At 45.6% G+C, this 1,114,075-nt stretch overlaps 2 protein-coding genes, 3 long non-coding RNA genes and 1 pseudogene across 11 annotated transcripts; 3 read left to right on the plus strand and 3 right to left on the minus strand.

Moving 5' to 3' along the window:
* Positions 1 to 3,038: 3,038 nt before the first annotated feature.
* On the plus strand, positions 3,039 to 4,118 carry LOC138421790 (POU domain, class 5, transcription factor 1 pseudogene; annotated as a pseudogene).
* Positions 4,119 to 10,147: 6,029 nt separating this feature from the next.
* PANK3 (pantothenate kinase 3) lies at positions 10,148 to 37,904 on the minus strand. Of its 2 annotated transcripts, XM_069555999.1 has the most exons (7): positions 37,399 to 37,866; positions 30,927 to 31,279; positions 26,530 to 26,783; positions 24,367 to 24,543; positions 23,292 to 23,415; positions 18,455 to 18,580; positions 10,148 to 17,103 (listed from the first exon to the last, which is right to left on the minus strand). In XM_069555999.1, exons 1-7 carry the CDS (start codon positions 37,424 to 37,426, stop codon positions 17,053 to 17,055), a joined length of 1,113 nt encoding a protein of 370 aa, XP_069412100.1. In that variant the 5' UTR covers positions 37,427 to 37,866; the 3' UTR covers positions 10,148 to 17,052. The 2 variants fall into 2 exon arrangements, 1 of the variants encoding a protein (XP_069412100.1); XR_011249581.1 differs by lacking the exon at positions 23,292 to 23,415 and having other exon boundaries at positions 13,943 to 17,103; positions 37,399 to 37,904.
* On the plus strand, positions 37,627 to 159,654 carry LOC138421672 (uncharacterized). 6 transcript variants are annotated; one of them, XR_011249584.1, is made up of 6 exons: positions 37,627 to 38,133; positions 64,425 to 64,632; positions 103,176 to 103,452; positions 104,021 to 104,142; positions 127,862 to 127,933; positions 158,377 to 159,654. It is a non-coding gene; the product is annotated as an uncharacterized lncRNA (long non-coding RNA). The 6 variants fall into 6 exon arrangements; XR_011249587.1 differs by having other exon boundaries at positions 103,287 to 103,452; positions 158,377 to 159,496; XR_011249585.1 differs by lacking the exons at positions 127,862 to 127,933; positions 158,377 to 159,654 and adding an exon at positions 104,763 to 105,938.
* On the minus strand, positions 153,293 to 877,623 carry SLIT3 (slit guidance ligand 3). Its single transcript, XM_069555989.1, has 36 exons — positions 876,945 to 877,623; positions 822,972 to 823,043; positions 814,615 to 814,686; positions 747,300 to 747,371; positions 397,321 to 397,392; positions 353,237 to 353,308; positions 328,125 to 328,196; positions 319,868 to 320,031; positions 310,109 to 310,250; positions 296,612 to 296,683; positions 290,590 to 290,661; positions 286,898 to 286,969; positions 271,653 to 271,796; positions 270,108 to 270,271; positions 258,575 to 258,725; positions 257,302 to 257,376; positions 248,148 to 248,291; positions 247,221 to 247,364; positions 243,963 to 244,126; positions 242,653 to 242,785; positions 221,976 to 222,044; positions 220,036 to 220,107; positions 219,164 to 219,235; positions 208,420 to 208,491; positions 205,929 to 206,092; positions 203,819 to 203,943; positions 196,311 to 196,408; positions 192,305 to 192,444; positions 190,225 to 190,318; positions 182,819 to 182,956; positions 181,103 to 181,343; positions 178,999 to 179,129; positions 163,154 to 163,308; positions 162,260 to 162,545; positions 160,807 to 161,015; positions 153,293 to 157,932 (listed from the first exon to the last, which is right to left on the minus strand). The coding sequence occupies exons 1-36, from the start codon at positions 877,139 to 877,141 to the stop codon at positions 157,697 to 157,699; spliced, it is 4,572 nt and encodes a 1,523-aa protein (XP_069412090.1). The 5' UTR covers positions 877,142 to 877,623; the 3' UTR covers positions 153,293 to 157,696.
* On the plus strand, positions 876,600 to 907,485 carry LOC138421673 (uncharacterized). Its single transcript, XR_011249590.1, has 3 exons — positions 876,600 to 876,902; positions 878,049 to 878,213; positions 906,063 to 907,485. It is a non-coding gene; the product is annotated as an uncharacterized lncRNA (long non-coding RNA).
* Positions 907,486 to 919,852: 12,367 nt separating this feature from the next.
* Positions 919,853 to 925,085, minus strand: LOC138421674 (uncharacterized). The gene is made up of 3 exons (XR_011249591.1): positions 925,016 to 925,085; positions 920,967 to 921,121; positions 919,853 to 920,456 (listed from the first exon to the last, which is right to left on the minus strand). It is a non-coding gene; the product is annotated as an uncharacterized lncRNA (long non-coding RNA).
* Positions 925,086 to 1,114,075: the final 188,990 nt, after the last annotated feature.

The raw sequence follows: 1,114,075 nt of genomic DNA on the forward strand, positions 1-1,114,075 counted from the left end.
AGTAATGCCTCTGCTTTTTAATACGCTGTATAGGTTTGTCATAGCTTTTCTTCCAAGGAGCAAGTGTCTCTTAATTTCATAGCTGCAGTCATCATCTGCAGTGATTTTGGAGCCTAAGAAAATAAACTCTGCCACTGTTTCCATTTTTTTCCTCTATTTGCCATAGGGTGATGGAACCAGATGCCATGACCTTAGTTTTTTGAATGTTGAGTTTTAAGCCAGCTTTTTCACTCTCCTCGTTCACTTCCATCAAGAGGCTCTTTAGTTCCTTTTTGCCTTCTGTCATAAGGGTGGTGTCATCTGCATATCTGAGGTTGTTGATATTCTCCCAGAAAATCTTGATTCCAGCTTGTGCTTCATCCAGCCTGGCATTTCTCATGATATACTCTGCATATAAGTTAAAGAAGGAGGGTGACAATATACAGCCTTGATGTACTCCTTTCCCAATTTTAAAACAGCCCATTGTTCCATGTCTGGATCTAACTGTTGCCTCTCGATTTGCATACAGGTTTCTCAGGAGGCAGCTAACGTAGTCTGGCATTTCCATCTCTTTAAGAATTTTCCACAGTTTGTTGTGATCCATATAGTCAAAAGCTTCAGCATAGTCAATGAAATAGATATTTTTCTGGAATTCTCTTGCTTTTTCTATGATCCAACTGATGTTGGCAATGTGATCTGTGGCTCCTTTGCCTTTTCAAAATCCAGTTTGTACATTTGGAAGTTCTCCATTCCCATGCTGTTGAAGGATTTTGAGCATTCTCTTGCTAGCATGTAAAATGGGTGCAATTGTGTGGTAGTCTGAACATTCTTTGGCATTGCCCTTCTTTGGGATTAGAGTAAAAACTGACCTTAGAAGAAATGGAGTAGCTCCCATTTGTCAACAAGAGTCTGAAATCCAGTACTTGGGTGCAATGTCAAAAATGACTGAATGGCCTTGGTTTGTTTCCAATGCAAACCATTGAGTGTCACAGTAATCCCAGTCTATGCCCCAACCAATAATGCCAAAGAAGCTGCAGTTGAATGGTTCTTTGAAGATCTACAAGACCTTTAAGAACTAACACCAAAAAAAGATGTCCTTTTCCTCATAAGGGATTGGAATACAAAAGTAGGAAGTCAACAGAAAGCTGGTGAGTAATAGGCAAGTTTGGCTTTAAAAGTACAAAATGAAGCAGGGCACATGCTAACAGAGTTTCGCCAAGAGAACGCACTGGTCATAGCAAACATCCTCTTCCAACAACACAAGAGATAAGTCTACCCATGGAAACTTTCTCTAAATCCACTCTAGTATTCAGTTATAATGTTCCACACAAAATCTTGAAAGTGAAAGTGAAGTCCTTCAGTCGTGTCTGACTCTTTGCAACCCCATGGACTGTAGCCTATCAGGCTTCTCCGTCCATGGGATTTTCCAGGCAAGAGTGCTGGAGTGCATTGCCATTTCCTTCTCCAGGGGATCTTCCTGAAACTGAAACAGAAGTCTCCTACTAATCGATAGTCAGAAAGGCATGCACATTAAACTTTGCCAAAAGTAAATGATGGAAAAGTGAGTTGTGCATGGCGACTTCCTTCCAAAGAATGAAAAGGGTCAGAGGAGAGTCACTTTCCAGCGAAGAAAAAACCTGAGAAATGCTACTTCGGTCAGGTGATCAAGGCTGATATCAACAGCCATAAAGCATGCTGATTCTATGTATGCTTGATACGATGTGATGAAAATGGCACTTTACCTGTGTGATCTTCCTTTCATAAACCCCTAACCCAGTCTGATCATGAGAAAAAGAGCAGACGAGGTTCAGTAGTGGGGCATCCTGTCGTGCAGCTGATGAGCGCTCATTGAAACTGTCAAGGCCATCAAAACACACGGGGACGCGAGAGACTGTCCCAGCAAGGTGAGCCTAAGGGGACGGCAGCTAAACGCAATGTGAGGTCCTGGCGCAGAGAAAGGGCCCTAGGCTAAACCCAGCGAATCTGAATGCATTATGGACTTCGGTTAACAGGTAGATAGACAGACGATAGAGGCAGTGGTTTGTTCACTTATCTCGTATTACTTTGTAACATGCTTTATCAGGAAATATAGAGTTAACAGTCTCTGTATTTGGGACTGAATAACAGTAATTAAAAAGTTCTTGTGGTCATAAAAACCATGGCTATTGATCCTAAATATCACTATTTTAACCAACAGAGCAAGCTCAGGACTAGAAAATTATTTACATCTAAGGTGCTTTCTTCTCAGAAAAGGACTTTAGCTATTTTTATGGAAATAGTTATTTTAAAAAAAAAAAACATGCTGCTTAGGAAAATATTATAGAATCCAGTGACCAAGTGCAAATCCAAAAATTATAGATCACGTTTTATTTTTTCATGACATTGAGTTCCTCATTTTAAAATGTCTATTATAGTAAGGCCAATTAAGAAACAGTAAACATTGAGAGGAGGGCCTTCCCTGTGGGACTTCCGGGTGGCTCAAGGGTAAAGAGTCCACCTGCAGTGCAGGAGACTCGGGTTTGATCCCTGGGTTGGGAAGATCCCCTGGAGAAGAGAAATGGCAACTCACTCCAGTATTCTTGCCTGGAAAATCCCAATCCATGCGGTTGCAAAAGAGTTGGACACGACTGGATGACTAAACAACAAGCAACCAACTTCCCTGGTGGTGCAGTGGGTAAGAATCCGCCTGCCAGTGCAGGGGACTAGACTTTGATCTCTGCTCTGGGAGGATCATTCTTTGGCATTGCCTTTCTTCGCAACTGGAATGAAAACTGACTTTTCCCAGTCCTATGTCCACTGCTGAGTTTTCTAAATTTGTTGACATATTGAGTGCAGCAGTTAAACAGCATCATCTTTTAGGATTTGAAATAGCTCAGCTGGAATTCCATCACCTCCACTAGCTTTCTTCACAGTAATGCTTCCTAAGGCCCACTTGACTTCACACTCCAGGATGTCTGGCTCTAGGTGAGTGATTATCGGGGTCATTAAGACTTTTCCTGTGAGTCTCTAGGAGATCCCTCGTATTTCTAGGCCCCCGGCTCGGGGTGCCGTCCTTCCCCATGGCGGGACACCCCGCTTCTGACTTCGCCTTCTCGCCGCCGCCAGGGGATGGAGGCGATGGGCTGGGAGGGCCAGAGCCGGGCTGGGTTGATCCTCGGACCTGGATGAGCTTCCAAGGGCCTCCTGGGGGGTCAGAGATAGTACAGGGGTTGGTGCCCGGCGCCGAGGTGTAGGGGCTTCCCCAGTGCCCCCCGCCCTATGACTTGTGCGGAGAGATGGCCTACTGTGCCCCGCAGGTTGGAGTGGGGCCGGTGCCCTCAGGCGGCCTGGAGACCCCTCAGCCCAAGGGCGAGGCGGGAGCCGGGGTGGAGAGCAACTCCGAGGGGCCCTCCCCGGACCCTTGTGCCGCCCCCGCAGGCGCCGCGAAGCTGGACAAGGAGAAGCTGGAGCCGAACCCTGAGGAGTCCCAGGACATCAAAGCTCTTCAGAAAGACCTTGAACAATTTGCCAAGGTCCTAAAGCAGAACAGGATCACCCTAGGATATACTCAGGCCGATGTGGGGCTCACTCTGGGGTTTCTCTTTGGAAAGGTGTTCAGCCAAACGACTATCTGCCGTTTTGAGGCTTTGCAGCTCAGTTTCAAGAACATGTGTAAGCTGCGGCCCCTGCTGCAGAAGGTGGAGGAAGCTGACAACAATGAGAATCTGCAGGAGATATGCAAGGCAGAGACCCTTGTGCAGGCCGGAAAGAGAAAGCGGACGAGTATCGAGAACCGAGTGAGAGGCAACCTGGAGAGCATGCTCCTGCAGTGCCCGAAGCCCACCCTGCAGCAAATTAGCCACATCGCCCAGCAGCTCGGGCTGGAGAAGGACGTGGTCAGAGTGTGGTTCTGCAACCGTCGCCAGAAGGGCAAACGATCAAGCAGTGACTACTCCCAACGCGTGGATTTTGAGGCTGCGGGGGCTCCTTTCGCAGGGGGACCCGTATCCTTTCCTCTGAAGCCAGGGCCCCATTTTGGTACCCCAGGCTACCGGGACCCTCATTTCACTACACTGTACTCTTCGGTCCCATTTCCTGAGGGTGAGGCCTTTCCCTCGGTGTCTGTCCCCGCTCTGGGTTCTCCTATGCGTTCAAACTGAGGTGCCTGCTCACCCCAGGAATGGGGGGCAGAGGAAGGGGAGAGCTAGAGAGAGAACCCTGGGGTTTGTACTAGGGCTTTGGGATTAAGTTTTTCATTCACTAAGAAAGGAATTGGGAACACAATGGGTGTGGGGGCAGGGAGTTTGGGGAAACTGGTTGGAGGGAAGGTGAAGTTCAATGATGCTCTTGACTTTAATCCTCACATCACTCATCACTTTGTTCTTAAATAAAGAAGCCTGGGACCTTAAAAAAAAAGACTTTTCTTGTACAGTTCTTCTGTGCAGTCTTGCCACTTCTTAATATCTTGTTTCTGTTAGGTCCATACCACTTCTGTTCTTCATTGTGCCCATCTTTACATGAAATGTTCCCCTGGTACCTCTGATTTTCTTGAACAGATCTCCAGTCTCTCTCATTCTATTATTTTCCTCTAAGTCTTTGCACTGTTCACTTAAGAAGCCTTTCTTATCTCTCCTTGCTATTCATTGGAACTGTGTATTCAGATGATATATCTTTTCTTTTCTCCCTGCCTTTCGCTTCTCTTTTCTCAGCTATTTGTAAGTCCTCCTCAACCATTTGCCTTTTTGCATTTCTTTTCCTTGGGGATGGTTCTGATCACCACCTCCTATACAATGTTATGAATCTCCATCCATAGTTCTTCTGGCACTCAATCAGATCTAATCCCTTGAATCTATTTGTCACTTTCATTGTATAATCATAAAGAATTTGATTTAGGTCATACCTTAATTGTCCAATGGTTTTCCCTACTTTCTTCAACTAAAGTCTGAATTTTCAATAAGGAGTTCATGATCTGAGCCACAGGCAGCTCCCAGTCTTGTTTTTGCTGGTTATATATAGGTTCTCTATCCTTGGCTGCAAAGAATATAATCAATCTTCTTTCAGTATTGACCATCTGGTGAAATTTATTGACTAATGCTATGGCCTATACATGATCAACTTTTGCACATGTTCCATGTGTGCTTGAGAATAATGTGCACTTTCATTGCTGGGTGCAGAATTCAGCTTCACCCTGGTGGTCAAGCCTATATTTCACTGATTTTCTGTTTTCTTCAACTAGCAGTACTTGAGAGAGGTGTTGAAATCTCCCACCATGATGACAGTCTCATGTCTGAAAGTTTCATCACTTTTACATTTATCTTCTATTTATTTAGCCATTTAATTACTTGCATATATATTTTAAACTGTGATTGTCTTCTTGGTTCACTTTATGATTACATAATGAACTCACCCCCTCTGACGACTTTTATAACTACATAAGCTGAACCAAGAACTTCCAGATGTTCAAGCTGGATTTAGAAAAGGCAGAGGAACCAGAGATCAAACTGCAACATCTACTGGATCATGTAAAAAGCAAGAGAAATCCAGAAAAACATCTACTTCTGCTTCATTGACTACGCTAAAGCCTTTGACTGTATGGATCACAACAGACTGTGGAAAATCCAGATTACCTTACCTGCCTCCTAAGAAATCTGTATGCAGGTCAAGAAGCAACAGTTAGAACTGGACATGGAACATGGACTGGCTCCAAACTGGGAAAGGAATACATCAAGGCTGTATATTGTCACCTTGCCTATTTTACTTACATGCAGAGTACATCGTGTGAAATGCCAGGCTGAATGAAGCACAAGCTGGAATCAAGATTGCCAGGAGAAATAGCAATAACCTCAGATATACAGATGACACCACCTTATGGCAGAAAGCAACGAGAAACTAAAGAGCCTCTTGATGATAGTGAAAGAGGACAAAGAACAATCTGGATTAAAACTCAACATTCAAAAAACGAAGATCATGGCATCTGGTCGCGTCACTTCCCATCTATTTGCCATCTATTTACTTTTTTGGGCTCCAAAATCACTGCAAACGGTGACTGCACGCATGAAATTAAAAGACGCTTGCTTCTTGGAAGAAAAACTATGACAAAACTAGACAGCATATTAAAAAGCAGAGACATTACTTTGCCAACAAAGGACAGACTAGTCAAAGCTATGGTTTTTCCAGCAATCATGTATGGATGTGAGAGTTGGACCATAAAGACGGCTGAGCGCTCAAAAATTGATGCTTTTGAACTGTGGTGTTGGAGAAGACTCTTGAGAATGCAAGATCAAACCAGTCAATTGTAAAGGAAATCAGTCCTGAATATTCATTGGAAGGTCTGATGACCTTCCAATGAGCTTCCACTGTAGCTGAAGCTCCAATACTTTGGCTGCCTGATGTGAAGAACTGACTCATTGGAAAAGACCCTGATGCTGGGAAAGATTGCAGGCAGGAGGAGAAGGGGATGACAGAGGATGAGATGGTTGGATGGCATCACCGACTCGATGGACATGAGTTTCCACAAGCTCCAGGAATTGAAGGACTGGGTAGCCTGGAGTGCTGCAGTCTATGCGGTCACAAGTCAGATATGACTGACCACCCGAATTGAAATGACTGCAGCTTTCTTTCTCAGACAGTAAAGCATCTGCCTGCTATGCGGGAGATCCGGGTTCTATTCCTGGGTCGGGAAGATCCTCTGGAGAAGGAAACGGCAATTCACTCCAGCAGTCTTGCCTGGAAAATTCCATGGACGGAGGAGCCCGATAGGCTACAGTCCATGGGGTCGCAGAGTCGGACACGACTAAGCAACTTCACTTCCACATTTTTTTTTTACCCTTTTGATTTCAGACTGTCCAGATCCTTTCACTAACATCTTTTACAAAATTTAGTTGTTGTTTTTGCAGCACCCCATAACTTACAGGATTGTAGTTCCCTGACCAATGGTCAAACCACACACCCTGCAGTGAAGGGCACAGCCCTAACCACTGGGCTCTGCCAATGAATTCGCGCCATTGTTTTGGTTTCAAACCCAATCAATTTCCTTTAATTGGCAAACTTAGTCTGCTTATATTTGTTCATGGAGATATTTGTATTTTATCTGTGATTTTTCTAGTGTTCTTAAATAGTTTTTCTATTTTGGTTTCTCTTTCTTGTTTGGATATTATAACCTAATTATTTAAAATTTTTATTTGTATAAAATTCTGCTCCTTGCCCAACAGAAAGAGGATTTAAAAAAAAAAAAAAGGCACTGTAATGGGATGAGACAGTTAAGTTTTGGTTCTGCCAGTTACCTATATGTGACATAGGACAATTTGACTTCTCCGGGCTTTGCTACTGCTGCTAAGTCGCTTCAGTCATATCCGACTCTGTGCAACCCTATAGACGGCAGCCCACTAGGCTTCTCCGTCCCTGGGATTCTCCAGGTAAGAACACTAGAGTGGGTTGCCATTTCCTTCTCCAGTGCATGAAAGTGCAAAGTCAAAGTGAAGTCACTCAGTCATGTCCGACTCTTAGGGACCCCATGGACTGCAGCCTACCAGGCTCCTCTGCCCATGGGATTTTCCAGGCAAGAGTACTGGAGTGAGGTGCCATTGCCTTCTCTCTGCACTTTATTCGTCCCTATAAAATCGTGAGCTTAAACAAGTCTGAAAGTCCTCCTACCTCTTGGATTCTCTATGCCCAAACTCAGCTCTTGGTGTATGAAAGATTCTAGGACATCTCTAATCTGAATTTTGGTTTTAGACTGCTTAAAAAAAAAAAAATTTCCAGCTGTATTAAGTTGTATCTAAGATGTAAGACAGCCTTCACAGCACTGGGAAGATTTCAGATTAAAGTAGCATTATGGAAGAAACCCATGAAAACACAGTAATGAGTTTTCTTAAGTGTCCAGAATTGGCTGAACTATAAATTTCATTAAGAGTCAGGAGAGGGAATAGGATATGTTGACCTAAGTGTGAGTGGTTATTAGTGTTTTTTTCCAAAACCCATTAGGATGACCCAGAGAGATGTTATGGGGAGGGAGGTGGGGAGGGGGGTTCACGTTTGGGAACGCATATACACCCGTGGTGGAGTCATGTCAATGTATGACAAAACCAATACAGTATTGTAAAGTAAAATAAAGTAAAAATAAAAATTATTTTAAAAAAAAACACCATTAGGAACATTTGTCATTCATGGCAAAGGCTCAAAATATCTACCTTAACAGGAGTTTGGAAGTTGATTCCAATCCTCATGGATGACTTTGAGTGGTTCAAAACTTCAAGGGGGGTGGGGTGGGGGAGGAAGTAACTGCCAATGTATATAAACACGATGTGTGGAAGCAGGAGAAACAAGTGGACCCTGAAGATGGGACTAAATCACTAAAATGTTAATGCAGAGTTGCTTCTTATGGATGAGGAAAAAGTGGTTTCCTTAGATGGAATCCATTCCTAGTGAAGATTATTCAAACCACAACAAAGCATTTAGTTGATAAAGCAGTGGCGGGGCTTGAGAAGACTGATTCCAACTTTAAAAGAAGTTTCAAAGTGGGCTTCCCTGATACTTCAGTTGGTAAAGAATCCACCTGCACAGTAGGAGATTCTGGTTTGATTCCTGTGTCAGGAAGATCCGCTGGAGAAGAGATAGGCTACCCACTCCAGTCCTCTTGGGCTTCCCTTGTGGCTCATCTGGTAAAAAATCCGCCTGCAATGTGGGAGACCTGGACCTGGATTCGATCACTGGGTCGGGAAGATCCCCTGGAGAAGGGAAAGGCTACCTTCCTTCAGAATACTCCAGTATTCTGGCCTGGAGAATTCCATGCACATGGAATTGCAAAGAGTCGGATTCGACTGAGCAACTTTCACTTTTCAGAGTGCTACCAAACTTCACTGTTGTCTTATTTTAAGAAATTGCCACAGCCAGCCCAACCTTCAGCAACCACCACACTGATCAGTCAGCAGCCATCAACATCGCAGCAAGGCCCTCCACCAGCAGATTGACTCAGTAAAGACGCAGATGATGATGGCTAGCATTTTTCAGCAATATTATAAAATTAAGGTATTCACATTTTTTTTACATAATGCTATCGCACACTGCACTGGGGAAACACAATTCATGTAATTGCTGTGTTGCAGTTGCCTGGAAAGAACCTAAAATATCTCTGAGGTCTGCCTGTAGTAGCTCTAGAAAGCCTTTAGAGGTGGGAGGAATGGAGGACTGGGAAATGAAAACAAGGTACATACTGTACAAGCCCACCTACATGACAGCTGTAGACAAAATAGGCTGAATCTAGCAGCAAAGCAGATCAGTGGTTGGCAGGCGATGGGTGGGAAAGGGACTGCCTAGAACAGAGGCCAAGAGAACTTTTTGGAATGATGAAAATATCTTGGAGGGGTGGTTACATGAGTATATAGCTTATCATATTCACCTAAGTGCACAAAGTGAAGTATTACTGTACTTCAGGAACTTCCCTGGTGGTCCAGGGAAGACTCTGTGTTCTAAATGGGGGAGGCCCAGCTGTAATCCCTGGTCAGGGAACCAGATCCCACATGTTGTAACTAAAGATCCCACATGCTGGTACAGCCAAATAAATAAACATTTATATACACACACACATATTGTACTTGAAACCATACTTCAATAAATTTGATTACAAAAAAGAGGTCAAAAACTAAACAAAAATCAGTAGAAGTAGTTACAAATTCACTGAAATAAATTTTTTGAGGTATTAAACAGTTGTCCTGAAAACCTGAAGAGGTGTCTAGGAAATCTGAAAACACAGGGGATCAGGACTCTTTATTAAAATTGTTAAAATACAGGAGTCAGGTTTTCTAAGTTTATTTTAGAAAACAAAACTTTAAAACTCCCGTAACCAGAAGCATAGCAATATTTTAAAAGTTTATAAAGCTTTTACATTATCAAGACTTTTAGGTGCAGAAAAATTAACCATATTCAATACACAATACAAGCCTTTAAAGAATATGTCAACAGAAGAGAGATGTCTTCCTTTCAAAACGTATACAGCTATACATATAAAAGCCAACATAAGGCCTTTCTTTCCCTCCTGGAATAAATTTATTTTGAATGAAACACTTAAAACTATGTATGTAGCCTTCAACTACAGATGACCTTTGTAGTTGATTTCAGTTAAAACCTTGTATTTAATTGAAGTAGAAATGTGGGAGTAAAATACCTAAAATAAAGAAACAAAAAGATAACATGGTAAATAACTTAGAGAATTTATTTGCAAAGTAGGAAATAAAAAGCATGATTTTAACGTTTATTTAGAATACGAACAAAACTAGAAAAAGTTAAACTACTGAAAAGAAGGTAGAGTACTTGAAGTTAGCTTAATGGCCAATTAATACAACAAGCAAAACCCAAGTTTCCTTCATGCAGATAAAACTTAAGGAAAAGAAAAAGGGAATGTTTATAGAACAGATCACAACAAATATTTTTAAAATTTACATAAACTGTACATAAATGAAAAAATAAATTAGATGATTTACAAGAAATGTTTTATAGGTTACAATAGGCTATAACTTAGTTTATTATGAATAAAATTTGTAGCACATCATACATTTTTACATCACAGGTTCAGTGTTAGAATAATTTCAACGTAACAGGTTAGACTTCGGGAGAACAATGCAGTAGACAGAATAAGGCAACTGAAATGGAAATGGCTTGTATAAGTAAAATTAAACATATTCTAGGTATGATTTCACTCTGTAAGTGGACAGAATTAAGATAAGTGCCATTCAACTTCAGTTAAAGTCAAATCACTATATCATCTCACTTTAGTTCAAATAAAAAGTCAGAGCACACAATCTATTTTTTAAAAATGACAAAACATCTTAACCTGACTTACATCCATATTCCATTAATTATATTTGGGACAAGGAGACCAGAATATGATGTTAGGTCTATATAGTTATCTTTTGTTTCTAAATGTAAACTAAAAAGGGCACCTCAGAAAAAAGTAGCACATTTCAAAATGGCTTAAAACCTGTGCTGACTACCTACTTTGCTAGGTATGAGATCCATGATTCAGATACGGTGTATAGCTAAAATAATCTCAGACGATCTGCATTATTGATGTACATTCCACAAATTATGCAGAACTGAAATGTTTTCTCTGAAAGGGACCGAAAACTGTAAGCACTGCAATGTGTGAAAGATGTTAAGGAATAGAAAAAAAGAAAAACAGCAGTATCTTGAAACTTAGTTGCATATTTATACAATTCAAAATCTTGAATTTTAACTTTATTCATGCCTTTGAAAAATATATTCCTCATTAGTTTTTTAAACACAAAATTACTGGCAGCTACAGCAAAAAAAAAAAAAAAAGAAAAAGACTGGAAATGTAAAAAGAGAGATAATCTCTTGACTACAGAACGAGCCAGAATGTTAAGACTTAGGGGTTTTTCTTAAGGAAAAAAAAAATTGACTTCCTCTCAAACACACCATTCAGTACCGACTGTAGTACCTGAAGTCCCAAAATCAACTCACTGCTACATTTATTAAGCTGGAAATGTCAGATACATATCCAGTCTGATTATTCTCAGGTAATCATATTTGATGTAGATAACTATAATCCACGATATTTCAACTCACAGATAATTAACATTGTATTTTATAAATCCCACTATGAATTGTGTTTGACAAAAGCAATAAATAATTCTAGGAGGGGTTTATCCCACATCTGCATCCACTCACAAAGATCAAAATTCTGGTGGCTCAGATGGTGAAGAATCTGCCTACAATGCAGGAGACTTGGGTTTGATCCCTGGGTTGGGAAGGTCCTCTGGAAAAGGGAATAACAGCCCATTCCAGTATGAATCCCATGGACAGAGAGGAGCCTAGTGGGCTATAGTCCAGGGGGTCGACACTAAAGAAAAGGATTACTGAAGAAAATCCCAAACGTATCTAACATTCAAACATCCATAAATTTAGTGGTATGTTTCTTTTTGTACAATGTAAAAGTTCTAATAATGCCCATATAATTTTGAAGTTATAGCACAATAAAATCCCAGATAGCTTTACAGATTAAAGCACACACATACACATTTATATATATATATAACCCTTGATAGTACTTTAAGGTGTATCTATTACTTGGCCATTACAGGCAATAACAGAACTAATACCATTCTATTGGTGAGAATCCAAAAGTTAGTATCTCTTAACAGATACAAATAAAATGAACTTTATAAAACATAGCTGAACAATCTCAAATGCTGTCATCTCAAATGCTTCCATGAATGGAGCAACTATCTATCTTTCTCAGGATCCTGATGATCATCCAGTCATTCCCCAGTGTTAACATATCAAACCCTCATTTCACAAATAAAACAACATTCAAAGAAGCTACATCAGTGCCTGGGTGCTATTTCTAACACAATGCCAAGTTATGATCCCACACCCACTGAAGACACAAGACAGATAACGCATTTAAACTTTTTCGAAGTGGAAATCACTGAAAATTTTTATGTGTCTGACGTGTACCCCAATATTCATCACAGCATAATAGCCAGGGCATGGGAGCAACCTAGATGTCCATCAGCAGACGAATGGATAAGAAAGCTGTGGTACATATACACAATGGAGTATTACTCAGCCGTTAAAAATAACACATTTGAATCAGTTCTAATGAGGTGGATGAAACTGGAGCCGATTATACAGAGTGAAGTAAGCCAGAAAAACACGAATACAGTGTATTAACACATATATATGCAATTTAGAAGGATGGTAATGATGACCCTATATGCGAGACAGCAAAAGAGACAGAGATGTAAAGAACAGACTTTTGGACTCTGTGGGAGAAGGCGAGGGTGGGATGATTGGAGAGAACAGCATTTAAACATGTATATTACCATACGTCAAATAGATCGCCAGTCCAGGTTCGATGCATGAGACAGGTTGCTCAGGGATGGTGCACTGGGATGACCCCGAGGGATGGGATGGGGAGGGAGGTGGGAGGGGGGTTCAGGATGGGAACACATGTACAGCCATGGTGGATTCATGTCAGTGTATGGCAAAACTACCATAATATTGTAAAGTAATTAGCCTCCAATTAAAATAAATTTTTAAAAAATTACATGTCTGAAAAGATGGGGTGGTTTACTTTTCATGGAACATTATTTTCAATAAGTTATTAAAATATCTTTTAAAAAATTACTCATTTTTTGAAGCCTTTGCTAATCCTTTACTAGGCTCAGTAGAAATATAAAGCAACTGTCTCAAATACTGAAAACAGGCAGTAATATAGATAAAGCACATTACTTTCTGAGATTATTATCTCATGACAGAAACAAAGTTGGCTCAATTCCTTCCATATTAGAATAAAACACCTTAATCAACCTTATTGGGAAAATAGGACATTAGAGACATTTCATGACAAATCATGTTAAAATTAAGGTCAAAAGTATTATTACAAAAATGCAGTACATTTCTAATATTTTGCTTATACATACCATAAAACAAATAAGTTAAATACAAAATAACACATACTCATTTTTCTAGTGATTATCCTTTATAGGTTTTTACATGGCTTTTAGAAGAGAAAAAATTTCTAAACCACTCTCAAATGCAACAGACTAAAAAGCATAAAGTGCTCAACAGAAAAAAAATAAACAAGATATAAAAAACTTTGCATATAATCAGCAGAGTGGTTATAAAGGACATTTGGAAACTATTGCCTACACTAAGCTTTCCACCCAAGGATGTAATCTTAGAAATCAAGGCAAGATGTGGTGGACTGCTCTTAGAAGGCAAGAGTACCGCTGAACACAGAAGAAACCTCTTCCCTTTAAGCTACATAATTTTTCTTACAGAAATGGTCTTTTAGGAACTGGTAGTTAAAGTACAACAAACACATTTGCACACAAAGGTAAAAAACTCAGCAATCTTTACAAAGTCTAGCATTTGGCAAACAATCTGAACCTCCAGAAGGACTGTCAAGACACCACATATATCATTGGCGATGGCACTAACTTCATCTAAACTAACAGTCCACCTATTTAAACTACAGCAGCTGAGTAGAGGACACCCATGTGCAGAAACAAGGAGGTCTACAAGTACGCTGTCTTGGGAGAAGTTAGGGTGTAGAAGCGAAGGCCATTAATTCTCCAAGTCTAGTTAAAAAGTAATCTTCTGTGGGAAGGGATGGTGGTAGTAGTGGTGGAAGGTTCAAGACCTTGTGCTCTCTACCCAGCCCCAAAACAAACTGACAGTGCTCCCTGCATTTGAAAATATTACTGCCGGGGCTTAAAAATGAAAATCAAATACAAAACTTATGAACATGATTCTCTTTGTGTGTATGGAATTAAGAGAGTCTGTTTTTAGTTCTTTAGAATTGGCTTCTCAAAGTTCAGTTAGACAAGATGTGGGGGGGCGGCAGGGGAAGGGGGGAGTTTAAGACATTGGAATCATCACATTTACTTCAGTGAAGGAAATACACATTTTGACAGACTGATGAGGATGGTCAGCATGTGTCTTGGGTAATTTTATTAGTATCATTAGAAGAATGATACATACTATATAAGATGGCAGGATACAATGTAAGATAATTTTTGGAATGGTCAGAAATACAGCCTGAGTAAAATAAAGTAGGCCAAACAAGGTACTTCTTTTCCCTCTTTTTGTTTTTTAAAAATTAGGTTCCCATATTCATAGTTTTAAGAGCTAGTTCCAGAAACTACACTAGTACAGTAAGCACTACTCAAATGTGGTTACTGAAAACCTGAAATAGGTTAAACTGCGTTGAGCTGTAAGTGTGAAGTATATGCTGACTTTGAAGACTAAGTAGCAACAAGCCTTTAAAAAACTCAAGATAACTTTTTAAATGTATTACATGTTGAAATGGTAACATACACTGCATTAAATAAAAACATGTAATTTAAAAGAATTTCATCTGTTTCTTTTTATTTTTTAAATGTGTCTACTAGACATTGATTTCTCATATTGATTTCTATTAGCACTGTTCAAGTACTTAGGAGCTCTGAGGCATTAAGTTGACTGGGATTAGAACCAAACCTATCTACCACTGTATGCTTACAAGCATTTTCTTGGGATTGTAATAAAAAACTGGAACCTTGGCAGCCTGCATCACAACTCATGTTCTCAGTAGAATTACTTATTCGTTATTCCAGTCATTCTAGACTGTACAAGAGAAAAGCCAAGTCGTTCACTTTATATGCATTTTAGCAGGCAGAGCTTCAGGGTCAAGACAAAAAGCATGAATCATAGTCCCAAATTAACCAAAGTATTGATCAAATTAACTTTTATATACTTTTACCATTCCATTTCCTTTTTAAAGACAGCCCCAAACCTGTAACTGCTAACATACAGTTTGTCAAATGTGTAAAACTTAAAGCTATCATTTAGAAGCAAAATCTTTTGTACAAATGCCCAAATCACAAAATTCTAAAATAAACAGATAGCTTTTGGCTGAAGTATCTGGTCACAAAATGGAAACATTTAAGTAGAAAATGTTTAATCATTGTAGATTTTCAAAATGACCACTGACTGAAATGAATTCAAAGTTCTAAATATCCTAAATTCTAAAAAGTGACCTTCACATGCTTTCCCCTCTGAACGTTAGTATTATTCATATGTTCATGTCTACAGAGAAAGAAAAACTGAATTTTAAGTATTTGAGCACAAAACTTGAGAAATATCTTTATCAAGCAGCTCTTGAGAGTCAACTGAAAATTGTTCTTTATGGAGCAAAACTGTACTGTAAAAACACACTATAACACTTCTTCCTTTCTGTAAACAAGTTTTAAGCTCTTCAAAGTACATCCAGATTTTCAGATTATATCCAGATGTAATTTAAGGAAGTGAATTATTTTTTCCCAATTTCCCCAAGTCTTTCAACTACCTAAAATCATCACTAACAGTCTCAAAAAACTTCGTTGAACTATTATTGGATCTCCAAAATGTTACTGCAAAAGTAAACATCTGAAAAAATTTATAACATTATTTTAAAATGGCTTCAAAATACACAATTCCAAGGCAAACGGATATACAAATTTTGGAACTATAATGTTTTTATTACCAGAATATACAATGATCCTTTCATAATTCTGCAATACTGCCTCAGATTCCCACAGTTTCAAAACCACTGTCCTTTAGATTTCCATAACATCCATTTAGAATAAATGATTTTGTTGCTGCTCATAAAAGACAGTCTGTAGCTTTGATGCTTCAGACATAATTAAACAGAAATGGCTAACTCTGGGCCTAAGATAGATGTGGTGTAGAAAGAGCACAGAACCCTATCAATACACATAAACCACACCCCATTTGAAGCATCCTGGGACCTCAACGAACAGGTTTTCAAGTAAGTAATTAAGCCGCCAATTAAAAAAACATTTTTAAATGTACTGATAAACATGGAAATGTACTGATGATCAAAATACAAAAAATGCGGTATCCCCAATTATGTGGTGATTTCCTAGGGTTCACTCTGAAATTCTGGGTGATGTTTAACAACAGTATTTCAACTAAATTATGGCATTTGAAAGAGGTTACACGTCTGGGGGTAGATTACATGAACATGCTTTTTTGGAGAAGATATGTTTGGAAAACAATAATGAATAATTAATATTTCCTTAACATTTCTAAAATCACATAAAAACGATCATCTTTAATTGCCATTTCAATAAGTTTCCACACAGGGTATGTTACTATCCATGTATTAGTAACCAAAACACACACAGAACAGACTTGTAACAAATATTCAGAATCAATTATTTTCATGAGTGAAACATCTCTGAGACTTTAAGATTCATGTTTGAACATACAGTACTGCAATGCTGGCTACATAAAATAAATAGAAAGTCTTTTTGAGAGGAAGCTCAATCATCAGAGGCTGTATTGCATTTAAGGATTTAACACTGTCTATATACAGAAAAAAAAGTAATCCAATTAGAAATATTTCATGTTACTGGAGCTCTCTTTTTAACATGGCAACATTTAGCAGCTTACCATTCTGACATTTAAAAATCAACAGGAAGAGGGCTACTCTTTTATCCTTTGGTTCCCAGTGAAAAATAACTCAGTAATAATGCCTCTGGTTTTCAGTTCCTCTTGAATGACATTAGCAGAGATAAACCTGATACTTTAGCTGAAATTTGGCAGACCAAGAAGTGCACCGACCGCTCCAAAATATCCCTGTATAATTTAAAAACAATTATTCATGTAGTGCCGCTTTAAATTAGCATGTACTATTAACCATTATTAAAAACACATGTTTGGTATAATCTATTAAAGAACATCAATTCAGAAAGGATGGCTTCCTTGGGGTGTGAAGAAAGGTAGTGGCTACAATGCAAGGAACAAGGGGTTTTAAGCAAAGGTGTATGTTCTGTTATCCTGAAGATTTCAAGGGCATTTATGATCGTAATCAAACATCTTAACAGCTGACAGGCAGCTGGATGGATGCTTATGGGATAAAAGAACAGACAACTTATTTTTCTTAAAGTTTATTTATTGGCTGCTGCTCCACAGAGCTTGTGGAATCCCAGTTCCTTGATCAGGATCAAACCCATGCCTGTAGCAATGGAAGCTCAGAAGCCTAACCACTGAACCACCAGGGAATTCCCTAACTTTCTAACAAAGGTTTATACACTTAAAAAAAAAAAAAGAAAGCTACCAATCTGTTATCAGCTATTGAAAAAAAAATTGTTCTTAAAGCCTGTATTCTCAAGATATAGACCTTTGAAATACATAAACAGTGACTTCTAGATACTAAAGCTTCCTGGACTATTACTGCAATTCTGTGCTCTCCTAGCTTTTCCTAAGAAACTTCCTTGGGCTCTGCCTGCCACTCCAACAGCACAGGGCATGCCAGGTGGACCCGCACAAGAGTGCCCGTTCTGACCTGTATAGCAAGAGTATGGCAATGACACATGGAAGCTCATGAGAGCAGAACAGATGCTCAGAATCTGTATTATGAAGATGATTAATAAAGTATCTAACTGATCAGAAACAAACTAATTCAAGGTAAGTTTACATAATTCAAAACATTTTGTGAACTGATATTTGATCAAGTCAGAAATTAACTGGATGTAGTGAAAGAAAAAAAAAAAAAAAACCTTGAAGAATGAACTCCAAAAATGTTAACAGTGGTTGAGGTTACCTCCAGAGGTAGGGGTGAGGTTGTGGTGGGAGGAATAAGGAGATTTTCATTACTAAATTATATATATATTTTACTGTTCATATTTAACATTTGTTCTCTCAGGGAGAAAAAACAAAACAATTTAACAAATCCACTAAGTACAAAAGCAGCCCCAGAATTTAATGAGCTCACAGATCTGACACTGTTCTCTCTTGGTCATAACTGTGAGATTTTCATCCTAAAGGGATGCCTGCAGGTTTCAGTGACCCCCACCCCAGCAGCTGAAGTGTGGGAACCATACACTATTCAGGTAAATCACATTTTTATACTTAAGGAACAATATATGAAACCTATATACAAAAGCATGCTATTAAAATTTACAAAACTTGATTTTTCATAGCATACCTCATGCTCCAGAAATAGCGCTTTCAGCTGACCTTTTGACCAATAGTCCAGTGCATATGCCAGAAGTTTCATTGAGAGAGTATTGACACGCAAAAAGTTTCCAACAAAGACAACTCTGTTTATTTTCTACAAGAAAAGAAGAAGGAAAATAACTTGAAAAAAGGATTATCAGGTAGATTTTACAATACAATAGAGAGGAGAGCTATATTTACAAATATAAACAATTACTACCTTTTATTAGTGCCTACTACATTCCTGGTATATGCCTTCATAATTCTGAACACTTAAAAAATTATTTCAGAAGAAGTCATTACACTTGTCAAAATTCACAGAATGTACACTAAGAGTGAGCTCAAAAGTGAACTGTGGACTCTCAGTGAGTGTCATTGCAGGTTCACCAGCTGCAACAAACGTACCAAACTGGTGCTGGACACTGATAGCAGGGGAGGCTGCGCATCTGCGGGGTCAAGGCTGAATGCGAACTCTGTACTTTCCACTCGGTCTTGCTGTGAACCTAAACCTGCTCTAAAAACTAAAGCCTAATCAAAACAGAAATGCTTTAGAAAGTCTCTAGCTGAATGATATAGAGACAGACTTGTTTTTGAAAATGGCTATAAATAATACATTTAGCAAAGAAAGTAATCTGGAGAAACATTACTGATGAGATAAAAGGAGACAAACCAAAGAAAGTATTTCAGAGGTGTTTAATTTTTTTAAAAAGCTGTAAACTTGTCAGCATGTTGCAGTTTATGCTCAGCAATGATATGAGAACTTTATCTATAGCACTGGAGATAACACTGACTGGAATACTGGCACAGCCATCCAATCCCCAGGGTTCCAGCATTCTCTGTACCCAGCCTAACCTATCATGTCACTGTCTATTAATTTGGTTCCTTAGGTACCTCTAAGATTAGAAAATCACCGATGGAGAAAGCAATGTTTGAATTTCCAGAATATCTGCATCTACTCTCACAGTAATATGTTTAGAGTACACATTTTTGCATACTGAATTTGTGAATAGTGTAAACTATGCCCTTAATTGGCTTCCCCAACGGCTCAATACAGTCTCTATACAGTCAGCAAAATCAAGACCGGGAGCCGACTGTGGCTCAGATCATGAACTCCTTACTGCCCAATTCAGACTTAAATTGAAGAAAGTAGGGAAAACCACTAGACCATTCAGGTATGACCTAAATCAAATCCCTTACGATTATACTGTGGAAGTGAAAAACAGATGTAAGGACTAGATCTGACAGACAGAGTACCTGATGAACTATGGATGGAGGTTCATGACATTGTACAGGAGACAGGGATCAAGACCCTCCCCAAGAAAAAGAAATGCAAAAAAGCAAAACGGCTGTCTGAGGAGGCCTTACAAATAGCTGTGAAAAGAAGCAAAGGGAAAAGCAAAAGACAAGAGGAAAGAGATACCCATTTGAATGTAGAGTTCCAAAGAATAGCAAGGAGATAAGAAAGCCTTCCTCAGGGATCAGTGCAAAGAACTGATCAGAGGAAAACAACAGAATAGGCAAGACTAGAGATCTCTTCAAAACAATTAGAGATACCAACAGAATATTTCATGCAAAGATGGGCTCAATAAAGGACAGAAATGGTACAGACGTAACAGAAGCAGAAGATATTAAGAAGAGGTGGCAAGAATACACAGAACTATACAAAAAAGATCTTTGTGACCCAGATAATCACAATGGTGTGATCACTCACTTAGAGCCAGACATCTGGAATGCGAAGTCAAGTGGGCCTTAGGAAGCATCTCTACTAACAAACTTAGTGGAGGGGATAGAATTCCAGTTGCGCTATTTCAATTCTAAAAGATGATGCTGTGAAAGTGCTTCACTCAATATGCCAGCAAATCTGGAAAACTCAGCACTGGCCACAGGTCTGGAAAAGGTCAGTCTTCATTCCAATCCCAAAGAAAGGCAATGTCAAAGAATGCTCAAACTACCACACAATTGCACTCATCTCACATGCTAGTAATAGCAATGCTCAAAATTCTCCAAGCCAGGCTTTAGCAATACGTAAACCGTGAACTTCGAGATGTTCAAGCTGGATTTAGAAAAGGCAGAGGAACCAGAGATCAAATTGCCAACATCTGCTGGATCATTGAAAAAGCAAGAGAGTTCCAGAAAAATATCTATTTCTGCTTTATTGACTATGCCAAAGCCTTTGAGTATGTGGATGACAATAAACTGTGGAAAATTCTTAAAGAGATGGGAATACCAGACTACCTGACCTGCTTCTTGAGACCTGTATGCAGGTCAGGAAGCAACAGTTAGAACTGGACATGGAACAACAGACTGGTTCCAAATAGGAAAAGGAGTACGTCAAGGCTGTATATTGTCACCCTGCTTATTTAACTTGTTTGCCGAGTACATCGTGAAAAATGCTGGGCTGAAGAAGCACAAGGTGGAATCAAGATGGCTGGGAGAAATATTAATCACCTCAGATATGCAGATGATACCACCCTTATGGCAGAAAGTGAAGAACTAAAGAGCCTCTTGATGAAAGTGAAAGAGAGTGAAAAAGTTGGCTTAAAGCTCAACATTCAGAAAATGAAGATCATGGCATCTGGTCCCATCACTTCATGGAAAATAGATGGGGAAGCAGTGTCAGACTTATTTTGCGGGGCTCCAAAATCACTGCAGATGGTGACTGCAGCCATGAAATTAAAAGACACTTATTCCTTGGAAGGAGAGTTATGACCAACCTAGACAGCATATTAAAAAGCAGAGACATTACTTTGCCAACAAAGGTCTGTCTCGTCAAGGCTATGGTTTTTCCAGTGGTCATGTATGAACGTTGAGAGTTGTGCTATACAGAAAGCTGAGCGCCAAAGAATTGATGTTTTTAAACTGTGATTTTGGAGAAGACTCTTAAGAGTCCCTTGAACTGCAAGGAGATCCAACTAGTCCATCCTAAAGGAGCTCAGTCCTCAGTGTTCATTGGAAGGACTGATGTTGAAGCTGAAACTCCAATACTTTGGCCACCTGATACAAAGAACTGACTCACTGGAAAAGACCCTGATGCTGGGAAAGATTGAGGACAGGAGGAGATGGGAACAACAGAGGATGAGATGATTGGATGGCATCACCAACTCAATGGAGATGAGTTTGAGTAAACTCCAGGAGTCGGTGATGGACAGGAGGTATGGTATGCCACTGTCCACAGGGTCACAAAGAGTCAGACACAACTGAGCAACTGAACTGAACTCAGTGATAAAGTGGTAAATGGCTCAGTGGTAAAAGAATCTGCCTGTAATGCAAGAGATGAGGGTTTAAGCCCTGGGTCAGAAATGGCAACCCACTCCAATATTCTTGCCTGAAAATCCCATGGACAGAGGAGCCTGGTGGGCTATAGGCGATGGGGTCACAAGAGCTGGATGTAACAGAGCAACTAAACACACTATTTCATGAACCTGTGAGTTGGTGTCTTGTGGTGTATGGCCTTAATTACTGTTAATTCGTCAGTGAAAATGGACCTGTAAGAGCTAATAAAAAAGATCCCGGATTACTGTCAGCCCCCCAAAGTGAAATGTTTCCCAACTCTAGGTTAAAACACCTGCTAGTAGCTCCCTCAACTAACTTACTACACTGTTATAAAGAAACTGAAAAGACAGAATTCTGATTTTAAATTTAGAATAATTCAGAGGATTAATTCAAGCCTTTGCACAGTTGTTCTCTCTCCTGGAGCCTCCCTATCCCCAAAGATCTACACCCATGATTCTCTCACCTTCTTCAAATCTTTGCCTAAGAGTCACATTTTCAACAAAGGCTTCCTTTAACTACCTAATTACTTAGTAATTTGTCCCCTGCCAGTCTTCGGTCTACTCATAGTTCTCTTTAACCTGTTTAATTTTCTTTCTTTTTCTTTGCTGCACCTGGCATGTAGGATCTCAGTTCCCTGGCCAGGGATTGAAACCACACTGCCTGCAAAACCCGCCAGGAAAGTCCCTAATTTTCCCTTTTTAAAAAATAGCATTTCCTACCTAATACTAAGCAGTTTACTTATTTACTGTATCACTAGAACAGCTGTAAGCTTCACAAAGTCAGGGATTTTTGTTTTCTTCCCTAATTTACCTCAAGTGCCCAGAACAATACCTGGCAAATGATACTCTGCAAATATTTATTCAATGAATAAACAAAAGAGTGAACAAATGAAGAATTCCTTCATAAAGTACAATTTCCAACTCATTTACAACATATTTGATATTTACAAAAACTAAATGGGCACATACACCTACTACATGAAGGCAGAATTGTATAATCTTCTTTAAATAAAAATAACCCAATTATGAGGTAACTCCAGCAGTACATGCTTTTTGTAAGAATCCACCACTCAAACGTCATGTGAAGAGCAAGCCTCAGTGCCTTCATAGCCCTGTACAATGCTGCTTGATCCATATGCAACAAGGCAGCACTGTAAAGAAGCCGAGGGCAGCAAGAAAACCTCCAAGTGCGCCACTAATCAAATGCAACGTTAACAGGAAGAAAAAAGAAAACCCACACTTTCAATATTTAGTTGCCTCAAAATGTTTTACTGTTTAGGGGGAATCTCTGTTCTACAATTTCAAGATATTTAGGCCTTATATTTCTGAAAAGGTTGCTGGATAAATGTAAATATCTCTTTGTTCTAATTTCTGATTTGAATGATCTACTACTTTGTTTAAAGTATCACAGTGGGGTAGGTAACATACATATATATTAGTGTACCTTGGGATTTAATGGATTAAGAGATCTAAATCCTAGAGGCCTCCTTAAGAATCCTGCTACATGTACAGAAAACTCCAACTCACATTTTTCATGTAATTAAAAACATTTACCTCATTAACAGCACACATTCGTGCTATAGAACCAATGTTATTGGTGATAGTAACTAAAGTAGCTCTTGCTAGATCTTCTTTACTAACAGATTCTCGCTTCTCCTTATAAATCATATTCCCAAAACTGTAGAGAAATGAAAAACAAAATCAAATCTGCTGATTAACAAGCAATATCTCATACATTTTGGAACTATAGCCTACAGGTAAGTCTACACATGTGCAAAATAAGGTATACGTGTACAGTTACTTAATGACCCAATGAACTGCACACAGCAAACATTGGGAACAACCCAAACATACATCAAACTGATCGTCACACAATCAAATACCATGAAGCTATTCATAAAAAAGAGAGAGAAGGAAGGAGGGGACGCAGAAAAGGGAGAACAAAGAGGAAGATGGAGGCAGAAAAAGAAGGAGAAAGAGAGAGGAAAGGGAGCAGGCAAACAGACTAGGAAATACTACCGTTACAGATGATACAACCATCCCTCTTATCCATGAAGGACTGGCTCCAGGACCCTCCTTGGACACCAACATCAATAGATGCTCAGGTCCCTTGTACAAAATGATGTAGTATTTCCATATAACCTGTATATATACTTTACATCATCTCCATATTACTTAACACAATATAAGCACTATATCAATAGCTGCCTGGGCGCAGTAAATCCAAATTTTGCTTTTGCAACTTTCGGGACATATTTTCAATCTGAGGGTGGCTGGTTGTGTAGATACAGAACCATGGTAAGGGGACCGAACTGTATATGGTATGCTATAAAATGCTATATAATGGTATGTTAATGTTATCTTCAAAGTTACCTTTTATAAGAGGAGGATAAGGATATATATTTGTATTTGCATAGAGAAACACTGGAAGTATACTCAAGAATGAATAAAAGTTTCCTACAGTACACTGAGGGAAGACTTCGTAATGTAAATTTAATTTTGAAATCACACAGATGTTCAAAACTTATAACTGAACTGGGTAAAAGGAAGGCCCCTTACAACTTCGTGATACACTGCTTTCTAAAAACTAAGTAAGCAAGCTTAATCACAGTGTAAATGTTAAACTTACCTAGATGCCACAGCCCAACCAGGCAGACCGAATCTCTCATAATCTCCCCCGTAAATGTCACGGACGAGCTTGTCAGCTTGTGTGCTGTCGCCTTTCGATGCCATCTCAAGAGCCTCTTCAAAACTTTCACAGCCAGTCAACAAGCTACATAAACCCAGAAAGGTACCCCCTCCAAGGCTAAAGAAAACAAACAGAATGTGGTAAGTTGCATTTACACACTGTGTTCCTTCTCCAATGTAAAAGGATGGAGCACTGACTTATTCAATTAAACACATGAATAGAAAACATTCACTAAACCTGAGAAAAATGCAAAGCAAAACCAAACTTATCAGATCAGAGTAAACCAAAGGAAAAAAATTCTGTTGCGGAAACGACACGACACGGACACCTTCTGTGTCTCATGTCTTCACCTGGTACCGCACACTGTAGCTGCTGAAACGCACGTCTCTGTGTGCATGAAAAAGGAGCGTTTCAAAAAAGGTTAGCACCACACAAATTAAGAGGAAAACTGTAACTCTAAGTCAATACACAAACATTTATATGACTCTGAAATGAATACAATGAGATCATTTAAAGACAGAAATTAACTTGGTTCTAATACTCTTTGAATATGCTCATAAAATGAAATCACGTTTCTCTAATCCTTAAAATGAAAACCTTTGCTCCTTTAATCTCAGCTCAATTTCTAACAGGTTCTACTCCTGAATCACTGTTGGAATCTAGTTAACAGACTGAATTTCTATCTTTTTGAATTGACTTAAGTAGGTAATACTTCCCTGTAATTCTCTGGCATAGAGTTACACTGGAGATAGATTTTCAGTCACCATAGAAATAGAATACTAATTAAAGTACCATTCAAATAGGCGTACTATAGTGCTGAAAGTTTTCCTGGGGACTTCCCTGGCAGTCCAGTGGGTATGACTCTGGGCTGCCAAAGCAGGGGCCGTGGGTTTGTTTCCTGGTCTAGGAGCTAAGATTTCACGTTATACCGAGGCAAAAAATAAAGTGTTCTCCACTCCCACACCCTCACTGCCATAAAACCACCTAATTTAAGAATCCTAAAATCTATCTTCCTCAAGTTTCCTTAAAAGCTGATAAAGTACATACTAGAATCATAAGGTAAATTCAAAAATCTCATTTCACATCTGTATTTCAGGTATTATAGAAAAGAAAGTGAAAGTTGCTCAGTCAAGTTTGACTCTGTGACCCTGTGGACTGTAGCCTGCCAGGATCCTCTGTCCATGGAATTCTCCAGGAAAGAATACTGAAGTGGGTAGCCGTTCCCTTCTCCAGGGGATTTTCCCAACCCAGGGACTGAACTGGTTCTTCTAAATTGCACTGCAGGCAGATTCTTTACTATCTGAGCCACGAGGTAAGAGCTCATGTTAAATTGATCCTATTGAATTGATTACAAGGCTGCTAAATACTTCAACTTAGAAAAAGAGAAACAACTATTCTTTTTGGCTACACTGGGTCTTTGCTGCTGCATGGGCAACACCACAGCGGGGACAGTGGGGTCTACTCTCCAGCTGTGGTGCACAGGCTCCTCACTGTGGTGGCTGCTCTTGATGCAGAGCATGGGCTCTGGTGCGCAGGCTTCAGTTACTGCGGCTCCCAAGCTCTAGAGCACAGGGTCAATAACGTGGTGCATGGGCTTAGGTGCTCAGCAGTATGTGCGATTTCCCCAGATCAGGGATCAAGCCCATGGTTCCTGCATTAGCAGCTGGATTCTTTACCACTGAGCCACCAGGGAAACCCCAAATACTCTGTACTTTAACTATGAATCAAATAAGCATGTGGCAAGACTTAGGCTTAAATATATCTATATAAAAATGAGAAAAATGTTTTGGAAAATAAAAGTATTATTGGAATCATTCCAGATAAAAATTCACACTTCATTATGGAAATTTTAATGACAACTGACACTAACCAAATGCAAACATTTCATGATTTTAGTTTAAGTCTACACACATGCCTTATAAAACAGCACTCTCTGCAACACTGTAGCATTTACTTACGTATCTGCATTTCTAGCTACTGCACAATACACTTTTTCTGATGAAGCTACCATACGTATACATAGATAGATATAGATAGATAGATTTCACAGTTTCTAAGAATGAAACAATATGAATGCTGCTCTAAGAACAAAAATGCTACCACCTTGTTCCGGTTACTCGTTTATAGTTGTCTTTGGAATGGACTGCTAAAATACTGACTCCCGAACCAATGTTCACTACCAGGAGCGGATAGGGATCATCCAGGTTAAAAGGCATCTTTTGGCACCTCTCAGGTTCTGAGGCATTAGCAAAATAATAGCACTCTGCTTGTCCATTGAAACTGACAGAATCTATATACAGCAAGCCCTTCACAAGGCAGTCAAGTTCATCCAGTTTGTGCAGGTGGAGGTTTCCAATCTGTAAACAAACCCCAAAAGAAGTTTTATAAAGTGAACAAAGGATAGCACTCAAAATACTTAACTATATAATTTCCATGTACTTCACAAAACTTCAAAACCAGCTACAACCCCAGCGATTTTACTTATTTTCTTTTGTAAGAGATTTTGAAGCCCCAAAATCTCTCAGGGGCTTCATTTAGTCCACTCGTTCTCAGGCGTGGTATACTTCTAGAGGCATTCTGGAAATCTGTCGGGACATTTTAGCTTTCACCAAGATGGGGAGGAGGGAAGAATCAAACTAACATTTAGTGGGCAGGGACTCGGGTGGGGTACCAGATATCTGGAGTGGGCGGGCAGTTGTGCAAAACAAAGAATTAACCCTTTTTCTGCATTATCTTTGAACATTCTGACATATTTTTGTTTAGATAGTAGTAGGAAAATGTTTTTGATAACCTGAGCCTATATAAACAAGTGTTTTATCTATCTATGTGTGTAAATACATGGTATTTTTTTATACAGTTTTAAATACATCCTAAATTTGCAAGGAATGCAACCGTTATATAAACTAAGTGTTGCACTTTTGTTTGGAACTTTATCTTGTGTTGTTTAGCATCTTGGAGAGTTATATCACAATAGCAACACCACTTACATATTTGATTCTCCAATAAAACATGCTGTATCCATCTAGCATGTGTGGCTTTAGAAATTAAGGTCTATGTACAGGTGTAAGTGGGTGCTCAGTTGCTCAGTCCTGTCCGACTCTTTGTAATGGCAAGGACTACAGCCCACCAGGTTCTCTATCCAGGGGATCTTCCAGGTGAGAATACTGGAGTGGGTTGCCATTACCTTCTCCAAGGGATCTTCCCAAACCAGGGATCAAACCTGTGTCTTCTGCGTCTCCTGCACTGGCAGGATTCTCTACCACTGAGCCACCTGGAAAGCCCGAATCTATGTCCCCACAAGCATCTAAATCTAACTGCTTCATTATGCCCTCCCGTGTGACCCTACCAGAGAATCTACCTACTTCTACTTACCAACATACAAAATTGATCAGTTATAGCTTAATTTCCTATCTTTATATTATAGTTTTGGTACTAATGGGAAATTATTAAATTCACTTTTGATTAGTAAAGAGATTATATTTGTTATAGAAGATCTCAGCTTTGATAATGCTTTCCCATTCTCTAAGGACTTATCAGGTATCACTCCTGAGGATACTTACCAGGTATCCTCCTTGAGTTTCCATGGCATCTCTTTTCATAGCAATAGTATTAATTATGATGCACTGTACTTCTGTTTGTAATTCACTTAACCATGTGGTCCAGAAAACTGACCTCTTTGACAGCCTAGTCTGTGTCCTATTCCTAGCTGAGTTCTCAGTGTCTAGCACAATAACCTAACAAATACTAGATGCTCAAATATTAGCTTAGTAAATGACTGAACACCAACAAAAACAAATATTATAAAACCTCATCACTAGAAAATACTAATATTTCTTTTAAGAAAAATTAGAACTCTGTAATTTGGATACCAGTATTTCCAATGGCTTGACAAGAGGTGGCTTCAAGGACACTCCTTTTGGCAAGAATACTGGCAACCATTAAGTATCACACATCCAAACAAACTGGTTTCAAATTCATGAAATTTATGGTCAGATTACTCAATAAACTGAATACAAATCAATACTACTCATAAAAATTTTTAGTAAAAATGTATAGACTTTTAAGCTACCCCAAACTACAAGGTATTCACTTCTGTGAGCCCCATAAGTGATCACTTATGCTCTATTAATAGATTTTTCTCACATGAATTTGAGAAATTCACAGGCATATTTAAATGGTCTTCTTTCACTTTTCACTTTCATACACTGGAGAAGGAAATGGCAACCCACTCCAGTGTTCTTGCCTGGAGAATCCCAGGGACGGTGGAACCTGGTGGGCTGCCGTCTATGGGGTCGCATAGAGTCGGACATGACTGAAGCGACTTAGCAGCAGCAGCGTGCATTATTTTCAAAAAAAACAAATTTCAGTAAATCTAAGTATCAACTTTTTAATCTTTGTTCAAATGGGAAGGACTGGAAGTTTGGCAAACCACTAGCACAGAAATCAATGCTTGCATAATCCTCTTGCCACATCCAAATGACACCCCTCCCCCAACTTCAAGACTGGAATGTGGTGGGGTTGATGATATAAAACACAAGAGAAAAAGGGGTAACAGTAACTTCATTCAGGTGCCTATTAATAAAAACATACAGACTTCAGTTGGAGTCTGGGAAGATGGGTGTCTTTAGGAGAGATGACTAGATTAATACTCAAAAAACCATGCAAACACAGAATAATAATATGAAAATATTTCAAGCCCCATTTATATCTGGCTTTGCACACTACCAAATTCACTGGAGTCTATGTCTACTGTAACTTTGTAGCAGTTCTTAAGCTTACCAGATTTTACCAAATATTATGTATAACAGGCCCAAATCTGGCCTGTATGAAGGTTTTTAAATGCTCCAATCAAAAGTAAGTCATGTAGATGAATGGATGAATAAGTTGTACATATTTACAATGGAATATTACTCAGTCACAAAAAGGAACGAATTTGATCAGTGGGGGAAGCACAAGCTGGAATCAAGATTGCCAGGAGAAATATCAATAACCTCAGATATGCAGATGACACCACCCTTTTGGCAGAAAGTGAAGAGGAACTAAAGAGCCTCTTGATGAAAGTGAAAGAGGAGAGTGAAAAAGTTGGCTTAAAGCTCAACACTCAGAAAACGAAGATCATGGCATCTGGTCCCACCACTTCATGGGAAACAGTGGCTAACTTTATTTTTCTGGGCTCCAAAATCACTGCAGATGGTGACTATAGCCATGAAATTAAAAGAGGCTTACTCCTTGGAAGGAAAGTTATGACCAACCTAAACAGCATATTGAAAAGCTGACACATTACTTTGTCAACAAAGGTCCACCTAGTGAAGGCTATGGTTTTTCCAGTGGTCATGTACGGATGTGAGTTGGACTATAAAGAAAGCTGAGTGCTGAAGAATTGATGCTTTTGAACTGTGGTGTTGGAAAAGACTCTTGAAAGTCCCTTGGACTGAAAGGAGATCCAACCAGTCCATTCTAAAGGAGATGAGTCCTGGGTGTTCATTGTAAGGACTGATGTTGAAGCTGAAACTCTAATACTTTGGCCACTTGATGTGAAGAGCTGACTCATTTGAAAAGACCCTGATGCTGGGAAAGATTGAGGGCAGGAGGAGAAGGGGATGCCAGAGGATGAGATGGTTGGATGGCATCACCGACTCAATGGACATGGAAGTTGGTGATGGACAGGGAGGCCTGGCGTGCTGCAGTTCATGGGGTCGCAAAGAGTTGGACCGAGCAACTGAACTGAACTGAACTGAACTGAGTGAAGCAGATGAACCTAGAGCCTGTTTTACAGAGTGAACTAAGTCAAAAAGAGAAAGACAAATATCATGTACTAATGGATATATATGGAATCGAGAAAAACGGTACTGATGTACGTATCTGCGGGGTAGCTACACAGACACAGATGTAGAGAACAGACTTGTGTGCACAGCTGGGGAAGGAGAGGGTGGGAGAACTGAGCGCGCGCCAGTGAAACGCGTGCACTGTATGTGTGCTGTCGCCTCTGACTCTCTGCAGCTCTATGGACCACAGGCTGCCAGGTGCCTGTCCCTGGGATTCTCCAGGCAAGAATACCAGAGTGGGTTGCCATTTCCTACTCCAGGGTGTCTTCCCAACCCAGGGATCGAACCCGTGTCTCTTGTGTCACCTCCACTGGAAGGGGGATTCTTTACCATGCCAATGTGAAATAGACAGACAGCGGGAATTTGCTGTACGACACACAGAGCTCAACCTGGTGCTCTGTGACAACCTGGAGGGCTGGGAGGGAGGCTCAAGAGGGAGTGGACACATGTATACCTATGGGTAATCCATGCTAATGTATGGCAAAAACCAACACAACACTGTAAAGCAAATATCCTAACAAACATTTTTTAAAAAAGGGCAAGTCAAGAATATATATTTCCTCTGTATCAGCACAGAGAACCAGTCCAAGGAACATACCAGACAGAAACCAAGCCTCATATTTTAAAAACTGAAGAGAGCAGGTATCAATTTTTGCCTCTGAGTGAAATACCTACTGTGCGAAAATCTTTTTCAAACTTGTAAGCACCGCCTCCTGTAGCACATAGCACCGTGTGTAATGTTGAGAAGTTTTTATCTCTTCCCATTTGGATAAAAGTAGGCAGGTCCTGGGTTGGAAATCTGATAAAGTGCAAGTTCCCTCTCCGGCCAAAAAGTGTTAAATCTTTCAGTTCAAGGTGTACATCCCGAATACCAGTGGATCCATACGCTACATTAGAAGTCAAATATTTCCGGATACTTTTTAAGCTCTCAACTTCTTCTTGTTCCTCCTCTGCTGTGATATCAATAGGTTCAAAATATGATAGCTTTACCAGAGTTCCCCCGATGTCCATGCCAAACCACGGGAAAGCTGTGGATAAAAAATAAAAATATTTATCTTGATTTTGGAAATACAAATTAGGAACTAGTTAATCAGCCACAAACTATTTACTGTGAACCATCCACTCAGTCAACTTATGAGGTAAGACACATCTTCCATATACAACTCACCCTTTTCCCTTCAAAGTATTACTCTGTGCATTTTCTAAAAACCCTGAAACCTAGGATTCCTGGATCCCAAGGACCATTTAATTCTTGCTCTGTGACAACCTAGAGGGGTGGGAGGGAGGGTCAAGAGGGAGTGGACATATGTATACCTATGGATAATCCATGCTGATATATGGCAAAAAACATACATCACACACCTGTCACAGGTAGGCATCTCTTTTCATTTATTATATACTTACATGTGCTCCAGGAGATTAAGACAAAAAATAGGACCAATTCTGTCTTACTACAGTAATATGTCATCACCTTTTGAAAATGTTTCTAAAAAGATTTTAATGTAATAAAATTGGTCTAGAATCATGTCAAGTAACCTAAGAGAAAAGAACCTCCTTATAAGAACCTTTTTTCTTTGCTCATTAAACTTAAAACAGGCTTCTTTAAGGGCCTCTGGTTAATGAAAATTAGCTGTTGATAACGTTGAAGGTAAACCTACCTGGAGACAGGCACACGTGGGTAGGTAGCATCATCTGGACTTGGGACTTGGTACTCTTACTAACTGGGCTGTATGACACTGGAAAAACCATTAACCTGTCAAAACCTAGTTTCCGTAAGGTCTCTTTGTCTTCTCTGGGATCTTAATCAGTATGACAATGAATGAAAACTAATTTCATAGTTAAGATACATAGATTACAAAATGCCTAACAGCAGGTATTTAACAGTTCATTATGTATAGGTTCTCAAGGATAAGTAGTTCCCTCTAAAATTCTACTTTGTTTCTTAAGCATTCATATTTGCTTGATATGAGTGTACCATTAGAAACCGGGAACATCAATTCAATGAGAAAGGGTTCTGTACATTTCTCTATACAGGCACTATGCTTTTGTCACCTATAGATTTGTATAAACAACTCAGATGCTGAAGAAACTGAATTTTCTCACTTTTGTCAGGTGGCTAGCAATGGAGGCCATCTTAAATAAGTAAAAAAAATAGAGTCAGCTCTTAAAGGAGGGGTAACTGGAGACGCTATAATGCAGATCATGACGTTTTAGTAACCATAACATACAAACTAGAACATGATAGCTCCCTGCTTTCCTGCACAGAGATCCCTTCAGTTCAGCAGAGTTCTAGAATTTATTTCCTTTTGCCAGAGAAGCAATCACCATTCAAAAAGTATGGAGGAGGCAATCAGAATACAGAAAATTTATGATCTACTCCTTTCATTCTAGTAAGTGATCTAATTGCCAGTGCCATTAAAGCAAATATTTAAGCTGGTTACTCTGTCACTAACCAAAGTGAGAGGGAGAATGGCCGCGGAATTAAACTTTATTTACTTGCAAAAAAACTACAAAGTTAAGTACAACCACAGGCCTACTGATAGTTCCAAGAGGTAAGAAAAATATCACTTTCTAAAGAAACCAGGCAAATCTCTCTATCAATAGCTTTGCTGCTTCTAGCCTAGGGACAGGTTAAAAGTAGGTTACAGTGCAAAAGCACCCTACTTCCTACATACAGCCTAAGCATTTCTCATTCTTTCGGGAATAAAACTCTCTACTGTCAAGATGGAAAAAAAGAAAGAACCAAAATACACAATCGATAAATGTAAATAACTCCTCTGATGATGGCAAATAAACATTACCTTCTCCAGTCTCTGAGCATTTCCTAGAATCTCTCAACATCTGTTTATGTGACCCTCCAAAAAATAGGAGTTTCTACTCTATTTCTGACCTAAGCCCAAGAGAACTGCTCTATCAGTCCCCTGTAAATAACAAAAATATCCAGAACCACCTTAAGCAGAGTGCTACCTACCAGGCAGATTATGTATGCCAAAGAAGAAAACTGAATGTCTTTTCAGATAATTAAACAGAAGATATTCTAGCCACAAGGGCAGACTGCTTATTTTCAACACGCTGTGCAGGGGTTTCCTAGCAGCCTACTGGTTAGGATTCCCAGCTTTCATTGCCATGGTCAGGGTTCAATTTCTGGTTGGGGAACCAAGCAAAGCAAAAAGCTGCTTGGTGTGGCCAAAACTAACTAAATAAAGTCTGGTCTTTCGTTAAGTGTCGGTAAGGGTAGGGGAGAAGCATTAAAGAGCTATTTAATTGCGACTGGCCACATGCAGATTTTAGCCCAAAGGGATACTATGCCAAACTAGATTTAATTGTTCTTTAGCAGAAAGAGAAGGCAAAAGCTTAAAGTGTTCAAAACATTAGTGGATTATTTTAAGGAACAAAATTCTAAACTGGATACGTGCACTAGTAAATTCCCGATATGGCTCAAGTTCTTGAATAAAAGGCATTTCAATCTTCCCAAGAATCATTCCAAATAGAAGTGCTGTTTTAAAACAGACTAAGAAAATAAACCATTTTCACAGCTTCAGTATTATAATTCCTCAGACAAGCTTCAGAAAATATCCCCCGTTTTGATAAATTAGTTACATCTCAAGGGATATCAGAAACTGTCACCTTCAACTGCACCTTACCATCTATTTGAAGTAATTCTTCCTAAGCAGCGACTCAGTTTATAAATAGGCCAAATTACACAGAAGCAAACAGTACACACACGCTACATACTTCCCTCTGGTCTTGACAGAACCTTCAGGTACCTGACTGCTTGGATCAGCAAAGCATGCATACAAACCTACACCGCACCATATTATAATATGCATATAAACGGTGGGGGGGGCGGCGCGCAGGGAGGACGGACTGCACTGGGTCTTCACTGCGGGCTGTGGGCTTAGTTGTCCTGCAGCAGGTGGGCTCTTAAGTTCCCCAACCAGGACAGAACCTGGGCCCACCGCAGTGAAAGCCCAGAATCTTAACCACTGGACAGCCAGGGAATTCCTTTATATATAAAACTTTTCTTATCACCTTGTTAATCATGCTGCATGCCACACAGGTAACCAGAACAAAGGCTGACCCCTAACTTAGAAAGTCATGTGAGCTGAGACACGGAGGACCGCCACTGCTGAGATGTTTATTTCCTATGATTTAAGTAGGGTGAAGGGCACAAGTAAAGGTAAAGCACATATTGCCACCGTTTTGGTTTTAGCAAAAGATTTTCATTAATGTTTCACTTCATCCTTCCCCTGGAGTTAAATTAATACACAATTTCAAATGCTCATCCTTTAGTTATACAATCTAGAGGATGAATTCCTTTTCTTCTTTTCTGCTTAAATACATGCATGTGGTTTATAAGCTGGTATATTATTAGTGATGCATCAAAAAAACCCAATGTTTTCTAACACTTATCTAACTGTTAAGAAAGCGTGCTACACCAAAGTCACTTGCTTAACTAGTATGAGACACACACTATGTGTTATTAGTGTCCCTCTAAGGAGGAAACAACGCGGCGCATGGACACAGTGCCTTACATGCCAGGTGCTCACCAAAGTTATAATCAAAGGAAGAAGCCCTACACAAGAACTCAAAAACAAAACAAAATAAATATTTCTTTAGCTAACCTGAGTGGTTTGAAACATCAGAAATACTGTCCAGGGATTTTCCTGGCAGTCCAGTGCCTAAGACTCGGAGCTCCCAATGCAGGGGGCAAGGGTTCCATCTCTGGTCTGGGAACTAAGACCCCACATGCTGCGCAGCTTGGGCCAAAAAACAAAGAAAAGAAATAATACTTTCCAGATATATATATATATATATGTATGTATGTATTTATCCACAACAGTTCATAGTTGAAATACTTTCTTTGCCACCGCACAAAAACAAGATGTTCTTTATTTTCATTGTAAAGAACTGAGTAGACAGTAAAGTCATCTTCCGCACATTAGAAACTGGAAATGTTATTTCAGGCTTCTAAATCATATTAACTGACTTTTTCAGCATAATTAGTGGTCTCACAATGTACCACAATGTAGTAATAAGTAAATTACTTCTAAAAAACTAGGTGATCTTATGGTTGCCAGGGAAGAGGGAGAGGGATTTCTAGGGAGTTTGGGATGGACACATACACACTGCTATATTTAAAATGGATAACCAGCAAGGACCTACTGTATAGGGCATGGAATTCTGCTCAATGTTATGCGGCAGCGTAGGTGGGAGGTGGATTTGGGGCAGAACGGCTGAGCTGCTCTGCTGTGCACCAGAAACTACCACAACTTTGCCAGTGGGTTATACCCCACTACAAAAAGTTAAAAAATAAAAATTTAAAAAAAAAACACATAAAAATAGGTATTAGTCCTCAACTTGTTTATTTTATAAACCCTAAATTATCATCTTTGCTTAATATGAAACACCTTTGACAGAGATGGTACCCACACCTGATTACAAGTTTGCCCAATCTAAGTAATCAAACCATTGCTGTGGCAAAAATAAAATACCATAGGGTCAGAATATATGCTTGTCATGGTTAAACCCACTTTCCTAAATGGAAATTCTAAAACAAGCTGAGAAAACCTATGTGTTGAAGGAAGATGTCCAACTGTTCTACTTTACAGTATCTGTTTAAGATTCATTTGATTTAGCAAATGTTAAATTAGAAGTGTTTCTATATTACTGTCATTAAAGCCTTCACATCACTATTTGATACACTGATGAAGGAGAACTCTTTATCTACCATTCTTTTAAAAAAATCATTGTTTAAAAACTGTTTTAGGGGACTTCCCTGGTGGCTCAGTGGCTAAGAGTCTGCACTCACACAATGCAGCAGGCCAGGTTCAACCCCTGGTTGGGAAACTTGAGACCCAGCTGCAATTAAAGACCCAGAGCAGCCAAATAAACATAAAAAAAAAAACAAAAAAAAACGTGTTTTAGTTGGCAGAAACTACCAGATCAGAAAGGTTTGTGCTTCCTTAAGCATGCACACTATGCCCTACAGGTGCAAAAAAAAAAAAAAAACCAACAACGCAGGACTATGAGTCAGGAGCCCGAGGGCATCCAACCTCATTTATCATAGAGTAGGTCGGTGTAGCCTCGGAAAAGTTACTTCGGTGCCCTGTAAGTTCAACTTCCTCAGCATTAAATTAAAACTAAATTATCTCACATTTAAATGACAATAAGCAGATTTCAGAGTGCTTTGGAATGTTGACTCTCCACGGAGGTTTTCAAAAACCGGAGGGGCGGTAAAAGGCAAGATCGTGCTCCGTTTTTACAAGAGATTTCCTAGAACTGTTAGGAGAATCACACGACACTAAAATGGCAAAATTCCAATACAATTCTAAGACAGAAGCATGCATCCCGTATTCCTAGTGGCCCTGAAGAATGGATTTCAAGTATGACAATCGCTGAGTGATTAAATAAGGCATTTATAGTTTTAAATAGTCTAAAAATAAAACGAAGCAAATAAAAGCGACCTACTCTTTAAAAATGGGGAAAAAAATTTTTAAGTACATGCTCCATATTCTTAAAAAAATCTCTATGAGTAGACACCAAACATTCTTAGAGGTCTGCTCTGAGTGGCGGGAATACTGGTAGTTTTGCTCTTTTAACAACCATGAACTATTTGTCATTCTAAATAAAAGCACACTACGGTAATCACCCATCGGTAGGTTACACGCACGTGTGTTTAAAAGCTCTAATTATAACAACAGTGACAACTCCCGGGAACCGTGGATTTCAAAGGACACAAGCAAAAAAACTCAGAGATTAAAAAAAAAAAAAAGTTATAAATGTCCCCGCGCAATCTGACAGCCGTGACCACCAGTTTGCAGCTTTACTTCAGAGGAAGCTGGGAGCGCCGACTGGTAGCTCTAATCTTGCCTGCCAAACCCCGAAACAAAAATTCCCGCTTACACCTCCCAGATCTCAGGAGGAAGGGCGAGAAAAGGCCAGGGGGGCGGCAAGCTCTCGCCAGCTGAGCTTAGGGGGATGGGAAGAGAGCCTGGAACCGGGTGCTGAAAACATCCCTCCGCCCCCATCCCGCGCGCGGTGCCGGCGGGAGCAACCCGTTTCGAAGCAGGCCGCCGGGCCAAGGGCTTTCCAGACGCGGCCTGACGTGCTCTCCCAACCCGACGAACCCAAACCCCCATCTTACAGGGTTTCTTGGCATCCTTGATCTTCATGGCGTCTGCCTGAGGGGCGAGGGGTAGCCTCTGGTCCGGCGCGCGGAGGGCAGTAGCTGCGACTCCAGAGATGGCTCTGGGCCGCGCGGGGAGGCCGGGCCGGTTCCTCCCCTCGGGCCGGGCTGGGCGGGCCAAGGGCGGGGCGGCGGCGCCTAAAGCTAGGCCCGGCCCAAGGGGCGGCCCCCACCCCCGCGAGGGGCGGCCGGGACCGAGCAAGCAGGGGCAGGCCGCCGGCCTCGCCGATGCGGGGCCCCGCCGCCGCTCCAAACAAAAGGCCCCAGTCCTCTGAGCCGCCGCCGCCGCCGCACCGAGAACCAGCCCGCCCAGGCCCAGCTCCCACGTGATGCGAGCCCCCACCTCTCTCTGCTCTTCGCCCGGCTGCTGGGGATTGTAGTTTCCCGTGTGGCGAGGGCCCACTCTCAGGCTACAGTCCTGCAGATGTACTACAAAACCCAGGATGCATCGCGGGCCCTCTTCCGAGGCCCCTGCGCTTCCGGAGGTGGCCTCAGAGTGGTCCCAGAGAGAAGGGGGCGGGGCTTTAATCACGCCAGCGACGAGGCAACCAATGGAGCCTGATGTGGGCGGGCTTCGGAAGGCCGACTCGGCAGCCTCGCCCCGCAGTGGGTAGAGGAGGAGGAGGAACTCTCTGCTGGTGCTGTCATGGCAGTCCTGCGAGTTGCAGGTTTCCCCTGGAGGCAGAAAATGCGGTCAGTGTGCCCGAGAAAACGCTATAAGTACAGGGCTCTAGAGGCGCTCTTTAAAAATGCCGGTGAATATATTTGTAAATTAAAGTCATTCACGAAGAAATCCGCTGGCTTAATAGACACTTCCAATGCTGGAGTTGGGATGACAATGATAGTCATAGTAATGGCAATAACATTAATAAGTCCCATTTACACCAGTAACCATTCTACCAACAGTCATGCGCACTCTGCTAAGCACTTTTGGGGAAATATTTTAATTCAGTATCTTTGTGAAGTGTGTGCAGTTATTTATCACTCATTTTGAAGAAGAGACGGGATCTGAGAAGTTGTCACTTGCAGACAAGGCGGCCTTTGCTGTGGTTCCATGTCCCCTCAGCTCTCTTCTTCCAAAGGGAAGACTAACTCCCAGAGAAAAAAGTGCCCTCGTTTGCACTCCTTCCCCTGTGCCTTCCAGGTTCTGAGTCCTCTGGAATGGGGAGGGACAGCTTGGGGGGGAAGGTCTTCTCCTGGCCTCCCCTCCCCCAATTAGCTGATCAGGAATTTAGTGACTGTGGCAGTAACTGGTTTGAGAGTTGCCAATGGAGGACTGAGCCTTACTGCACCTTCTTTGTGGAGATTATGACAAGGATTGTGAATAAGAACTGGAGGGACACAAACCATCATTTAGGGAGCACATACGAAGAGCTAGCACTTTACAAGTTTCTTTTCTTAAATTTTAACTTAAGTTTAATCTTTATCACCCTTTGAAATATAATGATTAAAAATTCAAACTTGTTCACTGCTTGGTTCTACAAACTGATTATAAATTTGGGCAAATTACTTCATCTCTTCGATCCTCATTGGGAATGCTGCTGCTAAGCTGCTAAGTCACTTCAGTTGTGTCCGACCCTGTGCGACCCCATAGACGGTAGCCCACCAGGCTCCCCCGTCCCTGGGGTTCTCCAGGCAAGAACAGTGGAGTGGGTTGCCATTTCCTTCTCCAGTGCATGAAAGTGAAAAGTGAAATTGAAGTCGCTCAGCCGTGTCCGACTCTTAGCGACCCCATGGACGGCAGCCCACCAGGCTCCTCCGTCCATGGGATTTTCCAGGCAAGAGTACTGGAGTGGGGTGCCACATTCAAACTTGTTCACTTCTTGGTTCTACAAATTGATTATAAATTTGGGCAAATTACTTCATCTCTTCGATTCTCATTGGGAATAATGAGGACTGAGATGGAAGAACGCATTAAAATGCTTTCCTCATTATCTGTCCAATAGGAAGTGATCAGCAAAGGATGACTGTGTTTTTATTGCCATCATTATGCTTATTGTAAAGATAAAGGAGAAAGGTTAAATATCTAGACTCTTTGTCCAAGGTGATTACTTAGAATTGGATTCCAGGTCTCATTGGTGCTTTGCAGTTCCTTATCTTTTGTTATTCTGATCCCTGTTTCCACGTTTATTATTTAGAAATTTATTTTTATGTGTATTTTTAGTAGATACATTTCTGAGCTCTCAGATATGTAACCTGGTAACTTAGAACCTTGAGTAGTAGACTTTAACCTCCCCCACCGCCCAGCACACACACACAGCCCTGAGGTTACCCCATTCTATACAGAACTCTCTTATGCTTGAGTAGTCCTGTTTTCCCACTTGTTTTTTTTTTTTTTTTGACATGGTTCCAAGGAGTGTTCACTATCTAATATGATTCACTGTCTGCTTAAGCCTAGTGTGCATACTCTGTTGTCTACCAACAGACGTCTTTCCTTGGTTTGTGCCTTATTTGGTGGCATCAGCTTGGAAGTCAAAGGGGAAGTGACACCTTTGCCTTGTGATAGGCTGCCGATGGACCAGAAGGAAAGCGAACTGGAAATAAGAGTCATAGGAATTCGGATACAGGCTTTTGCTAGTTTCTGTGGCCATACATGGATGGCTTAGTTTAATTTAGCTTTAACATTAGACTTATATTTGTGATGTCACGTGTGAGAAAAACACTGACTTTCAAATACGAGTAGAATTCTAGTCTTAGATCAGCCTTGGAATTTCTGTATGACCCTGGGAAAGTCCTTTCTCCTCTCTGGGTTCAAGTTACTCATCAGTAAAATGAAACAATTGTTTGAGATTTCTTCCATCTCTGAATTAAAGTTCATTAACATATGTCCCTTTTTTTAGGAGTAATAGGAGATGAGTTCCACTACGTTTTTCTTTTAGGTTTTCTCCAGTGTTACTGAAACTGACGGGTCATGTCGCTTCAGTTTCTGGCCAGAGTCTTCTGCAGCCGCTTCGGCTGTTGGGTTCACTGCATTTTCTCTTTTCCCTAGCGTGTCCTCAGCACCCATCCTGGCAGAGTAAGTGCAGGAGCTGCGAGGAAAATCTAAAGGGTCCAAGAGAAGTTCTTTTTTTTTTTTTTTTTTTAATATTTGTTTATTTAATTTGGCTGTGCTGGGTCTTTGTTGCTGTGCGCGGGCTCTCTGTAGTTGTGGCGAGCAGGAGCTACTCTCTACCTGTGTTTCACAGGCTTCTCCTTGTGGTGGCTTCTCTTGTTGCAGAGCACAGGCGGTAGCGCTCATAGGTTTCAGTAGTTGTGGCTCCTGGGCTCCAGAGCCTGGGCTCAGTAACTGTGGGACAACGGCCCAGTTGCCCTGCAGCACGTGGGATATTCCCAGACCAGGGATTGAACCAGTATCTGCTACATTACAAGGCGGATTCTTAACCACTGGACCACCAGGGAAGCCCCCAAGAGAAGTTCTTGACCTGAGCACTTCCTGTCTCAATATGTATTGTCTCCCGAAAACAGTCCATCCCATGATGCAGTGTAATAGAGGAGGCCTGACACACCCTCATCCTGCTTTAATGAGTGTGTCTCCATGGAGACAGGTGGTAGGTGGTACCTAGTGGTGATTATGGGGTCTCCTGGTATGAAGAAAACACACACACACAAATACACACACATTCTAGCTTCAAAGCCCAGTCCAAGCTTGTAACAGTGGATTCTGTCTCTAATTAGATGGTTAAGAACAAGCTCCAGTCAGTCCTTGAATCTACAGAATCAAACCAGCGTCTCACCATGCGGAGCGTCATTTGTGTGAGCGTCATTGGCATCACCATAATCACCATCATGATAGTGGAAACAGTTCTGTCCAACAAATATTAGTTGAGTTTTGACTATGTTCTGCATACTGCAGTACATGCTGGCTGAGGGGGTGGTAAGAGAGAGAGAAACAATAAGTTAAATCAGTAAACAGGAATATGCTGTGATAAGTGATGTGAAGGAAATAACCAGCATGATGTGCTGGAGGGTGCCTGGGGTTGCAGGAGAATACTTTGGATGGTCAGAGAAGGCTTCTCTGAGGAGATGGCATATGAGCTGAGATTCCTGTAAATTGCTCGGGAGGACAGAGTTGTGGATGCTACTGAAGGTAGTTTTGGTTGGAGAGACAGAAGCAGAATGTGGGGAGTAGAGAGCAAGAAGTAAAGTGATCAGAAGTGGAGTTGGAGGCGTGGGTCTGCTGGGCCTTGAGGACCACTGGAGGGTTTAAAGCAGGGGAGTGACATGACCTATGATTATAGAAGGCTACCCTGGCTGCTTTGTGAAAAATGGGTGGATTGGAGACGTGCCATGACTTGTAAAGACTGATCGCCTCAAGTTTCTCCACTACATCCCCCTGGCCCTACATGGAATCAGTTACCAAGTCTGTAGTGGAGTGGGAAGCTCCCAGAGCACTCTGGGAACTGTGGGGGAGGATGAGCTTGAATCAGTGTGGCGGCAGCAACGGGGGAGAGAAGTGCTCCAATCAGAACTTCATTTAACCATTGCTTATGGAGCTCCTACAGTATGCCAGGCACAGTTCTAGTGGTGAGGGATACAGTGAAGATCAGGACAAAGCCCCCACTGTCCTGGAGCTTATGTTCCACTGGGGGACATAGACAGTAAACAAGCAGGCTGCTATATAGTAGTATGTTCGAGAATATAACTTTGGAAGTAAATTTAAATAGTATGGATCTTCCCTGATAATTCAGCTTGTAAGGAATCCACCTGCAATGCAGGAGACTCTGGTTCGATCCCTGGGTCAGGAAAATCTGCTGAAGAAGGGATAAGCCAACCCACTCCAGTACTCTTGGGCTTCTCTGGTGGCTCAGATGGTAAAGAATCTGCCTGGAATGTGGGAGACCTGGATTCGACCCCTGGTTTGGGAAGATACCTTGGAGAAGGAAATGGCTACCCACTCCAGGATTCTGGCCTGGAGAAATCCGTGGACTGTGTCGAGCTGGACATGACTGAGTGACTTTCACTTTAGATAGTGTAGACGCTACGAAGATGCTAATGCAGTGTGAGGGATCGAGAATGATGGGCTGTTTGAGACAGAGTGGTAGTTGAGGATAAATTAGGTGAAGTGGATGGGGAGAAGGAAAAGGGAGGCTTGAAGGGTAAGTTTTAGGGTTTGGGCTTGAGCTCTAGAGTGTATGGTAGTGTCACTTGCAAAGAAAGGGGTCATGAGGAGTAATTGGATGAAAAATTAGGAGTTCTGCCTTGGCCTTATTGATCCTCCAGGATCATCCTCTTCTCAGATGGGAGATGTAAGGCAGGCTTTGTCATAGGTGTCAACTTGTTTCAGTAGTTGATGGTTGCATTTTAGAGGCTTCCCCAGCCAGGGTGTCACATACTTCTGCCCTGCCCAGGGACAGGTCCTCCTGGGTGTTTCCTCGTGGGAACAGGGAAGTGCCTTTCTCTGGAGCTCTGCTCTGCCTGCTGATCCCCACCCCCTGGCTCATTAACCTCAACAAGTTCAGATAGGAGCTCTTCATCCTCCTACGACCTCCTTTCTTGCCTGCTCCCTTTCCTAAAGGCCCTGCCTCAGTCGGTGGTACCAGCTTCCACCCACTCGCCCAACACAGAGAGTTGGGAGTCATCCTGGACTCCTCTCTCCCCTGCACAGTCCGCGTCAGCCAGTCAAGCCAGTCACCCCATCCTTCTGCTGTTGTCCTTGTATCTATTCCTTGCTGTCTAACCTCACTGCTCTCACCTGAGCACCAGCCTCTTCATCTCACATTTATACCCTTAAAGGTCCTTCCTGCCTCTTGGCTGGCTTTATCCCATCTACCCTCCTTAGAGATGCCAGAATGAGTTTTCTCCAAAGCACACCAGACAGTTTTATTTTCGGGACTTAGAACCCTGCCTGTCCCATGGTGCATTCCTCTGGATGAAATCCCATTCTAGGACATAAGACACATCGTGATGCTGGGAACCTCTTTAGCTGTATCTCTTTCATCTGGGCAACCCTCTGCCAGAATGAGTTTTCTCCAAAGCACACCAGACAGTTTTATTTTCGGGGCTTAGAACCCTGCCTGTCCCATGGTGCATTCCTCTGGATAAAATCCCATTCTAGGACATAAGACACATCGTGATACTGGGAACCTCTTTAGCTGTATCTCTTTCATCAGGGCAACCCTCACTGTATACTCTGATAAGACAAAACTGCTTCTAGCAAACCGAGTACATGCTGCTGCCCCACGCTCTGCATGTATAGCCTCTCTTCTTGAGTTCCTATTGACTACCTATTTATACTTTAAAACCCAACCCAGAAATCCCCTCCTTTGGAAAGACTTCCTCTTTGCTACTTCCAGTCCCTGTACAGGCTTCAGTCTTCACTGCTCATTGCATAATAATATAGTGATCCATTTACTCTCCTGTCTATTTAATACCTGATGAACTCTTCAAGGGCTTGGGTTGTAGCTTATTCTGCTTAGTATCCACAAGCCTAGCATGGAGTCTGATCCAGAAAGTTGGCTCACAAATAATTAGACTAGATGAGTTTGGGTTTAAGTCCTTCAGATGCAACCTAGGAACTCTCATTCTTCTAGAAACTTCCAGCAACCAAGAATTATTGGCAACAAAGGCAATTTAGTAGGAGTGAATCATTGTACTTTATGAGGGAGAAGAGCATATGGCCTGGGAGCCATCATGTATTTCCTAACACCATGTTTAATCAGGGCCAACTCTAATTACAGATGGGTGTCTTCCAGGCCTGGGACACCTACGCAGGGGTATTCATCAAAGCTTTTTCAAAATTAGAGCAGAGTGCAATGGTTAAAATCTAGATATCACAATCCAACAGGGCTAGGTCCTGATCTCTAATTGGTTGTGAAACTTTGGAGTGGCAATTTTTCCTCTCTATGTCTTGGTTTCCTCATCTGTAAAATGAGAATAAAAATGACTCTCAAATCTCTGGGTTAGGACTCCGCTGCCCTTTTACTGTCAAAGGTGCAGGTTCAATCCCTGGTCAGGGAACTAAGATCCCGCAAGCTGGAAGGAACGCCCAAAAATAAATGGTTCTTCAGCCTTTGTGAAAATGAAGTGACTTCCTACATCTAGAGTGCTTGACACATGGAGCTTTGTTGGTGACTATTAGAAGGACAGAGCATTCATGCTGATAGTTAAGTCTTTAAATATCTCCTCTGGCTTCCCAGGTGGTCTAGTGGTAAAGAATCTGCCCACTAAAGCAAAAGACATAACAGACTTGGGTTTGATCCCTGGGTCAGGAAGATCCCCTGGAGGAGGGCATGGCAACCCACTCTGGTATTCTTGCCTGGAGAATCCCATGGATAGGGGAGCCTGGTAAGCTATAGTCTGTAGGGTGGCCAAGAGTTGGAAACGACTGAAGTGGCTTAGCAGTCACATTGCTCTTACTGGTGAGCACAAGCAGACTAGACTAGGGTGCCTGTTTGGCTATCTTAGAAAACTTTAGGACTTTTGTTCATAGCATTCATCATAGCATTGCATCATATTTCATCTGACTTCCTCACTCAGCTCAGAAAGATCCCGGAGGGCAAGGACTGTATCTTTTAATCCTTAACTCAAGATGGTTCCTCACACAGAGGAAGCTCTCACTGAATATTTGAATGAGCAAATCTTTCTTACTGGCAAGCTACCTTGGCATGGAGTGTGTGTGTATGTGTGTGTGTGTGTGTGTTTTAGAAGAGAAAGCATGGGTAGGAAGTCCATGGTGATCTAGAGGAGGGGCAGGCTCTGGTTAGGGAGCTCTGAACCAGTATAATGAGAGATTAAGAGCACTTGAGGACACACCCCAGCATCACAAAATTTTTAAAGCGGTCACTGCCTTAGGCTGTGAAGCCAGTGTGTATAATAAGAATAGTTTGCACAGTTCTGCTTCAGAAATCAGAGCTCTGACTGAGAACTTAGCCAGCTAGCCAGCAAGAATAGCTTTCTGAAGACTGGAGCCTTGTGAAAATTCCCAAACTGGGGAATTATTAAAAAAAAAAAAAAAGGGTTTATTTGCTATCTTTGAAAAGCAGGATTTAAAAAAGAAAGAAAGAAAAAAACTTCTCAATATTCTTTTCATCTGCAATACAAATGATCAGGCACTTCCTATGCACAAGCCCACAGATGAGAGGAAGCAGGAGCAAGGAATAAACCAGGTGCTTAATAGGAAGTTATTGGCTAAGACATGAGGAGTAAGGAGTTCAGACTAATGGTGGTCGCCAGACTAATGCTAATCTAAGTGTGGGGCACAAGTGGGTGCCAGTCCCACCTGTCTGTGATGAACTCCCAATGTGATAGGAGGTTACTGCGGAATGGACATCAGCTACACTGCTAGGCACACTGTTTCTGGTTCAGTGGATATTTTTCTCATAGCAAGACATGCTCGACATGCTTCCCTGATGACTCCATGGCAAAGAATCTGCCTGCAATGCAGGAGACGCAGATGTGGGTTCCATCCCTAGGTCGAGAAGATCCTCTGGAGGAGGAAATGGCAAACCACTCCGGTATTCTTCCCTGAAGAATCCCATGGACAGAGGAGCCTGGCAGGCTACAGTGCATGGAGTTGCAAAGAGTCAGACATGACTGAGCGACTGAACAGTCACGCACATGCTTGATGAAGGTAGCATTGTATTGTTCCCCATTTGCGCACAATCTGTCACTGCCTCAGGCTTATACCAGTAACAAGTTGTTTGTTGACCTGCTGCTTTGAGCAGCACTGGTCTAGATCCTGGATTTCAAAATCAGACCTGGCTCACTGCTGCTTAAGTGAATCTCCTAAGCTGTCTGAATTCCAAGTCTGGAAAATGTAGATAAATTCAGGCCCAACAAAATTTTTGAGCACATACTCTATGTTAAGCACTATTCCCTGAGTTGAGGATAATGCAGTGACCCTGGCTGATAGGATTCCTGCATTCATGGGGCCTGCAGATAAAGAAGTGAGATAATTACAGCTTATAGTAAGTGCTGTTGTTACTGAGTCCAATTTCACTCTGCTCGCTGCACCACGAGCCAGTGAATCTGAGAGGTGAGCTATTGAGACAAAGAATATGACTTTATTCAGAAAGCCTGCTGACCAAGAAGATGGCAGACTAATGTCTCAGAGTAACCATCTTGTTGGGGTCTGGATGCTAGTTTCTGTTACAGAGTCTGAGAGAGAAAAGCAATGCGGAACCAAAGTGAAAAGGCAGAATAGAGAGGGAGAGACAGTGAAGAAGTAAAGTAAAAAGGGTCTTTAGTCTTGCAAAACATCTCTAAGAAGGGTTAGCTATTTGAAAAAGTTTAAGAAAGTTTAGTCGCTCAGTCTTTGCAACCCCATGGAATGTAGTCTACCAGGCTTCTCTGTCCATGGGATTTTCCAGGTAAGAATACTGGAGTGGGTTGCCATTTCCTTCTTCAGAGGATCTTCATGACCCAGGGATCAAACCCAGGTCTCCCACGTTGTAGGCAGACTTACCGTCTGAGCCACCAGGGAAGTCTAGCTATTGGAAGGGGTGTGTTAATCTCTTCTTTTTGTTGTAGCTGCACACAGGTGGGTAGGGTCAGATTATCTCTCTATGATGTGAACAAAGCACTTCAGTTTACAGTCAGGCAAAGAGGCAGGGTCCTTTGAGGCAAGCCATTATGTAGGATTATAGTAACAAAAGCGATAAAAAGCAAGTTTAAGAAACAGTTTCCAGCAAGGAGTCAGAATTGTCTTCTCTGGAGTAGAGTCAGAAATGGCTCCTGTGAAACACAGTTAAGAAAGTCAGCTGACTCTTCGATGTGTATGTAACAGATTGCATGGTTCGGGAGGTTTAAGAAGGAATCAGCTATGCGAAGAACTCAAGAAAAAGTTCTCTAAGCAGAGATGAGAGCCTCTCCAAGGCTCTGAGGCATGTTAGGGAAAGAAGATGGTCAGTATGTCTGGAATTGAATGAGGGAGGGGAGAAAGAATGGGGAAAGGTGAGGTCAGAGAGGATCCAGTTCATTTGGGACCTGGTAGGATGCAGGGATGGAGAAGGCAATGGCAATCCACTCCAGTACTCTTGCCTGGAAAATCCCATGGGCGGAGGAGCCTCGTGGGCTGCAATCCATGGGGTCACTAAGAGTCGGACACGACTGAGCGACTTCACTTACGCTTTTCACTTTCATGCATTGGAGAAGGAAATGGCAACCCACTCCAGTGTTCTTGCCTGGAGAATCGCAGGGACAGGGAAGCCTGGTGGGCTGCCGTCTCTGGGGTCGCAGAGAGTCGGACCTGACTGAAGTGACTTAGCAGCTTAGCAGGATGCAGGGAAGAATTTGGATTCCATTCTAGAAGCAAGGGTTTCCCCAGTGGCTCAGCAGTAAAGAATCCACCTGCAGTACAGGAGACACAGAAGATGTGAGTTTGATCTCTGGGTTGGAAAGGTCACCTGAAGAGGGGCATGACAACTCACTCCAGTATTCTTGCCTTGGAAATCCTATGGACAGAGGAGCCTGGCAAAGAGTCAAAAAGAGTCTGACTCCACTTAGCAACTGAACACACAAACACATACTCAAAGCAATGTGATACCATTGGAGGGTTTGAAGACCAGACTGTAAAGTTTTTTTCCGACCGTGTTAAAGAGTTTGGACTTTGTTAAAAAAACGGGCACCCACCAGAGATTTAAAAGCTTGGGAGTGTCAGGATTAGAATCATATTTTATAAACTCTACTTGGGCAGAGGTAAAGGTAACAGCTTAGGAGGGACTTGAGACAAAGGAAACAGCAAGGGAACACATTCTGGAAGTGAAATGAGTGAAGAAATGTTAAGATTGACTAAATTAACATCTAACTGGATCGTAAGCTTCCTTATGTTATGAGCCCCACTGCCTCTTGCTTTGGATGTTCTGTGACATAAACTTGAGGACTTTGTGAAAATTCAATATTTAATTGAAGTTCTACTAGCTTGTTTCAGGAAAGAGCCAATTATGACTCCCTGTTGGAACTGTTTCTTTGACTTGCTTTTCTAATTTAATCATACATAGTGGTACACCTCAGAGGATCCAGGCCCTTTGCCTGACTGTTAAGCTAAAGTGCCTTTGTTCAGAACTCTGTCCACTGTAGACAGCAGGAAAGGAGAAATTAACACACCCCCTGCCTGAAGCTCCCCTGGTGGCTCAGATGGTAAAGAATCTGCCTGCAATGTGGGAGACCTGGGTTTGATCCCTGGGTCAGGAAGATCTCCTGGAGAAGGAAATGGCAACCCACTCTAGTATTCTTTTCTGGAAAATTGCATGGACAGAGGAGCCTGGCATGCTGCAGTCCATGGGGTCTCAGAGAGTCTAGTACAACTGAGTGACTAACACTATACACTGCCTGAGGCCTGCCATTCTGAGATATTTGCAAGATTAATGGCTTTTCACTTTATTTCCTTACCTCCCTGCATCTCTGATCAATAAAAGAACCTGGCATCCAGACCCCATAAGATGGTTACTTTGAGACATTAGTCTACCATCTTCTTGGTTAGCTGGATTCATCTCCTCAGCACCTCGTTTCTGATTTATTGGCCTGTCGTGAAGCAAGCAGAGTGAGCTTGGACTCAGTAACAGCTGAACTGAGTAGCTAATGTAAAATCACACTAGATCCTCCATCTGCTCTTCAGAAACTGACCCCATTTGTACAGTGTTGATCTTGTCTGTGGTATGGAAGTCTGTCTCCTTTACCTTGCTCGCTTCTCACCTGTTTACTTTCATACCCACCAATGCTCAAGTACAGAAAGTATGTCTATTTCCAGTAGTAACTGTTTAGGAATGAGTTCCATCTGGACTCAAACAAATGCCTAAGCCCTGTTTGGACTGTGTATTTCCAGAGTCTTCCAACCAGTGTTGCACAAGGCAAATTGGCACTTGGCCAGCCCACTTGAAAGAATTCTTAGAGCTCTTATATGAGAGAAAGCCTGTTCATTATGTCAACTAAAAAAGATGCACAGCTTGAGAATTGTTAAGTTTTATTTGGGGCAAAATGAGGGCTGCAGCCCAGGAGGCAGCACCTGAGAAAGTTCTGAGGGACTGCTCTGAAAAGGTAGTGGGGGGAAGTCAATATATAAGGTTTTGGTGAAGGGGAATGTCAATGCAATCAAGCATTTATGTTACAAGAGGTTTTCTCCTAGTCATGAGGATCTGATGTCACCATGAAGAATCCCTTCATCCCTTAGTGCTTTTCTAGATATGAGGAGATGCAGGGATTGGGATCATAAAATCTTTTCCTAAAAATATCCAGCTGTCTAAGACCTGCCCCACCATGTTCCCTGGGTCACAGAGTGTCTCACTCCACCCTGAACTCCCTCAGGGGTGCTGAAGGTCAACAGCTGCAGGAGCACAGGGTTCAGTCTCCACAGAGGCAAATGGCAAACCCCTTGTTGTCCAGTCATTGGCAGTGCTCTTGGCAAGTGCCAGTTTGTAGTTGACAATTACCAGAGGCCTATCTATCCATCGTGTTGGTAACAATGGTGATATTCCCAGTGAATGTAAGATTCTTTGTGGAGAGGAATTCAGAGACAGTGCAGAGAGGTTAAGAAAGTAAAGTGGAAAAAAAAAAAAGAGAGAAAGTAAAGTGAGAGCTTATTTAAGCAAAGAAAACACTCTCAGAGGTAGAGTGGGCAGGCATGTGAGGAGCTGCCATCCTGTTTCTCTTGCAAACTGGTTATGAGGGGCATACAAATGAAGGGGCAAAATATTCCTGGGGAAGGAGGAGTTTGAGGGTCATCATCCTTGATTTTCATCCCAGCTCCATTTTTCTAAGGGGAAGAGGGATTTTTGTCCTTATTTAGCTTAAATCAGAAGTGTCGTGGCCCTGGTGCATGATGGGTATTTCTTACCTGTGAGGCTTGTTGTTGTTTATTCTCCCAGTCGTGTTCGACTCTCTGCATCCCCATGGTCTGCAGCGTGCCAGGCTTCCCCATCCTTCACCATCTCCCAGAGCTTGCACAAACTCATGTCAATCGAGTCAGTGATGTCATCCAACTATCTCATCCTCTGTTGTCCGCTTCTCCTCCCACCTTCAATCTTTCCCAGCATCTGGGTCTTTTCTAATGAGTCAGTTCTTTGCATCAGGTGGCCAAAGTATTGGAGTTTCAGCTTCAGCATCAGTCCTTCCAATGAATACTCAGGGCTAATTTCCTTTAGGATTGATTGGTTTGATCTCCTTTGCAGTCCAAGGGACTCTTAAGAGTCTTCTCCAACACCACAGTTCAAAAGCATCAATTCTTCGGGGCTCAGCTTTCTTTATAGTCCACCTCTCACATCCATACATGACTACTGGAAACATCATACCTTTGACTAGATGGACCTTTGTTGGCAAAATAATGTCTCTTCTTTTTAATATGCTGTCTAGGTTGGTCATAGCTTTTCTTCCAAGGAGTAAGCATCTTTTAATTTCATGGCTGCAGTCACCATCTGCAGTGATTTTGGAGCCCGAGAAAATAAAGTCTGTCACTGTTTTCATTGTTAGCCTGTAAGGATAATCTTATGGTAGTAAGAGCACAGTGAGCAAAAGGTTGCATTTGGATGCAGGACATCCCCACCTTCGCCTACCTTTCTCTCTCTGCTACTCTTACCACCCTTTGTTGTTGTTGTTCAGTCCCCTAGTCCTGTCCATCATCTCTGCAACCCCATGGACTGCAGCACTCCAGGCTTCCCTGTCCTTCACTATCTCCCAGAGTTTGCTCAAACTCATGTCCATTGAGTCAGTGATGCCATCCAACCATCTCATCCTCTGTCATCCCCTTCTCTTGCCTTATCACACAAAATGTGTGGTTTCCTGTCAGTTTAAAAGTTTCTGCTTTCCTTTGTTTGCTTAAGGACCTCCGCCTCCCACTTATGAGATATGTGCTTTCCTGCAGCCTGGCCTCTGCCCCCATTTCTCTGTTCATACCTAGCTACCTGCCTACTGTAAATAGCTGTGTATTGAGCAACTATGTACCAGATACTGGGCTAAGGGATTTACCTTTATTCTCTGATTTTAAACTTCACAACAACCTTAGACAATAGGTGTTCTTGTTTTAAACTATTTTAATGAGAAAGAAACTGGAAATCATAGAGGCTAAGTAACTTATCTAATGTTATACATCTAACAGGATGTCAACTAAGATTTTTTTTGAAGTAATTTTATTTACTGATTTATTTTTGGCTGTGCTGGGTTTTAGTTGCTGTGTGAACTGTTTTCTACTTGCTGTGTTGTGGGTGCTTCTCATTGTGGTGGTTTTGATCGCAGATGGCTCCAGCCTGCAACAGCTGGGAGCAGGGCTCGGGTTCCCAGCCAGAGACTGGGCTGGGTCATGGTGGTGAAAGCACCAGATCCTAGCCACTAGACCAGTGGTCAGTGAGAAGGGCCCTGGCCCTCGCCTTTGCAGAAAAGAATTTCCACAAAGACGAAAAGTAGTGAAATAAGTATTTATTAAGAGAAAAAAGGTACAGTAAGTGTAGATAGGCCACATGGGCAGACTCAGGGAGAGAAAGAGGGAGTCACTGAGTCTCACCCTATGGCATTCTCAGTTACTTTTATGGGGCATTTCTTCTGGTTTTCCTTTGGCCATCATTTTGATTTGCCTAGTTCACAGTCCGTATTTGGTGTATCTCAGGATCCTCCGATGTGTGTGCATGCATCTCTTAGCCAAGATGGATTTTACTGAAAAGGAGTCTAGGTAGAACATAATAGCTCCCCTTTGGCATCCAAGGTGCTTTCAGCGAGGTCTTCCTGACTTCAGGAATGAAAAATATGTGGTCCGGGCAGGGCCCAGCCTCCTCTCGTTAATTGTCCTGCTGTTCTCCCCTTGGAGTTTCATCCACAGGGAATGAATCTCTAATCACTTTACCCAGGGGGGCCTATCTACCTCTTGCCCTAGTCTCTCGTTGTGGAGCATGGGCTCTGCGGCGTGTGGCTGTAAGGCACACAGGCTGCCCTAGTTGAAGCAGCTGGGCTCATCAGTTGCAGCTCCTGGGCTCTGAGCATAGGCTCAGTAATTGAGGCGCATGGGCTTAGTTGCTCCACGGCATGTGGGATCTCGGATCGGGGATCAAGCCTGTGTCTCCTGCATTGGCTGGCAAATTCTTTACCAACAAGCCGCCAGTGAAGCCTGCCAACCAAGATTTGAACCTAATTCTTTCTGATTCCAAAGTGTTGTATCATTTTAGTAAATTTTAATTTAGTTTTTAGTGACTTATTATTTTTAAAGTTATTTATACTCATTGTCACACATTCAAGCAATTTGATATTATATAAACTACTGAAATTATTTGTTCTGGTTATAGATTGTTACTGTTGTTAACTTGCTAAGTTGTTTCTGACTCTTTGTGACTCCATGAACTGCAGCACACCAGACTCCCCCTGTCCTTCACTATCTCCTGGAGTGTGCTCAAACTCATGTCCATTGAGGCAGTGATGCCATCCGACCATCTTATCCTCTGTTGCCCCCTTTTCCTCCTTCCCTCAATCTTTCCCAGCATCAGGGTCTTTTCCAGTGAACCACCTATTTGCATCAGGTGGCCAAAGTATTAGAGCTTCAGCTCAGCATCAGTCCTTCCAATGGATATTTAGGGTTGATTTCCTTTAGGATTGACTTGTTTGATATCCTTGCTGTGTAACAAATCACTCCAAGCTTAGTGGCTTAAAAACACTCATTTAGTTTGTACCTCATGTATTTTGGGGTCCTAACTGGGCTTAGCTACTTGTGTCTCTCTCATTTTCTGTCATCTGGTTATGATTGGATATCAGCTGGGCTGGAATCATCTTAAAGCCTTCTTACTCTCCTGTCTAGCCCTTGATGCTGACTGAGATCTTATGTGGGTTATCTGCTGGAAGATATACTTGACTTCTCCCTTTGGCCTGGGGCTTCCTCAAAATCTGATGTGTGAGATCTAAAAGGAAACAGAAGCAAGTAGAAGCTGTTCATTTCTTAAGATCTGGGCTGAAAACTGACCCAGGGCCACTTCTGCTATTTTCAGTTGATCAAGCCAAAACCGAGGAGAAGGAGGGAATTCCAGGAAGGTCAAAGATTTTGAAAGTCACATTTAAAACTGCCACAATCTGCTTCTGACCATGTGGTCATTCCATCCCAAGATTCTCACAAATATTTCATGCTATTCAGGTTCAGGCTTGAAGTCCAGGATTTTGTCTTTGGCCTTAGTTCCAGGTATGACTGAGATGCATTGACTGTGCTTTCTTAGTTACAGCTATTTAAGAATGAGTCTTCTTAAAGAATGAGTCTTCTCGATCTGAGTATCTGTGGATTAAAAAGATAATCCACCTGTCTTCCATATCCAATATCCAACTGTGGGCTAGGCATCTGAACACTGCTGTAAATGTATTGTGGGTTCCTTCCTTGATCAGGGTCTGCTGCTGCTGCTGCTAAGTCGCTTCAGTCATGTCCGACTCTGTGTGACCCTAGAGACGGCAGCCCACCAGGCTCTGCCGTCCCTGGGATTCTCCAGGCAAGAACACTGGAGTGGGTTGCCACTTCCTTCTCCAATGCATGAAAAGTGAAAAGTGAAAGTGAATTCACTCAGTCGTGTCCGACTCTTAGCAACCCCATGGACTGCAGCGTACCAGGCTCCTCCATCCATGGGATTTTTCAGGCAAGAGTACTGGAGTGGGGTGCCATTGCTATTCAATGTTTCTTTGCAGCTCTGCCTGTTATCTGAAATCTGGGTTTACTTCATATGAGTGTGGAAGCCAAATGACATGCCCAAATCAAAGAGCGGAAGAAGGAAAGATTTATTACTTGCAGTAGCAAGGAGAACACCAGGGATCTTCCCCAAAGCAAAACTGGGGAAGTTTTAAGCTTAGAGTACATGCATATTCATGAAGGGGCTTGAGCAGAGAATTGGGGCAGAGGTTGACAGAGCTCAAGTTTTGGTTGATTGAAGTCACAAGAGTCAGGGAAAGTCAATATTCCTTAGGTTCTGACCAGTCCGGGATCTTAGCATCTGGTTACCATCCTCCACCTGAGCGGCTACCTTAATTCCTACAGAACTCAAAGATATATTGTTACGTATATTGTTATGTATCTCCTTTTTTTCCCCTTCAAACTGATTCTAAAAAATAGAATTTTAAAATGATTTCCCAGAGCTCCTTACATGGGCAAAAAAGCCATGACCACAGAACTCTTCGGCCCCTGTAAGTTCTTTCCTACCATGAATGCCTTTTCAGGCTGCCCTTAGGAATCTTAGACACGTTTTTTCTAAGAGATTTTCTAAATAATAGCAAAATAAAGCGATCTTTTTTTCTTACTGTTTATGAAGAGAGATAGGGAGATACAGCATAATGCTCTTTAGAAGCATTTTATCTGTTTGAAACAGTTAACTAGGTGCCTTCTTAGACATTTCTGAGCTCTTAATGAAAGACACTATGCTCATCCTTTGCTGGAAAGCCATTTTAATTTGAGAATATTTTGCCCTATGGAGAAGCTAGGACTGAGAAGTACTTTTATTTTCAAACTCAGAAAACTCTGGCTCTTTTACATGCCCTCTACATTTTAACTGAAAGCCAAAAATGTTCCTTTTGTAGGTGCTCTCTCTTCTTTGTATTGGGGTCACACAGAGTCAGACATGACTTAGCGACTGAACGATAACAATAGGCAGGTCGGTCAGATCATCATGTAAGAGGGAACAGCGAATTCGGACTCCATGTTGGATCTGTTTCTTTTTACTTTAGCCTTTGCTTTTCTTTGCTTTTATTATTATAATCTCTGTCTATAGCTGTGAGCATACAAAATGGCCTGCCACAGGGAACCTTCGCACCTGTGAATGGCTGTAGAAAAGAAATGAACACATCCCTTCCCTGATGCTGGCCAATTAAGGAGATACTTTGCAAGATCAATGACCTTTTTACCTTATTTTCTCACCACCTCTCCCCCTCAGATTGTATAAAATAAACCAGCATCCAGACCCAATAAGTTTTTTTTTTTTTTCTGGAGACACTCGTCTGCCATTTTCGCAATCTGCTGGGCTTTCCAAACGGTCATGTTCCTTGCCTCACCACCTCGCCTCTCAGTTATTGACCTGTCTTGCGGCGAGCAGAGCAAACTTGGACTTGGTAACAATCGTGTTTATGAAATATGTTTCCTACTTTTCTAAATTACAACAGACAGTAGTGTCTCCAAACTTTCCACCCCTGTAAGGGTCCCCTTTCCTCGGCTCCCACTAGCATTTTCCTCTCTAAAGCCACTTTAGATGATCACTGACATGCTCTTTGTGGCCCCTCCAGCTTCTGCCTGCTGATCAAACCCAAGGATGATTGTGATACTGTGATTTATAATAAGAAATCTGTGTTTGGTCTTTAGATGTTGGGAGCAGAATTGTAATGATGTTTAGGTTTTTGTTATAGCAGCAACTTTCTTCCGATACCAAAATATGTTCCAATTATTGCTGTGTAATAAGTTACCCAAACATAATAGCTTAAAACAGCAATAATTATTTTTTATTGCTCATGGAACTCAGGCTTGATCTCATTTAGCCAGTTCTCAATCCTGTTCTCTCAGTCAATTGCAGTTGTCTGGCTGTAGCCAAAGTCAGCTTGAATACTGGCCCAGGATACGCGCATCTAATCCCTCTGGGAATCACTGGGTTGTTGTCAGATGAAGCCAATTAACTAAGGGCAGTCAAGCTGAGAGGCCTTGGGGAGTTTTAGAGTCAAAGTGGAGCTGAGGCTAGTATATTGGACCAAACTCAAGATAGTTATAAAGAAAGGCATTTGTTGGGAGAGGAAACTGGGATGTAGAGATGGCCAACAGGCTTCTCTGTCCCTTGGATTCTCCAGGCAAGAACACTGGAGTGGGTTGCTTCCTTCTCCAATGCATGCTCACATGCTCAGTCGCTTCAGTCATGTTCGACTCTGTGTGACCCTATGGACAGCAGCCCACCAGGCTCCTCTGACCACGGGATTCTCCAGGCAAGAATACTGCAGTGGGTTGCCATTCCCTTCTCCTGCTTGCCTCACAACAAGCCAGTAATCAAGAGAAGAGGTGTTGAAGCAAGGAATAGCAACTTTCATCTGAAAAGCTGGGGCTTGGAGAAGATGGAGGGCTAGTACCCTAGAGTACCAAGTACCATCCTATCAGGGTCTGGATGCTAGCTTCATTTATTGAGAGGGGGAGGAGGTGAGGAAGTAAAGTAAAAAGGCCATTGCTGTTCAGTTGGTCAGTTGTGTCTGACTCTTTGCTCCCCCATGGACTGAACTATGTCAGGCTTCCCTGTCCTTCACTAAAACTCATGTCCATTGAGTTGGTGATGCCATCCAACTATCTCATCCTCTGTCACTCCTCCTCCTCCTGCCCTCAATCTTTCCCAGCATCAGGGTCTTTTTCAGTAAGTTGGCTCTTTGTATCAGGAGGCCAGAAGTTTTACAAAATATCTCTTGGCTCGGCCAGTATTGAGGAAAGGGTGTGTTAATTTCTTCTTTTCTGCAGCCGTTCACAGGTGGGCAGGGTCATAAAGTCTCCCTGTGAGTTGAACAAAGGCACTTTAACATTCAGGCAGAAAGGCAGGTTCCCTGAGGCAGGCCATTATGCATGCTTCCAGCTATGGATAGCATCTGTTTAGCGATTATAATAACAAAAGCAAGAAAAGACAAAGGTTAAAGTGTAAGAGGTAGATACAACCTGGAGTCAGGTTTTGCTCTTCCCCATTACACTTTCCATAATACCTTTGCAATCTCACCATAAGCTTCCATTTTGACTTGATTTAGCCTCGGGATATTTGTTTCCAACAGGTGACATACTGCCCTAACAGGTAGCCTGGAGGGATATGGTGAGTTTCTTTATTGTCACTCTAGGAACAGTGGGAAGTATCCAGTGTGTGCTTTTGGGCCCTTAACTCCAAGGTTCATTTGAGCTCAGTCATGTACAGCCCTTAGCGACCCCCTGGACTTGGCTCCTCTGTCCATGGGATTTCACTGGTGTCTCAGACGGTAAAGAAATCCTTTCAATTCAGTTCAGTCAATAATTCTTGGTGACCCCTTGAACTGCAGCACGCCAGGCCTCCCTGTCCATTACCAACTCCTGAAGTCCACCCAAACACATGTCCATTGAGTCGGTGATGCCATCCAACCATCTCATCCTCTGTCGTCCCCTTCTCCTCCTGCCCTTAATCTTTCCCAGCATCAGGGTCTTTTCCAATGGGTCAGCTGTTCACATCAGGTGGCCAAAGTACTGGAGTTTCAGCTTTAGCATCATTCCTTCCAAAGAAATCGCTGGGCTGATCTCCTTCAGAATGGACTGGTTGGATCTCCTTGCAGTCCAAGGGACTCAAGAGTCTTCTCCAACACCACAGTTCAAAAGCATCAATTCTTCGGCGCTCAGCCTTATTCACAATCTAACTCACACATTCATACATGATTACTGGAAAAACCACAGCCTTGACTAGACGGACCAATGTTGGCAAAGTAATGTCTCTGCTTTTCAATATGCTTTCTAGGTTGGTCATAACTTTTCTTCCAAGCAGTAAGCGTCTTTTAATTTCATGGCTGCAATCACCATGTGCAGTGATTTTGGAGCCCCCAAAAATAAAGTCTGACACTGTGTCCACTGTTTCCCCATCTATTTCCCAGGAAGTGATGGGACTAGATGCCATGATCTTCATTTTCTGAATGTTGAGCTTTAAGCCAACTTTTTCACTCTCCTCTTTCAGTTTCATCAAGAGGCTTTTTAGTTCCTCTTCACTTTCTGTCATAAGGATGGTGTCATCTGCATATCTGAGGTTATTGATAGTTCTCCCAGCAATCTTGATTCCAGCTTGTGCTTCTTCCAGCCCAGCGTTTCTCATGATGTACTCTGCATAGAAGTTAAATAAGCAGGGTGACAATATACAGCCTTGACGTACTCCTTTGCCTATTTGGAACCAGTCTGTTGTTCCAGGTCCAGTTCTAACTTTTGCTTCCTGACCTGCATACAGATTTCTCAAGAGGCAGGTCAGGTGGTCTGGTATTCCCATCTCTTTCAGAATTTTCCACAGTTTATTGTGATCCACACAGTCAAAGGCTTTGGCATAGTCAATAAAGCAGAAATAGATGTTTTTCTTGCTTTTTCCATGATCCAGCAGATGTTGGCAATTTGATCTCTGGTTCCTCTGCCTTTTCTAAAACCAGCTTGGTAAGAGAAACACAAGTAAGATGGTAGGTGTTGCAAGAGGGCATCAGAGGGCAGACACTCTGAAACCATACTCACAGAAAACTAGTCAATCTAATCACACTAGGACCACAGCCTTGTCTAACTCAATGAAACTAAGCCATGCCCGCGAGGCAACCCAAAACAGGCAGGTCATGGTGGAGAGGTCTGACACAATGTGGTCCACTGGAGAAGGGAATGGCAAACCACTTCAGTATTCTTGCCTTGAGATCCCCATGAACAGTATGAAAAGGCAAAATAATAGGATACTGAAAGAGGAACTCCACAGGTCAGTAGGTGCCCAGTATGCTACTGGAGATCGGTGGAGAAATAACTCTAGAAAGAATGAAGGGATGGAGCCAAAGCAAAAACAATACCCAGTTGTGGATGTGACTGGTGATAGAAGCAAGGTCCGATGCTGTAAACAGAAATATTGCATAGGAACCTGGAATGTCACATCCATGAATCAAGGCAACTTGGAAGTGGTCAAACAAGAGATGGCAAGAGTGAACGTGGACATTCTAGGAATCAGTGAACTAAAATGGACTGGAATGGGTGAATTTAACTCAGAGGATCATTATATCTACTACTGTGGGCAGGAATCCCTCAGAAGAAATGGAGTAGCCATCATGGTCAACAAAAGAGTCTGAAATGCAGCATTTGGATGCAATCTCAAAAATGACAGAATGATCTCTGTTCGTCTTCAAGGCAAACCATTCAATATCATGGTAATCCAAGTCTTTGCCCCAACCAATAACGCTGAAGAAGCTGAATTTGAACGGGTCTATGAAGACCTACAAGACCTTTTAGAACTAACACCCAAAAAAGATGTCCTTTTCATTATAAGGGGCTGGAATGCAAAAGTAGGAAGTCAAGAAACACCTGGAGTAACAGGTAAATTTGGCCTTGGAATACAGAATGAAGCAGGGCAAAGACTAATAGAGTTTTGCCAAGAAAATGCACTGGCCATAGCAAACACCCTCTTCCAACAACACAAGAGAAGACTCTACACATGGACATCACCAGATGGTCAACACCAAAATCAGATTGATTATATTCTTTGCAGCCAAAGATGGAGAAGCTCTATACAGTCAACAAAAAGAAGACCAGGAGCTGACTGTGGCTCAGATCATGAACACCTTATAACCAAATTCAGACTTAAATTGAAGAAAGTAGGGAAAACCACTCAACCATTCAGGTATGACCTAAATCAAATCCCTTATGATTATACAGTGGAAGTGAGAAATAGATTTAAGGGCCTACATCTGATAGATAGAGTGCCTGATGAACTATGGAATGAGGTTCGTGACATTGTACAGGAGACAGGGATCAAGACCATCCCCATGGAAAAGAAATGCATAAAAGCCAAATGGCTGTCTGGGAGCCATTCAATATCAGTCCTTCAAATGAACAGCCAGGACTGATCTCCTTTAGGATGGACTAGTTGGATCTCCTTGCAGTCCAAGGGACTCTCAATAGTCTTCTCCAACACCACAGTTCAAAAGCATCAGTTCTTCAGCACTCAGCTTTATTCACAGTCCAACTGTCATATCCATACATGAGTACTGGAAAAACCGTAGCTTTGACTAGATGGAGCTTTGTTGGCAAAGTAATATCTCCTTTTTATTTTTATTTTTTTTAATATCTCCTTTTTAATATGCTGTCTAGGTTGGTCATAACTTTCCTTCCAAGGAGTAAGCGTCTTCTAATTTCATGGCTGCAATCACCATCTGCAGTGATTTTGGAGCCCCCCGAAATAAAGTCTGACACTGTTTCCACTGTTTCCCCATCATTTCCCATGAAGTGATGGGACTAGATGCCATGATCTTCATTTTCTGAATGTTGAGCTTTAAGCCAACTTTTTCACTCTCCTCTTTCACTTTCATCAAGAGGCTTTTGAGTTCTTCCTCACTTTCTGCCATAAGGGTGGTGTCATCTGCATATCTGAGGTTATTAATATCTCTCCCAGCAATCTTGATCCCAGCTCGTGCTTCTTCCAGCCCAGCATTTCTCATGATGTACTCTGCAAACAAGTTAAATAAGCAGGGTGACAATATACAATCTTGACGTACTCCTTTTCCTATTTGGAACCAGTCTGTTGTTCCATGTCCAGTTCTAACTGTTGCTTCCTGAACTGCATACAGATTTCTCAGTAGGCAGGTCAGTTGATCTGGTATTCCATTCTCTTTCAGAATTTTCCACAGTTTGTTGTAATCCACACAGTCAAAGGCTTTGGCATAGTCAATAAAGTAGAAATAGATGTTTTTCTGGAACTCACTTGCTTTATTGATGATCCAGTGGATGTTGGCAATTTGATCTCTGGTTCCTCTGCCTTTTCTAAATCCAGCTTGAACATATGGAAGTTCATGGTTCATGTATTGCTGAAGCCGGGCTTGGAGAATTTTGAGCGTTTCTTTACTAGCTGTGAGATGAGTTGTGCCGCAGTTGTGTGGTAGTTTGAGCATTTTTTGGCATTTCCTTTCTTTGGGTTTGGAATGAAAACTGACCTTTTCCAGTTCTGTGGCCACTGCTGAGTTTTCCAAATTTGCTGGCATATTGAGTGCAGCACTTTCACAACATCATCTTTCAGGATTTGAAATAGCTCAACTGGAATTCCATCACCTCCACTAGCTTTGTTTGTAGTGATGCTTTATAAGGCCCACTTGACTTCACATTCCAGGATGTCTGGCTCTAGGTGAGTGATCACACCATCGTGATTATCTGGGTCATGAAGATCTTTTTTGGACAGTTCTGTGTATTCTTGCCACCTCTTCCTAATATCTTCTGCTTTTATTAGGTCTATACCATTTCTGTCTTTTATTGAGCCCACCTTTGCATGAAATGTTCCCTTGTTATCTCTAACTTTCTTGAAGAGATCTCTAGCTTTCCTATTCTATTGTTTTCCTCTATTTCTTTGCATTGATCACTGAGGAAGACTTTCTTATCTCTCCTTGCTATTCTTTGGAACCCTGCATTCAAATGTGTATATTTTTCCTTTTCTCCTCTGCCTTTAGAGTCTCTTCTTTTCTCAGCCATTTGCAAGGCCTCCTCAGAGAACCATTGGCCTTTCTGCTTTTCTTTTTTGGGGGGATGGCCTTGATCACTGCCTCCTGTACAATGTCACCAACCTCTGTCCATATTTCTCCAGGCACAACTGTCTATCAGATCTAATCCCTTGAATCTATTTGTCACTTTCATTGTTTAATCCTAAGGGATTTGATTTAGGTCGTACCTGAATGGTCTAGTAGTTTTCCCTACTTTCTTCAATTTACGTCTGAATTTGGCAATAAGGAGGTCATGATCTGAGCCACAGTCAGCTCCTGGTCTTCTTTTTGTTGACTGTATAGAGCTTCTCCATCTTTGGCTGCAAAGAATATAATCAGTCTGATTTTGGTATTGACCATCTAGTGATGTCCATGTGTAGAGTCTGCTCTTGAGCTGTTGGATGAGGGTGTTTGCTATGACCAGTGTGTTCTCTTGGCAAAACTCTATTAGCATTTGCCCTGCTTCATTCCGCATTCCAAGGCCAAATTTGCCTGTTACTCCAGGTGTTTCTTGACTTCCTACTTTTGCATTCCAGTCCCCTGTGATGAAAGGGACATCTTTTTGGGGTGTTAGTTCTAAAAGGTCTTGTAGGTCTTCATAGAATCGTTCAACTTCAGCTTCTTCAGCGTTACTGGTTGGGGCATAGACTTGGATTACCATGATACTGAATGGTTTGCCTTGGAAACGAATAGAGATCATTCTGTCGTTTTTGAGATTGCATCCAAGTACTGAATTTCAGACTCTTTTGTTGACTATGATGGCGACTCCATTTCTTCTAAGGGATTCTTTCCCACAATGGTAGATATAAGGGTCATCTGAGTTAAATTCACCCATTCCAGTCCATTTTAGTTCACTGATTCCTAGAATGTCGACGTTCAAGCTTGCCATCTCTTGTTTGACCACTTCCAATTTGCCTTGATTCATGGACCTGACATTCCAAGTTCCTATGCAATATTGCTGTTTACAGCATCGGACCTTGCTTCTATCACCAGTCACATCCACAGTTGGGTGTTGTTTTTGCTTTGGCTCCATCTTTTCATTCTTTCTGGAGTTATTTCTCCACTGATCTCCAGTAGCATATTGGGTACCTACCAACCTGGGGAGTTCCTCTTTCAGTGTCTTGTTTTTTTGCCTTTTCATAGTGTTCATGGCATTCTCAAAGCAAGAATAGTGAAGTGGTTTCCCATACCCTTCTCCAGTGGACCACGTTTTGTCAGAACTCTCCACTGTAACCCGTCCATCTTGGGTGGCCCTACATGGTATGGCTCATAGTTTCATTGAGTTAGACCTGTTGTCTATGTGGTCAGTTTGGTTAGTTTTCTGTGATTGTGGTTACATTCTGTCTGCCCTCTGATGGATAAGGATAAGAGGCTTATGGAAGCTTCCTGAAAGGAGAGACTGACTGAGGCAGAACTGGGTCTTTTTCTGATGGGTGGGGCCATGATCAGTAAATCTTTAATCCAATTTCCTGTTGATGGGTGGGGCTGTGTTCTCTCCCTGTTATTTGACCTGAGGCTAAACTATGGTGGAGGTAATAAAGATAATGGCGACCTCCTTCAAAAAGTCCCGTGTACACACTGCTGCACTTAGGGCCCCTGAACCTGCAGCCAGCCACCACCAATCCCCGCCTCTGCCAGAGACTCCTGGACACCCACTCCTGGGCAAGTCTGGGTCACTCTCTTGTGGGATCATTGCTCCTTTCTTCTGAGTCCTGGTGCACAAAAGGTTTTGTTCGTACCCTCCAAGAGTCTGTTTCCCCAGTCCTGTGTAAGTTCTGGCAGCTCTGTGGTGGGGTTAATGGTGGCCTCCGTCAAGAGGGCTTCTGCCATACCCGGGTCTGTACCCAGAGCCCTGCCCCTGCAGCAGGGTCCTGCTGACCCGCACCTCCACAGGAGACAAACACAGTCCTGGCCTAGTCTCTGTGGGGTCTCTGGGTCCTGGTGCACACAAGCTTTGTTTGAGCCCTCCAAGCATCTCTGGCGGGTATGGGGTTTGATTCTAAACATGATTTTGCCTCCTGCCATCTTGCTGAGGCTTCTCCTTTGCCCTTGGACATGGGGCATCTTTCTTTGGTGGGATCTAACATTCTCCTCTCTGTCATGGTCTGTGCATGGGTTGGAAAAGAATTTCCAGACATGAGACAGAATGAGAGGGAAATACATTTTATTAGACTGGGAGACGCTGTTAGGACAGCAGGCCAGCTCAAGGGAGAACCAACATTGAACAGGAGTCCTTAGTCCACTTTTATAGCCAGGTACAAGGAGTGGGATAGGGGTCTTGCTGGTCATTTTCTGATTGGATGAGGCTTGTATCCCGGGTAGGGGGAAGAGTAAGGTAAATACCTTTTCTCTATGGGTAGGACAGGAGACAGGTTATACTGGTCAGGAGGACCTGCAATTCATTAATAGTTACAACACTGGGGATGGGAGGGAAGGTTAATAAGGGTCTGGTTTTTCCGTTCTTTTCTCCTTGGGTCACCACATTGTCGATGGTTGTTCAACAGCGAGTTGTAATTTTGGAGTTCTCACAGGAGATGAGCCCAAGCCCTTCTACTCTGCCATCTTATAGTCAATACAATCAAAGTAGAGGCAGCAAGGAAACCACCTGAGGCAAGGTTCATCAAGGTTAGGAGACACACCACCTAGAGTCCTTCATGCACCGTAATCTTGTCAGCAACCCCACCCTTCTAAAACTGCAGAAGACTTACTGCTTTTATCCTTATCACATACTCCTGCCTGACCATAAAAGTTTCCCTACTCACAGTGGGGGTTGGGAGAGGGCACTAGTTGGTGCTTACTGTGTTCCCCCTTTGCTGGCAAAATAATGAAGCCACCCTTTTTTTCTCCACCATTATTCTGTCTGCTTATCGCTGTTTGGCATTGGTGCACAGAGAGTCAAGATTCTGGTAATATCACCAATGAGAAGGAGTGGTGGCTGCACAGCATAGGAGCAGCTGAGAGGAGATACCCCACATCCAAGGTCAAGAGCAGCGGCTGAGAGGAGATACCCCACATCCAATGTCAAGAGCAGCGGCTGAGAGGAGATACCCTACATCCAAGGTCAAGAGCAGCGGCTGAGAGGAATACCCCACATCTAAGGTAAGGAGCAGCGGCCAGGCTTTGCTGGAGCAGCCATGAAGAAATACCCCACGTCCAAGGTAAGAGAAACCCAAGTAATATGGTAAGTGCTGAGAGGGCATCAGAGGGCAGATGGACTGAAACCACAATCAGAGAAAACTAGCCAATCTGATCACATGGACCACAGCCCTGTCTAACTCAATGAAACTAAGCCACGCTGTGTGGGGCTCTCAAGACGGACAGGTCATGGTGGAGAGGTCTGACAGAATGTGCTCCACTGGAGAAGGGAATGGCAAACCACTTCAATATTCTTGCCTTGAGAACACCATAAACACTATAAAAAGCCAAAAAGATAGGACACTGACAGATGAACTTGGAGATCAGCAGAAAAATAACTCTTTTATTTCCAAGTATGGAAAAGAGTACATCAAGGCTGTATATTGTCACCCTGCTTATTTAACTTATATTCAGAGTACATCATGAGAAACGCTGGGCTGGAAGAAGCACAAGCTGGAATCAAGATTTTCAGAAGAAATATCAATAACCTCAGATATGCAGATGACACCACCCTTATGGCAGAAAGTGAAGAAGAACTAAAGAGCCTCTTGATGAAAGTCAAAGAGGAGAGTGAAGAAGTTGGCTTAAAGCTCAACATTCAGAAAGCTAAGATCATGGCATCTGGTCTCATCACTTCATGGGAAATAGATGGGGAAACAATGGAAACAGTGATGGACTTTATTTTGAGTGGCTCCCAAATTACAGCAGATGGTGACTACAGCCATGAAATTAAAAGACGCTTGCTCCTTGGAAGAAAAGCTATGACCCAACTAGACAGCATGTTAAAAAGCAGAGACATTACTTTGCCAACAAAGGTCCATCTAGTCAAAGCTTCGGTTTTTCCAGTAGTCATGTCTGGATGTGAGAGTTGAACTAGAAAGAAAGCTGAGCACCAAAGAACTGATGCTTTTGAACTGTGGTTTTGCAGAAGACTCTTGAGAGTCCCTTGGACTGTGAGGGATCCAACCAGTCTATCCTGAAGGAAATTAGTCCTGAATACTCTTTGGAAGGACTGATACTGAACTGAAACTCCAATACTTTGGCCACCTGATGCGAAGAACTGACTCACTGGAAAAGACCCTGATGCTGGGAAATGAAGGCGGGAGAAGGGGATGACAGAGGATGAGATGGTTGGATGGCATCACCGACGTGATGGACATGAGTCTGAGGAAGCTCCAGGAGTTGGTGATGGACAGAGAGGCCTGACGTGCTACAGTCCATGGGGTCGCAAAGAGTCAGACATGAGTGAGCGACTGCACTAACGTGATACTGCCCTTTCAAACTCAGAGAAGGTCATGGAGGCAGGAGTCCTGCCTACAAGTAATGGGGGACAGAAACACCTCCATGTCCTCGAGTGCCACAGCCGTGCTTGACATCAGTGGCTTTTCTTATTGTGGAGCACAGGCCCTAGGGCTCATGTGCTTCGGTAGTTGTGCGTGGGCTCTGTTGCCCCATGGGATGTGGGATCTTCCCAGACCAGGGTACGAACTCATGTCCCCTGCATCGCAAAGTGGATTTTTAATCAGTGAATTACCAGGGCAGCCCTTGTTGCCTAAAAAGATGCACAACTTGAGAACTGCGAGTTAAGTTTTATTTGGGACAAAATGAGGACTGCAGCTGGGGAAGCATCAGACAGCTGAGAGACTGCTCCAATGAGACAGGCAGGGAAGGTCAATATATAAGATACAATAAAGTGCAAGTTCAATGAAATCAAGTGCCTACATGACAAGAGGATTTCTGCTGGTCACCAGTATCTGGTGTCATCATGAAGGGATTTTCTGGATATGAGGAGATGCAAGGATTGGGATCATAAAATCTGTTCCTGAAAATACCCAACTATCTAAAGATTTGTCCCACTAGATTCCCTGGAGCACAGAATGCCCCACTCCACCCTGCACTCCCTTAGCGGGTGTTGAAGGTCAAAACAGCTGCATCAGCAGGGGTTAAGTCTCCTCAGAGAGATATGGCAAATGCCCTTGTTTAGTCATTAGGAATGCTCTCGGAAAGTGCCGATTTGTAGTTTAGTTCAGTTCAGTTCAGTCACTCAGTTGTGTCTAACTCTTTGTGACTCTTTGTGGACTGTAGCACGTCAGCCCTCCCTGTCCATCACCAACTCCCAGAGCCTACTCAAACTCATGTCCATCACGTCGGTGATGCCATCCAACCGTCTCATCCTCAGTCGTCCCTTCTTCTCCTGCCCTCAATCTTTCCCAGCATCAGGGTCTTTTCCAGTGAGTCAGTTCTTCGCATCAGGTGGCCAAAGTATTGGAGTTTCAGCTTCAACATCAGCCCTTCCAATGACTATTCAGGACTGGGCTCTTTTAGGATGGACTGGTTGGGTCTCCTTGTTGTCCAAGGGACTCTCAAGAGTCTTCTCCAACACCACAGTTCAAAAGCATCAATTGTTTGCTGCTCAGCTTTCTTTATAGTCCAACTCTCACATTCATACATGACTACTGGAAAAACCATAGCTTTGACTAGATGGACCTTTGTTAGCAAAGTAATGTCTCTGCTTTTGAATATGCTGTCTAGGTTGGTCATAACTTTTCTTCCAAGAGCAAGTGTCTTTTAAATTCATGACTGCAGTCACCATCTGCAGTGATTTTGGAGCCCCCCACAATAAAGTCTGACACTGTTTCCACTGTTTCCCCATTTATTTGCCATGAAGTGATGGGACAAGATGCCATGATCTTAGTTTTCTGAATATTGAGTTTTGAGCCAACTTTTCCCTCTCCTCTTTCACTTTCATCAAGAGGCTCTTTAGTTCTCCGCTTTCTGCCATAAGAGTGGTGTCATCTGCATATCTGAGGTTATTGATATTTCTCCCGGCAATCTTCATTCCAGCTTGTGCTTCATCCAGTCCAGCATTTCTCATGATGTACTCTCCATATAATTTAAATAAGCAGAGTGACAATATACAGTCTTGACATACTCCTTTTGCTATTTGGAACCAGTCTGTTGTTTCATGTCCAGTTCAAACTGTTACTTCTTGACCTGCATATGAATTTCTGAGGGGGCAGGTCTGGTGGTCTAGTATTCCCATCTCTTTAAAAATTTGTAGTTGACACCCTGCCAATCACCGCTTTAGAAAAAAGGCAGACATTTATGCATAAAACTATGTTCCCCAACTTTGACCTCTGCATCTGACTTTCCAATCCACTTGACTCCCTCCCCCTGCTGCATTTTTGCCTGCAAAACTAAATGGCATCAGGAGGAAGTAGATACCAATGCCAACTTCATTTATTTATTTATTGTTTCATTTTATTTAAAAAAATTGGCCTTGCTGGGTCTTCATTGTGGCATGTGGGCTTAGTTGATCCATTGGATTTGGGGTTTTAGTTTCCTGACCAGGAATGGAACCCAGGCCCCCTGCATTGGGAGCATGGAGTCTTAGCCACTTGACCACCAGAAAGTCCCTCATTGCCAATTTTATAATACTGGCATTGAAGAAGGTAAATCCTGCATAGCTACTTCCTTCATTCTTTGAGGTCAAGTACAGTCCTGCCAGTTTAATTATCTCCAGTGATTGTAGCATTCACCAGGTCTGCAGATCCATCCTGGCATGAAAAACAGCAGTCTTGGCCAGATCTGATAGTGCAGGGAAATCAGATCCTTTCCCTAGTACCCTTCACGTGGGCCCCAGCTGGAAACGGAGGGTTAAGGCTCTCGTGGCTCAGAGCTGGAACACATTTGGCACTGCCATTGCCTGAGGGAGAGGAAGGGATTCTATTTCCAGCTGTTATACCAGAATTTCACAATAGAAGGGTCAGGCGCATAGCAGTCTGCTTTGTGTAGAAACTAAATTTACATGGCGAGAGTATGATTTATACAGAGAACTATACAAATATCTTAGTTTTCCAAAAAGGCTTTTGTTTATACTTTATGTAAGCTTGAGGAAAAAGTGAGTTATTCTTTGAATATTATGGTGATGATAATCATTTTTTCTGGGGTAGTGGCTTTCTTCTGAGCTCTGCTGTTAGAACCTTTGTGGCAGGACTGGCCTGGCTCCCTGACCTTATTACTTTCTCTCTTGCTCATTTACTTGACTTCTGCTGTTCCTTGGTCTCCAATCTCCTACAGGACCTTTTTTTTTTTTTTTTAATTGAAATATATGAGAGAGTTAATTCTTAGGTAGGTTGATAAGGAGTTTGGGGCCCTTGAGGAGGAGAAAAGGGTCTGGAGCCCTTGAGAAGGAGAAAGGGGCTCTCGAAGAGGAGAAAAGGGCAAACTTTTTTTTTTTTGTACATTGCTTCATCAGTGTAGAAATATAACAGTGTATCTTGCTCGAGGACATGTTTTTTGTTAACAATAACCTTCTGACTAATCTTATTATCTTAAGATTTATGTTGTGGGAGTTGGTCTGGTAAGATCTTTCAATTATTATTCTATTATTAGTTCTAACCTTGTTAATTTAAGATGTATGTTGTGGGAGTGGGTCTGGAAAAAGTATGTAGCTCCCCTGCTAAGACTTATCGAGGGGCGGGGCACTCTCCGTCCCCCTTCTGATGTCTGTGTCAGAAGCTTTCTCTGTCCCTTTTTCATACTTTAATAAAACTCTGCCACACGAAAGCTCTTGAGTGATCAAGCCTGGTCCCTGGTCCCAAAGCTAAATTTCTTCAGAGATGACGAATCCAACACCATTAACCTGTAAGCTATCATACAGAATATAGTTGATTTACTGTATTGTGTTAGTTTCAGGTATAGAGCAAAGTGATTCGTATATATATATTCATATACACATATATGCCTTTTTCCCCATATAGGTTATTACAAAATATTGAGTATAGTTCCTTGTGCTATACGGTAGTTCTTGTTAATTATCTATCTTGTTTATTTATTTTTAAATTTATTTTTAATTGAAGCATAGTTGATTTATAATGTGTTAATTTCTGCTGTATAGCAAAGTGCCTCCATTATATATACATTCTTTTTTATATTCTTTAAGAATTTATTGATTTGGCTGTATCAGGTCTTGCAGCAAGTAGGATTTTTGTTACCCTGGGGCATGTGGTTTCCCTGACCAGGGATCAAGCTGTTGTCCCTTGCATTGCAAGGGGAATTCTTAACTCCTGGATCACCAGGGAAGTCTCTGTTTTAATATTCTTTTCCATATGGTTCATCTCAAGATATTGACTATAATTCCCTGTGCTGTACAGTAGGAGCTTACTGTTTTCTTTCGGGCCTTTGCACTTCATGTTCCCTTTTCCTAGAACATGCTCTATTTTAGCTTGAACAGTCATGGTAGAACACCACAGTCTGGGTAACTTAGAAACTTATGTCTCACAAGTCTGGAGGCTGAGAAGTGCAAGATTAAGCTGCTGACGAGGTAAGTTTCATTCTGAGGCCTCTTCTCCGGGCTTGCAGGTGGCCTCCATCTCACTGTGTGCTGATGCGGCCTTTCCTCCTCTCTTGCATTTCTTCTTACAAGGACTCTAACCCTATTGCATCAGAGCCCCACCCTTATGACCTCATTTCACCTTAATTGCTTCCCTAGTGGCCTTATCTCCAAATACAGCATTGAAGGGGTAAGGGTTCAATCTGTGGATTTTGGGGGGAATACAAACAGTTTGTCCCCAAAACTCCCCCACTGGCTTTGTCCCTCCCTTGATTTAGCCCTTGGCTCTCTACAACACACTTTACCCTCTTTCTCCTGTTACTTTCTGTGCTTGTCTTTGTTTTTCTTCCTGGAACCTAGCACTACCTAAATGGATTTTACATTTAAAAGAATTGTGTCCATTGTCTGTCCTTACTTCATAGATTTCTTCAGGGTTAAGGGAACTGACTTAAATGAAACATTTACTCAACAAATGTTTATTGAGTGCCTATAACCATTCAGGTGCACAATCCTGAACTAGGTTCTAGGGTTGCAATGGTCAAGAAAATCACACACGCTCCCTGCCTTCAAGTTGCTTACAGTCTGGGAGGAGTGCTTATGGAATACTTTTTATGTAACCGATATGGTGGTGAGAGTTCTACTTAGAAGACTTTGTTTGATTATCATAAAAATCTCATGACATGTGTCCTCTTATTGCACTGATTTTATGGAAGGGAAAACTAAGGCCCTAACTGAATAAGCTACATTTTAGGGTCATTCAGCTCATTAGAGCTGGGTCTCGCAGTCTGACACCATAGCCAGTGCTCTTGACCACTATGCCAAACTACATGGAAGGCTCAGTGGCACAGAACACATTCAAGGGGATGAACAAACTCATGTTTGGCTGTAATCTCAGTGTTGAAAGAATTTAATACTGATTATTCCCAGTAACTATCAGAATAACCCACAGACACATTTCACTGTAAATAAATTTAGATATAAAAACTTCATGTATAAGATTAATATTCTGAGACATTATCAATAATAGTATAAAAATCATTGCCATGGGATTCCTTTCTTTTAGAGTGTGTGATACAAAATACTATGATGGCTTTGGAAACAGACCTTAGTTCAAATTCTTATCTGTTACTTACTGACATTGGAACCTTGGGTAGGTTCTGAGACTCAGTTTTCTTATCTGTAAAATGAGGATAATAATATGTACCTCATAGAATTTTAAAATTTTCCTGGGAATAGAGGATATTTAATAAATGGAACAACAGACTGGTTCCAAATAGGAAAAGGAGCACGTCAAGGGTGTATTGTCACCCTGCTTATTTAACTTATATGCAGAGTACATCAAGAGAAATGCTGGACTGGAAGAAACACAAGCTGGAATCAAGAATGCCGGGAGAAATATCAATAACCTCAGATATGCAGATGACACCACCCTTATGGCAGAAAGTGAAGAGGAGCTAAAAAGCCTCTTGATGAAAGTGAAAGAGGAGTGAAAAAGTTGGCTTAAAGCTCAACATTCAGAAAATGAAGATCACGGCATCTGGTCCCATCACTTCATGGGAAATAGATGGGAAACAATGGAAACAGTGTCAGACTTTATTTTTTGGGGCTCCAAAATCACTGTAGATGGTGATCGCAGCCATGAAATTAAAAGATGCTTACTCCTTGGAAGGAAAGTTATGACCAATCTAGATAACATATTAAAAAGCAGAGATATTACTTTGCCAACAAAGGTCCGTCTAGTCAAGGCTATGGTTTTTCCAGTGGTCATGTTTGGATGTGAGAGTTGAACTATAAAGAAAGCTGAGTGCCAAAGAATTGATGCTTTTGAACTGTGGTGTTGGAGAAGACTCCTGAGAGTCCCTTGGACTGCCAGGAGATCCAACCAGTCCCTCCTAAAGGAGACCAGTCCTAGGTGTTCATTGGAAGGACTGATGTTGAAGCTGAAACTCCAATACTTTGGCCACCTCATGCGAAGAGTTGACTCATTGGAAAAGACCCTGATGCTGGAGGGATTCAGGGCAGGAGGAGAAGGGGATGACAGAGGATGAGACGACTGGATGGCATCACCGACTCAATTCACATGAGTTTGGGTGAACTCTGGGAGTTGGTAATGGACAGAGAGGCCTGGCGTGCTGCGGTTCATGGGGTCGCAAAGAGTCGAACACGACTGAGTGACCGAACTGAACTGAACTGAATAAATGGTGTGTGTATGCTCAGTTGTATCCAACTCTTTGTGATTCCATAGACTGTAGCCCACCAGGCTCTTCTGTTCATGGGATTCTCCAGACAAGAATACTGGGGTGGGTTACCATGCCCTTCTCCAGGGCATCTTCCTGACCCAGGGATTGAACCTGAGTTTCCTGCATTGGAGGCAGATTCTTTTACCATCTGAGCCACCTGGGAAACCCCAAATGGTAGCTAGTGTTTATTATAGTATCTTTTTCACAGTGCATTTAAATTCTTCCTTGATTTAACAAATATTTATTTGGTTGTGCTGGATCTCATTTGCAGCACCCAGGATCTTTGATCCTCACTGTGGCGTGACAGATTTTACTGGCAGCATGCAAACTCTTAGTTAGATCTAGTTCCCTGACCAGGGATCAAACCCGGGCCTCCTGCATTGGGAGCATGAAGTGTTAGCCACTGGGCCACTGGGGAAGTCCCTATGATGATTTTTTTAAAAGATTACTAACCTAATCTTTTAGTAAGAAGCACCTGTATTACATAAAGTGAGTGGTACAAAACATTGCTTGGAAATGGCTCCTTCTCCATCAGTTTCCCTAAGTACCTCAAAATAATCAGTCCCAATTCCTTTTCCCCTAAAAAGAGGATCTTTGGTACTGGCAGTTCTTCAAGTCCTGGGAGGTTGAAGGAATCATGTCCCATAGGATACCTTGTGTTTCCTTTCTGTTTGCCTCTTGTTTCAACAGAATAGAGTCTGGGTCAGTGTTAGTAGGTTGGGGAAGGAAGAAGTAAGAAGAAGGAAAAAGGACAATGTTGAACTTGAACCCAAGGCATACTTAGTTCTCACTGGAGCTGCAGAAACCACCCTCCTGCCTTGGGCAGGACAAAGGGAATCTGATCATCGGGCTTGTCTTTGTACCATGGTACCATATGGTAGCGTGCTTTTGGCTGTGAGTATTTGGAAGACATCTCTGGGTTCTGCCTGCCCAATAAGACCTTTTTTCCTTTAAGAAACAAACCTGCTGTCAGTCTCCGGTTCAGGTCCAGCCCGGTGTGTAGTCAGGCCTGGCAATCAGCATTTCCATCCCTCTGGTCAGAATGACAATACGATCAGTGCTGGGCCGCAGTCTCTATGTTGTTGCCTTCATTTGCCTTTTTTTCCCCAGGGATGGTAAGCTCCGGGGATATAAACCTGCTTCTGCCTCAACCCTCTAGAGAGAATTTACTACGGAGTGGAGCTAGTGTGACTGGAGACCCCTGTGCTCATTATGTCATTTGAGCTCCTCCCATGTCAGGGTTGGATTTTTAAGTACTTAAACTAATAAACCTAATTTCTCTATTTTTTTCCTTTAAAATTTTTATTTGTTTGTTTTTGGTTGCACGGGGTTTTTGTTGTTGCGTGCGGGCTTTCTCTTACTGCGGTGAGTGGGGGTTACCCTTCCTGGTGCCTGGGCTTCTTACTGCGGAGGCTTCTCTTGCGTGGAGCACAAGTTTTAGGCACATGGACTTCAGTAGTTGCAGCACTTGGGCTCAGTAGTTGCGGCGTGTGGGCTCTAGAGCTCATTGGCTTTACTAGTTGGAGCGCACAGACTTAGTTGCCTCATATTATGTGGAATCTTCCCAGACCAGGGATTGAACCTGTGTCTCCTGCATCAACAGGCAGATTCTTTACTGGATCATGAGGAAAGTTCCATTCTTAATGTCTTTTGGTTGGATATATTGAGCAGAACCTAGTTGGAGTCCTAATTTGTCCCCAAGATTACCATGTTTGAGGAGTCGCTTGCCTGGGTCCCTGCTGGGGGGACCTGGCAGGGCAAGCCTCCTGGCTGCTCTTCTGACCTTGCTGACCATTATGGTAATGGCACCATCTTGTTTCTTAGAGTTGAGTGCTTCCACTGGTCTTTGCTACTCTAGAATTTTATTCTCCACGTTCTGCATTTCTGTAACAGCCACTATTAGGCTTCTCATGATACTCTTGCCTCCTCTCCAACCCAGTTCTTATCTCTCTGATGAATGGAGAGTCCTCCAGGCCTTCCTAAGGAGCATGGACAGCTGGTGGGTTTTCTGTCTTACACAGTAGGCATGTTCTAGCATGCTCACTCCTCTGAGCCTTTCTGTTCTTCCCTCCAGTTTGCAGTGGCCTGGTCTCTCTGCATTGTTCAGTTTGTATCACTGCTTTTCCCAATCTTTCCAGTGCTGTCCCATCAACATATTGGAACCATCCTCTGGGGCCCTTTATATGCTATTTTAGTCACTCAGTGGTGTCTGACTCTTTGCGACCCCCTAGACTGTAGCCCGCCAGGCTTCCCTGTCTATGTGATTCTCCAGACAAGACTAATGGAGTGGGTTGCCATTCCCTTCTCTAGGGGATCTTCCCAACCCAGGGATCAAACATGGGTCTCTGCATTCCAGGCAGATATTTACTACCAGGGAAGCAGGGGCCCTTGCTAGGGTGTTAAATCCTGTATCACTGGGGGAACTCTTTCACATCAGCAAACTACTTATCCAGTTTATATCTCAGCCCCAACCTTGATCCATCATTCTTGGAATCTTCCATAGACAGTTTGGGCTTATGTATATTGGCCAGGTCTGGTATATAATCCCTTTCTTTTCTCAGCAGGCCTAGCATTTCCTGAGTTGGTCCTTGCTAAGGCTTTACTCTGGTTATAAGGCTGCTGGCTAGGAAAGGAGGGTAAAGCCCTAGGAGGGCAATATTGCTTTGTCAAGCACCTGCCTCATTTTGTCACAGGAAGGGGAACTGATTCCAGGGCCTGAGAATGAGCTCTTGTCTAACACTCTGGAAATGAATTGTCCAAGGAGACACATGCTGACAAAGCAAGAGACTTTATTGGGAGGGGTGCCTGGGCAGAGAGCAGCAGGGTAAGGGAACCCAGGAGGACTGCTCTGCCATGTGGCTTACAGCCTCAGGTTTTATGGCGGTGGGGTTAGTTTCCAGATTGTCTCTGGCCAATCACTCTGACTCAAGATCCTTCCTGGTGGTGCTTGTTTTGCTCAGCCGAGATGGAATCCATCGGGGAGGATTCTGGGAGGTTGGTAGGATACATGGACTGGATTCTCCTTTTGATCTTTCTTGAATTTTTTCCCAAATTCAGTTTTCAAGCAAAATAGGGTGGAGAGTGGCTCTGTCTTCCACCAAGGGAACAGGATGTTGTCTGCAGGCCTGGAGGGTTCAGGAGTATCTGGGTGTATCTCTTCAGGTTCAGTTCAGTTCAGTCACTGCAGCATGCCAGACTTCCCTGTCCATCACCAACTCCCAGAGCTTGCTCAAACTCTGTCCATCATGTCAGTGATGCCATCCAACCATCTCATCCTCTGTCATCCCCATCCCCTCTTGCCTTCAATCTTTCCCAGCACCAGGATCTTTCCCAAATAATCGGTTGTTTGCATCAGGTGGCCAAAGTATTGGAACTTCAGCTTCAGACCTTCCAATGAATATTCAGGACTGATTTCCTTTAGAATTGGCTAGTTTGATCTTCTTGCAGTCCAAGGCACTCTCAAGAGTCTTCTCCAGCACCACAGTTCAAAAGCATCACTTCTTCAGCGCTCAGCCTTCTTTATGGTCCAACTCTCACATCCATACGTGACTACTAGAAAAACCACAGATGTAACTAGATGGACCTTTGTTGGCAAAGTAATGTCTTTGCTTTTCAATTTGCTGTCTAGGTTTGTCATAGCTTTTTTTCACAAGAAGCAAGCATCTTTTAATTTCATGGCTGCAGTCACCATCAGCAGTGATTTTGAAGTGAAGTGAAAGTTGCTCAATCGTGTCTGACTCTTTGCAACCCCATGGACTATACAGTCCATGGAATTCTCCAGGCCAGAATACTGGAGTGGGTAGCTGATCCCTTCTCCAGTGGATCTTCCTGACCCAGGAATTGAACCAGGGTCTCCTGCATTGTAGGTGGATTTTTTAACCAACTGGGCTATGAGGAAAGCCCTGCAGTGATTTTGGAGCCCGAGAGAATAAAGTCTGACACTGTTTACACTGTTTTGTCCTCTATTTGCCTCTGGATGCCATGATCTTCACTTTTTGAATGTTGAGTTTTAAGCCAGCTTTTTCATTCTTCTCTTTCACTTTCATCAGGAGGCTCCTTAGTTCCTCTTTGCTTTCTGCCTTAAGGGTGGTGTTATCTGCATATCTGAGATTATTGATATTTCTCCTGGCAATCTTGATTCCAGCTTGTGCCTCATCCAGCCCAGCATTTCTCATGATGTACCCTGCGTATAAGTTAAATAAGCAGAGTGACAACATGCAGCCTTGACGTACTCCTTTTCCTATTTGGAAACAGTCTGTTGTTCCATGTCCAGTTCTAACTGTTGCTTCTTGGCCTGCATACAGATTTCTCAAGAGGCAGGTCAGGTGGTCTGGTATTTTCATCTCTTTAAGAATTTTCCACAGTTTGTTGTGATCCTCACAGCAAAGGCTTTGGCATAGTTAATAAACAGAAGTAGATGTTTTTCTGGAGCTCTCTTGCTTTTCTGATGATCCAGCAGATGTTGGCGATTTGGTCTCTGGTTCCTCTGCCTTTTCTAAATCCAGCTTGAACATCTGTAAGCTCATGGTTCACATATTGTTGAAGCCTGGCTTGGAGAATTTTGAGCATTACTTTATTAGAGTGTGAGATGAGTGCAAGTGTGTGGTAATTTGAACACTCTTTGGCATTGCCTTTCTTTGGGATTGGGATGAAAACTGACCTTTTCCAGTCTTTTGGCCACTGCTGAGTTTTCCAGATTTGCTGGCATATTGAGTGCAGCACTTTCACAGCATCATCTTTTAGGATTTGAAATAGCTCAACTGAAATTGCATCACCTTCCATAGCTTTGTTCATAGTGATGCTTCCTGCTTGACTTCACATTCCATGATGACTTCACCATCATGGTTATATGGGTCATTAAGATCTTTTTAATATAGTTCTTCTGTGTATTCTTGCTACCTCTTCTTAATGTCTTCTCCTTCTCTTAGGTCTATGCCGTTTATGTCCTTTATTGTGCCCATCTTTGCATGAAATGTTTGCTTGGCATCTCTAATTTTTTTGAAGAGATCTCTAGTCTTTCCCAATCTATTGTTTTCCTCTATTTGTTTGCACTGATCTCTTCAGGTAGCCCCTCCCAAGAAACAGGATCCTCACCTTCTTTTCTGGGGCTCTTGTCTTTTAGTATAAGAGGATGCACCTAGCCAAGAACTGGCCTTCTTTGAAGTTCTTGCACTCTAGAACTCGGTCCCTTGCCTGCGCTGTGTGCCCTCCCTGCCAAGCAGACCCTGGAGCTTCCTACGTGTCACAGAGGTAAAGCATCCTGCTGCCAATGCAGGAGACTCGGGTTCGATCCCTGGGTCGGGAAGATCCCCTGGAGTAGGAAATGGCAACCCACTCCATTATTCTTACATGGAAAATTCCTTAGACAGGGGAGCCTGCCGTGCTATAATCCGCAAGGTCACAAAGAGTCAGACAGGACTGAGCGGCTAAACACACACACAACCTCTGAATTTGTTGATCAGTGAATCTCGCATTCTCTCTCTTTAACAAATCAGCAGTGCTGAGCAAGAGTCTCCTGATTCTGTCTATTTGGTGACTGTCCCCCCCAGACCTCAGATGTTGCAGATACTATTTCAGTGCATGCACCCCCTTCAGCTTTTACTGCATCGTGTTCACTGAAAGTGAAAATCAGCAATCACAGGAAAGCAACACACAGCTTGTTTCCTAGGCCCACTCCTGGCACCAACCGTTCAGGTTGGTTTCACCAGAAGCCAAACCTGAGATGATATTCATTGATTAAGCCATTTTTTGAGGGAATAACAACAACAACAACAAAAACGTGAATGAGAAAGCCAGACCAAGCTGGCAAAAAGCCTAGTCAGAATGTGGTCTCCGTGGGCATCTCCTTTAGCTTTACCTTCCCGGGTACTCTGCAGCACACATGGGATCACAGAGCTGTCCCTGCCTTAGGGCAAGGCAACCTGCCTGTTATGTCCCTGACCAGCCAGTCATTGACCTCCTCTCCTAGCTGGGGGCACAGATGGTGCTATTCTGTCCTGCTTCTCAGAAACCCATCTCAGAGTTGAAAGCAGATCCTAAGCTTAGGGGAGAGAAGCTTGGAGAAAAGATTTAGCCTTTTGCCCAATATTTCTGGAAAACGATTTCAGGCTTGAAGACATTTTAATTCATTGCAATGCAAGTCACTGATACCGTCTCTGCTGAGGGGGCATGGGGGCAATGAGGAAGCCTAGAAAATGTGGCTGTGCAGCCAGGTTTGGCTTCTGGGATTCTGTAGTTGGATAATGATGGTCACCACAGTGTTTGTATTGCAAAGGCCTTCATCTTTGTCTCCCCTTGATTCCTAGAGTGTTCACTACAAATTGACTAACTATGGACTGAGCAAAGGAATCAATATGAAATCTGAATAATTTGGGATATAAGAATCTATTTTCTTTTTTTCAACCAGGTGTTTCCAGAGAAATGTGAGAGGTAGGGATGACAAGCAGATGGCATGAGGTGGTTCTGTGCTGGCTGTTTGGTATCCAGCAGGCCTGGGTTAGAATCCCAACTGCAAACGTGCAGCTCAGATTGGGGCTTGAACACACAGTCTTGCAACTGAGCTCACACATCTGATCTCATGACTTAATGAAGCTCAGGTTCTTGATGTCTCATTGTAGAAAGACTTCAGTGAGAGACAAAGTGATAGGTAAGAAGTGAATTTCTTTAGAGAGAAACACACTCCACAGAGACAATGAAGGCCATCTCAGAAGGTGAGAGGCACTGAAATATGGGTGGTTTGTTTTTATGGGCTGGGTAACTTCAAAGGCTAATGAGGAGGAGGATTATTTTAACTATTTGGAAATGGGGTGGGGATTTCCAGGAATTGGGCCACCACCTACTTTTTGACCTTTGATGGTCAGCCTGAGAACTGTCATGGTGCCAGTGGGTGTGCCACTTACTTTAGGTTAATGTGTTATGAGTGCATAATGAGCCCTTCCTCAGCGATCAGTGCAAAGAAATAGAGGAAAACAACAGAATGGGAAAGACTAGAGATCTCTTCAAGAACATTAGAGATGCCAAGCAAACATTTCATGCAAAGATGGGCTCCATAAAGGACAGAAATGGTATGGACCTAACAGAAGCAGAAGATATTAAGAAGAGGTGGCAAGAATACACAGAAGAACTGTACAAAAAAGAGCTTCACAACCAAGATAATCACAATGCTGTGATCACTCATCTAGAGCCAGACATTCTGGAATGTGAAGTCAAGTGGACCTTAGAAAGCATCATGATGAACAAAGCTAGTGGATGTGGTGGAATTCCAGTTGAGCCATTTCAAATCCTGAAAGAAGATGCTGTGAAAGTGCTGCACTCAATATGCCAGCAAATTTGGAAAACTCAACAGTGGCCACAGGACTAGAAATGGTCAGTTTTCATTCCAATCCCAAAGAAAGGCAATGCCAAAGAATGATCAAACTATCACACAATTGCACTCATCTCACATGCTAGTAAAGTAATGCTTAAAATTCTCCAAGCCAGGCTTCAGCAATACATGAACCGTGAACTTCCAGATGTTCAAGCTGGTTTTAGAAAAGGCAGAGGAACCAGAGACCAAATTGCCAACATCCGCTGGATCATGGAAAAAGCAACAGAGTTCCAGAAAAGCATCTATTTCTGCTTTATTGACTATGCCAAAGCCTTTGAGTGTGTGTATCACAATAAACTGGAAAATTCTGAAAGAGATGGGGATACCTGACCACCTGACACGACTCTTGAGAAACCTGTATGCGGGTCAGGAAGCAACAGTTAGAACTGGACATGGAACAACAGACTGGTTCCAAATAGGAAAAGGAGCATGTCAAGGCTGGATATTGTCACCCTGCTTATTTAACTCTTATGCAGAGTACATCATGAGAAACGCTGGGCTGGAAGAAGCATAAACTGGCATCAAGATTGCCAGGAGAAATATCAATCACCTCAGATATGCAGATGACACCACCCTTATGGCAGAAAGTGAAGAGGAACTCAAAAGCCTCTTGATGAAAGTGAAAGAGGAGAGTGAAAAAATTGGTTTAAAGCTCAACATTCAGAAAACGAAGATCATGGCATCCGGTCCCATCACTTCATGGCAAATAGATGGGGAAACAGTGGAAACAGTGTCAGACTTTATTTTGCGGGCCTCCAAAATCACTGCAGATGGTGACTGCAGCCATGAAATTAAAAGACGCTTACTCCTTGGAAGGAAAGTTATGACCAACCTAGATAGCATATTGAAAAGCAGAGACATTACTTTGCCAACAAAGGTCTGTGTTGGCAAAGGCTATGGTTTTTCCAGTAGTCATGTACGGATGTGAGAGTTGGACTGTGAAGAAAGCTGAGCACTGAAGAATTGATGCTTTTGAACTGTAATGTTGGAGAAGACTCTTGAGAGTCCCTTGGACTGCAAGGAGATTCAACCAGTCCATCCTAAAGGAGATCAGTCCTGGGTGTTCATTGGAAGGACTAATGCTGAAGCTGAAACTCTAATACTTTGGCCACCTCATGAGAAGAGTTGACTCACTGGAAAAGACTCTGGTGCTGGGAGGGATTGGGGTCAGGAGGAGAAGGGGACAACAGAGGATGAGATGGTTAGATGGCATCACTAACCCGATGGACATGAGTTTGAGTGAACTCTGAGCATTGGTGATGGACAAGGAGGCCTAGTGTGCTATGATTCATGGGGTCGCAAGGAGTCGGACACGACTGAGAGTGAACTGAACTGAATGAGGCTCAACGTCCATTGGAAGCCACATCTTCTGCCATCTTGGATCTATTTAGTTCTAACCAGTTTTTATCGTGTCCTATGACTATGTCTTTCTTTTAAAGGTTGTACACTGCCCCTTTTCTTGTTTCACAGACATGACACTTCACAGCAGTGCAAACTTGAGCAGGGGCCTTGGCTTCTCTGAGCCTCAGTTTCCTCTTCTGTTAAATGGGAATGACACCCTTATCCACTTCACAGGGTTGATATGAGAATTAAATGAGATAATGCAGGGAATAGATTTATTTTTTTATTTTTATTTTTTTCAGGGAATAGTTTTAGCACTGGGCATCCAGTGAAAGGAAAGGAAAGTGAAGTCACTCAGTCATGTCCGACTCTTTGCAACCCCATGGACTGTAGCCTACCAGGCTCCTCTGTCCATGGGATTTTCCAGGCAATAGTATTGGAGTGGATTGCCATTTCCTTCTCCAGCGAATCTTCCTGACCCAGGGATGGAACCCAGGTCTCCCGCATTGTAGACAGAGGCTTTACCGTCTGAGCCCCCAGGGAAGTCCATCTAGTGAGTGCTCAGTAAATACTATCATCCAAGCTTTTCTGGGCAATGGGTGTCCTGGAAGCAGCATGATAGAATAGAAAAATCCAGGGCTTTGAAATCTGAGAGAATTCACTTCCATTTCTCACTTTGTCACTTCCTGGCTGTGTGACTGTGGACAACTTTCTTCTCTTTGAGCCAAGTTTACCTCATCTGCCAGGAAGGCGAAAAGTACCTACACTGCAGAATTTTGGTGAAAAAAGCATCTAGCCCCAATTGTGGCTCACAGTTGGTACTCACCTAATCCAGTTCGCTTTCTTCTCATCTTGAAATAGAGCAGGGCCCTGTGGGGCTCCCTGGGTCTGAGTTCTTTCTCTCCCCATTTCTTGTAGGCAAGATTCCAGCCTTCAGGACCTTCCCTGATTTCTAGACAGAAGATTCCAACAGTTGCTATTTAAGGGAGGAGCAGCCAAGAAACCATCTGAGGCAAGAGTAAAGGGATGAGAAGTTCATCAAGACTAGGAGACCTGAGACTACCTGAGATTAAGGGAGTGCAAGCCCTATTCACACCCTAATTTTGCCAGGACCCACCTTTGTATCATTGTTTTAAAACCCCTCATCAAATCATCCTGGGTTGGGACACAAAGCTTTTCAAGCAGAAGCCCAGTGTGTCCCCTTTGCTTGGCAAAGCAATAATACTATCCTTTTCTACTTCACCCCAAACTCTGTCTCAGAGATTTGATTTGGCACCGGTGTACAGAGAGGCCAAGCTTCTGGTAACCATTTTATAGTATAGTATTTAGCTCACACCACTGTTTTCTCACATGTGACTTGAGGCCACAGTTGGTGATTAGATTTTTAAAGTTTCTCAAGGATTAGATGGGTAGGAAGCAGAACCTGTGAAAACATTAATTAAATGCTCCCTTTGGTGACCTCTCTGGTGGTCCAGTGGCTGAGATTCTACTCCCAATACAGGGGCCCAGGTTTGATCCCTGGTCAGAGAATCAGATTCCACATGCCACAATTAAGCATTTGCATGCGGACGGGGGAGCCTGGTGGGCTGCCGTCTCTGGGGTTGCACAGAGTCGGACACGACTGGAGCAATTTAGCAGTAGCAGCATGCTGCAACTAAGGATCCCACGTGCTGCAATGAAGACTGAAAATCCCTCGTGTTGCAACTAAGACATGGCAGAGCCAGATAAATAAGTAAATATATTAAAAAAAATACTCACTTTGAAAAGCAAAATAGCCCTGCATTTCAAAAAATATAGTTAAGGATTAATTGGAACAGAAATATGCAGGATCAAATAAGCCAAGACAGCAAGCTTTGAGATGCCATTTTAACAGCGGAAGATGCATCCAGTCTTTAGGAGTGTCTGCTTCTCTTAACCCTTAATTACCATGATGATGAAAAGGAGGATGGTGATGGTGATTGGTATTCATGGAGCCCTTACAGTTTCCTAGAGTATAGAGCTAAGTGGTAGAGTATTTCTATTAAGTTCACAATAGCTTTTTTTTTTTTTTTTGGCCCTACCTTATGGCCAGCGGGATCTTAGTTCCCCAAATGTAAAAAAAGTAGTGAAAGTCTTAGTCGTTCAGTCATGTCTGACTCTTTGTGACCTCATGGACTATAGCCTGCCAGGCTTCTCTGTCCATGGAATTCTCCAGGCAAGACTACTGGAGTGGGGAGCCGCAGGGGTCAAACCTGGGCCCTGGCAGTGAAAGCTCAGAATCCCAGGCACTGAAAAGGCAGGGAATTCCTCTTGACACATCATATTACTTTTAATCTTTTCTTTTTCTAAGTGTACAGTTAGAAAAATTTTACTGTATGGTTTGTGCGTGAAGCCATCATCATAGCATAGAGAGCATGTCTATCAGCCCCCCACAGTTTCTTCATGCCCCTTAGCAATCCCACCGTCTTACCCTCCCAGCCTTTGTAACCAACGATTGGCTCTCTGTCACTTTAGAGTAGTTTGCATTTAGTGTTTTTATACAGGGGATGCATTCTCCACACACAAAGCTGGGCCTTCCCCAGAGGTTCTGATTCAGGAGGCTGGGGCAGGGCCTGAAGATATGCACCTCTAACAAGTTCCTGGAGAAGGCGATGGCACCCACTCCAGTCCTCTTGCCTGGAAAATCCCATGGACGGAGGAGCCTGGTGGGCTGCAGTCCATGGGGTCGCTAAGAGTCAGACACGACTGAGCAACTTCACTTCACTTTTCACTTTCATGCATTGGAGAAGGAAATGGCAACCCACTCCAGTGTTCTTGCCTGGAGATTCCCAGGGACGGGGGAGCCTGGTGGGCTGCTGTCTATGGGGTCACACAGAGTCGGACACGACTGAAGCGACTTAGCAGCAGCAAAACTTTATTACATGAAAGCTCTGAGCAATCAAGCCTAGTCTCTGGCCCCGGATTAAATTCTTCCCCGGAGGCCAAGAATCCCGGCGTCCTTTTGTTCAGCAACAACCTTTCAGGATTGCACATATAAAAATATATATTTTATTTAATTTTATTAGAATTGATGAAGGATGGAAATTCAGCCAGATCACTCTCCACTTTTGCTGTTCTGGCTTTGTCTCCCATCAGCAGTGCAAGACTGTTTGGTGGTTGTTTTCTTATAGACATGTCAACACTTTGTATTTTTTCACTTTCTAAATTTTGCTAATCTGATGAGATAACTAGTTATAGTTTGCATCTTATTGTTTACTAGTAAATTTAGTCCGCCCCCCTTGTTTGCATATTAACCACTCAAGTTTCCTCTTCTGTAAGTTTCTGAGTATATCATTTGTTCAGTTCTCTTTTGGGTTTCCTGTTCTTCATTTTGAAGCAGTTCTTGAGTGTTTTAGATATTAATTTCTTACCAACTTTAGTTATTGTTGAGTGTCTTTTCAATTTGTCATCTGTATATCTTGTCTATAAAATCTATGATTTTTGCAGAGTCAAATGAAATACTTTTCCCCACGTGATATCTGCTTTTAGAATTTTAACTGGACCTTCCTTACAGATCACACAGGTATTATTTTCTATTAACTTTGTGGTTTTACCTTTCATTTTATGCTTTAATTTTTTCATAATTCACCATTGCATATGGTCTAATGTACAGCTCCAACATTAATTTTCATTTCATAATTTTAATCCAGTAAACTGGTTTTTCCCAACATAATCTCCAAGAAAATCCATCCATTTCCATTTACTATTAACTAACAAATTCCCATGTGTATATGGGTCTGTTTCTAAGCTCTCAATTCCATTTCACTGGTTCCTTAATACCAACATACTGGATTTAGTATTGTCTTTAAATATATGGCTTAATGATTTCTTCTTGAATACCTCTTCTTTGCTCTTCTTTTTCAAAATTTTATAGATATTTATAGATATAAGTTCTATCAGTCACTTACAGAAAATATGTTTGCTTGATATTTTAAAAATCATATCTTATAGTCTGTCTTTTGAGCAGTGAGTTTACAATCATTGAAACTAAAATTACTATTAAATATAGATTTATTTCTATTTTATTTAATGTTTAATAAACTTTATTTTTTTCCTTTCCTGTCTTCCATTAAATTGAATTTTGTTCTGTTGGCTTGAAATACATGCGTTCTGTTTTAACTAAGACAAATATTGGTAGGTATCTTCCCTAATAATTTCTTAAACTTATTATCTCCATCTTCCTCCTGAACAAAGCAAATGTGTTAGCATGCTCTCCTTCCCTAATTTTTTCTCTTGTCCACACTCTTCCCTCCCCAACCCCTCTTATAGTGATATTGTCTAGATGGTTTTGAATTGTCAGGGATTGTTATGGTTAATTTTATGCATCAACTTGGCCAGACCACAGTACTCAGATATTTGGTCAAAAGCCAATATAACGGTTTCTGTGAAGACTTTTTTAAAAAGATGAAATCATCATTTAAATCAGTTGGCTTTGACTAAAGCAGATTGTACCATGTAATGTGGGTGGACAGCATGCAGTGAGTTGAAACCTTTCAGAGAAAAAAGACAGAGGTCCTTTGAGGAAGATGGAATTCGGCCTCCAGATGGACTTCAGATTTCAGACTCAACTCAGCTCCTCCCTGAGTGTGCAATCTGCAGGCCTACCCTGCAGAGTTCCAGCTAGCCAGCCCTCAGAACTGCATGAGATGATTTCTGAACAAAAAAAATAAAAAAACTCTCTCTCTGTATATATGTATATATACACATACATCCTAATGTTCTGTTTCTCTGGAGAACCCTGACTAGTGTAGGGATATACTTAATTTATTCCCCCTCAACTACTCTACAGAATGGTGTTCAGTTCAGTTCAGTTCAGTTGCTCAATCGTGTTCGACTCTTTGCGACCCCATGAATCGCAGCACGCCAGGCCTCCCTGTCCATCACCAACTCCCGGAGTTCACTCAGACTCAGGTCCATTGAGTCAGTGATGCCATCCAGCTATCTCATCCTCTGTCATCCCCTTCTCCTCCTGCCCCCAATCCCTCCCAGCATCAGAGTCTTTTCCAATGAGTCAACTCTTCTCATGAGGTGGTCAAAGTACTGGAGTTTCAGCTTTAGCATGATTCCTTCCAAAGAAATCCCAGGGCTGATCTTCAGAATGGACTGGTTGGATCTCCTTGCAGTCCAAGGGACTCTCAAGAGTCTTCTCCAACACCACAGTTTAAAAGCATCAATTCTTTGGCGCTCAGCCTTCTTCACAGTCCAACTCTCACATCCATACATGACCACAGGAAAAACCATAGCCTTGACTAGACGGACCTTTGTTGGCAAAGTAATGTCTCTGCTTTTCAATATGCTATGTAATCCGACTCTAAATTTAAGACTTAGGATTCAATTTCTTCAGTCTAACCTGCTGGATATTAATCCTATCATTCATTTGCTGCACAATCTTTTGAAAACTTTAATTGATTGTATTATATGCATATAGAAATACAAACGTATATTAAGGATATAACTCAATGGATTTTCATAAAATAGATATACTAGTGTAATGAGCACAATAAAATCAGAACATTATTAACACTCAAGAAACTTCCCAGACTTCCCTGGTGGTCCAGTGGTTAAGAATCCATTTTGCAATGGAGGGGAAGTGTGTTCCATCTCTGATCAGTAAACTAAGATCCCACATGCCACAGGGCAGGCACACATACCACAACTAAGACCCAACCCGCAACTAACACCTAATGCAGCCAAATAAATAAATATATAAAAATAGAGAGAGAAAGAAAAACAAAAAAATCAGCCTGTTAGTGCAGGGGACATGGGTTCGATCCCTGGTCCAGGAAGATTCCACCTGCCTTGGGGCAGTTAGCCTGTGAGCCCCAACTATTGAAGAGAGAACCCTCCCCTGGAAGCAACGAAGACCCAAAATTAAATACATAACTAAAAAAAGAAAATTCCCTTATTCCTGTTTCCAGTCACAATCTATACCCTCACTAACAGAAACCAAAATTCTGACTGCTAAAAGAATGAATATATCTTGTCAGTGTTTGTATTTTATATGCAAACAGTCATAGAGTATGTATTTTTGTTGTTGTCTCTATCTTCTTATGCTCAACCTTTCGGAGGCAACATTCATCTGTGTGGTTGTGTGTTGCTGTAGTTTGCTCATTGCCATGTAGTATCTTGAATAGTATTTCATGATATGACATACTGTATTTTATTTATTGATTTAATGTTGATGAGCATTTGGCTAGATTTTCAGCCTCTTGTTGTGCTGTCTATTTCAAAGTGTCCTAGTGTATGGCTTTTGGTGAGCATAGTAGGCATTCCTGTTTAGCATGTCACTAGAGGTGGAGTTGCTGATTCATCAGGCATATGTATTTCAGCTTTAGCCACTATGACTAAACAGATCTTCAAAGTAGGCATTCCAATTGGCACCCCATCACCAATGTGTGAGCATTCTAGTTGTTCTGCATTATCGCCTGCATGTGATAGCTTTCCATCTTTTTAATTTTAGCCATTCTGGGTTTGTGTCACATTGTGGATTTCATTTGCATTTTCCTAATGACTGGGAGTCAGAGTTGGACTGTGAAGAAGGCTGAGCGCCAAAGAATTGATGCTTTTGAACTGTGGTGTTGGAGAAGACTCTTGAGAGTCCTTTGGACTGCAAGGGGATCCAACCAGTCCATTCTGAAGGAGATCAGTCCTGGGTGTTCTTTGGAAGGAATGATGCTAAAGCTGAAACTCCAGTACTTTGTCCACCTCATGCGAAGAGTTGACTCATTGGAAAAGACTCTGATGCTGGGAGGGATTGAGGGCAGGAGAAGGGGACGACAGAGGATGAGATGGCTGGATGGCATCACGGACTCGATGGACGTGAGTCTGAGTGAACTCCGGGAGTTGGTGATGGACAGGGAGGCCTGGCGTGCTGCAATTCATGGGGTTGCAAAGAGCTGGACACGACTGAGTGACTGAACTGAACTGAACTGAATGACTGGGAAAGCTGAGGGTCCTCCATATCTTTATCAGACATTTGGTTATGCTCTTTTTCTAAGTGATCTTTGATACTCTTTTCTATTGCATTGTTGGTCTCTTTCTAGTTTATTAAGGTAGAAGGTTAGGCTATTGATTGAGGTCTTTCTTCTTTTCTGATATAGGTATTTAAAGGTGTACATTTCTCTCAAAGCAATTTTTTTTTTTTAGCTACATCCCAGGAATTTTGACCTTTTATGTCAGTTTAAGATGTTTTCTAATTCTCTTGTGATTTCTACTTTGACCCATGGGTTATTTGGAGATATGTTGTTTAATTTCAAGATATTTGAGGAATTTTCAGATTTCTTTCTGATTTTTTTAAAAATTTATTTTTAGTCTTAGTTGCAACATGTGGGTTCTTTAGTTATGGCTTGTGGGGTCTAGTTTCCTGACCAGAGATTGAACCTAGGCCCCCTGCTCTGGGAGCACGGCATCTTAGCCGCTGGACCACCAGGGAAGTCCCATATTTCTGATTTCTAATTTAATGCCATTGCAGTTGGAAAACTTAATATCATTTCAGCCCTGTTACCTTTATTAAGACTTGTTTTTTGACCTAACATATGCATCAGATTTTATTTGACTTTCAAAAGCTTTTAGCCTAGCTCATTTATCTTCCTGTACTCCTAACCTTTGGAGTCAGTGCAGCATCGTCAGGAAAATCAGATGTGTTTGAGGCTCCTTATTCTGATTTTGTCGTTCCAGCTCTAAGGAGCAGCAGAAAGCTTTGATGGTTGTCCTTTCCCTGCCTAGTGTTTATCTGCCTGGGCCAAGTCCTGATCCTCAACCCATGGCTGGATTTGGCAAATGTCCCCAGGGGAATATATCAGCTGCCAGTCTGACAGGTCTCTTCTGAAGTAGTCTGTCCTCTCTGAGATATTTTTGGTCCATCCAGTCTTCATTACTGCCGCAGCCCTTTGACGTCTTTAAAATGTGATTTTGTGTATTGGTAATTTGTCTAGTTTTGGTGTTTTTATCTGTTTTGGGCTGGGCTAAGTCTTTGCTGTTGTGAGCTGGCTTTCTCTAGTTGTTGCATGTGGGCATCTCACTGAGGCTTGGCCTTCAATAGTTGCAGCAGTTGGACTCAGTACTTGCAGCTCGTGGGCTTTAGGGTGCTTGTGCTCAGTAGTTGTGGTACATGAGCTTGTAGTTGTAGCACATGGGCTTAGTTGCCCTGAAGCATGTGGAATCCTCCCAGCCAAGGGATGGAACCGTTGTCCCCTGCATTGACAGGCAAATTCTTAACCAGTGGACCACCAGGGAAGTCCTGTCTGGATTTTAATAGTTGCTGTTAGTGACAGTGTTGGCCTGTTTCAACCTCCATCCTACCCAGAAGTAGAAGTTGTTTGTCCTATCTTATTTTTTTTCTTAAAGCTTTGAATTTAAAAAATTTGTTTATTTCTGGTTGCACTAGGTCTTCTTTGCTTTGCATGGGCCTTCTCTAGTTGCGGCAAGGAGGAGTTATTCTTCATTTAGGTGCATAGACTTCTCATTGCAGTAGCTTTCTTTTCGTCAAGCACAAGCTCTAGGTGCATGGGCTTCAGTAGCTGTGGTGCACAGGCTCAGTAGTTGGGGCTAATGGGCTCTAGAGTACAGGCTCAGTAGTTGTGGCTAATGGGCTCTAGAGTACATGCTCAGTAGTTGTGGCTAATGGGCTCTAGAGCACAGGCTCAGTAGTTGTGGCTAATGGGTTCTAGAGCACAGGCTCAGTAGTTGTGGCTAATGGGTTCTAGAGCACAGGCTCAGTAGTTGTGGCTAATGGGTTCTAGAGCACAGGCTCAGTAGTTGTGGCTAATGGGCTCTAGAGCACAGGCTCAGTAGTTGTGGCTAATGGGTTCTAGAGCACAGGCTCAGTAGTTGTGGCTAATGGGCTCTAGAGTACATGCTCAGTAGTTGTGGCTAATGGGCTCTAGAGTACAGGCTCAGTAGTTGTGGCTAATGGGCTCTAGAGCACAGGCTCAGTAGTTGTGGCTAACGGGCTCTAGAGCACAGGCTCAGTAGTTGTCGCTAATGGGCTCTAGAGTACAGGCTCAGTAGTTGTGGTGCATGGGCTTAGTTGCTCCACAGCATGAGGAATCTCCCCAGACCAGGGATCAAAGCCATGTTCCCTGCCTTGCCAGGAAAGTCCTGTCCGTTTTAGATGACAGAATCTTTGCTGGGCTGTTTACTCACGTTTATTTCACATATGGCATGAAGCTTTCCTGTGGATTTATTTCTCTTTTTTCTGGAATATTACTTGCAAAGTAGTTTCAAAGATGATCCTTGAGAGATAAACTGAGACTTTTTATATAGATAAAAATTCTGGGTTTTATGTTCTTTCCCTTTAAGCATTTTAAAATGTTGTTTCTCTTTATGATAGTATTATTCCTTGAGGTCCCAAATTGGAAAGAAGCTAAACGTCCATCAGCAGTAGAGTAGATAAATAAACTTTGACATGCTCATACCATACAGTACTATACAGCAGAGCTAAGAGAAGATGAGGTTGCCTACCTGGAGACATTTGGCAATGTCTGGAAATATTCTTTCTGTTATCACAACTTTTGTTGGGGCAGGAAGAGAAGATTGTTACTGGTATCTAGTGGGTAGAGACTGTGGATGTTGCTAAACATCCTGTAATGCATAGGACAGCCTCCTCATAACAGAGAGTTACCTGGCCCATACAGGTCAATAGTGCTGAGGTTGAGAAACTCTGCTTTCATCAGTGAGAATAAAAGAGTGACTGCTACATGGGTGCAACCACATGGTGACTCCTACAAACAATGTTGAACAAAAGAAGCTAGCGATAAATGAGCATATACAGTGTGCATCTGTTTATATAAAACTCAAAAATATGATGTGATGCTGGCTGTCAGGATAGGGTTGTCTTTAGGTGGCAAGTGATGATTGGTAAGGGCCAAGAAGACTTGCTTGGTGGTGGGTAACATTCTCTTTTTTGATACATGGGTCAGTTACACAGATATGTTCACATTGTAAAAAGCTAACTGTGTGTTATAATTGGCATGCTATATATATATGCTTTTAATAATTATTATTTTACATATATTTTATTAATATATATTATTTGAGTAAATATTTTTCAAAGTTTCATTGTCTCATTTTAAGATATGATCTGTTCTTCCTCCTTGGGAGCATTTACATTTTCTCTTTGCTTTTGATGTTCTGAGCTATCATTTTAATGCCCCCATAAGTGCATTTAGTCGTACCTATCTGTCCCTCTATTAGATCTTTTAATCTAAAGTATTTCGTTTCTTTCTAATCATAGGGAAGAAATTTGGGTATAGTTTCTTCAGATATTTTCTTACTTATTTATTTTCCCCCTACTGGGATTTACTGACATCTACTGCTTTCGTGCATATGCCCTAACTTCTTTTTTTTTTTTTAATTTTAAAATTTTATACTTCTTTGATCTCTTCCCAGTTATTCTGTGGGTAATTATCTGGACTAGAATTTCTAATCTTACTAATTCTTTTTTCAGCTCTATTCATTCTGCTCTTCAACCAGTCTGTTAAAGTTCTTTTTTTTTTTTTTTACCATAATATTGTAAAACTCAGTGTCCCTTATTGTTTTATGGTTTTCACTCCTTTTTAGAAATATTTATTTCTCTGTTTGGTTGTGTCAAGTCTTCGCTGTGGCACTTTTACTTGTGGCATGTGAACTCTTAGTTGCAACATAAGGGGTCTAGTTCCCTGACCAGGGACCTAACCTGAGCCCCCTGCATGGAGAACACGGAGTCTCAGCCAGTGAACTGCCATGAGCCCTTGTTTTTATGGTGTTTCAATACAAGTGTTTGTTTTTGAATGGGTTTATGAACTCTGGTCCTCTTCTGTGCTTTTAAAGATGTTGTTATACATATTTGAATTGTCTATATTGTTTGCTGTTCTTTGTCTGGTATCCATGGGATACCCTTTTGACTTTCTTTTATGGTGTTGCCCCACTAGTTATTTTACTGTGTGAGTTCACACACAGTAACTTCCTGGGGGGCTCTTTGACCTCGCAGGTAATGTATGTCCAGAGGGAGGGCGGAAAGGCCTGGCAATGGCTGTGTTCTGCCAAGTGTTAGAAATGTAAGTATGTGTGTGGAGGTGTACACTTCAGGATGAGTGCTCTGGAATGACAACCTGGAACAAATTGTTATCAAATACAAGTTCATGTGCCTAACGCACAGTGAGGCCAAACAGTATGAAAAGGTTGGACTTTGGAGCAGAGAAAAGTTTATTGCAGGGCCAGTCAAGGAGACAGTGGCTTATACCCAAAAGGCCCTGAACTCCATGAAAGGTTTCAGCAAAGCATTTTTTAAAAATATAAATTTATTTATTTTAATTGTAGGTTAATTATGTTACAATATTGTATTGTTTTGCCATACATCAACATGAATCCACCACAGGTATACACGTGTTCCCCATCCTGAACCCCCCTCCCTCCTCCTTCCCCGTACCATCCCTCTGGGTCGTCTCAGTGCACCAGCCCCAAGCATCCAGTATCCTGCATTGAACCTGGGCTGGTGATTCATTTCATATATGATATTATACATGTTTCAATGCCATTCTCCCAAATCATCCCACCCTCTTCCTCTCCCACAGAGTCCAAAAGACTGTTCTATACATCTGTGTCTCTTTTGCTGTCTTGCATACAGGATTATTGTTACCATCCTTCTAAATTCCATATATATGCATTAGTATACTGTATTGGTGTTTTTTCTTTGTGGCTTACTTCACTCTGTATAATCGGCTCCAGTTTCATCCACCTCATTAGAACTGATTTAAATGTATTCTTTTTAATGGCTGAGTAAAGTGAAAGAGGAGAGTGGAAAAGTTGGCTTTAGGCTCAACATTCAGAAAACGAAGATAATGGCATCTGGTCCCATCACTTCATGGGAAATAGATGGGGAAACAGTGGAAACAGTGTCAGACTTTATTTTTGGGGGCTCCAAAATCACTACAGATGGTGACTGCAGCCATGAAATTAGAAGACGCTTACTCCCTGGAAGAAAAGTTATGACCAACCTAGATAGCATATTCAAAAGCAGAGACATTACTTTGCCAACTAAGGTCTGTCTATTCAAGGCTATGGTTTTTCCAGTAGTCATGTATGGATGTGAAAGTTGGACTGTGAAGAAGGCTGAGCGCTGAAGAATCGATGCTTTTGAACTGTGGTGTTGGAGAAGACTCTTGAGAGTCCCTTGGACTGCAAGGAGATCCAACCAGTCCATTCTGAAGGAGATCAGCCCTGGGATTTCTTTGGAAGGAATGATGCTAAAGCTGAAACTCCAGTACTTTGGCCACCTCATGCGAAGAGTTGACTCATTGGAAAAGACTCTGATGCTGGGAGGGATTGGGGGCAGGAGGAGAAGGGGACTACAGAGGATGTCCTAGAGGAGAACATAGGCAAAACACTCTGTGACATAAATCACAGCAGGATCCCCTATGACCCACCTCCCAGAATATTGGAAATAAAAGCAAAAATAAACAAATGGGACCTAATTAAAATTAAAAGCTTCTGCACAACAAAGGAAACTATAAGCAAGGTGAAAAGACAGCCTTCAGAATGGGAAAAAAATAATAGCAAATGAAGCAACTGACAAACAACTAATCTTAGCAAAGCATTTTTAAAGTCTGGATGAGGGAAGGGGGTTTCAGATGTGATCAACTGGTGTACAATTCACTAATGGGTTAATATTAAGGTAACAGGGCGGTGTCACGGGTTTAATTATCAATCCTTAGGCTCCAGGAGGCCTGGGGGCTATGTGTTCATGGTCATCAATTTTTTTTTTAATTTATTACTTTTTAAAATTTATTTATTTACATTTCTGACTGCACCAGACCTTAGTTGTAGCATCTAAGATCCTTAGTTGTGGCCTGTGAACTTTAGTCACGGTCTGTGGGATCTGGTGCCTTGACTAGGGATTGAACCCAGGCCCCTGCCTTGGGAACGCAGAGTCTTACCCACTAGACTACTAGGGAAGTCCCTTAATTTATTATTTTTTTAATTGAAGTATTGTTGAGTTACAATGTTGTGTTAATTACTGCTGTACAGCAAAGTGACTTGATTTTAGACATGTACACACACAGACACATTCTTTTCATATTCTGTTTCAATTATGGCTTACCACAGGATATTGAATGTAGTTCTCTGGGCTGTACAGTAGGACCTTGTGTATCCATTCTCTATATACCAGTTTGCACCTGCTAATCCCAGATTCCCAGTCCAACTCTCTCCCACTCTTCCTTTCCCTTGGTAACCTTGGTGGGGTTTTCGCATCTGTAAACCAACTCAAGGATTATGCATCAGATACTGTTATCTAGATTCTGAAATGGGAGCTAAAGCAAAGGATGTGGGGGAAGGGTCTGCCCGTTAGGGCCCCCCAGGTTCCTGCTCAGTTATATAACCACGGCTTTCCTTGCCCTGTCCTGGAGGAACCTGGCCGTTCCTCACCCTTGGGCACTGTTCTTTCCAAGAATTATTTTCTTTGGCTGTACTTCCCTTGTCCTCAGGCTGTGGGGCAAGGAGGAGTGCCTGGAGCCAGACCTCTGTGTGCACCTGCTGTTCTCTGTTCCTAGCCCAGCCAGAGCCAAGCCGCTGCTGTTCTGCCCCAAAGCACTGGCTGGCAGGCAGTTCCACTCCAGTCCCCAGGGGAAAGAATCAAGTGGCTCTAAGATGCCCTTCAGAACCTATTATCTGGTTGTCACTCGGCTGTCCTCTTATTTCCTAAGTTACTGTCAGATTCATTCACCAACCTCCCTGTCACCTTCATGCTTTCTCCAGGGTTGAATTGGGGAGAGGGAGCCAGCAGCCTCTGCTAATTCCTTGTCTTGCCGGAAACCAGAAATAGTAATGAGTGGACTTGAAAAGCACCCTCTTAAAAATCATGTGACCTCAGCTTAGTTACTTCAGTTCGCTTATCTGTGAACTCTGACTGATAAGGATACCTGCTCCAGCAGGTAATAGTTTGTGGGTTGGCACAGCACTGATGCTATCTATTAGTAAATATTTATTATTGTTATTATCACATGGTTCAGGTAGTCATCCATGGGAGCTGATACTGGCGGTTGGACTTGAGGATTTGAATGGCATGTCCCTGTGGGAGTGAGTAAAAAAGGGATGAGGGAGGCTTCAGAAGTAGCCCTGGCATATAAGGGTGAATGGGGAAAAACAGAAAAGGAGATGGAGATGGAGGAAAAAGTAGGGTCTCAGAGGCTAGGAGAGAGCAGAGCCTCAAGAAACATGGGAGTGAAACAGGAAGGAAGAGGCAAGGCACAGAATTTAAAAGAATGACATAGAGACAGAGCCCTTGAGGACACAAGATAAACTGGTTAGAACCAACTAGTTTCAAGATCAATTCAGTTTAGTTCAGTTCAGTGGTGGAAGATTAAATTTTCAGTATACATTAAGCCTTATTATATGCTGATTGTAATACATTCAGTCAGTTCAGTTCACTTCATGCCATCAGTCGTGTCTGACTTTTTGCGACCGCATGAATCGCAGCACGCCAGGCCTCCCTGTCCATCACCAACTCTTGGAGTTCACCCAAACTCATGTGCATCAAGTCAGTGATGCCATCCAGCCATCTCATCATCTGTCGTCCTCTTCTCCTCCTGCCCCAATCCCTCCAGCATCAGGGTCTTTTCCAATGAGTCAACTCTTCGCATGAGGTGGACAAAGTACTGGAGTTTGAGCCTCAGCATCAGTCCTTCCAATGAACACCCAGGACTGGTCTCCTTTAGGATGGCCTGGTTCCATCTCTTTGCAGTCCAAGGGACTCTCAAGAGTTTTCCAACACCACAGTTCAAAAGCATTAATTCTTCAGTGCTCAGCTTCACAGTCCAACTCTCACATCCATACATGACCACTGGAAAAACCATAGCCTTGACTAGACGGACCTTAGTCGGCAAAGTAATATCTCCTTTTGAATATGCTATCTAGGTTGGTCATAACTTTCCTTCCAAGGAGCAAGCGTCTTTTAACTTCGTGGCTGCAATCACCATCTGCAGTGATTTTGGAGCCCAGGAAAGTGAAGTCAGTCACTGTTTCCACTGTTTCCCCATCTATTTGCCATGAAATGATGGGACCAGATGCCATGATCTTCATTTTCTGAATGTTGAGCTTTAAGCCAACTTTTTCACTCTCCTCTTTCACTTTCATCAAGAGGCTTTTTAGTTCTTCTTCACTTTCTGCCATAAGGGTGGTGTCATCTGCATATGTGAGGTGATTGATATTTCTCCTGGCAGTCTTGATTCCAGCTTGTGCTTCTTCCAGCCCAACGTTTCTCATGATGTACATTGCATATAAGTTAAATAACAGGGTAACAATATACAGCCTTGATGTACTCCTTTTCCTATTTGGAACCAGTCTGTTGTTCCAGGTCCAGTTCTAACTGTTGCTTCCTGACCTGCATACAAGTTTCTCAAGAGGCAGGTCAGGTGTTCTGGTATTCCCATCTCTTGAAAAATTTTCCACAGTTTATTGTGATCCACACAGTCAAAGGCTTTGGCATAGTCAATAAAGCAGAAATAGATGTTTTTCTGGAACTCTCTTGCTTTTTCAATGATCCATTGGATGTTGGCAATTTGATCTCTGGTTCCTCTGCCTTTTCTAAATCCAGCTTGAACATATGGAAGTTCACAGTTTACATGCTGTTGAAGCCTGGCTTGGAGAATTTTGAGCATTACTTTACTAGCTTGTGAGATGCGTGCAACTGTGTGGTAGTTTGAGCATTCTTTGGCATTGCCTTTCTTTGGGATTGGAATGAAAATTGACTGTTTCTAGTCCTGTGGCCATTGCTGAGTTTTCCAAATTTTCTGGCATATTGAGTGCAGCACTTTCACAGCATCATCTTTCAGGATTTGTAATAGCCCAACTGGAATTCCATCACCTCCACTAGCTTTGTTCCTAGTGATGCCTCCTAAGGCCCACTTGACTTCATATTCCACGATGTCTGGCTCTAGGTGAGTGATCACACCGTTGTGATTATCTTGGTCATGAACATCATTTTTGTACAGTTCTCCTGTGTATTCTTGCCACTTCTTAATATCTTCTGCTTCTGTTAGGTCCCTACCATTTTTGTCCTTTATCGAGCCCATCTTTGCATGAAATGTTCCCTTGGTATCTCTAATTTTCTTGAAGAAATCTCTAGTCTTTCCCATTCTATTGTTTTTCTCTATTTCTTTGCATTGATCACTGATTAAGGCTTTCTTATCACTCCTTGCTATTCTTTGGAACTCTGCATTCATATGGGTATCTTTCCTTTTCTCCTTTGCTTTTCCCTTCCCTTCTTTTCACAGCTATTTGTAAGGCCTCCTCAGACAGCCATTTTGCTTCTTTGCATTTCTTTTTCTTGAGAATGATCTTGATTCCTGTCTTCTGTACAATGTCACAAACCTCCATCCATAGTTCATCAGGCACTCTGTGTATAAGATCTAGTCCCCTTAAATCTATTTCTCACTTCCTCTGTATAATCATAAGGGATTTGATTTAGGTCATACCTGAATGGTCTAGTGATTTTCTCCACTTTCTTCAATTTTAGTCTGAATTTTGCAATAAGGAGTTAATGGTCTGAGCCACAGTCAGCTCCTGTTCTTGCTTTTGCTGACTGTATAGAGCTTCTCCATTTTTAGCTGCAAAGAATATAATCAATCTGATTTCAGTGTCGACCATCTGGTGATGTCCATGTGTAGAGTCTTTTCTTGTGTTGTTGGAAGAGGGTGTTTGCTATGACCAGTGCATTCTCTTGGTGAAACTCTATTAGCCTTTGCCCTGCTTCATTCTGTACTCCAAGGCCCAATTTGCCTGTTACTCCAGGTGTTTCTTGATTTCCTACGTTTGCATTCCAGTCCCCTATAGTGAAAAGGACATCTTTTTTGGGTGTTGGTTATAAAAGGTCTTGTAGGTCTTCATAGAACTGTTCAACTTCAGCTTCTTCAGAGGTATTGATCAGGGCATAGACTTGCATTACTGTGATATTGAATGGTTTGCCTTGGAAACAAACAGAAAGAGTGGTGCTGCAGAAGAATAAAGAAAAATAAGACTCAGAAATAAGGTGGGGATCAGGGGGCTGATGCCATTCAAAGGCAAAAGCCCAGATCCTAATCCTTGCTTGCCTTTTATTGTTAGCATCTACTTCGTTGTTTGTGCTCTAGAGATATCTGTTCTTTACAATCTCAGATCAGGGATAAAGATATACCATGCACAGTCCTCAGTGTCAAACCTTCAGGCCTTTCATGACTTTGTTTAGCCCTTCAGTTAGTGATGCCCTTTTTCAGCAACTCCCTCAAGGCTCTGGTCACGAAACAGCCACTAATGGTTTTCCATCAGTCACATCAGTATTTCAACATCTTGTTTTCAAGATGTCTTTCCACGATGTACTTTTCACTGCTCCCAGCCCTTCTCCTGAAGGTGATGAGAAAGTCATTCTTATTTTTCGAAGAAGCCCTGTTAACTATAGTACAGACCTGTGCATAGCATATTCCCTACAGGTTGCCATGCCCCCTCCAAGGGATCCCAACCCAGGGATCAAACCCAGGTCTCCCACATTGCAGGTGGATTCTTTACTGTCTGAGTCCCAGGGAAGCCCCAAAAGTGGGCAGTGACTGAATTCCTGGAAATCCCTGCTCCTTTCTCAAAACCATTGGAATAATCTTCCCACTCATTAGCCTAGAAATTACCCAGCCCACAAAAACTAACCACCCAATATTTCAGTGCTTCTCGCCTTCTGTGATGCCCCATGCTCTGTCTGTGGAGTATGTTTCTCTCAAGGCCATCCTTGCACCTCATTCTGTCTCTGGAATCTATCTCTCTAAATAAATCCACTTCTTACATATCACTTTGTTCTTGTTGAATTATTTCTGTGATGAGACATAAAGAAACTGAGCTTCATTAAATCCTGTGGCTAGGTATATGATCTCAGTTAAAAGCCTGTGGTTTCTGGTTGGGGTTGAGTCCCGGTTCGTGGGTTCAAGTACCACCTGAGGTGCATAGTTTGTTGGAAAGTGTCATCCTCAAGACCACATGTTCAGGAGAAACGTTTTTAGTCTATTGATTTTGCACTTAGATTCTCCCTGGTGAATTTAAATCAGTTTTAGTGGAGCATAGGGAAGCCACATTGCAGCCAGTTGGAAAATAAACAGGAGGTGATGAAGTTGACACAGATATAGACCTTTTGCCCTGAAATGTTTGGCTGTGAAGAGGAGCGTGATAAGGCAACAGCAGGTGGAAGTGTCAAAGCAGAAGACTTGCTAGTGTGTTTGTTTCTTGATGGCAAATAGCCAGTTCCCTTGCTCATATCTTTCTCCTCTTCCTTCTTCTCTTCTCCTTGATCCTTTCCCTCTTCCCTCTTTCTAATTTTCTTCTATAAGCCTAAATTTCTGTCATGCTAGAAATGAATCTTAGACTGGAAGGTCCAAAAGAGAGAGAGAGGGAGAGATTGCAGTTACTTGGGAGGGATGGAGTAAATGTCCATGGGATTTCTCCTGAGAAGGCAGTAGGATGGGATCCAGAGCCCAGATGGGGAGGAGAGGTATCAATGTAGTTAAGTTTGCAATGGCAGAAGATAGGGAAGGAGAAGGAAAGTAATCAGGATTTCTTCTACTGACTTAACTATGGTTTATTTAGAGCTGAAACCTTACAACTCAGATTGGAACTTGCACCCACATCTGGTCTCAGGACATAAAGAAGCTCAGGTTCTTTGTGTTTCAGCACAGCAAAGTAATAGAGAAGAAGTGGATTTATTTAGAGAGAAGCACACTCCACAGACAGAGCATGGGCTATCTCAGGTGAGAGTGACCTCAAAATATGGCGTGGTTAGTTTTTATGGGCTGGGTAATTTCATAGGTTAGTGAGGGGGAGGATTATTCCAACTGTTTGGGGAGGGAGTAGAGACTGGGCCACTGCCCACATTTTAGGTTGGTCTCAGAACTGTCGCAGAGCCTGGGTATGTCATTTAGCTTGCTCATGTGTTGAAAGTGAAACTGTTAGTCTCTCAGTCTTGTCTGACTCTTTGCAACCCCGTAGTCTATAGCCCACTGGGCTACTAGAGTAGTTGCCATTCCGTTCTCTAGGGGATTTACACAACCCAGGGATTGAACCTGGGTCTCCTGCACTGCAGGCAGATTCTTTAAGGTCTAAGCCACCTGGGAAGTCCTGCTGATGTGTTACAGTCAGTGTATACTGAGGCTCAAGGTCTAGTGGAAGTTGATTGGTCTACCATCTTTTACTTAAGGGACTCTAATCAGTTTCTGTCATGTCCTTGGGGCTATGTCATTCTTTTAAAATTTGTGTCCTGTCCCCTTCCCTCCTATTTCAAAATGAACACATAGAAATGCAACTGGAGGGCGCTGAATGGACCCTAGGCCTGCAAAACTTCTCCGCAGGTGAACCAAATGACTTAACAGAGTGACATGTGACTAGGTGTTTGGGGCCTAGATGATGCTTGTGGGGATAATACCTCTATCACCTAGGTCTCAGACCCTGTTTTCAGTTCAGTTCAGTTCAGTCCAGTCACTCAGTTCTGTCCAACTCTTTGCAACCTCATGGACTGCAGCATGCCAGGCTTCCCTGTCTATCACCAACTCCCAGAGCTTGCTCAAACTCATATCCATCGAGTCAGTGATGCTATCCAACCATCTCATCCTCTGTTGTCCCCTTCTCCTCCTGCCTTCAGTCTTTCCCAGCATCAGGGTCTTTTCCAATGAGTCAGTTCTTCACATCAGGTGGCCAAAGTATTGGAGCTTCAGCTTCAGCATCAGTCTTTCCAATGAATATTCAGGACTGATTTCCCTGAGGATTGAGTGGTTGGATCTCCTTGTAGTCCAAGGGACTCTCAAGAGTCTTCAACACTCCATTTCAAAAGCATCAATTCTTCGGCGCTCAACTTTCTTTATGGTCCAACTCTCACATCCATATATGACTACTGGAAAAACAACGTGAAGGTCACTCAATTGTGTCCAATTCTTTGTGACCCCATTTTTTGCAGGCCAGAATACTGGAGTGTGTAGCTTTTCCCTTCTCCAGGGGATCTTCCCAACCCAGGGATTGAATCTAGGTCTCCCTCATTGCAGGCAGATTCTTTACCAGCTGAACTACAAGGGAAGCCCAAGAATACTGGAGTGGGTAGCTGATCCCTTCTCCAATGGATCTTCCCAACCCAGAAATTGAACCAGGGTCTCCTGCATTGCAAGCAGATTCTTTACCAACTGAGCTATCAGGGAGACCATAGCTTTGACTATATGGACCGTTGTCAGTAAAGTCGTGCCTCTGCTTTTTAATATGCTGTCTAGGTTTGTCATAGCTTTTCTTCCAATTTCATGGCTGCAATCACCATCTGCAGTGACTTTGGAGCCCAAGAAAATAAAGTCTGTCACCGTTTCCATTGTTTCTCCCTCTATTTGCCATGAAGTGAGGGACTTTGACTGTGTGTATCACAATAAACTGGAAAATTCTGAAAGAGATGGGAATAGCAGACCTGACCTGCCTCTTGAGAAATTTATATGCAGGTCAGGAAGCAACAGTTAGAACTGGACATGGAACAACAGACTGGTTCCAAATAGGAAAAGGAGTACGTCAAAGCTGTATATTGTCAGCCTGATTATTTAACTTCTATGCAAAGTACATCATGAGAAACGTTGGGCTGGAAGAAGCACAAACTGGAATCAAGATTGCCAGGAGAAATATCAATCACCTCAGATATGCAGATGACACCATCCTTATGGCAGAAAGTGAAGAAGAACTAAAAAGCCTCTTGATGAAACTGAAAAAGGAGAGTGAAAAAGTTGGCTTAAAGCTCAACATTCAGAAAACGAAGATCATGGCCTCTGGTCCCATCACTCCATGGGAAATAGATGGAGAAACAGTGGAAACAGTGGCAGACTTTATTTTTCTGGGCTCCAAAATCACTGCAGATGGTGAATGCAGCCATGAAATTAAAAGACGCTTACTCCTTGGAAGAAAAAAGTTATGACCAACCTAGATAGCATATTCAAAAGCAGAGACATTACTTTGCCAACAGTGGTCCGTCTAGACAAGGTTATGGTTCTTCCAGTAGTCATGTCTGGATGTGAGAGTTGGACTGTGAAGAAGGTTGAGCGCCGAAGAATCGATGCTTTTGAACTGTGGTGTTGGAGAAGACTCTTGAGAGTCCCTTGGACTGCAAGGAGATCCAACCAGTCCATTCTGAAGGAGATCAGCCCTGGGATTTCTTCGGAAGGAATGATGCTAAAGCTGAAACTCCAGTACTTTGGCCACCTGATGCGAAGTGTTGACTCATTGGAAAAGACTCTGATGCTGGGAGGGATTGGGGGCAGGAGGAGAAGGGGACAGCAGAGGATGAGATGGCTGGATGGCAGCACTGACTCGATGGACGTGAGTCTGAGTGAACTCCGGGAGTTGGTGATGGACAGGGAGGCGTAGCGTGCTGCGATTCATGGGGTCGCAGAGTCGGACATGACTGAGCGACTGAACTGAACTGATGGGACTGAATGCCATGATCTTAGTTTTTTGACTGTTGAGACTCTGTTTTCAGCTTCTTGTATTTGTGTGTGGGGGGAGGGGTGTGTGTGTATGTGCATGCATGTACACATACAAGTAGGGTTAGAATGTACTCATTATATGCAGGTGTGCAAAAGAGAGGAAGGAAGGAAAGAAGAAGCAAGAAAGTGTATAGCATTTTTAAAAATTAATTTGTTTTTATATGTATTCTTTACTTTTACTGAGGTATAGTTATTTATAATATTAATATTAATTTCAGGTGTACAACATAGTGACTCAAAATTGTTATAGGTTATACTCTTTTTAAAGTTGTTGCAAAATGTTGGTTGTATTCACTGTGCTATAAAATATATTTTTTGTAGCTTATTTATTTTCATCATAGTAGTTTGTATCTCTTAATCTCTTACTCCTCTCTTGCCCCTGCCCCACCCCCAGGCACCCTTGATTTTCTAATATTCTGGCTGTCTTGCTCAGAAATGCCCATAGAGCTAACAACGAAAGGTTAAGGGCCTGTATGTTCAGGCCACTGACGCTGGTTGCTCTCTTGTCCCTGCCCATCCTCTGCCTGGCCAGTGTCGGCTTCGCCCGTACCATGCACACCCAACTGGCCTTTCTGTGCGCATGCCCCAGGCCATAGCTGGTGATTGTTCTCATCTGAGGGTGGTGAGCAGAGTTCCCCTCTGCTGGTTTCCCTGGAAATTAAAGAGCCTACCTGAGATCAGTTCCCCAATAACTGGTTCTCTCCCCTTCTTCCTCCTAGAAGTGAAGATGCTGCCACATCCCACCCGCCATCTGTTGCCCATGGACCTTGCTTCAGACATGGAAGCTCCCCCATCCATGAAATCACTGATGTCTCTGTTGTTGACTCCAGGCTATTTCCCTGCTTGGAAGCTGAGCAAGTGTAGGGCTTGCAGGCCTATGGGGTGCAGCCCAACAGAGCCCTCAACAGCTGAGGGAGGTGCTAGACCAACCATGCAGAACATATAAATGGGGATCAGAAAACATGGCCCCTTCACTTCCATGAGAGTATAAAAGAGGCAAGTGGAGGCTTCCCTCGTGGTCCAGTGGTTAAGACCCCTTCTGTGAATGCAGGGAATGTAGGTTCAGTCCCTGGTTGGGGAACTAAGATCCCACATGCCGCAGGATGTGGCCAAAAGATAAGCAAGAAAGCAGAAACAGAAATGAAATGAACCAAAGGGGCAGTAACTGGCGAAGAAGAGTGACTAGGACTTGGGCTTTCTTTGAGAAGTGCTGTATATTTTCTCTCCCTGCCCATCCTCACGTTGAGTGAAGGGAAGGGGCTCCCTGAGAACCACTGTGAGTGTCACGAGTGTCTCCCAGAGTTCAGGGGTCAGTCTGGAGCAGACGCCTCTTCCTTCCTAAAACTAGAGGCAAGAGATTGGCTAGAACCCACCTGAGGAGGCAAGGCTACCATGGGAGCTCGCCACACCAGCTGGCCAGGGAACCCACACTAGCTGGCCACACCAGATTGGCCTTGCTGGGCACAGGGCAGACAGCAGGGACTGGGTTGGCTGGCATGTGCGCGTGTGTGTACGCCGATGCACTCGCTTTCTTGTGTGTGATCTGGAAATTCATCCTGAGCAGGCACCACAGTGAGATCTTTTGGGAGATACGCATCCATCTCAGTTTCTCCTTTGAAGAGCTCCAGTTTGGAATCACCTTCAGACTTCCCACTAGGATCCTCTTCTGCTTCTAGAAGCCTCTAAGTAAGTAAGTGGTAGTTGCTCAGTCATGTCTGACTCTTTGACCCATGAACTGTAGCCTGCCAGGCTCCTCTGTTCATGGAATTGTCCAGGAAGGAATACTGGCGGGTAGCCATCCCCTTCTCCAAGGCATCTTTCCAACCCAGGAATCAAACCCAGATCTCCCACATTGTAGGCAGATTCTTTACTGACTGAGACACCAGGGAGGCCCCAGTGACTTAAAGGAAACATGGTGTCTCAGAGCCAGGACATTTCAGCAGCTTTTCCTCATGTTGCAACACTCATGTAGAACTATGGGGGTGGTTGTTTCATCAGCCTGAGCCTAGTATCCAGGGACCTGGGCCTTCCTGACCTGCACTCTGCTGGAACCTCCAGAATTCTTGCAGTCCACCACCAGTTTCATAGCTTGTTACCCTTGGCCAGAGAGATGGAGCAATTGCCAAAGTTGCCCAGTGCTGGGTCCTGGAGCTGTGAAGTCTGCTACAGTCAGAACCCCTGGCTGAGCTGTAGCCAGAGTTAAAGAGGCAAGAAAAGTCATGTTACCCTAGTTGAAACAGAGAGCATGAAATCCCAGTGCCACCCAGAGAGCAGGCCACTCATTGAATATTTCTCTGCCCTCGCAGATCCCACGGGTGCCCGCTCACAGCACGGCCCCTCTTCTCTCTCTCTTCTTGTTGCTCCGAGTCTCCACTGAGGTGCACAGGCTTCTCTTGCTGTGGAGCCTGGACTCCAGAGTATGAGGATTCTCTAGTTGCAATGCAGCAGGTGGGATCTTAGTTTCCGTGTCCCAGAATCAAACCTGTGTCCCCTGCATTAGAAGGCAGATTCTTAACTACTGGACCACCAAGAAAGTCCCCAGGCCCCCCTTCTCTAGCCAGCATCTCAAGTCAAGGTGGGATGCACTCACATTATTAGGCTTTTTGTTCAGAAAGAGCCTGGGCCTTCTATCAGCAGATTTGGATTCTAAGCCTGGTTTTATCACTTTACCAGCTTCAGGACTTTGGATGACTGTGTCTCTTCCCTACGCTGAGCCTCCTCACTTTTCTTCATGTTTGGAGATGATCATGCCTATTCTAAAGGGTTGTTGTACGAGTGAATTGAGATAACACATGGGAAAGAGTAGGGACACACAAATTGCTTTCTTTCCTTGTCAGCTTTGACCTCGACCCCTGTCTCTAATCATATTGATGAGGCAGCCACTGTTTATTGGGAAGACAGAGGGAGAGAAGGTTTCTGCCCCGGTCCTTGTAACGCTGCTGTGCTGGTGGGAAGGATGGGCATGTTTTCTCTCAGCTAGCCACTCCGGATGGGGAATGCCATCCACCTGTAGCATGCATGCGATGGATCCACGTGGGGCTCAAGCAGCCAGCCATGATGCAGGGTGGGGTCAGCGCAGAGTGCACAGAAATGCACAATCGGAAAGAAACACCTGACTCATGGCCCTCCTCCAGGGCCTGTCCCCAATCGTAGTGGCCTCCCCACCTGATCCTTTACTTCCAGTCTACACCTTGAACCCATCTTCCATGCTGCCCAGAGGGAGCTTTCTGAAACCCTAGTCTGTACATGTCACTCCTCCTCTTCAAACCCTCAGTGGATCCCTATTGTTTAGAACTGTGATTTTCAAATAATGGATTATGACCTTTAGTGGGTCATGAAATCAATGTAGTGAGATATAATCAGCATTAAAAAAAAATAGACTAAATGTCAGCCTCAATTGCATATATTGTTTTCTGAAGTGATTGTTTATTTTAGCATATCTTTACAATTCTAAAGTTTATTAAAGTTTAACTTAATAAAACATTGAAAGCATTTTATTTCTCAAAACAGCACATTTCCTATTTTTTAAAAAGCCAACTGAGTCCATCAAAATTGATGCTGTATAGCGATTGCTCCATAATAATTAACCACATATTGTTAATTGCTATAAAAATGCCCTGGATTTAATTAGGTTGAAACAGCACTTTCTGTATATTACAAAATGAACTAACATTCTTTGGATCGTTATTCTTCAGAAGGAAGTATTCTTTTTTCAGTCTGTTTTTTTCACTTTTTAAGAAAATTGGAGTACAGTTGCTTTCCACTGCTGTGTCAGGTTCTGCTGTACAGCAAAGTGTATCAGCCGTATATACAAATATATCCCCTTTTTGGATTTCCTTCCCATTTAGGGCATCACAGAGCACTGAGCAGAGTTCCCTGTGCTATAACAGCATGTGCTCATTAGTTATCTGTTTTATACATTCCCAGTTCATTCCCACCCTCCTATTTCAGTACTATTTCAGACTGTTATAAATGTGAGCACTTATTTTAATGGGAATTTGAGCCCCACATATTTAACATGCAGCTATGATAGTGTGGAATAATTTTCGACAACTTTGCACTGAGGTGTAACACATATTTGGGTGCATTTCAGGGTCTTAAGTTGCATCTTGATGGATTTTTATGTATGCATACTCTCATCTAGTCACCACTCAGATCAAGAGACAGAGCTTATCTAGCACCTCAGAAAGCTCCCTCACGCCCATTCTCTGCCAAAACTGCTCTCCTTCCTGGAGCCCTCTTTCCTGCAAGGTAATCGCCATTCTCACTGCTGTAATCTTCAATTTATTTCTGTCTGTTCTCCAACTAAATGTAATCAAAGAATATGTACTGTTTTGGGGCTTGGCTTCATTAGCTCAATATTATATCTGAGATACATTCATGAAGTCACATGTAGCTGTACTGTATCCATTATTGTATTCCATTGTATGAATATACTGCAGTTTAGTTATCCAGTTTTCCTACTGATGGACTTTTAGGCTGTTTCCAGTTTCTGGCTATTAGGAACAAAGCTCCTGGAATATTTTTGTGCATGTCTTTTTGGGGGCATATTACCAGAAGTAAAAGTTTTGGATCACAGGGTAGATGTATGATTACTTAAATGGCCAAATGGCTTTCCAAAATAATTACGTTTGAGATTCATATCTTCATGTCTACATCTATGTATATGGCATATATATGTATGTACATACAGTCCAGGTTGCCATGTGAAATGATTTTATTATCGTTGTTCTTAGTAAGAGAAACACATTGAAAAGTACTCATTAGAGGAAAAGGTCATATTCCTTAGCACGCTTACATCTCCTTTTTAAAAATGTTTCCTGCCTTGTCTCCCGCCCACTCTTCCAGCTCTTCACTTGCCTGAAAGATCTTTTCCCTCTTTTTTTGTTTGTAGACTCCTACTTATCCCTGAATATTCACTTCAAATTAATTTTCTTCTAGGAAATCTCCTCTGTTCACCCCTTTCTTCTCTCCCTTTGTGCTCCTTTAGAACCTGTCCATTCTCCTATCATAGTGCTTACTGCCTTGTATTTTATCTCCTACCAAACTATTTCATTATACATAAGATCCTTGAGGGAGAAAATGTGATCTACCCTTAGAATCTATGGTGAACATTTGTTCTTTGCCCCCCTTTCTCCACTACCCCTTCTTTTACTAACAGCCTCTAGTTTTAATCCAGGGAGATACCTTTTCTGCATTCTCTGTTCAGGCAGGTCAGAAGTGGTCCCATTCCCCTGGTATCAAAGATATGCTTGGAATCCTGGTCTTGGTCCCTCTGCACATCCTGTCTTTGCCATAGCACTTGGTTGCCTAGCTGGTTGGAAAGAGCTCTAGGGGATCATGGACCATGCTGTCTATGTCTTCTCCATTCCCTGCACACCCTATAGTCATTAGCCTATTGTTTACTAGGCACTGTGCTGGGAAAACTCAGCAGTGGCCACAGGACTGGAAAAGGTCAATTTTCATTCCAATTCCAAAGAAAGGCAATGCCAAAGAATGCTCAAACTACCACACAATTGCACTCATCTCACATGCTAGTAAAGTAATGCTCAAAATACTCCAAGCCAGGCTTCAGCAATACGTGAACCGTGAACTTCCTGATGTTCAAGCTGGTTTTAGAAAAGGCAGAGGAACCAGAGATCAAATTGCCAACATCCAATGGATCATGGAAAAAGCAAGAGAGTTCCAGAAAAACATCTATTTCTGCTTTATTGACTATGCCAAAGCCTTTGAGTATGTGGATCATAATAAACTGTGGAAAATTCTGAAAGAGATGGGAATACCAGAGCACCTGACCTGCCTCTTGAGAAATCTGTATGCAGGTCAGGAAGCAACAGTTAGACATGGACATGGAACAACAGACTGGTTCCAAATAGGAAAAGGAGTACGTCAAGGCTGTATATTGTCACCCTGCTTATTTAACTTCTATGCAAAGTACATCATGAGAAATGCTGGACTGGAAGAAACACAAGCTGGAATCAAGATTGCCGGGAGAAATCTCAATAACCTCAGATATGCAGATGACACCACCCTTATGGCAGAAAGTAAGAGGAACTCAAAAGCCTCTTGATGAAAGTGAAAGAGGAGAGTGAAAAAGTTGGCTTAAAGCTCAACATTCAGAAAACGAAGATCATAGCATCTGGTCCCATCACTTCATGAGAAATAGATGGGGAAACAGTGGAAACAGTGGCAGACTTTATTTTTCTGGGCTCCAAAATCATTGCAGATGGTGATTGCAGCCATGAAATTAAAAGACGCTTACTCCTTAGAAGAAAAGTTATGACCAACCAAGATAGTATATTGAAAAGCAGAGACATTACTTTGCCAACTAAGGTCCGTCTAGTCAAGGCTATGGTTTTTCCAGTGGTCATGTATGGATGTGAGATTTGGACTGTGAAGAAAGCTGAGCACCAAAGAATTGATGCTTTTGAACTGTGGTGTTGGAGAAGACTCTTGAGAGTCCCTTGGACTGCAAGGAGATCCAACCAGTCCATTCTGAAGGAGATCAGTCCTGGGATTTCCTTGGAAAGAATGATGCTAAGGCTGAAACTCCAGTACTTTGCCCACCTCATGGGAAGAGTTGACTCACTGGAAAAGACTCTGATGCTGGGAGAGATTGGGGGCAGGAGGAGAAGGGGACAGCAGAGGATGAGATGGCTGGATGGCATCACTGACTCGATGGACATGAGTCTGAGTGAACTCCGGGAATTGGTGATGGACAGGGAGGCCTGGCGTGCTGCAATTCATGGGGTCACAAAGAGTCGGACACGATTGAGCGACTGAACTGAACTGTGCCAAGTGCTTTACATTTACAGCTTCATTTAGTTTTCCTAGCAGCCCTATTGTTACCGAGTCCAAGCTCACTCTGCTCACTGCATAACAAACCCGTACGTCTACAGACAAGTGGTTGAGCCAAGGAATAAAGCAAGTTATGATCTGCTTTACTTTTTCAGAAAGCTGGTAGACCAAGAAAATGGCAGACTAATGTCTCAAAATAACCTTCTTATGGGGTCTAGATGCTTTTTTTTTTTTTAATAGAGCAGAGAGAGAAAGGAGGTGAAGAAGTAAATAAAAAGGCCATTTACCTTACAAATAGGAGGGGATGTGTTAATTTCTTCTTTTCTGTAGTCATTCACAGGTAGGCAGGATCAGATTGTCTCGATGCTGAACAAAGCCACTTTAGTTTAATATTCAGGCAGAGGGGCAGGATTCCCTGAGGCAGGCCAGTATATATGATTATAATAACAAAAGCAACAGAAAGCAAAGGCTAAAATCATAGACACAGATCCATCATGGAGTCAGAATTGGGTCTTCTCTGTTGCACTATGAGGTGAAGGTACTATGATCATACCTGTTTTGGAGATGAGAACTTGGGTTCAAAGAAATTGAACAGCACACAGCAAATGTACTTCGAGAGCTGAAACTTAGACTCAAAGCTCAGGGCTGCCTTTGTATCAATGATGAATCATTGAACTTTTCCTCTGTTGAGATTAGGTGCTTAAAGAAATGAATGAGCAGGCTTTTCACAGGTGTTGCATGAGTGGCTCCTTTACTTTTCTTGAAACATTTTAAAGATGTTATTCTGTTGTCTTCTGGCCTCCATGGTTTCTGATGCATAGTGAGCTATGATTATATTTGCTCTTCTGCACAGGATGTATTGGGCTTCCCTGGTGGCTCAGTGGTAAAGAATCCACCTGCCAATGCAGGAGACATGGGTTCGATCCCTAGATCAGGAAGATCCCCCGGAGGAGGAAATGGCAATCTGCTGTAGTATTGTTTCCTAGATAATCCCAGGGACAGAGGTGCCTGGCGGGCTACAGTCCATGGCGTCACAAAGAGTCAGATACGATTTAGGGACTGACTCAACAACAACAACAATAGTATGTGTTGTGTCTTTTATTTTCTCGGTATTTTACAGATTTTCTCCTTATCCTTACTCATCAGTAATTTTATTATAATGTGCCTAGGCATGGTTTTCTTTGTATTTATCATGTTTGGAGTTTTTTGAACTTCTTGAATTCTGGATTTGTCAGGGGAATGTGTAATTTCCTCAGTTCTGTCTTGTCACAACAAAAATTTGAAGCGATGGACATTAAAGCCTTCAGTGTGTCACAGCTCTTGGACTCTTGGACAGTGTTACAGCTCCGTGTTACAGCTCAATTTTATTTAGAAAATAAAGGAAAATACATCCTCGAGGCATGAGGGCATGCCAACCCAAAAGACACGAAGAGGAGAGAGAGAGAGCGAATGCACACGAGTGTGCACAAAAGAGACCCTCCGGCCTTTTGGCTCCTCTTTTTATGTGTTTTTTTCCCTTCCCCTGGGCCTGCCGTATATAAACTGGGCTAGCCAGGAGTACCATTTGTTCTACCTGAGGTCCTCACTCCAGTCCTCGAACCTTCCTTTGTTCCATTTTTGCAGGCTTTTCCCTTCCTAGTCTTTATCCACCGCTATTCTGGACTGTTTTTTCCTATTCTAACTACCTAACAGATTGAAATTTTTTCTTATTGAATTTGCAAAAATTTCAGATATTATTTCTGCAGATATTTGCTTTCTGTCCACTTTTCTCTCCCATCAAGTATGCTGTTATCTTATCTAGTGAATTTTTTATTTCAAATATTGTATTTTTCAGTTTTAGGGTTTATATTTAGCTTAATTTTTAGACTTTTCTTATTTATCTTGAATTTCAGCAAGTCCTCAATGTTACACTAATTTTTTTATATAAAATATTTTAAATGTGTTTATTATTTCAAGATTATTATCTGCTAATCCAATATAGGTTTCATCTTTAGATCTGTTACTGTTGACTACTTGTTCTCCTGATTGTCACATTTTTGGGGTTCTTTGTATGCCAAGTAATTTATTATTGTATGTTTGTTATATGTAATTTACTCTAGTGTGTCTTGATTCTGTTATCTTTCGTTGGAAACTACTTTGTCTTAGTAGATGGTTCAGTTGCTGACAGATCACTGTAATCTGTAGAAGCTTAATTTTAGCTTTTGGGGAGTTGGTTTCTTTTAGTTCTGTCTTATTCCTAAGGGATAGATCTGGAATATGATCTTTACTCCTAGTGTGTAGTCCTGGAAGAGTGTCAGTGGAAAGACCATAGTGTTTACTAAACCTCTCTGACATGGCAGAACTTGAACTTCAAACTCTGCTCAACTCTTTAGTCTCCCTGAAGTTGCTTTCCAGGAAACACAGAGTGGCATCCTGTGTATGAACTGTTTAGCAGTCAGCCTAGGGTTTGAGGAGTGTTGTACATGAATTTCAAGGTGCCTTTCTGTGCTTCCTTCACTTACAGGACTTCTCCCTTCAGCTTCCAGTCACTCCATCCCTTGTGCATAGTGTAAAGAGGGATGTGCCTTTAGTGGAAGATCTCTCACCCAACGTGCTTCCTTTCTCTCAAGAGTCAAAGCCCCTCCATCCTTCCCTGCTTTGGTTGCTGCCCTGTGCCTTAAGGCAGCTGTTTTTCCAGAATATAGAATTGTTGCATGTGGGAGGATTAGTTTGATATGAGCTATTCTGCTATTGAGCATCCCAAGTGGCACTGGTGGTAAAGAACCCACCTGCCAATGCAGGAGATGTAAGAGACACAGGTTTGATCCCTGGGTCAGGAAGATCCCCTGGAGGAGGGCATGACAACCCACTCCAGTGTTCTTGCCTGGAGAATCCCAAGGACAGAGGAGCCTGTTAGGCTACAGTCCATAGCGTTGCAAAGAGTTGGGCATGACAAAACAATTTAGCACAGCAAGCATGCATTCTGCTATTACCAGAACCAGAACGTTTTCCTCACTTTTTTCCCCCTGTCATCTCAACACCATGACTATGAGAGAACTAAGACATCAAGGAAGCAATGACAAAATGCTCCAAGAGAGATTTACAAGGGCTAATAAGAAAGAGACAGTATAATGGAATGGCTAACTCTATAGACTGGGGAGGCAGTCTTGGGTTGGTTTTGAATCTTAACTCTGCCACTTACCAGATGAGTTAGTACATGAGCTTATGCAGCTTATGAGCTTATGCAAGATGCTGAACCAGTTGGGATCCTGTATTCCTGTCTACAAAATGGGTTTGAAAATACATTTTTTTTTTTTTTTTTTTTTACTGCTCTGGATCGTCATTTTGATGCTTGGGCTTTCTCTAGTTGGGGCATGCAGCCTTCTCTTCCTGAGGAGCACAGGCTCTAGCGCTTGAAGTTTCAGTAGTTGTGGTATGTAGGCTTAGTTGCCCCATGGCATGTGGGCTCTTAGTTCCCTGATCAGGGATTGAACCTGTGTCCCCTGCATTGTAAGTCAGATTCTTCTTCTTCTTCTTTTTTTTTTAATATTTTGGCTGCACTGGGTCTTAGTTGTGGCATGTGGGGTCTAGTTCCCTGACCAGGGGTTGAACCTTGGCCATAGCATTGGAAGTATGCAGTCTCAGCCACTGGACCACTGAGGGAAGTCCCTGAAAGTTGAATTCTTAACCATTGGGCCACCAGGAAAGTCCCTGGTAATACATTTTCATACTTTTTTTTTTAAGTGGGGGGGGAGTAAGGGTTAAATGAAGTGCTTAGGACCAGGGATGCTACACAATAAGACTATAAGCAAAGGTAGTTACTACCATTAATTTGAGAATGATGTATTCTTTCACTGTGGGCTTACAGGAGAAGACAGAGCAAGAAAACACTCTTCCAGGGAATAGGTGGGTGCCTTCTGGTGGGACTATTGGGACCAGAAGTCTGTCTACAACAGTGACATTCACAGTTGTTTGGAAATAAGCAAAATCTCAAATTTCAGGGTTTTCTTATTGTTCCAGGAAAGGTTTATCAAGAGCTAGAGGATCTGAACCAGATCCAGCAGGAATTTTAGAATAAAGGGACAAAGGTAATGGAGTTCAGCAAGAAGCTGTCTGGAAGTGGATATCAAGGGCAAAGGCTAGGAGATGACATCTTCCCCCGACCCCTGCTCCAATGCAGATCCCTTCCCTGAGCTCTCCAACTTGACATAAAGTGGTCTTTCTTAACAAACTCAAGCATCTCTGGAAATTTTTTTTTGTAGGTAAAGTTCATATAACAGAAAATTCCCATTTTAGTCATTTTAAAGTGTATAATTAAGTGAATTCTAGTACATTCATGATGTTGTACAACCATCATTGGTATCTAATTCTGGAACATTTTCATCACCCCCAATGGAAACCCCATATCCATTAAGTAGCTGCTCCTAGCCCATGCCAGCTACCCTCTACTTTTTAGATTCACCTAGTGTGTACAGTTTATTTCAACGGAATCATACAATAGATGATTTTGGGTGTTGGGATTCTTTTCACTTAGCATATGCTTTCACGGTTTGTCCATTGCCTGGAATTTTTAGATACTAATTTTTGTGTAAATTTCTGTGTCTTTTGGGCTTTTCCAAGTTAGTTTCACCTCGGGGGTTTCCTGTGGGGAACAGGGAATCTTGAAGAAGGAAGGAATGAGGGGTGGGGTGCAGAGTGTGTGGGGCATGCTACATCCGTCTATCTGTAGCTCTGTTTCTGCACCCTGTTAACAGTGCTCTCCTGTAGGACCGTCTCTGTTTTCCTAGCTGAAAATCCTCTCATCTGGAACCACAGTCAAAAGGCCGACATCTTTCTGAGGTGCCCACTTAAATGCAATGAAGCAATGCTGTTTAGGAAAAAGTTCTTGTGTTTTAACATCAGATGTGGCTTTGAATCCCACTTTAAAGACTACATATAGACTCGGGGAATACCAGAATAGAGGAGACTTGTGTCCATTTTGTCAGCAGAACCGGGGAAAGGGCACATGGCCAGAGATAACCTGAGCCATAACGTGGCATGAGAGGAGCACAGTAGAAACAGCTGCTGTGCGCTGGGCCTGCGTCAGTTCTGTGTGGTGGTAGTGCAAGATGACTTTCTGTGGCCTAAGGGTGGGAAGCAAGTGGAAGGACAGACTTGGCTCCCCTCATTTCTGTTTTTGCTGGCAGGCATGTGGGGTTTTAGCTCCCTACTAGGGATTGCACCTGCATCCCCTGCACTGGAAGTGTGGTGTCTTAACCACTGGATTGCCAGGGTAGTCCTCCCCCTCAATTTTTAAAAATATTTTTTCTCAATATATATGTTTTATTGAGGTATAGTTGACTTACAGTGTTTCAGGTGCACAGCAAGGTGATTCAGTTATACATATACACATATATTAGTTTTGAAATTATTTTCCATTACAGGTTATTACAAGATATTGACTATAGCTCCCTGTGAAAGTGAAAGTCACCTAGTCATGTCCGACTTTGCCACCCCATGGACTATATAGTTCATGGAATTCTCCAGGAAAAAATACTGGAGTGTGTAGCCTTTCCCTTCTCCAGGGGATCTTCCCAACCCAGGGACTGTACCCAGGTCTCCTGCATTGTAGGTGGATTCTTTACCAGCTGAGCCACCAGGGAAGCCCATAGCTCCATGTGCTATACAGTAAACCTTTGATGCTTGTTGCATATCTGTTTTTTGATTAAAAACCTAGCATTCCAAAAACAAAAAAGAGAAAAATAAAAAACAAAAGAAAACAAATCTAACATTCTATTCAAAGCAGGTCAAACAAGTGGAATGAAAATGTCAATTTTTTTAGTTAGGCAAAAATTCAGAAGTTTTCTAAAATTTATATAATATACATATTTATATATATGTATCCAAAAGCTTTTCTATGCTGCCCCCCCTCCGCCCCCCCATTTCTGATGGTCTCAGCATGGCCTAGGGGCCACTAAGGGCTCCCACACATCTGGAAGAACAGAGAAGTGTAATAGAGAACCTGCAGACCTTGAGAAGGCCTGCTGGATAGATGAGGCACAAGTAGTCAAGACAGATGTCCAGAGATCCAGGCAAGCATCAGGACATTCGGCAACTTGCAGGAATACACAAGGAGAGCAAGGGGCAGACATCTCCACACAGAGCTCACATTCACATGGAATTTATGTTACAGTCCTGAAGAAAGGAAGTGGCAGAGGCCAAACTGAGCGAAATGAAGTTTCTGCTCCACAGCAGGATGGAGGCTAAACAGAAATTCAGGACAAATAGACACACAGGGAAGGTCACGTGAGGATGAGATGAGCAGAAATTGAAGTGATGAATCTGAGTTGGGGAATACCAAGGATTGACGGCAAATACCAGAAGCCAGAGGGGAGGAAGCTTCTCTCCCATAGCCTCCAGTAAGAATCAGTTTTGCTGACACATTGATTTTGTACTTCTGGCCTCCTGAACTGTGAGAGAATAGATTTCTCTTATTTTAAGCCAGTTTATGGTACTTTGTTACAGTGACTCCAGGAACCTAATACAGGTTAGATACTATTTCTGGGATTTATTGATATTTTCATAATGCTTATAGTTTTAACAAAATGTACTCACATAGTTTATTTCTCATGGTAAATTATTGCCAAATGTGATACAGTGATTTGCGATAAAATATATATTTGGTCTTCCTCTCTTTTCCTGGCACAGAGCTCCTAAAAACCTTGAAGTTTCCTGTGATAAGTGCCATAAAGATGTAGTTTATTGTGTCAGGGAGGTGATTTCTGGAAAGCACCTAAGGATGGGGGCTGGTTGCCAAACTCGTGATTAGAAGGTGGGAACTTTCAGTCCTACCCGCTGGCATGGGGAGGGGAGAGGGGCTGGAGATTGAGGCTCACTTACCAATAAAACTGGATTCAGAGAGCTTCCTGGTTGTTGAGCTCCAAGAGCTCGGAAGCTCCACCTCCTGTTCCCATAACTTGCCCTACCTGTCTTTTCCTTCTGGCTATTTATGAGTTTTATCTTTTTGTAATAAACTGATACTCTAGCAAGTAAAATGTATCTCTGAGTTCTGTGAGCCACTCTAGCAAGTCATTTGAATCCAAGGAGGAGGGGTCAGCAGAACCTAAAATCTACAGCTTGTCAATCAGAAGTACGCACAACAACCTGGGCTTGCGGTTGGCTTCTTAAGTTGGCGGGGGAGCCGTCCTGACGGACTGAACCTTCATCCTGTGAAATTTGATGCTATCTCTGGGTAGTGTCAGAACTGAGTTAGATTCTAGGTCACCCAGCTGGTGTCTGAGACTTGCTTCATAGTATTTGGAGAAGCACACCCCTCCCCCCTCCCCTGCACTGGAAATTAGGTTAATGCAGGCTGTCTTAACCAGCTAACTTCTCTGGGCTGCAAGTGAATTTTATCAGCCTGTTTCTTTCTTTTTTTAAAAATTTTTTTTATTTTGGTCTGTACTGAGTCTGTTACTGCATAGAGGCTTTATTGTGGTGCATGGGCTTCCTATTGCCGTGACTCTTCTTGTTGTGGAGCATAAGATCTAGAGTACTTGGGCTTCAGCAGTTGTGGCACACAGGCTTAGTTGCAAACCAGAGATCAAGCCCATGACCACTGCGTTGGCAGGCAGATTCTTTTTTTTTTTTTTTTTTAAATTAATAAAAAAAAAAAAAAATGTGTCGAGGGCTGACTTTCAATAGATCGCAGCAAGGGAGCTGCTCTGCTACGTACGAAACCCCGACCCAGAAGCAGGTCGTCTACGAATGGTTTAGCACCAGGTGCCCCACGAACGTGCGGTGCGTGACGGGCGAGGGGGCGGCCGCCTTTCCGGCCGCGCCCCGGGTCCCGGGACAAGGCAGGCAGATTCTTAACTACCAAGGAAGTCCCTTGAAGTTTTTTTTTCTCTTGGTGGCACTGTACAGCTTCTGGAAAATTAGTTCCTTCATGTTGCAGGAAGGGGGCTCTTGTCTGACACTCAGAAATGAATTGTCAAGGAGACACATGTGCTGAAAGAGCAAGAGGCTTTATTGGGAAGAGGCACCTGGGCAGAGAGCAGGAGGGTGAGGGAACTCAGTGGACTCCTCTGCCACATGGCTCATAGTCTCAGGTTTTATAGTGTTGGGATTAGTTTCCAGGTCGTCTCTGGCCAATCATTCTGACTCAGGGTCCTTCCTGGTGGTGCATGCATTGCTCAGTCAAGATGAATGCCAGTGAGGAGGATTCTGGGAGGTGGTAGAACACGTAGCATCTCCTTTGACCTTTCCCAAACTCTTGCAGCTGGTGGTGGCTTTTTAGTTATGTGCTCCTTACTAGGACCTCCTGTTGTAAAATAACTCATGCAAATTGTTGGTGCTTGGCCAGTGCAGGCAGTTTTGGTCATTCTGTTTCCCCTAATTTCACCAGGGACTGAACCTGGGCCCATATCAGTGAAAACCCAAGTCCTAGCATGTGGACCACCAGGCAAGTACCCCATTCCTTTTCTTGTGTGTGTGTGTGCAGATGCTCAGAGAGATGAATATTTACCCATGTGACCTACCAAATCAGGGGCAACCCTAGGACCTTAGTTCATGTGCTTTTCTCTCTAGTGCGGGAGTGAATAGAGGATGTTGGTGATAACATTGCAATGACCCCCATCAGCTAAAAAGTTCTGAATCCACAAGGATATGTATGATGGAAAATGACCCTCATAGGCATGGGTTGAAGGCCATTTGGAGAAGGGCCAGTGTCTTCAGCTATTCCTGTGCTATCCTTCCTATCGTCTGTCTATGAGACTCAGACTTCAGCTTCCATGAGTCACCCCTCCTCCTATCTTTACGACACCTTTCGCAGTCCCTCCTCGTTGTTGTTGTCATTTGGTCCCTAAGTCATGTCTGACTCTTTTGTGACCCCACAGACTGTAGCCCACCAGGATCCTCTCTGCATGGGATTTCCCAAGCAAGAATACTGGAGTGGGTTGTTGTTTCCTTCTCCAGGGGATCTTTTCAACCCAGGGATTGAACCTGTGTCTCTTGCACTGGCAGGCTGATTCTTCACTGCTGAGCCATCAGGGAAGCCCCTTGCTATACAGTAGGTCCATGTTGATCTATTTCATATAATGTGTTTATGTTAATCCCAAACTCTTAATTTATCCCTCTGCCCCTTTCCCTTTTGGTAACTGTAAGATTGTTTTCTACATCAAGAGTCTATTTCTTTTTGTAAATAAGTTCAGTTATATCATTTTTTAAGATTCTACATGTAAGTGATATCGTATGATGTTTGTCTTTATCTGATTTGCTTCACTTAATATGATCTCTAGACTCATCCGTGTTGCTACAAATGGCATTATTTCATTCTTTTTTATGGATGAGTAGTATTCCATTGTGTATATACACCACATCTTTATTCATTCATCTATTGATAGACAGGTTGCTTCCATGTCTTGGCTGTTGTAAATAGTGGTGCAGTGAACACTAGGGGTACATGTATCTTTGTCGAATTAAAGTTTTTATATTTTCTGGATATATATGCAAAAGTGGGATTGCTGGATCATATGGTAACTCTATTTTTAGGCTTTTAAGGAACCTCTATACCATTCTCTCGGCTTCCCCAGTGGCTCAGCTGGTAAAGAATCTGCCTGGAATGTGGGAGCCCTGAGTTCAATCCATGGGTTTGGAAGATTCCTTGGAGAAGGGAACGGCTACTCACTCCAGTATTCTTGTCTGGAGAATCCCATGGGCAGAGCCTGGTGGGCTATATAGTCCATGGGGTCATAAAGAATTGGACATGACTGAGTGACTAACACTTACATGCCATTCTCTATAGAGTTCTGCCTCTTTTTTAAATCAATGTTTTATTTTATATTTTTGCTATTGAATTTTATGAGTTCTTTATATATTTTAGATATTAATCCCATATTAGTAAATTATCTGGAAATATGTTTTCACATTTGGTAGATTGCCTTTTTATTTTGCTGATGGTTTCCTTTACTGTGAAGAAGCTTTTTATTTTTTTATTTTTTAATTAATTAATTAATTTTGGGGGGAGGCTAATTACTTTACAGTATTGTATTGGTTTTGCCATACATTGACATGAATCTGCCACTGGTGTACATGTGTTCCCCATCCTGAACCCCCCTCCCACCACCCTCCCCATCCCATCCCTCTTTGTCATCCCAGTGCACCAGCCCCAAGCACCCTGTCTCATGCGTCAAACCTGGACTGGCAATCCATTTCACATATGATAATATACATGTTTCAATACCATTCTCCCATATCGCCCTCTCCCACAGAGTCCAAAAGACTGTTCTATACATCTGTGTCTCTTTTGCTGTCTTGCAGACAGGGTTATCGTTACCATCTTTCTAAATTCCATATATATGTGTTAGTATACTGTATTGGTGTTTTTCTTTCTGGCTTACTTCACTCTGTATAATAGGCTCCAGTTTCATCCACCTCATTAAAATGATTCAAATGTACTCTTTTTAATGGCTGAGTAATATTCCATTGCATATATATACCACAGCTTTCTTATCCATTTGTCTGCTGATGGACATCTAGGTTGCTTCCATGTCCTGGCTATTATAAACAGTGCTGCGATGAACATTATGTCTCTTTCAATTCTGGTTTCTTTGGTGTGTATGCCCAGCAGTGGGATTGCTGGGTCATATGGCAGTTCTATTTCCAGTTTTTTAGGGAATCTCCATCCTGTTCTCCATAGTGGCTGTACTAGTTTGCATTCCCACCAACAGTGTAAGAGGGTTCCCTTTTCTCCACATCCTCTCCAGCATTTATTGCTTGTAGACTTTTGGATCGCAGTCATTCTGACTGGCATGAAATGGTACCTCATTGTGGTTTTAATTTGCATTTCTCTAATAATGAGTGCTGTTGAGCATCTTTTCATGTGTTTGTTAGCCATCTGTATGTCTTCTTTGGAGAAATGTCTGTTTAGTTCTTTGGCCCATTTTTTGATTGGGTCATTTATTTTTCTGGAATTGAGCTGCAGGAGTTGCTTGTATATTTTTTAGATTAATTCTTTGTCAGTTGCTTCGTTTGCTATTATTTTCTCCCATTCAGAAGGCTGTCTTTTCACCTTGCTTATAGTTTCCTTTGTTGTGCAAAACTTTTAATTAGGTCCCATTTGTTTATTTTTGCTTTTATTTCCAATATTCTAGGAGGTGGGTCATAGAGGATCCTGCTGTGATTTATGTCAGAGAATGTTTTACCTATGTCTTCCTCTAGGAGTTTTATAGTTTCTGGCCTTACATTTAGATCTTTAATCCATTTTGAGTTTATTTTTGTGTATGGTGTTAGAAAGTGTTCTAGTTTCATTCTTTTACAAGTCGTTGACCAGTTTTCCCAGCACCACTTGTTAAAGAGATTGTCTTTTCTCCATTGTATATTCTTGCCTCCTTTGTCAAAGATAAGGTGACCATAGGTGTGCGGATTTATCTCTGGGCTTTCTGTTTTGTTCCATTGATCTATATTTCTGTCTTTGTGCCAGTACCATACCGTCTTGATGACTGTGGCTTTGTAGTAGAGCCTGAAGTCAGGCAGGTTGATTCCTCCAGTTCCACTCTTCTTTCTCAAGACTGCTTTGGCTATTCGAGTTTTTATGTATTTCCATACAAATTGTGAAATTATTTGATCTAGTTCTGTGAAAAATACCGTTGGTAGCCTGATAGAGATTACATTGAATCTATAGATTGCTTTGGGTAGTATACGCATTTTCACTATATTGATTCTTCTGATCCATGAACACGGTATATTTCTCCATCTATTTGTGTCCTCTTTGATTTCTTTGACCAGTGTTTTATAGTTTTCTATATATAGGTCTTTTGTTTCTTTAGGTAGATATATTCCTAAGTACTTTATTCTTTTCATTGCAATGGTGAATAGAATTGTTTCCTTGATTTCTCTTTCTGTTGTCTTATTGTTAGTGTATAGGAATGCAAGGGATTTCTGTGTGTTGATTTTATATCCTGCATCTTTACTATATTCATTAATTAGCTCTAGTAATTTTCTGGTGGGAAAAAATATTTTTTCTGGTGGAGTCTTTAGGGTTTTCTATTTGGAGGATCATGTCATCTGCAAACAGTGAGAGTTTTACTTCTTCTTTTCCAATTTGAAAGAAAGTGAAAGTGAAGTCGCTCAGTCATGTCTGACTCTTTGCGATCCCATGGACTGTAGCCTACCAGGCTCTTCTGTCCATGGGATTTTCCAGGCAGTAATACTAGAGTGGATTGCCATTTTCTTCTCTAGGGGATCTTCCCAACTCAGGGATCGAACCCGGGTCTCCTGCATTGTAGACAGACGCTTTACTGTCTGAGCCACCAGGGAAGTCCTTTTCCAGTTTGGATTCCTTTTATTTTTTTCTGCTCTGATTGCTGTGGCCAAAACTTCCAAAACTATGTTGAATAGCAGTGGTGAGAGTGGGCACCCTTGTCATGTTCCTGACTTTAGGGGAAATGCTTTCAATTTTTCACCATTGAAGATAATGTTTGCTGTGGGTTTGTCATATATAGCTTTTATTATGTTGAGGTATGTTCCTTCTGTTCCTGCTTTCTGGAGGACTTTTATCATAAATGGATGTTGAATTTTGTCACAGGCTTTCTCTGCATCTATTGAGATAATCATATGGTTTTTATGTTTCAATTTGTTAATGTGGTGAATTACATTGATTGATTTGCAGATATTGAAGAATCCTTGCATCCCTAGGATAAAGCCCACTTGGTCATGACATATGATCTTTTTAATATGTTGTTGGATTTTGTTTGCTAGAATTTTATTAAGGATTTTTGCATCTATGTTCATCAGTGATATTAGCCTGTAGTTTTCTTTTTTTGTGGCAACTTTGTCAGGTTTTGGTATTAGGGTGATGGTGGCCTCTTAGAATGAGTTTGGAAGTTTACCTTCCTCTGCAATTTTCTGAAGAATTTGAGTAGGATAGGTGTTAGCTCTTCTTGAAACTTTTGGTAGAATTCAGCTGTGAAGCCGTCTGGACCTGGGCTTTTGTTTGCTGGAAGATTTCTGATTACAATTTCAAATTCTGTGCTTGTGATGGGTCTGTTAAGATTTTCCATTTATTCTTGTTCAGTTTTGGAAAGTTGTACTTTTCTAAGAATTTGTCCATTTCTTCCAAGTTGTCCATTTTATTGGCATGTAGTTGCTGATAATACTCTTATGATCCTTTGTATTTCTATGTTGTCTGTTGTGATCTCTCCATTTTCATTTCTAATTTTGTTGATTTGATTTTTCTCCCTTTGTTTCTTGATGACTCTGGCTAAAGGTTTGTCAATTTTATTTAACTTCTCAAAGAACCAGCTTTTGGCTTTGTTGATTTTTGCTATAGTCTCTTTTGTTTCTTTTGCATTTATTTCTGCCCTAATTTTTAAGATTTCTTTCCTTATACTAATCCTGGGGCTCTTCATGTCTTCCTTTTCTAGTTGCTTTAGGTGTAGAGTTAGGTTATTTATTTGACTTTTTTCTTGTCTCTTGAGGTAAGTCTGTATTGCTATGAACCTTCCCCTTAGCACTGCTTTTACAGTGCCCCATAGGTTTTGGGTTGTTGTGTTTTCATTTTCATTCATTTCTATGCATGTTTTGATTTATTTTTTGATTTCTTCTGTGATTTGTTGGTTATTCAGCAGTGTGTTGTTCAGCCTTCATATGTTGGAATTTTTAATAGCTTTTCTTCTGTAATTGACATCTAATCTTACTGCATTGTGGTCAGAAAAGATGCTTGGAATGGTTTCAATGTTTTTGAATTTACCAAGGCTAGATTTATGGCCCAGGATGTGATCTATCCTGGAGAAGGTTCCATGTGCACTTGAGAAAAAGGTGAAATTCATTGTTTTGGGGCAAAATGTCCTATAGATATCAATTAGGTCTAACTGGTCTATTATATCACTTAAAGTTTGTGTTTCCTTGTTAATTTTCTGTTTAGTTGATCTATCCATAGGTGTGAGTGGGTTATTAAAGTCTCCCACTATTATTGTATTATTATTAATTTCCCCTTTTATACTTGTTAGCACTTTCTTACATATTGCAGTGCTCCTATGTTGGATGTGTATATATTTATAATTGTTATATCTTCTTCTTGGATTGATCCTTTAATCATTATGTAGTGTCCTTCTTTGTCTCTTTTCATAGCCTTTGTTCTAAAATCCATTTTATCTGATATGAGTATTGCTACTCCTGCTTTCTTTTGGTCTCTATTTGCATGGAATATCTTTCTCCAGCCCTTCACTTTCAGTCTGTATGTGTCCCTTGTTTTGAGGTGGGTCTCTTGTAGACAACATATATAAGGATCTTGGTTTTGTATCCATTCAGCCAGTCTTTGTCTTTTGGTTGGGGCATTCAACCCATTTACATTTAAGGTAATTATTGATCCCATTGCCATTTACTTTATTGTTTTGGGTTCGAGTTTATACACCCTTTCTGTGTTTCCTGTCTAGAGAAGATCCTTTAGCATTTGTTGGAGAGCTGGTTAGGTGGTGCTGAATTCTCTCAGCTTTTGCTTGTCTGTAAAGTTTTTGATTTCTCCTTCATATTTGAATGAGATCCTTGCTGGATGCAGTAATCTGGGCTGTAGGTTATTTTCTTTCATCAATTTAAGTATGTCATTCCCTTCTGGCCTGAAGAGTTTCTATTGAAAGATCAGCTGTTATCCTTATGGGAATCCCCTTGTGTGTTATTTGTGGTTTTTCCCTTGCTGCTTTTAATATTTGTTCTTTGTGTTTGATCTTTGTTAATTTGATTAATATGTGTCTTAGGGTGTTTCACCTTGGGTTTGTCTTGTTTGGGACTCTGGGTTTCTTGGACTTGGGTGACTATTTCCTTGCCTATTATCTCCTCAAGTATTTTCTAATGGCCTTTCTTTTTGTCTTCTTTTTCTGGGACTCCTATGATTCGAATGTTGGGGCATTTAACGTTGTCCCAGAGGTCTCTGAGGTTGTCCTCATTTCTTTTAATTCTTTTTTCTTTTTCCTGTTAGGTAGGTAGAATAGGGAAATGGCAGTGGCTAAAAAACAAGGAAGGTCAAAGGAAGGTCCGAGGACAGAGTGAAGACTTCAGGCAGAACAAACAGCGCTCCTGGCTAAGCCCAGTTTGCACAGGGCAGGCCCAGGTGGAGGAAGAAACATATAAGAGGAGGAGCCAAAGCGCTCTCTCTTTCTCTCCCACGTGCATGCGCTCTTTCTCTCTCTCCCTCCCCCACACTCTCCTCCTCTCTCTTCTTTTCAAGTCTTTGGGTTGGCATGCCCCCACGCGTTGAGGATGGATTCTCCTGCTATCTTCTAAATAAAATAGAGCTGTAACACTGATTTGCCCAAGAGCTGTAACACGGTTTGTCTAAGACCCGAGAGCTGTGACGTGCCAAGGGCTTTAATGTCCATCACTCCAAATCTTTGTTGTGATGAGACAAAGAACCGAGGAACATACACTCGCGTGACATCTATTGTCGCTCCAGCCACAGGAGCAAGGACCTCTTACCTTAACCAGAATTTTTCTGGAATCTGAGACTGGGCTGCGTGACCTTTCCGTTGAGTTTGTTTTTCTCTGTCCCGGTTTCCAGCACGATGGGCCTTCCCCTGTGCTGGGTTTCTTCACCTTCTGCTTCTAGCGTGGGAGCTTCGCTGAGTTGGGCTCCTGCTTTGCTTGGCTTGAGGTTGTTTCAGCCTGGTTAAATCTGAGTCACGGCACCATAGATGTCACGCGAGTGTATGTTCCTCAGTTCTTTGTCTCATCACAACAAAGATTTGGAGTGATGGACATTAAAGCCCTCGGCGGCGTCACAGCTCTTGGGTCTTGGACAAGCTGTGTTATAGGTCTTAGGCAAATCAGTGTTACAGCTCTATTTTATTTAGAAGATATCAGGAGAATCCATCCTTGAAGCCTTAGGGCATGCCAACCCAAAGACTTGAAGAGAAGAGAGTGGAGGAGCTCGTGGGGGAGGGGGAGAGAGAGAGGGAAAGAGAGAAAGAGCATATGCACGTGGGAGAGAAAGAGAGAGCGAGAGAGCGCTTTGGCTCCTCCTTTTATATGTTTTCTCCTCCACCTGGGCCTGCCCTATACAAACTGGGCTTAGCCAGGAGTGCTGTTTGTTCTGCCTGAAGTCTTCACTCTGGTCCTCGGACCTTCCTTTGACCTTCCTTGTTTTTTAGCCACCACCATTTTGGACTCCTTTTCCCTATTCTACCTACCTAACATTTCCTCTCTGTTTCATTTATTTCTACCATTTTATCTTCTACCTCACTAAGCCTATTTTCTGCCTCTGTTATTCTACTGTTGGTTCCCTCCAGAGTGTTTTTTATCTCATTTATTGCATTATTCATTATATATCGACTCTTTTTCATTTCTTCTAGGTCCTTGTTAAACATTTCTTGCATCTTCTCGATCTTTGTCTCCAGGCTATTTATCTGTAACTCCATTTTGTTTTCAAGATTTTGGATCATTTTCACTATCATTATTCAGAATTCTTTATCAGGTAGATTCCCTATCTCTTCCTCTTTTGTTTGGTTTGGTGGGCATTTATCCTGTTCCTTTACCTGCTGGGTATTTCTCTGCCTTTTCATCTTGTTTATATTGCTGTGTTTGGGGTGGCCTTTCCGTATTCTGGCAGTTTGTGGTTCCTCTTTATTGTGGAGGTTCCTCGCTGTGGGTGGGGTTGGACGTGTGGCTTATGAAGGTTTCCTGGTTAGGGAAGCTTGTGTCGGTGTTCTGGTTGGTGGAGCTGGATTTCTTCTCTCTGGAGTGCACTGAAATGTCCAGTAATGAGTTTTGAGATGTCAGTGGGTTTGGTGCGACTTTGGGCAGCCTGTATATTGAAACTCAGAGCTAGGTTCCTGTGTTGCTGGAGAATTTGCGTGGTATGTCTTTCTCTTGAACTTGTTGGCCCTTGGGTAGTGCTTGGTTTCAGTGTAGGTATGGAGGCATTTGATGAGCTCCTATCGATTAATGTTCCCTGGAGTCAGGAGTTCTCTAGTGTTCTTAGGATTTGGACTTAAGCCTCCTGCCTCTGGTTTTCAGTTGTATTCTTACAGTAGCCTCAAGTCTTCTCCATCTATACAGCACTGATGATAAAACATCTAGGTTAATGATGTAAAGTTTCTCCACAGTGAGGGACACCTCCTTTCGAAGACAGTGAGCTGCCTTTCTGGGTGCCTGATGTCTTCTGCCAGCATTCAAAAGTTGTTTTGTGGAATTTGCTCAGCGTTCAAATGTTCTTTCAGTGAATTTGTGGGGGAGAAAGTGGTTTCCCTATCCTATTCCTCCGCCATCTTTGGACCTCCTGAAGAAGCTTTTTAATTTGACGTAGTCTCACTTGTTTATTTTTGCTTTTGTTGCCTTTGCTTTTGGTGTCATATCCAAAAAAAAAATCATCACCAAGATTGACGTCAAGGAGCTTACCCTCTGTGTTATCTTCTGGGAGTTTTATGGTTTCAGATCTTCTTTTAAATATAATTTTATTTATTTATTTTTTGACTGTGCTGAGTCTTTGTTGCTGCAGGGGTTTTCGCTAGTTGCAGCAAGCGAGGTCTACTCTTCATTGCAGCATGTGGGCTTCTCATTGCGGTGGCTCCTCTTGTTGCAGAACATGGGCTTTAGGGCCACTTGGACTTCAGTAGTTGCGTTGCCTGGGTTCAGTAGCTGTGGTTCCTAGACTTTGGAGCACAGGCCGAATAGCTGTGGCCAATAGGCTTAATTGCTCCGTGGTATGTGAAATCTTACTGGACCAGGGGTTGAACCTGTATCTCCTGCCTCAGCAGGCAAATTCTTTACAGCTGAACCAGGAAGCCCCTGGTTTCAGGTCTTAATGTTCAAGTCTTTAATTCACTTTGAGTTAATTTGTGTGTGTGATTTAAGATAGTGATCCAGTTTTATTCTGCACGTGGCTGTCTAGTTTTTTTCAACTCACTTATTGAAGAGACTGTCCTTTGCCTATTGTATATCCTTGACACCTTTGTCAATTACTTGATATATCTGATATCTCTGTGTTCTCATTTCTGTTCCATTGATGTATGTATCTGTTTTTATGCCGATAGCATGGTTTTGATTTCTCTAAATTTGTAATGCAGTTTGAAACTAGAAAACATGATGCATCCAGCTTTGTTCTTTTTTAAGATTTCTTTGGGCTTCCCTGGTGGCTCACTGGTAAAGAATTGACCTGCCAATGCAGGAGATTCAGGGTTTGATACCTGGGTTGGGAAGATCCCCTGGAAGAGGAAATGGCAACACATTCCAGTATTCCTGCCTGGAGAATCCCATGGACTGAAGAGCCTGACTGGCTACAGTCCACAGGGTTGCAAATAACTGGACACGACTTAGTGACTGAGCATGCATGTACATGCGAACATGTGCGTGCACACACACACACACAAGATTGCTTTAGCTTTTGGATTTCTTTTTGTCATTCCATACAAATTTTAGGATTGTTTTTTCTTCTATTTCTGTGAAAAATGCCATTCGAATTTTGATAGAGATTGCTTTGAATCAGTACATTGCTTTGGTTATTATGGATATTTTAGCATTATTGACTTTTACAAACCATAAGAACTGAATATCTTTCCAGTCATTTGTGTTTTCAGTTTCTTTTATCAATGTCTTATAGTTTTCAATGTATAGATCTTTCACTTCCTGTGCCTGCCAATTTCATTGCCTGTCAATGCAGGAGATGTAGCTTCGATCCCTGGGTAGGGAAGATCCCCTGGAGAAGGAAATGGCAACGCACTCCAGTATTCTTGCCTGAGAAATTCAATGGACAGAGGAGCCTGGCGGGCCACAGTCCATGGGGTTGCAAAGAGTTGGACATGACTGGGCGACTGAACAACAACAACAAGGTAATGCTATGAGTTAGCTTTTTTTCCCTTACAGGAAAAGTAGGAGGGGGTGCATAACTTATTGTGTGGGGACCTGAACCAACCAAGACTGTGCACTGAATTCTTTGGACAGACAATGTTACTCCTTTTCCTCTCTAGATGGGGAAAAGTATAGGTTCTCTGTTCAAAGGATGTGCTATGCAGCTTCCTATATGCTTTTGTTAGTTTCCCTGTTTGGGTGGGCTGAAGCCTGAGAAAGCAAAAGAGGGCTTAAAATTAGTTTTCCTGCCCAGGTGCTATGGGAGAATCAGCCCCAAGTCTTGAAGGCTGTTTGTGATCTTGACTCATGTTGATCAGTGCCCCCCACCGTCCCACCCCCCACCCCCTACCCCCCGTTCTCTGGACAAACAGGACCTTGCCTTTTCTCTGAAAACTATTAGTTCTGCCTCTTGGACTCTATTCTTTTTTTTTTTTTTTTTGGACTCTATTCTTGAGTGTTGATGGACTGCACAGCTTTCCAGATGTTCTGACCAGGCTTTCTGTGTCAGGTTGGACTGGAAGCTTCATTCAGCTGTGGATACAGCTATTAGTTGGTTCTCCCACATGGGTAGGACTGGAGAGCCATCACCAAGCACCCTCCCAGGGTTTCCAGATCAGGCTTTGTGGACAGAGGGGTCAGAACTACATTGATCAGTGGGTGGGGCTGTGAGTTAACTCTCCTACCTGGGTGGAGCAGAGAATCCTTCACTTTGTCATTGGCTCGGCCAGAGATCAGCTCTGATTGCTGTACTCTAATAGGGCTAAAGGACATGAGTTTGAGCAAACTCTGGGAGATAGTGTAGGACAGAGAAGCCTGGCATGCTGCAGTCCATAGGGTTGCAAAGAATCAAACACGATTTAGCGACTAAACAACAATTCAGCTTATGGGTCCATTGTCAGGCTTTGTGCTTGGGAGGGGCCGGGAGCTGTACCAAGCAGTGGATGGGGCTATGAATTACCTCCTTATGTGGTCCCAGCAGGGCAGCTGGTTCCAAGCCCAGCAAGATGTTGTTTCCTTGATTCAGGCTGACATACACCCTGAGTTCCCTAGCTTAACAATGCTACTGGCTTTGCTCTGTGGACAGTCGCTTCTGCCTTTAGCCTTGCTGGGCTACACAGCTTCCAGGTATTCTGGCAAAGCTTTTTGGTTGGAAATGTTGAGAGTTATACTCAGTAGTGAATGGGGCTATGACTCAGCTCCTCTGCCTGTGGGGGCTGGGACATTGGTGTACAAAGTTTAAGTACAGGCAAGGTTCTTCATTTGAGGTCCCAAATCAGGCAGAACTGTATGCCCTAATTCCCCAGTCCCTCTGTACCACTGTCTTGGTTCTGCAGATAGCAAAGGTGCTGCTTAGGACTGTTTGGGCATTGTAGGTAAGAACTGGGTCTGGCAAGATCTGAGTATTAATTGTTGAAATTCCTCTCCATCACATGCAGATTCCCAGTGGTCAAGCTCTGCAAACTTCCCTGCAGTTTCCATGGTGTGAGATCCAAGTGAGGCTCCCAAGAAGTGGCCTGCAATGCTAGGAAAGCTGAATTTCCACATTCGGTTCCCTTTTCCCACTGGGAATTGTAGGCTTGGGGAGATCTCTCAGTGTGGATCATTTGTACCCTTGGGGTAGGGATTGTGGGGGGCAGGCATTGTGGTCAGTATTGCTTCTGTTACTTTACTTTTTTTTTTTAAGATTTATTTATGTTTGGCTGTACTGGGTGTGTGTTGCTGTATTCAGGCTTTCTCTAGTTCGATGTGTGGGCTTCTCATTGGGTGGCTTCTCTTGTCGTGGTGCATGGGCTTTAGAGCCTGGGCTTAGTAGTTGTGGCCCACAAGGTTAGTTGTTCTGCAGCATGTGGGATCTTCCAGGAGCAGAGACCTAACTCATGTCCCCTGCGTTGGTAGCAGATTCTTAACCACTGGAGCATCAGGGAAGTCCTGCTTCTGTTGCTCTTCTGAAGAAGTCTGTCTTGGTTTCTGTGGTGTAGGGGAATGCTTCAGCCTCACCCCCGAGTTTTAGGATTTTCTCAGTGGTGTCTTGTCTATGAATAGTTGTTAGTTGTTCTTCATGCTATGGGGAACAAAGTCAGAGATACAACTTAGCTCATCATCTTGGTGGTGACATTCTTCTATATGATCCTTTTAATATACTGTTGAGTTTGGTTTGCTAATACTTTGTTGAGGCTTTTTGCATCCATGTTCATCAGATATATTGGCCTTTTATTGTAAAGTTCTTGACAGTTTTTGGCGTCAGGGTAATGCTGGCCTCATAAAATGAGTTTGGAAGTCTCCCACTGTCTTCTGTTTTTTGAGAGAGTTTGAGAAGGATTGGCATTAATTTCTAAACTTTTAGTAGAATTCGCCAGTGAGACCATCTGGTGGAGATTGGAAGGTTATTGATTACTGATTCAATCTCCTTACTATTAGTTGATCTGTTCAGATTTTATATTTCCTCATGATGTAGTCTTCTTGGTTGTATGTGTCTAGGAATTTATCCATTTCTTCTAGGTTGTCCCATTTGTTAGTGTACAGTTGTTCCTCTGTGTGTTGTGTGTGTGTTCAGTCATGTCTGACTCTTTCTGCCCCCATGGGCTGTAGCCTACCAGGCTCCTCTGTCCATGGAGTTTCCCAGGCAAGATTACCAGAATGGGTTGCCATTTCCTACTTCAGTTATTGTTCATAGACATTTCTTATTATCCTTTGCATTTCTGTGATATCAGGTGTAACATATCCTTGCTCATTTCTGATTTTGAGTTTTCTTTTCTTGGTTAATTTAACTAAAGGTTTGTCTGTCTTTACTTTAGTTTTTTTTTTTTTTTTAAACCAGCTCTTCAGTTCAGTCGCTCAGTCTTGTCCAACTCTTTGCAACCCCATGAATTGCAACACGCCAGGCCTCCCTGTCCATCACCAACTTCCGGAGTTCACTCAAACTCACATCCATCGAGTCAGTGATGCCATCCAGCCATCTCATCCTCGGTCGTCCCCTTCTCCTCCTGCCCCCAAACCCTCCCAGCATTAGAGTCTTTTCCAATGAGTCAACTCTTCACATGAGGCGGCCAAAATACTGGAGTTTCAGCTTTAGCATAATTCCCTCCAAAGACCACCCAGGACTGATCTCCTTTAGAAAGGACTAGTTGGATCTCCTTGCAGTCCAAGGGACTCTCAAGAGTCTTCTCCAACACCACAGTTCAAAAGCATCAATTCTTCAGTGCTCAGCTTTCTTCACAGTCCAACTGTCACATCCGTACATGACTACTGGAAGAACCATAGCCTTGACTAGATGCACCTTTGTTGGCAAAGTAATGTCTCTGCTTTTGAATATGCTATCTAGGTTGGCCATAACTTTCCTTCCAAGGAGTAAGTGTCTTTTAATTTCATGGCTGCAATAACCATCGTTTCATCTTTTCTATTGTCTTTTTAGCCTCTATTTAATTTGCTTCCACTCTAATCTTTATTTCCTTCCTTCCAATAATTTCAGGCTTAATTTATTATTTTTCTAGGTACTTGAGATATAAAGTTAGATTATTTGAGATGTTTCTTGTTTTTTAATGTAGGCATTTATTGCTCTGAATGGCTCTCTTAGAACTGCTTTTGCTGCATTCCCAAAGTTCTCATATGTTGCATTTTCAATTTTATTTGTTTCAAGGTATTTTTAAATTTTTTAATTTATTCTTCAAAGTTCTATTTGTTTATTTTTTTGGCTGTACTAGGTCTCCATTGTTGTGCATGGGCTTTCTCTACTTGCAGCAAGCCATGCTGCTCTGTAGTCGCCGTGCACAGGCATCCCATCTCACAGGCTTCTCTTGTTATGGAGCACAGACTCTAGGGCAGGCAGGCTTTGGTAGTTGTGGGACTTGGGCTTAGTTGTACCATGGCATGTGGGATCTTTCTGGGCCAGGAATTGAACCTATGTCTCCTGAATTGGCAGGTGGATTATTAACTACAGTACCACCAGGGAAGTCCTCAAGATATTTTTTGCTTTCTCTTTTGATTTCTTATTTCATTCCTTGGTTGTTTAGTAGCATGTTGGTTAATCTCCACATATTTGTGAATTTTCCAGTTTTCTTCTTGTAGTTTATCTCTAGTTTCATACCATTGTTGTTGGAAATATTGTTTGACAGGATTTTAGTCTTCTTAAATTTATTAAAAGTTGTTTTGTAGCCTAATCCATCATCTATCCTGGAGAATCTTTCATGTACACTTCAGTTCAGTTCAGTTCAGTTCAGTTCAGTCGCTCAGTCATGTCCAACTCTTTGCGAACCCATGAATCGCAGCACGCCAGGCCTCCCTGTCCATCACCAACTCCCGGAGTTCACTCAGACTTACGTCCATCGAGTCCGTGATGCCATTCAGCCATCTTATCCTCTGTCGTCCCCTTCTCCTCCTGCCCTCCTTCCCTCCCAGCATCAGAGTCTTTTCCAATGAGTCAACTCTTCACATGAGGTGGCCAATGTATTGGAGTTTCACCTTTAGCATCATTCCTTCCAAAGAACACCCAGGACTGATCTCCTTCAGAATGGACTGGTTGGATCTGCTTGCAGTCCAAGGGACTCTCAAGAGTCCTCTCCAACACCATAGTTCAAAAGCATGAATTCTTCAGCGCTCAGCTTTCTTCACAGTCCAACTCTCACATCCATACATGACTACTGGAAAAACCATAGCCTTGACTAGATGGACCTTTGTTGGCAAAGTAATGTCTCTGCTTTTGAATATGCTATCTAGGTTGGTCATAACTTGTCCTCCAAGGAGTAAGCGTCTTTTAATTTCATGACTGCAATCACCATCTGCAGTGATTTTGGAGCCCCCCAAAATAAAGTCTGACACTGTTTCCACTGTTTCCCCATCTATTTCCCATGAAATGATGGGACCAGATGCCATGATCTTCATTTTCTGAATGTTGAGCTTTAAGCCAACTTTTTCACTCTCCACTTTCACTTTCATCAAGAGGCTTTTTAGTTCCTCTTCACTTTCTGTCATAAGGGTGGTGTCATCTGCATATCTGAGGTGATTGATATTTCTCCCGGCAATCTTGATTCCAGTTTGTGCTTCTTCTAGCCCAGCATTTCTCATGATGTGCTCTGCATATGAGTTAAATAAGCAGGGTGACAATATATAGCCTTGACATGCTCCTTTTCCTATTTGGAACCAGTCTGTTGTTCCATGTCCAGTTCTAACTGTTGCTTTCTGACCTGCATATAAGTTTCTCAAGAGGCAGGTCAGGTGGTCTGGTAGTCCCATCTCTTGAAGAATTTTCCACAGTTTATTTTGATCTACACAGTCAAAGGGTTTGGCATAGTCAATAAAGCAGAAATAGATGTTTTTCTGGAACTCTATTCCTTTTTCCATGATCCAGAGGATGTTGGCAATTTGATCTCTGGTTCCTCTGCCTTCTGTTAATACTGACTTTATATATTTAGATTCTCCTATGTTGGATGCAAAAATATTTTTTTATAAATTTATTTATTTTAATTGGAGGTTAATTACTTTACAATATTGTATTGGTTTTGGGTGCAAAAATATTTACAGATGTTACTTTCTCATTGGATTTACCCACTTATCATTATATAATGACCTTCTTTGGATCTTAATACTGTCTTTGTCTAAAAGTCTAGTTTGTATGGCATACATGCAGCATCCCTAGGTTTCTTTTGGTTTTCATTTGCTTGGAATATATTGTTTCACTCCTGCATTCTTAGGTTTTGTGAGTCCTTACATCTGAAGTGAGTTTCCTCTATGCAACATATAGGTTTGTATTTATTTTTTTAAAAAAATCCATTCAGCCACTATATTTGATCAGAAAATTGAACCCATTTACATTTAAAGTAATTATTGATCTATATGTTGACATTCCTATTTTGCTAATTGTTTTCTGGTTCTTTTGTAATTCATTTGTTCCATTCTTCTCGCTTTCTTCCTTTGTAAACTGAAGATTTTCTGTAGTGTTATGCCTAATTTTTATGTTTTGTGTGTCTTCCATAGGTTCTTGCTTTGTAATTAACCTGAGGCTTACATAAAACAACTTATAACAAACCTCTTAAAGTTGGTAACAACTTAAGCCCAAGTGGCACAGTGGTAAAGAATCCATCTGCCATTGCAGGAGACACAAGAGATATGGGTTCAATCCCTGGGTCGGGAAGATCCCCTGGTGAAAGAAATGGCAACCTACTTCAATATTCTTTCCTGGAACATTTGATGAACAGAGGAGCCTGGTGGGCTGCAGTCCAAGAGGTCACAGAGTCAGACACGACTGAGCATGCACTTGCATAAGTTCAAATATATTCTGAAGCTGTATATTTTGACTCTCCCCTAACATTTTATTCTTGACGTCACAGTTTGTAACTTTTTATCTTGGCATGTTCACTAACAAGTCCCTGTAGTTATCTTGGCGTAGTCACTGTAGTTATCTGGTGGCTCAGACAGTCAAGAATCTGTCTGCAATGCGAGAGATGCAGGTTTGATCCTTGGGTCCAGAAGATCCCCTGGAGAAGGGAATGGCTACCCAGTGTTCTTGCCTGGAGAATTCCATGGATAGAGAAGCCTAGTGAGCTGTAGTCCATGGGGCTGCAAAGAGTTGGACGTAACTGAGCAACTAATACGTTCACTTTCCACAGCATTTTTGTTATTTTGTTTTTAACTTTCACATTAGCTTTATACGTGACTAACTCAAAACCTTTATATCACTTGGTTATTCTGAATTTTACTATATATTTACCAGTGAGATTTAGACCTTCACATGTTTTCCTGTTACTAATTAGCATCTACAAGTTTCCACTTAAAGAAGTTCCTTTAACATTTCTTGTGAAGCTGATCTAGTGGTGGACTCCTTTAACTTTTGCTTGTCTGGAAGACTTTATATCTCCTTCAGTTCTAAAGTACGGCTTTGCTAGGTGGAATATTCTTTGTTGGGAGTTTACGTCTTTCAGCACTTTTAATATATTGTGCCACTTTCTTCTGGCATGCAAGATTTCTAGTGAAAAATCTGATAGTCTTTGAGGGGTACCCTTGTATGTAACAAGTTGTTTTTCTGTTTCTTCTTTGAAGACTTTCTCCTTTTCTTTAGCTTTTTGAACTTTAATTATACTGTGTCTTGGTGTAGATGTCTTTGTGTTCTTTTCTTGGAATTCTGTGGGCTTTCTGGATCTCAATTTCTCTTTCCATCCCCAGATTGGAGAAGTTTTCAGCCATTATTTCTACAGGTAAGTTTTCTGCTCCTTTCTCTTTCTGGAACCCCTATAAAGTGAATGTTGGTCTACTTGACATTGTCTCATGATTCTTTTTAGCTGTCTTCACTCTTTTTCCCTAGTTTCTCTTTGCTGCTCTGATTTTTTGGTTTCACTGCTTTGTGTTTGAGTTCGCTGATCCCCCCCATGCTGTACAGTATATCCTGGCAGTCTATTTTATATTTAAGTTTGTACCCCTTAATTCCCTACCCTTGAATTGCCTCTCCCCACTTCCCTCTCACCACTGGTAACCACTCCTTTGTTTTCTATATCTGTGAGTCTGGGTTTTTTTTTGTTTTTTGTAATACTAATTAGTTTGCTGTGTTTTTTAGAGTCCACATAAGTAATATCATACAGTACTTGTCTTTCTCTGATGTATTTCACTTAGCATAATACCTTTCAGATTCATCTGTGTTTTTGCAAATGGCAACATTTCCTTATTTTTTATGGCTGAATAGCATTCTATTCTGTGTGTGTGTTGGGGGGTGTGTCTGTGTGTGTATATGTGTGTATAGTTGTGTATATACTACATCTTTATTCATTCATCTGTTAATGGACACTTAGGTTAATTCCATATCTTGGCAATTGTACATAATGCTGTTCTGAACATTGGTGGATGTGTATAACTTTTTGAATTAGTGTTTTGTTTTAGATGTATACCCAGGAGCAGAATTGCTGGCTCATATGGTAGTTTTTTTTTTTTTTAATTTATTTATTTTTTTAATTTTAAAATCTTTAATTCTTACATGCGTTCCCAAACATGACCCCCCCTCCCACCTCCCTCCCCACAACATCTCTCTGGGTCATCCCCATGCACCAGCCCCAAGCATGCTGCATCCTGCGTCAGACATGGACTGGCGATTCAAGTAGTTTTATTTTTAGTTTTCTTCAGAAACCTCCATAGTGCCTGTACCAATTTGCAGTCCCACCAGCAGATGACACTGTTGTTGATAGCCATTCTGACAGGTGTGAGGTAATATCTCATTGTGGGTTTGATTTGCATTTTCCTGATAATTAGTGATGTTGAGCATCTTTTCTTATGCCTATTGGCCATTTGCATTTCTGTGTCTATTTAGTTCTTCTGCCTGTTTTTTTTAATCAGTGGTTTTTTTAAATTGCTGAATTATATGAGTTGTTTACATGTGTCATATACTTATTGTTCATATTTATTTGGAAATATTTTCTCCCATTCAGTAGGTTTTCTTTTCATTTTAATGATGGTTTCCTTTGCTATGCAAAGTTTTTAAGTTTAGCTAGATCCCATTTGTTTTTGCTTTTATTTCCTTTGCTTTAGGAGACAAATCCAAAAATATATTGCTATGATTTATGTCAACTGGTGTTCTGCCTGTGTTTTCCTCCAGGATTTTTATAGTATCCAGTCTTACATTAGGTCTTTAATTCATTTTGAGTTTACTTCTGTATACGACATTAAAGAATGTTTGAATTTTATTCTTTTACAGTTGTCCAGTTTCCCCAGCACTGTTTTACTAAAGAGACTGTCTTTTCTCCATTGCATATTCTTGCCTCCTTTGTCAGAGGTTAACTGACCATAAGTGCATGGGTTTATTTCTGGGTGCCCTATTCTGTTGCATTGTTTTTGTACCCTTAACATTACTGTTTTGTCGACAGTTTGTTATAGTATAGTCTGAAGTCAGGGACTGTGGTTATTCCAGCTCTGTTCTATTTTTTTCTCAAGATTGTGGTGGCTATTTGAGGTCATTTGTGCTTTCATACAAATGTTAAGATTTTTGGTTATAGCTCTGTGAAAATGTCATAGTATTTTGACAGGGATTATGCTGACTCTGTAGATTCCCTTGGGTAGTATGCTCATTTTAACAATATTTTTCCAATCCAAGAATGTGATGTATTTTTCTATCTGTTTATGTTGTCTTCAATTACTTTCATCATTGTCTTTATAGTTTTCTGAGTACAGATGTTTTACCTCCTTCAGCTCAGTTCAGTTCAATCACTCAGTCATGTCCGACTCTTTGCGAACCCATGAAACGCAGCATGCCAGGTCTCCCTGTCCATCACCAACTCCCGGAGTTCACTCAGACTCACGTCCATCGAGTCAGTGATGCCATCCAGCCATCTCATCCTCTGTTGTCCCCTTCTCCTCCTGCCCCCAATCCCTCCCAGCATCAGAGTCTTTTCCAATGAGTCAACTCTTCACATGAGGTGGGCAAAGTACTGGAGTTTCAGCTTCAGCATCATTCCCTCCAAAGAAATCCCCGGGCTGATCTCCTTCAGAATGGACTGGTTGGATCTCCTTGCAGTCCAAGGGACTCTCAAGAGTCTTCTCCAACACCACAGTTCAAAAGCATCAATTCTTCGCCGCTCAGCTTTCTTCACAGTCCAACTCTCACATCCGTACATGACCACTGGAAAAACCATAGCCTTGACTAGACGGACCTTTGTTGGCAAAGTAATGTCTCTGCTTTTCAATATGTTATCTAGGTTGGTCATAACTTTTTTTCCAAGGAGTAAGTGTCTTTTAATTTCAGGTAGGTTTATTCCCAGGTAATTGTTTTCCTTTGCTGATGCAATGGTAAATGGGATCATATCCTTAAATTCTCCTTCTGATAGTTCATTGTTAGTATATAGAAGTGCAATTGATTTATTTATTAATTTTGTATTCTGCAGCTTACTGACTTCATTGATGAGCTCTAGTATTTTTCTGGTGGTGTCTTTAGGATTTTTGATGTATAGTATCATGTCATTTGCATACAGTAGCCATTTTACTTCTTTCCAATTTGGATTCCTTTTTATTTCCATTTGTCTGACTGCTGTGGCTAGGACTTTGAATACTGTGTTAAGTAAAAGTGGTGAGAATGGACATCCTTGGCTTGTTTCTGATCATAAAGAAAATGATTTGAGCTTTTCACCATTAAAAAAAAATATTTAATTTTTCATGATGAAAGTGATGTCTTATCTTGGGATCCCAGACCAGCCCCCAAGAGGAAAGTTTTATACCTTGTCTTGGGATCCCAGATGAGCCCACAAGAGGATAAATGAAAGTTATCAGTGTTTTGCCAGATTTGTGGTCTCTGAAGGAGAAGATTTAACTCCAGGACCAAAGACAGTCTCAGTCATTCAGAGCTTTGGGTAGTAGAAATTTTATTAAAGTGATAATAACTGAGAAAAAGATTGACATAGACATCAGAAGGGAGTAGAAAGATGAGCCATCTTGCTAGTTTAGGGCATTCTATACTTTTCTGCTAGCTACTGAGAGTAGAATGCTTCAAGGCTGTGAAAATTTTGCCCAGACCCTTTCCTGTAACATACATCCTGGGATGACATGAGCGTGAGATTAGCCAGAAGGAATGAGCTAACCCAGAACTCAAGGCTATGGAAGTTTTACCCAGACCTTCTCCCATAACATACATTTTAAGCTCAAAAAGCATGTCCTTGAACAAGAGATTCTGCTGCCATGAGGCCTACCTGTCTAAGGCAAAAGAAAGAATGTTCACCTCCTCCTTAAAGGGGCCTTAGGCTTGGACGCTCTATTAACCTGCTTAAGTTAACTCTCACTGATCTACAAACAATGCTACTTTTATTTTTTTTAAAATTTATTTGGCTGTGGTGGGTCTTAGTTACGGCATGCAGGCTTAGTTGCCCTGTGGCATGTGGGATCTTAGTTTCCTGACCAGGGGCTGAACTCACTTTCCTTGCATTGGAAGGTAGATTCTTAACCACTGAACCACCAAGAAAGTGCTGAGGTTTTCACCATTGAGTCTTATGTTTGTTGTGGTTTTGTCACATATGGCCATCATTATGCTGACTTAGGTTCCCTCTCTACCCACTTCTGGAGTTGGTTTTTTTATTTTTTTTTCAAACCATAAATGGATGTTGAATTTTGTCAAAAGGTATTTCTGCATCGATTGGAATGATCATATTTTTTTTAATCTATTTTTTATTATTTTTGTTAGCCCTGGGTCTTTGTTGCTGTGCATGGACTTTCTCTAGTTGTGATGCACGGATTCTATGGTGCAAGGGCTACAGTAGTTGCAACATGCAGGCTCAGTAGTTGGGGCTCATGAGCTCAATAAGTTTGGGTACATGAGCTTCGTTGCTCTGCAGCGTGTGGAATCTGCCTGAACCAGAGATTTAACTCGTGTCTCCTGCATTGGCAGGCTTATTCCTATCCATTGTACCACCAGGAAAGTCCCAATCATTTTTTAATCTTTCAATTTGATAATGTGGTATTTCACATTGATTTTGTAGATACTGAAAAATCTTTGCATCCCTGAGATGAATCCCACTTGATCACGGTGTATGATCTTTTTACTGTATTGCAATTTCATTTGTTGGTATTTTGTTGAGGATTTTTGCATCTGTGTTTATAAGTGATATTGGTCTGTAATTTCCTTTTTTTGATGATACCTTTGTCTGGTTTTGGTATCAGAATGATGCTGGCCTCATGGAATGAGTTTGGATGTATTTCTTCCTCTGCAGTTTTTGGAAATAGTTTGAAAACTATACGTGTTAATTTGTTTATAAGTATTTGGTAGAATTCTCATGTGAAGCCATCTGGCCCTGGACTTCTGTTTGTTTGAAATTTTAAAATTACTGATTCAGTTTCATTGCTGATAATTGGCCTGATCATGTTTTCTATTTCTTCCTGGTTCAGTTTTGGGAGATTGTACTTTTCTTAGAGCTTCTAGAATTTCTCTATTTCTTCAAGGTTGGCCATTTTATTGGCATGTAATTGTTCATAGTTGTCAAATGATCCTCTGTATTCCTGTGGTGTTGGTTGTAACTTCTCTTTTTTCATTTCTGATTTTATTGATTTGGGCTCTCTCCTGTTTTTTCTTGATGAGCCTGGCTAAAGATTTAACAGCTTTATCTTTTCAAAGAACCCTCTTTTAGTTTCATTGATCTTTTCTATTGCCCTTTAGTCTCTCTTCATTTGTTTCTGTTCTGATATTTATGATTTCTTTCTTTGGCTTTTAGTGTTTTCTTTTTCTAGTTACCTTAAGTGTAAGTTTAGGGTTTTATTTCAGATTTTTCTTGTTTCCTGCAGTAAGCTTCTGTCTCTATAAACTTCCCGTTTAGAACTGCTTTTGTTGCATTACCTAGGTTTTGGACCATCCTGTTTTTTATTTTCACTTGTTTCTAGGTTGTAAACTTTTCCTCTTTGATTTCTTCGGGGATTCCTTGATTATGTAGTAGCATAGTGTCTAACCTCCATATGTTTATGGTTTTCAGTTTTCTTCTTATAGTTGATTTCTACTCCATAGTATGATGGTCAGAAAGGATGCTTGATATGATTTCAGTTTTCTTAGATCTACTGAGGCTTCTTTTGTGGCCTTGCATGTTGTGTATCCTGAAGAATGTTCTATGTGCACTTGAAAAGACCGTACTCTGCTTCCAGATGAAATGCTCTTTTAATGTATCTTTTAAGTTCAGTGTTTTCTTATTGGTTTTCTGTCTGGATTATCTGTCCATTGATGTAAATGTGATGTTGAAGTCCCCTAATATTATTTTATTACTGTCAGTTTCTCCTTTTAGGTCTGTTAGTATTGCCTTCTGTATTTAGATGCTGCTGTGTTAGGTGCATAGATATTTACAATTATATCTTGGACTAAACCCTTGATCATTATGAAGTGTCTTTGTCTCTTGCAGTCATCTTTATTGTAAAGCCTGTTTTGTCTGATATGAGGGTGGCTGCTCTGACTTTGATTTCCATTTGCGTGGGATACCTTTTCCACCCCCTTCACTTTCAGTCCGGTGTGTCTTTAGATCTTAGCTGAGTCTCTTGCAGGAAGCATATATATGGATCTTGTTTTTGTATCCATTAGGCCAGCGTGTCTTTTGATTGAAGCATTTAATCCATTTATATTTAAGGTAATTATTGATATGTATGTTCTTTAATTTTGTGAATTGAGGGTGGTTTTTGTAGGTATTTTTTTCCCCTTCTTTTTGCTGTCTTTTGATCTGATGACTATCTTTAGTGTTTGGATTCCTTTGTATATGTATATCTATTACAGATTTTTGGTTTGTGGTTACCATGAAGTTTTTATATAGCAGTCTGTACATATATATAATTATTTTAAGTTGCTGATCTCTTAATTTCAAATGCATTTTTAAAATTCTGTATTTCTACTCTTCTCTCTTTTGCAATTTTAATATTTGGTTTTGGTATCATATTTTGTGTTTCTGTGTATCCCTTAACTGTTTCTTGTAGATATAGATGATTTTGCTTCTTCTGTCTTTTAAGTTTTCTGCTAACTTTGTATGTGAAGACTGTATATTCCAGACTTTACCATATGTTTGCCTTTACTGGTGAGTTTTTTCATTTCATAATTTTCTTGTTTCTCCTTGTGGCTTCTTCTTTTTCATCTAGGGAAGTTTCTTTAACATTTTTTGTGAGGAATTCCCTGGCACTCTAATGGTTAGGCCTCTTCACTCTCACTGCCAAGGGCTTTGGTTCAATCCCTGGTCAAGGAACTAAGGTCCCACAAACCGAGAGGTATAGCCAAAAAGAGATAAAGCGTTTACTGTAAAACTGGATTGATGGTGCTGAACTCTTTTAGGTTTTTCTTGTCTGTGAAGCTGTTGAGCTCTGTCAAATCTGAATGAGAGTCTTGCTGGGTAGAGTATTCTTGATTGTAGGTTTTTCCTTTCATCACTTTAAATATATTGTGCCATTCCTTTTTGGCCTGCAGAGAAGAAAATCAACTGATGCCCTTATGGGAGTTCTCTTGTGTATTTTTTTCCCCTTACTGCTTTAATATTCTCTTTTGTTTTAATTTTTGTCATTTTAATTACAATGTGTCTTTATGTTCCTCTTTGTTTTAATTCTGTATGGAACTCTGAGCTTCTTGGTCTTAGATGACTGTTTCCTTTCCCAGGTTAGGGAATTTTTCAACCATTATGTCATCAAGTATGTTTTCTGCCTGTTTCTTTTTTCCTTCTGGGGCCCCTCTAATGTATTAGTGTGCTTGGTGTTGTCCCAGAGGTCTCTTGAACTGTCCTCATTTCTTTTCATCCTTTTTCTTTTTTTTCTGTTCATTGTCAATGATTTCAACGACGTTGTCTTCCATCTCACTGATCTGTACCTCTGTATCATTTAATCTACTGTTGATTCCTTCTATTAATCTTCCCTCTCAGTTGTTGCAGTCTTCATCTATGTTTGGTTGTTCTTTATGGTTTCTAAGTCTTGGCTGAAAAACTTCTAGCTTCTTGTTATGTGTACCCATTCTTCTCCTAAGTTCTTTGATCATTTTACAATCATTAGCTGAACTCTTTCTGGGGTAGATTACTTATTTTTGTTACATATTTAAATAAGATTACTTGTAAGGTCCGTCTAGTCAAGGCTATGGTTTTTCCAGTAGTCATGTATGTATGTGAGAGTTGGACTGTGAAGAAGGCTGAGTGCCGAAGAATTGATGCTTTTGAACTGTGGTGTTGGAGAAGACTCTTGAGAGTCCCTTGGACTGCAAGGAGATCCAACCAGTCCATTCTGAAGGAGATCAGCCCTGGGTGTTCTTTGGAAGGACTGATGCTAAAGCTGAAACTCCAGTACTTTGGCCACCTCATGCGAAGGGTTGACTCATTAGAAAAGACTCTGATGCTGGGAGGGATTGGGGGCAGGAGGAGAAGGGGATGACAGAGGATGAGATGGCTGGATGGCATCACTGACTCGATGGACGTGAGTCTGAGTAAACTCCAGGAGTTGGTGATGGACAGGGAGGCCTGGTGCGCTGTGATTCATGGGGTCGCAAAGAGTCAGACATGACTGAGCGACTGAACTGAACTGAACTGAACTGTCTTAGATTACTTCATTTTGTTCCTCTTCTGAGGTTTTACATTGTTCCTTCATCTGGAACCTTTGCCACCTCATTTTGTCTAAGTTGCTATCTGTATTTTTATGTATCTAGTAGGTTAGTTACATTTTCCAACCTTGTAAAAACAGCCTTCTGTAGGAGACATTCTATGCATCCCAGCATTGCACTGCCCCCTTATCACCAAAGCTGTATGCTACAGATGTTCCCCCATAAGGTCTGCATGGGTCCTTCTCTAGTGTCAGGCTTACTATGTGGGTGATGTGACAGGCTTTGCTGGCCCCTAGCCTGTTTGGATGCCAGGCCCTGCCTTCTGCAGAGGCTGCTGGTTAGTGGTACCTGATCACCTGACAGTTGACTGCAGGGCCCAGGGGCTAGTGCTGGCTCCTTGGTGGGTGGAGTCAATGTCCAGAAGGCTCGAGGGCTGTTGCCCACCCAGTCCTAGGGTTAGTGCTAGACTGTTGATAGGCAGAGCTGTGTCCTGGAGTCTGACTTTAGGGCCCAGGGATCCCAGGACCCAGTGTCAGATTGCTGGTGTGGGTGTTCTGATATAGGTGGTTTTGGGGTGTCTAGGATGTTCTGAAGCATATGTTGACCTGCCAGTGGGAAGAGATGAGGCCCAGCTGGTCCCAGGGAAGGGTCTGGCCTGCTACGGTAACCTGGTCTCCAGGCTGCAAGGTTGTGTTTTCCTTGCACCTGGTGTCTCCCCTGGTGGGTGAGGCTGGTCTAGAGGCTAATGCAGGCTGAAGCCTGCCCATTGGTGAGTTGAGTTGGGTCTTGGCCCTCTAGTGAATAGGGCTGTGGGTTCAGAAAGTCTTTAGGCATCCTGTTGCTGATGGGTGGGGAGAAAAATAATTAGTTATTTGGCCTGAGATATCCCAGCACTGGCACCTACACGCTGTTGTGTGGGGCTAGGTCTTGGCACTAAAGAGCTAGAGTGAGGATTCCACAATGTTGCCCACACATACCAGTGTCCATGAGATAGAAGGAGCTCCAAAGTATGGCTGCCACCAGTGTCTGTCCCCAGGGCGAGCCACAGCCACTCGCTGCCTCTCTGGGGGACTCTACAAGACCAGCAGATAGATCTGGCTGTCTCCTATCAAATTATTGCTTTTGCCCTAGGTCTTGTGTGTGTGAGATTTTTGTGCATCCTTTAAGAGTGAAGTCTATTTCCTGCTGTCCTTTTGGGACTCCCAAAGCTTTTCTCTCCATCAAAGTCAATTGCTCTGTTGGCTTGTCTTCCTGGCACAAGACCCCCAGGCTCAGGAGCCTGACATGGGTCTCAGAATTCACTACTGTGGGGGAACCTGTCTAATGTAATTATTCTCCAGTTTTTGGGTCACCCACCAAGGGGTATGGGACTTGATTATATTGTGAGCCCCTCCCTCCTACCTGTCTCGTTGTGGTTCCTTCTTTATGTCTTTAGTTGTAGAAGTTCTTTTTTGGTGGGTTCTGCACATACTTGTGATTTTGGTGTGCTCATGAGAGGAAGCAAGCTCAGTCAGGGTCTTCGTACTCTGTCATCTTAACTGATCTCTGACTACGTTTTCAAAAAGTGGTTTCTCCAATTTTCTTTTTAAACAGACATTCTTTTTTTTTGTTGTAGTTTTTTATAACCATGTTATTTTAATAAGCTCATAATTAGACATTCTTTTAAAATATTTTTCTTTATTTTTAATGGAAGGATAATTAAAAATTATGTTGGTTTCTGCCATACATTAACATGGATCAGTCATAGGTATACATAAGTCCCCTCCCTCGAGTGCCTCCCTCCCATCGCATCGCGCATCCCTCCAGGTGGTCACAGAGCCCTGGGTCATTCAGTCCCATTGGCTATCTATTTTATTTACATTAGTGTGTGTGTTTCCATGCTACTCTCTCCGTTAGTCCCGCCCTCTCCTTCCTACTGCCCTCCCTGTGTCCATAAGTCTGTTCTCTATGTCTGCATCTGCATTGCTGCCCTGCAAATTAACTCATCAATACCATCTTTCTAGATTCCATACATAGGTGTTAGTGCATGATATTTGTCTTTCTGACCTACTTCACTCTGTATAATAGGCTGTAGGTTCATCTTTCTCATTAGCGCTGACTCAAGTGTGTTCCTTTCTATGGCTGAGTAACATTTCATTGTATATATAGACTACAGCTTCCTTATCCATTCAGCTGTCGATGAACATCCAGGTTGCTTCCATGTCCTAGCTATTGTAAATAGTGCTGCAATGGACACTGGAGTACATGCGACTTTTTCAGTTTTTGTTTTCTCAGGATATGTGCCCAGTGGTGGGATTGTTGGGCCATATGGTAATTTTATTCCTAGTTTTTTAAGGACTCTCCATACTGTCTTCTCTAGTGGCTGTATTAGCTTACATTCCCACCAACAGTATAAGAGGGTTCCTTTTTCTCCATACCCTCTCCAGCATTTATTGTTTATATATATTTTTGATGATGGCCGTTCTGACCAGGGTGAGGTGATGATCTCATTGTAGTTTTGATTTGCATTTCTCTAATAATGAGTGATGTTGAGCACTTTTTCTTGTGTTTATTAGCCATCTGTATGTATGTCTTCTTTGGTGAAATGTTTAAGTCCTTTGCCCACTTTTTGATTAGGTTTTTTTTTCTGGCTTTGAGTTGCAAAAGCTGCTTGTATATTTTAGAAATGAATCCTTTGTCAATTGTTTGATTTGCTATTATTGTCTTCCATTCTGAGAGCTGTCTTTTTACCTTGTTTATAGTTTCCTTTGCTATGCAAATGCCTTTCAGTTTAATTAGGTCCAACTTGTTTATTTTTGTTTTTATTTCCATTACTCTTGGAGGTGGATCATAGATCTTTCTGTGATTTATGTCAGAGAGTGTTCTGCCTATGTTTTCCTCTAAGAGTTTATGGTTTCTGATCTTACATTTAGGTCTTTAATCCATTTTTAGTTTATCTTTGTGTATGGTTTTAGGAAGCATTCTAATTCATTCTTTTATATGTAGCTGCCCAGTACTTACTGTACTTTTCAAAGTATTGTACTATAAGATTAAAAATGTTTATTTTTGTGTTTGTTTGTCATGCATTATCTATGTGAAAAGTACTATAAACCTGTTACAGTACAATGCTGTATAGCTGATTGTGTTAGTTGGGTACTTAGACTAACTTTGTTGGACTTATGAACAAATTGAACTTACAAATACAGTCTTGGAATGGAACTGGTTCGTATGTAGGGGACTTACTCTAATCTAGAAACTAAGGAATGTCCCTTGGGCAGCAGCTCCTAGAACCGGGACACCACATGTATGAACAAACTCCTTTCTGGGAGATGCTGGGAGGATGACAGAGGAAGAACACAAAGATAGCACCTGTTCCTCTGAGGCTTCTGTATAGGATTGGCGTTGGTCCTTAGATGTGTGTTCAATCATAAACCTGCCCCTCAGTCTGCAGCTATAAAGATAAACTCATAGGAGATTTTCCCAGAGTCACTGGGCACTTGTGTCTGTTGCCTTGTGCTTTGGTCTCAGGTGTAGCTGGTTAAGAACTCTCTCTTTCTGTTTCAGTCCTGTGGGACTCACAAACACAGAGCCTCCAGAGCCAGCTCATCAAGGGGTGTTCCCTGGGTGGCAGCAGCAAAATCGGGCTGCCAGCTGAGTGCACAAGTTCCTTTCCAGGAGATGCCAGCAACCTGGAGTGAGGCAGAGGGAAAACCCAAATATGGCTTTGTTTTTGGAGATTATTCTAGTAGGTCCCTAGATGTATGTTAAATTCGATGCCTTCCCCTCAAATTGCAGCTTTTTAATTTTATTTTTGTAATTTAAATTATGTTTTAAATTAATTTTTTATTTTTGGTTGTGCTGGGTCTTCATTGCTGTGTGTGGGCTTCCTCTAGTTAGGGTGCGTGGGAACTATTCTTTGTTGTGGTGCATGGACTTCTCACTGTGGTGGCTTCTTTTGTTTCAGGGAACGGGCTCTAGACTCATGGGCTTCAGTGGTTACAGCATGTGGGCTCAGTGGTTGTGGCACTTGGACTTTCATTGCCCATGGCACGTGGAATCTTCCCAGACCAGGGACCAAACACATGTCCGCTGCACTGGCAGGTGGACTATTATTCATTACACTACGAGGGAAATCCCCAACTTGTAAAAATAAACAAACAGGCCTCTTTCACAGAAATATAAGCCCTTTGTACTCTGCCACCTTTGTGCCATGGATTTTCTCATTTTGCCACAGCCTCATTGGTCTTGAGGACACAAACCTCATTGGCTTTTCAAAGCTAGATGTTTTGGGGTCTTGTATGTCAGGTGCAGATCTTAAAAGCTGGAGGGCCAGATGTAGGCTTCAAGCCCTTGGCTTTTGATCGAGAAGCTCAGGGTTGTAAGTTCCCTCCTGATTGTGGATCACCACATGGGGTGTGGGGTTTATAGCGAGATTTCATGTAAGATGACTTTTTTGACATAGGATGGCCATGATATTCTTTAGACTCCACAGAAAACTGGTTAAATGAAATTTGTTTTTCCTTTGAAACTGCAAAACTGGCTCTTTTTGCATAAGCAATTAAAAACATCTAACTTGTTAAAAAGGCCTGCCTAGAGAAAGCTTCCCTGGTGGCTCAGACAGTAAAGAATCTGCCTGCAATGTGGGAGACTTGAGTTCGATCCCTGGGTTGGGAAGATCCCCTGGAGGAGGGCATGGCAACCCACTCCAATATTCTTGCCTGGAGAATCCCCATAGACAGAGGAGCCTGGTGGGCTACCATCCATGGGGTTGCAGAGTCAGATATGACTGAAAAACTTAGCATAGCACAGAGTATTTTTAATTTCAGTATTTGTGTTATTCATCGCTCATCTCTGTTTGCTTTGTCTTTATTTCTTCTATGTCCTTGGTAAGGGTGTTAATTGTGTTTCTTGCATTTTCTCCATTCTATTTTCAAGGCTTCTGAACATCTTTACTATCATTATTCTGAATTCTTTTTCAGGTAGATTGCTTATTTCCTCTTTGTTTATTTGGTCTTGGTTTCTACTTTGTTCTTTCATTTGTGCTATATTTCTCTGTCTTTTCTCTTTTTTTCCCCAAACTTACTCCATTTGAGGTCTCCTTTTCCCAGGCTTTAGGGTTGTATTCCTCCTTCCTTTTGGTTTTTTGCCCTTGGAGGGAAAGGTTGGTTCATTGGTTTGTGTTGACTTCTTGTTAAGGGGTGAGCTGTGCCTGCATTCTAGTAGGACGAGATGAGGGTTTTTTTTTTTTTCCCCGTCTGATGCGCAGGGCTGTGTGAGGTTGTATATTTTGGAGCCCTTGGAACTCCCATCTGTTGATGATTGTTTTTGTGTTTTTGTCTAGTTTGTTGTTTGGGTGAAGTGTCCTGGAGTGGATGCTGTCAACAGCTGGGTGATACTAGGCTTTGTGTACAAGTGTCAAGTTCAGTCAGTTCAGTCGCTCAGTCGTATCAAAGTCCTCAATAATCAATATCCCCTGGGGTTAGGAGTTATTTGGCAGTCTGGGATCTTGGACTTAATGTTCCACCTCAATGGTTCAGGTGTGATCCTTGGTCAGGAGATCGGGGCTCCAGAAATCATCTGTTTTGGCATTAAAGGGGGTTAAAGCAAACACACCAAGGCAAAAAGCAAAACATGACATGAAATAAAAGATGAACCCAGATAGATGGTAAATACAAGATCAGACAGGTAATCATAGAAATAATGGGACATATACACACACTTCCACACACACAGATATAACCAAAGTATTCTAAAGAACAGAGTACAGGAGATTGACTTGGTGAGCAAAGGAAACCAAAAGTGATGTCAACCAATTAAAAGCAGAGCTAACTAAGGCTCAGTATGGAAAACAGAGACTGAGCAGAGTGCCAGCTGGAGAATATAGCAAAGAGAGCACCACAATTTAACTTACATGGTGAAAAAAGAGTGAAGGAAAAAAAGAAAAAAAAGAGAAGGGAGAGAAAAGGAAGAGGTGGAAGAGAAGGTAAAAAAAAGAGAGAGAGAGAAAAGAAAAAATAGAAGAGCAAAAATAAATAGATGTATGTAAAAAAGATTTGTATACATTCAGGAATAGCTACCGGAGAAGGCGATGGCACCCACTCCAGTCCTCTTGCCTAGAAAAGCCCATGGACGGAGGAGCCTGGTGGGCTGCAGTCCATGGGGTCGCGAAGAGTTGGACACGACTAAGAGACTTCTCTTTGACTTTTCGCTTTCATGCATTGGAGAAGGAAATGGTAACCCACTCCAGTGTTCTTGCCTGGAGAATCCCAGGGACAGGGGAGCCTAGTGGGCTGCCGTCTCTGGGGTCGCACAGAGTCGGACACGACTGAAGCAACTTAGCAGCAGCAGCAGCAGCGGCAGCAGGAATAGCTACAGCCAGTAAAGAACTATAAAAGCAGTCAAACCTAACAAAAACAAAATAAAAGAAATTACAAAGGGAAAAAAAATTCTTGAAAAAAGGAAAATGCCACAGTACTGCAAAAGGTTAACGGAAAGGTAGAAATATATAGGGGGTATAAACAGTGTGATTTAAAAGAGAAGAAAAAAAGAAAGTACTCAAGATCGTAGTTCTTGGTTGTGGAGTCTGCCCTGCGGATGGGTTTGGATTAGTGTCCTGTGGTGTTTTCCTGGTTGGGGGGGCTTGTGCCTGTGTTCTGATTGGTGGAGTGGCTCTCATCTCTCTGAAGGGCAGCAGTGTCCAGTAGTAGGTTTGGGCTGTCTGTGGGTTCGGCATGTCTGTGGGCAGTCCTCCTGGCCCTGCAGTGGTGGGCGCGTCTGTTTCTGCAGCCATGTCAAGGTGGCCCTCTCAGGATACCCTCACTGCAGCCTGCCCCCCTGTCCCTGGGACCCTCACTGAAGCCTGCCCCCCTGTCCCTGGGACCCTCACTGCAGCCTGCCCCCCTGTCCCTGGGATCTTTGCTGGTGCTTCTGTCCCCTGGTCCCGCCCTGCACTGCAGGCCGAAGCTTGCTAGGTAGGGGCGTTGTGTTGATCTTTTCTCGGCTCCCCAGCCCTGCCCTCTGTGTCGTGGAGACTTGTGTGGGTCTCCCTCAGCACCCTGAGCTCGTCCTCTGTGCTGTGGGGCTTGTGCGCTCTTCTCTCCGCACCGTGGGGCTCCTGTGTGCTTTTCTGGGTTCTCCAAGCCTGCCATCTGGTTGGGGCCATGGTCTGTGAGCTGCTTATGGGTTGAGAAGTGCAGCTTTCTCTGTTTTCTGCCCTCTAGGTCCCTGCTCTGCCACAGCAGCTAAGATTCTGCATCTCCCCACTTAGTCCCACCTGTGAGGGAGCTTCCCCGTGCACTGGGCCTCTTCCTTCTGCGCAGCTCCCAAACCCCTGGGGGCACAGGCTCCGTCCTGAAGTTCTCGGTCTCTTCCCTTTTTGTGTCTCCCTCCTCTCTCCAACCTCATTCCAGGGAGCTTAGCCTGCCCTCCTGGAGGCCTAGGGTCTTCTGCTGTCGCCTAGAGGTTGCTTTGAAGGAGTTGTTCTATATCTTGATGAGTTTTTGATGTATTTGTGGGGAGGCTGACGAGCACCCTGTCTTACTCCACCATCTTCTTCCACCTTTGAATGCTGCGTTTTAAGCCAGCTTGTTCACCCCTCCTTTTTCATTTTCATCTTGAGGCTCTCTAGTTCCTCTTTGCCTTTTGCCATTAAGGTGGTGTCATCTGCATGTCTGAGTTTGTTGATATTTCTTCCTGCAATCTTAATTCCAGCTTGTACTTCATCCAGCTCAGCGTTTTGCATGGTGTATTCTACATATACGTTAAATAAGCAGGGTGACAATATACAGCCTTGATGTACTCCTTTCCCAATTTTTAACCAGTTTCTTGTCGCATGTCCAGTTTTAACTGTTGCTTCTTGACCTGCATACAGGTTTCACAGGAGGCAGGTCAGGTGATCTGGTATTCCCATCTCTTTAAGAATTTTCATTTTCCATAGTTTGTTGTGATCCACACAAAGGGCTTCCCTCATAGCTCAGTTGGTAAAGAATCTACCTTGTCTGAATCCAGCTTGAACATCTGGAAGTTCTTGGTTCACGTACTGTTGAACCCTAGCTTGGAGAATTTTGAGCATTACTTTGTTAGCATGTGAGATGAGAGCAATTGTGTGGTAGAGTGAACATTCTTTGGCATTGCCCTTCTTTGGGGTTGGAATGAAACTGAACTTTTCCAGTCCTTTGGCCACTGCTGAGTTTTCCAAATTTGTTGGCATATTGAGTGCAGCACTTTGACAGCATTGTCTTTCAGGATTTGAAATAGCTCAGCTGGAATTCCCCATTCCCCATCAATAATGGTGTTCTAAATGCAAATATGACCATCAGCCTGCTGTGTGTTCTGACAGAGACCATCCTCCCCTGAAGAGGCCACACTCCTACATCTTTCTTCCTTTCTCCATGATTCCAGTCAACTGTTCAGTGAAGGATCCAATTAGTCCAAGCCAGGGTTTCTCAGTCTTAGGACTACTGATATGTTGGGCAGGATAATTCTCAGTTGTGGAGGTTGTGCTGTGCATTTTAGGATGTTGAACAGCATTTCTGACCTCCACCTGCTCTGTGCCAGTGGCACCCCCTGTCCTGGTGTCTAGACATCTAAATGTGTCTAGACATCTCCAAATGTCTCGTGGGGAGGGCAGAGTCTTTCCCAGTTGAGAAGATCTGCAATGGACGGACACAAACGGGCACTTGAGAGGAAATAGATCTATCAGTTCCAAGCCTGGAAGGAGGGGTTCTTTGTTTTAAGCATGGAAAATGGAGACCGTGGGCTCCTGGCCAGCAGCTCCTCCTGGCAGGGATACCCAGGATGTGTGAAACAGTGTGTGTGTGTGTGAGGCTGGGTGACACAGTATGTGTGTGCCAGGCTGTGTGACACGGTGTGTGTGTGTGTCAGGCTGTGTGTGTGTCAGGCTATGGGACATGATTTGTGTGTTTTGGGCTGTGTGACAGTGTGTGCCACACAAAACCTACCTCCTCCCCCACTCCCCCAGCCCCACCCCCAGTTTCATTCTTTTGTGCTGACAGGTGGGACGCTCATGTCAAAGGCGTGTTGATGGGGGCTCAGGGCACCTGGCCGGTGCAACTCTCTCTTGCCCAGGAAATAGCGGGCAAAGGAGTGCCTGGGTTATTTGCTGACGCTTGGTGAATCTGCTGCCCACCAGAGTCTTTTTCCCAGTGGAGTTCTTCACAGGGGAGATAAAAGCCATCTTCCAGGGAAGTGAAGGTGACCTGCATCCAGCCAGTGGTGGCCTCCAGACCCTTGGCATTTCTCATTCAGAGAGGCCCTGGGCCCCCAAAGAAGCCTCTTGGCTGGAAGCTGAGGGTGGGGTCCGCCCCCTCCCCTCACTCACTAGTCCTCTCCTTGAGCTCTCTTGCTCACGGCTTCAGCTCTGGCCTCCTAAGAATCTTGGGCTATCCTCCTCCCTCACATGAGACCTGTGTGAGGGCAGACAGATAGGGGGTGCTGCAGGGCCAGTCTTCTTCCATTGCTTCTTTACCCCACCCTGGGTTCACATTCTTCAGAGAGGCCTTCCTCAAATTCACTGTGTAAAGTACCCACCAGCTAATGTGCCAGGTCATCTCTACTTTTTAAATACTATCTGATGTTTTCTTTGGTTGATTGCTTGCTTTATATATTTATTTATTTACTTGTTTGTTTGCACTGAGTCTTAGTTGTGGGATCTTGGCTCTTTAGTTGTGGCATGCAAACTTTTAGTTGTGGCATGTGGGATCTAGTTCCCTGACCAGGGATTGAACCTGGGCTCCATGCATTGGGAGCTCAGCATCTTAGCCACTGGACCACCAGGGAAGTCCCTTTTTGATTGCTGATTGACACTCAGTTAAAAGTTAAGCTCCAGGAGAGGAAGGAATTTGTCTCGGTCATCTTTGTAGTCCTTACTGTCTAGATCAGAACCTGGCACAAAGCAGATCTTCAGTACATGCTTATGGAAGAAATGATGAAAGGAGGGGATTTAATCAAGCATTGGAGTGCCCGGGAGGAAAGCTTCCTTCATCTCATGTTCTCTGTGCTAGAGTGGCTTCCTCTTCTGTGACCCTTGGCCCCCAGTATGTGAGCACACGCCCTGCAGACCCTATGCCACGTGTTCGGTCTTCTCTTCCATATCTCTGGGGAACTCTGGATCCGTTTTTCCCATGTCATGGTGCAAGAAGCCAATTTTTTTCACTTATTCCACACCAAACTTGCCCCAACCATGAATGCAGTAATCTTTGCCCCAGGGAGTGAGAAGGTCAGGAGTAAAATAAAACACACATCACAGAGGAGGGCTAAGCTTCTGGTATTCACAAGAGCATCTGATGGCTCTCTTATCCATTTATTTTAATGATATCAGCATATGACAATCCGTTGAGAAAAAAAACACACACACACATTATTTATCCTGTACTGGTGAAGTGGCACTATTACATTGTTTTTTAAAAAAAATCTTAAAATTTTTCTTTCTAGAACTTATTGAGTTAGAGAAATAAGCTTTGCCAAATGCCGCATTCTGTCTTTCCTGGCCCTGCTAGCTGGCATCTCTTGTCAACTTTCCCCAAGTGTTTCCTATGGCACTAACCAGACTGGGAAGTGTGGTTAAGCATTACCGAACCAGACCACACCCCAGCTTTAGGACCACCTGAGGACACCGGAAGATGGCTGTGAGGGAAAGTGCAGACACTTTCCTGGCCAATTGGAGAGTCTGTTTCAGACTTTGCACTGCCTGGATGCCCCTGGGGAGTAGCAGGAATAACTTTAGTCTGTACCTGCTCCTGGTGTTGATTTCCTGGATGACCTTGGTCCCTGGTCTGGAAGTGCCGTTTCTCTGATTATCAGTGTTCTAGCCACCAGGGGCCCCTATGGGTTCCTCCCACGGTGATATCTGGGATCCTTTGTCTTTGGGGGCAGGTCCATTTATGGTAGGGACTTCTGCTCCTAGCAAAGGCAGTGGCTGGCTGCTCAGCCTAGGGGTTCAGTCTGTTGATAGCTTTGTATCCGGTGAAGGGCAAGTTTGGCTCAGTTCCCATTCTGGCCACCTCTATGTTCCTGAGGATTGTCCTGGGGATTTTTGCCTCTTTCCCTGGCCCTCGGGGGTCTCCCTCCCTTTCCTTGCCTCTTTCCCACATTTCCTCTCTCTGTCATCTTTCTGAAGTTTCAGACTCAGTTTCTTTTCAATGAAATTGAAAAGGCAAAGCCATCTTGTGTAAAGGGCCTTTTGGCATGTCATTAATAGCAACAACAACAGTAATAATAGCAGTAGCATCTTACATTTAAAGTGTTTAGTTTATACTTTACAAAGAACTTTTAAGTACATTCTCTCATTAGGGTCCCTTGGTTGAGTTCAAAAGGGATGCTTCCTTCCACTCCCCAAGCCCTGCTCAGGGGGGAAGCATAGCCTGGGCTGCTGCTTCTGCACGTGTGTACATCCTCACACACAAGCACTGAACCGCTGAATGTGCAGGTTACCTGACTGAACTGTTTCTTCCCCATGGGACTTTCTAGAATTTGTCTGCTCCAGTAAGAGAGTTTTAACCTCCATTTGTTAGAGAAACTTCATTTGGGGAGAATTTTCTTAATGGTACTGAGTTTGGCATTTCATAAAGTCAGGGCTTCCAAAACTGAGGGGGGAAGGCTCAAAATTGGCCCCCACCCCAGCAGCCACCCTGAAAGAAACTTGTCTTTTTGGCTGTCTTGGCTGACTGTGACTGATTAGGGGTTGGTCCCAGGGGATGGCTGGCAGAGAAAGGCTTCAGAATGCTTGGGGCAGATGGAGGGAAAGCTGTGAGCTTGGCAAGTCCTCTGAGAAAGTCAGGGATCCTTGGTGGGGCTCTCAAGATGGCGGGCTGGGTGGGCTTTGTGCTGGGTGGGGAGAGCTGGGTAGGAATGTCCATGGCAGACTAAGGCTCACGACCACCTGCCTGTGTGAGGAGGGCTGGGGGTGTGTGGGGAGTGGGAGGGGTAATGGGGAGACCCTTTCAGGGCAGAGCTTCTGAACCACCACAAGGACTTTGTGACCCATTTGGAAATGAGTGTTGTCTAGCCTCAATAAACCAAAGTCAACAACTAGGGGGAACCCCAAGGCCATTTTGGGTGGCAGAGCCCTGTCTTCTTCTCCCAGACCTTTCTCTACTTTGCCACCAGCTCTTTTCCTAAAACAGGGCTTGTTCTACTTCCCCTGCTCAAAAACCTGCTGGAGCCCTGTGGTCTAGCCTGCTGCACGTGGCTTTCTGTTGTCAAACTCCTGCCTTCATATCTTCCCCGTTTATCCCCGCTTCCCAGTATGCGGCCACATTCCTGCCGCTCCAGACCTCTGACTGCCCCCCAGACATGCCAGGTCTTTTCACATTTCCCTGCTTTTTAATAGAGAATCATGGAAATTTCAACTCCCTTCCCTGTGTCCTGGCAAACTCCTATTCATTCTTGAAGACTCAAGATTTGGATATTCTTTACTCTGGACAGCTCCTTCCATATAATAAAGCAGTTATCTATTTCCATGATTGTTTCTGCCTCAAACTGCAGAATCCTTAGAAGCAGGACCTGTCTTCTTCCCATGAAGAGAAAGTCCTGGAGTCAGGCTGGGCCTAAATCCTAGTTCTGTTAATTTATTAGGCATCTGTTCGTGTGCAAGTGCTTTACCTTTTCCATGCTTCAGTTTATTGAACTGTAAAATGGGTTCGCAGTGTCTGTACTACAGAGTTGTTTCGAGAATTAAATGACTGTGTATTATATATTAGTATATATGAATTAGGGTGGTACCTGATGTAGGAAGCACTAAGCCAGTCTAGCCATTAATATGTAAAACAGCCGTCATGAGGTACAGTAAGCACCTGGAACATGATGTCTATTATATACACATATTTTAAAGAACATGCCCCCGTCTTCTCTCTCTCTCTTCATCATCCCTTCTTTGTTCTTTTTCTCCCTCGGTGCCCCTTCCTTCCCTTTTCTCCTTCCTTCCTACTCCTCCTCCCTGGTTTTTTCTTCCATCTTCCTTTCTTTTTTTTCTCCCATCTTGACTCTCTGAGCCTTTGGCTTGCAAGAACCTCGAGGCTCTTCTGGGGATACTCAGTGCTGGATGGGCCACTGCACCCCGCTCTCTCTTCCTTGATGCTTCTGCAGGGGGAGGCTCCCAGGGAGGGAGCGATGGTTGTGGGCCCAGAGGTTGCTGTGAGTGGCTGGCCCCTGGGCTGTCTGGCCTGGCCTGATGGGGGTGGACGGGGATGGGGCAGGGGCAAGTCTCCCTCAGGAGTCTGGGCTGAGTGGGCTGGCCTTGCTCACACTCCCTGATACCTAAGTCTCTCAGTCTAGAGTCTTTCTGATATTAAGGAAGCAAAACGAGAACAGGAAAAAACAGAAAAAACTGCCTTTCCCTTCCTGGCAGGGCTTCTCTGATAGACTTTAGCTGCCTGAACCTCCTGCATTTATGCTACTCTGGAGACAGAACCCAGAGTTCAGAGTTGGGGCCCCAGGCTTTGGTCTTCCAGTTATCATAGATGAGGCATAAGGTGAGTTACTGGGGTGAAAGAGGCCTCACGTTTCCTCATCTATGAAACAGGAATATGTTCTCAGGGGCAGGGGCTATGTGGACAGAGTAGGGTGCATTATGGCTGTGTGTGGAAAAGTGTTGCAGATGGGCATGGCGTCTTTGTCATAAAGATGAGGATCTGGAGGATGAGGTCTCAGAGGCCTATCTGTCCCATGGCAGGAGCCTTCCAGAACTTTTCAGAGCTGTGGGCAGGCTTGGCCCCTGACCCTCCTTATTCCCAGGAGCCCTGGCTCCCTGTTCTCCTGAGCTCACCTTCCAATACGAGGTGGACCGAGGGAGGAGAGTGGCTCAGAACTTCCAGAGGAAGGGCTGGGGCTAGGGCCCGAGGAGACGGGTGAGCACCGTGCCCCTGGGGGGAGACACAGGGGGACTGCCTTCCTGGAGATAGGCAGGAGAAGGGGCACAATTTTCAGATTTGGCCAAACAGGCTCAGACTAAGCCTGTGGCAGATTCAGAAGTCCCAGAATGGAGTCAAGGGCAGCCAGGAAGGGGCGGGGGCTGTGAGCTCTGACCCTGTAGGACCCAGGGCTCAGTGGCTTTTCCTGGAAGAAGTGGACACCCTGGGCCTCAACCACCAGGGCTGAAAAGCTGGGTGCTTTCAGGGAAGGAAGAAAAGTCAGTAAAGATCAGAAGAAACAAAGGAAAATCTTTTCCTTTACTTTCTTCCTCTTCTCATTCCTTTTCCTGAGCTCTGTAAGCAGGTCTTCCTTTCTGCCAACACCATAGTGTTACCTAAACATATAAGCCTCCTCCTTCTGCCTCAGTCAGGCTCTCACTTGTTCATGTTCATCCTTTTGTTTTAAAACATTTTTATTAGTTCTTTTTTTCCCTTAAAACTTTTAACAGCTGTTTATAAAAACATGACAATTACACAACATGGAACAAAAAATCTGGTAAAAATAACTCACTATATGGTACATATACTCAGACGGTGTGATATATTTATATAATAAAAGATGAAAATAGTCACTTTCCATAATAAAATAAGTTCTATTTTTTGTCTATTTTACAATATACTTAATATTCTTTTCTTCTTTTGCTTCCTCTCCGGTTCCCACTTCTTCACTCCAGGCCTCGCAGGCAGGAGACCAACGGCCGTCTCCATCCGACCCGGCTGGAGCCCAGGAGGCAGAGTGGGTGCAGGGGCCTTAGGAACATGGGCGGCAGCCGCACTCTAAGTGTCTCTCCAGCTCTTCCACGAACGAGGAGCCGTCTGTGCACTGAAAGACGTACTTCCGCCGCTTGCTGCGAGTGGGCTGGCAGCACTGGGGCCCGCAGCCCCCACGACACTCCATGACGGGCACCTTGGAGGCCGTGGCACATGATGCATAACCCTTCTGGCGGCGGATCGCCTCTCGGACCACCTCTCCAAGGCAAGGCATTTCTGCAGAGGGCACAAGAGGCAAGGACAGGGCGTTGGTGGTGCAGCTGGTGGTCCAGGGTAGGCTGCTCCAAAACACTTGTGGTCTGAGGACCATATGTATTTATACATTCTCTCATCCTTCCGTCCATTTCTCCACCCATTATCCCAGAGGTCCCCACCCTTTCTGGCACTAGGGACCAGTTTCATGGAGGACAATTTTTCTGTGGATGGGGTAGGTCGGGAGATGGTCTTAGTTTTGCCCGCTGCTCACCTCCTGCTGTGCCTGGTTCCTAACACGCCACAAACCACCCTGTCCATGGCCCAGGGGTTAGGAACCTCTCCATTAACCCAGCTATCTCGTGCAAGCTCAGTGCCTTTTCTGTGCCAGGCTCTGTGTGTGCATGCATGCACCGTTGCTTCTGTCGTGTCCAACTCTTTGTGACCCCATGGGCTGTAGTCTTCCAGGCTCCTCTGTCCATAGGATTCTCCAGGCAGGAATATGGAGAGGGTTGCCCTACCCTCCTCCAGGGGATCTTTCTGACCCAGGGATCAAGCACTTCCTGCAATGGTAGGCAGATTCTTTACCACTAGCGCCCAATGTAAAACTAAGCCCTGAGGATATAAAAGTGACAAGATCAGGCTTGGTCCCTTCCTTCAGGGAACTGAAAGACCAAAGTAGATGTGGCAAGTTGGTGGACTGAGGGCTAAACCCCATCCCACACCCCACCCCACACATATGTTGATTGCGCCACAGGTGCTTAACAATCAAATTAAATGCCAACATAAAAAAAGCCCTGAATGTCTCATCTAAACATTGGGATATCTGGTTTCTTTGAAAACCAAGGGGTCTGGGAAGCCAAGCCTGCATCCCTGCATGGCAGTGACGGGCTGAAGCTGAGAGCTTTAGACAGGATAGGAGACATCCAGTTTGCCCCAGTCCTCACTATTCATGATAGCCTGTCTCCATTGGGGTAGAGTCTAGACACTAATTATATAGTCATTTAAATACATATATTTGTAATGATAAACTGAGGTGAAGAAACAGGACAGGTTTACACAAAATACATAGTAAAGGAACCTGACTAGCCTAGGGGCCAGATATTGTCTCTCTGGGAAGTGATGCTGGAGTTGAGGTGTGAAAGAGGAATAGGAGTCAGTGAGCCAAAGGGTATGCGTGTGAGCTTTTGCACAAGTTGTAGAAATGAGAGGAGGGAAGCCCCTGGATCTGCTTAATCCTCTGGTTCCTGACCCAGCTTCTCACCTTGACTCTGCTACTGTCCTCAGTCTGCTGGGAAAGCATGTGGAGCAAGGCAGTGAAAAGAAAGTAATGGACCTTGGCCACATGGGACCTTTGGCCTCTCAGCCTTGGACCAGTCCCTTGCCATCCCTGACCCTCAGTTTCCTTGTCTGGAAAATAGTGACACATTTCCTGGTCCTTCCCGCTTCTTCATGGGCTCTTATGAGCATCAGAGGGATTGTGAATGCATTTTAAAGCTTTAGGTAGTTAATGTGATGTAATGTGAATTTTGTTAAGCTTGATGTAGTTTTTCAAAATTATGAGATTGTTAAAAGGATAGAAAAGAGACTCATGATCACAGGTGTGTGTGATGTGGGGAGGGGTAGAACGCAAACTCCGCACACTGGGCCGTCGAGTTGAAGGGAACAGGAGTGCTGTTTGTATTGTCTTGGCAACTTTTCTGGTAGATCTGAAATTATGTCAAAATACATTATTTTGAAAGTTAAGAATGGTATTTTGACAAAGTATAAAATGTGAAAGAGTCTTCTGGTGATGGGGGGTGACCTGCCTGGGATTCTGGTGACAGGGAGGGAAACAAAGGCTCAGGTTCCGTGCCAGAGAAAAACCTCCAAGATGAGACAGAACCATTTCAACTGTAACATAATTTCAACTTTCCTTTTTTGATTAATGCACTAAAGGGGCCACTAAGGGAGGTAAGTAATTTGATGATTTCAAAATGGGATCAGACCAAGGAGCTGTCTTCTGTTGACCCAATAATGGCAGAAGGATTGGAACGAGACTGCAGAGCAACAGCTGAAATGTTAGTGTGCGTAAGAGTCACCACGGGCTCTTGTTAAAATGCAGGTTCTGATTTGAAAGGTCTGGGCAGGACCTGGGCGTCTGCATTGCTAATAAGTTCCCCGGTGAGCCAGTGGTGCTGCTTAGAGGGTCACACTGGCAGCTCAAGGGCTGGCAACTAGAACAGGATAAAGGGAGGGGAGAGGGGAGAAAGGATGACCAGACAGCTCACCTAGTCCTGGCTGTTTGCTAGACAGTTTCAGTTTGTTTCTCTCAAGGTTGCTAAGCTGTTTCTGAATCTTTGACCTACAGGAACCATGTGGGATAGAGCACGTTTAGTGCAGTTCTGAACTGCGATGTTTTGGTGCTAATTTATTATGCAGCAATGGATAGCTCATACAGGAAGGTATAGTGTTGCTCCCATATTCAAAGTGAAGGAATTTGAGGCTCATTAGGAGAAGACAATGGCACCCCACTCCAGTACTCTTGCCTGGAGAATCCCATGGACGGAGGAGCCTGGTAGGTTGCAGACCATGGGGTTGCAAAGAGTCGGAAACGACTGAGCGACTTCACTTTCACTTTTCACTTTCATGCATTGGAGAAGGAAATGGCAAGCCACTCCAGTGTTCTTGCCTGGAGAATCCCAGGGACGGAGGAGCCTGGTGGGCTGCCATCTATGGGGTCGCACAGAGTCGGACACGACTGAAGCGACTTAGCAGCAGCAGGTGACTCAATGAGGGTTGCATAGCCTCTAATGGCACAGCTGGACCTGGAACTCAGGCCATGGGACGCATGTGGAGTCTGACTCTGACCCCCTGCATCCTTTTGAGGGCCCCCTCCCGTGCGCACAGTGGACCCACCTTGTTCACAGTGCTCCCCACTAAAGCCAGGCTGGCACAGGCAGTAGGGCTCCCCTCGATCTGAGATGTGGCACTGTCCCTGGTGACATTTGAAGGTTGAGCAGGCGCTGTTGGAGTCATTCTTTTGGTCGCACAAGGCCCCTCCATAGCCTTCGGTGCACCTGCACACGTAGGAGGTTCCAGACGCCACACACTTCCCCTGGACGCAGCTGGGGGCAGAGGTAAGGATGAGCGGGGAACCAGGCAGGCAGAGCAGCTGCAGGCTTCCTCTGTCCACCCCAGCCACTCCCAGGCTCGGACCAGGGGACTTGGAGCTGTGGGATCCTAGGCCTGCTCCATCACATGGTCCACCCTCTGTCAGCCCAGTGGCCCAGTATCAATCAGCTGGAGGCTCGTGAGTATCGCCCAAAGACCACTGTCAGCTGGGAGTGCAACAAGGCTGGCTTATTGGCTGTTTCATACCCAGACATCAGAGCCCACCAATCTTAGTGGCAAGTCACTGCTCAGAGAAACCTAAGCAGTCTCCAACCAGTTTAACTGTTCTGCCACCTTGATTGTTAGCACGACTATCACTACCACTACCACCAGCTACCGCCTGCTCTGTGTCAGGCATTAGAGCGCGCACTTTATGCCCAACATCAGTCTTATTTTCTACCATCGCCTCTCCTCTGCAGACCTGCGCAGTAGACAGTCCTATCTACATCTCACAGAGGACAAAGTGATGCCACAGCCTGGATTCTTAATCATGCTGCAGCATTCTCCCTACTGGGATGACATTCAGAGCCAGGGTTCATTGTGGACATATTCACTGTACAGTCAAACAGACACACACACTTCAGAGCAACCCAGGAGCCTCTGCCCCCTTCCAGCTGTCCTTTGCTTCCAATTCACAATATCATGTCCCAGCTTGCTCAGCCACGCCAGTTACCAGGCATGGCTCCAGTGTTGTTTTTGGTTGATTCAGATCTCTGAACACTGAGGACGCTGGGCGTCTTATGTTTAGTACAAGGTCCGACAGATTGTAGGCCCGCAGTATTTGAATGCATAAGGAATGCCAGAGCTATGCCATGGTTCATCTGTGTGTGGCTATACACCCCTGGTGCCTGCATGGGGGGCCACTGCTGAGTGGGGAGCCGAGTTGGGGCAGAAATGCACCCACCTGCCATGGCACGTGTGTGCTGGTGCCCCATTCCACTTGGCTCGGAGGCACGTGGGGGCTGCTGCAACTCTAGGCAGGCTCTGATGGTCACTTGACAAGCACTTTTCAGCCAGGCCCTTGCACACTGACGTCCCTTCTGAGCAAGACCTGCTGTCTGTGTAAGTGCCTGACCTTCTGAGCAGCGCCCCCACGGGTCCCGCCTATAGTCTGACTGCAGTCCGTCCAGCTTCTATCTGTGCTCACTTCCTGCTGGGGCAGGGGTGACAGGGGGCGGGGAGGGCGTGCAACACAGACCTGTGGCCAAGGCAGGGGTCGCGGGCCTCCTGGTCGCACAGCGGGCCGGCCCAGCCCGGGTGGCACTCACACACCACGCTGTCCTTCTCCACGGCTCGGCACAGGCCGTGCCTGCACACGCTGCAGGACTTGCAGCCTGGCGAGACACCCAGGGCCTGCGGGGGGAGGGCCTTGAAGTCCTGGAGCTCGTTGTTGATGCGCACCTCGTGGATGCAGCCGTGGAAACCGCCCAGTGGCCGGTCTGTGCCTTGGCGTAAGGCTGAGAGGCCGGTGGAGGTGGGGATGCCTGCGGGAGGGGCGCCAGACCGCAACCTGAAGACCCGCCTCTGCCCACCCTGCTCGCCCACATCCCAGCCCTTGGAGGTGGACTTCTGGGGAGAAGTCTTGGGAATCTCAGTGCTGAACAGCCTACTCTGGTCCTGTTTTTCCTTTTGTACATAACCCTTTGAGAACTATGAGCGCCAGGCTGTGCTTCAGGCCCAGGCTCTGCCACGCTGGTCGCTCCTTCTCTCTTTGGCCTTTGAATGCCCTTAATTTTAAACATGCTCCTCCACACACATCAGCTGAGCCTCAAAGCATCAGAGGAGGGGGCAGAGCCGAGACGAGCCTGCATATTGGAGGGTCTGCACCCTGTCTGCATCTCCTCCCTGCCCATTTCATCTTCACCTTCTCCCAGCGCCTGAACAACTTGTAGTTTCTCAGAAGGAGCCCTGCCCTCTCTCCTTTTCTCTTCTCTTCCCCATGACCTGGCCAACTGTTCACCCTTTAGGAAGCAGCTTGGCCATCACTTCCTACAGGAAGACTCCCTTGATTGGCTTTGGCTGTGAGCCCCACCCGTGGGCCTGGGTGTGGGTGCCAGAGTCCAAGGGACAGGTGGGAGGACATGGGGTTTACCTCCAAGGTAGAGGGGGCTGTTGATGCTCACTGCTGGCTGCTTCTGGAGCTTTCCCAGGCTTTTGGGGGCTCCTTTGTCCACCACCAGGTTCAGGGTCTGGTTTAGCATCACTAGCTCCACGCTGTGAAACTGCCCATCATTCACAGTCTCCACGCTGGGCAGGAGAGAAAGGGGAGAGACAGAAGGTTTGCTGAATGCCTTCCACAGCCTGTACCATGTGTGAACTTGACTGGGATTCCTTGCGTTTTATATGGGAGTAATTCCAAACAACATAAATCACAAAAATAAAAACAGTACATAGAATTCTTATTACCTGTTATACCTATAGCTTCTCCAGTTATTCATTTCATCTGTCTTATCTATTTACATAGATTTAGCTCAGAGATAATGCAGGTTCAGTTCCAGATCACCTTGGTAAAGTGAGTCACTTTTCTAGTTTCCCAGTGCATATAAAAGTTATGTTTATTAAATACTCTATTAAGTGTCAATAGCATTTTGTCTAAAAAGCAATGTACATACCCTAAAAAATACTTTATTGCCAAAACAATGCTGTCACTCAAGCCTTCAGGGAGTCAATTTTTGCAGTAATAACATCAAACATCACTGATCACCATAACAAATACAAAAGTGAAAAAGTTTGAATATTGTTAGGATCACCAAAATATGACACCCAGGCATGAAGTGAGCAACTGCTGGAAAAATGGCACCAATAGACTCTCTCAACACAGGGCTGCCACAAACCTTCAATTTTCAAACAATATAGTATCTGTGAAGCACAATAGAGCAAAGTGCAACAAAATGAGGGGTGCCTTTAAGGGTATTGAGTCAGTTATCAAAAACTCCCCAACAAACAGAAGTCTAGGACCAGATGGCTTCATAAATGAATTCTACCAAACAAATTCGTTTACTTTTTTTCTACCAAGCATTTAAAGAAGACTTAATAAAAATCCTTCTCAAACTCTTCCAAAAGAATAGGAACAAAACTTCCAAGCTCTTTTTACAAGGCCCGCATCACCCTGATACTGAAAAACAGGAATACCATTAAAAAATGAAAATTACAGGCCAATATCCTTGATGAAAACAGATGTAAACATTCTTAATAAAATATTAGCAAACCTAATTCAACAGTACATTAAAAGGATCAGACACCATGATCAAGTGGATCAATCAGTGTGATATATACCACATTAACAAAGGATCAAAATCATATAATCAGCTCAATAAATGCAGAAAAAGAATTTGACAAAATTCAACCATCTATTTATGATAAAACCCTCAACAAAGTGGGTGTAGAGGGAACATTTCTCAACATAACAAAGGCCACATATGGCAAACCCACAACTAACATTATACTCAGTAGTGAAAAGTGGAAAGCTCTTCCTTTAAAATTGGAAACAAAACAAGAATGTCCACTCTCGCCACTTATATTCAACATAGTATTGGAAGTCCCAGCCTGAGCAACTAAGAAAGAAATAAAAAAGGTATGAAAAAAAGTGAAAGTCGCATAGTCTGTCCAACTCTTGGCGATCCCATGGACTGTAGCCCGCCCAGCTCCTCTGTCCATGGGATTCTCCAGGCAAGGCAAGAGTCCTGGGGTGGTTTGCCATTTCCTTCTCCAGGGGATCTTCCTGACCCAGGGATCGAACCCAGGTCTCCTGCATTGCAGGAGATTCTTTACCAACTGAGCCACTAGGGAAGCCCCAAAAGGTACACATATCACAAAGTAAGAAGTAGAACTGTCACTACTTGCAGATGAGATGATATATGCAGAAAAATCTAAAGTTTCCATTGAAAACCTGTCAGAACTAACAAATTCAGTGAAGTTGCTAGACATAGAATTATAAACATCAGTTGCATTACTCCACTTACATCAATGGACAGATCATCCAGACAGAAAATAGGGAAACACAGGCCTTAGATGACACATTTAGACTAGACAGACCTAATTCATACCTACAGAGAGTTCCATCCAAAAGCAGAACAACACACATTCTTCTCAAGAGCACAGGGAACATTCTCCAGGATAGATCACATGCTGGGCCACAAAGCAAGCTTTGGTAAATTTAAGAAAACTGAAATTGTATCAAGCATCTTTTCTGACTACAACACAGAGAGATTACAAATCAACTGTAAGGAGAAACTGCAAAAAACCCCACAAATACGTGAAGGCTAAACAATATGCTACTAAACAACCAATGGATCACTGAAGAAATCAGAGAGGAAATAACAAATGCTTAAAGACAAATGAAGATGAAAGCATGACTATCCAAAACCTCTGAGATGCAGCAAAAGCAATTTTGCTTTTATAGGGATGTTTACAGCAATACAAGCCTACCTCAGGAAACAAGAAAAATCTCAAACAACCTAACTTTATACCTAAAGCAACTAGAGAAAGAAGAATAAACAAATTCCAGGCTTAACAGAAGGAAAAAAATCAGCAGAACAAAAAAAAAAAAAAGGAAAGAAAATAAAATACAAAAGATCAATGACGCTAAAAGCTAGTCTTTGAAAAGATAAACAAAATTGATAAACCTTGTAAAGTCATGCTCAAAATTCTCCAAGCCAGGCTTCAGCAATACCTGAACCGTGAACTCCCTGATGTTCAAGCTGGTTTTAGAAAAGGCAGAGGAACCAGAGATCAAATTGCCAACATCCGCTGGATCATGGAAAAAGCAAGAGAGTTCCAGAAAAACATCTATTTCTGCTTTACTGACTATGCCAAAGCCTTTGACTGTGTGGATCACAATAAACTGTGGAAAATTCTGAAAGAGATGGGAATACCAGACCACCTAACCTGCCTCTTGAGAAATCTGTATGCAGGTCAGGAAGCAACAGTTAGACATGGACATGGAACAACAGACTGGTTCCAAATAGGAAAAGGAGTACATCAAGGCTGTATATTGTCACCCAGCTTATTTAACTTATATGCAGAGTACATCATGAGAAATGCTGGACTGGAAGAAACACAAGCTGGAATCAAGATTGCCAGGAGAGATATCAATAACCTCAGATATGCAGATGACACCACCCTTATGGCAGAAAGTAAGAGGAGCTAAAAAGCCTCTTGATGAAAGTGAAAGAGGAGAGTGAAAAAGTTGGCTTAAAGCTCAACATTCAGAGAAGTAAGATCATGGCATCTGGTCCCATCACTTCCTGGGAAATAGATGGGGAAACAGTGGAAACAATGTCAGACTTTATTTTTTTGGGCTCCAAAATCACTGCAGATGGTGACTGCAGCCATGAAATTAAAAGACTCTTACTCCTTGGAAGAAAAGTTATGACCAACCTAGATAGTATATTCAAAAGCAGAGACATTACTTTGCCGACTAAGGTCCGTCTAGTTAAGGCTATGCTTTTTCCTGCGGTCATGTATGGATGTGAGAGTTGGACTGTGAAGAAGACTGAGTGTCGAAGAATTGATGCTTTTAAACTGTGGTGCTGGAGAAGACTCTTGAGAGTCCCTTGGACTGCAAGGAGATCCAACCAGTCCATTCTGAAGGAGATAAACCCTGGGATTTTTTTGGAAGGAATGATGCTAAAGCTGAAGCTCCAGTACTTTGGCCACCTCATGCGAAGAGTTGACTCATTGGAAAAGACTCTGATACTGGGAGGGTTTGGGGGCAGGAGGTGAAGGGGATGACCAAGGATGAGATGGCTGGATGGCATCACGGACTCTGAGTGAACTCCAGGAGATGGTGATGGACAGGGAGGCCTGGCGTGCTGCGATTCATGGGGTCACAAAGAGTCAGACATGACTGAGCGACTGAACTGAACTGAACTGAGGAAAACTCATCAAGAAAAAAAGGGAGAGGGCCTAAATCAGTAAAATCAGAAATGAAAAAGAAGAACTTAAAACCAACACTGCAGAAATACAAAACACCATAAGAGACCACTAAGGCACCTGTGTGCCAATAAACGGACAGCCTAGAAGAGACGGACAGAAGCTTAGAGAGGACAACCTTCCAAGACTGAACAAGGAAGAGAAAGAAGATGTGAGCATACCAGTTATAAATGCTTGACTTGCATCTGTGATTAAAAGACTCCCAATAGGGACTTGCCTGGTGGTCCAATGGTTAAGAATCTGCTTCCCAATGCAGGTAACATCGGTTTGATCCCTGATCAGGGAGCTAAGATCCCACATTCTGCTGACTAAACCCATGCACCACAACTACTGAAGCCCACGTGTCTAGAACCTGTGCTCAGCAACAAGAGAAGCCACTGCAATGAGAAGCTTGCACATTGCAAAGAAGAGTAGCCCCCACTCTCTACAACCAGAGAAAACCATGCAGTGAAAAGCTTTTCAAAAAAAAACTCCCAACAAACAAAAGTCCAGGACCAGATGGCTTCATAGGAGAATTCCATCAAACATTTAGAGAAGAGCTAACACCTATCCTTCTGAAACTATTCTAAAAACTTGCAGAGGAAGGAGCACTTGCAAGCTCATTTTGTGAAGCCACTATCACCCCAAAAACAAAACCAGACAAAGATATCACAAAAAAGAAAAGAGCAAACCAGATCACTGATGGGCATAGACACAAAAAATTCTTAAGAAAATATTAGCAAACCAAATCCAACAATACCTTAAAAGGATCATATACTATGATCAAGTGGGATTTATTCCAGGGATGCAAGGATTTTTTAATATCTACAAGTCAGTTGATACACTATATTAACAACTTGAGGGCGAAAAACCATATGGTCATCCCAATAGATAGAAAGCTTCTGACAAAATTCAGTATCCATTTATGATAAAAGCTTTCTAGAAAGTGGGCACAGAGGGAACCAACCTCAGTATTATAAAGGCACGTGTCACAAACCCACAGCTGATATCATATTCAACAGTGAAAAGCTGAAAGCATTTCCTCTAAGATCAGAACAAGATAAGGGAAGTCCACCCTCACCACTTTCATTCAACATAGTTCTGGAAGTCCTAGTCACAGCAATCAGAAAAGAAAAACAAATTGAATGTGTCTTTTTGAATGATGATTACAAAACATATATATGAAACAAATATATGTATATAATAGAAACAGATCTGCAGACACAGGAAACAAACTTATGGTTACCAAAGGGGAAAGGGGGTGGGGATAAATTAGGAGTTTGAGATTAATGCATGTACCCCAATATCCACTGCAGCACTGTTTACAGTAGCCAGGACATGCAGCCACCTAGATGCCCACTGACAGATGAAGGGGTAAAGAATCTGTGGTACATATACACAATGAACTATTACTCAGCCATACAAAGGAGCAAGATCAGGTCATCTGTAGTGATGTGGATGGACTCAGAGTCTGTCATACAGAGTGAATAAGTCAGAAGGAAAAATATCATATATTAATGCATATATACAGAATCTAGCCGAATGGTACAGATGAACCCATATGCAGGGCTGGAATAGAGATGCAGATGTAGAAAACAGATAGGTGGATGTGGGGACGAGAGGAGGGTGGGATGAACTGGGAGAGCAGCTGACATGTATACAGTACAACGTGTAAGGCAGGTAGCTAGTGGGAAGTTACGGTACCGCACAAGGAGCTCAGCTCGGGGACCTGTGATGACTCAGTGGGGTGGGTGGGGGTGGGCGGGAGAGAGGCTCAAGAGGGAGGGGATATGTATATGTATAGATGATTCACTTCATCGTACAGCAGAAACTAACACAACATTGTAAAGCAACTGCACTCCAAAAAAAGATCTAAACAGATATTTCTTCATAAAAGATATACAAATGGCCAACAGGCACATGAAAAGACGCCCAACATTACTAATTATTAGAGAAGTGCAGATCAAAACTACAATGAGGTATCACGTCACACTGGTCAGAACGGCCATCATCAAAAAGTCTACAAATAATAAATGCTGGAGAGAGTTTGGGGAAAAGGGAACCCTCATACACTGCCAGTGGGGATGTAAATTGGTATAGCTATTATGGAGAATAGTATGGTAGTTCCATAAAAAACTAGAAGTAGAGTTACCGTATGATATTGCAATCCTACTCCTGGGCATATATCCAGAGAAAACCATACTTCGAAAAGATATCTGCACCCCAGTGTTCACTGCAGCACTCTTCACAATAGTCAAGACATGAAACAACCTAAATGTCCATCAACAGATGAGTAGAGAAAGGGGGTATGGTACGCATATGCTACAATACAATACTACTCAGCCATAAAAAAAGTGAAATAATGCCATTTGCAGCAACATTGATGGACCTAGAGATGATCACACAAAATGAAGTAAATCGGAGAAAGCCAAATATCATATGATATCATTCATATGTAGGAGCAACAAAATAATACAAATGAACTTATTTACAAAACAGAAATAGAGTCACGGACATGGGAAGCAAACTTACTGTTACCAAAGGGGAAAAGTGGAGGGTGGAATAAATCAGGAGTTTGAGATTAACATAAACACATTACTATATATAAAACAGATAAACAACAAGGACCTACTGGATACCATAGGGAGCTATACTCCGTCTTTTGTAATAACCGACACGGGACAAGAATCTGAAAAAGAGTATATATGTAAATACTTTTCTGTACATTGGAAGCTAACATAGCAGTGTAAACTATATTAAACTATACTTCAATAAAATTGGGACTGACATATAAACACTACTAGACATGAACTAGATAACTGATAAGAATCTACTGTACAGCATGGAAAATTCTACACAGTACTCTGTAGTGAGCTATATGGGAACAGAATCCAAAAGAGAGTGGCTATAACTATAACTGACTCAGGCTGTTGTAAAGCAGAAACAAACATAACATTGTAAGCCAACTATATGCCAATAAAAAGTTAATTTAAAAAAGAAAGAGGAATAAGAAAACAATCCCATTTATATTGCATCAAAAAGAATAAAATACCTAGGAAAAAAATAATTAAGGAGGTGAAACATCTGTACACTCAAAACTGTAAGACACTGATGAAAGAAACTGAAGAAGACAAAAATAAATAGAAAGATGTTCAGTGCTCAGGGACTGGAAGAACACTGTTAAAATGTCCACACTACCCAAAGTAATCTACAGATACAATGCAATCTCTACCAAAATTCCAATGGCATTTTCCACAGAAATAGTCACTGAATTGATGTGATACCATAAAGGACTGTGAATAGCCAAAGCAATCTTGAGAAAGAAAAGGCTAGAGCCATCACTCTTCATGATTTGAAACTGTATTACAAAACCACAGTAATCAAAATAGTACGATACTGGCATAAAAACAGACCCATCAATAAATGGAACTGAAAGGGTAACAGGCAGGAAGGCCAGGGGTCTCCAAATGGAGGAAATAGGCCACAAGTGTCAGACGTCTTTTTCTCTCTCTTAAGTGGCAGGAGGAAATAAACTAGGGAATTTTTTTTTTTCCCTTCTCTATACAAATTTAGGGGGCTTCCTTGGTGACTCTTAAAATACTGTGTTGTCATAATGCCACCTGGTTCCACCTGCACTTAACTTTTCCCAAATCTTGATTTAACCAATGCGTTTTTCACATGGAAATGTTTGTCTTAAGCTATGCTAATGTACTACGCTTTTACCCCAGTCTCTGTCTTCAAGTCAGTTCCGCCTAATGGCTCAGAACCGACTTGACAAACCAGTATGTTATACTCAAACACTGTTCCCCTAATCTATGTAAATGAAACTATTTGTATGGTAATCTGCCTTTCTACAAGATTCAAGTCAATAATGTTATGGCCTGGGATGACTCCTCTGGTGCCAAGATTATCCCAAAATACATCTTATGGGTGAGGGGCCTGGTGCCATTCTCTGAGTTTTAAGACATCCCTTTCTTTCATTAACAGACTGCTAGTAACTATACAACATCCAGCTAAAAGCTAGCAGGCGGGTATTCTTTCTGCCCGCTTCTGATGTCTATGTCAGAAGCTTTCTCTATCTCCTTTGTACTTTAATAAAACTTTATTACACAAAAGCTCTGAGTGATCAAGCCTCATCTCTGGCCCCAGGTTGAATTCTTCTCCTCTGGAGGCCAAGAATCCCAGCATCTTTTTGTGGTTCGGCAACAATCTTTCAGAACTAAACGGAAAGTCCAGAAATAAACTCATGCACACGTGGTCAATGAATTTCCAAAAGAGGAACCACCAATATAAAATGGGGAAAGGATAGTCTCTTTGGCAAACGGTGCGAAGAAGAGTGGGCAGTCACATACAAAGGTATGAAACCGCACCACTACCTTACACCATACACAAAGATTAACTCAAAATGGATTAAAGGCTTGAACATAGAACCTGAAACGTAAAACCCCTAGGAGAGCACAAAGGTGGGGATCTCCTTGACATCATCTCGGTGATGATTCTCTGGATTTGACACCAAGAGCACAAGAAACAAAAAATAAACGAGACTACATGTAGCTGAAAAGCTTCTGGGCAGCAAAGGAAATCATCAACACAACGAAAAGGCAACCTACTGAAATGGGAGAAAATATTTGTAAATCATACATTTGATAAGGGGTTAATATCTAAAATATATAAAGAATGCATACATCTCCATAGCAAAAACCCAAACAATCTGATTTCAAAATGGGCAGGAAATTTGAATAAACAGTTTCCCACAAAATTCATACAGATGTCCAACATGTACATGAAAAGGTGTTCAGCATCACTAACTGTTGGGGAAATATAAATAACAACCACAACAATATGTCGCCTCACACTTGTTGGAATGGCTAGTATAAAAAAGACAAATAACAAGTGTTTATGTGGAGTAAAAGGAACTCTTGTGCATCATTAGAATATAAATTGGTGCAGTCACTATGGAAAACAGTATAAAGGTTCTTCAAATAGTTACAACTACCATATGATCCAGCAGGTCCACTTTGAGATATTTATCTGAAAGAAACAAAAATTCTTGTGAAATATCTATGCTCTGAGATCCACTGCAACGTTATTTACAGTAGCCAAGACATGGAGCAACCTAAATGTCTATCAATGGATGAATGGATAAATGTGGTGTATATATGTACAGTGTAATAGTATTCAGCCGTGAGAAAGAAGGTCACACACTTAACTGTGCAGCACATGGAACTCTGCCCAGTGTTATGTGGCAGCCTGGATGGGAGGGGAGTTTGGGGGAAAGTGGCTACATGTATATGTATGGCTGAGCTCCTTCGCTATTCACCTGAAATTATCACAACATTGTTAATTGTCTATATCCCCAACACAAAGGGCTTCCCTTGTGGCTCAGCTGGTGAAGAATCTGCCTGCAATGCGGGAGACCTGGGTTCGATCCCTGGGTTGGGCAGATCCCTGGAGAAGGGAAAGGCTACCCACTCCAGCATTCTGGCGTGGAGAATTCCAGGGACGGTATAGTCTATGGGGTCGCAAAGAGTCGGACACAGCTGAGCGACTTTCACTTTCACTTCCCAATACAAAATAAGAAGTTAAAAAAAAGAAGGTCATACAATACGACCTAACTTTTATGTGGAATCTAAAACAAAGTAAAATGAAAAAAAAAACCGGAGCGCGCAGATCCAGAGAGAAGTCTGGTTGTCACCAGGGGTAGGGGACGGGTGGGTGACCGTGGAAGTGGGTCGGGAGGTACAAACTTCCAGCCACAAGCTAAGGAAGTCCTGGGGGTGCTATGTACAGCATGGTGCCTATGGTTAATAATATTCTATTTTTGGAAGTTGCTAAGAGAGTAAGCCTTAAAATTTCTCATCATAAAGTTAAAAGAATTATAACTAGGTAGGGTGGTGAATCTTAACTAGACATATTGTGGTGATCACTTTACAATACATACAAATATCGAATCACTCTGTTGTACACCTGAAACAATATAATGTTATATGTTCTATATAACATATATGTGACGTTAATATCTCAATTAAAAAAAAAAAGTAAGGATTCACTCCAAATCAAAACCTCCCATAACCTTGCCTGTGCCAGTAGGTACTCATCGGTTAATACGCAACCCTCTTCCTGCACATCCTAACCACGGTCTCCTGGAAAGAATGCCTGAAGCTGGTGGTTTTCAAACAGTGGGTCCCTGAAGGTTTGGGACTGGCAGTGCCACAGGTTCTGATTTTTTGGCACCACCTTGTGAGACTCCAGTACTTTGGCCACCTGATGCGAAGAGTTGACTCACTGGAAAAGACTGATGCTGGGAGAGATTGGGGGCAGGAGAAGAAGGGGACAACAGAGGATGAGATGGCTGGATGGCATCACTGACTCGATGGACGTGAGTCTGAGTGACCTCCGGGAGATGGTGATGGACAGGGAGGCCTGGCGTGCTGCGATTCATGGGGTCGCAAAGAGTTGGACACGACTGAGCGACTGAATTGAACTGTGACTCACAATGGTCCCATTTCTACTTTTCTTTTTTAAATCATGGACTTTGAAGTAAAACACAGATGGGAAAAATGGCTCTGCTGCTGCAAAAGATGAGAAAAAGCTGGAGAAAAACAAAGCCAAACCCCAATCAACGTGCTGTGAGCTCTAGAAGAGACAATCCTACCATGGTTCCAAGGCCCAGTGAGTAGTTTCCTGGTCACATATTTAGGAATTTCAGAGGAGAAAGGGGCTCTGACAGTCTTCCTCATTATCCACCAAGCCCAGTGAAGCAGCACGGAGTAGGAGGTGGGAAGCCCGGGCCGCATCAGAGCCAGGCTGGGGGGTTCCTGTCTGGGACTGGCATGAGAACTTGTGTTGGCAAAGAGTGGCCCGTAGCGCTCTCTCCTTTTAGTAACAGCTGTTGCAGGGGAGAGGGGTGGACGAGGAGAAAGCTTGTGTTGAGTGGTTAACTATGCTAAAGCACTTGCATTGTCTCATTTAATCCTAACAGTTGTACATGGGATGTACAATTTTTCTGCACTTTGGAAGTGAGACCTAGGGCTCAGAGATCGAAGGCGTCGAGACTGAAATCTTAAAGTGTGGGTGGTGGAAGAAGGACTCAAATCCAAGTTCCCAAGGCACAGGACCGCACACCACAGTGGGTGAACCGTCATCCCTCTCCTGTGCTGGAAGCACGCACCCGGATGCTGAGGCATGGCCACTAGGTGGCGACAGAGCCTCACAAAGAGTTCCTGGGACTCCAGCTGGGCAGCAGCCTGAGACCTCCGCCTGCGCTGTAGCAACCCTAGGCTCCCAGACCATCAGACCGTGACCACATGCTGTCTCTTGGCCCACCTTTCTCCCTAGCACGTTGGAGAGGGGGTTCTGATAGGAGGCTGGTTTGGCTTCGAGTCCCAGCTCTGCCACTTACTGGCCTCTGGGCCAAGGTGTTGTCTGAGCATCAGAGTTCTTAGCTCTAAAACAGGGGTGATGGCGCTCGCCTGGGGCCTGAGGTGAGCACTGGATGAGACAAAGACTTGGCAGTGGATGGGTCTGCGGCAATTAAGACTGGAGGGAGCATGCACTGGTCACCAAAGAGGGATCTCAGGCGCTGTTTTGAACTTTGAATTCCGTGGAACCCTGAATTGCTAGCTTCTTTTGAGACTCTGGGGCTTCCCTGGTGGCTGAGAGGTTAAAGCGTCTGCCTGCAATGTGGGAGAGCTGGGTTCGATCCCTGGGTCGGGAAGATCCCCTGGAGAAGGAAATGGCAACCCACTCCAGTATTCTTGCCTGGAGAATCCCATGGATGGAGGAGCCTGGTGCAGTCCACGGGGTCGCAAAGACACGACTGAGCGACTTCACTAACTCACTCTGAGACTCTGCCTGCCCACACAGCTGTCTCTGTTGGCACTGTGCCCTCCTGGCTACCAGGGTCTCCAACACTCCCTGCTGGGACCCGCTTCCCCCGAGTCTGTCACCTGACTAGGTCCCGTGGACCTTGTATGCAGGTGAGTTTGCTCCTCAGACAAATCTTAAAACAGGAATAGCGCAGTCTGCCTCCATTCTGGGGCAGGGAGGACTTGGGTGGGTTTTTCTGGATTGGGTATTTTATATCTGGGCCTGGAACAGAATCTCGCTACTTGCAACCTCAGCTGGGAACCTGCACAGAATACAGCTGCTCCGGGCCTGTTCTTCCCTAATGTGGTCTGCAGCTGGCCCTCCCCGATCAGATCACCTGTGGTTTGTCTGGTAGGCTGCAGCCCATGGGGTTGCAAAGAGTTGGGACACAATTCAAGCAACTTGGGCCCTGGCTCTGAGGCTGAGCAGGTCAGAGTTTACTGCTGTGACTCGGGGGAGGAGATCTTTCTGAGGCTGGTATGGCTTCCCGGTTCCATCAGCTGCTGTTCAGGCTCCTCCCAGCCTGGCTTCCATGCATATGGATGGGGTCTCCTTCCCCAGAGTCTCCTCGTTTCTCAGCCTGTGGCAACACTCATCAGCCATAGCTCATGTCTCAGCTCAGACATCACCTCCTCCTCCAGGGAGCCTTCCCTGGTTCTCTAAGCAGAATCAACTGTCTGTTCCTTCTTCATTGTCCCTACAGCAGGCACTGGAATCCCCTGTGAGACCTCTTTTATCCTGCTCCTGCAACACTTGCTTATTTACACATTTGCCTTCCTCCCTGGACTGTGTTCTTCTGAACACTAGCTCCAACCCCTAGCACAGGTCCAAGGCGAAGTACTGTAAGCAGCTTTTGGCAGGAAAGAACTCCCTGCAGGAGGCTCTTGTGTCGTTTCACTAACCTTACATCAGGCACCCCCACGCTCCACACATCTCTACTCAGATCTCTGGATTACACAATACTTTGCCCCATCTGTTAGTTCTTTCCATAGATCAAAGTAGAACAAATGAGTAGGTAATTAACAGATGACCAGATCTCTTCCCCAGCTTCCCCTTCAGTCATCTCAGAGACCAACCCTGTGAGCAAGGCAGCGTCTAGAGAAGAGTCTCAAGAAGTTGACAGGTCTGCACAGAGTGGGACAGGTGACGACTCTGACTCCCTGTCTCAGTGATCAACTCAGACTTCTTCTCTTTCCTCTTTAAAAGCTTTCATGGCAGTACAGAATCTTCGGAGGTGGTTCTGGGGGACACTGAGTCCACCATCTCCCCAGATTGCCAGCATTCTGATTAAAAGCAGCTTCCGTTTCTATCAACATTTGCCTTTCTCTTGAGTTGAATCAGTCAGGCCTGATTCAGTAACAGTGAGAGATGTTCCTGAGTGAGTAAGAGCATGCACCACTGGGGCAAAACCAGGGCTACCTGGAGAAAAGTATCTGGAAGCAAAACCACTTGTGCTCTGGCCACACCTCATGGGGTATGGGATCTTAGATCCCTGACCAGGAATCAAAGCTATGTCCCTTGCACGGGAAGCGTGGAGTCTTAACCACTGGACTGCCGGGGGAGTTCCAGCAAAACTATTTTTTAATACGAGATTCTTAGAGACTTGGGCCTTTAGGATTGGGGGTTGAAGGGCACAAAATATGTCATCAGAATTGGCATGAGGATCCTGGCGGGGACATCCTGTACTTGGTTCCTCCCAGAGGTAAGGAAAGGGCCCTGGGGTCTCCCAAGGGCCACCTGCCAACTCTCACCTGACTCCCTGACAAGGGAGTAGCCATTCTATGGGTTCCTGATTCATTCCTGCTGCCCTGACTAAGACACCAGCAGAGTATTCCAACATTTGTCTCAACAGCACACCCCTTGACCAAACCAGCAGCTGACCTCAGTGTGGGAAGGGCAGGGGAGTCCCTAAGCTTTGGCCCAGCCCAGCCGCTCCACAGTCTGCCTGTCAGCTTCTGTCCTTGCCCTGCCCACGTACAGGCCCCCAGAAACACACCTGGAGGGATACAGTGCTGCCATCCACAGCCCACGGGAGAATACCGCGCGAGACATGGGAGAGCTCAGCCGAACCTGGGCGTGTCTGACGCTGCAGGCTTGGTCACTGGCCCCAGGAACACAGAGGGTAGCAGGCCCTGGCTCCAGGGAACTCCGAGGCCACTGGGACACTCACTGAATCTGCTGGCCAAACCTGCCTGGTCTTCTCTCCAGCCACCCTCTCTGCTGTGACTCCATGGCCACTGCCTTTTCATGGTCCCTCGGGCTGGTGGCTGCTGTTCTCCCAGCCTTCTGGCCCACCGCTTTCCCTGCTCACACATATTCTTCAGGACCCACTGCAAATGGCTCCTCCTCCAGGCTGGCCTCTGGATGGGGGTTTGCTCTTACATCCTGCGCTTTCCCCTTCGCGGGTAAGCAGGCACTTCTCAGAATCTCCTACAGGTTCCTTAAAGCTGGTGGCTGGGTGGGACCCCAGAGAGCTTCAGGCTTGGGTCGGCAGGTCCAGGGTGGGGTCTGAAAATGTGCGTTTCTAACAAGCTTGCAGCTCTGCAGCTGCTCTGGGACTTTACCTCAAGAACAACTGCTTTGGGACTTCCCTGGTGGTGGTCCAGTGGTTAAGAATCTGCCTTACTAGTGCACAGACACGGGTTCAATCCTGGGTCCAGGAAGATCCCACATGCCGCAGAACAACTCCTCCAGTGCACCATGGCCCCTGAGCCCGCACTGTGGAGCCCACAGGCCCCGATTACTGAAGCCCACAGGCCTAGAGGCTGTGCTCCACAAGAGAAGTCCCCGCTCTCTGCGACAGGGAAAGCCTGTGCGTAGCAACAAGGATGCAGCGTAACCAAAAATAAAAGCAAATAAATAAATCTTAGAAGAAAAAATCCGCCTTGCAACGTGAGGGACACAGGTTCGATCCCTGGTTGGGGGACTATGATCCCACATGTCATGGGGCAACAAAGCCCCAGCTCTGCAGCTGCTGAGCACAGGCGCCGGAACGAAATATCCCACCTGGCACAGCGAAGATCCCACACGCCACAACCGAGACCTACGAAGCCAGGCACACACATGAGTTTTTAAAAAGAACCACTGGTTTGTGCCAATGGTTTTCAACTGGGATTAGTGGGAGGCGTGCTGGGGGCCTCCGTGAGGGTGTGTGTGAAGGAGGAGACTGCCCCCTCCAGCTCTGCAGGGTGGCTGTGCTCCTGTGTGTTTAGCATGATTGAATTCCACGTAAAGTTTTGATTGAAGAAAGGATTTAGTTACTGGGAAAAACGTTGCCCTTCAGTCATCGCGACCAGACGTGCTCTTGCTTCTAGAGGGGAAGGGCTGGCCTCTGGATGGCGGTTTGCTCTCACATCCTGCGCTTTCCCCAAGGAATGGCTCTCCTTCCACGGGGAGGTTTTATGTGATTTTAAGTGTAACACAGACAAACATGTCTTGTTTGAGTAATTCCTTTTATAGTATTATAAAAGTATTTATAACTAAAATAATTTTTAAATGTTCCTAGTTGAGAATTCATTTGACTGAGGCAAAAAATTATAGCATGGCAAACTAATAGAGCTGTAATTTCACAGATGTTATTAACTCAGGATGAAGTGAGCAGATTTAAAGCTGATGTAAGGGAGGGCATTAAGTAATAGCCCAGCTAACATACAGATAATGTAAAAATCAGGGTGATGGTTGGAAAGACTGAAGTTTAGGAAATACTGTCCTTTAGAACAGTCTGAAAGTCACTTAAGGAAAAGTCCTGCTCTCTCCATGCTCTGGAATTTCTTCCCCTTGAGTTCCAAGCTCATCTCCCCCTGTTTTCTTTCTTAAACTAATCAAAGATTGGGATGACATTTTTAAAAGGGCATCTCATTAAGCAGCCTCGTCTCCACTGGAGCAGAGGCTCCTGCCCAGGAGCCAGCTGGCCATTCATCTTATGGTAATGAGGTGTCATCTCCCCGCGGGTCTGCATCCCTCCCTTCCTCCGAGACCGCCTCTCTTGCTCCCACCCGCCACTCTGTGACTGTGTGTGTGTGTGTGTTGGGGGTGGGAAGGGGGGAGAAGCAGAACCAGAGCTGCCAGCAGCTTCTCGCAGCACTGGATGCAGGCGGGAAGGTGCTGGGGTGGGGGCGCTTGTGCAGCGGGAGGGGGGGGGAGCATGGTCCTCACCTGTACACGGTGGTCGGCGGGGAGCTCAGGCTGTCGTAGACGAGCCTCACGTGGCCCTGGTACAGCTCCAGCGCCAGGGGGTCATTGTCCCCCTTGTAGAGAAGGATGCCATTGTCCTTGTCCGTGGCCACCTGGAGGGAGGCACGAGAGTCAGGGCTGCCCTGAGGCCCGCCCCCCCCCCCCCCCCACCTCCCAGAGCCCGCTTCCAGGTGGCATTTCCTGAGCGAACCCTGGGTCTGAATTCATGGCCTTGCTTCCTCTTCCGGCTAGTCTATATATTTCCATAAGAAAGGCCTATGCTTAATACTCAAGCAAATGCTGATCGAGCAATTCCAAATACTTATGGGTATTCAATATGTGTGGCTATGTTTTTATGTTGTGTGTGTGTGTGTAAGTGAACACATATATAAAAATGCCAGGAACCATGAGCTCTGACCTAGCCTCTCGGGGCCTTCATCTCATTGTATATAGTAATAATTATAAACAAAAGACTAACCACTACTATTTAATTCAGTGTTGACTATGAACTCACGAATTTTTTAAAACACCAGAGTCTGGGCTTCACCCCAAATCAATTACATATAAATATCTAGAGGTGAGACCCAGGCAAAGATAAGGTGCCCCGGGAGATTCTAATGTGTTGCCAAGGCTGAGAAGCACTGGTTTCAGAAGCCGCTGCTCAGAGGGCATGTTCGCCAGGCACTGGGCTCAGGGCTGGGCTCTCGGACAGCCTGTCAGCACCCACTGCCGGGCACAGGGGCAGTGGAGAGAGGGGGTGCGGGGCAGCTGGTTGGATAGAACACTGGGGTGTCTGGGGCCCGGGGCCTGGTTAGTTGGGATGTAACACTTGGGTCTCTGGGTGAGTAGGACTAAGGGAGGAAGGCAGAAGGGCAATGAAGTGACCCGGGACAAGGGATGATGGCAACCAGAGCTTCTTTCCTGTTTGTGCCAGTGGTCCAGGCCCATCTCAGAGGCCTGCTTATGGACTGGAGGCTCCACGAGGCGAGGCCACGGGAACATTTGTGCACCTCTGCAGCCCCAGTCTCTAGAATGGTACCTGGCAGGTACAGATGGCCAGTGAATCTTTGCTGAATGAATGTTTTTCTCCATAAGCTTAACCCCAGGCTAGTGTAGCCATAGCCAGAAGGAAGAAGGGGCCTCAGTGGATGCCACGTGGCAGGGCTGCTGACTGGCCTGCACCCTCTAGCTGTGCCTCTGGGTTACCCACTGCTCACCAAGCCTGCTCTATAGGCAGGGTCCTGCTCTGTGTCTCGTGTGTGCACGGTCAGTCAGTCAGTCGTGTCTGACTCTTTGTGACCCTGTGGACGGTAGCCCGCCAGGCTCCTCCGTCCATTGGATTCTCCAGGCAAGAATGCTGGAGTGGGTTATCACGCCCTTTCTCCTCAGGGGATCTTCCCAACCGAGGGATCAAGCCCATGTCTCTTACATTTCCTGCACTGGCAGGTGAATTTTTTACCACGAGTGCCATCTGGGTCTCTCTGTATCGTATCCCTTGCCTTCCCCTCTGCCCCCAACAGCACTGAGAGCTTCCGGAAATGTGGTTTGGAAGAACTACTCAGATCCACAGGTTAAGGAGCCTGACAGAAAAGAATCTGGTTCACACCGAACAGTTTCCTGCTCCCTGAAAGATGCCCTGCTCCCTCCTGCCTCTGGGCCTTTGCACACGCTGATCTCCCAGGCTCGAACGCACCCCCTCTTCACCCTGCACTATCAGCCCTTCCACCCTTCTCCACGCCAGCTTCTACTCATCCTTCAGACCTCAGCTTAGTTATCACTGCCTCTGGGACGCCTTCCCTGATTCTTCCGGGCATGCATTCTCCCACATCACTAAGGGTTACCATTGACCATTTTCTTGTTCTCCTGCCCTGGGCAAGGGGCTTGGCTGTCTTATCCCCCACTGAATCCCCACTGCCTGCTTGGCATGTAGTAGTTGAATGACTGTTCCTTAGAGGAGTCAGGAGCTGTCTGTAGAAGCCTCTGCATGGAGTTGGCCAGGACCCCCCACCCCAGCTGTTTGCAGAACAGTCAGAGCTCAGCAGCATGTCAGGGTCCTTCCAAGGGCTCAGCTGGGGCGGGGGCGCACCTGCAGAGAGATGTTGGCCTGGGGCCGGACCTTGGCTGAGGCCAGTTCCACGTAGGAGTCCTTGCCCACGAAGTTGACGGTGATGAGCTTCTCGCACCTGGGGCCGACGAAGCCCGGGGGGCAGCGGCAGGTGGGCTCCTGCTGCACCACAATGCACTGGGCCCCATTCTGGCACTCGTACTGGTCACAGGGGCTGGTCTGCAGCAGGACCATGGGCGGGGGGTGCTCACAGTGGAGCCCACTGGGAGGGCAGAGAGGACGGCGGGGAGAGAGGACAGCGGAAGGTGAGAGGAGACACCAGGTCATTCAGGCCAAACAGCTGCCTGGGGAGAGGGTGGCATGAAAGGGAAGGGGACTGGTTCCAGCCCTGCCAGTGACGGCGGGAGGCCAGCTCCTCTCTAGGCCACAGATTCCCACTTTTAAAATAATGCAGTTGGGCTAGAGTGCAGGTCCTCCGTGTCTGTGTCATCAGAATCACCTGCGATACACGTGTACAGGTGCAGATTCTCTTCCAGCCACGAATGAGTGATAAGCCGCGTGGCATGAACACACTATGGACACTATTCAGCCTTGGAAAGGAAGGGTGTGCTGACACATGCGGCTGTCCGGATGGACCTTGAGATGGCACTGAGCCAAAGCAGCAGTTACAACAAGACAAACACTGCCTGGTTCCACTCATACGAGGCACTCAGGGTGGTCAAACTCATGGAAACAGAAAGTGGAGAGGTGACTGCAGGGGCTAGAGAAGGGGGATTGAGAGGGGCAGTTTCAGCTGGTGAAATAAAAAATTTCTGGAGACGGGTGGCTGTGATGGTTGCCCAACAATATGAGTGTACTTCCTGTACATTTAAAAATGGTTAAGACGGTAAATTTTGTGTTATGTGCATTTTGCCACAATTAAAAACATTTTTTCTTAAAGTGTGGGTTTCCAGCTCCTTTTCCCCACCCGTGATTCTAATTTCATAGCCCTGAGGTGGGGCCCTGAAACTTATGTTTTCATAAACCTTGCTTGCAAACAGCCTCAGTCAGCCTTTGGAACCAACCACGTTGAGAACTCACGGCTCCTTCCAGGCTCATGTTCCCAGTCCGTGACCAGGGCTCGTCTGCAGAGTTGGCTCTCTGCTTCCAGGAGACCTGACATGTATACAGAACACGCCCCCCCCAGGCTGTTCCCCTTGACTGCGGTCCCTGGCCTCCCCTCCGGGACGCCCTGTGCGCTTCCCTTCTGGTCAGTGTGGGAGCTGGAGCTGACACCCAACACTCCGCCCATATACCCCACAGGCACCTGACCACCTGGCCAGCGCCTCCCGTCTCCCTTTTCTCGCCCGGCTTCAGTGACGGCCCCAAATCCTCCCACCCACCTCCACTTTCCTGCCACTAGGGAATCCATGATGGTTTATTCTCCAGCCTAGAAAGAAGATCCTGCCGGCGCGGCCATGTGGCTACCTCCACCCTGCAAGCTGGGCTCCAAAATGGTATCATCTTTCATTACACAGAATCATGCCCAAACGTGACCCTAAGTCCAGCTGCCATGGGGTTGCCCTGGGTACCTCCTTTTTCCATCTACAACACGGGGTTAACAATGTCTGCTCTGGGATTCGGAGGGCATGAGGAAGGTTTGGGAGATAAAGCCACCATGGAGATGCAGAGCTAGGGTCGCCTGGGCCCCCCAGCCCCCCACCCTCTGCCGCCTGCCCGGCAGCCCCTCAGCCCTACCTGAAGCCCTGGGGGCAGACGCACGTGTAGCCATTGACCGCGTCCACACACTGGGCCCCGTGGCGGCACCGGTGGGCGGCGCAGTCGTCATCGTCCACCTCGCAGAGCTTCCCGCTGTAGCCAGGGAGACATTCGCACCTGCAACACGTCAGAGCGTGGCTGCTTCAGGCCGGCCAGCTTCCAGGCAGCCTCTCCTCAATCTCCATTTGTCCTCGAGGCCCCTCAGCCCCCGCGAGCTCCCCAGAGCCTGGCCCACAGCCTGCGAGTCGGTGTCTGCCTGGTTTACGTGGGGCACCGTAGAAACTAGTTTTATGAAGACAGTGGTAGATCCCAGTCAAAACCTGTCAGGAGCTGGCTGAGGGGCTCATGTTGTGGTCAGACAGGTTTTGGCTCGGATCTTCCACTGTCTACATAGAACTGGTATTCAGCTCAGCCCTCCTTCGCGCACCTCTCACAGAGCACCTTGCTGAGGTCTCTCGGCACCCAGTGAGGGAGGGTCTGTTCCCTCCAGGATCAGGAGGAGACCTGGGCTCTGGCAGGGAGGACTGGACTTCCCTGAGGCCCCCCAGCGTAAGGATGTTTCGTTCACGCGCGCGTGTGTCAGATGCTGCTCTCCACGTGCCTGCTACTCGGTGCCTGTTTCAGCGTCTCCGTCCTTAACTGTGGCTGACAATCAGTGCCTTCACCTCTTACGGTGGCTTAAGAAGCTAAGCGATCCACTCTGCGCGGGGCACTAGATCCACGCTGAATGAAGTGTGATGCGCAGAAGGAGCTGGCAAGCGCGGTGAAGAAATGATGCTATGGCACTTCCTTTGATTCTGCTCTATTGTTTACTGATTGTCTCCCCCAGAGATTCAGGCTGATACAAGATCGGGGATAGAGAAGACGTGGTACGTATATACAATGAAATGTCACTCAGCCATAAAGAGGGATGAAATGGGGTCATCTGGGGAGATGGGAATGGACCTAGAGTCTGTCATAAAGAGTGAAGTAGGAGAAAAACATTATAATGTGTGTATGTAGAATCTAGAAAAAGGGTGAAGATGAACTTATCTGAATCTAGAAAAGGGGCCAGAATGAAGGCGTAGACGTGTGGACACGGCGGGGTAGGGTGCACTGGGAGAGGAGCACTGACAGGCACGCACTGCCGGGTGTGAGGCCGACGCTGGCGGGCAGCTGCCGGCGGCACGGGAGCTCAGCTTGCTACTCTGTGATGACTCAGAGGGGTGGGATTAGGAGGGGTGGGAGGGAGGAAAGTGAAAGCAGAAACTAACACAACATTGTAAAGCAATTATACTCAAAAAAGGAAAGAAAGAAAGGAAAGAAAAAACAACACTAAGCTGGGAAAAAAAAAAGAGAAGGGTGAATCCCTTTGCCTTCGATAGATGCCTCTGGTCTCCAGGGGAGAGTAGCGAGCTGTGGTTCAACCCAGGCCTTGCGGGCCTGCCCCGCTTCTCCCAGAGGAGCGCCGTGTCGGCAGCTCCATGTCCCTGCAGGCCCAGGCTTCAGCCTGGCCAGAGGCGGCTGCTATGGCCAGTCTCCCTGAAGGTGGGCCAGAAACATGCATCTCTGGGCTCCTCTGTCTGAGGTGACAATGTGTCAAAGTCCCAGCAAGAGAGAGTCCACAGGTACCACCTTACTCACAGGGGCTCAAACACACACACAGGCACTTATGAACACAGATCCTTCCTAGCTCCTCTCCCTCCTGCAGGGCCTTGAGCCTGCACACCTCTCTGGGGTCTCTGGCTCAATGTTACTGGGCAGACTATGAAAAATAGACACAGCCTGTGTACGTCAGCGGAGGAAGCTGGCACAGGGGAAGGTGCGCAATAGGTGGCGAGGCAGGAAGTGAGATCTTGGAACACTGACATGATGAAGGTGCCCAACTGGGGAAGCATCAGGACAAGGGATGGTCCTCCCTCCCCACTGTCCGTGCTCCGCCCCCTCTAGGATGGAGAGAAGTGGGCTGGAATCGCAAGTAGATCCTGCTTGGGTTGCTGCGTGCTGTGGGTTCGTGGTAAGGCACGATACTCAGGGGGCCTGGGTGTCCCTGGAGGCTGGCAAGTTCTAGAATTTGAGGATTTACTGGGCCTGTACCCCAAAGCTGTGAAATCGCTAAGATCTGACTATTCACCTTGACTTATATGACGGACAGATTTGAAACACATGACCTCCCGCTGCACCAGCAAGTGCAAACTTTCACCACTTTGCCCCCACCTCATTCCAGTCTTTGAAAGCGACACCCTGGGGACGACTCTGTGGGAGTACATGCTGCATACGCTGCAGGCCAGGCCTCTGGGGGGTTCCACCTGGCCCGGTAGGTACACCTGCCTGTGTCTCCTGACTCCTAAGTACCTGCAGAGCAACTCAAGCTGTATGCGCTTCCCCCGAGGCAACAACAGCTACTCACTACTCACAGGGGCGAGACCAGCCTAGTAAGCACGGAGTTCAAGGCTGCTGACGTCTTCAGGAGGAATGACGGAAGCCACGCTCCCTTGGAGATGAAGCAGAAGAGGTCTGGAGGCAGGTATGTTTACGGCCTTCTTTTCTTTCCAATGCTACAGCCCTCTCTACACATGTGCTTCCTAAACAAAACCCCCAGGAGTCTTGTAAAAGTACAGCTTCTGATTCAGGGAGTCTGGGTGGGGGCCTGGGAATGAGCATTCCCAATAAGCTCCCATGGGATGCTGATGCTGCTGGTTCATGGACCTCATCTCTAATGACGAGGATCCCTACAACATTTCTTTATTGGCTAAAGACCAGCAACTGGTGGGATAGCCCGCATTCCCTGTTTTCACATGTTTTGCCTTTATCTTTTTTCTAAAGCATAAGGTTTATGCCATTTTGATATGCATTTAACTTACTGATTCTGGACAAAGAGGAGTAACCAAGTGACATCCTTGGTTTCAGGACATCAGGAATCTCCGGACTAAGCTGAGGAATCAGTGAGACCTGGGTCAGCTCTCATCCCCTTCCACGCACACGTCGGCCGCTTGCTCCACCTCACCGTGCGTCAGCCCACACAGGGAGTGGTGACAGTTTCTACAGCCTAAGGGTGCCGAGTGTGAAACGCGGGAATACACAGCGCCTGACAGAGAGGGAGTGCTGCCCACTGCCCTCTGCTTCCGGTTCTGTCGTTTCAGTGTGTGCTGGCAGTCACTTTCAGGCCTTCAGCATGTTATCATTTCAGTGTTCACGTCACAGACACTGATATAGTCCGATCTGCTTTGTTGAGTTGAGGCCTCATTAGAACAGCATACAAGGACATCCCCAAGGACAAACACCTTCACACTTGGGCAAAGGCTGCAGGGACTGCACGTCTCTCTTGTTCATGTCCCTGTGGCCCGCCGGGGATGTGAGCCATTGCAGTGATGGTGGGAGGGGGGTGGGGGGGAGCGTTGTGGGATAAAGTGAAAAATGTTGCACTGGGAGGGGCTTTTGATTTAAACGCATCTTAATTAAAAAAAAAATCAACATTATTGAGTTGGCCTGTAGACTTCATCAAGATTCTAAGAGACAATGTGCATAAATATATTATCTCAAGATTTTGAAAGCTAGACTGGTTTCTTTCTATCCTATTTTGTCCTTGAACTCAAGGAGGTCTTGGTTACAGTAGAGTTTCCAGAGACAGGGAGCAGAGAATCAAGATCTGTGGTCCTAACTCCCTAGCACCCCAACCCCAGCCCAGCGCCCTGGACCACTTCTGACCAGTCTCCACGCTCACTGTGCTCATCGAAGCCAGCTTCCTCTGAGCCTGTTGCCCAACCCCAGCCCAGCGCCCTGGACCACTTCTGACCAGTCTCCACGCTCGCTGTGCTCATCGAAGCCAGCCTCCTCTGAGCCTGTTGCCCAACCCCAGCCCAGCGCCCTGGACCACTTCTGACCAGTCTCCACGCTCGCTGAGCTCATCGAAGCCAGCCTTCTCTGAGCCCGTTGTCCACTTGGCCGGGAACACCACTCATCTCCTTCTGTCCATGGATATTCTACCCAGTCTTCCTAGCTCAGCGACCACCACTTCCCCTTCCTAGGCATACCCAAAGCACTCTGCCGGTCAGTCCAGCCGCCGCAGCTTTGGGTTCAAGTCTGTGCTTTAAGCCTCTCCTCCCAGCCCTTTGCTCGCCCCTCAGTTAAAGAGCAGCCCTGGTCTGAAGTCCGATACTGGAGTGGGAGAAGCGGGGCAGGCAGCAGAGGCATCTCTTGCTCTTCCTCACACTTAGGTACCTGGTTACCTGAGAGCCTACCTGGCACGTCTCCCAGGGGATAGAGTCGGCAAGGCGGACCTGAAGGACCTCAGCTTGCTCTGTTCCCTCTGAGGCCAGAGCCCTGCACTCCTCTTAACATTTCTCCTGGCCCCGGGCTCTAGGCTGCATATGTCCAGACAGAAAAGGAAACACCAGCACACCTGCTCATGGCCCTCGGCCACCCTTACTTACCATAGACGCTGCTCCGCCTGCAGGGGCCTGCTCCTCTCAGCCCATCCCAATGCCGCCCACCCTTTGGTGGTCACCTCAAGTCTCACCTCCTAGAGTAGAGGGCTTCCCTCTCTACTCCAGGAGGTTCTTCCCCGCTCCTCAGAACGCCAGCAGCACCCAGGGCCTGAATCTAGGGCCCCAGGAACTCCTTCTTTTCTAAACCTCTGTGTGGTGTCAAATTTCCCTCCCCAGGTCCATGGCAAGAGCCTCGGGTGGAGGAAATAAGAAACCTCCTATACTACCCACCAGCCCTCACCACAGTGAGGATTTGGGGACTGCAGTGGGTTGGCGGGGGGACAGCAACTGGAACCCATCGTTCTTACATTCTAGGATTCTAAGAGTTTACAAGTTCAAGTTTCGGAGAATCCGTGAATCTAAGAGTCCACAGTTCTAAGACCCTGTGATCCCATGATGTCGGGGGCTTTCTAAGATCATGGGTTTGCATGAAGTCCTGAGCTTGCAGTACAGAATCAGAGTCTCAACACCCCCAGGTCTGAGAACTCTCTGCCACGTGGTTGAGAGCTGAACAGACTCTGAGTGATGACAGCTCCTGGGGACATCTAGACCGCAGTCTCAGCTTGTGTCCTGACGTGGCTGGAGATGCCACTGGATGACAGGCTGGTCAGAATTCTCCTTCAAGGCTCGTAAGCACAGGCATCGCGCTCCAGACCCACATCCCTCATCTCTGCAGGTGGCTGTGAGGGTCACGTTGGGTGTCTTTGCTGAGGGCTGGTCTGGGGTTCCCCCACAGCTGATATGGTGTCTGTCAGATCCCCCGACCCTGATTCCTTGGTGTTAGAGGACCCCACTTTCCCCACTCACTGCAGACAGAGCCTACTGGGAAGGAGGGGAGGCAGGTGTGTGGAAAGGAGCTTTCAGGGAGAGGAGAGTGCTCTTGACCAAAGGGTTCTGAGATGTCCCTCCCAGTATCGGAAAATCCCAAGACCTGAAGGTCCCGGGACCTCCTGCAGGAGAGGCGCCGGCACACTCTCGCGGAGGACCTTCTGCAGGAGAGGCGCCGGCACACTCTCACGGAGGACCTCCTGCAGGAGAGGCGCCGGCACACTCTCACGAGGAGAGGCGCCGGCACACTCTCGCGGAGGAGAGTGGAGGGAGGAGGTGGGGACAGTGCCCAGGAGTGAGGCCCCAGGGCGCCTTTGGTCTGCAGGCTCCTCCCGAGGCGGCCTCTTGTGTACCCTTAGAACAGCCTGAGCGTGCCCCTGCTCCCCTGGAGACACCGCCCCAGCGGCCACGTCTCCGGGCCCACAGCCCGCCTCCTCCCCGCCCCGCCCCCACCACGCGCAGGCACAGGAGCCGGCGGACCTGCTGGAGCCAGCGGGCAGGGAGGGCTGCATCTGGGGAGTGGCACCAGATGCCCTGCGGCCTCTGCTTCCTCTGTGGGGTGGCTCCACTGCACTAGCTCTGGAAGAAAAGATGTGGCGACAGCCACGTCGCTTTCATTTCCCAGAATAATGGAAATAAAAGCAAGAATAAACGGGACCGACTGAGCCTCAAAAGCTTTTGTACAGAAAAGGAAACAATAAACAAAACAAAAAGACAACACACAGATTGGGAGAAAATACTTGCAAATGACGCGACTGAGAAGGGACTGGTCTCTAAAATTTACAAACAGCTTACGATACTTAATAGCATCAAAACAAAACAACCCACTCAAAAACTGGGCAAAAGACCTGAAAAGACATTTCTCTAAAGAGGAGACACGTGTCCATAGGCACATGAAAAGATGTTCAACATCACTAGTTATTAGAGGAATGCAAATCAAAACTATAATATATCACCTCACACCAGTCAGACTGGCTAACATCAAGAAATCCACAAACAATAAATGCTGGAGGTGATGTGAAGAGAAGGGAACCCTCTTGCAATGCTAGCTGGAATGCAGACTGGTATAGTCCCTATGGAGAACAGTATGAAGGGTCTGTAAAAAATTAAAAATAGAGCTACCGTATGAACCTGGAATCCCACTCCTGGGCCTACATCCAGAGAGCTGGCCCTAAAAGAAGCATGCAGCCCAGTGCTGACCGCAGCACTGTTTACAACAGCCAAGACATGGAAACAAGCTACAAGGCCACCGGCAGAGGAATGGATAAAGACGACGTGTTACATATGCCTTGGAATGTTACTCAGCCGTTAAAAAGAGAGACGTAAGGCTATTTGCTGCAACACAGATAGACCTAGAGAGTGTCAGACTGAGTGAAGTCAGTCAGAGAAGGATAAATATCATATGCCATCTGTTATATGTGGAATCTAAAAAGAAATGATGCAAGTGAACTTATAAAACAGAGACTCACAGACTTAGAAAACGAACTCGTGGTTGTCACGGGGAAGGGACAGTTAAGGACTTTGGGAATAAATAGGCTGTATTTACAAAGGATAACCAACAAGGGCCTGTTGTAGATCACACGGAACTCTGCTCACGGCTCTGTGTCAGCCTAGATGGGAGGGGGATTCGGGGGAGAACGGATACGCGTGCAGGTATGACTGAGTCCCTTCACTGTTCACCCGGAACTATCACAACATTGTTAACTAGCCGCTTTTGGTGTTAAAATAAATAAATACATAAAACTGAAGTGTTCTAACAGGAAAAAAACAAAGAAAACGTGTACTGAGAGAGAGGGAGGGAGAGAAGAGTGGGAAGACTAGGGAGGGGTCAGAGAAAGGGGCTCGCTCTCTCTCTCAAGAGAGGAGAGGACCGGGAGGGCAGACACAGAGACTCATAAAGAAAGACACTGGCAAAGAGAGAAATAGACCAGGACTAGTCAGAGGTACAGAAAAGCACATGCTAGCAAATAGGTAATAGAAACAGAGAGAGTGAAAAAAAAAATATGGAAAGAACCCCAGAGCTTCTGCCTCAAACCCAGGCTACTGGAGCCAAATCCTTGGGACCTGGCGCCAGGCATGAATGAGCCTCACCTGAATCCTCTGTCCAGAGGGATGCACTTGGCCTCATGCTGACAGAGGTTCATCCCCGGCACACAGTGGTCAATCACCTCGTCACACAGCTCACCTGGTGGGGCGGGTAGAGAGCCCAGGCGTCAGGGAGGACACAGGGGGATGCCCCGGCTAGAAGCTCAGGTTCATCGAGTCCCTGGTCAGGAGGCCACGGTATCAGGAGCCTGCCACTGATTCTCTAGCCATCTCCTTTCTTCTGCACCTCTGCCTCAATTTCCCTGGCAGTGACCACGAGGAGAACCCAGGACCTCTCTTGGGCACTGTTAGAGCTTTACCATTTGGCTGTTTCACCTGATTATCCAGGGGCTGCAACAGCTGAAATCACCCCCGACTTGGTGAAAGTCGCTCAGTTGTGTCTCTTTGCGACCCCATGGACTATACAGCCCATGGAATTCTCCAGGCCAAAATACTGCAGTGGGCAGCTGTTCCCTTCTCCAGGGGATCTTCCCAACTCAGGGGCTGAACCCAGGTCTCCAGCACTGCAGGCAGATTCTTTGCTGCCTGAGCCACCCGGGAAGCCCACCCCTGACTTTGGGCTGTGCTTATTTTGTCTTCCATTCCACACTCATTTATGGAGCACCTCCTGTGTGGCAGCACTCTGCCAGGGGCTAGGGACACCACAGTGATCCAGTCCCAACCTCTCCCATGGGGTGTGTGTGTGTTGAGTTGGGGGGGTGGATCTACAAATAACCAGGCAATTATAACACACAGCTGTCAGCGCGATAATGGGAAAACTTGGTGGAAATGCAGGGGTTTCCTGGAGGGGCAGCCAGGGCTTAGCAGTGCAGCCCACCTGTTACAGATAAGTAAGGCCCGTGGGTTTTCTCAGAGAAGAAAATATGGAAAGAATTTGAAGTTCTGGTCTCTGGCTACATCCCCTTTGAAATTCACAGGGCCAGAAAAATGCCTAACAGGTCATAAATACCCAAAGATATAAGGCCTGGCGATAAGCCCTGGAAAACTCACACCACCAGAAAGCAGAACTTGGGAGGTCAGACAGGCCTGCAGGGGGTCAGGTTCCTGGAAGACACACCACTGATAACTTCCTTGCATTCGACCCAGTCAGGCCACGTGGAGAGTGATGGAGAGAAACAAGCTTCCAGCCAGAGAGGCGTGGGGCAGGTGTGCCTGGGGCAGGGTGAAGGACGGTTCGAGGGTGGCTAGGCGGAAAAGCATGGCAGACACAGCCCCAGAGTTGGCTCTCTGCTGTGGTGGGGGCACGCGGACCCCACCCTGCCTTCACAGAGGGTGCCTGTGTGCCTTCTAAGCCTCTTCTGCTTCTTCTCCACCAGTGACACTGAGCGGTGTGTTCTCTGTGGGACACGTCTGACGTTTTCTGGCACAGACAAAACCTCGATGTCCCATTCTCGGGAACAAAGTGCAGTGAGTCAGAACTGCATCCGGTCAACGGAAGAGGCAGGCAGGAAACTGCCTTCGTAAGTGTTTGCTCGGCAACCCCACCCCGTCCATTCTCCCACCATCAGTTCAGACCTGAATGAAGCATGAGCGCAAGGCAAGTGCCTCCCAGTTGGCCTCAGACACCACCGGGGAGCCCAGGGCTCCCAAAGGAGGGGATGAGCACGGACTAAATGAACAGAGAGCTGAAAGCCGGGGACCTGCTCAAAGTGGGGAGGCCTGAGCAATCGGTGGGGGTGGGTGAGGGAGGGGTGGACAAACGGAGAGAGAGGGTCTTTGGGAAGCCTCTCAGGCCATATTATGGGGGTTTTTTGGATTCAAGCCTTTGTCCAGAGGGGGAAAAGAGGTGGAGGTTTTGGAAGAAGCCTAGAGAGTGGTGGGCTTCCCAGGGGCTGCAGTGGTAGAGAACGTGCTGGCCAATGCAGGAGACGCCGGTTTGATCCCTGGGTGGGGCGGATCCCACTCCAGCGTTCTCGCCTGGGGAGTCCCCGGACAGCAGCTGGCAGGCTACAGTCTGGAGTCTGCAGAGTGAGACCTGGCCGAGCACGCAGCGGTCTCCTCCAATGCACGGCGAGCCCACCCGGGGCCCCGCACAGCAGCCCAGCCCTGGGCATCGGGGACTCACCCGTGTAGTTTGGTGGGCACACACACGCGTAGTTGTTGACCCCGTCCACACAGGTGGCATTGTTCTCGCAGTCGTTGTCCTCGCAGTCGTCTGGGTTGATCTCACACCGCTGCCCCTCGAAGCCCAGGGGGCAGGAGCAGCTTTGGGGATGCGTGGGTGGGGTCAAGGGTCAGGGAGTGGGGGTGGGTTGGAGCGGCAGGGGGAAGGTGTGGGTGGGAAATACAGTCAGTCAGATTTCTCCTCTGGATGGGAGTCTGAGGCCGTTCTTGGGGCACACAAGGCCTGGCGTTCTGAGCAGGAAGACCTTTGAGAGCCTTAGGGGCATTTCTGATAGCCCTCTGCCTCCAGTCTCTCCCGGCCCTGGGTGGCTGCTTGCCTGGGGGCAATTCCTGCTGGCAATGCCTCCTTCAGCTGGAAGTGGTGGAGCTTTAATTCCTCCCAGTCTCCTAAGCGACCCTTCAGCTATGTTCTATGCGTAGTCTCTTTTGTAGACAAAGAGAAACAGCGCAACAAACTCTGTACTTTTTTTGTGACTCAAGGGCAGCTTTTTAATCTGGAGCGGAAGCACGATTTAGTGGCCAAGATCAGGTTTTGCAACCAGGTTTCCTGGGTTAAATTCCATATCTGTTTCATCATCTGTTGACTGGTGGTACTATCTACCTCCAGGGTGGCTGTAGGCATTAAATGAGATTATATAAGGAAAACACTTAGAGTGATACACAGCACAGAAAGCATGTCAGCTAGATTTTGTTCTAGACAAAACCACACACCTCCTTAACCTTCCCTCAGGGATGCCATTTCTCCTTCTCATGTATTCCTGCTACTTCTGAGCCCCCTCCTGCTCCTGGAAGATGAGGGGGTCGGGTGGGAGGCCACCTTTCCTGCCAACACTTTCTGGTTAAAAACACTATAGACCAGCATGACACAATTCCTTAACTTGTCCCTGCAGTGTTAAACCTCTTGGATACAAACCTCATCCCCTCTCCTCTGCCTGGCCTTGGCCACAGCCCCGGGGTCAGGCTGCATTGCCCGATAATAAGTCAGAAAAAAAAATCAGTCAGTATTGATGAAGGCTGGGCAGATGACAAGGGGCGAGGCGAGTTGAGAGGGTGCAGGTGGAAGATGAGAGTCTGAGTAAATGAAATTGAATGAATGATGCAGGAATCTCACTCTTCCCGTGGGCCACCCTCCTTGTCAGGGACCAGGGTACTGTGTTCCAGCTCAGACCAAGAATCCCAGGCCTCTCTCCACTTGAAATTAAACTAATAGAAAGTGGGATTTTTGTGGTCTTATTTTTTTTGTTTTTTCCCTGCACCATGTGGCTTGTGGGCTCTTAGTTCCCTGACCAGGGATCGAACCCAGGTCCAAGGCAGTGAAAGCCCACGTCTTAATCACTGGACCACCAGGGAATTCCCTTAGAATCCAAATTAACATCCTTTTTTCTATGACCTGAAAAGTGGGTCACATTTTCTACAAAAGGCAGGCAGAAGGATTCTTGGGTCTGAGCTCTTCAACTCTTCATGGAGCGAAATAAATGACTTTAACGCCTTTCTTTTTTTTCTTCTTCTTTTTTCTCTTAGGGACCGTGGGCATTCATGAAGAAGGTAATTTCTTCAGAGCCACAGGGGGGTGGGTTTCTGAAGATCTTAAACCATAGCGTTGTCTATTTTCCTGATATGAGTTATTTTCCTCTGACTCTCCCCGGAGAGGACTTAGGACTCTCAGGACTGAGTGAAAGTGGGGTAAGAAGGGGCTGGTCAAGGGAGCAGAGGTTGCTCATGGACTGGACCAAGGGTGGAAGAGAAGTTAAAGTCTCTTTTGTCCTCACTGGAAACCTGGTGGGAGGTGGGGGGAGGAAGGAGGAGGGGATGTCACAGATATCTCAAGAGCAATGTGTTAGCTGTGTGGACAGACAGCAAGTCACATCTCCTGTCCAGCCAGCCCTGCCAGCCTTTGCCTGTTTTGTGAGCAGACAGTCAATGCGTCAAGGCTGGAGAAGCATCTGGATTAAGAGGTAGGTGATGCTTCCAGAATTCTGACTAGTCAGAGGTGTCATGGACTGAATTGTGTCCCCTCAAAAAGATACGTTGACATCTTAACCGCCCCCCCCCCCCCACCGAGCCTCAGAATGTGACCTCATTGGAAAACAGAGTCATTGGAGCTGTCGTGAGCTAACTGAAGATGAGGTGGCACCGGAGTGGCATGGGCCCCTCATCTCACATGACTGGTGTCCTTGTAAGAAGCCGGTCATGTGGACCCAGATCCAGGGAGAAGGCTGTGTGTGCAGCTGAAGGCAGAGACTAGAGGGCTGCAGCTGCAGGTCAAGAAGTGCCAGAAACTGCCAGCAACCATCAGCAGCTAGAAGGAGAGAAAGGGGCCCCCGCCCGGTTTCAGAAGGAGTAGGCCCCTACATCCTGAGCCGTGTGAGAAGCCATTCTTTGGTTCCAGGCCCTCGAGCCTGTGGTCCTCTGTTACGGCAACGCTAGGTCACTGAATTGAGGGACACAGGAGCAAAGCCACCCGACAGGGGCCCTCCCTGTGCCAGCCTACCAGGTGCTGCCCTGGGCAGTGGGATGAGGTGGGAGATTCCACACAAGCTATGCCATCCCAGGATAAGGGCCTCGTTGCTTGAGCCCTGCATCCCATTCTCCAAATCCTGGAGGTCTGGGCTGTTTTCCTTGAAAATTAAGTCCTAAACAATCCAGTTCATTTGGATTTCCTCAGTGATGGAGAGTGCAGACAGACCCTTCCGCATCCCCACAGAGAGGGCAGTGACACCTGCAGGGGTGCCCCTGCCGCTTGCGGACAACGACGTGGGTCCCAGGACTGGGGGTCGGGACGGGGCCAGGCTCCCCAGGCCTGGAGGAGTGCTTCCTGACAGAGGCCACGTGGCCACTGCTGCGTGAGCTCTGGCTGGCTTCTCCTCAGGTCCACTATCAGTGGGAGAGAGATTGGCCCGCTGCAGGCAGGAAAATGAGCTCTGCCTTGAATTTCGCTTTTCCAGAGTTGAGTTTGATGGGGCTAACTTGGCAGATAGATATGTGGGCGGCTGTCTTCCCCAGGGAGAACCCGGAGCCCAGAAGCTGAATTTCTTTCACAGACCATATAGTAACCCGGCCAGAGGGCCTCTGGTCGCTCACTGTTTGTTACCTGAGTGCTCCGACCTCCTCACACAGCACGGCACCCAGTGCCCCTTCCTTTGCCGCCTGGCCCCCTGGCTCTTTGGGGGTGCCCCATGGGCCCGCTCCCCCTGATCTGCTCTTACCAGGGTAGGGCCCAGGAAACTGGGCATCAGCAGGCAGCGAGGGGTGGGTGGGAAGCAGGAAGGGGCCAGAGGTTTGGCAGAGGCCCAGAGGGCCAGCTCCAAAGATAGGGATGAGAACAAAATCTAAGTGGCTTCTACCTCTTTTCTTCCTGAGCTCTTAATGCTAGGGAGGAAACAGGCAGGGTTGGAAGACTCAGGAATGAGTGTCAGGATATGTGACCCAGAGCAAATCAATCTCCGTGCCTCAGTTTCCCCATCTATTAAACGGGGACGGGAACTACCTGTACTGGATATGGTCCTCGGGAAGATTTAAATGAGATTTAGAGTTAAGTGCCTGGCACATATGAGCATGTAATCAACACAGGAAAGAATAGTGGAATTTCCAGGCCAGCAGGTTTTTTGAGCTATTGATTATCCTATCCTGCTCTGACTTCAGCCAGCAACTGTAGGTTCCCTTGGAGACCCCCTGGCTCTGGAGACAAGACTCCCTGAATTCAGATGCCAGTCTGAACACTTTCTGTGTAACTGCAGACGAACAATTTATCCCTCTGATGCCCTAACTTCCTTATCTGTACAAGAGGGATAGCAGTAACTGCCTTATAGGGAAGGCAAAGCCTTAAAGTCCTTCACATCCAGGGCTGGGCGGAGTGCGGGCCCGCAGGAGGCGCAGAGCCGGGTTTCCTCTGCCTGCCGCAGAGTTGCGGGGCAGACTGAGGAGGGAGGCCCAGGGCAAGCTGTTACCTGAACCCGCCCTTGTGGGTCTCGCTCAGGTGGCAGGTGCCTCCGTGCAGACAGGGGTTCTGAATGCAGGTGTTGATGGGCACGGTGCAGTCTCTGCCCTGAGGAGAGAGAGAGAAGCACATGGTAAGGGAGGCTCTCCTCGGCCGCCGTGAAGAGGCGGCCCCGTGGGCTCCCAGCTCCCTCTGGGACGAGGGCCGGGGAAGTAGCCCAGGGCTCTGGGACCAGGGAGCTGGCTATGTGACCCGGGGAAAGCCCAAGGGGCCTTGGGTCGCTCCATGTGCATGGCGTGGGGAGGAGCACCCGGCTCAGGACCACGGCCCCCAGCCTAACTACTGCCCAGACTTCAGCCCCTCCCCACCGTCCTAACCCGCGGGCCGCGAGCAGGGGCTCTGGAGCCAGGAAGAGCTGGTTCCCCTCCCAGCTTCACCTCTTCCTGGTTGGCTGACCTTTACTTTGTATTAGCTTTTTAACTTCTACACGCCTACCTCATAGAGCTGTTGCCAGAGTTGAGCTAGATCTTTCAATAAGGAAGTGCTTAAAATATTCCGTAATACATCTATAAATGTACTATAAAGGCACTCTATAAATGCCAGTAGATGTTACCACTAACCTCACTGAGGCATAACTGTAATCTACAGCTGGGAGGGGAGACTATGGCTGAAGTGTGGTCAACAGTCCTTGGCCCCCTAAAGTGACAAGCTTGTCTCTGATTGGTCCAGACATGAGCATGGGTGTTGCTATCTGCTCTTAAGTTCTGTGGGTGATCCTGACGGTAGGCTACCCCGAGACCCCCTGTGAGAGAAATTTTGGGCAGAGTGGGATTCCTCTGTACCAGGCACCCTGAAGGGGATGTGTGAGCTAAGAAGGTGGCAACAGTGTGCATGTGGGGAAGAGCATGCCAGGGAGGAGGAACTGCAGAGACAGGCCTCCGTCCCAGGGAGCCGCCGCAGTCTTGGTCCTCTGCCACCAGCTTCTCCCGGGGCGCTGGTGGACCAGCACCGCGCCCAGGTTTTGGCAGCCGGTTCCCTGGGCGACCTGCGCAATCCTGGGGGGATGTCTGCTGCGTTTGCTCCTGGGCTATGGGCTCAGTGTGGGCACGGGGCCAGGCGGGGGCCATCACGGGCGCCCTCCCACTGCCACACCACCTGCTCGCCATCTGCCCGAGAAAACCCTCCTTCCCGCTCTGCCACTGCTGCCGTGCATGCAGCGAGAGACACTGGACTCCTGGCTGGACCCTGCTGTGCTCTGCCTTCTCCCGCTGCCTCAGCGCTGCAGCCGCAGGTCCTACCTCCAGCAGCCGGAAGGCAGGGCTGCGTCTGTCTGCTGCTTGTCGAGCCTGGCACATTAAAGGGCCCGTCAGAGGTTTCTCGGAGGGGAGGAGATCTGGGGTGGGATCTGGGCTTATCCTAAACCAGAGCAACATGAGATCCCTTTTGACAAGCTGTGTGTCGATGGAAACAGCACTGCTCATCCTCACTCCCATATTCGGAGTATGGTTTCTGTTCCAGGACCCATACTGAGTTTCACATTCACAATGGTGTATAATATTCATAACACCCCTACCATATGGGTGCAGTTGTTATTACCCTCATTCTCACTGAGAGGGAAGATGGACTTGGAAAGTGAGGCAATATGTCCACCATCGCACAGCAGTATGTGGAACCAGCACAGCTGAACCCAGACATCGAGTCCAAAGGCAATTCTGGGAACTGCTCGCTGGGCGCTTGCTTCGCCTCTCTCAAAGCACAGGCTCTGCAGGCACACAGGTCTGAGCGCACGCGCTGGCCTGGCTGCTGCTGCTAAACTGAGGAAACGGCCAGCTCTGAGACTTGTTTTCATTATCTGTAAAATGGCAATAATAATCCTATTATATGGATTTATTGTGTGATTAGAAATCACACTCATTAAGGCACCTGACCCTGGCAGGTAACGTGGCTCCATAAATAAGAGCTATTCAGATATAAATCATGATGATTATGAGGGTCTGCGATAGATTTTTGGGTTTCCCTGGTGACTCAGATGGTAAAGAATCCACCTGCCATGCAGGAGACCTGAGTTCGATCCTTGGGTTAGGAAGATCCCCTGAAGAAGGGAATGGCTACCCACTCCAGTGCAGAATCCCATGGACAGAGGAGCCTGGTGGGCTGCAGTCCATGGGGTTGCAAAGGGTAGGACACCACCTAGCACCTAAACAGCAACAACAACCAAATAGTTCAGGTATGTGGTGTGTGTGTGTGTGGGTGTGTGGGTGTGTGTGGGTGTGTATGTGTGTGTGTGTGTGGGTGTGTATGGGTATGTGTGTGTGTGTGTGTGTGTGTGTGTGGTAGATAAATGGGCCTGGACTGCAGGACAGGAGAACCCTGAGCAAGTCAAGGCATGGCCTCCCTGACCCCTGCCTGGGCCAGGGTCTTTGCTCCGGGGACCTGCAAGTACCCGGAGCTCCCCGGGGAATTCCTGCCCTGGGGTGGGAGCAGGGGTGGAGGTGGTGTCTCCTCTAGCCCCTGATGCCACAGGGCACTGGAACCCAGGAGGCAGAGCCTGCATTTGGTAATGTGGTGCCTGGGCCCAGAGGTGGGGGTTTCTATCATTTACAGGCTCTTCAGAAACAATCACCATTGTTGGCACCTGGCCAGTTAGCTCAGTTCCACGCTCTTGAGCCTCATTTTGCTCAAACCACTAGACCTGTAATGCTCCTTGGTTGCCTCCCGTGACCCCCTCCCTACGGTGTGCGTGTGTGGTACAGGGAGGACTGGGACTCGGCCAGGCCTTCTAGGTTCCTTTATAGGACCTTGGAAACTACGAACCCCACTGGAATCCTGTTTCTGAGATGGGGCCAGCAGGGTGGCTCTAAGACCTTGCTACTCAAAGTGTGGTCCTTGGACTACCAGCCTTGTGTCCCCTGGAAGCTTGTTAGACATGCACAATCTCAGATTCGATCTCAGGTCTAATGAATCAGAGCCTGCCCCTTAACAAGGTCTTCAGGTAGTCCCTGTACACCTTAAAGTGTGAGAAGCACTGTTCTGAGACACTGCACATACATGCACGAAGGTAAATGGCTGCAAAAACATCAGCCAAAATTTCTACTTTATATTCTCAAATCTTAGAATCATGGTAAGAGTTACGCTCTGTTAAGTGTCTACTGAATGCTGGTACTGAGGCGGGCCAAGACACACGTGACCCCTTTTAATCCTTACAACAGCTCTGCAGTCAGTATGGTTATTCCCATTTACAGATGATGAAAATGGGGCTACAGAGAGTCAGTTGCTAGTGGAGGGCTTAGTATAGTCTGCAGCAAGAGAGCTGGGTTCTGGGTTTAGTGAAAGTGCTCCCCAGGTGTGTGAGCTTGGGTATGTTTTTCAATTTTTCTGAACCCGCAGTTTCCTCATCTATCAAAAGAGACTGTCCTTTTGGAGGAGTATTAAGCGAGATAATGCACTTAAATTGCTTCTCAGGGACCTGGCATTAGAACTGATGTACGGTGAAAGTGAAAGTGAAGTCGTTCAGTCGTGTCCGACTCTTTGCGACCCTGTGGCCTGTGTAGCCCACCAGGCTCCTCCGTCCATGGGATTCTCCGGGCAAGAATACTGGAGTGGGTTGCCATTTCCTTCTCCAGGGGATCTTCCCGACCCAGGGATTGAACCTAGGTCTCCTTCATTGTAGGCAGACGCTTTAACCTCTGAGCCATCTGATGTACAGCAGCTGCTACTGAACATTCACCAGTGGCTGGAAACACGGAGATCTCTGGGAACAGCTAGATAAATGCTTGGACTTCGAGCTGCGTTTTGCAGCTGTCTGGTGACTGTTGTCCTCTTAGCAATTCACCCAGAACTACTATGGCAATCACTCTGCTGGCAGAAAGGACAGGCGTAACCAAAAACAGTGTGAGCAATATGTGATTAAGGGACCCCTCTGGTTCAGTCTGCTACATTTTACTGCTGAGGAGCCTGAAACGAGTGGGGAGGAGAACCAGAGCTGTCCAAGGTCATGTCGGGTAGAGGCAGGCTCCAGAGGGCCCCAGTGGTCTTTTCGCCACCACCCTGTGTATCTCCCTGTCCTGGAGATTTAGGCAGGTTGTAAATGGCCAAGGACCCTCACCTGCAGTCCCTGCTGTCATGGTGCTTGCCCATGGATGGTGAATGCACTGGCCGAGAGCATGGATTCTGGAATCAGTTGACTTTGAGCTTTGAATCCTGGCTTGCTCACCTACTATGCCCTATTTCCTCAACTGTAAAATGAGCGTCACTTTAGGACTGGTCTCCTAAGGCTTTGATGAGGACTATGCAGGATAATGTATGTAGCTTGTTCGGGACACTGCCAGCAGTCAGGAAGCACTCAATAAATACTAGCTGCTAACAGTACTATCATAAACACTACCACCATCATCATGCTATCACCAGAATCACCGCCACCGGCATCCTACACCATGAGCAGTAGCAGCATACCTGCCTGGGTCCTTCGACTTCCTGAACATCAAAGCCTCTGTTCAAATTCTTCCAAAATCGACAAGATGTTCAGGATCTTATAAGCAAAACCCAAACACATAGCAGTATCCTGCAGGAACCCCAGGGGTGCACTCTTTGCTCTGACACCAAGGGCCAGGCGAGCTTCACATTGTCCTCACGTGTGATGGGAAGAAGCCTGGGGCTTTGAATCCGGCTCCAGTACTGTCAGACTCAGGCCAACTTTAAAGTGAGGGAAGTGAGATTCAAGAGCGTGAAGTAGTCATCTTTAACACAGGGATGACGCCACCCTCTTCACAAGGTGATTATAAATAGCAGAGGAAGGGATAAACGCATGCGGTCCGGTGCCTGGTGCATCGTCGATGCTTAAAAAGATGACTGTGCACGTGCGGAACTGGGGATGCATAGACGTACATGTCACAGTCTAGGAAAGCAGCAGATACTCCTTGGGGGTTCAGGGTCACAGACGGAGAATCCCTGGTGAAACCACCTGTTCCCGACAGCCACCACCCTGGCATCAGGGGCCGGCATGTAGGGTGAAGGTGAAAGGCAGCCATCTAGCAGCTATTGAGTACTTACTGAATGCTGGGTACTGTTCTAGGTACACTGCGTGTGTTATTGTACATCTGATTCTCACAGCAAGACTTTGGGACAAGTCCTATCCTAGTGTGCAGATGGGAAGCCTAGGGTTCTCACCACACAACTAGGAAAAGCCGGGATCCACACCTGCTGAGCAGTGTAAATCCATAGCCTGCATTTTCTCCATTGAGCATACGGGACTTTGAGGACCCATGCCTGCTTAACTTCTAGCCTCCCCCACAGTGTGTGTACATACGTGGCGCAGCGGCAAAGAACCTGCCTGCCGATGAAGGAGACATGAGACACAGGGGTTTGATCCCTGGGTTGGGAAGGTCCCCTGGAGGAGGGCATGGTAACCCACCCCAGTCCTCTTGCCTGGAAAAGTCAACGGACAGAGGGGCCTGGCAGGCTACAGTCTATGGGGTCACAAAGAGCTGGACATGACTGAGTGACTGAGCACATGTATGTAAGTGTGTATATGCGTGTGGGGGGGCAGGGCATGAGTCTGGGACCACCCTGAGTTTGAGGAACTGGAGTTGGCTGCACAACTGAGCAACTGAGCACATGTATGTAAGTATGTGTGTGTGTGGGACCACCTTGTGTGTGTGTGTGTGTGTGTGTATGTGTGCGGGACCACCTTATGTGTGTGTGTGGGGGGGACCACCTTATGTGTGTGTGTGTGTGTCTGGGACCACCTTATATGTGTGTGTGTGTCTGGGACCACCTTATGTGTGTGTGTGTGTGTGTGTCTGGGACCAGCTTATGTGTGTGTGTGTGTCTGGGACCACCTTATGTGTGTATGTGTGTGTGTGTGTGTGGGACCACCTTATGCGTGTGTGCATGTGTGTGTGTCTGGGACCACCTTATATGTGTCTGTGTGTGTGTGTGTGTGTGTGTGTCTGGGACCACCTATGTGTGTGTGTGGGACCACCTTATATGTGTGTGTATGTGTGTGTGTGTGGGACCACCTTATGTGTGTGTGTGTGTCTGGGACCGCCTTATACATGTGTGTGTATGTGTGTGTGTGTCTGGGGCTGGCTGCCTGGGCAGGGAGCCAGCTGCAAAGAAATGCTTTGATTGTCTTGTCCCAGGCCCATAGATGGCACTCTGACACTGTCTACTGGCGGCATGGCTACAGCAGAGAAAGTCACCCCTGAGGCCTGTTGCCCAGAGCCAGTCTGCCTGTCAAGCTTGTCACTGTACCCACAGACCCCCCTGGGGACAGAAGACCAGGGCTGCCAGCTCCCTCCCACTCAGCTTGGACCAGGTGTGTGCATCAGATGGGCTGGGCACCGTCTACAGACTCTTGGCTCGCCTAGAGCCTTCCGATGGTGGCCCTGGGATGCTGGAATCTGGGAAGCTGGGAGGGTTGTGGGCAAGAGGACCCAGTCATGGCTTTGCTGGCCCCTGTAAGGCACGCTGAAGGGCTCAGTTATCCAGGAAACTCTCCAGGGGAAAGGGGGCGGGCTCAGGAATCATGTAGCCCTGGGTTACAACTCGACTGCTTACAAGCTTGGGACAAGCCCTTTCAACAAGTCTGAGGCTCAGTTTCCATGTCTGTAAGATGAGAGTTCATAAATCCTTCCTCACAGAGGAAAAGATGAATAAAGTGCCAAGCGGAGTGCGCAGGACCTCTTCCATTTTCTCCAGAGGATAATGTGCTCTAGATACGGCAGGGAGAGGAGGAAGGAGGCAAGGGTTATTCTGGAATTAGCCTGGGTCTCCAGGGAGGACAGGAGAGCTGGAATGTCCATCCTCGGCTTGGCTGAGCTGAGCCTGTCAACCGGGAAGGCTGGCTCGGCAGCCTGCAGGCCTGTTAATCCCCATCCCTGAACCTCCTCAAGCTGGAACCAGAGATTTCAGGACTGGTTGTTCTGAGAGCAGAGAGGGGTCAGGGGTGGGGGAGACTCAGGAATCCTCCTGTAAGGAAGTCAGGATGGGTGTGGGTTCAAGGGATGTCTCTCATTGGAGGCAAATTAGCTCTTGAGACTTAATCTGCCCACGTTCAAGCAAGAAAATACAAGTATTAAATTTCCCCCTGCATCACTATCAAGACTATAGAGGTCCTCTACTGTACAGCACAGGGGTCTCTGCTCACTGTTATGTACCAGCCTGGATGGGATGGGGGTTTGGGGGAGAATGGATACACGTGTACGTATGGGTGAGTCCCTTTGCTGTTCACCTGAAATTATCACATTGTTAACTGGCTATACCCCAATACAAAATAAAAAGTTTAAACTTTGGAGAAAAAAAATCCAAAAAAACTGAAGAAAGAAAAAAAGACTATGTGGGGTCCTCTGTGATTGGCGTGGCTGTGATACCACTGGGAAGGCCCCACCAGTTCCGGGGTTTGCTGACAAATACTGCTTGGGGTGAGCTGTAAAGTGGACTTATCCACTGTCCTTGGAGAGGGGTGGTCAGCAGGGCGTAGCGCCCCCAGCAGCTGGGAGGTGGGGGTGGCCCGCGTACCTGGTAGCCATGGGGGCAGGCGCAGCGGTGCCGCTCCACCGGGTCCTGGCTGCACGAGCCGTTGTTCTTGCACGGGCTGGAGAGGCAGGGATCGCACTTGGCCACGATGTTGATGTCCACTGGTCCTGACGGCAAAGCACAGGGAGTTGGCGGGCGGGCCCCCAGGAGGCTCACCGCCACCCCTCCCTTCTCCTCTGCCCTGGCTCCTTCCCCGGTCAGCCACAGGCCCTCCTCATCTCTGTCCAGACGGCAGCTGGCCCTCTCCAGCCAGAGCATCCAGTCATTGTCCAGAGAGGAAAACAGTCACAGCGGGACATCATTCAGAAGCACTTCTCAGTCAAATCAATTACTATAATTAGCCTGATCCGATTTTGGTGCTAATCTGCAAACAATGCACCATAATTAGAAACCCCTTGTGTATATTCAGGAAGCTCCAGGCCCAGGCTCCACTGGGACCTCCCATTCCTCCTTCCCCAAACACCTCTCCCCACTGAATAGTCTGTGCCAGGATAAAGAGGGCACAGACCCTGGGCCAAAGGCACACATAGGAAGTCCTCCTTTCAGAGCCCTTGAGACGGCAGGAAGAGGTAAGAAATGGCCCCGGCAGACACAGCAACGGTGCTGACGATGGCCAGCTGGGCTCAGCTTTTGCATCCATGCCAGTTTCAAACATGTCCTGTTCTCCTTGGCCATCAGGGCTGGAGGCAGGGAGCCCAGGTCCCTGCACAGAGCTTTTGAGCGGGGCCGTGCTGCCGCTGCTGCCAGCGCTGACAGAGCCCCGGACAGGCACGCCGTGGTTCACGTCAGGACTCTCAGTCGTCCTGGGGTAGCAGCCGTCAGTTCGGAGGCTGGACTGAGACTGGCCCCAGGTGAGTCTGGACATTTGCGAGCAGAGTGGACAGAATGGCCTGAGAGAGGACCGGTGCCAGCCGGCTCAACCTTGGCCTCACTGAAGAACAGGGGCATTGCCTGTTCTAGAGAGGGAGTGTGCTCCAGGGACATGATGAAGTTTTAGAGGTAAAGTATGTCTGTAAGTCGGAATAAATATTGCAACTTTAGGATGTAAGCAAAGGACTTTAACAAACAAATCTGTAGTACAAATGGAAAGGAAGTTTTTGGGAGAAAAATAAAGTTCCCCCAATAACCAAAGGCAAAATATAAAGGTATATAATATTTTACCAGTTGAATTAGCAATGATTACAGAATGAGATAAAATAATGCAAGGGTCTGATGAAAAATGTCCCCCAACGATGCTACTAGGAGCAAAAATTGGTTACCACCCTTTCTGGAAATCAATTTGGCAATAAATGTGAAGACCTTTGCAATGATCATATACTTTGGCTCAGTAATTTTTGTTCTCTGAATCTTATCTAAGAATGTAATTTTAAATAGAGATAGCCATGGTAAGGAAAAAAATGGGAAATACTCTAAAAGTTCAAACTCAGGACCTGGTTAAAGTTCCTGTGGAGTTAAGAGTGGAGTGGTACAGCTTGGTGATCAAGACCATGCTCTGGGATCGGAAGGACCTGGCATTCTCTTCACTGTGTAATCTTGAGAAGTCAACTAACCTCAGTAAGCCTCAGGTTTCTCATTTTGGGGAATTAAATGACTCCATGAAAAGTGAGAATTAAATGAACAATACATTAAAAAATGCCTAACAGAATGCCTGCTATAGAGTAAGAACCTAGTAGTAGTTTGTTATCATGATAACCATGCAGTCAACCAAAATTTCATGAGATCAAAGTATGCTACAGTAAAATGGGAAAATGCTTATGCTCTAAGAATGTTGGGTGAAAAAATTCAGGTTAAAGATTTTCCCAGCTATGCAAAAATAGGTAGGGCAAGAAGTCAACGAGGAATACATAGAAACAGCAGCAAGGGGCTTAGGGGAACAAAGGACAAATGGACGCTGAGATGCAGGTCTACGTTGGTTTCAGCATCTGAGTCTTTGTGTGGCCCATGGAAGAAACGGGACAGTGGTTTTGGAAGTTACACTTGTTGAGATGCCTAGCTCTGCCAGGCTGTTGGAGACCGAGCAGACCCTGCGGGGTGGGGGTTGGGGGAGGCGTGCAGAGATGTGTGTGTGTGTGTGGGGGTGGTCAGCACCTACCTTTGCACTGGAAGCGGTGGGTGGGCGTGGTGAGCAGGAGTCGGTCAGCCATGGGCTCAGGGCTGCTGCAGCGGGCGATGCCGGGCTCCTTGTACCCAGCTTTCACCCACTCTGACAGCCAGCGGAGGCTGCAGTCACAGTGCAGCGGGTTGGTTCCCAGTGCCCTAGGAGGCAGAGCAGGAAATCAGGGTCCCCTGCCCAGACCGGCCCATAGGCTCCAAAGTCCCTTGAAAAAGTAGATGATTTAGACTTTGCCTAGACTGGGGGTATCCAACAGGAGGACCAGCAAAGACATTATTCCTACTGGGGTGAAGTCAATGACTCCAGACTGTATCTCCAATCCCTAAAGATGTTCCAACCCCACCCGAGCTCCTTCCCTCTCTGAGGTATGGTCTCACCTACCCTGGTGAGATCCCATCCTCAACTCGTCCCCAATTCCAGCCCCTCCGGGAGGCTTCTGGGGCCTTCTGCCATTGATTACCTGGCTCTCTTGCCCCACTAAAGGGTGTACTGGAGGATAAACTCAGAGAGAAGGTTTTGATGCCCAGCAACCTAGGAGGCAGCTTCAGGCCACCAAAAGGGGCTCAGAGGGTGCCAGTTCAAATATGCTGCATTGGCTAGTGACTGTTTTGAGCTGAAGGCACTTAAGAAACACGACATGCTGTTTCTGCCTAAAAGCAGGTCACATTTCCTATGAGAAAGGTACCCTCCCTGCACTAGAAAGAAAAGAACATTCTTATCACCAGAGACTGGGAGTTGACACCAGAATGGATCTGTACAAATAAACCTACTAAAATATTTCCTAGTCACTGTCCCATGACTTACTGCCTCTCACCCAAGCCCCTCTGTCCTGTTACATGGGTGCATAGTAACTTAGCTGTGTCTAACTCTTTGCGAAGCCTTGGACTATAGCCCATCAGGCTCCTCTGTCCATGGGAATTTCCAGGCAAGAATACTGGGTGGGTTGGTAGGCCCTCCTCCAGGAGGTCTTCCCGACCCAGGGATCGAATCCCATCTCCTGCATCTCCTGCACTGGCAGGTGGATTCTTCACCACTGAGCCACCAAGGAAGCCCTTTGTCTTATTATAGCCCCACACTGTCTCATTCTTTCTGTAAAAACATATACAGGAATTCCTTTGTGGTCCACTGGTTTGGGGTCTGCGTTCTCAATGCTGTTGGGCCCAGGGTCAATCCCTAGCTGGGGAACTATAAAACTAAAAATCCCACAAACCACGCAGCACGGACAAGAAAAAACAAACAAACAGACAGACAATGTCTATCAACCTTGGTATCTTTGGATTTTAAATTTCCTTTTGAAGACTCCCATGTACACATAAAAACATTAAATGATTTATATGCTTTTCTCCTGTTAATGTCTCTTATGTCAGGCTGGCCATAGAACCAAAGAGGGTATAAGGAAAGTTTTCCTCCCCTATAGCACTCAGCTTTAAAATGTAGGGGAGGGAAACCTACAAAGAAAGACACGTCCAGTGCAGATACCTCCAAAGTGCTGTCTGGGAAGAAAACGTGAAAACTTCCACTGAGTTTTAATGAGAGCCTTTTCCGGGCCTCCCTGAGAGCTCAGTTGGTAAAGAATCTGCCTGTAATGCAGAGATTCCTGGGTTGGGAAGATCTGCTGGAGATGGGACAGGCTACCCACTCCAGGATTCATGGGCTTCCCTTGTGGCTCAGCTGGTAAAGAATCCACCTGTAATGTGGGAGGCCTGGGTTTGAGCCCTGGGTTGGGAAGTTCCCATGGAGAAGGGAAAGGCTACCCACTCCAGTATTTGGGCCTGGAGAATTCCATGGACTATATAGTCAGACACGACTGAGTGACTTTCACTTTTAATTTTCTAGCTTTTGACTATTTTATAATATGCATGTATATCAGTATTGTAGTATATATGCACAATATGAAAATAATTAAATATACAGAGAGTTGATATACAGACTCAAACATGTTCACTGGGAGAGATACGCAGGACCTAATATTTAAGGGCCCCAGTATCCCCTGTGTGAAATGGGAGGGGCTACCTAATTCTGAATTTGGAGAGCATCTGTGTTTTGGCATCAAGGCAAACCTGGATTTGAACCAGGTCTTTGCCACCTACTAGCTGTGCAACCCCTGGACCAAGTCTTCAGCTTTTTTAATTTCAGTTTCACCATGTCTCCCAATGGGATAAAACTGCCTGATTTGCTATAAGAAATACATGAGATAATTCATTTAAAGTGTTGAGCACATAGTAAGAGTTTTATGTTCATTCTTATTAAACATTTATATTGTTTACATAATTGATGCTGCTGCTCACGAAGGCATCAGAAGCTGGGAACACACAAGGTACTCAGTGTGGGTGTGTTTCTGTCAATAAAACATGTTCCATACATACGGAAAGAATCACACTGAGGTGGTAACGGTGACACTATTACTCCTGGTGTTACAGGCTTTCCTGTTTTGAGTAGATGCACGGAGGGGAGAAACAGGGCTACTTACAGATGGGAAAGAGACGTCAGGTCATTGAAGGAGCCTTCGGGAACACTGGAGATGTCGTTGCCGTGGAGGGTGCTGAAGCAGAAGCACAGAGCAGGTCAACCTTCAGAAAGTGCTGTGAACTCACTCCCCTCTCTCGGCGCCCCAGGCCGGCTCGCCGCCTCTGAGCCCACAGGGCGGGAGGGGCCCTCCTGTAAGTCACGAGCACGGCTGCTTCCACACTCAGCTCAGAAGCGGCAGTGCACTGGGTAGAGGGCTTGGCAAAGACCGAGATGCACTAGACGTGGGATGGAATCAGAAATCAGTCCCTTTCAGCTGTGGAACACTGGGTGAGTTATTTTCCTTTCTGGGGCCTCCATTTTTACACCTCAAAAATGGAGAGAGAGAGAGCGATCTAAACAAGACACGGGTTTCAGAGATAATGGGGAGAACTGTGGTTGAGATGGGGTGTTCTGGAGCTGAGCTGCTTGTATTCAAACTCTGACTCTGCCACCTACCAGCGGTATGACTATGGGCAAAGTTACTCGCCCTCTCTGTGCCGTGGTTTCCTACTGTAAAATGGGAATGAAAGAAAGTAAGGAGATTTGCCATAGCAGGTAGCTGTGGGTGCATTAGTCCATGTGGAGCCTGGCATTTTCTAAGTACTAAATGGTTAACCATTATTAATACTCATAAAAGGTCTTGAACAATGTCTGGTACAGATCATGAAACTGGTTCCCTTCATATTTACCTAGAGAGATTTAAGGGGGATTGAGAAATGCTATCAATCCCAGCTCAGGAGACAGAAAGAAGGGCTGTATATTTAACTTATTTAACTCATATGCAGAGTACACCATTAGAAATGCTGGGCTGGGTGAAGCACAAGTTGGAATCAAGACTGCCCAGAGAAATATCAATAACCTCAGATACGCAGATGACACCACCCTTATGGCACAATGCAAAGAAGAACTAACAAGCCTCTTGATGAAAGTGAAAGAGGAGAGTGAAAAAGTTGGCTTAAAACTCAGCATTCGAAAAAACAAAATCATGGCATCTGGTCCCATCATTTCATGGCAAATAGATGGGGAAACAGTGGAAACAGTGACAGACTTTATTTTCAGTTCAGTTCAGTTCAGTTCAGTTCAGTTCAGTCGCTCAGTCATGCCCGACTCTTTGCGACCCCATGAATCACAGCACGCCAGGCCTCCCTGTCCATCCCCAACTCCCGGAGTTCACTCAGATTCATGTCCATTGAGTCCATGATGCCATCCAGCCATCTCATCCTCTGTCGTCCCCTTCTCCTCCTGCCCCCAATCCCTCCCAGCATCAGAGTCTTTTCCAATGAGTCAACTCTTCACATGAGGTGGCCAAAGTACTGGAGTTTCAGCTTTAGCATCAGTCCTTCCAAAGAAATCCCAGGGCCAATCTCCTTCAGAATGGACTGGCTGGATCTCCTTGCAGTCCAAGGGACTCTCAAGAGTCTTCTCCAACACCACAGTTCAAAAGCATCAATTCTTCGCCGCTCAGCCTTCTTCACAGTCCAACTCTCACATCCATACATGACCACTGGAAAAACCATAGCCTTGACTAGACGGACCTTTGTTGACAAAGCAACGTCTCTGCTTTTTAATATGCTATCTAGGTTGGTCATAACTTTTCTTCCAAGGAGTAAGCGTCTTCTAATTTCATGGCTGCAGTCACCATCTGCAGTGATTTTGGAGCCCCAAAAAATAAAGTTTGACACTGTTTCCCCACCTATTTCCCATGAAGTGATGGGACTAGATGCCATGACTTTATTTTGGGGGGCTCCAAAATCACTGCAGATGGTGACTGCAGCCATGAAATTAAAAGACACTTACTCCTTGGAAGAAAAGCTACGATCAACCTAGACGGCATATTAAAAAGTAGAGACATTACTTTTTCAACAAAAGTCCATCTAGTCAAAGCTATGGTTTTTCCATTAGTCATGTAAGGATGTGAGAGTTGGACTTCAAGAAAGCTGAGCACTTAAGAATTGAACTGTGGTATTGGAGAAGACTCTTAAGAGTCCCTTGGACTGCAAGGAGATCAAACCAGTCAATCCCAAAGGAGATCAGTCCTGAATATACATTGGAAAGACTGATGCTGAAGTTGAAACTCCAAATCTTTGGCTACCTGATGGGAAGAACTGACTCACTGGAAAAGACCCGATGCTGGGAAAGGTTGAAGGTGGGAGGACAAGGGGACAACAGAGGATGAGATGGCTGGATGGCATCACCAACATGATGGACATGAGTGTGAGCAAGCTCTGGGAGTTGGTGATGGACAAGGATGCCTGGCATACTGCATCCATGGGGTCACAAAGAGTCAGACACCACTGAGCGAGTGAACTGAACTGAGAACTGCTGTCAACCCCAGCTAAGGAGACAGAGGGAAGGGGGCACTCGGACCCTGGAGAGATTCCCTGGAGCTGGACATTCATCTTTATGGGAAAGGGTTTGGCATCAACCACACACATACGTGGGTCTTACTGTCATGTTTATTATCTGGCAGTGTGTCTGAGGGGCCAGGCAACCTGCTTGGCATTAATCACACCTCTCTCCACTCTGTGGTGCAGTAACTGGGAGCTGTTCTCACTTGCAGGGTGGGGACACACTGAGCTTTCAATAAATGCCTGGAGAACAGGTCTGTGAAAAAGCTGAAGGAACATGGGTTTGCTGCTCAAGTAACAACACGAGTGAATCCCCAATTCGTGGGCTATCTCCCCATGGAGGGATGCGTCATCCACTGCAAAGAAAAAAAATCCCCATGCTGATGACTCAGTTTGGGTCTGGCCTGGGAAATGCAAGGTGGAGGATATTCACAGAAACTCAAAGGTTTCCTTGGTGACTGCTGGGCACCATCCCCTGGGCTGCGAAGGGAGCCCTAGTTGAATGAGGGGTGATTAACATTGACTGTGGAAGTGTAAACAGGATAATAACTTAGGAACTTGCTCTTTCGTTTTCCTGTTAGCTGATGTTAGCCTGCCCTGGGTCTTCAGCTGGAATATAGATGTGAGCTTAATTACACTTAATTACAAGTAAAGCATCTTGAGCTGACCGAGCGCTGCGGGTAATACACACGCACGTTTCTGAACCCCATTCCCAGAAATTCTGATTCAGTGGACTCTGCATTTCTAACACGCTCCCAGGTGATGCTGCTGCCCTGGTCCTCCAGAACACAGCTGGTTGTCCCGCGTTGCTCTCCTCATTACCATAAGCTCCTTCCCCTCCATCCCTCCTCTCCTTGAGTCGTGGTCCTCAATGCTTAGGCAGCCAGGACAACAGGATGAAAGTGCCCAGTCCTCTAAACACTGTTCGTGTAGCTTCTCACCTTCCCGGATAAGAAGGGGCTGAAGCACTTCCTCACACATCCATCAGTATCATTTAGTCTCTAATCCATGTGGTCACTTATGAATCAGAGTGGCTCCGGACTGCTATTAACTTGGATGTCTTCAGGACTGCTTGCTGTTTGCAAGCAAATGCACCCAACCCCATTGTTAATCGTTTCCGAATGTGGCTCGGGCCCCTGGAGAGGCACAAAGCTCTAATTTAAAAACACCAAATGACCCAAAGGCAGCTTTGGTCCTGTGACTCCTGCAAGTCACACTCCCATTTATTATGAGCTGAGCCACTGAGATCTCTATAAACTGCCAAGTAATGGGGCTGTAATTTACTGGGAGGATGCTCCAGAAATCTGCCTACGCTGCAGGTTCTGGCTTCTGGTTTGGCCCCCAAAGAAGGACTCTCGCATGTCCAGTCACCCTCTTAAAGAATGCCAGGGGAGTGGGACCAATGCGCCCTCCTGGGAAGCACTTTTCTCCGTCATTCTCCCTTATACCTCATGGAGGTGGGGAGGGCAGGGAGAGGGTGATGCGGGGTGGGTGCTGGCAAGCAACTCTGAACTGGACATGACTCATCTTCAAGCGCCTGGTACTCCTTTTTTCCACCTGACTCTCAGGTGGTGTTCAAGCAGCCTGGGGAACTCCAGGATGCATGTGAGAACATCAGGAAGGCGGCAGGAGGGCGTAACCATTCCCCGCCAGTTCTTCATCGCCTGAACCTGGATCTGCATAACTAGGTGATGCTCACGGCCTGTATAACAGATGACATGAACTGCCCTTGTCCTAAATGTGGGATGGGGTGGGTGAATTCTCTTCTGAGCAAACTAGGCAACTCCCAGGTGACCTGGGAGCTGTCTAGAGCCAGAAAACATGGGTTCAAATCCTTATTCTGATAATCAATGCTTGTGTAACTTAGACAACTGACGTATTCTTTCTGTGCCTCAGTTTTCTCATCTCTAAAATAGAGGCGTTCTTAATATCTACTTCCCTGGTGGCTCAGTGATAAAGAATCTGCCTGCGACACAGGAAACACAGGACTGATCCCTGGGTTGGGAAGATCCCCTGGAGGAGGAAACAGCAACCCTTTCCAGTATTCTTGCCTGGAGAATCCCATGGACAGAGGAGCCTGGCAGGCTACAGTCTATAGCGTCGCAAAAGAGTTGGACACGACTTAGCAACTAAACAATTTGTAGTAGATATTTTTAGGGATATGGGTTGATCAACATCAAACACCTCTTTTCTGTTAACAGCTCCTCCCTCTTCCGTGGGGACTCACCCCTCCCCACCTCTGAGTCCAAGCGGTTTGGCCTTGTGGGCAGAGCTATGGGCCAGGTCTGCCCAATCGGAGGCATAGTGATTGCTCTGAGGTTGAGCATGTGACCTAAGCAAGTCAATGGAGACATTTCTGGGGTTTTCCTTGGAATTATGAGGACAGAGGCAGTTTCACTCTGTGAGGCAGAAAGAGGCGCATTTCCGACAGTACCCCCGGGGGACTGGCATCTGGCCCTAGAACCTAATACCTACTATTGCATTTTTCAGTTCCCTGCATTGATACAGTCTCTATTTCTGTCTAAGGTAGTTTGAACTGGTTGTCTTTGCCTTCATTCGGGAAGGGATCTCATATACTGCTTCCTAAGCGAGGATTTACGGATGGTTCAGCTGATGCAGGGCCAGCACACAGTGAGCCCTCCCTCGTGTCAGTCAGGATTACTGCAAACACTCTCCTGACTCCTCCCTTCCCTGTTTTCAGACACACTGGGGCCACTCCTCTCAAGGCATTACTCACCCAAAGTGGAAGCCTGAAGCCTTGCAGCCTATTGTTCCCAAGGGGCCCCGTGTGGGGTTCCAGCAGACACGGTGACTTCTGGCAGAGCCGCCCCGTGTGCCTTACCTCTCTGCCCATATCTTTCATGCCACCCCACTCTTTAATTCTTATCCCAGCCCTCTCTGGGTAGGAAATAAAAATCTATTTTTAAAGAGGCCACATACCCTCCCCCACCCCCAGTCTTCAAGAAAAGTCTGAATTGAGAGGCAATAAAAATCGATGATGACCAGGACTTCCCTGGTGATCCAGTGGCTGAGATGCCAAGCTCCCAATGTAGGGGGCCCGGGCTTGATCCCTGGTCAGGGAACTAGATCCCACATGCTGTGACTAGAGATTCCACACACCACAACTAAGACCCGTATGGCCAAATAAATAAACAGATGGTAACCCACAATGGAGCAGGATGGAAGGCGGTAAACAGAGCAATAGGCTGGAAGCCAAGAGACACGGGTTCCAGCCTTGGTCCTGCTCCCACCTTGTAACTAGTCAGCAGTCTCCACCCTGCCCCCACCCCCAGAAGCCACCTTCCAGCTGCTCATGGAGTTTCCTGTATACACTCCTCACACACACATCCTTCCCGACTTCCAGGCTTGTCCAGAGACTGTATATTTCTCCTGCCTACCATGGACGGAGGAGCCTGGTAGGCTGCAGTCCATGGGGTTGCTAAGAGTCGGACACGACTGAGCGACTTCACTTTCACTTTTCACTGTCATGCATTGGAGAAGGAAATGGCAACCCACTCCAGTGTTCTTGCCTGGAGAACCCCAGGGACGGGGAAGCCTGATGGGCTGCCGTCTATGGGGTCGCACAGAGTTGGACACGACTGAAGTGACTTAGCAGCAGCAGCAGCAGAATGTTCTTTACTCCATCCCAATTTACGTATCTCCCTCTGACATTTCAGACTCAGCCTTCAGAACAGAAGTTAACAGCAGTAATTCAGACAGCAAACAGTCTTGGGTTCAAATCCCAGTTTGACTCTCCTGGTGTGTCACTTTGGAAAAGCTACTCAATCTTGCCAAGCCTGTGTTTCCTCATCTGGATAATGGGGATAATAGTGGTATATTCTTCCTAGAGTTGATGGGAAGAGTGAATATGACAATGTAACAGAAGTGTCGAGCCCAGTGTGCAGTGCACAGTCAGCGTTTAATAAATGTCAGCAGTGAGAACTATTTTTAAATCAGAAAGTCTTGCTGACGACCAGCACTGGTGTGAGTGCCTCTCTTGTATTCCTGTGGCTCTCTTACAGGCATCACCCAGTACTGGCAGTTGCTCTGTGTCCCCTTAGACCATGTGCTCTCTGAAAGCATAAACTGCTACCTTCGCTCTTTCCACCCTCTTCCTCCCAGTGTTGAGCATAGCAGTAACTCACAGTGGGCATTCAGGAAAGAATGAATAAATGAAAGAACTTGAGCAAGGCATTCAACCTTTCTGAATCTGTCTCCTTGTCTTTAAATGAATGGTTTGGACAGGATAATTTCTGAGATTCACTCCTGATTTCTAAAACTCATAATTAAACTTTTTTTTGTGTGTGTGGCACCAAAAAGGGCCAAACTAGGGCCATGGTTTGAAGGTCACAAGGAGTCACCTTTTGGCTCTCCAGGACTGTCTGATGTTCAATATCTGGTCCCCAGCCGGGGAGGTCCCTGGTGGTCCAGTGGTTAAGACTGCACACTTCTGCTGCAGGGGGCAAAGGGAACTAAGATCCCTCATGTCACACAGCCAAAAACCAGGAATATGGTTGTCTGGAAGAGAATGAGTTCTTGGTCTCTGAGGGTAATCAAGCAGAGGGCAAATGGGGCCCTTCACAGAGATGTTGCAGGGAGGGTCCATACAGTCAGCTGAGCAGTGAAGAACAGCCCTGGGTGCATACGCAGCAAGCACAGGGACTTACTTCAGGGACTAGGAGCTAAAAATACAGAGGATGATGAATGACAGTGGCCCGCTTGCTCCTTCACAAGCCCACACTGACACAGTGCTCCCGGCGCTGATTCCAGGTGGCCCTCTTGTGACTGGGCAATGACAGCTGGGACCACACGCACTCAACGTGTGTGGCTCGGGGTGGGGCAAAGATCAGGGAACAGGCGGATCCCCCAAGGTCTAGAATGTCTGGGGGAAAGTTCTCTTCCAGCTATTTTTAGATTAGGAGTCAGGTAGGAAAAGCATATTTTCACACAATATTTTATACTCCAAAGCTTCTCGACCAATGTACTATCTGAAATATATTCATATCCACCTGCCAACACACACACAAACTCCATCTCTCTCCTCTCATTTCGCCTCCCTCTCTCTCTCCCCCTCTCTCTCATAAATGTCAGGTCTTTCTTCCTGCTTTCCAGAACATTTTTTGGCCTTTTTCTATAGCTAGACCTTGCTGCTCATCCTCCTTCTTCATCCCAAACTGCCAGTATCCCAGGGTCTCGAATCATTTCTGAAGTTTTAATCAAATTAATGGAATCCTTTAGATATGAGAAAGGAATATACAAATGTCCACATGCAGCTACTGATACTACAATTACTTATTTTAAAAGCCCTATCTGGGACTTCCCTGGTGGTGCAGTAGAGAAGAATCCATCTGCCGATGCAGGGGACACCGATTTGATATGTGGTCTGGGAAGGTTCCACATGGAGCAACTAAGCCTGTGCACCTCAACTTCTGAGCCCGCACTCCAGAGTCTGTGAGCTGCAACTACTGAGCCCGGGTGCTGCAACTACTGGAGTCTGTGCCGCCTAGAGCCCGCGGCCGCGACCGCCGAAGTCCGCGCGCCTAGAGCAAGGAAAAGCCACCACACTGCAACCAAAAGTAGCCCCCGCTCGCCACAACAGAGAACGTGTCCAGCTCTGAAGACCCAGTGCCCAAAAAAACCTTAAAAAAAGCCTACTTTGTTTCCCACCCCTCTAAATTATAAATGTTACTACTTTCATTCATCTTTACCTCTGTCCTCATTTATTACAGAAATGACTTGATGTTACCAAGTTAGCCTTCAATGGTTCTTTTCATTTACCCACGCTCCGTTATAGTCCTTTGTGGTTATCAACGTTTACCAGTTATAGTTGTAACATATACACAAATTAGGTTTACTTTTTCACATAATGCTGTGTAGTAAACAGGCTCCCACTCTGCTCTCTAGTTTTCCTCTTTACCTCTTTTAATAATTGTACTTCATCGACCGGTTGCACCATGCTTTCCTTATGTATTCCCACTATGGCCCTTCTGAGTAATATTTAAAATTTAGGTTAAAAATAACAGTGCAACTAAGGTCTTAATGCAGAGAACCTTTCTCTCCTTTTGGATTATTTTTTCGTAAAAACTTCCTAGGTGTGCAATTACTGCAAGAAAGGATACAAATATCATAGAAGAAATGTAGCCCATAAACATTTTAATTTTTCCTGCTTCGGCCCTTATGCAGAGAATGGTTGCTCCCCACTGAGGCAGACAGTTTGGATGAGAGCCTCTAAGATCCCCTTTGCTGTTCGAGAGCCCATCATTCTAAAATGATGCTGCGAAAAGCCTACCCGTTCTGAAGTCAAGAGACAAACGTAAGTGTGTTGGACGTGTCTGTGGACTCCTGGTGAACTAGTGACAGCTCTGGTCCTGGAATGACACCAACGAGGTGCTGAGGAAGCAGGGAATCCTGGGCAGGGGGTTCTGTGCACCCCACCACCCTGGTCGACAGACAGATGGACAGGCAAACCTCTTTCTCCCTTCCACACATTGAGCTGCCCCAGCCAGAACGGCTCTAATTATGAACACATGGACACAGACCCCACTGAGATGGTGGGTCCCACCCATGGCAGCCCATCTATGCCCAGAACCAGAAGACTTGTGGGGGGTCAAGAAGCTGGGATTGAGCGGTGGTGGGGCAGCAGGTCCAGCCGTAGTCCCGGCCAGTGAGACGAGCCCCATTGTCTTCAGGTCGAAACAGGGAAATGGTTTTGCTGATGTTGGTATTCTCCAGCTCCCCTGAGAAGCTGGATAATAAATAAGTGACAATAACAGATTGCACACTGTCAGCGCGGGAACTTTTTTGCCCCTAGAGAATTGATCTTTAATAACAGCACAGATGACATGTGGTGGGAGTTGTCGCTGACACTGGTGTTTTGTGGGCCTCAATAAATCACATCAGCTTGGAGGCTCATGAACGGACCCACTTGTTGGGTGCTGTCTGCTGACCATCACTGGGTCCTGGGAAGGATCCTGGGGCTCTGAGTCAGAAAGCTTGATTCTGCAGCCTCCTGACCGCTGAATTTTGGTCCAGTGATGGTACCAATCTGGGCCTCAGTTTTCCTATCTTTAAAATGGGTATAATTCTCTCACTCTCACAACATTGTTTGCAGAAGATTCCATGAGGCAATGACCACAAAAAGCCCTGTAAAATATGGCTATGACTATTATAGTCATTATAGTCCAAAAGGGTAAGAAGTTGATAGGTTTGGGAGTATTTGGCATCTCTCTTCTCACAGGACTATCATTCAAAGGATCCTCCCTTGCCAAGAAAACAGGTGCAATATGGCAAAGCACAAAAATCAGGTGACAAAGGGCCCAGGGTGAGGGGTGGCAGTGAGGTGCCACTCCTGCTGTGGCAAGTGTCGATGTGAAAACAGCCATAACAAACGCATATAAAGTGTTTCTCATGTACGGAGCCGTGCTGAGTGCTTTACACACAGTATCCCATTTAATCCTCATAAGACTCTGTGAGGCAACTGCCCTCATTATCTGATTTCATGGATGAGAAGACACACATCTGGGGAGGGGCAGAGCCATGCCTGGAAAGCAAGGGACCCTACGGCCATCTCGCCTTTGCTCAGAGGTCACCTGCCTCAGCTGGCTGTCCCCTACCCATGCGTAGCCCAGCCAGGCTACGGAGCTAAGTTGGTGGGGGGGCGCGTTGGTGTGGAGGCTGCTGACTGCACAGAGACTGCTCAGCCCTACAGGAACGCAGAGGGGAACCTGGGAGGGCCAGGTCTCTCCATTTTCCAAGAGCGTATATAGAAGTCAGGATTGATAGGAAAAAACCTCCTGATATTTCAATGTTAACAACGTATTAAAACTTTCAAGAGCTCTGTGAGTCGACTCCATTCCAAACAGAAAGCTGTGTGTGCGGGGGCCCTGGTCGCTGGCTCCCAGCTTGGGCTCTCTGAGGCAGGAGCTCAGTTTCCTTGCAGAGGTTTGCATTGTTACCATGGCCCTTCTGAAGCCAAGGGGGCTGGCTGTGAAATAATGACCATCAGAAGAGAGGCCAAGTGCTGCCTACTGGGCTCTGCTGGGATGCAGAGTATAATCACATGTAACTACAGATCATAATCCTCGCAAGGCAGGTGCTATGGATCCCGTTTTGCACATAAAGAAGTAGGAACTCAAGAGGGGATAGTGATGTGCGCCAGGTTGCTCAAGAGGAAGTGGGCTGGAACCAGGAATGACTGACTCCTAAGCATGAGTTCTCTCTGCCCCATGGGGCAAATTACGAGTGTTGGGTGGGGAGGGACGTGGGCTTTGAGTAACGGCAAGCAGGGAACAGAGTGCTCAGTCCTGTCTGCCGTTACCAGCGAAGTCTAAGTCAAAGGCGGCTCACTGGGGTACTCACAGCACTCGGAGGGACCGCAGCCCATTAAAGGAGTGGACAGGGATGCACCGCAGCCGGTTGTAGCTCAGGATCCTGTGGAAAAGGACACACAGGCTCTGTTGGCCCCTCCTAGTCTCAGCTATTGCCGCATGCATGAGTCCACACTGTGCACCAGCCAAAGCAAATGGTTTCTTTACCTTCACCAATTTAATAAACTGGCAGAAAGCACCCTGAGGATAAAGGGAAGAGAAGCATCCCCTGCCACTCCAGAAGCTCCCAGTTTCATCTCCCCATTTCCTCCCGGGCTCCTAGCAGGCTGGCCCCTGACCAGCTTTGCTGTCATCTCCCTCTACTGTCAGATGGTGAGTGCTCACAGTGCACAGAGCTAATGGGTAATAAGTGGATCTGAAAGTGAAGTCGCTCAGTCATGTCTTGACTCTTTGCGACCCCGTGGACTGTAGCCCACCAGGCTCCTCTGTTCATGGGATTCTCCAGGCAAGAATACTGGAGTGGGTTGCCATTTCCTTCTCCAGGGGATCTTCCCGACCCAGGGATTGAACCCAGGTCTCCCACACTTGTAGGCAGACGCTTTACTGTCTGAGCCATGAGGGAAGTCCAAATGGGTCTGAGCAAAATATAATTGAGTAGGGAAAATTCACAAATCACAGAAGGTATTCCAGACATGAACTTCAGAAGCAATTAGGTGCCAACCCCTTTCTACCTGCCCAGAGTTATGACCTATTTTGCTTCCCTTCTGATGATGAGGGTCTGCCCTGTGCTGGGTCAGCCACCGTCCTGAGGATCACTAGAGCAGGGCACGTAAGCCTGAGGGACAGCGGAAGGATGCACTTTGTGCCAAGCCCATGTTAAACACAGTAGCTCTCTGTACTCACAGGGTGGAGAGGTGAGACATGTTGCTGAAGGTGTAGTTGGTCAGCATGCCAATGCTGTTGTTGCTCAGGTCACTAGGAAAAGAAAACGGAAGGGTCACATTGTATTGTTAGTTGCATGTGGGGTCTTCCCAACCTCCACACAGGCACATGTGCCTCCCAAGCAGCCATCCATCCATCCATTCAGCACTCACCCATCTATCCATCCACCCACCTGTCCATACGTCCATCCACCCATCTTCCCATCTCATCCCATGTTTATCCACCCATCCATCCATCTACCTGTCCATCTGTCTATCCACTTATCTTCCAATCCATCCATGTATCCAGCCATCCATCCATTCCTCCATCTTCCTATATGTCCATCAGTCCATCTGTCCATCTGCCCATTCATCCACCCATCTGCCCATCTGTCTGTCCACCCATCTCCTCATTCACCGAGCTGTCCATCAGTCCAACCTTCTGTCTGCCTATCCACCCATCTACGCATCCTCCCATCTGTCCATCACCCATCTATCCATCCGCCCATTCGTCTGTCCATCTACCTGTTCACCTCACTGCCCATCTGCCCATCCATCCATCTATCCACCCATCCATCTATTCACCTATCCACTCATTAGTACAAATGTTCATTTTTAATTGAAGATTTATTCAATCAGTCATTCAAGTAACTGCCATTTATTCATTCATCCATTTATACAGCTGTCTACTCATCAAATTTATTCTACCAGCAAAACATAATGCACAAGATAACAGTTTCTTCTTGTTCTAGAGCTTTTTATTCCCCTTGATCAATTCTTGCTTTCACAGTCCCTCCACCTTCCCTCTCTCCCAGCATTCATTTTCTCCCATCTTATCACATTCTTTCTTAGAGGGAATGAGGTTGGTGGGAGTGTGATCCTCTGCCAACTGCAAGCTCCAGCTTCTCACCAGGGATACATATCCAGAGCAGTGGTTTTCAGCATCAGCTGTACATTAGCATCATCTGGGGGGCTTTATGTCCTCCGAGACCTGAGTTTCATGGCCAGATATTCTGATTTAACTAGTCCAGTGTGGGCTTGAGCGTCAGTGTTTAAAACAAAGCCTAAAGTATTGTGATGATTCCTACCATCAGCTGAGGTCCAGGGCCATTGCTCCAGGGCTCCCTGCCCCTTAGCACATGGGGCATCTTTCAACTACCAGTTGCCCAGGGATCCTGCTTGCCCTCTTGGCGAGGCAATGAGGCTGTTGAGAGACAAAGCTCATGGACCAGCCAGCATCCTGAGCCCCACTCACGCCTAGCAACCCTGCTCCTCCTTCAGGGGTTTTCCTGGGTTTTGGCAGACTTGGAGACAGTGGCAGCTCCCACCTGAAGGAGTCTCAATTTGAACTATCTCCCTGGGTGGGAAAGATGCCCTGGAGAAGGAAATGGCAACCCACTCCAGTATTCTTGCCTGGAAAATCCCATGGACAGAGGAGCCTGAAGGGCTACAGTCCATGAAGTCGCAAAAGAGATAGACATGATTTAGCAACTATACAACAAACAACTTAGAACCTTTACTGAGTAACTAAAGAAGCAGGAAGAAGAAAAGGCAAATTTGTGCTTTTGGCCATCCTGAGTGCAGCCACTGCTTGCAAGAAACTGAAGACTAAGGGATCTCAGGAATTTAATTGGGAGCCCGGAAGGTCAGAGGCTCCAAAGGCAAGGAGGGAGGTGACGCAGGTGGCTATGGAGGCTGGGCCCTGGGTGCTTCTGTGTGCAGCCCTCACTGGGTGAGGCCCAGCGCATGTGGTTGGCCTGTTCTTCCTAGCTGTCTCCTGCTGCTCCACCCAGAGGGAGAAGGGCAGGAACACCCCAACGGCTGCAGTGCCATCCTCCCCTTCCTCTGCACCTGTTTCTTAAGCTCCCCTAGGAGAGAAAACTAAACATCCCACTGATGTCCCACTGATGCTGGGCTCCTTACATGAGTGTCAGATGTCGGAGGCTGGATAGCTCCTTGGGCACAGCTGTTAAGTGGTTTCCTTCCAGGTACCTGAAAGAGAGGTGCAGAGTCATGCTGGGCAAAGAGATGCCTCCTGTGATTTCCCAGGCTTGACTGGGTCTCTGTTTTGCTCTCTCATAGTTATTCCCCTCTTGCCCCGCCCTCCCACTTCAAAGCACAAACTACATTTGCCATCTACTATTTATTCGCATGATTGTTCAACTAAGGATGCTTTTCCACTGGGCTGCTAACCTCCATGATGGCAGGGCTCTTGTCTAGATCTCTTCAAGAAAATTAGAGATACCAAGGGAACATTTCATGCAAAGAAGGGCACAATAAAGGACACAAATAGTATGGATCTAACAGAAGCAGAAGATATTAGGAAGAGGTGGCAAGAATACACAGAAGAACTGTACAAAAAAGATCTTCACGACCGAGATAATCATGATGGTGTGATCACCAACCTAGAGCCAGACATTTTGGAATGATGTCAAGTGGGCCTTAGGAAGCATCACTATGAACAAAGCTAGTGGACGTGATGGAATTCCAGTTGAGCTATTTCAAATCCTAAAAGATGATGCTGTGAAAGTGCTGCACTCAATACGCCAGTAAATTTGGAAAACTCAGCAGTGACCACAGGACTGGAAAAGGTCAGTTTTTATTCCAATCCCAAAGAAAGACAATGCCAAAGAATGCTCAAGCTACCACACAATTGCATGGATCTCACATGCTAGCAAAGTAATGCTCAAAATTCTCCAAGCCAGGCTTCAACAGTATGTGAATTGTGAATCTCAACTGCATTTAGAAAAGGCAGACGAACCAGAGATCAAATTGCCAACATCTGCTGGATCATGGAAAAAGCAAGAGAGTTCCAGAAAAATATCTATTTCTGCTTTATTGACTATGCCAAAGCATTTGATTGTGTGGACCACAACAAACTCTGGAAAATTCTGAAAGAGATGGGAATACCAGACCACCTGACCTGCCTCTTGAGAAATCTGTATGCAGGTCAGGAAGCAACAGTGAGAACTGGACATGGAACAACAGACTGGTTCCAAATAGGAAAAGGAGTACATCAAGGCTGTATATTGTCACCCTGCTTATTTAACTTCTATGCAGAGTACATCATGAGAAATGCTGGGCTGGATGAAGCACAAGCTGGAATCAAGATTTCCAGGAGCAATATCAATAACCTCAGATATGCAGATGACACCACCCTTATGGCAGAAAGTGAAGAAGAACTAAAGAGCCTCTTGATGAAAGTGGAAGAGGAGAGTGAAAAGTTGGCTTAAAGCTCAACATTCAGAAAACTGAGATCATGGCATCTGGTCCCATCACTTCATGGCAAATAGATGGGGAAACACTGATAGACTTAATTTTGGGGGGCTCCAAAATCACTGCATATGATGACTGCAGCCATGAAATTAAAAGACGCTTACACCTTGGAAGAAAAGTTATGACCAACCTAGATAGCATATTAAAAAGCAGGCATTACTTTATCAACAAAGGTCTGTCTAGACAAAGCTATGGTTTTTCCAGCAGTCATGTGTGGATGTGAGAGTTGGACTATAAAGAAAGCTGAGTGCCAAAGAATAGATGCTTTTGAACTGCGGTGTTGGAGAAGACTCTTGAGAGTCCCTTGGACTGCAAGGAGATCCAACCAGTCCATCCTAAAGGAGATCAGTCCTGAATATTCATTGGAAGGACTGATATTGAAGCTGAAACTCCAGTACTTTGGCCACCTCATGCGACGAGTTGACTCATTGGAAAAGACCCTGATGCTGGGAGGGATTGGGGGCAGGAGGAGAAGGGGATGACAGGGGATGAGATGGTTGGATGGCATCACGGACTCAGTGGACATGAGTTTGAGTAAACTCTGGGAGTTGGCGATGGTCAGGGAGGCCTGGCATGCTGCAGTTCATGGGGTTGCAAAGAATTGGATACAACTGAGCAACTGAACTGAACTGAAGGCCCCAGACAGTATACAGAGCGGCACACAGTAGGTGTTCAAGAAATTATTTGTTGAATAAAGCACGCACATTGTACCTGGCCCTCACAATATCCTTAACGTGGCAGGGATTCACAGATTCTGACAGAAGTTCAGAGAGGTTAAAACACTTGCCCAAGGTCACAACGTGAGCAATGGCTGAGTTAGGACTTGAACCCAGGTCTCTCTGACTCCAGTCTTTACCACAGTTCCCTATGGCCTCTACTTAGCTACTGGAGGGTGTGGAGAGCTGAGTTAGGATTTACCTTCAGAACCCTAATTCCATGTTGAGCATCTCTGATGTACATCTCAAAACTGAGGAAACAGGCATGTACCTGAAACCCTGGGCATGGTCTGCAGCAGGATGACCATACAGGAAGGGCCAGGGTTCAGAATAAGGGTACATCAACAGGAGACTCCTCCTGGACAGACAGAGGCTGAGCCTAGACCTGCCTGGACTTTGGGGTCCTGTACCGCCCTACTCATCAGACACGTGAATGTGGCTGAAGACTGAGAAGGCAGTCTTGTTTGAGGATGAATCACAAAGGTAATTGCTACCCTTGAGAGGGGACGTGGGCCAGTTCATTCATTCCCACCCTTGCTGTAAACCCTTTTCCCTGAGATTCCTGCTGCTTTAAGGACAAAATAGCAAAACTTTCAGGTGGTTTTTAATGCCTGCTCTGATCTCCTGGGTGAGTTTCCCTTGATATAAAGCTCTCAGAGTTTTTTCTTCTCTCATTAATAGTCAACCTCCAGCTGCTGCTCTTCACTGATGCTCTGCCCGCCTTGGGCTCCATGAAGGCAAACACTGTGTCTATCTTTTTCTAGACCAGGACTTCTCAACCTGCAGTGTACACGTAAATCACCTGGCATCTTCCTAAAAGGCAGATTCTGATCTAGTAAGTCTGCCTTCAGGTTGGAGAGTCTGCGCTTCTGATAGGCTCCTGGGAGATGGCGGAGCTCCTGGTCTACAGACCACATCTTGAGTAATGAGGTGCGGAGAAGGCAGCGGCACCCCACTCCAGTACTCTTGCCTGGAAAATCCCATGGACAGAGGAGCCTGGAAGGCTGCAGTCCATGGGGTCGCTAAGGGTCGGACACAACTGAGCGACTTCACTTTCACTTTTCACTTTCATGCATTGGAGAAGGAAATGGCAACTCACTCCAGTGTTCTTGCCTGGAGAATCCCAGGGACGGGGGAGCCTGGTGGGCTGCCGTTTCTGGGGTTGCACAGAGTCGGACACAACTGAAGCGACTTAGCAGCAGCAGCAGCAGCAGCACACTGCCAGGCTTCCAGTAGACCCATCACAAAATGAATGAATGGGACAAAACAGGTTAAAATAGGATACGGATAAGTTTGTCAATGCTTCCCAGGTGGCTCAGCGGGTAAAGAGTCCACCTGCTATGCTGGAGATGCAGGGGATGCAGGTTTAATCCCTGGGTTGGGAAGATCCCCTGCAGGGAGGGCATGGCAACCCACTCCAGTATTCTTGCCTGGAGAACCCCATAGACAGAAGAGCCTGGTGGGCTATGGTGCATGGGGTTGCAAAGAGTTGGACACGACTGAGCAAGCAGCATGCACATGCCAGTTTGTCAATGACCAAACGGGGCTTAGCTCTAAGGACAAGTTGAAATGGGTGGTACCACAATTTAAGGCCAAGTGACTTTATCCCCGTGACTGGCCCCAAGGGATCTTCATGGCACAGAACGCTAGGGAGGGCCCCACGTGGCCTCTGGTTGCCTCGGCATGTTGAGTTAATGTCCCTTTGATCCTCAGGTTCTGCTGTGTATCCATTCTGTGCTGAGAACTCTGCTAGATGCTGGGGGAGATACAAACATGACCAGACCCCATTTCTGCCTTCTGGGAGCTTGACCATCTGCGTAAAATTCAGCCACATGCACACACACACATACACACACACGTGTGCCCATGCACACACGCACATTTAGATTATGCCCTCAGGCAGAGGAGCTAAGACAAACATATTCACTGATGTTGTCATTTATTCAGCAGAAATATTTACTGGGAAACTGAAATGTACCAGGTACTGTATATACTGGTGAATAAGGCTGAGGTGGTCCTGTTTTCTGGCATTTAAAAATTTAACGTGTGTATGGGGTCATGGAAGAGGTGAAGGGGGAGAAGGAGAGAGAGAAAGACACAAAGACACACACACACACACACACAAAGTAATGAAGATTACAAACGGCAACGTGTGTTCTGAAGGAAAGGAGCAAGATGCTACGATAGAGAATGCCGCCGGCTTACTGCAGAAAGATGCAGCCAAGGAGGCAGTGCCCACAGGAGCGTGGAGCCTGGGGAGGGCCGTGAAGCTGAAGGGAAGAAGGCGGGGGAGGCCAGGCTGGTGGGCGGGGGGGCCGGGCTGGGGCAGATCACAAGGCAGGCAGTTCATCCACCTGGCAGAACGGCTGCTACCAAGCAGGCAAGGGACTTCCCTGGTGGTCTAGTGGTTAAGAATCCTTCTGCCCATGCAGGGGACGTGGGTTCAATCTCTGGTGCTGGAAGATCCCACACACCACAGCGCAACGAAGCCCGTGTGCCACGGCTGCTGAGTGGAAACACTGCCACGACCGGAAGCTCTCGCCTGTGCTCTGAAACAAGAGCAGCCACGGCAGTAAGTCTGTGCGCCGCCGCGAGAGAACAGCCCCGGCTGCCGCAGCTAGAGAAGACCTATACGCGGCAACAAAGGCCTGGAGCAGTCAAAAACTAATTAATTCAAAATTGTGAAAAAAAAAAAAAAGTCAAGAAACAACAAGGGTCAGAAAGGATGTGGAGAAAAGGGGTCACTAGTGTGTGTCCAGTTGCTCAGCTGTATTCAGCTCTTTGCCATTCCATGGACGGTAGCATGCCAGGTTTCTCTGTTCATGGATTTTTCCATGGATTTTCCACTCAAGAATACTGGAGTGAGTTGCCGTTTCCTTCTCAGAAGGATCTTCCCGACCCAGGGATCAAACCTAAATCTCCTGCATTATCAGGCAGGTACTTTACCATTGAGCCAAATTTGAAATAGAACTACCATACATCTAGCAACTCCACTCCTGAGTAGTTATATAAAGAAAAGAGAAACACTGGTCTGAAAAGATATGGGCACCCGATGGGCACAGCTGCCTTCTTTACCACAGCGAAGACACGGAAGCAAACCAGGTGTCCACTGACTGGTGATGGATGAAGAAGATGGGGTGCGCATATACAAGGGGTAACTACTCAGCCTTAAAAGGGTGAGATCCTGCCATTTGAGCAGCATGGATGGGCCCAACAGATATTATATAATTAAAAGAAGTCAGACAGAGAAGGCCAAAAACTATGATTTCACTTAAATGTGGAATCTAAAAACCAAAACAAGCAAAACGGAAACGGACTTAGAGGTGCAGAGAGCTGGCGGCTGCCAGAGGGGAGGGAGGCTAGATGAAGTGAGTGAAGGGGATTAGGGGACACACATTTTTGACTATTAAAAGAAAAAGTCACGGGAAGGAGACACACAGCATAAACAACATAGTGAATAATATTGTATATGAGGGTGGACGGTAACTGGCCTTACTGGGGTGATCATTTCATAATGTATAAAAATACTGAATCACTATGGTATACACCTGAGACTAATACAGAATGCTAATTATCACTCAGTTAAAATCCAAACCTGGAACTTCCCTGATGGCTCAGTGGGTAAGACTCCACGTTCCCTTTGGGGAAGAATGGATACGTGTACCTGTATGACTGAGTGCCTCTGCTGTTCACCTGAAACTATCACAGTATTGTTAATCGGCTATACCCTAATGCAAAATAAAAAGTTTATAGAAAAAGAAACTCCACACTCAGATCAAACAGAGGGCTCAGGGTTGATCCCTGGGCGGGGATCTAGATCCCACATGCCACAGTGAAGATACTGTGTGCTGCAACAAAGACCCAGCACAGCTATGAAGCAAAACATAAAGCCACCCTCCACCCCAAACGGGAGCCTCGAGACAGCTGAAGAGAGACGCATGAGAGTCCAGTCAATGTGAAAGGAAATCGGTCCTGAATAGTCTTTGGAAAGACTGATGCTGAAGCTGAAACTCCAATACTTTGGCCACCTGATGCAAAGAGCTGACTCATCTGAGAAGACCCTGATTCTGGGAAAGATTGAGGGCAGGAGGAGAAGGGGATGACAGAGGATGAGATGGTTGGATGGTATCACTGACTCAATGGACATGGGTTTGGGTGGGCTCCGGGAGTTGGTGATGGACAGGGAAGCCTGGCGTGCTGCAGTCCATGGGGTTGCAAAGAGTAGGACACACCTGAGTGACTGAACTGACTGACTGAAGACAGTTAAAATCCAAAGGGCAAGGAGAGACCATGATTGCAGACAGGCGCAGGGGCCGGTGTTTGGGGAAACTTCCCGAATGCCTCTTCCCCAGCATCACCTGCAGGACACCTATACTCTGTGGACACTGACCCTGCCCCTCATCAGGTGATGGCAGCGGAGAGGCAGGCAAATAAGATGAGGCTTTCAGCTCTCTCTGCTGGGCAGGGAGGCTGTGGGTTGGTGGGGTTCCGGGGCCTGCTCAGGCTGAAGGAGGGGAGACAGGCTGCACTGGGCCGCCGCCCGCTCACCTGCAGGAAGTGCTTTCAGCTCTCTCTGCTGGGCAGGGAGGCTGTGGGTTGGTGGGATTCCGGGGCCTGCTCAGGCTGAAGGAGGGGAGACAGGCTGCACTGGGCCGCCGCCCGCTCACCTGCAGGAAGTGCTTTCAGCTCTCTCTGCTGGGCAGGGAGGCTGTGGGTTGGTGGGGTTCCGGGGCCTGCTCAGGCTGAAGGAGGGGAGACAGGCTGCACTGGGCCGCCGCCCGCTCACCTGCAGGAAGTGCTTTGTGGACAGTGTGGCACAGAGGGAAGCTGGGAGGCAGGAGCTGGGTGAGTGAGCAAGGCTGGTTGAGGCACTGGGCCAGAAGGCGTCTCTGCTGGAGGGAGACTAATGAGCCCCCGGGGAGGGCGAGGCTGGGGGGAGTCTGGCCTCGTGGGCCAGTAATCTCCCACCCTCTTCTTCAGCTCATTCTCTCACTCTCTTCAGTTGCTTTGCTACAGTTACTTGGCAAACTTGAGGCATCTAAAATGAAACCCAGACTAAGATCCCCGAATACTCCAAGCCTCCTTGCTGGGATCTTCACCGTAGGCCCTGGGGCTGGCACATCTGAGGCTGGGCCTATGGCTTGGGTTTGCTGTGTGGCTCTGGGAAAATTACTTAACCTGCATTATCTTGTCACAGGTAACACAGTGACAAGAAGACTAACAAAGCCGAAGCAAACCTCACCGACATTCGCTGAGATGTTTACCACAGTGCTTTGGGACAGAGACTCTGGTCTATTATCTCATTTGTCCTGCGAAGCTGGGGGTGTGAACCTGTGTTTTGCTGGGTACTTTCATCCATTTTGTTGGTGAGAACACTAAGGTTCAGAGAGGTGAGCAGGAAGTACAGAAACCAGGATCTGCTGGACTCGGGCCTGAGAAGTGGCGCTGTGCTACTCGACCTCTCCACTCTGTCCTCTTACTTTCAGTTTTGGCCACCTCAGCCCAACAGGCTATGCTCGGCTTGATAACACTGGTCGGCTCTGTCACCAGCACTGGTGACGTCCGTACGCCGCATGAAGCAGCGGGTTTGCCAGTTTTGTTTCCTGCTATATCCCATAGTTGGAGAAGGAAACGGCAACCCACTCCAGTACTCTTGCCTGGAAAATCCCATGGATGGAGGAGCCATAGTGTAGTGTTCAGCTCATGGTAGAGCCTCAAGTATTTGTTGAATGAATGAATTTAGAGAAAGGCTGTTGTCCATAGTCAAGGAACACCCTGAGTCCAGCCCATTTCGATGGGTAGGGCAGGCCATGCTCCATAAACGCATGCATCTGCCAAACAGCTGAAGAAACGCATGAACAGCCACTGGGATTCGGGGGTGCCGACAGCATCCTCACCTGCCTGAAAGAGGTTCAGGACCCTGCAGGATGGGCAGCATGACACAGCTGATGCTGGGGCCCCTGGAGCCCACCACACCTGGCCCCTGGGTGCCAGCCTGGCTGTGGATAGGGCTGTGTTGATTGTTTCGGCCTCCCTCCTGCTTAAAGTCCTCCGTCTCCTATAGCTTGCTGGAGAAGAGCTGCCCACCTTTGCCCAAATCCTGCACATCCTTCTATGGTCTGTCCTGTGTCAGCCAGGATTCTCCAGAGAAAGTGACCAATAGGGAAACATGACCATATTGTATGCACACATACACATATGTGGAGGGAGAGGGCGATGAGAGAAGTTATTTTAAGGAAGGTCAGGCAGCAGACTTAAAGCAGCATTTTTACGCTATAATCTTGAGGCAGAATTCCCTCCTTTCCAGAAAACCTGTTTTTCTTTCTTAAGGCCTTCACCTGATTTTGTGAGGCCCACCTCCACATTAGAAAAATAACCTCCTTTACTTACAAAGTACACTGATTGTAGATGTTGATTATACTACAAACTGTCTTCATAGCACCGTCTAGCTCATGTTTGCCCAAACAACTAGGCACCACAGCCTGGCCAAATTAACACAGGAAATTCCCCCCTGCCTGCCTCTCTGGTTTACCTTATGGCAAACTCTCCTCTGACCTCTGGTTCGACCTCCGCTGACCTTACCCCTCCTGGAACACCCCCTGCTCTGTTTGGTGGGGCAGTCAGGTCTTTGCACCTGCTGGTCCCTCTTCTGCCCCCGTTTGGTGAAGTCACGCTGCTGCCAAGACCGTGGCTCAAGCACTGCTTCCCCGACACCACCCCCACGCTGACTGGCATTGTCCTTTGGGTGACTGTGAAGACGGGGGCAGAACGCAGTCTCTTTCGCTCACTGCAGCGTCCCGCATGCCGGCAGTAGATGCTCAGGAAACGTCGTCTGTGTGATGAAGACCCCAGAACTCCCAAGGCGTCACTGCAGTTGGCACTGTGGAGCTGAATGGGAGCAGTGAGGGAGCTGTTTTAAGTACAGAATATCCCTGGTGATCTGGCACTGAGGCTCAGAAGATGCAGAATCAAAAGGTTTCCCTTCAGAAATGCAGATGCAGTTGTGTGGGAAAGCATTCTTTGTAGGAAGCCCTTCACGAACACTCTGAACTCCAAACTTGCCTGTAGCCTGCAGCCTGGGCCCCAGAGGGACCCTTTAGAAGACTGCACTCTTGCCCTGCCAGCCTTAGAACTACCAGAGCATTTCCAGCGGGTCAACCTCTGCATTGATCTGCATTTAAATGCTCTGTTTCAGCCTCAGCACTAGCGAGAGCACACATCTGCCTCGCATGAAAATCCACACGGAGCTGTGTCAAATGGATGGTTCCGCATCTCCACTCTGAGCTTTGTGGTACTGATGAGGGCCCCTCAGAGAACTCTCAGACCTACTGAATGGTGGAGGATGAGGAGGGTGGCCACCTTCCAGGAACCCCAACTCCAGACCAGGAGTCCATAGGGGGACCTCTGAGGGAGCCTAGGCAACTCAGGAGTCAGGAAGCTGAGGCTCATATCCTGGCTCCACTAGCTAATAGCTGTGTGACCTGGGGCAATTTACTTACCCTCTCTGAGTTTGTGTTGCGTCATCTGTAAAATGGAGTTGATAATTATTTCACCTTGAAATGATTATGATGATTAGATGAGAGTTTTTGTGGAAAGCCTTGGAGCAGTGCCTGGCTCCAACACCTTTGAATTGTTCAGTACATTTTGAACACATAGAGAAGAAGATAGAAGTGTTAGTTGCTCAGTTGTGTCCAACTCTTTGCAACCCCAGGGACTGTAACCTGCCAGGCTCCTTTGTCCATGGAATTCTCCAGGCTAGAATTCTGAGTGGGTAGCCATGTCCTTCTCCAGGGGATCCTCCTGACCCAGGGACTGAACCCAGGTCTCCCGCATTGCAAGCAGATTCTTTACCATCTGATTACATATGTATATACCTCACCTCTCTGAGCTTGCACTTCATCTGTTTACACATGCAGATACATTCATATATACACACATCTGTCTCCCCATCCGACAATAAATTTGATTACTGAAAGATAGATAATGGTCCCCTGGCTGCCTATTCTCCAGAGTCTGCTTCCAGAGTAATATTTCTAAAATGAGAATCATATCATGTCACTTTCCTGTTTAAAAATTCCTCCTTGGCTCTCACATTTCTCCCGGGATAAAGAGGCAGCCCTCCACACAGCCTAAAAGCACGGACACGGCCTTCCCCAAGTTTCCCGGACACACCGACCCCTGAACCATTCCGTCTGCTGCGTCTCTTGGTCTTCTCGGTTTCTTGCCTTTAAGATCTTTCCCCCTTGGGGGTCTTCCTAGAACACTTTCTTCCTACTCCTTCCTGTGCTTTGCTTTCCTGGGAAATGCTACCCGGATACCTGAAAGCCTGATTCACTGGGGGGCTTCTGCACTGTTTGTCTCCCCGCTGCTAAGTTTCTGACATCAGGGGTCTTATCCGTCATGGAAGCTGCTGTGTTCCCAGCTTCTGCAATGGGATCTGGCGTGAGAAACTCCACGAACACGTGACTGAGCAAAGGGGGCTTGCTCAGGCCTCCCTCAGTCCCCGTCTCAGACGGCCATGCCTGCCTGCCAGCCGAGAAGCGTCTTCTCCTGCAGTCATCTGCTGAGGCCTCCTCCCGGCCAGGGCCTGCGCCAGGACTCCTGAGTGCCGCTGTGCCCACAGCCAGTCTGCTCTCGAAGGTGCGCTCAGCTCCCTCCAGCTGGCTGTGGGCAATTTCTGCCCTTCTCGCTGGGCCAAATAACGGCAAGGACGCAGTCAGAGCTGAGCAGCTGCTTTAGAAAGTGCTCGGAGGAACCTGCCCAGGACAGGGGGTCACAGAAAGCAGCAGCCTCTTCTTGGGCAGCAGCTGGCGTTGCTAGCGCAGGTCCAGCTGTCAGGACAGACCCAGCTGGAATCACTGACAGGTCCCTACCGCTTCGCAGCGGGAGTGCTGTGCCTGCCCTCTCCCTGCCTGAACGCAGGTGGCAGGTCCCCAGGAGACTGTGGCTATCTTCTGCAAATGCCCAATAAGCTGGGCCACTGGGCTGGGCACACAGGGACCTGTGCTTCTGCCAAACAGAGGGAGGAGTGTAGTGGCTCAGGATGGGCCTGTGGATCAGATCAACCTGGACTTGTGTTTATGTTCTGCTGCTTCTTGGCAGCATCATTTTAAGAAATTACTCAGGGACTTCCCTAGTGGTCCAATGGCTAAGATGCTGTGCTCCTAATGCTGGGGGCCTGGGTTCCATCCCTGGTTGGGGAACTAGATCCCACATGCTGCCACTAAGAGTCCACATGTGGCAATAAATTTCCTCATCCTGCAACTAAGATTCAGTACAGCCAAATTAGAAAAACAGAAAAAGCAAGAAATTATTCAGCCTTCCTGTGTCTCAGTTACCTCATCTGCAAAATGGAAATAAGTCCCACATGCTGCCTTGTCAGACTAGGGGGAGGATTAAATGAGATCACATCTGAGACGATCTGGTACAAGTAAAGCTCTCTAAATGATAGCCCTGGTGGATTTTACACAGTCAGGGCATTTTTCCTTGCTCTCCTAATGGTTTCAGTGGGCAAAACCTCCTGGATTCCTCCCTGGTCCAAAGCACATCTGTCCACGCTACTCATCTGTGCTCATCACTTGGCTCCTCCGCCTCCTTTTTTTTTTTTTTTTGGCTGGACCATGCAGCCCAGGGGATCTTAGTTCCATGACCAGGGATTGAAACTGCGCCCCTGCGTTGAAAGGTGGATTCTGAGCAACTGGACCACCATGCCATGGAAGCCCCTTTTCTCCCGGCTTTGCATGCATATCCATTACCTAATTAGGTTGGAGATGAGGAGAGAGTTTCATCCGAGCTACTTGCTGTACCCCAGACCCCCATCCTCTAGCCCCTCGGAGTTGACCAGTGCTGGGCCAGGTGCTTCCATCAGTGCATTCTGTCATCACCTCCTGCTTCACTCACTCCCAAAGAGCTGTGTCTCAGCCCTGTGCCCTCCTGGCCAAGCCCTGGCTCTTCAAGTTTTTCAGTGTGCGTGTGTGTGCGTGTGTGTGCGTGTGTGCGTGTGCGTGCGTGTGCTTCTGCACTGCTGTCCTGCTGCCCATGATCCCTCAGATCCCATCTCCCTATAGAAATCCTTTCTTTCCACAGTTGAGATGCTGGAGGTAGGTCATCCCTCCCTTCCTCTCTCTGTGGGAGGTCAGCGGTAGGACACCAAGAAAAAAATCAGGTCCTTCTACCAAAATTATTAACACCACTTCCTTGACACTGACCAGGAGCGGACACGCACGAGCTCCCTCTACCGGCACTGGATTCTCATCCTCCTCTCCAGCCCTTGGGAAGATGTAGGCTTGCAAAGTTTGTTTACAGAACCAAGAATGCCTGCTGTCAGGAACATTCCCTTAAGTGGGAGCAAGCCGATTTTAGGTATAAGTTTTCTCAGAGCGGTAACTCTGAGTCTAAAAAGTTCATAGATGGAGTAGCAAACTTTCTGAAGCCAGTGAGGCTCCACCTCTGCAGAGAAGATTTGTGCCGGTGGCCTTGCAGCTCAGATGTCCCGCGCTTGATCCTGCTCTGCGTTTTTGTTTTCAGCAGCACCGCGTGGCTTGTGGGATTTTAGTTCTCAAATCAGGGATTGAACCTGGGCTATGGCAGTGAAAGCGCTAAGTCCTAACCACTGGCCTGCCAGGAAATTTCCCTTGCTCTACTTTTAATAAGACTTCTCAGGCTTGCTTTTAAATCAGGAACTCGATGCTGACTTCTAATGGGTGGCTGTCTGTATTCTTTGCCTGATAGTATGTAACAAGCTGAGTGGTTCTCAAAGTGTAGTCCCTAGATGCCTATGCGGATCCTGCTTCAGGGGTCTATGAGGCTAAAACAATTTTTGCGATAAGATTAAAACACTGTTTTCCTTTTATGTTGTGTGAGTAAAAGTGTTGGCACCTCCGGACGAACTAAGGCAGCGGCATCAAACGATATTAGCAGTCACTATTCTACACCTCCACGCGTTTGAAGGTTAAAAGACAAGCCGGTTTCACTTCAGAACGCCCTTTTGGAAGCAGTAAAAAGTTACTAATTGTATTAAACCTTGACTCTTGAGCACACAAGGTTTTAGCGTTCTTTGTGACCAAACGGGAAGTGTGCCTAAGGCCTTTCTGTGCTATAGGAAGGACATTAGCTGTCTTGAGGAAAAGCACCTGGGCAACTCAGTTACAAGCAGAACTGTGTTTTTTTTCTTCTTCTTCTTTCATAAAACACCATTTTAACTTAAAAGAATGACTAGCAAACAGATGATTCAGAGTTGGGTATTTAGTAGACAATGTCTTGACAATGAAGAGAGTGAGCCTGGCACTCCAGGTACAACAACTGGCAAATTTTGTGGAAGACGATAAAATCTGAGCTTCCACACGAACATTAAAGATTTGGAAACCTCGTAACTGCCACCCAGGACTTGAGAGGGTCCCCTTAATTCAAGACCTTCCTGATGAGATCAGTGGTGACCATTAATGGCTACCACATTTCTTTTAGATTGTATAATGCCATGTGTTGACATTGAGAAAAACCTGCAAAACTGAGCAAAGCAGTATTTTCCAAATGACCAGTGCATATAAAAACATGAACCAGGGGAAAAGTCACATTCAAAATGCAAGACAGATCAGCGGATTTTAAAGCAAGAATGTAAAGAGCCCATTGATATGGTTTCGAGTTTCACACAACTAGCCTTTAAGAAATAACCACTATGTACTGGGTACATGTAAACCAATGAAGTTAGAACACACCCTTACACCGTACACAAAAATAAACTCAGAATGGCTTAAAGGCTTACATATAAGACAAGACACTGCCAAACTCCTAAAAGAGATCATAGGCAAAACATTCCCTGATATAAATTGTACCAATGTTTTCTCAGATCTGTCTCCCAAGGCAATAGAAATAAGAACAAAAATAAACAAACAGGATCTAATCAAATTTATAAACTTTTGCACAGCAAAGGAAACCACAAACAAAACGAAAAGACAACCTAAGACTGGGAGAAAATAACGGGAAGAAGATATTTGCAAATGATGTGACTGACAAGGACTTAATTTCCAAAATATACAAACAGTTACTATAATTCAATAGCAAAAACCCAAACAACTCAATTGAAATACGGACAGAAGACCTAAATAGACATTTCTCCAAACAGGACACACAGATGGCCAAGAGACACATGTAAAGATGTCCACCAACTCAGTTCAGTTCAGTTGCTCAGTTGTGTCTGACTCTTTGCGAACCCATGAATCGCAGCACGCCAGGCCTCCCTGTCCATCACCAACTCCCGGAGTTCACTCAAACTCACGTCCATTGAGTCAGTGATGCCATCCAACCATCTCATCCTCTGTCGTCCCCTTCTCCTCCTGCCCCCAATCCCTCCCAGCATCAGAGTGTTTTCCAATGAGTCAACTCTTCGCATGAAGTGGCCAAAGTACTGGAGTTTCAGCTTTAGCATCATTCCTTCCAAAGAAATCCCAGGGCTGATCTTCAGAATGGACTGGTTGGATCTCCTTGCAGTCCAAGGGACCCTCAAGAGTCTTCTCCAACACCACAGTTCAAAAGCATCAATTCTTCAGAGCTCAGCCTTCTTCACAGTCCAACTCTCACATCCATACATGACCACAGGAGGAACCATAGCCTTGACTAGGACCTTAGTCGGCAAAGTAATGTCTCTGCTTTTGAATATGCTATCTAGGTTGGTCATAACTTTTCTTCCAAGGAGTAAGGGTCTTTTAATTTCATGGCTGCAGTCACCATCTGCAGTGATTTTGGCGCCCAAAAAAGTAAAGTCTGACACTGTTTCCACTGTTTCCCCATCTATTTCCCATGAAGTGATGGGACCAGATGCCATGATCTTACTTCTCTGAATGTTGAGCTTTAAGCCAACTTTTTCACTCTCCTCTTTCACTTTCATCAAGAGGCTTTTGAGTTCCTCTTCACTTTCTGCCATAAGGGTGGTGTCATCTGCATATCTGAGGTGATTGATATTTCCCCTGGCAATCTTGATTCCAGCTTGTGTTTCTCCCAGTCCAGCGTTTCTCATGATGTACTCTGCATAGAAGTTAAATAAGTCGGGTGACAATATACAGCCTTGATGTACTCCTTTTCCTATTTGGAACCAGTCTGTTGTTCCATGTCCAGTTCTCACTGTTGCTTCCTGACCTGTAGACAGATTTCTCAAGAGGCAGGTTAGGTGGTCTGGGATTTCCATCTCTCTCAGAATTTTCCACAGTTTATAGTGATCCACACAGTCAAAGGCTTTGGCATAGTCAACAAAGCAGAAATAGATGTTTTTCTGGAACTCTCTTGCTTTTTCCATGATCCAGTGGATGTTGGCAATTTGATCTCTGGTTCCTCTGCCTTTTCTAAAACCAGCTTGAACATCAGGAAGTTCACGGTTCACGTATTGCTGAAGCCTGGCTTGGAGAATTTTGAGCATTACTTTACTAGCATGTGAGATGAGTGCAATTGTGCGGTAGTTTGAGCATTCTTTGGCATTGCCTTTCTTTGGGATTGGAATGAAAACTGACCTTTTCCAGTCCTGTGGCCCCAACACAAATCAAAACTACAATGAGTTACCACCTCACACAAGTCAGAATGGCCATCAGTAAAAAGTCTATAAATGATGAATGCGAGAGAGGGTGTGGAGAAAAGGGAGCCCTCCTACACTGTTGTGGGAATGTAAATTGGTGCAGCCACTACGAAAAACAATATGGAGTTTCCTCAGAAAAGTTACAATCGAATTACCAGCAATCCCACTCCTGGGCCTATACCCAGACAAAACTACAATTCAAAAAGATACATGTACCTATGTTCATAGCAGCGCTATTCACAATAGCCAAGGCATGGAAACAGCCTAAGTGTCCACTGACAGATGAACAGATAGGGATGTGGCGCACATGTGCAATGGGTTACTAGTCAGTCACTCAAAGGAATGGAATCTCGCCACCTGCAGCAGCATGGAGGAGCCTAGAGGGTCCCACACCAAGTGACGTCAGTCACAAGAGAAAGACAAATACCACGTGATACCACTCACACATGGGACCTAAGACAGCACACGGAAGAACACGGCTATGAAGCAGAGACAGACTCACAGACACACAGAACAGATTCGTGGGTGCCAAGGTGGGCGGTGGGGAGGAGAAGGAATATGAGGTTGGGATTAGCAGCTGCAAACTAGTATAAATGGACTGGATGAGCAACAAGGTCCTACTATGTAGCATAGGAAACTATATTCAATATCTTGTGATAAACCATAATGGAAAAGAATATGAAAAATAATATATATATATAACTGAATCACTTTGATGTACAGTAGAAATTAACACAACATTGTAAATCAACTATGCTTCAATGAAATTAAAAAAAAAGAAGAAATGACTACTATGCTATTTCGGTATATTATCAGAGAAGAATGTTCACAATTATTTGAAAAAGCTACCAAAATTCTTTTTCTAACTACACACCTGCGTGAAGTCAGATTTTCTTCTTACAGTTCACTCAGAACGTATCACAACAGAGTGAATGCTGAAGCAGATATAATAATCCAGTTTCTTCTACGACATTTATAAAACATAACGTCATTCTTCACAATGAAATTTCTTTTAGTTTGTTTTCACAAAAGTATGCTTTTTATAGAAAATGTGATGGTATATTGTTGTCATTCTTCAATGAAATTAAAATAAATATTTAAAAACATAATTTAAACTACAACTACTCAGTTGCAGTTTCCAATACGGTACATATCAACAGATAAAACCCACATAGACACAAGTTCTTAGAGTCCTAGAGGCTTCTGGAAAATGGAAAGGGGTCTTGGTGGTGGTGAAGAATCTGTCTGCCAAGGCAGGAGATGCAGATTTGGTCCCTGGGTTGGGAAGATCCCTTGGAGGAGGAAAAGGCAACCCACTCCACTATTCTTGCCTGGGAAATCCCATGGACAGAAGAGCTTGGTGGTCTATAGTTCGCGGGGTGGACAGAGGAGCCTGGTGATCTATCATCTGTGGGGGTCACAAAAAGTCAGACGTGACTTAGGGATGAAATAACAACCATAACAACAAAAAAGGGGTCTTAAGACCCCCAAAGTTTAAGAATTTCTGGAATAATGGACAAGAACATAGGATTTGGGATAAGGCTAAACTGCTTTTTAATCCTAACTAGGCTGCTTACTAGACTTAGAGAGTGGTTTTCACTTCTCTGAAAGTTCCCTGTCACTAAAATGGGACAAGTGACAGTGTCCCCTATTTCTTTTAATTAAAGTGCAGTTGATGTACAATACTGTATTTGCTTCAGGTGCACAACATAGTGATTCAACATTATAGCTTCAGTTCAGTTCAGCCACTCAGTCGTGTCTGACTCTTTGCTAGCCTATGGACTGCAGCACGCCAGGCGTCTCCCTGTCCATCACCAACTCCTGGAGTTTACTCAAACTCATATCCATTGAGTCGGTGATGCCATAGCTTACACTTCATTTAAAGTTATTATAAACTATCGGCTATATTCCCTGTGCTGTACAATGTATGCTTGTAACTTATTTATTTTGCACATAGTAGTTTGTACCTCTTAAGCCCCTTCCCCTGCTTTTCTCTCCCCAGTGGTAACCTCTAGTTTTTCCTCTGCATGTGTGAGTCTGTTTCTGTTTTGTTATATACAGACATTCATTTGTTTTGATTTTTAGATTCTACATACATGTGAGCTCATACACTATGGTTTTTCTCTAACTTATTTCACTAAGCATAACACCCTTCATGTCCATCCACACTGTTGCAAATGGCCTATTTCAATGACAACCTGGGGGGACTGAATGAACAGGTGCAGGTGGAGCAGACAGGCCTCTGCTTAGCCCGACTCACCCAAAAGGAGAGGACAGAGGAGACCTACAGAGAGCAGGGCCATGGGGTGCCTGCAAAGGGCTGCTCAGAGGAAAACTCACTTCCCATTTGGATGGCCCTGCCTTGCTCCCTCGTGCTGGTTGCAGACTCCTACACTGTGACCTTCGGAGAAACACTGTATAACCTGTTTTTTCCTCCTTCTCAGTGAATTAAGCTTAATTTTATTTTGTAAGTTGGCAGCTCTGCCCAATATAACTAAAGATGCCGAGGGAGCTGAAAAGCCAACCTTGGAAACACTGACTCTGGACTCAGCCAATGTCCCCGACAAGAGCCCTCCGAGCCCCGGTGTTCTGGGCCTGCCTGCTTTCCCCTTCTCTGGAGGCTGTTCCCCTGTCTCCCCTCCCTCTCCTCCCCAGACACTCTCTTTCCCCTCCAGGAGATGGCTGGTGACAGAGGTGAGGGCTGCCCTCGTTGGCGAGCTTTGGAACCCACGTCTGGCAGAGAGCAGTGCCATCATTTCCAAAGCAGGAAATCAGGTCTCCTCCCAAAGCTCTGAAGTTTATAATTATGACCAATTATCTTTGTTATTTCAATCTCTGTTTCGTGAGCTTTTGGGGAAAAACATTTGAGAGCCTGTTTTCATGGCATTTTCTTCTCTTTGACATGTGCTACTTGGCACTTAATTAGCTCAGGGAGGAGGCGTAAACCTGGGTCATTTTCTGCAGCCCCCATCGTGCCCGCCCCCCCAAGTAGCCCAGCCAGGAAAGCATGGAGCTCTCCCCATTGCTCATGTGCATCTCCAAGGGTGCTTCCCAGGTGGCACAGTGGTAAAGAACCGGCTGGCCGATGCAGGAGACGCAAGAGACGCAGATTTGATCCCTGGGTTGGGAAGATCCCCTGGAGTAGAAAACGGCAACCCACTGCAGCATTCTGGCATGGGAAATCCCGTGGACAGAGGAGCCTGGCGGGCTACGGTCTAAGAGTCCAACACAACTGAGTGACCGAACACGTGCGCACACACATCTCCACAGGCACATCTCCTGCCCAAACCCAGGACTGACACAGGCTTTTCGTGACTCTCCCAACCTTCCTCCATTGAGCTGGCAGCACGGGGACAGTCTCAGGGAGGCTCAGGACATGCCGGGAGCCCAAACATACACAGGGACCGCTCAGCAGCTCTAGAGTAGGGCAGACTCAGGCTCCACCCCGTGAGGTGCTGGCAGAACCCAGCAGAGAAACACCCCCGCAAGGACATTTGCTAAGCTCAGCCTCAGGACGGGGTGTGCCTGGGGCCCCGGGCAGGGACAGCCAGCCTGACCTGTGGGTGGTACAGTGGCCCCAGTGGGCCCACTGGGCTTCCACCAGCCCCTCTCCCAGCTCTGCCTACCCGCCACGACGGCCTCAGCTCAGGCAGCCCCCCTTCTCTTTCTCGGCCCCTTGCCCTTTAGAGTCCAGCTCCAGCCCTACCCTTACCTCCCACCCCCAGAGCAGCTTTCTCCGTCTTCACACCCAATCTCCCTACTTTGGGATGTCATAGCAATCTGGTTCCTCTTCTTTGCAGCACTTTTCATGGTTGTCCCATCACACGTGTGTCTGAGATGACTGAGCAAATGTCAGCCTTCCCCGTGAAGCCAGGACCCACGCGGGTAGGGGTTGCACCTGTTTCGTGCACCGTCACCTCCTTGGTGTGAGCAGAGTTCCTGACACACGAGGTACCCAACAAATGCACGTGGAGGGAATGACGAAGGGATGGGAAATGGCACGAGGCTGCCCTGTCCATCCCGCAGGGGCTGCCCGCCCAGCCGTGCCTGCGCTGCGACGCGGCCGTGCCCGTGAGGCCTTCCTGCCTGTGAGACTCTCTCAGCTTCCCAGGCGGCAGACATGAGGCTTTTTCCCACAATAGTAACACCCTTCATGAGGGGAACAGCCTCTCTTTCATTTAACTGGGAGCTTCTGACGAAGGAGCAACCCCCAGAGACTTAATGTCAGGAGGTGGGGTGTAGAATAAAAAGGCTCCTGGGTGGAGACTGAGCGGAACTCAGAACTAAGATTTCCTCTGTAAAATGGGTGGTTTTAAGTTAAAATAGGACCATATTCGAAGACGTGCTTGCTAAGCCATAATGCCTGCTGGGCTGTGTTTTGACCATTATGTCCTATTTCTGGGGTGAGATCGTGGGGGTTGTGACCAAAAAGAAGAATGGGCACCGAAGAGCTGATGCTTTCAACCTGTGGTGCCAGAGAAGCTCGTGACAGTCCCCCGGACAACAAGGAGATCAAACCAGTCAATCCTGAAGGAAATCAACCCTGAATATTCACTGGAAGGACTGATGATGAAGCTCCAATACTTTGGCCATCATGAAGATGTGAAGAGCTGACTCATTGGAAAAGACCCCAATGCTGGAAAAGATAGAAGGCAGGAGGAGAAGGGGACGACAGAGGATGAGACGGTTGAAAGCCATCACCGATTCTGTGGACATGAATTTGGGCAAACTCTGAGAGATGGAGGCCTGGTGTGCTGCAGTCCATGGGGTTGAGAAGAGTCGGGCATGACTTAGTGACTGAATAACTACAGAGAGCAGAGCAGGGGGTGTCAGAGAACTCGAGACAATAGCCCTCTCACTTGTATTCTAGAGGGTCATCACCGCCAGGCAGAGGTTTGGGCGGGAGAGCTTCCTGCGCCACGTGCAGGACGCCGCCTGACCCTGGCCAAGGCTCCCGCTTTGTGGGGACGCCTTCAGGGAGGGCATCTCCAGGTCGTCGTGCTGCAGGGGTGGAGTGTGAAGGATGTGGTGGCGGCGGGGTACTCACAGCTCCGTCACGTCCTTGGGGATGCCTTTGGGAAGGGCACGGAGCCCCCGGTTGCTGCAGCGTACCACCGTCTCCACACAGGTGCACTGCTCGGGGCAGCGCGGGCCCAGCTGGCAGCTGCTCTCATCGTTGCCTGCGGAGAGCTGGCAGTGAGCAAGGCAGGAGAGGGCCCTGCCTGCCCAGGTGAGCTCAGCCCACTCCCTGACCCAGCTGCTAACGTGACAGGGGAGCCCTCAGCGTCGAGCCAGAACTGGGGATAAGGAGCTTGCTGGTCTCCTCCATGGTTGAAGGGAAAGGAGAGGCTCCTGGGTCGGGAAATAGGGCTGTCTTCTCCCACGTTTATCATAAAACAAAGATGCTAAAAACTTGATTAACCAGATACTAGAAAGGGAAGAGGTCACTGTTAACCACCTCAGGAGTAAGCCACATGGGGACTTCCCTGGCAGGCCCGTGGTTAAGACTCCGTGCTTCTACCGCAGAAGCACGGGTCAGACCTCTGGTAGGGTGACCAAAGGCGTAAACCAAGCTGACCGAAGGGGTGGTCCTGGTGGGGAGGGCCTGTCCACGCCCCTCCTCCCCCACCTCCTCCTCCTGTTCTCCGCATCTGCCACCACACAACACCTCTGGGTGGTGACTGTGTCCCCAGCCCCTGTTACACCTGAACCTCAGTTAATTTACGAACCAGGTTGTCCATCTCTAGTTACCTAAAGCTGACCCAGTGAAAACCATGCTGGCCTGAATTTATGCAAAGAAACACATGTCTCTAATCCTAACGCTCAAAGCCTTGGATCTTCAGGTGTGGTACTGCCTAGCCCAGGACAGGAATTTCCCAGAAGCTCATCCTGAAGTCTGTTTCTCACGAGCACCTGCTCTGAGCCTCATGACAATGCAGGCAGGCAAACTGCAGGCCAGGGCTCCCATGTACAGTTGTGTAGGCGGCGTACTGCTCAAGGGTGCCCCACCACCCAACGAGCACCAAACTCGCTGTGGATACAGCAAATTAGGATATCTGGTTCAAGAGTGTCTTCAGAGAGGGCCACAAAGTATCTTGCTTTAACAAAAGCAGTATCTTACAACAGATTTCTAACTGATGGAAGTCTTAAGGTCTTTAGAAAGAGGCAACTGTTTTTAGTTTGCATGACGGAGCTGTGCCAGCAAGCAGGCCTGCAGAGTCCTTTGGAGCTCTGGCTGCCCGCCGAGGGCAGAGGAGACTCTGTTTTCAGGGGTCCTGACCTGCAGTTACCCCTGCCCGCGCCTCCCTTCTCTCCTCATTTCCTTGCCTGGCCCGGCCCTGCCCCCAGCCTCCTCACCGTCACAGGTGAAGTCCTGGATGGCCACGTCCTGGATGGGAATCTCTTTGAGGAAGAAGGGCTTCTGGCACCGGGGGTTCCCACTGACTATCCGTCTCTTCCTCAGCCACTTCCCGAGCCAGGCCAGGTGGCAGTTGCAGTTGAAGGGGTTGGAGAGCAGGTTTCTGGGAGGAGAAAAGGGACCCTCTGAGTGCTCAGCATCTCTCCTGGTCCCAGGGGGATTGGTCCTGAGATCCAGGTCTGCAAGCCTAGAACCTGGCTCTCTAGGAAGGTCTGCTTCCAGTGCAGGAGAATGAGGAAAGAGGAAGAAAATCTGGAAAAGGAAGCCAGGCTCTCTTCTACCTCCCAGGGGCGGTCTTTGCAAGGACCTCTGCCGACAGACAGGACCCCGTCCCTGCCACGCCCTCCCTTGTTCAATGGGCTCTACCTGTGTGAGCCGCCTCAATTTCTCACACTCAGAGCCTTCACTCGAAGCTGCTCCTCCAGTCTGAAGTTCTTTACCATGTGCCTGGCTGGCGCCTCAGCTTAAACGACCCCTCCGCAAAGAAGCCCTGGGCTTCCCAGGTGGTGGGAGTGATAAAGAATCCATCTACAATGCAGGAGACGTGGGTTTGATCCCTGGGTTTGGAAGATCCTCTGGAGAAGAGCATGGCAACCCACTCCAGTACTCTTGCCTGGGAAATCCCATGGACAGAGGAGCCTGGTGGGCTACAGTCCATGGGGTCGCAAAGAGTCAGACATGACTGAAGCACTGAGCATCTCAAGGGAAATGGGAAGTTCTGCCCTGTCCCGTTCTCGTTTCAGTCGCCAGCATTTCCTCCACAGCACACGTCGGAGCTGCTAACGCCTCCCTCCTTGGACTGGCTGCGAGGAGGGACCAGGCCTGTCTTCCTGCTCTGAGTCTCAGGAACCAGCAGGGCGTCAGCACAGGCACTTGGCACATACCCGTCAGATGCGATGATGGACGGATACGGGAGTTTCCTAGAGGGCTGGGATGGGGCTGAGTGCTTTATAAACCCATTCTCTTATTCAGACTTGTCGTAGCAACCCTAGGAAGGATGTGGCATGATTCTCACTTCACAAATGAGGGACACAGAGCATAGGAAGGCTGAAGAACAGGGCCAGAGGGCCCACGAGGGCCTGCGGTTTGACATGACAGTTGAGGGCTTGGGAGTCGGTCCTGCCTGGGGTCGACTCTGGCTCCGAGAGTCAGCAGCTGTGAGAAGGCGGTAAGTTCCTCCTCCTGACGGAGTCGGTTCCCGACACGCTCTGTGACTCTGGCCCTCTGGGTTTTGGATTCCCAGGGTGGAGGCATCCGGGAGAGGTAAGAAGTGGGCTGAGATAAACTGGCCCTCCCACCCCACTAGCTCCTTACCCATCGTCCTTCACGTTGATGCCACTCATTCATTCAACTCATCCACGTGTTCAACAATCATATCAAGGCAGGACTTCCCTGGCGGCTCAGAAGGCAAAGCATCTGCCTACAAGGCCAGAGACCCGGGTTCAATCCCTGGGTCGGGAAGATACCCTGGAGAAGGCAATGGCAACCCACTCCTATACTCTTGCCTGGAAAATCCCATAGATGGAGGAGCCTGGTAGGCCCCAGTTCATGGGGTCGCGAAGAGTCGGACACGACTGAGCGACGTCACTTTCACTTTCTTTCACTGAGTGCCAGGCTCAGATGTACGCAGTGAGGATAGAGCAGTGAACAAAACAGTCATATATCCCTGGTCTTCTTCCTTCTGGAACTTATATTGCAGCGGATGGGAGGCAGATAGTTTCTAATCAAGAATCCTGGAGTGGGTAGCCATCACCTTTTCCAAGGGATCTTCCTGACCCAGGGATCGAACCCGTGTCTCCTGCACTGCAGATATTCTTTACCATCAGAGCCACCAGGAAGCCCAACAACAAAAAGCGTAGCATGCTAGGGAATGTTCCGGAAAACAATCGGAAAAGCAGGGCTGGAAGAACTGGGGGTGATGGCAGAGGCGGGGTGGGGCCGAGGCGACTGACACTGGAGCCAACGACAGGAGGAGGGGAGGGAGCCGGGAGAAGGGCTTTGCAGGCAGTGGGCGCCGCAGTGCGAGGTTCTCAGGTGGGAGTGGGCCTGGGGCACGCTCAGAACAAAAGAAGGCTGAGGGGACTGCGGGGCTCGATGGAGTGGGGCCTTTGGCACATCCTGGAACTTTGGCTTTTATTCCCAGCGAGGTCAGTGTCTGGGATCATGAACATGGGCAGCTACGGGAGATGCAGGAATAGCTTTCTCTTCTGTCTACCAAAGGGTCTTTGGAGAAAAGAAGAGAGGGAAAAAAAAGAGCGAGCAACTAAGGGTAACAGAGCCACACGGAAATATGATGGACAGCCATAAAAACTGACATACGCTGAGCACTCTCCCTATCTCAGGCCCCTGCTGTGCATTTTGCAAATATTAGCAGATTCAGTCCTCAAAACAATCCCATGAGGATTATAAGTGATTACAAAAGCACAGAGAGGTGAAGTAACTTCTCCAAGGTCACATAGCTAACATGAGGTAGGGCTAGTAGTTGAAGCCAGAAAATTTGGCTCTAGAGCCCAAAGTTTTCACCATTATTCGAGACAGCCTCCCTTAGCAATGCAGTGAATTTTGTGGGCAGGAACACTTGTCCAGAAAGCTAGATTCTAACTGGTTCTGATACACATTTAAGGAGTCAGTGACACTGCTTTAAAAAATCCCTGTCAGATCATGTCACTGGCCTGCTTAAAACCTTTGCTGGATTCCTAACATGCTCTGGTTAGAAAGCAAACGGCCCACGGCTGTCCTGCAGCCTGGCCCTGGCCTCTCCTCCAGCCTTGCCCGCTCTGTATATGACCACGTTAGGCATTGCTCGTCCTGCATCTCTACCCTGCTTTAACCCAGGGCCTTTGCACAGGCTCTTCCCAGTGACGGAATGCACTTTCCACTTTCTTGAACAAGCTAATTCACACTCACCTTCCAGAACATAGCTCCAGTGTTCCTTGACAAAGCCCATGTTAGCTTTTCATATCACTGCGGGCCTCTGTTCTGTGGCAGCTCGCTATGCTCTGAGCTCCAGGAAGCAGGGCCCACGTCTGGGCCTTCTTAGCATTTGATGGTGCCTGGCACATGGAGGGAGCCTGACACGTGTTTAAGTTGACAGATGGAGAGATGACTTTGGGTCAAAGACAGTCAGGCGCTGAGAGAGGAGCGGGGTGCAGGAGAGGTACCCAGAGTGAGCGTGCAGTGGGTCCAGGGGGACTTACATGGTGGACAGGGAGACAAGGGTGGTGAAGGCTCCGGGGGTGATGGTGGTGATCCGATTGTCGTAGAGAGAGAGCAGCCTCACTGAGCTCAGGCCAGCAAAGGTGTCATTGCTCACACAGCTGATCAGGTTACTTCTTAGCATCCTGCAGGGAGAGGGGTGCAGGGAGCAAGCACAGGTGTCGTCTTTTCCCTCCCATCCTTTCCGTGTGTGTGTGTCTGTGAGCACAGGGTGCTCCTTCTTCCTGTCCCACGGGGCTGTGTGTGAGTGTAGGATGCTCTTTTTGCCACCTCCACGCTCAGACCCCTCACGATGCTGAGGTCTGCCCTGTGATAGCTGGGCCCGGGGCTGCGTGTACACGTGTGCGCACATTCCTGGCCGTGGTGCTTGCTTATGGTAGAAGCAGGTGTCGTGTGTATGCGTACACACATGCATAGTGTGTGGTGGTTACTGTATGTATGGATATTTGGGGAGGAGGGGAGAATCAGCACGTGGCTCTGGACATCAGTTTGTGTGTGTTTGTGTGCTGATACACACATGCCTGTTTGTGTATGTTTATCTGCGTGTTGCGTGTATGTCTCTATGTCATTTTATGTATGTGTGTCATGCCTATGTTTGTGTAAATGTGTGCCTGTTTCGGGTATGACTCTGCATCAGTGTATATGTGAGGACAAGTGTGTGTGTGTGTGTGTGTGTGTGTGTGTGTGTGTGTGTGTGTGTTGGGGGTGCATGCTAAGTTCTTTCCCATTCAGGCTGGGAAATGCCTGACATCTCCCTGGCGAAAGGAAGGAAAGGATTCTGCTGCCCAGGTAGGCTCCAGGCTCCCCCTGTTCCCGCCCACCCTTACTGGCCCCCACTGCCTCCCCAGCGCCCGCTGCCCCCTCCCCAGCCCCTCCCTGCAGCCGTGGCCCAGGCCCCGCAGACTCACAAAGTCTTGAGGCCGCTGAGGCCGCGGAACACACGCCCGTGCACCGCTTCCAGCTGGTTCCCCGTCAGCATCAGCTCCTGCACGCTGGCCGCGCCGTCAAACGCGCCCTCTCTCACCTCCTTGATTCTGTTGTTACTCAAGTTTCTGGAGGGAGGGACAGGACAGGTCAGGACTCAGTGGGGAACGGCCAGCTCTGCAGCCACGTGGTGACTCTGGGGTGCCCCCAGGACTGAGGACTGCCTGGCGGAGGCTCCATCTTGGGCTTCCTGACCTTCGGTCTTCAGCACCGGTGCCCCAGGAAGCAGGGAGCCCAGACCCACGTGGGGTGGGTAGGGAGGTTACCTTCGCGGACTAGACTGTGTAGTGTTTAAGGTCTTTCAGGACAATTCTCTTTTCTGTGCCCTGGGGACTGACGGATTCAAAATGGTTCTCAAACTTATTTTCTCTCTTTAAAAGATCCTCTCACTAAGTAGTGATGCTCAAGAGAAGAGCAGGAGAAAAATGTCAAACGCGCCTACTCTCTACCGGGGTGAGGCATTTGTAGAGCCTTCCGCTCTTCATCATGTGAGATTCCCGATATAAACAGACCCTTTCTAGTTACTGCTTCTTGTCCACTTACTACGTACTAGGCACCATGTGAGGGGTTTGGCCAACAGAATCTCGTCAAATCCTCAAAACAACGGCCATCAGATGGATATTATTTTTATCATTGTCTTATTTTACGGATGAGGTGACTGAGATTCAGAGAGGTTAGGTACCTTGCCCACAGCCACACAGCTAAGAGCACTGGGACTGAAGCCAGGCTTTTAAGCACGTAGAAAAGCCTCCAGCGAACTGCTTTTCCTAACTGGATATTCCTTTGGCGATGTGGATGTCCACCCCTTCTATCAGGGCTCTGAAGGATCAGGGTTTGGGACACCGCGTTTTCCTCAGCGGGCTCCGTCCTATTAAACCACTTCCAATTCTGCTCTGGAGCTCAGACAACAGGCTCTTCCCTGCTAGGGCCAACACCACGTGGCAGGCTGTATGGGAGAGCTGAGTGGCAGGCAGGTTCCATTGAGCTGTAGGTGCCGTGAGGGGCAGGGGGTCTCCACAGACTACTCAAATGCTTAGGCCTGAAAGGCAGCCCTGGCTGGCTGGCTGGAATGGAAAGGGATGGGTTTACAGGAGCTGAATGAGAATGCAGCCTCCTGAGCAAACAGCCTGGGGGACCTTATTCTATGACTGGGAGACTCATAGGTGGACATGGAGTTGCTGACTGGCTGAGTGCCTTGAGCTCATTAGAATCGAGGGCTCATGAGAAGGACAGCGGGCCCACACTGTCTTGCTGGGTGCACTGAGGCCCGGGGCGGGGAGGGCACTGCTCTTGGGCCCAGAGCACCGAAGGATGGGTCCCTGGTACTACTGCTTCTCTCAAGGGCCCTCCTCGCGGAGCCTGGGGCGGACTCACGGCCCCCACCCTAGAGGGATGTGTGAGTGCAAGCTAAGTCGCTCTGTTGTGTCCGACTCTGCGACACTATGGACCGTGGCCCTCCAGGCTGCTCTGCCCACAGGATCCTCCAGACAAGAATACTGGAGTGGGCAGCCATGCCACCTCCAGGGAGTCTTCCCGACCCAGGGGTTGAATCCGCATGTCTTTAGTCCCTGCACTGGCGGGCGGGCTCTTTACCACTGGCACCACCTGGGAAGCCCCACGGGGATGGTTCAGGGCAACTGAAATTCAACTGGGCACCCTGGGGCTCAGTGCATGCTGCTTGCCCCCTTCGCATGTAGGCACGAGGTCTGCCAGGGGTGACAGTGCCCATAGCCGTGTGCAGGTGTCGAGGAAACAATTCCCACCATCTCAGTGTCTGCTTCCTCCGTGCTCCCAGTCAAGGCCTTCCTCACTTCCCCTCTTCCATCCTGCTGAGAAAACAGGTTCCAATGCTCCTCTAACCCCTCCCCCAAGATCTGGGCGAGCTGGGAGATTCTCAGACTAGATTTGTGCTCCCTGCCTGACTCTTCTGAAACTCAGCTGGTTTCCTTGTAAATCCTGGTAGTCTTGGTCCACAAGAACCTGGAGGTGAAAGTCACACACAGGGGAGACTTCAAATTACCCCCAAATTTCACATGGGAGGAGACAGAAAGGCTCTCCCAGCAGCTACAGCTCATCCAAATGCTGGCGCTTCTCTGCCAGCTCGGGAGTTCAGTTTCTCGGGGAACTGAAGCACACAGGGCGGGCAGTGGAGATGAGTTTGGGCAGCTAGCAAGCGGGAGGTTCCCACTTCCCGACACTTGCTTCTTTAAGTGAGCAGAATTAACATCACACTACTGTAAGGTTTGCAAATTGGATTTCCCCAGGCTGGGAGAATGGAAAACATAAGGAGGGCAAAAAAGGAAGATAGAATTTTCCAAAGGACCTGGGTGCTGCCCTCTCTCCATTCAGGCAGCTCGGGCTGAGGGACAGAGACAGAGCAACTCGGGACAAGTGCCGCAGTCAACCAGCGGCTCAGGGCGTTGTAAGAGCTCCATCTTCTCTGGTGGCCCAGACAGTAAAGAGTCTGCCCCCAAGGTGGGAGACCGGGATCCGATCCCTGGGTCAGGGAGGTCCCCTGGAGAAGGAAATGGATACCCACTACAACATTCTTGTCTGGGAAATGCCATGGACAGAGGAGCCTGGCAAGTTACAGTCCATGGGGTCATAAAGAGTTGGACATGACTGAGCAATTCACATACACACACACACACACAAATGTCATCATCTTATTCTCAGAGGAGTATCTTCCTGAAGACGCCCCCGATCCCAGCACACCCCCAAATGCAAAACTCGGGCCACTGCAGAAGCCTGTCCCCATTTCATCTCTGCAGACCACCTGAAAGATGACTGCTTCATCACGGCTTTGACTGCACCGGGGATGGGGGTCTCACACCTGAAAGGACCCAGCCCCAGAAATCCCTGCCCCAGGCCAGGGTGGGTTCAGGACACAGTGAGTGCTTGGCCGTACTGCCTCTGTGAGCTGATGGGTGCACTTTTAATCCTGGAGACACTGAGGCCATTCTAGGCTGGGGGATTCACTCCAGAAAGCCCGCGTCAGGGAAGGAAAGCTCAGGCTTCTTCTAGGACCCTGTCTCTTCAGGTCTGTAGGACAGCTCTTAAACCATGGTAACATGGAGTGTGCTAGTCGCTCAGCCGTGTCTGACTGTTTGGACTGTAGCCCACCAGTCTCCTCTGTCTATGGAATTCTCCAGGCAAGAATACTGGAGTGGGTTGCCATTCCCTTTTCCAGAAAGCATCTGCAATCCTATTGTAAAGTCCAGTCCTCCATGGAAAAGCAGTAGGGAGAGCGCTATGTGGATTTTTCTGGAAGCCGAGTATGCCAGGTCATGATTGAGGAGTACATTGGCACTGTGCTGGGCTGGTGAGGTCCTGTCCACCTCCTTAGGGACGTCTCCCTTCCCCTGAGGTGGAAATTCTACTTCAAGCTGGAGTTACAAGTTCAAATGTCCCAGAGTCCAGGCAAGTGACCTAAAGACAGAAACAAGCCCTGTGGGGACAGCAATGATCAAGAAAGCATGTGCCCCAGCTAAGGGGGCAGCCGCTCCTCAACTCAGCTCAACTGGAGCCATTTGGGAACATGGGCTGTTTTGCCAGATTTTCTGGTTTCCCAAAGGATGCTGCTGCTGCTGCTGCTAAGTCGCTTCAGTCATGTCGGACTCTGTGTGACCCCCTAGACGGCAGCCCACCGGGCTCCCCCGTCCCTGGGATTCTCCAGGCAAGAACACTGGAGTGGGTCGCCATTTCCTTTTCCAATGCATGAAAATGAAAAGTGAAAGTGAAGTCACTCAGTCATGTCAGACTCTTCGCGACCCCATGGACTGCAGCCTTCCAGGCTCCTCCGTCCATGGGATTTCCCAGGCAAGAGTACTGGAGTGGGGTGCCATTGCCTTCTCCAAAGGATGCTAGAAATCCACATTTATTTTTCTGTGGAAACTGTTGATTTTTAAAAGAGGGTGTGCGTGTATGCTGTCACTTCAGTTGTGTCCAACTCTTTGCGACCTTATGGACAGTAGCCTGCCAGGCTCCTCCGTCCATGTGATTCTCCAGGCAAGAGTACTGGAGTAGGTAGCCACGCCGTCCTCCAGGGGATCTTCCCAACCCAGGGATTGAACCCACATCTCTAGCATCTCCTGCACTGTCAGGCATGATGTTTACCACTAGCAGCACCTGGGAAGCCTGGCAATTACTTATTAAAAACACAATCAGCACCACCAAGTCCACCCAGGGGTAACTGATTTTGGCTAGAGGGGTGCTGGGTTTCAGTCTCTGCTTGAGATGTCCCTTCAGTGTAAGAATTGACCTGAAATTCACCTGAGAGAAGCCGTGACCCTGCTTGGAAGAGGGGGTCACTTGAAAAGCTTCTTTGAGTTTCCACAGTCTGGATAACCCTTGTGGGGAACAGCTCACAGCTTTTCTTTGCATCCCTTAGCACAAGTGATCCTTATGAAATCTCATTTTCCCCACAAGATAGGAAAGGACACAGAGGTTCAGAATAGTTTGGAAAGGCACAGCAGAGTCCAAAGTCCTGGCTCTGTGTCAACCCTCCTTTACCCTCGTGCCCTGTCAGGATGCTCCTGTCCAGACCGTGACCTGAGGGCACTGGTCCCACAGACCTTGGGGAAGCCAAGCAGGCCGAGTCACAGACACAGCTGGCTGCAGCCACTCTGATGGGCAGAATCCCAGCTGGCCCATCGCCTCATCGGGGTCTAGGGGTGGTGATGGGTCCCAGCAAATGAGGTCTGTTTACTTAAAAAGAGTTGCCATCAGCACTTGCCTGGTGGTCCAGTGGCTAAGACTCCACACTCTCAATGCAGGGGGCCTGGGTGTGATTCCTCATCAGGGAACGAGATCCTATATGCTGCCACTAGGAGTTCTCAGGCCTCAACTAAAGATCCTACATGCCTCAACTAAAAGGTCCCACGTACCACAACTAAGACCCAAAGAAAAGAAAATAAAATACCCATCACATAAGCTTTGTTCAGGCAAGACTTCCAATGCTTTTGGTTGTGAGTGCAATAAATAAATAAAATAAGGGTCACCATCAAGTTATTTTAAATAAGCGGTTGCTGCTGGCAGTCTTTGGGGCCAGATCTGCCCTACTGGGACACTTGCTTGGCCGGCTGGCACTTACACACGCATGGATTTAGGCACACACGCACACACGGGCATTCGCTGCCTTGGGCCAGTGCCCGCAATCCCAGCTAACCTGCACTGCCACCACTCTTGGCTCCCGGCTTGATTTTTAAACTTGGACAAGTTTCTTTCTGTGTTTCAGCTTCCTCGTTCAGGAAGTGAAGCAATCTCAAAGCTGTTGTGTTTTTCCCATGAGGGGTAAATGCATGAGTATCAGTACAGTTTGGCACAGAGTACAGTGATTAGTAACTGTGATTGGCCATTATTATCATTGTTGCCTTGCGCCCACTGCCTTTTCACAGGGGGTCTTAAGTATTCGAGTTTGCAACTCCTGTTTTAACCATCTGCTCCAGGTCACTCAACCCAGATGTCCTCTTTCTGTCTGCCAGCATCTTCTCACCACAGTCCCATGGACAAAGGACATGTCTTTCCCCTTATCTTTTACACTTCTTTTTTTTAAATTAGTTGTTATTGGAGTATAGTTGCTTTACAATGTTACGTTCATCTCTGCTGTACAGAAATGAACTATGCCAAAGCCTTTGACTGTGGGGATCACAATAAACTGTGGAAAATTCTGAAAGAGATGGGAATCCCAGACCACCTGACCTGCTTCTTGAGAAACCTATATGCGGGTCAGGAAGCAACAGTTAGACCTGGACATGGAACAACAGACTGGTTCCAAATAGGAAAAGGAGGACGTCAAGGCTGTGTGTTGTCACCCTGCTTATGTAACTTATATGCAGAGTACATCATGAGAAATGCTGGGCTGGAAGAAGCACAAGATGGAATCAAGATTGCCGGGAGAAATATCAATAGCCTCAGATATGCAGATGACACCACCCTTATGGCAGAAAGTGAAGAGGAGCTAAAAAGCCTCTTGATGAAAGTGAAAGTGTGTGTGAGCGTGAAGTCACTCAGTCGTGTCCGACTCTTTGCGACCCCATGGACTGTAGCCTACCAGGCTCCTCCCTCCATGGGATTCTCCAGGCAAGAGTACTGGAGTGGGTTGCCATTTCCTTCTCCAGGGGATCTTCCTGACCCAGGGATCGAACCCAGGTCTCCAGCATTCCAGGCAGATGCTTTAACCTCTGAGCCACAAGGCAATGTGAAAGTGGAAGAGGAGAGTGAAAAAGTTGGCTTAAAGCTCAACATTCAGAAAACGAAGATCATGGCATCCAGTCCCATCACTTCATGGGAAATAGATGGGGAAACAGTGTCAGACTTTATTTTGGGGGGCTCCAAAATCACTGCAGATGGTGATTGCAGCCATGAAATTAAAGATGCTTACTCCTTGGAAAGAAAGTTATGACCAACCTAGATAGCATATTCAAAAGCAGAGACATTACTTTGCCAACAAAGGTCCATCTAGTCAAGGCTATGGTTTTTCCAGTGGTCATGTATGGATGTGAGAGTTGGACTGTGAAGAAAGCTGAGCGCTGAAGAATTGATGCTTTTGAACTGTGGTGTTGGAGAAGACTCTTGAGGGTCCCTTGGACTGCAAGGAGATCCAACCAGTCCATTCTGAAGGAGATCAGTCCTGGGTGTTCTTTGGAAGGAATGATGCTGAAGTTGAAACTCCAGTACTTTGGCCACCTCATGCGAAGAGTTGACTCATTGGAAAAGACTCTAATGTTGGGAGGCATTGGGGGCAGGAGGAGAAGGGGATGACCGAGGATGAGATGGCTGGATGGCATCACTGACTCAATGGACGTGAGTTTGAGTGAACTCCGGGAGTTGGTGATGGACAGGGAGTCCTAGCGTGCTGCGATTTATAGGGTCACGAAGAGTCGGCACGACTGAGTGACTGAACTGATAGTTGCTTTACAATGTTATGTTCATTTCTGCTGTACAGCAAAGTGAATCAGCTCAATGTATACATGTATCCTCTCTTTTTTTGCATTTAGGTCACCACGGAATACTGAGAAGAGTTCTTCATGCTATACAGTTGGTTCTCATTAGTTAACTATTTTATACATAGTAGCCTTACACTTCTGATCCTCATCATAACTTACAAGGAAACTGGATTTATTTCTATTATGCAAATAAATACATTAAAGTACAGAAAGGCTAAGGGCATTCCTGGAGTGACATAGCAGGGGAGGGGCAGAGTTGAACTCAGAGAACAAATGCAGGTCTGCCTGCTCTTCCCCTACACCTGCATTTCTGGCTGCTCTCAGGAAGGGAATACTTGGCAGCCCCCACCCTCCTCCCAGCATGGTAAATGCCAGGATGCGCTGTGTGCCACCTCTCTCCACTGATGAGAGATCAGCTCACAGGAAGCCACAATCCCCACCCCTCCCTTTTGCTGCCTGGACACTGAGGCTGTGCCGTGTCTTACTTGTGGCACATGAATGCTTTCTTGCAGCATGTGGGATCTAGTTCCCCGAGCAGGGATTGAACCTGGGTCCCCAGCATTGGGAGCACACAGTCTTAGCCACAAGACAAGTCTTAGCCACAAGTTTGGGGTTGAATTTGAAAGGACATGTCCTGGCAAGTGATGGGTGATGTCTGTGCTACGTTCCTGAGGCTAGAGGTGGTCCTCCCCGGGACCCACGTGAGCCCTCCCTCCTCTGCTCCTTCAGTCCCTGCGCTCACCACTGCGCCCAGTGAGCAGTCCCGAAGCCACGGACACAGTGGCAACTGCAGGCAGGGAGGGAGGGACAAAGCCCGACTAGCTCTGATGGGATTCAGATGCTGCACAGGGCAGGGAAAGTCTCCTTCCTTCTTGCCTCAAGGGGACTGATGTGATGGGTGGAGAGCAACATAAAATAAGGGTTACAATTCTCATTAGTCATCATGCTTCAGGTCTACAAAGTCACTAGGCAAGATGAATTCGTGAATGAGAAACCATCGCTTCTAGGGGAAATTGAGGGTTAGGTCTCTGTGAGCCCCTGGTCACGATATTTTTGTTAGCCGATCAATACATAACCTTGTTTCATGCATGTTTCTGTTTAAAGACATCTTGTTGGATATATATTGTTGATTTGTTTACACTGTACTCACAACCAATAGTACTAGAAGTCTTGCCTGAACAAAGCTTATGTAACAAGAATTTTCTCCGTAAAGCACACCGCCCTTCTGGACTATGCTTTAGGTCCATTTTAAACAGTGAAATCACCTACAAAAGCACAAATATGCAAAAAAAATGTGGCACTAAATACACTGCGGATTGGACACTTGTTTACAGTCTGGGAGCTGAAATAAGAACTCAGAGCGTGGCCTTGTTCTGTTTCAGCTGAGGGCATGCGTGTAGGGTGACTCAAATTTTTTGCTGCTCTATGTTTAGGAATGACCATAAAACATGTGAGTATGGATTTTGAGATTACAAATGAATGTTAGCAAATACAGGGCCTGTGAATAATGAGGCTACGACCATATTTCCTTTGTTCCAGAGGCAGACAAGCTCGGGCTGGGAGATGTGGTGTGCCTGGTGCAGGCGGGGAGCAGGGTCAAGGAGAAGGGAGTTAGACGGTGAAGGGGCCCTTGTCCATGCTGGCACATCTACTGGGGCACCTGGGGAAGGGAAGGCGGGGGGAGTGCGTCCAGCTGTGTACCAGTGGGACTGCAGATGAAGGAGGTGAGGCAGCTGGTGTTTCTGCTCCAATGGGTCACACCCACATGGAGGCCTTTAGGGTCTCTCTAAAAGCAGGCCTTCCAACTGTCGTCTCACAAAAATTACTAGAGCCCATGGGGTTGCCAAGAGTCAGACATGACCGCGATAACACATGCACCCTGGGTCCCCTGAGCTCACTGCTGGTGCTCAGTGGAGTCCCTCCCACCACCCCGTGGGGGTAGACGATGGGTGCAGAGTCGGGGGCAGGGATGGGCAGAGGGGAGAGGGGCTGAGGCTCAGGGGTTGTGCAGAACGCATGCTCTGGCTCTGCGTGGCCCTGTCTCAGTGTCCTGCTTCCTGGGGCCTGACGGGGGAGACTGAGATGGGCCAGAGCAGACAGAGGGTCTACCAAGGTCCTGGGGCTGACTTACATTTTCCGCAGGTTGGGCAACTTCTTGAAGATGCCAGTGGCCTCAAGGACAGATATCTCGTTGTCGTTTAGTCGCCTGTGTGGAAAGCAAGCAGATGAGGGGGTGGGTGAGCTGTGGAAGGGACACCTCCCCCACTGGGCCCCCGTCCTCCCAGGCCTTCAGCTAAGCTGACGCCGGGGCTTCACTCAGCCCGGGTCCATAGCACTGCAGAAACTGCCTGTATGACTCTTCAGCACAGGGCGCCCAGCAGTGAGAGGAGGGGTGTGTGAAGAGGAGGGGTGTTCGAAGGGCGGGAAGGGAGGCCAGGCTTCTCTGCGTGGAGGAGCCCCTGTGATAAGGGCCTATACAACTTGCTGAACACTCAGGACTTGAACAATCAAGGGCCAGAGATTTGCCTTCATTTTGTAGGGGTACCAATCACCACTTAAACTTCCTGGGAGGGCTCCCCAGATTCTTCCAACTCTGCAAGCCACTCAGCGCTTTCCTGACCACGTCCCTCTGCTAAGGGCAGCTCAGGGACTCCACACTCAATGTTCATACAAACCCAGGGAGAGCAGGAGGCAAAGAAAGGCCCTATTGTGATTTGTAAAGTCAAAGAGAATGATAACAACAACCATTTACACGGGGCTTACTCCATGCAGATTCAAGATGAAGCCTGTGCTCGCCGCCTCTTACCTCCTCTTTCTCACCCCTGTGGGAGGGAGGTATCATCACCTCCACTTTACAGCTCAGGATCTGATGCTCAGATCTAAGAAGCAACTTGCCCAATCTCAGGAGAACTGGAAAAGGCAGGAGTCAGGCGCAGGTGTGTCAGCCCCCACCCGCTGCACCCTCATCACCCCACGCTGGAATTTTGAGCTCTCTCACTTCTGGGTAAACGCCTCTTTATTAGCAGAGATAGCCGGAGGCTCAGATACATCTGATGGTTCTCGCTGTTTTCTCACTTTAGGTCGTATCCATCTTTCTGGTTATGTCGTAAGCTTCCCAAGGGCCAGGAAGGGTGGTCTGCCTTATTCATGGGTGGGCCTGGCAGTGCCTGACTCCCAGTGAGTGTTCAGAGAATCTTTGCAGAATGAATGAACTGTCTTTATTTGCAAGTAAACAGTCCCCAGTGGAGGCATGAGGGTCTGCACTCAGCTGGAAAGCAGTAGACAGCAAGGAGCACCCGGGTGACTGAACTGGAGGGATCACCTCTAGAAGCCCACCCGTGCCCTAGCTGGCTCAGGGAGATGGGCATGGGGATGTGCAGGGGTCCTGCCCCTGTGGCACTCACAGGTCGGTGACGTATTCGGGGAGGTGGCTGGGGACGCGGGCCAGCTTCTGGTTGGAGCAGTCCACGATGGTGCCCTCGCAGCGGCACCTGTCCGGGCACACGAGGTCCATGAAGCACTCGCTGCTGAACCTGCTGCGGTAATCCTCCGAGCCTGGGGGGCCAAAGAGGGGCATCAGCATCACCAGCCCGGGCCGGGGCAGGGCTGTGGGCAGTGGGGAAGGGGACATGGATTGGGGAGGGGGGTGTCCAGAGCCAGAGGCAGCACTGCCCTCAGGTTGCGGCCGCCCTGCCGTGCCTCCCGCCCCTCAGCCTCCAGGCTGCTTGCTTCCCTTCGGTCTTTATCATTCAACACTTTCAGGTCTAACAAGCTCTATGAGTTCTTAAGCTTCCGTGGGTCACACAGACCTTTTTCCACATCGGGAATTTGGTGTACAGTTTAGGGGTGTCTTAGTCCATGATGCCCACCATCTATGGACCCTCTAAATACATTTTGAAAACATTTTGAAGGGGTTTTGATGAAAGCTATACCAAGGGTGGGAATGAGGTCAGGGAAGCGGGTAACAGACTCAGCTGTCTTCAGGGACAACGCAGGGACTGAAATGATAAAGGGGTCCAGCACACAGCAATCAAAACCACTGACACACAATTTTATCATTGGGAAGTAATCATGAGAGTTGGCGTACTGGGGAATTGATGCCTGTTGCCCTAATGCTTGGGAATTTGGCTCAGGGTTGCCTGACAATTCTTTAAAAAAAAAACTGGTAATGAATTCATACTTAAAACACTGTGAAATCAAGCACAGCTCTTGCAAGGGTTAAATGTGCCTGCTGCCTTTGAAAGGAAGCTCTGTTTAACTACAGTCAAAAGCCACTTACAGTAAGCTATAAGTAGTTGGAGCTAAGATTAATGTTTGGAACTGAATTTTTCTTGAGGTTGCACAGCGATGGTAACAGGGCCAGCGATGCACTGTCTTGAGAGATGCCCTCAGGAGCTGCTTTAATGATCAGAAATGATCCCCTGGCACCTGGGCAAACCTCTGTAAGACCACAAATCTTGCCTGAGATAAAAGGGAAGGTCTGATTCTCCTATCAGACACGAGCCAGCTGATTGGGGTTGAGTCTCTTTTATTTTCACCTTCAACATATCATCAGCACAATGACAGGCACAAGAGCTTGGCTAACATTTGTCCAGTGCATAAATGGGGTGTCAGCACATAAACTGTCCACAGAGCTTCAGGGGATGTGCATGTCACTTGATTGCCTGGCTGGCTGAGGGGGGCCTTGGCCATCTTAGTATATTAGAAGCAGAATGGGGCACCTGCAGTACAGAGATTTGGGCAGTGGAGGGCATAGGTCTGCCCAGACGTCTCTATTTAAACCTCAATCTCTCTGCCTGTAAAATGGGAATTACATAGTTGCCCCTATCTCACAGGGGTTGTCATGAAGATTCAAGGACGATCAAGATGGTGGAGAGCTTCTGGGAAAGGGTCAAAAGGGTCAAGAGCCCTACAGATGTTTGTGATTCTGTTTTGTTTCTTTTTTCCCCTAGGACGTAGTAGAACATGTGACATGTCAGAGGTCATTACCATCAGCATGTGAAGTGAAGTCGCTCAGTCGTGTCCGACTCTTTGCGACCCCATGGACTGTAGCCCGCCAGGCTCCTCTGTCCATGGGATTCTCCAGGCAAGAATACTGGAGTGGGTTACCATTTCCTTCTCCAGGGGATCTTCCCGACCCAGGGATCGAACCCGGGTCTCCCGCATTGGAGGCAGACGCTTTAACCTCTGAACCACCAGGGAAGCCCAATCAGCATAGCGAGTGATAATAGCGGACACGTATGGAGCATGAATCACGAGCCAGGCACTATTCTGGGCACTTCAAACAGATGACTCCATTAAATCCGTCCCACACTCTGGGACTATTACGACTCCATGTTACAAATGAGGACACCGAGGCCTGCAGGTCATTCAGGACGCGGCAGAGAAACAAACCCAGGCAGACTGCCGCCAGGGGCCGTGTGACCAATACCATGCTTACTGCAGACCTGCTTTTGGACAAAACCTTAACCTCAGTCCTGCGAATGATGATACGGTCAGGTGGAGGTGAACTGAACGGTATCTTCTGCTAGTGGGCTTTGGGGAGACAGGAAGGGAGGAAATGTCTCCACTGACTGCTTTTTCACTCCTCACATTTTCTGCCCACAGTAATGCCTGATTGGGGAGAGACTTGGGGGTCTCTGATTCTGAAGGGACATCATCTACCTAAAACAGAAGGTCAAGGCTTGGACCCGTCTCCTTTTCCTCTCTGCTCCTTCCCCATCCACCTCCTTCACCCCATTTCATCCCAGGCTTGTAGAAGCAAAATCCACACAGGTGTCCCCGGTTATTTGGATGGCTTCCTGGTCCAATGTATTATGTAAATCTCTTGCCCTTGGCTTGCCAGCAGCCATCCCACTGAATAACTCTGACCTGGGCCATTTTCTCCCAGACACATCAGTGTGCTGAATCTTGGGTAAATCGCATCGTGCAGACCCTGCCGAATGACAGCACTCTCTTATTCCCTGATGGGGGTTCCCCACGGTTGTCGAGAAGCTTTTCGTGCATGCATGTATTTCTCCCTGAGAGGGTGTCTACAGTGGGATCCTTGCAAATGGAGGAGCCCTGAGTGACCCAAGCCAGAAAGACAGGAGGGAGGACAGTTTGCTCGCCAACACGATGAGCCTGAAGATGTGCACGCCTGGGCCGTGGCCAGGGACAGCCACTGATTAAATGAGTTTTCGTTTTAATCAAGGTGAGAGCATGTGTGGTTAGCGGGAGTCTCTCCCTCCCTGTACTATGCTTAGACCACGACTGGCCGACCTCTGCAATGGAGCTCCGACCCATTTTAATGAAATGATTTTGCAATTAGATTCGATGGACTAATATGTTCTTCCCAACATTTTTTCCCCTGCTGTTTTTGTTATTGCCCTGGATTGTAATAATGAGGGGGTTGGAGTGTGATGTTTTCTATGAGCGGGAGCCAGAAATGTTAATAACGGTGTACACACGAGACGGAAAGGCTGCAAGCCCCAGCCAGGGCCAGCCTAAACGCTACCTCCATCACTTCATATTTCATTACCCAAATTACCTAGGGTTTCTCAGAGCCATTTGTTATGCCTAATGCTCATAACTACCCAAAAGTATTTTTAACTTTTCTAGAGCTTTAAAAGTCAATTTCAATCTCCATGCATATTCGTCACTGACAGAAATACTTAGTAGGAGAGGAGTAACTTAAATAGGCTGTCATTTCTTCTTTTTGGGAGAGTTCAGAGAGGAGAGATCTCAGAGGATTTGAAGGAGGGCCATAAAACTAGACCCTGGCTGAAACGGGCTCTTGGGGGAACTGATGTCAACTGGTATTTCACCAGCTTCTGCCCCCGGAGCCCTCCTCCCCCTTGGCAGGCAGTTCAGAATGACGACACCTGGAACATGAGTACGGAGAAACTTTAAGAGACCAGGGGAGTGGAATGCACAGCAGTGTGACTTTATTATGAATCCTTGCGCTGCCGCCACTTCCCAGGAGAGAATGCGTGCCACCCTGGCATGGTTGTGGCCTGGGGCAGGTGAGGAGCCAGAGCTCCCACTCTTTGGACGGACTCGGCTCTGAGGCTGGCGCTGGGCCCAGGGTAGCCGCTGTCACGAGCAGTCTGCATTCTGAACCATCCTCTGGGCAATGAGTTTGTTGAAGAGAAGTCATGGATGCACCATTATCACAGGACCAAGAAAAGGCCAACGCACAGAACTATCCTCTTCTAGCTCCCTAAGGTGGGTGGGATGAAAGAAGACGGAAAGGAGCAGAAAGAGGAACCGGGGGGAGCAGGAGGCTTGCTGGGGCTCTTTGGCTTGAAAGGACAAGCAGAGGTCAGAGGTAATGAATGGAATCAAGAGAACAGTGCTAGGCATACAGTTATCCACTCACGGGCAAAGGCTGGGGGACCAGCTATCAGTTGGCTGGAAAACAGCAACTGTTCACCAGGAACTTGGAGACTGGTTGGGCAGACAGCTGTCCTAGTGAGCTCGGCCCCTCAGAGTCAGACATGAGTCAGCCATCTGCCTGGCAGCAGAGGCAAATGGCCACAGCCTGCAGCTGCGTACTTCCTGGTCATAGCCAGCTGAGGAGGGCCAGGAAAACTGGACATGCCCCCTCTGTTCAGAGGCAAAGGGGGTTTCTCTGGGCCCGAGGACTTGTTCTGTTCCAAATGGGTCTTGGTATGGTATTCATGCTGGTGGGGAGGAGCCGTGTAAACAGGGGTGTCTGCTCTCTTTCTTGCTCAAGCCATTTGTGGTTAACAGAAGGAAGCTTGAAAGGGGGTGTTAAAAGATTTTTTCAATATCCTATCAAGTCAAGTCAATGTCTTTTTGATTTCGTAATTCAAGGCAAAGGGCCTTGTCCATAGCTGGGAAGGCTGAGGATTACAGCTGTAAATAGTATTCATGTTGGAATATGATGACCCTGGGCAAGTGAGTTGACCTCTCTGTGCTTCAATATAAAAAAAAAGTGTTAGTCACTCAGTCGTGTCCAACTCATGCGACCCCTGTAGCCCGCCAGGCTCCTCTGTCCATGAGATTCTCCAGGCAAGAATACTGGAGTGGGTAGCCATTCCTTTCTCTAGGGGATACTTATCTGCAAAATGGGATTGATAGGGTTGTTGTGAAGACTGAACAAGCTGTTGATGTAAAATAGCTCAGCACTGGGTCTAGAGTAAATACTCAACGCATGGTAAAGGAATCCAGAGTTAAACAGGATTCTCCATGCCTCGGCAATGCTGGGCCCTGGCTCTGGGGATAACTTGAGAGAGAGAAGACAGTAAGAGCCGCACATTGCCATGGGAGCCCAGAGCTCAGCTCCTGGCTCAAGCCAGAGCCGTCTCTCATGTGGGTCAGGATACAGACTGCAGGGTATGAACCAACACCACCATCTTCTGGTTACGCTGGGTCTATCAGGAAATAAACAGAACGGGAGGCCCCAAGACCCCTCTCTTTATTATCAGAGGCAGAAAGGTCTACATGGTAGTCAACTAGAGCCACTGAGCAGCCCAGCACTTTGGTCTCATGTTAACTGTGCTTGACAGCTCAAGGCAACAGTCTGGACCTTAGGCTGTGAGGGGACCAGGGTCAAAGTCCTCACGAGGAGCGGGGTCAGTTCCAGGAGAAGCCTCAGGCTACACCCAGTGTCTCAGACTCATGGGTGTCCCACCACTCTCATGCTCAAGATTAATTCCTAATGCTCCTGGTAAAGATGGGGGGTGAGGGGGTGGGTCACCACCAGCATGACATTCAGGTTAAACCAGTTGAGAAGATGACCTTGGGCTGGGACTCTTCGATGAAGCCAATGGCATATGCCTTGGGTATACGTGCTCCCTTCAAATGGAAGAAGAAAAGCAGTGGTCTCAGACCTGAAGACCTTCCTCTTGGCTGGCGCTCGGACTAGACTTGGGGAAGGGCGACTCCCTTCCGACAGAGACGTGGAGGCAGATCTGGGCCTGCCCCGCCCCGGTGGGCTTCTGCAGCCCCCCTTTCAGCCTGGATCTGCTAGCTGGAGGGGGGGCACTCTGTGAGTCCTTCGCGACTGCTCCCCGCCCCTGGACCCCCGCCCGCGGAGAGGCTGGCCCGGGAGAGGTGGGTCTGGCGGAGGCGGGTGCGGTGCTCCAGAGCAGAGAAGAGGTGTCCGGCGTGGCGGGCCATGCTGCAGGAGAGCGCGGTGCTTTCCGCGGTGCTTGACAGAACCATGTTCCGTTTCCATCGTTCCACCACATGGTTAGATCAAGCACAAAGGAAAGCCCCGCGGCGACTGGTCAGAGTCAAGGTCAGGAAGCAGCGTCAGAGAGAGGACAGGAGCGCTCAGAGGAAGCAGCGTGGAGCAGCGGAAGCCAGAGCAGGCCCCACCGAGGGTGATTAGTACCGGGGGGCGGGATTCCACAGGAACACGTCCAGAGACCGGGAGCTCGCTGCCCTCTCGCCCCGGCCACAGGCAGACAGGAGGAAGGGAGGAGAACCGACGCGAGGCCACGGGACGCCCCTAACTCTGGAGTTTCCGGGCAGGACACATCCTTCCCAAGGGAACTAAGACCGCAAACATCTGTCACCACGCCACAGGCCTGAACTGAGACTCTGCACCCCACTCGATCATCTTCTCCGTTCTCTGCTGCCGGGCCCGCCCCTCTGTAACCCTGTTCCCCTGGCGCCTTCAGTAAAGACACAGGCTGCGCTCCCAGTGGTCCCGCAGAGCTGCAGGGCTCTTCAGTACAAGGCCCTCTGCTGTCTCCTCAGGATCCTTCAAGGCCCCAGAAGCTGTCTGGCGTAAGACCTTCACTCCAGATCACTCGGATGTGGCACGGAGACATGGTGTGTGTTCCCAGCAGGGGGGGTCAGGGCCGCTCTGGGGCCTTGGGTCTGGGGCTGAGAAACCCGCAGCCCAACCATTATGGCGGGGTGCCTCTCTCAGACGGAGAGAAGGAAAGGAAGTGAGAGGTACCAGACTCGAGGGTCCTTCCTGATTTCCTCCTTGACTGTGAATCAGGAAGTGGGTTGGAGAGACCAACAACCAATCGTTTTGTTTGCCATGGCCCAGATGAGGGTGCTCAGCCTTTATACCCTCGTCTGCACTAGATCGGGGGTGGTGTTCGTGAACTCCCGCCCAAGCCACGGGGAGGAGAGGCAGGCATCCTGAAGAGACCAGAGTCAGGGCTAGGTGACTGGGACCCTCCGTGTCCTGCCCTCTGACAGGAGGGACAGGGTCACCGTTCCTCTACGGTATGATTGTAGGAAAGATGGCGGCAATATCTTGACAGCGTAGAGGTTATCTGCTGTGACTGACTGGTTAGGCCAAATCACTCTACGGCTCTGCACCTGGTCCCGCCTCTTGCTAAGCCCTCTCTGGCTGGCTAGAGTTGGCCACTGACATTTAGACTCAGCTCTGCTTTTGTCCCTCCCTCTCCCCTCCGCCAGTCAGGCAGAGCTCTGCCAACACTCTGGTCTGAGAATTTCATGCTCAAGTTTGATCAGGCCCTCAGTGCCAGAGAAGGGAAAACCCATCCGTTCACGCCCCTATCCCCAAGCCTTAAAATCTCTTTCTGCTTCTCCTCTCGGACACAGCTCGGAAGCCAGACACCCAGCCTAAGGAGGGCCTCTATGCTTTGCAACAGCAGCCCTCAGATTGGTTTGGTTTGATTCTCTTTGGTTTCCCTCAACAGAAGGAAATGGAGGGACCTGGGAGAAAAGTGATCAGGAATCTTCTCGACATTAGAAGGCCTGGGTAATAGATCTTGTCCTGAGAATGTTGTTGTTTGTTATGGTTTAGTTGCTCAGTCGTGTCTGACTCTTTGTGACCTGATGCACTGTAGCCTGCCAGGTTCCTCTGTCCAAGGGATTTCTGAGGCAAGAATACTGGGATGGGTTGTCATTTCCTCCTCCAGGGGATCTTCCTGACCCAGGGATCGAACTCACGTCTCTACACTGGCAGGCAGATTCTCTGCCGCTGCGCTATCCTGAGAGTCCTACTCTATAATCTCAGATAAGACTTCCTGCTGCCGGCCTTGGCTCTCTAGCATGGCCTGAGTGACCCCCAGGGGCTCTAAAGCTCTGTGGTGCCCTGAGAAGTGTCCTGCTCTGTGCCATTTCTGCGCAGACGAGGACAGAGAGGATGGCACTCTGTACTTTTCAGCATGAGTTTCTCGCCCACTGAATCTCCACACACAAAGTGGAGGAGGCAGGTCAGAAGACAGACAGCATTTTCCAACCTCCAAGTGCTCCCCTGAGGATGGGCGTGGGGTCTCAGGCAGCCAGATGGTGCCTTCTGAAGACTTAATCTGATGGTCAGATTACCGCAGCACTCACCTCTAACCCGATCTTGCTGCCTAGGGCATCGGATGTGGCTGATGGAGGCAGACACAGAGCAGCTGGGAAGCCAGACAGCCCAGCCTAAGGAGGGGCTTTATGCATTGCAGTACCAGCCCTTAAATTGGCTCCTAATTACATCAGCTGTTTTTGCAATAGGGGTGCTTTTAGGGGAAAGTAAAATGCAGACTTGTTATCTGTCAAATTCAGTACATATCACCTGCCCCTCCCTTCTTTCTTCTTGAGCTTCCTGGCAACACACAGCTTCAGAGCCACGGCTTCTGCATCCCTCAAGGCTGAGCAGGTCTGGGTCCCAGTGTCTCTCCAAGCCAAGGCCTTCAGAGTTCATCAGGACCTAGCTTTCTCAACCTCTCTTGTCTGTAGTCAGGATTACCACTGCCCTTTCTCTACCTTTATAGGAATCACCTTTCCGCTTAGTATTGATGAATAAAAATATTTTAGACAAGGTAAGTCAAAAAACCCTGTCCCTTTCTCCTATTTCTTTCTTTCTTTTTTTTAATTAAAAATATTTTTTTCAGTAGTTGCGGCTCCTGGGCTTTAGAGCGCAGGTTCAGCAGTTGTGGCTCCCAGGCTCAGCTTCTCCGAGATACATGGGATCTTCCTGGATCAGGGATAGAACCCATGTCTCCCACATCGGCAAGCAGATTCTTACCACTGAGCCACCAGGGAAGCCCTCCCTAATTGTTCCTTTTTAAAATTCCCGATCATTCCTCCCTCACCTAGGAAAAGAAGACAGGGTTCCTCACAGCAGGCCCCAACCTTTTTGGCACTGAGGACTGGTTTCGTGGAAGACAGTTTTCCCACTGACTGGGACAGGGTGGATGATTCCAGGATGATAAAGGGGATCACATGTACCGTGCCCTTTATTTCTAATGTAATGCTGCTGCTGGTCTGACAGGAGGTACAGGTCTGCGACCTGGAAGCTGGGGACCCGTGTGTCCAGTGCGAACGTAGGAAGCTGGTGGCAGAGCCAGAGTTGGAACCAAGCTCTACTGTTTCTAGGTCTGCTGGCTGGTTCCTCTTTCTCCTAATTACTTCTGTCTGTACCTCATCCCCAGTCCCAGCCTACAGTCATTCTGAGCCAATGGCTGACCCATGGGCTGGCTCCACCCTGCTCTATGCCCCAAGGTCTTGGCGTCAATCAGGATGTTGAGATCAGGACCAGACCCCCGTGAGACTGAGGGATTGGGGTGGGTAGACAGCACCCTGCCTCCTTGGCATCTTATCACCCCTCTTCTTGGGCACAACTGCTTGTCTGAGCTAATTAGCTCAGCCCTGGCTAGACATGGGTAGGAACAGAGGGGGCGGGAGGGATGAGGGGCGTAAGTCATGAGGAAGGGGCCTGGGGAAAAGATGGCTGTGCCTCAGGGCACCGAGACAGAGAGCACGCGCCCCCCGACACGCTGTGGGCCCCAAGGAGGGACCTAAGGAAGCAGTGCAGGGCCTGGGGCTGGGGCCACAGGCTGGGGGAGGCAGTCACCGTAGCAGCGGGGCCTCCTTCCCAAAGGCCCTGCCCTGCCACGTGCTCCACGGTGTGGCGGGGCAGGCCGGCCCTGGGTTCGAGCCTGCCCCTACAGTTTGCTTGCTGTGACCATGGCTTTTCCCTTCACCTCTGAGCACTCAGCTCCTGCTGCTGCAGCCAGGGGACCGCTCCTGCTGCTTTTGAGGGAGGAGACGGATGGGCCCCTGGGCTGGACACCTGATGTTTGTCAAGCGGAGTGAAATCTAAGCTTTATTCTCACCTAGACACACCAAGGACAAAGCTAGTGGCAGAAGCTGAGCTCTGCTGAAGAAAAGAGATAAAGTGCCCAGTCCTGAGGTCAAGGAAGACTCCCCTGTCTGCACATGCACAGGAAGGTTCCTTTGGGGTCAAAAATGGAGGGGGCACCACCCCATAATTAGTGTGGATATCCATCCATAGACCTCTGTGGAGGGAGCCGTCTAGGCAAAAATTTGCACACACATCTTGGTCCAAGAACGAGTCCGGTGTAGAGAAAGAAACAAGATAATGAGCCAAAGGTAAACAAAGACCTGGAAAGACTGTCCGATATAAGTGATTTAAATCCTCTCTTTACTTCACTGCTCACTCAGGACATCTGCGCTCCTTTCTGGGTATGTATTTCTGTCTTGCTTCCAACTTAAATAAATAAACTGCTTCTCTGCGTGTTCTCCCATATGTTGTGCTGTCTCTAATAATAAACTCTGTACCTGTGCTGCAGTTTTTACCTCCTTGAAACAGTTTTGCTTTCAAACTGGGATAAGAATCAGGGAACTTGGCTTCTGGACTCTAGCCCCTGGTGGACTGGCAGGTAGGTTCAATCCCTGGACAGGGAAATAAAATCCTGCTTCAAGACCCCTGTCCCTCCGAGAACAATCTCCCGTGACTCCTGGAAGAAGCAAGGCCAACTAGGAGCCCTGAGCACAGTGCTCAGGGGTGAGAGACTGCTCTGTAATCAACACTGTTATTCTGGGGAAGACAAACTGAGATCAGTGTCTCAGACTGCCACAGAGTCCTTGGGGTCCCTCCAAGCCCCCTCGAGGTATTGGCTTCTGCTGAAAAAAATAAGACAGCCCAAGTTTATCATTCTGGAGACACAGACTGAAGAATCTGACTCAGAGGATCAGAACAACAAGAAGAGGCGGAGGCTGGCCCGCTGCTCTCCTCCCGCGACTAGGATCCATGCCGGCTTTCTCCCCAGGAAACACACCTACACAGGACGCTCAGACAGGGGAAGAAGACCGGTTCCTGACGACACACAGATGGCGAGGGTTGGCTTCTCCCCTCCTCACCACGGGAGCACAGAGCTCCCAACATACTATCAACATCTCACCATTGGGAGCACAGAGCAGCTTGGTGATTTTTTTCTTTTTTTTTTTCTGCAGTAGCAAACAACAGAAATGACAGCCATTTCTAACTGCCTGTTCATCCAGCTCGTGGGTCAAGAACAAGTTCTGTCTCCAAGATGAGCTGAGAATTTGCCTGCCACTCACCCCCTGCTTCATATCCGGATACAGCAGGGATGAAGGTTTCTAGAGAGAGCTTGAAAACTAGAGAGCAAGGCTGTGCTTTCTTCCTGAGCAACACTCTCTATGGTTCTCTCCGGGATCAGTAAGCACCCGTCTAGGGTGGAGGGGAGAAGCAGACATGTCTGTGAAACTTACACTCTGGGTTAAGGGATGTTCCAAAGGTGGCTTTCGAGGGCAAGAGGAAGCCCCTAGGACTGCATGCTTCCCGCAGCCTGGCCTGGGGTAGATTTATTTCTCTATGTGCCACTTGGGGAGCATGGTTAGGAAACTAAAAGCTCAGGAAGTCAATCATATCCTCTGACAGCACATGTGTCCATGCTGCCTCATGGCCTCGCTTCCACCTGGCTCTGGAGATCCGTGGCTGCCTGGGTTCTGTCTCTCCAAAATCGCACCCCTCCTCCTCCCAGTGCTTGTATTGTGTGTGTGTGTTTTATTTTAAATCCATAAGCTAATTGGTTTTCTGCAGGGCTAACTGAATTTCCCCAATTTAATTTGCAGAGATGCTCCCCAGGAGCCATTACAGCCGGCGATGTCCTCCAGATTGGATTACCGGCCTCTCCGGGGCTGCTGAACTGAGTCGGAAGGTGGGGCCCAGCCCCATAACCTGATTACCTGAGCAGCGGAACTTCTTGCTCTTGATCTGGCTGATGCGCTTGTTGGCCAGCCGGCGTGGGCTGCTGCAGCGGGCCCCGCTGGTCTCAATGGGGTTGTCCTGCAGGTAGTCAGCCAGCCACCTCAAGTGGCAGTCGCACACGAATGGGTTTTGGGCCAAGTGGCTGCGAGAGGGACAGGAGTTCATTAGGGGGGCCCTCGGGACTCTGTTCTGCCACTGCCCCCCTGATATGGGTGCTGATAATACAGCTCCAGGCTCCCTCCCTCAGTGCCCCAGGAGGCCTCGGGGGGGGGGGGGTGCCAGAGCTGCTAAGGTAAGACCTCTAGACAAGACCTGGATGGGGCCCTGAGGCCAGCTGTTGGCAAAAGCCAGTCAAGGTGCAGCTGGCACCCAGTCTGGGGCATCAGCCTTCCTAACCCTCCCCACCCAGGGGGGGACAGGCATAGTAAGCTGCAGGCTTAGGGTTTATGCAGAGAGTAGACTGAATTTTATTTTCCAAGCTCAGAAACACCCGGTGCATAAAGCAGCTGGTGTGGCATCGGGCACAGGACGGGTGTTCCATTTATAGTAGCAGGTTTTGCTGTTATTATCCTCAGCATCACAGGGGCGTCAGCACCATGGGCTCACTGAGAAAATTCTCCACAGCGCTGCGCAGTGCTCAGCACGCAGTCGGGCTTCAGTGTGCGGCAGCTGTCCTTACTCTCTGTGGCTCCTGTCTCCAGCTCCAGGGGCAGTGAGGGCTAGATGACTCAAAAGGCCTCCAGAAACCCCCAGGATCGTGGTCGGGCCTGGCACTGGGGTGAGGGTCTAAGCTGAGGGGTGGAGCCATCAGAAACACAGGCTGAAATCTGTACTCAGGTGTCATCCGTCTAATGGAACTGTTTATGAACATCTGCTGTTCTTGCCTGGAGAATTCCGTGGGTGGAGGAGTCTGGTGGGCTATGGTCCATAGGGTTGCAAACAGTCAGACATGACTAAAGCAAGCTAGCACGCACGTACACCATGCTTGGAAGTGAGGAACTCCTCTCAAAAGAGGGAGGTGAAATACCCCTGAACTCTGGTACAAGGTGCCTGTCCCAGAGACTTGGCTTTGTGGTGTGGAGAGGGACAGGTGTTAGCGGGAAGGAAGGAGTTTTCAGCAGAGGCGGAGCCTGCTCAGAGAGAATACAGCACCCAGAGTGGTTAAGACAGCAGGTGAGCCAGCCACTTGGCCTGGATTCAAACCCTCTTCTTAGTAGCTGTGCAACCTTGAATAAGTTACCTCACCTCTCTGTGCCTTGGTTTCCTAACACAGAAATGGGGCATCACAGTAGCACCTGCCTCCTGGGGTGGTTGCGAGGCTTAGTGGTCTGGATACAGGGAAGCCATCCCATGGGGGCAGTGAGCATGGCGTGAGCGCTCAGGACAGGCCTGCAGAGCTGTTGCTAATGCTTTACTTGGGCTCTGGGGCTCCTCTGGGACGTGCCTGCTCTGCGTGGCTTGTGAGTGCGCTCTGGGACGCTGGTGGCGGCCTGGGCCTGTGCTGGCACTCCTGACATACTCACAGTGTCTGGATGGCCTGCAGAGGGGCAAAGAGCCCCTTGCTGATGGTCTGCAGCTTGTTGTCATACAGAGAGAGCAGGCTGAGGCTCTGCAGGTCCTGGAACGTGTTCACCCGCAGGCAGTTGATCTTGTTGGCATTGAGGAGGCTGCAGACAGAAGAGAGGCCGCTGACTCCCTCATCCCGGTGAGGCCTGCGGAGCAGGGGTGGGGCTGCCAGCCTCAGAGCATCCTCCTGACAGCCAGCCTCCCCACCCCGCCCCCCCCCCCTCCCCGGCCCCAACCAGAGAAAGGGGACCTGCAGGCCTCCGGCCACGGGATCTCCTATCACACCCAGGCACCGGCAGCCGTGCACCACAGATGCTGTGTGGCACACCAACCCCTTGAGCCTTCCCCTGCACCCACGCCCTTGGAGGAAGACCGGAAATCGCACCCTGCATGCTCCACTTTCTACTGTAGAAGGCAGAGCCTCCAGGTCTTAAAAAAAAAAGAAAGAAAGAAAGAAATCTTTGGCACAATTGCTTGGAAGCTTTAGCTGACTGACTAAGAGGTAATTTTTATTCAGAAAATTCCTCAGAATTCTTTTGGATCACTGATTCCATTGGGAATCTGCTGAAAGCTGTAGGTCATCCTCCCAGAAAAAATTCAGCCATGGGCAGGCATGAGTGCACACACACACACAGGCTCAATCTCTCTCACACACAAACACGGAAGGAGCCCTCGGGATTCTGCAAATATGCCATGTGCTTTGGTCCAGGCCTTCTGAGCATACTCTCTACCCCTTTCATCTGGAGACTCCTTCTCCTCCTCTGTATCTCAGCTCAGACGCCACCCCCTTAGACAGGCCTACCCTGACCACCTCATTTCCAGTGTGACCCCACGATCGCCCATCATAACCCCGTTTACTCCCCTCATAGCCCTTCTCTCAACTTGTGATCAAAAGATATTTGTTGTTTATCATTTGCCTCCTACTCAAGATAGTACACAAATGATATATATTTTATTCTTCCCTTTATTCCTAGTACTTAGCCCAAGCACTTATTAAGAAATAAACTGGCTCCAGCTCTGACTCCAGGGGGCCACACTCATCTAAGGTGACACCGATCCCCCAGAGTCAGCCTTCCTATCCACGAGGGACCCCTCTTCGGCTGTGGCTTTAGCTCTTCAGAACCCTGTCCCCACCAAAAACGAACTAAGCCATAAAAGAAAGCTTTCTGGTAAAAGGCTGGCCCAGCAAGAGTGAAGCCTTGAGGATTGCAGGAGTGGTTTTCAGGACGTGGCTGCCAAGGCAAGCACTTTGGGTCCTAAAAACCCTTTATGATCCTAGACTGATGAGCTGTGCCCTTCAAACTCATGTGAAACTATTTCTCACTCGCTCTTGAATGAAACTGAGGGGCTACTAAACTGACCAGCAAAAATCCTGAATTGTAAAATTTTGTCTTTTTAACATTGGCTCAGAGCTTCCCTCCTGGGGAAGGACCTGAGAGATACATCATGGCTGGTTTGCCTCCAGAGTTCCTGGTGCCGAGGTCCAGAAGATTAGAGTTGGTAATGGAGGGGCTGCCGTGGGAGCTCAGCCAACCATGCCACCTCTCCACGGCTGCGGGGCCCCTGAGCATCCTGTGCGAGGCAGGCAGCTGCGGTGGTGACAAGAGGAAGCACCGCCTGCTTAATTTGGCTAATGATGGGCAGGGGTCCCAAGGGTTCTCACAGGTGGCCTCCTGCCTCGCAGTAGAACAAAAAGCTCACATTACTAGAAGACTTTTTGTGTTTTCCAATGTGCTTTCCTGACATCCTCTTATTCTCACAGTCACCTAGGCAGAGGGGCAGAGCCAGCCTCACATGTTACAGGTGAGGAAACTGAGGCTGAGAGTTGGGAGAGAGAGGGGGGGTTGTGCAAGGTCATGCATTTCCTAGGAGTATGCTGAAAGCAGTTATGGTAACTGAGGTCTCTGGAGGATTTCTTTCTTCTTTATGAGTGCTTTATCTACCCTGTCCATCTGTCTATCCCTTCGTAGCAATTTCCCCCCAAGAATTTCCTACGCTTTGTATATTAAATTTTACTCAAAGTCACTCCATTTGTCGGCGGGAGGCGGGGTTGGGGGTGGGGTGGGGTGGGGTGGTGGAAGATGCTATGGAACAGAGAAACAGGGAGAAGAGAGAGAGAATCCAATCGGGCTAAAGACAAATAAAGTAAGTGGTGAATGATTTGTTCCAAAGCTTGACGTTCAGGGCCTTTGGAGGGAAATACTGAATGAGGTAAAGAGACTAGGTCAGAGGTGCTCCTCTCATGACCTAAGGAGAGATACTCTCTGCAGCATCCTGCAACGTGCCGCATGCAACTCTTTTCATCCAGCCCTCCCAGTGTGCTGAAGGTGGAGACAAAGCCGCCCTGAGGTGTCACCTCATACCAGTCAGAATGGCCATCATTAAAAAGTCTATGAATAGCAAATGCTGGAGAGAGTGTGGAGAAGAGGGCACCTTCCTACACTGTTGGTGGGAGCATAAATTGGTGCAGCAACTATGGGGAACAGCATGTAGGTTCCTCAAAAATCTAAAAATAGAACTACTATATGATCCAGCAATCCCACTCCTGGACATGTATCCAGACAAAACTTGAAAAGATACACACCCCATAATGTTCATGAGGCATTATTTACAACAGCCAACACATGGAGACAACCTAGACGTGCATCCACAGTGAAGGGATAGAGACGTGCAGTATACGCATATCTACACAGTGAGATGTTACTCAGTCATAAAAAGAGTGAAATAATGCCATTTGTAGCAATACAGATGGACCTAAAGATATCGAACTAAGTGAAGTTAGTTGGACAGAGAAAGATAAAACTATGATATTACTTATATGTGGCATCTAAAATATATACAAATGAACTTATTTACAAGACAGAAAGACTCACAGACAGAGCAAACTCATGGTTATAAAAAGAGAAAGCGGGGTGCGGACTGATAAATTAAGAGTTTGGGATTATCAGATACCAACTACTGTGTATAAAGCAGATAAACAACAAGGTCCTACTACATAGCACAGGGAACTATATTCAATATCTTATAACAAATTATAGTGCAAAAGAATGTGAAAAAGACCATATGCACACACACACTTACATATGCACACACACGTGTGACTGAATCGCTCTGCTGAACAACAGAAACATACAACACTGTAAACTATATTTTAATTTAAAAAATCTGGATATTTCTGTTCCTCTCTATCACACACACACACACACACACACACACACACAGAACATAAAAGATTTTTATTTTCTCCAGGAAAAAAACCAAAACAGATGTCCTAGTCACACTGGGTCTCCTGGAGGCAGTCAGGGAGCAGCTGCCCTCTTTAGATAAGACATGTGCCCCGTGGGCCACCGTCCTCACTGTTCCCTAGTGCTTGCCCCTCTCAAGTGGACTGATGCTGAAGCTGAAGCTCTGAGACTCTGGCCACGTGATGTGAAGAGCCGACTCGTTGGAAAAGACCCTGATGCTGGGAAAGACTGAGGCAGAAAAAGAGGCAGGCAGAGGATGAGATGGTTATATAGCATCATGGACTCAATGGACATGAATTTGAGCAAACTCTGGGAGATAGTGGAGGACAGAGGAGTCAGGCGTGCTGCAGTCCATGGGGTCTCAAAGAGTTGGATGTGACTTAGCAGCTGAACAACAACAGTAACAACAACTCAAGCTTATTCTCCCTGCCTTGTCTGAGTAGGAGCTGAAATTTGAGACCTGAGGGCAGATTCACAAAGCCAAACTGCAGAACTTGGTTCTGGGCAATGCTAGACACCAGATAAGGAGGGTGGCCGCGGGGAGAGTGGAGTGGTGTTCCGATTCGCCTTGAAAGGGCATCCAGATTGCAGGCCACTCTGGCAATGCTCCTCACCCATCAGGACTATCAAGGCTTCTTGTTTTGATCCAGAAGCTTTTTTGTTCCCCATTGCTCCTAGACCTCTCAGCCTAGGAAATGCTACTGTAAAGATGGAAGGCATCAAAACAGCCAGGCTGGCACAGTTATGAGGCAAAGATAGCGCGTGCAGCAGGAGCAGAAAGAAACACAAAAGGGCAGTGCCTCGGGGTCACTTATTCTCCAGGAACGCTTGGCTCCCTAAGGCAAGACACATAGGTGCAGGGGGAGATGAAATTAAGCTGCTTATCCAGATTTAGATGCCCAGGACCGCCTCACTGATCCCCAGCAGCACCTAACAGCCTGTCCTCTGTCCCATCTTCCTCTGGGAGGAAGGTTGGCAGCTACTCAGCTCAGTCTGGCTTCCATAAAAGGATCTCTGAGCTATCTGGAATGAGGACAAGAGCTGCAGGAGAATTAAAAAAAAAAAAAAAACAAACAGCCTAAAAATACTAAATAAAAAAAACCCGCCCTATGATGGAGCAAAGAGACAATAACTATTTGAAATGGGGTTCAGCAATTCTGTAAGAAGTTAGGAACACAAGCCTTCTCCCTCTTTCAATGGAGGGATTGATTCTGTCTCATCAAGGCCGCTCCATCTGTCCCCATTCATCCCCCTTTGAGGAGCAGTGGTATAACTGCTGTGCGAATTAACAATAACGTAGCATTGTCTCGGGAGACTGCAGCTTCGTGAGCAGCCCTGTGTGAAAGGTCTTTCAAAGCACTTTTCACGTAGTGTTTCCTTTCGCCCTCACAGTAGCACTACGATTATCCTCATTTTCGAGGATGAAGAAATTGAGGGTCAGAACGGCAGTGGATTTAACCAAGGCGATAGTGAAGCTCCAGTCTATCTGAGTGCAAAGTTCATCTCTCACCCACCATATGGAGAGAAAAACCCATATTCTGCCCCTGCACTTGGTGGAAGGTATTCCCTGTCCCTAGGGGAGCTATTTTTGCTAGCTTGGGAATGCACCTGGGCACACTTCAAGTTGACGGAGGTCTGGCTGGGTCTGGAAGACTGCTTGCCTCTTGGCTGTGAAGAGGCGTCAGGAGTCCCACGGGCTCTTAGGGAGTGCCCGGACCAGGCGGGTGGGATGGGACGCCCTCTGAAATGCCCACTAAACTTCCATGGGCACAATGGCAGGCTCTTCCCTGAGTGGCCTGCACCTGTGCCAAGCAGGGTCTCAGCCTTCAGAGCCCACTGACTAAATGCTGACTGGGGAGCTGGTACGCTTGGCCCTGTACTCCCCTCACCTGGAGTCTCACGCGAGGCAGACCAGGGGAGAGCGAGGGAGCAGAGACAACGGCTTCCCTTATGCAAGACGGGACGCTCCGGTTCACCTCGCACAAGAGACAGTACTCAGGGTCCCAGCTTTGATCCCCAGCTAGGTCTCAGCTTGACGGCCTGGTGGATCCAGTGAGGGGAAGGGCTTGGAGGTATATTCTGTTCATTAATATTTCCCCAGAAGCAGATCCAACCATCTATCGGGGCCATCTGCTCCTAGACCCACCTTGCAAAGGAAACCCAGAGGCCATATAAACAGAAAAGAGATGGAGGTTGGTGGGGAGGAGGGGTTGAGATGATCCAGTCAGGTGAACCTGGGGCCACATGACCTAACAGGTAATGAACACTACGTGTGATCAGGCGCTCTCCCAGCCCTTTACAAATATCAACTTGCAGAATCTCCCAACAGCCTCAAGAGGTAAGTGGCCCCTCTGTCCGACAGATGATCCCTCTGGCACACGCAGAGTTTAAGTGGCACAACTAGCAAGCAGTAGGTCGAGATTTGGATCCATGCTATTTTAGTTCGAAGACTTTGCTCCTATTCCGACTGTGGGAAGCGCCTGCAGCTTATGGGAGGAGCTGGAAGTAGGGTTTTTGTGGCCCCTCCCATTGACTTAGTGATGATTCTATAATGAAATGAAAGCAGAGAGCCATGCTCCCCTCAGAGGAGATCAAGGAGAGTGGAGCATGCACACATCCCCTTCTACATTTATGTCTGACCATTAGCTCTGCGAGGCACTCTGCTACCCCCTCTTCACCGAGCATTTTCAGCTTCCACATATGTTCCATGTCAAGAGGTATTAGCACTCAGCCCATTGACTAACCAACCTAACAATGCTGCTGAGAGATTATCCTTTCCAGAAGTTGTTGCCTTCAGAAAAAGCAAGGTGGGCAACAGAATCCATGGAGAGTGTCAGAGCTGGAACGTGGCGGGGGGAGAGAGATGGGAATAAAATATCCAGAGTCCTGGGTCTGGGCTGAGGACGGGCCCCTGCCTCCAGGCCTGCAGGGGGATCAGGCCTGGCTGGACCGGAAGAATCCCAGGGGCTTCCATCACTCACAGCAGCTTGTAGCCTCCTCCTCTCAGGGTCCAGGTAACGGGAGGAGATGGGCCACAGCAGGGAAGTGAGGTTCACCCTGACCCCCACCCTCAGTCTCCTGAAAGAGGCCACGAGTTTGGGGTTCACTTGGCAGCAGCTGTTTTTTCTCATGACTGGCTCTGCTCCCATCTCTGGCTACAGGGGCAGTAATGGGACAGAGGACCACTGAGGCCCCCTTTCTAGCTACCACTCTTGCCCACATCCTCTCCTCCTTTAAGATTCCCCTGAGCTTACAGCCTTTGCCATGAGGTTGAGAAAACACCAACCTCTGGAGTCAGATTTAATGATAAATTGCATCAAAATCACCTTGGCAACGCCAGTGGTTCACACATTGATTCAGTGGCCTGAGCTCTCATTTGAATGATATTTATATTCTCCACATCTGCCCACAGGTCTGCAGAAGACAGCAGTTTAAGGCTATTCCTCCTACTTATACTGTGTTTGTCTGCAAATGCCAAAAGCATAATGCAAACCCTGATGCACAAGGTGTTCTTAGGAAACTGGTGTCAAGAAAGAGGGTAGCGGCCACGTCCTGGAGAATAAGCGAAGCCCTCCCGGGACAGACCATGGGACAGGAGGATGAGCCCAGCTTCCTGCCAGGAACCTGGGTGCTTCATGGAACCTCCTTTTCTCAAAGTGAGGCTGGCGGGGGAGGGGAGGGCGCGGTCAGTTTCTGTCTCATAAACACTCAGGTATTTATCATGCTATGCAGGGGAAAGATGGTACCGACGACCTCAGGGCGTAACCCTTTCTCTGTCTCCTCCAGTAGGGGAATCATTTTTCAAGAATAGGTTACAGGGTTCATGCCCAGTGGTGGGATTGCTGGATCATGCAGAGATGTGGATGGACCTAGAGTCTGTCATACAGAATGAAGTAAGTCAGAAAGAGAAAAACAAATACCGCGTCTTAATGCATATAAATGGAATCTAGAAAAAATGGTGCAGATGAACCTATTTCCAGGGCAGGAAAAGAGATGCAGGCATAGAGAGTGGATGTGTGGGCACAGTGGGGGTGAAAGAGGGTGGGAAGAGTTGGGAGATTAGAACTGACATGTCTACGTGTATGCGTGCTAAGTCACTTTAGTCGTGTCCGACTCTTTGCGACCTTATGAACTGCAGCCCGCCAGGCTTCTCTGTCCATGGGATTCTCCAGGCGTGAATCCTGGAGTAGGTTGTCATACCCTGCTCCAGGGGATCTTCGCAACTCAGGAATTAAACCCGCATCTCCTGCATTGGCAGGTGGGTTCCTTACCACTGAGCCACCTGGGAAGCCCCGGACACGTATACACTGCACTACCACGATAGGCAGCGAGTGGGACGCTGCTAGAGAGCCCAGAGAGCCCAGCCCCTGTGGGATGGGATAACCTGGAGGGGTGTGATGGGGTGGGTGGGAGTGAGGTTCAAAAGGGAGGGGGCATATGTACACATACAGTTGATTCACTTCATTGTACAGCAGAAACTAACACAACATTGTAAAGCAATTTTATTCCAATAAAAAAAGCAATGGGTCGCAAAGGCTCTGCTATGAAAACAGAACTCCACTGTGTGTCCCTGTGAGTATTTCCCACTATTGAGCTCTGGCATAAGCTATTAGTGAGGATGCCAATTAGGGGAGCCATTCTGGACCCCTGATTAAGCTGCAGTGTTTAGAGTTGACCCCCTTGTATCTTCTAAAATTTTTCTTTAGAATTAACCCTCTGCCATCCCCAAACTCTTTATCTACTAAGTGTAATAAGGGCCACTCTCTTGTCTTAGAATAAACATGCTCTCACCCCTCCCATATGAAATATGAGGGATTTATTTTGACCTTTGGTAACCTCCTGAGGCTTCCCAGGTGGCTCAGTGGGTAAAGAACCTGCCTGCAACACAAGAGACACTGGAGATATGGGTTCAGTCCCTGGGTTGGGAAGATCCTCTGGAGGAGGAAATGGCAACCCACTCTAGGAGTCTTTCCTGGGAAATCCCATGGACAAAGAAGCCTGGTGGATTACAGTCCACAGAGTCCCAAAGAGTCACACAGGACTGAGCAAGGCAACCAGAGGGAAGCTGAGATACTGACAGATCAGACAAGGGAGCCAGCACCTGCTCTCAGGAGGTGGAAGGCTTGTGTGATCTGGCTTGCTCCTTTCTTCCCCAACAGCTACTAGGGTCACACTTGCCTATCTGATTGCTACATGGTTCTGAATCAGTCCTTTAAGAGGGATGAACCCTTTAAGAAGGATAAACCATTCACTCAGTGACCAAAGCATGGAATGATTCCAGAATTTAAGTCTCCCTAAGAGACTCAGCTTCCCTTGCTGCTGCTGCTACTGCTGCTAAGTCGCTTCAGTCATATCCCACTCTGTGCGACCCCATAGACGGCAGCCCACCAAGCTCCCCCATCCCTGGGATTCTCCAGGCAAGAATACTGGAGTGGGTTGCCATTTCCTTCTCCAATGCATGAAAGTGAAGTGAAGTCATGTCCGACTCCTAGCAATCCTGTGGACTGCAGCCCACCAGGCTCCTCCATCCATGGGAACTTCCTGGCAAGAGTACTGGAGTGGGTTGCCATTGCCTTCTCCATCCAGCTTCCCTTAGGAAGCTCCAGATACACAAGAGAGGGACGAATTCCTCCCTCAAGAATGCAGGACAAGGCTTCCCTAGTGACTCAGTGGTAAAGAATGTGCCTGCCAATGCAGAAGTCACGGATTCAATCCCTGATCCGAGAAGATTCCACGTGCTTCGGAGCAACCAAGTCCATGCGCCGCAACTACTGAGGCCCGTGTACCCTACAGCCCGTGCTCTGCAACAAAGAGGCCACCGCAGAGAGACGCCTGTGTACCACAGCTGGGGAAAGCCTGCGTGCAGCAAGGAAGGCCCGGAGCAGCCAAAACCAGTGCGTGGCAGGGACTTTCCCGGCCAAGACTCCACACTCCCAGTGAAGGAGGCCTGGGTTTGATCCCTGGTCATGCTGGAGAAGACTCCTGAGAGTCCCTTGGACAGCAAGGAGATCAAATGAGTCATTCCTAAAGGAAATCAGTCCTGAATATTCACTGGAAGGACTGACGCTGAAGCTGAAGTTCCAATACTTTGGCCACCTATTGCAAACAGCCAACTCATTAGAAAAGACCCTGATCCTGGGAAAGGTTGAAGGCTGGAGGAGAAGCGGGCAACAGAGGGCAAGATGGTTGATGGCATCACTGACTCAATGGACATGAGTTTGAGCAAACTCTGGGAGATGGTGAAGGACAGGGAAGCCTGGCATGCTGCAGTCCATGGGGTCACAAAGAGTGGGACAGAGCTTAGCAGCTGATCAACAATAACAGGGAACTAGGCTGCTAAGAGTTCGAATGGCACAACTAAAGATCCCACGTGCCTCAGTGAGGTTCTGCACGCGGCAAAAAAGATCTCGCTGCAACTAAGACTGGCGCAGACAAATAAATTTAAAATAATAATAATAATAAAAGGAACGCATTACAAAGTAAGTCTGCTTCTACTTCTGGAGAGAATTCTCATCATCTCACGTCAGCCCAGTCTTTTAAAACAAGCGGCTTCTTGATTGCCCTCTCACTGAGTTCAGGGCAAACTTTAGTGGTCTGAGGACAATGAACTCGAGGAAAGTGCCCCAGGAGACAGTGGGCCCATGATTTAGACTGAGGCTAACAACAGGAGCTGAGTTCCATGGTACTTCCTCTTTGGCTTGAGCCAGTGAGGAATTCTTGTTTTGTGTATCACCAAACTAGCTGTGCAGATTGACCCACGACTGGGTCAGACGCAGAAGTCTGGCAGGGACTCCACGGTCAGAGTGCTCGGGTTCCAATGCTCCATCACTTACACACTGAGAGACAATGGCCAAGCTACCTACATCATCAGTTGCTGAGTTTCTACATCTGTAAAATGAGCCTCTCAATAATACCTTCCTCTTGGCATGGTTGTAAAGGTTAGATGAGGTGATGTATATGAAATTGCTTAGCACAGGTTCTGGAGCGTATTAAGTCTTCAATAAATGTTAGCTGTTATTAGCAGCAGTAGCTGTACTAGTGAAATAGCTGGTGAGGGAAAGTGACCTGTAGGGAGTTAAGTTCTGCTCTCTTCCCTGTAATTGGCAGGTTGCTTGGAAAACTCCAAGACCCTTCAATGGTCTTGCCTGCCTTCCAAGAAAATCAAACAGGTGCCTGGGTTGTCTTAACTTCTCCCAGCCCCAAGACAGTCTGGCTTGGATTAAGACCTCCTGGAGCAGGTTTAACATCGACTGGAGCCAGGATTTATGTGAAAGCTTCCACCTCAAATGACTGCCCACCCCACCTGAGTGTCTCTCCCATGTGTGCCCCGTAATCAGTGAGCACTAACTGAATGAGCTGGCCCCTCGGGAGCTGTAACACTGCAGCCTGAAACCGCCCATCCAAGGAAGAAGTGGCAGCTCTGGAGACATGCTCGCTGCTTGCTTCCCTGCATTAGAGAGGGCCAAGTCCTGAGCTGCAAAGTCACAAATCTGGGGGCATTTTGGCTAGAAATACACCCAGGATCACAATCTCCAGGAGCCAGGGTGGGCAGGGGAATGGTGAAGATCTAAGCCTTCACACTAAGTTTCCAGTGATAAAGAGGGTAGATGAAGCCTGGGAGAAGAGGACAGGTCACGTCTCAGGCGATCAGAGTTGGGAGTACACATCCAGTGGTGTGTCCTGTCCTAACCGTGATTCTAAGATGTCTCCATGTGGGAAGTTTCAGTTCTCCACAGCTTACAGTGGAATCTCTCAACACACTTCTTGCCCAGCTGGGCCCCTGACTTGCACCCTAGCAGCCTGTTTCAAGGAAGAAAGCTGGCAGATTCATTCACACCCTCAAAGATCATAAGGGTTGTTCGAACTAAACAACAAATGTGTGTTTATACAGAGGTAAGTCTGTACTTTAAAGTCCGTAGTCAGTATTTATGCAGATGGAAGTCTGCAGGAACTGTAGGATTAATTACGGGGAGACATACTATTTTCAAACATGTGAAGAATATGAGAATAGCCTTTTCTGAGTTTTGCAGAAGCCATGACTGAAGTTTAGTATAAGAAATAGCTGGAGTCCCTTTGCTGTCCGCCTGAAACTATCACAACATTGTTCATCAGTTATACTTCAATATAAAATGCAAAGTTAAAAAAAGAGAAAGCGCTTCCCGACCTTTTCAGTTCGCCAAGAGAATTCACCACGGAAACCATCAGCACAAGAGCAGCAGGGTTTGGGCCAGCGTGTGCGGGACAGGATTCTACACCAGCTGGGGGAGAAGCTGTCTGGGAAGCACTGAAGATTTTGGAACTCCAGCTAAAGGAGGTGGCTCCTGCGAGGCTGACGCCCAGAAGACAGGGTATTGGACTTGTGGTCCCTTCCCAGGGCTATTGAAGCTTGTTCACGGAGACCTGTTGGCTGCAGCCTCTGAGAAACTCTGAAGACTCAGTTTCCCATTAGTGTTGGCCGTCTGCCTGAAGCAACAGGGCATGAAGATGACCCAGGAGGGATGGGTACCTAACAGGCTGGCCTAGGGTAGTAGGATGGCCGAAAAGTTTGGAGACAAAGGGAAAGAGGGGATGGGCAGGCAGGACAACCAGCTACAACACACCTGCCTATCGTGGGTTGAGTATGAACTCTGCTTCTTGTACAGCGTGCTGGCCATGAACTAGAGCGGCTGTCTCTTGTTTACAGTCATCTTTTTACTCTAATTTGATGTGTACGACATGGAAAGTACGGGCACATGGGGATTTATAAAGAAGTGCCAGCTATCTTTAAAATGGTTAACCAGCAAGGTTGTACTATATAGCACAGAGAACTCTGCTCATTGTTAGGGGGCAGCCTGGTTTGAAAGGGAGTTTGGGGGAGAACAGATGCATCTCTTCGTATGGCTGAGTTCCCTCATCCAGCTGAAGCTATCACAACATTGTTAATCAGCTATACCCCAATATGAAACAAAAAGTTTGGTTTTTTTTTTTTTTTTTTTAAGTGCCAGAAAGGAAACATCCAAGATCATTTTGGATGACAGAGACAGCCTGGCTTTTTGCTGTTGTTTTCCAGTCACTAAGTTATGTTTGGCCCTTTGTTGTCCCATGGACTGCAACCGCCAGGCTTCCCTGTCTTTCACTATCTCCCAGAGCTTGCTCAAACTCATGTCCGCTGAGCCGATGATGCTATCCAACCATCTCACCCTGTTGCCCCTTTCTCCTCCTGCCCTCAACCTTTCCCAGCATCAGGGTCTTTTCCAACGAGTTGGCTCTTCACATCAGGTGGCCAAAGTAACGGAGCTTCAGCTTCAGCATCAGTTCTTCCAACGAATATAGTTGCTTTGTGATGCGACCATAGTTTGAGAGATGGAGAGAGAAGAAAAAACACAAAACCCTTGCAGAAAACTTTCAAGTCAAAGGAAAGGAAATTTCCCAGACTAGCAGGGTATTCTAATCAGTGCCTTCTTATCGGAATGTCTCCAGTCTAACAAGGAGAAATCCAATCTACCGAGGGCAGAACGCTACATTAGATTTAATCAGAATTGCTCAACACCAGGTCAGAGCCCAGTGACGGCTATAGTTGCTGGTTCTTTCTGGAAAGTGAGGAACTTGAGTTGTGTCAACTCTCAGTCTCGAGAGAAGGGGGAAGCTTTGTCTTCACTCCCGGATATTCAACTCCATCAGCTCAAAGTAACGAGATGCAACCAGAGTCTTTTCCTGGCCCATGCAAAGCTCTAGTCATCTTATGACTGCTGTCAGCTGGGAGCTGGATCTATTTCCTTTTTTAAAAACCATGCATTCAGGACTTCCTTGATGGTCCAGTGGTTAAGAATCTGCGTTCCAAGGCAGGGGACGGGGGTTTGATCTGTGATCAGGGAACTAAGACCCCACACGCTGTGGGGCAACCAAGCTCAGACGCCACGACCGGAGAGGAGCACACACACCACAACAAAGCTCCTTAGCGCTGCACCTGAGAGCTGCCACAGCCAGATGAAACAGCAGACGCAGGAACAGAACAGTGGCGGGAAACAGCCCCCGAGCACGCATGCCTAATACTTCTGCTATATGCCCTGCACCGTGCTAGGCACTTTGATGCATGCTATGTTTCTCCTTAACGCCTACAAGGGCATATAGCTTTCAACAATCAAAACATGACCGTAAAAGGATATTTACCCCAGCCCAGTGAAACACAATACCTCCGAATCTCCCTCTAGGCCATCCTATTGTTATCTTCTGGCAGGGGATTAATAGGTACAGTCAACTGGCCTTCTGGTGGCAGTTATAACTTAGATTTTCTTTGCTCCAAGCAAAGAATACCATCTGTGAACCCCCCCCCCCCCCCAGCTCCCTGCAGAGCCCTGGCGTGTCTTTCTAACAAATAGCCACAAAGGCCCACCTAGGGCTGCGAGCCTTGAACACTGATAGGTACACAGAGCCACACAGAGGGAGACAGACACGGAGACAGAGGGGTGCAGGGCTGGACAAAGAGGAAGCAGGGCAAAGGGCACAGGATTTGCTTTCTCTGGCTTTCCTCTTCACGGAAACAAGCCTGCCCAGTGCTGTGATGGATGCACTGTCTGAAAACTAGCTGGCCACCTCATCCAGGCGTGATTCATGTGCCGATACTGTGTGAGGAGACTCTGTCCAGGGCACAGAAAGGATAGAGAGCAGAAATGTGGGGAGAAAAAGCTAAAGAAAAAGCCTCACTTCCTTTTTCTTGAAGAGTCTTGGGCGTCCCCGTGTGAGATGCACCTTGGACCTTCTATCCACCCTTGCTCCTGACTGCCCACCCATCTGGAGATAGAACTTGACTACGTTGTCAGCAAGCTCGTGATGGAGCTTCACTTAACAGCACACAGGAGGCAGGAAGGGCCCAGGCCCCTTCTGTAAGGGGCCTGTGACTTGGAGGTGATTTTACAAGGGAGCACGTTCACATACACACACACACACACACACACACGCACACACTCATCTGTACTCAGATGCATGCCTCTGATAACACACATCTTGTGCTATTCAGGGGTGTGGGGGCCTTCTGAGCCACAGGACCATGTAAGCTCTTCTCCAGCTTCCACACCCAGTTTCTGTGTGATTGAGGGCAAGTCATTTACCTCTCTGAAACTTGGTACGGTCCATTGCTCACAGGATACTCAAGATCATTCCCTAATACCAACAGGAATTATGACGTGCAGACATGGATGTGCGGGTGTGTACACACACATGCACACACACACACGCTTCCCACACCCACAGTACATGCGTGTAGATGCTACGGCTACCTGATCACAAACCAGAGATAACTCTAGCCTGATTATAAAATCCTCAAATACAAGATGAGCTAAATTCCTTTCCTTGTCTCTCCACATCAGAGTTCACTTACTGTCTTCAAACATGTAAGCTCAAATGACCAGAATGAAATAAACGCAAATAAATAATCCCAGAGCTTAAAATTTGAGGCAAGAAATCCTCCTTTAAATTAAATAAACACTTCCTCCCTCAGCCATACCTTTCCCAGATAGAGCCACAACAGTGACTGACTATGCTACTAATTATTTCACTGCCCCACCCCTACCTCCTTCAAGGTCACATGTCTACCATCAGCTCTATTTCAGCCTTAGTATCGGAATACAGTGCATGAATATTTTAGTTCCCTAAATTCTGAACAATATTGTGGACTCAACTCTGGCTTAATTTCTAGCCTCCCAAGCCTGAGGGCAGTGATTCTTGCGTGGGTCAGGCTCCCAGGCTGCATCACCTCGCTTGTGTACACTGACTTCAGCCTTCCCCTGCCAACTCCTTGGCTCTCTTTCCACCAATATGAGGCGGTGGAGGTGAGGGGTGGATAGCTCAAAACAATTTCTTTTTTCCTTTTAATGAGCACAAAGTCAAAAGAAGAACACTACAGAGCACAGCTCAAAGTTTGCAGAAAAGAGCCTGTAAACAGTTCTAGAGACAGTATTAGTGACAAAGTTCCTACTCACAGCAGTTGTAGGGACACCAGCCCATCAAACAGTCCCTTGGCAATCTCCGTGATCTTGTTCCCGTAGAGCACCCTGGGAAAGAGCAGAGGGGACAGTGGTCACCACGGGTGAGAGGCCGCTGTCACCCCTTCACGCAGGAGGTCACCACCTCGGCCCACTCCGGTGGCAAATCAGCATCGCCTTCCCCAGCCTGCCTCTTCCCTCCTCCTCACCAGTGAGACAGCGGGCTCGCGCCTCTGACGCTGGAGGGGCAGGCCGTCTGAGAGGCGAGGAGGAAGGGACTCCGTCCTCATCTCCTCCTGGGCAGCCCCACTCAATAAGGAACCCACAATAGGAAGACACAGTCCCTTTGCGGTGTCTCCCAGAGGTGCTAATATGACTCACACCCTGGCAATAAACAAGACGTGTGGGAAGCCAGCCAGCCCTGTGTTTTCTTGTCTTCAGTGGGTATCGATCAGGCTGAGCCCAGCCTACAGAATGTTTCCTTTTAATATCCTGTTCCATCCTAAGGAATTCCTGAACTGAGTCCTTTAATCATCCATCTAGACAGGGCTTTGGATATCTGAGGTCCTACCCAGCTGGCTCAAGGACTGCTGAGTCAAGGACGGGCTCCTTGGAAAAACTAGGGAGCAAGGAGCTGTAACTGCAGTAACAGCAGCTTCTGCGTTCCAGCCTCTTTTTTCGATTCTCTGAGCTCCAGGAACCAAGGAATTCTTTTCACCCTTCTGTCTTCCAGCCTACGGAGTCCCTCACACGGGGTCTCCTATTCAAGGGCTGGTCTCTGGTGACCTCTGACGCACCAGAAGTGTGGGGAAGAAGTCTCCTGAGTCTGGCTCTTCCGTAGACACTGCTGGCTTCTCTCTGCTCTCATCCATGGCACAGACGCTGATGATCTCTTGGGTCCAGCCTCCTCTGAGATGGAGGGAACTTAGCTAAGAAAGACCTTTTAAAAAAATGTTTCCCTCTCGAGGCCTGGAGCACACTGAATTAACCCAAGATTTGATTCCCGCTCAGACTGCAAATCCAGGCTGTGGCATGTCTTTGAGGAGGCAAAATATTAGGGTGAGGAAATGGTAAATGGGAGAGATAAACCCACCCCCATTTTCCAGACTCCACCAGGAGAGAGTAAGTGTCCCGCTCAGCCTGCGGGTGTGCGTCATTGATGTTTCAACAAGTTAATGACTAAATAAAAGTCAGCACGATGGCCCAGGCTCCCATTTGTAATTCATACGACTGCCTCACTGCTCACTGTGCCAAACGCGGTAGCATCACTGTGTGCTCGGCTTGGCGGATGGCAGACCCTCCAGGGCAGCAGGGGCTGGGGGGACGACGGGCAGGGTGGGGAAAGGGGGTCCTTGAATCACAGGTCCACGTGGGGTGTGCCTAAGCCTCAGTGGGTCGAAGCCACTCTCTGATGGCTGATGTGGGCTGTAGTCTATGTGGGGGCTTCTGGGCACAGACCTGTCTGCCTGTATCTTCAGCTCTTTTCCTGGACTTCCCTTTCCTCCTTTCAGATCTGGGCTTAAACACTCATCCTTGGAAGGTTCTCTTGAATATCTCAGTCAACATTTTCTTTCTTTCTGCATTTGATTTTTTTAAATTAAGTAACAATTTACATACATTAAATTAGTCATTTTCTATCACCTTTTTTATTACCTCATCCCTTTTCATTATGTCATGTTATATTATTATACATTTATTTATTTTAAACATTTTCTGTGTGTCCTCTGCAGCCCCCTTTAACAGATTAATAGATCCCATGTGCGTGATGACATCATGCGGACTGTTCATGGATGGCTCCCTAGAGCTGAAAACTGAACGGGATCTAACACGGTAAACGCCTGTTTGAGAGAATAATGAACAGGTATGGGGTAAGGCTTTCTTGCCCTTTACTTTGGCCATTCCTCACTCTGGGCGGGGCGTGTTGTTGTTCAAAGCTCCCTGAGGCCAAGACTTGTCTGTCCAGTTCACGGCCACATTCTCAGTGCCTGAAAGGCTGCTCAGTACATAGTAAGCGCCTGTTGAATGGATGAATGCATATACTGGGAATGAGAAGCACTTCATTTAAACAATGCCCTGATAGGGTTCAGAATTAGCTAGCGGCATGCCAATTTCCCATTTGGCAACCAGATTCTGAGTTTCTTTTCCTGTAGGACAGGAAGCGTCTCACTGTCCTCAGCAGGCTCCCAGACCCCAGCAAAGGGGAAGCAGACAGACGGGGACAGGGAGGCGGGAGCAGGGAGAGGACCCCGGTGGCAGACGGCCTCTCTCCTGCCTCCTCTGTGATCTTCAGCACAATAAGCAGACACTAATCTTACACACAATCCTGTCTTTGATATCCCAACCAGATGTTTTACCTGATAAATGAAACTAATTTACTCCGCCAGCAGCAGGCAACAGCTGAATCAAGAGACCTCCCTGTCTCCAGCCCCTTCCCAGCGGAATAGGGCCAGGTGGGGGAAAATGTGTATCTTGTTACCTGCCCACTCATCAATTAAACAAATAGGTTGCACAGAGAAACAAAGCACGGATAGCTCGCCTCTGAGCAGCCTTACCCTTGTCAGGTAGGGCAGGTCACCAAATAATACAAATATCAACTGATGATACCTTAGCTGTATCTTATACTTTTCATGTTATCTCAGGATGCGGTATAGATGGGGATCAAGAGCATGGTTCTGGAATCAGACTGCTTGGGTCTTTCTCACTTGTTACTGTGGACTCTGGATATCCAAAGTCACATTTGTTTATTCAACATGTCTTTTTTTTTTTTTTTGCACAATCACTATGTGCCAGGTACTGTTTGAGGTACCAGAGATTCACCCAGGATCGAAAGAGACAAAACCCTCTGTTTGTGTGGAGTTTAGATGACCCAGTTTTTAGATGAACCATCAAAGACAGATGAGGACAGGTTTCATATTTTAGGTCCTTGTGAGGATGAAGTTTGCAAGCCCCCTAGAAGAGTACCAGGTATGCAGTAAGTGCTCAGTAAGTACTGCCAGGGATTGTTGTGACTGCAGTCATGAACGCATTTCAGGCAGGAGAGGTGTCACTGTGCCATTTTGCCTGTGAGGGAACATGCACACAAGATGCACAATGGTCCTTGTGCCACAGGGCAAGTCACTGGCAGGGTCAGAACAAAGCTCTATGCTTTCCTGCCCCAGAGGGTCTCCGAGTCCCTGGTAGGCACAGCTTTGGTTCCATCCAATAGCCTGCTTTCAGGTTTCAAAATCCAAGAAAGGCTTACAGGATGGGGTTGATACATTCTCAGAACAATAGCCATGAGTTTGGTTTGGAGAAAAAGCCTTAAAATCAGAGGAAGAAAATGAGATCCTCCCTAGACAAGGCCACATGCATGGAAAAAATGGGCATGTGGTACTAATCATACATTACAATCCTCTCTCTCCATCTCCCTGGACAGGGCTGCTGAGGCGGGGGATGTGGTTGGAGGACAAGATGCATTCGAGTTAGAAGCCAATAACTGGGAAGGCTGCTGGGCACTTAATCAATAAAAATAATGCATTTGGGTTGTAGAAATATTCCCCAAGATCAATTTCCCCTGAAGAAATATTTGTTTCTTTTACCAGGTTGCCACAAGTGGGTAAGGGAACATAAAAGCTTGATAAACACCTCCTGGAAAATATGGATGCATCCCTCTCCCACCCCCACCCCACATGCCTCTGCTCCCCACTTACAGTGATGTGAGCGACTTCAGACCCTGGAAGGCATCTGGAGCAATGTCCGAGATCTGATTCTTGCTGATGTCTCTGAAAAATTAACAGGAAAGTCTGAGAACACAATGGCCATATCTGAGGGGTGGACCAAGCATCGCAGGTATACAAAATGATGAGGATGAATTCGTCAGTCAGTTTATTTATTTATTTATAGTGCGAGAGCAGCGGCTTAAAGATCATTCAATTCAAATGACTCATGATAAAATGCACTATATATGTGTATCACTCTTCTTGGATTTCAAAGCACACTTACTCGTGGCACCTTGACTTTGACATACGGCCATGGACACGGCAGCCTTCGCTTTGCAGGTGGGAAATGGCACCCAGTTAGATGAGGGCCTTATCGTAGGTTGCAGAACCAGGGAATTATAGCATAAATGAAGCAAAAGCCAGCTTTGCCCAAACATAGCCCAGGGTTCCTGTAAGCCTCACCTCCTTGTGTAATGTCTTGGCAAATGCTTATTTTTCTCCCCCAAAGTCCTGAGTCATTTTGCGTCCCCAGCGACTTCTCCCTGACCTGAATGGTGGTTTTGAGCAGTGACTGCAGTCTCTGGTTCAGTACATCTTCAGGCCGTGTGGTGTAAAGACATCATGAGAGTCTCATGGTGACTTTGAGACATGGGATTGCCACTGGCAATACCTCTTGGACGGAAGCAAGCCCAGGGTGGTGAAGACCAGAAACCATGTGAGCGAGAAGGATGCTGTGTGTTAGAAGGCAGCTAACCCAGCCTTGGGGCATTGGAATCTCCCCGATCAGGAGGTTGCTCATACTGCAGCTCCCCAGTGACTTCTGAACACCCACATCTAGTTCTCACAAACGACATTTCCCTGAGTGCAGAGATGTCTCTTAGAAGTCATTAGCTCAGAGACAGCCTCTGGGCTCCTGTCCCTGGATGTGGAGATGCTCCAGTTTCCAGCTACAATGAACTCTGGTGCCTCTTCTTTAACAAAATAAATCAACGGGTCTTTGCTTTTGTGAAGAAGAGGGGAAGTTGGGGGCCTTGGAGGGTCAACAAGGAGGAGACAGCGGAATATTGAGAAGAAAGCGCATCTAAGCAACTGCTTCCAGTGAGGTCAGATGCCCAGCTCCGCTAGCCTCTTAAGTGCATTCCTTGAGTCTGTTTCTCTGCTCCTTCTGCATGTGTGTGCTAAGACACTTCAGTCGTGTCCGACTCTTTGCAACCCTATGGACTGCAGCCTGCTAGCTCCTCTGTCCATGGGATTCTCCAGGCAAAGAATACTAGAGCGGTTTGCCTGTTACCTCCTCCAGGGGATCTTCCTGACCCAGGGATTAAACCCCTGTCTCTTATGTCTCCTGCATTGGCAGGCGGGTTCTTTACCACTAGCGCCACCTGGGAAACTAGCCTTCAGAAGGGCTGCCCAACAACTTGTGCTTAGGTCTCTGCTCCCTTCCCTCCCTGTTTCCATGGCTTGTGAGTTGAAAGCTACTTCTCAGGTTAAGGTTTCTTAGGCACAGCTGGTGGGCTTATCCCTTGAGCAGGCGAGAGCGCCTCTAACAAATCCACAGATTGTGCTCGCAAACTCTTCAGCTTACACCAGGCTTTTCTTCAGAGCTCTTTTTTTGTATAAGGGTCTTAACAAGCAAATGCCCCAGATTACCCTAATCTTGCTGGGCCTCAGCACGGCTGCCTAGCAAGGCACTTCAGGCAAGTGCACAGTCTGTACTTAGATCATGAGAAAGTCTGTTTTGTTTGGTGATTTTTTTTTTTTTTGGTGACATCCCTAGTGGAATGTCCCTTCAAGGTCCTGAGCCCTCTACCATGTGAGAGAAAATTCTGTGGCCAGTGGGGAAGCCCTCTGCTTTAGCCTTGTCAGTGCAAATTAGTTTTCAGTTCACAACTAAACTTCCAGAAGCATTTTTCTCTAAGGACAAGATGAGATGTCTCATGATTTGAAGATGCTGGGGAGTAGACCTGGGATTGCCCTCCCCACCTCCAGTGGATCAGCTGGTAAAGAACTTGCTGGCTAATGCAGGAGACACAAGCAATTTTGGTTCGATCCCTGGGTCAGAAGATTCCCTGGAGGAGGGCATGGCAACCCATTCCAGTATTCTTGCCTGGAAAATTCCATGGACAGAGGAGCCTGGTGGGCTACAGTCTGTAGGGTCGCAAAGAGTCAGACATGACTGAGTGCCCAGGCACGCATGCACGCAGACATTGGAGAAGTGACGGTTTAGCTGGGAACTGACTGTGGTCCTTAATTCTGTAGGAGGGAAATAGCAGCCATGGAGGGTAAAGGACCAGGAGTGACAAGCGATCAGACACAGCGATTTGGGCACAGAAATGGTGTCTCCAGCCTCCTTTCTACTTTCGAGTTGGGTGCAGAAGGTGGTGGCCCTGGACAGGAAGGCAGCCTAGGAAGGTTGAGTGCCCACCCAGCTCCACGCCTGACCCTCCCAGTCCACATCAGGTGGCTCCAGAGCTGATTCCTGGTGTCTGGGTCATCCTTGACTACTGGTTCTCAAACCCCATTAGAAGTTTATTAAAATGCACCCTCAGGGGCTCCCCTGATGCTTGCAATGCAGGGAGCACAGGTCTGATCCCTGGTTGGGGCACTAAGATCCCACATGCCATGAAGCGAGGCTAAAAGATTAAAAAAAAAAATTAAACACACCCATAGAAAGTCTGATTTGGCCAGCTGGGGAACTGGGGTTAGACACCTGCATGTATAGCAAATCTCCAGGTGATTCCAAGGCAGGTGGTCCCTGAGTTATACTTCAGATCAGTATTTCAGAATAATGGTTAGTCTCAAACCTACCCCAGTCCCCTGGATGATGGAGAAGAAGTGGCCTTTGCAGGCTGTTCAGAAAAGAGGTGGTAACTTCCAATGCTGACGAGGGTCAAGTGGGGAATATGAGCTCAAAACACTAGAAGTTGGTGGAACTTGTGGAATATTGCTTTGCCTAAGAGCGTGGGAGGGAAAGAACTCAACATCTTGACGGTGTGGCCTTCAAGTGTCAGTGCTCCCGCTTAACCAGCCGTGTAAGACTGCGGCATCCTCCCTAATGCCTCCTACGCTCCCTCCTCCTCTTTATTTTCTTGGGCTCCAAAATCACTGTGGATGGTGAACACAGCCATGAAATTAAAAGACGCATGCTCCTTGGAAGAAATGCTATGACAAACCCAGACAGCATATTAAAAGACCGAGACATCATTTTGCCAACAAAGGTCTGTGTAGTCAAAACTATGGTTTTTCCCAGTAGTCATGTATGAATTGAGGGTTGGACCATAGAAAAGGCAGACCACCAGAGAACTGATACTTTCAAACTGTGGTGCTGGAGAAGACTCTTGAGAGTCCCGGCAACAGCAAGGAGATCCAACCAGTCAATCCTAAAGGAAATCAACCCTGAATATTCATTGGAAGGACTGATGCTGAAGTTGAACTTCCAATACTTTGGCCACCTGATGCGAGAGCTGACTCATTGGAAAAAACCCTGATGCTGGGGTCTTTTCCTCCTGACGAGGGCAGGAGGAGAAGGGAGCAACAGAGGATGAGATGGTTGATGGCATCACTGACTCAACAGATGTGAGTTTGAACAAACTCTGGGAGATAGTGAAGGACAGGGAAGCCTGGCATGCTGCAGTCCATGGGGTCGCAAAGAGTTAGATACGACTGAGTGAGTGAACCACAGTACAACCTTTATATTAGATTTTACCTGGAAATACTTTTTGTACACTAAGCTGACCACCTGAAATTCATTCTATTCAGGGACAAAGCCATTCAATCAGGAAAACTTTGTCATTGGAATGGAGATAAGAAGAGGATGTGGTTCATTCATTATTGAAGGAAAACATCTTTCTGTGAGATAGTAGAGATAAACTGGTCACTTACACCAGGGAGGAATTCACCCTTTGTGTTTTAAAATGTTTTCACCAGGGACCCTACGTCTCCCAAGCCCTTGCACTTCAGTCTCGATTTCTGATGTTCTGTTAGTCAGAAAAAATTTTAAGCGCTCTCTCTTTCCTACCACCATCCTCTTGGGAAGGAAAAAAAGAGCATCATAGTAAATATCAATAGTATCAAAATGATCAAAAATGAAATTGACTCCCCAGATCATAACTGAGAAGGTCTTATGAATTTTGAATGCACAGATCGTGGCAATTCTAAGCGGATGGAGAAAGGACAGTAAAACATAGCTATGTTCTAAATTACCTGGACTTCACAAAAAATGAGAGTAGTCACTTAAATCATGCAAGAGATAGAGGTTGGGGCAGTGACTGAATTTGTCATTTTTCACTGAAATTACTATCTGGCTGCATAATCAAGCTGGGCTTTAAAAATGAATTGGGGGAGGGATGGAAAATGAGCTGGGAAAGCAGGGAGACCGGGAGACAAATGGCCCAAGGTTTTAAATATTAAGGCCTATATTTATACAGCCCCTCCAACAGGAACGCTGCCTAGTGGGGGGAAGGAGAATGTGCTCAAGGCTGGCACACTATGTTGGTTTCTACTTCTGGAACTGTACCAGGAGAAAATTTTGTTTGGTTTGGATTTCCAGGGAGATGGGAAGTTGGTTTCCTGATATCTGAGGGTAAAGCCTACCAATGCCACTGTTTCTCAGGGGTGTTTCTTTTTAACATAAAAGGAGCCAGCAGACACTTAGCCTCTTTAATGTAGGCCCTGCTACTCAAGGGAGGCTGACAAGTCAGCCTGCAGAGGAAGGGAACAGAACCAGGTCCATGACTCTCTCCTTCCTTTGTCGGGGCGGAGAAAGGAAGCAAACGCAATGAAGATGGCACCGCGATTACTGGGCTATCATAAATGATTTTTTAGGTTGGAAAAGGGATGAGAGCCTCCCTCCCAGGTTCTTCATATCTATGATGGCAATGGTTGGGGGAGTATCTGAATCCTACTAGCCTCCCTTCAGAGTACCCAACTCTGACTCACAGAGAAGTGCTCACGGCAGTCACGTGAAGGGGAGGGGCGGTGCTGATGATGTTGCCACGATGGCGGGAATGAGGGCACTGAGGCTCAGATGCTGTGAGTCATGTGGGTGTCACCAGGTACCGATAGGATGCAGTGATGGCGTAATACTGGATATGGTGGTCATGGCAAGGATGGGGAGCATCACGGCTGAGGGTGATGATCTCATCTTCTTATCTCACTTAGAAAGATTAGAAAGTCCTGACCAAGGGTCCATAGGCTCTGGCCCTTACCTACCTTTCCTGCACAGTCTCTGCCACTTTCCTCTTCATTCACTCCACTCTGCCTCACTATTCTGCAAACCATCCTGAGAGCTCATCGAGACTCCCTCCCTTCCTTCATTCAGGTCACCCACACACAGAGGGTTTCATGGGCCAACCCTCCTGGAGACGGCCTCTCCCTGACTCTCTTCCCTTCTTTTATTTTATTCCATAAGATGGTATAGAAAATCCCAAACGAACTTTTTGGCCAACCCAATACTTTCTAGTACTGAACAATTTCTAATACTTGCCCTCCCACTTGAATATGTAAGCACCATCAGAGCAGACTTCATTTCAGTTCGTCTTCTACGCATAGATGCCAGCACAGCTGTCTACACCCAGTGGACACCTGCTAAGCATCTGTCAGCTGGATGTGTGCATGGTGGTATGGGTGCTGGTGATGCTGCTGCGGGGTGATACGGACTCACTGTCACATCTCCACTGAAGCACCTACTTGAGGTCCACACCCCCAAAGCCAGAGGGCAGTGAAGCGGTGAGATGGGGCCTTGTTTAGGCCAACTCAGTCCCACCTCCTACCCAGATAATTTTACCACATTTTTGCTGGAGACGCCTAAGCTCTGAGATTCCTGAACCCACACACCTCCCCATCTGAAGGCAACACTCAGGCCGTACCTCCCAGTCTTGGGAGACATTCCAGGTCTAACATTGAGATCTCCCAAGCATGGTCATGCAGCTCCTTATCTGGGGAGATTGCCCACTATACCTACAACCCCTCAACCTGAAAAGATCTGGCCTCCTTTCTCGTTGGGGAGACTCACATGCGCTTCAGTTTCTTGTACTGGGTGAAGGCTCCAGCAGGAATGGATCTGATGGAATTCTGTTCCAGGCGTCTGAGAAACAGAGCAGAGAAGAGTCAATTAACCATTTATTAATCAACAAGTGGTTGCCGGGGCCTTGAGGACAGGATGGTTTCCCCCATCAACAGCGCACATTCTTGGACAAGAGAGACTCGGTAAACGCTGTCCAAAGGCCAGAGATTCATGTTCTGGTGTCTGGGGGTGCCCAGCCCAGTGTCTAACTCCCCTGGGAGAAAGCTAGAAGAGATGACTTCTCCTTGAGCATATTTGGTTCTTGCTGATGACAAGTTGTCTTTGGGAAGCAGTTGTCATCTCCAGGAAATGTTGTAGGAAGCAACCAGAGGGCTGAAAAAGCCAAAGCGATAAAGAGAAGGATGAGCAAAGAGAGATGGACAGATAGCATTGCCTGTCTATCCTGGAAGCAAGTCACCATTCAGTCAAAACCTCAAGTACCCTGCTGCTGGCGTGCTGCACAGGCAGACATGGCCAAAGTTGACTTCATTTCCGGGCTTTTCTTTTCTTAATGGAGGTATAATTGACATAGAACTTAATATTAATTTCAGGTGTACAACCTAATGATCCAGTATTTGTTTATGGGTTTTTAACTGGCTGTTCTCATATGATGGAGTCTACAAGTCTTGAAGCTTCCAGCCTGACATTCATCGAAATGGCTCCTTGACATCTGGAGGGCCCCGGGGGCCCAGAATGGACCACTCCCCTGGGGCTGCCGCTGCAGTCTGTGGCTTTACTGTCTTACAGATTTGCTGAAATGCCTCCTCCTCTACTACTCCAGAAAGAACAAGAGAAGCTGCAGGCTCAGGGCCCACAGCTTCCTCGGAAGAGAAGAAGCGTGGGGTGTGAGCATGCTTCTCCGTTCTTTATTCTTTCATCTCTCAGATGACTTCCCGTCACCAAGAACAGGTGTGGTGGGAAACGGGCATGAGTGGGAGGCAGGGCCCTCTATTAGTGGTGATGAATGAGGGCCTGGCCCAGGCTGAGGACTCAGCATCTCCTCCTCATCCATCTCCCGTCTCTCCGAGGTGCGGATCTTTTCATCACCTCCTCATTTGGCATGGATGAGCCCCATACCCTTTGCTGGGAAGACACACAAAAAGATGTGTGTGTGTGGAGGGGAGGGCTGGGGGAAGCAGAAGGAAGAGACAGGAGGAGCTGGCTCCCTTGGAGGCGACATCCAGAGGAGGCACATTTCTGGCTGGGATGAACCCATTCATCTTGAAGAATAATCCCCACTGCAGAAAAGGGGAGACAGGCATATTAATTTGTGCCCCTGCAATCTCGTCTTCATTGAGGGAAAGAGAGTATTTGTTACTGGAACCACTAATGGAGCAGTTTGCCAGCAATTTTCCCATTTCAAACAACATCTTAGCTGCTAATGTGGAATGGTTTGTCAGGCCTACCCATAACACAGACAAATCACTCTCTAGGCGGAAGGAAGGGGGTGAGGGGTGGAGGGGGAGAATGAGGAAGGGTGGGAGAGAGGAGAGAGGAGCATCAGGACAGATCATTCCTGGCTGCCAGATGAATCGAGTCTACAAATGAGACTGCCACAGTCTATTAAGAGAGCCTTTGTGGGGCTGGAGCGGGCGGGGGTGTGCTCTGCTGGGCTCGTGGGCACAGGATGGCTGGACAGGGGCCTGGTTGGCTCACGGTGAGCCAAAAAGCATGCCACGAGGTTGCAGAGGCTGAGAGCTATGGGATACAGCCACCCACAGAGGCAGCAGATCTGGGCAGGCTGCCTTGACTGAGAGGGTCCAAGGACATTCTCATTTTCCAGCTGAGCAGAGTTTAGGAATTTCTCAGCCAAGGCAGCAGCTCTGTGGACCATTAGGGTGGCCAGTCGGGTAGCAAATGCTCTCCAGGAATCCTGGGATTCACCTGCCACTCTGGCAGGGGGCTGAGGGCTGGAGGAGGCCTCTGGAGAGAACCACTTGCTGTAACGATGGCAACCCCTTCCACTCCTGCAAGAAGACCCACTGCTCCTGGCTCAGGCCAGGAGCACATGCAAGCCAGGTCAGCCAGCTGCCCGCGCAGAGCGTAAGAAATAACATCCACCTTAGTGAGGGGTGCCAGAGCTAAGGGAGGGGTGAGTCAGGGAGTAGGGGGTGATAGTGATATCCGTCCCCAGGAGTTTAATAATGTGGTGACAGAGACGAGCCCAAGATGGCCCATCACAGAACCAGATTTTATTGCTAATATAACAAGAAGAGCTGTCCTTTATGGAATCGAGTTGATTTATGTCTGTTTCTCTCTTTGAGTCCTTACACTGTGGAGGCAAGCTGTGTTGGTCCTATGTTGTGGATGAGGAAAATAAAACCTACAGGGACCCAACAGCCTATCCAAAGCGACAGAGCTTTAAGTGGCAGAGATGGCATCTTTCCTTTACCCAGTGGATGCTCTGCCTTCTCTGAAAACATGGAGAAACTGAGGCCCAGGGACTAAGGTAGCTTTCCCAAAGTCCCAGAAAAGTTTAAGGGATGAGGATTCCAGTTCTCATTCGGAGACATCATGTACCCTCTGAAGTAGGTATTTTGTAAAAAAGGCTGTAGAAGTTGAGGGAAGGTGGAATATAGGTGTGTGTGTGTGTGTGTGTGTGTGTGTGTGTGTGTGTGTGTATGCGTGTGCGTGTTTGAGATTTCCCTGGTGGCTCAAATGGTAAAGAATCCACCTGTAATGTAGAAGACCTGGGTTGGATCCTTGGGTTGGGAAAAGTATATATGTATGTGTGTATATATATATGTATATGTGTGTGTGTGTGTGTGTATTTATAAAATGTATGCAGAGTGCAAAGGTGTGACTTTGAACAAAGAACAAAGAATTCCGATCTTAGTCTGTTAAGTTAACCCTGGCTGGGACGTTGCTGTCTATCTTGTGCTCTTAACCCTTGCACACTCTGGGAAGGGTCTTTATCTCTGCAGTCTCTCTGCCTGTTACGCTGCTGTGGGTACCAGCTAGACATCCAACCCCTTATAGAGTGCCAAGGCCAGGACATGATGTGGGTTAGCCTTGCCTCAGCAGACTCCAGAGTTGGTCAGTATACTTCAAATGTGAAGTTAAAGCCAGGGTGAGAATAACAACAACAAGAGCTAATATATGTATCAGCCTGTACTTGTTAAGTCGGGAATCGGGCTAAGAGCTTTGCATAGGTTTGTCTAAATATTCACACCTCCTGGAGGCAGGTCCTATTCCTTATCACTTTTCCCACTTTAAACATGAGAACATTGAGGCTCAGAGAGTTTAAGTCACTAGTTCAAGTTCACAAAGCCAGGAAAGGCTATAGCTGGGACTCAGACTCACGTTGATCCAGTTGGAAAGCCCACACTCTCAGTCACCAAGCTTTGCTGAATACCATTTGCAGCCAAGGCATCGCCATTCCTTTGGTACTGCCTGTTCATCCTCAGGAAAATGGCCCCTCGGTCAGGGGTGGAATTCGGGGGTGTGTGTGTGCCCCACGGCCACAGGCTCTACACGGTAGGTGCCCTCTGGTGGGTTTTACACAGCTTGGAGCAAGCATGCAAAGATCCATGCTCCCGTGACAAAAATTCAGTGTGAAGGACAAAAAGAAGCATGAACATCAGCAAAAACTGTCACATTGGGGATGCATCTGAAGCCAGCAGCTGTCTTCAGTCTCTCTTAACTGGCATGTGTGTCTTTCTTTGGCAAACATTCTTCAGGCTGCAAACTGATTTAATAGAACTAGCATAAAAACAAACATACAAATCAAACATCTGAGCATCTTCCGGCACCAGAAACAATGGGAACATCTGATGGGGATTTCAGCCATTTGTGTGCTGTATTGATTTGCCCTGGTTCCTCGGTGCTTCCTTAATGATCTGTCATTTGCAAACACTCAGCTGAGCACAATACATTTCTAGCAACACAGAAGTCAGAGGGATTGGCAGGGACACAGCCAGAGCAGGACCATGGCAGCAAGTCACCTGATAAAGAGGTGTCGGAGCTGGGTTAGAACATTGGCTGCAACGATGATGAACATCTACCATCTACTGTACACCACACACCTGCTGTACACCAGACACTGTCCTCTGCACACTGGCTCGTTTGATTCCCGCAACAGTACTACAAAGCAAGTAGTGTTACTAAAACGGAAACAGCATGGGACTTCCCTGGTGGTCCAGTGGTTAAGAATCTGCCTTGTAATGCCGGGGGATGCGGGTTTTACCCCCGGTTGGGGAACTAAGATCCCACGTGCCCCAGAGCAACCAAGCCTGCACGCCCCAACCAGTGAGCCCACGCGCCATAATGAAAGACCTTGCATGTCACAACCAAGGTCCAGTGAAGCCAAAGAAATAAATTAAATAGATATTAAAAAATAACAACAAAGATGAAGCATGTGGGCATATGTGGCATGAGTCATTCCTAACCAGCTCTGCAGAGTTCGCGGCATTGCCTTCAGAAAACAGAGGTGCCTACACAGGGTCAGGTTTGCTCTTATGATAATATGCATATTCTCAGATGCCGCTAACAGAGAAACCTTTGTCATCAACTCTGAAAAAAAATGAGAACTTGAAACTAAAGCGTTCTCTCATGTCACACACGTGACACGAGACTCAGCTTTTCCCTTTCAGATTCCATTTAGTAGTTTTCAAACATTGTGCTGATTTTCCACACAAGTATGCTACTTAACCCTCATGGGGAATCCCTAGTAGGGATGATGAGCCCCACTTTGCAAAGGTGGGAACTGAGTGAAACATGAGCTGTTAGGTGTGCGTTGTGTGCTAAGTCGCACAGTTGTGTCTGACTTTCTGTGACCCCATGGACTGTAGCCCTGCAGGCTCCTCTGTCCACGGGATTTCCCAGGCAAGAGTACTGGTTGCCATTTTCTCCCCCAGGGATCTTCCCACCCCAGGAATTGAACCCACATCTCCTGCATCTTCTTGCTTTGGCAGGTGGATTCTTTAACTCTGAGCCACCTGAGAAGCCCTAAGCGGTTAAGACAGGTACCCAAAGAGCCAGAAGCAAGATTCCAACCCCAGGACTGGATGTCATTCATGGTCCAGTGGTTGAGAATCTGCCTGCCAATGCAGGGGATCCAGGCTCAATCCCCGGTCTGGGAAGATTCCACATGCGAAGAAGCAACTAAGCCTGTGTGCTGAAAATATTGACCCCTCACTCTAGAGCCCTCTAGCCACAACTACTAAGCCCATGTACTGCAACTACTGAAGCCCACGTTCCTTAAAGCCCATGCTCTGCAACAAGAGAAGCCACCACAATGAAAAGCCTGCACACCACAACTAGAGAGTTAGCACCTGCTTGCTGCAACTAGAGAAAGTCCTTGAAAAGCAACGAAGACCCAGCACATCCAAATATAAATAAGTCAGTCAGTTCAGTTCAGTTGCTCAGTCGTGACCGACTCTGAGACCCCATGAATCGCAGCACGCCAGGCCTCCCTGTCCATCACCAACTCCCGGAGTTCACTCAGACTCGCGTCTAAAATAAAAAACACCCCAGGGCTATTTATCTCAAGGCTCTGTTCTTAATTATTCTGCTGCCTGACGGGCTTCCCCTTTACTCCGCCTGTCCCCACCCACCCCATCCCCCTCCTTCCACATGACAGTCCCCCAGAAACCCAGTGTCCTCAGAACGTTTTAAGAATCCCAGATGTTGGTGATACCGAGTCCTCCAACCCTTTTGTTCTGCTGGCTGCTTTTTTTTTTTTTTTTAATTTCTCTAAAAAACTCCCTGGTGACCAGTGTCGTAGGCGCACACTTGCTTTGTTAAGCAGATAAACCACTGTTTATCTCTCCACTGCAGATAGACAATAGGGCTGAGGTGAGGCCAGGTGGAAAATGGGGCTACCTTTCTCCCTAGATGCTCTGATTTATGAGTTGGCATCTAAGTCCATCCACAACCTTTCTCTGGGCTTGGTGGTAAAATAATCTGCCTGCAAATGCAGGAGACATGGGTTTGATCTCTGGGTTGGAAAGATCTCCCAGAGAAGGAAATGGCAACCACTCTAGCATTCTTGCCTGGAAAATCCCATGGACAGAGGAGCCTGGCAGGCTACAGTCCGTGGGGTTGCAAAGAATTGGATGTGACTTAGCAACTAAACAACAATAACCTTTCTTGAGAAGCTAAATTTATTTGTTAGAACTGAGGACATGAGACAGGGATGACACTAAGTGGGGTGAAAGAGTGAAAATGGAAGGCGACGGGACAGAGGTGAAGAAGGAGCTCTAGGCACGGACAGTCCCTCTCAAGCCTTGAGGACCTGGGAGGGTGGAATGAGGACCACAGACCAGAAGACCGTGTGGGCCTCTCGCTCTTCCCAGAATCATCCCTGCTGGAGGCTGGAGCGGGTTCAGAGAAACGACAGGGAGCAGCAAGAACTGTGCTGCTGGTGGGAGCTCAGTTTCGAGGAAAATCTGCAGTGAACTGTCTCGCTGTGGGTTCCCTGAAAGAAAGCTATTTTTAGAGGAATTGGCTTTGCTGTGTGGGGAGACCAGTGCACTCTGTGAACTGCTCTGGCTTTGAAAAACAAGCTGAAAGAGTCTGCCAGGTTGCTCCACATGAGGGACAGCCCTTCCGTCCCCCAAATGTTGGGGAGTGCAGATCCCTCTCAAGGCTTAAGAGCATCATGACCAGCTCAAGACCGGGCAGATAGGGAACAGAGAACTGGATGCAGCGCAAATTATCCCTACGGAGAAGGAGATATCTGGGTTATACCAGTGGCCAAGGACATAAGGTGGAATTTTTTAAAAAATTTATTTGGCTACGCCAAGGTCTCAGTTGCAGCATGTGGGATCTAGTTCCCTGACCAGGGACTGAACCCAGGCTGCCTACTTTGGGAGCACAGAGTCTTAGCCACTGAACCACCAGGGAAGTTCTGAGGGGAAATTCTTGATGGTAACAAGGGAAGTCACATTCAGATGCCTTTGGATGATAAATCAGACACTTCCTATGCATCTTGGGGTGCATGTTATGATGTCCACTCTCTGCTCCTTCTTTCCCACCTTTCGACCTCTGCCATCTTCTGGTCTCTCATTGATTAAGAATATGAATTTTAACTGCTCTGAAGACAGGTCAACACATAGATCGCCAGCAATAGGCTTTGTTGCCTCAAGGAACAAACAGGTTTCCTCTGCAAAGTTCTCTCAGTATCCAATCAGAGAGCCTTGCCTCAACTGCTTTGATGTCTCAGCTTCATTTTATCCTGAGGAGAATGAGTGAAGCATAGCAAGAGAAGTCCCAGGCAATCTGTCTGGCAGGCCATGCGTGCAGGGCTAGCAGGGGCAGCCTTATTTCCATGTCTGCATATATTCGCATGAAAATGAGCTACTGCCAGCCTCAATTCATAATGCAAGTGGCTAGCCTAGTTTTTTAACCTATTCTCTCTACCATAATCTTCAAAGAACTGAACGAGCTTTAGGGAGGGATATAATGCAGGTAATCCCAGCTCCTGTGATGTGGTTCCCAACCTCTCTTACCAGGCCTAAGATAAACGTGGTGGGAGGAGTAGCCGCAGTCATAGCAAAATCATACCAGTCACTGCTAACACGGTGTATCTCGTGTGCCAGACCCAATGCTAAGCATGTGATAGCATATATTCATCTAACTTTCACATGAACCATTAAGAATTTACCACTAGCCTCTACATTTTCAGTTGAGTAAACCAAGGTGCAGGAATGTTATTTGTCAATGGTTAAAAGGCAGGGAAGAGCTAAAATGTGGGTCTGTCTGAATCCACAGTCTACAGTCTGAAGACCACGCTTGTTTGTGGCTGCTTATTTTTAGAGGTACTCTAGCTAAGCTGGCCACTCCCAGGTTTCTAGATTCAATGGGCTAGCTGGTTTAGCCTACGAATAGGCGAATTTGATCCAGATGACCATTACATCTACTACTGTGGGCAAGAATCCCTTAGAAGAAATGGAGTAGCCCTCAATCAACAACCCAACATGCAGTACTTGGGTGCAATCTCAAAAATGTCAAAATGATCTCTGTTCGTTTCCAAGGCAAACCATTCAATATCACAGTAATCCAAGCCTATGCCCCAACCACTAATGTTGAAGAAGCTGAAATTGAACGATTCTATGATGACCTACAAGACCTTCTAGAACTAACACCAAAATAAGATGTACTTTTCATCATAGGGGACTGGAATGCAAAGTAGGAAGTCAAGAGATACATGGAGTACCAGACAAGTTTGGCCTTAGAGTACAAAATCAAGCAAGGCAAAGGCTAACAGAGTTTTGCCAAAAGAACACACCAGTCATAGCAAACATGATCTTCCAACCACACATGAGATGATTCTACACATGGACATCACCAGATGGTCAATACCAAAATCAGGTTGACTATATCCTTTTCAGCCAGCCGAAGATGGAGAAGCTCTATACGGTCAGCAAAAACAAGACCAGGAGCTGACTGTGGCTCAGATCATGAACTCCTTATTGCCAAATTCAGAATTAAATTGAAGAACGTGGGGAGAACCACTAGGCCATTCAGGTAGGATCTAAATCAAATCCCTTATGATTATACAGTGGAAGTAAAGATAGATTCAAGGGATTAGATCTGATAGAGTGCCAAAAGAATTATGGATGGAGGTTCATAACATTGTATAGGAGGTGGTAATTAAAACCATCCCCCAGGAAAAAAAATGCAAAAAAACCAAAATGGCTGTCTGAGGAGGCCTTACAAACAGTTAAGAAGAGAAGCTAAAGGCAAAGGAGAAAAGGAAAAATGTTTCCATCTGAATGCAAAGTTCCAAAGAATAGCAAGGAGAGATAAGAAACCATTCCTAAGTGATCAATGCAAAGAAACAGAGGAAAACAATAGAATCGGAAGGACTAGAGATCTCTTCAAGAAAATTAGAGATACCAAAGGAACATTTCACGCAAAGATGGGCTTATAAAGGACAGAAATGGTATGGACCTAACAGAAGCAGAAGATATTAAGAAGAGGTGGCAAGAACATAGAAGAACTATCCAAAACAGATCTTAATGACCCAGATAACTACAATGGTGTGATCACTAACCTAGAACCAGATATCCTGCAGTGCAAAGTCAAGTGGGCCTTAGGAAGCATCATTATGAACAAAGCTAGTGGAGGTGATGGAATTCCAGTTGAGCTATTTGAAATCCTAACAGATGATACTGTGAAAGTGCTGCACTCGATATGCCAGCAAATTTGGAAAACTCAGCAGTGGCCACAGGACTGGAAAAGGTCAGTTTTCATTCCAATCCCAAAGAAAGGCAATGCCAAAGAATGTTCAAATTATCGCACAACTGCACTCATCTCTCATGCTAGCAAAGTAATGCTCAAAATTCTCCAACCTAGGCTTCAACAGTACATGAACTGAGAACTTCCAGATGTTCAAGGTGGATTTAGAAAAGGCAGAGGAACCAGAGATCAAATTGCCAAAATTCGTTGGCTCATAGAAAAAGCAAGAGAGTTCCAGAAAAAAACATCTATTTCTGCTTCATTAACTACGCTAAAGCCTTTGTCTGTGTGGATCACAACAAACTGTGGAAAATTCTTAAAGAGATGGAAAACTAGACAACCTTGAGAAATCTGTTCGGAGGTCAAGAAGCAACAGTAAGACCTGGTCATGGAACAATAGACTGGTTCCAAATTGGGAAAGGAGTATGTCAAGGCTGTATACTATCACCCTGCTTATTTAAGTTATATGCAGAGTACATCATGAGAAACACTGGGTTGGATGAAGCCCAAGCTGGAATCAAGATTTCCAAGAGAAATATCAGTAACCTCAGATATGCAGATGGCACCACCCTAATGGCAGAAAGCAAAGAGGAACTAAAGAGTCTCTTAATGAAAGTGAAAGAGGAGAGTGAAAAAGCTGGCTTAAAACTCAACATTCAAAAAATGAAGATCATGGCATCTGGTTCCATCATTTCATGGCAAGTAGATGGAAAAACAACAGAAACAGTGATAGACTTTATTTTCTTGGGCCCCAAAATCACTGCAGATGGTGACTGCAGCCATGAAATTAAAAGACACTTGCTCCTTGGAAGAAAAGCTATGACCAACCTAGACAGGATATTAAAAAGTAAAGCCAATACTTTGCCAACAAAGGTCCATCTAGTCAAATCTATGGTTTTTCCAGTAGTCATGTATGGATCTGAGAGTTGGACCATAAAAAAAGTGAGTGCCAAAGAACGGATGCTTTTCAACTATGGTGTTGGAGAAGACTGTTGAGAGTCTCTTGGACAGCAAGGAGATCAAACAAGTCAATCCTAAATGATATCAACTCTGAATATTCATTGGAAGGACTGATGCTGAAGCTGAAGCCCCAACACTTTGGCCATGTGATGTGAAGAACTGACTCATTAGAAAAGATTCTGATGCTGGGAAGGATTGAAGGTAGGAGGAGATGATAGAGGATGAGATGGTTGGATGGCATCACCGTCAATGGACATGAGTTTGAACAAGCTCTGGGAGATGGTGAAGGACAGGAAAGCCTGGTGTGCTACAGTCCATGGGGTCATGAAGAGTTGGACATGACTTAGTGACTGAACTGAACTGAGATGGTTTAGACCTCTTATTTAATCAATTAAGGCAATTTCTGTGTGTCTGTTATACATACTACTTATATACAGACATACATTTATAATTATATAATAATCACATATAATTAAACACATTTCTATTACACACACATATTCTTCCATGAGTGCCCATCATTTTATAAAATGAAGAATATTTTTGACAATAATGGTAATAGAATAAGGAAGTCTAGAATGTTAAAATAAAAGATGCTTCTTTAAATGGAATCTTTTTGCTCAATGGAAAAATATCACATTGTTCTTATTATTTTTACTTTACCTCATTTAAGGGAAAACTCAGTAATAATCAGACAGGCTTTCAGAAATAACTAGTCTAGCCTGTCCATGTTCCTTTTAAAATTCAATGTTCGGGTGTGAGCCCAATGGCCTAGGTATGGTCTGGCCTCCATGGGCTTCCCCTCCAATGTGGATGTCTGTGATTTCTCTCCCTCAGATGCCTGATCTGTGAGCCTGTCAAGCCTGAGCTGTAAGTGTAGGCACATGGAGCTGGAAAGGAGGGTGAGCAGGCCTGAGCTCCTGAACCAGGGCTGGTGTGGGGGTCAATGGTTGCAGCATGGTTATCAGACTGGCCTTTTCCATCATGCTATGGTTTGAGACCTGGCCAAGGGAAGCTCTGTGGCTGCCAGAGAGAAAAGATAAAACCCGGCAGATGGAAGGGGAAAGAAGTGAGGCGGTGCAGAGACAGGAATGTTCAATGCGATTCTGAACTGAGGCATGCCTTGGCAGGAATTCTGTCTTGACACCCGCCTTTGGAGGATCAGAGTCCTACTCCGGCCTGGATGGAAGATGAGGGGCGGGCTCCTGTGACGAGGAGCACAGGGGGAGCCGGGCGGAGAAGCAGACCTGGCTGACACGGGAAGTGGAAAGATCACGGGTGCGGAAGAGGATAGAAGAAGGCAGGGGAATGGATCAAGAGAGGCAGACAGGCTGGGAGGGGCCGGGAGGGACAGGTGGCGAGGTCTAAGCGAGGTCTGTGGCAGGAAGGGTTCTCCAAGGCTGGGGCAATGGACCATGAGGAGTAAAGGCACATCCCAGTGAAGCACAAAGGGAATTCACTGTTGTTCTTGCTGAAAGGAGACTGAGTCAAGGTCGGGAAGGCACAGGAGGTATGGGTGTCAGGCCAAAACCACCCTTGGCTAACGCGTTCCTGCCCTCAGGAACGGTATGGAGGCACAGATTGTGTCCACTGGGGCTGGGCGAGAATGTTTCAAAGGGAATCAGAGAAAAGTTAGCAAAGCAGATGAAGAAAGAAGAAACTAAGGCCCCTGTGTTGTAAGCTCGATGTTTCTTCTCATGTCAGTGGGTGAAACCAAAGTCCCTAAAATGCCCCCGTGATCTGGTCCCTCAGGACCCCTCCGACCTCCACCACTAACACTCTCCCTTGTGTTTACTCCACGCCAGCCACATTGGCCTTCTGGTATACCCAGCACAGCCCTACCTCAGGGCCTTTGCACACACTGTCCTCTCTACGTGCAACACTCTTCTCCAGATATCCACTCGCTTTTTCTCGCTTACTTTTTTTCCCACAGAAGCTCCCATCTTCTACCGTATCAGCTAACTTACTTTGGCTTGCTTATTGTTCGTTGCACCCGTCTCTCCACTGCAATGCAAGCACCACAAGGGCAGCAATTTGGTCTGTTTTGTTCACTGCTGCTCCCTATTCACAAAATTACCCCTGGACCACAGTGGGCTCACAAAAGACGTTTGTTGAACGAATCCGTGAATGAATGAAAGGGCCAATTTGGTCATCCACTGGAATGCATTGGCGATAGAAGGGCATACGTAAGAGGACAAACAGGTGGCGGAAGAGGGGAAAGGAGGAGAAGGAGCGGGAAGGAGGGGGCGTAGGGAGAGGTGAGGTGTAGCACAGAGGTGAGGGAAATGTATACGATATCTTTTATTTGGAGGGATTTTTTCTAATGATGTTTTCAGTGAGAGGGGTTCCATCTAACCAATGTTTAATAAAGCCACCTTTAGTAAAGGCAGAAACTGTTATCAGCTATTGTCATGTAAGGAGTGATCTTAAGGTCAGTATTCACTGACCTTCCAACCCAGAGTGAGACACTGGCCACTTTTTAACATATGAGAGGAGTCGACGAGACTGAGCTACTTGGACAAATGAATTTTCTTGGAATTTTGGACATCAGTGCACACACAGACACACACAAACTTGTCTGTTACCTAAAGGCCTGATCTGGATGATGATAATCTGATTCAGAATGATGAAAATCTCAGTCTCTTGCTCTAAAAGTAGCTATAAAATTAGTTCGTTATTCATATACTTTGTACCACTACCATTTTATGGAAGATTTGTCCTGTGTCAAGGGCTGTAGTAAGTGCTTTCCATGTGGTATTTCATTTACTTTTCATGACTTGTTGAATACTATAATTATCACATTACTATAAGAAACTAGAGATGAAAAAGAGCAATTATTTTGCCCACAATTATACAGCTAGTGCATGGCAGAACTAGGATGTGATCACAGAGTGACTCTAGGGTAGGGACGGGTAAACCTTTACTGCAAAGGGCCAGATGGAAGATACATCAGGCTTCGTGGGCATAAGTTCCTTTGTCATTGCTACTCAGTAGTGCCCAACAAGAACAGCCATAGGTAATATGTAAATGAATGGGTGTGGTTGTGTTCCAATAAAACTTTATTTACAAAAATAGGTGGTGGACATATTTTGTCTACAGGTTGTCATGTGCTGACTGTGTTGAGAGTCTACACTCTTGACCCCTGAGCTATAATACCTGGGTAAGCATGGAAGGAAGGCAAAGAGATGGCTGAGCATTTTCAATAGTCAGCTCTAGCAGCCCAACATGCCGCCAGTCTGCGGGGATTGGCCGAGACCACGAGGTGAACTCACCAGGGACAGATGGTGGCAGGCAGGCACTTACATTTCAACGATGCCCTCTGGCAAGTTGGCGGGAATCTCTGTCAGGCCCTTCCCTCGACAGTCCACGATGTTATTACTGCACGTGCAGGCTGAAGGGCAGGAGATGGAGTTGGCATTGCAGGCTGGAGGCTCCGAGTGGGGGCCTGCGGGGTCAGAACACAGTGGTCAGCTCATGTCAGTGTGAGGAGCTCCCTGGGCTTCTGTGATCCTTACCCAGCTTCCCAAGGAGGCAGCTACCTCATCAACTACCTGAAAAATGATCACCAGCTGACATCACCCCTCATCTGGGAGTCACAGGTGCTACTGGCTAAATATTCAGCCAAGAGGAGACAGCCTGACCTTGACCTATTTCTGGATTCTTCCACCTGCTCTGTCACCTGATCATGCCAGCTTTTCAGTCGCAGAGCTGCTCTCAGAGTCAACTGCACACGGAAATACACCACTGGCATGCAAAGGACACACCCTGGGACTGCTTTCCAGGGGTCCCAAGTCTGAACGACACCCCGAGGTTTCGATCTTTTATCTGGGGCTTGGCTACTGAGTTTAGATACACCTTCATTCCTTTCTCAAGCAGTTGAAAGGCACTCTCAAACCCAAGTGGGAGGAGAAAAGGCGACAGAATTTCCCCATTTGGGGGCACTAATGACCGAATGTCAATACAGCCATCAACAGCAACATTCAAGGCCTGTTCAAATAGCTTTTCTGTCCAGAGATCATGCAAATAAAACTTATCTCATGAGAGAAAAAGGTGAACAAGTTACTCCACATTTTGGGGCCTTAATTTTGCTTGAGGTGAGAACCCATGTGAATGTAATGCAAAGTGGTAAAAAAAAAAAGAAAGAAAAGAAAGTGGTATGGAAGGTGTTTATGTTTTAATAGAAAGCTGATGCGGAGTTCCCTGGTGATCCAGTGGTTAAGACTCTGTGCTTCCAATGCAAGACCGGGGAACTAAGATCCCACATGCGGTGAGGTGTGGCCAAAAAATTAACAAAAAAAAAAGAAAGAAAGCAAGCCAAGTGAAAATAAACATACACACTGGTAAACTAGCTCAAGATTCAGAGAGTCATAAGAATCTTAATCAGTTTCTCTGGTGGTCACATCAAATCACTAACAGAAGTAAATTCCAATTGAAAAGATGGTGTATGTTTTCATATTATGATTGTTTCTTCAAAGTGAAGTAAGACTCTCAAACCTGTGGTTAGTTTTTCAAATGTGGACAGGATGGTCCAAAAGGTAAACTCAACCCAATGGCCTCCTCAGGACCTTAAACCACACCCAGGGTCCAGCCAACAGGGACAATTTCATTGTCTTTCGAGGTCCCCCTCTCAGAGCACAGGGTCATTGGCTAAGAGCAGATTCAGACCAACTCTGTAAATACCCTCACTGATCAGACACGGACCGTCTGGTCAGGGGCTCTTGGCCAAAGATAAAACGTGAAACATGGACAATGTCTGTAGAGAAAGATGATTTTGGTTTGGCCCCTGTTCACTGCAGAAGCTGAGGCTGGGAAGCCAGAGCAAGTCTAGCTACAGAGGTTGAATCAGAGGACTGACCGGGCCCGGGGCACGCACGCACGCACGCACGCACGCACACACACACACACACACACGCAATTTCAAAACATCCTCTTAGATGGAACATTCAAGAAAATATTCTTGTGTAGGGTGCAAGGACTTGAAACTCTCCAGCATCACACTAGTGGATCTAACGGAGACCATGGAAAATGCCAGTGAGATGACAATTTACATTAAAATCCCCGAGTGAAGCATTCTCTTAGAGGGTGAGGTGGTGCTGGCTTTGTTCCAAACTGGTAAAGTCTTTACACTTCTGAGAAAATGACAAACCCAGAGGGCTGGCCTGTAAGAAACTCAGGTCAGGAATGAGATTATTGTGGCCAAAAGTGTGGGCTCTGGAGTCCCATGGGCTCAGTTTGAACCTTGATTCTATACTATTATCCTTAAGTCCTCCTGTCTCAGTTTTCTCCATCTTTAAAATGGGGGAAAACAACAAACCTTACTTCATAGCATGGCTTTGTTGTGAAGGTGAAGTTAATGCACGTGAAGTATTTAGAAGAGTTTGTGGAACACAGGGCTCAGTCGTGTTATTTGTTATTGTTATTAATAATGGGTCTGGCTCAGCCACAAATTGTCTGCAGGATGTTGGGCAAGTCATAGTACCCACCCTGAACTTTTCTGCTGCCATCTCAGTGAACAAGAAGCTTCGACTGCACCACTGACACCCTTCTGAGTCTAAAAGTCAACCACCGCTCTTCAGACAAACGGAAACAGGAGGACTAAGAGCCTGACAGCCCCCCTCCTCTGCTCCCTCCCTTCGCAGGTAGCGAAGAAGAGCTATCATAGGCAGGGCTCTCGCCCCCTCACCCACATCCTCCCAGGGAGGCTCAGAGCAGGAAGGCTTCAGATGTCAGGGCTGCCCAGCAGAGAAAGCTGCCATGCCCGGCTCTCCACATCAAGGGGCTCGGGCGCCTGGCCAGCCAGGGAGACGTCGTGCCACACCCTGCCCCTTCCTGGAGGGCAAGTGTCAAGGGCTGCGTGGAGCGCCCTGAGCCTGAGCAGTTGCCTTTCCGTCCACTGAGGCACAGGGTCTCCGACGGCCGTGCCTCTTTTGATCTGTCAAACTGTGACATAGACGGGGTGTGTCAGAAAAGAATGGAAGAAAGACATTACGTTCTGGTACTCCTATGGGCGACAGGAGGTTCTGAAATGGAGTTTCTTCAAAGGGACCCCTTCTGACTTTTAGGCTGAAATGAATTCTGTTTAAGCCAGATCCAGACTGCAGCCTTGGATCCCTCTGAAAACAAGCTGGGCGTTTCACGGAGAGGCTCTGATTCGGAAGAAACGGTGTGCTACACTGAAAGGGATGTTGTCAAGGCGAACAGCCTTTGAAAAGGTTCCTTAACCGGGTCAGTAATTACACAGAGGGAAACACTGGTAATTATAGCCTCTGTCAGCATCCCGGGCTGGCAGCTCCCCAGCCAGGTATTTACACGTGGTGAGGGTGCTCCCCTCTTGTTGTAACAAAACATGGTCTAAGCCAGGCTTGAAAGTTGAGTTCACCTTCCCTGGAAACACCTCCCCTGAGTCGATGCTGGAGGGGACCAAGCCCACTTCCCTTTGGATCTCTGAATCCTGTGCTGGCAGGCGTCCCTCCCTTATGCCTTGCGTCCCTGGACAGATTGATGTGAAACTCTACAAGGGCAGCAACCTTCCCCACCTTCTTCACTATTACATCTTCAGTGCCCAGAATAGGGCCCAATGCAAGTCAGTAAACACACCTTAGGTGAGGGAGAGGATGAATCCATGAATGGAATTGGCCCAGAAGCCTTAGAGAGGTGGGATGTCACCAAGCTCTGGAAGGACCCTAGGGGCAGGCTCCCTGAGTTCTAAGTGCCCTGGGCTCGTGTCCATAGGATCAGTCCCAGAGCGGGGAGACGAGCGGCTCTGGGGAAACAGGACTCTCAGGCTGACGCGCAGGTCGTTTTAACCACAGAGAAGGCCACTGGTCCGATCTCCTGCGGCCCCATCTGAGCTGAGCCCCCACGCGCGGGTCAGCAGGGACATCCAGGCCCTGCGCCAAGCTCTGTCTGCAAAGCCACCTCTCCCAGCCTTTCCAGTCCACACACATGGAAGCCGAAGAGGGTGGTGCAGGGGATAGTCAATTTCCAAGGGGGACGAATCGCGGAAGCACCTACCTTTCTACCCAGCGAATTCTATGACTACTGGCTAGGAAGCAGAGCAGAATGGGAACAGAGTTTTAACACTGGGATAGGAGTGTGTACAGATCTTCAATGGGAGGGTCTCTCTAGGTATGAGCCTGCTCCATGCACATGTGTTCCCATCGCATGATGTGTTCTCTGGGCACCCATGAGTCCTCACGATCCTCGAGCGAGCCTGCTGATGGGTACCACCCCCTTCCCTCCCTGGCACAGCAAAGGCCTTAAATCAGAGCATAGCGATGGATTAGCGGGTAGACCTTCTGCCATCTACTCTCTAAGACATCCTCTCATAAACTTAGCAGTGCACATGGACTTGCTCTTCCTTTCTTCACTTGACAGTGAGAGCCCGGGCTCCTCTGCTCTTAGACCTCTTTTAGGCCCAGTGTGAACACGCTACTGCCCTGGGGTGGAAGGATGTGCTCATCAGAGCAGGGAGACGGGCACGCGGCCCAGGTGCCTGTCTCTGGGGTACTGTCTCACCTTTCCTCAATCACTACCAAAGCTCGAGAATTTCAATAAGGAGTCAAAGCTACCTTTGAGGTACCTCAAGGAGGGAGCTGAGATGTCCAGCCTTCAGAGATCTCCTAAGACTCCTGGCCTGTAGTCCAGTGTCTGGAGGGAGGGGAGGGCAGGGCAGGGCTCGGGGGGAACAGACACGCTGGCCCTTCCTGGTCTTACTGGTCATCAAGGGAGCTACTTCCCAGCCCTGGGAGCCCTCAGCGAGGCAGAGGGCAGGAATGCGTCCCCGGCTAGAATTCTCACAGGGTGAGAGCCGGTGGGTGCCCGCATGGACACCGCACAGATTCTCCTCCCTCTGCTGACTGCAAGCTGCCCTCCAGTTCTACAAGAGAAGAAGAATGGAGACGCGACCAGGGCAGTGAGCAGCACTGACTCCTGCTCAGTGCTCACCTCATCTCCGTTCTCTTTGTTGGCAAATGAAGGTGATCATCATCCTAAAAGCCCAGATGAGTGGGGCTGAAGTCACTGAACTTCAGATCCAGAGAGGGCCATGGAGACGGGGGGGAAACAGAAGTCTGGAGAGAGGAGCGTGCTTGCCCGTGGACACAGGTGCGTCGTTCTCAAGAGAGTAGCTAATGTCGGCAGGGTGTTACCTATGCATTAAGTGCTTTGTTTGTGTCGTCTCACGTGATCCTCATAAAACCCCTGATGCAGGGACTTTAGTGGTGGTCCGGTGGTTAAGAGTCCTCGCTGCCAGTGCAGGGGACTTGAGTTCTATCCCTGGTCAGGGAACTAAGATCCCACATGCTGCACAGTGTGGCCAAAAGATTAAAAAAATTAATCTAAAAACAAAAAGTACCCTGACATAGATCCATTATGTTTATTCCCATAACAGAAGGGCTCTTCTTCCATCTCCTCTGCCAAGAAGACACTCACCATGCTTTCCTATTGCCCTGAAACAGAAAATGTCAAAGTCTTGAAATCTTGGGAATAGGAAGCTCAGGGGCAAGACTCCGACTGGGTCAGCCACACTGGAGACTGCTCGACATGCTTATGTTAGAGTTGGGTTTCTTTCTGTCTTTAAAAAGAACTTCACCCAGTAGAATGAATATAGTTGGAAAATCCAATGGCCTGGTGAGTGTGTAGAAATAAATTAATTCCAGTATTCAAATTAAGCATCCCTGTTGCCCTCTGGCCTTTCAAAAGCCAACAACAGACTGAATGACAATGGGACTCAAGCAATTATGATGAGAATATGAATGAATGTGATTTAAATACCAGAGGCATGATCATTTGGGGAATGACTAAATAAACCTAATAATCTCATTCCTGCAATGTCCAATTATGGTGTTTTAATTAAAACCTCCTAAGGAGATGGGCAGCTAGTCATGGCTTTCCTTAATTATCTTTATACTTAGTAACTAGTCTCAAATTTTTTAAAAAAAGGAAGTAGAAGGAGAAAGTTTCTTGTTTCCAAGGAGACACACCTATTTCATTTTAATAATAACTGAGGAAGAGTTTGTTGAGAGGCTGTTAGGAACCAGCAGTGCTCGAGGTGATGGGGCACCTGGAAAATGTTTAAGACATGGCCCCTTATTACTAGAGACAGGCTCAATCTTCATGAAGAGATACCTCACATTCAAAGACACATAAACAGGTTCAAAGATGCTCAGAGGATGGTGGGAAGGGTTAACTAGGGAGTTTTGGATCCACATACGCACACTATTATATTTAAAATGAATAACCAACAAGGAGCTACTGTATAGCACAGGGCACTCTGCTCAGTGTTAAGCGGAAGCCTGGATGGGAGGGGACTTTGGGGGAGAATGGACACGTGTATGTACCGCTGACTTGCTCGGCTGTGCACCTGAAGCTATCACATTGTTAACTGGTCATACTCCAATATAAAATAAAAAGTTTAAAAAAGATGTTCAGAGGAAAGAGATAATTAATTCAAGAGGTCAAATATTTAGCTAATACCCTTGATCATAGTAAGGCACCAGGAAATTGACACAAGGAAGAGAAAACCTAGAGTTTAAACTCCAAAATAAGCCCTTTACGTAAGGATGGGAAACAAAATTCAGCAACTTCCAGCTCACATGAGCCTAAGCATGGCCAAAGCAGAACCTTTTCTCCGATCTGTCGTGTGAACTCATGAAGTCCAGTCAGGAGCTCGTCTAGTCCTATGGCCCTAAGCTCTCTCTAAAAACAAGGGAAATTAACAGAGAAATCCTTTCATTAAGAGAGAAAGGAGACCACACAGTCCCATTGTCTATCATAGAAAATCATTAGTAATAAATAAAATAGTCTCCCACCCTTGTGAAAAAGTCCCACTTGTCTCCCCAGGGGAGGAAACTAAATGCCTTTGATTGAAGGGGACCATTGACAGAGGAGATGAATTTTATCAAGTGTGCTGCTAGCAAATTTCTGGGTTAACTGGCATCATAAGAAGCCTGTAGCCAGGGCTTCTGGGGAGAAGAGGCTGGGCTCCAGACAGCCAGGTTTAATTCAGAGGGAGCTATCAGGGACTTGGGCAGGCAGGGCCCTCGCAGGCTGAAAGAGAGAAAGCTCATTTCTGTCTCTGGAGTCCTGTGTCAGGGGAGGTTTTTGATGCCGCATAGGGGCGCAGGGAGGGTTCTCTTAGGCTGCCTGGGGAGGGACCACTGGTGATGAATACTCAAAGGGACAGCCTAATTGCTGCCCTAAGCCTTCTCTCTCCGGAGAGGATGACTTCTTTCTTTTAAAGAAATGGTCACGCCCCTCTTTTCTTGACTGAAGCCCATCTCTTGCGGGTTATGGGAGGAACAGCTTGGGTGAGGCAGAACCCTGGCGGTTTTGCAGCTTCAAACAGCTGCCATCAGGTCGTCTCAGACTGCCTCCCTCAGATACCTTGCTGGGCTCTGCCGTGGGGCAGGCCTGCCCCCTTAGAGGTGAGCTTCACTTCACGGGGCTCGAGTTACGGTGCAGGTACAGGAGAACAGCCCATCTTTTCGACATCCTGCATGTACATAGGCTGAGCCTTGCTCCACACCACTTCCCCCAGCACCCTCTTTTTTTTTTTACAGTCTCACCAACTACCTTGAATCATTATTAAAGGTATAATACTTTTCGGAGGGGCTGCTCCTCCTGAGCCCCACTAAGGAGATGCTTCATTCAATCATGATGTTCAACTCACCAGTTCTCCTTGCCATTGTATATAATTGACTTTTCAGAAAGTAACCCAGCACAACATCCTGTTTTTAATTCTTCAGAACCTGGGATAAACATCTAAAAAATCCCCCATGCACAGGGGCTCCAATGTGTCACTCCCCTAAACTATGAGCGAGAGGGTAGAGTGCAATAGCATATTCATGTCTGGAGTTTGTGGATTAAATTTTCATGTCCTTAAAAGACATTTGGCTTTGTATCAAGAAGCTACAGGGACCATCACAGCAATAAACAAGATTGCTATAAACAGGGGATATGATAAAGGTAACAGTCACCTATGTAACTATTAACCCACCTGTGAGTCCATCCTAAAGGAAATCAGTCCTGAATATTCATTGGAAGGACTGATGCTGAAGCTGAAGCTCCAATACTTTAGATACCTGATGTGAAGAACTGACTCCTTGGAAAAAATCCTGATGCTGGGAAATATTGAAGGCAGGAGGAGAAGGGGACGACAGAGGAGGAGAGGGTTGGATGGCATCTCCGACTCGATAGACATGAGTTTGAGCAAGCTGCAGGAGTTGGTGATGGACAGGGAAGCTTGGTGTTCTGCAGTCCATGGGTTGCAAAGAGTTGGACACGACTGAGAGACTGGACTGAACTGAGATCCAGCCTTTTCAGAGGAGGGAGACTTGGGGAAGCAGCACCCTCAGGACCCAGGCGGATCAGCCTTCCCACCCTGGGTTTTGGGTCCTGACTGCTGCTGGGTAAGCAGTGTCTCGGCACTTCTCTGATGGGATGGTGCTTTTGTGACGAAGTGCATTCGTGTTGGTGTGCAGCTTTAAACTTGGCACCCACCTATAATGAGATGTTTTACCGTTTTCCCTAATTAGTTTTTCTCACTAGCTCTTGGATGACTCCTGCACTCTATAATTATTTCTTTCACTGGCACTTATGCCGATATTGTACCCTTTGCCTAATAATTACTGTAATTACAGTCACTATATTTGAGTTTGGTGCCTGTGTGATAAACGGTTTTATTATGTGTTTGATGGAAAGTGATTTCTAAGTGGGTGTCTATAGGAAATTGTTGAGGTACTGCTCAGAGACATGTTAAAATGTTTTTGGATAATAAAGAATTTGATGAAGCTGTTACATGACAGGGGAAAGCAGCAGAGTGTGAAGTTAAATTCAAGGAAAATTCCCACATATGGCAAATGCAGCCTAAGAGCCGAGGAGGACCAGTCTGTACTCCTGGCCACACGCGGTCCCCTAACATGTAGTCGGCTTCTGTAGTGAGAAAGCTCCTTTTTCCTTATTTCTGCTTAATGTTATGTGGCAGCCTGGATGGAAGCAGGGGACTAGGGGAGAATGGAAATATGAATATGTATGACTGAGTCCCTTCACCATTCACCTGAAACTGTCACAACATTGCTAATTGGCTATACCCCAATATGAGATGTTTTTGGTGTTAAAAAAATCAAAATTTAAAAAAAAAGTTCCTTTTTCTACACATCAGCACTCCAAGATAAGCCTTTAGAAGCCACTGGACCCAATTGCAGGACTGAGCTCCTGAATTTCAGGAATGCCTCTTTGGGGATCTCTCCAACTGAATTCTCTTGTTTTTGAAGCAATCAAGAAATTAGCTCTACATCCTTGCCACTGGAAAAGGGAAGACTTGATGGGATCGGAGAATGTCAATGAAAGTAAAAACAAACAAGCAAAGAACGTTTAGGACCCAGGGCAAAGGTAACCTCCTCTGAGAAGCGCTTCCCAGGTCACTCAGTCGCCTCGCATCCTGGGGGCCGAGGCTGCCTTCAGTTTCGTCCTAGCACAGCTCTGTTTTCTGTCCTATTACACTTCAATTAGCCACAGATCAAACTCTTGTGTTTGCTCGGCACATTCTGTGGGCCCACTGAACTCTAATAATTGAGCTCCACTCATTAGCTCTCACCAAGTGCTGCGCATCATGCCAAGTGCTTCATATGCATTATTTCATTGGATCCTCCCACCCGTCCCTTGAGTTATAGACGACGATTATTTCCATTTGGCAGACATGCAGCAACTTACCAAAGTCACACACCACTAAGGGACAGAGCTAAGATTTCCAAGCAAGCAGATTTGGAAATAGCCTCCGTTAGCCTGGCTCTCAATTTCTAGGAGCAAATGGGCTTAGGAATGCGTTTGGCCAATGTTAAAGGACCTAGCGAATGTTAGCTTCTTAGGATCGATGGACTCGGAGGCGTAACAGAAAGGGATCCATGAGTTCCTTCAGTAAGAGCTTCTTTTCTGGCACGCCCGGAGGCACACTAGAGTGCTCTGCGCCAAGCTCTGGGCTGGGCACGTGTTCACGGCTGAGGCGAGCTCACAGGCGGGCGAGCGGCGGGACAGGAGGGGAGGGGAGCCATGCCGTCTCACCTGGGCACACGTACTCCTTCTTCTGCACGTCTGCCACGCTGAAGCCCCTCAGGTGCACAGGGGCCATGCAGAGAGTGAACTGGCCGACGGTCCGCCGCTGCCGCAGCCAGTCCGAGAGCCAGGCCAGGTGGCAGTCACAGTACAGGTGGTTGGAGTGCAGGCGCCTGGGAGCGGGGGAGAGGGGAGAGGCTGTCACCGCAGGAAGTGGGGGGCTGCCACTGGCAGAACGCAGTGCCGCGTCCATGCTCCTTTGCCCAGCATGACCATCCTCGGGATCCCAGGGGAGAACTGCCCTCTGCACTGCGAACTGCCACTGGATCCTCAACCCTCCTATTGCTAACCCACAAATGACAGTCGTCTTCTCGTGCCAGCCACATCCAATGGTGACCTTCAGGGTTCTGAGCAATTCCCATTTCTTAATAGTGATTCCACCCTTTCCATTTCCACCGGGGAAAGCCTCAGCATACAGGAGAGGGAGGGCGGCGTTACCACACTGACAATCCTGATTCAGGTCCAAATTCCAAAAGGGTGACTCAGGTGCAAATGTCAGTACTTTAGCTAACTTGAGTTCCAGATGGCTTGCAACAGCTTCCTCATCACCATGCCCCAGTCTATAGTGAACTGTGGCCAGGATTTGCCACAATCTTTTCTCTCCCTCCTTCATTTCCACTCTAGATCTCTTTAATACACCCCCTTCAGAATGCTTCCCTGGTAGCTCAGCTGGTAAAGAATCCGCCTGTAATACAGGAGACCCTGGTTTGATTCCTGGGTTGGGAAGCTCCCCTGGAGAAGGGAAAAGCTACCCCCTTCAGTATTCTGGCCTGGAGAATTCCAAAGACTGTATGGACATGGGGTCTCAAAGAGTCGGACACGCCTGAGTAACTTTCACTTTTCGTGTCACACTGGTGAGCCTAAAATACCACTGTGTGCACTAGCCAGGCCTAGCAGGTCACAAAGAGAAGGGGGCTTTCTGAAGAAAGCATCTTCTCTCCATCCTCCTATGTAAGTAAGGTATTATCCATACAGACTCCTGCAAAGCAGAGCAATCTCTCCGGAGTGCCTTTTATCACCTTCCCAAGTCCAGTTCCACCCGATGTATTTGCTCTTCTAACTGCTTCAGGGATTCTGAAAAGGCGTTACATTTGTTTTCAGGACTCTTGGGCTTTCTCCCTCTAGTAGCTATAATTCGAGGTCGATTTCTCATTCTGGACTAAGATTCCTGAGAGGGATCTGCAGATTCCACATCTGAGGGGAACCCCAACTGGTTAAGTGAAACTTCATTTCCGCTGACTGGAGGGCAACCTAAGGATAGCCAGGGCTTCTAAAGGTTCTTCCCAAGGTTCTGTATCAGGGATTTCCAGTGTCCACACTCCCTACCAACCTCAGTCATTACAAGTAGCCCACGGGTGAGTTCTAGTCACAACAGTTCATCATATACTTGGCTTTCTGATGTCAATTTCAATGCCCCATCCCGCACATGCTAATCAGCCAGCCGTATCTTGGGACTTTTGAGTACTCTGTGTCATGCCAGTTAATACTGCGTGGCAGCCCAAAGCAGTTGGCTCAGGCTACATCTGTGCCTGATGTGGAGAGAGCTGAAGGGCTCTTGACCACACTCCACTCAGTGCAAGGTCAACACTGCTAAACATCAGCTGAGTGCAGCTCATCTGTGCTGCCTGCAGGCAGAGACTCCCTGCCACTGCATGGGTGCAAACCTCAGGCAAGCCAGGGCCACTGGGGAACTCGGGAGCCTCGGAGTGGAGGCCCCAGATCCCACTGTATCCAACTGACTAAACGAACCCATATCCCACCCAGAATATAATTTTTTTTTCTGCTGAAAAATATTTGAAAAAATTTTATGATTTTGTTTAAAAGTGATGAATTCTGATGTTATAATTTTCTTTTCGTACTTCAGAGCCAATATTTTAAGGTCAAACTCAGTTGTGAGGACAAAGAGACTGTGCCTATAATGGGCCCAGAGCATCAAAATTCAGGTCCTGATGCTGTGGAAGTGAGCCTGGCTTCTTCTCAGGCTGGCACTCCAGGAGAGAGGGACAACCCTAAGCTGCGGGGAAGGACCTCAGCGCTAAGTAGGAAAGCAAGACGTGTGTGTTTTAGACAAAGATGACTCCACTTTGTGCCAAGGACGGAGCGGAGCCCAGTGGAAGACCTGGAGTTGGTTATTCTTTCCTAAAGAGCATGAAGGGGAGAAGGGCATCCCTTTTCTGCCCTGGGACCTGCTGGGAAACTGCAGCATGAGGGAAAATGATCTGTCTCCTGACCCATCAGTGAGCTGTTGAGAGAGAGAGGAATGGCCAGGAATACACCACCAGCTCTAAAGGCTGCCTAGGAAAATGGCGACGGTGGGTCAGCTCTTGGTGACAAGGTGGAGCAGAGGTGGGCTACAGTGGCACACACAGGCTGAGGCACCAGAGGTTTTTTGTGTGTGTGCCTTTTAACGAGTTTGGCTTTTACTGGGAAGGGCAGTTGCCCTCTTTGGCACTGAGGTATGGAAGGTAAGGAAAGAAGGTGGATCAATGCAAACAAATTCCCATCAGTTTCAATGAGAAGGAAGAGATCAATGAAACAACACAAATGAGATTTAGGTAAGTCAGATCCTTATTGAGCTGATAAATTTCTGGGATAATCAAAATGTCAGAGGTTTTCCTTTTGGAAGATTATATTAGGCTGTTTCTTCCTGAATCCCCACTGGCCAGTCCTAAGCTACTCGTCTTCTTAAGCCAGCTATAAATGGCCCTTACCCCTTTGTCTGTTTCTGTAGGAATTTCTCCTCTCCCAAGCAGGAGCATGGAAAAGAGGAGACCCAGACTGTCTTTGAAGCCGTATGAAGGCCCTTGTCAAAAGCCCAGGGCCATGGACTGGCTCAGGCCTCCCCTCTTGGAATTTTACTTGCCTGGAGAGCTGAGCTGAGCTGAATCTTTCAAGTTGCCTTTTATGTCACGTTTGGGAGAGCAAATTGAGCAATATCATCCCAAACACTAATATTAAAAGAAAAAAATAATCATGATGATCTTGAAACTTGAGCCCAGACACGGCCAGAAGTATTTCTAATTTTCTTGAGTGAGAAAAGAAATGATTTTGATTACTTTCAGTAACTTTTGTGACGGTGATGATATAGGGGAGAGTGGCCTCCTGTGGCCCTTTGGCCACATGGAAGCTCAGGTCTCCCCTTTCTCAGCTCACCTGATGCCCTTCTGCTTTTGTTCCTAGAGCTTAGCTCTAGTCTGTCAGCTTCTGAGAAGAGCTCAGCTTCTGAGGTCAAAGTGTTGGAATCTGACATGGGCTCTGTGCTTTTTCGACTTTGACTGTGGGCAGTGATTTAACCCTGGTTCTCAGTGTTACTAGGTTTCCCACATGATGCTAGTGGTAAAGAATCCAGCTGCTAATGCAAGAGGTGTAAGAGACACAGGTTTGATTCCTCAGTTGGGAAGATCTCCTGCAGGAGGGCGTGGCAACGCACTCCAGTATTTCTGCCTGGAGAATCCCATGGACAGAGGAGCCTGGTGGGCTACAGTCCATAGGGTCGCAGAGAGTCAGAAATAACTGAAGTGACTGAGCATGCAAGCATGCGTGCTCAGTGTTGTCATCTATAAAATGGGAATATTAATGGCGCCTTCTTCCTAGAGCTGTCATGAGGGTCAAAATGACCCATGAAAAGTGCTTAGGGACTTCCCGGTGGTCCAGTGGTTAAGACTCCACGCTGCTAATGCAGGGATTGTGGGTTTGATTCCTGATCAGGCAACTAAGATCCTGCATGCCATGCAGTGTGGCCAAAAGATTAAAAGACAAAAGTGCTTAGCACTCAATTTGGGATACCGTAAACTCCTGAAGACATATTTGCTATTATTATTCTTACTGCACAGAGACTAGCTCCAGACATCAGGCTCTTCTCAACCCAAGGTCCTGCCTGTACAAGGTTATCACCTCTTAACCACCAGAGCATCAAGGCAGCTAGATGTTTCCTGCCAGTTGCTCTGTGGTCTTTTCCTGATGGAAACACCATATTGCATGTTGGCAAAACCACCTTTACAGGAGATAAGGTGAATGAATACAAATGCCAATTTGTAGAAGGTGCCTTTTAGCCACAGACGCTAAATTAAATTTCCAGCAAATCCTTTTAGAGAGGGTCAGTGTTCATTTTCTATAAAATGTGGCTTTCTGAATTCAATATAAAAGCTTTCCTTTAGAAATCCCATTTATGACTTCCTTCCTCTCCCCTCTTCCCTCCTTCTTCACCACCAGCACACCCCCCTCCCCATCCCCACCACACTTTAATTACAGTGAAGGGGGATTAGTCAGCTCAGGTCTCTGGGGAGTTCTCTACAGAGCCATCTCTGAAATTAAACTAAAGAGAAAATGGCACCAGCACGGAGCAAAGAGAACAGACGAGATTGATTGATTGATCTGAGCTCATCAGATGAGTGTTCAGGACCACAGGAAAGTATGACAACAGAAACAAGCAGGAGAAACTCTCCCGCCCTCCTCCCTAGCACCTACAACACCCACACAGAGAGCCCAAGATCCAGACCTGGCCATCTTCCCTGCCTCCCAGGGCCCCTCACAGCTCCGACTGATACTTTCCCACCGAAAGTAACAGGAGAGGGCGCGGACATCTCAGAGGACCAGCCCACAGGAGCTGGGCTGCTGGTTTCTGCAGGTGAAAGCTGTATTTCTTCTACTCAACCCACTGTCTGGGGAGATGCTCTCCAAGGCACACTTCCGCTTCCCGGCCAGAAGCCCCGGGCCACGCTCCATCTGTGGCCCACTCGTGGTTTGCTATAGACTCCGAAGAGGTCTTTGAAGACCCCATGGTTTCTCCGGCATCATTCCCTTTCAAAAGGGGAGGAAGAGGATAGATTTTCTTGAGTGAATTCTGCCATCCCAAGAGGGATCAAAGGAAGAAGCAGGGCACCATGATGGAACCTGAGCTCGGAGTCCCCTTCATATTGGGTGGCCAAAACGTTCATGTGGAGTTTTCGTAAGACGGTATAGAAAAACTTGAATGAACTTTTTGGCTAACCCAATACTACAAAGTCAGTGTTCATTCCAATCCCAAAGAAAGGCAATGCCAAAGAATGCTCAAACTACCACACAATTGCACTCATCTCACATGCTAGTAAAGTAATGCTCAAAATTCTCCAAGCCAGGCTTCAGCAATACATGAACTGTGAACTTTCAGATGTTCAAGCTGGTTTTAGAAAAGGCAGAGGAACCAGAGATTAGATTGCCAACATCCGCTGGATCATGGAAAAAGCAAGAGAGCAGAAACACACCTATTCCTGCTTTATCGACTATGCCAAAGCCTTTGACTGTGTGGATCACAATAAACTGTGGAAAATTCTGAATCAGATGGGAATACCAGACCATCTGACCTGCCTCTTGAGAAATCTGTATACAGTTTCAGGAAGCAACAGTTAGAATTGGACATGGAACAGTGCACTGGTTCCAAATAGGAAAAGGAGTACATCAAGGCTATATATTGTCACCCTGCTTATTTAACTTCTATGCAGAGTACATCATGAGAAATGCTAGGCTGGAGGAAGCACAGCTGGAATCAAGATTGCCAGGAGAAATATCAAAAACTGCAGATATGCAGATGACACCACCCTTATGGCAGAAAGTGAAGAAGAACTAAAGAGCCTCTTGAAGAAAGTAAAAGAGGAGAGTGAAAAAGTTGGCTTAGACCTCAACATTCAGAAAACAAAGATCATGGCATCTGGTCCCATCACTTCATGGAAAATAGATGGGGAAACAGTGGCTGACTTTATTTTTTGGGCGCCAAAATCACTGCAGATAGTGACTGCAGCCATGAAATTAAAAGCCGCTTACTCCTTGGAAGGAAAGTTATGACCAAGCTAGATAGCATATTCAAAAGCAGAGATATTACTTTGTCAACAAAGGTCCGTCTAGTCAAGGCTATGGTTTTTCCTGTAGTCATGTATGGATGTGAGAGTTGGACTATAAAGAAAGCTGAGCGCTGAAGAATTGATGCTTTTGAACAACTGTGGTGTTGGAGAAGACTCTTGAGAGTCCCTTGGACTACAAGGAGATCCAACTAGTCCATCCTAAAGAAGGTCAGTCCTGAGTGTTCATTGGAAGGACTTATGTTGAAGCTGAAACTCCAATACTTTAGCCACCTGATGCAAAGAGCTGACTCATTGGAAAAGACCCTGATGCTGGGCAAGATTGAGGGCAGGAGGAGAAGGGGACGACAGAGGGTGAGATGGTTGGATGACATCACTGACTCGATGGACATGAGTTTGGGTAAACTCCGGGAGTTGGTGATGGACAGGGAGGCCTGGTGTGCTGCAGTTCATGGGGTCGCAAAGAGTCGGACATGACTGAGCAACTGAACTGAATACTAGCTAGTATTTGTTGTCTGGACACCATGACCAGGCAACTTTACCTGTTAGTACATTTCATTCTCACATCAACTTTGAAGCAAGCACTTATCAATTCACTGTCTGTGAGGAACACAGAGACAAAGCAACTTGCCCAGAGACAGACAGTGTCAGAGCTCACATTGACCTCAGGTCTGCCTGACTCCCGGGGTTCCCAGGTGGTACTAGTTTCAAGGAACGCAGAAGATCAAGAGACCCTGATTTGATCCCTAGGTCAGGAAGATCCCCTGGAGGAGGGCATGGCAACCCACTCCAGTATTCTTGCCTGTAGAATGCCATGGACAGAGGAGCCCTGCGGGCTACAGTCCATGGGGTCGCAAAGAGTCAGACGTGACTGAAGCGACTCAGCACACACGTGTGCACTGCCTGACTCGCAACTCTGTGTCCTTCTGAGGGTGTTCTTGTATCGTCTCCTCATCAATTGCTTCATTGATCTTTGCTTCATTCTTACCTGAGACAAGGTCGCTTTCTCACTAATGTGGCGGTTCTCCAACCTTATCAGTATCAAGATCTCCTGGAGAGTTTGTTAAAAACAGACACTGCTCTGCCCGGAGATCCTGACTTCATGGGTCTGAGGTGGGACCTGAGATCTTGCTTTTCAACAAGTTCCAGGTGATGCTGACATTACTGGGCTAGGGACCGCCACTTTGAAAACCACTGCTTTATGGATTTTCACATCTCCCTGGATCCAGTGCTGCTCAGGGGCCATAGATAAGCTGGAGGCTTGGTATTTTTAATCCAGATTTCTAGATAAATATTATGACGATGATCATAATACTAATAATTTAACTGTAAATTCCTGTTGTTCACTACGTGCCAGACACTTTACTCTTGGGGCTGACTCTCCCCTACTACTGTGATGTAAATTCTGCTGAGGCTCCATCAACACAAGAAAGGCATCAAGTTCCAATCTTTTAGACAGATCAGCAGAGTCCATTTGCAGAGAAACTTACAAAAGAGTTTCTGGCTCAGTGGGGGGACCTTCCCAGGTAATAAAGGCAGTAGACATGTTCTTGGTATGGGCTGTTAAGCGGAGATTTGCTTCTTGAGTACATACTTTGGAGGGTTTTGAGCCCACCCAACTCATTACAGATAAAGAACTGAGTAACTGCATTCTGATACCAGAATATCATCCAGGGAGCAGGAAAGCATGGTGAGTGGGGACTAGGAGGATGGGGTGAAGGAGGAGATAAGACTCCCTCTCCTCCACTGACCAGCTTGCATGTGTGTGCTCGATTGCTAAGTCGTGTCCAACTCTCTGCGATCCCATAACTGTAGCTCTCTGTCCACGGGATTCTCCAGGCAAGAACACTGGAGTGGCTTGCCATTTCCTCCTCCAGGGGATCTTCCTGACTCAGGAATGGAATCCATGCCTCCTGTGTCTCCTGCATTGGTAGGCAGGTTTTTTGCCACTGAGCCATCTGGGAAGCCCCCGCCGGTCCCAGAGGGGAAAACAGTCGTAACCCTTGACAATACAGTAGAACCGCCAACGGTACAGGGCATGAGCGAAACACATGCCAAACCACCACACCCCTGTTCTAGTGACAACGTAACACTAACAAACTTTTCCAACCAGTGAGAAGACACAAAGCTTTCCCCAGTCGAGGAAGACTCCCAGGGTGAAGAGGAATGAGCTGGCCGGAGCAAGAAGGTGGAGAACCATGCACGATCCGTGCCCCTCCCCCAACACTAACACACCACTTAGTCAGTAGCAGAGGGAGGAGGCATTTGGAGGCAGGAAGCAAGGGTGAAGTTTCACAAGCAGCTGAGAGTGCTGCCCCATGGGCCTCCTAAGGGCGGGAGCAGCCGGGGAGGAAGCAGGGCCCTTTACTCACAAGGTTCGGATCTTCGGCATGTGGTTGAAGCTGGTGACCAGGATGCGGCTGATGTTGTTGTTGTTGAGGGTGCTGCAGACAGAGAGGAGAGACGTGTCAACAAAGGAGCATCGTGGGACAGCGCCAGGATGCTTGTGGACAGTGGGGGAAGGATGGATATGACTGCAAGAGGGACCACCCCTCAGCAGCCAGGTACCAAGCAGCTGGAGACCAGTGGATGGGGCTCCAAATGAGAAAAGAATCTGATTCCTTTTTACAGGTGGATCCCTCCTCCCTTCTGCTGCCCTCTTGGAACTTACTACCTGGAGCCATAAGCCTGCCCTTGTGAAATCCTATTGTGAGCATTTCATTACAACGTCACTAATTCCCACAACTATAATGCAACCCCAATTAAATATTGTCCTCATTTCAGAGAGAAGGAAACAGATACCCAACACCTTGCTCAGTTACACATAACCCTACAGGGCAGCCTTTATCCTTGCATTATAGATGGGGGTGCTGAGCTTCAGAGAAGTAAAATTATGCTTCCAAGGATACACAGCTGTTAAGCTGTAGATAATGGATCTGAACCCAGCACGTTTTTTTAAAAAATTTATTTTTAATTGGAGGATAATTGCTTTACAATGTTGTGTTGGCTTCTACCATACATCAACGTGCATCAGCCACAGGTGGACATAGTCTCCACCCTCTTGAGCCTTCCTCCCACCTCCTACTCCATCCCACCCCTCTAGGTTGACATGGAGCACTGGGTTTGAGCTCTCTGCCTCACACAGCAAATTCCCACTGGCTGTCTATTTCACATCTGGTAATGTAGATGTTTCCACGCTAATCTCTAAATTCACTCCACCTTCTCCTTGCCCCACGATGTCCAAAAGTCTCTTCTGTATGTCTGTGTCTCCACTGCTGCTCTGCAAAAAGGCGCATCAATACCATCTTTCTAGATTCCAAACATACGTGTTAGTACACGATATTTATTTTTCTTTCTGACTTATTTCACTCCGTATAATAGGCTCTAGGTTCATCCACCTCATTAAAACTGACTTAAATTTGTTTCTTTTTATGGCTGAGTAATATCCCACTGTACATATGTAGCACAGCTTCTTTATCCGTTCATCTGTCAATGGCCGTCTAGGTTGCTTCCTCACCCTAGCTGTTGTAAATGGTGCTGCAGTGAACCATTGCGAGTACCTGTGTTTTTTTCAATTATGGTTTTCTCAGGGTATATGCCCAGAGTGGGCTTGTTGGGTTAATGGTAGTTTTAGTCCCAGTTTTTAAAGGCATCTCCATACTGCTTTCCATAGTGGCTGTATCAATTTACATTCCCTCCAACAGTGCACGAGGGAGCCCTGCGCTATCTTGCTCCAGACTCCTTGCTCTGCCCATCACACACACTGCCTCACAGGATGCTACATGGGGAGGTTATTTTATGAGTAGTTTCCAGGCATCTTCTGCCTCTTCAAGCACATCCTAAGTGAGTCTGTGAGCTCTGTGGGGACAGGGATTAAGGCTCTCTCTTGCGACGCCCCATGACCATGGATGGGAACTCCTCTGGTATCTTGGTGCATGGGGGGAAAGGGAAGAGAGGGATGTGAGCTCCATCAATGGAACAAAATGAAATAGAATGAAATCAGGCTATAGGTAACTATAGTCCAAGGCCTACCCTTCTAGAAGGACTTGCTACGGGAGCCCAGGGAAGCATGGCAAAGGAAATGGCAACCCATCCCAGTATTCTTGCCTGGAAATCTCATGGACAGAGAAGTCTGATGAGCTGTAGTCCATGGGGTTGCAAAAAGTCAGACACAACTTAACAACTAAACCACCACCATCACAGGGAAGCAAGGCAGCCAAGGAAGCCGTCACTTGGCTGGAGGTGGAAAGGTGATGGAGCGGGAGGCCTTTCTGGGCCGGTGAGTTCAGTGGCCATGCAGACAGAAGCAACCACCTGTGGCAAGACTGGACCTGGGTCTCAGCTCTCTGACCCACACCTAACTCACTCTGGATCCCAAAGAGCAGGCGTCGGATCCAGCCCACGGTACACTCCTTGGTGATGGACACTTGCTCCTGGGCTCCTCCAAGGCCACAGCAGATACCCCCTCTCATTAGCTCCATTCCTTTTACACTCTCATGGAACCCCACCAGCCCAGGAAGGAGCCTTCCCTGGAAAGGCTTCACTGGTTAAATGGACTTCTTTTGCCCTTGGCTCTTGATGAATATGTTATCTTACTCTTAGAATCTCTCTAACATTTTCCATCTTGTGTGTTACCACAGTCAAAGCTCTTGTCCATACATGGTTCAAACTGAGTCACATATACCCTAGTTGTGTGGTCTCGGGCAGATTATCACCATCACTTAGCCATAGATTCTTCACTGGTAGAAGGGGCCAATGGTACCTACTTCACAGGGCTTAGCAGACAGTATGTGCTTGCTAGGTGGAGGCTACCATTTAACTGATTTTGGTGGAGAGAACCTAGCCCTGTCCTGGTCATTCCTGTTCCCCTCACCCAACCCCAGACCCCAAGGGAATATAAACAGAGCTTTATCCTGCAGAGGCCCCTGTACCCACCCCACCCAAGGGGTCTGCACAGACACCTTCTCCCCTGGGGACCCTAGTCCACAGCAGGATTCCAGGGACCACATCCCCTTCGACCCAGGCTATTTCTCAAGGCCTTTGGCCAAGAAGACCGGGAGGAAATCTATTTACACAAAAGTACAGAATCTAATACTTTCTCCTCCCTCCCCCCATATTTCTTCTGCACCTACTGGCATTCTTCTGGCATTCTTTTAGGCGTATGGTATTATGATAAAGTGGAATCAACCAAATTTACATTGCCAGCTTCTGCCCACTCAAGGAATTCATTAATGCATCAGTTCTGACACTTGGCATTTTATGATCTTGAACCTATTCTATTGCCTGCGGCTTATCTTTTCTATAGACGTGTGTGTGTGTGCTGGGGGACTGTGAATCCATCCTATCTTCATCCACCCAGGAGGTGTTCAGAATATGTCATGAGATAGGGTGCAAGAACTTGTCACTCCCATCAGACCATGCCATCCTGCCTTGACAGGGAGCTTCCCAGGAGCGAGGGTCATGCTCCCTACCCGACCCCCTCTCCAGCAGATTAGGAATGCCTCTGGGGTGGAAGCAATGCCTTCATCTCTCTTCTATCCATCCCAGAGTTCTAGGCTCCACACCTGGGGGAGACCTAATTAGAATCTTTGACTCACTAATCAGACAAAAATCTGTGTCCCCCTTATCTCACAGAAGCAAAGAGCTCAAGAAGCCTTTGCAGAGAAGAGGCTGCCTTCCTAATATGCCCAGCCACTCGACATCAGACTGAGTTCACAGCCAGCCCTAATTTAGCTGAATATACAGTGTAGTTATACACAGGACTTGGATTGTAACTGCATCCGGCAGGCGTCCGGCAGTGATGGCTTATTAATGTATTACTACACTGATATTTAAATGTGAGCCATAATGAGGCCAATAAAACATTTATGATAATAGCAATTATTCCAGAACCAAAATGACTAAACACAGTATTCAGACTTCCATGATTTGCTGGCCCAGGGACCTCAGAGGGTTGGTAACCTCTTGGGCGCTGTTCTCCATGGAAGCTACAGTTTCTTTTTCCCTAATAAGCCCAGATTTATTTGATTTCCAATCCTGGTGGCTTTTGCCCATGCAGGCAGCACTATCTGGTCCTCGTGCTTAGGTCCAGCAGCTGGCATTTGATGAAGGCGGCGTTATCACAACCCTGATGCAGAGGAGCAGAGTGGGGGTGTGCATGCTCAGTCGCTCGCTCATGTCCAACTCTTTGTGACTCCGTGGACTGTAGCCCACCAGACTCCTCTGTTCTTGGGATTTTTCAGACAAGAATACTGGAATGGGTTACCATTTCTTCCTCCAGGGGATCTTCCTGACCCAGGGATCGAACTCATGTCTCCTGCATTGGCAGGTGGATTCTTTACCACTGCGCCACCTGGGGAGCCCAGGAGCGGGTGAGCATGGCCTCAAAGGCAAAGCCTTTGTTAAGATTCTGACTTACAAGCTGTGCAACCATGAATAAATTTTCTTAATCTTACTGGGTTTCCTCCTGTTTAACAAGCGGAAACTAGCAGCATTGATCTCACGGAGCTTTGTTGGTGGTTCAAGGAGATGGTTGTAATAATTGCCAACATTAACCGAGAGCTTATTGTAGGCCAGGCAGGTTGTGGGTTCTACTTGTACCATCTCACTTAATTCCTACAACCACCCAACGAGGTAGGCACTTTCTATCACCTCCATGTCAAGGATGAAGCAAGTGGTGTATCAGAACTTGACTCTAGAAATGATGCCCGTCTTCATTGTCTATTGCTGCTGTAACAGATGACCACACTTTCTATGGTTTAAAGCAACACAGACCTATTTCATACAGTCTAGAGATCAGAAGTCTGAAATGGGTTCACGGGACTGTGTTTCTTCTGGAGGGCTTTGAGGAGAATTCATTTCCTTGTCTTCTGCAGCCTATGAAAGTGAAAGTTGCTCAGTCATGTCTGGCTCTTTGTGACCCCAAGGACTATACAGTCCCTGGAATCCTCCAGGCCAGAATACTAGAGTGGGTATCCTTTACCTTTTCCAGGGGATCTTCCCAACCCAGGTATCGAACCCAGGTCTCCCTCATTGCAGGCGGATTCTTTACCAGCTGAGTCTCAAGGGAAACCCAAGAATACTGGAGCAGGTAACCTATCCCTTCTCCAGGGTATCTTCCCGACCCAAGAACCGCACCAGGATCTCCCGCGCTGCAGGCGGATTCTTATTCCTCGGCTCATGGCTCCTTCCTTGTGTCACTCCACCCTCTAGCTTCTGCTGCCACACCTCCTACTGTTCACTGCAATGTCCTGCCTCCCTCTTAAGAGGACCTGTCTGATGACATTTAGAGCCTGACAGGATAATCCACCTCAGGATTCTTGGCCATATTTTCCAAGTTCCTTTTGGCACCTAAGTTCCTGGGATGAGAACACGGGACACTTTTGAGGGGACATTATCCAGCTAGCTATCATGACCTTGAAACTGGGCATGGAAAGCATACTTGTTAGCACACTAGCTTGTAGGCAATAATCGGTAACTATTAGCTATTATTTTTGTAGCCTGGGATTCCCTGGTAATTCAGTTGGTAAAGAATCCACCTACAGTGCAGGAGACCCCGGTTTGATTCCTGGGTCGGGAAGATCTGTTGGAGAAGGGATAGGCTACCCATTCCAGGATTCTTGGGCTTCCCTGGTGGCTCAGTTGGTAACGAATTGCAATGTGGGAGACCTGGGTTCAATCCCTGGGTTGGGAAGCCCCCCTGGAGAAGGGAAAGGCTACCCACTCCAGTATTCTGGCCTGGAGAATTCCATGGACCAGTCCATGGGGTGGCAAAGAGCCAGGCACAGCTGAGCGACTTTCACGTTTTTGGTGACCTGTGTTTGGTCTTTTATGACTATGTATTTTCACATTCATCTTATTTGGTACTTGAAGCACTCTGCAGTTCAGATGATCTTCCCCATCTTACCAAGGAGCAGTTTGAGGCTACAAGAGATAAAAGGCTTGCCCAGCGCAGCAACAAGCTCCAGGAGGACTCAGGACTGAGCAGTCCTGAGTCTGCTTTACATTGCAATTTCTCCCAAGTTTCCCACTGCCTTCTGTTTCAGGGCTAGTTTGCTTCTCCAGCAAAGATAGTCTCTGCCACCTCCCCTTAGGGACCCAAAGCTAGAATTCACTGCACAAGTCTACTATCGCCTCCTATTCCAGAAACCTTCTTGAAAATTAACCACAGAAAAAATATATTGTTTGATCTGACAAGGACCCACCTGCACCCCCATTATATGATTGCCCAAACTTAACCTATGGTGACCTCATCAGCCTCATCTTATTTAATTCCATCTCCTGGAAGAGTATTGCTAGTTCTAGAATGTAGCTTTAACCTCACTGCTCTGTTCTTATTGAGAAAATATGCTTTACCCTAAGTTGCCCCAGTTGGAAATTTTTCTCTGGTGTGTGTTAGTTGCTCAGTCATGTCTGACTCTTGTGACCCCATGGGCTATAGCCTGCCAGGCTCCTCTGTCCATGGGATTCTCTAGGCAAGAATACAGAGGTGGGTAGACATTCCTATCTCCAGGTAAATGCTGTCAATTCATTTTGTGTCAGGTTTCAAGCTCAAGTGCAGGGTCACATCAGTTCTATGAGACTTCAGGACGGTCCCAGTCTCCCCTTTTTGCATCCTGGCAAACTACTGAGTGGGCCTTATAGCATGAACCAGAAATAAGGCAATTTCCCTCCACTGGATTTAAAAGACAGTTGGTCCATCCAACTCCCATTCCTCTCTTATAAAGCTCTTACTTACCAAGCCCTATATGCACAGTATTTCTATTGAGATTTAGCTGTGTTCTCTCCAGCCTCTCTTCTGTTCTGTCACAGCTGGAGCACCTAGGCCACACTAAAGTCACCTGTTTGGACAATGCTCCTTCTACCAATGGATCTCTCTTGCTTGTGAGAACTAGAAAGGGAGCATTAGACATTTTTTCTGGGGACTTCCCTGGCAAACCAGTAGTTAAGACTTTGCCTTCCAAGGCAGGGAGTGTGGGTCCGAGCCCTGCTCAGGGAGTTAACATCCCACGTGCCTCATGGCCAAAAACTCAAAACATAAAATACTAGCCATATGGTAACACATTCAATAAAGATTAAAAAAAGCCACAAAACTTTTTTCCCAGGTCACTAGGAGATTTGCACACTTACTATTGCTTCTTTTATCGTTGGTTAGCCACTAAGTCGTGTCTGACTCTATGCTACCCCATGCATTGTACCCTGCCAGGCTCCTCTGTCCTTGGGATTTTCCAAGCAAGAATACTTAAGTGGGCACCATTCTCTTCTCCAGGAGAATTCCTGATGCAGGGATCGAACTTGGGTCTCCTGCACTGGCAGGTGGATTCTTTACCACTGAGCCTCCAGGGAAGCCCTACAGTACAGGTTGGCTAGTGGTAAAGAACCCACCTGACAATGCAGGAGATGTAAGAGACTCAGGTTTGATCCCCGGGTGGGGACGGGGATCCCCTGGAGGAGGGCATCAGCAATCCACTCCAGTATCCTTGTCTAGAGAATTCCATGGACAGAGGAGCCCGGTGGGCTACAGTCCATAGGGTTGCAAAGCATAGGGTATGACAGCAACTAACACAACACACCCTCACAAAGTTGGCATGTCCCTGGGTTCCTCCGCTAGACACCAGGACACGGCAGCAACCCAGGGCTCCAAGTCATGACGTGTGCGTGAAGCGGTGGCACACACGCTGGTCTGTGCCAGGGGCTGGCGAGTTGCTACCTGCAGGCCCAGCTAGTGCAGCCTGCGTGTGTGAATACAGCTCTACCCATCTGTTTATTCACACCTATGGCTGCTTCCCCATTACAGCAGCTTAGTTTCGAGAGACCATATGGCCCCAAAGCCTAAAATATTTACTAATTGGCTTTTTATAAACCATGTTTGCTGCCCTCTGGCTGCTTGAGAACTGGGCAGTTCTGGTCCTGCCTTCGCCAAAGACTAGCTGTGATAAGTAGGACGTCTCGTAACTGCTTGGTGGGAAGAGGGGGTGGGGTCAATGCCTTTCAGGTCTTAAAAACAAAAACTATAAAACAGCGGTAGGAGAGTCCCAGTGGCAAATGGTAGGGCTGGGATTCAAAAGCAGGGAGTCGAGGTGGTTCAGTGGCTAAGACTCCCTTGCTCCCAATGCAGGGGGCGTGAGTTCAATCCCTGGTAGGGGAACAAGATACCACACACGCAACTAAGAGTCTGCAGGGCAACTAAAGGTCCTGCACACCACAATGGAGACCAAAGACTCTGACTGCTGCAACTGAGGCCTGGTGCAGCTGTTAGAGGAAAGGCTCCAGTGGAGTGGGTTTCTGGGGCTGCATCTCTTCAAGCAGAAACAAAAGCAAACATAAGCAGGCAGCCTCACCCCAGATCTACGCTTCTCCCTTCCGCCCCACAATCCTACCTGGAAGCTGAGTTGCAATGCTCCCAGAGCCTGCAATGCTGTGCTGGAATCAGAGCCTAGAAGACCTTTTACAAGAGACAGGGTGGGGAGATCCACCTCTGGGTGGGCGTGCAATGAACCTGGACAGTTGTTCTCCAAGTGTGGCCCCTGGACTTGCAGTGTCACCCGGGAACGTGTTGCTGCTGCTAAGTCGCTTCAGTCGTGTCCCACTCTGTGCGACCCCATAGACGGCAGCCCACCAGGCTCCCCCATCCCTGGGATTCTCCAGGCAAGAATACTGGAGTGGGTTGCCATTTCCTTCTCCAGTGCATGAAAGTGAAAAGTGAAAGTGAAGTCGCTCAGTCGTGCCCGACTCTTAGTGACCCCATGGACTGCAGCCCACCAGGCTCCTCCGTCCATGGGATTTTCCAGGCAAGAGTACTGGAGTGAGGTGCCATTGCCTTCTCCAGGAACTTGTTAGAGATGCATATGTTCAGGCCCTGCCCCAGCCTCCTGAATCAGAACCTCTGGGGAAGGCCCAGCTTTGTGTGTTTCAATGACCAAGAGGATTCATATACAAGCTCCAGTTGTAGAACCAGTGAACTAGGAGAAAGGCTAAGGACAGGGCCTTGACCTGAGTGTGGAGGGCAGCCTGTGGCCGCCCTGGGCCCGAAGGCCTCACGTGTGGACAGCATGAGGGAGCTGGGCCTCTTCCTGTTTAGGAGGAAGTCCAAATTCTGAAATAGTATGCAGCCCTCAATGGAGGTAGCTGTGATCACTCTTAGAGAGGTCCAACTTGACTTCTGCCCCTCGTTCCCCACTGATCTCTGCTGGGTGCTAAATTGTGGTTCTCCCAGCATCAAGCAAGATAGCAATCTTTGTTCTGGAGGAGCTCAGTCCAGCTGCAGCCACACCACCCTGGCAATTTCTTAATAGGGCTGACATTCCCCTCTGTCTCCTCCGATCAGGCCATTGCTTTATCAAGCTGTGCTTCCCTGGCTCTGGGTGTAATCTGCGTGTTGTGTGTCCATAATACTATGTAATTGGCTCTAATGCAGCAATATTAACTACAAGCACGTACCACATAATTTCAGGATCAGGCATCCACAGTAATCCCCAAGCTTTCTGGGGTGCTCCTGGAAACCCTCCTCTTCCCCTCTGCACAGGTGATCCAGAATCCTAGAGTCAGACAGACCCTCTTGGTAGCTTTGTCCATTCATCTCCTGTCTCAGGGCAGGTTGACTTTTTAAGTCTGGATAAATAAGGTGGTTCCCTCCTTAAAGAAGGGCTTCTCAGTGGCTCAGCAGCAAAGAATCCACCTCCAGTGCAGGAGCTGCAGGAGACTCAGGGTCGATCCCTTGGTTTGGAAGATTCCCCTGGAGGAGGGCATGGCAACCAACTCCAGTATTCTTGTTGGAGAATCTAGGGACAGAGGAAACTGGTGGGCTACAGTCCACAGGATCATAAAGAGTCAGACAACTGAAGCGACTTAGTATCTACTCATGTACTCCTTAAGGATCCCTAGGAAGAAGAATTTTGGTGGGTCAGCAGCAGCCATAGCTATGGCCACAGGATATCTTTTTTAAGTGACCCTTGAGATTCCCTGACTTGTACTTACCAACATGGGAGCCCAGCAGCCAGCACTTTAAGCCCGGAAGATGTAAATACTTCTCTCAGGGCCTACGTTGGACTCACAGGGACAGGCACAACCAAGGTAGGCAGAATCATTTCCTAAAGAGCAGCTGAGTGCAAACATTGTGGCCAGGCCTTGTGCAGAAATATCTGAACAGCTGGCATGGGGCATGAGGAGCACAGAGGGGTTGCAGTAGCACGTGGGCCACAAAAGGAGGGTCTGGGGGGCTCCCATCTTTCCTCTTTCTGGCTCAGGCAAGGAGAGAGGGATGAAACTGAGGCTGCTTTAGATCCTCTACGTGTCTGCTTTCCTCTTTGGTTCATATGTCAAAGCAGGACTGGCTTGTCCTGGTCTGGCTTGGTGGGTGTGGACTGATAGCCATCACGGCATCAGGAATGGATCACAGTACCTACTGCTGATGACGAGGCCCTGCCACAGGCTCCTAGATCCTGGGTGGGAGAAGTGCTGGCTAACTCAGCCCATTAGCATGTGTGCAGGAGGCACTCTATGAACTTGGCCCTGGGGGAGCACACACTGGGTCTACAGAGGTTGACAGAGGCATTCCCAAGCCTCGCCCCCCAGCCTAGGGTCCCTCTCCAACTGCACTGACTCAGTCACTTTGTTTGTTTCTTTGTTTTTGGTTTGTTTTTTATTTGTTTTCTGGCTGTATCACATGGCACGTGTGATCTTTGTTCCACGACTAGGGATTGAACCCAAGTCCGCTGCATCGGAAGCACAGAGTCTTCACCACTGGGCCACCAGGAAAGTCCCAGGCTCAGCCATTTTTGAGTGAAGCTCCTTAACTGTTTTCCTCCTATCAAGTCTGAATTTGCCTTTCTCCCCCAGCTACCCACTGCTCTGATTTGGCTGGAGGCTCTGGGAAATTCCAGAAATCAAGAAGAATATTATAAAATAACACATCATTTGAAAAATCTAAATTGATGTTACAGATTCTCCCATGAACATTCTGCTTTCCTCCAATGATCTGGACTAGTAAAGGATATTGCTCTGAGGTGAGTTTCCAAAGATCTTTCAATAAAGATGCCCATAATAACAACAATATTGATGTTTATTAATCATGTTTTTGCTATGTGCACACATTATCTCATTTAATTCTCCCAACAACCTGAGATACTCTTGCCATTTCCATTTGGGATCCTAAAAAGATCAATGAACTCTGCCTGATCATGTAAGTATGGAGTTGTGGAGCCAATATTCAAATCCAGGAAAGTGTCACACCAGACCGGACGGTATTTTTCATCATTACACAGAACGGCCTCTTACAGGATTGTCTTTGACAGACACCAGCCATCCGATTCCCCCTGCTGTCCCGAGGAGGAGATGAATCATACATGTTAGTGGTAAACTCGGTCCTTCCAGGCTTCAGTGCGGCAGGGACCCTGGTGTTTGACTTGCTCTCAAGGCTGCTCATAGCAACAGCATCGCCTAACTCTTTTCTGGTCCAAGAAAGATGGTAGTAGGGGCTTCAGAGCATGTGTCTGCATGCATGCTAAGTTGCTTCAGTCGTGTCTGACTCTTTGCGATCTTATGGACCATACCTTGCCAGGTTCCTCTGTCCTTGGGATTCTCCAGGCGAGAACACTGGAGTGGGTTGCCATTTTCTTCTCCGGGGGATCTTCCCGACCCAGGGATCGAACCTGCGTCTCCTGCATTGGCAGGCATGTTCTTTACCACTAGCGCCACTTGGGAAGCCCAGAGGCTACAGAGAAGACAGGAGAATCATGGCTCAGCACCTTCCAAGGCTCAGGCTTGGCTGACAAGTCCAAGTGTTGCCAAAAGTCGCCCTGACTGTTGGACTGGCTAATATAGATTTTTCAGAGCACCCTGAAGAACTAAGGGTCCAGTCTTGCTCCTTGAGCAAAGCTCATCCTTGGTCTGCTAGGAGCGGACAAGGAGTCTCTGAGGGCAGATGGGGCAGGAGGAATGAGAGATGGAGGGAGAGAGAAGAGGGATGAGGTTAAGAAGCTATCTTGCTTATGGTACCTGCTCTCCTGGACTATCCTGGGTGCTGCCTATTACCGACTTCCTTCATCTCCCTGCGGACCGTTTAAATTAAAGCTCATAACCATTGTGTGGGCATATAATGAAAACAACTGATGCTGCACTGATTAGTCCATTACTCTCAACTGTTAGAAAACATAATGACCTCACAAGGGGCCTTATTCACTGACGTATAGCAGTCGGGCTCTCATTTGACACCTCAAATTAGCAGCCAAAGCAATAACAGCTGGGGTTTTTGTCTCAATATTTGTACCCGACTCTAAAGTGATTTGGCACCGGGTGAGCGTTATTTTTAAACACAGAGCTCTCACCGCCAAGTAACATTTTAAATGGTCTCCAGGTGTCATGTAAAACCTACAAAAATAAATAAAAACAATCAGCTTCCAATTAGGGCTTTTGATGATAGGGGTTCCTTAACAAAAGGGCTTGTCTTTGGTTCTGGCTTCATTATATATGCATGTTATGACAGCAAAAACTCATCTCCTTCTACCCAGCGGAGCCTCGGTGTTAAAAGGAAGAAAAAGATGCCAGTAAAATAAACAGAAAAAGTGAGGGAGCAAAAGAGAAAGATGAATCTTCGAATTCCACCACTGCTCAATCAGATGCTGGTGGTGGAAGTGATCAGGATGCTCCAGTGTTTCTGGTCCCTGAATTCTGAAGAACTCCTTACTCATCTATTGAGATCACCATGGACCCTGCCTAGTGGTGACGCAGAATGATTCAACTGCCTCCCAGTGACCTAGTGAATTGTAAAATGTATCTTAAACGACACTGTAAATGAGGCGGCCTTAGTCCCCTAATTCTATTTCATCATCTGTAAACTGGGAACCTGGACCATTAATCTTGTCTACTACATTATTTAGAAACGTCACAGTTTCCAGTGTGCAAGATATCTGTGGGGGTGAAGAAATGACCTCCCACTTACGTAACTGGACAGGTGAATTTGTCGCTGAGAAGGAGGGAAGCAGACAATTCCACCTCGGCTGCATTTGAGCAGGGAGAGGAAGAAGGGGCAAAGTCTTCAGTACCTATGAATGCGTACATAAGAGACAGGTACACACAGAGAAAGCAGAGGACGCATCTGGTTTACCCCTCCCGCCTGCTCCCCACCCCCACCCCCGGCGTTATGTAGGCAGGACCTCGCTCTGTGTTTGGCACAAAAAAGGACTCAAGTATTTACTGAAGGAAAGGATGGATGAGTTTCCAAATGCGAAGGATCATGCTTTTGGCATCTTTCGATTAAAAAAAAAAAAAAATCTCCACTCTAAACAGCCTTCTGGGCTGATCCCAGAGTACAGTCAATTGTCTACAGGAGCAAGGCTTGACATCAGAGGAAGGGGCTGCACGGGACTGTGGCAACCACAGCTTTTCCACCCAGGGCCATCATTTCTCATTTCCAAGGACTGCTGCCATGCTGGAAAGTGGGTGCAGTGATGCCAGTTCTTTTCCTTTTGTTAAAGAGAAAGCCAGACATCTAGAATTTTATATGAAATCTCCTTATTCCTTGGTCCATATTGATGACTAACTCTCCTTAAGGAACAAAAGTCACAAATGAAACATACCTGGGGGCTGGGTTTGGCTTGCAGGGGCCAGTTTTCAGCCTCTGAACTAAACAGATTACTTCAACAATTTGAATCAAACATATATATTTAACACCTAAAGATCACATATGGGCTATATAAATCAATCAGTCTCTCAGTGTATTTTAACGTCATCATGGGACTGTGTGGTTAAAGCCTTCTTCCTATACTGCATTTCCTGTAGGGCAGTCACTAGCTAAGACACGCTCCAGGAACCTACAATTGAAACCAACTATCTTTAAATGCTTGAAACTTATTCAATGCTCCCTGCTCCACCCACCGCTATCCTCACTGAGGATAATTTACACTGTGAGCTATTTGGGCTCATAGATGGGTAGGGGTCGTTGGTGCTGGCTCACAGGGCCCCGGGCACGCCTGCTAGCTGGAATCAATGATGCAGAATTCGATGTCTCCCCAGGCTGCCCTCTGACCAGGGTGGTCATCTCCCAAGCAGTGGCTGTAGGACTGGAAGACTCTAGAAAGGGAGGGTGTGGTCCCCATGTTGAAGGTAAAATGTTCCCTCTGGCAAAATGCTTGAGATTAAAGGACGATGGGATGGACAGGACATACTGGCTGGCTCCACTAATTTCTGTTTCCTGTCTGCTAATATAGAGAAAGGGCTTCTTGGATAGATGGCAACATGCTGCATGAGATAAGAGTCAACAGACCCATTTTCTGGCCTGGTTCTTCTGTGAAACTTTCTCATGGCTGTGAGCAAATTGCTTAACCATTCTGAGTGTTTTGTTTTTTTTTTTCCTCTTCAAATGAAGTGGTAGGATCAGCTGACCTCCAGGATCTTTGCAGCCTACAGTTCCGCTCTCCAATTTACTTTGGCTGATTCTGGGTCTACAATGGTATTTCTGGAATGGGAATAGATTTCTAGAAGGCAGTGGAAGGACCGGGGATACCCAGAACTGTCCAGATCTGCCTAAAGACAGGACATCTGGCCAAACTCTGAAAGTTAAAACCAGCCCCACTGCACAGCATTTGAAAACATATAGTTGCATGGGTCGGGGCAGAGGTGTCAGTTCCTTTTCTTTCTCTCTCTATGTAGATACCAGGCTCAACTTTTGCGGGGTTAATAGGCTTGCCTGTCACGTCTCCACTTAAGTATGGATCAGGGATGGGTCTGGAGTGATTTTCCTATCCAGTTGACTTGGCGGAAGTCACTTGCAGAGTGGAGAGAAGAGAATAATTGGGATCCAGGAACTAATTCACGCAGAGAGAGTTTTGCTTTGGTGGGAGTCAGTTTTCATAACCATACTCCTGGGTTTCAGTGAAAATGGGTCTTTTGGGGGTATAAGATCCAGATGTTTAAATTAAGAACCAGCAAGGGCAGAGTGCGGAGGTGGGAGAAGAGGGAAGTGGTAGATATTTCAAGGTATGTAGCTTCAGAAAGGAAAAGGCGATGGCACCCCACTCCAGTAATCTTGCCTGGAAAACCCCACGGACATTGGAGCCTGGTGGACTGCAGTCCATGGGGTCGCTAAGAGTCGGACACGACTGAGGGGCTTCCCTTTCACTTTTCACTTTCATGCATTGGAGAAGTAAATGGCAACCCACTCCAGTATTCTTGCCTGGAGAATCTCAGGGACGGGGGAGCCTGGGGGGCTGCCGTCTATGGGGTCGCACAGAGTTGGACACAACTGAAGTGACTTAGCAGCAGCAGCAGCAGCAGCTTCAGAAAATACACCGTTTAACCATTCTGCTTATTAATGGATGTGAAATGGCTCCAGGGCTTTGGAGTCAGGCAGGCAGGAGAGCATGCATGGTGGGAACTATGGAGATCTGCAGAGGGCATGCCCTGTCCAGATGCAGTCCTGCCACTCAGCTCCAAACCTGCACTCTTCGATAAGGTAGCCACAAGCTAAATTTGGCAATTTAAATTGAAATCAAGTAAAATCAAGTGAAGCTAAACACTTAGCTTCTCAGTTGCATTAGCCACATTGCAAGTGCTCAAGAGTCACATGTGGCTAGTGGCTATCTACTGGACAGCTCAGATATGGAGCAGTTCTTTCACCACCGAGGGTCCTTTAGGGGGACAGTGCTGCTTCAGACCATCACAGCCACATGTCCACCCAGGGTGGATACAGCTTCTAAATATTCAAGGGAAATTGAAATTATTTCCATAAAATTACCCAAGATTTAACTGTTGGGAACTAATTCTGTTTTTCTTTAAACATTGGAAAAACCAAAAAAATGAAAAAACAAGAAGAAAGCTCACATTAGCAGGTCTGATTCAACCAATGAATAAAATAGAGCTGATAGGTGGGATCCTTAAAAGAATGGGTGCTCCAGAGCTTTTCTACAGTGAATCCAAATCTGGTCTTAGAGAAACAGGACCATTATTCCCTCCATCCCCGCTCCTCACCATCCCTCGCTCGCAAGTGCCTTCAAAAATAGGAAACGAAAGCTCAGGACAAGGTTAAAACTGAGAGAGAGCTCTGATTCTCCACTACTCTGTGTCCTTGTCCTCTCCGTGCCCTCCTCCCTTCCATAAACTGACAGGAGGGATCAATTTTCTGCTTGGCTCTTAGAAGCCAGTTCTGTAGAGTAATGGAACCTCAGCCATGGGGAAGCCAAGCCATCCAATATTTCACACCCTGGGTGGAAGTGGTAGCATCAGTCATAGGCAAGTTCAACTCTACAAGGGGACTCAAAAGCTGATAAGCGGAGATATACTAAAGATGCTCAAACACTGGCTACCAAAGCCACTGTTGGCAGCTGGGGCATGGAGGAAGCTCAGAGTCTGAGCATCTGCACGGGAGCACCTTTTCAAGACAGAGGCAAAGCTCTGTTTGGGGAGAGAACTGACTCCTAAGTGTATTTGGCAGCTCTGAGGCATTCCCCCACCAGCCACTTGCTACTGCGAGAAAACTCTCTGGAATCTTTTTTCAAAAATGCAAAGATATTTTCCCATTTTGTTTCAGATGGGACAAAGCAAACCAAAAGCCTGTTCTCAAACCTGGTTTGTCAGACCAGAATTTCAACTCCAAGACCTGGCAGCTGCATTATACAGGGACACAGAGACTGTCCTCGCTCCCCAAGGACAGCGAGACGTCCATTACCAGATTCCACCGAAGCGCTGCTCGCAGGAGACGCAGACAGTGGGAGTCCTGCTGACTCAGAACCTCCGGGGGTAAAGAACGGCTCAGTGATCTTCACTAGAGACTCTTAACTCAGGAACGAACACCATGACATTTTAAATTCAGACACTAGACTAGCCTTTAGTGAATAGGGAAATGAAGCAAAGTGGAAACCACAAGAACTCCTCAAATTCTAGTTACTTGGACTGTGAAAGTGCTGTTTATTTAAATGGAAAAGATTATCCTTACATTTCAAAGAAAGGGTCACTTTTTCCTTAGGCTTATGTTCTCAAAACCAAGCTTGTCATTTTAAGAGCTTGACTAAGATCCAGGTCCCAGGCTGGGTGAAGTGCATTTGCGGGAAACTCAGTTCCCTTCCTAGTACGCTGGGGGTTGAATGGAAGTTACCGACGTTTTCAACAAGGTACAATTTTAATCCTGATTGTCTCCACAAATCACAATTTGCAGCACAATACCAAAAAATCATATTCTAGAGATATTTTAAGATTTTCATTAAATGATGACAGTTCTGTATTCAAAGCTACGTCATGACTAAACACCCTGATTCCTAAGGCTGTTGAAACAAATGTTTGCATCTCCCAGAGAAACCCAGGTGAAATAGTTTGCAAATAAATGAAAATGAATCTTGTCTCTGTTAGAAAGCACCAGTTTTCTCTGTGGCTCTAATTTTTGTTCATTAGTAAAAAGAAAAAAAAAAGGGGGGGGGACACTTAGCTAAAGGAATAGAAAACCAAAGGTAATGTGAGAAATGCGTGCTGTTTCAGAAAAAAATACTATTGAACACACTATTCAACATCTAAAATCATTCTGGGACAACCACAATCTTAGTTGCATTCAGGGCACAAGCAAAACAGAGACTCTAGAGACTAGGGTGGGGTAAGCTTCAAATTCAGTTAATTACAAGTGGCCCTCTGCATCCGTGGGTGACGCATTTTGGATTTAACCAGCAGCGAACTGATCTGAGCGGATCTGGGATCTGCAGGATAAGGCACCAGGGGATACAGACGGCCGACTGTGATTTCAACTCAATTTGATTCCATGAACTTTAACTGACCGCCTACTATGTGCCAGGCTTGTGCAAGGCAGTGAACAGTATAGGAATATTCGCCAACTATGATTTTTATGAGTGTCCTGATGGGGTATATGTTAGACACACACCTGAGGTTGTCTCCTTTAATCCCTAGCCTAAGGATTGGTATTAATGTTTCTCTTTTGAAAGGAAATGAACCCCAAACCACTCAAGTTGACTTGGTGGAGCTGATTTGGCAACCAGTCCTGTGGGAGGACTGTAATGCCTCCCACCCGCTACCCCAGAAGAGCAGCCTTTTCCTCCCGCCTCCTTGTCTGGGCAGTCTCATGCAATGGGATGTGGTGCTGAATAAACTGATGTCATAGGTTTGGATCTGAGCACCCTAGGAGTCAACTTCTCAAAAAGAAAGTCTGCAGTTCCTGAATTATTCTGGGCTACAGAGAATAACCTCACGAATGCACCTAACTGTTTCTCTTGTATGTGTACTCTGGGATGTATTTTTTAATTCTAATTTCTTGTGTGTAGTAGAACAGTTAAGTGCAGGGGATTTGATACTGGAAGAATAATTCCCTTCGTGTACTTGTTCACATCACCCTGGGACAAGCTGTTCACCTTCTCTGAGCCTCAGTTTCCTCACTGGTAAAATGAGGAGATTACCGAGATCTACCTTGGAAGGCTGTAGAGGGGGGTTATGTAAGATGCTGCATTATAATGTTTTATCACAGTGCCTGGAAGGTAGCAGGTGTTAGAACATGGAGACTATCATAGTAATTATAGCAGCTATAATGCCTAATAATTCCTATGATATCCTTTCATTATACAATGTATCAGCAGATTATTATTATTCGTTAATCAGAGCATCTGGTTCCACACCCAGAGGAAGCTCATTGGAAGTGGAGGACACACCACCACTTTCATTAAGCTCTGGGTTTTCTGAATTGGACCAACCATGTCCATAAATGTCCCAACACCCAGTGCCCAGCACCCCTCAGCCAGGACCACCATCCTCTGCTCGGAGAGTGAGCACATCCTGATCTCAGTATCAGGACTACTGTCCATTTCTTTTACTGTCTTCTTCTTATATCAAAAAAGGACTTTCTTTCTGTATCTACAAGTAGGGCTCAGGGTCAGGCCATGTCATATTTGCCCAGAGGTGGCTGAATTAGAACTACACTAAAAGTCTACTTAATTCCCATCATTGCGTTAACTCTTTTCTTTAAAGGGAGCTCATTACCCAGGCTAAAAGACTCTCTTTGCTCTAACGGGAGCTCATTACCTGGGCTGACGCCGGGCTCTAGGGAGCAAGAAATAGAGTGGGAGGTTTTCCTCTCTTGCTTCTCATCCTATGTGCGCATGTGCATGCGAGGTTGCTTCTTCAGTCGTGTCCAACTCTTTGCGACCCTGTGGACTATAGCACACCAGGCTCTCCTGTCCATGGGATTCTCCAGGCAAGAATACTGGAGTGGATTGCCGTGTGTTCCTTCGGGGATATTCTTGACCCAGGGATTGAACTCATATCTCTTATGCCTCCTGCATTGGCAGGCAGGTACTTTACCACTAATGGCACCTGAGAAGCCTGTATAAACCCAATTACAACTGCTTTACAATCAAAAGGAATCTGGAAGCAAGTTCAACTCCTGAGAAGGACTTCCCAGCAGATGAGGCATGAGGCATCCCAGATGGCTTCCGAGGTGCCCTTGGTCAGTCTGGGAGTCCTGGACTCCCCATCACTTAGCTCTATCTGTGCCTGTCTGATCAACAATTCTGATAAGCTCTCACCTTTAGAGTTTGATCCACCAAAGCTCCTGCTCATTTAAAGCTTTACTGTCCTTGGCATCTCGCACAATGCTGGCACATATCCTTGCTTTTTGGATGGATTAAAGCAGGGGCTTGCCTGGGTGGGAGGTAACTGAAATGGGGGGAGGTTGACAGGAAAGTGGAGGCTATACACACCCCATCTAAGGAGGGTATGTGCTTTTCAGTCTCAACTGATTGTCACGAGGCACATGTCCAGGCCAGAGTTGCCAAAGCTTCTGCTTCACTGAAGTCCAAAGCTGGAATTCTGGACTTTCACAAAAAATTTCATCAATTTTCAATATGAAATGCTAATTTAAAATGGTAAAAACACTCTTAGGATGAAAAAGAAAACCTCATTTGTGACCAAAATGTAGTGTCGTCTAGTTTGCAACCTTTGGTTTCAAGAGAGTTGATTAGCAGATTGTGGGAAGGCAAACTTCAGTCCATGATAAACTCAAAGAATGATTCTGCTTTCAGCTCTGCTAAATGGGGCTTCCCTGTGGCTCAGATGGTAAAGAATCTGCCTGCAATGCAGGAGACCCAGGTTTGATCTCTGGGTTAGGAAGATTCCCCTGGAGAAGGAAATGGCAACCCACTCAAGCATTCTTGCCTGGAGACTTCCATGGACAGACGAGACTATAGTCCATGTGGTCACAAAGAGTCAGATACGACTGAGCGACTAACACGTTTACTTTTCACTTCAACCTGCTACATAACATAAAACATTTAACAATAGGTTTTGAAAAGACAACTGTGCTTAGGATCCCCAAACTTACCAGGGGATTTCTTCTGTATAGCTGAATTGCCTGGGGGTGTCCACTGGGGGCAAAGAACATGGAATCAGGGGTCTGGAGACCCAGGTTAGAGTCCTCTGCTACTGCTAACTTGCTGTTGCCCTGGACAAGCCAAGGTGAGGGCTAGGACTAGGGGGAGGGAAGTGGGGTGCCCAGGGTAAAAGGCATGGGCCTCACTCTAGTCCTGACCCTGCTCTCGGCCTCCCTGTGCCTTATCTCAACAGTAAGAGGTCATCCTGGAGACAGTGAAGGTCTTTGCAGAGCCAGCCTATGATGATATCACTGAACTTCCAAAATTGGTAAGTGACAGAAAGGCGAGCGAGGCTTTCAAGACAGCACACACTGGTTATCGAAAAACCTGTCAGATCGCCGTGAGATTTGGCCAGTACAAGTGCTTTATCAAGGGCAGACCATTCACTGAAAGTGTCTTGGGGATGCTTTCCTAGCATTTTGGCAGCATATCTACCAAACTCCTGATCGGCTACGCTTGTCTTCTGGCTAGGAGACAATGTCTGAGAATCTTTTCTCCCACAATACTATTGAAAAAAAATTTAAATATTGGATTAGCTAGGTTGTTTCTTGTTTCATTTTCCCCTACTCATTTTTTTTTCCATTCGATATTTTTTCTGATTTTTTTTTTTTTTACTAAGACGGCATGTAGGGCTGAGAGGAGCCTGGTAAAACTGGTGACATGCCTGGCTGTCCTCAACCTAGCTGGCGGGGTCTAGAAACCCAGGCTCAGAGTCCCTCCAGAAATGATTCCTGGCCAGCCAGGGAAATGCAGTCTTAGCATACTTGACCGTGGTTTACACACATCTTACCCAGAGAAAACCGAAAACCGAGGACGTGAACCGCCAAGCGTACAAACCCGCAGAAATTAACAGTCCATGATTTGGGTAACAGAAGGGCATCTGAAAGTGAGGTAACGGCAAGTGAGGTCCCTCAACTAAGAAACAGAGCAGCGGCAAGTGCCAAAATCGATCGGTGACACCCAGCAGTGAGAAGTTGTCTCTGGGACTCAAATGTAAGTCAGTGAAAAAGCAGGATGATTTTTTTCCTCTGTGAAGTTGAGTTACCTTCAGCTTTATGGGGACCCATCCCTGGGTAAAGGGAATGACAATCTCAGAAGCTGTGGGAGGCTCCCGAGTTCTCAGCAGGACCCTGAGGCCCTGGGAACTCCCTGAGACCAGCTCTCGGGGCCAGTTCAGACCACCCTGAGGCACACGCTGGCCCTGCCTCAGCGGGGCCCACACCCGAGAGCCTTAGTAACACACATTCTGCTGCTTGCTAGCTAGGCAGTTACTTGGCTTCTCTGAAATAGGCATCCTCTGTGAAAAAGAAGGCGCCAGTAAGTTTCACGGAGGGGTGGTGAGAATGCAGAGAGAGAACGGGTATAAAGGCACCGCTTCCAGTGTCGGTCCCAGGTGGCTCAGCAGTAAAGAACCCACCTGCCAGTGCAGGAGTTGTGGGTTCGATCTCTGGGTCAGGAAGATCCTCTGGAGAAGGAAACGGTGACCCACTCAGGTACTCTTGCCTGGAGAATCCCATGGACAGAGGAGCCTGGCGGGCTACAGTCCATGGGTCGCACAGAGTCGGACACGACTGAGCAGCTAAACCACAACCACCAGTAACTGCACACTGACCGCAGCTACCATCACTTGCCTTAGGGCTCCTTCTCCGGAGTTTTGCCCATACTACGCGCTCCTTCTCACTCCCTTTTCTGGCTGCCTGAAAAAGAGAGGGTGGTGGCTCTCTTCGCGTACCATACTCTGCGCTGGACATCCCCCATTGGGCATGAGCCAAAAATGAGGTTGAGGTGGACAGATTTCAGTCTTTCCAAAAGCTTGTACAGTCCCTTACTCCTCACCGCTGGGGGTTCCTGCCTAGACTCACCCGTCACGTTCGGTGCAACCAACCTCAGCCTGGGTGGAAAGAAGCTTTATGGCATTCCCATCCATAGAAAGGGTGGAATAACAGGGTGCTCCTGTGTGAAATATTTTCAGTACTAGTTTTTGTCCCTAAACTTGAGTTGATTTTAAGAGGGATTTCTTTGAGGTAATGGGGACTTTCCTTTATACTTTATTCTGCCTCATGTCAGAGAGAAAACACACAGGAAATACTATATCTTGTCTCCTTTTTTTCCCACACCATGTGGCATGTGGAAACTTCTCTCCCCAGCCAGGGATTGAACCCATGCTCCATCCAGTGGGAGTGCAGAGTCTTAACCACTAGACTGCCAGGGAAGTCTCTATACTTCGTCTTCTTGATTTGCAAACTTTAAAAGCTTTAGATACTTAGAGATGACCTTTGTGGGGAGAGTGTGTTTTGCATTTCCCCCCCCCGCCTCCCCCTGAAGTCTCGGTCTCTCTCTGAAGGATTTATTAAGTTAATATACGATGCCCTCACTTAGCTCCTATTTATTATTAATACTTTATTGTCAAGTTTCTTTATAGTGCCTAAGTTGTGATTACAGAGAAATATTACAAAATGTCAATGTGAAGATGAGATTTGGAAGGTCTGGGGGTGGGGCAGGGAGGGTCTTTAAATGGAGATATCAGCTCCAGCCAATTTCAGTATGCTCACCATGAAGATGGATGGTTCCAAAGCTGTGTGCCTCTGCTGGAAATTAAAAACCCATGGAATACCTGATTGTGATTAATTTTAAGTACTTAGCCATGTGAAGCCAAATGAGAGTGTCTTTAAAACAAAGCTATTGATCTAGCTTTGTTTAGAATTGAGAAGATAAACTAATCAGATCCTGTGAGCTCTTTACAATGATGGGGAGAGAGAACTTTTGTTTTTCATAGTGAGTTTTTCAGCTTCAAGTTGTGGTGTATCTGGATAAAAAATATATATGCATTATATACATGAATCTATTATGTATGTGTGTGTATATATATATATATATATATATATATATATAAAATCAGAGTAGAGAGGACAGTTCAGTTCTGTCCTGGACAGGGGTTTGATGAAGATGAGGGCATGGTGGGGAGAAAGTTAGGGAAGTGGAGGGGACCCCAGGTGACTCAGATGGTAAAGGATCTGCCTGCAATTCAGGAGACCTGGGTTTGACCCCTGGGTTGGGAAGATCCCCTGGAGAAGGGAACGGCTACCCACTCCAATATTCTTGCCTGGAGAATTCCATGGACAGAGGAGCCTGGTGGGCTACAGTCCGTGGGGTCGCAAAGAGTCAGACACGACTGAGTGACTACTAGAAATCCTATGTAGTATAGAGGGCATCTCTTAAAGTTAAGAAAACAGAGCGGTAGAATAACTTAGCCAAGGGGCCACCACACCCAGGACTCCACACCCAGGGTGTCTGACTGTATAGCTTCTCACTCCCCGCAGCGGCACTCCTGGTGAGGCCAGATGACACCCCGCCAAGCCGAGAGCACTAACGTGTGGACTGTCAGGTCATCACGTCTGCTTTGTGGCAGCTAGCGACTTCCATTTCTTGGTCCCTTCCCGGGGAATTTTCTCATCCTTCTCAAGAAGAAGATGATATGCTCCCAGCAGCCCTTTCTACAGAGGCTTTTTTTGCAGTCAGGGAAAATCGCGCCTACCCTTCTCAGCTCCAGCCTCTTGATAAGAGGAGTCCTGGGTTACTAAATTTGGGCTGGCATCCTTTCCCAAGCAGACACACAATTGGTGCTGCTTCCGGGGTCAGAGTTTGGGTGAGGAGAGACCATCCATCTCAGGAATGACAACCTGACCAACCTCCCGGCTGTGGGTCCTGCCTTTTCTGTACCGGGGATTCTCGGCTTTCATCCGATTTCCAGCAGCTTGCAGCACCAGCATCCCCTTGATTTCCCATGATTCCTCTTGGAATCACCTTCCTTTCACACAGTGTCGAGAGGGTGTCTCCAACCCACTGTTGCTACCTGCGAGGCCAGGTGAAAAGGAAGGTGGGCCTCCCCCTGTGGACAAAGGGACAGTCTAATGTTCTCACTCATTCGTTTGTTTGACATCTCTTCATTCTTCTGGAAGTCAGAGATATGTAACCTGGTGGCCATGTAATTTTTTCTTTTTTTTAATTTCCAGGGGAGTGTACCCTGCCCTTATCATTCTGGCTAGAACTGTACCATCAAAATTATTTTTAGAAGCAAGCAATTACAGAAATTGGAAAGGGGAAGCCCTTCCACGATACAGCAACCACCCCCTTCATTTTCCAAATGACAAAACTGAGGCTCCAAACACAGACGGCACTTGCCCAAGGTCACACAGCTAATCGAGGGGCCACGCTGGGGCTGAATCACACGTCTCCCAGCGCAAGTTCTGCTAGGCTTGGCCACCGTCCTCTTCAGGTTTCCCCGACTCAGAGACAGCTGGAGGTGTAGTTTGGGGTGGGGGAGAACAATCAAAAGGTTTTCTTACACAATCCAATTTTAGTCAGAATGACCCGGGGATGACACCTAGCTGACTCTCCCCCTGGAAATCAGGTTTCCTTAGCGAGACCCATTTGAAAATCCAGAACACGTGAAGACAGCTACACGTTTTTCCTAGACAGGATATACGGTGGTCTTCCGGGGAGGGGTTCATCTCCTCTCATCTTCTTCCTCACCTCCCAGCCCCTGTCACTTTAAGGTTACTGCTCAAAGTTTGGATTTAAACCTGAGATGGGATCCCAGGAGCCACGGCCATGACTGGACTTTACTAGCTGTCTGGCGTTCCACCTGGTTCTGTGCCAAGGTCCCTCTCTGATTCTGGGTGATTCCAGCCTCGACCCCGCAGCACTAGCTCTTCCTCGTCTCCCAGACCTGTAACCTGCTCTCTAAGCCCACAATCAGATGCTCCCCGAATGCTCCGGCAGGCACTGGGGGTCCACTCTAGCCCATCTGTTTCACCCAGCAACAAATATCGTGGGAGCATCGGGGGAGAAAGGACTCAATCCAGACTTAATTAACAGGAACCCCAGTTTGTGGGAGGTGAGAAATCACACTTTGCTGCCCGCAAACACTTTGACCAAGGTGAGCCGGAGGGATCTCCCAGTTCCCAATTTTAATAGCACTGCAGCAAAAGACAGAGAAACGCATCCACACAGACCCCCGGGCCCACACACTCCCCCTGTCTCCTCCTCACCCGGACAGCCACATACACACACACACACACACACACACACACACACACGCACACCAGGCAGCGATCGCAGAATCAACTCACAGGATCTCCAAGTCACGCAGCGCTCGGAAGGCTCCATCTTCAATGCAGCTGATGTGGTTGTTGTCCAGTTGCCTGTGGAAAAGCAAGGGGAGAGCATGAAGGGCTGAGCGGGGGCCGTGCGTGAGCCGGCCGGGCGTCCCCGGTCCCCGAGCGCCGGCCCCTCCACCCTCGCGGCTCTGCTCGCCCGCCAGGAGCTCGTGCAGAGCCAGCCTGTCTGCCACGCTGCTGTCTCTCCTCTCTGACTGTCTGAGGGAACTACACAGTCGAGCGCACCAGAGGCTGTCAGGTCTCAGTAAATATTAATTGCGCATTTTTTTTTTAGGCAGAAGGGAGTAATTTCATTACATTAGGGCATCCAATCCATTACGAGCTCTTACCGTCATGTCACTGAAACAATTTCATTAAGCTAAAGGCCTGTAAATCATTGGAGGTCACTGCTCTGCCCTCGGTGACCTCCCAGAATGCTTTCTTCCCCCTCGCCCCCTCTCCCTGTCTCCCTTTTACTGGAAGTTGCAGTCTTCCGCTCTGACACAGTGCTAAATCTTTAGGCTTTATCTGCCCAAGAGCAGTGAGGGTGCATGGGGAATATACCAATTCCAAATTAGACTCAACTAATCTAATTTTATAGTCTTTTTATTATTCTAAGCACCAAATGTCTGTGGTGGTTTGATGCCTCTGTGCTTTGTTATGGGGCCCATCTGGTAGGTCATTCTATTGAAGCAGCCTCTGACTAAATACAGATTCCCTCAAACTGCATCAAGCATCATCGACATTAAAGAAACTCATTGATGGAAGCGTTATTGACGGGGGGGGGGGGGGGGGGGGGGCGGGGAAAGGACTATCGTTATCACTTTAAAGATGTACCACTTAAATTTAAATTGGGGAGAATTAAATGCACCTATTTGGGGACTTTTTTCTTACTTCCCTTTCCATCTTTTGAGCATGAAAATCCTGTCTTTTAAAAAGACGCCTTGACTAATATACATTCCAGTTGGGGACTAAGGTTATTTTAGTTGAGCGATAACAAATAGATACCACTATCTCAAATCAAAATATGCCCGATGTGTAAGTCAGGAGATTGATCACGACCACACCACAACTTAAATATCATCTATTATATATATTAAAAACCTCATTTAATTAAAAACTGTTTTATACAGAAAATAGTGATTATCACCATACTGTCTTAAATTTTGTGTGTGGAACACACCATGGTCTTTGGAGGAGCAGCAGTAGAAAGAAGTACGGCTGTAGTGACACACTCTTGTCTAGATTCCTATTTCTCTCTTTTGTCTCAGACAGAATCAGTCCTCTCAGGTGGAGGGTTCTCCGGCTGCTGGAATTTACACCTGAAACTTGAGCTTGTCTTGCACCAAGACAACTCTCTGCAGAAGACATGTCAGAGCTGCCTTTGGTAGCCCTCTTGGAGTATTTTATACTCTGCTGAAGGAAGGTGGAATTATAATTATAATCCTGTTATCATTGAAAAAAATATATAGATGTAGGATGGCATAAATGCACACGAATGAAATATGTACAATCAAAGTGATGGAGTGCATCAGAGCAGATGGGTTCTGCTGTGGTCCCATGAGGAACTGAATCATCTCAAAAGATGCTCACGATACAAGACACTAGGCATTTAGAATGAAAGAAGCAGCAAGAAATGGGGGTCTCAAGAAGCAGAACCCCTCCGTAAGTTGATGAATTCCACATCTAGCGTTCAAAGTCCTTGCTGACGCCGACTCCTGCGTTATTTCTGAGTAGTTCCTGCTACCCCAGGCTCTTCCTGAGCCTTTCTTAACGAGAGTTTAGAGGGTGGCCTTTTTGTAGATTTCCCGTAAGTGTTGGAGCCACTGATTCCCCGCAGAAGTTCTGTTAAGGCAGTCTAGTACTACCGCCCAACTTCCAGATTTATCATCTGTTCAAGGGTCGATGAATCAACAACTCCTGCCCTGCTACAAGGCCACCAAACCTTACCAAGCAGAAATGCAGTGGAGTTGGCATTTGGCTCCAAGAAACTGTTTAATGAACGTGCTGAATTCGGCAAAAACGGGACCATCCACCTAAGTAGAAAAGTCTCTAAATCATCAAATTGGGAAGTCTGGGGCAGTGCAGAGAGATGGCAGTTTGTGGTGCACCTGCTTTTGTATAGACATGTTAGAGAGCTCCTGGCTATTAGAATATTATTTATTTGCTGGACTTTGGAAGCGTTTTCTATTCCTTTTCTTTACGAGAGTGCCGGAAACCAACCAGAATACTCTAAATGTACAGGATTTTACATGGAAAGAACGTAACGTTCAGGGGAGGAAAAAACTCTTGGAAAGGAGAAAAAAAGAGAAGTGGGTGAAAGAAATGAGAAAGAGGAGAGGGAAAGGAAAGGATATGTGCAAAAGATTTTAAAAATCCACTCTTCAGTCTCCCAGCAGGGCTTTGCCACTCAGGATACAGAGCAGGGGCGGCCAAGGGGTGCTGAGAGGGCCCTGCTCATTCTAAGGCTAAAAGCAGAGATGTCTAGTACACTATCAATTACATGCTGTTTAAATAGTTTTCAGTGGGTGGCACAAAGTTGACACCCTGTTGTGTATTAGTAATGGGGAAAACTGAACTTTAATATAAGCATCTCTGTGGGTATATTTTATGGAGTGTCTTGGAACCCATGAAATGTATCAAAATTTAAAATATTTATGCTGAAATGTGCTTTTCTAGAAGACATTTATTATAATCTAGATGGTCTCCTTTCGTTCTAGTCACAGATAAACAGTATCCCCGCCTTGGTAGTCAGGAGTTCTTCCCAAGATGTATTGTTCATTTTGAAAGTCTACGGGGTAAATGCCTGCGAGGGTCTTGTCAGGCAAATGTAAACCAGAGTTATGCACTTCCCAACAATCACATCTGCATGGCACTGAGCCTCAGAGTGTTCATGATATGCTCATTAATTATCGGCAATCAATTCATATATTTCCTGCAAATAAGCTAGATCCCTAAAACAAAGTAAATACATGCTTGGTCCCGACAAGCTGTCATTTTCCTTCTAAACTACGTCTCAGACACACACAACTTAGTCCTGAAGCACAGAAGGGAGGTGAAATAAACGCAAATGTAGCATCTTTCTGCAGGTACTGGGAGAGAAGTGAAACTAGGCACACAGAGCTAAAGACAAAACTGACTTAGCAGTTTGCTTTCAGGGGTGGACAGAGGCTGCCGACATGTGTTCTAAGCTTTCTGGTCAAAGGTCCATACTGTGCCTTTGAAGACTCATTCAAAGATTCTCTTAAGGACAAATCAGAAAGCCAAGCATCCCCTCTACACACCGTTTACTCAAGAATCAGGTGCAAAAGAAAGCCCGGGAATGGGAGCACTGAGAACCTGGCCGTCTGAAAGCACCTGGTGCTCTCTTTCTCTTCTGCCTCGGCAGTGGGAGGTGAGTCAGGCTCTGCTAAGGACCCTGACTCTCTGCCACACAAAATAACCGACCCCAGTGCCCAGCCTAGTGCCAGGGGCTTCACAGCTGTCACCTATGGTTGTAGAAGAGTCCTTTCAGTGCCACTGTGGCAGGGCTGAGCTCAAAGCCACAAGCCACATGGTTCTGGCTGCAGCCCTGTGGCCCCATCACTAGCAGAGACAATGGAGAGGTCCTTCAGGAGCCATGGTGAGAGGCGGCCTTTCTGCCTCACACATCTCCACTAGCGAGCTTCTGGGGAGTCTGCTTGGGGTGAAGGGAGATTTCCACAGGTGCAGAGTGAGGATGAGGGGCAGGAAGGCAGCAGATGGAGGCGGCTCTTACTGTCCTCTGCTTTATACAGAATACTCAATGTGATTTACACTCTTCCACCTGTGAATCAGGCAAGAAGCCCCCAAACATTCATGACATTAAATTAACTGCTCTAATTTCCCTTGGCAGCTCCGATTTCGGCAAACAATGTGAGTTGCTAACATGACACCAAAGTCCATTTAGAAAGGAATCCTCAGACAAGAACTAAAGGCAGACACCCCAAGAGGAGCTTTCTGACTACTGTATTTTTATACTCTGAGACTATAAACAAGTCAGAAAGGAAAGTCAGCATGAGTGAGGACTTAATCTCCACAAATAGCAGACAGGGAGAGTGGGCTTTTGTAAGAATTCCCATTTGTAAGCATAGTATTATCACAATTCATCTCTTTCGATTGCAATTTCAAATTTCATAATTGAAGCAGGATGGAAAATATTTTTGTGGCTCAAAAATGAAAAGAAGCATATCCAAATCCTTTTAAAAGGGTTTTTTAAAAACTGATTACAATTTTGAACCATCTACCTATCTCTCAACCACCACCATCACACAACAAGAGAAGAAAGAAAATTTCATGATTTCAATGATACATTTGAGACTCTGTGAGGAATACCTTGAAAGTAGAAATCTCCAGAAACAGGCTTTTGGAGAGCTGGAAGAAAAGAATTCCCAACTAGTTATCTAGATGCAGTGTCTATACTCTATACACCAGAGTACACCTACCCAGATGTTCACCTCTCACCCAGATGTTCTGGGGACCCAGCATCTCATCCCGGGGATGGTTAGACTTAGCCTCAGGGCACTGCCAGTCTGGGCCTCAAATCCAGCTGCAGTGCCTTGCTCTAGGACTGCAGCTAGAGTTGCTGCAGTCCTTCTGATGCTAAATGGGAAAAGTAGCTGAAGTTTAGCACCCTCTGCAGTTAAACAGTTTGGTAATTTCCAAGCAAAACTGTCTACATGAAATGTGTGAAATAAAGAAATGGAAGGACTTCTGCACGAAATTTGCAAGGGAAGCCTCAGAAGAAATTCAAAGCAAGTCTGTGGTCTCAGAATCCAGCTAATGAACTTATAGTTAAAGATCCTATTAGAGCAACTGAGTATTATTAGATGTTCACACTGTATTAGGGACTGGGATAGAGAATGAACTGTGAGATACCCTTTGAAAGTATCTGGAAGGTTACCTGTGGTGCTTACATTTCAACTACCTTAAAATGTATAAGAGAATTCTAAAAACTAAACTAACTTACATTTTTTTTTATGAAACATTGTCCAATATATACATATTCAAAGGGTATTTCTTTTTCTACACCAAGGAGAAATAGAATTTTGCAACTATGAAAAAGAAAAGAAAAGAAAAGAAAAACCCTGGGAAACCCCTGTTTTCTAAAAACAATCCAGAAGACAAAACATGAAGTAGCTTTGACTGGCTATTCTTTTTCTCCCCAGGATTCAATTGTCCTTTAAGAAGAAAACAAGAAATCTAGTGGCATTTCTGAAGGTTGTTTTATATGACAGTTTAACATTCTAAAAAAATCATTATTGAAAAACATATTATAGAAGTATTTGTCTTCTGCTGGCTAGGGTCTTCAAAAGAAAAAAATAAAGCTCAAGGTTATTTTAACTGGCAAAAGGAAAAAAAAAATGCGTTCAAAAGAAATGCAGACACTTCATATAATTGAACACTGGTCACACTCTGTAGGCAAATCGAACACTTGATCCAAGCCACAGTCTGCTAATGAATTGTCACTGCCTCTCATCATTAAGGAGCTACTGTAATTCTGCATTGAAACAACATCTCAAATGAGCAAAAGGAGGTTTATCTATTATTTTCCACATTTTGTACACTTGTCCACCAGACCCAAGAATACATGCATATAGATTTGTTTACTGATCTATGAATTATTTATGTATCCACAGAGATTCCTATATATAGAACTGACAACTTTATGCCTATTTTTCCTACATAATAATTACATGTACTGTCTCCCTATTGTATACATATAAATGCAAAAGTGTATTATAAAACAGGTAAAGTAAGTGGTATTGACCTCTGAAATTCAATGTGCCTGCATCAGTCATATTTACAGAGTAATTTAGATAATTAGGTGATTGTCAGCATTCCCAAACCTCAATCAACCAAACCCACTTTGCAAAGGACACAGTCTTAAGTTAATTAAGCTCTCTGATTAGAACATTCTGCCTAGAATGTAGTTAAAAACTGAAGCATAAATCTGTTATGCCAAGTATTGTTATGCATACTTTGCCACATGGCTAGCGTAATACCTTTTATTTAGCATATATCATACTGCTGTTTGACATATGCAACTTCTCAGCAGGAAAATAACTGCATCCACTCCAGTAGATGCTCCCGAACTCAAGCTCTGCAATAATGCAAACCCAGATGATGGATTAGCACCAAAGCAGCACGCCAGACCTTGGAGAATAAAGGCGTGTTTTACACATCGCTGAGAAATATCAATAACTCCACTTCTGTGTTTACACAGTTTCCAGTTTGTTGGGGATTTGGCAAATGAATCTGTGCAGGAAAATGTAGGGGGTGGGGGTGGGTGGTTAGAAATCCCTGCAAATTAATTTAGCAGGAAGGATGGTTATCGGGAAGATGCTGAGCTCTCGCTTATTTTGAACACGTTTCAGAAACAAATTTCTGGCTTTTCTAGATAAATAAAACAATAATAAAAACCAAACAGACAAAGGGCAAATCAAAGGAAGATACCCCCTATTCACAATGAGAGAATTTCTTTTCTTTCTAAGCAACTTTCAGACCAAGGGACAGAGGAAGTTTGGCTATTGTTTGTAAAATGAGCTCCCTTGTTTTGAGGCATGCTTCACATCCAGCCTCTCTTCTGTCCACCTGATATGAAGACTAAAGAACTTTAGAGCTACGATGTGCAACTTAACAACGTTTGCCCGGAACTTCCCTGTTTAAGTATGGAGACTTCTGAGACTGCTCTAGGAAACTCTTCTGTCCCAGGCACTGTATTAAACCTCTGATGCTGACTCTGTGGGAAACATTTATTCTCAGCACCAGTTTACTTAAATCTTATAATGTCTGTTGTTTCACAAACTCAGCTTTCAGTTACATCAACTCTAAAAGGCTCCTTACTGCAGCTACTGTAAAGCGGGCTGCTCCTTTAAACACCCCTGCAACCAGGCTAATGGGGGCCCTCAAAGTGGCTGATACATTCTAATGCGGTTCTTAACTTTGCCCATCAGGAAATATTGATAAAATTTCTCTGTAAGAAGCATCCTTGCTGATGTCATGAATACTCAGAGGCCAAACAAATAAAAGGCTGTCTCCATAGTGATGGGGGCAGGTTTGCGGTTTCCTTAGTTACACTCTTGAGTGATAGCCATCCGGGGTTCCTCCCTGGCAGAGGGGAAAGGGAGTTAGAACCTGGAAAGATGAAATGTACTTCTGTTAACAGGCCTGAGAGTTATCTCCCACATCTCTGTTTGACTTGTTTTTAAAAATCAACCAGTACAAACTGTAGTGAGTTTTTAAATTTTTTTCATCCTTGTGGGGGTTTTGGAAATTTTCCCTTTGGACTCTAGAGAGAAACTTATTTCAGCCGCGAGAATACAACCCGTACGTGCGGCCAGAGCAGAGAATTTCTTCTTAGCCCAAAGCGGCTGCAGGCATCGGAGCCCAGACTGGATGCTGGTTTTTATTCAAATACGGGAGTCCTAAGCAGCCCTCCTCTGGGCTGAAGTTGAGGATCTCTTGGCCCCCGTCACAGGAGGGCAGGGGTGGCTTCCTAAGACTTCAAAAAGATCTTAGTTTCCCTTTAAAAAAAATCACATGGATCTCTCATGTAGAAATTAAAAAAACTTTCTTGAATTTATTCACCATTCCAACCCATATTAACTACTAACTTCTGGGAACTCTCAATATTTGCTATGCGTCTTTTTCATAAAATGGAAGATAGGGCTCTTGTAAATTTCTGGCATGTGGATACCAAGAGTCACACCAGCCCCAGGGGGCCTTGAGTCTCGAGGTTTTGGATTTGCTTGGGACTTGCCACTCCTTTCTTCTGTCCTGTTTCTCCCTCTTGGAATGGGACCCTCTGTCCTCTACCTGTCCCACCATTGTGTTTTGGAAGCAGATATATACGTGATTTCACAGGGTCACAGCTGTTGCCTCAGAATGACCCAATAGCTCGAGTCCCACCCGTATCTGATTTAGGTGATATTTAGAGGAGACTCTAGACCCCAGTTTGATTCCTGGGTTGGGAAGATCCACTGGAGAAGGGACAGGCTACCCACTCCAGTATTCTTGGGCTGCCCTGGTGGCTCAGCTGGTTAAGAATCCGCCTGCAATGAGGGAAACCTGGGTTCAGTCCCTGGGTTGGGAAGATCCCCTGGAGAAGGGCAAGGCTACCCACTCCAGTATTCTGGCTTGGAGAATTCCATGGACTGTACCGCGAGCTGGACACGACTGAGTGACTTTCACTTTCACTGGACTTCAGACTTTTAAGTTGAGGCTGGACTGAGTGTGGACCTACTGGGATGGAATGAATGTATTTAGCATGTGAGAAGGATGTGAATTTAGGGGGATCGGGGGCAGAATACTATAGACTAACTGTGTCCTTCCACCAAATTCATACGTTGAGGCTTATCTCCCAAAGAGACCAGGAGGAGGGATCTTTGAGAGGTAATTAGGACATGAAGGCAGAACCCTCATGGATGGGATAAATGTCTTTATAAAAGAAGCCCTAGAAAGCTTCCTTGCCCCTTCCATTGTGTGACCTTATACCAAAAAGACAGCTATTTAGGAAGCAGGCCCCTAGCTCACACAGAATCTGCTGGCACCTTGATTTGGGACTTACCAGCCTGTAGAACTGTGAGAAACGCACTTCTGCTGTTTATAAGCCACCCAGTTTATGACATTTTTGTTACAGAAGCCTGAACAGACTATGCACCATCCATGCACCCAAGTCTTGACTTCCTCTTCTGTAAAATGGAGATAACATTTAACCTGAAAGGAAATTTCCAGTATGAAAATGATGAAATGTATGCACTCTGAAAATGTGGCCTTGCTTAATTTTCTTTGCTTTGAAATAAATAATATTAAATATAAGAATTTGACTCACATAATCTCCAAAGGCTCTTTCAGCTCGGAAGATGTGCAGCCTGAGGTCAATTTCTTATGAGATTTTTAAAGAAAAAGTTCCTGCTCATCTTACTCAGATCCTGCTGTGATTTGAGCTTATCTCTTTATCCCTTCTTCCATCCCAGACCAAAGAATCTATTATTAAGATATTCAATATATTCTTTCTGGACTGAGGGCAGCAGTTCAGACTCACATGCTCTTTGTACTTCTCCGGCTGATATGAGACTGAAATACAAGAAGCCATCAAAACCCTGCATGGAAGACAACACAAAATTTTCTCTCACCAGGACAATGATATCCATATGTACAACTCCCATAGGCATGAACCAGTAAGGAGGGTAATTACAAAATTTAACCCTATTTTTTTTTTTGTGTGTGTGGCCATTTGCAGTTAATAAACAATCAACTAACGTCTGGAGCACCTAAACTAGTGAAATCCATACCATCATATATGGGGTATGATTTCTTCATTTTAATATTCCTTAATCTGTACACAAATATTGAACATCTCCCTATAGCCTATGCTGTAAACTGTTACAACAACAATCCAACCACAACAATTGTTGCACAGAGTACATATTCACATTTATTAGGCATTAAGTATTGGGCTGAGCATCTTCAATATGTTCATTAAGTTGGGTCTTACAACATTAGTATTCCAACTTTACAGAAAAGGCAACTAAGGAAGAGTTCCATCTCTCAGCTTGGCTTTGAATCCAGATCAGTCGATCGCCCACAATGACTGCAGGCAAAGCTGCTTCTCTGTACACGGCCCAAGCTTCTTCGCATGGCACTGCCCACCCCATCTATGCACCAGGGAAGAGAACCACGCACGCACTCATGCTGGTTCTTTCCCTCTCCTCTGTTCGGGAAATCCCTTCCCCTCCGTCAAGGCCCTCCTCAAAGCTCACATCCTCTATGAAACCTTCCTGTGCAAACTCAGCCAAAATGAACCACGCTCTCCAAAGCCTCCATTAAATCACTTATTTCACATCAGTAGGACTAGCTGTAAACACAGAAGGAAACCAAGGTTCGGAGAGGTTATGTAGCATTTTCAAAGCCACTCAGCTAATGCATTAAAGAGTCAGGTTCATACCTGTCTTCCTGCCTGCGAGCCTTAGGGTTCATCCTACATGACATGCTACCTCTCTCTGACTTTTAGTGTGGAGGGACAGGGAGCCTGTTATGACTTAACTCACTCATCTTTGCATAGAAAGAGGCTGGTGAGAAATGTCAAGGTTGGTCTTAGCATGTCACTGGGTCCCAGTTGCTTTCACTGGTTTGCAAGCATTCTGACCCAGAAGATGGAAGGTGAGGGCAGTGCAGTCCCCTCACCTCCCCGGTGTGTGTCTGAGTTAGATTATCTGGGAGTCCCAGGACAATTGACTTTTAGCAGCATTGGGGAAAGCAGGCTGATTTTAGCTCCAGTTTCTGGGAATAATGGGGAGGGACCTCCACCCTAAGGAGACTGCTGCCATTCCAGGTCACCTACTGAGATGGATGGGCAGCTTCCTGACCAGGCTGGCACAGTATAGAGCTTCTTGAGCAGGGGCAAGGCACATCCAGAGAAATGGCTCTCCTTGCTCCAGGCAAGTGGCCAATTACACAGAGTTTAATCAGTCTTTCCTGGGCCTGACCTTCCCCAGTGTGAGGCCTGTCTTCTAAAGGTATACAAGCCACAGGTCCTGAAACAACTAGGTTGCCCTCAGCAGGTCGTGTACTCAGATGTACAGGGTCAGTGGCCATTAGCGAGGCATCACTCAAAGGTATCTTTGTGGCAGCAGAAGCCAATTAAAATGTGTCTTGTAAGCTCAGTGTAAGGGGATATCAAGGTCTGTGTAATTAACTGTTGAAAAAAGGGGCATCAAAACTCAGCAACATGGGCAGTGCTGATAACTACGTTCCATTCAGTAAATGCACAGAACTGAAATACTCTAGGAAAAGGCCAGCTTCTTTTTCTAAACCAGGACTTGTAATGAATAATGGATGCCCGGATTCACTGGCCACAGGAGAGCAGGGGCAAGATCTGCCTTGCTCACAACTGTACCTTCTTCACAGCACCTGGCACATAGGAAGTACCTGGTGCAAAACCCTAGGGGGTCACAATGAGACACTGCTTTACACCCACTAGGATAACTAGACTCAAAAAGATGGAAAGCAAGTGCTGACAAGGATGTGGAGAAATGGGACCTTCCTACGTGGCTGGGGGGGACGTAAAATGGTACAGCCACTCTGAAAGACAGTGATGCTTTCTCAGGAGTTTGAACATAGAATTACCCAGTGATCCAGCAACTCTACTCTGAGGGATATACTTAAAAGAGCAGAAAACAGTGTTCAAACAAAAATTCGTACACAAATGTTCATAGGATTATTCATAATAGCTCAAAGGCAGAAACAATTCAAACACAGCCAATGGATGAATGAAGAAACAAACTGTGGTACATCCATACAATGGAATATGATTCAGTCATTAAAAAGGAATGGATCCTGATACACACTAGAACATGATGAACCTTGAAAACAAAGGGTCAGACAAAAAAGGACCCATGTTGCATGATTCCATTTATGTGAAATATCCAGAACCTGTAATCTATAGAAACAGCAAACAGATTAACAGCTGCTGGAGACTGGGGGTGAGGGAGGAATGGGAGGGGCTGCTTAACGGGCACAGGGTGTCCTTTTGCAGGGATAAGAAGAATGCTGTAGATCAAAATGATGGCTGTGCAACATTGCGGGCGTACTAAATGCTACTGAACCGCATACTCTAATATGGTGACTTCTATGTCATATGAATTTCACATTCAAAAAAATTAAAAAGAGGAGCTTTATGAGGGCATCCTATTGTGAGAGCAATTCTCCTGTGACAACATCACAGAGAAAGGCAGGGAAAACAGGACCAGGTCTTACATTAGGCACGGTCAGGCAGGAAACCCAATTCGGCTTGATATAGCTAACAAGCATCTTGGCATTTGTAGAGCAATGAGAAAGATGGAAAGAAACAAGGGCGGGGGGGGGGTGGTTGGGGAATTATTTGCAGCAAATCTTAAACCTCTCTTCTGGCTGGCTTTGGCAAACTACCAGTCACTCTACACTTAGGAGAAAATAAAATCGGTTTAAGCAAGAGAATGAGGATCCTAAACTTGATGGAAAGGGCCAAAATCACCTTCTCTATTCACAAGGCAAATATAAAATGGTGGGGGATTAGCCACTATTTTGTATTTTCCGCACCACTGCTCTCTCCTCTCCGTGGGTAGCCAGCATAGATAACTCGGTAGATTGTGCTTGCATTTCAGAAGCCGAGTTCCTCACTTTGTTTTCACCCTTCTTGGGACTGGTTCTCTGGGTTCCCTCTCTGAGAAGGCTGGAAAAGGGGCCTTGGCTTTCCTTTGAGGCAGAGAGAGTGGAAAACCTTCCCTGGTTGGGCGTCTGGTCTGTGTGGGCTGTGGGAGCCCCCAGGCGAGGTTTGTGGGCAGAGTAAGGATGGAGGCCAGGTGACAAAGGAGAGTCATCTTCCTGCCTGCTGGGCTCCAAATTCCCACAGGACTCTGGTCTCACTGAGCTGAATAAACCCAAAAAACTTGGATTAGAAAGAAGAGGCCAGAAAAACCAAAGAGAGAAAGAGCCGGAAGCCAGAGGGGTCCTTGTGAGACGGTTCCCACCTGGGTACTTGGGTGAGAGCCAGGTTATCCAACAAGCATCCATGTCTGGAGTCACTGTTTCTGACTTTCTATCGTGGCTGGTTTCGTTTAGCTGGCCATACCCAGCCTGATGGCTCAGCAGGTAAAGAATCCGCCTGCAACGCAGGAGACACGGGAGATGCAGGTTCAATCAGGAAGATCCCTTGGAGTACGAAATGGCAACCCTCTCCAGTATTCTTGCCTGGAAATCCCATGGACAGAGGAGCCTGGTGGTTTATAGTCCACGGGGTCGCAGAGTTGGACACGACTGAGTGACTGAACACACACACATACACACACAGCCTCAAAGAGGTTTCTAATTCCTCTCCTGATTTCAGAAAAAAGAAATAAGGACATGGCTCCCACTTTAGAACTAAGGATAAGAAACACTGTACTGGGTGGGGTGAGGGGTGGGGCACGCTGATTCTCTTTTTCTCATTTGCCAGTAGTACAGTTTTATCTAAGACACTGTGGTTTAGTGGGGAAAATAAAAACAATTCGCTTGGGAAGCAGATGACAAGGATCTCTGACCTTGCTGAGCCGTGGTCTAACTTCTCTAGGCTAAAATTTCCCTGTCAGTCAAAGACATAAAATAGATGATTGCTATGCGCCCCTCATGAGCAGACATTCAGGGCTGCAGAATATTATTCCAGCCTCTGGATCCTCACAAGAGGACTTCCTTATTTTGTTGTTATACTATCCAAGGAATGAGATTTGATTTTAATGCGGTAAGTCGAGAATGCAAATATGAATTTCTTCCTGTCTGGAACAGTTAAGACAGGAAACTTTCAAAGCACTGGAGATCTGAACAGCAGGTTGGGAAAAAAAAATACAAACATAAATGAAACGTGCCATCAACTTCTTCCAAACTGCTCATGGGACCCCACCAAGCTCAGACGCCCTCACAGTGCCTATGAGATTTGTGGAGCACATTGCAGATAAGACAAGTCCAGCTCTCTCAGGCTTCTGGTTGCTTCTGAGGTTAGCCTCCTTTTGCTTCATCTCCTTGAAGTGTTACCCTTTTAGAAACAGTATTTCTTCCCATTAGTCACAGAGGTGATTTTTGTTGTTGTCGTTAAAACTTTTTTTAAAATGTAGACCATTTTTAAGGTCTTTATTCAATTTTGTTACAATATTACTTCTGTTTTATGTTTTGATTTTTTTGGCTGCAAGACAGGTGGGATCTTAGGTCCCCAACCAAGGGCTGAACCCGCTGCACCCCACACATTGGAAGGTCAAGTCTTAACTTCTCGATCACCAGGAAGTCCCAGAAATGACTTTTGAAAAGCACCGAGTAATTTTTCAGTGGCATCAGAAAACGAAGGCTAAGTCACCCACTCCTCACAGGGGTTTGCCACAATGTGGAACACAGCTTCTGGGTGCAGAAGGGAGAAAACCACCCCGGGGTGACACCCTCAGGTTGAGTAGATTTATCGAGAAGCTGCTGGGAGGAACCAGGGCAGAGAACCAGCCTTCTAGGGTTTTCCCAGGATTTGTCACTAAAGTACATTAACAATGGGAATCCTTCCCCCCAGAAACAAACTTGGGACCGGCACTGCTCTTTCCGGCCAGTTCACTCTGTTTTTATATCCTAGCTAAATGTTAGTTCCCTCACAGCCCTTGAAATTTGGACCTGAGGGGTAAAATGCTCACTTCAGGTCAAAGTACTATTTTTCCAGCCTCTCACGCTCTCCGGGCGGAGCCTGCTCGTCTCTGTGCACGAAGTCCCGGGACGCAGCCCGTCGCGCATCGGGCGCCCGGAGCGCCGAGCTCCCGCGTCCGCCGCTGTCCTCGGAGCCCGAGCCCGGCGCAAACGCAGCAGCCTGCGTCTCCCGGTGTCGCCCAAGTTCTTCCGTTCTTTTTGTTTTCCCCTGAAGAAATTCGTTTTCAGATTCACCATCCCAGGTTCCAGCTTCCCATCCTGGGTGCTGAACGTCCTGCCCCAGGCACCCACACCCTCGGCAGAGGACACAGCGCCTTTTCACCCCAGTCCTCTGGCTCCGTGACCCTCGGCCAGACTGGCTTCAGGGCTTCGAGATTCACGTGTGAACTGTAGAAGGGGGGTGACCCCGGCCGCAGACGAGTCTCCTCTAGACAGCGGGCAAGTGGAACTGGAGGTGGGATGCGCCCAGCAGTCCTGCCACGATGAAGGACGCCATCTCTCAGGCCCTGAAAACTGAAGCGTCGGAACCCATCCGATCAGCGGAAGGGTTGGGTAGGGTTACTCAGAGCTAACGCTTCGTTTGTCTGTGATGGATCGCCACTTTAGAGCTATTTCCTGTCCTGAGTTTTCCTTCGGTCGCGGGGGAAACGGGGTGGAGGGATGGGGTCTATTTCGGTCATGATGTGCTACGGACCCCTCCAACAAGAGTGCGGGACTAGAATTGTGTCTGTACAAAAGGTTTGCATTAACTGTAATGGAGCAAATGACAAAATCAATAAAGCGGGAATTGTGCAGCTGTCATAAAGATGATGTAAATCCAGGGTTCACGACGGTTATGAAGCTATTCAGAATTGTAATTAAAACCAGCACCATTTTTTTTTTCAAGGTAAAAGCCCCTTTGACAACCATAAATGCAAGCTACAGGAAATTTTCAACAAATATATTCAAAATTAATGTATGGCACAAAGATGGCATAAATTAACGGAGGATAATCCATAAGCCCAGGCTTCGGAATGTAAGAGCACTGAGTAAAGAGATTTCGATTTTGCATTTGGTTTTCAAGCGATGTGGTTTTCAATTTTAATCAAGTTAAAGCTTGACAGAGCACTTAGAGACTCTGAATGAATGGCATATTTCTGACAACTACTTTTCAATGAGACTGAAAATGCTGTCTCTGTATTTGTACAACTTGAGATCTGACAGCATTTGCTATTTCATGCATCCCACATATTTCAGAAGAGAATCTAAGGTGTCGGGGTGTGTGTAGGAGGAGATGACCTTCTTGTTTCATTCAGGAGTGGAGTGGGATGAAGTGGGGGAGGCACAGGATGGGATGTCCAGTCTTTTGGTACTAATGAGCTATCTTCCTTGGAGTTTCTTTTGAGTCCTGATTATAAACTGTAACACTGAGGTTTCTTGGGAAACATCCACCTACCTACCTATCCATTCACCTAACTTCAGAGCATCACTGTTTGCTTTTAGGTCATGGACAATATACCCATAGTAGGTATATTCAACCCTGCCGAAGGAGATTCTAGCCCTCTGGGTGATTATAACTGTAGAGTCACTGAATATCAGTGTTGGGAGCAATCTCAGAGATCATCAGGTCCAAGCCTGTCATTTTTAACAGAAGAGGAAAGTGAGGATTAGAGAGAGAAAGAGTCACTTAAAATCGCAGGATAGCATTAGGCAGTGTACTCCAGACCTGATCAAGAATCCCTCAGGTCACACTATTTGGAGTGGAAGGAGGGGCATATGCTAAGTCAGTGAAAACCTAAGACAGAAAATGATTAAATTGCATCGTCAAGTCTGAAGCACCACTAGAATTCAGACATGCTTGATTCTTTCAATCTATCTGGGGCTTCAAGGGTGTAAGGAGGTGGCTGGGGGAGACAGTAAGTAGGAACTGAGGAATCCTAGTGATTGAGGGGTGTATTCATGTTCTGTGTTTTTTCTGTATTTTGTGACGACTTGACATCTTAAGGGGTCTTGAGACTTTAGGGAGAGGCTGCCCCTCCCAGAGCTAGTTAATTCCTTCAGATAATAAACAATTGATCAGTGAGCCCATCTTTCACATACAAACCACATAGTCCTGAGTCCATATCCCCAAGCACCTTCTTTACCTAAGTCTCACACACTGAGCCAGGATCAGTGTGTTAGTCACTCAGCCCTGTTGGACTCCTTGTGACCCCATGGACCGTAGCCCATCAGGCTCCTCTGTCCATGGGATTCTCCAGGCAAGAATACCGGAGTGGGTTGCCACTCCCTTCTGCAGGGCACCTTCCTGACCTAGGGATTAAACAATATTTCCCCTACCTAAATCACCCCAGGACTTGGTGCTGGGCTAACAAGATAGCCCCTCTGCTCCAAGGCCTGAGATTATGCAGACTGGCTGATCCCAAGCTGTTTACAGAGTCCTGCTTGGCTTTCCCAGGAATCCTCAGTACAGCCTGTGGTCCTTCCCTCTCACTTCCGCCTCCCGCTCTGGTGCCTCCTGGTGTGGCCCTGTGTGGTATGGCGAGGCTCGCATTTCCAGGAGAGCTCTGGGGAGCGATGAATGTTTCTTTCAAGGCACTGACCTCCCTGTGTTATCACTCAGTCACCCAGACATAGGCTTAAGGGACCCAGGTTTGGGCCACAACTCATGTGCATTCTCTAAATGATCCTAGACAAGTTTAATCACATTAAAAAAACAGTTTTACTGGAGTACAGTTGGTTTACAGTGTTGTGTAGTTTCAGGTGCACTGCAAAATGATCCAGTTATACACATACACACATATTCATCCTGTTTTAGGCTCTTTTCTCATATAGGTTATCACAGAATACTGAGTAGACGTCCCTGTGCTATACAGTAGGTCTCTGTTGGTTATCTACCTTATATACATAGTATAATCACTGTATTTTTATTTTTATTTTAATTTTTTATTTAACTTTTAATTTTTACTTTATTTTACTTTATAAGACTGTATTGGTTTTGCCATACATTGACATGAATCCACCACGGGTGTACATGTGATCTAATCACTGTATTTTTAAAAGGAGAAGTATGGACTGTATTTTCTTCAAGTTGTTTCTCGCTTCTGACTCTAAGTAGAGCCACCTGAATTCCAAGTCCTTTGTTCAACAGGTAGCGAGGCAAAGCTAGCCAAATCACTTAGTATAAAAGTACAGCTCACGTTTGTCTCAGTAGGAGAATAGGCAAAGAAAGGAATTCATTTTAGGAACTCTAATTGCATTAAGGAGCTGATTCTAGCAAATAGTCTTGGATTGATAGTCTACTCTGATGCCTCGTCCCCTGTGATGGATAATCCAGCAGAGAGGCGCATATCCACAACTCGATTATCCTGGTTGACAGCAGGTCCAAACTGCACAAGGGCCATCTTGATTGCCAGAAAGGTGCGGATTTGGGGAAGCTTCTTCACAATGGACCCAAAAGAAAGCTGAACGCCAGCCTTCACTTTTAAATGACCAGAGAAGTGTAAAGAAGTCCCAGGAAAGTTGGATTCAAACCATTCAACCTCTGGGACACGCACTAAGAAAATCCCTCAAAATTTAAAGCAGTAACTCCTTGCTTGGGAACGCTGGGGTTTTTATGTTTAGGGCAAAGATGGGCCTTTGTTTTTTAACAGTGGCATCAGGAGCTGTAGTGAGAGGATCACTCAGTGGGCTTCGGCAGATGAAACTAGGAGAGACGGGCCTGCTCTTCTGAGAGAGAATAAAGCAAGACCGTTTCTAAAGTAGAGCCAAAGTTTCAAATCTTGGCTTTGTGTCCTTTAGTGTTCTTTCTAGCTGGGCAAGGCTGACTCAGAGCCAAAGGGATCTCTTGGGATATCTGGAGTAAGGCATGGGCAGTAAAGGCAGATTAAAGGAAATGGGGGCAGGGAATGCCTGCTTGAGGGAATTTTTGGAAAACCCCTTTTGCTTGGACTCCTGTGAAATGTCTTAAATTTTGAGTGCAAAAAACTCCAGGAATTGATGATCGTTAACTGGGATTTTATTGTCTGGCAGGGTTGTCTGACTCTATTATGCTGGGTTGAATCCCCAGCACCTAGCCACGCCCTCCTTCCCATTCATTTCTCTCGTGTCTGTAACTCCTAAAGATCATCTAGCAGAAAGCAGGCTTCTATCTTCTTCATTGTCTGGCTGGGCAACAGTGTGTGCCGGGAACGAATGAGAAAAGTGCCACAGAGGAAGCACCCATGTTACGAGCCCCAGAGCATTCACAGACCCGAACTAAACGCAGGCTGTTCAGAGCAGCACAAAGTCTGTTTCGCCGGACAACTGAATAACAACTCAGTATCTGTATCTTCCCGGTGAACCAATGCACTGGTTGGTTTCAGTGACCCTACAGAGCACACTGTGAATTTGGGTGTGGAGTCTTATTTGAGAAGGACACAAGCCAACATCTTCAGGTTTGTGAGCTGAATGTGCTTAAGTAGACAAAAACGATATTCAGCCAGTGATCTAATTGACATTTTACTTGGGCAAGAAAACTGAGGCTGGACCAACGGCAGGCAAATTCATTTTCCAAAGGTCATGGGGTTGGCTGCTGGTGATTCGTTGTTGAAAGATATCTCAGGGCTGGTCAAGGCCACAATCAGAGATGCCAGTGGAATACAAATAATTCCTCTCATTCAAAACTGGCAGCCAGGACCATGGGTCAATGTGGTTGTACTTATGCAAATAGTAATGATCACAGTTTCCAGTTACAGAGGGTCAGCGGTGACAGAGACAGGCAGCCTGTGGCATGACCGGCTGAGTCCTTGTGAGTCCTTGTTCAGGAAAACACACTCTAGTATCTTGTCCCAGAGAACTGAATGAAATGGAAGCACTCCCATTCTTTGGGCTGAGATCAGATGGATTTTGTTAAGGCACCGAAATATTTTTGATATGTAAATATATGCACAAGATAAGGAAAGTCCAGAGAGCCTCAAAGAGTCCAGAGAAAAAAGCACCACCCTCTCCTGCCCTCTCCCCTCCAGTTCTGTACTTTGTATTAATTAGAGTTTTCTATAAGTTTGTCCACAGAGATTTCACATATCTACAAGTCTGTGAGAACAAACAGAAGCATGGTGGTTGTGGTGATTTAGTCGCTAAGTCGTGCTCAACCCTTGAGACCTCATGGACTGTAGCCTGCCAGGCTCCTCTGTCCATGGGATTCCTCAGGCAAGAATACTGGAGTGGGTGCTATTTCCTTCTCCAAAATAGAAGTATACTGTCTTAAAAAGCACACATGGCAAAAACCTGCACCGATCTCCCTGCATCTTGCGTTCTCATGAATCAGCTTTGGATGCTGTCCTGTATCATATAGAAAGACCAGTCTCCAACAGATGAATGAATAAAGAAGATACGGTATATGTATACATATTTATACAATGGAATACGACTTAGTCGCAAAAAAGAATGGAGTAACGCCATTTGTAGCACTATGGATGGACCTAGAGATGATCACACTAAGCGAAGTAAGCCAGGCAAAGACAGAGACAGACATCACGGTGTCACTTATATGGGGAATCCAAAGCACAAATGACAGATGACACAATGAACTTATTTACAAGACAGAAATAGACTTGCGTGCGTGCATGCTAAATTGCTTCAGTTGTGTCTGACTCTTTTGCGACCCTATGGACTGTAGCCCTCCAGGCTCCTTACAGACATTGAAAACAAATTTATGGTTACCAAAGGGGAAAGGGGGTGGGGGAGGGAGAAATTAGGAATTTGGGATTAACAGATGCACACTACTATATAAAGTAGATAAACAACTTGGGCCTACTGGGTAGCACTGGGAACTATATTCAGTATCTTGTTATAATCTATAATGGAAAAGAATCTGAAAAAGAATATATATATTCTTATATATACATATACATGTAATTGAATCACTTTGTTGTATACCTGAACCACTGTAAATCAACTATACTTGACAAAAAATTAAAAACTTGGAAAAGAATCGGAAAAAGAATATGTATATTCTTATATATACACATACATGCTGCTAAGTCGCTTCAGTCATGTCCGACTCTGTGCAACGCCATAGAACGCAGCCCACCAGGCTCCCCCATCCCTGGGATTCTCCAGGCAAGAACACTGGAGTGGGTTGCCATTTTCTTCTCCAGTGCATGAAAGTGAAAAGTGAAAGTGAAGTCGCTCAGTCGGGTCCAACTAGTAGCCACCCCATGGACTACAGCCTACCAGGCTCCTCCGTCCATGGGATTTTCCAGGCAAGAGTACTGGAGTGGGGTGCCATTGCCTTCTCCGATACACACATATATATACATATAATTGAATCACATTGTTGTATACCTGAACCATAAATCAACTAGACAAAAAATTAAAAGCTCATTTCCTAAATTACAGTAGCACTTTTTAAGTGTTTAATAGCCATACATGGCTAGCAACTACCATTATTCTGTGCTGATATAAAACATTTCTGTTATTACAGAACATTCCGTTGGATAGTATAGGTCTAGAGAATCACAAGAAACAGCACATTAGATTAAACCAGCGCTGAAGCCTGCCACGCCTCTGGACTCCAGACATGCGAGCCAACGAATGCCACTGTGGTCTGAGCCGAGGTGAACTTAGTGTTCAGCTCCTTCTAGCTGGAAGCATCCTAGCTGGCTGGACAATTAAGCGGTTTAAATATTAAAAATTAAGACATTTCGTGTGCCAAATAAAACTGTGACTCTCTCATATGACAGCTCCCATCATTCTGTTTGGCTCTTAATTACATTTTTAAAAATGAAAATAGAGTTGATTTACAGTGTTATGTTAATGACTGCTATATAGCAAAGTGATTCAGTTGTATACATATACATACACACACACACACATATATATGTTCTTTTTTAAAATACTCTTTTCATCATGGTTTATCATATGTCTGGCCCTTTGGGAAGCACTAAAAGTTTTGGTCAATTAATAAAGGAATGATTACATAAATTAAAAAATCAGTCTCATTGCTCTTAACTACCCTTCAATAGTCCAGTGAATGACACATCATGATTTATTTAACCAGAGTCCTACTAAAAGGTTTTTAGGTGGCTCCTGAGACATTTCCTATACAAATGATATTGACCTATAAATCTTTTGGGGACTTGCATAAGTTTACCTTTAAAATAAATTCATGAAATTCAAACAGATGGATTGAGGAGTATGTGTATTTTCAATTTTGATCGCTGCTGTCAGATTGCTTGTTGGAGGGATTATGCCAAGTGACACTCTCATCATCAGTGTAAAATACTACCCCACACCTTTGCCAGTTCAGTGTCCTATGAACTCTTACCAAGCACTCAAGGAATCTCTCTAATCATATCTAAATTTCCTGGGAAGAAGTTGGATGCACAGGCCTGGCATTAAATGGTCATGGCTCAAATACATTGATTAAGGCTTTCTCTACCACCTTATGTGAACTTCCTAAAACAAGGCAAGCAGGGCAGGTTTTCTCTTCTCTGGTCTTTGTTGCTGTCACTTTTAAGTAATGTTCATTGTAGAAATATTAAAAAGCAGACAAAGCTAAAAAAATAAAACCATTCAGGCATATAGTCAAGAGAAATGAAAATGTAAGTGAATGTTCATGCATCTTGGTTCACAATAACCAAACCTTGGAAACAATCCAAGTGCCCAACAACAGGGGAATGGAGAAATGTACCGTCATGTATCCACACCGTGGAGTGTTATTTAGTAATCAAAACTGATAGTCAACACAAGATGAATTTCAAAGGATTATGCCACGTGAAAGAAGCTGGATACACAGCACACTGTGTGAGTCCATTTATATGATGAAACTACACAGAAAGATAGGAAACCAACCAGCGGTTGCCAAGTCTGCGGCGGGGGAGGGAGTTGGGGCTACAGACACAAAGCACACTTTGAGTGCTGATCACACCACAGTGTACTTACAGGAACGCGCTGAGCTGTACAGCTTAAATGGGTGTACCTTTTGTTAGTATTTTTTTTATTGATGCATAGTCGATTGTATTAAAACACTTTTGTAAACTTTTAAAGGTTACTTTTCATTTGCAGTTATTACAAGATATTTGCTACATTCCCCTTGTTGTACGACATATCCTCGAGCCTATCCCAAAAGTTTACACTTCCCACTCTTCCGCCCCCGTTGCCCCGGCCCCGTCTCCCTGTTGGAAACCACAGGTTTGCTCTCGGCCAGTCTGCTTCTGTTTTGCCACATTCCCTAGTCTGCTGTTCCTTTGAGATTCCTATACGAGTGACACCATACAATACTTATCCTTTTCTGCGTCACTTCACTCAGCATAACGCCTCCCACGTCCATCCATGCAAATGGAAGATTCCCATTCTTTTTGTGGCTGAATAGTATTCCGTTGTATATGTATACATACACACATCATATACATATACACATACATACATAGCGTGTGAATACTGGAGGGCAAGAACACTGGGGTGGGCTGCCACGCCCTCCTCCAGGGACCTTTCCGACCCAGGAATTGAATGCACCTCTCTTGCGTCTCCCGACTACCTGGAGGGGGCTCTTTACCACTAGTGCCACCTGGGCAGTCTACATGTACACACACACACAGTCCACATCTTGACCCATTCATCTGTCGAGGGACACTTAGGTTTCTTCCATATCCTGGCAATTGTAAACAATGCTGCCATGAACGCTGAGGTGCATGTATCTTTTCAAATCAGCGTCTTTGTTTTTGGGATATATACCCAGGAGCGGAACTGCTGGGTCATATGGTAGCTCCGTTTTTAACTTTTTGAGAAACTTCCATACTGTTTTCCATGCTGGCTGCATGAATTTACATTCCCACCAACAGTTTAGGAGGGGTTCCCTTTTCTCCACATCCCCACCAACATTTGTTATTTGTGTTCTTTTTGATGACAGTCTGAAATGGGTGCGTTTTACGTAGGCAGATTAAACTTAGATAAAATAGCCTCTTGATTTCGGTCCTTCTGACTTTACTTCCCATGCAAATATATACATATATAAAACTATAATCACACTTGGAAAAATGTACCTTCTATTTTGTTTTTTTTAAATTAAATGGGGACATATATGTCTTGGTAATTGATTAAAAAAAACTTTATGATATATTGGATGAATTCTTTACTAGTTTAATTCCTCATCTCAAACAGAAATAAGTCGTCAATTTCACCTTCCCACCCAGCCCAGCATCAAGTGAAAAATCATCCTGGCAGAGTAACCAAGCTTGAAGAAGCACGACAAATTTCCACATCTCCTGTTTGAGATGCCCTTCTCCTTCTCCCTACAAGATGCGTGGACTAAACTGGCCTCAGGCAGCCGGCGGCCCTCACACTGTCCACCGGGGTCAGGTTGCACGGTGCCGCACAGTCAGCAGAAACCAAAAGCTGGGCCAGACTCCTCCACAGCTGGTAGGACGTTCATAGCGAGAAACTGAAAAAGGCTTCAGAGAAAACCAGAGACCCTGCACCCTCCACTATCTGGGGAAACAAAAGCCTCAGAGGAATGGAAACGGAGGCTTTGTTTGGCTTTGCTCCAGAGGAGGCTCTCCCAGGTCCTCCAGTGAACACTCCAATGCGCCCTCAGGATAGGGAAACTCTAACCACAGCCTTCCAATGGGTTGGCAAATTAAGGACAACAAAGGCTGAGGCATTGGACACAAAGGGAGTCAATACAAGTCACAATCCTGGCCTCTCTCATCCTCAAGGCACAAAGAGAAAGTCCAACATCACAACAGAGGCGTGCCTAGCCTCATGTGTGGGTAGGTCCCCCCTTCTGTTAATCCTCCATAGGCTTCTAACCGTCAATTTAATTTGGATGGATTTCCCACAGCTGTTTCAAGAATAGTTAACAGTTTGAGTCACATTGGAGAAGGCAATGGCACCCCACTCCAGTACTCTTGCCTGGAAAATCCCATGGACTGAGGAGCCTGGTAGGCTCAGTCCATGGGGTCACGAAAAGTCGGACACGACTGAGCGACTTCACTTTCACTTTTCACTTTCACACATTGGAGAAGGAAATGGCAACCCACTCCAGTGTTCTTGCCCGGAGAATCCCAGGGACGGGGGAGCCTGGTGGGCTGCCATCTATGGGGTCGCACAGAGTCGGACACGACTGAAGCGACTTAGCAGCAGCAGCAGCAACATAGGTTCAAATTTCAGCACTGCTGTGTGATCTTGGCAAACTACCTACCCAACCTTGCTGAGTGTACATTTGTTCATCTTTAAAAGAAGGATATCCTCATGAATCTCATTGGGTTGTTATAATTCAATAAGATAATAATAATTAACACTTAAAGTGCTTGCTCTGTGCGCTCACTACTTTACAATGTGAAAGTATTCATTCAGTCAGTCATATATGATTCTTTGCAACCCGATGGACTGTAGCTGCCAGGGTCTCCTGTCCATGGAATTTTCCAGGCAAGAATACTGGAATGGATTGCCATTCCCTTCTCCAGGGGATCTTCCTGACCCAGGGATGGAACCTGGGTCTCCCACATTGCAGGCAGATTCTTTACTATCTGAGCCACCAAGGAAGCCCCCACTACTTTACAGACATTGCCTAATTCCAGTACTACCTGTAGTCTCCATGAAAAATGAAACAAGCTTGAGAAGTCAGCCACTTGCTCAGGACAGCAGGGAGAGCTGGGACTCAAACCCAAATTTCTTTTACTTTAGTGCAGAACTTGATTCAGCATGTCAGTGGCTCTCATACATACTGAATTAGTTGAAGAGTGAATTAAAAATTTAGATTCTTGGGCCTTGACTGCAAACTGACTCACTCGGCCATTAATAGGGCTCAGAATCTGCTTTCTTAATAAGGTCAGGAGATTTAGAAGCAGGTGGTTTTCAAACCACACTTGGAAACGTTGCACATGGCTATATTGAAACAACATGAGTATTACCTTACAACGCTCACTTAAAAACAAAAGGAGAGACATTCCAGGGTGGGTCAGCACTAGAAGAAGGAAAGGGACCACAGGATCTGTGAGCTCTGGTCATTTCTCAGAGCACACAGGATCAATGGCAGGGTCCAGATGGCACGGGAGATGGAAGGGGCATCCAGACAGATGTGCGTGAACTGAGTAAACAGTCTATCTGAATAAATACCCATGACTCAAGCTAAAGGATGCGCTGGTCCCAGGAGGTTTGGAGGCTTTGGGATGCTTCAGTGAAGATGACTGCTGGGGTGAGACTTTGAAAGAAGCAGAGCAAAGGCATTCACTTCAGGAACGGGCCAGGGAGATGACCTGATGCAGCAAACGCACTTCCTAGCAGAGTACAGGGTTTGGCCCCAAAACATGACGGGAGGTGGCTGAAGGGGAAATTCAAGTTCAGAGTCAGGGCTCTGCTAGCGCAATGAGCAACAGCCCATGCGATATGGTGTCAGGAGTTTATGCTCCCACATTTGTCCCGCTTTAGCCATCTTAATTGTCACCGCCAGAGTCCTTCTTTCAGGGCCCTTGAAGACAGGGGGATTTTAACTGGTTTGAGAAATTACGGCCCCATAACCTGCCAGCACATTAGCAAGGATTAGATTATTAAAACACGGGGCTTCAGGTCAAACCGCCAAAACCTGCTGCTTGCTTCCAGTCCTGTGGCCAGTTCACCGGTGGGGTGGCCGGACTTAAGCCTGCGGTTGAGTCTGACCCACGGGTGGTGTGCTCTGCCCTGCTCAGTGTGGACGCTCAGTGTTTAGAGAAGATTTTGTGTTTAGATGCCAACATTCCAGAATCATGATTTCACACAGAAATCTAAATTTCTAGCTTCTTTCAGAAATATGAAAAACAATTGTTAATCCCGGGCCTCTGCGCGTCCACTGGAGAGAACCAGCTTAGACGAAGCCCACGTTCTCCAGGGAGCAGGTTCCCCCATCTCCTGCTGCTCCTTACACAGAACTCAGTCTGCATTCAACTGTCCTTTGTCAGCTCATGGGGTCTAAGTTTATAATCCCTTATTGAAGGGTTTTATCTTCAATATACTGGATCAGAGAAAATCCCCAAGCCCACCAAATCACACCCTCCAAACCCTCCCTTCCCTTCCAACCCTGCAGGCCAATAGCACAACTGTGAAATAATCTCTCTGCATCCATGAAAGTGGAAAGATGTGTGGGGGTTAGGGTTCAGAATATTAATATGTACTAAGCATCTGCTTTCTGCCACGCTCTACCTTAAATCCTTTCCCCTCATAATCTCATTCAACTTTTACAAGAAAGTGTGTGCCTGGTGGACTAGTGGCTAAGACTCTGTGCTCCCAAGGCAAGGGTCCCTGATTTTATCCGCAGTCAGGAAACTAGATTCCACATGCTACGGCTAAAGACTGTGGATACTACAACAAAGATCGAAGATCCTGCATGCCACAACTAAGATTTGCCACAAGCAAATAAATGAATATTTTTTAAACGTATGGCTTGGTTAGGGATTAATCATCTTCATTTGACTGAGAAGGGGATGGAGGCGCAGGGAGCAGCAGCAGTGCCCAACCAGCAAAGCACAAAGAAGAGACCCCAGCTATTGTACCAGAGACTGGGATCTTTCCAGGGTAAGAGGTGGGTTGCTAACTCTTACTTTAAGATGGCTCTACACAGCAATGGGATCCTCTGGAAGCTAGTAATTAGGACTAGTGCAGTGGGCCTGCTGGGACAGGAGGGCACATGGCAAGGGAAGAGCGGAGCTGCCATTCAGCTCATCTATTGCTATCAGACAGGGCTGAGTATTACACGATTTTTCCAGAGGAGCTGGAAATACAGATTTTTCAAAAAAATGCACACAAAGAGGAAATGTCATCTATCTGGATATGGGATTTGGGCCACAGCTTTTGATCTTCATGAAATGCTACTCTAAGCTTTTAGTCAGTATTCCATAGTGGTTACAGGCTCTAGATTTAAACTCTGGGTTCAAATCCCAGCTCAGCCACGTACTGTCAGCACGTGACTGTGGCTAAAGCCCTTCCCTGTGCTTCAGGTTTATCATCTGTGAACTGGTGATGGTAATCATATTGTCATAAGGCTTAAACGGGATCAGATCAGTTCAGTTCAGTCGCTCAGTCGTGTCCGACTTTTTGCAACCCCATGGACTGTAGCACGCCAGGCCTCCCTGTCCATCACCAACTCCCGGAGTTTACTCAAACTCATCTCCATTAGGTTGGTGATGCCATCCAACCATCTCATCCTCTGTCATCCCCTTCTCCTCCCACCTTCAATCCTTCCCAGAATCAGGGTCTTTTCAAATGAGTCAGCTCTTCAAATCAGGTGGCCAGAGTATTGGAGTTTCAGCTTCAGCATCAGTCCTTCCAATGAACACTCAGGACTGATCTCCTTTAGGGTTGACTGGTTTGATCTCCTTGCAGTCCAAGGGACTCTCAAGAATCTTCTCCTACACCACAGTTCAAAAGCATCAATTGTTCGGCACTCAGCTTTCTGAGAGTCCAACTCACACATCCATACGTGACTGCTAGAAAAACCATAGCTTTGACTAGACAGACCTTTGTTGGCAAAGTAATGTCTCTGCTTTTGAATATGCTGTCTAGGTTGGTCATAGCTTTTCTTCCAAGCAGTAAGTGTCTTTTAATTTCATGGCTGCAGTCACCATCTGCAGTGATTTTGGAGCCCCCAAAATAGAGTCTGACACTGTTTCCACTGTTTCCCCATCTATTTCCCATGACGTGATGGGACCAGATGCCATGATCTTCATTTTCTGAATGTTGAGCTTTAAGCCAACTTTTTCACTCTCCTCTTTCACTTTCATCAAGTTCTTTAGTTCTTCACTTTCTGCCATAAGGGTGGTGTCATCTGCATATCTGAGGTTACTGATATTTCTCCCGGCAATCTTGATTCCAGCTTGTGCTTCATCCAGCCCAGTGTTTCTCATGATGCACTCTGCTTTTAAGTTAAATAAGCAGGGTGACAATATACAGCCTTGATGCACTCCTTTTCCTATTTGGAACCAGTCTGTTGTTCCATGTCCAGTTCTAACTGTTGCTTCCTGACCTGCATATAGGTTTCTCAAGAGGAAGGAAGGTCAGGTGGTCTGGTATTCCCATCTCTTGAAGAATTTTCCACAGTTTGCTGTGATCCACACAGTCAAAGGCTTTGGCATAGTCAATAAAGCAGAAATGTGTTTCTGGAACTCTCTTGCTTTTCCGATGGTCCAGCAGATGTTGGCAATCTGATCTCTGGTTCCTCTGCCTTTTCTAAAACCATCTTGAACATCTGGAAGTTCATGATTCACATATTGTTCAAGCCTGGCTTGGAGAATTTTGAGCATTATTTACTAGTGTGTGAGATGAGGGCAATTGTGTGGTAGTTTGAGCATTCTTTGGCATTGCCTTTCTTTGGGATTGGAATGAAAACTGACCTTTTCCAGTCCTGTGGCCACTGCTGAGTTTTCCAAATTTGCTGGCATATTGAGTGCAGCACTCTCACAGCATCATCTTTCAGGATTTGAAACAGCTCAACTGGAATGCCATCACCTCCACTAGCTTTGTTCATAGTGATGCTTCCTAAGGCCCACTTGACTTCGCACTCCAGGATGTCTGGCTCTAGGTGAGTGATCACACCATCATGATTATCTTGGTCATGAAGATCTTTTTTTGTACAGTTCTTCTGTGTATTCTTGGCACCTCTTCTAAATATCTTCTGCTTCTGTTAGGTCCATACCATTTCTGTCCTTTATTGAGTCCATCTTTGCATGAAATGTTCCCTTGGTATCTCTAATTTTCTTGAAGAGATCTCTAGTCTTTCCCATTCTATTGTTTCTCTCTATTTCTCTGCACTGATCACTGAGGAAAGCTTTCTTATCTCTCCTTGCTAACTCTGCATTCAAATGGGTATATCTTTCCTTTTCTCCTTTGCTTTTCACTTCTCTTCTTTTCACAGCTATTTGTAAGGCCTCCTCAGATAGCCATTTTGCTTTTTTGCATTTCTTTTTCTTGGGGATGGTCTTGATTCCTGTCTTCTATACAGTGTCACGAACCTCCGTCCAAAGTTCATCAGGCACTCTGTGTATCAGATCTAGTCCCTTAAACCTATTTCTCACTTTCACTGTATAATCATAAGGGATTTCATTTAGGTCATACCTGAATGGTCTAGCCTTCAATGCGGGAGCCCCGGGTTCGATCCTGGGTTGGGAAGATCCCCTGGAGAAGGAAATGGCAATCCACTCCAGTATTCTTGCCTGGAGAATCCCATGGACAGAGAAGCCTAGTGGGTTACAGTCCATGGGGTCGCAAAGAGTTGGACACGACTGAGCGACTTCACCCTCACCTCTGAATGGTCTAGTGGTTTTCCCTACTTTCTTCAATTTAAGTCTGAATTTGGCAATAAGGAGTTCATGATCTGAGCCACAGTCAGCTCCCAGTCTTGTTTTTGCTGACTGTATGGAGCTTCTCCATCTTTGGCTGCAAAGAATATAATCAGTCTGATCTCAGTGTTGACCATCTAGTGATGTCCATGTGTAGAGTCATCTCTTGTGTTGTTGGAAGAGGGTGTTTGCTATGACCAGTGTGTTCTCCTGGCAGAACTCTACTAGCCTTTGCCCTTCTTCATTCTGTATTCCAAGGCCAAATTTGCCTGTTACTCCAGGTGTTTCTTGGCTTCGTACTTTTGCATTCCAGTCTCCCATAATGAAAAGGACATCTTTTTTGAGTGTTATTTCTAGAAGTTCTTGTAGGTCTTCATAGAACTGGTCAACTTTAGCTTCTTTGGCATTACTGGTAGGGGCATAGACTTGGATTACTGTAATATTGAATGGTTTGCTTTGCAAACGAACAGAGATCATTCTGTCGTTTTTGAGATTTCAGCCAAGTACTGCATTTCGGGACCCTTTTGTTGACTATCATTGCTACTCCATTTCTTCTAACGGATTCTTGCCCACAGTAGTTGATATAATTGTCATCTGAGTTAAATTCACCCATTCCAGTCCATCTGAGTTTGCTGATTCCTAAAATATCGATATTCACTTGTGCCATCTCCTGTTTGACCACTTCCAATTTGCCTCGATTCATGGACCTAACATTCCAGGTTCCTATGCAATATTGCTCTTTACAGCACCAGACCTTGCTTCCATCACCAGTCACATCCACAATTGGGTGTTGTTTTTGCTTTGGCCCCATCCCTTCATTCTTTCTGGAATTATTTCTCCACTGATCTCCAGTAGCATACTGGGCACCTACCAACCTGGGGAGTTCATCTTTCAGCGTCCTATCTTTTTGCCTTTTTATACTGTTCATGGGGTTCTCAAGGCAAGAATACTGCAGTGGTTTGCCGTTCCTTTCTCCAGTGGACAATGTTTTGTCAGACCTCTCCAGAATGATGGTGTCTGGTACATGGTCAGGGCTCTATAAGAACTTATTACCCACTAAGAAGAATGTGCATCTGTGCAGAATTACCCCTTCTTTCTTGAGAAAGCCTCTGTTTATTCTGGGTGTGAGGACAGAGGTTCAGGGTTACGTAGGAGCATTTGGGGTAGTCTGGGCTTTAGAGAGATTTCGGAACAAATACTCCATGACTGTCCCTAAGAAATGCTATTGCCTCTAGGAGCAGAAAAAAAAGTTCAAACTTCCATAATAAAATGCTAATTAGCTATAAAATTCCAGAACTGCTCCTGGACCATGCACCATGGAAACCCAGACTTACTGGAACTTCCTTGTCTGGCTAAGGTCGTTTTCCTGGCAGACTTACTACTTGAGAGCCAGTCATCGGCATTTAGAAGAATTTAGGTTTGCCCATTGTGCCTGGAGACTGGTTATAGAGAGATTTAAAGGAGGGTGTTACAATGGCAAATAATAGCTGTCGTTTTAAATGGACACATTGTAACACACTGTCCATTTACAGAGCAGAACGCCAGTGGCAGGCAACCAAGTGCTTTACTCAGGCACGGCAGGCGCTGTGCAGATGGATCTGTCAGCTTCAGGACAAGGCGCTTAAACATCAGCTCCTATAGAAGAGCGCTTGGACTGCACGCAGTGTCCAGGTATCTCAGGCTCTGAATACCAGGGCCCACACCCTGCACAAACAACCTCCTTATCTACCCAACAAATAATTTTTGAGCACTGTGGCTGACCAGTCTTCTCCACTGAGTCAGTAAGAGCTCCCTTTCCTGAACCAGCCATTTCCTTGAGACACAAAGCACCATCTGGTGCAGTGAGCAGAACGCCAGACGGTGCAGGAAAGTTGGTTGAACTCAGACCTGCTGCAGAGATCACTAGCCAGCCCTATGGATGTTGGAAAGATTCTAGAGCTCCTCAGCCTCATTCCAGAAAATATCTCTCAGTCAACTTCTAACTTCCTCTTTTCCTTTTCTCTGAAGGTGAGCCCAGCCCAGACCTCAACCTTAATATCCAAATTCTGGGCATCAAGACCCGCTGTCAATCTGACTCCTCTTTTCTGCTGTCCCTCACCAAAGCCTGGCTTCTTGACTCTGCTCCTGAGTTCTGTCTTGAGAACAATAAAGCTTTGCTCCTCTCTGATAGAAGGTGGTCTTAAAGAATTATCACACTAAACAATCTGACCAAAAAGACTGTCTAGCCCCAGTGATTTTTTAGCCCTTTTTTAATTAAAAAAAATAGGACTCTTCATTCCACCAAAGTCTCCTTATGAACCTTACTATCTAAAAGAGACAATTTTAAACATTATCATTATTGGAAAACTACTTTTTATTTGTGGGCTCTTGGAGCACTAGAGTTTCTCAGTACAGGCACTGAAATCCACTGATCATAACGTGTCAATGACTTATTTTAACAAATGTGAAAACTGAGACCAAGAGGTTAAGTGGCGCCCTGAGGGCACTGTTAGTATTGGTTTCCTATTGCTGCCAGAACAAATTACCCCAAATTTAGCGGTTTACAACAAACAAAACAAACGTATTTTCTTAGCATTCTGGAGGTCAGAAGTTCTAGATCAGTTTCACTGGGCACGTGTCAAGGCGTAAGCAAGGCTATGTTCCTCCTGGAGGCTTTAGGGGATAGTCTGTTTCCTTGCACCCTCCAGGATTACTAGGTGGGTCCACATTCCTTGCGGGGCTTGTGGGATTATCTGGGCTTCCCTTCTAGCTCAGTTGGTAAAGAATCCGTCTGCAATGCGGGAGACCTGGGTTCGATCCCTGGGTTGGGAAGATCCCCTGGAGAAGGGAAAGGCTACCCCTCCAGTGTTCTGGCCTGGAGAATTCCATGGACTGTATAGTCCATGGGGTCGCAAGGAGTCAGACATGACTGAGCGGCTTTCACTTCACATTCCTTTCCCCACATGGTCTCTTCTCCCTCTGCTTCCTGCTCATGTCTTCCTTCTTTTAAAGAACCTTCTGATTACACCAGGCCTACTGAAGAGCTGACTCAGTGGGAAAGACCTGATGCTGGGAAAGACTGAAGCCAAAAGGAGAAGGGGGCTGCTGAGGATGAGATGGTTAGATGGCAATGACCGACTCAATGGACATGAATTTGAGCAAGCTCAGGGGGATAGTGGAGGACAGAGAAGCCTGGTGTGCTGCAGCCCAAGGGGACACAAAGAGCTAGACACAGCCTAGTGACTAAACAACAAATTGAACTAATCCGGGATCGTCTGTCTACCTCAACATCCTTGATTTCATCACATCTGCAAAGTCCCTTTTGCTGACAGGGTACATGGTCGCATAGTTCACGGAATAGGATGTGCACCTTCGTGTGTGTGTGGGGGGGGGTCATTATTCAGCCTAATAGGCAGCAGTTAACAGCAGAGCTGTGGCCAACCCCAGACTCCTGGGCTCTTGATGGGGACTGGGGCAGGGGATGGGGTGAGCAAGATACATCTTGTTATCTGAACTGTCTTGTTCCTGGTCCATCACAAGCCAGAAACCAGAGCAGGGCAGCCCCACTGGAAGAAGAGAAGGTGTGAGGAAGCTAAAATTGTAAGAGTTAGGGTTACTTTGGGAGCAGAATATCATAAATACGAGCTTTGTTTCTGGGTATGTAGGCTCCTCTGTCCATGGGATTCTCCAGGCAAGAACACGGGAGTGGGTTGCCATTCCCTTTTCCAGGAGATCTTCCAGACCCAAGAATTGAACCCAAGTCTCCTGCATTGCAGGCAGATTCTTGATCATCTGAGCCACCAGGGAAGTCCCATGTAATTATCTAGGAAGGGAAGATTTAGTCTCTTAGATGTGATAATCTCAGCCAAATTAACTCTTAGAGATGGAATAAGGGCAGAAGTACTATTAATCTTCACAGCAATACCATGATGAGAGCAATATTATTTCCACTTAATGTATGGGGAAACTGAGGCTAAGAAAGAGATAATTTGCTTAAGATCACATAGGTGATAAAAGTTCGAGTTTGTTTGATCCCAGGTAGTCTAATTCAGGAACCTGAGCACTTGACCATCTAAACATTCTCAGAGTTGATGTGGTTTATCCTGAGACTCAGGCATAGGCAGGTTCTTTGAATCACAGATCTTCTCTGGAGAAGAAACTGTCACCTTCCTGCGTTAGGCTATGAGACTTTTCCTGCTGGTTTGCTCTACGGCACTTAAACTTGCAAGGTGTCCCTACCTCCTCTCCAAGAAGAGAAAGAGATGATTCATGTTGTTGACTCTGAAAAACTGAATAAACATAAGCTATTGTGAAGGGCTATAAAAGGTGAAGGGATTTACCTGTACATTTCACAGCTCACCCTTCTCTGCTTGGCAGAACAGAAGGGAGAGGGAATCTCCAGGGCAGTGAAGCTCCTCTGTGTGTTGCTACCACGGTGGACACCAGTCATTACACATTTGCTCAAACCTGCTAAGTGAGCCCTAAGGTGAAATACGGCTCTTAGTGAAGTGTTCAGTATTGGTTCAGCAGCTGTGGCAAGTGTACCACACACTGACGCAAGGTGTTATTAACAGGAGAGACTCTGCGAGGGGCAGGCAGGGGGCACGTGGGAACTCTACTTCCCACTCACTTCTTCCATGAACCTAAAACTGCTCCTCAAAAATAAATTTTTTTTCTACTAATTAAAAAAAAAAAAGAACTCATACTTTTAGACAGTCTCAACGGTCTTCTCAGAAATATTTTCTCAGTGGTGACCATCACAGCTTGCTCCTGCCTGGGGTCTTGGCTGGTGCTGGAGACCACAAATGCTCTTCCAAGGCTCCCCACTGAACTGTGCCTGCTGCTTCCTACAAGGCATCACCCTGTGCTTGTCAAATCTCAGAGCTTTTCATAGCCAACCCCTCAAAAACACTTCAGACTTGTGCTAGATTTGCTATAGACTAGCCTGGCTGCCTTGAGAGAGTTTCTGAATTTCTTTGAGCCTCAACTTCCCCACCTATATCTAGAAGCTAATAAAACTTTTCCTAATGATCCGGTTGGGCTGTTGCATTAATTAAACAAGAAAATACCAACGAAGGCTTTGGGCAAACCACAAAGTAGTAGTGTTCACATATTTAAGCACAGAGTTTCCCTGGTTTACACCTCACTGGTATTTTCCCCATTTTAGATTGTGAGACTGAGGCTCAGAAACATAAGTTACCCGTTTAAAGTCACATAAGTCATAGCAGCAAACCGAGAATTAAACACAAAAATCAAGTCTGACTCCATAACTCATACTTTTTTTTTGACTTTTTATTTTGTATTGGGATATAGTTGAGAACAATGTTGTGATAGTTTCAGGCGAAGGGAATCGGTCATACCAATGCATGGATCCGTTCTCCCTCAAACTCCCCTCCCATCCAGGCTGCCACACAACACTGATAGAGCTCCCTGTGCTACACAACTCACACTTTTACTCACTCCACTACATTGACTCCAAATGAGGTAAAGAATCAGAACAGCAAAAGGTACTAGAGTCTCAAAGTGTGGTCGCCACTGTAATAATCATCTTCCCTCTTCATAAGACCCTTTCGTTTCCCTTTGGATCTATAAGTCTCCAGGCAAAAGCTTAGTCCAACAGTGAATGCCTCATAGGACTGCTCAGTTCTGCTCAGAGGGGCTCAGAATCCCTGCACTTTCTTGCCAGCCTGCAGGAAAAGATGTGACTCTGGTTCACATGCTTGTTGTAAACCCCCTGTTTGCTGTGCATTTAGCGCTCAGAGAAGTTAAATATCTGTGACGATTTTTTTAAAAGAATTTTGCCTACAAATAAAAATGTCCCAGATGAGAAATTTTAGTGCTGGATCCAGAATAAGAGTCTCTATTATCCTAAAAAAGAAGGCTTCTCTGGGCTGATTCTTGCAGCTTTGCTTTTGTCCTTCTTTGTTCCAAGATACAGTCATGCTCTTTCACTCAGGGTTTTAGCAGTCCTCTGAGTGTTGACATCTCTTTGTTCTGAAAGTCACCCACTTACTCATTGTTTATTGAGCATCTACTATGAACCAGGCATGAAACTAACTCAAATAAAACAGTGGGTAAGACAGATTCTGCTTCAACCTCTGCATAGCTTGCAGGCTGTTGGAGCAGAAAGACGACTCAGAAGGGAGTCAGAAGTTAGGGTGGGGGGTTATGTGAAATATCTAATGCCCAACGGAGGACCTCTAACACAGTCTATAAAATGGTGTAATCTTGGCCTAGAAGGGATTCTGTGTGTTACCTGTACAACTTCCAGTTCTAGACACAACTGCTGGGAAGTGGCACTTACCACCACTTTGCTTTTGTATAAAGTGAAACTGAAAGTCGCTCAGTTGCGTCCAACTTTTTGCAACCCCAAGGACTATACGGTCCCTGGAATCCTCCAGGCCAGAACACTGGAGTGGGTAGCCTTTCCCTTCTCCAGGGGATCTTCTCAACCCAGGGATTGAACCCGCATTACAGGCGGATTATTTACCTGCTGAGCCACAAGGGAAGCTCAAGAATACTGAAATGGGTAGCCTATTCCTTCTCTAGCGGATCTTCCTGACCCAGGAATCGAAACGAGGTCTCCAGCATTGCAGGAGGATTCTTAAACAACTGAGCTATCAGGGAAGCCCAGCTTTGGATAACACTGTATCATATCTTAAATAAACTAGCAAATTAGACTCCTTTAGCCTGGAGAACCCCAGGGACGGGGGAGCCTGGTGGGCTGCCATCTATGGGGTCACACAGAGTCGGACACGACTGAAGTGACTTAGCAGCAGCAGCAGTCTGGAGAAGATATGATACACTTTGGATAACTGTATCATATCTTCTCCAGACTAAAGGACTCTAATTTGCCAGCTTATGTTACTATTGGCCTCGGTTCAGAGGACTTACTTTAGTGAATCACCCGGTATTTACTGAGCACTTGCGCTGTGGGGCCTGGGAGCGGAGGGGCACAGTGCTCTCGGGGAGAATGCATCATATTGTAGTCACTCTGCGTGGACCCGTCGGTCTCCTTCTGTGATGATGCATCTCAAAACCAGGGGCTGTGCTTACTCATGGTTTTCTTTCCAGGACTTGCTTTGGACCTGGTGAGGGTAAGGGCTCCATGATGGCTTGTGGAAGGAGGAAGGGAAAAAAGGAAGAGCTGTAAGAAAGAAGCAAGGAGGGGACGAAGGAGTAAGGCAGGGTAGGGAGGAGGAAAGAGAGGGAGGAGGCAGGCAGGCGGGCTGCTGGGATTCTTTTCTTTAGACAGCTTATCTGGGTGGCACTGAGCATCCTGGGGTGCAGCCCAGCTCCCTGTAGCAGCACCTCTGAACCTGGCACACGCAGCTGGGAATGCAAAGCAGGAGAGGCTAGAAAACCTGCTGCACCTGGGGAAGGTGGCGCATCGGCATCTGCTTGCCACCTGTGAGCAGATTTTCCCAGTTCTCCCTTCCAAGAGGCAACAGGCTTTCATCGGGAGAGGCGGGCACTAGTCCTGTCCTCTGTCTCCACCCACTAAGCCCTGGTGACAGGCACTTGGTTCACTGTCCAGGCCGCCCCCTGGGCCTGCCAGCTTTCTCCCACTGCTCTCTGCAGTTTGCTGCTGCCTCTTTAGGTCCACTTTGCTTGCTTAATTCAGGACCAGAAGCTTTCAACAAGTCTCCTCACTGGCCAGCCTGACTTCAGCCTCCACTTCTCAGTGATTCACCCTCCCCACCGACACCAGAGCTGTCTTTTTGAAATGAAAATCTGCTTATGCTGCTTATCTACTAAATCCTTTTCAGTGGCTCCCCTTTGCTGTTGCCGTATTGATCAGGCACTCAAGGTCCTCCCTGACCCCCACTCCTCCATATTCCACCTCCCCACCCTGCTATCCTCATCTCTCTTCACTGTTCCTCTTGCTCACTGTGCATCAGCCATGAGTCTCTGACAAAACTCAACTCTTTCACACACTTCTGTCCCTTTGCACAGGTGGGTGATTTTTCATACGCTGTTCCTTCCACCTGGAATCCCCTTCCCCTGGGTAAACTCCTACTCATCCTTTAAGACCCAACCCATGTCACTTCCTGAGTGAAGCCAGAATCAGGTTTGCTTCCCACTTCTTTGTTCTTACCTCCAACAGAGTGCTGGCCCCTGTCCTGAACCCACTGATTTGCTAGTTTGCCTCCTCATCACACTGTGAGTTCTCTTTCTATCATATTATTTTCATATTAAGTATTTCAACAATTGTGCATGATTTCTTATGTGTAGTAGGCCAACTGCAAATACTTGAAAAGTGAAAGAACAAATACATTCATTTGATATATTTTTAGTCACTCTTTTTCTCTGCTATGAGCTGTTTAGACACTGGGGATTCCACAGTAACTGAGATGGGCAGGTTCCTGTGTGCACGTGTTCACTGTGTCTGACATCAGAGACAGGGTGACAAATAGATGAACAGGGTCATTTCAGAGGGCAATGCATGCTCTTAATAAATATAACTGGGTAGTAGGCTGGAGAGGAAGGGCAGTGGGGGCTGGAGAGCTGCTCCAGATGGGTAAAGTAAGGCCGCTCTAGGAGGTGTGATGTCTGAGCTTCGACTTAAACCATCTGAAGGAGGCAACTATGTGGAATTCTGAGGGTTTAGCCTCCCACAAAAAGGGAGCAGCAAGTGCAAAGGTCCAGTGCAGACAGAAGCTCAGGGTGTGTGTAAGAAGCACCAGATGAGCGAGAGAGGGCCCAGACAGTGGAGTCTTACAGGGCACGGCCAACAGCACGAACTCTGTGCCAGGTGCAGCGATGAGTGAACTGAGCTGAGATGAGCAGACAGAGATGCCACCAACCAACGGGCGGCCCCTGCCCCTCCCTCACCCTCACACAAGATTACTGCCTGCTCATGGGGCCGAGACAGCCCTCATTAATCTCAGGAAGCGGGAGGGCAGACTCGGGCAGTGCAGCAACTCAGACTAACTAGGAAACACAAAGGCCGCCTGCCCAGCTTTGTTTTGAAAGCGTCAATTCCAAATTCTGCTAGCTGGCAGAGACAGGGGTTATTGATTTTCCCTTCTGGAATGCATGTCCTACAGAGTCCTCACAAATAGAAACTGAAAAACAGAGGAAAACATAACTGCTGAGAAAGATAGAGCAAGGGGACATTTTTAAAAACAATCTGTACTGGTTTTGTCTTTTTCTTATTACGCTTTGTTGGATTGTGGCTTGTCATCTCTCTTTTTGTTCCAATTCATTTCCCCCCTATTTCTGTCTTACGATTCTCTCTCTCTCTTCTCGCTTTCTCCCCTCTTTTTCCTCTCTGGGTCTTCACTGATCGCTAGCATGGTATTTGCATATTGAAGGCAGGGAACATTGGCATGTCAAATATTGGTCTATCTACAGGTCAGTATGCCTGAATGCCTCTTTTGCCCGAGCAATCTAGCTATCTTACTGTCTCTCTTTATTTATTTATTTTTGTGTGTTAAAGATGAAGATTCCACTTTTAATTTATTATTATTATTTTTTAAAACTTTTTATTGGCGCTTTTGAAGTGACTGGGCGCAGGCACACAGTTGTTTTGTGATGGTATTGCGCTAGTTTCTACTGTGCAGCAAGGCGTATCAGCTATGCGTATACATATACCCCCTCTTATTTCAATCTCCTCCACACTCAAGTCATCAGAGCACCGAGTAGCGTCCCCCATGCTATACGGCAGGTTCTCATTGGTTATCTTGGTATCGAAGTGAAAGTGTCAGTTGCTCTGTCATGTCTGACTGTTTGCAACTCCATGGACTGGAGCCTGCCAGGCTCCTCTGTCCATGGAATTCTCCAGGCCAGAATACTGGAGTGGGTAGCTGTTCCTTCCTCCAGGGGATCTTTCCATCCCAGGGATTGAACCCAGGTCTCTCCCATTGCAGGCAGATTCTTTACTGTCTGAGTCACCAGGGAAGCCCCTGATGATCTTATTTACAAGGCAGAAATAGAGACACAGGCATAGAGAACAACCCTTGGTATCCATATACCAAGGGGGAAGGGGAGGATGGGAGGAACTGGGAAGTTGAGATTGACGTAGATACACTATCGATACTATGTATAAAATAGACAACTAATGAGAACCATTGTCTCTCTTTAAATAGAGAACCTGTCCTCTCCCAGGCAGGCACTGTAGCAGGAGCAGCCCATAAAACCAGCTTTGAGTAACTGCATAGAGGCATATCCCCAGCTAATCGCATTCTTTCTTTTCTCCAGAGAAGCAGGAAGCAAATCCAGGCTTCCTTCTGCTGCCTGGGTGGGGGCAGGGCACTAAATCGCCGCAGCACCAGCATGACGCCGGGGCCTCCTCATCCCCACCAGGTTCAAACATTCCCATGGTCCTTTCAGCTCTGACAATGAATCAGGCCTCTGCTTGCCAGCAGCCCCATGGGTTACTTTCCATCTTCCTTCTGCTGGTGGGGCTGAGTGGGGAGCAAGCTGCTAGACAGAAATGTCCATGGACTGAGTCCAGAAGATGGGTGGGTGAGTACTAAGTGCAGAGGCCTAGGCCCAATGGGGTCTGCTGACTTACGAAATTAAACGCAACACACTAATTGAAACTCAGTTTTGTCATCTGGAAAATGGGGGTAACACAGTCTCTTCCTTCTTGAAAGGGAATGTCAGGACAAGCGAAGAAAATCCACACAAGACTACAAAATCATAAACCACAAAGAGCCAATCCTTGATTTTCTCCTCTTAATAGTATCAAGAATCGGCAACCTGATACTGCAATAATTTATCATCTCCTATTTTGCTTAAGTAATAGTAGAAGACTGTTCCGTTCCCTGGCAGGTGGTTCTCAGATCGATGGCAGGGGTATACGTTCCTGAGGGTTAAAATTCGCTCTTTGTCACTCACGAGACAGACCATCTACAACTGGGTGACTGAGGTGTGGCTGGAGTAGGGTGTTCCCTTCACAGGTTTTATACAAACAGTTTTTACAAACTGACTCCTATTTCACATGTAGTGATGCATATTTAAATGTACAGCTATAGCCACCAACCTTTATTCAGATGCTTCTTTCTTGGCCTTGCTCCACAGCTTGGGTCCTATATCCTCAATTGCGTGCCTACATGTGTGAGTGTTAAATCATGTCCAACTCTTTGTGACCCCGTGAACTGTAGCCTGCCAGGCTTCTCTGTCCATGGGATTTCCCAGGCAAGAATACTGGAGTGGGTTGCTGTTTCTCCAGGGGATCCTCTCGACTCAGAGATCGAAGCCGTGTCTCCCGCACCGGCAGGCGGGTTCTTTACCACTGTGCCACCTGGGAAGCTCCATGCCTCTAATTACCTACACTTCATTTTCTCTTAAGGCTAGAAGATGATTGAGTTTTACACCCTCTGAGTTAAACCAGAGATGCAGCTGTGACCACAGACCAAAGTCAGAGAAACAGCAGGAACAGGGAGGTCAAGTTCGCCAATTTCCTAATGCACAAAAGATGCTCCACCCACCCTGTGGAAGATTTGACATTACTTTACACTCAACTCAGCATCTTCCAGCCCCGATCCTCCTCCTGATCTTTCAATCTCTGTGGAATGGGAGCTCCAAGAAGGCAGAGCTCACAGGTACATATCTTACTTCCTGCGTTTTCCCCTAGAACTGGCATTTAGTAGGAGCTCAGAAAACATCTGAGGCTGCAGGGATGAGTGACAATGAGAACTTGCCATCATTCTCTGTGTCATCTAAATATGGAATGTATCCTTTTCCTCTTCTTTTCCTCAGTCTAATAACTCACCGATTGCCAGCTCTGCTGCCCTGGTTCTCCCTGGCATCTTACAGTGGGACTCCTCCTTTCACTCCTGCCTGTGAGCCCTGATCCCCCCTGTTGGACCACAGCCTCATCTCCACATCCCCTTTCCTTCTTCCACCTTCTCCTGTCCTAGGTTCCTCTTCCAGAGTGAATGTTTCATCGTGACCTCTTTCAGGTTGGAAGCTATCCACCTTCTCGGTACCTAGCTCAAGTGCATGCTCCTTGCAGGCAAGGCTCACCACCACCTGGCGCCCACCTCTCTTTCTGGCCTGCTCACCTAGTATTCCGGCGCATCCTCTCCCTACTCTGCACACAGTATTTGCCCATTCCCTCTGTGAGTTCCAATTAGGATTCCAGGCTCAGCGCAAGTCTTTACGATTATAACCTCACCTCAGAGCTCTTTCTGACCTGATCACCTGTGACTCTGGCTCATGATCCCCCCACTCTCAGGAGATGGCTCAGCTTGTGTCCCTTGACACGCAACTTGTATAGGCTGGCCTCCCCACTCTGCACACACCATTTGCCTGTTGGCTCTGTGAATTCCATCATCACGCTGTCTGGGCTCAGTGAAAATCTTCACAATGACAACAACAGCGGAAGACAGCAGTAACATTAGCTACAACTTTCTAAGCACCTTCCGAGTGACAAGCATAGTACTGTATTATTCAAACGTGTTATTCCATTGACCTTCACAAAAGCCTTGGAGATGAAGTACAATTCTCATCCTCCTCTCACAGCGCAGAAATCCAGGCTCAGAGTGTCAGGTGCTGTACCCTGGGGTCACAGAGTCAGTACGGGGAACAGCTGGGGATCAGGCACATGTCTAGCAGATAACCAGAGTCACGGCTCTCTCTTTTAGGTGACACTGCCTAAAGCTAGTGTTCTTCTTTGAGCTCTGACAGTCCTTCATAACGCACGGCCACTGGTCAGCTCATTTTCCTGTGGGCTGTTAAAACTCTTGACTTTCTCTCAGATGCACACTTCTCGTCCTCAGTTACACCATAACTCACCTGAGACCATGACTAATGCTTCTGGGCCTTAGAGGTCCTGGTCCCCAGAAGCATGCTGACTGATCAGGAGCATTAAAGTAATCAACCTCTTGTGCTTTGTTGATTAATTCATCCTTTAAGCAGTGAGTTGGTTTGCCTCCCCTGTCCCCCTAGGTCCTTGCTGTTCAGGATACACATCCAGGTGGAGAAGGAGGCCCTGTCCATAGTTCTTGACTTGTGAAATTAGAGACAGTACAGGAAAACAGTGACAATAAACCCTCAAACCCCAGCAACTATTGAGGATGACTCTAAGAATGAACCACTTGCCTGAGACTCACAAATGTAGTTAGTAATTACACAGTCCTGCTTATCCATCACCATGATTCACTTTGTATTAACTGGCTCATTTTAAAGTACAGCCATGTAACAGGATAGATCTATCCCTTTCTGTATGTAAGATGATAATTGGGGGCTCAGCAATCAGGAGGATGGTTGACTTTGAGTTAGCCACTGTTCTCTGGTCCTCAGTTTTCTCACTGACCTGGGAAATTTCGGGAGCTGACCCTTTCCTGCTTTTCTGGGACGCTGTTCAACACCAACTCTTTTGTGCTCCATCTTGAGTCACAGTCTCCACAGTCTTTGTCTGCTCTTCCCGGCCCTTCTCTGCTGCTGGGCAGATGAAGCAGTTGGCAGCCTCCTACCCGGAGCCCCTTGCACAGTCCTCTCTGGCCCTTGCCCCCTTCACCCCAGATGCCTGTGCCCTCTGGTGTGCTTTGCATGTCAAACACCTAAAGCTTTCTGCTCAGTTCTCAGCAAAGGGGAGGCAGACAGCCTGTATTTGGAAGCCATCATCAGCTTCCTGGCATACCAAAGTCCCTGCAGTCCTTATAGGGAAACGTCAGAGCTACAGTAGTTTTTTTTAAAAAAATCTCCTTCAAGACTTTTCAAGTTGGAGACAAGCCTGTGCAGGAGGCCAGTGGGCAGAAACGCCCCCTTTGTGCCCCTCTCCAAACTCAGGTTCTGAGCACATGGGCTCAGGAGGGCAGGCAGAAAATTCCAAAGGCACACTCCTGGCCCTTATTTTAAGGGCCCAGGAGCCATGATTAGCGGCAAACAGTGGGGGCCAGGCAAGAAGCGACAAAAGTCATTTGGCAAGTTCAAAAGCAGGGTGATGGAACAGTTCTGCATCAGTCGCAGTAACAGGCAAGGGAATCCTAAAATGACATAGACCTGCCCACGCGCACATGTGTGGACACAGACACACAGGAGTGCAGAAAGGGTATACAGACTGCTCTACTACTTTTGAAACTTCCTATGAATCAATACTTATTTCAAAATAGAAAATGAAGAAAAGCCCCAAGCGCCTAGTGCAGTAGGTCTGGCTATGTTACCCCAGGATCCTGGCACATAAGGCCTGATGCTCCCTCATAAGATCCTATTTAATAACAGTGAGATCTTCACCAACGCGATCTTCAGCATCACCAAGGCTCCCATTTGCTGAACACTTACTACGTTGAGGCACTCAGCATGAAAAGCATTTTCTCATTTGCACCAATACCCCACCAGGCTATCACCCCCGTTTTATAGACGGTAATGAGCTCAGGAGAAGCTGAGTCAAGCCTCAGGCCACAGGGCTGCTGCGGAACAGGAGTGTGACTGGGGTCTGGGACTCTATATTGGTGCTTGGGGACGAATGATCAAAGAAGGGCTGCCTCGGCATTCTGGAAACCACTTCAGCACACCCCTCAATCTGTCCCGAAGGCAGCCGGCCGGAGGCAGCTCCAGGCGCTGGACGCTGCCTGCCTGTCCAGGGTCGCTCACCCCGCCTTTGCCCAGAGAGCCCGTCTGCAGCAAAGCAACAGAAACATCACTTACAGGTTCTTCACGTCGGCGATGCCGCGGAACGCCTTCCTCGGGATTCCCAGGATCTGGTTTTCGCTCAGATCTCTAAACAAGAAGAGAAGAGGCACAGGCGTTAAGGACCCAGCCAGGCTTTATCTGCATCTCATTATGATAACAAAACCCCTCTGGTGGCTGCGTCTGCGGTCAGGACTGTTTGGTTTCAGGCCCCAGGCTGGTAGCAGCCCTCACATTGTTCTCCTGGTGATGGCCTTGCTGAAATGGTTCGCAGGCAGCCGGCTGCCTCCAGGGCGGGCTCTGTGGGTGGTCTCGCACCTCCAGGCCACGAGCCAAGCGTGGGTTATTTGTTGCACACTGCACCCAATTCTGTGTTGCCACCTCCCAGAGATGACCCCTTCCTCCCCTCCCCCACGGCGCCCCTCCCCCAGGGCAGGGTCAACACCTCTCCCTCCCCCATCTTCTCAGGGACTCTGCCTTTGTCATCTGACATGGGAATGCAGCCTGGCCATCCGGATTTTCTGACGTGGGGGGAGATACCATCTCTGCTTTTCTGGGGCTCCGGAGAGACTTGGGGTGGCAGGGGCCTCCTGGGGATTGTCTTAGGGATAGGTATGATGGATTCAAATTGCATTTCCACAAACCCACCCAAAATAGGGGCTCTACTGTACTTCATGTAGTATTTAACAGCGTACCATGCTGTTTTGAGCAGGGAGGGGAAAGGGACAAAGTTTGGGTCTCAAAGCTGCTCAGAAACAAGTCTGTATCAGTGTCCTCCTTCAGTTCAGTTCAGTTCAGTTCAGTTCAGTCGCTCAGTCGTGTCCGACTCTTTGCGACCCCATGAATCGCAGCATGCCAGGCCTCCCTGTCCATCACCAACTCCCGGAGTTTCCCCAAAGCCTCAATTTCCTTTCCTGAGACCCATGCGTTTGTTTTGCTTCTCACGGCCTTCCAGTTTTCTTTTTTGCTGGACCAAATATATGCACCTGTTTTCATTCACACCCCAAGCTTGCTTGGGGTCTTAGTGAGTAATCAAGCATGTATTTGTGTATCAATCACGTCTATATATACAAATATGTATCTTCCTTATTTTGAAAAGAACACAATAACTTTCAGATATGAAGGTAAACAATGTCCTACCCAGACACACCCACTGTTACCAATTAGGAGTGATATGTATATATATTTCACCAATATGAGCTCATGGTATATCGTCTGCTATAACCCTTTTTTCCCCACTATATTGAGAACATCTGTTTCTGTCATTAACTGTATGCCAATGCCAACATTTTTTAATGGCCGTACATCATCTGATTCTGTAGATGGCTGTGATCCTATGCTGTCAGGTATTTATTTATTTGCCATTTAAGGCAACCCTGGGGTGAATTTTCCCAGTGCCCACACACTTTGAGGACGCTTGTTTGGCTGCGTCCTTGATATAAAGTTGTCTGAGGAGATGTACTGGGTCCCAGGGAACATGTCTTAAATTGCCATGCTGTCCTAGAGGCAGACGGACATGCGCATGCTGATTTTCCATGGGCACCTAATCCAAAGCTATAGACGGTTCCAAATATATTTGGAAAGAGAAGTCAGACCACCATCCTCCACTAAAACCTGGGCCCTCTAAATTAACCATTTTGCCAGGGAGCAAGAGGAAACCTGGGAAGCAGAAGAGGGGTGTCCATTTTTCTGCTCCCATCTATTGAGCTGAGTAGCCATACTCTCTCTGAGCAGTGGGCCAAACTCAAGACCCATGGAGACAGGGGCCACTGTGAGGCCCCGAGGCCAGGTCTGGTGTTGGGGTCAGGTGCAGAGACAAACTCAGTCTTGGGGCTGAGTGACAGGGCGCTCCCAGTCTCGAATCCAGTTTCCTCTGCCTGCAACTGATGTCAGTAAATTCAGATGCAGAGTGCGCCCCGCTGCAGGCCCCCCAGGCTGGGCCTGATTCAATGAGCAGGGCTCCAGCCTGCAGTCTGGGCGCGGAACAAAGCCCACGACAACAGCAGAGGTCAGGCAGTGTCACCAAGGCCACTTCCCTGCTCTCCATCAGCCTTCAAGAGAAGGGGGCCCAGGTCCTGTCATCCGACTCAGGCAATTTCCACCAGGCATCTGGGCTGAACCCGAGGCTCCGGCAGCCACAAAGGGCCCAGTCTTTCTGCCAAGGGAAGGCTGGTCTCCAGGACAGTGAGCCCCTGCCCGCTTCTCTCTCAGGCTTGGCTGCTGGCTGTGGCCGCTCCGGGAAACTGCTCAGGCCACATTTTTGGCAAACAGCTAATGGTCAAAATCAGGGGCAGGTGGAGGAAACAGGAGAGAGGTTTAGAGTGGTCAGCTCTAAGCACACTTGAAAGCCAGATGAAGTGGTCCATAGTCCAATAATGCCTTCACCCTTTGAGTTTAAGCTACCCCAGTATACTGAACCAATAGCAATTGTATGTGTATTCTGGTCTGCAGTACAGTGGGATGAAGAGAGGACAGTCTTATTTAAGCAGAAAAATCTGGTGGAGGTGCCAGGCAATCTCCCACGAAAGTGGTCACACAGACAAAATCCTGCACTGGGATGGGATGCCCACGTGGGTCTCCATTCACTGTTCTCTTGCTGTAAACACACCCAGTCTTGCCCCTAATTCCAGAAGCCCCATTTAAAGCACTGCTCTTGCCACCTCCTTGCCATGCCTTCCTCTTGCCACAATTTGAGCAAAACAATAGATGGTAGGGAATTCATCTGTTCCCCATGACAATCTGCTTGTAAATTTTATTAATTTTATTTTCCATGGAGCCTTTTTTCTCTGGCTAACGGTACCACTGCCATTTATCTGCGGGACTGTATATTGATTTTATAAATACCTCTAGTGGGCTGACAAACTGACAGCTTTAATGGTGTTACTGATGGGGTGTGGAGGAGGCTTCAGGTCTGGGTGCTTCATTTTCGGTAACTGTCCCTTCACAATTATCTTGGGGCCTTTGTGAGGGTTCCTAATAGTGTGTTTATCTCAGCGTGATGCCAGAGCATGGAGCTATTGTTAAGTACTATCTTTGAGAGAGACAAGAGCCACCATTTTCGCCTGACACTTAGATAAAAATAACAAAGTCTATCCGGGGTGCCCAGAGCGTAGTCCTGGCCAGTTGCTTGTCGGGGGGGTTAGTGCTTCCCTCTTCCTGGGGAGACGCTCAGAAGTGGCCAGGGAAACAACCCTGGAGGGAAGGAATGAGGTTGGACTAGGCTGAGAGAGAGAGTTGAGCTGGGGTTTTCTGGGGAAATAAAAGAAGACTGGTAGGAAAGGCTTTCTTGGTTGAAAAGTGGGGCTACAGATTGGAATGCCTTTTTAAATAATTAGGACTCAGAAAGGAGAACTGCATTAGCTAAAGTGCATTTTCCTGCTTCCGGAAAATGATTAACCAACTGATTATTCCATCCCAAAACACCAAACCAAAGAGGACTTATTAAGGAGACAGGAAGTCAAACAGGAGTTGGCAAGAACCAATAGATCCCCCTTCCAGCCAGCACTGTCCCCCACCCCCCCGCACCTTTTTAATTTACTAAAATGCTTTGGACACAGATTAACTTTCTTCGCAAATTTATTATTGTTTCATCTACCTTGAAACGGGAAATGCAGACACTTTGATAAATGGATTGAAAGGTTGTCTAGTTTCAGTGGCGCTTTTGAAATGCTTCCCGGGGCTCTCCCTGCAATGTCAGGCATGCTTTGTTCTCCGAGCAGCAGTGAATGACAGTCCCCACCTTCAGCCCACCCCTGCCTCCCCATGTTTACCAGGCAAGGCAAGACGCAGGAAAATGCTCTGCTCTCTGCTCCGATGGGGACAAAGTGTTTGTCCTGATCACCTTCAAGCTACGAGGAGGTCCTGTCTGTATTAAATGGCAGTTTATGGGGGTGGGGGAGATTTGCTCTTGGAGGTCCATCTCCAATCACTCCCAAGTTTCAGGACATGGTTTGGAAGCTCCCCAACCCTGGGAAATTCTTGTGTCTGAAGTGATAGAGCCACTTATTAGCTGTATGATCACGAAAACTACTGAAATGCTCCATGCCTTAGTTTCCCCTTACTGATCTCCTGCAGATTAACACTGAGTATGAGATGAGTTGGTATGTGTATAGTGCCTGGAGCCCTGGAGGCATTCAGTGAAAGGCTGCATTTATTTCTTGAACTTTCCCCATTTTGTCCTGGATTTACAGTGCTGAAAATGTCCCCTTTCACCAACCTCAGGACAGGCCTACAACTCTGCAAAGAACAGAACACGTAAACATCGTTACTATTCTTTTCATAAAATCTGAGGGAGATCAAACTTCCTCTCGGGCTTTCCTGGTGATCCAGTGGTTAAGAATCGGCCTGCCAATGCAGGGGACACGGGTTCGATCTCCAGTCCGTGAAGATCCCACGCACTGCAAGGCAAACAACCCTGAGCACTGCAACTACGGAAGCCCGTGCGCCCCGGGCCTGTGGTCCGCAGCAAGGGAAGGCGCCGCAGGGAGAGGCCTGCGCGCTGGGCTAGCAGGTAGCCCTGGATCACCGCAACTAGAGAAAGCGCATGTGTAGCAATGAAAATGCAGCACAGCCAAGGGTAAAAATAAGCAAATAAATAATGTAAAAACTTCCTCTCCTCTATCATCTAGATAGCAGTATCCATATTTGACTCTAGATTCTTTTAGATAAAACAGGAGCGTTTGATTCAGGACGAAAGGAGTGTCTTGGGGGGCTCTTTCAGAAGCAGATGCTTGCTCCAGTGATGGATTTACAGAGCACTCCCGGGAGAGACAAATAAGGGATGGAGAAGGAAATAAAGGACAGTCAGGTAAAGTGCTGGCCTTGTCCCAACGCCCTGGGAGCTCCAGTCTCTAACCAAGGGCGCTGGGTCTTTGTAGCCCAGCATTAGACAGTCCTTGTTCGACCACCCAGGAGAAATGTGAATTCCCTGGTTTGCCTGCTCTCAGTAAGTCTGGATGAAGGGACTCCAGCAGCTCAAGGACAGATTGCTGAAGAAGTTCCCAGCCATGAGGTTTAGCAGCAAAGTCCAAAGAAGCAGGAGATGGGAGCTGATATTGGTAAAGGGAACCCAAGGGATTCAAACCAAAGCGCTTCATATGAAGGCTTCAAGGTTGGTTTTCCTAAATCAGGAAGTTCTCAGAAGATTAAAAAAAAATCACCCCTGAAAGATGACATATCCAGGATCAAGGGTCAAGAGGCCATGAGGGGAAGCTAATTGAGAAAAAAAAAAAAAAGCAGCAACCCAATCTGGCACCTTCTTTGTCTATTTCCCCAAACCCTTTGCATTGAGACTAATCAAGGGCCTTTTTGGTAACGTTAAAATACACACACACACACACACACACACACACACACATATATATATATATATATACATCAACTCTTGATTAGCCAAACTAAAAGAGGGTATGATCTAAAAGCATTTATATTTAGAACCTTCATTGGACTGGGGATCAGGATTCTCTTTGGCCCAAGACTGTACTAAAATTACTTTCCTAATCACTCACACTGCCTAGCAGAAAGAAATAGTCCATTGGTGTAGTAGGTATCAACCCAAACCCACTTCATTTCTGACAGATAATCCATGAATCTAAAATTTCTTGGACTCTCAATGTTACCATCCTGTACAAAGCTGAACCTTGCTCCCCTACCCCCAGCTTCTAAAATGTGGTAAATGTGATGCATCGCTCTGCTCTAGGAACCAAAGAGAGAGGTTCTGCTTTGCGTACCTCATTTTATACAGCAGGAGGGACAAATATGCAGGAAAAATTATTCCCTGAGGATTTTTACAATGTGGGCTTCAGGGGGGATTTATCTTAAAAGGTAAATCTCTTATGCAGGCAATTTATCTTAATAAGCAAGATTATATGTTTGCAGTCAGGTCACTGTCAAAACCAAATGAGCCCCAAACATAGGTTCCAGCTAAGATGGAGAAACAGTGGAAACAGTGACAGACTTTATTTTGGGGGGCTCCAAAATCACTGCAGATGGTGACTGCTGCCATGAAATTAAAAGACGCTTGCCCCTTGGAAGAAAAGTTATGATCAACCTAGTGAGCATATTAAAAAGCAGAGACATTACTTCGCCAACAAAGGTCCGTCTAGTCAAAGTTATAGTTTTTCCAGTAGTCTTGTATGGATGGAGAGATGGACTATAAAGAAAGCTGAGCATTGAAGAATTGATGCTTTTGAACTGTGGTATTGGAGAAGACTCTTGAGAGTCCCCTGGACTGCAAGGAGATCCAAGCAGTCCATCCTAAAGGAAATCAGTCCTGGATATTCACTGGAAGTACTGATGCTGAAACTCTAATACTTTGGCCACCTGATGCAAAGAACTGACTCATTGGAAAAGACCCTGATGCTGGGAAAGACTGAAGGTGGGAGAAGGGGACAACAGAGGACGAGATGGTTGGATGGCATCACTGACTCAATGGACTTGAGTTTAAGTAAACTCTGGGAGTTGGTGATGGACAGGGAGGCCTGGTGTGCTGCAGTCCCTGGGGTTGCAAAGAGTTGGACACCACTGAGCGATTGAACTGAACTAATGAAGTCCTGATACATCCAGCTGAGTGTCTGGTCAATAGCATTCTTTGTCTGAGGGAGATTCCAGTAGAATACCTGAATCATTTCCTGAAGGAAACGCCACCTATCTCAGAGATCCAGAGACTCAAAGTATCAATGGGGGACCATCTCCGCCTCCCCGACAACAATGATTTCCCATGGCTCCAGCTGGGTTTCTAATATTTCACTGCAGCAGGGTTGACGTCGCCTGCTCCCTTGATGTTAAAAAGTTACAGAATGAAGCACTTCAATAAGAGTTCCTTTCTTTTTGCCTTCTCTGGACAAGCTCATTAGAAAAGTTCTAGCCATAGCATTCAGATACTTAAGATTGGTGGGGATTAAATGACTGTTCAGATTTTTACTCCATGCAACAGAAAGTAAGTTGAGCACCTACTATGCGCTGCATTACTGGGACCCAGAAATGAACAGAACCAGGCTTCTCTTCTCCTGGAACGTGCATCTCATTGATCACAGATACAAATAAACAGACTCTTTCACATATATGAATATATAAACCTAGACACTTCAAAACATAAGAGCTGCAATTTCACTGTTTTCTTTTTTTCCTTTTCAACAAGTAGAAAGCCTGTATCTAAATTCACACTGTAAGATTGTTCCTAACCACCAAGGAAAATAATTCACAGTTTTGTTTTCCTCAAAGTTCAAAATCTTTTTAGGTTTTGGGGGCGGGGGAAAGGGAGAGATGCCAATCTGAATTACTAGGACTTGCAGAGATGCAGATCTGTTTAATCAAGTACTTTGGATTTGTCTTTTAAAGTGGAAAGTTGGATAAAAATCAGGATAGTTTGAAAGTGTTATTAACAGGGCAGCTGTCCCCACAGTGGGGCTCACTGCCTACCTGATCAGAATTTACTGATGATGCCTTGAAAAATATATATAGATCTCTGTTTTTAAAAATAATGTAGATATGATAACAGCATTATGTTTTAAATGTTTTGTATGTGTTATTTTTTCTTTCACTTAAGTCTTTATCTTTGAGAGAAACATCAGTTCAGTCGCTCAGTCGTGTCGGACTCTTTGTGACCCCATGAATTGCAGCACGCCAGGCCTCCCTGTCCATCACCATCTCCCGGAGCTCACTCAGACTCACATCCATCGAGTTCGTGATGCCATCCAGCCATCTCATCCTCTGTCGTCCCCTTCTCCTTCTGCCCCCAATCCCTCCAAGCATCAGAGTCTTTTCCAATGAGTCAACTCGTCACATGAGGTGGCCAAAGTACTGGAGCTTCAGCTTTAGCATCATTCCTTCCAAAGAAATCCCAGGGTTGATCTCCTTCAGGATGGACTGGTTGGATCTCCCTGCAATCCAAAGGACTCTCAAGAGTCTTCTCCAACTCCACAGTTCAAAAGCATCAATTCTTCGGTGCTCAGCTTTCTTCACAGTCCAACTCTCACATCCATACATGACCACTGGAAAAACCATAGCCTTGACTAGGCGGACCTTAGTCGGCAAAGTAATGTCTCTGCTTTTGAGTATACTATCTAGGTTGGTCATAACTTTTCTTCCAAGGAGTAAGCGTCTTTTAATTTCATGGCTGTAGTCACCATCTGCAGTGATTTTGGAGACCCCAAAATAAAGTCTGACACTGTTTCCCCATCTATTTCCCATGAAGTGATGGGACCAGATGCCATGATCTTTGTTTTCTGAATGTTGAGCTTTAAGCCAACGTTTTCCACTCTCCTCTTCCACTTTCATCAAGAGGCTTTTTAGCTCCTTTTCACTTTCTGCCATAAGGGTGGTGTCATCTGCATATCTGAGGTTATTGAGATTTCTCCCGGCAATCTTGATTCCAGCTTGTGTTTCTTCCAGTCCAGCGTTTCTCATGATGTACTCTGCATAGAAGTTAAATAAGCAGGGTGACAATATACAGCCTTGACGTACTCTTTTTCCTATTTGGAACCACTCTGTTGTTCCATGTCCAGTTCTAACTGTTGCTTTCTGACCAGCATACAGATTTCTCAGGAGGCAGGTTAGGTGGTCTGGTATTCCCATCTCTTGAAGAATTTTCCACAGTTTATTGTGATCGACACAGTCAAAGGCTTTGGCATAGTCAACAAAGCAGAAATAGATGTTTTTCTGAAACTCTCTTGCTTTTTCCATGAGCCAGCGGATGTTGGCAATTTGATCTCTTGGTCCTCTGCTTTTTCTAAAACCAGCTTGAACATCAGGGAGTTCACAGTTCACGTATTGCTGAAGCCTGGCTTAGAGAATTTTGAGCATTACTTTACTAGCATGTGAAATGAGTGCAATTGTGCGGTAGTTTGAGCATTCTTTGGCATTGCCTTTCTTTGGAATTGGAATGACAACTGACCTTTTCCAGTCCTGTGGCCACTGCTGAGTTTTCCAAATTTGCTGGCATATTGAGTGCAGCACTTTCACAGCATCATCTTTCACTGAGAGATACATACTGAAATAATTAAGGATGAAATGATAATGTCTGAGTTTTACTTCAAAACAACATAGGAGAGGAAGAACTGGGTAGAGATATTGATGAAACAAGATTGACCATGAGTTAATACTTATTAGAGCTCAGTGATGGGTATTGAGGGGGTCTGTTTATAATCCATGCTTGACTTTTACACAAGGGTGAAACTTTCCATAATAAAAAAAAATTTAAGACTGATTCCTGGGACCCATCCCAGACCTACTGAATCAGAAGCCTTGAGGATGATTTCTGGACATTTTGAACAAGTTTGTGAACATGGGTAGGATAATTAGTGTATCTGATTAGGTGGCAAGTTCATATTCTAGCTCTGTGTCTTTAAGAGTATTAATTCAATTCTTTAAACTTCAATTTGTACTTCTTTGAAATTAGGATAAGCATCAGATAATGGACAAGCAAGTGCTTTCTATATTCTAAGCAGGATATAAATGCAAATCACTATCTTTATTTTATCAGCATGAAGTTAACAAATATAGCATTCTACTTCTTTACATATCTAGTCTGCTTAGGGAAAATCTTGGGTCCAAGATGCAAAGGAGTTTGGTGTCTCAGGTGTAGGCTTGCTGGTGTTGGGCAAAATGATCATGAGATAGGTAGGTACACGGGTAGGTAGGTAGCTAGACTGATCAATAGATAGATGGGTGGATGGGTAGGTAGGTAGATGGATGGATGGATTGATGGATGGGTAGGTAGGTTGGTAGATAGGTAGATAGATGGTAGAAAGACAGATGGATAGATAGGTAGGTAAGTAGATGAAAGGAGGACTGAATGGATGAGTAGGTAAATGGACAGGTAATAGACAGATAGATGGATAGATGGAGGGAGAGGGTCTCCTCACAGGAGGAGGCCGTGGCAGGCAGAGTGACAACGTCTAACCTGTATTTTAGAAATCCACTCAGGGGCCCAGTTTGGAGGCTGACCCAGAAAGGACTAAGAGTCTCTGGGTGACTCCACCTCTCCCCGGAATCCCAGAGATCCGGCAGAGGCAAACCGAGTACTTTGTCCCTCCCAAGCCTTCAGGTGAGGCTCTGCCTGAGTGAGACGGGGACATTCCTGGTGGAGGCTCACAGGTGATGAATTTCCCACAGATTTCTAAGAGAGCTGCAGTCTAAGAGAGGAGTCACTGGAGGGCAGGGAGTGAGCAGAAGGGCACGGCCAGGCCGAGAGGCAGGTCTAGAGCCGCGATGGCCGAAGCTGGCCTGGTGTTCGAGCACAGCGGAACTCATGACCCTCTGAGGGGCTCAGGGCTATAAGCTGCTACAAAAGCCTGCAAATGGGACTGGGGTTCTTGGTTGCTCTGAGTAGTAGAGGCACCCTTTCTCTTTCTGGGCTGATGTTCTAGACTAATGTACTCAGGTTTCCCAGGTTAAAGCAAATGAGTAAAGCAAAAGATTGTTATGGACAGTCATAATAGGGAGGGCGTAGGCTGGGGGAATGCAGGGCCCATTTAAATTAATTGCCCCCAAGTCAAAACCAAATTATTCTCTCTGCTTGCCAACAGAACACTCCCAGGACTGAAGGGTGCGGAGGCCAGTATCCTTCCAAAGAAAGTGAAAGTGAAAGTATTAGCTCAGCTGTGTCTGGCTCTTTGTGACCCCATGGATTGTCATCCTCTGTCCATGGAATTCTCCAGGCAAGAATTCGGGAGTGGGTCTTCAGAAGTGGCTCTTCTCCAGGGGATCTTTCTGACCCAGGGATCAAACTCAGGTCTCCTGCATTGCTTGCAAACTTTTTACTGTCTGAGCCACCAGGGAAGCCTGCCCCTTCAGAGAAGACCTGTTAATTCTAGAGCAGTTCTGTCTTATACAAGTATCATATGAGCCACTAGTGCAATTACATTTTCTCAGGGACTTTTCTGGTGATCCAGTGGGTAAAACATCACCTTCCAGGGCAGGGGTGCAGGTTTGATCCCTGGTCAGGGAACTAAGATCCCGTATGCTTCAAGGCCACAAAAACCAAAACATAAGAGAGAAACAACATTGTAATAACTCAACAAAGACTTTAAAAATGGTTCACATCTTTAAAAAATATTTCTCTTAGTTGCATCAAAAGCAATCAGTTGAGATGAATATTAATAAAGTATTTCACTTAACCTGACATATCTAAGACATAATCATTTCAATATGAAAATAAATTAGTGAGATACTTTACATTCATTTTTCATACCAGGTCTTTGGAATCTGTGTGTGTATTTTAAATCCATGTCAGTTCGAGCCAGCCATCCCATAAGTGCCTGACGGCCGCATGTGGCTGATGCCTGTTGTATCAGTCTGTTCTAGGGCAAAGCTAGGAGCTGGATGCTAGAGTGATGTGTCCATTCATTGCCAAGAAGGAGCCCAGTGGAGGGTTGCTGGGTGGTGAGGGGAGGTTGAGTTATCAGTGGGAAATGAAGGAAGGAGCCAGTTAAGACAGAAACCTCTGGATTCAGGGAAGCAAGTCATGAGTTGAAATAGTCCAGTCATTCAGTCATCCCTTCTAGGAGCAGAGAACCTCCTTCCAGTCGTGGGGTTTAATTTGCCTTTCCAAACCACCACCCTTCTAGGGCTGAAAGGATAAACTAACACTTCCAGTCCAAATAGAAGCTTTCTTCATTGAATTGTCATATGTAACTCCAGCGAAGGCTCTTTGTGTTCATGATATAGCATTATAACTGATTGCTCATCTCCAGCTAGTGGTGCAGAGGCTTAGCTTCTCAACAGTTTACTAATCCCTGGGATTATCACAATTTACCAACAAAACAGTTACTTCGGTGTGATTGGGCGGCTCTTATTGTCTGCCAAATTAAGCCTTCTGTTCTGGTCGGCTTTGTGTCACTAATGATCAAGGAAATATTACCAGGATTCCAATTACTGGCATCTGACTTGAGTTTGTGCATTCATCGCCAACGAACTCTTCAGGGGGTAAAACCATGATTCAGGTATTCTTATATCATGTGCAAAAGCCTGGCACTGAAAATAATCTGACTGTAAGGATCTAATGATGTTAGTCGTTTAGTTTATCTGACTCCTTGCAACCCCTGCTAGGCTCCTCCCTCCATGGAATTCTCCAGGCAGGAATACTGGAGTGGGTAGCCATTCCCTTCTCCAGGGGATCTTCCCCATCCAGGGATTGAACCTGGGTCTCCTGCACTGCAGGCGGATTCTTTATCGTCTGAGCTACTGTACCTGAGATAGCCCCTGGCCAACTTTTTTCCATTCAATGAAATGTTTTGGTTTGATTTGTTAATCTTGACTGGGGTGGGAAGAGTGGTCCACTTGGTTCAAAAAGATGGAGACTGGTGTTCTCTAATTTTCCTTTGTTTGAAGCTGTGCATCTGCCCAGTGGAGTTTGCGAAAGGGAGCCCATTTCTGTGCAATCCATCCTCCTCTCCGTGAGACATGCTGTTCCCACCCCCTCCTTCCCCTCCGCCCCTCTCTCTTGGCAGCCCTCCGAGGCTTTCATCCCTAATTTGATTGTTGTAGCTGACACTGTCAATCTGAAATCCAGTAGCATGTCTAATGCTGGCTGGACAAGGGGAACGCAGGAGGAGTCGAGGGGGAGGCAAATTCATCTTGCGAAGTAGCTTTATGTAAATCGATCCTTTGGCCGAATGCTGGAGCCAAGCATTTGCTGATTAATTGGAGAAGCGTCCTTGTTCCTCAGTCTTCTTTAGAGCCACGGCACAAATTGAGTCTGCTCTTCTTCACAAAGACATTCCCACGCCAAAAAGCCTTTGCAATTAGGAGATGAGACCTTGGAGCGAGGGGGAGGTGGCAGCGGTGGGGGGAACGTTTATGGGATTGTTCTGAGGTGCCCTGTGTGCCCTAGGTCTGCTTCGTGGTTAGCTGCTGGCCTGAGTCCCCTCGTTTGCCTCCCAGTCGGTGGCCTGAAGGCCTAAGCTCTGAGGCTTAACGCCCCATAGGAGAAGATCTGCTTGTGGTGAAGCGGGTAGCTAGTGGGGCTTCTACCTGTGTGTTTCTTGTGGACCCCAAATATATCTGTTCAGTTGCTGCTCAGATCCGTTTCTGTTGGCGTCAAGAAGGAGGGAGTGAATCTGTGATTGATCCAATCCCTCTTTCACACCTTCTAAACTTTTCTGGAAAAAGAAAGCCCCAGCAAGATGTTACCTCATCCTCCAATGTGATCCTTTTAACTCTGTCCCAGAGCACTGTTTGGGGCTTCCTAGGTGGCCTGCCAAAGCAGGAGATGCAAGAGATGTAGGTTCGATCCCTGGGTCAGGAAGATCTCCTGGAGGAGAGCACGGCTATCCACTCCAGTATTCTTACCTGGAGAATCCCATGGGCAGAGGAGCCTGGGGCTACAGTCCATAGGGTTGGAAGAGTCAGACGTGACTGAAGCGACTAAGGGTGGACACACGTGCAGGGCAGCGTTTAACTTGCCTATACCAAAAAGCGAATGACAAACGAGCAGCGTGCACACAGGCTAAGCGGGCGTGGATCTGGAAAGATTGCTCATGACTGCTAACCCATGCGCTGGCCGAGAGGTGGAGCTGGACAGGTCACCTGGTCTCTGCTATTGACCCCTCACTAAGTTATCGGCTTCATGCGGTCCGGGACTTCTGCTGAGCATGAGGCCTGATGCATAGCTTAAAAAATACCTGTCAAAAGGATAAAAGAAAAAGCTAAAAAGATTTCATGGCATTACCTGGTCTAAGGATGATTGAGAATAAACCTCCAGCTATGAGGAATTTTTTTTTTCCAAGTCCAGGTTGTCCATTTAAATTAGAAAGAGCTCTGGACTCTTCCTTGACCCTTCCGCCTCTCCTTTCCTGATGGAGTATCATGTGTGTGAACTGATACAGTTAAAATAGGCTTGTATCCTATGGAGCCACAGATAAAGTGTCCAGTTCAGAAGGGTTTAGTGAGCTGCGCTGAAGAGTGGGAATGAGCAGTTATATGGAAAGATAGGCTATGCAGATGAATAATTAGCCTTTGGGGCACAGAGTTTAAACCTGGCCTGAGCGAGTACAACAGTTTTGGAAAATGGATTTGATCTGGAAAGGGGCTGTGCACCTGACAATTTTCATCTCCTCATTTCTTATTTCTGGCACTCGTGGAGACTAGGATGATATAAGACAACGAAACTCCAGCTAGAGAGGGAGACACTCTGAGCATCAAGTGGCAGGAGATGTCAGAAGGGGATGACTGGCAGTGAGGAAGTGTTGATTATCTTTGTGATCATCTGCTCTGTGATCAATCTCCTCAACACCAAATTGTCTGAAAGATCTGGAAATCCTCACGGAGGCTGAGGATTAGCAGAAGCCAAGAGCAGAGGAAGTGGAGGTGGGAAGGAGAGGGACAACCTGGAGCGAGACATGACTCTGTTCGGGGAGTAGTTGAAGCCCCTTTCCCATGTCCATCCCTTGTAACCTTAAATGTTCACTTGATGATGAGGAAGGAGGCTTTGAACACACTCTCCTCTGCATGCTCTGGGGGCTTCCCTGATGACTCAGATGGTAAAAAAGCCGTCTGCAACGAGAGAGACCTGGGTTTGATCCCTGGGTTGAGAAGATCCCCTGGAGGAGGGCACAGCAACCCACTCCAGTCTTCTTGCCTGGAGAATCCCCATGACAGAGGAGCCTGGCGGGCTACAGTCCACGGGGTCACAAAGAGTCGACACGACTGAGCAACTAAGCACAGCACACTGCAGGCTCTGTGTGCGCTGCACCCTCAGAGGAACATTTTGTGGCTGAACAATCTCCCCCTTAAGGGGAGAAGCACAGGGGTTACCCCGTGACCCGTCTTGTCTTCTTTTCCCTTTTACAATTTCATTCATTTTTGCCTGTGCTGGGTCTTCGTTGCTGCAGGCATTTTCTCTGGCTGTGGCAACTGGGGGCCAGGCCCCAGCTGCGGTGCATGGGCTTCTCACTGTGGTGGGCTCTCATGTGCAGAGCATGGGGTCTAGCTGTCGTGCATGGGCTCAGTTGCTCCAAGGCATGCATGTTTTCCTGTATTAGGGACTGAACGCATGTCTCCTGGATCAGCAGGCAGATTCTTTACCACTGAACCACCAGGGAAGCCCCATCCTGTCTTCTTAAAGACCTAGGAGGTGGCAGGGGCTGCAGCCGGCTCTGCCTTAAGCTGCAGCTGCCCAGAGGCTGGAATTTGGAATTCAGCACCGCAGCTCAAGGATACATGGCTTGTATGTGCCTGTTCTTGCTTGTAACTTTTCAGAACCCCATCAAACAAGTGAAATCTCGACAGTGAAGGTGAGATGCTATCCTGGGGGCCATCTGCTTGATAAAATCAATGTGGTTTCAGAAAGGCTCAAAATTATCTCCTGCAGGAGCAGGAAAAGCAATTCAGTAAGAGCTCAGCACTCTGGGTTGCGAAGCCAGCTCTGGAAACCAGTGTCGGATGAAGTCCACAGCAGTTTAAGGCATTCCTCTATGCTAATACTATACAAGGACATTTCTCATCATGACCCCTGTGCTATTTATTGTTCCACTCAAAGCAATTACAGTTATTGCTAATAACTCACACCTGTGGGTGTCCCGGTATTGACGAAAGCAGAACAGATGCTATTTTCTGGCTTATTTATGTAAACATGGATGCAGTTCAATAGATTTATACCAAGTTGGAAGTTAACACTAATATTTAATCCCGGACCTGCTTCTGCCTAGTTAGCTTGAAAGGCACCAGACGAGCGATGTGCGTGAGGGGAGAGCCCAGCGAACCGCAGAGATGAAATTAGTTAGTGACGAACGTGAGACTGCTGCCACTAGTCTCGTGCAGATGCAGTGACCTCCCCTGTCCCAGGCAGAGAGGACAGGACCTCCACGGCAAGAGGTGGGGAAGGGAGAAGGGAAAGAGGGACACACCTCCCTGGCCCCTCTGAGACCATGCGTTGATTGCAGCCTGAGTCATACTTTTCCGGAATATCAACTTCGTTCCTGGCATTCTGAGCCCAGAAGTCCTGCATACAGTTATGTTCCCAGGAGACAGTGAAGTACTGTATCAAATGTATGGCTCAGGAGCCTGGAAGACCTTGGAGTGAATACCAGCTTTGCCTCTGGCTGAATACCAGCTTTGCTGTGACTTTGTATGAGTAATTACCTTGTCTGAGCCTCAGTCTCCTCATCTATAAAATGGGGATGATGAAAACACTTGCGTCAGGGGATTATTACAAAATGGCTAATGAGTTCAGAGCATTTTTCATGTTATGTGGCTCATCATAAGCACTTAAGAAATATTCATCATTATGAGTGCTGCCTACATCTGTTCAAGTCTTCAATCAAACACTCTGAGTAGAAGACAAGAAAATCCCTGCCTCTCTGTCCCAGAAAATATCATATAGAAACTCTAAAATTGTAAAACAGCAACTCAAGGTCAAGTTTAATATCAAAGAAAGCAAAATTGGGTTCCACTCAGCCTGCTGTGTCTCAAAGCTTCTGCAGGTCCTGCAGGGAGACTTGACCTCTTGGAATCTCCCAGGCTCCCCTGAGGATGGAGAGGGCGGGTGGGGTACAGAGAGAGACACATAAGTTGAAGTTGCGCAACTCTCTAGCCCCCGCGGAAGCTGGCTGGACACGGGCTGCAGTCACTGCTGTGCTGGGGAGAAGGCGGCAGGGGCCTTCTATCAAGAAGGAGAAGAAGGGCAGCCAGAAGGCAGCTGGCGCTCCAGCAGGGAGGAGCAGGGAGCTCACAGCCCCGGCCACGCTCAGACTGGGAAGCAGCCTCAACATGACACCGTTCTGGGCTGAGAGCAGACTGCTGATCCAGCCACATGTGCACGGACTTGGAACAAGCCAAAGTAGTTCTCCGTCTTCCTGAGGAAGCTGGGGGCTTGCGAGAGCTTCCAAGGGGTCCAGAGCCATGTGGGACATGGCCCTCAGAGGAAAGCCTGGGATGGGGCAATGTGGGGAGTCCAGCTGACTTTGCTACTAAAGCAAATTTCTGGCTGTGGTTAGTCTCCGGAAAACAGACTCCTCGCCATCCTGGGGCTTACATTTCAGTGAAGGGTCACCATGAACAGGATGGATGTTCCCAGGGGATCAGGTACTGCAGATCAGAGCTAAGTGAATGGGGAGACATGGTCCCTGGGAGAAGACGCCATGGCACAGCAAGTGTGATGCCACCTCTGAGGAAAGGATGGTCCCCTGAGGAGACAGAGCCGGCTGCTCGAGGCAAGACTGCTTTCCCACCCCAAACTGAAGGAGGCTGCTTGAGGATTGAGGGGTGGAACCAGAGAGGCAGCCTCTGTTATGCTGGTGTGGAGACTGTTGGAGGCTCTACCTCAGTGAATGAAAGACCACCTTTAGAGTCAATGGTTGGGCAGGAGAACCCAAGCATAGCGAGACAGAGAGAGATGTATGCATGTGCGTGTGGGTGGATGGATAAAGTGTGGGCCAGAGACACAGGATAGAGAGGAAGAGAGAAAGACTGGCAGGCAGAGAGACGAAACCAAGAGGGACAGAGGAAGAGAGGGACGCACTGAGACAGAGTAAAACTAGAGAAAGCAGAAGGAAAAGAAAGCCAGAGGGAAACACATGAACACAGAGACAGTCATCGCACAGAAGGGACCCTGAGAGGCAGAGACTCACAGGGAAAGAGAGCTGCGTGGGTGTGAGGGAAAGAGACGCAGGACGCAGACAGGTCCACACACACACACAGAGGCACAGAAAGACGGGCTGGGGGAGCAAGAGATGGCAGAACCAGGGCAGAGGGTCAGAGGAGGCCAGCAAAGCTTCGTGAGGCTGAACGTGAGCCTCCTCTCCAAAGGACCAAGGGTTTGGGCTTTCCCACAACCTGGGGGCCCAGAATGGTGGAGGGGTGAGGGCTCCCCACGGCGGACTGCGAGGTTGCTCCCGGATGAGGAGTGTTCTCCTCCTTGTCTGGACCCTGCCCTGAGCTCAGGTCTCGGCCCTCCAGACAAACCCTCCTCTTTACCCCAGGAAAGGAGCGCCCCAGGCCAGGGTGAGCGGCTGCTGGCTTTCCCTGAAGCTCTCAGCTCTGCGGGCCCAGGGCTTCCTGTCTCCCTCAGGTCCGTAAGCCAGACTGGAGGTTCTGGCGGGGAAAACTTGCAGGGGTTTCAAACTTTTTACATGACAAAGCGAGTTTTTAAAAGCCCCATAAAATTTCAAGGCACACACTTAATGTTCAAATGGCAGAATATATCGATCCCTGCCCATCCTCTAGTATCTTAAGTTTACCCAGAGGACCGTTTTATTTAATTAACTTGGTGCTTTATTAATATAAATATTCTCCTATTGATCATAAGAGGGCTTGACAGGCACTCACGCTGGGTATACATCACCTCCCCTCCCAGCAACGCCACTTAGAGGGCTAGCTGGCTCTGAATCAAGGAGAGTGGCAGGAAGTGGTCCCCTGGGATGTCAGTCGCAGATGAATCTACAGCATTTTTATGGAAGGAGACTTTTTTTTTAAGATCCAGCTCCTCACTTCTCTTAAAGTAGAAAGCATATGGAAATGAGATATGAAAATGGTCTTGGCTTACATGTATCAATTAAGCATGTCAATACCTTAATTAAATCGCTCAGCTTAATGAGATTTATACCAATGAGTATGTTTTATAGTTATAATAGCTTTTTTGGCCACTGTTCAAACTGTCAAACAAATTGTGAAAAGGGGATTTTTAAAAGACATAATTGACATTCTGAACCAAAGCCAGTTTTTTTCCCCCTCCCTTCTTTCCCCTTTATTCATGTAATTTTGGAGAATATATATATAAAGTAATGGACCTTATAATGGGTTGGGTTTTTAAAAGTCTTTTTTATCCTTCAATTCTAATCCGTCTTATCAACTTTTCTAAGCCTCAGACCACTGAAACTGTGAATGCCCCTCACTTTTTTCTGGCCCTCTGGAGCTTGCTTTTTAATAATCTACAACTGAAGCGTCCCATCTATACACACAGAGAAAAAAATACTCTCTGCCCTGATGAACAAAACCCCAAACAAAACAGGGTACAAGGTTAAAAGGCCTTATGATGTGAGAAGGTTATTACCAAAACATCAGAACATCTGGATAAAAAGTATTCTTAATCTCTTATGAAAAATCATATATTCTTTAACTTACAAGGCAAAGAAAGTCAAGGTTCTCCCTCCTTTCTCCTTAGATTCTTTTTCTCTCTAAGCTTTTCTAAATCATTTCTTCATTTACTTTTGTATATAACCATGACTTACTTCCTTAAGGATAGAAAACCAGGGGAAGACCTTCTAGACGTGGACACACACACACTCTAAAGGAAGGTGAAATGATTGGGGAAGTTTGCTTCCTGTTGCAGATTCCTCCCAGTACGTCATAGGCAGAATGAGCAAAGTTATGAGTGTCGCCATGTAGGTTCAAGGTTATTATCAAAAACCATGATTGTAAACAAGAAAATGAAAGAAAAACAATATACGCAATTTGGGGGCACTTGTCTGAAATGCCATAGGCAGAGTGGGCTACAGCTCGTGGGGTCGCAAAGAGTCGGACATGACTGAATGACTGAGCACGCGTGCGTGGCTGAAATGCACACGTGCATTTCAAGTCGTGGTTCAGTCCTCCAGTCCTGCGGTCTCAGCCAGGCCACGGGCTGAACGCTGCCCTAGAGCAGGCTGACTGGAGGCAGGAGCCCCTGGGGCTTTGTGCTGGATGACCCCCTGAGGTTCTGGCCTTTGAGGACCATGTCTGTGGCCTCTCAGCCTTCCACAGTCAATTCCTGGGGAAGAATGGTACCAAACAGGGGCTCCAGAGGCAAGCAAGAACCAGGTAGGTCCTCCCATTCTGATTCCCTTCACTGATAAGATCTGGCCGAGATTTGCAGAAAAGACCAAAAACAGCAACCATTATTGGATACTATTCAGAATAAAGCATCTTTGCTCAGAACCCGTGAAAATTTTGGAGCCAAAACATATAATCTTTTTGGTTTACAGATGGCAAAACTGAGGACCCCAAAGAGAAAGGATTTGCCCAGTTACACTGTTTGAGGGAAGTACACAGGACTCCGACTCTGAGGACAGGCCCCCTGGCCTTCCATCCACAGGACAGGACAGGAGGGAGGGCTGGGCCCAGCAGTTGTCATCTGTCTGGTTGCTGGGGAGCATCCTGGCTCATCTAGCTACCTGGCAGGAGCCCTTCCTCCTCTGCTGTCTCTGCAACAGAGCTTTCCTAATGCTCTGCCTGCATTTAAAATGGGTAGTCTTTCCAGATCCATCCGTCCATCCAACCAACACTTATGGAGCATTTACTGTATGCTAGAGAGCGTGCCGGGCACAGGGGAAGAGAAGGTGAACCAGTTCTCTGTTCCTGTAGCTTACAGACTTTCAGGGAAGACAAACATGAGCAAATAATAGTCCAGAGGAGCATTTACGATTTAAGCCCTATGAAGAAACACAAGATGCTTGCATGATAGGATCATGTACAATAGGAGAGCTCAACCCAGAGAAGACAGCTCGAGGAAGTGACGCTTGAGTGGAGACACAAGGATGCAGAGAAATAACGCAGGGGAAGAGTGCTCACGGGCGTGGGCTGGTGCAGTGGTTCTCAGAGTCTGGTCTCTGGACCCGCAGCCCCAATATCGTCTGGGAACCTGTTAGAAATGCAAATTCTTGCACGTAATCCCAGATGTTCTAAATTAGAATCTTGGAGGGGAAGAGCTACCTATGGGTTTTTCTCCCCCTCAGGGAAATACTTTTTTTATTTTAGTGTAAATTTAAAAACATACATGAAAGTAGAGAGAGTAGTATAATAAACATTGCCTTTACCATTGATCAATATTTTGCTAATTGGATCTTAGTTCCCTGACCAGGGATCAAACCCAGACCCATGGCAGTGACAGCAGTGAGTCTTACCCACTACACCACCAGGGAATTCCCTCTCTGGAGTATTTTAAAAGCATCTTAGACATCATGTCATTTTGTTTACGTATAAATATATTTCAGCATACAATTCTAGCCAGTAAGGACTTTTACTGCAGCTATCTAGCAATTATTTCACCTAACAAAATTAACAGTCCTTATTGTTTGGCTGGCATGCTGAAGTCCATGGGGTTGCAAAGAGTCTAACATGACTGGGCAACTGAACAACAACTGCTTGCAGTCAAGGTTTAAACAAAGCACAAGCATTGCATTTGAGCCACCTGTGTTTTAAACAAGTCCTCTGGACGATGCTAATGCCCATGGGAATCTGAGACCCACTGATAAAGAGCATGCTGGGAAAGAACGTGCGGTGAGGATGCTGAGCTGGATAAGCATGAGGCATGTGTGATTTGAGAAGCAGAGAAAGGCAAGTGTGGCTACATTGGGGCAGCTAGAGAGTAGTGGCTGAGAGGGGACTGGTTGGGAAAATAGGAGGGGATGGCAGATGGGATCAGGTTTGGACATGATCCGAGCACAAGGAAAGCCGCTGAAGGGTTTTAATGAGGGGAGAGGAAAGTTCATTGAATGTTGATGAGAACTCTCAAACAAAACCAGCAGAGCAACAGGAATAGGCCTTCCTTCTGCTGATTTGGAAAGCCAATTAAAAAATAACTGATATTTTAACGAATTCACATTAACATGTAAATTTTCATTTAGAAAGCCACAGGCTGTCGCTCTCTCCCCATATGCTGCTTCTCCATTCCGATCTCCACAGTGACGAACAAGCCCCGAGTCTCCATGCACCAAGTGGGGCAGGAGAAGAACAAAGATCTCAGAAGCAGCCGGGTTCCTGGGAGTGGGGACTGCACGCCTCTGGAAATCCCGAGTGTTTGCTTCGTTATGCTTTCCCAGTCAGGGCTTTACTTGTTTCAGCATTTTCAGAAGAGTTACAGACTTATCTGCACCTGACTGACTCCTTAGAAAAGACCCTGATGCTGGGAAAGATTGAAGGCAGGAGGAGAAGGGGACGACAGACTGCCTCGATGGACATGAGTCTGAGCAAGCTCTGGGAGTTGCTGATGGAAGGGAAGCCTGGCGTGCTGCAGTCCACGGGGTCGCACAGAGTCGGACACGACTGAGCGACTGAACGGAACTGAACTAGCTTTTCATCAGAAGAGGGAGCAGAGTCCTATTCTCCAGACCAGAGGGCAAAGGCTTTACTCCATAATCCAGTGTCACAGAAAACCAGGGCAGGACCCCAGGATTCCTCGCTCTTTATTCTAGCTGCCCAGGAGAAAAGAGCGCGTGTGTTGCGGGGGGAGGGGAACACAGAATGAACGGCTTAAGGGTTACAGGGCCTTCGGGCCTGGCCCCACTGCTGCGCATGCGCGCCTGGAGCACACTGCCTTCCTACTGGCCCTTCACGGCTCCGCCGCAGCCTTGCCTCACCTCCCTGTCCTCACTCCTGACCCCAGCTCTACACTAGCTGCCCCTTCCTACTCTCCGCAGACAGCAGTCATGGTGCTTCGCCCAGCATCTAGTTCAGTGGGTTTTAAATGATTCTTTAAATGCAGATTGTTTTGCCGAGTAGATGTTTGCCTAGTGCCTAGATCTCACTGGAGCTTCTCTGACTGAAGTGGCGGGTGACAGGGGATCCTGGAGGGACAAACGCCCATGGCCTCAGGGCACTTTGACACATTTTGAATACTGCCATCCCCTTCAGTTTATTTCGGAAGAGGCGGTGTCACAAGAGTCAGTGTCTGTCTGGGACACTCGGCAGAGGGAACCTCAACACACCTACCTTTCGCGTTCTGCCGTCTCTCACTCCATTTCCAGAAACTTAGGACTGTCTGGAGCCCGGGAAACTACTGCCCGTGAAGAATCGGTGTTGCCCGAGCTTGCTTGTGTGTGTGCTCAGTTGCTCAGTCATGTCCGAGTCTTCTGTGACTCCCTGGAGACCAGGGACCACCCCTGGTCCAGCCCCCCAGGCTCCCCTATCCATGGGGTTTCCCAGGCAAGAAGACTGGAGTGGGTGCCATTGCCTCTCCAGGGGATCTTCCTGATCCAGGTATTGAACTTGGGTCTCTTGAGTCTCCTGCATAGGTAGGTGGATTTTTTACCACTAGCACCACCTGGGAAGCCGCTGGACTTGCTTACAAGTAACTAACTAGTTCTAGGAGAGAACCACACATTCTTGAAAAAGAAAAACTACTATTTTATTTTTCTCCTGACCTTGCCTGCTCAGTGTGCATGGGGTAGAAGGCCAGTGAGAAGATGAACAGAGAAAACAATCCCAAAGGGCCTAACTCTCCACTCCTGATCATCCGTGTCTGTGCATTTACCGCTGCGAAGCAGAACTTCCCTCAGAGAGAAAGCGATGGGATTTTAAACCTTCTGACTCTTATCTCCTCCGAGGGGGTTAATCCAGAAAACTTTACTTTAGAAATAATAGTAACTGGTAATAATCCCTCATGCACACTTAACTAGCATTGGCCACGTTACTATAGTCTTCTTAGTATTTCTGCATACGCTTCAATTTCTCTTTCCTATCAGAACACAGAAAACAACTCCCAGACATCACTGCAAAATGCTAATTCCAGTTTTGGGGCAGGCTTAATGGCAGCAGGGTGAATCGCCATGGAGATAATCCATTGTGACGGACACGTGTGCATAATTAGAGGGACGCATAACAAAAGGGATCATGCCACCGGTCTCTGGAAAGGGCAGTTCTTCTGCGGCACCATTTTAGCATCACAGGGGTGCCCTGGGCTGGCACAGAAGTTCTCGATAATTTTGAATTTCCTCAGGGTTAAACTCTGATAAGCTTCTTTGAAAAAAAGAGAGATTTCCAGATCCTGCCCATTGACAGGAATGCATCTATCAGGCATCATGAAATACCAGGAGTTGTGGCTTAGATCTGCACTCATTCAGAGAAATGAACATTTGATGAACACCAACTATGTGCTCACTTCAGTTCTGAAAACGATGATGACAAAGGGGATCTTATACACAAGATCATAGTTCTTGTGAATTGATAGGCAGCTTGCTCAAGGGCACACAGCAAAGAGGAGCTGAAATTGTACACATCTGCCCTGACTTCAGAACTTTGTTCTGACCTCACTAGACCATAGCACTTCCTGGAGGAGCAGGGTTCACCATCCCTCCTGCCCAGCCCCACCTCTCCCCCGACATCAGCCAGTTAGAAAGAAGGATACACTCAGGTGCCCATGAACACAGAGATCATGTCTAGACTTTTAGCTTTGGCTTTAATAAAGTTCTGGGGATAAAAGAAGTTGAAAGAACGGTCTCTTTTGAGAAGATTTTGGCTAATAAGCCATCCGTGTCATGTGGCATAAATTTCGGCCTAGAGGTTGGTTTCTGGGTAAGTTCTTGGTTGAGGTGCTGAGTGTTAGACAGGAAAGCACTAAGATGGGGAGAGAGCTAAAGAAATATGAGGGCCCTGGGGAATTCGCTGGTGGTCCAGTGGTTAGGACTTGGTTCTTTCACTTCTCTGGCCTGGGTTCAATCCCTAGTCCAGAAACTAAGATTCCACAGGTCTAGCAGTGCAGCCAAACAAAACAAAACAAAACAAAACAAAACAAAAAACCCAGAAATACAAGGGCCTTATAAGAACTCAGCTAGAGGGCTAGAAATAGCAAGCCCAGAACTCTAATTATCAGCAAGTCCTAATTTCTGCCTCACGTCCCTCAGAGTCTAGAAATTGGGTTAGCCATGTGTTTTCTCATAAGGAAAGGATCACATTCCCCGCCCTACTTTACCCCTATGTTTTGATGTTCAAGAAAGGAAAGAAGAATCGAAAACAGTTCTTCACATACCACACAATGTTGATATACTTAGAAGTACAGAAAGGATAAAAACGGCCGGAGTACATTAAAACTAATGACCAGTTTGGTAAAACCTCACGTTTCCTTGGCACTGCCCATTGTCTCCAGCAATAAAGAAACATCACAGGCAATTTATTGGGAGTTATTCTCAAATGAACTGCATTCGCCAAGAAGAGCACATTTAGCATTTGGTGATTTATATATGGGAAACGTTCTCATTCTGGTGAAGAACTTCAGATAAGTGAGATTTAGAGCCCAAGGGATGAATAAAACCTGAGAGTTTAAGTTTAATTAATGTTTAAAAACACACACTCATCATGTGTTCGTGCACGGTGATGGATCTGGATAAAAGTGCGTCAGGAAAGTTTCGTCTGGATCTCAAACTGTAACAGGGATTATCTCTAGAATGAGGAATGGAATTGGGACGAGGGTAAAGGGGAATTGTCTACATTTCTCACCAATAAAAACAGAGGAATAGTATGGCAAAAAAAAGAGTACACTTTATAACTTGATATTTCTATATTTTAAATGATGTTTTCATATTTAAGTGATTTTTGTAACAAAGTATTCACAAGTTGCTTGTGTGTACTTGAAAGTTCAATTTAAAGGAAGTGATTTCACTTTCAAGAGCTCCTTTTTACTGCCTTTGGAAGGAAGGTAAGTGATTTTCTTTTATATTTTCTCACCAAGTAGTTTAGCTTCTGTGCTCCAAGTGGCTGACGTCAGCTCCACCAAGTGCTGTGTCCATGCAGAAGCAGAGCTGTGGGTCAGCTCAGTGAGGCAACCTCGGCTCTAGGACCTCACACTAAAAGGCAGCTTATGGAAACAGGAACACCTGCTGTCCTTTCTCCTCATTCGTGTGACTGGTTTATCAGGATGTAAATTTATCTACAGCCTCCCAGTTGGAAAACCTTTCTTTCTTATTTCCTCAGCACCTGATGCACAAAGATGCAACATTTCTCTTTTGAAAGTTCTTTTTCAATTATATAGGGAATAGGAAAAGACGTCTTGACTATTTCATTAATCAGAAGGCAAGTTGTTGAACCATATCAAAGTGTGATCATGTAGACGCGAAGAACAGGCCAGGAAGGCAGCACGAAAGCAGACGAAGCAGCCTCAGTAGTGAGCTGAGGGCGGGGAGAAAATGAGAAACTTTTCTTCTCTTTGAGGATTCGTCACGGTCACTTTTGCGCCATAATTTTAATGAGGTATTATACTTACACTAAAGAAATGTATGTATTAATTTTAAAGAGCAAAATATATAGAATAAAGACATTTTAGAAAATACAGGAAGGTCGAAGCAATTACCTATAATCCTTCTGCTTGAGATAGCCACTGAAAACACTCCACTTATTTTTTCTGTTCTGCCATCTATGGATCCTCTGCTTGTGCTTATATACCTATATATGTAAGTGAATATATAAACAAACATACATATCGAGAGAAAGAGATGGGAGAGAAAGAGATGGAAGAGAAAGAGAAAGGCTTGTCTTAGAAAGGCTTATACTCTTCTTTTTTCACTTAACATCACATTGCAACCTGAGAGGGCTATGCACACAGGGAGTGGTAGACAGAGAGAGGCTTCTCATCATACACCCTTTTTATCATTTGAATTTTGAACCATTTAAATGTATTGCCTGTCTTAAAAGAGACTACAATTACTATAATTCCATATTTTATTAAGCATTTTCCCACGCTACTGCATTTCACGTACTCATCCTTTTAAGTGACCGAATTTCCCTCTTTGCAAACATTCTGGAAGGGACTGTGACCGCGGCAGTCACCCGTCAGTCACCCCTTGGTCCTCCTGACCTTCTCACACCCGTGCCTGAGCTCTCCTCAACTCTGCGCGAGAAGCGTCTGGTCCAGAGCTCGGTCGGCGGAGATGGAGGGCAGGTTTCCAGCAGAGCTGATGTCACTCTGTGGAGACGAAGCCTGATGTCAAGAAGGATGAGAGGAGCAGCAGAGAAACACCGAAGAGCCTGAATGAATAGTGTCTCCAGTTCCCAGACCTCTCATGACTGTACTGCTGAAGCGAGAGGGGGCGGAGTGCTGGGATGCTCTTTAGCTGGCTCCAGGGGACTTCTTCCTCTTTCGACAAGGGATTTTAGAACACCTATCATCAGGGTAACAAACTGTGCAAGGAAATACAGCAAGGATGTGCACTAAAAAGGAGAAATTCTGAAGACTGGCAAACATGGCTTATTTTTACAGATCCTTATCCTGAAACAGTAAAAAAATCAGGCCAGATAAAGTTCACTGCCATTTTTCCAACCATGATTATTCTCTAGCACATAGTAAGAATGATAAATGCTTTCAAGCTCTATTTCAAATAAAAATGCTTCCGATGTAAGACCTATGGAGAAACAGTCATTTCTGTGTAAGAAAGCTCCCCAGGAAGACAAGTATCACCTACCTGTCCCCTGCTTCTCAGGTGGCTCAGTGGTAAAGAATCTCTCTGACAAGCAGAGATGCAGGAGAGATGCGGGTTTGATCCCTGGGTCGGGAAACGGCGATCTACTCCATTATTTTTGCAGGGAAAACCCCATGGACAGGAAAGGCTGGCAGGTTACAGTCCATGGGGTTGCAAAGAGTCATTCACAACCTAGCAACTGAACAACAAACCTATCCCCTACATTGATGTTCAACCTCCCTTACAGATCAGATACAGTGGTGACGTGGAAACCGCATCAGGCTACTCACGCTGTCGCCTTGCCTTTTCTCCCAATATACTCGTGGGCTTTCCTATACAAACTTGTATCATGCCCAAGAGAATCTGTCCTAGCGTGTGCCACACATGCATATGTGTGTGTGTGCGCTCAGTCACGTCTGATTCTCTGTGGCCCCGTGGGCCATAGCCCGCCAGGCTGCCCTGTCCATGGATAGAGAGCACCTAAGACAGCAAGTGTCCCTCCCAGAGTGTCCTTGCACAGAAGACCAATACTTAGGGCATAGTTTTATTTCTTGGGGATTCTCCCTTTGCCTACAGCAGCTGTTGCAAACTAACGTTTCATTTGGCTTGTGCATCCATGAAAAAAAAAAAAAACTCAGCCAATATTTTAAAACTGGGAAATTTGTATAAATAAACATCTGGATTTAGGGCTACTCGTGAAAACTCCAAAGCCATCATCTAGACCCTCTGTCCAGTGCACAGAGCCCATCAGCAGCTGCTCTTCAAGGAAGGGGCAGACCATTTTTTATCTCAAGCTCAGCATCATCCATGGAAGTCCCCATTGCCTCCTAACCTTGAGGCCCCTGTGTCCAATGCCATTCGTTACTGGGCTTACATTGTGGTTTCTCTGATCGTGGAGAAATAATTTTATTACGCCTGCCAATTTCACTCAATTATCCCATACTTTACTTGAAGGTATTTGTGTTGTAACCCCTGGTCTAGAGTTTTGAGAATATGACCTCAAGATTTATTCAGGAGCTCTAAACAATAAGAAACACAGAATAAAATCATGCTTTCTGCTCCATGCCACTCCGCCACCCCCACTGTGACAATTCTTCTAATTCCTGGCATTAAAACCGGGTTTCTGGTCTGGCTTTGGGCACATTCTAAGGGACTGAAGTTCGTGAGGCAAGACTCCAGACTTGTCTACCTTTACTTGGTTGTACTTTCCAGCCTTTCCCCAAAGAAGCCCAGCCTTCCCCTTTGCACAATCTGCTCTAAATCCATTAACTTAATTTGTTACAAATGTGCAGCATTCCCTTTCTTGTTATAAACATGGACAGATAGGTGCATGATTTCAAAGCTGAGAGAAGCACATAATCAAATGATTTTGCGCAGAACCAAACCATCTGGGCTGAAAACAAACTTCTCAAAATAATTGTTTTCTGTCCTTGATGGTGGGTCACATTATAGTTCTTAGCTCTTTCGCTGGTTCAGCCTAGCTACGCAGATGAAGCCTGTTTATTTATACGGTAATGAAACTAAAGGTTTGCTGTCGCTATGCCCAACCATCACAGAGAAATCACCCTCCACACTGAAACATCGAAATGAGCAGAAGTTCCACATTACATCAGCTTACGCCAGTTGTTTAAAGGAATATTGTATCAACAGACACACATACACTCACGTTTACATAGTCACTTTTGCACGTTCACACGTTGACACATTTACACACATACATACATATTCGGCCATGCATCACGGATGGATTAAACCATCACATGAACCTTGCAAAGTTAGACGGTCATAAGAAGTGGATCTTTACACTTAATCAAAGTGACCTCTGTAAACAGAACCTCTTTTGAAACAGCTTATGTTCTGTATTGTTCAGAAGCACATCTGGAGCCCTACCAATGAGACTGGGGGAAGACACAGCCCGCATCCCTCTTTTGGAAAGAAAACACTAACAAAACTCCTAGACTCTGGGGAATGGAGAGTGCAGCCTGATATTTCTGCACCAGGAAAAACAGCAAAAGCAGAAAAAGCTTGTGTTTAAAACCAAGTAGCTTCTCTATTGGGAGAGGGCAATGGCACCCCACGCCAGTACTCTTGCCTGGAGAATCCCATGGATGGAGGAGCCTGGTGGGCTGCAGCCCAAGGGGTCACTATGAGTTGGACGCGACTGAGCGACTTCACTTTCGCTTTTCACTTTCATGCATTGGAGAAGGAATTGGCAACCCACTCCAGTGTTCTTGCCTGGAGAATCCTGGGGATGCCGGAGCCTGCTGGGCTGCTGTCTACGGGGTCGCACAGAGTCGGACACGACTGAAGCGACTTAGCAGCAGCAGCAGCAGCAGCTTCTCTATTGTTTTGATGAAAGCCTGCCTCTTTTCTTTGGTCCTGTCTCTCAAATCAGCCTGATTTTGCAAGACAGATAATGCACGTTAATTAAATACCAAATAATTATTGAAAACATTTGTGAAGAATAATTAGTTGTGCATGTTAGACTGCAGTGCCTACGTTTGAATAATTTACTGGGTATCTGAGCTGTAGTAGCTCTCCGATTAAGTTTCACCCTTTTCTTTACAATCTCCAATTGCTGGTATAACTCATGCATGTGGGAGAACAGCTGCATTGTGGATTTAAACTTATTTTCTCTCTCTTCTCATTACTTCCCAATGAGTAAGTATGCTTTTAATGAAGAGTCTCTGAATAAAAATAGGATTTTGCAAAATCTAAGTTAAATTAATGGCCTAGAAACTTTTTTTTTGTAAAACAGTCTCACTACATGTAAGTTTGTTAGAATTGTGAAAATACACGCACCCTAGCAATAAGTAGGGGCTACTAAATAAGCATCTTCTGGCTACCATTCTAAATAATTCCAGCCCTGATTTCAGAATGAAGGAGGTTTACGTTAGGTGGCATATTTAACATGAGGATGATAGTGGGAAAAGCCAGTCATTTAGAGCACAGCACCGTCATTTAGATTCAGGTTCAAGTCTGAGCTCCATCCCTTTTTAGCAAAACCTTTTCTGTTTCTGGGTCTTAACTCTCTTGTCTCAGAGAGGATTCTATTATAATAATGTTTTAAACTGCCTGGTACCTGGGGTGCACAGTGTAGGCTGTGGTGGGTCTGCTTTTTGAATTGACCTTCATTCATACAACAACCATTACCATTTATCAAGCACTTACACACGTTTCTTCACCTTCTTCCCATTTAACCGACACGAAGACCAAGGATCCAAGGGGTCAAGGAGGCCTTGTGTCACACAGCTAAGAAGCAGGAGAGCCAGCACTGAAGCCAGGTCGTCTGACTCTGAAGTCAGCCCCCTTTGCTACACACTGCCTCTGCCTCTCTGCTCTCTTAGTTCCCCGGCCAGGGACTGAACCTGACTGCAAGGTGGATTCTTAACCCCTGGATCACCAGGGAGATCCCTGCCCTTTATCTCTTTGATTTCTCTCTCTCCCCATACATATCCAGAGCTAGGAAAGTCTCGGTATGTATCATGCACAAACTGACCACAGAATGTACATTATAATCTTTAATCCTTATAATGTCTCTACAATCTATTTTACATATTTTACAAATGAAGGCGCTGGGTCACATATATTTGCCTATGTGTCCTCAACAAGTAGCCAACTTGGATGTAAACCCATGGCCCACCAAACAAAAGCCTTTGAAGCTTCGACATGGCTCCCCGGTACTCACTCACTTTCAGTTCCAACGCTCTGGTCCTGCCCACTCTCTCCCTTCTCCTTGTGCCCATCCAGCCTGGGTGCAGCTATTATCGTTGATGTGGCTTAGGGATTCCAGGCCTCCCTGCCCATCTCCAGATAGGAGATTCTCTTCTGTGTTCTGAAGCACCCAAGATCAGCATTTAATTGCAGACTGGCTGCTACTTTCGGAGTCATCTGAGGTCTATTGGTCTTTTCTCCCTAATAGTAGCAAGCTCCTTATCATCGCCTGCTCCTCCCCCACTGGAGGGGCTTCCCTGGTGGCTCAGACAGTAAAGAATCTGCGTGCAATGCAGGAAACCCAGGTTCGATCCCTGGGTTGGGAAGATCCCCTGGAGAAGGGAATGGCTACCCACTCTAGTATTATTGCCTGGAGAATGCCACAAACAGGAGTCTGTTGGGCTACAGTCCATGGGGTTGCAAAGAGTCAGACGTGACTGACACTTTCTCTTTCACCCACTGCATCCTGCTCAGTGCCTGGCAGGCACCTCGGAGCCCAGCGCACATGCTCAGTAATGCAGCTGGTGGCTGCTGGGCCGAGAAGCATCGCTGTCCATTTATTCAGCAACCAAAAGACCAGACTTTTAAAACTGCATCCTTAGTGTTCCCCTATATTAAATTTATAGGCAAATTTGAACACTCAAATTTGCCTATAAACTTAATATTTAACAAGTTAATATATGTCCATGGTGTTAAAAAATGATATAAAATAAAAAGTAAAATCAGTATCTTTCCCCCATCACTCTGACCTCTGCTCTCTTCCTCTAAAAATCTTAATATTCTCTTGTGTGTTTTTCTTGGCATTATTTAAAATAGGCACAAATTTAAAACAAATAAACAGGCAGGAATTTCAAACAAATAAACAGGCACAAATACATACTGTTCTGCGTTTTTCTTTTTGAACCTAACAGTGCCTTTTACACTTACTTTTCCTGTATCTGCACATGCAGCTTTAGCTAACTCTTTTAAATGACCACATACTAATTCCTTTACAGATGGATGTGCCATAAACTATTAACTGGTCCCCTATTGAAGATTGGTTCCAATGTTCTGTGGGGACAGTGAACTTTAAGACCCAAATTTCTTGGAATATTTTGTGAATATATCTGTTAGAAAAATTCCTAGCAGCACAACTGCTGGGTCTAAAAGGGTCAATGCACTGAAAATTTTGATAAATGTTGCCCAAGGGGGTCTCCAAAGAGGCCGCACTAATTCTATTTATTTTGAGCAGTTCACATTGACTCTGTAGGTCACTGTCCCCAAGGAGGGCCCTTCCTGTTGACCTGGGAAGCATCAGAATCTGCCCAGGGTTTGGGAAAAATTAAATCAGGTCAGAGATCCAGGGGCAGCAGTACTAAACTGTCATCTGCATGAAGAAAATGCAGAGCACAGATTGAAAGGGTGCCTTCCACTAGCTGCTGCCCTGTTCCTAGACTCGCTGGGAGCAGCCTCTTGGCAGCTGAGGGTGAGCACCGTGGTCCTCCTGCGGGGGAGGAAAGGTGGCTTCAAGTGTCAACTCCCCCCCTCACTTTGCCTTTTCACCCTCGGCCAGTTCCTGCTCCTCTCTGTACTTTAATTTCCTTGCTTATAATGTAAGATAGATTCAGGATCACAAACTCGAATAACAGGGATGAAGCATAGAAACTAACTCAGTAGCTGGTGGGGATGGGGGCCCCTCTGGGAGCACATGCCTGCCTAAGGACTGAGCCAGATTCCATGCCAAAGAGCCCCGGGGACGAACTTATGACCCGTGGTTGCTAGATTCCCCAGCGTCTCATGGGAATTCCAAAACAAAAAATGTATTTCCAGATTTCTTTTTCTAGATTTTTAAATGCTAGAAACAGATTTAAAGTCTTAAAAATTCTATTTGATATTTAATGTTAAAAATCCATGAGTTCACAATTATACTCAATAAGAAAAAATTTAGAAAAAGAAAAATAAGAAAGTTTGTCACCATTGAACAACTCTATTCTGAAAACTGGAATTTAAAGAGAAAGAATGACACATTTATCTAGTCTTTTCTCTAGGAAATGCATTTCAGGGTAACCAAACGGCCCAGGTTCTGAGTTTTTCCTTACGTATGTTTTACCAATAGATGTAGACAGAATGGTAGACAAAAGTTAATTTGCAACCTCCAATAAAATAACTGATCCGGGCAACAGTCATCAATGACTGCTAAAATCATTAAGTTATAACTTGAGTTAGAGTGCCAAATTACTATTAGTATGGGTAGGAAAACAACTTTACAAAAGAGAGATCAGATTGTAACTATCTGATCAGACCTTAGCATGAGAACAGTTAAACCATGTTAGGTGTGTCCTGAGATACAGAGTCACTCAGAGTATTCTTGTCAAATATTTAAAACTGAATCTAACCAAGTCTAATTAACTGGGGGCTAGAAACACTGGGCGTAGAGAAACAGGTTAAACTACAGCATGGAGAGGCCATTAAAAAAAAAAAAGTCCAGAAAGTGGGGCATGCATCAGGACTTGACTTCTTCAAGTCACTGGCATGAGAAAAGAAAAAGAGAAAAAAGTGGAGACTCTTCCAGATTAAAAACAGAAAAAACAAACAAAACAGAGAGTAATGTTTTAAACCAGCACCATCTGATGTAAATATATGAGCCCTAATGCCAGCCACAAATGTAATTTTACACTTTCTAGTAGTTGCATTAAAAAATAAAAAGAAACACATTTTAAGCATATTTAATAATAAATTTCATTATACCAAACATAAACAAAATACTATAACTTCAACATAGAGTCAGCATAAAATTGTTCATATTTTTACATTCTTTTTCCAGTACCATCTTCAAAATCCCATGTATATTTCACACTTACAGCACATCTGAATTTGAATCAGCCATGTTTCAAATTCTCATTGACCATGTGTGGCCAGAGGCTGCTGTAGGGAACAGCACAGTTCTGTCTAGACTGAAAGAGGCATAACAAGGAAATGTGATGCATGAGTGTGTGTGGTCTGCAGTTTGAACAAGCCAATTGTTGAAAAATATTTTGGGGATAATTGGAAGACTTGTAATATGGACTAGACATCAAATGATATTAAAGAATTATTATTCACTTTCTTAGGTATGATAACAGTGCTGTAATTATATAAGAATATATTTTTACTTTAGGTGTACCAAAATATCTCAGTACACTGTCACAGCATCTATAATTTACTTTAAAATACATGGGCAAGAAAATAATAACCACCCACAGAGAGCAAAATATTCACAAATGTTAAATCTAGGTGATAGGTATATGGGGGAATTTCAGTGGGTCAGGAAGATCCCCTGGAGGAGGAAATAACAACCCACTCCAGCATTCTTGACTGGGAAATCCTAAGGACAGAAGAGCCTGATGAGCTGCAGTGCATGGAATCTCGAGTAGGACACAACCGGGCCACTAAACAACAAAAACAACTGAAGTGATCTTTACGATCTTTTCTAGATGGGAAATTTAGGATGCCAGTTACATCTCTGCCTTTGAATTTCATTGCACTGGGCAAAAAGTATATACAGCAAGCAAGGAACTCTCACTTGAACAGGGCTTTTCTCCTCTCTTCAGGGAAAACCTAGGAGAACCTACATACAGCTGGAGGAGGCTGTCTGCCAAGCCTGCGCCCCAGAGCTGAGTGGAGGGAGCAGGACCTGGAAAGTCAGGTCCCAGCTGAGCTGGAGCCAGAGAGGAGGGGCCCTCCAGGCGCCCAGCGTGTCACTTACCGGACTCCAGGCAGGACGCATCTACACTGCCCTTCATTAGTGCTAATGGAATTTCAAGGTCGATGGCCGATCATAAATACCAGCCCTAAATTAAGTGTATCTGAGGCTCCTTGCCCAGAGGATTTTTTTTTTCTTTTTTCTTAAAAACTAAGTTGCTTGGGAGATAGGGGAGTGTCAAAAATACAGTTAACCTTTCAAGATGAAAACGTTATCAATTCTATTGATTTAGATCATAACTCGCTTCCACTTAACTCATCAAAAAGGACTGCCAATTTTAGAAATAATGCATTTCTCAGTCTCAGGAAGTTCTTTTCCTTTCCCTCTCCCACCCATGCCCCCCACCCCCGCCCCGCCCCCCGCCCCGCCCCCCGCCACTCTTTTTCTAGGCAACTTTTGTCTCGGCTCCCTAGGGAAGCCTCTTGCAGGAGATGGACTTTGGTCCATTTGGTGGTGTCGCCGCCCATCTCGCCAATGGTGCTTTATATTATTGATAGTGGCTTCTCTGCCTGTCATCTCTCCCCTTTCTCCTTCTGAACAGTTGGGAATATCCCCGCAATCCTTGTCATGCCTCATGACTAATATGCTCAGCTTCAGCGGTACAAAGGAGATGGAAATAGATGAAGGGATCACTAAATAGGAGTTTTTCTATCTCTCTGGTGGGAGGATGAGTAACTAGGAGCAGACAACCACAAACGTCATCGCATAATAATCAAGTTGAGAGCTTGAGAGACTCTCAAAGAATCTGACATCAATACCTTACCTAAGGTCAGTTGTACAGTGAGATTAGGTTCCAGGGCCAGAGTCAACAGTAATGCCTAGCTAAGTCCGAGTGTCATCCCACCATGAGGCTTTCAAGCCAGGCTCTAGCAGTTCCCCGTCCCTCCCACTCAGCTCTGTGGGATGCTGTGTCTTGGCGATATACATCAGCTCGCTTCCCCACCTACTTCTGCGTGTGTGTGTGTGTGGCACTACCAGAGAGGAAAGAACTGGTCTGACATAAATCAGTCAAAGTCCTATATCTGTTTTGTATAGATGTTCCATGTTGAAGAATCCCAACCAGAACTCCAAACAAGGCACATCTTGCTGCAAACAGGAATGATGATTTTTTTTTTTTTTTTTTTTTACAAAATTCTGTCTTTATTGAAGAAAGATGGCCACAGCCCTTCCCCCGTGCACTCACGGCTCCCTGCCAGCCTTCTCTCCAAATCCGGAAGTCTGTTGTAAGGTCTCCTGTTTCCCATCAAAAGAGAAAAACTCGGCATTGCTTTTATGTCCACATTGCCTCTAGAAGCATACCCTCTGATATGGAAGGTTTTGGTGTATTCAAATCTAATTCCCCTTTGGAGAAGCCAAGGAAACCTTTGCAGCACTATTGTGTAATTCTTTTATTTCCCAGGCTGAAAGAGTTAGTTTTATCAAGCTAATACAATCTTGTCTCCCAAGACAAACTCTGACTTTAAACAATCTGTGAATAAATAGCTGAGCTTTCCTCCAAGTCTCTTTCCATTCATCTCAGCAGAGGAATGAGGGAATATGGATTATCGTTTTGGTTACAAATGTATTTCCATCTAGAGGAAGATCTACAAAGGGCTAGAGACACCTCTATAAATTTAAACAGTCTCCAGTTAGTCCTGAAGAGTTAAATCCTCCCACCCTCTCTTTTTCAAAACATCCTGGTACCTCAAAGATGTTATATTAGACAGATGTCACATTGATATAATAAACAGCAATGCCAAATCTAATGAATTAAAGGAAAAGAGAACTACATGCTGGGATTTTCAGATGAAATCAGGTAATGACAGGGGAGAAAAAAGAAACTGCATTTAAAAATGACTTAGTCCAAAATTCAAGGTGTGAAAAGGCTCATAGCAGGAGAAAGCTCACCTGTGCATTGCATTCATCTTACATTTATATGCATTTCTGCCCAATGTCCTGACTTGAGCAAAAGAAAAAGAAATTTAAAGGGTCCCTGGAGGAAGCTCGTATATCAGTTGTCACTGAAGGCCTCAGCCATGTCGTCAATGGCTGCACTAAGGTGAGGGTTTTTAGAAGATATTTTATAAAAGGTTTGCAAACTCGATTTATGTTTCCAGCCACTTACTTGCACTTGTCATTAATTATGATCGGGTGGAAGAATCCAGCTCTCAAGGTTTGAATCTGGGGACGGATGTGTGGCCACAGCCTCACAAAGCATCAGCACGGCCACGCACATCCAGGCCTGAACCAGGGGTGGTTCTTCCTAATCTATAGATTAGGAGACGTCACTACCTCCATGGTTCACTCAAGGTTACACACGGAAGACAAAGCTCGACTTTTTGTCCAGCTCAAAGAACTCTGGCTTTAATTTGTGCCCGTTTCACTTTTTGTCTTAAACATGTTCTACAGAGAGGGACACGGCTTCTGTCCCTGGTCCGGGAGGATGCCCCAGGGCAACTAAGCCCAGGCACCACAACTACTGAGCCTGTGCTCTTGAGCCCATGCTCCTCAACAAGAGAAGCCACCGGGGTGGGGAGCCCATGCACGGCAGCTAGAGAGCAGCCCCCTTCACAGCAACTGGAGATAGCCTGCTTGCAGCAACAAAAAGCCAGTGCAGTCATGAGCAAATAAACAAATATTCTGCAGATACGTCAACATCCTTCTCAAAACAGAAATCAAAACACCTGCCTAGAACCACTTGGTAATACCTAACCAGATAGACAATGTTAATACTCTTGGCCCAGCCATTCCAGTCCTCGAGGTTCATTCTATAGATAACTTCGAGTAAGGGCTTTCCAGGTGGTGCAGTGGTAAAGAACCCACCTGCCAAGCAAGAGACTCGAGTTCAACCTCTGGGCTGGAAAGATCCCCTGGACAAGGAAATGGCAACCCACTCCAGTATTCTTGCCTGGAGAATCCAACGGACAGAGGAGCCTACCAGGCTACAGACCATGGGTTGCAAGAGCTGGACAGGACTGAGCGACAAACAACTTAAAATAATGTGCAGAGATACATACACAAGGATGTTTACTGCAGCAGCGCTGTATCAATATACAGAACTAATTCAGATCTCTGTCAGTGCTCCCCTAGTGACTGTTAAAACTAAATTCTAGCGCATCCAGACAACAGAATGCCAAGCAATTTATAAACAATGAGCTATGTTCTGACATGGAAACATAGCTATGATATATTGTTAGATGAGACAGCAAACTTCAAAACCATATACAGACTGATTCCATTTGATCATGCAGAGAAACATTCTGGAAATCGAGACCCAAGCTTCTAATAACGGTTACCTCTGTAGAGAGGAAGTCAGGAGAGGATAGGGACGTCTGTGTCCTAAGATTAAGTAGTATGTGATTCTGGACTTCCTTGGCGGTCCAGTGGTTGGGAATCTGAGCTGCCACTGCAGGGGCATGGGTTTTATCCCTGGTTGGCGACCCAACATCCCACCTGCTGTTTGTGTTGTCAAATAAAAAATAAATAAATAAAACTACAATTTTTTAAAAAAGACCTCTGCTTAAAAAAAATATATGATTTTTTTAAAAACAAAGAACATTGTTTTTATAATTAAAAACAACAAACAAAAAATCCCCTTATCTAATAAAGATAAATTGAATCACAGTTTAGGCTTTTCCAGATTAAATACAACCAAGTGCTTTAATTTTTCAATCCTAATAATAATAATGTTATATTTTGGATTTTACACATTTATTGTTTAACGTTACTTCCTGGTTGGGGAACTAAGATCCCATATGCTGTGTGGTGCAGCCAAACAAATAAAATAAATAAAATTACATTAAAAAAAATGACCTTCTGCTTTAAAAAAAAATGCTTTTTTTTTAAAAAAAAAACAAAGAACATTGTTTTTATAATTAAAAACAAACAAAAAAGCCCCTTATCTAATAAAGATAGATCAAACCACACTTTAGACTTTTCTTTTCCAGGTTAAATACAGCCAAGTGCTTTAATCTGTCAGCCCTAACAACAGTAATAATAATGATAACAGGTATGTTGGATTCTGCATATTTATTGTTTAAGGTTACTTCCTCACTAATAAAAAGTGGGAACGCACAAGCAGAAGCCTTCTTCCATGCCACAGTTCGGTGTGTGCGTGTTCCTCACTCAGTCGTGTCCGACTCTTTGTAACCCTATAGACTGAAGCCCACCAGGCTCCTCTGTCCATGGGATCCTCCAGGCAAGAATAGTGGAGTGGGTCATCTTTTCCTCCTCCGGGGGATCTTTCCAACCCAGGCACTGAACCCAGGCCTCCTGCATTGCAAGCGGACTCTTCACAACCTGAGCCACAAGGGCTGACTTACACTCAACTCAATACCATGCAACATGCTCGCTTCTGCTGAAGGCCTTGCTTTGAGGACAGTCAGTGTCGATGATCAGCACGCAGCGCGTGGTTCCGAGCACCACAATCAGGTGCAGCTTCGGCTGCTACTACACGGAAGCGACTGTCAGCTTCTTCCAGGAAGGATGTCTTGCACCTTGAGTTCTCCCAACAGCAAACTCTGTAACACTGACCTTGATTCTGGAAGATAAGGGAACTTTTGGTGATCTGGTCCCTTTCACGGAGAAGGTGATGGCACCCCACTCCAGTACTCTTGCCTGGAAAATCCCATGGACAGAGGAGCCTGGTGGGCCACAGTCCATGGGGTCGCTAAGAGTTGGACATGACTGAGTGACTTTACTTTGACTTTTCACTTTCATGCACTGGAGAAGGAAATGGCAACCCACTCCAGTATTCTTGCCTGGAGAATCCAACGGACAGAGGAGCCTACCAGGCTACAGACCATGGGTTGCAAGAGCTGGACAGGACTGAGCGACAAACAACTTAAAATAATGTGCAGAGATACATACACAAGGATGTTTACTGCAGCAGCGCTGTATCAATATACAGAACTAATTCAGATCTCTGTCAGTGCTCCCCTAGTGACTGTTAAAACTAAATTCTAGCGCATCCAGACAACAGAATGCCAAGCAATTTATAAACAATGAGCTATGTTCTGACATGGAAACATAGCTATGATATATTGTTAGATGAGACAGCAAACTTCAAAACCATATACAGACTGATTCCATTTGATCATGCAGAGAAACATTCTGGAAATCGAGACCCAAGCTTCTAATAACGGTTACCTCTGTAGAGAGGAAGTCAGGAGAGGATAGGGACGTCTGTGTCCTAAGATTAAGTAGTATGTGATTCTGGACTTCCTTGGCGGTCCAGTGGTTGGGAATCTGAGCTGCCACTGCAGGGGCATGGGTTTTATCCCTGGTTGGCGACCCAACATCCCACCTGCTGTTTGTGTTGTCAAATAAAAAATAAATAAATAAAACTACAATTTTTTAAAAAAGACCTCTGCTTAAAAAAAATATATGATTTTTTTAAAAACAAAGAACATTGTTTTTATAATTAAAAACAACAAACAAAAAATCCCCTTATCTAATAAAGATAAATTGAATCACAGTTTAGGCTTTTCCAGATTAAATACAACCAAGTGCTTTAATTTTTCAATCCTAATAATAATAATGTTATATTTTGGATTTTACACATTTATTGTTTAACGTTACTTCCTGGTTGGGGAACTAAGATCCCATATGCTGTGTGGTGCAGCCAAACAAATAAAATAAATAAAATTACATTAAAAAAAATGACCTTCTGCTTTAAAAAAAAATGCTTTTTTTTTAAAAAAAAAACAAAGAACATTGTTTTTATAATTAAAAACAAACAAAAAAGCCCCTTATCTAATAAAGATAGATCAAACCACACTTTAGACTTTTCTTTTCCAGGTTAAATACAGCCAAGTGCTTTAATCTGTCAGCCCTAACAACAGTAATAATAATGATAACAGGTATGTTGGATTCTGCATATTTATTGTTTAAGGTTACTTCCTCACTAATAAAAAGTGGGAACGCACAAGCAGAAGCCTTCTTCCATGCCACAGTTCGGTGTGTGCGTGTTCCTCACTCAGTCGTGTCCGACTCTTTGTAACCCTATAGACTGAAGCCCACCAGGCTCCTCTGTCCATGGGATCCTCCAGGCAAGAATAGTGGAGTGGGTCATCTTTTCCTCCTCCGGGGGATCTTTCCAACCCAGGCACTGAACCCAGGCCTCCTGCATTGCAAGCGGACTCTTCACAACCTGAGCCACAAGGGCTGACTTACACTCAACTCAATACCATGCAACATGCTCGCTTCTGCTGAAGGCCTTGCTTTGAGGACAGTCAGTGTCGATGATCAGCACGCAGCGCGTGGTTCCGAGCACCACAATCAGGTGCAGCTTCGGCTGCTACTACACGGAAGCGACTGTCAGCTTCTTCCAGGAAGGATGTCTTGCACCTTGAGTTCTCCCAACAGCAAACTCTGTAACACTGACCTTGATTCTGGAAGATAAGGGAACTTTTGGTGATCTGGTCCCTTTCACGGAGAAGGTGATGGCACCCCACTCCAGTACTCTTGCCTGGAAAATCCCATGGACAGAGGAGCCTGGTGGGCCACAGTCCATGGGGTCGCTAAGAGTTGGACATGACTGAGTGACTTTACTTTGACTTTTCACTTTCATGCACTGGAGAAGGAAATGGCAACCCACTCCAGTGTTCTTGCCTGGAGAATCCCAGGGATGGGGGAGCCTCGTGGGCTGCCATCTATGGGGTCGCACAGTCAGACACGACTGAAGCGACTTAGCAGCAGCAGGTCCCTTTCAGGCAGAATTCTAGAAGAGGATAATAAACCCTACAAAGGAAGGGTGTCAGCCTTGCCTGCAGGGAATGTATACGTACTTATTTGATTACTTTGGTGTTTATTTGGGAATCAAACACTTCAGCCAGCTGGAGCCTCCAGCGCCTTCACGCCAGTCCTCCACCCCCACTCCCACACCTGGGGTCTGTGGAGATTCTGCATCTGTGACCCTCACCGGTTGCTAACTTCTCCTCTCCAGAACTCCTCAGTCTTACAGGATCACAACAGCTTCACATGCCCAGACCAAATCTTCAGAGAACAAGAGCAACAACTTAACTAGAGACGGGGAGGATAATCTCAGGATGAATTATTCACCAGTGAGACGATCAGGGCTGCACGGAGGGGACACAGAGGCCTGCTGTGGGGCTACATCTCGCCAAGGCCCTTACTCAGTTTAAATACATCTTTCTAACCCTTGTGAATCGAGTGTAGGTATTGGCATTCAGGGAGCTTCCACATTGATTCCAAAACTGCTGCCTTCCTGCTCCATCTTCCAGTTCAAGCTTATGTCTCTGAGCGTGGGTGAAATCCCTTCTTCTAAAATCCTCTTTTGTTTAAGTCCATTTTCCGTTTCTGCCCCTGACTCTCTCCTTTTCTGGCTCATTTAAATTGAGTCTCCACTGACCATTGGAAAAAATAGGAATCACAAACACCACCCACTCAGTTTTCCATGCTGCGCTCACTGACACATTAGATAAAAGCTATCCAAGTAAAAACCCATGTACATCACTCATTCATTCATTTATAGCCTTTGAAATAACTGCAATCCCACCATCATGACACAGTGTTACACTCCGTCGATGGAGAGTAATATAGCAGAATGGCTGAATGCAGAGGTTCAGGGGTCAGATCACTAGAGTCTGAATCCCAGGTCTCTTATTTAAAATCCTAATTGGTTGGGTTTTTTTTTTCCCCTCAAAATCTGCGTATTTCGACACCATCTATCACCTGACTCTTGGAAGGAAAAATGACAGGGAACCTCAGTCTAACAGGATATTTTGCCCTGAACCTGTTCATGCTCAGAAAAAGAGCTTTTCTTTTTCTTGTTCTTCACGCTGTAATCTTCTGGAAAACTCTCACAGTCCCACACTCTCCATGTTCCAAACTTCCCTTAATGCTTCCGCTCAGAGACGCATGCACAGGGGCTCATCCATTCAGCTCACGTGCGAGATGAAGAGGGTGATTTTATGTAGTAAAGATATATGGGATGAGCCAACCTCAAGTTCACATCATTAAAGCATTTCTCTGTTGGCAACATTTTTACAAGCCTCTCACAGCTATATGTTTAATTAAAATAAAAGGGTGATATACATCATTGCACCAAGTCCTTGCTGATGTAGAGGAAGAGAAGGGAAAAAAATGAGTACATTAGTTCTCCTTTATTAAAAGAGTTATTTCAGCATGACATCTCAAATAAAGACTAGCCATTAGCAAAATTAAAAATTACGTGAAGTTGGTTTTGGGAAATGCACCCATTAGTGCCCTCCTGCCTCTGGCTGCATCTCCTCGGGTCCTGTCCAGCTCTAAACTGCCTACCCACCCCACTCCAGTGCCTTTCTTGATCTTCAGCTCCCAAATCTGATTATCATAACTGAATGACAAGCAGAAGGAAAACTGTTTTTTTTATAAATTCTGCCTAATACTTCCTTCAATTAAATAAGAAAAAACTTAGTCTTTGTGAGCACCTACTATGTGCTGGACACTATTTCAAGCTTTATTCATAAATGCTTGCGTAGTTATTTAAACCACTCTTAGGGTCTGTAGGGGGACTTCCCTGGTGGCTCAGATGGTACAGAGTCTCTTGGCAGTGTAGGAGACCTGGGTTTAATCCCTGGGTCGGGAAGATCCCCTGGAGAAGGGAATGGCAACCCACTCCAGTATTCTTGCCTGAACAATCCCATGGACAGAGGAGCCTGGCGGACTACGGTCCACAGGGTTGCAAAGAGTCAGACACAACTAAGCAGCTAACACTTTTAACAGCAGGGGTTACTGGGGAAAAGAAGGCCATATTTACTGCACACTTGCCGCTTCCTAAATGCATGATGTGAGTTTTCTCTGTACATGCTCATACTGACCCTGCAAAATTAATGAAATGAACTCCATTTCACAGATGAGAAAACTGAGACTTTGAGAAGCTGAGTAACTTGCCCCATGCTGCAGTGTTACTAAGTCAAGTGCCAGATTTCAAACTGAGGTCTTCCTCTTTGCAGACAAGATCAGCCCAATACAGAACACAGTGGGAGGAGGATGGGAACCAACACGAATAAAAATCTACAGAGAATCTACAGAAAAGATGCCCATAGGCACACGAAAAGACACTCATCATCGACAATTGCTAGAGAAATGCAAATCAAAATTACAGTGAGGTACCACCTCAAACTAGCTGAAATGGCCATCATTTAAAGGCCTACAAATAACAAATGCTGGAGAGGGTGTGGAGAAAAGGGAGCCCACCTACAGTCTTGGTAGGAATGTAAGTAGGTGCAGCCACTATGGAGCGCAGTATAGAAGTTCCTCAAAAACCTAAAAATAGAGCTGCCACAGGATTGAGCAATCCCACTCTTGGGATATACCCAGACAAAAATATAATTTGAAAAGATACATGCACCCCAATGTTCCTAGCAGCACTATTCATAATAGTCCAGACAAGGAAACCCAAATGCTCATAGACAGATGAGTGGATAAAGAAGATGTGGTTCATAGACACAATGGAATACTACTCAGGCGTACAAAAGACTGGAAAATGCCATTTAACACAGCATGGCTGGACCTCAGTTCAGTTCAGTTCAGTCGCTCAGTCGTGTCTGACTCTTTGCGACCCCACGAATCGCAGCACGCCAGGCCTCCCTGTCCATCACCAACTCCTGGAGCTCACTCAGCCTCACGTCCATCGAGTCCATGATGCCATCCAGCCATCTCATCTTCCATCGTCCCCTTCTCCTCCTGCCCCCAATCCCTCCCAGCACCAGAGACTTTTCCAATGAGTCAACTCTTTGCGTGAGGTGGCCAAAGTACTGGAGTTTCAGCTTTAGCATCATTCCTTCCAAAGAACACCCAGGACCAATATCCTTTAGAATGGACTGGTTGGATCTTCTTGCAGTCCAAGGGACTCTCAAGAGTCTTCTCCAACACCACAGTTCAAAAGCGTCAATTCTTTGGTGCTCAGCTTTCTTCACAGTCCAACTCTCACATCCATACATGACCACAGGAAAAACCATAGCCTTGACTAGATGGACCTTAGTCAGCAAAGTAATATCTCTGCTTTTTAATATGCTATCTAGGTTGGTCATAACTTTTCTTCCAAGGAGTAAGCGTCTTTTAATTTCATGGCTGCAGTCACCATCTGCAGTGATTTTGGAGCCCCAAAAAATAAAGTCTGACACTGTTTCCACTGTTTCCCCACCTATTTCCCATGAAGTGATGGGACCAGATTCCGTGATCTTCGTTTTCTGAATGTTGAGTTTTAAGCCAACTTTTTCACTCTCCTCTTCCACTTTCATCAAGAGGCTTTTTAGTTCCTCTTCACTTTCTGCCATAAGGGTGGTGTCATCTGCGTATCTGAGGTTATTGAGATTTCTCCCGGCAATCTTGATTCCAGCTTGTGTTTTTTCCAGTCCAGCGTTTCTCATGATGTACCCTGCATAGAAGTTAAATAAGCAGGGTGACAATATACAGCCTTGACGTACTCCTTTTCCTATTTGGAACCAGTCTGTTGTTCCATGTCCAGTTCTAACTGTTGCTTCCTGACCTGCATACAGATTTCTCAAGAGGCAGGTCAGGTGGTCTGGTATTCCCATCTCTTTCAGAATTTTCCACAGTATATTGTGATCCACACAGCCAAAGGCTTTGGCATAGTCAATAAAACAGAAGTAGATTGTTTTTCTGGAACTCTCCTGCTTTTTCAATGATCCATCGGATGTTGGCAATTTTGATCTCTGGTTCCCCCGCCTTTTCTAAAACCAGCTTGAACATCTGGAAGTTCACAGTTCATGTGTTGCTGAAGCCTGGCTTGGAGAATTTTGAGCATTACTTTACCAGCATGGATGGACCCAGAGATTATCGTAAGTCAGACAGAGGAAAACAAGTACCGTAGACTGTCACTGTGGCATCTGAAACAAAGACACAGAGGGGTGTGTCTACGGAACAGAGGCAGACTCACAGACACGGGGACAGGCTTGCGGCTGCCCAGGGGGAGGGGGCGGGGAGGAAAGGACTGGAAGTGTGGGATTAGCTGTTGCAAACTGTTATATACAGGGTAGATAAATAACAAGTTCCTACTGTATAGCACAGTGAACTACATTCAATATCCTGTGATAAACCATCAAGAAAAAAATATGAAAAGGAATATATGTGTATAATTGAATCTCTTTGCTGTACAGCAGAAATTAACACAATATTATAAATCAAATGTATGTCAATAAAATTTTTTTTTTAAGTCTGCAGATGTAGGAGTGTGCAGGGTACATTGGAGGAGGGTGAGGGGATTAACCAAGGCCAACTCGTCCTGAAAGGAAAGACAGAGACAATGGTCCCAAAGAGGGGCTGGGCTGTAACTGCAGATGTTGGAAGACTGGGTTAAGGCTGTGAGCTTCAGCCTGGAGGCAGTGGGCACCCATCATAGGTCTGCAGGCAGCCTCACTAAAAAAAGCACTTTATGACAGTTGATCAGCAAGTGAGGTATAAACTGATTACAGGGGATGCTGGTAGGGAGTCTGGGCTCGACTGGAGGGGCCACTGAGAATTAATAAGAAACTGTGGGTGCTGCTTGATAAGGCAGCCTTTGCTGTCCTAATTCAGCAGCTGAGCTGATTCAGACAAATATCGTGTGATACCCTTACCACCGGAACATGTTGTATCAGAAATCTCGTTATTTGAACTAGGAATGCAGCAGATGTGGAAAGCGAGGATATTTGCATTTCAGAAGCGTTGAGTTGCTGAACTGACAGATCAGGTAGTTAATGAGATAAGAGCAGAACTTGTAGGAAAAAAGGAATCAAGGATGATTCCAGTCTGGAGTCTTCACAGCTGGGACAGTGACAGTGAATCCACAAACGGAAGAAAGATGCCGGGACTGAGAATGTTTTGAAGAAATGGTTTGCTTTAGCACATCATTGAACGGAAGAGAAAACGAAGGGTGAGCAAAATGACCCCCAGAGCATTCTATAAGTCAGAGCCCTGGGTATCAGTCTTGATGTTTCCATCTCCTTTTTAAAAAAAATGAAGTACAGTTGATTACAATGATGTGTTAGTTTCAGGGATACAGCAAAATGATCGGGTTATACAGATACATTTATTTCCAGGTGGTGCAGTGGTAAAGAACCCACCTGCCAAGGCAGGAAATGCAAGAGACTCGGTTCGATCCTTGAGTTGGGAAGATCCCCTGGAGGAGGAAATGGCAACTTGCTTCAGTGTGCTTGCCTGAAAAATTCCATGAACAGAGGAGCCTGGTGGGCTATAGTCCACGGGGGTGCAAAGAGTCAGACACGACTGAGCGACTGTGCACACACACACACACACACACACATCTATTCCTTTTCAGATTCTCTTCTATTATGGGCTATCACAAGACATTGAATATAGTTTCCTGTGCTATATAGGAGGTCCTTGTTGTTTACACATTTGCTGTACAGTAGTGTGTATCTGAGAGAAGGCAATGGCACCCCACTCCAGTACTCTTGCCTGGAAAATCCCATGGAGGGATTTGGTAGGAGGAGCCTGGAAGGCTGCAGTCCATGGGGTCACTGAGGGTCGGACACGACTAAGCGATTTCACTTTCATGCATTGGAGAAGGACATGGCAACCCACTCCAGTGTTCTTGCCTGGAGCATCCCAGGGATGGGGGAGCCTCGTGGGCTGCCGTCTATGGGGTCGCACAGAGTCGGACACGACTGAAGCGACTTAGCAGCAGCAGCAGCAGCAGTGTGTATCCAATAATCCCAAACTCTAGTTTATCCATCCCTCTCCTCATTTTTCCCCTTTGGTTTACCCCTTTGGTAAGTTTGCTTTCTATGTATATGAGTCTGTTTCTGTTTTGTAAATAAGCTCATATATGTATCCATCTAATCACCAAGTTCTTCCAAATATGAGTGCCATCCATCTCTCTGTCCACCAGCAGCATCCTCACCTAAGCCACTCACACCTCTTTCTGGGCTGCTTAGATCCCTCTGCTCCCTCCAATCAACTCTCGACCCTGAAATCAAAGGGCTCATTTGGAAACATAAATGTGATTAGGCAACCCCCTTACTAAGTATCTTTTAAGGCTTCTCTGTGGTCTTAGACTAGGTCCTGCATCAGCAAACTATGGCCTGTGGGCTGAATCTAGCCTGCTGCCTAAATAAAAGGTATTGGAGCACAGTCACGCTCATTCACTCGTGCACTGTCTGTGGCTGCTTCTTTTGCCACGCTATCAGAGTAGAGGAGTTATAACGGAGACTGTCTGGCCCTTCACGGAAGAAGTTTGCCTGTGACTGGAACAGACCAGCGTCCTTAACGTGGCCCGTCAGGCCCAGCGTGATCAGGCCCACACCCCTGCTTCTCCACTCTCTCTCTCTCTCTTTGTACCAGTGGCCCCCTTGCTCTTGGTAGTCCAGTCATTCTGTCCAACTTCCAAAAGCTAACAAGGCCACAGCAATGGGGCTACGCGGCCACGCCCTGGCACGGCCCACAGAGCATCCCGCCTCCGTGCGCTTCTGGGGAACAGGCCTTTCAGACCAAGGGCACTCCCAGCTCTAGTCTTCACCGGCTTCCTTGTCCCCTGTACGGCTTCTCTTCTCCCTGTGAACTTGGGTCTACTACCCTCCATCTCTCCCAGTGCTTCCTCTTTAAACCCTCCTTTAAGGAAAGAAGCCCAAATCAACTGCAGCGCCTCATTTCAACTCAAGCTGGTATGATGAAGGCAGGGACATTTTTGTTCTGAGCCTTGCTTCTAAACGAGAAAGTCTTTTCCCTTTTTCGAAACCTTCCAGAGATCAATGAGCATGTGGGAGGACTCAGCAGAGTGGAGGAAAAAAGGTAGAAAAATCCCTTCCTTGCATCCCTAAGACCCCATCATAGAGCAAAGCCTCCTCCACCAAGGTGAAGATCAGCCTCACTTTCAGATTTAGGGTCAGCCAGTTTTTACTGAGTATCTTCTAGGAGTTAGGAATGGTGGTAGGAACATTTGCTTGTTACTTTGTGTTGTCCTCCTAAATCTGTAAACTAGTCTGGGACTGGCTGCAGGTAATAGGAGCCACTTCTAGAGAGCTTAAGCAGAAGACCAACAGTTCCGCAAGCGTTTATCACTTTTGTAGCAAATGGGATTAGATGCTTACAAACTTGTTGGGTGTGCTTGAGGAGAAGGCTCCAGGATGTGCCTCGGGAGTAGCGTGCAGAACTGATCAGCCAAGGGAGCTACCTCTATGCAGAAGCAGGACGCAGCTGACCCTACTGTTGCTTGCAGAATCAGACCCTCTTGGCTGCCGTGTGGGGGTTTGAAAACTACATACAGAGCCACTGGCTCCACAGCCATGCCCTGACTGCACGGGCCCACACTGACAAGGTGGATCCTTGGCAGGCCTCGTTTCTTTCTGTCTAACTGGGCTCTAGATTCCAGTTTTGTACACACGCATCAGATTGCAGATATTAAGTCAGCCCTAGAGCCCCAGCTACAGGAGAGTCTGGGAATGGTCATTTTTAGTTCTTTCCATCTCTGCAGGACAGGAAAGTACACAAGGAAGTTGTTGGGGTGGATGCTGAGTGAGGCAGATTAAAGTCTCTATCTACAGTAAGAAAAAAAAAGGTGGAGGTTGTTTCCAAGGGTCCAAGAGTGATGTGTTTAGTCTCAAAGTCAAGCCCAGGCGTGCCAACTCTAAGTGCCTTCACTTTTCTAATACAGGAAAAGAAAATGTCATTTGTTAAACTCAAAGGCAGTAGCCAAATGAGGTCTTAGGCTTCTTACTGGCCAAAATGATACATTTCAGAGCTCAGCTAGTTGCTAAGAAACTGATACACAGGCAGCTGACAAAGGTCAGCCCTTGAACCCAGATGGGTAGGATCTGGAATCTCTACCAGTTTTTCCAGCAATTAACCATTCAGTAAATGATATGCACAGGAAATTGTTCATCCCCCAGTGTGCTCAATGGCAACAATATTTTTCTCCAGGAGCATGACTCAGAATTCATGATCATCATAAAACTACAAGCCATAGTTCCCAAAGAGCCGAAAGTCTAAGTCCATCCACCAAACAGGAAGATAAGGATGAGTATGAGATCCTGAGAAGAAACCCATTTCTCTAGGAGGGAACATGAAGAAAAGTGAACGTGTTAGTCGCTCAGTTGTGTCCGACTCTTCGCGGCTCCATGGACTCTAGCCCACTGGGCCCCCAGGTCTCCTGCCCTGCAGGTGGATTCTTTACCACCTGAGCCAGACACAGAAAGACAACACTGTATGATTCCACAGGTGTGAGGCATTTGGGTAGTCAAGCTCAGAGACGTAAAGCAAAGTGGTGGTTGCCAGGGTCTGGGGATGGTGGCAGGGTTGGGAAAATGGTTATTTAATGAGTATAAAGCTTCAGTTTATACGATGAGGAGTTCTGAGGATATACTCAACCCTATTGAATGATACACTTCAAAATACTTAAGATGTTCAGCTTTCTCTTATGTGTCTTGTACAACAATTGAGAAAATATATGAAGTGCAAGTCACTTGGTGGGCATTCAGTGCCTTAAACCAAAGGACTCCAGCCCGTGGTGGTAGCTCCACCCCCAGCCTCTTCTTGCGGTGAGCTCCCCCAGCCTCTTCTTGCGGTGAGCTCCAGCAGCCTGTTCTTGTGGTGAGCTCCCCCCGGCCTCTTCTTGCGGTGAGCTCCAGCAGCCTGTTCTTGTGGTGAGCTCCCCCGGCCTCTTCTTGCGGTGAGCTCCAGCAGCCTGTTCTTGTGGTGAGCTCCCCCGGCCTCTTCTTGCGGTGAGCTCCAGCAGCCTGTTCTTGTGGTGAGCTCCCCCGGCCTCTTCTTGCGGTGAGCTCCCGCAGCCTCTTCTTGCGGTGAGCTCCACCGGCTGCCCCTGAGGTCCACCACGCTCCTCCACATCTCCGGGCCTTTGCTCACACTGCCCCCTGGGCCTGGAGTGTCCACATGTTTGCCAGACAGCCACCTACTTCCTCTCCTGACTTCCCGCAGAGTTTAGACTCACAGCCAGTCTTGACTGTGGCCCACAAGACCCTTTGCTGCTGTGCCTGTGAACCAAGTGCCCTCTTGCACCTGTTCTATGCTCACATGGCCCTTCTTTCAGTTCCTAATACACCCAAGTTCCTTCTCGCCCCAAAGTCTTAGTCCCGCCTGCTTCCCTGTGTTCAGGACACCCTGTGTGGCCTTTCCTGTGGCCAGCGTTTTCTCATCAGCAGGTCTCAGCTTCACTCTCCAGAGACACCTGCTCTGACTAGTTCACACAGAGGCACCCCCCACCCTCCCCCCGCACCGTCCTGCAGCTTCTTTCCTTCACAGCTCTTGTCCAAACTTCCACTGGCATCACATGCTTCCTTGACCATCAGGAATTTGCCTACAAAAATGTAAGCTCCCTGACCTTAGGCACACTGTTCCCTGTAGCACTAAGCGTCTACTACTAAGATATCACCTGAGATGTCACCATCAGGTCTGGCTCCAACGTCGCTCCTCTTGGATGCCTGTCCAGTGACCCTGCCAGAACGAATGCCTCCTCTACCTGGTTTCGTCTGCACTTTCCTCAGCAGCTAACTCATCACCTATCATATCGTGTTACCGGCAGCGTGGACGTGGCTACTTCTCACACCGGATGGACGGCAAGCCAAGGGTCATAAATTGTAACAGTGATGTTCCCAGAATCCAGCAGAGTGGCTGGCAAACAGGTGTTCAGTAAAAGGTTTGTTTCATGTGGTATTTTCCAAGCTTTCATCATTTTTTTCACCTTCAAGATTTCTGTCATATTTACTTACATTTCCCTTTGAATTAGCTCACATTTTAAAAATTATTTAAAGAGGAAAAACAGTCATACCAGTAAAATCAAGGGTTTCCTGTGCTCATGTATTTTTCTCTATTATATACTAAGTTAATAATAATAAATTTTTTTTAATGTACATCTCAATAACATTGACTATCATTCTTGGGAAAACACTGGTTTAAAGGATGAGCACTTTGATTCCGTGCCACTCTGCAGTCCCTCCAGGGTTTCCAGAAAAGACTGGATTTGGGCCGAGCCCAGGAAAGCAGGCATCAGAGGCTGCCTGTCCATCGTGTCTGTCCACCTTTCTTTCCTCTGCTCAGACACCTGGCCACGGGCCGCTTCTTGCCCCCACGCGCATGCTCAAGTCTTTCTGGAGGAGGAAATGCCAAACATAATTTTAAAATCTCTTGCATTTGACATTCTGAATTCTCCTTTGGAGGATTTCTTCCTCTTTTTTTTTTTTTTTAACATTTAAACCGTAAGGCCTGAATCTAATTAATATTTTAGGCACTACTTTACTTAAAATAGAACTTGAAGAGCCAAGGCACTATCGCACCTACTTTCCCATTTTCTCTTCATAACTTCTCAGGAAGGGAGTGGGAAATGGGCGATATTTTATGGACAGAGAGAGGGATCCAGGCTGAGGTCATCGCAGTGTCCCTTCCCAAAGTCTCTGGGCTGGTCAATGGTGCACTCCTTTAACTCTGCATGAGACTAATGTTCCCGGTACATTAGATGTCACTGGCCGGGATCCAACAGTAAATAATAATAAATTATTTATCAAAATACTAAGTAGTAATAATGGTAATATAATAGCTAATGCTTGGTGAGTGTTTATTTTCACAAGGCACTGTTCTACTAACTTATTCAAAGCTAACAAAGACCCTGTGAGTTAGGTACTCTTCTTTTTTAAATTTTTCATTTTATGCAGGGGTATAGCCAATTAGCCATGTTGTAACAGTTTCAGGTGAACAGCAAAAGGACTCAGCCATACATGTGTCTGTGCTCCCCCAAATCCACCTCCCCCAACCCAGGCTACCACACAACATTGAGCGGAGTTCCTTATGCTGTACATTAGGTCCCTGTTGATTATCCAGTTTAAATACAACAGTGTGTATAGTTGATTCCAAATTCCCTAGCTGTCCCTCCCCCTCATCCTTCCCCTAGGTCCTCTTATTGTCCCCACTTTACAGATGTGGAAATGAAGGCTAATAGAGATTAGGTCACCCACTCAAAGTTACAATAGCATGGCTTCCCCACCCCACCTGATGTCCTGTAACAATAATATCAACCACTGTTACCATTGTGACTTGTTATCATGACAATAGTTCCCATTTACGGAGGGCTTACCTTGAGCCAAATGCTGCGTTAAACATTTTACGTGACTGAAATCATTTAATCATCATGATAATCCTATAAGTAGGTGCTCCCATGACCTACTCATGAGGAAACAACCTCAGAGTAGTTAACTGACCTACCCAAAGCTGTGTTGAGCAGGGGCAGAAGCAAGGTCAGAGCCAGGCGTGCTCTGGATGAATAAGGGTCAGAGAGGAGCAGAGAGGGAAGATTCTGCATGACTGGAAATGAAGATTCCTGGGATGAAAACTTCCCCCAGTCCCCCTGGAGCAAGAGCTGGCTCTACTACCTGGAAGTTATTTATCTGAAGTCTACCTCAGAAGTCTTTTGTGCATGAACAGACAAAGCCTGGCTCCTGTGGGGAGCTGGGGAGACTGTCCGATAGTTCACAGAGCCCTTGGGCTGTCATGGAAGGAAGCTGCTCTACTGGGTTGGCCAAAAGCTTCATTCGGGGTTTTCCACACGATGTGACTGAAAACCGGAATGAACATTTTGGCCAAGTCAGTAAAATATGGAGGCTTCCCTAGCGGCTCAGATGGTAAAGAATCCACCTGCAGTGCAGGAGACCCAGGTTCAATCACAGGGTCAGGAAGATCCCCTGGAGAAGGGGACGGCTATCCACTCCAGCTTTCTTGCCTGGAGAATTCCATGGGCAGAGGAGCCTGGCGGGCTACAGTCCACGGGCTCACAGAGAGTCAGACACAGCTGAGCAACTACCACTGACCCTGACCGGCATAACAGAATATGGACCACTGGGGAGTGGCTGAGGCTGGCCTCCGTGGCAAGGAAGAGGCTGCCTCCTCCCCCAGGCGTTGTTCCTCCCCGGGGACCACACCCACCAGTGTCTACACTGCAGGCAGGTGGGTGCGGAGGAGGCCCAGTGAGCCCAGCGACTGGCGGCACCAGCTACCCACAGGACAGAAGTGAGGTCCCGGTCAGGGTCACACAGGTGGGGCAAGTGGCCCCCAGGCGTCACTGGGAGAAAGAAGTGACATAGAAATTTCTGGGCACCCCTCAGATGAACCAGAACCTGCAGGAGCAAGGACTCTTAGCTTTGAAAACACATGGCTGCATCTTTGCCTAAAGAAAAGGTGGCTGAAACGTGGTGAGAACCATCCACTGCATGAAGGGCTATCAGTGTGGAGGAGATGAAAACCTCTAAAATTTCCTCTTAAAAAAAAAAAAATTTCTTCTCTACTGTCCTGCCAGGCTTCCTAGATGGCTCACCTGCAAATGCAGGAAATGCAGGCTTTGACCCCTAGGTTGGGAAGATCTCCTGGAGCAGGGACTGGCAACCTGCTCCAGCATTCTTGCTTGAAAAATTCAATGGACAGAGGAGCCTGGTAGTTCATGGGGTCACAAAGAGTCAGACATGACTGAGCCAGAGAAAGAGGCACACATTTCAGCAAACAGCAAAATGGCAAACACCTCTGGAGGTCGAATGCACTGTTGCTTGGGGCTCTGAGGTCAGGCAAGCTGATTTCCACTGGGCCCTCTGTCACTTCTAGCCATGTGACTTTGAGCCAGTTGCTCAAACCTCTCACAGCCTCAGTTTCCTTATCTGAGCGTGCACGTGCCTGCTAAGTCGCTTCCGTTGCGTCTGACTCTGTGCGATGCCATGGACTGCAGCCGCCAGGCTTCTCCGCCCGTGAGATCCTCCAGGCTAGAATACTGGAATGGATTGCCATGTCATCCTCCGGGGATCCTCCTGACCCAGGGATCGAACCTGTGTCTCTAAGTCTGCCTGCATTGGCAGGCGGGCTCTTTACCACTAGTGCCACTTGGCCACAGGGGAGTAAACTGGCCCTGCTGTCTTAGAGTTATTCCGGGGCTATAAAGAGGCAGAGCACTAGAGAGCTGAGCTTAGCCTGGCACACAGTACACACTCAATGGGCACAACCCTCGGGGCTGTAACTGCTGTTGTCGTGATTGATGAGGAAGTCTGCGGCACTGCCCTCCTCTCCTCAGGTCTAGAAAAAGAGCCCTGGGTAGCATCAGCAGCTGACAACTGAAGCTCGGTTCACATGAGGAGCTGAGCTCCAGATCTGGAAATTCTCAAAGCAGGAGTCCCCTAGAGACCTGACCCACCCAGCACAATCCCTGGTCCTGATTCCTGGTGCCACGTGCCATGAGCGATGTGCCTCCTGGTCAATAACTTGTGGGCTTTTGGGTCCAGGAAAGATGTAACCTCTTCTGTCAGAGGATAAACGGTGAAATCCACAGGGAGCCTGCAAAGCCTCCTGGAATCTCCCAGGCTGAGCACGGCTCTGCCTCCCCCGCTGCAAATACCATCTCTTGCCCGGACTGCTGACAGCCAGTCTGGGCCTGATGTCCTCCATGCCCGTGGCAGGGACAGCCTGGAAAACGCTCACTAATCGTGTCACTGGTGTTGCCCATGATTTGCCAGGAAGAAACACAGGCATCAATTAAATTCCCCAGAGCAAGTCAGAGCAGCAGCTGAAAAGGTGCCCCCTGAAAGAGAAAGACCACACTTAATTTCATTTTGCCTTTGCTTATATTGTGTATGGAGTTTAGACTGTGTCTTACTTGATAATTTCCTTTTCTGGGAAAAAAATAGGTGGAGGATTTGAAATAACAAATGATTACTTGATTGACTAGCTGATTCATCCGCCATCATTCATCCACGCATCCACCCTGCCAATATTATTGTACATCTATTATGTGCCAGACATTGTGTTAGGATCCGAGGATACAGGAAAGAGCAGAAAAAATACATGGTCCCTGGCATGACTGAGCTTAAGACGAAAGTGGAAAACTCAGCTGAAGCCTAAGATTGATCTGCCCCTCCACAAAAATCTCAGGTCACTGGTTCAGCATTCTGATAGACGTTTTCTCAGAAGGAAAGGCATGGTGCATCTGCGAGCATGTAACGAGGGGCTGGGTAGGGGGGCACTGGGTGGTTAGGGATCTCACGATTAGGATCTTATGATCTCATGATCGCAGGCCCAGCCTCCTGCCTTCAGCAGCTCTGTCCTGACAGTGCACTGAGTGGACGCACGTAAATAAAGCAGAATGAAGACATGTGGGCGGCAAGTTCAGGGCACGGGAGTCTGTTAGCACACACTTCTGTACAGGGAGAATTGCCCAGGGCATGCTGGCCTGAGATGACTCCTGGAGGTTCCCCTCCCAACGTGTGCTTTAATAGCTTCCTGGAGAGGTTTTCACCATGTACCCAAGCATTGGAACCAGACTTAAAAATGTTCCTTGACACTTCTACTCTGAGCCACTGACCTGCAGGGGAGGGAACCCTTCCTGTCTGCCAGGCCTGTAGCCATCAAAGTGATTCTGGTAGGATGCTGCTGCTTTCAAATATGGCAGAGTTGGGACCAGACGTTATCACCGAGGACCATGGATGGGTGAAGAGAGGGGAGGCTGCCCCCTGCAGGGAAGCATGGTTGCCACATGGTAGGAGTTCTCCAGCAGGTGGGCAGGACCTGTTGGGACCATTTCTCCCAATTTGACCCCCCAATCACATCCCTCTGCCCCATTCCTGACACTTTTGTTTTTGGTAGAAGGTATCACCAATTTGGGCAATGGCACCCCACTCCAGTACTCTTGCCTGGAAGATCCCATGGACTGAGGAGCCTGGAGGGCTGAAGTCCATGGGGTCGCTAGGAGTCAGACACGACTGAGCAACTTCACTTTGTCTTTTCACTTTCATGCAATGGAGAGGGAAATGGCAACCCACTCCAGTGTTCTTGCCTGGAGAATCCCAGGGACGGGGGAGCCTGGTGGGCTGCCATCTCTAGGGTCGCACATAGTCGGATACGACTGAAGTGACTTAGCAGCAGCAGCAGCCTGCCAATGCAGAGGTGTAAAAGATGTGAGTTTGATCCCTGGGTTGGGTAAAGCCCCTGGAAGAAGGGGCTCTCCAGTACTCCAGTCCTCTTGCCTGGAGAATTCTATGGACAGAGGAGCCTGGCGGGCTACAGGCCACATGGTGGCAAAGAGTCAGACACAACTGTACACCTGGTATGCACATACACACATCATCAACTTACAAGTTATTCTTCTGGACCAGATGAGAAGGAGAGAAAGGGGATGAGGAGAAAAAGACACATATGCATGGGGTTCTTCTTTGTACATCTCTTCCCGGGTCCCTCACACAAGGAGGCAGAAAGAATAGTAGTTCCTGCCTTTTTTTTCTTATTTTGGTTGGCAAAATTTCTTGCAGATAGCAAAGCCTTAATGTATTCACATGTCAACCAGTCAACAAGCATGACGTGGGTATGGACCTGCCCGGGGACACTCTGTGGGGTGGCATGGTGAGTCATCCACGAACTTGGAGAGAAACAGCACTGGAGTCCTAGCCCAGCTCCTTCACACGCATCTAGCTGTGTGACTTGGACCAGTTCTCACCCTCTCACCATATCTGTAAGACGGGGAAGCCTGTCTCCTAGGGATGCTGTGGGAATTCATGAGGTCTTGCATGGTTAAAGCAGTCCCACATGTGTGAAGACTTCATTCAGCAGCATAGACCACCAGCTGGGTATCACCCCCTAGAGTGCAACAGGCATAAACTTACATGGGAGTCTAGTCCTCACCAAGAACGCACACACTAGGAACTGTTGTAATAAGAGCTGATCCTTGTCTTCAGAAGCTGGCCTTCCATATGAATAATAGCACCAAGCTTACCAGGCAAAGTGGGAGAACTGCCAGCTTCCAGAGATGACAACATTTACTGTCCATGGATAAAGAGAACCTCACAGACAAGAGAAAAAGCAGCATCAGCAAAGATTCAAGGCCTAGACGGGCAGGGCTGTGAAACAGCCACTGTGCTGGAGTGGAGAGTATTTAATCACCACTAGCACATGGCGCCCACTCCAGTGCTCTTGCCTGGAGAGTCCCAGGGACGGGGGAGCCTGGTGGGCTGCCGTCTATGGGGTCGCACAGAGTCGGACACGACTGAAGCGACTTAGCAGCAGCAGCAGCACATGGCACCCACTCCAGTACTCTTGCCTGGAAAACCCCAGGGATGGAGGAGCCTGGTGGGCTGCAGTCCATGGGGTTGTGAAAAGTCGGACACGACTGAAGTGACTTAGCAGCAGTAGCAGCACATGGCACCCACTCCAGTGCTCTTGCCTGGAGAATCCCAGGGACGGGGGAGCCTGGTGGGCTGCCGTCTACGGGGCTGCACAGAGTCGGATACAACTGAAGTGACTTAGCAGCAGCAGCAGCACATGGCACCCCACTCCAGTACTCTTGCCTGGAGAATCCCAGGGATGGGGGAGCCTGGTGGGCTGTGGTCTATGGGGTTGCGAAGAGTCGGACACGACTGAAGCGACTTAGCAGCAGCAGTACATTACAAAGAACTTCCCAGTCTGTTAAGTGCTTCTGACCAGCATCCCTGCTAATTCTTGTAATTATTAAAGGAGGCAAGAAGTGTGATTGCCTTTTTAGGGATGATAAAATTGAGGCTTTGAAGAGCTGTGTCCCTGCCCCTAGAGAACATAATTAGAGAGTTCGGGAGCCAGGACTTGGGTCCAGGGCCTGTGGCTCAAACGCAGCCATGTGGGTAAAGTGTCAGAGAAAAATGACAAGATAATCTGGGGCCAGGCCCTGAACGTCAGCAAAGGCCCAATGGGACAGCTGGGATTATGTTGAATATGCAATGAGAGGGAAGAAAGGTTTTTCAACAGAAGAATGACATGAGAGAGATGTTTCTAGAGGATGCACTGGACCAGGATGGGCTGAATGGTGTGTGCAGTAGGGATAGAGGCAAGGAGGAATCTGTCCTTCATTTACTATTCTGGGCTTCCCAGGTGGCGCTAGTGGTAAAGAACCTGCCTGCCAATGCAGGAGACTTAGGAGACTCAGGTTCGATCCCTGGGTGGGGAAGATCCCCTGGAGGAGGGCATGGCAACCCACTCCAGCATTTTTGCCAGGAGAATCCCATGGACAGAGGAGCCTGGGGGGCTACAGACCATAGGGTCACAGAGAGTCGGCCACGACTGCACTCGATGTTTACTGAGCATGGTGCTGAGCTCCGAGGCCTGCTTGATTCCCTCCCTTTCTGACTCCACTATTCCAGGCAGCAGGGGATCGGGAGTACTGACCAGTCCAGAACAGTATTCTTGATCAAGGGAGGGGCTCAGTTTGCCGCCCAGGAGCACACGGGGACTTCAGCTCTGTTATCCACTAAAGTGACCCACTTGCCAATGTGGGCAAGGCCTTCTGGCAGATGGTGTAGTGCTCATCACCTTCGAAAGCTTCCAGGAGGAATAATTAACCTATTGGAACCTCCCGCTTGAGCGGAGAGAGGAGAGCAGAGCAGACTGCCCCCTCAAGCCTGCTCCCCCTTCCTGAGGGGTGGGATTCAGCTTAAATGGTGTGCTTTTCAAAGATCTACTTCCAGTTCCCATTTTCTCTGCACAGAGTGAAACTACAGGAGAGAACTAGTTCGTTCATGCAGTCTTTCATTCAGCTAATCATTACTGAGCCTATTGTGGGGAGAAACAGAGGTTCTCTGAGAAACAAAGAAGCAGAGTTGTGCAACAGTGTCTGCGTTCTGGAGATGTCAGGCTGGTGGGAGAGAAGGGCCGATCCCACGCAATAACAGGAAAACAGGAGGCTGCTGGAGCACCCAGGAGGAGGGGGAGGCTTCCTGCTAGCACTGACGTTCAAGTTCAGTCTTGAGAGGAGAGCAAAGTCAGCCTCCGAAACCAGGCCAGCATAGTTAGGAGGGCAGAGAGCCCGTGCAGAGAACTGGAGGCAAGAGAGCCCGTTTAAGGAACTAAAAGAACAACGGTGAATAGCGGCTAATTATTCTCAGGCTTCCCAGCGGGGAGGAACCCACCTGCCGACACAGGAGACGCAGGCTTGAGTCCTGGATCAGCAAGATCTCCTGGAGGAGGAAATGGCAGCCCACTCCAGTATTCTGGCCTGGGAAATGCCACGGACAGAGGAGCCTGGCCGGCTACAGGCCATGGGGTCACAGAGTTGGACATGACTGAGCACGCACACAGGAAATAATTCTTAAGCTCTTACTGTGGGTCATGTGCTATGCCAAATACGTTACACAGTTATCTCATAGATCTTTAAGTGCCAAACAACAGAAAAGAATAATAAGTTTGTAAAGATCAATTGTGCCCCCATTTTGCAGATGAGACGTTAAGACTCAAAGAGGGTAGCCAACTTGCCCGAGGTGACCAGTTAAAATATGGTGAAGTTGGTTATGATTGCCAGGGCAGGAAGGATGAGGGGAAGGATAGTGAGGGAGTTTGGGATGGACATACACACATTGCCATATTTAAAATGGATATCCAATACCGCACAGGGAACTCTGCTCAATGTTATGTAGCAGCCTGGACAGGAGGGTAGTTTGGAAGAGGATAGATACACATCTATGTATGTATATATGTATGGAAACACATGTATGTATGGCTGAAACTGTCACAACTGTTAATTGGCTATATTCCAATATGAAATAAAATTTTTAATGTGGTGAAGTTGGTATTCAGATGCAGGTTATCTCCCTCTGGGCCCAGAAACGGAAGAACCACACTGTGCCTTCAGGGCCTCGCTGGTCACACGTCCACCAGGAAGCCTTCCCTGACTTCATCAGCCCGCAGGGATTATCTGCTCCTAGCCTGGTTAGCTTTAGCATCATTCCTTGCAAAGAATACCCAGGACTGACCTCCTTTAGGATGGACTGGTTGGCTCTCCTTGCAGTCCAAGGGACTCTCAAGAGTCTTCTCCAATGGGCAGGAGGAGAAGGGGACGACAGAGGATGAGATGGCTGGATGGCATCACTGACTCGATGGACGTGAGTCTGAGTGAACTCCGGGAGTTGGTGATGGACAGGGAGGCCTGGCGTGCTGCGATTCATGGGGTTGCAAAGAGTCGGACACGACTGAGCGACTGGACTGAACTGAACTGACTGATCCTGCTTAGCTCTGATTCCTTCTTATCTCCACCCTGAGAGAGCCCTTCTCCAAAGACAGGGTTGCAGCCTCCACTCTTGCTTCGGCTTGTTTGTTCACTCTATGGTTTTAATTCTCCCACAGCACCTGAAGATGTAGTTGTTGACTTACCATTCTTTTGTCTCAGGGTCATACTGATGAAACGATCTTTTAAAATGGAAAAACCTGGTGGGCCTACCCATGCCTCTAACCCCTGGCTGAAAGGAAGTCTGAGTGTGTTTCAGCTTTCATGGTGTTTTCATAAATACACAGGGATATCGGGTTATGATGAAGAGTAAGGAAAGAGAGCTTCAGCACAAATCATGACATTCTGTTCTGAGCTCCTGGGGCCCTGGAGAAAGTCAGAGAAATCCCATCACAGCACTCACAGACCCTGTGGTGTGGTTTCTTTGAGAAGCATCCTTTGTATTTGTGTCTGATTTTTGTTTAAAGAATATTCTTTCCAAGATGGCAAACATTAAAAAAGCAAATCTGTTTGTATTTGTCTGGCAGCTAAAAAAACACATCAGACTAAAAGCAAATTTCAAACAAATGGAATAAATCTGGCCTAGCAAATAAAGGCTCTGGAATCCCATAGTTACAATTAGTTTCCCCTACACAATTAGGGATGCTTAGCCTAGGGAGGACTACATGGATGGGAAATTAGTAAACTGGAAAAAGAAGAGTCTAATATAAGCAATCCTCTGGCACCAACATACTGGATTCCATTACTTACAGTTGGGAAATCAACAGCCATCAGGCCAAGACCAAAGATGGGGCAGCTTATTCAAAGGCCCCTTCTGAACCACTTTGAGCTTTCCACTCAAAACAAGTGGTCATTGCAAAGACCTCCCAAGCCATAGCATCCACCCAGAAAGAATTTCTTCTATCCTGGGGAATATTGATTAACTTTATGAGCAGTTTAGTTTATATTGGAATAACAAAGACATAGCTTTCCTAGCCCCACGACTACTTACAATGGCTGGCTCCAAGGCTCAGATCCTCAGGGGATCCAGCGTGGCGCTTAGTAAAGGGAGCAGGCTTTGAAATCATTGTCACTTAGTCAATCAACACACATTTATTGAGCACCTACTAGGTTCTTGTCCCATTATGGGAACTGGGGCTACAGTGGTGAAGATTGCCTGCTCTCTTGGAGCTTCCAGTTTGGTGAAGGTGCCTGGAGATGAAACACCTATACACGTAGCTCTTTAACGAAAACTGAGCTTAGTGCTGTGGGAGTGAGTTCATTACACACAGAGGTGTATATGGGAGTGAAGCCGCAGTCACAGAAGCCTTCTTGGAGGAAGGGACATTCAAGTTGGGGTTTGAAGAATGAGCAGGACTCAACCAGGTGGAGTCAGGGAAGAAGATCCTGTGGTGCTACGCCGTAGGAAGGAATCCACACACTGGAGGGACAGGGAGAAGGCTGGTGTGTCAGAAGTGCAGGGGCTGTGGGGTGAGCGTGGTGATGATGCTGGGCCTTGGAGGCCACATGGGAGGACTTTCATCTACCCTAAGAGAAGGGAGGAACCCATTACAGTGCTTAAAGCGGGAGAGTGAGGGGATCAGAGGTACAGTTTGGAAGAGAGATGCCAGTTCCACGGAGGATGAACTAGACAAGGACAAGACTGCAGGAGGAGCTATTTGGGAGGCAGCAGTCCAACTAGACCACCGAGATATGGGGGTGGGGAAAGGGAGGCGGTATCCAGAATGGACTAGACCACTGAGATACGGGGGTGGGGAAAGGGAGGCGGTATCCAGAATGGACTAGACCACTGAGATATGGGGGTGGGGAAGGGAGGCGGTATCCAGAATGGACTAGACCACCGAGATATGGGGGTGGGGAAAGGGAGGCGGTATCCAGAATGGACTAGACCACTGAGATACGGGGGTGGGGAAGGGAGGCGGTATCCAGAATGCATCACGTGCAGCTGGATGGGAGGCTCTGGCACTCCTTGAGCCTGGGACACCAGAGGTGACTGGACTGGGGAGGAACATCATAGACAAGGGTGAGGATCCAGGTGACAGCTGAAGGACAGCTCACTAGCTGTATGACCTTGCGTGAGTCAGGCACCCCGTGTTTTCTGTTTTGAAAAATACTAACAGCTCTTCTTTTAAAAAAGGATTAGAATAAACATTGATGTCCACTGGGAATGTATCTGGTTAAAACTATAATTCAAAAAAATACATGCAGCCCTACGTTCATAGCAGCACTATTCACAATAACCAAGACATAGAAACTAAGTGTCCATTAACAGATGAATGGATAAAGATGTCACACATGCACACGCACACACACACGCACACACACACTCACGGCTACTACTCAGCCACAGAAAAGACTGAAATGATGCCATTTGCAGCAACCTAGATGGACCTAGAGAGTATCATACCAAGCGAAGTAAGTCAGAGAAAGACAAATATATGATATCAAATATCATGATACGGCTTACATGTGGGACCTAAAATGTGACAAGTGAAACATATTTGCAGAACAGAAACCGACTCACAGACACAGAGAACAGACCTGTGGTTGTCAAGGGGGAGGGGAGGGAAGGATTGGGATCAACAGATGCAAGCTATCACACACAGAACAGAGAAACAGTAAGGTCTTGCTACAGAGCACAGGGAACTATGTTCAGTGTCCTGTAAGAAACCAGAATAGAAAAGAGTATGAAAAATAATGTACAACTGAATCCCTTCACTGCACAGAAGTTAACACAACATTGTTGTCAACTATGCGCCAACATAATACATTTTTAAAAATAATAAACTTTGGTGTCCAACACAACGGCAAATATATAAAAGATTCTAACAAATGATAGCAGTTATGATCATGAGTATTTTTTCCAGAAGCAAACCATCAGATTTCCATCAACTGCCTGATCACAAATAACTTAGATGGCAATTCTGACTTATAGAATGCAAGTATACCATGTGGACATAATCCCAGGGGATTCCAGTCACATCAGAGACACTGTGGGTCTGTTTATTTATCACAGTTTCCTCCTCAGAGTACAGAAATAAAGCCCTTGTTCTAATAAACCAAAACATTACAGCAATTTTCTGACGTGCTGGAGTAAAACTACCTGGAGGAAGGATAAATTTTTCTCGTTCACACAGTTTGCTGTGGTTCTGTCCATGATCACAGCACAGGTGGTATATTCTGGTTAAACACTAGGCAGAAAAGCATCAGACAATTTTGTTGGCATTTAACTGTCAGTAAGGATGGATTGTAGCACCTAACTTTTATAGGGAATGTTGGATTCTAATATAAGACATTAGTGTGTGAGAGAAAGGGGCATTTAACAGGAAATGGTGAGAGAGGCCTCTAAAGTGCTCAGCACATTGCCTGGTCCCTCTTAACTGACAACTGCATGGCCGCATGACTGTACGGCTGCTAATCTGATATTTTTGCGTTTTGTCACAAACCTCGATATCTGAGTACTGTAATTCACAAGAACCCCTGTTCAGGGCATTTGGACACTATGATTTGATTTTTAATCTCCTATCTTTATTCTGCTCTGTCCCTTTCTCTATATAATAATTGGAGCAGACAACAATCTACCCCAGTGTGGAAGACAAGAGACTTGCTCAAAATGGAAGATGTGCTATGCCTCCAGATCCATTGTGGGACAGTGATGTTAAGAAAAGGTCCTTCTTCACTGGGTGTAAAAAGCCCTGCAGACACACAGGAAGCGGGAACCTGGTGGGGAGGGAGGCAAGGGACCCAAGGCAGACAAATCAGCAGCAGGCCAAGCAGAGGCAGCTGGGCCACAAGCCTCAGCTGGCTGCAGGTGGGGTGGCTAGAGGGGTCGTCGGGTGTCACGCTGGGCCTGGGACATTTCCCCATGGGCCCCAAATTGCTCATTAAAACAGAAAGCAGGGAAGAGCACTGATGTGTGCCTGGCTTAGGAATTTCAGCTGGAACTGCTGTCTGGTGAGCATCCCAGGAATACATGAAAACTTGTGGATTCTTGCACTTCAGAAATTTGGAATTTTTGCTAATTCAGAAGGGCTTAAGATGATCTGAGTTTATTCTGTGAAGAAAGCCTTGGTGAAACAATTTACTGCTGTAGAATAGAGACCAAGTCACGGAAAAACCAAGCCGTTCAAAGCACATCAGACAGGGACTTCCCTTGTGGCCTAGTGGCTAAGACTCTATGCGCCCAGTGCAGGGGGCCCGGGTTCAATCCATGGTTAGGGAGCTGGACCCTACATGCTGCAACTAAAGACCTCGCATGCCACAACTAAGACCCGAGACAGCAAAATAGATAAAATAAATGTTTAAAGAAAAACACACACACAAAGCATAATTGGACAGATTTAAGCACTTTTCTTCTGTAAAGCAAGTTGTCTCAAGCATCTCTATTGGTCACTATTTTGCTCTAGGATATATATAATTGCTAAATGTGGTGAAATTGATCTTTTAAAATAAATGTTCTATAATCAAGAGTTCTCATGGATGCACATTACAGGCATACCTCAGAGAAACTGCGGGTTCAGTTCCAGACCTCTGCAATCAAGTGAACATCGCAATAAAGCAAGTCACACAAAGTTTTTGGTTTCCCAGTGCACATAAAAGTTATGTTTAAACTATACTGCTGCCTGTGTGCATTCATGCTAAGCCGCTTCAGTCGTGTCCAACTCTTTCTGATCCCATAGACTGTAGCCCGCCAGACTCCTCTGTACATGGGATTCTCCAGGCAAGAATCCTGGAGTGGGTTGCCATGCCCTCCTCCAGGGGATCTCTCTGACCCAGGGATCAAACCCGTGTCTCCTGTGGTTCTTGCACTGCAGGCGGATTCTTTACAGCTGTGCCACTGGGGAAGGCCACACTACAGTCTGCTAAGTACATAACAGCATTACATCTGAAACAACAACGTACATACCTTAATTAAAAATACTTCATTACTGAAAAGCGGTAACCCTCCTCTGAGTTCTTAGGGTGTCATAAACGTTTTGCTGGTAAAGGGTTTGAAACACTTCAAGAGTTAACCAAAATGGGACAAGGAGGCATGGAGTGAGCAAATGCTGTTGGAAATAGTGCCAACAGCTCAATTCAGGGTTACATAAACCTCCCATTTGTAAAAGATGCAGAATCTTTGAAGTGCAATAAAATGGGGTAGGCCAGTATCTGCACTTATGCCAGGCACTTTGGTGTACAGAATCAAGAGCAACATTTAAGACCACATTTTCTGCCATTAGCATTTTTACCATTATTAGCCATAATAATATCACCGGCCATTTATGAAACATGTTCCTTGCACTTGGCACTCTTTTTGTGTTAAAGATGTTTTAAATATTACTTAATTTAACTGTATTATCCTATTTTTAATCCCTATTTTGCAAATGAGAAAATAGAAGTTAGGGGTTAAGTTAAAAAGCCATAGTTACTACCCAAGTAGTAACCATGAGATGGGATTTAAAACTGAATTGGATTAACTCTGGAGCTGTATTCTCAGGAGATGGAAGTACAGTGGGGGAGGATGAGACAAAAGCTAAATTAGACTGTCAGGCAATAAAGGACAAGTGTCAAATGAGATGCAGGTAATAAATGCTAACAAAGGCTAATAACTCCCGGTGAGTGCCACGGGCTGGTTTGGTAATAATAGGTTTGCTCTGTTCAAGTCTTCATCGTGAAAAAGTATGATGGCTGCTCAGGGCTTAAAAGGAAAAGAACACTTAAATGATGGAATGCTTCTGGCTGGTGCTTCCACAGGTTTCTCATATTGAATGCCAGATGTCACCAGTCTTTCATGCAGAGTGGTGATTCCTGAGAACGTAGGTGATTTCCCACTGCCACAAATCAATGGTTAAGAACGACATCCTTGGATGTATTTACTGCTATTTAAATTCAAAGGACATAATTGATAGCAAAGAAGGGGGAAAAAAGAAAAAAAAAACAGGATCTCCTAGACATATAAAGTTATAAAGTATTTTTATCATCTCTGTTTAAAAAAAAAAATGGAAGCAACTAGAGTATTCAGATTCTTTTACAGCTTGGCCTATTTTGCAAACACCAACCATCCTATTAAGGGTATCAACAATACAAGGATGATTTAGTCCCAACCTGGAGATTGGAAATAAACTACTAGGCAGGTTGCATTAAATCAATCCTGAAATGAATCTTCCAGTTATCAAATCTGGGCTTTTCAGGACAGTTTTATTTGCTAATAAGCCTAATAAATTGAAAGCTGCCAAGTGTTGTCATGAGACATGTACCTTGAAAAGTATAAATGATGTGAAAATGCGAGTTTGCAGCAGACTCGGCAAAAGCCAGGGCTGGGAGCAGGACTGGGCTCTGTGTTGCAGTGACGCTCCGGTCGGTCTGCCCGTGTCTCCATACAGAACCACCCAGGGGCCCCTGAGGACTGCTGTCACTCCCAAGTGCCAGCAGCAAGTGAAACACAAGACTCTCCCATGAGAGCAAACTAGCCCACAGGGCTGGACAGTTAAAAGCTAGTGGATTTAACTTTTGGAAATCTTTGAAAGATGATATTTTTGTTTTAGCCTGTATTTTGTCTGCTTGTTTGCTTCTCGTTATTTTGACTGGAAGCATTTTGAATCACCAGGAATTTGTCTACAATCTAATTTTCTTCCACTTTTTCGGGACACCCACAAAGTTGGAGACGAATGCTTTTCTCATTCCTCATCTCTACCCAGTTTTCTAATGAATTCTAATCAATCAGTGACTGAAACTGAAGACATTAGGCACACTCATCTCTCTGTAGGAAGAACAGCAGGCAAAGTGAGAGCTGGGTTCAACCTCTGGCTCCTACGTTAGGTGATTTCATCCTTCTGAGACTTGATTTCCTCAGCTATCAGGAGTGAGAAGTCCTGCTACATCCGGTTGTTTCTAGCATTAAGTGGGATATTCTCTTTTTTTTTTCCTTTATTTTTAAAACCCGTTTTATTTTATATTGGCGTATAGCTGATAAACAATGTTGTGATAGTTTCAGGTGGACAGCAAGGGGAGTCAGCCATGCATATACGTGGATCCATTCTCCCAAACGGGATATTCTTCGTAAAGTGTTCACATGACTGCTTAGCACTAGTAAGTGCTCAGGAAACTATAGCAGGTACTGTTTCTGCCTTGTACCTATGTACTGATGCCCAACAGGGGACACAGTTCTCCTTATTGAAACTTTGAAGGCTTATTCCTGAGGGAGAAATGGAAATCCACTCTCTGACTTGCCTCTTTCAAGTAAATGAGTAAGAGGTTCAATTTTTCACATGTATATTCTTTCCTGTCCCAACACAGGGATCATAAAAGGGCATAGAATTTGGAGTTGGCTAAATTGAAGGGTAAGTTCCAGGTCTACTCAAGTGGGTTTCAGAGCTCCTCTGAAACATAACTTTCCTCATCTATACAATGGAAGGAATAAAAACATTTACCTTGTGATGTTTGTCAGAGTCTAATAGGGTTATTTATTTACAAAGAGTCTACAGGTTGTTAAGTTTTTGACCTGTTTGTAACATCTTCTTTCAGCATCTAGCACTGGGCCTGGTATATAGAGCAAGCAGTTATTTGAGAGGTGGTCAACTTTCCCTCCAATCCAGAATAGCTGTATCATTTTTCAGAGTAAGTAGTTGGTGTGTGGAGGGGGGAGAGGGGAAAGGGCTAGTTCAAGGAAGACCACATGACCCAGGGTGGCCAATCTGCATAAGTGCATCCCGCAGCCGCAGTTATTGGTTCAGGGATGGGCACCTGACCAAGACAGACCCCATCAGAGTAAGTTTTAGAACTTTAATAGAAACTCTGGGGAGAAAAATATTCTTTTTTTTTTTTTTTCCTGCCAAACTCCATGCTGAAGTGATAAATGCAGAACTACTGGGATCTACCTGTAGGAAAAAGTTACACTGACATTATTGAACTACTAGATCCAGCCTTGCCTAAAGCCCTTGAATTTTCAGTTTAGAAGTCAAGAAATTTCCTTTTCATTCTTTCAAAAGTCATTTTAAATATGGGTTCGATTGCTTACAAATGAGAATCCTGACTATACTTCAACAGTCTATATTTGTTTTGTTTGTTGTTTTAAAACCTTGGTCTGTACACTAGATGTGAAATAGGGGTGAACATTTGTAGAGCATATTGTATCTATGTATATTTCTTTTGTGGAAGGAAGGGTATACAGACTCATTGGTCTGCAGCAATCTAGATTTCTACTTACGGACATACCTTGCTTTCCTGGAAAGTAGACTCCTGCCTTAATCTTTACTGTAATTGTCCTCTGAATATATTAATTTCCTAAATCTAAAGCTTTTTTTGATCATCCCACATTCTCCTTGACCTTCTGTGGGTGTCTTGAATTCTTGATCACCAATTGAGGCCATAAGACATTATCAGACTGGTTGATCTTGCTGGGGCTCTCAAAGGCCTCTGAAGTTTCGTAGGGTCACCAGAGTCTAAGGCTAGAGAGATGTCATCTTGCTAGTCAATTCTTGACTCTCAGTGGTGGCTGGCTGGTGGTCAGTGTTGAGATGTGTTGGAAGTCCTAACCCAGACCAAGTCTGCAATGGGCTTAAGAAGGGGAAGAGAAGCCACTGATGGCCCTGGCAGAATCAGGAGCTCAGATTTACCTGCTCAGAGCTTTAATTTTTACCAGTTTACCAGACAAGTTTGGGGCCCCCCAAAACTGTCATTAAGTGAAATTATAAGAGACTGGTAATTTACATCTTTCCACTGATTCTAATATCCATGTCTCTAAACCCAGGATCTTCAGAAGGAACCTGGGCATTTACTCTGGGAAAATGAAGTGATTCTTAAAGGAGGACAGACTCTAGTGAATATGCCCGAAGAGAGGTGTGGGGTAACACCCAAAGAACAGCTCCATCTTGCGTTCCTCGTGCAAAACCTTTCTGAGCTTGGAAAGAAGAAGAAAGTACTTAGCAACTAAATCAGCTGTTCAAAACTGACATTTCACCCATGGCACACAGAGGAAGAAAAGAAAAACCAACTGGGTTAATTCAAATATTCAACTGCCATGAGCTGAACATATACAGACTTTGCGTTTAAAATACATACATAAACTGAGTTTGGAGAAGGCAATGGCACCCCACTCCAGTGCTCTTGCCTAGAAAATCCCATGGACAGAGGAGCCTGGGGGGCTGCAGTCCATGGGGTTGCAAAGAGTCGGACACGACTGAGTGACTTCTTTCACTTTTCACTTTCATGCATTGGAGAAGGAAATGGCAACCCACTCCAGTGTTCTTGCCTGCAGAATCCCAAGGACGGCGGAGCCTGGTGGGCTGCCGTCTATGGCATCGCACAGAGTCGGACATGACTGAAGCGGCTTAGCAGCAGCAGCAAACTGAGTTCACATGTGTTTGTAGAATGCTAGGCTAGGGATAGCAACTGTGAGTGGTAACCTAAGTTCTGGGACCATCTAGCTGGGTGACCACGGGTTAATCTCTCTTGAGTCTCAGTTTCATTACCTGAAAAATCATTATACGAACGCCAATTGATCCCAAAGTGCTGCCGTGTAGGTTAAACGAGGGATGTGGAAGTGCTTTGTAAAGCTATGAAACATTATGCAAATGCAAGGCATTATACGGGCACACACTCTTTATATGGACACATGTACACAAAACTGATGAATAACATATGAGCTCTGTGAGTTTCAGACCCACCCTGATCAATAACCTCACCTCCATGCTCACACAGAACATTAGGGACAAATGTCTAGGATTAGCGCTTTGACAATAACTATACTGGCACTGAAGAACAGTGTTGAAGAAAGGAAAACAAATAGGAAATTGTTAATAGTGGCTTTAAGCCATCAGCTCTATCCGAACAAAACTCCTTGGCGAATCCCTAAGCAGTAATTCAATAAACGAAGCCATTCACTCAGTTTTACCCCCAAAGCCCTTGGTGGCCCAGCAGCGCACATTCTGAAGGTTCACTCTGTTATGCACAGTCCCCATCCTTGGACTAATCTTTTTATAATGAACCTAATCCAGTTAGAACTCCCTAGAATGGCCACATGTCAACGTAATTGGATAACAGTCTGAGATTTTGTAATTATTCCTACTCTTCAAGCAGAGCTGGTTTGAGTCTGCCCATCCCCTCCTCCGAGCACTGACAACCGTTCCCAGCAATAAAGCTCACGCTGAGGGGGGAGACCGTCAGATGAGCTCTGTCCTGGAGGGCCAGGGTTTTTGCAGGAGGAAATGGGGAGAGAGCAGTGGAGAGTCAGCTGCTCCGGGTAGACAATCTGTCTCTCTTAATAGGCTGCTCCTTGCAACAAAGAAACGCAGACTTCAAAAGGCGTAGGTGTCTCTGCACCACAGGGAAGAACAATTAACGCAGTTGAGAAAATGGTTTCGAACAGTCTTGCAGCTGCTTGGGCACTGTGTCCCTCCTTATTTTCCCATTTACCTGATTTACCTTTCCCCTGCCGAAGCACACCACGCTCACCTCTGTTCTCCCCAGTGCCCTGAGATACAAAGACACAGAGCCTCTTTGGGGGCACCAGTCCCAGAGCACTCTGAAAGAGGAAGTACAGGCTGAGTTGTAAGGGCTGAGTTGTGATTATGGAATGGTGACTCCATAGTAATGCACACTCACTCTAAAAGCGTAAATTTCCAGTTTTGTTCCTTGAATGTCTGTGGGTCAAAATTATGAGCAATTCTGGACTTCCCCAAGCCATTTTGAAGGGGGTCTTGATGATTCTTTAACATCAAATGGGACTCTTAGGTGTATCCCTAACTTCCCCTGAGCTGACAGTGTCGGCTTAACTGTAATAAGCCTATTTCAGTACTTCAGAGGGTCTCTAACTAAAGTCGTCTAAAGGGTGCCGATAAAGGAGAGACGAGCATCAGACCCCTAACTGGGAAAGATCTGTGATGCTGGAGGGAAGAAGAGCTCCCCACAATACCGCCCCCCTCACCCACACCTGGTACTTTTCTCCGGCTCAGCAGATTTGCAACACTGGTGTTTAATTTGTGCAAAGTGAATGGGACCCCGGTAAACCTGGCAACTCTTGAAAAGGGAATGAGACTGTGGTGAAGCTAGCCACACGATCCAGAGTCACACCATATTGGCTGGTATCAGGGAGTCATCTTAATAACTCACAGTCATGCAGTCTCATTCTCGGGAAGGAGACCAAAAGGAGATCTAAGGCTTCCTGAGTGGCAGCCACCATCAGGGCAGGAGGAAGGCTGAGAGACTCTGGCCTCCCTCCGAGGGTCCATGCCTCTGCTCTCCCAGCAGGGCCGGGGCCCCGCGGTGGAGCCAGGTCCGTATGCTTTCCTTTTCAAACGTTCTCGGTCTGCTTCCAGTTACTTCGAATCTACCAACACTGAGGTAGGAAAAAAAATCCCCTGACTGCTTTAGAGCTTAACTCGGGTGCTTCCTCCCAACACGTGGATCAAAACACACGTTTGGTATGTGTTTTGGTAAAGAAGCAGCTGGTGACTTAAAAAACTCAAACCAAGTAAAGAAAAAAAGAGGGCCTTGGTTCCGTTAGGCCTGGGCCAGGTCACCGTTCACTTTGTTCTAATCTCTGCTGTGTGTGTTGTGTGCACAATATTATCCAAGAAAAAAGATAACATTCTCACTTCTTTTCCCCCCCTTTTCCATACTAAACTGCAGGGTCCTTGAGGAGCAGCTGGGAAAATAATAGTTGCTGAGATGCCCCTCTGCTAAGCACTTGCCGTTTCTCTGGATCCTCACCATGACCCTCATGACCTGGCTATAAATGGTCCCTCAGAAGTGCAAGCTGCGTGCATGAATGAAAGCTGTGCCAGTCTGCTCACAGCTGTGGCCGTGGGAAGAGAAGCGTCCTTTTGGGTTGTGCCTAAATCTCCATGCAGATGTCAGAGCAAAGAAATCCTCCAACTGAATCAGGTTCTTAGGAAAGAAATAGTGTTTTCTGTGGGATCTGCCTCCCCATTCACTTTGCTCCATCTCACTTTTTTCTTTTAATTTTTAAAATGTGTTTATTTTGGGCTGGGCGGGGTCTCTGTTGCTGCTTGAGGCTTTCTCTGGTTGTGGCGAGCGGGGGCTACTCTCCAGCTGTGGGCCGTGGGCTCCTCATCGCAGTGGTTTCTCTTGCTGCAGAGCAGCGGCCCTAGAGCACACAGGCTCAAGAGCTCGTGGTGCATGGAAAAAATAAAAAATACTAATGAGCGTGTGTGTGTGTGTGTGTGTGTGTGTGTGTGTGTTAGTTGCTCTGTCGTGTCCAACTCTTGTGACACTATGGACTGTAGCCCATCAGGCTCCTCTGTCCATGGGGATTCTCCAGGCAAGAACACTGGAGTAGGTTGCCATTTCCTTCTCCAGGGGATCTTCTTGACCCAGGGATCAAATGTGTGTCTCCTGCATTGGCAGGCAGATTCTTTACCTGCTGAGCCACCAGGGAAGCCCCTCTAATCTCTGCACTAGTATTCGATTGGATTGGAGAGATTTTCCTCCCAGGCTAAGGCCTTGGGAGATTCTTTGCAGATTCTAAACTTCTTGTTATAATGATAGTTGCACTATATGTGTTAAGTTTTATGTACACTAGGCCCATTTAATTCTTACAGAGCTGAGAGGAGTCCCATTCAAGGCAGGTGATGAACCAGAAGCTTGGAGATGTGAGACAGTTCAGCCAAATGCACCTGGCTGTTTAGAGGGAGGCTGGAGTTTGGGTTTGACCAGTGCACACGCTGGCCTGTAAGCCTCTCCCTTGGCTTCTGACTTGGCGAGCTCTCCCCCGGGCCTGAGAGCCTCGAGGAAGAGGGGCGGGGGCTCGGCTTAGCCCAGTTCTCTCAGCTGCCCCAGGCTCTCTGCACTAGAGAACCAGTCCTGCCTCAGGCCTGGTGGGACTAGAGGGCCTTGGTGTCACCGCAGGCGCTATCGTGGGGCAAGGTCGGCTGGGACTCTGAATGCCCCTCTTCCCAAATGCCTGCTCATAGGTCTGGTCCTCCCTTTTCCTACGGGGCCTCCCCACCAGGAGCAGCTGCTTCCCGGAGGGTTCCTCATTGTCCTGGAAGTGCTCCCCGGCGTTGTTCACATAGCACAACAGTGACATCCAGGGGAAAGGCTGGGTGATGGCAAGCACCACCTGGCCCCAGCTTTTTCTGTAGGTTTCAGACTGACTTACAAGCACACAGACCTTGACTCATCAGAGGCTGGGTGTCTCGGGGTCTGGGGGTCAGCACTCCCCTGCGGCTTGGCCCAGGGTCCTTCTACACAGACTACGTGCCTCCCCCACCCTCTCACTCCGCCTCATCTCCAGCCTTTGCGCAGTGACTCCAGAGTTCAGGGAAGGTGTCTTTAACTTGACTAAGTCGGACACGTAGCAGCTCCCCCCACCCCTCAAACACACCTCCATTCACGAAGTTTTTTATCAGCACCATCTGATGACAGAGAATGAGCTCAGTCCTTTCCTGTAAGAAACATTTTCACAAGCGAAAGGCAAATGTGCTGGCGAAAGGCAAATATGATGACGACTATTATGTCTCTATCGTATCATTCATATTCAATGCGTTGCTCCCTGTGGCTTGATCTGCACTATAAAGAGTAAAGGTTGTCTATGGAAACAAGGAACAGTCACCGCACATAGAGAATGAGACCCTAAACACAACACACACATACACACACACAGCGCACACACACATACACACACCGAGAGAGAGACAGACAGAGACAGAGACAGAGAGAGACAGAGACAGAGAGAGACAGAGACAGAGAGAGACAGAGAGAGAGAGAGACAGAGAGGGAGAGCGAGGGGGAGAGAGAGAAAGGGAGAGAGAGGGAGAGAGAGGGAGAGAGAGAGAGAGAGAGGGAGAGGAGAGAGAGAGGGATGGGGGGAGGGAGGGAGAGGGGAGGGAGGGAGGGAGGGAGGGAGAGGGGAGGGAGGGAGGGAGGGAGGGAGAGGGAGAGGAGAGAGAGGGGGAAGAGAGAGGGAGGGAGAGAGAAGGAGAAAGAGAGAGGGAGAGAGAAGGAGAGAGAGGGGGAGAGAAGGGGGAGAGAGAGGGAGAGAGAAGCATGCAAGCATTTAGCCATCTAAACAGACACCAGGGGCAATATCAACAGAAGAGTTGAAAGAGAAATGCAGTGGGAGAACACAGACCCTTGCCTCTACTGGGGCCACTTTCTGAGGAGCATTTGGGCTGGTGTCTGCCCATCACAGCCCACGGCCCATGGGTGTCATCTCTGCAGAGCGCACTCAGGATGCTCCCTGAAGCCCGCAGGCACTATGGGGAGAGCTGCTGCTTGCAGCCTGGGCTTTGGGACTTCTCTCCCACAGGCTCGCTACCTGCTTTGGCCAGGAGGTGGCAGGGCGGAGATGCTGCCCAAGACTGAGGCCCAAAGAGGCAGCAAAAAAGAGAACCCAGACAGATGCTCAGCCCTGGTCCTTTGTGCGCCTATCCCTGCCCCAGGAAGGAGTAGGGTCACCGCCCGTCCAGGCCGAGTGAAGCCTCAGCCCCATCACTGCTACTCTTGTACTTTATCAGGTTTGGTGAAATCCTTCTTCGAATATCTGCCCTGTGTCCATGGGTAGGAGCAGGGTGAAGTCCCCATGTCTGGGCAATAGAGAAGGAGCCTGGAAGGTAGATTTGCATCATCCTGGGAGGAAGGCAGGAGGGAAAGAAGACTAGGGACTGCTGCTCATGGGAGGGCGGTGAGGGCCCACTCAGCAGCCTCCCTTTCTCTTCTCCACCAGCCGGACGGCCCACCTAAGCAGCACGCCTGCCCTGTCCAGGGCCTCCACCCAGTGCCGGGCACAGTGCTCGACCACCGCGAGACTCATAGTTGTGACTACACGGGGCGCTGGGGCTGCTGAGGGGAGAATCAGAGAGGGGAGGAGCTCAGTTTGGAGCAGGTTGTGGTTTAGTCGCTCAGCGGTGTCCGACTATGTGCGACCCCATGAACTATAGCCCACCAGGCTCCTCTGTCCATGGGATTCTCCAGGCAAGAATCCTGGAGTGAGTTGCCAGTTCCTTCTCCAGGGCATCTTCCCGACCCAGAGTCTCCTGCACTGGCAGGTGGATTCTTTACTGACTAAGCCACCAGGATATCCTGGGGCATGCAGGGTTTAGATGCAAATAGAGTTCAGAGTGCAGAGTCGGACACGACTGAAGTGACTTAGCAGCAGTAGCAGCAGCAGAGTTCAGAGCCAGACCCGTGGAGACTGTGGGAGTATGCGTGGCTATGGTAGCAGCTTTCTCTCAGTTCCTGAGAGCCCTGACCGTGAGGACTGGGTTTGCAGGTTTAGGTGGTGGAGCCCCCCGCTCTGGAGAGTTTTGAGAAAAGACGACTCTGTCAGAAAAGGTTCAGTGGATTGAGATGCGGTGATGAGAGTTTCCTTTTCCCATTAGAAGATATCTTCTTCTTGCCTGTTCTTGTTCTAGAGACAAAACCTAACCTGAGCCTGACACAGACAACATATAAAAGGAACAAATCTGGCTGAGCATGGACAGGGTCAGAGCTTGGCTACTTGGGCCAGGCCCTGGTTGTCCTTCTCTCCTCAAAGGTATGGTGTGAAGACCTCAGGGCTCTGCTAGCCTAGGTCTGGAAACTTGGCGAGGATGGATCGTCAGGGCCCACAGAGTCTGGTCCTAACCAGTGGTCCACTGGGTCAGTTTCACTTCCATCTTCCTGACTCTCAAGGGAGGGGTTTGGACTGGACCTGCAGCTCCCTGACCGTTCCTCAGATGCCTTACATCCCACATCTCTGGGATCAGAACGTCCCGGGCAGCAGAGAAGCACATGTGCGTCTCACAAACGTGCTTGGGGACTCTGATGATCCAGACTGGGAGCCCCTGGACAAGCTGACCTCTGAGGTTCTCCCCACTTGCCCAGACTTGAGGCTCTGCCTTTAAACTGGAACAAACCTGACCGGGTTTGGGTCAGCAATGCTTCCCTCCCAAAAACATATCCACAGAGCAGAGGCCTCAGGTGGTCCAGGCAGTCACAGGAGGTGCTCAGCACCTCCACGGACATTGCGAGAGGAGCCGCGCAGTGGGGAATATAAAGCAACGGGGGCGGCAAGCAAGGCTCGGACCTGTAGTGCGCCGCCCACGTGCGGCTCCGGGAAACGCCGGTCCGGGGAACACATCGCAGGGGTGTTACTGCGCTTATTACAGCAGCACATTCTCTGGGGCATACTCCCTTCGAGAATCCTCCAAAGTCATGTGCCATGACTGCACACACATGAGGCAAAATATAGCTGACCACACTGGATAAAAAAATTCAAAAGCAAAGTGCTGAAGTGGAGGAGAATCTTTGATAAAGTTAGGCAGATAAGTGTGTAAGGCAAAGTGCTGAAGTGGAGGAGAATCTTTGTTAAAGTTAGGCAGATAAGTGTGTAAGGCAAATTCACAGCTATTTAAAACTGCCCCTGACTGGTACATGGGGATGACCCAGAGAGATGTTGTGGGGAGGGAGGTGGGAGGGGGGGTCATGTTTGGGAACGCATGTAAGAATTAAAGATTTTAAAATTAAAAAAAAATAAATAAATTAAAAAAAAATAAAAAATAAAAAAAAAAAGAAACATAAAAGCAAATTTAAAAAATAAAAATAAAAAAATAAAACTGCCCCTGAAAATTCCTTAAATCACCCATAAAACACTGCATTGGGTAGCTCTGTGTACACAGCTCTGTATAGGAATATGTACATATTAATATATAAAGCAGGGCAGGAAAACGTTTTCTGAAAGGGCCAGATGGTCAATATTTCAGGCTTTGTGGATCACACAAACTCTGTCACAACTGCCTGATTCTCCTGTTGTAGTTAAGAAAGCAGCCAGAGTCACACAGATAAATAAACATGGCTGTGCTGCGATGAAACTTTATTAACAAAAACAGCCAGTGGGCCAGACTTGGCCCTTGGGTCAATTTTCCAGGCCAGTTTGTCATCCTCTGGTATACAACATAAAAAAAAAAAAAGAAAAGGACCTATTTTACAAAAAACTACCTGTCCCGAAACTATTGTACAACGTTGTGGGGTTGGGGAGAGGAGAGGATTCGTGTTTTCCATCTTAGGCTCACTGGGGAACACACTGACCGGAATGGCAGGTGAAATCACCCCATACTAAGTGATGTATTTGCCTCTCACTGCTTAGCACACAGAGTTGATTTCATAAGTTGATTTTTACTCTGCATAACTTAATATAGAAATGCAAAAACACCATGCCTTTTTATTATTGTTTTTTTTTCTAATTTCAATGAGTTATATTGCATCCCAGAGGATTAGACTAGGGTACATCTAAATCACGGGTGGCAGCGAGGGGAACTATGAGAAGTCAGGTTCTGCCCCCTTATCTAGAAAGATGGAAGTTACTGGGAGGAAAGCCAGCCCCTGGGGAGGGCAGCTGTTCGTTTGGGAGAGGGGAGTCAAGGTCTTCTCACTGCCAATCTTTGGCAAGAGAATAGCTCCACTCTGTTTGTAAAGGTCAAAGTGCAGAAGTTCTTGCGAAAGGCTTACACATACTTGGCATAGTATTAATATTTAAGGCAGGGTGACTTAATGTCAACACTGGTTAAAGGAAGAGGTGATTCCCAGCTGTGAATAATGCTTATTAAGAAAAATGCCATTTCAGGCATTAGGAAGGAAAGTCCAAGCAATAAGCCCTTGGCTGACTCCTGAGAGAAGGGTGCCCCCTGTGATGAGTGGGTCCTGCTGAGCAGCGGTCTGACCCCCAGTCTGGCCTGCTGTGCCACTCTATCTGCCCCTACAAAACCGTCTCGTGAAGAGAGGCCTCTGCCAAAGAGAGATGCAGAGCCAAGAGCAAAGAGACCCCCGACTTGAGTTCGTAGGCGCACAGGGCTCTTCCGGACGGGGAGGCGCGGCAGAGCCCTGACGCACCTGGCTGTGAGGCCCCGCCGCCGCTCCCCGCCGCCCGGTGTCCAGGCTCAACTCCAGGAGACCCACCTTGCCCCGCTGCTCAAACCTGTCTTGAATTTCCTGGTGTTTCTCAGAGCAGTCGGAAGGAGCTCCAAAGAGTTGGGAAATAGATTTAATGAGAAATAGTCCCCCAAAGTTCCCAAGTGCTATGGGTTATAAATGTGCCCATAAATCATGGGACTGCCTGTAATATTTTATCAGTGGTGTTGGAAAACCGCCTCTAATAAACATGGGGGAAGATGGATAACCTTTCTGAAAGAGCAAAAAAGGGATGTTGGAGGCATAATATATGCAAAGAGCAGATTCTGATCACCTCTGGTTAAGAGGCAAGGCCTCACTTCCTGCTCCTTCTGGCATTCCCAGCCCTCCAGCTGTGTGAGCTTTATTACTGGAGCTCAGTGCACATCTCAGGCCGACTGTGAGCACCAGCGTCACACCTGGTATTACTACCCCCAAGTGGCTGCCTTCCGCCCCCCGCCCCGGCTCCGTCACCCTCAGAACTTCCTACAAACGTTTCTCCTACAATCTCGAAGGCCTGCAGGCCGACAGTGTGGGGAGCAGGAGGAAGAGAAGGAGGAAGAGGAAGACAGAGAGAAAGGGGAGGAAAAAGAGAAGGAATGGAAGAAAGAGAAGCAAGGGAGGCAGGTTAGGGAGAAAGGAAAAAATGAGACCAAAAGGACAAAGGAAATATTACAAGAAAAAAGGAAAGATGAGAAAAAGAATAATGAGAAAAAAAAAAGTAGGACTTCTCAGGGGGTCCAGTGGTTAAGAATCCACCTGCCAATGCAGGGGCCACTTGCTTGATCCCTGGTCCGGGAAGATCCCACATGCCACAGGCCAGCGTGGGGGAACTACTCAGCGCCACAACTACTGAGTCCCAGAGCACGCGCTCCACAGCAGGAGCCGTCACCGCAGTGAGGAACCCACGTGCCGTGGGGAAGAGCAGCCCCCGCTCACTTTAACTAGAGAAAGGCTGCCCTGTGAGCAGCAGCAAAGACCCGGAGCAGCTGTAAGCATAAGGAAATGAATACTCTGAGACACATCAACATCCTCCTTAAAGCAGAAATTCAAACACCCTCCCTAGGAGCCCCTGGCAATACCTATCCAAAGAGAAAATGCTCACACTCTTTGCCCAGCCATTCCAGTCCTAAAGGTTTATTCTATAGGTAACTTAGAGTAAGGGCTTCCCATGTGGCGCAGCGGTAAAGAATCTACCTGCCAAGCAGGAAATTTGGGTTCTATCCCTGGTTCAGGAATGTCCCTGGAGAAGGAAATGGCAATCCACTCCAGTATTCTTGCCTGGAGAATTCCATGGACAGAGGAGCCTGGTAGGCTACAGTCAGTCCATTGTGTCACAAAGAGTCAGACACGACTGAGCGACTAACACACACACACAATCATTGGTATTTTTTCCATGCACCACCACCAGCTATTGAGCCTGTGTGCTCTAGGGCCGCTGCTCTGCAGCAAGAGAAACCACTGCGATGAGGAGCCCACGGCCCACAGCTGGAGAGTAGCCCCCGCTCGCCACAACCAGAGAAAGCCTCAAGCAGCAACAGAGACCCCGCCCAGCCCAAAATAAACACATTTTAAAAATTAAAAGAAAAAAGTGAGATGGAGCAAAGTGAATGGGAGGCAGATCCCACAGAAAACACTATTTCTTTCCTAAGAACCTGATTCAGTTGGAGGATTTCTTTGCTCTGACGTCTGCATGGAGATTTAGGCACAACCCAAAAGGACGCTTCTCTTCCCACGGCCACGGCTGTGAGCAGACTGGCACAGCTTTCATTCATGCACGCAGCTTGCACTTCTGAGGGACCATTTATAGCCAGGTCATGAGGGTCATGGTGAGGATCCAAAGAAACAGCAGGTGCTTAGCAGAGGGGCTGGCCCCTAGGAAGGGCCCAATGGCATCTCAGCAACTATTATTTTCCCAGCTACTCCTCAAGGAGCCTACAGCTTAGTGCGGAAAAGGGGGGGAAAAGAAGTGAGAATGTTATCTTTTTTCTTGGCCCGTGTCTAAGCATGCCTGGTCAGAATCGGAAACAAACTCAGCCTGTTTTCATCTGTAAAATGAAGAGTTGCAGTAGTTAAATGAGATACTTAGTGCAAACTTCTAAGCAGGTCTCCACATACATAAGTATAACCTGTTATCACTGACTTCAGGCCCAGTGCCTGCCCGGAGTAGGTGCTCAGCATCACCCCACACAAGGGATGTAGGCACTGCACGATCGTTCACTTCCACACTCTCTTCTGGGCCCCCTAATTGGCTCTCAGCTTGGGGAATTGGGGCAACAGAATCAAACATCCACTGTGCACAAAGAGCCATCCTGCATAAATATTTATTTGCCCTTCAAAAATATTTTCCCTGCTGCTGCCAGCTGAGAACCAAAGAAATGCTCTCTTTAAGCACCCAAGTTGACGGTTTCTACAATGCAGCCATAACAGGCCCCAAATAGGTTTTTCCTGTGGAGCTGGGAGCTGAGAAAATTTGATTTCAAAGGTGTCATTTCTGCTCCAGGGAAACAGGTGTCACTCCAGGGTCCAACAAGTCACTGAAAATGGTTTGATTCTCCATGAGCAAACAAAGGAAGGAGGGATTTGGGGAGGGTGGGAGAAGACTTGGGCCACCGCTTCTCCAAAGGAGTTCACCTCGGGCAGAATATTCGACCCCCGGACTCTAACTGCTCATCCATAAACTAGGAAGGAAAGCCCCGTTACTTTGCTGGACTGAAAGCACGACTGATAATGGATAGGAAGTAAGAGGCCCGAATCTGGCACGTACGGCTCTCCATAAATGTTGGCTGTTGGAGGAGACTCTTGGGAGTCCCTTGGGCTGCAAGGAGATCCAACCAGTCCATCCTAAAGGAGACCAGTCCTGGGTGTTCACTGGAAGGACTGATGTTGAAGCTAAAACTCCAATACTTTGGCCACCTAATGCGAAGAACTTAATCATTTGAAAAGACCCTGATGCTGGGAAAGATTGAAGGCAGGGGGAGAAGGGGACAACAGAGGATGAGATGGCTGGATGGCATCACCGACTCAATGGACATGGGTTTGGGTGGACTCTGAAAGTTTTGATGGACAGGGAGGCCTGGCATGCTGTGGTTCCGCCTGCCAAAGCAAGAGATTGGGTTCGATCCCTGGGTTGAGAGGATCCCCTGGAGAAGGGAATGGCAACGCACTCCAGTATTCTTGCCTGGAGAATCCCATGGACAGAGGAACCTGGCAGGCTCCAGTCTATGGGGTCACAAAGAGTCAGACATGGCTGAGCAACTAAATAACAACAACAAAAAGGGTATGTCACCTCCATTCCACAGATGAAAAAAGCAATGTTTGCAGACAGGATATGACCTTTCCAAGGTCATTTGGAGCCAAGGTCCTCTGTCTCCTAAGTCTAAGAACTCAAGGAGTTCAAAAGCCACTCATTAGCAGGGCTCAGGCAGGTCAGACAGAAGAGCGAAGTAGTCACAGAGAAAGCCATTATTTGGTAAAATGGAGAGTCAGGGCTTGCTTACAGGGGCAGCTCTTCTAAATATTAACATGAAGAATGTGGACCACCGTGGCTAGGTCTTCTGACTTCCAAGCAAATCAAATACTCTGGATTTCTAATGACAATAACTTAAAAAAAAAACAACACACATTTGCCAGATGTTCTGAGATCCTCCCGGTCCCTGCCCCCACCCCCATCTCTGTCTCCAGGGACTTCAGAATGTCTCTAGGAGTTCTTGAGGAAACCCTGTTCTCCAGCCACACTCCTCCAAACACCAGTGGCTCTCCTGGCCTCCCCCATGGTGGGTCCAGCTCACCAGGTGTTTCCTATTTACTTTTGATGTGCAGGTTTTAACAAGAGCAATTTATAAGTTTGACATTGTCAGTGGTGGTCTGAACAGCTTCTCAGACTAATACAAAGGCTGCCAGAACCCATTAGCAAATCAATTGGGCAGTGTGGCATTTCTGAAAAGAAAATTATTTTTCTGTTTTTGCAGGTTAGACAGCACTGCTCCCTGGAGACTTCCTCCAGAGGGAGTCTGGGTGGTGGCTTTCTCTAAGTCACGAATACTAACAGTCAGGACTGAACTGCTTCCTCCACACACATTCCCCCCACCCCCCACCCCACCAGCCTCAAGCGTGTTTACTAGTTCGGGGTGAAGGAGTTTATTCAGCCCCTTCTGGGTGTCAAGCTGTTCTAGCCCCTGCGAGATGCGTTTGAACATGAGCTCAGAACCTGTGGCCTGACTGTACGGGTAGACTGACCGTGGGGCCAGATAAGCTGGGGCATGCAAGGGACAAGCTTGGGGAAAATCACCACTGGACCGACCCCTCAACCTTTGTGGGGTCCAGAAAGGACACCAAGCTCTGGGCCCCTGCTGAAGAGCACAGGGTAGGAGCCGGGATTATAGAGGCTCAAGGTGAAGGAGCGAGATGAGACCAGACCGAAGCAATGAAGGACACCAGCAAGGAAGAAACGACTAATGATCAGTCTGTTTAAATTTTGTTTTGTGACCTGCGATGGAAGCTTCTTTCCTGCCCCTTTATCCCTTCCAATAAATCCCGTGGGAATGTCTCCAGGTGTGGCTAAGACGCCAGGTTTGGGTATGTGACCCCTGCTGAATCTGCTTTTAATTTGCTCAAGAAGCAACAGAAACCAGCCTGTGAACATCTGGCTTATTTCTACACCAGCAGAACAGCAGGGCCGGGGAGGTGCTCTGGGACAGCACACTTTCTGGAGGCAGCGCCACCACGCACGTGGGCACCAAGCCTCACCAGCCAGATGGCAGAGTTGAAATAGCACTTGTCTGGGGATCTGGAGGCCTGAGTTCTAATCTGCCTCTTGCATCAGCTAGCCTGTGACCTCACACAGGTTATGTCTGACCCCGCACTTCAGCCTGCGTGTGTGTGTAGTTGCTAAGTCGTGTCCAACTCTGCGACCCCATGGACTGTAGCCCGCCAGGTTCCTCTGTTTAGGGGATTTCCCAGGCAAGAGTCCTGGAGTGGGTTGCCATTTCCTCCTCCAGGGGATCCTCTCAACCCAGGGACTGAACCCGAATCTCTTGCATCTTCTGCACTGGCAGGTGGATTCTTGACCACTGAGTCACCTGGGAAGCCCAGACCTCAGTTTACCCATCCATAAATGAAGGAACTGACCTACATCTTGGAGAAGCTACAGTCTCTTACCAATAGCATTGTAAAGTGATTAGCCTCCAATTAAGAAAAAAAAAAAGAATAGCTTCCCAGCTCTGACACAGGAAAGGCTCTGTGTTAGTTAATATGACTGGAGGCCAAACCCATGTAAGAAAGTACCCCTACAGGTGAAAACCACCCTGGACAGGTCAGTACTCTACATTGCTTGCAACTGTGTGGGATAAAGTGTCAGTAAGTGGAAAAGGAAGTAAACAATTATGTTTGCTTTAACAATGTAAAACAGAAGCCCCACGCTTGGCTGTACAGAGCAGGTGATCTCTCTGGAATGGAACCTGAGGTGTGGGAACCGGGAACCTGTCCTAATGATGTGGGCAGAGGGAGCTGGAGCCTAGAGGACATGGCTGCTTAATGCTCCTGCAGTCCCCAGGCCTCAGCTGCCTGGGACCTGGGAGCTGGACTGGAGCTGCTTCTCCTCCGTTCAGCTCAGACATGAAGGACCCCGGCTGTGGCCTCCCAGCACAAATGAAGATGTCTGGCCTTAGTGAGAAGCCCATCCTTCCAGGTACTAATAGCAGGGCACATTTGTCGAGTGCTCTGTCTGTGCCTGGCACCATGACAGACGCTTGAACCATCACAACAGTCTGATGAGGTGGGAACTAGCCTCACTCTGATTCTTGGGATAAGGGAGCCAAGGCACAGAGAGGTGATGGGACTTGGCTACGGGGACACTCGGGCAGAAGGCAGAGCCTTCCTCAGCCCCAGGCAGTCAGCTCCCAGACCCTTCGCTCTGGCCACACTGAATACTGTTCCCTCACGGGGCCTGTGGCTCTAGAGAGACTTGGGGACTCCGCGGCATGGTCTCTACACTCTTCTTTAAATGAGTGTCTTCCCAGAGAAATATCCTATGATATCGCTTATGTGTGGGATCTGAAAAAAACAAGATTCAGATAAACTTCTTCACAAAACAGAAATGGACCCACAGTCATAGCAAACAAACTTATGGTTATCAAAGGGGAAGGGCGGCGGTGGCGCTCAGTCGTGTCCAACTTTGTGACCCCATGGACTGTAGCCCACCAGGCCCCTCTGTCCATGGGATTCTCCAGGCAAGAATATTGGAGAGGGCTGCCATTTCCTTCTCCAAAAGGGGAAAGGGGCGAGGGATAAACTAGGAGGTTGGGGTTAGCATACACACACTACTAGAGATAAATAACCAACAAGGTTGGTATAGCACAGGGAACTCTGTTCAGTATTTTGTAATAACCTATAAGGGAAAAGAATCTGGAAAAGAAAACGCACACAAACACAAACATACACACACAACTGAATCACTGTGCTGTATACCAGCAAGTAACACAACATTGTGAATCAGCTACACTTCAGTAAAAAGGAAGTGCCTTCCCTGCTGGATTAGACACTCTAGGAGAGCAGGGGCATGTCTTACTTATTCACCACCGTGCCTGCGGTGCCCTGCAAGCACGGGGCACGCAGTAATGCTCAGTGAGTCTCTGGTTTACAGACGCATAAATAAAATCCAGCAGGTGAGACATAAGGAGCGATGCTTCCTCTCTAGAATTTTAAGCTTTACAGAAACAAAAAGGAGGGAAAGTGTTCGTCGCTCAGTCGTGTCTGATTCGTTTTGACTCCATGGAGTCTAGCCCACCAGGCTGCTCTGTTTATGGACTCCTCCAGGGAAAAACACTGGAGTCGTGAGCCATTCCCTCCTCCAGGGGATCTTCCCGACCCGGGGATCGAGCCTATGTCTCCAGCGTTGCAGGCAGATTCTTTACCGTCTGAGACACCAGGGAAGCTGTTAAATGTCCACTTATTGGGACGTTCCTGGTGGAACAGTCGCTAAGACTCCATGTTCCCAGTGCAGGGGCCCCAGGTCCAATCCCTGGTCAGGGAACTAGACCCCACGGGCTGCAACTAGGAGCCCATATGCTGCACCCAAAGGCCCTGCATGGCACGACTAGGACTCCACACAGACAGACAAACGCGTATTGTTTAAAGGCCCACGTATTTGCTAGATACCGTGCGGAATGCTGTACATGATTGATTTCTTTAAAGGTCATAACAACCAAGGGAGGGACAGCTTCATTCTTCCTTACATATGGGGGAAATTCAGGCCCAGGGAGCTTAAATAAACTGCCCCAAATGATGTAGGTTTAAATGCTAGATCTTGGATTCAAACTCAGGACTATTTGACTCCAGAACAATCCATGACTGCGTGTCACATGAGTCCAAACTTAAACCAGTCCTGGTTAAAGATATCTTCTTAGGCTTGGATGATTTGGTTTGAGAGAAAATAAAGAATCACCATCTAGTGCAATGTAAATAACAGAAAACTGAGTGAGTGTCAGAAGCTGTGGATTTCAAGCTTGGCATCTTTACTAAATTAGGAACTCTCTCCCCTGTCTGGGACCATCTGTAAAATGAGGAGTCTTGAGCAAAGGATCAGTAAAGAATCTCTCCATTTTAATGGTTTATGACTCAATGGAAGAAACAGAGTCCAGGAGAGAGCCAGGAGATGCAGCGGTCATTTTAGGGAGGGGTCCCCAACATTCAGGATCTGATGCCTGATTATCTGCGGTGGAGCTGATGTAATAATAATAATAGAAATAAAGTGTACAGCAAATGCAATGTGCTTGAACCATCCCGGAACCATCCCCTGACCCTGGCTGGTGGAAAAATTGTCTCCCATGAAACTGGCCTCTGCTGCCAAAAGACCACTAATCTTGGGGATTTGGGAGGAGGTGATTTCTCTCTGGTCTGCTGGAGGTGGTGATGAAGAGGACAGCAATGAGAAGGTAGGTATGTTACCTGTATATATATATATATATATATATATATATATATTTATTTATTTATTTATTTATTTATTATTATTATTTTTTTCTACTTTGCCTTCCTGCCTGAACCTTGCAAGCCTTCAAAGTCCTTGAGACAGTTACCAGCCCCATGTCAGGAAGTGGTGGCTGCTTCCTCAGCATCCCAGATAATGCTAAGATTTTAAGAGAGAGTCGATGATACAAAGCCAGGTTATAACTGTTGGAAGGAAAATACCCAAGCGTCTCACAAGGATTTGCAGTAGTCATAGAACCAGAAAATATTAATAAAGTCAGAGCCTTAGGGCACCAGGAGATAGGAACTAGGAGCTCAAAGAGATGTTTCATTTGGCCCAAACAGTACTTTAATAATAAAATGGTATAATAAAGTATAACAAAATAATAAAACACCAAATATCCCGATTTTCTTAGGGAAAAAAAAGGAAAATCTGAAAAGTGTGGGCCTGCATTCTCACCTGGTAAATACTGGATAGAGCTGAATTCAGTAAGAATCTTGTTATAATAGAAGTAAAGGAAAACCCAAGCCAAATACCTGAAAAGCCAGAGGGAGATTAGAAGGCAAGGTTGGTTAGATTTAGAGCTTAAAAGAGTCATCAATGACCCTGTTTCTTTCTGCTTCTCCATTCTTTTTTCTAAGATATTAGCTTCCTCTTAAGGCTGGCTTTCCTTCTGAGGGCAAAATGGTGGTTATGGTTCTAGACATTATTGCATTCGGTAGAACTGAGAGGGAACCAGCCTTCGTGTGTCTCAGATTTTCCAGCAAAGACCCCTGAGCTTTCGACTGACTGGGCCACTTTGAACCACTTCCTGCGGCTTTGGGAGCACCATCTGTGGGCGGGCGTAAACCTGGACGGCCTGAAACAGTTGAAATGCTGAAACAGCAGCAGCAAGGTGTATAGGATTCCCCCGATTAGTTTCTGCCAGCCAAGGGCACAGTGAGTGGCTGGGGCGGGGGTGGGGGTCCCACCCGCAGTGCCAGCTGTTACCCAGCGCGGGGAAGGGCAGGATTGATGTTGGAAAGACATTGTCCCCAGATGCTGATGCCCCCTCCCTGGGTATCTGCCCTCCAGTTCACCATGCTCCCCTCCACTCTCCAGTGTCTGACACCTGACTCATTTTAGCCATGCTTTCCGGGTACTGGACAATGAGTTTAATTCGTGCCCTCCTCCCCTCAATTAAATGAGAGAACATGTATATGTTTAGAAGCACACACAAGGTGAGTGTTGAGTTGGCATCATTTTACAAGTCGGAAATCAAGGCTCAGGAACCTGGGACATGCTCCACAGTTGCAGGCTGTACCTGGGGAGTTAGTTCCACACAGCATGGCTGAGCCAAGGAGAGCGCCCAGCGAACTGCATTCTGTCCAAGTGGTGGCAAGCTTGAGGCAGAAGGACAGAATCAGGCCCCTCAAGAGCTACCTTTCAGCCCACCTATAGATGGAAAGTGATGGAGATACTGAGCAGTTTAGTTGTGATGAGCAGAGGCAGCCTTTAACATATACAGGGCTGCGGGAAATTTCTGTTTTTGAGGTGACATCTGGCACTTTATTTTCTGCGGAGGACAAGGCTGAACTAACACAAGCTGGGTAAAAAGCTCCTAAACTGGTTTGTAATAGCATCCAGGTTCCCACCTCTAAGCAGTCCTGGGAGGTCTTGGTTTGAATGTGGGTGTTTACTGAGCTGAACTGCATGGAAACCCGTGAATGCCACTCCATGGTTTGACTGTGGGGTCAGCAAAATTACAAATCAGTGTATCATGGACATAGGACAGGTAAGCTTCCAGGATGATATTAGGTCAAGAAAGGTGGGCAAAGGGACCCCACCCTCTAGAAGATGCTGGGCACGCATGGAGTGGAAAGGGGCACTGGAGCTGGTTGGGGTGAATAATGAGATTGGAGAGGAAGAGCCCAAGAGGGAAGGGGAAGAGGTCCTGCAGCTCAGTTAGTTTCCTGAGGTTAGTTTAGTTTCCTTGCTTTTTTTTTTTTTTTAAGGGCACTGCACTCAGGAAAGACGTTGCCCTGAGACGGGGGCAGGTAAGAATCCGTCCTAAGAATGAACAATTTGGGCTGTAAAGATGTATGTTAATCTAATGAACCTTTGGCCTTGAAAACCTTTAGTGTCTCACCTGTACCATGAGGAGTCAGTGGATAATCTTATCATATCTTCTTTCCTTCGAAAACGCCTCATTCCAAAAAGAATGGTCATCACTTCCCACCCCACCCCCTTTCACCGTTTAAAATACCCAGTTAGGGACCAATGCCTCTTTGATTGGATAAAAGCCCTGGCAGAAGGGAAACCTGCAGGTACCAGGCTAATTACTGCAATTACTCAGGTTTCCACGGCAAGAGGAATTAGCTCCCCATCCCCAAAGTCACTCATTCATTATAAAGTTACTGTGTTTAGTTTCAACATGTACTAGACTCCACTGTTGGGCAAAGATAAACAAACAGAACAAAAAAAAAAAAAATAGAATCAATACAAAAACATAGACCCAGCCCTGTTTCTTGCCCCAGGACAGATGAAGGTGGGGGTGGAGAATGAAAACCAATATTAACCAAAGATTAATCAAGTAATACAGGAAATATTTAACTATAATAGTAATAAGTGCTTTAAAAGAGAAACAAAGGGTGTTTAGGGATTTAGAGGAGAGAAAGTGGACTTACTTAGGAGGCTGTGTATTTGAGCTTAAAACAAAGTGACGAGGTAATTAGGGAACAGTGTTTTCGTGCAGAGAACAGTGTGGACTAATGTTTATAGCAGAGGAGGCAGGATGGGCTAGTAGAACTAATAACAAGTTCAGGGATGTTGGAGAAAAACGCAAGATGATTCTTAGGAAAAAAAATGTCAAAGGCCTAACTATACGGGTATTTTGTACTATGTTGGGAAAGTTTGCCTTTATCTTAAGAGCCATACGGTACAATTTAAGGTAGGCGTTCATATGTGTATACAAGGCTTCCCAGGTGGTTCAGTGGTAAAGAATCCGCCTGCCAATGCAGAAGCTGCGGGTTCAATCCCTGGGTCAGGAAGATCCTCTGGAGGGGGAATACTGGCAACCCACTCCAGTATTCTTGCCTGGAAAATCCCATGGACAGAGGAGCCTGGCAGGCTACCGTCCACGGGGTCACAGAGTCGGACGTGACTCAGTGACAAAATCAACAAATAGCAATGATGCTTCATCTGTATCTGCGCTTGTATGCCGGAGCGAGGGGGAGAAGGCGGCTCTGGGTGGGGATGGGGTCAGGGAAGCGCGATGAGGCCCCAATAGCCAGTGAGTGTGCTGAGACCTCCAGGGCCCAGGACTGCGCTCTCACGGCTGTTTTACTGGGTAGAACTACAGATTCCGATGCTCTAGAATCTCCAGCTGTCCACCTGCTCAACTTCTGCCCCGACCAGGGACCTCTGGCCAGTTTCAAATTCCATGGGGAATTTCAGTACCCTTCAGGGTTCAGGGCATCTCTCCAGGGGCTCGTTATGATGGAGACAGCTTCCGGATGCAGGAAGTACACGCATTCTGCTCTTCAGATAGGACCAGATGATGAAACTCTACCTTGGAAATCAAACAGTGCACACGCACGCGCACACACACACACGTACAACGGTTCCCTGCAAATCTGTCAGAAACCTGTTCCTTGGACAAATGATGATTTATGGGAGGCTGCTCCATTTCCCGCCTTTCTCTTGCTCTGTTTTAGGAGAATAAATCCAGACCATGTGTTTTTGCTTAGCCTGACACATTCCAAGCAAACCTTCTGTTTTCCATGTACTGGTGAAAGGTCCTCTCTTAAGAAGTAGAAGGAAAAAAAGAAAAAGAAAAAGCGAGTCCCTCTGCCCCCATCTCCCCTGGGTGGCTAGAGGAGAGGCCTATTAGGCACACACTGGGAGTCCCAGGGAAGCCCCGGGGCAGCCTGAGCCACTGCTTCCAAGGCCAGATGCTACAATATGCCAACAGACGCCCTCTGCATTCCATAGGAGCACCCCACTTCGGGCATGAAGGGCGCTGGGAGGGGTAAGGTTTGCCCCAGCGGCCTTTCAGATCCTCAGACTCATCAAGCACCTTCCCTCCTCTGAACTGCAGTTCTCACTGCCTGACACCCCCACTTCACATCGCTGACCCCTCACCTCTCTCAGGACTCAGCCTAGGTGACACCTCTGCCGAGCTGCCTTCCCTCGAAGACTACTGCGTCCAAAGGAGGGCCCCATCACTTCTGTCTCAGCGCCCTGTTTCTTCTAGGGCAATGACCACCCAAGGGCATTATCGGAGTTAGCTCTTACTTGTTTCACATCTCTCTTTCACTTGGCCAGCGATAGGCAAACTGTTGTATCCAATCCACTGCCTGTTTCTGTCAATAAAATTATATTGGGACACAATCACTTATGCTCACTTCACAGACTGTCCCGGGCAGCTTTCACCACACATGGCAGAGGGCAGAGTGGAGTTGCTGTGCCAAAAACCATCCGGCACAGCAAATGAACTTATCTACAAAACAGAAACAGATTCACAGGCTGAGAAAACAAACTTATGGTTATCAAAAAAGAAAAGTGGGGAGCGACAAATTAGGAGATTGATGCATACACATATGACTATACATGCAACGATACTCTATAGCACAGGAGACTCTGCTCAATAGCCTGTAATAACCTATGTGGGAAAAGAATCGGAAAAATAATAGACACATTTATATGTATAACTGAATCACTTTGCTGTACACCTGAAATTAACACAACATTGTAAAGCAACAAAAGAAAAAGAAGACCATATGGCTTTCTAAGTCTAAAACATTTACTCTCTGGCCCATTACAGTAAATGTTTAGTGACCTTTGTATTAAAGAAAGCAAACTTCATGAAGGCAGAGACTAAAAAAGCTTGTCGTTTTAAAAATCAGTGTTTGGCCCACAATCGGCACTTGAAAAGTATTTGTTAAAAGACCCTTGCAAATGTTAGGCTGAGCAAGAGGTGACCTGCATTTTTAAACCTCAGAATCTTGTTGCTGTCGCTGCAGAAAGTATAAGGCTTGCCTTGTACTTAGTTTGGAGTTGAAAACCTGGAGAAGATAACTTTTGTCTCATAACATAGTGTCCTTAGAAAAGACAAAAAGGTAAAGTTTTAAAAGAGAGAGAGAGAAAAAAAAAAAACCCCTCAAACTCAATTTTAAAAGACCAACAGAGACATAAATATTAACAATTCTGATTTATGAGACCACCAACAGTTGTCCCTCATTACAATAGCAAACTCGAGGAAGGCAGCTTAAAAGGAGAGAAATACAAGCGGCTGAAAGAAAGCGGGGGTGGGGGTGGGGGTAGCCGTGGAAATTCATTAACTTGGTTTTTCTCCAAGTGGGCATAGACTTCCTACTGATAAAAAGAGAGTGTTTGTGCAAATCTTAATTTGATAAAGCATTTGGGAAAATACTTTGTAAGCACAACCAATATTTTCAAAGTCCCTGGTATGGGAAAATATTAGGAACAATTTCACTAGACTCAGTGATGGAATACTTTGAGAACTACAATTTGATCAGAGACATCCAGTGTGGGTTTATATAAGGAAGTGTTTAATACCTAGCCTGTTGGAAAAAAATTTCCTTGATAAATTACTACAGTGAGAGATAAGAGCAAGGCAGATATTTACATGCACTTCCCAAAAGCCTGGGGCATAGTTTCACGTACCAGCAGCTGGCCAATAAGACGCATGAGACAATGTTAGGAGGCTGCTGCCTGCACAATGCTCCAAACTAACTCACTTCATTTTTCAAGCTGAACAAAAAGTATTAAGTCAGGTGAGCTGAGTGAACTTGATTATCTACAAATACAGCAAATGCTGAAAACTGTGAAATCACTCAGCTCAACACAGTCACCCTTTTGAGACTTCTGGTCACCTAGTGGTACTCATTTCAAACCTTGTGGTCCAAATGGAATGGTGGCAGAGATGTCACACAAACTAGGATGGACGTGGAAGAAACAGCATCCAATCTGTGTTGTCAGGAGCTGAGCCACCTGGAGATCAGCAAAGAGGGACCTCTGTCCCGTAAGGCACGTCTGCTCTCCATCACCCACACGCCGCAAAGCACATGTCCCTTAATACATCTCTAGTGGAGAAGGCTCTAAAAGCTAGGTATCAGTGATGAGTCCCAAACAAGCCTGGGGATCAACTGGGCCTGCAGCAAGGACCAGGGTGAGGACAGTGGAGGGGCCAGCACACTATTCAAGGAGGTGGCTCCTCCCAGGTGCCGAGCCTACACCTACTCGTCCCCCAGAGCGGGTGGCAGACCCGCTCCTGAGATGGTGAGCAGTGGGCATTGCACTTGCCCTACCTTACTCCAGGCTCCTCACCTTGTGGTCTCAGAACAACTGAGCCCAGATGGATCGCTCTCACAGGAAGAGAAATGGTGATTTCCTTCATTCAGAGTGTTGTGAAAGGGGAAAAAAAAATCTTAAAATGCTAAATATCTATTAAAGATAATACGGTAAGAACAAAATTAAGACATAAACTCATTCTCCCAACATTCAGGAGATAAGTAACACATTAATCAGGGATGAAAATACAGTCACTCTAACAAGGAAAGTCCCTTGAAGTAAACCTGAGGCGGGAAGATGACGTTTGAGACCATAATAACTAAGCAGCCAGCACTGATAGGGTGGTTCTCTTTTGACTCTTGAACATGAACTTAATATAGCTATGAAATACTGAATCATTGATACTTTGCCCATTCTAGCCAGTCCCCAAATATCTAGCTGGGACTTGCATTGCCTTTTGACCAATGTTAAGTTAGGTCAGGAAAAGATGATGCCTGTTGGAGCGTGGTCCCTGTGTGTCCCTTGTTGGTGACCCCAAACAAGCGTTGTGCCAAGAGCACTCTGACAGAGCAGTGTTGCAAACTGATAAGACAGGCCACTCTGAGCACAGGCCGGATGCTTCCCTGTCACTCACCAGCCCTGCCACCTAACAGTTGTCTTTCTGAGGTCAAACCTTCCACTTGATTCTGACTTGGTGGTTCTGGCTTCAAGGTAAACAGCTCAGCCACCCCAACTAGGATGTCCTGGGGACTTTTCTGGTGGTCCAGTGGCTAAGACTCTCCCAATGCGGGGGACCAGGCTCAATCCCTGATCAGGGAACCAGATCTCACATGCTGCCACTAAAGGTTCAAATGCTGAAACTAAGGATCCTGCATGCTGCAACTAAGACCTGGCGCACCCCAAAAAATAAGTAAATATGAAACATATATTTTGAAAAGCTATTAAAGGAAGAGCATGTCCTGCGATGCACCTGCCTTCCCCACGGTGAGCTCCCCAACTCCCTCACCTCCCTCCCTCCATCTCCGCTCTCACTGTTGCACTGAGGGAGGCAAGACCAGCCTTCTCAGTCACCCACTGGTGAGGCCTCAGCACCGGGGATCTCAACAAGGACAAGCACGCAGGAGCGTGTGTTTCCTTCACGAGAGGCAGGCCTGAGCCTAGGTACTCGTCATGTGCAAAATGCCTGGAGAGATGCTATATTGATTATGAGATACAATTGTGAATTTTATTACCTTCTGGGAACAAATAAAAGCAAGGAAACATAAAAGCAAGAGTTTTGTGCCAGATGTAAGAACTAAACGCTACGGGTTATCTGATTAGCATTAGAGACATGTGCTTTGAATGCAAAACACTTGTAAGTCTCCCCAGGTGAGCTCTCCATTTTCTCTGCGCCATTGATGTCAGACTTTTATACGCCTGCTCTCCTCAAATGGGACCCAGATGAAGTTCAGTCTCTTTCTGGAAGAGACTGAGGTGCTGGGCAGATTTCTTTGTTGTAAAGCAAGGGGGATTTTTTGAAGAGGAAGATGACACTCGGGACCTTGCTTGGAATCACCAAGAAGCAGGAGGCCAGAGAGGGCAGAGGCAGGCAGTGGCAGCAGTCCCTTTCCACACGCTGCAAGGTGCCCGTTACCTGTGGGCATCCTCTTGAAAGTGTCAGTTCTGATGCAGAAAGCTGGTGTTTGATTCTACATATGAAACCTGACAAGGAGAGAACCTCCCAGTCACCAGCACAGCACAGACGTTAAATACATTATTTTACATGTCCTCTGATTTCTCCAAATCCACCTCCAGGGAACCCAAATGTCCCAGATAACTAAACGTGTTCTGCCTGAAGAGTGCTAGGGTGGAGGGGGGTGCTTCTAGGGAGAGTTAGGTCATGCTATTCTTTCAAGACTCTTAAATTTAATAATATCAACTACTTTTTTTTTTAATGATGATACTCTATGAAAGAGAGCATGGGGAGAGACAGATGCTTGCACTCACTTCTGGAAGGAATATAAACGGGTAATGCCTTTCAGTTGGGCAATTTGGCAATATATCTCCAAGGCTCTTCCTGTGTGCCTAACCTTTTATTTAGCAAGTCTACGTGTAAGCAAATTGTCTGAAAAAGGCACAAAAAATTATATGTAAAGGCTATTCATTGGAGCTCATTTGACGACGGAAGAAAACGGGAAACCACCTACACTTCCCACCTGTAGGAGCTGGATGTCATGGCCCACTACTACAATGGAAGGCCAACGGTCATATAAAAGGATGTTATTCAAAAATGTGGACAAAGGCTTGGGACTTCCCAGGTGGCGCTAGTGGTAAAGAACCCATCTGCCTATGAAGGAGACCGGTTCAATCCCTGGGTCAGAAAGATCCCCTGGAGGTGAGTATGGCAGCCCGCTTCAGTATTCTTGCCTGGAAAATCCCATGGACAGAGAAGCTTGACAGGCTACTGTCCATAGGGTCGCAAAGAGTCAGACACAACTGAAGTGACTTGGCACGTACTCAGACAGATGTTCTGCACATATTTTTAAGTGAGAAGGGGGTTTCCAAAGAGTATGCACGGTGCAACCTAATGCTATAAATATAAAATATAACTGTGTGTATGGGGTGTGAGTAAGGGAGAGGAAGGACTGGAGGAAAACTGCACCAAAATGCTCACAGCATTATGTGGCAATCACTTTTACAGTTTGGCTTCTCTGCAGTTTTTCTGCAGTGAGTATATAGCACTCGTGCAGCCACTGAAAAACAGCAACGACAAAAATCCCCATTCCTTTGGCCCCCATCTCAAATCTTTGAGGCTTTTTTCACGACCTTCTTGCCCCTGTCTTCTCTCTCATAGCTCTACTACTGGGATGTCTGACGTGGTCAGCTTTCCTCTGCAGGAAGGATAATGCATTCGTTTCCCGTTCCTCCCATGGAAAAGATGAGGTCTGCACCCTTAGACCCTCTCACACCTCCGGCTAGTGTCTCTGTGCTGGCACGGGATTCTCTTCCCAAACTCTGCTCACCTGCTCTGGCAGGCTTTCAAATTCCTTCCTCGCCACATTCCCCGAGCCTTGGAAAAGAGAGTGGTTTTTGAAGATTTCTCGCTACCCTCCTCCCTAAACATAAAAGAATTATTCATCTCTCCCCACCCACTAATCATGGCATTCACTCTCTCACAGCCTATCTCCTCCTCTCCTTGCCCAGGTCAGAGGAGCCGGGGCTATGTCTCATCACCATCGTTATCAGCAAGCTTTCTCACTCTCTGCGTCCCCCCATGCCCTCACTCTGCCGTTACTCTTCTTGTGTCTCCCAACACAATCTGTAAATCTTCTTCCTTGCCTCTCCCTGTTAACCTGGAATTTCAAACTCGTCTCTTTCCAAATACGGCTGGTCTGGGAGCTCCAGTCTCTGCACTTGGCGGGCAGCAGGCTCTCATTCCTGTCGTCACCCTGGCAGACACCAGCCTTCACTGCCAGCATTGTCAATAGCATCTCTGGAAACTTCCAAAGGTATCTTTGTACTTGGCTCTGCTGGGTGCACTACAAAGGAAAATTTTCTGCAGACCTAATTGTAGACTCTTTTGAAGTACTTGTCTTCAAGGAGCATAAAGTCTCATAGGGGAGATGGGACATACACCTGAGCTCAGTCATCTGTAGCGATGCAGCGCCAACCTCCCTGTTAACCCAGACTCCTTTCCTAAGGCTAGGGTAACTTCCATGCTTACCACATCTGTCCCGGCCCTCACAGTGTCTGGGCTATATACCTCTGCAGATCTTTGCCCTGCTGACCATGCTCTCCTGTGTGAAACTCAGGAAATGTACAGGCCTCTACTCAGCAACCCTGAGATTTGTCTCAGCACTGACTCCTTCTAGCTGTTTGACCTTGGGCAAGTCACTCTCTCTCTCTGATCTTCATCTATAAAATGATAACAACATGTACTGTGTGCTGATGTGTTTAGAGGCCGAAGATAACCTAGTCAGAATCTGCAACTGGGGCTTTGCTTCCCTGGTCTAGAGAACTTTGAGAAAATAACCCAGAGCATATTTTCTTTTCAGGAAACTTTACACTTGAAATAATAATAATAATCATTAATCACTAGGATGCACTCGCTTGCATCCCGCCAGTGGAGGAAACAAAGCCAGTCAGGGAATAAATGAGAGAACTGCTGTTGGAGTTCTGTGTTTTGGTTTATCTTACTCCCCTGAGCGGACTCTTCTGTTTTCTCTTTAAACAGACACAGCGGAAGCAGTTAAATGAGCTCAGCCTGAATACAGACAAGCAGGGAGTCAGTTTTGGGGTTGTGATGAATAAGTTATACAGAGGGTTTTGGCTTTTATTTTCTCCTCGGTTGATGTGTTATACCTTGAGCCACTGACCGCCCAGGCGCCAGTGTTTAAAATAGACACAGCTAACCCAGGCAGCCTGCGGGGGCAGGCGGCAGGCGGCTGTGCTGTTGGCTTCCACATCGCCCCCAGCAGCGCGCCTGGTCGGTCTGTTTTGCTTCCCTCCTGTTCAGGGCAACACCAGCAGGAGAGAGCCTCTCCTTCTCCCAGGTCGCCCTGAGCAGAGCCAGCCAGCCAGCCAACCTCAAGAAAAGCAGCCGATGGGGCTGCCCTGCTCCATTTAGCTGATTGACTCAGACACGTCTAGATGGCTTTCTGACACGTTAGGTGCTGACAGCTTGATTAATGGAAAGGAGTCTCCCTAAATGTGTCTGTGACAGGTGCAGTTTCCATGAACCTTGCTTTTCTTCCCCGAAACTACCCTAGCTCCTGGGGATGCGGAAAGGAGTGTTTAGTTCAGGTTCTCTTTGGGGTCCCCGAAACAACATTTCTCATTGTGATGGAAGATTAGTTAACACTCTTTTTTTTTTTCCCTTGCCATCCTTCCCTTGAAAAACAAGACCTCCTCAAAAAAACACCCCCAAACAACAACAACAACAAAATTCTTCTGAATGGAGCTGTGTAAGAAAACCCAGAAACAGAACCTTTACAGAGTCCGGTGCTAACGTGACTTCGGTCTACAAATTACATTGCTTACAGATGGCCCAGCAAGTTATAGCATTTTTTGCAGGTTATCTCAAACTCACTCTTGCACCCTCATCTGTTATTTTCTATGCAGTTTTTTACCCCAACTCCTAAACCAGAAGTACTCTTCTTTAAAAAAAATAATTAAAAGTTGAGATGGGAAGGGAGTTTGGGGGAGAAGGGATAAGATGTATATGTAGGTTGCTGTCCACCTGAAATTGTTACAACAGTGTTAACTGCCTACATTCCAATCAAAAGTAAAATATCTTTTTAAAAAGCCAACTGTCACCACTTAACCACTTCCTGGCTATGCGACTTTAGGAAGGTTACATTACCTCTCCAGGCCTCAGTTTCCTCATCTGCAAAATGCAGAGTTGATTACTCAGCAACTATCTATTGACTACTTCTTTTGTGTTAGGCATTTCTTAGGCATCACATGTGTGCTCATGAATTATGAACCACAGTCAAACAAGCCCCTTGCATTAAAAGAGCTCGTATGCTGATGGATAATTACAGGGCCCTCCTCCTTTATTGATTCAGCCAACAATCACTAAACATCTTCCACAAGCCAGACACTACTCTAGATTCTGGTGAGTCAACGATTAAAAAGGCGAGGTTCCTGCTCTCATGAAGCTTATGTGTGTGCAGAAATCCTGTGAGGACTGCCTGAGATAAAGCCAGGAAACGTGCTCCGTCAGTGCCGGCCTGTTGTAAACATGCACTGTATGGTATTGTTGTTGTTCAGTTGCTAAGTCGTGTCTGACGCTTTGTGACCCCATAAACTGCAGCATGCCAGGCTCCTCTGTCCTCCACCATCTCCTGGAGTTTGCTTAAATTCATGTTCATTGAGTCGATGATGCTATCTAATCATCTCATCCTCTGTTGCCCTCTTCTTCTGCCTTCAATCTTTCCCAGCATCAGGGTGTTTTCCAATGAGTACGTTCTTTGCATCAGGTGGTCAAAGTATTGGAGGTTCAGCTTCAGCATCAGTCCTTTCAACGAATATTCAGGGTTGATTTCCTTTAGAATTGACAGGTTTGATCTCCTTGCTATCCAAGGGACTCTCAAGGGTCTTCTCCAAAACCATTCTTCAAAAGCATCAATTCTGTGCTGTTCAGCCTTCTTCATGGTCCAACTCTCACATCCATATACGACTACTGGCAAAACCATAGCTTTCACTAGATGGACATTGGTCAGCAAAGGGGTGTCTGTGCTTTTTAATATGCTGTCTAGGTTGGTCATAGCTTTCCTTCCAAGGAGCAAGCGTCTTTTAATTTCATGGCTGAATCACCATCCACAGTGACTTTGGAGTCCAAGAAAATAAAGCCTGTAACTGCTTTCACTTTTCCCTCTTCTATCTGAAGGGCAAAGATGAAGTGATGGGACTGGATGCCATGACCTTAGTTGTATAGTGACCCTTGCTCTGATCACCAGCATGCTCACTACTGCCACATGTGAACCACTTTTGATCACAGAGCAGTTAATTTGGACACAGGGCTCTCACGCTCTGCATCTGCCTTGGACACCTGTGAGGCTGGGAAAGTTCAGCCTGTGAAGATGAACTGGTTGGTAGCTGCAGGGACCAGAGAGCCATTTCTTCCATGCCCACCTATGTGGTTGTAACTAATGCAAGTTAAAATGGACTGGAGTTTCTCCTGTCCTTGACAATCCTACCCCTCCCCATCCCTAACGTAGGACCACAGACTTTATAACTGCATCTCAAGGCCAAATTTCAACTTCAGCATCCATTTTCCTGCTGCCTAGGATATCTGTTTGCAATTGCTGAGAAGTGGATTTTATTTTTAATAAAAAGAAAAGTGTTCAATAAATACCTATGGAAATGAAGGGAAGAGAAGTGTTCAAATGCTCACAGAAAGCGAGCAGAAAACCAGGGCATCCCAGAGTCCTCTGCTCCCTAGACACCTCTGCTATGAAGCTCTTCTTTTCCCTGCGGAGTACCTCCAAAGAGCCCCCTTCCACGTTCCCTTCCGTGTTCCCTCTCCTGAGAATCTTCCAAGGGTAACACACTGTCCAAGGTTCCAGGACATCTCAAGGAATAAGAGAACTGAATCCCTGACCTCCTGGACTTATAGTTAGGGACACAGTGAACAAATATGACTACAGATAAAGAGACTGAAAAGAGTAACTGCAGATTAAGATAGGTGTGGGGCTTCCTGGGTGGCTCAGCTGGTGAAGAATCCGCCTGCAATGCAGGAGACCTGGGTTCGATCCCTGGGTTTGGAAGATCCCCTGGAGAAGGGAAAGGCTACCCACTCCAGTATTCTGGCCTGGACAGTTCCATGGACTGTATAGTCCATGGGGTCACAAAGAGTTGGACATGACTGAGTGACTTTCACACACACACCAAGATGGGTGTCCTACAGGAAGCAATCCTGGCAATGGGGGAGAAAGTCTGTAGAGCTGGCCATATCGGATGGGCTTCCAGGAAGTTTCTCTGAAGAGGTGGTGACCCTTGAGCTGAGACCTGAAGTAGGAGAAAGGATCCAGTGGCAAGAAGACCTAAAAGGGCATTTCTGACAGAGGAGAGCACAGGTGTTCTCCCAGTGGAGCAGGAGAGGAGTGAGCAAGAAGCCGAGCGTGGTCTAGGCTGAGTCTGTGCAGGGAAGGAGGAGGCAGGGCACACGTGACCTGAGGGGCCAGGTGAGGACTTCGACCTGACCTGCCTTGCTGGATGGACTGGTGGGGGCAGAAATCAGAGCATTTCCAGAAGAATGCCTCTTAGGTTTTTGCCTGGAGCAGCTAGGTAGATTATAGCAGACCCTTTCTCTAGGTCTGCTGTAGGGCAATGCTGGTGAAGATGCCCAGGCTTTCCTGAGGGCTCAGTGATAAAGGACCTGCCAGCCAGTGCAGGAGGTGCAGTTCAATCCCTGGTCAGAAAGATCCCCTGGAGGAGGAAATGGCAACCCACTCTCGTATTCTTGCCCGGGAAATCCCATGGACAGAGGAGCCTGGCGGGCTACAGTCCATGGGGTCGCAAGAGTCAGACACAACTGGGTGTGAGCGTGGGTGAAGATACCCTAGGTCTTATGCTTGCGTCTCAGTTTCCCTCCTTGCTAACTGAGTGCCCTTCTGAGAAGGACCATCGCCTCTGGCGGCCAGTTTCCTTCCTCGTGAAAGCGGTGTAACAGCACCTACCTTAGGAATGCTGTAGGGGCTGAGCCACAGGGTGCTTTGTGAAGCACCCGGCACGCAACGTACTTAGGATGAGGGCTTTCCCTGAGGTCGGTTCCTGCCTCTCCCCTCGGCTGGGTCTGCCTGCTCTGGCTCCGGGTTTGCTTGTGTGCTGGGCGTGAGCAGCGTGCAACTCCTCACTCACACTTCAGGGCAGCTGTTGTCCCTCTGTCCTCTCCTCCCATCTACGGGGTCAGATGCATTCTTTCCCAGGTCCTTCCTTCCTCTCCAAGCTGTGCCACAAATGTCCCCCACGTGTATATTTTTAAGTTCCCTTCTCCTCTCGAGGTGCAATTTCCTGGTAAAAGCAGAGATTAAGAAGTGTTTGGCTGAGCTGAGACGCTGGCAGTGATGGGCATATTTTCCTTAGATGACCTCTGAAATTCTTTCCAACTTAAGGAGGCTAAGCTCCGGCGGAACATAGATTTTGGGTCTTGTCCCTGCAGAGCCCAGAGGAATGAAGGGACACAAACTAGTTCCTTCTGTCCTGTTTCCGTGCCTGTCAAGAACATGACTACAGTTTTCTAATTGTTGGCTTCCGATTCACTGTCAGAAACAAAAGTATCTAGAATAACTTTTTTCCCTCTGTTCACTGAAAAATTTTAAACAGTATTATTGAGACATAATTCATATACCTTAAAATTCACCCATGTAAAGCATACAATTCAATAGTTTTTAATATATTCACAAATAAGTACAACTATCACTCTAATAAATTTATAGTTTTCATTGCCTCAAAAAGAAACCTCATACCCCATCCCCCCATCTCCATCACTAAATAGTCAATAATCCACTATTTCTTCTCTTTAGATTTCCCAATTCTGGATTTTCATGTGAATCGGTCATGAGACACACACACTTAGTGGCTGGCTTCTCTCATTTAGCATGTTTTCAAGAATCACCCATGTGTTAGCATGTTTTCAAGAATCATCCATGTGTTAGCATGTTTTCAAGAATCATCCATGTGTTAGCATGTTTTCAAGAATCACCCATGTGTTAGCATGTTTTCAAGAATCATCCATGTGTTAGCATGTTTTCAAGAATCATCCATGTGTTAGCATGTTTTCAAGAATCATCCATGTGTTAGCATGTTTTCAAGAATCATCCATGTGTTAGCATGTTTTCAAGAATCATCCATGTGTTAGCATGTATCAGTATTTCATTACATTTTATGGCTGAATAATATCCCATCGAATGGATATACCATGTTTTGCTTATCTATTTGTCCTTTACGGCTACTTGGAGTGTTTTCACTTTTTGGCCATTACAAATAATGCTGCTATAAGTATCTGAGTACCAGATTTTGTGTGGACATGTGATTTCATTTCTCTTTAGAAATAACTTTTAAAAACTTATCTTTGAACAAATTTTCACACTGAGAGGATGTTAATTACCATTACCATAACAAAGGATATATATCAGGTTAGTTGGTGTTAGGAATTATGCTAAGTATATCTCATCAAATCTCCATACCACTGGCTTGGGATAGGTACATTTTTATCCCTGGTTTACAGATGAGGAACCTGAGGCTTACAGAATCCAAATACTCTAAGAGGAAAGAGAAACTCCTAGATATCAACCAAAAGAGATATGTTTCTCTTCTTAGGAAACAAACATGAAAGACATAGAGTGATTCTGAATTTTTTTTCTTCCGAAGGGTCATATCTGTGACACTAAGATACAATCTCCCACAATTTTATATTCATTCTTCCAAAAAAGAAATATATTTGCCCTTATAGTTTGCATCCAAAGCCACCTGCCCATTCTCTAATAACTCTACTATACAGGAAAATGTTGCGACAAAGACTACAGAAACAAATATATGCATCAATACATACAGACTTTATGCTTATCCCATAACCCTTCGGTCTTGGTGGCCCAGTTTCTGCAGAGTTATACGTAAAGAAGCAGTTGCACAATCACAGGTGGTTCAAAGAGAATTCTAATATTTACTCGAATCTCTAAAAGGAAGGCTTTTCAGGCACTCTTTCTCATGATCTCTACGTGTCATGCATATTCCTCATGGAGGCCTGCACACTCTTTGGTAACATACCCCATGCCTCAGTCAATCTTGCCGTGTTAGGGTTGCCTTTCAGATCCTGTCTCTCTGCTTGTTCTCCAGATTTACATCATGAGGAATATAGCAACTAGGTTGGTCCAAATGGGACTTTCCTTTGGAGAACAGGATTCAGGAGAGGCAGCAGAGAGCAGAATCAAACTAAGCGGGCAGAGAAGGAGAGAGTGGGTACATATAATTACATTTCTTTTACAGTGCATTCATTCTCCACTTTATTTTTTCATTAGCAAAAATGGGAAACTTCTGACTTGCTTCAAGGGTCCCACCCAGATCATACGACTAATAGATTATCATGAAAGGCAACTGTGAACACGATCAGCAGATTACTAAAATGAATAATTTACCTAGTTTTGACTAGAATGCAAATGACTGACATTACATGGAAAGCTGATTTTCATTATTTGCAGATCCCATCTTTATAAAATTCTCCTACTTGTGAAGATTTATCTGTAAACATCATCAAACATCCCCAAACATCAATCCTCACCATGCTTTCGAGTTCATTTATGGCCATGTGCAGACAGGGGAAAATCCTGAGTTGCCCAACGAGTAGGTTCCCTGGTCAGGTCAGACAAGGCCATAGTCCACTTCTCGTCTCAGGCCTCATGGAGATGGCTGGAGGTGGGGAGTCTCGGGCCAGGGCTGGGCAGTACAAGACGCAAGATCGGCTCTCAGGCCAATTGGATGGAGTTTAATCCCAACTTTGGCATCGGTTTAGTAGAGTGGCCTCAAGCAATCCACTTACTACTTCTGAACCTTGTTTTTCCTTTCATAAAATAGAGGAAACAAAATCTACCAGGATGATCTGCTTCTAGGAATTAAGAGGATGATCTATGGGAGTTGTGTGTGTTTGTGTGTGTGTACGTATTTTCCCCTAGGGGCAATGATTCAGTATTCACTAATTCATGTTCGAGGTGACTTTATAGTCTATAACTATCGTGAATAATATGAATTGACTGTATATATTGGTTTCATGGCCCTGGGGTGAGTTGGATCATGAAAAAGAATCTACACTCAATCTTGGAAACTAGCAGAGAGCTGAGTATTCTGCTTAGAACTTATCTGCCCAGAACTGGTAAACTCAGATCTTTGTCTGTTTCTCTAAAACATCACAAAAATTTAAATGTGGGAGACCTCAGGCTTTAAAGATCATCTGTCTCTTTTCTTTCTTTTTTGTCTTACCATGGACCCTTTATTTAAATGCAATCTGACGTGAAACCCTTAATATGTAAATCAGATCAAAGTAGAGCTATATCCTTGCAAGCAGGGACCCAGGGGAACCTGGAGTCTTGACAGCTAGGAATTTCCTCATTTACCTTCTCCTTTTTCAGCTCCTGAAAGGGTCCCAGGGGCATGTGCAGAGAACCTGGCCAGCGTGTGTGAAGATCATGAATTTAGCCCAATAGCCACATGGTCTGTTTGAGTAAACTCAGTCTCCAAGAGGTAATTCCCTAAAAGTATACATTTTCAAAGTCCTAAATAGTAAGGCCTTCAAGTTTTGTAAGACGGTACCACCCTGCCCCATCTTTGGTCTGTCTGGGTACCAAAGAGTCAACTAAGACTTGCCTCTAATTCACCTTCGGTATCGCCAACACACATGGCATCTGGAAAATCATAAGGAAGGATTTTTCTTGGTTCACAAGGAGGACATCAAAACTATTAGCTGATTTCAACCCTAAAATAGGGTTGAAAGTGTTGTGGGAAGAAAGTTATGTTAACACCTGCAAAAATAATTGCGAAGTGGATTTTGGCTCATGTAGTGTTAAGAGTGTAGCCTGAAAATAGTGGGAATCAATGTACAAACCCTCCTATGACGGCGAATACAGCTCCTATTGATAGTACGTAGTGGAAATGTGCGACTACATAATATATGTCGTGGAGGACAATATCAAGGGGGGAGTTGGCTAGAACAATTCCAGTTAGGCCTCCAACTGTAAAAAGGAAAATGAAGCTATGGTACTTGATTGGTTATTGTGACTGGTTGGTCTTTGTTGATTGGTGCTGTAGTAATCATGGATATTACCCGTGGAAATTAAATAAGATTGTGCTGAAGAGGATTGTGACTAGGAAGGAGAGGAAATATAATTTGATTAGGCCTTTTTGGCTTGTGATTACAGTAGATATTTTTATTTGAGTTAGTGAAATGGTCTTTGGTAAAATAGTTTCTAGTCAGATTAGATCTAGGAGGGAGGATGCTGATTTTTGGCTTATTGTTAGGTTTATGTAGGGGGTTAAGCCATTTATAATTGTGGGGTAATATCCTAACAGGTTAGAGAATTTGAAAATTTCAACACTTACAAATAAATTCTGGCCATCTGTAATCTATTTCAACAATATCAAGGGAGAAAGTGTTGTATTTCTAGTTTACAGGCTTTCATGGAAAATACAGATAATTACAAAGTAATAACTAAAAAAGTATCTCATTTTCCTCTACTTTGGGATACCTTAAATCATACATTTGAAAAAGGACGGAATCTAGCTATTTATTCACCTACTTACTCATTTCACTGAGTTTGCTCTAAAGTTTGGAAAATTACTGTCCAGAGGGGTCAAGTGTCTTGTTCAAGGTCACACAGCTAGTTTGTAGTGGAGCTAGACCCAATTTGAGGTCTCCTGATGTTTGGTTCACTGCCTTCTAGATTCTTTTTCTTTTTTTTTTTTTTTACTGAAGTCACATCTGTAAGCACATTGGACTTACAAAACAGAACTCCATTGCTCAGCAAAAAGAGAAAATTCCATCACCGTTCTAGATCAGGCTAGATCTTGGCCTTGAGTACTCCAGGGAAGGCTGGATCTCAAATGAAGACAGAATTTAGAAAGGTAAGTCCCTGGGACTTTCCTGGTGGTTGAGTGGTTAATGCTCCGTGCTCTCGGCGCAGGGGGTGCAGGTTTGAGCCCTGCTTGGGGAACTAAGATCCTCCAAGCTGCACAGAATAGCAAAAAATAAAAATAAAAAAAATAAAAATTTAAAAATAAACACAAAAAGGTAATATCCCTTTTTTGGCTTTTGAGTTTTGAAGGGAGCACATTCTGGAGGTTTACGAGTGTTTTAAGGGATTTTCAAGGGTTCGTATGATTACACTGTTGACTTTAGAATCAAATGTTTACATTCAGTGGGCTGCATTGTATTTCCTGCCCCAATATTAATAGTTCCACTTAAAGGTCCTGCTGGACTCTGGAATCACTGGAGAACAGAGGAGAGGTAGCTCTTTAAAAACAGCAGGTGAAAATGTGGTCATCTCTATCTGTAGGGAGGGGCTGTCACCCGCTAACACACCCTTAGCCTTTTCCTATGAGGATGGGGGGAAAGTGACAGTGTCCCTTGAGGAATCCTACTCCATTTCTGAGTCCTCCCTCTTGGCCTCAGGGGGCTGGTCTTGAGGGTGGAGGACCATTCTCTTTCCTGGGTTGGCCACCCGTCCCCAGGGTATCCTTAGGCTGGTGCTCTGGTCAGGTAGAAAAGTCACCATAAGGGACAAACAGACCACACCAAGCAGAAATGCTGTCACACGGAGGATGGGACCTGCTGGGCAAAGGATTTCTGAGCGCCTGGTAGATGAGGTCCAGCCCGCTCCTCTTCAGCCTACACAGATAGATGAGGAGCAAAGGGAGTGGGTGTAAGATGCACCTCATTGGCCAGGGAAGCCCTGCGCAGGCCTGGGGAGGAACCAAGACCAGGCTCTGCGCAGTCAGCTCTGGTTCTGAAGTCCTACTTCTGCTGAAACGGACCAGCTTATGGGTCATCTGGCTGATGTGACAATGAGCCACTCCTGGCATGCACCACGCCAGCCCAGCCAGGAAGCCCAGCCTCTCCTCCTGCACTTGCGAGCATCACACCCACTCACCCAGGCACACAGACACACAAGGGCACGCACAGACTAGACACACACAGACACACAAGGACACGCACAGACTAGACACACACAGACACACAAACACAGCCCGATGGGAAGGCTATGGAGGTGGAGGAAAGCTGAAAAATGAGTTTTAAGCATCTGTGTTCTTAAAAACATTCAGCCACAGTTCTCTGCAAGGCTCCACTTCCTGTTCTCCCCTGGAGTCTCCCCTTTGTTTCCCTCTCTTGAAAGAGTCCTCCAGAAAGCTGTTCTTCCCCTGTGCTGTGCTGTGCTGTGCTAAGTCACTTCAGTCATGTCCATTCTTTGCAACCGTATGGACTGTAGCCCGCCAGGCTTCTCTGTCCATGGGATTCTTCAGGCAAGAATACTGGAGTGGATTGCTATGCCCTCCTCCAGGGGATCTTCCCGACCGAGGGATCGAACCCTCCTCTCTTGCGTCTCCTGCATTGACAGGCAGGTTCTCTACCACTTAGCGCCACCTGAGAAGCCCGTTCGTCCCCACTTGCTCCCATTTCATTAGTCAGGACGACTTAACTCGGCCAAATCCCCACTCCAAGGGGCAGTCCTACTCTTGCAGTGGGTCCAGACCTATCGCTGGGACTCCCATTCATTCTCACTTCCACAGGCAGAAGGCAGCAGGACAGAGGAGAACTTCACGATGGATTCTGCTTCTTTAAAAGCCAAAGCATCTAGGGTTGATTTTCATTTTAACAGCAATAAATATCTCTCTGTAAACCACCAACTTCAGCCTTACCCTGGCCTGGTAACTTCATGACCTCATGGCCCAGAGCAATGTGAACCATTGTGGGCATCAGGTGGCGGCCATGATTCTAGGGGCCCTTCACTCATTTTCCCATTCAGTCCTCAGTGCCTTACAAAGCAGGCACTATCATTATCTCCTTTTCTTGTTGCTTACACTCTAAGGCAGGTCTGACTCTTTTGAGATGCCATGGACAGTAGCCCACCAGCCGCCTCTGTCCGTGGAACTTCCCAGGTAAGAAACACTGCAGTGGGTTGCTATTTCCTTCTCCAGGGGATCTTTTCAACCAAGGGATTGAACCCATGTCTCCTGCACTGGCAGGTGGATTCTTTACCACTGAGTCACCTGGGAAGCCCTTACCTCCTTTTACAGGGAGGGAAACAGGATCAGAGAGAATTCGTAACTTGCTTAAGGTTGCAGAGCTAAGGACAGTCCTCAGGACTCATCTTCTTGACTCTTCCGTGATGCTCTCTAATGCAGGTCACTGCTTCTACTGTCCCCTTCATGACTGCCGAACCAAACTTCCTGGGGAACTGAGGACTGAATTCCCAGGGGTGCAGAGAAAGTAATGAAAGGGGCCCCACAGGCTGTGCATTTCACTGCCTCGTCACTGCTAGAGAGCGTTTTCAACCTCAGAAAATGCAGCATTCCATGCCAACCAATCATCTGAAATTCCTGCAATAAATGAAAAAATAAACACACAGCTGAGGATATAATTCAGCTAACCTTGCGCCCAAACGAGGCTGATTCCAGATAGAAAGCAGATTTTCATATTTACTGTATGCGACAGCTGGAGGAATTACATGAATCATCTGTCTATCTCCATCGCCTCATTCCTCCTGTGCTGTGTGTATCTATCCCTGGGGTTGTCTGTCTTCCCATTCCAGGAAGACAGATCAGGGTAGTTTCAATTATTAATTCCATGTTTAGATCACAGTAACACCAGTTCCAGTTCAGTGACCTGCAGTTCCTATTGATTTAAGTGATGAATTATCTACACCACAATGTATTATTAACTTTATTTTGTCTCTCTTTCCTTCTGCATTCATGCATCAAAATAATAAAGCACCATTCACAGGCTAAAAGGACCTGTTTCCTTTCTCACATTTCCCAGAAGGGCGAAACCAATGCACACCAGGGAGGTAATTACAGAGAGCGGGCGATGGGACTGGGTGTTTATTTTGCCTGTGAATTATTTATCTCAGCTGTGAACTTGAGGGGCGGGGTAGACTGTGGAACAGGGATTTTGTGTAGTGGCAGGGGTCTGAATGGGGCACAAAGAGGAGCAGGAAGGAAGTTAATGAAGACAAGTGAAGAATGGAACCTTGGAGATTCCAAGGAATCAAAACAATTTCAGCTCCAAAGGTCAAGGTTTAGGAGTCTGTCTGTCCCGATACTGACAGGAGGACTGGTGTGGGTGTGATGACGGTGGAACCCTGATGGGATGGAGGCAGAAGAGAACATCACTCATCTCTTGCAAAGCCTGTGCACTGTCATAGCAAGACCTACGGGGCCGAGGTTAGACCCCAGTGCAAGAGAGAATCACGAATGGAGGCAGAAGAGAACATCACTCAGCTCTTGCAAAGCCTGTGCACTGTCATAGCAAGACCTACGGGGCCGAGGTTAGACCCCAGTGCAAGAGAGAATCACGAATGGAGGCAGAAGAGAACATCACTCAGCTCTTGCAAAGCCTGTGCACTGTCATAGCAAGACCTACGGGGCCAAGGTTAGACCCCAGTGCAAGAGAGAATCACGAATGTTTGGCTGAACTTTGCTGATTTTCGGCTGCTTACCAGCACCTTCCTCTTTTCTGGATAACAGCACACTGACCTATTACATGCTGAGGAATTGCTCTTCCCTGCCTACAGTCTGGTAGGTCAGTGAATCAAGATGTCCTACTGATCCCGGGGCCAAGCGGGGCCACTGAGTTTCTCCCTCCACAGCCTTTAAATTCTGTATAGGCAAAGGGGCCAAAAAGCTGAAAGCAGTTGACATCAGTCCAGCATCACTGATGTCTAGGTACAACCACTGAAAGATGGCTGCTCTCAAGACCCTCTGAAGCTGATCAGTGTCGGTCTTTGTAAACCCTGTTTTTCAACCACGTCTTTGAGATGTCCACCCTATATGCTTTTCAAACATCCTCTTTAGATTAACTAGATTTGTTTCGTCGCTGGCTAAACAGTCAAAGGACTTGGCTCTATCTGCAGAGTCACTGATCCTGAGAGATGGGAAAAGGAAGATGCTGGAGACAAGTCTGCCTCACACGATCAAGCAACAATTTTGTAGGCAGGCGGGAAGTGAAAACATTCCCCTGTTCACTTTTTCACTCAAGCTGAACCCAACCTTCCAGCCTCCAGGATTCCTGTTGGAGTGACCCCCAAAGTCAGAAGGGCTGGAGAGACCCCCCACCTGGCAACCCCACCTAAAGGGAAGACCTCAGTGTGGGCTGCCTGGGGTCAAACCCAGAGACTAAGGAGTGATGCCAAGAGCTCCCAGCTTGAAAGGGGAGGGGAGGAGGCTGAATGCATAAAGGTTTCCCTGTGCAGACAATCGGAGGGGTACCTGGGTCCCATTCCTAACTCGATGACACTCAGAGACAGTAGGAAGAGGCCTCACCTAGGGCTGCTCCCAGTCTGCGACGCACAGCTCTCTAGGCGGCCTTGGTATGGAAACAGATGTCCTGACTGTTTCGCTGCAGTTGCCAGTTGTCACCCCTCTGGCCTTCCTCTCCGGTTCTTCCCCCGCTTCCCTCTCCCACGTGAAGTGCACAGAACCTGTAGCAGGTAGCGTCTGGTTCCGCCAGTCAGCCCAGTGCCTTGCAAGAACGAGAGCATGGCTGGCAAGGCCAGAGATATGAGTTCTTTCTCTTTCGTGAACTTCACCAAATAAGGAGAAGAGAATCAGAAAACCACCGTGATTAGATTATATGGAAGAGGGTCAAAGATTAAAAATCCGCTGCCTCTCATTATTAGAGGAGGGATGACAGATTCAGACCAGAGCACGAGAGAAAATACATTATTTCAAAACAGGATATGAAACCCAGTCCCAGGCGATTAGTCTCTGTTAAGTAAATTTACTATCTAATCTTTTAACTGTCTCCCGAAATTGCCGGGCCAAGGCTCCCTCCCTCCTCCTGGTTGGAAGCTCAAGCTGGGGTGGTACAGTCAGCTGCCCTGAGCTCCATCAGCATGCCGATGGAACTGGGACTCCTCTCTGGGGGGAGAGGAGGAAGGGGTTAGAAGCAAAACACACCTCCTAATAAAAACAGGATGTGTGCTCTACAGACCAGCCCAGCCAGAGGAAGGACTGGGATGGAGGGCCCCGACACTGCCCTGCCTTTGGTTTCTGAGCCAGGCTCATCAACCAGGAGAGTATTCTTCTACATTACTGTTGGGCTCATCTCGGGAAAATGAGACTCCCCTCTTTCCATGCAGCCCAGAGGGGACCGCATGCCAAGGAATCCCACGCTCCCGGAACTGTTCTCAAACCAGATCAACCTTCAAAGCCTTGATTTTAAATGAAAGCTGCTTTGAGGGCCAAATACCGCAGGCCTGTGCTGGGCCGAGAGCACACGATGTGCGCTGGGAGGCCAGACGGTCCCCTGCACCATCCGAGTGGCGAGGAAACAGAGAAAACACGATGCAGTGAAAACCAGGCTCCGTTTCCCAAAATCTCTCTTGGCTTTGCTGCCACAGTCAGTGCAGAAAGGCACAGGACCTCAGGCCCAGTGCAATGCCTTCCCTCCTCCGTTTACCAAAAGGAATTCTTTTTTTCTTTCTTTTTTTTGTCTCTGGGCTTCACTATTTTCTCATCGTCTGTTTAGTCTGAAAGGCTGAACTATCGCACAAAGAAAGTTCTCTCCAAGAATGAGTTTTCCAGAGAAGGCTCTTCAGACTAGGCCAGTGTGTGCCGCGGAGAATGGGGCATGTGTTAACAGGAGGGGGAGGGGTGGCGCTGGACTCCTGGGAGGACTCCCGAGGAGGCGCTCTGTTTGTGTGATTTATCCTTTCTGGAAAATCCAAACATACAAATGTGTCTGCTGCAAGGCAAGGGCAGATGGGGGACACAGGCTCCCAAACAAAGCTAACCACATGCCGCTCACCTCCCCCGGGACCCTTGTCAATTTTAACCTTTGTAGGTTTCAACGAAAACAGATCAAAGGGAGGTACCCGTCCTTTAGCTAGGGATCAGCAAGCATCATCCCTCTCTCCTCAGCCCTCAGCACACCTCACACAGAACCCTGGATGGGAGAGACCTGGCAGGTTTCCCTCAGTTCCTGGGTCTCGGAGCCTGACGCTGTCACCTTGTCCATCAACGAGGCAGAAACACCCAACTCTGAGCCCCTGAACTTCTCGAGAATGGGACACAACCCTCAAGAGAACCCAAGCTTGTTCCATCTAGGAACTGTCTGTTCACGTTAGATTCTTTTCCCATTGTAGAAGAGCTAAGACCAGGCCTGCGTGCCTCTCTCCCCGGCACAAGCTGTACTCCTGAGCAGTGCCCCAGGTATGAGGCTGTGTGGCAGCTGGTGGAGACGGCAGCAGAGCTGAGAACCTGCGCTCGCTCAGACAGCATCTGTCCAAGGGCAGGGCCGCTTTCTAGGAACTGTGCTCAGGGCTCTGAAACACGTGATTTTAGCTGAGCTTCAAGACAGTCCTGCGGAGTTGACACTTTCCCTTCCCTCCCTGTTATTTGGCTTCCCAGGTAGCTCTAGCAGTAAAGAATCGCCTTCCAGTGCAGGAGATGCAAGAGACATGGGTTTGATACATGGGTTGGGAAGATCTCCTGGAGTAGGAAATGGCAACCCACTCCAGGATTCTTGCCTGGAAAATCCCATGGACAGAGGAGCCTGGTGGGCTACAGTCTATGGGGTCGCAAAAAGTCGGACACAGTTGAGTAACTAACACTTTGTTTTTCTTTCTTTTTGTTGTATGGAGGCCACTGAAGCTCAGAGAGTGCAAGTCCCAAACACAGGTCACCCAGCAGAGTGAGGGTTATGACCAAGCACAGTCTTTCTCTACAGCCCAAGGTCTTGTCTCTCCATATTGACTTGTCCAATACGACAAGGCTTCAGGAAGGCCCCAGAATTTTCCATGACCTTTGATCCAGTGCTTACAAGGCTACAGACTTCACTTAAGAAGATAATCATGAAGGCAGACAAAATGTATTTGCAAGGATGTTCAGTAATACTACTTCAGGAACAATTGGGGTGTGAGGAAATATGCTGTGTGCTGTGCTCAGTCGCTCAGCTGTGTCTGACTCTTTGCGACCCCATGGACTGTAACCCGCCAGGCTCCTCTATCCATGGGATTCTCCAGGCAAGAACACTGGAGTGAGTTGCCATGCCCTCCTCCAGGGGATCTTCCCGACCCGGGGATCGAACCCAGGTCTCCTGAATTGCAGGCAGATTCTTTACCAGCTGAGCCACCAGGAAAGCCCAGGGGAAGTATGGTATTGATTACATAAAGTATTAGGTTGGCCAAAAAGTTTATTTCGGTTTTTCTGTACCATTTTATGGAAAACCCAAACATTTTGGCCAACTCAATACTTTATTTATTACTTTATTTATCCATATGAGAGAATTTATTATTTATCCACACTGTAGAATATGGCATAGTCATTAAATCATTAGGCTAGAGTATTTAATGACATGGAAATGACTATAATGTCAAGTGAAAAAAACAGATAGTGTAATCACATGTCCATCAATAAAGTAACGGATAGATCCATTTTGATATAGTCATACAATGGAATTATATTGCCATACAATGGGATTCCCTGGTGGCTTAGATGGTAAAGAATCTGCCTGCAATTTGGGAGACCTGGTTTCGATCCCTGGGTCAGAAATATCCCCTGGAGAAGGGCATGGCAACCCATTCCAGTATGCTTGCTTGGAGATTCCCATGGTCAGAGGAGCCTGGCGGGCTATAGTCCATGGGGTTGCAAAAAGTCAGACACAGCTGAGCAACTAACACCCACACACACAAGGGCACACTTCAGTGCTGTGGAAAAGAACGACTGAGTTCCAGACTAACACCGACTTTAAGAATTTCTTCTTTCTGCTAACTTGCACTTTACCTCCAAACACACTGTTTTTTAAATAAGAAGAAACCACTAAAGACTATTTTCAATAGTCATGTGTGAGGCGCTCTTTCTAGAAACGGACTCGATACATGATTTTGTTCAGTGTGTGACAAAGATGTTATGTGCGAGCAAGGTGACTTTTGTCTGTCAGTATGCTTGCAGCCTGAATCACACGTGGGCTGATTCCTCAGTGTGTACTGAGCTCTCTGTAGAATGTACTAGGCTTACTGTGGAAGGTACTGGGTTCACTGTGGAATGTACTGGGGTCTTGCTCACAGAGATTTGACTTCGCAACAGGTCAGACCTTGGGAAGTGGGAAGATCTGAGGCAGGTAGGGATCAAATCAGGAGGGAGACAGGGTAGAGGAGACAAAAGCTGTGGAAAGGCAGAGGTTTCAGAGGAGGTTCAGAGGAAGCTTACTCCACTCTCAAGAGCAGACGTGCCAGTGCTTACAGCAGATATTCCAGACATAGATCCTCCCTCAAGCCCATCAGAACAGAACAGAACAGAACAGAATAAGTAAAGCCTCAGGTGGCAGGGCCAAAAGCAGAGAGCAGGCCTCACCGTCTGGCCCGGCTCCCAACACACTCCCTGACCGTAACCATTGCAGACTGAGATGAACAGGCTACCGGGTGCCCCGCCCCTCCCCCTCCCCTCCCTCTCCCGCCCTCTACTGTAATAACCAGAAGTCTTAATTTCTTCTTTGATCAATAACTCCATGCCTGAATTCTAAAGATATATCATCTGCTCTCACTTTCCTCTGATAAATGGTTTAAATCAATGTCAGGCACGTTATTCCTAGAGCCCTGGATTACTGTATCAGAGGCATCCAGTTTCCCAAGAAGCTTCTAGGGCCCTGGGTATTTAAGGGCACTGAGGGTGGAGCCAAGACTGGAGCCCCAACTTTCAGGTGGTCACAGCCAGTCCACGAAGAGTTGATTACTGGCCTCTGAAGATACAGACACAGATGCTGAGAATAAGTGACTCAGAAACTTTTGCAACAATTTGACATTGCCGCATTCTAGGACAGGACATCAGCCACCTTCACATACCCTTCCCATAACCAATATGCACAGTGTTGCCACTCTTTCCCCCTTTTCTAATTATGTTTATTTGGATTATATTTTTTTTCAAATGTCATTCTATGCCTGCTTCATAATTACATATTTGGGCCTCTATTTTCTATGTCTCCTTCATTTTTCCAGTAAGTCATTTTTATCATATTTTACAAATGTATTAGTAGATAGGTTGGAGGTTTTCCTTTTAAAAGAAAAAGGCCAGCTCCACAGATAGCTTGAGAAGCACTAGGGAGGTATGGGTTCAGTCCTCTTAGCTTTTTTGATTAATGGATACAATCAAGAGCTGAACAGAGCTGGCTTTTGGGGGGAGAGCTTCATCTTTGAGTAGAATTGCAGCTGGGTGGCAATTTGAAGGATCATCAGCATCTTCTCAGAATCTCTTTGGACAAGGCTGCTGGGAAGGTCAACGGACCAAGAGAATTCTGGAGTGTAATCTCCTAATTTTGTGCTGAGGAACTTCTGGTTATTAATATGCTTTTTTCAAACACAGTAATTATCCCCACTGCACTCTGCCTTCTTGCAATTTCATTCAAACTTTCTGGTTTGCATAATTGTGCCCAGCAACATTAAAGTTTTTATTTAAAATAACCTCTGCTACAAGAAAATTTATACAAAAATGGGAGGGGAGGGTAAAATATTGTTCGTAGCTTCAAATTCCTTGCTCAGTTTCTTTTGAGAAAGAACAAGCATGTATTTTTAGCCATACTATCAAAACCAGGGAATAGGCCACAGTACAAGTCAAGAACTGGACATACTGCTGTCCTGGAGACCTGGTGAATTGATGATCCTGTCTCATGTGACATTTCCATCTGCATTTGAGATGGATTTGAATGTCAAAAGGCTAAGTCAGACTTCCTGATATCTACTGGCCCCAGAAAACTCAGCGATCAAAACAATAAAATGCCCCTTGCTTTGTAGGGATCTTTCAAGCCTTATCCCCCAGGTAAATTCCCCAAGATTACCTAAAGCCAGGGATTTCCCTGTCTGGTGCCAATTTATCTTTTCACATAAATCAATAGCAGGCTAGAGCTCAGGTTTTCTCTGCCTGAGCCCTGCAATCCTTTCCCCTAGGACGGGAGCAAATATCTTCTTCATCAGAAATTTTGCAGATGCTCAGCGGGGCTTTGATGGTGCCCTGTTTCTGTGAGGCTAACATTCTCTGGGGAGGTGGCACAGCATGGTGGGGAAAGGCAGAGGCCTGAGAGCCTTTCCGCATGGCCTTTCAGTTGTGGGCCCTGAGGGAAATCCCGTAACTTCTCTATGCCTCAGTCTCCTCATCATGAAATGGGGAACATGACTCCTAAAGTTATTGTAAAAACTAGCAAAATACTTAGCACAGTACCTAGCACACAGTAAATATTAGCTGCAATAGCCATTGAATTACTTAACAGGGTCTAAGCTACTTCCTGCTTACGAAATGTGGTGCTGGAAAAGACTCTTGGGGGTCCCTTGGCCTGCAAGGAGATCAAACCAGTCAATTGACCTGGAATATTCATTGGAAGGACTGTTGCTGAAACTGAAGCTCTAATACTTGGGCCACCTAATGTGGAGAGCTGAGTCATTGGAAAAGACCTTGATGCTGGGAAAGATTGAAGGCAGGAGGAGAGGGGGGTGGCAGAGGATAGGGTGGTTAGATAGCATCACTGACTCAATGGACATGAATTTGAGCAAACTCCCAGCGATAGTGAAGGACAGAGGAGCCTGGTGTGCTGCAGTCCATGTGGTCACAAAGAGTCTGACACGACTTAGCAACTGAATGGCAACAAAGCCACTTCCAAAAGACATTATAATGTGCATCATATGGACAGGAAAGGCGATTTTTCCTTTCTCCAAAGACCGCAAATCCCCACATTTGAGTCTTGGATCAAAACTATATTAGAAGCAGACTTCCTGGTGGCCCACTGGTTACTAGTTCTCCTGCCAATGTAGGGGACATGTGTTCGATCCCTGGGCTGGGACAATTTCACGTGCCTTGGGGCAACTAAACCCGTGAGCCACAGCTCCTGAGCCCGAGCACCCTGGAGCCAGCGCTATACAACGAGGGAAGCCCCCACAGCTAGGGGCCTGTGCACTGCAGCTCGAGAGTAGCCCCGCTTGCTGGGACTAGAGAATACAGAGACAAAGAACCCGCACTGAAAGCTTTCTCCCACAGTCAAAGGAGATCGAGCAAGAAGGAAAGAAATGGAGAATTCGCTAGGAAAGACAACGGATCAAAGGAGAGCAGACCATTAGAAAATGTCCTTGGGTCAAATCAGTATATCTCTCGACTTTGAATCCAGGTGGCACTGCTGGTAAAGAACCTGCCTGCCAATTCAGGAGACATAAGAGATGAGGGTTCAAACCCTGGGTAGGGAAGATTCCTGGAGGAGGAAATGGGAGGCACCCCAGTGTTCTTTCTTGTCTGGAGAATTGTCATGGGCAGAGGAGCCCGGTGGGTTACAGCCTATAGGGTTGCAAAAGAGTTGGACACGACTGAAGCGATTTAGCAGGCATGCACCAAAAAATTTAACAATAATAATAGAACTTGAAACAATCTCAAGGGGAGGAGGGAAACAGACAAATACCAAGTGACTCGAAAATGCAGTTGAACATAGGAAAGTGAAAGTGAAGTCGCTCAGTCGTGTCCGGCTCTTTGCGACCCCATGGCCTGTAGCCCACCAGGCTCCTCCGTCCATGGGATTTTCCAGACAAGAGTGCTGGAGTGAGTTGCCATTCCCTTCTCCAGGAGATCTTCCCGACCCAGGGATTGAACCCGGGTCTCCTGCACTGTAGGCAGACACTTTACCATCTGAGCCACCACAAGCAGAGCAAAAACCCAGCGTCGAGACTGGCTGGGTTGTCAGGGTCTGATGGAGAACGCCTCAAACTGCATCGCCCTCTTTAACAAGGAAACTGGTTACTCAATCTGAATTTCCTAAATGAGAACCAGCTACTCCATCTGAATTGCCCAAATTCAATGAAGTCACCTGGCATGCTTCCTGTCAGTTCTCTCTCTCTCTTTTAACCAAGATGGCCTCTGATCATGGAGAGAGGGCGGCCCGGAAGTCTGCAGAAGGCCAGCAACGGGAGAGCTCTCTTAGAGGCTCCAGGAGAGAGCCAGGAGTCCTGCACGGGGCCTTGCAACCCCTTGCTGGGAAAGCGTCAGGCTAATTCTGCAAACCTCTTGCCTGCCTTGCTTTTCCAGGGGGAGGGATCCCATTGATAAGGTTTTCTATCCCATCATGGATTACTTCTAGAATACCAAGGGCAGAAACTGGAAGATGAGGGTGATTTTCAGTTCTGTGCTGGTAAGATGTGAGTCATACGATGGTGGTCCCTGATCTTTTCGGCACCAGGGGCTGCTTTTGTGGAAGACAATTTTTCATGAACTAGGGTTTGGGGTGGGGGGATGATTTCAGGCTTCAAGTGCATTGAATTTGCTATGCATTTTACTTATATTTTTATTATCTCAGCTCCACTTCAGATCATCAGGCATTGGATCCTGGGAGCTGGGGACGCCTGCGTTACAGGGGAAATATAGTATGGAACAAAAGAACATCTCAAACCTCCGTAGACTTAGCAACCTAGGGAGAGGGCTTGTCAAACAGGAAGCCTGCTGTCTCCACCCCCCAACCCCACCCTCTGTTCTGAACCACGAGGTCACAATAGGACCAGTTCTGCACTTTCAAGTGCCTGGATAATTTTAATAAAAATCACCAAGAAATAATGATCCAGAAACATCACACATAGGAGAGAAATGCCAAGAGGAAAGCAATAAGAAAGCCTGACGGAGGCATCTAAAGCTTTCAGATCTTTTCACAGAATTGACTTGACCTTCCAGTGCCTTCCCTACTGGCTGCGACTTCCTTAAGGCCAGGGGTTTTCAGCCCCTGGGGCCCCACACCCCATAGGAGGAGTTCAATTCCTGGGCAGGGAACTGCAGCCTGAATTCACTTGCACTCTCAGCCACCAGCTCAGGAGTCACAACCCAGTTCCCTCGAGAGCTGCCATCTGGGCTGGGCCAGGGAGAGGCCACGCTGGTCTCCAAGGTTCCTCTGCTCATTTCTTCCCCTGATTCCACAAGGTCTTAGGAAGGAGAAAGAGATTAAACTTTACCCCTTCTCTGCTTTGTGGTCAGCAGTCTTCCTAAACTGAAGAGCAAGACCAGGTGGCGGTATCTGCTGAAGGACGGCTTAGCGTCCCCACATCCCTTTCCCTGTTTCTTTATTTTATTGCAACAGCCCCCTTTTTGTTGGCAGAGTCAGTCTTCCCCACCTTTTAGTTCGTGTGTATGGGTGGGCAGAGCAAGGCCCTGGGTTGAGCCAGCTGGAGCTTCTGGCTTCTCCAGACCCCTGACCCAGCTGGGCCAGCGGGAGGGGTGTGTTTGCCAGAATGCTGGAAGAAAAGGCAAAGGCACGTACTGATACTCTTTTCTGCTCACCTGGAACCTGAGGCATGTGGGCTCTGGAGCTGTGGTGGCCATTCTTCCATAGTAAGGGGCTGTCTACAGATGGAGTCAATGCCAAGAAAATCAGGGCAGAGGGAAACCAGGAGAGAGAGAGACACCGAGAGTGGCAGTTGAGTCTGAACCCTCATTAAATCACCCTGTAGGTGTCCTGTGTGTGCGCTAAGTCACTCAGCGGTGTCTGACGTTTTGCGACCCTGTGGACTGTAGCCCACCAGGCTCCTCTGTCCATGGGATTCTCCAGGCAAGGATGCTGGAGTGGGCTGCCATTTCCTTCTCCAGGGGATCTTCATGACCCGGGAATCAAACCCGAGTCTCCTGCACTGCAGGAGGACCCTTTACCGTCTGAACCACCAGGGAGGCCCGTGGAGGGTGTTCTACTTTGGGACTTTTCAGATCCATGAGGCAATCATCTTTTTAAAAAATAAACTGTGGCTGACTTTTCCTAAACCTTTGTAACTGCAAGACACCTAACCAATATAATGAAGCTTTTTACAATGAGCTGACCAATCTCACAAAGAAAACACTCTTTTCACGTTCTTTGTATAAGATGCTGTCACACAAGCCGTCCCTATAAAGCATCTATTAATATAGTCAGTTTAGGAAATGAGAATACTGCTCTCTCCAGCTCGGTTCACTCACGTCTCCTCTTACATTTTATCCTCACCATTTCCTTCCTACAAGGGTAGATGCTATTTAGGTTACCATGATTATAGCAACAGCGGTGATGCCCGTACAGCAGATGAGGCAGCTGAGGCCAACAGAGGTGAAGGAACCTGCCTGAGGGCAATGTGTCTGTGAAGGGGTCCACCTTCAGCCTTTCCTGGGGGTACGAGAAGGGGCTGTCGGCGCTCGGATGGTGGTCTCCTTCCCTCTCTGGTTGCATGGTCCTCCTCTCCCCCTGGGAGCACAAAGGCAGCTCTCTGCTCACACTGATAGTTGGAGGAAGAGGCTTTCAGCAGATTCACCAGCCATAACACCCTTATTCTGTTACCGAGTCCAAGCTCTGTTTGCTGTGTGACAAGCCAATGAATCTGAGACAAGGGGTTGAGGCAAGGAAGAGGAGCCAGTTGACCAAAAGATGCCAGGCTAGTGCCTCAAAATAACCATCTTCTTGGGGTCTGGAAGTCAGGTGGTTTTACAGATCAGGGATGGGGGAGGTGAGGAAGCAAAGTAAAAAGGTCATTAATCTTGCAAACATCTCCTAGAATGGCAAGCCTCAGGCAGGGCACGTGTTAATTTTTCTTCCTTCTTGCCATCTACAGGTGGACAGGATTCTGAGCAAAGGCACTTTAGTTTAACAGTCAGGCAGTGGGGCATTCTGCCATTCTGTGTTATGATGGTAATAACAGACAACAAAAGGCAAGTCAAAGAAACAGTTCCAACGTGGAGTCAGAATTGGCTTCTCCGCAACAGTTCAGGTCACCGTCTCAGTGCCCAGTGCCCTGGCCTGCCCCTCCCCTGCACAAACTCTCCTTTATCACTTTTGTGACTGTGGCTCAGGCCCTCCACATCCACGCCAGTTCTGTCTTCCTCCACCAGCAAATATGTTGATGTTTAGCACAGGCTCTGAGTCAGAAGGACCCGGGTTCCACTTGTGGCTCTCACTTATACATACGACCCCGGTTAAGTAACAAATCTCTCTAAGGCTCCGTTTCCTCACCGAAAAAGCGGGAGTCATAATAATATAGACCTCATAGGTTTTTTGCAAAATAGTGATATATATAAGTTCGTCAGCACAAGTCTAATGAGCAACAGTAAACATGCCCTCCTCCAGGAGATCTTCCCAACCGAGGTACGGAACTTGCATCTCTATGTATCCTGTACTCACAAGGAGGTTCTTTACCACTAGCGCCACCTGGGAAGCCCAAACATCGTTACTACAGCTAATATTCATTGAGCATGGACTCTGCCAGCACTTTACTTCATGATCACTAAGCTGTAGCTTGCTTTGTTGATCTGACTCCTATCTTCTCAAAGGCTGCTTCCTGTCATGCCTTGCTCCTCAGCCTTTCATCCTGACAGTCTGGTTCTCTCTTCCCTTCTACCCTGGATTCCACTGCATTTGACAGCAGAGCCATTTGATGGCTTCCTTTTTTCTGTATGTGAGCTTCTCCCACATATTCAGGATGACCACTCTTATGCTCATCTCACCTCTAGTATAGCCAAGTGGTCAAGGCCATGAGTCTTAGGGCCAAGCCATCCTGGTTTCAAACTGTAGTTTTCGGTTTTGTCACGTTAAAAAAGTGACAGCCTCTCAGTCTCAGTGTCCTCATCTGTAAATGAGGTGATTTACAGGAATCACCTGTAAAACAGTGATCAGTCGGTTCAGTTGCTCAGTCGTGTCTGACTCTTTGCGACCCCAGGGACTGCAGCACGGCAGGCTTCCCTGTCCATCACCAACTCCTGCAGCCTGCTCAAACTCATGTCCATTGAGTCGGTGATGCCATCCAACCATCTCATCATCTGCCGTTCCCTTCTCTTCTTGCCTTCAATCTTTTCCAGCATCAGGGTCTTTTCCAGTGAGTCAGTTCTTCGCATCAGGTGGCCAAAGATTTGGAGTTTCAGCTTCAGCATCAGTCATTCCAATGAATAGTCAGGACTGATTTCCTTTAGGATTGACTAGTTTGATCTCCTTGCAGGAGAGTCTAAGGGACTCTCAAGAGTCTTCTCTAACACCACAGTTCAAATGCATCAGTTCTTCGGCACTTAGCTTTCTTTATAGTCCAACTCTCACATCCATACATGACTACTAGGAAAACCATAGCTTTAACTAGAATGGACCATAGTAATGTCTCTGCCTTTTAATATGCTATCTAGGATGGTCATAGCTTTTCTTCCAAGGAGCAAGCATCTTTTAATTTCATGGCCGCAGTCACCATCCACAGTGATTTTGGCATCCCCCTAAAATAAAATCTCTCACTCTTTCCATTGTTTCCCCATCTATTTGCCATGAAGTGATGGGATCCAATGCCATGATCTTAGTTTTCTGAATGTTGAGTTTTAAGCCAACTTTTTCACTCTCCTCTTTCATCAAGAGGCTCTTTAGTTCTTCTTCTCTTTCTGCCCTAAGGGTCATGCCACCTGTGTATCTGAGGTGATTGATATTTCTCCTGGAAATCTTGATTCCAGCTTGTGCTTCATCCAGCCTGGCATTTTGCATAATGTACTCTGCATATAAGTTAAACAAGCAGGTGACAATATACAGCCTTGATGTATCCTTTCCCGATTTGGAACCAGTCTGTGGTTCCATGTCCAGTTCTAACTGTTGCTTCTTGACCTGCATACAGATTTCTCAAGAGGCAGGTCGGGTGGTCTGGTATTCCCATCTCTTTCAGAATTTTCCACAGTTTGTTTTGATCCACACAGTCAAAGGCTTTGGCATAAAATGTTTGGGCTTTGCTTGTGGCTCAGTTGGTAAAGAATCCAACTGCAATGCCAGAGACCTGGGTTCAATCCCTGGGTTGGGAAGATCCCCTGGAGAAGGGAAAAGCTACTCACTCCAGTATTCTAGCCTGGAGAAGTCCATGGACTGTACAGTCCATGGGGTCACAAAGAGTTGGACACGACAGAGAGACTTTCATTTTCAGTGGATGTTGGCAATTTGATCTCTGGTTCCTCTGCCTTTTCTAAATCCAGTTTGAACATCTGGAAGTTCACGGTTCATTTACTGTTGAAGCCTGGCTTGAATGTTAGGTGTTAGAATTTTGAGCATTACTTTGCTAGCGTGTGAGATGAGTGCAATTGTGCAGTAGTTTGAATGTTTTTTGGCATTGCCCTTCTTTGGGATTGGAATGAAAACTGACCTTTTCCAGTCCTGTGGCCACTGCTGAGTTTTCCAGATTTGCTGGCATATTGAGTGCACCTCTTTCACAGCATCATCTTTTAGGATTTGAAATAACTCAACTGGAATTCCATCACCTCCAGTAGCTTTGTTCGTAGTGATGCTTCCTAAGGCCCACTTGACTTTGCATTCCAGGATGTCTATCTCTAGCTGGGGGATCACATGATCGTGGTTATCTGGGTCATGAAGATCTTTTTTGTATAGTTCTTCTGGGTATTATCGCCACCTCATCTCAATATCTTCTGCTTCTGTTAAAAATGGTGATACTAATAACAATCCCTACCTCTCAGGGTTTCTGGGAACAGTTTAGGAGATGCTGCCTGCGAAGTGCTAAGCATCTTTGTCTCGTGCACACAGCATGCTCTCCTGGTGCTCATCTAATTGCAGTCTTAGCCTCGCAGCTCTTAGTTTGCTACCTCTTACCGGGTAGGAGCTGAATTGATTTTAACCCAAAGGCATTTCCTTCTCTGTGGTTACCCGCGTGTGCCCACATTCCCCCTTATCGCCACACGGTGGCAGCATATCCATTTAGAGAGCAAGTTTCTATCCTCAGCGCAGCGAGGTATGAAACTCTCTATTCAGGGATACAGAGATGACTTTTTTTTTTTTTCCTGGTGATGGAGGGGACAGGGCTGGACTGAAAATCCTTACAAGCTCCTGCTTAAATTCTCTGTGAGCTTATATGATTCACAACAGCCCGAAGCAGCAACAGTGAATAAAGGTATCAACCAAACTTGAAGGTGTATATCTTTTGAGGAATGAGGTTGGCGGCACCTACCCCCTCATTGCCGCCACAGGCTCCATCAGGGCCTGATGGACTCAGAAACCCCCTTTAGGCTGGACCTTCCCATCGACATCTATTTTAAAGTGTGACAGAGGGCACAGTCAGTGCTCTTAGAGTCACAGTTTGGTCCACAACTTTCCTGGTTTTTAAACAAAAAGTTCCGTGTCCTCGGGGTGCCCCATCCAGCAAATGGGGTCAGGGGGGCTCTCCAGGGCCCCTCTCTGCCACACTGCTCCTCTAACTCCAGGATCCAGTTTTCCTTTTTTCCCCCTCAATGACCTAGGCATACAATTTGCCAGAGCCTTAGAATTCTATAATTGTACACTTGGAAGGGATCACTGGCAACACTTGGTTTCCTGACGATGGGGAGGGCAGGGAGGGTGGAGCGGGCCTGCCCAGGCCCCCGACTGGGCTGGCAAGGAGTGACTCGGAAACTCGGATCTCATCCACAGCTCCTTCCACGGGCTTGCCGTCCTCTTGGAGCCCCGGGATACAGAAGGAGGGGTGTCTAGCTTCCTGGCCGCTCTCTCAGAATAGCTTCTGGAAAATAGCAATCCGGGGTGGGACGCACCCAGGGAGACTGGAAGATGTAACTTACAGCAAACTTCACCCCAGAGGCTTCAGTGTATAATCCACATGTTCCTCAACAGGCCCAAGTCCTCTACGCGGGGGAGGGGAGGAGCTGCAAGGTAACTTGTATGAAGCCCTCACAGACCTTGCTTTGGTAGGCTGGAGGAGGATTAACTAGGAGATTCCCCTCGGAGGCCAGCAGGGCAAGAATCGAGCCTTGAAAGCTTCCTGGATTTTGCATCCAGAGAAAAGAATGCACTAACCTTCTCCTGGAATCTACTTGGCACACTCCATCACAGCCGTGCCGGCCATTTGCCCTCCTTGTTCACTTCAGAAAGCCAAATTTTCTGGATTTATTTTCATTAACAAATCCCGCTGAAGCAAACTCCTGCTCTCCACGTTATCACACGTTTACATCTCCACCGTCTCAGCTCTGGCACTAAATTGATTTCCCTCAGAGACACACGCTGAATTCAACATTTTTTTTTCTTTTTATTAGAAAGCTAAGCTGAATGCAGGAAAGCTTTGCAAAACAGGATAGAAAGAATGCCTCTTTTGCAGAGCCACAAAGATCAGGCAAATCCATTCATGACTGAAGATGGTAAGCATACATCTTTAAGACATGATCTTTCGTGGTTGTTTTGGTGAAAAAAAAATCTCACGAAATAAAATTTTTATTAGTGACAAAACCTTTCAGAAGTTACTTTTCCAAAACAAAGTTTGCAGGGAATGAAAGCATCTACAGGAGGAAAGAACGTGTGTGCTCAGTTGCCCAGTCGTGTCTGGTTCTTTGCAACCCCATGGACTGTATCCCACCAGTCTCCTCTATGCATGGAATTCTCCAGGCAAGAATACTAGAGGGGGTTGTCATTTCCTTCCCCAGGGTATCTTCCTGACTCAGGGATTGAACTTGTGTCTCCTGAACTGTCAAGCAGATTCTTTACCACCTGGAAAGCCCCAAGGAAGGAACACACCCAAGCAACTCTTCCACAGCTCAGAAGAGGAGCTTCAAAGTCAGGTTTAGCTCCTACTTGAAAGGAGTCTGCTAAGAGCACAGTAGAGAGACTTTCAGCAAATCTGTGTGATTTGCCACACTTCTCTCTCTCCCCAGGGTAGTTGAAAAAGAGTGCTCGACCAGGGGAAGGCTGTGGGGACAAGTCACAGCTAACTTCTCAGCTTCGAGTATAATTCTGAGAGTTCTGTGGTGAGCTAGCTGAACCCTAAGATCACTAGAGAAGTCTGAGTTGTAACCAACCCCAGCAAAAAGGGAAGAGGCAGATACGAACTAATACAAAGTCATTAGGCAAAAGGCCTGGAAAAGGAAGGGATCCTCGACGCCCGCAGGGCTCTGCTAAAATGAGAGGATTGGAGAGAAGCGGCGAAAGAGCAGGTCTTCAGCGGGGTGATCAGTAGCTTCACGCCAGGGATGCCAGGCCTGGTGGCGGTGGTTTAGTCACTAAGCCACGTACCAACTTCTGTGAGCCGCTTGTAGCTTGCAGGCTCCTCTGTCCGTGGGGCTTCCCGGGCCAGTTAGTCGCCTGTCTGATATTCTTTTTGGCCACAAGGCACAGTATGTGGAGTCTCAGTTCCCTGAACCCATGGCCTCTGCATTGGAAGTGTGGAGTCTCGACCACTGGACTACGAGGGAGTCCCTCAGCTGCTTGATTTTTGATTTCCTGGAAGAGATGAGGTCAGGGTCAAGGCCCTCTGAAACCCCTTTGTCTCTAACAGTTAAGTGGATAAATATGTAGCTGGCACACAGCAGTCAAGAGGTAAAACTGAAGAGACAAGAAAGACCAGACGCATATCCTAAAAGTCCCACGGCCGCCTCTCCCGCTCTGCACGCAGGTTCAGAACCCGGTGCTGAGTTACTGTTTGCCGAGCAAGCCGTGGATCCTAAGCACCTTCCCCTAAAGATGTGGAGGAGATGGGCTGGCCCAGAGAACTGACCACAGTCCCAGCAAACAGAAAAGTGCATCTGTGGGGCCATCGGGGACCAGGCAGGTGGAGCAGGGCAAGAAGCGTCAGCCCCGGCTCCGAAACGGCCAAGGGAAGCCTTCATTTCATATTGGATGCTTTTGTTCTGTTTTCTCTTAATTCAAATCCTGTGGAATCCTGTCTTTTTCCCTTCACTTTTCTAGCTAGTCTTCATCTCTCTTCATCCCGTCTGCCATGGCCTGGCAGCCTCAAGAACATTATCTTTATTACATCTGATGACAATCAACAACTTGAAAACACTGATGTCCCTGTCCCAGCCAAGAGCCTGAATGGCATGGCTCCAAAAGAAGAGTCAGGGGACCTCGGGACAGCGCCCTCTCCGGCGGGTCACTGCTTCTGTCAGCTAACACACTCTGAGGCATCTTCAGTTCTGCTTGGAGAATGCTAATGTGGGAGCGAGCACTGATAAGGGCGTCTCTCGTTTCCTGACTATCTGCTAACAAATGTCTTGTGCTAAATAAGCGTGCACATGCATGATCTTTCATTTGCCACTGCTACCTTGTGAGATGGGCACTATCAGCTTTATTCTGCAAACGGGGACAGTGAAGCTCAGAGAGGTCAAGGAATTCATGAAAAATCACACAGCCAGCAACTCGGACAGCTGAGACTGGAACCCAGACCTTTTTTCCAGCAAAACACGTGTCATTACTAAACACTCTATTCAAGTGCTTGCTTTCCAAAAGAATCTCTGAGTGAACTAATGATGGTGGATATTTATGTGAGTGGTTACTATGTGCCAAGGACTGAGCTGAGTCTTCTCCCATCCTGCCAAAGGACTTTTATAGAACAGGTGCTACTCAGATTTCCATTCCAGAGCTGAAAAAACAGAGGTTCAGAGGGTTCAAAAGGAAGAAGCGGTAGGGCCAGGATTTGAACAACTGCACGAATCCGGCTCTGAGCCCCCCACCGCCTGGCAGGGAAGGGAGCCGAGGACCACAGCCCCGGCTTCGGGTGGATGCTGAGTCCCCGGCACTGTGAACCATCCTGGCCACCTTGCCTTCTGGTTCCAGCAGCAAATCTGCAGCCGGGTTCGGGGAAACACAGAGCCACGGTGGTCTCTCCAGAGAATCAGGAAAAAAGCCAGCCCCTCCTTCTCTGATTTTGCCTGGGACTCTGTGGAGGTCCTCTTCAGTCTTTGGAGTAGGCAGATGTTTATAAGCGCCTCCCTGTCCTGGAAACCCGAGAGGAGAAAGCCCCTTTCTCAGAGGGCTGCCCCGCCCAGCCCTCCCTGACTAACCCAGCCTGCTCCCGCTGCCCCCACCCCGCAGGTCCCCTCTCAACGAGACTTTACCCTCCTCGGGGTTCCGACCCAGGGGAGCGGGGGTGGGGCGGTGCTGCTCTGCAGACCCTTTCGGGGCCTGGGAGGCCCTTGGCTGGCAGACACTCATCTTTTATTTGAAAGCAAAGCAAACAGCAATATAAAAGGGCCCATATAAGAACTCAGTGTGCAAGCAGGACCCGCCTCAGGCAAATTTCTCTAATTTTCCTGAAAACGTGCATTTTACCTTTTGGCCCAAAGCCATGGCTTTTGCCTCTGGACTGCCCCCTCCCCCACCCCTCTTGGGGCCACCATTCAGTGGTTGAGAAGCTGCCCCCTGCAGAAAGGAGAATGCCCCCCGGCATTTCCTTCAGAGGGACGGCCACAGATCTTTTGACTTTGCTCCCTTTCCGGCCAGAGTCCACGGAAGGTACTCCCACCAGCGCGAGGTGACCTTATGAATTAGGAGCAGGGGGCTCCGCTGCAGAGGCAAGGACCCCCAGCTTCATCCAAAAGGGAAGAGAGAATTATGATGACTTGGAGCCCTGAAGAATTCTGCTGAGGTTTGCTTTCACTTTTTTGCAAGGCCTAATTAAGCCGGATTGGTAAATGGGGTCTTATTTATTTTTTCCTGTGGATATAATTATAGCTTGAATCCTGTGGATAGAACCTCTAAATCAGTCAGAGGTCTTCAAACTTTTTTTTTTAAAGCAGCGGAATCTTCTATCAATGAAGCGGTATGCAGAACCACAACATAAAGAACAGATGAAAACAAAAGTTCCAGGGCAGAGGCGGAAGGCCTGCAGCCTTGGCCACGGGGCTTCCCGTTTCTCTGCCCTTTTCCTCTGGACCCCTGACCCCTGCCTCACTTCTTGATGCAGTCCAGGGAACCTCAGGGTTCCGAGGGGTGCAGTTTGAGAAACACTGCTCTCCACGCACAAAGACTCCCCGGAGTGTATTTTGTAGCGGCTGCCTGCCTCCCGGGATTTCTGAACACAGAAGGGCTGCAGCTTCAGAACCGCGTGCCACTAGCATTTCCATCTCACAGGGGCTGAGACAGTGTCCGCCTGGTACTAGCACATCCCAGTGGGTATTAGCTAAAGTGCTCAACCGGCAGAATGACCACCAAAACGCAGTGTGAGCCTCGGAGAGTTCTCTGGATTGCCAAGGGCGCGAGGATGCGGGACTTGCCCCTGAGCCTCTCACGGCAGGTCAGCCCCTGGGGCTTCAGTAGGGGGTGTTTGGACGCCAGGAAACCCACGTGGGTCTCCCAGGCCCCAGAGGAGAACAGTCCTTCTGGGCTCACTTAGCTTCAGCTCTGACATTTCGAGATTTATCTTCCTTCTCCAAGTGAAAATACACATTTCCTCTCCTCCTACGGGAAGGAGGAAACCTGAGATGTCTGCCAAGTGCAGAATGGCCAAGTCCTCCGGCTCTGTGCTCCGGGCCAGGCTTTTGGGGTCAAGAAAGAGCTGGGTGCCCTGGCCCACACGGGAAGCCCGCCCGCGAGGGTCCTATCCTTGCAAAAGCTGGAAAAGCAGAGACGCCTTCCCGCAACGCTTCTGAAGCAGGCAGAGCAGATAGGAGCCCAGCGTGCAGGTGGGAAGGAGGCAGTCTGAGGTGAAAGGTCAGGGAACAAAATCCCCGGTGGGCGCCCCCTCTCCTCCAGCTCACAGCGCCCTTATGACCTGCTCTGAACGTGCTGTCGTCATAGAAATGCTGGTACTTCCCTTTCTGGTGACGACAGGCTTTCCCACCTCCTCACTCAGATGGATGGCAAAGGGTTTTCATTTTCTGACATACTTTCTAAGTACCCCGGGGGGGGGAACCCTGACTAAATGATGAAAGTCGGAAAATGTAAACCAGAAAAAGTGACGTGTGACGTGGAAAGCCATCGCCCGCTCCGGGCTGCGCCCGTCTCCCGTGGGGCGCTGATTTCAGAGCCACGTAAGAACAGGATCAAGCGGTCCCGGGTCTTCCATTCTGACAAAGCCCTTGGATTCCTCTTGACGTCATGGTTTATTATAAATAAACCAAAAACAAAACCAAGTTTATGGGACGTAAATTTCTAGCGGCCACTGATGCAGGGTTTCTAGAGTCAGCTGGGACTGAAGGGTGCCTGGGATCGCACTGGGGGATTCGGAAGAGAAAGCAGAGGCGGGGGCTCGCGTTCCCACCTCACCGGCTCCTGGGCAGCTTTGGGAAGAGATAAAGGAGAAGAAAAGCACTTTGACTGGCTGTCTGCAGACAACCTGGTCCCAGAGACGCTGGAGTGCGAAGGCTCCACAGCTCTACAGACGGGAAATTCCATGACCCTGAGGAACACAGCAGGCAAACGGGATCCTGGGTGCTGGGAGGGGTGTGATGACGCTGGAGCTCCTCTTCCGCAGGGGTCCCTGACCTCTGGGATCTATGCCTGATGGTCTGAGGTGGAGCTGGTGTCCCAATAAGAGAAATAAAGTGCACAATAAATGTAATGCACGTGAACCTTCCTGAAACATCCTCCCTCCCCTGTTCATGGAAAAATTATCTTCCACAGAAATGGTCCATGGTGCCAAAAAGGCTGGGGACCACTGCTCATCAGGACTTTCTAGGACGTGTAACAAATTAAAAGGCATCTTCCAGATTCCGGCAGAAAAAGAGCCCTAACCTTTAAATCACGCTCCACCTTCATTTCCATACTACTGTACCTAGAACTTGCTTGCATCCTATAAGGTCACAAAGCACCATCCCAGGATTCAGTGATCTGTCCATCTCCATCTCCTGTCCCTCCCAACAAGATTATTTATTTACACACCCACACAATCCCCTCCTTGCCTCTAAGATTAACAGCTCCTCCATCCTCTGGTCAAAATGGTGATGAACAGATATAACATTTAACATTATTAAATGCCTCATCATGCATCAGGCTTTCTACTTTGTACATGTCTTAATGCTTATACCAATCCTAGGAAGTTAGGAGCTATTATTCACCCCATTTTTACACGAGGGAATGGAGGCCCAGAGGAACTGGTGTTCTGCTCAAGACCACAAAGTTAGTAGGGGAGAGATAGAGGCAAGATCCAAATGAATCTTTCCTAAGAGTCCCATCTTTTAGGCACACCCCTCAACCGCAGCATGCACACTGCATCTTAGGATTCTCATAGTGCAACCAAGCAAATTGACACGGTAACACACACAGTTTCCCAGCACACACACAGCAGGAAAATGATCCCAAAGGAACTCTTCAGGGCTGGGCTAAAAGGACGGGGAGGCAGTGTGGACAGGACGGGGAAAACTGACCACTTGGATCATCCAACAGAATGGAGACTCCGAAAGTCACTTGCTCTCCTATCAAACTGATCACGTTTCCCGTTCCTAACTGTGATACGCATCATGGTTTGCACAGCTAATACTAAGTTTGTCTTCTCTGGGAACTCAATGATTAAGTGATAAAAATCAACGCTTTGAATTGTATTAAGGGGATAAGGAGGGAGAAAACCTGGCTAATCTACTGTCAGAAAATTGAGAATTATCAATGTCAAGAAGGCTCTTTCCCTGAGGCGACCCAGTTGACACATTTGCAAAATAAACGATTCTCATTTGTCAGATGGTAACAGTTCCAATGGATTGGGAACCTGTGGTCTCCAGCGGTGGCCTCCTTTGCACCCCACTACCTTCTGCCCTTCTTTATGGCATAATTGCTTACTGGCAAGCCAGTATCAAGCTGGCACCTGCCAACTCTGCACACAGACCGGCTCCCAGATAACAAGGGTCAGAACACAATGACATCTGGGCCTCAGTTCTCATGCAAAGCTGGAGAACTAGTGTTCATTATCAGGAGAAAGAGTGCTATTAAGCCCAATTTCCCCGGCAATGGATATCTTTCTAGGCTCCTCTTGACCAACCATAAGTCCCCTCACTACCCTGCCCCCACCACACTCAACTGGTGGCTGTCAACATCATTAATGTACATGAAGGCACTTAGTGTTTTTATGGCCTCTGCTGGGAAGCAAGCCAAGGAGACTTGCACCTGCCTCCTGAGGCGAGCAGGCTGAGCAGGGGTGAACTGATGTAGAGGACGAGTTAGCTTGTGGTCTGATCAAGTGTGGGCTTCCCTGGTGGCTCGGACAGCAAAGAATCTGTCCGCAATGCGGGAGACCTGGGTTCGATCCCTGGGTTGGGAAGATCCCCTGGAGGAGGGCATGGCAACCCACTCCAGTATTCTTGTCTGGAGAATCCCCATGGACAGAAGAGCCTGATGGGCTACAGTCCATGGGGTCACAAAGAGTCAGACATGACTGAGTGACTAAGTACAGCAAGTTTAGGATCCTTCTGGCTATTTCAGGACCAGCCTGTGACTGGACAAGCCGGTCATCCTCACAGATAGAGGCAAGGTTAGAGAGGGAGGAAGGTACCAAGATCTTTCCAAGTATAAGGACTAAGATCCCTCCATCTCCTGGCACTGCTTTGTCCCAGTGGAGCTCAGCCTTCTGCCTCACACCCCAGGGATCTGACACCTCTCGGCTCCTTCCCTCAGAGTGACACCTGCAGTCTCTAGGACACAGGCTGGGAGCCTGGCCTGAGAGTGCGTGTTATAATCTGGGAAAAGCTGTGCTGGGCACCTCTTGATCAGACACGGTTCAAGGAGGGAGCTGTGCCTGGGGTCCAAGGTCTGGGAGGGACCTTGCCCCTTACCGTGTCTCAGGGAGGGGGTCCCAGGAGGCACAGCTGTGTGGCTTGTCCAGAAGCCTTGCCAAAATTTCCCTTTCCCATCAAAACTCAGGGAGAGTCGAGCTGCTGTATCCCAAGGGGCCACAGCGGGTCAGGGGAGGAGGTCGGGCTTAGCGCTGCTTCTGGGCAGCTTGCACACCCCTGACTCTGCTGGGAGGGTGCTTGGGAGGGTGCTGGGGAGGGTGCTGGGAGGGTGTTGGGAGAAAGCGCCCACAGAATGATTGATGTGGCATTTCCAATCAGCGTGGTAAGATGGGCACTCAGGGTCAAAACCAGGTTTATGGGAATGGTACTTCCTCTATACCTGAATATTCCAGGGCATTTCCCACCCACCTGTGGCCCCTTATCTTTGGTATCTATAAAAGACCAGGGGCTCTCGCCTTCATCTAATCACCTTCCCCTGAATTTGGGACCAGTTTCTTCATATTCATTCATTCAATCTCCCTCCCCTCCCCACCTCCTGTTCGTATTCAAAACCAGGTGGAAGCCGTCAGCAATAAATTCCTGGAATCACTTGGGACATAGGACGTTCCAGTTTCACAGAGTTCCAAGAAGGAAAGTCATCCAGATTGTCTCTGGAATAAAATGTTAGCAGAAAATGTATTTTAAGAATAAAATGCTGCGTCATGCTTTAAAGCGGCACATCCCTTCATCCTTTCCTTAGCTTTAGAAAGTACAACCACCTCCAAAAGGCTTTCATAAGCCTCTGTCTTCTATGCAAGATCACAGACATCTTAGTTAATAATTAAATCCGCTTTCTTTCCTACTTCTAATGTGCTGTACCAGAATTTTATACCACCTCGTGTTCTAGTGAACACTGTAGCTTGTAACTGAGCAAAGCCAGTGGACAGTAAGACGCTGAGCACAGAGCAGCGTTCTCACAGCAAGGTCTCGGGACCAGGGGCCTCAGGGTCTCCTGGGAACTTGTTATTAATGGAAATGCAAATTCTTGGACTCCCAGCTGAGAGCCATGGAATCAGAAACTCTGGGAGGCAGTGGCCCAGCCACACGGGTTTCTGTGAGTTACCTGGGGGATGCTGAGCAAACTTTCCAGCCTGAGAACCTCTGGTGAGGGACTCAGGACCCCTGGCTCTGGAGTCCAGCAGACCTGGGATTGAATCCCACATCTTTAGTCACCAGGCTGTTCATCTGGCTTCATCGCTCTTTGCCTGATTTTCTGACCTAATAAGCAGGAATAATAATTCCCATCTCCTAGATTGTCAAATCAAGGCAAACAGCACAGCTATCCAGAGCCTAGTGTGGGTATTTTAGGGGTGCTGCCTGGAAACTCATCACAACCCCATCCCTTCCATGTTCCAGACCAGCGTCATCAAGCAAATGGAGATCAGACCCTTGGCTTGACGACTGACACAGCTCCTTTAAATAAAGGGCGTGACTCAGGCGCATGGCCACCTCAACCACTAGGCCTTCCAAGTGCCGCTTCCCAGAACTCCTGGAAAATGCCTCCGGGTGGGGCGCGGGTGGGTGTAGGGTAACTGGAACCACTTCCTCACGCTGTCACACCTGGAGGCCTGGACAGAGCATGCAACAAAGGACAGGCTGCGCAGACCCCGGGGGCAGGCACAGCGCGGATGCCCGCTTGTGAGCTGGGAGACTCACACAAAAGCGGACTTCTGGGGCTCACTGCTGCTCTTGCCCTCAGAGACCCTGTAGCCTGGGGCCTGGAGAAGTGAGTGAAGGGCTGTGCAGATAGCCTGCAGGCTTCCTGATGCTTCCTGTCGAGGCCTGGATGCTCCAGCCCCTCTATGGAACCTCTGTGGAAATAGGAGTTGAGGGTGGAGAGAGTAAAGCATGCCTCATCATTTGCAAAAGTCCGTGCTCAGTAAATGCTGTGATCACTATTAAGAAGCGACACAATATTTCCATATTGCTACAAGAAAAAAAATGGTAACATGGAATGCTTTCTAGCAGGCGAACAGCAACAGCCAACACACAGGCAGAGCCAAGTTTGGGCCAGGCATGTATTGGCCCATTGACTATTATGAATACAATTGATTACTGCATTCATCAATGTATTAATCCATTAACTCATACAACTCCACTACGGTGTGTATGCATTTTTCACATCAGTTTTACATTGGAGGTAACTGAGGCACAAGATGCTGAAGCAGTTACCAAAAGTGACAAATGAGTGTGTGTGTGTGTGTGTGTGTGTGTGTGTGTTGGTTGCTTCAGTCGTGTCCAACTCTGCGACCCTATGGACTGTAGCAGGGGACCCCAAAGTCAACTCTAGGGGCTCTGCCTACAGGGCCCCTGCCTCTCATTATGATGCTGTAAACAGCTAGGGAAAGGCTGGGTGTGCTCTGAAACATGTGTGTGACTTGCTTCAAAAAGATTAGTTAAGAACACAAAAGCTATAGAAGTTTTTAATAAGACCCGTGCATTAATTCTGAAGTCTACAGTTCAGAATTATACCAAGAGAAAAACAAAAGAGAATACAGACAATATTCAACAACCAAAAAACAAGAACAACAACAAAAACCTTTAGGTAAGAACTAATAACAGACAGGTGATGGCGTCAGGAGTCAGAGCATGAGATGATTCAGATGGTAAGAGTCAAGCATTAAAGGCCTGGTGGGGGCCAGCTGCACTAAAGAATGGCCGGACATTGTCTTAATACAGACACAGTCATGGAAAGAAAGGCACACACCAGCCAGTCACGGCGACCCCGTGCCTACTCCCAGCCTTTGACAAACACTCACCGACGGCTGCCCAATAACAATCTTGAGGAACCACTTCAGTCCCAGTTCTAAAGCCTCTCTCGAATAACTTTCCTGACGAATCTGTCGTTTACCTCTTTTTAGTGGATTCTGCGCTGACTGCACAAGGTCCCCCTAAGAAATCTATGTGTCAGAGGCATACAAATAACACCATCCAATTGAAAAAAATGCTTCTCTGCAAGTACATTGTGTTTTTCACATTTCAAGCCACTCATCTTTTTCTAAATGCTTTGCTATTTTTCTCATTGACGTGTACTTGGTTTATAATATTGTGTTATTTTCATGTATACAGCATAGTGATTCAGGTTTTTTTGAAGATTATTCCATTATAGGTTATGACAAGATATTGAATATACTTCCTGTATTACACAACAAATCCCTTTTGCTTATCTATTTTAGGTACAGTAGACTGTACCTGTTAATCTCATACTCCTAGCTTATACCTCCCCCCACCTTTGGTAACCATGTTTCCTTTCTGTCTCTGAGTCTGTCTGTTACCAGATTCATTCATATTACTTTTCAGGTTCCACATATAGGTGATATCGTGTAGTACTTGTTCTCCGACTCATTTCACTGTAAACGCTTTGCTAGTTTTTAACTGAAGGGAATCAAATGAGAAAGTCTCAGCCAACATTTTATAAGTTCCTCACACCTGGAGCCGCTCTCTCACTAATTTTTCGAACCTGCATCTTCTCTATATGATCCTGAGAAAATAAAAAGCTCTCAAACTAGCCCTCTTGACTAATTTTCAATCACCCACCCTTCCTAAATCATTAAAAATTCACATTCTCTTTGAAATAAAGGGATAGTCTCCCCTCAACTCTCTCAAATTTGGCCTTAATAATAAAAGAGTAAGATAAAAACGCAAAATAACTATAAGAGGTACTGCATATTTGCTGCTTACATCTTTTTTTTTTCCCTCTTCAAGTGTTTACAATAGGGCATTTCAACTTGTTATGAGTGGGAATGAGAAAGTGAAATAGACTAGAAACAGACCAATTTCATTTTTCTGTCAGCATCTCCTGACAGGCCAAAGATAAACCTCATAAACTGTGAAAAATGAACAATTCTTGGTTTTGATAACCTAAGCTGGGAGGAGGACCAAGGAGCTCCTATCTCTGGAACCCAGGAGTTTATCTCACTTGTTTTTCAATGATTAATCCCAAACTTATCCTATTTCGTCAACAACTTCAACGAGCCCAAAGGGAAGTTTTAGACCCCTGGCTCCAGCTCCTCTCTGTGTCCAGGCTTACTGGTGCCAGATGAAGTGGTAATTAACCCAAAGCCCCCTTTCCTGAGATGCAGACTTGCAAGGCAACAACAGCCCGGGGAAGGAGACCCCAGCGGGAACTGCCAACAGCAGACATGTCGGGGGTGAGGGCTCTGGAGGGGAATGAGCAAGACAGGATGCAGAGGCGACTGCACCAGCAAAAGCGACGAGGCAGAAAGGAGCGTGGAATGTGCGGAGCTGGGGAAGGCCGTGAAACAATGGTCTGGCAGGAGAGACGAGCTTCCAAAGTGGGAAGCAGCAGGGATAACATCAGGTAGAAGGCTGGGCTTGAAAATCCAGTCAAAGGAGTTTGGGGGTAATGTGGTGCCATAGGGAGCTGTCGTGTGTTCTAGAGCAGGAGAGTCTCACGATCTGAGTGGGCATCAGGAGGACAATGGTGTGCGGGCAGCTGATGGAAGAGATGAGGGTCAGGGCGTCTAATTTAGGAACATTTCAGGAATTGGGGCAGGAAGTGAAGAGGGCTGTGTTCAAACTCTCCTCATGGTCCAGTGGCTAGGAATCCACCTGCCAATGCAGGGGACCTGGGTTTGATCCCTGATCCGGGAAGATTCCGCATGCCACAGGGCAACTAAGCCTGTGGGCCACAACTGCTGATGCCCCTGAACCCTAGAGGTTGAGCTCCACAGCAAGAAAAGCCACCACAATGAGAAGCCTGCACCGCAGCAGAGAGCAGCCCCTGCTCACTAGAGAAGTGCCTTGCACAGAGAGACTCAACCAGCCAGAAGTAACTACGCAAATAGACATGTTTTTAAAAAGAAGGCTGGGTTCGCCTAGGTTTTTTTCCCTTGATTCAAGTATTTCCCTATTCAGAACTAGTGACTTCTGCCACAGATGCATACAACTTAGGCCACTATAGATTTACTCCTTTTATCCTTATCCACTTGATGCCTAGGTTTACTTACATAATCTGTGTTAGCCTCACCTTGATCTGTAATACCTGTGAAATCATAAACTTGACATATGAGTTGTATGCATACGTTTTTCTAATGCATGTGAAAACAAGCCCATGGTTAGTAAAGTAAGAAGTTGGTCTGTGCTGCACTTCAGGCCCCCTCAAACCACTATGGGGCAGATATGCTTTGAAGAAAGTTGCCTTAGTTCATGGGTTCTTAAGCTTACTGAGGTCACAGACCTCTTTGGTTACCTACTAAAACCCACAGATCCCTTCCCAGAAAACTGAGTGTCTGCCTGCACACACACAATTTTGTATATCATTTCTGACTGTCACTGTCCCTTGGGTTAAAACCCTCGTGACTTATCCGGGGCTGGCAGAATATGAACCTTAGCTTCCCAGCAGGCCAGGTTACTTGGCAAATCTTCCCAGAGCTCACTGTGGCTTTGGAGTCCTTCCAAGAGCTTGCAATATCTTCTTGGGGGTGTCAGACCCTCTCAGTTTCTAGAACGTTCTAAGGCCAAAGCCACTGCTAATGGCTCCTCACACACCCTTGCTCTCTTCTGAGGCTCCCAGCAGACAACTGCCACAAGGGGACTCTGATCTTCATGGGCCTGCACCACCCCCACCCCAGGGTTAACCTGGACTCGGCTGGGCTGGCCCCAGGGAGGTGGGCTGAGCCGTTCCATTTGGTTCCCCAGCCTGTTGCTGAGAGAAGCATTCGGTCTCACCCACGGCCTGTGATTGCTCTGTCAAATCAATTCGAGAGACTATAAAGATATGAGAGCCGAACAGCACCAGCAGGAGACTCCATTTTTTTCCTGGAAGGCTCTTTGCCAGATAAAACAAGACTAAATATGAAATGGCTGGAACTAATGTTGGGGTTGTGGCTGATAAGTAAAGAACAGCTAAACAGGCTTTGACACTATGACTCTGCAGAGGGCAACACTCTCCCTGGAAGTGGGGGTGTGGGGATTTATCGGGACCGTTGGGGAGAGAGCTGTCTGGAAGAGGTTCCTCCCTCATAAAAAACCCAGGCCCCTGCTGACCGATTCTCACATTAGGAAAACATTGGTAAATCATCAGCATAATCCAAGAATCATTCCCTTCCTCGGCGCTGAGCACCAGGGCCCTTCTCTTCTTATCTGGTTCTAATTTTCTTCATGGGTGCTGCTCCTAATTCATTAATTGAAAGGATTTTTGGCTAGAAGCCCATGACCCTCCTGGAACAAAAACATAAAATCATAGGGGCTGATCTTCTGTGGGTCTAAGAGAAGCCAAAGAGGATGGGGCTGGTTGCTTTGGGGTCCCTGCTGGGTTCGGTTTGGACCCCTGAGGCACAGGTCTGGGGAAATGGCTGCCTGGAGATCTTCCCTAGCCAGGGAACCATGGTAAATCACTAGCTTTCTGAATGTCCCCTGGAGAACATACATGATCATACAAGGCTTTTAAGATCAACCATAATAGACACCCAACAATTTGTTTTTCTTTGGCTGCTTTTACTGACCCCTCTGGACCTTCCTCCAAAGATGGGTCTGATACTACTCAGCATGACACGGAGGAAAGAGAAGGAGCTTTGGGGTCTAACAACGGACCTGAATTAAAATATGCCTCCATGCCTTCCTAACTGTGTGGCTTTGGGCATGTGGATTAATCCCTCTGGGCTTCAGTTTCTGTGAAAGCTCAAAAAATCGAGTAACTGCATTACAGAATGGCTATGAGGCTTGCATGAAACGATGCATGTGAAATAGATCGGCGGGTTCTTGGTACATGGTACCTCTCAACTAACAGTAAGAATCACCACCACCATCAACATCACCAGTATCTTCCCTGATGATCTGGGCCGGAGTTGAAAGAGAACAAAGTCGTGGGGTTCAGCTCAACTCAGCGTCATGTAGAATGGATTTGCAAATGGCATTCATGATGGCACCAGTATGTACAATCCCTAGTTTCGCTCCTGAGCTGGATAAGCAGGATATGTCAAACGACACAGCTGCCACGTTCTTTCATTCATTTACTCACTCGCTCAACAAATATGGTACCTACTATGTTCCAGACACTTTCCTAGGTGGTAGATACAGCTATATGCTGGACAGACATAAGCCTTGTCCTGAGGAGCATAGTCCCTCCGCCTCTCAGCTGTAACACAGCCTCAGCAAACACAGTGCAGGAAGCCGCAAAGGCAGCCCTTACCAATCAAGGTTAGTTTCACCACCAAACGGCAGGACACAGACGTGTCCAGGGCCATAGCAACTCCACCCAAAATGCCCATAGGAAATTCAACAGATATTTTTGCTGACATCTCAATACCAGGTACTGTGTTAGTCCCGGGAGCACCTTGTTGGACAAAGCAGGCCCAGGCCCAGATCATGAGGCGAGGGCCATCGTCTAAGCAGAGGGAGAAGGCAGCCTAGAAGACAGCCGTGCTACCAGCGGCAACGCCTGGTCCGCAAGGCAGCTGCTGTGTCACTGAATCTCAAAGCCACATAGCACTGCACTCACCAGGCAGGTCATCTTCTGCAGTGGGGTACATACTTAACTTTAAACCAACTCTGCATGCTCTGATCACCTATTTCATTTAGAGGATAATCACAAAAGTGAAGAAACCAAAAGACTCACAGACACAGAGAAGAAATTGGTGGTTACCAGTGGTGGCAGGAGTAAGGGAGTAAGGGGTGTAAGCTACCTGGCGTATGATCGGCTCAAGGATGTGTTACACACGCAGAAAATATAGCCAGTATTTTGCAATAACTGTAAATGGAAAGTAACTCTTAAAATTGTATAAAAAGTTTTTAAAAATCTAATAAAAAATAAGGACAGCAAAGATTACTTTCCCCACCGAAGAGGCAGGCTAGCAGTTAGAGTGTTGGGGCGTCTGCCCTGGACCCTGCTGTCCATCTGGCTGCCCCCCTGCTCCTCACAGCCCAGCCCCCGAGGGATCCATTAGGAATCCACCCCCCGCTCTTTCTCACCAGCCCCAAACCTCCCACACTAGCACATAAGCTGTGGTCTGGGACTAAGAGGGTTTTGTTTTTTAAACAGTTAAATCTTTCATTGCAGACCAATTAAAATTTAAAGACTCTCTCTCCTCCCCCCAACCTCTCTCTCCCTCTCTCTCTCTCTCACACACACACACACACACACACACACTTCCACTCCTCTGAGCACAAAGAGCTGAAGATAGCCTGGTGTTTACTATTAGAAACAGGATTTGAAAACCCACTGAGAGAAATCCTGGCTCTTCACCTCCACTTGTCTTTTTCCTGCTCAAACTTTTCCTGAATGAGAGATTGCTCTACCAGGAACCCTGAGTGTCCACCCTCAAAGCAGCCTGTGGGTGGAGGATGCAGCCCGTCTCCCTGGCCCTCTCAGCTGTCCGGCAGAGCGTGAGCAGGCACCTGTGGTGGCCCAGAAGTGGCCGGAGCGCCCGGCGGGCCAGGCCTCACTGTCACCCTGCTCTGCCCACCCCGGTCCCCAGTGTCTGTCTGCACATCTACCCGGCCTCCTCGCTGCCACCACAGGGCATCGGCAGTATCAGGGGACCCTTCCTGACCATCCAGGAGGAAGGGGAAGGGCATGAGGCCACGCCTCTAGCCCCAACCTCATTCTACATGGTCTGCGCTTCTCAAAGCAATGGACTTTTAAAGTAAGATCAGGTAGGGAAGGTCTCACACGCACACACACGCTTTACTTCCAGAGCTCTCGGGTTCCTCGTGGCATCTCTTGCTAGAATTCTCAGAGCTAGGGAAGTCACCCTTTGGTATTAATTTGGACATAAAATTTCCCTCATCTCCCATTTCCCCTCTTGCCTTAGAGGGTCCCAAACAGTGACCTCCTTGCAGGCAGTTGGCCTGCGGCTCTGGTGCTGGGCTTCATGGGGTCCCATCCTGGGGGAACTGGCCACTTTCCTGGGGGTTAGTGGGTGGCAAGCAGTCGTCCCATCATGATGCTGGGTGTACACTCCCAGCTCTAGACGGTTCGTGGCGAAGTGATGGAAACTTCGTCTTTCTCCTGGCTAAAGCCCATATAAGGACAGATCGAGATTGAAGGCAAAAACAACATCCATTCTTGGTGATGGAAAGAAATCATCTCTGGCAGGATGTGAGTTAGAGAAAACTCTGGGCCCCGTGGAAAAAGGGATCTTGAGACTCCTATAAAACAAGGCAAATGGGGTGACTCATCTCAGGGTCAGGGTGTAATCTGTGCTGTGGAGCTGTGAGGCTGGAAGCAGCCAAGAGAAGGGAGAGCAGACGCTCCTAGTCAAGGGGGCTGGGTTCTCTGGCCACACAGGGGAACACGGAGACTTGGGAAGAGGCCGGAGAAATTCACTGAACAAGTGGTTCTGGCCAGGTCCACCACTTCACTAAGGAAGAAGGGCTCCCAGCTCAGCTGCTGACACCCACCCCGCTACCTGGTCCGTTTAGGTGTCACCGCGCACGTACTGAGTGCTTCAGTCGTGTCCGGCTCTTTAAGACCCCATGGATTGTAGCCCGTCAAGCTCCTCTGTCCAAGGAGTTCTCCACGCAAGAATACGGGAGTGTGTCGCCACACCCTTCTCCAGGGGGCTTCCCAACTAGGGATCGACCCGCATCTCCATGTCTCTTGAACGGGCAGGTGCGTTCTTTACCACCAGCGCCGCCCGGGGAGCTCTGCAGTCTCTGTGTAAGACGCCCAGGCATGTCTAGCCCTTTGCGGCCCCACGGGCTCCCTTACACTGCACTGGCAGGCTGGTTCTTTATCCCTAGCGTCACCTGGGAAGCACCCTAAGTCTCAGTGTCCCCCTTTAAATTTGGAAATCTTCCTGCCCTTCCTTTGCCTCACAGATGGGTGTTTCCAGAAGCAGTAATGGCAGACTTTCACTGCACCCTTAGCATACGCCAGGGGCTGTGCAAGCATGTTTCACGAGATTCTCATGCCAAGACACAGCGAGCTTGATACACGAGCTAACCACTTGCCTTTCACTAACAAGGATGCTGACATTCAGAGACGAGCTAACTTGTCTCAGGTGACAGTACTGGTAAGTGGTCGAGTCAGGATGTGAGCAAAGGCAGATGGCCTTTCTGCATCCCTGGTAACATTTCAATATGAACACACTTTACTGCCCTTTTTAGAAGAAACCAGGAAAGGTAAATGAGGAGAGAGCGCGCGATTGCCTTGGAACACAAAGCGAGCGTGAAAGATCCTCCAAAGGCATCAAAACAGAACACTGTCCTCCTCCCCTTGAAACCTGCATTCCACATCGTGTGCCCCCCGTTACCTTCGGAGCCCCTCAGCCTGTTAATTCACTTTCCAGACCCCGTGTAGCTGTGTCTCTGGGTGATCATAACTCGGGTGAGTCAGCTGACACAGTCTGTGAGTTCTCGGGAAGATGTCATTAGTTGGAAATAGTGCCGAGGGTCACACAGGGAGTCTGCCTGCAGACACCGTCCTCTCCCCTTGCCGAAGAGCCGCGTTCTGTGCCCAGCAGCTGCTTCCCACGCCTCTCTGCGCTGGCTGCTCCAGCCCGCCCAGCCCGCGCCACAAAGGTCAACAGGAACCCACAGAGCAGTACTGCCGCCCTGCTGCTGTCACGAGGGGCAGCCCACTTTCCTGAGGATCCAGAGGGGGACAGCCCTGCCGCACCCCACACTGCACTAAGCTTGAAGCCACCAAGACACGTTCAACAAACACTCAGTGAGCCCTGTTTCAGGTCAGATAGCAGACATGATAAAGCAGGGTGCCTATCGCCCCCAGGCCAAATGTTAAATGTAGGGCAGGAAAAGACCAGCAAAGCAGCGCCATGTTATAAGGTGGCATTAAATACATACTAAATGAGCACCATTTTAACTGTGGCTGGAACATACTTTGAACGATTCATTTGTATTTATTTCTCATCAATTTTCTCCTTTCCTCTGGTCCTTTCTCAAGCAAGTAGCCAATCAGCTTTGTCTTCATTCCCTTATAAATGGTAGGGGAGAAGCCGCCTACAAGGCTATCTCACGTCAATATTCCAAAACCTGAGGCGCAGAGTTGGTTCAGGAGGATTCGTGGAGGAGGAGGTAATAGAGGATTGGGAGGAAGAAGCAAAGTGAACTGGAGAAAGCCAAGGATGAGAGCAGTGTCCACCCAGAATACAAAGAGACGCCCCTGGGTTGGTGGGGAGGTGGGGCGAGGAGGAGAGGGAAGAGGGGCGAGAGAGGCGGAGAGAGGGAGACGGAGAGAAGAGAGACACTGAACCGAGGCTGGGACCGCCGAGCGCTCAGGCAGAGAGGGCTCAGCCTCTCTGCTCCTGCCTGGCGAGGCCCCAGTGAGCAATGGCCGTATCGCATCCCTAGGTTAGCGCAGGACCAAAGGTGATTCTGTTAAAACAATTCTCTCGTTGCCCACGTGACTATAGAGAGCTGCCAGCCCTACAGGAGCAATAAGATGCACCCCAAATGTCACTTGCTTGGCTTCTGCCTTACTTTGACGCTGCACAAGTCCCTAGAGCTGTGGCCCAGACTGAGCTGCGGCCCAGACTGAGCTGCGGCCCAAGCAACTCCTGCCAGTCTCTGGGTGGCCTAAAGGGATGGTGCTAAGGTTGCCAGACACTATACAGGATGCCTTGCATTGCGGGTCCTATATTCTATTTACTAAATGAGGAAACCCGAGATTGGGATTGACATTGAAATTAAGATGATAAAAACAACGTGGATGAAAATTTATACCAGAGTTTGCAGAACCGAATATGTGGATTGAGAGACACACCTGTTTGAACACAATACATTCTTTTTTTTTTTTTTTTTTTTACAGTGCTTTAAGTTTTATCCCCAGGCGGCTCTAGTGGTAAAGAATCCGTCTGCCAATGCAAAAGACTCAGGTTCGATCCCTGGTCCAGAAGATCCCCTGGAGCAGGAAATGACACCCCACTCCAGTATTCTTGCCTGGAAAATTCCATGGACAGAGGAGCCTTGTGGGCTACAGTCCATGAGAACACAAAGAGCTGGACACAACCAAGTCACTGAGCACACACAGAACACAGTTTATGAAGGTCCTTCACATTTACTGTATCATTTGATTCCCCATAACCTAGTGAGATGAGAAATGCAAGTCTAATTATTTCCAGAAAAAGACATGGGGCTTATGGAAGCTGAGCCCATAAGCTTCCCATTGAGGATGCCAAGTCCACGTGGGCCAAGGCTCTAAGCAAATCCTGCCTCCGCTCCCAGGCTGCTCCGCTCCGGACTTCACACAGGGTCTCAGCCTGGCCCTGGTTCTGCACCGCAGAGATGATTCCAGTGAATTCAGTCTCCAAATGCTCTCTTCAGCTTCCATGATGCAGTAAGTTTTAGGGGTGCCTAGTTCCAGATGACCTCTCTCTGGCACAGGGGCCAGAACTAGGAAATGATTTGATTTGGTGAGGTCACCACAGTCAAGTCTCCATTGCCTGTGGGTCTCAAGATGATGAGACTTACGATAGGCCTGGCTGCTAACCCTCTGGGTCACTATCTCTCAGACCAGGGGACACCCAATCACTAAAAAGATAGCCTGACTCCGCTGCAACTCAGCGAGGATGCTGTGGAAGGCAATTTGGGGAGAAGAGAGCTTTGCAAAGAAGGGAGCCAGACTTGGGGCTTCCCAGGTGGTGTTAGTGGTAAAGAATCCGCCTTCAAGGCAGGAGACCTGGGTTCAGTCCCTAGGTTGGGAGGATCCCCTGGGGAGGAAATGGCAACTCACTCCAGTTTTTTGGCCTAGAGTATCCCAGGGACAAGGAAGCCTGGCAGGCTCCAGTCCGTGGGGTCACACAGAGTCAGACATGACTAAGCACGCACATACACAGTGCAGACCCCAGAGGGGACAAGGTTGAGGCACGACTGTCCAGCAAACTTAAGACAGCCACTGCCGGTGGTGGGGGGAGGCCTCTGTCAGAGCTCCGGTTTTTACACATCCTAAAAGCTCTACTTATGGACAGCAGGTCAGAGGGAAGGGAAAAAATGCAACCAGACTTGAAAAGTTGCCTGGTGCTGCTGTCAGCAAATGGACTGCAGCTGTTTTTGCCATTTCAAAAGCTGGTGCTCCTGCTTTTTTAGAAAGTATCTTGTAGGAAATAAAGAATAGGAATCTGGGGAAGCCCCCTACCACCACCCACTTTGATAAAAATTTCATTTTTCACTCTACATAAGAGACTTTAAGGGCAGGGAATTTTCTTTTCTTTTTTTTCTTTGAAGTGTTGGAATATAGGAACCAGTTTTATTCTCATTTTTTATTGCACTAATATTAAAAATTTTTTTTAATTGGAGTATAGTTGCTTTACAATGTTGTGTTAGTTTCTGCTGTATAACAACGTAAATCAGCTATATGTATACATAAGTGTGCATTGCCAAATTACTTCAGTTGCTTCTGACTCTTTGTGACCCTACAGACTATAGCTTGCCAGGCTCCTCTGTCCATGGGATTCGTGTTTCTTTTCCTTCCTGCATTGGCAGGCAGGTTCTTTACCACTAGCCCACCTGGGGAGCCCACGTATACACATATCCCCCCACTGTAAGCCTCCCTCCCTCTCACTCCCCCATCCCGTCCCTCTGGTCACCACAGAGGACCAAGCTGAGCTCCCTGGGCTTTACAGCAAATCCCTGCTGGCTGGCTGTTTCGCATACGGTGATGTATATGATTCAACGCTACCCTCTCAATTCATCCGATCGTCTCCTCCCCGTGTCCGCAAGTCCATCCCCTATGTCTGCATTTCTATTACTGTCCTGCAAATTGTTCTTTGTACTTTGGTATGTTGTATGCATTATTTATTATCCACTAAATACAAACAACAGTGACTCTTCACTATGGGTGGAAGCCATTTGGGAGTGTGAGAAAAGGGCACCTTCTAGATTGGGACATGAGAAAAGGACTTTGATGATCACCAAGACACTCCTTACAGATGTCTGCTCTGCTGAGTTTCCAACACAAAATGAAGTGGGGCTCTGCACGTGATAACTGCATTTGAGCATCTCTTTCAAAGGTCTCACTGACGGCAGCCCATGGCCTGGGACACATCGTCTAAGGAGCCGGAGCCCATGCTGTGTCAATGTCAGGACCCAGGTGCCGTATCTGGGCAGGCGAGTTCTCCTCAGAGCTCCTTCTCATCAGCCCGGCTCAGGACTGAACTCAGCCCAGGATCTCAAGTTCCCTTCCTCCACTTGGGGCTGGTGACTTTTAAACGTGGAGGCTCTGCTAAGCACTGGGATTTCATTAAGGGCCCTGTTAAAATTTACTAGAGTTAAATAAAGAAAAGACCCAGCCTTGGAAATTATTCTTCTTTGGCCGTGTCTCTCCCTCTCCCCGCTTCCCACCCCAAGCCTCAATCCCACTTATTCACCCATTAGACGGCCAGCAATTGAGCTAACTCTGGAAAGATGCCCATATCAAATGTCTTTAGAAATCATTTCAGAAAATGCCTTTAGGAAGGCAGGTCACCTCTTCCCATCTGTCTTACTCTGGCAGATCTGGGGACCTACACAAAGAGGCAGTGAAACAAAACCGTGAAGAATACAGCCTCTCAAATCAGACGGGGATACACCCTGGCCACTGCCTTACTTTCCGGATGACCTTGGGCCTGCTTCTTAACCTCTGAGTCTCACTCTCTGCATCCACAAGATGGGAAGAGTACTATGATGTGTTGGATAGCACGTTAAGAGGTTAGACCAAACGATGCGTGTCAGCCGCTTAACCCAGTGTCTAGCACTCAGCAAGTGCCGGAAGTGTGAGCCCTGAACAGGGGTCTTCCAAGGGCACCGCCTGTCTTTCTTGTCACACTGGTGCAGCTTGTGTTTAAGAGAAGTTTTGCCAGGTGCACGGAGAGCTAAGGAGAGGGAAAAATGTGTTCACACTCCTGGAGTCAAAAGTTGTCCCATCCTTCTGTGATGTCATAATCGGAGCTGCAGCCCACAGATCTGAAGTCTGACAACCCCCACAACCAGTCGTCACCACCCACACACTTTTCATCACCCTCTTGCACATAACACCTGGGGCCTCTGCTTCCATCCCACCATTTCATGACCCTGTCCAACTCAGGGTCCTTGTTCAGCATCATAAGAGCAGCCAGTATCTGCAGGAGGTAAGCACATCGGGGCCCCCAGGAACTGAGACAGGAAACCCCTTCCTGGAGAAGCTGAAATTGAGCAAGATGGGATACAGGCAGGCATATCTTTTTGTTTTCATAATTAAAACTGAAACTCGATCCCCCTGCTCAGGGAGACCTGGCCACAGGCTTCATCTTTCAAAGCACTACCTGGATGCTTATTAAGGGGCCACTTGCCCCCAAGATTGGGTTACTTCACTTTCAGCAGCTGCTTGACCTCTCCCCACCACCGGTGCCAAGGTGAAGACTCACCTGAAATCAAGCCCGAGCTGCACAGGTAGCCCTTGGCAGCCAGGGCTAGAGGTAGCTCCTTGGTAGACCAATAATTTCTGAGGAAGGTGGGCTCCTGCTTATTTGGGTCTCTGCCCGAAGGTGCTTCCAAAGCTCCAGCCAGAGTCACATACCTCTCATCTCTTCTGCATTTTCCTGTCCTATGTTCTCACGCCACTTGCCTCAGAGCATCTCATTTTTTGATTTACGCGTTTGCCTTTGCTTGCTCCCCTTAGACCATCAGCTCCAATGGAAGAGAAGCTCTGCTTGCCTTATTCACGCTATAAGCCCAGTGTGTATTGGTTTTTGCATTGAGTAGATAAAGAGTAAAAGATTGATCAAATGCCACACAAAGGACTTCCCTGTTGGTCCAGTGGTTAAGAATCTTCCTGCCAATGTAGGGAACATGGGTTCCACCCCTGCTTGGGGAAGAATCCATATGCTGTGAAGTAATTAAGCTGGCATACCACAACAGAAACCACCACTATGAGGAGCCCACATGTGGCAACTAGCAAGCGGCCCCTGCTCATTGCAGTGAGAGAAAGGCCCATGCAGAGCAGCAAAGACCCAGCGCAGCCGAAAATACATTTAAAAAATTTAAAAAAAATTATATGTCATACAAAAACCAAGAGGTCTACCTGTAATGGGGCCTGGAGTACAGAGAATGTTCTGTGAAGGAAGGAAAGACAGACACGTTTTTTCCCTCTTGATGTCCCCAAGCTTTATGACACACTCATACACCAACCACATTCTTCATAACATCATACACAAGGGCTGAGCAATTCAAGATCATTTGATCTGAAGTATCGCCTGCCGCTATTCATCATACTTAGTTACTCGCTTGCTATATCTAGTAAAATTTCTGAACCAAAATGGATGATAGTGCGGATGCCTAAGTACATGGAGTGGAAAGTCAATACAAATTTGATGTTAGCCAAGAAGCCTAAGTGTGGGTGGAGGAGAGAGGATGGTGAGATAGGGGAGAGGAAAAATAACAGGAATAGTCAGCGCTGCCCTTTAGCTGAAGCCTAAGGCAAATAAATGAAATAGGACAGACAGGCTGAGACTCCAGTCTAGCTTGCTTCCCTCTCACAGCAACGCCTTCTGGTCTTTGCTTCTCTGAGCTGGGCGACAGTGGTCTCCATACACAGGGATTTCCATACCCAGGGATGCAGAGAAAGAAGAGAAGCTGGGCAGAGAAGTGGCAGCCATGTCTGCAGGAGGATTAACAAGCAACCTTGGAAGTCTCCAGTAGCTCAGGCTCCAGAACAAAACTTACAGGAAGGCCAAAAGCAATGGGTGTGTGATGAGGGCTACACATCCATTCAGAAATAAACTGCAAAATCCGTAACTGAACAAAAACAAAGCAGCACCCTCCATAAGCTGTTATATTTGACCCAGTGTCAACTTCCTCCGTGTGATCAAAGAACAAAACAGGAGCGGCTCTGCCCATTGCCACTGCACCCCCCGTCACGAGAACTGTCGCCGTCTGCCCAGTCCAAGGCAGCTGTTCTTATACTCAGGACGGAACCCTCCTTCCAGGGCAGGTTCAGGGTGTGTTTCTGGTGACCCTGAATCAGCTGAAGAGCTCCTGCAGCTGTGTGTGAGATACTCTGTGGACCTCTGTGAAGGAACTCTGGATTTCTTAGTTCTAGAAACCAGTTAGCAGCGGGGTTCCAAAAGCCAGAGTTTGGTAATATGCACGCATGCCCACGCATAGACAGGCAGAAGCAAAGTGACCCCCGCACCCCCGCTAACTCTCCAAAAATGGTACATAATCTCTAGCTGTGTAACTTTGCGACAAAAACCTCTCTGGAACTTCCTAATGTTTTTGATGACATTAAGACACTGATCAATCTAAGAATCTTTGAGTTTAAAAATTTTACACTTCTAGACAACCAACAAGGGCCTACTGTATAGCACATGGGACTCTGCTCAGCATTCTGTATAACCTAAATGGGAAAAGAACCGGAAAAAGAACAGAAACACGTACATGTATAACTGAGTCATTTTGCTTTCCACCTGAAACTGACATGACATTGTGAATCAACTATACTCCAATATAAAATTTAAAAAATCCCATACTTATAGAATAAATATTACTCCATGCTTTTTCTTTCTCTCTCCCTTGCTTTTTCTGTCCCTCCTTCTGATTTTCTTCTTTCTTCCATCTTGGCCAAGTCCCTTTCATCTGCCTCACAAGGGCCAGTAACGCCCAAACAGCCAGCAAATTAGCAATTGTATTCACAAGGTTTGGAGTAGCTGATAGTCCAAGACTATGATTCAACTACTGAGTTCTGAGGCTCTAAAACAAAACCCCCAAGTCTCCTGTTGAGCATGAGTAAGAAAAAACCAGCCAGTCAGCAAGCAAAGGTCTCCTGATTGAGTCCTGGGAGTGCACACAATAAATACAGCTACCACACCACGAAGTGTGGTCTAATACAGAAACGTGCACACAGAAAAGCAATATTTTCACTCCAGGAATTGAGATAGCAGTAGTCAAGTATGGATGTGAGAGTTAGACCATAAAGAAGGCTGAACACTGAAGAACTGATGCTTCTGAGCTATGGTGTTGGAGAAGACTCTTGAGAGTCCCTTGGACTGCAAGGAGATCAAACCAGTCAATCCTAAAGGAAGTCAACTCTGAATATTCATTAGCAGGACTGATGCTGAAGCTCTAATATTTTGGCCACCTGATGCCAAGAGCCAACTCATTAGAAAAGACCCTGATGCTGGGAAAGATTGAAGGCAGGAGGAGAAGGAAGCAACAGAGGATGAAATGGTTGGATGGCATCACTGACTCAATGGACATGAGCTTGAGCAAGCTCCAGGAGATAGTGAAGGACAGGGAAGCCTGGCGTGCTGCAGTCCATGCGGTGGCAAAGAGTCAGACACAACTGAGCTACTGAGCATACAAGATATCATACTGATTACAGGAGTGAATTTTATGCACCCAGAAGGCTTTCCAAGGAGAAGGTACAGTAATGTAGGGAGTTTTGATGGTGGTATAGTCACTAAGTCATGTCCAAGTATTACCGCCCCATGGACTATAGCTCACCAGCCTCCTCTGTCCACGGGATTTCCCAGGCAAGAACACTGGAGTGGGTTGCCATTTATTTTCCAGGGGATCTTCCTGATCCAGGGATTGAACCCAGGTTTCAGTGGGTTCTGCACAGCAGGCAGACTCTTTACCAACTGAGCCAACAGGGAGTCCAGTGTGGAAGTTTAGCAAACCACAATTAATGCTATTCTTCATTAAGTGCATCTATTTCTATATATTGAAAAATTACTTCATTCAGGATGAGCCCATCCATTTAAATATATATATAATACACATGATTATCATTTACTGAGCACTGCCTGCTATGAACTGTGCTAATAAGCTCATCATACACATATCATTCAACCCACATAAAATAGGAGATGGATGTCAGCACAGTATTAAGAGCAGGTCACGTATGGATGTGAGAGTTGGACTGTGAAGAAGGCTGAGCACCAAAAAATTGATGCTTTTGAACTGTGGTGTTGGAGAAGACTCTTGAGAGTCCCTTGGACTGCAAGGAGACCCAACCAGTCCATTCTGAAGGAGATCAGTCCTGGGATTTCTTTGGAAGGAATGATGCTAAAGCTGAAGCTCCAGTACTTTGGCCACCTCATGCGAAGAGTTGAGTCATTGGAAAAGACTCTGATGCTGGGAGTGATTGGGGGCATGAGGAGAAGGAGACGACAGAGGATGAGATGGCTGGATGGCATCACTGACTCGATGGACGCGAGTCTGAGTAAACTCTGGGAGATGGTGATGGACAGGGAGGCCTGGCGTGCTGCAATTCATGGGGTCGCAAAGAGTCGGACACGACTGAGCGACTAAACTGAACTGAACTAAATAGGCAGATTCTATCTTTCTCTGTGCCTCAATGTTTTCATCTGTGAAATGAGACAAACAATAGTATACACCTCAGAGCGTTGGTGTGATTTTTTAATTAAAAGTTTCATAAAGCCCTTACCGCAATGTTAGGAATGTGGCAAATGTCCCATAAATAGTATTTATTGATAACCCTGATGCCTCAGATGGTAAAGAATCTGCCTGCAGTGAAAGAGACCTCAGTTTGATCCCTGGGTTGACAAGATCCCCTGGGGAAGGGAATGGCAACCCTCTCCAGTATTCTTGCCTGGAGAATTGCATGGACAGAGGAGCCTGGTGGGCTCAGTCCAGGGGGTTGCAAAGAGACGGACACGATGAGCGACTAACACTTAACATCCTTTTCCCAAATATAACTTGAGAGCGAAAGTGACGTGTCTGAGGCTGAACTAGCTCTGAGTATGGCACCATGTTCTGCTGCCTCTCGGGATGTCAACTGCCAAACTCAAGTTCGCTCCGTGGCAACTGCCCTAGTGTTCCAGTGAACTCGGCACACTCTGTGTGACCTGTCCTGCGATCTCCCTTAAACGCCACTATTCTCACACGCACCGGGGGAAGGTCGTGCATACTCATGGCATACATGGTCAGGCCTTAATAAGAGTTAGAGATGCTTAAAATTCTCCAAGCCAGGCTTCAGCAATACGTGAACCGTGAACTTCCTGATGTTCAAGCTGGTTTTAGAAAAGGCAGAAGAACCAGAGATCAAAATTGCCAACATCCACTGGATCATGGAAAAAGCAAGAGAGTTCCAGAAAAACATCTATTTCTGCTTTATTGACTATGCCACAGCCTTGGACTGTGTGGATTACAATAAACTGTGGAAAATTCTGAGAGAGATGGGAATACCAGACCACCTGACCTGCCTCTTGAGAAATCTGTATGCAGGTCAGGAAGCAACAGTTTGAACTGGACATGGAACAACAGACTGGTTCCAAATAGGAAAAGGAGTACGTCAAGGCTGGATATTGTCACCCTGCTTATTTAACTTCTATGCAGAGTACATCATGAGAAACACTGGGCTGGAAGAAACACAAGCTGGAATCAAGACTGCTGGGAGAAATCTCAATAACCTCAGATATGCAGATGACACCACCCTTACGGCAGAAAGTGAAGAGGAACTCAAAAGCCTCTTGATGAAAGTGAAAGAGGAGAGTGAAAAAGTTGGCTTAAAGCTCAACATTCAGAAAACGAAGATCATGGCATCTGGTCCCATCACTTCACGGGAAATAGATGGGGAAACAGTGGAAACAGTGGCAGACTTTATTTTTGGGGCTCCAAAATCACTGCAAATGGTGACTGCAGCCATGAAATTAAAAGATGCTTACTCCTTGGAAGAAAAGTTATGACCAACTTCTATAGCATATTCAAAAGCAGGGGCATTACTTTGCCGACTAAGGTCCATCTAGTCAAGGCTATGGTGTTTCCAGTGGTCATGTATGGATGTGAGAGTTGGACTGTGAAGAAGGCTGAGCGCCGAAGAATTGATGCGTTTGAACTGTGGTCTTGGAGAAGCTCTTGAGAGTCCTTTGGACTGCAAGGAGGTCCAAACAGTCCATTCTGAAGGAGATCAGCCCTGGGATTTCTTTGGAAGAAATGCTGAAACTCCAATACTTTGGCCACCTCATGAGAAGAGTTGACTCATTGGAAAGGACTCTGATTCCTTCTCACCCAGCCCCAATTCTGAACTCTTCTGGAAAATTCTCTCTTGCTCTCTCCTATCGATCCAGGCAGTGGGAGCCCACACACCAGGCACCAGAAGTCCCCAACACAGGAAGTCAGGAGAGCCAAGATCAGTGGCATGGAGTCAGGCTGGAAAGGCAGAGAGCTGGGGATGTTGGAAGCTTTTAAGGAAAGCAAAACAGCCACCTTGACAGGTTGGGGGATGTATGTAACACTCACACCAGCCCTCGTTTGCAGCAGGGCTGGAAAGGACAGGCCAAGCTGCGTGCTTTCTGCAGCAAGCTCCTCCAACTCAGTTGAATGCTTCCCAAGAGACTGCCGAGCAACGGGGCCAAATTCCTGTAGAAGCAGATGACCTCAAAGGTGTCCGCTGTGGTGGGAACTCTAGGAAGCGTGGCATATCACTATGGATAACTGAACCTATGAGGAAGTCCTAAAGGAATTTCGTCTCTAACAAAAAGGAAAGAAAAGCAAAGTCTGAGGAATGGCTTAGTGACTTTAGGCAGCTCCAAAGTTTCATTTTGGTTTCCTTCCTCCTGTGAGGGGAAGCCAGAGGAAGTAATCTGAGGCCACTGAGGATCAAAGGAAAGGGAAAATGGACTTAAGTCAGAGGAAAATTTGAGTTGGGCAAAATACAGTGTGTTTTGAAAGTAAGGCTGATAAGATGGCTAGATTTCACTGCTGAGGTTATGGTTCTACTCATAAATCTTTCAACCCCCCACCTCAAAAAAAAACTAACCCCGACTCCCCGGAATCCTGTATGTTTCCTAATTATACCACTTGTCCCAGCTGTATCTGTATCATTTATACTAACTATCAGATCAGCTGGAAAGCTTATGTAAATGCAGGTTCTCAGGCCTCACCCCAGTCTCCTGAGTCAGAATGGGATGCCCCATGACCCACAAGCTCTCAAGGTGATTGCTACCTACAACGTTGTTGTTGCAAGTCCCCTACTTGCATTAGAGGCATGGGCCACGGCAAGGCGCCCTTGACCTTGAATTTTCTGAATGTATATATCTTACCAAACTCATCAGAGAGTTGCTGGAAAGAGCACTGAAATAAAACTGAAGTTGCCTTCTCTGAGGTAATGGGTTGCTCTTTTTCTAGAACACCATCTTGAGCCCAAGCTACTGAGCAGAAGAACAGGCTTTGGCCACCCGTGTCTGCAGACAGACAGCCGAACTGGGGCTGCCGGGATTTACCTATGAGGGATCAGAAGAAATTTCAGGGCAAATCGCAATTCCTGGATGTCAGATATGAGTATAGGACTGTCATCCTCTCCTAGAGAAAGAAATCTTAGAGCCATTTATCTTTTCCTCCTCTTATCTCTGCATTGAGTGGCGAACTGCCGAAACACTATTGATTTGCTCTTCACTCTTGAATGCTTTGCAGGCCTCTCACTAAGGAAATCGGAAACATCCCACCCATTCTGATGATTAGGCAATAGGCTAATTCTAGGGGAGAGCAAGGGGTGGAAGGCAGCTTTCTTTTCCCTTCTATTTCCACTTTGGAAGATGAAACTGTGGGCTGGCATATGGGACTCCCTTCTCCGGGTACTCCCAAGGTGACTTTCTACAGGCGTGTTTTTCCCGCTTCCGCTTGGGGGTGCCCAGTACCATGAAGTTTTGACACTTGGCCATGCTTGCCTCTCCCAGGCTATCTGCCTCTGCACACTCTGAGCCGCTGGGGAACAGGGTGGGGGAGGGAAGCTGGTGGCCAGAGACAGTGGGTGCACCCAGCTCTGAGCTGCACTGCGGAGAGGGGAGCGGGGACAGGGCGCCATGCGCCAGCTCTGAGCTGCACTGTGGGGAGGAGAGAGGTGACAGGGTGCCATGCGCCCAGCTCTGAGCTGCACTGTGGGGAGGAGAGAGGTGACAGGGTGCCATGCGCCCAGCTCTGAGCTGCACTGTGGGGAGGGGAGAGGTGACAGGGTGCCATGCGCCCAGCTCTGAGCTGCACTGTGGGGAGGAGAGAGGTGACAGGGTGCCATGCGCCCAGCTCTGAGCTGCACTGTGGGGAGGAGAGAGGTGACAGGGTGCCATGCGCCCAGCTCTGAGCTGCACTGTGGGGAGGAGAGAGGTGACAGGGTGCCATGCGCCCAGCTCTGAGCTGCACTGTGGGGAGGGGAGAGGTGACAGGGTGCCATGCGCCCAGCTCTGAGCTGCACTGTGGGGAGGAGAGAGGTGACAGGGTGCCATGCGCCCAGCTCTGAGCTGCACTGTGGGGAGGGGAGCAGTGACAGGGCGCCTCGTGCCAGCAACACCAGCTGCACCACCTCCTTCCCCACGGCCACAGATCTCCTCATCAGCACAGACACTGTCCCCTGTCAGGTCTGGGGGCTGCCATTTCTGAGAGCAGGGAGCAAGTGATGGGAAGCCAGAAGAAGCCAGACCGCCTGCCAGTCGCGCTTGCTTGGCGGCTTGGCTCTCAGCCCCTGCTCTTCAGCCCACTGTGGGTCACGCCGAGCACTGCTGCTGCTCAGTCACCAGGCCACGTCCAACTCTTGTGACCCCATGGAGTGCAGCCCACCAGGCTCCTCTGTCCATGGGATTTGCCAGGCAAGAATACTGGAGCAGGTTGCCATTTGCTCCTCCAGGGGATCTTTCTGACCCAGGGATCGAACCCACATCTCCTGTATGGGCAGGGGTATTCTATACCACTGAGTCACCAGTAAAGTCCCATGCCAAACACAATTCGTCACTAAAAAGAGTCCCAAGTTACACATGTAAAAAAAATTAGAAAGACCTATCAGATCACCCCCATTATCGTGCATTCTGATAGCTTTCTTGAAGGAAAAAGAAAACTTGGGCTTAGCGAGATCAGTGGGTTTGCGCCTGCTCTGCTCTTCACTTTCCATGTACTCTGTAGGCTCATAGCTGGTTATATCCACAAGAGTCAGAAAAACAAATGCTTTAGTGGTATTCAGCAAACTGTGATCACTAACCTTTTGGTTAAAACCAGCTGGGGAAACATGTTGCAAATGCAGATTCCATGGATCCACCCCAAAGATACTAAGGGTGGAATACTGAAATGGACATTTTTAAGAAACTTTCTCTTCATGGTTCTCACTCCTGTTTGTCAAAGCATAGCTGAAAACGCTTCTCTTTTAAGAAAAGATTAAATAAGTCATCCAGCTCCTTTTCTATCTTCTAAATCCATTTTCTTTTGGTATCTCCAGGACTCTGAGAAGACATACATACTTTTTTCCAATTCTTTGCAGATAGCTTAAAATGTTCCATTCTGTGTTTTGCTTGGGAACGAGTGTTTTCCCTGGTCTAGAACAGGGGTTGGCTGGCCCACTGCTTGCTTTTGTAATAAAGTTTTGTTGGAACACAGTCATGCTATTTTGTTACATAGCGTTTATGGCCACGTTTATGCTGCAACGGCAGAGTTGCATATCTGCAACAGAGACAAAATGGCCTGTAAAGGCTAAAATATTTACTTTCATAACAAATAGTTTGCCAGATGCTGGTTTACAAGAGTGGCAGCTGTTCAACAAACTCATTTCCCCGTCTTCCTGGGGACATAGCTAGATGACATTTCCCAGCCTCCTTTGCAGTTAGGCATGGTTATGTGACTGAGTTCTAGTAAGGCGATGTGAGAGGAAACTCTGAGTCTGGACTGGCCTTCAAGAATCTCCCGGAACTGACCCTCCAGGCTGCAGATAAGCCTAACCTTGAACCCAGGATGATACTTCCTGCTAAAGGTGGCAGAGCCTCCTGATGGAGTTTGGGTCTTTTCCCCAAGACCTGGAGGCCAGCCACTCATTCATAGGAAAAGCCACTTTGAATTGTATATGAGAGAGAAATGAACCTCAGTTTGAGCCATTATGCAGGATAGTACATTTATTTGTTGCAACAGCCCAATCTAACTTAAACTCAGAGGCACCTTCATTAGGCTACCAGCTGCAGAAAGTTAAACAGTAAGGTGTTTCCTTATCCAGAATGTCTTTAGCATCTCCAGAAGCATGGATGGAAGTAAGGACTGCTTCTGTGTACAAGAGAAAGAGAAGGGTGGATGAAAAGAAAGAGAAGGGTGGATGGAGAGGTAGGGAAGGGAGTGCTTATGGAAATCAGTTTTGTCCAAAGTGCCTGCTGCCCTCCAATGCCACCAGCATAATGAGCTGGTCCTCCCCGCTGATGACAGGTAGACACCCCACCATAGACAGTGATGGAGGAGACATGCCCCTCTTTCCAGGAAATAATTATTTCCAGGGGAGCTGGAACAGTCTGGCTTTGGGGTCAGAACCCTATAGAAAGATACAGGAGAAAGAGTTTTGAATAAGGTGTGGCTTATTAAAAACTTGGCTCTTGGATCTGTGGTAACCACAGCTCCATGTGACTGATGTATCCAATGAACTGAATATTTAATTTGTTAAATTGTGTTTGTTTATTTTGGGTGCCGAGTCTGTGTTGCTGCATGCGGGCCCTCTAGCTGCTAAGCACCAGGACTACAAGTGGGCGCCAGGAAGGGGATGGCAGAAGCTGAGGTCTGAGCAGCTTTCACCGGGGAGACCCGGGATGGGTGGGGCGCGAGGCAAGGCCTCTCAGAATTCCCTTGGCTCAAAGGTTACCTATGTATGACAGGTAACCTACATGGTATATCACACTGTTGGTGTTGTTTAATCGCTAAGCTGTGTCTGACTCTGCGGCCCCGTGGACTGTAGCCTGCCAGGCTTCTCTGTCCGTGGGATTTCCCAGGCAAGGACACTGCAGTGGGCTGTCACGTCCTTCTCCAGGGACTTGAACCTGGGTATCCTGCATTGCAGGTGGATTCTTTACTGCTGAGCATACAGCGAGGCCCCAATACGATACACAGAATTTTTGAAATGATAAAATTCTAAAAATAAAGAACAGATTAGTAGTTGAGGTTAGAGAAGAGATGGGTGTGGAGGAGTGACTTTCAAAGGGTAACAAGAGCGAGTCTTGTGATTGAACTGCTCTGTATCTTGCCTGTATCAATGTCAATATTCTGGCTGGAATGCTGGAAGGTAGTGCTGCGGGAGGTCACCATTCTGCAAGGAGGGTAAAAGGTGAATGAGATCTCTCTGTATTACCTCTTACAACTGCATAAGAATCTACATTTATCTCAAAATAAAAGGTTTTATTTTCAGATGTTTTAAAAGAAAAGAACTTCCTAGGCTCTATTTTGTGTAGGAGCACTAGATGAGTAATGGATTCATGGTAGCACAAGCAGCCTTGACTGAAAGACAGCCCTTGTGAGTTTCCCAGAGCCTCTGAAGAGCAGGGATATAGAATAACTTCTTGTGTCCTGGAGAATTACAGGGAAGATGCAAGTTGTGTGGCAAAGGGTGCTCTGGTTGAATGCAAGGTGGAGGGACTTCAGTAGAAACAAACTTCACTTCCTCCTTGGTGCTGGGCACCATTTGAACACCCTGGAGCTTGGATGCAGCCCTGGGCAATGGGGCAGAGGGACCCAGAGCACCTGAAACTTAATTTTTGTGGAAAGTAGGCACTAATCATGAGTGAGAAACTGCCATATATGCCGATGTTTGCAGGCTGAGTTTACATCTACTATGCATTTCTTATGTGCGCCTTCTGTGCCCCAGAAAACAATGAAAGGTTGAGAAATTAGTTAAGTCAGTGATCTGTTTCTTGTACCTGAAAGCATCCTATTGGGTACAGTGGGGTTTGAGGTAACAGGCAGATGCAGAAAGTGGTTTCAGGCCCCTCACTGTTTTAGATGAAACAGTGGGTGTGTGGAGGTGACAGAATTCTCCAGTTTGGGTCTTGACACCCCTCCTTAGGGGATGGTCAGTCACGGTCCAAGTAAACAACGGAGCGTATGCTCTAGGGGTAAACACAGACACACTGAGACGACACACAGTCCAGCTTGAAGTCCGGCTACGTTCCGCAAGAGGACGAGCAAGCAGTGAACAGGCAGCGTCCCCTTCTCGATAAAAGCTCGGTATCATCTACACTTCGAGTGACGCCCATCCTATAACCACGCTCTCTGCATGCAAGAAGATGCCCACGGAACTGGAAGCTCTAACTGCTGTTCTCCAAGCATGCTCGCCCTGAGTGTTCCTGAACGATTTCCTTAAAGAAATGTATTTGTTCGGCTGCAGGTTTTAGTTGTGGCACATGGAATCTTCTGTTGCAGCACGTGGGCTCAAGTGGCCTCACCAGGGACTGATCCTGGGCACCCTGCATGGGGAGCGAGGAGTCTTGGCCACTGGATCACCAAGGAAGTCCCCGGAGTAATTTCTTCATCAAGTTATTTATTGCCACATTTCTTCCATGCCGGATGCCCATCTTTTAGTGAGGAGTTGCACGAATGTCCAGATGCAGAGAACCATGTACCACGCAAACAAGCCAGAAGAGGCCTCGGGAGGGGCAGGAGGACTCTCCTGTGAGGCCCTTGTGCCGGTACCCCAACAGTGAGCACCCCCCACGCATATGCCTGAGGCCGTGTTTACTCCACCACTGTGAAAAGTAATTTGTTCTTCATTTAAAAATAACCAGTAGTGTTCTTTTGGGAGCATATTTTAAAAAATAGGGCTCATGGAATTTTCACTTAAAGATTATAAGACTAAAGATTCTCAAAGGCCCTTATCATCTGCTTTAGAGACAGTTCTAGACCTCTGAGCTGCAGGCAGTTAGCACTGAGAAGAGGCTCAGATAAGCCTCCCCCAAAGGCTTCTATGAATCGAGTCTAAGCTCATAGGGAGATTATCAGTGCCTCTCGCTTTCTCTCTCTCTCCACTCCCTTCTCATTCCTTTCCTATTTTTACCCCCAGTTCTCTGTTCCCCCTGCTTTCCCTATCTCCCTGCTCTCACTGTGGTTCAGTTGCTAAGTCATGTCCGACTTTTCGACTCCATGGACTTCTACACACCAAGCTTCCTGGTCCTTCACTGTCTCCCAGAGTTTGCTCAAACTCATGCCCATTGAGTCAGTGAGGCTGTCTAACCATCTCATCTTCTGCTGCCCCCTTCTCCTTTTGCTTTCAATCTTTGCCAGCCAATAGGGTCTTTTCCAGTGAGTCGGCTCTTCACATTAGGTGGCCAAAGTATTGGAGCTTCAGCTTCAGCATCAGTCCTATCATTGAATATTCAGGGTTGATTTCCTTTAGGATTGACTGGTTTGATCTCCTTGCAGTCCAGGGGACTCTCAAGAGTCTTCTCCAAGACCACTATTGTCTATAATCCTCACCTGCCCTTCTTCTCTGCCCTAAACCCTTAGGCTCCCCCATCACACTGAAGGCCTTGCCTGCAAGACGCATGCAGAGCTATAATGTTTGGGTGGGTGTTCAAGTATGTGAATGATGGCTCAGAAGTTGGGGTCTCTTCCTATGCTTTACCCATCTCTCCAGATAGATGGGAGCAGGTCTCACAGGGCAGGTGCATATTCAGTAAGGGATGAAGGACCCCATCCAAGGAAGAGGAAAGAACTGTTTCTCTCCCCATGGAAACATTTATATCCTGATGTTGGAGAATTTGATTCTGCCCACAGTCACAGCCCCAACTGTGGACCTAATGCATAGTATTTTATTCATCCTCAACCCCAACTTTGGGGTAGGCACAGTAATTCTCTTTTTTATAAATAACCAACAGGAGGACTAGAAAGGGAAGTATATGAGCAGTCCCCTGGCTGGTAAGCTCTCAGCTAGGTGCTGGGTGTGTCTGTGTCCCCAGGAGATGCTGGGATGGCCAGTGCACCCGGAGGAGGCGGAGGAGCATTCGAGGGGGATGTGATGAAAGCTCGCATTTCTTGAGCACTGTCTGTGTGCCTTGTCTCGTGTCACCTGGGCTGAGATTCGGTTGAAATTTGAGTTGGAGTGCTTTTCTGATTAACTGCACTGCCCCCAACACGAGCAGACACACATGCTCTAACGTCAAGAGGCAAACTTCTACTGGGGACCGAAAGTCCAAAACCCCTCCCGGGGGAGGTTGGGTGTACTTTTCCTGCCAGGAGTTGTCCGACAGTGTGAGAGTTATCAGGTTGGGAAGACCACGATCCTGCTCCGGGTCCTGTTGCTGCTTCTGTTTCCAGAGCAACAGCACACACTTGGGGGAACATAAGAGTTATCAGATTTGGACAGGGAGGCGAGCAGCAGTGTTTGTCGGAGGGATCGGAATGTGACGCGAGCAGCCTGGGCTCCGCGCCTTGCCCAGGCTGTCACAGTGTACCGCAGCCTCCAGGAGCAAACCGCGAGCAGCCCGGAGTCAGCCAGCCCCGCTCATCTTTCAAGAGGGGCAGAGTAATGGAGGAAAAGAGACAGCACAGAGACAAAAAGAGACATCAAGGCCCAGGTTTCAGCATCCAGCAACTCCTGTCTAAGCATCCTCAGCCCCGGCCACAGGGCTAGAGGAGCACGCTGGGACTCCTCATGTCTCCAGACTCTGCCAAATCTCACCAAAGTAGAAGGCAATTAGTGAAATTAAAATTGCTTCTCATCAGGATGCTTCATTATTCTTCATTATTGAGGCTGGCACTTTTTTTTAAAGTACAGGTGTGAAGGGAAGTGTGAGTCAGAGTAAAGTGTTGAAAGTTTCAGAATGCAATCCAGTCTTAGGACTTCCCTGGTGGTCTGGTGGCTAAGAATCAGCCTTCTGATGCAGAGGATGTGGGTTTGATCCCTGGTCAGGGAACTAAGGGAACGTGCCCTGCAACAAAAGATCTCGCATGCGGCAAATAAGACCCGACCCAGCCAAATCAACTTTCTAAACAGTGCTGGACCAAGATCAGAGAAGGAGGTTTGGATATGATTCTGGAGTCAGGTGGAGAGTTAACAGAGGGCATTAAAAAAAAGTTTCCTTGAAGAAATATCATATGACATCCCTTACATGTGGAATGTAAAAAGAAAAAGGCACAAAAAAACTTACTTACAAAACAGAGACTCATGGACTTAGAAAATGAACTTACGTTGCTGGGGCGAAGGGATATTGAAGGAATTTGGGAAAGTCATGTACACACTGCTATGTTCAAAATGGAAGACCAACAGGGACCTCCTGTATAACACACGGAACTCGATTCAGTGTCACGTGGCAACTTCAGTCGGGGGTGGCGGGGGGGAAGGTGTTCAGAGAGAATGAGCGCATGCATATGTGTGGCTGAGTCCTTTCACTGTTCACCTGAAACCGTCACAACATCGTTAATCGGCTATGTGCTCAGTGGCTTGTCATGTCCGACTCTTTGCAACCCATGGACTGTAGCCCGCCAGACTCCTCTGTCAGTGGGGATTCTCCAGGCAAGAATACTGGAATGGGTTGCCATGCCCTCCTCCAGGGGATCTTCTTGACCTAGGAATCGAATCGGGGGAGAGGGGATGTCTTCTGCGTTGCAGGCAGATTCTTTACCAGTTGAGCTACCAGGGAAGCCCTAACTGGTTATACCCCAATACACAATAAAACTTTTAAAGTTTGAAAAATAAATTTTCCTTGAATCCACCTGGAATCTTCAATGATCACTCAAGGAAGAAAAAAAGGTGAATTCAGAAATGGTTCCAACCTAGTAATGGAAGCAGCAACTTGGACCCCTGAGTTCCTGGCTCATTATGGAAGGTCCTCCAACATCTCTGCCCTGGGTGGGTTTTATAGATTTGATGGGCTAGAGACCAATCCAAGTGGTCAAAACAGGAAGCAGAGAGACTCAAAAGCATGTCCTTGGCACAGACAGTACATTCTTCTCTCTTCTCTTCCGTTTTTTGGTCTTTCTTTTCTCATAAGTTCCTTTTGCGGGAGGGATTGTGGAGAATCCAGGAGACTCATCCCATGTTGGGTAGAGACCAGGCATACAGGAATTCTGGATCTACGTCTTTGTGGTGAAGAATCCAAGAGATGGTGATATCAACTCTCTTCTTCATAGTGAGGGAAGCACACAGCTCTCGGGGCCTCCCAGAGTCAAGGGATGCAAGTAATTCAACAAATGGGTTAACAGGAATGCTGTCAGAAATAGGATTTCCAATACCATCACTATGGTGACAGCTCATCAAAAAGAAAAAAAATCTAAATCTAAAAGCTGCCTTAATTTGGCTGCGTTAATAATAAACAGGGCTCCCGGGGCCTGCAATCTGTATTAATTCAGTATCGCCCCTTACGTCCCCCCTGGCTCCACCTTCATACCTGCCTGGTTTCCAGCACAGCTACTGCCACCTGGGACTCCCCAGGATGTGCTTGAGCCCATTAATCCAAGGGGAGTGGTTCACGCCCTGAATCCCCACACCCCCAGCTGGCCTCCTTCCCCTGTGCTCTTGCTAGCATTCATTAGCCTTTGACTCTGGGTTTACTGGTTGTCCAAAGTAGCTTCACAGACAGGACACTGACAGAAATGGCTCCAAGACCCATGTTGTGGTGACTCCAGGGGGAGAGTGCTCACAGGGGAGGAGTCTAGAATATCCTGGTGGACTGACCCAGGAACGGGCATTCGTGATTTCCTTCCATTCTAAGGGGAACGAGCAGCCTTATTTTCATCTTAAAAACTGAATTGTGCTAAGTCTTAAAGGAACCCTGAAACAGATAATATATATATGCTCTGCCATTTCTAGGAGAACTGTAATCCAAGCAAGTGTGAAGCTTTCGAGAAGCAAGGCCAAGAAGGGGACTGCAAGACAGAAGCACCAAGCTGTGAGTGCATGAACATTTGCTGCATCTTTGTAGAGACAAGCAAGTATCAGGAGCTACCTGAGTCCACTTCTGTGGATGGGTGAATCCTGACACAACCACACAACCGAACACCGTGCAAGACTGTGATATACAAACTGCCAGTGATCTACGGCTATTGGTGTAGGAAAATGAGAAGGACATACTGTCAGCCAAACGCCAGGTTCCAAATAAGTGCCATGCTATTGAAAGTATAATTTGTGTGTCTATGCACACAAGAAGAGGGCTACGCATAACAAAGTGCTCACGGCTGTTAGTCTCTGGCTGTTTCTTTTTAAAATCTTTATATAATCTTACTGCCTGTACCAATGCTTTATGCAATGAACTTGTATTAATGTTATAATCAGGAAAAAAAGAAACAAACCCACAGAATCCTCAAGCTCTTTTTAGATCAGCTTTTCCAGAATAAAGGGCAAGGAGCAGGTCTCTATTGTACCAGGCACTGTGGTGGGAGGCAAAATTAAAGGAGTATGGGGTCCTTGCCTTCAAGAGGCTTGAAGTCTAAATGAGGGGGAAACGAGAAATAACTACGAAGGCACAAAGCTTTAGGAGATGAGCTTGGATCAAACTCACGAAGATGGTGATGTTGGGTCATATTCAGGATGGGGACAGGCATAGTTTGGCGGTGAGAAGGAAGATACCACTGAGGTCCATATCTGAGTGGATGAGACACGTATCGAGCTGCTGATCTGCCTTGAGGTCCAGTTACCCCACGTGAGAGTGGGGTTAACACCATAAGAGGCGCCATTTGCAGCAACCTGGATGGACCTAGAGAGTGTCATCCTGAGTGAAGGCAGCCAGACAGAGAAGGGGCAACCTCATATGGCACCCCTTATAGCTGGAGTCTAAAAAGAAATGATATGCATGAGCTTACAGAACAGAAGGAGGCTCACAGACTTAGGGAACACACTTATGGCTGCCAGGGGAAAGGGTAGTTAGGGAGTTTGGGATGGACATGTACACACTGCTGTATTCAAAATGGATAACCAACAAGGTGAATGTTATGTGGCAGCCTGGATAGGAGGGAGTTTGGGGGAGAATGGACATACGTATATGTATGACTGAGTCCCTTTTCTGTGCACCTGAAACCATCACCAACACTGTTAACTGGCTATATTACAGCACAAAGGCAACATTTTTTTTTAATTTTTTTAAGAAAGTAGAAAAGACTCTATGTTAGAGGGTGACTGTGAAGTTTAGACGAGGCAAGGACATGAGGTACCTGCAGGAGGGACATTCAGGAACTGCCGACTACCACTAGGACTTGACTATCATTTTTACCAAGGGCTCGATGGGAAAGTGAGTATGGGAGCAGCTTTGGGTAGAAGAAATATCACCCTTTCGTATAGCATCTCTTGGATGGGCCCAGGCATCTGCCTTCTGAAAAACATCCTTCCTTTAGCTTAAGTGTTTAAAGAAGTTTTTCAATTAAATGGCACTTATTTTCCCACGTGGGAAGTCTGGCCCACACATCCCAGCGGGATGCAGTTTTCCTTGCACTGCTTAATCTGCTGGTCCCTTAATCTGTTGATGAAGTCGGTCAGTGCTGTGCTCCCCTCCTAAGCAAATGATTTGCGCCACTACAATGAAAAGGCGCCCTTAATCTGACTGCTTCTCACTCAGCTCTCCCCTACGACCCGCATGTCATTTCATCCCGCCTTTCCTCTTCTGAAAGTAATCAGCCTGGTCCAATTTGCTTGTATAAACAAGAGGGCGAGGCGGGGGGCGTCCGTTGGCCATGGCGGATCTGCTTTTCATACATCCCTCTGCCTTGTTTCCTGAGACCTTTCAATAGAGGCAGACTTGGAGGAGAGTTATATTAAACAGTTTGACTCCAAACCTAAACAGCCCCTGAAGCATTAGTGGTTCAAAGATCTCCTGGTGCATTTATGAAAAGCCATTGATCTGGGAAAAGGTGTTAGCGGACTTGAAATGCACTAAGAAAACTCCTTTGCTGGCAGGAGGCAGAGTGGTTTTCATTAAGAAACTGCCCTTTATCTCGTCACATTACTGACCTGCCCAGGCCAAGATGGGCTACTTCCCCTTGAACGGAGGCTGCCTCTGGTTAGAAACGCCGATAAGAAAGTGTTCATTTTTCAGACAGACACAAAGGACAGAAGTGGCTTGCTCTCCTGAGCTTGGACCCCAAACCTCCTTTAAGTTCTAAGTTTGGGAACCACCTCGGATGCCTAAAAGCCTTGAAAATACCACGGCTTATTTCCCCAACATTTGGTTCTTAGGAAAAAACACTGTAGAATTCTGGAACTTCAGAGCTCATGGGACTTGAAATATCACCCAGAATAGGATCCATTCTTAACTCGGGGCCATATATGCCGGGGGACCATTTGTCCGCTTTAGGACATTGTCCTTTCCTTGAGTGCACTCTCAGTCTGTCCGAGTAGCCCGCCAGGCTCCTCTGTCCATGGGATCCTCTAGGCAAGAGCACTGGAGTGAGTTGCCCTGTCCTTCTCCGGGGTTCCCAGCCCAGGGATTGAACCCTCATCTCTGGCACCTCTTGTATTGGCAGGTGGGTTCTTTCCCAGCTGAGCCACAGGGAAGCCCAGTGTACGGGCCCTCAAATCCTCATGCTATGACTTATGACTGGGGTGACCCAGGTTGAATCCCATCCTGTCTCTGTCATGCATCCCTCCCCTAGAAATTGGATATTATAACCTCCCAGAGTGTTGCAAAGATTAAATATAGTAATACGTGTAAGTGCTTTCTTTGCACAGAGCCTGGCACATAGTTAGCACCCTATAAATGATTATTACTTGTTATTTCTACATTATCATTATTTAGGCAAACTATAATTTGTAAACAGCATTTCCCGTGTGCACGTGTGCATTTCCCTGGCAAGAGGTCCGTACATTCCACTTTCATTCTTTTCCCTAAAGAGGAAGAACCACTAATCTCACTAGACTAATCCCTTTTTTTAATGCACGAGTAAAATCCTGCCTCGGGGTTTAAAGTGATTTTTCCACATCATGTGGTAAGCCAGATGCAAGGCCACAGCTAAAACCCCCAAACTGTGGACTCACTGTCCAGTGCTTGGCAAAGTTCTGGAAACATTACCAAAGATGTCCAGATCTACCTCTGCCTTGCACAGATGTAATCTGTAGACAAATGTGGAATAGGATTGGAACACACACTGGTGGCCTTGAGGCAGAGGGGGAATGGTCAGGGGTCTCGAAGTGCGATGTCTGTGGAGTTGCCAGAGCACACACGAGCAATCACCAGCAGCACAGTGAGCGCAAAGCAGACAACAGCTGGGTGGGGCCACCAGGAAGAGCCCGCCCCAGTGCCCTGGTCCTTCCACATTGCCTGTGCCACAGCCACGCAGACACCCATCCACCCATAAGCTTTATACAATTCAATGCATGCCTATTTGATGGCGAAAATGAATACTTTTTCATTTCTCAGTGATTGTATCTCTACTCCCAAGGAGACCCAGCCCCAGCACTCTGAGATGTGTATTCTCTTTTCTTTGACCAGATTAAAACAGGGATCCCCAGCTCCCAAGCCATAGACTGGTACTGGTTCATGGCCTGTTAGGAACCAGGGGGCACAGCTGTGTGGGGGCGAGCAAGCGAACCTTCGTCTGTGTTGACAGCTTCTCCCCATCACTCACGTTGCCAGCTGAGCTCCACCTGTTTCAGTGGCAGCGTCTGATTCCCATAGGATTGTGACCCCTGCTGTGAACTGTGCGTGCGACAGACCTGGGTTGCAATCTCCTTAGGAGAATCTAACACCTGATGATCTGAGGTGGAGCTGAGGCGGTGATGCTAGTGCTGGGGGGCAGCTGCAAATACAGAATACCATGAGCACAATAAGCGTAGCAGGCGTGACTCATCCTGAAGCCGCCCCCCCTGCCACTCAGTGTGAAAACTGCCTCCCACGAAACTGGTCCCTCAAGCACTAAAAAGGCTGGGGGCCACTGCTTGAAAATACTTTGATATTTCCATAGTTCTGTGACATTCAGAGCATGTCTCAGAAGCCCCACCACCAATGTTACTGGGAAATGTGCCAGAAATGCAAGCTTGGGGGACCCCCTTAGGCCCAGAGAATCAGACTCAGGGTTGGACTCAGCGATGTGTTTGCAAGGGGTTGCCAGGGGATTCTTAAGCACATCCAACTTTGAGAACTGCTAATTTTAGTCGCCGGTATGATAGAGAAACCTAGCAAGGAAAGAGGGCTTGCAAAAGCCTTCAGAAACCTGAGTCCCTGGAATACTTCTCCTTTGGTATGAAATAAATTGGAACTAGCTTAGTAACCTAGTTTCTCTTGTGTTTTGCAAACAAGAGATCTTGGAGGGAAGTAGAAAATAAATTTCAAGGCCTTTCATCTCAGTTACAATGACATGTTCATTTTAGCACTGGGTGGGGAGGGAGGGAGGGAGGAGAGAAGGGGCAGCGGTTAGGCTTTTGGAGGAAAATACACAATTCCAATGGAATCCACTGTAATTTAGGGGTAATTAGCGTCTGCACATTCTCCATCCATGAGCCTCCATTAATCCAGTTAATCCTTATCTTCTAATCAAAAACAAACATCTTTGAGTGTACTTGGGATCCTTTTAACACTTTCTGCACACCTGGATGGTGTCCTCAGCCTTATAATCCAGAGCTTTTTGAAGCCATTTCAGCCCCTGGAAAGGACAGAACAACCACTGTTGTGGCAGGGTCCTGCCAGCCCCTTAGAAGTGAGCCTGTCCCAGGATGCACACATGCTCTGGCTAAACCTACCCCGTTCTGCCATTATGCAAGTCAGTCTTGCTGTTTTGGGCAGCCCTCCCTGAGAACTCCTCAACTGCCCTTTGGTTAAATCAGGCAAGTGCCTGGATCATATAAATGCCTTCGCTAAGGCATTTGGCTGTTTCCAAAGGCCTTACCCTGTGGCTCATTTGATCCTGCAAACCACCATAATGTCATTACCATTCTCCCTTCCCCACCCACACCCTCCCTGCAGTTTACAGATGGGGGCCACTGAGGTTTCCAAGGGTTACATGACCCATCAAACTCCCACAGTTAGTAACTGGATGAAAAGGTAGGTTCAAACCCAGGTCTCCTGATCTGCAGACGAAGATCTTCCTGCCATAGAACACTGTGCCTTTCTGACCACCCACCTAAATCCATAAAGCTAATGAATAATACAGCCATTCTTTCACTCGGCTTATGTCTTTTTATCTATGAAAATGAGAGCATCTTCCTTCATTTGAAAGCCCTTAAGGAGAAGAAGATGTCATATATGTGTGGCTGGGGCTCAAATGATAATGTAAAATGCTTCTACCTATTCAAAATGTTTGCATTAATTTTATCCTGTCTACAAAATAGCCCAATGAATTAAGTAGGATGAGTAATATTACTCCTATTTTAATGGTAAGAAAAACAAAGCTTGGTCAATAAAAGCAACTTACTGACTCAGAAGTTGAAAGTAGCATCATTGGGAAGAGAATGCCGGTTTTCAATTTCTGGGGCTGTATTTATCTACTGGATGTATGGTTTTGAATTTGTGTTCCTGAGAGCCCTAGGGTTCCTATCTGCTGCCTCAGGAACTTCTGGGGAAGTCACAGAGAAGCAGGGCTTTGGGTATTGTGCAAAGTAAAAACTGTGAAAGTGTTGGTCATTCAATTGCGTCCAACTCTTTGCGACACAATGGACTGCAGCCCGCCGGGCTCCTCTGTCCATGCAATTCTCTGGGCAAGAATATGGGAGTGGGTAGCCATTCCGTTCTCCAGTGGATCTTCCCAACTCAGGGATCGAACCCAGGGATCCTGTGTTGCTGGCATATTCTTTACCATCTGAGCCACCAGGCAACTCTCATCACGCATCGCACTTGGGGGTTAACTTAGAATACTCCTTCCCTTAAAAAGCAGCTGGGAAACCACTGGCAGTTTCTCCTTTCCTGCCTAGAGCATCCAATATAGTAGCTGTCAGGTGTAGACAGCAGCGTCAGGATAATACAGTGGCAGGTGGCCTTGATCAGTCCCCAAATCCTGCAGGCACTTCGTCCTAGCTTGCTCTCCATGTAGGCAGTGAAAACTTCCCCTGTCCTCAGAGAGGGTAAGCCACCTCTGTGCCTTTTCACACTCAGTTAACTCAGCAATATTTGTTGAGCAGCCACGATGCACTTACTTCTATGCTGAGACATTCTAGTCTAAGAAAAATAGGGGATGACTCCACCTGCGCCTTCATGGAGCAACATATCAATAAGCAGTTCTGAGTCACAAGAAGAGCCACACAGGAAAGATCTGTCTGCTGTAGGAGAGGGGGACAAGGAGGGGTCTCATTCCACTAGGAGGTAAGGAATTCCACTCCTTGGAGGTAGCACTGAAGCTTGGTTTTCAGCAGGGTGGAGAGGGAGGACATGGCTGGCACATGAACAGGGTTGTCTAGACAATACGAAGCGACAAGTGTGCGGGCTTGTTTGCGGACTCGCAAAGAGATGGGGCTGGCTGACCCCACGAGCAGGCCAGATTGGCAGAAGTGGGGAGACTGGGTCAGCAAGAGTGGGGCTTGGAACCGACGCAGAGCGGCAGTCACTGCAGGGATTTATGTGTGGGGTGTCACGGTGAGTGGACACCTTTTCAAAGGTGATTTGGCCACTGCCCGGAGAGCCAAAACTGGGGCTGGTCAAGAGCAGAAGTGAAGACACCTGGGAGGAGGTTACTATAAGGTAGTTTTCCTTTATTTGTGACCTAACCAGCCCAATTTCTGACTATGTAACATAGAATGTTCTTGAGTTCAGCACAAGTTATCAGAAAAGAAATTCACCATCACAGCATCAAGGGTGCCCTTGAGGGACTTTATAATTTAAGGTGGAAGAAAGAGCAGACAACAGGAGCTGTAGAAGAGCAATAGTGGTGAAAACAGTGAGAGTTCTACCCCGGGTGGAGACGACAAGATTCCGGTTCCGCACCAGCACGACTTAGCCGTGGAACGCGGGACCGGCGGTATACCTGCATCACCCCCGCCTGAGGCCTCATTTTTCCCATCTGTGACGAGGGACTAAACCCCAGCCTCAGCACATTATTAGGAGCCCAATTAGTAATACAAGTGCAAGTGCTCTGTAAACAGCAAAGCAGTATTCAAACACAGGGTGTCATTACCATTAACTATGTCAGTATATACAAGTAATTATAATTACAGTTCTGAGTAAATAATGGAATAGCATTTTCATCCTGGATTGTGCCCTGAAAGTAAACTACTAGATATTAAGAACTTTGTGTTCTTAGATTAGTCATGTGTCACTGTATTTCATTAATCTTCTTTATTTTTTCAAATGCTGAAAGTGAAAGTGAAGTCAGTCAGTCGTGTCCGACTCTTTGTGACCCCGTGGACTGTAGCCCACCAGGCTCCTCCGTCCATGGGATTTTCCAGGCAAGAGTACTGGAGCGGGTTGCCATTTCCTTCTCCAGGGGATCTTCCCGACCCAGGAATTGAACCTGGGTGTCCCTCATTGTAGGCAGACACATTACTGTTTGAGCCACCAGGGAAGAAATTTGTACAATTACCCAGTAAAATAATTTTATTCTTTCAAAGTATCAAATTGACTCAGAAGTATAATCATAATCACATTTGTTTCATACATGCCCCATGCTTTAGTCATTTACATATCAAAGTCACATTTTTTACCATCAGTGTGTAAATATTAACTTGATATTTCATTGAATGTGAACTGATATACATTCCTCTCTGTTTTTGAAATAAATTTTAGCCTAAAGAATACTACCTATGAAATCACAGGGTTGATAATGCTAGTTACACTTTTTTCCTAATTTGTACTAAAATATTTGCAGGACAGGACTTCCTGGGTGTCCCGTGGTTAAGACTCAGCAATTCCAATGTAGGGGGTGCAGGTTCGATCCCTGGTTGGGGAACTAAGATCCAACACGCCATGCGGTGTGGCCAAAAAGAGGAAATTAAAACAAGAAAGTTGTAGAACTGTTAACATACCAATAATCCAAACTACCTAATAAGATCTCACGTAACTCCCTCCCTGCTTCCCCTCCCCCTGTATATGCTATCTTAGGAAACAACAGCTTATACCATTCATATCCCAGGAACATTTTTCAATGCAAAATTAATGAGGCCTTCCATTGGCCTGGAGAAGGCAATGGCACCCTACTCTAGCACTCTTGCCTGGAAAATCCATGGACGGTAATAGCAGTAGTGTAGTTACTAATAATACAGAGGTAACATTAATTGAAGGCTGACGCTCCAATACTTTGACTACCTGATGTGAAAAAGCAGGCTCATAGGAAAAGACCCTGATACTGGGAGAGGCTGAAGGCAAAAAGAGAAGGCGGGCTGCGGTCCATGGGGTCACTAAGAATCGGACACAACTGAGCGACTTCACTTTCACTTTTCACTTTCATGCATTGGAGAAGGAAATGGCAACCCACTCCAGTGTTCTCGCCTGGAAAATCTCATGGATGGATATCAAGGGGTCACAAAGAGGCAGACATGACTTAAGGACTGAACAACAACAAAGAAAACTGTGTCAATTACTCTTCTAAGTACTTTATAAGAATTAGTTCTTTTAATCCTCATTGCAACACTGCAAAGGCAGCACCATAATGATCTACTTCCAAGATGAGGTATCCAAGGTCCAGGGACGCGTAGTAACTTGTCCAAGATCACACAGTAGGTATGTGGTAGAGCTGGAATGGAACATTCCTTGAAGGCACGCCTCAATTTTCCATCCTTTTTTGGCTTCCTATTAAAACACGTACCTTAGCGACTGGAATCCTATTATATAAACGCCAGGATCTCTTTTCTCTGTGCCATTTTATTAGACTTCTTTCCCCTAACTTTATAGCAGAGCACAATTTATCGATGTGGAAATAAAGACCTGTGAAAGTGAAAAGTGAAGTCGCTCAGTCGTGTCCGACTCTTCGCGACCCCATGGACTGTAGCCTACCAGGCTCCTCTGTCCATGGGATTTTCCAGGCAGTAGTACTAGAGTGGATTGCCATTTCCATCTCTGGGGGATCTTCCCGACCCAGGGATCGAACCCAGGTCTCCTGCGTTGTAGACAGATGCTTTACTGTCTGAGCCACCAGGGAAGGTCCCCAACTACAGGTGTAGCCTTGTGAACATCCCGTAACTTCTCTTGGACATGGCTTTCCTCATGTGAGTTGCAGAAATAAACGCTTCTGCCTTGCAGCCATTAATGCTGGAAGAAGATGAGGCACGCCAAGCGTTGGATCCCCACGGCTCCTCGCCCTGGAGGAAGCTCCTCCCAGGGGTCGGGGTGGGAGAGGAAGGGTGGCTTCCAGCAGCCCCAGAAGTCACTGTGCTCCTTTGTAGGGTCCAGTCACACCCAACAGCCTTAGGCCTGAATGAAATTGACTGTATCAGCACACCCACTGGATCTTTGAGTCTAGCTTGGTTTTGAAAGTCCAGCCACAGGCAGGTGAGACGAGCCTACTGTTTTCTGAAAGAGAGATGAAGACCCCTCCCTTCCGTAGCAGCAGAGTTCACTTCACAGATGAAAAAGTGACGTGAAATCGGATGTTTTTCAGGCTCAAGACACAGCAGCAGAAAGTCTACTTAACCCTCTCCCTCCATAAAGGACATCGGAACATACAGCATTTAATTTCCAAATTTGGCAGTGTTCTTTTTAAGGCAAATGTTAAGTGGGGATTAGAGACACGCTGGGCTATGTAACTCTATCCTCAGCCCTTTCATTGTTAATAGCATTTTGTGTTTTTTTTGGTGGCATTTGTGTAGAGATGGAGGAAAAACCAAAGTCTTATGTAAATGAGAATTGACACACGCTGATATACCAAGCGCCAGACCTGAGGTCTTAATTACACAAGAGTCTAGATGTCAAAATGAATGTGGCTTATTGACAGGCAGAGGTTTCACTCAGTATTGAGTTGGGCGACCTTCATCCAGGAGCAGAGAGAAAAATGTGGTTTCTCATTACTCAGGGCCACATTCACAAATGGTGAAAGGCTGAGGTCATGCCTAGGTGCTTTTCTGGGTGGAATATACCCTTACACCCCGACAGCCACACCTGCTTTTGGCGGTTACAAGCAAAGCAAGGAACTCTCAGTGGTTTCCAGCTGTGCTCTACGATGCTGCTAATTGGCTGAGGGTCCCTAATAGCCAAAGTGTATAGCGGCATCTCCTCCGGCCCCCTCGCCCTCTTAGCCTGTCTCCCCCTTTCGTAGCAGCCATGGCGTCTGAACAGGGCCGTGGACATGACGTCATTTCAGCAACTAATGCTCCTGTGAGATGCATAAGAGCGTCAGTAGGCTTCCCCAGTGGCCCAGTGGTAAATAACATGCCTGCAATGTAGGAGATGGAGGAGGTGCGGATTTGATCCCTGGGTCGGGAAGATCCTGTGGAGAAGGAAGTGGTGACCCACTCCAGTATTCTTGCCTGGGAAATCCCATGGATAGAGGAGCCTGGCGGGTTACAGTCCATGACGTTGCAAAGAGCTGGACACGACTGAGCACACATACGCGGTCACCTTTTAGGAATATGAAACCTGCAAAGTCAGTAAGTGATGAGCATTTATGTTGCTGAAAATGAGGTCGTCTGGGGGGCGCAGCTCACTCACACAAGTTGTTCCTGGTGAATGAGAATCTAGTGAGGTTTATACCTCCGGGCCAAGGCTCTTTTCATGAGTCGACATTACGGCCGTCATCCCAGGGGGTACCGGCTGTGTTTGTAGGAGAGAAGACCACATTCAGGCTTGGGCATAACCAAACAGTTCTCAGTGGTTAGTGTCTTGGCCTTGAAATGGAAAAATAGCACACCTTTTGCCTCTGCCATGCTAATTAAAATGTCAGGATGCAGCCCCAGCACTGATGTGACGCGCGACATGAGGTCCCGTGTAATCCGGCATGTTCCACGTGCACATCAAAGCCCGTCAGGGATGACAGAGCGGGACAGTCCGTGCATTTGCGCTGCAGGCTGACACACAACTCTGTCTGGCTTCATTCACAGGCCCTCGCTCACTGGGAAATTAAGCCATCAAGCCGCCGGGTGAGAGGGACACAGCAGACCCTGACCGGAGGCCCGGGATGCAGAGGAAGTCAGAGCAGATCCGCCTGCTCAGGGAAGAAGAGTTTTCAGACCGCTGCAGCACCCTGACCTCATCCTCCTGCGGGCTTTGGGGGCAAGTGCTCTCCCAGCCACTGATGTGGCACTGGGTCATTTATGACGGCCTTATGACACTGTTTTTCACTATTGTGTTTGCACTCTTGTTAAACAACTTTGTGTGATCGTCTCTGCTTACTCCAAATAAACCTTAGCACCTGGAAGGCAAAAAGGAGCTCAATACGTGTCTGTCCTAGCAAGTTTCTCCAACGCTTCTGTGAAGGGGAACTATTTGTTTTGTTTTGGTTTGGTTATCGCAATCTATCACACACCCAAGCTTTTCCAGACTACAATAAAAATGAAGTATTAGAAAAATAAACATGGGCACAGAGGGCTCAGCAGTGTCAAACTGTTGTAAATATGCCTAAATGCTCCGGCTTCATTTCTGTACGCATCCAATTCCCGACTAGCAACCCAGTTTGCCAACTGGTACACATCTGTGGACCAGACTTCAAGTAGCACTAAACCAGGAAACACTGGACTGCTTGGAACAAGCTGGTACATCCGATATATCTCCTAAGTATGTAACTGTCGACTGAATGTGGGTGTATATATATCACATATATAAATATATGATCTATATACATATATGATACAATCATTCTAATACAGCCATATGCAAGTACAGTCAAATTATCCTTTACGCCCTATACATGCTAAAGACAGGACTACAAAATGGAGAGCCGTACCTCAGAAAAAGAAAGCCGAAGTGGAAGATCCACTTGACGGAAAGGTGCGTTTGAAAGGGGAATTATGGCCAAGCAGTGTCTGCCTGCGCTTGCTCTACACTCCCTTCCCCCAAGTTCCCTATGGATGACGTGTCTTCACATCGCACGCAAGGGGCAGTGATGCCCACTGAAGATAAGTGATTCACCACGGTCAGCTCTTTAGGGACGGAAATTGGATTCAAATGCACGACTGTCTGTCTCCACAGTCTGTGTTCTTTCCGTGGTGATGTCATGGGTTATATCACAGAGGGTACCAAGAGGATGGATGTTTTCCCACCATCACCTCCAAGCAGAGGGGGCTTTAAAATAATCACTGATGGGCTGGCCTAGGCAGGTTTCAAGTGAGAGTGAGTCTACTGTTGGGCTTCCAGGACACTTACTCCTTCCCAAGAGAAAGACCTAGACCCCTTCTTCCTCTAGAGACTGAAGCATCAAGATATGATGGCTGAATATGGACGGACCTGGAGATTGTCACACTGAGTGAAGTAAGTCAGAGAAGAAGAAATATCATATGACATCCCTTATACGTAGAATCTAAAAAGAAATGATACAAATGAACTTATTTACAAAATAAGAGACTCACAGACTAGAGCATGACCTTACGCTTGATGGGGGAAGAACTGGGGAAAGAGACAGGGAGTTCGGGGTCTACGTGTACACACTGCCATGTTTAAACTGGACAACCATCAAGGTTTTACTGTACAGGACAGGGAACCCTGCTCAGTGTTAGGTGGCAGCCTGGACGGGAGGGGAGTTTGGGGAAGAATGGATACACGTATATGTATGGCTGAGTCCCTTTTCTGTCCACTGAAAGGATCACAACACTGTTAGTCAGCTATCCTCCAATATAAAAATACCAACTTAAAAAAATAATAGATACAAATTTTAAAATGGTTAGAAAAAGATATGACGACTAAGATGTGTTACAGCCACCTAAGACCCAATTAAGGGCCAATGCTCTGAGTAGGGCAGAGCAGCAAGACAGCCAGAGAGGCATGACACCCTCCTGCATCTGGGGTGCACGCGTGCCTGCCAAGCCGCTCAGCCCGACACTTTGGGAGCACAGGGACTGCAGCCCACCAGGCTCCTCTGTCCAAGAATACTGGAGTGGCTTGCCATGTCCTCCTCCAGGGGGTCTTGCGGACCCAGGGGTCAAACCCACGTCTCCTGTGACTCCTGCGTTACCGCCGAGTCACTCACTGGGGAAGCTGTCTGCATCTGGGTTGTCTCCCACCAAAGACTCGACATGTGAGCTACTTATTAGTACACTCCCTTATAAAACCGATTCCAGTGGGGATTTCTCTGGCAGTCCAGGTCCCCCTGTCTCATGCAGCCTCTCAACACAACAATAGGACACTGAGCTTCCCACTGTCCCTTGTTTAAAAAAGCCAATGTTTGCTTCGCACTGTTGGGCCAGAATTTGAAAAGAAACCATCATCTAATTTATGGCAGCAACATACATTTTTCAAACCACCCTTTGAAATGAAATGTAGTTGCCTTGAAGGCATCATAAAAAGTTTCACTTGGGAATAATAATAATAAAAAAACAGAAAAAAGAAATAAAAGAAAACCCACAACACGTAACATAATGCTTACTGACTACATCCAGGGTTTCGTTTAACTTTCAGGACACAGTGCATCAAGGCATATACAATCATAGCCCTTCAGCTCCGTTTAGGAATTCTCCTGCTCTTTCCTGCATGTTTACACAACTTTAATGCTTTTCTATATTGGCTCAATAAAGCATTTTTCTATTGAGATGGCATTGCTCATCTGTATTTATTCCACAGTGAGGAGGCTGAGCTCTCTGAGCAGTCCATTTTGGTAACTGCAGAGCTAATAAATTGTGAATAAACAGCTCAAATATTTCTCAGGAAATAAAACTGGAAAGCAGAGGCCTTTGCTTCAACTACCTAAGACAGTCTGGCATATTTAGAGATTAAGGCTGAGGTGAGGCTTTCTTCTTTCAGCTGAACCTCATCCCCCCTGCCCTTGACAACTTAATTTCCTGTCTTCTTTGGGAGACGGACGGATGAATATTTAGTGTAGAACATGATTGTGATTAAGCTTCCAAATGTATCTTCATCTGGATTCCAGCTGGTGAGGCATCTCAATTACTCCTCCATCCCCCATGGAACTGTCTTATTGATGTAGTAAGCTTTGCATGATGGCACTGGATTAAAAATCTCCCAGGACTCCCCAAAACTTCTGACCTCAATCAATTATCCCTTAATAAAGAGAAAAAGGAGGTCTTGCGCATACACTGTGACCTGAAGAATCCCACCAATAGGCATCACTTGCGGACTAGCCACCCTCAAAGAATGAGAATGTGTCTTACAGGAAAGCTCTCTTCTCCGACTTCCCATCTTTGCAAATATGATCGATGCCTTAATGTGAGGCTGATAAACTGATGGCAGTGGTGATTAATAGGTGTACTGTCAATATGACACAAAGAGGGTTGCAAAACCTTCAGTTGCCCAGAATTTCTTTCCTGAACCATTATTTCATATTCTTCACTCTTTCCACGATTCCTGGTAGCATTATGCCCAAACTGAATTACAGAAGTACGGCATCATTCTCTGAATCAGTTCTGAATATCTTGGGAATGTATGTATTATTTTCCAGTATCATTTCCTTTGAGAAGAGGCCCCAATTTATTTACATGGCTCCGTCACTCATTTCTTCATTCAGCATTTGCTGAGCCATGTATAGGCTGTGTGCAAATCACTGGGCATAGGTCTGTAAGCAAGACATAGATACAGAGCAGGTTCCCTATTCTCAGGGAGCACAGGGCAGCGGGGGTGACAGGCATGCACACAGATGGTCACAACCAGGTGAAAACAGCGCTGGAGGAAGCCAAGGACGAGATTCTGCAGGGACGCACAGGGGTGGCATCTACCTTAGACTCAGGAGGACAGCAGAGAAGGGTTTTCAGAGCTTTCCTTCTTCTCCCTTCCACCTGCAGTGGCCTCAACTCTTAGACAAAGACTTCGACACCAGAGGACAGCATCAGCCCTTTTTCCTTTCCTTTCTCCCTCACTCCCTCTTTCCATCGCTTTCTATAAAAGTAAAGGTCAGACACTTTTCAATTCTTGCACTTACAATCTAACAATTTCATGAAATGGGAACGAAGAGCAGGCTGAAAGGTGTTTTTCTTTTTCTTTCTTGCCATGTATATAAGTGACTTTAGATGATTAAATGCTATACCCAACGTCTCACAAATTGTATGGTTCCCATAGCAGTTCAGAGAATGGAGTAATCTATGTGGATTAGAGGATTCAGGAGATGCTTAAGAAGACAGGGAATTAACACAACATTGTAAAGCAATTATACTCCAATTAAAAAAATTTTTTAATGTGATATATAACACAGGGATTCAAGATTACAGGAAAAAAAAAGAAACGGGGCTGAGCTTGCTTTCTAAGACATGCTAAGAGTGGAGTCAGTACTTCCTCCTTCCATTAGGCAAAATCTGCATTTCCAGCAAGCAGAATAGAAGGTAGATCCTCTTAGGAACCCAAGTGGGCCCACAGAGAATTCCAAGACCCCTGTCCAGGAGAAAGAGGGAAAAAAATAAGGTATAGATCGGATTCCTCATTCAAATCTTGCAGCGCTAAAGAAGGCACTTCTCTCCCAAGAGGGAAGCTTGCTTCCCCTCTTTGCCTTCTTGGTTGAGTGTCTGTGTGTATGCTGCTGGTACACAGCGGGTGAGGGGGTACACAAGGAAAAAGGAAGCTGAAGGAGGAATAGCGGAAGCAAAATGGGACAGGCTAGCCCATAGAGCCCCTTGGAGAATTTTCAGTCTCTCTAGAGTCACTCTCCCACATGACAACCAAGAGGAAATAGAGCTCCTCAAATACCTTCACGCGGAGACGGTGAGAGCAAATCACCCTACACGTGGAAAATCCTCAGAAACGAGGGGAGGCTGGAGTGGCAGCCTGAAGCACTACAAACTTGTGAAAAACAATTCAGTCCTCAAAGTCAGCACCAGTAAGGACTTCTCTACAAAACGAAAAGTTCTCAGTGGCATTATGAAAACCACTGGAGTGACCAACTAATTTCAAAGGCCCCACTCTCGGCATTAGAAGTTATCAAAGACAGCTGTGCTAAAAAGGTTCCCTCTCTCAAATTCAGTGCCTATCACCTCTCCCAGGTTAGAACTGAGATCCTTGTTATGATTGGAGCACTTCTGTTTTCACTTTAACATAAAGGCTTTTGTGAGATTTCCCTTTAAAAGCACGATGGAGAATAAGATTAGTGAGATCAGTCTTTTTCTCCCAGGAACCAGTACCTCCTTTAATCCAGAGACCCTAAAATTGCACACCCAGTCCAGTCACATCGAGGGAAGGTGTTGTCTGTCTGTCACACCAGCATTTGCCAACCTTAGAAATTGTGACATTTTTCAAACAGAGGCAGGAGACGGAGGCTTAAGGTTCTGGACAAGTGTGTCCCATTTTCAGAAATCCTGCTATCCAAAAATAAAATGTATACAAAGCCAGATAAAACTAGAAGTGATTCATCCCATTTACAAAGGAGGACTCACCACGAGGTTCCTTAAACATCACGGTTCATTGTCCACAAAACAAAACTAAAAAAGTGTTTATTTGCACCATTTCTGGCACTCCTAAGTGTCTAAAGATGCATCTATTATACTACTACGACCAATGGATTCCCTTTATTGAATGTCTACTATTTACGTGACTGTCCTTGACACTTTACATAAGTAGTCTCATCTACTTCTCAAAACAGCCCTGTAACCAACATAGCAGAACTTCATTTTCTTCTAGGGAAAAATGAATTCTTGCCAGAGGTCGTACAGCTAGAGCTGAGTTGGAATTCAAATCAAAGTCTGTTTTGCTTCGCACTCCACTGTTCTGATCTTCTTCAGAGTCAGACGCTCTGGTCATACTCTAAAGCCTCATTAATGTGGGCTGGCTGAGACACATGACAGCTTAAATTTGCTGGAAAAGTCTGAATTGCAAAATACACACAGATAGTCCACGAGTATACCCCGGGAACCGGCGACTTCAGTCTTTGCTAGAGTTCCTTCAGGACTTGCTGTAGTAAGAAGGACTATTTGTAAGTCATAATTCCAGCACATCACTAAAATAGAAGAACGTACTTTGTTGCCTTACTTTGGTTTAGTCTAACTTGATAACATGCATATTAATCTCTTTTGAAGACACTTTACACCAGCTATTTCCAAGAGGCCACAAATTCTTGAATACCAAGTCCAGATGTGACTATGCTTTACATTTAAATTCTGCCAAGCCAAGGTTTGTGAACAAATCATCAGTCTCTTGGTTTAGAAATAAAGAGAAGCAAGAGGTTGCAAATGAAAACCATGAGCTCCTGCTCTTCTCTCTCCACTGCCTGGGCAGGAAGGGTGGCTGGTTTAACAGGGAGTAGCTATCTCTGCCTTATGAAATTCAGGCCTTAAATTGAGCAAAGAATGGGAGGAAAAGAGTTCTGGATCTTTGGAGGACATGCGAACTGGGAGCTCAAGATTGGGATGAGGCAAACTCAGGCCAGGTTAACAGAAAGAATGATACAACTATGAGACATACAAGATACTAAAAATTGTCCATCATCTTTCAGAATTTTAGGAAAAATTCTGGATCCTACTTGGGAGGGAACTATGGTGATAGGAGTGACTGTAGAGAGAAGTAGAAAAAGCCTAGAGTGACCAAGTTAATACACATAAGAAACAGCACCATTTCACACCGAGTAGGCACTCTAATGGAAATATAGGTGTATCTGTAAGCTGTGCTGTGCTTTCAGCCATGTCTGACTCTTTTCGAACCCATGGACTGTAGCCTGCCAGGCTCCTCTGTCCATGGGATTTTCCAGGCAAGAATACTGGAGTGGATTGCCATGTCCTCCTCCAAGAGATCTCCCCAAGCCAGGGATCGAACCCAGGTCTCCTGCACTGCAGGTGAATTCTTTACTACCTGAGCCACCAGAGAAGCCCATTTATGTATATATACATACATCTCCATAATAAATGTTGGCAAGGATATGGAGAGACTAGAACCCTCAAGCATTGTTGGCATGGGTATAAATGGCACAGCTACTGTGGAAAATACTCTGGCAGGTCCTCAAAACATTAAATAAAGAATTACCATACGACCTAGTAACCTCACACCCAGATATAAACCAATGACAAGGGAAAACAGACATCCGCACAAAACCTTAAACAAAAATGTTCATTATTAGTAGCCAAAGGCTAGAAACAACCAAATTCCCATTAAATGATGAATGGAAGAACAAAATATGGTAGACAGACTGTGGAATATTATTTACCCATAAAAAAGGAACGTAGTAGTCATAGGCTACAGCATAAATCAATCTTGGAAACATGCTAGGTAACAGAAACCAGACTACTACACAATTCCATGTAGTCAATTACTACATGATTCCGTGTATATAAAATGCCCTCCCATGGAAAATCCACGGGGATAAACAGTAAATGAGTGGTTACCAGGGCTCTGGAGGGGAACAGGGGAAGTGACTGCTAATGGGGGGTGGGTTTCTCTTCGAGGTGATGGATATGCTCTGGAATTAGATCCTTGTGATGGCTGCACAACATGGTGAACAGTCCTAAAACTGAATTCTGTACTTTATGATAAAGAATTCTATGCTATTTGAATCTGAAAGAAAGGAAAGCCATCTACCAGGAAGAGAGTAGTTCAAAGCCCTGGTGCTGCAGTTCAGTTCGATGTACTGAAGAGTCCAGCTGTGTGTTCTGGAAGGAGGCTACTTTTTGCAGCATTTTGGGATCATCGACCACAGCCAGTAAGCATCACTTCCTTAGCTCCCTACTGCCCAAGCTTATCTTTTCCGGAGAGGCAGTCCCTGTCCATCACAGCAAGGGAAGGACTCCTCCACGGTGTGGAATTGAGTCGCTGGGTCTCACTAAGGTTTCAGCTGGGTCAGCAAGTTCATAGAGTCTCCTCACTCCATGCGAAGCAGCTGTGGCTGGACAGGTGCATGAGAAAGCCAAGTTCTCCCTGAGGAAAAGCTTCTGGGAGCTGTGCATTTTATTTCTAAGAATTTCAACCATTCAGCAGCAGTGGGCACCTGTAAAATTTCCAAGGCACCTGACTTGGTTTTTAGACTATTTCTGACAGCAACAGAGGATGGGAGTGCATTCGTATGTATCTCATCATGCTGAGCAGACATAAATTCAAGATGGGGGTGAGAAGGGAGGTGATGGTGAGACAGGGCGACTCCTGGGGGCCAGGACCAATGGTTGGCACCTGGAGCTGTGGCGGAGATGATCATCTCCAAAGTGTAAGCTGGGTGCAGCTTAACCGCTCCCTCAGTGCCCACGCTTTTCCTCACCTCCAGGAAAGTTCGCTTGGTTGCTGCTTCAACAAGCCACAACAGAGAATTACTACTATCACGTCTAAGATTTTCCCATAGATAGTCCAGGCAGAAGAAAAAGGACTGATATAAAGTGATGGACTTTGTAGAAGTGCTGATGTTCTAGGACCTGGGCACTCCTCTACACACCTCCAGGACACTGCCTGACGCGGGGTGGATCTCGATGAGAATCCTGCATCACAGATGAATACAGAACCGCATGGGTGAGTGCATGAATATGCGCCTTTGCAGCGCTTCCACGTGCGAGCTGGGCTTCCCAGGGGCTCAGCGGTGAAGAGTCTGTATGACAATTCAGGAGATACGGGTTTGGTCCCTGGGTCAGAAAGATTAAATGGCAACCCCCTTCAATATTCTTGTATGGGAAATCCCATGGACAGAGGAGCCGGGCAAACTACGATCCACTGGGTCACAACAGAGGCAAACAGGAATTAGTGACTAAACAACAGAAACGTACTAGCTACTTCACTAGGTTCCTAACTCAGTATCATGTGTTGAAGGCAAAGAGGTGTTAAGTAACTCACCCAAAGGCACACAGCTGGTGAACAGCTGATTCAGGATCCAAATCGTAGCAAGCACACAGGAAGCACGCTGCCTCACCAGAGTGAGCGAGCGGCCCTATTCTGCGTTCCCACGGCACCCAGCGCTCACCTCCATTTTGGTGTCTACGTAGCACATTGCAAGGTCCTGCTCTCTTTTCCGTCATCCCTGACTATAATATCTGAGATCTGAGAGGCAGGGACTAAATGTGCTTTGCTCATTACTATGTCCCTGGTGATACAGTCCTCAATACATCACTCCATATAGACATACTGACTTAACAAACGGGAATGAATTGATGAGTTGGATTTATATAGACTGAACAGAGAAGGCAGAATGTGATCAGGCTCTGATGGTCAGAGAAGTGGAAGGCAGTGTAGAGAGGGAAACCTTGCCCCCAAGGTATCTTGTTTGTGTATTTCGCTGCAGGTAAAGTTGTAGTATTGCTGAAAGGGACTGTAACTTGCCAGGGATCTCAAGGCAAATTAGGGGGCACCAGGGTTTGGCAGGGGAACATCTGTACAGCACATTGCGAGTGTCAGATGAAAGGCGTGCATAGAAAAGCAAAGATCACAGCATCACTTCTGCAGAAATGAAACATTCCTAAATTAATACAAGGAGGGAGGTGAGGCTCTCAGAATCAGATAGACTGCAGAGGGTACTGGCTCACTTCGATGCTGCTTTCAAAGTAAGTAGGTAAGTGGGTAAAAGTAAGACACAGAGGGAGCAACAGTGTACGGCCTATCTGAAACTACGGCAGACCTACAACCTCACACGTATGCTCTGGGCCAATCAGAGTTGAGAGGTGGACGGCACACTTAGGAAAGCATAAAGAAAGTCATGGAAGGCTTGGGAATCACTTTCTCCTTGCCTTTCACCCCAAATACATTCTTGTGAGCACCGGAATCTGCTTACCAGCAAGCAACAGTACCGCATCATGAAGGGGGGCTCATGCGTCCCCTCCATCTCTCTCCATCGCTAAACCCTGTTCTTGCAAGAATTACATTATTATGAGCCCCATGTGTGTAAAATTAAAAACAAAAGTGATTTCTTCTTAGAGATAATTCTCCTGCCCCTCTTTTCTCCACCCTCCCCCACCTTCTTTTTTCCCTGCCCCCTCCCCAGGCCAAAATCCCTACTTAGCAGCTGGGTGCGGGTGCCTGTCCTATACTGCCAAAAACACCATTTGCTTTCGATATTCTGGGCTTTGCCACAGGGGTTCTACTCTGGCCAGAGTCAAGACACACTAATTCCAACATTATTTTTACTGGCACTTCACTTCTTTAAGGAGGATTCAAGTTCTATTTGTAGATTGGGGTGGGAGGCAGGGAACCACAACAATGCATAGCTTAAAAAATATACCTTTCCACCTGGATGTCCTGTGGGCATCTCAGACTCAATGCGTCCCAAACTGACTCCAGACCACCTCCTCAAGCCACCTCTTTGTCCTTTTGCTGGTAAACAATACCCTATTCCTGCTCTCTCCCTTTTTAAATCTGTCTCCAAGTCCTGCGGATTTTTCACTTGAAACGTCTCTTCAATTCAACCCTTCCTCCATCTCTGTTACCTCTGTCTATATGGGAGTCTTTGCCTTCAACAGCCTCATAAGGTCTTCCCAGCATGAATCTAATCATCTCTCCACTTAGCCTCACATCCATTTTCCATGATGATTCTGTCAATCCAATTGGTCCAACCAAATTACGCCGTCACCCCTTGAATATGATGTGTGTCCCTGTTTTTGGATCGTCACACACAAGACTGTTTCTTTCTGTGTCAGGAGACTTGCTGTGCTCACTCCCCTGGTTGCTCTGGTCCCTGTGCTATGGCAGTCCAGCACACAGCTCTGTGGCGGTCCTTGGCCCATGCTGCCGCAAGGATGTACTGTGTGGTGACACCCTTCCTGGGGTGTGAGTGACTTGAGAACAGGATCGGGTTACAGCAACTTAGCAGAGTATCTACCAAGTGTTTGTGGAGGAAGAAAGTAGCAGGCAGGAAGCAAGGGAAGGAGGAGAGATGAGGGAGCCAGCTCCGATGGTCCAGTGGTTAAGACTCTGCCTGTTGATGCAGGGGACATGAGTTCAGGCTACATACCGCATGGCAGCTCAGCCCGTGTGCCACAACTCTTAAGACCACCAGCCACAACTATGGAGCCCACGAGTCACGACGACTGAAGCCCGGGGACGCTTAGAGGCCCTGCTCTGCAACAAGAGAAGCCCCCACAGTGAGAGGCCCATGCACCTCAACAAAGAGCAGCCCCAGCTTGCCACAGCTAGAGAGAGCCTGTGCTCAGCAGGGCAGACCCAGCATAGCCAAGATGGAATAAATTAATTAAAAAGAAAAGAAAAGGCCGACTTCTGCTCCATTGTGGCTTTCAAGATCCACATACTATCCCTCAAACTCATTTAGTTTCTTTGAATGTCCCTCAAAGCACAGAATTTACAGCAGAAAATGTGCGACTATTCACACTCTGTCCACAGTGGCCTTGGACTTAACCTCTCAAAGCCTCAGGTTCCTCCTTCTTAAGCAGGGAATCATTAGCTCTCTACAAACACTTGTCTAAACAGTTGACTGTGGGATAAGGTATAAAGCATTCTGATAACAGAACCAGGGATTTGGTAAGCACTCAATTATTGAGTTTTAATGATTATTGCTTATATTGTCTGTCCTTAGGGATTTTTACTCAATACAGCTCCTCAAACTATAAGATAGTCTCTGCCCTGGTGAACTGGTAGTGTGTGTGTTGGCAGGGGAGGGGGGCGGGGAGGGGCGGGAGTGTAGGTTAAAGATGAGAGGTTTTCTTAAACCAGACTTCTTGTAACTTGAGCATCACCATAGATAAGACCATTCACAGCAATACTTATTTAGTTTGCCTACAGGCTTCTCCTACTGTTGCTGCCAAGGATTCAACACTGCTTGTATTTTTTAGCTTTGAATATAAAAAGTGAGGTCAGATCTGAGTTCTAATAGAGTACTATACATGAAATTCCATAGTATTTTTGTTCAGATAGCAATCATATTAAGTAGTTATAGTTATCACTTTTATCCTGTCTCTGCAGGTGGCCTGAAATTCTTCTGGAAGGAATCACAGTCTGGAAAAGGGAACCCAGCTCCCTTGCCCCAGTGTTTTTGGCTGCTTGGAAAAATATTCCACTTACTTGATATACTATTTTTGAAATCTGGAGCATCAGATTTGACTGAGCCAAGAAGAGGCCAGAGCTCGGAGCTTCGGAAGCTGAGCAATGCCCTGACCAGGGGAATGCTGAGCTTTTCGTGGCTGGCTGAAAATCCAGCTTTCTAAAACTGAAGTACAGTTGCTGTATGATCTTTTATAAGTTACAGGTGCACAATATAGTGATTTAAAATTTTAAAGATTCTTCTCCATTCACACTCACTATAAAATATCGGCTATATTCCCTGTTCTACAATACTCCTTGTGAGCTGATTTTAGACCTAGTAGTCTGTACGTCTTCCTTACCCGCCCCTATATTGCCCTCCCCTCACCACCGGGGACCACCAGCGTGTTCTCTTTATCCGTAAGTCTGCTTCTGTTTTGTTATATTCACTAGTTTGTTGTATTTTTTAGACTCCACATATAAGTTGATATAATACGGGATTTGTCTTTCTCTGTCTGACTTATCTCACTTAGCATAATAACCTCAACAACCATCCATATTGCTGCAAACAGCAATATTTCACTTTTAATGGTTGAATAGTATTCCATTGAACATGTATATATACCTAAGAGTCCATCAACAGATGAGTGGATAATGAAAATCCAGCTTGTCTGAACAGAGGACAGTCAGATGACATTCTTACGAAAGCCAACAGCCTGTAAGAGGGCCACTGAAATAGCCATGGAAAGAGGAGACATTCCTATGTTGGTCAATACCTACATCACATGAGCTTTCTCAGGATAGATGAAAATGTTCAGAGCTGGAAAATATATAAGCCCCAATATATAAGCAAAATTACAAAAGCATAACATGCATTCCAAATTTTGTCTTTTCCTGTTAAGGATTTAATACACGAACTGTATGACAAGATTAGATGACCCTGGCATATGATAACCTTAAGTTAATGTAAAACCAACAACAAAAAAGCAATTCCTAAATAGGTAAGTGGTGTTTTTGATTATTATAAGTACGTTTCAATTATCCTTCAAATGCACACTTAGACACTGTTATCTCATTGTTTAGAATAAAGAATAGTAAAAAAGTGCTCTAATTCTGCAAATTTATGCTATTTAATGTGTGATATAATTTATTATGTTTGCTATGATGGAAGTGTGGGACTCCTCCAAACATCAGAGCTCTCAGGGTTCCTCAGGCCCTCCGATGCAGGTCAGCAGGGATCAATATACATATTTACTGTATTACTGTGTTTACAAAGGTATTGCTCTGTTTGACCTTTGGTTTCCTATGTAATTAACACCTCCTCTGGCCCTCAAAAAAGCTATATAAGCAAGAAAAACCAACACGCAACAGAAATGGAGACGTGAAGAGGATAATCCAAAGTGTGGCGAGACTGTAATCTTTCAAATGATCAGGAAAGGACGTCTTAGAAGCGCTTGTCAGCCCCCAGGAAGTCCAGTCCAGGGAGCCAGACTCTGCAGGAAAGTTGGGAAGTTCCTTCCTGCCCAGGTTTCCCGCAGTGGTGAGGAGTGCCACTGGGAAACAGAAGCTGACACTCGGGGTCAACGGACAGGCAGCAGATGGAATCCTAAGTTCAGAAGTGGGTGCAAGAGAAACAAAACGGCAGTGTTTCAGTGGCTCTCAGGGTGGGTTTGTGGTGTGCTTTTATTTGCTGTCTTCGGCGCCACGTGGTCGAGAAATGCTGCCAGGAGCACGCGCGGCAGCCTTGCCACGTCAGGAGTGGACGCTGGTTTCCTGGCATCATGGAGCCCTGGATTCCTTCTTGGCTATTTCCTTTTCTCCCCATTCTTCCCTTATGTAACTGACACAGCTCCCGGAAACATAAAAGAAGAGGTGTGTGAGCAGAAAAGCATTTTCTCCAGGCGGCCCTTTGCTGCCTTCAGTGGACTAAACACATCGGCAGACCTTGGGTTTGCTGGACCACAGTGCTTAAGGTCCAGGGGGCCTTCACCACTCTTCTCACTGATGGCCCAAATCTAAATAAAGGAGAGCTATTCGACACTTAGTTATATCTCTCTACATACACACCCCCAAAGCTCTTTCTTAAAAGAGCCTTATTTGCCCATTATCCATTATTCTGGGTTTGTCCAAAACAAAAATCTCATTGCATTTCTTCTTATCACCTTTGATCCTGTCCGTCCATCCACTCATCCATCCATCTGTCAATCCATTCATCTATTCATCTATCCATCCACCCATCTTTCCAATAATTATTTTTTGTGACCAGCTTTCCAAGCACAAAGTTGGCCCATGTTTCTTTGAAATCACTGGGTCTGTGCCAAGATAGTTCATTCATTCAACAGATATCTTTCGGTATCTGTGAAATACCAAGGCCTCTGGTAGGCTATCAGAATGTGGTGATCAGCCAGACTGCCACTGTGTCTGTCTTAATAAAATTTACAGTCAAATAAAATAGATTTAAGGGCCTAAATCTGATAGATAGAATGCCTGATGAACTATGGAATGAGGTTCCTGACACTATACAGGAGACAGGGATCAAGACGATCCCCATAGAAAAGAAATGCAAAAAAGCAAAATGGCTGTCTGGGGAGGCCTTACAAATAGCTGTGAAAAGAAGAGAAGCAAAAAGCAAAGGAGAAAAGGAAAGATATAAGCATCTGAATGCAGAGTTCCAAAGAATAGCAAGAAGAGATAAGAAAGCCTTCCTCAGCGATCAATGCAAAGAAATAGAGGAAAACAACAGAATGAGAAAGACTAGAGATCTCTTCAAGAAAATTAGAGATACCATGGGAACATTTCATGCAAAGATGGGCTCGATAAAGGACAGAAATGGTATAGACCTAACAGAAGCAGAAGATATTAAGAAGAGGTGGCAAGAATACACGGAAGAACTGTACAAAAAAGAGCTTCATGACCCAGATGATCACGATGGTATGATCATTCACCTAGGGCCAGACATTTCGGAATGTTAAGTCAAGTGGGCCTTAGAAAGCATCTCTAGGAACAAAGCTAGTGGAGGTGATGGAATTCCAGTTGAGCTATTTCAAATCCTGAAAGATGATGTTGTGAAAGTGCTGCACTCAATATGCCAGCAAATTTGGAAAACTCAGCAGTGGCCACAGGACTGGAAAAGGTCAGTTTTCATTCCAATCCCAAAGAAAGGCAATGCCAAATAATGCTCAAACTACCACAAAATTGCACTCATCTCACATGCTAGTCAAGTAATGCTCAAAATTCTCCAAGCCAGACTTCAGCAATACGTGAATCGTGAACTTCCAGATGTTCAAGCTGGTTTTAGAAAAGGTAGAGGAACCAGAGATCAAATTGCCAACATCCGCTGGATCATGGAAAAAGCAAGAGAATTCCAGAAAAACATCTATTTCTGCTTTATTGACTATGCGACAGTCTTTGACTGTGTGGATCACAATAAACTGTGGAAAATTCTGAGAGAGATGGGAATACCAGACCACCTGACCTGCCTCTTGAGAAATCTGTATGCAGGTCAGGAAGCAACAGTTTGAACTGGACATGGAACAACAGACTGGTTCCAAATAGGAAAAGGAGTACGTCAAGGCTGGATATTGTCACCCTGCTTATTTAACTTATATGCAGAGTACATCTTGAGAAACACTGGGCTGGAAGAAACACAAGCTGGAATCAAGATTGCCGGGAGAAATATCAATAACCTCAGATATGCAGATGACACCACCCTTATGGCAGAAAGTGAAGAGGAACTCAAAAGCCTCTTGATGAAAGTGAAAGAGGAGAGTGAAAACATTGGCTTTAAGCTCAACATTCAGAAAACAAAGATCATGGCATCCGGTCCCATCACTTCATGGGAAATAGATGGGGAAACAGTGGAAACAGTGTCAGACTTTATTTTTGGGGGCTCCAAAATCACTGCAGATGGTGATTGCAGCCATGAAGTTAAAAGATGCTTACTCCTTGGAAGGAAAGTTATGAGCAACCTAGATAGCATATTCAAAAGCAGAGACATTACTTTTCCAACAAAAGTCTGTCTAGTCAAGGCTATGGTTTTTCCTATGGTCATATATGAATGTGAGAGTTGGACTGTGAAGAAAGCTGAGTGCCGAAGAATTAATGCTTTTGAACTGTGGTGTTGGAGAAGACTCTTGAGAGTCCCTTGGATTGTAAGGAGATCCAACCAGTCCATTCTGAAGGAGATCAGTCCTGGGTGTTCTTTGGAAGGACTGATGCTAAAGCTGAAACTCCAAAACTTTGGCCACCTCATGCGAAGACTTGACTCATTGGAAAAGACTCTGATGCTGGGAGGGATTGGGGGCAGGAGGAGAAGGGGACGGCAGAGGATGAGATGGCTGGATGGCATCACGGACTTGATGGATGTGAGTCTGAGTGAACTCTGGGAGATGGTGATGGACAGGGAGGCCTGGCGTGGTGCGATTCATGGGGTTTCAAAAAGTCGGACACGACTGAATGACTGAACTGAACTGAACTGAAAATGCCAGTTAATGTTAGGATTTGCCTAACCACTGACCTCTTTGAACTGGAAACTGTGCAGCCTATAATATTAACAGCACTTTTTTTCAGCTACATAACAGTGTTCATATTGAGTCTGATGCCAACTGTAGTGCTTAGATTTTCTAACTGGGAAGAATACATAGAGTGAAGGGGATGCCGCTGGCGTCACAGTCAGATCACCCCCACCGCTTCTAGAAGCTTTCATGTACCTGCCACATAATAGACAGAAATACACGTTGAATGAATTTGTTGGTGTTATTTCTTTTATGTTTCATTTTAGAGTCAGCATCGTTCCAGCCCTCTACTATCTTTATGAAGCCTAGTTTGTTATCTGACATAACCTCTCTCTTACTTGCTTTTAAAAAAAAAATCTGAAAATACCACAAGAAAGCCATCAAGATCTGCATTCAAATCATTGGGAAAAAATATGAAACTTGAAATCTGGCTATACCAGAAAGTTCATGTCAACTTTTGAACTTGTCAGAACTAATCAAGAGTAGACTTTTGGGTCCTTTAGAACAGGAAAGGAAAGGGAAACCAAACATTCATGGGGTCAATTTAGATTCATGAAAAAATAGAAAAGGAATAAAAATGAAAGCCAACAGAATTAACGTTAGTTTGATGCAAAAATAAATCACCATTAAAAAAAAAAATCTCTAGCCTGTTTTCCCCCCTCTACAAGACACTGTGGGGCTGTATGTGTGCAGTGCTAAGTCACATATAGAAGAGTAAATCAGAGCTGTGGTTGCCAGGTCTCAATCTCTATTTAAGTTTCCTCCTGCCCAGGAGTGACTCCAAGAAGGAAATGAATTCTCAGTGGGGGATCCTGTAGCTGATTAGCTTTTACCTTCCAGAGGAGATGTCAATCATGTTAATTGGAATCAATAGACAGCTGTTGGGGGGATGCCCAGGATAATTAAGCGAGTCATAAAGGGTAGAATTAGAGTTCCCTCTAAAAATTAAAAGGGATCCCATTGTTTGCTAACATTTTAAGCCACTCTGGCTCCCTAGACCTATTCTGATTTAAACTTACTGATCAAAGAGAGGCCAACTTTTGTGCAGAGGGAAGAAGGGCATATGCTCATCCTGTGGGAAGGAGGAAAATCCACTGTTTGGCAGTGAACTTCCACGGCACACCAAGGGGAGATCTCCATGTGTGGCTTTTGAGCTTATGAGCCAGGCTGTTCTATAGAGCTGGGGTGGGGGCTGGGAGGGAGAGAGAGAAAGAGAGAGTGAGCTTAGACACTAGTCCTCTGGGCTCTTGTCCTTTTCAAGCTGTTGTCCCCTAAGCAACCTACAGAATCCACCATCTGTGACCCGGGTCTTCCCAGAGGGTGGTGCAAAGAAAACTTCACAGGAGCAGAAGGGACGAAGACACCCTGACAGCACCTTGCACTAACCGGACATCCCCAGCCCTCTTCAAAAAGATGCCTCCCTGCCAGACACCGTCTTCGCAGAAATGCATGTGCATTTTTATGCCTCCTTTAAAACTTGAAAGGGAATTCACATCCCACCACCAGCACCCCTCCCTCCCCCTGCACACACACACACCACCCATTTGCTTAAAGACAAAGAAGGGCTCCTTCACCCACATGGCAACATGAAAAGAAAATGAAATTCTGTCCCAGGGCTTGTGAGTTTTTTTTTTTTCCTTCCTTTTCTTGAGTCAATGAATGCCAGATGTTCTCACAAAAACGTCTTCATATCTTCAGGACAGCCTGAAAGCGTACTATTTATTATTGCTCAGAGGTCAAGGGGCCATAGCAGATTTATAAGAAGGCTGTGGTCACCCTTTGCGTCTCCTATACGTAGGAGCCCTGGAGGCAAGAGCCAAAGATGGCTCTTCCTGCTACACACTTGCCTTCCCCAGGGCCAATTTTCTGGGTCAGATTAAGAGCAGAGGTGCCTTCCCCGCCTTAGGCAAAAGCATGTCAAAGCCAGCGAAGCTCTATCAGACTTTCCAACTGTCAGAAGAACTAAGGGAGGGAAAACATCCAAAAGAATACAGAGTGTGAGGGCCATTAAGTCCATCTGTCAACGATCTGCAAAATGTGGGTGGGTCACACTCTTTTTGGCTTTGACCTGGCAATGTCTCAGCCCCAATAAGCCGTCGCGTGGCTGAGGTCTTCCAAGGTTGAATCGGGTGTGAAGAAGAAGGAAGGTAGATTTCTTTCTGCACAAACCAACCCAAGCTTCCTCCCAGATCACTGCTGAAATACTGTATCATTGCCTCTGGTGACTGCAAATTCAATCAGCCTTTTCATGGGGATCCCCCACCCACCTCCGCCCCTGTCTGTTTCATAGCACAGGTGGATGCTGCAGAGAACCACGGCCTCCAGGTAAACGTGCTGAAGGGCACTGACGTCGATGCGAGAGTGGGTCTTATTTGGTCTGCACATCAAAGAGGCTCAGCAACAGACACCGGATGGACCACGTGCAAACGAGGCCCTGGGTTCTTGGTGCCAACATGGAGGGTGCTGTTTCCTATGCGTGTGAATGCTCTTCTGAAATAAACTCTGTGGCTAGAGTCGGCCTCCCTTTTCTAAGGTTTTTCCAAAGAAACAAGACACTATTGATTTCAACCTGGCTCCCGAATGAATAGATTCGGTCAATAGATTCGGCTGGGAAAACAAGTTTCCCTTCCTCCACAAGGAAAACTGAAGTTGTGTCTGTGGCTCTAATTTTTAAGAAATCACTTGAATTCAGTAATTTGATTTCCATTTCAGCTTCTAGTCTAAATTTTGAAAAAGGTAATGTCCCCTCTTGTTTCACTCATGCAACTGCTTCTTGGTCACTTCCTTCTTTCTAGGGGAGTTCTTTAGGCTACTGAGATGGCTTTGGATGACAGGGTAAGTATTTGAAGATGAAGAAAAGAAATTGTGTATAATATATTCTATATTTTAATGAATGGTTTCACCCTCTACTACATCTGGTCCCGTCACTTCATGGCAAATAGATGGGGAAACAGTGGAAAGAGTGGAAGACTTTATTTTGGGGGGCTCCAAAATCACTGCAGATGGTGACTGTAGCCATGAAATTAAAAGACGCTTGCTGCTTGGAAGAAAAGCCGTGATAAACCTAGACAGCGTGTTAAAAAGCCAGGACATTACTTTGCTGACAAAGGTCCATCTAGTCAAAGCTATGGCTTTTCCACTAGTCACATATGGATGCGAGAGTTGGACCATAAAGAAAGCTGAATGAAGAAGAATTGATGCTTTTCAACTGTGGCATTGGAGAAGACTCTTGAGTGTCCCTTGGATTGCAAGGAGATCAAACCAGTCCATCCTAAAGGAAATCAGTCCTGAATATCCACTGGAAGGACTGATGCTGAAGCTGAAACTCCAATACTTTGGCCACTGATGCAAAGAACTGATTCATTTGAAAAGACCCTGATGCTGGGAAAGATTGAAGGTGGGAGGAGAAGGGGATGACAGAGGATGAGATGGTTTGATGACATCACTGATTCAACGGACATGAGTTTGAATAAACTCTGAGAGATAGTGAAGGACAGGGAGGCCTGGCGTGCTGCAGTCCATGGGGCTGCAAAGAGTTGACTACAACTGTGAGTGAACAGCGACAACATTCACACGTTGGAACCTAATGTCCAGTGCAGAGACATCACTTTGCTGACAAAGGTGAAAGTGAAGTCGCTCAGTCGTGTCCAACTCTTTGTGACCCATGGACTCTAGCCCACCAAGCTCTTCCATCCATGGGATTCTCCAGGCAAGAATAGTGGAGTGGGCTGCCATTTCCTTCTCCAGCTGACAAAGGTCTATATAGTCAAATCTATGGTTTTTCCAATAGTCGTGTGCAGATGTGAGAGCTGGACCATAAAGGCTGAGCACCAAAGAACTGATGCTTTTGAATTGTGGTGCTGGAGAAGATTCTTGAGAGTCCCTTGGACAGCAAGGAGATCAAACCAGTCAATCCTAAAGGAGATCAGTCCTGAATATTCATTGGAAGGACTGTTGGTAAATCTGAAGCTCCAGGGCTTTGGCCACCTGATGGAAAAGACCCTGATGCTGGGAAAGACTGAAGCCAAAGGGAGAAGGGGTAGCAGAGGATGAAATGGTTAGATAGCATCACCGACTCAATGAGCATGAATTTGAGCAAACTCCAAGAGATAGTGGAGGACAGAGCCTAGTGTGCTGCGGTCCCTGGAGTTACAAATAGTCAGACACAACTTAGCAATGTAACAACAATAACGCTCAATGTAATGGTATTAGTTGGGGAAGTGTGTAAGCTGACAGGATAGTGCCCTCATGAGTGGGATTAACACTGTACAGGGAGCCCACAGAGTCCTCCAGTCCCTCTTCCTGCCACGTGGGGATGCAAGGAAAGGTCAGCAGTCTGCAACTTGGAAGAGGGCTCTCATCAGACACTAAATCTGGACCTCGCAGCCTTCCGACTTGTGAGCAATAAATTCCTATTGTTTATATGCCACTAAGAATTTATGCTATTTTGTTACTAAGATAACCCAGGGACTGTGAATGTGTACATATTTCAAAGTGGGGTCTTTGAAGATCAAATCAACATGAAGTCATTAATGTGGGCCTTAGTCCAACATGACATAAGATGGGGAGAAACAGGAGAAGATGACAGTGTAAAGACGGAGGCAGAGACTGAAGTCACACTGCCCAAGCCAAGCAGCACACTTGGAGGAGTCAAGGGAGGGTGCTTTGCCAGAGCCTCCACGGGAACCTGGCCTTAGCCACACCTTGGCTTTGGGATTCTGTCCTCCACAGCTATGAGAGGGTCAGTTTCTGCTTTAAGCCACCCATTCGGTCATAATTTGTTACATCAGCCTTAAGAAACTGTGCCACTTCCCTAGCCCAGCCCAAAGGGTCTTTTAAGACCAGTATTTTCTTCCTCTGACACATCCTCTCCACTGGGGCCAAAGTTATTGTGCTAAAAGTGCACAGTTTTTTCAAGATAAAGCCCAGACTTTTGTATGTTAAAGGTCTTTCATAATCTTGCCCTTCTCACCACTTTAGCTCCATGGGGATGCAAAGAGTCGGACAGGACTAAGCAACTGAGCACACACACACCGTTTCACTTGCAGCATTCTTACCATTACGGGGACAGCTGAGAAAACCGAGGCTCAGAGAGGCTAAGAGACCCATCCAGGCCACACTGCTTGTGGGCGGCACAACTGAGAAGAGCATGTGGGTTTATTTACTCTCGGTTGAGCCCTCCTTCTGGGCCCCGTATTAGTAGTTTTAGCATGCAGGCTAAGTTGTCCCGTGGCATGTGGGATCTAAGCTTCCCGACCAGGGATAGAACTCACGTCCCCTGCGTTGCAAGGCAGACTCCACCACTGGACCACGGGGGAAGTCCTTCTCTGGGATGTCTTGCTATTTGCTTTTTTCTGCTAAGAATACCGGAACCCCTTGTTTGCCTAATTCCTACATGTCCTCTCAGTTATAGTTCAAGGTTTATCTCCTTTTGAAATCCCTTCTTTGAAACCCCTGACCTAGAGGTCCATTTTCTGTGTTCGTGACACATACCTTTGTTATATTTCTTAGCATGTTGAACAAATATCACGGAGTTCTCTAGATCATGAATTCTTCGAAGTCAGTGCCTGCCTGGTGGCCCCAGGACCTGGCATATAGGCTAGTAGAGTCGGACAGCACTCCCCAACATTTCTGGCACCAGGGACTGGTTTCACGGAAGACACTTTCTCTGTAGACTGGGGGTAGGGAATGGTTTTGGTTTTGCCCACCACTCTCCTTCTGCCGTGTGGTTTGACTTCTAACAGGTCATGGGCTGGTACCAGCCCATGGCCTAGGGGTTAGGGATCTCTGTAGTAGGGAATGACTACATATCTGTTGAACAAATAAATTTTTAAAAATGAAAGAGTGAATCTCTGATACATTTCAATATGGTCATTTCTCAACTGGTAAAGGACACTGTCGGGTTGGTGGTGGGGAGGAGGCATCGGTCCTGCCATCACACTCATGAAGAGGCTCACCGTGAGCCAAGCAGAGCTAAGCACGGGGACGCACCGTGAGAAAACAGAGTCCTTGTTTCCCAGACCCCTTCATTGCAGGGGGATGGGTAACAGTTGAGTAAATGACTATATTTTAGGTAGAGATACATCTAAGAGAAATAAAATGGGGTAATCACTAAGAAATAGAACCAAGTAATGGCATCTATTTTGGAGGAGGTGACATTTGAGATTAGACTTGAATAATGTGCTAAGTGAAATGCTGGACAGAAGTTGAGCGAAGGCGCAAAGGCAGGGAGAGCTTGACCTGTTCAAGTTAAGAGCAGGAGGGTGAGAAGGGGCTGCAGCGTAGCGAGTGCACTAGGCCGAGTGCAGAATGAAGTCGGAGAAAGAGGCAGCGGCCAGAGCTGCAGGGCTTCATCCACAGTGGTGTGAACTCGGGATTCTCCACAGATACAGCGGGTCACGAGTGGAGCTGGGCTTCAGCAGACACAAGGCATGATCCGACCTAGGTTCTCAGGAGACTGCTCTGCTTCTCCCTGGATATAGACAGTAGAGGGCAGAGTGGAGTGAAAGAGGCTGCTCAGGCAGCTTTCGAGGTCACCCAGGTGGGAGCTGAAGGGGGCCTGGAGTGGGGGTGTCCCATCTTTTCTCCTCAGGTGAGGCTGTTGCACAGAAAGGGATCTGAGGAGGTCGTGAGGCCTTTGCTATAGCAGCAGGAGCCTAGCTTTCTCCTGGGCCAGTAGATGAAGAGAAGGCTCCTACTGCATTCTGAGGCCTTGTGGATTCTGGGCTGAGCAGGCTTTCCAGCAGAGAGAGAGCGGGGTAGAGGTCAAAAGATTCCTTGATTATGAAGCCAGCTTCTGTCCTTTCTGCATCCCATGAAATGCATATGTTTATACACTCACACATGCGTGCGTTTCCTTCCCAGCCTTCAGAGGGGCCCAGGGGTGACTGCTCTGTCATTTCCGTGCAGGCTGTTGAGTGAGCTTGCTATCACATTGCCATCAATAGAGAGGTCTGACTTACAAATTATTTACTGCTTAATAGGTATCATTGGCCACCTTCCAGATAGTCAGAGCGGGCAGTCTTAAAAAAAAAAAATGAAGCTCACAGTGACTTCAGCATTAACTGCCATTAACCATTGCCATTAGCCATTAACCTGGCTTCCAGGATCTGTGTCTATTTGAGGCAGAATTCCTGCCGTTCTGGCAGCTGCTGATTTCATGGTTTCTACTTTATAATCACTCTAAGGGACAGAGGAGCAGATTGGCAGAGCTGAGGGTACCCTGTGACTGACTTTACAGGGAAGGGTACCCTAGCAGGGGAGGAGGGATGGTGCCCAGAAGGAGGGCTCAACTGAGAGTAAATATACCCACATGCTCTTCTCAGCTGTGCCGCCCACAAGCAGTGTGGCCTGGATGGGTCTCTTAGCCTCTCTGAGCCTCGGTTTTCTCAGCTGTCCCTATAATGGTAAGAATGCTGCAAGTGAAACGGTGTGTGTGTGCTCAGTTGCTTAGTCATGTCCGACTCTTTGCATCCCCATGGACTGAAGCCCACCAGGCTCCTCTGTCCATGGAATTTTCCAGGCAAGAACACTGGAGTGGGTTGCCATTTCTTCCTCCAGGGGATCTTCCTGACCCAGGGATCGAACCTGTGTTTCCTGTATCTCCTGCAGTGACAGGTGGATTCTTTACCACTGAGCCATCTGGGAAGCCAAGTGAAATGGTATTAATATCTAAAAAAATACATTTTCCTCTTTTTGGTAAGATTCTATCACTGCATCCTATGATAACATGCCCTGAAAGCCATATTGATGTTTGGTATTCCAGGAACAAAATTGGCAGCCACCACCTGTAACCTGGGGAAGGTGAGAAGGAAGATAAGACAGAGTGTGAGTTCTCCTCTATCAGGAAATGAAAAGAACGCTCTTCTGGACACCACAGGAGAAATTCAGAGGATAAGACTTGAGGGTGGGATTGCCGGGAAGATGTTGTTACCCTGCACCCCTAAGCTGAGGTCTAGAAGGATCTGTCAAGGAGTATAACCCCAGACAGACAGTGGAGGGCTGAGTACAGGGGTTCATTTCCTTTCTCTTCCCTTTTCCAGGAGGAGACTGCCTTGCCGAGTGCTCTGGCACCGGCTTGGAGCAGCTCCAGTGGTATTGAGGGCTTAGGCAAAGAGAACCAAGAAATCGAGCCCCGAGAGGGGAAAAGCAGAGTCTGAAAAGTACACGTGACCCCGGCGCGGGGGCTGAGAAAGGCGGCTAAGAGTAGGAAGCTGGCGGTTCCATCGGGAGGTCATTATGTGGATGTGATAGGATCCCTTAGCAGAAGCAGAGGGAGGACTAAGGCAGGGGCTGCAGGAAGAACTTGCTGGAGACACAGAGAAGCTACAGAAGGTGGGTGGATCCCCGGGTCAGAGAGCGGGGTGGCGTCATCAGGATGCCCCACTGTGCTGAGAGAAGACGCCACAGGTTTCATCTGCCGTGGGTGTCAGCGATGGGTGTCAGGAGACCCGGAGAGATGGTGCCAGCTCACGGATATAAGGGTCTTACCTCCACCCGCGCTGTGAGAGGTATGTAAGCTTCCCTCTGTGCCCAAAAGGGATGGTTTTCCTTTCTGTTAGAAAAGTTAGGGATCATCCCCTTTGGGCAGAATAGGGGCTTGAATTCAAGAGGAGATTGGCTAAAGAAAATAATGTCGCCTGTCTATTGCCCTACTGTGTACTGAATGAAGGTGACTCTTTGTGACCCCGTGGACTGTAGCCCACCAGGCTCCTCTGTCCATGTAATTCTCCAGGCAAGAATACTGGAGTGGGTAGCTGTTCCGTTCTCCAGGGGATCCTCTCAACCCAGGAATCGAACCTGGGTCTCCTGCGTTACAGGCAGATTCTTTACTGTCTGAGCCACCAGGGAACCCTAAGGTCAGCCCTATTCCATAAGGTACAAAGAGTGGAATTTCCCCTAGGGTCAAGCAAGCGCTGTAGCCGACGTAGCACTGTCGTGTTCTCACATGCTAGGTCTACTCATTAGCCTGCTTCTCAAATATTCTGCCTGTCCAAAGACCTCCCCTCTCGGGCGGCTTCTCCAGACCCTGTGACATCCACTACATTCAGGTGATGGGGCAAAATACAGATGCTTATGGATTCATACCTTCCCAGGTGGCACAAGTGTTAAACAATCTGCACACGCTATTCTTACACTAGGTATTCATCGCCTTTCTCTCCACTGGCATTCCAGTACAGTGTCCTTGTGGCCTGAATTCTGCGGAGAAGCACAAACCAGAGCAGCTGGGAAGGTGAGCCTGGTTTGCATGAAAAGCCAGAGTTAGGAAGCAACTAGATCTGAGAGGCAAGAGAGCACAGGTCAAGCAGGCAGGGGCAGCTCAGCTACACACGGAGGGGTAACTGAGGGCAGGTGGGGTGGGGGCGGCCGTCTGACCAATGTGAGGTTCGGAGAAAATCCAGAGAACTTCTGGTACGCGTTATGCAAGGAGTCTTGTACTGCAGTTTTTGAGAAACTGCTTCAAGATCATGGGGCCTTCTTTTTGGGTGCTGGTCTGTGGTTCTATCTGAATGCTTCACAGTGCCAGGACAGACTGTGGGGGGCAATTTGGCTCTCTCTGGATTGCATTAGTGGCGATTCAGATGGTAAAGAATCCGCCTGCAATGCAGGACACCCGGGTTCGATTCCTGGGTTGAGAAGATCCCCTGGAGGAAGCAATGGCTACCCATTTCAGTATTCTTGCCTGGAGAATCCCATGAACAGAGGAGCCTGGCGGGCTATATAGTCTATGGGGTCACAGAGTCGGGCACAACTGAGTGACTAACACTTACTCACCTTCCCTGAGCAAGGGGAACCCTCCACGCTCTCTCCTTTTCTGAGATTCAGACAGTAGGCTGAGACCAGAGGGGAAAGTAAGAGCATCTCAGGTTTGGAAAGTGCATCTCCTCAGGGAAAGGATTCTCTGCTGCTCTAGAAGGTGGCCAAGAAGAGCTTCTAGAACAGTCCCTACCAGGAAGGCACTATCTCAGGCCCCTTTGCACAAGATCAAACGTAGTGAGGATGTTGCAATGTCCACAGTGTGGAACAGAGGGGCTGAAGAATTTGCCTAGAGGACTAAGGATAAAGCCTGAAGAAGAGGGTTTATTTTGAAGCATGACCTCCAGAACACTTCCTTTTGTCCTGGAGGGGTGGTGAAGGAGCAGATCTGCGACTCCTGGCATCCTTTGACCTTCCGGGTAAGGGAGGCCCTGTCCAGAACCCTCCTTTCAGAGAGAAAGCTGCAAGTTCTTCAGCTCTAGAGATCCTGTGAAGGGTCTCCATAGGATCTTCATAGGATCTCCACAGCGATCCTATGAAGGACGCCTAAAGCATCGTCTCTTCTTAGGAGCAAAGCCAGGCAGCCCACCCTTCACACCTACATGACACAAGGATAATAGCAAGCTTTTTAAAGTGCTTTCTACCTGCCAGGCCCTGTACTAGGTATTTCAAAAGCATTACATAGTGTACTTAACACTACAGCAAGCCTGCAAGGTGGTATTAGGACCCTCATTTTACCAGGGTGTCAGGCCATTCAGCAGACTGCACCATCAGGAAACAGAAAAGCAGGAGTTTGAACCCAGTGCTGACTGTCCCAGATCCTTGCTCTAATCCTCCACTGTACTGCAGGAGTCTCAGAACGGGCAGCCCGTAAGGTTCCTTTAGCCCACAGATGTACGCAACATGCCCAGCACGTCATTAAAAACATTGCCGCACTGTTTACAATAGACGGGACGCAGAGACAGCCTAAGTGTCCACCGACAGAGGACGGATGAAGATGTGGTGCGCAGATGCAGTGGGAGATTACTCAGCCAGGAAAAGGAATGGACCTGAGTCACTCGTGCAGATGTGGGTGGACACGGAGTCTGTCATACAGAGTGCAGTAAGTCAGAAAGAGGAGAGCAGACACTGGATATTAACATATATATGAAGAATCTAGAAAAATGTACAGATGAACCTAGTTGCAGGGCAGGAACAGAGCCTCAGACATAGATGACAGACATGTGGACGTGGGGGGCTGCACAGGGAGGGTGGGATATTAGGTTTGACATAAATATACTATCATGTGTGAAACGAATGGCCAGTGGGAACTTGCTGTGTATAACACAGGGAGCTCAGCTTGGTGCTCTATGATGACCTCCAAGGGTGGGATGGGGCTTGGGTAGGAGGCAGGCTCAAGAGGGAGAGGATATATGTATACATATAGCTGGTTCAATTCACTGTACAGCAGAAACTAACCCAACATTATAAAGCAACTGTACTGAATAAAACATTTAAATTAAAAAAATTTTTTAAACACAACACTTTTTGAAAGTCAGTCTCCAGCCCTGTAAAGATGGGAGATTTTACCTTTAAAGTCCTATATTTCTATGGGTACCAGGGGAGAAAGCAGAGCAGGGTGGAGAGGGATAAACTGGGAGACTGGGATTAACATATATATACTATTATATACAAAATAGATAATTAATAAGGACCTATCATAAAGCACAGGAAACTTCTCAGTACTCTGTAATGACCTATGGGGAAATAAATCTAAGAAAGAGTGGATACATGTATATGTTTCACATATATATATATATACACACACACACACATATATGCATATAGTTTCACAGCATAAACTAACAAAGCATTAAAAATAAAGAAAGACAGTGTTAAGTCCTGTCCGGCTCTTGTGATCCCGTGAATTGTAGCCTGTGAGGCTCCTCTGTCCATGGGATTCGCCAGGCAAGAATAATGGAGTGGGTTGCTATTTCCTTCTCCAGAAGAACTTCCCAACCCAGGAACTGAACCCAAGTCTCCTGTATTGCAGGCAGATGCTTTACTGACTGAGCTACATGGGAAGCCCTTGAAAATAAACTATACTCCAATAATACTCAAAGGCAGAAATTTAATTTTTTTTAATTTTATTGAAAATCAGCTTACTCAAATAGATTTTTTTTCTTTAAATTTCTGCCTTCAGTTCAGTTCAGATGCTCAGTTGTGTCTGACTCTTTGCGACCTCAAGGCTTCCCTGTCGATCACTAACTCCCGAAGCTTGCTCAAACTCATGTCCATCGAGTTGGTGATGCCACCCAACCATCTCATCCTCTGTCGTCCCCTTCCCCTCCTGCCTTCAAACATCATGGTCTTTTTCAATGAGTCAGTTCTTCACATGAGGTGGTCAAAGTATTGGAGTTTCAGCTTCAGCATCAGTCCTTCCAATGAATATTCAGAACTGATTTCCTTCAGAATGGACTGGTTGGATCTCCTTGCAGTCCAAGGGACTCTCAAGAGTCTTCGCCAACACCACAGTTCAAAAGCATCAATTCTTCTGTGCACAGCTTTCTTTATAGTCCAACTCTCATATCCAAACACGACTACTGGAAAAACCATAGCTTTGACTAGCCGTATCTTTGTTGGCAAAATAATGTCTCTGCTTTTTAATATGCTGTCTAGGTTGGTCATAGCTTTTCTTCCAAGGAGCAAGTGTCTTTTAATTTCATGGCTGCAGTCACCATCTGCAGTGATTTTTGAGCTCAGAAAATAAGTCTCTCACTGTTTCCACCATTTCCCCGTTTATTTGCCATGAAGTAATGGGACCAGATGCCATGGTTCCATGCCATTAGTTTTCTGAATCCTGAGTTTTAAGCCAATTTTCTTACTCTTCTCTTTCACTTTCATCAAGAGGCTCTTTAGTTCTTCGCTTTTTGCCATAAGGGTGGTTTGCATATCTGAGGTTATTGATATTTCTCCCAGTAATCTTGATTCCAGCTTGTGCTTCATCCAGCCTTGCATTTCACATGGCGTAGTCTGCATACTTTAACCAACTTCCCTGGGGGCTCAGAAGTTAAAGCATCTGCCTGGAATGCAGGAGACACAGGTTTGATCTCTGGGTCGGGAAGATCCCCTGGAGAAGGAAATGGCAATCCGCTCCAGTACTCTTGCTTGGAGAATCCCATGGAAGGCAGAGCCTGGTGGGCTACAGTCCATGGGGTCGCAAAGAGTCAGACACGGCTGAGCGACTTCACTCACTCACTCACTCACTCTGCATATAAGTTAAATAAGCAGGGTGACAAAATACAGCCTTGATGTACTCCTTTCCTGATTTGGAACCAGTCTGCTGTTCCATGTCCAGTTCTAATTGTTGCTTCTTGACCTGCATACAGATTTGTCAGGAGGCAGGTAAGGTGGTCTGGTATTCCCATCTCTCTCAGAATTTTCCACAGTTTGTTGTGATCTACATAGTCAAAGGCTTTGGTGTAGTCAATAAAGCAGAAGTAGATGTTTTCTGGAACTCTCTTGCTGTTTCAATGACCCAACAGAGGTTGGCAATTTGACTTCTGGTTCCTCTGCCTTTTCTATATTCAGCTTGAACATTTAGAAGTTCACAGTTCACGTATTGTTGGCTTGGAGAATTTTGAGCATTACTTTGCTAGCGTGTGAGATGAGTGCAATTGTGTGGTAGTTTGAGCATTCTTGGGCATTGCCTTTCTTTGGGATTGCAATGAAAACTGACCTTTTCCAGTCCTGTGGCCACTGCTGAGTTTTCCAAATTTGTTGGCATATTGAGTGCACCTCTTTCACAGCATCATCTTTCAGGATTTGAAATAGCTCAACTGGAATTCCATCACCTCCACTAGCATTGTTCATAGAGATGCTTCCTAAGGCCCACTTGACTTCACATTCGAGGATGTCTGGCTCTAGATGAGTGATCACACCATCGTGGTTATCTGGGTTGTGAAGACCGTTTTTACATAGTTCTGTGTATTGTTGTCACCTCTTCTTAATCTCTTCTGCTTCTGTTAGGTCCATACCATTTCTGCCCTTTATTGAGCCTATCTTTGCATGAAATGTTCCCTTGGTATCTCTAGTTTTCTTGAAGAGATCTCTAGTCTTGACTTACAAAAATTAAAAGACCGAGTATCCAGGCCCCACATGGCCATGGGCCCAGCAGGCAGGGATTGAGGAGCAGTTGACTTCCCTTTGACAGAAGACAGACTCATAGGCGACTGCTGGCCACTGGGTGACCTGCGCAGCCCCACAGGCGCGTGGCTTCTCTTGCCCTCTGCGTGTTGCTTTATGTCACCATCACCTCGGGTATAACTGCAGCATGGGCACCGCCTGCCAGGCTCTGGATTGGGACTCCACAGCCTCTGTACTCTGGTCTCCCACTCTCCACTGCACCTGATGAGGCAGCCTCCTCTTCTGCTCCTCAGCCAGACTCCAGCCTGAGGCTGTCCAGAAGCACAGCCACAGGCAGAGAGAAGCCTCGGGCCACAGGATGAGATAGTGCTCATCGGGCTTTGCGAGGCACCGACCCCAACCTGGGTCTGACCCACGTGAGGCCTGGATTAGAAAACCCAAGGCTGGGACTTCCCTGGAGGTCTAGTGGTTAAGACCTTGCCTTCCAGTCCAGGGGGTGGGGGCTCAGTCCTGGTCAGGGGGCTGAGATCCCACATGCCTCATGCCCCCAAAACCAAAACATAAAAAACAGAAGCAATACTGTAACAAATTCAATAAAGACTAAAAAATGGCCCACATTTTTAAAAAAATAGAAAGACAGACACAAGGAAGGAAAGAAAGACTGAGAGGAAGGAAGGAAGGAAGCCCGCCAGCCAGCCAGCCCAAGGCTGTCTAAGTGCTGCTGGGAACATCACAGCCCCTCCCCTGCGCACTGATGAGGAAATACCCATCCGTCCTGAAGACGAGCTGCAGAGGTGCCCCCAGGGACACAGTCAGGGACTGTGGGCTCATGTCCTGCCTGGCCACTTCTTCCTCGGGTGTGTATTATGCAACCCTTCACCTCTCTACACCCCCACCTCCTTACGTGCAAACTAGTGGTGGTAACAGAGGCCACCTCGCTGGGAGGCTGTGAGTATCCAGTGAAGTATTCGTTGGCATGGGATGTGGAATAAACATTAAATAAACAGAAGCCACTCTTACCATTTTCCCGTTCGTGTTTCCTTCCTGGATACCTTAGAAGGATTTCCAACTCAGCCCAGGGAGGAGAAGGCCCCTTTACAAGGGTGTGGATGTCGTGTGTGCCCTCAGCAGTGTTTGGGGGAGTTCTATCAGAATTCTGATCCAGCGTGGGGCGGGGAGAGCGAAGCTCTGAAGTGCTGTTTCCCATCTGCTGTGCACAGGACTGGACATTGATGGAGGACACTCACTGGACTAGAACCTGAGTCCGCTTGACCCTCAGTTGTGTATTTGTTCCACATAATTCTCACCCCTAACTATAAATGCCATTCCCCCTAGAAGCCTACATCCCTGCACTTGACTGCCCACTGTGTGCCCTGTAGTCCTGACTGCAGAGAGCATCCTGTGAACCCTACAAGCTGAGGGTGATGGACAGATGATCCTGTGTTAGATGCCCTGTTCCATCTTCATTTGAATGTGTCACAGAGCTCCCTGAACCTCAGCCAGGAGCTAGGAAGGTTCAGGCCTTTAACAGTATACACGAAACCCCGAGCACTCAGAATAGAAAGACTTTTTAAAAAGCATCAAGATGCGACCAGCCCTTCCTGGGAAAATACTGGAACATCATTCATCTAAGGTCATGATTTGGGTTCTAAGAAACAGTCCCCTTCTACTTCAGCTGGAGTCCAGTGTCAGCCTGACAGAATTGTCCCTCACCCCAATCCCTCCACTCTTTGGGGCCAGAAAGGTGCCTGGTGAGGCTGAGTCTATCCCTGTACAATGGGGAAGATGGAGAAGTCAGAACCTAGGTTACTCTGGAAAGAGCTCCAGGCAGTTCATTTCACAGACCCTCACCAGTCACCCTTCCAGTTAGGGTCTTCACTGCTGGAAGAACCTCCACCCTCGACACACACACCCTTTTACTCAGTGCTCAGGGATGCTTTAGGGCTTCCCTGGCGGCTCAGAGATAGAGAATCCACCTGCAGGAGACCCCAGTTTGATCCCTGGGTCACAAAGATCCCCCACAGAAGGAAATGGCAACCTACCCCAGTATTCTTGCCTGGGAAATCCCATGGACAGAGAAGCCTGGCAGGGACAGTCTATAGGGTCTCAGAGTCACAAAGAGCTGGACACGACTTAGTGACTAAACAACAACCGCAGCAATGCTTCAGCAACCCCACGATCACTCATCGAGCTTACACGGATACCTAGGAATAGACTTCGGAGAAGGCAGCGGCACCCACTCCAGTACTCTTGCCTGGAAAATCCCATGGACAGAGGAGCTTGGTGGGCTGCAGTCCATGGGCTCGCAAAGAGTCAGACACAACTGAGGGACTTCACTTCTTTAGGAATAGACTTCGGTATCTGGTTGAATCCTCTTCCTTTCATGGTGAAGGCAACCACTTCACGTCCCCACCTTGGCCTTGAACCATCTGACCTGCGCCTGCGCCTGATCTCCTCTGCCTCCATCCCCTCCCCACCCACCGTGCTCTGCTCACACTTTCCTCCTCTCTGCCCCTTGAACGTGACAAGCCCCTTCCCGCCCCTGTCACCGGTCATCCTACTGTGCCTTTTAATCATTATTTAGTATGTTTTGAAACCATTTCATTTACTCTTTTCTTCAGTTCTTATGGTCTGTCCCTCCCCAAGACAAAGTAAATTCCCTGCGAACAGAGACCATACCAGCGAGGGTTTGTCACCCGTGAGTCTCTGGGCACACAGTCAGGCATAACAGAGTTCTTACTACCCTCATCTTCCCAGTAATGTTCCCTCCCTGCCTTAACCATGCGGAGAGTTTCTCAACATAGCCAGGGAGGAGAAAGGTCTTTAAGAGGAGAGAGAAAGAGAGAGGCTCTGAGTGTGAACCTCTTCAAAATCAAGCATTGGCTAAGATGTTCCTTACATGTTGAAATGGAAACCTTGTCTGAACTGTTTAAAATGCACCTGTTGGACTGTCTGCCAAGCTTAAATGTGATGCTTGGACAAATTAGCACGTTGGCAGCTGCAGACACCCAGAGGAGGGAAGTTTGGAACCCTAAACGCCAACTGTGCCCCAGCACAGCTGTATACAGAGGACCGTGAGCTGCCATGGAGCCAGATGAGGGCCCTGCCAGTCAGCTCTGTGTCCTCCAAGGTCATCTCGTCCCATCTCCTCTTAGAGGACTGCTCCTCTGGATGAGCTCCGTCTCTGGAAGGAGGGGGTTGCAGATTGCTTCCCTTCAGGAAAAGATGATGCCCCTCAGTATTTCTTCCCCTAAATGCTTCTGTTCCTTTCATCCTCCCATGTTCTCTTAATTCTTTAGTTGCTGACGGAAGGAGTAGGGACAGACTTGTCAGAACCAAGGCTCCCAAACACCTCCACGTGCCACTGGCTTCTGGGTGCTCTGTCCTGGTTTTCATACCCTGCTGGTGATGACGAGCTCCCCAGTGCGCTCCACCTGTGGCCACAAGTGACTTCCTCCTATGCGTGAGAAAGAGAGTGATCCGGGTGGAAGTTTTATGTGTGTGATGTAGACACCATAAATCAGGGCCCTGGCAGTATTTAAATCTGTGAAATGCAAAGGCAATTTAAATAACAAGCCAGTCACGCAGGCAGGTGGCCCCTGCCTGAAGAATGTTCATCTCACGCTAACAGCTTGCACATTTATATTACGGTACTAGAAGCAGCAAGCAGAGAGAGAGAAAGGTGTTAACAACTACTGCAAAATATTTCTTTAAGGATACATTTCCTCCATTTCCTCTCAGTATAAATCCTGACAACACAAATGCAGTATTTATCCATGAAATCATGTATCAGGGAGGACTGCTTTTAATTTATGGAATGATTTGAAAAAGCCTTCCTTTAATCTATACCGGGAGTAGTTGCTTAATGTGATGTAATTAGCAGGGTAAATTATTTTCATAAGGGAAAGGTTCAAGCTCGAAACCAGTCCATTACAAATGAACACCTTTCCATTCTGCCTGGTGCCAGGAAAGTCGATTCTCTTGTTCTTCTTTAAACAGATACATATATGCACATTCTTGGGTATGAAAAATCAAACAACTTTTATGATTCACCTGTGACTTCCTGGAAGGACCCTAACTGAAGTGGGAAGGGGAGATAGGGGCACAGAACAGAATCTTTGCCTGCTCCAACATTTCTTGGCTCTTGCCCCTCGATGCTTCAGGTGGCTGAAATAGGAATTTGCCTTCTCTGTTTCAGTCCAATAATAGCAATGGTGGTCACATTAGTAACTGCCCACTATGTGTGAGGCCCTCTAATATGCAAGCATTTTTAGACACACGAGCTGATTTGCTACTCATAAGACCAGCACATACATTATCTTTCTTTTTTTTTAAAAGAAAATATAGATGGAACCTGAGGCCAGAGAGGTGGAAAGGCTCATTTTCAGTTACAGAGCTAGAAAGGGACCCGGCCAAGATCTGCATGCAGGTCCTCTGCCCCCAAGCTCCACGTACTTCCAACGCCATACTGCCTGTTTGCTGAGTGTCGCTGCGGACTGCACGGCTGCAACTAGAGGAGAGGCAGGCTCTCCCCTCGCCACATATCGTCTGTCCTGTGAAGCTGCGTTTCTTTCAATAGCAATATTCTAGGGATGTGCTGCTGCTGAATCCTTCTGGACACTGCACGTACACTCCCAGAGTGTTACAGCTCTAGGGGGCTCATTTCAATCTCTTGATTTTAAAGATGGAGAAGTAAAGGTTCTAGAGGGCTTTTCCCCAGCAGTTTCGAAACTAAAACCTGGCCTACATGGCTCACCTTGACCGTATGAGCTTTGAGCTTTCACTTCTACTATTTAGCTCTATACTTGAAAGTTTCCCTTTGAGGCAGGAGTGGAAATTACTACTACTGTTCTTGAAGAAAGGGGAGCCCAGAAGAGCCAAGGTCATATGGTTAGACTGTCGTATGTAATACTGACAGAAAGGGTCAGAGGTGGACCTGCAGTGACAGTGAAAGGCTCTCAGTCGTGTCTGACTCTTCGTGGCCCCATGGACTATACAGTCCATAGAATTCTCTAGGCCAGAATACTGGAGTGGGTAGCCTTTCCCTTCTCCAGGGGCTCTTCCCAACCCAGGGATCAAACCCAGGTCTCCCACACTGCAGGTGGATTCTTTACCAGCTGAGCCACAAGGGAAGCCCAAGAATACTGGGTGGGTAGCCTTTCCCTTCTCCAGGGGATCTTCCCGACCCAGGAATCAAACCGGGGTCTCCCACACTGCAGGCGGATTCTTTACCAGCTGAGCTATCAGGGAAGCCCACCTGCAGATTGCATCCAAAGTGCCCCAAGAGGATCCCCAGAGAGTCCCAGGTATTCCAGAGAAGTAAGATGGATGTCTCTCTTGAGCTAGCTCCAAATGCAGTCGTGGCATCTCTAGGATGACCAGACGACCTTCAGTACCGGCCTTTAGAGCAGCTCTCTTCACAGTGTGTCACACAGGATGCTGGAATCAAAAACAACAGAAGAAACGCTCCGTCCTCTGTCCCAAGTGGATAATGCAGAAGCTGACGCACAGAGCAGGGTCCAAGGCTCACGGGGGGTCTTCAGTCCCTCCCTCCACTTGGGTGGCCCCTCTGAAGTGCCTGCAGAGTTGAGCCAATGTCCCGGTGTCCCCAGAGGGTCTAAGCCCATGTCCCTTGGGAACGAATTAGAGGAGCCTGACCACCACAGCGATTCTCTTTCTGACTTGACATTTGTCTTGACCTTTGACCTGACCACATCAGACATCCCACTTATTGCTAGGGCATGTGGAGGCCAAGTCGTCCTCCCCAAGGTGCCCTTCAGTCCTGGGAGCACTTCTATTCCCACAGCACTGTGGGTCAGGAGGGAGGTGGGGTATCTGCAAATTCCCAAGAGGGCCCAGCCCATGGGAGCTAGAAGACCTTCTAACATAGCATGTAGCCATCTCCGCTCATGCCCTCAGCAGAGTGACAGAGAGAGGCTGAGGGAGGTCCCAAGGGTTACATCAGGGCTACTTGAAAATGACATGTTGCAGCAGAAAACCTGACACTGCAGCCCTCTAAGTGATGATAATGATAAAGGTACCATCTTTGTGCTAAGCACTGTGTTTTATAAGCTTTATCGCACTGGCTAGTAGACAACACTTTGTGAGATAGAGGTCATTATCCCACTTGACAGATGAGAAAACTAAAGCTCAGAGAGGTAAGGCAATGTGGCCTAAGTTCACAAAGCTAGAAAATGGCAGAGTCAGGACTGAAACGTGGTCTAACTCTAACGACACACATGACCCCAGAATTGGCAACAAATTCTTGAATATTTTTGGGGAGTCTGCAAGGTGCTGTGCACACTTTTCTCGACTTGCATGCAGTGGCACCGTTATACTTTCCCTAACACCAAACCCAGAGCTCACACTATCCCCCCTTTGTCATGTAGCAACATGGCCATTTGGTTCCTTTTTACTTTTGGTAAAGTAGGATACTCTGAGCCCCTCAAAAGACTCATGACCCTACATAGGCAAAGAGGTTCCCCACATATTAGGCAGGGACAACTCATTCTCCTCCGCACGTCTAAGGAGGAAGAGCCGCACGTGCAGGGAGGATGCTGCACGTCTCCGTCCTCAGCCCAGTGGCCGATACGGACGGGCCTTTGAGTCTGCCATTTGCAAATCCACATAACTCCCTTTAGCTGGGCTTCCCAACTTACATCCCAACTAGAGATCAAAATATGCCCAGGGAGATATCCCAACTGGGTTAATTGGGTTAGCTTCCAGAAGCCTCTTTCATCAAGAAGAAGGCTGTGGAGGTGCTATGCGCAGCACTCCGTAAAATCCAAAGCTATGAGCTCTGAGAGATTGTGCCGTCTGTCCGCAGCGCTTTCCCGTGTCCACAGGCGCCCCAGCCTCCAAACAAGACAGCAGGCTGAGGCCAGCTACGGCACTGCTAACACACACTTGAGGGAAATTATTTAGCTATGATCATTATTAGCTGCTTTTAATCACAATAATGAACTAATACAGCAGTACTTATGCCTGGGAAAGTCAAAGAGGATCCATTAAAAATCTAATTAAAAGCCAGTCCTTAAGAAGAATCATGGCTTATTTATCTCTCTATTAGGTAATATAAACTAGTGGACTGTGCAGCTTGGAAATTTTCCACCAGCAGAGCTGGTAAGGACTATTCCCTATTCAGCTATAAAAGTACAATAAATTCTGCTTTAAGGGAACCCTCACTATGCTTTAAGACAAGAAACAATAAAGGAGGGAAAAAGAGAGGGAAACAGAGAGAAATGTTAATAATGTTTCTTCATTTATATTTTGCCATCTTCTCAAAAAGGGGGTAATAGTCTTTGGGAATTAGACTGGGGTTAATAATTCTTTACTATGGGCCAGGCATTGGGTTGGTGCTGAGGTAAAGAGTCTTAAGTAGAAGGAAAATAAGGTAGGCCACTGAGATGAAACCTGAGGTAAAGGCAGATATTGGTCATCCGAGAGACTTGTTTAAGTGACTTGTAAGTTATACTCTGAGCTTCCTAGCAGCCAGCTCAAAGAGAGATTCTATAGAGTACTTCTGGGCCACCAAGGGCTGAATGGAATTTCTTTGGTGAGTTTCCAAAACACAATGCTCCCAACAATACCCTCAGAGAGGCAATATCCTGGCAAGTTTCACAGGTCGTGCCCACAGGAAGCTCCTGGTATCTTACATCCGTTGTTAAGCAGCAGTCACTCTTCAGATGTCTAAAGCAACAAGGTCCAAATACTTAGACGTTCAGTGAGACAGGCGAGTGAGGACCCTGGATGGCAGAGCGTACCTGGGCACGTGCACGCATGCACAACACACACACGGCCCGCCAGGCTGGAGAAGGCTCACCATAGTGCTTTCACTGTTTATTATGGGGAAATGCCTATTAAACATCTAAACTGGAAAAGCCTCAAAAGAATAGTGCAGAATCCTCTTCTTACAATCTCAAAGGAAAAGATTACCTTCTGAAACAGCAGCGGCTCAGGGACAGTTCAATTTCGATTAATAAGCTTACGGAGTTTGTTTCATAACATACAGGAGAAGTGGATAAGTGGATAGGCAGAAACTCTTTCAAGTGGTGCTACTGGTAAAGAACCTGCCTGCCAATGCAGGAGACGCAGGTTCAGTCCCTGAGTCAAGAAGATCCCCTGGAGGAGGGCATGGCAACCCGCTCCAGTATTCTTGCCTAGAGAATCCCATGGACAGAGGACCCTGGCAGGCTGCAGTCCATTGACTTGCAAAGAGTCGAGACACGACTGAAGCGACTTAGCATGCATGCATGCAGAAACTCTGCCGCCACGGAGTAGAAGGCATGGATGAGAAATACCAGGCGCGGCAGTTACCCTTTGCTGACGGGTGAGATACGGACTATACGCTTTATGAAAACTGTCTCAATGAATCCTCACCATCGCCTTACAGGGAGTGACAATTTCTATCCCCCATGGACAGAAGAGGTGCATATCAAGAGGTGTGAACGACAGGGGCCTCCTGTAGGCACGGGGAGCTCTACCCAATGCTCTCTAATGGCCTATGTGGGAAAAGAACCTGATCCAGCGAAACACAGCTGAACCACTTTGCTGTACACCTGAAACTAACGCAACATTCTAAACGACTACACTCCTATATATATATATATATATATATATATATATATTTTTTTTTTTTTTTTTTTCCCAAAAGAGGCATATACATCCTTGGAGTCAGAGATGGAAGGTGAATGGAGCCCCAGCTCCAGAGACCACCCATCATGGCGGGGACTGTCTTCCAGATGCCCCTACAAGAACGAGGGGCAGAGGAGTGACCAGCAGCCCACAGGGAGTGGGTGAGAAGAGGCCTGGCCACGGAGGGCCCAGAGGGCACAGGCAGGAGGTGTGTGCTCAGAGTCACCTCAGGACCACAGTCAGAGGGTGAGCGGAGACAGTGAAGGCTCATTCAGGCCCCACTGGCTCCACTGGCTGCTTTTAGCGTTTACCATGTACCAGATCCCCCGCAGTTCACCAGGGAAACAGCCTGTGCTCACAGTCCCTGAGACCCCAGAGGGCTGGGAGGCCCGGAGGGGAAGAGATCTAACTCCTGTTGGAGGCTGAGCATATGCTACATGTGGTAAGATTGTTACAGGTAGAGGCAACATAGCATGAAAAATGTGCGGCCTCTTTGGGGTTTGGCAATAGGAGAAGGGGGTGAGGGGAGGAGCAGGGCAGACACACGGAGAGGCAGCGTGAAGTGAAAAGAAGGGGAGAGGAGCATGGAGGGCGGGTAACGTGCGAGGACAGAAAAGCAAGCAGGGGCCAGTCTAGTCCAGGGAAGAGTGGGCTATATTCTGAGAGCAGTGGGGAATTCCGACAGATTTCGAGAAAGACTAAGTCAAGGTCAAATGCAGGTTCTAGAAGGGTCACTCCACCTGGGCACAGAGGAGGCATAGGAAGGTGGGATGTAGACAGGTCAGGTGGAAGGGCATGGGATGTGCATGAGGGCAGCAGCAGTTGGGACAGAAAAGGCAAGGAAAGGAAAAGAGAGCGTAGGGAGGCCGACGATCCTGCCAGATACTGGGTAAGAGGAAAGATGCGGCGGGTTCCTAGGGAGCTGGCTGAAGGCAACACAGCAGAGAGAGGGGGCTTTAGGAGTTTCAGCAGGGTAATGCTCGGGGGCTCGTGATGCATTCTTTCAGATGGCGCATCTGGGAGGCAAGTGCCCAGGGCAGTAATGCATGTGATGGGCTGAAGAGGCTGCAGCTGGAGAGCCTGCTCCCCGTCACTCAGCACCCTTACGAATCTCGAACCCTGCTCTGGCCCACATGAAAAGAAAGTTCTGATCACGGCACATTCTGTATCAAGCGTAATCTCAGGTTGCCTCCTGTCCCTGACCACATGTTGCAAAGAGGATGAAAATTTGAAGTTTCGGCTAAAGCAAAAGGCAAGCCTCAGCTAATTGCTCCATCAGTTGAGATGCCCTTTAGAAAGAAGCCCGAACTTTTGTCGGCATGTTATCGGCATTTCCATCAGGAAGTATTTCAACCAGCTAATGTTTGCCAACTGGGAGGACCAAGTGTTCGGTTCAGCATCAGGGTTTCTGTGCTAATCTGACCTTCTAAGGTATTTAAAGATGCAAAGGCCAGATTCATCACTTGAGTTCCCACACCCATCGCCTGAATGCCATCATGCTAGGTCTCCCAACACGCGTCCAGACTCGCTTTCTACTTTTTCCTCCAAGAGAAGCCTAATGCCCTTGCTTTCGAACTGACCGTACAACCTTTCTGGAATCCCATACTGCTGAGGCCCCTTCAGCATCATCAACCCCTTCTGTAAAAAAGAAGCATGCAGAGCAGTTAGGTTCTTGGGACCAGGAGCCAGCCTGCTGGGTTTGAATCTTGCTTTCAGGATTCCTTGGGCAAGCTACTTCACCACCTTAAGCCTCAGTTGCCCCATGTGTAAAATGCAGCTTGGAAGGGACATCGGCTTACAGGGAGGCTAATATGAGATGTGTCTTGAGACTATGCTTATCCCTGGTGGTGGCAAATGGGGAGTTCTTGATACATGTGGTCATTATGATCCAAAAGTCTTTGTTACTGAATCAAGCCTTTGTTACTGAATCGCACAGAAGGTGCTGGGTTAGGTTCAGTCCCTGATAGGGGCCCATGTAGCTGACACAAAGCCAGGGGATGTGCTTGTCTTCCTTCTTTTTTATAAGCAGAAGCAACAGATACAATTATTTCTGCACAGTCGAAGAAGTAGCAGCAGGAGAAATCCAGAGTTTAATTCAATTCTCTTATTTTGCGTAACACAAGAGAGGAGAAAGCGACTTCGAGGAAAAGGAAGTTCATAAAACACTGACTGCTGTTGTGGGGGGCACAGAGTGGCAGGACTGTGCCAGGGAAGGGCATGTGAAGAGGGCTTGGCCCACTCGGGAAGTTTTCTCGAGCTTAAGGCTCCCTCGTGAAGCTGCATCCCTTTAGGACCTTCCCTGCCCTTGGGTGGCGACTCAGTGCAGGGGCCGAGCTGAGGATCCAGGACTGCGGCTGCAGCTGGAACTGCCCACCTCGTCTCTTTCCAGCATGAAGGCCTCGTGTTCTTGAGTTACCACCACGACTGGCTCGGCCTCTCGTTCAGGGAACAGCTACCCTGCCTTCTCGGTCCCTGTGTGAATGGTCAGGAGGGTGGGTGGGATGGGGCAGGTGGAGGAGAGGCACGGGGTCGTGACGGCTAGAAAAGGAAGGCGGGGTCCAGGTGCAAGGCTCTCAGAGTGTCTTGGGAAGGGAACAGAAGCTATCTCTTTGATGTTTCTTGGGTCTAAGTTGGCTTGAGTTGGGACTAGAACAACAGCTCAGTTTTGATTTCCAAAGAGTTCTTTATTAACAGGTATGAGAATCATTACCCCCAGATTCCAGAAACCAGGGGAGGGGAGAGGAAGATGGCCCCCTCGTGAACGTACTATACCCAGACAGAGGGGACATTTGGTGGTGCTAGCAGTGTGGCGGTAGGTCCAGACATGAGCCAGAGGATAACGATAAACATGAAAAATAAGAACACGACCGAGAGCTGCCATCTGACCCTGTGCTAAGTGTTTCACGGGCATCATCCTCTTTCATCCTGACAGCATCCTGGGCAGGCTACATCCAGCCCTGGGGCTGTCAAGCACTGTGCTCGCCCTCCAACACAGAGCTATCTCCAGACAAGGAGAGAGACGATCACCCGGGCTCTGCATCAGGGGACAGGAAGCCTGAGATCAGCCCTCTTCTGTTGCTGTGTGACCTTGGAGAGGTCACGGAAGCTTTCGGAACCCCACTCGCCTCCCTCGTCTAGCAAACAAGGTTGGTAAATATCTGCTGGCCCTTGAGAGGAGCAATGACTTAAGACAGGTAGGTCTGTGTATAGAATCATCTCTTCCATTATTCATATCAGGTCTCTCCAGCTCCAAAGGGGCTGTGATGAAAGGTGAGTACAAATGATGATGTGACTTACTGAAGGCTAGAGTCTCTGATGGATCAAATAGAGCCGCTGTGCTGGGTCTAGCTTGTCTAGAGAGGCTTTATCATCCTGACACAGCCACCCAGGGAGACAGTTAGGGATGTTTCTAGACTTCAGGGGTCAGTCCAGAGCCAAGGGGTACTAGCCAGGGAAGACAGAACTCACACCAGATCATCTACACAGCTGGCCAGTGGCCATAAGAATCCCTCAAGCAACCTCACGCCCAGCCCTGGTCTGAGCATCGGGAGGTTCTTTCTGCTGCCTCTGGCCATGCTCAGCCTCCAGCACCCTCCCCCTTGCTTAGCAGGCCCAAATGGTCCAGTAAAGGGCACCGGCCACTCGCTGAAATGCCAGCAGCTTCCATAGCAGACACCAGCCTACCTGGAACACACTGGTGGCTTCAGGTGGCCATAGGGCTCATGTAGTAATTACAGCACATTCATTAAACATTTATGGGTAAATGCTCCTGCCTTGCAGGAAGCAGGGAGAGCACGGGGAATTCATCCTTCAGACTAGATGCTTCGCATCCCATCGTAAGGAATTTATCTTTATGCTCCTTTCCCTACACTGTTCCCTCCCCTCCCCCGTCACTTGGTTTCTCCTTGAGGCTGAGTGGGGGGGGGGGGCTGGGCGGGGGGCGGATGGGGGACTCAATTCCTTAGTTGTCTGGTCCTTCCAGAAGCACCAACACACTAAAAGGGGGTGAGGCTTGTCTACACACCAGTCACCACCACGCAGAAGCTTAACACACCCCTTCCTTCCAGTATGTGGGGAATTCTCTGAATTCTGAGTCTTGGGATGCAAAGCCCGTTTCTATAGCGAAACCAGACAGTGCCAGACACTTGCTTCCTAGGTGCCCCGGGAGGCGTAATAGAGCCAGACCATTGAGACTACCAAGCAGAGCAGACCCACAGGCAAAGGAGGAGTGGGTTCCTCAAAGAAAGGGAATGTGGAGGAATCCTTTTCAGAGGTTAGCAAGAGGGGGTTCTGGGGCGCTGGCAGCCGGGGAGGGCAGTGGTGTGTGCCATAAATCTCCGGAGCTCAGTGAAGGTAGCAGCGTTTTCCCCAACGGCAACTATCCAGGGTAACCTGGGGTATTATTCCTGAGTAGCTGGTCTCCAGGTCACATTTTCCGTCTCTCTCTGAGCAAGTCTGTAGGCCGTCCAGTATCATTTTTTTAAGTCTTTATTGAACTTGCTGCAATACTGCTTCCGCTTTTTATGCTTGGTTTTCTGGCCACAGGCATGTGGGATCTTAGCTCTCTGACCAGGGAGCGAACCTGCACCCCTGCATTGGAGGGCAAAGTCCTAGCCACTGGGCCACCAGGCAAGTTCCTAGCTAATACAGTTTCTAATGCATTTCTCTCCTGCTCAAATGAACTAAATATGATTTTGGAGCTTGAAGCCAGGAATGACACAAATAATGCTAGTAATAATATTCCCATAAAATTTGTATGTTCACATTCCAGATACCGTCCCAAAGTTTTTCCTATAATAGCTCATTTACTCCTAAAACAGTCTACGAAGTAAGTGCTGTGAGCAGCCCCGTCTTACGGTGGAGCAGCAGCTGGAGAGGCAGGTAGCATAGGTCTCAAGTGTCACCTCTTCCTGTGACCACCTCCTAGGGAGCAGGCTTAAGAGTGCAAGCCAGAATTCAGGTCCTCATGCTTGGAGGTCCTAACTCTGGCTCCTGCGTGTTTGGACCTGCGAGGGAGCCTTCTTTAAGGGGAAGAGTTTACACCTTCCTAGGCTTCCCAGGTGGTGCTAGTGGTAAAGAATCTGCCTGCCAACGTAGGAGACGTGAATTCAGTCCCTGGGTCAGGAAAATCTCCTGAAGAAGGAAACGGCAACCCACTCCAGTACTCTCGCCCGGAGAATTCCATGGACAGAGGAGCCTGGCGGGCTACAGTCCGTGTGGTCACAAAGAGTCAGACACGACTGAGCGCGCACACATACACACCTTTACATCTTCAAGTGTTCTCTGCAGTGAGACTGAAATTTCTCCCAGATGGACCAAACGGTGGCCCTTTCCCTTGGTCGGTCTTGCTACAAACAATGGAGCCAGGGTCCAAAGTGGGTCAAGCCCCCAGAGCGGCTTGAATACAGAACCACCTGAAGGGTCTGGAGCCCTGCAGGGAGCTGGCTGATGGAGGACAGAGGGTGTTCTCTGGACACATCACTGCTGACCTCAATCAGCACCCCATGGTTGTATTAATTAGGCGAAGAGCTCTGCACACCGAGCTGTTCTCACATATGGAGGAGGTTTATAACGCAGGAAACCCACCACTAAAGGCCACCTGTTGAGCCGGAGAGTCAGATATAAACACAATATATCACGGTGAGGCTCCGCTAATGGCTGGGTCATGAGTCGTCACCTGGGAGTTACTGATGGTTTTCTCTCTGTTCTAATTTTGGACCAGTCACTCCGAGGATGATGGCTGGGTTTGACATTTCAGTCGTCTTCTCTCTTTCCATGAGGAAGTTTAAAGTAATCATGAGTCCAGTGGGAAAGGGAGGGTGGAGGGGATCTACTGGTGCCAGATTTTTATATTTATTTTTCTTGAACCAACTACAATAAGAGCATAATTGGGGAATAAAGTCTTCTGCGTGGGGGCGGGGGCTGGGGGGTTGGTGAGGACCTGGAGCTTTCTCTGTTGGTCTGCTTTTGGTGCTGCTGGTTTACATGTGTCTAAATCCTGGCACATAATAAAAGCCATTTCCTCAAATCTGGGGGATAGAAGGCATTTTGTTAAGAGATTTTCCCTTCTAAAACTCCAAAGTGTAAGTGTTTGCCTAAATTCTAGCTATGCTAGAGTGGGCTATTTAAAGGCTTTCTTTGCAGACCCTCCCACACAAATCTGTGATTGGTTGACTGAGCTTGGTTCATGCCCAGAAACACTCTAGAGAGAAGCGCAGGAGACAGGTTCCTAGGAACAGACAGAAAGATCAGGAGGAAAACGGTTAATGACAGTATTCTTTTCAGAATCCCCACTGCCTTTCATGCAAAGCCCTACCTGATCTGGCTCTTTTCTGCTTCTCTCTGATCTCATTCAGCACTTTCTCCAGCCATGCTCCTTTGCTTTTCATGTTCCTAACAGGCCAAACTAGTGCTCCCTTGCTTTTCCATCCTCGATTTCCTGCCTGGAGAGCTCTCATCTCACAAGAAGGTGTGATCACCCTCCCAGGTGGGGCTGGCTCTTCCTTCTCTGGCATTTAGAACCTTGCTCCTCAAAGTTTGGTCTCGCCCACAACAAAGCATGTCAGCATTCCTGGAAGTTGTCAGAAATGCAAAGTCTTAGCCCCATTCAGCCCTTTGAATCAGAATCTGCATTTTTAACAAGATTTCCCAGGGGATTCCCTCCAAGTCAAAGCGTGAGAGCGCTGAACCAGAACTCAGCTTGAAGGTCACCACCTTCCTGTCACCGTGGATGCCTTCTCTGACCATCGCAGCCTCCTAAGCAGGGTTCCTCCCACTCGTAACCTCCTCCTCCAAAGTTTGTTCTTGGCATAGAACTTAACAAAACTTGACATGTCCGTCTCACTTTCAGTCTGTCTTTATGGTTGTAGTCTCTGAAGCCTCGGTGGGACCAAGAAATTGTTTGGTTCATCTGAGTGTTCTCCGCCCGAGCCAAGATCAATGCCTGATGCATGACTGGAGTAGGTATTCAATAACTTTTTTTTTTTTTCCTAAATGAATTACTTTATCCTTTTCAACTTTATAGAGGTATAAACAAAATCGTCAGATATAAGGTATAATCATCATGATTTGATACACGTATACGTTGTAAAAAGTTTCCCTCATCTAGTTAATTAATGCATCCATCACTCACACACTTGTCTATTTTTCAATAAACAATTCTAGAATAAATGGATAAGTCAATCAATCCATTAACTGTGACTACAAGATGCACCCTCCCAGCCCTCCCTCTCTATGGATGGATCAATTGATCTACCTATCTAGTCTGTCTCTGGGGGTTTTAAGTCAACAAATCCCACCAGAGAAGTGAAGGGAAAGGCATCAGGATCTTGGGCTGAGGTGATAGCTCCATCCCCTCTTTGCGAACCTGCAGTGTGGAGAGAGGTACCTCAGGAAGGCTCCTTACCAAAGCTGAGCCCCATTTTACCCTGGGAGAAAGGCCTTGCAGGAGATCCACCAGCAAGGGTGGGGCCCGCAGAGGAGGTTTCACTCAGGACAGAGCAGGCCCCGTGCTGGCTTTGGTGCTCAGTGGGCCTGACCCTGGCTGCAGGCAGCGAGTTGCAAACAGATTACGGGAAAGAAGATAAATTGAGTTTCTCCAATGGTTTACGAACCCACTCCAGTGTTCTTGCCTAGAGGATCCCAGGGACGGGGAAGCCAGGTGGTCTGCCATCTATGGGGTCGCACAGAGTCGGACATGACTGAAGCGACTTAGCAGCAGTAATGGTTTATGAAGAGTGCTATTCAAAGGCCAAAGGAGTCAAGGGTCCTTTTTAGACTGAAGGGAGATCAGAGAGACCCTTTATTAGGGCCAGGGTTTGTTCAGGGAGCTATGATGATTACCCAGCACTGGCCTTTGGGGGGCATTCAATGAATATCAGCTAGATGGACAATACTACAGCTAGATAGACAATACTGCAGGCCCCACCCTGCAGGGAAGCACCGCCAGATGCCCTCCCGCTTTTCTGCCCTCCCACCTCCACTGACGCCACCTTCTCTCTCTCTCTTTCCTGCCTCCCCTTCCTTTCTCATTTATCCCTCTCCCCACTTCTCTCCCCAGCTTGCTAAAACCTCTTTTCATACAATATATGTAGGAAAGAAACAGTCAAAGGTTAGTTTTTTCCTGCTCTCATACTTAGTCAAAGAGGGGAGGGAGGGCAGAATAAATTTGTCTTGCAAGTCTATGAGAAGCAGAGAACTCGATCCGTGGAAACTCCAGTCTTTGGGCATTCAAGAATAGGTTGGAGAATATTGCAATTAACATTTCCCAAGACAATTCTTTTTAATTTTGGGGACTTGAGAAAAGCTAATCAGAAATAGAATCTAGTTCACTTCAATCAGTACAGGACGTGACAGACAGTCAATGAAATAAACTGAACTGATGGATTTTGGGAAAACTAAGTACTTAGAAAACAATAAAAATATACCCCAATTTTACACTACCCTCATCAAAGAGAAAGGCATGTGCAGGCAAATATATCAAACAGTCAAGAGTGGATTATCTCCTGATGCCCTGAGAGGTGTTCTTTTCTACCTTTTCCAAAATTTTCAAAACAAATGCCCACAACTTCCTTAATTTTTAAAAAAGAAAATGTCATTATAAAATACTAAATATTATTTTTAAAAATAGCAACACTTTCCAGGTATACTTTTTTCACACTGTGTCTCTTTGGACACACAGCCAGTTTGCCACCTAGGCCAACTGACAAAGGCAGCCTTCAACTCCAGCCCACACAGGATCATGGCAGCTGGCTGCGTGTAAAGTGCAGAGTCTGGGAAGCAGCATTTAACTTTGCAGGACATGGTCTGGGGCCCCACGTTCGCTGTGCACCCCCTGACCCCTGGGGAGTGTATCCCAGGCATATATCACCTCTCTGAACCCCAACCACTTCCTGCTTCACCTGAGTCACATCAAGTCACAAAGAAGGCTGAGCGATAAGGAGATGTCCAAGGGCAATGACTTCTCAGGCCCGGGTCTAGCCAGTTCTAACTGGCCTAAAGCAGTGAGAACAGGTTGGGTTTTGAAGTAAAAAACTCCAATCTCCTCCTTTTCTCTCCTTTTGCTTTCCCTGCTTCATGCTCTGCCTCTTTCTGGTTTCTCTGCTTCTCTATCCTCTCTGCCTTCAGATCTCATGGCATTTTGTATCGAAGGCATGCCAGGAAGCCTGGACACTGTGGTCACAAGTGTATCGGGTTGGCCAAAAAGTTGGTTCAGGTTTTTCCATAAGAGGGTATAGACAAATCCAGACTAACTTTTTAGCCAACCCAGTGTCTCTCTGGAGACAGTACCAGTAAATGAACGTTTTCACTCTCATCCTGCCGACGAGGAATCCAGACTCAGGACACACGGTCAAGGGGAAATCACAGACCTAGGTGGTGAGAAAAGGCTGGCCTCCTCCAAACCTGGGGGTCCTCCCTTCCCCACCTCTCCGTTTCCTTCTTTACTTTTTCTCCAGCATCCCCTTCTCATCACTTTCCTTTCTTTATCCCTCCTCTTTTTAAGGAGCATATCTAAGGTGAGAAAAGAAAAAGATAAACATACAATGGAAATAAACTGAGCTTGGCTTTCACACATCGTATCTCAATAAATTCAATAACTCAGTAGGACAAGTAGTATGCTTTCATTCAAATACTCACTGAATACTAACAGTGCAAAAATATCACAAATATGGCACTCAGCACGAAATTAGTTAAAAAAGGATACAAGCCCTGCCCTCAAGTCACTTACAGTTCAGTAGATACTCCCATTATCATTTAAATTCAAAAGATAAAGAAACTGAGTCTTGGAAAAATTAATTTGTCTTCTCAGTGGCTTAGTTCAAACCCAGAATCCTCCTTTTTGACCCCAGATTTCAAGCTTGCTATTGGCAGCAGAAAGGCTCCTCTGTCCATGGGATTCTCCAGGCAAGAATACGGGAGTGGGTTGCCATGCCTTCCTCCAGGGGAACTTCCCAGGGATGGAACTCATGTCCCTTACGTCTCCTGCACTGGTAGGCAGGTTCTTTACCATTAGTGCCATCTGGGAAGCCTACAGAATTCTAGGGCATATGAAAAAATCATGGCCTCCCAGAATCAAACTTCATCTTTAACTTTTCAAACAGGAAAAAAAAAAAAAAGACAAAACAGAGTGCGAGAGAGACAGAGGTGGGAGGAAAGACAGAAAAGCAGATGCTTGGCCCTCAGCCCTCTGTATCCCAAGGCAATGGCTCACTGACGAATTCCTTTTTTTCCATCTGGGAGCGAACATACTTCCAGGGGCCCAAGGTTTTCAGGCCAGGGTTTGCCCAGGTGGTTGTGTAAACCAGAGAAAGAAAGAGTGAGGCGTGTCATTATGTACCTGCCTCCTTTCAGCTGTTTTGTTTTCCGATTTCACAGCCTTTTGCTAAACAAAGAAGCTTTACCTACTTCTCACCCGGGGTCTCTGGCAGAGAGACTTTCAATTCTTTGAATGGAAAGGAAGACTCCCACTGACAGGGCAGAGAAAGCAGGGTCAGGGACGGGATCCCCAGCTCTGGGACCCCATGAGAAGATGCTGCTGCTGCTGCTGCTGAGGATAAAGACGAGAGCGCTGAGCATTTGTTGGGCGTCTATATGCTAAACATTACACTAGGTGCTTCTACAAATAGTCAAAGAGTTCGTTGCTCAGTCATGCCTGACTTTGCGATCTGATGGACTGAAGCCCACCAGGCTCCTCTGTCCACGGGATTTCCCAGGCAAGGATACTGGAGTGGGTTGCCATTTCCTCCTCCAGGGGATCTTCCTGACCCAGAGACTAAACCCGGGTCTCCTGCTCTGCAGGCAGATTCTTTAACATCTGAGCCACCAAGGAAGCTTTTACATATAGGATCTTATTTAACTCACATGAAATGATTCTGTGAGGTAGATACTGTCACATGCCCACGGTAAAGGCAAGGAGCCTGTGCTGGGAGACATAACATGCCTAAGATTCCCCCGTGGGTAGGTGACGGAACCAGGCCTTGATCCCAGGCTCTCTGGTTCCCAGACCTGTACAGACACATCTGTTATCACTCCCCACTGAAAGCTACAGAGCCCATGGCAGACACTCAGTCAATGTTAGTTTCCTCTTTATTACGGTAAAACACCTCTGGGGAGACTCTTTCTCATAAACCTCGCCCCCCAACCCATCAGCCACTCCATACTTTACCATACAGCCAACTCTGCGATCAGGAAAGGAGACCTTTGCAGGGTCTATCCCGCATCCCCTGTGCTGCTGGTGAGCCCTCAGTCCCCAGCTGGCAGCCCCCAAAGGGCACCTCGGTGCCGCTGGCATTCCCTGCTATGATTTCTGCTATGACCAGATTCCCGGGTGATTCTCAAGCCCGTGAACATTTAAGAACCACTGCTCTAGACAGCATTTGTGCTTGGCTTCTCTGAACAACCATTTATCATATTTCAGAGCTTGAAAGAAAGAAAGAAAACAAAAACATAAAAAGCCAGGCACCCTGCAGGAGCTGACAGGATAGCCTCTGACCTACGGCTTAGGACGGGAATGACTGAACAGCCAGCTCTAAGGCTGCCCACAGCCCCCTTGCTCCCTCCCCCGCAAACTGTGCGGACTTGGAAATAGCCTGGGGAGATGGGGGAGGACTGGACAGACACGAAGGCTCTGCACAAGTCACCGAGGACCTGGGCCAAGCTTGTCGGCCAGGTGCCTGCCACTTACAAGAAAACAATTTTCTCAGGCTGAACTCTGCTCTAGCGCTGAGCAACCCCTGTATGGGTAGATGCCTTTCTCTTTCATTAAACAAGGGCAGGGGGCACACCGCAGGGTAGAAAGGAGTCTGGGAGGGGAGGAGAGGAAGAGGGTTTCACGCTGGTACAGGCAGGGGGCTGGCTGGGCCTCCGCCTCCCAGCCTGGGCCAAATGGAGCCAGAGAGACCCGCGGGTTCATAACTCATCTTAATGAAGGGCCTCAGTAAACCTGCCATGCCCTCGGGTTTCGGCAGGAAGCTCCCAGCCATTTTGCTGACACTTGTCCCCAAATGTGCAGGTGCTAACAGGCTCTTTCCTCCTGGGGTTTTTATGGCACAGTTTGGATCAACTGGAGGCTTCAGAACTTTCTCTCATCAGTGCCTCTGAGGAATGGGGGATGCGGAGCTGACAGGCCTGCTCTGGGAAGGTCCCAGAAGCCGAGAGAAGCTCCCCTACTCAAGAGCACATGCCGGGCTCAGCCGAGAGCTGGTCGAGGCAGCGGTGATGGGTATAGCAGGCTGGACAGAAGGACTTATACTCAGAGCAGCTCAGAACACTTCAGATTTACCAGAAACTCAGTCAAGAACCCCTGCTGCACTGTGCTCTTTTTACAGACACGGTGTCACTGCTCATAAGAATACACGTACACATCATAGGTTTTCAGCCGAAGAAACTGAAGCTCAGAGGGGCTGAGTGATCTGCCCGAGGCCGCTCAGCTGGAGAGTGCAGAGCCAGCGTCAGAGCCCACGCCAGTCTGACTCCAGTCCCCGCACCACAAAACTCAGTGGGTACTGCATGAGGCAAAATAGAGTCAACTTCTCTTTCAACATAAACAGCTCCCTTCAAGGTCCTCATAATTAACACATTTTGCAGATGTGAAAGACAGAGCTCAGACAGGCATCAGGATTTGCAGAAACTAATGAAGGAAGCGTCCTTCGCCAGAATTCTGCAGCCTGTGGCCTTCCCAGCAAACCGGTCCATGAATGCAAACCTACCCTAAACTAACTACTGATTTGCACGGTTTAAAGTTCTCAATCTTTTCAAGCTTTTTTTTTCCATTTTATCCTACACTCTCAAGGAAGCTCACAGACACTGACGATACAGGGCTTGTATACTATGCTCAGATTTGTTTTTCAATCTACAGAACCTACAGTTTGAGTTTTTGGCCAACTATTAAGTTAAGATAATAATGAAATAGATTTTTTAGAATACAATATGCTTCACCTACGGAGAAGGCAATGGCAACCCACTCCAGTGTCCTTGCCTGGAGAATCCCAGGGACAGCAGAGCCTGGTGGGCTGCTGCCTATGGGGTCGCACAGAGTCAGACACGACTGAAGCGACTTAGCAGCAGCAGCAGCAGCATGCTTCACCTATTTCCAAAAGAGAATGAGAAAACCTATGTAAAAAAAATAACACACAAGCCTCCTCTGCCACACTGTGAGCTCAAGGTTGGATGTCTGTCTCTTGATGCGCTGTATTCTGCCCTTTTGACCCCAAGGCCCAGGGCTTTGAAAAAGTGTGTGTGTGTGTGTGTGTGTGACAAAAATATGTGAAGAATGGGAGAAACGACTGTACCAGGGCTAAGAGTTACCACAGTTTGCCATTTAATCAGTTCAGAACATCCTAGCAACCCTGGAAGAAAGTGAAGAAATGACAGAAATGAAGTTAGTTAACATTCTGTCCCCCTGTAAGAACCACAGGCTCTTTTTCACCTCAGATTGGTACCTTCATCAGCAACTGTACATAGCTTCCTACTCCTTTTGGCTAAGTTTACCCCTGCTCCCTCTTTGTTTCAGTAACATCATTCACAGGTCATTGATAAATGTGCTCCCACCAGTTCAACTGAACTCATCCATTTTTTCTTCCAGCTCCAAAGCAAATGAAGTGATCGCAGAAGCAGATAATCTGATCTTTGTGAATGACTACCATATGTGACATAATGTTTCCAAAATCAGAATTTTATTCCTCTGCACGCATGTCTATCTGGGAATCAATTAGTTACCTCAGAGGGGGAAAGGGACACACAAAGACCCCAAACGAAACTAACTTCATTGTTGATTCTACTTCCACATATATTACGTGCATCTGGTTTCAAATGCATATGGTTATCTGGATACACATGTGAACATCCATTGATGGGCAGAAGGACACACCTCAGAGATGCAGGTGGCACCACCCTTATGGCAGGAAGTGAAGAGGAGCTAAAAAGCCTCTTGATGAAAGTGAAAGAGGAGAGTGAAAAAGTTGGCTTAAAGCTCAACATTCAGAAAACGAAGATCATGGCATCCGGTCCCATCACTTCATGGGAAATAGATGGGGAAACAGTGGAAACAGTGTCAGACTTTATTTTGGGGGGCTCCAAAATCACTGCAGATGGTGACTGCAGCCATGAAATTCAAAAACACTTACTCCTTGGAAGAAAAGTTATGACCAACCTAGACAGCATATTCAAAAGCAGAGACATTACTTTGCCGACTAAGGTCCGTCTAGTCAAGGCTATGGTTTTTCCTGTGGTCATGTATGGATGTGAGAGTTGGACTGTGAAGAAGGCTGAGCACCGAAGAATTGATGCTTTTGAACTGTGGTGTTGGAGGACTCTTGAGAGTCCCTTGGACTGCAAGGAGATCCAACCAGTCCATTCTGAAGGAGATCAACCCTGGGATTTCTTTGGAGGGAATGATGCTAAAGCTGAAGCTCCAGTACTTTGGATACCTCATGCAAAGAGTTGACTCACTGGAAAAGACTCTGATGCTGGGAGGGATTGGGGGTAGGAGGAGAAGGGGACGACCGAGGATGAGATGGCTGGATGGCATCACGGACTCGATGGACGTGAGTCTGAGTGAACTCCGAGAGATGGTGATGGACAGGGAGGCCTGGCGTGCTGCGATTCATGGGGTCACAAAGAGTCAGACACGACTGAGCAACTGAACTGAACTGAACTGAAGAAAACAGATTCTTATGTAAAGAATCTATGGGTTAACTGGGCCCTGAAAGCTTGACATATCTAACAACCCCCTCCCTCCAAAGCACAGGCACCTGAAGATGAAACACTGGGCTGAAAAGAGACCCATCAATCCACGATTAGCACTCTCCAGCTGCAGTGTTGAACGCCATCAACATGCCTTAGTTAAACTTAACACAATCCCACACTGATGAGATCTGGGGCTGCACACTGGCAAACACGAAACTGTCCCTGTGACTTGCTCTTCAAAGGAGAGCCTGTCCAGTGTGTTTGCCAGTTCAGAGTTTAATTAGCCATCTCTCTGTACCCAATCTGGGCTCAGCAGGGAGGTCCAAACACCTTCAGGGCTGGAGTCAGCCTCTGCAAAGCACAGGGCCCTGCTCAGAGCTCTGTCCACCAGGGGCCTAGCATGCCAGCCCCTCCAGGAATTCCTCCTTCTCCTTCCCAGTGTTTAGGGGCCCCAGGGGAGACCTGGAATTCTTCTAGTCTGCCAGGCAATTAAAGAGAGGGAACTCATTAGAGGTACAGAAAATACCCACCTGGAGCAGAACTGTCCATCCTGCTAACTCTGCTTGACTCACTGAATAACCATCCCCCAACCCTCTCAGTACTCTTCCCTGGAAAATCCCATGGATGGACGAGCCTGGTAGGCTGCAGTCCTTGGGGTCGCTAAGAGTCGGACACAACTGAGTGACTTCACTTTGCCTTTTCACTTTCATGCATTGGAGAAGGAAATGGCAACCCACTCCAGTGTTCTTGCCTGGAGAATCCCGGGGACGGCGGAGCCTGGTGGGCTGAGGTCTATGGGGTTGCACAGAGTCAGACATGACTGAAGAGACGCAGCAGCAGCAGCAGCAGCAGCCCTCTCAAGGTTCTGCATCTCCCTGGGATTTTACTCTTTTCTCTGAGAGAACACTCAGCTCCTTACCAGTGTCAACATGTTCTGACCTGGTGTTTGTTCTTTTCAAAAGTGTATCCATTTTGGTATAAGAATCAAAAGAATTCAGATCCTTAAATCTTTTGTTTCAATTCTGTGTGTGTGTGTTGTGTAAAAGATGCTTGCTCCTTGGAAGAAAAGCTATGACAAACCTAGACAGCATATTAAAAAGCAGAGACATTACTTTGCCAACAAAGATACATCTAGTCAAAGCTATGGTTTTTCCAGTGGTCATGTATGGATGTGAGAGTTGGCCTATAAAGAAAGCTGAGAGCCAAAGAATTGATGCTTTTGAACTGTGGTGTTGGAGAAGACTCTTGAGAGTCCCTTGGACTGCAAGGAGATCCAACCAGTCAATCCTAAAGGAAACCAATCCTGAATATTCATTGGAAGGACTGATGCTGAAGCTGAAACTCCAAATCTTTGGCCACCTTATGCGAAGAACTGACTCATTTAAAAAGACCCTGATGCTGGGAAAGATTGAAGGCAGGAGGAGAAGGGGACGACAGGGGATGAGATGGTTGGATGGCATCACCGACTCAATGGACATAAGTTGAGCGAGCTCTGGGAGCTGGTGATGGACAGGGAAGCCTGGCATGCTGCAGTCCATGGGGTCGCAAAGAGTCGGACACAACTGAGCAACTGAACTGAAGCGTGTGTGTGTGTGTGTGTGTGTGTGTGTGTGTGTTTGTAGGAGCAGTGGTGTATATGAGTAACTCTTTCACAATATAATGTCGGAGTCTACAAAACTGCAGTGCAATCTCCCCTCACCCACACCTTGCTGGTTCACTCTCACACTTTGTTGGTGTTCACTTACTTCTGCCCGACTCACTGTGACACTGTGGACTGCAGCACACCAGGCTCCCCTGTCCTTCACCATCTCATGGAGTCTGCTCAAACCCATGCCCATTGAGTCGGTGATGCCATCCAACCGTCTCATCCTCCGCCGTCCCCTTCTCCTCCTGCCCTCAATCTTTTCCAGCATCAGGGTCTTTTCCAATGAGTCTACTCTTCGCACCAAGTGCCCGAAGTATTGGAACTTCAACTTCAGCATCAGTCCTTCAGCATCAGGGTTGATTTCCTTTAGGATTGACTGGTTTGATGTCCTTGAGGTGACCGATTTTATTTTCTTGGGCTCTAACACTACTAAGGGGAAACAAAAAAGGTGGCTTACATTTTTAAAGCATGCTATTTCACACACAAAAATTCAGTTTCCAGTTTCCTTTAAAAACAAAAAACCAGTGATAGCAAGCTGGGCCCACACCTTTTTGCATGACAAACACTGCCTCGAGGGAGCCCCTTTCAGAAGGCGGCCCAGGCATTTGGTTGGTGGTGGTGGGAGGGGGTTGTGTCTCTGAAATCAAAGTTGGCCCACTTGGCTTCCATGGGGAAGAAGGTGCCCCTTGTCCTAATTTACTCAAAGGATTCCTATGGGCTAGAGGAAACCCAGTCCCCTCCACTAGCCGCCTGACCAACTTTACCCACTCCAGTTACTTTCTTTTCCCAGCAGGAGTGTCTAATCCCCATTACAGACCACAAGGACTTACAGCTCTAAACTTTATACAAGTTCACAGCACCAACCCATACATTAGATTTCTACCCAGGCTTTAGAGAAAATTCTTTCTGGGTTGCTATCCAAGTCCAGTCTTTTCTAGACCCCACGTTGCTGGCTTTCTCTGATTCAGCCCCCCTCCTTCTGCTCTCGCTTCCCTGCTTTCCTGGGTCCTAGAAAAACACAAAACCTGACCCTTGGAGCCAGAGCAGGCCAGCTGGAAACGTATTATACCACCGAGTTATAAAGAGTAAGGCTGGCTGGTCCAGTTTCTTTGTGGAACAGCCTGCTGTCTCTGAGGTTGTCAACAACCTTGGGCCTCTGCTTTTATGACATCTTCTGACCCAGTGAGCAGACCTGGGCAGTAAAATGCAAATCATTTCGACAGTCAATTAATCCCACTGAAATCTCTTCAACTAATACAGCAGTAAAAGAGTAGGGGGCAAGGAGAGGGGAGAAGTTTTTCTCTCTTGTCTTTTTCTGCTCAGATATAACCTACAAAACTTAAAGGACTTTTAATTGTCCAGATCCACCCCAATCCCCCAAATCCAGGCCACATGCATGGCTGTTTAAGCCTTAATGAAAATCAATGAAACGGAAACAAGAAGGCGGTTACTGCTGTGAATTACCACTGCCTGGTGTCAGTACCCAAACCAAACACTGCCTACCCAGCTCAGCAAGAGGGATCGCAGTCTTAAAGAGACCAGCCAGTGGGATGTAATGCCTACCCCACCCTAATGCTGATCCATCCCCTCCCAGGTTTCCGGAATAATGAAAGTTCGATGAGGTCATGAAAATTCCTTCTGTGATTTTCTCAGTTGGATGAAGTGTGTTCAAGCCACAAGCAGAAATGACATGGGCAATGACAAGCAGCACTACCTTCCCCTTCTTGTTTCAAAGCTGGTCCAGTGTTGGCATCTTTGATTCTCATCTGACTCAGCCACAGAGTGCCAGCCCACAACCCCCAGCCCAGGGAGTCAGCATCAGCACCAAACCCTGGGTGCTCCTCATTTCCCAGAGGCCTTGATTTGAGGTAGTCAGCATCCTCGGCAAAAACGCCAACCCTCCCGCCTGAGAGCCAACAGTGTTTCCACTCTCAGTCGCGGGGTGGCCTTCAAAAAGCATGAGCATCCTACATAATCGATTTTTATTCTCCTGAGAGAATGGCCAAGGCCAAGGAGCATAAACACCTTTTATCCAAGAGCTTAGAGGTTACACAGGCCAGCTGCCCCATTTTACACAAAACAGAACAGAAATGACTAGCAGGAGGGCATACAGCTAGGATCAGAATCCAAGCATCCAGAATCACTATTCAAGTTCTAAAATTAGGTTGGCATCTCCCCAGTCCCTTCCCATTCTCTTTAATCTCCTACCATCTATCTTGTTTTTCCAGGTCACTTACAGGGGGTGGGGCATCCCTGGCTTCTAAGAAGGTGGGGAAACAAAGGCAGGAGGGCAGAAGTGCCCCTAGATGCCAACATCCATGCCTCTCTGCATTAGATGGTCCCACTGCTGTTCTCAAGGCAGACACTCCCTGGATTCCCTAACAAAGGACAAAGGTTTTAGATAAGGCGTGTGTGTGTGCGTGTGCGTGTGCGTGTGCGTGTGCGTACGTACGTGTGTGTGGTGGGTCAGAGGTGTCTGGTACTGGTGAGAGAAGTCTGTCTTTCCTCCCAAGTTGTTCTCCTCTCAGCCAGGAGCTGTATGGTGCTTCAGAAGCTTTGGAAGACACCGCATATGTTACAAAGGGTCCAGTAAGGAGTTTGCAAACGCTGAGATCCACATTGCCCTGCGTGTGTGTATGCGTGCACTCAGTCCCTCAGTCGTGTCCGACTCTCTGCGACCCCACAGACTGTAGCCCACCAGGCTCCTCTGTCCATGGGATTCTCCAGGCAAGAACACTGGAGTGAGTTGCCATTTCCTTCTCCAGGAGAACTTCTCGACCTAGGGACAGAAGCCATGTCTCCTGTATTCGCAGGCAGAATCTTTGCCACTGCCAACCTGGTTTCCCGTCAATTTTTTTTCTTAAAATAGTTGTTCTTTGCCTCCACCACCACAGCAATAATTACAACAACAACAACGGGGATTGGAAGGGCTGACCCGAAGATAATCACAGCGCGAACCTAGCATTTTTGAATAAGTTATGCACCTGCAAGCACAGAAGTGAGGAGAACAGAGGAAGTGATGATCAAACCACAAACAAGGCACGGGGCAGGGGTCTCCCCAAGGCCAGACGGTGAGCACCGGCTGCTAAACCTGCTTATGCATAAAACTCTCCAGGGAGCTGTGGAGACTACAGATGCCAGGCCCCTTCTCAGAAATACTGAAACTGGGTCCTCAGAGATGGGGCCAGAGAAACTATCTTTTGAGCACAAGTGTCTAGAATTCTCTGGCGGCCAGCCCCAGTCTCCGGGCCTGAACACAAGTGCTAAGGCACCTTAGGATCCCTTCTCCTTCCTTCACTCTGGCTATCCATCACTGAGTTCAAGGGTTTCTTGGGAGGTGGCAGGCCCCTCTGTAGCTAGAAACTTCTTCCTGGTGTCTGGATCCCAAGGTTCTCTCATGTGGCCTCTACGTCCAGTATGGGCTACCTCATTACTTGAGAAGAAAACTCATGGCTCAAAGCCTACAGCAGGGCTGGGGGAGTGAGGTGGTATCTGTCCCTGACCTTCTGTGGCTCAGCCAAGCCCTGCCTTAGGGAACTTCCAGCCTGGATTACATTCTTCTCCCTTCTAAGGACACAATGTCATTGACTCCTCTTCCCACACCCAAATCCCACGAGACCCTGCACGACCACTTCCGGCTTTCTTTCTGCCCTCCTGGGGAGGCCCTTTCCTTGAGATGCTGGGGTTCCAGTCACACGCATCTTCTTTCAGACCCCAGACAGCTCCCGCCCGCATCAGGGCTCGTGCTCATGTCTTGGTCTCCCTCTGGAGCATCTCGGTTGGGACGCCTCCTAACTCTACTCTCTACCAGGAGCCCTCACGACCCTCCATCCTGGGCTGGATATCCCACCATTGTATTTTTCTAAAGCTCTCCTACCTCCATTTCATACACTGACTACTGTTTGTCATCATGCATTTAACTGGATGGTTAGTTAATTAGGGTCTACCTTTTCCATTCAACTAAGGGTTCCAAAGAGGCCGGATCTGCCTGGATGGCTCACCCCTGTAGCTCTTGGCACAACAGTCCTAGACTATTCCATCCTTCAGCTCCCGGCTTGGACTTGGCATTGGTCAGGGGGCGACCAGGAAAACTGAAACCACCTCAAGTGCTTCCTACAGAGGGAATTTCATGCAGGGGAAATGGCTGTGCAGGTGAGAGAGGGGCTGAGAGCCCAACAGATGACACTGAGCTATTTCACAGCAGCAGCGGAAGCTGTTCCCAAGTCTAGGCTGGAGGCCCAGAGGGAGCAGGTTATGTTACCAGAGCCCAGGGACCCATCTGGTAGGAAATTCATGGCCAAGGATATGCAGACACTACCAAAGAGGCTATTAGGAAAAAAGCTTCTCCCTCCTTCCCATTCTGCTCCTCCAACATCTCCAACAATGACTCCAACTAATGGCTCCTTGAGAGAATCCAGATGGGAGCCAGTTGACACAGGAACCACAGCCTTCAGGGGCTGTCCTCCACCCCATGACACAGAGTGGATCAGGAAGGGAAGTGGGTCTGAGGGCAAAGGGGCCCTAAGACCAGAGGTCCCTAATTCTTCTAGGAACCCTCTCTTGCCCCCATTCTAGGCTGGACTAGGAAGTTTGGTAGGCCAAAAATTCCCTCTCTGAAAATATATTTATTTCCTAACCCCTAATCCCTGGCCACAGGACTGGAAAAGGTCAGTTTTCATTCCAATCCCAAAGAAAGGCAATGTAAAAGAATGCTCAAACTACCGCACAATTGCACTCATCTCACACGCTAGTAAAGTGATGCTTAAAATTCTCCAAGCCAGGCTTCAGCAATACATGAACTGTGAACTTCCAGATGTTCAAGCTGGTTTTAGAAAAGGCAGAGGAACCAGAGATCAAATTGCCAACATCCGCTGGATCACTGAAAAAGCAAGAGAGTTCCAATTTCTGCTTCATTGGCTATGCCAAAGCCTTTGACTGTGTGGATCACAATAAACTGCGGAAAATTCTGAAAGAGATGGGAATACCAGACCACCTGACCTTCCTCTTGAGAAACCTATATGCAGGTCAGGAAGCAACAGTTAGAACTGGACATGGAACAACAGACTGGTTCCAAATAGGAAAAGGAGTACGTCAAGGCTGTATATTGTCACCCTGCTTATTTAACTTCTATGCAGAGTACATCATGAGAAACGCTGGGCTGGAGGAAGCACACGCTAGAATCAAGATTGCCGGGAGAAATATCAATAACCTCAGATATGCAGATGACATTGCTCTTATGGCAGAAAGTGAAGAGGAACTCAAAAGCCTCTTGATGAAAGTGAAAGAGGAGAGTGAGAAAGTTGGCTTAAAGCTCAACATTCAGAAAACGAAGATCATGGCATCTGGTCCCATCACTTCACGGGAAATAGATGGGGAAACAGTGGAAACAGTGGCAGACTTTACTTTTTGGGGCTCCAAAATCACTGCAGATGGTGACTGCAGTCATGAAATTAAAAGACGCTGACTCCTTGGAAGGAAAGTTATGACCAACCTAGATAGCATATTAAAAAGCAGAGACATTACTTTGCAAAAAAAGGTCTGTCTAGTCAAGGCTATGGTTTTTCCAGTGGTCATGTATGGATGCGAGAGTTGGACTATAAAGAAGGCTGAGCGCTGAAGAGTTGATGCTTTTGAACTGTGGTGTTGGAGAAGACTCTTGAGAGTCCCTTGGATTGCAAGGAGATCCAACCAGTCCACCCTAAAGGAGATCAGTCCTGGGTGTTCATTGGAAGGACTGATTGAAGCTGCAACTCCAATACTTTGACCATCTGATGCGAAGAGTTGACTCATTGGAAAAGACCCTGATGCTGGGAAAGATTGAGGGCAGAAGGAGAAGGGGACAACAGAGGATGAGATGGTTGGATGTCATCACCGACTCGGTGGACATGAGTTTGAGTAAACTCCGGGAGTTGGCAGTGCACAGGGAGGCCTGGCGTGCTGTGGTTCATGGTGTTGTAAAGACTTGGACATGACTGAGCTACTGAACTGAAATCCCTGGAGCCTCTGAATGTTGCCTTATATGGTAAACTTACCTGTGCAAAAAAAATGTGATTAAGTTAAAGATCCTAAGAGGAGGAGCTTATCCTGGATGTTCTGGATAGACCCTAAAAGCCGTCATCCTCATAAGAGAGAGGACAGATACATACATAGAAGACAAGGTGATGTGAAGACAAGATGCAGACAGAGGCGGAAACGACGGAGCCACTAACCCAGGCATGCAGGCGGCCACCAGCAGCCGGGAGACAGGACCAATTCTCTCCTGGAGCCTCTAGAGGGAGTGCAGTCCTGCCAACACCCCAATTTCAGCTTCGGGCCTCCAGAACTATGACAGAATGCACTTCTGCTGTTTTAAGCTACACTGTATTTGCTACAGCAGCTACAGGAAACTAATACAGTTCCCCTCAGCTGTGTTCCCACAACAACACCCCCTGTTTACCCCGGGAGCTCACTGTCCCTTTGCACTAAAGCAGCCCATTCCATTGTTTTAACTGTCCAACTAGACTGACCTCTTTGAGGAAGGTCTATGTCATGGGTGGTTATTTCTTCAGTTCCCTGCACGTGCTAAGTCACTTCAGCTCAGTTCAGTTCAGTCGACTCTTTGAGTCCCTATGGACTATAGTCCACAAGGCTCCTCTGTCCACGGGATTCTCCAGGCAAAAATACTGGAGTGGGTTGTCATGCCCTTCTCCAGGCGATCTTCCCCACCCGGGATTCAGCTGGGGTCTCCTACATCTCCTGCACTGGTAGGTGGGTTTTTTTCCACCAGCCCCACCTGGGAAGCCCTGGTCTCTGCATAATAACTGGCATATGATGGATGCTAAGTACATATTATTGAATTAAATTCAGGTTTAAGCCACATCTGATCTCTGATCTCTTATTTAGGAGAATATTACCCAAATGATGAGGTTAACATTCTAACATTTCCAGCAAACCTGTCAGCCTCTAAATTTCAGGCCGCATAATCCAGCCCCCACCTCCCAGGGCCTGGCAAGGGATATCCTCTGCTTCAGGTGGCAGGAAGCAGTCTTCCAATAGCAGCTGTGGTCCCACTCTGCCTACCTATCCAAGCCAAGGTCCAAGAAAGTGATGGTGAGCCATTGGGGGGAAAATGCTCTTTTATCCAGCTTTTTCAGAGACGGCAATGGCAACCCACTCCAGCACTCTTGCCTGGAAAATGCCATGGGCGGAGGAGCCTGGTGGGCTACAGTCCATGGGGTTGCTCAGAGTCGGACTTGACTGAGCGACTCCACTTTCACTTTTCACTTTCATGCATTGGAGAACGAAATGGCAACCCACTCCAGTACTCTTGCCTGGAGAATCCCAGGTGAGCTGCTGTCTATGGGGTCGCACTGAGTTGGACACAACTGAAACGACTTAGCAGCAGCAGCAGCAGCAGCAGCATCCAGCTTTTCTCTTGAGCCATTCAACTCACAGCCTTGGGCCAGGTCAAAAGTTTCTTTGGAGATCCCCCGTGTTAACAAGCTGGAAGCCAAACAGCACAGTGTGGTATAGCTTTTTCTGAGTAGTTAATTAACGAGGGGATAAGCTGCCTTGACAATCACTGGAGCAAACAGCCTTGCTGTGCATTTGTCAAGAGGGATGGGATTAGTTTCCAGGGAGACAATAGGGAAATGACAAGGGGGGAGGCTGCATGGGGCCCTGGCTTCCTTGGCGCTGCTCCTGCCCAGCTCTCCGCCTGCCCACAGTGCAGAGCAGACTGTGCAGAGCCTTGCGCCGATAATTATATGATTAATTATATGATAATTAGTCAGCACTCAGTGCTGTGGACGGCTTCAGAGTCTGCTCAATGGCGGCCTGAGACAGGTGAAGGGCTTTCTGGAAATCACACTGCCTGAGGCTGACAGCCCAAGGAGGTGAGGTGTTCCAGGGAAATCACTGAGTGACCCGCGGGAGGGACGCATAGGTGCGCAGGGCTGATCAGGTCATGGGTTCTGGCTAACCTACAAGGGAGAGGAGGTGAGGTGTGGCGGTTGCTAAGGGCCAAGGAAGAGGAAGATGGACCACAGTGGACCTGTGCCATTTTAAGTTATTTTTTTTCTACTCCATTTCACCCTACTTCATTCCACTGCATTCCATTCCACTATTGTTTTGCTGCCCAAAGGCTCAGGGGGAGGTGTAGCCTGCCTTCTACCTAGAAGCCAAAATGGGCAGATCACTTCCCAGCCTCCTCTGCAGCAGGATGTAGACAGGCAACGCCGGCGCGAGGCCCAGAAGCACAACGAGCTGTTGAGCAGCCCCCGAGAGGAGGACGCTGGAGCCACCGGACACACGAAGCAGGCTGGGCCAGTTGGACACCCCTGCCTGGGCGTTTTGAGTCTGAACTTTCTAATGAAGAAGCAGTGTCAGTCGGCACACAGAATTCTCGCAGGGGACATCGCAGAGGATACTTCTGGGGCAGCAGCGCCGGGACAAGACTGTGTCCGGGACAGCACCCGGGGCTGCGCTAGTCTCCCCTGCATCCAGCCCTCTGTGGTGCTGCGGCATGACTGTCCTTGCTCCCAGATCTGTCCTCAGCCCTGGATCTCTTCAGATCTTGAGCTATACTGCGACTCACTCGGTTTATTGTCTCAATAAATTTGCTGTTTAGCTGGTGTGGATTTCTGTTCCTTTGAAATATTCACCCAGTCTCACTCAGAGTGTCTAATGCTTTATTTCTAAGTGGTTGGAGAAAGTGAGAAAAGTTTCCCCTGTTTTTTTCCAGAAGAGAGTTCTGATTTTCATTCGTTTTTTCTGTCAGCATAAGGGGTTGGATATATTTATCAGGCCTCTTTGAGGTGCAAGGACAGAGGTTGGTTTAAGCATAAGGGGTTTGCTGATATGTGTGAGGATGGGAGCGAAGAGGACCCAGGCACAGAGGGAAGCAGTGTCAAGGACGTCTCTCTCCTGCTTTCCTCTTTTCCTGCCTCCATTCTTAGGCAGGTTCTGCTTGTGGAATGGTCTCTGGCTCCTCCAGGCTTACATCCTACCATCGTAACAGTGCCAGTAGAAAAAAATAAAGACTATTTTCCTAAAAAGTTCAGCACTATCCTGGGCAAACTTGGGTCATCCATCCATTTGAACCTATGGCTCAGGGTGGGCCTGGTGAGGGGCAGAGGCAGACTGGCCTGGGCTAGACTGTGCAACGGGGTCCACTGGAGACACTTGCCTCCCATCTACTTCCTTAGCCTATGAGAAGTAAAGCTTTACAACAGAGTAACTCACAGTTTAAAAATTTTAGTCATTTATAATTAATGTATTCTTAGTAGAATTTGGCAATGGCACCCCACTCCAGTACTCTTGCCTGGAAAATCCCATGGATGAAGGAGCTTGGTAGGCTACGGTCCATGGGGTCGCTAAGAGTTGGTACACGACTGAGCGACTTCACTTTCACTTTTTACTTTCATGCACTGGAGAAGGAAATGGCAACCCACTCCAGTGTTCTTGCCTGGAGAATCCCAGGGGGAGCCTGGTAGGCTGCCGTCTGTGGGGTCACACGACTGAAGCAACGCAGCAGCAGCAGCAGCAGTAGAATTTAGTTGCTTCCCTAGAAACTGTGCCAAATAGGAGACAGACTGCTTATTTTATTTTAAACTCTGTATTTTGTATTGGAATATAGCCAATTAACAATGCTGTGATAGCTTCAGGTGAACAGCGAACAGACTCGGTCATACATGTATGTATATACATGCATCCTCCCTCAACTCCTCTCCCATTCAGGGTGTCACTTAACACCGAGCAGAGTTCCATGTGCTATACTCTGTGTGTGTGTGTGTGTGTGTGTGTGTGTGTGTACTGCAGTGCAAGTGAATAAGGGTGACCTTATTCTAAGTGTGTGTGTGCCCAGTCGTGTCCAACTCTGCAACCCTACAGACTGTACCTGCCAGGCTCCTCTATCCAAGGAATTTTCCAGGCAAGAATACTGGAGTGGGTTGCCATTTCCCTCTCCAGACCTTATCCTAAGGATAGCTTTAAGTTAGCTTTCATTTATTAATTTTGAAGGTAGGTGAAAATCTAGTATTATTATTTAAAACAAAGTGCTAATAATAGCAGAGAAGGCAATGGCACCCCACTCCAGTACTCTTACCTGGAAAATTCCATGGACGGAGGAGCCTGGTGGGCTGCAGTCCATGGGGTCACTAAGAGTCGGCCACAACTGAGCGACTTCACTTTCACTTTTCACTTTCATGCATTGGAGAAGGAAATGGCAACCCACTCCAGTGTTCTTGCCTGGAGAACCCCAGGGATGGGGGAGCTTTCTGGGCTGCCATCTATGGGGTTGCACAGAGTCGGACATGACTGAAGTGACTTAGCAGCAGCAGCAGCAGCAGCTAATAATAGAAGCAATAACTACCACATACAACCAGTAGCCAATGTTTATAAACATCTCTTTTCCCAGAATAATTCTAAGCTCTTCCTGTCAACTCACATCATAGTCCGAATATACTATGAAGTAGGTATCCTTATGAATCCTATTTTACAGATGATGAACCTGAAGAATAGAGACATAAAGGACCTGGCCCAAGATTACACAGCTAATAAATGCTGGAGCCGTGACTGGAGTCCAGTAAATCTGTATTCTGTATTCTTGAAAGTCATTCAGTCGTGTCCAACCCTTTGCGACCCCATGGACAACACAGTCCATGGGATTCTCCAGGCCACAGCTCTGGAGTAGGTAGCCTGTCCCTTCTCCAGTGGATCTTCTCAACACAGGAACCAAACCCAGGTCTCCTGCATTACAGGCGGATTCTTTACCAGCTGAGCTACCAGGGAAGCCCAAATGTAAACATACCCATCCCTAAGCTTAGGTATGCATGCTAAGTTGCTTTAGTCATGTCTGACTCTTTGCGACCCTATGGACTGTAGCCTGCGAGACTCCTCTGTTAATCGGATTCTCTAGGCAAGAATACTGGAGTGGGTTGCCAGGCCCTCCTCCAGGGGATCTTCCTGACCCAGGGATCAAACACCTGTCTCTTACATCTCCTGCATTGGCTGGCAGGTTCTTCACCACTAGTGCCACCTGAGAAGCCCTCTACATTCTTACTACTATGCTAAACCCTCCATTCATTAATCTAACAATATTCAAAAGAGCCCAGTGAGGTGGGCATTATTACCATTCTTACAAATGACGACACTAAGCCTCAGGAGGCAACAGCGTTGGGTACCCTAGTGGCTCAGATGGTGAAGAATCTGCCTGCAGTGTGGGAGACCTCGATTTGGTCCCTGGGTGGGGAGATCCCCTGGAGGAGGGAATGGCTGCCCGCTCCAGGATTCTTGCCTGGAGAGCTCCATGGACAGAGAAGCTGGGCAGGCTACAGTCCACGGGGTCACAAAGAGTCGGACACGACCAGCAACTGACGCTTTGACGTCACGGAGCTAGTCCTGGCTTAGGGCCAGAATTCAAGGCCACTGTCCTCCACCAGCTCCCAGCACACTGTCAAACAGGGGAAAGAATAGCATGTTCACAGCCCACAGTATAGAATCCTTGTTTTACAACAGAGGCTAACAAGCTGGGAGCCAAACCTGGCTTGACGCTGTCTTTATGAATAAAGCTTTATTGGAATACAACCATCCCCATTCATCTAGGTACCATCTAGACTGCTTTGTGGTCACACAGCAGAACTGGGAGAGAGACCACAAGCCCTAAAATTCTAAAATATCTGTTATCTGACTCTTTACAAAAGCAATCTTGCTGCCCCAGGGAGACCCAGGATGGCTTGTGACATACTGGTTCCATCAGACACCACACAGGCCACCACAGGGTGGAGGCGAGCAGCAAGGAATGACAGCTTCCCCAAACCCAGAGACGAAGTCTGAGAATCGTCTCTGCAGCTTTGAAACGTATTCTCCCGCCGCACTTCCTGTTTCTGCCCTGCGCTCCTTGCCAGGGCACACCCTTGTCTTATACAAGAGCCCCAGATCTGGCCACCTACTCAGTTTCTTCTTGTCTGTTGCGTAACTACTGCTCATCCCAAGAAGCTCGCTGAAATCCTTCTCCAACTGGGTGGATTTCCTAATGGTAAAACTATGAATGCAGAGTCATCTGGCCCCAAACCACATCTGACTGGCACAGTATTTTTTGCCACCATCTCAGAAATGGGCTTTTATTTTTTTAATCCTAACGTTAAAAACCAAATCCAATTGCCCATTCAGTTCATGAAGCTCCAAGAAACAGAATACATTTTCTGGGTCCCTCCTGCTAGAACATAATCTGAAGAAACTACAGCATTAAAAGGGGGATATGGGCACTTCTCTGGTGGTCCATTGGCTAAGACTCCACATTCCCAGCGCAAGGAGCTCCAGGCTCAAACCCTGGTCAGGGAACTAGACCCCACATGCAACTAAAGATTCCTCATGTTGCAGTGAAGTTTGAAGATCCCAAGGGCTGCAGCTAAGACCCACTGCAGCCAAATAAGTGAATAAACAATTGGGGAGGGATTGATAAGAGCAAATACCACGCCCTCGTCTGACAGGTCAGAGGGCCTCCAGGGCTCTGTCTGGCCTCTTCCCACCTGCTATAGCATCAGGTGTTAACCCTCTAATCCCCTTTATGACCTCTACTGTGACGAATGGCGTCCCCTGGTGCTAATTGTCTATTTCCCTTCCGCAGCCCTCTCCTTCTCCTGACTTTCACAGGGCCACATCCGTCATTGTCGTCCCTGCCCAGGGACAGTGGTGCCTTCCAGCCCCCACTCTTTTGCTCCTGTGGTCCCTCTGCCTGGCATCATGTTCCTCCCCATCATTCCACATATTGGAGTCACACCCATCCCTCAATGTTCTGCCCACGTGTCTTACATTTTATAGACAATGCTTTCCCGATCAATCTTAAGTACACCAGAAATACATGAATGAATTCTCCTCATCATAACATAGAACTGTTACAAATAGGCCTGACATCTACTGACAAAAGACAGCAAGCTCTCTTCCTCCGAGAAAGCAAGGACTGTTATCTGTGTGTTGCTGATTTTTCCAGCGTCATTTCTATGCATCTGTATACTTACATACGAACCAGTAGAAAATACACAATTATGTTTTGCATGTTTTATACAAATGGTAACATCTCTGCTTGCTTTCACTGGAGAGTCCCTACTGGAGATTTTTCCACATGACTCAAAAGCGACAGAATGCATTCTTTTTATCTGCCACAGTGTAAGTACAGGATTGCTCTTCTGACTGACATTTCGAGTGTTTCCAACTATTTGAGAGCAAAATGATGATCTTATAAACATCTTTGTCTATGCCTCCTGAAGTACTTGTGTGTTTCTCCAGTGTGGATTATATATTATTTATTGTTTCCTAATTGCTTAGAGCAGTGGGCAGCAAACGCTGCTTTGTAAAGGGCCAGGAAGTAAATATTTCAGGCTTTGCAAGCCATAAGGTCCTTGTCATAATACTCAACTCTGCCTTGTGGTTTGAAACTGGCCACAGACAATACATAAATGAACCGCTGTGGGCCTGACCTAATAAAACTTTACTTACAAAAACAGCCAGTGGGCAGATTTGGCTCACAGGCATAGTTGGCTGTCCTTTGTTTCAGAGTACATAACATCAGTGGTGTTTTAAGGGTATTTTTACGCTATCACACCAACGCGCCAACGGTTACTCACATTTATGGAGTCCCTCAGATGCAGGATGCCCGTTACACATGTTTTGTCTGGATTATCTCATTAACCCAAGCTCAGCGATCTTAACTACTAACTCTTTATAAAGTCACGAAGCCGGTAACTGATAGAGCTGGGCTTCCTATTCGAGTGGCGTGACTCCACAGCTTGTGTTTATCTTCCTACTCTTAAAGGGAGAAGATGTAGCTGGGGGACAGGTCAAAACAGCTCATCAGTAACTTCAGTCCCAGATGGCTGATAACTTAAGAATCTGATGGTTTGGGGTGACCATTTCCCAAGGAATATGAGCATTCTTTTTATCTAAAATCTCAGGTCCTTTCAGCGAGCTCCTGACTGCCACCCACGTGCCCCAGATTCAGATCCCTTGTTCTAGGACAGAGTGGCTAGGTACGTGTTCCACGCTCTCCCGACAGTGGGCATCATGCCCTGCTTACAGGGTAGAGGCACTGGGGCTCTTAACTCTTTTTTCTTTGAGTGGAAAGTAAAAGTGTTAGTCGCTCCATCATGTCCAGCTCTTTGCAACTCCATGGACTGTAGACTGCCAGGCTCCTCTGTCCATGGAATTCTCCAGGCAAGAGTACTAGAGTGGGTAGCCAGTCCTTTCTCTGGGGGATCTTTCCGACCCAGGGATCGAACCTCAGTCTCCTGCACTGCAGGCAGACTCTTTACCCTCTGAGTCACTAGGGAAGCCCTTTGAATGGAGGTCCTCACTTATTTTTCCTATTTGGTCCAGTAAGTTTGAGAAATGGCAATAAGGCTGATTTGTGTTTCCCTCACCGTAGATGAAGGGGGACTGGATGCACAGATAGATAGGTGGGTAGGAGGATGGAGGGGAGGGAATGAAGCGAGGGGAGAAGAGAGAAAACAGAAGGGAAGGAAGGAGGAAGTAAAGAAGGAAGGAAGGATGAGAGAAGGGGAAAATTAATTGCCTTGTTCAGTGCACATGTCCGCTTAACATTGTATTTACCCAATATGCGTTCATCTCTTAGGGACACTTCAGGGAACTAGACTATCGGGGCAGACGACCAAGGAGATGCTTATTCTGCACGAAGAGCAACTTTGGGAGAATGTGATCTTAGCGGTCGGGGGCAGGCTGGCCTTCAGGGCTTCTGCGGGGCAGTGGTCAGGGCGGGTGGCAGTAGCGGGCCTGCTGCTAGCTGCCCCTGGGGTTTCACAGCTTGCTCTCGGGCCCCTGAAGTTTCCCCAGCCCTGTTCCTTCTTATTTCATCTGACTGTTGCTAGCTCCAAGCCCGGATCCACGGGCACGACCGGGAGGATCAAGTGTGTCTTCCACTCCTGTTCACGTTAGCGGGGAAGTCAAGCCCTGCCAAGGACCTAGCCGCTAAAAATATAAGTAGGGAACTCCCAGGGGCCCGAACCAGGAGTCACTCAAAATGTTTTCTTCCTTTTCAAAAAAGGTAGTATACTTGACAAGTGCTTATTCTCAGTTTGGGGAAAACCTGCCAGAGGGATGCCCAGAGCAAAGGAAAACTTTGAGTCTGGGCCAGCTGCTCGTATACCTTCACGATGGTTATCACTGGACCCCACTTGGTTTTATTTCTTTTGGAAAGCTGCTTTCTTCTCACCCCGGGTATTTCACAGCTTGGGGTTCATTACTCAGTCACAAGTTACTCCAGAAAGAACTTCCCCTTCCAAGAAAGTAAGTGACCAAGTATCTTTCCTTCTACAAAAAGAACCTCATCTTTTTATTTTAACTCAGGCAGCCCCTGCCCAAACCGTGCCCATGTGCCCAATAGGCAGGCACATACACCCTACAAAGGCGGTCAATAAGCACACACACTCTTAGGCGCATTTTTGGCTTGACTGTGAGTCCATTCATAGCAGAGACAGAAGCTTTTGTTCCCTCTAAGCCTAGAGACTCCACAGAGACTATTTCTATGACAGTAAATCAGAATCTGAATAAATGCTGGTAGGCAGGGAGGATTCTGTCCATCAGTGGATTCACCACCTATTATTCCACATGGCATATGACTCTAGTTCTAGATATTTAGAGCTCTGATCATTCCAGAAAGGGAGACGTCACATACAAATTATGAAGACATGAAATAGCTCAGCAAATGAACACAGCAGTGAAAGTGGGTGAAGCTGACGTACCACCTACGAACGCACCCTACGATATGCGAGTTATGTGTGGATTGCTTCTAACAAAGATGTCATTGGAAACCCTAGCCTTCTAGTTGGCTGCACGAGCTCACTACAATGGGGCAATTGTTCAGGCCCAAGAAGCAGGAGTCACATTTTCCCAACTTGTTTGTATTTTTCCCTCCCAAAGGGGCATTTCTTGAGAAGTCGGAGGAATTCAGCTGATTACATCTCCAGCATGGCCACATTCCAGGGAGTGGGAGTTTCACACACCTGGGTAGGCAGGAGAAGGCCAGAGCCCGGGACTGAGGTCACAGCTCGGGTGTCTGCCCGTCCAAGCAGCACCGAAGCTCGGCCTGCTCTCCACAGCCTGGCGAAGGTTTCACAAAGCCGCTGCCTCTGCTTGAGATGATTCCACCTCACAGGGCTGTTGCAGGGACAAAGGAAAGAGTAGCGGGAAAGTGCTTTGCAGGACTTCCCTGGCAGCCCAGTGATTAGACCCTGTGCTCCAATGCAAGGCATGTGGCTTCGATCCCTGGTCAGAGAAGGAAGATCCCACATGCCACACAGTAAAGCCAAAACAAGACCATGATAAGCACGTAAGACGCTCCACAATGATGTAAGGGAGTCAGGGAAGTGTTCCCTCATGGGCAGAGGAAAGTAACAGTAGCTCAGCAAATGATGTGTGAGGTCTGTTTTGATCCTGACTTGGTCCCTCTCCCCCGAGGGTGGGGAGAAGAGGGAAACGAAGACACCAAAACCATGATCCCATAACCTGCATTATGACCATCTGACTCAGAGCTTCCACCCCTAAACCCATGGTAGAGGGAAAGGCTTGAGGAGATGCTCAGCTACCCCTTCTCCCAGTTCTGTGGCTAATTCCACATGCCCCCGCCCTCACCAGCGGTCAGGGGTGCCTCCAGGTTGAGGATCAGGCCAACTTATCAGCGCTCTCCACGGTTATTGATAGATGACTAGCTGATACACAGAAATCCCATTTATCAATGAAGCCTGCAGGCAAGAAGATGCTGGTTGCTGCGTCTCCAAATGTCCTCCTGTTTTCAAAACAAACAGCCCAGCGTGGGAGCCAGAGTGAAAGTTGACAGTGGAAGCCCTTCTCCCAGGGTCTCATCAGTTAACCAGTTTTGATTTCTGTCCGTTTTGACAAAGGAGAAGTGAGTATCCAGCGTTCAGTCTCATCCCAAGTCTCACGGATATCTTAAATTACTGTTTTCACTTTGATGGTCTTCAAGAACAAAGAAAAACAGGTTGTCACCTTCCAAGAGGAAAGCTATGACCATGAACATCGGGGGGCAATGAGACCTTTGATCTGCTGTACAAAGTTCAGTCCAGGAAAAAGAGCCCACAAATGTCCCACCCAACATCATTACTGAGCTCTTGAATGGTCCCTCTTCACAGGATAGGACTTGGGCAAAATCAGGAGGCAAGTAAACTTTGTTTTCAACGTCCTAGTACCTTCTACACCTCTTATCAAGGAAACTTGCTCTTGGGGAAGGTTCCTGAACTCATTCACGTTAAAATGTGATGAGAGATTAAATTCTTATCCCATACATACCCAGTGAGGTAGGAATCTAAACTTTAACTACTAGAATGGAAGTCTTAGATTTCCAGGAATCTGCCATGGAGACTACCTGGTCACCTTGTCTCCACCATCTCCACAATACAGCTGGAGTGATTCTTCTAAAATGGAAATTCTTTGCTAAAAACCCTCAGTGGTCTTGAATCATTTTCAAAAAAATTGATCCTGATGATCTTGCCTCTCCTTTCCTCTATGGTCTCAACCTGAGTGTCATCCTGTGCTCCAGCGATGGCAGACTGCTCTCTAAATCCACTCTGCTTCCGTTACCACAGGGCCTTTGATACACTATCCCCGCCCCCCCCCGCCGCCCCCCCCCCCGCCCCCGTTGACAGTGTCTTTCATTTTCTTCCCACCTGTCTAACCTTCTACTCAACCTTCAAGACTCAGCTCCAAGACTCCCCACTTATCAGCGGCCTCCCTCAGCATCCTCTCTACTACAGACCAGATAGCTCCAGAGAACCTGGCCACACCTCTGTCCATTCAGCATGGCAGCTTTCCACTCACACGTCTTCCTTCTCCAACAGACGGTGCGCTCTTTACGTGAAGCGACCCATGTCGCCCTCGCCTCAACCCTGCCTCCTACCAGTGGATTTGCCATATGGATGGATCCTACACTCTGAAAGGCAGCCAACTTTCCCAGTGACCTCACAGCATTCCTCCATGGGCTACGTGGAGCTACGTATAACAGCGGGAATGTGTCAGGGTGGGAGTAAGGACAGAAGATCACATGCCCTGTCCATCTGAACGGGACAGTTGCAACCACCTCCAGCCAATTTTTAACTATTGCTGATTTTTCAGAGATCCTGGATATCTGGGTAGTTTTTTTTAACATGGAAACATGTAGACAATCATACACACACGCACGCGTGCCTTCACAGACAAACACACCACTGACAGCCAGATTTGGCCCTTATGTCAGGCATTAGGTTCTCCGGAGAAATGGAACCAATTGTGAGTGTGTAAATAAAATGCATATAACATATATGTGTATAATATACAAATATATATATATATAGAGAGAGAGAGAGAGAGAGAGAGAGCTTTATGATATGGAGTCTGGCAAGTCTGAAATGTACAGAGCTAATGTCTCACGTAAAGATCAGTAGTCCACTGCAGACCCAGGAAGAACCAATGTCCCAGTTAGAAGGCCACTGGGCAAGAGAATTCTCAGGAGTTCAGCCCTTTTTTCCGATTCAAGCCTTCAACTGACTGGATGAGTCTCACCACACTGAGGGCAAAATGCTTTACTCAGTCTACTGATTTAAATGTTATTCTCATCCTAAAACACCCTGACAGAAACACCCAGAGTAATGTTTGACCAAAATCTGAGCACCTCATAGCCTGGTCAAGTTGATAAATAGAACTAACCAAAAAAGGACACTTCCACTGCAAATTGGTAAATTCCAAACATGCTTTATCCCTTAGAAAAATCCTTTTCTTCTTCAGATTGAATCTCCCCACCACTCTTACATGATAGTGAACATGGCAAACACTGATGAATAGTAGCAGTGGCATTTTTATGTGATTATTACACCCAGATGGTGACTGCAGCCATGGAATTAAGAAACGCTCACTCCTTGGAAGGAAAGTTATGACCAACTTAGATAGCATATTCAAAAGCAGAGACATTACTTTGCCAACAAAGGTCCGTCTAGTCAAGGCTATGGTTTTTCCTGTGGTCATGTATGGATGTGAGAGTTGGACTATAAAGAAAGCTGAGCACAGAAGAATTGATGCTTTTGAACTGTGGTGTTGGAGAAGACTCTTGAGAGTCCCTTGGACTGCAAGGAGATCCAACCAGTCCATCCTAAAGGAGATCAGCCCTGGGTGTTCATTGGAAGGACTGATGTTGAAGCTGAAACTCCAGTACTTTGGCCACCTCATGCGAAGAGTTGACTCATTGGAAAAGACTGATGCTGGGAGGGATTGGAGGCAGGAGGAGAAGGGGACGATCGAGGATGAGATGGTTGGATGGCATCACCGACTCAATGGACATGGGTTTGGGTGAACTCTGGGAGTTGGTGATAGACAGGGAGGCCTGGCGTGCTGCAGTTCATGGGGTTGCAAAGAGTCAGACAAGACTGAGTGACTGAACTGAACTGAACACCCAACCTCTATTCATAATGCTTTGTATACATTATTCATTGAATCTCCATAGCAATAGTGTAAAATAGGTACTATTATTCTTCTTGCCCTTTCACAGAGGTGGAAAGTAAGGAGCAAAGAGAAAGTTAGATAATATAATTAAAGTCACATAACTCCTAAACAGAGAAGGTGGCATTTGAACTTAAGGAGTAGAATTTCTTCCCAGCATGTTATGTAAAACAAACTAAGCCTGTTCTATTGGAGGTGGAGGTGTAGCCCCTTCCTTCCAGCAATGGCTCTGGAGTTGTAGCCCTGGCTCAGGTGATCTGCAGAGACTGTGATGAACACCAACCTGATCATATGTGACACTATGGTCCCCAGTACAAGGAAGGTCAACTCCACCTGGTGAGCTCTGAAAGCAAGTGGCTGCCAGTATCCTGAGTTGTCCCCTGGGCCAGGGCCAGGAACATATGTGGAGGGTGAGACCCTCTTTCCCACTCTGGGCCATTCCACTTCCATTTGAAAAATGCAGGGATTAAATTACATACCTCAAAGCCCCTGTCCCAGGGCCCCTGTGCTATGACAGAGGGGGAGGGTCAGCCCCTTTTCTAGGCCCGAACAGAAGGGCTTCCAGCCTGCACGACAGGAGATTTCTGCAAGCATGGCCTGGCACCCGCCCCTCCGGGCAGGGCAGGCCTACACAGGTCTGGGGCTGCCCACACTGCCCAGAAGCCTCAGCTCCCACCCTCTGTCTCTGACAGCGGGCAGAGCAGCAAGACCAAGGAGCAAGTGGGTCGGCGTGTGTTCCGCCCCTGCCACCAGGGTGGACCTGCCGCCTGGTGCTCGGAGTTGGGGTTTCCTTCAGACCGGTCTGTGAACCCCGCAGTCACTCGTTAGCAGGGCTGGCTACAACTTGTCAGGGATCCTGTTTCTCCTGAATCCAGTTCCAAAAACAATATGAGGCCTGATATATTAGCCCTGATTAAATTGGCCCACAACATGTTTTTCACTTAATTCACCTATTTTTCTTCTTGTCTCTCCTCTGGGCTCTGCCCCTTGCAGCTCCGTTTGGAAATACCCCCACATTTGATCCCAAGGTGAGTCCCTTTGCCGAGAAGAAGCCAGAAACCATGAAATCATCTGCCTCTTGTGCACTGTACAGCTAAGCCTCAAAGAGGGGAAATGCCCAAAGAGTAGATGCATGAAGAATAAATGAGCCCACACAGAAACGCCAGGGAAGAGGCGCTACATGCTCGGCTCAATCACGTGGTCCAATTTCCTCTTGTATATTTTTCCTGACATCTCTGCATAGGGTAATTCTGATGAGGTTTTCACCTGTCAAATGGAAAGGCTTTTAAAACTAACAGCAGATTTCACACAGGGGCCCTATTTAATCTTAAATCAAAGGCCCATTGAATGCAACGAGGAACTTCACGTGGACACGTGGACCTGTGGGCCACCTTCTCTGCCGTCTCTGAGGGCGCGCATTCATTCCACTCCGAGGCCACGCTCAGACACTTATCACCTTGTCCTGGTCAGGAGCTCCAGTGAGTTTTCCTCCTATTCTGGTGGGTGGACTTCATGAACCCAGCCATCTTCTTCGCCCGGTTCTCCTGGCAACCAGGGAGACATCTGGGAGCCAACCACGGACGGCCTACCTTGGATGGTGGTGAAAAATCAGTGCTCCAAGGAGCACTCCCAGGAGAGAAAAGGAAGACGCTCACGGGCCAGGACTCTGTGTCTGGCCTTCTGATGTGTGCGCCTCTTGACCGGGTGCAACATTCTGAAAGCGGCATGCACAGGACTTTAATGTCAAGAGAAGAATTAGTATCTCAGAAAAGCCTCAAGTACGACCACATGTAATTGTTTTATAGATGCTGGCACAGGTTCAGCGAAGAATGGGTTTTTAATACCAAATCTTTCCATTTCTCTTTGTTTCCCTGTGATTTGTGGGCTCTGTGAGTGGCAGGTTTCTGGCAGATCTGCAATTTCGATTTCCCCTTTGTTTTCTCACGCTCATGAAGCTCAAGCTTTCTTTTCTTTTTCCATGTATCACAAATACTATTTAATGGGGGTGGGGGTTGTTTTCTCCCCACTGGAGGCACATCATTTGGTTAAACCACACATAAATTTTACCTCTCTCCAAAGATACATTAACGATTCTAATGCACATACATGTACATGCTCACACAGACTGAGAAGGCGTTCCTTTTCCCTTTCAAACCAAGGAAAATCCATAGAATGACTTCTTGCCCTATCTTGGTCCTCATGGAAAAGCAATTTTCAGGCAAAGGCATGCAGGAGGGCTATACTCAACTGTGTTGCAAAAGTCTTCCCCTGCCCCTACAAAGGCACGCTGAGTGTTACTGAGGTTTAGGGACTGCTTTCCAGAGTGGGAAGGCAATCTCGGGGGGCTCAAGCCTGTGAAGATAAAACTCACCTATCAAATAACGCCCTCAAAGGCTGTTCCTTAGATCAGCCAGCATGCTCTAGAGCGGAGGGAAGGACAAAGAACAGGATTCAGAAATGAGTGGCTCTGGGTTTGTTGTTGTTCAGTTGCTCAGTCATGTCCAGCTCTTCGTGACCCCATGGACTGCGGCACACCAGGCTTCCCTGGCCTTCACTAGCTCCTGGAGTTTGCTCAAATTCATGTTCATTGAGTCGGAAATGCCATCCAACCATGTCATCCTCTGCCGCCTGCTGTGAAAGTGAAAGTGTTAGCTGCTTAATCGTGTCTGACTCCCTGTGACCCCATGGACTGTAGCTTGCCAGGCTCTTCTGCCCACGGAATTCTCCAGGCAAGAATACTGGAGTGGGCTGCCATTTCCTTCAGGGGATCGTCCCGAAACAGGGATCAAACCTGGGTCTCCTGCATTGCAGGCAAATTCTTTACTGTTTGAGCCACCAGGGAAGCCGCCCTCTGTAACCAAGGATCCTCTTTAAAACATACTGTTTCAAAAAAAAAAAATCCCTCCATCTGCAACGTGGAGAGCAGACCACAGAATGACCAGTACTGGGGCTGCCGTGATATTCTGAGTGACGGATGCTGAGCGTCGAGGCCAAGGGTGTGGCAGGGGAGGAGCGATGAGGCACTCCATGAAGATTCCCATCCAGTGGGCCCTTCCTCAGCAGCACCAGCGCAAAGTGGGTCCTTCTGACATGACCATCTGGACACAGTCACTGCAATGTCACAATTGTATCAGTGTGCAAAACGCTGTTTCACAAACAAATTGCCAGGATGGAGTGCCACCATCATCTTATCCCCGATCCTTTACTCTCTCTGGCTCTCCATTCTCTGTCTCAGTCCTGAGCTTTCCCCAACCCCGAGGCTCCCGCACATGCCCATGCCCGCTCCCCACTTTTCTGCAGCGGCTGAGACAGCATCACACAAGCAGACAATTTGCTGGCCTGATTTCCAGGACATGTCCAAATAACTCTGGGTCAAAAGTACCAGGCCAAAATATTCCCCACCACTGTGCAGAACTTCAAAAGAAGCAGAAGTCCTTCAGCTTTTGCAGATAAACCCTCCAAAGACAGAGCTGGGGAGATGCCAGTCCTGGGCAGAAAGCAGTCTCCAGAACCTTTAGCTAAACCTGGCTTCCCCGGGCCTTCCAAGGTCAGGCATATCTCAAGATGAGCCGCAGGATCAGGTGAGACTCTGCCAAGAGTATCCGAGGAGGCAGCACCTGTCCACCCCCTCAATCGGGGCTGCATGCTCTGTGCAGGAAGTGGTCCCTGCTGGGCGCGCTCACAGCCACTTCAGCCAGGCCTCCATTTGCTCCTCATTAGCACTGAGCAGGGCACACCGCCTCTGCCTCCTCACTGGCCCATATGCGCCTCGTGGCTAGTGGGGGAGGTGACAGAGCCTGTCCCTGTTCCTCTTTCTTCATAGATCAACTCTACAGCTACCTTCCCCCAGCTCAGGTTTTCATTCCCAAAGCCAAGGTGTGACGAGGATGTGCAGAAGAGAAAATCCGGCTTCCTCTCCCCTTTAGAAACCCAAGTGCACTTGCTGAGTTTACTGACTTTCCTAAGTGCTGTGGCCTGCACACTCCCCGGGTTCTCAGAGCTGAAACACTGGCCTCTCGTTCCAAGTAGATGGGACTTTGACATTTCTGAACACTCAGGGAAAAAATGTTATTATTCTAAGCTGTCTGCCTGACACGTGGTAAGATGACTGGCTGGATTTCTGCATGGCACTAACCTCTCCCAATGGGTGAGAGCCCCAGAGGGGAGGCAAGGCAGGGGCTCTTCAGAATGCTGTGCGAGGCCCTGGCACGTGGGGTCACAAGGAGCCTGGGAACAGGGAGTGCGGCCCCGCACCCTCTCTGCTGGCGTCTGGCTGCCTGTCTTCAGACTCAGCACAAACCACCACCTGGCTCTCTGCTCTCCAACCCGACTGGCCGTGGGAGCTCCCCACGCTCTCTCCCACTCCAGGGCCTTTGCCCTCTGCCTGGGTTACTGTTCTAACTGCCTCTTCTCATGTCCTGGGCTTGACTCACTTTTCTTCCCCCTCTTAGTTTCAGCTTCAGAGCCTCTGAAGCAGGAGTACCCTCCCTGGCCTCGCCTACCTGCTCAGATGCTGCCCCCAAGGGCTCTGTCACCAGCAAGCTCTGCTCGCTCATAACATTTCTTACAGATGGAGCTGCACGTCACCTCCACTTACGTGTGTGCAGTTCACACCTGTCTCCTGCACTAGACTGTAAGCTCACCAAGGCTGTGTCCACCCCAGGGCATCCAGTAGGCACCCAACGAACACTCGCGGAATAAGTGAATGAAAACACACATTACCATATGCAAAATAGACAGCCAGATGGGAATGTGCTATATGACTCAGGGAACTCAATCTAGGGTTCAGTAACAACCTAGAGGGGTGGGATGGGGAGGGAGGTGGAAGAGATGTTCAAGTGGGAGGGGAAATGGGCAAGCCCATGGCTGATTCATGCTGATGCTTGGTAGAAACAAACACGACACTGTGAAGCAATTATCCTTCAATTAAAAATAAATAAATTTAAAAATGATTTGTAAAAAAACTAATTAATTAAAAAAAATTCTCCAGATGGAAGGCGAGGAAGGGGGCTCCCCATCCAGACAGCAAGGTGCTCTGGAAGAGAAGGGCCTGCAGGGTCAGGTCATGTGTATTCAGTCCTGCTCCAACAGCTGGATACTAGCACTGCTGCCTGTGTTGTCTGTTTATGTTGCTGTTTAGTTGCTGAGTCGGGTCTGACTCTTTGCGACCCCATGGACTGCAGCACGCCAGGCCTCCCTGTCCATCACCAACTCTTGAAGCTCACTCAAACTCACGTCCACTGAGACAGTGGTGCCGTCCAACCATCTCCTCCTCTGTCGCCCCTTCTCCTCCTGCCCTCACTCTTTCCCAGGATCAGGCTTCCCTGGGGGGCCCCCCAGGGAACAAAGGCCCCTCACCACTGGTCTGGAGTCAGGAGGGATTTTTCAGAGCGATGTCCCTCAAGGCTAGGGGAGGAGCTGGGTGGAGAAGTGGCAGAGGCAGAAGAAGGGCACCAGGTCCCGGAGGGTCTGGCTCAGTCACCATAAGAATGAGACATGGTGGCTTCAACAGCTAGGGATGCCTGGGTATTGCAACCCCTGCCCTGACACCTGGGGTGCTGGCTCAACCCACAGCTGGCCAAGGGCCCTGCCTAACACTCTGGGCAAATGCTGCTGGTAGTGCTGCTGCTGCTAAGTCACTTCAGTCGTGTCCGACTCTGTGCGACCCCATAGATGGCAGCCCACCAGGCTCCCCCGTCCCTGGGATTCTCCAGGCAAGAACACTGGAGTGGGGTGCCATTTCTTTCTCCAATGCATGAGAGTGAAAAGTGAAAGTGAAGTTGCTCAGTCATGTCTGACTCTTAGCGACTCCATGGACTGCAGCCTACCAGGCTCCTCCGTCCATGGGATTTTCCAGGCAAGAGTACTGGAGTGGGTTGCCATTGTCTTCTCCCTGGGGGAATGGAATAGCCTTTTGGGGGAGAGCAAAGAGTGGCAAATTGCTTGCCTGTGATTACATTCAGTTACACAAGACTCCATCTCAGTGGACAGGAAAGAGGTGCTCCTTGCTGGCGTGATGGGGCCAGGCATGTTGGGGAGGCCCCATGGGCAGAACCATGGGAAGTCCTGAGGACAGGGTGGCAGCCTCTGGCCAACAGCCAGCAAAGAGCAGGACCTTCAGTCCTCCAACCACAGAGAAGTGAATTCCGCCAACAACCTGCAGGAGCTGAGAGGGGGATTCTTCCCCGATCAGGCCAGATGAAAATGCAGTCCAGCCAACAGCTTGACTGTAGCGCTATGAGACCCTGAGCAGAGGTCCCAGCCAAGCTGTGCCCAGACCCCAACCCCAGACTGTGAGACAGCAAGTGCTGTTTTGAATCAGCAAGTCTAAAGTAATTTGCTACACAAACATGGAAAAGTAACACAGCCACCAGGACTTGAATTACACTGTCCGTCTATCTGGAAAGGTGGGACCAAGAGACTCTTATGAGACCAGGTTTAGGAATCACTTCCTCCAGGATTCTCACTATCCTCTCACCTTGGGAATCTGTCATCTGTGCTCCTACAAATCACAGACTCTAGATTTTTATATTTGCAGTCACTGAGCTCCTCAAGGGGAGAGGCTCTGTCCGTCTTTACATTCCCTTTCCTCTCTTTTCCTTACCTTTGGCAGAGCTCACAGGGGGCCAGGCAGTGAGCTACCTGCCAGGATGCAGAGACGAAAAACATTGGCAGCCTAGAGATTGTGTCTCATGGAGTATCTGATCTAATAACAAAGAAACACATCAATACCAGAATCACACACTTAAGGTTGTGGCTAAGCACCAGGGTGGTGCTAAAAAGGCAATAATGGTTGATGTGACCTAGTGAGCAAGTTCAGGGAAGGATTCCTGAGAAAGGGATGCTTAGGAGGCTGTATGAAGGCCCAACAGGAATTGAACAGGCAAAGGCAAGGTAAGGAATGGCTTAGGCAGAGGAACACTTTACATAAAGGTCTTGTAGAGGAAAGATGCTCAGCAAGTTTGAACAACTCAAGGAAGACCAGAAGGCTGCCCCAGAGAGAAGGTGAAGGCAGGTGGGGTACGAGGAAGTGGATTGGTCCCCAGAGCAGACCCCACAGAACACCACAGACCATGTTAGAGTTTAGCCTTGACCCACTGGGTGTGCACTGGAGGATTTCAAACACGAGAGTGACATGATCTGATGTAATGCCTGTGTGCTCGGTCGCTCAGTCATACCTGACTCTGCAACCCCATGGACTGTAGCCCACCAGGCTCCTTTGTCCATGGGATTTCTCAGGCAAGAATACTGGAGTGGGTTGCCATTTTCTCCTCCAGGGGAATCGTCCCAACCCAGGGATCGAACCCTGTGTCTCCTACACCGCAGGTGGATTCTTTACCACTGCGCCACCTGTGTGTTGATGTAAACTGCAAGAACTCATCTGAGATGTGGACAGTCAGCACAGGATAAGGGTTTGAGGATGGGGACAGGGTGCTTTGCAAGAATGACTGTGGGGAAACCAGTTGCAATAGTTCAGGTGAGCGATCACAGGGTTTTGTTTTAGGGGCTGAACTATATCCCCCACGACTGGGGGTCCTCACTCCCCAGGAGCTGCGAATGTAGGATCTTTGCAGACAATCAAGTTAAGATGAGGTCATGAGGATGGACCCAAATCCAATCCAACTGCCCCACAAAGAGAATGTGAACCTAGAGACAGACATGCACAGAGAGAAAACGATGTGAAGACACAAAGAGACACACAGTCTACAAGCCGAGGCGTGCCTGAGGCTAACAGAAACCAGGGGAGAGGCCAGGCACGGTTTTCCCTCCCAGCGCTGGGAGGGACAGCCCCGGACACTGCCATCTTGGATTTCTAGCCTCCAGCTGCGAGACAATAAATTTCTATTACTTTATGTCACCCAATTTGTGAGACTTTGTTTAGGGCAGCTCCAGCAAACTAAGACCTTGGTTTAGGTGAGGAGTCAGCAAACTTTTTCTGTAATGATCCACAGAGTATAGTTTTTGGCTTTACAGGTCACACTGTCCCTGCAGAAATGACTCAGCTGAGCTGAAATAACGTGAAAGCAGCCTGTAGGCAGTAGGTAAACACATGGGCATGACCCTGTGATTTCCTAAAATAGGCAGCAGGCTGGAGCACAGTTCTGGACTCTGGGTCTAGGTGATGGTGGTACAGATGGAGAGAAGAGGATATGGTGGGACATACCAGGGCTATGTCGAGAGTCTCCCCCATGTCTAGTTCAGACTGGACACCAGCGAGGTGCTGGGCAAATGCTGAACTGTTGAGTTGAACTCCCACTATGCTAGTGGGTCTCTCTGGTCCAAGCAGGGTGGAGGGGTGGGGACTGGGGGTCAATAGATGCTTTTGGCTCCAGCATCCTGGTGTCTGGTACCAGGGGTGGATGGATGGATGGAGCTTTCTGTCTGTGCCTAGTGTGGCTTGTTACAAAGTAAGTTTCTCTGCCCGAAGGCTCAGCGTGGGTTGGAGAGGCATGGGGTCTGCGCATAGTAGCTCCTTTTGTCCAGAGACAAGACACAATGCGGTCCTTGCTCAGTGACTGCGTCCTGATGCTGCAATAATGGTGGTGACAGTGAGTGACAGCCTTGCTGAAGGTCCTTGCATTTGGTGGAAATAGCTCAGCTTTGGAGTCTGAAATCCTGGCTTTGCTCCTTGTTAGCTGCCTGACCTTGGGCCAGTTACTGAACTGAACTCTCTGAGTCTCCCTATTTTCATCCATTTGGGAGGAGAAAGCACGGTACTGGGCACATCCTAGAACTTCACTGCTCTTTAGGGTCTGTTCCTCTCTTAGGAGGACTCTGAGGCTCAAAGCCTGCATCGCACTCACTTCTTGTGTGAGTGACTACCTCAGTGTTCTCGTCTGTACAGTGGGAACAATGGCAGCTGTGCCCAGTCTTTTCTGGCCGCCCCACCCCACCATCTGCTCTTCTCTGAGCTCTGGGGAGGCTGGTTCCATGGAAGACATCGTCAGCTTCCCTTGCCCTCTGGTTCCACCTTGGTGTGGCCAGGGGTATCAGGGGCAGCGGGACGGAGGTCAGGGCACTTATCCTCTGGCTCCCGTGTGTGGGCTGTGGCTTGGCAGTGCTGAGTTCCTCTACCTACAGCCACAGCTCCTGCTGGACGACCCTTCTCCCGTGTGTTCTCACCTCGTTCTGGTGACCACTGCTCCTGCTCAGCCCTCAGGCCTGTGGGTGGATGAACTTCCTGTGGTTGCTGCTAACTCTGTGCTGAACCTCATCACTCCTTGGCACCTATAACCCATCTGTGTCTTTGTAAACATCCTCTTCCTTAAGCCCTCTTTAAAACTTATTTTTAACTATGGTAAAATACACATGACATAAAATTTACCATTTTAACCATTTTTAAGAGTACAAATTAGTGGCATTAAATATACTCACACTGTTGTACGCCCGTCACCACCACCCACCTCTAGAACTCTCTCCACCTTGCCAAACTGAAGCTGCACACCCATTCATCAAGCACCTCCCAGCCTGCCAGTCCTTGCAGTCATCTTTCTCCTTTCTGTCTCTAAGTTTTCTATTCAAGGGACCTCATGTAAGTGGAAGCATGCAGTATTTGTCTTTCTATGACTGACTTTCACTTGGCGTAATTATCCTTAAGGTTATCTATGTTGTAGCATGTGTCAGCATCTCTTTCCTTTTTAAAGATGAATACTATTCTATTGCCTGGAGGAGGGCATGGCAACCCACTCTAGTATTTTTGCCTGGAGAATCCCATGGACAAGAGATGCCTGGAAGGCTACAGCCCATGGGGCTGCAAACAGCCAGCCACTACTGAAGTGATTCGGCATGCACACACCCACTGTTCCACTGTATTATATACCATATTTTGCTTAACCACTCATCTGTTGATGAACATGTGGGTGGCTTCTACATTTTGGCTATTGTGGAAAATGCTACTATGAATATGGAGGTGCAGATATCCTTAAACCCTGTTTAATTGTCCCTTTGAGGATACCCCTGGATTCCTCCTAAGACACTCAGTGATACATAATATACACTTGGGGTCATCATGTCATTTTGAGTCATTAAGTTAACACAGGCCAAGTGCTTAGGTCCGTGCCTGACACCTGGCATGCACACAGTGAATACCTGCCGCTGCTGCTAAGAAGGTTTCTCTGTGTGGCAGAGGCTGGGTGGCAGCACCTCTTCATTTTGAGTGCCAGCAAACTACCTTGCCCCACCTACTTAGGCTGGCGCCACGAACCCGCCTCCCAGAGCACGGACTGTGACTGGAGGGCGGCACCCCCTCCTAAGCCTGGCCCATCAAAAAGCCCCCAGCCAACCCTTCGCGCACTCCCCTTCTGTGAGGCAGACACCCACCTGCGGGACAATCCTGGATGCCATGTGTTTCAGATGGCAGAGCTGCCACCAGTCCGGGTCCCTCCATGCCTGGAGCCAAGGTAGGTGCTAGAATTCAATTATCATCCATGATTTACAGATGAAAAATCAGGAGATCTGGTAACATTCCCAGCAAGTAGCAGAATCTAACCTAGAGTGGGACCTTGGCCCAGGGCCCACACTCCTAAAGCCTCCTCTGCACGCTCTCTGTTTCAAACTTAGGAATAAGGCTTGGCAATTACATTCTCCTCTTCCCAGACAACCTGCAGACCCAGTCTAAACCCAGGCTTGCCAAGGTGGAAATCCATGGAGCTAACCACTGTGCGACACGGCCGAGGGGATCGTGGGACATTCCAGTTCATTGCAGTTCATTCCAACGGGGCATGCGGGGCCAAAGGGAGACACATCAGCACTTGCAGTCCCCTGGCACCTCTGTCCTGTTCTCTGGTGTTCTTTTCTCTGAAAGCCCAAGGTTTGCTCTAACCACTCAGTAAGTAGGCTGAAGAAAGAAGGGTGTTCCCAAGATCCACGGCAGCAAAGTCAGGATTACCCGCTGACATTACAGCTGGCAGCCTCTGGCTGCTGGCACCCTTTAAAAGAGAACATGATGGCAATTTTCCAGCTAAACTCTCCCAATTAGGCAGTTAGAGAAATATTATCCACCCTAGGATCAAGCTGATGACATGGAGGAGGCAGGGCTTGGGAGGAAGGGTGCTAATGTGTGTGTTGGATCACATGGCCCAGAGCATGTATTTCCAGGGGTGTTCGTGGGGAGGCATTTGCAGTCTGATGAGCTGCCTGTCCGCCTCTGCCATGGGAAGGGCCCCACTTTCTTGAGTTAGGAGCACAAAACAGTCCCCCAAACCCTAACACTCTCCCAGATCTGGCCTGGACTGAGTGGGTCAAGAGGGCACAGAAGAGTGGGCTGACATAAAGTTAGAGCAGAGGGAGGCCTCTCTGCAACACCCCAGTGAGGCTTAAGGCAGGGGTGGGGGAAACTGAGGCACGACAGGGGCAGAACTCCTGATCATTTCCCCACTGTGATCCTCTCAATCCCAAGGTGCTCTCATTTACTGAGCCTTCCTGAAGTGCAGGCATTTTACTTCCATGATCACATTTTAATTCTTACAACCCTGGGAGGTGGGCGTTCCCGATCTCCCCTATTTACCCTGGAGGAAACGGGGATTTACTCAATTTACAGAAGCAGACCTGGGGTTCCACACGCAGACTGAGCCAAATGTTCAACCCCACAGAAAGGCCCTAGGTTCATCACCAGAAATCTATTCATCAGTACGTGCCTATTCAATGATTAAAGGATAACAATGACAATAGTGCATTCAGCATCATGCCAAATGCCTACCCCCAAATATCAGATTTAATCATGACAGCTATTTCTGTGACATGAGTCATCACTCCCCACTTTGCAAATGAGGAAACTGGACCGGAGAGAAGAAGGAACTTTCCCAGGGTTGCACACTACGGTGGGACTCAAGCTCTAACCCTGCTGACTCGGTCCAGTGCCCCTGACCTCCAGTGTCAGCCCACCTCCACTTTGGAAAAGGCCCTCCCAGCACAGCAGGCACAGTGGGCCCTGCAGAGAGGCAGAGAGTAGTCTCCACATTTAGGACAGGTATCCTGTACTGTGATGAGAAATAAACTCCCAGTCTGCAAGTGCTAAAGGAACAAATACAGAGACAGACAGACAGACAGACAGACTGGGTGTTGGGGCTGTCGGGGATGCTCTGTGACAGACGACGATGTGAACAGAGCACCGCTGCAGGGCGGCACAGCCAAGGGAGGTCTTCTGCACAAGGATGGGATGAGGCAGGGGCCTGAGGGGCCAGGAGCGCTCTGGGCTGCTTTCCGCAGAAGCAGTGTGGGACGTGAGGCCATAAAGATGAGTTGAGACTTGAGACCAGGCTGTGTAGGGATCTGGATGTCAGATACAAGGTTAGGACCTTACTCTGGGGAAATAGGGACTTATTGAGTGTTTGGGGGTGAGGAGCCAAGATTTCTATTCAAGATGAACAACCCTGTTACGGTGTTCAGAGTGGATCTGCGGAGGGAAAGACTAGAAGCCTGTATCCACAGTAATGGAACGGAGAAGGAGTTATCAAGTCCATTCTGACAGAACACGGTGGCTGATTGGAAAGACATAGGCAACTGGAGGCAGTGTCATCACTGATACGAGGACAGTTCGTGTACACAGCCTTTCCGTTAATTACACTTCTTTTGGCCACACATATTTCTTCCCCTTTAACAAAAGATTGAGGTCGGAGCGAGAGCCAGGCTAATCAAGCCTACATTACGAGAAGAGTCTCCAACTGCTTGGCACCAGCGCTAGAGAAAAGTCCTCAAGCATGAAACAGCCTCCTGCTCTCCAATTCCCATGCAATCACGGCCTAGTTGTTTATAAGGAGTCTACTAAAAAGCAAGGGGTCGCTGATTTGTTGAGGTTTCCCTGGTCTGGCCTCAAAGTCCATGCAGCCTTTTCGATACACATAACCCTTCAGGGAGGGCTGCGTCCTCCAGGCTCCCTCATGCCCATAACATGCGGGGTGGGCTGGACCCTCAGCCAACCAGGAGCCGCCTTGGGCCCGGGGGCAGCAAGGTCTTGCATGAAAGGCTGGGAGGGACCGTCTTGCCGGGTGAAGCAGCAACAGCGTGGCAGGGAAAGGCACATACATGTATGTCCCTGCGTGGTCCTGGGGTACCAATAAAGATAAAACACTACTTCACTAACCGCCGGCATACATAACTTCACAATGGACTTCCAGTCTATAAAAACGCAGCTCTGTGCCCATCGTGCTGGGAGAGCCAAACCGGAAGCGGGAGAGCAGAGATCTCACGAAATTACTTCCTGGATATAGATCCCCATCACCCGGCCATTCACAGCAATTACCTTCTCCAGCACACCGCACCCCGCCTTCCTCTGCCCCCATATCTTTGCCAGCCCTACTTTGCCCATAATTTTGAAAGTTAGGGATATGTTTCATGGGGACTTGGCTCAAGTCTGCCAGGAAAAGCAAATTTGGGCCAGAACTAGTAGAATTTAGACACGATGGCAGAGCCAAGCTGCTGCCAACCCGAACTTCACCTCAAATTTGACGTGGGAAGGAGGGACGGAGGGTTTCTAGACACTCATGGGTGGTGCGCACCAGAATTCTGTTTGTTTAAAAGCTGTCACCCAAGCCACAGCCAAGGTAAGGGTTCGCATTCCCTGGTGGCTGACAAATGGTATTCCAGGGCACCCAAAGGTCTCTGTTCTCAAGAGGAGAAAGCTCTTGTTTTCCTATGCAAGGTGGTCTCTAAACATGCCAGTGACTTCAGAAATAGATCTAATAGATTTGGAAACTCTGGGTTTCTGAAGTTTGGAAGCACTGTTCTCTTTCTTGGGCTTTTAAATGGCATTTGAGAACCTTCCAGGTTGTTTTCCAAGCACAAGCTGACATAACAAGGGGAAGATATGGCTTTGATACGGGCCCAAAATAGTGTTGTCGGTCTTTGATTCTACAGTGCATGCTTTCCACTTCAATAATTTTAAAATGTGTTCCTTTCCAATATATATGTATAATAGAGCCTTCCTTTCCCCAATAATTCATATTAGACAGGTTGTGTGATACAATTAATGAAGTCTTAAATAAAGACATTTGTGTGCTGGGGAGGAGCGTTTGGCAGATGGCACTAAGAGCAAGGATCAAACGCCTGAAGGGGCCACTGGCTTCAGTGCTCCCCTCAGTCCTTGAGGATTCCCGGAACCCTTGAAATAGCCTTTGAAAGACCAGGTGAAATCAAAAAGTGGGAAGAAAATCTGCAATTAGCAATTTTGTCCTGCTCTTATTGAACTCCTAGGCAGGATCAGGGCACACCAGGCTGTCAACCCAGGAGACGGGGTGGGGGGGCTCCATCTACGCTTTAAGTTAAAGGTGTAAGATATGGCCTCCCAGGTGGTTTCCTGTGAATCTCTAGAGAAGAGGTGACCCAGGGATGTGGATGCTATATAGGCAGGGTGCTTAGGACTTTGGCCATCACTAGGAGATGAAGCTTAACAGCCGCTGCAAGGAGTAGGTATGTTATTTGGCACCTGAAGGAAACTCTTTATGTGCCGACCTGCCACTCTGATAGTGACCCACTCTGAGAACAGGGAACACTAAGCCACCTTTTTTTTTTTTTTTTTTTTTTGCCTGAAAGGCATTTATTACATTCTTTGGTTTGTTTCTGTCTCAGAACACACTCCACAGTGCTAAAGCCCCAGAAACAGACTGGGGCTTTCAGTTCAGCTCAGTTCAGTCGCTCAGTCGTGTCCAACTCTTTGCGGCCCCATGGACTGCAGCACGCCAGGCCTCACTGTCCATCACCAACTCCCGGAGTTCACCCAAACTCACGTCCGTTGAGTCGGTGATGCCATCCAGCCATCTCATATATATGGATATATACATCCATAAAATTTAAGTGAACTGAAACATACCAATTTTAATTCTTCTGTTTTACAAGCTTTCAGTTTAGTTCAGTCGCTCAGTCGTGTCCGACTCTGTGACCCCATGAATCGCAGCACGCCAGGCCTCCCCATCACCAACTCCTGGAATTCACTCAGACTCATGTCCATCGAGTCAGTGATGCCATCCAGCCATCTCATCCTCGGTCGTCCCCTTCTCCTCCTGCTCCCAATCCCTCCCAGCATCAGAGTCTTTTCCAATGAGTCAACTCTTCGCATGAGGGGCTTTACGAATCTTTAAAAACAATTTCAGTGGTTTCAGTTTTAAAATGACCATTTATGAGCACTTACTATGTACCAGGCACCACACTAAACTATCCTACAGAGATGATTATATTTTTCCCACTGTTAAAATTCTCCCTAGCTTCCACGACCAGTTAATATTGAACCTCATATCTGAACCCAAGTCTGTCCAGATCCAAAATCATGATACTTGGATTGCCTGTGCAGCTATTAAAAACATCAAAGCCAGTTCACATGGATGTTGAGACTCTGGTGGACTCAGAGGAAAGATTCTGAATTCCACCAGGACAGGCTTCTTTACCCTTGCCTAGGTATCTTGCAGATGACCCTCAGAAACTATCCAAACTAAACCTCACCCAGGTACATTTCCCCTATGACCACATATGACTCCCTTAGGAAACTGCATTCACCATAAAATGAGTTTCCGATCTTCATGAAGGTTTGATAAAGGGACCTGCAACTGGCATAAAACCCAGCTAGGCTGTTAATGACTTGACACTGTTATCATGCTGATTAATGCTTCCATTGTTTAGAACAATGATTAACTGGGCAGGAAGGACCCAGGGGAATGAAACAGTGCCTCATCAGTTTTGAAGGAATTGCCAAGTGATGTTTATTTCATGAAAATTGGAGGGAACTAAAGGCATACGTGAACCGTGAACTTCCAGATGTTCAAGGTGGTTTTAGAAAAGGCAGAGGAGCCAGAGATCAAATTGCCAACATCTGCTGGATCATCAAAAAAGCAAGAGAGTTCCAGAGAAACATCTATTTCTGCTTTATTGACTATGCCAAAGCCTTTGACTGTGTGGATCACAGTAAACTGTGGAAAATTCTGAAAGAGATGGGAATACCAGACCACCTGACCTTCCTCTTGAGAAACCTATATGCAGATCAGGAAGCAACAGTTAGAACTGGACATGGAACAACAGACTGGTTCCAAATAGGAAAAGGCGTACGTCAAGGCTGTATATTGTCACCCTGCTTATTTAACTTCTATGCAGAGTACATCATGAGAAACACTGGGCTGGAAGAAGCACAAGCTGGAATCAAGATTGCTGGGAGAAATCTCAATAACCTCAGATATGCAGATGACACCACCCTTATGGCAGAAAGTGAAGAGGAACTCAAAAGCCTCTTGATGAAAGTGAAAGAGGAGAGTGAAAAAGTTGGCTTTAAGCTCAACATTCAGAAAACGAAGATCAGGGCATCCGGTCCCATCACTTCATGGGAAATAGATGGGGAAACAGTAGAAAAAGTGTCAGACTTTATTTTTTGGGGCTCTAAAATCACTGCAGATGGTGACTGCAGCCATGAAATTAAAAGACACTTACTTTTGGGAGAAAAGTTATGACCAACCTAGATAGCATATTCAAAAGCAGAGAGATTACTTTGCCAACAAATGTCCGTCTAGTCAAGGCTATAGTTTTTCCAGTGGTCATGTATGGATGTGAGAGTTGGACTGTGAAGAAAGCTGAGCGCCGAAGAATTGATGCGTTTGAACTGTGGTGTTGGAGAAGACTCTTGAGAGTCCCTTGGACTGCAAGGAGATCCAACCAGTCCATTCTGAAGGAGATCGGCCCTGGGATTTCTTTGGAAGGAATGATACTAAAGCTGAAACTCCAGTACTTTGGCCACCTCATGCGAAGAGTTGACTCATTGGAAAAGACTCTGATGCTGGGAGGGATTGGGGGCAGGAGGAGAAGGGGACGACCGAGGATGAGATGGCTGGATGGCATCACGGACTCGATGGACGTGAGTCTGAGTGAACTCCGGGAGTTGGTGATGGACAGGGAGGCCTGGTGTGCTGCAATTCATGGCGTCGCAAAGAGTTGGACATGACTGAGCAACTGAACTAACTAACTAACTAAAGGCATAATCACTCTTCCTGACACTGATATTCCAACAGGTGGGCAGCAGCAGCAGTCAGAGCCCATTCATATCATATTTCAGGTCAGCTAACACTTCTGCAGGCAAAGCAGGAAAGGGATGGAAGGATCTGTCTTTGGCTGACACCCATGGTGTGCTGCCTCTGTGACTCTCCTCCCTTTCTTCCAATATTAACATCCACTTTCTCAAGAGTGGTTCACCTGAGTTGCTAATTAAATAATTAGCATTAAGTAATTTCCTTGTTCATATGACTTGGATGGTTTTCTTGTAGCACTGCCAAGTGAAAATAGCTCTTAATTATGTCAATTCACAAAACCACACTAAAGACAACTTTATCAGAATATTTGTTTGCCACACTATTTAAAGAAAGAAAAAAAATTAGGTAACTAATGGAGGGGGGCAATACAATCCTTTGTCATCATAAAGCTCTTCATATTTGCACCACTTGTCAGTTCCATATGCAGAGTTGGATCTGCCTATTTGAAATCCTACTCTATGTGGGGAACATAACAGAACCAAGAAAGATATCTCTGCAGTAGGAATGTAGAGAGAGTTTCACCTTTCCTCCCTTTTAAAAAGAGACTTAGTTTGCTCTTTCAAGAAACATAACTGATCACAGACATAAAATCAGAGTGCTCAGCTTGGGGATAATGGTGTAAGACATAAAATGGAGAAGCAACAGGGACCTGCTTTTCTTGTCTTGCCCATCTTCCTCATATAGGTAGTCTGGGAACACATGCTTTGCAGAAATCCTATGCGGGAGAAGCAACTTCAACCTAGTGCTACCTAACAGAGCCCTGGCCCAGTATCCGAGAGAAGGCAATCCGACAAGCAGTGAGATTTAAATACAATAGTGGTGCTTTGAAGATGGAAAAAGGGGCCATGAGCCAAGGGATGCAGGCAGCCTCTAGAACCTAGGAAGTGGCTTTCTCCTTTGGGCCTCCAGAAGGAGTGTGGTCCTACAATATCTTGATTTCAGCCCAATGAAATCCATTTCAGACTAGTGACCTCCAGAACTGTAGGATGATAAATTTGTGTTGCTTCATGCTGCTACATTTATAGTAATGTGTTAAAGCAGCAGCAATAAATTAATACATGTGCTCCAAGGCTTTTCCTACATTGCAGGCATACATGCTCTGTGCCCAGGCCCATAGTGGCATCTCGCTGTGCTTAGCTTCCCAGTGGTCTTTTTCTACCATCGTCTTGGTTTACCTGCCTCTAACCCACCACCCACAACCCAACATCCAGCTTGTCCCCTTCTTCCTGTTTTAGTGTTGTGGTTTGAGTTGGATCCTAATCTTTTGATTTTAGGATTGATATGGGATCTTCTCTCATAATTCTAGCTTTCATTTCCTGGGAGTCTAACATGAGATCTCTTACTTCTTATAATTTCTCACTACATGAAACATACTATATTTCTCTCCATACTGCAATAAGGAAGCTAAAGTTATAGAGGTGTTAACTTGCCCAAATTTACAGCTACTAAGTGGTAGAGCCAGATTGTAATCCAGACCTGTCCAAATCCAAAGGTGTGCTCTCCAAGACTCTTCAGGGCAGTCATGCTTCTGAACCCCTTCTGTGGGCGATCCCAGGAGAAATGTGGCCCAGAACCACATTTCTTAACCCCAATGGCTCGGAATATCTTTAGGAATTCCAAAATCTACACCTTTCTGATAACAGTTGAAACTGACTTAATCTCTACTTGATTTCATTCAAGAGACAGCAAGATTAAATCCAAGTTCTACAGTGACATACATTGTATAACTTTAGACTCATCGACCACAGAAATGCAAAGAAAACCCCTCCAACCCCCTTCCTTGCAGACTTGTGTCTACTGTCTGTGCCCCAAACATCTGACTCTCTTAACAGAGAGACTCTCCTGTGCCCTTCGATGGTGTGGCTACCCCAAATGCTGACTGACACTAAGGCTGCCCTAGTCTGTCCCTGTTCGGCCTTCAGAACTGAAAGGGCTTGGCCCTCACAGTTCAGGGGGTCATTCATGTCTATAGTCCTTTCTGCTCTGTGTCTACGTTCGGAGGCTATTCTATGAGGTGAACACAATCTCATCGTGAACATTTTTATTCTGTGAGGTGAACCCAGTCTCATCACGAACATTTTTTAAAATCTAACTGTCTGTACCTATTAGAGACATTTATTCTGCAAAGAGAAAGGGAAAAACAATCAAGACTTCTTCCGAGTTGGAAGGCTTTTCCTTGTCAGTGATTTTCCTTTCAGGCAGGCTCAGCTAGTGGTTCTGTTCACAGTCCATGGGTTTTACAGCAGGAAGCTTCCCTAGTAACAGACTGGCAACACCAAGGACGATGCTGTGCCTCAGGTTACCCCTGAGTCACTCAGACTCCTAGTTCAGTGCTTTTTCTTCTCCCCTGGGCTCCCAGTCACCACCTGATACTCCGATCCTACTGGCTTCTTAGAGAATTCAAGGGCTGCTCATCAGCCTGGGGCGTGCCCTCTGCTTACTATATGCCAGCTCCTTTAAACATCCCTCGAAATGCGTGGGTGACCTCTTGTTGCTTCTTTGAGCTGAGAGTGGGGAGCTGACCAGCACAGCCCCGGACTGCCTGGCAGATAAAGCTGCTTCTAATTTCTGCCTCATAGCAGCAGGGACTATGCTTAGGTGCTTCCAGATAGGAGGCTGTTCTGAAATAGAACTCAAAGTAAGGCTGTCACAGGGTCAGTGGGAGTGCAATTAGATATTATTACACACACAAACTACACAAGCCAAGGTCTCAGACCACGCTTGCAAGAGGAGAAACCCAGAATGACTACTGAGTTCATGAAACTGTCATTATTCCAACCTTGAAATTAAAATGAGGCTGCCCCAGTCTCTGGGATCAGGGAAGCTATTTCTGGAACATGCCTGCCTTTTGCATGTGGATCATCAAAGCCTTGAGCTCTAGCACCCAGCCTCTTCCTGGCTCATCCCAGCTTTTCTCTAACCTGAGGAAAGAACTCTGGGAGCTATGTAGTTCCAATATTTCATGCCTATTGGGAATCTCATGTGACTACATGCTCTCTGGTAAGGTACCTCAGTATCTTTGCAAATGCCTATAATGAAGGCGAGACCTTACAAAGAGAGGCAGATGGGCAGGAGGCTGAAGGAATGTGACCGTCTTCCGCTCCAGAGCAGCCACAGGATCACAGTTGTTTAGGCTACTGGTGACACAATCACCACCTCCTGGAATAATGAAAGTTGCCTGTAACCTATTGGCATCTGGGTGTTAACTTGGGTCTTTCATTGTTCAGTGTCTATTACGGACATTCCAAAGTCAAATATTCTTTCACCTCCCCCAATCCATTCTCATCCCCAGGAAATGAGATTTTAAGCACATAAAAGGATAGTTACAAGGCCAAAAGAAAGCAGTCCTTTAGGAGAACCTTTGAACTTTGCCTTCCCCTATAGAAAGCCATTTCTAAACTCTGAACCTAAGTATAAGGAATCCTGCTACACTTAGATTGGGAAATAATTCCCTTTTATCATACAATATGGTGATTATGTGCATGTATGCACGCTCAGTCACTTCAGTTGTGTCCAGCTCCTTGCGACACTATGGACCATAGCCCATCAGGTTCCTCTGTCCATGGGATTCTCCTGGCAAGAATACTAGAGTGGGTTGCCATGCCTTCCTCCAGGGGCTCTTCCCAACCCGAGCATTGAACCTGCATCTTGTAAGTCTCCTGCATTGGCAGGCAGGCTCTTTACCACTAGCGCCACCTGGGAAGCCCACAGTAATTATATGAGATGGCTAAAATGATAACAGCGGGCACACACACAGAGCAGAGCTGCTGCAAGAAAATCCACTGCCACTGTGTGAACTCACAAAAGGCAGCCTTCTGGGCAGATCAATTAGAAAAAGGCTCCTTTTCCTTTGGGAAGGCACAGCCCAGGGAGGGTTTTGCAAGTAGATCAAGAGACAGATTTCCAACCCCACTTACCCTTTCTAAACCAGCACTGGTGCAGTGCACAATCTGCCCCACCGTACAGATCAACCCTAGAGAAGAGTATAGTCAAGGATATGGAATATGAACATAGGTAGAAATTGCTAGAACTAGAGTGATTGTGAGTTATTAGAGGAAACGGAAAAGTTTAGAAAACAGAAAAACCACAAAAGAAAAATAATCACTAGTAACATTACCTTGAGAAATGATGACTATTTAAATCTTTGATGTACTTCTTTCCACTTTCCCTTTTCAAAGGCATATATCTAAAGAACATCAACATGGAAATGTTCTGTGCATACTGTTTAAGGCCTTTGCTTTTTGCCTACTATATCCTGCCTATCTTTGCATGTGAGCTAAGATATAACCCTGGTAGCACTTGTAAGGAGATCAAACCAGTCAACCCTAAATGAAATCAACTCTGAATATTCATTGGAAGGACTAATGCTAAAGCTCCAATACTTTGGCCACCTGATGCAAGAAGCCGACTCATTAGAAAAGACCCTGATGGGAAAGATTCAGGACAGGAGGAGAAGGGGACGACAGAGGACAAGATGGTTGGATGGCATCACCAACTCAATGGACATGAGTCTGAGCAAGCAAGGGGAGATGGTGAAGGGCAGGGAAGCCTGGCATGCTGCAGTCCATGGGGTCACAGTTGCAAAGAGTTGGACATGACTGAGCAACTGAACAATAACAGGTCACTTGTAACAGCAATGCAGCATTCTCTTGACCTGTAATGCATTTGTTGGACCTGTGCTTGGAACTTCAGATTAACTAGTTCTCTCTTTTTTTTCACATTCTCTTAAAAAAATATTATTTTCCATTATGGTTTATCACATGATATTGAATATAATTCCCTATGCTATATGGTAGGACCTTGTTTATCTCTTAATTCCTGTTTTAGCCACCTGCTTGCCATGAAAAGCCTTCCGGCTGGAAATAGAAGCAAAGAAACCACCAAGCATCACAGTTAGGATAGAGCTGTGTCTGGCTAACAGCGAGGGCTGGAAGCACCCTTCTTTGGAAGAATATACCCAGGGCAAGCTAGGTCCTCACAGCTCATTTCTGACTTGTAGTGAAGGTTTCCCTCACCTCCCACCAGTCACTTCGCCTCCACCATAGACACATTCCTGGCTTCCATGCTCACTGAGTCAGATGCCATTGTCAGAATTCATTGACAAGCAGCAGCTGGCTGGAACTCAGACAGCTTGTCCTGCACCCTCTTCCTGCAGTACAGCCCCTTCCACCTTGTTTTTTTCCCCCAAAGTAGAGAGAGGATGGATAAGAATGTGACTTCCATTTGTTCCTGGGCACCGTCATATTCCTGCCAACAGATGCATTCCTCCCATACCTGTCCATCAGCTTGAGAGGAACAAGGCCTGAGAACAGAGGCTCACATTTCCTGAGCAAAGTTCTTTATCTTTCCTTAGGCAGAGATGAAACCAGTTTGCTAAGAGATGAAATAGGCTTCTAGCCAATCTGCTGGAAGAGCACATCAGCTGGGGGCCCAGATTTCACACTCCTCAGGGACTTCCATGTTGGCGAGCTTGCTTCTGAGCTCAACTCATGACCACAGGTTTGCATGGGGACCCACAGAGAGAAATTCAATGGGAAACGCTCCATTTACCAGGGAAGGCTGGTGCCAGAGGCCACGCCAGATTCCAGCTTGCCAGTGCACACTAGCTGACCCAAAACATCTTATAGGAGTATGCAAAATCCTGTGATCAATTTTTATTTTAAAAACCAGAACTGAAAGAGACACTTGTACCCCAATGTTCATCGCAGCACTGTTTATAATAGCCAGGACATGGAAGCAACCTAGACGTCCATCAGCAGACGAATGGATAAGAAAGCTGTGATCCATATACACAATGGAGTATTACTCAGACATTAAAAAGAATACATTTGAATCAGTTCTAATGAGGTGGATGAAACTGGAGCTGATTATACAGAGTGAAGTAAGCCAGGAAGAAAAACAACAATACAGTATACTAATGCATATATATGGAATTTAGAAAGATGGTAACGATAACCCTGTATGAGAGACAGCAAAAGAGACACAGATGTATAGAATAGACTTTTGGATTCTGTGGGAAAGGGAGAGGGTGGGATGATTTGGGAGAATGGCATTGAAACATATATAATATCATATAAGAAACAAATCGCCAGTCTAGGTTTGATGCAGGATACAGGATGCTTGGGGCTGGTGCACTGGGATGACCCAGAGAGATGGTTTGGGGAGGGGGGTGTGAGGGGGGTTCAGGATTGGGAACACGTGTACACCCATGGTGGATTCATGTTGATGTATGGCAAAACCAATACAATATTGTAAAGTAAAAAAAAAAAAAAAAATTGTAAGAAACACCGCGGGAAGAAGGAACCACCCCTATGGACCATTGAACAGGGCCTTTTATTGGGCAGTCACTCTCGGGCAGAACTCCCGGGGGCGGGTAAGCAGGGGCGCGAGGGGGGTCTGCGAAGCAAAGGGAGTCAGCGGGGTAAAGGGAGTCTTTGGGGGAGTCTGCGGAGTCTGCGAGGTGTGAGGGGTGGGGAAGGGGTTTTATAGCCAGGGCCGGGGCTCCCATATAAGGAAGAAACTGCGGGCTCAGCGGTGATTGGTGTCCAAGGGCTCCGTGTCAGCTCCTGATTGGACAGTGAGGGCTTTGTGTCGGCTCCTGATTGGTCGGCTTGGGTGCCGGCTGTCTCCGGGGTGTGTCTGCCGCGCCCTCTGCTGGGGCATGACGGGACATGCCCAGGTGTGCCTGACCTCGCCCTGACCCTTCATCCTGACCTCGCCCTGACCTTTCAATAAAATAATAAAATTTTAAAAAATCATCCACTTTGGACACCCTATTTAAGTTCTGAAGTGACAGGTGCTTGGAAAAATTTAAAAACAAATGTATATACATAAAAGAGAGAGGGAGAGGATCGTGGGGGATGGAGACAAGAAGAGGAAGGTGCGGGTAGAGGGGGAGAGAGAGAGATTGCAAGATACAAGACCTCATCCAGGGAACACCATCACGTTGCTGAAGGTCACACAGAGTAAAGTAAAAGAGAGAAAAACATTGCATATTAACACATATATGTGGAATCTAGACGTGGAAAATGGTACAGATGATATTATTTGCAAAACAGAAATAGAGACACAGACATACAGAACAAACATGTGGACACCAAGGGACAAAAGCGGGGTGGGGGATGGTTAATTAGGATTTTGGGATTGACGCATGTACACTGTTGATACTACGTATGAAATAGGTAACTAATAAGAACCAACAGTACAACTCAGGGAACTCTGCTTACTTTTGTAGTGACCTAAATGGGAGGGAGATTCAAAAGAGAGGGGATATATGCATATGTATGGCTGATTCACTTTGCTGTACAACAGAAGCTAACACAGCATTGTAAAGCAACTGTTGCTGCTGCTGTGAAGTCGCTTCAGTCGTGTCCGACTCTGCGTGACCCCACAGACGGCAGCCCACCAGGCTCCCCCGTCCCTGGGATTCTCCAGGCAAGAACACTGGAGTGGGTTGCCATTTCCTTCTCCAACGCATGAAAGTGAAAAGTGAAAGTGAAGTCGCTCAGTCGTGTCTGACTCTTACCGACCCCATGGACTGCAGCCTGCCAGGCTCCTCTATCCATGGGATTCTCCAGGCAAGAGTACTGGAGTGGAGTGCCATTGCCTTCTCCGTAATGCAACTATAATCCAATAAATATTAATTTAAAAAATAGATGAAATATTCAATAATCTTCAGGACCTCTTTCCTCTCTATTACCTATTAACAAAAACGTTAACACAAGAGAAATGACAGGCTCACAGCCAAGGGCCTTTAGTGGTGACATCATAAGGAGCAGAGCCTGAGCCGGGCTGACCCTCAGAGATGACATCACGGTTTACACGGAGCACAATCTCTCCACAGCAGCTCTGCTCAGAGATACAGGCTTTGCTCTCTTGACATGGTGGTATCAAGCACTCGAGGCACCAGGGGGCAAGGGCCAAAGCTGGAGATGTATGAACCTGCCAGTGTGTCTAGAGCTTTCCTCTGATGAGGCTGGGGAGGCAGGCCTTGAGTCAGAGTTGAGTCTTCAGGTGACATGGAAGTGAAAGTGAAAGTCGCTCAGTCGTGTTCTACTCTTTGTGACCCCATGGACTGTACAGTCCATGCACTTCTCCAGGCCAGAATACTGGAGCGGGTGGACTTTCACTTCTTCAGGGGATCTTCCAACCCAGGGATCAAACTCCGGTCTCCCACATTGCAGGCAGATTCTTTACCAGCTGAGCCACAATTTGCCAGAGGTCAGTCACAGATGGGGACTACCTCAAGCCTTGCCCTTGGTTGCCCAGATTTTTCTCCTCAACTTAGCCCATGAGCCTATGACCCATTAGTGGCCCCTTACCAAGATCCAGTGGGAGACATCAGGACTTCATGACCCACATAATCACAATGAAGAGCCTGCACTGGCTGCAGTGATTCAAATGATCTGCACAAACATTTCCCAGACAACGGACCGTGGCTTCATCATCAGTTCTAGCTGTGAGTTACTCCCGCTGGCCTCAGTCATAGGCTGCTAAGAGATGGACATTTGTTCCTCCAATCATATCAGGAAGCCATTTTAACATGGTACTTCTTACACCCAGACAGCATCACAAAAAAGGAAACAGCCAAATGAAAACCCCGTGTATTAAGTTAAGATGACCAATGAGGAGTATCGGAAGGGGAGAGTCATAAAATTGAGGGCTTTACTTTTCAATGCAGAAAATAATACAACAGGCATCATCCTATAATCACTGGAGAAGTCCTCCAGATGGTACTTTCCATTGGGGTCAGAAATCCAAGTGCATTTTAGTTATTAAAAGGAGACAGTAGCAGCAAGGCCTATGAACATCAGCCTTCTAACCAAAACGGTTTGCTGATGCACAGAGAAAAGGCTGTAGTTTGTCTACTGGGCTCAAATCAAATGTCTCTCAAACCTAATGTGCAGTGACCACCCTCCTCTAGAATCAGAAGAGCTTAGTAAGAAAAACAAAACCGGAAGTAAAGAGTCATAAACCATTAAGCCTCTGCTGAAAGAGATGCTTTCAAAGAGGGTCTATCTAACTCTTTTCTCAATCAAATCAGGGTCTTCCTGAATCAAATGCTGTTCTGGACATAAGAGCAGGACCTTGCGCCTTGCTCAGCATCTTATCCTCAGCATCTGGTAGAGTGTCTGACGTCTGGACTTATGGCAGTGAGTGGCTGTATACATGAATGATGAAGGAATGAATGGATAAGGCCTTGAGCTATTCTGGCAGACACAGTTGGTTTTTTCTTTTTCTTTATTTTCTGTTTGTTTTTTGTTGTTTTGGTTGCACCGTGTGGCTTGTGGGACCTTAGTTCCACAACCAGGGATTGAACCTTGGCGCTCGGCAATGAAAGCCTAGGGTCCTAACCACTGGACAACCAGGGAATTACCTAAGTCAGTATGTTTAAGTCCAGAGAGCAACCAGTGATATAGGACAAAGTTAAACTAACATAGTCATGGTGGAGAATTCTGACAAAATGCGGTCCACTGGAGAAGGGAATGGCAAACCACTTCACTATTCTTGCCTTGAGAACCCCACGAATAGTATGAAAAGGCAAAAAGACAAGGCACTGAAAGATGAACTCCCCAGGTCATTAGGTGCCCAATATGCTACTGGAGATCAGCGGAGAAATAACTCCAGAAAGAATGAGGAGACGGAGTCAAAGCAAAAACAACACCCAGTTGTGGATGTGACTGTTGATTGAAGCAAGGTCGGATGCTGTAAAGAGCATAGGAACTGCATAGGAACGTGGAATGTCAGGTCCATGAATCAAGGCAAATTGGAAGTGGTCAAACAGGAGATGGCAAGAGTGAACATATCAGGAATCAGCAAACTAAAATGGAGTGGAATGGGTGAATTTAACTCAGATGACCATTATATCTACTACTGTGGGCAGGAATCCCTCAGAAGAAATGGAGTAGCCATCATGGTCCACGAAACGCAGTACTTGGATGCAAGCTCAGAAAAGACAGAATGATCTCTGTTCATTTCCAAGGCAAACAAGGCCTATAAGACCTTTTAGAACTAACATCCCAAAAAGATGTCCTTTTCATTACGGGGACTGGAATGCAAATACAGGAAGTCAAGAGACACCTGGAGTAACAGGCAAATTTGGCCTTGGAGTACAGAATGAAGCAGGGCAAAGGCTAATAGAGTTTTGCCAAGAGAACGCACTAGTTATAGCAAACACCCTCTTCCAACAACACAAGAAGAGACTCTATACATGGACATCACCAAATGCCCAACACCGAAATCAGATTGATAATATTCTTTGTAGCCAAAGATGGAGAAGCTCTATACAGTCAGCAAAAACAAGAAGGGGAGCTGACTGTGGCTCAGATCATGAACTCCTTATTGTGAAATTCAGACTTAAATTGAACAAAGTAGGGAAAATCACTAGACCATTCAGGTATGACCTAGATGAAATCCCTTACAATTATACAGTAGAAGAGAGAAATAGATTTAAGGGACTAGACCTGATAGACAGAGTGCCTGAATAACTATGGATGGAGGTTCATGACATTGTACAGAAGAAAGGGATCTAGACCATCCCCAAGAAAAAGAAATGCAAAAAAGCAAAACGGCTGTCTGGGGAGAACTTACAAAGAGCTGTGAAAAGAAGAGAAGTATAAAGCAAAGGAGAAAAGGAAAGATATACCCCATTTGAATGCAGAGTTCCAAAGAATAGCGAGGAGACATAAGAAAGTCTTAATCAGTGATCAGTACAAAGACATAGAGGAAAACAACAGAATGGGAAAGACTAGAGATCTCTTCAAGAAAACTGGAGATACCAAGGGAACATTTTATGCAAAGATGGGCACAATAAAGGACAGAAATGGTATGGACCTAACAGAAGCAGAAGAGATTAAGAAGAGGTGGAAAGAATACACAGAAGAACTGTACAAAAAAAGATCTTCATGACCCAGATAATCACGATGGTGTGATCACTCACCTAGAGCCAGACATCCTGGAATGGGAAGTCAAGTCTGCCTTAGGAAACATCACTACAAACAAAGCTAGTGGAGGTGATGGAATTCCAGTTGAGCTATTTCAAATTCTAAGATGGTGCTGTGAAAGTGCTGCACCCAATATGTCAGCAAATTTGGAAAACTCAGCAGTGGCCACAGGACTGGAAAAGGTCAGTTTTCATTCCAGTCCCAAAGAAAGGCAATGCCAAAGAATGCTCAAACATTTTTTACCACACAGTTGGACTCATCTCACACTCTAGTAAAGTAATGCTCAAAATTCTCCAAGCCAGGCTTCAACAATACGTGAACCATGAACTTCCTGATGTTCAAGGTGGTTTTAGAAAAGGCAGAGGAACCAGAGATCAAATTGCCAACATCCGCTGGATCATCGAAGAAACAAGAGAGTTCCAGAAAAACATCTATTTCTGCTCTGTTGACTATGCCACAGCCTTTGACTGTGTGGATCACAATAAACTGTGGAAAATTCTTCAAGAGATGGGAATACCAGATCTCCTGACCTACCTCTTAAGAAATCTGTATGCAGGTCAGGAAGCAACAGTTAGAACTGGACATGGAACAACAGTCTGGTTCCAAATAGGAAAAGGAGTATGTCAAGGCTGTATATTGTCACCCTGCTTATTTAACTTCTATGCTGAATACATCATGCAAAATGCCAAGGTGGATCTTCATCAAGCTGGAATCAAGATTGCCGGCAGAAATGTCAATAACCTCAGATATGCACATGATACCGTCCTTATGGCAGAAAGTGAAGAAGAACTAAAGAGACTCTTGATGAAAGCGAAAGAGGAAAGTGAAAAAGTTGACTTAAAGCTCAACATTCAGAAAACTAAGATCATGGTATCCAGTCCCATCATTTCATGGATAATAGATGGGGAAAGAGTAGCAGACAATTTGGGGGGGCTCCAAAATCACTGCAGATGGTGACTGTAGCCATGAAATTAAAAGACCCTTACTCCTTGGAAGGAAAGTTATGACCAACCTAGATAGCATATTGAAAAGCAAAGACATTACTTTGTCAACAAAGGTCCGTCTAGTCAAGGCTACGGTTTTTCCTGTGGTCATGTATGGAGGTGAGAGTTGGACTATAAAGAAAGCTGAGTGCCAAAGAACTGATGCTTTTGAACTGTGGTGTTGGAGAAGACTCTTGGGAGTCCCTTGGAATGCAAGGAGATCCAACTAGTCCATCCTAAAGGAGATCAGTCCTGGGTGTTCATTGGAAGGACTGATGTTGAAGATGAAACTCCAATACTTGGCCACCTCATGCAAAGAGCTGACTCATTTGAAAAGACCCTGATGCTGGGAAAGATTGAAGGTAGGAAGAGAAGGGGATGAGAGGATGAGATGGTTGGATGGCATCACCGACTCAATGGACACGAGTTTACTCTGGGAGTTGGTGACAGACAGGGAGGCCTGGCATGCTGCAGTCCATGGGGTCACAAAGAGTCAGACACGACTGAGTGACTGAACTGAACTGAACTGAAACTAATGTCGCATTATTACCTGGCTTCTACTGAGCTCTAATAAGATGAGCTCCCCCATCCCAAAATGTATAAAAAATGTTAGAAATGCTGATAATAACTTAATTACCCCACTTCTAGGATCCTATTTTATAGAAATAACCTAATATATAAGGGAAGGAGAGCTCTATTTTAAAAAGGGTTTTTCTCAGCATGAAAAGTAACCATATATATTATAGAATGATTAAGTGAAATACAGATTATTTAAATAAGAAATTATTATGTATGTGTCAGTTACTTAAAAGAATCAGTAAAATGTTTATGATGGTATCATATAAAAATATTAAAACATATGTAATGTATTCTGAGAAAGAAAGCATAAATATGTAGAAGGAAATAAGTAAAAGATAAACAAGAATCCTCTTTGGGAGGTGGAGGATGAACAAATTACATTAGGTGCTGCTTTCTGAAAACTTCCAAAAAATTTACAGTTAATGTTTATCATTTTTTTTAATAATGGGGATGAAAGATAGTATATATTTTATATATAAATGTTAAATATATTTAAAAATAAAAGAAATTTTAACTATAAATATAAAAGAAAATATAAATTTAAAACATAGTGCCGTAAACATTGAACTTCTAAGAAAGTATCTGGCTCCAAGATTTGACCCTGTCTGTGCTCTTCCATCCTAACAAATCTTAAAACCAGTAATTTGGATATCACTTCAAAGAGTTCCCTGACACCTCCACATTGCTAGCCAGCATGGACAGTGGGTCTAGCAAATGTACTGACTGAATTCTCTTTTGTGACTGTGTCACAGAACCCAGACAAAGGACGCTCACTCTCATCCCTTTGTCACTGAAGAAGGGTTTCTCTTTGACGCCATCAGAGTAAGGACTGACGCTGGAGAGACACGGGTGTTCACAGGAAAGGCAGCACTGAGGGAAACGGGGCAGCGTCGCACTGTGACTGCAAGACGCTGGAACTGTCGCTGAACACTGGTAGGCAGGAGGGTGTAACTCCTGCATAACCTGCTTGGCTTCCAAGACCTACCAGCTGCCACACTCGGCAAGCGCCCGGCCCTTCCCGTCTCAAGACAACGTGTCACTCCCAGCTCCCTGTGCCCCTGCATCAGGCAGCAGTGCTGAAAGATGTCCCTTCTGATGTGCTGAAGCGGCAACTTTTCTCCACTGCCACGATGCACCAAACTATACTCTCAGGTGAGCTGGTTATGGCTCTCTAAATGCTTGACACTGCCTCACTCGGACATTTGTGATAAACTACATGAAATCAAGGCCTCAGTACACTGATTGTAAAGGTCATGAAAAACAAGGAGAGACTGCAGCTGCTGCTAAGTCGCTTCAGTCGTGTCCGACTCTGTGCGACCCCAGAGACGGCAGCCCACCAGGCTCCCCCGTCCCTGGGATTCTCCAGGCAAGAACACTGGAGTGGGTTGCCATTTCCTTCTCCAATGCAGGAAAGTGAAAAGTGAAAGTGAAGTCACTCAGTCGTGTCCGACTCCTAGCGACCCCACGGACTGCAGCCCACCAGGCTCCTCCATCCATGGGATTCTCCAGGCAAGAGTACTGGAGTGGGGGTGCCATCGCCTTCTCCAAGGAAAGAGTGAGAAGTTGTCATATCAGAGGAATTTGAGATGATGATTTACGGCAATGAGGTGCCCTGGACAGAGTCTTAGAACACGAAGGATGTGAATGGGAACACTGGCGACATCCAAATAGTGTGGAGTTTGATTAACAGTTACAGACAGATGTCAGTTTCTTAGTTTTGACAAGAATACCATAGTAATATGTTAATAATGGGTAATGGCAATATGTTAATACTAACTGGATGGGGGTGTATAGATATTCATTGTACCATCTTAGAAACTTTTTTGTAAATCTAAAATTATTACAAAATAAAAATAAATTTTTTAAAGAATCAAGGCCTCCAAAGAAGATTAAGAAGACCAATGGTAACTATTGTCTCACTGATGCTAAATTCACCAGAAAGCCAGTGAAAGTAGAGTGTGGAATTGGAATGAGGCGATTTGATTCAAAACCTCCTGTTCTTTTCAGTGGGAGCCAAGATGAGTCACTTAAATTCAGAGAAATCTCAATTTCATCTGTAAAATGTGAATAACAGCACCTGTTGGATAGATGTGTAGCAAGTACCATTGGAAGTAAGCATCATGAGGGAGGGGGGGAGCTGGCTCAGCCCCTGCTAAATCCCGTGTGCCTGAAACAGTCCCTGACAGAAAGCAGCTACCTGACTAACACGTATTACATGAGTGAATGCATGCGCAGAGTTCAAAATGGCATCACATTTCAATACACTACTGGCATTCACAGCAAGATCAAAACCTTACTCATCCTCTCGAAAGTAACTTGAAACATACGGGAAAGACAAATGCATTATATGAAAACAGAACACTATGAAGCAGTTAAATAAATAAACTAGATTGAGATGAACCACCAGGACTGGAGTTCAACATACTGCTGAACAAAAAATGTAAGCTGAAGAACAATATGCCTGGTATGATGCTACTTCAGTAAAGCATTCAGAGATACACCAAGGGTTGCCATGTTCAGTTCATGGATACCGATTTACCCGGTGGAAAAAAATGGAGAAACACAGACCAGAAAGGTTGACTAAGTGTGTGGCAGTGGTCATCTCAGGGATAGGGCAGAGCGGCTGAGGACAGGTCACCACTCACCCCTTAATGAGGCACAGCCAGGCCACAGCAGTGAAGACCTGCCTCCCAGTGTGACCACCGACAATTCCAAGGTTGAGGTTAGCTGGCCTGTCAGCCACACTGGCTGTTACTGTGCTATTCAGTTGCTAAATAACACACAAAGACAGACAGATTAAAACAGCATAATTTAGGGAAGTCCGTCATAGGATGACTGGTTGTAAACTGCATGCTTGCAATTGGTTGGCAGAGTGTTGCTCAAAGTGTTTCCTAAGCCAACAGCATCCACATAGCCTGGGAACAAAATGCAAATTCTCAGATTCCCTCTCAAAGCTACTGAGTTCCGACTTCTGGGGGTGTGGGCCCCGAAATAGGTATTCTACTCCAGTACTCTTGCCTGGAGAATCCTGTACATGGAGGAGCTTGGTGGGCTGCTGTCCATAGGGTCGCACAGAGTTGGACAGGACTGAGGCGACTTAGCATGCATGCGTGCATTGGAGAAGGAAATGGCAATCCACTCCAGTGTTCTTGTCTGGAGAATCCCAGGGACAGCAGAGCCTGGTGGGCTGCTGTCTATGGGGTCGCACAGAGTCAGACACGACTGAAGCGACTTAGCAGCAGCAGCAGCAGCAGGGAGCCCTGCAGATGATTCTGATGTCCACTTGAAGGGAGAATCCCTGGACTAGTAGGGTCTGCCAAGAAGGGTTCTTGTGTGGCCTAGCCTTGATTAAAAGTCCCTTCATCTCAGACTTAGCTTCTTTATCTCTTAAAATATGGATTAGATACAAATGATCTCTAAATTCTTTCCCAATTCTAAAAGTTCATACATGCATGCGTGCTAAGTCGATTTAGTCAAGTCTGACTCTTTGCAACCTTATGGACTGTAGCCTGCCAAGCTCTTCTGTCCGTGGGATTCTCCAGTCAAGAACTCTGGAGTGGGATGCCATGCCCTCATCCAGGGGATCTTCTTTACCCAAGGATCAGACCTGCGTCTGTTATGTCTCCTGTGGAGACAGGTCGGTTCTTTACTACTAACGCCACCTGGGAAGCTCTTACAACAATACACCAACTTACATAAAATTATAAGGTTAACTTTTAATAACTACTCTCTTTCTTACCTTGGAGAATGTGGTAACAGAGAATTACTGTCTACGTTTCTTACTGTCCTCCCCCTCAGCTGGTTCTGGCTTAGCTACTCCCAAACCATCCATACTCCACTCCCCTCTTGCCTTCTTCTACGACTGAGACTGTAAGGCTAAATGAAACACTCTCTCTCTCCACTTTCCTCGCAGCGAGGTACACCCACAGGGAACAGTTCTGGCCAATGCAATATGAGTACAAGAGTGTCGCTTCCTAAATACAGAGCATGGTCCAGGGGGAAGGAGGTCCTTTACGGGCATCACCTCTGTGGAGATGGAAGGATGGAGGTGGCCCAGGATGAGAGAAGGAACCTGGGACTTTGAGATCACCCAGGACAGCTGCATCAGCTCTGCTCTATCTCCTTCAGGACTCAAACGCCCCCATTGTTTAAACCACAGCAGGACCTTTCTATCACTGTGTATGTGTGACTTGTTTCTGATTGATGTCCCCCATGTGTCTGGCTCTAAGGAACACCTTAGATGTTAGGTTTCCCTGTGGTGATAACAGGGAAAGAGGAAGGGGAAGAGGAAGAAATAAAGAAGAAGAATGGAGAGGGTTAAAGAGAGGATGGGGGACTTCCCTGGTGGACCAGTGGATAAGAATTTGCCTGCCAGTGCAGGGGACACAGGTTTGATCCCTGGTCTGGGAAGACTCCACGTGCTGCAGAGGAACTAAACCAGGGGCTCCAGAGCCCACAGACTTCAGCTACGGAGCCCAAATACTGCAGTCACTGCAGCCCACGCACCTAGGGCCTGTGCACGCGACACCAAAAGTCACTGCAGCGAGAAGCCCGCAGCGAAGAGGAGCCCGATCGCCACAATCAGAGAAAGCCCGCGCGCAGCAGTGAAGACCTAGAGCGGCTGAAAGTGAGCAAATGGAATAAACACACGTTATTACCTTTACTCAACAAACAAATAAATAAAAAGAATGCCTTTAGTCAGCTCAGTCCAGTCCAGTCGCTCAGTCGTGTCTGATTCTTTGCGACCCCACGAATCGCAGCATGCCAGGCCTCCCTGTCCATCACCATCTCCAAGAGTTCACTCAAACTCACGTCCATCGAGTCCGTGATGCCATCCAGCCATCTCATCCTCTGTTGTCCCCTTCTCCTCCTGCCCCCAATCCCTTCCAGCATCAGAGTCTTTTCCAATGAGTCAACTCTTCGCATGAGGTGGCCAAAGTACTGGAGTTTCAGCTTTAGCATCATTCCTTCTGAAGGGTTGATCTCCTTCAGAATGGACTGGCTGGATCTCCTTGCAGTCCAAGGGACTCTCAAGAGTCTTCTCCAACACCACAGTTCAAAAGCATCAATTCTTCGGCGCTCAGCCTTCTTCTCAGTCCAACTCTCACATCCATACATGACCACAGGAAAAACCATAGCCTTGACTAGATGGACCTTAGTCAGCAAAGTAATGCCTCTGCTTTTGAATATGCTATCTAGATTGGTCATAACTTTTCTTCCAAGGAGTAAGCGTCTTTTAATTTCATGGCTGCAGTCACCATCTGCAGTGATTTTGGAGCCCCCAAAGTAAAGTCTGACACTGTTTCCACTGTTTCCCCATCTATTTCCCATGAAGTGATGGGACCGGAGACAGGGATCAAGACCATCCCCATGGAAAAGAAATGCAAAAAAGCAAAATGGCTGTCTGGGGAGGCCTTACAAATAGATGTAAAAAGAAGAGAGGTGAAAAGCAAAGGAGAAAAGGAAAGATATAAGCATCTGAATGCAGAGTTCCAAAGAATAGCAAGAAGAGATAAGAGCCTTCTTCAGCGATCAATGCAAAGAAACAGAGGAAAACAACAGAATGGGAAAGACTAGAGATCTCTTCAAGAAAATTAGAGATGCCAAGGGAACATTTCATGCAAAGATGGGCATGATAAAGGACAGAGATGGTATGGACCTAACAGAAGCAGAAGATATTAAGAAGAGGTGGCAAGAATACATGGAAGAACCGTACAAAAGAGATCTTCACGACCCAGATAATCATGATGTGATCACTCACCTAGAGCCAGACATCCTGGAATGTGAAGTCAAGTGGGCCTTAGAAAGCATCACTACGAACAAAGCTAGTGGAGGTAATGGAATTCCAGTTGAGCTGTTTCAAATCCTGAAAGATGATGCTGTGAAAGTGCTGCACTCAACATGCCAGCAAATTTGGAAAACTCAGCAGTGGCCACAGGACTGGAAAAGGTCAGTTTTCATTCCAATCCCAAAGAAAGGCAATGCCAAAGAATGCTCAAACAACCGCACAATTGCACTCATCTCACATGCTAGTAAAGTAATGCTCAAAATTCTCCAAGCCAGGCTTCAGTAATACGTGAACCATGAACTCCCTGATGTTCAAGCTGGTTTTAGAAAAGGCAGAGGAACCAGAGATCAAATTGCCAACATCCGCTGGATCATGGAAAAAGCAACAGAGTTCCAGAAAAACATCTATTTCTGCTTTATTGACTATGCCATAGCCTTTGACTGTGGGGATCACAATAAACTGTGGAAAATTCTGAAGGAGATGGAAATACCAGACCACATGACCTGCCTCTTGAGAAATCTGTATGCAAGTCAGGAAGCAACAGTTAGAACTGGACATGGAACAACAGACTGGTTCCAAATAGGAAAAGGAGTATGTCAAGGCTGTATATTGTCACCCTGCTTATTTAATTTCTATGCAGAGTACATCATGAGAAACGCTGGGTGGGAAGAAACACAAGCTGGAATCAAGAATGCCGGGAGAAATATCAATAACCTCAGATATGCAGATGACATCATTCTTATGGCAGAAAGCAAAGAGGAGCTAAAAAGCCTCTTGATGAAAGTGAAAGAGGAGAGTGAAAAAGTTGGCTTAAAGCTCAACATTCAGAAAACGAAGAATACCTTAATTAACTTAAAAAATAAAGAGAGGATGGGCTCACTGAGGATAATAAAAATAGAGTATCGGGTGCCTGAAAGGAGAAAGTTTTAAGTACATGTGTAAAGTGAGTAAAAAGCCCTGGAAGAGAGGAAAGAAGAAGGCTTGCCAAACCTGTATTTACACAAGAAGCTTTATTATAGCCATTAAAACCTGGGTTTGATGTGCTGCTTATACATATTTTAATGCACATTAAAATGAATACATGACTATTATAGTAAAAAATATATATTGGTCCATGTGCCACCAACAATCATCTCATGAACCAGGGGAGGCCTGCCTGGTGCTCACAGGGAGCTCTGACTTATGCAAATTCCTGGTCAGACGGTTTGCAGCTTCGGGTCTGAAACTGCACAAGGTAAGGTGGTAAGATTTAAATCAAAGGCTGCTTGAATGGGGCAGGCACCAGTTCGTTTCCAAGAGCACATTCTTACCAAGTAGAAGGCCTTTAGGTCTAATCTTTATTTCCCTAAGGTGCACCAAATTTCTTGGCTGACCCCAGACAAAATATAGGAAAATATAATGAATGCAGAGAGAGAAATGGCTCCTGCTCTAGCCGTTGGAGAGCTCTCCTGATCTCTAACCCCCACCGGACATTCATTTTATACCCAGAGCAGGGTTGCATGGGTGTGTTTCAATGCATCTTTGCTGCATGTTGAGATATAGAGTCTTGAAGCAAGGCACATTAAAAAAAATTCCTTTTGGTGTTCTGGGTGCTTTCAAACCATTCCTTTCTTTCTTGTGTCAATGTCTCACAATGCCTCTTCTCTTTTTCAACTACCTCCCTCCAGCAGAGACACACATAGCCCTCTCCTGTTCAGGGAGAGGCCATTACGGGCACACAAGTCAAGATGACAGGCCAGCAGGAGGTGCTGCTGTGTGTCTCATCTTCCTTTCCACCCCCTTATTCTGGGAAGAGATCGCGCGTTTCTGCCTTCCCCAGTCCCCAGCCCTCAGGCCCGTATCTGCAGCTATGGTCAGGCACTTGGTCAGACAGGGCTTGATGACCTTGTCACGACATACCCACCAAAGAGCACACTGCGGCCTCGGAACCTTGACTGGGGAGCCCGCCTCTGCCATCTTCCTGTGGATGTTGAGTCGGAGCCTGTTTGTCTACCGCCCACAGCTGCCGAGCCGTGTCACCTACATACATGGGCCACGGGAGTCAGCTTGCCAGCCGTCTCCATGGAGAGGGGCAGAGGTCACCAGAGAAGCCACGGAGAGATGTGCCAACGTATCAAAGATGCTCAGGGATGACAGGGATCACTTTCCTTTCTCAAAGTGGGCGGGGGAAAAAAAACAACAACCCATACAATCTTTATAGTAGGAGCTAGATGGAGGGGGAGGGAGAGGCAGAATGGGAGGGTGAGGTGACATCTGTGTCAACTGTTTATTTTGGTGATTGTCTGTAAGTTGCAGGCAACATGGCTGAGATAAGCTGTCATGGAAACACAATTTCGTTGCAGATGACGAGTTGGCATAAAGACAATGTAGGTGGAAAAGAGGTATGGGGAAACAAAACTACCTGTCACACAGGCGAAGGGAGGACGAAAATCCACCCTCACACACTCTCCCCGTAATTAAATGTCAGCTGTATACAATGCAGTAAAATAATTAGCATGGCATAATTACCGTTCAGATGGAGTCCCTTGTATATGCCAAACACATTGCTGTACTAGAGCACAAGCTGTTGAAACAAATTGAGTTACTTAATTTTTACATGTGGCAGCCTGTTTTATCATTTCCTCAGATGCAAATGCTTCATTAATGATGCGGTCCTTCTGCGTGCGCCAGGCTCGGGGCTACTGCAAGACAGAGCCTTCGGTCTCCCTGTGGAGGCCCTGCAGACGAAAATCCATGTATCCTCCTCTTCCACACGTGCCCCCGCTAATCTCTTCTCCACACAGTAGCCCAGAGGATATTTGAAAGCCATAAATCAGATCATTTCACATGCCTGCTTGAAGACCTTTCAGTGGCTCCCACTTGGAATAAAGGCCAGAGGCCTTCTGCAGGGAGCCTCCTGACCATCGCAGGCCTCTCTCTTTCTGTCACTGCGCTCCAGCCACACTCGCTTTCTTTCAACTCTTCTTTGACCCAAGGTCAAAGGGCGAGTATTGTTTCTATGTTCCTGGTGGTTTCTACGCCATTTTCTGTTCTGTTAGTCTTAACCACAACTGACAAGGAATAGACAGGCGCCCACAGGCTGAAGGAGCACTGAGGCAGCCCACCCCCGCATTTTGCAGAGAAGAAGGCAGAGGCGCAGCGGAAGGAAAGCGACCTCCAGTCCTGTTGCTCAAAACACATTCGCCTGCACTCTGCCATCTCCTGCCCTCGCCATCTCCCATCCCTCCAGAGCTGCCTAATTCTCTTAAATGGTGCATCTTCAGGGAGACTTCTCCTGACCACCCTACAAAAAGCAGGTCCTGGCCCTCTCTGCCCCTCCCACCAGTCTCCTCTAGAGCTCTCAGTGGGCTTTCTCCATAGCATTAATCCCATTTAACACTATAATTTTATGCTGATATATCAGTCTGTGTGTTTGTTTAATGGCCACCTCTCCACAAGGTTCTAAGCATCTAGACGGCAGAGAGACCACACCTGTTTTGCTCTCCAGGACACTGCCAATGCCTAAGGCAGTTCCTCGCAGGTAAGAGCTGCTCAATACATTTAACCAGATGTAGTGTGATCCTGGGTAAGTCGCTTTCCTTCCCCCGTGCCTCTGCCTTCTCCTCTGCAAAATGCGGGGGTGGGCTGCCTCAGTGCTCCTTCAGCCTGTGGGCGCCTGTCTATTCCTTGTCAGTTGTTGTTAAGACTATCAGGACAGGAAGCAGCACAGAAACCACCAGGAACATAGAAACAACACTTGCCCTCACCGCCAGTGATTTCAGGAAGGTAAGTATTCTTTCACGGCGCTCTTTCTGTATTGATATGTATTTGTTTACTGAGCCATGAGATAAAGTGTAAAAATAGTGTACATAGCCATTTCCATGGGGCACAGGCAAGAAACATCAACATGTCTTCCACCCCTGGAAGCTGGAAAAGAGCTGGATTAAACAAGCTCTGAGATTCCCCAGAGGAGAGTGAAAAAGTTGACTTAAAGCTCAACATTCAGAAAATGAAGATCATGGCATCTGGTCCCATCACTTCATGGGAAATAGATGGGGAAACAGTGGAAACAGTGTCAGACTTTACTTTGGGGGGCTCCAAAATCACTGCAGATGGTGACTGCAGCCATGAAATTAAAAGACATTTACTCCTTGGAAGAAAAGTTATGACCAACCTAGACAGCATATTCAAAAGCAGAGACATTACTTTGCCAACAAAGGTCCGTCTAGTCAAGGCTATGGTTTTTCCTGTGGTCATGTATGGATGTGAGAGTTGGACTGTGAAGAAGGCTGAGCGCCGAAGAATAGATGCTTTTGAACTGTGGTGTTGGAGAAGACTCTTGAGAGTCCCTTGGACTGCAAGGAGATCCAACCAGTCCATTCTAAAGGAGATCAACCCTGGGATTTCTTTGGAAGGACTGATGCTAAAGCTGAAACTCCAGTACTTTGGACACCTCATGCGAAGAGTTAACTCATTGGAAAAGACTCTGACGCTGGGAGGGATTGGGGGCAGGAGGAGAAGGGGACGACAGAGGATGAGATGGCTGGATGGCATCACGGACTCGACGGACGTGAGTTTGAGTGAACTCCAGGAGCTGGTGACGGACAGGGAGGCCTGGCGTGCTGCGGTTCATGGGATTGCAAAGAGTCGGACATGACTGAGCGACTGAACTGAACTGAACTGAGATTCCCCAGCTGACTCTCATCCTTGGCCTTCTTGGATCCCTCTTTCCGCTCCCCCTTGACCGCCTCGCTTGGGCTGGGAGGGTCTTTCTAAATGGGACAGAAGATCTCTTTGCTCCCAGTGACTGAGAAGAGGTTTGAGGCAATGACCGCAGTCCCTGGGAAGGCATGGCTCAGTCAGCTCTGCCTTTACCTCGTCACCAGTGCCGTATTCCATGTCCCCAACAGGGAAAGACAAATGTCCTTCTCAGCCCTCCTCCTCCAGGCACAGTCTCCTAATCAAAAGGACATGGGCCAGGATGCCACACAGGGAGAATCAGAAATCAAGTTAACTCTCCATTTTTCCTACCCCTTGGCAAAGAGTTCACATCCTTGCCTGGACATAACAGTCAGAACCCAGTCCCTGGGGAAGAGGATCCTTTTCCCAGAGCACTTCCCCAACAAAGCAGACTTCTCAGGAGTTTACACTGATTAGGGATAATTAGAGAAAACAGCACGAAATAGGAGCTGGAAATAGCTGGCGAACCGAAACACTTCTAAACAAATCTTCCCAGCATCCCTTCTTGAATGCACAGCACCAAGCCCCATCCACCCTCTGCTCCAGGCAGAGTGGAGGGGTCTTGGCTGGAACTTGGCTCTGCTCCATGTCGCCAGATGATCACGTGACCACCTTTACCCCTGAGGTGGCAGGAAGTGGCAGTCCAACCGTGAGTCCAACTGGACCATGTGTCAACAGTGCTGTGGGGGCGGGGAGGATTGCTAATCTGACCATTTTGGAGGTTAAACTTGGTGATCCTTGGCTCCTCACTTCAGCTCCTAAAAATCTGCCTAACCCCTGAGCCTGTATCTCGGCTGAAGTTCCCCATCTGGAGAACGGGCCACAGTATTTTTCTGGTTAGAAGGAGGCGTGTGTGTGTGTGTGTGCATGTGTGTATACCCATGCACACGCGCATCTGTGTTTTTATACACACATGAACATACGTGTGCATATATACATACCTACATGAGCATTTATACGTCTACAGTACACGGGGCTTCCCTGGCGACTCAGATGGTGAAGAATCCGCCTGCAATGCAGGACACCTGGGATCATCCCTGGATTGGGAAGATCCTTTGGAGGAGAAAACAGCAACCCACTCCAATATTCTTGCTGAGAAAATCCCATGGACAGAGGAGCCTGGTGGGTTACAGTCCATGGTGTCGCAAAGAGGCAGACACGACTGAGCGACTAACACATTACAAGGATTATATACATGATGTATGAGAATTGAGCCATTACAGCCTGAGACTCAGTCCTGGGGACCCAAGACTCCCTTTTTCTTTTAGGCTTTTGCACCTCAGATCCGAATTCTTCACCCAAGGCTATGATTATTCATGTCGTGTGGCTCCTGGCTTCCTGAGAGCTTCTCCTCGTGAGGTCTGCAGGTTACCCGGCTTTAGGTGATGGGGCCTTTCAAGAGCACAGGAGCAAATTTCACCTCGCCCAGCCCTACAGATGGACAGGAACTCAACAGGACCACACTCACTCATAGGATTGATTCCAGTGCGCACCCTCCTGTCTTCTCTCTTCCTTGCACTCTCTCTCTCTTTCACACACACACACACACACACACACACACACACACACACACAGCAAAACAGCCTGCTTGAAACTGGGAGGCAGAAGCAGGGTATCTATTTCTGGCGAGCTCCCCGAGGAGGCCTCAGGGACTGGTAACTTACTCCCCCTCCCCTTCTCCAGTCTACCCAAGACTCTCCTCTCATGAGCCCACCCTGGATCTAGACCACCCTCTCTGCTCAGCTCCTGGCCAGGATACCCTCCTTTTCCTGACTTGCTCCCCCTCAGCCCTGTATCCTAATCAGCCCCTAGCTGCGGCAGCTCCGGCTCCAGCAGCCCCGGGGATGACAGCTCTGCTCACTTTTACTGCCTCACGGTGCCGCGCAGCACCACGACGTGCTCCCATCCAGAAGCCCATGCAGACCAGCTGTCCTAATGTGCCCAGGACTGAGGGGTCTCCCGGGGCGTGAGACTTGCAGTGTCCAAACATGGAGGAGAGGGTGAAAAAGCACGATGAGCTGCTCACACTGCAAGGCCTAATTCTGGGCTTGCCCCTTGGGCTCCTCTCACCTTCTTTCCAGGTCTCCTGAGCTCATCGCTCACCTTTCTCTGGTTTACTGGTTCCTCCCCAGCCCTTGCTTGGACACATGAGTTATCAAGGGAGGGAGTGTAAGTCAAGCAAGTCCAAAGGTTCTAAAGAGAGATGCCTGGGTTTGACTCCTGCCTCCACACAGCTGGGGGCCAATTACACAAAATACTCTAGGCCTCAGCTTCCTCATCTGGAAAATGGGCCTATTGATTACACCTACAGTAGCAAATGCTATTGGGCACCCCCCCCCCACTTTCCCTTTCCTGTCCCCCAGTGGCTGTAAGACTTGGCTGCTAATATGGGAATATGGGACTGGCTCTCCCAGAAATGCGGGGGAAAGTATGCCTCACGCTCTGCAGGAGGTGTGAGTTCCAGCTTGTGACAGACACAAGAGGACAGCCCCCTTGCCTCCAGTGAGAGCAAACCTGGAGCTCCCTTCGCAAGCCAACACCGCCAGGGCGTCAGGCTGAGGCGAGATGTTTCCTGCAGCCAGGACTGTCCTCGGCTTCCTCCCCTATTCTAGCCTGCTTCCTTCCTTAAAGTTCTCTCCTCGAGCACTTCCGCATCCAACCACTTGTAAAAGAATCCTGAGGTCGGGCTCTGCTTCTCTGGGGCATGACCCAAGACACCTGCCTTACTAAATCGCTGCAATGATTAAATGTGACCGTGTACATAAAATGCTGCAGCCAGAGCAAGGCACCTAGTAAGGTCCCAGTTGCAGCTGTGCTGTCCTGTCCGCTGGAGCGGCAGGTCTGGCCTCTTCTCCTCACTGTGCACCGCAGTTGCTATCTCGTGCCCTGTGCGTGACACACTGCCTGGACACACCTGGGGTAAGCCAAGTGCCAGGGTCCCAGCTGTTACCCAGTCCCTGACTTCAACTCCAGAATGTGTTTCCAAATGGAAATGGCCTGAAGTAACATAGTGCGGGGGTCGGGGGGATTGTTCTAATTTTCAAAGTAACCATTTGAAAGCCTCAGTGGTATGACAAGTAGGTGCCTTCTCAATGATCCACTGACACCGTTGAGAACTGCTGTGTCCCACCTCGGCCCCCACTGTCCCAGCCCTTCCTAGGGGAAGCCCCGCCCCAGCAGCAGCCCCATTGGTTTGGGTTGGTTTAGATGCTCAGTCGTGTCTGACTCTTTGCAACTCCATGGACTGCAGCTCGGCAGGCTCCTCTGACCATGGAATTCTCCAGGCAAGAATACTGGAGTGGGTTGTTATTTCCTTCTCCAGGGAATCTTCTTGACCCAGGGGTCTAACCTGATCTCCCCTTTGCAGATTATTTACCGACTAGGCCACCAGGGAAACCCAGCATCAGGTCTAAATCATCTTTAAATCTGCCTCCCAGAGAGATCTCTAACAGAAGGGCCCCCTCTCGCTTTTCACTGGATAGCCCTGCCCAGGTACAAGTTTTCTCCCTGGTGCGCCTGCCTTTGATGTAGGCATCCCAAAGCTGGATGTAGGATGTTTCCTGTGTATTCAGCAGTACCTTGTCAGGAGAGAGACAGAGGAAACCACAGAAGTAGATGGTTCAGTCCTTATCCTCAAGACACTCAGCGCAGGCAGAAGGACCCAAGAATCACCAGACATTCATTCAAAGAGAAAAACAATAATGAACAAGAGCCGACATTTCTGAGCACTCGCTATGCACAAGGTGCTGTTACCTGTTTTGCTAACCCTCGCGGCTCTTCTGTCCTCCTCCTCCTCACTTCCCAGAAGGACATCTGAATGAGAAGTGCAGAGCTCACCCAGGGTGTGTGTCTCCCCAGCGAGCACAGCATGCCACCCAGGCAGCCTGAATCTGGCCCACACTCTCAGCCCCGAAGCCCTACTCCTCCCAGAGCAGCCCGCCCCAAGGGGCTTCCCACCAGCGGTGAAAACAAATGTGGGCGCCAGGACCAGGATTCTGGCAGGGCCGGGCTGGGTGAAGGGGGGAGTGACATACGCCAGAAACCAGGGAGTGGCGGGAACAATGTGAAGCCCTGGCAGCGTCATACAGGGCCAAGCTGCGAGACTGAAAGCTCCTGGGAAAAGCGGGGCTCCTTCTCCCTGGCTCTTGTCAGGTCAGCAGCTAGTCACCCCTTCAACCCTGTCAAAACAAGGGGGAACGATGCGAGAGAAGGCCATCTATCTGCTGGCGTTCTGGAGGTGTGCTCTGCGCCCTCCCAAGGAAATCCTGATGTATTAGCCACAAACGCTGTGAGTACAGCAAGCACGCCTCCGCAGGGGAGTGGCCGCCGGGTCGCTGCCACCTCCCGCAGCCCTGTCCTGCCTACGGAGGAGTCCGCAGGGCCCGTGAGCAGGGCTGGTTGGAGGGCAAGAGACCCTCACTTCCCGCCAGTGATGGGAAGGTGGCACTGGTGGTCCAGAGGTGGAGACAGGGTCTGTTCAGAAAGGCCTCCCTCTGGGGACTACTACCAGACCGACCCTCCTACAGCCTTCAGGGTTGTGCAGATTAGGCTGGGAGCAGGCATCAGGAAACAAGGAGCTTGAGAGCTGTGATGACGAGGCAAAGGTCTAAGTGGAGAGCCTGCATTGAGCTCTGCTCAGTTAGGGATCACAGAGCGCTTATTTATACTGATACACATACAGTAACGAAACCAGAAACCCGTTTTACCTCCTTCCCTTGTTATTTCCTCCACCACTGAAAGGTCAAACTGGAACTTCGTTTCTTCGATTTAAAAGGGAAATATTTAGTGAATTGGATCTGAAAATGCCCGAGCTAGGAGGGATCCCACCACTTCATCCAAACTCTTGTTTCAATGATGAAAAGACCAAAATCCAGGCAGGTGGGTCTGCCCAAGGTCCCAGCTAGCAGAGGACGCCTGGAATACGACCCAGGCTTCTGAATCAGGTGACATTAACCCCTACATATAACCCTGGCCTCTCCCCCACCATCCCCACCCTCAAATATCACTGCCAGTTTTCAATGGTGGCCAGTGTGTCTTCTCAGCTGTGAGTGAGCACAAGAAGGGCTGAGGGGAGCGGTGTGGAGAGCTGGGGTTGGGGGAAGCCAGTGGGTGGAGTGTGTGGGCACCTCTAGGCATGCCAGACAATCCTGTGTGAAGGAAGCCTGGGCGTGCCCAGCTGGTATTTAGTAAGGATGTCAGACATGCAGGGACAATCCTAGGAGCCCACACTTACTAGTTGGAAGTTGCTTCTGGGAGCACTGTGTCAAGAATGGTCCTGAGGCATCTTCCAGGCTCTGTGAGAATGTTTTGTGATCTGTTTGTGATGTTGGCTGTGGGCAGAGGGGACAGCCTCAAAAATACGCCCGTCATTTGCCAACCCTTCCTTTATGTATAAGCATAGTGATGATGGGGTTTCCCTGGTGGCTCAGAAAGTATAGAATCTGTCTGCAATGAAGGTGACCTGGGTTCGATCCCTGGGTAGGGAAGATTTCCTGGAGAAGGGAATGGCTACCCACTCCAGTATTCCGGCCTGTTGAACTTCATGGACAGAGAAGCCTGGCAGGCTAGGGTCCACGGGGTTGCAGAGAGTCAGATATGACTGAGTGAGTAACACACACACATAGTGATGATGCTTGAGGCTGTGACCTTTCTTTCCCAAGAAACCCTTCTGGTCCCTCCAATGGGCCACTCTATGGAAAATGCCAGGTACATAAGGGAAGCTTAATAAATACATTCACTAGAAAAAAGGGAAGGAGGGAAGGCTGGAAACACAATATCCCTGGCAGCTCCTGGAGTTTTCCCGCCTTTAAGTATTCCACTTTGATTCCTGGACTTCTCTTCTCCTTGGCAAGGCTGCTATGGGGAGACCCCAAAGAACTGTTCCATCCAGTGGGGACCAAACTTTACTTAGAAACTCCTGAAGCACTAGTAACTCTTTGGTAAGAAATTTAGAGCCTGTTCAGCCACAGAGACCTTGGCGTTCCCTCTTCCTTCCTTCCAAGAGTGAACCTGCACCCAGAGGCCACCCCCACCTGGAGCTTCAGCAACCACCAAGACCAGAAGGAAGGAGGTGAGGGCAATGGGGAGAGAGATGGGGCTGTTCCCCCAGGGTTCTGGGAAGGTACTGCTTACCACAGGCGGGATCACTTCTGAGGATGGGGCCAACTGGAAGAATCATGGAAAAAGTAAGCTGAGCTATGCTCAACTCAAAAACTCAGTGGTTCCCCACTGCCTTCTAAGCCAAGCAGGAAACCCGCTGCATCAGACACCATCCTCCTTGAATCTACCTGCTCTTCTTTGTGAATCTACCTGCTCTTCTTTGTGTCTTCTTAATGCCCTCTGCAAACTGGCCCTTTCACAATGTCCTATGCAATTTCAATTTTTTCCCTTTGCTATGAATTTGACTCATGTGTTTTTTTTTTCCTTTCTGTTTGCTCTTGTAATGCTCAGAATTGGACCCATTCTTAAAGACGCACCTCAATGCCACATACTCCAAGAAGCCTTCACTACTCCCTTGAGTTGCATGCTGTCTCTTTCTCTTATGTGTCTCACACACACACACACACACACACTCCAATAGAAAATAGGCTTAAGTATATCCTAATTCCATCTCCCCAATCACAGAACCGTACCCAAAAATATGCCTGCTATATTGTCAAATAAACAAAAATTTAAAAAACTAAAAAAAAAAAAAATCCACTGCCACAAAGCGGATTTAAAAATCTTAAATGCCTCCACCCCACCCTCCTTCCCTTGGAAAAGGTTTTGTCCAGACCGCAGAGGCCTTTAAACATTTTTTAATAAAGTCAGGTCATGAGTGTGCATGATTCTGTGGTGTGTGCCCATCCATTGCATATTCCCTGTGAACGTAAACTAAACTTAACCAGTTAACTTTATTTATACTCTGGATGGAGACTTCTCTTTTAATAAAACAGAATCCGTTAAGGATTATAAACAAACAGTGTTTTATGAACTAAAACTGCTGTGTACTAGTCACTCAAGGGCAAAAACTGTGCTCTGGGAGGCTCAGCCAGCTATAAATAAAGATAAGGCCCTGCCAGGCATGGGCTTGGGCAGAGTAATTGCTGACTCCATAATCAGTCTCTCCCCTCCTCCTTCAGGCCCACAAATCACTTGGGCGTTGGGTCACTGCCCACTGGATTCAGCCCAGCGACAGAGAGAAACGGCAAAGCAGTTCATTAGCTCCGAGACTAAGTGTAAACTGGGACTCGTAAAACGTCTAGGTCCTGAGTCAAATGACACAGCGCTGATCCTCGAAGCCACTGAGGAGTCTGATCACGAGCCCCCGGGGGTCGAGCCTGCACTATACTCGACGTGGGCCTTCATCGGGGGGCGTCTCTGCTACAGCACCCTCCCTCTCGGGAAGAACCCGCACCCGCACTCCCAGCCCTCAACCACACAGCGGGGACTGTCCATCATCCCAGATCAGATAGCAGGGTCTACCCTTAGGCCCTGTGACGGGCACGTGTGCACGCAGAGCCAATGAGCACCCACCCTGGGAACTGTGCTTCCACCCTGCGAAGAGGACATCCCTTCCCAGGTTGGTCACGGGGTGGAAGAACAGGTCGCCGGCGTTTCTAGAGACCATCTTTCTGCTCCATGGAGAAAGCCCACCCACAGCGAAAATACCCTGTACGACACTCCAGTGATGGATGCCTGTCATTGTACGTTTGTCCAAACCCATAGGCTGTGCACCACTGAGAGAGGCTTAATCTAAACTGCAGGCTTTGAGTAATTATGATGAATCAGTGCAGCTTCATCGAGGGTACAAACGCCCTGCTCGGTGGGGAATGCTGGCCGTGGTAGGGCCACACACATGCAGAAGGAGGGCACATGGGCAAGCTTTGTGGCTTCCTTTCAACTCTGCTGTAAACCTAAAACTGCTCTGAAGACAATAAAGTCTTGGGAGAAAGAAAAGAAAAAGATGAAAGGAGAGCCAGTTTGTCCCAGAGAGAACATAGCTGAGTTGCAAGAAGAAAGAAAGATAAGCCCTAACGGCGCGTAAGCCCTCAATTTTTGTATGAGCTGTGCTTCTGCCACTTTATCCTAAAGCGTCCTTATTGACACTCCTCTCAGCGACTGCACCTGCTAGGTGTCAGACGCTGTACTGAGCACTCAGTACTGACTGCTGCCATTGCTACTGCGTGTTCACAGCTTGCTAAGCACGGTTTTTCGGACTGTCTTGTCTAATCCAAACGCTACCAGTGAGGTTGATGTGCTCACCTTCATTTTGCGGATGTAGAAACTGAAGCTTAGAGAGATTAAGCACCTTCCTCAAGGCTGTGTGGTCAGTGATTAACACAGTCAAGATATAAACTCAATCTGACGCCGAAGCCCATGCCTTAACCCCCACCCTGTGGTGTTGCAGTGTGATTCCAGTTTTGCTTGCTGGAACAATACATATATGTATGCACTCCCATGTGTGATGGGGGTGGTATGAGCAGTGAAGGGACAGGGAGGGGAGGGGGAAGGGAGAGGGGATGAGAGAGAGAGAGAGAACTGACCACAGGCAGGATCGCCAGGGTACATGGAAAAACTGGGGCGAGAGCATAGGAATATCAAAGCAGAAGGCCTGACCTCTCCCACTGCCAGCAATAAACAGTGTCGTGACGTCAAGGACTGTGGCCCAGCCTGGACTCTCCAGTATAGGGAAAACCCCAAGCGCCTGGCAGGACCTCAGTGGACCTGGCTGCAGACTGTGGTCCAGCCTGGGCTCTCCAGTATGAGGAGAACCCCGAGCGCCTGGCAGGACCTCAGTGGACCTGGCTGCATAGTCGCACAGCTGCTCTCTCACTTTGTGCTCACAGCGCTGCTGTGACACAGACAGGAGACGGCAACGCCACCTTCACTTCACGGATGGGGAACTAAGGTCCATCTGGCTGCCAGCCTCCGCCTGACATGTGCAGCGCTCGCCTCCTTCACCTCTGTGCTCCAGGCCACTGACGGTATTTCCGTTTTTTTAATTTTTCTGGCTGCACCACGCAGTTTATAAAACCTTGGTTCTTAGTTCTCCAACTAGGGATTGAACCCAGGCACTCAGCAGGGGAAGCACAGAGTGCTGACCGTTGGACTGCCAGGAAGACTCAATTTTCTGCTCTTTGAAAGCGTCTCCCTTGCCCTTGTCACAGAGCCCTGGGACCAGAACATTCCCCCCACCCCCACCCCCATGGGCTGACCTGAGTTCCTCTCCCGATCTCAGCTCAGAGTCCCGTTCCTGGGGTCGTCTTCCTTGACCACACTGATGCCCCAGGTTTATGATCCCCTTTTCTGGTGTGGCATGTTTCAATGATTCTCACGCTGTGGTTGGGTTATTATTTCACTAACATCCAGCTGGCCCATCTGACTGTAAACCTCTGAAGACATGGAACGTGCCTATGCTCACCATTTCCTCCCAAGAGTCTAGCGAAGTGTCTAGAATGTTCTTAAACATTCGATGAAGACGAGAGAATGAATGTCTGTCCAGGACGACACAGGAATTAAAGGTGCCCCCGGGACTTCCCTGGTGGAACAGGATCAAGAATACGCCTGCCAATGCAGGGGACACAGTTTCAGCCCTGCTCTGGGAAGATTCCACATGCTGCGGAGCGACTAAACCCACGCACCACAGCTCCTGAGCCGCGGTGCCCTGGAGCCCACGCTCTGCGGAAAGAGAAGCCTCCGCGCTGAGAAACCCGAGCGCCACAACTCAGAGTAGCCCGGCTGCTGCAACGAGGTAAACGCTCACGTGCAGCAATGAAGACCCAGTGCCACCAAGAATAAGTAATGACGATAATTTTTCAAAAGTGCCCCTAACCTGTAGAATCCTAAAGTCGCAGGGGGTGGTCTGGTCTCTTTGGAAAGCCACCTACTGAACCTGGCCCAAGCCTTCTGGTCGACCCCTATCGCAGGAGAAGATCCACTGGCTCAGACATCAAAAACAAAGACCTGTGAGATACCAAGTCCAAGAAGCTCATCACACACCCAACCCTGTGAGAGCAGAGGCAGTCATGAACCGGGGCAAGAGACACCCAAGAAGGAAAACGCTGCCTGCCTGAACACAAGCCTCTCTCCCTCCCTCCTCTGGATCGGCCAGGGAGCACCTTTTACATCCAGCTGATTATGTTTAACCACGGGCTTTTGTCCTCGCCTTATAATTACTGCCTTTTTAAACCCAGTGGCAACATTAATTGCCCCTTAATGAAGCAGGGTAGCAATTAAAGGCAGCGAACCTTATGAGGAAGGAGAAACACATTTGTTCGAGGTATATCGTCAGGAGCCCGACTTCGGAGGCATCGTCATTACGGTTGTAATTATTTTCCAAGGCTGCGTGACACCTCCTTAGACCCGATTGGAACTGCCAGGCTCTGGAGAAACCCATTGTTCCTTCAGAGTTAATTAGAGTCCAATTTGGAGCTTCCTGTCTCCTGTACTCAAGAGGAAATACAATTTATTACCTCTAGATGCCCCCTGAGGTCTGCTGAGGATAAGTGGCCTTCCCTCTGGCCTGTCACACGGCTCCTGAGGCAGGGATGTGCAGATGCTGGAAGGGCCCACAGCGCGGGCTGAGCTGAGTTTCTCCACATAAAAGGAAGCACACGTGCCTTCTCAGCCTGGTGACTCAGGCAGCCGCAAAGAAACTCTTCGTAGCCAAGCGGCCAGGCTACGTTGGTTGTGCTTCCTGTCACCCTTTAGAAGAGCTAATGCCCTTAGATTAGACAGTTGAGAAGCTGAGAGAGAGGTTTAAATCTGCATGCTCTGAGATGGTCCGTCTCTGGCATCCTCTAGGCTCTGGAATAATGCTCATGTCTCAAAGTTGAAGATGACAGTGATAACCACAGAATCACCTCACACACACCGAGGACCAGCTGTGCCAGCAATGCACTGTCCCTCAGCTTTACAGCGCAGAGACGCGCAGGCCCAGAGCAACCGGGGCACTCTTCCAAAGGCACACCGCTGGAGGCAGAGCCAGAATGCACACTTCCAGTCAGGACTGCAAACATACTCCTTCTTGGAAAATGAATGGCTAAGAAGATGAAAAACCTATTCCTTCACGAGCACAGGCTGGTGGTGGCATTGAAAGTTAACAGTGATGCAGCGTATGGCCCATGATCCTGCTGACTAAGGGCAGTTTCCACCTTTAGGACAAGGGGATCTAGGGCTGCAAGGAGCCTGGTATCTGCCAGGCTTCCACCAGCTGCAGGGCTTTCAGCACCTCATTTCCCCTGGCTCTGGTGCGGTGACAGTGGCTTGGCGTTCAAGGCCCCTCACAAGCCAGCTGGCCCCAGCCATCCTCCTGCCCGCCTTATAACTCCTCTTCCATTCGCCTCAGGTCACCCCAGCCCCTCCTGCATGATGCTCTTCCTGTCTGTCCCCACATTTGTGAGTTCTTCCAAACCTAAGTGGTGCACTCCCGTGTCTCATGACATCTTTGCCAAAACCCAGCTCACAGAGACTCCTTCCTCCTTGAAACAGCTACAGTCCTGAATTTTTTCAAATTTCACATAAATTTGCCAAGCTGGTATACAGATATGCATATTTGTATGAATGTGTGTTATAAAAGGAAATGGCAACCCATTGCAGAATTCTCATCTGAAGAATCCCACGGACAGAGGAGCCTGGAGAGCTACAGTCCATGGGATCGCAAAGAGTTGGACACGACTGAAGTGACTTAGCATGCACACATGTATTGTGTGTGTGTGTGTGTGTGTGTATACGTGTTTTACTTACTTTTTATTCTTTTTTTAAAGATTTTTTTGATGACCACTTTTTAAAGTTTTCATTGACTTTGTCACACTATTGCTTCTGTTTTATGTCTTGGGTTTTCAGCCACAGGGTGTGTGTGATTTCAGCACCCCAAATAGAGACCAATCCTGCACGCTTTGCTCTAGAAGGCAAAGTCTTAACTACTGGACCCCCAGGGAAGTCCCTGTTCACGCATTTCTTAACACAGGATTCTAGCACATTATCTTTCTCGTGCAGTAGAATCCCTGGGCCACCACCTACTAGCTAGGTGACCTTGGGCAAGTTACTAAATTCTTTGTGCCTTAGTTTCCTGGTCTGTAAAATGGAACTAATGACTGTGCCTACCTCAAAGAGTTGTTTGAAGTCAACGGAGGGGAACCACTTAGCCCAGTGTCTGCTCAGACTCAGTGCTCAGCACTTCTTGGCATGCGCAGCTTCTGCCATTATACCTCCCTGAGGATGGAAGCGTGAGGGATGCTCATTTACGAGTGCGCCCTGCAAGCATGGATCTGTGTGGCCTAAGTTCAAGAGAGCCTGCCCTCCGCACCTGCCTTTCTACTCTTTGCACTTTCTAACCTGGTACTTTTGGAGGTGTCAGGGTGGGCATGTGGAGAGACACAGAACCTCCTGCTTCTTTGTGGATAATGTCTGGTCCAGTCTGCCCCACATCCAGTATCCTCAGGCTTTGGACCTCTAAACACTGGAGTCTTCCTGGTGCTGACTCACCAGTTTCTGCAGCATGGGCAAGCAGAGCTGGGCGCCTTTCCCTCTTCCTCCATGTCCTCCCTGCCCCTTCCCCCATAACAGGGCTGCTGTGGCTGCTGCTGCTGCTGCTGCTGCTGCGGCTGCTGCTGCTGCTGCTGCGTCACTTCAGTTGCGTCCGACTCTGTGCGACCCCAGAGACGGCAGCCCACCAGGCTCCCCCATCCCTGGAATTCTCTAGGCAAGAATACTGGAGTGGGTTGCCATTTCCTTCTCCAATGCATGAAAGTGAAAAGTCAAAGTGAAGTCGCTTAGTCATGTCTGACTCTTCGCGATCCCATGGACTGCAGCCCACCAGGCTCCTCCATCCATGGGATTTTCCAGGCAAGAGTCCTGGAGTGGGGTGCCATTGCCTTCTCCATAACAGGGCTAGTGCCCTGTATTTCTAGAGCCAGAAGGAAGCCTCTGTACTTCCTGGAGAAAGATGCTAAGCTGATACATCCCTATCTATTTTTGCAGGTCAGAGTGAAACAAGAAGAGAGATGGGCTGGCAGCTTTGGGAGCCAGCCATCAGATCTCTTTGCACCCAGAGTCCAATCTCTGCTGCTCCTTCCACGTGACTCCAAGCTCCAGGCACTTCCAGAGCCTTCCAAGCCTTGGTCCACTCTTCCTGCTCATGCTCAGGATCAGGATTGTTCAGGTAAGTTTTGATGGTGGCGGAAAAACCCTAACGGGTTTTGAAAAATGGAGGTGGCCCCAGCAGCCAGCGGAGGGCCCGAGTTTAACCAATTTAATTCTGCAAACCGCTCCAGCTACACACATGCTTGGGCTGCCGCTCGGCTTCTCTCTTTAAAAGGCCGGAGATGAAATAAAAATGAATGATGACAAAATGCCCACACGGTGTAGGAAAAAAGAATAGCTTGAAAGCTCCAGGGCAGGAACTGACACAATTTAATTAACTATTTGGAATAAACATGCTTGGTGCCGCTAGCAGAGCTGTTTGTTTGCCTTCACAAAATAATGCTCTTAATAAGTCTGAGATTAAACCTTCGAGAGATTAATTAAATGCAACACCTTTATTTGAAATGTTAGGAATGGCCAAGACAGCATAATATTTTCTTTGCACATTGTTCAGTGGCTGTTGTCGTCGTACATAAATAGTTCCCGACCTCTGTTATGCGTCGTTAAAAAATTGTCACTAATTGTGATTTGGCATTGGCACCCTATATAAAATACTTATTTCTTAAATAGTCTAATAAATGCTTAACAAGGAAATAGGATGGCTCAAGCTTAAACCATGATGGAGAGGAGCTGACACATTTAGTTATATCCTGGAAGTCCTAAGTTGCTCTCCAAGGCAGATCAATGATGTTTGTGATGAACAGTGTCATTTTAAAACAATCAAAATACTCCTAATATCTGCCATTCATTGAAAAGTTACTACAGTGCCAGATGTCAGTGCACATCTACTGTTCAGAGGATGTTTAGAGGAATCTCAGCTTCCCATTTTAGAGGGGAGAAAACTGAGGTCAGAAAGGTTGCATGATCTGCCAAAAGCTAAACAGTCAGTGGGTGGAAGATGCTGGGATTTGAAGCTAGATCTCTCTGACTCTGTCGTTCACAACCACAAGCTGTCTAATCCCTAAAACAGAAGAAGCATAGCTTTGGAAATTCCAATCACACACTAATTGCATGAGAAATTAAAAGGAAGTGACACGAACAGATCTTATTTGATTGCTCAGAGAAGGGCATTTTGTACCCAGTGATGGTTTGGGGATGAAATCATTGTAAATGGCCTCATTAGGAAAAGATATAGCTTAACCTCACAAAGGAACACGATACGGGCTTTTTTTCATCATGTGGTAAGATTCCTTTATTAACTCCAGCTCCAAAATGCTGTTCCTGTCATCTGCAGAGCAGTCTGGCTTTTCCCTCTTCAAGAGTTCTGCAATGATTGACTTCTCATTGTTAGTCAATCAGTAGAGACCCAGACTCCGGAGACCCCTGGTGCAGCCTCCAGTGGCTGTCAGCTCAAGTCCAGGGAGTCCAAGGAGCCAGGACCTAAGAGGGGCCGCTGTTCTCACTGCTTTTGCTTGTGCCCATAAAAGCAAAGTGGGGCAAGAGGTTGCACAACTTGGAAGATCAGGGGCATAAATAATGTGAAATGATCTTTAAAATCCGGTAATGCAATTGTGTCCCAAACTAGGAAGGTCTTAAGGTACTCCCTTAACAATTAAATTCTTCCCTCCTGGGTCAGGAATGATCGATGTCAGATGGTCCCACTTCAATAGGAATCTGAGCTGTAGGCACGATGAGTGCCACCCGGCACTGGACGGCCACAGATGCTGGACAGGCCTCCCTACTGTAGACAAGCTCTCTGTATGCCAGGGACAGTGCCAAGTGCTTTAACTGAGTATCTCGTTTCGTCCTTGTTTTACATTCCTGTTTTACGGATGATGAAATTTAGGCTCTGAGAGAGAAAGGAACTCACCCAGAATCACGCAGCCAGTGAGTGGGATTCTAACCCTGGAAATTAGACACCAAACCAGGCTCTTCTCCATTACATTTTGATTTGCAATTAGATATTGCAAATATTCCTTATGCAAGCAACAAAGTAAACAAATAATTGGTTTCCTTTACAAAGTTTTCTGCAAATTAGCAAGGGCTTTTCTGATTTTCCCCCTCATATCCTGTTGTGTTGAGGATCTGAAGTTAATTACTACACCAGACACTCCTCAGCAGAGATAAACATCAGGGCCCCTTGCCTTGTGTGTCTGCCCTTATGATCTGGTCCAGGCAAGCCTGCAAATGGCTAATGAGGTTAAATATAAAGTAAGATAAAGCTGTGAGGCTGTGCAGGTTTCTCAGGGACAAGCAGAAGACACCTGGGTCTAAACAGTAGTCCAAATAAGGAAAGAGAAATGGTCTCTGTTCCAGGCTGAGATCAGGGAACAATTTCCCATACTACTTCACAAATGTGCGTACATGTACACACACACACACAGACACACACCTCTTTATCTCACACACACACACTTTTTTTCTCACACACATCACATAGGGATATAAGGATTTGAGGTGGAGTAGTCACTGTTACCTCTTTGTCAGGAGGTACCAAGATATAGATACAAGATACAGCATATTAAAAAGCAGAGACATCACTTTACTGACAAAGGTCTGTAAAGTCAAAGCTATGGTTTTTCCAATAGTCATGTATGGGTGTGAGGGTTGGACTATAAAGAAGGCTGAGCACTGAGGAACCGATGCTTTCAAACTGTGGTGCTGGAGAAGACTCCTGAGAGTCCCCTGGACAGCAAGGAGATCAAACCTGTTGATCCTAAAGGATATCAACCCTGAATATTTTTTGGAAGGACTGATGCTGAAGCTGAAGCTCCAGTTCTTTGACCACCTGATGCGAAGAGCAGATTCATTGGAAAAGACTCTGATGCTGGGAAAGACTGAGGGCAGGAGGAGAAGGAGGCAGAGGATCAGAGGACTGGATGGCATCCCTGACTCTATGGATATGAATTTGAGCAAACTCCAGGAGACAGTGAAGGACAGGGAAGCCTGGTCTGCTGCAGTCCCTGGGGTCACAAAGAGTCAGACATGAACAACAACGAGAGAGAGGTAGAAGGTGAGAGGACTGACCTGGGAAACAGGTAACCCGGCTTCCATTCTTGGGCATTACTAAAGCATTGTGACCTTCAACAGGAGTTTCCATCTGAGCAAGAGACGTCCTATCTACCCATCTCCAGAGGACCTGGAGATGCAGAGCACCTTCCAGACACCACTCTGTAAGTAACCTGTCATTCTTAAAAGACTCCCATAGCATGTGGCTTTGGGGATCGGCAATTTGATCCAGAGGTGCTGGGAACATCTACTGAGACTGAGGCCCGCACAGCTTGGAGGAAGCAAAACTCAAACCTTTATCTCCCCTAAGAGAGACAAGCCTGAAGCATTTTGCAGCTGGACTTCTAGATGTGATGGGCGTGGCAGTGGACCACACCTGGGGACTTGGAAGGCAGGGGGCAGGCCAGGAACTAGGGCAGGGAGTGAAAGAGGAAAGCAGAGTGTAAAAGACACTGGGATCAGTGCTTTCAAAGGAAGCAGCAGTCCCCTCCTGCTTCCCATGGAGCCAGTGGCTCCCGGCCTGACCTGGGCCATCCCCCTTAGCACAGCAGGTGGCTGTTTCATTAACCGCACCATTTACGCCCAGGCCTGCCTGGGAGTGCATTCCCTGCACGGTGCATGGCCCTGCTTCCCCTTTTTACTGGGCTCAAACCTCCTGCCTTCTTTCTGAGACCTTCCTGAGCTCTGTCCACTGCACCATGGGGCCTGGGTTCTAATGGGCCAATCGCACTGAAGGTGTGACACTCACTCCAAAGCTTGGAGTGACAGCTTTGGTGGGAGGAAAACAGGTGCTGGGACAACTCTCCTGCCAGGACCCGCCTGAGCTTCCTCTGCAGAGCACAGAGCACCCAGTGTCGGAGGAACTCTGTCAGCACAGGCAGAAGTGGGGCTGGCCAGGAGCTCGCTTGGCATCAGGGGCATACTTCTTGGGAAATTTATTTATCTGGATGACCAGGTCATTCAGAACTAATTTCTTCCGGGTCCCCATTAAAAGCAAGCCAGGGACTTCCCTGGGGGTTCAGTGGTTAAGAATCCAACTGCCAATGCAGGGGATATTGATTCCATCCCTGGTCCTGGAGGATATGTGCAGCAGAGAAACTCAGCCCACAGGGCACCACAGCTTCCGAAGCCCACGTGTCTAGAGCCCGCGCTCCACAACGCGCGAGGCCTGCATCTGAGAGCGGCACCCACTCACCACAGCTAGGGAAAGCCCACAGGCAGCAGCAAAGACCCAGCACATCCAAAACTAAAGAATGAAGAGCAGCTAGAGAGCCCAGGGTAGGATACTCCTGTCTGCTCCTTCTCCCTTCAAAGGGCTGGCTGTCCTCACAGGCCGTACGAGCACGTGGCTCCATGGTAAGGGGAAAATGAGAAAGAGGCAGAACAGCAAGGTGGTCAGGGTATGGAATGGACTTGGGAGCCACCCAAATCTGGGTTCAAATCCTGTCTCTGGTATTTACAAGCTTAATGACCTTGTTCTGTCCTTCTGTGCCTTAGTTTTCCATTCTATCAAATGGGTATAATCAGAGCCTCTCCCAGGCTGTTGTTGGAAGAGCAAAGAAGATAAAAACATGTACGACACTCAGTGCAGGATTACATCTCAGAGCTGTCACTACCATGATGATGAGCACCATCACCACCATCATTATTACTGAAAGGTCAGCAGACAGCGGTCCCCTTGGTCAGGCAACAGCAGGCTGGGGAAGCCATGTGGCGGCGGTATAAAGAGGCCCAGGTTTGCAGGCGGAGGCGTTGGCTGGAATGCCTGCTCTGGAACTCACAGCACATTTCCAGCGCACGCTCATGTAAATTGGGCAAATTCAAGTATGCGCATTTGTTACAAAGAAGACGAGAAAGTCAGCCACTGAAATTGCTACCTGCCCCGCTGCTCACTCAGAAGGCAGACACCCTGGGAGCAGGAGTGTGGAAGGGGAGATGCAAGCCTGTCACTCTCCTGGCGTCTCAGCTCCTCCACGCTCCTCATGTATGTGCATCTCAGCAGGCTGGGACCTGAGAAACTCTCCTTTTTATTTCTTCATAAAACATGCCCTCTAAATGAAAGTCAACTACTTTAGCTGGCACTCCACTGAAGAAATTGATCGCTTCCAACTCTGGAGAGCAAACTGGGTGGACACAGCTCTTGGGGTTGGGAGGGATTTGTGTTATTTTTCAGGGTCATTTTTATGAGACTGTTTTCTTGCTGAGGGTATGAGCTGACAGTCTCCTGCTGAGCTGCAAGGACACAGGTCAAGCACCTCAAGATCCTCATCAGAAGACATGGTGGCAAGTCTGGGGCTGACCAGTGGGTCCAGTGCTGATAATGACATGAACTCTGTCCACATGTTTTGCAAACCACATTCACAAACATAGGGATAGTTATTTTCTTCCCTGTCCCTTTCAGCGTCCCAGTCCCAGGGAGTGGGAGGTGGAGGTGGGGGTGGGTGGCTAGGATTCCACCATCCCCTGCAGGTCATATTCTCACAGCATAACAATAGAACTCCCACCCCAACCCCAGGGAGCAGCTAGGGGGCCTCCCCAAGTTAGTTATTAGCCTGGTTTAGCTACGAGCCATTTGCAGCTCCTGGTCTCCAGAAAGGTGGCACTTTCCCTTTTTCAGGTTAAAAGCATTCTAAAAATACCTTCAGAAGGCTCTGAGTCCCACAGCCTTCCCCGCTCTGGTTTTAATCCAGTTTACATCTCCTATTGCATGTGTGTGGATAAGACATCACTTTTGCTCATGTAGGCCAGGTTTCTGAACACACAGCTAAGGACGGATAAGTTGCTTCAATTCAAGTTACATAGCCAACCCCTCCCTCCACCTGGGCCCAGAAGAGGGCAGGAGGACCCCCAAGACACCGCTTAGACTCAGGGCAAGTTTCCAGTCTTTGGCAAATGGACAAACAATGATTTTTCTCTCCCTGAACAATCCCTAAAGTCCAAAAACTTTGTTTCTAGCTTCCAGACTTTACAAAGCAATGGGTATTATATCGGGCAATTTACAGGTCCCTTTGTAGAACCTCCAGCCTCTCAACAGATATGATACCCTGTAAACTGTGGCAGAGACAGGGTTTCATTTGAGTGAGTGGCTAGGTGGTATCGCAGCACCCCTGCAGTCTCCCTGTCTCCACCAAAAGACTGTCAGACAACATCAAGATAGTTGGCATTTTGTTTGTTTTGAAAGGCCCAGGCCTGGGTTTTCTCTTTGGCTCCAGGACAGGCTATGTGTCAGGCACAGCCTGCTTGCATTCTCCCTGGGGGCTTGTCCCAAATCAATACTAGTTAATTATCACTCGGGCAGAGACCATCTTGGGACCTCTGCCTCTCGACTCTGGCTCTAAACCTGATATATTAGCTCAACTTTTGCCTTCGGTCTCCACCTTGGCCTCCAGTTCCGGTTATTGGTTTCAGGTGTTTTCCTTTGCCCTAAACCTACTGAGGTGAGCAACATGACACCCGCGTGCCTTCACTTGCAGGCGCTGCCTCTGAAACCTACCCACCCAGCTGAAATCTTGACAAGGTCCCTCGATGCTGCCAGCCTTTCCAAGTCCCTGGGGAACACAGACTCCTGACTCTCCATCCCCGAGTTCTGCTCCCGCCACGTCTAATCCACCGCCCTAAGCTGACAGCTCTTTGGCATCGCCTATGTTACCTACACAGCCATAGGCTCCATGTCCTGGGGTCTGCTGCCTACCAGACATCCAGATGAGCCTGACTTTGCCCCTTCTGCCTAGTCCTAGGCTTCTAGGTCCAGCCCCTGCCTGCCCATCTCATATGATTTCTGGTAACGGGGCCGTGTGCAGGTGACAGAGGACACACAGGCTCCAGGGTTAGACTGCTGGCTTCAAATCCCAGCCCCAGAGCATCGCTGGCTGAGCAACTGTGAACCTGCTCCTCAGTCACTCTGTGCCTCAGTTCCTTCACTATAAAGTCAAGATAGCCCCATGGAGTTTTGAGGGAGTTAAATCTGATATAATCTGATTATAAACGATAGCAAGGTGCCTGGTAACTTTCAAGAACACAATAAATATCAGCTATTGTATTAATCAAGTAGTCTGTCGACATTCAGGTATTCTAAAATTTATCTTGAAATCTGGAACAAACTGAGAATGAGGATTAGGAAAATGAGCATGATTTGTGGGAATGTTCTTTTTGGACATGTAAGCTCACCAAGGCTTTTCCAAATAACCTTCAAAACAAGCCCATAGCAAGCCATCTTTTGACCATATCTTTTGGCAAAGAGAATGGTTTACTTACTTAGGAACATTAACAGAGGAAGTCATCTAAAAATCAGTTCTGAGAATCCAATAGGAAGGGAAAGCTAAAAACAGACGTTTGACCTACAAGCTTCAGCAAGACTTGGTTAAAGCAGCACTAACAGCAGCTGCAGTTTTTGGTAGCCTAGCGTCCGTGGCTGGAGTTTGAGCTGATCAGCCCTGTGTCTGTGAGTCAGATAACGACCAGTTTACAGAGCGTATCCACATATTTGCCCCGACAAAAGGACAATGTGCTCAAATCTTCCCTATCAACACGGTCAGCTTTCGACATTCCTGCTCAGACAAAGTGAGACTGTTCCAAGCACTGTCAACACCTCGGTGTCTGCAACTGATAGCATCAGAGCCGTTTCTCCTGGCTCAAGTCACGTTTACATGATGCAACACCACGAACAATTAGGAACTGAAATTAATGTACTGAAAACTCCAATGCCCCATAAGCTGCTAAAAGTGCAAACCTTCTTTCTGTCCTTGGAAACATCAAGTCACGGGAGCAAACGGCCCCTCGGCGAGCAAGGATCTCAATTCTCACGTGGATCCAGGGCTGCAGCTGAGAGAGGTGAGAAGCGGATACACACCTTGGTCGGCACATCAGTGGAATGAGCCTGCATCCCCATGTAACATGGGGGCCTTGACTCTTCGGAAGAAACCTAAGGCAGAGTTCTGGGATTCTCCTTTTCCTTTAAGGGTTTACAGGGGACGTGGGTCCAAGATAACGCTCCCCAACTTCTTAAGTGACAGAGGCAAGTTGTGGCTGCCTTTTCTGAAAACACAGAGCTGGGCACAGATAGGGAGAAAGTTTGCTTGTGCACTTTGGCTAGAGGAACATTTTCTCTACAAAGCTATGAAATGCTGAATCTTCTCTCAGGCAGTACTTCCTACAAGATGTCTCCCCAGGACACTAGTCTCCAGCAATGTTCCGTCATAAAATGGATCCATTACATGTATACGTAAGGCTGAGTCCCTTTGCTGTCCACCTGAAACTATCACATTGTTAATCAGCTACACTCCAGTATAAAATAAAAGTTAAAATATAAAATAAATTGGAAGAAGAAACAAGTAGAAGCCTTTTTAAAATACTATGTGCCAGGACCTATGCTAAGTTAGTTTCATTAATCCCAGTCATAATGTTTTTATATAAAATGAGATTTTATATACTTTCTGTTGAAGCAAAATATGCTTTGAGCTCAATGAATTTTCACAAACTAAACACACACGTGTAACCAGCACCTATGTCAAGAAACAAAACACGCCCAGGACCCCCAAGTCCCTCTGTGTGGTCCCTTCCAGTGACTGCACCTACCTCAGGGGAAACAGCTGATGCTGGGGGGACTGGGGGCAGGAGGAAAGGGGACGACAGAGGATGAGACGGCTGGACGGCATCACCGACTCAATGGGCTGAGTCTGAGTGAACTCCGGGAGATGGCGATGGACAGGGAGGCCTGGCGTGCTGCGATTCACGGGGTCGCAAAGAGTCGGACACGACTGAGCGACTGAACTGAACTGAACCAAAGGGGAAACACTTCCAAGGTCCAACAGTAAAGATTTGTTTTATTGGTTTCTGTGCTCTATACAAACGGAATAATAAATGGATATTTACTGAAAAAATAAATAAATAAAAAATAAAATGGATCCGTGACTGGGTGAACGTGGCAAACAATGCAGATTTTACAACACACGTCAGCACATTAAGGTTCTTAGAAGTCCCACGGTAAAGAAGTGCATTTACCTTATTCTAACCTAGAATTTCTCCAATGTTTTTGGCTACAGCACTTTTTAATTTACTAGCCTCTAGAAGCTTCAGGAAATAGTCTGAGAAATGGCAGACTTATTATCATAAGCCGCCCAGTTCACTCTTCTCACTGCTAAAGAGAAAACCAATGACTCTCATTCCTGCTCATTCCCTCCTGACAAGGAGTGAGAAATAGATGTGCTGGTAACGGAAAGACTTTGAAAACGTGGTTTCCTCTAAGACGGCTATCCTGCAGACAGCCACAAAGCGCACGTGTACATACATACACACACTCAAGGCCAGACTGCATGTCATTTCATGATCCTTAAGACTTGAACTGAGGACACCCTGATTGACTCCCATCCCCAAAGGCTACTCTGACAAGTGTCTTGCTCAGTACATCAACAGTCTTCCTGCCCCAGCAGCCTGGTCCTGGGATCAGCAGGAGGAAGGGCATTCCCAAGCTGTGGAGATGGAAAGGCCCAACTGTACCCCCTTCTCTGCCCAGTCCTGGGCTGTTTCTTCCTCTTGAGGGCAGCTTTCATCAAGAGTTCAGTGGAAAGCATCTTCCCTCTCTTTTCTAATGGGCATCAGGTGCAATCTTTAAGAATAATCACTAGGGGATTTAGAAAGGGTTTATAAATGAATAAACCATAGCTCAGGTCAACTAGCTCACGTCTGCCTTGTCAGAAACATAAAGGTCCCCGATGATGCTTAGAAAGCCATCATAGAGGACTTCTGCTTCTAGGAAGATGGAATAGACAGTTTTCCTTATTTCTTCCACTGACTTTCATTTAAAGCCCTCAACAGGATATGAAACAAGTATCAGAAGACCCTAATGGATATGGAGAAGGCGGCAGCCTGGCGCAGGATCTGGAACCCAAAGAATGACATGATGGTGAGTTCCTTGGGTTTTCTTTTTGCCTCCCCTATCCCAGAGCAGCAGCCCCAGTAGATCAATGGGGACAGAACAAAAAAGCCTGTTGCCTTAGTCAAAGGAGCAGAGAAGAGGCAGGCTGGTAAGCAGAAAACTTGTAGACAATAACTGCTCTACTCCAGCCAAATCTGTGGCTTCATCTCTATGAGCACTGGCTGAATGGGAAAGCTTCTGCCCTAATCAGCCTGACAAGGCATCCCAACCCCTTGCTGAGGCAGTATCTGTGAAGATCAAGTTATCCCTGAGTGGTAATGAAATCCCTCACCACAGTGTCAGTGGAGGTCATGTGGAGCGCCTGGTCTTCTAGACTCAGCTGTTGACAGGTAGCAAGGTGTCTCTTCCTAACAGTCTAACCACTAGGGTGGTATCAGGGCAGTGTTGGGGAAGCTCAGTATTTTCACCACTGCCCAGAGATAATGAGGGCACCTCTGCCCCTCTGTGGTGCGGGGGAAGCCACATGGGGAGCAGTAATAAGTCACTCTTGCCCATCAGCCAGGCGGTATCAGCAGAAGGCTAGAGAGAGTAGAATTCCCACTGTCATCCAGCCATAACAAGGAGATCTCTCTCCCAGCAATCAATGGGGAATTAGAAATTTCACCTCTGGCAATAAGACGGCAGTGCCACTCCCTTCCACTGTCAGAGGAGCGTCAGGAGCCAGATAAAACAGAAGAGTTAAATAGAGTTCCATTACACAATACCTAAAGTGTTCAGTTTCAATGGAAAAACCACCCATTGTACCATGAACAAGGAAAGCCACAAGTTAAACTTTAAAAGACAGTCAAAAGGTGCCAATGCTGATGTGAGTTTTTAAAGCAGCCATCATAAAAATGCCTCCATGAGCAATAAAGAATATGCTTGGCACAAATAAAGAAGAATTAAATGGAAGTTTCACAACTGACAAATACAATAATCAAAATTAAAAAACTCGGTGGGCTCACAGCAGAATGGAATGAAAAGAAGAAAGACTAAGTAAGCTTGAGGACAGGACAACAGAAATGACCTAATCTGAACAAGAGAGAGAAAACAGACTGAAAAGAAGTGGGCAGTGCCTCAGAGATCCAACGTCTGTCGTCACTGGGAGACCCGGAAAAAAAGGACAATAGAGCTGTACTTGAGGAAATAGCAGCTGAAAATGTCCCAGATTTGGAAGAGAAGATTCCAAGTGCAAGAAGGTGAGCACTCAAACAGGATAAGCCCAAATAAATCTGTGCATTATAGCCAAAGGTTTGAAAACTAAAAATAAAACAAACAAACAGAAAAAGCAGTGAGCAAGATATACCACCTTATCTATGCTGCTGCTGCTGAGTCACTTCAGTTGTGTCCGACTCTGTGCGACCCCATAGACGGCAGCCCACCAGGCTCCCCCGTCCCTGGGATTCTCCAGGCAAGAACACTGGAGTGGGTTGCCATTTGGGGAAAAACAATTCAAATAACAGCAGATTTCAAATCAGAAACCATGAAGTTCAGAAGGTAATGACAAAATTTTTTTCAAGAGCTGAAAAAAAAAAAAAAAGAACTGTTTATCCTAAATTCTATACAGCAAAAGCATCCTTCAGAATGAAAGGAAAATCAAGACACTCTCAGATGAGAGACTAGGAGAATCTGTCACAGTAGATTTATCTTTAAAAATGGCTAAAAGAAATTCTCTAAATAGAAAAGAAATGAACATCAGAAAAGACAAAGAACAATAGGGAGGGCAAAAATATGAGTAAATTTATTTCCCTTATCCTGTTAAGGTTTCTAAATTTTGTTTGTGGCTGAAGCAAAAATTAGATCACTGCCTGGTGTGGTTCTTCCTATACAGAAAGGAAATATTTAAGATAATTACATTTTAAATTGTGGAGGGTAAAGGGACATAAATGGAGGTAAGTTTTCTACACTTCACTCAAACTGGTAAATTGCCCAAACCAGTGTTAATAATGTGTTAAGTATAATATATATAACATAATATCTAGAGAAACTACTAAAAAAAAAACATACAAAAAGAGACATTGAAAAACACTATAAATGAATCAAAATGGAATTCTCTAAAAATGATCATATAATCTACAAGAAGAATGGAGGAAAAAAGAAAACTGAGAGACAAAACCCAGGTCACACAGAAAACAGAATATAAAACAGCAGACTCAACATACCAGTACTTGCATTAAATGTAAATGGCCTAAAAATACTAATTAGAAGACAGAGATCTCTGTTTTGTTTTTTTTTTTTTTTTGAAAGCACAATCCACTATAAGCTAACAGGATGTGAGCAAAAGTTTTATGTAACTACTTTCCTGAAAAGGCAGCTGGTACACGTCCTTTTCCTTTCTTGGGTGTTCTTCCATTTGGCCTGTTGGAAAATGTATGTGACGCTGCCACACAAACCTAGACTCCTGGGGTAAGGTCATGGCGTAGGAATAATGGAAGAAAAAGATAGAGCAGCCTGGCTCTCTGGGTTTGTGTTTGGGCAGAGATGCAACACCAACTCTGGACTTCCTCTCCGTGAATTCTTAGTTCACAAATAAATCTCTACTTGTTCAAACTCTGTTACCATGTGGTTTTATATTCATCCAGTTAAACATAATCCTCACTAACACCAAAGAGCTGTACTTACTGAGAGCTTGTGCCAAGCCCTTCACAAAGATCATCCTAATGATTTGAGGAGGAAGATGGTCAAGTTAACACATTACATCTGCCCAGTGCAAAGCTGTTTAGTATAACTCTAGGGCCTGGACTGCTGATCTCAAAAGTGTGCTTTGAAACCCAGTGAAATCCTCCCAAAAAGAGGCTTGGCTGAAAGATTTCCCCCCATAGCCACACAAAACCATGATGAACTCAGAGAAAGCTTTTATTCATCAGGCATTTTGAAAAAGCTGGCTGAGATTCTCTTTGAATCCATTATCCACTTGGACATAATCAATCTATTAATCAATCAACCCTCATTTCATTCAACAAACATTTATAAGGACTGAATGGTGCCAGGCCCTGAGATAAGCCAGGAGAATGAATCAAGTGACACAAACCTGTGCCTCCAGGGGTCCCCATTATGGCCCTGAATTCATTTACTCTGTAAGTTAGACGTTTCCACGTCCCATTGCTTAGCTCCAAGCCTAAGATATCAAACGAGGAAGCTATAGGGATTCATGGGTGAAGTCACTTCTCCCAGAAATCCTGCTGTTCCATTCCATCTACACTTTTGAGAATTCAGGTCAATTTTTCCCTTTCATGGCAATGGAGACTTTGATGTCTCACCTTGCAGAAAGGAGAAGAAAGGGCAGTAACGCTTCAGAAAGGGTGGCCACAAAAGCCTTGAGATCATGCCAAGCCCCAGCAGCATGGCTTGGTCTTTCCTCTATGTTCCCCGGAATGAAAAGTGGATTTTTCTAGCTCCTTCTCACTCCCACGTCTCCACCCAGCTCTCGGCTCCTGGCAGTGCCAGCACTCACATCCAGGGATAACAGTCAAAATCGCCTCCTTCTTCTTTGACAATAAAATACAGCAAACATTTGGCATCCCAGAGGTGCCCCAGTCTCCTGACCCCTGGCTGGGTCCCAGGGGATTTGTGGTCGGCTGCTAATCAGAGTCCCGGCCATAGCCGTTTCCCATGACATAGCTGGAATTCTCGCACTGCCTGCCCCCTCGGCTTCAGTTACCCGGCCAGGCTGAAACTGTTTGCTCCCCTCCCACCCTGTCCATCACTGCCCCTTCCTTAGGCTGTGCCTCTGCACCCGCCCGCTGCTCAGACTCCTGAGGCTCTCAGTGGGGAAGCTGCAAACCTCCCTCCCCTTTTATTACTGACCCACAACCCACCTCCTACACTCCTTCAGCCCACAAGGCTTCTTTCAAGCACCCTCCTTTTGAGCAATGATAAACCCCAGTGCCAGAGAAGTTTAAAGAGATGCAGCCAAACTGATATCAAGAAAGGAGGTCAGGTGTGTGGTTTTCAAGCTGTGGCCATAAAACAGTTGCCTTTACTCCGTCATTTCTGGTTAATATGCCTACAAACTAGAACATCAGCCTCTCTGCCCTGTGGGGGGGGCTCGTTCTTAGCCTAAGAGCAAGAAGGAATGCTTGTCAACCACAACACAGTACTGTACACTGTGGAGACAGAGGGCATGGATTCTCCAGCCAGGCTTCCCCGGGTGGAGCCTGGCTCCTCGGAGTTAGGGAGGGGCTTGCAGGCAAGTCACAGAACCTCTCTGGGCCGCAGTCACCTCTCTGGACAATGAAGAAAATAAAGGAGCCACTTCCCAGGCTTGTCATGGGTACTAAATGAATCCATATTAGTTTTACAGGACAGGAAGAGCCATATCTGCTTTAGTAAAGAAATTCGATGTTTCTGTGATATTCTGTTTGTTTTTATAAGAGCTTGATGAGGTTATCATTCTGTTTAAAGAAGACTCTACTGGATGTGACTTAGTTGTAGAAACTTGCCTGTGGTCAGACAGTAAGTGGTTGAGCTGAGACTTGAACTTGGGTTGTATTTCCTGTTATGAGTGTTTCTCAGAGTGAGTCCCAGACCACCTAGGAGTTTAGTAGAAATGCAAATTACCCAGTCCCACCCAGACCTCCTGACTCAAGACCTCTAGGGGTGGGTCCAAAGATGTTTTAACCAGTCCTTGGAAGGACTGATGCTGAAGCTCAAATTCAGTCTCCAATACTTTGGCCATCTGATGCGAAGAGCCGACTCACTGGAAAAGACCCTGATGCTGGGAAAGATAGAGGACAAGACAAACAGGGGCAATAGAGGATGAGACGGTTGGATGGCATCACTGACTCAATGGACATGAGTTTGAGCAAACTCTGGGAGATAGTGAAGGACAGGGAAGCCTGGTATGCTGCAGTCCACAGAGTCGCAAAGAGTCAGACACAACTTAGCGATTGAACAACAACTGGGAGGACGTGATACCAAAAGGTTGGGATGAACTGTCACCACCTTCCCGCAGAGCATAAGCAGGGTCTCCCGTCTTTTCTACCTCCTGGTAATTGACACAAAGTGAGCACCAGCTGCACACTCACCTCTCAAACAACACACAGAAACACAGGTCTTCTCTGTGTAAGGTGTTGTGCTAGACACCAGGAGGACACAAAGAAATGTGAATGCCTTGCCTAAATAAAAAATAATCATGTGCCTGCAGATAATTCGTTAATTATCAAGTTCAAATGAGGATGTGCACAAAGTTAGCCAACAACTTAGACCATGAAAGGAGTCAAAATCATCTCATTCCAAGGTTGCAGGGGGTCAAACAGAGCTAAGTGCAAATCCTGGCTTCCATTCTCATCAGCTGGAACCTCTGTGAAGTCACGTGACTTTGCTGTGCCCAGCTTCTTGACCCTCCTCATGTGGCTGTTCTCAGAATGAGATTAAGGGAGCCGTCTTATGCGGTGCATGGCGCGTAGTCCAGGGATCAGTCACCAAGTGGCTGGAGTCGCTGCTAAGATCTCTCACCAGACGATATGGGCTTCACCGCCAAACCCCGACAGAAAGGTAAGGCGGGGGGCGGGGCGGGGGGTGTGGGGAGACAGCACTGAGGGAGGAAGACAGACAGGGAACGGGGGGCTTGAGAACGTGAGCTCAAGCAAGAGGAACATCTCACAGATGAGCACAGGGAAAAGAAGAAAACGGTGTCAATGATTCCTGAAAAGGGAGACTGAGAGGCATCCCAGGATGACAGTCAGTAGGCCAGATCACTCATTTGCACAGCTTTCACCTTGAGTGTGCAGACTCAAACAGAGCTGCACTCAAAATCCCAGAGAACCATGGCCTCAGATACAAGTTTTCTGAGTAGGCCCAATTTAATCACCAAGAGTTAGGAATGGAGTTGTAGATATTTCTATGGCTGTTCCTTTTAATCTGGATATTTCTTCTGGAACATCTGAAATAACTTATATACTGAGAAAAGTAACTGAAAAAAAAAATGAAATTCTGATTTCCCACATTTTCTTCCTGTTCTAGAGGCCTAAACCTTCATCAAAGTGATTAAACAGACAGCATGGGCTATTAGCTCAGTGGTGTGTGCATGCTTAGTCGTGACCGACTCTTTGTGACCCCATGGACTGTAACCCACCAGGCTCCTCTGTACATGGGACTTCCCAGGCAAGAAATACTGGACCAGGTTGCCATTTCCTACTCCAGAGGATCTTCCTGACCCAGAGATCGAACTCATATCTCTTGCCTCTCCTCCACAGGCAGGAGGATTCTTTACCACTTGTGCCAAAGGGCAAAACAGTCTGGAAACTTCATTTTACCTTGGCCTCAGGCATACATGGACATACCAAAGATGTTCAGGAACCGTCTCCTGGACCACACTCACTCCCATCCTCTTCCAATCCTGTGACTTGTAGGCTAGTTTTCCTTTCAAATTCACCGCGGCCAACTCCTCAGACCTAGGCCCTGTTAGTTCCTGTGGGGCCTGGGCAGAAGTGGTGCTTGTGGGCCTGGCTGAGGGCAGCTCAGGGGCAGAGAGCGGAGTGAACCAGAAGATCGGGGGAGATGGGCATTGGGCCCATCTCAGCATGAGCTCGGACAGCACCCAGCTCCCCCCGACCCTCACCCCAGTGATTTATGTTCTGGGAGGATTTGAGCAAATCAAGATGTTTTGGCTGCTCCTTTTCAAAGCCAGGGTAAAGCAACCCAAGACATCTCAACATGACCACATTTTTGAAAGCGTAGTCTATTGTTTTAGAATTTCCCTTGAAGGTCCTCTAAGTACCACCCTCAGACTCCCCACCAAGACCAGTAAATGGGAGGGAAAATGTGATCTGAAATATTTCCTCAAATTTATTTCCCTTGGAGACTGCTTCACTTCCCAAGGTCCCACTCTGGAAGGTGGGGGGCGGGGGAGTCAGGACCGCAAAACCTTTTCCCAAAGAAGCGGCAGAGCCTGAGGCTCCCTTCTGCTCGACTGTTTCAGTACAGACGGTCTCCGTGGCTTCAGGGTGTGCTTCCACTCTGGGTGGGATGTTGAAGGGACTGGCTGGCTGCCGCATTACTCAGCCCCAAAGTGGATGCCACCAGGGGCAAGTTTGGTTTCTGCATTTTCCCTTCCTTCCTGGGCTGTGCTCTCGTCTGTGAGTCAGCCTTCTCTGGGGCCGCACCAGCCAAACCCTCCGGGCCCTGGCTCTGCTGGATCAGGAGCAGCTGTCTGGGTTGGGGGCAATGACCGTGCCCTTCCCTGCTGATGCGCAAAGGCATTGTTCTCTGGGCCCAGGGCTGCTTTTATCCCTGGCATTCCTGCGATCGGGATTATCGGATCTGGGCCTGTCTCACTGGGTTGCTTTCTACTTCACTTAACTGCAAGCCGACTGACTCCAGGCCCCGTCCTCTGGTTTCCCATGCATGGCCCGCCACTCCAACCTGGCACCCCCAAGGCCTCACACATGGACAAAGGTGGGGGTCAAGAAAAGCACGACGATGCTGTCTCACAGGAGACTGAAGTACCAGCCCCTGCAGGGCACTCGCAGTCCTGCCTCTCAGGGCCAGTCACAGCACCAGCTGCGCCTTGGTTTCCCACATCTCAACCAGCAGTGACAGCAATGGTAACCTGCGTCCTCCTGGGCCTGGGGGAGGATTAAGGAAGGCAACACACAGATGCAAAGCAGTTGCAGAATGCCTGGCAGTAACTTCTGGGGAAACGGGAGATCCCCTTACCCTTTCTAAACTAGATGGGCAGCTGGGCGCACCTGCCTTACCTACCCCACAGCACAGGGCTGCTGGAAGGAATAAGACATGCAAAATATGCAAATATATGGAAAATCTCCAGAGGCTACAGGTCTAGGGAAACATTATCATGATCCACGCATATGCGATCAGTCTTAGCTTGAGCCCGGAGAGGTCCCGTTGTACAGTGTCTGTCAGTAGGTCAGAGGGAGTTCTGGGGCCTCCCTTTCTGCACATCTTGAAAACATTTCCAGAAGTCAGAAATATGGGTGTGGTAGCAACTTTGTTGCTTTGCCTGCTGAATATAAAAACACCTAACATTCGCTGAGCGTGTGCTATGTGTGAGGGACTCTTTCAAGTGCTTTACACGTTATGATTGCATTTCATCCACACAACCTCATCCACTCACTCACTCATTCGCTCAGTCACTAGTGCTCTGCCCCAGACATCACACATCTCTCTCTCACCTTTCTCCAGGTGTCATTCAAAAGTCACTTTCTCAGCAAGCGCTTCTCTGGCTACCTTTAAAATTAGTTTTCACTAGAGTACAGGAGAAGGCAACGGCAACCCACTCCAGTACTCTTGCCTGGAGAATCCCATGGATGGAGGAGCCTGGTAGGCTGCAGTCCATGGGGTCTCAAAGTCGGACACGACTGAGCGACTTCACTTTCTCTTTTCACTTTCATGCACTGGAGAAGGAAATGGCAGCCCACTCCAGTGTTCTTGCCTGGGGAATCCCAGGAACGGGGGACCCTGCTGGGCTGCCGTCTATAGTCGGACACGACTGAAGTGACTTAGCAGCAGCAGCAGCAGCAGAGTACAGATGCTTTACAGTGTTGTGTTAATTTCTGCCATCAAGCAAAGTGAAGTATCAGTTCATATGCATATATCTCCTCTCTTTTGGATTTCCTTCTCATTTAGGTCACCACAGAGCACCAAGCAGGGTTCCTCTGGCTACCATACTAATATTCACCTTGCCGCCGGGAAACGTCTTTCCTGTGTGGGTACTCTTTTTAGCCCTATCGCTATCCAACAGACCAGCTGGTTTATTTGTTCAGCTTGTTTATCTCGTGCATCATCCACTAATAAGGGCTCCCTCGGGTCTCATACTTTTCTGTTTCACTCCCAGCTATGTCCCTGTAACCTGGAACAGAGCAGAGTCTGAGTGTCCAGCTCACAGCGTACACGCAACAGACATTTGTATCCCATTCCAGTTTTCTTGTCTGGAGAATTCCATGGACTGAGGAGCCTGGCGGGCTTCAGTCTATGGGATCGCAAAGACTCAGGCAGGATTGAGCACACACACAAAGCTCTTTCACAAATAAAGAAACTGAGGCACAGGGAGGTTAAGCAATTTGCCCAAGTTCACACATCAAAGATCAAAGCCAGGTTTCAATGCCAGAAACCACACACTCTATTCTTTGACCTTTCCATCTAAGGTGTGCGTCTGCCCTAACTCGACTATTTTTCATCCTCTTCCTCCTCCCTCTCCTGCTCTTCCAGGGTCACTGATTTTGTATTTAGCTTTCTTTTCCATGGAGACCAGTGACTCCCCCAGTGGACTGCTTCATGCTGAGATACAGACTCATTTGCTGACACATGTTCTTAATGAGAAAACTGCTGCCTGGTAAATGATCCACTCGGTGTATTCACGCTCAGATGCTTCATTTAGCAGGGCACACATCGAGGTGAACGATCACGGCATTATTGCTGCAGGACCATGGAGATCTTTCTGAGCAACAGGGCTGGGAGATAAGGCGGTGGACCTAGCCTGGATCCCAATCCACACAGCGCTCAGTCTGAACCCTAGACCTTATTACAACGTAGCTGTGGGATCTTGGTCAAGCCAGTTCACTCCTCCTGGCAGTGAACACTTAACCAAGGGCTGAGCACGGCAGGCACCTCACCACAAGTGTCATTTCTGTGCCCTCCTCTGGCCCCGACTCCATCGCTGCCTCTCCTGATGCTACCTGCCCATCTTTTCCAGGGTCTGCTTTCTTCAAGATCGGCACCGAAAGTACATGTGAGAGAAACTTGGGAGTGGTAGAAATGAGAAAAATGATGCTTCCTATCCAGAAACGTCTGCGTATGTCTCCACAGCCCTTACAGCAGAGGTCCCCACGCTTTTTGGCACCAGGAACCAGCCTCATGGAAGACAATTTTTCGGTGGACTGGGGGGCAGGGGTGATTTCAGGATGACTCAGCTGCATTACATTTATGCTGCTGCTGGTCTCACAGGAGGTGGAGCTCAGGGGGTACTCGGGTGATGGGAGCTGCTGTAAACACAGATGAAGACACGTTCACTCACCCAGCACTCCTCTGCTGTGTGGCCCATTTCCCAACAGGCCACGGACTGGCACCTGCTTGCGGCCCAGGGCTTGGGGACCCCTGCCTTAGACAATCAGGGGCATTCTCCAAAGTGAATTTTCTACCTCCCTTCCCCAACCCCTGTGTTAAGAACAACGATGCTGGAATGCTTACGTGGTTCTAGGCTCTGTTCTGCATGCCCACGTGCATTAACTCATTTCACGTCCACAGCAATCCTGTGAGCCCAGCACCATCGTCATGCCCACTTCACAGGTGACAAGGTTGAGAGACCCTAAGAGGTTAAAGAACCTGCCTGAGGTAAGTAGCAGAGGATTCAAACCCAGGCAGGCTGGCTTCTGGCACTGGCACCCCTACACCGCACCCGCCCCCCCACTCCCATCATTCTGGACCTCGCTAACCCCAGGTCAATGCTAAGGAGAGAGTGAAGGGGGAGGAGGGGCAAGGTTGGCGGAACTCTGGAAAGTGCTCTGGCCTAGGAGGAGGGGAGCCCACAGCTCCTTTGGAACACTACCTGAGAATTTCCTAACCTCTCCACAGTGGGGATCTGAACTTTAATGTTCTGCTGAGGTTTCTGGCAGTGCAGATAGGCAGCAATGAGGGAACTTCCCATGAGAGCCCCTTTTCATCTTTTTAAGCATCTCTCCTATCCCATAGGTCAACAGAGCCCAGATCCCTCACATCCTCCTGGGATACTCATTCTGAGCCAGGTCAGCCCTTTCCTACAACCTCACAGCACTGAAAACAGTTTCCAGAGAGTAGGCTGTATGTCTTCAAAACTATGACTTAGGACTTATTTCCAAAATTCTTCACACAAATTGTTCTTAGTTAGGAAAAAAAAATAACTTTTTAGCAAAGAATAAATAGGCAACCATCTTGTTTTCTATTGTTCTAAGATTACAGAGTCTCAGAGCCCTGGTAAATTCTCTGCCTTAGAGCCTTCTGACAGGAGGAAAATGTGCTCCACGGAGGCAGATGATAAGAATAGCAAGCATTTACTGAGACAGTGTTAATTAAATGCTGTGCACTGTACTAGAAGCTTTAAAGACATCATCTCAGTTAATTTTTACACAACTCTACCAAGGAGGTGTTAATATCACCACTTTCAAACAAAAGAAAACAAAACTGAACCTCTGGGAAAGGAAGGAACTTGGCCATGGAACTCAAAGTGGCAAAGTGAGGATTCAAACACAGGTCGGTCTGGCTTTTAATCTCCAGTCACTCAGGTTATGCAGACCCCCTGCCTTCCAGCTCTCAGCTACAAGCATGCTTTTAACAGCCGACGGCCCAAGCCTGACCTGCCTTCATCCTCAGAGGAACAACAGGGAATGGAAACGGAAGGCAAGTTGTACAGAAGCTCCTTGGACCTGGGATGTAGCCTCTGGTCAGAGACCTGCGGGGACAGAGAGTCACTCAGCTGTACACCTCCCCTTGCCCAATCAGAGCACTGGGGGACCCTCTCACTAATCATTCAAGATTCATCCCAAATCTCATGACCCTGGAGCACTGCCAACGCAGAGGGGGCTCCTTTTTCAACTCAGGATTATGGTAAGGACGAATAGAAACCTACAGTTGCCTCTGGTTTCTGGGCTGTTTCCTTGTCTATAACATGGGGAACATGAACTCCCTCGGGACAGCTGTATGTAGGGAATGTCCTGTTGGTCACCATCCTGGGTCCAGCACAGCATATCCCAGGGTGTCTTTCTGAGTTTGGACGGGCCTCAATGCTTTTCAACATATTACCCTGGGCACCATTTATCTCATCACGGCTGGCATTCAAGATGTAATCAATTTGCTATGCCTAAACTAGGGGATCTCAAAGGGCCCTTCCAGATTAATATATCATTTTATGGTGTGTCTAAACACGGAGTGCATAAAAGCACACATTTTTCTGGAAGAAATAATGGAGTCAGTTTTCAGTGACGTAACTCATGAAAATAAATTAGCTGACTTCTTCATGAGAAGGTCCTGAGCCCGGGGAACCTAGAGATGTCAAATGATAGAGAATGGAAGACATTTTCATGCAGAAAATTAGAGAGGGGATCCCTGGCAAGAGAAGCCTCCTGACCACAAATTGTTCCCTATCAGAGAGCTGCTGCCCGGTTCAGTAGGTAATTAGCACTCCCCAAATCACATGACAGCAACAGCATCACCAAGACCTGGACACAGAGGCGCCTAAACTTGAGAGAGAAGCCGTGTCCACGCAAAAACAGGGCCATGACTGAAGGACGCTGGGATGAAATGAAGTAACTGCTTCAGTTAAAACCAGACCTCCTCATTTCTCTAAAGCCCCTATTTGCAAAGCCCCGCGAGGCAGAGGAGGCTTCAAGGCCTGGTCTTGACTATGTGATGCCAGAGGCCGCGTGGACTAGGCACGGAGACCAAGTCTAGCTCTGCTCCCGGGTGGAAGGAAGCCTGGGATGAGGGACAGGCGGCTCTGGCCCTTCCTCAGAGAGGGAATGCGCATTCCTGAAGGATGCTCAGCTGGGCTCTCTCTGTTCTCCCTATTACACCCTGGCGACAGGATCTGGTGGTCTTGGGGACCAGAGGTGGCAGACGTGCTGCAGAGTCCACAGACTGCATGAACACCCGCATTGGAAAGGCTCCTGCTGCTTCCCTGCCCTGGCCTTCAGGGTCCCAACAAGAGCATCTGAGGACCGCCAGATGGTTGCTAGGCAACCTATTCTATGGATAGAGATCAGGACGTCTGCTCTGCCCACTTCTCAGGGGGTGAAAGGACTGTGCAAATCACCAAAGGTCCAGCAGAGTCGATGACAATTTGCAAACCCAACACAGGAAAAGGGAGCCCTGCTGGGGGCGCCGTTCTGCACCCAGGGTTGTGAAGAAGGGGTCTGCCAGCCGGCCCCCATCATCACTGACCAATCTGCCCCCTGGCCTTGGGGGCCTCAGTCACCTCTTCTGTGCACTGCTGCTGGGAATGAAGAAGGTCTGGCCCCCAAATTTAAGGTTATGAAGGTTATGAAAATAAATGAGCAGGGTCTATGCAGGGCAGTGAGGGTGATGGGAATGTTAGCAAATTGGGGGAAATGCACTCCTTGAAAAGAGCACCCAAGACTCAGCTCTAAGGAGTAATTTCCATTACTATACAGAAATCAGGGCCCAGTGCTGCAGCTGCTTTGGAAGGGAGAACAATTAATCTGTATTCTTACATGAAATCTCTGAATTTTTAAATATAATCAACTCATAGTTTTCAAACAATGCAGAGCAAGCACCATACACCTGCGGGCAGGATTCCGCCCACCGCCCCCCCCCCCCCACCTCCCTCCAGGGCCACATTTCAGTCTCTTTAAATGAAAGGGTGGTTGCCAGCACAAGAGTAAGCATATTTCCATGTTCTTTACTTTTTCTTTTTTTTTTTTTTTGGCCAATCAGCTGGTTCAATTAAACAAACAAGTAAATTAACCAGCTACTCTGTGCCACTGACCCCAGCAAACAACATGATCCTCATGACGTGGTTGAGAGAAAAAGGCAGAAACAGAGAGTGTCCTGTTTAATAACAGCAGAGATGAACCATGCCAACGATATCACTAAACGTGTCCTCCACGTGGTCCTGATGCTTAGGCTAAGGAACTGGGGGGATCAGTGTGGGGTGAGGCTGCCATAGACTCTTCACTGAATGGGGAGGAATTGAGGCTTAAGGATTAGATAAAAGAAAGCCATGGACATTTACTGAGCATCAGGCCATGTGCTAAATGCTTTATAAAGGATTGCTTCATTTAATGTTCACAATTCCAACTTAAAACTCACTCCTAAAGCACTGCCTTTAGCTTTGGAAAGGCCTTGGAAGAGAAGGCAGGGCGTCCCAGGCAGCAAGAATGGGCCTGAGCAACAGCAGGGAGGTAGTAAGGGGTCAAACAAGCCTGCGAGCCCGAGGGGAGAGGAGAGCCTGCGTGTGACATGCAGGTTTCCTCGAGTCCCTGAGCTTCTGCAGGTGTCTGACGCCGCGATGCCGGGGCGGCCACAGCCCTGACGCTTGTGCAGCACCCTTGATCTGAAGCTTCAGGAGAGAGAGTTTAGCTGAGGGAAGGGATCCACAACGGTCTGACCACAGTCCTGAGGAACAGAGAGGCAGAATGCTGAAAGGTCCCTGTCCCCAGGCTGGAATGCAGCCCACCAAGAGAAGGCATGAATAGTCATCATTTGGGGGGAAGCTGCTGAGTATTTGTAGGCATTCAGCTCCTTGGACTCCACTGGGAAGAATTCACCCCACCCCTGGAGGGGAAGTGGTGGGGGTAGGGTGGGGAAGTTGGATTCAGGCAAAGATCTGGATTCCAAAGATCCACCCAGAATGCCTAAGTGGCCTACAGCTATTCTCTGCTCTTGGAGCCCCAGGAATCCCCCAAAGACACAGTCCCAGAGGGAGCGTAAAAGGTGCTGGGTCGGGAGAGCAGGGAGAGGAGCAGGGAGTGTAGGCAGGGCAGGATGGGGGTGAAAAGCTACCTTTCCTTTAGGCAAAGCTTCAAGCTGCAGCTACGATGTTCAGAAAGCTGTCGCTGCAATGCGTCTTGACCTCAGTAAGAGGAAGTGTTCAGAGAGGGACCCTGCCACTGTATCAGAACCAGTAAGAAGAAGGCTCTCAAGGGCCAAGTTGACATTATATTTAAATGGGGCTTCAGAATCACCAACCTGGACTGACCAACATTTGGTCCATTTTGATCAAAGGGTTCCCGCTGGAAATACTAAACTGACCTCAGATAATTCTTGCAGGGTCTTTTTATGCACACATTAACCTAATTTTTTTAAAGTTCTAACCTCACATTTTCTCAACACCAGTCCTATAAAACCCAGGTCCCACCCAAAGTGCCATGAAACCTGATTCCACAGTTAAAAATATCTGGGGCACTACCTGTGTACAAATTTTCACCTCTTGGAAATTTCCAATGGATATTAACATGATAAAGGCTCTGAGAAGTCCTATAGTCAAAAAACATCCCATACTGCCTTTAGCACAGTATTTCCCAGACATGTTTGATCAGGGTACTTCTTTCTGAACATCTATTAAGATGGAACATATTTGGGAAATGCACCTCTAGATGTGAAGTGGATGTTCAAATCTTCCACCTCAAATACTTCAAAGATAATGAATTCCATAAAATCAACAGCTGCTCTCTAGCACTACTTCCCATTTGTTCTGGGTTTAATGTTTGTGTTTCCCTCAAAATTCATGAGTTGAAGTCCTAATCTTCAATGTACGTGGAAGTGGGACCTTTGGGAGGTAATTAGGTTTAAATAAGGTCAGGGTGGGTGCTTGTCAAGTTGGGATTAGTGCCCTTATTAGAAAAGAACAGAGCTCTCGCTCTCTCCCTCCCTCTCTCTCCCTCCCTCTCTCTTTCTCCCTCCCTCTCTCTCCCTCCCTCTCTCCCCCTCCCTCTCTCTCTCTCTCCCTCCCTCTCTCTCTTTCTCCCTCCCTCTCTCTCTCTCTCTCTCCCTCCCTCTCTCTCTTTCTCCCTCCCTCTCTCTCCCTCCCTCTCTCCCCCTCCCTCTCTCTCTCTCCTACCCTCCCTCCATTTCTCTCTCTTTCTCTCTCCTATTCTCCCTCTATTTCTCTCTCCCCCTCTTTCTCCCTCTCTCCCCCGCTCTCTCTCCCTCCGTCCCTCTCTCCTATTCTCCCTCCATCTCTCATCCTCATGCAAGGACACCTCATGGAGATGGCCTTCTGCAAGCCAGCAAGAGTTCTCACCAGAACCCAATGGTGCTGGCACCCTGATCTCATACTTACCAGTCTCCAGAACTGTAAAAAATAAATGTTATTTAAGCCACCAATGTATAGGGTTTGGTTACAGCAGCTTCTGCTAAGACACTTCTGCTAAGACAGTTTTTCCACTAAAAAATATTTTAGCCCTGCACTAAACCCTGCTAATAAAAAATAAAAACACAATTCCTAACTCACAAGCAGCTCACGGTCTGGTGGGAAAGGCAGACAAAACATCAGCTTTGGAGTTGGCATGGTTAGTGCTCAAATGGCAGGGGCCCAGAAGCAGTCTTTCTAATAAATAAAACTAGCATCAGCAGGGAAGGCTTCCCGGAGGAAGATAAACAAGAGCTGACTTTCAGATAGCAGGATGTGAGAAAAGCCTTCCAGGTACGACTGAGAAGGCACAAAGATCACGGTGAATCTCTGAACTGCCAAAGGCCAGCTACGGCAAGAGTGAGCAAAGACGTGGGCCAGAGTCAGAGCTGGGGAGGGCATCAGAGGTGAACTCAGGAATCCCATCAAGTCCTCTCTGTTCTCCTAATATCCTGTCAAATTTCTAGGATCTGGAAACAAAGGCATGGCCATTCTAAGTTTGCATCCCTTCTCCCCATTATTTTCCCAGCCTATGAATTCTAATGTTCACCCTTCATCAGCCTTGATGTCATCTCAATCTGGCTTATTTTTTTTTTAAGTTCCCTTGGGTCATTCCTGGAGATAGCTGCAGATGACTTTTCCCTGTTTTAGGGAGGACCCGGGAATAAAATTGCAAGGCGTTCTAGGCATGACTGCTGTCTTGAAGCAGCCGCGCTAGAACCTGGAACATTAGGCTGGCTGCAATCTTCAGCATGCATCCTAATCAGAGCTCCTCCTGGCGGAGGCATGCTGGCTCTAGTCTCTGGACGCCGATAATCCACTCTGCTTTTTTCCAGTATGTGACGCACACTGGGTTAATCAGAGCTCCTAGAATCTGGCCACAACGACCAGTCCAAAGAAGGGCACATGGCTCTAGCCAGACCCAACAGGAGTCCTGCCCTGAGAATCTTCTGGAATGAGCAACAGGGAAGACTCTTGGTTCCCTGACTGCAAAGCTGTAAGGACATTGTGCCAGTCTGCCAGAGCTCCGTCAGAAAGTGACATGAGGGAGGAAGCTACGAGGCGGAGAGGCGTGAGATGGCATTCGGAGAGTGCCAGCCAGCCAGCGGGCTCCGGTCCTGGTGCCCTCACACCAGCCCGAGACCGTGGCTTTGTGTTCTCATCACTGATGCTTGCTTGGTTCTTCCTTACTCCACTTTGCTTCACGTTTCTGTCTGTGCTAACCTTGAGAGTCCCCGGAAGCCAGGTTCCTCGAAGGAGGAAGTGGTCAGATCCCAAGAAGCCACACAACAGCCCCTGGCATGATTTCTAGAATTCTTTGGAGACAGTTGGGATGTCATCAGAAAGAAGTGAAGGTGGTATCTCTTGTTCACAGCGTGATGACAGATCCTCTGGGGTGGAGCATATAATAAATAAGCTTCTGAATTGGAAAGAAGAGGGCTCTGATCTCATGTCCATCTCTTCCTAACTCTGAGACCTTCAGTTCTTTAAATCCTTTCCTTCAGTGCAAATGCAGATGACCAACACCCGCCTCACAGGGTTGGGAGGAAGACATAAAGACGCTGGAGAAAGACCCTGCTGAGCAGAGTGCAGCAGAGAACGCCACCAACAATGTGGATTTTCTTTTCCTTTCCTTTCTTTCTCGCTCTCTTCTTTTAAAATCACCTTCCGTCTCTTACGTTCAGTCAATGCCTCTCTCTCCATTTGGGCTGTTTTGTAGTCCTCAGTGTGCTTGTTTATTTTTGCTTTGGTTGTGCCTTGCGTAGTACGTGGGGTCTCAGTTCCCTGGATCTCAGTTTCCAGGGTTGGAAACTACATCCCCTGCAGTAGAATGCAGAGTCTTAACCACTGGACCACGAGGGAAGTCCCTGTTAATTCTCTTGTGTTTCTAATTCTGCTGTGGAAGCCCAACTCATCAGCACATCACAGTCCATGCCAGCTCCAGGAGAGGAGGAGCCAGAACCAAGAGCCTTCACAGCCCGAGCAAAAAAGAAGCGACAGCTGGCCCTCACCTGTCCTACCTGCCTATTTCCACATCTCCTTCTGCTTTCTATTGCCTCAGCAAAGAAAAATGAATTGAAAAAAAAAAAAAAGACTTTCTCTAAAATGTAACTTTCCCTGTCATGCATGTGACGCTAATACCTTTTGCTCTCCTATATCTGTTGATGGCTCTTCTCCCTGGTTGGGTTCATAACGGTACAACCTCTGATACACGGATAAATGTACATCCAGCTTAGATGGAAAATGCCCCCAAGGGAGAGGTTGGGTCTGGTATTCCACTCCCTGCAGAGCTCAGCAGTGCATCAGAGACAAGGACGGCAGTAACAGTAAAGCTCGAGTTTGTGTCTCAACAGCTCTGGGAAGAATTAAGAGAATGGAGAGGAGCACACAGCTCTTACCATGAGTCAGAAAACAGGTTCATGCTGAAACATATCGTCACCCTCGACTGTTTCTACTGTTACACCCTTTCAAATACTGGACACTGAAGGCCAGGTAAGATCAGTTATGCATGCACACGGCACGGTTGCTCTATGACACTTTGACCACGTGTGTGGCTGCCTCACTTCCCACCTCTAGTACAGGGACTGATTAAGGGGTCAGGCAGATGGAGTTCTCAGCTCCACCGCTGACACATTAGCTTGAGCAAATTATTTATCATCGCTGAGTTTCTTCCCTCTTCAGTAAATGCCCATCTCACAAGATGATGCTGAAGATCAGATGGGATCATAAAGACGGTCTTTTCCGGCCCCCTGCCGAGAAGAGCCCACTCACTGGAAAAGAGCCTGATGCTGGGAAAGACTGGGGGCAGGAGGAGAAGGGGGTGACAGGATAGGGTGGTTGGCTGGCATCACCGACTCAATGGACATGGGTTTGAGCAAACCCTGGGAGACAGGGAAGGACAGGGAAGCCTGGTGTGCTGCGGTCTACAGGGTTGAAAAGAGTCAGACACGACTTGGAAACTGAACGGAACAACAATAGAGGTGATAGGGTCCAGGGCAATGCCTGCTACTTTCTAAACACCAAACAAATGGTAGCTGCTGTGACATGGCTGTGCTGCTTACCATTATTCCACTATACCTTCTTGTCTCTTTCGGTTCAGAGAGTAAACACTATTTTGGAAGAGGTGCTTTTGCTTCTGTTTTCAACCTGAGATTTCTACAGCTACACTGGTGATATCTGTGGACCCCTCACTTTGCCCACATTCACGGCAGAAGTTCAGGGTGTCTGGATCTGGCTTGAGGCGGCCCCAAAGCCAAGAGAACTGCTCCCAGAGAGTGCAAGAGCTAAGGCTCCCCCTCCAGCCTGCCTGCCGCAGAGTTGGTGGCGTCCACCTCCCCCGTGAGGACACCACATGGACCTGTTTTCCCTCTGGCGGTGAGCATCGCACAGGCGACACGAACCATGAAATAAGCTCGCCATCACCCAGGCCTTTTCCTCTTGGGCTTTCTCTTGCTGTCTGACAAGCAACTGTTAGGTTTCCCAACACAACAAGCACTCCTGGGTCCACTCCAACAGCCTCCCCACAAGTGAGGATGCGAGAAAACAAGGCCCCCCTCATTTCTTAAGCTTTCCACATTTCTTGTGACTTGGGTGCTCACACGTTCCCTTTCAACAGCCTTCTGCAGAGAGGGGCAAAGCCGAGAAAAACCCTCTCCCAGTGCCAGCGCCTTCATCCTTCTTTTTTTGCTGAGAGGCTAAGGTGAAAAAAGATGGAATCTGGAGCCAGACAGGCAAGGTGTGAACCCCAGCCCTGCAACTGCCTTACCGAATGACCTTGGGCAAAACACTTCACCTTTCAGAGTCTCAGGGTTTTCTTCAGCCAAATGAGTTCATAATCCCTACTAAGCCACACAGCTGCTGAGAGAAGCCGCATGAATAGATGTGGAAGCACTACGGAGCAAGTGATAAGCACACTGTTGCCATCACCTTTCCTTACCATGGAGTTGAATTATCTGAAAAAAGAAAGCTATGGGGAGTGATCTGAATCAATCTCTCCATCTCCATATAACATATGTGTCAGAAGGTTCTTCTTTCGGCAAAGCAAGGATCAGCAACCTTTTCCTGTGAAGGGCCACATTATAAATATTTTTGGCTTTGAGGGCCATACAGTTTCCTGCCAGAACTAAGGCCCTCTGCCACTGGAGCAGTAATAGGGCCACAGACAGTATGAAAGTGAGTGGCTGTGGCTGTGTGCCAATAAAATTCTATTTACAATAGCAGGTGGCAGCGGGCTGGAGGGGGCTGCAGACTGTAGTTTGCCCACCTCGGCCATAGCTGTTTAGAATTGGGAGCTGGGGAAGAGCATCTGCCTTGCCAAGCGAACCGGAATGCGTCCAGAGACTCAGCGCCCATGCCAGCCACCAGAATCCCCTCTCTGCCTCTGAGACACTGGAGGTGTAGATTTATGAGCACGGCAATTTGTTTCACATAATTCTGCCCATAATTACACCAGCAGCCATTAGGTAAATGATTTGGCCCTTTCCCCTGAGTAATATTTCCCCCACTGAAATAAATGGAGGGTGTACTTCTCTCCCATAAGTTAAGCATATTATTTGCCTCATCACACAAGGCAAATGCAGCAGCTCTGAGCTATTAGTCTATCACTGCAGTGATCAGACGGCCAGGAGCCAGAAGTAATTTACAACAGGGAAGTAAACAGGGCCTCAGATAAATAAATAAGAGGGCTGGGCTGGTCTGGGGCCTGAAAAGATTAAGTAAGGAGAATATGTAGTGAGAGATTTAGTGCTAAGTGAGCTAGGACCAGAGCAGCCTCCTAGAGAGGAATCAAATTATACCACTGAAAAGAGATATTACTGAAGCCCCTCATGCTGAGATGGGAAATCAGCACTCCTTGGGAGGGGAGGGTTGCCATCATTAGCACAGCAACTGGGGATTCCACACTGAACTCTGGCTAATTAACTGCAGGTAAACGCTTATAGATGACAGGTAAGCAGGGTGCAGTGTTCATGCCCACCAAGAAAACCTGGCTAGTTCCTCAGCAGCTGTTGGCTTATAAATAACAGGCTGGGGTCTTTTTTCTTAAATGATCAGCCTCCTTATACAGGATGTGTCCTCAGAGGTAACTAGCTGGAATGGGGAAAAAGTGATGCTGAAGTGGATACCAAGCTGACTCTGGGTTTTTAACTTCTGAAATTCTTAAAAGGAGATGGAGATTTAGATGCACCATGCTGGTTGCCCCTGGGAGGGCTGCAAGGTCTGAGAAGCAGCCCTCACCCATTGCCCCCCACCCTCTAAGAGGACTTCCTCTTCACTTCCTTTTGATGGTACCCTTTCAATGCCAGGATGGAAACCTTAGGGGATCAGCCTCTACATCTTCCTCCTGTTTGCCTATTTTGTTGATTCATTTCTTGCAATGACTCTCAAGTGAGGTTGATTCTTTGGATTCCCTTCCTCAAGTATGTCATGACAATAACCACATACTCGCAACAACCCTTTCACAGGTAAGAACTGCTCATCCTTACTTGGATGAGCAAATCTATCACCAAGATCACCTCTCGCAAGTGAATATCTTTGCTCGTAAAAGAGAAACTGCTACCCAGGCCTGCTGACCCCTGGAAACCCCAATCCTTCATTTCTAGTAAATCAATGATCCTTCTTCCACGATTTCTCTTCTCTGCCACTTACTGAGAAATCATGGCAAAGGTAAGAATGTGTCTTGCTTGGGCTGTGCCCACAGCCCCGGTCTAGGGATCCCAGGGCTGGGGTTTGTGAGTTCCCTACTGCACGGTGCCACAGTTTCCCCAGCTGCAAAAACAAAGGCCTATTTCTAGAAAGTCTAGAAAAGCCATCCAGACCTGGGGTTCTGGGAAGATGATGCTCTTGCCTCCTGAGGGGTTGCTGTAGAGACAAGGGTTGACACAGAGCTTGGAAAAGAATGGAGGGGCACGTGTGTGATCAGAAATGCTTCCAGCTGCCTTGGGGAGCAACCAGAAAAAGACAAAAACAAACCAGAGATCAGTTTTCCCCCAAAGACTCCTACTTTCGCTCTTTCTTTTCCTCGCCCCTTCACTGAGTCTTTATCTTTACCATCTCTGTTCCATATTTACTATTTGGTGATGTTGTTCTTTTTCCTCCCTCCCTCTCTTTCTCATTCCTGGGATTCTTCCTTCCTCTCCATCCTATGATTCCATCCCCCCATTCGTCTAAGGAAAAGACACCTCCTCTTTTCCCCATAACATGGAATGGAGGGTAGTAAGTGGGTCTCTCTTCTCATCAAGGCAACAGTACAGTGAGCCTGGAAGGCCTGCCTTCCCAGGGCAGCACTGGTAAATGCCCACTGCTAACTGATGCCAGGTTTGCAGAAAGGAGAAGTGACAGGTAGGGGCAGAGGCCTGGGTAAGGGAAAAGGGGAACAAACAGTAGGCTAGTGCTCTAGCTACGCCAGTCAGAAACCCAGAGAGAGTCCGTTTGGAAAACATTAATATTTTGATGTTCCAGTGTGGTTCTGGTTCAATTATTTCAGAAGACATGGCTGACTTCAGGTTTGGACTAATTCACCAGATGTCTTTCAAACAACCTCTGGTTTAGATCTCAAAAAAATAATTGGAGGTTTAGGTCAATGCTCAATAAATGAGTGTGATCTATTCTTTTTTCATACTAAGATTGGGGCTTGTTTTGAGTCCCCACAGGTCTCAAAGGCTTTCTGGAAAGCCTTCACTGAGCTGAGGCTTCCAATAGCTAGACGATTCCTTTCAATGCCCATTAGAAGTTAAAAAAAAAAAAAATCAGTGAGGCCTGAAGATGAAGCAAACACAATTTATCTTTTCATTTCATTGTGTCACAGAATATTATTCCCAGGTCTTTGAAAGAAGCATCAAAAAATAACATTCCCTCCCCAGCTCTCAGTCCCGGACATTGGCTCACATCTGCCAGCAGAGGAGCCCAGCGTGAGCTCTTTCTCTCTCTTTGGTGGAAGTCTGAAATCCCACCCTAGTGGCCCTTGAAGTCAGCTCACACCTGTGCTGCAAGGCATATCTGTGTGCGGATGGGCTCATCCCAGGACGGCCCTCTCAGGACCCCAGGGCATGGTCCTTCTACTTTTCAAACCCGAGTAATTTGTCTTGCAAAGCGTAAAACAAACAGAATCTAGAAACTAGGGGAAGAAGGCCAGTGTGTTAGTCTTATCCTCACTCTTGTGTATGTACAATATTACCAAGTGTGTGTCTGTGTCCATGAGTGCATATATGTAACTCAGTCATGTCCAGCTCTTTGCAACCTTGTAGACTGTAGCTCACCAGGCTCCTTTGTCCATGAGATCCTCCAGGCAAGAATACTGGAGAGGGTTGCCATGCCCTTCTCCAGGGGATCTTCCTGACCCAGGGATCGAACCCAGGTCTCCTCCTTTGCAGGCGGATTCTTTACTGTAAAGCTACCAGGGAAACCATATATGTACACATATGCTATTAAATATTATTTGGGACTTTTTCAGAGCAATGAGCAGACCGCGCTGGTCTGGAGCAGAAGGTGCCTTTGATCATGTGCTGAGAGTGAAAAGCAGACTGAAAAGTCCAAGTTCCTTCTCTCATTCACTCCCTTATAGCACACTTACGCAGTGCCCACCTGCTCCACGTTAGGGGCAGTGGTAGCCAATTGCAGAGTCAACAAGACAGACAAAATCCCAGCCCTCAGGAAGCTTCCAGTCTCCTGGGGGTTGCGCAAGCAGAAAGTAAATAAATGGACAAAAGAGCTTTGGGTAGTGATAAGTGTTACGAAGAAAATAAAACCAGGTCATGTTATAGACAGTGGTGGCTAGTAAGGAAGGGATGCTACTGTGGGTAGGGTGATCAGGAAAGGGTCTCTAAGGGAGTGCACAGGCCAAGGCGACGCTCTGAGAAAGGGATGGGAGTGTGGGAGCATTAGGAAGAAGGCCCGGAGGCTGCAGTGCGGTGGAAGTGGGCAGCGTGTCCTAGGATGGCACCAAGAAGAATAGGGGGCCGGGCTGTGATGTGGGAGCTTGGGGTTATTCTTAGGATGATATGAATTCATGGATGGTTTTACTGGGGGAATGAAATCTGATTTGATGGAAAACAATCACGGTAACTGTCGAATGGATGATGGATAAAGAGGAAACATGAGTAGAAGCAGGTCGATTTAGTGGGGAGGTCCTTGCAGTCGTCTCGTGCTGAAAGGATGGTGACACGTACCCGGGTGATGTCAGTAGACGATGCAGGGTGACAAGCTCTACCCGCTTGTCCCGCCACTCCTATCAGGGACTCCCCACTCAGGGAAAAACGGGCAAGTGCCGCACTTCCTGGGCAACAAGGCTCACTGCTGCTGCTTTCTCGACCTCATTAGGCCTGATGACCGCCCATCCTTCACTCTCACTTACACACAGGAAGTGCCATGCACGGGGCAAGAGGATCTGCAGACAGCACCATTGGCAGCGGAAGCCATAACAACTACTTCCCAAGATAATTCTGTCCAGTGGCTGAGCCCTCGGGAACGAGTGGGCGACAAAGCTGTGCTTTGTGTTGTAACGTGGGGTGACCATCGCTGCAGGTCTTGGGAAGAAGCCTGGCCCAGGCACATCTCTTCCAGGGAACAGAGGAGCTCTCTCTGGAGGCCAGAAAACACTTACACTAATAATTTACTGTCTCTGACACAGATCTGCTGCTACCATCTCTGTGCACCAAAAACACCAATTACATGAGCCAAGGAGACAAAGTGTCTCCTGTTCCACCACCGCGGCTGCTGTCCTGACCTCTGGTATCTCCTCAGAGCGTTGCTCAATAATGTGAGCTCATTTAAAAGTCAGTATCGTGCACTAAAGTGGAATTATATCTGTGCTCTGATTCCGCAGTCTGTAAGGGATCTTCATTTATCTGTCTGAGATTCTCATGCAAAGAGAAGGTTTCACCGTGTCTGTGTGTGCTGTTGACGGGTATGTGCATTTGCTTTTGAAATAAAAGGGGGAGTGGAGGAGATATAAAGACACAGGAAGGAGATGATTGGGCCGTGATATTAATAACATGGATAACCCAGCCTTTCTTTCTCTATTGCTACCATTGATTTTCACTTTTTAAAAATTATTAAAGTTAGGTCTTTCTGATCTATGGCTTAGTTCAGTTCAGTCGCTCAGTCGTGTCCAACTCTCTGCGACCCCATGAATCGCAGCACACCAGGCCTCCCTGTCCATCACCAACTCCCGGAGTTCACTCAGACTCACGGCCATTGACTCAGTGATGCCATCCAGCCATCTCATCCTCTGTCGTCCCCTTCTCCTCCTGCCCCCAATCCCTCCCAGCATCAGTCTTTTCCAATGAGTCAAATCTTCGCATGAGGTGGCCAAAGTACTGGAGTTTCACCTTTAGCATCATTCCTTCCAAACAACATCCAGGACTGATCTCCTTTAGGATGGACTAGTTGGATCTCCTTGCAGTCCAAGGGACTCTCAAGAGTCTTCTCCAACACCACAGTTCAAAAGCATCAATTCTTCGGTGCTCAGCTTTCTTCACAGTCTAACTCTCACATCCATACATGACCACTGGAAAAACCATAGCCTTGACTAGACAGACCTTTGTTGGTAAAGTAATGTCTCTGCTTTTGAATATGCCATCTAGGTTGGTCATAACTTTCCTTCCAAGGAGTAAGCGTCTTTTAATTTCATGGCTGCAGTCACCACCTGCAGTGATTTTGGAGCCCCCCAAAATAAAGTCTGCCACTGTTTCCACTGTTTCCCCATCTATTTCCTGTGAAGTGATGGGTCCAGATGCCATGATCTTCATTTTCTGAATGTTGAGCTTTAAGCCAACTTTTTCACTCTCCTCTTTCACTTTCATCAAGAGGCTTTTTAGTTCCTCTTCACTTTCTGCCATAAGGGTGATGTCATTTGCATATGGCTCAGAGTTTCCTAAATTCCAAATTCAATGAAATTGAGATGGAGGGGATCAATCCTTGGCTACCCTTACCCTTTTACCCTCTTAGAAATGCAGTTTTCTCCCTTAGAGCATCCTGACCTCTCAAAGTCAAGATGCTTCCTCCCCACTGAGAGAAATGTTGGCATGTATATTTTAATCAAAAGCTGGTCCAGAGTCCTAGACATGCCAATGACAGGCCAAACTATCGGCTCCATAGCTGAACCCTCCACTTCACCACCAATGGGGAGGACTTTGGGCTACACAACAGGCAGCGCCGATCAAGACAAATCCAGACTTCCAAGCAGGCTACATCACCACAAGCAGGGTGAGGAGAATCAGAGAAGGAATGATGCAAAGAAAGGAACGTCATGAATAAAACATTAGAATATTATTCTAAACTATGAATCAAAAACTCAGGCCCAGCACACCACATTCAGGCAAGGAGCGTGAAATTTACTTAAACTTCTCCGTTTCTGTTTGGTTTGGACAGTACTGTGTTATCATAGTTTTGCTGTTGTTAATACTGTGTCAACACTTTCATTACAAGCTATAGGCTCCAGGATTTGTAAATGGACTGCAAACTTTACAAATGGAAACTGATGCTCAAATCCAGGATCCCTAGGACAGCCAGAAGAAAGCCACCATTACAGACTTCTGTGCATGTGTATAATTCACAATTAGGCTAGAATTTGGGACATCAAATTAAAATGCTATTTGTCCCCTGGAGGGATTCCCAAGTGGTGTTTGAAAATGAGAAAGGTTTCAGTTGATACTGAATGTGATTCAAGAACAAACAGGTCAAGATTATGAGATAGGGGTACAGTACCATCATTTAGGCAACTGGAGACTGTGTGCCTGGGGTCTTCTCATGTCAACAAGGCTGCTACATTTCTATATGCAGTGTGATATTTCCCTGACGTGTTCAAGTCCCCTGAGAGTTTCTAGCCCTAGATAAGGAGGAGCAGGTCCAGAGGCATGGGTGAAGGTTGGCCTCTGATTGTCATCTTCAGGAAAGGGCTATATTGCCACCAGACATCACGGTCTCTACGAGCACCTTTGGCTTTGTCCACACAGCCTGGCCAAGCCTGGCCAGCTCCACCGCATGCCGCGGGGTGCTGAGAACAGCACATGTTCTTCTGCAGAAAGTTTCCAACTCTGCAGGTGGGTCCCGGCCACGGAAGCCTGCGAGGAGCCAGGTGGCAAAGGGCCCGTGCTCATACCCTCCGGGCAGAGATGAGACACGTCTGCATTCTGGACTCAGCATCCCAACAACCAGCACGCGGTGGTGACACACGCAGTGGGTACTCAGCGGATGCTTGAACTGTCCCTGGTAAAACAGTCTTTTCTCCGCCTGGGAACTGAGCAAGAATGTCCCCGATAGGGAACTGACCACGTGCCAGGATCAGCATGGGAGTTTGTTTGATTTTTCTATTTTCCCACAGATGGGCCAAGGCTTTTGGCTTTGCAAGAACTCAACCTCTTCTTGCCATCAGCTGTTTTATGCTCACCAGCTCACCAGCTGAGCGAAGATTCATGAGGTCTCCCAAGTCCTTACCCATGTAACCCTCTCTCCCTTCATTCTTCCTTTCCCTGTAGCAATTCAGTTGGCCCCCAGGGTTCCAACCATCACCAGGGTCCAGTGCTTTTCATCACAGGTTGGTCTGACTTCCTCCAAGGGTGGCTTTTCCCATCCTGACCCATGGCCTCACTCTCAAATCTTAACCCTTTCCATACATCCTCGGAAAAGCATCTTGGAACCCCTACTAAGTAGGCCAGCAAAAACCTTTGCGTTCGAACCAAAGAAAATACTAAATCCATGAAGTCACTTAAGCCACGCTTCCAAAGAGAGGGAAACTCAAAATGTTTTATACAGCAACCTATAAGAAACTCATTTTGTGGGATGTTTCACATTCCAGCCCATGCTTATTCCCCCATATATTCCTGCCAGTAATATCAACCAGATGTGGCAAAGAAGTCTGTGCAGAATTGTAAAAATTACAAGCATATTCTGCAATTCCAAAGCATTGTAAAGTCACAGCTTGGTTTTCTTTCTTAAAAAATAGAAATGTAAAAACTTTCCAAGCTGGCAGAATGTACTCAAATGTAAGTATTGCCTGATCACCTTAGAAGATTCTCCTGCTGGCCCAAAGGGCTAAAAAACTGGAAAACATAAAACCTCACTCTATCTCTGATAAATTGTAGGGAACTTAGAAAGGTACTTGCAAACATGCATTTAAGTCTATAAATTCTTCTCTTTTAATGTTTCAAGTCTTAATATCCTAGATCTCAGATACAAGCATGGGTTCATATATGTTCATATAAGCATAAAAGTACAAACCCTGACTCTTGAAAGCTTCAGAGTTCCATGACTGCTCTCTTATTCTCCCCTCCCCCTACCATTCACCTATTGTCTTTTTCAAGATGCATTTCAGCACCAGCAGCACAAAAACAGAAAAATACATAGAACTGGGGGTCAGAACAACCTGGGTTTATTCCTGGTCAGTTTCATCATCTGCACAATGGGCACAAACACACCTGCCTTGAAGGAGGGCCAAGGATGGCAAATGCATAGGGTGTGTAGCGCACAGTAGGTGCTTATGAAATGTTTGGTGTCTTTTCTACTCCCCAACCTACAAAATAACAGGGTTGTACTAGATCAGTGTTTCCCAAAATATGCCCCATGGGCGGGTGACCTACACCAAAATCATCTACTTACAGAGTCAAATCCTTAGGTTCATTCCAGATCCAGTGAACAAGAGTCCTTGGGAACACGGCCCGGGAATCAGCATTTTAACTAGGACCTCAAAGGATTTTTTTTCTATAGGCCAATCTAAGAACCACTGCAGTCTGGATCCTTGCTCTGCAAAGTGTGGCCAAGTAGAAATGCAGAGTCCTTGTTCTCACCCCAGAGCTGCAGAACCAGAGTCCACATTTTAACCAGATTCCCAGGTATTTAGATATGCAGTCAAGGTTGAAAAATGCTGGTCCAGATAACTTTTACTTCTAGCCCTTTTATTCGATAGGATGAGTCTATAAGGCAATTCAAAGTATTATTCAAAGTACAATCAACTGTATGACCAAGGCCAAAGGCTTCCGTGCTCAGTTGGATAAAGTCTCAGTGAAGGGAGAACAGAAGCCTTGCCTGACTTCTTTCCCTCGCTCCAGCTTCAGGCACTACAGTGAATGCGACTCACATAAGACAGAAACCCCAAGAGTGTCAGGGTGCCCCTGCAATCCATTATCTGTCCACACGCAGACTAAAGCTGAACCCGTCTTCAAGCATGTGGTGAAGCCTGCCATAAAGCGAGAGGAAGGCTGGTCTTGCCGTAGCGCCTGGGGGCTGGGGGCATGTTGGAGGAGGAAGCAGAGTTCCAGTGGGCGAGGATTCTTTCCCTAAGACTGAGGTAGCCATGCCCCTGGAAAAAGTGAGCCCACGTCTGCAATGGTGAGGCTGGTCTCACCGTCTGCCCCTGGTCTCTGAAGGCTGGGCCAGCCCAGAAGCGGGACAGCGCTCCTGGATCCAGCTCCAGGCAGGCAGTCTCTGAAGCCCCCCTGCCCCCTCCCCCGATGGATTGGCTTTCCCCTCATCCTATTACCATTTTACCACATCAGATAACAACTCTGCTGGAAAGCTGAGTAGTATGGTTTTTGTTTTCTCCACTGTTTTTTCACTTTTATAGCACCGTTTCACATGACTGCAGAGTTTTATGGAGACACACATTGCATGTACTTATGTTTTAAAGGTTAGCGCAGAATTGGAAGACTCAGGTGGCTGCGAAAGGATCTCCGAGAAGCAGAAGGCAGAGGTACAGGATTCCAGTCATCCAACAAGGCTGGGCTCACGTAGGGCTTCAGAGATATAAAAAACTGCAGCACTAGCTGAGCTTCTACAAGGCGGTGCTGGCACTTTAGTTACTAACTTCTTACAACTCTAGGATGGGAACTGTGGTGCGGACGTGCGCTCTGGGCTGGGGCAAGCCTGAGTTTGAATTTTAGCTTTGCCAGTGACCTTGAGCAAGCTGTCTAAATCTCTAGGACTGTTTATATCTAAATGGGGATAACGGAGTATCTAACCTCCTAAACCTGAGAACGGTGGTGCTTTAATCGCTAAGTTGTGTCTGACCCTCGGACACGACTGAGCGACCTCACTTTCACTTTTCACTTTCCTGCACTGGAGGAGGAAATGGCGACCCACTCCAGTGTTCTTGCCTGGAGAATCCCAGGGATGGCAGAGCCTGGTGGGCTGCCGTCTATGGGGTTGCAGAGTTGGACACGACTGAAGCGACTTAGCAGCAGCAGCAGCAGTGTCTGCCTCTTGAGACAGCACGGACTGTACCCCGCCAGGCTCCTCTGTCCATTCTCCAGGCAAGAGTACTAGAGAGGGTTGCCATTGCCTTCTCCAGGAGATCTTCCAGATGGAAGGACTGAATCTTGCATTGGAACCAGATTCTTTACCGACTGAGCCACCAGGAAGAGAAGCTACCTGACGCAGAGTGTCTGATTCATAGGAAATACGCAGAAAACACTTGGGATCTACTATGTGCTCATGTGTTCAGTCATTTGTTCGAGTTCCTGCCGCCAGTACTTCAAAACATAGCGCTATTTGGAGACTGGGTCTTTAATGAGCTCACTAAGTTGAGTGCAGCCATCGGGTGGCCCTGACACAACATGACGAGTGTCCTTGCGACAGAAGGGCGGGACATCATGGGCCAGCGTGAACAGGACAACCGCAGCAGAAGGACAAGAAGAAGACCATCGGCTGCAAGGCAAGGAGCGAGGCCTCTGGAAACCAGCCCTGCCAGCACTCAGATCTGAAACTGCCAGGCTGTAAGCTGTGAGGAAACAGATTCCTGTTATTTAAGCCATCTGGTCTGAGGTACTTCATCGTCACAGCCCCAGCAAACTAAGACAGGAGCTCTGACTAGTATCCCTGTTGTCTAGCTAATCAGCCAGAGACTGAGAAAGTGGAGGTCACTTGCCCAGGATCAGTCAGCAGAGGGTGGGATCCAAACCCAGGTCTGGGCAGTTCCCTGACTTTTTCCTCCACTATTGGACTGCTTCAAAGAAATCCCACACGCCACAGCTAAGACTCCAAGCAGTCAAATAAATAAATATTTAAAGAAAAAACAAAAAAAGACATTAGATCACTTAGCAAAGCACAGATGTAGAAAAGCAGCTTCTGGTTTGTTTGGGGATACGGGGCATGGAGCTTCCAAGCTGGTACGGTGGAACCCACCTGCCAATGCAGGAGACGCAGAGAAGCGGGTTCAGTCCCTGGGCAGAGAAGATCCCCTAGAGGACAGCTTGGCAAACCATTCCAGTATTCTTGCCTGGAGAATCCCACGGTCAGAGGAGCCTGGTGAACTGCAGTCCATGGGGTCACAAAGAGCTGGACATGACTGGGCATGCACACAGCATGGATGCTCATGGCTGTGTGATTGGGGCAGAAAATGATAACACGAAAGAGAGGTTCCAGCAAGCAGAAGATGACAGTCGAGGGGATGGCTCGCTCGCTGCAAGTAAGTTCCTTGAAAACTGAGGTCTCACAACTCTGGGAGGGGGGCAGCAGCCCAGTGACGTGGGGCTAAGTTGGCTGTCCACGTTTCAGATTGTTTTCAGCTGCCTGGCAATCAACTTCCCGAGTCTCTTGGAACTCCACTGACCCAAGTGAGCGACAGCAGTTTAACCCCAGCGGCATTTTTTTTAAATCCGCCAAATACCTTGCAGGACTGTTTGGAGAATAACTGGGGGCCTCTGTCCTGCTGCTAGTAAAGCTGCTTCTTCAGTCAGGCTTTAAACCACTGCCAACTATGTAACAAACTCTTCTGCCATGAATCCACGAGACCTGGGCCAGAAGGACCCCAGGGGTCTGCTCAGCCTCAGCGGGCAAAGTCAAACTCTTAAAAAGCAGTTGCGAAACTCCGTGTCCCTCTCATCCTCTTCAAAGCTCCCTAATCTGGGGAAAGGCAGACAGCTTTTAATTACTGTTTTCATCTTGTCTTTTGCTTCTTTGAAGGAATTTCTGGCAACATTAACCACTTAATTTCCAAATAACCAGAAACTTTTCACTCTTTCCCCCAGTGTATAGGTAAAAGAGAAAGCTGGAAGGAGGGGCACGAAAGGAGAAATCAGTAACCTACAGACCATATAACAGGCTGTGCTCCATCCCAGCCTCTCTGAATCAGGCCCAGAGAGGTGAAGTAACATGCCTAAGGTCACCCGGCTTGCGGGTGGCAGAGCCAGTGCGAAGGTCGGGATCGTCCCACTCCTGGTACCTCCCTCAACCCTCCTCTATTTCAGAGCCTAAACGCTTTGCCAGGTTCTCAAATGTTGACATCAGAGATGCCGAAGCCCCAGCATATGCATCATTCCTATCAGCTAGCTGGCAAAAGCTAACCATGGCCATTTTCACTGAGCGCTTTCTGTGTGCTATATTCAATGCTAAAGGTTGTTCCTGGGCTGTTTCCAAGTATATTACAAAACCCTGGAGAAGGAGGTTCTATTATAGTCTATTTTACTGATCAGCAACATGGGACCAGAGAGGTTAAGTATTAATAATCTGCCCATAGTCTCATAACAAGTAATTGGTAGTTCTTTAACACTTTTCCTTCACTGCCATCTCTTAAGATCAGCTCTGGGTCAGAAGTGAGAGAAAACAAAGAGCAGAAATACAGCTCTGACACCTGAAAATCCTATAATCTACCTCAGGATTCAGTCAGTTCAGTTGCTCAGTCATGTCCGACTCTTTGTGACCCCATGGACTGCAGCACACCGGGCCTCCCTGTCCATCACCAACTCCCAGAGTTTACTCAAACTCATGCCCATTGAGTTGGTGATGCCATCCAACCATCTCATCCTCTGTTGTCCCCTTCTCCTCCTGCCCTCAATCTTTCCCAGCATCAGGGTCTTTTCCAAAGAGTCAGTTCTTTGCATCAGGTGGCCAAAGTATTGGAGTTTCAGCTTCAACATCAGTCCTTCCAATGAATATTTAGGACTGATTTCCTTTAGAATGGACTGGCTGGATCTCCTTGCAGTCCAAGGGACTCTAAAGCTGCAGTTTCCCCCTCAGTCAGTCTCTCTCATCAGGAAGCTTCCATAAGCCTCTTATCCTCCTCCATCAGAGGGCAGACAGACTGAAAACCTCAGGATTAGAGTGAGCTAATATTTACTGAGTGCCCAAGGTAGGACAGAGACCTTGCTGGGTGTTCTACAGACCACAGTGGTATGACCTAAGCCTCGGGGCTCTTCTGCGCTCCAGGATGATGTGGCTCGTGCTCCGTGTACCGAAGGGCAGAGTAAGAGCGTAGACATGGCGCTACTACACGCATGCCCCAAGGAATCCGATGGTGCTGCATCTGAGGGGTGTGGGTGACCAGCCAAGGTCTGACGAAAACTCTCATTTTTAGCATGCCTTCAGCTCCCCACAACAGTTAGCACAGCAGTGCAGCATGACAGAAATACTCTGCAGCAACAACATGCGCTCTGTTCCCCATTCCAGAGTACCCTGGCTGTACAGCTAAACAGAGAATACTTAGGTAGATCAGATAATTCTTCTGAGCTTTAGAAGTAGATTTAATAATGATTCTCTTTGCAGAATTGCTGTGAAGGCTGAAATCTGAACACTGGGGCAGAATCAAAAGAACTGCTGCTGCTTAGAAATATGAGATATACAGACAAGTAGTTTAAAATCCGAGCCTCAGTTTCCTCATCTATAAAATGGGCATACTGAGGCAGAGAGCTAATTGTAGGAGAATGAAGGCACAGTCTTCGGAGTCAGCTTACCCACATTTGGTTCCTGGCTCAGTCACTGAGCAACCACATGATGCTGGGCATGTTCTTGGACCCCTCTGAGCCCCAGTTTCATGTCTGTGGAAAAGTAGTCATGGTCCCTACCCCCCGCTGTCATGAGGCGCATCAAACGAGTTGGATGTAAAGCACTCAGAAGAGCACCTGGGACGCAGTGCTCGCTACTGTCATCACCGTGAAGTGTTATTGTGAAGATCCAAGCCATTCAATGGAAGCAAAGGGGACTGCACAGACTAGATGCTCAATACACTTGCAGACATCGGCTGTGTTTAAGTTCGGGGGTCTCTCGCTCCGTCTTCTGATAACAGAATTATTCTTTCCTTTGGGAGATCCATTCCCAGGACCCACACACCATCATCGCCAAAAAACTGGTTAATCGGAGGACACCGTGTCACCAGCCTCAGGCACCTGCTCAGAGGCGGAGGTGTGACCAAGGTAAGCAACTGACTCTCAGTCCTTTTCTGCATGTCTGTCGTCAGTGACACCCTCTCCACCCTGGTTGCTAGGTCACTCCCCTCCGAGTCTCCTGCTGCTGTCTCCATCCCATGCACACTTCCAAGGGCTGGAGAGCGTGAGACGAAGTCCTGATGACACCACCACGCCCCTGGATCCAGCGGTTTCTAAACCCAGGCACAGCGGCTTCCCTGGTGGCTCAGTGGTAAAGAGTCTGCCTGCCAGTGCAGAAGACACGGGTTTGCACCCTGACTGGGAAGATCCCACATGACCCAGAGCAACTAAGCCTGTGGGCCACAACTATTGAGCCTGCGCTCTAGAGACTGCAAGCCAAGACGACCGAGACCCGCATGCCCTAGACCCTGTGCGCCACAGAAAACAATCCACTGCAGTGAGGAGCCTGCACGCCGCAACAAGAGAGCAGCGCCTACTCGCCGCAACTAAGAAAAGCCCGGCCAGCAATGAAGACCCAGCACAACCAAAAATAAACGAACAGAATTACTCTAGAAAATAAAAGTAATAAATAAAGCCAACCACAGCAACCACGGGCCTTCTCACACACGTGAACTGGTGCACTCCCCTGGGGGTTAGGCTGACCTTAGTCACACTTCTGTCACTGCTGCTGCTAAGTCGCCTCAGTCGTGTCCCACTCTGTGCGACCCCAGAGACAGCAGCCCACCAGGCTCCCCTGTCCCTGGGATTCTCCAGGCAAGAGCACTGGAGTGGGGTGCCATTGCCTTCTCCACTTCTGTCACTAGTTAGTAGCAATACTATAATAACATCGGATCCCAATGAATATCATTTCCCTTTCCCATCACTACATGTCTTAAAATATGACCACAGCTTTTCCAAAAGGTGTTTTTTAGATAATCATTGACTATGAAGCAGTTTTTGTCTGCAGATCTAGTAAGAGAAAGTGTGTTAGAATCGCTGCTTAACCCTCATGGCCGGCTGTGGAGGAGACAGCCACCCAGCAGCCCCATTTAGCAGTCCTTGGAGAATGGCTCGCTGTGTCTATTGAGAGTCAGTGCTCTTTTAAAGCAGAGCCAGTGGCATATGTATACACACTCATGATTGCACATTTATTGATTTCTAATTTGTACCCTGCTTATTTCCAAAAAGGCCCTGGAGTGGCGGACAAAATAAGACAAAGACACAAGAGGGCCATTAAGAAAAATCAAAGACCAAGCCCAGAGAGAAAAAGGGATTGCTGATTATAGCCAAAACCCAGGTTAATAAAGCTGCTTCAATGAAAAATATATACATTTAGCTCTCAGCTCTTTGGCAGCTATTCAGAGTGTGTCCTGACGGGATGGGTACAGGTCATCCTTCATGTCTGTAGCTCAACACCCAGCACAGAGCCCAGGCACCTGGGAGAAGCTTCCTGAATGAATGATGGATAAAAGATTCAAAGCTCCTTGAGTGCACTGCTCATAACCTGAGGCCTCTATCATCTATCCACCCACTCCCGAGTGCCTCTGTGTGTCACACTGGGCCTGGCCAGGAGCCTGGAGAGGAATGGACCTTTCCAACCTCTGCTCTCTGGCTTGAAGCAAAAGCTCCATGTAACAGATCACAGTTCTCATGGCAGCTCCTCGTCTCTTCAAGTCTCCCATAAAAGGAGATTAGAAACAAGTCGTGAAGATGGGAACTGCAGGAGTAGCAGCAGTTATCTCTGCTGATCATGTGTGCAGAGCACTTCAGACCCCAGAAAATGCAGGCACAGAGTAGTCTCTTTGGGTGCAGACAGCTTCTTGGGGAGGTGCGTGAATGGAAGAGGGGGTCTCTCATCATTTGCTGATGAGGACACTTAGGCACAGACGACAAAGTGGCTCCCCTGACCTCTCTCAGTCAGAAAGGGGCCATGAGGCTGCCACACAGGACTCCCCACGCCCCTGTGCTGCCTGCCTGGGCCTGCACCCTGCATCTCAGAGACCTGTTACCGCAGCCTGAAACGCCTCCTCTGCCCAGATCAAGATCGGCTCCGCCTAAAATGGGTATCCGCTGATGTCTGCGCGAAGCAGGAACCAGAGCCCTCCCCCAGCCTCCTGCAGCAGCGGGACCCTCAGACCCCACCTGCTCAAAGCTGCCTGGCAGCCCAGCCCCACAGGCCCTTCTGTTTGCTGGAAAGTGATGCTGAGAGTCCAGGTGAACGGCATACAGTTCGCACGGTTTAGTTAAAAGCAGGCTGAAAGGCACAAGGTAGTGCTGAGGGGAGAGATGGCTATTAAGTGAGTGTTTAAGGAAAGAACTCTCCAGGGAAGCGGAGGGGAAAAACCAGAATGGTTCCCCATCTGCCCATTTGGTACTGCCTATTCAGCTCTGCCAGATACACGCGGCACTTCATCCACCCTCACATCCATCAAGGTGGATGAAGAGTGGAAGAGTGGAAAGGGAGGCGCACTCTTTCCCACATTTAGCACAGTCAGTCGGGTAGACTGAGCAAGAGAAAGGGAGTGCCAGCCAGAGAAGATTGTGAGGAAGTCCAGGTGCACCCAAGAGAAGGCCAGCAAGACCACCGCGGCACCGAGAGACTGACTATAGTCTCTCGCCGTGTGTACAGACAGAGATACAGTTTCCTAACTCAGAACTCATTCTTAAGTGCACATGAACATGTGTTTCATATTTCCCAATTTATCCTGGAGCCTACATGCACCAGTGGACCGCATGTGTAGGTATTAAACATGGCCGTTGGACTGGGAATGGCGGCCACCATGCAGAAGCCTCTCCAGTAACGTCACAGTCCTCCCAGCCACGTTGTAAATCTCGCTGCTTGATTGCTAAGAAGCCAGACACTTGTTGCTCCAACCAGGAAGTTAAACCTTGGGCAAGCAATTCACCCCATAACATACACTAGTCGCCACCAGAAGGACTTTCAGATACTCAGATACAGTCATGAAGCTGTTCACTGTCGGCAATCAGCACTTGCCTAACACCCCCAGTTCGTGAATCATACTCTCCATCTGGATGTGTTTCTCCAGTTCTTGAGTATCCAAACTCTCATGCTGAATAAATACACAAAGACATCTCCAAGTCTCACCGCTTCATTATATCCTGGACCATCCCAAAGAGAAAGCAAAGTTCAAGGTGTTTCTTCCTTTCCCACACAAATCACAGACCTCCAGATCCAGAGTTCCCAGACTGGCAGTGGGAGGAAGCAGGCACAGGGCAGGAACCCTTCTAGCCAGCAAGGAGGTGAGGTTGACAGGTTTAATCCAAACCACTACCCTCCGAGACTGTCTTGTGTGAACCAACTCACCTCCAAGTCCCCGCTCAGGGCATTTCCCTGAGGTACATTCAGATCCAGGTGAAAGGATGGATTTCCTCCCTCCACATAAAGGAGAGACGCACTAGCCTAACTCCACAGCTCTCACCGGCCACTTCAGTGACTCTCTGAAAGGAGGGAGCAGAACAGGTGGGCCGGAGGGGAGCACAGGCACCCACACGCTGCAGCCGGGCTCCAGACGCCCACACGTGCGGACTCACTGCCAAGCTCCACGTGGTCAGGCTCCCCGCGCTAAGGCAACCACATCCTCTGTATCAGAGAATGCAAGCAAGACACAAGGCAGAGAATGCAAGTTCACTCTACTCACAGTCTGGTGAGCTTCAGGTTGCTCTGGAAAAGCAGCTCTGGGAGGACCTGGAGCTTATTCTTGTTCAGGCGCCTGAAAGGGGAAAAGAAAAAGAACACGAAGAAATGTCAAAGGACATGACACTGGACCAAGGGCACTCACAGACTCCCTCAGTCAATCCATCAGCAGGCCTTACAGGCGTCTAGATCTTTCATCACGGGACGCTCAGCACGTGGAAGGCATATTCTTTCTTGCAAAATGTGGAGTCAGGTGGGGGATAAAAGGCAAAGGGAGGTGGAAAGCGGGAACACAACATGCTTGCCGTCTCTCCCCTGTCCCGAGCTTCAGAGAGATGACACTCAGTGATGACAACCACATTCTTCCCCAGGAACCACAGACAGGCTTTTGAACTCGTGTCACCAATTGCTTGCTCTAAGTAGCTACTGCCAACTGATGGGATGGGCATGTGAAATGGGTCCCTAAAAATAAATAAAATGCCAGAGAGAATACTCCAGATTCTAAGTGGGTGGTGGGGGCAGGGAGGACAGACAGCAGCCATTATGGGAGCAGAGAAGAGAGTGGGTGCATCACCGCAGGTTCAAGGGCCAAAATGGGCCCTTGGTACTTTCGCCTTTGTGGGCACCTTCCTCTATTTAAAGAATTAAAAATTGTATTGCATGACTATGAAAGTGAAAGTCGCTCAGCTGTGTCCGACTCTTTGCTACCCCGTGGACTATACAGTCCATGGAATTCTCCAGGCAAGAATACTGGAATGCGCACCCATTCCCTCTCCACGGGATCTTCCCAACCCAGGAATCAAACCAGGGTCTCCTACATTGCAGGCGGATTGTTTACCAACTGACCTATCAGGGAAGCCCAATGTATAACTATGCTGGTATAAAAACAAATACATTAAGGTTATTTAACAGTTACTTGACCTAAAAACTCACTTTTTTCTTTTAATTTTCAAAGAAATTAAATCGTCTTCATGGGTTGCCTAAAAGCGATGTTGGCCCTGGGTGCTGTCCCCACTGTGCCTAACAGGGAAGCCGGCCACTGTCTGGTGTGCAGTGGGGCTGGAGGCCAGGCCAGGAGGGACAGCCCATGTTGGATGGCAGCAGCAGAGCCAGGCTGTCCTGAGAACGGTCCGCGGTAATACCCACAGTAAAGAAGGCCACCTGAGCTTCCAAGGGATGGTGCGCCACTGCTGCTGCCCCCATGAGGGCTGCTTTCCCGGGAGTGTGAGGCCAGAAGGGAAAGCCTGCCCCATGCTCGGTGCTTCCCAGATGGCGCTAGTGCAGGAGATGTAAGAGACTTGGGTTCGATCCCTGGGTAGGGAAGATCCTCTGGAGGAGGGCACGGCAACCCACTCCAGTATTCTTGCCTGGAGAATCTCATAGACAGAGGAGCCTGGCAGCTTACAGTCCATGGAGTCACAAAGAGGAGGACACGACTGAAGTGACTTGGCATGCAGGCACGCTCCATGCTCACCCCCAGGCCTCTCTATCCAAATTTCATTCAGTTCAGTTCAGTCGCTCATGCATGTCTGACTCTTTGTGACCCTATGGACTGTAGCAGGCCAGGCTTCCCTGTCCATCACCAACTCCCAACGTTTACTCAAACTCATATCCATAAGTTGGTGATGCCATCCAACAGTCTCATCCTCTGGCATCCCCTTCTCCTCCTGCCTTCAATCTTTCCCAGCATCAGGTTCTTTTCAAATGAGTCAGCTTTTCGCATCAGGTGGCCAAAGTATTGGAGTTTCAGCTTCAGCATCAGTCCTTCCAGTGGATATTCAGGACTGATTTCCTTTAGGATGGACTGGTTGGATCTCCTTGCAGTCCAAGGGACTCTCTAGAATCTTCTCCAACACCACAGTTCAAAAGCATCAATTCTTCTTCACTCAACTTTCTTTATGGTCCAGCTCTCACATCCATACATGACTACTGGAAAAACCATAGCTTTGACTAGATGGACCTTTGTCAGCAAATGTCATTATGCAGCCTAATCAATGAAGCCCGAACCAGTGTCCCCAAATCTCCTCAGAATCCTCAGATTCGTACTCCCCAGAGGCTCCCAGTGCAAAGACCAGTTTACAGATGGCTGAACTTCTCTGCTTAAACTATGCATGTTTGGCTATGTGGAATAACCATGTTATTCCATCTTAGAGCTAAGTGAACTGAAGAGAAGAAAAGGTGAACTTCTTCCCAGCTTCTGGCCCCAAAGCCCACACTCTCACAGTGCTCCAATCAGCTATGATTGCTGGGGGTGGGGTCAGGATATTGTTGTTTGCCCTTTTTTATTCCAGATCACAGATAAAGACTTGCGAGGGACACGACACCAGAAGGGAGTTTACAAGGGCAAAGCATGTGGGAGAGAAGCATTTACGACCTCAGGGCGTGAGGTCCTGGTGAGAAGCGTGTGGCTCAGGCCTGAAGGGGTGCACACTCTGCTGGAGACACTCCTGACTGGAAGGGAGCCAGAGGGAAGGCTGGCAAGCGGGGCACGTAAGCTCAGGTTCCCTGCCCCACCTAACTCGCTGTGCTCTTTCCCACTTCAGCCTCAACACAGAACTGACCATCTCGGCCACTTTTAAGTGAAGTATGTTCACATCGCCGCGCAGCAGATCTCCAGAGCTTTACCATCGTGCAGAGTCGAAGCCTGTGCGCGTGAAACGACAGCAGCACGCCACCCCTCAGCGTGTCCCTGGCGGCCCCATTCTGCTGTACTCGCTGTCTCTGTGGGTTTGACCAGTGCTCTTCTCATCACCCCCAGTACCCGCTCTGTGTGTTCCCGTCACTAAAGTGGGGAGATCGGGGGTAACCCAGAGGACAGGAAGATGAGAGGGAGTCTACCCTTAGTTTACGGCAGTTCCCGGACAGCCAGTGATAACTGAGCGGGTGCGTGTATGCTCTGTGACCCCAAGGACTTCAGCCTGTCAGCCCCCTCTGTCTGTGATAAGCCACCTTCTTATATGGATTCTTATGGGGAAGAATCCCTTAGAAGAAACGGAGTAGCCCTCACAGTCAGCAAAAGAGTCTGAAACGTGGTACTTGGATGCAATCTCAAAAAGACAGAACGATCTCTGTTTGTTTCCAAGACAAGCCATTCAATACCACAGTAATCCAAGTCTACGCCCCAACCAAACTGTTGAAGGAGCTGAAGTTGAACGGTTCTACGAAGACCTACAAGACCTTGTAGAAGTAACACCCAAAAAGATGTCCTTTTCATTAGAGGGGACTGGAATGCAAAAGCAGGGAGTCAGGAGATACCTGGAGTACAGGCAAATTTGGCCTTGGAATACAAAATGAAGCAGGGCGAAGGCTAACAGAGTTTTGCCCAGAGAACGCAGTCAGAGCAAACACCCTCTTCCAACAACATCACGGACATCACCAGATGGTCAACACCGAAATCAGATTGATTATATTCTTTGCTGCCAAATATGGAGAAGTGCTATACAGGCAGCAAAAACAAGAACAGGAGCTGACTGTGGCTCAGATCATGAACTTCTTACTGCCAAATTCAGACTGAAATTGAAGAACATAGGGAAAACCATTAGACCATTCAGCTGTGACCTAAATCAAATTCCTTACGATTATACAGTGGAAGTGACAAACAGATTCAAGGGATTAGACCTGATAGAGAGAGTGCCTGAAGCACTATAAACACAGGTTTATGATATTGTACAGGAGGCAGTGATCAAGACCATCCCCAAGAAAAAGAAATGCAAAAAGGCAAAATAGTTGTCTGAGGAGGCCTTACAAATAGCTGAGAGAAGAAGAGAAGCTAAAGGCAAAGGAGAAAAGGAAAGCTATACCCATTTGAATACACAGTTCCAAAGAATAGCAAGGAGAGATAAGAAAGCCTTCCTCAGTGATCAGTGCAAAGAAATAGAGGAAAACATTAGAATGGGAAAAACTAGAAATATCTTCAAGAAAAATAGAGATACCAAGGGAACATTTAATGCAAAGATGGGTACAATAAAGGACAGAAATGGGATGGACCTAACAGAAGCAGAAGATATTAAGAAGAGGTGGAAAGAATACACGGAAGAACTGTACAAAAAAGATCTTCACGACCCAGATAATCACGATGGTGTGATCACTCACCTAGAGACAGATATACTGGAATGCAAAGTCAAGTGGGCCTTAGGAAGCATCATTATGAACAAAGCTAGTGGAGGTGATGGAATTCCAGTTGAGCTGTTTCAAATCCTGAAAGATGATGCTGTGAAAGTGCTGCACTCAATATGCCACCACATTTGGAAAACTCAGCAGTGGCCACAGGACTGGAAAAGGTCTGTTTTCATTCCAATCCCAAAGAAAGGCAATGCCAAAGAATGCTCAAACTACCACACAATTGCCCTCATCTCACATGCTAGCAAAGTAATGCTCCATGTTCTCCAAGCCAGGCTTCAACAGTATGTGAACCATGAACATTCACATGTGCAAGCTGGATTTAGACAAGGTAGAGAGACCAGAGATCAAATTGCCAATATCTGCTGGATCATTGAAAAAGCAAGAGAGTTCCAGAAAAATATCTACTTCTGCTTTACTGACTATGCCAAAGCTTTTGACTATGTGGATCGCAACACACTGTGGAAAATTCTTCAAGACATGGGAATACCAGACCACCTGACCTGCTTCCTGAGAAATCTGTATGCAGGTCAAGAAGCAACAGTTAGAACTGGACATGGAACAACAGATTGGTTCCAAATAGGAAAAGGAGTACGTCAAGGCTGTATATTGTCACCCTGCTTATTTAATTTATATGCAGAGTACATCCTATGAAACGCCAGCCTGGATGAAGCACAAGCTAGAATCAAGACTGCTGGGAGAAATCTCAATAACCTCAGATATACAGATGACACAACCCTTACGGCAGAAAGCGAAGAAGAACTAAAGAGCCTCTTGATGAAAGGGAAAGAGGAGAGTGAAAAAGTTGGCTTAAATTCAACATTCAGAAAACTAACATCATGGCATATGGTCCCATCACTTCATAGCAAATAGATGGGAAACAATGGAAACAGTGACAGACTTTATTTTGGGGGGCTCCAAAATCACTGCAGCCATGAAATTAAAAGACACTTGCTCCTTTGGAGAAAAGCTATGACCAAACTAGACAGCATATTAAAAAGCAAAGGCACTACTTTGCTAACAAAGGTCCATCTAATCAAAGCTCTGTTTTTTCCAGTAGTCACGTATGGATGTGAAAGCTGGACTATAACGAAAGCTGAGCGAAGAAAAACTGATGCTTCTGAATTGTGGTGTTGCAGAAGACTCTTGAGAGTCTCTTGGACTGCAAGAAGATCCAACACCAGTCAATCCTAAAGGAAATTAGTCCTGAATATCCACTGGAAGGACTGATGCTGAAGCTGAAACTCCAATACTTTGGCCGCCTGATGCGAAGAACTGACTCACTGGAAAAGACCCTGATGCTGGGAAAGGTTGAAGGCTGGAGGAGAAGGGGATGACAGAGGATGAGACGGTTGGGTGGCATCATCAACTCAACAGACAAGAGTCTGAACAGGCTCCAGGAGATGGTGATGGACAGCGAAGCCTGGTGTGCCACAGTCCATGGCGCTGGAAAGAGTCGGACATGACTGAGCCACTGAACTGAACTGAACATGGAAAAGCACTGGCCCCAGAGAAGGTGTGGTGCTTTGACTCTGGGATCGGCCAGACTAGGTTCCGGTCTGGCTCTATTATCTTCTCGCCATAGGACCTTGGGGTAGTTACCTCGCTACTTAAGCCTCAGTTTTCCACCTGCAAAATGACTCTACTCAGTGGGTTACAGTAAATCCTGACACAGTGCCTGTAAAAGCATGTGGCTCTGCAGTGAGAGCATGGCACAATCAAAATGAGCTGCTTTATAACTCTGTGTCAGATGCCGCGCTACATGCTGGAAGGGTAGGATCTCGGGTAGTGCAGCTCAGAAACTGGGGTCACTACTACCAGCATCTTACGGATAAAGGATATCAAGGAACTTCCCTGGTGGCCCCGTGGTTAAGAATCCGCCTGCCAATGCACAGAACACAGGTTTGATCCCTGCTCTAGGAAGACTCCACATGGTACAAGACACCTAAGCCCATCAGCTGCAAAAAGAAAAGCCGCTGCAATGAAAAGCTCACACGCTGCAACTTGAGAACAGCCCCGACTTTAAGCACCTGGAGTAAGCCTGCACGCAGTCAGCAACAAATAGACAGATTCTGCAGAGTTCTCCAGGCCAGAAGACTGGAGTGGGTAGCCCTCCCCTTCTCCAGGGGATCTTCCCAATCCAGGGTTCAAATCCAGGTCTCCCACATTGCAGGCGGATTCTTTATCAGCTGAGCCACCAGGGAAGCCCAGGAATACTGGAGTGAGTAGCTTATCCCTTCTCCGGTGAATCTTCCCAACCCAGCAATCGATGCGAGAACTCCTGCATTGCAGGCGGATTATTTACCAGCTGAGCTACCAGGGAAGCCAGACAGATGGATAAAGGATGTCAACACATGCAGAGGTGAAGCCCATTCTGCAAGACTACTGTGATAGGAAATGGTGGAGGCAGGATGTTGATTGACCCTAGCGGTCTCCCTCCAGCGCCTGGTTCTAAATCACTGGGGTTACTGGAAGCCTCTCTATCCGTCACAACTCCCTTTCCCCCATCCTGCCCTTTTATCCCCTTCTTGTCTTTTTGGCTCTGCTTCCTTTCATCCAGGGTGGCCACCTCCTCCACCCCTGCCCAGACCACCATCCGCCCTGAGGACACTCCCCTCCCTGAGGAGGATTCTCCTGGGTCCCCGAGGCCAGCAGTGGCTTCCAGGTAGGTCTGTCTGGAGCCCTCCTCTACATCCACAGCGGCACAAAGCCTGGTGAGAGTTACACCCAGACAGCCCATGCACCCATCCAGGCCAAAGTCTTGAAATCTGGCCCACCGCAGCCTGCAGTGAGGAGGGTATTGAGTGTGCTCAAAGCTCAAAACCAGAGTTGAAGCTAAAAATAAAACCAGCTTGGCTCTGAGGCTCCAGGAAGGGAAGGAATCGTTTTCAGTTCTTTGCTGGTATTTGCGGCTGGACAAAAATAAAAACACAACCAAATCTAGCCAATTGTGCGCTGCCTGCTGCTTCGTAAACCCTGAATGAGGATTCCAGGGCGGCTGGGCTGGGCTCTCCTTCCTTTAAAAGCCTCAGGGTCTTTCTGCTTTGGCTTGGGCAGGCCACACGCTTGTTCTCTGTTATCAAGGGGAGCTCGATACAGTTCTACTTCATCCCATCCTGGGATTTATTCATTCTTATTTAGAGACCCGAGTTGCTCTGAAAGGTCTTACTCAAAGAGCTGATGAAGCCTCCAGGCTGCATAAGGTGCACTTCTCATGTGGCTGCTTTAAGAGCAGTTCCTGACAGGAAAATGAACAGAGGGAAACAGGTCTTTCTCCTGCCAGAGGGACAGATAAGCGCTGGGCTGCAGACAGCGGCTATTGGCCTCCATGCCCTCCATCACTCACGCCATCTGCTGCTCTGTCACCTGGGGCCAGAGGTAGACAGCTGCCACAGCTCAAACGGGAAATAAACCTGTGATGCCTGAATGGTGCAAAGGACCGAATGGGACCCGCATGAGGGCAGGCCTGAGGAGGTCAGCAGACAAGACGTGGGCCCGGCCAGTGATCAGTCAAGTCCACCTGATGTCTTCTCTTCCTCTAAGATCAACATTCCTTTTCAGCTTTCCTGCTGCAACAATGGGAGCATCAGGGTCAAGAAGTCCACGGGCTGCCAGCTGCAAGGTCATTCTGTTTTTCAGCCTGAACTGTGAAGCCCCAAGAAACAGTCTTGGCTTTGTGGTACCACTGATGGCCTTCTTGGAAGAACCTGGGTGTAAGATCTGATTAGAGATTTTTTTCCACCTTATTGAATTCTTTCATTTGTCTGTCCATTAAACCCATCCAATCACTAATTTATCCATTCATAAAACCAGCCTCTACCCCTATGTCTGTCCATCCGTCCATCCATCTATCCATCCATCCATCTTCCCAGTCACTTTTCAATATGAACACACAAAGATGAGCATGACACGGTCCCTTCCTGTATCTGCATGAATAAGACGTAGATGAAGAAGGATACCAGATGCTAGTGAAGGAGACTGACGTGGAAACCAAAGTCTGCAGCACGATCTTGTGAGCAACGCTATTGCGGGGGCACAAGAGGAGGAGCAGCTGACCCAGACCTGGGACAGGAAGGCGTCCCGAAGAAACTGGTTGGGAGTTTTTGTTTGCTTGTTTGAAGCATAATTTTGACTCTTCAGGAGACAGGGACAACGGGTTCTAGGCTTTGAGAGCAGTATGCGCATGGAGGGCCAGGAGACCGAGGAGCAGCTTTTGGGAAACAGGGCTGCACGCAGAGACTAGATGGCCCGAGAAACACAAGGGGTGATGCTCCAGGGCTCAGCAGAGGCCATATTAACGAGGGTCCTTGCGGGCCATGAGAAAGGACTTGGGCTTGGCTGTGTACTGAGAGTCAGGGGGAGCCACAGATGGAGTCTGAGCAAGGGAATGGCCATTTGTTTTAGATTTTAACAAGTTATCTTGAGTAGCAGTACGGAGAAGGCAATGGCACCCGACTCCAGTACTCTTGCCTGGAAAATCCCATGGACAGAGGAGCCTGGTGGGCTGCAGTCCATGGGGTCGCTGAGGGTCACAAAAGACTGAGCGACTTCACTTTCACTTTTCACTTTCATGTATTGGAGAAGGAAATGGCAACGCACTCCAGTGTTCTTGCCTGGAGAATCCCAGGGACGGGGGAGCCTGGTGGGCTGCCGTCTATGGGGTCGCACAGAGTCGGACACGACTGAAATGACTTCGCAGCAGCAGCTTGAGTAGCAGTAAGCCTGGTTTGAAAAAGGGTGGAATCAGAAGCAAGGCGAGCAATTAAGAGGGCTCCTGAGTAATCGCTGTGGCTGTGTGAGGCCCTGGGGAGGGGAGGAGCCATACTGGAGTGGAGGAGAGAGATCGGAGGTTTCAGCCATAGGGTTTTGAGAGTGAATGCATATGAGGGGCACAGGAGTGAAGGGGTTAAAAGTGGCCCCAGGGACTCCCACTTGGGTAACTGATTAATCAAAATGACCAATTAGTGCTAAAAACAATAGAGATGAGAGGACCATCACACAGAAGGGACTATGTTCAGATTCAGTATTTCTAAACTACTGGGATCCGTCAAATAATTTTGACAGCTAGTGGCAGTAGCTGGTAATAACACTAAGACCATGAGTCAGGCATTGTACAAGGGGCTTCCCATGTCCAGTTCATATAACTCCCCACAGAATAACTTCAAGAGTAGTACTAGCCGTCACCCTATAATAATGAAACAAAGGCCTAAGAAGGGTAAGCCACCTGCCCAGAGCCAAACTCAGTCAAAATGATGGTGATGGACTTGAACACAGATGTGTGTACTTGGTCTCCCAGTTGTGTCCGACTCTTTTTGATCCTTTGGACTGTAGCCCGCCAGGCTCCTATGTCCAGGGGATTTTCCAGACAAGAATACCAGAGTGGGTTGCCATTTCCTCCTCCAGGGGATCGTCCTGAGCCAGGGATTAAACCCACATTTACCTAATGCCAAACCTGTGCTCTTAACTACCATGGATAATGATGGTATTTAATTTACCCTCATTATAGACTGTCAAGACTTATTACCTCGTGTGTGAGTCTCATCTTCCCATTAAGTTCTAAAGGTCCTTACATGGGAAATATGTCTAATATCTGCTCAATGACCCACTGTGAGCCATATAACCCCAGGGATACAAGGGAGCTTTTAGCAAGGGCCTCTTGAATTTCAGGAATAAGTCATAAACTGGGAATGGTCAATTTAGGGAACCTGAAAAATCAATAGCTTTTCTGGGCTGGGTGAAGGGATCCTGTTTACAGGTGAACAAGACTCCCGGAAGATCTAATTGCTTGAGTCTGTCTGCTTCCAGAATCTTCTTGGAGACGCAGCTTCCAGAGTCAGCTGCCTCACTACTGACCTACTATGCAGAAAGGCAGGAGAGGATGAGGCCAGGGCAGCCTCTTAGTGGGTGCAGGATAGATGAGAGGCCTCCAGGCCAGAAGCAAGCAGGCTCAGCAGCAGCAGGCCCCAGCACCCACAGGATGCCTCCCCTTTCTTCTGGAGGTGTGGAATGTTCAGCTGCTCAGCTAAGGCCGGAGGGAGGAAGGAAGTCAGTGTGCTAATTCCCAAAGGTCATGAGACTCTTGGCTTTAGTAATGAAATCAATTGAATCCCCTTCTCCAGGCACTTTCCTAGGCAGGCTGGATGGCTTCCAGGTCTTCTGGTGTTTTCAGAAACACCAACAAGAGCCAAAGCAGCTTTGCTATTTGGAGCAGAAGCCCCAGCCCTCCCCCAGGGGAGGAGGAGACATCCTGGCAGAACCTACAAGAAGGGCAGAACCCACGAGGAGGGCAGAACCAAATTCAGAGGCTTCAAACCCCATGAGGATGGACAGATGCCACTCTATATATCAGGGGAACTCCTCAGCAGAGCAGAGTCAAGAGCAGAGAAGCCTAAATAGGGCTTGTTTCCACAGAGATTCACTGTAGCCACTGATGGCCTCATATTCTCTTGGTTTCCTCCCCTGCCCACCACATCAAATTCAGGTTTTTTCTTGCTATGCAAATTTCATAATGCAAATTGGATATAACCTGATCAGTTCAGCAAGAAACATGATCTGTGCTAACTGCTGACTTACAGCACTGTCCGGATCAGAGGGTCCCTGCACACTTAAGAGGAAAGCCTGCTGGTCGCCAGTTTCAACACCCAGGAGCCACTCTGGTTAGTGACTGACTGTTCTCTGCCACTAGGATTTTCCTCTTTTTTAATAATGTCTTTTTCTAAAAAGACAGTTTGTGGTGGGGGAGTTGGGGGGGGCAGGTGGGTAGCAGCTTTATTGAGCTCTAACAGGGCTTCCTTTTTAATAGCATTCCTGGACCAAGCCACAATTTAATTTCATGGTTTGGAAGCCAGTTGACCTGAATCTTGTCTTCCATGGAATTCAGCATTTGCTCAATGACATTTAGGTTGACTTCTGTCAGTTTTGAAAATCTGTTATTTTTAGTTGGTAACTTCAAAATGTCCTAATAGCAATTAAAAACCTTTACTTTTGACATTTCTGTAAAAGAAACAACTTTGTCATCCTAGTCTAAAACTCTTGCCCTAAGCAGTTTTTTCCCCACTGAGTTGTTTAAGAGAAACCTTTTTTTTTTTTTTTTGAATAGCTTTAAATTTATTTTAGGAACACAATTATTATGTAATAGTAAAACTTGAACCTTGTGAGATACCCAAGAGGGCCTCTGTGACGGGCTTTGCAGTGTACCGCAAAGGCTTGCTAAATGGTAGCTCTTATGGCCCCTGTTGTTTTCATTATCATCATTCCTAGATACCCCAGGAGGTCAGAAATAGGGGAGATTTATTTCTCCTTCATAGATGACTGTATTGGTCAACAAGGCTATTAACAGTAACAAATGAACTCCACAATCTCATTGCATTAACACAACAGACATGGATTTCACACTCACATAAAAGCTTGCTTCGTCTTGAAAATAACACAGTATGTTGGGGAAGAGTGGGAGGGAGGAGCTTCAACAGGTCTTCAGTTCCTTGACCTCATAGTAACTAATATCACTTCTCTCAGTCTACTGGCCAGAACTAGTCACATGGCCAGACCTAACCACAAAAGACAGGAAATCTACAGGGACACTTGGGCATTTGGTGAGAACTATCACAATGAGCGACTCATACTGAATTCAAAGCAGCAATAATGATCTCTGTGATCTTGTTCTTCCTTCCTTCCTTTTTTCCTATCGATGCCAGGCCCTTACAGTGTGCTGACTACAGCGGGAGGTGCTTAAAAGCATTATCTTACTTCATCCTTAAAGTGACACTTTTATTGTCAGTATCTTACACAAGGAAACTGAGGGGCAGAGAGGTTATGGAGCTTGTTTAAAGTCACACAGCTGATAAGGTTTGGACAGAAGTCTCTCTGGCAGGAAAGCCTGTGTCAGAATCCCTTCTCCGTTCTGCTTCCTTAACTCTAAAGTGCTTGGTTGACCGGAAGGCCTCCCAACAATCCTAGGAAGGAGCCAGTAACAAGGAGTTGTTGTTGCTCAGTCACTAGTTCATGTCCAACTCTGACACTTCATGGCCTGCGGCACGCCAGGTTCCCCTGTCCTCCGCTATCTCCTAGAGTTTGTTCAAACTCATGTCCATTGAACTGATGATGCCATCCAACTATCTCATCCTCTGTCGTCCCCTTTTCCTCCTGTCCTAAATCCTTCCCCATACCAGAGTCTTTTCCAATGAGTTGGCTATTCACATTAGGTGGCCAAAATATTGGAGCTTCAGCTTCAGCATCAGTCCTTTCAGAGAATACACAGACTATCCACTCATTCTGCATTTGGACGAGAAGCTGAATCAAAGCAGACTAGGAAACTAACCCTGTGGCCCTTGGCCTTATTGTCCAAGGTCTCTGGTTTCAGAAGAAGGCTCTGAGGGTCCAGCAAATCACTGCGCCCAGGCCAGGGAGGGAGGAGCATCCTGAGCTGTCCCACTCAGTTAGTTCAGTCACTCAGTCATGTCCAACTCTTTGCGACCGCATGAACCGCAGCACGCCAGGCCTCCCTGTCCATCACCAACTCCTGGAGTTCACTCAGACTCAGGTCCATCAAGTCGGTGATGCCACCCAGCCATCTCATCCTCTGTTGTCCCCTTCTCGCCCTGCCCCGAATCCCTCCCAGCATCAGGGTCTTTTCCAATGAGTCAACTCTTCGCGTGAGGTAGCCAAAGTACTGGAATTTCAGCTTTAGCATCAGTCCCTCCACTGAACACTCGGGACCGATCTCCTTTAGGATGGACTGGTTGGATCTTCTTGCAGTCCAAGGGACTCTCAAGAGTCTTCTCCAACACCACAGTTCAAAAGCATCAATTCTTTGGCACTCAGCTTTCTTCACAGTCCAATTCTCACATCCATACATGACCACTGGAAACACCATAGCCTTGACTAGACGGACCTTTGTTGGCAAAGTAATGTCTCTGCTTTTGAATATGCTATCTAGGTTGTCATAACTTTCCTTCCAAGGAGTAAGCGTCTTTTAATTTCATGGCTGTGATCATCATCTGCAGTGATTTTGGAGCCCCCAAAAATAAAGTCTGACACTGTTTCCACTGTTTCCCCATCTATTTCCCATGAAGTGATGGGACCAGATGCCATGATCTTTGTTTTCTGAATGTTGAGCTTTAAGCCAATGTTTTCACTCTCCTCTTTCATTTTCATCAAGAGGCTTTTTAGTTCCTCTTCACTTTCTGCCATAAGGGTGGTGTTATCTGCATATCTGAGGTTATTGATATTTCTCCTGGCAATCTTGATTCCAGCTTGTGCTTCTTCCAGCCCAGCATTTCTCATGATGTACTCTGCATATAAGTTAAATAAGCAGGGTGACAATATACAGCCTTGATGTACTCCTTTTCCTATTTGGAACCAGTCTGTTGTTCCATGTCCAGTTCTAACTGTTGCTTCCTGACCTGCATATAGGTTTCTCAAGAGGCAGGTCAGGTGGTCTGGTATTCCCATCTCTTGAAGAATTTTCCACAGTTTATAGTGATCCACACAGTCAAAGGCTGTGGCATAGTCAATAAAGCAGAAATAGATGTTTTTCTGGAACTCTATTGCTTTTTCAGTGATCCAGTGGATGTTGGCAATTTGATCTCTGGTTCCTCTGCTTTTTCTAAAACCAGCTTGATCAGGAAGTTCATGGTTCACGTATTGCTGAAGCCTGGCTTGGAGAATTTTGAGCACTACTTTACTAGTATATGCTGCTGCTGTGTTGCTTCAGTCGTGTCCGACTCTGTGTGATCCCAGAGACGGCAGCCCACCAGGCTCCCTTGTCCCTGGGATTCTCCAGGCAAGAACACTGGAGTGGGTTGCCATTTCCTTCTCCAATGCATGAAAGTGAAAGGTGAAAGTGAAGTCACTCAGTCGTGTCTGACTCAGCAACCCCATGGACTGCAGCCTTCCAGGCTCCTTCGTCCATGGGATTTTCCAGGCAAGAGTACTGGAGTGGGATGCCATTGCCTTCTCCATTACTAGCATGCGAGATGAGTGCAATTGTGCAATAGTATGAGCATTCTTTGGCATTGCCTTTCTTTGGGATTGGAATGAAAACTGACCTTTTCCAGTCCTGTGGCCACTGCTGAGTTTTCCCAATTTGCTGGCATATTGAGTGCAGCACTTTCACAGCATCATCTTTCAGGATTTGAAATAGCTCAACTGGAATTCCATCACCTCCACTAGCTTTGTCCATTTATGCTTATTTCCATTTCAGGTCTAAAGGGGTCTGTCCTTTCAGAAATCCCCCAAGGACATTCTCAGCCCCCTGTCTGTCCTTGTAGGTGACTCTGTCCTGAGACATCTCTCCAGTTCTAGACAGCCCTGGGGCTTGCCCAGGATTCAACACTCCAGTGTGAAAAGAAAACAGGCACAAAGACCCTAAAACAACCCTTTTTGAACTTTCTGGCACTTCACATTGGACCAATTTTCCTCCAATAACACGGTTGTTAAGGACAAAGCAGAACACACCAGTGGCCTGAGTCTGACTTGCCTTTGACCTCTGTGCCAGCTGCTGCCATGTGCCCAAATACCCCTGTCTCCAGAGACCCTGATTCCAGGAGAAAATGGGGAAGGTAGGGGAGGGGGAGACGGGGGTGGGGACGGGAGGTGGGAGTGGGATAGAAGGGCAGGAGTCTGGATCTGCAGAGTGGGTACTCCTGGCTCTGCAGAGAAGCGGCCAAGGGCTCAAGGGGTTATCTTATTCCAGGGTGATAGCCCACAAGGCTTAAGTCATATCTGCCTAGAACAACACAGGGAACTCCAAGGGTCTGTGAACAAAAAGGCTGCTTCATCTAGGGTTAAAGTCATGAGCAGAGGTTTCTGGGGATCCGCCAGCAGCAGACTGGACATGGAACTACATCAGTAAAACGGAGGGCTCAGACACTAGGAGAAGATGTCAAGAGTGAGAGAAAATGCACACTTACACATGCATATGAGCACTCGCGTGCATATGAGCACTCACGCGCGCCCGCGCACACACACACACACACACACAACACACACACACACTGCAGACGTAACGCACACGCAATGCACCAAGTCATGCACGTCCCTCAGAGCTGGCCAAATCCATTCCAGACAGCCAGACCCCTTGGCAGTGGCCAGAGCTCAGATCCCCTTAGCGATCTCCTCAGCCCCACTTTGGGCAGGCAGCTCCCCAGACACTAGAATTGCTCCTTCGCCCCTTCTGAGAAACTCCAGTCTTGCATCTTCCCCTGCCGTGGGGTTTCTGCACATGCTCCTCCCTTCTCTGGGACCCCTCTTTACCCTTCTATGAAGAGGGTGGCTGCACAGGTGTTAAGATGAAAATGTTTGAAGGTGGAACTGACAGGCTTTGCTGATGGATTGGAGGTAAAGCTTGGGAGAGAAGAATGAAGGATGATGCCGAGGTTTTGGCCTGTGCATCTGCAGATTTGATCTGTTGTTGCCCAAGAGAGAGAAAGACTGGGTAGGGCAGGTGTGGCGAGGGGCCAGATCTGTACATGTTAAATTTGATATGCATATAAATATCCATGTAGAGAAACCCAATGGACAACTGGATATGCAAATCTGGGCTTCGGGGACAATACCAAAATGGAGATGTATTAATAGACTGTATTTAAGTACAGGAAGAAAAGTTATGACCAACCTAGATAGCATATTTAAAAGCAGAGACACTATTCTGCCAACAAAAGTCCGTCTAGTCAAGGCTATGGTTTTTCCTGTGGCCATGTATGGATGTGAGAGTTGGACTATGAAGAAAGCTGAGCACTGAAGAATTGATGCTTTGGAACTGTGGTGTCGGAGAAGACTCTTGAGAGTCCCTTGGACTGCAAGGGGATCCAACCAGTCCATTCTGAAGGAGATCAGCCCTGGGATTTCTTTGGAGGGAATGATGCTGAAGCTGAAACTCCAGTACTTTGGCCACCTCATGCGAAGAGTTGACTCATTGGAAAAGACTCTGATGCTGGGAGGGATTGGGGGCAGAAGGAGAAGGGGACGACAGAGGATGAGATGGCTGGATGGCATCACTGACTCAACTGACATGAGTCTGAGTGAACTCTGGGAGTTGGTGACGGACAGGGAGGCCTGGCGTGCTGCGGTTCATGGGGTCTCAAAGAGTTGGACACGACTGAGTGACTGAATTGAACTGAACTGAAGTACAGGAACAAAGGCCACCATGAAAGATGGAAAGAAGAAGGGAAGAGGATCGAGGACAGAGTCCTGGGCCGCACCATCCATTAGAGACGGAGGGAGGAAGAAGCAGTGCAGTGTGGTAGGAGGAGAAGGCGGAACTGCAGAAGCCACATGAACCAGCCTTCCAAGGAGGGCAGAGGGGCGGGGCGAAGGGGGCCGGTCTGTCAAACGCAGCCAAGAGGCAGAAGCAGGGGAGGACAGCATGGACCCAGCAAGACGGTGGCTTGAAAGGGCAGTCTGGTATAGACTTAGGCGTGAACTATAAACTGCAGTGGTTCAAGAAAGAGTGGGAGGAGGAAAAATCAAGGGAAAACAATAATTTGCTACACAGGGGAACAGAAAATGGGTTGAGGGGAAAGGAAGTCAAGAAAGGTTTTCTTCTTATCTTTTAAGATGGGACAAACTGCAATATACTCCTATGCTGAGGAGAATGATTTGATAACTTAAAGATGCAGGGGATAGGCTCTGAATAGCTAAATTAGAGCCTCATCACCAAAGTTTTAGTGTGAGGCTCTGAACAGACAACAGAGAAGATTCCAGCGCACATGTGACGGCAATGGCAGAGGCAAAGGCCGGACAGCTGTGGCAAGAACAGAGAAGGTGGAGGCTAGAGGACGAGGGGGCAGGTCTGGTGCTCAGCGTCTGTGGAAGATGAGACTGGGAAGGCGGCTGAGATGCGCTTACAGTATTAGGAAAATGGGCCATGAAATCTCCAGAGGTTAAGGAAGTAAGGGAGGTCACTACAGCCTGAGGGTTTGTGTCCCCTCCTCACCCAGATTTGTATGCTGAGATCCTAACCCCCAGGATGACAGCATTAGACTGGAAATCTGACAGGGATATGAGAGTAGAGGCTTCATGAAGGGGATCAGTGCATTTATCAAAGAGGTTCCAGGGAATTCCCTGGTGTCCAGAGGCTAAGAGTCCATGCTCCCACTGCGGGGGGCCTGGATTCGATCCCTGGTCAGGGAACTAGGTCCCATACGCTGCAAATAAGAGTTCACAGGCCACAGCTAAAGATGCTGCACACTGCAGTGGGCGTGCATGATCTCGGACTTCCAGAACTGTGAGAAAGCAAGCTGTGGCTAAGAAGCTCCCAGTCTCTGATATTTTATTATAGCTGTCTGAACAGACTAGGACAGTGGGATAGTGAGAGGATGTGGGATCCAGTGAATTTTAGGCCACCAGTATCAGGCAGTAATGGACAGGGCCCCAGGAACTGGGACCTAGGGAAGCCGGGCTCTGCTGAGCTCTGCCCCATGAGCTGTGTGATTGTGTGAACCACAGCCCTGCTCTGAGGCTGCAATTCTATATCAACACAGTTTTGGGTTGGAGGAGATGATTCCTAAGATCCTCATTCTATTCTCCTTATTCTGAGACTTGTTGAGGATACTTGGATTCTAAATCCAGCTCTCAATAAGCTGAGTATCCTTTGAGGTTGAACCTCTCTCTTTTTCTTGGTTTCTTCCTGTGAAAATGGGAATACTGGTCTTGATCAGAACACCCATTTGAAGATGAAATGCCCCCAAGAAGAGGGTCTTGGTCTGGTTTGTTGAAACCAGGTAACTGGAGGGGTGGAACTGCAATAGCACAAATGAAACACTTTTGCTACAGTGCCCGAAAGAGGGTCCGGAAACTTCCCCGTGGTCCAGTGGCTAAGACTCTGTACTCCCAATGGAGGGGGCATGGTTGCAACTCCTGGCCAGGGAACCAGATCCTGCATGCCACAACTAAGAGTCCGTACACCACACTAACCATCCCACGTGCCTCAGCGAAGACGGAAGATGGTCCCGCATGCCGCAGCTAAGACCTGGGGCGGCCAGATAAACAACTGAGATAAACGTTACAGAAAGAAAGAGAGAGAGGGCGTCCTGAGAGGACGGAGCGGAGGCCCAGTCCCTCTGCACTGCACGGGGGGTGAGAAGCCTGCACGGGCAGTTTCAGAACCGAGTGAAGGTGAGGGTCCCCGTACCACGCAGGGCACCAGAGAGGGGTTTCTACAGCAATAAAACAAGGGTGCCAGAAAACAACAACAGAGAGGGCAGAAGGTCCTCAAAGACTACTCTCTCTTGTCTGTGCTGCCTGGGAATGAACATGAGAGAGCTGTGATGGCAGGCAAGGAAGACTGAGAATCTCTTAGAAGTGAGTGCTGTTCTGTAAAAACACGCTCCACAAAGACTTTCAGCATGCCTTGAGCAGCTGGTAGTTAATGTTGAGCCATTTCTACTAGGAATTGAGAGGAAAATACTTTAGGCAGCTATGGGACTCCCTCCCACACTAAAAATCCTCAAAGCAATGTAGCAAAGTTCATTCTAAATAGGACAGCAGGAGCACCACTCACCACAGATTTTCCACGTTCTCTCTGGATTATTCTAGGCCCTTCACCTGGGTTCCCAACCCCTTCAGCCCACAGGTAGGAAAATGACAGATGCAAATTGAAGGAGAAATACTCAAGCTGGTAGATGTCACCGAGGGCAGGTACAACTCAGCACAAATTTTCTAGAAGCGCACTGTTTAAAATGATCCTGTTTGAACCCGCTGACCTTTTCTTTTATTTTGGAAAAGTTCAAAGTAAAAAAAAAAAAAAAAAAAAGGAAAGAAAGAAAAAGAAAAAAGGGGCCTGACAGCAAATGATGCAAACATTCCTAGCTTGTGAATGACAAATTTCCCTTTCATTTCTGTTCTAAACACTTGCACTTGGCAAGATCTGTTAATGACGGTGAGTTTCTCTGTGTGTTTATCTATGTATCTAGATATATGTTTATATATCTAGCAACAACAAAAAAAAAGATCTTTTAAGCCCTCCCAGGCATGAGCCAAGGAATGTGGAGTAATTATCTGTGACCAATTCTCATCTATAACTAATTAGAATTTTACTTTCTCATAGCATTTCCTTTCTGGTTAAAGTCCAAGATTTTTTTTCCTTTTCCTTTCTTCTTCTTTTTTTTTTTTTTTCCTAGAAAAGGTAGAAACCTGGACATTTAAAAACTATGGGGTAGAAAGGGAACAGGGTGAAAGGGGAAAGGGGGTCCTTTGCAGATTGCATTATTGCTTTGATCAGATTGAATCTCCTTTGATTATCTTCCTCCCTCCTTTTTTAAAATGCTTTTTCAGCCCGGGAAGGGTTTCTCAACCCTCTGGCTATTGCATTTGAACTGAAATCTGCAGAATAGTTTAAGAGCCCCTGATCACCTCTCTCACTCCCACCTCGGGCGAGCAGTCCCCCTTCCCAACCACGGCTTTGAGATCCTATCCAAAGTTGCTGGTGTCTCAAACTGAATCCCAGATGTTCACTTAGCGAGAAATAAATGAATGGTCCAAGCTGTGGACTGAACCAGTGATCCTCACAAATAGACTCCAGGTGTGTTGGCATCTGGACTGCTATCTCTCTTTTTCTCTTCTACACACACACACACACACACACACACACGATACCAGTTCCATCCTGAAAAGATTTTGACACCATCACCAGATGCAGAGCTGATGTCGAGTGGACAGGACTAGGTACCAGACATGCACTGCGTCTTTCCTTTCGTTTATGAACACAGGGTAAGGTCTCCTACATAGCCCCAGTTGCCTTTAGTTATCAAAATCATGATGCATTTGCTGTTCAAAATCAGCTCAGGCCTAAAACAGCTTAGAATTGCTAAGCTATCTCAACTGTCACCAATTTTCATTGTCAACCATAACCACCTACTGTATCTCATTGGCAACTCATCTAACTTCAAACTTAAGAAGCACCTGCTGTTTATCTACCTGAGGCAAGCAATTATGGGGGAGGGAAAAGACAGAAGTCAAGATCTCTGCCCTCAAAGAACATATAGTCCTGCTAAAACAGCAAAGTTCCAAGTTACTTTAATTCAAAAATTGATTGAGAAATTTAATATTTACTAAATGCCTATTCTATATCATGCTCTGAGAAACAAAATCCAGCAAGATCCACTTCTTAAGGAGCTTACAGTGGGCAAGGGAGATAAGTACACTGATGACCACGGGCATGTGACATGTGCTGAGAAAGAAGGGCACACAGCAAACTGTGGGAGGAGTCTTCACAGCCTCATAGAGGAGGCAATATTTGATTAGCATCTTGAAAAGAGAGAAGAAATGGACCGGGGATGAAAGAGAGAGAAAGGGCAGAGAACAAACCTAGCCAAAGACACTGCAGTGGAACACCATGGAAACAGCACTTGTTTTAACATGCAGAGTGAAGGGTGAAGAACCCGTGCAGGGGGAATGATGGGGAGACCAGGCAGGAGCAAGCCGTGTGAGCTCTGGGGGCACTGGTGAGCCAAGCTGGTGAGACCAGTACCTGTGAAATGAGAAAAGCGTGAGCGGGGACTCTGGGCAATGGGTTGTAAGTGGAGCAGCAAGTGAGAGCCAGCTAACTAGGAGAAAGGGGATTCATGGAGGGGGCACAGGCCTTGATGGATACACAGGCAGAGAGAAAGGGGTAGCATCCTCTAGGCTCCGAGGGCGGTCTAAGCAAGGCTAGGGCAAACGCTCTGCCTTGACAGGGGCACAGAGAGGAGACTATCGCGGTCCCTGCAATGGAAATACGTCGAGATGAGATGAAGGTCAGGCAGGCGGGATGAAGCAGCAGGGGCTATGAGAGGCCAGTGGCTCCCTGAGAGCAATCATCATATCTCTAGTGACTTTAGAGGGTAAACACACAATCATGTTTATATTAATCGGCATATATTTTCGTGTTTTCAGAAAAATGTACAATTTTCTCATGGTCACTGCAATTTAAGGTGAGGCTAGGGGAAAAAAAGTAAGTTGACTTAAAGTGAAGTGAAAGAAATATTAAATAATAACAATAGTACAGGCATTATACAGATCGGCCAAAACCGCGAAGAAGGTACAGAAATTCCCGGCATGTGAGGAATCCCGTTGCTCAATGACTGGGCACTGCCGTGCTTTGAGCGGATGGGTGTAAAGAGGCCTTGCAGGAAGGACACGCAGGCAGGCACATGCAGAACGTGGTGTGGGGGAGAAATAAGAGTCGTGGAAAAACACGAAGGAGACGATTGTGTGAGGCGGCATGTGAGGCGAAGGGGACCTGAGTTAGGAGCGGATGAGAGAAACAGAAAGATGGCAAGCAAAACTTGATGACACTGGAGGACGGTACTGGAACAGAGAGGACGCAGTAAGTTGGTTTACTGTCTATTGTCCCTCCTCCATTCTAGAATCCTCCACCCCAGACTTTGGCTGAGTGTCTCCGCAGGATCCCCCATTCAAGTGGGCAGTGTGTATTTCCTCAATCCCCTGATGTCGGGCTTGGCCAGGTACCTCGATTTGGCCAATAGAAGGCTGGTGGGTGTGGTGTGAGCAGAGGCTTAAAATGTGCTTCTGTGACTTGGCTGGACCTCATCTCTTCTTCCTTCTGCCATGAGAGAAATATGTCTCTGGGAGCCACAAAGCCAAGAAGAATGAGAAATCACAGGAAAGACTCTGAACCCAAGCTACAGCCCGAATCCAAGCCCTGCTGAGATCAGCTGTAATCAGCCAAACCCAGCCAAACCATGACCTGTTAGTGAGGAAAATGTTTATTTTTGGTGACCACTGAGATTCTGGGGTGGTTAGGACAGAAGGGAAAACTGACAAATACAGAGAGGAGGAGACGCATTCAGATTTGCAGCAGTCTCCCGCCTGGCTCCTGGTTCTACCCTGGTTCCCGACAGCCTGCTCTCCACCAGCAGCCCCCGTGATCCTTTCACAGTCCTCACTAACCAAGGCAGTCCTTTGCTCAAGCCCTTCAACGGCTCCCAACTCACTCAGAGTGAAGGTCAACACCTTTGGGATGGGTCACTGCCCATACCTGCTCTGTCCACACCCCTCTCCCTTCACCCTCAGTCTTGACCCCCTTCCATCTCTTACTCGCTGCCTCTGCTCCAGCCACAAGGCCTCCCTTGCTCTCCCTTGCTGCTCCTGGGACTTCTCCTGGTGCACCCTCCCTGGAGGCTTTTCCTGCTTTCCTCTTCCTAGAAAACACTTCCTTCAGACATACAAGTGGCTAACGTCTTTAACTCTTATCTTAAAGCAGTGGAATGAATGATATGAATCTCTCTGAAAAGACTCCACACACACACACACACACACACACACACACGCTCAATTAACCATAATACAGCATTAAAACAAAAAACGCATATAAAATACCAAGGAACTGCAAAGTTGAGAGCAATTACTCCTTTGGTTGGGTGTGAGTTGCCGGTGAGGGAAAACTGCACTGAGAAGTTAAGACCTGAGTGGGGTCTTAAAGGGGTTTCTTTAAAGGACCAAACGGGGATGCCGTGCAGGCAGAGCAGGACACAGGCACCCGCCGTGGCCCCTCCACAGCTCCCGAGCACTCTAGCACGCCCGGCACACCCAGCAGCGCTCCACGTGCTTTCTACGCATTGTCCCACCTAACCCTCACAGTGCCTCCGTAGAGAAAGCCCCGCTGTTTCATTCACAGATGCGGGAACCAACGCACAGGGAGGTGAAACAGCCGGCCCAAGGTCACACTGGACTTCCCCGAGGCTCACTGGGAAAGAATTCGCCTGCAATGCAGGAGACACAGGAGATTTGGGTTAGATCTCTGGGGTGGGAAGATCCCCTGGAGAAGGGCATGGTGGCTACCCACTCCAGGATTCTTGCCTCGAGTATCCCATAGATTAAGGAGCCTGGCGGGCTACAGTCCATAGGGTCACAGAGAGTCAGCCGTGACTGAATGACTCAAGCACACACAAGGTCACGCTGTTACTGACACCAGGTAGCAGAGCCAGACTTCTGGCTCCAAAGCACATGCTCTTCACCTTGGCCGCGTGCCCAGTGCACTGGGATGGCCAGGTCCCAGGATACACAGGGAAGAGGATGAACCACAGCCAAATATGCTAGGAACACCACTCAGGCTTGGTCAAGGGCTCTGCAAGGGCCATTTAGGGAGCGTGAAGCTCGCTTTTTGGTCATGAGAAAAGTCACTGTGGGTTTTTAAGCTGATAAGGGCTATAATGAGAATTGTGTTCTGACAGTGACTCTAAAATTGACATGTAGGATACAATGGAGGAGAAACCACTAAAGGTTTCCATGGTGAGGAATAGAAGAGAGAGGGAAGGCAAGATCCAGGACCTCTGGTTCATCACAGTGCCTGGCGTACAACAGGTATCCAAAAATGATCGGTTAAATAAACATTTCATAGTTGTCTTCGTTGGCTTCCGCTGGAAGTAGACTCTGAAATAAGGGTTGCACTGTGAGAGGTTTATTTAGGAACCTATGTCCAGGGGCATCTGGAGCTCAGTCTCTCGGGGGCAGTGGTGCAGGTCAGAGCAAAACACGCCCTCAGAGTCATCCCTGGAAGAGAGCAAGGGACTCAGATGTCCACAGACCAGCTCAGTTGGTGGTTGAGGGTCGCTGCTGGGGAGCGTTAATTTCCTGGCACCAAGGCATCGGAAACATGTCCCTTGGAGAAGGAGAGGTGGGCACAGGGGTGTGGATGGAAAGCCCCAGGGCACACTGACCATCAGGCACGTACAGATGGAAATGAAGAGAGTCTGCTATAAAATCAATCTGGGGCCAAAATGGGAAGAGTGGAAACTGGACTGTGAAGCTTATCTCCTCATGGGCATCCCATGGGCATGTCCAACATGGGTACAGTCATATTCCTGCACCCCAAACTTGCTCCTGCCCACGTGGTCCCCATCTCAGGCCATGACCCTCTTCACGCTTTCCTCCTTTTCACCTGACGCTCACCATTCACCATCAACAGCTATGTTCTTTGAGCGCTGCCTCTTAAATATGCCTCCAAAGCATTCTCGTCTCCTGACTCCACTACTGTCTGTAGCTCAGGCCCCTATCCTTGCCGCCTGCATTGCTGAAATGGGCTCCCCACTGGCCTTCCTGCCTCCAGTCTTGATCCCTACTCCCACGCAGCCCTTGCATTCAGCCTGCTTATCCCAGGGGGACTGATCTCCTTATAATACGAGGCTAACTATGTTGCTCCCCTGCTGAAAATTCTTTAATAACACTGTGTGTTTGTGCTAAGTCTCCAGTGGTGTCCAATTCTTTGTGACCCTGAGGACTGCCAGGCTCCTCTGTCCATGGGATTGTCCAGGCAAGGATCGTGGAGTAGGCTGCCCCGCCCTTCTCCAGGTTGTCTTCCTGGCCCAGGGATCGAATCAGCATCTCTTATGCCTTCTACATTTGCAGGTTCTTCACTGCTAGCGCCTCCTGGGAAGCCCAAATGCCCTCAGAAAGCCATCCAAATTTCTTCCTATCTGCGAAGCTCCATGTCACCCGCCCTCTGTCCCTCCAGTTGCGATGAATTTTATTCAGTTCCTGAGCATACCCTGCTCTCTCTTACCTCTGAGCCTTTGCTAATGTTGTTCCCTCAACCCGGAACACTTTTCCCTTCTCCTCTATTCCATTAACTCCTCTTCAGCCTCCAGGTCTCAGCAGAGTGGGCATCTCTCCTAAGAAGCCTGTCCAGTCCTATTTTCTAATGCGTATAATCCTCTGATTATTTTACTATATTACAATTTCCTACTGACTTGCCTCTTTCAATAGAAAGTGAGAGCCACACTGAAAGGTCTCTCCAAACTAGGTTCAGCAAGTGTTTTCTATAAAGAGCTGGATGATACTCACTGTAGGCTTTGCAGACTCTGCTGTCTGTCACAGCTCCACAGTTTTACCAGTTTAGCACAAACGCAGCCATACACCACACATAAATGAATGCGCATGGCTGTGTTCTGATAAAACTTTATTTACACAAACATGCACTGAGCCAGATTTGTCCCAGGGGGCCCCAGTTTGCCATTTCTACTCTAGATCCTCACTGCATTTTGGGGCCTCGAACAGTGCCTCACACATCAGAAAAGCGACACTGAAAGTGTGAGTTGCTCAGCCGTGTCTGGCTCTTTGCCACTCCATGGACTGTAGCCCACCAGGCTCCTCTTCCCATGGAATTCTCCAGACAAGAATGCTGGAGTGGGTGGCCCTTCCCTTCCTCAGCGGATCTTCATGACCCAGGGATCAGACCCTGGCCCCCCACACGGCAGGCAGACTCTCTTCCATCCGAGCCACCAGGGAAGCCTCACACACCAGAGGGGCTCAGGAAAAATTTCTTCACTAAAGAGGGAATGATTGACGGAGTGCGCATAAGTGAATAGTGCATTTCAGGGGCAAGCTAATGGAGCTTACGAAGCTTCTTTGCTGTAATCAACTCATGTGTTAGGAACTGAATTCTCTTGTCCCTTCATAGCTAAACCTTTGCCTGGAAAATTATGACCAAATTTATGGAGGACCACTCATTCAAACACTTCACAGTTAATCGATTTATTTTATCCTCAGGATAACCCTAGGAACTGTGAACTATTATCTTCAGCTTATATAAGAGGAAACCTCAGAGAGGGGGTTGGGGGCCCTGTTCTGCCTTTGGCAGACCCCTCCTTCCCTAAAGATCCTCCCTGACGCCTATAACCCAGCCCCTTGGTTGGGCTTCTTCCCCAAGTCTTTGTGGTTTGCCTGAGTCCATATCTCTCTTTGGCTTGTTCTGCCATGCACTCAGCCTGGGGTTGGTGCTGGTTCAGCCGCTCAGTTGTGTCTGACTCTTGCAACCCCAGGGACTGTAGCCCACCAAGCTCCTCTGTCCGTGGGTCTCCAGGCAAGAGCACTGGAGTGGGTTGCCATTCCCTTCTCCAGGGGTTGGACATCCCTAATTCTGATCACCTGCCTGCCTGAGCCTCTTCCTCCCTTGCCCACAGTCTCTAGGCTGACACCTCTTCCTCTTTCCTGAGGGCTTCTCTCTGCCCTGGGCCCCACTGAGCCGTTGAGCTCCCTTCTATCATTTTGTTCCCTCTCTCACCCTTTTTCTGCTCCCCAAGGATGTTCTAACACTAGCAGAGCACGCTTCAAAGGCCAATGCACAACTGATTGTGTCTAGAGCTTGAAAAGTGTGAGAAAAACCCAAGCGATGAGAAATGCTCTGATAGAAGCAGTAGCAAGCTCAGCGGTCCTCCTACCGAGATGTGGCCAATTACCGAGAACGCTTCCCTCGGCTGAAAAGCTCATCACTGACTCAGACTCAGGAAGAACACACTGTATCGTTAAACCCCAGAGGGTCGCTCTTCGCTCCAAGGCCCTGATCTCATCTGCAATCCTTCAATGGTTATCTGAAGTATGTTCCCCGTGAGGATTTAAGGGCTCCCAACAGAAGCAGATCCCAGGTTGAGAAGCAGAAGGAAGAAGTCCTTTGAGTCTGAATTTGTCTTTTCTTCCCTTTTCTGGACATGGGTCTCTGCCTCTCACCCTGCACTCGGCAGCCCACAGAGCTGGTCTGAATCTGAATTATGAGCCGATGGGTAGCACCGTGGTGGTATGCGCAGCTTGGATGTTAATTGATCATTAGCCATCTATGTGCGCTGAGCCTGGGGCAGGACAAGAGAAAGACTGTGAGCTGCCGATACCTGGGAGTCCAGCTACCGACACACGTGGAAACCATCCAGGGAGACCTCAGGTTCAGTCCGCAGCTTGGCCACATATTTATTTCTCACTAAAATAACATCTGGCTTTCATTTTTTGGTGACAACTCATTTGGACAAGACCTTGAGTAGGTTAAAAAAAAAAATTTAGACTTTCCACCCCTCCCCCAGCCTTGAAGAGCTAAACTTTGTTTAAGCTCTTTCGTGAGCCACTGGTGTGAGTAAAGAATCAGTGTGGGGGCTGAGAGCTAGGTGTAAACACGGGGCTATTTGTTTCTTCCTCTGAACAGACGATGATGCTGAGGATTTCACACACTCCCCACTTGGGTGCAGGGTAGAGTTCCTGAGGAGAATATATAGCAATTACATGAAAGTCCCAGCTAAAGTCCCAGCCAAAGTCCCAGCCCACAGAGAAAGTACTCGGCAGCTTTAGGGCTTGACTCCAGGGTCAAGGCATTTGGGACCCCAGTGGAGCACGACTGGGTTTGGGGACAACCTCAAACCCTGTTTGAGTTGTGCAGGGACCCTGGAGAATGTGACACACAGCCTCAAACACTCTGTGGGTCCTGGGAAGAGCTGGTGGTCCTGGCTGCGACAGCCTGTGGGACCTGGGGGTCCCCACCACAGTGCAAGTTCCATGAGGCCAGGACATGACCTCTCATTTTTAACTGCATCCTCGACACCTAGCAGAGCATCTTCTTGAAGTAGGTACTTACAAGTGTTTGTTGAACGAAAGAACAAATGACGTAATACACAGGTCCTGTTGTGATGCCAGCTCCTACCTGTGGCCACATCTCTTTCAAACTACAAGTGTTTCCTCCTGAGGGATGGGAGGTGGCCAGCCATATATATGGTGAAGAAACTTCCTTGAGACAAGATAAGGCCCTTAATGACTGTAACTGCCAGAGCAGAGATGGAATGGTAGCTCCTGCTTTGCGGCTCTCCAGCTGGGTCATTTCTGAGGGAGAAATGGGTGAGACTGCAGAGGAAGTGAGTCACTGCCGTGACACATCCAAAGCTGAAGTTCGGTGCAGCACCCACCACGTGCAGAACATGGTGCTAGGTGCTTTGGAGACTTCGAAGAAGACAACATGATAGTGTTTGCCCTTGGACTCGCATAGGCCCATGCTCTTTTCTACTACAGACCATTTGCACACGCTGCTTGCATATCTGCAAGTGTGCCCTTCAGGCCTCCCATATTCTCTCAAGTAGCTCCAGATTTTGCTCAACGGTGACTACATCTGGAAAGCGCTCCTTGATCACCAGACCCACAAGACTAGGTCAGATCCCCCCGCTATGCCTTTACGCAACCAGGCCTAGAACTTACTGTAGCTATAGTTTCCCACGGATTTTTTGGTGATTGTCATTAACAGCTATCTCCTACTCCCTGCACTGTCCAATACAGGGTCCACTAGCCCCATGAGGCTTTTTACATTAACGAAACAAAATTTTAAATTCAGGAATCTAAAGAAAGATACAAATGAACTTATTTACAAAATAGAAATAGACCCACAGACATAGAAAACAAGTGTATACCCAGAAAAAACTATAATTCAAAAAGATAGATGAACCCGTGTTCAGGGCAATGCTATTTACAGTAAGTAAGACATGGGAACAACCTAAATGTCCATCAACAGATGAAAAGAGAAAGACGAAGCGGTACATACATACAGTGGAATATTACTCAGCCATAGAAAGGAATGGAACTGGGTCATTTGTAGTGGTGTGGATAAACCTAGAGCCTGTCACACAGAGTGCAATTAGTCAGACAGAGAAAGATAACACCATATGATATCACTTATATATGTAATCTGAACAAATGATACAAACGAAGTTATTTAAAAACAGAAATAGACTCACAGACTTTGAAACCAAACTATGGTTACCAAAGGGAAAGGGGTGGAGGGACAGATTAGGAGTTTGGTATAAACATATACACTCTACTATATATAAAACAGATAACCAACAAGGACCTACTGTTTAGCACAGGGAACTACACTCAATATTTTGTAATAACTTATAAGGGAAAAGAACCTGGAAAAGAATATGTGTATATGCATATACATACATACATACATATATATATATACACACACACATATATACACACACATATATATACACACATATATATACACACACATATATATACACACATATATATACACACACATATATATACACATACATATATATATATATATATAAATCACTGTGCTGTACACCTAAAACTAATACAACATGTGGTAAATAAACTATATTTTAATTAAAAAGTTCAGTCACTCAGCTACATTAGTGACATTTTAAGTGCTCAATAGCGCTGACATACTGTGGTGTTGAAGAAGACTCTTGAGAGTCCCTTGGACTGCAAGGAGATCCAACCAGTCCATTCTAAAGGATATCAGTCCTGGGTGTTCTTTGGAAGGACTGATGTTGAAGCTGAAACTCCAATACTTTGGCCACCTCCTGCAAAGAGATGACTCATTGGAAAAGATTCTGCTGCTGGGAGGGATTGGGGGCAGGAGGAGAAGGGGACGACAGAGGATGAGATGTCTGGATGGCATCACTGACTCGATGGATGTGAGTTTGAGTGAACTCTGGGAGTTGGTGATGGACAGGGAGGCCTGGTGTGCTGCGATTCATGGGGTCGCAAAACATCGGACATGTCTGAGCAACTGAACTGAACTGAATAGTGGCTAATGGCTATCACACTGGACAGTAAAGAGAAGACCTCCACGACCGCAGGATGCTGTACTGGGCACTGCTGCGCTAGACTGTACACTGTGTGAAGACAGTTACTACCTCCCTCAGACGCCACCACCGGGAGCACAGTGCCTACCACACGGTGAGTGCTCATGAAGGGTTGCCAGATGAGTGATGAACCGTACAACTGAGCAAAGGAGGTAAACTTGTAAACAGAAACAGCAGGCAGCATGATTCAGGGCTACATGGGAGTCCAGAAGACAAGGGTATTGTGGACCAGCTGTTCTTACAGGTGAAAACTTAGCAGGAGAGGCAACATGGGTGTTGGGCTTTTAAGAGTGGGTAGGAGAAGAGGCTCTGGAGAAGAGGCAGGCTGTTATGAACAGCACAAGAAAACACCACTCACGTAGGATCGTGGAATCAGAAAAAGCATGTTATGCCTGGGAAAAGCAATGATCCATGACTGTTTGGAATGAAAGTGTTGGATAACCTTCATTCAAGGTTTTGGATGCTTAGGAACCTGGATTTAATCCTCATGCAATTTCAGGTAAGCTTATTTTCCATCTTTTATGTGCCAGGGCCTAGTGCTACATACATGAGCTGTTTGATACTTGCAACATCCTCGTGGGGTAGGTACAATAATGATCCTTGTTCACAGATGAGAAAACTAAGGGCCATATGGGTCATACGGTTTGAATAACCTGCTAAAGGTCACGAGGCTAACACGTGGCAACCGTGTGACTACTGCAATGATGTCCCGTACTCGGAGGGAGTATGGCTGTCTCACTCTCTGCTGTGTTCCCAGCACGTAGCACTGTGCTGGCTGGCTCAGCTGGTAACGAGTCCACTTGCAGTGCAGGAGACACAAGAGATGAGGGTTCGATCCCTAGGTCGGGTCAGGGGCCCCCTGGAGCAGGAGATGGCAGCCCATTCCAGTACTCTCGCCTGGGAAACCCTGCGATGGAGGAGCCTGGTGGGCTGCTGCCCACGGGGTCACAGAGAGTCAGACAGGACTGCACACAGCACGGTGCCAGGCCACACTAGACAGTAACAGGTAGCTTTTCAACAAATCAATGATCAGACCTGTTTGATGGCAATGCCTCTAACTGTAGTGGAGGCTGAGAGAAAGGAGAGCACTGCAATACTGCAGTATCACAGAGGGCTTAGGAGTGACATTGTTAGTTTAGGTTCTCTGGGTTCAGTCCTGGAGCCAAAACTTACTCGCTGGGTGACCTGGAGCAAGTCTCTGAACCCTTTTGACAACCATCAGACTAAAGGCAATAATAAAACCCGTTCAGTGGACAGTGGTGAGAGCTTAATGAAGTAGATGCTTCATATATCAGCTATCAAATAAATAATGGCCTATGTTATGAAGAGGTGACTTTGTCCATTTCCCTTCAGTTTTGGAGGGCACAGATGTCAGCAGTATTACACAGGTTGAATCAGTTTTGGACTTAACAACCAAAGGAAAGCTGGGGCTAAGGAAGAAGTCAAAGATGCCTGAAAGGATTGATCCTGGGAAGAATGAAAGGCTCAATGAAACCACGATCAGAGATGGGAAGCACGAGAAGAGAAAGAGGCTCAGGTTCAAAATAAAGGTCAGGTGGCATCTCTTTGACCCGAAACCCAGGAAACCAGCAGAAACTAGGAAGACAGACACCTCCAGGGGTGCAGAGGGGCCCTCTCTCTTAGTCGAGTAGTGTGGATTTAAAACAGAAGGGCTGGTTTCAGGATGGGTCAAGTGCATCACATTTATTGTGCACTTTATATCTATTATTATTACATCAGCTCCACCTCAGATCATCAGGCATTAGATCCTGGAGGTGGGAGACCTCTGCCCTAAAGCCTCGCAGGACTTAATGCCTCACCTGCTGAGACCAATACATAACCCCACCTTTGCCATGAGTGGTGAGCTGATTGCTGCCAGGCAACCATGTGATAGGTCAACCCTTAGGCCCAGCAAAACAAGACAGACAACACCCAAGCTGAGGCCTTGTCACTCAAAGCACGGCTTCCCAAGGTAGCTCAGCTAGGAAAGAATCTGCCTGCAACGCAGGAGACCCTGGTTTGACTTCTGGGTTGGGAAGTTCCCCTAGAGAAAGGATAGGCTACCCACTTCAGTATTCTTCGGCTTCCCTGGTGGCTCAGATGGTAAAGAATCTGCCTGCAATGCAAGAGACCTGGGTTCGATCCCTGGGTTAGGACGATCCCCTAGAGAAGGGTATGGCAACCCACTCCAGTATTCTTGCCTGGAGAATCCCCACGGACAGAGGAGCCTGGCCGGCTACAGTCCATGGGGTCGCAAAGAGTCAGACACGACTACGTGACTAAGCATGGCACTCAAAGCACCAGCAAGTATCAGTATCACCTAGGAACTTGTGAAAATGCAGCGTCTCAGGCCCCAGACCTGCAGACCCCACCCCCAAGCCCCAGACCTGCAGACCCCACCCCAGCCCACCCGGGTCTGCCAGCCACACCCCCAGGATCTCGGGAGAACACTAAGGTCTGAGGGCTTAGAGCTCTGCATACTGATGCCTATGTTCTGGTTCTGTACTCACTAGATCTGAGACCTTAAGGAGAGTGATTTACTATCCCCAGGCCTCCATGTCCTCATCTAGGCAAAGGGGAAAACAATCAAGCTGACTCATCAAGTGGTTCTGAGGCTGAACCAAGAATACGGATATGGAAGTGGTTAGCACAGAACTTGTAACTGGTTAGTGCCCAATTAATGCCAGGTTATTAAAAACCCAGCGCCCAAGACAGAAGGCAGAATGACGATCCAATTGGCCACTCTTCAAGTAACAAGATGTTCTCCGAGGAATGAACTGGGAAATCTAAGATGAACTTACCCACAACCCAGCCACCCTCCCCAGATGCATTTATTTATCACTCACCCTACAGAGCACTTGAGCTAGACCAGGCCCATCTTCTTGGACTTACAGTTCAAGACAGACAAGATTAGGACCCAAGCCAACATAAATATTGGAATGGGCCCTGAATCCCTCTCCTGATTAGATCAGCAAACACACTAGGGCCACTAGAGGACACATTCCCCAGGGACACAGGCAGATAGGAATCAGGTCAACCTCAGGCCCTGCCCAGCAGAGGTTTATGGGCAGAGGAACAGAAAGACCACAGGGGTTGGCCTAACCCGCTTCAGCCCTGACCACAGGCTGACAACAGAGGCAGAATAAGGTTTCAGAAGAACACAGCAACATTACCTGACCTTTCTGGAGTGTTTACCAGCAGTGCAGTAAAAGCTTTATAGGTTTTAACTGATCAGATCCTCTGGATAACACTGTTAGGTACAGACCATTATTAATGTCATTTTACAGATGACAAAACTGAGGATCAGGTTAGTAGATATAAATTATTACATGTAGAATGGATAAATAATAAGGTCCTACTGTATAGCACAGGAAACTATATCCAATCTCCTGGAATAAACCATAATGGAAAAGAATATTTTTTAAAAATGTCTATATGTGTATAGTTGAGTCACTTTGCTATACAGCAGAGATTTGCCAACAAAGGTCTGCATAGTTAAAGCTATGTTTTTTTCCAGTAGTCATATGGATGTGAGAGTTGGATCATAAAGAAGGCTGGACACTGAAGAATAGATGCTTTCCAGCTGCAGTGCTGGAGAAGACTCTTGAGAGTCCCTTGGACAGCAAGGAGATCAAGCCAGTCACTCAAGTAAATCAACTCTGAATATTTATTGGAAGGACTGATGCTGAAGCTGATGCTCCAATACTATGGCCATCTGATGCAAAGAGCTGACTCATTGGAAAAGACCCTGATGCTGGGAGAGACTGAGGGCAGGAGAAGAGGGCGACAGAGGATGAGATGGTTGGATGGCATCACTGACTCAATGGACATGAGTTTGAGCAAACTCCGGGAGATGGTGGAGGACAAGGAAGCCTGACGGGCTACAGTCCATGGGGTCAAAAAGAGTCAGACACGACTCAGCAAATGAACAACAGAGAGACTGGCAAAACACTGCACATCAGCTGAACTTCAATAAAAATTAAAAAATTTTAAATATTAAAAAACAACTGAGGCTTAGAGGACTTCAATTACTTGTTATATAACTTATCCCACCACTAGCATATGGCAGGATCGGGAATCTGGTTGGGGTGCAGAATGCACCTCTGACCTCAGCTGTGACCCAACTGGCCATCCTTTGTTCTCCTGCCCTCTGTTCATCCTGTATGGCCAGGAGTGGGCTGCACTGCCCAGAGGAGGGTGGGCTGGCTGAGACACGCACCAAGGGGCTACCCTGCTGGGGTGGGATGGATTCTAGACCTGCCTAGGGGAGAGCTTCTCAGCTTAGCCTCAGCTACAAGCAAGTGGTGACACTTTCTGGGACACCTTTGCTGCAATATGGGGATTCAAACATGGAATCACAGAAGCAGCACAAAGACAGGCATCTGTCACAAAGCAAACCATGTGACTACAGGGGAGCAGTCCTCAAGCGGCTCTTCCTCTGTTGTTCTCTGAGTCTTTTGAGGCCTCAAGTTGTCAGAAGTCTCTGGTGGCGGAGACTCGCTATCTCTGTGTGCAGACAAACGCCGAGGCAAACATAGGGGCTGTGATCTCCGTGCCAGGCCCGCCGCTTTGACCATAGTCTGCTGGCTTACGGCTCACGCAGCAGACGGCCAATCAGGACACGCCTGGGCTCCTGTCCCAGCCCCCGGGGCTCCTGCCATCTCCCGGCTCCCCTCCTCAGAACTGGCACCGTTTACACTGCAGAGCCTGCTGCTTCCCAGCTCTCTCCTTCGGCTCTGGCCCTGTCCTTGGAGCCCCATGCTGCTCCATGGGGATGCTGACAGCGGGGGAGGCTAGACAACGTGCAGGGGCAGAGAGCAGATGGAAATCTCTGGACCCTCTCCTCAATTTTGCTGTGATTCGAGAACTACTCTAAAAATAGTCTTAGTTATTGTTTTAAATCTAAAGAATGATTTTTAAATGGTTAAGAAAAGATCTTGGATGTGTGGCAGGCCTGGGGATGATAATTTTTTTGGCTATGGGACCTTCTGGCTTCTTTCAACCACACCAAATAAATGATTATCTTCTCCATCTATAGATAAAGCTCTGACTGGTTCAGGGGATCTCTCTCTCTCTCTCTCTCTTTTATATATACACACACACAAACACACACACACACACACACACTTTTATAAGTTTGTATAAGAATAATGCCTAGAAGCATATAAAGAAACAACACAATGGCTACATTTGGGAAGGGGCATCAGCAACCAGGAAAAGCAGTGACACTTGGGCTTTACTGAATTCTCATCCTTAAGAATCTTATACCACGACTACGCCAGTACCTGATACTTTCAATCCCAACAACAGTCGATAACAACAATAAAACACATGGGCTTGGGAGAGAAATATGGTCATGTCATGTGCCCACTCTCTAAACTGCCTCTTCAGACCAAACCCTTCTTCCAAATCACACTGCACGCAAAGCAGTGTCAACAGTGGGGAACAGCCAGGGCCCTGCAGGCCGACCCACTGCTCCCCCTCAACCCGCCACCTACAACCTGTCTCCTTGGCATCAGGCCTCCACTTCCTGCTCCCAATCTGTGTATTGATCAACAGATCTGACTCACTTGAAAAGACTGAAGGCAAAAGGAAAAGGGGAAGGAAGAAGATAAGATGGTTATATAGCATCTCCAATTCGATAGACATGAACTTGAGCAAACTCCAGGAGACAGTGAAGGACAGAGGAGCCTGGCGTGCTGCAGTCCATGGGGTCACAAAGAGTCGGACAGGACTTAGCAACTGAACAACAACTGGTTTCTTGGGACAAAGGACTTTGCCCACGATACGCCCTCAGGCTTTGCCCTTATGCTGACTCCTGAGATCCCAAACCCAAGGGGACCCACCCTAGTAGGGTCAGGACACGAGAACTCACTTTCTCTGTCAGACAAAGATGCCTCAGTGCTGGGCCCACACTTCCTTGTGCAACCAAACGTGAGCGCCCTGTGCCCACAAGTGCAGAAGTGAGCCTGTGTCCTATCAGGGTTCACCACCCTGGCTCTCAGTGACCAGAGAGAGCTACATGACCGACTCAGAGCACACGGGGCTCAGAACACGAGCACTCCCCTCCGGCTCGGCTGCTTCTCCCTGCTCACCAGGCCATCACCAAGTGCGCCCCAACAGGAAGGATCGCGGACACAGGGTATTGCTGCTCAGGGCTGCCAGAGCTACAACAGGAAGACCACTTAGCTCGGAAAAAATCAAGGAGCCCACAAATTAGTCATCGCAGAGATGCCAAGACAATGTTAGTCTAGCCACTGTACTCAACAGCCTTACACATCTGCATGAGTTTGTTTAAAGCTCCTCAGAGGGGCATGTGGCGGGGGCGGGGGCAGTGGCACGGCCTGGGCTGTCACTGGCCCGGGCTGTCACTGGCCCATCACAGCAGGGGCCCCGAGCCTCAGGACATCCTTCTCCCTCTGTCCCTCCCTCCTCTGACGTCTGGCCAGAAGGCCATGGTGGTGCGTCTGCCTTCTGATGCGCCCCCAGCATCCCCTCTCAACACCGAGGCAGAGTGATCTGGATGTGCAGAATCTAACAGGCAGCTTGTTTCTTCCCACCGAAGGGCCTCTGCATCCTGACTGTCAAGGTTGCGGGGAGGTGGTCTCCATGTCAGTGTGACTCTTGCCTGGACAGTGTGCAGGGCATGAAGACATGCGTGAGAGCAGCTTCATTAAAAGCCCATCATGGCTCGGCCGCACAGTGAGTCGTGCAAGCTAATGACCAGGTATTGTCAAACACTCAAAAGCCCTTGGCTTACCCCCTTGAAAAGTAAACTGACTTGCTTCCTCGGAGATGCATATTTAAATTCATCTAGGACATCAGCTTGGAGAAGGCAACAGCAACCCACTCCAGTACTCTTGCCTGGAAAATCTCATGGATAGAGGAGCCTGGTAGGCTGCAGTCCATGGGGTCGCGAAGAGTCGGACATGACTGAACAACTTCACTTTCACTTTTCACTTTCATGCATTGGAGAAGGAAATGGCAACCCACTCCAGTGCTCTTGCCTGGAGAATCCCAGGGATGGGGGAGCCTGATGGGCTGCTGTCTATGGGGTCTCACAGAGTCGGACACGACTAAAGTGACTTAGCAGGACACCAGCTTTTGAGATTCTAATCACTCATGGACCACCTAGTTATCATTTCTAGGTCTCATTTTCATTATTATTTAATTAATATATCAATATTTCTATAATTCAACTTACCTTTTCAATTTTATTTAACTGCCTGCTTCTTTATCCTTCTAAGCAAAACTACCCATAAGGCCGTGGATTTGAAGAGGTATTTATCTAACACTCATCACAAGAAAATCCATGAAAATGAAAATGTTACGTCTGTCACACCTTGGCACTCATGGAAGGAAAATAATCCTCAGAAATCAAAAGACTCCATTGTGTCTTGAACTCTATTTCCCACCATGTAGCAAAGACTCCAGCACACAGTAAGTGCTCATAGTGATTTGCTTATTGGAACTGATCTCAGATGCCACTTAACCAGACTTGTCAAGATTGTGAAAAATATGTGTGTGTGTGTGTGTGTGTGTGTATTCCAGAACCTTAGCAAATTATTTCCCTGATTTCTAGGCCTTGAGACTAGAAAAGAAAGAAAAAACAAAAAACAAAAACACTTTAGCCCTGAACTTCTTGGTTCAATTAGAAGGGTCTAGGGAAGCTGACAAGTTTATGCCATAACTTATTCTTAGCAAAACAAGAAAGCACTCAGGGAAGTGGTGCTTGCAAAAAAAAACTGATGCAGAACTTTGCTTTAAGTGTCTTTAGGAGAAAGAATAAGGATGTCTGCAGACCCAGGCCCCCAAAGAGAAGGGGGTGGCAGAGGATGAGATAGTTGGATGGCATTACCCACTTAACGGACATGAAAACTTGAGCAAACTCCAGGAGAGAAGGAAGGATAAGGAAGCCTGGCATGCTGCAGTTCAGATACTTAGCAACTGAACAACAGTAACAGCATGTAGAGTTGGTATACGCATGGCAATCCACATGGGTGGACGTCAGCGCTTCAGTCATTCTCATCCGTAAGCATGAAGGGCCACAGTGAAGCCCCCAGCCCACACTTGATCAAAGCTGGTTCTTAACCAAAATGGCCAAGGCATGGCTATTCATGCAACAAACCTGCCTGGGAAGGGCTGCTTCTCACCAGAGAAAGAGAGTTGTGCATGGAAAATTCCAGACCATAGTTCAAAGGGGCATGGTGACCTAATAAATTTAGTTGCATGGGTTATTAAAGGCAACCGTAAATTGAGCCTGAGGTTCCCCACCCCACCCCCTGTGCTTTTCCCACAGCTGAAACACATGTGAAAGTGGAGAAAGTTCCCAGGGAGGCCTGGTGCCTGCTCTGAGTCTATCTGACGTGAGATGTGCCAGGATGAAGGATGCTCTGTAAATGGTCTTGCTGCTGATGTGGTGACCCCAGGAACCCTGGCCTGGAATCCCTGCTGAAAGCCGTGGAGTGGGGCCTCTTGGACCGCCAGGTAAAGAACCCAACAGTAATTGAATCTGCAGCCAGCTGGAACTGGGAACATTTCCTTTCACTGGCTGGTCGTCACACCTAATCTCAACAGAGAAGCCCCACTGGAGAGTGAATAATTCCTGCGCTCTTCCTCTGTGGGGTTTAGCAACGTAGGTGTCCTGCCAAGTCAAACAACAGTGATAGAGACGTGTCTTTGGGGATTAGTGCAAATCGGACTCTTACCTGCAGAAGAGGCTCAGGGATTTAGCTCTGCTCAGCCCTATTCTGCAACCTGTGTGATCTCAGGGTCAGAAAATAAAGCAAAAAGGCAGAGCTCAGCGTTTAGAAAGCGCTGCACAGGGAGCAGCATACACAGTTTCTCTTTTATTTCTTCTTCGGCTTTTCAAGAGAGACCTTTGGAGATAAAAAAAGATTTTGAAATTCCAAAATGATGTACAGAGCGGGTCCTTGTCAAATAAATCAACCAAGAAAAATAAAACCAGCAGAGAGATTTCTTTTTTTCCAGGGCTGACTCAGAGATCCATTTCTGTGGCAATGCCTGTGTATGCATCTCCCAGGCAGGGATATCTAGGAGGAAAGGGGGCGGCTGCAGAGAACAGCGGAAGCTAGATTAAGAGCCCAGTTTACCAGGTTTAAAGAACAAGTGGGCTTTGGACTTTGTAACTACATCTTTACTACTTAGGATTTTAAGAAGATGCACGAGATCAGGTGATATTTGCTTTGGAGGCCACGGGAGCTGCTTTCTAATCCTGCCTCCACTTCTCATGTACTGAGACTTCGGTCAAATCACTTAACCTTTCTGGACCCCTGTTTCTTTGCTGGGAAAATGGGAGGACAGTATTATCTTGTAGGGTTACAGTAAACATTAAATAAAGCGATGCATCGGAATTGCCTGGCAGGCCAGTGGTTAGGACTCCCTGCTGTCACTGCAGAGGCATGGGTTCAATCCCTGGCCAGGGAACTAGGATTCTGCATGCCATACAGTGAGGCCAAAAATAAAAGACGACGACAACGACACATAAGAGGGTATCACTACAGAAATTAAATAGTATATAAAAAATTGCTATGATTGAAAATTACCCAGCTTACCAATGTATTACAATTATTACTACTTCACCTAGCTTCAATTTTTTTAAGTGGAAGGCGCCATCATTCTAACAAGTATTATGTCACTCAAAATGTATGTTTTCTTTTATTTTTTATAACTTGAATCTCAATTTTAAAAATCGCTGCTAAGAAGAATGGGTATTCAATGGAGTATGCTGCTGAGCATCCAACACATGTTCCCAGAATCCCTACTACATGCGAGGCTTTCCATCCCTGCTGAGGAGAGGCGGAGGCAGTTCCAGACTCTGCAGGCGTTTCATAAATGGGCTCCTCACTGGGACAAGCGAATGGCCTCAAAAGACAAAGACTATGACAAGGAAATCAAGGAAGTTCTAGATGAAGGGCTTTCCCATCGGTGGTGGGGCAGAAGGGAGCACAGCAGAACCTATCCAGCTGGAGGGGGAGTGGAAGTAGCTGAGGCAACCTGAGCAGCCTCAGTCTGGCCACGCCTCTATAGCATCCTACCTGGGTTTCAAAGCACAGGCATCACCAGTGACTCACAGGTGACTCACTCACACGACCAAGGTTCCCGGCGCAGACTCTGCCCAGACACGAAGGCAGGTGCCAGTGATTCCCAGTGGAGCGCAGCCCTGAGCGTCCCATCTTAGGGGTGGAGAGTCTAGTGAGGAGGGCAACGTCAACACATCATTAACAAAGGGACACACACAGACAGAGGGGGAGAAAGGGTCAGAGTCCTGGAGGAGCGTGTGGGAGAACACGTAGCCTGGGGAGAAGGGAGCACACGGAAGGCGTCCTGGGGGAGCGACCTTATCGCTGGAGCTGAAGAGCGAATGGTGGCCGCTTGGTAAGGAGGAGAGAGGAAGCGCGGCCAGGGAGGCAGGGCGGGCCACACCTCATGGTCCTGACGACCACGATGAGGGGCCCAGGTTGACTCTAAGAGCCAAAGGGAGCTGCGGAAGGCTCTTCAGCGTGGTCTGTAGTTCAGAAGCTCACGCTGATTTGCCCTAGTGTGAGTACTTGCCCTGGCGCCTGAGTGGAAACAGACGGGAAAAACTGGAGGGCTGCGGTCCTCCAGGTAAAAGGTGAGTTCTGGGACAGTGCGGATGGAACAGGGCGGGGAACGAGAGGCCTCGGGCAGAGGCAGCCCCCCCCGCCCCCGTGTCCCTCGCGGCGCTGTGTGCCCCCTCCAGGCCCTGTCACCCCCGGTGCAGAGGGGTGCACGTGGAAGCCCCACACCCACCTGCTGGCCACTCACAGCTGGGCCGGGGGTGCTCCAGAGGTACAGAGCTGGGTCAACCCCCAAGTTCCCACAGGGTGGGCTCGATGGGAGACAGCCTCCCCCCAGAAACGCCGTTGGGAGGCAGGGCAGACTCCTCTTTAGCCTCTGTCTTCTTCCTGCCCTCTCCCACCCCTCCCCATCCACCATGGCATGGAAAAGGAAGTAGCCTTATCATCCCTGCTCACCTATTCAGTCCACAGTACCAAACCCAAAACCCACGGAGGCCTGGAACACTTGCTTCGGTTAGAGCTTTGGTTCAGGCACCAGTCCCTGCTCTGTGGGACAGAAAGCAAGTGATTCACCTTCCTGGAACTCCCTGTTCTCATCTGTAAAATACTGATAATAACCCTTGCCCTGCAGGCTAGCTTGGAAGATACAGTCAGACAATATCTGTAAAGCACCAAGTGCTGGATCTGCTGAGTAGGTGTTTAATAAATGTTATTGCTCTTCATTATTCTGAGGGTGAGGTTAAGGCCGAAAATCAAAAATGCCAGTCATTCTCCTCAGTCCCTTTTTCCACTTTGTCACAACCTATTGAGGTAGTAATGGTGTGTCTCAAGATACTCAAAGCTTCGAGCAAGATTCATCTTCATTTTTTGCTAAGATCCAAACCTAAATTCTCTCTGGTATCACACAAAGTGGAGGCTGGAAGGGGCATTTTAACATGAGATGGATACTGGGAGTGGAGGAGTGGCAGGGACTTTATCTGAACTCATGTCCCCAGGCTTTGCATTGTTAGTCCTGTCGCTACAGCGTCCACCCTGTAGAAAGCAGGGACCAGCTTGGGAAAGGGTGGGGCCCGGGCAAGCAATAGCAAGTCTATGAGAACACAGGTGAATGAGAGACACAGAGGCCACTGGGGAGATGAAGTATCCACACAGGTGATGGGGGGGGGGGGGGTGCCAGCATGCGTGGGACCCAGACTTGAGCACTCATGAGTGAGGGGAGAGCTGACCCATCCATCCTGAACATCCACGTAAGTTTCCATCCACTCGTTTTCATTCTTAAAAGACTCTATAACTAAATTTTGTCACTTAAATCTGATCATAATGATGATGATGTAATTAGCAGTTCAGGTACAGTAAGCACTTCCTTTGTTTGGAGTCAGATGCTTTGTTAGACACAAGGCTGCCATTATTTCACTTAATCCTCTCAGTAACTTAGGCAGGTAATTCTATTACCCTCTTTTCCAGATGAGAGATTCAGGCACTTGCCTCAGGCTACACAGCTGGCCAGTGGAGAACCTGAAATTCCCAGCGAGTAGCCCAAGGACACAGCCTGTGCTCCTAATTGCTAAACCAATCTCCAATGAAAAAGGGCTTTTTTGCAATCCAACCTGGGTAGCACTCTGCAGTTCTACAGAGGGCTGCAGTCTCAAATTTATCTCGTTTGATCCCATAGAAACCATGTCATGGTACGTGCCCAGATTCCCAATGAGGAAGCTGATGGTACACTTTCCCAGAAATGACCACAACTGCCCTACTTAATCAATTACAAATGGTATATTTGTACACTGTACGTTAGAAAGTTCTCTAGTGCGTACATAGATCAAATAAATACAGCAGTATTTGAGGGGCTTCGGGGAAACAGCTGGGAGAACCTTGGGGAGAAGGTCTGATGCTAAGGGCCAGAGGAGAGCCCCCAAGACAGGGAGTGGCCCCTTCAGAGAGAGTCCCTCACCGACAGGAGCAGGAGGACGTGCTCTGGAAGCTCAGAAGCTGTCGGGGAGGGAAGTTACTCGGTCACGGGGAGTAACGAGGGCCAAACAGAAACTCTCCAAGTAAAGACATGGGGTAGCTGCAGAGACTTCTAAAGACTTGAAACACCATAAAGCAAAGGTATCCTGGGACTATTCCTTTTTGGTTTTTTAATACACTTGTTTAGCCTCTCAATCTCCTTCCAGTACTCACATCTCGAAGATACACTCTTTAACTACGTATATTTAATGTGTGCCCGTTCCCTGCTGTTTGGTCTTTGGGCCACGAAAAATAAACTAGAACACTCAAAGTATAACTTTGTTTAAAAAAGGAAAACATCCCAGAATGCCATTCTTTGTATTACCATTCAAAAGCTCCTAGGGAACTTCCTAGTTAGAACCTTAATTACAGAAATTCTCACTTGTATTACATGATTTATATAACCCTGTCTTTCCAAGAGAATAAAATTCAGGTTTTGAAGCACCTCTCAAAACAATTTATTCTTCTCCTCTGACTAACTGCTTTGGCCAGCAATCGTAAATTTATACCACATTATGCCAAAGCAACAACACTCTAATAACTTAATCAAACATTTAAAACCCAGCTCACAGCCATATAATGTACAGAAGCCGTTCTCTCAGCTTTCTCGTTAAAGGTCAATTACCATTTTTATTCTGAACCTCCACATCTTGGAGAAGCCACATACACACACAAAGACAGGACGACATAAGCATTTTGAGATTCAAAACTTGGCTTAACATATTTCCAGACTTAGAGCACTTCTCCTTGCTACACTCTGAAATGAGAAAATTGATCCTTCAGATGTGTTTTAAAAATTCTAGTCAAACAGTATGATGTCAAGAAGGAGAACACAACAAATGAAACTCAAGTATTGGTTCTTAGATTCTCAAAGCATTCAGGGAAGAGGTGGGCACAGCGTTCAACTGTGATGTGGCTGTGCCCCTACAAGAACAGCGCGATAGGAAACAAGGGTAGTAACTGCCATTGTTCTGTCTGTTTGCCTGTTTAGAGTGCTTGACAATGCCCTCACTCCTATCAGACCGAAAATACTATTCAACTCACTTTTTAGATGAAAAAAAAAAAAAACACGCTTTGACAACTTTTGAGGACAGACCAAAGACAGGAAGGAGAAGTGGTGTTTTTGGCTTGGGGTATATGATCTCAGGGTGTCAAAAAGCCAGTGAGTGAAATTGCAGCCACTTGGTTCACTTGGTCAAATGGTTCTCTTTCTTAATTCACAACTCTTGGCCTCTGAGGATGATGAAGAGAATAAAGAGAAGGAAGGTCCAGGAGGATGACTGAAGATGGCCAAACACCATGTGAAACATTTCAGCTAGATAATGTCACAAGACCCTGGTGAAGTGGATTAATGGAGTCATGTGACTTATGAATTTAACCTGTGAGTGAACCAAAGTGTAAAGTGAAAGTCGCTCAGTTGCGTCTGACTCTTTGCAACCCCATGGACTATACAGTTCATGGAATTCTCCAGACCAGAAAACTGGAGTGAGTAGCAGTTCACTTCTCCAGGGATCTTCCAAACCAGGGATCAAACCCAGGTCTCCTGCATTGTAGGTGGATTCTTTACCAGCTGAGCCACCAGGGAAGCCCAAACAAAGTGCAGCCACTCAGCAAAAATTAAAGAAGGTGAAAAATATTAGGTGCAGAAGGTCAGGAAGCAACAGTTAGAACTGGACATGGAACAACAGACTGGTTCCAAATAGGAAAAGGAGTACGTCAAGGCTGTATATTGTCACCCTGCTTATTTAACTTATATGCAGAGTACATCATGAGAAACACTGGACTGGAAGAAACACAAGCTGGAATCAAGATTGCTGGGAGAAATATCAATAACCTCAGATATGCAGATGACACCACCCTTATGGCAGAAAGTGAGGAGGAACTAAAAAGCCTCTTGATGCAAGTGAAAGTGGAGAGTGAAAAAGTTGGCTTAAAGCTCAATATTCAGAAAATGAAGATCATGGCATCCAGTCCCATCACATCATGGCAAATAGTTGGGGAAACAGTGGAAACAGTGTCAGACTTTATTTTGGGGGGCTCCAAAATCAGTGCAGATGGTGACTGCAGCCATGAAATTAAAAGATGCTTATTCCTTGGAAAAGTTATGACCAACCTAGATAGCATATTGAAAAGCAGAGACATTACTTTGCCAACAAAGGTCTGTCTAGTCAAGGCTATGGTTTTTCCAGTGGTCATGTATGGATGTGAGAGTTGGACTGTGAAGAAAGCTGAGCACTGAAGAATTGATGCTTTTGAACTGTGGTGTTGGAGAAGACTCTTGAGAGTCCCTTGGACTGCAAGAAGATCCAACCAGTCCATTCTGAAGGAGATCAGTCCTGGGATTTCTTTGGAAGGAATGATGCTAAAGCTGAAACTCTGGTACTTTGGCTACCTCATGTGAAGAGTTGACTCATTGGAAAAGACTCTGATGCTGGGAGGGATTGGGAGCAGGAGGAGAAGGGTATGACAGAGGATGAGATGGCTGGATGGCATCACCAACTCAATGGATGTGAGTCTGAATGAACTCCGGGAGTTGGTGATGGACAGGGAGGCCTGGCGTGCTGCGATTTATGGGGTCGCAAAGCGTCGGACACGACTGAGCGACTGAACTGAACTGAAGGTACTACCAGCCATTCTTCTCAATGAACCTGTGCTACCAAGTGACCCTGAATGAGAGATGTGAACCACCTCTCAGTCCTCATGGCATACTCACAGTCAGCCCATTTTTGGTGATGAGGATTCCAGAAGTCCATCATACTTCTCAATACAAAATGGTCCCTAAGTGTCTTGTTTTTGAGTGAGAGAACCATCAATACTTCTGCATATTTTCCATTTTGATCTTTCACACCAACTTAAGCTCCTGTTTAGAAGGCAACTCTAATCAACAATGATGATCTCCAATTCACAGATGGTATTGAGCTATTAAAAAACATTCTCAAGGCCCATAGCTGGTAAGTGAAATGGAAAGACTGACCCAGGTTCAAATCCAGATCTATCCTAACTCGAGAGTCCATACTTTTCAGCTCATCCTCATTAGGCTAAGTGTCTACCACACATTCACTGTAACTAAATTAGCAGATGAAGGGCCTGCGTAAACTTCCAGAGAGCAGATAACTCACCCTGACTGACCCCAGATGCATCACTCTTTGCCAGTCTGGTGGTCATGATGTATTACTGTTGCTGTTTAATCACCAAGTCATGTTCGACTCCTTGTGACCCCATGGACCATAGCCTGCCAGGTTCCTCCATCCAGGGGATATCCCAGGCAAGAATGCTGGAGTAGGTTGCCACTTCCTTCTTCAGGAGATCTTCCTGACCCAGGGATCAAACCTGTGTCTCCCGCATTGGTAGGCAAATTCTTTACCATTAAGCCGCCAGGGAGGCCCGGCGTGTTATATACGCCTACGTGATCTTTAAGTCTTGGTTCAAGTGACGCCTCCTTGGTAAAGCTTTTCCTGACCGCGCCAATAATTGGTCACTTCCTTTATACTCTTGAACCTTCAATATCTGCCATGTTCAAAGACACAAGTGTACACATTTGCCTTCCTAGCAGACTGTAAGCTCCTTGAGGACAAATATTTCCTTGTATTCTTCTCAAAAACTCTAGTATTAACAAACTCGCACATCAAAGAAGCTCAGGAAATGCTTGTTACATGAAACTGTCTAATAACAAGGTGAAAAATACGCCTGCAGGCTCCCTCTGGAAGTGGGTGGCTGCAGTGGGGTAGGTGATAGAGGAAGTTGCTGAAAGGAAGTAGGAAAATGTCTTAGAGATTGCCCAGGACCACATAAGCAGTCTTTTTCTTTGTTTCAGTCCTGTTTAAAGACTGAAGTGAAACGCTTATGAGCACTTGTGACAAGCCAGATACGATCCTGAATTCTTTGCATGAATGCTATTTAGTTTTCTGCAACAGCCCTATGAGGCACATATACAGACGCTTTATAAATGAGGCACCTGAGGCTCAAAGAGGTTCATTCATTTCTCCAAGGTCAGACACTGTGTACATGTGAGCCAGCAGGTGAGCACTCAGCTTCCTTCCTGCTTGGCTATACTTTCTCTCCATGTAGCTACTGAAATGCCTGCCATCACTAGCTCTATATTCCTAAGTCTTGTTCTCCATGGATCCAGCCCCATCTTTCACTATATGACAATCTGAAAGGTTTAAGTCTGGGTCTTCCAACAGCCTTCTCCTCTTCTGCCTTAAACCTTTCAATGCATACTCAGTTACTCACTCATGTCCACTCTTTGCCACCCCACGGACTATAGCTTGCCAGGCTCCTCTGTCCATAGGATTTCCCAGGCAAGAATATTGGAGTAGGTTGCCATTTCCTCCTCCAGGGGATCTTCCTGACCCAAGGATTGAACCCATGATTCCTGCATCAGCAAGTAGATTCTTTAACACAGAGCCACTTGAGAAACCCCAGACCTTTTAACGCAACTAGAGAAAAGGCAGCTTGGTGGAGGGAATCAAGCTGGGTTGGGTGACAAAGGCAGGCCAAGAGTCTTGCCTGGGCCTTCTAACAGCTCTGAAAATCTTCACTAGGTCTTTTCTTTCCCCCTACGTCCTTAGTCTTAAAGCTTCCCCCCAGTCTGTCTTGTAATTCTTAAGGAGACAATCGAGAAAATATTCTGAGATGGAAGTTTTGGGTTTAATAAGGAATAATAACATAAACCAATCAAAAATCTGTCAACAGTGGTCTTTCTGTTGTTGGCAGCTTATACCCACACAGACACTGGTTTTTTTTTTTTGTTTTTTGTTTTCTTTTTAAGGACTTAGAGTGATTTAAGTGTTGACACCGCAGGCGATACATTTCACAAAGAAAACTCTGTCCATAATTCTGAGTTAATAACAATGCTCAGGCTTTGATGTTGATACAAATGAGGCCAAATGAAGAAAAAGCCATATTCACGGGCAGTTTGAGGGTCTAGCCTATAAATGAGAAGCTCAAGGGACATAACGTGTTAGTGATGGCAGGAAAAGCAGAGGCCTATCTACAAGGAGCAAAATAGTTCTTGCAGTAGTTTCTATATTTTTTTTTCTACACCTATGCATTTAAAAATATAGTCTAATTATTTAATTCATATCTGATTAAATGTGAACTCTAGGTTAGAGCTAAGGGCACCATTTCTGTTTTGCTCTTTGGAAAAACCGAACTAATACCAAGGCAACTCAAGCCCTCAAATGCTGCATGCTGAATTAACATTTCATGGAAGTCAAATTGTTCTCTGGTCTATTTCCTTGTGTGCAAAATGACAAAACTGAATAATACAATATCTCAATCTCCTCCCAGTTTGTAGCTGTGATTTTTTTTTCCCTAGCTCCTGAATTCAGAATAGTCCTGGATTCAAATCTCAAGTATGGCAAGTTACTTTAACTTTCTGAGCTTCAGATATTTTTCCTTTGTGAAAAGGGCATGATTATTTAAAAAAAAATACATTAAAACTTTTCCTTATCAAGAAAATGTTAAAAATACAGAAAAGGAGAAATGTGTTTTGAGCATTCATACACCTATCACTTAAATTCAACAGTTGTTTTCAATTTGCTATATTTGATTCTGTCTGTCTTCTTTACCAAACCATTTCAAATTATCAACATCAGGGCACTGGATCCCTATATACTTCAGCATGCATCCCGCCCCTCCAAATTAAGGAGATCCTCTTAGTAAAATTAATAATTCCCTAACATTAACTGACACCCAGTCCAGTCTCAGATTTCTCCATTTGTCCCTAAACTTTAGTTTCTACATTCTTTTCCCTAAGCCAGATTTCAATTAAGAGCCATGTATTTAAAGTTCGATCTTACACACCTGTCTCCAAATTCTTTTTAAAATAATTTTTGAAGTGTAACATATTTATAGGGAAGTGCACAAATCAAAACTGTGTGGCCTGAAGCATTTTCACCGTGTGAAGAAATCCATAAAACCTCTACCCAGATCTAGAAACAGAGGATAATATACCTCAGAAACCCCCTAAAGTCTCCTACCATTTACAACCCTTCAAGGAGAAATACTGCCCCAGTTTTTAATACTATAGCTTGCTTTTGCCTGTCCTGAAGATTACATAAATGGAATCAAGTAACATCTAGTATGTTCTGCTTTTGCCACTCATTCCGTTTCTGAGATTCTTCACGTTGCCCCACGTAGCAGTGGTTTTTCTGTGTTGTTTCCCTTCTCCATCAGTCTATCCGATGGTATGACTGTATCTCAGTTGACTTTCTTCTTCTCACGTGGGTGAGCATTTCATTTGTTTCCGGTCTGGGGCTACTACAAATAGTGCTGCTATGAATATCCCTATGTATGTCTTTTTGTGGGATGTAAATCCAGGAGTGGGATTACTGGCTCATGGGGCATGTGCATCTCCTGCCGGAGCTGCCAAAGAGTTTTCTGGAGTAATTGTATTGAGTCCCACAGCAGTATATGATGGATGGAGTTTGTCTCACATCATTGTAAGTGTTCCTAACCGTTCTGATGAGTGTGTGATGTACGTCACTGTGGTTTATCTTCCATCTCTCTCCAGACTGATGACACACTGAGCATTTTTTCATGACTGTTGGCCATTCAGACACCATCTTTTTTTTTCGAAGCACCTGTTTGAAACTCTTAACCACTTTTCTACAGTCATTTTTCCTTTTCTTACCGGTTTGCAGAAATTCTTTACATATTCTCAGTGTGAGTTTTGTCAGTTGCATGCACTGTCAATACCTTTAACCACTCTGACATGCCTTTTTCACTCAGTTGGTGAGGTGTTTTGATGAATGAAAGTTATGTGTTGCAATGTAGTCCAAGTTACCTACCTTTCTCCTGTGAATTTAGTGCATTCTGTATCCTGCTTAAGAAGTACCGAAACCACAAAGACAGCCTACGTGATGCTCTACAAGTGTTATCATTTTACCTTTCATGTATAACTGATTTTTGTGAATGTTATGAGCCAGAGGGCAAGACAATTTGCTTTCCATATCCAATTAATCTATCACAATTTATTACACCATCCATTCCAAGCTGCTCCACAGTTCCGTCTTTGTTACAAATCAAGTACCTTCTGTTACCTGGGTTGTCTATCTGTCTTGGCTCTTCTTGGCCAATTGCATTTTCATATAAACTTTAGAATAATTTTCACAATTTCCACAACATGTTAGCATTGGAACTGCCCTAAATCTATATATCAACTGGGAGAGAACTGTCAGCCCTGAGATATTGAGTTTTCCAATCTATGAACATAATGTATTGCTCTATAAATTTGAGTCATCTTTCATTTTTTCCAGTAATGTTTGCTATTTTCAGCGTTAAGGCCTCACACATCTATCATTAGATTTATTCCTGGGCAGTTGATATTTTTTGATGCTGCTATACACATTATTTTAAAAATTTCTTCATTATTTGTTATTGGTATATAGAAGTTACACTGATTTTTGGTACACTGATATTGTGTCTAGTGACCTGAGGATGTCACTTAGGAATCCTGATAGTTTATCTGCAGATATTTTCATTTTCTATGTATTTAATCATGTCATTTATATTTTTCTATTCTAATCCTTATACCCATTCTTTCTCTTTTCTTCCACCTTTCCTCCTCCTCCTCTTTTTTTAAAGTCATGGCCAGGACCAGGATTTCCAATACAATGTTAAATGGGAGCCATAACAAAAGATGTCTCTCAGAAGGAATGCTTTAAATATTTCACAATTAACTATGATGCTTGATTTAGGATTTTTTTAAAAGAAGTTACATTTTATTCTTATTATTCTAAATATTTTAAAATCATGAATTGGTGTTGAATTTCCTTAAATACTTCTTTCTGCATCTATGGAGATGAAATGACTTTTTTCATCTACTCTGTGAACAGGATGAAATACATTGCTATTTCTGAACTAATAGAAATTTACTTCTTGTTCACGTTACAGCCGCATGCATGTCAGCAGGGACTCGGAATTCTTTCACTTTGTGTCTCTGCCTCCTTCAAGTTCTTGGAGTCCTGTCCATTTAGCCAGAATAGAGGAAGAGGGCCAGGACGGAGGGTCACGGAGAGCAGAGCACTTCCATTCTGATTCCATGGAATTCCAAGCTTCAGGGACAAGTCTCCACTCACCTTCCAGGAGTTTGGGAAGTATAGATATATCTGTCCTTATGCGAACACCTCACCAGTCTTTCGGTCGTATGAAACCTGCTCTCTGGGAGATTTCTTAAGAAGGGCTCCATGAAAAACACAATGCCTGAGTTCCGCAATGCTCATAACAGTTTTCCTGTAGTCGTTTCTTTTGGATATGTGTAGGGCCAGGGTTCACATTTTACAAAATTTCTGCTTCACAGTTTATTTCCTTAAAAATTATTCAACTGTATTCTGGCTTTGGTGTCAAAAATATACTAGCAATCTCATTTTTGTTTTCATTATGAGTGTCTAATCAACTGAATGCCCAAAGATTTTTTTCCTATATACCCTGAGATAACTATGATTCAGAAAGACACACATACCCCGGTGTTCATTGCAGCACTACTTACAACAGCTAGGACACGGAAGCAACCTAGATGTGCACTGACAGATGAATGGGTAAAAAAGACAAGGCACATCCATGCAATGGAATATTACTCACCCATGAAAAGGAACAAATTTGAGTCAGTTGAAGTGAGGTGGATGAACCTAGAGCCTGTTATACAGAGTGAAATGAGTCAGAAAGAGAAAAACAAGTATCATATATTAACACACATATATGGAGTCTAGAAAAAAAATAGAAAAAAATCCATTTACAGGGCAGGAATAGAGACACAGACATAGAGAACAGACTTACAGGCACAGTGGTGGAAGGAGAGGGTGGGATGAGTTGAGAGAGAGGTATTGACATATGTACACTGCCATGTGTGAAACAGACAGCTAGTGAAAAGCCACTGTATAGCACAGTGAGCTCGGCCCAGGGGCCACCTAGAGGGATGGGTGGGGGTGGAGGTGGGAGGGAGTCTCGGAAGGGAGGGGATTATATGTGTACTTATGGTTGATTCGGAAGGAATGACGCTAAAGCTGAAACTCCAGTACTTTGGCCACCTCATGCGAAGAGTTGACTCATTGGAAAGGACTCTGATGCTGGGAGGGATTGGGCGCAGGAGGAGAAGGGGACGACCGAGGATGAGATGTCTGGATGGCATCACTGACTCGATGGACGTGAGTCTGAGTGAACTCCGGGAGCTGGTGATGGACAGGGAGGCCTGGCGTGCTGCAATTAATGGGGTCGCAAGGAGTCGGACACGACTGAGCAACTGAACTGAACTGAACTGAACTGAACTGATGGTTGATTCTAGGTGTTGTACAGCAGAAACCAACACAACATTGTAAAGTAATTATCTTCCAACCAAAAATATATTTTTTAAAAAATAAAATATAATGAATGCAGAATACAAAATAGTTTTATTACTTTTAAATTATATTTAGTTTATATGTAAAGTATATTTAGTTTTAAACCTGCAGGGACTATTTTCCAGGCATTTGGTTTCCTTTCAGTATGTACCTTCAAATCATCTTTTATTTCAAAAAAATGTTCATTACTATCAGCTTAGTTTTGTTTTGCTCCATTGCTCTAGTTTCTTCCTCAGAGGTTCATATTGTAAGTGTATTAGAACTTCTTTGACTGACTTCTGTATCTATCACTGTTCCTTAAATTCTTTTTACTTCCCTATTTGTTTCTTATTGATTTTAAAAAATACTTCTTTACATTTTCCTTTTCTCTTAAAGTGTTATCCATTACATGCATCTTCTCTTGAATTCCATGTACGTAAGTATTGTTGTTCAGTCGCTCAGTTGTGTCCGACTCTTTGTGACCCCATGGACTGCAGCATGCCAGGCTTCTCTGACCTTCAACATCTGCATGAGTGGATTTTTGGTGTAAAACAGTAAGATTTATTTTGCTCATGAATCTGTAATTCAAGCAGGGTTTGGCATGGTCAACTTGAAAAAAAAAAATAAATGTTTTATATTAGAACAGATTTAGGTTTACCTGGTGGCTCAGACAGTAAAAAATCTGCCTCCAGTGCAAGAGAAATGGGTTTAATCCCTGGGTCAGGAAGATCCCCTGGAGAAAGGAATGGCTACCCACTCCAGCGTTCTTGCCTGCATAACTCTAGGATCAGGGGAGCCTGGTGGGCTACAGTCCATGGGGTCAGACACAACTGAGTGACTAACATCTTCACTTTTTTCAAAAGTTTAGAAGGTAGTACAGGGCAGTTTCACATACCTCATTTCTAGTTTCCTCTATTATTGACATCTTACATTCATATAGTACATTGGACAAAATAAACTTATACCGATACATTATTATTAACTAAAGTGAATACTTTAGTAAGAGTCCCTTAGTTTTTACTTCTGTCGTTTTCTTGTTTAGGTGCCATCCAGGTAGCCCCCATTACATTTAGTTGCCATGTACTCATAAGCGCCTTTGGCTGTGAAAGTTTCTGACTTCTTTTTGATGACCTTGACAGCACTGTATTCACATGTGTTTTAGAATAGCCCTCAAGTGAGATTTGTCTGATGTTTTTCTCATTAGACTGGAGTGATGGGTTTCTGAGATGAAAATCACAGATGTAAACTGCTATTTTTATTATATCATATCAAAGACACATACTATCAACATGACATCACTTTTGATATGGACCTCAATCACCTTGCTAAGGGAGTATGTCATATTTCTCACTGTAAAATTACTATTCCCCACCCCTCTCTTCTCATACTTTTTTGAAGGAAGTCACTGTAGCAAGCCCACACTTAAGAAGTGAAGAGTTACACTCCACCTTCTTGAGGGCAGAAAATCTACATAAATTGCTTAGAATTCTTTTGTGTGGGCAATCTCTCCTCATATGTTCATTTATCCAATCATTTATCTATATTAGTATGAACTCATGGATATTTATTTTATACTTTGGTTATAATCTAATGCTAATTTATTTTATTGGTCAAATTACCCATAGTTCCTGTCCATCTGTATCAACTGAAAGTATCTGTCAACATATTAGGTTGAGCATTCGTTCACACTGATGTCTCCAGTTCGAATCCATTCCTACATGGATCACTACAGCTTTCCCCATTGCTTGTCTATAAACACTCATTGCAACAGTGAGAAACCTGCCGCACCGTCCATTGTTTAATTCCAATACACAAGTGTCAACCACAAACTGGCACTTGCCCTGGGTGCTTGCCATCGCCCTCCACAAGGATTAAATTATGTGCTGCTGCAGCTGCTGCCCTTCAGCAGCCCAATAAGGAGTTCAAGGTGGAGAGCAGAAACGAGGCGCTCTGTGCTCAGGGAAAAACTGGCAGAACAGGTCTCCAAATAGTTAGGTATTCTCAGGAGATGATTACATGAGCCCAATTCTTGTATCTCCTCATATCTAGAAAAGCACTAAAATCCTTCACGGTGATGACTGTCTCTCATGACTAGCAGAAGCTTCATGAGACCGGGGGAAACTTTCTAAAAGATAAATGTGCTTGATTGCATGAATTCCCCCTTTACCAAAATCACATATATACTGTCCTTCCCCCCATCTCTCTGGAGTAATTTCTCAGAGCCATCTGAGGTGCTGTCCCCCACGCTGCAGTCCTCATATTGTCCCAAAGAAAACTTAGCTCATGACTCTCACATTCTGCATTTTTAAAGTCAACACATTTTTTGTAATGACTCCAGAATTGTTTACCCATACTCCTGTGGGAAATAACTCTGTTGACTAGGGTACAGTTCTTGTGTGCTTTTTTTTTTCTTTTTACTGTAGTCTTACAGAGTCCACTCATTTCAAATCTGCTTGTTGTTGTTCAGTGCTAAGCCATGTCCAACTGTTTGTGAGCCCATGAACTGCAGCGCACCAGGCTTCCCTGTCCTTTTCTGTCTTCCAGAGTTTGTTCAAACTCATGTCCATTGAGTCAGTGAGGCCATTCAACCATCTCACCTTCTGTTGCCCCCTTTTCCTGCCTTCAATCTTTCCCAGCATCAGAGTATTTTGCAGTGAGTCAGCTCTTCCCATCAGGTGGCCAAAATATTGGAGTTTCAGCAATAGTCCTTCCAGTGAATATTCAGGATTTATTTCCTTTACGATTGACTGGTCCTTAGAAAAGGCAGAAGAACCACAGATCACATAGCCAACATCTGTTGGATCATAGAAAAAGTAAGGGGATTAAAAAAAAAAGTCTACTTCTGCTTCATTGACTATGCGAAAGCCTCTGTGTAGATCACAACAAACTGAGGAAAATGTATTTGTGTCAGCACCTTTCCCCCCATCACGTTCAGTGAGGCTGACTCACACATTCATCACAGTGTGTACCCTATTGTGGGATCCTCCAATTTCCTAAATGATATTTTTAATTTGCAGGCATTAAGGTTCACTCATTTGTTTAAATTTATTTGGCTCTGCTGGGTCTTAGTTGTGACATGGTATGTGGGATTTTCCGTCTTCATTGCAGCATGTAAGATCTTTAATCACAGCATGTGAACTCTTAGTTGCAACATGTGGAATCTAGTTCCCCGACCAGGGATTGAACCTAGGCCCCTGCATTGGGGAAAGAAGTCTTAGCCACTGGACCACCAAGGAAGTCCCACGGTTCACTCTCTGTGCTCTCACATTCTATGGGTTTTGATCAATGCCTATGTCATGCATCCACCGTCTCAGGGTCACACAGCATAGTTTCCCCATCCGCAGTCCCCACTCTCCCATGCTTCACCTATTCAACCCTCCACCCTCTCCTTAAGCCCCTAGCAACCACTGATATGGATTGCAAGATACAATCGTGTTTAACTTTTTAAGAAACTGTTAAACTGTCCTCCAAAGTGACTGTACCATTCTGCTTTACCACCAGTAATACCCAAGAGTCTCTCGTGCAGTGATTAGCAGTGTCGTTTCCAGCACTTTGGCCATTCTAGCAGGCGTGCAGTGGTACATCACTGTCTAACATACTTTGGCCACCCCATGCAAAGAGCTGACTCATTGGAAAAGACTCGGATGCTGGGACGGATTGGGGGCAGGAGGAGAAGGGGATGACAGAGGATGAGATGGCTGGATGGCATCAACTGACTCGATGGACGCGAGTCTGGGTGAACTCTGGGAGTTGGTGATGGCCAGGGAGGCCTGGCGTGCTGCGATTCATGATGTCAAAAAGAGTTGGACACGACTGAGCGACTGAACTGACTGAACTGAATGAAAAACGAATGTTCAGGATGTTTTAACTGCTTATTTTTCATCTGCATATCTTTGGTACAATGGCTCTTCAGATCTTTTGGTCAACCTTTCATTTTGGTGGGTAGGAATGTGTTTTCTTACTGCTGAGTTTTGAAAGTTCTTTGTATGTTCCGTATGTTGTTGCTGTTGTTTAATTGCTAAGTCATATCCAACTCTTTGGGACCCAGTGGACTGTAGCCCACCAGGCTCCTCTGTCCATGGAGTTCTCCAGGCAATAATACTGGAGTGGGTTGCCATGTCCTCCTCCAGAGGATCTTCCTGACCCAGGGATCAAACCTGCATCTCCTGCAGCTCTTGCACTGGCAGGCAGAATGTCTACCACTTAGCCACCAGGGAAGCTCTTTATATTCTGCACACAAGTCCTTAATTAAGATACAAGCTTTGCAAAAATTTTCTCCCAGTCTGTGATTCATCTCTTCATTTTTGTAATAATTCCTTTCGCACAGCAGAAGTTTTTAATTTTAAAAATGTTCAACTGATCAATCTTTTTCTTACATGTATTATATTGAAAAATTCATCCTCAAACCCAAGTCATGTAGATGTTTTCTCTCCTGTCTTCTTCTAGAAGGTGTATGATTTTACATTTAGGTCTATGATCCATTGTGAATTAATGTTGCATAAGATATAAGGTTTCTGTCTATGTTCCATTTTCTGCATATAAACATCGAATTGTCCCAGCACCATTTGTTGAAAAGACTATTTTTTTCTCCTCTGTCTTTGCACCTTTGTCAAAAATCATCTATTTTTGAATGGGTCTATTTCTGGGCTACGTATTCTGTTTCATTAATTTATACATCTAATATTTCACAAGTACCATGCTGTCTTGATTAGTGAAGCTTTATAGTAAGTCTTGAAATTGGATAGTGTAATTCTTCCAAGTTTGTTCTTCTTCAGTACTGGCAGTATTTACTTTGAAATGACTTATTTTATTTCTAAATCGTTTCTTGAGTTCATTGCCCTTCCTTTCAAATCCTACTCTAATCATCTAAGTTTTAACAATTCAGATTTATGTTGTTCTTTTACAGTTTATAAGATCTTAAATTTGTGCAGCTAGTTTTGAACTATTTCCTATTACAGTTTTCATCTGTTTGGTGGGTACCTCATTCTCGCATGTTTTCACTGTTTCTAAAGAGATTATTATGTTTCTTATTCTTCAGTTTTCTTATAAAAATTTTTGTATGAGCTTCAATCATAATCCTCTTGGTTGCTTACTTCTTACATGAAAGAAATTCCCTGTAGTTTTATGAAGGATAGGTGGGAAGTGATAGCTTTTTAGCTTTAAGAGTCTAGAGAGTTCATTTTCGGGTTTTTTGGTTGCTGTTTGTTTGTGTGTCTGTGTTTTTGGTTTTTGTTTGTTTTTGTTTTGTTAAACTAATGAAAAACATGGCCTTGTATTTTCTAAGATCTGCCTCTTCTGGTGATTTCTAACACTTTCATCACAAAGGTCTCTTTTCATTTCTGCTTTTGCTCCTGTTCTGACTGACTACTCCCAAAAGTTTCTTATCAACGTTAGGCCCTTCTTTGGAAAACAGCCTTGTATTTATTAGTTTGAAGAGTTTTTAGGACCCAGAATACTCCAAGTACTATCACATCATGATTCCTTTGTACTTATCACGAATTGGATTTAATCAAACTTCCTTCTAAATTGGCAACTTTTCTCAGTTTGATCTGGAAAAGGTCAGTTTTCATTCCAATCCCTAAGAAACGCAATGCCAAAGAATGTTCAAACTATCGCACAATTGCACTCATCTCACACACTAGTAAAGTAATGCTCAAAATTCTCCAAGCCAGGCTTCAACAATACATGAACTGTGAACTTCCAGATGTTCAAGCTGGTTAAAGAAAAGGCAGAGGAACCAGAGATCAAATTGCCAACATCTGCTGGATCACTGAAAAAGCAAGAGAGTTCCAGAAAGACATCTATTTCTGCTTTATTCACTATGCCAAAGCCTTTGACTGTGTGGATCACAACACACTGTGGAAAATTCTTATAGAGATGGGTCTGGTAAGACTACCTGACCTGCCTCTTGAGAAACCTGTATGCAGGTCAGGAAGCAACAGTTAGAACTGGACATGGAACAACAGACTGGTTCCAAATAGGAAAAGGAGTACATCAAGGCTGTATATTGTCACCCTGCTTATTTAACTTCTATGCAGGGTACATCATGAGAAATGCTGGGCTGGAGGAAGCATAAACTGGAATAAAGATTGCTGGGAGAAGTATCAATAACCCCAGATATGCAGATGACACTACCCTTATGGCAGAAAGTGAAGAAGAACTAAAGAGCTTCTTGATGAAAGTGAAAGAGGAGAGTGAAAAAGTTGGCTTAAAGCTCAACATTGAGAAAACAAAGATCATGGCATCCAGTCCCATCATTTCATGGCAAATAGATGGGGAAACAGTGGAAACAGTGGCAGACTTTATTTTGGGGGGCTCTAAATCACTAGATGGTGACTGCAGCCATGAAATTAACAGACACTTATTCCTTGGAAGAAAAGTTATGACCAACCCAGACAACATATTAAAAAGCAGAGACATTGCTTTGCCAACAAAGGTCCATCTAGTCAAGGCTATGGTTTTTCCAATAGTCATGTATGGACGTGAGAGTTGGACTATAAAGAAATTGAGGACTGAAGAATTGATGCTTTTGAACTGTGGTGTTGGAGAAAACTTGAGAGTCCCTTGGACTGCAAGGAGATCCAACCAGTCCATCCTAACGGAAATCGGTCCTGACTGTTCATTGGAAGGACTGATGTTGAAGCTGGAAGCTCCAATACTTTGGCCACCTGATGCAAAGAGCTGACATTTGAAAAGACCCTGATGCTGGGAAAGGTTGTAGGTGAGAGAAGGGGATGACAGAGGATGAGATGGTTGGATGGCATCACCAACTCAATGGACATGAGTTTGAATAAACTCCAGGAGTTGGTGATGGACAGGGAGGCCTGGTGTGCTGCAGTCCATGGGGTCACAAAGAGTCAGACACGATGGAGCGACTGAACTGAATTGAACTTAGTTTGATCACTGTGTTTTCCAGTGAGTACGTATTGGTAATTTTAGGAATCTCCTGTTCTCAAGTTCTTCCTTCTACTTTCTCCCACACAGATGAGACAACACAACAGTATTATAACCGTCAACTGTGCCACTACCGCCCAACTGTCCCTAGGGAGGTGGGCGTTTACTGGGATATTTTGTCAACAAGTTTTATTGTAGATGTTGTCTGTGTGTCTTTGCTTTTGCTATCCTAGTTGTTCAGCATGTTTTGAAGGGAGGAATGTTCAAAGGTTTAACTAACCTTGCCTTCCTTGAATAAGCCAAACTTGGCTATAATATAGCCTTTTTGGGTATTGCCAAATTCATTTTGCTAATATTTTGTTAGGAAATTCAAATAGATACTCATGAAATATGCTGTATGCAATCCATACTTTTATTTTCTCTTGAAATGCTTTGTTGGGTTTTGCTATAAAGGTTATGCTCTCCAAATGACTAAAGTTGATTATCTTTATAGAATAGGTTTATGTTAAATTGATACTACTTATTTCTTAAAACTTTGGTACAATTTACTGATGAAGCCATCTGAGCTTAGACAGTTCTTAGGGAAATATTTAGATTAAATTAAAGGCTTATTTCATTTAATTAAATGCTGGGAGGCTAATTACTTTACAATATTGTATTGGTTTTGCCACACAGCAACATGAATCCGCCACGGGTGTACACGTGTTCCCCATCCTGAACCCCCCTCCCACCTCCCTTCCTGTACCATCCCTCCGGGTCATCCCAGTGCACCACCCCCAAGCATCCTGTATCGAACCTGGACTGGCGATTCATTTCTTATATGATATTATACATGTTTCAGTGCCATTCCCCCAAATCATCCCACCTTCTCCCTCTCCCACAGAGTCCAAAAGAATGTTCTATACATCTGTGTCTCCTTTGCTGTCTCACATACAGGGTTATCGTTACCATCTCTCTAAATTCCATATATATGCATTAGAGGTGGATGAAACTGGAGCCTATTATACAGAGTGAAGTAAGCCAGAAAGAAAAACACCAGTACAGTATATTTCATTTAATTTAAAATAAAAGTTTAATTAGATTTAGGATTATATATATATTCTACTTCTTGTTTTAGTTTTCAATTTCACCTGACCTGCCTCTTGAGAAACCTGTATGCAGGGCAGGAAGAAGCAACAGTTAGAACTGGACATGGAACAACAGACTGGTTCCAAATAGGAAAAGGAGCACGTCAAGGCTGTATACTGTCACCCTGCTTATTTAACTTATATGCAGAGTACATCATGAGAAACGCTGGGCTGGAAGAAACACAAGCTGAAATCAAGATTGCCAGGAGAAATATCAATAACCTCAGATATGCAGATGATACCACCCTTATGGCAGAAAGTGAAGAGGAACTAAAAAGCCTCTTGATGCAAGTGAAAGAAGAGAGTGAAAAAGTTGGCTTAAAGCTCAACATTGAGAAAACGAAGATTATGGCATCCGGTCCCATCACTTCATGGGAAATAGATGGGGAAACAGTGGAAACAGTGTCAGACTTTATTTTTTGGGGCTGCAAAATCACTGCAGATGGTGACTGCAGCCATGAAATTAAAAGGTGCTTACTCCTTGAAAGAAAAGTTATGACCAATCTAGATAGGATATTCAAAGGCAGAGACATTACTTTGCCAACAAAGATCCGTCTAGTCAAGGCTATGGTTCTTCCAGTGGTCCTATATGGATGCGAGAGTTGGACTGTGAAGAAAGCTGAGTGCCGAAGAATTGATGCTTTTGAACTGTGGTGTTGGAGAATACTCTTGAGAGTCCCCTGGACTGTAAGGAGATCCAACCAGTCCATTCTGAAGGAGATCAGTCCTGGGTGTTCTCTGGAGGGAATGATGCGAAAGCTGAAATTCCAGTACTTTGGCCACGTCATGCGAAGAGTTGATTCATTGGAAAAGACTCTGATGCTGGGAGGGATTGGGGGCAGGAGGAGAAGGGAACGACAGAGGATGAGATGGCTGGATGGCATCACCGACTCGATGGACATGAGTCTGAGTGAACTCCGGGAGTTGGTGATGGACAGGGAGGCCTGGCGTGCTGTGATTCATGGGGTCGCAGAGAGTTGGACACGACTTAGTGACTGAACTGAACTGAATCTTTAAAATCCTTGAAATAAAGGTCTTCAAAATTTGCTCTTACTATCATTTTAGTCTTTGAAAATCCATACTTATGTCCCTCATTTTATCCTGCATATCAGTAATTTAATCTTCCTTGTTTTTTGCTTTCTAATAAGCCTTGCTGGATTTTATAATTTTTTCAAGAGTGAAAGGTCGATTTTTCAAAGGCTTCTGTTTCACATGCTTCTGCTATTACTCGTTTCCCTCGTTCCGCTTTCTCTAGTTCCTTGAGTGTGCTCACAGTCGCGCAGTCGTATCCAACTCTTTGTGACCCCATGGACTGTAGCCCACCAGGCTTCTCCGTCCATGGAACTGTCTAGGCAGGAATACTGGAGTGGCTTGCCATTTCCTATTCCAGGGCATCTTCCCAACCTAGGGATCAAACCTGTGTCTCTCTGCATTTCCTGCACTGGCAGGCAGATTCTTTACCACAGTGAAAGGGAGATGCTCCTTACATCTTAATAAAGATATTTTAATAAAGAGTTTAATCTTACTTCATTTAAAATAGGTACTATACGTAAACCAAATAATATGCTTAAAGGCTATAATTTTCCTTTAGGCATGACTTTAGCTGCAATCCATACTTTGTGATGTGCTGGATGTTTATTAACATTCTAAAAAATATATCCAATTTCCATCGTGAAATGTTTTTTGACTCACAGATTATTTACAGGAGTATCATTCAGTTTCTAAATATTTTGAAATTTTCTACTTACTGTTTTTTGTTGTTGTTGTTGATTTCTGAATCTCTACTGTGGTCAGAGAAAATGCTCCTTATGATTTTAATATTTTGATAATTGTTGAGACCTGCTTTCCAGACCAGTATTTCATAAAAGTTCTACACAAATCTGAATAAATGGCTATTCTACACTTCCTGGTTGGATTGTTCTCTTTGTTTCAAGTAGGTCAGGTTTGTAAACCTTGTCATTAAAATATTCTATACTGTTACTAATAATTTTCTCTGCCTGTTCATCAATTAAAGGACCTTATCTTAAATGATTAGAAACCTGTCTCTTTCTCCACTTAGTTTTGTCAATATTTGTTTTCTGTATGTTCAGAATATGGTTTTAATATACACTATATATAGAACAACAGACTGGTTCAAAATTGGGAAAGGAGTACATCAAGGCTGTGTATTGTCACCCTGCTTATTTAACTTATATGCAGAGGACATCATGCGAAACGCCGGGCTGGATGAAGCACAGCTAGAATCAAGATTGCCAGGAGAAATATCAACAACTTCAGACAAAGCAGAAAGCAAAGAGGACCTAAAGAGCCTCTTGATGAAGGTATAAGAGGAGAGTGAAAAAGCTGGCTTAAAACTCAACATTCATAAAACTAAGATCATGGCATCCAGTCCCATCACTTCATGGCAAATAGATGGGGGAAAAAGTGGAAACAGTGACAGACGTTATTGTCCTGGACTCCAAAATCACTGTGGATGGTGACTGCAGTCACAAAATTAAAAGACGCTTGCTCCTTGAAAGAAAAGTTATGACCAACCTGCTGCTGCTGCTGCTAAGTCGCGTCAGTCATGTCTGACTCTGTGCGACCCCATAGACGGCAGCCCACCAGGCTCTGCCATCCCTGGGATTCTCCAGGCAAGAACACTGGAGTGGGTTGCCATTTCCTTCTCCAATGCATGAAAGTGAAGTCGCTCAGTCGTGTCCGACTCTTCATGACCCCATGAACTGCAGCCTACCAGGCTCCTCCATCCATGGGATTTTCCAGGCAAGAGTACTGGAGTGGGCTGCCATTGCCTTCTCCGGACCAACCTAGACAGCATATTAAAAAGCAGAGATATCACTTTGCCTACCAAGGTCTATATAAGTCAAAGCTACAGCTTTTCTAGTAGTCAGGTATGGATGTGAGAGTTGGACCACAAAGAAGGCTGAGCACCAAAGAATGGATGCTTTTGAACTGTGGTGCTGGAGAGGACTCTTCAGAGTCTCTTGGACAGCAAGATCAAACCAGTCCATCCTAAAGGAAATCAGTCCTGAATATTCATTGGAAGGACTGATGCTGGAGCTGCAACACTTTGGCCACCTGATGCAGAGAGCCGACTGACTGGAAAAGACCCTGATGCTGGGAGAGATTGAAGCAAGAGGAGGACAAGGTGACAGATGATGAGGTGGTTGGATGGCCTCACTGACTCACTGGGCATGAGTGTGAGCAAATTCCAGGAGATAGTGAAGGACAGGGAAGTCCGGCTTGCTATAGTTCATGGGGTCACAAAGAAGTCGAACACAACTTCGAAACTGACAACAACTAATACATGTATGTGTACTACACAGAACAGTATGTCCAGTGCAGACTTGCTGTGCCTTCCTGATTGATTTACTCCTTCATCGTTATGAAACACCCCTCTTTACCTCCACTAATGTTTCTTGTTTCCAAGTTCATTTTATCTGTGTTAGCTTTGCTACATCAACCTTCTACTGGTTAGTGTCTCCAGTGTCACCGTCTATCCTCTTCTCTCTCTTTCCGCCTAATGTTCCTCTTTTATAAGAATCATATAATATTGTTTTCTTTCAATCCACCCTGACAATCTGTGTCTTTTAAAGTATTAATCATTGTCATACAAAATAATCATGATATATTTGTATTTAAATACATCATCTTAATATGTTTTTTTTGTCTCATTTTATTCTGTGTTCCTTTTTCTTTCCCTTTATCCCTTATTTGAATTAGCCACATTTTTTGATATCATTTCTCCCCCTACTAAGTTGTATTTTTTTATTATCCTTTTTAATAGCTATCTTACAGATTATAATATGCATCGTTCATTTAATAAAGCAATAAACATCAGCACCACTATCACTTTCTGCATAATTCAAAGATCTTCAAACACTTAAACTCCATTGACCTTCCCAATTTTTGTACTACTTTTTCTACCCTAAGCTTCTTCTAACGCAGAACAGTCAGATCCCGTCTCCTTCATAACACTGACTTTTTGAACAGATCAGGGCAGTTATCTTGTAGAATGTTCACAGGATTTACTTGTTTTCTCCTGGGTTTATTTAAAAACCTGCTCCCCTATCCTGTATACTTCCTCACAATCAGAAGCAAGCTCTAGCTGTTAGATTTACAGTAAGCATATTTAGTCAATGCTTGGAAGTTTATATTTTGACACATCAGGAATGTGACCATTCTAGCCTCATAATGTTACATGGATTAAATGAGATGGTCTATATCATTACTAAAATGGCATCTGATGCATAACAGTGAAAGAAGAGAGATTCTCAACCTCAGCACTAGCAACATTTGGGGCTGGGTAATTCTTTGTTCTGGGAGCATTGGAGGATGTTCAGCAGAACTCCTGACTTCTACTCATTATATGTCATCAGCATCCTGCAGCTGTAATAAGGAAAGACGTCTCCAGATATCGCCAAGGGTCCTCTGGTGGGAAAAACTGGTCCCAGTTCAAAACCACTGTATTTGCTAAGTAAGCACTACAAGTGCTTACTATTAGTATCATGCTTTGCACAAGGCTTTGAGAGTAACAGTTAGATGGGATGCAGTTCCTCATTCGACATACTCATAGTTCTGGGGATAGACAATCAGGCAAATAAGAAATTAAAATACGGCATAAAGGCTATGATATGGACCAACATGTGTAGTCATGAGGGAAGGAGCACCTCACTCAGTCTGGGGCAAGGGTCCTTTCATGGAGAAAGAGAGAATTGCTCTCAGCAGAGACCTGAAGCATAGAATTCTCTCCCTTTCCCCTGTAATCTCTGAAAGAGATTACACCAATAATGACCATCTCAAATGAAAATTAACATTACAAAAATGTTACAGTGTTCAGCCTCGTTTTTAGAGTATGATCAATAAAGATTATTCTACTACAAAATACAGAGACAGAGGTAAATTAAGCCAGCAGTTGGGAAGATCCCCTGGAGAAGGGGATGGAAATCCACTTCAGTGGATTCCAAGTATTCTTGTGGGAAAATCCCATGGACACCAGAGGAGCCTGGTGGGCTACAGCCCATTAGCTCATAAAGAGGTGGACATGACTGAGCAACTAACACTTCACTTGCACTTTCTTTCAAAGCCTAGGGATGCAAAGGCACAAGCAGCCATCCACCTCTTCTGTTATTAACAGCAAATACACTGGGGGCAGACTGGACATCCCAAACCCGATAATCACTAGTCAAGACCCACTAGCCATCTCTCTCTCTCTCACACACACCCCCCGATGCTGAAAGGCTTTCAGTGAGGGCGCTGCCCAGCTGTGCACACTAGTCCGGCTGCCTCTACTTCCACTGTTCTCCCTGACCAAGCGTTCTTCCACTCACTTGCAACAGAAGTCAGAGATGATCTGGCTGTTCGCTAAGCCTGTTTCCTCTACTCACAGCACATATAGCTCAACAGTTTTCTCAGCCTCCCCTGTGGCCATATGGCTGAGTTTCAACGCAAGGCATCTAACAGCAGAAGTAATATGTAGTCCTTCCCGTTCTTTCCCATGTAAACCTCCCACTCGCAGTCCTTCCTACCACTTTCCTGTCCAGTGGCTGGATGCAGACGAATAATGGTACCTCAGAAGCCAAGACTTAGAGACGGCAGAGTGGAGAAGCAGAAGCAGTCCCTGTCTTGAAGCCTCCCCTTGGAGGAGAAAAGCCCAGCAACCAGGAATGCCCACACTGGGTTTTCTATGAATAAGAACTAAACTTCCACCCTGTAAAGCCATAAAATTTGAGTGTTTATCTGGTACAACAGCTAGATGACCTTCCTAATACAGCAGAGGAGAGAAACAGCCAGGTTTACCCTACAACCGTAATCCTCTCAGTCCCCCAGACATGCAAGATATTTCAGCCACACTCACCAAGCCAAAGAAAAGTGCCTTTCTCTAGACTATTGCACTGATATTCCCCAGAGTTCAGTGGGTATGTGAGAGGCTGTTTGCAGGGCCACTGCTAAAGATCACACTTCATCTCATGTCCGCAGCACAGAAATAGGAAAGGACGTGGGCTTTGATGTCAGACAGATGTGGCTTCGAACCTGGCTCCCCCTCGCAATCCTCTGGCTTCATCTCCCTCAGCCTCTGTTTCTTCATCTACAAAATGAGGGTAATCAAACCCCACCTCACAGGAATTTTGTGGGGATAAAATAACAGATAGTATGTAATATACCGGCCCAATTCCCAGCATGTCCAAAGTGCTCAATTAGTTCCTTCCCAGCAACCATGATATTAATGAATTGGGAATTTATTTACACTTCTAATCAGCAAGAAGTGGCCTCATGACAAAGGATTTTGCATTTATTCATCCACGTAAATGTTGAGTATTTCATACAAAGGAAGCAAGTTCAACAGATATTTAATTTTTTTCCTTGGTCTAAATAAGGAGAAGAGTTAAAATTTTAAGAAATGAAGCCCTGGTGGCTAAGACAGTAGAGAATTTGTCTGAAATGCGGGAGACCTGCGTTTGATCCATGGGTCAGGAAGATGCCCTGGAGAAGGGAATGGCAACTCATGCCACTATTCTTGCCAGGAGAATTCTATGGACAGAAGAGGTGGTGAGCTACAGTCTGTGGGGTCACAAAGAGTTGGACACAACTGAGCAACTAACGCTGTCACTGTCAAAGGTATAAACAGCGGCAACATTCTTTTTTTTTATCTATTTTCCCTTGTAAGAAATTAATGTCCTATTTTCAAACCAACAACAGTGGAACATATGTTGACCTTTGACCTGGAACGAAAAACGATGAATGAGACAGTTCATACCACAGAGTTGGGAGTAAGGATTTTGCTGGGTAATATCACTTCCCTTTCTCAGGTCACCCCAGATAGAATGACTCCAAGAGAAAAGAAGGCAAATGACAAAGCTGGAGAATCCCAGGGACGGCAGAGCCTGGTGGGCTGCCGTCTATGGGGTCGCACAGAGTCGGACACGACTGAAGCGACTTAGCAGCAGCAACCAGTCGTTGGCAGGCCCACCGCTATAGATAAGACAGGTAAATCTGGGAAGATCCTTCCAGGTCAGTTGGAGGAGCAGTGCGCTGCTACAGCCTCGGCCCCTGAATGAAGAAGGAGGCTGAAATACCAGGTCAACCAGGATACAGAACGAAGCATGGAAAGAGCCGCCCACCAGCGTGACTAAGTGCTCTTGGGGACAATCGCCTCTCCAACGGCACAAAGCAAATATCCAGATGCTATGAGCTGCCAGATGTGATTAACTGAGGAAAGGTGACGCTGCCCACTCAGCTATCTGAGGAGACTCCTCATCATGGTGACCCAAGAGTTTTCTGCAAAAGCATTAACAGAACAAATGGGGGCTCCATCCATCTCCCGTCTCCACTCCCTTCTATTCTCTCCCTCTGCCAGAGTCAGAACGGTGAGCTATTTTTAAACCACTGGCAACACAATCTCTCCTGGAAGTATGGGGGCTTCCTGACGTGGGCTGATGCTCCCTCAGAGGAGATGCAGGCCCCCCTGCCTGTCCGTCTTCTCCCAGGACAGTGGGACAGAGGGGCCTGAAGAGGAAGCCTGCCTCCCTGCACAGGAATAGGGAGCATCTGATGCTGGTTTCCATGGCAGGGATAACCAACTGCGGTTATCCCACACATACATTCAACGAACTTCTTCACCCACAAGGGGGAAGGCTGAGGCTTGGGCAAGAACCAGCCCCACGCACAGCTACCCAGAGACAGCTCAAGGCCGGGAGGCAGAAAAACAAGCTCCAGATGCCAATTCTAGCATCTTTTAAAGAAAAAAAAGATTAAGTGGATCTCAGTGTCTCTTTAACAGGCATCCAATATGCTCTAAATATAATAGCAAACATTTTATTAAACATTGGAGCTTCTTTTTTTTTTTTTTCCTTAGAGAGGCCACAATGAAGCCAATTTACCAACAAATAAAGCTTTTCAAGAAAGGGGGCTGTGTGTACTTACAATCGCTCCAGCTGCTTCAGATCCTGGAAGGCACCTCTCTCGATGACGCTGACCTGGTTGTCTTCCAGATGCCTGGAACCAAAGAGGTAGCAATGGTCAAGGAAGAACAAGGCTCACGGGTTCGCGTACTCGGCTTAGGGCCATGCGGGCTTGGTCACTCAGCCCCTCCCGTGACCCTCTGAGGCCCACCCCTCCCCCACAGCCGGGATCAGTCTGGTGGGACAAGATCCTGCACATCCCAGCTTGGTGCCACGGTAACCAGGGTTTCGCCGCCTGCACACTTCTACCTGACAGATTGGTTTCCATGCCTCTATTTTAAGAATGTTCTCAGCAAATGTCCTCCCCCCTCTAAGCACTGCAGGATGTCGCACAGAAAAAGAAGAGGTAAAAGCTGCTTCTTATAAAAAAATAAAACCACACATATATTCGGCATCTCTTCCCTTGGAGCTCCCTCCTCCGAAGAGTCAAAAATACTTCATTGAAAGGGCTTTCTCTGCTCATTCCGTCTCTGGGTCACCTCGAAGAAAGGCTGAAGCTACTGTCGGGTGTGCCTGCCTGTGCCAGGAAGCCCACGTGCCCCGGGCCTGTCTGCTCCCAACGTGAAGGTGATGGTCACAAAAGCTAGGTCTCCCCAGTCATGAAATCTACCCATCTCCAAAGTCCTTCAGGCAGATGATTAAAAGTTTGATTCATGCATGTGGCATATCCTGAGAACTGAATGTACAATGGAACATTTGTTCCCCTAAACTTAAAAAAAAAAAAAAAAAAAAGGCAGCTTAAAATGAATTAGCTTAACAGTAGGGAAGAGAAGAGGTGAGGCTGCCTGGTTTCCATCCAGGGCTGCCCCTGGTGGTCGAATGGGACTTAGCGAGGATGCAGCTGTGACTGAAGATGTTTCTTCGGAAGGTGGAGTTTTCAAAGGGCTGCATGCTCCTCTGGATGAGGCAGAAGGAGAGGCGCCCTGAGGCACCTGAAGGAAAAGCAGAAGGAGGAGCAGCCTTGGAGAAGCTTGGTTTTCACTTCAAAAACGACTCCATGCATGCCAGCCCTCCACCTCTGAGATATTTCAGAACCCCCTGCCCTTCTCAGGCTTAACACTCGGGGCTTCGTGTTTATTTCCAGGTCCCTACGCCTCACAGCTCCTGAGAACAAACAAGGTCTGCTGTTCATCTTCACAGTCCCAGCCCTAACACAGGTTCCCAGCACAGCAGCTACTTCACGGACTTAGCGTATGAGCAAAACACTCAAGGGGACCTTGGGCACACACTGATTTTACATCAAAGAGAAGGCTAGGACACATGAAGTTTCCGACTACCAGAGTGATGGAGGTATTTTGATATTTTACATGTTTGTGAAATTGTTGCAAACAATTAAAATTCAGGATAGTATACACACATATACACACCCTACAAAAGAAACCCTTTTAGGAAAATCAGCTTATATTTTAAAATTTGAACAAGGGCTTCCCTTGTAGCTCAGCTGGTAAAGAATCCACCTGCAATGCAGGAGACCCCAGTTTGATTCCTGGGTTGGGGAAGATCCCCTGGAGAAGGGATCAGCTACCCACTCCAATATCCCTGGGCCTCCCTGGTGGTTCAGACTGTAAAGAATCCGCCTGCAATGCAGGAGACCTGGGTTCGATCCCTGGATTGGGAAGATCCCCTGGAAAAGGGAAAGGCTACCCACTCCACTATTCTTGCATGAAGAATCTCCAAGGACAGAGGAGCCTGGCAGGCTACAGTCCATGAGGTCACAAACAGCTGGACACAACTGAGTGACTAAGCACAGCACAGCACATGAACAGCCGGCCAGAATCCTCACCCACTGTGATTCACACACTGATGTTACTCCTGACCCTGCAGGCTAGCCCCATACAGGCTCCTCGTTTAAAATGTATGGGCTCCAAGGAGTAGAAAGGCTAGGCTTAGACCTGTCCAAGGAGAAATTATGGATATAATGCCACAGGGTATGCTCTCACTCCCAGTCTGGTGTGCTTATCAAATTTGGTTGAGAATCCCTTTCCAGCTTTCTCACTAACAACTGATGGTGTGATAGTGGACCTCTCAGAGACTCAGCTTCCTCATTTGTAAAATCACACACACACACAAACTAAGTGCTTGTGAGATTAAAAGTGGAGTAAAGTGTATAAATGATCTTGCCAGGATCTACAGTACAATCAGAGGCTTCATAAATGTCCTTTTCCTTCCCTTCTCTTTCTCTTCCATCCTGCCATATGGCAAGGAGGGCCCTGGAATACTAACAGACTCACACTAGTGCCTCTTGCTAAACAGGGGACCAGTGCAATATGAGTTACCTAGGGTTTGTTCAGCTGGGTTTTTACTGTCAATCAATCCATCACAGAGTTTGTTGTCGGTACTTCTCAGCTGTTACAAGGAGCAGCACTAAGGTGGCTGAGTGTCACATTCCCTCAGGGTTTCTAAAGGAATCTAACTCTAACCTCCCATGATGAATCTCTTAGTTCTGTCCTAACCAATCTAACACTATCAGTTTATTTCAGAAAGGGAACTAGAAGAGATGGCTGGATACCTATGTCTTCTTCTCCCTGGTCAAGCCCTAGCAGGCTCATTTCTATAGTAAGATCTCTACACACAAACCTTCAAGCTGTGAACTTTCAAATGTGCGGACATGTGTTCGTATGTCCAGTCACATGAGGCGGGAGTGAAACGGCAGCGTGCCCTCCACCTCCCGTTGCTGACGGTCCTCCAGCTCTACCATGCCTCTCCTCTCCCTCTTCCCGTCAGTAACTCTTCTTGCTCGTTCCCCTGATGCCAGTCGCTGTATGCCAGATGCTGCACTGTATACTGTACTTTTCAAGGGGTATACTGTAAGATTAAACATGTTTTCTTCATTTTTTTCTGTTTGTCACGTATTATTTGTGTGAAAACTATTATAAACCTATTACAGTACATTACTCTATAGCTGATTCTGTTAGTTGGGAACCTAGACCACCTTTGCTGATGTGTGCTAGGTCACTTCAGTCGTGTCTGACTCTGCCACCCTATGGATGAGAGCCCGCCAGGCTCCCCCGTCCATGGGATTCTCCAGGCAAGAACGCTGGAGTGGGCTGCCATGCCCTCCTCCAGGACATCTTCCCAGTCCACAGAGTGAAGCTGAGTCTCTATATCTCCTGCACTGGCAGGCGGGTTTTTCGTTTCATTTCGTTGGCTGTGCTGGGTCTCAGTTACGGCATGTGGTGTGTGGGATCTAATTGCCAGACCAGGGCTCGAACCCAGGCTCCCCACCCTGGGAGTGCAGAGTCTCAGCCACTGGACCACCAGGCAAGTCCCAGCAAGCAGGCTCTTTATCACCAGCACCACCTGGGAAGCACAGACAGGGCTTACAAACGAGCTCTCAGGACAGACTTTGTTCCTATGTAGGGGAGTAGACAACTTACTCGGAGAAGGAAATGGCAACCCACTCCAGTGTTCTTGCCTGGAGAATCCCAGGGATGGGGGAGCCTGGTGGGCTGCCGTCTATGGGGTCGCACAGAGTCGGACACGACTGAAGCGACTTAGCAGCAGCAGCAGCAGCAGCAGACAACTTACTATACTGTCTTCACAGAGAAGCGTCCTTGACTCTGGTTTGCCTATGGGGTTCAGCCAGAGGGAGGAGATGAGTGGCTAGAAGAAGAATGAGTGAGGCAGGGAATCCGATTCCAACTGCCCCTCAGCCAGACCGCTCCAAGTTGGCTGTTTCTCTGCCTAAGAGCCCAGGTGCTAACCAGCAGTCCTTGCTTTGCGGGCCTCAGACAACCACTTCCTCCCACTGCTCCTTGGGGCTCAAAGGATGCTAGCGACGGCTGCTAGCCCCAGGGAGCTGCACCAGCTCATCCTGGTTTCTCTTAACCTCACCCATAGTTTTGCAAACAAATCTTTATTGATCTCTCCTCATGTGTCCTCCTGGGATCCTGAGTGGTAAGGTAGTTTGGGCCTCTTCTGGACCTTCTTCCTAGACCTTTCAGGATCCAGCCTAGTACCTGGTTTTTAAAGGCTCAATAAATAACCGTGTGATGAATAGATGAATCACTGAAGGAGCGTGCCGTAAACCTCCTGCCTAGCCTTCCAGGCAGTCGAGGAGAGTGCACTAACCATCGCTACCACTCTCGCTTCCCTGACCAGCTACAGGAGTCAGGGGGTCCAGGAAAGGCTGGACTCCCAGAAGGGCTGACTGCGGCTTGAATCTGCTCTGAATAAGAGGGACATGGGTTGTGTTCATCTTCAGCTCTTTCAGCATTGTTATTTTTTTAGTTTTAACATTGGATCAGAATCAGAAATTGCCCCCACGTGATAATGGCTGGGGTGGAGTTTAACTATTTTATTAACCCCATTTGGGATAAAGCTGGTTCCCACACTGTGGGCATAGCAGAGCTCTTGCAACAGACTACTAAGAAAGAGAATATAATTGATAACACCAGAAGAGACACCTTTGCCCATTCCCACCCCTTGGAGGAAAAAACTGTTATAGGCAATTCTTGTATCTTCTCCTTGAATATACTTTATTTGGGGAAAATTCCCTCTGGATGAAGCCAAAGTTCTCCAGTCTCCATTTTATCTGCTTCCATCCACTCACCTGCACTGTATTAACAGTTCTGCATGGAAATGGATGGTAAGCTCAAATTATTCAAGACGATCAAGTCTTTTCTGGCTCACAATAAACTGTAAATAAGAAACAGATACAGGGAATATGCCAAGGTGTGATGCAAGTTTTTCAAAAAAGATAGTTGTCTAGGTTACTCAGCTAAAAAGAATAGGTTGAGAGGAAATATGGTTTAAACGTCAGTATATTTTATTGGTGTGAGTTAGAAAACATTTCAGCTATTCCATGCTGCAGATTCTTTCACACTAATAAAGGGCCACTTGAATGGATTGTCTTTGAGCTGCTAAGGAAGATAATGAAACACAGTATATTAACAGAGTCTAGGAGGTGCGGGGAAGGGGAGGATTTTGGCACAGCTTTATCAAAATAAGAAGAATGTACCAATTAACTGCAAAGATAAACTGTAGTCAAAGGAAAGTTGTAGACCATCCAGAGGATATTAATATGATCTTTTATGATTATTTTAAACTTTCTATTTGCAGACAGCAGATATGGAAATTGGAATTTTTATTACATCTTTCTGATGTAATGGTACGAAAATCAAAGCATTATTTTTGACTTTGTTAGAAAAATGAAGCATTAGCTGCAATTTCTGACTTGTATGAAAGGAAATCTCCCATAGAAGCAAGAGAAAGAAATGGAGAAAACAGAGGAATGTCTCTTCTTTAAGCTGGTAAATGATCTGCCTATATCTCTTTAATAAAAATCACCTTAACACTGAGCCACGAAACTCCCCCGCCTTTATCCCAATCTCCATTCTGATCCACACACTTGTCAGAGCTGCCAGTCATTTGACAGACACAGGACTGCTTGGGGCAAAAGGAAGACTTGGCAGAGGATAGGGCCTTCCCCCCGGGGGTGGTGGGAGGACGGTGCACTGGCCCAAGACCAGAGGACGCGTGGAGGGAACAGCACCTGCTAGCTGGAGGCCCAGCGCTCGGGTCCCAGCACCGCGCCCCCCGGGGCTCGGGGGAGCTCGGCTGAGTCACCTGCACGTCAGTGCTGCATTCATCAATGGCGAGGCCATTACCTTCCTGGCTTCCCAAACTTTCTGTAACGTGAACGAACAGAGGCACTGCACGGAGGTTAGAAAGCACACACTCGGGCTTCTGAGTCCTCCTCCTCCCGCTCCCTGCGCTGCGGAACTTAAGCTATCTGTGCCTCTGTTTCCTCTGGGCAGATAAGCATTAGTAACTGTGCAAAAGAGCTTAGTCTGCGGAAGGCATCATAGATACATCGGTCATTATCATCATATTTACCTCTCAATCAGGAAAACAACACGATGCAAAGCGATGTTCCACAGGCTTCAGTGAGAATACACAGACTGTTTACGGATACATCGAAACCATAAGGCATTAGGAGGGTTAGAAGGACTGCTAACTACCTTTTATGAGTCAAATTGTATGTCCCCCAAATTCATATGTTGAAGACTTAATTTCCAATAAATCAGAATGTGGCCTTATTTGGATACAGGATCTTTACTGAGCAGTCAAGTCAAAATGAGGGCATTACATGATTTCCCTGGCGATCCAGTGGTTAGGACTCCGTGCTTCCAAGGCAGGGGGCATGGCGTGGCCAAATTAAAAACAAAAAGTTAGGCCATTAGGATGAACCCTAATCCAATCTGACAAGTATCCTTATACAAAGGAGAAATTTGGCCACAGAGATAGACACACATAAAGGGAAGACAATGCGGAGAGACCTGGAGACAACTGTCTCAAAGCCAGAAAACTCCTGAGGCCACCAGACCTTAGAAGACAGGCCACACTAGACCCTTCCCCCACAGTCCACGACAGAAGCTAACTCTGCCAGCACCTTGATTCCGGACTTCTCATCTCCAGAAATGTGAGACCATAAACTTCTGTTGCTTAAGTCACCTAGTATATGGTGCTTCCCTGGTGGCTCAAACAGTAAAGAATCCGCCTGCAATGCAGGAGATGTGGATCCGATCCCCGAGTCGGGAAGATCCCTTGGAGGAGGGCAGGGCGCCCCACTCCAGTACTCTTGCCTGGAGAATCCCACGGACAGAGGAGACTGGAGGGCTACAGTCTATGAGGCTGCAAAGAGTTGGGCATGAATTGACAGACTTTGTAACAGCAGCGCTCAAAAACTAATACACCATTCACTCCCTAGTTTACAGATAAGAAAGCTGAGGCCCAGAAGCGTACAGTGGTCTGCTCGAGGTCACGTGGGTAGTAAATTCCAAGTCAGGACCAGAACCTACTATTTCTGGCCTGTAGAATAAAATGCATTGTATTATAAAGGGCTGGTAGTAAAAAGAAGGAGGTGGCCTTAGATATCAAGACTTTAGCTGCGACTTTTAGTAAAAATCTGCCAGTGAAGTTCCAGGACATAACAAACATCAGGCTGCACTCTCAGTCTGGAACCTCACTTACAGGTCAAAATCACCTTCTGAGTCAGGAAGGAAAGAGGTCCAGTGGCTCTTCTCTGGTACTTCTGAACATCTGAGATCCATCAGTGGACATGCATTTAGGTAGCTTCATTCATATTTAGGGGTGGGTGAAAGTGTTCGCCATTTAGCAATGAAACCTAACATTTCTTGCTCCCCCGCTGCACCAATGCCCATCTCAAGTTTTCCTACCTGTCTGTGCAGCTGCAGGTGTTCAGTAAGTGTCCTGACCCTGTCTGACTCTCCTCTCCTTCCTCCCCTTCTCTCCATTAAGCAACAAGATAAATAACTTTTGTCCAGACTGATCTTTTTTTTTTCAGCATGAAAAATTTACAAATTCATTGCAAGAAAGTGCAGAAAGCATTTAATAAAACAGGAAGCTTTGTTGCATTGTCCTAACAAAATGTCCAATTTTAAATTAGTATATTACTCTTACATACAATAACAATTGGTCTTATTTCAAGTAACAGAACAGTAAAAAATGTCCTTTTAATAAGATGATGATAAAAGACATGAAATGAGGTTAATATACGGTCAGCTTTCTTCTGTTGATCACTTGACAATGTATTCAGCGAAACAGAAGTCCTAGAATAAGTTTTGAGAGTCTATTCTTCTATGTGCAGATATTTTCAGTTGTTGAAATGCATGTAGTAAGTTGAAGTTTTATGGCCACATTATAGCTATTTTTGGATCAACAACATTCTGGTCATGTTGTATTAATTATTCTAAAAATATCAAAATAATAATAGTTGTTGATTAATTCTAATTTACTCACCATTTCCTTAAATCTACTTAAAATTCAATGAATTCTTACTTTTTCCATTCTCTATGCACCCGTTAAATTTTTTTTTTCTTTTTTCGGGACGAGCTTATGTTTCTTTTTAGTACTTCCCTTTTTCCAGGGGTCGTGCTCAAGAGGTATGTGTTGTTCCACTTAGTCCTCTCAACTTCAGAACACAGACAATGGTCTGCTCTTTTAATGCACAGGCTGGAGAGACATCATGCCCTCTATGGAAGGGAAGCACGGTGCGCCAACACGACCCTGCTGCCGCCCTAAAGCTGGGCACAAGGATTTATTCATGGATCGCCTCCTGCTTTCCCTGTCACTAGAACAGACTTCTTCCATCAGCCTGGTCCAGCCCACAGCGCAGAGACCCAGAACGAGACAGCTGAGGAAGGAAACCTGCGTGTACAACGCAGGGCTTTCTGCTGCAGAAGGGGAAATTCTAGTCGCCCAGCGCTGGAAGGCGTGTTGTCAGGGCAGTGGGACATTTCCACGAGGCTGAAGAGCTGAGGGGGAAAATGCACTGGAGAGCCCCATGCTACTTACAAGACGCGGAGGTTCTTAAGTCCAGCAAAATCCGTCTTGGTGATCCTAGTGATGTTATTTCTGTCCAGGTCACTGCAATAGAGAACAAATTTGGGTCAGATTTTTGCAGGCTACAATTATGGTCTATTTAACCCAGACTGGCTCAGGCTGGAGGGATGCTGCTTGTTCCAGGAGAAGGCTTTCAGTGACTAATGACATTACCTGGAGCATGCCCAACCAGGCTGAAGGACGCTGTATGGAGTAAGCTAGCCACTGTGTGCGTAGTAGAGCCTGGTATGCTTAGCTGCCTGGCTTCTGTTGCCCCTTCTTCAGATAACAAATTTTTCTCTGGAAGCTTCCCTCCCCTGATATAATACAAGTGGGGCTGATCCCTCTTTCCAGCTCTAAGGACGGGCACTTGATCCAGGCCAGGCTTATAAGCATATTAACTCCCTGTGACCACAGTAACTGTTTCAGGAGTACATGCGTGACTCAAATTCCCCATAGCTTTCTCTCCACTGTAGCTGCCAGAAGCCATGGAGCTATACCATGAAGAGAGAACTTTCGAGATGCAGATAAGCCTGGTTCCTAGTGCTTATCCTGTGAGTAGCTGGATCCACCCATGCCTGATGCCAGATTCCTCTGTATTTTGAGATTATGTGAGCCAATCTATGCTTTCTCCCTTATATTTTGTCCTAAATCAGTTTGAGTTGAATTTTCTATCACCTGAAACCAAAAGAATCTTGACTACCTTGGTACCCAGCCAGGTACTTGCCGATTTGCCAGCTAATCTGCAGACTCTCTGAGGGCAAAGACCATATCTCATTTAACTCCATAACCCAACAGAGCAGAACATATGCCTGGCAAAAGTAATCTCATGCAACAGGTAAAGACAGCTACGTGGACTATTCTGGCCCCAGCTTGCAGGCTGAAGCTCCTGAGAAAGGTCCCAAAGAGAAGAATATGCCATGGAAGAGCTCCAAGCATTATGGCAATATTGGTGTCAGGGAGAAGGAGGCCCCTCAGGTGGTAGAAAACCAGGATTAGGGAAAAATCAAAGTCAAGAATGAACCTGTTAACAATCGTATAAATACCATGTACACTAAAATTATCTAAGAAGACAGGATTTTTTTTTTTAAAAGACCATGGATAATATGTTACAGTTCTTAATAATGAAGCCTGAGCAATTAATTCTTATTTACCATGCCTTACTGATGAGAAACTTTTCAGGGTTTTGGCCAAGTTGGAATCTCAACAAGGTATCTATAAATTGGCTTTGCGTCCCTCTAGAACATTCAGATACTGAGAAGCCATTTTCCCAGTGACAGATCCCACCCATACATTCACGAATCCTTTTGTTCTCCCAGTCAGGTTCTAAATCTTGCTATTATGCCTCAGAAAGACCAGTGAGTTCTCAAGTTGCATAAAGTGACAAGGGAAACAATTTTCATATTCTAGCACTTTGTATAAGGAAAAATCAAGTTAGAGGAGGGATTACTCTTCTAATCTAAAGAATCATGTGCTCTGCTATGCTTAGTCGCTCAATCATGTCCGATTCTTTGTGACTGCAGCCTGCCAGGCTCCTCTGTTCATGGGATTCTCCAGGCAAGAATACTGGAGTGTGTTGCCATGCCCTCCTCCAGGGGATCTTCCCAACCCAGGGATCGAACCCAGGTCTCCCACACTGCAGATTCTTTACCATCTGAGCCACCACGGAAGCCCACTGAAATAAAAATGAAATGAGTCCCCGAGCCACCTCCCTGGGGAACCACCTCCCTCCCTCATCCAGCTTTCCTCTACCTAAAGTAACAATCATTTAGGCTATTACAGGATATTGAGCAGAGTTCCCTGCACTATACAGAAGGTCTTTGCTGGTTATCTATTCTACTTTACTTTTTTATGGTTATCTATTTTCAGTTCAGTTCAATCACTCAGTCATGTCTGACTCTTTGCAACTCCAAGGACTGCAGCATGCCAGGCCTCCCTGTCCATCACCAACTCCCGGAGCCTGCTCAAACCCATGTCCATTGAGTCGGTGATGCCATCCAACCATCTCCTCCTCTGCTATCCCCTTCTCCTGCCTTCAATCTTTTCCAGCATCAGGGTCTTTTCCATGAGTCAGTTCTTTGCATCAGGTAGCCAAAGTATTGGAGCTTCAGCTTCAGGATCAGTCCTTCCAAGGAATAATCAGGATTGATTTACTTTATGATTGACTGGTTTAAATATCCTGAATATTCCTTGGAAGGACTGATGCTGAAGCTGAAGTACCGATACTTTGGCCACCTGAGGTGAAGAGCAGACTCACTGGAAAAGACCCTGATGCTGGGAAGGACTGAAGGAGGGAGGAGAAGGGGATGGCAGAGGAGGAGATGGTTGGATGGCGTCACCAACTCAATGGACAGAAGTTTGTGCAAACTCTGGGGGACAGTGAAGGACCAGGAAGCCTGGCGTGCTGCAGTTCATGGGGTCGCCATGAGTCAGACATGACTGAACGACAACAAATTTTAAATACAGTAATGTGTATATGTTAATTCCAGCCCCTCCTCTGAGAAAAGTAAAGTAACAAAGTTTGTTCTTAAATAGCTTGTGATGGAGAAAGGCTGTATTTAGACTTTTCAGACTAAGCTGAGGCTCGTCACGGAAGAGCAAGTGTTACACAGGGAAATACAGACTAGCTGTTCCTGCAGGGACCGGACACTTGCACACACACAGGCACGTGGGTGTGCTCCTCCTCACCCCGAGTCGCTTCTCCCCTCCCATCTCGACTGGAATGGGTGCCTGGGGACCGTGACCACTGTGAATGTGACAATACAGCCAAGGCTGTAATCACCAGGACACAGCACGGCACCTCAGCAGCTTGCGCTACTGGCTCGGCACTGATATTTCCAATTAACATTTATTTATGAAGGGGCACAGAGTGTATGGCTGAAACACTGAGGACCTGGGGACAAGAGTTCAGGTGGGGATTGTGGGGTTGGCTCAGGCACAGAGTCAGTGTCTGGGAGGCTGAGCTTCGGAGGGAAGCAACCACGAGTTTCAACGCCTGTAGTGCCATGTACTAAGTGACTTATAGGCAGTTCATGTCATCTCCAAGGCTCAGTTTCTCCATCAACAAAATGAGGGGGACAGTCTCGACCTCCAGAGTTTTCATGAGGGTTAAATGAGATGATGCATACACAGTGCTTATGAGGCACTGGTTAAATACTCAATCCTGAAACCTACTGGTACTATAATTAGTTGAATTACATCCCCCAACCCTCCCATCCTCTCAGCCTCCCCTGACAAACTTCCACTCTGAAACTTCAGCATACCAAGAGCAGAGGACTGTCCCAGCCCAAATTATGTGCTTTAGAGATGAATCCTGGGATTGCCCAAGGGACTCTGCCGGTGTACTCTTCTCCTATAGGAGAAAAGCGGGGTGCATTTTGTGGCTAACAAATATTAATGGAATGGCAGCACCCGGAGTGGCCCCCTCCAGCTGCCGCTCCCTTGCAGCCTGTCTGTGACATCTGATTCTCTGGTATCTGGCTGCAGACAGAGGGCAGGGATAGAGCTGAGTTGTTCATCTGCCCCCAACGCTCCACCCTGCCTAATGCACACACTTCCACAGGTCAGACAGCACACAGGCTTGAGGAGGCACAGGTCAGGGTTCGAGTCTCTCTACCACTCCCCGCTCCAAGCTGTATGAGTTTGAGTACCTTACTTAAACTCTCTGAGCCTCCACGCTTTATGTAACCCTCTCCTACCTGCAACTTCCCCAGGGGCTCAGTGGTAAAGAATCCACCTGTAACACAGGAGCCTCAGGAGACACGGATTCGATCCCTGGGTAGGGAAGATCCCTTGGAGGAGGGCATGGCAACTCACTCCAGTATTCTTGCCTGGAGAAACCCACGGACAGTGGAGCCTGAGAGGGCTACAGTCCGTGGGCTCACAAAGAGTTGGACACGACTACAGCAACTTAGCACACAAGCATGCTCCTACCTGAAGATCTCGAAACTGTGAGGAGGACAGAGCCTGGACTACCAGCTTCTTGGCTGAAAATGGAACGAAGGAAAGTGATGCTGAGAAAAGGCTGCCCCGCCTCACATGCTTGTTCCATCCTCGGCCTGGTCATCCTAGGCCGGGCTCCTCTGGACCTTCAGCCATATGTCTCAGCCTTCAGCTTTGTTCTTTGAGGAAATCAGTCTACTTTAGCCCAGTATGAGTTCCGGACCATGTGCAGGATGAATGATCCCACCTGGGATGATGCTAGATGGGGACGCCATTTCAGTGTCTAGATGGGAGACGGAAAAGTGGGGCCTTCTCAAAACATGTCTACGAAGAGTTTCTTTGATATGCTTGCCTTCAAGAGGTGAAGTCTATGCCCCCTTCCCTTGAACCTGAGCAGGACTTTGTGACTGTGTAGGCAAACAGGACTATGGCAGGAGCGATGCTGCAGAACTTCTGAGCTAGATCAGAAGAGGCAGTAAGTGGCCGACTGGCTCCTTCTTTGGGCACTTGCCTTAGAGCCTGAGATGCCGTGCGAGAAGATCAGAAGACCTGGAGTCCCCACTGGTGAGATCACATGAGGGGGCCAGAGAGACAGAGAGACCTCTGCGGAGCCCGGCTGGTCCAGCCCTGGCTGTTGTGAGTCTTTCCTGCTTAAAGGTCAGATGCGTTAAGTGCAGACACCTCTGAGATTCCAGCCCAGCTACCACCTGACTGTAACTTAGGAGAAACTCAGATCACCCAGCTGAACCATTCCTAATCTCCTAGTCAGAGAAACCATCAGAGACAATACTAAAGCAAGTGTGTATCTTAAGCCATTAAGTTTTAGAGTGACTCATTTTGCAACAATAGAGAGACGGAAGAGAAATATCTAATGTATGAATATTTAATTGACCATAAAAAATGGAACTCTATTTACATGACTGTCAACGGCATGTCCTTTTGGAGACTTGCCTGCATTCTCGAGACACTTGGTCCTGCCATCGTAGCCAGTGATGGCTTAGAAGGGCCAAAGGCACGTGTCGTTCTAGGGATAAGGTAAGAACTGCCCCTTCTCTCAGGCTCTGAGAAGTAAAGGCTGCATGATTAGGGTTGCCCATCTCTCTAAGTGGGGCTCTGGATGCCATGGGAATCATCATGGTATTATATTAGCAATCCATTTTCCTACTGATGCATACAGACAGGCCTCATTTCCCAGCTTCCCGTGCAGGTAGGTGTAACCACGTGACTGCAATTTCATCACCATTACATGAGTGGAAGTGTTAACTGCTCAGTTGTGTCTGATTCTTTGTGACCCCATGGACTATAGCCCACCAGGCTCCAGTCCATGGAATTCTCCAGGCAATAATACTGGAGCGAGTGTCACATGAACAGAAGTAATACATGCCACTTTTAGGCCTGATCCATAAAACTTCCCACCTCCACATTCTTTATTTTTCCTCATCTTGGACTAGATTCAATTGTTCCAGTGGAGAACTGCAAGTGTGGCAGAAGGAAAAAGCCCAAGACCCTGAAAAACTGCGGAACACAGACTTTTCTCCCGTCCCGCCGTTTACCCACATTGGATTCAGACATGTTCAAGAAATAACTCTTAAGTGACTGAAACTTGGGGATTGTTTGATACAGCACTCGACACTGAAGAATGAATATCTTAGTCAGGAGCTTTGTGTTCTTTCTATTTCCTTTTCTCTGCAACAGTTCTGGAAGGTATGAACTACTACCTTCCTTCAGTAGATAAAATACTAAGGATTAGCTTTAAAAAGAGCCGATATTTGTTGAGCCAAACAATGCACCAAGCTTCCCTGGTGGCTCAGAGGGTAAAGCGTCTGCCTACAATGCGGGAGACCCAGGTTCAATCCCTGGCTCGGGAAGATCCCCTGGAGAAGGAAATGGCAACCCACTCCAGTACTCTTGCCTGGAAAATCCCATGGACTGAGAAGCTTTGTAGACTACAGTCCATGGGGTCACAAAAAGTCGGACACAACTCAGTGACTTCACTTCACTTAAATCCAGTCAGCAATCATATGTAGTAGGTACATTTATTATCCCACTTTTCACATGATAAAGCACCCTAGCTTAGAAGATTTTATCCATAAATCAACTTACCACAAGGTCAAACAAGCAGTAAGTGGCAAGGCTGGGATTTGAACCCAGGCTCCTTGAATGCAGAGATCATGTTTTTAACCATCACATCATGCTGCTCAACCCCAACTAGGATCTAAACATTTTCTACTTCATCAGGGTGTGTGTGTGTTCAGTCGCATCCAGCTCTTTGAAACCCTATGGACTGTAGTCCTCCAGGCTCCTCTGTCCATGGGATTCTCTCGGCAAGAATACTGGAGTGGGCTGCCATTTCCTTCTCCAGGGGATCTCCCTGACCCAGAGATTGAACCCGTGTCTCTTGCATCTCCTGCGTTGGCAGGCAGATTCTTTACCAATTGCACCACCAAGAAAAACTAATGACTAAATAAACAGAACAGAGCAGAATTCATCATCATATGTCTTAGGGAGAGTGAAGGGATAACCCTAGTGGCTTTGCTGCTCCCCGCTCCAGCCAAGATGGTGCACACTTTTCATCCCATCTTCCCATGAGACCTGAGCCGGCGGGAGTGCTGAGCCCCCTTGCAAACTACAGGGGGAAATGCGCTCTTGCTGTTCTTGCCCACGTCTGGTTTCTACCACGTTCCTCATCACCCGCCATGTTGCTTCCACGCTTAGGCATCACCTCGGTAACCCTGCACTGCTGTTCCCCATCCCCGCCAGTGACTCATGAGGCAGGGCTGTGACTTGGAGCTCTGTGCTTTTCTCACATCTGTTCAACACCTTGGGTGGGGTGGAGAGGAAGTGTAACTCAGAACAACACTGGAAAAAATGAAGCAGAAATGTTCTAGGGCAGACCACTGTCCTTATCTTGGCACGTGTACATTCATCCTTCTTTTGATTGACTCTGTGGCATTCTTGCAACATTTTCTTTTTGTCATTCGGGGGATGAAGAAAGGAGCAAAACCCAACCCCAGCACAGGGGTGGAGAAACAGGGCTTCAGCTGCAAATTCGGGAAAGGAGCGTTTGAGTCCTCGCTTTCTCACTTCTGGGCTATGTGACTTTGAGAAAGTCACTTAACTTTACTGGGCCTCAGTTGTTGGTACTGTTGTTGAGACTTTTATAAAGTATGAGCCAAAAAGTGCCAGCTCTACAGGATTACTATGAGATTCAGGAGATAAAGTATGTGAGGAAGTACTTTCTGTACGGCATTTGGAATGGTTGTTTTCATCCACACCATCGACGGGGAGGGAGAGGATGCAGAGGTGTAGGTTAGGACTGGCTTCACCAAAGACGTTCATCTGTGATGAGGAAACATACAGAGCCAGAGAATACACCATCTGTTCAGATCAGACTCTAAGACCACCAGCCCTCCGTGTGGGCTTCTCAGGTGGCTCAGTGGTAACGAACTTGCCTGATGATGCCGGAGATGTGGTTCCATCCCTGGATTCGAAAGATCCCCTGGAGGAAAAGATGGCAAGCCACCCAGGACTCTTGCCCAGGACACCATGTGGACAGAGAAGCTTGGCAGGTGACAGTTCATGGGGTCACAAAGAGCTAGACAGCTGAGGGACAGAGCACGCACACACACACGGCGTGAGCACTCCGCCCGTGTGATCAGGACACGCACAGTGCCAACTTCCCCGTGTCAGGAGAGTAAATAAGGTCTCAACACAGGGCAAACGTGTAAGCACCACCCTACAACAGAGTGGCTCCCTATTACAGGGGCACACAAGCGGAGATTGGTTGTTGACTCGTGTTGGACACGATGCCTAGAGGGCATCTGGGATGGGTAGGAAGCAAGACTCAAGATCTAGAATGCCCTGACAACTTGGAGACCTATAATTCTATTTGGGGGTCCAGAACCAAGTGGGCTTAGAAGCTATGCCTTGGTCCTTGTCATTAGAGAGCTTGCAGTCTAGCTTAGGAGACGGACTAAGACTTACGAGATACACAGAGAATGGTGGAAGAGTGTGAAAAACTCAATGGTAAGAGATGTAATCTAGTGACAGGTTCTGCGGGGAGTGGGCAGTCAGAGACCTGAGGGAACTGTTAGAGCAGGAACTCAGAGAGAAGGCCCCTGGAGCAGACGGGGACAGAGTGTATTGGGGGTGGGGGCTCGTGGTCACAGCAGGGCCGTGACAGGGGCCACAGAGAAGCGGAAGGTCTGAGGCCAGAGAGGGCCCACAGGCTCACAGGCCTTCAGATGGGTGATGCACTCACATCAAGACCCCAAGGCCCAGACTTCCCTGGTGCTCCAGTGGCTGAAAAGCCACCTGCCGATGCTAGGGACAGGGGTTCCACCCATGGTCCAGGAAAATCCCACATGCCGTGGCACAGCTATGCCAGCGAAATGCGCCTGCCGATGCTAGGGGCACGGGTTCCACCCCTGGTCCAGGAAAATCCCACATGCCGTGGCACAGCTATGCCAGCGAAATGCACCTGCCGATGCTAGGGACACGGGTTCCACCCCTGGTCCAGGAAAACCCCACACGCCGTGACAAAGCTATGCCAGCGAAATGCGCCTGCTGATGATAGGGACATGGGTTCCACCCCTGGTCCAGGAAAGTCCCACATGCCGTGGCACAGCTATGCCAGCGAAATGTGCCTGCCGATGCTAGGGGCACGGGTTCCGCCCCTGGTCCAGGAAAACCCCACACACCGTGGCACAGCTATGCCAGCGAAAGCCACCTGCCGATGCTAGGGGCACGGGTTCCATCCCTGGTCCCGGAAAACCCCACACGCCGTGGCACAGCTATACCAGCGAAATGCGCCTGCTGATGCTAGGGGCACGGGTTCCACCCATGGTCCAGAAAACCCCACATGCCATGGCACAGCTATGCCAGCGAAATCCACTTGCCAATGCTAGGGACACGGGTTCCACCCCTGGTCCAGGAAAGCCCCACACGCCGTGGCACAGCTATGCCAGTGAAATGCGTCTGCCGATACTAGGGACATGGGTTCCACCCCTGGTCCAGGAAAGCCCCACACGCCGTGGCACAGCTATGCCAGGTGCCACAACTACTGAGGCCCACTGGCTCTAGAGCACGTGCTCTGCAACGAGAGAAGTCCCCGCAGTGAGAAGGCCGCACACTGCAACCAGAGAAAGCCTGTGTGTAACAGCGAAGACCCAGGTCAGCCAAAATTAAAAAGAAAAAGATCCCATAGCCCGATCCGGGGACTCCTGCTCAGGACAAGGTACGAGGAGCTAGACTTAAGATGTTCCTTACCTAGTCTGAATCCCTGTTTACAACCAGCAAAGAAGAGGGCCTAACAAAGCCAGAAGAAGCTGGCAAGGGAGCTTTGGCTTCACTTTGTGATTTGCCTCTCTCTGCACTGGGAGGCTGACCTGCATGGAGCACACTGCAGGGCTAGCCCCTGGGCTCTTGCCTCTCTTTGAGTTAAGTTAAGCAGGAGCTGGGAGAAAGGGAGCAGAGGGAAGGAGGGCATTCTTCCTCCTGGTGGGCACCCTGAGAGGTCATGCAGGTCAGCTAGCATCACCACCAAAGGTCACAGCTCCTCCTCCTGACTGACCACTTCCTGCCCCAGAACATGCTGCCTTCTCTCCTCTTCTCTGAGAGGCTCCATCACCTCTAGTCTTGCTTCCCTGAGCCACAGCCACCCCTCTGAAACAGTCGCTTGTGATGCTTTTGAACCGTGGTTCTGGAGAAGACTCTTGAGAATAATTTGGACTATAAAGAGATCAAACCAGTCAATCCTAAAGGAAATCAGTCCTGAATATTCATTAGAAGGACTGATGTTGAAGCTGAAGCCTCAATACTTTGGCTTCCTGATGCGAAGAGCTGGCTCACTCGAAAAGACCCTGATGCTGGGAAAGGCAAATGGAGAGGGGGCAGCTGATATGAGATGATTAGATGGCATCACCAACTCCGTGGACATGAATTTGAGCAAACTGCAGGAGATAGTGGAGGACAGGGGAGCCTGGTGTGCTACACACAGTCCATGGGGTCACAAAGAGCTGGAAATGACTCAGGGGCTGAGTAACAACAAATCAGCCCTCCTCAGGCAATCCTAATTCTGAGTGTTTCCACCAGTTTCCTGTTTCTGACAGACACTTCACTCATTCATTTGACAAACATATCCTGACCATTAAGTTTCAGATCCCAGACTAAATGCTGGGAAATGGTTAAACTGGCGTGATCCCCATCCTTAAGCAGTTAGGGGCTAATGGGGAAGAGACAAATAAAGGGTCAAATACCACGGGCTGTGGTAAGCATTCTACACTGAAAAGTGAAAGTGAAAGTCCGACTCTTCGCAACCCCATGGACTACCCAGACCATGAAATTCTCTAGGCTAGAGCCATTCCCTTCTCCAGGGGATCTTCCCAACCCAGGGACTGAACCCAGGTCTCGCGCATTGCAGGCGGCTTCTTTACCATCTGAGCCACCAGGAAAGCCCAAGGGATTCACATTTTCTTTAAAAGGTGAGATAATAAATCAATGTGATTCTGCTGGCCATATTTTTTATGGCAACAATTCAACTTTGCTTCCTAACATGAAAGCGCTGTAAAATACACAAACTAATGGGCGCTGGCTGTGCTCCAATAAAACTTTATTTAGAAAACAGGGTGAAGTCTGGATTTGGCCTAGAGTTTGCAGTGTACAAACTCCTGCTCCAGACGGTGCCAGAGATGTAAGTAAAGGCTTATGGGAGAGTATAGAGGAAGCAGGACTGAGTAATCAGGTTTTCAGGGTCAAGAGAGGTTTCCATGAAAAAGTATAACATTTTAATTGAGACCTCAAGAATGACTTGGTCATGGCCAGTGTGGCTGGCATAGGAATATGTCAGAGGGAAAAAAGAGGATTCCAATAAAAGAAACAGCATATAAAACCCCAAGGCACTGCCTCAGGATAACCGCAAGCAGATCTGCTTAGCTGTTACTTTTGGCATGCTGCAGGGGAAAGCAGACACTCCTCCTTTCCCCCCATTCCTTCGTTGCTTGCTTCCTCCCTCCATCTTTCTCCTTCTCCTTCCCTTCTCCCTCCAGTATGCCTTTATTAAACACCTACTCTGAACCTGGCTCTGTGCTTGTGGCCAGGGATAGAGCATTGGACAACAACAAAGAAGTTCCTTTCAGGAGCTCTGTGATTCGGAAACTGTGTGTCTCAGACTGGGACTTGAACCCACATGGCCAAGACGAGAACCCAGCCAAAACCCACAGCCTTCCAACTGGGATCACACACCTGGTCTCAGGATGCAGTGAAGCTCAGGTTCTTGATGTCTCAACCCAGAAAGAATTCAGTGGGAGATAGGTAAGAAGTGAATTTATTTAGAGAGAAACACAGTCTACGGAGTATTGTTCTCATTATCATTGTTTAGTCGCTAAATCGTGTTCGACTCTGCGACCGCATGGACTGCAACACACCGGGCTTCCCTGTCCCTCACTATCTCTCGGAGTTTGCTCAGACTCATGTCCATTGATTCAGTGATGCCATCCAGCCACCTCATTCTGTGCCACCCCCTTCAGAGACAGCAGTGCCAGGATAGGGGATGGTTAGCTTTTGTGGACTGGGTAATTTCATAGGCTAATGAGTGGGAGGATTATGGCAACTGTTTTGGGGAACAGGGTGGGGACTGTTAGGAATTGCCCGCTTTTTGGTCTTGACTGGTTCTCCTTGGAACGGTGCTGGTGCTGGTGGGTGTATCATTTAGTGGGCTGGTGTTCTACGATGAACATTCACTGAGGCTCAAGGTCTGGCGGCCGCCGATCTGACCGTCCTGTCTACCGTCTTGGGCCTGCTTGGTTTTAATCCGTTTACGTCACACGGGCTTCCCCCATGGCTCAGTGGTAAAGAATCCACTTGCCCATGCAGGAGGTGCGGGTCTGACCCCTGGGTTGGGAAGATCCCCCTGGAGAAGGAAACGGCAACCTACTCCAACACTCTTGCCTGGGAAATCCCACAGACAGAGGAGCCTGGCGGGCTGTGGTGCGTGGAGTCACGAAGAGTCAGGTGCGACCGAGGGACTAACAGCAGCAACAGTCTATGCCGCGTCCTTGGGCTACATCGTTCTTCTGAAAGTCTGTGCCCTGCTCCCTCCTCCTGTTTCAATTCCTGCCTGACTCCTGCGTCACTCTTCTCCTCTTGGAGAGGGAGGCAGACAGCTTCCAGGGCACCTCCTCGGTCAGTGCCCCTTGGCGTTAGCAACTTTGTGTAATCCCCTCTTGGTGAGCATGGACAGGACCTGATGGCTTGCTTCTCACCAATAGAGCACTGCAAAAGCGACAGGAGGTCACCACTGTGATGGCCTCACGTATGCTGTAGTGCCTGCGTTGCTAGGGGACCCATTCTCTCAGCGCCTGTGATGAAGCAGGCGGCATGTTATGGCGGTCAATCAGGTGAGGGACAGAGGCAGCCCCTACAGCATCCAGTGAGGACCTGAGAACGGCCAGCAAGAGCTCGGAGAGCCTGTCTAACAGGATGCAGGGGACTGAGTTCTGCCAACAGCCTCAAGAGTCTGGAAGTGGGTCTGTCCCCAGCTGAGCCTTCAGATGAGATGACAACCCCAACCAACAGCTGAATTGCAGCTTTGTGAGACCCTGAAGCAGAGACCTCCAGCTAATGCAAGGTGATAAATGGGAGCTGTTAAAGCTGCAAACTTGTGCAGTATTAGAAAACTAACACAGTGCCACACAGGCAACCACAAATAAACAACAGAAGTATAGGCTATGGGGAGATAACCAGGAAGTCACGCCAGGGTAAGGTGGAGAGAAGGGAGGTGCGAGGAAGCAGGAGCACCAGCTAAGGTGACCAGGAGGGGTCTCTCAGGAGAGATTTGGTCCAAGAAAAGCAAAAAGCAGCAGCCAGATGGCGGCACAGGCTAAAGGCAAGATTTCCGAGAGGAGGGACAGGCGCACAGCACACTGTGACTACAGAGAGCATCTGAAGAGTCTAGGCGGCGAAGGAGGTGCAGGTAACTGGAGCAGGAGGCCCCAGTGGGATATGGGGGGGGGTCATCTAGACAGCGGAACATCCACGGGGCAGGCTTCAGGCCCTCGGCAGTCAGAACCACAGGGGGTCAGGCAGGGAAACGATCTGACATAACGGCCCGCATCCTCTCCCTGACACCAAGCCTGCTCCCTGCAGCCACTTAGTCTCCTCCAGATTCCAGCTTCTTTCCTGAAGCAAGAGCGGGGCAGCCAGGTGGGTCTCATCACCCTTTCAGCCTACCTCATTCAATTCTTTTTCTTTTTCAAACATTCTTATTGGAGTGTAGCTGGTCTACAATGTTGTGTTAGTTTCTGCTACACAGCGAAGTGAATCGGTCACACATGTACCCACTCTTTTTTAGATTCTTTCCCCATATCAGCCATTACAGAGAATTTTCTTTTTAAATTTATTTATTTGACTGTGGCTGCAGCACTCAAAGTCTCAGCTGCAGCATGAGGGATCTACTTCCCTGACGAGATATCGAACCCAGGCCCCTCTGTATTGGGAGTGTGGAGTCTTAGCCACTGGACCACAGGGAAGTCCCCCTCTGCAATGAGGAGTATTTGGGAGAGTTCCCTGTGCTATAAGTAGGTCCTTGTTAACTATTTTATGCATGTGGTGGTGGTTTAGTCGCTAGGTTGTGTCTGACTCCACGGTGACGCCATGGAACGTAGCCCACCAGGCCCCCCTGTCCATCGAATTTCCCAGGCAAGAAACACTGCAGTAGGGTGCCATTTCCGTCTCCATTTTATTGATATATATAATGATGTGCGGTGTCGATCCCAGTCTCCCCGTTTACCCCTCCCCTTACCTCCCATGTCCACCTGGTGACTGTAGGCCTGTTCCTTCTTCAGCCCACAGACGCCGATCGAGCTCCCACCAGATCAGGAGCCATGCTAGCGGCTCCATCGACACCTACGCCGTGTCATTTGCTGGCCTCGAGAGCCAGCTCCCTGTACAGACCCGATTCTTCAGTTACGGGGTGAACTGTGGTCCCCATGAGATGCACTGAAGTCCTGTCTCCCAGCACTCGTGAACGTGGTGTTATTTGGAAATCGGGTTTTGGTTGATGTAATGAGAGGCCGTGAGGGTGGGACCTCACCCAATACGACTGGAGTCCTTCGAAGAGGACGAGACAGAGACCCACAGGGAGGACGTGTGATGACAGAGGCAGAGGCTGGAGTAGTGCAGCTGCAAGGCAAGGACCACCAAGGAGCGCCAGCCACCCCTAGAGCCGGGAGGGGCAAGGGAGGACCCTGCACAGACACGAGGGAGGACCCTGCAGAGACACGAGGGTGACGAAGGACTCTCCCTACAGACTGCAGAGCAGGCACAGCCCTCCCGGCCCCGCGATTTCAGGCTGGCCCGAGGGACCATGACAGCGTGCACTTCTGCTGTGTGAAGCCACCCAGTCTGCGGCATTCAGGTACAGCAGCTCCAGGGGCCCCGGACACCCGCACTGCAGGCTGGGCGGAGCCTCCCAACCCTGCTCCCTGCAGGGCTCCCAGCCCCTCCATCCCATGCTGACCTGTCCTTGCTCTGGGCTTCTGCATCACTCAGCCCCTGCTCAGCTCATTTTGGGCTTTCATCACACTCCCTCCCACCTCGTGTGCTGCTGGCTGATTCCTGTGTGTTTGCCTCTTCTCCCAAAGGAGTGTGAAGTTCTGTGGGAGCCAAGACCACAGACTCTACCCTCCCACCGCCTTCTTCCCAGACCCCTCGAGTGAAGTGAGGCCTCTGGGAGACGTTCAGAGAAATGTACGCTAGTTTTCCTTGGATCCTGGGGTGAAGAGTTTTTTAAACATTTCACACTTTGCTCATTAGTATTGTCAATGTTTTCCACAGTAAATATGTATTACTAATATACCCTCTCTTCCCTCAAAAAAAAAAAAATCGCATTGACCCAGTTGAAATAAGACTCTCCCCATAGCTAAAGAGACCAGTTCGTGTTAGTTGCTCAGTTGTGTCTGACTCTTTGCAAGCCCGTGGATTGTAGCCCGCCAGGCTCCTCTGTCCATGGAATTCTCCAGGCAAGAGTACTGGAGTGGGTAGAAGTCCTCTTCTCTAGGGGATTTTTTTGGAACCAGGAATGGAACCTGGGTCTCCTCCATCGCAGGCAGACTCTCAGTAAAGCTACAGCTGTTCGAGACTCTGGAAAACTGGCCAAAGGCAAACGTTCCTTGAAAACCCCAAGGGCAGCTCTTGGGAGCTGCTCAGACTGCCTTGCCTTAAGGAGTGTCTCTCTTTCTTTGCTTTCTCTCCCAGTCTAAAGGACCTAATGCCATCCATCCGTCTTCAACAATGGAAGAGAAAAACAGCAAGTGTTCCAGAACTGTCAAATTACCATCCCACCAGGCCACAGAACACCCATCACAGAGCTCCTGCCTCCTGCCTTACCTCTCCCGACTCGCACAACAGGAGGGATCATTCAATTGTTCTCCGACTTTTTGCTCTACATTCAGATCAGTTATAACCACATACAAGTTTAAAAACACATACACACATTCAGGAGAGAAATGGCTGAATCCGATTTAGAAAACTGGCTTCATGCTACCTCAGTTGTTTGGGAACTAAGCCTCCCTGGGCTAAATGTCTGGCTTGGCAACACTCTCGCATATATAATTTTACACCTGCAGAAGTTTGCAGCCAGTGCCGTGCAGACAGCTACCTGCAGGGAGGAGAGCGGGCCAGACAGAGGGGCAGCCTGGATGCTCAGATGTGGTGGAGGATACGGTGGCAGCTGCAGTGGTGGTGAGGGTCTGTGGGGAGAGGGAGGGAGCACAGGGGCTCCACTGTCCTCTCCCTGCAGCAGGAGGGCTCCCTGCCACCCCTGCTTGCTCTGCTCAGCTTCACCTCCAGCAGGAAGAGGCATACCTGGGGCATCGCCAGCTCTTTGTTGGAGGTAGTCAAGTAGAAGCTGCCAACAGGTAGCCCACGGGCCTAAGTGGCCCATAGACATGTTTAGTCCGGTCCTCAATAGGACTTAACATTTGTCACTGAAACACCAACTGGAGGTCATTTCATGCATGGATCTGGAATTCTGGCTTGTCTCCCCCAACTCAGATGATGTGACAGCCTGGGCTTCCGTGGCCCCTGGAAACTGGAGCTAAAAGACAACTAACTGCCCGTTCTGGCCAAGGACAAGTGCTCCGATACTCTTCAGTCCCGTTCATCTGCTTCCCTTGTCTATGTCACCTGCCCGGTCCCTACCGGCACGTGAGTTTGAGATCCGTGCTCCACAGGCTCTTGTTTAAGAAAGCAGGCCCTGGCATCAGTCTGGGCTCCCATCTTACCAGAGAGCAATGTGATTTCAGGCAAGCTACTGAACCCACTCCTCAGCTGCTGCTGCCTCGTCTCTAAAGTGGGTATAATAACAGTACCCAGCTCCAAGGATATTGTAAGGATTTAATGAGATGATAAAGTGATTCTAGCATAGGATTTGTCAAATAGTAAGTACTCAATAAGTAACCAGCACCATCAATTTGATGATTATTATTCATGTAAAATGTGAGCACAAGTAAGATGCAGAAAGGGAAGGGGGGTGGGACCTGCTGCTTAATTAACCTCAAAGAGGCACTTGATCTCATCCATAGCCCTTCCCCTGGTTTTCCTAGTCCACCCAGACACATCACCCTTCCACAAAGCATCCACAGAAATATCTCTCCATCCACAACACACATCCAGACACTCCAAACCTCACTCTCAAAAAATAAATCCTTCCTGAATTATTCCTGTGATGACTTAAGGCAACTTGATCTGAGCAGTAACCTCCAGGAGTTGACTATCAACCCAAAGGGTTACTTATGTCCCACTTTATCATGCCCAGAATTCTCAAACTCTTCCCACAAGATCTGTTCTCAAAAGCCTTTCCCACACTGTATAGGAGAGCACATGAAAAAAAATGACTCTGCGACTCCCTGGGAGAAACAGACATCTCAGAAGAGACCGAGCTCAGCCTTGGAAACTGTGGCAGAAAATGGTGGGTACATAGGATGTCAGGGACAGTGTTCTGTGTTAATGAAACAATTTCATTTTCTTCCTAGGGAAACACAGGATGAAATTTCCCAGCACCCTCTGTATTATGTGGGGACCACGTGACTGGTTTCTGATTAAAGGAATGTGGATGGACGTGACAGACGCCAACTGTGGGCAAGTCTGTAAAACATTCTGCACAACATCACACTCACTTCCCTTGTCATGTCTTCCTGACATGTGTAAGCCACATGTCAAGATGCTGGTGTTCCAAGACGGAAGGAGCCCAGGCTCCTGAGTGGCTGGAACACAGGCCACCCAGCCACTACCCAGATATGAAGAAGTGATGCATTTTCTTACATTTTACCGCTGATATATCTGGACTTTTTGTTCCTGCAGCACAGCCTTGTCTGTGCGGGCTGAAATGGTGATATGGTGGAGTGGGAAGGGATGTCTAGAAGCTAAGCACCTAAGACCTGCTTCCATGCGCTGTTTCTAACTCTGAGTAAAGAAAAGCTACTTCCTCCAATTCTGTTTTTGTTGTTCAGCCACTCAGTCCTGTCCAACTCTTTGTAATGCTATGGACTGCAGCATGCCAGGCTTCCCCATCCTACACTATCTCCTGGATTTTGTTCAAACTCCTGTCCATTGAGTTGATGACATCATCTAACCATCTCATCTTCTGTCATCCCCTTCTCCTTCTGCCCTCAATGTTTCCCAGCATCACAGTCTTTTCTAATGAGTTGGCTTTTCACATCAGGTGGCCAAAGTATTAGAGCTTCAGCGTCAGTCCTTCCAATGAATATTCATTGATTTCCTTTAGGATTGACTGGTTGGATCTCCTTGCAGTCTAAGGGACTCTCGAGAGTCTTCTCCAACACCACAGTTCGAAAGCATCAATTCTTCAGTGCTCAGCTTTCTTTATGGTCCAACTCTCACATCTATACACGACTACTGGAAAAATCACAGCTTTGATTATACAGACCTTTGTCCGCAAAGTAATGTCTCTGCTTTTTAATACGCTGTCTAGGTTGGTCATAGCTTTTATTCCAAGGAGCAATCGCCTTTTAATTTCATGGCTGCAGTCACTGTCTGCAGTGACTTTGGAATCCAAGAAAATAAACTCTGTCTCTGTTTCCATTGTTTCCCCATCTATCTGCCATGAAGCAATGGATGCCATGATCTTAGTTTTTTGAATCTTGAGTTTTAAGTTTTAAAAGGGGGTAAATAAACTGGTTGATCTCCCCAGGGTCAGACTCTCACAGACCCTGAATTAGCCCCCAGGATAATTTTCACAGGCTTTGAACTTCATTAACACATATTACCTTAAATACGCTTTTCTTATTTTTTTTTTTTAAAAGAAGGTGGCCTAAGTTCCAGGCAACAGAAGTACAAAAGCTTCAGCCAGCCCCTATTAGAGTCTAAATAAATATCTGAAGCTTGAGTAATTATTATGCAAGAGCCAGCATGTATTGGATGTTCAGCACATGCCAAGCATTCATATTCAGTGCCTTTTGTAATCCTCATAACCAGCCTACAAAATCAATGGCATTATTAGTCCCATTTTATGGATGGACAAATGGAGGGACAGGAATACTGAAACCCTCATCTACGGTCACAAGCTGATAAATACCAAACACCAAACGGATATTTACATACAGGTAGTCAGGTGTCAGTGTCTGAGAAGTTAGCAGTCTGTTTACAATAAACAAATTCTGTGTGTCCTGAAGAGCAGAAGACAAATTAAAATTATTTGGTCAGAGAGTTTTCATAATGAAACCCTTCATTTTAGCTAAACCAATAAACTCCAACTCCATGAGAATCAGGGTCATATTTTACTTGTGTCTGAATCCCCAGGGTTCAGCACAATGTCTGGCAGATAAAAGGCACAGATAGACACCTGCTGAATGACTGAATGATCAGAACTTAAGCTCTTTATCGGCAGTTTTAATTGAGCTGCATTTGCCCTTCGTTGACAACGGCTTGAGATTGAAAGTGGATGTCCATATTTCATTTATAGCAGTGAATGCAGACATGAGTTAGAATGACCACATAGTTTATCACCCAAACTTGAATCCTTTTGTGAGTCAATGGGGATGCCATTAATAATAATATCAACAAAACATGAAAAAAAGGTGGGACGATCCTGAGCAAATCAACACAGCACTTGTACTTGCTAGAGCCAAAAACTGCCCATGACAGAAGTGAAAGACAAAGGAAGTGCTCATAAGGGGGCCTGGCTGCCCACGTGTTTCTGTTCTAAAGGAGCCCACTTCCAGTCCACGTGGGCCACTGCCCCCTTCAGAATCTATGCCATTGGCAAGATGCAGTTAAGTGTCATTCTCTGAACGATCCCCCTCTCCAAGCCTGATCAGCCACAGAATACACACATGATTCACTTCTAAAAGAGGTGCAATAATCACTTAAAGAAAACAGGAAGGGTCAACCCAAGGCATGCAATGACTGCTCCACGAATATAAACATGGATTGCCCTGGAACAGACTCCATACTCTGTATAAACACTAATAAAGTGAGTTCAGGCTGAGCTGTGACTTTAAAGGAAATTCTTCCCCATAAACATGTCCTGCCATGCCCTAATAACTCTTTAATTTGATGCACATTGGGCAAGGATGATGCGAAGTAATCATAGAATAATGTTAAGGTCTGTTGCGAAGGAGGAGCGGGAGGGACTGTGATGCAACCTGGAGCTAACGCCATCCACCAGAGAGCTGGCCCCTTGCTCACTTCACACATGGAGGGAATCTGCCGAGTGACACACAGGAAATCAGAGACAGGCCTTTGCAGGGTCAGCACAAGAGAACTGTGCCATATAAGACCATATCAGATGCCTAGCTCATGGATTTCTGGCCTACCCTCTCTTGCTGGAGACAAGTGACTTCCCACTTGCCTGTGGACTCCCCATCGCCAAGACAAGGCTCTTCAAATTTCAACTAGACTCTCACTTGCTCCACATCTGGGCACCACCCACAGGGCTGACAGCGCCCCTGTGTGAAGACAGAACAGTCACTGATAACAACCAGGCCCGGAGCTGCAGCCCAGGGGCTCATAACCTGGTTCTGTAATGACTGATGGTGCAGTCTGGGCAAGACACTCTTCTCATCTGCTAAATGGGTTAACAGCACTTGCTCAACCTCAGAGGCTTTCAAGATGATTAAATGATGTATTGTAAGAGAGACATGTTGGTTTCAGTCCCTCAGTCATCCAACTCTTCTTGCAACCCTATGGACTGAAGCCCACCAGTCTCCGCTGTCCATGCGATTCTCCAGCAAGAATTCTGGAGTGGGTTGCCATTCCCCTGATCCAGGGCGTCTTCCTGACCCAGGGATCAAACCCACATCTCCTGCATTGACAGATGGATTCTTCACCACTGAGCCACTTGGGAAGCCCATTGTAAGAGAAAGGGCTTTGTAAATTAAAAAGTTGTACTAATATAGGAAATTATTGCTGGGAAATAATAACAATAATAATAAATGCAGGTCTGTCATCCATTGAGTTCTCATGACATATCAGGCACTGTTCATCTCCTCTAAGTCCTCACAGCAATGAGGTAGACACTTTCATCATCCGCATTTTACAGGGAACTGAGGTCCTGAGAGGCTGAGTAACTTGCCCCCATTCACGTCTCCTAAATACTAGCTACTGGATCTCCAGGCAGCACAGTGGTAAATAACCTGCCCACCAATGCAGGAGACATGGGTTCAATCCACATCTTCCCTGGGCAGGGAAGATCCCCTGAAGAAGGAAATGCAGCCGCTCTGGTATTTTTGCCTGGAGAATTCCATGGACAGAGGAGCCTGGCAGTCTACAGTCCATGCAGCTGCAAAGAGTCAGACAGGACTGAGAGACTGGGTACACACAAACACAAGTATTATCTACAGGGCAAGAAAACTGGAGGATGGAGTGGATTGTTGAGGCTCCATGCTCTTTGTTTCCGAATCTCGTGAAAAACTGGAGGGACTGAATCTGTTTACTTTATTATAAGCAACAAGAGGGCAAAGGCTGGGTGGTAGTCCCATCCACGTCTCCAGAATCCAGCAAAGAACTAGGGAGTTAAGGCTTTTCAATCAAATGATGCAATCTCTCCCTCTCCCAGCTAATCCTGTGCCAAGTCACTTCGGTCATGTCCGACTTTTTGCGACCCTATGGACTATAGACCACCAGGCTCTTTTGTCCAGGGGATTCTCCAGGTAAGAATACTGGAATCAGTTGCCATTTCCTCCTCCAGGGGATCTTCCTGACCCAGGTTTCGAACCTGCACCTCTTACATCTTTGCTGCCTGCTTTGGCAGGCAAGCAAGTTCTTCACCACCAGCACCACCTGGGAAGCCCAATTTTATGTAGACACCAACTCCCAGCACCCATACCCAGCAGCATATGGCCAAACACACAGCTGAGTTTTCATCCAGACATGTGGCACATGTCCCTCAGTCCATCGAGGTTCTCCACCTCCACCAAGATGAGGGGCCTCAGCCTTATTGCTGGCTGCCTGGAACTGTAGCCCCAACAGCCAGTTCACCCATGGTGCTCCCCCTGTGCCCACCAGGCACATTCCTAGCACCATGCCTTTGCTCAGGGGGGTCTCCCATCCATAATCCTCTCTCCCACAGGCCAGAATGAACTACGGCTGCTGGAAGCTGGGCTGGGAAGCGCACATGGAAGAGGAGCTGGAAGGAAGAGGGTGTCTTCATAGTGAGACACTGGGCCCAGGATGGGCCCCGCAATCTTGTTCGGGCAGGAGCCACTCTCCCCCATCTGGTGCTGATAAAGTGCCAAGAGGGAGAGAGAAGGGCCCTGCACATCCAGACCCAAGGGAGGCAAACCTCCCTTTCATCATTCATGAAACCATATCTTGCTTATTATGACAATTTTTAAAACTTCTCTGATTATTCCTTTGAGAATCCAATTTGTTTCCTTTGTAAAGAGGAAACAATTCTCTTCTCTGTTAGGGAGGTGGGGACATTCCATTTATCTTCGGGGGAAATCTGTTTCCTATTACAAATCACGTTCTGTAGGTCTTATTTGCGAAGAATAAATCCCTCCACTTTATGTCAAAAAAAAAAATTCTCTCTTCACTCTCCTATAGACATTTGGGAAGGCAGCCCTTGTGACAATGACTGCATTTCCATCCCCTGCTTTCAGAAAGGGAAACTTTTTACTCTTGCTCTGAAAACCAGCAGTGTCCCTGAGTCATCCATCGTACCTGGGAGAGCTTATCTTGGCATCACTCAATTAGCATTCATGGGTGGAGACAGCTAGGACTGACAGTGACCCTGAAGGAGCACAGATCAAAAGTCAGTCTGTAACCCCCCACAGCCCTGCCCTCTAGGACGCACATCCCATAGGACTAAGCGAACCCTCAACTTATTTTTGTATGGCTCATGAGCTAAGAATGGCTTTTACGTTTTTAAATAGTTGGAAAAATTCAAAAGAAGAGTAACATTTCATGACACATAAAAATATACATGAAATTGAAATTTCAGAACCCATAAAGACAGTTTTCTTGGAACAGAGCCATGCTCATCTATTTATAGATGGTCATGGAAGCTCCCACGCCATAAGGGCAGTGAATAGTTGCAAGCAGGACTATATCATCCCCAGAGCCTAGATGTTTACTAGGTGGTCCTCTGCAGAAAAGGGCTTCCCTGCTGGCGGGGTTGGTCCCTGGGTCGGGAAGATCCCCTGGAGAAGGAAAAGGCAATCCACTCCAGTATTCTTGCCAGGGAAATCCCATGGACAGAGGAGCCTGGTGGGCACAGTCCATGCGGTTGCAAAGAAGCAGACACAACTTAGCAACTAAACAACAACAACAAAGAAAGGGTTGAAAACAAGGCAATGGAGTGTTACGACAGAATGTTTGTGCCCTTCAAAAAAATTCATATGCTGAAGCCCAACCCTTATGTGATGGTACTTGGAGGTGGGGAATTTGGAGGGCAACTTGGCTTAGAAGAGGTCACGTGGGTGGAGCCCCCATGATGGGACATGTGCCCTTAGAAGAAGACAAAGAGACAGCAGAGCACACTGTCCACCACGGCAGGACACAGAGAGAAGGTGGCCAGCTGCAGGCCGGGGAGAGAGCCCTCGCCATAATGCAACCACGCCGTCACCAGCATCTTGGGTTTCTAGCCTCCACAACTATGAGAAAGAAATGCTGTTTAAACCACCCAGTCTGGTGTTTTGTTACAGCAGCCTGACCTAACAGACAGTAATCACAATAACAAGAAGAACAGAAACCATACAACATTAACATGGAAGGTGATGCATAATGGTTAAGTGTGGGCACTGGGGTTGTATTGATTGACGCTTACTCTGTACTTGGTACACTGACCTAGCAATATAACTCTGGAGAATTTACTCCAACCGTCTGTGCCTCCACTTTCCTGTCTGTAAAATGGGGGTAATCTGTGTCCTCCTTCTTGGGTTGGGTTGGGAATTAAGCAAGTTCATTTGCATCAAGAGGACAGAACAATGTCCAGAAGAGCTCAACATCCCCTTGCTCTTATTATGACCAGTTCCGTGACTCACACAACAGGGGGCACTGTCCTGGAGTATACAGGGAGAAATGCACCCCCGAGACATATAATGACCCCAGAGTTCAGCAACAGGATGGCCCTGATTATAGCCAATACTGCAGTGACGCCTGAACAGAGTTTTGAGGGAGGAAGGGGAGCAGACACTCCATTCCAGATGGAGTGGGCAGGCTGGCACATCATTCACTCTTCCATTTTGAAAGAGACCCAAGAAGGTAAAGTTAAATAAGCAGTGGGGCCTCCAGCCCGGAGCCCCAGGCTCTGGGCTTGTCTCTCCCCCAGCCCACAGTCCCTGCTCCGTCATCCCGGGGCAGATCCCCAGTATCCATTCCTGCGACTACACCTTGCTCCCAATCCCTCAAACTCTCAGGCTGCGGGCTATTTTAAGCCCAAATTAAAGACTCCTCTCTCCTGAACGGCTGCAATTCCAGTCTGTGGTTTGTTCCCTGACGTGGCTTGGGGCCGTGGAGGCACTGCAAGGGGGTAAACTGTTCTAGGAAGGAGGCAAGGGACTTCACAAGAACCACTCAGTGCAATGCACTCTCCATGGAAAACACGGGCACATAAATGGACAAAGAAAAACAACAATGAAGGCGTCCTACAAAACTGTGTAAGGACGCTAAAAACAGCACTCCATAAGAAGAAATGAAGCCTCGGAAGCTAGGTAGGCCTTCGGATCCCAGAGAAGGATCTGCCGCTCTAAAACCACGAGCTCAAGTCTGTGTGTTTCCTCGTCATCTCTTGTAGGAAAGACCCCTGAGCCTGATACAGACCTCTCAATCTGGACACCTTAATAGATTCAGTGGCACAGGGGGCACAGCTGAGAGCACAGGCGAAGCCTTCAGGGCCACGCCAGCCGGCCCCAGTGGATCCAGGTCCCAGTCTAGTGGTGTGTACAAAGGAGCACAGTGCTGGAGAAAGCGGGCAGGTGAGGACAGAGGGAGACCTGAAGGAGACTGGGTGGGGGCAGGACAGAAGCCCACCAAGCTGTCCAAGTCAGCATTATCTAAGACGGAGGAAGCAGAGACGAGAGCGATCGGGACCCGGACTCTGCTCCCTGCCCCTCCGGTTCCTGCAGGGACAGAGGCGCCTTCCAGCCACACCCAGAGGGCAGAGCCACAGCGCCGCATCCCTGGTCCCACCGACAGCCTCGTCAGACGCCCCCACAGCACCCCGCCGGTCCGGGTCAAGCCCAGTTCTGTCGGTTACACTCGGCAGGTTCTCCAGACGCTCCGCGCACGTGGCCTCTTCGTGCAGCACGTGCAGAGGAAGCTGCTCCACAAGAGGGCCTCCCCAGAACCATGAGCCTGTCCTGGGCTCTGGGCTTCCAGACCCCTCACACAGCCCGTGGCCCCTCAGCTAAGTGCTCGCCGCCTCCAGGGGCTGAAGGAGGCTGTGACACTGGCTGCCCACCGGAGTCCCATCGCACAGACCCTGTTCCGTTTGCTTGACAGAGAGTCTTTAAAAGCGCCTTTGGCTGTGTATGAGGCCCCTATCAGCCCGCTTCACTCCCCATGGCTTTACAGGCAGCGCAACTCACCCATTCCTAGGACCTCCCTGGCCCAAGCAGTACACTGGATTTGATTCCAGACTCCAGAATGACTAAATGCTTTCCTCCCTGATGTAAAAGCTCCCAAGCCCAGCGTCCCTGGCCTTGCTCTGGTGTCCAGCACAGGGTATCCCCCAGCGCTACCTCTCAAACAACAGTGGCTGAACCGAATGTAGTGGCGTGATGGCGTCTCCAACACACAGCTTCTGAGGCCACATGAGAAGAGAAAAAGGAAGGGAATGAGAATTACTCACCCAACTGTCTCTCTGGGAGACAGGATCCTGCTGGTCTGCTGAAGCGCACAGGGACAAATCGATGCAAATATCTGTAGGTGAGCCAAGCCTTGGCTCCAGTAAAATTGAGACCAGCTGGCATTTCTGAATCCCCTGGTCCCCAGGGGCCCAGGCTGAGTGCACACCAGTAAGCCCCAGCCCTTTCCCCTCTCCCTTCCTGTCATGCCTGATTACACCAGGGGTGTGCGAGTCAAGCAGCCTGCGGGGTGGGGCTCAGGCACGGTCTTTCCCGTTGCTCTCGGCCAGCGCCTAGGGCTCAGGCCGCTGTGCGCACCTCAGTCAGGAAACCCAAGAACAAACTCAGCGCTGGGGCGCACGATGCCAAACGCTAAGCTGCACACCTAGGCCCCTGGGAGGATGGCCCCTTCTACACCGAGGGGAACAAAAGGGGCTTGCTACAGCCACACCACCTGCACTCAGCCTTGAAACAGAGCCCCCTCGCCACGGAGCACGGCGACCCGCAGCCGACCGAAGGTGGCCCGGAAAGGGGGGCAGGCCCGCTGCTGGGGGCTCTCACGGGCCCCCTGGCATGGCCAAGCTTTCACCCGAGGCTTGACTTCCAACCCTGGAGTCAGAGATGCACACCCGGTGCCACTCACTGAGGCCTGCCTAGCCCAGCCCTTCACCGCAGAAGTATGAGCCCAGAAGCACGCAGGTGAGGAGGGTGCACGGCGCTCTGAATGGCCCCAGAGAAAAGCGCGCAGCCAACGGCTCGGCAGAACATTAGAATCACCTGGGGAGCGTTACAAGTCCCACCTCCCAGGCCACACTTCACAGCAATGAAATCAGAATCTCCAGGGATAGGCATCAGGCATGCACATCATCTCAGAGCACCCCCACTGACTCCATTCTGCAGCCAGGACTGAGAGTCATTGCTGCTGGTGTACTGAAAGCCCTGGAAAATTCAGTCCACCAAGCTATGCTTTGAGGCTGAGCTTCCACACTGGAACTGGGCCCAAGATATCAGGCAGACCCTCAGGCTGTTGGCCATAAAGCCATAGAGACTGGCGATATTCATTCAACAAACACTAGTCAGCATCAACTATATACCAGGCCCTCCTCTTGGGATCTAGAGATTGTTTCAAGAGTTATACTCCCAGATCAACTGTCTTGGAGTTTGAGTCTTATAATGTTGGTCTCTGAATCACTAACCAACCAGCTAATATTTACCTAACACCCAATGTATGCAAGGTTCTGCAAAAGGTGCTAAGAAGTATACGGTGAGATTCCTAATCCCCGTGAGTTTAAACCCTAAATGGCAAAGCCTAATAATTTGTACATTTAGAAATAAAAACAGAACAAGGTATACAAAGGAAAAATGACTGCGCGATTGAACAATTTAATATAACAAATACATACCTAGCAATGACTTTGTGTCAGGCACTGTGTAATTATAGAGGACAATTTGTTCTGTCAACAAAGACAGAATCCCTGTCCCAAAAGGACTTGGCCTAGAGCAGTGGTTCCCAAAATGGGGTCCCCCAGTTGGGAGCATCAGCCTCACCTGGGTATTTGTTAGAAATGCACGATCTTGGGCTTCATCCCAACCTACTGAATCAGCAACTCTGAGGTGAGGCCAATTAATCTGTGTTTTAACAAGGCTTCTAGGTGATTCTGATGCATATTCACCTAGAAGACTAATTAATGTTATATGAGTTGGAAAAGGAAAGACATCTTCTTGGGTCTAGAATTGGTGAAGTGCTGGAAGGATTTGAATCCAGGGTCTGGCATAATCTGGACACCTTAAGCAACAGCTTTAACCTCCTTAGGGCCTTTGTTTCATCAACTGTGAAGCAGTAATAAGCAAGTGGTAATGAGGTCTACCATACAGAGCTGTATGAAGAGGACACTGGACAACGTGTAAATGTCACCAGGACGTGCCTGGGGCCTAATAACTACTCAATAAATGATCTCCAGCCCTAGTAGTCGTGATACAAAGCAGCTGGTCAGCAAAATGAATGTGGACGGAACGAATGGAGGATGAGCTAACTGCTGAATGACAGATGGGGAAGGAGCTTGGCAACCTAGGAAAGCAGCAGCGTGGGGACTCCACTCCCTGGGCAAATGCAGGGACGTCCAAGGCAGGACAGCGGCTTCTGAGACTGAGTGGGCACAACACATGGCAGATCTTGAGACAGCCATCCCCTGGCCCAGCCTCCAACATGACCCCAAGGGAGGGGTGTTTCACAACAGCACGTGAGCTCTGGCTTCAGATGTCTGGGTTCCAGTACCTACTAGGTGAGTGGTCCTGGGTGTGTCATTTAACCTCAGTAAGCCTCAGTTTGGGCTTCTCAGGTGGTGCAGTGGTAAAGAATCCACCCCAAGGAGATGCAAGAGACATGGGTGTGATCCCTGGGTGGGGAAGATCCCCTGGAGAAGGAAGTGGCAACCCACTCCAGCATTCTTGCCTGGAAAACCCCATGGACAGAGGAGCCTGGCTGGCTACAGTCCAAGGGGAATGCAAAGAGTCAGACACAACTGGGCACACACACACACAAGCCTCAGTTTGCATATGTGTGGCACATGGTAAAGAATCCACCTGCTACTGAAGGAGGCGAAAGAGACCCAGGTTCGATTCCTGGGTCAGGAAGACTCCCTGGAGGAGGAAGTGGCAACCCACTCCAATATTCTTGCCTGGAGATCCCCATGGACAGAGGGTACTGAAGGACATGACTGAGCACACATATGCACACGAGTCTCAGTTTTCTCTTCTAAAAATGGGTATAATGTCAACATCACAGAGTTGGGATGAGACTTGAACATGATCATGCTTGTAAAGCAGCTTGGTGCGTAAATACAGGAACTGATCTCTACACATTAGCTCTCCGTATCACGGCACGGAGCTGGGTGCTGCCGTGACCCCTGATAAATTAAGGCTGTCGGGGATTGGTCAAGCAGACCAGCAGCGGCACACTCCAGCACCAGACCCACGTGACACACAGTGGCTGCTGGTCTCTTCATCAGGGCAAGAGCTGCCACGGAGTGGGCAGCTGCCTGCCTGCAGGCTGTGTGCAAAGGCTCCTCATGTATAGGTGCCCGCCGCGGGAACCCTGGGGCAGAGGTGCCAATCACTGTGCCCGCTCTGCAGATTGGGGGACTGATGCTGAGTGACTCACCAAAGTGAAACAACTATCAAGTGTCAAAGCCTGGCTTCAAGTTTAGCCCTAATTCCAACCGCCTGGTCATCATGTTACCGAGAAATAACCCCCAGATTTCCTCCACAGGCTGTCTGTGGGGGAAGACCCTTCCACATGGGGTTCTGCCAGTGGCAGTGGCAGAGGAAGTGTGCCAGGCTCCTTCACGGCACCACCATGTCACACTGCATATCCGCGGGGAAGGGGCTGAGACCTCTGAGTCTGCAAGAGGGAAGTCACAGGTGGGCTGGAGACAGGCTCGCCACAGGAGGATCTCCCTGCGGGAGATCAGGCTTCTGGATTCCCAGACCGCTCCTCACTTACTAATGATTCAGTGGGTGCATTGCACGGCTGTGTCTACTTGTGTATTGGTGGGGGGAGAGCTGTCAGAGGGGAGGGGAGGCAGGAGACTTTGCTTCCCCGTCCAAAAAGGGCTACCTAAGCCTGAAAACAGAGGGAGACCAACTGATGCAGTGCACAATGCATGTCAGCATTCAGAAATCATTCTCTTTTCAAAGAAGCATTTTGGCCCATGAAACAACACAGCAAGACGGGTCTCTTTTATCTCCTCCCAGGTCTATTTCTTTAAATGCCAAACTGTGATCTTCTTTCTTCTTTCTCCCAGATACCAGCTGTCAAGGAGATCCTTAGACTCACAAACGCCCTTCCTGAGGATTCAAACTGTGTCATGAGTGAACGGAGGGGAGTGTGCATGGCCTCTTGTCTTCCCGTGAGAGCATCTAGCCGAGATTCCTCGAGTTCAATACCAGCTTCATCCTCTCACTCCTTGTGGTTCAACTGGTCCAAAGAGCACCCTGGACGCTCTCAACCAGAACAAACAGGGCACAGGCTGGTGACGATTCTGAGCTTTCATAACAATTCCTAATAATTCACGCCCCCTCAGACCTCCTGTTTGCCTGCCATGGGCCACGTTACCTTCAGCCGACCTCACCTGCCGAAAGTACCACTGCAATTTCATCTGTATCATCTCCGTGCTCCACAGTTGCCATGGCAGTGAAACAGACACTCAGCAGCCTCCGCGCCATTTCCGACTGCAAACGGAATTAGTCTGTTCCCAGTTTGGTTTCGAAAAGAGAAAGAGAAAGAAACCTGCATCTACTATGTGCCAGACCCTGTGCTAGGCAAAAGGCCTGGGTGCTGAGGGGAATGAGGAAGGGCTTTCTGGAAGATGCCGCTCCTTTACAAAGCAGACTCTTTCTTTCTCTTGTGATGAGACCATTTTCATTACACTGCAGTAAAGTATATATAAAACTTCCCATTTTAACCATTCGGTAGCATAAGTACACTTAACAATGCCACACAACTCTCTTATCACCACTATTTCCAACAATTTTTCATCAACCCAAACAGACACTCTACACATTAAGTGCTAATTTCTATTCCCCATTCCCATGAGCCTCTAATAACCTCTAATCTACTTGCTGTGTATAAATTTGCCTATTCTGGACATTTCATATAAGTGGAATCACATGATATTTGTCTTTTTGTGTCTGATTTATTTTGCTTAACATGTTTTCAAGGTTCATCCTGGTTGTAGCATGTATCAGAACTCCATTCCTTTTTAAGGATGAATAACTTTCCATTGTATGTATGTGTCTCCTCTGTTGATGAACACAAGTTAGTTCCACCTTTTGGATACTGTGACTAATGCTGCAATACTGACATACAAGAGCCTGTCTCAGTCCCTGCTTCCATTTCTTCTGAGCATGCATGCACGCATGCCAAGTCTTCAGTCACGTCTGCCTCTTTGTGACCCTGTGGACTGTAGTCTAGCAGACTGCTCTGTCCATGGGATTCTCCAGGCTAGAATCCTGGAGTGGGCTGCCATGCCCTCCTCCAGAGGATCTTCCCGACCCAAGGATCAAACCCACATCTCCCGCCGCTTCTGCACCGCAGGTGGATTCTTTACCCCTGAGCCACAAGGGAAGGCCAAGAACACTGGAATGGATAGCCTATCCCTTCTCCAGGGGAAACTTCTTGACCCAGGAATCGAACTGGGGTCTCCTGCATTGCAAGCGGATTCTTTACTGCTGAGTCACCAGGGACGCCCTCTTTTGTGTAACCTACTCAAAGTAGGCCAGACCCCACGGCAAATCTGCGTGTCACTTTCTGAGGAGCTGCCGTGCTGCTTTCCACAGAAGGCGCATCATCGTGCGCTGCACTCTCGTTTCTTCACATCCTCGCCAGTACTTGTGATCTTCTGAGTTCTTGGTTTTTGTTCAGTTTGACTACAGCCACTATAGTGGGTCACTTTTTGGTAAGAGAAGGCTGGTGAGATGAGCAGTGGTTTGTTCAGCAGGGTGCACAGGGGCACACGGGTGCGCGCAGTGTAGCTGAGGGATGAATGAATGGCAGGCTCTCCTGGTGATAGCACCACCTCATTCCCTTGGACCTAATGTCCGGGACACCTCTCCCAGTGATGGAATCTGGGACCGGCACAAAGAAGGACAGCTTCACACAGGAGATCCAGGCAGCCACCGAGACCACGACTACTATCTCAGGGCTTTCATTCAGGGACCACCTGAACCATCTTTCTGCAACTTCTTTTCACATCTAGGAATCAGTAAAACCTGCCGCTTTAGAATCGGGGAAACCTACTAAGTGGAAACTCAAAAGTAAGAAGTCCATAGGCTGTAGAGAAGGGTGGCTAAGAAATCAAAACTATGAGTCAAACTGACTGGCCTGAATTACAGCTCTACCATTCACACACATTAACGTGGCAAACTATTTACCCTCTGTGCCTCAGCACGGGCCTAATCCTAGTCTTGTGAGGATTAAGTGAATAAGAAATCGATGCATGAAACGGGACTCCAAGCTGGTGCACTGGGACAACCCAGAGGGATGCGATGGGGAGGGAGGTGGGAGGGGCTTTCGGGACGGGGAGGACACATGTACACCCATGGCTGACTCATGTCAGTATATGGCAAACACCACCACAATACTGTAAAGTAATTAGCCTCCAATTAAAATAATCAATTTTTTAAAAAGAAAAGAAACACTGTGCACAGGGCCTGACGCACGTGAGGTCTCAATAAAGGTCAGCTTTTATCGTCACTGTGAAGCCCAGTATCAGTGCAAAGACCCCCAAAACCCCACCCCCTTCTGGCACTTCCTCCGATCCCCAGGATCCCTGGGGAGACAGAAGGGCTTCCCCAGGACGAGGGCCAACTTAGTCTCCTCAGGATTCTCCAGGCTGCCTGAAAAGTGAAAGTGTTAGTTGCTCGGTCATGTCTGACTCCACAGAGTCAGGCAAGAATGCTGCACTGGGCTGCCGTTCCCTTTTCCAGGGGGTCTTCCCGGCCCAGGGACCCAGCCTGGAAGGACAGCCAGCGCCCACCCAGAGGCGCTGCCGGGACTGGAGACGAGGGGTTCCACCTGCGTCTTCTCTACTCGGGCCACCGACTCCCCTGAGCTCCTTTGGCGAGAGAGCAGGGCCATGAGCACAGCGCTCCTGCAGAGACCTAGAACCCACAGCTCAAGAGGTCAGAAAGCACACTCCTTGCAGTAAAACCCACAGTTAGGACTGGAGTTGGGCAGAGTTTCCAAAGACAAGGCTGACTGACAAGCCGAAATTCAGTAAGAACAGCAAGGGGGCTGTTCCATGAGGACCCAAGAGCAAACAGAGAGAAAGAAGCTAGGAGGCTGGGCGAGGTGGTATGCATGCCGGCAACCCCATAACGCTCACAGGTCTGAAAGGCTCCGGCACTCAGCCTGGCTTGACAGCAGGCTCTGCACTACACTGAAGCATACTGAAAATATCAAAGTCTCATGGAATAAAATATAGCTCCTGGGTCCAAAACTTCACCTGTATCCTAAAAGTTTTATTGTGTATGAACACTCTCAAGTCAAAAGCCAAGTCCCCTGGGGGTGGGGTGGAAGGAGTGAGACAGGAGGGCTGGCAGGTCCGTCACCAGGCAATAAATGGATATGACTCGCTGAGCACTGCTGGATGCTTTCCATACGTGCACGTGGTGGGCACTGGCTGCAGCAGCACCGCCGTGAGGAGGGAAGGGCACCCTTTCCTCCTCCGTCCATTTTGTGGTTCACAGATAGGAACTTCCTGAGGAAGCTGAGAGAAGGGGAAATTTCTGTGACTGGTGTAGCATATATTAGGATGAATTCTATAAAATCACTACTCTTCAACCTTCCCTAGAACAAAAATACCAGCTCCATAGGGTTGGACCTAGAATATATTTATGCTCTTGTTGTTCAGTCGCTCAGTTGTGTCCAACTCTCTGCAACCCCATGGACTGCAGCCCGCCAGGCTTCCCTGTCCTTCTCCATCACCCAGAGCTTGCTCAAACTCATGTCCATTGAGTCTGTGATGCCATCCGACCATCTCATCCTCTGTTGCCCCCTTCTCCTCCTGCCTTCAATCTTTCCCAGCATCAGGGTCTTTTCTAATCAGTGGTTCTTTGCATCAGGTGTCCAAAGTATTGGAGCTTTTGCTTCAGCATCAGTCCTTCCAATGAGTATTTAGGACTGATTTCCTTTAGGGCTGACTGGTTTGAGCTCCTTGCATTCCATTATATATAGATGTGTGTGTATAATTATTATATTATATATAATTTGTATATTAATCTTATCATACATGAATTTACTGATTTTATTTACTGATTTTATTTACTGATTATATAATGTTATCTACACATTACATCAGATGCATAAGACAGAGTGCTTAGTGGTTGAGTACCTGGACTGTTGGCTCAGGCTTCATGGGAAACCTGCCTCTACCACACGCTAGCTTAGGGACATAGACTAAACAACGTATCCTCTCAGCGCCTTTGCTCTTCACCTACAAACTGAGCTAACGACAGGACTGTTGTGAAAAGTAAGAAAACACGAGTCAGCGCTAGAACGGTGCCTGGCACTCACTACTCACTAGCAGTCACTGCGCCTGCTTCTGTTCGCTGATGCCTTTCTACAGCCCTTGGCAACAGGCAATGCCACCTTGATTTCACACGGAGAAAACCAAGACTCAGACACTTCTGGGACTGCACATCCTGTAAGAATGTATCTACAATTCAAACTCAGGCCTTTCTTCTGAGTCCCAAGCCCTGCTCTTCTTGTAAAGCCGCCAGCTTCTCCTGGTGGTCTCCCTGAGCCTTCATTTGGTGAAAGGAGAGACTGGATCAGCTGATTTTATGATTTTTTTTTTTTCCAGCATCCTTATATATCAAAGTAACAGCAGGGAAAAAAAAAAAAAACCCAGGATCATATACTTTCAATTCCACTGAATTCAGTATCCTTAGTCATGTGGCCAGAAGCTTTCTCTATTTAGGGTTCCATTTTTTCCCCTTTTTTTCTATTTCTTTCCTTAGTCCTCAGTACATTTCCTAATTAATCACTCCCACTTAATTTCCTAAAGCAATCACATCCTCCCCGCAGGCAAGCGGCCTCGTCTCAGGCAGAAGCACACACACCAGCTGGCCCCACAGCTACGTGGGAGTGTGCGAGCAGCTTCTGGACACCGCCCAAAGAGTGGCACACACACAGGAAAGACGCAGCTTGGGAGCTACACTCAGAGGACACTCTTCCCATCTCAGGGGCACGCGGGTTTCCTGGTTAGCAAACGGACACTGAGATGTGGTCCTCCAAGGAAACCCCGAGGTGCAGAAGATCCGGCTGGAGCATCCCAGGATGTAGGGAGACTGCCGGCGGCTGCTTAGCAATGCCAGGCAGGGCGATGCTGGCGAGGAGGAAGGCTTAGGTTCCACTCCCAGCTTTGCTGCTTATCTGTTGTATGCATCTGGCCAGGAGCTTCCCTTTGGGTGTGCCTTAGCTTTCCCATCTTTAAAATGAAAACAGTAATATATGCCAACTCTGTGTAGTGTAAGGAAGGGCCCACAGATATGACAACCTAGAGGAGCCTGGCAGATGACACCAATGAAGGAGGCTGGGCTGAGCAAAAGAAAAGCAATGATGCCAAATGACAGCTGAGACACAGTCTCAGCACTGGGGTCACAACAGGGAGTGGTGAGACTGCGGTGAAAGCCAGACATGCCTCGTCTAAATGCTAGTCAACCGCTGCCCTAGAGCCAAGCTGACCCCCTGCAACAAACATTTCCAATTTTTTTTAAGAAAGACAGAAATAGATTTTTATATGAATTCACTCAATCTTGAAATGTTGATAAGCAATTGACATTAGGGCTTCTCTAGTGTCAGTTGGTGGAGAAGGCAATAGCACCCACTCCAGTACTCTTACCTGGAAAATCCCATGGATGGAGGAGCCTGGTGGGCTGCAGTCCATGGGATCACTAAGAGTCGGACACGACTGAGCGACTTCACTTTCACTTTTCACTTTCATGCATTGGAGAAGGAAATGGCAACCCACTCCAGTGTTCTTGCCCGGAGAATCCCAGGCACGGGGGAGCCTGGTGGGTGCCGTCTACGGGGCTGCACAGAGTCAGACACGACCGACGCAACTCGGCAGCAGCAGCAGTGTCAATTGGTGGGGCTCAGGGGAAAAGAATTAGCCTGCCAGTGCAGGAGACATGGGTTCAATCCCTGGTCCAGGAAGAGCAAGCACATCACAGAGCAACTAAGCCCACGCACCACAGCTACTGAGCCCACGTGCCTAGACCCCATGCTCTGCAACAAGGGAGCCACTGGAGCAAGAGGCCTGATAAATGCATAAATCTTAGAAAAGAAAACAACCAACACCAAAGAACACCGATATATGAGCCATGTCACGTGAACCCAGCGCGGCACTCTGGAGGGCGGGTTCTGGTCCGCTGGCCATCGGCTTGTGAATCCTGTCAATGTGAAGCTTTAAGGAGACAGGGTGACGCGTCAAGCGCTTAGCCGTGCGCGTGACACAGAGCACACCCTCAGTAAAGGGCAGGCCTGGGCGCTGTCGCTGTTACACTGACTTCTCTGCAACTCAGACCCCGCTCCTGACAGTGACACTCAAGGCCCTCGGCCGTCTGAGCACATCCCCGAGCGGGCTGCGGAGGCGGGCCACCGTGCACACACACCGATGCTTCCTGAGCGGAGACACACGGCACTGAGACGGGGAGGCCAGTGGCTCTCTCCACCAGGGGATCCAGTCCCCCACGCGACATCTGGCAATGTCCGGAGACACTTTTTGGTTGTCAGACTAGGGAGGGGTGCTTCTGCAGTCCAGCACTAGAGGTCAGAGATGATACTCAACACTATAAAATGAACAGAAGATATATACAATGACAATGATATATACAATGCCATTCAAAATGGCAACAGCACTGAGGCAGAAAAGCCCTGGGTAGATGGACATTTTCCCTTTGCATCCTCTTTGCAGAAAAGACTTTATAAATGTAGCAAAAGTGCTAATCACTCAGTCATGTCCTACTCTTTGCGACCCCATGGACTGTTGTAGCCTGCCAGGTTTCTCTGTCTGTGGAATTCTCCAGGCAAGAATACTGGAGTGAGTAGCCATTCCCTTCTCCAGCGGATCTTCCTGACCCAAGGATCAAACCTGGGTCTCCTGCATTGCAAGCAGATTCTTCTTCTATCATCTGAGTCACCAGAGAAGCCCCTTATAAAGACAGAGGTTTGGGTAAGTCTCTAGAAGGCAAGGTGTGGGAGGGGCTGTGGGGTAGGAGCTAAGCGGGTAGCAGATGGGAGAAACAGCGCACAGATACACAGACAGCGTCTCCTCTAAGAGTTTCAAGGCCCTGCTTTCACTCGGCTTCCTACAGATTCTTCTCATCCTTGTCTGAATAAGTCACATCGACGTATTTCCTTAAAAGATACTGTTGAAGCTGCACCAGCTAGATAATAGGATCCGGGGAAACCGAGAACTTGAGAGCTAAACTGCTTGAGGCAAGTCGCGCTGCAGGTTGCAGGGCAGACCTGGGAAAGAATCCTCGTGGGTCTTAATCCAGGTCCCTTGGGAAGACATCATTCCATTCTGCTGTTGCCATAGTAATTATAAATCAATTTCATCTATCCATTAAAGCAGTTAGTCCATAGAATGTTCTCAGGAAGCACTGTTGAACTCGCCCTAGTTATTCCATGGATGTGAAAGTAATCACATTTTTGTATATTCTATAATTCTGGCTACACTGACGATTGGCCTTCACCTCAAGTGGTATAAATAATCAGGGTTATATTGCACCGTGGTTGTCAGGCATTGCTATGACTACTCCAAACAAAGAAAACTGTGCTAGAAGCAAAAGCAAGTGATTCGAGCTCACCTTAAGAAGGAAAAGGAAAGGAGAGTGACTTTTATCAGTCCCTAGATACAGCTACCTAACTTGGGGAGATAGTGAAGGACAGGGGAGACTGGCACGCCGCAGTCCATGAGGCTGCAAACAGTCAGACACAGACTCAGCGACTGAATAACAGGAACATAATGCTAGCTGGTTTACGTAACTTATCTCATTTAGTATTCTCTATAATCGGGAACTTTTCTTTAGGTCAGTTTTCCGAAACACTGCTGTACATCAGAAATACCTGGGAACTTTACAAAAATCACAACATCCAGGAAGCACCTCAAAATCATTAAAACAGAATCACTAGAGATGGAATCCAAGGATCGGTAATTTTTAAATCTCCCGAGGTGATTCCAACACACAACCAAGTTTGAGAATCTGAATTTCAAGACTCATTACTGTTATTTTACAATGATGCTGACATCCTAAGAGCAAAGTGAACTTGCCTAAGGGCACCCAGCTGGTGAATGGTAATACTGTGATTCAAACCAGAGTCTGCCTTTCTCCAAATGCCAGGCATAATCTTTCTCATTATGCCACTTTCTCCCTGAAGTTTGCTGCCTGTGGCTTTCTCAGTTAGAGTTATTTGGTTGTAAGTTTGTAATCTTCAGCAGAGGGGAATTCACTGGAAGGCATAAGGGTCTTCTGGAGCCAATGGGAATCTTAAAACCAGGTCTGGGGAAGGGAAAGCAGGGATGTTTGGTCCCTGCACAAGTACTTAGATGATTTGGCAAGACATCTTGTCCAATTTCTTTGTCCCTCTGGTTCAGATTCCAATTCCAGGAGGAAGTCCCAAACAGACCTGACCAGGGCTATAAGCCGATCCCTTGACTTGGAGAAGGGAAGGTCTCTGATTACAAATCCACCAGACTGTATCCCATGGGGGCAAAAGACAATATTCTTCTAGGAAGCGAGGCTGAATCCTCGGCAGCCACGACACACAAGTCTTCTCTGATCGAGGGGATGGAGGGACTTACAAAAGCATGAAGACAGAAGACCATCTCACAGCTACACTACGAACCTTAAGAGCACGCGTGTGGGCATGCTCAGGCACCCAGTCGAGTCTGACTCTTTGTGACCCCATAGACTATAGCCTGCCAGGCTCCTCTGTCCATGGGATTTTCCAGGCGAGAATATTGGAATGGTTTACCATTTCCTCCTCCAGGGGATCTTCCTGACCCAGGGATCCAATCCATGCCTGCTGCATTGGCAGGCAGATTCTTTACCACTGAGCCACCTGCGAAGTCCATGAACCTCAACTAGAACACAGCAAAAACCCAGAAGTCCATGTAATCGTTGAAACAGATAGGGTCATTCAGAATAAAATTGCCACCCAGAAAAATGACTGTGAATGGCTTCAAAATCATTTGCAAAATATTGTGAGTTTGTGCATTTTTCTAAGAACAAGGTCAATTTATTTGATCAGATTATCTAGAATTATTTTTAAAAGGCTTTTAGGAGATCTTAGGGAAGAAAAGGAGAAACTCCTAACTGAGCTCAGATCCCAGAAACTACCTGGAAAAATTAAGCCTGATGTCCTTGCTTGGCACCACCCAGACACAGCTGGCAGAATCCACCAATCCTGAGCCAGGAAAACAGTGCTTTTTAAAAAATGCAACAACAAAGACAGACACAGGTAAGAGCCAGCATGTTTGCCCATAGTTACACAGCAGTGGGCTTCCCTGGTGCTCAGACAGTAAAGAATCTACCCGCAGTGTGGGAGACCTGGGTTTGATCCTTGGGTTGGGAAGATCCCCAGAGAAGGAAATGGCCATCCACTCCAGTATTCTTTCCTGGAGAATTCCATGGACAGAGGAGCCTGGTCCTGGAGTCCATGGGGTTTCAGGAGTCAGACATGACTGAGTGACTGACACTACTATTCTACACAACAGTAAGAAAGAGTATAGATCCAAAAGGAAAAAGAACTATATGGTTATTCCAGAAAAATGGTTATCATTGGAGGAAGCTAGGGGGCACTCGGGTCAAAAGGAAAAGGTCAGTTGCAGAAGTATTCAAACAGAGCACTGTCCCTCAGTTCAGTTCAGTTCAGCTGCTCAGTCGTGTCCAACTCTTCACGACCCCATGGACTGCAGTACGCCAGGCTTCCCTGTCCATCACCAACTCCCAGAGCCTACTTAAAGTCATGTCCATCGTGTCAGTGATGCCATCCAACCATCTCACCCTCTGTCATCTCCTTCTCCTCCTCCTGGCTGGCACTGTCCCTAGCTGGCTCCTTACCAAAACAGAACCAGCTTTCTATCCCATAAGCGTATCCCCCCAGATCTAGACATCAAAAGATCCTAGAATGCAGGGGCTTGGAAAACGAGGCTATTGTGTAATTAAATATATAACTGTTCAATGCGTAAATTCGTGGATGATTCAATATACAAACAAGAGAACTGCAATTGTTAGCTGAAGCTGCCCAATTTATAGGTACTATGTATTAAGTCTCCACTAAGTGTCAGGGACTGAGCTAAAAGCTTTAGCTGATGAATTTCTCATCCTCACAAGAACCCTAAGAGGTATTTACCATTATACCCATTTTACAGATGAGGCTCTTAGGACTCCACATAATAGAAGGGCTTGTCTATTGCTGCAGGACAATAAGCAGCGGACTTGGAACCAGAGCTGCCAGCTTGGGCATCCGTGTGCTTGCCACAGTGCCAGGATGCTTCACAATGCCCATTAGCATCAACTACATGTTGGGCATTTAGCTAATTTTTATAACAGTCCTTGAAATAGGTATTATTGTCTTTTTTGATAAGAAAACTGAGTCTAGAAAGACCATTATTGATAATTTGACAAAGGGCACATTTTTAGCCCAGGCTTTTTTAAATCCAAATCTCTTTGGCTTTAAAAGCTGAGGGACTTTCAACCAAACCTCCTGCCTATTTAATTCAATTTGATTTTTTAAAACGCATTGACTTGGTTTTATTTTCACGAGCATTGTACTTAACCCATAGAGAAACACAGCCCCTGCCCTCAAGAAGCTTTTAATCTTGTCAGGATATTATTCACAAGGTATGGAAAGTAACCACGATAACTATATGACTATTAAACATGGCCGCAAGTTCTTTGGGACTTCTTCCTTCCAGAAGGAAGGTTCCTCCTCTTTAACTTGGGCTAGTATGCAGTTGTTTACAGCAACAGAATATACCAAAGGGATACCATGTTACTTCTAAGGCTAGTTTATAGAAAGTCATGTAGCTCCTGGGTTATTTACTGACCCAAGGGTTCTTAGCGTTCTGAGCCTCCGTGGAAGAAGTTAGATCACTCTAAGGCCCTCATGCTTCAGGGAAGCTCAAGCCACATCGAGGGGTTACACGTGGGCACTTTGGTCAACAATCCCCACAGAGCCGTCTTCAAGTTAAACCATCTGGGTGCCAGACACGTGGGTGAGCAGCCTGAAGATGATTTTAGTATCCACCCATTCAGGTCTCCCATAGTCACTCCCTTCTCTCCATGACATGTCACACATCTGGAAGCAGAGACGAGCCATCGTACAGAACGAGGTCCCACACCCTGACCCAAAGAATCATGGACCATAATAAACTGGCCATGGTTTTCAACACTAAGTTTTGGCAGTGGGTTGTAAATCAACCATGCATGTATGCTTAGTTGCTCAGTCGTGTCCGACTCTGGGACCCCGTGGACTGTGGCCCACCAGGCTCCTCTGTCTGTGAGATTCTCCAGGCAGGAATACTGGAGTGGGTTGCCATTCCCTTCTACAGGGGATCTTCCTGACCCAGTGATCAAACCTCAGCCTCCTGCAGAGCAGGCAGATTCTCTACCTTCCGAGCCTCCAGGGAAGTTCAAATCAGCCATAAGTAATCTGAATAATGGCTTTTAAAGCAGTTATTTAAGACCAGGCATGTCCTCTAAGCTTGACACGTAACACCTTATTTGATCCTCCCGCAGCCCAAGGACACAGGTGACTATTACAGAACATGCCCAAGACTGCTTAGCTAGTTCAAGCCCTGGCCACACTAACTCCAGCGTCAGTGCTGTGACCTGCTCTGCTACAGAAGGAGGGACATTCTGCCTGTGCAGAGAGTCTACAAAGCCCAGAGCCAATCAGTTTTCAGAAACACCAACTGCTTTTTTTGACACTAAACATCTTTTTCTTTCTTAATTTCAGAAGGCTTACTGGGGAACTGAGCTAATTATTTGAGCCTTAATCAAGGACCAGCCACTCCCTGAAGCAGCTGTTCTGGCCTCTCGATTGCCTCTAGAAAGTCCCTGGGGTTGGTTACTTGCTGGCTCAGGTCTAAACTCCAAATCCCAGCCGGAGAAGTGAAGATGTATAGGGTTGAAATGATCCTTGGAGATCTGCCAGCCTCCTCCCTTTGTCCTCTTAAAAGATGAGGAAACTGAGGCCCAGAGAGGTCAAGTGACTTGTCCAAGGTCACACAGTAGGTCAGGGGTACAGCCAGGTCTCCAAATTCCCAGGCAAACATTCTTTCCACCACACCATGCTGCAGTTGCTAAAAATTCCCCAGAGCCGCCTCCCTCAGCCCTCCGCTTGACAAAGCTGTTTCCCCCCACACCCCCACACAACTACACACAGTCACATTTGGCAAGAGGTGCTATCAGCCCCACTCTGCTCATGAAACGCCGTTTTGCAATGGGGCCTCCTTGTTCGTTAGCAACACAGACAAAGGAACTGTAGCGCAGTCTTCTCAGAGGAGATGGCTCTTGTTTTAAAGACGGGAAGAGGGCTTCCTGGCTGAATATGGCTCGAATCAGCATGCAGCTCCAGTTAGGAAAAAAACCTAGAGGAGATTTCGGTCTTTGCAAAATCTCTAGAACATATAAGGAAGGCACATGGCAGGAAGAAGCGTAAGGGAAGTGTCTCGGTGTTAAAATGTGCGCCTGAACAGAGTAAACAAAGCCGACTGGTTACCATCTCATGGCATGAAGTAACTAGAAGGGGGCGGGGGGAGCCTTAGACATTAAAACCGCCCATGAAGTAACTGGCCTTCCCACTTTGGATTTTTTCTCTAGTCCTGGTTCCCAGCTGTTTGTCTGTTTGCCTTCAGTCGGGGACCTTCCCTTCCTATACCTTCACCAAGCTCCTTTGGTGCCTCTCCCCTTGGGTTCCACAATGTTCCATATTTATTTATTTATGACGAGATTTGGTCCCTTCTTCTGTCCCCCTGGTTTCTCAGATTGGCAGAGGCTTCCTACAGCTCTGAGTGATCATTATTGAGGACCAAATGCTGTGACTGAGGCTGAAATGAAAGCAGGACAGGCTTCTCATGAGGGCAGCTCACACTGCAAAGCTTGGGTCCCCTCCGATTACAGTTCTGAGACACGTATCCATCCGGCTGGGTTGAGATCAGTGGCAAGCGGGTAGACCAGATGATCTCCAGAGCTACTTGCAAAGCTTGAAAATCTCCTGGCTAGAGAAGGGAGTGAGGGGGAGGGACAGAACCCAGTTCCATGGCAGAAATTCAGGACTTGTAAGCTGGCAGCAGACGGAGAGGAAAGTGCCAGTTTCTAGCAGGAGGAGATGTACTGCATACATTTCTCAGGGCTACTGCAAGCCCCAGGTCTTCCCTTCCAAAGGATCAGCTCAGCGGTGCCCAGGAACCACACAGTCAGCCACATGTACAGGCACAAACTGAGTTCTCCAAAAAAGAAACTGGCCCAAATGGAAGTTCTCAGACCCTTTCCCTCAAAGCTGTCTTCCCCATCAACTACCCCACTCCCAGGCAAAACTGTCCAAAGAGCAACCTGTGGTCCAAAGCCCGCGTCCTCACTCTCCCCTGGGGAAGCTCCTGCCTGCTTTGTCAGGCCTCAGAGAGAAGACTGGGGGCATCAGCACCAGGGAGACCGTCCAGGGGTCTAGTTACAGCCGGGGCGGCCCAGGAGAGGAAGCTGGTCTCCGAAAGGAGGCCCCGTGTCTCCTCATGGCCTCAAACGCTGCTGTGCTGTGTGTCAGTGTTTATGAAATGCTTCTCAAATAAGGTCAGTGTTCCACGCAGAGTCAGGACTCTAATAAAATGCAGAACTTGTGCTGTTTGCCAGCTAGCTGTGGAGGCATACTTGAATTCTTTCTCAGATACAATTGTTCTCATATTAATATTTTCCCCATGCGTTTTTTTTTTCCAAATTCTACTTGTACATTTTTTTTTTATGATGTGTGAGTTTTCCTACATATTGTAGCCACTAACAGGGATGAGTGGGGCTTGCTTTCACCAGTGGTTCCTGAAGGCTCGATGTCTCATCCTTCATTTTCCCCATCACCCCATAAATTTCTTCTCTGAACCTAGCATGGTGGCTTTCACCTTGTCAGTCATCTGGTGGGAAAGCTCAGCCCAGACTGAGTTCCATATTACTTTGAGCTGTTCCGGTTATGAGGATGTTTCCCTTGCTTTAGCCGTCATTCTGGGCTGCTGAGCTGCGCTGTGCTCTGCCGTGCCCAACTCTTCGTGACCCCCTGGACTGCAGCCTTCCAGGCTCCATGGGATTCTCCAGGCAAGAGTACTGGAATGGGTTGCCATTTCCTTCTCCAGAGGATCTTTCCAACGCAGGGATCGAACCCACACCTCTTGCATCTCCAGCATCGCAGGCAGATTCTTTTACCATCTTACCACCTGGGAAGCCCCAGTCATCATTGTTCAGTTCAGTTCAGTCACTCAGTCATGTCGGACTCTTTGTGACCCCATGGACTGCAGCACACCAGGCCTCCCTGTCCAGCACCAACTCCTGGAGTTGACTCAAACTCATGTCCATTGAGTTCGTGATGCCATCCAACCATCTCTACCTCTGTCATCCCCTTCTCCTCCCACTTTCAATCCTTCCCAGCATCAGCACTCAAATAAATAGCTCCCTTAAATGACTCCATCTTTCAAGGAGCCCCTTACGTGGTTCTACTTTCTTGAGACTGCTGGTTAGTAATTACTCAGATGAAAAGTTCTCTCAACTCCACCTGGCTGGGTTACTGGTATTGGTATGAGGCTCTATTTGCATTTGTAAAAGATACATCTTGATAAATGAACAGGAAAAGCCCAGTCAAAATTCAAAAACATGGGTTACCCTGAGCAAGTCCTTTGAATTTGCTGTTTCCTCACCTATAAATATAAGATGCCAAGACGAACCCTGATCATCTTTTAGATGCAGGATTTAGCTGATAAAGCTCCTGTGGGCGGCGTCAGTAAGTCATTGCCACGGCACTAGATTCAGGAGACATTTGCAGACATTTGATCTCATTCAAACTCTGCATCAGTGCCATGAGAGAAGCATTGCTCCCACCATTCTAAAGGTTACAGATGAGACAATTAAGACTCCAAAAGATACTCCTGTAAGTTTCTGCAGTTAGAAAGTGGATGGAAACCAGGTTTCTCCCTAGGTCTTTTTCCTCATTAAAGGTTATATCAAACTGTACTCTCCATGGGTTTCACATTAACACCTCTTCAAAACCTCATGCATAAAACACTTTCTACCTACATTACAGAGCTTGGCAGAGGTGCAGGGGAGCAGCAGAATATCAGAAAGCACTAGATGATCCAGAAACTTTCATAACACATTTCTGAGCAGGACAGCTCGCCAATGAAATCATCACTGCTGAGTTTTCCAGCACAGAAGAAGCCGCTCTATTCTCTGCTTGGGTTGCATGGAATTTAGGAGCATGTTGTGGTCATCATTCACAGGGGTCAGCCCAAGAGGACCTCCCCCCCCAACACCCTGGGCATTATGGAAGATTCCGGGTGGCCCTGAAGACGAAGTCTCAGGCTGTCTTCAGGACACAGCCACAGACTGGCAGCCTCCAGTCTCCAACTAAGGTCCCAGCCACAAAGATCCTCCTGAAAGACAATCTCAGGAACTGAGGTTTAGATGGTCAAAGTCCAAATTTGGTACTAGGCAATGGAGAGCTACCTGCAGGGCAGGACTGGGTAAGACGCCAAGCTTGGAAGGGTCAAGGTGGGGGCCAGGAGAGACACACAAGACGCACACACCCATGGTCAAGCCCACAAACCTCAGATTAGAAGAGACCACAGACACACTATGCAGACGGACCTGAGCCACGGTATCTACTAACTGAGGGCAGGGGAGCAAGGAGGGGGGACGCCGGGAGCAGACGGAAATGAGGGAGGCTGAGAAATGCAAGAGGGAGTCAAGGTGGGTGGTTCAGTGTGCTGGCAGACTTTCAGGAACCACACTCCACACTGTTGCCAAAGTGCGGAATGAATCAGGGGTCAGGAACTCAGACTGGCATTTCGGACAAGAGAAGAGGAACCGGAGCCCACACAAGCAGTGATAAAACCATGAAAAGTGAAGTCGTGTTCATTCCAGCGAGCCTGCATCTTATACACATCCTGTACCAGCAGGACCCAACCTCAGGGTGGCAGAAGTCCAGAGGTCACGGCTGAAAGAAGGCGAGTGGTACCACCAGCTAGAAGGAAAGACAATCCCTGGCAAGAGCTAGGCAGATACTCATGGGGGAAAACGCCCGCCAAGAAGGCTCATCGGGGCCTCCGCTGGTGGTCCAGCAGTTAAGACTTCGCCTTCCACTGCGGGGGTACAGGTTCAGACCCTGGTCAGAGAGCTAATAGCTCACATGCCTTGCAGCCAAAAATCTGAAACAAAACAAACAAATAAAAAAAGCAGAAGCAATATTGTAACAAATTCAATAAAGACTTAAAAAAAAAATGACCCACATTAAAAAAAAAAAATGAAGCCACATTAGAATGTTCTTGGAGGGTTATTCCCCTCAAATCTAAAATAAAAAATCATACTAATTAGCCACATAACCATGGTGATATTTTCCCTAAGACTGGGTTTAGTCCTAAACACCCTAAATGCCCCCATTAGATAAAACTTTCTTAAGAGCAGCCCCTATCATGTTAAATGGGGCTCAGGCCCTCTTAGGTTTCTTATAATTGTGAACTCTGTAAACCTAAACTACATTCCTGTTTCTAGCCATGGGAACTCACTTCTCCAATTCAAATGTCACCTATTAATACGTCCCCAAGCTGGACAGGCTAGCTCTTTGGCCAGGTGGCCAAAACATAACATCGGAACCCCTCTCAGGATACCCTGCGTCAATAGGCTCTCACTGATTCAATAGGATCTTGCCTTTCTCCCTTCTGGTCGTTCTTTGAGAACCAGGTTTGGAAGAATGGACAAGGGGGTGCTAACTTAACTTGGGGAAGGGAAAAGTGACCAGTGGTGAGAATGCAGACTGGAGACCAGCCTGCCTGGACAAACCCTGGCTCCACACCTACCACCTGGGGAAGGGACCTCTCTGACTCTGTTTCCTTATCTGTAAAACAGGGACACAAGGATTTCCTGTTTGGCATGACGGTTTGAAGACTGAGTCTATGCATGTCAAGAGGGAGACCAGCACCAGGCCCAAACAAGGGCCCCACGAACGGGCGCGGTGGTGGAGGGGGAGAGCACCACCGCCACTGCCATCGGTGAGTACAGAGGCCTCAGGAGCACCTGGACACTGCAGTCCTCTGCGCCGCGTCCCGCATCACGTTCGTTCACCCGCTCTCCAAGCAAATGGGCTCCGTACCAGGGGGCACCAGACAGTCAGAGAAATCACTTTGAGAAACGGAGGTTCTCAGAGGGGCCATGCGGCTGAAAAGAAGGGCCTGATTTCTCAGGCTAGAATATTTCACAGGAGAGAATAACACACCTACACACACACGCACACACCCCACATCATAGGCTGATGGGGCTTCTGGCACCAAACTTGACAGAAAAAGGATGAAGCAAAAGTCATGAAGGAAAAGGCTACAAGAAACCAAGAGTGCAGAGAAAATTCAACACACGGGGGAAATTAAACATTGATAGGAAATCATTCCCGAGAAAATAACGAACAATAGAACTCCAGGAAAAGAAGATGCTACAGGCCAGTAAGACCTCAAGGTTTGTACCTACCCCAGCCAGGAAGAACAGGACAATGGACTTGTGTAATCTACAGCCCAGACCATAGAAAGATGTGGGAAAAAACAAGAGAACGCTGCTGACTGTATTGACAACCTGGATAAGGATCTATAGCGCAAGCTCACTAAAACTGCAGAGGGGATGAGGAGGAGTGGCTAATGCACCAGAAGGAAATTCAACAGAGAAACGTTCCTGAAAGGCTGATGAAGTGAAACTATTCGCCAAAGTTTAATTAGGATACGTGCAAAGTGTTGCACTTAGATGCCAAAAGTCAAGGGCACAAGTCGAGGATGGGAGAAAGTGAGGTGAACAGCACGGAGGACCGGGGAGACCCTGGGGAGACAGTGACCAGCAAGGTCCGAACGAGCCGACCCAGGGGCGGGGCTGAGCCAAGTGAAGAGGCCCTGCCGCAGGCGAGACAGCGAGGGACTGGAAGGCCTCATTCAAACCAACGCAAGGCAAAGAGGACTGGGGTCTAGTTCAAGGAAGAAAACTGTGAAAGGAGACAGTGCTTGTCTCAAAGGCTGACACACACAGAATAGCTGAGGTAATTATAAAAGTTTATGGAAGAAAAGAGAAGGCTTGGGTAAGCAGGTGGTGAGAAACGTAACAGCAGCAAGATGTCTGAAGTCCTATCATTTGGGAAAAGGATTCTGCTTGCTCTGTGTAATAACAAGTAATGGGAGATAAGTCCAACCCCCAAACAAAGAAAAATTTTTTCTTAGAACTGCTTTTAAAAATGGAATAAATCGCCTTAGGAAGAACTGAGGGCCTCACCACTAAATGTAATCAAACAAAGGAGAATGACCACTTTCCCCCAAATTACGCTGGTGGAAGACCTATCTGCACATGGTCGAAACTTGGACAAGAGGACCTCTTTCAACCTCGACAATCTATATTTTTCCAAACAGGCTTTATCTTGAGTGTGCTCCAGAATGAAGACCACAGTCAATAAGAATTGTGATAAGCATGATAATAGGTGTATTTATGGAGGATGCACTGGGATCCATGCAATCTATACACCTGACACAGCGTCCCATTTAAGGGGATGATTCTCATTTTATAACGAAGACGCTGAGGTGACCCAGCTAGTTAAACAGTGAACCAGGACTGGAGCCCCATCTGGCTCTGAAATCCACACCTCTGCTCACAAAAGTATTCCTTCCCCACTTCCCAATCTGCTCCGTGTTGAGGATCTTTCATCACACACACTTGACACTGTTTCTGGGGGAATGGCTGGACCAAGCACAGGGGCCAGTAACAGCCACGAAGACCACAAACGGTGGGAAGGAAAGCGGAGCCTTCGGCAGACCGGAGGGAGCAGTAGTTTCGAAATACAGTCTAGGTCTCCCAGCAGAGTTCTCCCCATCTGAGTAAGACGGGTTTAAATTTAAGTCTGGAGAATAATGAATAATCGGGAGCCTCAAAAAACTCAACACCAGAAACCACAGCAGGGCACCCTCGGATCTACTCTATCCAGAATTAGCAGTGCTTCAGAAAATCTCTCAGGAAAAAAAAAACATGCCTTGTTTTTGTTTGTTTTTTGTTTTTTCCAGCAGTTATAAAAAGGGTTAAGACCACCTTACATAACAAGGGTGGAGCATGCTAGTAAATACAGCTGTTTCAAGTAAAAGCGGTAACAGAGGCAGACAAGGGAAGTCAGTAAAAGTAGGCATTTAGGCAAAGACAGAAGGAATAAGCATTGAAAAAATAAAGGAGTCAGGGCCAAAAATTCCACATGTAAATCCAACCCCCTCAAAATAAATAAATAAAATGCATTCCTTATTTAAATATTTCACAGAGCAGCACGCCCATGGAAAAGATATGAACCACTTCAACCATAATCTCATTTTTATGAAACAGAGGCCAACCTGGGCTTAGCTGGGGAGGAGAGGGAGGGAACCGGGCATGGAGGGATTGGGCACAGCCTACGTGCAGGCAGGGAGCTTGCCCCGACAGGCACACTTCGAGTGGGCATCTCAAAACTTCCAGCTGGATGAGGCCCGAGATGAAGAAATGGAAATAACCGCTGTGGTCACAATCATAAAGAGTTTGTAGAGGCCTATGTGCCAGGTACTGTGTTAAGCACTTCCGGTACATTATTTCATTTAATTGTCCCCCAAAGGAACACTGACTCGATGCCCTGTACAGATAAGGAATGGTAGTTGGAAAAGCAACATGCTGGGCACTGTGCTGAGCGCTCCACATGGATGCCTTGGGCCACGTGCACAGCATTCCAACAGGGGCCAGTGTGAGCGTCATCCCTGTATACAGGTGTGGAAATACGGTACAGAGGGATGAAACAGATGGCAGCCCAGAGGACTGGGGTGACCTGACCCAAGTGCAACAGCAAAGATGGAGCAGAGCCAGAACGGAGCTGTCTGTCTCCAGAGACCAGGCCTGAGCCAGGAGGCACGGGGCTCTGAAGTCATCTTGTATCACCCACTTGGTACCAAAGGCCCCCCAGCTCTCAGACCTGCTGCTCTCGCTTTCCAGGGGAGAAACAGGTCAGTGACAGCAAAGGGAACTGCAAAGAAACAAAGTAGCAAATATGCAGAAGCCAAGGAGGCCCAGCTCGGGTGCAAAAGCAAAACTGCACAGCGAACCTGCAAACACATGGGTTAATACAAGCAGAGGAGCAATCAAACACCACAGAGTGGACGATAATGCTGGTGAGCTTCTGATTAAAAAGTCCTACCCTTTAAGTGATCGGGATTTCTAGCTCTTTTCATGGGCATGTGCACAGTAGGAGTTTTGCAAGATTGCTTAGCAACGCCTCACAACCAGACTCCAGAATGGATCACTCCTTGCTAACTCTAGTAAAGCAATAATTTTAGCTCATGAAAGCTAAATTGTAGAAATCCTAATAACTCATATAATAGGTTACTAGTAAGTAGCCTGCAGCCATACATAAAAATGCACATCTATAACCACTCAGCTTTCACTTGTATGAACCAAAGAAAGACGTGTACTTTTGAGATTCATCATTAATTTATTTAATACATACTTGCTGAAAACCTACCATGTGCCAGACTCTGTTCTATGCTATGGGAAAGAGGCCCTTGACAGTTCACCAGTGAGCTATAGGCTATACACGAAAAACATGGGCTGGACTAGAAACCTGCTTTTAGGAAAATGAGGCCTAGAGAAGGAAAGCAATCCATTCTAAGTTGCACAGCACCCTACAGGATATTTTCAGCTGCTTATATCCCACCCAATAGACTCAGCAGGAAAACCCTGCTCCCCTGAAGAGGGCACATTCCCATGATGGTCCAGAGAGGCCCCAGGATCCACCAGTTTGCCTCTTGGTCCTCTGAGCTGGCCTGGAGGGCTGGGAGTACCAGGATGCAGGGCCTGGCTGTTGAGCATCTTGGAAAGTCTCCCACTTGACCTCAGGACCTCTGTGGTCAAGTAAGGGAAAGCCTATGACACGGTGGCGGTTTTTATTGGACCCAACCACCGGCAAAGCTTGCCGTCATCTGGAGTGATGGAGAAAATTAAGTTACCACATTCTCACGTTTCAGCCTTTAGCCCGTATTCTTTCGCAAACAGGAAATGTTTATTTAAATACAGCAGTCTCCAGCATGTTCCAGAGCCAAGTGAAAAACCAAAGATGTCCACTCTTGCCCCCCTCCACTGTCCAGGCCACCACCTCGCTGTGGGTGAGGAGCAGGCCTCCGCCTGCCTAGGCAGGACGGGGCGCAGAGGCCCTGCGTGAGAGCGCACGCTCATCTGTCTCCTCCTTTCTGGGCCGAGGTTGTGGCTGGAGGAGAATTACATCTGTGGGCTCCTTTTGTACTCAGAAGGGTCAGTGCAGCATCTGTTTACTCTGTGCTCCACGGTGAATGTTTTCTTTCAGGCACCCCCATTCGCTTCCTCTCCCCTTGTTCTCTATCTCTGCTCCGTGGATAATAAATTACTCTGAATTCTCCTCTGCGTTTATTTTGCTTTCTTGTGGGTGTCACCTCCCCACTGAAGGGGAAAAAAATTTTTGTCAGTAGTTTATAAACGGCAGAGAGTTTCTCTGTGTGATGTGCTGGCATTATGGAGAGTATGCTAGAACACAGACCCCTAGGCTCACAGACACCAGCTTAATTATGAACAATTTAACAGGCCCCATTCCAGGCCTGAAGCAAAGTCCAAATGGTGACTACATCACCCTCATGTACGTTTCCCTTAAAGGCACGCCATGGGTGGACACGGTCACAACACCACCAGAGCAACAACCACACACACACACACACACACACACACACACACACACACCCCTTCATAAAAGGCTCTTTGGGAGACAGAATAGCAGGAATGCAGAAGGGAGAAAATGCTTCCTCTTTGTTATAAAATGCAACGTAAACATTTGAGATCAGAAAATGGCTTTTAGGAAGGTCCCGAGCATCTAAAGGCAGCGCCGACAAAAGTTGCTGTTGTTCCTGTTTGGTCGTTCAGTCGTGTTTGACTCTTCGCGATCCTGTGAACTGCAGCCCACCAGGCTCCTCTGTCCATGGGATTTTCCAGGCAAGAATGTTGGAGTGGATTGCCATCTCCTTCTCCAGCGGATCTTCCGGACTCAGGAATCAAACCCCAGTCATATTTTTTACCACTGAGCCACTGAGGAAGCCCCGCTGATAAAACTTAGCCACATGAAAAAATGAGCCTTGAGAAGCTGAAAGGGCTCACTAAAGGAAAGTTCCTTCTTCTATCCTTTGATTACATTCTTGAAGTTGGATTACTGGTTTTCCTCTGTATATGCCATGATTTTATATACAGTTACTGGAATGCAGTGGACGCTCAAGTTACGTTTGTTGAATGAATGAAGGGAAGAGTGAATGAAAAATTCCTCCCTAAAGAAATCCTTAGCATAACTCAGAAATTCCACCCCCTCCCCCCAAGACTATGCAGAATTGAAATGTTACATGTGAGCTGACAGAGAGGGTGTGGGATGATGAAGGACTATTGGAACTGTTGGGAGGCTGTGCCTAATCCTTGCAGTAACTCTGACCCAGCCTGCTTGTAAAACCTGCCCCCAACCCCCACCCCGAGGAGGAAAGAGACTAGATGAAAAGCCAGCCTTGGCAACCACCTCACCCTAATGCAAGCCCAGCAAACAAGACATCAATGGCCAGAACCAACGGAGGTGAGATTCACACATTCCAAAGCACCTCCTACTCCGCCAGTGCCTGCTGGCGGCCATGATGGCAGAGGCCCATGGGAATGCCCAGGACTCCAGCTTCTACCCAGTTTCTTCAATGACAGAGCAGATGGGCAGCCCCCAGCTGCCTGGGTCTCCTGGGGGAGGCAGTGCAGTGCCATGCTGGCTGCAGAGCTGTGCCTGCAGCTTTTGAGGACTTCCTACATGCCAGAAGTAGAGGGGCCTACTCTCCTTGTAGCCTCAAACATGCCACATGATTTTAAATATCAACGAGACCCCAAACAGGAGCGCTAATGTCCAGGCAAGGGAATGTTTGCAGAATGTTTGTTTCAAGGCACCTAAAGCAGCAGTGACAGTTGCCTATTCTAAGACCCCAGCCCAAGGAGAGCCCTCCCAGGACCATCTATTTACAGATCTTGGTCCAAGTTGACCCTTGTTCCAAGGATGTCCAGCAGAGGAGTAAGGGGTGTACACTTGGGAGCCAGATATACTCAAACACTTAACTAGATACTACATGACCTTGAGCCAATGACAAAAAGGCTTAACAGTTAAGTGGAATAATAAGCATTACCTTTGTAACTAATAAGACGGTTGTAGAGATTCAGCAAGATAACACATGTAAACAACTGAAGCACACAAAGCATCCATTAAACACTAGCTACAGTTCTTATTTCACTCACTCACGTGGTGGGCCCTGGTGTGAAGAGGGAGGGGAATTTAAGCTTCTCAGTTATAGGTTTCCAAAAACACCACTAAAACAAGTTTTTCACTGGCATGGGAGAATATAATATCTGATTCAGTTGTGGAAGCCTGGATTCTGGCCCTTTTACTGCCACCAACATGCTGTGTGGCCTTAGGTGAGTCATTTCACATTTCCAAGCTACATTTTCCACCTGCCTGCATGAAGGTTCAGCTCTACCCTCCTCTAGAACTATATGGTTCACCCCCCACAGAATACTCACTGCACTTGGATAAAAAAATGCTTTGAGCCAAAGGAGAGCAGGAAAAAGGAAGGCAATTCTACTGAGTCTCCGCTCAGGGACATAGGAAGAGTAGGCAGCAGAGAATGAAGTGGCAGGAGGTGATTAACAGGAATAACACACTCTAAGACAATCCATCGTAGTCCCTTGCCACTCTCCTCCAGACTACAGCCGGAAGGCAGAATCTCAGAGACCCCTGCGCCTACTCTAAGACGTGTGGGGAAGGGGCAGAGGGAGAACCAAGACCCGCAGGAAGCTCCCAGCTAGAGCAAACCCTCACCCACTTCTGGGCTGTGTTCCCAGGCCCTCCCAACCCCCCTCCACCATTTCTCCTTCCTTCTTCACTCCCGACTGCAGGCTAGAAAGAGCCCACCTCAGTCCAAGTTTTGAAATTGGTCCGAGGATCAAAATGATAAGTGTTTCCAAAACGTTGACATATGAAAAGTAAATATTTGGTTGCACAATTGGGGTTAAAACGAGGGTCAATCCACCCCACTCTCCAAGCGCCTCTCCTCTTGCTGCCAAGCCCAGGATCCGAGGTTGAGTGCGGTTTGTAAGATTATAGCGCTCGCTCTCATTTAAAGGGCTGTCAGCATTTCCATTCTCCGGCCCCTTTCGGAGAGGCATTTATAACCGAGCCATAAAAAATTCACCCAGGCTGCAACTTGGCTTCTCGGAAGCTGCGCTCCAGGCAGGGCGGGTTTTGCAAGCACCCACTCTGAAATGGTTTGGTTCCTAAGAAGTTAGACCTTCAGACACACTCTCAACTTTCCTCGCAAGGGCAGCCAGAGAGCGGCTGGCCCATGCTGATCTCCGAGCTGGTCACAGTCTCTGGAGCCCGCCCTCCTCGTCCCCGTGCCCTTGCAGCCCCATCACCCTTCCGCTTTCTTCTTCCCTCCCTCTTCAAACAGCGCGGGCCCCTTCCTCTCACCCTAAGACCTCCCCGTAAGACCTCCCCGGCTGCAGTGTCATCTACTCCCTCGCCTTGCGCCAGCATTCTCCTTGGAAACTGTCAGCTGGCCCTGCCTCTGGAACCCTTCACCCCTGAAGAGGCACTGCTCTTCGCTCATCACAGGGGGCCTCAAGCCCTCTCTCGCTAGACCTGTCCAAAGCCACGGACCCCCAACTCAGAGGGTGGAGGATCCCATCCAGGAGATGGGGAAGGCAGACTGCAACCAAGGCGACCAAGGGGAAAGGAAGGGTCTGGCGCGCCTGGGGGCCCTTCTGCGGGACCCAGGTGGGTGGCCCGGGAGGGGTAGGGCGGGGCGGGGGTACTTACAGGCGCTCGGCGTTGCGGGGGATGCCCCGGGGAACAGCCCGGAGGCCCAGCCCATGGCAGTCCACGCTGGCGGCGGAGCAGGTACACTTGGTGGGGCAGGCGGCAGCGGGGGGCCCGCTCAGAACACTCGCCAACGCCAAGGCCAGCATCAGGCGGGCGCGCACGGCGGCGCCGGCCCCCGTCCGCCCGGGGGCCATAGTGTGCAAGGGCCCGCGCCCGGAGGAGGCTGCCTCGGCAGGGCAAGACGCGTGGAGCCCGCGGAGATGAGCTAAGAGCACGGACGGCCTGGGGAGCGGGCAGCGGAGTTAGCGCGGAGGAGGAGCGAGCTCGGCGCTCAGGCGCACGGGGCGCGGGCGGAGCGGGGCGCGCCGGGCGGCGGCGGCGGCAGCAGCAGCTCCATCGGCGGGGCCGGCGCTGCCCCGCTGCGCATCGCTCGGAGTGCCCAGGTGCCGAGCGCCCCCTGGCCCCACCGGACCGCGGCCGGGGGCGCGGGCCGGGTAGGAAACCTGGGCAGAGCGCAGTGGGGCGCGGCGCCCGGAGCGGTGCGGCTTGGGGCCGGGCTCAGGAGCGCGGCGGCGGCGGCGGCCGGGGCACGGGGCGGCTGGGTGAGCTGGCCGGCGCTCGCTCTCTCCATTCACTGAGCTGGGCAGACACCGGAGACGCGGGGCCCACCCCTCCCGCCCCCCCAAAAACGCCAGCTCCGCCTCCCATTGGCTGCGCCGCGCGTCATGTCGACTAAGTTGGGAACTTTGCTGGAGCGACCGGGGAGCACGAAGGGAGGAGGCCACAGAGGAGGGAGAAGGAACGGGCGGGAAGAGGGACTCGCTCGACCAGCAGGGCCCCAGAATTGAGGCTTTTTCACTCTAGGGAGCCAAGGACTGACCAGGCTGGTGATACATTGTCTTTATTCCGGCACTGAGCTCGGCATGCTGCTTACAGGTCTACCTTCTGTCCCAACGTCGTCCCGCAAGGGGGCATTTGTGGACCCCTATCCTACAGATTAAAACCTCAGAGCTCAGAGAAGTGAAGTGACTCACCTGAAGTCACACAGCCCCGGGGGACCCCAAACCGCGGCCCTCTCATGCACCATGTTTTACTTCCCAGTCCATCAAAGCTGCAGCCCTGCCTCATCTACAAAGATCCTCAAAGGTCCTGCCTGATCTTGGCCAAGATCCACTTCTTCCTGAAGGACCTGTTGCATGGACACGACTGCCCTCCACGATCACAAGTGTCAGAAAACGGCCACCTGAGTTGTTCAGGTCACTGTCGGTAAGCCCTACTTGGAATCATTGCTTCTTTGCCCAGCCCCAACACTGGCTGTGCTGCTGAGAGTAGTGATGGCTGGGCCGTGGACCCCTGGGTTGACAGTGCTGGGTTTCTAGGCCTTGAGCTTCTGCTTCCTGACCAGGTGACTTTGGGTCAGTTGTGTCACCTGAACCTTGGTTTCCGAGGCCACATCACTGTCTGGGCCCGCCTCCCTGGGTTGTCTGGAGCATCAAAGAAGGACAAGTGTGATTTTCAAAACACTCATTACCTGCAAGGCATCCCTTCTGCCTCTAGTGCCTTCCTCTCCCAGTGCCTGCTCTAAATTGGCCAGGCCTGAGCTTTCCAGATGCCCTGGGGAGGGCATGTGTTAGGGGCTCCATAAATACTTGTAGGAATGATTTTGTTTGTTTGTTTGGAGGGAGAGGGCAGGAACTGGAGGAAGTATTGCCCAAACTTGAGGTCTGCTCACAGTGAAAACATCTGAATGAGCCTTTGCATATATACACATTCATACACACCCACACACACTCATACCTACAGATACACCAATGCCTACACACACCATCACACATATCATCACACACACCCACTCGTATACAAACATGCTTCCACATACTCTCATACACATTCACACTCAGTCACGTAACACGTGTGCATGCATGCTCCCACACACACTGTGCCAACGGCAGCAACTGCGCTCCTGACACCTCTTCCATTTTCTCCCACATAGACGCTGCTCTGATCCCTTCTACTGCGCTTTCCTTCAAGGGAACTTTCAGCTGCTTGGACTATATCCTGTGAATATACAGGAGAGGTGCAGATTTTATTTCACTGTATTTAGTGGGTTTTCAAAGTTTTAGCCCCAGGCACCCAATTGTATGTACATGTACACACACAGGCACTCACGCACACACTTCAGCCCCTCCATCATTCATAAACACATTAGGTGCAATTTACTGCTGTTATTCTTGGGAGCAGCTTTCAGCACAGATGCTGTTGCCATCGCCCTCTGGTGGCCATAGAGGGTCGACGGGTGACTTCAGCATTTAAGAACTCTAAACATCCTTTCCTCTGAAGCTTTCCTCCCAAACCTTGAACCAATTTAGTACCAGGACTGAGGCAGATGAGAGAACTGGGCAAAGGCCCAAGGGCACACAAGTGTCTCAGACTGTCTGGAACAGAAAGGAGTAGGGTTTTCTTTGTTTTTTCAAACGCATACAAGAGCATGTTTTGCAATCCCTTCAGGCTGGGCTCTAAGCACAGTGTATGTGTGTGTGTGTGAGTGTGTGTGTGTGTGTGTGTGTGTGTGTGTGTGTGTATGTTGGGGTGGGTGGGGTGTTTTCCACTGAAGCTGCTGGGAGGGGAGTTCATGAGCCTGACTAGATCTTTAAGTGACTTTATAGGCATTCAAGTTTGCTCTTCCCTGGGAAAGCCACCTTAGAACAGAGCCCAGAGTCAGTCAAACCCAAGAAAGGGGGAGTGGGAGAAACAGGAGGTACACAGGACAATGGCTGCCCAGAACCACGGGGTGTGTAGGCTGGAACAACCTTAGACATCACCTAATCCACCATCTCTGCAGTGTGTTCTGATGACTGCTGCTTCCACATGTTTTTTCCTGGGTGGAAGTTTCCTTGGGCAAAACCAGAGGAAGGAACGCTGCTCACTTTCGCCTCTCCTGGTGATGGCATCACAGATAAGTGTATTAAAGAGCATTTAAGAGCCCTACAATAAAATGGCTCAAAGTTCATTCAATTCTAGGGACTTCTCTAACGATTCAGTGGCTAAGACTCTGTCCTCCGAAAACAGGGGCACAGGTTCATCCCTGGTCAGGGAAATAGATCCTGCATGCCACAACTAAGAGTCTGCATGCCACAGTGAAAACGAGCCCACGTGCTACAACTCAGGCCTGGCACAGCCAAATAAATATAAATAAATAGATATTGTTTAAGTAGCGTTAAATTCAGTTTCCCAGTATCACTGGCCCTTCTGTGTGTAAACTTGATATTCTTTTGAAATTTTTGGAGAACCCCCAATAAAATTCAACCCTTATATCTCATAACATGGAAATTAAGTCTCAGAGAGGGAAAGGCACCAGTACAAGGTCACGCAGTACATCAATAAGCCAGCCAGAGCCAGATCCCACGCTCCCCATGCCCAGTATGGGGCTCCACCCACTCCCCTGCTCCACTGATTCCAAGGAATCTGCAGAATGTGTCAGCCTCCCCATGGAAGAATTGCTCTGTGTAAAGAAGTCTAAGTCCTTATGAGGTCAGGCTATTGGGTAGGACTTTATGTCTAAGTTCCAGAGATGACTTTTATACTCTGTGGAATGATTTTCAGACTGCTACACAAGTCTCTGGGGATTTTTGGATCTTCTTTCAAATCAAAAAAATGTTCCCTTTACTTTTCCATAGCCTTCTCAGAAGCAAACTACCCACCCATTCCCCCAGGAAACCCACCTCAGCCTTTCTCTTCTAATCCGTTTTCTGTCTCAATGTAAGGCCCTTTTAATCACAGCAGGTCTTCTGGTTGCAGCAATAACTAACTACCTGAAGTAAAGAAATGAATTTTTAAGGTTTGGGGGTAATGTAAAAATACAAGGAACAAATTAAAGAGGGGGGGTTTCAAAAAAGATAAGAACCAGGGCAAGAACTAGGTGCCAAGCACCTAAGATTTCCAGCCAGCCAGGAGGAAGAGATTGGTTGGCCTGCTGACATCACCTGATCACCCTCTTGGTCAAAGAAGACAAGAGCCCATGGGTGAAGGCTCTTTGCGAACTACACTCAGCTAGGCAGGTAGAAGCGGTGCAGCCGAAGGAGACTCAGGGAGCTGTAGGCTGAACATGCAGGGGAAGGCAAAGCAGAACCAGAGCAGCTTGTCTCTGCCTCACACCACAGCCATTCAGTTCCTGAGCCCTGTTAATTCTCCCCATGATTATTTTCTGAGTCTGTCCCCTCTTCATCTTCGGTGCTCCTATCATTGTTCCCAGTTATGAAAACCAGCTTTCAATCGCTCACACTGGCCCCCATATCAGCTCTCTAATTTTGCTTGTCCCTCCCACTCCCAATCCATCTTTTGCTCTGACGATCAAGGGACCTTTCTAGCAAATCTGACAGTGCAGTCTTGAACTTGGAAACAGACTTCTGTCTTTGCCACCTCATCTCCCACCACTCCCCCACACCCTCCCGACACCCCTCCTGGAACATCCTACCCTGCTCTTCCCTATCGGAGTCTCCCAGAGTTGGTTTAACTGTTGATTTCTCTAGGAGATCTTGCTGAGCCAGACTATTAGATTCTCTAGGGCAGTCACCACATATAATCCATTTGTTCCAACATTTTATTATAGAAATTTTCAAACATTCAGAGACGGCTAATCCGTTTTTGCATGCTTGATGCCTAGAGACACAAATGAATCTTTGATGACTGATGAGTGAATAAATGAATGGATCCATGAGTGAATGATCTTTCCCATCTCCCTATTCTCCTGCCATAGTTTCACTTATTTTAATGAGCACTGCTTGATCTTTGGGGGAGGAAGAGGTTACATTCTTCTAGAATTCCTGGGAGGTTTCTTTGCTAACTATATATATTCTCTCTCGTTCTGATACATTTTCTCCTACTCCATTAAAACTTAACATGATGCTGGCCATTGTCTAATGGGTTGTCCACATCATTCTCTGCCCACTGCCACCCAATTCTGTTACCTTTTCTTTCAATGCAAAGTCGTCTTTCTCTCTTTGAGAAAGCACGAACAGTAAGGGCGTATTGACAGTTAATCTATTGTCTCCCCAAGAAGCAGGATCCATTCTGATAAGATAAATACTTAATGATGAATACCTAATTTTAAAATAATATATTTTGGAGAAGAAGATAAACAGAATCTTCCAAAGTCCAGGTATACCTATAGTGGACAACTGTTACTCTTACTCCAACTATTGTGACTGTGGCTCAGAACTTTCTTGTTCTTACATAATCTTATTTCCCTCAAGACAGATTTTTTTAGGGATTCAGCAAATGACTGAAATGAGCAAATCAGAGTGTTTCCTAGGATTTTTGTCACTAGAACTGGAGAAAGAGACTAGTCCCTCTGTGATTGCAAAGCTGGAACACATGATGAACATGAGTAAGTGCTCATGATTTCAGCCGTGTGGCTCAAGCCGGTATAACGGAATGGATCGGAACCATTTTCTAGAAGGGTGAATGGCATCTAGCTTAATTTACGCAATCAAACAACCAATTATTGGGACCTTCCCACATGCCTAAGAGAAGACATAGACCACAGCTGCCAACAATCCAATTAGGAAGACAAAATTAAGATATGTGAAAGAAAAGATAGGGCATATAACTAAATGCTAATTGGCATGGTCATATAGTAATTGCTATGAAAATTCTAAAGAGGAAAAAAGCACTGCAAGCTGAATCAGGAGGGCTGAGGGATACCATTTGGCTTTTGAGGGGTGCATACATTTGATGAAATCAATGAGAGGGAAAAGAGTCTTTGCACTGAGGGAAGCAAAGACAAGAAGGCAGAAATAGAATGGTGTGAGGGGTTGGTGAGAGGGCTCTGGGAACGTGGTGTATGAGGATTTGGAGACATGTTTCTATTGATCTGAGACAAAATTTGAGAGAAAGAACTTGGATGCCTGATTTGCCTTTGGAGGGGCTTGGTCACCTTGCCAGAGAAGTTGGAGGATTCTGTGTAGAGACAATGACTCTGACTTTGAGCGATGATACAGACTGGAACCCCCAGAAGGGAACCTTTACTGAGGCTCCAGGCCCACTTTGCCCTGGTCTGAGAGGAGGCCAGATGATCCGGGCGCTTTCGTCTCCCTGAATTGGTGCATCTAGATGGTGACTCAGCCAGCTGTTGGGGTCGGCCAGGGAGATGCCCTGAGAGGCCTGGCAGGTTGGTGAGCTCAGTCAGTTTCCTCTTCAAACTATCAATGAAGATTTATCTCATATTTGAGCAGAGCAAGAACTGTCACTGGGGAAATGGCTCTCCAATTTGAGGAGTATTAATCACCTAATTAACCAGAACACCTGCTCGTAAAACTTATCCCACCCAGGGAACCAAATTAAACAAAGCACGAGGATGTGCCGCACGGACTTGGCGGTGACATCTGCATTTCTGGCTGGCCTCCTTGGCACTGGGGCTCACGAAACTCTCTAGCCAGCTGTTGGGTTTGCAGAAACTTTGAGAATACTAGCTTTGTTTAGCAAACAGTAATTAGTACAAACAGAGAAACTCTTCTTGCAACTTACCTGGAATCATGGATGTCCCTAATGCACTGGGTACTATTCTGAGTATTTTGCATATATTAACTATATAATCTTCATGGTAACCAGCTGAAGTCCCCTGCTGTAGCAGAGGCTGGCTCCATGCTCACAGATCCAGTTTCTTTTTCCTGGACACACAGGAAGACTACATTTCCCAGTTTCCTTTGCAGTCACATGGGGGCCATGTGCCTCATTCTGACCAGATAGAATGTGTGCAAAAGTGATGCATACCGCTTGCACAGCTGGTCTGTGAAATCTCTTATATAACCATGGAAGATTCCCTTCTGGCTGTTAGCTGGGTGTAATAGAGGGGATTCAGTGAAGGATCCCAAAGTATCACGGAAAGAGTAGTAGAGCCACAAAAAGAAGACGCTGGAGTCACTAAATTACCACATAGAAAACAGTGATCAAACACTCTGTAACATGAGAAAAACCTACAGTCTTACTGAGATCTTGAGGTTGTTTATTTCATCCGTTAGCATTAATTAACCAGGCTGAAACACCAGTGTAATCTTGGCAACTCTGTTTGCACAATCACACAGGACCAATCTTAGGGAAAGCTATTACCTGTGTGTGCTACAGTTTCAAAAACAACAGGGAATTCCTCCCATCCTGAAATCATACTTTCTTCTGTTAGCTCATAGATAAAATGCTTTTTAATAAACACCCTCATTATCTGCATTTTCCTTCTTATTCATATAACATATCTTTACTGAGTACGCTCAAGGTACAGGTAATATTAATCATCTTATAGTGAAGACAAAGTAAATATAAAGTCTTGTATGGGCAACAGATGTAAAATAATTAAACAAGAAAGTAGATAACTACAGATTACAAGATGTTAGGAAGAAAAGTAATAATGTGACATGATAAAGACCAAGTGAAGTTAACAGATGTTCCAAAAAGTGGTTAGGGAAAGAGACTCAAAAGACAAGAAGAGTCTTGCTATGATATAATAAGTTATGGAGTAGGGCAGGTCGCTATCCCAAGAGACAAAATAGAACACGTAAAGGCCCTGCAGTATGGCATGACTGGTTGGAGGAACAAAAAGGGCACTACGGTTAGATCCGAGAGCATAGGGGAGACCTGTTCTGGGAAGATCAGAGTTACTTCTCCGTCACTGTTGCGTTGACACCAGTCTATGCAAAGTGCAACAATGAGTGATCTTACCTCTGTCACTTGTGTGTATGATGAGAAACGTAAGCTCTTAGATTAACCTGACCAGATACAGAATCTATTGCAGTTCCAGGGGTGTTTATATACAACTGTTAGTCACTCAGTTCTGTCTGACTCTTTGCGACCCCATAGACTGTAGCCCACCAGGCTCCTCTGTCCATGGAATTCTCCAGGCAAGAATACTGGAGTAGGTTGCCATTTCCTTCTCCAGGGGATCTTCCTCATCCAGAGATTGAACCCTGGTCTGCATTGCAGGCATATTTTTTTACTGTCTGAACCACCAGGGAAGCCCCGGGGGCTGATAAAAGGCAAACTAGTTAAGGGAACTGTATTAAAGCTATCTGTATAGGCAACATCATATTTTCCCACAGCCTTTAGGTTTTTTGATGCTGCTGGTAGGCAGGGAGGAGACATGATGAAGACCACCAGCGTAGGAGATTAAAGCCTTTCTAATCATTGACTGAATTCTCACTCCTGGGGAAGGCAGGTAAAGTATTTTATTGTACAAATATCTGCTTTCCCAAGTTTAGCTAGTAGCACCATCATCTCCTTAAATGGTGAGGCCAAAAACCTAAATGTCATTTTCAACTCCTTCTTCTTTCCCTCTTAATTCACTCCATCCATCAGCTCACCAAAACCTCTCAATTCCTCAACTAATGTCTTGGTGAGATCCTACCCCCAACACTATCTCCTTGGCTTCGTTCAAGCCTCAATGGTTTCTTACTCAGGCCCTTTAACCAGCTCTCCTATTCAATTCCTCCAGTCACATTCCAGAGCTTAGAGGCATTTCCATTACTTAGAGACTACAGTCTAAGGTATATACATGGTAAAGAAGGGTCTTTATCAACAAACCTTTTCACTGCCTTTTTATCTTGCTTCAGTTCAGTCGCGCAGTCATGACTGACTCTTTGTGACCCCATGGACTGCAGCATGCCAGGCTTTTCCCTGTCCATCACCAACCCCCAGAGCTTGCTCAAACTCATGTCCATCGAGTCGGTGATGCCATCCAGCCATCTCATCCTCTGTCGTCCCCTTCTCCTCCTGCCTTCAATCTTTCCCAGCATCAGGGTCTTTTCCAATCAGTCAATTCTTCGCATCAGGTGGCCAAAATATTGGAGTTTCAGCATCAGTCCTTACAATGAATATTCAGGACGGATTTCCTTTAGGATGGACTGGTTGGATCTCCTTGCAGTCCAAGGGACTCTCAAGAGTCTTCTCCAACACAGTTCAAAAGCATCAATTCCTCTGTGCTCGGCTTTCTTTATAGTCCAACTCTCACATCCATACATGACTACTGGAGAAACCACAGCTTTGACTAGACAGACCTTTGCAGGCAAAGTAATGTCTCTGCTTTTTAATATGCTGTCTAGTTTGGTCATAGCTTTTCTTCCAAGGAGCAATCGTCTTTTAATTTCATGGCTGCAGTCACCATTTGCAGTGATTTGGGAGCCCAAGAAAATAAAGCCTCTCACTGTTTCCATTGTTTCTCCATCAATTTGCCATGAAGTGATGAGACTGGATGCCATGAACTTAAGTTTTCTGCATGTTGAATTTTAAGCTAACTTTTTCACTTTCCTCTTTCCCTTTCATCAAGAGGTTCTTTAGTTCTTCTTCACTTTCTGCCATAAGCGTGATGTCATCTGCATATCTGAGGTTATTGATATTTCTCCTGGCAATCTTGATTCCAGCTTGTGTTTCATCCAGCCCGGCATTTCTCATGATGTAGTCTGCATATAAATTAAATAAGCAGGGTGACAATATACAGTCTTGATGTACTCCTTTCCCAATCTGGAACCAGTCTGTTGTTCCATGTCCAGTTCTAACTGTTGCTTCTTGACCTGCGTATAGATTTCTCAGGAGGCAGGTAAGGTGGTCTGGTATTCCTATCTCTTGAAGAATTTTCCACAGTTTATTGTGATCCATACAGTCAAAGGCTTTGGCATAGTCAATAAAGCAGAAGTACATGTTTTTCTGGAACTTTCTTGCTTTTTCTATGATCCAACGGATATTGGCAATTTGATCTCTGGTTTGTCTGCCTTTTCCAAATCTAGCTTGAACATCTGGGAGGTCACAGTTCATGTACTGTTGAAGCCTTGCTTGGAGAATTTTGAGCATTACTTTCCTAGCATGTGAGATGAGTGCAATTGTGCTGTAGTCTGAACATTCTTTGGCATTGCCTTCCTTCACAAATCCCCATTCCCACCTTAGGCTGAGGCATAGAAAATTAAGGTCCCCTGAATGCACTGAAGTGTTTGCCATTTGTCATCTTATCTCATGCTGTTCCTTCTTTCTGCAATGCCCTTGCCCACCTCTTCCCTCTGGTGAAATTTTACTGGTCCTTCTTCATGCAACTCAAGCCTCACCACCTCTGTGAAATACTGTATACTGGCAGGAGGAGAAGGGGGCTGCAGAGGATGAGATGATTGGGTGGCATCAGCGACTCAATGGACATGAGTTAGAACAAACTCTGGGAGATAGTGAACGACAAGGAAGCCTGGTGTGCTGCAGTCCATGCAGTCACAAACAGTCGGACACGATTTAGTGACTGAACAACAATAACAAATATTAGAGACTTCTTCATTTGATCTCTTCTATTACTGTACACCTTACTCTAATGTAATTTTCTCTTTACACTTCTCCCTTCATCCCCAGTTAGACTGTGAGTTCCTTGAGAGATGGAATGTGACTGACTAAACTCCTTGAGAGAGTTATGTATCCTCAGTGGTGTGTCTGAATCCTCTTTACCATTCTTTCTTCAATCCATCTCTTTCAGAATTTCTTCCCAACATTCTACTGAAACTGACCTCCCCATTCTTCTAGCTACTTAAGCCTAAATTATTCTTCACTGCTCTCTTCCTTTTATGCTCAACATCCAAACAATCAGCAAATCCTGTTTATTGTTTCTTCAAGTCCAGAATTCTACCATTTTGCTTCATGTCTACTGTTCCCACAAGTGACTGTCACGTCTGGCCTGGATTATAGTAATAGCCTCCTATATCCTAGCTTCCATTCTCTGCTTTCTGTAAACAACTTCTAACCCATCAGTCTCATAATGTTAAAATACGTGTAAGATCATATCCCTTTTCTCATCCAAAGCTTCTAGCAAAGATCTCTCCCTTCTTAAACTGGGTACAATGTATGAAAAAGATGGATTTTAAACACTGGAAAATTGGAAGTGCGTGACTGTGCTCCCTGAAATGAGAAACAAATGAGATGAGTTGTACAAGTTTGCTCTTACTGCCTAGAGACATTTTCCAAGCTGAAGAACAGGGAGGAGAACTAAGCATTCTCTCTAAGCTGAAGAGACAAAGATTAGAGAGGCCAGTGAGTCTCAAGCTGTGAGACTGTACACTTGACAAGTAGCTGCTGAAAGAAGAGAGTTTCTGATTCTAAGAATCTACAGAGAGGCTCCTCTGAGTTTCTGGCTGAGAGTTTGTAAGAGAGGACTATAGGAGGCTGAGGGAAGAACCACCAGAGAGCAGTAGAATAGCCCTCACTCCTAGAGTTCACGCTGGAGTTCAGTGTTTCCACTGGCCACGGCGAAAGTCCCTCACAATACACAGGCCACTGGGTAAAAACCTCAGAAGAGCATTGGTTTTACAATAGAGCTAACAACACTACAAAGAGGGTGCACCTAAGCAAAGCTTAAAACAAATCTCAAAAGAATTCAACTGAGTTCATGTAACTTAACTGTGAGATAGGACAAAGTTCATACTCTTGAAAAAAAATCTACAACCTGAGCACTCAACAGTGTCAGTTTCACAAGACGGGCATTGTGTGTGCGTGCTCTGTTGTGTCTGACTCTGTGGCCCCGTGGACCGTAGCCCACCAGGCTCCTCTATCTGTGGGATTGTCCAGGTAAGAATACTAGAGTGGATTGCCATTTTCTCTTCCAGGGGATCTTCCTGACCCAGGAATTGAACTTGAGTCTCTCGCGTTGCAGGCAGATATATATATATATTTTTTTACCACTGTGCCACCTAGGAACCCCTTCAGAATGATTGTCATCTAATAAAAAGTCATCAGGAACACAAAAAAGCCTGAAAATATGATTTATAAAATAGAAAAAAGTAAAATCAATAGAAACAGACCTGGAAATGGTAGAGATGATAAAATTAACAGACAGTGATGTTAAAATAGCTATTATAAACATACTTGAAATTTAAAAGAGGTAGAAAAAAATGAAGATACAGAGAGAATCAAATGGAATTTCTAGGGCTAGAAAATATAATATCTAAAATGAAAGGCATTGGAGGGATTAACAACAGGTAAAATCCAGAAAAAGAACTTGTATCCAGGATTTTGTTTTTAATTGTACCACTTCACAATTAAAAGACTAACAGCCAAATTAAAGATAAGCAAAAGACCTTAAGAGATACTTCATCAAAGAAGATGTAGAAAGAGATACAAATAATAAGCAGACACATGGAAAGATGCAAAAAATCATTCAGTTCAGTTCAGTCGCTCAGCTGTGTCCGACTCTTTGCGACCCCATGAATCACAGCACGCCAGGCCTCCCTGTCCATCACCAACTCCCAGAGTTCACTCAGACTCACGTCCATCGAGTCAGTGATGCCATCCAGCCATCTCATCCTCTGTCTTCCTCTTCTCCTCCTGCCTCCAATCCCTCCCAGCATCAGAGTCTTTTCCAATGAGTCAACTCTTCACATGAGGTGGCCAAAGTACTAGAGTTTCAGCTTTAGCATCATTCCTTCCAAAGAAATCCCAGGGCTGATCCCCTTCAGAATGGATTGGTTGGATCTCCTTGCATTAGTCATAAATAAATGCCAGTTTAAATCTAAAGCTACCACTATATAGCCACTAGAATGGCCCAAACCAAAAAGTATGAAATTACTAAGCTTTGATGAGGATATAGACAAACTGGACCCCTGTTCATTGCTAGTAGGGATAAAAATGGTATATATGCTTTGGAAAAGAGTTTGGCAGTTTTTTAAAAATTAAACATATACTTATCATATATAGGACTCAGTAATTTTACTTCTAAGTGCTTGCCCAAGAAAAAGATATATCTATAAGAAAACCTGTGTAGTGATATTATTCATAATGGCCAAAAATTGAAAATATGTGTATATCTACCAGTTGATGACTGGATAAAAAAACTAAAAATAATATATTCATACAATGGAATGCTACTCACCAATTAAAATAAATTAAAACAAATTCCTGATATAGGCAATCATACATATGAAACTCTAAAACACATAAGGGATTTGATTTAGGTCAAACCTGAATGGCTGAGTGATTTTTCCTACTTTCTTCAATTTAAGCCTGAATTTTGCAATAAGGAGCTCATGATCTGAGCAACAGTCAGCTCCAGGTCTTGTTTTTGCTGACTGTATACTTCTCCATCTTTGGCTGCAAAGAATATAATCAATATGATTTCTATATATATCATCTATATTTATACCGTGTATAAAGTCATCTCTTGGGTTGTTGGAAATGGGTGTTGTCCATGACCAGTGAGTTCTCTTGACAAAACTGTTAGCCTTTGTCCTGCTTCATTCTGTACTCCAGGGCCAAACTTGCCTGTTATTCTAGGTATCTCTTGACTTCCTACTTTTGCATTCTAATCCCCTATGATGAAAAGGACATCTTTTTTTGATGTTAGTTCTAGAAGGTGTTGTAGGTCTTCATAGAACCAGTAAACTTTAGCTTCTTTGCCATCAGTGGTTGGGGCATAGACTTGGATTACTGTGATGTTCAGTGGTTTGCCCTGGAAATGAATTGAGATCATTCTATCACTTTTGAGATTGTACCCAAGTACTGCTTCAGCAATACGTGAACTGTGAACTTCCAGATGTTCAAGCTGGTTTTAGAAAAGGCAGAGGAGCCAGAGATCAAATTGCCAACATCTGCTGGATCATCGAAAAGGCAAGAGAGTTCCAGAAAAACTTCTATTTCTGCTTTATTGACTATGCCAAAGCCTTTGACTGTGTGGATCACAATAAACTGTGGAAAATTTTGAAAGAAATGGCAATTCCAGACCACCTGACCTACCTCTTGAGAAACCTATATGCAGGTCAGGAAGCAACAGTTAAAACTGGACATGGAACAACAGACTGGTTCCAAACAGGAAAAGGAATGTGTCAAGGCTGTATATTGTCACCCTGCTTATTTAACTTATATGTAGAGTACATCAGGAGAAATGCTGGGCTGGAAGAAGCACAAGCTGGAATCAAGATTGCCAGGAGAAATCTCAATAACCTCAGATATGAGATGACACCACCCTTATGGCAGAAAGTGAAGAGGAACTAAAAAGCCTCTTGATGCAAGTGAGCAAGTGAAAGTGGAGAGTGAAAAAGGTGGCTTAAAGCTCAACATTCAGAAAACGAAGATCATGGCATCTGGTCCCATCACTTCATGGGAAATTGGGGAAACAGAGGAAACAGTGTCAGACTTTATTTTTTTGGGCTCCAAAATCACTGCAGATGGTGATTGCAGCCATGAAATCAAAAGACGCTTACTCCTTGGAAGGAAGTTATGACCAACCTAGATAGCATATTGAAAAACAGAGACGTTACTTTGCCAACAAAGTTCTGTCTAGTCAAGGCTATGGTTTTTCCAGTGGTCGTGTATGGATGTGAGAGTTGAACTGTGAAGAAAGCTGAGCACCAAAGAACTGATGCTTTTGAACTATGGTGTTGGAGAAGACTCTTGAGAGTCCCTTGGACTGCAAGAAGATCCAACCAGTCCATCCTAAAGGAGATCAGTCCTGGGTGTTCATTGGAAGGAATGATGCTGAAGCTGAAACTCCAATACTTTGGCCACCTCATCTGAAGAGTTGACTCATTGGAAAAGACCCTGATTCTGGGAGGGATTGGGGGTAGGAGGAAAAGGGGACGACAGAGGATGAGATGGCTGGATGGCATCACTGACTTGATGCACATGAGTCTGAATGAACTCCGGGAGTTGGTGATGGACAGGGAGGCCTGGCGTTCTGCGATTCATGGGGTCGCAAAGAGTTGGACATGACTGAGCGACTGCACTGAACTGAACTGCATTTCAGACTCTTTAGTATAATAGCATTAAAAACATGAACTATTTAGATGAAAAAGACTGAAATGCTCACAGTGACAAAATGTTGGTGAGAGAATCTTATAAATGGATAGATACAACTGTGCTCATGGGTTGGAAAATTTAGATATCAATTTATCTCAAATTGATTTACACATTCAATGCAATCCCAATCAATATCCTAGCACGATTTTTTTTGTGTAGAAATTGACAGGGAAATTCTAAAATTTCTATCGAAAAGCAAAGGAACTAAAATCATTGAAACAGGTAATTCTGAATAAGAAGAAAATAGTTGAAGTAGTCACATTACCCACTTGAAGACTTACTCTAAAGATAGAGTAATCAAGATGGTGTAGTACTGACTAAAAGAGAGACATAGATCAAGGGAATAATATCAAGAGTTCAGAAATAGACCACACATATGTATGGTTATTGATTTTCAACCCAAGTGCCAGAGTAAGTCAGTATGTAAAAGATAATCTTTTCAGCAATGGGTGCTGGAACTATTGGCCATTTATATGCTAGATAAGTAAATAACCTCGACCTTTTTTTGCACCATGTGTAAAATTAACTTGAAATGATCTGTATCTAAATGTCAGCGTTACACATATAAAAACTTCTAGAAGATGTAGGAGAAAATCTTTTTGATTTTGAGTTAGGCAAAGATTTCTTAAATAAGCTACAGGGAGCACAGACCATAACAAAAGAGAATTGATAACGGAACTATGTCAAAAGTCATCTCTTGTTTGAAAGATATTAAGAAAATTAAAGATAAGTGACATATATCTGATAATGGCTTGTGTTCAGAATATTAAAATACCTCTCAAAATTCAGTAAGACAAGGAAACTAATAAAATTGGTAAAAGCTTGAACAGACCCTTTACCAAAGAAGACATATAGATGGTAAATAAACATTTGAAAAGAAACTAAACATCACTAGTCATCAGAGAAACTGCAATTAAAATCATAGTGAGAAACCACTACATACTCACTGACTAAAATTAAAAAGTGCCATTGAGAATGTAGGGCACCTGGAGGCCTCAGACACATTAGTGATGGGGATGTGAAAGGTTAAAGTCTTTGGCAGTTTCTAGTAATGTTATCTGGAGAAGGCAATGGCACCCCACTCCAGTACTCTTGCCTGGAAAATCCCATGGATCGAGGAGCCTGGTGGGCTGCAGTCCACGGGGTCGCTAAGAGTCGGACACGACTGAGCGACTTCACTTTCACTTTTCACTTTCATGCATTGGAGAAGGAAATGGCAACCCACTCCAGTGTTCTTGCCTGGAGAATCCCAGGAATGGGGGAGCCTGGTGGGCTGCCGTCTATGGGGTCACACAGAGTCGGACACGACTGAAGCGACTTAGCAGAAGGAACAGCAGTAATGTTATCAATTCACTTACTATGTGACCCAGAACCCCCACTTCTAGTATTTTAACCAAGAAAATTGATAACCCATGTCCACAAAAAGCCTGTTTACAGATGTTTGTAAAAGTTTTATTTATTATAATCATATAATAGAAGCAACTGCTGAATGGATAACCAAAGCCGGGAAAGATTGAAGGCAGGAGGAAAGTGGATGACAGAGGACAAGACGGTTGGATGGCATCACTGAATCCATGGACATGTGTTTGAGCTAGCTCTGGGAGATGGTGAAGGACAGGGAAGCTTGATGCGCTGCAGTCCATGGGGTCACAAAGAGTCAGACACGACTGAGCGACTGAACAATAACAAATGTAATGGAATACAACTTAGTATAAAAATAAAGCATCAATATAAGCAACAAAGATGAATTTTAGAAGCATTAGTGAAAGAAAGTATAAAACATATACTCTATAATTACATTTATATGACATAAAAAGGCAAAAAAAAAATCTAAAAACAGATTGATCGTTGGTTGCTAGGGACTGGCTGTGGGAGGAGTTGATTAACTACAAAAAGACACACAGAAGCACTTTGCAGACGCTGGCAGGCTACAGTCCGTGAGGTTGCAGGGCCGGGCATGACAGGCTGTGTGCACGTGCACGTGGATACACGCGCGCGCACGCGGGAGGTACCAGGGCTCTGGCATAAAGCAGTGGGACTTAGAGTCTCATGGCTGCCGTAATCACACCCCGCGCAGCTGCATCCATTTTGTGTCTGTTCCCTTTCGTTTTCCATGACAGGCTGTGTGCACGTGCACGTGGATACACGCGCGCGCACGCGGGAGGTACCAGGGCTCCGGCATAAAGCAGTGGGACTTGGAGTCTCATGGCTGCCGTAATCACACCCCGCGCAGCTGCACCCGTTTTGCGTTTCTTCCCTTCCGTTTTCCACGGAAGCGGGGTTACTCCTTCACTTGGCCTCAGAACTCAGCCTGCAGTTTCCCTCCTGTTACAGCTCTACCAGGGATTCTTGTTGCTGACCCTTAGTGTCTACTGCCTTCACAGACATCTTCAATTGGCCTGATGGATCAGTTGCTAGTCTGTTATTTCAACTGGAGATATATTCTCTAAACCTACCTAGAGCTGAATTTTCTAAACCAGACCCATCTGTAAACTGTAGCACTGTTATCATTATTCTGCTTTTTAATAATAATCATGACAGTAATAATAATGACGATAATGTAGCAACACTACCATTAATTGGCAATTGGGCCTAAGACAGTGCTAAATACTTATAACAATCCTCACGACTTTCAGTAACACAGGCTTGGCCATCATTTTACAGTGAAGAATTAGGACCCAAGCCTCTCAGTGGCTTACCACCCTTATGGCAGAAAGTGAAGAGGAACTAAAAAGCCTCTTGATGAAAGTGAAAGAGGAGGGTGAAAAAATTGGCTTAAAGCTCAACATTCAGAAAACAAAGATCATGGCATCCGGTCCCATCACTTCATGGGAAATAGATGGGGAAACAGTGGAAAGTATCAGACTTTATTTTTGGGGGCTCAAAAATCACTGCAGATGGTGACTGCAGCCATGAAATTAAAAGACGCTTACTTCTTGGAAGAAAAGTTATGACCAACCTAGATAGGATATTCAAAAGCAGAGACATTACTTTGCCCACTAAGGTCTGTCTAGTCAAAGCTATGGTTTTTCCAGGGGTCATGTATGGGTGTGAGAGTTGGACTGTGAAGAAGGCTGAGTGCTGAAGAACTGATGCTTTTGAACTGTCGTGTTGGAGAAGATTCTTGAGAGTCCCTTGGACTGCAAGGAGATCCAACCAGTTCATTCTGAATGAGATCAGCCCTGGGATTTCTTTGGAAGGAATGATGCTAAAGCTGAACCTCCAGTACTTTGGCCACCTCATGCGAGGAGTTGACTCATTGGAAAAGACTTTGATGCTGGGAAGGATTGGGGGCAGGAGGAGAAGAGGACGACAGAGGATGAGATGGGTGGATGGCATCACAGACTCGATGGACGTGAGTCTAAGTGAACTCCAGGAGTTGGTGATGGACAGGGAGGCCTGTCGTGCTGCGATTCATGGGGTCGCGAAGAGTCAGACACAACTGAGCGACTAAACTGAACTGAACTGAACTGAACTGAACTAAAGCCTATGAATGGCAGATCTGAACTCCAGCACAGGTTTGACTCCAAAACCTACATTTTCTCCCCCAGTTAAGAAGCCCCAAGAGCTCACCTTGCCTATCAGCCAGGACATATTGGCACAGAAAATAATTTAGGTCAAGTTTTTGGAAAGAGTGAAAGAAATAAGTCTTCCAAAAAATGTTCGTCAAAATTTTCCTCATAATCAGGCCACTGGCAACATTTAGATATTCTCTTTAATTACAACAGGGCCACTTACCAGACATCTGCTTTTTTTGGATGACTGCTGATAGGCAAATCCTGGTGGCAGGTTGGTGATTACGCACCTCACCTATTTGACCGCTTACTTATATCTGACGCATGGCATACATCACTGATCAGTCATAGCAATCTCCACCACAGAGGCCTTAGGTGTCTTCACAATCCTTCTCATTGTTCTGCTGAGAGCAATGAAAAGGATTCTAGCAACTGATTACCAGTGATAGGTAAGTTAAGAATCATTTGCCTTCCCAGTCCTGGCTGAGCTTGTTCAGCATGTGTGTTGATTCTTCCCTTCCACTGGTAAAAACACATATACGGTGACAGATGAATTGCAAAGGTATCACCTAGCAACAAGTCTGCCTTTAAGTATCCCTCCTGAGAGGTCATATTCATAGATACCTACAGCTACTCTTAAGATCTGTCAGCCCTAGAACACCGAGGCAGCAACCTCAGCAATCAGGATTTTTATATATCTGGTTCAACATTTATAAGGTGAAGAAGTGGGCAATAATTTAACCATCCCTGAAAAGGATAAAATCTAGAGCAGTGGTTCTTAGCCCCAACTACACACCAAAAAGCCCCAGGGAGCCTTTAAATGATACAGATTCCCAAACACTATTTTAGACTAATTAATTTCACATCTAGACACATATGCTAAAGAACTGAGCAGTTCCAGATCTAAGAGCATACATGGGAAAAGATACCAATTAGAGCATTGCTTAAAAGTGCAAATTATTGGGCAAACCTAAAGGCCCACCAAAATAATGGATAATAAATTGTGATTATACATACAGTGCAAAAGATGCAACTAAGTCAATGAAAGCATTGTGTATGTATCAACATAAATACCCTACTAAAACACAAGTGGAAAATGAAGTACCAAACACATGAAGTATTATATCATTTGTATAAAACTTGAAACAAGCAAATTCAATACTGCAGCTCAAATGTCCTATGTTTCTTATGGATATATTCATGTGAAAAATTAATTAGAAAATCAATATTTATGTAAACACTAAATTCTGGATAGTAGTCACCTATGGAGAATAAGAGAGGGCAATGGGATAAGGCACTTCAACTCTATCTGTAATATATTATTTCTTTAGAAAGTTTTAAAACAAATATGGCTAAATATTAAGAACTAGCAAAGGTGAAGAGTCAGTTCAAGAGTGTTTTGTAAACAACTTTGTAAAGCAACTACATTCCAAATAAAATTAATTTTAAAAGAGTGCTTTGTATCATTTTTAAACTTTTATGTATGCCTAAGTATGTAAATATAAAAATTAAGATCTAAATAGACATTTCTCCAAAGAAAACATACAGATGGCCAAGAGGCACATGAAAAAATGCTCAACATCACTAATTATTAGAGAAATGCAAATCAAAACTACAATGAGGTATTACCACACACCAGTCAGAAATGGCCATCATCAAAAAATCTACAATAAATATTGGAGAGGAAGTGGAGAAAAGGGAACTATCTTACGCTGTTGGTAGGAATGTAAATTGGTAGAGTCACTATGGAGAACAGTGCAGAGGTTTCTTAAAAAACTAAAATTAGAGCTACCATATGACCCATCAGGGCTTCCCAGGTGGTGCCAATGGTAAAGAACCCATCTGCCAATGCAAGAGACATAAGAGATGGGGGTTTGGTACCTGGGTCAGGATGATTCCCCGGAGGAGGGCACAGCAGCTCACTCCAGTATTCTTGCCTTGAGAATCTCATGGACAGAGGAGACTGGAGGCTTACAGCCCATAGCGTCACACATGACTGAAGCAGCTGAGTACCCATGCATTCATGATCCAGCAATCCCACTCCTGGGCATATATTCAGAGAAAATCATAATTCGAAAAGATGCATGTATTCCAGTGTTCATTGCAGCACTGTCTACAAAAAACAGGACATGGAAGCAACCTACGTGTCCATCAGTGGAGGAGAGAATAAAGAAGATGTGATACATGTAAGAAATGAAATATACTCAGCCATAAATGAACAATGCCATTTGAAGTGGCGTGGATGGACCTGGAGATAGTGAGACCAAGTAAGCCGGACAGAGAAAGACAAATACATGATATTGTTTATACGTAGAACCTTTAAAAAATGGTACAAATGCACCTACTTACAAGACAGAAATAGTCACAGATATAGAAAACACACTTATACAGTTACCAGGGGACAAGGGACGAGGGATAAACTGGAAGATTGAGATTGACATACACATACTACTATGTATAAAATAGATAACTAATAAGAACCTAGTGTAGCAAGGGAACTCTGTTCAATACTCTGTAAGGACCTATATGGGAAAGGAATCTAAAAGTGATATGTATACGTATAACTTATTCACTTTGCTGTTCAGCAGAAACTAACATAATATTGTAAATCAACTATACTCCAATAAAAATTAATTAAAAAATAATAAAATTATTCTTTCTGCTCTTAAGATCATCTAATGAAATGTATGAAAAATCATTAGCATGGAGCTTTATAACTGGTACTCAGTAATCAGTCATTAAATGATAGATTTATAAGCTCATCAATTATGTTCAAATACACTCAAAGACATTCAAAATAATAAATTTTAATAACACAGTTGAAGCAATTAAAATATCCAATTAAAACTGTTGTGTAAAATATAATAGTTTAATTTATATGAGTGGGCACATGAAAGAATATTCACCCACCGAAGTGATGGTTTTTGAAGATTAACCTTATGGAAAATACTTAATATATAATGTTAAATGAAAAAAAACAGAATGTAATACTGGTTGTATATGTGATATCTAACTATGAGGAGATTGGAGCAAAAGTCAGCATAAAAAGCAAAACAAGGAGAATGGCAGAATGATGAGTGATTTACTTCCCTTCTCTATTTGCAACTTTTTCCTAATTTCTTACGATTAAAAAAGTTAAGAATTCAAAGTGAGTTCACACTTTCTTAGGTAGATTACAAAGAAAAAGGCACCACATGGTTCCTACTGTCAGAATCTTAGAGAGAAGTAGATACACACGCTGATGTGTAGATCTGATGATGGTAACTACAAGCTTTTGAACATTGGCTTTTGATTCAATATGGTCAACCCTTTTAAAATCTGTGCAAGTTATAAATTCTTGTCTCCAATATAACTGAGGCTCAAAGATATATGTGACTTTCACATCCTCTTTCTCCTCAAACCACAAAAAGAGACTCTCTCCCACTCCCTTTCTTCCTGCTCCTTCTCCTCCTCCCCTTCTCCCCGAGTCTGTCTCTGAACTGGGCTCCCAGATCACTGAGAAAGCTGAAGCAATCACAAGAACTCTTCTCCTTCCCTAGATGCTATCACCACAGCTAGCCACCTGCTACCATTTTCACTCATAGACTTCTCTTTGCCTTCTCACTTGTGTGAACCATCCATGTTCCCATCTAAAGGGAAACCCTTCCATCTGTGCACCAGATCCCACTCCCCTCTCTTCCATGATCATTCTAGCAATCCCTCCTCTCTCTTCTATGTAAATAAATTTCTCTACTGGGCTTTCTTTCCATCATAAACATGTGCTGTATTCTCTCCCATTAAAAAGAGAACATTCTTCTTGATCTCACTTCCGCATCCATCACCAATCTTGCTCCACTTTGAACAGAAGTTTTCTCTATAGGCAGTCACCAGTGCTCCCCATCCACCACTCCACTAAAATACCCTGACCAAGGTTGACAATGACATTGATGTGTTGCTGAATCAGTGGTCAATTCTAAGTCCTTGTCTTGATCTGTTTCACACAGCTGCTCACTCTCTTTTAATACTGTCTTCCACTACACTCTGTTGCTTTTCTTCCTTCCTAGATGAATAAACTGCTTCAGTGTTCTTTCCTTATTCCTATTCTCCCCAGTCTCTTTATGTTTAAATGTTTCAGAACTCCGTGTTTGGATCTCTTCCCTTCTTTATTTTTACTAATTTTTCAGTGATCTTATCTGGTTTCAAGACTTTAAACACCATCTGCATACTGATGGCTCTTAAATTTATATCTTTATGCCAGACTCCAGATTTGTACATATGATTGCCTATCCTACATTTCCACTTGGCTGTTTAATGGAAATCTCAAACTTAACACATTCAAAACTGAATTCCTTGTCTTTCCCCTAAAACTTTCTGTTTGCTGCTTTGCTCATCTCAGCAGATGGAAACTGCATTCTTGAAGTCTCTCAGCCCCCAAACTTTGGAATCATCCCCGGCTCCTTTCCTTTTTACCCCCCACATTCAGTACGTCAGGAAATCCTGTTAGTTATGTTTTCAAAATACCTTCAGGTTTTGGCCACTTCTCACCACTCCACAACCTTTCTCCAAGTAATGAAGATACTTGTCTTTGACTCCTGCAACCATCCCTTAACTGGGCTGTTCCTATTGTTCCTTCCTACACCATTCCAGTGACACCCTATTCCACTCAAAGCCAAAGTCCTTACAATGGCTTAAGCTTTACGAGGTCTGCAGGCACCCCATGACATCCAGACCTCCTTCCTTATTATTGTCTCCTTCACTTATTCCACTCCAGCCCTACTGACTTCTGTTCTGTTCACTGAATATGCTAGGCACGCTTCTGCCTTGACTTTCTCCAGATTTTCCCTCAACCTGGGGCAAACTCCCCTTAGATATCTGCTTGTGTCACACTCTCATCTCCTTCAAGTCTTTGCTTATATATGGCTAATCAGTGACCATGTTACTGAATATAGCAGTCTCCACCTCCATCCCCAACACTAGCTCCTCCTTACCCTGCTTTATTTCCCCCCTTTTGCTGAGCATTTATCTATTTTTGTATCATATAAGTCATTTGCTTTTCTTGTTTATTATTTATTGACTATCTCCTGTGCTAGAATGTGAGTGTCTTAAAGAAAGGTCCCTTTATTTTGCTTAGTGATATGTCCCAGTGCTAAGAGCAGAACCTATACCAATGGATACAAATTAAAATGACAACAAAATAGCATTACACACAGATTAGAAGGGAAATGGGGGATAGTACGAAGTGCTGCTGAGGGTGTGGAGCAACTAGAACTCTCACACATTGCTAATATTAATGCAAAATTGTACAACCACTTTAGAAAACCATCCGTCAACTCATATAGTTAAATATACACTCACCATATATGATCCAGCAGTCCCATTACCCTAAAGAAATGAAAGCATGTATTGATACAAAACTTTGTATGCAGATGTTTATAACAACTTTGTTCATAAATGCCAAACACTGAAAACAACCCAAATGCCTTTCAACTGGTGGTTAGGAAAATAAGAAGTATTGCATTTATTCAGTGGAATACTACTCAGCAAAAATAAATGAACTATACTTACATACAACAGCTTAGATGAATCTCAAAATACATTTTATATTGAGAAAAGTTGGAAAAGGCTACATTCTGTATAATTCCATTTATATAATATTCTGGAAAATAAAAAACACAGAGATGGAAGACATATCAGTGGTTTCCATAGACTGGGGTGGAAGCAGGGGTAACCACGAAGGGGAATGAGGGAATTTTTTTGTGTCGGAATCATTCTATATTTTGGCTGTAGTAGAGATTGTTTGACTGTATACACTTGTCAAATCTCATAGAACCGTACAGTAAAAGAATTTTGCCCAGTGTAAACTATACTTAATATACCTGACTAAAAAAGGAAAAATCTAGATTGACTGTTGTTCTTTCTTCAGCACTTTGAAATTATGATTTCACTGCCTTTCATCCTTTGTTGTTGTTATGATAAATAGTATCTTTTGGCTTAACTACAATATATCAAGAGATGTGTTTATTTTCATTTCTGTTTACCCATTGCTTTCTAAATCTGAGAAGTTACATCTTTTATTAAGTCTGGAAATTTTTAAGTACTATCTCTTTGAATGTTTTATCTCCTATGCGCTATACTCTCTCTTTATGTAGTATCTATTACAGATAAATTTGACCCTTTTAATTCTTACATTCTTTTTTATTAATATTTTTTCATCTTATTATCCTCCAATGGCATTCTGGAGAAGTTCTTCAGATTTATTTCTCAACTTTCAATTCTCATCTCAGTTTTGTCTGATCTGCAATTTTTGTAACCAATCCATTGCCTTCTCAGGAACAAGACAAGGGTGCCCACTCTCATCACTACTATTCAACATAGTTTTGGAAGTTTGGGCCACAGCAATCAGAGCAGAAAAAGAAATAAAAGAAACCAAGATTGGAAAAGAGAAGTAAAACTCTCACTGTTTGCAGATGACAGGATCCTCTACATAGAAAACCCTAAAGACTTCACCAGAAAATTACTAGAGCTAATCAATGAATATAGTAAAGTTGCAGGATATAAAATTAAGACAAAGAAATCCCTTGGATTCCTATACCCTAACAATGAGAAAACAGAAAGAGAAATTAAGGAAACAATTCCATCAGCATTGCAACAAAAAGAATAAAATACTTAGGAATATATCTACCTAAAGAAACAAAAGACCTATATATAGAAAACAATAAAATGCTGGTGAAAGAAATCAAAGAGGACACAAATAGATGGAGAAATATACCGTATTCATGGATTGGAAAAATCAATATAGTGAAAATGAATATACTACCCAAAGCAATCTATAGATTCAATGCAATCCCTATCAAGCTACCAACAGTATTTTTCAGAGAACTAGAACAAATAATTTCACAATTTGTATGGAAATACAAAAAACCTCAAATAGCCAAAGCAATCTTGAGAAAGAAGAATGGAACTGGAGGAATCAACCTGCTTGACTTCAGGCTCTACTACAAAGCCACAGTCATCAAGACAGTATGGTACTGGCACAAAAACAGAAATATAGATCAATGGAACAAAACAGAAAGCCCAGAGATAAATCCACACACCTATGGTCACCTTATCTTTGACAAAGGAGGCAAGAATATACAATGGAGAAAAGACAATCTCTTTAACAAGTGGTGCTGGGAAAACTGGTCAACCACTTGAAAAAGAATGAAACTAGAACACTTTCTAACACCGCACACAAAAATAAACTCAAAATGGATTAAAGATCTAAACATAAGACCAGAAACTATTAAACTCCTAGAGGAAAACAAAGGCAAAACACTCTCCGACATAAACCACAGCAGGATCCTCTATGACCCACCTCCCAGAATACTGGAAATAAAAGCAAAAATAAACAAATGGGATCTAATTAAAATTAAAAGCTTCTGCACAACAAAGGAAAGTATAAGCAAGGTGAAAAGACAGCCTTCAGAATGGGAGAAAATAATAGCAAACAGCAACTGACAAAGAATTAATTTCAAAAATATACAAGCAACTCCTGCAGCTCAATTCCAGAAAAATAAATGACCCAGTCAAAAAGTGGGCCAAAAACTAAACAGACATTTCTCCAAAAAAGACATACAGATGGCTAACAAACACATGAAAAGATGCTCAACATCACTCATTATCAGAGAAATGCAAACCAAAACCACAATGAGGTCCCATTTCACGCCAATCAGAATGGCTGTGATCCAAAAGTCTACAATCAATAACTGCTGGAGAGGGTATGGAGAAAAGGGAACCCTCTTACACTTGTTGGTGGGAATGCAAACTAGTACAGCCACTATGGAGAACAGTGTGGAGATTCCTTAAAAAACTGGAAATAGAACTGCCATATGACCCAGCAATCCCACTTCTGGGCATACACACTGAGGAAACCAGAATTGAAAGAGACACGTGTACCCCAATGTTCATCACAGCACTGTTTATAATAGCCAGGACATGGAAGCAACCTAGATGTCCATCAGCAGATGAATGGATAAGAAAGCTGTGGTACATATACACAATGGAGTATTACGCAGCCATTAAAAAGAATACATCTGAATCAGTTCTAATGAGGTGGATGAAACTGGAGCCTATTATACAGAGTGAAGTAAGCCAGAAAGAAAACACCAATACAGTATACTAACACATATATATGGAATTTAGAAAGAAGGGAACAATAACCCTGTATGTGAGACAGCAAAAGAGACACAGATGTATAGAACAGTCTTTTGGACTCTGTGGGAGAGGGCGAGGGCAGAATGATAAGGGAGAACGGCATTGAAACATGTAAAATAGCATATGTGAAATGAATCACCAGTCCAGGTTTGATGCATGATACAGGGTGCTTGGGACTGCTCCACTGGGATGACCCAGAGGGATGGGATGGGGAAGGAGGTGGAAGGGGGGTTCAGGATGGGGAACACATGTACACCCGTGGCAGATTCATGTCAATATTATGGCAAAACCAATACAATATTGTAAAGTAAAATAAATTAATTAATTAAAAAATAAATTTAAAAAAATAAAAAATTTTAATAAAGTTAAAGTTTATTGTAACATAACATACACACACAATTTTGCATAAATCATAAATGTCAACTCAAATAATTTTCACAAACTGCTGTGAAACCACCTCCCAGAACAAGAAATCAAGTATTGCTAGCATCCCAAAGACCCCCTTCACATTGCTTCTCAGCCACCAGATCCTCAGCCAAGGCTACCACAATTTTAATACCATAGATTAGTTTTACTCATCTTGAACTTAATTATAAATGGAATTTTCAATCTGAAATCTCTTGGCTTTTTTATTCAACATTATGTTTGTGAGGGTCATCATATTGTTGTGTGTAGCATTCATTTCTCACTGTGGTTTAGTATCAGTTGTCTTAAGACATTACATGTGATCTATTTATGTACATGTGGGTAGTTTCCTAGTTGAGTCAGTTATGAATAAGACTGTATGTACATTCTTGTACATATTTCTGCCTTTCTGTTGAGTATACATGTAGGAGTAGAATTACTGTCATAGGATAGATAAGTCTTCTCTTGATGCTGTGACAAATTGCCACAAACTTACTGGCTTAAGACAACAAATTTAATAACATACAGTTTATATCAGAAAGCTAACATGAATCTCACTGAGCTAAGATGAAGGTTTAACTTTAGAAGGCAATGGATTAGCAGGGCTGTCTCTCTTTCTGGAGGCTCTGGGAAATAATCCATTTCCTTGTCTTTTCCAACTTCTAGAGACCACCTGCTCTCTTTGGCTCACGTGCCTCCAACAGTAACTTTGATTCAAATCCTTCTCACTCTTTCATTTGGTTCTCTCTCATGATTTCCTCTTCCACTCTTAAGTACCCTTGTGATTACATTGGGAACGCCCAGATAGTCTCCCTATTTTAAGGTCAGGTGATTTGTAACCTTAATTCTGTCTACAAACTTAATTTCTCTTTGCCATATAACCTAACATATTCACAGGTCCTTGAGAGTAAGACATGGACATCTTTGGGGAGCCATATTTTGCCTGCCACATAGGGTATGCATATGTTCAGTTTCATTTTACTACGTAATAAGTTTTTTAAAGAAGCTATTAACTTACACCCCCACAGCAGTGGAGGACAGTTCTAGTTGTTTGATATATTTGCAAACACATTATTTTTTATTTTATTCATTTTGGTGAATATTCATTGTACTGGTATCACACTTAAGTTTTAATTTGTATTTCCCCAATGGCTTAAGATGTTGAGCATCTTTTTCAGTGGTAACCGGCCTTTGGAAAGCTTCTTTTCTGAAGTTCGTATTTGAGTCTTTTGCTCATATTTTTATTGGGATTACATCTTTATTGCTAATCTGTCTATGAATAAAGTTCTAGCAATAGATTTCCTTAGGTATTATGGATGTTTAGGTATTATGGATGTTTTGGTATTATGGATGTGCTATGTACTCAGATGCTCAGTCGTATCCGACTCTTTGTGATCCCATAGATTGCAGACTGCCAGGCTCCTCTGTCCATGTGATTCTCCCAGCAAGAATACTGGCAATCCTTTGTCAGCTATATATACTATAAATAACTTTTCTCATTCTATGGCTTGTCTATTCTATTCTATTTCTCATTCTATGGCTTGTCTTATCACTTTCATAGTGGTATCTTTTGACAAACAGAACTTCCTAATTCTAACATAGTCCAACTGTTTTCTATTGTTATTATTTCATGGTTATTCCATATAAGAAATTTGGCTTGAAAATATTCTTCAGTGTTCTTATTTATAAACTTTATTTTCATACTTAATTTTTCTATAATGTAAGGTATAAATAAAATTTCAATTTTTTCATATGGATATCCAATTGACAAAATATTAATTTATTAAAAAGATTTCACTTCCTATTACAATTCAGTTTCACCTTTGTCAAAAAATGAGTAAATATATGTGAGGTCTGTGTGTCTTTTACTGATTTTTCAATTTGAAATGCAATTCTCATTTTAAAAATATTTGCTCATATATTTTTCAAAAAGTTAAAAAAAAATTTCCCAGTGGTACCCTTTATTTCTTATCTCTTCTTGCTATTCTTTGGAACTCTGCATTCAGATGCTTATATCTTTCCTTTTCTCCTTTGCTTTTCGCTTCTCTTCTTCTCACAGCTATTTGTCAGGACTCCTCAGACAGCCATTTTGCTTTTTTGCATTTCTTTTCCATGGGGATAGTCTTGATTCCTGTCTCCTGTACAATGACAAAAACCTCTGTCCATAGTTCATCAGGCACTCTATCTATCAGATCTAATCCCTTAAACCTATTTCTATTGGTTTTAGAAAAGGCAGAGGAACCAGAGATCAAACTGCCAACATCTGCTGGATCATCGAGAAAGCAAGAGAATTATAGAAAAACACCTATTTCTGCTTTATTGACTATGCCAAAGCCTTTGACTGTGTGGATCACAATAAACTGTGAAAAATTCTGAAAAAGACGGGAATACCAGACCACCTGACCTGCCTCTTGAGAAACCTATATGCAGGTCAGGAAGCAACAGTTAGAACTGGACATGGAACAACAGACTGGTTCCAAATAGGAAAAGGAGTACGTCAAAGCTGTATATTGTCACCCTGCTTATTTAACTTATATGCATAGTACATCATGAGAAACGCTGGGCTGGAAGAAGCACAAGCTGGAATCAAGATTGCCAGAAGAAATCTCAATAACCTCAGATATGAGATGACACCACCCTTATGGCAGAAAATGAAGAGGAACTAAAGAGCCTCTTGATGAAAGTGAAAGAGGAGAGTGAAAAAGATGGCTTAAAGCTCAACATTCAGAAAACGAAGATCATGGCATCCGGTCCCATCACTTCATGGCAAATAGATGGGGAAACAGTGGAAACAGTGTCAGACTTTATTTTTTTGGGCTCCAAAATCAATGCAGATGGTGACTGCATCCATGAAATTAAAAGACGCTTACTCCTTGGAAGAAAAGTTATGACCAACCTAGATAGCATATTAAAAAGCAGAGACATTATTTTGCCAACAAAGGTCTGTCTAGTCAAGGCTATGGTTTTTCCAGTGGTCACGTATGGATGTGAGAGTTGGACTGTGAAGAAAGCTGAGTGCCAAAGAACTGGCGCTTTTGAACTGTGGCGTTGGGAGAAGAGTCTTGAGAAACCCTTGGACTGCAAGGAGATCCAACCAGTCCGTTCTGAAGATCAGCCCTGGGATTTCTTTGGAGGGAATGATGCTGAAGCTGAAACTCCAGTACTTTGGCCACCTCATGTGAAGAGTTGACTCATTGGAAAAGACTCTGGTGCTGGGAGGGATTGGAGGCAGGAGGAGAAGGGGACGACAGAGGATGAGATGCCTGGATGGCATCACTGACTCGATGGACGTGAGTCTGAGTGAACTCCAGGAGTTGGTGATGGACAGGGAGGCCTGGCGTGCTGTGATTCATGGGGTCGCAGGGTCAGACACGACTGAGCGACTGAACTGAACTGAACTGACCCTTTATTTCTATAAATGATACTTCAAATATTCAAAATGCACTTTTAATATTATCTCTAACATATAGTTCCATTATTTCTGACTTTAGGACCATTAATTCTTGAGTTATTTCTGCTGTTTCCCTCACAGTGGGCTGCCTCCCTGTGTAGTTTTAATTTTTGTATGAGAACTTCTTTTCAATGAGCTGTCTATGTCTGTATTTGTACATAAGAGACACACAACATGAGTTTTGGCTTAACACATAAAAGCTTATTTTTCTTCTCACGCAAACTTTGCAGCTGCCTTCCAAGCAGTGTGATCCAGCAATCCAGCTGTTTCCATCTAGTGGCGAAACTATCTCAAGATGCAGCTGCCACTGTCACCAAGAAACAAAGATGAAGAGCAAGAGACCTTATGCCTTCTCGTCCATCTTTCAGTTCAGAGGTGACCTGTGTCACTTCCACTTAGTGGAACTGCCTAGAAATAATCCGTTGGTCCTAACTAACTGCAAGTGGCCTGCAAATTATAAGGGAGCACACAAATAGCTGGTGAGCAATAAAAGCCTCTGCTTTTAGATAACCAAGGGTAACAACTCTAAAGGCCCATTCAGTCATTTCATCCAGTTCAAACCCCGTCAGATGCAGACATGGTTCCTCTTTGTCTTGAGGTCTGTGAACCAAAGAGATAATATCCTCTCCTTTTCTAACAATGGTAGAACAGCAGCAGGATAAGTGAATGCCTTCATTCAGGAAGGGGTGGGGAGGGGTTCAGCAGCCAATGGTCTGAAATGGCACCGTGTAAGTGTTGTGAGGGTCCACTTCAGTGAGAACGGGAACTTATTGTTTTGTATCCTTAGGAATGTTCTGTAGTATCCAGTTCTTGGAAGCCTCAGATTCTAGTTAATGGTGTCTGCTGACTCTCTGTCAGGACAGACTACTTTCTACTGTGCTTTGTAATTTTTGTCTGTGAACTGATCAGCAGTAGGGATTTATGAGTGTGGTAGTCAGTCATGTGCACCCCAAGTTATGAAAGTGTTTCTGCCAAGTGCCTCAGGGGATTACTCAGTCCAGGACTGCTTTTTTTAAAACTTTAATTTCTCAGTTGGAGTTTTATCATGAAATTAGTATAAACTTAGACTCATGCTCACCCAAGCACAGGTCTGGGGATTTTTCATGAAAAATTTCTGACTGCTCTGAACTACAAAGCATTCAGTTGAAGCCTTTCTTGTCCCCTTCCCAAGATTATTTCCCAACTCTCTTCCTCAGAGGTAACTGGTATTCTGAAAATGGTTTGTATCCTTCTCATTCATGTGTTTACACTTTTGTTCTTGTTGTTTAATCACTAAGTTATGCCCAACTCTTTTGCAACCCTGTGGATTGTAGTCCACCAGGCTCCTCTGTTCCTCAGATTTCCCAGTCAAGAATACTGCAGTGGGTTGCCATTTTTCTCTTCAGCAAATCTTCCTGACCCAGGGATAGAACCTGTGTCTCCTGCATTGGCAGGCAGATACTTTACCACTGAGACATCAGGGGAGCCATTTACACTTTTACTGTGTGTCTAAAAATAGTCAATAGTATTGATCTGTAGTTTAAAATTTATAATAATGGCATCATATTGTAGTTATTCACTGCAACTTCTTTTTCTCTCAGTAAACATATTTTCAAGATTTAAATATGCTGATAAGGGCTTCACTGGTGGCTCAGTGGGGGAGACCTCCACCAATGCAGAAGACAGGTTTGATCTCTGGTCCAGGAGGAACCCACATGCTGCAAAGCAACTAAGCCCATGCACCACAACTACTGAGCCTGTGATCTAGAGTCTGGGAGGCACCGCTACTGAAGCCCGTGTGCCCTCGAGTCTGTGCTCCGCAACAAGAGGAGCCACTGCAATGAGAAGCCTGTATGCAACTAGACTAGACCCCTGTTGCCACACCAGAGAAAAGCCCACCCAGCAATGAAGACCTGAGACTGCCAAAAATAAATAGACAAATAAAATTAAAAATTAAATTGAAAGATTTTAAAGCTGCTGATAAAGATCAAATTTTTTGTTTTAATTGCTATATAGTAATCTACTTTAAATAAAATTTCAAAAATTCAACACTTTTCCATTTTTCTATTAATGAAAAAAATTAAGGTTGTTTCTAATTCAATTATTGTTGCATGAATATTCTTTGTTCATTTTCATGGATGTGTACTTGGGCTACATATTTGATATGGAATTACTGGGTCATAGGATCTGGCTATCTTTATTAAGTACTAATAAATTGCTCTCCTAAATGGTTATGCCGATTTAAAGTCATAAGCATTTTGATAGAAAATGTGATGTTGGCTTTTCAATATTTAAGTCAAAACTTGATTTTGTTAGATCTTTTACTTTTTCCATATGACAGATAGAAAATGTTATCTCATTGCAGTTTTAATTTGCTGTTAGAAGATTATCATGCGGTTGACCTTTATTTCATAATTACCAGCTTTTCAGGTTTCTTCTGTGAAGTATTCCATTTTCTACTATGATTTAATCTGTCCTCTGTTGATTTATAAGGAAGTTTTATATTTTCTGGATGTAATCCTTTGTCAGCTCTGTGAATTTTAAGCTCTGTTTTCTTCCAGTCCGTGGCTTGGAAATCTTCCTTAGAGTCCTAAGAAAACTTTACTCGGTTGAGATGTCTGGAGTCTGTATGTTCAAATGTCTTATTCATGCTTTTTCACCTTACTGCAGTGTGTCATGGACACCATATGAGTAGGTGATATTTCCATGTTCCTTGGGCAGTAGACACTGCTCTTGAGCTGAATTCATTTTTCTCATCACCTTGTGTCTGTGGGACTCTTGGCTACCAGTAGGACCCAGGTCACCCTAGACTGGTCACTGTAAACTCCTGGAGCCATTTCACCTGATGCCACCAGAGTGAGAGCTTAAAAGACTAGTGACCTAAAGAAATAATAATCTGAGCAATGATTTGCTAGCAGTCAGGAAAAGACTTCCTATAAGCCTTCAATAGATAAGAAGTGATGCTGACAGTCAGGATCACTGAAGAGGAAGCTTTTAATCTGACCTGAAAATCGTATAAGCTATCAGAACCATGGCACAAGGTTTCTGCTACAGCTTGTAATGTTTAACTTAGAGAGAGTGTCACAGAAGCAGGGGAACAATTTGTGTTACAGCTACCCCGCATGAGAGCTATCTCTTGTGTGTGTAAGCTCAGTCACTCAATCATGTCCAACTCTTTGTGACCCCATGGACTCTAGCCCACTAGGCTCCTCTTGTCCGTGGAATTTTCCAGGCAAGAATACTGGAGCAGGTTGCCATCTCCTACTTTGGAAGATCTTCCCGACCAGCTATCTCTTGTTTGTTATTTAAAGAACACTGGAGGGACTTCCCTGGTGGCCCAGTGGTTAAGAATCGCCTGCCAGTGCAGGGGACATGGGTTTGATCCCTGGTCTGGGAAGATCTCACATGCTGAGGAACAACTAAGCCCCTGCACCACAACTACTGAGCCTGAGCTCTAGAGCCAGTGAGCTGCGACTGCTGAGCCCACAGGCCTAGAATCCGAGCTGTGCAACCAGGAAGCCGCTGCAGTGAGAGGACTGCGCACCACAAAGAGCAGCCTCCACCTGCCGCGACTGGAGAAAGCCTGCTCTCAGCAACAAAGATCCAGCACAGCCAATCATAAATAAATAAATAAACAAACACATAGTTTTTTAAAAGTGAAGGAAAAAAAGAATGCTGGAGAGGCTTAGCTGTGTAACCCCAGGCAAGTGTTACCTTCTCTCGAAGGCTCATTGTCTCTATAGACAAAATTAGAAAAAGGGATTTGGTATCTAACATTTTATCATTTTCTTCTGACTAGCTTGGTCCCATGCAATTTCTATCACCAGGAATACTCCTCTGGTTTAGCTGTGAATCTCAAACTTTGGCCACTCAGTTCTATAACGGAAAGGTTTCCACAATGTCTGCATCACAGCTCCAAATAGCCACCTAAAATGCAAATTCTCATCCTTATCATAATTTCCCATGTGATTTTTTTCAGTATACTTCACATTATATGTGAATTTATTTTAATAAACAAAATGATGCATTTGAAATTTAATTTTCAAGTAAGTTGAAGCTCTAGGAAGAGATGTTTATGTTGTGACATTGAATAGCCCCTAGTTCATTTGTAAAAACACCCATGCAGCTGTACTTCCTGCAGCAAAGGTTCCTTCTAGCCATATGTCCTACTACTCTTCAAACACTAACAGAAGACTTCAGTCACATGGTCTCTTTGTTGTGCTTTGAACCTGCCATTCTATTTCTTGCCTAAAGATCTTTACTTATGTCAAGTCACTTTGCAATTTAGCATACTTTATCCTCCTTCTGCTAATTTTTCTGAGAACTAGAAGGCTCTGACTCTTGGATAAGGTTCCTCAAGCCCATGGAGCTTGACCTCAGAGCTCACCGTCTTTTACTGTTGGTTCCTCAATTGAACACATTTACCCTAACTGGACTGCACTTTCCTCAAGGTCAGTCTATGTCTCAGAACTCTCCATCTCTCTTAGACCTCATTAGAACTACATTTTCTAGTAGAAAGCATCTAAGATTTTACATTCTGTGAATGTTTGTAGACAAAGATGAAATCATCCTCATAAAAATAAGAAAAAGGAGGCAGAGGGGAGGAGGAATAGGTCTCAGTCCATTCTCCTGCTGGAACAAAGTACCACAGACTGGGTAACATACAAACACACACACAAACAGAAGGCTTTTTTTCTCACAGTTCTGGAGGCTAAGATGTCCATGTTCAAGGCATCAGCATGGTTATGCTCTGGTCAAGGCCCTCTTCCTGGTTGATAGCTGTCCCTTTCTCGCCATGTCCTCACAGGATGAACAGGGCAAGGAAACTCTGTGAAAACCCCGTGATAGCAGCATTAATCCCAGCCATGATAAGGTCCTCCGAAAGGCCCCACCTACTAATACTACACATTGGGCACCAGGACTTCAGCAGAATCTTGAGGGGATGCCAACACTCCAAGAAGCTAACAGTGAGGGCTGACTATATGCAGGCACCAGGCAAACACAAACACTATACACTCAATCTTTACCATACTGCTCTGAAGTACTAATAGGTATCACTGATACCCACATTCTGTAGATAGGAAAACTGAGGCTTGTAGAGGTTAAATAACTCACCAAATTTCACATCGCTGCGAGAGAGCTAGAATGCTGGTCCCTAACTCCTTGATCAGTTCAGTTGCTCAGTCGTGACCTACTGTTTGCAACCCCATGGACTGCATCACACCAGGCTTCCCTGTCTGTCACCAATCCCCAGAGCTTGCTCAAACTCATGTCTATTGAGTTGGTGATGCCATCCAACCATCGCACCCTCTGTCATCTCTCCTGCCTTCAATCTTTCCCAGCATCAGGGTCTTTTCCAGTGAGTCAGTTCTTCACATCAGGTGGCCAAAGTATTGGAGTTTCAGCATCAGTCCTTCCAATGAATATTCAGGACTGATTTCCTTTAGGATGGACTGGTTTGATCTTCTTGCAGTCCAAGGGACTCTCAAGAGTCTTCTCCAACACCACAGTTTAAAAGCATCAATTCTTCTGTGCTCAGCTTTCTTTATAGTCCAACTCTCACATCCATACATGACTAATGCAAAAACCATAGCTTTGACTAGATGGATCTTTGTTGACAAAGTAATGTCTCTGCTTTTTAATATGCTGTCTAGGTTGATCATAGCTTTCCTTCCAAGGAGCAAGTGTCTTAATTTCATGGCTACAGTCACCATCTGCAGTGATTTTGGAGCCCCCAAAATTAAAGTCTCCCATTGTTTCCATTGTTTCCCCATCTATTTGCCATGAAGTGATGGGATCAGATGCCATGAACTTAGTTTTCTGAATGTTGAGTTTTAAGCCAACTTTTTCATTCTCCTCTTTCATTTTCATCAAGAGGCTCTTTAGTCCTTCACTTTCTGCCATAAGGGTGGTGTCATCTGTGTATCTGAAGTTGTTATTGTTTCTCTTAGAAATCTTGATTCCAGCTTGTGCTTTTAGGAAGCATCCCTATGAATTCCCTGATGGTGAACCTTAAGTTCTTGACTATTAAGGGGAGAAAGAATGGAAACAAAGGTCAGAAGAGTTTAACAAGGTTTGGGGTGATTGGTAAAAGTAGCGATACAAGATATCACCTGGGTTCAGGAGTGGGAGGCAGTGTGCTTTCTAGTAGAAGAAACTAGTACTTTCTAGCAGAAAGTAGGTGATTTCTGCTAGAATTGTCCTAATGAAGTCCAGGAGAGACAGAGAGGTCTGAGGCTCAGACTTGATCTTGAGAAGCATGTGGTCCAGTTAGGGACATGTGAAGAAAAAAATAAATCTAACAATATAGGATGGTGTTTCAGGCTCAAATGGGCATTGCTGAGTGGTAAGAAGGCCCTAGGCATTGGGAGGAGGGCAGAGGAAAGAGCACTGAGAACATAAATTCCCAGAGAACCTATTTCCTTTCTTCTAGTTGACCCCTCACAGAAACCAAACTCTCGCCCAGCCTGTCAGTCTCATACCACGCCTGGCCACAGCAATCATGCCTGCTCAGCATTCCCACAGATGGATATCGTTTTCCAGAATAGAGTGTGGAAAGCGATATTTTTCTTCCTTCATGATAACATCCCCACAATTAGTGGGGGGAAAGCCAGAAACTGATATTTTACAAGGTCACGCTTCATTTTCCCTGGCTTGGTGCAGCTTCATTTCTATGAAGCCAGTGTGAACTCTGGAGGCTGAGCATCTGGTGGAGTCTGTGCCCTCGGAGTCTGTGCCCTCAGATTCTGGTCAGTCTTTCACAGAATCTCCTTAAGTCGAAGAATGTAAAATTGTGCAGAGAAATGCTTTAACATGCAACCAGTCAGTGAGGGTTTGTCAGATCAGCGAAGGCCAATTCTGAGTGTTCCCTGCTGGGTTTCCTTACACCCTGGGACACTCAGATGAACTATCTATTAAGAATATTTTCCCAAGTCATTTGTGTTAGATTATAGGCTATAAACTGCTTATTGTTGCCCTTCTGCCATAAATACAAGGCAATCATTTTTAATGCAAACAGCTGCTGGGCTGGCCTCTCCAAGATGCTCTGCCCAGGGACTCATGTTCGGCTGTTTTCTCTTCACCAAGTGCATTTCTGATTGTTTTTCTGCTCTGTGGCATACCACACATGTGGTAGTATTGGGGATGGGCATGAATTTTCCTTGCAGAGCTCTGTTTGGGCACAGAGTTTCTAAAAATATCCGAAAGGAATTGAAGGTGCAGAGGGGCAATTTAAGTTGTACGAAATCTGATGACTCAAACCCTTATTACAGCCTCTAATTTCTTAAAATGATCTTGGAAGCACCAACCCATTTTTCCTAACCTCCAGCAATAAGATTTGGGGTTTTAGATTATACCTATTGATTCAAAGATTCTTTATGGAGGGTCTGCAATGTACCAGGGCATCATGCTAGATATTGAAGATACAAATGTGAACCAAAATTGACATGGTGCCTGATCCCCTGCCTCTTCCTCTTCCCCTAGCTTTACTGAGGTATAGTGAACAAATAAAGTAAGATATTTAAAGACTATAATGTGGCGATTTGCTATACTGGGTTGGCCAAAAGTTTTGTTTTTTTCGTAAGATGGCTCTAGTAGTGCTTAGTTGTCTTTAACTCCATTTGAAATAATTTTGTTAGATTGTACTGTGACAGCTGTCATACCACTATGCATCTAAAAACAAAAACATCAAAATTGGTGAATTTTTGTGTAACCATTTTAATATTGAAAATGGAAGAAAAAAAGCATTTTCAGCATATTATGCTTTATTATTTCAAGAAAGGTACAAACATAACTGAAATGCAAAAAGAATTTGTGCAATGCCTGGAGAAGGTGCCGCGGCACACTGAACGTGTCCAGAGTGGTGCAAACTTTCATGCTGGATGATGCTCCATGGTCAGGGAGACCAGCTGACGTTGGTGGCGATCAAATCAAGACATTAACTGAGAAAGCTCAATGTTATACCACGTGGGAGATAGCTGACATACTCAAAATATCCAAATGAAGTGCTGAAAATCATTTGTACCAGCTTGGGTATGTTAATCACTTTGATGTTTGGGTTCCACATAAGTTAAGTGAAAGGAACCTTCTTGATGATATTTCTGCATGCGATTCTCTACTTAAATGTAATGAAAATGTTCTACTCTTAAAGCAAACTGTGATGGGCATTGAAAAGGGGATACTGTACAATAATGTGGAATGGAAGAGACAGTGGGGTAAATGAAATGAACAACCACCAACCACACCAAAGTCTCTTCATCCAAAGAGGGTGATGCTGTATAGATGGTGGGATTGGAAGGGAGTCCTCTATTATGAGCCTTCTGGAAAACCAAACAATTCATTCCAACAAGTACTGCTCCCAATTAGACCAACTGAAAGCAGCACTCTATGAAAAGCATCCAGAATTAGGCAACAGAAAATGCTTAATCTTCCATCAGGATGACAGGACTGCATGTTTCTTTGATGACCAGGCAAAAACTGTTACAGCTTCACTGGGAAGTTCTGATTCACCCGCCATCTTCACCAGACATTGCACAATCAGATGTCTATTTACTTCAGTCTTAGCAAAATTCTCTTAATGGAAAAAATTCCAGTTCCCTGGAAAGCACCTGGAACAGTTTTTGCTCAAAAAGATAAAAAGTTTTGGGAAGATGGAATTATGAAGTTGCCTGAAAAATGGCAGAAGGTAGTGGAACAAAATGGTGAATACATTATTCAATAAAGTTCTTGGTGAAAATGAAAAACAGGTCTTTTATTTTTACTTAAAAACTGAAGGAATTTTTGGGCCAACCCAATTCATATACCTTGTGAAAGGGTTTCCCCCATCACGTTAATCAACACATCCATCACCTCACATATTTATCCCCCACACATTTGAAGGGGATGAGAACATTCAGTTCTACTCCCTTAGCAAATTTCAACTATATCAAACGGTGTTATCAACTAGAGTCACCATGTGATGCATTAGCTCTTCAGACTTTATTCATCTTATAGCTAAAAGTTTGTACCCTTTTACCAACTCAGTTTCCTCCACCACCTTCTGAAAACCACTTTCAACTTTCTATGTCAATCCCATTCCTCTCACAGCCTAGTAGGGGAGAGAGACTATCAAATTACTGTATGAATTGTGACCCGAGGTATGAAGGAAACTTAAAGAACTAGAAAAATGCCGAATCTAGTGATTCATGGCAGTTCTTCTAAGAAAGCAGTGCTTGAGTTGATGGTAAAGTAGAGCCAACTCTGCCAGAGAAGCGAGGGAATGAGGATGAGATTTCCAGAAGACATTAGCTCAGCTCAGCTCAGTCGCTCAGTCGTGTCCAACTCTGCGACGCCATGGACTGCAGCACGCCAGGCCTCCCTGTCCATCACCAACCCCCAGAGTTTACTCATATTCATGTCCATTGAGTCGGTGATGCCATCCAACCATCTCATCCTCTGTTGTCCCCTCTCCTCCTGCCTTCAATCTTTCCCAGCCTCAGGGTCTTTACAAATGAGTCAGCTCTTCGCATGAGGTGGCCAAAGTATTGGAGTTTCAGCTTCAGCATCAGTCCTTCCAGTGAATATTCAGGACTAATTTCCTTTAGGATGGACTGGTTGGATCTCCTTGCAGTCCAAGGGACTCTCAAGAGTCTTCTCCAACACCACAGTTCAAAAGCATCAATTCTTCAGCACTCAGCTTTCTTCACGGTCCAACTCTCACATCCATACATGACCACTGGAAAAACCATAGCCTTGACTAGATGGACCTTTGTTGGCAAAGTAATGTCTCTGCTTTTTAATATGCTGTCTAGGTTGGTCATAACTTTTCTTCCAAGGAGTAACTGTCTTTTTATTTCATGGCTGCAGTCACCATCTGCAGTGATTTTAGAGCCCTCCAAAATAAAGTCAGCCACTGTTTCCACTGTTTCCCCATCTATTTCCCATGAAGTGATGGGACCGGATGCCATGATCTTAGTTGTCTGAGTGTTGAGCTTTAAGACAGGAAGATATAAAGGCACAGTAAAGGCAAGGAGGTAGGATGAACATTGAAAGAACTGAATTAAGGCCTGGAAATTACAGCTATAATCACTAAGTTGTTTCTGACTCTTTTCAGCCCCACAGACTGCAGCATGCCAGCCTTTCCTGTCCTTCACTGTCTCCCAGAGTTTGCAAACTTAGTGACTGAACAAAGTTATCATCAATACTTTGCTTAAGTATGGTTCATGGAAACCAGCAGTTTCCTCCTGAGGCCCTAATAGCTGTAGCTTCCAATGGCTTCCTACTGGTCTCAGGATGGAGCCCAAGCTCCTCTTCACAAGGCCCCCACAGTCTTGCTGGACTTGACCCCTGCCCCCTCTCAGCTGCACAGTGCTGTTTGTCTCCCTCTCTGTATCGGGTGCCCAGGCCTTAACTCAGTTCTTTTAATGCTCATCCTACCTCCTCACTTTAATGTGCCTTTATGTTCCTGGAAATCTCGTCCTCATTGCCTCCCTTCCCTAGCAGAGTTGACCCCAGTTTACCATCAGCTCAAATTGGGGCTTCCCTGATAGCTCAATTGCTAAAGAATCTGTCTGCAATGCAGAAGACCCTTGTTCGATTCCTGGGTCAGGAAGATCCCCTGGGAAATGATAGATCCCCTGGGAAATGAATGGGTTACCCACTCCAGTATTCTTGGGCTTCCCTTGTAGCTCAGCAGGTAAAGAATCTGCCTGCAATGAGGGAGACCTGGGTTCAATCCCTGGGTTGGAAAGATCCCCTGGAGAAGAGACTGGCTTACCCACTTCAGTATTCTGGCCAGGAGAATTCCTTTACAGTCCATGAGGTCGCAGAGTCAGACACAACTGAGCGGCTTTCACTTTCACTTTCATGTCCATTGAATCAATGATGCCATCCAATCATCTCAGCCTCTTCCTCCATTCTCCTCCTGCCCTCAAACTTTCCCAGCATCAGGGTCATTTCTAATGAATCATCTCTTTGCATCAGGTGTAAAGTACTGGAGCTTTAGCTCCAGCACCAGCCCTTCCAATAAATATTCAGGCTTGACTTCCTTTAAGATTGTTCGGTTTGATCTCCTTGCTGTCCAAGAGACTCTCAAGAGTCTTTTCTAGCACCACAATTAGAAACATCAATTCTTCGGCACTCAGCCTTCTTTATGGTCCAACTCTCACATCTGTACATGACTGCTGGAAAAACCATAGCTTTGACTTTACGGACCTTTGTTAGCAAAGAAAAGTCTCTGCATTTTAATATGCTGTCTAGGTTTGTCACAGTTTTTCTCCAAGGAGCAAGAGTCTTTTAATTTTGTGGCTGCAGTAATTTTGGAGACCAAGAAAATAAAATCCGTCACTGTTTCCACTTTTCCCCCATCTATTTGCCATGAAGTGATGGGACTTGATGCCTTGATATTAGTTTTCTGAATGTTGAGTTTTAAGCCAGATTTTTACTCTTCTTTTTCACTCTCATCAAGAGGCTCTTTGGTTCATCTTTCCTTTCTTCCATTAGAGTGGTATCATCTGCATATCTGAGGTTGTTTATATTTTTCCCAGCAATCTTAATTCCACCTTGTGACTCATCCAGCCTGGCATTTTGCATGGTGTAATTACAGACGAAATACTTTAATGGGTTTGGTGGAGTTAAAGGAACCAAGGAAGGGTGTTGAAGTACTCAAGCAAAGCAACATAGAGAAGCCACGATCACTTCCAGGTCCGAGGAGGTAGGGGAGGGAAGTCATCAGAGGCAGAGCCAGGAAGGAGAGTGACCATGCAGGACGACGTGGAAAGTCACAGGAAACAGCAGGAACTGCGGCACTCCAGGGGGAATGCACACTTCAAATGCTCCCAGCTCTTGCTCTCCAGTCCCCTGCTGGGTCCTTCACTGGCTGAACCCCAGTAGGATACAGAAAGTCAAAGAAATCCATTGAGATTAGCAACCCTCTGAAACTAGGTACAAAGAAAGGCAGAGAGAGGGGAAAGTGGAGAATAATAAGCCCTGAAGGCTTTTAGCCTGTGAGTACATAATTAGATTTGTGTTACAAAATAGATTATTCTGATTGCCCTGCAAAGGTCCAGTGGGCACAGATTAAGAGCAAGAGGACCCGTAAAGAGGCGTTAGCAGTAATTAAGAGAATAACAACAACAGTGACCCAAGCCAGAGTGCTGACCACACAGATGGGTAGGAGTGGACACATTTGGAGATTCCTAACCTGGAAGAGCTTGGCCATGACTAGAAGGAACTTCTGCAGCCCTCAGATCACACCCGTCCATTGTAGTGAGATAGCTGAGGCTCTAAAAATATTAGTAGAAGGAACATGAGCCAGAGGCAGAGCTTTTCCCCATCCCCTCCACCACACTGCTCTATCAACATACTCTGCTTGGATCAGACCCTGATCCTTCACTTTTAATCTCCAGGACAAATCCATCCTCTCTAGGGCCCCTAAGGGTCACTGTGGCAATATCCATTCTCAGAACCTTGACTTTACCTACCTGACTGCAGTTTCTCAACTCCATGTTCTTCTTGTTGGGGAGACCTGAACATTAGTGGTGCTGTAGAGCTGAGTTCACCTTGATGCTGGATCAGAGTAAACAAGGGGTGCTAGAGAAGCAAAGCACAGCTTTTTTTCACCTTTATTTCTAACAGCAAACAATTACTGAATGCTCACTCTATGTTGGGCAACATTTAAATCCCACAACCATACATGGAGATGTATATATTATCATTCTTTTACAAATGAGCCAACTGAGGCTCACACAGATTAAACAACTTGCCCAAGATCCACAGCTGGTAGCTGGAAAACACCCAGATTCAAAGCCAGGTCTCCCTGCCTCTGGGCATCTAGGGTCTTAACAATTTACCTCTCACCTACCTGGCACACCTCTCTACTAGGCTCTCTTGTTTATGGTGTTGGGGTTGATAGATTTCAAGGCATCGAAGAGCAGGAACTGGCAAACAGTCACACGGCAGCCCTCAACCCTGTGTGTCCATGCCATTCTTCACATCGAGAGGAGTCACCCAGTTTCCCTCACCTTGAATTTGGGCTGGGCTCAGCGCATTTGTTTTAACCAGCTGAAATCTGGAGTTTCTGTGGCCATATCACAAACAGTCTTTCAGTTTTCTCTTCAGATGCTCCCTCTTAGGAGCCTGCTGCCATGCTTTAAGAAGTCCAAGCCACATGGAGAGGCCACATGTAGACACTTCGGGTGCAGCCTCAGCTGAGCTCTAAGCAGAAAGCCAAAAATAAATGCAACCCAGGTGAGTATGCTTAGATATCAAGACCAGCTGAGTCTTCAGATGACTGTAGTCTGACACACCATCTTACTATATCCACCCATGAGAAATCCAAGCAAAAACCACCACCCAGGTACGCTCAAGAACTATGAGATACAATTCATGCACTATATTAATAAAGTGCATGAAGCCACTTAATTTAGGGGTGGTTTATTATGTATTCATGGATAGTTAGAACAAAGGGTAAGGTCTCTGACCTCATGAAAATAATATTTAGACAAATGGAACATAAGCATACCACACACATTCCCTCTCCCACGGAGCTGTTAATGAGGAGCACCCCCCACCTCTTTCCTGGAAGCTTTCCCTTCTCTGCCAAAATTTGGACCCTCTGGTTCTTGAGCCCAGCCTCCCTCTTAGTCTGCAGGGGTTTCCCTGCCTGGGGATGCCTCAGTGTGCAGTAAGACAATATGGGTGTGTGTCTTGGCTCACAGTCCTTGCCTTCCACTCCCTCCCAGCTTATGGCCATACAGGTTCTCCACCAAAATGAAGTGCGGAGGTGGAACAGATGCTAGGAGCCACAGGACTCAGACGAGAAGGCGGTAAACCACAGGTGAAGTGGAAGACAGCGGGGGCCTTGCAGGAAAGCCTTCATCCTAGAAAAGAAAAAAAAAAATCCGTAAATTATTTTTACCCAGGACTAGATTTAAGTCAGGTTCTAGCAAGTTTTCTCAGTTTCAGCGTTACTGACATTTTGAACTAGATAATTCTTTGTTGTGGGAGCTGTTATGTGCATTCTAGGATGTTTAACAGCATCTCTGACCTCCATGGGCTTCCCAGGTGGTGGTAGTGATAAAGAACACCAGTGCAGGAGACATAGAAATGCAGGTTCGATCCCTGGGTTGGGAAGACCCCCTGGAGGAGGACATGGCAACCCACTCCAGTATTCTTGCCTGGAGAATCCCACAGAGAGAGGAGCCTGGTGGGCTGCAGTCCACAGGGTTGCAAAGAGTCAGACACAGCTGAAACAACTTAGCAGGTGTGCACACTGGCCTCCACCAACCAGATGCTGGTCCTAGTCGACCCCTCCCCGAAGCTGTGGCAACCAAAAACGTCTCTAGACATTGCCACATGTCTTGGGGGTAGGAGTGGTGGGAAATGGCAAAACTGTTCCTGATTGAAAACCACTGCTCCTCCCTTCCTTCTCTGATGAGTTTTTCCTCTTGGATCTGAGAAAACCCCATGACAGCCACAGCTGTCCTTCACCCTGCCAGGTGCCTGATCATTGCAGCACCCCCTCATCTGTCTCCCCCAGGCTCCCCACTCCCTGGTCTTCCCCCCTACCCCTTCCAGATGGCCCTCAAGCTCTACGGTGGGCATCTTATAGACAGGCTGTGGTACTGCAGGCTGAGTCCATCCCATACTCCAGGCTAAGGATACAACCCTAAGCCACGAGGCAGCTGTCCAGTGCACCAGTTAATAGGGGATACTGAAATGTCACTGGAATAAAACTACAGAAGGGAGCTGGTTAACTCAGCTCTCCACACATGACTGCTGACAAAACTGCTGCTGCTAAGTCGCTTCAGTCGTGTCCGACTCTCTGCGACCCCACAGAGGGCAGCCCACCAGGCTCGCCCGTCCCTGGGATTCTCCAGGCAAGAACACTGGAGTGGACTGCCATTTCCTTCTCCAGCTGACAAAACTGGTGAGACCTAAATTAGTCTGGTTGCAATTAAACACTGGGTACTGTTGCTAGTCTATCTCTGCTGATATTTTTGTGGCAAGTACATGCAATTTACATGGACAAGGCCTCACCACTAACTTTGAGACTGGCCCCCCAAAAGTTCCCTTTAACAATCCAGGCTACTGAAATTCTGAAACCAAAAAATTCATGATACTGCATGTACTGTTTCCTGGAGATGATTTATTAGAATAACTTCATTTTTTGGTATTTTTTAATATAAATTTATTTATTTTAATTGGAGGCTAATTACTTTACAATATTGTTTTGGTTTTGTGATACATCGAAATGAATCTGCCATGGGTGCACACATGTTCCCCATCCTGAAGCCCCCTCCCACCTCTCTCCCCATACCATCCCTCTGGGCCATCCCAGTGTACCAGCCCCGAGCACCCTGTCTCATGTATCAAACCTGGACTGGTCATTCGCTTCACATATGACAGTATATATGTTTCAATGCCATTCTCCCAAATCATCCCACCCTTGCCCTCTCCCACAGAGTCCAAAATACTGTTCTATACATCTGTGTCTCTGTTGCTGCCTTGCATAGAGGGTTATCATTACCATCTTTCTAAATTCCATATATATGTGTTAGTATACTGTATTGGTGTTTTTCTTTCTGGCTTACTTCACTCTGTATAATAGGCTCCAATTTCATCCACCTCACTAGAACTGATTCAAATGTATTCTTTTTAATGGCTGAATAATACTCCATAGTGTATATGTACCACAGCTTTCTTATCCATTCATCTGCTGATGGACATCTAGGTTGCTTCCATGTCCTGGCTATTATAAACAGTGTGGCAATGAACATGGGGTACACGTGTCTCTTTCAATTCTGGTTTCCTCAGTGTGTATACCCAGCAGTGGGATTGCTGGGTCATATAGCAGTTCTATTTCCAGTTTTTTAAGGAATCTCCACACTGTTCTCCATAGTGGCTGTATTGGCACAAAGACAGAAAAATAGATCAATGGAACAAAACAGAAAGCCCAGAGATAAATCCACACACATATGGACAGCTTATCTTTGACAAAGGAGGCAAGAATATACAAAAGAGAAAAGACAATCTCTTTAACAAGTGGTGCTGGGAAAACTGGTCAACCGCTTGTAAAGGAATGAAACTAGAACGCTTTCTAACACCATACACAAAAATAAACTCAAAATGGATTAAAGATCTAAACGTAAGACCAGAAACTATTAAACTCTTAGAGGAGAACATAGGCAAAACACTCTCTGACATAAATCACAGCAGGATCCTCTATGACCCACCTCCCAGAATATTGGCAATAAAAGCAAAAATAAACAAATGGGACCTAATTAAAATTAAAAGCTTCTGCATAACAAAGGAAAGTATAAGCAAGGTGAAAAGACAGCCTTCAGAATGGCAGAAAATAATAGCAAATGAAGCAACTGACAAAGAATTAATCTCAAAAATATACAAGCAACTCCTGCAGCTCAATTCCAGAAAAATAAACGACCCAGTCAAAAAGTGGGCCAAAGAACTAAACAGACATTTCTCCAAAAAGACATACAGATGGCTAACAAACACATGAAAAGATGCTCAACATCACTCATTATCAGAGAAATGCAAATCAAAATCACAATGAGGTCCCATTTCACGCCAGTCAGAATGGCTGCTATCCAAAAGTCTACAAGCAATAAATGCTGGAGAGGGTATGGAGAAAAGGGAACCTTCTTACACTGTTGGTGGGAATGCAAACTAGAATAACTTCATTTTATTTTATTTTTTAGATCACCTTATTTTAATTTTATTTTATTTTTTTTTACTTTACACACTGTATTGGTTTTGCCATACATTGACATGAATCCACCACGGGTGTACATGAGTTCCCAACCCTGAACCCCCCTCCCACCACCCTTCCTATATCATCTCTCTGGGTCATCCCAGTGCACCAGCCCCAAGCATCCTGTATCCTGTATCGAACCTAGACTAGTGATTCGTTTCTTACATGATAGTATATATGTTTCAATGCCATTCTCCCAAATCATCCCACCCTCTCCCTCTCCCACAGAGTCCAAAAGCCTGTTCTTTACATCTGTGTCTCTTTTGCTGTCTCGCATACAGGGTTATCGTTACCATCTTTCTAAATTCCATATATATGTGTTAATATACTGTATTGGTGTTTTTCTTTCTGGCTTACTTCACTCTGTATAATAGGCTCCAGTTTCATCCACCTCATTAGAACTGATTCAAATGTATTCTTTTTAATGGCTGAGAATAACTTCATTTTAAAAGTTCAATATGCCTCTCAAGAAACTGTCTAGTTCAGAAAATCCCAAGCGATATGTACATGGAATATAAATCTTTATTTTCAACATAAAAAGCATTTATTTTTATTTTTTCATTCCTACTAAATGTTGAACAGACATGTAAAAACAGGTAGTGTTAAAAGGCTCCCAAATTACTCACCTGGCAAGTTCAAGTCTCTGTCTAACCAGTGTGTGGATGGAAGGTGAAGAAGCAGAAACCCTGAGAAATTATGCTGGAAAATTTTTGACAATAATGGTACTCCCATTTATTTCCATGTAAAATCAGATCTATATAAATCCTCAAAATTACTTTGATGTGAAAATAAAGTAAAAACAAAGCAAGAAACCCTCTGAAATATAAGTCAGGAAATGAGGAGGAACCAATCGTCTTCTATTTGACCCTGGGGTTTTGGGAACGACTAAGTGCTAGTCTTTTTAGCTCCATCAGGTAGGTCCATCTCCTCCTGCTCCAACTGACTCTTCCTGGATTCACTGGTCAGCTACCCTCTTCTGCACCTGAAGCAAGAAAGTACTCACCAGTTGTTGGGTTGGAGAAGACTCCTTGCTGCTGGTGGCCTGTGCGCAGTCACATGTGTTACTCCTGGTCCTGTAAGAAGTAGAGGCCAGGATGGGATTAGACCTGTAAAAGACTTGCTGGGGAAATGTCTGCAGGAGGAACAGAGGAGGAATCCTAGGAGGCAAGGGGAGCCATCAGAGCCCAGCATAGGTCTGATCCGGGGAAGGACAGAGGGAAGGGAGGGAGCTGGGTGGGCAGAGTCTCAGACTGCAGCACACTGCTGGGATAATTTCAGCCAGGCTGATGGGAGTGCAAGAGTCAACTTATCCAATATCTTGCAGGAATGGTCCTGCTTTAGTATTATGCTTGTGTTCAATCAGTGACTGAGATCAGCTCAAGGGAAGAAAAGCCTCAGTAGATGACATGGTGGATTTGGAACATAGTGTCTGGGTCTGTCTATCATTTATGGTCCCTGTGGCAAAGCACAAGTTCTGAATGGTGCATTTTCAAGGCCACTGCAGCCATGGAAGCTCAGTTAAGTAGAAGCTTAGAGAAGAAAAAGAGAGAGGAAAGAAGAGGGATATTAGCAAGGAAGAGAGACCAACGGCCAATTGAACCCAGTTCTACCCAGTGCCCAACTCATACCTCAAATGAGCACTGGGGCTATTTCCAGGCTTCTGAGCTTCCGAGTCCCAGGCCAGCACAATGCCCATCAGGTCAGCTAGAGCATGCTAGACTTGAAAGCAAGCACCATTCAGGTTCCAAACAACCACTTTTCAATTAGAGTTCAGAGATCCAGGCATGACAACACAGGGGACTGTCAACAAGAAAGCATTTTGTCTCCTATGATGATGTAGCATATTGGGCACCTGCTGACCTGGGGAGTTCATCTTTCAGTGTCCTATCCTTTGGCCTTTTCATACCGTTCATGGGGTTCTCAAGGCATGAATTCGGAAGTGGCTGCGACTGCCTTCTCCAGTGGACCACGTTTTGTCAGAATTCTCCACCATGACCCGTCCTCTTCATTGGCCCTGCACGGCATGGCTCGTAGTTTCACTGAGTCACACAAGGCTGTGGTCATGTGATCAGATTGGTTAGTTTTCGGTGATTGTGGTTTCAGTCTGTCTGCCCTCTGATTCCCTGTCTCAGCGCCTACCATTTTACTGGGGTTTCTCTGACCTTGGATGTGGTGTATCACCTCACGGCTGCCACTACTAACCTCGGGCATGGGGTATCTCCTCTTGGCCACTTGCCACTCCAGCGCTGACAGATGAACTCCCCAGGTCAGTAGGTGCCCAATACGCTACTGGGGATCAGTGAAGAAATAACTCCAGAAAGAATGAAGAGATGGAGCCAAAGCAAAAACAACACCCAGTTGTGGATGTGACTGGTGATAGATGCAAGGCCTGATGCTGTAAAGAGCAATACTGCATAGGAACATGGAATGTTAGGTCTGTGAATCAAGGCAAATTGAAAGTGGTCAAAAAGGAGATGGCAAGAGTGAACATCGACATTCTAGGAATCAACGAACTAAAATGGACTGGAATGAATGAATTTAACTCAGATGACCTTTATATCTACTACTCTGGGCAAGAATCCTTTAGAAGAAATGGAGTAGCCATCATAGTCAACAAAAGAGTCTGATGCAGTACTTGGATGCATTCTCAGAAATGACAGAATGATCTCTGTTCATTTCCAGGGCAAACCATTCAATATCACGGTAATCCAAGTCTATGCCCCAACCAGTAATGTTGAAGAAGATGAAGCTGAATGGTTCTCTGAAGACCTACAAGACTTTTTGGAACTAATACCAAAAAAGGATGTCCTTTTCATCACAGGGGACTGGAATGCAAAAGTAGGAAGTCAAGAAACACCTGGAGTAACAGGCAAATTGGGCCTTGGAGTACAGAATGAACCATGGCAAAGGCTAATATAGTTTTGCCAAGAGAACACACTGGTCATAACAAACATCCTCTTCCAACAATACAAGAGAAGACTTTACACATGGTCATCACCAGATGGCCAACACAGAAATCAGATTGATTATATTCTCTGCAGCCAAAGATGGAGAAGCTCTATACAGTCAACAAAAACAAGAAGGGGAGCTGACTGTGGCTCAGATCATGACCTCCTTATTGCCAAATTCAGACTGAAATTGAAGAAAGTAGGGAAAACCACTAGACCATTCAGGTATGACCTCAATCAAATCCCTTACAGTTATACAGTGGAAATGAGAAATAGATTTAAGGGACTAGATCTGATAGACAGAGTGCCTGATGAACTACGGACAGAGGTTCATGACACTGTACAGGAGACAGGTATCAAGACCATCCCCAAGAAAAAGAAATGCAAAAAAGCAAAATGGCTGCCTGAGGAGGCCTTACAAATAGCTGAGAAAAGAAGAGAAACAAAAAGCAAAGGAGAAAAGGAAAGATATACTCATTTGAATGAGTATATTCCAAAGAATAGCTAGGAGAGAAAAGAAAGCCTCCCTCAGTGATCAGTGCAAAGAAATAGAGGAAAACAATAGAATGGGAAGGACTAGAGATCTCTTCAAGAAAATTAAGAGATACCAAGGGAACATTTCATGCAAAGATGGGCACAATAAAGGACAGAAATGGTCTGGACCTAACAGAAGCAGAAGATATTAAGAAGAGGTGGCAAAAATACACAGAAGAACTGTACAAAAAAGATCTTCATGACTCAGATAATCATGATGGTGTGATCATTCACCTAGAGCCAGACATCCTGGAACATGAAGTCAAGTGGGCCTTAGGAAGCGTCACTGTGAACAAGGCTAGTGGAGGTGATGGTATTCCAGTTGAGCTGTTTCAAATCCTAAAAGATGATATGGTGAAAGTGCTGCACTCAATATGTCAGCAAATTTGGAAAACTCAGCAGTGCCCACAGGAAAGTTTTCATTCCAATCCCAAAGAAGGGCAATCCCAAAGAATGCTCAAACTACCACATAATTGCACTCATCTCACATGCTACTAAAGTAATGCTCAAAATTCTTCAAGCCAGGCTTCAGCAATACATGAACCATGAACTTCTAGATATTCAAGCTGGTTTTGGAAAAGGCAGAGGAACCAGAGATCAAATTGCTAACATCTGCTGGGTTATCAAAAAAACACGAGAGTTCCAGAAAACATCTATTTCTGCTTTATTGACTATGCCAACGCCTTTGACTGTGTGGATCACAATAAACTGTGGAAAATTCTGAAAGAGATGGGAATACCAGACCACCTGACCTGCCTCTTGAGAAATCTGTATGCAGGTCAGGAAGCCACAGTTAGAAATGGACATGAAACAACAGATTGGTTCCAAATAGGAAAAGGAGTACGTCAAGGCTGTATACTGTCACCCTACTTATTTAACTTATATGCAGAGTACCTCATGAGAAACACTGGGCTGGATGAAGCACAAGATGGAATCAAGATTCAGTCCAGTTCAGTTCAGTTACCCAGTCATGTGAGGGTGGTGTCATCAAGATTGCTGGGAGAAATATCAATAACCTCAGATATGCAGATGACACCACCCTTATGGCAGAAAGCGAAGAAGAACTAGAGTATCTTGATGAAAGTGAAAGAGGAGTGTGAAAAAGTTGGCTTAAACCTCAACATTCAGAAAATTAAGATCATGACATTTGGTCCCATTACTTCATGGGAAATAGATGGAGAAACAGTGGAAACAGTGGCTGACTTTATTTTCTTCACCTCTAAAATCACTGCAGATGATGACTGCAGCCATGAAATTAAAAGATGCTTACTCCTTGGAAGGAAAGTTATGATCAACCTAGGCAGCATATTAAAAAGCAGAGACACTACCTTGCCAAAAAAGGTCCGTCTCGTCAAGGCTATGGTTTTTCCAGTAGTCATGTATGTATATGAGAGTTGGACTATAAAGAAAGCTGAGCACAGAAGAATTGATGCTTTTGAACTGTGGTGTTGGTGAAGACTCTTGAGAGTCCCTTGGACTGAAAGGAGATCCAACCAGTCTATCCTAAAGGAGATCAGTCCTGAGTAATCATTGGAAGGACTGATGCTGAAGTTAAAACTCCAATACTTTGGCCACTTGATGTGAAGAGCTGACTCATTTGAAAAGACCCTAATGTTGGGAAAGATTGAAGGCAGAAGAAGAAGGAGATGACAGAGGATGAGATGGTTGGATGGTATCACTGACTCAATGGACATGAGTTTGGGTAAACCACTGGAGTTGGTGTTTGACAAGGAAGCCTGGTGTGCTGCAGTTCATGGGGTCTCAAAGAGTTGGACATGACTGAGCGACTGAACTGAACTGAACTGATGATGATGTAACCATCAGCAGGGAAATCTAAGAGCTGGGAAAGATTCCTACCCTTCTACAACTGATACTGTGATATAGCTGAGACAATGCAATTAATTTTTTTTCAGCATTACTGATTGAGGGACTTCCCTGGTGGTCCAACAGTTACAAATCTAGCTCCAATACAGGAGCCGTGGGTTTGATGCCTGATCCAGGAGCTAAGATTCCATTTGCCATTAGGCAGCCAAACCCATGCACCACTGCACACTCTGGAACCTGCATGCCGCATGCCACAACTAAGACCATGCTGTGGTGTGCATGACACAACTAAGAGATGACAACAAAGATATAAATATATATAAAAAAAGGAAAGCCTCCTCCCTGCCTAGTTTCCTCCCTGAAAACATTTTAAAAAGAAAAAAAATACTGATTGAGTACCTATGTGTTGTTAGAAATTGTTCCAGAGGTTAGAACAATTAAGTAGACATATTTGGAGCTGTTCAAGAATGAAGAACTACAAATATGCAGGTATAAACCACAGGGAGTTAGACTTAGATTTGAAATATCTAAATATATTTAAATATCTAAATATCTAAAACATTTTCAATAATTCTGCCACATATCACATTCTGCTGTGTTTCCCAATCTTTTGCTCAAATGGCTGTTGTCCCATGAATCATGTTGTATTCCAATGAGTTATTTATGGATTTATTTCCCCCTGGTAGTTTACAAAATCCCCAAGGACTGGGAACGTGTGTGTTAATTCACTAATTAAAAAAATTTTAATCACTCATATGTTTATTCATCACTCATCACTCACATATTTATTCAACAAAGGCTTTCTGAGTACCTTGTCTGCACCTGCTGCTGGTATCTGGGGAGGCCAAGATAAGTAAGACACGCTATGTGTCCTCCAGGAGCTCAAAGAAAATTAGGGAAAAGATGAGGAGACATTAATACAGCCTTGAATGGTGTATGCTGTTGTTGAGGTATTTACTGAGAAGAGCAGAAGCATCAGGAGGGAATATCCAACTCTGCTGGGGCAATGGGGGTGAAGGAATTCATCACAGACTGGAAGACAAGGGTAACTTGCCCAGGATTTTATCCCTTGTTGCCAGCACACAACAGTTCCTCGATGCAAAATGAATGAATGAATAAATGAAGGTGCATAAACAGAATGTAACTGAGAAACCTTTGTCCTGATCAGCATCTACTGCCCTGCATTTTGGTAGCATCATCTCACTCCTCACTCCAGAAAGGGATCCATGGCCCAGGCCTTGGCAATTAATGAACAGGTTCTGGCCAGTGAATGGCTCAGGAGTGTGGACACAATTGAACTTGGTCCTGCGAGCCTCATCGTAGGACTTGGTTGCGCAGTGGGAGGACAGAATCTCTCTGCTGACCTGTAAGAATGTCAGTCTGGGGACTCTGGGGCATCTTGGTTGAGAGAAATATCCTGGAGAATGAAGTTGCATAGAGGAAGAAGGACTGAGAAATTGAATCCTGATGACATTGTTTTACCTCCTGGGTCCAGAAATACAGTAAGTGGGTCTATCCTTTTCTGTTCTTTGGGTAATCACTAAACTAACGTTTCTGAGAGGAGGTGAGGCCAGTTTAAACCAGTTTGAGTTGGCTTTTCTTTTTTTTTTTTCATTGTTTCAAGACTCAAGAAGTACACATATTTATTCCATTCTCCCTTCTCTAGGCTTATAACTTGCAACCAAATGTGCCTTGACTAACAGAGACAAACAACATCCATAGTATGAATTGCTTCAAAAAGTGTTGAGTTCCTCATTTCCAAAATGGTTCATGAAGAAAATCAAGGTAAGTCTATCAGAACAGGAAATGCTTTATTATTAGTGACCCCTAAGCCACATTTAGTCTTGCTGATTGAAATTTGTGTCTGTTACCTGAAGCAGAGAATGCATGCAAACCAAAGAAAGGCAGGAGTGGACACCGAGAATCTGCACCATCCCATCAATCAGATTGCTCAGCAGGCTTTTCATAAAGGCTTGATACGTTTAACTGAAAGGATCACTTGATGACTATTTATTTTCTCCATTTTTGGTGAGTGACAAGACTGACCTAAATAAGAGAGAACAGACACATCAAAAATTTTGTTACAAAGAATTAACAAGTGTGCAGGTGGGCTCAGAGAAAATGATGTAGCCACTGAGACATGGCAGCTGAGAAAGGTATTTCTCTTTTTCCTCTTGTCCCTACATGCACCATCTAAGAGAGGGATTATTATCAAAGTCTAAAGTCCTTCTAGCTCCTTAACAAACACAAACATCCTTACCACAGCGCCAACCTTGGCAGGAACCAGAGGAGAAAGTGCCCACTGCCCCCACTCCCTGGGGTTTGAGTCAAGAGGTCAAGAAATCTGTGCAACACGTCTGGGGCAGACACGTAATGAGGCAAAGCCTAGAACTGGAGAAGATGTGTTTTATGAAACAGAAATACAAATAAATAGCTGACACCAGAAGACAGACTGTCTCCTGACTGTTTAGAAACCACTGGATTCTGGTTCTATTTATAAGATGACATGTTCCACAGAACCAGTTTTCCCTGTGACTAATCGAGGCCAAAGAACCAACATATTCCAGACACATGTGGAAAGGGATTGAGATATGGGTTCAGGGTTTTGACCTCTTTAATGAACTCATTCTGGCTCTGGGTCAGGACATGTGCAGAGTGTTTTTGAATGTTCCACTCTCAATAACTGGGGGAGACATTGATGCCTAGCCTTCCTCTAGAGTTTCAACCTTTCTCACCTGCCTGTCAGTTTCATCTTTCCATTTTTTTGCCTGCCTGCCTCCACTATCCACTTTTCATTCCCTCTAAGTGTAAGAACATTCCTGACTACCCGAGAAGCATGGATTTTGGTTTCATACTTTGTTAATAACTGGCTATTTAACATCAGGCATCTTATTTAATCCCTGTGGACCCCGGTTTCTTCTTCTGCAAAATGAGTTTAGATAAGTGTTTACCCAGCTCATGTTTCTCCAGATATGAAGAACTAGGGTACATGTTTGGATGTTAACAACACTGAAATATATTGCAACGAAGAATCATATTTAGGGGACTTCCCTGATGGTCCAGTGGTTAAGACTCTGCCTTGCAATGCAGAAGACATAGAGCAACCAAGTCTGCACAAGGCAACTGGGAGTCTGCATGTCACAACCAGAGATTCTGCTCTCTGCAAAGAAAGAGTCTGTACATCTTAACGTGCCACAGCTAAGACCCCATGCAGCCAAACAAATAAATATTTCTTAAAAGAATCATGTTTAACTTTGTTTTACCAAGCATGACTTCAATTCATTTGAGAACAAAATCTTTAAAAAAGCAACATTTAGCTACATCTTGCTATTCTATGCTATACACATTGAAAAATTCTGGTTGTGGTCAATGCTTTGGTTCTCTAAATCTTCTTTCCACTATCTTTCTCTTAAGAAAGACTGGGAACAAAAACTATACTTTCCAGACTTCCTTGCAGCTCAGGTTCTACTTTAGGATTACATCCTACCAATCAGATATACTCAGGTTAGATGGGAAAGATATTTTCATTTCCTGCCCAAACTCTTTCTTAAAGCCTGGCTCAACTCTAGGAGGCTTTTAAGTTTTCTCTCATGGCTATACCTTCTCTTAGACAAAGAGCTTGTATGTCATGCAGCAATTCCAGACAGAGATATACTTATTAAACAGTTGGGACGGTAACCATGACGCCCTACGGATCCTCTGGCAGCCAGGCTGAGGCTGGACTGAGCTGTGCACACACTGTCCCCCTTCAACATCCAGTCCAGTTCAGTCCAGTCCAGTAGCTCAGTTGTGTCCGACTCTCTGCGACCCCGTGAATCGCAGCACGCCAGGCCTCCCTGTCCATCACCAACTCCCGGAGTTCACTCAAACTCACGTCCATCGAGTCAGTGATGCCATCCAGCCATCTCATCCTCAGTCGTCCCCTTCTCCTCCTGCCCCCAATCCCTCCCAGCATCAGAGTCTTTTCCAATGAGTCAACTCTTTGCATGAGGTGGCCAAAGTATTGGAGTTTCAGCTTCAGCATCAGTCCTTCCAAAGAAATCCCAGGGCTGATCTCCTTCAGAATGGACTGGTTGGATCTCCTTGCAGTCCAAGGGACTCTCAAGAGTCTTCTCCAACACCACAGTTCAACACCATCAATTCTTTGGAGCTCAGCTTTTTTCACAGTCCAACTCTCACATCCATACACGACCACTGGAAAAACCATAGCCTTGATCAACCCTGATGTTAATTTCATAGGGATGACTATGTTTCCCATAACATTCCAGAAGCACCTTAAATGCTGCTCCAGTTAAAGAAGACAGCTCTGACTCCCTAATGACTTAGAAAGCAACCATGGGAAGGACAAATAACCACCCTATCTCTTTGATTCTCTAGTCTAAAATCAACAAAGCACGGTTTTCCCTGAATGCCAGTACTTTAGACAAATAGCAGACCCTGCAATGCAGTGAGTTTTAAAACTGAGTTTTTAAGGTGGGTGTCAGATACTACAAAAGTTAATCCTGACCTTGACTCCATGAAGGTTAGACACTGGAAGTTAGATTCACTAGAGCATGGGCTAAAGGGAACCTCTGGGTCATTGGCCCTCTGGCAAACTGTGAAGTGATTAAAACTTGTCTTTTTCTTCTTACAAATGAGAAAAATTCAGTTTTCCAAACTTAGCACCAGAAACCTTTTCCCACTTTCCTCTGCCCTCTAGAACTGTGCAGGGTTTTAATTCTGTTCTCCTTCTCAGGGCATGGAGAAATAGTAAGCTCATGTATCCTGGGGCTGTGGTTTCAACCCTGGCTGCTCATCAACCCTGGATAGCTTTGGGGAGCATAGATGTCAGGGCCCACAGCTAGAAACCCAACTCAGTTGGTCTTGGACAGGGCCCAGGTAGATTGACTACTCCAAAGCTCCCACAGGTTGAAAACCACCAGGGTATTGTTACCTAGAAACACTTCTTCAAAGAGAATCATAGAAGAGGTTCCAGGGATGAACTAATCTTGCTTCATTCCTACTCAAAGATTTCATAAAGTAGGTCACTGCCACTCACTTTTACTTGCAAACTTCAAGCTAGCCAAATGGGAAGTGGGCTCTTGCCATAAATAAGCTCATAAAATCTTGCATTAATGCCAAGATTAGTTTAATATGGAGCTTCTATCTAGTAGCTGGTGCCCTGTTCTGGAAATTCTGTGCCCCTTGGCTTCATTGTGATCAATTATCCCACCCATGAAAACCCCCAGAAGCTGGTTTTCATCCTCCATCTGGTGTCCTGCTCCTCATCCACCAGGATCAAATAGTGACAAGCCCAGGGACTTAGAGTCAGATCTTATTCAAGTCTTGACCCCACCACACTGTTTTTCAGGATATCTTGAGAAAGATATTCTGAGTCTTGATTTCTTCATCTCCTCATCTATAGAGTAGGGAGGACATCACCTACTTTCTCAGTTTAGGGTTTGACACATAGTACTTCCCTGATGGCTCAGAGGATAAAGCATCTGCCTGCAATGCAGGAGACCTGGGTTCAGTCCCTGGGTTGGGAAGATCCTGTGGAGAAGGAAATGGCAGCGCACTCCAGTATTCTTGCCTGGAGAATCCCATGGACAGAGGACTCTGGCGGGCCATAATCCACGGGGTCGCAAAGAGTCGGACACGACTGAGCAACTTCACTTTCACTTTTCACTTCCCTGATGGCTCAGTGGTAAAGAATCCGCCTGCCAATACAAGAGACGCAGATTCGATCCCTGGCTGGGAAGATCCCCTGGAGGAGGAAATGGCAACCCACTCCAATATTCTTACCTGAGAAATCCCATGGACGGAGGAGCCTGATGGCTACAGTCCATGGGGTCATTAAGAATTGGACAGAACTGAGCGACGGAGCGCAAGCACAGGCTAGACAAACAATTGTGAAGTCCCTTCCCCCTCGGTTCCACTGCTCACCTGCGCTTACTTCCACCTCTAGTGCCGATGTGACCAGCAACCCAAAGGTAGCATCTGAGGTATTAGTAGGAAGATGTTTTAGGAACAGCAAAACTTTATGTTGCAAAGGTTACAGCCTACTGGTCTCCACTTACTCCATCTTAGTCCTGTCATAAGAGGTCCTACCAAGGCATTCAGGTCAGTGATATGATGAGGAAAACTAATGAACCTGGTGGACAGAGTGATGTGAAGAAGGTCTCTGACAGCCACTTACGGAAGACTGAAAAATAAACCCGGAGAAGACCTCGAAAGGGTAAACTACTAGATGTCCAACTAGGAAGCAGAAATCCTGGTTAGAGTCTGTTTCAAACCACAAAATCTGAATTTTGGGAAGAAAGCATTAAAAACAATAAATTACTCCAAATGGCAAATTTAGGATTCAACTGCCTCAAACTGCAACAACTTAGGCACTTGTAAAAGAGAAATATTCCAGATGGCAAAGTGGAAGGATGAATTATAGAGAAGGAAGTGGCTAATATCCTGTGTAAGACTTTGAAGCAAGGCAAAGAGAGAGCCTTTCTTAAAGGAGCAGGCTGGTGTGTCTAAGAGACAGAAATGGGGTACCATTCTCTCAGGGTCAACTGGCCCCGCTGGCCAGCCCCGAATACTCAGGGCTCAGGTTTGATTTCAAAATGTCTTCTGTCTTCCAGGAGATTCTGGAATATTAGCCCTGGTGGCCTCAGGGAGGCATCCGGAGTGACTGCTTAACATATAGAACTTTGACTGACATAGTCCATCCGGTGTCACCACTCATTTCAGGGTTCCACGAGCCTAGGTAGGGGTCAGATTGTTTCCTGTCCCTTTTCATCTTGTCTCTCTCTTTATACAAGGTCACGCCAGCCCTGGAATCAAGGGGATTGAATCTGAACAGGTGAGCTGAAGACAGCTGAAGGAATTTAGCTACATCCTGGTCAAAAGGGTTTTAGTTCTGGCTTCTCAAAATGTAGCCTTTAGGCTATAGGATCTGATTACATGATGCTTCTGTGTTACCTGGGAGATTATTGGAATTATTATTGGAAATATGGGAAATTTTGAATCTACCAAATCAAAACCCTTATTTTAATGTAATTCAGAGGTGTTCCAAATGCATGTTAAAATCTGAGAAGCAATGTTCTATGAGATTTTATAGGCAAAAGAGGTATGTAGTCCCACAAAGATCCCTTTATTCATCAGAAAGGACATTTCCCATTGAGGTTGTTTAATATGTTCAACAACACTGCACTTCATCGAGTCTCTAAGATCCTAATAGCACTGTGTGTGTGCTAAGTTGCTTCAATTGTGTCCGACTCTGTGACCCTGTGGACTACCAAGGCCTTACCCTCAATGTTACTAAAAGGGCTTTCCATCTGAAGATGGGTCCTTAAACGAAGGACCATCCAGTGCTCAATCTCAGCCTGTTACTCCATTCTATCGTTTCTCTCCCTTTCTTCACAGGACAATCCATCCCTAGCATAAAAGTCAGATAAAACTCTCTATCACTTTCGTATCAAAATTTAAAAAATTCTGATTCCTTATTGCATTCTTCAAGGCCCCTCATTTCTTGCCCTTTCTGCTCAAGCCACTCTGGTCTTCTTTCTTTCTGAAACACACCAAGCTCATTTCCAGCTCCAGGCATTTCCAGTCATTGTTGCTTCTGTGAGAATTGTTCCTTCCTTATATCGTATCATTGCTGACTCCTCATCATTGAGCATGAACACTCTTTTGCTAGAAGGACCAATCCTGCCACTCTATCTGAAATCTCACACCCTTCATTCATTTCTATCACATTATCCTATGTGATTTTCTTCTCTGTACTTCATGTTACCCAGTATTCTCTTATTTATATTTACTACCCCTGTAGCTCTAACAGTAAAGAATCTGCCTGCAATGCAGGAGACCAGGGTTCGATCCCTGGGTCAGGAAGATCCTCTGGAGGAGGGAATGGCAAGCTACTTCAGTATTCTTTCCTAAAGAATCCCATGGACAGAGGAGCCTGTTGGGCTACAGTCTGTGGGGTTGCAAAGAGTCGGACACGACTGAGCAACTAACACACAACACACACACCACATACAAGCTATAGAAGGGCAGGAAACAAGTTCTTCTTACTGATTGCTACATCCCAAGTGCTTGACAGAGTATTTACTCAATGAACTTTTAGTGAATGATAGTGCTAGCATGAAATCACTGACTTTTCAATTACCTGTGTGCTACTATTCTTCCTGCCCTAACCTCTCCATTCATGCCCACAGATAACTCAGAAGGGCTCAAAGGGCAGAAGCTGAGTTAATAATGCTTTAGATCTGGGCCACAGAATTGAGATAGGTCATGTTGGGGTCACTTCAGAGATGTATAGTATTTCAATTCAATATAGTTCTGTAAACCCTTATTAACTGCCTGTCCATGTATAAGACACTGTGAAATATAACAGGGAATATAAGTTCCTGACCTGAAAAGCCTCTCCTTAATCAGACAGACAAGTAGGTAAGCTAGTAATTTTCATTACAATATGGAAAGTGCCATAGCCCTTGTAAGTTCAGGTTATAGACATACAAAGAAAAAGCGACAGTTTAACTCCGTATGAGGAGAATTAGTAAGAATTTAAAATAAATGATGTCTGATTTGGGTTTTAAGGCACAACTAGAATTTTGCCTGAGGTACATCAAAGCAAAAGGCATTCCAGGTAGGCAAAATGGCCTGTACAAAGGTAAAGAAACAAGAAAGGGAATTGGAGAGACTGCAAATAGTTTGGTGATACTGAAGTTCCAGGTGCACAGTTTGGGCAGGCAGAGGAAAGAGGCTGGGGAAGGAGTCAGGAGTTTGTAATAATACGTCTCTTTAAGGTGCTGGCCCTCCCTTACATTTGAGGTCAGATGCAAATATCTCAAATTGATTTTAGTCCAAAAGAGTCAGCGGTGAATTTAGCTGAGCACGTGTTGCAACCTCCAGCCCTCCTTCGTGCTCCCCTTGGGCACCAGGAGTGCCATACCCAGCAATCTCAAAAGCTCCCACATGCTGGACCCATTAGGCACTGCATGCTCCGCTGTCTGAGTCATTTCCCCCTCTGCCAATCGTGGCAGAGCCCAGAGGAACTCTCCACTAATTGAATTTGAGATGACTCACTTCAAACCAAGGACTTGAAACTTGAAAACCTCAGCAACAATATCTTGGCAATAAGACTCTTGGTTCATGTTGTCCAGCTTGTGTGAGGAGCCAGGGGAAGAGAGGGGCTAGAGCAGGGGTACGCAGGGGGAGGGCGTTACAAGCAGGGACTTTGGGTGCTCTCAAAGAGCTGCAAAGACAACAGCACCCGCTGCATGTCATTCCTTGAGATCCAACCATTTCCCAAGAGCCAAAAAATGACACTCAAACATGTTTTGTTTGGTATACTACATTTTGTTTATAATATTTGATGCAATGTTTACAAATAAGGAGACTGAACATTAAATTCTAGATTTCTGGATTCTCTCAATGGTTTTTGAAAGACCTCCAGTAACACACTGCACATGAAGGGTGGGTGCCCTTTATATGGACTGTGTGCTCCTCAGGTTTCATGGTCCTCACCCTAATGCTTACATTCTGGTGCTCCTGTGCTCATCCCCAGAATGCTTCAGTAAACTGGTTTACTGAAGCTTTTTAGACCCTCTGGACATTTGAGTTTGCAGCCCCTCTTCTGAAGCCATCACCGAGAGGACAAACTCTCATGACATTTTTGGTAACAGAGGAATGGACCTCAAAATATTAACACTGGAATATTTCACCTGTTCAAGGCTCAGGAATTTTCAGAAAATAATACAATAACAGGGCATGAAGATGACCAATCTCTGCCTTGCACTTCTCTCCTAGCAGATTCCTGGTATTCAAATTTGAGGCTGAGATTATGTATTTTTATTGTCTTATTGTTTCTCAACATAATTACATCATGGTTTGTATTTAACTTGTGCCCAAGAGACGAGTACGGAATGCAACGGCATTATTGCTCTAGGTCTTGTGTGTCTGGTATCCTCCCCCAGGAAACCTGACACCCAGGATATGGCATCTTTTGCCCTTTCTCCCATCTATTTATGTTTCAATGCTCTCCTTCCTTCCATCCATATTCATCTGCCTGCTCTTTCAAGAAGCATTCCATGATGATCAAAGGAACATTAGTTTTTCTACTCTCCATTCAAAATTAGTGCTTACTTATTTTAAAATTTTTCATTTATTTACTTATTTGGGCTGTGTTGGGTCTTGGCTGCTTCTCGGGCCTCTCTCTAGTCGCAGTGAGCAGAGGCGACTGTGTAGTTGCGTTGCAAGGGCTTCTCATTGGATGGCTTCTCCGGTTCTGGAGCACAGGCTCTAGGGCACGCGTGCTTCAGGAGCTCAGCGCTCAGGCTTCAGTGGTTGCAACTTAAAGCAGTAGAGCGCAGGCTCAATACTTTTGCTGCGCATGCTCAGTTGTGTCCAACTCTTTGAGACCCCATAGACTGTAGCCTGCCAGACGCCTCTGTCCATGGAATTTTCCAGGCAAGGATACTGGAGTGAGCTGCCGTTTCCTTCTACAGAGGATCTTCCTGACCCAGGGATCACACCCATGTCTCTTTTACCTCCTGCAGGGGAATTCTTTACCCCTGCACCACATGGTAAGTCCAGTACTTATTTGTGTTATGTAACTGAGCTTTTGTTTCCTTCATGGAAAAAAAGAATATCCACTTCTTAAGATCACTATGTACATTATGTCTGGACAGGGTGAAAATAACAATTGCACATACTTATATATCAATTGCTCTATGCCAGAAGGATTTCCTTGGTGGCTTAGACAGTAAAGAATTCCCCTGCAATGCAGGAAACCAGGATTTAATCCCTGAGTTGGGAAGAGCCTCTGGAGAAGGGAATGGTTACACACTCCTGTATTTTTGCCTAGAGAATTCCATGGACAGAGGAGCCTGGTGGGCTACAGTCCACTGGGTCACAAAGAGTTGGACACAACTGATTAACTAAAACTAACTTATATGCCAGGAACTTTTCCAAGTGCTTTGTATATGTTGATTTATTTAATCATCACACCAATCACTTTATGGGAAATAGATGGGAAACAGTGGAAACAGTGTCAGATTTATTTTGGCGGGCTCCAAAATCACTGCAGATGGTGATTGCAGCCATGAAATTAAAAGACACTTACTCCTTTTAGCATATTGAAAAGCAGAGACATTATTTTGCCAACAAAGGTCCATCTAGTCAAGGCTATGGTTTTTCCAGTGGTCGTGTATGGATGTGAGAGTTGGACTGTGAAGAAAGCTGAGTGCCGAAGAATAGATGCTTTTGAACTGTGGTGTTGGAGAGGACTCTTGAGAGTCCCTTGGACTGCAAGGAGATCCAACCAGTCCATTCTGAAGGAGATCAACCTTGGGATTTCTTTGGAAGGAATGATGCTGAAGCTGAAACTCCAGTACTTTGGCCACCTCATGCGAAGAGTTGACTCATTGGAAAAGACTCTGATGCTAGGAGGGATTGGGGGCAGTAGGAGAAGGGGACGACAGAGGATGAGATGGCTGGATGGGCATCACTGACTCGATGGACATGAGTTTGAGTGAACTCCGGGAGTTGGTGATGGACAGGGAGGCCTGGCGTGCCGCGATTCATGGGGTCGCAAAGAGTCAGACTCAACTGAGTGACTGAACTGAACTGAACTGAAGTGACATTGCTGCTAATATAAAGTAGGCACTCATATAAACCCCATTTACAGATTAAGAAGCTCAAGCACAAATAGGTTAAGTAACTTGCTCAAGGTCACCTGGCTAACAAGTGCTGAAGATAAGCTTCAAATCTCAGAATCCATGGCCCTAAACCCAGCATCTACGGCCCTAACCACTACGTTATACTGCCTTCCTTCTGAAGTGAGGTCTATGATATACAGTAGAGTCCTTTGTGTTCGAGACTGTAAATTGTCCTCCATCATCTATTCTTCAGTTCAGTTCAGTCGCTTAGTCGTGTCCGACGCTTTGCAACCCCATGAATCACAGCACGCCAGGCCTCCCTGTCCATCACCATCTCCCGGAGTTCACTCAGACTCACGTCCATCAAGTCCATGATGCCATCCAGCCATCTCATCCTCTGTCGTCCCCTTCTCCTCCTGCCCCCAATCCCTCTCAGCATCACAGTCTTTTCCAATGAGTCAACTCTTCGCATGAGGTGGCCAAAGTACAGAAGCTTCAGTTTTAGCATCATTCCTTCCAAAGAAATCCCAGGGCTGATCTCCTTCAGAATGGACTGGTTGGATCTCCTTGCAGTCCAAGGAACTCTCAAGAGTCTTCTCCAACACCACAGTTCAAAAGCATCAATTCTTCTGTGCTCAGCCTTCTTCACAGTCCAACTCTCACATCCATACATGACCACAGGAAAAACCATAGCCTTGGCTAGATGGACCATACTCAGCAAAGTAATGTCTCTGCTTTTGAATATACTATCTAGGTTGGTCATAACTTTTCTTCCAAGGAGTAAGCATCTTTTAATTTCACGGCTGCAGTCACCATCTGCACTGATTTTGGAGCCCCGAAAAATAAAGTCTGACACTGTTTCTGCTATTTCCCCATCTATTTCCCATGAAGTGATGGGACCAGATGCCATGATCTTCGTTTTCTGAATGTTGAGCTTTAAGCCAACTTTTTCACTCTCCTCTTTCACTTTCATCAAGAGGCTTTTTAGCTCCTCTTCACTTTCTGCCAGAAGGGTGGTGTCATCTGCATATCTGAGGTTATTGATATTTCTCCCGGCAATCTTGATTCCAGCTTGTGTTTCTTCCAGTCCAGCGTTTCTCATGATGTACTCTATTTTGTCTCTCTTACCATAGATATTTTTAGTCATTTGCAGCCAGATTGAATCCTACCAGCTTTCAAATCATGATTTGACTAGCTGAAGAGAAATGTGGACGGAAGAATCTCAAATAACAGAAGCAAAACTGGAGAGGTGGGATCTTTATCTTCTTTCTTTAGGCAGGAAAATCTTCAGGCAGAGAAATCTTTTGAAAAATAGCTTATCAGTAGATCCCCCTAAAAGCTTTTTGCCTTCTAGAAGAAGCAAACAGCCAGCATAGATGCAAATTGCCCCTGAGACCAAGAAAAAACTTGGAACTATCAGTATGGAAATGGCATTGGTTTTCCTTTCACTGTTTTTGGATATGGATCCATTTCGAGTTCTATCACTATCTTACTTGTACAACTTGATAGATTTTGTTTTTCCATCTGTAAAATGAAGGGTTGGAAAATGGCAAACAGATTTGCTTTTGTAGGCCATATCCAAGTGATTCGTTGTTCTTCCCTGCAGTAATATAAGCCATTAGTGGTATTTGACCAGCACTGTCTGCCTTTGGGGCTTCCCAGGTGGCACTGTTAGGGGAAGCACACTGATTGAAACTGCCACCCCGGCCAGGCACCATAGGAACCATTTGCAAGAGCTGTTTTATGACAGGAGGTCCTGGTAAGGAACATGGAACTAACAAGCATCCACCAACCAGAAGAGTTCAGGAAAGTTCAAAAGGAGACACCACATGTCCGACCACCTCCCAGAATCCTTCTTTCTGGCATCTATCTTGGCTGAACAAGGTGTGCACCACCAAGAAGGACTCTGAGTCAGAATGATTGGCTAAAGACAACTCGGAAACTAAGCCCATCACCATAAAACCCGAAACTGCGAGCCATGTGACAGAGCTGTTCTCCTGGGTTCCCTTTCCCTACTGCTCTCCACCCGGGTGCCCTTTCCCAATAAAATCTCTTGCTTGGTGAGCACATGTGTCTCCTTGGACAATTCATTTCCGAGTGTTAGACAAGAGCCCAGTTGCAGGCCCTGGAAGGGGTCCCCCTTCCTGCAATAGCACTATTGGTAAAGCATCTGCCTGCCAATGCAGGAGACATAAGAGATGCAGGTTCAATCCCTGGTTCAGGAAGATCCCCTGGAGAAGGAAATGGCAACCCATTCTAGTGTTCTTGCCTGGAGAATCCCGATGACAGAGAAGCCTGGCAGGCTACAGTCCATACGGTTGCAAAGAGTCGGACACAACTAAAGTGACTTAGCAGTCACATATGCACGTATGCCTTTGGAGAGAAGTGTGTGTCAGTATGTTGGCCAAGAATTTGCTTCCCTGGATTAGATGATTCTCTAGGCTCCTACACAATTTTATGTTCATGTGAAAACAGAAAGCCCTATGAGGAGAAAAGGAGTATAACAAAGCCAAGAGATACGAATAAGATTTTTAAAAGTGGATTGTGAGGAAACAAAGTATAAATGTTGAATTACCAGTTATGCCAGAGGCAGTAAAGAGCAGGATTAATATTAAGGGAAATCAAATCAGTAATGCAATAGACAAACATAAAATTAATGCTGAGAAAAAAAACCAAAGTAAGAAGTGAGACAGAAAGGGCAACATGAGGGATCTTTGTGGTGATGAACTGGTTTTGTATTTTGACTGTGATAGTGGAAAATAGACCAACACATTTAATAAGATTACATAAAATTAAGTACACCCACACCCACATGTACACAAAGACATCCACAAGTGGGTACAACTAAAATTGGGGCTATCTGAATAAGATTGGTGAGTTGTATAAGTGTCAATATTCTGTTTATACTGTTATATTATATTTTATATTATATTATATTTTTATAAGATATTATCATGGGAGAAAACTGAATAAAAAGTACATGAGATCTCTCTGTATTATTTCTTACAATTGCATGTGAACCTACAATGATCTTAATATAAAAGTTAATTCAAAGAAAAGATCAAAGCTATAAAGACATAAAAGGAGAATTAGAGATAAGAGAATATATAAACAGACAAATAGTGTTATAAAATAGAACTAGGTGCAAGGATCAAAGTAAAAATAGATTAAAATGTTTTATGCCGAAAAAATTGTCAATTTTCACAGATTTAAAAGACTCACCAAAATCTAGACATAATGAAAGAAAGGAGACTGATTCTTAAACATGTGTCAAACTCCCCACATTATAATTGCAGCTGAAAATGAAAGCCAGATGAAGTAGCTAGGAATCAAGAGCTTGTAAACGGCCCTTGGACAATAGAGAAAGCTCACAGGAGAGGGGTGTTGATGAGCTGCTGTCCTGGTGACTTATTTGGGGATTCCACTGCACCTGAAAGCCATGGAATGGTGACTAACCTGGAAACATTGCTGAATCACACATGCTGTGGGAGGAGCACCTGCATTGGGAGGAGCACCTGCACTGAGAGGAGGATTAACATTTCCTACCATCCTGAATGACTCCCTACCATTCACAAGGAATTTTTTGAAAGACAAGAGGAAAGCTTTCACGGTTACTATTTAGATGCAGATCTAGGTACAAATCAGACTTAATGATCCCTATACTTGCCCTCTAGTCCAAGGTAAGGAACAGTGGCGGTGCTTTGCTGGAGCGGCTGTGAAGAGATACCCCATGCCAAGGGAAGAGAAACCCAAGTAAGATGGTAACTGTTGCAAGAGGGCATCAGAGCGCAGACACACTGAAACCATACTCACAGAAAACTAGTCAATCTAATCACACTAGGACCACAGCCTTGTCTAACTCAATGAAACCAAGCCATGCCTGCGGGGCAACCCAAGACGGGTGGGTCATTGTGGAGAGGCCAGACAGAATGTGGTCCACTGGAGAAGGGAATGGCAAGCCACTTCAGTATTCTTGCCTTGAGAACCCCATGAACAGTATGAAAAGGCAAAATGATAGGATACCAAAAGAGGAACTCCCCAGGTCAGTAGGTGCCCCATATGCTACTGGAGATCAGTGGAAAAATAACTCCAGAAAGAATGAAGGGATGAAGCCAAAGCCAAAACAATACCCAGCTGTGGATGTGACTGGTGATAGAAGCAAGATCTGATGCTGTAAAGAGCAATATTGCATAGGAACCTGGAATGTCAGGTCTATGAATCAAGGCAAATTGGAAGTGGTCAAACAAGAGATGGCAAGGGTGAATGTCGACATTCTAGGAATCAGCGAACTCAAATGGACTGGAATGGGTGAATTTAACTCAGATGACCATTACATCTACTACTGTGGGCAGGAATCCCTCAGAAGAAATGGAGTAGCCATCATGGTCAACAAAAGAGTCTGAAATGCAGTCCTTGGATACAATCTCAAAAACGACAGAATGATCTCTGTTCATCTCCAAGGCAAACCATTCAATATCACAGCTATCCAAGTCTATGCCCCAACCAGTAACGCTGAAGAAACTGAAGTTGAATGGTTTTGTGAAGACCTACAAGATCTTTTAGAACTAACACACAAAACAGATGTCCTTTTCATTATAGGGGACTGGAATGCAAAAGTAGGAAGTCAAGAAACACCTGGAATAACAGGCAAATTTGGCCTTGGAATGCAGAATGAAGCAGGGCAAAGACTAATAGAGTTTTGCCAAGAAAATGCACTGGTCATAGCAAACATCCTCTTCCAACAACACAAGAAAACACTCTACACATGGACATCACCAGATGGTCAACACCAAAATCAGATTGATTATATTCTTTCCAGCCAAGGATGGAGAAGCTCTATACAGTCAACAAAAACAAGACCAGGAGCTGACTGCGGCTCAGATCATGAACTCCTTATTGCCAAATTCAGACTGAAATTGAAGAAAGTAGGGAAAACCGCTAGACCATTCAGGTATGACCTCAATCAAATCCCTTAGGATTATACAGTGGAAGTGAGAAATAGATTTAAGGGCCTAGATCTGATAGATAGAGTGCCTGTTGAACTATGGAATGAGGTTTGTGACATTGTACAGGAGACAAGATCAAGACCATCCCCATGGAAAAGAAATGCAAAAAAGCAAAATGGCTGTCTGGGGAGGCCTTACAAATAGCTGTGAAAAGAAGAGAAGCAAAAAGCCAAGGAGAAAAGGAAAGATATAAGCATCTGAATGTGAAGTTCCAAAGAATAGCAAGAAGAGATAAAAAAGCCTTCTTCAGCAATCAGTGCAAAGAAACAGAGGAAAACAACAGAATGGGAAAGACTAGAGATCTCTTCAAGAAAATTAGAGATACCAAGGGAACATTTCATGCAAAGATGGGCTTGATAAAGGACAGAAATGGTCTGGACCCAACAGAAGCAGAAGATATTAAGAAGAGTTGGCAAGAATACACGGAAGAACTGTACTAAAAAGATCTTCACGACCCAGATAATCATGATGATGTGATCACTAATCTAGAGCCGGACATCTTGGAATGTGAAGGCAAGTGGGCCTTAGAAAGCATCACTATGAAGAAAGCTAGTGGAGGTGATGGAATTCCAGGGGAGCTATTTCAAATCCTGAAAGATGATGCTGTGAAAGTGCTGCACTCAATATGCCAGCAAGTTTGGAAAACTCAGCAGTGGCCACAGGACTGGAAAAGCTCAGTTTTCGTTCCAATTCCAAAGAAAGGCAATGCAAAAGAATGCTCAAACTACTGCACAATTGCACTCATCTCACATGCTAGTAAAGTAATGCTCAAAATTCTCCAAGCCAGACTTCAGCAATACGTGAACTGTGAACTCCCTGATGTTCAAGCTGGTTTTAGAAAAGGCAGAGGAACCAGAGATCAAATTCCCAACATCCAATGGATCATGGAAAAAGTGAGAGTTCCAGAAAAACATCTATTTCTGCTTTACTGGCTATGTCAAAGCCTTTGACTGTGTGGATCACAATAAACTGTGGAAAATTCTTCAAGAGATGGGAATACCAGATCACCTGACCTGCCTCTTGAGAAATCTGTATGCAGATCAGGAAGCAACAGTTAGAACTGGACATGGAACAACAGACTGGTTCCAAATAGGAAAAGGAGTACGTCAAGGCTGTATATTGTCACCCTGCTTATTTAACTTATAAGCAGAGTACATCGTGAGAAACGCTGGACTGGAAGAAACACAAGCTGGAATCAAGATTGCCGGGAGAAATATAAATAACCTCAGATATGCAGATGAGTTAACTCCGGGAGTTGGTGATGGACAGGGAGGCCTGGCATTCTGCGATTCATGGGGTCGCAAAGCATCGGACACGACTGAGCGACTGGACTGAACTGAACTGATACTTGCCCTTGGAAACATTTCTTTACCCGTAATGCTGTGCATTCAGTCAATGGACAGTTCGGACACACGGCAGGCAGAAGGCACTGACAGTGCACAACAATAGCGAATCAGGCATGGCCCTCACCCCAGGCAGCCCACCAGAGACGAGCATGCAACACCAACAATAATGACTACGCTTTATTAAGTGTTATCTGCATTCCAGACACTGTACAAGTACTTTATATATTATTTAATTTAATGATCTCAATAATTTCGTTGAAGGTAGAACTGGGATTTTATGTTTGTGTCACCCAAAGACTGTGCTATTTTCTAAGCTTACTGCCCACCATTTTTCAAGATGAAGGTCAAATTATAAAGCCACTATTAAGTACATCTTCTATAAACATGTACAGATTGATCATTTGTTCATTCATTTGCTCATCAACAAATAATTATTAGCATCATCTTTGTACCAGGATCTATGCTAGGTCCTGGGACACAATGATGAGAAAAACAGACAGGAATCCATCTTTAAGGAGCTTCAAGTTTAATGGGGAAAACTGGTATTACTCAAATATTGAAATGAATGGAGATGTTTCCATGTCTATAGCAAGGCTATAGGGAAAATATACTTGTTTCTTTGAGAGTATATAAGGAAATAATTTGACCTGACAAGGAAATTAGGAGGGTTTCTCCAAAGTCACCCTTTAAGAAGGTCAGAAGAGGGACTGAGTTATCTGGTTGAAGAATGGAAGGAAGGCACTCCAAGAAGAGGAAACAGCATGGGGAAAAACACTGTGTTGGGAAGAGGCATGACAATATGATCCATTAAAAGAGGGCCACGGTGGGGAAAGTGAAGCAGTGTGGTACAAGATAAGGATGGAAACTTAGGAAGGTCCAGGACATGCTAAATTTTAGGGCCTGTGAAAGTAGTTTTACCTTTATCCTAAAAACAAGAGAAAGTCATTGGAAGAGTTTAGAAAGGGAGTGATAGGGACATGATGAGTTTTGAATTTTCAATCAATTCATTTTTTTCTTTTTTTTAAATATAAATTTATTTATTTTAATTGGAGGTTAATTACTTTACAATAGTGTGTTGGTTTTGCCATACATCAACATGAATCTGCCACAGGTATACACGTGTTCCCCATCCTGAACCCCACTTCCTCCTCCCTCCCCATCTTCTGTAGCCAAAGCTGTTAGTGTGAACGTCTCAATTATATTCTGCCTTATACTGCTTTCTATAACATAAATAATAAAATATCATCTCCCCAGCTAGAAGGGAGATATCCGGAAGGTTGGGGTCATTTCTTAAATCATATATAATGGATTTAAGACATTCAGGATGTATGTTTATCAGTGCACTCCACTAAAAAAGAGAAAACATGACCAACTAAACATGCCAGTAATTAAAAACAGCATCTCTGTTCCAAAGATGTGAAAATGTGGAAGAAAATGTGCATCTTTAACGTAACAAAATATTGTACTTCCTTTGACTCTCTCATAGTGCCTCGTACAGGACTGTCATAAGTGGAGTGGGCAGAGTGCTAGACTTCAAGTGAGGAATCTGAGTTTGCAACTGTTTCTGCCATGTATCTGAACAAGAAGGATTTTTTGCCCACTCCTCACAAAGAGTCAGACATGACTGAGCGACGTTCCTGTTCCTCTATAAAATGACTGTGTGATCCCTGAGGTTCCTCCCAGACCCACATCTTCTCTGTGCAACAACTGCCTGTCAACAGCCCTAGGAAGGTGACTTAGAGCTTTCCTTTGCTTGAAAGAGGGCCTGGCAGTGAGCTGTAGGATCCCCTACACCTCTCGATGTGGAAAGTGGCAGGGAATGTGCCTAGAAGCCACATAACTCTGATTAGAGACAGAAACCTGAAGGCTGGAGATGCCCAGTGATCAAGGAAACTTTCTGTGGGTCTCAGTTAACCAGAGGTGGGAGCAAATTATTGATTGTGTCATGGATTGGATTGTGTTACCCTGAACCCACCCAAACATAAAGTCCTAACCTCCAGTATCTGCTGATGGGCCCTTACTTGGAAATAAGGTCTGTGCAGACGATTGAGTTGAGATGACGTTATTAGGCTGGGTCCTCTAATCCGATATGACTGAGTCCTTATGAAAAAGAGATACTTGGACATAGAGACAGACATGTGCAAAGGGAATCGATATGAAGACAGGTGAGGAACATCATCTCCAAGCCAAGGAACACCTGAGGCTGCCAGAAGCCAGGGGAGATACAAAACAGCCCTCGAAAGGTGCCAACTCTGCTGACACCTTGATTTTCTATTTCCGGTCCCCAGATTTTGTTTCAGCAGCCCTAGAAAACTACTATAGGATTGTATTACTGCAGTGATGCAGAGTCTTTCATTTCCTATCCTCCTCTACTTCTGAGAGGGTAGTAGATGTTCACAGACCAGGGGGCAGCAACACGTGAAATCCTTAAAAGAGCAAACTCTTCTCAACATGCTCCCATCTCTGCCTTCCACACCAGACAACTCCTCCGGCCTCAGGTACCAACACCTCATTCTGCCTTCTCATAGCCAAAAATACCTCTGAAGCCCTATGAATATTACTCTCTCAACCTGAATTCCATTCTACATCCTCCTTTCTCATTTGCCTTCATCTCATATGTGTTTTAAAATTTAGCATTTGGCACAAGAAAGGGATGAGGGATTTTGTAGCAGAGGTGATAAATCTTGTGGGTGTTGACATATAAATTTCTAATAGGTGAAATACCTGTCAGTGTGGAAGACATTACTTTCAGGAGCCATTCTGGTGAGCTGAGAGGACATGTAACATTTGGTTTTGATGGTTGAGATGATCAGATTTCCTCCATTCAAAATCCACCCTCCTACATTCTGAATCAATAGTCTCTTTATAAGTTGAAGCCTTCTAGGTTGAACCCAACCCCAGTCCTAACCATTTACAGAACCCTATCCATTAATGCTTAATAAATGGCTGCCCCCAAGACTCTGCTCCAAACTGGCCCCTGTCCCCAGCTCTACAGGGATAGAAGGTTGACCTGGAAGATGGTTAAGATCCTTGTCCATACTAGCACTAAGATGTAGTGATGCTAGAACTTCATTCTTCTTATGTAATCTTCACTCATAGCCCCTTGTCCTTTACAGCCATTTTCTCCTCAACTTTCCCAAGCTTTCTCTTTTCATATCTGCCCTTAAACTGTGCCTAGAAATGGGAACGAGACTGAAATTCAAATTTATTGCAATATCTAGTGTAGAAGGCAATGGCACCCCACTCCAGTACTCTTGCCTGGAAAATCCCATGGACGGAAGAGCCTGGTAGGCTGCAGTCCATGGGGTCACTAAGAGTCGGACACAATTGAGCGACTTCACTTTCGTTTTTCACTTTCATGCATTGGAGAGGGAAACGGCAACCCACTCCAGTGTTCTTGCGTGGAGAACCCCAGGGACAGGGGAGCCTGGTGGGCTGCCATCTATGGGGTCACACAGAGTCGGACATGAGTGAATCGACGCAGCAGCAGCAGCAGTGTAGAAGAGTGGTACTAATAATTATTATGTAGAGTTTTCACTTCTTGAGAGCTCACTGTATGCCTGAGTTGATGATTCGTTTCATAAGCACTTTTTTTTTAACCCTTCCTATCCCTGGGTTGGGAAGATCCCCTGGAGAAGAAAATGGCAACCCACTCCAATATTTCTGCCTGGAGAATCCCATGAACAGAGGAGCCTGGCCAGCTATGGTTCATGGGGTCTCAGAGTTGGACATGATTAAAACAACTTAGTATGCACGCACATAAGCCTATCAAGTAGGTATGAACATGAAACTAATTTTAAAATGAAGACTGAGGCCCACATAGATTAAAAAAAAAAACTTTTCTAAAATCATACAGGAAGAGAGAGAAGTGGGAATCAAACTTAGATACAGCCAGGAGTCCATGCTTTTAATCATTTTGCTATATTGACTTCTCATGACTGGAAATTAAAATGCCTTTGTTTATGGTTTAGGAAAACCTTCCATCATGGAACTTGAATTAGTTCTGAAAATTAGGATAGAATTATGAAAATGCAGTTTTAACATTTGAAGACACCTTAGAGATTTTCTTGTCTTTCCCTCACTTAACAAATAAAGAATCTGAGGATTTCATGGGCAAAAATCCTTGCCAACAGATAAACATTTACAAAGCTTTGCACTAAATCCAGATCTCCAGACTCTTAAGCCATGGCACAAGGGAAGAAGAGAAACATGTCCTAATCCTTGTATTAGTGTTTTCAAACCCATGCACGCATCAGCATTATCTTGTAGGGTAGTTAAAACACAGATGGCTGGGTCTCATCTAAAGGTTTCTGTTTGATCCAAGGTCTGAAACCGGGCCTGAGAATTTTCATTTTTAACTTCTCATTTGATGTTTCTGAGGAAAAATCACTTCTTTAAACTCAGAAGATGCTGCTTGATTAGGTAAGCGGGTGTCTTACTGTGGTCATTGAGTAAGAACTACACACTAATATGATGGTTTTTGGGACTTCCCTGGTGGCTCAGCAGTAAAGAATCCCTCTTCAATGCAGGAGATGCAGGTTCAATCCCTGAGTCAGGAAGCGCCTCTGGATAAGGAAATGGCAACCCACTACAGTAGTTTTGCCTGGGAAATCCCATGGACAGAGGAACCTGGTGGGATACAGTCCATGTGGTCACAAAGAGTTGGACATGACTAAGTGACTAAACCACCACCACCATGATGGTTCTTATCCTTGACTGAACATTGGAATCACCTGCGGAGATTTAAAAACCCACCACAGAGTCTGATTCAGTTGGTTTTATGGATGGGCAGTGCACTGAATATTTTATAAGCCCTGAGATAATTCTTAAGTGCAATCAGAACTGAGAACCTCTGTCTTAATACTCACTGATTGTGGATTTATATAAACTCTTGGTACTTCAGTTTTCCCATCTATTTAAAGAGAATAATAATGATACTGTGATTTTTATGAGTATTATATGAATTAATAAATTTAAAAAATTTAGAAATACTCCTGGCATTTAATAAATATTTTATAAAAGTTGGCTGTTGCTATTATCATTGTAGTTGTAATTAGTATCTTCTTTCCTCTTTCCCTTCTTTCTACATGCTGTAATTTTCACAGACTATTTTACATGTGGGCAAGACTTTAAGTCTTTTCCAGAACAGGCTATATTAAAGTCATGAAAATTAAATGGGGCCACCTGGCCCCCATCAGCTTCATCTTACATATTTTCACCATCCTCCTTGTCCAAGAAAAGCAAAACAAAATCAGAAGCTGCTCCATTGTTTCAGTTTTGTGTAGTGCAATCAGGAGGTAAAGATTTTTCTTTAGATTGAAATTCCAAAGCCCTTGTTGAAAATCAATTAACCATAAATATGACAGTTTTATTTTGTGACTCTCAATTCTATTCCACATAGTTATATGTCTCTCCTTATGTGGTACCTCAATATCTTGTTGATCAAGATATCTTTTAATTTTTAAGTATTTAACTAGAAAATGTGAGTCCACTAAGATTCTTTTTCAAGATTGTCCTAGCTATTCTTATTCTCTTGCACTTCCATATGAATTTTAGATAAGTGTGTCAATTTCTGAAAAGATGCAAACTGGGATTTTAATAGTGATTGCACTGAATCTATCAGTCAAGTTGGGGCATATTGCTATTGTAAAAATTATTAAGTAAACTTTCTGATTCATGAACATGGTATCTCTTTCCATTTAATTCTTTGATTTCTTCCATCAATCTTTCATAGTTTCAGACTATAGGTTTTACGGTTTTGGTTAAATTAATTCTTAAGTATCTTATTTTTTATTCTTTTTGATGCCAATAACAATGCAAAGGTAAAGGAGAAAAGGAAAGATATACCATCTGAACGCAGAGTTCCAAAGAATAGCAAGGAGAGATGAGAAAGCACTCCTAAGTGATCAGTGCAAGGAAATAGAGGAAAACAATAGAATGGGAAAGACTATATTGATCTCTTCAAGAAAATTAGAAGAGAACATTTTCTCTTTAAGAAAATACCAAGGGAACATTTCATGAAAAGATGGGCACAATAAAGGACAAAAATGGTATGGACCTAACAGAAGCAGAAGATATTAAGAAGAGGTGGCAAGAATACACAGAAGAACTGTACAAAAAAGATCTTCATGACCCACATAATCACAATGGTATGATCACTCACCTAGAGCCAGACATCCTGGAATGCAAAGTCAAGTGGGCCTTAGGAAGCATCACTATGAACAAAGCTAGGGGAGGTGATGGAATTCCAGTTGAGCTATTTCAAATATTAAAAGATGATGCTGTGAAAGTGCTGCACTCAATATGTCAGCAAATTTGGAAAAATTAGCAGTGGCTACATGACTGGAAAAGGTCAGTTTTCATTCCAATCCCAAAGAAAGGCAATGCCATAGAATATTCAAACTACTGCACAATTGCACTCTTCTCGCATACTAACAAAGTAATGCTCAAAATTCTCTAAGCCAGGTTTCAGTAGTACGTGAACCGAGAATTTACAGATGTTTAAGCTGGATTAGAAAAGGCAGACAAACCAAAGATTAAATTGCCAACATCTGTTGGATTGCAGAAGAAGCAAGAGGGTTGCAGAAAAAGCAAGAGAGTTCCAGAAAAACATCTATTTCTGCTTTATTGACTACATCAAGCCTTTGACTATATGAATCACAGAGACTGTGGAAAATTCTTCAAGAGAAGGGAATACCAGACCACCTCACCTGTGTCCCGACAAATTTGTATGCAGGTCAAGAATCAACAGTTTGAATGGGGCATGGAACAACAGACTTGTCCCAAATTGGGAAAGGAGTACGTCAAGACTGTATGTTGTCACCCAGCTTATTTAACTTATATGCAGAGTACATCATGTGAAATGCCAGGCTGGATGAAGCACAAGCTGGAATCAAGATTGCTGGGAAAAATATCAATGACTTCAGATATGTAGATGACACCACCCTTAAGGCAGAAAGTGAAGGGGAACTAAGGAACCTCTTGATGAAAGAGAAAGAGGGGAGTCAAAAAGCTGGCTTAAAACTCAGCATTCAAAAAACTAAGATCATGGCATCAGTCCCATCACTTCATGGCACATAAATGAGGAAACAATGGAAATAGTAACAAACTTTATTTTCTTGGACTCCAAAATCATTGCAGATGTTGACTGCAGCCATGAAATTAAAAGACACTTGCTCCTTGGAAGAAAAGCTATGACCAACCTAGACAGTATATTAAAAAGCAGAGACATTACTTTGTCAATGAAGGTCTATATAGTCAAGGCTATGGTTTTTCCAATAGTCATGTATGGATGTACGAGTTGAGCCATAAAGAAGGCTGAGGACCAAGAATTAATGCTTTTGAATAGCGGTATTGGAGAAGACTTTTGAGAGCCCTTTGGACTGCAAGGAGATCAAACAAGTCAATCCAAAAGGAAATCAGCCCTGAATATTTATTGGAACTACTGATGCTGAAGCTCCAATATTTTGCCCACCTGATAAGAAGGGCCAACTCAATAGAAAAGACTCTGATGCTGAGAATGATTGAAGGCAGGAGGAGAAGGGGATGACAGAGGATGAGTTGGTTGGATGACATCAGTAACTCAATGGACATGAGTTTGAGCAAGGTCTAGGAGACTGAGAACTTACAGATGTTTAAGCTGGATTAGAAAAGGCAGACAAACCAAAGATTAAATTGCCAACATCTGTTGGATTGCAGAAGAAGCAAGAGGGTTGCAGAAAAAGCAAGAGAGTTCCAGAAAAACATCTATTTCTGCTTTATTGACTACATCAAGCCTTTGACTATATGAATCACAGAGGCCTGGCATGCTGCAGTCCATGGGGTTGCAAAGAGTCAGACATAACTGAGCGACTGAAAAACAACAGTATCAGTGGATTGTTTTCTTAATTTCATTTTCAGATTGATTACTAGTGTATAGAAAAACAATTTATTTTTATATACTGATCATGCATCCTACATACTTACTGAATTCATTTATTATTCTAATAGGCTTTTAGTGAATTCTATACCATTTGCAAATAGAGATAGCTTAAGCATTGTTGTATTAATATCAAATTAACTACGTGTTTTTCACAGGTGGTGTCTATCAAATTGATAAAGTCCCTTTCTTTTTCTATTTTGTTGAGGGCTTTAGAAGGGGTATTGGATTTTGTCAAATGATTTTTCTGCATCTTTTGGAATAACTATGTGAGTTTTATTACTTATTGTGATATGGTGTGCTACACTGACATTCAGAGGTTAAACTAGCTTCACATTCTTGAGTATATTGAGGCCCTTACTAAAAATAACAAAACAAAATTTGTTGTCATAAAAAATTTTAAACATGTAAAAAGTGGAGACAATAATATACTGGGTCCTCAACTTTATTATCAACTCCAGAGCCTATTTGGTTCATCTATATTCCTTACGTCACTTTGTCACATTTTATTAATTTTGAAGGAAATCTCAGCAGTTACATTTTTCATCTGTTACTGTTAATATATGTACCTCAAAAGTGTAAGACTTCAAAAAAGGCAGTCAATATATCATATTTAAAAGCAATAGTTCTTTAATATCATAAAATATCCAGTTAGTGAACAAATTTCTCTAGTTATCTAATTATCTTTTAAAATACTCAAGACTCATGACCAAAAACAGTCTGTATTTTTAAATCAATTCAGGTATTCCTTAAATCTCATTTAACTTAATGGATCACCCCTCCATCTCCCCCCATCTATGTTTTGCATGAAGAAATTATATAATTTATCTGATAATGCTGCCACAGTCTGGATATCATCAATTTCATACCCATGGCATAATTTCACATGTTCCTCTGTACCTTGTATTTATTTCCCATAAATTTCCAGTTAGATTTAGAGACTTGATCATACTCAAGTTTTATTTTATGGCAGTAATAAATCACAGGTAATGCTGTGGGTTTCAGGTAGGAGACATAAACCTGATTGCCTCAATTTTTGTTATGTCAGTAGTTATTATTATTTAGTTTGTAATTTCATTAAGGGTTTAAAAATAGTATTCCAATTCTTCCTCTGATTCTAAGTAACATTTTCACTTCCTTCAAAATTAAGGAAGAAAATAAGGGTGTTTGATGGGGTGGAATGAGACTTATTCAGTTCAGTTCAGTTCAGTTCAGTCGCTCAGTCGTGTCCGACGCTTTGCGGCCCCATGAATCGCAGCATGCCAGGCCTCCCTGTCCATCACCAACTCCAGGAGTTCACTCAGACTCACGTCCATCGAGTCAGTGATGCCATCCAGCCATCTCATCCTCTGTCGTCCCCTTCTCCTCCTGCCCCCAATCCCTCCCAGCATCAGAGTCTTTCCAATGAGTCAACTCTTCGCATGAGGTGGCCAAAGTACTGGAGTTTCAGCTTTAGCATCATTCCTTCCAAAGAAATCCCAGGGCTGATCTCCTTCAGAATGGACTGGTTGGATCTCCTTGCAGTCCAAGGAACTCTCAAGAGTCTTCTCCAACACCACAGTTCAAAAGTATCAATTCTTTGGTGCCCAGCTTTCTTCACAGTCCAACTCTCACAACCATACATGACCACTGGTAAAACCATAGCCTTGACTAGACGGACCTTTGTTGGAAAAGTCAGTTGAGCTATTTCAAATCCTGAAAGATGACGAGATTTATTAGAAGGAACTCTAGAGGTGTTTCTAGGAACCGAGGCTTCATGAAGGACTACCACAGTCTTGGAGTCTATCAGGCAATATGGAGCTTCTCTCTCTCATCTCTCTCCTCAGGATTGACCCATTCCTCTTCACTTAATTTATTTAGCTTTTTCATAACCAAATATGGTTCCTAACTGTATTTCTACAGTTTACAGGGATATTATTTCAATGTCAGATTTCCTGGCTGGTATCTGAGGCATGCTGCAGTCCATGGTGTGGCAGAGTCAGACATGACTCAGCGATTGAACAACAACAAATCTTCTGATTAGTCCAGACTGGGCCAATCAGCTACGATCATTTGGACAGTAAAAGCATGGTTCTCAGAGATGAAGTGCATGCATGTATATTCAAAAATATTGGTCACTGGTATCACCTGGTCTCATGTCTACCCATGACCTCAAGCCACCATTTTTATATATTGGCGAATCTCCTTCTCCTCTCTCCCATCAAATGAACTTCAGACTCTAATATAAATTTACCAACTAAAATATCCCCTTAGAAATCCCAGATTTTAACATGTCTGAACTCATCATCTTACCTCCACAAACTTGATCCTTCCTCTTTATGCCCTACCTTCATGAAAGGAACCATAATCAATGAAGTGAATCATGTAAAAAAAAATGTGAGAATCTCGCTACACTTTTCCCTATAATCCTTTCTTTCCATCTTATTCACCTAGTCACCAAGGACTCTAATTCAATCTGCTTTACTAATGGTCACTGCTTTAGTCACTATCCCTTGCTTCTAACCTTGATTATTGCTTTCGTTCTTAATGGGGTTCTCTGGGTTTCAAATGGCTCTTTCCTCATTTGTCTCCCACACTCTCATAATATCCATTTTCCCAAAACACAGTTTTAATCATTTCACTTTGCTGATCAAATTCTATCAATAGGCCACTGTAGCTTACAGGGTAAAGAATTCAAACTCCCTATCTTAGCAACCAAAATTGATCACCATCTGGCTTCTGACTACTTCTCCAGCTTTGCACCGCCCCCCCCCCCCATCATTCCCTCACAGTAAAAATATTGTCTAGTCATCTGGAAGTATTTGCAGTTTCCCAAATTTGACAAGTTATTTCATGCTTCTCTTCTTGCTTTTCCTCAGCTATTTCCACTATCTGGTGTCCTTTCACCTTTTCATCCAACTAATAGTTAGCGGCTCTTGGAGACTCAACTAAGAAGTTGACTTTTCATCTTTCATGAGAAACATCTTTGGGTACATGTTTAGCTAGACTTTTCATCAGCAGCACTTTAGCTCAGTGCCTAGCATAGAGGAAGTATTTAAACACATTTGTAATATAAGTAAATTGAAAAACTGTAGGTAAGTCTTTGGGCAAAAGTGCCTGAGCTTAACAGCAGCTTCATTTTTCAGACGTTCTGGGCAATGACTATTTCCCTGCACCTTAGTTGCCATAGGAGTCCCTGCAGCCTCCTCTGATGGATTCTCTTGGTTCAGTGCATCTCAGAGCATGGACCACAGCCCAGCAGGCATGAGCCAGACAGCTCTGAGAGTCAACACTGCTCTTGGGTACCAATGCATGCATAAGGAGACCAGGCAGGCACTGGAGAGTGAGAAGACTCTGGGAATCTTCAAGTAGCACAATGAAGGTCCCCTTGTTTGATTATGAAAAATTCCAAAATCAAATACCAGTATTTTGGAATTTAAAGGGTTACATCTTTACCAGGAATGAGGCCTTTGCTGATTACCTGTAGCCCACACTAATCACTTTTTGATCACTTAGGACATTTCTCCGTTTCTGTCATTTATTTTAATTACCTGACTACACTTTGTGTAATTTGTTACCTATTGCCTAGTTGCTTTGAGTTTCATGTAGTAGCATTTAGGGCAGAATAAAAAAGCCTCACACACAAAAGAACAGGACATCCATGAAGTTTCTCAGAGGGAGAAGTGCCAAAAACCTGGAAAAGGATATGTGTCTTGATGTTTTTAAGAAAGAAGGGATGATTCTAGAACTTATGAACTTATTGCCCCTAAAATTTAAGAAACTAGCAAAAAGAAAAGTTCAAAGGTGATTTGTGAGTACTGTATACATAAAAAGGTGAATCTGTAATCACCTAGAGGCCACTTGAGTTCACTGAGGACAAATTATGCCAAATGAACCTACTGTTTTCCCAGTAGAATTTCTAATTGGTAAACAAAATTATATAACAATTCAAAGCAGAGTTTTATAATACAAAACACTTTTCACATGTTATCTCAGTGGAATGTCACAGAATTAAGGAAAGATGATGGATTTTTTTAGCACAACAAATATGAGCTTGAATCTTGGTGCTGCTTCTCTGAGCATTTTTTCTTCATCTGTGTAGTATCTTTAAAATATATACAATTGGACTTCCCTGGTGGTACAGTGGATGGGAATCCACCTGCCAGTGCAAGGGGCATGGATTTGATCCCTGGTCTGGAAAGATTCCACATGCCATGAAGCAACTAAGCCCATGCACCACAACTACTGAGCCCAGGTGTGGCAACTACTGGAGCCTGTGCATCTAGAGCCTGCACTCTACAACAAGAGAAGCCACCTCAATGAGAAGTCCATGCATTGCAACAAGAAGCAGCCCCTGCTCGCTGCAATTAGAGAAGGCCCATGGGCAGCAATGAAGACCCAATGCAACCAGAAAGTAAGAATCCAGCTGTGATGCCGGAGCCACAGGAGATGTGGGTTCCATCCCTGGGTCAGGAAGATCCCCTGAAGGAGAGTATGGCAACCCACTCCAGTATTCTTACCTGGAGAATCCCATGGGTGGAGGAGCCTGGCAGGAGGCTATATTCTATAGGGTCGCAAAGAGTCAGACATGACTGAAGTGACTTAGCACAGAATTTAAAAAAATACATACACACACACACACACACACACACACACGAATGAAAGATAATCTATGTTCCAAGTCCAGGTACTGAAATACAACAATATCTGCATTTTATGGAGAATTTATTCTGGTTATCACCATTCTTAATTCTCTCAGTAAGCACCAAGGAATATACTAGAGTTGTTTTCTGCAAATGAGAATATCAAAAGTAAGTTTGAGTAATTTCCTACAAGACACCCAACAAGTGTGTCAAAGACAAAGATTTGATCCCTGTTCTTTGCTATCCTCTTTCTTCTATATGGCTTGGGGCAGTGAGATAACCTTCTAATTTCCTCGTTTTGCATGCAGTGTATGTGAAATGGCAAAAAACTAAGAGTTAGGTGGCATTAGAGCATGGAGAGCTTATAGCTGTTAGATCAGTCAGATCTCCATAATATTGATCAAAATCTACCTGGATGGACATGGGCTATCTTTCACCTCACAGAGCTCTAGCTTGACCTATCCTCTTTAACAATTTAATTTAAGCAAATAAAGTGCATTCTGATTAAGTCAGTAATTACTGTAATAAATAGTTAATATGCAAGTATATTAATTGAGATTTATTGTAAAGGAAATACATAAAAACTGGTCACAAACTTTTGGACTCTGTGGGAGAAGGTGAGGGTGGGATGATTTGAGAGATTTACATTGAAACATGTATATTATCATACGTGAAATAGATCGCCAGTCCAGGTTTGATGCATGAGACAGGGTGCTCAGGGCTGGTGCACTGGGATGACCCTGAGGAATGGGATGAGGAGAGAGGTAGAAGGAGGGTTCAGTATGGGGCACACATGTACACCCAAAGCTGATTCATGTCAATGTATGGCAAAAAGCACTACAAATATAATTAATTAAGAAAAAAATTTTTTAATGGTCAAAATAATGAGACTAATTTCACCAGAGACCAAGAGAAAAATCTCTTGCATGATCATAAAAATTAAACTTCATCAGTATGGAATTAGAGAGACATGGCTTAACAGCAGCAAATGTAAAAACAACTTCATGATTTGAGCTGTTAGAAGCTTGATATGAATCAACAATATGGCAAGTCTACCACTTAATCTTTTTGTTGCATTCAAAGAAACTTATCACATACAATGAAGATGATGTTCTCAAAGTGTTTGGGGATGGTCAATTTGTTCCTGGAGTTGCACATTTAAATTTTCACAGCATATTTTGAAAAACACCTTGACCAACTAAAGGCAAGCTGGAAAATATTCCAAGGATGTTGAAAGTTGTTTAATACCTTATTTCAAGAAATGCTGCGGAGACACTGGAAACTGTCTACACTGGTGGAAAGAAAACCTGTGGGAGACACTATAATGAAAGATACAAGAAGAAAGATTTGACTTGGTCTGCGTAGATCCAAAAAGTGAACCAAAGACCTTGAAAAGCAGACATCTTTTAAGGCAAATGAATGAGAGTGAATGATAATGAAGTGTACTATTTACCAAGCATAGAGCTAATATGTATCCTATATAGTTTATTTCTCAGGAAAGCCCTTTGAGTGTTGAATAGCAAGCACTACTATTTCTATTGTATGGATCTAAAAAATTCAAGTTTAGAAAAATTCAAATAACTCATCCAAGGTCCTAAAATAAATTAGTAAGTTCTTATGCAGGATTGTATCTTCATAACCCTATACTGTAGGTATTATTTCAGTTACAAGAGAACCTGAAGTTACCGAATTTACTAAAGGCCAAAGGTGACTACATACTGGAACTGGCTTAATAAGCACCTAGTTTGTGCTGAAACTGGGCAATACACTTTTAATTTAAAATTTTTTTTTTTTAGAAAGCAGTTGTTTGCCTTCACAGTTTTTGTGTGTTTTTTTTTTGTTTGTTTTTAATTTTGCTGCAGTGGGTCTTAGTTGTGACATGCAAGACCTTTGTTGCCTCATGTAGGATCTTTTTTTGCAATGTGACACACAGACTCTCTAGTTTCCATGTGTGGACTTAGTTGCTCCTCAGTATGTGGGATTCTAGTCCCTGACCAGTGGTCAAACCCACATTCCCTGCATTGCAAGGTGGATTCTTAACCACTAAGCTACCAGGGAAGTCCCTGGGCAATACATTTTATAAGCACAGTTAATTTTCATACAATAATGGTTTTTGCAATGGTTATCATTATCCCCATATTAGATAAGGAAATGGAGGCATAGATATAGTGACTTGCTCAAGATCATAAGCCACAGAGATGAGATTAGAACTCAGGTCTATGGGAGTTAACCACTGCACTATGCTGCCTCTCTCAGAGAAGCAGGAAGAATTTTCTGACAAAAATTCTTCAAGAGTCAGTCAGTGAAGTGGTCCAAGTAGAGGTTGATGGTCCCTATGTGAGGATAGATGCGTAGACTGAGATGCCTGGGTAATCCAAGGTTTTATAACTGTATCAAATTTGCTTTTGAGATTAATTCTTCACAGAGTGTGCTAAACACCAAGTAGATGCTCGGTAAGAAGTTGTTGACTTGCGTGGAACAGAGTCCACTCTCAGGAAGGGGACCCCTTAGTGCCTTGCTGTGGGAGTTGAGGCTTTGCAAGTGAACTCTCTAGCTATTTGTGTCAAGGCTGAATTAGAGGGAGGCAGGCTTCCAAGCATAGCTAGTAATTACAGCCCAACCCACAAATTCATGCACTGGACTGGATGCTTGCATGGGAAGAAGAAGGAAGGAGGCACCTTCAAGGGGACAGCGGAATAATGTGGAGGCAGCCGTGGGCGCCAGCCCTGGAGCTGTGGCCACAAGAACAGGCTGGACAGCTGGCCTCAGTCTCAATTTGGATTAAGATGATTGTTCTGCTCTGCCTCCCAGGCCTCGCCCTTCCTGCCTCAAGGGCTGTCCACTCTAGTGTCTGAAGAGGTGATTAACTGGAGACAGACTCAGATCCAGTCAAGAAGTATTCTTGGGCTAAGATTCACTTTGGGAGTGAAAGATACCCTCCCGGTGGTACTTCATAGAAATCCCCTTCTCTTGCCACTTATATAGTATAAAGGTCATGATCCGTGAAAAAATATGAGCTGAGTGCACGTGCACTGAGCATATGTCTGGGCACAGATTTAACTGGAGCTGTGAAATGGTATTGTAGGGAGAATATGGAGCCCAAGTTTTGACTGGGGAGAGGGAGGTTCCCTGGGACCAAATGTTCTCAGAAAAAGGTACACAGGTTACCTGCTTGGCTTTTGATGGAAGATAAAAAGTCCTCTTGCTCAATGGCCACCCCACTAGTTAATTAGAAATAACCTGAAGATGGCGGAGGAATAGGATGAGACCACTATCTCCCCCACAAATTCATCGAAAGGTCATTTGAACGCGGAGCAAATTCCACAAAACAACTTCTGAATGCTGACGGAGGACACCAGGCAGCCAGAAAGGCAGCCCACTCTCTTCAAAAGGAGGTAGGGCAAAATATAAAAGATAAAAAGAGAGACAAAAGAGGTAGGGATGAAGACCCATCCTGGGGAGGGAGTTGTGAAGGAGGAGAAGTTTCTAAACACCAGGAAACCCTCTCACCTGCGGGTCTGTGGGGAGTTTTGGAATCTTGGAGGGCAACATAACCGGGAGGGAAAAAAACCCCACAGATTACACACTTAGCCGTGCTCTGAGGCACAGCTTGGCCCACTCACAGAACAAAGGATTGAGCGAATACCAGAGGAGAGCTAGCTGGCTGTGGACCAGCCCCTCCCCCCACCAGAGAGGCAGGCGGGCAACAGCCAGAGCCAGAAGGCGAGGGGCAATCTCGGCCCCAGAGATAGCATCCTCCACCAAACTGTGAGCAGGCTCCCAGTTACTAACCAAGTCTTCCTGGGATCCTGGACAGTTGACATCTACCAGAAGGGTAGCAAAGATTAGCTCCGCAGAGGAGACACATGGCACATCTGAGGTGGTGCTCTCGTGGCGCACCCAGGAAACCAAGGGGCTGGGACCGGGGAGGTGATAAGACACACCGCCCAGCTGGGAGAGTGAGCTCGCCAAGCACCTGGTCACCTGAGCTGCTCAGACCTGGGAAGGGCACAAAACACAGGCCCAACCGAGTTTGTGTTTTTGTGGAGTACCCAAGAACCTGAACCTGAGTGGCTTAGACCTGGGAAGTGTACACAACCCAGGGCCCACTTTAGACAGTTCCCCTGCAGAGCAACCTGGAGCTTGAACAGTGTAGACTGGGAAAGCACACACACTGTGAGCAGGGGCAAACCCAGTGTGGCTCAGACACTGTGAGCACTCCCCACACATGCCAGTGATATTTGTTTGCAGTATTCCTCACTCCTCAGAGCATAACTGAACAAGTTAGCCTAAATATGTGACCACCTTCGCCCCCTTGTGTCAGGGCAGAAATTAGACACTGAAGAGACTTGCAAACAGAGGAAGCCAAAATAAACAAAGAAGAGGGAACTGCTCTGGACGTGACAGGTGCAACAGATTAAAACCCTATAGTTACCACTGACTACATTGGAAGGGGCCTATAGACTGTGAGAAGAAGTATAAGCTGGAACAAGGAATTATCTGAAACTGAACTGATCTGACACTGCCCTCAACAGCCCCAGAGAAATTTCTAGATATATTCTACTATTATCATTTTTAATATTTTTCTTCTTTTAAGTTCATTATTCCTTTAATTTTCATTTTTATAACCTACTATTACCTTGCAAAAAAGACCCTATTTTTAAAGCAAATTTCATACATATATTTTTCATAATTTTTTATTTTGTTTTGCTTTTTTAACATTGTATTTTTGAGAGTCTAACCTCTACTCTAGATTTTTAATCTTTGCTTTTCTATTTTTGTTATCAATTTTGTACCTTTGAGAATCCAATCTTCAGTACCCATTTTTTACTTAGGAGTACGATTACTGGCTTGATTGCTCTCTCCCCCTTTTGACTCTCCTTTTTCTCCCCAGGTGACCTCTTATCTCCTCCCTCCCCCTTCTCCCCTCTACCCAAATCTATGGACCTTTTTTGCATGTTCTGAGCTGTGGAGAACACTTAGGGAACTGATAACTGGATAGATCTGTCTCTCTCCTTTTGATTCCTCCTCTTCCCCTCCTGGTCACCTCTATCTCCTTCCTCCCTCTTCTCTTCTCTGTGTAACTCCCTGAGCCTGTCTGAATGTTCCAGACCATGGAGAGCACATAGGGAATTAATTACTGGCTAGATTGTTCTCTCCCCTTTTGATTCCCCCTCTTTTCCTCCTGGTCACCTCTATCTCCCTCCTCCCTCTTCTCTTTTCCATGTAACTCTGTGAAGCTCTCTGGGTGTCCCTCACTGTGGAGAATCTTTTCACAATTAACCTAGAAGTTTTATCATTGGTGCTGTATGGATGGAGAAGTCTTGAGACTACTGTAAGAATAAGACTGAAAGCCAGAGGCAGGAGGCTTAAATCCAAAACTTGAGAACTCCAGAAAACCCCTGACTTCAGGGAACATTAATCAACAAGAGCTCATCCAAAAGCCTCCATATCTACACTGAAACCAAGCTCCACCCAAGAGCCAACAACTTTCAGAGCAAGACATACCAAGCTAATTCTCCAACAACGCAGGAACATAACCCTGAGCATTAAAATACAGGTGACCAAAAGTCACACCAGACCCATAGCCCCCTCAAAACTCACTACTGGACACTTCACTGCACTCAAGAGAGAGGAGATCCAGCTCCACAAACCAGAACACCAGCACAAGCTTCCCTAACTAGGAAACCTTGACAAGCCACTCATCCAACCCCACCCACAGGAAGGAACCTCCACAATAAAGAGGAACCACAAACTACCAGCATACAGAAAGGCCAGCCCAAACACAGCAATCTAAACAAGATGAAAAGGCAGAGAAATATTCAGCAGGTAAAGGAACATGATAAAGGCCCACCAAACTAAGCAAAAGAGGAGGAGATAGGGAGTCTTCCTGAAAAAGAATTCAGAATAATGATAGTAAAAGTGATCCAAAATCTTGAAAACAAAATGGGGTTACAGATAAATAGTCTGGAGACAAGGATTGAGAAGATGCAACAAATGTTTAACAAGGACCTAGAAGAAACAAAAAAGAGTCAATCAATAATGAATAATGCAATAACTGAGAACAAAAACACTCTGGAGGGAACCAACAGTAGGATAACTATGGCAGAAGATAGGATAAGTGAGGTGGAAGACAGAATGGTGGAAAAAAATGAAGCAGAGAGGAAAAAAGAATTAAAAGAAATGAAGACAACCTCAGAGACCTCTGGGACAATGTCAAACGCCCCAACATTCAAATCATAGGAGTTCCAGAAGAAGGAGAAGACAAAAAAGAAAGGCCATGAGAAAATACTTGAGGGGATAGTAGTTAAAAACTGCCCTAAAATGGGGAAGGAAATAGTCACCCAAATCCAAGAAACCAAGAGAGTCCCAAACAGAATAAACCCAAGGCAAAACACCCCAAGACACATATTAATCAAATTAATGAAGATCAAACAAAAAGAGCAAATATTAAAAGCAGCAAAGGAAAAACAACAAATAACACACAAGGGGATTCCCATAAAGATAACAGCTGATTTTTCAATAGAAACTCTTCAGGCTAGAGGGAATGGCAGGACATACTTAAAGTGATGAAAGAGAAAAATCTACAACCCAGATTACTGTACCCAGCAAGGAGCTCATTCAAATATGACAGGAGCAATCAAAAGCTTTACAGACAAGCAAGAGCTGAGAGAATTCAGCACCACCAAACCAGCTCTCCAACAGATTCTAAAGGATATTCTCTAGACAGGAAACACAGAAAGGGTGTATAAACTCAAACCCAAAACAATAAAGTAAATGGTAATGGGATCATACTTATCAATAATTACCTTAAATGTAAATGGGTTGGATGCCCCAACCAAAAGACAAAGACTGGCTGAATGGATACAAACACAAGACCCCTACAAGACTCCTATGCTGTCTACAAGAGACTCACCTTAAACCTAGGGACATATACAGACTGAAAGTGAAGGGCTGGAAAAAGATATTCCACACAAATGGAGACCAAAAGAAAGCAGGAGTAGCAATACTCATATCAGATAAAACAGACTTTGAAATAAAGGCCATGAAGAGAGACAAAGAAGGTACACTACACAATGATCAAAGGATCAATCCAAGAAGAAGATATAACATTTATAAATATATATGCACCCAACATAGGAGCACCACAGTATGTAAGGCAAAGCTAACAGGAGAAATTAATAGTAACACAATAATAGTAGGAGACTTTAATACCCCACTCACACCTATGGATAGATCAACTCAGCAGAAAATTAGCAAGGAAACACAAACCCAAAATGATACAATGGACCAGTTAGACCTAACTGATATCTATAGGACATTTCACCCCAAAACAATGAATTTCACCTTTTTCTCAAGTTCACACGGAACCTTCTCCAGGATAGATCACATCCTGGGCCATAAATCTAGCCTTGGTAAATTCAAAAAAACTGAAATCATTCCAAGCATCTTTTTTGATCACAATGTGGTAAAATTAGATGTCAACTACAGAAGAAGAAGAAAAACTATTAGAAATACAAACATATGGAGGTCAAACAACATACTTCGGAATAACCAACAAATCATAGAATAAATCAAAATATGCATAGAAGTGAATGAAAATGGAAACACAACAACCCAAAACCTATGGGACTCAGTAAAAGCAGTGTTTAAGGGGAAGGTTCATAGAAATACAAGCTTACCTCAAGAAACAACAGAAAAATCAAATGAATAACCTAACTCTACACCTAAAGCAACTACAAAAAGAAGAAATGAAGAACCCCAGGGTTAGTAGAAGGAAAGAAATCATAAAAATTAGGGCAGAAATAAATGCAAATAAACAAAAGAGACCATAGCAAAAATCAACAAAGCTAAAAGCTGGTTCTTGAAAAGATAAATAAAATTGACAAACCATTAGCCAGACTCATCAAGAGAAAAAGGGAAAAGAGTCAAATCCAAAAACTTAGTACTGAAAATGGAGAAATCACAACAGACAACACAGAAATACAAAGGATCATAAGAGACTACTATCAGCAACTATATGCCAATAAAATGGACAACTTGGAAGAAATGGACAAATTCTTAGAAAAGTATAACTTTCCAAAAGTGAATCAGGAAGAAATAGAAAATCTTAAAAGACTCATCACAAGCATGGAAATCGAAACTGTAATTAGAAATCTTCCAACAAACAAAAGCCCAGGACCAGATGGCTTCACAGCTGAATTCTCCCCAAAATTTAGAGACAAGCTAACACCTATCCTACTCAAACTCTTCCAGACAATTGCAGGGGAAGGTAAACTTCCAAACTGATTCTATGCAGCCACCATCACCCTAATACCAACACCTGACAAAGATGCCACAAAAAAAAGAAAACTATAGGCCAATATCACTGATAAACATAGATGTAAAAATCCTTAACAAAATTCTAGCAAACGGAATCCAACAACATATTAAAAAGATCATACATCATGACCAAGTGGGCTTTATCCCAGGGATGCAAGAATTCTTCAACATTCACAAATCAACCCATGTAACACACCACATTAACAAATTGAAAGATAAAAACCATATGATTATCGCAATAGATGCAGAAAAGGCCTTTGACAAAATTCGACATCCATTTATGATAAAAAACCCTCCAGAAAGCAGGCATAGAAGGAACATACCTCAACATAATAAAAGCTATATATGACAAACCCACAGCAAACATTATCCTTAATGGTGAAAAATTGAAAGCATTTCCCCTAAAGTCAGGAACAAGTCAAGGGTGCCCACTCTCACCATAATTATCCAGCATAGTATTGGAAATTTTAGCCACAGCAATCAGAGAAGAAAAAGAAATAAAAGGAATCCAGATTGGAAAAGAAGTAAACCTCTCACTGTTTGCAGATGACATGATCCTCTACATAGAAAACCCTAAAGACTCCACCAGAAAATTACTAGAGCTCATCAATGAATATAGTAAAGTTGAAGGATATAAAATTAACACACCAAAATCCCTTGCATTCCTATGCACTAACAATGAGAGTACAGAAAGAGAAATTAAGGAAACAATTCCATTCACCATTGCAACAAAAAGAATAAAATACTTAGGAATATATCTATCTAAAGAAACAAAAGACCTATATATAGAAAACTATAAAACACTGATGAAAGAAATCAAAGATGGCATAAATAGATGGAGAAATATACCATGTTCATGGATCAGAAGAATCAATATAGTGAAAATGAGTATACTACCCAAAACAAATAATAGATTCAATGCAATCCCTATCAAGCTACCAATGGTATTTTTCAGAGAACTAGAACAAATAATTTCACATTTTGTATGGAAATACAAAAAGCCTCGAATACCCAAAGCAATCTTGAGGAAGAAGAATGGAACTGGACGAATCAATCTGCTTGACTTCAGACTATACTACAAAGCCACAGTCATGAATACACTATGGTACTGGCACAAAGACAGAAAAATAGATCAATAGAACAAAATAGAAAGCCTAGAGATAAATCCACACACATATGGACACCTTATCTTTGAAAAGGAGGCAAGAATATACAATGGAGAAAAGACAATCTCTTTAACAAGTGGTGCTGGGAAAACTGGTCAACCACTTGAAAAAGAATGAAACTAGAACACTTTCTAACACCATACACAAAAATAAACTCAAAATGGATTAAAGATCTAAATGTAAGACCAGAAACTATTAAACTCCTAGAGGAAAACATGAGCAAAACACTCTCTGACATAAATCACAGCAGGATCCTCTATGACCCAACTCCAAGAGTAATATAAATAAATGCAAAAATAAACAAATGGGATCTGATTAAACTTAAAAGCTTTTGCACAATGAAGGAAACTATAACCAAAGTGAAAAGACAGCCTTCAGTACGGGAGAAAATAATAGCAAATGAAGCAACTGACAAAGAATTAATCTCAAAAATATGCAAGCAGCTCCTGCAGCTCAATTCCAGAAAAATAAACGACCCAATCAAAAAATGGGCCAAAGAACTAAACAGACATTTCTCCAAAGAAGATATACAGATGGCTAACAAACACAATAAAAGATGCTCAGGGGGCGGTCCTAAGATGGCGGAGGAATAGGATGGGAAGACCACTTTCTCCCTCTCAAATTCCTCAAAAGAACATTTCAACGCTGAGCAAACTCCACAAAACAACTTCTGAAGGCTGGCAGAGGACAGCAGGCAACCAGAAAAGCAGACCATTGTCTTCAAAAACAGCAAACCAGACTGTGGGATAGCTACCACGTGAAAAGCTCGAACATAAGACACCGCTAGGACCACACACAGAACAAAGGATGGAATGGAAATAGCCGGCTGCAGACCATCCCCTGCCGGGGACAGGCAGCCAGAGCCGTAAGGGCTGGAAAGGGGCAATTGCAGCCCTGGAGAGACTTTACCTACCAAACTGTAAGCAGGGTTCTTTGCTAAGACTTCTGGGGGTGCTGGACAGTCACCATCTGCCTCACAAGGGGCGCCAGCGGTACACCCAGAAAACTGAACAGCAGAGACAGAAAAGGCGACAAGTCGCAGTGACTGCGCTCGCCAAACTCCTGAGCTACTCGGACCTGGGAAGGGCACAAAACACAGTCCTAACTGAATCTGTGCCTCTGAGGGCTACCTGAGCGCCGAACCTGAGCGGCTTAGACCCAGGAGGTGCATGCAGCCTAGGGCCGGCCTCAGACGGTTCCTGGCTGAGCATCGTAGAGCCGGAGCGGTTTGTGCGCCGCAATAAGGGACAGGTCCAGCGGGGCTGAGACACTGTGTGCACACGACAGTGCTATTTGTTTGCAGCATCCCCCCCTCCCCACAGCATGACTGAACTAGTGAGCCTAAAAAACCAGCAAACAGAAGAAGTTAAACAGAGGGAACCGCCTTGGAAGTGACCCCACATTGCCCACAACATCAGAGAAGGGCCAGATGTATTTTTACTATTTTTACAATCATTCCTTTTTTTTTCTAACTTTTTTTTAATTGTTAAGTCTTCTATTTCTCCTCTAATTTTTATTTCTATAACCTACTATTACTTTTCAAAAAAAAGACTTTTTTCTTTTTTTTTAAGGCGAACACCATATATAGTCTTTGGGTGGTTGTTGGTGGTGTTTTAAATAATTCTTGTAGCTTTTTTTTCCTTTTTTCTTTTTTCCTTCTGCTTCTTTTCTTTAATATTGTATTTTTGAAAATCCAACCTCTACTCTAGATTTTTAATCTTTGCTTTTTGGTTTTTGTTGTCAATTTTGTACATTTAAAAACCCAAACTTCACTATCCAATTTTACCTGAGAGCGACATTACTGGCTTGACCCCTCTCTCCTCCTTTGGACTCTCCTTTTTCTCCACCAGGTGGCCTCTGTCTCTTTCCTCCCCCATCTCTTCTCTATCCAACTCTGTGAATCTCTGTGTGTTCCAGATGGTGGAGAACACCTAAGGAACTGTTTACTGGCAGGATTTGTCTCTCTCCTTTTCATTCCTCTCTCTTATCCTCCTGGAGACCTCTGTCTACTTCCTCCCTCTCCTCTTCCCTGTATAACTCCGTAAATACCTCTGAGCGCTCCAGACTATGGAGCACACATAAGGAATTGACTACTGGCTAGCTTGCTCTCTCCTCTTTTGATCTCACTGCATCTCATTCCAGTCACCTCTAACTACCCCCTCCCTCTTCTCTTCTCCTTGTAACTCAGTGAACCTCTCTGGGTGTCCCTCAATGTGGAGAAACTTTTCATCTTTAACCTAGATGTTTTATCATCAGTGCTGTATAGATGGAGAAGTCTAGAGGCTACTGTAAAAATAAAACTGAAAACCAGAAGCAGGAGGCTTAAGTACAAAGCCTGAAAACATCAGAGAACTCCTGAATTCAGGGAACATTAAGCAATAGGAGCTCATCAAATGCCTCCATACCTACACTGAAACCAAGCTCCACCCAAGGGCCAACAAGTTCCAGAGCAAGACATACCATGAAAATTCTCCAGCAACACAGGAACACACCCCTGAGCTTCAATATACAGGCAGCTCAAAGTTACTCCAAAACCTTTGACATCTCATAACCCATTACTGGTCACTCCACTGCACTCCAGAGACAAAAAAACCCAGCTCCACCCACCAGAACTCCAACACAAGCCTTCCTAACCAGGAAACCTAGACAAGCCACTGATACAACCCCACCCACAGTGAGGAAGCTCCATAATAAAGAGAACTCCACAAACTACCAGAATATAAAAAGGCCACCCGAAACGCAGCAATATAACCAAGATGAAGAGACAGAGGAATACTCAGCAGGTAAAGGAACAGGAGACTTGTACACCAAACCAAACAAAAGAGGAAGAGATGGGGAATCTACCTGAGAAAGAATTCCGAATATTGATAGTGAAAATGATCCAAAATCTTGAAATCAAAATGGAATCACAGATAAATAACCTAGAGACAAGGATTGAGAAGATGCAAGAAAGGTTTAACAAGGACCTAGAAGAAATAAAAAAGAGTCAATATATAATAAATAACGCAATAAATGAGATCAGAAACACTCTGGAGGCAACAAATAGTAGAATAATGGAGGCAGAGGATAGGATTAGTGAAATAGAAGATAGAATGGTAGAAATAGATGAATCAGAGAGGAAAAAAGAAAAACGAATTAAAAGAAATGAGGACAATCTCAGAGACCTCCAGGACAATATGAAACGCTCCAACATTCGAATTATAGGAGTCCCAGAAGAAGAAGACAAAAAGAAAGATCATGAGAAAATCCTTGAGGAGATAATAGTTGAAAACTTCCCTAAAATGGGGAAGGAAATAATCACCCAAGTCCAAGAAACACAGAGTTCCAAATATGATAAACCCAAGGCAAAACACCCCAAGACACATATTAATCAAATTAACAAAGATCAAACACAAAGAACAAATATTAAAAGCAGCAAGGGAAAAACAACAAATAACACACAAGGGGATTCCCATAAGGATAACAGCTGATCTTTCAATAGAAACTCTTCAGGCCAGGAGGGAATGGCAAGACATACTTAAAGTGATGAAAGACAATAACCTACAGCCCAGATTACTGTACCCAGCAAGGATCTCATTCAAATATGAAGGAGAAATCAAAAGCTTTACAGACAAGCAAAAGCTGAGAGAATTCAGTACCACCAAACCAGCTCTGCAACAAAAGCTAAAGGATATTCTCTAGACAGGAAACACAGAAAGGGTGTATAAACCTGAACCCAAAACAATAAAGTAAATAGTAATGGGATCATACTTATCAATAATTACCTTAAACGTAAATGGGTTGAATGCCCCAACCAAAAGGCAAAGACTGGCTGAATGGATACAAACACAAGACCCCTCTATATGCTGCTTACAAGAGACCCACCTCAAAACAAGGGACACATACAGACTGAAAGTGAAGGGCTGGAAAAAGATATACCACGCAAATAGAGACCAAAAGAAAGCAGGAGTGGCAATACTCATATCCGATAAAATAGACTTTAAAACAAAGGCTGTGAAAAGAGACAAAGAAGGCCACTATATAATGATCAAAGGAACAATCCAAGAAGAAGATATAACAATTATAAATATATATGCACCCAACATAGGAGCACCACAATATGTAAGACAAATGCTAACAAGTATGAAAGGGGAAATTAACAATAACACAATAATAGTGGGAGACTTTAATACCCCACTTACACCTATGGACAGATCAACTAAACAGAAAATTAACAAAGAAACGCAAACTTTAAATGATACATTAGACCAGTTAGACCTAATTGATATCTATAGGACATTTCACCCCAAAACAATGAATTTCACCTTTTTTTCAAGTGCTCATGGAACCTTCTCCAGGATAGATCACATCCTGGGCAATAAATCTAAACTTGATAAATTAAAAAAAATCGAAATCATTCCAAGCATCTTTTCTGACCATAATGCATTAAGATTAGATCTCAATTACAAGAGAAAAACTATTAAAAATTCCAACATATGGAGGTTGAACAACACACTTCTGAATAACCAACAAATCACAGAAGAAATCAAAAAAGAAATCAAAATATGCATAGAAATGAATGAAAATGAAAACATAACCCAAAACCTGTGGGACACTATAAAAGCGGTGCTAAGAGGAAAGTTCATAGCAATACATGCATACCTCAAGAAACAAGAGAAAAGTCAAATAAATAACCTAACTCTGCACCTAAAGCAACTAGAAAAGGAAGAACTGGAGAACCGCCGAGTTAGTAGAAGGAAAGAAATCTTAAAAATTAGGGCAGAAATAAATGCAAAAGAAACAAAAGAGACCATAGCAAAAATCAACAAAGCCAAAAGCTGGTTCTTTGAAAGGATAAAGAAAATTGACAAACCATTAGCCAGACTCATCAAGAAGCAAAGAGAGAAAAATCAAATCAATAAAATTAGAAATGAAAATGGAGAGATCACAACAGACAACACAGAAATACAAAGGATCATAAGAGACTACTATCAGCAATTATATGCCAATAAAATGGACAACGTGGAAGAAATGGACAAATTCTTAGAAAAGTACAACTTTCCAAAACTGAACCAGGAAGAAATAGAAAATCTTAACAGACCCATCACAAGCACGGAAATTGAAACTGTAATCAGAAATCTTCCAGCAAACAAAAGCCCAGGTCCAGACGGCTTCACAGCTGAATTCTACCAAAAATTTAGAGAAGGGCTAACACCTATCCTCCTCAAACTCTTCCAGAAAATTGCAGAGGAAGGTAAACTTCCAAACTCATTCTATGAGGCCACCATCACCCTAATACCAAAACCTGACAAGGATACTATAAAAAAAGAAAACTACAGGCCAATATCACTGATGAACATAGATGCAAAAATCCTCAACAAAATTCTAGCAGTCAGAATCCAACAACACACTAAAAAGATCATACACCATGACCAAGTGGGCTTTATCCCAGGGATGCAAGGATTCTTTAATATCTGCAAATCATTCAATGTAATCCACCACATTAACAAATTGAAAAATAAAAGCCATATGATTATCTCAATAGATGCAGAGAAGGCCTTTGACACAATTCAACATCCATTTATGATAAAAACTCTCCAGAAAGCAGGCATAGAAGGAACATACATCAACATAATAAAAGCTATACATGACAAACCCACAGCAAACATTATCCTCAATGGTGAAAAATTGAAAGCAGTTCCCCTAAAGTCAGGAACAAGACAAGGGTGCCCACTCTCACCGCTACTATTTAACATAGTTCTGAAAGTTTTGGCCACAGCAATCAGAGCAGAAAAAGAAATAAAGGAATCCAAATTGGAAAAGAAGAAGTAAAACTCTCACTGTTTGCAGATGACATGATCCTCTACATAGAAAACCCTAAAGACTCCACCAGAAAATTACTAGAGCTAATCAATGAATATAGTAAAGTTGAAGGATATAAAATTAACACACCAAAATCCCTTGCATTCCTATACACTAATAATGAGAAAGTAGAAAAAGAAATTAAGCAAACAATTCCATTCACCATTGCAACGAAAAGAATAAAATACTTAGGAATATATCTATCTAAAGAAACAAAAGACCTATATATAGAAAACTATAAGACACTGATGAAAGGAATCAAAGAGGACACTAATAGATGGAGAAATATACCATGTTCATGGATCAGAAGAATCAATATAGTGAAAATGAGTATACTACCCAAAGCAATTTACAAATTCAATGCAATCCCTATCAAGCTACCAGCCATATTTTTCACAGAACTAGAACAAATAATTTCAAGATTTGTATGGAAATACAAAAAACCTCGAATAGCCAAAGCAATCCTGAGAAAGAAGAATGGAACTGGACGAATCAACTTGCCTGACTTCAGGCTCTACTACAAAGCCACAGTCATCAAGACAGTATGGTACTGGCACAAAAACAGAAATATAGATCAATGGAACAAAATAGAAAGCCCAGAGATAAATCCACACACATATGGACACCTTATCTTTGACAAAGGAGGCAAGAATATACAAAAGAGAAAAGACAATCTCTTTAACAAGTGGTGCTGGGAAAAGTGGTCAACCACTTGAAAAAGAATGAAACTAGATCACTTTCGAACACTGCACACGAAAATAAACTCAAAATGGATTAAAGATCTAAATGTAAGACCAGAAACTATAAAACTCCTAGAGGAGAACATAGGCAAAACACTCTCCGACATAAATCACAGCAGGATCCTCTATGATCCACCTCCCAGAATTCTGGAAATAAAAGCAAAAATAAACAAATGGGATCTAATTAAAATTAAAAGCTTCTGCACAACAAAGGAAACTATAAGCAAGGTGAAAAGACAGCCTTCTGAATGGGAGAAAATAATAGCAAATGAAGCAACTGACAAACAACTAATCTCAAAAATATACAAGCAACTTATGCAGCTCAATTCCAGAAAAATAAATGACCCAATCAAAAAATGGGCCAAAGAACTAAATAGACATTTCCCCAAAGAAGACATATGGATGGCTAACACACACATGAAAAGATGCTCAACATCACTCATTATTAGAGAAATGCAAATCAAAACCACAATGAGGTACCATTTCACACCAGTCAGAATGTCTGCGATCCAAAAATCTGCAAGCAATATATGCTGGAGAGGGTGTGGAGAAAAGGGAACCCTCCTACACTGTTGGTGGGAATGCAAACTAGTACAGCCACTATGGAGAACAGTGTGGAGATTCCTTAAAAAATTGCAAATAGAACTGCCTTATGACCCAGCAATCCCACTGCTGGGCATACACACCGAGGAAACCAGAATTTAAAGAGACACATGTACCCCAATGTTCATCGCAGCACTGTTTATAATAGCCAGGACATGGAAGCAACCTAGATGTCCATCAGCAGATGAGTGGATAAGAAAGCCGTGGTACATATACACAATGGAGTATTACTCAGCCGTTAAAAAGAATACATTTGAATCAGTTCTGATGAGATGGATGAAACTGGAGCTGATTATACAGAGTGAAGTAAGCCAGAAAGAAAAACACCAATACAGTATACTAACACATATATATGGAATTTAGAAAGATGGCAATGACGACCCTGTATGCAAGACAGCAAAAAAGACACAGATGCATATAATGGACTTTTGGACTCAGATGGAGAGGGAAAGGGTGGGATGATTTGGGAGAATGGCATTGTAACACGTATACTATCATGTAAGAGTTGAATCGCCAGTCTATGTCTGATGCAGGATGCAGCATGCTTGGGGCTGGTGCACGCTGATGACCCGGAGAGATGTTATGGGGAGGAAGGTAGGAGGGGGGTTCATGTTTGGGAGCGCATGTACACCCATGGTGGATTCATGTCAATGTATGGCAAAACCAATACAGTACAGTAAAGTAAAATAAAGTAAAAATAAAAATTAAAAAAAAAAAGAAAAGATGCTCCACACCACTCATTACCAGAGAAATGCAAATCAAAACCACCATGAGGTGCCGTCTCACACTGGTCAGAATGGCTGTGATCCAAAAGTCTAACAATAAATGCTGGAGAGGGTGTGGAGAAAAGGGAACCCTCTTAATTGTTGGTGGGAAAGCAAACTAGTATAGCCACTATGGAGAACAGTGTGGAGATTCCTTAAAATATTGGAGATAGATCTGCCATATGACCCAGTAATCCCACTGCTGGGCATACACACTGAGGAAACGAGAATTGAAAGAGCCATGTGTACCCCAATGTTCATCATAGCACTGTTTACAATAGCCAGGACATGGAAGCAACCTAGATGTCCATTGGTAGATGAATGGATAAGAAAGCTGTGGTACACATACACTATGGAATATTACTCAAGCTATTAAAAAGAATGCATTTGAATCAGTTCTAATGAGATGGATGAAACTGGAGCCTTTTATACAGAGTGAAGTAAGTAAGAAAGATAAACACCGATATAGTATATTAATGAATATATATGGAATTTAGAAAGATGGTAATGATGACCCTTTGAGTGAACTCTGGGAGTTAGTGATGGACAGGGAAGCCTGGCGTACAGCAATTCGTGGGGTCGCAAAGAGTCAGACATGACTGAATGACTGAACTGAACTGAACTGAACTGAATGATGACCCTATATGCAAGACAGCAAAAGAGACACAGATGTAAAGAACAGACTTTCAGACTCTGTGGGAGAAGGTGAGGATGGGATGATTTGAGAGACTGGCATTTAAACATGTATATTATATGTGAAATAGATTGCCAGTCCAGGTTCAATGCATGAGACAGGGTGCTCAGGGATGGTGCGCTGGGATGACCCTGAGAGACAGGATGGGGAGGGAGGTGGGAGGAGGGCTCAGGATGGGGAATACATGTAAACCCATGGCTGATTCATGTCAATGTATGGCAAAAACCACTATAATACTGTAAAGTAATTAGTTTCCAAGTAAAATAAATAAATTTTTAAAAAAGAAAAAAAGAAAGTGAACTTGGAAAAATAAAAAGAAATAACCCTTCCCTAGACATCCTGGAATGTGATGTGAAGTGGCCCTTAGAAAGCATCACTACAAACAAAGCTAGTGGAGGTGATGGAATTCCAGTTGAGCTATTTCAAATCCTGAAAGATGATGCTGTGGAAGTGCTGCACTCAATATGCCAGCAAATTTGGAAAACTCAGCAGTGGCCACAGCACTGGAAAAGGTCAGTTTTTATTCCAATCCCAAAGAAAGGCAATGCCAAAGAATGCTCAAACTACTGCACAATTGCACTTATCTCACACTTTAGTAAAGTAACGCTTAAAATTCTCCAAGCCAGGCTTCAGCAATACATGAACCATGAACTTCCAGATGTGCAAGCTGGTTTTAGAAAAGGCAGAGGAACCAGAGATCAAATTGCCAACATCTGCTGGATCATGGAAAAAGCAAGGGAGTTCCAGAAAAACATCTATTTCTACTTTATTGAATATGCCAAAGCCTTTGACTGTGTGGATCACAATAAACTGTGGAAAATTCTTCAAGAGATGGGGATACCACCTGACCTGCCTCTTAAGAAACCTATAAGCAGGTCAGGAAGCAACAGTTAGAACTGGACATGGAACAACAGACTGGTTCCAAATAGGGAAAGGAATACGTCAAGGCTGTATATTGTTACCCTGCTTATTTAACTTATAAGCAGAGTACATCATGAGAAACGCTGAGCTGGAAGAAGCACAAGCTGGAATCAAGATTGCCAGGAGAAATATCAATAGCCTCAGATATGCAGATGACACCACCCTTATGGCAGAAAGTGAAGAGGAACTAAAAAGCCTCTTGATGAAAGTGAAAGTGGAGAGTGGAAAAGTTGGCTTAAAGCTCAACACTCAGAAAACAAATATGGCTGGCATCTGGTCCCATCACTTCATGGGATATAGATGGGGAAACAGTGGAAACAGTGACAGAGTTTATTTTAGGGGGCTCCAAAATCACTGCAGATGGTGATTGCTGCCATGAAATTAAAAGATGCTTACTCCTTGGAAGAAAAGTTATGACCAACCTAGATAGCATATTGAAAAGCTGACACATTACTTTGCCAACAAAAGTCCATCTAGTCAAGGCTATGGTTTTTCCAGTGGTCATGTATGGATGTGAGAGTTGGACTGTGAAGAAAGCTGAGCGCCAAAGAATTGATGCTTTTGAACTGTGGTGTTGGAGAAGACTCTTGAGAGTACCTTGGGAGATCCAACCAGTCTATCCTAAAGGATATCAGTCTTGGGTGTTCATTGGAAGGACTGATGCTGAAGCTGAAACTCCAATACTTTGGCCACCTCATGCGAAGAGTTGACTCATTGGAAAAGACCCTGATTCTGGGAGGGATTGGAGGCAGGAGGTAAAGGGGACGACAGAGGATGAGATGGCTGGATGGCATCACCGACTCGATGGACGTGAGTCTGAGTGAACTCCGGGAATTGGTGATGGACAGGGAGGAGGCCTGGCATGCTGCAGTTCATGGGGTCACAAAGAGTCAGACATGACTGAGCGACTGAACTGAATTGAACTGAGGCTAAAGCAGAGATTCTCAAACATTTTGGTGTCAAGTCCCATCTACACTCTTAAAAATAATTTAGGGTCCCAAAGAGCTTTTGTTTATGTGATTTATACCTGTCAATACTTATCATAGTGAAATTAACTGAGAAAATTTTAAAATAATAATTCATTAATTCCTTCAAAATAATAATAAACCATTATAGGGCAATACAATTTTTTTCCTTAAAAATTTTTGCCTAAAACTATTTTGTGAGAAGAATGTCACTGCTTTATATTTTTGAAAATCTCTTTAATGTCTGGCTTAATAGAAAGCAGCTGTATTTTAAGATCTGCTTCTGCTTTCAATCTGTTGTGATATTTTGTTTGGGTTGAAGGTTATGAAGAAAATCCCACCTCACAGAGTCTGTACTTGGGAAAGAGAGGAGTATTTCAATAACCCTTTTAGATAACTGTAGTGATTCTTTTTTTTTTTTTAACCATACCAAAACAGATCAGTTGCAGAGTAGAACCTGAGTTCATATCAGTGAGCTTTTCATACTCTGTTACATTAAAATCCATGCACTTTGAATACCTCTTTTACCCATACATGGTTTGGAAATATCATATATTAATCATTTGAAAAACACTGATTTAGTGAGTTATGTAGATCTTCCAAATACTGATACATTACATTCAACAGTATTTTTAAAATCTCACATCTATTAATATCCCCACGGATCTTACCAGAAAAATCTTGAAATATTGGGAACTTGTGAAGCTCATGATGGCAGATAAAAATTTTTCAAAATTCTAATTTTCACTTGAAAGGTCAAATGTTATTGACATCGGATACTGTCAGTTGTTTCCCTTGAAGTGACAGACTCACTTTGTTCATTTTTTGAGAAATGCCTGCCAAATACTCAAGTCTGAATAACCAGTTCATCTGTCAATCATTTTTTTCAGGAATAAATGGTTTTCCATGGAAAAAGTAGCTAGTTGAGTTCACAGCTCAAACAATCACATGCATGCTTAGCCTTGAGAACTTGGTATGCAGCAAAAGTGTTTTATCTGTGCTTCTCATCTTGTTGCAGGAAATATTAAGAATGTGTATACTCAAGGATTGAGATTTTAATAAAGGTAACAATACTCACTGCTTCATCATAAATATTCTTAAGAAACTGCCTTTTCCTGTGAGTGTGTGGTGTGGAAGAAGGCAATGACAGTTGCTCATCACTGCCCCAATTTGTTCTAAAGGGCCAGCAGCTATGTCCACAGTGGATTTCGTACCATCAGTGCAAATGTGAACTTGCACTGCAGACAATATCTCAGTATTATTTATGAGCATAGTTTGACTTTGAGGATCTTCTGAAAGGTTCTTAAGAGACCCCAAAGGCCCATGTACTTTACTTTGTTGGGCTGAAGCATCAAAAGACCTTATTAAAATACAACCATCACCGGGGAGGGATGGGTAGAAAAACATACTCTTGGCAGTCACTGCCAGCACTGTGTGGATGCAGTAGAGTTCAGCAAGTGTGACCTTCAACTTTAGGAGTCAGATAAATCTGGGAAAGAACACCAGATCCCACACTTTGCAGTTCTGTAAATCATGCAATAAAAGGTCCTGTTTTTTCTCTTCTGTAAATGGAGATAATTATCCCAAACCCTTCAGTGTGTTAAAAGTGTTTAATATGACAATTAAGTACCTAATGCATGAAGTGAAGTGAAAGTGTTAGTCACTCAGTTTTGTCTGACTCTTTGTGGTCCCATTGACTATAAGCCCACCAGGTTCCCCTGTCCACGGAATTCTCCAGGCAAGAATACTGGAGAGGGTAACCATTCCCTTGTCCAGGGGACCTTCACAACCCAGGGGATCTTTGCCAGCAAGGGATCAAACCCAGGTTTGCCGCATTGCAGGCAAATTCCTGAGCCACCAGGGAAGCCCCAAGGATACAAGAGTGGGTAGCCATGGTATATACTTAGTAAATGCTGGTGTAGTAGTGTATACTGAATACAAGTTGGCTGAGTTTATATGCTATATTCTTAATAACATAGAGATAATGAAATAAAAGATGGCTAAGGTTTTATGGACTTGGGGAACATAAAACTACCTGGGGGCTTCAGGGTAGGAAATTTCTGAGCATCAGGAAAGAGTGGGCGTCTAAAGGGTGCATAGAAAAGAGAGGCAGAAAGGACGAAAGACAGCCTTCACTTTTCCATTCGTCATTCAAGTATATGATGACCACCTAAAGCAGGCTGACTCCAATTTTGTACTAAGAAAAGCAACCAAGTAATGACAACAACTGGCACCATGGGCAGGATGTGGTGTTCAAGTCAGGAACCTTGGCTTCTGGTCCTAGTTTTGTACTAGCTGTGTCACCGAGGGCATGCCCTTTAAATCCTCTGAAATTTGTTTTCCCTATTTGCAAAATAGGAATGATAATAAATGCTTCATGGTGACGTTTCAATGAATAAGTGTAAACATTTGGTTAAAGCAGTCTTTAATCATTTGGTGCCTGTGGTTTTTGAAGTGACTCACCTTTTAATGTTTTGAAAAGCATTGGAGAAAGGAGAAAGGAGTCCCTCCATCCCTAATATCTTTGACTCTAAACTGTAATAAAAACACCTGTCTACTTTTGACGGGTCTTAGTATATACAGTGTCAATATAGCTAGTATATGGCACATGGTATCATTATTGCTCCACAAATAGCAGCTATTAGTTATAATTTTGTAGTGAGACAGAGATACCTCCATGGAAGCTGGCACATAATAAGCCCAGAAAATAAATGATAAGGACTTTTATCATAATGCCAAATAATAAAATTTACAAGCAGGGATTTAACATTGATAGAATGAAAGGTCTGATTCTCATTTAGAGACTCATTATGTGGCCAAACAACAATGGGAACATCTTCCTACCTTCCTATCACCATTCTTGAGATCTAACCTACCTTTAAGCAGCATTGGATGCAAAGGGGTTGTATAAATGATAAATTGTGCTGGTCTGAGAAAATGATTAGGTAGAGCCTTAGAGGGGGGTAAGGAGTGGAGTACAGAGAAAACAAAGGATCTGAAAGGATAAAGAATGTTTGAGAGCAGAGAGATAGATCAGCTTCCATGAAGGGACGTGAAGTATCTCTGCTGACAATGGGGGATGCTACATGGAGCACCCCAGGATTCTATAGCGAGCACCCCAGGCAGGCCTCAGTGAACCTAAAGAAGGAGAGAATAGCACAGAGAGGTCTTTTCTACTCTCTGCTTCATAACAAAATGTGTATAAGATAGGAAATTCATATGGAACATTCTGTACATCTCCTGGGAGTTTGACAGGCTGGCAGTTAATCTCCTTGGTTGTGCTCTATATTTTATATTTTAAAACATATAAAAATATTTACTAAGTGTCAGGAATTAATGCAATTCACACATATTTTTCTTGTAACCCCAATAAATTAGAATGAGATGAATCAAATGAATTATGCCCATTTCATAGATAAAGAAACTGAGGCAAACTAATTTGCCTAAACTATTTCATCAATAAGGGGCAGACTCTCAGGAGTCAGAGTATCAAACTCCAGAGTTCAGCCTCCTAATCATACAGCTCTGCCATTATTAAGAGAGTAAATCTGGGATAAAATTATTTTGATGCTGATAACTCAATGATGATGTAATGACGATGAGGAGGAGCAAGGTGCCCATTTGTCAAAGTAATCTTTATACTACATGTTAAGACTAGCAGACTGTAAACAATGACTATAATTTTTTTTTAAGAAAAGTATTGTGTTTTAACTTCCAGTTTAACCTCCTGAAGGATTGTCTGAAGTGTGCATAAGGGTCAGTAAACAGGAAAGTAAGACGAAAAAGCCAGAGAGCTTATGAATATGTCCTTCCCCTGCCCAATCCCCAGTTTTAATGCTTCACCCCTCCCCAAACTCCTTGCAGAACTTAAGCAGGCTTGCAAAGTTGCTGCCACTGAAGCACCTAGAGATGGATGGAGCCTCAAGCTTCAGGAACCATTCATCTCCTACTTGAAAATAAACTTCTACAGGACTGCAGAAGAGAGATGTGGATTACATTTCCTTAGGGGTTGCTTAGCATGAAATGAATTCTTGGAGGAGATCTGACAGTATTGTTCACATGATCCCCTGTAACCAAACAGCCACCAGAAACCCTCTTTATTATGTTCGCCTCTCAAAGCATTCTCTTGTCCAGAAACACCACCCAGGGAGTGCTATGGACCACCTGTTAGGTTCCAGTCAACACGGTACTGAAGTTGCCTTGCCTGGCCTGATCAGTGGGCTTACGAAGGGAGAAACAGCCCAGGAAGATCATCTCAGCTTAAACAAGGGAGCCTCCTTTCAACCAACCTATGAATTTCTCAGTCCTGGTTGCAAGTTGGAATCACTTGAAGCATCTTTTAAAATATGCCTAGAGCCCAGGTTGTACTACAGTCAAACTCAATCGGACTGCTAGAGAGGAAGGTCTGCACATCATTCTTTTATGAAAGCACTCCATGTGCTTTTTTCATGATGCCTAGGTTGACTGTTGCTGAAATAGGGGTTCACAATTTCCTTCTACACAGCCAGGACTATTCTCTAGGCTCCCTGGTCTCATTAGAAGACTTCCTGCTAGAAGTGCCATCCCAGTAAAGAAAACAACCTAGACTTTGGCGTTCTGGGTCCAAATTCTGACTCAAATAGTTACTAATACTGTATAATTTAAGGCAGTATGTTTGTTGAGTGCAAGGAGCAGAACAGAAAGAAATTAGACACAGAATCTAATTTGAAGTCAAAGAAGCTAGGGTTGAGTCCAAGCTTTTCCAGTCATTAGCTATGTGACCTTGCATCTAGATCTCTTCATCTGTAAAATGAGTATATTAATGCCTCTCTTGCAATGGAGTGTTTTTGAGATTATAAATTCTCTAACTAAACTATTTAGTGTAGGACTAGGCACATGGGAGCTATTATTATAAGGACTTTCGCAGCAGATGGGATCTTTAATCTCTAGAAAGAGATTGGTTCCCTGACCAGGGATCCAACCCAGGCTTCCTGCATTGGGAGTGCAGTCTTAGCCTCTGGACCACCAGGGAAGCCATATGAAGACCTTAGAACCTCATGCTTATTTTACCCCATGGCAACCTAATATTAAGCCAAACCAGGTCTGTAGGAGATGAGATTTCTAAGAAGAGGTTGGGGGTAGGAAGTGACTACAACTGAGAAACCACGTAGAACATTTTAATTACTGCGATCATTATGCTAATTTATGCTGAATAGGGATGGTCCTGTTTATACTTTGAGAAGACCCACTCTGGCTGCTGTGTGAAGACCAGGTTGGGAATGATAAGACTGAAAGCACGGGGACTGGTTGGGAGGCTGCTGCAGTTTTGTTAAAAGATGATAGAAGTTCACAGTAAGGAAGTGGAAGGAGAGACATAAGGACATAATCTCTAGATTATGAATCATATAATTAGATAAAATTTGAAAGGAGCAGGGAGAGGGCTTCTAGATTTATTCGACATGGGAGGTAAGAGCAACATGGAGACCTGCATGACTCCAGGTTTCTGATATGGACTTCTGGGTGAAATGTGGGTCCACCTATCAAGATGGGAGAGGTGGAAGAAGGATTTCAGAGGAAACTGAAAGTTGAGTTTTAGTCATGTGAACTTTGAGATTCATGTATCATTCAAGTTGTGAAAAGATACAGATGGTCAGGTATAAGGGTGTGAAACTCCAAAGAGACAACTGGTCAGGTGATATATACTTAAGAATCATCTTCATAGAAATGGTGCAAATTTATGAGTCGCCAAGCTTACATAGGTGAGAATATGTGAAAACAAAAGGGAAGAAAAGGGACCCAGGGTGGATTCTTGCAGAAAAGCAGCTTGCTGTGTCTCCTACTAGAGTATAGATTCCTTGAGGCCAGGAATATTCCTTACTCACTCCCAGGTTCCTAGTGTGTGACACACAGTAGGCACTTACTGAATGCTGGATGAATCTATTGATCATTCAGTGAAGTAGTGAAAGAGGTGATGTCCCAAGAAGTGCTTCAGTTCTGATGTTCTAGAATCTGTGTATGTTTTCCGTGAAGTAGCAGTAGAAAGTTCTGGAGGGCAAGCTCAGCCCCTGAGGAAACATGAGGGCTCTTAATCGTCCAGAGAATTCTTACTACTGTAACTGCATGGCTCCCACTGGTTTTTCCCTGAGGAAGCTATTTGATGTTCAGGCCTCCACATAAACAGGTATTTAAGGCATTAAAAAGAACAAAAATGGTTTAGTTTAATTACATGCTTTCAACCAATTGGTTCTATTTAATGAGGTTCCTCTCCTGAGACACTTTAATCAAGATGCAAAATAATCCTCTCTGAAAGGGACTGACATTTCCACAGAGACCACGATGGGGCCAGTTCATCTCTGATAGCTGTCACCCCCTGCATCTCCCTGGTCACCTCTTCATGCCCCCTCTGAGCCATTGCCTCTCTCCTCTTTAAAATTCAGTGAACGCTCCCATTACTTCCTGTGCATCTCTGGCTCCCACAAAGGAAAAAGAAGCAGTTTCTCTTCGCGGCTCCCTTGAAAAAAACTGACCAGGCACCTGGTTTAGATTTGCCAATAAGAGCATGTTAAAGACCCAAAAGAAGTCTACTGAGGCACCCTGCAAAAACAAAACAAAAATTAAACAGAGAAGTGTTCCAGCTGGTCTCTTTCCCCTACTTCTCTGTGTGAGAGGGCTGGGAGAGGAGTGCCATTGTGACGTGCACTGGTTTTCCAGCCAACCTGAGTTGGCAGCTCTCTCTCCTGCTCCTTCGTTGTGTCTCCTTGAGGACACTGCTTCAGCTCTCTGCACCTTGGTATCCTCATCAATAAATTGAGGGAGAATATAGTCACCTATAGTCTAGGGTTTTAGAGAGTTAGAAATGAGATAATATGTATCTGGTAGTCCAGTGGTTAAGCCTGCAAATGCAGGGGACACAGGCTCAATCCCTGGTCCAGGAAGATCCTACATGCCATGGGGCAGCTAAGCCTATGCACCACAACTCCTGAGCCTATGCTCTGGAGCCCACAACCTGCCAGTACTGAGCCCATAGGCCACAACTACTGAAGCCCATGGGCCCTAGAACCCGTGCTCTGCAGCAATGAGGAGCCCACGCACTGCCATGGAAAGAAGCCCTAGCTTGCCACAGCTAGAGGAAGCCCGTGTGTAGCCAAAAATAAATAAATAAATAAAATTTTAAAAAGAGAAAATAACAAGACTGATTAAAAAAAAAAGATAATAGATACAAAGTGCAGTACCTGGCCCAAAGTACGTATGTAGGAAATACACATTAGCATAACTGAAAGAATTTCAGTTTTCTCGATCCTTCAAGCCATAGATTATAAATGCAACTTCAATTTAGCATTCTAGGGAACTCCTAAACTGTCTACAGTAATGACGACTGGTGGACCAAAATTGGGGCTTTCCCAAGTTGTTATTATCACTCTGGATCATTCTGATTGCTTTCTTATGCTTTAAAAAGTCCAAATCACATCCTGATATCCATAAGCAATCATATGTAGATTAAAGAGTATGCATGAGACATTAATAGAACTATTGCCAGGTACGTGCAGATTAAAAAAAACACGTTCACCATTCAAAATGAAAGTCATACACCAGGGTGTCTGCATCCCATCCCTGGTGCAGAATATCTGCTGGAGCAACAACTAAAGATTCTACTGGTGCATGAAAGTGAAAGTGAAGTCGCTCAGTCATGTCAGACTCTTTGTGACCCCATGGGCTGTGGCCTACCACGCTCCTTCATCCATGGGATTTCCCAGGCAAGAGTACTGGAGTAGGTTGCCATTTCCTTCTCTAGAGGATCTTCCCAACCCAGGGATCAAAGCCAGGTCTCCCACTTTGTAGGCAGATGCTTTACCGTCTGAGCCACCAGAGAAGTCACTGGTGCATACATATGTAAATTAAATCTCTAGCTGGCTGAAACACCTTGAGGGAGAAGAAATAACAGACACCATGTTATGCATGTCTGGCATTTATACTACATGCAGGCCCTATCTAGGCACCATTCGGAAATTCTATCAGGTACAGTTTTCACATTACTGAAGTTATTTTCTCAGACCTCACCATGTTCCGTCTGGGAGCGCTATTCCAGGAGAGACATCAACAAGTAAAGCTTGTTTACTGAGGATATCTAGAAGACAGAAGAAGAGTTGAAAATGTGTTGTAAGTATGTAGCAGGGGCCCTTTTAGGAAGAGAATTGTGTTGTTTAGAAACATTTTTTGATAAATAGCTTTGGTGTGGAAGATAAGACCCTTTGGGCATAACTTGGAAGGAGAGAGCTCTGTATAAGTAATGAGCAGGAATTTAAATATCGTTAGAGAAAAAGAGTAGGAAGTGGGTAGAGTAAGGAAGAGAGGGGAGTTAGGGAGCAATATACTAGAAAACAGAGTCCAAGGAAGAGGGGGAGCAAATAATAAATTCCCAGCGGCATAATGGGTAAGAGATTAGAAGAAATAGATTGTCAAATATTTATTTTCAAATTGTTTATGTTCGGCAGTGAAAATTGCCTCTCTTGTCACCATTGATAAACTCTGTCATGCACCCAAATGCAACATGTGAGTTAGGTTAAGGATTCAAGAGGATGAGTTCATGCCAAGATCATGGTTGGGTAGAAAAATGAGGAAATCCAAGGCAAAGGAACATAAATGAGACAGAGGTCTGTGGAATTAAGAGCTCAAAGCCAGAGGTCACCTTAAGAACATAAATCCCCAGGAATTCTACAGAAACCTTGGGTTGGGCCTTGGATTTCCCACAGGATGTGGGATGGGAGGCTCTAACCAATTTTATTTAAATCTCAAAGGACAGATTGTCCTGAATTGACATCTGGTTTATATGAGGAACATTGGAAGTTACTGGGCATATCTGGCTTGAAATGAGAGGTACCAAGCAGGTCTCTGAGCTGTAGTGCAACATCTGCAAGAAGGCTCAAGCAAAAATAAGACAAAATGAAAAGCAAAAACATATTACATGCACTTCCAGAAGGCAGAATCAGAGTTATTGCCCTAAATTTACGGATCATTGGCCTTAACACAAAGGAAAAAATTCCTAAGTATGAGAGTTTTTCAACAATAGAGTAGATAATCTTGTGAAAATGGTGAATTAGTTGTCGTCCCTCTTTGGAGGTACCCTAATAAAAGGATTCCTTTAATGAATCCAGCTGAATTAGATGACTTCTAAAGTCCTTTTTTACTCTAAGATTTACATACTTACATTTTAACAATACTTACTGGGTGCTGATACTGTACCTGGCATTGTGTTAGGTACTTAATACAATTATGATCAAAATAACCCACGCAAGGAAAAAAAACAATTCAATGGATTCTACAATTCTAGGAAATGTGTCTGCTTATATAAGCAACTAACAATATTGAGTGCCTTCCATATACCAGGCATATTTCATAATTACCTTATCAAATCATTCCATCAAGGCTAATTACTATTTACCATTTTGCAGGTTTAAAGCATAGTCAGAAAGGTTAGTAAGAACTTAATATATGATTATAAATGATTAATTAAACTCTTCTTGCATCCATTCTTCATGAGCATAGTAATAACATTCAATGCTTAGAGTTCTTGTGGTGATCATTAATGAGTTAAAGTGCTTAGTAATTCAAGTCAGTGAATATAACAACAATCTTATTCCTGTCATTACTGCACGGCTATCAGTAGTGGATCTGAAAGTGGAATACAGGTCTGCTACTTTCAAAATGCCTTGGCCTCACACAGAATGGGGCAAGATGAGCAGTGAAGGGAGCTTGATGCCCTTTATTTCTCTTAAACAGGAAAATAAAAGCCATTCGAGCCATAGGATATGGGAGAACAGGTAACTGAATCTCCAAACTGGTATCATCTCATTTCAAATGTCAGCAAACTTGACAGTCACTCCTGCCAATAGGGAACTCTCAGCAAAAAGATATCCAGAAGTTCCAGCAAAAAGATTTCCAGAGGAGGAAATTAAATTACTCCATAGATGTCATGAACTTTTGTCCATTCCATATTTTATGATATTGATACACTGGCTTACCTCTCATACAGACCAAATAATCTTAGAGAGCGTTAAGTAAAGACTAGAAAGACCAATGGGGTTCATTTTCTAGTAAGATATGGAAGCTGAACCATAAACAAGATAAAAAATACTAACCAATATTCCTTTCATAACAAATGGATAATTGTTTGAACTGTTTAAGAAGCAGAAATGGGTTTTAATTATTCTTTTAATGGTTTCTGTCCACCACTTTCTGATTATATTAGCAAGAGAGGTCGGAGAAGGCAATGGCACCCCACTCCAGTACTCTTGCCTGGGAAATCCCATGGACAGAGGAGCCTGGTGGGCTGCAGTCCATGGGGTCACTACAAGTCAGGCACGACTGAGCGACTTCACTTTCACTCTTCACTTTCATGCATTGGATAAGGAAATGGCATCCCACTCCAGTGCTCTTGCCTGGAGAATCCCAGGGACAGGGGAGCCTGGTGGGCTGCCATCTATGGGGTCGCACAGAGTCAGATAAGACTGACGTGACATAGCAGCAGCAGCAGTAGCAACAGAGGTAAGCCTTGACTGTAAAAATATTTTCCTTTTCTCTACACACTTTGAAGTTCTCATCAGCATGCTCGTTACATGATTCTTTTCCCTCCTGCCAGAAACATTTAATAGCTGCTGCACAGGTGGAACAATTAATAAGACATAGTCCTTATCAATAACATAATGCAAATAATAGCTATTTTAATTGAGAGGTCATTACATGCCATATGTTTTGCTACAAAGCTTATTTACATATCATCTGGATCTCAAAAGGGGCTTCCCTGACAGCTCAACTGGTAAAGAATCTGCCTGCAATGCAGGAGACCCCAGTTCGATTCCTGAGTTGGGAAGATCCCCTGGAGAAGGGAAAAGCTACCCACTCCACTATTCTGGCCTAAAGGATTCCATGGATTATATAGACCACAGGGTCACAAGGAGTCAGACACAACTGAGCAACTTTCACTTTCACTTTGGGTCTCAAAACAATAACACATGATCAGTGCTTATGGACTCTGTAGGTGAAGCAATAAAGTCTTGGGTAATGGTAGATTAGGTAGTTCAGGCTGATCTTCCTGCTGAGGACAATCTGCAAAATGTTAGAAGAAATATGTAAAGCATCTTCCCCTAAAAACATCACACAATAATCAAGTTAGAGTGGAATTACTAGGTAAAAATCTGAGAGAAAGTAGTTATACAGAAAAGTGAGTCTGTGTGTGGTTCCCCCAGACGACACTTACTCATGCAACAGAAGTGGAAGAGAATCTAAGCAGCACTTTTCATAGCATGACACAGGTTTAGGGAGACAAAAGTTCAGGCTTGCTAAACTTAGGGCTTCTAAGAAAACATCTTACACTAAGGATTGTAACCTGAGAGGACTAGATCCCAGAAACCATGATGAAATCACATTCACATGGAATAGTTTTAATTCATCTGTGTGGCCCAGAAAAATTTCAAGCCCGAAAATTAGATTCAGATAATCCTATGTTGCTAGTATTCCCAGACACCTGGGAAAAGGAAATATGAATCCTCTCTGGATAAAGATAACAGCATGATAGTCACTGGACTTCCCAGATGGTACAGTGGTAAAATATCCACTTGCCAATGCAGGAGACACAGGAGATGGGAGTTCGATCCTCAGATCAGGAAGATCCCCTAGAGGAGGAAATGACAACCAACTCCAGTAATCTTGCCTGAAAAATTCCATGGACAGAAGAGTCTGGCAGGCTATAGTCCATGGGGTTGCAAAGAGTTGGAGATAATTGAGCAACTGAGAATGCATGTATAATAGTCATCATATTATTTTTGGAAATTAATCCTCATATACAATAGCCAGCACACAGTCAACAATAACTAGGACAAGAGAAGATATGACAACATAAAAGAAAATCAGTATAAATAACGTAAAAGTTGCTCAGTCATGTCTGACTTTTTGTGGATCAATATTTTCATCAATTTGGGGCCATTCTCAATTATTATACCTTCTTTCCTATTTTTTTTTCTTTTCTCCTTCTAGTTACCTCTGCCTCTTTAGTTACAGGTACATTAGACTTCCTGGTTGTGTCCTGCTATCTTACTTATTCTCTAGGCCAGAACTCTCTAGGCCAGAATACTGGAGAGGGTAGCCTTTCCCTTCTCCAGGGGATCTTCCCAATCCAGGGATCAAACCCAGGTCCCCCGCATTGCAGGCTTTACCAGCTGGGCCACTAGGGAAGCCCAAGAATACTAGAATACATGAGCGAGTAGCCTTTCCCTTCTCCAGTGGATCTTCCCAACTCAGGAATCGAACTGGGGTTTCCTGCATTGCAAGCAGATTCTTTACCAACTGAACAATCAGGGAAGCCCATGAATAACTTAAACAGACCACAGGTGCTCTAAATAATGGAAATTCTGACCACAGATTGTGAAAACAATTAGCTTACTATTTTTATAAATATAAAAATTGACCTTGATATTTTTAGCAAAGAACCAGAAATTATTAAAGCTAACTTTGAAGATTTAGAAAATAACTAGAAATTCTAGAATTTAAAAAGGTACTAGCTGGTTGGGTTCAACAGTTTATTAACAGAGTTGAAGAGAAGATGGGTAAACTGAAAGAAAGGTCAGAAGAAGCTATTCAGAAAATGTCATGGGGAGAAGTTTTAGTTGCTCAGTTGTGTCTGACTTTATGCGACCCCATGGACTATAGCCCACCAGGCTCCTCGGTCCATGGGATTTTCCAGGCAAGAATACTGGAGTGGGTTGCTATTTCCTTCTCCAGGGGATCTTCTCAACCCAGGGATTGAACCCTGTCCTGCATTGGCGGGTGGATTCTTTACCACCAGCACCACCTGGGAAGCTTCGTGGCGAGGAAAATGCATACAAAGCAGAGTAAGTAGGATAGCAGGTACAACAAGCAAGTCTAATCTGTAACTGAAGAGGCAGAGGCACTAGAAGGAGAAAAGAAACAGGAAAGAAGGTATAATAATTGAGAGTGGCCCAAAATTGATGAAAATATTGATCCACAGATTTGAGATAACCTAATGAATCCCAAGCATAATATAAAAATAAATCCATACCTAAATATCATACTGACATTTTTAAGAAGGAAACATTCCATAAAGTATCCAAAGGAGAATACAGATAACTTTCAAAGGAGTAACAGTAAGTGAGACAGATGGTGGCTTCCTTGGTGGCTTAGTAGTGAAGAGTCTACCTGCCAATGCAGGAGACACGGGTTCGATCTCTGATCTGGGAAGATCCCACATGCTGTGAAGCAACCAAGCTCATGCGTCATAACTACTGAGCCTATACTCTCGAGACAGAAGCTGCAGCTACTGAAGTCTGTGGGCCCTCGAGCTTATGCTCTGCAGCAAGAGAAGTCACTGCAGTGAGACGTCTACACACTGCAGCTAGACAGCAGACACCACCCTCTGCAACTAGACAAGACTGAGAAGCAATGAAGACCCAACACAGCCAAAGAAGAAAGAAGAGTGACAGAGAATGTTCAGTATCGATAACAGAAGCCAGCCGAGAGTGGAATGGCAGCCTTTCATTTGCTTTATAAAAATAATCACCATCATAGATATTATACCAAGCAAGAATATTCTGCAAGAATGAAAGTGAGACAGGAATTCTGAAAAGATAGCTGTTGTTGTGGCAATGGTTGTTTTTCAATCTCTCTAAATCACCCCATAAAAAACACAGAACAACTAAGATACCAAAAACCATATCTACAGTAAGAAATAGAGATTAAAGTATCCTAATCTACTCAAATACAAATGATTCAGAAGAACAACTACTAGGCCCATATGATGTCAGCAAGTATGTGAGAAAGAACAGAGGGAAGCAACAGGGCATTTGATTGTTCCAAAATGAGAAACACAAAATACTCAATGGTTATTCTCTAAGAAGTGTGAGTCCAATTTAAATCTGGGGAGCTGAAATTGGGAGGGATTTTTTAAACTTCTTTTCAGAAGTTTTTATTGATTTATTGTTTATCTTTTGCTGTGCCAGGTCTATGGTGCTGTATGCAGGCTTTCTCTAGTTGTGATGAGTGGGTGCAGCTCTCCAGATGTGCCCTCTGGGCTTCTCACTGTGCTGCTTCTCTTGTTGTGGAGCATGGACTCTAGGCATGCGGGCTTCAGTAGCTGTGGCTCATGAGCTCCAGGGTGTGGGCTCAGTAGTTGTGGTGCATGAGTTTAGTTGCTCCGTGGCTTGTCTGACCTTTTAGGACCAGGGATCAAGCCAGTGTCCCCTGCATTGCAAGGCAGACTCTTAACCACTGAACCACCAGGGAAATCCCAGGAGGATTTTTTCATACTACAACTTATAAATGAGGATCTGTGGTAAAGCTTGAATGAATGGAGCAGTTAGGGCCCTACAAATTCTCAAAATTAATCATCTCAATTTCCTTCCAGGATGAAACACCACAATGGAGTGTAATGCTTGGAAATAAAATTTAAATTGAGTAGGATAGAATCAGTAGGAGCAATAAAAACAGAGAAGAGCTATATAAACGTGGAATAGGGGGAAAAGTCAGAAGGTCTCATAAAATACAGGGGCGTATCTTTTCTTTTTACTCTATTTTTTAAAATTTTTAATTAGAGGATAATTGCTTTACAATGTTGTGTTGGTTTCTGCCATATATCAACATGAATCAGCCATAAGTATACACATGTCCCCTCCCTCTTGAACCTCCCATTCATCCCACACATCACCTACACCCTGCTAGGTCATCTTCTAGAGCACCAAGTTAAGCTTCCTGTGTCATACAGCAACTTTCCACTCGCTATCTGTTTTACATATGGTACTGTATATGTTTCAATGCTACTCTCTCAATTTGTCAAACCTTTTCCTTCCCCTGCTGGGTCTACACCTCTGTTTTTCACTCCTGCCCTGCAAATAGTTTCACCAGTAGCATTTTGCTCAATTCCATGTGCATGCTCAGCTGTGTCTGATTCTTTGCAATCCCAAGGACTGTAGCCTGCCAGGCTCCTCTGTTTACAGAATTTTTCAGGCAAGGATACTAGAGCTGGTTGTTATTTCCTTCTCCAGGGGATCTTCCTGATGCAGGGAGTGAATTTGTGTATCCTGTGCTCCTGCACTGGCAGGAAAATTCTTTATAGCTGAGCTGTCAGGGAAGCAGATTCCCTAGATTACATATATATGGATTAATATATGATATTTGCTTTTCTGACTTACTTCACTCTGTTTAATAGGATCTAGGTTCATCTACCTCACTAGAATTGAGTCAAATTTGTTCTTTTTTATGGCTGAGTAATATTCATATATATATATATATATATATATATATATATATATATATATATATATATATGCATCACAACTTCACAGTAATCCAAATCTATGCCCCAACCAGTAATTCTAAAGAAGCTGAAGTTGAATGGTTCTGTGAAGACCTACAAAACCTTCTAGAACTAACACCCAAAAAAGATGTCCTTTTCATTATAAGGGACTGGAATGCAAAAGTAGGAAGTCGAGAGATACTGGGAGTAACAGCAAATTTGGCCTTGGAGTACAAAATCAAGCAGGGCAAAGGCTAACACAGTTTTGTCAAGAGAACACACTGGTCACAGCAAACACCCTCTTTCAATAACACAAGAGAAGACTCTATACATGGACATCATCAGATGGTCAATACCGAAATCAGATGATTATGTTTTTTGGCAGTCAAAGATGGAGAAGCTCTATACAGTCAGCAAAAACAAGACTGGGACTGGCTGTGGCTCAGATCATGAACTCCTTATTGCCAAATTGAGACTTAAATTGAAGAAAGCAGGGAAAACCACTAGACCATTCAGGTATGACCTAACTCAAATCCCTTATGATTATACACTGGAAGTGACAAATAGATACAAGGGATTAGATCTCATAGAGAGAGTGCCTGAAGAACTATGGACAGAGGTTCATCACACTGTATAAGAGGCAGTGATCAAGACCATCCCCAAGAAAAAGAAATGCAAAAAGGCAGAATGGTTGTCTGAGGAGGCCTTACAAATAGCTGAGAAAAGAAGAGAAGCTAAAGGCAATAAGAAAAGGAAAGATATACCCATTTGAGTGCAGAGTTCCAAAGAATAGCAAGGAGAGATAACATAGCATTGTTCAGTGATCAGTGCAAAGAAATAGAGGAAAACAATAGAATGGGAAAGACTAGAGATCTCTCTAAGAAAATCAGAGATACCAAGGGAAATTTTCATGCAAAGATAGGCACAATAAAGGACAGAAATGGTATGGACCTAACAGAAGCAGAAGATATTAAGAGGAGGTGGCAAGAATACACAGAAGAAGTGTACAAAAAAGACCTTCATGACACAAATAACCACCCAGGTCACTCACCTAAAGCCAGACACCCTCGAATGAGAAGTCAAGTGGGCCTTAGAAAGCATTACTATGAACAAAGCTAGTGGAGGTGATAGAATTCCAGTTGAGCTGTTTAAAATCCTAAGAGATGATGCTGGTAAAGTGGTGCACTCAACATGCCAGCAACTTTGGAAAACTCAGCAGTGGCCACAGGACTGGAAAAGGTCAGTTTTCATTCCAATCCCAAAGAAAGGCAATGTCAAAGAATCCTCAAACTATCACACAATTACACCCATCTCACATGCTATCAAAGTTATGCTCAAAATTCTCCAAGCCAGGCTTTAACAGTACATGAACCATGAACTTCCAGATGTTCAAGCTGGATTTACAAAAGGCAGAGGAACCAGAGATCAAATTGCCAACATCCGCTGGATCACACAAAAAGCAAGAGAGTTCCTGAAAGACATCTGCTTTATTGACTATGCCAAAGTCTTTTACCGTGCGCTGCTGCTGCTGCTAAGTCGCTTCAGTCGTGTCCAACTCTGCGCAACTCCACAGACGGCAGCCCACCAGGCTCCCCCATCCCTGGGATTCTTCAGGCAAGAATACTGGAGTGGGTTGCCATTTCCCCCTCCAATGCATGAAAGTGAAAATTGAAAGTGAAGTCACTCAGTCGTGTCCAACTCATAGCAACCCCATGGACTGCAGCCCACCAGGCTCCTCCATCCATGGGATTTTCCAGACAAGAGTACTGGAGTGGGGTGCCATTGCCTTCTCTGCTTTGACTGTGTAGGTCACAACAAACTGTGAAAAATTCTTATAGAGGTGGGAATACCAGACCATGTTACCTGCCTCCTGACAAATCTGTATGCAGGTTAAGAAGCAACAATTAGAACCAAACATGGAACAATGGCCCTCCTGAGCCTGCACTGCCACCACTCCTTGGACCTGGGTTTGCCCCTCTCGGCTGCCACCCCTAGCCTTGGGCATGGGGTTGCTGCTCCCGGTCACTGCCCTGGCCTCGGGTGTGGAGTGGCTCCTCTCGGGCACTGCCCCTGGCCTCGGATGTGAGGGCGAGAGGAGGGCCTAGAGGAGCCATCACACGTTGAAGGTCAGGAAGGGTGGCGGGAGGAGATACCCCTCATCCAAGGTAAGGAGCAGCGGCTATGCTTTGCTAGAGCAGCCTTGAAGAGATACCTCATGGCCAAGGTAAGAGAAATTCAAGTAAGATGGTAGGTGTTGCAAGAGGGCATCAGAGGGCAGACACATTGAAACCATACTCACAGAAATCTAGTCAATCTAATCACACTAGGACCACAGCTTTGTCTAACTCAATGAAACTAAGCCATGCCCATGGGGCAAACCAAGATGTGTGGGTCATGGTGGAGAGGTCTGATAGATTGTGGTCCACTGGAGAAGGGAATGGCAAACCACTTCAGTATTCTTGCCGTGAGAACCCCAGGAACAGTATGAAAAGGCAAAATGATAGGATAATGAAAGAGGTATTCCCCAGGTCAGTAGGTGCCCAATATGCTACTGGAGGTCAGTGGAGAAATAACTCTAGAAAGAATGAAGGGTTAGAGCCAAAGCAAAAACAATACCCAGCTGTGGATGTGACTGGTGATAGAAGCAAGGTCCGATGCTATAAAGAGCAATATTGCATAGGAACCTGGAATGTCAGGTCCATGAATCAAGGCAAATTGGAAGTGGTCAAACAGGAGATGGAAAGGGTGAACGTCGACATTCTAGGAATCAGTGAACTAAAATGGACTTGAATGGGTGAATTTAACTCAGATGACCATTATATCTACTACTGCGGTCAAGAATCCCTTAGAAGAAATGGAGTAGCCATCACAGTCAACAGAAGAGTCTGAAATGCAGTACTTGGATGCAATCTCAAAAATGACAGAATGATCTCTGTTCGTTTCCAAGGCAAACCATTCAATATCACAGTAATCCAAGTCTATGCCCCAACCAGTAACGCTGAAGAAGCTGAACTTGAACGGTTCTACGAAGACCTACAAGATCTTTTAGAACTAACACCCAAAAAAGATGTCCTTTTCATTATAGGGGACTGGAATGCAAAAGTAGGAAGTCAAGAAACACCTGGAGTAACAGGCAAATTTGGCCTTGGAATACAGAATGAAGCACGGCAAAGACTAATAGAGTTTTGCCAAGAAAATGCACTGGTCATAGCAAACACCCTCTTCCAACAACACAAGAGAAGACTCTACACATGGACATCAGCAGATGGTCAACACAGAAATCTGATTATATTCTCTGCAGCCAAAGATGGAGAAGCTCTATACAGTCAACAAAAACAAGACCAGGAGCTGACTGTGGCTCAGATCATGAACTCCTTATTACCAAATTCAGACTGAAATTGAAGAAAACAGGGAAAATCGCTAAACCATTCAGGTATGACCTCAATCAAATCCCTTATGATTATACAGTGGAAGTGAGAAATAGATTTAAGGGCCTAGATCTGATAGAGTGCCTGATGAACTATGGAATGAGGTTCATGACATTGTACAGGAGACAGTGATCAAGATCATCTCCATGGAAAAGAAATGCAAAAAAGCAAAATGGCTGTCTGGGGAAGCCTTACAAATAGCTGTGAAAAGAAGAGAAGCGCAAAGCCAAGGAGAAAAGGAAAAATATAAGCATCTGAATGCGGAGTTCCAAAGAATAGCAAGAAAAGATAAGAAAGCCTTCTTCAGTGATCAATGCAAAGAAATAGAGGAAAACAACAGAATGGGAAAGAATAGAGATCTCAAGAAAATTAGAGATACCAAGGGAACATTTCATGCAAAGATGGGCTCGATAAAGGACAGAAATGGTATAGACCTAACAGAAACAGAAGATATTAAGAAGAGATGGCAAGAAGACACAGAAGAACTGTACAAAAAGGATCTTCATGAGCCGGATAATCACGATGGTGTGATCACTCATCTAGGGCCAGACATCCTGGAATGTGAAGGCAAGTGGGCCTTAGAAAGCATTACTATGAACAAAGCTAGTGGAGGTAATGGGATTCCAGTGGAGCTACTTCAAATCCTGAAAGATGATGCTGTGAAAGTGGTGCACTCAATATGCCAGCAAATTTGGAAAACTCAGCAGTGCCCACAGGACTGGAAAGTTTGGTTTTCATTCCAGTCCCAAAGAAAGGCAACGCCAAAGAATGCTCAAACTACCACACAATTGCACTCATCTAACACGCTAGCAAAGTAAAGCTCAAAATTCTCCAAGCCAGGCTTCAGCAATACGTGAACTGTGAACTTCCTGATGTTCAAGCTGGTTTTAGAAAAGGCAGAGGAACCAGAGATCAAATTGCCAACATCCGCTGGATCATGGAAAAAGCAAGAGAGTTCCAGAAAAACATCTATTTCTGCTTTATTGACTATACCAAAGCCTTTGACTGTGTGGATCACAATAAACTGTGGAAAATTCTGAAAGAGATGGGAATACCAGACCACCTGATCTGCCTCTTGAAAAATCTGTATGCAGGTCAGGAAGCAACAGTTAGAACTGGACATGGAACAATAGACTGGTTCCAAATAGGAAAAGGAGTACGTCAAGGCTGGATATTGTCACCCTGCTTATTTAACTTCTATGCAGAGTACATCATGAGAAACGCTGGACTGGAAGAAGCACAAGCTGGAATCAGGATTGCCGGGAGAAATATAAATAACCTCAGATATGCAGATGACACCACCCTTCTGGCAGAAAGTGAGGAGGAACTCAAAAGCCTCTTGATGAAAGTGAAAGAGGAGAGTGAAAAAGTTGGCTTAAAGCTCAACATTCAGAAAACGAAGATCATGGCATCCGGTCCCATCACTCCATGGGAAATAGATGGGGAAACAGTGGAAACAGTGGCAGACTTTTTTTGGGGGGGGCTCCAAAATCACTGCAGATGGTGACTGCAGCCATGAAATTAAAAGACACTTACTCCTTGGAAGAAAGGTTATGAGCAACCTAGATAGCATATTCAAAAGCAGAGACGTTACTTTGCTGACTAAAGTCTGTCTAGCCAAGGCTATGGTTTTTCCAGTAGTCATGTATATATGTGAGAGTTGGACTGTGAAGAAGGCTGAGCACCAAAAAATTGATGCTTTTGAACTGTGGTGTTGGAGAAGACTCTTGAGAGTCCCTTGTACTGCAATGAGATCCAACCAGTCCATTCTGAAGGAGATCAACCCTGGGATTTCTTTGGAAGGAATGATGCTATGGCTGAAACTCCAGTACTTTGGCCACCTCCTGCGAAGAGTTGACTCATTGGAAAAGACTCTGATGCTGGGAGGGATTGGGGGCAGGAGAAGAAGGGGACGACAGAGGATGAGATGGCTGGGTGGTATCTAGGACTCGATGGACGCCAGTCTGAGTGAACTCCAGGAGTTGGTGATGGACAGGGAGGCCTGGCGTGCTGCAATTCATGGGGTCGCAAAAGTCAGACACGACTGTGCGACTGAACTGAACTGAACTGAAGCGACTGAGCACACTTGCAGGCAAATTTCCATGAATGTATACGTATAATTTCTTATTTAGAAAAGTAAATCAAAGCAATAGAAAAATGTTTAACAATAATTCAAGAAACCTTTGTGGAAATTAAAAAGAAATTAGATTAAAGTACATATTGATAGGACATACTGCTTAGCTTGATAAATTAGACCAGAATAACCAATACCAAATATACTCTAGAAAAACAATAAAACTTTACCAAGGTACAAAAATTCTACATTGGCTATCTAGAAAAAATCACCAAATCATTTACAGAAAAAAAAAATATATATATATATATATATATATTATTTGACTTTGCAAGAGCTATACTTTATGTCAGAAGACAATTCTGTGATATATTTTAAATTCCCATGGAGGGTACTATGAGTTGATTATTTATCTAATCAAACTACCCTTCAAAGATAAAAGCTCAAACCATAAACATGTAAGAATCTTATCCTCTTTAGTACTTTTCACAGAAAGTACTAGATGAGAGGCTTCAGACAACCAAAATAAGTTGTCTGAGGTAGTATATGTTATTGACAATACAATTAGAATCGATCAATAACTTCTGTCATCAGGAAAAAAAAGAGGCAAATAGTTATTTTGTGCCTCTTGGTGAAAGGGCTCCATACCATGTCTGAATAGTAAGGGCTCAATATCAAATAACTGAATCTGCAGTTCAATAGAAAATAAGTCCCTTAACTACCAATTCATGAAAAATATAAGGAAGGAGGAATGTGTTAAGTGAAACTTCACAGATGCTATCAGTAAAACTACATTTATGGGGAAACTCTATCAGAAAAATTATGCCACTTTCAAAACGTAAGTTGTAAGAAAAAGACAAGATGGACAGAACTATAGGTTCTCCATAGCACCTGTAACTATAGGTTCAGTTCAGTCTCTCAGACCTGTCCGATTTTTTGCAACCCCATGGACTGCAGTACACCAGGCTAACTCCTGGAACTTGCTCAAATTCATGTCCATCGCGTTGGTGATCGCATCCAACCATCTCATCCTGTGTCATCCCCTTCTCTTCCTGCCATCAATCCTTCCCAGAATCAGGGTCTTTTCCAATCAGTCAGTTCTTCACATAAGGTGGCCAAAGTATTGGAGCTTCAACTTCAGCATCAGTCCTTCTAATGAATATTCAGGAACTAATTTCCTTTAGGACTGGAAATCAATTGGATCTGGTTGGATTTCCTTGTAGTCCAAGGGACTGTCCTGAGTCTTCTCCAACACCACAGTTCAAAACCATTAATCCTTGAGCACTTAGCTTTCTTTATGGTCCAACCCTCACATCCATACACAACTACTGGAAAAACCATAGCTTTGACTAGACAGACCTTTGCTGGCAAAGTAACGTCTCTGCTTTTTAATATGCTGTCTAGTTTGGTTATAGCTTTTCTTCCAAGGAGCAATAGTCATTTAATTTCATGGCAGAAGTCAACATCTGTAGTGATTTTGGAACCCTTAAAGACTTTCACTGTTTCCACTGTTTCCCCATCTATCTGCCTTGAAGTGATAGGACTGATGCCATGATCTTAGTTTTCTGAATGCTGAGCTTTAAGCCAGTTTTTTCACTCTCCTCTTTCACTGTCATCAAGAGGCTCTTCAGTTCCTCTTCACTTTCTGCCATAAGGGTGATATCATCTACATATCTGAGGTTATTGCTATTTCTCCAAGCAATCTTGATTCTAGCTTATGCTTCATCCAGCCAGGCATTTTGCATGATGTACTCTGCATATAAGTTAAATAAACCGGGTGACAATATACAGCCTTGATGTACTCCTTTTCCTATTTGGAACCAGTCCGTTGTTCCATGTTCGGTTCTAGTTGTTGCTTCTTGACCTGCATACGAATTTGTCAGGAGGCAGGTAAGGTGTTCTGGTATTCCCATATCTATAAGAATTTTCCACAGTTTGTTGTGATCTACACAGTCAAAGACTGGCATAGTCAATAAAGCAGATGTTTTTCTGGAACTGTCTTTTGTTTTTTTTTTTTTTTCTATAATCCAATGGATGTTGGCAATTTGATCTCTGGTTCCTCTGCCTTTTCTAAATCCAGCTTGAACATCTGGAATTTCATGGTTCATGTACTATTGAAGCCTGGCTTGGAGAATTTTGAGCTTTACTTTGCTAGCGTGTGAGATGAGTACAATTGTGTGGTAGTTTGAACATTCTTCGGCATTGCTTTTCTTTGGGATTGGAATGAAAACTGACCTTTTCCAGTCCTGTGGCCACTGCTGAGTGTAACTTTAGGTTTCAGTAATTTAAAATCTTAGTAAGTAATTACCATATATTGACTTTATTGGGATCCTGATTCAAACAAACAAACTGGAAAAAAAATTTTTTAAGATTAAATACAGTCATTTTCAGACCAAGAAGAAACTAATAGACTTTGCTGCCAGCGGACCTGCACTAAAGAAAACAGTAGAGGATGTTCTTCAGACAGAAGAAAAATGAGGTCTGCGAAGAAACAAAGAAAAATTAAAATGGTCAGTCAGTTCAGTTCAGTTCAGTCACTCAGTCATGTCCGACTCTCTGCGACCCCATGAATCGCAGCACGCCAGGCCTCCCTATCCATCACCATCTCCCAGAGTTCACTCAGACTCGCATCCATCGAGTCAGTGATGCCATCCAGCCATCTCATCCTCGGTGGTCCCCTTCTCCTCCTGCCCTCAATCGCTCCCAGCAGCAGAGTCTTTGCCAATGAGTCAACTCTTCGCATGAGGTGGCCAAAGTACTGGAGGTTCAGCGTTAGCATCATTCCTTCCAAAGAAATCCCAGGGCTGACCTCCTTCAGAATGGACTGGTTGGATCTCCTTGCAGTCCAAGGGACTCTCAAGAGCCTTCTCCAACACCACAGTTCAAAAGCATCAATTCTTCGGCACTCAGCTTCCTTCACAGTCCAACTCTCACATCCATACATGACTACTGGAAAAACCATAGCCTTGACTAGACGGATCTGTGTTGGCAAAGTAATGTCTCTGCTTTTTAATATGCTATCTAGGTTGGTCATAACTTTTCTTCCAAGGATATACAGGAAATAATCTAAATGAAATGACTAAGCAAACTAAAATTAGCAAGATTGATATATTAAAAAAATTGCATTTCCAAATGCAAGTGGCAGTTGAAAAATAAATTTTATCTATTTTATATTAGATCCAAAAACTCAAATTCCTAAGAATGAATCTAACAAAATCTGTAAGACCTTTTCATAGAATACTCAAAATATAATGAAAAAAATATTTTAAGTACAAAATAAATGGAGATACATTGATTGTTAATTGGAACACTCATTATCACATAACTATTCAATTCTCCAGCTTGATTTTTTCCTTTTAAAGTAAATCCCAAAACCTTTTCTGATGAATTTTTCAATCTGATTTAAAAATATAAATAGAAATGCAAACGTACAAAAATAGCAAAGACAACTTAAAGAAGGAAAACAAGGTGGAAAGACTTGCTCTGTTGGATATTAAGATTTACTATAAAGTTACTATAATTAAAGTAATGTCTAGTTGTATCAAGTTAGACAAATAGACTGATGACCATAATAAAAGCAGATCTACGCAATAAATGGGAATTTGATTTATGCTAAAAATTTCAGAGAAGTAGGGGAAGGATGGTCTTTTCAATAAATATTGCTGAGATAATTCAGTATGCATATGGGAAAACTAGATTTGACTCAATCAAAAAATTAAAAATAATTCTAGGTGGATTATAGACTAAATATGAAAAGTGAACAATAACATTTTAGATTATAATATTATAACAATATTATCTTTATGACTGGTTTGAGACAGAAATTCTTAAATGTGACATAATAAACACTAGGATAACTTTGACCACATTAATTTTAAGAACTTTATTTCCTCAAAATGTACCATTAAGCAAGTAAAAAGGCATTTTCACACAGAGTGTGAACACATATTAGCAAAACACATAACTCACAAAGGACTCATATCCAGGTCATATAAAGAATTCTAACAAATGGATAAAAATAAGACAGGCAATCCAGCAGAAAAACTGGCAAAGAAAGCAAAGGAAAATAGAGGAGATTGTAACAAGTCCTTTGCAAAAGAGAAAATTCAAATAATCCATAAACATAAGGAAAGGTCTACAACCTATCTATCATCAAAAAAAGGCAAATTAAAACCAAGGTGAAATATTACAACTTACCTATCCAAATATCTAAAACTAAAAAGATGGACACTATCAAGTGTTTGTAAAGATGGAAAGTGTGAAGTGACACACCTTGGGAACACTTCTGCATTATCTACAAAATTTAAAGATAATACATGCCTGTGACCCAGCAATTCTGAAACTCATACACATACACTGCACAAGACATGGATAAAAGTTTGTAGCAGCAGTACAGTCATGACCCCAAACTGGGAATATCCCAAATGTCCATCACAAGTAGAGTGGCTATTTAAACTGTAGTATATTGGAATACTAGGCAACAAAAAACATGAGTGAATTACAGCTACATACAACAAGGTGACTGAGTCACACAAATGTCATAGTGAGGAAGAGAAACCATGCACAAAATAATACAGACTACAGATTTCCATTTTAACACTCAAGCCACAATATTCACATGGCAAATCTAAAGAAATGTAAAAACAGTTCAGTTCAGTTCAGTTCAGTCGCTCAGTCGTGTCTGACTGTGACCCCATGAACTGCAGCCCATCAGGCCCAAGTTATCGTCATATAATTCATCATACGATTAATCGCTACATCACCCTATGACTATAGGTATATTTAGGGGAGAGGAACAAAGTGTGATGACAAAACGCCACAGAGAGGGCTTCTAAAGACTATATTGTGCACTGATTGGTATGACCTGGGAGCACCCAGTTTCTAGGAATTCATTAAACTGTATATTTATGATTTATATATGTTCTGTTTCACAACATTCAGTTTTAAATGAAGATAGGAAATCAAGGCACAGAGATTTTGAGTTTTCCAAGGTGGAATGCCCATCAACTCAAGACAGCCCTGGTGTCCCTGATTCCAAAACTTAGGCTCTTAAGCACCATCTACAAGTTAGTCATCATCAAGCAAAGGACATCAGGTATATCTGTAATACAAAAAGGAAATAAACAGTGATAGAAGAGAGAAAGAGAACCAAATGGAGGAAGATATGTCCAGTCCAGCTATTAGAACAAGGTTCATGGAAGTGACATAAACTGTAAGTAAGTAAGTGTTAGTTGCTCAGTCATGCCCGACTCTTTGTGACCCCAAGGACTGCAGCCCACCAGGCTCCTCTGTCCATGAGATTTTCCAGGCAAGGATACTAGAGTGGGTTTCCATTTCCTTCTCCAGGGGATCTTCCCAATCCAGGGATTGAACCCGGGTCCCCTGCACTGCAGGCAGATTCTGTACTGACTGAGCTACAAGGGAAGCCATGTACTAAGTCTAAAAGATCAAGGCTTTGGGGGTTCTAAAAGCTTCCAGGCCTACATGGATGTGGTCACCCTGACCTAGAAGGACAGACATGGTGCCAATGCTGCATTGTGATCACGAGAGACAGGCTCTTTGACCCTTTTTGAAGTAAAGTGAAGTCACAGTTTAGAACAAGAGGCCTGAAGAACTATCTCAGACCCAAGTGCCCAGGTTCACAAACAGGAAATCACAGCTGCCAGGAGTAAACTTTAAAGGATTCACAGTTACAAAATCATTGTCATTAAACAACAGCTTAATGAGTTTAATGAATGAGCCCATACAGATTAAATTTCTCCTGCAAACGTGCAGATGGGCTCAAAAGCAAGAGGGAAAACACATGAGAAGTATCTCTAGAGAACTGATCAAACCTTGTGGGACCGGAGTCTAGGAGCTTAATTCCATCTGAAAACAAATCTACACTTTCCCAGCCCAGCTTCCTTCCCCTGCCCCATTCTCAGTGTGATCCTCCATCCTAAACCACGTTTCTTCACAGAAGCCAGAAGCTTCTGCAACAACTTCCATCTGGTGCACAGAGAAGTGACTCACAGCAATAAATACCAAGAAGAAAGAAGCCCTTTATGAATAAAAGGGTAGGAACAGAAGCAGGACTGGCATGAAGCACTCAACTCTCCTATCTATGAAGTGAATAAGTAAAGCAGTGCCAACAACCTAAAAGTGCCATCCCTCCTTTCCACACTCCCTGTCACACGCGGCAGTGTCTTCACTGCATCTGACAGCAAGACAAGCCAGGGCCACTCACTAGGTCCCGTCTTTCTGGGCAGGCAAAGACATGGTGCAATTTTCAGAAACTTCCTCAATGTGCCCTGAACTGAGTACACTTGGGCCTGCCTCCTGTGAAAGGAAACGCTGGCTAGAAGTCACACAGTGCAGCTGGATTGGAGGGTCACATTTCAAATTTCTTTTGTCATTAGATCCCTGGGCACTTCTGGATCTGCTGGTCTCTTAAACAGTCTCTGAACCTCTTGTCAAATTATGGAGCATTTAAGAATGGTCAGCTCTGTCGAGTTCTGCAAACCTGACAGGTGGTGCAGACATGATCCGGAACTGGCACCCACTTCTTGGGAAGCAGTCTAGCAGGAGAGACGGTGACTTTAATACATGAAGGCCACTTAGATGGATCAGGATGACAATGGAGAGAGATTAAAAGATACTAGGGGGATGGATAAATTCTACTTAGTAGACCAGGGGCTGTATCCTAGAAGAGATGGTATTTGAACTGGATTTTGAAGAATGATTTGGTATCTACAAAGGGGCAGGGCCAATCAGACAGAGGTACAGAACATGCAAAGACATGGAGTACTAATATTAATAGTCATCCCAATTCTCATCTGAATTCCAAGTGTTAAGCCTAATACTCATATTCCATTTATTGAGGATTACTATGACTTAGGTGTTGCACCAAGCTCTTTACTGCTTCATTTAAATCCTATAAAACCCTACAAAGTATCAATTATTATTATCATTCCTATTCACAGATAATAGCCTGTGGTTGGAGACTTCATACTGCTGGTATTTGAGAAAACCTGGATAGTGAAGCACACATCTGGCTATTAGGTTACACTGTTCTTTGGGAGGTAGGCATTCTAACTGAGAATAGAAATAATCCGACTTGTAGAGTCTTTTGGTTTCTCATGGGACACCAAAGACAATAGAAATGTGTGAATGGCTCTTTAAATGGAAATCGGTGCTTGTTAAGCAATTCTTCCTTGTAGAAATGAACCAAAGACAGGTGTATAAAATCATGCCGGGCATGAATAAAATGAACAGAGATAGGTATATGCAATTCAAGAAAACTAGACCTCAAGGGGTCAGATCAGTACCAGCTGAATTGCTTTACAAAGCAGAGAGGAATCTTCTTTAGCTTTTGAATATACCTAGAATAGCAGCCACACCAAATGACTTAGTAGAGCTAACTCCAAAGATACCCATAAAACATACAAGCATGTTCTACAGCCATGAAGGAATGAGAGAGGGTAAGGCATACTTCAGAGAATTCCATAAAATAAAGCTGTCTCATCAATTCAGGGTATTTATACACATTCTCTATTAATAGCCATTAACAGCAAGAGTGATAGTAGTTCAGTTCAGTTCAGTCGCTCAGTCCTGTCCGACTCTTTGCGACCCCATGAATCGCAGCACGCCAGGCCTCCCTGTCCATCACCAACTCCCGGAGTTCACTCAGACTCACGTCCTTCGAGTCAGTGATCCCATCCAGCCATCTCATCCTCGGTCGTCCCCTTCTTCTCATGCCCCCAATCCCTCCCAGCATCAGAGTCTTTTCCAATGAGTCAACTCTTTGCATGAGGTGGCCAAAGTACTGGAGCTTCAGCTTTAGCATCATTCCTTCCAAAGAAATCCCAGGACTGATCTCCTTCAGAATGGACTGGTTGGATCTCCTTGCAGTCCAAGGGACTCTCAAGAGTCTTCTCCAACACCACAGTTCAACACCATCAATTCTTTAGCATTCAGCCTTCTTCACAGTACAACTCTCACATCCATACATGACTACTGGAAAAACCATAGCCTTGACTAGATGGACCTTAGTCAGCAAAGAAATGTCTCTGCTTTTGAATATGCTATCTAGGTTGGTCATAACTTTCCTGCCAATGAATAAGCGTCTTTTAATTTCATGGCTGCAGTCACCATCTGCAGTGATTATGGAGCCAAAATAAATAAATAAATAAAATAAAGTCAACCACTGTTTCCACTGTTTCTCCATCTATTTCCCATGAAGTGATGGGACCAGATGCCATGATCTTAGTTTTCTGAATGTTGAGCTTTAAGCCAACTTTTTCACTCTCCACTTTCACTTTCATCAAGAGGCTTTTTTGTTCCTCTTCACTTTCTGCCATAAGGGTGGTATCATCTGAATATCTGAGGTTATTGATATTTCTCCCGGCAATCTGGATTCCAGCTTGTGCTTCTTCCGGTCCAGCGTTTCTCATGATGTACTCTGCATATAAGTTAAATAAGCAGGGTGACAATATACAGCCTTGATGTACTTCTTTTCCTATTTGGAACCAGTCTGTTGTTCCATGTCCAATTCTAACTGTTGCTTCCTGACCTGCATACAGGTTTCACAAGAGGCAGGTCAGGTGGTCTGGTATTCCCATCTCTTGAAGAATTTTCCAGTTTATTGTGATCCACACAGTCAAAGGCTTTGGTATAGTCAATAAAGCAGAAATAGATATTTTTCTGGAACTCTCTTGCTTTTTCCATGATCCAGCAGATGTTGGCAATTTGATCTCTGGTTCCTCTGCCTTTTCTAAAACCAGCTTGAACATCAGGAAGTTCACAGTTCACGTATTGCTGAAGCCTGGCTTGGAGAATTTTGAGCATAACTTTACTAGCGTGTGAGATGAGTGCAATTGTGTGGTAGTTTGAGCATTCTTTGGCATTGCCTTTCTTTGGGACTGGAATGAAAACTGACCTTTTCCAGTCCTGTGGCCACTGCTGAGTTTTCCAAATTTACTGAAAGAAAAGTAGGAAAAACCGCTAGACCATTCAGGTATGACCTCAATCAAATCCCTTATGATTATACAGTGGAAGTGAGAAATAGATTTAAGGGCCTAGATCTGATAGATAGAGTGCCTGATGAACTATGGAATGAGGTTTGTGACATTGTACAGGAGACAGGGATCAAGACCATCCCCATGGAAAAGAAATGTGAAAAAGCAAAATGGCTGTTTGGGGAGGCCTTACAAATAGCTGTGAAAAGAAGAGAAGCAAAAAGCAAAGGAGAAAAGGAAAGATATAAGCATCTGAATGCAGAGTTCCAAAGAATAGCAAGAAGAGATAAGAAAGCCTTCTTCAGCGATCAATGCAAAGAAATAGAGGAAAACAACAGAATGGGAAAGACTAGAGATCTCTTCAAGAAAATTAGAGATACCAAGGGAACATTTCATGCAAAGATGGGCTCGATAAAGGACAGAAATGGTATAGACCTAACAGAAGCAGAAGATATTAAGAAGAGGTGGCAAGAATACACAGAAGAACTGTACAAAAAAGATCTTCACGACCCAGATAATCACGATGGTGTGATCACTCATCTAGAGCCAGACATCCTGGAATGTGAAGTCAAGTGGGCCTTGGAAAGCATCACTACAAACAAAGCTAGTGGAGGTGATGGAATTCCAGTTGAGCTATTTCAAATCCTGAAAGATGATGCTGTGATAGTAGTACCCATTGCTTATTGGGAGCCAACAGTATACCGAGGAAGGCCTGCCTTAGCTCATTGACTGACCTTTCCATATCTTCTTTCTTTCTGGAGCTATTTCTCCACTCTTCTCCAGTAGCATATTGGGCACCTACTGACCTGGTTGGAGTTCATCTGTCAATGTCATATGTTTTTGCCTTTTCATACTGTTCATGGGGTTCTCAAGGCAAGAATACTAAAGTGGTTTGCCATTCCCTTCTCCAGTGGACCACATTTTGTCAGATCTCTCTACCATGACCTGTCTGCCTTGGGTGGCCCTACACAGCATGGCTCATAGTTTCACTGAGTTAGACAAAGCTGTGGTCCATGTGATCAGTTTGGTTAGTTTTCGGTGATTATGGTTTTCATTCTGTCTGCCCTCTAATGGATAAGGATAAGAGGCTTATGGAAGCTTCCTGATGGGAGAGACTTACTTTGGGGGAAACTGGGTCTTGTTCTGATGGGTGGGGCCATGTTCAGGAAATCTTTAATCCAATTTTCTGTTGATGGGTGGGGTTGTGTTCCCTCCCTGTTGTACAGGGGTAATGTAGATAATCCTTCAAAAGGACTTGTGCAGGCACTGTTGTATTCAGTGCCTGTGACCCTGCAGCAAGCCACTGTTGACTCACACCTCCTCTGGAGACTCCTGGACACTCACAGGTAAGTCTGGCTCAGTCTATTGTGGGGACACTGTTCCTTTCTCCTGGCTCCTGATGTGCACAAGGTTTTGTTTGTGCCCTCCAAGAGTCTATTTCCCCAGTCCTATTTAAGTTCTTTAATCAAATCCCACTAGCTTCCAAAGTCAAAGGGGGTTCTCAGTCCCTTTGCCAGATCCCCAGGTTGGGTACTGTGTGTGAGGTCTTAGAACTTTTTACAGTGTGAGAAGTTCTGCAGTTTGTAGGGTCATCTGCTCTGCAGCTCTATGGTGGGGCTAATGGTGACAACTGTCAGATCAGCTTCAAGAGGAGCTGTCATGCTCGTTGCCCTAGCAGGAGTACACATTTCTGAAGAAGGACTGTTGAAAGAGTTGATTACTAGCCACCGTGTCTTGGGTCCTCTGGATGACCCAAGGTCCTCTGTGACCCTCCACTCGGTGTTCCAATGCTGCTGGGATGCCAGAGACCCACCAGTCGGGTCTTTCCCAGCCCCTGCGCACTGACTCCAAAGACTGCCGCATGTTGCCATGGCCCATAGCAAGGAGCCCAAAGGTGGCTCGTTGATGCTTTTGAACTGTGGTGCTGGAGAAGACTCTCGACAGTCCCTTGGACTGTAAGGAGATCAAACCAGTCAATCCTAAAGGAAATCAGTCCTGAATATTTATTGGAAGGACTTATGCTGAAGCTGAAGCTCCAATACTTTGGCCATCTGATGTGAAGAACTGACTCACTAGAAAAGATTGAAGGCAGGAAGAGAAGGGGACAACAGAGGATGAGATGATTAGATGGCATCATGGACTCGATGGACATGCGCTTGAGCAAGCTCCAGGAGTTGGTGATGGATGGGGACACCTGGCATACTGCAGTCCATGGGGTCACAAAGAGTCGGACATGGCTGAGCGACTGAGCTGAACTGACCTTTCCATCAATCCTATGGGTTGTTTTACAAGCTCCCACAGTCACTGCAAGTAGAGACAAGAGAGCTCAAGTTCTACACTCCTAGACTTCGAATTTTACTCTTTTCACCTCAGTGTTAAGGAAAACCATGAGAACAGAAAGTGTGTCCTTGTCAATAGCTTTGCCCCACAGGGATTCCAGGAAGCTGAGCTGGGAGCCAACAGAGACCTTACACAGATGCCCTGCATCTGTTGCTTTGTGGGTGTCAGCACCGAGAGCATTTACTCCACAATCCATGGAGGAATTTGAATGAAATTCCTCATAGGATTCCCAACCCATTTCCAAAGCATCTTGGAACAATGGGAGACTCTTTAGAGTGCTCTGCATGCCTGGAATCTTACAAGGCTATGAGCTGACCTAATCAGACAAAGCCCATACTTGACTACAGTAGGGAGATGCTCACAAGTTTGTCATTAGGCAGGGAGCAGCTGGAATTACTTATGAAACTATTCTTTGTGACAAAGATTGACAAAAAGAGAACCCCTTTCTAGACTCCTAACTGAGGCACACTGACTTAACCTCTGGGAATGTTTGGAAGGAAGAGGAGCTTGGTTCCTCTGGTTCTGTCCCTGGGCCCATCTCCAGAAGTGAAGGGAGTGGAGACAAGGCCAAATGGGTCGCAGAGAAGACTCCAACTTCCCAGAACCTTGCATTGAGATGAATGGGAAGCTCTGCTCTCTGTGGCAACATTCTCTTGCTGACTCCAAAGATTGTAGAAATAGATTATGACCTCTGAGCTCCTTAAAGAATCTCTTGAACTTCCATGACCTTGGTTGGGAATTCTTCTTCTGCATATCAGCCTCACCTCTGCTTACCTCTATTATAGCAAATTTGTATCAATCAGCAGCTCAAGCCATTAGTCAAACTGTTTGAGCTCAAATCCTAGCTGTGTTATTTACTATGTTGCCTTGGATAAGCTGCTTAATAAAGTTTGCCTCAATAAAGTTTGTTGAATTAAAGGGGACTTCATTCATTCACTTATTCTTAGTGAAAGCTAACAATACTAAATTTATTCAAGAAATGTACAAAGAATAGAAATGTGACAGCAACCCAGGACAGGACATATCTTCCTTCTCTCCCCCACCATGTGGGGACTGGCCTGGGGAGAAAGCTTTCATTTTAAAATGCCAGAAAAGTCACAACTGCCAATCTACAGTCAACCTAGATGAAGGTTTTGATTCTAGAAGATTGTTTCTATATAGAAGAAATCTTCTTTGTAAATCTTTCCCTTTTCTGTAAAATATAAACATCTCCCTTTCCAAAATATTTGAGACAACAGCTTCCCTCCCTGTTAGGTCCCTCTCCATCCCTTGCCAAGGAGGAAGGAATGCTTTGACTCACGAGCTGGAAGTCAGAATAGAACTTGCAAGGCTAGGCTCCTGACGGGTTTATTGTCTGGGACCTGCCCACAGAGAACGAGTGTTCTCTGCACCACCTGAGGTCCTGTGAAAGGTAGACTCACTTGATCATGCTCACCTCCTTGCATATTGGTGGGCACATAAGTCTAGTTTTAGGTGGAAAGGAGGAAGCCCATTCTCAATAGGCCATACAGTTGGAGTCTTGATTGTTCTCTGCCCTCTGTATCTACTTCCCAAGTGGTTCCAAAGTCAAGGGGGGAGACTGAAGAATGGCTTCTCTAAAACACCAACATTCCCACTCAAGGAACTAATGTGTTCACCATTCAAAATCCAGGGGAGATGCCTGGAGAGAAAGGTGAAGAATTCTGGAGCTACTAATGTAAGAAGAGTCAAATTTCAAGGTAGATCTCCTTCTAAAAGTAATCAGTAATATAAAGTACAAAATTTAGTCTTCTTCTAATGCTGAGTTTTATACAAGCGTTAATGTATCAGTCAGGGCCCCAGGGGCACACTCATTGAAGATTTCTTTAGGAAAGAACTAAGGGCAAAGCTGTGGGTGGCGTATAGGGGAGTATTCCCAAGTCATCTCCTCCTCACCTTTCATTCCCTTTCTCTCCTTGGATTTGGGACAAATCTGGTAAATGATGCCAGAAAATGTGGCTGAGTCTACTTCCTCCTTCAATAGATATAGCAAGGTCTGCAGAGCATACCCTGAACTTATTAATTACACAATCTGTGTGACCAGGGATGGCCAGTTTGCCTGAAAAGAGCAAAGTACTCTGAGAGTAGCATAAGGAGGCAGAAAGAGAAGGAAGACCATACCAAAGGCCTGATATAGGTAACTCACTCATTAGTAGGTAGCCCAGTGGATATTCTTTGTTCCACCAATTGAGTTAGCAGCACTGTCTTGGGGAGGATATAGTGTGTATGTGGAGACTGGGAGAGAGATCCAGTTTCTTCCCCTCTGGACTTAAGCAGAATTGTGAAAGGAAAGGAGTGAAATTTCCTGCCCCATATAAGGGCCTTTCCTCAGTCTGGGATGCCCAGAACAATCCTACTCTATTTGAGAATGACCTATTGCAGAAAGAATAATTCACCAAAGTTAAAAGTGACTGACTGGGTTGTGTATAGGAGAGGAAGGATGTATTTACATAAGTGTACATACTCTGTCTATGGACATGGCCTGAGAAAAAGAATTCTGGTAGAGAAAGACAAGTCCTCATTCCTTGTACTCACAGAAACACTAAATGGGATGAGGGAAGAAGAAAGAAAGAGGAACTCTGAGCCTGTCATTACAACAGGATACAGCCTGGATATCCTCCCCTGTCACTTCAGGAGAAAACCTGTCTACCCCGCTCAGACATGCGTCACTTAATCTGTATGTAAAAGATCTCTGGAGAAACGACATCACAGTTTCACTTGAAAACTTCTTCCCCAAGCTCCTGACAGGAAGTTCTTCCAGCTGTTCCCCGTGTCAGTGGGAACCCATTCCCTCTCTACAGGCCCTAGGACAAACTTCATTAAGTCATTCATCACCTTTGATTTTGGACACATTTCTATCTAATTTCAGGTCCAATGCTTGCAAAGAAATAGAGGGAAAAAACAGAAAGGGAAAGACTAGAGATCTCTTCAAGAAAATGAGAGATACCAAGGGAACATTTCATGCAAAGACGGACACAATAAAGGACAGAAATGGTATAGACCTAACAGAAGCAGAAGATATTAAGAAGATGTGGCAAGAACACACAGAAGAACTGTACAGAAAAGATCTTCATGACCCAGATCACCATGATGGTGTGATCACTCCCAGAGCCAGACATCCTGGAATGAGAAGTCAAGGGGGCCTTAGGAATCATCACTACGAACAAAGCTAGTGGAGGTGACAGAATTCCAGTTGAGCTATTTCTAATCCTAAAAGATGATACTATGAAAGTGCTGCATTCAATATACCAGCAAATTTGGAAAAATCAGCAGTGGCCACAGGACTGGAAAAGTCCAATTTTTCACTGGACTTTTTTCATTTCCAATTTTTTTCATTCCAATTCCAAAGAAGGGCAAGGCCAAAGAATGTTCAAACTATCACACAATTGCACTCATCTCACATGCTAGCAAAGTAATGCGCAAAATTCTCCAAGCCAGGCTTCAACATTATGTGAACTGTGAACTTCCAGATGTTCGGGCTGCATTTAGAAAAGGCAGAGGAACCAGAGACCAAATTGCCAACATCCGTTGGATCATACAAAAAGCAAGAGAGTTCCAGAAAGACATCTGCTTTATTGACTATGCCAAAGTCTTTTACTATGTACTGCTGCTGCTGCTAAGTCGCTTCAGTTGTGTCCAACTCTGTGCAACCCCATAGATGGCAGCCCACCAGTTGGATCATAGAAAAAGCAAGAGAATTCCAGAAAAGCATCTACTTCTGCTTTATTGATTATGCCAAAGCCTTTGACTGGGTAGATCACAACAAACTGTGGAAAATTCTTAAAAAGATGGGAATACCAGACCACTTTACCAGCCTCCTGAGGAACCTACATGCAGGTCAAGAAACAACAGTTAGAATCAGACAAGGAAAAACAGACTAGTTCAAATAGGGAAAGGAGTATGTCAAGGCTGTATATGGTCACTCTGCTTATTTAACTTATATGTGGAGTACATCATGCAAAATGCCTGGTTGGATGAAGCACAAGCTGGAATCAAGATTGCCAGGAGAAATATCAATAACCTCAGAAACGTAGACAACACTACCCTATGGCAGAAAGTGAAGAGGAACTGAAAAGCCTCTCGATGAAAGTGAAGGAGAAGAGTAAAAAAGCTGGCTTAAAACTCAATATTCAAAAAATGAAGATCATGGCATCCAGTCCCATCACTTCAGGGCAAATAGATGGGGAAACAATGGAAACAGTGATAGTCTTTATTTTCTTGGGCTCCAAAATCACTGCAGACAGTGACTACAGCCATGAAATTAAAAGATGCTTGCTCCTTGGAAGAGAAGTTATGACCAACCTAGACAGAATATTAAAAATCAGAGACCTTACATTGTTGACAAAGGTCTGTCTTGTCAAAGCTATGGTTTTTCCAGTAGTTATGCATGGATGTGAGAGTTGGACCAAAAAGAAAGCTGAGCACCAATGAATTGATGCTTTTGAACTGTATATTGGAGAAGACTTTTGAGAGTCCCTTGGACTGCAAGGAGATCCAACCAGTCAATCCAAAAGGAAATCAGTCCTGAATATTAAATGGAAGGACTGATGCTAAAGCTGAAACTCCAATACTTTAGCTACCTGATGAGAAGAACTGACTCACTGGGAAAGACCTTGATGCTGGAAAAGATTGAAGGCAGGAGGAGAAGGGGATGACAGAGGTTGAGATGGCTGGATGGCATCACCAACTTGATAGACATGAGTTTGAGCAAGCTCTGGGAGTTGGTGATGGACAGGGATGCCTGGCAAGCTGCAATTCATGGGGTGTCAAAGAGTCAGACACGACTGAGCGACTGAACTGAACTGAATGCTTGCCTACTTCACATTAAGAGAAGCTGCTGTCTCTGCTTAAATGTGTATGTCTGGACTAGTTTCTCACATAAAAAAAAACATCTAGAAATCCATATTTTAGATGAATCATTCACTCTGTTATCCTATGTGTGGCCTGCTAACTTGTTGAATAACTCAGATTATCACCAAGTTGGGCCTTGCAAACCCGTGACCAGTATGTTCCTTCCACTCTCTTCAATGGACCCTTGTAACATTGGATTTTTGCAGACAAATACTGAATCACTGCCATGCCTTCAGGCATCAGCATCACTGTTTGAAAATGACATAGTGTGTTTGATACAGGAGATGGGCCTCTGAAAAGCCAGGAATGTAAGAATTCTTGCAAACCAGAATTAACTTCCCATATGTATTGTCAACCACATTTTAGAAATCCTCAGTTTCTGATTTATTGTGGTCAGTCTTGGGTTTATCTCCAAATTCCCACCCTATCCTTAGATGGATAGTAAATTTTATGGACAATAAGAATAAAACCCCAAATTTCATGGAACTAGTGATGGCCTCCATTTAAGAGATTATTTTCATAAAGGAAACCTTTAGGCATAAGGGGTGAAAACAGGACTCTCCTGTTATACTGATTCCCATATTTTTGGAACAGCCTAGAATATTTTAGGTATTGATATGATCATCAACATTGTAGTGTGCCAAGTTAGATATTATTTAAAATTTTAAAATAAATATCATATAGAATCATCATTACTTCATAATAGAAGGTACATTTTGAACACCAAAATGTAAGAAATCTATAATCTTACACTGAATTAAGAAACAGTTGGCCATAGTGCACTGATTTTTAAATAGATTTTAAACTCTTTTAAGTGTTGAAAAATTATATGATATATTTTAATCTGTGATGTTATTTTGCATGTAATTAATTTTGGTACAGGGATGGTCAAGTTAGGAATATACCTTAGGGATATATTCACCTGTGGGACACAAAGTAGAGCTCATTCAATTTTTGCTTTTATCATAGATGTTGTCTAAAATCCAGCTTGATAAAGGCAGAAAGACAGAAAGTGAGAAAGTGTTAGTCCTTCAGTTGTGTCCAGCTCTTTGCAACCCTAGGGACTATAGCCCACCAGGCTCCTCTGTCCATGGGATTCTCCAGGCAAGAATACTGGAGTGTGTTGCCCTTTCCTTCTCCAGGGGATCTTCCCAACCCAGGGACTGAACCTGTGTCTCCTACATCGATTCTTTAGCATCTGAGCCGCCAGGGAAGCCCTGATAGAGGTATATGGGCCCAAATGGAAACAATATACCTAGTAATACCATTCCTTTCAATAAAGACTGTGGAAGGTTGAATTGTATTCCCCACAGAGATATGCTGAAATCTCAACTCCCAGTACCTGTGAATATAAACTTAATTGGAAATAGTTTTGCAGATGTAATCAAGTTAACATGAGGTCATACTGGATTAGGGTGGTCCCTAGTCCAGCGATTCGTATCTTTATAAGAAAAGGGAGAGCAGCACAGAGACACAGAGAAAACTACAGAGGGAAGATGGCCATGTGAGGATGGAGGCAAGTCAAGGAACGCCAGGGATTGCTCAGAGCCACCAGAAGCTAGGAAGAGGAAAGCAAGGGTGTTTCTCCAGAAGTTTCAGAGGAAGCATGGTCCTGTCAACACTTTAAGTCTGGACTTTTGGTCTCAAGAACTGTGAGACAATAAATTTCTATTGTTTCAAGCTGCCACTTTACAGTTCCTCTCCTCCAGTTCCGGGGTCTGCTTTCTTTCTACATGTGTAAGGAAAGATCAAGGGAGGATACCAAAGACCAAAACATCACAGGCTGTAGGAAAGCATGCCCCATTCAGCAGGCGCTTGTGTGGGGACAGCACATTTTGTCGCAGATGAACATTGGTCATCAGAGTTTTCACAACCGATAAAAAATACTAAAAAACAACCTTGACAAAGTAGCAAGAATGTTGCCCATTCATGTGTTCTCATCATCCTGTAACAGGTTTTCTTAATGCAAAGTTACCCTTGGACTGAAGCATCCCATTGACCAGAAAGGCTCTTCTGGAAGCCAAAACCCAAATGGCCAAGGCTGAGGAGAACTCCAAGGCCTTTGGCCTTCCAAGTAAAGACTTAGATTCCTCTGCCTTCCAGGCTCCTCAGCTAAGTCTATTAAACCAGAGTTTCCTGCAAGACAGCTGTCCCCACTGGCGATGGGGCAATGGTCTCTAGGGGAACAACTGTCCAGGCCACTCAAAGCAGTTAGATAAAGCTATGAGAGAGGTTCTTAAACCAACTACAAGAGCCCCCATCTGCGTTTGCCCTCCTGCACTGCTGTTTGTAGGCCTGGCGAGGGCAATGCCTTCCCAATGGCTCCTGGGTTACAGAATGTATTTAAATGCCTGGTTCAAAACCCTCACCCACCTCTCTCAAATTTGACAACTCTTTAACCATTATTGATAGAAGGGATACAGATGTTCAGCCCTTTTCTTACTGGGGGGACTGTTTCTTTAGGAGAAGGGGGAGAATTGGGTTTTTTTCTTCTTTCTCTTTTTTTCAGACACATATTTTATCTTTATGTTTGTATCAAGAACAGCCAAGAGATGCATCTGGTCCCCAAATCAAGAATCTCACACTCCTCCTCCCAACTGACAGCTTTCCAAGTGCCTTTCTTTGTGATCTCTGCCCAAATAAGCTGTAGGCAGAACTCACTGGACAAATAACCCACATCTTGTAGGAAAAAAAAAAAGAATCACTTTCTCACCAGTGCCAGAAAGAATGGCATCGATGACAGTTTTCAGGACACCCCTCTCCCCCAGCCTTTTACTTCTTGTGTGTAATTCTTTTTCTGATTAATATTTTCAGCAGCTAGAGCAAATGCCAGTTTAATTAAATTCCCACACTACCCCCACTCCGTTATCCAATTAGTGGGTTCACTGGCTCCTCAACAACCTTCAGCATCTGCGTTTTCGTGAATGCTCAGTTGCTTCTGGCCTCACCAAAAAAATCTGTTACATATTAAGTTATAATAAGATATAGGCAATTATAGTAGCAGCAGGACAAATAGATTTGTATGGTTCATTACAAGGGATTTCTGGAACATACGTAGTGGAAATAGACTGTTTCTGGGGCAGAGCATATTTTGGAGGAAAAATACATTTAAGGTGGGGGGGGGCAGTGCTAGTAGAAGAAATCATTATGAGTTTCTATAAGAAAGTTCTGGGTACAAGGAAATCCTATCAGCCCAGTAGCTCTCTGTTACTTAGCTGAGTGATGTTTCAACATATAACCACAAACAGAAGTGAAAGATAAAAGGATTTCCCATGGTAAATAGGTGGGACCTGTTTTTCATTTTTAGAAAGAGTAATGCCATTGTCGTGGCATTGAAACAGACAAAATCAGCAAGAGGAAGAAAATAATTACTGGAGGAGCTCTGACACACGGCCACCCATGTGCCACACACTTTGCACACATCACCTCATTCAAAACTCATGACTACCCTGAGAGATATTATTAGAGATACGAAAATGACAATTTCACAGTGTTAATAGCGACTGTTTTATGAAATAAAATCAAGGCTCAAGAAGCGATAACTGTTCAAGGTCACCCAGGATCTGTCTCACTCCAAAGACTGTCCTATTTCCATAACACTATTCCTGGGTCAATGTACAAAGTGGAGGGGGAGACTTTCTGCCTGTAGTAATAACTCTGGAAATCCCAGAGAAGACTCTCCCTTAGGTTAATTACCATATCAGACAATGAACATCACTCAGTACACATTAGGTTATGCCTGACGTTTAGTAGGTTTTGATAACAGAGTGAAGGGATGGTATTCCACTCAAAGGGTGAGAAAAGGGTTTCCTTAATGGGAATGAAAATGTGCTTAAAGGAATGATGGAGATTAGAGTTAGTTGAATTCACAATTTTGTCTAAGTAGACTCTGAAGCAGAGCACTTTAATGCCGCAGCTCTACATCAAGGACATTAAAAAGTCCCAAACTGGGAAATATGGTATCTTCCTATATCCTAAGAGCTAGACTTGCAAAGAACCTTGAGAAATCTTGTTCCTCCTGTCACCCAATTTATCCTTGAACCAAAAGAATTGTTTTATCTTAAAAACTTTCAAGGATGGTGGTTCTCCAGCAGTTTCCTACTTTCCATATAGAGAAGTGTTTTTAACCAATACCAATCTGCAGAATCCATTTTATGATTCCCAGGATAAATTCAAGGCATTCTGCCTAATTCGTCAGCCTAGATTGGAAAATGGGGTTGAAAAATCCCATATAAGTAAATACTTCATGAATTTATATGGGCTGAAGTCACTGAGCCCAGAATATTATCAAGCTCCCCAGAGACACCACAGCAGCGTGTGAAAATGACTTTAAAGAGATGTGCCAAGATGTCGACCTCTTCCCTTGGAGAAACAAGGGTGGGAATGGGAGATTTTGAGCTGGTCACCAGGATGGGAAGAGAACTGGACTGAACAAAACCAGCATACCCAATTTGGAGTGAAGGTTAGCTGAACCTGCAAATGCCAGCAGCTAACCAAGGAACGGAAACATAGTTGCTAAATTGTGTGAAGGTCAGCAGTGTTTTTTGTCTGAATGGCACTGCCACCTGTGTGTGTGCATGCTCAGTTACTCAGTTGTACCTGACTCTCTGCAATCCCACGGACTGTAAGCCCTCCAGGCTCCTCTGTCCATGGAATTTTTCGGGCAAGAATACTGGAGTGGATTGCCATTTCCTATTCCTGCGGATCTTCCTGACCCAGGGATCAAACCCTCGACTCTTGCATCTCCTGCACTGGCAGTTGGATTCTTTACTGGAAACAGTGTCAGAATTTATTTTGGGGGGCTCCAAAATCACTGCAGATGGTGACTGTAGCCATGAAATTAAAAGACGCTTACTCCTTGAAAGAAAAGTTATGACCAACATAGATAGCATATTCAAAAGCAGAGACATTACTTTGCCGACTAAGGTCCGTCTAGTCAAGGCTATGGTTCTTCCAGTAGTCATGTATGGATGTGAGAGTTGGACTGTGAAGAAGGCTGAGCACCAAAGAATTGATGCGTTTGAACTGTGGTGTTGGAGAAGATTCTTGAGAGTCCCTTGGACTGCAAGGAGATCCAACCAGTCCATTCTGAAGGAGATCAGCCCTGGGATTTCTTTGGAAGGAATGATGCTAAAGCTGAAACTCTAATACTTTGGCCACCTCATGCAAAGAGTTGACTCATTGGAAAAGACTCTGATGCTGGGAGGGATTGGGGGCAGGAGGAGAAGGGGATGACAGAGGATGAGATGGCTGGATGGCATCACTGACTTAACGGACATGAATCTGAGTGAACTCCGGGAGTTGGTGATGGACAGGGAGGCCTGGCATGCTGCAATTCAAGGGGTTGCAAAGAGTCAGACATGACTGAGCGACTGAACTGAACTGAACTGAGAGCTACCTGGGAAGCCCAAAGGTCAGGTTGCTGCTTTGGCCCAGAAACAAAACCCGGGTCAACTGTTTGGAAGGCAGCTATGTTCACCCCTATAACACCAACAAAGCACAAGGTGTTGTCTAGTTGCTAAGTTCTATATAACTCTTTGCAATCCTATGCACTGAAGCCCACCAGACTCCTCTGTCCGTGAGGTTTCCTAGGCAAGAATACTGGAGTGGATTGCATTTCCTTCTCCAGGGGATCTTCTCGACCCAGGGACAGAACCCACATCTTCTGCATTGCAGGTGGATTCTTTACTGCTGAGCCAGCAGCAAAGCCCCCTGGTGGTGTCAAAAAGGTCCCTCCTGTTATCTTTTGTGTTCTGTGTGTCCACTTTCACTGGTCTCTGAGTTGGCTTTTCCTCCCAGGGAAGCATCATGGTGCAGTGGCGAATGCTGAATTTGGAATCCTGGGAAGTGAGTTTCATCTGTCTCTGCTTTTATGTACTTGCTTTTAATCAAAACAAGTAGAAAACTTCCAAAACTTGGAAGTCTTCATTTCCTTATCTCCAAAATGAGAAGTTCTGAATTCATGACCACATGCTGTTTCTTTTTTTAAAATTGAAGTATGATTGACATACAACATCCCATCAGTTTCAGGTGCACAGCATAATGATTTAACATTTGTATACATTGCAAAGTGGTCATCACAATGAGTCTAGTTACCATCTGTCACCATATGAAGTCACATAATTTTTTTCATGTGATGAGAGCAACTTGCAAATTTTGTACTACAATATTACTGACTGTGATAGCTCATAGTTGAGCTATTGGCTTCCCTGATAGCTCAGTTGGTAAAGAATCCACCTGCAATGCAGGAGACCCCAGTTCGATTCCTAAGTTGGGAAGATCTGCTGGAGAAAGGATAGGCTACCCACTCCAGTATTCTTGGGCTTCCCTGTGGCTCAGCTGGCAAAGAATTCGCCTGCACTGTGGGAGACCTGGGTTCGATCCCTGGGCTGGGAAGATCCCCTGGAGAAGGGACAGGCTACCCACTCCAGTATTCTGGCCTGGAGAATTCCATGGACTGTATAGTCTATGGGGTTGCAAAGAGACACGACTGAGCGACTTTCACTACTATCACTATAGTTACTGGGCTGCATATTACATCCCAATGAGTTATTAATTTTATAATGGATTTGTACGTCTTGAATTTCTTCACCCATTTTGCCTACCCCTCAAACCCTCTCCCTCTAGCAACCACCAATCTGTCCTCCATATCCACGAGTTTTGTTTGGCTTGCTCATTCACTTTTTAGCCTCTGTATGTAAGTGACACCACATGGTGTCTGTCTTTCTCTGACTCACCTCACTTTGCTTTATATGCTCAAAATCCATCCCTGTTATTACAAATGGCAAGATTTCTTTTTTATGGCTGAATAGTGTTCCATTGTATACACATACACAACATTTTATTTATCCATTTATCTCTTGATGTACACTTAGGTTGTTTCCATACCTTGGCTGTTGTAAATAATGCTGCAGTGAACATAGGGGTTCATATTTCTTTTCAAATTATCATTTTCATTTTTTTCAAATATTTAGAATTTCTTCAAATAAATTCAGAAGTAGAATTGCTTTATCACATGGTAGTTCTTTTTTAAAAATTTTCTGAGGTATCTCCATACTGTTTTTCATAGTGTTTGTACTGATTCACAGTCCTACCAATAGTACACAAGGGTTCCTTTTTCTCCAAATCCTTGCCAACACTTGTTATTCCTTGTCCTTTTGAGAATAGCCACTCTCACAGGTGTGAGGTGATATCTCACTGTGGTTTTGATTTGCATCTTCTTATGATTAGTGAGCCTGAACATCTTTTCATGTGCCTGTGCCTGTTAGCCATCAGTATGTTTTCTTTGGAAAAATGTCTGTTCAGGTCCCTGCCCATTTTTAAAATGTATTACTCATTTTTGTTGTTGTTGTTATTGAACTATGTGTGTGCTTTCTATTTTTTGTATATTAATCCTTTATCAGATATATGATTTGGAAATATCTTCTCTCATTCTATAGAATCCTTTTAAACTTTGTTGGTGGTTTCCTTTGCTGTGCAAAATCTTTTTAGTTTGATGTAGCAACTCAGTGGTAAAGAATCTGCCTGCAATGCAAGAGCCACAGGAGATGCTGGTTCAATCCCTGGGTGGGAAAGATCCCCTGGAGGAGGGCATGGCAACCCATTCCAGTATTCTTGCCTGGGGAATCTCATGGACAGAGGAGCCTGGTGAGCTACAGTCCTTAGGGTCACAAAGAGTCAGACATGGCTGAAGTGACTGAGCACAGCACAGTGCTATATATTGCTGCTTTTGGAATCAGATCCAAAAAATACTGTCAAATGAGACAAGCTTATTGCCCATGGTTTCTTCTTGAAGTTTTATAGTTCCAAATCTTACATTCAACCCTTTAATTCATTTTGAGTTAATTTTTGTGTATGGTATAAGATAGTAGTCCAGTTTCATTCTTTTGCACATAGCTGCTGACTAGTTTCCCAAATACCATTTACTGAAGTGACTGTCCTTTTCCCATTGCATATTCTTGCCTCCTTTGTTGTAAGTTAATTAGCCATACACGTGTGGGCTTTTTCTGGGCTCTGTACACTGTTCTATTGATCTATGTGTCTGTTTTTGTGCCAATGCCATACCATTTTGATTATTCTAGCTTTGTAATATAGTTTTAAACCTGGGTACATAGTACTTCTAACTTTGTTCTTCTTTCTCAATACTACTTTGCTATTCAAGATTCTTTGTTGTACCATACAAACTAGAATTGTTTGCTCTATCTCTGTGAAAAATGCCACTGGAATTTTGATAGAGATTACAATGAATCTCTTGATTGTTTGGGGTATAGATATTTTTACAATATTATTTCTTTCAATTAATGAGCATTGCATTCTTTCCATTCACGTGTGTCTTTAATTTCTTCCATCAATGCCTTATCATTTTTGGTATATAGCTTTTTCATGTCCTTTATTAAATTTATACCTAGGGATTTTATTCTTTTAATGAAATTATAAATGATATTATCTTTAGTTTTTTTCTTTCTGATAGTTCATTGTTAGTGTTAAAAAATGCAACAGATTTTTATATGCTGATTTTTTTGCCTTTCAACTGTACTGAATTCTTTTTATTAGTTCTGTCAGTTTTTTGGTGGGGTGTTCAGAGTTTTCTATATACAAAAATCATGTCAACTGCAAACTGTGACAGATTTACTCCTTTACAATTCAGATTTTTTTATTCCCTTTTCCTGCCTAGTTGTTCTGACTAGGACTTCTAGAACTTGTTGATTTAAGTGGCAAGATGGGGCATTCTTTTTTTGTTCCTGATCTTAACAGAAATGCTGTAAGCTTTTTGCCAGAGTATGCTGTTAGCTGTAGGCCTGTCATACATGGCCTTTATTATATTGATGTACTTTCCATCTATTCCCATTTTATTAAGAATTTTATCATAAGCGTGTGTTAAATTTTGTTAAAAACTTTTTCTGCATTTATTGAAATGATCATATAATGTATATTCTTCATTTTGTTAATATGGTATACCATGTTGATTAATTTGCAGATATTGAACCATCCTTCCATCTCTGGAATAAATTCTACTTGATCCCAGTGTATGATCCATTTAATGCACTGTTGAATTCAGTCTGTTAGTATTTTGTTGGAATTTTTGCATCTGTGTTTATTAGAGGCATTGGTCTATAATTTTCTTTTTTTGTGGTGTCCTTGTCTGGTTTTGACATGATGGTAATTAATGCTGGGATCACAAAAATGAGTCTGGGAATGTTCCCTCCTCTTCAATTACTTGGAAGGGTTTGAGAAGGAAAGGTATTAAAACATTGACTGTTTACTAGTGAAGTCATCTGGTCTGGACTTTTCTTTGTTGAGAGGTTTTTTTTATTATTATTACTAATCTTTTTTATTATTAATAATCCTTTTATTAAGGATTTAATATCCTTACTAATGATCAACCTATTTTGTTTCTATTTCTTCACTGATTTCGTCTTATAAGATTGCACATTTCTAGAAATTTATCCATTTCTTCTAGGCTGTCTGATTAGTTGGTATATAATTATTCATAACAATCTTTTATGATCCTTTTTATTTATTTGTATCAGTTGTAATTTCTCATTCATTTTTTAATTTTATTTGAGCCCTTTATGTTTTTTTTTTCTTAGTGAATCTAGCTAAAGGGTTATCATTTTTTTTTTAACTTTTCAAAGAACCAGCTAGTATTTTCATTGATCTTTTGTACTGTGTTTTAGTCTTTTTTTTCATTTATTTTCACTTTGATCTTTATAATTTCCTTCCTTCAACTAGCTTTGGATCTCATTTGTTCTCCTCTTTCTAGTTCCTTTGGGTGTAAAGTTGGATTGTTTATTTGAGATTTTTCTGGTTTATTGAGGTAGGCCTGTATTTCTATAAAATTCCCTCTTAAAACTGCTTCTGTTGCATGCTACAGATTTTGGTAAGTTGTACTTCCTATTTTAAAATTTCTCTTGATTTCTTCATCAGCTCATTGGTTGTTCAGGAGCATGTTGTTTAATCTCCATATATATGTTATTTTCCAGTTTTCTTTCTAGCTTCATATCATTGTGGTTGGAAAAGTTGCTTGACATGATTTCAATCTTCTTAAATTTATTGAGACTTGTGGCTTAGCATATAATCTATCCTAGAAATGTTCCATATGTACTTGAGAAGAATGTGTATTCTGCTGCTTTTGGATGGAATGCTCCATATATATTAAGTCCATTGGAGTAATGTGTCATTTAAGACCAGTCTTTCCTTATTGATTTTTTGTCTAAATGACCAATCCATTGAATTAGTGAGCGCCACATGCTCTTTTTAAGTGCTAAGGCACAGGTGTGTATTCAATGAGTCACAGACAACAAAGGCCAAGATTAAATGCCTCAGGTTCATAGAGGCTGTCCTAATAGAACTATGTGGCAAATTTAAGAGCTCCAATCTGGATGTGAAGCATAAGATAAAGGATATGGAACTGACCTCTCCAGACTTTTGGTCCTTTTATAGTGGTGCTACTCAATTATTAAGTCCCATGGGGAAAGGCAAGGCAAAAACAAGGAAAGTACAAGTTAGGTCTTCTAAAGTCACAGGCATAACCCTAAAGAGAAGACAAGCCTGGGTTGCTATGTTTAGTGCCATTGGGATCCAGCTGAATCTGGCCTTAACTAATAGCACAGGAGCTGAACAAGCAATTCACACACTGTCCAGTAGAGCTATAGACCAAACAGAGTGCTCCATCAAGAATCTGAAATTTGTGAAATGGATGATTAATTCACAGAAACTTAAAAATCATCATGGAAAAAACTCTCAAAACACCAGAAGCAGCAGTCAGGACAGATCATAAGCAAACTAAAGTTATGAGGAAACATACACTATGGGTAAGCTAATGAATGGTCCTAGAGTACCTGGTCTCCACATATGGCCCTCTCAGTCAACCAGTCATCTTGGTATTCATTTTTATACTCACCTTGAATATAGCCTGACCCTGTAACCAGTCAAATATGGTAGAAACGACAGAGTGCGGTTTCTAAGAATAGGCCATTTGAAGTCTTGCAGCTTCTACCTGAGTCTTTTGGAATGCTGGCTCTTGAGGTGCTTAGGAAACACAGATGCCATGCAAAAAGAAATCCAAGGCACATGGGGAGGCCACACAGAGTTTACTCTATTCAACAGCCTCAGCTGAACTGCTAGTGTCAACAGCCAGCATCAAGCACCATCCATGTGAGTGAGCCACTTTGGAAACTCAGCCCAGTTGAGCATTTAGGTCACGCTAGCTCCAGGTGTTATCTGACTAAGACTACAGGAAACATCTCTGGTGACAACTGTAGAGTATGGTCAACTCACAGAACTATGACACATGCTGATAACTGTCGTTTTGAGCCACTAAGTTTTAGAGTGGCTTGTTGTATACCAACAGATAACCAGAGCAGGCCCATAGGGAACAGACAGATGGGCAAATGGAAGTAGTCTCCAAGAGAGGTACTGGCTCCCAGAGCTGCCTTAGTGTCTAAGACTTCAAATCTTCAGCAGAGCCACGTTTATCTTCAAAATAGCATCCTTTTATCTGAAGCAACATGAAATCTGTTTTCCTCATATTACAATCCAACAAACAAACTTAAAATCCAACTGGAAAGACTAAAATAGATTCCTAGTGATAGTTTAGGACAGAGGTTTCCAGAAGCTAGTTCATGAATAAATACTTGTGCTAACAAGGTTTTCACAGACCTACAACAAAATGAGAAAGATAAAGACAATGTAGTTTTTCTTCACTAACCTAAATTTATTCAAGTTAATAAAGGGAAATAGATCTATTCATAGAATCTGAAATGTAAAGTAGGATAGAATCAAATCCCCACCACCCAAACATTAATCATCAAATTCTTCATCATCAGTTCAGTTCAGTTCAGTTCAGTCGCTCAGTCGTGTCCAACTCTTTGCGACCCCATGAATTGCAGCACATCAGGCCTCCCTGTCCATCACCAACTCCCAGAGTTCACCCAAACTCTTGTCCATTGAGTCGGTGATGCCATCCAGCCATCTCATCCTCTGTCGTCCCCTTTTCTTCCTGCCTCCAATCCCTCCCAGCATCAGAGTCTTTTCCAGCAAGTCAACTCTTCTCATGAGGTGGCCAAAGTATTGGAGTTTCAGCTTTAGCATCAGTCCTTCCAAAGAAAAACCAGGACTGATCTCCTTCAGAATGGACTGGTTGGATCTCCTTGCAGTCCAAGGACTCTCAAGAGTCTTCTCCAACACCACAGTTCAAAAGCATCAATTCTTTGGCGTTCAGCTTTCTTCACAGTCCAACTCTCACATCCATACATGACCACTGGAAAAACCATAGCTTTGACTAGACAGACCGACTAGACAGACCTTTGTCGGCAAAGTAATATCTCTGCTTTTCAATATGCTATCTAGGTTGGTCATAACTTTCCTTCCAAGGAGTAAGCATCTTTTAATTTCATGGCTGCAATCACCATCTGCAGTGATTTTGGAGCCCCCCAAAATAAAGTCTGACACTGTTTCCACTGTTTCCCTATCTATTTCCCATGAAGTGATGGGACCAGATGCCATGATCTTAGTTTACTGAATGTTGAGCTTTAAGCCAAATTTTTCACTCGCCTCTTTCGCTTTCATCAGGAGGCTTTTTAGTTCTTCTTCACTTTCTACCATAAGGGTGGTGTCATCTGCATATCTGAGGTTATTGATATTTCTCCCGGCAATCTTGATTCTAGCTTCTTCCAGCCCAGCGTTTCTCATGATGTACTCTGCATATAAGTTAAATAAGCAGGGTGACAATATACAGCCTTGGCGTACTCCTTTTCTTATCATCAAGAGATGGCAAAATCCATATCTTGCATTTTGCTCTCCTCCCAAGGTCTGTTTTTCCCCACAAGTCCCAGGACTGAAAAGGCTGGCAATTGCTTTTACCTTCCCTTCTTGATCAACCTGCACTTCTCTTAGGGAAAGGTGGTTCTAGACCTCCCACCTCCTCTGCGTCATGTCCTTCTTCCCTATCCCAGACTCAGGACTAAGGATCAACAGCAGGAACTATGAGGGGGCCATCAGAAGTACAAACATTTAGGGAATGTGGGAGGGTGCACACCTTCTGTCAGATTCAGTAAAAGAAGCCCTCAATATAAAATAGGTGGGACAATCTATTATTTCTCAATGTCTTGGTCTTGCTTTAACTCAGCTTCTCAACCGATATTAAGTTAAAAAAAAAATGGACACAATCTTTTCAATAAGATGCCTTTTCCTCCCTAGCCCTCTAACATTGTGTATAGAGTAAATTGTAATTCAGATAGTTGAATGATCATTGCTACAACTCATGTTACTTTTCTATACACAGAAAAGGGAAGTCCTTCCACAGACTCCACCTCTCCTGAGGTAACAGAGGAGCAGGGTGAGCAGGGACCAGGGCCATGGCATTCCCTACCAGCCTCCTGCTCAGGTAGGAGATCAAAGCTTGGGCAGACAGCCAGGTGATCTTGATTTGCATCATGAAAGTCACCTGTCCAGCTTTGTGCCTGAGGCAGAGAGATCAAAGTTGGAAGGGTAGCTGGGGGCAGGGAGGAAATAAAATATTGATTTAATGATATGCAGGATAATTTTCCTCCGTTCACCTTTTCAGTAATGAAAGTGGGGTTGAGAAGTGACAATTATTCATGCTCCTTCCATGAGCTCACATTATGGCTCCCATTTGCCCTGCCAGATGGGTCTCATATAGCTTTGCCCAGAAAAGGAAGAACAGGAGAGAAATGAAGACTGAAAAATGTGGTACAATCAGACAGTTTCCCAAGCACCACTACTACCTCTGTGGAGGTATTCATTCTATAAGGAGGTAGGTTTTGAATTCTTTCAGTCCCAGTTCAAAAATATTCACATGTAGAAGCTCAAAGTCTAAAACAAACAAAAGAGCATATGCCATTCTTAAAAGAGGTAGGGCGAGAGGGTTACTCTAAGCCCCCGCCATGCTCAAAAAAAAGTAGGGCAAGAGGGTTACTCTGAGCCCCCGCCATTCTTAAAAAAAGTAGGGAGAGAGGTTTACTCTGGAGCCCCCATCTTTCCATAGGGGACAATTGGAAAATGACTGTTTCAATTCCGGGCATTTCTGCTGCTGAAATGATCTGAAGTTCACTATACTTGAGCTGAGCTTTGATGAAATGGGCAGGGTACAGGGGACGGGTAGATGAAAATAAGAAGGGATATCAAGCTTGGTGGCAAGCTGAACTAATAGAGCAGCTTATGGATATATTTCCTAGCTGGGAAGGAGACAGGGGCAAGAGCCATATTGATTGTGAGGTCTTTGGGGAATTCTCCATCTGAAATGCCTGCTGAAGATGACGTCACTAACCCTCATCAGGGGCCAGGCTCCGGGGAGCTGTGGCTCACCACAGAAGTGGCTCGAGTTTCTGGGTAAGAGGAGCCAAGGCCTCTTTGGCCCTGGCTGCAGAGTGTGGGCAGGCAAGGGAAGATTTAAGGATTAAGTGGTGAAAATGTTAAGTGAACGCAAGCTCCTTATTCATTGTCTAGATCTTAAAATCTTTCAGCTTTTTTTTTCCTTGCAACACCCAAGAACAGCTTATGTATTTTTCCCTCATATTTCCAAAAATACAGTAAAAGTTGTCTAAAATTAAAAGCTGTCCCCTCTCCCCACGACAGGCGCACCAGTGCCATTCGCAGCACGGTCTCCGGCTGAACCTCCCCACTGTCTCAGTGCTCCGTCCTCTCACGCCTTTGTCGTGAGCAATGTCTTCAGCACACGGCTTCTGTTCCCAGAGGACCTTTCCACCTTCTCTATCGCAAATCCTGTGACCAAGGGCAAGGGATTTTGGAAGTCACTGAAACTCTCTGAGCCTCAGCTTCTTTATAAAGGAGTCAGGATAAAAACAGAGAACAGATAGGTGGCATGTGCTTGTGGAGAGTTGCTGTTTTCTTGGCAAATGCTGACTCCATTCATCAGTATACAGTTCGACAGTCTCCAGTGACTGGGACTCCTTCCTTCCATGCAAGGCTCTGTGTTATTGACAGAAAGTTTTCATTTATATTACAGCAAAACTTTCTTCCACCAGCAGATGCTGAGTAATGAGCATCTGCACTTCTAGTCAAGGAAAATGTTCTGTGTAAGTCATGCTGAGATAGAGGATCCACTGCTCCAGTGCATCTGACTCCCCCTTCCCCACAGTGGATTCACAGCAGAGCCAGGAAGATGACATTCACCTTTTCTGGGCTCCACATAGATCCAAGTAGAGGAGGACAAAACCTCCAAGCCCTCTGTCCCATTCTCTGGATCCAACAAATCCTATCCCCACTAGTGCAGCAGCCCAGTGCTTTTCAAGCCCAGTTATTCCTAACACCCTTCACCTAGGCCCAAATGTCCTTTCTTTGTCAAGAGCCCACCATAAAGCATCCGGAGCTTGGAATGTAAATCAGGTATCCTGGGTGGTAGAATCTCACTTTGGGGGTGAGAAGAAAGAGCTCTAAAGAGACATTGAAAATTGTTTCTGATCCAGACCCCTTATGGGCTTCAAACTCACAGGGGCCTCAGGGTGATGGGGCAGAATGTTCCAGTGGGCAGGAAATGGAAGACAAGAGAAGTCAGTAACATTTAGGACATCTGTACCTTAGCCCAAGTTCAGCAAGGGGAAGAGCTGGAACCTCTATGAAGCTAGACAAAGAGCGAGCTTCAGTATGAGATGACTCCGCATATATTTACCACTCAGAGGAATTTTCCTGGCTGTAATTGCTCCTGAGAGCCCCCTACTGGATTGCAGGTTCACCAGATATTTTCAACAAGCCACCAGCTTCCAAACACCTGAGCTACACAAAGACATCATTCATTCACAAACATCGACTGCAAGTCCAGAAATCTCTAGGCACTGTTCTAAATCCTAGAGATAACAGCTAAGAAAAAAAGACAGTAATTCCTGCCTTTGAGTTTACATTCTAGTGAGGCATTCTTTGTTTGGCTAAGGCACAATACCATATTGAGATTCAAGACCAGGATTCACAAACCCAGTTCCTCTAGAGCTTGGAAGGGTAACAGACATGAGCAGAGTGATCTAGCTGCAAGACAACAGGGAGTGTTGGGGACTCTGGAGACTAGAGTCTCATACACTATCTAAAGGAAGAAGCTGGCATTTGCTTTCAGACAACTGTTTACATACAACAACACAATCCCACTGCTTCCAGATCTGCTTTGTCAGCAGAAGCCAAAGGTCTAGCTTTCTGTGAAATTCTCCAATTTTTAAAAGCTGGAAAAAATAAAATTAAAGTCATCTGTCAGATTCTATGTGAAAGAAGTCTGCGTTTGATGTCTGCTGGGATCAGTGAAAATTCAGGAGTGGAGTAGATTAATTAAAACTTGGAGTCAGAACGACCCAGCCTCAAACCAACTTCACCATTTACTGCTGGTGTTGCAGGGTTACTTTTTAAAGTCATGTTACTTAGACTTGTTGAGTCTCAATTTTACCATATGTAGAATATGAATAAAACCATGGAAAGGTTACACTAAGCAATAAATGATAGGTGTGTAGCACCCATGCCTGGTACATATAAGAGCACAATAAATGTTAATTACTATAACTGTCAGGGTCATGACAGGACACAGAAGCACGTTCAAATGTTTCAGCTGAAGGCGTTTAATTATTACATTTATGGAGGCATAGACATGGTTTAGGGAAAAATGCATAAGGTCTGATAAAGCACCCAGAGAGAAGAATAACCACCTCTTAGTCTCTCCTCATTTACCTTGCCTCTCATTGGCCAAAACAACCTTAAGCCAGAAGGTAAGAAGGTGCAGTCTGCAGAGCTCAGTCTCCCAGGCACAGACAAGGGTAGAAAAGAGCAGAGTATGAATCAGTGGATCTGGAAGAACACACGGTTGTTCTTTACTTCCCACTGAGGTGTACTGGCCCATTTTTTTCAATCGCTACAGTTTACTGGCAAATATTCTTGTGGAGCTCTCTTCTCTCTAATTGAAAATGCTCACGACTCTGAACTTGTCAAGTAAACCAAGAAGAAATACCCCAAAAGCAATTTTCTAGAAAAGGCTAGTACATCTACACTGGGTTCCCCCGTGGGCTGTGTGTAGAGCTAAATTCATAGTTGGTCTAAACCATTAATCATGTCTCCTTTTCTATACAAGTAACTGGGATAGATGTGCCAACAGAGGATGGAATAAGTGAGGAGAGGAAGGTAGGGGAAAGGCAGTCTACCTTGCTCTTATCACCACCCTGGGCAGGAAGTGGGTGGCTAAATAGGAAAAGGGATGATTGGGAGAAGCAACACCCGAAGTGATGCTTTAAAAAATATCACTTAGCACATGTTAGACTGCAAGTAACTGAAAGCTGACTAGTACAACCGAACAAGCCCAGAGGTATGGCAGTGATCAAGTGAGGTTTGGGCAGATCTGTGGTTCTGGGTCCTGCCTTCTTTCACATGATTGTCTGGCAGGGAAAACTACAGCAGTCTCAGGACTCACATCCAGACGTGACGGTATTTAGGAGGAAGAAGAATTGACTTCTGGTATCTCAGCCAGAAGAGAGTGGTCTTTTCCAGATGGACCTGGCAAACGTCACATTTCAAGAGCCCAAACTAAGTCATTTGCCCATTCTTGAATCAATTCTTATGTCCATGAAAATACCACACGATGGCTGGCTTACAGATAGGCTGCCAGAAACAATTTCTATAGCAACAAGGGTGGGTGATATTACTCTGATGGAGTGACAATTTTCTCAGCTCTCTCTTGGAAGGTACATAATTAGTACTATTTAGATGCACTGAAGAGACAAGAGGTAGATGTACTAGGAGACAAGCTCATTCATCACATACACTAGATTCCTTAGATTACTTAGTCTTGGCTCTCCTGATGAATCCCATAAAAATGATCACCAAATTTCAGTGCTTTTTAGAAACAAAGGTTTGTTTCCCATTCATGTGATTTATCCACTGGGAGGGCTGGCTAGGAGCTTCGCTCCACATCTCCCCTCTCAGAGACACAGACAGATAGCTGAGCCTCCACCATCCAGAATATGGCAACGGCAGGGGGGAAAACAGTGATTTCACACTGTCTCTTAAGTGTGCCTCTGGAAGTGGCACACGTCAATTCTACTTGCATGTCGATGACCAAAGCAAGTCACACAGTCACTTCTCTAACTTTAAGGCAGTAGGGAAGTGAAATTTGACATTATGCCTGGAAGGAAAAGAATGGACCTATTTGTGAGCAGGCCTAGTAACTACCACACAACGCTGGCAAGAGTTAGGCGAGATGGACACTCACAGGCATCCTGGCAGCAGTGCAGATCAACATGGATTTCCTGGAAAGCAAATTGTGAAGATGTGTGCTAAAGTTCTTCAGGGAAGTTCATTCTCTCCTTCATGGAATCTTCTCTTGGAAAGTAGAAAAATAAACAAAGATTATGAACACAAGGGTATATTAAAGCACCCACTGTGCATACAAACAAACAAAAACCAAACAAGTGGATTGTCCATCAGCAGGTAATAGTTAAATAAATCAAAGTACAGCCATATGATGGTTAATGCTCTAATGTTTCAAACTGTTGCTTTTGAAGAGTGTTTAATGTCATGAGAATAGGAGCATATTAAGTAAAAGTTAAGTGAATGATAAAAAATTGTACTTTACAAATTAATATAAAAGTAAAGTACAAAGAAGAAAGACAAAGGAAGCACACGGAAGTATTCATGATGTCTCTCTCGAGGGGAATGCCATTGTCGTCTTTGTTCTTCTTTATTTCTTTAGTTCTCTATATAAATATGCAAATATTTTTTAGTAATCAGGAAAAAAGATTATTAACATATATAATCATGACAATTTCTATGATACTAGAAATTGAAAACATCTAAACTCCATCAATAGAGAGCTGGTTAAATGAGTTACAGTTTTGTCAAATAATAGATGATGAAACCCTTAAAAATTAAGATATATTTGATCTGTTATGGAACATTTGCTAATATACATTGAGAAAAGAAGCAAGGTACAGAATATTAGATATGATACACTGCAGTTGTATAAATATGCACACACACATACACATTTCTGAAAAGAATGCACAGTAAAACTGGTAAGCGTGGTTGCCTCTGGGTGGGGAAAGCTAGGAGACTGGAATGCTGATTTATAACCATGGAAGGGAAACTTTCAACTCTAAGTCTTTTACATTACTCGATTTTTTAAAACCGTGTGAGTCCATTATTTATCTTGAGTTGTTTTACAAACAAATAATAAACAAATAAATCAGATCCTGGCTCCTGCAGACACATCATAACTACTGTTACCTTCCCTGCCTTTTTTCTGTCCTTAGACAATTTCCCTCAATGCCTCAGTCCTAGGTTGGGCCACAGCTACAGCTTAACGAGGCTTAGGAATTGAGAATGGATTTCATTGATCTTTCTGCCATTCTGAGCATGAATAACAGAGTGCTCCCCAAGGAGGGCTGACTCAGGCACAGGGAACACGTGATCCTTTCACCTGGGTTATAGACATCTGGCATCCTTCCCAGGGACCCGTCTACTAGAAACACAAAGGTCTTACACGGCTGATAGCGAACATTTCCTGCAAATAGCTGACATCTTGAGCCCAAAACTTTGTATCTGCCCAAGGCTATTTAATTCTTGGGAGTTACTTATAACCATGGATACTGAGCTGGACCAATCACTGTGGACAATCTGAGGGTCAAACGTTCTGAAGAGAGTCTCCAATGCTCATGTAGAGAATTTAGTTTTCAGCTCCCCAGAACAAGGTATTAGAGAATGGCTTCTTCTAATTCTATGTCCCAGGACAAGTGTGGTGAGAGGACAGTTAGATGTAGAAAAGTGTTTGCTCTTAAACCTTATTCTGAAATTGGATACTACAGTTCTCTAGGCTTCTGCCCCACAGACCTTCTTCTCCCAGTACTTCCAGCAGCATAGGTTCCCTCCTCCCCATCTCTGCTGAGAACTGTCTGTGATAAATGCTGCTGAGGTAGCAAATCTCCAGGCCAGGTAAACAGAACTGAAGAATGATTTCTGCCCCTGTGGAGTTTACATTCAAGTAAACTTGTATTATTATTCAATAATAATCAAAATTCAAAAAATAAATTCAGTATGACACAAGCACTAGAGAGTTAAATAAAGCAGAGATATGAATGGGGAGTGCCTCATCCCCAGGGTGGAGCTTGAATGGAGACTGAAAGCAGCAGGGAGGGAGCCATGTGGACACTGGGGAGAGCATGCTCCGAGGGAAGTGGCTAGATTTTACCTCTGCTTCAGCAGAAGACAAGCAGACAGCCAGCTGAGATGTAATGGTTTTAAATTTCTGCACTTAAAAGTCTCAAACTTATATTCAAGATCTGAATAGTCAAAATAATAACATAATAATCACAGAAATAATATAAATATCCAACAGCAGATATAGCATGGTATGAACACTACATGGATTATGATCCAGTTTCTAAAAACTGGTAATATCCATTTCTAAAAATGAATAATATTTAATAAGATGAGGAAATACACTTCAAACAAAATGTCTTATGGGTAAAGAATACAACATTACATTCTAGTTTCTCTTGATCACTGTCATAAACTAGTTTCGCACCCCAAACAGTGTTTGGTACATAGTGGATATGTAATGAATAGTAATAAATACCTGTTGACTACATTAAACATTGAATTTAAGCATGATGGGAAAACAACTAGAGAGAACATATCATTTACAGCTATTGGTCCTCCATGATGGAATTCTTGGTAAGTTTCTGTGGTTTCCAAATTTTCTACAATGAAAAAAATTATTGCTTACTTTTTAAGGATTCAAGCATATACGATCATACCTGAGCCCCTCCTTCAGGGACAAATTTGGCTACATTTGCCCTGAGATACTTAGCTGCTAAAAAAACAGAAATTTCTTCAGCCAGCCTAAAATCTCTACCATCAGCAACCTTCTTGAGGAGGTATATCTAAGAACTCCCACCTATCAAATACATATTTGGGGTTCGGAAAAAGTATGTACTTTTATATTAGGTGTTCTCAGTTGTAGCAGCATGTTAGCACAACCTGCAGACCAGATAAATTATATTTTTGGAGGTGGGACTGAGGTATGAGTATTTTTTAAAGCTCCTCAGGGAGTTTGGCCTTGGAGTACGAAATAAAGCAGGTCAAAGGCTAACCGAGGTTTGCCAAGAGAATTCATTGAACATAGAAAAAACCCTCTTCCAACAACACAAGAGACAACTCTACACATGGACATCACTAGATGGTCAATACAGAAATCAGATTGACTATATTCTTTGCAACTGAAGATGGAGAAGCTCTATACAGTCAGAAAAGCAAGACCAGGAGCTGACTGTGGCTCAGATCATGAATTCTTTATTGCAAAAGTCAGACTTAAATTGAAGACAGTAGAGAAAACCACTAGGCCATTCAGATATGACCTAAATCAAATATTTTATAATTATACAGTGGCAAATAGATTCAAGGGATTAGATCTGATAGAGTGCCAGAAGAACTATGGATGGAGGTTTGTAACACTGCACAGGAGGTGGTGATCAAAACCATCTCCAAGAAAAAGAAATGCAAAAAGGCAAAATGGTTGTCTGAGGATGCCTTATAAACAGTTAAGAAGAGAAGCTAAAGGCAAAGGGGAAAAGGAAAGATATACCCATTTGAATGTAGAGTTCCAATGAATAGCAAGGAGAGATAAGAAAACCTCCTTCAGTGAACAATGCAAAGAAATAGAAAACAACAGAATGAGCAAAACTAGAGATCTCTTTAAGAAAATTAGAGATACCAAGAGAACGCTTCAAGCAAAGACGGGCACAATAAAGGACAGAAATGGTATGGACCTAACAGAAGCAGAAGATATTAAGAAGAGGTGGCAAGAATACACAGAACTATACAAAAAAAGTCTTAATGACCTGGATAACCACGATGGTGTGATCACTCATCTAGAGCCCCAGACATCCTGGAATGTGAAGTCAAGTGGGCCTTGGGAAGTATCACTATGAACAAAGCTAGTGGAGGTGATGGAATTCCAGTTGAGCTATTTCAAATCCTAATAGATGATGCTGTGAAAGTGCTGCACTCAATATGCCAGCAAATTTGGAAGAATCGGCAGTGACCACAGGACTGGAAAATGTCAGTTTTCATCCAATCCCAAAGAAAGGCAATGCCAAAGAATGTTCAAACTACCACACAATTGCACTCATTTCACATGCTAGCAAGGTAATGCTCAAAATCCTTTAAGCAAGGCTTCAGTAGTATGTGAACTGAGAAATTTCAGATGTATAAGCTGGATTTAGAAAAGGCAGATGAACCAGACATCAAATTGCCAACACTGTTGGATCATCGAAAAAGAAAGAGAGTTCCAGAAAAACATCTATTTTTGGTCATGGACCACACTAAAGCCTCTGACTGTGTGAATCACAACATACTGTGGAAAATTCTTCAAGAGATGAGAATACCACCTTACCTGCCTCCTGAGAAATCTGTATGCAGGTCAAGAAGCAACAGTTAGAACCAGACACAGAACAACAGACTTTTTCCAAATTGAGAAGGGGTATGTCAAAGCTGTATATTATTACTCTGCCTATTTAACTTTTATGTAGAGTACATCATGGGAAATGCCAGACTGGATGAAGCACAAGTTGGAATCAAGATTGTCATGAGAAATACCAATAACCTTAAATATGCAGATAACTCCATGTTATGGCAGAAAGCATAGCAGAACTACAGAGCTTCTTGATGAAGCTGAAAGAGGAGAGTGAAAAAGCTGGCTTAAAGCTCAACATTCAGGAAACTAAGATCATGGCATCCAGTCTCATCACTTCATGGCAAATAGATGGGGAAGCAATGGAAACAGTGAGAGACTATTTTCTTGGGCTCCAAAATCACAGCAGATGGTGACTGTAGCCAAGAAATTAAAAGACATTTGTTTCTTGGAAGAAAAGCTATGAAAAACCTAGACAGCATATTAAAAAGCAGAGACATCACTTTGCCAACAAAGCTTTATATAGTCAAAGCTTTGGTTTTTCCATGAACAGATGTGAGAGCTGGACCATAAAGAAGGCTGAACACCAAGAAACTGATGCTTTTAAAATGTAGTGCTGGAGAAGACTCTTGAGAGTCCCTAGGTCAGCAAGAAGATAAAACCAGTCACTCCTAAAGGAAATCAGTCCTGAATATTCATTGGAAGCTGAAGCTCTAATACTTTGGCCACCTGATGTGAAGAGCTGGAAAAGAGCTGTTCTTTTCATTAGAATAGACCCTGATGCTGGGAAAGATTGAAAGCATGAAGACAAGGGGATGGCAGAGGATGAGACGGTTGGATGGCATCACCAATTCAATGGACATGAGTTTGAGTAACCTCCAGGAGACAGCAAAGGACAGGGATGGCTGGCACGCTGCAGTCCATGGGGTCGCACAGAATCTGACAGGACTGAGCGGCTGAACAACAACAAAGCTCCCCGATTTCAATATGCAGCCAGGGTTTAAAATGACTGTTCCATATATGTCTTATTTTATCCTCTTAAGTATTTCAATCTGCATTGTATAGATGAAGAACTGACATTTAAAGAGACAAAGGTCAGTTTGCCCAAGGCCATATGCTAGGAAGAAGAAGGAAATGGCAACCCACTCTAGCATTCTTGCCTGGAGAATTCCAGGGACAGAGGAGCCTGGTGGGCTGCCATCTATGGGGTCACACAGAGTTAGGAAGTACAATAGCAGGTGATTTAAATCAACTGCAGACCACTTGGTCTGATATTTTTACTTGAAGCAACTACCACGCAGAAAGGGCACTGGAAAAACTTATTTCAAGGCACAGGTTGGCTCCTGCTAAGTCAGTACCCAATCTGAGGCCTCTGTACCCTGCTTGGATCTCTTCCAACTACTCCTTGTCACTGAGAAAGGAAAGATAACAGAGGGTGTGTGCATGTCCACGTGTGTGCAGGCACGTGTGCGCGCACACACACACACACACACACACACACACCCATACCTGATTGTGAGTTTCTTTTCTGCCCCAGATTCAGTAAGAATCACAAGTTTGGAAAAGAGACTTTTCCAAAGAAGATATATGAATAGTCAACAGGTACATGAAAAGATGCTCAACATCCCTAGACATTAAGGAAATACAAATTAAGAACCACAACAAGATATCACTTCATGCCCATTAGAATGTCCATCATCCAGATGTGTGTGCACGGTAAGTCACTTTGGTTTTGTCCAGCTTTTTGCGACCCTAGGGACTGTAGCCTGCCAGACTGTCCATGGCATTCTCCAGGCAAGAATTCTGGAGTGGGTTGTCATACCCTCCTCCAGCGGATCTTCCCAACCCAGGGATTGAACCCATGTCTCTAAAACCTACTGCACTGGCAAGCAGGTTCTTTACCACTAGCGCCACCTGGGAAGCCTCATTGCAAAGAAGAGAGATGATAAATTTTGGCATGAATGTGGAGAAAAGAGAACATTTGTGCACTGTTGGTGGAGCTGTAAATTGGTACAGTTTCTGTGGAAAATAGTACGGGAGTGCCACAAAAAATGAACAATAGAACTACCATAATTTCCAGCAACTCTACTTTTGGGAACATAACCAAAGAAAACAAAAACACTAACTCAAAAATATATCTGCACTTCCACGTTCGTGGCAGAATTATTTACAATAGCCAGACATGGAAACAACCTAAGCATACATCAGTGGGTAAATGGGTAAAGAAGTGGTGATACACACACACACACACACACACACACACACACGAATATTGTATATATAGAGAATATTGAATATAATATATGTGTATATATATATACACACAATAGAATATTATTCAGCCATAAACAAATGAGGAAATCCTACCATTTGCAACAACATGGATGGATCTTAAGGACATTATACTAAAAGAAATAAGTCAGACAGATAAAGACAAATACTGTATAATCTCACTCACATGTGGAATTAAAAAAACCACCAAAATTATATGTCTCTAAATCTTATTTTTTTCTATAAGTTTGGTGTTTTTTTTTAATTCCACATGTGAGTGAGATTATACAGTATTTGTCTTTATCTGTCTGACTTATTTCTTTTAGTATAATGTCCGGTTAACAAACATGGGGAGTAGAGGGACGGGGAATTGGAGGAAGGTGGTCAAAAGTTGGAAAATTCAAGTTTTAGGATGAATAAGTACTAGGGATACAATGTACAACATGAAGACTATAGTTAACATTGCTATTTGTTATATATATACACATAGGAAAGTTATAAAGCAAGTAGATTCTAAGAATTCTCATCACAAGGAGAAATTTTTTTCTTTTCTTTTTATTATATCTATATAAGATGATGGATAGTAACTAAACCTATTGTTTTAATCATTTCACAATACATGTAACCAAACCATCATATTGTATACCTTAAACTTATACAGTCATACACATCAATTATTTCTCAATAAAACTAGAAAGAAAAGAGTTCTAGGTTTGGTCCCAGCTAGTTCCACCTTGCTGAGATGCAGGGGCTTCCCTTTCATGCCAATCCACGGCCTCTAGGAGTGCAGAGTTCACTCAAGGATGCATGTGAATTTAAATGAGGGCTGTCTGCATGGGGTGCTTGGTTGGGGGCTGAACAAAGTCTTAAAAACACACAACTGTTACTTGATCATTAGGGCCCATCTGCTAATGGGTGGTCATCCCCAGTGGTTGGCAGTGACAAAGACACGTGGGTGCTCTCAGGTATCATTCGCATCCTCTGGTGAACGCAGCTGCCGTGCTCATCAGTCTCACACGGCTGGGTCTCATTCCTTTTTCCTCAGCCTAACTGCCTTTTATCCAGTCACAGGTGGGAAAACAATCCATAACTACCCACTGCAGTTGTCCCTCTGCCTCTCCTTTTGAGAACTACTGAGATGGGTTTGTGGCCTCTGTTTCTTGGTTCTGCAGTGCATGGCTCATGCCATCTGTCAGGAACAGGGTGGAGGGGGACAGGGCTTCTGGATCATGCTAATCCTGTCCTGTTGGTTCCAGGGGCAGAGCAAACGTGGAGAGGACATCAAGATGACTGATAAAGCAATGTGTCCCTGAGTCAAAGACAACAGGTCAATGCAGGCTTTAAAATGTGTCTTCTTTTGCCTCTGGGTGGATGCACGTGAAAGTGAAGTGGGTGTTATTAATATTCCTGCAGCTATGATCTCAGCTTTAGTCTACCTATATTAAAACTTAAAAGAAATCTCCTGGCCAGAAGCCTGGCCCGCTGATAATTGATTTCCTTTTCAGGCAGGCCACAGAATTCCCTTAAAGGGCTGCATAAACCACCAGGCACTTCAGGCCAGATGGAACACAATACCACGAACACAAAAAGGTCACCTTGGACAGGGCCAAGATGGTGAATGCCAATGTGCTGGAGCTCCCTGAAACCTTAGCTTATGCATGTCAGAGAGTTAACCTTGCCATCAGGCTCAGGCCTCTGCCTCTGCAGCCCATGCTGATTTGAATTGAAAGGGTTTGTCTCACTGAGAGATCCCTTCAGAATCCTTCACATGGGAACCTGTTCATCCATGGTTTTCAATCTGCTAAAAGCTCTGGCTAGGCCATTTTGCCTTGATCGCCTTCGTCAGCGATCAATGCAAAGAAATAGAGGAAAACAACAGAATGGGAAAGACTAGAGATCTCTTCAAAAAAATTAGAGATACCAAAGGAACATTTCATGCAAACATGGGCTCGATAAAGGACAGAAATGGTATGGACCTAACAGAAGCAGAAGATATTAAGAAGAGGTGACAAGAATACACAGAAGAACTGTACAAAAAGGATCTTCACAACCAAGATAATCATGATGGTATGATCACTCATCTAGAGCCAGACATCCTGGAATGTGAAGTCAAGTGGGCCTTAGAAAGCATCACTATGAACAAAGCTAGTAGAGGTGATGGAATTCCAGTTGAGCTATTTCAAATCCTGAAAGATGATGCTGTGGAAGTGCTGCACTCAATATGCCAGCAAATTTGGAAAACTCAGCAGTGACCACAGCACTGGAAAAGGTCAGTTTTCATTCCAATCCCAAAGAAAGGCAATGCCAAAGAATGCTCAAACTACTGCACAATTGCACTCATCTCACGCTAGTCAGGTAATGCTCAAAATTCTCCAAGCCAGGCTAGAGCAATACGTGAACTGTGAACTTCCTGATGTTCAAGCTGGTTTTAGAAAAGGCAGAAGAACCAGAGATCAAATTGCCAACATCTGCTGGATCATGGGAAAAGCAAGAGAGTTCCAGAAAAACATCTATTTCTGCCTTATTGACTATGCCAAAGCCTTTGACTGTGGGGATCACAATAAACTGTGGAAAATTCTTCAAGAGATGGGAATACCAGACCACCTGACCTGCCTCTTGAGAAACCTTTATGCAGGTCAAGAAGCAACAGTTAGAACTGGACATGGAACAACAGACTGGTTCCAAATAGGAAAAGGAGTCCGTCAAGGCTGTATATTGTCACCCTGCTTATTTAACTTATATGCAGAGTACATCATGAGAAACGCTAGGCTGGAAGAAGCACAAGCTGGAATCAGGATTGCCGGGAGAAATATCAATAACCTCAGATATGCAGATGACACCACCCTTATGGCAGAAAGTGAAGAAGAACTAAAAAGCCTCTTGATGAAAGTGAAAGAGGAGAGTGAAAAAATTGGCTTAAAGCTCAACATTCAGAAAACTAAGATCATGGCATCTGGTCCCATCACTTCATGGGAAATAGACAGGGAAACAGTGGAAACAGTGTCAGACTTTATTTTGGGGGGCTCCAAAATCACTGCAGATGGTGACTGCAGCCATGAAATTAAAAGACACTCCTTGGAAGAAAAGTTATGACCAACTTAGATAGCATTTTGAAAAGCAGAGACATTACTTTGCCAACAAAGGTCCATCTAGTCAAGGCTATGGTTTTTCCTTGGTCATGTATGGATGTGAGAGTTGGACTGTGAAGAAGGCTGAGCACCGAAGAATTGATGCTTTTGAACTGTGGTGTTGGAGAGGACTCTTGAGAGTCCCTTGGACTGCAAGGAGATCCAACCAGTCCATTCTGAAGGAGATCAACCCTGGGATTTCTTTGGAAGGAATGATGCTAAGGCTGAAACTCCAGTACTTTGGCCACCTCATGAGAAGAGTTGACTCACTAGAAAAGACTCTGATGCTTGGAGGGATTGGGGGCAGGAGGAGAAGGGGACGACAGAGGATGAGATGGCTGGATGGCATCACTGACTCGATGGACGTGAGTTTGAGTGAACTCCGGGAGTTGGTGATGGACAGGGAGGCCTTGCGTGCTGCGATTCATGGGGTCGCGAAGAGTCGGACATGACTGAGCGACTGAACTGAACTGAGGCCCTTTTGCAAGCTAACTTTTTTTTTTTTTGGCATATAATCATTTACATATTTTGTTTTCCCCTCCTGATATGAGTAAAAACAATAAAAGGAGGCTCATGAAATTGCAGAATCATGCTCCTCAGCTCTCTCTCTGCCCTTTCTATAGGCACACCTCCTCAACTTCATGCAGGAGCCCAATTCTTCACTTTTCTAGGCTTTTTGCCCAAAGTAAACTTCAAAAAAATAGGAACATAAAGATTTACTTGTCAACAGGTCTACTGAATACCCTGAGAATCTCACTGGAGTAGGAGGCCCAACACCCCCTAAACATTAACCTCTCCATCCCAGTTCCATTTCATTGGCTTAAGTCAGTTGAGAAGGTGGTTTCCTACTAAAATTCACATCTCCTACTAATGGCACAAAGGTTCTGCTCCTGGTTGGGAACCAGCTTTTTTCAGGAAGTCTGTGGTCTGTACAGAGACTTCCTGCACTCAAATCCAGGTTCCAGCACTTACTACTTACATGAACTCAGCCTATTCTTGAACTTCCCTTGTACAGCCTCAGTGTCCCCATAAGTAAAATGGAAACTTACGTAGTAATATCTACCTCACAGAGTATATATATATCAGGTCAATCCTTGTAAAGTGCTCAAAACAGTGCCTGCCACATAGTGTTCAACAAATGTACTTATTTTACTCCCTAGGAGTAAGGTTTGATCAGGAGGGGCACTTAGGCAGAATGCGACCCTGCTGTGGAAAAGTGACAGAGAAGAGGGTGGGAAAAGATACAGAAAAAGAAAACTTAAGGCACCGAAATCCAAATGTCATCTTGAAACTGTACTCCTAATATCTCTTGAAGATGGGTACACTGAGTCAGGTAGAGACACAGAAACACAGGCCCCAGTACAAGCATGATATAGCATTGACAGGGTGCTAAAGAATGTGAGCAGCAGAAACAACACTTGGCACTCTTGAAGGGTTAAATTTGCATTAAAATTGTAAGTATAATGAATGCTTCTATAGAAATCTGGAAGAATACAATCAAAAAAATTTAAATCAATATTTCTAATATCCACTGACCATTTTGATGTATTTCATTCTAATCTTTTTCTTCCTGCAGAACTTATAAACCTAAAATGTATTCTATCCTCTCTATAAGCAATTTTAACAAAAAAATATACAATAAATAAATAAAACGCAGGATCATATTTTAAACTTCTTTTCCCCCACTTAATGCAGTTTGAGTACTTTCCCCTCATTAAATATGGCTTTTAATGGCTACATTATATTCCATCATATGGATTCATTTATTCAATTCACTATAAATATTTGGGTTGTTTCTAATTCTTTTATTATTATAAATCATGCAACAATGAGCATCTGTATACATAAATCTTTATGTGCATGTCTGGTAACTTCCTTAGGATAAATTCCGAGAAGTGGAATTGTTGGATGAAGAGTTATGCTAATTTTGAAAGACCTTCATACATAGTGCCTTCTTTCTTGCTGTGAAAGTACATGCACAGGAACGGCACAGCTATAGTTCAAGGACCCTTCCACTACTTTCTTTCTTTGGCTGAATATTTCCCATCTTTGCATACTCAGCCCAAAGCCCAAGCCTCACCTCCCCCAGGAAGCCTTCTACTCTCCCATCCTTTAGATGCAACCCCCCAATTTTTTTTTCTCCTATAGCCCTTGCCCTTTGCTCAAATACATATATGATTTGGCATACTGGATTGTACTTGCTGATGTACATGTATGTCTACCTGGCTGGACTAAAAACACCGTAAGGGCAATCTCCATAGCTCTGGCATCCAGCACGTAATAGATGCTAAATACGCTGATGGAGTCAGTGAAGAGCAAGCATTGGGTGGGCTGGTGCTCTGTGGGGGCACACATGGGCTCTTCTCTGCTCACACAGGCCTCCTCCATCATGACCTCTGTGGGTAATGTGATCCTGAGGAACGTTCCCAGCCCTTCTTCTGACCTCTAAACCAGTGAAAATGCTTACTTGGGGACTATTGTTACACCTCTCACAGAAGGCTTCTCTACACACAGGATTAAGGGAAATAACCTACAAGGCTTGTTTAATAGAAGCCAAGACCCTTGACAGTAATGACCACTGGTCCAAGGTATCAGAGGAAAAGGGCCTTGAACAGCCCTCTGCAGCCCATTAATAGGATCATAAGCTCAGACTCTTGTCTGGAAAATTCCATGGACTGAGGAGCCTGGTAGGCTACAGTCCATGGGGTCGCAAAGAGTCAGACACGACTGAGCAACTTCACTTTCACAAACTCTTAAAGTTGAATGGAAACTAAGAGTATATTGGATTACTATCAACATACCAATAATACTTATACCACAGAATTGTTATAAGGACTAAAGAATGGCATACATTAAGTCCTAGTAAATATCTGGCATATCAAGTGTTCAACAAAAAAGGGACTCATGCATTCCTCAATTCAACCATCCATTCAGCTGCTATTTCCTGGATGCCCGTCACATGCTGTCATGGGCTGGACTGTGCCTTCCTCTCCCAAATGCATATGTTGATGCTCTAGCTCCAGTGTGACTGTGTTTGAAAGCAGGCCCAGTAAGGAGGTGATCAGGTTAAACGAGGCCATAAGGGTAGAGCCGCAATCTGACAGGACTGGTGTTCTTAAAAGAAGACGAAGAGACACCAGAGCATGCTCTTCCTCTCTGCACACACAGAGGAAAGGCCACTTGAGGACACAGCCGGAAGGAAGCCATCTACAAGCCATGAAGACAGGCCTCACCAGAAAACAATCCTTGCAACACCTTGATCTTAAACATAAGCCTCCAAAAATATGAGAAAATAAATCTTATGATTATGCCCTCAGTCTGTGACATCTTGTTATGGCAGCCTGGGTAGACTAATGCACGAGCCACAACCCACCAGCTGCGTGTGGTAGTGATTACATCCAGGGTAAATTGTGCTGGGAAAGCATAAAAAGATGCCTGGGATAAAAATGCAAGAATATCATGTTGATCATTAAGGGGTCTCCATTTTCTCATAATTCAAGGATACTTTCCAGCTCCAAGTTGAAAAGCCATCTATTCATGAGTTCCACAAATTGCCACCTTTTGAACACTGTGGCCCAGTTCTGTGACCAGCACAAAAATGTGTGAGAAGGCAGCTTCTTGTTGTCTGAGAAACAGTGAGCACTTTGGAGGCAGACAGACTCTAGTCTAAATCTCAGACCTGTCACTAGATCTGGGTCTTGGGAAAGTCACTTTATTTCTCTTAGTCTTAGTTTCCTCATGTCTAGAATGGGGTTACTTGTATGGACTTAACAGAGGCAGAAGATATTAAGAGGTAGCAAGAATACACAAAAGAACTGTATGAAAAAGATCTTCACGACCCAGATAATCACGATGGTGTGATCACTCACCTAGAGCCAGACATCCTGCAATGCGAAGTCAAGTGGGCCTTAGGAAGCATCACTATAAACAAAGCTAGTGGAGGTGATGGAATTCCAGTTGAGCTATTTCAAATCCTGAAAGATGATGCTGTGAAAGTACTGCACTCAATATGCCAACAAATTTGGAAAACTCAGCAGTGGCCACAGGACTGGAAAAAGTCCCAAAGACAGGCAATCCCAACGATAGGCAATGCCAAAGAATGCTCAAACTACCACACAATTGCACTCATCTTACATGCTAGTAAATTAATGCTCAAAATTCTCCAAGCCAGGCTTCAACAGTACATGAACCCTGAACTTTCAGAGGTTCAAGCTGAATTTAGAAAACCCAGAGGAAACAGAGATCAAATTACCAACATCTGCTGGATCATGGGAAAAGCAAGAGAGTTCCAGAAAAACATCTATTTCTGCTTTATTGACTATGCCAAAGCCTTTAACTGTGGGGATCACAGTAAACTGGAAAATTCTTCAAGAGATGGGAATACCAGACCACCTGACTTGCCTCTTGAGAAACCTTTATGCAGGTCAAGAAGCAACAGTTAGAACTGGACATGGAACAACAGACTGGTTCCAAATAGGAAAAGGAGTCCGTCAAGGCTGTATATTGTCACCCTGCTTATTTAACTTCTATGCAAAGTTCATCATGAGAAACGCTGGACTGGAAGAAACACAAGCTGGAATCAGGATTGCCGGGAGAAATCTCAATAACCTCAGATATGCAGATGACACCACCCTTATGGCAGAAAGTGAAGAGGAACTAAAAAGCCTCTTGATGAAAGTGAAAGAGGAGAGTGAAAAAGTTGGCTTAAAGCTCAACATTCAGAAAACTAAGATCATGGCATCTGGTCCCATCACTTCATGCAAATAGACAGGGAAACAGTGGAAACAGTGTCAGACTTTATTTTGGGGGGCTCCAAAATCACTGCAGATGGTGACTGCAGCCATGAAATTAAAAGACGCTTGCTCCTTGGAAGAAAAGTTATGACCAATCTAGACAGCATATTAAAAAGCAAAGACATTATTTTGCCAACAAAGGTCCATCTAGTCAAAGCTATGGTTTTTCCAGGACTATGAAGAAGGCTGAGCACCGAAGAACTGATGCTTTTGAACTGTGGTGTTGGAGAAGACTCTTGAGAGTCCCAAGGACAGCAAGGAGATCCAATCAGTCCACCCTAAATGAAACTGGTCCTGAATATTCATTGGAAGGACTGATGCTGAGGCTGAAACTTCAATACTTTGGCCACCTGACATGAAGAACTGACTCATTTGAAAGGACCCTGATGCTGGGAAAGATTGAAGGCAGGAGGAGAAGGGGACAACAGGATGGGATGGTTGGATGGCATCACTGACTCGATGGACATGAGTCTGAGTAAATTCCAGGAGTTGGTGCTGGACAGGGAGGCCTGGCGTGCTGCAGTCCATGGGGTCACAGAGCTGGACAGGACTGAGTGACTGAACGGACTAACTGACTGACTTGTACACACCTTTGTAGTAAGCACTTTAATGATCCCCAAATATGACCCCAGTGTCTGTGATATGTCACCTTACATGACAAAAGGGACTTTGCAGATGTGATTAAGGTTAAGAATCTTGAGAGGAAGAGATTAGCCTGCATTATCATTATGGAGGGTGGGGTAATAATTGGAAGGGGGGGTTCAATCTAATCATATGCATCCTTAAAAGCAGAGAAATTTTCTTGGCTATTGTCTGAGACAGAGTGTACCAATGGAAGCATTCCAGAGATAACAGCATGAGGACCTGAACTACTTACTATTGAGGGCTCTGAAAATGGAGTAAGGGGCTATAAACCGAAGAATGTAGGCTGTCTCTGGAAAGGAAAAGACTATGTAACAAGATTCTCTCCTGGAGCCTCCAGAAAAGAGTGCATCCCTGTCGACTCCTTGATTTCAGTTCTTGAGATCCTGTTGGACTTTGGATCTACAAAATTTAAAGATCAATTTGTGTTTTTGTAACCCAGTACATTTATGGTACTTTGCTACAGCAGCTATAGGAAACTCAGACAAGTTTATACGATTGTTCTAAGTTTTAGAAGACAGCATGTGCTTGTCACCTAAGAAGACCACCACACAGGCTCATTCATGGTCCTCTAAAGTGGGGCAGGAGATCTTTACTGAAAATAAATGCTGTTTATATTCAAATGTCTTTAAAGAGGGGAGCAAATAAAAGTAAGCCTGTATCTTAACTACAGGCCTGTATCCCTTCTCCACTCACTTCTTCTCATTATTTATTTCCATCAGCAGCAGTTAGCTGGCAGAGACTCCTCTCCCTATGGCCAACCAAGGACCTGGCTGACAATCCCAAATGGTCTCCACCTTCCTGTCTGGTGACATGTCTTCTCCCCTCACCCCACTGAAAGCAGACTCCCTAATGGATTTTTTTTTTAATGCCTGGCATACACACAGGTCTATGTCATACACAGGCTTGGGTCCAAATTTGGTTACTATCATTTCCTAGTGGTATGTCCTTGGGCAACCAGTACACCTCTTAGAATCCTAGATTTCTTACTCAAGAATTAAAGGTAACTCCTACTTTATATGGTTGGTCAGAGCAGGAAAAGAGAGACATTTGCAAATCGCTTAAAACAGTACTTGTCACATAGAAGTTGTCAGTAAATGGATTAATTTATCCAAAATATATAAAAAGAGAATAAATATGTTTGAATAGACACACATAAAAATGTTTATTGATATTAAATATATCATATAAAACATCTTGAATACATATATAAACATGTAACTATGTATATACAAATACACATATATAAACACATGTGCTGCTGCTGCTGCTGCTGCTGCTAAGTCGCTTCAGTCGTGTCCGACTCTGTGTGACCCCATAGATGGCAGCCCACCAGGCTCCCCCATCCTTGCGGTTCTCCAGGCAAGAATAAATACTGGAGTGGGTTGCCATTTCCTTCTCCAATGCAGGAAAGTGAAAAGTTAAAGTGAAGTCGCTCAGTCGTGTCCGACTCTTCGCAACTCCATGGACTGCAGCCTACCAGGCTCCTCTGTCCATGGGATTTTCCAGGCAAGAGTACTGGAGTGGGGTGCCATTGCCTTCTCCAACATATGTACTACACAATACATAAGACCTACAAATTTTTCCCAGTCCAATTCAGACAAGACAGGCAAAATAGGTCATTTTAAGATAATGCAACCAGGACAATGGTTGCGGGGAGACACAACTAGTCCAGTTTGTGTGGTTAAGGAAGGCTTCTGAGTAAAGTCACTTCTAAGCTGAATCCTTCAGGATTAACAAAAACTGGGTAGGTAAAAGAGGAAATAAATATTACATGAAGATAATCAAGCGCAAAGGTTTAACATAAGGGAGAACACACAGAAATCAAGAAAGGAGCACAATTTAATATTATACAGTTGAAAAGAAGAGGAAGTGTAAGTAAATTACTTATAGATACAATTATTATGTTTAGGTTTATTTCCATATTATTGTTAGACGTGTCAGACAAAAAATACCTTTGCATTGTGTACACCCTATTCCTCTCTCCCACCTGCTAAGGAAAATTCTGGTTGCCATTCAAACCTGTCCTGAGACTTCATGGGACAATTGAGGTAATCAGTGGAGTAGAGAAATGCTGAAAAAAGTAGAGAATAATTTACCACAAGAGATGAGAATCTAAGGGAAGGGAAAAATTGGTGACAAGGGGTGGAAGTCCTCCAGCTTTTTTGTGTTTCCTAAGAAGCTGTAGCAAAGATTTAAGTTAGTTTCAATCTCCCCAACTATTAGTTCTTTGAATTTGATTCCATGCCAAGAGCAGACTTTGTGGGACCCTGGTTTTATACAGCTTTCACATACACATATAAATCTGAATCTTCTCCAGCCAGACTTATTTATTGTTCCTTCAAAATACCTATCTCTAACCCTTTACTTATGCCCTGCCTGGAATACTTTCCTATTTATCTAAATCCCTCCCATTCTTCAAGGCCTAGCTTAGGCTCCATGTGCTCCATAAAACCTGTCCAAGCACAGAGGAATTCCCCTTTGATGAATTTAATGCATTTGTTGTCTGAATTGCAGACTTTAATGCTTATCTGCCAAAAAATCTTCACCAAACATCTTCACCAAAACATCAAAAGACAATATAGAAGAAAATGCATCACCCCTTAAGATCGCTGCCCTAAAGGAGCAATTATTTATACACAATCCCTTCCAATCCTTAATTATGGGTATAGATAATCAGCAATATTGCAACCATGGCAGGAATTTTTGTTTCACCTCTTAACTTTCTGCCTTACAGAAAGTTTAGAGTGCTTGTCCTCTCTACTTTTCTGGCTTTTACATGGCACAGGAGCTTATGAATTTGTAATTTAAGATCTGGGGTAGAGAGCAGTGTGTAAAATAGACGAGATGCTCAATAAATGCTCATTACTCCTTTTGAGCACGGCATGGCAACCCACTCTGGTGTTCTTGCCTGGAGACTCCCATGGACAGAGGAGCCTGGTGGGCTACAGTCCACAGGGCCGCACGGTCGAACACGACTGAAGCAACTTAGCATGCACACAGGCACTCCCTTTGAGCAGCTTAACATTCCTGAGAGAAGGACTGTATTATTTTTGACTTGTTTTCCTTTTTTTTTTTTCTCTCTCCCAACAACTTAACAAAGGTCTTCTAGGAGTCAAGCAGATTTTGTAAATGAATAAAATAAGCGGGGTGTAGGATGATATGGACAAATTTTATAACATGCTGGAGTGGAATTGCCAGCATGCTAGAGCCAACTGTTTTATTGTTAGGACTTTTGCAAGCCTGGTTAAACAAAGCTTTCATCAACTAAACATGTTTTTAATTACATTAAAAACAAAGGGAATACACACTCAAAATTCACCACTTGCTAATTAGTTTACTAAAAAGTGCTTTTACCTATGCTTTCGAGGTGGTTTTGTTACAGAGAAGAAAGCCAATTCTGACTCCATGTTGGAACTGTTTCTTAGACTTGCTTTTAGTAGATTTTGTTATTATAAGCATACAGAATGGCCAGCCTCAGAGAATCCTGCCCCTCTGCCTTTCTGTTAAAGTGCCTTTGTTCAGAACCCTGTCTACCTGTAGATGGCAGGAAGGAAGAAATGAACACATCCCCAGCCTGAGGCTTGTCATTCTAGGAGATGCGTGCAAGATTAATGGCCTTTTCACTTTGCTTCCTCAGTTCACTTCAGTTCAGTCACTCAGTCATGTCGGACTCTGCAACCCCAGGGACTGCAGCATGCCAGGCTGCTTTCTCACATACCCCTATCTCTGATCTATGAAAGAACCTAGTATCCAGACCCCAATAAGATGGTTATTTTGAGGCGCTAGCCTGCCATCTTCTCAGTCAGCCAGGTGCCCGAAAAAGTCTCCTCCTGGCCTCAACCCCTCATCGTGCGGATTCATTGGCTTGTCATGCAGCAAGCAGAGCAAGCTTGGACTCGATAACAGTTTGTGGAAATGTTACACTGTGTGTCCTTGCATATCTCTTCCCAATTCCTTGTTTAGTGATGTTAAGTTGAAATTGGCTATGGGGGGAGTTTAGACAGTACAGTTCAGTTAAGTTCAGTTGCTCAGTCGTGTCCATCTCTTTGCGACCCCATGAATCACAGCACGCCAGGCCTCCCTGTCCATCACCAACTCCCAGAGTTCACTTAGACTCACATCCATCGAGTCAGTGATGCCATCCAGCCATCTCATCCTCTGTCATCCCCTTCTCCTCCTGCCCTCAATCCCTCCCAGCATCAGTCTTTTCCAGTGAGTCAACTGTTCTCATGAGGTGGCCAAAGTACTGGAGTTTCAGCTTTGCATCATTCCCTCAAAAGAAATTCCAGGGCTGATCTCCTTCAGAATGGACTGGCTGGATCTCCTTGCAGTCCAAGGGACTCTCAAGAGTCTTCTCCAACACCACAGTTCAAAGGCATCAATTCTTCGGTGCTCAGCCTTCTTCACAGTCCAACTCTCACATCCATACATGACCACTGGAAAAATCATAGCCTTGACTAGACGGACCTTAGTCGGCAAAGCAATGTCTCTGCTTTTCAATATTCTATCTAGGTTGGTCATAACTTTTCTTCCAAGGAGTAAGCGTCTTTTAATTCATGGCTGCAGTCACCATCTGCAGTGATTTTGGAGCCCCCAAAAATAAAGTCTGATACTGTTTCCACTGTTTCCCTATCTATTTCCCATGAAGTGATGGGACCAGATGAAATGATCTTAGTTTTCTGAATGTTGAGCTTTAAGTCAACTTTTTCACTCTCCTCTTTCACTTTCATCAAGAGGCTTTTTAGTTCTTCTTCGCTTTCTGCTATAAGGGTGGTGTCATCTGCATATCTGAGGTTATTGAGATTTCTCCCGGCAATCCTGATTCCAGCTTGTGTTTCTTCCAGTCCAGTGTTTCTCATGATGTACTTTGCATAGAAGTTAAATAAGCAGGGTGACAATATACAGCCTTGACGGACTCCTTTTCCTATTTGGAACCAGTCTGTTGTTCCATGTCCAGTTCTAACTGTTGCTTCTTGACCTGCATAAAGGTTTCTCAAGAGGCAAGTCAGGTGGTCTGGTATTCCCATCTCTTGAAGAATTTTCCACAGTTTATTGTGATCCCCACAGTCAAAGGCTTGGGCATAGTCAATAAGGCAGAAATAGATGTTTTTCTGGAACTCTCTTGCTTTTCCCATGATCCAGCAGATGTTGGCAATTTGATCTCTGGTTCTTCTGCCTTTTCTAAAACCAGCTTGAACATCAGGAAGTTCACAGTTCACGTATTGCTCTAGCCTGGCTTGGAGAATTTTGAGCATTACTTGACTAGCATGTGAGATGAGTGCAATTGTGCAGTAGTTTGAGCATTCTTTGGCATTGCCTTTCTTTGGGATTGGAATGAAAACTGACCTTTTCCAGTGCTGTGGCCACTGCTGAGTTTTCCAAATTTGCTGGCATATTGAGTGCAGCACTTTCACAGCATCATCTTTCAGGATTTGAAATAGCTCAACTGGAATTCCATCACCTCCACTAGCTTTGTTTGTAGTGATGCTTCCTAAGGCCACTTGACTTCACATTCTAGGATGTCTGGCTCTAGATGAGTGATCACACCATCGTGATTATCTGCGTCATGAAGATCTTTTTTGAATAGTTCTTCTGTGTATTCTTGCCATCTCTTCTTAATATCTTCTGCTTCGTTAGGTCCATACCATTTCTGTCCTTTATCAAGCCCATCTTTGTATGAAATGTTCCCCTGGCATCTCTAATTTTCTTGGAGATCTCTAGTCTTTCCCATTCTGTTGTTTTCCTCTGTTTCTTTGCATTGATCGCTGAAGAAGGCTTTCTTATCTCGTCTTGCTATTCTTTGGAACTCTTCATTCAGATGCTTATATCTTTTCTTTTCTCCTTTGCTTTTCGCTTCTCTTCTTTTCACAACTATTTGTACAGAAATTACCAAACGGTACAAATCAGGACTCAGTTTATTGTGGGTTTTTTTTTTAAATTCTTTTTAGAATTAACTATTTTTGGTTGTGCTGGGTCTTTGTTGCTGCACAAGGGTTTTCTCTAGTTCGGGGGAATGGAGGCTATTCTTCATTGTGGTGCTTGGGCTTCTCATGCAGTGGCCGCTTTTGTTACACAGCACAGGCTCTAGTCGGGCAGGCTTCCGTAGTTGTGGTGCATGGGCTTACTTGCCCCACAGCATGTGGAATCTTCCCAGACCAGGAACGGAAACCATGTCTCCTGCACTGGCAGGCAGATTCATTTTTCCGTAATAATTTTATTTATTGTTTATTTTTGGCTGTACTCAGTCTTCACTGCTGAGCGTGGGCTTCCTCTAGCTGCAGCAAGTAGGAGCTGCTCTTTAGTTGCAGTGCACGGTCTTCTCACTGCAGTAGCTTCTCTTGTTGAAGAGCATGGGCTCGAGGGTGCATGGGCTTCAGTAATTGCGGCATGTGGGCTCAGGAGTTGTGGCTCCTGGGCCCTAGAGTACAGGCTCAATCATTGGGGCGCATGGACTTGGTTGCTCTGCAGCCTGTGGGATCTTCCAAGATCAGGGATTGAACCCATGTCTCTTGTACTGGCAGGTAGATTCTTTACCACTGGACCACTAGGGAAGTCTAGGGCTTGTTTTATTGTTTTGTTGATTTTCTAGACTGAAGAAAATGATGGGAAAAATGTCATTCATGATGATAATACTTAAAATTGTGATATGATTACAGTTGTTACACATCAAACAGCACAAAAAATGAGGAAATAGTCTTCTATTATTGAAAACCTACATGTGATTCAGCAGTCACTCATGTCATTGAAGAACAAGTGGACTTTTTCCATGCTAGACGAAAAAAAAAACCAAGATGCCCAGTTAAACTTGACTTTCAAATCGACAGATAGCCTAAGTAATCAAAGATCATGGCATCTGGTCCCATCATTTCATGGGAAATAGATGGGGAAACAGTGGAAACAGTGTCAGACTTTATTTTTGGGGGCTCCAAAATCACTGCAGATGGTGACTGCAGCCATGAAATTAAAAGACACTTACTCCTTGGAAGAAAAGTTATGACCAACTTAGATAGTATATTCAAAAGCAGAGACATTACTTTGCCGACTAAGGTCCATCTAGTCAAGGCTATGGTTTTTCCTGTGGTCATGTATGGATGTGAGAATTTGACTGTGAAGAAGGCTGAGCGCCGAAGAATTGATGCTTTTGAACTGTGGTGTTGGAGAAGACTCTTGAGAGTCCCTTGGACTGCAAGGAGATCCAACCAGTCCATTCTGAAGGAGATCAACCCTGGGATTTCTTTGGAAGGAATGATGCTAAAGCTGAAACTCCAATACTCTGGCCACCTGATGCGAAGAGTTGACTCATTCGAAAAGACTCTGATGCTGGGAAGGACTGGGGGCAGGAGGAGAAGGGGACGACAGAGGATGAGATGGCTAGATGGCATCACGGAGTCAATGAATGTGAGTCTGAGTGAACTCCGGGAGATGGTGATGAACAGGGAGGCCTGGCATGCTGCGATTCATGGGGTTGCAAAGAGTCGGACACGACTGAGCGACTGAACTGAACTGAATCGTAAATATTGTTCAAAACATACTTATACTAAAAGTGTATTTGTTTATCTAAAATTCAAATTTAACTGAGCCTTCTGTGTTTCTATTTGTTAAATCTGGCAACTCTAAACATATATCTTCATTGTTTCACTTTCATCTTACATGTTAAAATAGACCAAAATATCAACAAATATTGATGTTGGAGAAAAACTTGTTAGCTGTAACCCATAGGTTGGCTATAGATAAAACAGTTTGATGAAATAATCCTGTGAGAATTAATCGGCTATATGAAACTGATAAGAAAGAATAATGTATATATTTTATTATTTATAAATTTGTTATGCATCCTTTATATCAATTTAGAATAAATTTATGTGTGCAGATACACACATATATGCACACCTTATTAATTTTTGGAGAGCTAGTCATTAAACATTCATCAGCAAACCACTGGAGACACTGAGATGGGGATAAACCATTCATTGATAATGCATGCAAATTCACTTTTTAAAACACTGTCTTTCCAAACAAAACATCTTCACCCTACGCTCCTCCAATTGCCATTTTGCTGTATTAGACCAAGGACCCATCAAGGTCAGAATCCATTTGAACAATAACAGCGAAGTTAACACTATTAAGAAAACAATCCTCTCCAAAACAGCTAAACGCAAACAACTGAAACAATCTCACTGCTTAAAGGCTAAGTTAAAAAGAACAAAGAAGGAAGATCATTCCCCCCTAACCCCACACCCTCTTTTTGAGCTTCATCCAGCCATCTGGACTACTGTGCACCACGCCCATCTCCACCCAACTACCCATTCAAGCTGAGGAGGCATCTCTGGGTGTCATCAGGCCCCAACAAACAGGACTCATAACCATAAGCAGATAGCATTCCCATTCGTGCCAGAGTGGTGTTCATCTTGTGAAGACTGATGCAAGCCTGCTTAATTGTGTTTTTGCTGCTATTCTCTCTGACTGGAAGCTACCTGGACCTTGTTTTGGACAGTTATGGGGCCCAAGATAGCCCTGGAATGAAGAGTCCCTCTGAGTCAACCTGGCTAAATACACAAAAACAAGAAGCATGCCAGTGAGGCAACACCCTTAGACTGTCTCATCCCCAGAAAGGCAGATAGGCAAGGGCAGGAAAGAAGACAAGCTGGCCTCCAGTCCAGATGCCTGGAAAGAGCCAGGGGCTCCAGACAGACCGGGTTTCCACATCCCAAGGCTTAGCTCAGTTCCTGCTTGGTTCTCTTGCCACACACTTGCTTTGTGTTAGTAACAAGGAAGAATCAACAAACTTCACTGAGAGGAATACTCGGTTGCTTATTTTATGGATAGTATCTGTCTGTTTCTCCCTCTTCAGAATAAGCAAAGAAACAATAGGAAGAAAAGAAAAAGAACAGACTCTTTAACTTGGTGTAACTGCAGTATTAAAAACTTCCATGGATACATTCTCAAATCTATGTCCTAGGCCAGCATTTCCCAAAGTGTGTTCAGACAGATGTTTATGGAAAAATGAGGGGAGAATTCCATGGTCAAATAAGTTTGGCTATTGCAAGTTTAAAGTTTTAATTAAATTTCTTTGCAGCATAACTTCTCAGAGCTTTTTAATATGCAGATGTCCTTTGGGAATCTGTTCACTGGAGTAAAGTTCACCACATTTTACAATTTGAGTCAAGAACGCCCCTTTTCATGGAGTATCTTACAGAACCAGGGTTCCATGGTGGAGACTCTACAAAGCTCTTAGGCTCCTACCATTTTTCAATAGCTTCTTATTAATCAGCTGATAAATTTCCATTACTTTACTCACCTACTCTCTTCTCCCCTCCTCAGCTAGTAAAGGACTTCTCTTCTTCAAGGCCCCCTGGGTGCTTTCAGAGTGAGTGAGTGAGTGAGTGAGTGACGGTCACTCAGTCATGTCTGATTCTTTGCGACCCCATGGACTGTAGCCCACCAGGTTCTTCCACCCTCGGATTTTCCAGGCAAGAATACTGGAGTGGGTTGCCATTTCCTTCTCCAGGGGATCTTCCCAATCCAGGAATTGAACCCAGGTCTCCCGTATTGTAGGCAGACTGTCCATATTTTGTTCAGAGAAGACTATCTTGGTTAGAGTCTTATTATCATTACCACAAGCTCCTGAAGGCAGTAGGGCTTAGTGGTAAGGATCTGGATTAAAAGCTATGTGATGTGGAGTCAAGGTCTTTCCCCCAAGTGGCTTTAATCTGTCTACTTTACCTTTTAGAGGCTCAGTTTCCTTTTATGTAAAATGAGAATAATAATATTTTTGTCACAGACTCATGGTAAGGTCATATGAAAGGGTTTCATGAAAGTGTTATCACAAAATGAAACCGAAAAATGATCATTAGCCTAATTTTCCCTAAATTTCTCTGGCCATAAGCATCACTTAGGGCATTTATTAGAAAGAGAAGTTTGTCTCAGTTGGTTCCATTTTGGGCGGGACCTAGAATCTATGATTTTAACAAGCATCTTAGGTTATTTTTACCATCATAAGAATTTGGAAGGTACTGCATTGTCTAAAAAAACAAGAAATGAATGGTGAATTTAACAGTGAAAGTTAGATAAGTGGGAGATATTTGGTTGGGGGCTAGCTGGTGAAGTGAAACACTGCAAGGCTCCTCCTACTTATCACACTATGTAGGTGTGTGTATGTTCCTTTGCTGGGCAACACACTCCAAAAAATATATTATTAAATATCCTACTGGTCAAAATTTAGAGGCTTTCCTAGTGGTTCAGTAGTAAAGAACCTACCTGCATATGGAGATGTGGGTTCGATCCCTGGGGTGGGAAGATTCCCTGGAGAAGGAAATGGCAAACCACTCCAGTATTCTTGCCTGGGAAATCCCATGGACAGAGGAGCCTGGCAGGCTGTAGTTCATGGGGTTGCGAAAGAGACAGACAAAACTTAACGACTAAACACACACACACACACACACACAGCTCTGATTAGCGCTTTATTTGAATCTTGAGTCTTTTTTCAAAAAATCAATTATAATGTTAGATCATAATAAATACTCATTCTTTCTGGGCACAAGAGAGGGGTCAGAAATACACACACACACACACACACACACACACACACACACACACACACACACACATTTCTGTACTAGCTGATGCCACATTTAGCATTATCAACCCTTAACATAATTTTTGAAATGCTCATGAATGACAAAAAAAAAAATCTCTGAAATAATCTTTCTGTTTGTGTGTATTCTTTATGCCGCCTGCATCCAGAAACAGGGATTACTTAAAGATTTTATTTCTTCAGTGGAGATGTAAGGGAATAAAAACAATATTTGCTTTATTAAAAATAAAACAAACACTCCAAACAGAAACTCATTATTTCTAGAAAATCCCCTCTCATGTTTAAACCACCAAGGGAGCCTCTACTGCAACTGATTTCTTGAAAAAGTCCAAATCAAAGCAAGGAAAATCTTGTAGCCATTAGACTGTAATCTCTATGAATCACCAATTTGTTTTTGCATGACTTTTCCTGCATTCCTTCTATCTTCTGTAGTTTATTTTGTTCAATGTTTTCAGCAACAGCTTTGCCAAGCCCCAGAGTATAGAAGCCATCCAAGTGGGGATGTGTGCTTCCCACTCCATAAGCTGCTTGCGCTCAAGTGACAAGACATGCATCTGACTACCCACCCATTCTTCCCTGTGTCGTTACAGGTACAGACAGGAAACAACCAGACCTAAACACTCATGGAATAAGGCCCCAAACAGTCAAGGGTGCCGTGAGCAAATTCTGAGCATTAGGATTCTTTCTTTCCTGTTACTCAGAGTGTATCTTTTAGAGAGGAAGGCCTTTAAGGAAAAAAAGAAACAGCAGTTGACCAGTTGGCAGTGGCCACATTGTGGCTTAGTTAGTGCAATAAATAGTTTACTTTAACTTAGCTCCAGTTTATCCAGTCTCTCCCTCCTCCACTCCTATACACAAACAATCCACTTCTCATTTACAAATATTACATATCTGCATATATAACCGCAGTCTATCTCGCTAAATAGATATTTATTTCTCTTTCTGCCCAACATGGGGAACCAGTATTAAAGTAAGTTAACCTGATCAACTTCTTTCAGTATATTAAGTAGATTGGTATTTCTGAATCTACTTTGGTGGGAACAGCAGGGTGGGTATCTAATTTATTCACTCAGCCATCCAATCATTCCTTTATTCACTGAGTAAATACCATCAAGTGTCTATTCTGTGGTACACAGGCATTGCGGTAGGCACTGGGGGTACAATGTGAAAAAAATACATGAATTCCATGTCCTGGTGAAATGTATAGTCTAATGGAGAGATAGATATTAAACAAATGATTACACATATGAAAAATTTTAATTCTAATAAGGGCTGCCAGGAGTAAAGGGCTTTATTAAGGTTAATTAAAGAAGAGCTGAGAACCATATACATGGAATGTCCAAAGCAGGCAAATCTGGACAGAGGGTGGGAAAAGCACACTAGTGGCTGCCCAGGCTTGACAGAGGGTGCCTGAAGGGGCACAGCATGATGCTTAAGTGGAGTGGGATGTCTTTTTTCAGTTCAGTTCAGTTCATTTGCTCAGTCGTGCCTAACTCTTTGAGACCCCATGCAATGCAGCACACCAGGCTTCCCTGTCCATCACCAACTCGTGGAGGCTGCTCAAACTCATGTCCATTGAGTCAGTGATGCCATCCAACCATCTCATCCTCTGTCGTCCCCTTCTCCTCCTGCCTTCAATCTTTCCCAAAGATCAGGGTATTTTCAAATGAGCCAGTTCTTTGCATCAGGTGGCCAAAGATTGGAGTTTCAGCTTCAGCATCTGTCCTTCAGGACTGATTTCCTTTAGGATGGACTGGTGGATTTCCTTTAGGATCTGCTTGCAGTCCAAGGGACTCTCAAGAGTCTTCTCCAACACCACAGTTCAGAAGCATCACTTTTTCGGTGCTCAGCTTTCTTCACAGTCCAACTCTCACACCCATACATGACTACTGGAAAAACCATAGCTTTGACTAGACAGACCTTTGCTGGTAAAGTAATATCTTTTTTAGGTAATAAAAATGTTCTAAAATTGACCATGGTGATGGATGCACAATTCTGTGTACATACTCAAAATTTTGAATCCCTCTTTCTCCATTCACCACTACTTTCTTGGGAGCTAGATTCATTCTGAGGGAGTATGTCTACCAGCAGCAATTGGTGTTTGTTCTACTAACCTAGCAACTCAACAACAGTGAGTACATTTACCTTCTAGGTCCTGCCCAGTCCTAAGGAGATCTTAATTAGTCTGACTTGGTAACATGTATCTAACTCTGCATCCATCACTGGTTGGGGGAATATGGTGCCAGAGTGGATACATACCTACCACAGGAGGTGGAGTCAGCTCTACCAGAATCTTGTGCTCTCAGGATGGAAGAAGAGATGATTTTTTTCACCAGGAAAAAGCAGCAGCAGCCTATACTGAGGTGATCTGCTCACTGTACATCCTTGGAATAAAGGTTTCAATATTGAGGGACCATAGCCCTTCAGGATAGACTCACTGCATTACAACTGTGGCATTCCACCTGCAAGTGTTGAATTGCTTTGCAGTGTCACACAGAGACACTCAAAATTTGCAGCTCTTGATGGGTTATATTATTTAATTGAATGCAACAACTTCCCTTGTGGCTCAGACAGTAAAGAGCCTACTTGCAATGAGGGAGACCTGGGTTTGATCCCTGGGTTGGGAAGATCCCCTGGAGAAGGGAATGGCTACCTGCTCCAGTATTCAGGCCTGGAGAATTCCATGCACTGTATAGTTCCTGGGGTCACAAAGAGTTGGATGTGACTGAGGGACTTTAACTTTTCTTCAGCAACAGCAAAATCTAGTCATCAACTGAGTAAGATTAAAAAGTTATTATATTTGTAAATTGACTTATACAAGCATTCAAGTCATATTAATAACTAATTTGCATTAAGGCCTTTGGCTTATATCAGGTTTCTGGGACTCCTGAAGCTCCAATTGGTATAATAAAATATAGTCTCATAATAAAAAATATTCAACTACTATACATCCTGGGATATTTCCACTAAGAAGTGTGGAGGAATTATAGGCAATATCTTTATCTGCTAATTACTATCATGAAATTTGCTTTGGGCTTCCCTGGTGACTGAGATGGCAAAGAACCTTCCTGCAATGTAGAAGACTGGGGTTCAATCCCAGGGTCAGGAAGATCCCTTGGAGAAGGAAATGGCAACCCACCCCAATATTTTTGCCTGGATAATTTTATGGACAGAGAAGCCTGGCAGGCTATATAATCCATAGGCTTGCAAAGTCAGACATGACTGAGCGGCTAACACATACTTACACATAGTAAGAAAATGTAAACACACAAAGATGTCAAAGGCATGGCCACAGGGTCTCACTGCTCTCTCATACACAAGCATCACGAGCTGGTCATGGGGCTTGTGCCGACTGTTATCCAATGTGGCCTCAGGGTCCTCCTCAGCTCAATGCTGAGGAACCACAGTCAACCAAAGGTAGTTAGAAACCAGGATGATCTGTGTGATCTTGGAAGAGTTATTTAATCTTATTAATACTAAGCCTTGGTTAACCTGCTTATACTTATAAAATGCACTTGTGCTTGACAAAAAGTAGTTATAATCATGACAATGATGATGATGATTGCCTTCAGAAGATATCTAAATGCCTCCAAAGTTTTTCTCTAGAGATTAGTGGTGAGGAGGGCAGCATAAGTGATTCCCTTTCTTGGTTTATTTCAGATTCTCTCAGTGTATTGGAAAGAGGGTTCTGAGTTACTATAGAATGTTTATTCAAGATGAGAACATCCAGATGAAAAACTACACATTCTATAAGTCATGGAGGGATACACTGTCCATTCTGTCCCACAGTGTCCTTTATACAATGAGTCATGTGATAAATGCTCAAGCTTGGTTCCAGGAAAAAGTTTGTCTCTACAGAAAAATGTGTATGTTTTCCATTGTCAGAAAACCAAAACTAAGCAACCCAACATGTTTTCACTTTGCCTTCACTGCCAGGAAGCTCTTGCCAAAAATGTATTACCCAATTGTTATAATTATCCCTGATCAGGTGCCTAAAGACATCAACTCCTTTTGAGTCCCTCTGATATTCCAAGTTTTCTTGCTTCCTTAAATGTTTTATTTTATACGGATTGAAACTGCAAGCTTCTGTAATCCCACTGGAAGAGTTAGGTCACCTGATCATTTAAAGTCTCTTTCAACTATTAAATTCTAAGAAAATTTTCAATAAAATTCAATCATCAAAGCAAAAATGATTAGCTCTAAGTAAGACATATGGTCTCCGGCTCCAAAACAAACGGGAAAGAGATGAAGGGATTTCAAATGTCTTAGAAACCTACTGTAGGTTAAGTAGTTACATCCATAACTGGTATTTCAGATATTCTCACTAGCCTGTGGGTACAAATGTGGCCAGGCTGCCATTCATAATCACATCTGTGGCTCAGAGTCCCCATGTTATCACTCCACATTACAAAGGAAGAATCTAGGCTCAGACAGGTTAATTTTATTTGCCCAAGATCACAAAGCTAGTGAGTATCAGAGTTGAAACTCAAAGCCACATCTGCTGTCTTCTTTCCATGACACACCTGTGTGAAATGGATTGCAGAACATGCCTTTCCTGTTCCTCTAATTTTGTCAGTATCTATTTCCCAAATCTACCATAGACCATTTCTATTATAACACTTCCAAAATCAACCTCTCACTCTGACAAATGCCAAGGACAGCAACCAAGAGCTTAAAAATCAGACTCCCAGTCTCTTATCTAGGCCAGAGTAGCAAGGAAGGAAGGATTCATTGGGCAGATTTGAAACCAAGATAGAATTTGGAGGCTTTTACTTTTTAGTGTTGCTATCTTTTATGAACATTCTAATAGAAATATGGTTCGTGAAAAGTATAAAGCATATATATACATATATATATGCATACATAGATATGATTATTGACTTTATTGGAGGATGAGAAGGATAATAGATTTAGGGGATTTTGCATTTCTTAAAGTAAGATTAAGAAGCTCTATAATAATACTTTCTCTTCAGTGAGAGAAAGAAAGGTTTCCTCCTTCTACATCATCTGTGTGACTGAATTTTCCCCGGGTGGCATGGGGTGAAGAGGCTAGAAATATTCTGAGAGTTACAGAATAAAATTTTTTTTGGGGGGGGGGAGAGAAGCATGTTATCTGAATATTGTGCTAGGTTCTAGCCTTCTGGCACTGCAGCCCCCTTCAGTTCAGTTCAATTCAGTTCAGTCGCTCAGTCGTGTCCGACTTTGTGACCCCATGAATTGCAGCACGCCAGGCCTCCCTGTCCATCACCAACTCCCGGAGTTCACTCAGACTCACGTCCGTTGAGTCCGTGATGCCATCCAGTCATCTCATCCTCTGTCGTCCGCTTCTCCTCCTGCCCCCAATCCTTCCCAGCATCAGAGTCTTTTCCAATGAGTCAACTCTTCGCATGAGGTGGCCAAAGTACGAGTTTCAGCTTCAGCATTATTCCCTCCAAAGAAATCCCAGGGCCGATCTCCTTCAGAATGGACTGGTTGGATCTCCTTGTAGTCCAAGGGACTCTCAAGAGTCTTCTCCAACACCACTTGGCTACTTAGAAAAGGGCCAATAGTATCTCCAAGCTCCTGGGAATGTGCCTGGAGGAGGCCTGGCTAGGCTGGGTGTTCCAATGTGTACTCTCCCCTAAGCTATCACTGGAAGACATAGACTAAGGCATCTCACACTGCTAGGAACATTTATTTCCCCAGAATCACAGAATTTAAGAGGCTGAAAACACGCTGAAGACCAAGTAAGTATTTTTAATATTTATTTTTAAGCTACAGAACCCTTTGTGTTATATATATAAACATAACAAGCTGAAAAAATATTGTCTTGACATTTGACATCTTAATATCTCTTAGGGAGGAAACTATCATTGTTTGGAAAATACCTTGGTAAATGACTTGGGCTGTGACATCAGCATGATATGACATACTTGGGATATGACATCAGCAGAAGCCAAGACCTCAGAGGAAAAAGAAGACAAACTATTCTGGGTGAGAATAGAGACGACTCATGAGCAAATTTTTGTTTTTGTTCCTGAATGGGAGGAGGACAGGTTATGAGGAGCAAAAGGAATGGAGAAGGAAATGAGAGGAATCAGAAATTAAAATAACAATAGCCTAATTTTCTTTTGTTTCTTTCTTTCTCTTTCTTTCCATCCTTCCTTCTTTTTCTTTCTTTCCTTCATCTATCTATAGTATCTGGCCACATTCTTATCATGTGAGTTATATTAACTTTTTTCATCCCCAAATCAATATTGTAAGTAGATATTCTTATAGTCCTCATTTTAAATATGAGAAACTAGGCACAGACAGTGTACATAACTTCCTCAGATGCTATAACCAGTAAATATGGAGCAGGCAGGGAGTAGGTGAAATGGCATCTTAAAAATAAACATGTCTGCTATTCCACATGAAGTTAATTTTCCTTCCTGCAAAATAAAACTTTTTTAGTTTTCTGAACCCCATCCCAGCCCCTACCAAAAGTGTCTACTGTAAAGTCTACAAATATTTTGGGTGACTGAGTTAGCTTCTGATGGAATTCAAAGAAACAATCAAGTTCCATAATTGGGCACAGTGTAATTTCAAGGGGTGATGCAGAAGATTCCCACCTCCTGGAATTCAACAAGCTTGGGCAGGGTTCTGTACTTTGGAACTGGTGGATTTTAGGCAATCTAGCCTGATCTAAGAGGACAAGGAACATGCAAATGGCGTCTGGGACTATCAGTAGAAACAGCACTCCACTGGCTGAAACTGGCTGGGGGCAGGGGCAGTGCCCTGCCAGGATGGCCTCCCTCTTGCTCCATCAGCAGCCGGGAGGTCATCACACAAACCGTCAGACTCCACAGACTTAGAACTTCTCTCTCACTGATGAACAAACTGAGAAGAACCCTGCACTCTAAGAGACTGGGGACTGGATTCTGATTAATTCTGCCCTGACAGGTTTTTTTTTAAAACCAAGTCACAGTATTTAAAATGGAGAGATTTGGGAACTTCCTTAGTGGTCCAGGGCTTAAGATTCCACCTTCCAATGCCAGGGACACGGGTTCAATCCCAGATAAGAGGAAAAAGATCCCACATGCCACAGGGCAACCAAGCTTGTGCACCACAACTAGAGAGCCAGTTCTAGAGTCTGCATTACCACAACTACAGAGCCCTCGTGCTCTAGAGCCAGACTCAACAACAAAAGGAGCCTGTGCAGCACAGTGAAGACTAGCACAGGCAAAATTTAAAAAGTAATAATGAATAGAATGGGAGGATTCTGCATTTGTTGTTGTTCAGTCTCTCAGTCATGTCTGACTCCTTGCGACTCCACAGACTGCAGCACACCAGGTTTCCCTGTCCTTCACTATCTCCCAGAGTTTCCTCAAATTCATGTCCATTTCGTCAGTGATGCTATCCATCCATCTCATCCTCTGTCACCCCCTTCTCTTCCAGCCTTCAATCTTTCCCAGCATCAGGGTCTTTTCCAGTGAGTCGGCTCTTCGCGACAAGTGGCCAAAGAAATGGAGCTTCAGCTTTAGAATCAGTCCTTCCAATAAATATTCAGGACTGATTTCCTTTAGGATGGACTGGCTGGATCTCCTTATGGTCCAAGAGACTCTCAAGAGTCTTCTCTAACACCTCAGTTCGAAAGCATCAATTCTTCGGCACTTAGCCACCCTTACGGTCCAACACTCACATCCGTACATGACTACCAGAAATATCATAGCTTTGACAATATAGACATTTGTCAGCAAAGTAATGTCTCTGCTTTTTAATATACTTTCTAGGTTGATCACAGTTTTTCTTCCAAGGAACAAGTGTCTTTTAATTTCATGGCTGTAGTCACCATCTGCAGTGATTTTGGAGCCCAAGAAAAGAAAGTCTGTCACTGTTTCCATCGTTTCCCCCATCTATTTGCCATGAAGTTATGTGACCTGATACCATGATCGTCATATTTTGAATGTTGAGTTTTAAGCCAGGTTTTCACTCTCCTCTTTCACTTTCATCAAGAGACTCTTTAGTTCCTCTTTGCTTTTGGGCATAAGGGTGGTATCATCTGCATATCTGAATTTATTGATATTTCTCCCAGCAATCTTGATTCCAGCTGTGCTTCATCTAGTCTGGCATTTTGCATGATGTACTCTGCATATAAGTTTAAAAAGCAGGGTAACTATATACAGCCTTGATGTATTCCTTTCCCAATTTGGAACCAGTCCACTGTTCAATGTCTGTTTCTAACTGTTGCTTCTTGACCTGCATACAGGTTTTTCTCAGGAGGCAGGTAAGGTGGTCTGGTATTCCCATTTCTTGAAGAATTTTCCACAGTTTCTTGTGATCCACACAGTTAAAGGTGTTAGTGTAGTCAATGAAGTAGATGTTTTTCTGGAATTCTCTTGCTTTTTCCATGACCCAACAGATGTTGGCAATTTGATCTCTGGTTCATCTGCCTTTTCTAAATCCAGCTTGTACATCTGGAAGCTCTTGGTTCACATACTATTGAAGCCTAGCTTGAAGGATTTTGAGAATTACCTTGCTAGCATGTGAAATGAGTGTAATTGTGTGGTAGTCTGAACCTTCTTTGGCATTGTCTTTCTTTGGGATTGGAATGAAAACTGACCTTTTCCAGTCCTGTGGCCACTGTTGAGTTTTCCAAATTTGCTGGCATATTGAGTGCAGCACTTTAACTGCATCATCTTTTAGGATCTGAAATAGCTCAGCTGGAATTCATACCTTCACTAGCTTTGTTCATAATGATGCTGCCTAAGGCCCACTTGACTTCGCATTCCAGGATGTCTGGCTCTAGGTGAGTGATCACACTGTGGTTATCCGGGTCATTAAGACCTTTTTGTACAGTTCTTCTGTGTATTCTTGTCACCTCTTCTTACTATCTTCTGTTTCTGTTAGGTCCATATCATTTCTGTCCTTTATTGTGTCCATCTTGTCATGAAATGTTCCCTTGGTATCTCTAATTTTCTGAAGAGATCTCCAGTCTTTCCCTTTCTATTTTTTTCCTGTATTTCTTTGCATTGTTTACTTAGGAAGGTTTTCTTATCTCTCCTTGCTATTCTTTGGAACTCTATATTCACATGGATATATCTTTCCTTTTCTCCTTTGCCTTTCACTCCTCTTCTTTTCTCAGCTATCTGTAAGGCCTCCTCAGACAGCCATTTTGTCTTTTGCATTTCTTTTTCCTGGGGATGGTTTTGATCACCGATTCCTGCACAATGTTATGCACCTCCATCCATAGTTCTTCAGTCACTCTATCAGATCTAATCCCCCTGTATTCTGGCTGCAGAGACTGTAATCAGTCTGATTTTGGTAGGCACTGACCATCTGGTGATGTCCATGTGTAGTGTTGTCTCTAGTGTTGTTGGAAGAGGGTGCTTGCTATGATCAGTGTGTTCTCTTGGCAAAACTCTGTTAGCCTTTGCTCCGTTTCATTTTGTACTACAAGGCCATACTTGCCTGATACTCCAGGCAAGGCATCTCTTGACTTCCTACTTTTGCATCCCAGTCCCCTATAATGAAAAGGACATCTTTTTTGTTGTTATTTCTAGAAGGTCTTGTAGGTTTTCATAAAACTGTTCAACTTCAACTTCTTCGGCCTTATTGGTTGGGGCATAGACTTGGATTACTGAATGGTTTGCCTTGTAAACGAATCGAGATCATTCTGTCATTTTTGAGACTGCACCCAAGAACTGCATTTCAGACTCTTTCGTTGACTATGATGGAGGGCTACTCCATTTCTTCTAAGGAACTCTTGTCCACAGTAGTAGATATAACGGTCATCTGAATTAAATTCTCCCATTCCCATCCATTTTAGTTCATTGATTCCTAAAATGTTGATGTTCACTCCAATTTACCTTGATTCACGGACCTAACATTACAGATTTCTATGCAATATTGTTCATTACAGCATTGGACTTTACTTTCACCACCGGACATATCCACAACTGGGAGTTTCTGCTTTGGCTCAGCCTCTTCATTTCTTTTGGATCTATTTCTCTGCTCTTCTCCAGTAGCATATTGGGCACCTACTGACCTGGTGAGTTCATCCTTCAGTGTCATATCTTTTTGCCTTTTCACACTGTTCATGGGGTTCTCAAGGCAAAAATGCTGAAGTGGTTTGCTGTTCCCTTCTCCAGTGATTTTGCATCTTACAGGTTAGGATTTTGTCTTGTTCTGGCGGAAGACAGCACAGATTTTCAGATTTTCAAAACAAGCAGGAAATTTTGCATCTTATAGGCAGGGCAGATTTCCTGCTTGTCTTGAAAATCTGGGAAACTGTGCTATCTTTTAGCAGAACAACACTTCACCCATAGGTGGGGCTCACCACTCTTGTGCACGGGGCAAGAAATTTCCAGAGTGACATGAAATTTCCTGCCTGCTTTGTCCATTTACTACCTGATTAAGTGCTGCATCTTAGCTCCTAGAGCACACAAACAACAGTGTGCTTCAATACAGACCTGAATTCAAACCTCTAGCTTCCCCTTTCAGGGTTTTACTCTATCACAGAGATCAGAGTCCAGCACAAAGCTTTTCTTCCCAATGTGTTCTGATGTTTGGCACATCAGAAGAACTCAATACATACGTCTTAAGTCGTGGACAGATGGATGGATGAAAGCTCATAGTGGCCAACGAGGAGGAGGTATACACTATTTCTCCTCCTATCACTACTGCCATCACCGAACAGCCTCACACACAGGCAAGTGGCCCTGCTGAATTTGCCCCTTTCGAAAGAATCTGCCAGATGCAACTATTAATACTTTATCAAGGCCTGAGGCTCCCTACTTTTGGAAGAAATACACCACCCCTTCTTCTTAAATATCAACCATTCTAGTCAGTTGCCAGGGTCATGCTTCTCAGATTTGGGACCTGAAGAGGATGACCAACCCAAACCCAAAGCAGGGGTGTAGAAAATTCAGAGAGTCTTCAAAAGATGGTTGGGGCCCAAGGAATTTCATGCTGAGTCATCATGATAAACCCCAGATCCCAAGGCACAGCCTGCACAGCTTTGCTGTTGGCTGGGTGGTATTTTAAGCCTTAATTATTATTCTGTTTTATACTTGCAGCCTCAGAGCCTTGCTATTAAAGTGCTTTCAAATGTTTGGGAAGTCAGTTGCATTCAAGTTTATCCTCTCACTGTTTGGTCGACAGGAACTATTTGTAAACGGAGCACCCTGCCAGTTACCAGCATTTATTTGCAGTTATATCACAAATGTTTTTGAAACTCGTGTTTATCTATAATTTGACACATCAAGAGGACTTTTGCTCTTGGCCCGAGCCCCTGCCAAAGTAAATGGTGATGTGTTAAAGTTACTTTCATCAGACCTTCACACACCTAATAGCTGACTCTCACATCTCCCTAGCATCAGGGTTACCCAAACTGATATTAAGAGAGCAATTGAACACATATGTGACAAATTGGAGAGCCCGAGTAAGAGAAAAGGCGGGGGGCGGGGGGGTAGGGGGCAAGCTCTGCTTGGAGTAATGTTCTAAATAAAGGGCTGTTTTCAGAGAAGCTGGCTCTGACATCCACAAAGGCAATTTGGCAAAAGACGAGGTTACTCTCTCATCCACCTCTGCACTGATTATGATGATTGCTCTTTGCTCTGTTACTAAACTCAGAGGAAGACATGTCGGCACCCAAAGGCATCTGTTTCACTCAGCTTGCTTACCCACCATTTCAGTTAAGCCCTGGGAAATCCCATCTTGGCTGATTTGTGGAGAAAAGCTCTCCATTGGAAAGATAAATGCTTTTTGTGATGGATTTTGAAAATCATAGTACTTCATAGCTGGAAGGAGACCCTCAGAGATGATCTAGTCCAAATCCCAGCTTATCTAATTCATGTATTCATTCAACAAGTATTTGCCAAGCTCCTTCCACATGCCAAGCACCATTCAACTTGATAGGGAAACACTGTGAACAAAACAGACAAGTCTCCTCTTTCATGGAACAAGCAAACAAATAGCCTAATTGCTGGGAGTCTTAGTTTCTATGAAGAAGACAAAAATAGGATAATGTAATAAAGAGTGATTAAAGAAGTGGTCCTTTCAATAGGCAGAGCTGGAAAGGAGACAATATTGGACCTGAGATTAAGTGTTAAGAAACTGGTCAAGCAAAGATCTTTGGGAAGGCAGAGGAAAGTGTAAAAGCAGAGTCTCTGGGAGAGAACAGGTTTTGTGTGTTGCAGAACAGAAAGCTGGCCATGCTACAGAACTTACCAGGTAAGCTCAGAGAGGAGCAGGGACCAGGCTGTGTGGGGCTCTAGGGATGACGAGTAGGAGGAGTAAAGGGACCGGCTGCATGTCTGTCAGAGTACAGATCTCCCCACCCCATTCAGAACTTCTTTACCCAACACATGCTGTCCCTACAACAAAAGCCACCATCCTTTCTCTCATATTTTCCCACAAGATATGTGCTCTAGGAGTCACAAGATATGGGAAAATGTGTCTTGGCACAAGACAGAGAGATTAATCCAGGAATAAATAAGTCATTCTCATAATGAAAATCACTCTTGGTAAAAATGATTTCTCAGCCTGAGTTGTTTTATGTGCTTGTTTCTTCACATGCTTTTTTTTTTTGAGAAGAAAATCTCCATTTCTACACTTCTCAAAATCCGCCAATTTGTGAATCATCTTTGGAACTCATGCTATATCTGTATCCCATCTTTACTATTTTCTATTTAATAATCTTGCTTAAACTGACTTACTACTCTATACTTTCTCCTCCTGCTCTAACTGATAACATTCATAAAATTACAAGTTTGATATGCTAGCTAGTTTTATTACACATAAAATAATTTCATTTTTAAAGTTTAAAAGTTCTGACTTTTGTACCATCTAAAATCATACCCTATGGGTTAAAGTTTTAGTAAAAAACACCCATTTTCTGTACCCAATAAGGGCATGCTGTCTTAGGTTAGTGATATAAGCATTCCCTTTCTGTTTCTATCTTTTATTTTTGTTCCTGACACAAACATTTATGCCAGCTTCCAGCTGCTGGTCTGTTCTCAGCGGTGGAATACACAAAATCTCCAGAATGTCTTATTTCTGAAAAGCTTGGGATTCCTAGATGACAATGAGTACTACAACCATCAGCTCTTTTCAACTCTCTTGTAAAGTAGGACGGGAGGAAGACAGCAATCCCCTCCAGGAAGCCCCTTTCAAGTGGCAGAGGCACAGGCGTGCCATGGACCCAAGACAGCAAAACACACCCACAGGCGATATTTGCCAAAACCAAGCACATTTTAAAATTCTTTACTTAAATCTTTATTTTAAAAATATTTACATAAGTAAAGAAAATAATACAGTGACCACTCCTGCACCCATCACCTACTTTCAAGATTCATCAATTCATGGCCAACCTTGTTTCCTCTTTACTCACACCCTATACTCATACTGTTTCCTCTCCAGTGAATTATGGTGAGGCAAGTCACAGACACTGTTTTACTTTTGTTTCTGTTGTTCAGCTGCTAAATTGTGTCCAACTCTTTGAGACTTTATGGACTGCAGTGCACCAGGCTTCTCTGTCCATCACTATCTCCCAGAGTTTGCTCAAATTCATGTCCATTGAGTCAGTGATACCATCCAACCATCTCATTTTCTGTCACCCCCTTCTCCTCTCGCCCTAAATTTTCCCCATTATCAGGGTCTTTTCAAATGAGTCAGTTGTTGACATCAGGCGGCCAAAGTATTGGAGTTTCAGCTTCAGCATCAGTCCTTCCAATGAATATTCAGGATTGATTTCCTTTAGGATTGACTGGTTTGATCTTCTTGCTGCCCAAGGGATTCTTCAAGAGTCTTCTCCAGCACCACAGTTCAAAAGCATTAATTTTTTCCATGTTCACCATTTTTCATGGTACAACTCTCACATCCATACATGACTACCAGGAAAACTGTAGCTTTGACTAGGCGGACCTTTGTTGGCAAAGTGATGTCTCTGCTTTTTAAAACACTGTCTAGGTTTGACATAGTTATTCCCCCAAGGAGCAAGCATCTTTTAATTTCATGGCCATAGTCACCATCTACATTGATTTTGGAGCCTAAGAAAATGAAACTTGACACTGTTCCCACAGTTTCCCCATCTATTTGCCAGAAGTGATAGCACCACATCCCACAATCTTAGTTTTTTGAATACTGAGTTTTAAGCCAGCTTTTTCACTCTCCTCTTTCACCTTCATCAAGAGGTCCTTTATTTTCTCTTCACTTTCTGCCATTAAAGTGGTATCATCTGCATATCTGAGGTTGCTGATATTTCTCCCTGCAATCTTGATTCCAGCTTGTGATTCATCTAGTCTGGTGTTTCACATGATGTACTCTGCATATAAGTTAAATAAGCAGGGTGACAGTATACAGCCTTGATGTACTCCTTTCCTAATTCTGAACCAGTCCGTTGTTCCAAGCCTGTTTCTTTTCTTTTTAAATTTATTTTTACTTTATTTTGCTTTACAATACTGTATTGGTTTTGCCATGCATTGACATGAATCACAGGTGTACATGAGTTCCCAATCCTGAACCCTCCTCCCACCTCCCACCCCATATCATCTCTCTGGATCATCCCCGTGCACCGGCCCCAAGCATCCTGTACCCTGCATCGAACATAGACTGGCAATTCATTTCTTACATGATAGTATACATGTTACAATGCCATTCTCCCAAATCATCCCACCCTCTCCCTCTCCCTCAGAGTCCAAAAGTCTGTTCTTTACATCTGTGTCTCTTTTGCTGTCTCACATACAGGGTTATCATTACTATCTTTCTAAATTCCATATATATGTATTAGTATACTGTATTGGTGTTTTTCTTTCTGGCTTACTTCACTCTGTATAATCGGCTCCAGTTTCATCCATCTCAACAGAACTGATTCAAATGTATTCTTTTTAATGGCTGAGTAATACTCCATTGTGTATATGTACCACAGCTTTCTTATCTATTCATCTGCTGATGGACATCTAGGTTGTTTCCATGTCCTGGCTATTATAAACAGTGCTGCGATGAACATTGGGGTACATGTGTCTCTTTCAATTCTGGTTTCCTCGGTGTGTATGCCCAGCAGTGAGGTACCATTTCACACCAGTCAGAATGGCTGCGATCCAAGTCTACAAGCAATAAATGCTGGAGAGGGTGTGGAGAAAAGGGAACCCTCTTACACTGTTGGGGGGAATGCAAACTAGTACAGCCACTATGAAGAACAGTGTGGAGATTCCAAGTCTGTTTCTAACTGTTGCTTCTTGTCCGGCGTACAGGTTTCTTAGGAGGCAAGTAAGGTGGTCTGGCATTCCCATCTCTTTAAGAATATTCCATAGTTGGTTGTGATCCACACAGTCAAAGGCTTTTAGCATAGTCAACGAAGCAGAAGTAGATGTTTTTCCGGAATTCCTTTGCTTTTTCTATGATCCCACATATGTTGGCAATTTAATCTCTGGTTCCTCTGCCTTTTCTAAAAGAAAAAATTTTACTTTATCTGAAAATATTTCAGTATGTACCTTTAAAAGGAGTCCGGTTTTGACTATAATCACAATATTAGTAATTATACAGCAAAATTAACAATTATTTAAATATCAAATAAATGGCTAGTGTTGAAAACATAATTTTGCATAGTTGTTTTGTTCAAATCAGGATCCAAACAAGATCTACACAATCCAACTGGTATAGTTCATAAGTCATTTAAAATCAATAATACTTCCCCCCACCTTACTTCCTCTAGCCTTTTCTTTCGCAACTTTTTTCCAGTGAAAGAAACCAGATCATTGTCCTAAAGAATTTCTCACATTCTGGATCTTTTCTGATTGCATCCTTGGACTGTGTGTAACATATTTCTCTGTCCTCCAATTGTTCCACAAATTGGTGTTTAACTCCACAGCTGTTCTGTCTGAAACAGCAGCTACCCTTCATGTGCCTGTTGAGTACCTGAAATGTAGTAGTCTGAATGGAGAGGTTCTCTAAGTGTAAAATATGCACCAGATTTCAAGACAGTACAGAAAAGGTAAAATATTTCATTAATAATGTTTATATGTTGAAACAACAGCATTTGTTTATATTAGGCCTGAATAAAATATATTAAAATTAATTCCTACCTGTTCCTTCTTATTTATTAATGTGCCAATGAGAGAAAATTTAATTATGTATGTGGCTTACAAATTTCACATAGTCAATGTTGTGCTAGAGAGTTTGGTCAAGTTCAGATTTGCTCTTTCAGTGAGAATATTCCATATACTACAACAAGGTACAGAGAAAGACTGGTTACCTCGTTGTTTGTGGTAAAATTGATCAGTATAGTTGGCCTGATCCATCCATTCTAAAATTGCCTATCAGCCCCTCCCCTAACAGTTTTAGCAGCAATTGATAACTATGCCAAAAACTTTGACTGTGTGGATCACAATAAACTGTGGAAAATTCTGAAAGAGATGGGAATACCAGACCACCTAACCTGCCTCTTGAGAAACCTTTATGCAGGTCAGGAAGCAACAGTTAGAACTGGACATGGAACAACAGACTGGTTCCAAATAGGAAAAGGAGTACATCAAGACTGTATATTGTCACCCTGCTTATTTAACTTATATGCAGAGTACATCATAAGAAACGCTGGACTGGAAGAAGCACAAGCTGGAATTAAGATTGCTGGGAGAAATATCAGTAACCTCAGATATGCAGATGACACCACCCTTATGGCAGAAAGTGAAGAGGAACTAAAGAGCCTCTTGATGAAAGTGAAAGAGGAGAGTGAAAAAGTTGGCTTAAGGCTCAACATTCAGAAAACGAAGATCATGGCATCTGGTCCCATCACTTCATGGGAAATAGATGGGGAAACAGTGGAAACAGTGTCAGACTTTATTTTGGGGGGCTCCAAAATCACTGCAGATGGTGACTTCAGCCATGAAATTAAGACACTGACTCCTTAGAAGAAAAGTTATGACCAACCTAGATAGCATATTCAAAAGCAGAGACATTACTTTGCCAACAATGGTCCATCTAGTCAAGGATATGGTTTTTCCAGTGGTCATGTACGGATGTGAGAGTTGGACTGTGAAGAAGGCTGAGCGCCGAAGAATTGATGCTTTTGAACTGTGGTATTGGAGAAGACTCTTGAGAGTCCCTTGGACTGCCAGGAGATCCAACCAGTCCATTCTGAAGGAGATCAGCCCTGGGATTTCTTTGGAGAGAATGATGCTGAAGCTGAAACTCCAGTACTTTGGCCACCTCATGCGAAGAGTTGACTCATTGGAAAACACTCTGATGCTGGGAGGGATTGGGGGCAGGAGGAGAAGGGGACGACAGAGGATGATGGCTGGATGGGATCACTGACTCGATGGACGTGAGTCTGAGTGAACTCCGGGAGATGGTGATGGACAGGGAGGCCTGGCGTGCTGCGATTCATGGGGTCACAAAGAGTCGGACACAACTGAGCAACTGAACTGAACTGAACTGATAACTATTATCTTAATCGAGGTTTCTCCCCTCAGCACTAGTGGCACTTCAGGCAGGATAATTTTTGGTTGGGGCTGTCCTGTGCATTGTAGGATGGACAGCAGCATCCCCAGTCCCTGCCTACTAGCATCTCTCCTGCCTCCAGTGGTGACAAAGACACTGCCAAATATGCCCTGCGGGGTAAAATCACCTTCCCTACCATCACACCCTCACCCCTGATTTAAAATCTCTGGTCTAGAGCCCTTATCTCAGTGGGACCAAATACAAATTCAACCTTTTCAGTGAAGTCTTCCCATAATGCTATGTTCCTATAACCCAAAAGCAACACCTTCAACTCTGTATTTCCCTAGTACTCTGTGGCTATCTGGAAGCATTTACTGCATTATTTTACAATTGTTTGGGTCTCTTTCCTTCCGTAGAACGTAAGCTCCTCAGGGCAACCTTCACACCTTTGTATTCCTACTATCCAAAAAATGTCTGAATGTGGGGCTCAATGGATGAAATACCAAGTAAAAGCAAGAGGCAAGAACCTCCAAGTTCCCTGATTCCATTATAAAGAAAAGTGTGACTGCTGGTCTGATTGCTCAGGAACCAGTTCTGAAGTTTGCCTATTAGAAGGCCCTTGTGTCGAATGTACTGTTTGTGAGAAGAAGCGTGGAGTCAGGCCTACCATTATAATTGTGAATTTACTCATTTGTTCAAGAAACATACTGAGCACCAACCATTTGACAAACATTATTCTCAAAATGTGAGATATGTGAAGAACAAGCCAAAAATGTTCTTCTCTGAAAAAGCTATATCCTAATGGTAGGGGGATGTGCCTGGAGGGTCAATACATAAATAGGGACTTCTCTGACGATCCAGAGGTTAAGACTCTGAGTTTACACTGCAGGGGCTGCGGGCTGGATCCCTGGTTGGGGAATTAAGATCCCAGCAATCAACAGCACATTTGTTGCATACTATCAACAAATAAATACACAGAAAAACACGATAATCTCAACTTGGAATTATAAATATATAAAGAAAATAAATAACATGATATGATAAAGAGTACAGGGGGGAAGCAATTACTTTTAGACAGAGAACAATGAGATAGAGAAAGTCATGAGCAGAAGAGGAACGGGAATTCCAGGTGGAAGAAAGCAAATGCCAGGACTCTGCAATAGAAACGAGCCAGATGTACTCAAACAATAGATTGCGGATCAGGGTTAGGGGAGCATATTGAAAGGGACATGAGGAACAAGGCAGTTCAGAAGCATGGGCAGTATGGAGGCTATGGCCAAGTTTTGGACTTTATTCTTAAAATGAGAAGGTACTGAAGAGCTTAAAAATAGACATGAAATTATATAATTTACATTAAAAAACAGCTTTACTGAGATATAATCCACATACTGTAAAATTCACCCTTTTTAAAACATACAGTTTAGCAGTTTTCAGTATGCTCACAGAGCTGTGCAGCCACCACCACTATCTGATTTTAGAACATGTTCATTACCTCATAAAAGAAACCCCACTCCCCATTCTCTCTTACCCCCAGACCCTGACAACTACTGATCTACCGTCTCTGTGGATTTGCTTATTCTGTATATTTCATGTAAATGAAAACACAATATGTGGCCCTTTGGGTTGGTTTCTTTCACTTAGCATAGTTTTCAGAGTTCATTCAGGTTATGACATGTATCGGTACTTCATTCCTTTTCGAAAAGTTTTTTAGACTTATTTTATTTATTTGGCTGTGCTGAGTCTTAGTTGTGGAACACGGGGGCTTCTCTCTAGTTCCAGTGTGTGGGATTCTCTTGTTGCAGAGAGAGTCGTGGTTTATTTGCCCCCCAGTATGTGGGATCTTAGGTCCCTAACCACAGATCAAAAGTGCATCCCCTGCATCAGAAGGCATATTCTTAACCACTGGACCACCCAGGGAAGTACCAGGACTTTGTTATTTTTTTTATGGCTGAATAATAATGCATTCTATGGATATACTACTTTTACTTATCCATTCATCTGTTGATGGATATTCGGGTTGTTTAACCTTTTTGTTATTATGAAAAATGCTACTGTAAACCTTCATATAAAAGTTTTTGTGTGGATATAACTGTCTGTTCTCTTGAACATATAACTAAGAATGGAATTATTGAGTCCTATGGTAACTCTATGTTTAACTTTTTAAGAAATTGCCTATGATTCCACTTCATCTTTTGCATTTTTCCAAAATGGCTAAACAATTTTTCAATCCCACCAGCAATATATGGTTTGCTTCCAAATCCTTGCCAACACCTGTCATTGTTGTCTTTTTTTTTAGCCATTTGAGTGGGATAAAGGACATTGTGATTTTGATTTGCATTTCATAATGACTGATGATTGAGCATCATTCCATGTATTTATTGGCCATTTTTATATCGTCTTTGAGAAAAATGTCCATTCAAATACTTTGCCCATTTGTAATTGGGTTTTCTGGTGGGTTTTTTTGATTTGTTTTTTTTGTTTGTTGTTTTTTTTTTTTTTTTTTTTGAGTTAGAAGAGTTCTTTATATTTTGTAGATACAAATCCTTTACTGGATATATAATTTGCAAGTATTTTTCCTCATCATTGAAGCTGCCTTTTCACTTTCTTGATGGTATCCTTTGAAGCACAAATGTTTTAAATTTTGATGAAATCTATTTACCTATTTTTCTTTTGTCCCTTGTGCTTTTGTTGTTATATCTAATAAGGCTTTGTCTAACCCAAGGTCATAAATATTTACTCCTATATTTTCTTCCAAGAGTTTCATTGTTCTAGCTCTTACATTTAGGCCTATGATCCACTTAAATTAATTTCTGTACGTGATGTGAGAAAGGGGGCACCACCTCATCTTTTGCATATAGATAGCTACTTGTCGACACCATTGGTTGAAAAGATTATTGTTTTCCCATTGAATGTTTTTGGCACCATTGTCAAGAATTAGTTGACGATAAATGTGAGGGTTTATTTATGGATTTTCAATTGTTTCCCTATGTCAATCTTATGCCAGTACCACATGGTCTAGATTACTGTAGGCTTGTAGTAAGTTTTGAAATTGAGAAATGTGAGTCCCCCACTTTTGTTCCTCCTTTCCAAGATAATTTTGGCTATCCTTGTTCTCTTATGTTTCCACAAGAATTTTAGGATCAGCTTTTCAATTTCTGAAAAGAAGACAACCAGAATTTTAGTAGAAATAGTGTTGAATCTGAAGATTAATTTGTGGAATAGTCTCATCATAAGTCTTTTAAACCAAGAAAATAGGATGCTTTCCCATTTCTTTATGTTTTCTTTCTTTCAACGTTTTGTGTTTTTCAGTACACACATCTCGCAATTCTTTTGTTAAGATTAAAGTATTGTATTTTGTTCTTTTTGATGCTGTTGCAAATGGAACTTTAAACATTTCATTTTGGGTTGTTCATTAGCGTACAGAAATATGACTGACTGTCACTTATTGATCTCATACCTACAGCCTTGCTGCATTCACTTATTAGTTCTGGTAGCATGTGTGTGTGCCCTCCCCTTTTGTTCTTCTAACTGCCTTGGTTAGCGTCTCTATAACAGTGCTCAACAGGAGTGAAAAGAGCAGACATATTTCTCTTGTGCATGACCTTAGGGGTAAAGTTTTAAGTCTTTCACTATTAGGTATGATTTAGAAGTACGTGTTTTACAGATGTCCTTTATCAGGCTGAAGGAGTTAACTTCAATTCCTACTTTGTCAGTTATTTTTATCATGAAAGGATATAGTGTTTTGTCAATGGCTTTTTGGAGTCAATAGTATTACCAATGTGTTTTTGTCATTTATTCCATTAATATGATGTATCACATTGATTGACTTTAATATGTTGATTCAACTTTGTTTTTGCATTCTTGGGACAAGTCCCACTTGGTCATGGTGTATAATTCTTTAAATATGTTGCTACATTCAGTGTGCTAGCAGTTTGTTAAGGATCTTTGCATTTATATTCATAAGGGATATTGGTCTATGCTTTTCTTGTGATGCCTTTGATTTTGGTATCAGAGTAATACTGGTTTCATAGAATATATTAGGCAGTGTTCCCTCTTCTGTTTTCTTAGAAGAGTTTTTGCAAAGGATTATTGTTCTTTTTTAGACATCTGGTAGGTTTCAACAGTGAAACCATCAGGGCCTGAACTTCTCTTTGTGGCAAGATTGTTTTTACATTACTAATTCATTCTATTTACTTATCATAGGTCTGTTCAGATTGTCTATTTCTTTTTGAGTCAATTTTGGTAGCTTGTGTCTTTAAGGAATTTGTCCATTTTTCCTATGTTATTTAATTTCTAAGCATACAGCAGTTCACACTGTTGGCTTACAATGCTTTTTTATTTCTGTAATTTCAGTAGTGATATCCTTTCTTTTTCTCCTGTCTTGAGTAATTTGAGTCTTTTTTTTTTTTTTTTCTTGTTTGGTCTGGCTGAAAGTTTGTCAATTTTATTGATCTTTGAGAATAAACTTTTGGTTTCAGAAAGTTTTCTCTGTTTTTAATTTTTTCATCATCTTCCACATTCACCTGAATTATTTTCTTTCTTCTTCTAACTTTGGATTTAGTTTGCCATTCTTTTTGTAGTTGCTCGAAGTGGCAGTTTTTGTTGTTTAGTCTCTTAGTCGTGTCCAACTCTTTACAACCTCATGGACTGCAACACACCAGGCTTCCTTGCCCTTCACCATCTCCTGAAGCTTCCTCAAACTCATGTCCATTGAGTCAGTGATGCCATCTAACCATCTCATCCTCTGTCATTCCCTTCTCCTGCCTTCAATTTATCCCAGCATCAGGGTCTTTTCCAATGAGTTGGCTCTTCACATCAGTGGCCAAAGTATTGGAGCTTCAGCTTCAGCATCAGTCCTTTCAGTGAATATTCAGGACTGATTTCCTTTTGGATGGACTGGTTTGATCTCCTTGCAGTCCAAGGGACTCTCAAGAGTCTTCTCCAACACCACAGTTCAAAAGCATCAATTTATTTGGCGCTCAGCCTTCTTTATGGCCCAGCTCTCACAGCCATACATGACTACCAGAAAAACCATAGCTTTGACTAGAGAGCCCTCAGTCAGCAAAGTAATGTCTCTGCTTTTTAATATGCTGCCTAGGTTTGTCATAGCTTTCCTTCCAAGGAGCAAGAGTCTTTTAATTCCATGGCTGTAGTCACCATCCACGGTGATTTTGGAGCCCAAGAAAATAAAGACTGTCACTGCTTCCATTGTTTCCCCATCTATTTGCCCTGAAGTGATGGGATCGGATGCCAAGATCTTCAGTTTTTTAATATTGAGTGTCAAGCCAGCTTTTTCAATTCTCTTCTTTTACTTTCATCAAGAGGCTCTCTAGTTCCTCTTCACTTTCTGCCATCAGAAAGCAATGTCATCTGTGTATCTGAGATTATTGATATTTCTCCCGGCAATCTTGATTCCAGCTTGTGCTTCATCCAGTCCAGCATTTCTCATGATGTACTCTGAATATAAGTTAAATAAGTAGCGTGACAATATATGGCCTTGACGTGCTCCTTTCCCAATCTGGAAACAGTCTGTTGTTCCATGTCCAGTTCTAACTATTGCTTCTTGACCGGCATACAGATTTCTCAGGAGGCAGGTAAGATGATCTGCTATTCCCATCTCTTGAAGAATTTTCACAGTTTGTTATGATGCACACAGTCAAAGGCTTTGGCATAGTCAATAAAGCAGAAGTAGATGTTTTCCAAGAACTCTCTTGCTTTTTCTATGATCCAATAGATGTTGGCAATTTGATCTCTGGGTCATCTTATCTTTTCTAAATCCAGCTTGAACATCTGGAAGTTCTTGGTTCATGTACTGTTGAAGCCTAGCTTGCAGAATTTTGAATGGCAGTTTAGGATATTGATTTAATAAATCTTTTTTAATATAAGAGGTTACAGGTAAATTTCTATCTAAGCCCTTTCACTTTATCCCATAAATTTTAGAATGCTTAGTTTTCATTTTCATTAATTTTGAAGTCTTTTCTTATTTCTCTTGTGATTTCTTCTCTGACCCATTTGTTATTTCCACATATTTGTGAATTCTCCAAATTTCTTTCTGTTAATGATTTCTAACTTTATTCCGTCATAGTCTGAGAACATACTTTGCATGTTTTGAATCCTTCTAACCTTTTGTGGCTTGTTTTGTGGCTTAAAGTATGGTTTATCCTAGAAGATGCTTCATGTGTGCTTGAGAAGAATGTCTATTCTACAGTTGTTGAGTGCTCTAGAGATATTTGTTACATCTCATTAGTTTTCAGTATTATTCAAATGTTTTATTTCCTTTGAGTTTCTATATTCAGTTCAGTTCAGTTGCTCAGTTGTGTCCAACTCTTTGTGACCCCATGAACCGCAGCACGTCAGGCCTCCCTATCCATCACCAACTGCCAGAGGCTACCCAAACCCGTGTCCATTGTGTCAGTGATGACATCCGACCACCTCATCCTCTGTCATCCCCTTCTCCTCCTGCCCTCAATCTTTCCCAGCATCAGGGTCTTTTCCAATGAGTCAGCTCTTTGCATCAGCTGGCCAAAGTGTTGGAGTTTCAGCTTTAACATCAGTCCTTCCAGTGAACACCCAGGACTGATCTTTAGGATGGACTGGTTGGATTCTCTATGTAGTAGTTATATTATTGAATGTAGGGTATTGAAGTGTCCAATTATTGCTGTTTAATTGTGTATTTCTCCTTCCACTTCTGTCAGTTTTTGCTTCATGTGTTTTCAGCTCTGTTATTTAGTGATCCCTTGATAATTTTTATGTCTTCTTCCTTATGGATTGATGCTTTTGTCATTACAAAATCTCTTTGCATCTATGGCACTTTTTTGTTTTAAAGTCTATTTTGCCTGATTTTAGTACAGCTCTCCACACCCAGTTATCTTTGGTTATTCTTTCCATGATCTCTCTTTTTATATTATTTTTGCAATCTGCTTATGTATTTGAAGTGAAATGTGTCTCTTTACACAGAATACAATTGGACAATGTTTTCTAAAATCCATTTGCCAATCTGTGCCCTTTAATTAACATGGTTAGTTCTTTCTCCTTTCCTGTTAGGATTCCCATTATGTGTATATTGGTAGACTTGATGTTTCCTACAAGTTTCTGAGGCTCTGCTCATTTTTTAAATTCTTTTTCCCTTCTGTTCCTCAAAATAGTTAATCAATCTATCTTCAAGTTTGCTGATTCTTTCTTTTGCTAATTGAAATATGCTATTGAGTTCCTTTAGTGAATTTTTCATTTCGTTATTGTATTTTTAAATTCTGGAATTTTTATTTTTATATTAATTTCTGTCTTTATATTGCTAATAATTTTGGAAATATCATTTTCATACTTTTTACATGAGTCCCTTTATTTATTTGAACTTTTTACAAGAGCTGATTTAATAAGCCTAATGTCTGAGATTTCTTGGGGATAGTTTGTATTGACTTTTTTTTTTCTTGTGCTTGAGCTGCACTTTCCCATTTCTTTGCAATATTATGACTTTGTGGGAAACTGAGCATTTAAAATAATATATAATGCTGAAAATCAGATCCTACTCTCCTCCCTGAGTTTGTATTGTTGCTGTTCATTTAGTAACATTTCACAACTAATTGTGTGAAGTCTGTATTCTTTATTGTGCAGGACTGCTGAAGTCTCTGCTTGATTGGCTTAGTATTCAACTAATGAATGGACAGAGATTTCCTTAAATGCATTAAAACAATGTCTCTCAGCCTTCATCAGAGGTTCTGTGTGTTTGCTGGGGCTTTCTGTTAACACTCCAACAGGCAGTTGACAACTCTACCTTAGCCTTCACTTACTGATTGTGTACAGATCATCAAGGTGAGACAAAGGTGTTACTGGGATCTTCTTATGCCTTTCCTGGGCATGTACATTGTGCTATATATATGTATGGCCCTCCAGATTCCCAGGAATATGTCATAGTTTTTAAAATTCCCCTTTGACATCTCCCTTCACAGTTTTTCTTTTAAGATTTTTGGCCGTCAGTCTCCTGTTAGCTTCAACTGATAGTGCTACCACACGTAGCTGTAATTGCAAACAATTGCCATTTTTGACAAATTCCCTAGGGATAGAGTTGCTCACAGAAGGCAGAACTCTGCATCAGATAAATATAATCACTAAGACTGGAGCATTTCTTATATGTTTGGGGACATTTTTAAAATATTCAGGTTTACTGTGATATAGTCACATACAATAAAATCCATTCCCTTTGCTTTTTTGTTGAAGTATAGTTAATACACAAAGTTGTGTTAGTTTCAGGTGTACAGCAAAGTGATTCAGACAAACATATATATGTGTGTGTGTGTGTGTATGTGTGTATATATATATATATAGACAGAGAGAGAGAGAGAGAGAGAGAGAGAGAGAGAGAGAGAGAGAGAGAGGGAGGCTTCCCCAGTGGCTCAGTGGTAAAGAATCTGCATGCAATGCAGGAGACGCAGGAGACAAGGGTTCAGTCCCTGGGTCAGGAATATCCCCTGGAGGAGGTCTTGGCAACCTACTCCAGTATTCTTGCCTGGAGAATCCCATGGACAGAAGAGCCTGGTGGGCTCCAGTCCATAGGGTGCAAAGAGTCAGACATGACTAAAGCAACTGAGTGCACACGCGCACGCGCGCGCACACACACACACACACACGTACCGGTATCTTTCTGAATTTGAGTTTTCTCCTGCTAAATGTTCAGGAATGGGATGGAGAAAAGACTCAAAGTAAAAAGGGATGAGAAACATGGAAACCTCAAAAGAGAATGCCTAGTTCTCTGTGTAGTTGTGGCCTTTACTTAGCTGGGGATGTTACTTACTTACCAAGTAAGTTACTACACTTTCTTAGGTGGAGAGGACTATCAAGAATTCTAATTTCATCATGTTGGAAACCTTTTAGGTTAAGAAGAATTATGCTTCCTATATAGCAAGCTATCAGAACTAACACACTTCAAAATGTAAACTTATTCATCCTTTCTCACGTGTGCTCAGAGTTTCCCACACAAATATTGATTTCTACATGTTCAACAAAATGCCACCATCAGGCAGGTCTACCATGAACTGTATATCTGTGGGCAGAGTCCTAAGTCAAATTTTCATCTTCTCCCCCTTGTACTGACAAGTTGAACAGGAGACACTTTGCTTTGCCAGCCTTCAACTTAAGACAGAACCTAAATGTCTCCTGGCTTTGATCAGAGAGGGTCTTTGGAAAGTTTAACAGGTCAGAATGAACTTGATTGCCAAACAGAAACCAGCATGCCAAAAATAAAGCATTAACCAAAGCCAAAAAAACAGTGTTGGCTGAGGCATGACTTGGTATGGGGCTCTAGGTATTTTGAACAGCCGGGTTTGATGGAAGCAATTAGGAACAGCAGTAATTGCCTGTCAGGCAACATTGCCATTTGCTGAGGATGGAGCTGATACTTTTAGACACAAAGGCTGCTGGGCCTCCATTGTAGCCTTTCATACTTTTGGAGACTGTCTTCTGGTTTCCATTACAATGAAGCTCAAGCTGCCGACCCCATTAAAATGTCAAGGTGGGAGGGAAACAAGGTCTTGAAAAGAGTCTTTCAAGGCTATTGCCATGGTTGGTTTTACTTAAAGAGTAAGGTTCCCATACACACTTATTTTACCTTTTCTTTCCCTTAAGTGATGAAAGCACCAAGTCCCTTAGCCCTATCACCAGGGAGCTGAGGAGCTGAAGATTTTGTTCTCTGTGCAGCAGGGCTATAGTCAGGTCCAATCTGTTTCCTTCTGTTCCTCCCTATAAGTAAATATGGAGTTCAGGTGCCCCAGAGCAACTTTTCTGCACAAGTCCTTTAACCAGTGACTCTCAACCATTCACAGAGTTTTAAAAACCCAATTCCACAACTAGAAATGTTGTGGTAATCTGGAATTCCCCTTTCTCTTCAGAAATACTTCCTCTCTTCAGAAATACTCAATCATAAGCAGCTATTCTTTCATCAGATTATTTTCAAATTCAGAGCCAAGTAAAAACGAAAAGTATCCAGCCTCAGGGCTAGAAAGGATTGCAGTACATGTAATGTGTTCTTAGGAAGTATAGGTTTGCTAGTAAAGAGGCAACCTTAAGCTCCCTAGAGAACAAGTAAAATGCCCAGGCACATTCACAGGCAGTATAAGCATTGCCAGTATTATAGTCACTCTTTACTTTGGAGAATATAATTGAAACAAACCAAAAGAGAAACACTAATCTGGAAGCCTGGAAACTTGGGTCTCATCATAGTATTTACCTTTTACAAGCTATGCATCCTAGAGCATAATTTTAACTTTGTTTTGTTTAGAACTATACAACCAGGGCCTAAAAGATTACCTGGCACTTAGCAGGCACTTGGCAGATACATGCTGTTCAGATTTTTTTTGAATCTCAGAGTACTAATCAGCAATATGGGGCTATACTAGTTTTCCAAGGCTTCCATAACAAAGCACAACAAACTAGGTGGTTCAAAATGACAGAAATGTATTCTCTCTCAATTCTGGAAAAGAGAAGTCCAATACGAGGATGACAGTATGTCCATGTTCTCACTGAAGTCTGCAGGGGAGAATTTGTCCTTGCCTCTTCCTAGCTTCTGGTGGCGGCTGTCAGATCTGGCTATTTCTTGGCTTGGCTTATAGCTGCATCACTCCAATCTCTGGCTCTGTTTTTACATGGCATTATCTCTGTGTTTTCTTTTTCCTCTTTTTGTAAGGACACCATTCATGGATTAAGGACCCACCCACTATGGTATGAGCTCATCTTAATTAATTACATCTGCAACAATCCTATTTCCAAAGAAGTTCACACTCTGAGGTGTTGCTGGTTAGAACTTCAACATATCTTCTGCAGGGACACAATTCAACTAATTACAGGGATAATTCATGTCATCTAATCCATCTCAGCATTTGTTATGAGGACTCAGTAGGATAATGCATAGGAAAAGTCTTTAAAATTACAAATTATTGTTCACATACCTGGAAGAGTTTCTTCCCCTTACTATTTACTGTGAGGATGCAGTAATAGTACATGAAACTTAAACTGTCAGCTTTAATACTTCATAGGTCATCACCAGTATGCTCACCTGCACTGCAGGAGACAACCTGCAATGCAGGAGACATGGGTTTGATCCCTGGGTCAGGAAGATCCCCTAGAGTAGGAAATGGCAATCCACTCCAGTATTCTTACCTGGGAAATCCCATGGACAGAGGATCCTGGTGAGCCACAGTCCATGGGGTCACAAGAGCTGGACATGACGTAGTGACTAAATCACCACCACCACTAACACACAAACTCCAGTTTAGACTGTGACGTGGCCAGGGAAAGATCTACTATCCCCATTTTAGAGGTGAAAAAACTGAGACATTAAATGATATAATCAAAGGCACATGGTCTGACAGCAAAAGAATTGCTACTAGATGTCAGGGTGTCAGCCTCCTGGTTGTGATACTTTTTAGCTAAACATCATGCTAGGATGACAATTCCTCCTGAGAGCTTTCATTTTCTCAACATTTGGTAGCCTGCTGCGGAGAACCAGAGTTCATTACCTGATCAACTGAAACTTGTAGTATTATGAAACTTCTGTTCAACAGGCTCTCTCTCTCTGTACTGTGGTGCTGGAAGTGCAATGCAGGGAAGAGAGAAGGGAATGGTATTAAAAAAAAAAAGGATGAGGGTAAGGAGTAATTACAATGAGTAGGTGAACTCACAACTCAGCCAACAAGGCATGAATTAAGTGTGGTGTATAGGATAATTAGCAGCCATTTAGTGCAGGAAAATTGCTACCAGCTGTTCAAAACCCAAGACTGAGGGACTGATCTGCAAATAGTTGTCTGAATAAGCAGGCAGACAGCTAAAACATGAAGCTGTGCCCCAGGTCCGAAAGGCTGTGTTTTGTTTTCCAGAGAAAGCCTTGTCCTAGATGAATCCATTATGCTTATTAATTACTGTTAATGCAAACTTAATGGCTTGACCAAAGGCTCCCAGAGAACACTGGGTCATAGATCTGTCGGGAATTAGACCAATAAAGGGGAAAACAGGAATCTCAGAGGCTTGAAATCCACAGACTATTCTCAATACAGACCTCCAACTTTCTTCATGAGAGCCCAGTCAACAAACACAATCTTATCCATCAAATGCCCATTTCCTCATTACCCTCTGCCTACCTCTCAGCAGATTAGTGTAAGCACTATTCCAAACAGTTTGAGGCCTATCTTCAATTTAGCACCCAAATGCAGATGAGTTACTTGGGAACCTACAGAATAACAACTACCAAATATAGGCATAAAATATATAAGACAACCCTAGAATATCTTATCATGCCTGAAACTAAGGGCACTGTCAAAGACTATGAGAGTCAAGTCAGGAGGTCAAGAGTCAGCTCAAAGAGGCTACTTCTGCTGCTGCTAAGTCACTTCATTCATGTCTGACGCTTCGTGACCCCATGGACTGCAGCCTACCAGGCTCCTCGGTCCATGGGATTTTCCAGGCAAGAGTACTGGAGTGGGTTGCCATTGCCCTATTGGCTAAAATGAGGCAATTTGAGGCTTGACATGAATAATATTATGCCAAGGAATTAAACACTTCAAAGTATTAAATTCCATGAGCTTGTAAGATACTAAAAACAATACTCAGTGTCTTCTTTGGAGCTTGCTGGAGAAATACAATATACTCTGGAAACTACTAAATAAATAGAATCAAGCAGTTAGCTGGATTTCCTATAGGACCTGTACCTCATATAGCAGAGTTGATGAAGAAAAGTTTTTCTTTATGGAAAGATTCCCAGTAGTAAATGAAGAAGAAAGAATACCTTTTTGCAAATCCCTAACTAACTGAATCCAGACAGTGCTCAGTGGTGGTCACCAGTGACACAAACGGCTCCTGGCAATGCAGGAGACAAAAGAGACGTGGGTTCAGTCCCTGAGTTGGAAGGGTCCCCTGGAGTAGGATGTGGCAACCCACTCCAGTATTCTTGGCTGGAAAATCCCATGGACAGAGAAGCCAAGCTAGAGTTCATGGGGTTGCAAAGAGTCAAGACACAACTAGGCATGCACATATGCAACACTAAAAAGAGAGACAAAGGGATGTTTATTCCTCCTGATAAAATGGCATATCACTACCTGTAAAAGATCCTTGTAAAAAGTCACACTAGATCAAACTTCTAGAACTAAATACCAATTTAAGGAAACGCAAAGAACAGAGAAACATGTCAAACGCTTCTATGGGCATGCAATCAGAAAAAACCAGGATGTGGGAAATTCCACAGGACAAATTATTTGGCTTCTTCAACAAATAAATTATAGCGAGAGAAAAAAAGAGGGAAGGGAAACTGGGACTGACTGAATTCTTGGCCTCTGTTATTCACCCCTTTCTACATTCACACCCAAGCCATGCCTTACTGTGGGAAGAGAGCACCTCTTTGCCCTTGAATCTAAGTTTGGCATTAAGAAGTGCTTAAATAAAAGAATTTAGTGAAAGTGACAGTGAAAGCTCTGGTCTAAGGCCTTAAGAGGGCTCTTAGGTTTCCACTGAATCTCTTACACTCCAGCTCTTGCCTTGGGAAGAGCTTTCCCCCTTCAGCGTGGACAGTGAGCACATCAGTGGCAATAACAATGGACTGAAGACAGGAAGGGCACAGTCCAATATTCTAGACAAGATGTACAACCCCGAGAAGGGGAAAGCATTCTCTCCACCCCTACTCAAAACATGATCTGCCACCACAACCGCAGCCATGACTACAGTACATTTCCTGACTTCTCTAAAGATGGAGTGAACCCAGAGGAAAGCGATTAGAGAAGAAAGAAAGAGTGAAAGATCTCATTCAGTTCAGTTCAGTCGCTCAGTCGTGTCTGACTCTTTGCGACCCCATGAATTACAGCACGCCAGGCCTCCCTGTCCATCACCAACTCCCAGAGTTCACTCAGACTCGCGTCCATCGAGTCAGTGATGCCATCCAGTCGTCCCCTTCTCCTCCTGCCCCCAATCCCTCCCAGCATCAGAGTCTTTTCCAATGAGTCAACTCTTCGCATCAGGTGGCCAAAGTACTGGCGTTTCAGCTTCAGCATCATTCCTTCCAAAGAAATCCCAGGGCTGATCTCCTTCAGAATGGACTGGTTGGATCTCCTTGCAGTCCAAGGGACTCTCAAGAGTCTTCTCCAACATCACAGTTCAAAAGCATCAATTCTTCGGCGCTCAGCCTTCTTCACAGTCCAACTCTCACATCCATACATGACCACTGGAAAAGCCATAGCCTTGACTAGACGGACCTTAGTCAGCAAAGTAATGTCTCTGCTTTTGAATATACTATCTAGATTGGTCATAACTTTTCTTCCAAGGAGTAAGCGTCTTTTAATCTCATGGCTGCAATCACCATCTGCAGTGATTTTGGAGCCCCCCCAAAATAAAGTCTGACACTGTTTCCACTGTTTCTCCATCTATTTCCCATGAAGTGATGGGACTGGATGCCATGATCTTCGTTTTCTGAATGTTCAGCTTTAGGCCAACTTTTTCACTCTCCACTTTCACTTTCATCAAGAGGCTTGAAATATCTCATTAAAATTCACTTAAAATAATTTTTAGTTTCCAATCTAATCTATCTAGTTACCAAAGTTAGTAAAATACATCCATGAACTGACCCCTATGACAGAATCTTTTATTATTGTGGCAAAGAAAAATAGAGTGTGTCTTCATCGTCACAGGTTAAAATATTTATATAGAATGTCTCTGGATAGAGACCTGAGCATATAAATGGGTAGAGATGAATATTTCTTATATGCAACTCTCCTGCAAGAAGGTGAACTGCTTTTGAACTTGGGATATTAGTTTAGGTTCCAAGTTTGAGCTCCTTCCCTGTAAGAAGTCCTGAGGAAACAAGTTGCTCCATGTCAGCAACTTGGCAGGACCTTGGGAGCCAAATGTTGGGAAAGGCAGATGTGCTCAGTTGAATCCTTTAACTTTTAAGTCAGAATTTATTGTGGAAAGTTTGTAGCCTGGAGCAAGATAGGGAACATAAGAAAAGATTCTCTGCTATAGGTCTTCACTTTCTTGCCAGAGAAAAACAATTGGGAGAAACAGTAAAAGAACAGGGCCACACTCGAACCACCAACCCAACAGCCCCCAGAGTCTCTTCAATTAGTAGTTTATCTAGAAGTGGTTAAGTATGTGATGGTCTCTCCCATCCCAGGAACTTCAGAGCTTATAAACCATGGAAGGTCATGAGTTCCAAACATGGCTTGAGCAATCTCAGGTCCCACGTGTTCTTCCAGAACCTTGCCACTCCCCATCAAGAAGTGGAATCTATTTTCCCTCCCCTTGAGTTGAGCAAGACGTTATGGCTAATTTGATGAATATAACGCAATGGAAGTGACACCGCGTGACTGAGCTGTGATATTAGTCTTGTCTTGTCCTTGGACTGGGATTTACACCATCAGCTCCCCTGGTTCTTAGGGCTTCAGGCTCAGATTGGAATTACGCTTCTGGTTTTCTGGGTCTCCAGCCTGAGATGGCAGCTTATGGGACTTCTCAGTCTCCATCATCTTTCTCCCTCTCTCACTACACACACACACACACACACACACACACACACACATGCACACGCATACACCCTCTCTGTTCTATTTACCTGGAGAATCTTACTAATACAAGTATATATTGAGCAATTACTAAATGTAAATCCGATGCTCTAAACACGAATGATCTCATTTAATCTTCATACCAGGGACTTCCCTAGCGGTCCAGTGGTGAAGACTACGCACTTTCAACAAAGGGACTTGTGTCCAACCGCTGGTTGGAGAACTAAGATTCCGCATGCTGTGAGGTGCAGCCAAAACAAACAAACAAACAAAAACAGAAATAATCTTCACACCCAACTGGAGATAGAAACTATTTTCTCTTTCACATTTTACACACGAGAAGACTGAGAAACAGGGGTTAAGCTATTTGCCAAGTTCACAAAGCTAGTTAACTGGCAGAGCAGGGGTCCAAGCAGACCAGCTCAGCTGCCACAGCCTCTGGAATTTCTTTAGGTGGCCTTTTAACTCTCAGATACTTTTGTCTAGAAAAAACAACAACAGACAGCTTGTGTTAACAAAAGTAGTTTTAAATGCAACTTTTTTCATGTAAATGTGTTTGAATTTCTCCACGACTGTTCTTGATTGCATCCTGGCCTAGACTCTAGACCTAATTAATCATCTCTTTGGGTCCCCTTATTCTTTGTGGCAGCTACAATCCCTTTCTAGACAGAAAACCTTCAAGTCCTGCCCTAAGAGGAAAGCCAGGAGAGAAAAGGAGGGGTCCTGTTCCTGTTTGAATCAATTGTTTACTTAACCCTGTGGCTGAATTATAAACAGTTTGTTGGGGTGTTTTTTTTAAGGCTAAGGAGAGTTAAATTGGTTCAATGTAACGACTTAGAAGGGAGAGGGCTAAAGTCTGTCTGGGACTCCAAATGCGCAGGAATGTGTTCATCTTTTTTCCATATGTTTTGGTTTTTCTTTCATACTATATTAAAAGCAGCTATGAAGAAGGGGAGGAAGGAGAAAGGTAGAGGAGGAGATGGAGATGAATAGGAGGGGAGAGGGAGAAAAGTGGAGGAGGAGGAAAAGAAGGAAGCAGTTCCAGACATATCACCCAGCTCTTTAGAGATTCTAAATATAAAGTTCATGTTTGTTATACTTGGGGAAGAAGCTGATAGTCTCAGTTAAGGCAGTGCTGAAATATTCATATTACACTGAAATTACTGAAAGACTTACAAACCAGTTGGTTAATATCCATTGCTCCCAGCCTCCTGAGTGCTCCACCGTCACACTTCCTATGATGAAGACCTCCACACCACCTAGCAACCAAAGGGCAAGCTTGATCCTGCAGAGGGCTCTTGGGACCTGCTCCATTACTGAGGTGGCACTGCCCGATCTTCCTGCCTATTAGTGTTAGTCGCAAAGTTGTGTCTGACTCTTTGTGACCCCATGAACTTAGCCCACCAGCTCCTCTGTCCATGAAATTCTCCGGGCAAGAATACTAGAATGGGTAGCAATCCCGTCTCCAGGGGATCTTCCCAACCCAGGGACAGAACCCATGTCTCCTCCACTGCAGGTGAATTCCTTACTGTCTAAGTCACCAGGGAAGCCTCTTCCTACCTACAGTTTGTTAAATATTTTAACTATCATTTCTGGATGGAAATACCTATCCTGCAGCCTTGGAATCAGGCTGCTATTATCTTAAGTTTTCCTTGCTTTGTTCGCCTTTGACTGTTCCTGGCTGAGCATCCAATGGTCTGAGACCACCAGTAACCTGGCCAATTTGGATGTCACCAGTCAATGTGCCTTTGGCCATGTGCTCAAGACAAACAAAGCCAGACGAATGGTGTGCCATCTTGAAGGTGGGGATGGAAGTCATTAAGAAACTGAGAGAGCAGGAAATGGAAATGGTTCTGTAAAGTTCTCAGGGCAAGAAGAAAAACCAGAGGCTTTCTAGTTCAAATAACATAAATGCATACAATGATTCCCTGTTCAGGGTGCTGGACAGTTCACATGATATTCCAGTTTGTAAAATGCTTTCACATCCATGATCTCACCTGATCATCATGACAAATCTTTCAGTAGGCAGGACAGGGGTAATGGTTCCAGTTTCACAGAAAAGGAGATATAAATCCAGAGACCTGATGGGACATGCAAAGGTCCTAGAGCTAAGTTTTGAACTGTGGTGTGTAGATGCCAAGTCCAGCCCTCCAAGGTGCCTTCTTAGTGACAAGCAGCTGCTGCTGCTGCTGCTAAGTCGCTTCAGTCATGTCTGACTCTGTGTGACCCCATAGACAGCAGCCCACCAGGCTCCCCCATCCCTGGGATTCTCCAGGCAATAACACTGGAGTGGGTTGCCATTTCATTCTCCAATGCATGAAAGTGAAAAGTGAAAGTGAAGTCGCTCAGTCATGTCTGACTCTTAGCGACCCCATGGACTGCAGCCCACCAGGCTCCTCCATCCATGGTATTTTCTAAGCAAGAGTACTGGAGTGGGTTGCCATTGCCTTCTCCAGTGACAAGCAGGGAAGTACCCAAAAAGAGCAATCAAGTTGAGTCTGACATCAATAAAAATCTCTGGGTTTTTATAAGCACGTTACTCAGCTTGATTCTACTTTTCCTTCATTGCTCATGTGTCCTTAACGATAACCATGTGAGGACATCAGATAACACACTGCTGCCTACATTTTAAAATGAGGAAATGGGATCCCAGTGACATTCAGTGATTGACAAAGTCATACACACAGTGGGTGATGGCACAGCCAGGCTAGGGTGTCAGTGTTCTGAATCCTTCTCCAATGCTCATCACCATCCACTGCTGTACACACACCTCATGTCCTTCCAAACAAGGAAGGAGACAGTTTGGGTAAAGAAAACACTGAATGATCAGCCACTGGTTCTCCAGCATCATGGGAATGCAGATGATCTACAACATGAAATAATCTAGAAGAATTTTTCATTTAAGAACATGCTCTCAGGTAGGAAACCTGCCTCTTCCATTATGCTGTGTTCTGCTTCCAATGAAAAGTACGAGAGGAGGCTAAAAACATGTACGCTTACTGCTTCCACTACATGGTCTTACCTAACCATAACAACTGTTACACAAGAAAACTATCATCCACTTCCATCCACTTCACATGAATGAGGAGATAGGTCCTGAGGCATTTGCTCAGTCGTACAGGCAAGAATTTGCCTTCCCAAATACTCATGAACTTTGTAAGGAAGTGTCCCTTTAACATGATCCAGCTTTGCCATTAGAAGGGACGAGTATGAATTCTGGTTCCACTTCTCAGGCTCTGTGTGATCCAGAACCAGTTATTACCTTATTCCCTGAAATTGTTTCTTCATTTCTAAATACTGCAGGTAATATACCCTCTTCCCAAGAAGGTTAAGAGGATTAATAGCAACAGCTAGCATGTGTTGAGTGTTTGCTGCATGCTAGGTGCTATTTTATGCTCTTTCCATTTATTATCTCCATCAGCTGCTCTGAACATCCCTATGGGATCGGGTACTACTTTTTAGTCCCATTCTCCAGGTGAGAAATCTGAAGCTCAAAGCATTTAAGGGACACCTCCAAGTTAGGAGGTGGAAGGGCTAGTATTTTAAGTCAAGGAGTCTGATTCCACAGTCTAAGACATAATAAGAGCTCAATAAACAGTGTCTGTTTCATCATTAGGACTGGTAGTTGAGGTGAGTGTGAAACGAGCAAGTCACTGGGACCAACCTACACAATAGCTTAAATTACCCACCTAAGGTGCATAAATGGGAAAACGTCAAGGAATCCTTCATGGACACAGAGGTAATGTAAACATTGACAGGTTTTAAATTACCTGATGGAGGCCTCAGAGAGAAAGAGGTCACCTGTTCCACCTCCTAGCACACACAGGGTCCCACCTCATCTGTGGAAGGTTTGGGGGTCCACAGCCTTGTCTCTTCTCTAGGCTTGGGTGGGAGGATGATCTCAAGGAAGGGAGCATGGGTTTTAGAAACATTCAGAAGACAGAAGAGTCTGATTATTAAAGAACAAAACATTTTAAATAAATAAACTGAAGGCTATATGGACATAGTTATACAAACACACACACGCTTTTTCACAATTTTTCTTTTATCTTTCATATACTTCGCAAACACTCTCCTTGCAGCTGGCAAGCTGTTCCTCATTTTCCCACTTAGCTGAATGCCAATTGAACCACTCCCATACCCACCCCCAGTCTCTCATAACAGCTTAAGCTTCCAAGAGACAGCTTGACTCAAAATGCCATCCAGTCTTATGCCAGGGGGAGGACTAAGACTTGTCCAGCAGGAAGGGACAAAAAAGATAACAGCCAGAACCACCATCCCAGTAGAACAGTAAGATTACTACACGAGCACCTGCAGGGCATTTCTGCCTAAAGGTGGGCCTGCAACCTCTGAAAATTACTAGCCTATCAGTGAGTATGCCATGGGGCAAAAGGGTCTTTAGTATAAGTTCCTGGCCTCAACTTATGTTAAAAGTTAAATGTATGAGACAAATCAAGCAATTCATGTTACTTGTCTGCACCTGTTTTTCCTCTCTTAATAGTGCATAAGTACCTCACTTTGTCCTAAATTTCACTCCTATTTCAGCAAGAAACCTCAGAAACTCAAGGGGGAAAGACTCTGAAAATCTGAAAGCTCTCTGATTTACTTTTTTGGATTCAGATTCCTCTATCACCTGTCAATTTTGTCTATAATGTATTTATTCCTGTCCCAATTGTGTCACCTGAAGCCACATTTAATTGTAAAAAAAATTTGAGAAGTGTGATGCTCTTAAATGGGAATTGTGTTTCCATTTTTACAAAATAATTTAAAAATCATTTGTGTGTGTGTGACTGAATAAGCGTGAAAGTGCATGAAAAAATACATATCAGGTCATTAAAATTGTTTATGTGGGGTGAGGAAGTAGAAACAAAGAAGGGAGGCAAGTATCTTTCATAACTTTTGCTTTTTGTATAATAATGTTTTTGCATAATAACTTTTACTTATATGCTTTTCCAATTTTTAGGGGCTACCCACATTCCTTGGCTAGTGTCCCCCTTCTCTATCTCCAAAGCCAGCAATGACTCCGTGGAGTCTTTTTCACATCATATCACTTTGACACTGACTCTTCTGCTGCTCGTCCTTCACTGACACATTGAAGGATGCTGGTGACTACACTGGGCCCACCTGAATAATTTACAATTATCTTCCTATTTTAAGGTCAGCCGATTAATAACCTTAGTTCTATCTGCTTCTTTCATTTCCATTTGTCATGTAACCTAACATTTCACAGGTTTTGGAGATTAGGATGTGGACATCTTTGAGGGCTCTACCTACCACAAATTATGATCCCATTTATGCAAATATAGATATATATAAGACAACAAATGGTAGGTGGTCATCAAGATGACAGTGGTTATCTCAGGCAGTAAAAGTCAGCTCTCTTTCTTTTTTTCCTCAAATTTTAAGTAGTGTCTTATCATTTAAATATTTGTAAATTTATGTACAGAAAAAAGCAAAAAAGCTAGTTTCATTGGTGAAAATGATCAAAATGATCTGAACTCCCTCAAATACCACAGAGCTGGGCCCTGGATGGGGAGATCCAGCCTCAGAGGAACTTTGTAACCATTGAAGCTCCCCTATCAAACCTCCTTCTTCTGTACACAATAGGAGATACTGAGCCAAAGCAATAGTAGGACTCCCATCTGGTATTGTACTAACCCAATCAGAGTGATCCAAAGCCAAGCAGAATGTGCAGACTGACGGGTGTGCAGAAACCAACTTTCAGTGGCTCCACAGGAGCAGGGGGCGGTAGGAAGAGTATGAAGGCAACTCTGAGGGTCTTAGAACACACATCTCAAAGGAAGCCACTTGCCCCTCCTTCCCCTTCAGCCCACTGCAAAACGTCTGCTCATTCTGATCACCCTCCAGCTGTCTCTTTCCATACCCTGGGTCACTCTCACACACACCACTTTCAACTGCTCCATTTCCTCGTCTCAGAGGGTTGGAACACTGCTTCTTTAAGAGCATCCCCCATCCATTAATTCTTGCTCCAGAAGACAATGTGTGACATCAGCACTCCCCATATCATGAGACATCTATCAGGTGTGCAGCGAAACATATCACTCAGTGGTCAAAACATAGGAAAATAGGACAAAAACAAAACAAAATTCTTTTTGTTTTCCCTCTGCAGGACACCCCACAGCCCTTAAGGCTATAATGAGCACAATGTGCTATCGTGTGCATTACCATGCTCCAGGCGGTGGCTGTCGTAAGCAGCTAGCTAATCCACCTAAATGTTGAATCATGTTAGTGAAAGATAACTGATAAAACTAGTTGGATAAAATCCAATGGATGTGTTGGAAAACAGCATCAAAACATTTCCATATGGGACTTCCCTAGTGATCCAGTGGTTAAAAATCCACTTGCAAAGAGGAGAAAAGGGTTCAATACCTGATCAAGGAAATAAGATTCCACATGCCTTGGAGCAAATAAGCCCCCATGCCACAATTAGAGAGAAGCCCAATTCCCTCAGAGAAAGATCCTGCATGCCTCGATGAAGATCCTCTGTGTTACAACTAAGACTCGACAGAGCCAAAATAAAAAAATAAAAATCTGTATGATGATAGAGCATGATTAGGTACACCTAATCAGGGAGCCAGAGAAAGCCCAAGATGCCATCTAGTAAGCACAACTTTATTTTGAAGCTGAATAAAGGAACAGAAAGGGCAAGTGATTTGTCTTAAATCACATAGCTGCTGCTGCTGCTGCTGCTGCCAAGTCGCTTCAGTCGTGTCCAACTCTGTGCAACCCCATAGACGGCAGCCCGCTAGGCTCCCATGTTCCTGGGATTCTCCAGGCAAGAATACTGGAGAGGGTTGCCATTTCCTTCTCCAATGCATAAAAGTGAAAAGTGAAAGTGAAGTCACTCAGTTGTGTCAGACTCTTAGCAACCCCATGGACTGCAGCCCACCAGGCTCCTCTGTCCATGGGATTTTCCAGGCAAAAGTACTGGAGCGGGTTGCCATTGCCTTCTCCAAAGTCACATAGCTAGTTAATGGCAAAGTTGGAAATCTCTTTGCAGTGTACCACCTTGCTCACTATTTTGTGTTCAAGTTACCTCTAGCACACATAGAAAAGAGGCACACTTCATGAATCAGATCTGATGCAGATCACAAATTACCCCTGGATACTGTAAGCCTTATGTAAGTTGGTGTAATGGCTTTTTACCTCTTAAAGATATTTTAGATATTACAGTTAAGATGACTTGGGTATTTCGGTTTGTGAACGTGGTGAGACAACAGGTATGTAGAACTGTAATGCCCCTTAATGGTTTCTTCGTTACACATGGGACAAGAATTTCATCTACAATAATACAGAAAATGATTACCAGATATTTGAAAACTGCTCTGTTGAGGTTTAACTGACATACAAGAAACTCAATACAGTATACTAATGCATATATATGGAATTTAGAAAGATGGTAACAATAACCCTGTATGCGAGACAGCAAAAGAGACACAGATTTATACAACAGTGTTTGGACTCTGTGGGAGAGGGAGAGGGTAGGATGATTTGGGAGAATGGCATTGAAACATGTATAATATCATATAGGAAATGAATCGCCAGTCCAGGTTCGATGCATGATACTGGATGCTTGGGGCTGGTGCACTGAGATGACCCAGAGGGATGGTATGGGGAGGGAGGAGGTGGGGGGTTCAGGATGGGGAACACTTGTTTACCTGTGGTAGATTCATGTTGAGTATGGCAAAACCAATACAATATTGTAAAGTAATTAGCCTCCAATTAAAATAAATAAATTCATATTTAAAAACTAAATAAACATAATTAATAAACTACACACTTACAATTTGATAAGTTTTCACCCATGAAACTCTTATCACAAGGTAATAAAGAATCTTATCACAGTGATAAAGAATCCACCTGCCAATGTAGGATGTGCAGGAGACTTTGGTTCGATCCCTGGGTTGGGAAGATCCCCTGGAGAGGAAAGGGCAACCCACTCCAGTATTCTTGCCGGGATAATCCCATGGACAGAGAAGTCTGATGGGCTACAGTCCATAGGGCTGCAAAGAACTGGACATGACTGAATGACTATCACACACATATACCCATTACCCCCAAATATTTCTTCATGCTCCACTGTCATTCTGCTTTCTTGCCTCCTGCTCCCACTCCCCAACCCCAGCGGCCACTGATCTGTTTTCTATCACTACAGGTTAGTTGGCATTTTCAGCAATTTTATATAAATGGAAACATACAAACTACTTCAGTTTTGATTTGGCTTCTTTTACTTGGCATAATTTTTCTGAATTATATCCATATTGTTGCTGGCATCACTTGTTTATTCCCATTTATTGCCAAGCAGTATTCCACTATATGCATACATCACAATTTGTTTATCCAGTAAGCTATTGATGAACTTTTGGGTTACTTCCAGTTTGGGACTATTACAAATAAAGCAGTTACAAACATTCATTTACAAAACTTCATATGGGCATATACTTTCTTTTCTCTTGGGTAAAAACCTAAGAATTGAATGACTGGATAACATGTTAGGGTTTTTCTAAAGTACCATCTAATGTACCAACAACATGCCACATCTCTTTTCTAAAGGGACAGTACCATTTTATGCACCCAGCAGGAGCATGTGAGAATTCTAATTCCTCCACATCCTCACCAGCAAAGGGTAAAGTTACTCTTACTAATTTCAGTCATAATAATTATGAATTTAATTTTCATTTCTTTAATTACTAATTATATTGAACAAATTTTCATATACTTATGATTTCAGTGCTTTCTTTGATGAAATATAATTTCAAATCTTTTTTCTCATAACTAAGCTAGAACTCTTTATATACTCTGAATACATATAGCTTATCAAATATATGCTTTGCAAATATTTTCTACAAGTTTGTAACTTTTCATTTTCTTAGTATATTTCAAAACACAGAAGTTTTTTTAACATTGATAAAGTCAAATTTATCAAGTAGCAGCTTTCTTTTTTTATAATGTCTTTGTCATGGTTTGGAATTAGGGTGATGTTGGCACCAAAGAATGAGTAGGAAAGTATTTCCTCCTCATTTTTCTAGAAGAGTTTATATAGAATTGGCATTATTTTCTCCTCAAATATTAGGTGAAATTCACCAGTGAAACCATCTGGGTCTTGATGGCTTCTTTGTGGATAAACTTTTAATTACAAATTCAATTTCTAAAACAGACAAGCTATTCAGCTTATCTCTTTCTTTTTGAATGAGCTTTGGTAGTTTGTATCTTTCAAGAAAATTTTAAGTTGTTCAATTTATAGGAATAAAGTTGTTCATAATCTCTCCCTTGTTATTCTTTTAATATCTGTAGAATCTGTAATGGTATTATCTCAATGGTTCCTGATTTTGGTAATGTGTGTGTTCTTTTTGTCCTCAGTGGTTTGGATATACTTGATCAATTTTAATTATCTAAAAGAACTAGCTCTTATTTCATTGGTTTTCTCCATTTTTTGGTTTTATATCTCATTGATTTTTGCTTTAGTCTTTATTACTTCCTTTCTATACTGAGTTTGCTTTTAATTTGCTCTTCTTTTTCACATTTCTTATGGAAAAAGTGAATGCATTGATTTGAGACCTTTTTCTTTTTTAAAACAGTGATCTCTCGCTATATTTCTCCTAAGTATCTCTCTAGCATCATTCCACAAATGTTGATATGGTGTGTTTTCATTTTCACACTGTTCAAAATACTTTTTAATTTCTCTTTTTATTCAGAAGAGTATTATTTAGTTTCTAAATATTTGGAGGCTTTCTACACATCTTTCCAGGCTGGATTTATAATTTAATTTCACTGTAGTTAAAAAACATACTTTGCATGACTTTAATCCTTTTAAATTTACTGCAACTTGTTTTAAGACTTAGAATATGGTATATTTCGATAAATGTGCTGGAGACACTTGAGAAGCATGTGCATTTTACTGTTGCAGGGGTGGTGGAGTGGGTGGGGTATTTTACAAATGTCAGGACAAGTTCATTAGTAGGACTGTCCAAGTCTACTACATCGTTGCTGCCTATCTGTCTGCTCGTTGAGATGTACTTATTTCTCTCAGTATAATTGTTTTTCTTTCTATTTCTCTTCTTAGTTCTATCAGTTTTTCTTCATGTATTATAAAGCCCTCTTATTAGGGGCTTCATTTATCTAGGGTTGTTATGTCCTCTTAATAAAGTGGACGCTTTATCACCACGAAATGACCATTTTATCTCTGGTAGAGCTATTTTCTCTAAAAGCTTCTTTGCCTGAAGTTAATATAGTCACTCAGTTAGCTTTTTAAAAAAATATTTATTTATTTGGCTGTCTCGGGTCTTAGTTGCAGAACATGGGATCTTCATTGCATCATGTGGGAACTTTTGTTATAGCATGCAGATTCTGGTTTTGGTGCAAGGTCTCCAGAGCACACAGGCTCAATAATTGCGGCATGCAGGCTTTCTAGTTGTGGCAAGTGGGCTTAGTTGCTCCACGGCATGTAGGATCCGGTAATAATCAGGTTTGATCATTCCCTGATCAGGGATCAAACCTGTGTCCCCTGCATTGCAAGGTGGATTCTTCACTACTAAACCACCAGAGAAGTCCTGTGATTAGCTTTTGATTAGAGTCAGCATATTTTCCCCAACTTTTTACCTGTAATCTGTTTTTGCCTTTATATTTATTTAGTCTTTTTTTAGCTTTTATTTATTTTAATTGGAGGCTAATTACTTTACAATATTATAGCGGTTTCTGCCATACATTGACATGAATCAGCTTTGGGTTTACATGTGTTCCCCATCTTGAATCCCCCCTCCCACCTCCCTTCCCATCCCATCCCTCTGGGTCATCCCAGTGCAACAGCCCTGAGCACCCTGTCTCATGCATCAATATATTTAAACTGTGTTTTTTTGTAGACAACATCTAGTTGTTTTTTTTTTAATTGAACCTGAAAATCTGTGACTTTCAAATGGGCTTTTTAGACCATTTACAACTAGTGTGATTATTGATATGGCCAGGCTTAAGTCTATCATCTTGCTACTTGTTTCATATCAGTCTCCTTTTTCTTCATTCTCTTTTACCTCTTTTTCTGTGTTATTTTGAATTAATAACTTTTATTATTTCATCTTTTTACTGGCTTATTAGCTCTCTTTTCATTTTACTGGTTGCTTTAGGTTTGTAATATACATCTGTAACTTATTAAACTCTAGCTTCAAGTGACTTTTATAACACTTTATGTGTAAGACCTTGAAATACTATACTTCACTTCTGTCCTTTCAGGACTTTTGCCATTTTTGTCATACATTTTTACCTACACCTATGAAATAAAGCCCAGGACACATTAATATTACCATTGTTAAAGAATTTTTCTTTTGGAAACATTTACTTTATAAGAAAAAAGCTATACATGTAACCATATAGTATCATATCTGGTGCTTTCCATGCCTTTGTGTAGAAATTTCCATTTAGAAGCATTTTCATTCTGTCTAAAGAATTTCCTTTAACATTAAGCTAACTTTTTGTGGCACAAGTGTTCTGGTGATGAGTTCTTTTCTTGCTGTTTTTTTTTTTCCACATGTGAAACTGTCTTTACTCATCTTTAGTTTGAAAAGTATTTTCACTGCGCATACAGTTCTGGCTTTATAGGTTATTTATTTTTCCCTTTTAGTACTTAGATTGTTCCACTGCCTTTATGATTAAATTATTCCCAGTGAGAAATCTGCTGTCATCCATATCTTTGTTTCTTTGTATGGAATGTGCTTTTCTCTACCTACTTTTGATATTTCATCATTAGTTTTGAGCAATTTCATTATGGTATGCCATAATGTAGTTTCCTGAATATTTTTTGTGCTTGGGGTTCATGAAGGTTTGTGATATGTGGGTTTTTATCAAAATTGGAAAAATTTCAGCCATTAATTATTTTAAAAAATATTCCCTCCACCTCTTGAGGACTTAAAGTACTTGTATGTTAGGTTAATTGTACTTTTCCTATAACTCACTGATATTCTTTTTTTTTTTTTTTTTGCTGTGTTTCATTTTGGAGCATTTCTATATATTCAACTTCACCAATATTTTCTTTTGCAATATCTAATCTGGTATTAATCCCATCCAGTGTAGTTTCATCTCAAACACTGCACTTTTCATCTCTAAAAATTTGAATTGGCTCTTTTTCATGACTCTGATCATATGTTCAATCTTTCCTTTAAATTTGTGAGTATATGGAATACAGTCATAATAATGTTTTAATATCTTTGTCCACTATTATTGAAGATGTCATCTTCAGATTTCTAAGTTCTCTTTCTGTGCAGTTCTCTCTCCAGTATTCTGTCCTATGAACACTAGCTACCTTGGGCTCTACTCTCCAATTCATCTCTTCAACTCATGGAGTCCACCAGGCACTGGCAGTACTGGCTCTGTGCTGCAGCCTAGAAATTCCCTCAAGGTAGTAGCTGGGGCAATTTTAGGGCTTATCTCAATTATCCCTATCCTATGTGGATCACTGTTGTTTTCTGCTTAATGTCCATTATCTTGAAAATTGTTGTTTTACAATATTTTTCTATTTTATTTATTTATTTATTTATTTTCAGGCAGAAGAGTGAATCTGGTCCCTTTTACTCTACATTAAGTAAACATAGAAGTCCCCAATTATAACATTTTTATAAGACTTCCTTGGTTTTCCAGTAGCTTTGCTCTATTCTCTCTTTAAAACTGAATATTTGTATCCTCATCCTTCTTCCTCTGGGGGAATCTCATCCCAAAGTTTCAAGTAAATAGACATTAATAAATCCTAAATTTCTGTAATCATCTCAGTCCATTCTCCTAATTTCTAGATCTAACTACCCAATGGCTTGCTGGTTATCTTTTTCTAGATGTCCCATAAGTTGCATGAGCTCAACATACACAAAATAAATAGCCCCCTCCTACATACTCCTATCAACTCTTATTTAAATCTCCCTGTAGCATTCATCATACAGTTCCTTGACACTAAAAAGCTTCTCAATAAATATGCCAAATTAAATTGAATCCCACAGATAAGGGGATCTGTCAAAGGCAGTGAAGACAAATAGTCTAAGCTAAAATCTATCACACTAAACAGGGTCTGGTCCTTCTCTCTGAAACAATGGATTGGGAAGCAGAGCCAGTCTGGGGTGCTGGCTGACTTTCCATCTCTGTTAACTGTGAAGGAGATAACTGGGATAAGCAAGGATGGAAAATTAAGAGGAAAGAATGGAAGGAAGCCAACTTCCTAGGCTCCAAAATGCTAAACATTGCCTCTTAGAACTGTGTCCAAGTTAACTACTCATATTGCTCCCTTCTGTGCTGAATATATCAAATTCATTATACATTGCTTTTTAAAGTGTTCTTGAGTCACTTTATGTGAAGATGTTTCTTCTCACCAATCATATTATAAATTTCAACCAGACATAATAACACTTATTTCCCCAGTAACTTTGAGAGACTTTAAGAACAAGGACCATGCCTCTTTATCATAATAAATGCATCTCAATAATAAGGACCATGACTCTATTTTCCCCCAGGAGAAAGATAATGCATAAAAATATTGTTTATCTATACAAAAAGTAGAGATACAGGATTACTTTGGGGTCTGAAGTCCACATCTGGTTGTAAACCTCATTTTCACACATTCCCTATCCATGCTATAGCCATGGTCCAATCATACTGAGAAGCTGGGCTTTGGCAAAACAACTTCAGCTTGCCTAAAGCTTGTTTTCCAGGGAAATCCTGGCACAGCTTTTCTGGATGCAGACTTCGTGGCATGTTTTTCTGTCTTTAGGGAAAGTTCTCAGCATGTTCTGCCTCTGTACAAACTGGCTGGGTGGAGTTAAAGTTAACAAGAGATTTGAAGAGTAGGCCAGGCAGGTGTGAGGGCCTCTTCCAGCCATCCAAATAATAGACAATCTTTTCAATCATTTTGTCTGGTGCCCATGTCTGGTTCCTATGTCTGGTTCCTCTCAGAGAAGAGGCTGGGATGGCTCAGCCCTCCAAATTCTAAGACCCAATGTTACAGAGAGTGTAAAATAATTAGACCTGCCTTAGAAAACTATTGTTATAAAGAACAGTCCAAATTCTCAGCAACCACACTTAATCACATTCTGTTCTAGTAAAGTTTAATAAAAATTTCCAAACTAAAGGTGGAAAGCCAAGAGGTTTAAAATAAAGATAAAAAAATGATGTTTAGTAAACTAAAACAAACATGGGATATCATTACTTGCCTAAATTAACAATTTTTTTAAACTGATAATAGCCAGTTATTGGCAAAAGTATGAAAAAAAAACAGTAATTCTCCTATACTTTTGGTAGAAAATTTTAAAGGGCATTTTGGAAGTATCTATCAAAATTTACTGTAACTATACTTTTCAACTCAGCAACTCCAGTTTCAATTATCTGTTCTTGAGAATTACATTCTCATGTATACAAAGATACACACTCAAGGATGCTCAATTCAGCATAATTTTTTCCTTTTTTAAAAAAATTTATTTATTTTAATTGGAGGCTAATCACTTTACAAGACTGTAGTGGTTTTTGCCATACACTGATATGAATCAGGCATGGGTGTACATGTATCCCCCATCCTGAACCCCACCCCCCCCCCCGACCTCCCTGCCCATCCCATCCCTCAGGGTTGTCCCAGTGCACCGGCTCTGAGTGCCCTGTTTCATGCATCGAACTTGGACTGGTCATCTATTTCACATATAGTAATATAAACGTATCAATGCTATTCTCTCAAATCATCCCACCCTCGCCTTCTCCACAGAGTCCAAAAGTCTGTTCTTTATATCTGTGTCTCTTTTGCTGTCTTGCATATAGTGTCATCATTACCATCTTTCTAAATTCCATATACAAAAATTCAGCCTAATTTTTTAATATTTAAAAGTTATAATCTAAATCCTCATTAGTAAGAAGGGAAAATTATTCCATATATCCACATTATGAAATACTTTACCACAACTCAAAAGAATAAAGAGTCTCTCTGTATTATGACATTTTCTGAGAAATGCTGTTAAATAACAAAAACCATTACAAGATAATACGGATAGATGATCACATTCATGCAAAAAGTAAAAGAACCTTGGAACTCCATGTCTGTATACAAAATACACTTCTACAAGGCAGCACATCAAACTATTCACAATATTAATGCTGTGACTCCAAGAAAGTGAGTGAATAGGGAACAGTGAGAAAAGGGCAAAGAGAGAATTTTAAATTTTATTCTATACTTGCTTTAAAATTTAATAAAAAGGAACATTAATGAAAACTCCATGTCTATATACATCATCTCTGGAAGTGATGAGAGTTCAGATCTTTCTCAGAGGAAGTGTTTTTCTAGTCTGACTATGTGGTAGAATTACTTAAGGAATTAAAAAAAAATGGTCTCAACTCAGTCTCTGTAGGAAGTAGAATGCTGATACTTTATTTAGGTAGTACAGTCACAGGACAGTGAAGGTGAAGAGACAAGAAAATGGGCATAGAGACACACAATAATGTTATACAGTATTTCTTTTTGATGCTCACACTTCACAAAAAGTGCTGACAATATAGAGCAGTTGCTCAACAGGACTTCTCCAGATATGTAAGAAGCAGCTACACCTCAGAACAGTCGACAGAAGAGAGAAGAAGGGGGAACCCAGACCCTTCCACTAGCCAAGATTTGCCTCACGGTTAGCTGCCTCCCCTTACCATCAAGCCCAAGATTTCTGGGAGAAATATCAATAACCTCAGATACTCAGATATGTAGATGATACCACCCTTATTGCAGAAAGTGAAAAAAAATTAAAGAGCCTCTTGATGAAGGTGAAAGAAGAGAGTGAAAAAGCTGGCTTAAAACAACATTCATGGGGATGCATGGGGATGACCCAGAGAGATGTTATGGGGAGGGAGGTGGTAGGGGGGTTCATGTTTGGGAACGCATGTAAGAATTAAAGATTTTAAAATTTAAAAAAATAAAAAAAAAACATTCAAAAAATGAAGATCATGGCATTCAGTCCCATTATTTCATGGCAAATAGATGGGGAAATAATGGAAACTGTGACAGACTTTATTTTCTTGGGCTCCAAAATCACTGCAGATGGTGACTGCAGCCACAAAATTAAAAGACACTCGCTCCTTGGAAGAAAAGCTATGACAAGCCCAGACAGCATATTAAAAAACAGACATCACTTTGCCAACAAAGGTCCATCTAGTCAAAGCTTTGGTTTTTTCACTAGACATGTATGGATGTGAGAGTTGGAACATAAAGAAAGCTTAGCACTGAAGAATTGATGCTCTTGAACTCCAGTGTTGGAGAAGACTTTTGAGAGTGCCTTGGACTGCAAGGAGATCAAACCAGTCAATCCTAAAAGAAATCAGTCCTCAATATTCACTGGAAGGACTGATGGCCGAAGCTGAAGCTCCAATACTTTGGCCACCTGATGCGAAGAGCCAACTCATTAGAAAAGACCCTAATGCTGGGAAAGATTGAAGGCAGGAGGAGAAGGGGATTGACAGACAATGAGATAGTTGGATGGCATCACTGATTCCATGGACATGAATTGGAGCAAGCTATGTGAGGTGATGAATAATGAGGAAGACTGGCATGCCGTAGTCCATGGGTTTGCAAGGTCGGCATGACTGAGCGACTGAACAACAACCACCATCCAGCCCATGGCTACTTCAAGAAGTCATATCCCATGCCCTGAGGTTTGGCATTTTATCCAAATCTGCATAAAAAGAGAAGAAACTTGCAATAGCTGGAACTCAGCATATGGGTCATGAGATTCTTGCCTCTTGGGATTTCATCTCGAGTGCCAGCCAGGTCAGGGGAGGTGGGAGTTGAAGAGATGAAGGTGGTGTGGGTGGGGTGTTCCACAAGGATCTAGCAAAGATAAAAGTGGTAGAACAAGGTCGGAGGGGCAAGAGCCTTCGAAACTTGAAGGAGATTAAGAAAAACTAAGATGGTACATAAAAGCTTCTGCCCACTGTAATTCTATGAACTACACAGAATTACAACCTATGAACTACAACCCTATGAACTACAGCCTGCCAGGCTCCTCTGTCCCTGGAATTCTCCAGGCAAGAACACTGGAGTGGGTTGCTATGCCCATCCAGGGGATCAAACCCATGTCTCCTGCACCGCAGGCAGATTCTTTACCATCTGAGCCTCCTAACCCTACTTATGACTAAGAAAATCAGAATGTCTGTAGACTTATATTATTTTAAAGTCTCCCTTGGTTATTCGAATATTCAGCCAGGACTGAGAACCATTGCTCTAAAGCATCTATCAAAACAAACTTCCTGGAGCAAATTTCATATCATGGTGGCCAAATTTTTTTTTTTTCCTTGCAACTAAAACATAACAAAACTACCTAGATGGACATCTTGAGAGTCACTGTGCTTCAAAAGTTTAAGTTATTTCAGAGTAGTATTTCAGAATCTTCTAGTATTTCTGGAAGATACAAACATTTCATGACCTTGACTTCCTGTTAGTGAAAAGGCCGCAGAAGTTCTTGATGCAAAACAATACAATTTTCCATTAGGTTACATTTAAACAGCAATTTTACAAAGGGTAGGGAGAAACAGCAGGTTCCTCAGCTGCACTAAATAGGTTTTGTTTGAAAAAGAATAATCAGTTCACTGCCTTGGATTTGGAGGGCACATCCTTCCTCAAAATGAACAATGTCACATTTTATTTTCTCCACATAAATTGTGCTCTAACCATGTGCATCCAGATGAAACCAAAACATGAATAAAGTGATTTCCTGGACTTTTCCTAGATATATATTTCTTGGTACAAACCTCCATCTTTTACATTTGTGCTCAATCTATTGCATGCTGGTTTCTATATGGATAAAGAGGAAGAAACTGCTCTGAAAAGAAGTTAAATACTGCATTCAAATGCAGCTTCCTTAGATAGCCTGGTATTAGCTGAATGCCTTTGCCCCTCATTCCATTTCCCCACTTGCAGCTGCCCCTTTGTCGGTTCAGCAATTAGAGTAAAACTTATCACAAGTGATGATGAACCTACCAAAAATAAAATATATAAGGAGTATCTTGAGGGATACAGCATTTAGATATATCCCTTTTGCTATCTGGTCACTATTTTCCCCATCTGCAAATGAAGGAGTAGGCCTTGATAATGTCTTCAGTCCTTTCAGTTCCAATATTTTACATTTCTAAATTCTTGGACCATTTCCCATATGAATCTGTCAACATACACACTTGGCTGTGAATTCTGCCCACAAAGTTTCCAAAGATTTAGTGGTCAAGAAAAATTATCTCAAAATAAAATAATCAAAATGTCTATTTAAAACAGGCATGCATATTGGCTGCATTATATGTTGCAAAACAATATAGAAAAATGTAGAACCTTCCTCTGGGAACTTCACTCTCTGTTATCAGCAGAGATAGAGGGAAAGGCAGTAATGACAAGAGAACCCAGATGTTGAAAAAATGGATGCCAAGTAAATTTTTTAGAGTATATATTATGGTTTGGGGATTTTGAAGATTATTATTTATTGATGATAATCATGAGCTAAATATGGATAAAATTTTTTAAATGACAAATAATAATGATGACCCAGTTATTTAAATCTAAAGCATCTCTTTCAGTCTGTCTATACAAATCAGCCAAAAAGTTTGTGAGATCTGCAATTTAGATTCATTGAGTGTTAGGAAGGCTTTCTACAGAATATGCATGTGAGGATCATTATTCCTGCACTTTTTATTTCATGTTCTCATAAGACCATTTGTTTCTCCTTCTTGGTAATTTAAAAAAATCACTGGTAAAGATATTTAATAACTATCATTCCCAATGGGTTATGAGAATCATGAGAACAGAGGTAGAGGGTCTTATTTGCCTCTGGTTTCTCTGAAAACAGCACAGGGTCATGTATATAATGAATACCCATAAATATCTGTTATATCATTGTGTGAATAAGTCAATGAACAGACTATATCTACTTTCAGAAAAAGATTTGAGGTGGCTCACTATAAAGTATATGCTGACCATTTGAAGAAGGACACTGGATCAACAGCCTTGTAATGGTGGAGAAGGGAACTATAATTTGACCAGAACACTTGCCTAAAGATACTTACTGCTATTAAACACAAAATTTTAACTCTGGGATATCTGGCAGTTAAGTTATAAAAATTAAACATCATTATGACCATATAAAAGAAGCATACTGTTCTCTCCCTAAAAAGAAGAGCATGAAATCAGGACTCCTTTTATAAGTATCTTGAGGAATAAAGACCAACATAGTGGAAACATCTTCACTCACTTCATCTGAATGCAAAGCACGCCAGTCACTTGGGCCTCCAACAGACAGCCCGCCTTGACACACATTTTCCCCAGGTGAGTTGTGTTTGGCAAGCATTCCTTTAGCCTGTTTAGGGTTCTGTTCAATGCAAATCATTCTGATCCATGGCCTTTTGGTTGGGCATATTCTCAAGGACACTGAAATCAAGTAAGTGCTTTTCTGTGAAATGAGAGAAAACATTTTAAGGCTTTTGTGTCAAGTCAGAGGAAATTTTCATCATTTCTCTCAGCACATTATTGAAAATCAAATGTCCATTTTCAAATGCTTCACAAATGGCAATAACTATGAATAGGCTCATCCATAACTAGAATCACTCCAGTGCTCAAGGGCCCTACTGTCAAGATCTTCATTTAGGGTAGTTTAAGCAGCTGTGGGTAAAGTGCAACTCTGCTTTGATGAATTGTTTAATACATTTTTAGGTAGATTCATGAATGGGAGAAAACATATTAGTTTTAATATAGTACATGGTGGCACAGAGGAAAATGTCAATATTATTACTGCATGTGTAATTTTATTCAATCCTTTTTATAACCATGGAACATGAAGATTATTTCCACCTTACAGATAAACTCAGACACATACATATTAAGCAAACTGCCCAGGGTCACAGAACCAGTAAGTGACATATTAGTGCTTTCAAGTCCAACTATTTGAAACTACAAAGTCTAAGCCCTTTTTGTTACAAAATTCCTGCCTCCAAGAAATACAAGGTCTATTGTTTTTGAAATACCTGAGTACCTGGCATGAATGACTTGGAAGATGAAAAATACTGCCTTTGACTATAAAGCAGAGTTAACCCTTTAACAAATGACTAATTTTCCGAGCACATTTAGTAGTACTGGAAAACAGTGGAAATTTCTGGTGATGCGTGCCATGTCTCCACTCAGAAGAGCCTATTGATATACATCAGTAAGGATGATTTTTGTTGCAAGTAATGTAAGTCCCAATTTAAAGTATCCTCAATAATAAGGAGGGTATGGACTACCTCACAAAATAAGATGCCCAATGGTAGATAACTACAGAGTTGGGGTTAGAGTTAATTCAGCATCTCAGCAATATCATCATGGCAGGGGCTCTGCCATCTTCAGCATGGTTGACAATATGCTTATCACATTTATAATAACAATACTTGTTGAACTCCTATCACGTCCTAGACAGTTCTAAATGTTATACA

This window comes from Ovis canadensis, chromosome 16 (genome assembly GCF_042477335.2).
Source record: "Ovis canadensis isolate MfBH-ARS-UI-01 breed Bighorn chromosome 16, ARS-UI_OviCan_v2, whole genome shotgun sequence".
NCBI lineage: Eukaryota > Metazoa > Chordata > Mammalia > Artiodactyla > Bovidae > Ovis > Ovis canadensis.

What these genes read in the sequence shown, in the direction of transcription:
- PANK3 (XM_069555999.1), bottom strand. Translation starts at nt 37,426, where the DNA reads ATGAAGATCAAGGATGCCAAGAAACCCT. An exon ending in CAAGGATGCCAAGAAACCCT is followed by an intron (nt 31,280 to 37,398) that starts GTAAGATGGGGG and finishes TTTTATCCACAG; the next exon opens with CTTTCCCGTGGTTTGGCATG. An exon ending in CGCTATTTCTGGAGCATGAG is followed by an intron (nt 17,104 to 18,454) that starts GTATGCTATGAA and finishes TAAATTATACAG; the next exon opens with GGATATTTTGGAGCGGTCGG.
- SLIT3 (XM_069555989.1), bottom strand. Translation starts at nt 877,141, where the DNA reads ATGGCCCCCGGGCGGACGGGGGCCGGCGCCGCCGTGCGCGCCCGCCTG. An exon ending in ATCGCCGACGTGAAGAACCT is followed by an intron (nt 353,309 to 397,320) that starts GTAAGTGATGTT and finishes GCTTTTCCACAG; the next exon opens with GCAACTGGACAACAACCACA. An exon ending in CCGCCGACCACCGTGTACAG is followed by an intron (nt 163,309 to 178,998) that starts GTGAGGACCATG and finishes TCTCCTGCCCAG; the next exon opens with CGTGGAGACTGTGAATGATG.